General features: G+C 43.0%; 3 protein-coding genes across 7 annotated transcripts; 2 read left to right on the forward strand and 1 right to left on the reverse strand.

Annotated features, from left to right (window-relative positions):
- The first annotated feature begins 65091 nt into the window (after positions 1-65091).
- PSD3 (pleckstrin and Sec7 domain containing 3) lies at positions 65092-769016 on the forward strand. Of its 4 annotated transcripts, none has more exons than XM_040325286.1 (16): positions 65097-65871; positions 220238-220358; positions 316216-317224; positions 326201-326590; positions 420250-420444; positions 424974-425054; positions 431732-431844; positions 439198-439256; positions 483245-483337; positions 640165-640208; positions 673078-673274; positions 700687-700757; positions 718998-719155; positions 722780-722924; positions 728066-728209; positions 767976-769016. In XM_040325286.1, the coding sequence occupies exons 1-16, from the start codon at positions 65188-65190 to the stop codon at positions 768189-768191; spliced, it is 3720 nt and encodes a 1239-aa protein (XP_040181220.1). In that variant the 5' UTR covers positions 65097-65187; the 3' UTR covers positions 768192-769016. The 4 variants fall into 4 exon arrangements, with proteins under 4 accessions (XP_040181221.1, XP_040181220.1, XP_040181225.1 ...); XM_040325291.1 differs by lacking the exon at positions 65097-65871 and adding an exon at positions 141619-142985; XM_040325287.1 differs by lacking the exons at positions 718998-719155; positions 722780-722924; positions 728066-728209; positions 767976-769016 and adding an exon at positions 708299-708761 and having other exon boundaries at positions 65092-65871.
- LOC120914621 lies at positions 235698-287488 on the reverse strand. 2 transcript variants are annotated; one of them, XM_040325308.1, is made up of 7 exons: positions 287089-287487; positions 275918-276047; positions 243514-243653; positions 241497-241674; positions 239112-239281; positions 236994-237213; positions 235698-235932 (listed from the first exon to the last, which is right to left on the reverse strand). In XM_040325308.1, the coding sequence occupies exons 3-7, from the start codon at positions 243634-243636 to the stop codon at positions 235805-235807; spliced, it is 819 nt and encodes a 272-aa protein (XP_040181242.1). In that variant the 5' UTR covers positions 243637-243653; positions 275918-276047; positions 287089-287487; the 3' UTR covers positions 235698-235804. The 2 variants fall into 2 exon arrangements, with proteins under 2 accessions (XP_040181242.1, XP_040181249.1); XM_040325315.1 differs by lacking the exon at positions 275918-276047 and having other exon boundaries at positions 287089-287488.
- Positions 769017-984426: 215410 nt separating the features above from the next.
- LPL (lipoprotein lipase) lies at positions 984427-1031009 on the forward strand. The gene is made up of 10 exons (XM_040325322.1): positions 984427-984698; positions 1006577-1006755; positions 1012753-1012932; positions 1013881-1013992; positions 1016050-1016292; positions 1022550-1022792; positions 1024632-1024752; positions 1026753-1026935; positions 1029264-1029371; positions 1030373-1031009. Coding segments are annotated over exons 1-10 (1464 nt in total). The 5' UTR covers positions 984427-984604; the 3' UTR covers positions 1030374-1031009.
- Positions 1031010-1153433: the final 122424 nt, after the last annotated feature.

Here is a 1153433-nt window from a genome sequence, read left to right on the forward strand (position 1 = left end):
CGCTGTATGCGACGGTCGGAAGGCTGTCAATCAAATAGGAACGCCCAGTCCCGCAGCCCATACCTGGAAGCGGCGGAGAACATCTATCTCTAAAACGGTAAGTACTGCATTGATTTTAACCACTTGCCGCCCTCCAATGACAGATTGACGTCGGCAAAGTGGTTGTAGAATCCTGACTGGACGTCATATGACGTCCTCAGGATTCTGAGCCGCTGCGCGCCCCCAGGGGTGCGCATCGCGGCGATCGTTGTTGCGGGGTGTCAGTCTGACACCCCGCAACACCGATCTTGGTAAAGAGTCTCTCACGGAGACTCTTTACCACGTGATCAGCCGTGTCCAACCACGGCTGATCACGATGTAAACAGGAAGAGCCGTTGATGGCTCTTCCTCACTCGCGTCTGACAGACGTGAGTAGAGGAGAGCCGATCCCGACAGGGCGGGTTCGCGCTGATTGTTTATCAGCGCAGCCCCCCTCGGATCACCACATGGACCACCAGGGAAGCCCACCCTGGACCACCAGGGAAGGGCAGATAAAAAAAAAAAAACCCCAAAAAAAAAAAAGTCTGTAAAAAAAAATAAAAAAAGTCTGTAAAAAAAAATAAAAAAAGTCTGTAAAAAAAAAATAAAAATAAAAAAAGCATTCAAAAAAAAAGATGCCAATCAGTGCCCACAAATGGGCACTGACTGGCAACATAGGTAAATCAGTGCCGCCCCACAGTGTCCATCAGTGCCACCCCACATTGTCCATCAGTGCCACCCTACAGTGTCCATCAGTGCCACCCCACAGTGCCCATCCATGCCCAGTGCCCACCTATCAGTGCCCATCTGTGCCACCCATAAGTAGCCATAAGTGCCGCCCATGAGTGCCCATCTGTGGCACCTATGAGTGCCCAGTGCCGCCCATGAGTGTCCATCAGTGCCGCCCATGAGTGCCCATCAGTGCCGCCTATGTGTGCCCATCAGTGCCGCCTATGTGTGCCCATCAGTGCCGCCTATGTGTGCCCATCAGTGCCGCCTATGTGTGCCCATCAGTGCCGCATACAAGCGCCGCCAATCAGTGCCACCTCATCTGTGCCCGTCAGTACTACTACCTCATCGATGTCCATCAGTGCCATCTCATCGGTGCCCATCAGTGCCGCCATATCAGTGCCCGTAATTGAAAGAGAAAACTTACTTATTTACAAAAAAAATAACAGAAAAAAAAAATCGCAGAGGTGATCAAATACCACCAAAAGAAAGCTCTATTTGTGGGGAAAAAAGGACGCCAATTTTGTTTGGGTACAGTGTAGCATGACCGCGCAATTGTCATTCAAAGTGCGACAGTGCTGAAAGCTGAAAATTGGCTTGGGCGGGAAGGTGCGTAAGTGCCCTGTATGGAAGTGGTTAAACAAAACACTGATTCTGCTTCCCGTAATTAGCCTCAATCTAATGTTAAAAATTGATTTTTTGGGTGAACCTCCACTTTAATAAATCCATTAAAACATTATTTCACTATGGGAAGTCTCTTTTTCATTCACATAATCAAGAATGATATTGAGGTGTCACAACGGTGAAAAGTGAAGACACAGCATCTTATGGATATACATATCTAATGGTGATGTGATATACCAGTGATCCAAAAGACTTTTACATGAAGAAAAAGGTGTAAAAATAAAAAAATTAACTAGAAAAAAATAAAAAAAATAAAAACGCCCCTGTCCCCAGTAGCTTGCGCTCACAAGCGAACACACACGTAAGTCCCGCCCACATATGTAAACGCCGTTCAAAACACACATGTGAGATATCGTCACGTGCGTTAGAGCGTGTGCAACAATTCTATCACTAGACCTCCTCTGTAACTCTAAACTGGTAACCTGTAAAAAAATTTAAAGCGTCGCCTATGGAGATTTTTAACCACTTAAGACCCGGACCAAAATGCAGGTAAAGGACCAGGCCCCTTTTTGCGATTCGGCACTGCTTTGCTTTAACTGACAATTGCGCGGTCGTGCGACGTGGCTCCCAAACAAAATTGGCGTCCTTTTTTCCCACAAATAAAGCTTTCTTTTGGTGGTATTTGATCACCTCTGCGGGTTTTTATTTTTTGCGCTATAAACAAAAATAGAGCGCCAATTTTGAAAAGAAATCTATATTTTTTACTTTTTGCTATAATAAATATCCCCCAAAAACATATATATAGATATAAAAAAAAAAATGTTCTCAGTTTAGGCCGATACGTATTCTTCTACCTATTTTTGGTAAAAAAAATTGCAATAAGCGTTTATCGATTGGTTTGCGCAAAATTTATAGTGTTTACAAAATAGGGGACAGTTTTATTGCATTTTTATTTTTTACTACTAATGGCGGCGATCAGCGATTTTTTCCGTGACTGCGACATTATGGCGGACACTTCGGACAATTTTGACAAATTTTTGGGACCATTGTCATTTTCACAGCAAAAAATGCATTTAAAATGCATTGTTTTACTGTGAAAATGACAATTGCAGTTTGGGAGTTAACCACAGGGGGCGCTGATGGGGTTATGTGTGACCTCATTTGTGTTTACAACTGTAGGGGGGTGTGGCTGTAGGTCTGACGTCAATGATTGTGCGTCCCTATATTGGGAACACGCAATTGATGACAGCGCCACAGTGAAGAACGGGGAAGCCGTGTTTACACACGGCTCTCCTCGTTCTTCAGCTCCGGGGACCGATCGCGGGACTCCAGCGGCGATCGGGTCCGCGAGTCCCGCGGCCCCGGTCACGGAGCTTTGGACCGGGTTGCGGGCGCGCACCCACGACCCACCGCTGGGCTTTATACAATCACGTACAGGTACGTGATTGTAGCCAGCGGTGCCATTCTGCCGACGTATATCGTCGTTAGGCAGTCCTTAAGTGGTTAAGTACCAAAGTTTGCGCAATTTTTTAGCGTGACAAGTTAGGTATCTATTTACTTGGCATAACATCATCTTTCACATTATACAAACAAATTGGGCTAACTTTACTGTTTTGTTATTTTTTAATTCATGGAACCGTATTTTTTCCCCCAAAAAAGTGTTTGAAAAATTATTGTACAAATACCGTGCGAGATTAAAAGTTGAAATGACCGCCACTTTATTCCCTAGGGTGTCTGCTAAAAAAATATATATAATGTTTGGGGGTTCTGAGTAATTTTCTAGCAAAAAAACGATTTTTACATGAAGGAGAGAAGTGCCAGAATAGGCCAGGTAGGCCACGGAACACCCTTTAAAAGTTTATGGGAGAAATCTAAAGTGCTAATTTTAAAGATTAATATGCAAGTTATTGTTATAAAAAGTGTTTGGGGCCGGGTCCATGTATCAATGCAAAAAAAGTTTTAAAAACTTACGTTTTTTCGGGAGCAGTGATTTTAATAATGCTTAAAGTGAAACAATAAAAGTGAAATATTCCTTTAAATTTCGTACCTGGGGGGGGTGTCTATAGTATGTTTCCTGTGTTTATAACAGTCTCTGCACAAAATGACATTTCTAAAGGAAAAAGTCATGTAAAATTACCCGTGGCTATAATGAATTGTCGGGTCCCGGCAATACAGATAAAAGTCATTGATAGTCATTGAAAAAAAAATGCGTGGGGGTCCTCCCAAATTCCATTACCAGGCCCTTCAGGTCTGGTATGGATATTAAGGAGAACCCTGCGCCAAATAAAAAAATCGCTGATCACCGCCATTAGTAGTAAAAAAAAAATGTATTAATAAAAATGCCATAAAACTATCCCCTATTTTGTAAACGCTATACATTCTGCGCAAACCAGTCGTTAAACGCTTATTGCGATTTTTTTTTACCAAAAATAGGTAGAAGAATCTGTATCGGCCTAAACTGTGGAATTTTTTTTTTTATATATATATCTTTTTGGGGGATATTGATTTTTTTTCAAAATTGTTGCTATATTATTGTTTATAGCACAAAAAATAAAAACCAAAGAGGTGATCAAATACCACCAAAAGAAAGCTCTATTTGTGAAAAAAAAAGGACGCCAATTTTGTTTGGGAGCCACGTCGCACGACCGCGCAATTGTCAGTTAAAGCGACGCAGTGCCAAATCGCAAAAAGGGGCAAGGTCCTTAACCTGCATATTGGTTTTAACGGTGTTCGCGTCTTCGAACAAATTTTTTGCATGTTCTGCAGCGAACCGAACCGGGGGGGGGGGGTGTTTGGCTCATCTCTAATGGGCAGCAGTGTGTATAATTGTGTACATGTGCACTGTGGGTTTTGGTTTTATTTACTTTTCTTCACAGTAACCTTTAATATCAGATGTGTAGGTAAAATCAGTAAACAATGAGTGCAGCAAGGCAAAAGGGAGAACATTTCTAATGGGAAAACCTGTTTTTGTGACACTTTCGAAAATTAGAGTTCTGTTCACTGTACGGAAAAATAATCAAATTTCTTGTTGTGTCTCCAGAACGGGAAATTTAATGTGAAACACACAAGCTGTAAAAAATATCACAATAGGGAATTTAATCCTTCCCTACTATATATAAAAAAAATTGTTGGCTTTACATACAGTTTAATATGCTGTTACAATATTGACTGTGAACCAAAGTACTTGACTTACCTACACTATATTGTCAAAAGTATTGGGGGCACCTGACTTTACATGCACATGAACTTTAATGGCATCCAAGTCTTAGTTCATAGGGTTCAAGAGGTTTTCTTCTGGGATGACAGCCATGCAGACCAATTTGATGCAGTTTTCCAAATATGGTCTGAGCACTGACAGGCTGCCCCACCCCTTCAAACTCTGCAGCAATGCTGGGAGCACTCATACTTCTATTTCCCCAAAAAAACTCTGGATATGACGCACGTGCACTCAACTTCTTTGGTCGACCATGGCGAGGCCTGTTCTGAGTGCAACCTGTCCTGTTAAACCGCTGTATGGTCTTGGTAACCGGGCTGCAGCTTAGTTTCAGGGTCTTGGCAATTTTCTTATAGCCTAGGCCAGTGATGGTGAACCTTGGCACCCCCGATGTTTTGGAACTACATTTCCCATGATGCTTGTGTATTCTGCAGTGTAGTGGAGCATCATGGGAAATGTAGTTCCAAAACATCTGAGGTGCCAAGGTTCGCCATCGCTGGTCTAGGCCATCTTTATGGCCTCAGAGAGTTCTTTGCCATGAGGTGCCATGTTGAACTTCCAGTGACCAGTATGAGAGAGTGAGCGTTATAACACCAAATTTTACACACCTGCTCCCCAATAACACCTGAGATCTTCTAACACTAACAAGTCACATGACACAAGGGAGGGAAAATGGCTAATTGGGCCAAATTTGGACATAGGGGTGTATTCACTAAAGTTGCCAGCATTTAGACATTAATGGCTGTGTGTTGAGTTATTTTGAGGAGACAGCAAATGTATATGTAGCGCCCCCTTACTTTCAGTATGGGCACTACGCTAAAGTTAGTGGGGAATGGGAGAGTTATTTTGTTCCCAATCGCAATTTGCTAAATTGGGGCTGCTGTCCTTTTAGAACTGTCCTGTGGGTCAGTCTGCGTTCCAGGGGTGCGATCCCACCCCTGGGCGACAGTTGGCGCTAGAGGGGTTCTGACACAGCCACTTTTCCCCAGCAGCCAATTAGAGGAGTTTTTCCCTCGCTGGGCATGCTGGGGAGGGGTATATCTGTGACAGACGCCATTGATTTGTGTTCTTCTTCGCAGGGTCCTGGTTCCAGGTGCGGCATCCACCTTTATGGTGAGCGCATTTATTGCCCCGCCAGCGTTGCCCACCTGGCCAAATTTGCAGGCTACACAGAACCTCACCTGGAGGAAAAAGGGGACTCCAGTGACTTACTGGACTGGGTCCCCAGTTCTATTGAGAGGATCCCAGGCTGGGTGCCGTTCGATTGGGGGGTCGGCTTGAGAAGAACCCAGAGACAGGTTGTCCAACAGGGCTTGAATGAACCAATCGGGGATCTGGTGACTGGAATGCTGATAGGTATGCTTTGCTGTCATCCGGTGACCTATGCTAAAACTTACTGGGGGGATTCGCTCCAATCATCCATCTAGTTCGCTTAAAGTAATAGACCTGTTCCTCCCAGCAAATCTAAAGTGACACCTCGGCTGCCAGGCCTACGATAGGGGCCTGTCCGGGGGCACTTCACCCACTCTGGCTAGAGTGGCGACAAATCACAATCTGATACTACTGAGAGCAGGATTGCTCGGTTCATATCCAGGCCTGATACTGCAAGGTACTCTTTTCTTCTTCATCAACCTTTTCTTCCTATTTGATGTTGATTGTGGCCATGTTGGCCTGGAAATAAAGCATTGGAAAACCCTTTATTCATTGTCTGGACCTTCGCTCACTATCCTGCTTCTCCAACTGCACTCCTAGACCACAATAAGGTAACTAAATACGCCAATCCCAACAACAAATCAGCGGCTCCTGCTGGGGTAGCGCTACATATACAAGCTGTTATAAAGGTTGTACACTCACTAATTTACATTACATTGTAGCAAAGTGCAATTTCTTCAGTGTTGTCACATGAAAAGATATCATAAAATATTTACAAAATTGTGAGGGGTGTATTTTGTGAGATACTGTGTGTGTGTGTATATATATATATATATATATATATATATATATATATATATATATATATATATACACACACAGTGTTCTAGGATATTTGTTTACAACTGGGAACATTCTATCATGCAAACGGTAGAAAATTATACAAATGTTATCAGATGGTCACTAGATGTCGCTATATAACTATAGATTTATATCCTGCATAATTCTTGCATGAGATGGAAAAAAATGTATTACAATTGGAATGGATTTTGCTGCAAGCAGATGTTTATCATATATTTTATTTATTATCACTCATGTTTGTTTTTTTGGATAAATTATGTGTTTTAGGATTTTTCTTTAAACACATTTTGGTAGCTGTGTAGGTACACAGTAGGGGGAATAAAATATAAAAACATTGGATGTAATAAATGTAATGCTCCATTGCATCTATTTTCTCCACCTTTGTGAATTTACATGGTAAAGCAGATTGTAAAATTCTACAGCATTTCCTCAAAAGTATAATATTCCCTTAAAGGCTAAACTTATCTTTGACACACCTTTTCCAATAAAGTGACTCTGCAGACAAAGGGCACCCAGTAGTTTAAAACAAACAGTTCAGCTTTTAAAAATATTGTAATTACTGTAGATGAAATACATGTTGGCCATATTCTGCCCCCGTAAAGTGTAGCTAAAACACACTCAGGTTGCATTCACACCTGAGCGTTGCGTTTTCAGAGTTTTTTTCCAGTGTTTTTTTTCAGTCCCTTGCATGGGCGGTTTTGAGAATTTTTGGACTGCGTTTTTTAAGGATTTTTGAGCTGTGGCATTTTTTATTATCCAATAGAGAAAAATATTATTTGTGTCATCATTTTTATTTTTTGTAAGGGGTTAGGGGTTAAAGGTTAGGGGTTACTTTATTTATTTTATTTAATCATTAGTATTATTGTTTATTTAGGTTAGGGGTTGGGGTTAGGATTAGGGGTTAGTATTTGGGTTAGGGGATTGGATTAGGGTTAGATATTAGGGTTAGGAGTTAGGGTCAGGGGTTATTATTAGGGTTTAATATTATGATTTGGGGTTGGAGTAAGGCCTCTTCCACACAGGTGGACACCGTCGCTACGGGGTCCGCCTGCTCCTGCCGGCTCAGCGGGTGATCTCTCCGTTGATCTCCGCTGAGCCGGCGGATGACAAGTCCCTCTCTACTCACTGGGCGGGAAGGGGCTTGTGCAGTGTCTCCTATGGGGAGATCTGATGAAAACGGACAGCATGTTACAATTGGAATGTATTTTGCTGCAAAACGGACAGCATGTCCGTTTTCATCAGATCTCACTCGATCCAATCCGCCATGGACGAATTTTGGCGGATTGGATCGGGTCGGATGCCAGCCGACATGTCTCCGCTGACATCCGACACTTAATAGGACTGCATGGAGTGGCCGTTCAGGTCCGCCGTCAAAACTGACAGGCGGACCTGAAAGGTCTGATCGTGTGAAAGGGGCCTTTTGGTATGAAAAATTACGCTATCAAACCGATCGTACGATAATCGGATCGTTAGTACAGAGCTTTCGAGAGCCAATCAGGACAGTTCATCCGAAATTATTCTATCGGACATGCACAGATTTGTTTTTCGTACAATGCTAGATCATACGATCTTCGTTTAATCAGTACAGCCGTCGTTCGAAAATGCAATACAAATGCATTACAACACATGACATCACTTCTGAATTTTTATTCTGCCGTACGAGAATTTTCATGACTTTAGTAAACTCATCAGATTCGACGTGAGATTAGCATACAAAAAAAACGGACGATCATTCGTCCGATAGTCAGATTGTGTATCGGGCATAAGGGTTATACTATTTATTATTTATTTTTTATACATTTATTATTATTTTGTAATGATTATTATTCGTTTATGTATTTTATTTTTTATTTGCATTTGAGCTGAAAAACACTCAGAAATGCATGACTAAATGCACAAAAACACAAAAAAAGTGCAAATCAACTCCAGAACTTTTTTGAGCTTCAGACATTTGACTTCAGGCGACTTTGGATGCAGATGTGAACCAGCTCCATAGAGAATAATTGATTTTTTCTCTTCAAGCGTTTTGGAGCTTCAAGCTTTAAAGAGGAAGTAAATCCTTACAAAGGTAAAGCATAATTGGCTACTATGCATCGCATAGTTGCCCATTATGTGTCACTTACCTGAAACCAAAGCCTGCGATGTCACCGCTGTCCCCACTGGCAGCGAGCGTCCATCTTCACCCCTCTTCCTTCCGGGGCCGCAAACTCCAGCTCTGTGGGTTGTACACCCATGTTAAGGCTTACCTACAGGTGTACATCCACTTTAAGCTACAAAATTCTGAGGTGTGAATGAGGCTTCAAATTTGTTTCCATTCATCCTGGCTAGTTTGAGGGATGCTACAGCTTTTAGGCGTATCTGCCAGTATAACAAATTAAAGCACCTCCCTGTTTCAAAAGCCATGCCTGTACAGTGTGCTCTCTCTTCCCTTATCAAAGCAGTGGGCTTTACTCAGTCCTTTAACAGTTATTCTCAACAGTATGTGCAACGGTATTTTCAAACAGTATATCATAGTGAAAAAAAGGTTAGAAACTATTATGTTTTAGTCTTGTATGCGCCACTCCTACTTCTGGTGAGCCTATGTACAGACATACAGCAGTCAAGAGTCGGGATGAACCGAACACCCCCCCCCCCCCCCGTTCTGTTCGCACCAGAACCTTTGAACGGACCGAACGTTCGTGCAAACATTTAGAACCCCATAGACGTCAATGGGACTCGAATGGTCGAATTCAAAAGTGCTCATTTTAAAGCCTAATATGCAAGTTATTGTCGAAAAACGGGTTTGAGAACCCGGGTCTTGCTCCAGGGAACATGCATCAATGGAAAAAAAGTTTTAAAAACGGTCGTTTTTTTCTGGAGCAGCGATTTTAATGATGCTTAAAGTGAAAAAAAAATTCAAAATTCCTTTAAATATCGTACCTGCTGGGTGTCTATAGTATGCCTGTGAAGTGGCATGTGTTTAGAACTGTCCCTGCACAAAATGAGATTACTATAAGAAAAAAGTAATTTAAGACTGCTTGCGGCTTTAATGTAATGTTTGGTCCCTGCAATATGGATGAAAATAACTGAGAAAAATAGCGTGGGGTTTCCCCACCCCCCTCCCCCCAGGTCATTACAAGCCCCTTTGGCCCTATATACTTTGAACAGCAGTATACAGGCGGTGCAAACAAGATGGGGACTGTAGGTTTGTTGTTAAGTAGAATCTGTTTGTAATTTTCAACTGGTACTTCTTTAAAGTGTAGCTTCAGCCATAAAATCTTTTTTTAAGCTTTTCTGAAAACATAGAGAAGGGTTATCACACCTGTAACATTTGTTTTGCTGTCTGTGTGCATCTGTTCAGAAGATTGCACCTCAGTTTCTGTCCCAATGACAAATGATTTTTTGAAAAAAAAATTTTTTTTCGGAAACAAGGATTGGTGATAAAGCATCAGTGGACAGGAGACACCTTTTACAGAAGAGAATTTCCCTTCCTAGGGGTAGATTTTCTCTCACTTCCTGTTGTCTCCTTCCATTTGCAAGTAGGAGTCGTTTGTAAGTTGGATGTTTGAAAGTAGGGGCCTGCCGTATATACTCTGCATAAATTTGGGCCCTAGGTGTTGGTGTTGCCACAACACTGTAAGCCCTCACAGTTAGTCTTGGTGGGCGCTGGAACGCCCTGCTGTGAAATATTAGATCAAGAATTGTAATTACATGCCCCTGTTGAAAAGGGTCAGAAAAATTGGGCCTTAGGCACTGGTGCCACAACACAGCAACCCCTCACAGATACTCTAGTTGGAGCGCAGCAATGAACCCGCTGCAAAGTATTGCATCAACAATTGTAATTACACGCCCCTGTTAATCAGGGGAAGAAAAATTGGGCCTTAGGCACTGGTGCTGGTGCCACAACACTTCAACCCCTCACAGATATTCTAGTTGGAGCGCAGGAATGAGCCTGCTGCAAAGCATTGCATCAAAAATTTTAATTACACGCCCCTGTTAAACAGGGCAGAAAAATTGGGCCTTAGGCACTGGTGCCACAACATTGCAACCCCTCACAGATACTCTAGTTGGAGTGCAGGAATGAGCCCACTGCAAGGCATTGCATCAAAAATTGTAATTACACGCCCCTGTTAAACAGGGGCAGAAAAATTGGGCCTTAGGCACTGGTGGCGGTGCCCAGAACCAGGCACTGGTGCCACAACACTGCAACCCCTCACAGATATTCTAGTTGGAGTGCAGGAATGAGCCCGATGCAAAGCATTGCATCAAAAATTGTAATTACACGCCCCTGTTAAACAGGGGCAGAAAAGCCTTATGCCGCGTACACACGATAATTTTTCGGCTTGAAAAACTAAATTTTTTAAAACGACGTTAAAAAATGCAGCATGTTCGAAAAAAAAATTGGTGTTTTTTAGAAGCCGAAAAATGATGAGTAGCCCACACACGATAATTTTAAATGACGTTCTTAAAAACGTGGTTTAAATTAATGCCGAAAAATGATCGTGTGTACGTGGCATTAGGCACTGGTGCTTGTGCCACAACACTGCAACCCCTCACAGATACTCTAGGTGGAGCGCAGGAATGAGCCCGCTGCAAAGTATTGCATGAAAAATTGTAATTACATGCCCCTGTTAAACGGGCATAGAACATGAGCAAAACAGGGCACATGGGTCAGTTGTCCCTGTCGCAGGGCGGAGAGTAGGTTGGTGCTGTCGCAGGGCGGAGAGGAGGTTGGTGCCATTGTCGCAAACCACCATTCCTGGCTTAAGCTGGCGTGGCGTCAACCACCTCTGAGCCTGCCCCTGCAGAGCTGACAGAACCTCTGCCCCAGTGTGGCTCCTGTCCCCCAAGCACACCAGCTCAAGCACCGCATGGCATCTCTTTGCCTGCGTACCTGCGTAGCCCCTTGAACGCCGCCGGAGCACCGCTGGTTCCGAGGACACATCAGCACAGGAAGAGGCCACAGAGGAAGAAGAAGAGGAGGGGGGGAGGAGAGAGGTGTGTCACAACCAGTAGTAGCATTTTGGAGGCGTGGTGGCGGAACAACCTCCAACACTACTGTACCTTGTCCTGCGTCCTTCCCAGCTGCCGGCAGAGTCACCTAATGCACCGTGAAAAATAGGTAACGTCCCTGTCCATGCCTGCTGGACCATGAGTCAGTGGTAATATGCACCTTACCACTGATCGCCCTATCAAGCGAGGCATGGACATTGCCTTCCACATGGCGGTAGAGAGCCGGAATCGCCTTCCGTGAGAAAAAGTGGCATTTGGGAACTTGCCACTGAGGTACCACACATTCCACAAACTCATGGAAAGGGGCAGAATCTACCAACTGAAAAGGCAGCAGTTGAAGTGCTAGCAATTTAGCTAAGCTAGCATTCAGCCGCTGGGCATGTGGATGTCTGGGAGAGAACTTCTTTTGGCGCAGCAGCAGCTGGGGCAGGGAAATTTGCCTGGTACAATCTGCCATCGGTGTACCGATAGTAGATGTACTAGGCTGTGACACACCTGATTCTACAACTTCAGTCCTATCAGTGCAGTCTTCAGAGAGGACTGAGGGTATAGTGGGGTTGGAGATCCCAGCTGATGAGGGGCAAGGGGAAGTCCGCTTTGTTCTTTGGTGTGGGTCTTTGAGGTACGCTTGCCAACAAACTGCATGGCAGGTCGACATATGTCTGGTCAAGCATGTGGTGCCCAAGCGGGTGATGTTTTGGCCACGCGAGATACGCTTGAGACATATGTTGCAAATAGCAGCGGTGCGATCTGATGCACTCATCTCAAAAAAGGCCCACACCAAAAAACTTTTGGAAAAACGCTGAGACACAGCAGCGCCCTGCACATGCGTAGCTCTGCGTTGTGATGCAGTCGGTGTGCTGCCCTTAAGCTGGCCCCTGGAGGGCATCCTGCCTCGTTGGAGATGTGCCTGTGCCTTCTCCTCCTCCTCCTCTATCCTATCAGGCACCCATGTAGAGTCAGTGACCTCATAATCCCCTACCTCCTCATCACTGTAGAAAACCTGGCAGTATGCTGCAGCTGGGTGAATATGACTGCCAGATTGCTGTCCTTCTTGGTCACCCCTCTCTCTGGGCTCACGTTACTGCCTTCCTCTAGCTGTGTACCATCATCCGAGCCTTCAAAACGCTGCGCATCCTCATACAGCATGTACCCAACACTGTGTTCAAGCAGTTTGGGGGACTCCTCAGGAGGACATGGTGGGGCTAGGGAAGGAGTGACTGATGCCATTGAGCAGAAGGAAGAGGACGCCTTGGCAGCTGCTTTGCCAGACAAAGTACCCTGAGCCTGGGTGAGAGAGGATGAGGAGGATGAGGACAGCTTGGTCATCCACTTTACCAAGTCTTCTGCATGTTGCGGCTCAACACGGTCAGCTGCAGAAAACGTGCTGATGAGGATGCACTGTGTCCATGACCAGCACTGTTGCCTCTAGATGCAGAGCCTGCTTTTCCTCGTGACTCTCTGCCTCTCCTTGTTGTCCTTCCAGACATACTAATGGCCTGCAGAGGACAAAGGCAGTACACACTTTCAAGGCTCTCTGTCTAATACATAAGTGTATTCAAGGAAATGCCCCCAATATCTATGTGGAAAAAAAAAAGCCCATAACCCCAATCGCATTCTGCGATCCACCAATCAAAACCTACTCCAGATACCCAAAGCCAGATACAAGTCCAAAGGAGATCGAAGATTTGCAGTCCAGGGACCTCGACTGTGGAATGCACTACCAACCACCATCCGACTGGAGTCGGACCACTTGGCCTTCAGGAGAAAGATTAAAACCCATCTCTTCTGAGGTCAAGGGGTTCCTTACCCATGAAATGGATACAGCGCCCAGAGGCAATTCAGTTTGCATGTGTTGCGTTTTACAAGTCTCTCACTCACTCACACACCTCGTAGCTTTAGGTGCAAACTGCAGAGGACACGGGCAGTACACACCAAGTAGCTTTAGGTGCAAACTACAGAGGACACGGCCAGTACACAACAAGTAGCTTTAGGTACAAACTACAGAGGACACGGCCAGTACACACCAAGTAGCTTTAGGTGCAAACTACACAAGACATGGGCAGTACACACCAAGTAGCTTTAGGTGCAAACTACAGAGGACATGTGCAGTACACACCAAGTAGCTTTAAGTGCAAACTACAGAGGACACGTGCAGTACACACCAAGTAGCTTTAGGTGCAAACTACAGAGGACACGTGCAGTACACACCAAGTAGCTTTAGGTGCAAACTACAGAGGACACAGGCAATACACCACGTGAGAATACTGCAGCTAGCACAATCAACTGCCTGCCAGTAAATTAGGAATAGCTGATCTAGCTAAACTATACAGTGTATAAATATATGTACAACACCTGGGATGCATATATATCCTCTACACGCTGTAACTTTAACTGACTAGCCTGCCTGCTCTATCTACCTAGAAAAAGGACACTGTCTCTCTCTCTGTCTGTCTTTGACCACCGCCGCAACACACTACACAAGGCCGACCTGCAGGCGGCCTTTTATAGTGTGGGGCATGTACTAAACCCCCTGAGCCATAATTGGCCAAAGCCACCCTGGCTATGGCCAATTATGGCTCTCCGTTTTTTGCGCGCTGTCATTGGCCAAGCATCAGCCAGCAATGCACTGAATTATGGGTCGTGACGCGCCACTCGAATTTGGCGCGAACGGCCCATAACGTTCGTATTTCGACGAACGGTCGAACATACGATGTTTGAGTCGAACATGGGTTGGACTCGAACATGAAGCTCATCCCTAGTCAAGAGACATAAAATAACAGTAGCCCAGTATGAAACAACTAAATGTTTATGAAAGTATGCCTGTCAACTGTGATAGGGGACAGGTGGATATGTCTTTCTGTCAGAAAGCCAGCCTCCTGCACAATCCACATTCGCCCAGGACCCCATATAGTCTACAGCCAGGCCTGTCTGATGTGTTTTGAAAAATGACTTAAAAGAATCGCTGAGACAACCACCGCTCCTCCTTTCAGCGACTGGTTGGTTGGAGGCATATTGGACAGCAGCACCTCTTCTAAATAACATGTTTTGCTTCTTCCAGGACAGTAGTTTGGGATTTGCCAATTCCCGATGTAACAAAGATCCAAAAAGGTGGCAAACCAGTATTGGTCGGTCCCTAGGGTTGCCACATTTACTTCAAGTCAAACCCGAACACTTTATCAGCGCTCAGCATTTTTTTTTTATAGTATAAACTATACATATATTTTGCAATTAAATAACATTTCTAATCATATGGAGTTAATCACAAGAGTCAGAGCACCCCTTACATCATAGTTCCCCTTTACACCAGAGGTCGCAGAATTCCCCTTTATATCAAAGTCCACAGAGGTCGCCCTTTATATCAACATCCACAGAGTTCCCCTTTTACATCAGAGTTTGCAGAGTTCCCCTTTTACATCTGAACTTGCAGATTTCCTTACACTGTAAGAGGGGACTCTGCAGACTTTGATGTAAGGGAGAATTCTGGGGACTCTGACATAAGGGATGCTCTGGGAACCCTGATTTAAGGGAGAAGACTAAGAACTCTGATGTAAGGGGGAACACCGTGTGTTAGCCGCAGCTGGAGCCTTGGTAAGCCTCATGGAGACGTCGGCTGTGTGTCTCTGGTTGGGAGTGGTCCAGGGCTGTCAAACTGGTGAGCCGTCCACACTCTGTCTAGCCAATCAGAACACACTTCAAAGGCATGGCCTCGCCTTCTTCATCAGCTGATCCTCTAACAGTCATTCAGCGGTGTCAGCTGGGAACATAATGATTAAAAAGCTATATGCTGTATATGTTAAAAAGCAAGTGTACGACTTAGGCCGAGTACTCACGAGCAAACATGTCCGTTCGAAATGTCCGACGGGCTGTTTCCGGCGTACAAGGCTGTTTTTTCATTTGGCCCGCTGGCTTGTACACACCAGCGGACGATATTTCCCTGCGGACCTGAACGCGTGCACGTAATCCACGTTTGACGTCACTATAAAGGGAAAGGCCAAAGTCAATGGCGACGCCCTCTGTTCCGCTTTTGCTAGTTACGGCTTTGCTCGTGTTAGTGAAGGTTTGGTTAGAGCTGATTCGCGCTTCTCGGTCTCCAGGCTTTAGCAGGTAGTATTTTCTCGTTCAGTGCGTGTGCTTGTGGGTACGTAGTTGGCATTCGGGTACAGGCGTGCAGTTCGTTCTGTTAGCAGATTCGTACTGTGCGTTCGTATCTGTGTGTCGTGCGTTCTTTGCAGGTACCACTGGATTTGATTGTGCTTTCTGTTGGAGTGTGTTCTTGACTGACCAGCCGGCCGGTTTGAAGCCATGATGGAGCAGCAGCGTCAATTTTCGCGAGTTGGTGCTGTTTATGGGATGGCTGCTGGATATGTTCATCATTCCAGTACTTTGGCCAGAAACAGGGGGCGGAGGCGTTTCTGGACCAAGAATTGGTTGCGCCAGCGTGACCAGTTCTCTCATATGCCTCTGCTTAGGGAAATCCAGGAGAATAATCCTAATGACTATAGGAATTTTCTCCGCATGACGGACCCCGTATTCAACAGTCTGCTGGATCTTCTGTCCCCCTATATCACGAGGCAGGACACTGTGATGCGCCAAGCCATCACGGCCGAGCAGAGGCTTATTGCCACGTTGCGGTACCTGGCGACTGGGAGGAGCCTGCAGGACCTCAAGTTCTCAACAGGCATCTCTCCGCAGGCGCTTGGGGTCATCATACCGGACACGTGTGCTGCCATCATTAAAGTTATGCACGAGGAGTATATGAAGGTAAGTTTCCTCATTTTAACCTCACAATGGGGGTTATTTACGAAGGGCAAATCCACTTTGCACTACAAGTGCAATGCAAGTGCACATGGAAGTTCAGTCGCTGTAGATCTAAGGGGGACATGCAAGAAAAATAAAAAACAGCATTTTAGCTTGCACATGATTGGATGATAAAATCAGCAGAGCGTCCCCTCATTTCAGAGTTTCCCCTTAGATCTACAGTGATCTACAGCGACTGCACTTACAAGTGCACTTGTAGTGTAGAGTGGATTTCCCTTTAGTAAATCAACCCTAATGTGTCTTTAATAATGTGGCAAACTAACTTTTTATTTTATTTCCCAGATATGCTGTGTGTTTAACGAACGTTCCCTTTTCTCACTATGCATGTTGATATCAGCTTTTACATGTTCTTTTTATTTTGGCCTACCTGCATATTTTGATCTTACCCAATATTAACCTGTCCAGCATGCTATCTTCGGGCCAACCCCCACCATGCCACTTTTTTTTTATTTTTTTGGTTTTCTAAAAACAGTTTAAACACCCCCCACCCCCCCTTCAAAGTGTTTTTGTCCCCATCAGAGGGCTGTGGAGTCTCTTATTAATTAAGTGGGCCTATATATTTGTGCCCCGAAATTCTCGCTTCATAATTTGCAAATGCTATTTTAAAAATGTAAAGTTGCACAAGGATGCTTGTATGATTATGTTTGCAATGTTTATGTGCCAAAGTACTAAATCTCTTTTTTTGTTTGTCCCCACAGCTACCCTCCACACCACAGGAATGGCAGTCTGTGGCTTCCCAATTTGCCGAGCAGTGGGATTTTCCTAACTGCGGTGGAGCAATAGATGGGAAACACGTCCGCATTGTGCCCCCACCCCACTCGGGGTCCTTCTATTATAACTACAAGGGTTATCATAGTATCGTGTTGATGGCGGTGGTGTCGGCACAGTATGAGTTTCTATATGTGGACGTGGGGAAGAACGGCCGGATGTCAGATGGGGGAGTGTTCGCACGGACTGATTTCTATGATCGTCTCCAAACTGGTGGTCTGGCATTGCCACCAGATGAAGATAATGTGGAAGGACTTCCGTTTGTGTTCCTAGCGGACGAGGCTTTCGGCCTTGGACCTCACCTAATGCGGCCTTTTCCCCAGAGGACCCTCACCTCAGAGAGGAGTGTGTTCAATTTTCGGTTGTCCAGGGCTCGGAGGGTAGTCGAGAATGCCTTTGGGATCCTCAGCAACCGGTTCCGCCTGTTCCTGACATCGATACATTTGGCGGAATATAAATTGAACACCGTTATATTTGCCTGCTGCATTTTGCACAATTTTCTACGCAGGCACTCCCAGACGTACCTAGCCTCCATGGGCTCTGAGGCAGGACTACCCTCAGAGAACATTCCTGGCCTGGACACTGGTCGCGCTGGCTTGGCCCCCCAATCTGCTCGTGAGGTACGCGACAAATATGTTGAGTACTTCATGGGTCGGGGGGCCATTGCTATGCCAGATCATATTTCTTTCTAATTCGGCCCCCAAAGAAAGGAATATTCTCACAACTAATAAATAATTAGACCATTGGACTTTATACAGTTGTTTGTCATTACTGCTTTTTCTCTATTTTTCTGTCTTCCAGGTTATCTCCAAAAATAGTGCACTTCTAGTGCCAGATTTACTTACTCAGATGTATTAACTAACCACATTTGCACATTATTCACTCATCTACTAACTGGGTATTCAGTCTAGAAATAAGAAGCCACTCATTTTTCTGCTTTTGATGTCTCATTTTTTTTTTTTTATTTTAGTCATTTTTTAACAAGAAATGTGTATTTTTAGGCAGAAAACATTTCCTGCAAATTCTTGAGACAAAATATTGGCTTTTAATTATTTATTTTTTTGTCTTTATTGACAGTGATTATCAATAATAATGATCGAAACACAATGTAAGAATAATTTCACTGAAACTATACGCAAGAATTTTTGGGCTTGTCATTTGTTTGTGTCTAATTTTTTAAACAAGATTTTAACACAACACAAAAATTTTTATTTTTTTTACAAAAATTAGTTAACTTCTTTCTTTAGGTGAGATTTATTGTTCGTTTTGTGATCTGAAACTGGAAACATTTACAAACCAAAAAAGATCAACACCAAACAAAAATTTAAAAAAAGAACAGCAGTCAGTCATATGGATGGTGTGCTTTCACACTGGAACACGCCAAAATTTCTAAATGCACACATTCAGTGAAAACTCGCCAAATGTCATTGGTTAAACAGACAAATGGCCACATGTGCTATCTGACATCATGGGTGATCAATGTCTGTGTTTTGTGGGAGCAAACCCTTCCTCTCAACTACTTGAGGATCGAGGAGGGGTTTGTACCCACAAAGCACAGACAATAGATAGTCTGTGATGGCAGATAGCACATATTGGCACACTGTGTGTGCATTTAGAAATTTTGGCGTATTATAAAGTAGAAAAATTAAAAAGGGTTTTGTGGGCGGGGGATGGGCGGGGGATGGGCTTCTGTGGTTCAGTCTTTGACACGGCCCATCATGTCAATGATATTTTTGTAATTTTGTTCGATGACTAGCATCCTTTGTCGCATGTTCTCCATTTCCGTGCTACACTCTGAAATGACATTTCGCACATTCTGCTCCATGACTAGCATCCTTTCCCGCATAATGTCCATTTCCGTGCTGCACTCCATTAGTTGCTGTATAATGATAGAAGCACTTGCACGTGAAAATTGTGCTACTCCATCTTCATCCCCTAAAAATAAACAAATTGGCATTCAAAATATGTAAATAATTTCCAGCCTATCTGCATATGTTTGGCCCTATTAATATAGGGGTGACACTGACCTGATGGCCTGATAATTTCCACATCCCCAATTTCTTCATCTTCTATCACTCCTCCTTCTTCCACCACCTCCCCATCATCTTCTATCACTCCTCCTTCTTCCACCACCTCCCCATCATCTTCGACTCCTCCTTCATCCATCAATCCACCTTCTTTCAATTCGCTAAATTGTTCTTCCGCCACTTGCCCGTCATCTGCTATTAATTCTAAGTCCAAAATTACTTCTTCCTCCTCTCTTCCTTCCTCCTTTCTTCCTTCCTCCTTTCTTCCTTCCTCTTCTCCTTCCACATCCTCTTCTCCTTCCACATCCTCTTCTCCTTCCACATCCTCTTCTCCTTCCACATCCTCTTCTCCTTCCACATCCTCCTCTCTTCCTTCCCCAGCCTCCTCCTGCTCAACATGTGGAGGTGTTTGATTTTCCGGGTGTCTGGCCCTCTCTGCCTCCTCCAATTGCTGGCGTCTTCTTTCCCCTATAAGAAATAATCAAAAACAAAAGGTATACTCATCAGCACACTGATATTGGATATCATAAATCGCACACATTGCATAGACGATACATTTATGATGATTTTTGGTTGTTTATTCTTTCAGCAATCCTCCATTTTTGGCGTAGTTCTAGGCCAAGCTCTGATCCTGCCCCTTTTTTGCAAAGAAGTGACACAAATGGATGTCCCCCCAAAACATTAATTCTCGTCGACCCTCCAAATAAATATACTTTGATTTTTGAGACACAGGTGCTTTGCATTTCAAGATGTTAAAACATCAGCTTTATTTGCATTTTGGAGAATGAATCTTGTTTGCCTGTCACATTCACTCAATTTAATTTCTGTGATTTTGCTATTCAACAATGTTGGAAAACCAAGTTTGGGGCCAGTCAGCCATGTCCAGGTGTGTTGTTCCTGGAGTAACGTCACATTTTTGCTAAACAATGTCATATTACGCGTGTTTACTATTTCACCAAATTTGTTGAAGGTTGTTATTTGACATAAACACAATACAGTATCTACACGTGTTCAAAAGTACAAGCAGGCCAAGGAGGCAGATGTGAAAAAATACATGTCAACACATTATTGCAGACATTTCCCCCCCCCCTTAAATAATATGGACTTACTTTTACGCAGAATTTTGAGTATCTTCTTCATGTGATGTGGCTCCCTCAATTTTAAATCGGACCAACGCTTCCGTAGTTGCTCCTTTGACCTGGTGACACCAAACATTCTCCTCATTCTCCTTGCCACCTTGTCCATTATGTGTGACTTCCTACGGTTCGGTGTTTTGTAGGGCCCACATTCACCATCATAATCCTTCCTCCTCATGATGTAAACCAACTCCACCATTTCTTCGAACGCCATATTAGTGGCTTTATATCTTTTAGGCCTGGATCGGGACGGTCCAGCCTCTGTCCCTTCACTTGCGCCATGAGAGCTCCGTGCCCGCTCGTGTGACATCGCCATCTTTCCTTCCCACAGAGATTAGGGGCGTGGAAACGAGGAAATGTCCCGTCAGGGGCGGAGATGAGGGCGGGGATTATTGCATATGCGGAGTGTCGCGAATGCCAACAACGTATTGACGTAGGTTACGCGGAGAATATTCGCGCGATTCCAGAACCTACACAGTTAACGCCATATTTACTTTTTCAATTGATTAGGGGCATGGCAAAGGTGACGAGGGCGGCGTTTCATACATACGCGGAGTGGATAAAAGGCGCTTGACGTGATTACGTAGGTTACGTGTTAATTCAGCGAGCGGAAGAAACGAGGATTGTGAGAGAGGCAGGTAAGAAATTTAAACATGGGATCAGCAGCGGGCTCTAAAATGTAGAGCAATGGGATGGGGGTTTGGTCTGTTGGTTGCACAGTTTTATTAAGCTATTATGTCTCTTGGATACCAGAATGTGATTTTCGTACCCAAATGCTTTTGTAGACATCACAAAATAGAGAGATCAAAAATGCTGTGACTCATTATCAATTATGTAGGGTGTATTCAGATCAGGCCAAGTATTGTTCTGTGTTGGTTGGACAGAGGTCATTAGGAAGTTTCTTTCATGTAATCAATGCTGAGGGGCAGGATATCTACACATGCAATAGTGCCTTGATGAATGCTGTCATTTGTAATAATTGTGTATGGTTGTAGATTTATATTATTTCCTGCAATGTAACCAAAGGGGCGGCATGTTAAAAAAAAATGTTAGCTAAAACCAACCAATGGGGCAGAGCTGGCCAGCATTTTCTAAACAAGAGACACTGTGTTTGTATTTCTATATAGGTACTACTTTTTTAACAACATATTCTATCAATGTAAATGCTGAGGCTTTTTTTAATTGTGTTTTTGGTTTCTTTTCATTTTTTCAATCTAGAATAAAAAAAAGAAAATCATAAATTCACAATGGATCTCCTGCAGAGCCAAGACATTATCCAGCATTTGCTGGATAAATTTCGGGAAATGCCCATCCTGTGGGATTCAAAGCAGGACCATTACCACAATAAGGACGTACGAGCGGCAGCACTTGAACAGCTAGCAGCATACATGAGGACATGGGTGCCAGAATGCAGTGCCAACATGGTGAAGGATAAACTTGCCAACCTCAGGGGCACATATAGGAGAGCGTACAAAGCTCACCAAAAGCAGCTAAGATCTGGAGCAGCAGCAAGACCACCAAAGGAACCCAAGCTGTGGTATTACAACCAGATGTCATTTTTGCGGGATCAACTGGAAGGCAGGCCATCAATGTCGAGTCTGAATCCATACCTTTCCTCCACGCTACCTCCCAGCGGGACTTCCCAAGATCACCACAGCCCTGCAGAGTCGGATGAAGAGGGCCTGGCTGACAGAGAGGCAGATCTGCGCCTCTACGATGATGAGGTATAGTAGTTTCATAACTAGTTATGTAATAATCTTAATTATTGTTTGATTCTTGACTTGATATTGGTTAATAAAATACAAGCTGGGAAGTAAAAATCTAAAATCGTGGGCAAACAAATAGGTGTCAGGGATGACAACTGCAGGGGTCAGAGGGTGAGTCAGTTTTCAAGTTTAAATTCAAGGCCAAAAATAATATTCAAGCATGAAAATGTGAGTGAGTATATTCCTAAATATATTACAACATGTCCCTTTTTTTTACACAGGAAGAAGAGACCAGCCAGGAGGTGGCAGATCCTCTCCTCACTGACAGCCAGGCCGAAGGGGTCAGTGGCAGCCAGGAGGAGGCCGGGCCCAGTGGCGTTCAGCAGCTCCCCAGGACAAGCACCACCAGCCAGGCTCCTCCCCTTTATATTAGGCCACCAGGCCGTAAGAAGAAATTGGGGGCAGTGGAGGAAGCCAGCCTGAAAATGATTCAGGAGGCGAGTGCCATCATGAGGGCCCCCCTCAACCCCACTGAGGCCTACAGTGCCTCCGTGGCACATGACCTCAATAAAGGCACGGAGGAGCAGAGGCAATTGGCCAAGGGCATCATCAACCAGGCCCTTTGGTGGATGCAGAGGGAGCTGCTGACCCCAGACACTGGGCTATGTGACCCGGCCCGGCTTGCTGAACACCATTCTCCTGCTGCCACATCATCCCCACCTGCAAGGGCCCAGGGAAGACCCGCTGGAAGGCAGCCTGGAAGGAAGGTTGCAAGGAAGAGGAGACGTTGATGCCCTGCCTTCCATTTGATCCCCCACAAATGGCATCTTGTTTGGACTACCACAGCTTGGGTTCCTTTGGTTATGTGCTGCTGCTTCAGATTTTATTTTGTGTGCTTCCTGAGGTTGGCTAGTTTATCCTTCACCATGTTTCAAATGCAAGTTTGCATGTATGTTGCTAGCTGTTCAAGTGCTGCCATTCTGTTTTTGATCCTTTTTATAATTTGCTCAAATAAAAGCCTTTTTTTTGATTTGAAAAACGTGCCTATTGTTTGTAATACTGTGGGTATTATTTTAGGCATCAAACATTACAAACAAATAAAATGTTTAATCTAAAATATTCACTAACTCATGTGGGGGGGGGGGGGCATTTGGTGTGCCAACATGGTAGACAATGTAAACAACCTTCAAAAAAATCCTGTTAAATATACAAACAAAAGCTAAATCAAAACTATTTCCTATTAAAATATTCTAAATGGTGACATAACTATAAACACCTAAAGAAAGTGGGAAAGATAACCATTAAACATTAAAAGCAAAAAATTTGAAATGTGGAGGACCACTAAAAATATGATACGTCGGGCCAATAAAAGTTTGCAAAAATCTTACTACATCACAGCTAACAAATGTCAGTTTTCAGTATGGAACAACTCAGTTGAAATAACATGAGCTAAATAACTGATTAGTTATAGCAAGAGAAGAATGAATAAAACGACGGCATCAAGCATTGGTTATTGTGTGTTTTGCTTCAGTGTTCTATTGCTAGAATTAATCTTTCTATTGACGAATGTGCCATATCCCAAACAAACGTGAGTTTTACCTGAACGAGCGCTCCCGTGGCCTCATTTAGTCTGAGCATGCGCGGGGTTTTTGTACGTTGGTTTTGTGTACTCACCACCAAACATGTACGTTCGGACATGATTTGAGCGGACGGTTTTAAAACAAGTTTGGAAATAAATGTCTGCTGAAAAACGGCCCGGCGGGCAAATGTACGGTGAAATTCTGTACGCTCGTAACTACACACGACCAAACATGTATGCTGAAACTGGTCCGCGGGCCAGTTTCAGCAAACATGTTTGGTCGTGAGTACGGGGCCTTAGAGACATAATTTAAAATGCGTTAATATATGTGTGAAAAATATGTAAGAATCATATATAATATATATATATATATATATATATATATATATATATATATAATTATATATATATACACATCTGTTCCAGGAGAATGCTCATAATCCAAAGCACTCGCATATCAAAGTGAGTTTCCCCATAGAAATCAATGGAAAACGAAAATAATTTGTCCCGCATTGACTTCTATGACATGCAATACCGCATGTGTTTAGAGGTGGGGGGGCACCAGAGAGCCTCGGAAATACTCAGAAAGGCTGGGGGCATCCAGGCTGAACTCGGAAAACCTCAGAAAGGCTCTGGAACCTCTGACCGGCTCTGCACAGCTCCGGCGCCCCCGCACCTCTGGTCAAATTCGGTATTGCACACGAGTGGCTTGAATCCTGCTTGTGTTACGAGACAACCCTCGCAAACTGAGTCAAGATTTGTAAAAAAAAATGCTCGCATTGCGAAACGCTTGTTAACCGCATTACTCCCAATCCGAGGTTACATTGTATATATAAAGATGAAAATGAGAAATAAAGTTAACGGTCGGAAGGATTGGTCTAAGGTGAGTAAATGTCTGAGTGTGTACCTAGTTGTAAAAAAGGTGAAAAGAATGCATAAAATGAAATAGATGCAACAGTGATACATGTGTATACTTATAAATATATATACACATGCACACGTCGCCGCTGGGGAATAACTATACCAATAGGTAGAAAGTTACAGCAATGAGTATACACGTGGTGTGACTAATTAAAATAAAGGTTGGCTTGTTATTCGAATGGGATAATAATAATTTTGGAGAATCCATAAGGGTCTATAAGGTATATTGAGAAAAAAAAATTACCATGAAGAGGGAAATTTCAAAAGAAAAAAAAAGAAAAAAGAAATGTATCCTTTTTTTATGAAGTGAAATAGAAGTAGAAATGTTATGTATATGAAAAAATGGGACTGTGGAAAGGGAACATACTAGATAATCTTAATGAAAAACATTATTCAAAATGAATTATAGTAGGGCCCTCCCCCAAAGCATTAACCAGTCCACTTCACACATCTAAGACGGAGGTGTTAAATACGGCATTGTTATGCAAATGAGCTACGTGATTACTCACTTGCAGACACTGAGACACTGAGCTCTGGCTACAGGTCCTGACTCTTGCCAGCATCTTCTCTTCAATCCCGCGCTCCCAGCCTCTGAATCATGACGTCTGACCAGCCGGGACTAGGAAGCTCCTGTCGGGTGGAGATCACTCCGCCTGACAGGGAAGTGAAGCATCACTCGCACCATTCTGCTGCTACTCTGCAGGTGTGTAGCAGCGGTCTTGGTGTCACCGCAATCCCCACCCCTATAGTGACACTACTGGGCCCCTCTAAATAAACTGATGGGGCCCAGGGAATATATCTTAGGCCACCTGGGAGCCGGGGGAAGCAGAAAAATAGTCCCTTCAGATGATGCCTCGTAACGTGACGTAACGCTGTCATTCTCTGCTCCACCGATCCTCCTGCTGTCCGGGCCCCCTGTGTGCCCGGGCCCCCTACAGGAGGGCTGGTGGTCCCCCCCTATCAGCGGCCCTGAGTATAATAATATCGTGACTGTGGCCATAGATGAGTGAATAAATGAGTGAGTTAATTAATCAATCAATCGATTAGTATGTACCCATGAAAGGATATATATATAGAGAGATGGTATATAGATATATACGGTAGTTGCACATGGCAAATTACACATGTGTGCATAACAAGATACCCTGTGCACAAGAAGCGTGCATGTGAAAATGCCCGGGGGGGTATTTTAAGGGACAGCATGAACTAGGGGGGAAGGAAGGGGGGGTCCTGGGGATCATCCAATGGGAGGGAGGAAGATTAGATTATGGTGCTGACTTCCAACTCTTCATTCAGGCTTTCAGGCAAGAGACTATTTTGAATATCCAATAAGTCTCTTGGGCACACACTTTTTTAAATCGTTCTCCATCAGGTAGGGAATGGGGAATAGATTGAATGGCTATGACCTTCAGTAATGCAGGGTTTCTTTCGTGGTGGGCTAGAAAGTGTCTTGGAATACTGCATTTGGGGTAGAGTTCTTTCAAGCTTCTCCTGTGTTCCCCAAATCTGGTACGAAGAATGTCTAACGGTATGCCCTACATAGCACATTTTACATGGGCAATTGATGAGGTAGACCACAAAATTATTTGTACATGTTGGGAATTCATTAATGGCAAAAGTATTGCCTTTTTGGTCGAAAAAGGTCTTTTGTCCATGGGTCACATGTGCATTTTCTTTTGTGACACTTATACATTCCAACAAGTGAGAACATTTTGGGAATGGTGTGCAGAAGGGGTTTCTTGTTATTGCGCAATTTACGGGGGCTATGATGTTTTTGATATTGTTAGCTCTTTTGATTACCAGTTCAGGTTTAGACAATGGCCCGGATTCACAAAGCACTTGCGCCGACGTATCTCGAGATACTCTGCGTAAGTGCAAATATGCGCCGTCGTTTCTATGCGCCGGACTCAGAAACTAACATACGCCTTAAAATAGGCTTCATCCGACCAACATAACTTGCCTACGCCGGAGTAGAGTGGGCGCTTATTTACGCTGGATGTATTTGGCGCTCCCATTGATTTTCTATGCACATATGCAAATGAGGGAGATACGCTGTAATATAGGGTCCTGTGATGGGAATAAAGGACCCCAGGATCAGTGGGAAGGGACTGGGCTCAGAGGAAAGGGCCCCTACCAGGGTCAGGGGACCCTTTACAGGCCATAAGGCATGCGGGTTGATGAGAACAAGCCCCAACTTGTAGTATACTAAAAGTGTGAAACGTTATAAGAAATTAGAGAAGAGCATGTATACAATAATAAAAAAAATGATAATGATAGCTGCACAGATTTGGACTCTTCACAGCAATATCTCTGTGTCTAAGTCAGGTAAATACCCGACGAACTGGAGGACTCTGGTAGCAATTGCTAAGTATCCACACACAGTAACTGGGTCTTCTCGAGAATCTGCGAAATTAGACTCTTGCCCTGTTACCCACACGCCAGTTCTGACAATAGAGGACCTCTCACATAGTTGCCAACATTGCAAAAAAAAAAAACGAAGCACGCCACAGCGGAAAATGGGTGTGGTTTATGGCGGTAGTGGGAGTGGCTTAAATGGGCATGTCTCAAATGGGGTGTGGTTAGAGTCTGAGATGAATGAAGGAGGGAGGAAGAAAGGGAGAAATAAAGGAAGAAAGAGAGAAATAAAGAGGGAGGGAAGGAGAGAGAAGATGTAGGGAGTCCCTCCCTACATCAAGTGTACGCAGCGGAGTCCCACCATACATCAGGCATACCCAGCGGAGTCCCTCCATACATTAGGCATACCCAGCGGAAATTAAGCTGCGGCGCCGCCCACCCCCGCCCCTTTTCATAACAGACGGACATGCAGCGGGGTGGGGGGTGCGTGGCGCCGCAGCTTAATTTCTATTGCAGCCAAAACATGAATGGCTAGTACCATAGCAGCTTTATTTTCTATTATACTAGCCATCTGTGTTTGGGTCTTTTTAAAAATGACATTGTCTGCGCTGCCCATGGACCTCTAGCGGCGGTGGCTCGTGACGGTGAAAAATCGGGAAAAAATTATTTCCTGGGACAAAATAAATCCGGGAAAAGGGTGTAAATCCGGGAAAGTTGGCAACTATGCTCTCACTTGTTAGCAGATCATTTTCCCAGCTACCTCTGTCTCATCAGGTGCTTAGGGAGGGAAGCTGAGGATTATATATTTCCTAGGCATGTCCAGGAATCGACGGAGTTGTGGAAAATGAAGTTAAGGTGGCCTATGCCTGCATCAGAGTATGGTAAGCAAATGCACTTCACTACAAGATAGGTAGATACTAGATATCCTATAGTAGTGTAATGGTTATAAAATCGAAACTAGGCTAACCTAGCTTCTGCACTTATCCTCTAGAGAAACAACTGAACATGGGTTTCTGCTGGTAGTGAATAATTACTGTTGGGAGAAACACTGTGCTAAAAATGCTTAGGGACCCCCAAGACAACGCTACAATTAATTGCACAAGTGACTAGAGACTTATATATGTCTTAAGATAATGACATTCTACCATGAGAAATTAAATTTTTATCTAGAAAAATGTTTTCCTAATATAATACCTGAAAAAAAGAATGATAACGCCTATATGCCTGTGGCTTGTAAGCATTTTGATGTGGTTCACATACAGACACGTTGCCTTTTTGTTCATCACCTGGAAGTGTGTGTCACTGGCATGCACAGCAGTAATGATTGATTTGAGCCCAGAAAGCAGACTTAGTTTTGGGGTCTATGTCAGGGGTGTGGGAACTCCCACCCAAGATCCACTCCCCCACCAAAAAAAAAAAATGTTACGCTCATATGCATAATTACTAAACCGCATGTTTTTTTTTTCCGATCCACTGTACCTTAGTAATCCTTTATGTTACTGGCCGCTTCCTGTATATGGATTCATCAGGTAGTGTGCGGGTATTCCGTCACTTCCTCGATGCCGCAATGTCTCCTGGGAGCTTTTGTCATTGTTCCCAGGAGACATTGCGGAGGTCTGCCGCAAGTTATCGCGGGATTTAGAAAGAAGCAAGTTCTTTCTAAATCCCGCGATAACTCCAAGCCGGAGAGCTTTCTTGTGCACATGCGCGCATCTAGGTCGGCCGAACATTCCGTTGTACGCCGGCCTATTGGCTTGCGTCGAGCGCATAAATACGCCCAGACATGCGTCCGTCCGACGCAAAATTACATCCTGCTTCCCCCCCCCCCCCCTGAGCGTGGTAATTTTGCCCCCGGCTTGTTTTTTTTTTCTGTCTAATGGCTGCTCCTGTCAGCAAGCGAAAATAATTTTTTACTGCCCAGGAGAGGGCTATCATCATCTCTGGGATGGAGGAGTTTGATGAGTTCCTCCATGGACCTGAAAGTCGAAATACCACCCGTGCCAGGAAGCAGGAGATCCTGGACACCATAGCCACTAGGGTCAATGCCCTTGGCAATGTCCCCCGCATTGCAAAGGACATCTCCAAAAAAATAAACGACATGCGGCTTCGTGTGCGGGAGAAGCTGGCCAAAATAAACAAACACCGCACTGGCACTGGGGGTGGACCACCCTGTGATGTAGAGCTGACCCCGGAGGATGAGAGGATCGCCCGGTGTCTGCATAGGGAGCAGGTGGAGGGTGTTGAAGGGTTTGATTCCCAGGAAGAGGTCTTGAGGACAGGTAAGTGTGTTTTATATTTCCTATCTGGTGTGTAGCATGTGTGGGTAGGGGAAGGGAACATGTGACAAGTGTGTGGGTCCCCCAACATGTGACTGCTTTATGTCATCCACAGATGTGCAGGAAGGGGCGGGCACATCTGGTGTCGGTGGCCGTCCCACCACATCGTCCGAGGAGCCTCAGGAAGACCCCCAAGATGCTGTGGTGGTGGGGACTGTCCACACCTCTCCTATTGAGGTGGTGTTGGATGATTCAGTGGACCTTGGCCAGATTGGGCTTATCATTGAAGAGTCCATGTTGATGGTTGGGCCCTCTAACACCTCCACCCCCATGATAGGAAGCCCCTCTGCATCACCCACCAGCAGGGGAACCACCTCAAGGGGCTCCCCATACACCCGCTCAGTCGCCTCTTCTGGCCCCAGGAAGGCAACCAGGGGTGTAGCGGTGGATGTACAGGACCAGATTGCCCAGGATCAAAGCCAGCAGACCCGGCATATGTGGGTTATCGCCGGCCATCTCCAGAAGATGGCTGAGAATGCTGGACAACTAAGGGAGGCAGTGCAGGAGGTGAGATGCAACAGCTCTGCAGTAGCCACCTGTGTGGTTGACCTGCAGGCCACCACTGCCAACCTGGTCACCAAAGTGGATTGCCTTATTGAGGCTGTTAAGGCAAATACCACTGCCGTACAGGAGGAGGGGAGACAGAGGCAGCGGACTGAGAGGGCAAACCTCACCCGCCAGGTGAGGATGCAGGCCCAGACTAACCAGTTCCTCAGCCGGATAGCCGTTGCCTTGGAGGCCAGGACTGGGCCACCTGCGGATGAGCCACCTCCAGATCCGCTGGACCGTATTCGCGGATAAATTCTATCGTGTGTATGGGGCCTTACTGAATCTACCTATCAGTAACAAAATACTGCATGTCCAGCTTCAACACTGACTTTGATCTGAGTGCATTTGCTTGTACAGTATTTCCAAACTACATTTTTGCCTATTAAAACTACCTTTAACTATGTAGCATTTTTTTCAAAAATTATATAGGGCAAATTTCAATGTCCCCAATTACAAAGAGAAAATAACTTCTGTTAATTGGTAAAGTAATTAGTCCAATATGTACATTTTTAATAGGTTTCTAACTAGGGCACTTTCAGAGAAAATAACTGTCCTCTCTATTTGAAATTTTCACTGTCCTAAACTAAAAAAAAAAAACAACACTTTTAGAAGTTGACCAAGTGAAACATACTTACGGTGACCATAGATGGATAAACATTTGAGTGGTTCAGAAGGGAGTCGATTGTTAGTTCAACTTCTGTCAAACGGATGACCTGGAAAACTTTTGTTTTATTAGCTGTAGATAATGATCAGTATATTATGAGGTAGATGGAGGAATCTGTCTTTTTTTGGTTCAGCCAACAGAACAAAAAAATTGAATCCTGGACAAAACAATTTTCTCCTAATATGAAGCACATCCCAAAGCCCCGAAGCCTGCATGGGTGAGAACCCTGGGTGACAGTATACTGTATTAATAATTTTTTTGGTGTGACAGGGCTTCATTGTATCATGGTACACACTCACCGACCACTTTATTAAGTACACCTGTTCAATTGCTTGGTAAAACAAATTGCTAATTAGCCAATCACATGGCAGCAACTCAAAGCATCTAGGCATCTAGACATCCTGAAGTTCAAACCAAGCATCAGAATAGGGAAGAAAGGGGATATAAGTGACTTTGAACGTGGAATGGTTGTTGGTGCCAGACAGGCTGGTCTGAGTTTAAAAAAAACTGCGGATCTACTTGTATTTTCACGTACTACCATCTCTAGGGTTTGTAGAGAATGGTCCAAAAAAGAGAAAATATCCAATGAGCAGCAGCTGTGGGGACGAAAATGCCTTGTTGATGTCAGCGGTCAGAGTAGAATGGGCAGACTGGTTCCAGATGATAGAAATAACCACTCATTACAACCAAATTATACAGAATCCCATCTTTGAACGCACAACACATCAAACCTTGAAGTAGATGGGCTACAGCAGCAGAAGACCACACCGGGTGCCACTCCTGTTAGCTAAAAACAGGAAACTGAGGCTACAATTCGCAAAATTGGACAATAGAAGATTGGAAAAATGTTGCCTGTTCTGACGAGTCTAAATTTCAGCTGTGACATTCAGATAGTAGGGTCAGAATTTGGCATGAACAACATGGATCCATCCTACCTTCTATCAAAGGTTCAGGCTGGTGGTGTATTGGTTTGGGGGATATTTATTTTCTTGCCACACTTTGGACCCTTTAGTACCATTTGAGCATCATTTAAACGTCATGGCCAACCTGAGTATTGTTGCTGACCATATCCATCCCTTTATGACTACAGTGTACCTATCTTCTGATGGCTACTTACAGCAGAATAATGAACCATGTCACAAAGCTCAAATCACCTCACCACTGGTTTCATGACAATGAGGTCACTGTACTCCAATGACCTTCACAGTCACCAGATCTCAATCCAATAGAGCACCTTTTGTGATGTGGTGGAACAGGAGATTCTCATCATGTATGTGCAGCCAACAGTACAGCCGATGTGCAGCAACTGCGTGATGCTATCATGTTAATATGGACCAAAATCTCTGAGAAATGTTTCCAAAACCTTGTTGACTCTATTAATACAGTTGGATTTATTCAGAATAAGCAATATACAGTATACATATACACAGTATATATACTGTATATAATAGTATCTATAAGTAGGGAGTGGTTAAATAAAAAGAATAGTGTTTTTTCAACACATGTTCCGTTATTTTTGCAATGTTTACCTTGAAAGGAATTTACATTATGACCTTCACACATTTACAGGATATGTGCTCTTTTCAAACAAGTGCACTCTCGACTGCCCCCTCCCCCCTCCCCATCATACATTACTGTACCTTCCACTTACTTAGGTGTATAACTTCCTCTATGCCATGGGTCGCTCAGTGTACAGTATATCCTTCTTCCAAATTACTTTGAGCTGGCTGCACCAGCACTGAAGCAGGGTTGCCAACCAGGGTTGACTTTTACAGCTGTCTGTAAATATCAGGGGGTGATCATTTGCCATGCTGTTGACTTTTGTAAGACCCCTTTCATACTGGGGCGCTTTGCAGGCGCTATAACGCAAAAAAAAGCACCTGCAAAGCGCCCTGAAACAGCCGCTGCTGTCTCTCCAGTGTGAAAGCCCTTCGGCTGCCGACATCGTGGGTGCCCTGGAAAGGCAAGTGTCCATATATTAAAAGTCAGTAGCTGCAGTATTTGTAGCTGCTGACTTATAATATATTTTTTTTCGGCAGAACTCCACTTTAAATATTGATTGTCTTCGTTGTTAAAAGGAGTTCTGCTCCATCAGTAAAATCCCCATGTTTTGTCAGTAAAAAATATGCTGCGGGAGGTTGGCAACACTGCCCAGTAGATATCCATATACAGTTGTGTTCATAAGTTTACATACCCTGGAAGAATTTATGATGTCTTGGCCTTTTTTCAGAGAATATGAATGATAACACAAAAACATTTATTTCACTTGTGGTTAGTGCTTGGCTAAAGCCATTTATTACCAAACAACTGTGTTTACTCTTTTTAAATCATAATGAGGGTTCACAAGGGTTCCGACAATTTCAATGAGCTGCCATGGGCCACATGGGAACTCACTCTGCGATGCCATGCAGTTTATTGGCTGCAAATGCGCCACATTTGCTAGATGCATTTGTTAGATGCATTGATGGCACTAACATATGTCTAGCAAGAGCAGCGCAATCCCGTGTGGTGCAGGAAACGTGCATTGAAAGGCGCCTTTCATGCACCACATTCTGATGTGAGCAAGCCCTAAAGTAGATTACACGGTAATAGAAATATAAAGAGTTGCAGATCAGCTTTACTGCTAGTCTGTTGCATTATACAATTTTTTAAATAAAGTTTTTGATCAAGGGCAGACGTCACAAGATAACTGCAATTATCTTAAAGCGGAGCTCCACCCTAAAGTGGAACTCCTGCTGATCGGATCCCTCCCCCCTCCGGTGTCACATTTGACACCTTTCAGGGGGGAGGGGGGTGCAGATACATGTCTAAAGACAGGTATTTGCACCCACTTCCGGCCAAGTCACCTCCCGTCCCCCCCGTTGTGTTCTGGGAACAATCGGCTCCCAGAGCACAGCGGCAGCCAATCAGCAGGCGCAGCCGTAGGGAACCAGGCAGTAAAGCCGGAGCGCTTCACTTCCTGGTTTCCTCACCGAGGATGGCAGGGGGGCAGCAGAGTGACGAGCGATCGCTCGTCCTCTGCTGCAGACGGCACTGGACTCCAGGACAGGTAAGTGTGCCGATATTAAAAGTCAGCAGCTGCAGTATTTGTAGCTGCTGACTTTTAATATTTTATTTTTCAGCGGACATCCGCTTTAATTAACTAGAAATCCCTAACCTTTGCAACTTGTTGAATCTAGTCGTTTCTGTGTCTAGTTATTATTAGGAGCTTAATTCTCATTTTTTTAAGACTACGCTCAACCAACGATTCTGGTGTGCAATCAGAGTGCCCATATTGGACAATTACAATTGTAGCATTACCCCCGAAGGAGCTGCTGGTTTGTTTTGGGTAGCATATTACCTCTCTTCCTTCGCCGTCTAGGGTATACGATGAGAGTTGAGAAGAACTGCAATGTCCACACTTTAGATGTCTTTTTCTGTGCTTTATTACCCAATGGGGTAAAAGAATAAAAGTAGTAGTAGTTGAAGAGGTAGAAAAAGTAATAGGTAGTAGGTTCAGGTGTATAACTTTGTTCGGAAACAGTCCTGCTTCCAGCAATGTAACTTTCGTTGCCACTCTAGCCAAAGTGGGTATTGTGCCGTCTAGGGTATACGATGAGAGTTGAGAAGAACTGCAATGTCCACACTTTAGATGTCTTTTTCTGTGCTTTATTACCCAATGGGGTAAAAGAATAAAAGTAGTAGTAGTTGAAGAGGTAGAAAAAGTAATAGGTAGTAGGTTCAGGTGTATAACTTTGTTCGGAAACAGTCCTGCTTCCAGCAATGTAACTTTCGTTGCCACTCTAGCCAAAGTGGGTATTGTGCACCTGGATATGCCTCTCTCACTAGCCTAGCAGACAGGGTTTCACACGGAAACCTTAGCAAAGTCTCTGCCACCGACCTTCCCAAAGGTGGAGATGTATTCGGTCCAGAATCCTTCTCAACACAGGATTAAGCACCCGGATCTCTCTTGAATAAACTTTGGCGAATTCAGAACTGACAGGCGACCATCATTCAGCCTCTCAGTAATAGTGCATCCTTCGATTAAGTTCAAGGCCTCTCCTGAGATAGAAAGAAGGTATAGGTTGGATCTGCGCAGCGGAGAACAAACACAAAACACCGAATGGAAATTGCTGGTAAAAAAGAACTGCTGCCCCTACTTTTTGCTACCACTAGGTGGAGTAAAATATTAAGAACAAAGAGGGGGATGTAGGTATGACGCTGTTCTGATGGAAAGAATGTCTGTTACTGACAATGTATCAAAAAATCCTAACTAAATTCAAAATAAATGTGGTATTACCCCCAGCTGGGTATTGGCTGTGAAAAATGTGTGATTCAATGAGAGGTAAGGAGCGTGAAGTGTGAATAACATAAAATATGTTGGTCCCTCGGCCGGGTGTTTACTGATGCAATTATAGGTGTGCGCAGCCTATTGCATTAGGATGTGCACCCTAAAGCTCCAACACATATGCGTTTGACATATTTACTGGCCTCTTTCCTGCTTTCCATCCTGAAACAATGGGGGGAAGGGGGGGGCAAGGGAGCACATGGGGGATTCAGACAACAGAAGGAAGAGTAACAGGGAAAGAAGCGGTGGCATATATTAGTACCGATCCCCTATATTTAACTCCTGTGGCAGCTGAATATTGACAAAAGGGAGAGGAGGAGGAGAAGCCTACTTTCAGCTGCTGCAGGAGGGAAATACAGATCGGTTCCACTAAATTCCTCCTCTGCCACCTCTCCTGTCCAGGTTCTGAGGGTCAACAAAGAAGGATTGCGGTTTACCTGTCACCTGCCCACCATTGACAGGTTGCCAACCCCAGGATTAGGGTGTGTCCAGGCACACCTGGCACACCCCTTGCGCACGCCTGTGGATGCAATGTACCCTCGGCCTGGTATAGGTAAGTGCTGAACTAATGCTGATTATAAGTGTAACATCAAAACACAATAAACAAAGTGTAACATCAAAACACAATAAAATAAATGAACCCCCTTCCGGGTGTTTACTATTGAACCCAAGGTCGGGTATTGTATAAGTGAAAAAATGCTGAAATTAGGTGTAAAAATAGGTAAATGAATCCTCATGGGATGCATAAATCAATGTGCATAAATGTGTAGCAACCTGAGGACAAATGGGGCTCACTCCAGGCACTGATTACGATCCTCTAAGGTGTTTTATGCGGAAGAAGAAAGGATGCCCATAGTGTGAATCCGTTAAAATAAAGTTTAATGTGAAAGACGTATGAATACTCACATTGCACATAAACAAAAATAGGCAGAAAAGAAGAAAACAAACTGGCGCTGAACACCCAGTGTTTGCAGCCCAGACCAGAAGTGTTGAACCGACGTGCCTGTGACTCCACCCTACTCATTTCGTCTATCTGACGTCATCGGGAGTTAGGATTTTTTGATACATTGTCAGTAACAGACATTCTTTCCATCATAACAGCACCATACCTACATCCCCCTCTTTTTTCTCTCCTGAGATACCAGCCTCGTGCTCGGTGCTCTCCCAGTCAGGTTCTTCATCGGATGGCTTCCTCCCTCAGGACGGACAACACAGGACCACTCCTAATTGTAGACCCAGTCTAACTACCGAGCCTACACAGCAGATCACAACCCCGGACCAACGTGGTCCCGGAGCCAGGAACACTTGAACACGACCCCTGGCCATGAGGGCCACACACTGGGGTGGTGGGACGACAGACCAGCGATTGACGACTACAAACTAATGACATCTGTCCTTTAAGTACTCTCCCTAGCATGCACTGCAAGGCGATCAACCCCTACTGATTGGCTGTCGAGGAAAAACACCCAATACGCCCTGACTTGACTGCTGCCACCCTTGGCCTAGGGTGGTACCAACACCCCAAACAGCAATAGTGGTCACTCAAAGTACAGCCATGGCTGAAACAGAGGCCCAAATTTGGTAAAACAATACAGTCAGAGGTACAGTAATTAAGTCTCTGATCAAACTCTAAATTTAAGGCAGCACCAGGCATGAAAGTAGCAGGGCGCTACACAATGAATGGACAAGGAAATGGCTTTTGATCTTACTACCCAAGTTAGATCCTTCAAAGTGCAACCAATCACAAAATAAACAAAAAAAAGGGTATTCCAGCTAATAAGGATATTAGCATTTTATGCCATTATGGATGTGTTGACTCTTATGCCTCGTACACACGATCGGAATTTCTGACAAGAAAAGTCCAATGTAAGCTTTTGGTCAGAAATTCCGACCGTGTGTATGCTCCATCGGACTTTTCCTGTCGGAATTTCTGCCAACAAAATTTTAAGAGCTGGGTCGCAAATTTTCCGGTGATAAAAATTCCAATCGGAAATTCCGATCGTCTGTAGCAATTCCGACGCACAAATTTCTGATGCATGCTCGGAAACAATTTGACGCATGCTCGGAAGCATTGAACTTTATTTTCTCGGCTTGTCGTAGTGTTGTACGTCACTGCGTTCTTGGCGGTCGAAAGTTCAGAGAACTTTTGTGTGACCGTGTGTATGCAAGACAAGCTTGAGCGGAATTCCATCAGAAAAAACATCCGACGGAAAATCTGATCATGTGTACGCGGCATTAAGGTATCCATCATACCTGTACCTGCAGCCTGGATTATTGCTGACCGTACAAGTAACAATGAATGACTGATTAGTCAGGAATTTCAAAATGCTTTGCATTGTTTTGCTGTGACTGCACAATATAGACAAACATCTGTAATTAATTAATGGCATTTCTGTTCGTTCCAAAATTGAAAGTGTGCGACATATTAATTTGTTTTAATGCTGAACCCTGCAATAAGAAGAATAGATTAAATAATGATGTGTTTTTGTCTAATTCTTTCTCTTCATTATCAGGCCTCTCACCAGGTGATAGTTGCTGGTGGTGATGATGTTTCAGCTAAAAATTCCCCCAAGAAAAAGACAGTGGAAATTAAAATGAGCAAACAGAAAATATGTACATAATTAGCATTGGTGCAAACAGTAACAGCAACAAAAAAAAGGAATGAGAATTTTTTCAGCCAATATGGATACCTCCAGTTTTGTGCTGATTTAAATTGTTTCAGATATTAAGCATCAGCCAAAGTGTTCTGTATGAGGTCTGGCAGCACAGGGGCTGCCATAATCTTGCTGTAGCTATGCTATATTTTGCTGTAAAATAGTGGGACCTGTGCAGTGCCAGAGGCATGTAGCTCTTATCTTACATCGGTGTTGCTGACAGCAGTTTCTAATCAGGAGCTTAATACTTTAAAACATTTACTACATTGAACCATTCCCATAAGCACGAAGCCAATTATAAATGTTCTCTGTGTTTTCATGATAATTTTAAACTCTATTATTAACATGTTTTTGATACCCTTCCGTGCCACTTGTTAGAGCAGTGCCATCGGAGTTGACAAAGGTTGGAGACCTCGCTTCTGTCTAAAAATGGAACTGCTGCTTCAGGGATTAAACAGGATGAGCTTCACATCCAAATTTACATTGTAACGGAAGGATGTTTCCTTTCTATCTATTGAAATAAAAAAAATTGTATATCATAAACTCTGCTTTCATAAGGCAATTTTGAGACAGACGTGTCTAGGACAGAGAATAACCCTGTGAGCCAGTTCTCTTTATATAACAAAATTAGGACATGGTCCCTATACCCTTGGCATTACATTTATCTGGAGAATTTGTCTGAGACTGGGTTCACACTATACTACAGTAGTACAACTTTCATCCTACTTTGCTCTGCGACATTGGTCCTATATTGGTCCTACATTGGTCCTACATCCATCCGACTTTCATGAACAGGATACTACTTTGATCCGACTTTGTGATAGTCTGACTTGTCCTTAGACCAATCAAAACAATCCCAGAGTGAGATAAATTCCTTTTACTGCTGCTGTAATCACATGTCAGATGTCAAAAGTCGGATAATAAGGACAAGGCTCCTACTTTGATCCGACTTCAATGATATTCAATGCGCTGAAGTAGGATCAATGTCGGACCAAAGTAGTACAGGGAGCATTTTCAAAGTCGGACCGACTTGTGTCGGACCAGTTAAGACGTCTCTCATAGAGAAACATTCATTTTCACACGTCATGCGACATGAGCTCTCAATGTCGGAGCGTTTGTCGGACAAGTGTGATTAGACAAGACAAGTATTTAACATTCATTTGGACAATCAACACAATTGCACCATTTTGTTAACTAAAATGGAATGTCGGTGAGGACATTTACACGGCACAAGTAGATTCTTAGGGCCAGATTCACAAAAGAGATAAGACGGCGTATCTCCTGATACGCCATCATATTTCTGTGATCCGCCTGTCCTAACTATGCGGCTGATTCATAGAATCAGTTACGCATACATAGCCCTAAGATCCGACAGGTGTAATTGACTTACACCGTCGAATCTTAGGATGCAATTATAGGCCGGCCGCTAGGTGGCGAGGCCATTGCGATCGGCGTAGAATATGCAAATGACGAGTTACGGCGATTCACGAACGTCCGCGATGCCTGTCGATCTAAATTTACGTTGTTTCCGTAGCGATACGCGTCGTAAAGTTAGGGCTGCCTCCTAGGTGTTCTAAGCAATGTTAAGTATGGCCGTCGTTCCCGCGTCGAAATTTAAAAAATCACGTCGTTTGCGTAAGTCGTCCGTGAATGGCGCTGGACGCCATTTACGTTAACGTCTAAACAAATGACGTCCGTGCGACGTCATTTAGCGCAATGCACGTCGGGTAATTTTCCCGACGGAGCATGCGCAATACGTTCGGCGCGGGAATGCGCCTAATTGAAATGGTGCCCGCCCCATTTGAATTAGGCGGGCTTGCGCCGAGCGGATTTACGTTACACCGCCGCAAGTTTACAGGTAAGAGCTTTGTGAATCAGGCACTTACGCTGTAAACTTGCGGCGGTGTAACGTAAATCAGATACGTTACGCCGCCGTGGAGCAACGTAATTCTCTCTGAATCTGGCCCTTAATTTATTATTTGGTTAAACCAGTGTTGATGTTCGAGAATGTTCATTCGCTTATGTAACTTTAGTTGTTTTATGTGTAGAGCAATCTAACCATAGGGAACAACTCATTCTGCAAAAAAAAAAAAAAAAATCAGTCGTGCCACCAAGAAGCAGCCAACGTCCTTATGCCATAACAGGCAGAATGTTAAAAAAATATGTTTAACCCCTTTGCAGGGTGGGGTTTATGATCATGTGACCACTGTGACTGGCTGTCAGGGCGGTCACATGAGCTTTTCATTAGCCGCCGGTGACTGTGCCAGGATCATTCAGAGTGTGCTCTCTTGGCACAGCTGTGTCTGCAAATTGGTACGCAAAGATGCGGCCTCTCTGTGCCAAGGCCCTCCCACCAAGAGGCCACATATCTGTGTACCGTCGGCGCCTAGGGGGGTTAATATAATTTATTTGACGCTATTACTCTTCTTTGCAGGGAAACAAATCTAAACCAGGAGAAATATGCATTAGAAGCTGTCCTCTTTTTTGCTTTGCATAACCTGTACTATTAATAGTAGAGACACTAGACACAGAAACAAGAGCTTTCAAGATGTCAGTTCTTGGATTGTATCCTCTTCAAGTCACCCCCATCCAGTCCATGTCATTTTTCATCTCTCAGTGCCATCACACTGTAAATGACAATTACTCAGTCATGCAACACTTCACCCAAATTACATTTTTATCATTTTTGAGACAGGTATAGCTTTCTTTTGGTGGTATTTATTTCTCACTTTCTCTGGTTGCATTTCTGCAGCCATTGAATAATATTGTGATAGCTGTAATTGACCACAGCTATCAAACGGTACAGGGATGCTGTGATTGGCCCTGTACCTTGTGATTTTTGTGACCAATCACACAGATCACACAATGATGCCAGGAAATTACATACTGTTTATTACTACACCGGTGCATAAGACTCTGGCATTTAGGCACTAGTGGAAGGCACAGATCACCCATCCAGCCCTGCTGCTGACAGACTTTAAAATTCTGTGAGAGGCTGACAGTTGCTGCAGCTGGCAGGACTGAATGGTTCACCAAGTGCTTCATATATTCAAGGTATAATGCAAGCAGTCTGCTTTATGAGCATTCATCTCTTGGCACAATTTCACTAAATGTTAGTACTGCAAGGTGCACCACTCGCCGATTCCAACGCAGCAGCTGTCAGCCTCTAATGCTGCCAAGAGCGTGGCTGGATGGTGCACCTGTGCCTTCCACCCTCACCTAAATACTGGAGTCTCATGCACAAACCATATTCTGCAGAGATGCCTTGATGAAGCAGTGTGGCTTTACATGTACTTAGACATGTGTGCAATAAAAACACCTGTTGTGTTCCTAAATGGTAAAACTATTTAAATTGGTATTTTGTGATGATTAGTTAGATAAAGTGCTGGATAACTTTTGCATCATTCTTACTAACAAAGTGTTGTCTTTATTTGAACAGAAAGACAGTTTTGCACTTTAAGGCCCCGTACACACGGTCGGTTTGGTCCGATGAGAATGAACCGAAGTTCATTTTCATCGGACCAAACCGACCGTGTGTATAGGCTATCGGTCTGTTTTCCTTCGGTCCAAAATTTTTAACATGCTTTAAAACCGAACCGATGGACCTCTGCCCCATCGGACCAAACCGATGGTTAGTACAGAAAAGCATCGGTTCAAAACCCGCGCATGCTCAGAATCAAGCCGACGCATGCTTGGAAGCATTGAACTTCGTTTTATTCAGCACGTTGTGTGTTTTACGTCACCGCGTTCTGACCCGATCGGATTTTAAACTGATGGTGTGTGCACACATCAGGCCGTCAGGCCACTTCAGAGGTGAACCGATGAAAACGGTCCGTCGGACCATTCTTATCGGTTTTGTCCGACCGTGTATACGGGGCCTAAGGCTACTTACACACTGAGGCGGTTTTCAGGCGCTTTTGTGCTAGAAATAGCCTCTGAAAGGCGCTTGTGGGACGTTCAAAAAAAGTCCTGCAAGCAGCATCTTTTGGGCGGTTTGGGAGCGCTCCTAAAATGCCCTGCCTATTGCAACGAATAGACAACACTTCCAAAGCACCTGAAAAGTGCTTTGAAAGTGCCACAAAACTGGACTTTTTACCATTTTGTTTTGATAAAGAGCGCCCCGCTAGCACCTCAAAAGCGTTGCAAAGACGAGTGCTGCTTTAGTGCTAATGGCGGGGCACTGCCAGTGTGAAAGGGCAGGGCCGATCCTAGTGTCAAAGGCGCCTGGGTGCAGAAATATTTCTGGCGCCCCCCACGTGGTCATCTTACTAACTCCTCCCCTTTACAAATGTTTCTATGGCAACAACTCCACCTCTCCATCTGTAAGCCCCACCACTTTGCTTTGACAATAACTTAGTCAATGGCTTTGACAAGTCAAAATAAATGTTTTATTTATTGACAATTCTGTGTAAATTCTGTGTCAAGTGCTTGTAAATCAAATAGTGTAGCAAAAAACAAAATGGGGATATAAATATGAACTGAACAATGCAAACAAAATGACTAGCCCTTCCTAAAATCAAAGCGCTTGTGGAAGAGAGGAGAGAAACTAAATTAAAACACACAGAGGGACTATAATCACCTCCCTCTAGGACAGTGGTTCTCAATCTTTCAAGTGCCGTGACCCCTGGATAAAATTTCCCAAGTTGTGGGGACACCTAACAGTAAAATTATTTTCGTAGCATGGGTTGTCAGCTCCCACGGCAAAACAAGTAATCTGCGCCCCTAACCCACAGATATTTGGCGCTCCGAGTCCCTTCCACTCGTCCAGTAATACAACCCCTTATGGTACATTTTAGAATGTACCACTCTCTCTTTGTTCTCCTTTCTTTCCCCTCTCTCTCCCTCCTAATTTCTTGTTTTTTCCCCCCATCCCTCCCTCTAGCCATCTTTCTTGTTCTTTCTCTTATTCTTTCTCTCCCTTTTTCTTTGTTTTCTTTGCCCCCCCCCTTTTCCTCGACTTTCCATGTATTCTCTATTTTTATTCCTTCTCTTACTCCTTGGTGGGAGGGGGATGGGATGAGTGGCAGTGCTGGGGGGAGTTCTGATCAGCCAACTTAGGTGCTCTTGATAAAGGTCATCTGCTGATCTGAGAACTGTAGTGGGGACTTTTAATGGTAACTATAATCACAGGTAGTAATCAGTGTGTCTCTGGCTTCACTGTGTCACAGACTTTGCAGTGTCTCGCAGCAGTGACACCTATACCGAAATTGGGAGATTGGGTCTCCTTCAGCCCCCCCCACCTCACATTCCTCACCGTGGGCTCCAGGAACAGCCCAGCTGGGCGGCCCGCGAAAAGGCTGGGAGAGTTGTGCGGGCTTCAGGAACAGTCCAGGATTTGGTGATCCCTGGCAAATCGTCATTCGACCCCCGAGGGGGTCCCGACGCAAGTGCGCGTAAGTTATACGTATGCCGTAAAGTTATGCCTCATAAAGGAGGTGTAACTCAGCAGCATCCATGCAAAGGGCTGCACCAGGGAACACAAGCCGGCGTATTTTACGTAGTTTACGTTGGACGTGAATATGGCTGAGCGTAGGTTACAAAAATATATAAAACAAGGTGCAATCAGCGCAAATATATAGATCAAAATTAATAAATGTGTTACGTGAAACGGACCCCCAGGGTTCAGATCACTGGTAATGCCAGCTGAACACTAAGGGAAATTCGCAAAAATCCAAGAAAAAAGCCAAAATATATAGAATAAGTGCAGCGCAAAACTCAAATAAATATGATGCTGGTATGCTAAACAACCAGTACCATTATAATGTGAATATAAAATCCAAAAAGAAAAAAAAGAAAAAAATGAATTAAATGAAATTCAAAATAACAGTCCAAAGTCCATAAGTGTCAGAAAATAAGTGAAGTAAACGAAATAAATCTCCACCGCGTGATAATCCACCAAATTTAAAGTGATCCCTCCACCGTTAAAGATGGCTACTCTCACCTTCATGTATGGACCACTGAATTAACAAATGGTCAGTAAGGCAGATCAAATAGGCAGATCAATGAACAGGAACCAGGCTGGTGTATCAGATCCTCATTAGACAACCAAACCGCATAGGACAGGTGCATGAAAAGAGATAATCACAGACTAAGTGCTCACTGTTGCAATGTGTAGATTTATTCTTGAGAAAAGCAAAAGTCAGGCTACTCACATTTGGCCAGACAAAAAACGGCATGAAGTACAATCATTCGATATGGACAGAAGATGAGCGACGTGATGTGCAGGCTCCTAAACCCCCGGACGCGTTGCGTTATGTCAACTTCCTCAGCGGGGCCCCACTGAGGACCTATATATTTGAGCGTAGGTTACGTTCACGCCGTAGGCAGTGATCTGACGTATCTTAGGGAGTAGTTCCGACGTGATTCTGAGCATGCGCACTGGGATGCGTCCACGGGACGGCGCATGCGCCGTTCATTCTACGTATCTGTCTGGCGCTTGGCCCATCATTTGCATGGGGTCACGCCTCATTTGCATGGCTCATACCCACTTCCACCTACGCCGGCTTACACCTAGGAAACCCAGTGCAGTTTTGGGAGCACTGGCTTTGTGAATTCAGTGCTTGCCTCTCTGCGCTGCATCGGCGTAGCGTACAGGAGATACACTACGGCGGCATAAATGTGAGCCGCTGTCTGTGAATCCGGGCCTATATCTAAAAAAGTGAAGACGGTGAAGATCATTAACAGGTAAGAAACAGTAGAGACAAGAGTCCGTGTTCAAAGAAAAGCAAAAGAGATCTCAACAGCTTGAAATGCTCATCCTCTTCCACCAGAACCACCACGCGTGAAGATAATTTGGGGTACATCATATACATTGTTGTATGAACTCAAAAATGCCTCTCCACTTCTTCAGATTCAAAAGGGTACAGTACATAAACGCATCTAGCGACTGGTGCTCAGATATAGAGGTAAAAAAAGCCACAATAGTGTAATACCGTATAAGCTTTTTTTTTAAAACCTCTCCCCTTTAAAATTGCACTTACAATATATAAAAAATTCAAAGGCAATACATCACATCACGTTGGTGCAGCGGGAGTATATCAGGGCGATGTTTCCGTGCCTCTGTAGTCCAGCCAAACCACCAAACAAACACACTTCCGTGTATCACAAGCTGCGTGATGACGTCACCTAACTGACAGCTACTACAACCAAACCAGACGCGTTTCGTCAGTCATCGACATCATCTGTGGGCGTGGTTTAGTAGCGTTCACTGTCATGTTTATATGTGGCTTTACGCAAAGCCAATCAACTAAGTGATCACTGACTCTGTACATTCGCAAAAGGTAGGAGCTGGGTTTACCAGCTCCTACTGCCACTCTCCTTACTGACAGATCGAGGGAGGACACGGCAGCAGCAAGGAGGGGGGCATGACGGGGCAGCAAGGAGGGGGGCACGACGGCAGCAGAAAGGAGTGGGGAAACGGCGGTAGCACGGAGGGGGGCATGACGGTGGCAGAAAGGAGTTGGGACACGGTGGCAGCACAGAGGGGGGCATGACGGCGGCAGAAAGGAGTGGGGACACGGCGGCAGCATGGAGGGGGGACACACGGCGGCAGGACAGAGGGGGACATGACGGCAGCATGGGGGGACACGGCAGCAGAACGGAGGGGGGCATGATGGCGGCAGCAAGGAGGGGGGACACGGCGGCAGCATGGAAAAAGTTGGCAGCACAGAGGGGGACAGCAGCAGAATGGAGGGGGAATAGAGGAGGAAACAAGGACAGTCAATGGTGATCAGTGCTTGTAACTCCCCCACCGCACTGATCACCCTGACTGTCCAGGTATCAGGTGAGGCATCGGAGCATATGCACTGTGTACAAGTACTCGGGCAAATGCTCGGTATCAGTCCCGATACCGATACTAGTATCGGTATCGGGACAACTCTAAATACAATCAAGAAAGTGAAAATAACAGATTTGACCACCGAGACAGTGCCGGGCAGACGGCGAGTGGGCAGGGGAGTCACAGTGGCACTATTTGATGGGCACAGAGGTGGCATTTGATGGGCACAGCGGCAGCGTTTGATGGCACAGTGGCTGCATTTGACGGGCACAGTGACTGCGTTTGACAGGCACAGTAGCTGCCTTTGACAGGCACAGTGACTGCGTTTGATGGGCACAGTGGCTGCGTTTGATGGGCACAATGGCAGCGTTTGATGGGCACAGTGGCTGCATTTAATGGGCACAGTGGCTGCGTTTGACACAGTAGATGCCTTTTTGATGGGCACAGTGGCTGCGTTTTATGGGCACAGTGGTTGCGTTTGATGGGCACAGAGGCTGCGTTTGGCACAGTGGCTGCGTTCCTTTGATGACACAGTGGCTGTGTTTGACGGGCACTGGTTGCTTGGTGCCGGGTGGCCGGTGATTCTATTAACCAGTGGAGTCAAGTGAGCGGCATGTGGCGTGCCACAGTTTTGGCACCCCTTCTCTTAAAGTGCCGGGGTGCGGTGCACCATGTGCATCCGCCTAGGATAGGCCCTGTGAAAGGGTTCTAATGAAATAAGTTTTGGAGAAAAAAGACTCACAACAGGTACAGTAGGTCTGTGTTGGGTGGCTTTTCCAGCACAGTCCCACCACTGGAAAAGACAAAATGCCTTGGCCCAGATTCAAGAAGCACTTGCGCCCGCGCAACCATAGTTGCGCGGCGCAAGTGCTTACTTGCTCCGGTGTAACGAGTGCTCCTGATTCAGGAACCTCGTTACACCGAATGCAGCCTAGGATGTGACAAACATAAGCCTCCTTATGCCTTCACATCCCAGGCTGCATTCTTGCGTTGGCCGCTAGGGGGCGCGGCCTTTGTGATCGGCGTGTAGTATGCAAATTGCATACTACCACCGATTCACAAAAGTTGCGCGGGCCCTGCGTACGCAAGGTACGGAGTTTCCGTACGGCGCCTTTAGCATAAGGCTGCTCCTGCTAATAGCAGCCGCAGCCAATGCTAAAGTATAGCTGCGCCTCCCGCCCGTGAAATTAAAATTTCACGTCGTTTACGTAAGTGAACCGTGAATGGCGCTGGACGCCATTCACGTTCACTTAGAAGCAAATGACGTCCTTGCGACGTCATTTGCCGCAATGCATGTCGGGAAAGTTTCCCGACGGAGCATGCGCTGTTAGCTCGGCGCGGGAGCGCGCCTAATTTAAATGATTCCTGCCCCCGGCGGGATCATTTACATTAGGCGCCCTTACGCAGGGCTAATTAGCATAGCGCCCGCGCAATTTACGGAGCTACTGCTCCGTGAATCGCTGGGCAAATGGAAATATTTGCGTGGGCGCAGAGAAAAATCTTTGCTCTTTGCCCACGCAAATATTGCTCCATTCTACTTGAATCTGGGCCCTTGTCTCCACCTTGCATATTCACACCACTGTGTTGGTGTGCGCTGAATTTTTTTTCCAGTGCAGAGCATAGTTAGGCAATCCACCGCCTCGCACTATGTGGCAGCCAAAATAACCCTAATAAGTCTGATATGTGAACAGTGTGATTAGCCACAATCGGCGAATTGGCACTGCTGGCATTCCATTGCACAACAGTTGCTGCATTGTAACACATTGCACCCTTAGGTTGCGTAAGTGGGCTGGGACAGTACATTTAGGGTTAATAGATAAAATAAGGTAATATGAATAATAATACAAGAGTAAAACAGCACAAACAGTTACAAAAAGGAAACCATTATTATTGAACAGTTTGGGACATATAGTTGGCCTGAGCATCAGCATGAAATATCCATGTGTTTACGGTACGGTTAACAAGTTGCATTTCTTGCCGTTTTTTTGTTTTATTTAAAAATAACTACAGTTCCACTTGAAATAATATTGTCCCTTGGGAGTCATGCAATTGTGACCACAAATAATCTATTTATGTGGAGTCTCAGTCTAATGTGAAAATTTTTATAGCTGTGTCATATCATATGCCAAAACTTGAGCGTGATTCAATTACATCATTAGTATCCTTAGATGCTCTTACTGACAGCAAGCCAACATTCTGTCTCTTTGACCTATAGCGTTCATGTTATCAGGCTGTATTACAAGTATCATGATAACTTTTTTAACCAAATATTTTTTATTGAAAGTTTTCAACACATACATAAAAAGGAAACATACAAAGCACTACTTTCCCTCTACCCCTCCCACCTTCCCCAGGTTCCCAAACATTGGAAATCACATACCAAAATGAAACAGTCACCAATACAAAGTAAACAAATGCTGGTGCATCCATTGGAATCTCAAACAGTACATAGTTTTACTTGTTGCAATAAGGCTCCATGCACACTAGCATATTTTTAAGCTCCTAGCAGCTGCTTTGAACGCTTTGGGCCAGATTCTCGTAGTTTGGTGTAACTTTGTGCGGGGCGTAACGTAACCTATTTACGTTACGCCTCCGCAACTTAGACGGGCAAGTGCTGTATTCTCAAAGCACTTGCTCCGTAAGTTGCGGCGGCGTAGCGTAAATAGGCCGGCGTAAGCCCGCCTAATTCAAATTTGGAACAGGGGGGCGTGTTTTATGTACATTTTCTGTGACCCGACGTGATTGACGTTTTTCACGAATGGCGCATGCGCCGTCCGTGGAAATCTCCCAGTGTGCATTGCTCCTAATACGCCGAAAGGACGTATTGGTTTTGACGTGAACATAAATTACGTCCAGCCCCATTCACGGACGAGTTACGCAAACAACGTAAAATTTTCAAATTTCGTCGCGGGAACGACGGCCATACTTAACATTGGTACGCCGCACTTACGCCACCATATAGCAGGGGTAACTTTACGCCGGGAAAAGCCTAAAGTAAACGGCGTATCTGTACTGCGTCGGCCGGGCGTACGTTCGTGAATTCGCGTATCTAGCTGATTTATATTTCGCAGCGTAAATCAGCATACACGCCCCTAGCGGCCAGCGTAAATATGCAGTTACGATCCAACGGCATAAGAGACTTACGCCGGTCGGATCTAATAGAAATCTATGCGTAACTGATTCTAAGAATCAGGCGCATAGATACGACCGGCCAGACTCAGAGATACGACGGCGTATCTGGAGATACGCCGTCGTATCTTTTTTGAGAATCTGGCCCTATGTTTTCTGCCCCTAGAAGCAAATAGATAGTGTTATCCTATGTGTCCATGCACACCATTTTAGGCTAGAAGTGTTTTTCAAGCTTCAGCTTCTGGGAGCATAAAAAATGCTTTTTTTTTGCATTTTTGGGAGCAATTTGCCATAAAAAATAAATAAAAAATCTGACAGCTCCTAGAAGCTCCTAAATTCTATTAACTACCAGTTTCCAGCATTTTTATAGTCAGCAGCCTGCCGGTGTCCTTAACAACCAGTGTATAGCGGTATCCTTAACAACGGATGACTTATCAGATGTCCGGTTGAATTCCAAGCCATGTAAGCAATGTAGAAAAGGTTTTTCAATCATAGAGGACTGAAAACAAGAGGGACTATTGCAGATATAATGACTAAAAATTAGAAAGTTGATTAAAGGGGTTGTAAAGACAAAAATATTTTCCTCTTAAATTAAAGTCTGACAGGTGCTGATAAAGTAAAAAGTAATGTTTTGCATTATAACTAGTTTGATACCTGTTGAAATCGAGCTGTTTTATTCACCTCCGTCACTCCTGAATCATTATTCTCACTGACTTCCTGGTTTGCGGTGCGCATTCATTCTTGCTACATCACGGCCTAATGGGAACTACAGTTCCCATTAGGCTTAGCCTCCATGCCTGTGAGTGATAAGAGAGCATCTTCACGCAAGGCTGTAGTCATAGGGAGGGGGTGAGCACATTCTGCTTTCCACCATGCAAAACGGCTCAGGTGCTGGTGGAAAGCAAGAAGAGGAGAGACAGGAAATGGCATTTTCAAACCTGAATTACTGTATTTTGGAGGTCACAAGGAAAAACGAGGTAAGTGATATTTAAATGCTCTAGCTTACAGCAATCAATTGATCTAATAAAAAACGAACCTTTAGTGTTCCTTTAAGTTTAAATAGCACATAATATGAGGAAAATATATTGAATAGGGGGGGCTAGATACAGTTATAGTACGACTTGAACCAATAGAACTTTTGGTCAGGTCACCACATAAACATACACATTTAAAAGACCGTCCGGATGTCAATGGATGAAATAGGGGATATCTATCTATCAGGGGAAAATTCCCTACTGTATGTATTAAAAATAATATAGGTTAAATAGTGGAGATAGATAGTCCCTCTTTACCTCCTGGGTGCTCGAGCATGTAAGCAATGTGCTGATGACAGTGGCAGTTGCTATGGGTGCAGCAGGTACCAGCACCTGTTGCTTCCTTAAGAACCATTGACAGTGGGAAGCTGTCATATATAGAAGCAGTAGAAATACCACTTCTATATATGATGCTCAACTCCTGCTGAACGTGAAATTTTCACCCCAAGTTCGGTTCAAACGCTTAACCCATCCCTAGCTGTCATAAGTAAATCTCCATCATTATCTGCATCATCAGCCATTTCCATGGACTGCCTTAATTATTTTAAAAATGTATACATACAGTTATATACATTTTCAAGATTAGGGATCTTTAAAGGAGAAGTATGGCCAAAGCGCTTGGTCATACTTTTTCTGTGGATCACAGGAGTGCACTTAGCACTACTACAGTGACTTAGATTCAGCTGATAGCAGGTTAAAGTCAGCAGTGCAGGTCCAGGCTCTGCTAGGATTCTGACAATAATGTCTGGATCTGCCCAGATGCCTGAGCCAGCCTCACCACTGAGAGCCTGAGCCAGCCACTCCCATCCCATTTAACTTCTCTAGTTAGATCTATAGCAATCGAAAAAAAGGAATTAGTGTTTTACCAGCGATATATAGATGACCTGTTCATTATTTGGCAAGGGTCAGAAGAGTCACTTAAAGAATTTTCTATGTGGCTTAATACTAATAAGAGCAATATCAGGTTGGAGTTCAACTGGGACAAACATCAGTGATGTGATGGTAATAAAAGGAATGGATCGGTTGTACACTGAGGCCGCGTACACACGGTCGGTCCAAACCGATGAAAACGGACTGAAGTCCAGTTTCATCGGTCCAAACCGACCGTGTGTACGGCCCATCGGTCCGTAGTCCTTCGGTCAAAAATGTTAGAACTTGCTTTAAAATCGAACGGATGGACCGCTGCACGATAGGTCCAAACCGATGGTTAGTACACAAAAGCATTGGTTCAAAACCCGCGCATGCTCAGAATCAAGTCGACGCATGCTTGGAAGCATTGAACTTTATTTTTTTCAGCACGTCGTGTGTTTTACGTCACCGCGTTCTGACCCGATCGGTTTTTGAACTGATGGTGTGTACGCACATCAGACCATCAGGCCACTTCAACGGTGAACCGATGAAAACGGTCCGTCGGACCATTCTCATTGATTTGGATCGACCGTGTGTACGCGGCCTAAGGCCGCGTACACACGATAGGATAGCCAGAGGACAACGGTCTGAAGGACCGTTGTCCTAGGTTAACCTATGAAGCTGACTGATGGTCCGTCATGCGTACACACCATCAGTTAAAAAACCGATCGTGTCAAAACGCGGTGACGTAAAACACAACAACGTGCTGAAAAAAACTAAGTTTAATGCTTCCAAGCATACGTCGACTTGATTCTGAGCATGCGCAGGTTTTTAACCGATGCTTTTGCATACTAACGATCGATTTTGACCTATCGGTTATCAGTCCATTGGTTACATTTTAAAGCAAGTTCTCATTTTTTTTTACCTAAGGTTAAATAACCTATGGGGCCTACACACGATCGGTTTGGACTGATGAAAACGGTCCTTCAGTGATGGAGTTGTTTCATATCATCAACTGTGAACAGTTTAGATTCAGCTGGAGCAGCACATGAACTGATGTGAATTATATTTAAGGAGGGAGTGAACTTTCTTTTTTATCTAAGGGGACACAACAGTTTCCGAATTAGCCCTAATTGAAGTTTTGGTGCTTGGTTTGCCATTTTACCTCTATGAATTATCTTGGAGGGGACTAATCAAGTGTCACTATTTGTGGCTGTCGTTTTGCAGGATATGAGTACATATAGTCCCGGATTCACATATATTGGCGCATATTTATGCGGGCGTAGCGTATCTCCTTTGCGCTACGCCGACGCAGCGCAGAGAGGCAAGCATGGAATTCAGGAAGCCAGTGCTTCCCAAGCTGCGTCGGCGTGGCATAGATTTCGAAGGCGTAAGCCGGCGTAGGTGGAAGTGGGTGTGACCCCATGCAAATGATGGTCCGAGCGTGGAGCAGTGTTTTACGCCTGGCGTATCATGAACGGAGCATGCGCAGTGACGCGGATGTATGACCGCACCCCTGTGCGCATGCTCACAACTACGCCGGCGCAACTTCCTGGGATACGCCGGCCCTCCGGCTTACGCCGAGCGCATAAATACGCCCAGCCATACGCCCTTCTGGCGCAAAAGTACATCCTGCTTGTTTCCCCCCTGAAGCAAAGTACTTTTGTTGAGCGATGGCAGCTGCTAAGGAGAGGAGGAAGAGAATTTTTTCTAAGGAGGAGAGGGCTATCCTGATTTCGGCAATAGCCAAATTTGATGTGTACCTCCATGGTGCCCACAGTGCCAGGACCAGCAGGGCACGTATGAGGGAGATCCTGGAGGAGATCACCCTGGAGGTCAATGTCCGGGATAAGCTGGCCAGCATGAGGAGGCACACCAGGGGCACGGGAGGAGGACCAGCCTCTGCTCTGCGGTTGACTGATGAGAAGGAGGTCATCGCCAGCTGTCTGGAGCGGGAGCAGGTGGAGGGCATGGATGGCTTTGACTCCGGTGACCAGGCCTTGAGGACAGGTAAGTGTGTTTTATCCCCTATCCGGTGTGTAGCATGTGAGGGGGTGCAAGGGAACATGTGTCAAGTGTGTGGGTCCACCAACATGTAAATGCTTTGTGTCATCCACAGATGTGCTGGAGGCAGCAGGGCCATCGTCAGCTGCTGGACGACCCACGCCATGCCCGGAGGAGTGTGCCCACACCTCTCCTCTAGAGGAAGTTAAGGTGGAGCATGGTGACCTTGAGGAAGGTGTCTACCTCGCGGAGAATAACATCATCCCTGGACCCTCCCAAACCTCCTCCCCCATCAGGGGAAGCCCCTCACCCTCCTCCCCCATCAGGGAAAGCCAATAAAGGGCCTCCCCCATCAGGGAAAGCCCCTAAAGGACCTCCCCCATCAGGGAAAGCCCCTCAAGGGCCTCCCCGTACAGACGGGCCCAAGCCTCCAGGAAGGCTTTGCGTAAGACAAGGGGTGTTCCGGAATCCCTCCAACAAGGGCTTGCAAGGGAACAGGCCCGCCAGACGCGCCACATGGGTGCTATTGCCTGTGACCTGCGCCGTCTGCAGACAGCCTGGCCTCTTCAGCCAAGACCCAGGCTGAATGCACAGTGGCTGTGCAGGGCACTGCAGCCCCTGTGCAGCAGTGCCTCACACAGCAGGCTGAGCAGAGCACCTCAATCTCTGACAGCCTGCAGGATGTGAGTGCTAACTGCGCTGGTATGGTCACCTGCATTGGGGAGCTGCAGGCCACAACATCAGGCTTTGTGGCAGAGGTGAAGAGCCTGGGAGTGGCTATACAGGCCAACACGGCTGCCTTCGAGGTGGAGGGACGGCAGACCAGGTGCCACCAGCGGCACACCACCACCCGCCAGCTGCGGATGCAGGCCCAGACGAACGCTGTCCTCACCCACATTGCCCTTGCGTTGGAGGGCAGGCAGCCAGCATCTGCCAGGAGGGACAGACCAGGGGATGATCCTCCTCCTGATGCCCCCCCCCACCCGAGGCTCCCCCCAGACAACTGAGGAGCCGGAGCCGTGGCACCATGCTTGGCCCACGACAGGGCAAATGAGTGCCTTTTTTTTTTGGCTCAGATTATGAGCTTTTTTATTTTCTTTGCTCAGATTATGAGCTTTTTTATTATCTTGAATGTGAAGTGTGTGAGCACAGGACCCCAGATGGCAAGTCACCTTTTTTTGTATTTTTTTTAGAAAAAAATAAAAATGTTGTTGATATTTTTAAATTTATTTTTTTATTCTTTTTAGTTCCTTTTTTTATATATATTTTTCTTTATTTCGTCTTTCTCAATTCGCGGCAGCACCCCCCCCCCTCAGGCCCATGCCTGAAGCTGTGTAAGGGGCCCCATAATTCCTGATGGCGGCCCTGCCTGGCATGTTGGCATACAGATGTGTTGTCCTGCAAGTGTGGTTGCTCAGCTCGTCCGTAACGGTGCTGCTGCAGCTGCTGTCCAGCTGACCTGTGCACGTCTGGTGCTGAGTTACACCTGCTTTATGAGGAATAACTTTAGGCCGGACGTTGAACTTACGAGCTCCGCGCGTAGCCTGCGCCGGGCGCACGTACGTTCGTGAATCGCCCTATCTCCCTCATTTGCATATTTGAATAGAAAATCAATGGGAGCGCCACATGCGTCCAGCGTAAATATGCGCCCACGATACGTCGGCATAGACAAGTTACGTCGGTCGGATGAAGCCTATTTTCAGGCGTATCTAGTTTTGTGGGCACAGCGCATAGATACGACGGCGCATATTTACACTTACGCGGCGTATCTCGAGATGCGTCGGCGTAAGTGCTTTGTGAATCCGGGCCATAGTTTTTTGGAACCACAGATTCCTTTAAGCGTGGTTAATGTTTTGTTTTTAAATAAAGCATTTGTTTTTTAATTTTAGATCTAAAATACTATTGAAGTTTAAAAGAGTATATTGATTCATTAACTAAATAGTCCTTGCAAAAGCACTGAACCGATTGTTTTTATTTCTGTAGCCTACCCCATGTCTGTTTAATAGGCAAAAGCGATTAAAACCAGGGCTGGACTGGGACAAAAATTTGGCCCTGGACTTCATCCAGACCGGCCCACTTCAATTCAATAAAAATCACGCCCACCAAAAGGCCCCTACATCCATTATTGTATATCATGAGAGGGTGAGAAAGAGAGAGAGAGAGAGAGAGAGGAGTGAGTGTAAGAAAAAGAGAGTGAGTGTAAAAGAGAGGGGGTGAGTGTAGGACCCCTTTTTACACTAAGGCGTTTTTTAGGCGCTTTTGGGCTAAAAATAGCGCCTGTAAAGCGACTGAAAAACGCTTCCGCTGCAGTCCCAGTGTGAAAGCCTGAGTGCTTTCACACTGGGGCGCTGCCAGGGCGTTACAAAAAGTCCTCCAAGCAGCATCTCTGTTTTAAAAAAACGGCCCACTGAGCCATCGGCCCACCGGGAAACTCCCTGTAGTCCCTATGGCCAGTCCATCCCTGATTAAAACCCATGACTATAAGTCGTTACCTTATTGTCAGTTTAGTAATGGTAAGAGGTTCTGCAGTTAATTAGTTAAGAAAAGCACAGTGTCTAAAGTGGTTTGTGTGATGGCTCTAAATGATAACTCCTGGCAGTCATGAGAAATAAGAGAATAGGATAGGTAGGATTTATTATAATTCGCCCAGCAATCATTTCCCTGATTGTCCATTGCAAACAGTCTTGATTGTGAGCAAAAGGGAGGGGTGTGGGCAGCATCTTTGTAAAGACTTTGGTACTGTGATTATAATTGTAAAAAGTAATCAATGATAAGAAATAAGAGTGGTGGAGTTCAGATGAGACTTCTGACTGTATATCACAGGATTGGAAAAAAAGTGAATTTTGCAGAAAAAGGTCATAGCTGGAGACTAATATTACAAACACAAAGAAGCTTAATGAATATACACAGTGAGGCTGATTTACAAAAGGATTTAAGAATGTTCACACAAACAAATATGTGAAAGCTCACTTCAATTCTGTGGCCCCGTACACACGACCAGTTTCCTCGGCAGAATTCAGCTTCCGACCGAGTTTCTGGCTGAATTCTGCCGAGGAAACTGGTCGTGTGTACACTTTCGGCCGAGGAAGCCGACGAGGACCTCGGCGAGGAAATAGAGAACATGTTCTCTATTTCCTCGTTGTTCTATGGGAGCTCTCGGCCCGCCGAGGTCCTCGGCGGCTTCAGGGCTGAACTGGCCGAGGAACTCGACGTGTTTGGCACGTCGAGTTCCTCGGCCGTGTGTACGAGGCCTCAGAGTATTCATGAAGTATATGTGAACCCTTATCTTGTAAAATAACCAGTGGTGACTGGAGTTTTTTTTAGGGGGGTTGTTGTTTTCCGCCAATTAAAAAATAAAATAACTTGTTCGCTGTCTACCGGTTGGTCTGGTACTTACTCCATCTAGGTGGCGGGTGCTGGGCATCGGTCAGCAGGCAGCGGCTCCTGTGTCTCCTTCCCTCCTCTTAGGCGTCCAATAGAATCTAAGACACGCTTCCTGATTGGCCGGGAGGGGGATCAGTATTAAAATAGTAAATATTCATTAGCTATGGTAACACACCTGGGTGGGCTCAGTTCGCATTGCTCTGTGCCCCAAGCCCACCCTATCAGGTGCTTCAAACCCTCCCGCCCAATTGAAATCCATGCATCAGGCATCCTGCAAGGGGCTGGACGCATTGAATAGTGGGAAGATAGTAAGAATCAGAACCATTTCATTTGCTGTCTGTGTCCACGTTGAAGTGTAATGATGTTGCCACAGGGACAGGCAGTAAAGGCCCAGAGGATCTAACCCTTCCGTATGCTATCCAAAATGAATAGAAAATTTAAAATAGTCCTGGCTATAATTATATTTACATTTAAAGTGGAACTACAGTGCATCTGAGCACCACAAACCCAATCTGCTGTTTAATCCATTTTTAATGCAAAGCAATCCTGTCAATCCATCCATGTCTCCATGCTTTATTTTGTTGTTGGCATTTCTGCCCGTGGCCATCTTGAGAAGGAAGTGCATTTACCTCCCAGATTCCATCTGCCCTTAGCTCAGGCATTCAGACAGGAGGGTGTGCCTAGCTAAGAAAACCTCTCATTCCTCCTGAAGATTCCTGGGTTGTATGACATAATTTGCCTAGGCCTGGAATCCTGAAAGTAACTGGAACCTAGGACCAAGCCCAACCCCTTAAAAACAACCCCACACCATAATCCCTCTCCACCAAATGATTTGGACCAATGCACAAAGCAAGATCCACAAAGATATGGATGAGCACGTTTGGGGTGGAGCAACTTGACTGGCCTGCACAGTCCTGACCTCAACCCCATAGAACGCTTTTGTGATGAATTAGAATGGAGACTGTGAGCCAGGCCTTTCCGTCCAATATTGGTGCCTGACCTCACAAATGCGCTTCTGGAAGAATGGTCAAAAATTCCCATAGACACACTCCTAAACCTTGTGGACAGCCTTCCTAGAATAGTTGAAGCTGTTATAGCTGCACAGGGTGAGCCAACTGAATATTGAACCCTACGTACTAAGACTGGGATGCCCTTTAAAGTTCATGTGCGTGTAAAGGCAGGTGTTCCAATATTTTGGACAATATAGTGTATGTATAGAAGCCAAAACTTGGCTATGCTATGCTGGGAAGAGGCAGATGCTGCTCCTGCTGTTTTTACTAAGTATCAAGAAGACCATATTTCTAAAGAACACTTCTCAGATTGTCTAAGGCCTTGTTTACACAATGTGCAGAGATGTCAGGTTTTTCTGCGAAAAAATCCGAAACGTGTATGCAGTTTTCGGCAGAGAAAAAAAACCTGACGCGACATGAACATTGTGGCGTGAACAGGGCACAAAAAAGACGAACAATGAAAACTGATGTCAATGTACACTCACTGAAACACGTATGAAAACTGATGTAAACTTGTGTCTCTGCAAGTGGAATCTGCATAGTTTTTATGCACGTATGGTGTGAACGCGGCCTAAAGCATCACCAATATCTTCCCAGAAGTTGCTGGGAGATACTTACTGGCCCAATAGTTTGAAGTGAGTGTCTGACTTTCTAGAACTGCTAGCTTGCCTGCCTTTGCAGCTCTAGAAGAAAGGCAGCACTATTGGACTATCTTCCACGTCTGGGTAAGGTGAGGGTGGGCAATATACCAAATAGAAAGTCTACTTGTGTTGAACTTCTGTTGTATGCCATTGTCTCCAAATCCAATGGTAAAGTATGATTTTAGAAGAGAGCAACTATATAAGGTAGACTGGAAAAGATATCAGATAATGTATATAAGATGCATGAGACAGATGGTAAATGGGGAAAGAGGGGGAGGCTGAAATATGTTCCTTTGCAAAGCTAGTTTTTAGGGCTGTGTAAATTAAAGACTGATTCCTCGATTAATCATTAATTTTTTGATCGATCAAAATTCTTTTGATCGGTACTAGTGGTGCAACAGATCGTAAATGATCTGTGATCCTAACGGGTCACCATATGCGGATCGGCACACCACGTGATCCACTGCTGCCTTGGCCATAGGAAAAGCTGCGGCTTCGGCCTAGCTCCTGTAGCGGTGGCCATCTTGGTCCACCCGGCGGCGGCCTAGGTGAGCCTAGAGCGGCACGCTGACGTCATTAACCAGCCTCAACTACTCGTGTTCGCTTCTCTGGTAAGACTAAGCAAGCACTAATCTTCCTATGGAAATGAAATCTTGCGCCAATATATGAATAAAATAAGTGAAATAAATTAAAGTATATAGCCAAGCTGCTCTCTGTGAAATTACATAAATGCAATTTTGAACAGTGAAGTGAAATTTAGAGGCGCTAGCTAATAGTGTGTATACACTAAATAAATAATAAAAATATGCATAAATACCTAAATATAGATGAGTGAATATAACAATGAACGTTTAAATAAATAGTGACCATATGTAACAAAACTAACCACAATAATTGTTAAAGGTCAATTAATAATAGTGCACAATGAAAAGTGAAAAATGTGCCAAACTTAAAAATAAAAGTCCATATATATATAAATGATGAGTCTTCAAAAACATAGACAGAAGATCTTCCACCTTCACCAAGATATAGAAAGACCACCAAAAGTGCTCATGGATGGCACCTTACCGCAAATAATGGACCACTTTAATTAAAAAGAGGTCAATTAGGCAGATTGGAGATAATATTCCAGACCCAGATCTCTCAGTCTCACAGTCTTGATAGAGCAACACTCCACGCCACATGAGATATTAAAGCAAGAGAGAGAAAATCGCCATAGAATAATATTGTTTTTATTTGATAAAACAGAGAAACAAAACGCCAAATGGCCTCTTACTTGATGGGGTGCCTAGCCCCGGCACTGAGGTTGAGAGCGTGGATAATATGGGGAGAATAGATGGAGTCCCGTTACCGGCATTGGAACCGTGCAAAGCCGCACTATCGTTGTTAGCGTGCGTTCCACCCTCCAGAATGAGAGAGCCAGCAGGACCAGGAAGTGGGTGGGTCGAGCGTGACCTGTAAGCCTCGACGTACGTTTCGTGATGATGTCACGTCGTCAGGAAGCATCTTGCTGTTGCTTCCTGACGACGTGACATCATCACGAAACGTACGTCGAGGCTTACAGGTCACGCTCGACCCACCCACTTCCTGGTCCTGCTGGCTCTCTCATTCTGGAGGGTGGAACGCACGCTAACAACGATAGTGCGGCTTTGCACGGTTCCAATGCCGGTAATGGGACTCCATCTATTCTCCCCATATTATCCACGCTCTCAACCTCAGTGCCGGGGCTAGGCACCCCATCAAGTAAGAGGCCATTTGGCGTTTTGTTTCTCTGTTTTATCAAATAAAAACAATATTATTCTATGGCGATTTTCTCTCTCTTGCTTTAATATCTCATGTGGCGTGGAGTGTTGCTCTATCAAGACTGTGAGACTGAGAGATCTGGGTCTGGAATATTATCTCCAATCTGCCTAATTGACCTCTTTTTAATTAAAGTGGTCCATTATTTGCGGTAAGGTGCCATCCATGAGCACTTTTGGTGGTCTTTCTATATCTTGGTGAAGGTGGAAGATCTTCTGTCTATGTTTTTGAAGACTCATCATTTATATATATATGGACTTCTATTTTTAAGTTTGGCACATTTTTCACTTTTCATTGTGCACTATTATTAATTGACCTTTAACAATTATTGTGGTTAATTTTGTTACATATGGTCACTATTTATTTAAACGTTCATTGTTATATTCACTCATCTATATTTAGGTATTTATGCATATTTTTATTATTTATTTAGTGTATACACACTATTAGCTAGCGCCTCTAAATTTCACTTCACTAATCTTCCTATACAGTGGTTACACAGTGCTGTGTAATGTAAAGGGGTCCAGTGATGCAGGGTGCTGTGTAATGTAAAAGGGTCCAGTGATGCAGGGTGCTGTGTAATGTAAAGGGGTCCAGAGGTGCAGTTGTGGAGAGGGGGGTACACAGTAGGGACAAAGAGATATTGAAAGATGCAGGGGGCACAGTGGGGTGTTTTTACATTTTAACGTGGGGGGCGCCCCCCCCCCCCCTTGAAAAAATGTCAGCGGATGCCCATGTATAGAATACATTTATTTTGATATCACTGGCTTGAATGTCTGCAATTACTCATCTTGGAACTTGTGGGCTCCTTTTCAGCATTTTTTATATTTACATTATGATGTAAGCTGTCAGGGCTCAGTCTCTGAAGAACAAATTAGAATGAATATTCCTTCCTGCAATCATTTTTTCATTGAACTCTTCCTTCCTTCCTTGGTTAGTGTAATCATTCTATTGAGCACATCCTTTGGGATTACATGTCACCCGATCATGAAGAAGTTGGTAAAACAAATAATTTACAAAGATGTCTGATCTATTGATGCTGATTAAAGTGATTTATTCGTGGAAATAGTATTTTACTGACAAACGATGATACACCTAGTATCAATGCACGTTGCTAAAAATGCAACATATGGAGTTATCAGTTTTCTATTTATACAGGTTTATGCGGTCATTGTAGGAGGAACTGCAATATCAACTCTGTAGCTTTAAGTTCTGTATTTATAGAGCTCTCTGAAAGTTGGGTGTATTTTTCCAATAAAAATCGTCCTTTCTCAGTAAATTTACCTTGTTTGTTTTTACCACCCCTTTGCCACCAATGTGAACAAAGCCAAACCATTAAGAGCATTCTGACTTCACCTTGCCCCTACCATTATCTTAATGGATTTAGACAAAAAAGTAAAAACTACATAAAAAAGTTATCACAGGCCCATTAAAACTCATATGCCGCGTACACACGATAATTTTTCGGGTTGTAAAAAACTATGTTTTTTTAAAAATGACATTTAAAACGATCGTGTGTGGGCTTCAGAGCATTTTTCTGGTTCTGAAAAACGACAAAAATTAAATTTGAACATGCTCTATTTTTCACAACGTTTTAAACAATGTAGTTTTTCGGGTTGTAAAAAATGATCGTGTGTGGGCTTTAACTACGTGAAAAACCTGCGCATGCTCAGAAGCAAATTATGAGACCGGAGTGCTCGTTCTGGTAAAACTACCATTCGTAATGGAGATAGGACATTCATCACGCTGTAACAGACAGAAAAGCGCGAATCGTCTTTTACTAACACAAAATCAGCTAAAGTAGCCCAAAGGGTGGCGTCATCCGAATGGAACTTCCCCTTTATAGTGCCGTCGTACGCATTGTACGTCACCGCGCTTTGCTAGAGCATTTTTTTCCCACTATCGTGTGTAGGCAACGTCGTTTTAATGATGAAGTTGAAAAAAAAATCGTTTTTTCTAGAGGCTGAAAAACGTTGTTTTTTACAACCCAAAAAATGATCGTGTGTAGGCGGCAATAGGGGTAGGAAATGTTTTAAAACTGGAGCAGACAAAATCTGGAGAAGCTGTGCATTGTAACCGATAAACTTCTAGCTTCAGCTTGTTCCATTTATACATGTGCAGAATGAAAAGATTTGTTTCGTTTTGAGTCGTTATTTACAAAAAAAAAATTTAGTTAAATTTGTTTAATTTGTTTTTAGAATTTGTTTTGTTTATTTGTATTCAAATTGATTCAAATTTTCTAATTTGATTTCGGATCGATTTGAAAAGTTTTCAAATCAATATTGAATGTTTTTCAAATTTGAATAGTCTTCAAATTCGAAAAGTTTTCGTATTCGAATCATTTTCCAATTTCCAAAAAGAATAAAATAGAATAGAAAATATAGGTAATAAAGGAAATGTCAAAACCCCTACCCCCAAAAAAAGTGCCAAATGTGGCAGTGGAGGGTGCAAACAAGCAGAGTTTTCCCTTTTTGGTGGAGCTTCGCTTTAAATTGACCATACAGCATTTTAATGTTATTTAAACGTTTTCTAATGGTCAGTGGGGTCAAATCAACAATTGTTTTTAGCTGTAGGAACGAGAAAAGTTATTCGAGCAGGATGGAAAGTTTTTCTTCAACAAATTAAAATCTATCTATTAATGTGGTTTTTGTTCAGGAAAATGTGTACATATTGTAATATGTCTGAATATACGTTCAAATAGCAGGTGTGGATGAAATTTTAACAGCTTACAGATGAAATTAGTTGAGTCGATGGCAGGAAAGAATGTTCTGATGAATGATTTTCCTGAATTTCCATGCAAGCATTCAAATGAAAATCTAACTATATATGGCCAGCTTCAGTTCAGTGGGGTCAACATTTTCACTGTGCATTTGCATAACATTCACATTGTTATTATTGTTTTATTTTAATAGCCATTTTAGGCTAGTTAGCCTGCCTGTAGTTCCCTTTAATGGTTTGCTATACAGAAAGGGAAATGGAAACTGTCTCCCTACACAGATTTATGTCTGCAAGCATTATTCTACATAAGTGAAAGGGTAGTTTAGCTCACACGTTCTCAACCAGTGGTACATGCATATCCCTGGGGTGCTTCTGCTTACTATAGTAAATTCATCATAATAGCAATTTAGCAATTAATAAACTATATATAAAATGACCAAAGTAATAAGCATTGTAAATTATTTAAAAGTACCGGAGGCTAGTAAGAAAACATTTATGCACAATCAGTAGGTACTAGTAAAAAATGTACACTTGTCATATACTGGGGGCATGGTAAAGCACATGATGCATTTCTTAGCAAACAATGGATTTTATAAAGGGGTCACTTCTCACTGTAAATAAATAAAATAATCACTGCTTTCATGGAAGGAATAATACGATGGCTATTTCCCTTATTGCCCTTAGTGCCCACTTGTCCTTAATATGCGCTACAGGCTACTGTATATGGACTACTTGCACAAGTTATTGGTTTACTTTGATCATCAATAGATTATTTAGGCCTCGTCATGGTCGACCAAAGGAGTTGAGTGCACATGTTCAGCGTCATATCCAGAGGTTGTCTTTGGGAAATAGACATATGTGTGCTGCCAGCATTGCTGCAGAGGTTGAAGGGGTGGGGGTCAGCCTGTCAGTGCTCAGACCATACACTGCACATTGCATCAAGTTGGTCTGCATGGCTGTTGTCCCTAAAGGAAGCCTCTTCTAAAGATGATGCACAAGAAAGCCTGCAAACTGTTTGCTGAAGACAAGCACACTAAGGACATGGATTACTGGAACCATTTCCTGTGGTCTGATGAGACCAAGATAAATGTATTTGGTTCAGATGGTGTCAAGTGTGTCTTGCCTACAGTCAAGCATGGTGGTGGGAGTGTCATGGTCTGGGGCTGCATGAGTGCTGCCAGCACTGGGGAGCTACAGTTCATTGAGGGAACCATGAATGCCAACATGTACTGTGACATACTGAAGCAGAGCATGATCCCCTCCCTTTGGAGACTGGGCCGCAGGGCAGTATTCCAACATGATAACGACCCCAAACACACCTCCAAGATGTCCACTGCCTTGCTACAGAAGCTGAGGGTAAAGACTGGCCAAGCATGTCTCCAGACCTAAACCCTATTGAGCATTTGGGGGGCATCCTCAAACGGAAGGTGGAGGAGCGCAAGGTCTCTAACATTCACCAGCTCCGTGATGTCATTATGGAGGAGTGGAAGAGGACTCCAGTGGCAATCTGTGAAGCTCTGGTGAACTCCATGCCCAAGAGGGTTAAGGCAGTGCTGAAAAATAATGGTCGCCACACAAAATCTTGACACTTTGGGACCCAATTTGGACATTTTTGAGGGGACAGCAAATTGACACTGTTATACAAGCTGTACACTCACTACTTTACATTGTAGCAAAGTGTCATTTCTTCAGTGTTGTCATATGAAAAGATATAATAAATTATGTATAAAAATGTTTTGTCAGATACTGTACATGTAGTGCTCTTCATGGTTTTATGCAAATAAAGGCATTTGGATCCCAGTTTGGTGCGCAGTCACTCGGACTTTCCTTTCATTATCGATTCAGCTGCAACTGGGCGAGTATCCTGCAGTGAGGAGATCATGCCATTAGAGGCGGTTCACCTGTGAGCAGCGTAAATCTTTTGTGTGTCGCATCAACATATTTCAGATGCCATTCATTTGAATGATACCTAAAAAAAGTGCTTCAGTTCTGCCCTGATTATCGCACCATAAATCATGTTGCAATCGCACCAAACCGAATCGTGTGAAGCTTGTCGCTTCTTAACCTTCTGAGTGGTGTTCCCGAGTCTGACTCGGGGTGAGATTTTTTGTCTACTATTGGTAACCCCGAGTCAGACTCGGGCTCGCCTCGCAGAATCCACAGGCTTGGTTTATTTACCTTGTCCCTGGATCCAGCAAAGCCACCGCGCTGTGTCAGCGAGCGGGACCTCGCTCGATTCACATAGTGCCTCTGTGTGCCGCCGATCTCTGTTCCCTGCGACGTTACGACACACCTTCAAAAAGGTAAACAAACACAATACATACAGTATACTGTAATCTTACAGATTACAGTACTGTATGTAAAAAATACACACACCCCTTGTCCCTAGTGGTCTGCCCAGTGTCCTACATGTTCTTTTATATAAAAAAAAAAAGTTCTTTCTCCCTGCAAACTGTAGATTGTCCATAGCAACCAAGTGTCCCTTTATGTCAAAAATGGTTTTAGAGCAGCTAGAAAACAGCAATAATAAATTATAATCACTTGCAGAATTGTGCGATTACGATTTGTGGGGAAATTCGTCATAAAAAAATAAAAGTAATGACAGCGACAATTCTGCAACTGAGCAAATTTCAGTGATTTTGAGTTGATTACATTATTGAATAATTTTTATTATAATTATATTATTATTTGTTATAATTATTTATTATATTATAATTTTGTTTTTAAAAAAAATTCATACCCGGGATGCCTACTAGACTCTTGTTTGGTCAGATTTAAGTGAGTTATTCCTAAGAATTACAGGCCTACAGTATAAAACGCCAAATTTCCTTGCAAATAATGGTACCGCTTTCAGCACCTTTTTTCTGAAATAATCATACCGCCAGGGAGGTTAAATATGCGTTGTGGGATTTGTCATTTACACCAGGGCTTTTTTTTAATTGCGGCAAATTTCCCCGCAATTCAAAATGCCTAGGTGTGAATGCAGCCTTAGAGAGCTGGGGGAGGAGAAACAGCAAGACACTGATCTTCCCAGAAAAAGGCTTTGTGGGGGGGGGGGGGGGGGGTCGTGTCTGATTTTTGGAGGAGCGCAAGCTGCGTTCTCAGCACAGCCAGAAAACTACTACTAAAGCAAGTGGATCAGCATGACAGCAGAACACTATCATATTTAGAAATTTAATAAAACTGAAATAGCAGCCTCCATGTTTGTTTCATGACATCATTATTTTAATGCTGAAAGATAACAGCTGTTGGTCTTTGTATTAAGTAAATCATCACATATATATTTTTTTTTTTCTCGTAGATATGTGTTCTAGAAAAGATGAAGATTTCAAGGTGATCTCTGGAAAAGTGCGGTACTTTTCCACGGTAGGATACATGATGGTTTCTTGACAAGTTCACGGCGAGGAAATGGCAGATCAGCAACAGATGAAAACTTCCTTCCTCTTTATCCAGCTGAAGTCACCGAGCAAATCTGCTCAGTGTTCACAGAAGGCGTGCAGTTTGGCAGAGGGAAGTTTTCTAACTGCAAGCAGAAAGGCATGTGACACCAGGGGGCCAGATTCTTGTGTGAGAGAAGACACACAGCTAAAGATAGAGTCAGGCAGCTCTGCCCAGAAGAGAGTGTCATGCAGAAACATCTGTACAGCAATGAGCAATGGCACCAAGAGCAGCCCATCTACTGCCCAAGCATACACACTGGCCAAAACCAGGGAAAAAACGTTTACTCATGATCAGGGGGAGGGCGAGTGTCACAAAAACGAAGCCTACACGTCTACAGTCCCAGTGACAAACCAGTATGCCTCAAACTCCTGCACATACTCCAGTGACAGTTATGTTTCCAGCTGTTGGAATGTGATGGACCCCCTTCCCAGCCCAGGAGAAGACAAGATGTGGTGGAAGGTCGAGGTACACAAGCCTAGCCTAACAAACTCACCGATTCTTCGGAGAAGCCCTGAATGTAAAAGTTTCCGGGATGCTGTAGTGGAAAAATCTGCTGCATTAACAGGACTGAATGACAGATCAGTGGGACAGATGCTAGCTACCAAGTACACCATGTCAGTGACTACGGCCAGCCCTGTCATACTTGAAAAGGTAAGCCTTTCATTGGTCGTCAGTATTCATAAATGATTCATGTATGTGCATCAAACTAAAAATCAAACTAAAGGCAAAACTTTTTAAAACTTTGGATAGAGTGATTTGCCTTGGTTCACCCTCTCTATTTGTCCTGGTGACTGTTATCACTTATGCCCTGCACACACGATCAGTTCGTCCGTACTGATGGATCGTTTTCATTGGACAAACCGATCGTGTGTGGGCCCCATCGTTTTTTTATCCATCGGTGAAAAGAAATAGAACCTGTTTTAAATTTTTCTTATGGTTAAAAAACCGATAGAAAAAAACGATCGTCTGTGGGGAAATCCATCGGTCAAAAATCCATGCATGCTCCGAATCAAGTCGACGCATGCTCGGAAGCATTGAACTTAATTTTTCTCAGCACGTTGTAGTGTTTTACGTCACCGCGTTGGACACGATCGGATTTTTAACCGATGGTGTGTAGGCAAGACTGATGAAAGTCAGCTTCATCGGATATCCAATGAAAAAATCCATCGGATTAGATTCCATCAGATATCCGATCGTGTGTACAGGGCTTAAGAGTGAAAGAAAATGACAAATGTTAGGAAACTTTCCAATGGAGACAAACAGGGCTTTTCTCACATTTTATGTTTAGGCTATAAGATGGGCAGGGCCGTCTTATTAGCATCATAGGCCCCTGGGTAAAATAATACATTGGAGCCTTACTAGCCTGCCCCAATTTACGCACATACTTTCAATAGTTAAAGTATAAATAGTTGACAGAATTAAACATATATTTATTAGTACTTTCAATAAAATTGTAAACTATAAAATGTTGAACAAACATGCCACAAATCAAAGACTAATCTACACAAAGGGCACAGTGCAGGGTGGGTCAGGAGGGCACAATACTTGGATCAGGAGGGCACTGTATAGGTTCCAGGATGCTGCCCAGGACACAGCCATCTCAAGACAGCTTAGTAAAAAGCATGACTGTCCCAACAAATCTAGGACAGTTGGCAAGTATGATGTAATGCAAGGTTATCATGGGCCCCCATGCACCTGGGGCCCCTGGGCAGTGCCCAGAGGTGCCAATGCTTTAAGACTGTCCTGGTGACTAAGCTGAAGTTAGAAGCTGATTGGTTACCATGCAAAGCTGCACCAGATTCTGAGTGCACCAATTTTAGTAAATCGCCCCAGAAGTTTGTATGCTATAAGAAAACGCTGATATTTTCTTTTGTCCTCTCTTATATACATCAACCCCTATTCCCATTTGTAAAAATTAACCATAATTACTTTCATTGCAAATAACATTTAGAGGAAAAAATTACCGTTTGCATCTAGTTGAGAAAGAGACAGTATCAAATAACAGTATCAGTATATTTTGCAATATGATGTTTGGCGAGTAAGCATTTGTTTTAATAATGTGCAGATATTACTTCTCTCCACATTTGTGAGATTGGGAAATCGTAATGATGAAATCTAGATTATACTTGAGAAATAGAAATGCAGGATGACCTCTTAAATGTAGTGTCATTAATATATAGGACACGTATAAATAAAAATAGTCTGCTCTAAGAATAATCCTGAATTTCAGATGACACGTAACTGATCTCTTTTCTGCTGTCAGGGTCGTTGGCCTGATTTTACTTCTCTATTATTCATCTGTATTCTTTATTCTGTTCAGTGGTTTCTTTTTAAATACTTTTTGTTGTTCCTTTTTTATTTGGGACTGTTATTTTTAATTGTGCTTAATGTCTGAAATATAAAATATAGTTTTGCCTAGAATGTTCAAGTCACTTAGTGAATAAGTGCATCTACTGTATGCTCATTGTAATACCCAATCAGCTGCACCTGCACTGCAAGGGTTAACTGCTTGCTTAGTCTAGGCAACCTGAAAAGCACTTTTACTTCTGCCCCCCCAGCAAATTGCACTAACCCCCTGGCCCAATCCCCCCCCCCCTCACACACACACACACACGCTCTGGTAGTGTCCCTCAGCATCATGCCCAGTACAGGGCTACAGGCTCTGCATTGGTCTTGATGATGTAAGAGGACCTTAGAATTCTGGAACACACTTGCAGAAGAGGCTCCAGGGACTGGTGGCGAGGGGCCTACAGGCAGAGGCAGCTCTAGGCTTTGTGAGGCCGTAGGCAACATTTTTACACGAGGACCCCACTCACATCTCCAAAATGGGGAAAAATTCAAGCAAGAAAAATGGCACAGATCTAGCACACAGGTGATCAGCACCACTTCTAGGGCACCCTCCTCACCCATCAGACATATGCAGCCAATATATCATCTGGGACCCAGAAAGGTGACAGCAGGGAACAAATAACACAGGGCAGCGCCAGAGGTGGTGGCACGCGAGGGCCCTGTGAGTGCGAGGCCTTAGGTGATTGCCTAAGTTGCCTAATTAAAGAGCCACCTCTGCCTACAGGATTGGAGGCTCAGGTAAGTAAAATGGCTTTTCAATTTCACGGTCCTCTAGACTAAACGTAAGAGTTCAGATTAAGATCACGTGTTCTCTGTAAAGAAGACATTATTATGTCTCCACTGATTACACAGACAACATCTGCAATATTGAAGAGAAGCTGTTGGCTGAAGATCCTGCAGACTTTGACACTTCTGGACGTGTCAATTTCCCAATCCCTGCTGTGCTCAGTGATTTGATCCATCATCCCGTACATCACAGTCCTGTAGTGATGTAGGGGCAAGCAGGAGGAACAACTGAACACAACTCATCATTGTACTGGTTCATGGTCCAGTTACAGAACAGGTCCAAGATGACTTGGTCTCAGAGAGAAATTGGAATGATGTTGGCCATCACACTGAGACAGGACCGGATTAACATAGGGGCTGATGGAGCTGCAGCTCCAGGCCCCTTCCTCAAGATAGGCCCATTTGCCCAAAAAGAGAAGACCCACCCCATAACTGGTTAAAATATGGGGCTCATATCATTAAGGCTGCATTCACACTACAACGCAGCGTATTTTACCGCGAATTGCCGCGACAAATTGCAGCGTTTTTTCCCGCGATTTGCCACGACAAAACGCGGTAAAATATGCCGCGGTAACATACACAGGAGGGGTGATCAACATTGTCAGATATGGCCGAACGCCGAAGCCGCCCGAAAAAAGGGTCCGGGACTTGTTTTGAGCTTCAGGCGTTTCGGCGTTCGGCGTTCGGCGTGGAGATGTGAACCATCTCCATAGCCGACAATGTAAAATCACCCCTCCAGCGTATCAGGGGCTGCTGCGGCGTCGCGCTTCAGGCGTATATAGGCCTAGGTGTGAATGGGCACTTATGGTTCTGGAGATACGGGGCGGCTTGCGCAGCCTGTCAGAAGCTACATACAGAACAGCCAGTTTAAATACAAGCTGACACACTCTGCAGCAGCAGACTGAGAGGATGAGATCACAGGGCTTATAATAATTATTTGTATATTACTTATGGTAATTAACCCCTTGCCACCCAGGCCGATTCTGACACTTCTTTCCTACATGTAAAAATCATCATTTGTTTTTTGCTAGAAATTTACTCTGAACCCTCAAACATTATATATATATAAAAAAAACACTAACGTTAGCATGATTTTTTTGTATACTAAGCCAGTGGTCATCAACTCTTTCCTCAGGGCCCACTAACAGGCCAGGTTTTATGTATTACCTTGGGGAGATGCAGACTAGAATACTGCAGTCACTAAGCAGCAAATGATATCACCTGTCATGTATTTCAGTTATCTTACAAACCTGGCCTGTTAGTGGGCCCTGAGGACGGGGTTGATGACCACTGTCCTAAGCGATGCTTTAAATTTTGTTTTCAGGTTACATGTTTAGAGTTACAGAGGAGGTCTAGTACTAGAATTAATTCTCTCGCTGTAACGATCGCGGCGTATGTAACCTGTGTGTATCTGGCTCTGATACTAGCCAGGGCCTTCCCAGGGACTGACTAGTACCTCTCCCCAGCCTGTCCCCACACACCCTCACCTGCTGACCTGTGGATGGGGAAATCGCTCCTGTAGTGTTATTGTGTTCTGCCTGTGAATACAATGATCAGTGTTTCTAACTATAGCTGGCAGCACTGATTGTTTTGGGAAAAACCTGACAGGCTGGTTGTACTCAAGTCAGACAATAGATTGACTTGTGTAAAACCAGCTAGCCCATACATAGATCGACTATGGCTGGTCTCTGCTTAATTGACGTGATTTCAATCCATGTATGTACCGCTTAACCACTACGCATTTCCTAAAAATCCTTCCACAAACCTTTACATTTTTCCTTCCCAGATTCCTTCATCCTCCTCACCTGTACATACTCTCCACACTTCTCTCCTGTACATACTGCTCACTGTCATACCCTCCACACTTCTCTCCTATACATAGTGCCCGCTGTCAAACCCTACACACTCCCCTCCTGTACATAGTGCCCACTGTCATACACTTCTCTCCTGTACATAGTGCCCAGTGTCATACCCTCCACACTTCTATCCTTTACATAGTGCCCACCATCATACCCTCCACACTCCTCTCCTGTACATACTGTTCACTGTCATACCCTCCAAACTTCTCTCCTATACATAGGGCCACTGTCATACCCTCCACACGTCTCTCCTGTACATACTGCCCACTGTCATCCTCCCCACTCTTCTTCTGTACATACTGCTCACTGTCTTACCCTCCACACTCATCTCATGTACATACTGCTCAGTATCATACCCTCCACATTCCTCTCCTGTACATACTGCTTGCTCTCATACCCTCCACATTCCTCTCCTGTACATACTATTGTACATACCCTCCACACTCATTTAATGTACATACTGCTCAGTATCATACCATCTACACTCCTCTCCTGTACATACTGCTCACTGTCATACCCTCCAAACTCCTCTCCTGTACATACTGCCCACATTCATAAATTCCTCTATTGTACATAGTGTCGGCTGTCATTCCCTCCACACTAGTCTCCTGTGCATACTGCCCACTATCATACCCTCCACATTCCTCTCCTGTGCATACTGCCCACTATCGTACCTTCCACACTCCTCTCCTGTGCATACTGCCCACTGTCATACCCTCCACACTCCTCTCCTGTGCATACTGCCCACTATCATACCCTCCACACTCCTCTTCTGTACATACTGCCCACTGTGATACCCCCCACACTCCTCTCCTGTACATACTGCTCACTGTCATACCCTGCACACTCCTCTCCTGTACATACTGTAACCCAACCTTACCCTTCACACTCTACATACTGCCAACTATCTTTCTCTCCACATTCCTCTCCTGTACATACCGCCCCCCATCATACCCCCACACTCCTCTCCTGTACATACTGCCCACTGTCATACCCTCCACACTCCTCTCCTGTACATACTGCCCACTGTCATACCCTCAAACACTCCTCTCCTGTACATAGTGCCCACTGTTAGACCCTCCACATTTCTCTCCATTACTGCACATAATTCCCAGTTTTATACCATCCATACTCCTCCCCTACACCTCTTACCCACAAAAACAGTTATTTAAAATTATACTGAATAACCTCAATGTTACCAGCTCTAGAATGGACACACTTTTGTTAGTTCAACTAAAGGAAATCTTCTCAGTCCTCATATTTGTTCTGCCCATTATTAGTACTTATTTAATTTTGTGATTACGACTGTGATGTATAGAGGAACATAGGGGATCTCAGCTACTCTAAATATAGCACTTGTAAAAAAAAAAAGTGTCCCTTAAAAATATTTTTGAAATGTTGGCAACTATGCACTTAGGCACTGCCCAAGGGCACCGGGTCAGTAGGGGGACCCATGAGAGGCTCCTGGGATCCTGTGATAATAAAGTGGTAGTAAACTTCACTAACATTACTACTTTTTAGAGGCCCTGAGGTAGGTTATGCCATAGTGTACAAATATGCACAGCATATTAGCACATTAGGGTACACTTAAATTGTCAGGCTGAGCCCTCCAGTGCTGTGCTGTGATCAGTCCGGCGGGTCCCAGGCGCTTCCATCTTCACCCCGGTCTTCCTTCTGGGCTCTGTGACTTCGGTCACTTGCCTTGGCTGGGCTGCGTTGATGTCATTCCCATGCATGCTCATGTGCATCCTCTCTCTCTCATCCCCCCCTTTCTCTCTCATCCTTCCTCCCTTACCCCTCACCCCTCTCTCATCCTCTCTCTCTCTCTCTCTCTCTCTCTCTCTCTCTCATCCTAGCTCTCTCTCTCTTTAATTTAATTTATTATAACAAAAAATTGTTTGTATATTTATGTATTTATTATTTATAAAAGGCCCACCTAAATCCTCAGCACCAGGCCCGTGATGTTCTTAATCTGGCCCTGCACTGAGAATATATTTAGTGACACAAAACGTTCTACAGTGGAGATCTCTGATCTCTCTATATTACCCTGTAATAACACATACATATTTCTAAGGACATACAGTGTAGAAAGACAAAAATGTCATAACAAGTAATACATGGTTATAGTCCTATATTACTGGCTTTTTCACCACTAAAATCTTATCCCAATGCCAGGGCTAAAACCATAAAATAAACTGAGTGAAAATGGAGACCGAATGTCTGACTAATAACATCCTAAACCAAAATAAAATAAGCTAAGGGCTAAAAAAGAACAGTATTGTACGAAAATAAGTGTGAAAGAGACCACAAACACCTGAACTGCTTGCATTTTACATAAAACACCCTTCGTTTCTGCATACTTAAAGTGGATGTATACCTGATTTATGAAATTTGACCTAAGCACATTTATCTGTAGTGTTTATTAGCAGGTTATTGAATCATGTGCTTGGAAGCTTGTTGTATGCAGAGAATACTTTCATGGAGGATTAGCAATGCATGTCTTACAGCATTAGGAAACATGAACAGAAGAAGAACAGAAACAAGGAGGATGCAAGTGCATGCTTAGATACAGAAATGACATCTGTATGTGATTACCGGTACATTACCACAGAGAATATACACTATAATACTGCAATGCCACCTACTAGTATAGATAGGTATAATGCATATATATATAGTTCACAATATAGAAAGCTACTTGTTGTTGCTTCTTCCAACACCCCTTCTCAACAGCATGCGATTTGTCAAATTATATTCAGCTTCTTCTGGAAATAGCTATGACGTGCATCAGCAGTCATTTCCTCTGACAGGCAGTATTGAATGTCAATTACACCTTGCTGCTGATTGTCCCACAGTAGGTGACACTTTACATTGATGTGTTTGGTTCTAGGATTGACCATTCCTGATTGCGTAACCCTGGTTGTATTCTAAAATTGGAATTGGTGTTGAAATGTCTATCCCAATGTCCATAAAAAGTTGATGAATCCATATCGCTTCTTGACATGCGTGTGATGCTGTAATGTACTCTGCTTCAGTTGAGGATAGAGCGACAGTTGATTGCTTTCGACTAGACCAGCTTATGGTTCCTTCCCCATACTGGAAGATGAATCTACTTATGCATTTGCAGTCTGTGCAGTCCCCCGCCCAATCAGCATCACATACCTGACCAGTTTTGGTTTGGATGTTGCTGGTAACCATAACTTCATCTGAGTTCTTCTGAGGTATTGTATTTTTACTGTGAGAGGGAGATGAAACTTTTCTGCATAGTATGCCTACTGGTGCGGCTATGTCTGGTCTTATCACAGTGGCTACATATAGCAGCTTACCGATTGCTCTGTGATATGTGTCATGGTTGGGTAGCAAGTTTTCTGCTTCATTGCTATTTTGATAGCCTGGTTCCTTAGGATTTTTCACTTTCTTTGCATCTTGCATATGGAATTGTTCCAAGATTTCGGTAAATTTCTGAGACTGGTTGAGAAGATAACTTCCATCTTCTTCTCTCTCTTTATTTGGATTCCCAGATAGTAGCTAATGTTCCCAAGCTCTTTGGTTTAAACATTTTCTTTCAGCTTGTGAACTATCTGATTGTAATCCCCTTCTAACAGGTTATAATGTGAACAACATAGATAAGGATGTATACCCATCTGTCTTCTTAATTCTTGGAGTAGAGACAAGGGTCTGCTTTACTTATTCAGAATCCCTCTCTGATAAGTACTTTGTTCACTTTTTCATTATATATGCTTGCAGATTGCTTAAAGGAGTTGTAAATAAAAAAATGTTTTTTTGCTGAAATGACTGTTTATAGAGACATACTAGTTAACTGATTCATTTTAAAAACTATTAAAAATAGATAAAAATCAATCATATAATGTACCTGTATTTTCTAGTTTAGTTTTTGCATGTTGTTTTCTGCCTCTGTGCTGTACAGAGCCACATAGCCAATACAGGGCAGTGATGGTTTGGAAAACGAAACTGATTGGTGCTGTGGGGTTTTAGACACACAGTAATCACACCTCCTTAAAGTTAGTGACCACAGAGAGAAAGCTCCCAGTACTGTGGTCATCAGGAAACAGACAACCAGGAAGTGTGGAGATCAGAGAAGAATTACAGCAACTTGAGAGCAAAAACCAACAATGAGGACATGAAAACAGCACTGCATTAAGGTAAAGGAAGCTAATAAGATAAAAAAAAATTCCTTTACAAACCCTTTCAGACCGTAGTTGCTCTTCTGAAGTTTACACACAAGGTTGACTCCTTGCTCAAACCCTGGTGGTTGCTCCATGTAGAGATCTTCCTTAATGTCTCCATATAGTAAAGCAGTTTTAATGTCTAGGTATTTGACTTGCTTGCCCTTCCCGGCTGCAACGCTAAGAAGCGATCTGATGGTGGAGTGTTTTAGGCCGGGAGCGAATGTTTCATCGTAATCTTCACCAAAATTTTGGGAGTAACCATTGGCAACTAGTCTGGTTTTGTATATGTGGATATTCCCTTCTGCGTCTGACTTTGAAAGTCCACTTACTTTATATAGTTCTGTGGTTAGGAGGGAACTCTGAGTGTCCAGGTTTTATTTTTTTGAAGTGACTTTAATTCTTCTGCTGCCTTTCTCCATGTATTGGCTTCATGTTTTGGCAGTTTTTCTATGTCTTCCCAGGATTCCCAGGTCAGTGGTGGTTCTCCCAGAAACTAGGTCCCCTGGGGGAGGGGAATATGGAAGTATGTGTGATGTCGGAATGTCTTCGAGCCGGCTGAGGACATAGACCATTCCAGTTAAAATTGTGCCTACGTGATGTTATTTTCTTCTTTGGTTAATAAAAATGTGGCTGCTGTGGCCATATAAAACCTGTGTCACTCACGCAGTCCATGTTTTATTTTAATCGTACGGAAAAAGGTTGACGAATCCATTAGTCATGTCTGTGCCCCATTTGGGAAGATCCCTCACTTCCATTCAGACCAAAAACAAAAATATATTTTAGTATAATGGTATTGTGAGGAAGAATTACAACGTAACTAAATTTATTTTTATTTTTTTTTGCCTTCATCTGTGTAGGTGAAAGCTCCCCACCCCCTACTTCTTGGTATCACAAGGAGAGTAAGTGAGGGAAAATCTCTCCAATGGGGTTGCATACAGAAATTAAAACCTTACAGAATTTTAATTCTTCTCTATTAGAAAAAAAAAAGATTGTAAAGTTTATTGTAAAGTTTTCCATATGTATACCGGTAACTGTCTAACCAGGGGTTACTGCAAACTGCAGTTCTCCATTATTGTATGTTTTAAAATCTCATTAAAAGAGTGACAGATATTTAAAGTCAAATTTTACCCATAACCACTTGAAAACAATGTTCTTTAGCAAGGAACATACATTCCATGTTAATAATTATGCTACTAAAATTAGTGTGTGTTGTAAATTGCCTCCAGCATTGCTCTTTTTTAACTTTGCTGGAGGTTGATATTTTGTTGAAGCCCAAAGCCCCTGAACAGCAGTAAATCATAAAGAGGAACTAAACCTATCTATTTAACGGTTTCAAAATACAGTACTGGGATTGCTTACAATCATGTTTGCTTGTGTCCTTAACCAAACTGCCAAATCATCAAATACTGTAACTGGTGACAGCAGATCGGTCTCTACAAACTCGGCAGTGCCTAAAAATGGAGAGCAACTGAGCATGTGCAGAGCAGGGTGAGACAGTTTATTGTTGGATTTTAAACAGTATAGGCACTTATTTGTAATGTTTTACATAGCTATACCTGCAAAAGGAGCCAATCTGGAAGGGGGTGTATTTTGTCATCTTTGCCTAGGATGCTGGAGGACATTGGGGTGAATTTACTAAAATTGGAGAGGGCAAAATCTGTTGCAGGTCTGTATAGAAACCAATCAGCTTCCAGTTTTTTTAGTGAAGCTTAATTAAACAAGCTGCAGTTGGAAGCTGATTGGCTACCATGCACAGCTGCACCAGATTTTGCACTCTCCAGTTTTAGTAAATCAACCCCTATTGTCTTGAAGCTACAGTAGAATGCAATATGATTTTGTTTTCTATGGAATATGGCTTTTCTTGTACCCATAATTTACTGTATGTAGTTATTGTAATCTTGGTCGTTGACTTTTTCATAAATTCCGGTACTGTATTTTGAGCAAAACATCAACCTTCAATAGGATTAAACAGCCTTGAGTGATGGCTTATGAATGATTAATTATACTTCTATTGCACTTGTTGGAGCAAATCTGCTATTTAAATGGGTACATGTCGCCAAAGGCTATACGATCAATCTATGTCTGGAAAATAATACATAATAATGCATGGATACAAAGACCATATCATATGTCTATGTCATTGCTGTATGCATATTAGGCTTCCTTAAAGGAGTTGTAAAGGAAAAAAAATTCACCTTAATGCAATCTATGCATTAAGGTGAAAAAACATCTGATGCTGTCGCCCCCCGAGCCCCCGTTATACTTACCTGACCCATCGAAAGTCGGCAAAGTCCCGATATCTTCTTTGCCGCTCAGCCTGGCCGCTGATTGGCTAGAGCGGATGGATTGAGAGCAGCGCAGCCATTGGCTGGTGCTGCTGTCAATCACATACAGTGACGCGGCGCGCCGAGGGGCGGGGCCGAGTGATGCAGTGACCACCATGCAAGCTCTCACATGACTGTGGTGACTAATTGCGGGGAGGACCAGAGACAGCCGCTGAGGGACCCCAGAAGACATGGATCGGGGGCACTCTGTGCAAAACGAATTGCGCAGTGGAGGTAAGTATAACATGTTTGTTATTTAAAAAAAAAAAAAATTCCTTTAACCCTTTAACCTGTTGCCATCCACATAACACATATGTATGGTGGCAAAAGGACAGGCTTTAATGTCCCCATGCAGCACATATGGGTTTCTGGGCAGCCAATGTTTCTGTGCTGAGAGCGTGCCTATTGCGCTTTCCCAGCACAGAGATTGAGCTGTCAATCACAGTTCTTGGTCTGGACTAACAAATGGTAGGCAGCAGGGCCAGTTCTCAACCATGTGACCATCAATGTGACAGCAAATCACATAATCGCTGATCCTTCCCACCAGAACTTTAAAGGGTTACCAGGGAGAGCAAGTGGGTTAAAGCGTATTTATGGTCAAAAAGTAATTTATTATTTTCATTTATTTCTAGCCTACTCCTATTAATCTGAACAATTATGAAGTTTGTGTGAAGAATCCTACATGTTTACTTTTTGCAATTCTGTGACACATATTCACTTTGTCCTGGTGATAGGCACTGTTGTGTCACACATTTCACAGAGCCTGCCTTCTGAACTACAGAGGTGCTGAGAGGAGGAGTCTCGGGAGGCAACATCAGTGCAGGAATCACTGCTAGCAGGCAGCAAGGTACCATGGGATATGTAGTCCTTAGAAATGTAGAAAGTGGATGTAAACAGAGGAGAAGCTGCAAAGCATGCATGGAATCTAGGAAGTTGTGGAAAGAGATGACCAGCAGACAGGCAGCTCTCACAATATGAAAGGAATATTTTCAAGTAAGCTTATATTGGATTGTCAATAAGAACTGTTTGTTTATATTGTTAGTACAATACTGATATTATAAAGAGAAATGTACGCTGCGACCACAGATCTCCTTTAATTACAACTTGCAGAAGAATTAGAGTGAAACATAAGTGGGCAATGTCCAAAAACACCCCCACAAAGATGTATTCCATACACTTTTCCTTATATGGTACAGGAATGCCTCCAATCCCTTTCTCCTTAAATTCTCCTCAGTAAGAGTCAATATCATTTCGAGGTTTCCAAACTTCCTAAACAAAGGTCCAGTTTACTGTCCTTCAGACTTTAGGGGGGCTGGACTGTGGCCAGTATAAATAGGTCTCAGGCTTGGTGATCAACAGTAGTAAAAAACTGCATAGTGCTTGTGGCCAATAGGAGGAGGAAGAGTGCCCCAAGGTAGGTGTCTGTGGGAGAAATAGTGGCTCCTCGTTGGTGTCTGTAGGAGTAAACTTGCCCTACTGTTGATGCCAGTGGGAAGAATAGTGCCCTATTGCTCGTGGAAGTGGAAGAAATGTCGCTTCTTCATTGATGTCAGTGGGAGGAACAGAGCCCAATGGGCCAAAAAAACTAAGCAAACCACCGCATCTATCCCATGAGCCACAGTTTGGAGACCACTGATATAGAAAGATACTTTTATAAGGTGGAAATAAAAAGTGTACACAAACCTGTTAAAATTTCAGGTTTCTATGATGTAAAAAAATGAGACACAGATAAATCATTTCAGAACTTTTCCCACCTTTAATGTGACCTATAAACTGTACAACTCAATTGAACAACAAACTGAAATCGTTTAGTTGGAGGGAAGTAAAAAAATAATAATAATTATAATAATATGGTTGCATAAGTGTGCACACCCTTAAAGTAATACTTTGTTGAAGCACCTTTTCTTTTTATTACAGCACTCAGTCTTTTTGGGTATGAAGTCTATCAGCATGGCACATCTTGACTTGGCCTGATTTGCCCACTATATTTTGGAAAAACACTCTAAATCTTTTAGATTGTGAGGGCATCTCCTGTGCACAGCCCTCTTCAGACCACCTCACAGATTTCCAATTGTATTCAGGTCTGGGTTCTGGCTGGGCCATTCCAAATTTGAAATCTTCTTCTGGTGAAGCCATTCCTTTGTTGATTTGGATGTATGCTTTGGGTCGTTGTCATGCTAAAAGATAAAGTTCCTCTTCATGTTCAGCTTTCTAGCAGAAGCCTTAAGGTTTTGTGCCAATATTGACTGGTATTTTGAACTGTTCATAACTCCCTCTACCTTGATTAAGGCCCCTGTTCCAGCTGAAGAAAAACAGCCCCAAAACATGCTGCTGCCACCACCATGCTTCACTGTGGGTATGGTGTTCTTTTGGTGGTGTTGTTTTGATGACAAACATATCTTTTGGAATTATGGGCAAAAAGTTCAACCTTGGTTACATCTCACCGTAACACATTTTCCCACATGCTTTTGGGAGACTTCAGATGTGATTTTGTAAAATTTAGCCAGTCTTGGATGTTTTTCTTCGCAAGAGAAAGGCTTCCCTCCGTCTTGCCACTCTACCCTATAGCCCAGACATATGAAGAATATGGGAGACTCCTGTTACGTGTACCACACAGCCAGTACTTGGCAGATATTCCTGCAGCTTTTTTTTTTAAATTTGGAGGGATGCCCAGTTCTTGGTAATGTCACTTTAGTGCCATATTTTCTCCTCTTGATGATAACTGTCTTCACTGTGTTCTATGGTATATCTAATGCTTTGGAAATAATTGTATACCCTTCTCCTGACTGATATGTTTTAACAATGAAAAAAAGGTCAGATTATATTGCTATCGCTGGAACACCAACAAAGAGGAAATCCCTTCCAATAGGGACATCGGTTGGGTCTAAGAGGGAATTTACCCCCACTGTGGAGAGATTTCCTCTCACTTCCTGTTGACACTCCTGGACAGGAAGTAGAGGGCAATCCTGCCAATGGGAAACAGACTGCAAAATATTAAAACTGGCAGGAGTTTTAACTCCAATTCTAAACAAAAAATAAAGATTTTGATTTAGATATACTTCTAATCAATTTAGTAGAAATATCAGTGTGTAAGTGGTATATCTTTTTTCACATTCTATTAAGTAATACTACATTAGGAGGAAATGTTCCAGAAAGAAAATTAGGTTTTCAGATAAGTACATGAGAGCTTTTTTGAAGCACTGCAAATCCGGCAAATGTTATGAAGGCCTGACATTTAAGCACTGTTAAAGGGAATGTTAATGAGATAAAGCAGAACAGTTTAATTGTATTCAATTAATGAGAAAACGCAATAGAGGAACTTCATAACATCCATCACATGCTTATCATGCCAAAGTAAGCAAAACATGACTGAAAAACATCACTTGAAGTTTCAGCAAGTTGGAAGAGCGCATTTTACGTGACACAGCTCAGTCTGATGAGTGGCCAATTTTTCTGCACAATTTGATGAGGTAATCACATCATCACTCCATATTTATGGCAATGTATTGATGTTTGCTTCAGCTATCTCTTGGCTGAGGCCCTCCTAATGATTTCTAAAGTTCTCAACCACTGCGAGGCCAGGTTTTTTAACCACTTGCCGACGGCGCACCGTCTAAATACGTCCACAAGGTGGCTCTGCTGGGCGAGAGCACGTAATATGACGTCCTCTCTCCCAGCGCGCGCGCCCCACGCTCGCCCCCGACTCCCGTGCGTGTGCCTGGCGGGCGCGATCGCCGCCGGGCACACGCGATCGCTCGTTACAGAGCAGGGACCGGGAGCTGTGTGTGTAAACACACAGCTCTCGGTCCTGTCAGCAGGGGAAATGCTGATCTTCGGTTCATACAATGTATGAACCGTGGATCAGTGTTTCCCCTAGTGAGGCCACCCCCCCCCACAGTAAGAACACACCCAGGCATACTTAACCCCTTCCCCGCCCCCTAGTGTTAACCCCTTCACTGCCAGTGGCATTTTTATAGTAATCCAATGCATTTTTATAGCACTGATCGCTATAAAAATGCCAATGGTCCCAAAAATGTGTCAAAAGTGTCCGAAGTGTCCGCCATAATGTCGCAGTACCGAAAAAAAAAACGCTGATCGCCGCCATTACTAGTAAAAAAAATATAATAAAAATGACATAAAACTACCCCCTATTTTGTAAACGCTATAACTTTTGCGCAAACCAATCAATAAACGCTTATTGCGATTTTTTTTAACGAAAAATATGTAGAAGAAAACGTATCGGCCTAAACTGAGGAACAATTTTTTTTTTATATATTTTTGGGGGATATTTATTACAGCAAAATGTAAAAAATATTCATTTTTTTCAAAATCGTCGCTCTATTTTTGTTTATAGCGCAAAAACTAAAAACCGCAGAGGTGATCAAATACCACCAAAAGAAAGCTCTATTTGTGGGAAAAAAAGGACGCCAATTTTGTTTGGGAGCCACGTCGCACGACCGCGCAATTGTCTGTTAAAGCGACAGAGTCCCGAATCGCAAAAAGTACTCTGGTCTTTGGGCAGCAATATGGTCCGGGGGGTAAGTGGTTAAAGCCTGATTCCAGTGAAAACATATCTTTTAAGATTAGGTTACAGCAGCAAAGGGTTTAAATCTTTGTGAGCTTTAATAAAAGTTCAAGAGATTTCTGCGCTGCCAAAGGCGTTAATTTAGTCTGTTTACGGCACGCTTCTGATGCATTTCAATGGAACTGAATGGAGGTGGCGTTAACGCCTGATGTAGTCTGCAGGCAGGATTATTTTTGCCTTGCCGCAACACGAGTCAACACTAACACTGCCGTGTGCACAATGGGATTGCATGCGGCCCAACGCCTCATAAAGAGTTTTAATTATTCCTAACATTTCCCGAAATACAGCCAAATGAAAGAACAACACAAACACCAACATATTGGCATATATAAATGCTGCAGCACTTTATTGGTTTGCAATAAAACATGAATATTTCGGAAAAAAAATATTCGACCAGAAATTATTCAAGTAAATCTTAAATCTCTCTATAAGCTCAGTTATTGAAACTTGAGCAATATTTAATTAAAATAACATTAAATGTCCCCCCTAGAAATTCAGGGTGACCAACATAAGTGCCAGCGACAAAAGGAAGAGTAGCTCTTTTGCCAAGGCTTGACCAACTATGAGAAAACTCTGGAATTCTTCCATATTTATTAGAATCCCAGGATTTCTGGAAGCTTCCAAGACTTTTAATTGGTTCAAAAATGTCTCCTCAAAAAAAGTAACAGTAACCTAAATACCTATAACCTTATTGCCTCACAATTACGTCACAAACTAGTATGACATTTTGAGCGGGAGGAGGCCGGCCGCAGCAAGCCCATGAAGGTGGGCCCAAATAGGCCCTCCTTTTACATTCTATCTTTTGCATATTTCAACAATTTTGAGTGGTGCTGATAAGGGGTTGGGAAGCGGTACAAACACCACTCAACTGCCTATAAAAAGAAAATCGATGTGATGACAGGTCCTCCTCATATCATTAGGCTGGGTTCACACATGTCCGACTGCGGTTTGCAGTCCAGAGTCTTATGTGTTTCTGTTCACTGGTTCAGGTGCAAATTTTTCCCTGAATTCGCACAAGAACCAGACCCAAAAACGCACAGGACCCTTTTTCAAACCGCACTGCAGCCGCCCCGGACATGTGTGAATCGGCTTCATTGAAAGCTGTTCACTGCCACATGTTATAAGAATTAACCTGCCTGGCGGTAACCCCGAGCGTGACTCGGGGTGGATTTTTTCTGCTGCGATCGGTATCCCCGAGTCACGCTCGGGGTAAGCTATGCAGAGCCTGCAGCGTGCGCTGGCTTACCTTGTCCTGGATCCAGCGATGTCACCGCGCTGTGTGAGCGAGCGGGACCTCGCTCGATTCACACAGCGTCCTCCTGTGCCGCCGATCTCCGTTCCCTGCGACGTTACGACGCACGGGAGCGGAGATCGGCGCCAAATTCAAAAAGGTAAACAAACACATTGCATACAGTATACTGTAATCTTATAGATTACAGTACTGTATGTAAAAAAAACACACACCCCTTGTCCCTAGTGGTCTGTCCTGTGTCATGCATGTTCTTTTATATAATAAAAACTGTTCGTTCTCCCTGCAAACTGTAGATTGTCCATAGCAACCAAAAGTGTCCCTTTATGTCAAAAATGGTTTTAGATCAGCTAGAAAAAAGCGATAATAAATTATAATCACTTGCAGAATTGTGCGATAGCGATTTGCGGGGAAATTCGTCATAAAAAATAAATAAATAATGACAGCGACAATTCTGCAACTGAGAAAATTTCAGTGATTTTGATTTGATTACATTATTGAATAATTTTTATTATAATTATATTATTATTTGTTATAATTATTTATAATTATTTATTATATTATAATTTATAATTTTGTTTTAAAAAAAATGTCATACCCGGGATGCCTATTAGAATCTTGTTTGGTCAGATTTAAGTGAGTTATTCCTAAAAATTACAGGCCTACAATATAAAACGCCAAATTTCCTTGCAAATAATGGTACCGCTTTCAGCATGTTTTTTCTGAAAGAATCATACCGCCAGGGAGGTTAAATGCGGTTAAAAACGCATTCCAATTTGCATATATGTGAACCCAGCCTTAATTTTCTAGTTCTAACAACGAAGAACACTAAAGAAATCCTGATGGCTGGCTGATCCCTTTCTGTTCTCTCCTCCATTCAGAAATAGAGAAGAGCTCAGATGACCTTCGAACTCACCTCTAACCTGAACTCCATACTCCGGCTTTATTGTACTCCGGTGAGCTGTGGGCCGAATCAACCCCCACCCCATGGCTCACATGGGAATGACCCAGACCCCAAAGAAGCAGAAGTTCAGAGTTATGGTTAGAGGTGAGTTCAAAGGACATCTGAGCTCAAGTTTATTCAGAAACATCCTTGTACTGAAATGCAACGCATTCTGTGAGTGGAGGAGGAGCTCCTGTCATTCACCCCCACCCCCTCTTTATACATAGAGTGTGGTCACGGTTAGAACCAGGAAAGGTAACCCCTGCAGTGCTGAAAGTTCAGTGATGTAAAGAGGACCCGCCATCACTGTAAGGAGCATTTCTACACTACTTTCATACATGTCCCGCTGCTGGTGTGGTTTTGTTCACCGGTTCAGGTACAAATTTTTACTTGAATTCGGATCTAACCCGGACCCAAAATCGCACAGGACCCTTTTTGGAAGTAGACCGCGGCCACCCTGTACATGTGTGAACCAGCTCCATTGAAAGCCGGTCTGATTCACATCTGATTCGCATATATGTAAACCGAGCCTTAAGAGTAATTAGAAAGTAAATAATGTTACTAAATGTATGTAGCACCCCCGAAGGAGTTGCTGTTTTAGATTTGGGCCTACCGTTACCTTATTGTTCCATACGCTCGCTTCAGAGGTTTTCCTTGAAGAGTTGTCCAGAAGAATGTACGCACCAACACAAAGTCTCTTTCAAGGGTTTTATTAACAAAGTTCTCCAACAGAGGGGTAGAGGGACAGGGAAAGACTCAGGTACTTTCGCTTTGTGGATCACAGGTACAACTTAGATCCATAGGATTAACTCAGCTCCACATTTTAAGTAAGTGAACCAACAATGCACTAGCTTAAAGGAACCTATTTAGAAAATAAAAAACAAACCTTTACAACCCCTTTAACTTCAGCTCTGAAGGTTAATGTGCAATTACATGTTCCTTAACATTCAATTATGTTTATTTTGAAAGAGTGCATAAATCTGACAAGCGTCACATACAGGTATGTGAACCGAGCCTTAGAAGTAATTTAGAAGGTAAATAATGTTACTGAATCTATATCCAAGAAACAAAATGTTTCATTAAACTTCAGCTCTAAAGGTTAATGTGCAATTTAATTACATGTTCTTTTACATAAAATGATGTTCATTTTGAAAGAGTACATAAATAGGACAAGCGTCACATAAGTAATAAGCATCAGTGCTGTAGTATTATGTGGAACATTTCATAAAAGTACCAGTAGATGGCAGCTTAGCCATAGCATCTTCTATACAACAGGGGAACTTTATTACATGACTCCTTTAGATAAATTAATGTAGAGAGTTAACTGTATCCTGTGTTCCATAGGAAAGCATGGCTAGATCAAACTAATTACAGATGTACTTTGCCTAATGGTTTTGTTACCAGTTGAATTAGCACCAATAAGTATGTTGTATGACTCACTATTGATGAGTCACGGAGTATTTTACTTATGAAAAGTCAAAGAAGGAGCCAGGGGGATTTTCTCAGTTTCCTTGGAAACAGCTCACCCATTACAAATACACAAGAGATATATACATGCACATCTGTATACATATTTTGTGTATCTTTGTATGAAGTCCCAGAGGAAGCTGTCCCACTGGATTATTGAAACCTGTGTAAAATATTGTTTACACTGGAAACTCAGGAGCATCATCATTCATTTGAATGGGCTCTCTACCACATGTAATTTGCACTAAAGGAGCGCATCACCCTCTTTTTTTAGAAATCATGCCGCACAAAAACTTTTTTTTTTTTGTTTGCCACTTTGGTACAATGCATTTTTACCATGAGATTTCTCATGCACTTCAGCAAGGTGCGCTGAGGTGCCATTGTGCCCTTGCAAAAGGGAATGTACGTTTTTTTTGTGCACTGCGTGAGGGGGCATCTGAGGGTCTCCTGTTCTGCAGAGGAAGGAAATAAAGTCAATGCTACTACAGTGAAAGACACGTTTTTCTGGGTCCTGTTCAGGTTCTATGCAAGCAACTTCCCCTCTGCACAGACCACTTGGGGTTGCTCGCTCAGCAAAGCCGCCAGTGGCGGCCCATCCATAAGGGGCACAGGGTCGCCGCCCCCCCCCCTAATCCATGCGCCTGGTCTCTAGTCTACATGCGGCACCATGAGGGGGGGAGGCAGAGTGGCTGGAGGAAGTGCCAGGGAGCGGGCGGAGGCCTGCCAGGGAGCTGGAGACCTCCCACTGTGTGGAGGGGCAAGCCCTGCAATCGAAAATGGCGCCCAGGTGCCGCACGGCACTGATAGAGGGGAGAGAGGCATTAGCAGCAGCTCCTGCCCTGCAGGGCACCGGGAGCTGAGCGCTGGGTACCGTATCCAGAGGGGGGTGCGGTGCAAGCCCGAGCAGCCACCCGACGATGACCCGCAGCATTTGGCGGGGCTCCTAGAGTGGGGGAGATGCTGCTGAGCTGCATGGGGGGGCTTAGGAGAGCCTAGAAGTGGCTAGGGGTGGCTAGATGTATTCAGAGTTCCACGTGCAGCGCAGGACTGGGGGTGAGAAGAGGAGCCAGCACCATCAGTGGCAGTGGCTCCGCTATTTATCCTAGAGGCAGGAGTTGCGGTACTAGGGGGGCTGGGGCTCAGCCTGTGGGCACTGGAAGCTGGCCAGCCTCTGAAGCATCAATGGGAGGTGAGGTGAGAGCCAGGAAACAGTTTCACCAGTGAATAAAGGCAGGAGCCAGTCAGCTTGACCTCTTTCTAGTAGATCCCTGACCCTCCCAATCAAGGCGTCGGTGTCCATAGCGAATCTGACAGGAACGCAGGGGAGGCCAACTCTTGTGATGTCAAATTCTCTTGAAAGTATTGGGATGTGCCTTTGGGTAGCCTTTTCTAGACTTCTGGCTCCACCCAGTCACCTTGTGCCATTGTAGCCAATCCCAATGGAGCCACTCTGACTCCCTGATTAGGTTGACGCCCGGCTTGGTTGCCAAGCATCCAGCAGTCAAGGCTCCCTTTCCTTAGTGCAGGGCGGGTCAAGGGGTCTTCAATATTCAGAGTTAACTCTAAACATATGATCTGTAGGAGCTTTTAAAGTATAACTAAAGGCAAAACTATTTTTTAGTTTTGGATAGAGTGGAACACTTGTCAGTTTTTATTGCTGTCTGTGCCCGTTAAGGAGATTGACTCTCTCTATTTGTCCTGTTTACCATTGTCATTGAAAGTGAAAGTAAAAGAAAATCCCAAATTTTGGGTTGTTCCCAGAAAAGTATTAGAGTGAAATCTTCCAATGGGAATACTAGTTCTGATGACCTGGGAGTCCCCAAGGAATTCCCTTTAGTTGCAGGGATTTCCTATCGCTTCCTGTTTGGTTATGGGGCAGGAAGTGAAAGAAAATCTCCCCAATGGGACATAGATGGTGAATAAAAAACGGGCGGGGGTTATGTCCCTCCCTTACCCTATCCAAAATGAAAAATAACGTTTTGCCTATAGCTCTACTCACCCATAGAAAATATAGGGTACCAAAGCTTGTTGTCATTTTGCGGGTATGAACAAATTTAAAGCTGTCTGGTATCTATTTACTCTGTATAACTTCATCTTTTATATTTTCAAAAAAATTGGGTAATATATTGCATCCCCCCCCAAAAAAAATCTTTTACTGACATTTTGCATTTCATAAACTATTGAAATAGTGGAAATGCCATTACAGGCCACTAAATCTGGAAAATGCTAAATCAGGCTCACTTCTGCATAGAAACCAATGAACTTCCAGGTTTTGTTACCAAAGCTTAATTGAACAAGCTGGGTTAAGAAGCTCATTGGTTTCTATGCAGAAGTGAGCCTGATTTTGCACTTTACAGCTTTAGTAAATAAACCCCATTGTGTACTTAAAGTGGAAGTAAACCCTTCAATTTGATAGTTACAAAAACAGTTAACATTCCCGGCATGCCGGAAATGCTACCTGTTACATTTGTTTGTGCTAAACTGCCAAACCACCCAATGGCTGGTTTCATAACAGGTCACATGTACAGCATCATGGCAGTTGCAGATTAAACAGAGGTCACGATGGCCGCTTCCTTGGCTGAAAACGATAGGAGGGTTTACTTCTACTTTAACAGTGGGATATGCCTGTAGTTTATTCTGCAGGGTCTCTCCTTTCAGTAAATTCACATTGTGTAATGTTTGGGGGGGGGGGGGGGGGTAACAAATGATCAGGCCTAAAATGATTTTTTAAACATGGATGCACAAAACACTAAATGGCGTTGTCAGCGAAAGAGTTAAAGTAGACTTGTTACAAACATTAGCAATTCCGTCTGCGTATAAGGTAAAACATGCATAAGCAAAAACTGCCAAATGTCAAAAAAATTATTCCAGAGCTGTAAGCAGCTGAAGTTGGATAAATGGATTTAATTGGGAGCTTTACATTGTGATTTACACAACATACCTAATACTTTGAAGGTGTATTTAATCCAGACCCAATCTGACATCATGGGTTATTAGTCCCATTAGCTACTTTCTGCTCATGTGCTTCATGAAGCAAAGGCACTGATTTGCTGGCCAGGAAGGGACAGTCAATAAGAACCTTTGCCGTACACAAAGCAGTGATGAACAGACCGAAGCAGACAACAGGTGCTGGAATCTAAATGGAGCCTGAGCCAACTGACAGCTACTGTATATATATATCAGTGGTGCAAAGTGGTTTTCTGACAAGCAAGAGCAGGCGCATGAAGTAATAAACATTAAAAAGTCAAGAATCAAGATATAACTTTATGAAGTCAGAAAGTCCATTTTACTTTAGTCAAATGTGAGATTCATTCAATCATGTGCATCCATATTCAGTATGATTTCTCCTGGGCCTCTGGGTGACACTGACTTTTGGAGGCTTCTGTGCTGCTTCATGCAGAAGATGTCTATGCATATCGAATCCAAAACCGCCAAAAGTAGTGGAGAAACTACTTTTTCAAATCGATGTGGCACCTCAAAGTCGGAGTCACACCAATTTGAACAGTGCCATTGCTGACAATAGGGTGCGACTTGTCATGTGATTTGATCTGTCAAAACGCATAACAAGTCGCTCTAATGTGATCGAGGGCTCAGAGAGAAAGCTCACAATTGACTAATGAGCTCTATCAGAGATGTCAAATAAATCAAAGTTAGAACAGTAAAACGTACATAGCGATGAAGTCTACAATTCAAATAACACTAGGGGCGGACTGACCATTCGGGCACGCGGGCACTTCCTGAGGGCCCAGTGCCACTAGGGGGCCCCATCAAGGTTGCCAGTCTCAGTAAAACCAGGGACAGTATGTAAAAATCTATTTTTTTTAAATCCCAAGATTATAGTTGCCCAGCCTCTCCAGTACCTTTTTAGTGTGTGTATGTGTGTATGTGTGTATGTGTATTCTGTGTTTATGTATACTGTGTGTGTATACTGTGTGTCTGTATACTGTGTATGTATACTGTATGTGTGTGTGTGTATATACTGTGTGTCTGAGGGGATTTTCCGATAGGAACTTTTTCAGTTGGAAAAATAGAGAACCTGCTCTTAATCTTTTGTTGGCGGACATTCCGTCAGCAAAAATCAGATGGAGCATACACATGGTCGAAATTTCCAACCAAAAGCTCACATCTGACTTTTCTTGTCAGAATTTCCGATCGTGTGTACGCGGCATAAGAATTATCATGGGAAAAATGTGTCTCCACTGAAGCTTAATCACCAATCCTTGTTTCCACAACAACCCCACATTTTTAAAATCCAATTACAGGGAAAGAAAGTGATTTGAAATCTTCTAAACAGGGGTGCAGACAGCAAAACAAACATAAACCATTTTTTTGGGCTGGCGTTACACTTAAAAAATGTACCTGTTCCAACTTACATACAAATTTAAAGCGGAGGTCCACACAAAAATGGAACCTGTTACCTCGCTTTTCGGAACCCTCCCCCCCTCCAGTGTCATGTTTGGCACCTTTCAGGGGGTGCAGATACCTGTATAATAGGTATTTGCACCAACTTCCAGGCATAGACACCCGCGGGGGTCACGCCACTCCCCCCCCCCCCCCCCGCAGTCTTCTGGGAAACACACAGGGACCAGTGAGGACGCGCAGTGCGACTCGCACATGCACAGTAGGAAACCGGGAAGTGAAAGCTCAACTCTTCACTTCCTGATTCCCTCACCAAGGATGGCGGCGGGGGCAGCCGAGAGCCGAGCAATTGATCAGCTTCGGCTGCCAACATCACAGGCACCCTGAACAGGTAAGTGTCCAATTATTAAAAGTCAGCAGCTGCAGTATTTGTTGGTGCTGGCTTTTAATATTTTTTTTCAGGCGGATCTCCTCTTTAAGAGAGAACTACCAGTATGACAGGGTGGAAATGAAGTATAGATGTAATAACGATAGCCATCTCGTCCATTCAGAGATTGCCTTGTATTCGCCGAAAAAATACAAGACTCTTGCGAAAATGGGTAAGGGAGAAAGCATGTTTGTTCAGTGTACACTCAGCAGTAGCCAGACCATGTAGCGCTGACTGTATGTAGCACAGACTACTAAAGTAAATTTCTGCGTCTCCAGCACTTCTCCAGATGTGACACATATAAAACTTGTAAAGTCTTGTTTTTTTTCTCTAAAAATAACAAACATGTTATACTCACCTGCCCTGTGCAGTGGATTTGCACAGAGCAGCACAGATCCTCCTCTTCTCAGGTCCCTCTTTGGCTCTCCTGGTCCCTCCCTCCTGTCAAATGCCCGCCCAGCAAGCAGCTTGTTATGGGGGCACCTGAGCCAAGTCACAGCTCTGTGTGTCCATTCAGACAGAGAGCCCCGGTTCGTCCCTGCACCCTATCTCTCCTGATTGACTAACTGACTTTGACAGCAGGGGGAGCCAATAGCTGTGTCTCAGCCAATCAGGAGGGAGAGTCCTGGACGGCCAAGGAACTCGTGGACATCGCTGGATAGAGAGGGGGCTCAGGTAAGTATTAGGGGGTGCTGAGGCGGCTGCTGCACACAGAAGGCTTTTTATCTTAATGCATAGAATGCATTAAGATAAAAAACCTTCTGACTTTACAACCCCTTTAACAAACTGGCCCAATGTAAGGCCCCCTTCACACTTGAGTGATTTTCTTGTTGAAGCTTGTATCTCTAAAACGCTTAACAAGCCTAATCCCATTCATTTCAATGGCCCCTGTTTAGATCTGTGTGTTCTGAAGCAAAACGACTGTCGCTCAAATAATGAGCTTCTTTTTGGCAGATTACAAGCGTTTTTGGTCTCACAGACTTCAATAGAAATGCCTGACTTCAGTGTTTTACAAGGGTTTTGTCAAATTGCTAAAAACAGCAGCTCTCCACCCCTAATTCCCTCTCTTTCCCCTAGTGCTGTCTATTGGGTAAAGCTGTAAAACGCATGTAATGCGCTTATATAATGTTTGTAATACTCAAAAGGCCTAAAAAGGATCAAAAACTTTCAAATAAAAACGCCGGTAAATCGCTACGCTCAGGTGTTAATTCAGCCATATTTTTAAAAAATAGATGATTTCTGGAATTCATGTTTTTTTTTTCTCACACATAAATTCTACATGTCAACAAAGGAACACTATTCTTTCTGGTCATTTATGAAGTTTTGAAGTAACGGTCATAGGCTCACTGGACACAGCTGGTAGTATTTATACCATGTATTAAACTGCACTGAGTCATCTGCTTACACATACATGGCGTTCTTCAACTGCAATGCTTGTAACTGACCACAATGAAGGCATTATATTCTCTTCAAGCTCTATGCCAGCAAAACAACAACAGATCAAATCCAAAAACAACAAAAGCCCACTTGAATTTTAATAAGTCTAGTCAGTCATTTCTAAAGTATTGAACAATGCACATACATTTCAGATATACACACACGTGTTAGCATTTTGATAACCTTTACTGTTATAATGTTTAACTACTTCAATACTTCAATACACTTTCACCCCCTTCCTGTCTATGCCATTGTTCAGCTTTCATGTCGCAGTTTGAATGACAATTGCACGGTCATGCAACACTGTATACACCCAAATAAATTATTATTTTTGTATTTTTTTTTACTGTTTTTTACTGTTATGGCTTTATTTCAAAAACAAAGTTATACATACTGCCATAAAATAGTATCTCAAATAGGACAAATTCCCCTCTGCAAATATAAAAACCCCACCCTTATAGATTTCCCATAAAAAAAAAATGTTTTTTAAAAATGTAAATTAAACATTGAATCTGAAGGCCGGCATAATGAGTCTAAAACATTTTTCCTTCCAAGGTGCATTAAAATGGCTTACATGTTACAACATAAGTTATAGATTTTTTTTTGACATAAGTATATATTTATACATGTATACCAAATTCATTTTTTATCATCTTCTTCACACAAATAGAGCCTTCTGTTGGTGATATTTAATCACTGCTGGGTTTTTTTTCAGTTTTTTTTTTCAGTTTTTCTTAGTTTCTGTCAGAAAAGTTGATAAATAAGAAATTTTCCTCCTTCACTGATGTGCACTGATGAGGCTGCACTGATGGGCACTGTTGAAGCGGCACTGAATGGCACTCATGGGGTGGCACTGATCAGGAGGCACTAATATGTAGCACTGATGGACACTGATAGGTGTCACTGATGAGCACTGATGGGTGATAATGATGGGAACTGATGGGCGGCACTGATGGGAACAGATGGGCGGCACTGATGGGCACTGAAAGGAAGCACTGATTGGCATAACTGATGGGCACAGATTGGCCTCACTGATGGACACAGACTGGCGTCACTGATGGGCACAGACTGGTGTCACTGAGTGAGTAAGTGAGTGAGTGAGTGAGAAACTTGTATAGCGCGACACATGCAAACTGAATCGCCTCAGGGCGCTTGGTATCCATTTCCTACTATATTTTGCCTTCAGAATAGATGGGTTTTGAGTTTTTTCCTGAAGGCCTGGTGATTCACTTCCGTTCGGATGCTGGTCGGTAGAGCGTTCCACAGTCTAGGTCAGGGGTCCTCAAACTATGGCCCTCCAGTTGTTCAGGAACTACAATTCCCATCATGCCTAGTCATGTCAGTGAATGTCAGAGTCTTGCAATGCCTCATGGGATGTGTAGTTCCGCAACAGCTGGAGGACCGTAGTTTGAAGATCCCTGGTCTAGATACTTGAACTGCAAATCTTCGTTCTCCTTTGGACTTATATCAGGCCTTGGGTATTTGGAGTAGATTTTGGTTAGTAGAACGGAGAACGCGATTGAGGTTGTGACTTTTTATTTTTTCACATAGATATTGGGGGCATCTCTTTGAACACATTTGTGCGTCAGGCATAGTGCCTTAAACGTAATTCGGTCTTGGTGTCACTGATAGGCACAGAGTGGCTTTACTAATGGACACTGCTGAGGCTGCATTGTAATCAGGGCACTGATCATCAGTGCCCTGATTACCTTTACACCTCTTCCCTGTGAGGAGATGCCGCTGATCGGCTCTCCTCGCCTCACACTTTGTCAGTGTGAGGCGAAGAGAGCCGATAAATGATTGGACACAGCTGATCACATGTCATGGATATGCAATAGTCTGGCAGCTTACCTGTTTCCATCTGTCCATTAGGAGGCCTAACTCTCTTCTGGTTACCTTCTTATGTCCCCTCCTTCCTGTATGGCCCCACCCAGGCCATCCCAGGAAGTCTATATTAACTGTTGCACTACAGGCCTGCAGTGCTGTTCAACAGTGTTGTTTGCTTTAGTTCCTGTCTGCAGTGTGCTACTATTATCTTCCTGTGTACCATTTTTGGCTCGTCCCTGACTTCTCCTGTTTGCCTGTGATCTTGACCTTTTGCCTGTCCCTCGGTTACCCCTGTCTGCCTGTTGCCCCGACCTCCGCTTACCCATCACTACCGCTTGTCTGCTTGCTGCTTCCCCTCTCTCCCTGCGGAGCGTGACCTAGGGGATCCCAGGGGTCACGACCTGGATCTAGCTGCGGCGAAGGCCATCCTCACCACTAGAGGCTCTGGTGAACACAAAGCTGGGTCTTAGACTCCGCGCCCTGGGCGATCTTGGGTTCACACTTCCTCTCTTATCGCAGCAGTCGGTCATAGGTTTCACTACCCTGTGGTGCATCCCTGACCCCAATGGGGTGCACTTGTCACCTGGCCACAGGTGACCTGACATCACATATTTGCTTAGATCGGGGTCATGCGGTGTCCCAGGAATATGGTGCACCCGCGATTGCCGCATCACACGCCCCGAAGGCACATGATTGCAGCTAAACTGGGCGCCATCATATGATGTCGTCCAAGAACAAGAGCCGTACCGTCATTTGACGGTGGGCGAGCGGCAAGTGGTTAATGTGTATGTAAACCCTAACAAATGAACTTCTCTTATTTGCAATCTTTTGACCTGGTAAATATACCCTGGAAAGTGTTTTATTATATGTGTGCCGTAAGTGTAAATAATATTTGTTATTTGTCCTGTGCAGACTTCCTGTTCTATCTCAAGGAGTCTTATCAGCTCCCCTAGTTGTTATCCTGGACTACATAATAATTATGTTTTTTAGATGAGGAGAACTAGGGTACTAGGTGTAATTCTAGACTCTGACTTGTCATTTCAGCTTCAAATCCAATCGTTGTCAAAAGTTTGTAGAATTCACCTCTGCAACATCTCTAAAATGTGCCTCTTTTTAACAAATGAGCTCCTGATTCACTCCCTTGTTATCTCTCGCCTTGACTATTGCTACTCCCTTCTCATTGGCCTGCCTCTCCATAGCCTATTCCCTCTTCAGTCCAGCATGACTGCTGCTCATGGACTTATCCACCTTACCAACCGCACAGTGTCTGACAACCCTCTCATGCAATCCCTACACTAACTCCCGATAGCCCAGTGAATTTAATTCAAAATACAAACCACAACATACAAGGCTATTCACAACTCTGCTCCGAGCTACATCACCAATCTTGTCTCCAAATATCACCCAAACTGTCCTCTTCGCTCTTCCCAAGACCTCCGACTCTCAAGCTCTCTCGTCTCCTTCTCCCATGCTCGTCTCCAGGATTTCTCCAGAGCCTCTCCCATCCTCTGGAACTTGCTACCTCAACCTGTCCGGCTATCCCCTACTCTTGCTACCTTCAGGTGATCCCTGAAAACTCATCACTTTAGGGAAGCCTATCAAGTCTGCAACTAATCTTTTACCACTTCCGTCAGCTCATTCCCCACAGTTACAACCTTTTGTACCACCTGCCCCACCCTATTAGATTGTAAGCTCTTCTGAGCAGGGCCATCTTAATCCTATTGTATTTGATTGTATTATAACTGTATTGTCTGCCTTTTATATTGTAAAAGGGCTGCGTAAACTGTTGGCGCTATATAAATCCTTTATAATAACAATAATAATAATAATAATAATAATAATGAGTTATCAACTACTCAAGCCACAAAGAAGGGAGAGGCACCTCCCTCTGAAACACATTGGCTATTTCTGATGCTCCTAACCATTAAATATTTCAAAGGGTCCTTTAAGTGAGATTAACTTTTTTACCAGGCGCTTGTTTTTAAATTCAAGAATTTACTGTTTAGCGACCATCATCCATTGTTTATATCACAGAGGTAGCTGCCTAGGACCAGAACAGGGTCCATCCATACTAGATTTCAGTCATGAATTTGCTTCTTTGAAGGAAAAATCACTTTACAGTAGAACTATCTGAACCCATAAAAAAAAAAGATATACTTTATAAAATTTTAAAAAGTGGAAAATAACTGAATTAATTCATTAACTTGTACAAGCAACCCAACATAAATGTTGTGTGTTGTGGAACCTCAGACAGGACGGAGCTTAAGACTTGCAAGTGATTGCATAATTGTAAAATTATCAACAGCTATGTGTGAGAGACTTTCTAAATAAGCCATTGGGTTTATATACAATCAGAAATTGTTTCACGCTACATAGATTATAGTATTTTTTTCTAATCTAATGTTGCTATTGGAAGATCAGCCTGAGCAGAAGCTGAATGGCCCATCTGTCACATCACTCTTGCAGAAAGCAGATGCTCCCTCGACTGCTTAAAGAAATGCATGACAGTTGAGTGGGCAGAAATAAAAGTTTGTAAGGTCTTATTGCTACCTGTGTCTTAGGCCCTGTACACACGATCAGTCCAAACTGATGAAAACGGACAGAAGTTCAGTTTCATCGGTTCATCGATGAAGCAGACTGATGGTCTGATGTGCCTACACACCATCAGTTCAAAAACCGATCGAGTCCAACGCGGTGATGTAAAACACAACGACGTGCTGAAAAAAATTAAGTTCAATGCTTCCAAGCATGCGTCAACTTCATTCTGAGCATGCCCGGGTTTGGAACCAATGCTTTTGCGTACTAACCATCGGTTTTGACCTATCGGTTAGGCGTCCATCGGTCCAATTTTAAAGCAAGTTTTCTGTTTTTGGACTGAAGTACAACAGACCGATGAAGCGTACACACGGTCGGTTTGGACCGATGAAACTGAACTTCAGTCCGTTTTCATCGGTTTGGACTGATCGTGTGTACGAGGCCTTATGGTGACTTGCATTCTCCTTATTACTTGTACTGGTATTAAATGATCAAAAAGTAAGGGGGACAGCAATAAATACCTATGTAAGATTTCTAATTCTTATGCCGCGTACACACCATCACTTTATGTGATGAAAAAAAACGACATTTTCTGTGAAGTAAAAAATGACGTTTTTGAAACTTCAATTTTCAAAGACGAAGTTGCATACACACCATTGTTTTTCTCACAATGTTCTAGCAAAGCGAGGTTACGTTCACCACGTTTTTCCATTGAAGCTTGCTTCATAAGTAGCTTCTGGGCATGCGCGGGTGAAAAAACGTCGTTTTAAACAACGTTTTTGCTACACACGGTCAATTTCTGTGAAGTAAAAGTTGACGTTTTGAAAAACGACACATAAAATTGAAGCATGCTTCAATTTTTTTTGGTCGTTTTTTAGAAGACATAAAACAACGTTTTCCCCCACACACGGTCAATTAAAGTGACGTTTTTAAAAACGTCATTTTTTTTCATCACATAAAGTGATGGTGTGTACGGGGCATTAGGCCCCTTTCACATGTGCGGACCGTATGTCCGCTTTTTCATCCATCCGTTTGAGGATGAATAAGGGACAAACATTGGTCCCTATGTGATTGCCTTAATCACCTGCCTCCGCAAAGATCCGATTTTGCGGACAGAAGAAAAGCCTATTTTTTCTTCCGTCTGCAGATCGGATCGGATGAACACGGACACACGGTCCGTGTTCATCCCATACCCCATTGGGGAGAGCGGAGACCGCCCTGTCAGCCGCCGGCTGTGATCCCGCTGAGCTTACGGACACACGGAGGCGGATCATTACTGATCCGCCCCGTGTGAAAGGGCCCTAATGCTCTCTGTCCAAAAGAAAAAGTAAAAAAAAAGTATTGGCTGGAGTTTGGCGGCCTTGTACTAAGATAAAAATGATGACAACCCTGTAAAAGGAGATGTTACTGTAAATACTTACTTGTCCGGCAAGTAGAAAGTAGAAATCTCTTTGCTTTATCGGTATTAATGTGTATGTCACACATTTAAAGGGGTTGTAAAGGTTTGTTTTTTATTTCCTAAATAGGTTCCTTTAAGCTAGTGAATTGTTGGTTCACTTACCTTTTCCTTCCATTTCCCTTCTAAATGTTTTTTTTTCTTTGTCTGAATCTCTCACTTCTTGTTTCTCCTCAGTAAGCTTGCCCCCATCATCTGGCTGGGGGGTTAGTCAGCCAGCTTACTGAGGAGGAACAGGAAGTGAGAAATTCAAACAAAGAAAAAAAAACATTTAGAAGGGAAATCGAAGGGAAAGGTAAGTGAACCAACAATGCACTAGCTTAAAGGAACCTATTTAGAAAATAAAAAAACAAACCTTTACAACCCCTTTAAACAGCATCTCCATGCAAGAAGTAACATATCAGAGATGCACTATTTGATTCCAGTGGCACTATTCGGTAAGATTGTTGGAGACGCCCCATCTTTTTGTAACAAGGAATGGGACTGGACTGATAAAGAGGACACCAGAAGACAGCGTAGCAGGGATGGCAGGTAACTACATTAAAGATGGAATTCCAGCTATGACAATTTTTACTTCAATGAATAAGCCCACTAAGGAACGAAACACGTCCGGAGAGCAGAGCTGGAGTCATCTTACATTACCTGCTTTAGTTTTGGTCACAGTGAGTCAGCGCCCATATGGCATACCTGTATACCATAACTGTGGGATCCCCATGGAATCTGGAAATCATTGTAGTAGGCATCACTACTACAGTGATCTCCAGTAGCATCTGGGACCTGTGCTAAGCTGCTGCCCTGCTGCTTACTGCACATAGGAGGTTGCTTTGGGCGTTGGGCATTGATGCTATTCAGGGAACACTTTGCATTTCTTCAACTAATATAAAGCATTCTCTAATTGGAGGAGGGAGCGGGGATGTCAAAATCTCCAAATCGTCCAGTCAGCGAAAGCTTTGCATTCATTGAGAAAATGCAAAATGTTCTCTGATTGGTGTCCATGTAATAGACCTACTGTGTTCTCTAAACAAAAGGGCTGTTGTTGCTTGGTATGGAGCTCGGAAGTTAGCAGAAATCACTGAAATAGTGGTGCCATACCTGGAATTCAGCTTTAAGTCTAAAATTTACAGTACAGTATATCTTTAAGCATGTAACTCTGTATTACTACTAAAAAATGTACATCATTTTACAGGAAAGATTATTGTTTCATGTTTCTTAGATCAGTTATATTGGGCCAGATCCACAAAAACCTGACGTAACTTAAAAAATCCAATTTAAGTTACACTGCCTTAAAGTTTCTACCTAAGTGCCTGATCCACAAAGCACTTATCTAGAAATTTCAGGCTGTGTAACTAAAATTCCGCCGGCGCAAGGCGTTCCTATTCAAATGGGGCGAGTCCCATTTAAATGAGGCGCGCTCCCGCGCCGGCCGTACTGCGCATGCGCGCCGGCCGTACTGCGCATGCGCGAAGTTACGTTACGCCGAGTTTTGAGGATCGCGACGGCTTAAAGTTGCGTCGGGGATAAAAAAAATGACAGCGGCATGCATTCCTGAGGGAGAACTCCATGCCCATTTTCAAAGAAAAAAACGGCATGGGTTCCCCCCCCAGGAGCATACCAGGCCCTTAGGTCTGGCATGGGTTGTAAGGAGACCCCCCCACGCCGAAAAATCGACGTAGGGGGTCCCCCTACAATCCATACCAGACCCGTATCCAAAGCACGCTACCCGGCCAGCCAGGAAGGGAGTGGGGACGAGCGAGCGCCCCCCCCCCCTCCTGAGCCGTGCCAGGCCGCATGCCCTCAACATGGGGGGGTTGGGTGCTCTGGGGCAGGGGGGCGCACTGCGGGCCCCCCCACCCCAGAGCACCCTGTCCCCATGTTGATGAGGACAGGACCTCTTCCCGACAACCCTTGCCATTGGTTGTCGGGGTATGCGGGCGGGGGCTTATCGGAATCTGGGAGTCCCCTTTAATAAGGGGGCCCCCAGATACCGGCCCCCCACCCTAAGTGAATGGATATGGGGTACATCGTACCCCTATCCATTCACCTGGAGGCAAAAAGTAAAAGTTAATAAACACACAACACAAGGCTTTTTAAAATATTTTATTATTCTGCTCCGGACGCCCCCCCTGTCTTCGTTATTAGCTCAATTACCAGGGGGGGCTTCTTCTTCCGCTCTCCGGGGGTCTTCTCCGCTCTCCGGGGGGGGTTTCTTCTTCCGCTCTCCGGGGGGGGGCTTCTCCGGGCTCCGGGGGTCTTCTTCCATCTTCTCCCCTCTTCCGCTCTTGACTCGGCGAACCCCGGTTCTTCTGCAGCTCTCCGGTGCCTTCTTCTTCAGCGCTGGCTGCCTGCTATGTTTGTGTGTTAGCTCGATTTCAAACAGGCAGCCAGCGCGGTCTTCTGTGGCGTCAGGGTCTTCTCTTCCTTTCTTCCGATGTTGCCTCGTCGCCTGTTGTCGCTGTAATGATGGAAGCGCGCCTTGCATCACATTTATATAGGCATCACCGTCCCATCATGCTCCGGTAGGTACCCACGTGGTGGGTGCCTGCCCACGTGCACCCACCACGTGGGTACCTGCCGGAGCATGATGGGACGGTGATGCCTATATAAATGTGATGCAAGGCGCGCTTCCATCATTACAGCGACAACAGGCGACGAGGCAACATCGGAAGAAAGGAAGAGAAGACCCTGACGCCACAGAAGACGGCGCTGGCTGCCTGTTTGAAATCGAGCTAACACACAAACATAGCAGGCAGCCAGCGCTGAAGAAGAAGGCACCAGAGAGCTGCAGAAGAACCGGGGTTCGCCGAGTCAAGAGCGGAAGAGGGGAGAAGATGGAAGAAGACCCCCGGAGTCCGGAGAAGCCCCCCCCCGGAGAGCGGAAGAAGAAACCCCCCCCGGAGAGCGGAGAAGACCCCCGGAGAGCGGAAGAAGAAGCCCCCCCTGGTAATTGAGCTAATAACGAAGACAGGGGGGGCGTCCGGAGCAGAATAATAAAATATTTTAAAAAGCCTTGTGTTGTGTGTTTATTAACTTTTACTTTTTGCCTCCAGGTGAATGGATAGGGGTACGATGTACCCCATATCCATTCACTTAGGGTGGGGGGCCGGTATCTGGGGGCCCCCTTATTAAAGGGGACTCCCAGATTCCGATAAGCCCCCGCCCGCATACCCCGACAACCAATGGCAAGGGTTGTCGGGAAGAGGTCCTGTCCTCATCAACATGGGGACAGGGTGCTCTGGGGTGGGGGGGCCCACAGTGCGCCCCCCTGCCCCAGAGCACCCAACCCCCCCATGTTGAGGGCATGCGGCCTGGCACGGCTCAGGAGGGGGGGGGGCGCTCGCTCGTCCCCACTCCCTTCCTGGCTGGCCGGGTAGCGTGCTTTGGATACGGGTCTGGTATGGATTGTAGGGGACCCCCTACGTCGATTTTTCGGCGTAGGGGGGGGTCCCCTTACAACCCATACCAGACCTAAGGGCCTGGTATGCTCCTGGGGGGGAACCCATGCCGGTTTTGTTTTTTACAAATTGACGTGGAGTTCTCCCTCGGGAAAGCATACCAAATGCCGTCGCTGCAATGGGCCTTTACAAGGTGTGACTAACTTTACACTTTGTAAAACGAGCCCTAATTTTACACTTGCAAAATAACACTTACGGCGCAAAAAGGAAGCTAGAAAGCTTTGTGGATCGCCTTAAGTGCTAATTTGCATACTAGCAACGGCATTTCGACTCGAAATGCCCCCAGCGGCGGATGCGGTACTGCATCCTAAAATTAGGCAGTGTAATTCAATTACACATGCCGGATCTTCTGTGTAACTTTGGAAAAAGCCTTTTGAGGATCGTTTCCAAAGTTACACACAGACTGAACAGCAGTTAAGTCGGAGTATCTCTTTTGAGGATAACCCCCATTGTGTGCATTTCAAATCAGTTGTCATCAAAAGGAATTTTCTATTTGTAGATATATTTCTTATCATTAGCTGTTCAGGAACTGCAAATCTGTGTTGCATTTTCAGCTCGGAAATACTTCAGATGGTTTTATGCTGTAAATGATTCAATCTTCTTTTAAAATTGCAATCTAAAAAAAGACATTAAGCGTGTTGAAATAAGCTACTGTTTATAGGCACCCATGATAAGAAGAGTAAGCCAAATATCTCAGCAATATTCCTGCTTTCATCTTAATTGCTTTCTGCCTATAATAACAATGAGCAAAATGGGGATGCACTGCCATGTCTTGTTGGATAATCATAGTCATGTTTTCAATGAGCACAAATGCAAAGCATTAATATGTGGTACACTATATGAATCGCAAAGTGGACTTCAGCCCATGTGTTCAAATATAGCATGGTTTGGATAGCTTAGGGAGTGGTTTGTTAGATCCCAGCTGACCCTTGCACAACTCCAACTCCTTCAAAAGGCAATGCATTTCAATTTCTACCTGAAATAAATCATTAAAATTTAAGAAGAATACCAGTTTGTCTAATGTTGTAAAGGTGCCACTCTACTACACTAAGATGCATAGGAATAAACACAATCCAGGGACCCCAAATGTATTGCTAACTGTACTCTTAAAATTGATCCTGTTTAAACCTATGTCCCAGATTACTTCTTCCAGCTCAGAGGTGATTGTAGCCGTATTAGTGCACAGAAACAGCTGAGTACATACAATTTGTCACCCCCCCCCCCCCCAGTCCGACCCCCCCCCCCCCCCCCATCATGGACAGTACTTAATTATTTCCAGCTCAGATAAATTGATTAATGTTAATATTTGTTATACACTTAAACACTTAAAGGGGTTGTAAAGGATTTTTTCCCCCTAAATAGCTACCTTTACCTTAGTGCAGTCCTCCTTCACTTACCTCATCTTTCCATTTTGCTTTTAAATGTCCTTATTTCTTCTGAGAAATGCTCACTTCCTGTTCTTCTGTCTGTAACTCACCACCATAATGCGAGGCTTTCTTCCTGGTGTAGAGAACTCCTCTTGAGGGGGAGGGGGCAAGCAGGAGAGTCAGGACGCCCACTAACACAGCCCCTTTCTCTATCTGCAAAGTAGAGAGTGTCCTGACTTGCCTGCTCGCCCCCCCCCCCCCTCAAGAGGCTTTCTCCACACCAGGAGATGGAAACATCAGCTGGGGTGCCAACATCGGTAGATTCCAGGACAGGTAAGTGTCATAATATTAAAAGTAATCGGGTACAGTATGTGTAGCTACTGACTTAAAAAAATTCCTGGGAGGGGGAGAGGAATACCTTCCATAGCTCTACTGTGTTCTGTCAGCAGTGTGGGGGGGGGGGCTGGCAGAACACAAAGATTACTGCTAGCGGCCAGAGCCATCGGCAGTAATCACATGTAAAGTATCTGACGTGGATTGACTTGGGTACAAACAGCCTGCCCATACATGGATCGAAATTCAGCCAGTTCCTGCCGAACCTGTCGAATTTTGATCAATGTATGGCTGGCTTTAGTATGTGACCATAGGAATGAAGTATCTTGGTTTGTGACTATAAAATGAATCGTCTTAGTTTTTGGCCATAAGATGAAGTGTTTTAGTTTTTGACCATAACAACGAAGTGTCTTAGTTTCTTAGGCCTTAGTTGCCATTTAGAGTCTAGTTACATTCATAACTTACGTATTTCCTCCTCTTTATGACAATATCTTACCTTGTTTTCATGCACATTATTAAGTGTTTTAGTCTTTGAGCATAAGAATGAAGTTTCTTAGCCTATGACCATAAAAATGAATGTTTGTGACCATAAAAAAGTGTTTTAGTTTGTAACCATAAGAAAAAAAGTGTCCTAGTTTGTGACTATAAGAATAAAGTGTCTTAGATTTTTACCATAACAATGAAGTGTCTTATTTTTTATGACTTATTGTAGTTGCTATTTAGAGAATAGTTACATCCACAATTCATTTTCCAATGTATCCATATTATTTTATGTATCTGGTTTCTCATTTATGTACCTTTTTATGTTTGTGTGTTTTACGGTTGCCTGGTGATCCTGGCCATGTTTAGCTTGTCTTCAGAACTTTCCTGTAATGACTTTTGGTAAAAATGATTCACGAATGCTGTAACATGTTGTTAATACAAGAATAAACCTAATCTAGCAGCATGTTTCCTGGTAGCAAATTATACATACACATAAATAATACAAAAATACCAAAGTCATTAAAAAAATACTCTAATTAGTATTTTATCAAAAAAAAAGTGTGCACTCTGAACATTTTATTATGCAAATAATAATTCAGGGTTGCCAACACACACACACCTATACATTACATATATAAAATAGAATTCTGGCCAGGAATTTGACTTTTTGGCCAGGCTACAAATATTTATATATTCTTAACAAATAGTGAGTAAGCTTTAAAGTATATTTCCACTTTTGTAGTTAAATTTGAGTACCCTAACTCCCCAAAATATATTTATGTGTCCCAGTTCACACAGTGTACCTAAAAGCAATGTTTAAAAAATATTTCTTACCCACTGGTTCGCTTCAAAACTGACAGTAAAATGCCTATGGGTTAATGCTCCAGTAACCCATAGGCATTTTACTGTCAGTTTGGCATTTTTGCTGTGCTTTTTCAGTATTTGCAGTGCGGTTTGTAATGGACATGTGACTCAAAAACTGCACTAAAAATGCTTAGTAGGGGTGGTTTTGAGGTGTTTTTGATATGCATTCCCATTCATTTCAATGGAGCGGAAGCATTTTTTTCAACTCCCCAAACATACTCCAAAAATGTTTTTTCAACGCAACAGAAGAGTATCAACCCAGTGTGAACACATTCACTGATTTTTTAAAGTTGAGCATTTTTCTTGAGCTTTTCAGACTTTTTTTTAATGCAAAAGCACCTAAAAAACTCCTCAGTGTGAAAGGGTCATAAGATGTACTTAGGAGAAGGGGTCATGGCTAACTGCAAGCATTTATGAACACATTTAGAGTGAGTTTTTTTTTTTGTTCAACCACTTGATGTGGATGGGAGAAGCCTCCCTGCTGAGCTATTTTATTCTGTATTCTTCCAGCAAAAAAAAAAAACGATAGGGCGGTTATACAGCAGACAATTGGTAGATCTTGAATAGATGAATCAAAATTTGTCCGGTTCCTGCTGAATTTCTAAACGTATTTCGAATTTCGTGTGGCTGGGTTTAGGGACAGGATGAGCTCCCTCTCATTAAGGGCCCTTTCACACGGGCAGACGAACGGACTGTTTTTTACAAGTCTGTTTACGGACTTGTAATGCATCCCTAAGGGATTGTGGACGTTAGCGGATGATGCATCCGCTAACGTCCGTAACGATCCGCCTCCACAAAGATCCGCTTTTTCAGACGAAAGAAAACCCTATTTTTCTTCCATCTGGTGGAACGGATCGGATGAATACGGACACACGGTTCGTATTCATCCGATTCCCCATAGGGGAGAGCGGAGGAAAGACAGGGCGGTCTCTGCACAGTGTGCGGGGACTGCCCTGTCCGCCGACAGCTCAGCAGGGATTTACGGATGATCACCACTGAGCCGACGGACACACACAGGGCGGATCAATACGGATCCGCTCCGTGTGAAAGAGCCATCAAATACGATGCAGAAGCCCGGTTTCTAACTCTTTAACTCTTTGTTAGGACAGACATTGTTCAAATCTAGTATATAACTGATGACAGAGATCTGCTAGCACAGTACAGACAAGGTAAATTATGGCAATTTATAGAGCAATTTACACCAAGAACCTAATTGGTGTATCCAAACTTGTTTAGATATGTGTGCCTATGCTGATTGAAAGTTGTTCAAACAGGACCAGGTAGTGCTTTTTCCAAACTTGGATTGAAGTTTAGGCCTTGTATAAAGCTTGGGCCCAAGTTCTTCTACAGACTCAAAGGAACTAATCTTTTCTCGCACATTCATAACCCATGAACGTATAAAAAGTTCTAATAATAGATAACACCTATCAACAGGTTAAAAAATTATTTTGTAAATACCTTTTTTTTTCAAGTTTTCTTTTGGTTATGAGACTACCACTGGGCTTTATTCACTCTGAAAAACAATGATAGGTGGTGCTCAGTCAGAGTACTCATACAGAGACAGAGCCTCAAGTTCCAATAGCCTTTGACATCTGTTCCACTAATGTGGGCTCAGAGCGGCACCGATACAATATGTAGTATTACATATTCAGACAACTGGGTGTGCCCACACCCCACAACTGCTCGTGGTCCATATCCATGTGTCTCCAGTACAGGGTGACAGTACCCCTGCTTCATTGCAATGTAGTGGGTAATGCTGGCCATACACTATACGAAAATTCAGCCGAAATTCGGTCGTTCAGACAGTTCTTTTGTTTTTCGAACAGTTAATGGGCACAAAATCGATAATCGTTTTTGAGCCGAAAAAACTAAGGACACATTTGGAAGTTTTCTGCCGAACAAACGATAAGTCGGAGGGTTAATGTGTTTCCCGTCCGAACTTTCTGCACTAGGCATATGTAAAAAAAAAACGAACCAAATTTTTTTATTTATGTTCACTGAACGATTTATCGGTCATTACATGATGGCACTATTGTTTGCGCTCACAACCGAACGTTCATTTTTCGAAAGTTCGTTCGGACGATTTTTCGTGGAGTGTATGGCCAGCATAAGTATGGTCATGATACAACAGAAAGCAATGTGATGGATAGGTAAAATGCTAGATATTTATCAGAATAACTTTACCACATTAAATGCCCTATTGCATAAATGAATTTTATAATATGCGATACACTTGCTAGTTGCATCACATCAACTGTTTTTGTGTTAAATCGAAAGCTGGCCATACACACATAGATATTGTTCATTCAGCCTTCATGCTGAAAAAACTAAATTAATCTAAAAGATACCTCCTTCCATGTTAAATAGCCTCCACTGTATTTTGACAGCTGGTGGAGCGGGCTGTCAAAATATCTAAACAGTACCTGCATCTGATTGGATGTAAATGCTGTTTAGCTGACAGAATTACCCAGAGTCCCTGTTCTCTGTTTCAGGGATGAATCACGCCCACATTTTTGCCTGAATCCGGCCCTTAAACTGAGCCCAAGATGCACAGGAATCCTGTGCAAGCCGCCTTGCAGCGGCCACAGAGATATGTGAACTGGCTCCACAGAGAGCCGGTCACAATCTCCTGTCATGCAAATTAGATGTGGAGAAATCCGCATCCAATTCTCACTAGTGTGAACCCAGCCTAAAGACTGTAAGCCGCAATGGCTGACAGTACTTGTTGTTCTCCCATTCACAGAACTCTGTGAATGAATTACGTGGTTGGAGCCCCGAACGGCTGCATTTTATTTGAATTGTGACAGCGGGTGCAGGGAAAAAATCCCGGCCCACTGTCACAATGGGTGCTGCTTGTTTAGTAACATGTAACATGCTATGAAAGGTGTGTTTTTTTTTATTTATTAAGTATCAAGGGGCTTTTCCTTCCCCCCTGGTGGGGTTCCCACTACCCCCATGCCTTTCTCAATCTTTTTTACCAGGAGGAACCTTTGAAAAAAACTTTCCTCTCTCAGGGAACCCCTTCTAATTAACATATCTACAACTCACAGTATATTAGTGTAAAAGTCAGTGAGAAGAATGCTCCTCACATTTGTGGTCATTGGAAAGAATTCCCCCCTTACAAATAGTTAAAAACATCATGGTTATCAATGGTTACTTATCTGCAAGTCAGAAATTGATCATTGCTGTAGAAACCCTGGTTGAAAAAGGCTGCAGTAGACAATGATTAAAATCCCTGTTTGGTTGCTGTCCCATTGTCACTTGTCACCAGGTGTCCTAATTGGAAGACGCATTTTGGATTTCCCGTCATTTTATGCTCCAGTGACAAAGGTCACCAGGACAGATGGAGATGGTCAAACTCAGCACAGACATAAACTGCAATAAACTTGACAGATGTTCTAGCTCTTCCCCATGCTATTCAAAAGCAAAAAAAAAAAAGATTTGACTAGATATATAATTTAAAGGCAGAAGCCTATTGTGACTAGAGATCAACAGAGCACTGTAGCCTACAGTTTAAACTTCAATCTGAAGTCACCATTTAATAGCTGTTGACACCATTCACCATTGGCAATCATGTTTAGATGGGTGGAGCATGGAGTAGGGAATATTAAAATTAGTCTGTTTTTAGCATCCATGAACTTGGCTCTCTGTGTTTGTACTGTGGGAAATCAGGAAAAATAGAAACTTTCACATTAACATTTAAGTCAAAGAGCTCTCTAGCTGGTCGGAGGATGGTTTTCTTATTGCAGGAGTTACCAGTTTATGTAAGAAGGGTCTTGGAAGATTTCCCAATTGGACCGGAGACCTTGGCACCCTATGGGCTCTCACCACAGCAAACTGTGCTTAAAGATGTTCAGTGTAAAAGTAGTGAGTAACGAAGACTCCGAATTCAGCGAGACTTGTATTCTCTGCACTCTCAGGGATACCAATAACTGTTGGTTCAAAGTCTATCTTCTAAGTCTTCCACTGTGGCATATGTGTCTGTCCTAAAATGTAGCATGGCCACATCTTGTTTCAATGGTATAACATTGCCCTACCACCCTTCCCTTCAGGGCAGAAGTTTTACAGTCACAGTAGCCTGTCTTTTTATCAAGTGTTTGGTATGTTCCTTTGTTCCCCTTCACATTTTTGTCTTTAGTTAGTTATCCTAGCTAGACACAAAGAGGTTGATTTACTAAAACTGAAGAGTGCTGTATCATTGCCTTGGCCAATTGTGAGGGATCGATTGATTTCAACCTAAGTTTGGAATTGCTGCACTTCTCTCTTCTGTCACTAGATGGCCGGGTATCTGGTGACATTAGGTAAGACAAGGGCATTGCAAGAACAGATTAGGAATAAATAGGGTATCTCAGACAATGGGCAGGGATTTTCTTGGGTCCCTTGGCCTGCTGGGAGAGCCTATTTTTTGGGTGAGGTCAGGTAATCAGGGTTCTGTGCCACCTGGGTGGCTGTCTGGGTGGACGTGTGTTGTGCTGCCTGAGCTGCTAGGCCAGAGTTTGGTCCTATCCTGGGCACATCTGGCTGCTAGGCTGTCTAAGGGCCTATCCAAAAGCAAGAGAGCAGCATAGGGTTGGGATTGCGGCTTGTAGTCCAACCAGAAGTGATGGTTCTGCCGGCCGGAGAACCTGTCATGGTCGGAGGTAGAGGGGAAGCTGTCATCACTAAGAGACCAACCATCTTTTTACCAGGGACCTCAGTGAGTAGCTGAAGCAAGTACCAGGGCAGTATTCTCACCAATCGGGAAACTTCAGCAGATGCCAAGCCAGGGAGCCAGCCAGTGGGGGGATGCTTGGGGAATATCTGGAGTGCCAAGCTAGGGACCCAGCAGAGAAGCAGGGGTGACGCTTCAGAAGGATACTAAAGTAAGAAGATTAGAAGAGCTCACGGGATTCAGTGGCAGTGAATCAGCAAATCTAGAGAGAGCGCTACTACACATGCAGATGTGGTGTTTTTCTGGATGCCTTTCCCTGCATGGCTGTCTACCTGTAGAAGTCTCAGAGTCTGATAGTTGACATTGCAACTACCTAAGGGTGTCCTGGCCATAAACCCTCTCTCCCACCATTCTGTTCAAAAGAAAATAAATCTCTTTGCATTCAAGAAGTGTCTGGTGCCCATGAATCTACGTTACATTACACACACTATGCCTTGCAACCCACTCTATGCAGAAGGATGTCAGCTGTCCCTGGCTCTGGAGGTTCTTATTAGATAGACTAAGGCCCCTTTCATACTACCTCGACTTCAAAGTCACGTGATTTTACCGTAATTTTGCGGCCACGATTTTGCCACAATTTCTGGAAATGCTTGTGTAACTCACATCAGGGACTACTTTGAAGTTGGTGCAACTTGAAGTCACACAGATATGAATGGTAGTCATTGGAAATCATGGGGTATGACTTGTCATGCGACTTTGCAGTCCCAAATCGCAAGACAAGTCACACAAGTGTGAAAGGGGCCTAAAGGAGGCCTGGGACCTTGCTACAGTGCAAAATCTGGTGCAGCTGTGCATAGAAACCAATCATCTTCAAGTTTTATTTTGTCAAAGCTTAATTGAACAAGCTGAAGTTCAAACCCAATTGGCTGCCATGCAGAGATGCCCCGGGTTTTTCACTCTCCAGTTTTAGTAAATCAACTCCCCTCTGCCTCTCACCCCACTGCTCCATTCATAGATCACGATTCATTCATAAAAGCTACAGTACAACATTTATAAATTAAGGAGGTGGGTGGAAAGTGTGGATGTAGATGGCACCCTTGATGAATGCATATGACAGGTTCCTTGGCTCTATTAACCTTTGCCACACTGGAAGATACCGGCGGCAGGGGTGGGGAGATCGGAGGAGGAAGATTTCAACTAAAGCAGAGCCAGTAGTACAAAGGACTCGCATTGATAGTAAGTAATGTCCCTCGTGCTGATTATTATTATTTGTTACAAAATCTAGGCTTTAAACTGCCTGGGATGATGCCAAGTCATCAAGTGGCCATACTGTCCAGACTGGATCTAAAGAAGTAATTCATTGCATATATCAGCATTTGAAACAGAAGTATGTTCTCTCATTATCGGTACATCACGTGTGAGTAAAGTAATATCTTCTTTGAGGCTCTGATAATGCCTAGAAAGTTTAGTGATGAAAGAATCTTCTAAATTCACTGCCCAATATTTACCCACCAGACTTCTTCCAAGCTTGGTCTGAGCTGGGCATTGGCAGGCTTTGCAGTGGGGGCATTAGGGCATTTAAAGCCTCTGGCAATAGGCCTCTCCTCTGCTTCATCATCCAGCCCACACACCCCAGTGTTACAGCCACAGGGTCCCCATAGTGCTCATCAGAGTGGTCTGGGGAAATAGGGTGTCTATAAAAGTTATAAGGAAGGTCTGATGGCACAGGAGTTTGTGTATCTGTGCACCAATGCATGCATATCAGAAATGTGTTGAGTTAATGCATTGAGGTGTCATTCAAAATAAATGGCACTGCAGTGCACTGATGTGTATCGTGGTAATGCACAATGCACTAAAAAAGTGTGTTTCAGCCCCAAATATTTTCACACATAATTTACATAACTTTCGCCAAGGATTCACACATTTTCCCAGTTGAATCCAATTACAAAAATGTATGAATCTTTGGTGAACAATTAATAAATAGATAAGGTTGTGTTTAAATGAGTCTATCTGTAGGTAGGTACAGTCTACTTTCTCCACTGCAGGTGGCGCTCAAACACAGCACCATTGCAGGGGAGAGGAAGTCAAGAGGGTCCCTCTATGGTTTCCAGGGTCATTGGGAAACTCTCCGATAGGATGCTGCCACCCAATGTGACTCTAATAGTCATCTTGGGTCAGGCAGAGCCTATTTAAAGCTCTGACTCCCAGGTTTGGTGCACTTTTCAAGTGTGGGTAGTGTAGGGACAGGTCACCACGCTGCACCTCCCCACATATTATGTATTCCTCCTTGCATTTAATACTTTATATTAAGTAAAAGTACACCACATTGCCTGGTATCAATACAGTATACAGTGCCATTCTGTCTTGTTTTTTTGCCTTTTGAAGGGGCATTTTGCAGAGAAAATTTCTTAAGAGAGCCATGATGTTTTAGGCCAGTTACTTTTCCAAGTTCCTTATTTGAGAGCATTTTTAGAGTCTACATCATCAAAGGCAGGCAGTCTTTTTGCTTGCTCATCATTGGATTTTGAACTTCAGCAGTGCTTCACCACATACACTAGCTAAGGGAAAATAATCTTGCAAAGTAACCAGCCTATTTACCTAAAGTACAGTACATAAAAACTATTTATTATTTTTCTTAAATGCATCCCTACTAGGCCCGAATTAAAAACTTTTTCTATCATTTTAATAAAAAAAACATAGGTTCTGTTTTTAGGTTTAAAACTATTTGTAGAAGTCACATATCAATATCAAAGATGTATCTGCAAGCAATGTCCTAATCTATTCTAAAAAGAAGCCAACATTTGGGCAAACATAGAATAACCTGGTTGGAACCTTAGTCAACACAATTTAATATCATTGATAAAATATGTTTTGTTGTCACTAAACCTTTTCTATTTTTGCAATATATTAGGGCCCTGCTGTAATGACCTGTTTGGGCTTCCTTACCCCTAACTTTAACACTTTTGCTTACACTAAAGCCTGATACAAACTATTCGTTTTTTTCCGGAGGAAAAACTGTCAGCTGTACCGACGATCCAACATTAGTACAGTGATCTCCCCTGTTGAGCTGTTGTGTTCTGACAGAGGGCTGATCACAACCCCCCCCCCCCCCGCGCGCTGCCAGAACACTCCGATCAGCCAATGGCTGAGAGAGCTGATCAGGAGCTGGTCAGCTGCGGGTTTCCCAGCATGCTTGTTCGACAGAAGATTCTATCGGACCGGTTGGCATACACATGGTTCGGATGTCGGACGTTTTTTATTGAACTGGCCGATGTCGGCCAGCATTCGGCCCATGTGTACAGGGCTTATCAGACAACACTGTAAGGCCTTGTACACACGACCGAGTAACTCGTTGGGCGAGACACATCGTTTTCCTTGACTAGTTCCTTGTTAGGCTTGTCGAGGAACTCGACAAGCTTGCTTTGCGTACACACTGTCAAGACAAAATCTCCTTGTTCTCAAACGCGGTGACGTACAACACATACAATGGCAGGGGAAGTTCGATTCCACTGGCACAACCCTTGGGGCTGCTTTTGCTAATCTCATGTTACTGCGTGTCAAGTAAAAGTTTGGTCGGAGACGATTTGCACTTTTCAGTCTGTTACAACGTGCTACTTTTACTCCCGTCTCCCGACTTTATTCTGAGCATGCAAGGGTTTCTTAGCATACACACCATCGTGTTTCTCGTCGAAAAACAGCCCGACGAGGAAATTGAGACTCCCGTCGAGGAAAAAGAGAACTTGTTCTCTTTTTTTCTCGTCTAGTTCCTCGACGGTTTCCTCGATGAAAAACGTACACACGACCGGTTTCCTCTGCAAAAAAGCTCCCCCACCAAGTTTCTTGATGGATTCTGTCAAGTTTCTCGGTCGTGTGTACGAGGCTTAAGAATGCTCTCCTGCATCCCCACGGGCTGAACAAGAGAAATCTATTGATTCCCCCGATCCACGCTAAACAGTGCGAATGGAGAAATCTTTACTGCTGGCTATTGTATTCTGAGAGACGCAGATGCCAATACCTCAATAGTGGCTGATTCTGATTGGATGTAGCAGCCGATATCTCTCCACCTGGCTCTTTCGATTATTAGATCAGGTGTTGGGTTGGAGGGTGCCACTGGGGCCTCCCAAGGTTCAAATCTCAGCTAGTTTATCAGGAACCTGCCAAAAATCAATCTGTGTATGGCCAGCTCACTAATGTAAACATTTATCATTTGATTGCATGCTCAGCTCTCTTTGTTGGGATCATCTGTACCAAAAAACAACCCCTCTGCCATAGACTAACCCTTATATGTCAGGTGTATACACATAGGCGTGCACACAGGGGGCTGATTCCCCCTGCTGCCTGGCTGTAGAAAAAAGGACTGGGGAATCTCTGTCCTCAGTCTCTTTCTCTGTCTCAAAAGTGAGACGTCAGGGGTCTGTTTAGATGGGGCTTCTAAAAAATAAAAAATAAAATGATAAAAAATTATTGTAAAAAATAATACAATTGTAAAAAAGTAATAATAAAAAGAATTTTAAAAATAATCTACTGACACAAATCTCTGCCCTACTGACATCGTCCACTGCTCTACCGACACTGTCCATTGCCCTACTGCTCTATATATATATACACACGCATGTGTGTTCGAGCTTTGGGGTGCACTTTCTAATGCAGTAGGCTGCGCACACCTACGTGTATACAGTCAATTTGATAAATGGCTTATCTCAGAACACTTTTTTTGGTATTTATGAATATGCTGTATAATAAAATGGAAGTAAGTAGAAAGTAAATATACAAATCTGTATATGGCATAAACTGTAAAACTATGCCAAAGAACATGAAAGAATATGAAAGTCACATCAAAATTTACTATACTGAAACTGCAATAACATCTTCAAATGCGTACTCACTGAAAATGCTCTATGGCCTTCCATAAAGATAAATGAAATTTCAGCATAGCTCTGTTTTGACTGATTACAGTCAAGATATATGGGGTAGAGTGCACATGTTTAGAATATAAATAAATTGCAATGTGACTGATTTACAAAAAGGAGTAGACAGTAGAGCCTATTCACTTTATAGGGGAATATTCACTTACCTTAGTGATTATGGTGAATATTCACTTTGTAAAAAATACCCAAATGTGCACAAGAAAAAAAAAATTATATATATATATATTCGTTTTTCTGCCTGCCTGTGATTAGATAATAAAAGTCAAGAGTGTGCAACTTCACTTCATTCGCTAACCTAAGTCAGAAATCCCTTACAAAATGAGAATTCACTTTGCACACTGCACATGCTTTACCCCCTTAGTAAATCAGCCGCAATAAAAGCCTGGCTGGAACGAACACTGCCTTGACCTTATTAGGCCTCATGCACACTGGACGTTTTTGGACGTTTTTACAGCAGTTGTTTTTGGCAGTAGACGTTTTTTTCTACAGTCAATAAACTCTTCATCATGTTATCCCATGTGTCCATGCACACATAGGCTGTTATCAGCAGTTTTGGGCAGTGGCGTTTTTGAGCAGTAAAAAAAACAAAAAACTAGTGGGTTCTGAGAGACGTTTTTCAGCTGTAAAAACACTCAAACGCTGATAAACATTGATAAACGCTGATAAACGCTCAAAAACATCACTCACCAGCGTTTTTTAACATTTTTAAACAATTGTAAAAAAATATATATTTTTTTTTCTTCAACAAAAAAACGCTAAAAAACGACGTTGCCCACACACCATCGTTTTTTAAAAATGATCTAGCAAAGCGCGGTGACGTACAACACGTAGGACGGCACTATAAAGGGGAATTTCCATTTAGCCTTTGGGCTGCTTTATCTGATTCAGTGTTAGTAAAAGACGATTCGCGCTTTTTTGTCTGTTACAGCGTGATGAATGTGCTTACTCCATTATGAACAGTAGTTTTACCAGAACGAGCGCTCCCGTCTCATAACTTGCTTCTGAGCATGCGCGGGTTTTTTACGTCGTTTTAGCCCACACACGATAATTTTTTACAACCCGAAAAACGACATAGTTTAAAACGTTGTCAAAAAATGCAGCATGTTCGATTTTTTTTTTTGTCGTTTTTCAGAACCTGAAAAATGATGTGAAGCCCACACACACGATCGTTTTAAATGACATTTTTGAAAAACTACGTTTTTTTCATGCCGAAAAATGATCGTGTGTGCGCGGCATCAGTGTTATGCAATATCAAGCCATGCCTGGCTGCAGCTGATATTACAAGTAATTTTATCAGTTACAATTTAGGAAGTTGTGCTAATTACTAAAGGAAGTGAAGGTAACAATCCAGAACACAATGTAATTTTCATTATAAGTTGTAATCTTATCGTTTCATTATATTTTTACTTATGTTTTCCTGCTTCTAGGATTGTCAGTTTCCTGAGGCTATATCAAATCTGCTTGTCTTATGAAGATTTCAAACCTGTTTAGCAAAACTGTTTGTTTTTTTAAATGTTTCTTTGGCCAGATATCGATTAAAAATGATGAGAGAAATTTACCAAAAGGAGTTCCCTTTTTCATGAAATCAAATCAGTTTAGCTGTATCAACAAAATATTTAATTATTGTGCCACATAATTACATTGCTCTCCACTTCATAGTCCCAGTTTAATTTCTGGTGGCGTCATCTCCCCTACATCCTGGGAATGAAAAAACTTGAAAATAAAGTCATTAAGGTGCCTGTCTTTACAGCAATAGCAGCTCCAAAGAACTAACTCTTCTGCAGCACTTAGGCTGGATTTACACCTATGCATTTTTAGTGCTTTTTGCATTTTGCAGATTTGCACTGCAGAACGTGTTCCATAGGAAACCATGTTAAATGGACTGTAGTGCAAATATGCAAAAAGCACTAAAACTGCATAGGTGTGAATCCAGCCTTAAGCTACCGTTCCCGTAAACTAGGGAAGTGGGTGTCACTGCTGCAAACTGATCCATAGCACAGTTTGTATATTTGTGCTAGCATCCTAGGCTCATGTCATTGGGTTACATAGGACTAGTCTTTAATGAACAAAGCTTTAATGGTTTGCAGTCAATTTCATTTGACTGTATTTTTTATTTATTTTCTTTTTAAACTGATAATATTTATGTATTTATTTTACAAATGGCCTCAGAGCCGGTTCACACTGGGGCGACTCGTAAGGCGACTCAGCCGCCTGACAAGTCGCGTCCCATTCTATTCAATAGAACCGTTCTAGAAGGAGCGACGCAAGTCGCTCCGACTTAGAAAAAGGTTCTTGTACGACTTCGGGGGCGAATCGGGGCAACTTGCATTGACTTCGATACAGACGTCATTTTACAAGTCGCCTCTGAAGTCGTCTTCAGGACGCCTTGCCGAGTCCCCCCTGAAGTCGTGACGCCCCAGTGTGAACCGGCTCTCAGGGTCTAGTCCAGAAGGGGGTTTAGGCTAGATTCACACTGCTATTTTTTTTTTTGATCTGACTTTTAGTGTGATATGTAGTGCTACTTGGATGCTATTTGAATATGGTCTGCATATTCTATGGGGGCCAAAATTGCACTGGAATTGCACCAAAGTAGTACAGGAAACCTTTTCCAAAATCGCTTCGTGTTGAGTCGCATTAAAAACAATGTGATTTCCATTGTCATACAATTCAAGTTGCATCTGAAATCGCACTAGTGTGTGATCCAGGCCTAAAATAATGTAAGTTGTAGGGCAGGGGTGCCCAACCAGTGGCCCGGGGGCCACATGTAGCCCGCCACCTCTTGCTCTGGGATGGCGGGGTGGCAAGCCCAGATTGCAGGTTGCTTACCCGCCATGCAGAGCATCAGTGTTGTGAATTAAGGCAGCGGTAGAGAAAGCAAGCAGCTGTGGAGTAGAGCCGCATTAAGCCAATGCTTCCTGTATAGCACCGGCCCCTGTCATAGGTGGAGTGATACCAAAGGCACTCTGCCTGGCACAGTAAGTTTATTACTTAATTAAAATTACAGTGTATATATGTACATATCTATTCTGCAGTGGTTACTGGGCTACTTTCAAACTGATCCCCAGGTACAGTGCAGTGCACCTGCAGGTTACCTGCACTGAGCCATAGACTTCTGGTTTTACCTGTGGGTTTGGTGCGCTTTCAGAAAGTGCATCACACCTGCAGGTTATAATAGAATTCTATGGCAAAGTGAAGCTAACCTGCAGGAAAGCCACAGGTGCACTTCACTGCACCCTTGGTGTGGGTAGAATGCAGACCATCAGTGTAAAAGTAGTCTTATGGGGGGGCGCAAACGAAAAAATAAAAAAAAAAACAATTGCAGCCTCACTGTGCCCATCAAATGCAGCCACTGTGCCATCAATTGTCACCACTGTGCCATGCCATCAAACGCAGCCACTGTGCCATGCAATCAAACGCAACCACTGTGCCATGCCATCAAATGCAGTCACTGTGCCATGCCATCAAACGCAGCCACTGTGCCATGCAATCAAACGCAACCACTGTGCCATGCCATCAAATGCAGTCACTGTGCCATGCCATCAAACGCAGCCACTGTGTCATCAATTGTCACCACTGTGCCATGCCATCAAACGCAGCCACTGTGCCATCAATTGTCACCACTGTGCCATGCCATCAAACGCAGTTACTGTGCCATGCCATCAAACACAGCCACTGTGCCATCAATTGTCACCAGTATGCCATGCCATCAATTGTCACCACTGTGCCATCAATTGTCACCACTGTGCCCATCAATTGTCGCCACTGTGCCATCAATTGTTACCACTGTTCCCATCAATTGTTACCACTGTGCCATCAATTGTTACAACTGTGCCATCAATTGTTACCACTGTGCCCATCAATTGTAGCCACTGTGCCCCGCAATTGTCGCCACTGTGCCCCGCAATTGTCGCCACTGTGCCCAGTAAAATGCTGCCACTGTGACCTGTATGTGCCATCAATTGTTACCACTGTGCCCATAAATTGTTACCACTGTGCCATCAATTGTTACCACTGTGCCCATAAATTGTTACCACTGTGCCATCAATTGTTACCACTGTGCCCATCAATTGTTACCACTGTGCCCAGCAATTGTCGCCACTGTGCCCAGTAAAATGCTGCCACTGTGACCTGTAAAATGCCCCCCCCCCCCCGCCTGGCACTTACCTTTCTGGAGTCAGCCGTGCTTCTACCGTCCTTCGATGTCTTCTCCTGCCCTCGATGACTCTTCAGCCAATCAGGTTACCGGTGAACCTGATTGGCTGAGATGCCTGTCAGTCTTATCCAAGGAACGCACCGCCAGTACGTCCCGAGGATACATTAAGCATTCAGGAAGCCGACTACAGCCTGAGAGCTGTACTCGGAAAGCCTTTTAGGGCCGCCTGCTCTGATAGGCACTTCCATACAGCCAACCAGCTGCCGTTATTCAGATGGCCGGCACTCAGCATCCGGCCATCTGAATAGTGGGCGGCAGCTGCGAAAATACATAGATTCATGCAATGCATGAATCTATGTATTTCAGTGGCTGTGCGAGAGCCAGAGGGGGCGGCGCTCCAGCGCCCTCTATGGACAAACCGCCACTGCTTGTGTCTGTTTACACCTGCCTATTTCCAATTCAATCTGCTAAAAAAAACAGAAATGGATACGTTCCCTTCCATTTGATCAGATGAGAGGGCCCATAGAGTACAGTGGGCTGTGTCTGTGTCTGCTTTGCATACGCAGAGTGGACGCGGACCTATCATCTGCTCATTGTGACCCGCGACTGGTTACTAAGTTGCTTAAGTGGCCCTCACTCTTCAAAAGGTGTGGCACCCTTGTTGTAGGGGCTTCTTGAGGTGAAGGATCCAAGCTTGATGTTTAGTTCCTAACTGGGAAGTCACAGGTGTGCTCAAAAAAATATATTTTATTTAGAATTTTTTTTTTCTTGTTTCACAAATAAACTACTTGACAATTGATTCCCAGAGCACTATGGGTTTTCTAAAGAGAGCACCTACAAGAAAAAGGATAGAGAGGGAGTAAGGCCCCATACACACGACCGAGTTTCTCAGCACAATTCAGCCAGAAACTCGATCGGAGCTGGATTCTGCCGAGAAACTCGGTCGTGTGTACACTTTTCACCGAGGAAGCCGACGAGGAACTCGTCGGGCCAAATAGAGAACATGTTCTCTATTTCCTCGTTGTTCAATGAGGAAAGTTGGCCCGCCGAGATCCTCAGCGGCTTCAACACAGAACTCGACGAGGAACTCGATGTGTTTGGCACGTCGAGTTCCTCGGACGTGTGTACGGGGCCTAAGGGATTGGAGTTACTGCTTTGAGCTACTGGGCTCTGAAAAAGTAGGTATTTTCATCAAGAGGAAATGATCTCCTAGTTGGATATAATAATACAAAATATTAATATGCAATATATTTTTGAAATTATTCTGACTAATAAAAAAAAAAACGTTCCCTTTAAAGAAAGGCATCCATCATTATTTTTACCTCTTCTCTCCTACATGAAAACATTTTACAGAAGAAACCTGATTCCTTAAAGGATATCTATAACCAAAACTGTTTTTTTTTCAGTTAAGAATGGAGTGGGGAAAGGTTAGAACCCCTTTCAGGTATTACTGTTATCTGGGGTTAGATGTGGTGGCTGCATTCGTTTTCAGTTTTACACTTTTTCCCTGTTTTTACCTGGTGATCTGGTCAGTACCACACCTTCTGCTCCTGTGTTAGAGTAGCCTGAACCCTGGATGAAGGAACACAGCAGACACCTTTGGATAGAAGGTTTGTCAGTCTGGGGGAGGGGAGTCTTAGGTGTACTAGTAGATTTAAAAACACTAAAAAAATGAAGTAAAATTCCAGCTAATACTTAATAAATCAGTTACAGCAAATAGTTTTGCTTTTGGGATAAATGTTATCATTGTATCTGGCAGTGGTAAATGGTTTGTCTCATCCCTGTAACTGCTGCATGTGCAGGAGAGTCTGTTGTTTTGAAAAATAATAGACTTAACCCCTTCACGCTGAACGTACGCAAATTTGCGTTCATGGCTTGAAAGGGTTTAAACCGGTAATGTTTTTTTAGAGCGGGCGGTTGGTTCTTTAGTAATAACTGATGTGGCTAAAAGCCGCTCGGCTGTCATCCTAAAGGAGCGGTAGGGAATGTCCCCCCCCCCCCCTCCCGCCACCTTCCGACGCTCTTCCCAGGCCTTCTGTCCCACCGGGAGACCCAAACCATCAGCCGACGCTTCCGCCGGCTAGGCTGAGACCCGTACGACGACGGATTTGCGAAGTCACTTCCGGTTTACTCGGCTGCCAATGTCGCCGATTTAAAAAAAATGACAGTATTCAGAATCGCTGTTTTTAGCAATCTGAATACTTTTAAGTGTGAAGGAGGGATTTGAGGTCTTTTAGACCCCTGATCCCTCCATAAAGAGTACCTGTCACTGCCTAATACTGTCACAAGGGATGTTTACATTCCTTGTAACAGTAATAAAAGGGATCCGATTTTTTTTTTTTTAAAGGGACAATGTAAAAATAAATAAATAAATAGGAAAAAATAAATAAACATTTTTAAAGTGCCCCTGTCCCTGTGTGCTCAAGCAGCAAAGAAAACACATACGCAAGTCAAATGTAAATAGTGTTTAAATCACACATGTTAGATATCACCATGATCGTCAGAGTGAGAGCAATAATTCTAGCACCATACCTCCTCTGGTAACCGTTACATTTTTTTAAAGCGTTGCCTATGGAGATTTGTAGGTATCGTAGTTTGTCGCCATTCCATGAGTGTGCGCAGTTTCAAAGCATGACATGTTACATATCTATTTACTCTGCATTACATCATCTTTCACGATATACTTGTTGGTTGAAAAAAAAAAATAAACTTACAGGGTAAACCCAGCTTTAGTGGTTAGATCACCATGTGAAAATAGGGGAAGGAGAGCCTAAAAAAAGAAAACTAATGCAGCCATCACTAGAATTGGTAAGCTCAAATAAAATAAATGTTTGCTTCTGGCTAGCAAATTATATATGAGCAAACATGATTCAAAAGGTGTAAAAAAAAAATGCATCTGGTTTAAAAGTAGACTTCATTGTGGAGGGGATCAGGAGTGATCCTGGAGCTTATAGCTATGTACAAATTAGTGGAGAATTTCTTTAGAGGCAGCTGGAGTTTCTGATTTCTAAGCTGATGTGCTTGAACATGCCCCTTTGCTTGCAGTACCTTCAAAGGTCATGCTGGGAGAGAAGAATTTACATGATGTGACACATAACTGAAGACAGCCTGCTGGCCTAAAAAATGATAAGGCTGGACCCTGAAAGGGTTAATACCACAGAGTTCATTTACAGAGAGCAGACTGCAGCGGCAGTGCATTTTGAACTACAATTTAAATCCTGCTGGCCTATTGTGCCTGAGCACTTTGCTGCCTGCTGCTCTTTTTTGGCACAGAAGTTGATTCATTTCCATCAATTATAAAGAGTGAATCACAACAACATGCTATTCGGGGTAAAAAGGTAAAATTCTATGAAGTGTAGAATGTCACTTTTTATTTCTATTCACAGTTTCATTCTAGCGCTCAGCTGAAAAGACTATCACAGTAGGAGTGGATCAGCTGAGTCATTAGGAAGGAACAAAGATAAAACCGTAGAGCTATCTTATTACTATAAGGCAACACCTTCACTTAAAGGGAAAAAAAAAAATAGATTTCCTTATTTGCATAAGGTGGAGGCGGTTAAAGTCTAAGAGGTTTGTAGAACATGTTGACCCATTTAGTTCACAGCAGAAACATTACACAAAGTAGAAATTCACTTTCAAATTGGCACTAACTAGCATAAATCTGTAATTTTCGCATTGACGCAGGCAAGAAGCTAAAAACAAAGCTAAATTACGTAGATTGGGACTGCTTTACCCATCAAACTTAGGGTGCCCACGTGTCCCGGATTGCCCGGGACTGTCCCGCAATTGACATGTCTGTCCCGGGTCCTGGGCACCTTCATTCCGGGACAACACAGTGTCCCGAAATGAAATGGAGGACACAGCCACCCCCTACTAACTAGTATCTACATTTCCAGAACTGGTTCCTAGGGCCGGCGCTGCCTGGCATCTTGCAACCAGTGACAATTTACTGTCAGACAGGCCGGGAGCAAGGCCTGCGCCTATTGCAGCACTGCTGTCCCCACCCACCTCCTTCTCCGACACCCAGCGGCAAGCAGCAGGGACTGGTGTGATCTTCACTCTCCAGATAGTGACGCCATTCTTTTCCTTCTACGCATGCAGATCATGCAGAGGGAGGGACAGCAGCACTGCATCTGGTGGAAGGCTATGGGTGGCAAGCGGCACTGCATCTGGTGACAGGTGGCACATTCACCTGACAAATAACCCACGCCAAATTCTGCATCAACCCCAAGACTACACCCCCCCCCCATATCTTTTTTTTTTTGGGGGGGGGGGGGGGTGTCCCTGAATGGCAGTTTGGAAATGTGGTCACCCTAATCAAACTATGTGTGAGGATATGAAATCAGCTTTATGAACCAAGCCTAGGCAGCAGCTCAACTTCCACCTCAGGATCCTCCAAAAAACAAGCCCTGGCCTGCTGATTTCACCACAAAGAAGTAGCAGCACATGGGAAAATGCTCGTCTACATGACTTTTCCAGAGCCTCTCCAAGCCTATGCAACTCCTTACCCCAAACTATCCGTCTATCTCCTTCTCTTTTAGCTTTTCGAGGATCCCTGAAAACCCTCCTCTTCAGAGAAGCCTATCCTACCCACATCTAACAACTGTATTTTAACTTTGCCCACCTGATCACCCCCCACATCTACTACCCTCTGTTCCACTTCACCCTCCCTTCTAGATTGTAAGCTCTAACGAGCAGGGCCCTGTGATCATTCCTGTATTAAATTGTATTGTAACTATAATGTCTTCCCTGATGTTGTAAAGCGCTGCGTAAACTGTTGGCGCTATATAAATCCTGTATAATAATAATAAAGCAGACCTAAAACAAAATCTTTTTTTTTTGTTAGGGTAAGGGAGAGCTATAACTCCTGTATTTTTTGCCATCTGTGTCCCCTAGACACAACAGGAAGTGAGAAGAAATCCATCCAAAGTCAGGGAATCTCTGGCTGTCATTTGGGTCCCCAGAACTAGTGTTCTCATTGGAAGATCTCCCCTGTATTCCTGTTCTGGTGACAACTCAAAAATTGGTAATTTCGTTCACTTTCACTCTTGGTAATAATGATCACCAAATCCAAAAGAGAGGGCAAAAAATCCAACAGCTACATACAGTGCGGATGAACGAATCTCCCACTGTGGCTATTGTATTCTGACAGCTGTCAGAATACCCACACAGCAGCTGCATTTGATTAGATGCAGGCACTCCCATCAAAAAAAGGTCTTTCCGGCTCCTTTAAATGATGTCTGATGTGGCAACAGGGCCACTCACAGAGGGAATTTAGGCTGGTTTGCATAGTGAAGTGGTCTCCAAACTGCAGCCCAGGGGCAGGATTTAGCCCATTGCTTGCCTTTATCTGGCCTTTGGGGTGTTATTCCTCCCACTGATATGAGACACTCACTATACCTCCCTCTGACACCAATGATGAGGCAACATTTCTTCCACTGACACCAACAATGGGGCACTATTCTTCCCAAGGACATAAACAATTAAAGAGGAAGTAAACCGTGATGGGTGTTACTTCCTCTTTGTTTCCCAGCAAAGGTAAAGCATAATGGGCTACTATGCAACGCATAGTAGCCCATTATGTGACACTTACCTGCAGGAGAAGCTAGCGATGTCCCCATCTTCCTCGCGAGTAGCAAGCGGCCATTCTTCACCCTCTTCCTTCTGGGGCCACAAACGCCGGCTCTGTGAGTGGCCAGAGTCGCGTGACGTCATGTGACGCCACTCCCATGCATGCGGCACAGCGTTCCCTTTCTAACTCTGGCGCTGTATGGCGATTTGCAAATATCTCCTAGACTGTGCAGGTCTGGGAGATATTTCCTGCACTTACAGGTAAGCCTTAATCTAGGCTTACCTTAAGGTTAAAGTGGTTGTAAAGGGTTTACAACCACTTTAAGCAGGATTCTTCCCCCTGACACCAATTTTGGGGCACTATTCTTCCTCATACCGACCACAAGTGCTATATCATTTTTTTATTTCCACTGGCCACCAAGCCTGAAACTTCATCTACTTCCACTAGCTATAGTCTGGTCACCCAGGCCACCCAACTGGCTCTTTGTTTAGGCAGTTTGGAAACTCCTGGAATAGTGTTTGGCAAGTTTAGTTACTAACAGCAGGGGTCTCCAAACTTTCTAAGCAAAAGGCCACTTTCTTATCCTCCCAACTTTAGGGGGGACAGTGGGAGTACACAATGCCCCATATTTGGTGTCAGTAGGAGGAATAGTGCACCATCTTTGGTGTCAGTGGGAGGAATAGTGGCCCATCATTGGTGTCTGTGGGAGGAATAGTGCATCATCATTGTGTCAGTGGGAAGAATAGTGCCCACCATTGTGTCAGTGGGAAGAATAGTGCCCATCATTGGTGTCAGTGGGAGGAATAGTGCACCATCATTGGTGTCCGTGGGAGGAATAGTGCACCATCATTGGTGTCCGTGGGAGGAATAGTGCACCATCATTGTGTCAGTGGGAAGAATAGTGCACCATCATTGGTGTCAGTGGGAAGAATAGTGCACCATCATTGGTGTCAGTGGGAGGAATAGTGCACCATCATTGTGTCAGTGGGAAGAATAGTGCACCATCATTGGTGTCAGTAGGAGGAATAGTGCACCATCATTGGTGTCCGTGGGAGGAATAGTGCCCATCATTGGTGTCAGTGGGAGGAATAGTGAACCATCATTGGTGTCAGTCCGAAAAATAGTGCTCCATCATTGGTATCAATGGGAAAAATAGTGTCCCATTGTCGGTGTCAGTGGCAGGAAGTATGCCCCACTGTTGCTGACAGTGGGGGGGGGGACTAATGCCCAAATGGCCAGATAGAAGCACACAAAGGGCTGCATCCAGCTCCTGGGCTGCGGTTTGGAGACCACTGACTTACAGAATCTGTCCATTTCAAGATCAGTGTCAGAATGAGGGGAGAATTCACTTGGAGTTAAATATTGTATAAAAAAATACAGAATTTAACTAATGTCTATTCTATTTTTCAATATTTTATTTAGCAATATTTAGCACTTAATTTATTATTATTTTTTTTATGTTGCTTTATCTTATTTTTTTATTTCACAGATGATTTTGAGCTTTATGCTAACTCCTTGTAACACTGCCAGAGGGAGATTATTCTGTAAATGAAGGTGCAAGAATGTGAAGTCATGGTAAAACTATGAAAGTGTCCTTTCATTCACAGAATCATCTCCCTCTGGTGCAGTCTTACAAATTATTTACATTCCTTAGCTAACAGCATTGCATTGCTGGTCACATCATCCGCCTGCAACAACAATCTTTGACTGACACCGTTTATTTACAGTTTTGGGCAAACAGCTTCTCACTTAGCAACAATGGCCCAGATTCAAGAAGCAATTGTGCCCGTGTTACCTCGTTACACCGACTGCAGCCTAAAATCTGCGCGGCATAAGGCTCTTATGCCACGCAGATTTTAGGCTGCATTCTTGCGTGGGCCGCTAGGGGGCGCTCCCATTGTGATCAGCGTGTAGTAGGCAAATTGCATACTACCACTGATTCACAAACTTGCGCGGGCCCTGCGCAAGCCAGGTACGGAGTTTCCGTACGGCAACTTTAGCGCAAGGCTGCCCCTTCTAATAGTAGGGGCAGCCAATGCTAAAGTATAGCCGCCGCTCCCGCGACGTGAAATTTGAATTTCACGTCGTTTGCGTAAGTGATTCGTGAATGGCGCTGGACGCCATTCACGTTCACTTTGAAGCAAATGACGTCCTTGCGACGTCATTTGCCGCAATGCACGTCGGGAAAGTTTCCCGACGGAGCATGCGCTGTATGCTCGGCGCGGGAGCGCGCCTAATTTAAATGATTCCCGCCCCCGGCGGGATCATTTACATTGCGCGTGCTTAGGCCGGGCAATTTTGCCGGCGCGCCCTCGCAATTTACGGAGCTACTGCTCCGTGAATCGAGGGCAGCGCAAAATATTTGCGGGGGCGCAGGGCAAAATCGTTGCCCTGCTCCCCCGCAAATATCGCGCAAATGTACCTGAATCTGGGCCATTGTATACTTACATCCTGGTGAGGTTAGGTGGTGTTGTAAGTTACAGGTTATAATTCAAGCCCATTGACTCACATTGATACATTGTTTACTTTACTGGTTATATTACAGACCAGCTCAGAATTCCACTTGTGTTTTTTTATTGAATGTGGATTGATTTGAACTAACTTTAGTAGTTAGTAAGTGTTATTTATTGCAAAAATCTTCAACAATAAATGTAAATGTAATCTTTTTGGCTCTTATAGTTTTGCATACATTATCTCAGGGGTAGGCAACCTGTGGCGCTCCAGCTGTTGTGGAACTACATTTCCCATGAGGCATTGCAAGGTTGGCAGTTACAATTACTCCCAGAGGCATGATGGGGTTGGCAGTTACAATTACTCCCAGAGGCATGATGGGGTTGGCAGTTACAATTACTCCCAGAGGCATGATGGGACTTGTAGTTCTGCAACAGCTGGAGTGCCACAGGTTGCCTACCCCTGCGTTATCTTAAAAAAAAAAAAGGTCAAGTGACAAAGGAATAAAAGCTGGTGGCTTGACCCCTTGATCACAATGACATTGAGCATATGTTGGCTCTACAGAGGGCAGCTAAAGCCACAAACTAAGGTACAAAATACCCCAACAATATACATTAACAGGCCACATTAACATGAAAATATAAATTTGTAAAATTAATTAACAATATTTCTATTATAATTATTATTATTATTTGTTTTATTATTATTATTTCATCATCATCATCATTATTATTATTATAATTATGTTTTTCTTATCATTTTTCTTATCCCCTTACTACCAAATCACACATTTTTACTTACCTTGACAATTGTATGTAAAAAGACATGTATATCTAACATGCCCTAACTATATGCAATGATGCCACTTTGTAAACTGTCATTTACTTTCAATAAAACTTGATTGTAAAAATTTTTTTAATAAATTAGGGATGCACCAATACCATTTTTTTAAGACCAAGTATGAGTATTGATACTTTTTCTCCACACATTCTCCGATACCAGTCACTGATACCTATTTTTAATGTCATGTGACAGTTTTTTTGGGGCTCGTTCACACCACACATGCATGAAAACTGATGAGAAAATCGCACAGATTTCACAGTTTCACATCAGTTTTCATGTGTGTATAAAGAAGGTTTTACAGCCTGTGCACTTATTTACGGGCCAATCGGATTTGAAAAAGAGTCCTGTGCGATTTTAGTCCAGTTCAGGTGCGATTTTGAATCTCATACACTACAATTGGCATTGGAATCGCACTTAAACCGCTGAACAAAAATCTCACCAGACCGTGTTTTTAAATTGCACTGCAAACCGGCCCGCAAATATGTGAACCACGTCTGACGGTATCGGTTTTAGTATTGGAGCATTTGTATGACTACAATTTCTCGTGGAAATGCTTAGTATCAACACCGATACCTAGTTAAAATATTATTTTTGTTCTCCTATTCTCTTACGTAGGAGGTTTTATACATTACTTTCTAAAACAATTAAAGTAAGGCCCCTTTCACACTGACGGACCAAGCGCATTCACCTAACAGTTTTGATCTTCCTCCCAGCCAATCAGGAAGCAGGTTTTGCCCCCGGTCACCTGATTGCCTGAAAGGATAGACGATTCTATTGGACGCCTAAGGGGAGAAGCTGGAAGCTGCCATGGAGCAATGGACACAGAGCCGCTGCACCACCATGTCTGCTGCCTGCCACCCACCATGATGGGGTAAGTGGCAGACCGACTAGCAAACAGTCCAAAAACACCACCCAAAAACACCACCCTGCACAGGGAGAGTACACACTGCAAATGTGTTTTTCATGAGTTTATGGATGCATTCCAGGTGCTTTTTTTTCTTCTTTTTCTTTGTTTCTGTACTGGGGTCCAGTGTTTTTATGCTTTTTTCTCCTTTCCAGTACAGTTCACTGCAGGAAAAAAGCAGCATGTTGTACTTTAGGATTTTTTAAATGTTTCCATGCTTTTTTGATGCATAAGAAAGCCCTGCATGCATGTGGTGTGAACTGGCCCAAAGAACGGGATTGCACTTCCTTCCAAGGCACTAGGGGGCACTGGTCCCAACAGTTGCTCTTTTCCTACAATCGCTCGAAATGGCGCCATCACGACTGTACAAGATTTTAGAAAGGCTTCTTTTTGATGTGGTTTTGGACTAAATTCTTTCAATTAAAAAGGAGCACTGACTGGAAGATGGGTTTATAGCTCACTATGCTGCTATACCCATATGGGACAGCAAAGTGTGTTTTTTATTTTTTGTAATGCTGAACTTACACTTTAACCACTTGCCGCCCATCGGCTATCATATGATGTTCTTCACTTTGTGCGGGTATATTCTGAATGATGCCTGCATCTACAGGCATCATTCAGATATCGGCTTTTTCACCCGGAGATTCCCTAGACCAGTGGTCATCAACCATGTCCTCAGGGCCCACTAAAGCAGGCCATACACGGTCGAATTTCGAACAATTTTTTTTTTCAAAATCAGAAAGTTCGTTTTTTTTCTGATCCGATGATGCTACCATTGATTTTCGAAATTCGGCCGACAAAACCTTCATGTTGCCGGGAATATTCCTTTCTCTCCGGGAATATTCTTTTCTTGCACATGCACATTTTTTTTTCTATTCCATTTCTCGCACGATTCTCCAATCATTGATCAGAAAATTGTTTGTTTTTCAAAATATTTCCAACATGTCGGATTTCTCAAATTTGTTTGCCGCACGAAAATCGACTGTTGCTGCAGCCCACTAACGGTGCGAAATTCGCACGAAAATTCCTTCATACGATTTTCGAAAGAAAACAGGCCAGGTCTGCAAGATAACTGAAATACATCACAGGTTATGTCATTTGCTGCTCAGTGATTGCAGTATTCTATTCTGCATCTCCCCAAGGTAATACATAAAATCTGGCCTGTTAGTGGACCCTGAGGACAGGGTTGATAACCACTGCCCTAGACCATAAGAATGATCATATCGGCTGTTCCGCTGCTTTATCGTTCTTACAGGCAGCGAGAGGGGACGTCCCCCCCCCGCCACACTCCGGTGCTTCTACCGACTCACCGCTGCCATCAGTGAGTCAGAGACAGGATCCACTGGCCCCGGATGTTTACCATAGAGATTTCCAGCGGTCCAGATGGTTCTCGGAGTCTCTATGATCGTTCAGAGGCCGGGCCTTTGCATTCAAACAAATGGCGCCCCCTTGGCTGGGAAGCCGAGATAATTTTTAAATTTTTTTTATTTCAGGCTTCCCAGCATAGAGGTGAGATGTGGGGTCTTATTGACCCCATATCTCACCGTAAAGAGGACCGATCATGCCATATTCCTATTACAAGGGATGTTCACATTCCTTGTAATAGGAATAAAAGTGATCAAAACAATATATTTATTTAAATGTGTCAAACTAAAAAAATAAAAAATAAATTAACAATTTAAAGCGGGGGTTCACCCTTAGAGGGCACTTTTCCCCCTTAGATTCCTGCTCGTTATTACTAGGGGAATCGGCTATTTATTTTAAAATATGTGCAGTACTTACCCGTTTACGAGACGCATCCTCTCCGTCGCTTCCGGGTATGGGCTTCGGGAATGGGCGTTCCTTCTTGATTGACAGGTTTCCGAGAGGCTTCCGACGGTCGCATCCATCGCGTCACGATTTTCCGAAAGAAGCCGAACGTCGGTGCGCAGGCGCAGTATAGAGCCGCACCGACGTTCGGCTTCTTTCGGCTACGAGTGACGCGATGGATGCGACCGTCGGAAGCCTCTCGGAAGAATGTCAATCAAGAAGGAACGCCCGCTCCCGAAGACCCATACCCGGAAGCGGCGGAAGAAGATGCAGCTCGAAAACGGGTAAGTACTGCACATATTTTAATATAAATAGCCGATTCCCCTAGACCGAACGAGCAGGAAGCTAAGGGGAGATTTTTTTTTTTTTTTTAAATGGGTGAACTCCCGCTTTAACAACACGCAGAAGTGAACACATAAGTAAGTCCCGCCCACATATGAAAACGGTGTTCAAACCACACATGTGAGATATCGCGAACGTTGGAGCAAGAGCAATAATTCTAGCCCTGGACCTCCTCTGTAACTCAAAACATGTAACCAGTAAAAAAAAAAAAAAAAATGAAAGCGTCGCCTATGGGGATTTTTAAGTACCCAAGTTTGGCGTGTATAATTTTGAAGCTTGGCATGTTAGGTATTTATTTACTTCATCTTTCACGTTATGCGAAAAAATTGGGCTAACTTTACTGTTTTTAAAAAAAATCATAAAACTGCCCCCCCCCCCCAAAAAAAAAAAAATGTGTTTGCTGTGCAAATACCATGCCATTGTATTCTCTAGGATCTCTGCTAAAAAAACAAAAAACAAACATATAACATGTTTGTGGGTTCTATGTCATTTTCTAGCAAAAAAATGTTTTTTTTACATGTAGGAGAGAAATGTCAGAATTGGCCTGGGTGGCAAGTGGTTAGGATCAGATTGGATTGCTGAACACTTTTGGCTGTGGACAGCCTGACATGCAATAGATTTTAGCTTCATATGTTGTACGATTGTTTGACTTGGGTTCAGCACTGTATTAGGGCAACACTGTGTTAGGTCCAAATTGATCCCATTTGACACCAGAGCACCAAGGTATTAGTCCAGCAAGTGTCTGTTCTTCCCCAACAAACCTGGTTTGTGTTTTATATGACATTCCCAGGTCACAGGTCTTTCTCGCTACCAGCAAACAACTGATGTGCCCAATTATTAAGTGAGAGAACATGAAAACAGCAGTGGTCAGAGAAGGTGATGTTCCACACAGGTAGAAGGGGGAGGCCGGCAGCAAACATAAAAGCTACAGAAATCACATAATAAAGCTCTAATAGAGAGAACACAGAACTGTATAACAAAGTACTAATTACAGCAGAAACCTATTGCTATACTGCAGTTTCTCACTTCAACCAGAAGATGTCATAAGCATACACTGCCCTAGGAAATGTGTGAGCTAAGAAGAAAAATCTGTGTCAGAAAAAGATTATTTTACTGCCAAGTAAGGCTTCGTTCACACGGGCGCACTTAGGCGTAGAGCTATGTCAAGGGCAGTGTTTGCCTCTATGAGATGCACAGGTGTTTTCATTGCGTAGGTGCATTTCCCCATTAAGGGACAGCAGCTGTGTCTTTGCAATCAGTGCATTCCAACCGACATGAATGAGTGCCTGCATGCACAGGGCCACTGATAAGGCAGTACAGCCAGACCTCCTGTACTGGGCCCAGGCCCCATCAGTTGAAAAGGGGGGCCCAGGCAACTAGTGAAAAAAATGGGCCGGCTGTACTGTCTTATTGCAGACACCAATCTGCTTCTTCTCCCTCCGGCTACACTACAAAGTAGGTGTCCTAGCACATGCACCCCTTCCATCTGCTGTCCGGGGCCCCCTATGTGCCCCTTTCCCCAACAGTGCTTCTGGCTTTCCTCCTCTCCCCTCCTGCCAGCAGCTGCAGGCACACAGGGGGATGTTTCAGCAAATATATAATTAATTGGCCCCTTCCTTTCCTGAATGAAAACGCATGGGGCTGTCATTTATTCTTAACTGGTTAAGACCCAGACCAATATGTAGGTTAAGGACCTTGCCCCTTTTTGCGATTCGGCACTGCATCGCTTTAACTGACAATTGCGTGGTCGTGCAACGTGGCTCCCAAACTAAATTGGCATCCTTTTTTTCCCACAAATAGAGCTTTCTTTTGGTGGTATTTGATCACCTCTGCTGTTTTTATTTTTTGCGCTATAAACAAAAATAGAGCGACAATTTTGAAAAAAATTCAATATTTTTTACTTATTGCTATAATAAATATCCCCAAAAAAGATATAAAAAAAAACGTTTTTTTTTCTGCAGTTAAGGCCGATACATATTGTTCTACCTATTTTTGGTAAAAAAAATCGCAATAAGCGTTTATCGATTGATTTGCACAAAATTTATAGCGTTTACAAAATAGGGAATAGTTTTATGGCATTTTTATTAATATTTTTTTTTTACTACTAATGGCGGCGATTAGCGTTTTTTTTTTTCATGACTGCGACATTATGGCGGACACATTGGACACATTTTTGGGACCATTGTCATTTTCACAGCGAAAAGTGCTATAAAAAAGCACTGACTACTGTGGAAATGACAATTGCAGTTTAGGGGTTAACCACTAGGTGGCGCTGTAGGGGTTAAGTGTAACCTCATGTGTGTTTCTAACTGTAGGGGGCGGGGCTGGACGTGTGACATCAGTGATCATCATTCCCTATATCAGGGAACATACGATCACTGACATTGCCACAGAGAAGAACAGGGAAGGTTTGTTTACACTCACCTCTCCTCGTTCTTCAGCTCCTGTGATCCGATCGCGTGACACCCGCGGCGATCGGGTCCGCGGGTCTCGTCACGGAGCTTTCGGACCGGGTCGCGAGCGAGGCGCCAGCGTCACGCTCGCGACCCACGGCTGGGCTCTTAAAGGGGACGTATATATATACGTCCATGTGCCCAGCCGTGCCATTCTGCCGACGTATATCGTTGTGTGGCTGTCCTTAAGTGGTTAATGGTACCCCCATGCATTTAAAAATGTATCGCAACAGGAAATTTCCTGGCCGTGGCAAGTGGCATTCCTCATCTGGTGGCAGGCAGTGTGGCAAGTGGCATTCCTCATCTGGTGGCAGGCAGTGTGGAATTCCTCATCTGGTGCCAGGCAGCATGGCAAGTGACACCTCTCATCTGGTGGCAGGCAGTGTGGCATTCCTCATCTGGTGCCAGGCAGCATGGCAAGTGACATCTCTCATCTGGTGGCAGGCAGTGTGGCATTCCTCATCTGGTGCAGGCAGCATGGCAAGTGACATTCCTACACTGGTGGCAGGTGACATAGAAAGTGACAAGCTGCATCTGGTGGCAGGCGACGTGGCAAGTGACACCCTCGGGGCTCCCACTGATTCTGCATCAGGTGAGCTGAACCATTTTATTTATTACAATGTAATATAAGATATAATGTGCTTTAATCGTTATGACACCATAACAACCATGGTGCCGTGATGATTGAAGCGCCAACACCAGCTATTGCCCATGAAAAATCGCTTACCCCCACGCAGGTTGGGGACCACTGGTCTATAGGATAGGAAGAAAGTACATTTCCTCAATGGCAGAAGCATAAAAATAACGGGTTATAACCTTTACCCACAGTTTTTGGATTTAGATATCCTTTTCGCTAGTGCCTCAGTGAAGAAAATACATCTTTTTGTTCCTTGACAGATTTATCATTCCTTCATATACTGTAAAAAGCTCTTGTTTGGTGCTCCCTGTCCTGGGGGGAACAGTGGCATCTGCAGTGTTCCCGCTGGGGATAAGAGATACTCTCTGTGGGAGAAAAGAGAGAAAAACAACATCCAATTCAAAGAGCTGAGTATAAGAGTTAGGCCTCGTACACACGGCCGAGGAACTCGACGTGCCAAACACGTCGAGTTCCTCGGCCAGTTCAGCCCTGAAGCCACCGAGGACCTCGGCGGGCCGAGAGCTCCCATAGAACAACGAGGAAATAGAGAACATGTTCTCTATTTCCTCGCCGAGGTCCTCGTCGGCTTCCTCGGCCGAAAGTGTACACACGACCAGTTTCCTCGGCAGAATTCAGCCAGAAACTCGGTCGGAAGCGGAATTCTGCCAAGGAAACTGGTCGTGTGTACGGGGCCGTAGAAACATTACACATGTAAGCAAGAGTTAGTATATTTACTCAAAAGAAGACAAATATATTTCAGAACAACATTTTATTTTTATTACTACAATCGAGTGGTTCTCTTTTATTCATGCTTCAATAAAATCAGTACCTACCTAAAAATATAACTATAGGGATTACCTAGAGGGGACAACTGAGTGAAAAGAGAAACAGAGTTCAAAGACTGCCACATCCTAAAAGTAGTAAATGGGGATCAGCTAGACGTTTGATTTGAGGCAGGTTCGGTGAACATTACAGAAGTTTGGGTGCTGAATGTGAACCTGATTAAAGTCAATGGGAGCCGAATGTAAACAAAACGTTTAGCCTATTTTCTAGGCTAAAAGGCCAGGGATTATCAAACAAATGAAATGGGGGGCTTGGCACTGCCCTGTGGAACATTTACCATTCAAAAAAAAATTCCCTCTAGCTTAATGCGAAAAAATTTAAATGCAAAAATTCCTTAACCACTTACCGACTGGGCCATAACCGAATGATGGCTACAGCGCTGTCGGATAACTCTGGCAGGGCGTACAATGACTTCCTTCAAGAATCGTTTACCTATTCGCCCCCTGGGGTGCACACCCGGTATTGTCTGTGACTGTCGGGTCTTCCAGACCTAGATGCATCACGGATCGGGTTAAAGGGCCAATGACAGCCTTTACCACGTGATCGTTCCATCCAGCATGTCCGGTTCAGCTCCTCTCCTCGCACAGATCAGTACAGTGTGCGAGGAGAGGAGGAAGGCGGTGCAGCAACAATGTGAGCTGGATCTACAGTGCCCACAGTCCATGGCTCATCCATCCTTCCTCATTCATACCACATCAGTGCTCATTCGGGCTACATCAGTGATCATCCGCTCCCCCCCCTCTCTCCGGCCGGAAGCGCATAGATTCATAGTGTGGGCACCCGGTCGTGACAGCTTTCGGCTTCATGGCCAGGCACTCTCTGCGCATGGGCGAGCGGCGCTGCTCTCTATGAGTGGTCAGGCGATCGCCTGGGACATGTGACAAGCTCCTACAGGGAGGGGCCGCCCTAGGCGGCAGGAAAAAGCATCTGTAAAAACGTGCTTTTAACAGCTTTTTAGTTCAAAGAATTTATTGGTATTTCAGAATAAATCATATTACAAAGCAAGATTTAACAGCTTTTTGCATTGGCGTTAATTTGCTTTCAGCTGCATTAGCTTTTAGCAGCGTTTTTCTGCCTCTAGTGAAAATCAATGGTTCCCTAAGAAAGCCGTCTGATCCAACTTTCAGCCTATTGATTTGGATAGAAGTCGCATCCAAGTCTGATCATGATGATCCGACAGGTGCTCGGAGGACCTTAAAGGGAAACCCCACGCCAAAATAAAAAAATGGTGTGGGTCCCTTCCAGATCCATACTGAAATCCATCTTAAAAAGAAACCCCAAAATGGATAAAAAAAAAGCTGCTTGGAGTCCCGCCCCAAAAGGGAAACCCCACCCCAAAAAAATGGCGTGGGGTCCTCCCAAAATCCATACGAGACCCTTATCTAAGCATGCAGCCTGGCAGGTCAGGGACAAGCGAGTGCACCCCCCCAGACCACACTTCCTCAAAATGGGGAGTGTAAGTGCTTTGGGGCAGGGGGGGCTCTGCGTCCCCCACCCCAGGGCACCTTGACCCCTATGTTGATGGGGACAAGGGCCTCTTCCCGACAACCCTGGGCTGTGGTTGTCGGGGTCTGTGAGCGGGGGGGTTTATCGGAATCTGGAAGCCTCCTTTAACAAGGACCCCCCCATGTGAATGAGTATGGGATACATTGTACCCCTACCCATTCACCCCAAAAAAAAGCAGTGTAGTGTAAATGAAAACAAGAGATGGATTTGACAAGTCTTTTATTAAAAAATCTTCCTCCGGTCTTCTCCACCGCTGCTGTCTTCCCCGCCGGAGAAGGTGCAAGCTGTGCTCTCTCTTTCTCTCTGTACACAAGAGTTAACACAGGAATGCTCTATGATCAGACTGTACAAGGGTTAGTTACCTCCAGGATCACTGAACTCTGCTTCAGACTACATTTTAGGGATTGTTTACACCAAGTGCAATAACACATGCACACTTGCGTGTTTTCCCCTAACGCACAAAAATGTGCTGCCTTTTGCAGACACACTTAGGTGGCATCAGTTCTTATTGACACCCCCACGCATCTGGCAAATGTTCACATTACATCCGTGTCTACCAAAAAGCATGGTATGTACCATGTGTTTTAGTGCTGCACGATTCCCATTAAGAAATACGACATGCAAGCTTGGACACACCTCCTAGTATGAACGAGCCCTCAGACTGGTATGGCTCAGGATTGTGCACAATTCTAAAGGGAAAACACTGAGATACGGTGGAATAAAGTAATGATCACAGTCATGTTTTGATTGCTTTCTATGGTAAAATAATACATCTTTTTGTGGGCCTGCAAGCTGAATTTTAACCACAAATAAATCTTCTGTATAGCTTTAGTGACCTAACCTCATGACAAAAAATTACGTGTATGGCGAGCCGTCCTTTGGTGAATGACAGTATTGTCACAGCTGACAGTGCCAGGTGCTGCAGAAGAAGAAATGTGCTATGTGACTCCATGACATCTACAGTAGTTATACCTCTGTTTTGAGCATAGCAGACATGTTGAATCTGCTGAACTTTGAGGACATTTCTAAATTCTATTATTCTTGTGAAAATGTAACTAAATAATATTTTGTGATTATTTGCAACTAAAAGATATAGGTGACCGATACAGATGAAAACATACTATACGCTAGCTAGTGCCCATCAAAGCAGAAAAAAATGGGCATCACAATTTGTTGTATATAGAACTGTGTAGCCACAGGCCGGTCGGGGGTGTCCATGCTGACCCATGTCCACAACCAAAAGCACCTACAATGGGCATGTAAGCATGAGAAATGGGCCACAGGACATTGCAAGGTGGCCTGGTGTGATGAATCACTTTTTCTTTCACTTCGTGTGGATGGCTGGGTACGTATGCGCCACTTACCTGGGGAAGAGATGGCAGCAGAAATTTCTATGGGAAGAAGGCAAAACGGAAAAAGAAGACATGACACAGAGGAGATTCTGTCCAGTGTACCTGGTATATGGGAAGAAGACATGACACAGAGGAGATCCTGTCCAGTGTACCTGGTATATAGGAAGAAGACATGACACAGAGGAGATCCTGTCCAGTGTACCTGGTATATAGGAAGAAGACATGACACAGAGGAGATCCTGTCCTCTATACCTGGTATATAGGAAGAAGACATGACACAGAGGAGATCCTGTCCTCTATACCGCAATTAGGAAAGACCGCGGCTTCAGCCGCGGCCTAGCGGCGCGCCGCAAAAAGGAGCACTGACAGCCTGGAAATTTTCCTGGAATTGTCAGGGATCATCCCCCCTATCCCTGGAGGATCCCATCCTCCCCTGGATTAACAACCAGCTCATACCCACCAAGCCAAACAGCCCCCAAACCTGAGGCCTGTGGCCCGGTCGGCGGCCATCTTGGTACTCCTCAGCTACAGTGACACCCTTCTTCCCCCCCTTCCCCCCCCATTCCAAACAGTACTTGATCCAGGGTTTCGTCCGATCGCCTTTCAGGGATCAGGAAGGAATTTTTTTCCCTGCGGCAGGGTTTTTTTTTTTTTGCCTTCCTCTGGACCAAGGCCAAGCGAGAGGATTCAGCGAATCTTCCCTCTATTGCAATTAATCCCCACCCCCCCCACGGTGACTGGCAACAATGGTTAAACTGCGATACTCTGCAGAAACGATTTGGGGTCTGAGACAATTCGCAACAGTATTACCAGCCGTCACCAAAAAGGCCTTAAAAATAGACCAACTTTTGAGATTCGATCGACGATCGACCATCAAAAATTTCAACCATTTAACCCAGCTCAAGCACATATCATGTGCTTTGATCAACACAAGATCGGCAGTAAAACACCGATCAGAAATCCACGATTTTTTACTACAAAACGATCTAGACTGCCTCTTTATTACAGAAAGCTGGCTTTCAGACGACTGCAACACCATTCTCGGAGAACTGGTGCCAGAAAATTATCGCATTATAAAACGCAAAACAGAATAGGGCAAAGAGGAGGAGGCCTGGCGGTGATCCATAAGTTTCATATTGCAATCACTAAGCCGGTCCTTCAAAATCCTCTTCCATTTATGGAAACCCTTACTCTTCAACTTCAAACTTCCCCCCAGGAGACTGTTCACATTCTCCTCTGCTATAGGCCACCTGGGCCAAAATCGCAGCTTCTACCATCATTAACGGAGTTCATATCCACTTATACCCTTAACAGCAAACATCTTTTGCTGCTCGGGGACTTCAATCTGTGGGCCAACTCCTCACAGGATCCCATTGCGGATGCCTGCATCGATCACCTGGAAGGATTAGGATTACAGCAACTTATATGCGGACCCACGCATGCTTCAGGTCACACACTCGACCTAATTTTCAGACAAAATCTGAAAATAAACATTTTGGGAAATGAACCTTTGCCATGGACAGACCACCATGCAATTAGTTTCATAATTTCCAATATTCCACCAGTTATAAAAGCACCCAAGCCGGTGACAATACACTGGGCTAGATCTCAGAAGAAGCTCCATTCGGAACTCTTCAAATCTACCTTGGGAAACCGAATCGAAACTATTCATCCTCAGTTAACAGCCTCAGATACACTGGATGCCATAAATGCAGCTCTGCTACAATCAGCCGACTTAGTAGCACCGAAACGCAAAGTTCGCATCTGGAAAAAAAAGTCCGGCTGGTTCAACAACCAGCTGTCCCTACTGAAGGAAGAGCGCAGAAGGGCGGAAGCCGCCTGGAAAAGAAGCCCTTCAGAAGATCACCTCATCATCTACAAGGCAATAACAACACGATATCATAAAGAAATCTTCAAAGCCAAGAAACATCATTTTTCTATGACGATTAACAGCGCCATGAACCGCCCCCGAGAACTCTTCAAGATGGTCACCCAGACCATGAATCCAGGATGTCTTGAAGTTCCCAATTCAGACACCCAAGAGTTCTGTAATGAACTATCGGATTTCTTCATCGACAAAATCGAAAGAATCCGGGTAAGTATTCTGCAAAATAACACCCCCCTTAGCCCCCTCTTCAATCAACTACAAAACACCAACAGAAACCTTCTACAATCAACTAAGTTCACTCTGGAACCCATCTCCATCGATACCACCAAAAATATAATTGGTGCGTTGCGGAACAGCACAGCACCCAATGACATCATTCCCACCAAGCTGCTGAAGGAATGCGCCGACATTCTGGCGCCTCCCATCACACAGCTTATAAATCAGTCATTTAAGGAAGGCATAGTGCCATCCCTGCTGAAAGAGGGCACAATCCAGCCCATCTTGAAAAAACCTAACTTGGATCCCAAGGACCCAACTCACCGCCGCCCCATAACAGGCCTAAATATTCTCTCCAAGATAATGGAGAAAATAGTGGTACAACAGCTGCAACAGCATCTGGATACCCACAATCTACTCGATCCATTTCAATCAGGTTTCTGTCCCGGACACGGGACAGAAACGGCCTTACTCAAAATATGGGACGATGCCCTCGAGGCCGCAGACGAGGGAGAATCCTGTCTCCTGGTTCTGCTGGACCTAAGCGCAGCCTTTGACACAGTAGACCACAAAATGTTACTGATGCGACTGGCCGAGGTAGCCAGAATCGCAGAAGGTGATTTACCATGGTTTTCCTCCTTTCTTGAAAACCGATCACAAACAGTGAAACTGGGATCTTTCACGTCGGAAAAACGCACGGTGCCATGTGGAGTCCCCCAAGGATCCCCCCTGTCACCGGTACTGTTCAACATCTATCTTCGCCCTCTCTTTGATATTATCAGTAGCCAAGAACTACTTTATCACTCTTATGCAGACGATACGCAATTGTATTTTCGCATCTGCAACAAAAAGGATCATCATCTCAGTTTAGAGAAATGTCTCTCTTCGATAGAAAACTGGATGACTAAGAGTTATCTTAAACTCAACAGTTCCAAAACAGAACTTCTTATGTTTCACGCCAGCCGAAAGAGTCAACTGGCAACAACCTGGACACCGCCGCCCATTCTGGGCCAAAGCATCTCCCCTAACTCCAAAGTCAAAAGTCTAGGAGTCATTTTTGACACCTTCATGACAATGGACGCACAAATAGGGTCAGTAGTCAGCGGAGCGCACCATTTGTTGCGCCTACTACGCAGACTTATTCCATTTATCCCCAAAGAAGACGTAGCAGTCGTGGTGGGAACAATCGTGAATTCCAGACTGGACTATGCAAATGCCCTTTACCTCGGGCTCCCAAAGTACCAAATCGCTCGTCTGCAAGTCGTACAGAATACGGCCGCCAGACTGGTGACTGGGAAAAGGACATGGGAATCAATCTCACCTTCGCTGAGAACCCTTCACTGGTTGCCAGTAAAAGACAGAATTGTATTTAAAGCACTCTGGCTGACACATAAGTGCATCCATGGGAAGGCTCCGCAATATCTTTGCGACAAGATAGAACCTCACAATTCTAATCGCGTTCTGCGATCCACTGACCAAAATCTGGTCAAGGTGCCAAAAACCAAATACAAGTCCAAAGGAGAAAGAAGGTTTGCTTTTCAAGGTCCGAGACTATGGAACGCTTTACCAACCAGCGTTCGGTTGGAGGAAAACCACCTGACTTTCAGAAGACAGATTAAAACTCTGCTCTTTTGATGTCATGAGACACAAAACATCAAGCGCCCAGAGGCGATTCAGTTCGCATGTGCCGCGCTATATAAGTTTTTCATTCATTCATTATACCTGGTATATAGGAAGAAGACATGACACAGAGGAGATCCTGTCCAGTGTACCTGGTATATAGGAAGAAGACATGACACAGAGGAGATCCTGTCCTCTATACCTGGTATATAGGAAGAAGACATGACACAGAGGAGATCCTGTCCAGTGTACCTGGTATATAGGAAGAAGACATGACACAGAGGAGATCCTGTCCAGTGTACCTGGTATATAGGAAGAAGACATGACACAGAGGAGATCCTGTCCAGTGTACCTGGTATATAGGAAGAAGACATGACACAGAGGAGATCCTGTCCAGTGTACCTGGTATATAGGAAGAAGACATGACACAGAGGAGATCCTGTCCAGTGTACCTGGTATATAGGAAGAAGACATGACACAGAGGAGATCCTGTCCTCTATACCTGGTATATAGGAAGAAGACATGACACAGAGGAGATCCTGTCCAGTGTACCTGGTATATAGGAAGAAGACATGACACAGAGGAGATCCTGTCCAGTGTACCTGGTATATAGGAAGAAGACATGACACAGAGGAGATCCTGTCCAGTATACCTGGTATATAGGAAGAAGACATGACACAGAGGAGATCCTGTCCAGTATACCTGGTATATAGGAAGAAGACATGACACAGAGGAGATCCTGTCCAGTATACCTGGTATATAGGAAGAAGGCATGACACAGAGGAGATCCTGTCCATTGTACCAGGTATATAGGAAGGAGACATGACACAGGATATCCTGTCCAGTGTACCTGGTATATAGAAAGCAGAGATACTTTATATTCGGATGATCATGCAATAAATCATCCGTTTGGACGCTATTTACGTCGGTCCATGGTGTGCTGGCAAATATTCTCATAGAGAGCAGAGATGACACAGAGGAGATCCTGTCCAGTGTACCTGGTATATAGTAAGCAGAGATAATGATACAGAGGAGAACATCTGTGCAGTGTACCTGGTATATAGGAAGCAGAGATGATGACACAGAGAAAATCTTGTATATTGTATATAGGAAGCAGAGATGATCATACAGGGGAGATCCTGTACCTGTTATATAGGAAGCAGAGATGATGACACAGGGGAGATCCTGTACCTGGCTGGTATATAGGAAGCAGAGATAATGAAACACGGGAAAGTCCTGTACCTGGTATATAGGAAGCAGAGATGATGACACAGAAGAGATCCTGTACCTGTTATATAGGAAGCAGAGATGATCACACAGAAGAGATCCTGTACCTGTTATATAGGAAGCAGAGATGATCACACAGAAGAGATCCTGTACCTTGTATATAGGAAGCAGAGATGATGACACAGGGGAGATCCTGTACCTGTTATATAGGAAGCAGAGATGATCACACAGGGGAGATCCTGTACCTGTTATATAGGAAGCAGAGATGATGACATAGGGGAGATCCTGTACCTGGTATATAGGAAGCAGAGATGATGACACAGGGGAGATCCTGTACCTGTTATAAAGGAAGCAGAGGTGATCATACAGAAGAGATCCTGTACCTGTTATATAGGAAGCAGAGATGATGACATAGGGGAGATCCTGTACCTGGTATATAGGAAGCAGAGATGATGACACAGAGAAAATCTTGTATATTGTATATAGGAAGCAGAGATGATCATACAGGGGAGATCCTGTACCTGTTATATAGGAAGCAGAGATGATGACACAGAGAAAATCTTGTATATTGTATATAGGAAGCAGAGATGATCATACAGGGGAGATCCTGTACCTGTTATATAGGAAGCAGAGATGATGACACAGGGGAGATCCTGTACCTGGCTGGTATATAGGAAGCAGAGATAATGAAACACGGGAAAGTCCTGTACCTGGTATATAGGAAGCAGAGATGATGACACAGAAGAGATCCTGTACCTGTTATATAGGAAGCAGAGATGATCACACAGAAGAGATCCTGTACCTGTTATATAGGAAGCAGAGATGATCACACAGAAGAGATCCTGTACCTTGTATATAGGAAGCAGAGATGATGACACAGGGGAGATCCTGTACCTGTTATATAGGAAGCAGAGATGATCACACAGGGGAGATCCTGTACCTGTTATATAGGAAGCAGAGATGATGACATAGGGGAGATCCTGTACCTGGTATATAGGAAGCAGAGATGATGACACAGGGGAGATCCTGTACCTGTTATAAAGGAAGCAGAGGTGATCATACAGAAGAGATCCTGTACCTGTTATATAGGAAGCAGAGATGATGACATAGGGGAGATCCTGTACCTGTTATATAGGAAGCAGAGATGATGACACAGGGCAGATCCTGTACCTGTTATATAGGAAGCAGAGATGATCATACAGAAGAGATCCTGTACCTGTTATATAGGAAGCAGAGATGGTGACACAGGGGAGATCCTGTACCTGGTATATAGGAAGGAGAGATGATGACACAGAGGAGATCCTGTACCTGGTATATAGGAAGCAGAGATGGTGACACAGGGGAGATCCTGTACCTGGTATATAGGAAGGAGAGATGATGACACAGAGGAGATCCTGTACCTGGTATATAGGAAGCAGAGATGATCACACAGAAGAGATCCTGTACCTTGTATATAGGAAGCAGAGATGGTGACACAGAAGAGATCCTGTACCTGTTATATAGGAAGCAGAGATGATGACATAGGGGAGATCCTGTACCTGTTATATAGGAAGCAGAGATAATGACACAGGGGAGATCCTGTACCTGGTATATAGGAAGCAGAGATGGTGACACAGAGGAGATCCTGTACCTGTTATACAGGAAGCAGAGATGGTGACACAGAAGAGATCCTGTACCTGGCTGGTATATAGGAAGCAGAGACGATAGAGTGTAGTAGGAAGCAGACATGATCCTGTGTGTAGTAGGCAGGCATGCCAGTGATTGGAGAGAGTAGATAGACAGGGAGTAGAGGAGGAGGTGCTGTGTCCAGGCCATGCTGTGCTCAGTCACAGTACACACGGTCTCTGCTCTCAGGAAGAAGGATCTCTTGTAGGAGGAGAGCCCGAGCACTGACAACAAAGACTGGTCACAGGAGGGACTCAGAGAGGGGGAGCAGCAGACCTGCCTGTGTATAGACGGCAACACAGGAGACAAGGGGAGGAGTGAGAGCAAGCGAAAGGAAAACACAAAGGAGAGCAGAGGACTTATTTGTGCAGGCGACATCTCAGACATGGAAAATGGAAGAAGGAGATGGTGGGGTAAGTGTGTGTCCCCCGATCACCCCCATATATCTCTGTGCTGTCACTGTGTATAAGTTGGTATTGTGCTCTGAGATCCATGCTTCTCCTATACTAGTCCATTCATTCATATGGGCTGATCAGCAGGAAAAGTTGCAGTCATCTGTATGAGTGTGAGCCATGAAGGAGATATATATTGGAGCTGGACACCCCCTCCTCCTCCTGGAGTGATCAGTATAATAGGATCACCATGACCTGACTTTACTTTCATCAGCTTGCCTGCCTCTCCTTTATCTCCCAGTGACAGTTGTATTGGAGACCCCCTCCCCCATGTGTCCCTTCCTGGGTGTCCTGACTTGTTATGGGGAAGTCATTGTCATCTGATCTGGTGTCTTATCCCACTTACTGTTTACTCCTTGCTGCTAACTCCTGCCTTCTTCTGTCTAATGGATTTTGTTGTCTTATCACATGCCTTTTAGGTTTATTTCATTTTAGATCTCTATTATTTATACATTATATATATATATATATATATATATATATATATATATATATATATATATATATATATATATATATATATATATATATATATATATAAAACAAAATAAAATTAAAGCTGGAAATGAAAAATATTTGCCCATTGTAACAAAGAGCATTTGTGTCATTTTCTTAAAGTGACACTAAACTCTATAAAAAAACAAACAAACAAAAAAACAACAAAAAAAAAAAAAAAATTCCATTCATGTATGTATTTACTCGGAAAAGTACCTTTCAATGCTCTTAGCCCAAATGCTTTTTTTTTTGCTGTTGTCGTGACGTCCTGTTAGAGGGCTTGATTTACTAAAACCGGAGGGTTCAAAATCTGGCGCAGCTCTGCATGGTAGCCAATCAGCCGGTAAAAATAAGCTTTGACAATATAACCTGAAGGCTGATTGGTTTTTATGCAGAGCTGCACTACATTTTTCACTCTCCAGGTTTAATAAATGAACCCCCAAAGTGTACATTTGCAGCTGTCAGGTGGTTTATTCCTCCGCCACCTATGATTGGCTGTAGGCTTTGACAGCTTCCTGGAGGGATAGCTCAAGCAGGTTCAGACTCCTGTCCAAACTTAGCTGAGCTATCCTGCCAGGAAGCTGACGGCCAATCATAGGTGGTGGAGGCGTTCTCTGCCCTACAGGGGCGTGTATATTTGCAGCTGAAAGGTGAGGAATGCTTCCACCACCTATGATTACCTGTAGGTTTTGACAGCTTCCTAGGGGGATAGCTCAAGCAGGTTCCGACTCGTGTCCAAAATCCACCGGAGCTATTACCCTAAGAAGTAGTCAAAGTTGACTGCCAATCATAGATTGGCGGAGGCATTCTCTGCTATGCAGGGGTGTGTATATTTGCAGCTGCAAGGGGAGGAAAGCCTCTACCACCTATGATTGGCTGTAAGCTTTAACTGCTTCCTGGTGGGATAGGTCTAGTAGATTTCGACACAAGTCTGAACTTGCTTAAGCTATCCCGCTAGGAAGCAGTCAAGACCTACAGTCAACCATAGGTGGCGGAGGCATTCCCAACCTCGCAGCTGCATATATACACGCCCCTGCAGGGCAGAGAATGCCTCCACCACCTATGATCAGCCATCAGCTTTGACAGCTTCCTAGCAGGATAGCTCATGTGTGTTCGGACAGAAGTCTGAACCTGCTTGAGCTATCCCTCTAGGAAGCTGTCAAAGCCTACAGTCAACCATAGGTGGTGGAGGCATTCCCAACCTCACAGCTGCATATATACACGCCCCTGCAGAGCAGAGAATGCCTCCACCAGCTATGTTTGGCCATCAGCTTTGACAGCTTCCTAGCAGGATAGCTTATGTGTGTTCAGGCAGAAGTCTGAACCTGCTTGAGCTATCCCTCTAGGAAGCTGTCAAAGCCTACAGTCAACCATAGGTGGTGGAGGCATTCCCAACCTCACAGCTGCATATATACACGCCCCTGCAGGGCAGAGAATGCCTCCACCACCTATGATCGGCCATCAGCTTTGACAGCTTCCTAGCAGGATAGCTCATGTGTGTTCGGACAGAAGTCTGAACCTGCTTGAGCTATCCCTCTAGGAAGCTGTCAAAGCCTACAGTCAACCATAGGTGGTGGAGGCATTCCCAACCTCACAGCTGCATATATACACGCCCCTGCAGGGCAGAGAATGCCTCCACCAGCTATGTTTGGCCATCAGCTTTGACAGCTTTCTAGCAGGATAGCTTATGTGTGTTCGGACAAAATTATGAACCTGCTTGCGCTATCCCGCTAGGAAGCTGTCAAAGCCTACAGTCAATTATAGGTGGTGGAGTCATTCTTTACCTTGCAGCTGCAAATATACACGCCCCTGCAGGGTGGAAAACGCCTCCACCACCTATAAATGGCCGTCGGCTTTGACAGCTTCCTGGCAGGAAAGCTTAGGTGTATTTGGACATGATTTTGAACCTACCTCAGCTATCCCTCTAGGAAGCTGACAAAGTCTACAGCCAATCATAGTCATTTTATTCCGGCTAGCAGGGCGAATGCATAAAAAACAAACAACAAACAAATTCCTCCATCCACAGTAAGGTGGATGGAGGAACCCCCTCTACCAGGACATTATATTCTGACAGCCGCCACCTGCAGCTGTCAGAATGCCCAAACAGTGGCTGCATCCAGATGCAGGCCAACAATTTTCCACCCAGCTCTTTCAGCAACAGTCAATTGAACAATTGACTTTTATCAAGCTGGGTGGTGCCGGCAGGACCCTCTCACAGTTTGACTTTAGATCAATTTGGCAGGAATCATCTGAAATTCGAACCACGTATGGCAGTTGATGTGTGCTTGCTACACCTCAACCACTCAGATAAAGTCTTGTATTTATTAATAAAATACGAGGCTTCCTGTGAATGGCTGAACAGCCCAACCATATCTTGTTCTGGAACCGAATGGGAAGTTCCTATCCCGCTGCCGGAACACAGTGCTGTATACTGTATATAGCTTAAGCCAAAATAACTATTTTAATGTATAACTAAAGGCAAAACTTTTTTTGTTTTATTTTGATATGAGTGAGAGAAAGTGCTGTCTGTTCCCCCGTTGGGTAGGTTCACCCTCTCTATTTGTCTTATTGACCATTATTAGTGACACCGAAAGTGAAAGAAAGTTGGAAATTTGTCAGCATAATGGGGATAAAGGGGAAGTCTTCCAAAGTGAACACTAGTTCTGGTGACAATTAGTAATTCCCCAACTTTAGAGGGATTTTCTCTCACTTCCTGTTTTGGCAATGGGACAAGAATCGAATGGAAATCCCCCCCTATGGGACAAAGATTGCCAACAAAAAACCTGACAGGGGTTATAACCGCTAACCAAGATGTAAAAAGAAGTTGAATTCCAGACAAAAACAAGTTTTCCTAAGCAGTAGGGCTATGCCTGCACTGCACATGTCAATGGCTCATTTTTGTCTAGGGTATTGGAGAATGGAGATATACTTACCTAATCCTCTGATCCTTTCTGCATAAGAGCAGTCCCTGTGGCTACTGCCCCCACCCCCCCACCCCCCATTTGGTCTAGACTTCTTGTGCAATGGACTATTTCTGACATCCTCACACTCATAGACCTGCTCTAGATGTGAGGACGTCAGAAACAGTCCACTATTGGATCGTGGGGGAGCAGAGGATCGGGAGAGTATAAGCTTTTTCCAGTCCCCTAGACAGAAACAAACAGTTAACAAACAGTTAATCCGAGCAGTGCCTATAGAGCCTGACTCATAGGTGTGCGCAGCCTTTAGCATTAGGGTGTGCACTCCAAAGCTCAAACACACATGCGTGTTTGTATGTGTCTATATACATATATATATATATATATATATATATATATGGCCCCGGCACATTGATTTCCCTGCCAGCACAGTGAAAGAGGAGTGCTTAAGCACTTCTCTTATGGCACTCCAAAGCTCAAACACACATGCGTGTTTGTATGTGTCTATATACATATATATATATATATATATATATATATATATATATATATATATATATATATATATATATATACAGTGAGGAAAATAAGTATTTGAACACCCTGCTATTTTGCAAGTTCTCCCACTTGGAAATCATGGAGGGGTCTGAAATTGTTATCGTAGGTGCATGTCCACTGTGAGAGACATAATAAAAAAAAAAAATCCAGAAATCACAATGTATGATTTTTTAAACTATTTATTTGTATGATACAGCTGCAAATAAGTATTTGAACACTTGAGAAAAACAATGTTAATATTTGGTACATTATCCTTTGTTTGCAATTACAGAGGTCAAACGTTTCTTGTAGTTTTTCACCAGGTTTGCACACACTGGAGGAGGGATTTTGGCCCACTCCTCCACACAGATCTTCTCTACATCAGTCAGGTTTCTGGGCTGTCGCTGAGAAACACGGAGTTTGAGCTCCCTCCAAAGATTCTCTATTGGGTTTAGGTCTGGAGACTGGCTAGGCCACGCCAGAACCTTGATATGCTTCTTACAGAGCCACTCCTTGGTTATCCTGGCTGTGTGCTTCGGGTCATTGTCATGTTGGAAGACCCAGCCTCGACCCATCTTCAAAGCTCTAACTGAGGGAAGGAGGTTGTTGCCCAAAATCTCGCAATACATGGCCCCCGGTCATCCTCTCCTTAATACAGTGCAGTCGCCCTGTGACCTGTCCCATGTGCAGAAAAACACCCCCAAAGCATGATGCTACCACCCCCATGCTTCACAGTAGGGGTGGTGTTCTTGGGATGGTACTCATCATTCTTCTTCCTCCAAACACAGTTAGTGGAATTATGACCAAAAAGTTCTATTTTGGTCTCATCTGACCACATGACTTTCTCCCATGACTCCTCTGGATCATCCAAATGGTCATTGGCAAACTTAAGACGGGCCTTGACATGTGCTGGTTTAAGCAGGGGAACCTTCCGTGCCATGCATGATTTCAAACCATGACGTCTTAGTGTATTACCAACAGTAACCTTGGAAACGGTGGTCCCAGCTCTTTTCAGGTCATTGACCAGCTCCTCCCGTGTAGTCCTGGGCTGATTTCTCACCTTTCTTAGGATCATTGAGACCCCACGAGGTGAGATTTTGCATGGAGCCCCAGTCCGAGGGAGATTGACAGTCATGTTTAGCTTCTTCCATTTTCTAATGATTGCTCCAACAGTGGACCTTTTTTCACCAAGCTGCTTGGCAATTTCACCGTAGCCCTTTCCAGCCTTGTGGAGGTGTACAATTTTGTCTCTAGTGTCTTTGGACAGCTCTTTGGTCTTGGCCATGTTAGTAGTTGGATTCTTACTGATTGTATGGGGTGGACAGGCGTCTTTATGCAGCTAATGACCTCAAACAGGTGCATCTAATTTAGGATAATAAATGGAGTGGAGGTGGACATTTTAAAGGCAGACTAACAGGTCTTTGAGGGTCAGAATTCTAGCTGATAGACAGGTGTTCAAATACTTATTTGCAGCTGTATCATACAAATAAATAGTTAAAAAATCATAAATTGTGATTTCTGGAATTTTTTTTTTGATTATGTCTCTCACAGCGGACATGCACCTATGATGACAATTTCAGACCCCTCCATGATTTCCAAGTGGGAGAACTTGCAAAATAGCAGGGTGTTCAAATACTTATTTTCCTCACTGTATATATGGCCCCGGCACATTGATTTCCCTGCCAGCACAGTGAAAGAGGAGTGCTTAAGCACTTCTCTTATGGCAGAGGCGGTAAGAGGGCGATCTTTCCCAGCTACACAGAGCAATTGTGTTAATACACACTAGGTAATTAGGGTGTGCCCAGGCACATCCGTCACACCCTGTGCGCACGCCTATGGCCCTACTGCAGGGGAAAACTTTTTTTTTGCTCGGAGTTCACTAAAACTTGGAGTTAGACTTTAAATTTAGTAAAACTATGTAATACAATAAACCTCTCAGAGAGAAATGGAATGGCGCTCACTGCCTTGTTCAGGTTTGTTAAGCTTTTCAAAATACAGACAGTTCCATCTGTTCACAGGAAACCAACGTGTTTCACTCTAACCAGAGCTTACTAATAGTGTGAAGATCACATGCCGAGAGCTACCCTTATATCAGGGCTCCCATAACTGTGACCATCAAAGCCAATCAATTAACTCTTTGGAACCCCCATTAGGTCAAGCACTTCAGTAATACACACACACACACAGATTCACCACTTCACAAAGATACACTGTTACCTCATGTCCTGGGACACCACAGGCTTTCACAGGGGACTACATTGTATCAAATGTGCCTTGTTATTGTGGTGAAGTTTTTCATATCTATGTTTTGAAACCTAGAGAGCACGTATTTGCACTTGTATCTTTGTGCATTAGGAGAACTTGTCTTTCTAAATTGAATAATTACATATTCCCAGATCAGATTATCTATTCATGAACATCGTGAAGCCATCTTTTCTTTTCACAACAAATAAATTCATCATGTTTATTAGAACAATAATGAAAAAAAAAAATTCAAAACCAACATATTTGGTTTAATATAAAATCACCTCATGTGCTTCAAACTAATACTGAGATACTGAAATAGGAGACACTATAATATTATATTCCATTTTACTAGAAGTGGAAGGAAATCTCCACCAGTGGTGTGGGTGCACTTTGCACTTGTAGTTTGCACTCGATTAACAAAAATATATTTATATATACACACAGTGGGTGTTATTTACAAAAGGCAACTCCACTTTGCACTACAAGTGCAAGGTGCACTTGAAATTGCACTGAAAGTGCACTTGGAAGTGCAGTCGCTGTAAATCGGAGGGGTATATCTGAAATGAGGGGAAGCTCTGCTGATTTTATTATCCAATCATGTGCCAGCTAAAATGCTGTTTTTTTATTTTCATTGCATGTCCCCCTCAGATCTACAGCGACTGTACTACCAAGTTTATTTTCAGTGCAATTTCAAGTGCAGCACTTGTGGTTTGCACTTGTAGTGCAAAGTGGATTTGCCTTTAGTAAATAACCCCCATTGTGTACTGCAATTAACCAACTGTTCAATTTTATGTGCTCCCAGTGGAAGTAGGGATTACATCATGGGAGACTCCTAGATTAAGGTGACCAGATTTTTAAAATGAAATCCGGGGACATATTTTTTCTTTACTAGTAATGGCAACAATCAGCGACTCTCTGCCCGCCGCCGCCCGCCTCACAGCCTCTCAAGTCTTACTCTTCGGGCCCCGGCTACTACTGGATGGGGAGCGGAGGAAGGCAAGGAGATAGGCAGGCGGCTGGCCAGGATTTGAGCCAAGGCAGAAGAACATGCGAGTGGAGCTGAATGGTCATGCGCCCGAAACTAAAGAAATATTCCCTCCGCTCCGACCAGCACATGATCATCGGAAAGGGGCACAGATAATGGAAAAAATACAACCCCCCTATGCTAGTAGGCACGGCGGAGCGGGGGGGGGGTGTAATTCTAATTTTATTTTAATTCTGCACTGATTGTCTTTGAAATTGCCCCCGCCCCCTATTAAATCCAATCTGGGGACAAAACCAGGGACAGACTTGGTCCGGGGACAGTGTCCTCAATCAGGGGACTGTCCCCTGAAACTGGGGATGTCTGGTCACCCTATCCTAGATGGCCACAGCATGAACATCAAGCATCAGCATGTGATCTTCACCCTATTAGTAAGCTCTGTTTAGAGTGAAACGCATTGTAGTTCCTGTGAACTAGGTGGAAGATGTCGGAGAGCTTAAAGTAGAACTAAAGGCAATTTTTTTCATTTTGTATAGCGTTAAGGAAGTTTATAAACCCTGTCAGTTTTTTTTTTTTTTTTGGATATCTGTGCCCCATTGCATAGATTCCCTTCACTTCCTGTCCTGTAGCCAAACAGGAAGTGAGAGGAAATCCCTGCAAATTAAGGGAATTCCTGGGGATACCTAGGTCACCAGAACTGGTGTTCCCATTGGAACTTTTCCCCTCTATTACTTTTTTTGGGGTTAACCCAAAATTTGGGATTTTCATTTTACTTTCACTGTCAATGATAATGGTAAACAGGACAAATAGAGAGGATGGATCTCCTTTCTGGGGACACATACAGCAATAAAACCTACAAGCCTTCTTATTCCCTTGTACTCTATCCAAAGCAAAAAATAAATAAAGTTTTGACTTTATTATACCTGAACAAGGCTCTTAAATGGGGATCGGCTTCCCTTTCTCTTAGACCCCTTTCACACTGAGGCACTTTGCAGGCGCTATAGCGCTAAAAATAGTGCCTGCAAAGAGCCGCTCCATTCACTCCAGTGTGAAAGGCTTTCACACTGGAGTGGTGCGCTGGCAGGGCATCAGAAAAAGTCCTGCCAGTGGCTTCTTTGCAGCGCATTAGGAGCGGTGAATACACCGCTCCTAAAGCGCCCCTGCCCATTAAAATCAATGGGCAGCCCTGCAGAACCGCTGGCAAAGCGCCGCTTTGCGGGCAATTTTAACCCTTTTTCATCCGATTGCAGGGGTTAAAAGCACCCCGCTAGCAGCCGAAAAGTGCCACAAAAACTACGCTGAAGCGCAGCTAAAAATTGCGCCGACGCCCGGGCGCTGTGAGTGTGAAAGCACTCTTAAGCCCTGTACACACGGCCGGGATTCCCGGCTGTATAAAGTCCCTAGGGAATCCCGGCGGTATAAAGTCCGCCGGGAATCCCGACGGGAAAACTGCGGGGAGAGCTTTGGCCAGGAATCCTAGCCGTGTGTACAGGGCTTATGCTCACTCGGCACTGCCTCGCAATGTTTTCCATTGGCAAGTGTAGTAAATCTGGCGGAAAAATAAACACCGGGAATCCCAGCGGGAAAATAGAGAGCAGGTTCTCTATTTTTCCCGCCGGGATTCTGTGCAGTTTTCCCGGCAAGGGAGCATACACACACCCAGTTTTCATGGCAAAAAAGCTCTCCCAGCAGTTTTTTGGGCGGGAAGACCGGTTGTGTGTACGAGGCTTTAGAGAGTTTTGTGGATGGAGTCTTTGGAGTGGCCAGCGACTGTTGGGAATCAGTTTTCTAAGTCAGGTGATTTGTGAGCGAGTATGCCTGTAGTTGAACATTACGTTTGGTGCTGCACTATGTAATACAACAACCTACCTAAAAACTACCCAATTCATTTTATATCCAGTCAGGAAGGCCTTTGCTTTTTTTTATTGATATTGGCTGATGTAAAGGAGATTATATTGGACTTTTTTTTTTTTATTTGTCCAAGAAACTAAATCAGGGTCCTAGTCTGCTTGCCCTCATGACAATCTACTTGCCCTGGTAAAAACATTTTTTTAACCCGAACCGTATTTAAATATGGTTTGAACATTGCGCTGTTTATTGCCTACTCGCCTCCCTGCCTGTCTCCTGTACCGTACCCAGGGAGTAGCATGGAGGGGAGAGACCTTGCAGTATGACGAGCACCGATTGGGTGCTAGTCAGGAAAGGGGAGTGTCGGGCTCTCTTTTTTTTTTTCAAATATAACATTTTATTGAGAATTGCAAAGGAAAAAAACAAAAGGGGGAGGGGTACAGAAAAGATACAGTACAACTGTGGTCAAATTTGACAGTCCAACAGATATAGAAGTCTTAGCGCATCTGCTGGGTAAGTGAGGCGCCAGCCCCAATGAGGAAAAAACCCCAAAAACGTTATTCCTTCAGGTTAGCCTCGCACGTGGAATCACTTGGGTGCTCAGTACAAGTGCATGCTGAGCAGCCAAATCAAGCTCCGGTGTCCACTCTGTTAGGTTCCATTCACACCTGGGCATTTTGGGATTGTGTCAGAATCGCCCACGATCTCAAAACGCAGGTTCAGCCATGCAAAGCTTGTCACCCAAAAAGAACCGCACCGCGTTTCAGGTGTCCTTTAAAATAAGGGCACCTGAACCTGCTTTTTTTATGATTGTACTGTGTTTTAAGATTGCAGGCAGAATCGCAGCAATTTTACCATGATCCTAAAATGCCCAGGTGCTAAATGGAGCCTTAAGCCCCTTTCACACGGGCGCCTTCGGGCAGGGCTGCTGTTGGAAATCACGGGGCCCCGTACAGCCTACCTGGCAGGGCCCCCCTTAAACATATAAAAACAACATTTTCACTAAAAATATACTAAAATCATTCTTAATGGACACAAAGATAACAGAGAAGCTGTGTGAATTTTTTTCAACTTTTTTTACATTTTGAAAAAAAAAAACTTTTTATAATTAAAAAAAAAATGTTTAACTTTTAAAAATTATTTTATTTTAAAAATTTTGCAAATTATATATATTTTTTTACAATTTTTTATTTTTCCAAGAATTTTATTGAGTTTTACAAGGTGATTAAAACAATACAGGATTACAATTTTTTTTTTTTTAATGGGATAGGGAAGCCGGCAGATGTGTTTGTGTCTCTCCCTGCAGCAGCTGAAAGTCGGCGGGAGGGAGAGAAACCAGCTTTCAGCTGCTGCAGAGAGCCACACAGGGCATCCTATAATTGCCCCTCCATCCGACTGCACTGATTCCCTCTGCTGTTTGGGCCCCCCTGTGTGCCCGGGGCCCCCTACAGGAGGACTGGTGGTCCCCCCCTATCAGCAGCTCTGCCTCCGGGGATCGCTCTGCTGATTCACGCTGAGCAATCGGATGACAGGTCCGTCACTGCTCACTGTGCAGTGCGGAGATGGACACAGTCCCGCTCTCCTCTTTGGGGAAATCAGGTGAAAACGGACTGCCTTTTCGTTTTCATCCGATCCACCAGATGGATGGAAAGTAGGATCACCATCTGTATTATGCAGGCAGGATCGTATAGCGTTGGATATCAGCGGACATATGCCGGCTGACAACTGCCGCTCAATAGGGGAGAGTGCATGGTTCAATCGGGTCCACCTGAAAAACTGACAGGCGGACCTGATTGGACAGCCCGTGTAAAAGGGGCAAAAAAAATGAAAAATTAAACCCTGCTGCATGCTCGCAGCAGGGCTAAATGTAAAAGAGGCCTGGTGCCTGGAACTTCATGTCCCAGGCCTCGGGTGATATGATTTGTACAGTAAGATTGTAACTTTTTTTTACCTCTTCCATCCATGCCACCTTTCTATGCTCAAATCTGTTTCCCTCTTTCTGACGCAACCCTAGTTTATTACAAGTAGTAGCCATCTTCCCACATATTTCCATGTGTTTTCCTCTACTCACTTCTAGCATCCACACTACTTTTTCCTCCATTATTGGAACTCTTCACTCAATGAAATAGTTGGAGAAGTATCTAAAAGTAGTGGGAAATGGAATTGTTGCTTGTCACAGCCAATGACAATTTATCCAGCGCAGATTAAAAAATGAAAAATTTATTCTGATGGTTTCTTTGAGGAACATCTTCCCTTTTATTTTTTCTTATTTCCTTTTAATCTTTTTGATATGGTTCTGCTATTATGACAAGGAGCAGCATTAAGAATACATTTTAATCAACTTTTATTTCCATCACATGGGAACAAAAAGTCCCCTATGTTTTGATTTTTTTGGTGACAGGTTCTCTTTAACCACTTGAGGATCTCTTCACGCCAATATACGTCAGCAGAAGGGCAAGGCTGGGCACAGGCACGTACAGGTACGTCGCCTTTAAGAGCCCAGCCATGAGTAGCGCTGGTGCCGCCGCCGGCGCCCTCGCGACCTAGTCCTGAGCTCCGTGACCGCGCTCATGTCCGGTGATCGGGTCACAGGAGCTGAAGAATGGGGAGAGGTGAGTGTAAACAAACCTTCCCCGTTCTTCTCTGTGGCTTGTCACTGATCGTCTGTTCCCTGTCATAGGGAACGACGATCATTAATTTCACACGTGCAGCCACGCCCCCCTACAGTAAGAAACACACAATAGGACACACTTAACCCCTTGCGCGCCCCCTGGTGGTTAACCCCTTCACTGCCATTGCCATTTTTACAGTAATCAGTGCATTTTTATAGCACTTTTGGCTGTGAAAATGACAATGGTCCCAAAAATGTGTCAAAAGTGTCCGATGGGTCCGCCATAATGTCGCAGTCACACAAAAAATCACTGATCGCCACCATTACTAGTAAAAAAATAAATATTAATAAAAATGCCATAAACCTATCCCCTATTTTGTAAACGCTTTAACTTTTGCGCAAAGCAATCAAACGCTTAATGCAATGTTTTTTTTTATTTTTTACCAAAAATATGTAGAATAAACTGAGGAAAAAAATGTTTTTTTTAATATATATTTTTGGGGGATATTTATTATAGCAAAAAGTAAAAAATATTGCATTTTTTAAAAATTGTTGCTCTATTTTTATTTATAGCGCAAAAAAATAAAAACCGCAGAGGTAATCAAATACCACCAAAAGAAAGCTCTATTTGTGTGAAAAAAAGGATGCCAATTTTGTTTGGGAGCTACGATGTACGACACGCGATTGTCAGTTAAAGCGAAGCAGTGCAGAATCACAAAAAGGGGCCAGGTCCTTTACCTGCATAATGGTTCGGTCTTAAGTGGTTAATGAGACATCCAAGGTCTAAAAGACCCTCCGTGTGTCCTCTGTGCTCCACCGAATGTAATGCAATGCAGATTGCATTGCATTACGTTCATTCTCGGGTATGATGGACGGGGACACCGAGAGGCGGACCCAGAAGTGACATCAAACATGTTGTTTTCTGGGTCAGCAAAAAGGAGAGTGGGCGTGAGCCTGCTCTGCTTCCTCCCCTCTACCCAGTCATACCCGCTATGTCGGTCCCAGGCCTGCAGATGGCCAAACGGAGCCCAGGATACATGGCAGGGGCGCACACGGGAGGGCGCCTTTACTGTGGGGTGTGTGGAAGCAATCAGAATGCCACCATCTGATAGGCAAGAGTCTGCTTGTCATTCTTCCGCACAATCCCGGTATGTATGATGTATGGAGCTGGCAGCAAAATAGTCAGAGGAGCTACAGTCGTTTATTAAAAAATTAGGCCAGCAGCTACAAAAACTGTAGACTGTAAAAACACTCATCTGTCAAGGGGTCCAGTGCTGTCTTCACCCAAAACTGTTCTTCAATAGCCCTGTTTTCCAGCACCGCCTTCACGCTTGTGGGAAGCCGGCCGAGACTTCTTGTGACTTCACAGATGGCCTGAAATGCGGATATGCGAGTTTCGGTGTGCTTTGTGAATGGATCCTCAGCTTCTTGGGACCTGTGCCGTGTCTCAGGAGGTTGCGGGCAGTTAGGGATGGGGCGAACTTTCACTCCGAATGCCTAGGTGATCCAAGCGGATGTGGGAGCAGGTATCTGTCTAAACAAGTGTCAAATGCAGGGCTTTGGACTTTGCATTGATGATCTCAGGACTTTGGACTGCTGTAGCATGGGGAAGAAGCAGCAGCAGGGACCGGTCTAGCAGCATGGAAGTTTGGTTAAGTAGATCTTCTTTTCCATGGCCTCTAGACCTAAACAAGCAATTACTCTTGCAGTGCAGGTGGGGCCTCACTGCATGGGAAACTTTTAGGCTGCATTCACACTATTTGACCGGCTGTCAGGGTTGAGATCACCTGCTGGTGGCACTGGGGTTCACTTTGCAGATGGTTGCAGTTCCAGTGTCCACCAGCAGGTTCTGATCAGCCACACTTGGTTCCAGCTGCCAGGTGGATATTTAAGGCTGCTTCTCCCTTCCCCCAGGGCGTCACTATCCTGTCTGCTTGCCTTCTTGCTACCAGCTTGTGCCTGATTACTTTCCTGAACCTTCCAGTGTCCTGATCACACCCCTCTGCCTTGTTCCATGCCCTTGTACCCAGTCATGTCCCCTTCCTTGCATCCCTGTTGCCTTTGTCCCTTTTGTTGTAGATATTGTATATAGATAGCAGTTAGGTTCATTAATTATTCTTGTTTGCTGGAGTGATTTATGCTTTCACTGGTTGCTGTGTATGTTTATTGGTGTGTGTTCACTGTAAATAAATATCACTTTAATGATAAATACTTTGTTTGGTCTCAGTGTAGCTACGTGTCTGGTGGTCTTAGCTGCTGATCCTAACACCGGCTCTCTATGGAGCCGGTTCACATATCTCTGCTGTGCTTCTTTTGGTCCATTTCAGGTCCGAATTCAGCCAAATATTCGGGCTGAAATCGGACCTGAAATGGTGAATGAGGACGCACTGGACCCAGGGGCGGATCCGGGGGAGGGGGCAATGGGGCAATTCCCCCCTGACAAAATAAGGAGCCGTCGATCCGGCAGGTGACTGAGCAGGCCAGCGGGTGAGCGAGCGATCGGACGGCAGGCCGGCGAGTGAGCAATCATGCCACCGTGCCGGCAGCCAGTCAGGCTTGTGAGCGGGCAGGTGTTCTGTCAGGAAGCAGCTCCCCCATCTGAATATGCAACTGAATATGCAGTGGCATTGCGTTACAGTTATCTTGGTACACCCGCACGCAGTAAGTCTAGAGTTAGAAGTCAGCAAGCGGACATCTTTATACACCCACCAGAGTCTTGCTTTTCACAGGTATTTTTAACAGTAAACCCAACTTATATTTTCCTATATAAGCTGAGTTTACTGTTAAAAATATCTGTGAAAGCAAGACTCCGGGTGGGTGTATAAAGATGTCCGCTTACCGACTTCTAACTCTAGGTTTACTGCATGCGGGTGTACCAAGATGGCCGCAGTACAACATCACTTTGGTTGCATATTCTGATGTGTAGCAGCTTTCTGACATCATCTCTCACCTCCCGCCCTCACTCTGGGACACAGCCAACTGACAAGTGAGAATTCACATCTGGTGGCAGGGGATGTGGCAAGTGACATGGCAAGTGACAATCCGCATCTCGTGGCAGGCAACGGTAGCAAGTGACACACTCGGGGCTCCCACTGATTCTGCATTATGGTGAGTTGAACTATTACATTTTATATTACAATACAATAATAATAATACAAATAATGCTCTTCAATCATCCTGACACCATAAAAACCATGGCTCCATGATGGTTGAAGCGCCAACACCAGCCATTGCCCACAATATTTTCTGCCAGTGCCACTCCCGAGACTAGGCTCTGAATCCGCCCCTGACCAGACCCCTGCTGTGAGCCCCATGCGAAGATAGTGTAAGCCCAGCCTGAAGTTTCCCAGACTTGGGCCTTTAGGTTAAATCCCAAGAAAATGACCTAATTCGAAAAAGAAACTTTCTTTTCGAGCCTCAGTGGAAGCATTTGACGAGAATGCTGTAGAAATCTAGTGTGAACCCCCAAATATCCCATATATCTTCAAGGACAGATAAAGTAACCCTGCTCTCTATGAGTGTGTAAGTCGTGTAATGTAGCCTAAACTAAACCGTGAATTGTAATTTTCCTCCTGACGCTAGTGTTTTTTTTTTTACTCGCGGATTTATGTATTGTCTATTTTTACAACATAAGCTCTTTATTTCCGACACAGAATTATGTAATCACTGTAAAATTCTGTCAGGCACAGTTTGTGCTTTTATGCTCTTTGGTTGATTACAGTAGAATCCTGACACAATACACGACAGTGGGGACTAGGCCCATTTCACCAATTATACAAATCTCTCATAATTTCTGCAGCTGGATGAATCTAGGAATTTTTTGAAAGGTTAGGCTCCTTTCACACCGGGGCGGGGGGTGCGGTAGCGGTATATTTTTAGCGGCGCTATACCATCAGAATTGCGGTGGCATTCGGCCGCTAGCGGTGCCACTAGCGGCCGAAAAAGGGTCAATACCGCCGGCAATGCGCATTGCCGGCGGTATACCCCCGGTTTCCCATTGTTTTCAGTGGGAAGGAGCTCCAAAGATGCTGCTGGCAGGACATTTGGAGCGGTCCCGCCAGAGCATCGCCTCAGTGTGAAAGCCCACCAGGAGGCATTGGCAAGGGCTTAAAAAAAAAAAAAAAACATCTAAAGCAGGGGTGTCAAACTCAAATTTCATTGTGGGCCGCATCAGCATTTATTGCCCTCAAAAGATCCGGTTGTGTCTGTAAGAATAGATGTCCCTTTACATTGGTTGTCAAGAGCCACCCCACCATCAGAAGTTGAGTCCCCCACTCTCCCTTACATCACAGTGTACCCCCTTTCCTTATGCTGCTGCTGGGTAGAAGCTGGATGCATTGCTTGGAAGCAAAAAGTACAGGGTCTGGAGGAGAACCAGAGGAGGGCTAGAGCTCTCCTGCAGCTGCAGGAGAGGTTCAAGGGCCACATGAAATGGCCTGGAGGGCCGAATTCGGCCCACGGGCCTTGTGTTTGACACCTATGATCTAAAGGAACAAACATACCAGTTTAACATAAACCTGCACACATGACCAAAACATTTGAATTCAACGAGTAGCCTAGGGAACAATTCACCCAGACAAGATATTTTAATTGTAGGTGGAGTCTGGTTTGCTAAGCCATCTTTGAACTTTATATTTGTTTGAGAAACCAGTGGTTAGAAGTTGGAAGGAAACACCCATCTCCTAGAGAGCAGGGCCCTCTGATCCCTCCTGTATGGAAATGTATTGTACAGTGCATTGAAAAAGTATTCATACCCCTTGAAATTTTCCACATTTTGTCATGTTACATCCAAAAACGTAAATGTATTTTTTGGGAGTTTATTTGATAAACCAACACAAAGTGGCACATAATTGGGAGGAAAATGATAAATGGTTTTCGTGATTTTTTTACAAAGAATTGAAAAGTGTGGTGTGCATTTGTATTCAGACCCCTTTACTCTGATACCCCCAACTAAAATCTAGTAGAACCAATTGCCTTCATAAGTCACCTAATTAGTAAATAGAGTCCACTTGTGTGTGATTTCATCTCAGTAGAAATACAACTGTTCTGTGAAGTCCTCAGAGGTTTGTTAGAGAACCTTAGTAAACAAACAGCATCATGAAGATCAAGGAACATACCAGACAGGTCAGGGATAAAGTTGTGGAGAAGTTTAAAGCAGGGTTAGGTTATAAAAAAATATCTATAACAAAAACCTGGGGAATGCCCAGGGAAAAACCAAGCCTACTTACCGACCAGCTAGCAGACAACCAATTAACCTGTCTAACACTATGCGTTAAAAACAGGGGTCTAGTCCGCACGCATTTGCAAACGCATGCGTGAGCCACAGAGCCGCGCCAAGGCACCCTGTAATATCTGTGGTCCTAACACTAAACAATGAGTGTCCCCACAGTGGAGGCACATGCATTTTAATGGATAGATAGGGGCAGGTGGACTGAAGGGGAGCCACCCCTTCTTAAAGGTACAAGAGCACACCAAACACCCAGCATATAGCACAGTGGCTGCAAAGGTGTTGGTGCACTGCTGGACACTACAAGCACCATAGGTGAAACACAAACATGTCCACCGCCCCCATCTATAGCTGGCTATCGCAGTAAGTAGCATTGGAAGGCTAAAACAGATAACAAAAACCTGGGGAATGCCCAGGGAAAAACCAAGCCTACTTACCGACCAGCTAGCAGACAACCAATTAACCTGTCTAACACTATGCGTTAAAAACAGGGGTCTAGTCCGCACGCATTTGCAAACGCATGCGTGAGCCACAGAGCCGCGCCAAGGCACCCTGTAATATCTGTGGTCCTAACACTAAACAATGAGTGTCCCCACAGTGGAGGCACATGCATTTTAATGGATAGATAGGGGCAGGTGGACTGAAGGGGAGCCACCCCTTCTTAAAGGTACAAGAGCACACCAAACACCCAGCATATAGCACAGTGGCTGCAAAGGTGTTGGTGCACTGCTGGACACTACAAGCACCATAGGTGAAACACAAACATGTCCACCGCCCCCATCTATAGCTGGCTATCGCAGTAAGTAGCATTGGAAGGCTAAAACAGATAACAAAAACCTGGGGAATGCCCAGGGAAAAACCAAGCCTACTTACCGACCAGCTAGCAGACAACCAATTAACCTGTCTAACACTATGCGTTAAAAACAGGGGTCTAGTCCGCACGCATTTGCAAACGCATGCGTGAGCCACAGAGCCGCGCCAAGGCACCCTGTAATATCTGTGGTCCTAACACTAAACAATGAGTGTCCCCACAGTGGAGGCACATGCATTTTAATGGATAGATAGGGGCAGGTGGACTGAAGGGGAGCCACCCCTTCTTAAAGGTACAAGAGCACACCAAACACCCAGCATATAGCACAGTGGCTGCAAAGGTGTTGGTGCACTGCTGGACACTACAAGCACCATAGGTGAAACACAAACATGTCCACCGCCCCCATCTATAGCTGGCTATCGCAGTAAGTAGCATTGGAAGGCTAAAACAGATAACAAAAACCTGGGGAATGCCCAGGGAAAAACCAAGCCTACTTACCGACCAGCTAGCAGACAACCAATTAACCTGTCTAACACTATGCGTTAAAAACAGGGGTCTAGTCCGCACGCATTTGCAAACGCATGCGTGAGCCACAGAGCCGCGCCAAGGCACCCTGTAATATCTGTGGTCCTAACACTAAACAATGAGTGTCCCCACAGTGGAGGCACATGCATTTTAATGGATAGATAGGGGCAGGTGGACTGAAGGGGAGCCACCCCTTCTTAAAGGTACAAGAGCACACCAAACACCCAGCATATAGCACAGTGGCTGCAAAGGTGTTGGTGCACTGCTGGACACTACAAGCACCATAGGTGAAACACAAACATGTCCACCGCCCCCATCTATAGCTGGCTATCGCAGTAAGTAGCATTGGAAGGCTAAAACAGATAACAAAAGCCTGGGGAATGCCCAGGGAAAAACCAAGCCTACTATAAAAAAATATCCCAAGCTTTGAACATCTCACGGAGCACTGTTCAATCTATCATCCGAACATGGAAAGAGTATGGCACAACTGCAAACCTACCAAGACATGGGCGTCCACCTAAACTGGCAGGCCGGGCAAGGAGAACAATAATCAGAGAAGCAGCCAAGAGGCCCATGGTAACTCTGGAGGAGCTGCAGAGATCCACAGCTCAGGTGGGAGAATTTGTCCACAGGACAACTATTAGTCATGCACCCCACAAATCTGGCCTTTATGGAAGAGTGGCAGAAAGAAAGCCAATGTTGAAAGAAAGCCATATAAAGCAGTTTGCGAGAAGCAATGTGGGGGACGCAGCAAACATATGAAAGAAGGTGCTCTGGTCAGATGAGACCAAAATTTAACTTTTTTGGGCTAAAAGCAAAACGCTATGTGTGGTGGAAAACAAACACTGCCCGTCACCATGAACACACTATTCCCACTGTGAAACATGGTGGTGGCAGCATCATGCTGTGGGGATACTTTTCTTCAGCAGGGACAGGGAAGCTGATCAGAGTTGATGGGAAGATGGATGGAGCTTAATACAGGGCAATCTTTGAAGAAAACCTATAAGAGTCTGCAAAAGACTTGAGACTGGGGTGAAGGTTCATCTTCCAGCAGGACAACAACCCTGAACATACTGCCAGAGCTACAATGGAATGCTTTAGATCAGGGATCTCCAAACTATGGTTCTCCAGCTGTTGCAGAACTACATGTCCAATGAGGCATTGTAAAACTCTGACATTCACAGATATGACTAAGCATGATGGGAACTGTATTTCCTGAACAACTGGTGGGCCAGCTCTCTCTCTCTCTCCTTACCCCATCCACTTATCCCATCCACGGTCGCAGCTTTCCCACAGCAGATGGACGAAGCAGTAGAAGAGCAGTCAGGTAGACAGAGCCAGGCTTTGGCATGCTCTAATGACAGACACTGCCATCTTTCTACTTTTAGCTCAGGCTACACGGCAACTCTGCCTCTGCACTGCATATGTCACCGCCAGAGACTGCATGCTCATTAGCTGCCGCCAGCTCCCCGCCTCCTTCTCCGCTCCTCTACTCCACCTCTCCGCTGCTTATTCGCTCCAAACCTCTGTCGCAAACATCACACAGGTGGGTGCGCTCTGCGCCCCAAGCCCGTCCTTTTTTAAACCAATTAGAGCCTCAGACTCTAATTATGTGCTTAAAAAAAAAAACACACATTGAAATCCATGTGTCCGACGCCATGCCTGGAGATTAGGGGCGCATGGATTTGAGGGGCAGAGCCCCTAATGAGCGGGCTGCCACTGGTATGTTTCGCATAAATACAGAAATGAATTTTCTCTTTTCAGCTAGAAGAAAAAAATGTCAGTCATTGTAAAAGTGTAATGTAGCATTGTATTTAATTATCTGATATTCTATATACAGCAGTACCTCATAGGTGACCACATTGAAGGAGTAAAGGGTTCACATATTAACCTCAAACAGATAACCTCTCTGCACGTTTGACATACACACCAAACCAGTTTAGCCTGTATTGATTGTAGAGATTAGTTACGATAAAGTACTTCAGACTGAAGTGCATGACTAACGCTTGGATTAAATTAATGCCATTATTCTGCTGGTAATGCCTTGCCAAAATTTGCTGTGTTAGGTTATGTTTGTTAAGGAATTTAGTTATTAAAGCCTAGCTGTGGGCACAAAAGTCTTACCAATGTTAAAGCCAGTATACATTCCGTTGCTTCAAAAGCAACCTCCCATCATGCAGGCTTTCTTCTTCATCTGGCAAATCTACTCTTTTCGGTGCTGGGATTAGTACAGCAGCTGCCGTACTTCCAGACCACATGGATATAGGTGCTGCAGGTCTCATAAACCCCATCAGCATGGTGGTCTTTCCACCTTCCTCTTCTCTGGGCCATTTGCAAAACACACAGCCCCAGGCTTCATTCTATGAATCCGGGCAGACCGGAAGTACGGCGAGAGTTTATGTAATCAAGCAGATCGCCGGATGTAATTGAAAGCCTCCATGATGGGTGGTTGCCTTTGTACAAAGCCCCACAGGGGAGATTTCCCATTTTTCAAGCCTTTGTACAGCTTTAACCCTGGTTAAATTACTAAACATGGCCATAGACAAAGGAATTTTCTTTCCTGCAACCACGGGTCAGTGTTGATGGGGGGAATCCTTCCCGCAGAGCCATTGTGTTCTCCTAGCGGCCACTATAATAGCCACTAGCAATAATCACATGTGAAACCCATCAGGCTGGTTGTACATACCTTGATCAATCTATTATCTTGGGTACAATCAGCCTGCCCATACATGGTTCGAATCTTGACCGTTCCCTCCTGAACCGGCCAAGATTCAAGCTGTCTATGGCTGGCTTTTGCTATTTGGCAAGTAGTAGGTGCATTAAAGGGGTTGTAAAGTTTTTTTTTTTTTTTCCATCTTAAAGCGGAACTCCCGAGTCCCGCTGATCGGAACCCTCCCCCTCTCCGGTGTCACATTTGACACCTTTCAGGGGGGAGGGGGGTGCAGATACCTGTCTAAAGACAGGTATTTGCACCCACTTCCGGCCACACAGTCTCGGGCAGACTGTGGGCATTACGTCACCTCCCCCCCACCCATTGTGTGGTGGGAACACTCGGCTCCCAGTACACAGAGGGAGCCAATCAGCGGCGCAGAGCAACTCGCGCATGCGCCGTAGGGAACCAGGTAGTGAAGCCGGAGCGCTTCACTTCCTGGTTCCCTCACGAGGATGGCGGGGGAGCAGCAGAGTGATGATCGATCGCTCGTCCTCTGCTGCGGACGGCGCTGGACTCCAGGACAGGTAAGTGTCCTAATATTAAAAGTCAGCAGCTGCAGTATTTGTAGCTGCTGGCTTTTAATATTTTTTTTTTTCAGCGGACATCCTCTTTAATGCATCCTATGCATTAAGGTGAAAAAAAACCTGGCAATGACGGCCCCCCCAGCCCCCCGGTTTTACTTACCTAAGCCCCGAAACTCAGTGGGCTCGTTCCCGCGACGGTTTCCCCCAGCTTGAGTCGGCTCATCATTGGATATTGATAGCAGCACAGCCATTGGCTTGCGCTGCTGTCAATCATATCCAATGACGCGGCGCACCGGGGGCGGGGCCATGTGATACAGTGAGCGGCTATAGCCACTGGCTGTATCACGGGAGCGCACCCCCAAGAGCTCACTCGCTCGCATGAAGATGGAAAGTTCTTGCAGGGGGGAGCCCGAGACAACTGCCGAGGGACCCCAGAAGACCAGGTTCGGGGCCACTCTGTGCAAACCGAGCTGCACAGTGGAGGTAAGTATAACATGTTTGTTATTTTAAAAAAAAAAATCACTTTTTTTTGCCACTTTAAAGCGGGAAAAGAAACAGATTTACTATGTTGCAGACCTCCATTGACATATATACCTTCTTTTTGCTGTCCTGCCATCCCTGTTCAGCTACCAAAAAGGTGGAAGAAAGTAATGTGTAAGCTACAGGTCACTGGGATAATGACTTACACAATACTTCACACCATGAGAGACAGAGCTGATTGGCCCAATACTGTCACATGGAGTCACATGCTTCTCTATACCAGGAAGTACTGGGTATTTCCTTTTAGCCACCAGTGGTGGGGTGTAGGGATTAAAGCAAACCTGTTCCATTGACCTAAAAGTTCGCAGACTACAGTGATTAAATGATTCACATGTTTTAAAAAATTAGTAAAAGATCTTTAACCCCTCTTTCTGGAAAGCCCATTTTTTGCACAAATATAAATTTTAGGCCGAAAGAGTACTTAAAACCTCAAACATTACCGGGGAAATTCCATAAAAGTGTTTGTGACAGGATTCTGGCGGTACTGCAGCAGTAGAAAGTTTTACGTAAAATTCCTGTAAGCGCGTATACAGTAAAGACTTTCATTCTTAGTTTCGACGAGTGTCAAATTCAGTTTGTTCTTATTTGTGACACTTTTAGGCCCCTTTCAGACGGACGGATAGAATGGTGCTTTTAGCTGCGGATTTTCTATTTTTCTACCGCAGCTAAAAGCACACAATGTTTTCCTATGGCCCCATTCACACACAGCATTTACGTGCGATTTCGTTACATGCGGTTTGGTGCGAATAGAAAAAATAGAATTGAATGCGTCCAGGTGCGATGTAGTGCAGCTATATGCACATAACCGCAGGTAATCGCAGTCTTTTTTGTCAACTGCGGATAGCAGCGTTGAAAAAAAAAAAGAACAGGAAGCACATCATAATCCCAAAAAATAAAAAGGGTTGCTATGGAAATGAATACCGCAGCTAAACGCGGCCGCAATTAAACGCACGTAAACGCATGTAAACGCAATGTGCAAATGCAGCTAATCGCAGTGCCTGGAGCCTTGAATTTCACAAAACATTGGTAGTGCTTTTTACTTCGGCAAAACAGCCGTCCGTCTGAAAGGGGCCTTAAAATTCTGTCTGCGACAAGGTCATTAAAAACTAGCACTCTATCAGAGTTAAGAAAGCTGTGGTGGGTAAATAAGACCCATGTCGTGCTGGTGTTATTTACCCCCAGTGCCAGTTATTTACCCCCAGTGCTAGTTGTTTAACCCTGCCCAGGATGCTGTTGGCTGAACAGTTTCGTTGGTCATTAGAGAGTGGGGGGCGCCAGCATCATAAGAATCAATGGTGCCAGGCAGGGCACCATTTTAGGACTCCACCCTATAAATGATGTAACGGAGTGAAGTCCTAACTTAATAGAGAAATCCAGTTCCCCATTAGGTTCATCTCTAGGAGAGGGGGGACTGTGCTTGATTATAGTCATGGGTATAATGGCAAATACCTATGAGACAAGCACATCCCCCTCCCCTACAGATCAGCTTGATGGGGCACAGTGGCGCTGAGCCAGCACGCCATCGGCAGTGGCAGGAGGAAGGAGTGACTGAAAACATAAAGATGTACGGGAGCGGTCTTTAGAGGCTGTGAACATTGCTGTTGTTTGCTTATATAATACTGTATAGAGATTTAACAATGAACTGAGAACTTTGCTCTATACTGACTTTTAGTGAAGCTTCTACCTTTGGTGGGAGAGGATCTGTGCATTAAGGCTGCATTCACACCTGAACGCGGCGTATTGTACCGCGGTTTGTCGTGACAAATTGCAGCGTTTTGTCCCTGTGATTTGCAGCGACAAAACGTGTCGTTTTTTAGCCTTAACATACGCCGGAGGGGTGATTAACATTGTCGGCTATGCCGAAAGCCGCCTGAAAAAAAGGGTCCGGGACTTGTTTTGAGCTTCAGGCGTTCGGCGTGGAGATGTGAACCATCTCCATAGCCGACCATGTTATATCACCCCTCCAGCGTATTGCAGGCTGCAATAGCGTCGGGCGTCGGTCGTGAAAACGCCTAGGTGTGAATGCAGCCTAATAGGCGTACTGAAAGACATAACGTGGAGCCAACAATTGTTTCATATTTCTACCTTTGACATTGGGTACATATTTATGTTTAATGCAAAACGAAGTGGTTTCAATAAACAATTTTGAATGCTTAGGCTCCATGGACACAGAAGCTGATAAACTGCAGTTTTTTGGCGTTTTGGGCTTTTTTTTAAAAAGCCCATAAACTGAACTTTATGTTAGCCTATGTGCCCATGCACACATGGGCGTTTTTTTAGTGTTAATGAGCTTTGGAGTTTATTGGCTTTTTTCTGAACGCCCGAAATTTGCGTTCAAAGTGCTGTTTTTTTGGTGGGGGAAAACGCAAAAAAACGCAAAACGCAGAAAAACGCTCAAAAACGCTGGCGCCGGCGTTTTTCAGCGTTTTTTTATCCATTGAAAAAAAAACGCTACACTGAAAAACACTAATAAACGCTATTGAAAAAACGCTAGAAAAATCTGAAAGGCTCCCTGCAAAGCTACCGGCTTTTTTTTTTTAGTGTGCATGGAGCCTTATGCTCTTGGCATTCGTAAATAGATAGGAAAGTATATCATATTTATTTGTTTTGAATTTTTTTTTTAACATCTCTTCAGTCACTTCCTGGTTTCCAGGCCTAGGCTGACAGTTTGGACATGAATTGGATTGCATGCGTGTGAACACCCATGCGATCCAATTCTGGTGCGGACCAAAAAAAAGGGTAATATCAGCATGGTGGAAATTGCATTGCACGGACATCGCATGTGATTTGCACTGCAGTGTGGTGCGAATGACATGCGATCTCGCAGAGCGCGCTGGTGTGAACCGGCACTTACAGGACTTTTTCTGTTTGTTCAGAATATGAAAATATCATGGATAGGAGGTATGCTCTATAAAACTTATACATTTGGTCATACCTCTATGTCCCTATGTCCTGTGATTTCTGGTAAAAGAAATCGCCAATACATGGCTGTCAGTTTTGACAGCTCACACCCTGGTTTGTATTGGTGCATATCTGTTTATTTGGTCTTTTCAGAATAGCCAAAAATGGCTTGTAATAATTTCGTAAAGAAAGAACAGACCCCAGTCATAGATGTGTGCATTGCTGCCTTTTGTACTTTCTAATTTTTTTACTCTTGTATAATCAGGTTTTGTTTGTCTGCATGACTGTATAAATAGCTGATAGTGGAATCCGCAGGAAGTCATTTCCTTTGCGCATCTGGTCCTTTTCCCAATAGGCTGCTCTGCAGACCCTTATAAAAAGCAGTCATGGGAAATATCATGCTGTCATATTTTTTTTCTTTTATAACAGTACCTTTTGTTTCGGTATCCCTGTTTTACCATCTGTTTCAAACATCCAATGTACCGGGGCAGAAGTAGATTTTAAGCACAATTCATTTTGTCCTCCAGCACCCAGGGATTTTCCCATAATATGCAAGTATTGCACATTATGGCAGACCTCCCAAAGGCAGACCACTTCAGTGCTGTAGCCACCATGATGTCTCTTTCTGCTTCATTGCTGTCACTGACCTCTTTGTCTGTTCCTCTTCCAGATTGGGTGTTTTTGACTATCTTGAATGACTGACACAGGGTCACATAACTCCACTTTAAAGTGACATTAAGCCCTGGTTTTACATTTTTATTTGACATGCGATTTGACATGTCAAATCGGCGGCATTTTCCTGCAATTGCCGGCAATGTCACCATCCTAATCAGTGCAACGCCGCAAATTACATTTACATCTGTGCACAGATGTCTCTGAAATCGCAGCCAAAAATGGGACTGACAAGCGGGGGTGAATTTGCGCGATTTCAGCTGAATTCGCACGGCTTCATTCCCGCAGCCCAGTGTGAACATGGGCTAAAAGCTTTTTTTTTTTTTTTTTTTTTAAATAACCAACATGCTTTATGCAGTGGTTTTGCACAGAGCAGCTCTGATGCTTCTCTTCTCAGGTCCCTGGTCGGCGCTCCTGCCCCCCCCCTCCTGCCCAGTGCCCCCATAGCAAGCACCTTGCAATGGGGTCACCCAAGCAGGCTCACTCCCGATCCAAGGCTCGCCCCCCACTCCTCATTGTTTCGCTGGCTCAACCAATGATGAGGGAGAGTCCCTGGAGAGCCGAGGTTCTCGTGCAGATCCCTGGATCGTGATGGGGCTCAGGTAAGTATTTGGGGGGGGGGGGGGGCTGGTGCACAGAGAAGGTTTTTTACCTTCATGCATAGGATGCATGCAGATAAAAAAAACTCAAGCCTTTAGAACCACTTTAGATTACATGATAACATATTTTCCACCCTATTAGATTGTAAGTTCTTATAAGCAGGGCCCTCTTAATCCTCTTGTATTTTATTGTATTATAACTGTATAGTCTCATAGTCTCCCTTTTATATTGTAAAGCACTGCGTAAACTGTTGGCGCTATATAAATCCTGTATAATAATAATAATAATTAGGGTAGGTCTTATTTTTCCCTGTTACTTTATTTTTCCTAGTATTTATGTAAATGTTCCTATACCCGACTGTTATTAAAATAATGAATAATGGATTTGAGTTGCTTTACATTATTTTATAAGTATAGTTCTGTGGCTACAGTACGTTGATAAAATATAGGATAATGCAGTTGTTTTACATCACCTTTAATACACTTTTATATTTGATGGTTTGTGGCTGTTATTGATATATAGATTAATATATGAGCTATTTTTTTTTATTTTTTTTTATTGATTTTAAATTTTGCTGTTGATGGTAATATATAACACTCAATATTTATATTGTTACACAATAGAGAGAGAAAACTACTTTGTATGAAAATCAAAATTTTTGCAAATTTTTTTTCAGTACAAATCTCTATACTCTGTAGTAGTCTAAGGCCTCGTACACACGGACGGACTGTCCGCTGAAAACATGTCCGCCTGGAGATTTCTGTCTGATGGTTGTACACACCATCAGACAGAAATCCGCACGTACACGATACGCGGTGACGTGGCCGCGACGATGACGCGGCGACGTGCGCGGCCCTGGAAGTTCAAAGCTTCCACGCATGCGTCAAATCACTTTGACGCATGCGAGGGATGGCGGCTGATCGGACATGTCCGGTGAGTCTGTACAGACGACCGAACATGTCCGACGGACAGGCTTCCAGCGGACATGTTTCTTAGCATGCTAAGAAATCTTTGTCCGCTGGAAAACGGTCGGGTGGACAAATATCCACTGGAAACCTGTCCGGTCGGCCGTACACACAACCGAACATGTCTGCTGAAACTGGTTCGCGGACCAGTTTCAGCAGACATGTTCGGTCGTGTGTACGGGGCCTAAGATGAATTAACTTTTTTGACCAGTCCAATTAATTGTTTGTCCACATTATGCCACATTTTTAGTGAAAGCATTCTTATTAAACAACCCTAAAAAATAAGAGTCTATGTAGGTACAGTTAATCTAGCTGTACACATGGGGATTTGAACAATTCCCTCAAAAATTCTCTGTTGTGGTGAAACAGACAACTACTACTCAGTGACATATGGCCTTTTTATTGCTCCCTGTGCCTTAGTGGGAGACAGACAGTGAACACAGACGTTGTGAGTTCAGGGACATGCACCCGTACCCAAACAGATGTCATATTGGGACAAAGTATCCGTGTAGCCATTGTGCCCTAATTGACATCAGTGGGACTGCCTGCACAGTGATGCATGGAAAACCTGTGCATCCCGGTGTGGGTAAACACAGCCCTCGCACTGGGGTACTGTATAGTATGCCCTAGTCACAAGGCCTCAGGCCTAGTTCCCACCTATACATTTTTTAGTGCATTTTCAGTTTTGCAGAAACACACTAGAGTTCATTTAACATGGTTTCCTATGGGTCAAGTTCACACCTGTGCATTTTATAGAAGGGGCCAGGGACTTTTTCTCAGTTTTTATGGTTCCAAAGACTTCAATGGATCAAAAACGTGTAATGAAAAATGCAAACTGCAACCTGCTTATGTGTGAACCAGGCCTGATGCCGCGTACACACGATAATTTTTCAGCATGAAAAAAAAACGTTGTTTTTCAGCATGTTTTTCCAACTTCATCATTAAAACGATGTTGCCTACACACCATCGTTTTTAAAAAATGATGAACAAAGCGCGGTGACATACAACACGTACGACGGCACTATAAAGGGGAAGTTCTATTCGCCTTTGGGCTGCTTTAGCTGATTCCGTGTTAGTAAAAGACGATTCACGCTTTTCTGTCGGTTACAGCGTGATGAATGTGCTTACTCCATTATGAACAGTAGTTTTACCAGAACGAGCGCTCCCATCTCATAACTTGCTTCTGCGCATGCGCGGGTTTTTAACATCGTTTTTGCCCACACACAAACATTTTTTTACAACCCAAAAAAAACGACATCGCAAACGACGTTAAAAAATGCAGCATGTTCGAATTTTTTTTTTCGTTTTTCAGAACCTGAAAAATTATGTGAAGCCCACACACGATCATTTAACCACTTCCCGACCGCCGCATGTATATGTACGTCCACAGAATGGCACGTACAGGCAAATCGGGACCCCCCCCCGCTACATGCTGCGGTCGGATTCCCGCAGGGAGCGATCCGGGACGACGGCACGGCTATTCGTTTATAGCCGCTCCGTCGCGATCGCTCCCCGGAGCTTAAGAACGGGGAGAGCTGTGTGTAAACACGGCTTCCCCGTTCTTCACTGTGGCGGCGCATCGATCGTGTCATCCCCTTTATAGGGAGACTCGATCGATGACGTCAGTCCTACAGCCACACCCCCCTACAGTTGTAAACACACACTAGGTGAACCCTAACTCTTACAGCGCCCCCTGTGGTTAACTCCCAAACGGCAACTGTCATTTTCACAATAAACAATGCAATTTAAATGCATTTTTTTGCTGTGAAAATGACAATGGTCCCAAAAATGTGTCAAAATTGTCCGAAGTGTCCGCCATAATGTCGCAGTCACGAAAAAAATCGCTGATCGCCGCCAATAGTAGTAAAAAAAAATAATTTATAAAAATGCAATAAAACTATACCCTATTTTGTAAACGCTATACATTTTGCGCAAACCAACCGATAAACGCTTATTGCGATTTTTTTTTTAACAAAAATAGGTAGAAGAATACGTATCGGCCTAAACTGAGGAAAAAAATAATTGTATATATGTTTTTGGGGGATATTTATTACAGCAAAAAGTAAAAAATATTGCATTTTTTTCAAAATTGTCCCTCTATTTTTGTTTATAGCGCAAAAAATAAAAACCGCAGAGGTGATCAAATACCACCAAAAGAAAGCTATATTTGTGGGGGAAAAAGGACGCCAATTTTGTTTGGGAGCCACGTCGCACGAGCGCGAAATTGTCTGTTAAAGCGACGCAGTGCCGAATTGTAAAAACGCCTTTGGGCATTTAGCGGCATATTGGTCCGGGGCTTAAGTGGTTAAAATGAAATTTTTTTTAAAACAAAGTTTTTTTCATGACGAAAAATTATCGCGTGTACGCGGCATTAGATTTAGGCTTTTCTTCCACTGTAACTTTACTCTTAGGGGACAGTGACCTAAAATGAATGTCCTAAAAAGAATCCTTTCCATAATTAGACCAAATATAAAAGATATTAATTGCAAAATCCCTATGGAGCAAAGTAATGCATGATTTGTCAGTTAAATCTTTTTACAGAGTTATTCTCAAATGAATTGTAACCAATTCCTGGTTTGTTCAGAGAAGCTGTCTTTGCTCATGTTGCCTGATTGGAGTTCTAAGGTCATACCTTCTAATTAGTTTCTCTTACCTTTAGGCCCCTGTCACACTAAGGTGTATTTCAGGCGTTTTAGCTCTCAAAATAGCGCATAAATAACGCCTGAAATACTCCTGCCCCAGCATTCTCATTGTGAAAGCCTGAGGGCTTTCACACTGAGGCGATGCGCTGGCGGGAGAAAAAAAAATCTGCAAGCAGCATTAGGAGCGGTGAAAGGAGCGGTGTGTATACCACTCCTTCACCGCTCCTTCCCATTGAAGAGAATGGGACACCGCGGTAATACCGTCGGCAATGCACCTCTGCAGAGGCGCATTGCGGGCGGTATTAACCCTTTTTCGGCTGCTAGCGCCAGTTAATACCGCACCGCTAGCGGCCGAATACTGCCGCAATTCTGTGACAATTCTGACGGTATAGCGCCGCTAAAAATAGCGCCGCTATACCACCACCGCACATGCTGCCCCAGTGTGAAAAGGGGCCTAATGCCGCGTACACACGATCAGTCCATTCGATGAGAACGGACCGATGGACCGTTTTCATCGGTTAATCGATGAAGCTGACTGATAGTCCCTTGCCCCTACACACCATCGGTTAAAAAAACAATCGTGTCAGAACGCGGCGACGTAAAACACAACGACGTGCTGAAAAAAACGAAGTTCAATGCTTCCAAGCATGCGTCGACTTGATTCTGAGCATGCGTGGATTTTTAACCGATGGTTGTGCCTACTAACGATCGTCTTTTTCCCATCGGTTAGGTTAAATTTAAAACAAGTTGGCTTTTTTTTAACCGATGGCGCCCACACACGATCGGTTTTGACCGATGAAAACGGTCCATCAGACCATTCTCAATCGGTTGAACCGATCGTGTGTACGCGGCATTAGAGTTTAAAACATTGGGCTCCTATGTATAAACTTCAGAACAAGCTATTACCGTATTTATTGGGGTATAGCGCGCTCCCGCGTATAGCGCGCACCCCTAAATTTGCCCAGAAATTCCTGTGAAAAAAAGATTTTTGTACTTACAGTTTGGTGTCTTGCACAGCATCCATCGGCGGCCTCGTCGGGTCCGGCGTCCGTCTGCGGCTTTGGGTGTCCTCTTCGTCGGGTCCGGCGTCCTTCTGCGGCGTCCTCCCCGCTCGTTTCCTGCTTTCCCGCGACGAGTTTGAATACTGCGCCGGCATATAACGAGCGCAGTACACTCACGTATAGTCGGCAATGCACGGCTACTCTCGCGCTGACGTCCTGGACGTACAGGACGGGAGGGCGAGTGTAGCCGAGACTGCCCGACTATACACGAGTGTACTGCGCTCGGTATATGCCGGCGCAGTATTCAAACTCGGCGCAGGAAAGCAGGTATCGGTGTATATCGCGCACCCACAATTTTGCCCTGATTTTCAGGGCAAAATAGTGCGCGGTATACGCCGATAAATAGGACATACAGTATATTCAATTAAGTGGAAATAGCTTTACATTGCATCCCAGTTCATTACACTATTTCCACGCCCTATGGTTCATAAGGCTAGTTCTTCCATAGATTTTGCGTTTAGGGAACTGTTTTCTTGTGTAGACGTTTATGTAAGCTCGTGTTGGCATGTGTGTCAACTGTGTAATGTGCCAGTGTTTCCCCAGGCAATTCCTAATTATATCTCAGCATGTGGAGAACGCATTTACAAATAGGATTCTTTTAAGGGTATTTAATAAAAGGATTGTGGTGTGTTAAAACAGTCTGTACTTGACCTGTGCCAGTATAAGGCCTGGTTCACACCTATGCATTTTTTTAGTGCATTTTCAGTTTTGCAGAAACAGACTACAGTCCATTTAACATGGTCTCCTATGGATGTAGTTCACATCTGTGCATTTTATGGAAATGGCCAGGGACTTTTATCTGGTTTTTGGTTCCATAGACTTTAATGGATCAAAAGCGTGTATTGAAAAATGCAAAATGCACCTGGAATATGCAAACTGCAACCTGCATAGGTGTGAACCAGGCCTAAGGCCTGGTTCGAACCTATGCATTTTTAGTGCTTTTGCAGATTTTGCATTACTTCCATTGGGATTTTGCAATTGATATCTTCTATATTTGGTCTAATTATGGAAAGGATTCTTTTTAGGTCATTCATTTTAGGTCACTGTCCCCTCAGAGTAAAGTTCCAGTGGATCCACCTTTCTATGGCAGGGGTGGAACCCACAAATTGCTAGGGCCTCTCTTCAGGCTGCTAAACTGGATGGAGGGCTAGCCTGTCCTAATCTGAGACATTATTTTATAGCGTCTCAGCTTGCATATGTCTATGACTGGTTCCTGGGGGCCTCCTCCTCCTGTTCCACCGCTCTATTGACTGCTTTGGTAGGCTCTAGGGAATCATTGGTTGATGACCTACACAGGTCTGTACCCAGGCGCTGCTCCCGTAACTCCCCGATAGAAATTAGTTGGTTAGCCTGGCATGAAGGTAACGAGGTGCTCACGAATTTGGATGGGATATCTCCCAAAACTCCCCTATGACAAAACCCCAACTTCTCTGAGCTCCTGGGTCACCCGGATTCTCTGACCCGATTAGGGGTCAAACAGGTTTCCCACATCTTTGTCAACGCTAAGTTTATTTCCTTTGGTACGGAGTGAGGTAACGGATAAATTCTTATACAAGTATCTATTATTACATCATGCAGCACGGGCACAATTCGAGGGTCTCACCCAGGAGCTCGCTGAATCACTTCTTGAGGCGCTTTTGTCTTACTCGGATATTAGAAAACTGGTTACAACAGTTTATTCCAGCCTGCAGTCGGCTGGGGTCAAAACCTTCCAGAATGCTCAGAAATGGGAGGTGGACATTCCGGGGCTGTCCAAGGAGGGGTGGGAGGAGGCCTCGGAGGTCTGCTTCCTCGATCTTATCAGGTCTAATGATCAGTATGTAAAATTTAAATTTATACACCAGTTACACTATACTCCTGCCAGGCTGGCCCGTATGGGAATAAATTCTGCTGCTTCTTGTTCTAGGTGTGGCTCCACTTAGGCCGATTATATACATATGTTTTGGTCATGCCCAGCTTCATCAATGTTTTGGAAGGACTTGTTTTCTTTTTTTAAGGACACCTTACATTTCCCCCTTCCTCACACACCGGAGGTCAGGTTGCTGGGAGTGCTTAAAGCGGTGGTTCACCCTCCTTAACATCATTATACCATTACATTCGGCATCGTAGCGCGAGCTACGGTATGCCGGTCTTAAATTTTTAATCCCCGTACTCACTGTGCTATCGATCATTGAAGTTTCCGACTCCCGCGGGGAATGGGCGTGCCTATGGAGAGGGAGGATGATTGACGGCCGGCTCTGGCACGTCACGCTCCCCGAAGACAGCCGGAGTAGGTCTCGGCTCTTCACGGCGCCTGCGCACAGGCTATGCGCAGGCGCCGTGAAGAGCCAAGCCTATTTCGGCTATTTCCGGAGGAGCGTGACGTGCCAGGGCCGGCCGTCAATCACCTTCTCTCACCATAGGAACGCCCATTCCCCGGAATCTTCAATGATCCATAGCACAGTGAGTACGGGGATAAAAAATGTAAGACCGGCATACTGTAGCTCGCGCTACGATGCCGAATGTAATGGTATAATAAAATTTTTTTTTTTTTTTTTTTTTAATAGGGTGAACCCCCGCTTTAATGACTTTATAACTACAATTCATGCTTATTTTATGCAAGGAAACTGATTCTGTTACACTGGAAGAGTGCATCTGCTCCGGATATCCAAATGTTGTATTGTATGGTGAATAAGGACATACCCATCTTTAAATGCATCTATAAGGGCAGGGCCTGTCCCAAAAAGTTTACCAAGATTTGGCAGCCCTGGCTTGATATTGCAGATTCCTTCTGGAAAGACTCCCCACTCTCTCAGCCATAGTGGGCTATGGTCATGAGTGGTTAGGGTTGGTCTATGGGTTGATGGGTGGATGAGTGGTTGGTTGGGGTGTGTGCTGGACCTGGGGGGTGGGGTGGGTGGGTGTCAGGGCGAGAATGCTTGGGTGAATGCGTGTGAGTGTGTGTATGGTCAGTCTGAATGTAACTGTAAGATAATTCAACTGTTTATTACGCAATGTCAAAAGGTGTGGGGCCCAGGGCGGTCCATGGTGATTACCCTGTCTCCGGGGCAATTATTCTCAGGAGAAGGTATAAGAGATGTAACCATTTATGTGCCTTTTTGATAATTGTATCTGCAGAAAACAAATAAACAAAGTAAAAAAAAAAAAAAAAAGTTACAGAAAAGCCTAAATCTAAGGCCTGGTTCACACCTACGCAGGTTGCAGTTTGCATATTCTAGGTGCATTTTGAATTTTTCAATACAAGTTTTTAATCCCCTAAAGTCTATGGAACCAAAAACCAGAAGGGGGGGACACTCTGATGGAGATGGTAGCACGGAGGGGGACACACTGATGGACATGGCATCACGGAGGGGATCACACAGATGGAGATGGCAGCACGGAGGGGGACACACAGATGGAGATGGCAGCACGGAGGGGGACACACTGACAGAGATGGCAGCACGGAGGGGGACACACAGATGGAGATGGCAGCACGGAGGGGGACACACTGACGGAGATGGCAGCACGGAGGGGGACACACTGACGGAGATGGCAGCACAGAGGGGGACACACTGATGGAGATGGCAGCACGGAGGGGGACACACTGATGGAGATGGCAGCACGGAGGGGGACACACTGACAGAGATGGCAGCACGGAGGGGGACACACAGATGGAGATGGCAGCACGGAGGGGGACACACTGACGGAGATGGCAGCACAGAGGGGGACACACTGATGGAGATGGCAGCACGGAGGGGGACACACTGATGGAGATGGCAGCACGGAGGGGGACACACTGACGGAGATGGCAGCACAGAGGGGGACACACTGATGGAGATGGCAGCACGGAGGGGGACACACTGACAGAGATGGCAGCACGGAGGGGGACACACAGATGGAGATGGCAGCACGGAGGGGGACACACTGACGGAGATGGCAGCACAGAGGGGGACACACGGATGGAGATGGCAGCACAGAGGGGGACACACTGATGGAGATGGCAGCACGGAGGGGGACACACTGATGGAGATGGCAGCACGGAGGGGGACACACTGACGGAGATGGCAGCACGGAGGGGGACACACTGACGGAGATGGCAGCACGGAGGGGGACACACTGATGGAGATGGCAGCATGGAGGGGGATACACTAATGGAGATGGCAGCACGGAGGGGGACACACTGATGGAGATGGCAGCACGGAGGGGGACACACGGATGGAGATGGCAGCACAGAGGGGGACACATGGATGGAGACTGCAGCAAAACGGAGGGGGGCTGGAGGAGGATACGGGACAAGTAGCAGTGATCGTGTGTGGGGGAGTTACAAGCACCGATCACCGCTGATTTTAAAGCAGCTGAAAGCCGCGCGGGGTGGAGAGAAGCGGAGAAATTACTTTTAAATCATTACAGCGGTGATCGGTGCTTGTAACTAGTATCGGTATCGGGACAACCCTAATATAAAGCATTCACATATTGGGGAAAAAAAGGTTATAGTACCCTAGATTAGTGAACAATAACCCAAGCTATTATTTTTCAGTATTTTAAGCTGTAGTTTGTGTGTCCCCAATGGACACTCACCTACAGTTTATGCCCCCCAGGAAGCCCATGTCTTTTTGATTCCCAGTCTGTGAAGGAGTCACTTTTTCAGTAAAAAAGAGCTGAAAATAACAATAACCATAGCAGAAAATAAAAATTCTTATGGTAAATAGCACTTGCAATATAGCTTAGTGAATTGAGAATATAGTAACTATTAGGTTACACTGTAATTCACTGCAGCTGGTTTGAGCAGATGACAGGCTTTTCCTGTCATCTGTTGGTTTCTTCAGCTACAGCTAAACCTTCATTGTTAATGAATACAATTTTGTCCCTTTTTAACCCATATTTAACACACAGTTAACCCTAACTATTGGCAAACATCTTGTACTTTTAGTTACCTGCCACTTTAAAAACTAATTGCTATGGCATCAACGGGTTTTTAAAGAAGTACCGCTAGTTTGCAGATTAGGAAAATGGTGGTAATTAAAAGAGAAGTATGACTTCCAAAAAAACATTTATACTCACTTAAAGAGGAAGCAAACTGATGGGTTGTACTTCCTTTCTTTTACCCTGAAAGGTAAAAGCATAATGTGCTAGTATGAATCACATACTGGCACATTATGTGACACTTACCTGCAAACATAGCCCACGCTGTCCCCGCTGCAGGCCGCATCCATGTTTTGCCCCATTTTCTTCTGGGGCCACGAACTCCCTCTCTGTGACTGCCCAGAGCCGCGTGACGTTACTCCTGCGCCAGTCACAGCACTCGCTCTGGAAGAAATGTCACAGGGTATACAGTAAATATATATATACAGTATATATACAGTAAATATCTTCTAAACCAGGATTTGACAAATTTGCTTGGAATCTAGGAGCCAGCTAAAAAAGTTAGGAGCCCGAAAACGCGCCCCGTCCCGACGAGCTTGCGCGCACAAGCGAACACATACGTGAGCAGCGCCTGCATATGTAAACGGTGTTCAAACCACACATGTGAGGTATCGCCGCGATTGGTAGAGCGAGAGCAATAATTCTAGCACTAGACCTACTCTGTAACTCAAAACATGCAACCTGTAGATTTTTTTAAACGTCGCCTATGAAGGTTTTAAAGGGTAAAAGTTTGTCAGCATTCCACGAGCGGACGCAATTTTGAAGCGTGACATGTTGGGTATGAATTTACTCGGCGTAACATTATCTTTCATAATATAAAAAAAAATGGGGATAACTTTACTGTTGTCTTATTTTTTAATTAAAAAAAGTGTAATTTTTTCCCAAAAAAGTGCGCTTGTAAGACCGGTGCGCAAATACGGCGTGACAGAAAGTATTGCAACGATCGCCATTTTATTCTCTAGGGTGTTAGAATAAAAAATATATATAATGTTTGGGGGTTCTAATTAGAGGGAAGAAGATGGCAGTGAACAATAGTGAAAAATGACATTAGAATTGCTGTTTAACTTGTAATGCTTAACTTGTAATACCAACGGCCACCACCAGATGGCGCCACCTTACACATCTGGTGGTAATAACTTGTAATACCAACGGCTCACCACCAGATGGTGCCAGCTCACAAAAAAAAGCCAGGGCCCTTCCAAGCCAAGTCGCCAGGACCCTATTTCTAGTCGCCTTGGCGACCTGGCGACCGGGATTTGTCGAGCCCTGTTCTAAACGGTGCACATTTAGGAGATATTTACAGTACCTATAGGTAGGCCTTATTCTAGGCTTACCTCTAGGTACAGCTTGCAAAGGGAGCTGTCCCCCGCTGGCTCTGTAGTGAGGGCCAAGTATTCAAAATCTGCTGATCGCTCAGTTCACCCCCTCCGCTCTGAGCAGAGAGCCAGGACTATCAGTCAGGAGCACTAAGCGTGCCGTTAGTGAAGGCGATCATGCTGTCACTGCCGGCTCCCACGCGCATGTGCGGAAGTGACATCATCGCTGCTCTGGCCAGTCACAGTGCCGGAGCAGCGATTCCCGGAAGTTACTCCGGGGTATCATAGCGGTGACCGAGGACCGCTGTGGGGGCTTCGATCTAAGGTAAGAAATTTATAATGAGCTATGCATACTAGCTTATTATGCCTTTGTCTTGCAGGGTGTTTTTTTTTTAGAGGGTTTACTTCCTCTTGAGGCTGCATTCACACCTGAGCGTAGGGCGTTCGGTCGTTTTTTCGGGCGTTTTTTTTTCGCGCGTATTCATGCTTATTTGCGCGTTTGCATACAGCGTCGTGCAACGTTTTTGTACTTCGGCGTTTCTTATTTTAGCCAATAGGAAAAATTATCATCTTTTCATCACTTGTTGCTATGTTGGTAGATTTTTTTTAATCTTCTGCATGGGCGACAAGTTCTATTGATTAAAGTGACGAAACGCCCATAGCAAACGCCCGTTGTCGCGCGATACGCTCAATACGCGCGTTTCCCATTACTCTCTATGGGGAAAAAAAACGCTCAAACGCCGCTGTCGCGCGATTCGCGCGACAAAAAAAGGTCCGGGACTTGTTTGAGCTTCGCGCGACAGGCGTTTGGGCGTTAAGGCGTTCAGGTGTGAACAGTCACCATAGGGAATAATGTTAATTCTCCCCTCTGGCGTTTGTGAGCAGTGCGCTTCAGGCGTAAAAACGCCTAGGTGTGAATGGGGCCTGAATGGCTGTGTGTAGAGTTATTTTGAGGGGACAGCAACTGTACACTGTTATACAAGCTGTACACCAGGGGTGCCCAACCTTTTGAAGAGCAAGGGCCACTTAAGTGACTTGGTAATCGGTCACGGGCCACAATGAGCAGAGCGGGTGGATGGCAGTCCACTTGACTCTATAAAGACCATGCTACTCTCTTTTTTTCTTTTGTTTTCCAGATTGGATTGTAAACGGATACACAAGTCCATTTACATCTTCAACTCCTTAGAGGTCAATGGAGGGTCCGATTTGGTCGGACTGACCGTGTTACAGGGGCCTAAGGCTGCTTTCCTGAGGGTTAGCTGCACTTTGCCATAGACTTCTATTATATCCTGCAGGTGTGGTGCACTTTCAGAAAGCTCACCAAACTTGCAGGTAATAACAGAAGTCTATGGCTCAGTGCAGGTAACCCACAGGTGTTCTTCTCTGCACCTGTGGATCAGTTTGAAAGCGGCCCAGTAACCACTGAAGATCATATATGCCCATATATACACTGTGGGCCAGATTCTTGTAGTTTTCCCGCGTCGGTAGCGTAAGCCATTTACACTACGCCGCCCCAACTTACAGGAGCAAATGCTGTATTCCCCAAGCACTTGCTCCGTAGTTTGGGGCGGCGTAGTGTAATTGGCCTGGCGTATCCCCGCGTAATTCCAAGGGGGCAGCTTGTATTTAAATTAAGCGCGCCCCCGTTTCTATCGAACTGCGCATGCGCCAGGCTAAAAATAGCCCAGTGCGCATGCTCAAGTTCTCGGCGGAAAACATCAATGACGCCGACGTGTGCGTCATTGACGTAAAGTCGTATTCAAGAACGACTTAGTAAAACGATGTACCCGACGGGAAAAGACGGCGCGGACCCAACACCATACTTAACATGGCATACGTGGGACTGGCGTAAGGTTACCCCTCATATAGCAGGGGTAACCTTATGCTTACGCAAACGACGTTAGCGACGGTTACGCGACGCGATTTTGTTTGGAAATCGGCGTATCAGGCTCATTTGCATAAACAAATGAGACCTGAACGTAAACGCCACCTAGCGGCCGGCGGCGAATTACATTTAGGATCCGACAGTGTAAGTGACTTACACTAGTCGAATCCTAGCCTAAATCCGGCGTATCTTGTTTTGTGAATACAAAATAATGATACGCCGGCGGGAAATTCGATTTACGCGTAACTTGTTTGAGAATATGGCCCTGTGATTTTAGTAATAAACTTACCTTGGTTGGGCACCCCTTCTGTACACTAACTAATTTACATTGTAGCAAAATGTAATTTCTTCAGTGTTGTCACATGAAAATATATACCGTATATACTCGAGTATAAGCCGGGTTTTTCAGCACATTTGTTTTGTGCTGAAAATGCCCCCCTCAGCTAATACTCGAGTCACCTTTTTGCGCCTGATCTCCCGGACTTTGTGGACCCGATACCGGCCGGCCGTAGGTCCCGTGGCACACATATAGCTCCATTCTTCCTCTACAAGTGTGCAAAATTTGCTGTCTGGGGGACTATGGCCAGGGAGCACCGATTTTTCAAAGCCGGGCACCCCTTCTATATACTCCCATGTTAAACGTAAGTCTAGTCATGGGCACAGTGAGGCATAGGCACAGTGAGGCACAGTGAGGCATGGACACAGTGAGGCATGCACATGGACACAGTGAGGCATGGGCACAGTGAGGCATGGACACAGTGAGACACAGTGAGGCATGGGCACAGTGAGGCATGGGCACAGTGAGGCATGGGCACAGTGAGGCATGGACACAGTGAGGCATGGACACAGTGAGGCATGGACACAGTGAGGCATGGGCACAGTGAGGCATGGACACAGTGAGGCATGCACATGGACACAGTGAGGCATGGGCACAGTGAGGCATGGACACAGTGAGGCACAGTGAGGCATGGGCACAGTGAGGCATGGACACAGTGAGGCATGGACACAGTGAGGCATGCACATGGGCACAGTGAGGCATGGACACAGTGAGGCATGGGCACAGTGAGGCATGCACATGGACACAGTGAGGCATGCAGATGGACACCCTAGGCTTATACTCGAGTCAATAAGTTTTCCCATTTTTTTGTGGTAAAATTAGGTGCCTCGGCTTATATTCGGGTCTGCTTATACTCGAGTATATACGGTAATAAAATAGTTCCAAAAATGTGAGGGGTGTACTAACTTTTGTGAGATACCTGTAAATATATTTTTGTTAATAAATTTCAAAAATAATGAACAGATCATCATAATTCATAATAACCAAAGTCCATTATGTTGCTGCAACAGGTTAAAAAAAACAACAACAAAAAAAAACAACGCTATAAGCAACACCACTTTTTTTATACTAATGTATATAATGCATAAAACTGATTACAATAAAATCCAAATAAACTGTAAAATATGAATGTATATTAGCAGTTGATTGATTAATGTATTTCTCTTGTTTGTTTTATGTATCTAAATGTATCTAAAAAAAAATGGGACTTTTGTGAAGGAAAAGTGATTTAGGCTGAAAGATTCTGTATTGAACAGAACTGACAGTAGCCAGGTTTTATGAAATAAGGAAGTTGGCTTTATATGATTTAACATTTGCAGATTGTAAAGTCCAGTAAGTGGTCATGAAAGGTCAGCTGGGAGTAGAGCTGTTATATAATTTAGGATGCATTGTCTGCCATTACAACGGGCTGTATTGCTAAATGTCAATGAAAATCAGTTTAGCAAACTGCATGTTCTGTCTGATTATACCCCGAGGCTTCACCATATGCTTTGCTTCGATCTGGCTCATTATCATATTTCCTAAGTGTGTGCAAGCTGTCTGTATTTTCACAAAAGTAGAAAGACTCGTAATTTATGTGTTTGAGGAATCAAGCAGAAGAGCCGAACTGCCGATTGAACTTCATTGATCTCGGCTCATCGTACGTCTTTCCAGTCATCAGACTACAATGATCAGCGTGGTCAGCTATTGCATGTGGTGCTGATCGAGCGGGAAAAATCCTGTCTCTTTGGAGGATTCTTGTGTATTTCTTATGAGAACCTGTGTAAGATGCGTGTTTTTTGTAAAAATAATACCATAATTATGTATTTCCCCGGCAATTTTTAAATAGTTTCCTGCAATCACAATTACAAAAGTAAAATGCTGAGTTGATATTTTTCCTTTCTCTATATGTGTGAATGTGTTTGGAAGGAGGAATGTTTTGAAAGAACATTATACAGCAGCCATCTTGGTGTCATTTATCTTTCTAGCACGTGGAACAGTTCCTTTTCCCCAAATTGATCGGCCGGTGCTGGGTCACCACCACCATCCCAGGTGCAGCAGACCTGCATTGACTCTGAGGTGAAAACCGAGAACCGGCTCGATCACTTTTCCCCGTGTGCACACGGCCGGTTTTACCGACAGGAAAACTGCCTGAGATCTTTGGTCGGGAAAACCGTCCGTGTGTATGCTCCACAGCAGTGTTTCCCCATAGGAAAACGGGGGGGGGGGGGGGGGGAACGCTGCGATTCGCAATGGGAAAAAATAGAACATGTTCTAATTTTTTTCCCACAGTTTTTCTGTCAGGAAAACTGCAAGGGAGCATACACACGACCCGTCGGGAAAACCGGTCGTGTGTACGAGGCATGAATTGTTACGGATTCCTTGATTGAATGCTTTTATGTTTGAGATTCTTTACACAGGGGGATTTGATTTCCTTATGCTTATTTTAGGTGGCAGCTGGGATAGTGTCACTTGACAGCGCATTAGCCTTCTTCATCACCTATGTGTATTTTCTAGGGAGTGTAAAATAATTGTACATATATTTTATTCATGACAATCAAGATTAAAGAATGTATAGTATATTAATCTTTTAGAATATTTATTTTTCATTGCATATGATTACTTTGTATTTTCACGCACAGCCAGCTGTTGTCACACTTTGATTTTTTTTTTCTTCAAATGGTCTCCATAGCTTATTTTTGTTGTTGTTTACCAAGCTCAATGTCAAAGGCCAGCTTCTCCGTGGATTCTTAGCATTGAGGTGTCACGTTTACACAGTTCTATGTTATATAAATATGTTTTTTTAAGAATTTCAATCCATATATGGTCGGGGAGGCTGTACAGAAGCCCTGTAGGATTTTTCCCGCTCGATCAGCACCACATGATCATTGTAGTCTGATGACTGGAAAGACGTACAATGAGCCGAGATCAATGAAGTTCAATCGGCAGTTCGGCTCTTCTGCTTGATTTTAAGTATGCGTGTCTTTTTGTGCATCCGAATTGCATACAGACGAGCGGAATTTTCGACAAGAACTTTTTCCTTTTGGAAAAATAGAGAACCTGCTCTCAATCTTTTGCTGGGGGAAATTCTGACAGAAAATGTTGGATGGAGCATACACACGGTTGGAATATCCGACCAAAAGCTCACATCCAACTTTTTTTAATTTCAATAGTTTTTTATTATGTTTTTTTGCATAACAGACAAGGAACAATTATGCATGTAGATGGTAACAGAGTAAAATATAGCATCAGATAGGGAGTCCATGACTCCTAGTAACAGGATAGATCCAGATAACAAAGGGATCAAAGATACTAACAAAATGAAAGACAAAGTAACAAAATTAAAACAAAAGTAAAAGTAGGTAAATGCAGTCAGATACTTCAGGTGACATGTCGGATAAAGTACTATGAAGTTGAGGAGGAATACCATTGGTACCATGGTTCCCATATACTAGCAATGGAGGGGTATTTACCCACACCATGAGCGAAAAGTTGTTCATACGTGCCGTGTGTATTAATTATTTGTTTGACTTCAGAGAGTGTTGGACTTAATGTGTCCTTCCAATGCCTAACCAATGCAAGCCTAGCCGCCAATAAGATGTGGGATAGTAGGTTTCTCAGGTGAAAAGGGACTAGATCCATCTCCAGGGAAAGTAATGCCATTCCCGGCGATGGGTCCAATCGAACCCGAAATATGCATTTAATAAGATCGTATATACCAACCCAATAATGAATGACTTTGGGACAATCCCACAGCAGATGAAATAGAGTGCCAATTTCCCCGCATTGCCTCCAGCATAAGGGAGACACACCCGAGGCAAACCTAGACAGCCTATAGGGAGTGAGGTACCAACGCAACATAATTTTTTGGTATAGCTCCCATAGGTTAGCGCATTTTGTAGAGACGTACGTTATCTTAAACGCCGTAAGCCACTGCTTGTCAGTATAGACCCTTTTGAAGTCCTTCTCCCAGGCATGCATAGAGAGTGCTTTTGTGAAAACTTGTTTGTTTTGGAGGAGGGAGTAAAATAGTGAAATCCCTTTAACTGTAGTATTTTTGGATAGGAGGAATTGGGCTATTTGCCAGGGAAGGGATGTAGATAACCTACCCACCCGCTTCATAAGGTGTGTAATTTGAATGTATCTATAGTATTCGTCATCGGGTAGAGAGAGCTCCAATTGAAGGGCCCTGAAAGTTTTGAAAGCTGGGCCTATATATAAATCTTCCAAATCCGTTCCTCCAGGGGAACACCATCTGGAAAGCGAGATATCTGGTATAAAAAGAGACAGGGCCGAAAGAGGAAATTTTAGTTGAGTAAGTTTATGATCAGTAAAATCGTGCGTGGCAAGCAAACGCCAGGCTGCCACAGAGGCACGTATAGTTGGACCCACCTCCTGAGTTGGACGGGGAAGGGAGTGGCTAGAAATAAGGTAATCATATAGGTTTCTGCCTGTCACCTGCTGTTGCTCAAGAAGAGCCCAGAGCGTGGGGGTATCGGGCTGAAACCATCCTTTCAGTTGTGCCAGAATAGTGGCGGTATAGTAGTCTCTAATAAGCGTGTGACCAATTCCCCCTACGGACCTATGTTTAATTATTCTACTAAATGCACATCGTGCCCGCTTCCCTCCCCATAAGAAATTATTGACAATGGATTGAATTGAAGCAAAAAAGGAAGAGGGAACAGGGATGGGCAGGGTTCTAAATAAGTATATCAGTTGTGGAAGGATCTGCATTTTAAAAGCGGCCAACCGTCCTGACCAGGACAGTTCAAACTTTGCTAACTTATGAAGTTTAATCGGGAGTGACTGCAATAAAGGGGTATAGTTTGCCTTGACTAGGTCAGATGTTCTTGGGGTGAGGGTAATGCCAAGATATGAAATTCCCTCAGCCTTCCAAACGTATGGAAACTTTTCGCTCAAGGATTTTTTAGTTTGATCCGAAACACCCAATCCCAAGATAAACGATTTTGTGTCATTGACTTTGTAATAGGACACTGATGCGAATAGCTGCAGAGATTGTTGAACCGAAGCCAGGGAAGATTCTACTTTGGTAAGCATCAATATGATGTCGTCTGCGAACAGACTGATGGTATGGGTCGAGTCCTTGGTTCTAAAACCGCTAATCTCAGGGTTAGATCTAATGTGCGTGGCTAAGGGTTCCATAAGCAAATTAAATATAAGTGGGGAAAGTGGACACCCTTGTCGGGTACCATTAGATATCCTAAACGGGGTAGAGAGCATTCCTGAGGTGTATACCTGGGCCGATGGTTGTGTGTAAAGTGCCATAATGGCCGAGTGGATATTGCCATCGAAACCAAATTTAGTGAGTACCCCGGCCAGATATTCCCAATGGATCCTATCAAAAGCCTTCTCCGCGTCCAAGGCTAGGAGCAGAGAAGGCGTTTTGGAAGCATTAGCCAAGTGTATAACATTAACCAAACGCCTTGTCGCGTCTGATGTTTGTCTACCCCTGGTAAACCCAGATTGGTCCATGTGCACTAAAGAGGGAAGTAAATCCACCAATCTGTTTGCTAGAAGTTTGGCATATAGTTTCAAATAGTTGTTCAAGAGTGAGATGGGTCTAAAGTTTTGTGGCTCATCGGGGTTCTTCCCCGGCTTCGGCAGTGCAACTATTAAAGCTCTAAGCATCTCAGGGGGGAAAGAGGAGGAGGAGACAGCCCCGTTATATACGTCCGCTAAATATGGGGTTAAGACTGACTTGAAAGCTTTATAGTATTCCCCTGTAAATCCATCTGGTCCTGGTGACTTATTGATAGGGAGATGGTCAATAGCTTTGGCTATTTCAGTATATGAAAAAGGGGAATTTAAAAGATCCCACTGAGCAGCTGACACTCGGGGAAGATCCAGCCCACTAAGGAACTGTGAAATCATGTCCCCCGTAGGCTGAACTGTACCCGGATCATCCCGTAAATTGTAGAGGGAACTGTAATAGCAGCTGAATGCATCTGCAATCGCTTGTGGATGGTGTACCTTTTCTTTTGTGACAGGGTGATATATATAGGGAAGTTTCGTTTTAAACCTTTGCCCCCTGAGACGGTTAGCCAACAGTTTCCCTGCTTTGTTGCCACTGACATAGTAAGACATTTTAAGACGTTTAGAGGCTCTTTCAAAATCTTCCATCATAATGATGCGGAGATTATACCTAAGCTGTGACAATTTGTCGGAGAGAATTAAGGATGTTTGCTTTTTATTCTGGGCTTCTAGGGTACGAATTTCTGATATAATTTCCTGGATACGCTGTCTCCTCTGCCTCTTGACCCTGGCCCCCAACTGTATAAGAATCCCCCTCATGTAAGCCTTATGTGCATTCCACAGCACCATATGGTCCGACACAGAATCAACATTATTAGAAAAGAAACCATTTAGTGCCTCCAGTAGGTGAGCTTTGGAGGGACCTTCCTGTAACAACCTTGTGTTGGATCACCAAACGAAGCTAGAATTCACGCTTGATTAGTCATCAACCAAAAGCGTCACTGAGGCGTGGTCCGACCAAGCTATTTCATTAATCTTAGAGGCCTTGACCCTGGGCAACAACCATTTATCTGTTAGGAAAAGGTCCAGTCTAGTATACACTTTATGGCGGGATGAAAAAAAGGAGTAGTCTCTTTCCGTGCCATTAAGACATCTCCAGGCGTCGTAAAGATCCTGCTCGTGCAATAATGATTGCAGTGAGTGATGGTGTCTATTTGAGTGGGATGTAGAGTCCAGTTGAGGATCTGGGGGGAGATTGAAATCCCCACAGAGCAGTAGAAATCCTTTTTGTATTTTCTGGATTATTCGGACAATTCTATGCATAAAGCGTACCTGATGGACATTGGGTGCGTATATGTTCACTATCGTGTACGTAGTGGAATTGATGTCACAAACAAGCACGTGGTAGCGGCCTTGAGGGTCCGCCAGTTCATCACGTTTTGTGAAAGCAACAGTGTCTCTTATTGCAGTGAGAACCCCCCTTTTTTTGGCCTGGGCACTTGCTACAAAAATGTGAGGGAACTTAGGATGGGTGCATTTAGGTGACTTCTGAGCATGGAAGTGAGTTTCCTGTGCGCATAGAATGTCCGATTTATGAAGAAGCGCCTCATTCCACAATGAACTTCGCTTAGCCGGGTGGTTAAGCCCTTTCGCATTTATGGTCAGGAAGGTGAGAACCATTGTGGAGGGCGGTTATGTATCAATGAGACTATATGTAGGTACATAAAACTTACTTCAGTGGGCATAGAGTTCCGTGAGAGTACGCCGTGGCGAACCATTTCCATGTGCCTGTGAGTCCAGAGGCCAGGTTTCGGACATTGCTCATGGGTAGAGAAGATGGATGAGTAACCGACTGCAGAACTGAAAGAAGTACAAAAAAAGAAACAAAAAAAATGAAAGAATCTTAAAGAAAACCACAATACGGTGGCTTAGGCCTCAATGACCCATATGCAGCGTGAACATACGCTGGCCTGTAGAGGGGGTAACAGTTTAGCTCAACAGGTTTCCTCCGTAACAGGGACACAGGAGAAAACGAAAAAAGTGGTAAGCTATAGCCCAAAAAGACGATTAACGGTGGGAGCGTGCATTCCTTGAATTTACCAGGTGCCAATCTCCATCTGTGCGACTCCGGTTACGGTTGACAGAGCTGTGTGGGGGATCGTCAGGAATTATGTGAGAATCAACTGCGTGCTCCTTCCCCTCGTTGGTGATGATGAGTTTAGTTGGAAATCCCCATCTGTATGTGATTTTGTGGTTGCGCAATGTTTTAGAAATAGTGTTCAGGTTCCTCCTTTTTTGTAGCGTAAACTGGGAAAGATACGCAAAAAATTGCAGATCCTTATGTTGTGCTGGAAGGAGATCTTTATTGCGTGCTGCTGCCATCAGGCGCTCTTTCACATGAAAGAATTGGAGACGCAGTATGACGTCTCTTGGGACTTGTTCTGGGAGATAGGAAGGCTTGGGCAGTCTGTGTATCCTGTCTATGGTAACATCCATAGCGGTCAACTCCGGCAAAATGGTAGTGAACAACTGAGCCGCGTAAGTGCGCAGCTCTGACTGCTGTACTGACTCGGGGACCCCCCTTATCTTGAGGTTGTTCCTTCTGGAACGGTCTTCTAAATCTGCGATTTTGGCTTTAAGTGCGTCCATCTCCTCATCTCTAGCATCATGAGCATCCACCAGGCTGTTAATGGTGGATGCATACTCCCCCATTTTGGTCTCCACATGATCCACCCTGGCTGTAACCTCCTGCAAATCACTGCCAAACTTGCAAACACAAGCCATCATATCACTATGTAGTGAGCTCCTCAGAGACACTAGCATGTCTCTGAGTGTAGTGTCTAAAACTGGCTGATTAGCAGTAGGGAAACGATCAATTGAATCAGGGAGCTCCCTGGTGTCATCTCCTGAGTCTGGGCCTGCACTCACCTCCAGAGCAGGATCTACGCCATCCAGCCTTAATCTGGACTTCTCTGGACTCCCAGATGCCGATGGAGTCACAGGAGAGGGTTTCCCAGCTGATGGAGAGGTTCGTTTATGTGTCTTGCCTGTGGTATGTTGCAGCTGTGGAGTGCTGGCTGCGGATGGTGAGGGAGACTCGGCGCCATCTTGCCTCTGTTCCCACGAGAAGTACTCGGTAAGTTTTTGCGGTCTCTGGGCTCCCTTCCGTTTATTTGTCATTGCGGGAGATACAGTGATGTCCGCGGGAGATCTCTGTGAAGTCCCCGCACCGCGATCGCTGCTAATCGGGCTGCTGTGTGCCGTTGTGTCCCTGCTATGCACGGAGCTCTTCAATCACGCGGCCATTCAGGTCCTCGGCAAGCTCCGCCCCCACATCCAACTTTTTTTGATGGAAAATTCTATTGTGTGTACACGGTATTAGGCTACTTTCACACTGGGCCAGCTGAGCGTTAGCGATAAAGTGCTACTTGTTTTTGCAGTGCTTTTCGGCCTCTAGCGGGGCGCTTTTAGCCACCGCTAGCGGCCGAAGAAGGGGTTAAAGATGCCCATGTTGTGGCATTTCCGAATCGCTTTTCAGGTGCTTTGGATGTACTGCCCATTCATTTTAATGGGCAGGGCATTTTGGGAGTGCTGTTTACAGTGCTCCCAAACCGCTCCAAAGATGCTGTTGCAGGACTTTTCCCCGCAAGAGCACTGCCCCAGTGTGAAAAGTCACACTGAAACGAATGGGAGGTGGTTTTTAGGCATTATTTAGATTTTAGAGGCTATTTCTAGCCTCTAAAACGCCTGAAAACTGCCTCAGTGGGAAAGTAGCCTAACCTAGGGGCCACAGCCACGAGGTTTTAAGAAGCCTAGGCCAGACTAGGCATGCTTTTTATTCCTCACCTCCAGAGAGGCTTATTTATGTACACATCTTCCACCAATCATAACTCTTTTTTATTGCAAAAAAAAATTAAAGTGGATCTTTGTCCTTAACCCCTTCTCCTTTTTTTCCCTTGCAAGGTAAAGCCATAATATGCTACTATGCACGAAGGTTTTTTTTCAAGCTAAAATGAATCACATTAAATAGTCCCTAAAACATATTACCGTATATACTCGAGTATAAGCCAAACTGAATATAACCCGAATATAAGCCGAGGCACCTAATTTTACCACAAAAAAATGGAAAACGTATTGACTCGAGTATAAGCCTAAGGTGTCCATCTGCATACTTCCTTGTGCCTCACTTTGCCTCACTGTGTCCATGTGCATACCTCACTGTGCCCATCCCTCACTGTGCCCATGACTAGACTGACGTTTAACATGGGAGTCTATGGAAGGGGTGTCTGGCTTTGAAAAATCGGTGCTCCCTGGTCGTAGGTCCCCAGGCAACAAACTTTGCATACTTGTAGAGGAGAACACGTGGCGGGTCCCCAAAGTCCGGGAGATCAGGTGCAAAAATGTGACTCGAGTATAAACCGAGGGGGGCATTTTCAGCACAAAAAAAATGTGCTGAAAAATTTGGCTTATACTCGAGTATATACGGTAATATCTCCCCAATCGTTCCAGAAATCATTGCAAACACTTGCCTTATATCCTCCAGCTCATGTTGTGGCCGTATCCATCATATGTGAGGGCATGTGAAGACTAGTTCCTTTTTCTTCCTGGTTTTCAGGGAGAGGTGCATGCTGGGAGATTTTTAGGCACAGTAATGCCCAGAGACTCCTGGGAAATGAGTGTCATAATTTCCCAGGAGGCAATGGGGTCTTAGGACAGGAAGTTGAACCACCTAGGACCAGGAACTAGGCAGATTACGAAATCTGCCTATTAACAGCCAGATAGAGGTGAGTTAAAAAAAAAAATGTAAACATTTTTTTTTACATTAAAGGCAAGCTGTTAATCGAAAGTTCATTTTTAGGGTGGAACTCCGCTTTAAGAGCAGACAATATACAGAATTCTCTTGATTCCCATTCACATAAATCAATATATCTCTGTCACTTCAAAGCATTTCTTTAAAAAAAGCAAACCTGTATAGGGCATAAAGACACTGCCTTCAAAAGTCTTATCAACAAGTTGACACTTGTGTCCAACAACAAGTAAAACTATGTTGAACTGCCTTGTGGCATTCCAAAATACAATACACGTCTTCTTGATTTTGACAGCTGCTTTAGTATCGGATGGGATGGTGCGCTAACCTAATTATTTCTTAGAACTTCAAGGAAACTTCCTCTTTATGAGGCTGATAAAGGATAAATGAGCGGGCTTCCTAAAATAGATGTAAACACTTAGTGAATGACATTTATTTTACCCAGTACAGAGACACACGTGTGTAGTAGTAGCTCCATACAGGCAATTTTTTTTTATAGTCTTGATCCTACAGGTCTGTCACATTGTGTTGTCATCAGAACCAAACTGCGCTGCCATCCGCAGCCATTCCTTTTTCAGGTGAGTCTCTGCAGAATCAGTCTGGTGTTTTTCACCTGGGCTCTAGAAGTGATTCCTGTCCCTCCCCTGGAAACCTGTACCAACATTCTTTATTTTTTTTATTTTTTTGGGCATTCTTGGGCTTCCTTGGCAGGTTCTCATTAGGAAGTGCTAAAGCGCACTTTCTCTGATGCCATGTTCAGGAAAGCTATTTAAACTGTGGTTCACCCACCCTTGGTGACATATTGCCTTCTCGGGGCGTGGGGGGGCTCCCTCCATGGCCGGAGGTGCTGGACTCCCCCCGAAAGACAGACGGGGAGCTGGTTCCTCCCAGCGGGCGGGGGTGCGCTCTATGTCCTGAGATAGGGAGCATGCTATAGGACATGTATAAAATATTACAGTGTATGGCGCAAACAGGAAGTGACACTGGGTCTTGCATGTTATAGATATGTCTCCCTAATGACTGTATATTTCACAATGCCACCAAAGAAAGCTCTATTTGTGGGGAAAAAATTATAAAAACTTTATTTGGGTACAGTGTAGTATGACCATGCAATTCAGAGAGTGACAGCGCTGAAAGCTGAAAACCTGTCTGAGCAGGAGGGGAGGGGTTAATGCCCAGTAAGCAAGTGGTTAAAAAGTTGAATACAATACAATTATATATAAAAAAAATGTAATTTTCAGTTTTTGGCAAAGTATATCCTAAATTTTGTTTTTTCGGCACCAAAATTTCCATTTGGAAGTAACGTGTTGATAACAACTAGAAGGGGAGGAAAGCAGACGTGTGTCCAGTATATTCTGACATTGTCATAAGTATAAAGAGACATACAGAATACAGCCCACCTCCAGGAAAGGGAAAATTACACCCTTGCACTGCTGGGGGGAAATTACCACTTTTACTTCTATACCGTGTTTCCCCGAAAATAAGACCGGGTCTTATATTAATTCTGGCTACAAAAAACACACTAGGGCTTATTTTCAGGGGATGTCTTATTTATTTATGGTATGTACAAAAAAGTTCCCCCCCTGTCAGCTCTGGAGTCAGCATTGTGAAATTCTGTAATCCCAAAAATAAACATTTGTTTAAAGATCTTATAAAATTATTTAATCCGTTCTGTAACAAGATGATATCATGTGCAGTGTGTCTCCTTGTGTAACATTATTGTGGAAAATACCTTAATTACAGTGCCGCTTGCTGCTCACGTGACCCGCTGGAGCTCTTCCCTACTCCAAATACTGCAGAGGGAGGGGGCCAAGATCCCCAAAGACGTCAGCCCCACTCTGATTACTGCAGTGGGTAGGGGCTTAATAAAGTTTTATTGAAAAAAAAAAAACAGCTGACATCAGCCGGGAGGAGAGGAGAAGAGCTCCCGTGGGTCACGTGAGCGCCCAGCAGTGCTGTAAATAAGGTATTTTCCACAATAAAGTTACAAAAGGGAGACACACTGCACATTATATAATCTTTTTACAGAACGGATTACATGTTTTTACAAGGACTTTAACTAGGGCTTATTTTTGGGGTAGGGCTTATATTGCAGCCATCCCAGAAACTCACGCTAGGTCTTATATTCGGGGTAGGGCTTATTTTTGGAGAAACAGGGTATTTCCATGTTCCAGCCACACTGCTCTCCTCCTCAACCCAAAGCCTCAGCATCATTGCATACCATACAGGAACATTACCCTGTATGGTACAATGAGGATGATGGAGTGCCACCACAGCCTGTCACAACTTTCACAGAAGCTGCAGGGGACCAGTCACAGAGATTGAGGGAATCGGCCAAAGTTCGGTACACAGAGAGTATATTTGTTCCAATTTACTATGTGTTTTATGCCTCAGAGAAATGAACTGGAGAATTCACACTCAGTCCCTTTCTATTTTTCGAAAGTGAGCTATCAGGGGTATGTTTAGCCCTTGATATTTCACCAAAGCCCCCCAACAAGACTGTTAAAAAATTTAAAAATAAATACATTTGTAAAAAAATAAATAAAAAACGACTGACACCGTCCACTGCCCTTCTAACACCACCCACTGCCCTACTGACACCATCTATCCTATTCGGCTGCTGGGGGGGGGGGTTTAAACCCCAGCTAGTGGTCGAAGACGGGGTTAAATGTGACTGTGTATTGCCGCTGCCGAAGCGCCCCCCCTTGAAAAAATTTCAGCGGACGCCCATGCCTCCCTTCCCTATATTTGGCGGCACCCGCTGTGCGAATCCTGGTCCTGCAGATGGGCAAGAGGAGCCTAGAATATATACAGTGCCTTTAAAAAGTATTCATATTTCTTGAAATTTTCAAAATTTTGGGCATGTTACAACCAAAAACGTAAATGTATTGTTTTGGGATTTTATGTAAAAGACCAACTCAAGGGGGCACATAATTGTGAAGTGGAAGGAAAATTATAAATAGTTTTCAATTTTTTTTTACAAATAAATATGTGAGCCCCCACCCCCGAGTCAATGTTTTGTAGAAGCACCTTTCACTGCATTTACAGCTGCAAGTCTTTGTGGGTATGTCTCTACCAGCTTGGCACATGTAGAGAGTGACATTTTTGCACATTCTTCTTGGCAAAATAGCTCAAGCTCTGTTACATTGGCAAAGAGCGTCTGTGAACAGAAATGTTCAAGTCTTGCCACAGACACCTTCTTCCACATGTTTGCTGTGTCCCCCACATGGCTTCTCACAAACAACAAACAGGGTTTCTTATGGCTTTGTGGAGTGCACAACTAATAGTTGTCCTGTGGACAGATTCTCCCACCTGAGCTGTGGATCTCTGCAGCTCCTACAGCTTACCATGGGCCTCTTGGCTACTTCTCTGATTAATGTTCTCCTTGCCCAGCCTGTCAGTTTAGGTGGACGGCCATGTTTTGGTAGGTTTGCAGTTGTTCCATACTCTTTCCATTTTCGGATCATGGCTTAAACAATGTTCTGTGAGATGTTCAAAGCTTGGAATATTTTTTTATAACCTAACCCTGCTTTAAACTTCTCCACAACTTTATCCCTGACCTGTCTGGTGTGTTCCTTGGCTTTTATGATGCTGTTTGTTCACTAAGGTTTTCTAACAAACCTCCAAGGGCTTCACAGAACAGCTGTATTTATACTGAGATTCTATTTACTAATTGGGTGATTTCTGTAGGCAATTGGTTCCACTAGATTTTTAGTAAGGGGTATCGGAGTAAAGGGGCTGAATACAAATGCATGCCACACTTTTCACATATTTTTTTGTAAAAAATGTTGAACACCATTTATAATTTTCCTTCCACTTCACAATTACGTGCCACTTTGTGTTGGTCTATCTCTATCACATTTAGGTGTCCGTTTATGAAGCAGTGAAATCTATTCACTGCTTCATTCTCCGGCATTCACGGAGGAGATTTTTCACCTCTGTGTGCCTGTTTATGAAGCGGAGAAGATCACTTCACCCTTGGAGGAGTGAAGTGATCTACCAACTCTTCAAACACTCTTTCAGTGATACTGAAATCTCGTGAGACTTTACGAGATTACAGTACCAGAAATTCACAGAAAAACCGAGATGTCAGTTTATTGAGCAGTGATAAATTATCACCGCTCAGTACACTGACAGATGGTGTGGGTAATGTAATTAAAATAACGAGTCACCCTTCATAATATATATATATGTATACACACACACACATTGTATATACATGTATATACACACACATTATATATATATATACATGTACACATTATATATATGTATGTATATATATATGTATACACATAAATATTACAGGGGGACATAGTTACATTGTTGGGGGGGTAAGAACAGGGTAGAAGGAAGTTAAAAATCTTTCTCCTCAGAACCCCCGGGATTCGCTCTTCACTCCCCGCTTCACCAGCTCTGAGATGGTGAATCAGGGAGTGTGAATTCTGACACAGATCGCCAGTGAAGAGCTCAGATCACAGCTTTATAAACTGGCCGTTACTGTGTCAGTCTATGAGGATTCTCTGTGTGTGGAGATAATCGGCGGGAGAACAAGTTCAAACACTTCTCCCCCGATTATCTCTGTTTCATAAACTGATTATGGGCTGTGATCAGCGGTGATCCTTGGGATCACCGCTGTTCACTGCTTCATAAACAGACACCAAAATCTCAATAAAATACATTTATGTATGGTTGTACCATGACCAAATGTGGAAAATTTCAAGGAGTATGAATACTTTTTCAAGGCACTGTAGCAGGGGGGCCAGGCGTAGGGTTTAGCTAGAATTCGGGTGGCACCCCAGGTACCAGGACAAAACTTCCTGTCGCCATGGTGACCTGGCGCCTGGGGTTTGTCAAGCCATGCTGTATGGTGCTCTGTGGAATCTAGTTGCAATGAAATAAACCAAACTCAAAATAAAGTAAATTAAATGAATGGTCTGACTCTATTTTCTCGTCGGGATTCTTGTCGGCCTGTTTACCGACGAGAAACCAGAGAGTGTGTATACCTGTCGCTGTGGAAACCCGGGCACACTCGAAATGATTTTGACGCATGCGTGGTAGCTTCCACGGCATAGGTAAGGTGAAGCAAGATGGCGGCGATGGCATTGAACGTGACAAGCGCATTCTCGACGTACGCGATGCCTTTCAAGAGAACCGCGGTTCTTTTGAAAGGTCTGTGTGTACACTTGGGCGGCAAGAGATTCCTGCCAAGAATCTTGTCAGGAAAAACAATGGGCTAGATTCAGATAGCCCGGCGTATTTTTATGCTGGCGTAACGTATCTCAGATACGTTACGCCGCCGTAACTTAGGGCGCAAGTTCCGTATTCATAAAGAACTTGTGCCCTAAGTTACAGCGCGGTAGCGTATGAGGTCCGGCATAAGCCCGCCTAATTCAAATGTGGATGATGTGGGCGTGTTTTATCCAAATTTAGTGTGACCCCACGTATTTGACGTTTTTTTACGAAGCGCCGTTCGTGAAAGAATCCCAGTGCGCATACTCGAAATTACGCCGCAAATCGTCAATGCTTTAGACGTGAACGTAACTTGCGTACAGCCCTATTCGCGAATGACTTACGCAAACGACCTAAAATTTTCTGCCCTGTTTGGACAATACACCAATCATTATCGGGCGTCGGCTACAAACGTAGCCAGAGAAAGGCTAAAGGCCGTTGAAAAACTTCAGCTGTTCAGAATGAGGCAATTAAGGCCTCTTTAAGTAGACCAGAGGATTACCACTAATTGGCTGTATGCTGAGGCTTTCTGTGTGAAAGTGAGCAGTGCCAGAAAGTATTCTGAGGAGGTGAGGAGAAGATTGATTTTTCTGTGTGATAAAAATCAAAAGACTATTGTTTTGTGCTGTACGACCAGCACTGTCTGCCCAGCGCTAGGCTGAGCCAGACTCCATAGATAGGTTGGCTAGGGTTTATTTTATGTTTGATTTTGTTTATGCTGTTTGGATGCTTGCAATTGTTTTCCAGCAAGATGGAAAAATAAACCAAAAACTTTGTTTTCAACCGTCTTCGACTACCAGTCTGTATAAATTCAGTGTGTGGTGAACCCATCCAAGGGGTCACACACCCCACTACCGAGCTAACCCCTTACACTACCTAATTAGCATATTCCTTGCGTAAATCGACGGAAGCGCCACCTAGCGGCCAGCATAAATATGCAACTAAGATATGACGGCGTAAGAGACTTACGCCAGTCGGATCTTAGCCTAATTTCAGCGTATCTTGCTTTCTGAAAACAGAAAGAAGATATGCCGGCGCAGCTTTGAATTTTACACAGCGTATCAATAGATACGCCGACGTAAATTCTTTCTGAATCTAGTCCAATGTTTTTTTTCCTGACAAGATTCTGGCCCGTGTGTACAAGGCCTATGACCAAGAGCTGAGAGATTTATATGACCGCTGATCAGTCATCTCTTGAGCTGCTTGGAGCATAGAGCACTATCAGACACTGCCCTCCCTTCTGCTTCTCCAGTGCTCACTGGACTGTCAGGCTGGGAAAGGAACGAGCATGGCTGGCTCTAGCTTCCAGCTTATCAATAAAGGTGGATCCAGCTCTGAATCAGGCAGCCAGGTGGATCCCAACAATATTGTCTGCCTCCTACCATAGCCCAACGAGGCATTGCCCTGTCAGCCGATTGTGAGAAATAGTTAATGTACTCCTGTGACTCTAAAGAGAAGTAAAACCGGAAAAAGGTTCTGTCACGCTTTTCTTTTCAGCATTGTCCCTGGTCCTGAAGCAGAAATTGTGACAGATGGAGGTCCTTTCAGCCCTTTATAGATCTTTCCAACCTGTTTGGCTACAAACAAAGAAGTGTTCTGTCTCCCCATTTTATTCTTCACTGCTTTAGTTTTATATAATTCAAAGTCAAGTGTTTTAAAATGGGACAGCTGCACAAAGAGCTCTCGAAACGATATAATTCTAAGTTTGTGGAGCTTGAGAAAAATAAAAGGGTAAGCTGCAACTAATTAGACGCTCCACCAATTTGTAAACCTTCAAAAATGGCTAAATGCATAATTAGATGTTGTTTTCCAAAAGAAGTGGTTCCGTAAACATGAAAGTATTGGTTTTATCACATGTCAACAAGCTCTGTGCCCTCTTCAGTTTTCCACTGGCAAAGAACAGTGAAGAACTAATGCATTCAGATTATTGATCATCAAGGCAAAGTACTGCTAGCAGGGCCCAATGCCAAAAGCCATAGCCTATAGTTAAATGGTCTTCTATGGTTATCACGTCACCTGACATTTTAATGAGAAGTCACAACAGAGCTAATAAAAGAGTTTGCAAGTTAAAGGGGTTGTAAAAATAGTTTTTGCTAAATATCTTCCTTCACTTACCTCATCCTTTGATTTTGCTTTTAAATGTCCTTATTTCTTCTGAGAAATCCTCACTTCCTGTTCTTCTGTCTGTAACTCCACACAGTAATGCAAGGCTTTCTCTCTGGTGTGGAGTGTCGTGCTCCCCTGGAATACAGGAGAGTCAGGACGCCCACTAACACACAGCTCATTTCTCTATCTGCAATGTAGAGAGCGTCCTGACTCTCCTGTTGTCCAAGGGAGGGGGCGAGCATGACACTCCACACCAGGGAGAAAGCCTTGCATTACTGTGTGTAGTTACAGACAGAAGAACAGGAAGTGAGGATTTCTTAAAAGAAATAAGGACATTTAAAAGCAAAATGGAAGGATGAGGTAAGTGAAAGGCCTCGTACAGACGAGAGGATATCCGCTGGAAACGGTCCGCCGGACCGTTTCCAGCGGACATTCCTCCTCCGGATTTTGATCTGATGGCTTGTACACACCATCAGATCAAAATCCCCGCGGAAAACATCCGCGGTGACGTGCCGCGCCGTCGCCGCGGCGATGACACGGCGACGTGCGCCACCCTGGAAGGTAAATACTTCCACGCATGCGTCGAATCACTTCGACGCATGCGAGGGATGGGGATCGCTTGGACTTATCCGGTGAGTCTGTACAGACGACCGGATCAGTCCAACGGACAGGTTTCCAGCGGATAGATTTCTTAGCATGCTAAGAAATTTTTATCCGCTTGAAAACCGTCGGCTGGAGAAATCTCCGCCGAAAAATGTCCGCTAGGCCGTACACACGACCGGATTTGTCTGCTGGAACTGATCCGCGGATGAATCCGGTCGTGTGTACGGGGCCAAAGAGGACTGCACTAAGGTAAAGGAAGCTATTTAGGATATTTTTTTTTTACCTTTACAACCCCTTTAATTTTTTTATTATTATAATTTTACATGCTTACCTATATACACAAATATCAACTATGCAACATAAACAGACTCAGCTTAGTGGTCCCATGAGGTCTAACCGTTGCTGTCCTATCAACCGTTATGCCTTGTACACAATCGACCGTTTTTCACAACGAGAAAACTGCCATTTTTTATATTGGTCATGAAAACCGGTCGTGTGTATGCTCCCTAGCAGTTTTCTAGACGAAAAAACTGCCCGCAAAAAAATTTGAAACCAGCTCTCTTTTTTTCTTGTTGTGTTTCCCGTCTGTCTTTTTCTCGTCTCGAAAAACGGTCACGTGTATGCTTTTCCGAGGGGAAAAGAAAACACGCATGCTCAGAATCAAGTATGAAGCCCAAAGGGTGGCGCCATTTGAAAGGAACTTCCCCTTTATAGTCAAGTCATACGTGTTGTACGTCACCGCGCTTTGGTCGGACGTTTTTTTGCATGAACGTGTGTATGCAAGTCAGGCTGGAAAGAAATCACGTCGGGAAAAACTATGTTTTTTTTTTCCTGCAGAGAAAAATGGTCATGTGTACGAGGCATTTGACTTTAGTTTATTGATGCTTGTTATATCCCAGCTCTTGTGTGCATAACATCAAGCAACTGAGCTCCAGTGGATCAACCACAGAAATGATACAGCTTTCCTATTTGATACTATAATGTACACTGAGGACCGGAACGGCAGCATGTATAATCAGAGTGAGGTCAGACAATTGACACAGCAGCAGCTGTCAGATCTCAGGAGGTTAAATCTCAGCTCCGGAATCTTCCTCTGTTGGCCATACACTGCTACTTTTTTTTGTATTCATTTAGCCAGAAGGCTTAAAAAAAAAAAAGATTTCTCCACCAACACAAACAAGGTGGATGAAGGAATACCCTCTCTCCAGTACATTGTAGTCTGACAGCTGCACCCGTAGCTGGCGTAATTTGCTGTTCCGTGCCTGCAGCCAATAGGAACCAAAACTTTTCCCACAGATCTATCAAACAATTGATTTCTGTCGAGCAGGGACAGTGTCAGGAAGGGGTTCACCCGCTGGTGGTCCCGTGGATCGCAGTGCTGGTTTCCGCCAGCAGGTGTCTTCTTGCAGCCTGGATCTGTGTTGGGGATCGCTCCTGCTGGGGGCGCTGTCAGATCCATGGGCCGTAGTACCAGTGTCCACCAGCGGGTGTATTCCCGGCAGTGTGGGGCAGGCAGCACCTCCTGTGCGTAGGTGTTACTTGAAGACAAATACCACAGTCTTATAAATACCCGGCAAGTTGCCTTGGTATCTCTCTTCCTGACCCTGAGCCTGCATCTGACACGACCTGATCTGATCCGATCCCAATCACAAGCCCATGCTGGTCCTGCCCCTCCTGTTACCTGGTTACCTTGGATCCCTGCCCTGCAGCCTGTCCATCCATCCTCTCCCTGTCCTGTTGTTTTCCCATCCATACCCATCTGCTGATATCCCCTTGTGTATGACCTCGGCCTGGCTTTGTTTACGATTCCTGTATCTCCCCTTTATTTATATATGCTATGTGTTGTTTGTGGTTGGTTGTGCACTTGTTATTTTCACCTGCTTGTCACCTTTTTTAATAAACACCTTTTTCTTCCACTTAAAGCGGTAGTTCACCCTCACTTACATAATTTTTCCATCGAGACAGGCATTGTAGCGCGAGCTACAGTATGCCTGTCCCGATTTTTTTACCCCCGTACTCACTGTGTACTTGTACATTAAAGATTTCGGCTCCCGCGGGGAATGGGCGTGCCTATGGAGAGGGAGGATGATTGACGGCCGGACCTGGCACGTCACTCTCCCCGAAGACAGCCGGAGTAGGTCTCGGCTCTTCACGGCGCCTGCGCACAGGCTATGCGCAGGCGCCGTGAAGAGCCAAGCCTATTTCGGCTATTTCCGGAGAAGCGTGACGCGCCAGAGCCGGCCGTCAATCATCCTCCGTCTCCATAGGCACGCCCATTCCCCGAGGGAAGTCGGTATCTTCGATGTACGAGTACAAGGTGAGTACGGGGATAAAAAAATCGGGACAGGCATACTGTAGCTCGCGCTACAATGCCTGATTTTATGGTATAAGAATTTTTTTTTTTTTTTTGCGTTTATAGGGTGAACCCCCGCTTTAAAAGTCACAAAAGTCTGGTCTACTAGTTCCGTGACAGACAGCCACACACTTATCAAAATTAGATTAATGTATGGCCAGCTTAAAAAAGAAGTGCGGAGTATTAAAAACATAAGCATTTATATGCTTTGATCCAAAGCTGCATCTCTCACCCGCTCCGGCTGTCTTCAGTTAACAGAGAGTGGTGCTTGTTAGTCACTGGCTCTGTGCTTTGCCCCTTCAGCGCTCACTGGAGTGCCAGGCTGTGGAAGAGGCAGGAGTAGCTGGCTTAAACTCTCAGCGGCTTGCTGAGTGGCTGAGCCAGCTATTGTTTCATAAATGGATCTCGACATTAAAGTTAGGTTATCTCCAGAACCTGGACCGGCAGAGTGATGTCAGAAGTCTTTAGCCTGCTGTCGGCTGAATACCCGTCCCAGGACTGCAGAACAAAGTACATTCCTGTGATGCCCAGGAGAAGTAGGGCCAAAAAAGCTTTGGTCCTGCTTCGCCTTTAAAGGGGTTGTAAACGCTCAAGGTTTTTCAACCCAATGCATTCTATGCATTATGGTGAAGAACCTTCTGTCGTGCAGCCCCCCCCCCCCCCCAGAGCCCCCCGTTTGTTCCAGGGACGAGGACGAGCACAATAGTTCCACCCGCTATCTCGGGTCCTCATTGGATAGATTGATAGCAGCAGGAGCCATTGGCTTCCACTGCTGCTGTCAATCAAATCTAGTGACACGGGAGCCGAGGGCGGGGCCGAGTCCTGCTGTCTATGTCAATGGAGGCAGCAGCAGGACTCGGGAGCGCACCTACATGAGTGCCCCCAGGGAAAGCGGATCTCCTAAGCTGATCTTCTACATTGACAAGGCAGGCAAATGTATGCCTGGGGAGATGCCGTGCAAGCATAGTCCCAGGACTCCGGGGAGGGAAAATGGCTAATTGGGACTAATTTGGACATTTTCACTTCGGGGTGTACTCACTTTTGTTGCCAGCGGTTTAGACATTAATAGCTGTGTGTTGATATATTTTGAGAGCAAATTTACACTGTTATACAAGCTGTACACTCACTACTTTACATTGTAGCAAAGTGTAATTTCTTCAGTGTTGTCACATGAAAAGGTATGATCAAAAATGTGAGGGCTGTGCTCACTTTTGTGAGATATTGTGTGTTTATATACAGTGTATATATATATATATATATATATATATATATATATATATATATATATACTGTATATATACATACATACATATATACACACACTGGCCCTGCCCTGACCATGATAGATAAAGTAAATATGTACAGAAGTAATAGGCCCCGTACTCACGACCAAACATGTCTGCTGAAACTGGTCCGCAGACCAGTTTCAGCAGACATGTTTGGCCGTGTGTTGGCCCGAGCGGACCATTTTGGGACGGATCGGACAGGTTTCCAGCGGACAACTGTTTCCCGGACTTGTTTTAAAACAGTCCGCTGGAAACCTGTCCGCCCGGACATGTACGGTCGTCTGTACAGACCTACCGTACATGTCCTGCCGCCCGCATCCCTCGCATGCGTCGAATGACTTCGACGCATGCGTGGAAGCATATTTAAGGCGGCCCGCCCACGTCGCCGCGTCATTGTCGCGGCGACACCGCGTCATCGACGCGGCGACACCGCGGACACGCCCCGCGTAATGTTTACGCGCGGGCTTCTGTTCGATGGTGTGTATAGCCATCGAACAGAAGTCCCCGGGCAGTCCCCGGCCAGACATGTCCGATGGAAACGGTCTGCAGACCGTTTTCATCGGACATGTCCTGCCGTGAGTACAAGGCCATACACATCCTGTTTAGTATAATGAGTTTAGATTTAGACCTCGATCAGACAAACAGCTTGGCAGAATTTAACAATGTTGTGTTCCAAGCTGAGCACCATTCATGCAAACTGGGTCAAAGCAAAATTTTGCTTGTCCAAACATCAAAGGTGTGCCTGCATGAAGATCTATGAAGCCAGCCCTGCAGGGAAATTATTAGTCCCAGCATCAGAAACAACCATTTTTCTAGAATTTGCAGTAGCTCAATATTTCCATGCTGTGTTGCCACTACCAGAAATGTAAGAATGGCAAAGATAGGTGTTATTTCCGGCAGCCAGATAACCGCTTTAAGTTTCTAACCTGCACTAAAGCGTTCAAGATTTTGGGCCGGATTCAGAAAGCCCGGCGTATCTCAGATACGCTACGCCGCCGTAACCTAGTGAGGCAGGTTCTGTATTCAGAAAGAACCTGCGCCCTAAGTTACGGCAGCTTAGCGTATGTGGTCCGGCGTAAGCCCGCGTAATACAAATTATCCAGGCAGTGGGCGTGTTGTATGTCAATCAAGGCTGACCCCACGTAAATGAAGTTTTTGACTTACGGCGCATGCGCCGTCCATGAACGTATCCCAGTGCGCATGCTCCAAATTACGCCGCAAATAGTCAATGCTTTCGCCGTGAACGTAACTTACATACAGCCCTATTCGGGAACGACTTACACAAACAACGTAATCGACGGAAAATTCGACGCTGGCCCGACGTCCATACTTAACATTGCGTACGCCTCATATAGCAGGGGTAACTTTACGTCGGAAAAAGCCTTACGTAAACGACGTAAAAAAATGCGCCGGGCGCACGTACGTTTCTGAATCGGCGTATCTACCTAATTTACATATTCTACGCGTAAATCTACGGCCAGCGTAAATATGCAACTAAGACGGTGTAAGAGACTTACGCCGGCCGTATCTTAGTAAAATTCTGGCATACCTTGCTTTCTGAATACAGAAAGAAGATACGCCGGCGCTTCCTAGAACTTACGCGGTGTATCAATAGATACGCCGACGTAAATTCTATCTGAATCCGGGCCTTTCTGTTTACTTGCTGTGGTTAACAACACTTACACTTTAAAGCTGAACTCCGGGCACACACGTTCAATTAAATCTAGTCCTCAATAGCCACAAAGGATTATATCTACTTTGTTTGCAACAAATACCATATATACTAGAGTATAAGCCGAGGACCTAATTTTACCACAAAACACTGGGAAAACGTATTGACTCGAGTATAAGCCTAGGGTGAGAATGCAGAAGCTACTGTAAGCGGAAAAGAGGGCCAACAATGCCCATTTGTACACCTCACTGTGCCCATTTGCAACCTCACTGTGCCATATCTCACTGTGCCCATTGCAGTCTCACTGTGCCCATTGCAGTCTCGCTGTGCCCATTGCAGTCTCACTGTGCCATACCTCACTGTGCCCATTGCAGTCTCACTGTGCCCATTGCAACCTCACTGTGCCATACCTCACTGTGCCCATTGCAGTCTCACTGTGCCAGAGTATTTGAATTCTTGACAGGCGTCCATTTTTTAAAAGTCGCGGCTTCCTCCTGGAGTTCCGTTCCGTGATAGGCATTTGACACTGTGTTCTGCCTATCATGGAGGTCCTTTCATCCTCAGAGTCAGTTTCCCAGCAGACACTGTGTTCAGTGTTCCGCCAATCACGGTTATTCTTTCATCCTCAGACAACCGGACGTCCGTGATTGGCGGAACACTGAACACATTGTCTGCTGGGAAACTGTCTGAGGATGAGAGGACCTCCGTGATAGGCGGAACGGAACGCCAGGAGGAAGCTGCGACTTTAAAAAAAATGGACGCCTGTCAAGAATTCAGGTACACTGATTCGAGTATCATTGCTGTGCTGCACTTAACCTGTGCAGAGAGCAGAGCTGTGGGAGGGGCCCAACAAGTCCACCCACTACAGCAGGGGTCTCCAAACTGCGGCCCGAGGGCCGGATGTGGCCCTTTGCTAGCCTTTATCCGGTCCTTGGGGCAGTATTGCTCCCAACCATATGAGGCACTATTCCTCCCAATGACACCAACAATGGGGCTCTATTTCTTCCACTAATAGCAATGATGGAGCACTATTCCTCCTCCTACTGCCCACCAACACTGGGGCCATGTTTATTCTCACTGATGCTCGGCCCTGGGGTCAGAATCTGGCCCCCCTGAAGATTCAAAGACAGTAAACTGGCCCTTTGCTTGAAAAGTATGGAGACCCCTGCACTACAGGTTGCCTGCAGAAAACTGCAGGAGGGGGCGGAGACAAGACCAGTCACCCTGCACAAACAGAGGGAGTGGCAGTGACTAGTCTGTGTTACAGAAAGCTCCTGCAAAGAGACAGTTTTGCTCAAAGGCTTACTGCACAGATCTTGAAAAAGTAAATAAGGACACCAAGATATAAGTAAGAATACACACACCTTTTGTATTTAGACAATAATTGCTTATCCCGGATTTCAGCTTTAAGTTTCTCCAGTCAAGTTAGCCATACATTATACAATTTTCTTATTCAATTCTCTTTAGATTTACCTTCAACAATGTACAGTAGTAGGAGGGTCTGCCTGGTTGCATACAAATTGAAAGTGTTTAGGTTTGACCTCCTATTATATGGTTTGTTTAAATCTAAGACCCCTTTCACACTGGGGCTGCGGCCACGTTCGCGGTAAAGCACTGCTCGTTTTAGCGGAGCTTTACCGCTGTTTAAACGGTGCTTTTTGCCACTAGCGGGGCACTTTTAACCCCAAAGAAGGGGTTAAAAACTCACGTGTTGCTTCTGAAGCGCATTATTACAATGAGCAGGGCGTTTTGGGAGCACTAAATACAGCGCTCCCAACCTGCCCCAAAGATGTGCTTGCAGGATTTTTCTGAACGTCCCGCAAGCGCGCCGCCCGAGTGTGAAAAGTCACACTTGAATGAATGGGAGGTGGTTTTCAGGCGCTTGGCAAAGGCTATTTCCACCACTAAAGTGCCTGAAAAATGCCCCAGTGTGAAAGGAAACTTGTACAAGAAAATTGTATAATGTATGGCCAGCCTTATGATACTCATCAAGTCTTCTGAGCTCATTAGTAAACAGCTAGAAGGTCCGCAGTTCTGTGTGATTATAACAGTTTTCACGTTCAATGTAATCAGGGTTGCCAACCTCCCACAACTTTTTTTAATGACAAAATGTACAAACTTTACTGAGAGAGCACATTTTTACTGACTCCTTTTAAATACTTTAACAATCAATGTTTTAATAGTATTATGCACACGGGCAGAAAAAATGCTGCTGGTAGGAGCATCTGTTTTTATGCCTCTTAAATTGGGGTTCCGCTTTAAGTACTGGTGACCCCCTGACATGCCACATTTGGCATGTAATTTTTTTTGGGGGGGGGGGGGGGGGGAGCGGGTACCCAGTTTTGTTAGGCACCCAGCTCCCAATTCCTCCCCCGGTGCCGCTGCGCCGCAAGGAAGTTTCCCTCTCCCCCTCCCTTTCTGCACGTCACAGGTCCCAGAAGATTGTACGACCATTCACAATGCGCAAAGCAGTGCGCACCCGGCTGTGAAGCCACAGCCGGGCTCCCACACTTGCAATGCCAGAGCCGCGGAGAGGAGTAAGGCTTTGTGTGCCCGCATGCGTCTGATTATTAAAATTCAGCAGCTACACTTTTTGTAGCTGCTGACTTTTAAATGGGTGGAACTCCACTTGAAAGCAGCTGTAGGTTATCTAATGTGCATATGCACATTGTATCATTTACATGTATATTTAGAGTGATTGGAAAGGTTAGAATTTAAAATAAATAACAAACATGTCATACTTCACTGCTCTGTACAATGGTTTTGTACAGAGCAGCCCCCCGCTCCCCCCCCCCCCCCTGCCAAGTGCCCCCAATAGCAAGCCTCTTGCTTAGGCTGGGTTCACACTACGGTTTTCCCGTCCGTCAGCCGCATACGATTTATATGAAAAACCGTATGCGGCTGAAACGGACGGGAACGTATGGAACCGCACATATGTGCGTTTTCCATTGACATTAATGTTAAAGGAAAACGTATGCGTTTGCCATACTGTTTTAAAAACGACCGCAAAACCGTGGTTGAACACGGTTTTGCGTACGTTTAAAAAACGTTTTGCCAGCAAATCGTACGCACCCGGATGCATCTGAGTGCATACGATTTGCAATGCATTGTCTATCTATACGTTTTCCCGTCCGGGCCCGTACGTTTTCAATACTGAAATCGTATGCGGCTGACGGACGGGAAAACCGTAGTGTGAACCCAGCCTCAATGGGGCACTTGAGCAGGCTCGCAATCAAGCTGTGCTCCTGTGAATGGACATTATCCATTCATACACGGACCGGCCCCACCCCTGCTCTCTCCTCATTGGCTCACTGACTGTGATTGACAGACGCAGGGGCCATTGGTTCCCGGTGCTGCGTGAGCCATTGAGGCAAGAGAAACACTGGAGAGCGGAGGCTCTTATGCACACTGCTGGATCAAGATCGGGCTCAGGTAAGTATAACCCTTTTATGAGTAAGCCTATTTCTAACATTTGGTGTTTACAAGTTAAAATCCGTATTTTTTGCTAGAAAATTAGTTAGAACCCCCAAACATTATATATATTTTAGCAGAGAATCTAGAGATTAAAATGGTGATTGTTGCAATATTTTATGTCACACGGTATTTGTCCAGCGGTGTTTTAAATGCAACTTTTTTAGAAAAATGTACTTTCATGAATTTAAAAAAAATTCCAAAGTAAAAAGTTAACCCAATTTTTTTGTATAATGTGAAAGATGATGTTACGCCGAGTAAATAGATACCAAACATGACACGCTTTACAATTGTACACACTCGTGGAATGGCGACAACTACGGTACCTAGAAATCTCCATAGGCGACGCTTTTCTTATTTATTTTATTTATTTTGGTGACAGGTACTCTTTATGGAGGGATCGAGGGTCTAAACGACCCCCGATCCCTCCTTTGCACTTAAAAGTATTCAGATCGCCGAAAACGGCGAATTCTGAATTTTTTTTAATCCGGCGCCATTGGCAGCCGAGAAACCTGGAAGTGACGTCATGTTGTTGCTTCTGTGTTTACATTGAAGAGACTGAATCAAAGCCGTTCGCAGCTTTGATTCAGTCTCTCTCTAGGCACCGGAGGTGGCGCGTCGTGGATCGGGTCTCCCGGTGGCACGGGAGGCCCAGTAAGAGCGGCGGAGGAGGCGGGAGAGGGGGATGTCCACTCCCGCTCCTCCGGGATAACAACCGATTGGCTTTTAGCCGCATCAGTTGTTACCCCTGAAAAGCCAATCGTTGGCTCCAAAAGATGATACCGGGATGATGCCCGCAGCTGCGGTTATCATCCCGGTATAACCCCCGAAAGCATATTTGCTTACGCTCGGCGAGAAAGGGATAAGGGGGGCTGTGGGGGGAAGGTTTGGGAGGAGTTGCACCCAGAAGGTTTTTTTTTACCTTAAAGTGTTACTAAACGGAAAAAAGATGTTTTACCTTAAGGCCCCTTTCACACTGGGGCGGGAGGCGCGGTGGAGATATAAAACGCCGCAAAAAATAGTGGCGCTATACCGTTGGAATCGCCGCGAGATTCAGCCGCTAGCGGTGCGGTATTAACCCCCGCTAGCGGCCGATAAAGGGTTAATACCGCCAGCAATGCGCCTCTCTAGAGGCGCATTGCGGGTGGTATTACCACGGTTTCCTATTGTTTCCTATTGTTTTAAATGGGAAGGAGTGGTGAAGGCACGGTATACATACCGCCCCTCTCACGGCTCCAAAGATGCTGCCTGCAGGAGATTTTTTTCTCTCCTGCTAGCGCATCCTGCCAGCCCTCGGGCTTTTACATTGAGAATGCTGGGCAGGAGTTTTTCAGGCGGTATTTAGGCGCTATTTTTAGCGCTGTGTGAAAGGGGCCTAATGCATTGCTTGTATTAAGATAAAAAACATTTTCAGTGCCCCTGTATGAAGGGGAATAGAGGGGGGAAGAGATCAGCGCTGTGCAGGGCTGCATCTTTGCTCCCCTCTTTACACTGCATTTGAGCAGTTAACTGTCAATCAGAGGAAGTGGGGGGCGGGCCTAAGTCCCACTGTGTAAGTCTATAGAGTACGGCTCCGTAGAAACACAGCTCAGGAGCGCGGGGACTTCCTCTCCCCTTAGCCAGCGGCTGGCTATGGTAGTAACACTTTTAATCTTCCTTTAGAATGACTTTAAGAGCAGCGTTCAGGGACATAAAAAAATGCCCTAAACCTGCGCTAAGAGAGAAGTTTCCCAGCGTAATGTACACCTCTAAGCGTGTAAACGTGTATAAAAAATGTATTCCAGTGGCTAGAATAAATGAATATTCCAGCCAATAGAATCAGTTTACACTCCTGTATACGTGTATAAAAACATTTTTTTCTGGCAGCGTAATTGACACCTAAGCATTATGTAAAAGTTAACAATCTCTGAGTAATTTGCTTGCTTTACAAAGTTAAAATGTGTGGTAAAAAAAAGTCTGAATGTTTGTTTAATTAGGTGTTTTGATTTCAATCCTGCATGCCTTCTAATATTCGAACTTGGAAAAGACAGACACATGGAGAAAAAAAAAAAGGTGAGGTACGTGGCGTGTGCCAAAAAAGTGCCGTGACTGCATTGTGCTAAATGCTGGCTTGTACCCACAAAATACTCCGCCACCCTTTGGGCCACCCTTTGGGCTGCTTATGCAAATTTTCTCATCTCATAACTTGCTTCTGAGCATGGATGTTTTTTCCCCCTCGTTAAAGCGTACACACAACCGTTTTTCACGACGTGAAAAACGACGAGAAAAAATAGAGCATGTTCTAAATTTTTTACGGCAAAAAAATGCTCTGGAGCCTACACACGACCGTTTTTCACGACCAATTAAAAAAATTGAATTTTTCTCATCATGAAAAACGGTCGTGTGTACGCGGCATAAGACTAAGGCCCCGTTCACACCTAGGCGTATATACGCCTGTAGTGTGAACGCCGCTGCCGCCCCGACACGCCAGAGGGATGCTTTAGCATTGCCCTCTATGGAGATGGTTCACATCTCCACGCCGAACGCCTGCCGCCTGCCGCCTGAAAAAAGATCCCAGACCTTTTTTTCAGGCGTCTTTCGGCGTTCGGCTAGGAGATGTGAACCATCTCCATAGAGGGGGTCACAGGCTGCATTCACAATCGCGGCGTTTTGTTGCCGCGAATCGCAGTACAAAACGCCGCTATTTGCCGCCGCAATTCGCGGGACAAAACGCCGCGATTCAGTACGCTATAGTGTGAATGCAGCCTTAACAAAAATGAACAAACTTCTCTTTAAATGGAAATTGCGGCACCTAAGCCCGTCCTGCAACAACAGATTTAACAACTAAGGTTTATAATGGCTGCTCATATTGCTGCAAGGACCGTGTAGAATAAAACATGTCTGGTTCTTGGGCACTACTTTCTTCAAAAAGCTTTCCTGCGACATTCCTGCAGATGTGCCGTGTGTTTGCAAGAGCGGTTAACTTTTCAGATGAGATGAAGAATTGCGCCTCCCATACACATGGGGAGGAGGCAGGCTTTCTCTATCAGTCATATGAAGTGAATTTATGTGTTTAGATTTTCCAGTATAGATCAAAGTTCAATTTTCTTTTTTTCTTTATTTCCTCTCACTGGTCACGATTTTCATTATGCCAGAAAAACTCTGTATTGCCATCTGGTGGTCTCAAATAGAACACAATACATTTTATCAACGCCAAATCCAAGGTTAAAGGGGTTGTAAAGGTTCGTTTTTTATTTTCTAAATAGGTTCCTTTAGTACCGGTTCACACTACAGCAACTTGGGATCCGACTTGTCAGACCTCAAGTTGCCCCAAGTCGCTGGACATAAGAAATTCCATTGAAGTGAATGAGAGCTGTCTTAATGTATACTACTGAAGTTGCTCCGACTTCAGAAAAGTTTCCTGTAGTACTTCAAGGCGACTTGTACCCATAGATTTCAATGGAAGTCACCTCCAAAGTCGGATCTCCATCTTAACTGAAGCAACTTTACAGGAAAAGAAAATGGTTTACCCAGGCAAGCCCCTCCCTCCCACAGAGCTGATTATTCTGTGATTGGCCACAGCCAAAGTCACCTGTCCTGGACGCAACTTTAAGTCGCATTGTAAGTTGCACAAAGTCTTGCTGAAGTCTCCTCCAAATTGCCTTGCAAAGTCACACTGTAAGTCGGGTTGGGTTTCCCATGTGTGAACCGACACTTGAGCTAGTGCATTGTTGGTTCACTTACCTTTTCCTTCTATTTCCCTTCTAAGTGTTTTTTTTACTTAGTTTTCTTTGTCTGAATTTCTCACTTCCTGTTCCTCCTCAGTAAACTGTTCTGGCTGACTAACCCCCAGCCAGATGATAGGGGCAAGCTTACTGAGGAGAAACGGGAAGTTAGAAATTCAGACAAAAAATGCACTAGCTTAAAGGAATCTATTTAGAAAATTAAACAAACAAACCTTTACAACCCCTTTGAAGGTATTTTACCATCAGATATACAGTCGACCCCCGAACTTTGCTGGGGTTATGTTCTTTGAGCACCCACAAATTGTGAAAATCTGCAAAATTTGGGATGTGGTAAAAAAAAATGTTTATACAGGGGCAGCTTCAAAGTCGCCCAACTCCCATCCAACTCTGAAGCTTTCCCATACAGCGCGACTTCAGCGTGGCTTGCAGAACGACTTCTGTATAGAAGTCAATGCAAGCCGCTCCGAAGTCACCCCCAAGTAGTACAGGAACCTTTTTCTAAGATGCAGTGACTTGACTCGGTCCTATTGGAACGGTTCCATTGTTTTTTTTACAGCAAGTAGGAGTACAAATATATATTTTTTTTTTTAGTACTCGCCAATACTAATTAACGATACCTGCCTGCAACTATTTTGTTTACACTTCAGCTGTCAGCAATGGTACAAAGCGTTGGTTGCTTTTTCATGGGTGCTCAGCCTCCAGCTGTTCCAAAACTATAAAGCCTCGTACACACGGCCGAGGAACTCGACGTGCCAAACACATCGAGTTCCTCGGCCAGTTCAGCACTGAAGCCGCCGAGGAGCTCGGCGGGACGAGAGCTCCCATAGAACAACGAGGAAATAGAGAACATGTTCTCTATTTCCTCGTCGAGCTCCTCGTCGGCTTCCTCGGCTGAAAGTGTACACACGACCAGTTTCCTCGGCAGAATTCAGCCAGAAACTCGGTCGGAAGCTGAATTCTGCCGAGGAAACTGGTCGTGTGTACGGGGCCTAAGGCCCATGAGGCATTGCAAGACTGACCATTACAAAAGGGTATGACTTGTAGTTCCACAACAGCTGGAGGGCCACAGGTTAAAGCTGAGTTCCACACAAGTGGAACTTACACTTTAAGGCCTTCTCCATGGCCCCTGTTTGTGTAACTGAGCTTTTGGGGAGGGGGGGGGGGGAGCAGGTACCCAACTTTGATAGGAACCTGCTCCCACTTGACAGGTCCTAGAAGACTTCGGGACCAGTCACAGAGCACAGCACCGCTCGCTGTGCTCTGTGATGGGGAGAACATGGCTGGGGTGAGTGCACCACTGGATCGTGGGACAGGCGAGTGTGTGTTTATTAAAAGTCAGCAGCTACACTTTTTGTAGCTGCGGACTTTTAATAAACAAAAAAATTACTGGAACTCCGCTTTAAGCACCCATGCAAGTTTTAACTGACTTCATCAGCACAGAAACCATTGATCTGTAGGTGAATAAATAGAACAGTACAAAATGAAACAATGTTTCGTTTTACCTTTCTGTTTTAGAGGCTGAGCAATGTTGATAGACATTATCTGCCTGCTTTTTTTTTTTTAGGACAGCATTAATTGCCGGGACTTTGTTTACACTTTAACTGTCAAAGGGGCACCCCACTGACAGCTGAGTGAGTCATTGGTTGTTTAGGATGTGGTGGCCCTGCTCCTTAACCGGTAATTGCTGGCTTTTTTTTTTGTTCACATTTCTGCTGTCAGTGGGGGAATCCCGTGTACTCACTTTTGAATAGCCTAACTATTATCTTCATTATCAAAAAAGTATCTCTGGTCGCAATACCTGCATCCTCTCTGGTGCTGCACTCCCCTATCCCTTCCCCAGAAATTTCTCTCTGGCACTAGATGGCCTTCATCTTCTGGGTTAAATGATACATGCATTTAAAATGAAACTAAATGATATCCTTCTTTTCCAAAAAGTAACCACACACATACGCTACTTAAAGGGGTTGTAACCTTTGTGTTTCTTTCACCTTAACCACTTCAATACGAACGTATTGTCATATGACGTCCACAAGGTGGCTCTTCCATCCTGGGTGGACGTCTTATGACGTCCTTGTGCCTCCAGGCCGTTAGGGGGCGTGTACGCCTCCGGTCACGCTCGTGTGTGCCCGCCACGTCCCGCGGGTACCGATGCGTGTGCCTGGCGGCCGCGATGTCCGCCGGGTGCCCGCGATAGGCAGTTACAGAGCCAGAGACGTGGATCTCTGTGTGTAAACTTTTTGTGTGCTTTTTTTACCTCCAACTAATAAGTAGTGATACTAAGGGCTCATTGAAACATGCAGCAGTCCTTGCCACTCCTCTAAAAAACAAAAAAAAACAATCTGTAGTAGATTGATTTTTAGAGGGTGTTTGACAGGTGGCTAGGAGGAGATATCTCACCTCCTCAATGCATACGCCGCAACTGCATGCATTGCATCTGTTTGAAGGGCGGTTGCCTTGCTGCCTAATTCATTTGAATGGGTTATTTTTGGTGGCAGTACTGCCCATTTAACATGACATGCTTGACACAGACAGGTGTCACTTAGCTCTGGATCACACTGCACACCGCTTGTGATCACACTTGTATTCCTGTGCGAATCACATTTGATTCTGTGTGGTGCGATTTGAGCCCATTCATTATGAATGCCTCAAATCGCACCTTATCCACATGAAAAAAGTGTGGGCAGCTTTGTTTTGTTCACACTGGACCCGGATTGCATGGGTGTAAACATCCATGCAAGTAGGGTTCAGGGAAACGCACCGTGTTTTGCAATCTGCTTTTGGGGTGTTGTTAACTTTTAAATGACACTTGCAACAGATCACAATGCGATTGCTATATGGTGCAGCAAGCGCATAGGAATCGATGGGTTTCCCACGTCATATCAGTGTGAATAAAGAGCTAAATCTGCAAAGCAAAAAAGTATATTCAGTACCAATAACGGTATACATCTGTGTCCCATATAATGGTATCTATAAAAAAATACAGTAAAACCTTGGATTGTGAGCATAATTTGTTCCGGAAGCATGTTTGTAATCCAAAGCGCTTGTATATCAAAGCAAATTTCCCTAAATAAGAAATAATGGAAAATCAAATGATTCGTTCCACAACCATTTATTCATAGGTCCTTCAGTTTATAGTCCATATAAAAAGATTGTAGCAATGTTGTGTAATCATACAATGTCCATCCACAAATGGAGGCCTCCAAAAGGGCATTAGAAGAGTATAAAAGAGAAGAGAGGCGCCTCTAAGTGTAGCAATAAGTTGCTAAATGTTGTACCTTCATTAAATGTAACCATATTGCTACACTTGCAGGCGCCTCTTTTCTCTTGTATATGTAGCTGTGACATGACGCTACTTGTATATCAAGACATTGCTTGTATATCAAGTCAAAATTGATAAAAAAAAATTGCTTGTCTTGCAAGGCGCTCTCAAACCAAATTACTCTCAAACCAAGGTTTTACTGTATTATGAAAATCTCATGAGCTCCTTCTTCCTTAAAGTGATTGTAAATGATCACCTTGCAAAACAACCCATTCAGTTTAAAATAGAAATGAAAAGCAAAGCACTTGTGTATAGATATAAAAATACATTTATAAATACTTTATTTTTTTTTATATGTGTTTTAATTAACTCAGTTTTCAGCTGCATAAGAGCTGGGGGCAGTTAAGCAGCAGCACACGGAGCTTGTCGGTGAATAGCTGTGCAGCGGGGGGGGGGGGTCAGGACAAGTCTGAAAGTACACTGAGTTCCCAGCATAGCTAGAGAACTGACCACAGTGTGTTCTCCTGCTTAGTGTGGTCAGTGTTTAATAGGAAAGCAGAGGGACTGGCAGCAACACTAGGGATTTCACATTAAGGAAGCAATACGAAGAGAACAGGATACTTTCTCATACAAGTACATGGTACAGCAGGCACATATCAGGAATATGAAGTGTTGGGGTAACAAAGGCTTTAAGGCTAGGTTCATGCTGTTGGGGTGGGGGTTAAATGGGCTGTACCTGCAAGAAACGCAGGGTCCCTGACTGCTTTTTTTTTTTTTTTATGTGGCTGCATAAAACCAAAACCACATGCGGTTTCATGCACCCAAAAATGTGCCGTGTTTTCTGATGCATGGGGGTGCCATTCCAGTTATTTTATACATAGTTACATTACTGTATGTTATGGTAACAATAAAGTCTCGGGCACACGTGCAGACAAGAAAACGCATACAGGCATTTTTCTTTCTCAAATGAATGAAGATTCTAAAATTGAGTTTACGTGCATACGCTTCTAAAAGCCATATACTCATAAACGCACATTGTTGTGCACCAAAATTAGCATTTTGTTTATGCTGGATTTTCTAGCCAGCTCCTGGGAAAAAAAATATGAACTGATTCCACCATCCGCCCCGCCGCCCTGCCATCAGAATCAGAATACACAGATCAGCGCTGCAGACTATTGGCCGCAGTGCTGATCGAATTTTTATTTTTCAGCAGGCCCCTTCGTAAGAAGTCAATCGAGAAAACTGCTGAATTCTGATCCATGTATGGCCAGCTTAAAAAGGGGTTGTAAAGATTTGTTTTTTATTTTCTAAATAGGTTCCTTTAAGCTAGTGCATTGTTGGTTCACTTACCTTTTCCTTCAATTTCCCTTTTCCCTTTTTTCTTCTTTGTTTTCTTTGTCTGAATTTCTCACTTCCTGTTCCTCCTCAGTAAGCTGTTCTGGCTGACTAACCACCGCTCGGATGATGGTGGAAAGCTTACTGAGGAGAAACAGGAAGTGAGAAATTCAGACAAAGAAAAAAAGGGAAGTTGAAGGAAAAGGTAAGTGAACCAACAATGCACGAGCTTAAAGCAACCTATTTAGAAAATGAAAAACAAACCTTTACAACCCCTTTAAATGAAAAACAATACAACTGCTACCCCAGGCTTGTTGAATAGATCTCAAACACGTAGAGATATGTTTATAAGGACAGTGTGACATTCTTGTCCCCTAGAAATTTCTTTGTATATATTAGGAAAGTACCAGCTGAAATCTGTCGGGCTGCCTGTATGTTTTATACACAATGAAAAGAAAGCCCCAATTATGAAATATGTTGTAGCACTCTGATAATGTAGTTGCATGCATCTCCCATTATTGTAACTTAAATGCTGACAGTTTGTAGTATTGCCTACATTATCGTTATTAGAGCTCTGTAAACTGAAGCGGTTTACCGATCAGGGATATAAAACATTCATGTTTTCAAGCTATTTGAAGAAAAAAGAAATTGCATTAGCTGGTCCATTCTGAAAAAACACATTTGTATGTCTTAGATCATTGGCTTTACATTTCCTGTTAGCAGTTTGTGGGCTGAATGTCTCATACAGCTGACTCATATTTTGTACAATTTTTAATGACGTTATATCACACAAGAGAGACAGATTATCATGCCAGATCAGGAGACACAGTAGCCCTTTACGTAACTAAATGTTGTTAAAGTGTTACTAAACCCACAACAGTAAAATCAGCCCGTATATGCAATAAAGCACGCTTGTTATACTCACTGTGGAACCTAAGGGTTAATCCTCTGCATTGTGTAAAAAGGCTGTTTGATCCTGTGCTCTCTGATCCTCCCCTTCTTCCACTGTCACCTGGTAGAACAGAACCTTGGGGGTACTGTGCACGTGCTCAGTTTGATGTTTATTGCTACAGCGTTTTTTATTTATTTTTTCTTGGGAGGATGCATGTGATCAGCACAGGGCCAATCAGCACTGTCCAGGCAGTGCGTCAGGGGTCCTGCTACCTCATAGGACAGTCAGAGGAGGATGAAAACTCCTCCTACAAGCTTTAACCAGACACTGATAGAAGTCACAAGACTGCTATATATTGCTGATTAGAAAAGGTATTTAGCAGTTTATATTTACTAAAATTATTGCATGTCCATGTTCTGTGTACTGTGGGAGACCAGATATAGTGAATGCAGGGTCCTGAGTTTAGTGACACTTTAACCACTTAAGGACCGCCTCCTATAGATATACGTTGGCAGAATGGCACGGCTGGGCACAAGCACGTACCTGTACGTCCTCTTTAAGTGCCCAGCCGTGGGGCGTGCGCCCACAGCGCGTGCCCGCGCCGAAGCTCCGTGACTGTGGCCGCGGGACCCGTGGACCCGATCACCGCTGGAGTCCCACGATCGGTCCCCGGAGCTGAAGAACGGGGAGAGCTGTGTGTAAACACAGCTATCCCATTCTTCACTGTGGCGCTGTCATTGATCATGTGTTCCCTAATATAGGGAAACACAATCAATGACGTCACACGTCCAGCCCCGCCCCCCTACAGTTAGAAACACAGATGAGGTCACACTTAACCCCTTCAGCGCCCCCTAGTGGTTAACTCCCAAACTGCAATTGTCATTTTCACAGTAAACAATGCATTTTTGATGCATTTTTTGCTGTGAAAATGACAATGGTCCCAAAAATGTGTCAAAATTGTCTGATGTGTCCACCATAATGTCGCAGTCATGAAAAAAAAAATGCTGATCGCCGCCATTAGTAGTAAAAAAAAAAATTCATAAAAATGCAATAAAACTATCCCCTATTTTGTAAACGCTATAAATTTTGTGCAAACCAATAGATATAAATGCTTATTGCAATTTTTTTTTACCAAAAATAGGTAGAAGAATACGTATTGGCCTAAACTGAGGAAATTTTTTTTTATGTATATATTTTTGTGGCATATTTATTATACCAAAAAGTAAAAAATATAAAAAAAAATCAGAATTGTCGCTCTATTTTTGTTTATAGCGCAAAAAATAAAAACCGCAGAGGTGATCAAATACCACCAAAAGAAAGCTCTATTTGTGGGAAAAAAAGGATGCCAATTTTGTTTGGGAGCCACGTCGCATGACCACGCAATTGTCAGTTAAAGAAACGCAGTGCCGAATCGCAAAAACTGGCCAGGTCCTTTACCTGCCTAAAGGTCCGGGTCTTAAGTGGTTAAAGCCCAACTCCAGACAAATAAAAAAATGATCCCTTGCAGTGAAGGTAAAAATAATAGGGCATTTCCTTACCCGATTATTGGTTTGACAAATTAATATTAATTTGCTAAAAATAAGGCTCAACCATAACATTTTACCACTCTGAGACTATTTGACACACTTTATTTTAATAGGAAACATATGAAAGAAAAAAATATATAATATTGAATATAATATATGATAATGCATGTAATGAGTCATTGAACCTTTTTTTTATTTTTATTTTTCCTCAACAGGCAGAGAGATATGTGTGGGTTAATAGCACATCAGCTCACTCCCAAAATGTTGCCAAGGCGAAATACAAGTTCTTGTTTGGAGAGTCAATGCCAACAGAGGAGGACAAGGCACCAGAAACGGGTAAGTAAATAGTTTTACATGCAAACCATGAGCAATTTTTTCAGTAATCTTAAAAGGTCCTTTGTCATAAAGTGATTTTCCCCGACTTGGCATAAGTGGCCACTAATAGACTTTGTTAGTCAAGGTTCTTGCAAGCGGATATTATTTTTATGCCCTCTGGGAACCAAGGAAACAAGTGACTTCTTATGAGAAGAAAAGTCATCCGTAATGTAGATAATTCCAGGATAATCTCAGTTAAAGGCAAACTCCAGGCACACAAACTTTTATTCAAATATATTCCTCTGTAACCACAAATGATATAAATGCACTAAATGACACTGAAAACAGACATCTTTTAAAAGTAGCAGGGACATCATCATTGTGCTGTACACAACCTGTGCAGGGAGCAGAGCTGTGGGAGGGGCCCAACAGCTCCACCCACTACAGGCTGCCTGCAGAAAATTACAGGAGGGAGCGGAGATAAGACCAGTCACCCTGCACAAGAGGATAGAGCAGTCTGAAACTCATATAAACCCAAAATTCTGTATCTCAGAAAATTAGACTATTACATAAGACTAGGGCTGTTACTGAATAACATTTTCGTGGTCGATTAATCGATTTGTTTACTTAAAAGATTAATCGACTAATTTCGATTAATTATAACACACATACATTTTTTGGATCACCACCATATATAGTCCCCACTGTAATATCCACAGACATCTCCCCATTGTAATCCACAGACATCTCCCCCACTGTAATATCCACAGACATCTCCCCATTGTAATCCACAGACATCTCCCCCACTGTAATATCCACAGACATCTCCCCATTGTAATCCACAGACATCTCCCCACTGTAATATCCACAGACATCTCCCCCACTGTAATATCCACAGACATCTCCCCATTGTAATCCACAGACATCTGCCCCACTGTAATATCCATGTCATCTCCCCCACTGTAATATCCACAGATATCTCCCCACTGTAATATCCACAGACATCTCCCCACTGTAATATCCACAGACATCTCCCCCACTGTAATATCCACAATCACCCCCACTGTAATATCCACAGACATTTCCCCCACTGTAATCCAGACATCTCCCCCACTGTAATATCCACAGACATCTCCCCATTGTAATCCACAGACATCTCCCCCACTGTAATATCCACAGACATCTCCCCATTGTAATCCACAGACATCTCCCCACTGTAATATCCACAGACATCTCCCCCACTGTAATATCCACAGACATCTCCCCATTGTAATCCACAGACATCTGCCCCACTGTAATATCCATGTCATCTCCCCCACTGTAATATCCACAGATATCTCCCCACTGTAATATCCACAGACATCTCCCCACTGTAATATCCACAGACATCTCCCCCACTGTAATATCCACAATCACCCCCACTGTAATATCCACAGACATTTCCCCCACTGTAATCCAGACATCTCCCCCACTGTAATATCCACAGACATCTCCCCACTGTAATATCCATGTCATCTCTCCCACTGTAATATCCACAGACATCTCCCCACTGTAATATCCACAGACATCTCCCCCACTGTAATATCCACAATCACCCCCACTGTAATATCCACAGACATCTCCCCCACTGTAATATCCACAGACATCTCCCCCACTGTAATCCACAGACATCTCCTCACTGTAATATCCACAGACATCTCCCCCACTGTAATATCCACAATCACCCCCACTGTAATCCATAAACACCTCCCCAATGTAATATGGTCCACATCTCCCCCACTGTATAGGAAGATTAGTGTTTGCTTAGTCTTAACAGAGAAACCAGCTGAATACAAGTAGTTGAGACCTGGGTGATGACGTCAGAGCGCCGCTCTATGCTCACCGCCGGGTGGACCAAGATGGCCGCCACTCCGGGAGCTAGGCCGAAGCCACTGCCTTTCCTATGGCCGAGGCAGCAGCGGAGCTCCGTGGATCACGTGGTGTGCTGATCCGCATATGGTGACCCGTTCGGATCACGGATCATTTACGATCCGTTGCACCACTAGATCCGATCAAAAGAATTTCGATCGATCAAAAAATGAATGATTAATCGAGGAATTAATCTCTAATTTCCACGGCCCTACATAAGACCAATACAAAAAAGATTTCTAATACAGAAATGTTGGCTTACTGAAAAGTATGTCCATGTACAGTATAGTATGCATTCAATACTTGGTCGGGACTCCTTTTGCATGAATTGCTGCATCAATGCGGCGTGGCATGGAAGCAATCAGCCTGTGGCAGTGGTGAGGTGTTATGGAAGCCCAGGTTGCTTTCAGCTCATCTGCATTGTTGGGTCTGGTGTCTCTTCCACTTGACAATACCCCACAGATTCTCTCTGGGGTTTAGGTCGCTAACCAACAACACGTGGTGCAGTGATACTTTTATTTTTTTGAGCAGTAATACTTTTACTTTGAAATATTATGGACAGTTTCGAGGCACCCTTTAAAAATTATGGAGAGTCTCACAGCGCCCCATTCTAAAATGTAAAAACTATTCTAATAGTTTTACAAAAAGCAGAAACATCCACACAGGTAGGATATCCAACGTTAGAGGTGATTTATTCTTCCAAAGTAAATACAGTTTTATAAACTGGTATTGACTAGTATTCCAATGTTTCTCTTCTCCCTCAGTTTTTCTCCATCACTCAGCTAATGCGACCCCAACGCTGATGGAGAGGGGTGGGGGAGGGTCAAATAAGGATGCTATGCTTTATCAACTGATGATGTCATTGGTCGTTCTAACGGTTGTAATGGTGTGCAATGAAAACCTGTGACTTTGTCTAACTCAAAGGCAGGCTTCATCCACCTGCTGGCTTGTATACAGTTTTTGATTTTTTTTTTGTCATTTTGCCAAGGCACCCCTGTTACACACACACACACACGCGTGTGTGTGTGTGTATGTGTATATTTATATATACACATACACACAGTATCTTACAAAAGTGTGTACACCCCTCACATTTTTGTAAATCTTTTATTATATCTTTTAGCCCTGGTTCACACTGATGCTACTTTGAAATCGTGCTACTTTACTTGAAGTATCGCGATTTCAAAGTAGCAAGGTCAGCGTGATTTCAGGTGCTACTTGATAGACATTTGTGTGGCTTCATACATAGATGTCTATAGAAATCGTACCTGAAATCGGCAAAAGTAGTGCAGGAACTACTTTTGCAAATCGGTGCGGCGCCGCAAAATCGGTGTCGCACCGATTGGAACAGTGCCATTGCCGCCAATAGGCTGCGACTTGTGATACGATTTGATCTCTCAAATCGCATGACAAATCGCTCCAATGTGAACCTAGGCTTCACGTGAAAAAACTGCAGAAATGACACTTGGCTGTAAAGTAGTGAGTGTACAGTTTGTAGTCCTCTTCCACTCCTCCATGACGACATCACAGAGATGGTGGATGTTAAAGATCTTCCGTTTAAGGATGCCCCACAGATGCTCAATAGGGTTTAGGTCTGGAGACATGCTTGGCCAGTCCATCACCTTTACCCTCAGCTTCTTTAGCAAGGCAGCGGCTGTCTTGGAGGTGTGTTTGTGGCGTTATCATGTTGGAATGATGCCCTGCAGCTCAGTCTCCAAAGGCAGGGGATCATGGTCTGCTTCAGTATGTCACAGTACATGTTGCCATTTATGGTTCCCTCAATGAACGCTCCCCGGTGCCGACAGCACTCATGCAGCCCCAGACCATGACACTCCCACCACCATGCTTGACTGTAGGCAAGACACACTTGTCTTTGAAGTCCTCACCTGGTTGCCACCACACACGCGTGACACCATCTGAACCAAATAAGTTTATCTTGGTCTCATCAGACCACAGGACTTGGTTCCAGTAATCCATGTCCTTGGTCTGCTTGTCTTCAGCAAACTGTTTGCGGACTTTGTTGCCTACTGAATGGCTTCAATGCTTTCAGAGTGCCTGCATGCTGCTCAGGAGAAAAGTCCTAACTCCTAATCTGTATAATTTTTCTGGGTTAGAGACTGTATTGTTTTGATCTGGAGGCTCACCATAATAGCCAGCCAGAATATGCGGAATGAGAAGTCTATAATGGAAGGCCTCATATTTCTGTCAGGAAATGGTTTCCCTGGGTTAGTTTAATTGAAACTGAAAGAGAATTCTAGCCCAGCAAAACTAATTGCGCTAAGAGAAAACATTCCTGACAAGCATAGAGAAGTTGCGGTGAATTTCTATCACATCCTCTTTTATGTCTAACGATCTCATTTATCAGAATTTCACATATGCACATTCATGCAGCGTAACACACCTTCTGCTTCATTTGGATTCAGACTTTCACAAATGTCTAAACTTGGCTAATTAAATGCAGATGATGATTTGGAGGATCTTGAACATAAGAATATTAAACAGATTAGTTTTCGGTTATGTGACAGTTCTCAGAAAAACAATGCTATTTTGCTAGAAGAAACTCCTGTCTAGAATACTTGCAACTATAACTGAATACTTATTTCTAGCTTTGGGAGTGTGCCTCATGAGAGATGTCCATTGTGCTGGTGGCTGCTCTCTTAGGCCTCGTACACACGACCGAACATGTCTGCAGAAACTGGTCCGCGGACCAGTTTCCGCGGACATGTTCGGTCGTCTGTACGGCCGACCGGACAATTTTCCGGCGGATCGGACAGGTTTCCAGCGGACAAATATTTCTTAGCATGCTAAGAAACATGTCCACTGGAAGCCTGTCCGTCGGACATGTTCGGTCGTCTGTACGACTCACCGGACATGTCCGCTCGCCCGAAAGCCCTCGCATGTGTCGAAGTGATTCGACGCATGCGTGGAAGCATTGACCTTCCAGGGTCGCGCACGTCGCCGCGTCATCGTTGCGGCCAAGTCACCGCGTTCGCTGTCTGCGGGAAATTTGGTCTGATGGTGTGTACAGCCATCAGACCAAAATCCGCCAGCAGTGTGTACGAGGCCTTAGTTGAAATTCAAATTCCTCTGTCCCTTCGCCTCATAACCTCACAGCAGTAATCTTTTGGTGCTGCAGGGGTTAATACAGACGCATGGACTCGTGACAAACACTCGCCAGAAGTGCTGACTATGTATCCCCTTCCATTAATTTGAATTATAGCTTTCATTAATAAAAAGCTCTCCACAAATGGAGGTGGGCGGACCTTTTATTTATCTGGCATTCCCTACATTTACCCTTTGGCGCTGGTCGTACGCATGTCCCGTCGTGTGTACGAGGCCTTAGTTGAAATTCAAATTCCTCTGTCCCTTCGCCTCATAACCTCACAGCAGTAATCTTTTGGTGCTGCAGGGGTTAATACAGACGCATGGACTCGTCACAAGCACTCGTCAGCAGTGCTGACTATGTATCCCCTTCCATTAATTTGAATTTGAATTATAGCTTCCATTAATAAAAAGCTCTCAACAAATGGAGGTGGGCGGACCTTTTATTTATCTGGCATTCCCTACATTTACCCTTTGGCGCTGGTCGTACGCATATATGTGGCCTCTCGGCAGGTGGTCCTTGATGCCGAGTGGCTGCATATATGCAACTTACAGCGCGCTGCCAGCACGGTAGCCAGCGTGGATGAGTAGGCTCCCAGTGCATCCTTTCCCAGTGCATCCTTGCGTCTGGGAGCTTTCTGATCATGTGACCGCTGTGAAAACCAATCATAGCTGTCACATGACCCAAATGCCCACCTCCCAGCTTTTAGAACTCTTAGGCCCCGTACACACGACCGAGTTTCTCGGCAGAATTCAGCCAGAAACTCGATGGGAGCCGTATTCTGCTGAGGAAACCGGCCGTGTGTACACTTTTGGCTGAGGAAACCGACGAGGCTCTCGTCGGGCCAAATAGAGAACATGTTCTCTATTTCCTCGTTAGTCAATGGGGAAACTTGGCTCGCCGAGATCCTCGGCGGCTTCACAAGGAACTCGACGAGCAAAACGATGTGTTTTGCACAGCGAGTTTCTCGGACGTGTGTACGGGGCCTCAAAGGGGTTGTAAAGGTACAATTTGTCTACATGAGACTACATGAGAGTCAGGACACCCACTAACACACAGCTCCTTTCTCTATCTGCAACGTAGAGAGCGTCCTGACTCTGCTGTAGTCCAAGGGAGGGGGCGAGCACGACACTCCACACCAGGGAGAAAGCCTTGCATTACTGTGTGGAGTTACAGACAGAAGAACAGGAAGTGAGGATTTCTCAGAAGAAATAAGGACATTTAAAAGCAAAATGGAAGGATGAGGTAAGTGAAGGAGGACTGCACTAAGGTAAAGGAAGATATTTAGGAAAAAAATTGTACCTTTACAACACCTTTAAGGGCCGGGATTCAGGGGTTAAAGTAGAAATGTTTAGGTAACATTATTACCCCCTCATCTCGCCCCCCCAACCTAAGTCCTCACTCAAACCAGCGCTGTGCTGGTCTTTGGTGGGTACCTGAGGGACTGATGAGGAGAAAACATGCCGCCTCCCCACCAACTGGTTTACCTCAAAAGGGCTGGATCATCGCACTGCAACGGCTAGCATTGCAAAACTGGGGCTCAGGCGCCTGCTTTTGCTGCCCACTGTGTGAACAAGCTGATTTGTGCTGTAAAAGCAAGTGTTTTAACTCAATTTAATGTTACGTACCTCTACTGCTTATCCTGGAGCCCGTTTATTCCTTGGTGCTGCATCTTTACTTTGGTTTCTATTAATCATGGTTCAGTCCTATCAGGCAATGGAATGAATGTGAAGTATTACTATAATGATCCCTAATTCCCTTTACAGTGTGTTTCATGAATTCCAAATGATAAAGTATATTACCTGGGTAGCCACACATTTCACTGCCATCAATTATTTCTACAGGTTAGTATGGAACTATCTTTAGCAGTAGCCTTATCCCTTTGTACAGCATTTCCATATGAATACACCAAGTGGCAATTACACAGATTTCTATTTTAAGATTTAATTAGGACAAATTTCGAGTAGGACTCTTAAATGGATTTAATATGGGCAACTTACAATGATAAGAGATGATCCCAAAATGATAATTGTGGCTGTCACATTTCTTAAAGGGGCACTGTAGTGTATTTTAAGTGTGCTTTATTTTGGATCATTATTGTAATTGTTGTGTTTAGGGCATTGCCCCACTTTTGCATTTTTTGGTGCATCTAATTGCACCAGACGCTACACCTAAAGTGCGCGACTAGTTCTGCTCATTATAGTAAATTCAGTGATGCGGTTTTATCTATGCTTTTAAAAGTCATTTTTTTACACAAATGTATCTGTTACGGAGATGAATAGATTTGCGTATAAAATGCATTTAAAAACCACAGTACATGCCTTTTACATGCATTTTAAAGTGAGCACATCTGCTATGGAGATAAATAGAACCTCATGTAAAATGCTTTACAATACACTATGCCAGCATTTTACATGAACTTTAACGTAAACCTGCCAAATCCAGGATAGTTCAACCTGAGCATATGATGAAAAATGAATAAGCAGTCTTCTCATAATAAAGGCGCGTGAAATGAAAAAACAGAATTCATATACATACTACCATTACATGCATTTTTAAATGCAGAAGTGTGAGTGGTCCCCCAAGTAGGGGGCTTATACACTACTCACATATGTGTTTTTATTGCCTTTCCTGTGCGTTTTCTGGTTGCCATTTCCCTGTGAAACATGAACATGCGACTGCACAGATATGCAGAATGTACGATGCAGCAACACACCCTACCATTAAAAAATATATATACCGTATATACTTAAGTATAAGCCAAGTTTTTCAGCCCTTTTTTAGGGCTGAAAATACCCCCCTCGGCTTATACTTGAGTCAGTGTACCTGAATTCTTGACAGGCGTCCATTTTCTTAAAAGTCGCGGCTTCCTCCTGTCAAAAGTATTGGGACATCTGCCTTTACACGCTTAATCCTTTTGTATTTTATAGTAGTATAACTGTATTGTCTCCCTTTTATATTGTAAAGCTCTGCGTAAACTGTTGGCGCTATATAAATCCTGTATAATAATATGAACTTTAATGGCATCCCAGTCTTAGTCCGTAGGGTTAAATTTTGAGTTGGCCCACCCTTTGCAGCTATAACAGCTTCAACCCTACTGGGAAGGCTATCCACAAGGTTTAGGAGTGTCTATGGGAATGTTTGACCATTCTTCCAGAAGCGCATTTGTGAGGTCAGGCACTGATGTTGGACGAGAAGGCCGCCCCAAAGGTGTTCTATCGGGTTGAGGCCAATCAAGTTCCTCCACCCTAAACTTGCTTATGCATATCTTCATGGACCTTGCTTTGTGCACTGGTCCAAATCATTTGGCGGAAGGGGAATTCGGTGTGGGTTTGTTTTTTAGGGGTTGGGCTTGGCCCCTTTGTTCCAGTGAAGGGAATTCCTAAGGCGTCAGCATACCAAGACATTTTGGACAATTTTATGCTCCCAACTTTGTGGAAACAGTTTGGGGATGGAAACAGTTTGGGGATGGTCTCTTCCTGTTTCAACATGACTTCACACCAGTGAACAAAGCAAGGTCCATAAAGACATGGATGACCGAGTTTTGGGTGGAGGAACTTGACTGGTTTGCACAGAATCCTGACCTCAATCCGATATAGTACATTTGGGATGAATTAGAGTGGAGACTGCAAGCCAGGCCTCTAGTCCAACATCAGTGCCTGACCTCACAAATGCGTTTCTGGAAGAATGGTCAAACATTCCCATAGACACACTCCTAAACCTTGTGGACAGCCTTCCCAGAAGAGTTGAAGCTGTTGTAGCTGCAAAGGGTGGGCCAACTAAATATTGAACCCTACGGACTAAGACTGGGATGACAATAAAGTTCATGTGCGTGTAAAGGCAGGTGTCCCAATACTATATTTTAACCTTGGCTAATTTGTTACGCAAAAAGAATCAGCTTTACTGGCCAAGTATGAGAGGATGTGTTTGGTATTTTGTTAAAGTGACAGGTTCACTTTTGACATCTTTAGTGACTGGTCCAAATTTTTAGGTTCAATATTCTACAGCAGTCAATCAAAATTTGCTAAATCTTCTGAAGTCAGACCAGTATGACAGTATATGATAGATTCTGATTGGTTGATAAGGATTACGGCATTTAATTATTATTAGATGCATATCCACACCTCCCAACATTTTGAGATGGGAATGAGGGACACTTACTAGCAAACGTATTTAGGCATATGACACACCTCCTGCCACACCCCTTTAAAGGAGAATTAACCCCCAAAAAAAAGGTTAATTAAATCCACATGTTTTTTTTTTTTTTTTTTTTTTTACCACTACTATTCCTTTATATTGGCTTTTAAAATTTACAAATGCATCAATTTACAATTTGGATGAAAGGTTTAGCACTGGGAAACACTTTTTGAAAGATAAAAAGTGCACTTTAGATACAACTATATAGATCAGACCAAAATGAGGAGGAAAGAGGGACATTGCTCTAATTAGGGACAGTCCCTCGAAATCAGGGACAGTTGGGAGCTATGCATATCTGTTTACTATTTTGACAGTATTGAAAAAAGGCTTTATATTTAGAAATGTAATCTGATGACAAGGTCTCTTTAAAGAACTGGTGCACAGAGGCTTCAGCCTTAGAAGCAAGTTAAATACAGAACAAAAATGAATGTGAAATTAGTTTCCGATCAGTGTGAGCTCAGTTTTGGATGTGTTTCAGATGCAATCACATTGACTTTGGAGGAAATGAAGCCACTAAAATGCATTGCAAACACAGCAATAAATACAAAAGTATATGCAGCTCTATATGTTCCAATTCAGAGTTCAAACTGCTTCCTGCTCATGTCAAAAAATTCTGTTCTGTACCCCGCTGTGAACTGTGACTGATATCAGAGCTGAGTTTACTTTTACTTTCCTCTCTTGTCTCCTCGGGAGATCAAGGTATAAAACACACTGAGAGAGAGAGAGACATCAGAGAGAGTGTGAGAGCGAGAGAGATCAGAGAGCGAGAGAAAGACATCAGAGAGGGAGAGAGAGAGATCAGAGAGCGAGAGAGAGACATCGGGAAAAGAGAGAGAGAGATTAGAGAGAAAGAGAGACATCAGGAAGAGAGAAAAATACATTTAGAGAGAGATATCAGAGAGAGAGAGACATCAGAGAGAGATGAGTGAGTGAGTGAGTGAGTGAAAAACGTATATAGCGCTACACATGCGAACTGAATCGCCTCTGGGCGCTTGTTTGACCACTTCTCACTTGAGCTCAGAAGAGGTGGGTTTTGATCTTTCTCCTAAAGGCCAAGTGGTTCTCCTCCAACCGAATGGAGGTTGGTAAAGTGTTCCAAAGTCGAGGGCCTTGGACAGCAAATCTTCTTTCTCCTTTGGACTTGTATCTGGTTTTGGGGATTTGGAGTAAATTTTGGTTGGAGGATCGCAGAGCGCGATTGGGGTTGTAGGCTTTTATTTTTTTGCATAGGTATTGGGGGGCATTTCCCCAAATACATTTATGCGTTAGACAGTGTGCTTTGAAAGTGATTCTGTCTTTTACTGTTTTTTTTTCCCAGTCACCAGACGCGCGGCCGTGTTCTGAACGACCTGCAGGCGCGTGATTTGGTACTTTGGGAGTCCGAGGTAGAGAGCATTTGCATAGTCCAGCCTGGAGTTAACAATTGTTCCCACCACGACTGCTATGTCTTCTTTAGGAATAAATGGAATTAGTCTGCGTAATAAGCGTAGCAGATGGTGAGATCCGCTGACTACTGACCCTATTTGTGCATCCATTGTCATGTAGGTGTCAAAGAAGACCCAGAGACTTTTGACTTTGGTGCTGGGGGCGATGATTTTTTCTAGAATGGGCGGGGGTGTCCAGGTTGTTGCTAGTTGATTCTTCCGATTGGCGTGAAACAGGAGAAGTTCTGTTTTTGAGCCGTTGAGTTTGAGATAACTCTTTGTCATCCAGTTCTCTATCAAAGAGAGACATTTCTCTAGATTGAGATGGTGATCCTTTTTGTTGCAGATACGAAAATACAGTTGTGTATCATCCGCATAAGAGTGGTAGAGCAGCTTTTGGCTGCTGATAATTTCAAAAAGAGGGCGAAGATAGATATTAAACAGCACCGGCTACAGAGGTGATCCTTGAGGGACTCCGCATGACACCATGCTTTTTTCAGAGGTGAACGGTCCCAGTTTCACTACTTGTACTCACTTTTCCAAAAAGGAGGAGAACCAGGGTAAGTCACATTCCGCGACTTTGGCTACTTCAGCTAGCCGAATTAGCAATAGTTTGTGGTCAACCGTATCAAAAGCTGCGCTAAGGTCCAACAGTACTGGAAGACAAGGTTCTCCTTCGTCTGCGGCCTCAAGAGCATCATCCCATATTTTGAGCAATGCTGTTTCCGTCCCGTACCCTGGACGGAAACCCGATTGATAAGGATCTAGCAAATTATGGGTGTCTAGATGCTGTTGCAGCTGTTGTACCCCCACTTTCTCCATTACCTTGGAGAAAACGTTCAGGCCTGTTATGGGACGACGATGTTCAGGGTCTTTGGGGTCAAGGGTGGGTTTCTTTAAGATGGGTTTGATTATACCTTGTTTCAACAGGGAGGGCACTATGCCTTCCCTGAATGACTGGTTAATCAGCTGCTTGATGGGTGGTGCCAAAATATCGGCACATTCCTTCAGCAGTTTGGTGGGGATAATATCATTTGTCGCTGTGCTATTTCGCAGAGTGCTGATGATATTTTTAGTGGCATTGAGGGAGAGGGGTTTTAGAGTAAACATTGTTGATTGGGCCTGATTCCTGTGGTGATTGGGCGGGCGACTGAGGGGGGGGGGTTGAGGGGGGTACTGTTTTGCTGAATGCTTACACGGATCCTTTCAATTTTGTTCACGAAATGGTCCGATAATTCATTGCAAAATTCTTGGGTATCAGAATTGGGGGCTTCAAGACAGGCTGGGTTCATGGTCTGACTAACCAACTTGAAGAGTTCGCGAGGGCGGTTTAGGGCATTGGTGATGATCTTGGAGAAATTATTTTTTTTGGCTCGGAAAATTTCTTTGTGGTTTTTTCATTGTTGTTTCGTTGTAGATGGCGCGGTTTTCGTCTGTAGTGCTTCTTTTCCAAGCTGCTTCCGCTCTTCTATGTTCTTGCTTAACGGACGATAACTGGTCGTTAAACCAACTGGAGTTGTATTTTCGGATACAGGTTTTACGTTTAGGCGCTACCAAGTCGGCTGACTGCAGTAGAGCTGTGTTTATGGCATCCAGGGTTTCAGTGGCTGATTGATGTGAATGGATCCTTTTTACTTTATTTCCTAGTATTGTTTTGAAGAGCTCCGAATGGAGCTTCTTCTGAGATCTGGTCCAGTGCATTGTCACTGGTTTGGGCGTTTTTGTTAAAGGGGTATTTTTGGAAATCATGAATTTGATTATATGGTGGTCTGTCCATGGTAACGACTCATTTTCCAGAATTTTTACTTCCAGATTTTGTCTGAAAATAAGATCGAGGGTGTGCCCAGAAGCATGTGTGGGCCCACATACTAGTTGCTGCAGACCTAGTCCTTCCAAGTGGTCAATGCAGGCAACGGCCACAGGATCTCGTGAGGAGTTGGCCCAAAGGTTGAGATCCCCAAGCAGCAAAAAATGTTTGCTGTTTAGTGTATAAGTGGACAGAAATTCTGTCAAAGAAGTGAGAAACTGCGATTTTAGACCCGGTGGTCTATAGCAGAGTAGGATATGGATGGTCTCCTGTGGATTTGTTTGAAGTTGCAGGGAGAGAGATTCCACGAATGGAAGTGTGTTCTGAAGGACTGGTTTAGTGATCGAGAGGTGACTCTAATGGATCACTGCCAGGCCTCCTCCTCTTTGTCCTATTCTGTTTTCTGTTATTATGCGATAGTTCTCTGGCACCAGTTCATCGAGAATGGTGTTACAGTCAGCTGTGAGCCAGCTTTCTGTAATAAAGAGACAGTCTAAATCGCATTGTAGGATGAGATCATGAATTTATATTCGGTGTCTTACTGCTGATCTTGTATTGACCAGAGCGCATGATATGGGCTTTGGTTTGGCTAGGCAGGTGTAGTGGTCGACTGTCGATCGTCGATCGATTCTACACAGTCGTTCAGTCCTTAAGACTTTTTTGGTGTTGGCCGGAAATCTTGAGGCCAATGGCTTTAGTCCCCAAATAGTTGCTGCCGAGTACCTCAGTTTTGTCATAGCCGCTGACGCACTGGGGGCCGATGCCTATAAGGGGGGGGGTGCTTTGCAGTAGTGCTGGGAGTGATGATTCACAGAATCCTAGCTCCCTGTTTTTGATCCAGAGGAAGGCGGGAAACCCCTGTCCGTGCTAAGCCAATGTGCCGTGGCAGGGGAAAAAATTCCTTCCTGACCCCCACGGGGCGATCGGACGTGGCCCTGGATCAAATGCTGCAAAGAGCCCAGGTGGTGACCTCTAGGGGGGGAGGGCGCAGGGGGGGGAAGGGGGGGGGTTTACCAACTGGTAGTTTTTGCGTTATGGCTTGAGTCGGGAGAGAGCGGTAGGTGACCCCCAAGACAGGGGTGCACCAGGCTGGTTTCTGGTAGGGAGGTGCGGGGGGCCACTCAGCCGCGGGCGACGCTGGCTGGGGGAGGAAAGCCCTACCTATCTACATCCAGGAGCCACATGTCCTACTCCTAGGTAACGTGCGCCGATTACTACTGGATGCAGTTCTAGCCCTGGGGAAGAGTCACTCTTTCAGACTCAAGCCTGAAAAGTCAGGAGAAGCTGTGACCCAAAAAAAAATGTCTCAGGGTCTGGGTGTACCAAGATGGCCACCAGCTGTGATCAGGCCCAAGCCAGGGGCTATGAGTCTAGGGGGTCTGCACAGTCTGCGGCAGGAGGCTCAGGGGTAACTGGGGGAATACTAGGGATCCTCCTGGGCCGCGGGGTTTAGTGGAGTTTGAGGGGGGGGTTGATTGGATGTATGTGTGCGGCGGACAGAGAAGGAGAGCGAGGGACATCAGAGAGAGAGAGAGAGAGAGAGAGAGAGAGACATTAGAGGGAGAACAAGGCATCAGAAAGAGACAGAGGGAGAGACATCAGAAAGAGATATCAGAGAAGGAGAGCGAGGGACATCAGAGAGAGAGAGAGACATTAGAGGGAGAGCGAGGCATCAGAGAGAGACAGAGGAAGAGCGAGGCATCAGAAAGAGGCATGAGAGAGACATCAGAGAGAGCGAGACATCACAGAGACATCAGAGAGAGGCATGAGAGAGAGACATCAGAGAGAGAGAGAGAGACATCAGAGAGAGAGAGACATCAGAGAGAGAGAGAGACATCAGACAGAGACATCAGAGAGACAAAGACATCAGACAGAGACATCAGAGAGAGAGAGACAGAGAGAGAGAGGGACAGAGAGAGACATCAGAGAGAGATAGAGAGATAGAGCGACATCAGCGAGAGAGAGAGACATCAGTCGCTTTATCCTTGGAGTCAATCCCTTTTATATTGCATGCCAATATTCTGTTTGCTTTGTTAACAGCAGCTGGGTATTGCATACCATTGCTGATCCTATCATCTACTAGGACCCCCATGTCCTTTTCCATCCTAGATTGCCCCAAAGGTTCTCGTCATGTATAGATTGCATTCATATATTTTGCCACCCAAATGCATTACCGTATATACTGGAGCATAAGCCGAGTTTTTCAGCCCTTTTTTTAGGGCTTAAAATGCCCCCCTTTGACTTATGTGTACCTGCATTCTTGACAGAATTATATAGGGCCGAAACAACTAATCAATTAATCGACAACCAATTTTCATAATCGATTAATCGGCCAGTAACATAATGGGGTTAAAACAACTAAAATTGGCCCTTTCTAGTACAAAAAAGCAAATCGCTACTGTAAATATTACTTTCACTGTCCCACAGTAAAAAAATTAACCCCTTACAGTAGCGATTATTTGCTCTTTTTGTACTTATTTTTGGTTTTTTTAACCCCATTATGTTACTAAACATCTCAGGCCTGGGTTCACACCTCTGTTTTTTGGTGCTTTTTGCAGAAACACACTACAGTTCATTTACATGTTTTCCTATGGGACACGTTCACATCCATGATTTTTTTTCAGCTGTTGCATATTTGGAAAGGGAAGGACTTTTTAACGCAAAACGGTGCTATTTTGTTTTTTTTGGTTCAATATACTTCAATAATCGGCCAACTAATCGATTATGAAAATAATCGTTAGTTGCAGCCCTACTATTATATTCTGAAACGCATTTATATATTGTAGGCCAATAAAACCAGCAAATATTTCTGATAGTTTTCAAAATATATTTCCAATTCATTCCAAATGTAATCCACTTCCTTTAAAAATGTATACTTGTTAAATTCGAAAAAAATATTTGGATGTGCAAAAAACAACCACACAAAACAAAACAAAAAAACTTTATTATCATGTAAGTATAAAAAAAGAAACAACACAGAACAGAAAGTGGTTACAACTGTGGTAAATGACATTAACAACATAAACGTTTATTTGTTGTACTCTGTTGAGGTTCCTAATGTTTCCTTCAGGCGATACTTCAATTCCGCAATTTTTCTGTTAATAGCATCACTTATTACACCTTTTGAAGTCCCAGGAAACATTTCCAAAGTAGCAGCTTTAAAAAGTAAATAGAAAATATTAGACTTATTAGATTTTCCTTGTGACCAAAAAGCCCTGTAACAAATACAACTGAGTAAATAAAACTCATGCCTCGTACAAGCGACCAATTTTCCCGTCGGGAAAACTGCTGTGACAGCTTTTGGCCGGGAAAACTGGCCGTGTGTATGCTCCATTGCAGGTTTCGCAACAGGAAAACCGCTGGAAATCCCGGCGGGAAAAATTAGAACTCTTTTTTCCTGCTGCGATTCCCGGCGGTCTTTTTCCTGGCAGTTTTCCTATGTGAAACACTGCAGTGGAGCATACACACTGCTGGGTTTCCCGGCCAAAGCTCTCATGGCAGTTTTCCTGCCAGGAAAACCGGCCATGTGTATGGGGAAAAAAGCTGCTGAGCCGGTTCTCTGCTTTCCCCTCAGGTTTCCTGGCGGTAAAAACTCCGCCGGGAAACCCGATCGTGTGTACGAGGCATCACAGTATTAAAGTGGTTGTACAGCCTGTACAACCACTTTTACCTACAGGTAAGCCTAGATTAAGGCTTACCTGTAGGTGCTGGAAATATCTCCTAAGCCACGGTTTAGGAGATATTTACAATAGAGCCGTGCGCCGATGTCTGGGGCACTGGCGCACTTTAGAAACGTTGATCGTGCCATTTCTAAAGGGGTCATGGCGTGACTGACGTCACGCGACTCCAGCCAGTCACAGAGCTGGAGTTCGTGGCCCCGGAAGGAAGAGAGGTGAAGATGGACGCTCGCTGCTAGTGGGGACAGTGGTGACATCACAGGCTTCAGTTTCAGGTAAGTGATGCATAATGGGCTACTATGCGATGCATAGTGGCCCATTATGCTTTATCTTTGCAGGGAAATAAAGAGGAAGTAAAACCCACCAGGGTTTACTTCCTCATTAAGCATGTATAAAAACATAAAAATATCGTACACCTTTAAAAATCTGTATAGAATCAACATCTTGCCTACAACATGCCCTATTAATGCAGACCGACTACTACCAGATTAAATAAGATACTTCATTTAGACACAGCATTCAAATTGGCTTACTGTCTACCTGCCAAAGCTGATGTTTTCACAGGGTCTAACTGCACCCGCTTCTCTCCATCTGTCAGCCGCTTGGAGGCACCGCCTTTAAAGTTACTTTTTATTAACGTTTCTGTGTCAAATAAACACACAAGAACAGCTCTAACAAATGCAGAAGCTGTACGACATTGATGTGCTGCCGTCCACTGTGATACAGACAAGTACACACCAGTACCAGGATGTAGCTCCATCTGCAATGAGATAAATGACATATTAACCACTTGCTTACTGGGCACATATACCCCCCTCCTGCCCAGGTGAAATTTCAGCTTTCGGCACTGCGTCGCTTTAACTAACAATTGCGCGGTCGTGCGACGTGGCTCCCAAACAAAATTTACGTCCTTTTTCCCCACAAGTAGAGCTTTCTTTTGGTGGTATTTGATCGCCTGTGCGGTTTTTATTTTTTGCGCTATAAACAAAAAAGTGCGACAATTTTGAAAAAAATACAATATTTTTTACTTCTTGCTATAATAAATATCCCAATTAAAAAAAAAAAATTATAATTTTTCTCAGTTTAGGCCGATACGTATGCTTTTACATATTTTTGGTAAAAAAAGAAAATCGCAATAAGCGACTGGTTTGCGCAAAAGTTATAGCGCTTACAAAATAGGGGACAGAATTATTATTTTTTTATATTTTTTTTACTAGAAATGGCGGCGATCTGCGATTTTTATTGGGACTGCGACGTTATGGTGGACACATCTGACACATTTTTGGCGCCATTCACATTTATACTGCGATCAGTGCTATAAATATGCACTAATTACAGTATAAATGTGACTGGCATTGAAGGGGTTAACACTAGGGGGTGAGGAAGGGGTTAAATATGTTTCCTATAAAGTGTTCTAACTGTAGGTGAAGGGGGGGTGACCGATCTGTGTCTCTATGTACGAGACACAGATCGGTCTCCTCTCCAGAGACAGCACCGCTGTCTCTGTGTGAGCCGGCAATGACAGATGATCTCATATGTTTACATATGAGATCATCTCTCATTGGCCGCACAGATCGCATCGCAAACGGCCACTCTGATTGGCCGTTCGCGGCGATCTGTAATTGGCTGTGTCCAAGGGACACGGCCAACACAGATTTTCCCCGCTGCGCGCTCTGGAGCGCGCGCGGGGACCGCCCAAAGGGGCGGACGTCAATTGACGTCCTGTTGGCTTTTGGGATCCGTGCTGTAGCCGTCAATTGACGGCAGGCGGATCTCAAGTGGTTAAGAACTAGATATTTAATATTAGAATTTAAATGACACAGTCTTTAAAATGAGCGATTAAGTTCTGCAAACAATGTGGAATGCAGGAATTTGAAACCTTCAAAACAAAATCTTATAGAAGCATGGTTCTCAACTTGTGAATAGCGACCCTATGTTCAGTGAATCGCCATGTGCGTTCCAATGCGCTAGATGAAAGGTTCCTTAGCCTCCCCATAGCACAGCACTGTCGGTTCTCACACAGAGATGCCATTCAGAATGTTTCCCGAAGCGTCAGTTTGCAATGGGGTTGTGTTATGGCCATGAGGGAGCTCCATCCATATGTGCATTGAATACAACTCCCTCACATGCCCTGTGGAGGTGCCTGGACCAGAGTGACACCACATTCTGGCTCTATAGCACCTATACAGGGCATGCAAAGAAGCTGTACAAGTAATGCACATGTTGATGGAACTTGGTTACAGCATAGCAGACCATACTGGACCCCGCCCTGTATAATTAATCTACTGTACCATGCAATTGCACCTACCACGCATTTGAATGGCACCCCAAATGCACCTCCCGTCCACAGTTTGATCGCCTGCACCGCAATGCTGTGCATGCTTGTGTGGTGCAATTTGGGTCACGACTTAATGACCAAAGACAAATGTCGGTCCTGAGTTCCCATAGGTTGAAAACCACTGTTCTAGAAAATGCGATAGCAATGCTGTGTTAGCAATTTGAATTATCCTATCTCTGCATGTTTCTACTTCTCTATGGAGGGAACTTTAAATTCGCTAATGTAGTCTTGCATGATTTTATCACGTGCAATTAATTTCAAATGGCACTTAAAAATAAATCCCCCAGAATCTTCAGGTGCGGGGAAAAAAGAAAACCAACCAGTTTAGGTCTAGAGTACGATGCTTGACAAGGAGATGAGCTGAACTCTTCAGATGGGACGGATGCTGATGCACACGATACACCCACACAGGATGAACTGCCACCACCATTCTTCAGTGCTATTAGCTGCGCTGTTGTGGTTTTCAGAGTATCTAATACACCAGGCAACTCTATGGAAATGGAATACTTTAGTTACAAAAACGTTTTAGGAAACATAATGGCCTATTTTCTCACTATATCCATTCACTTAATTTGTTAGATACTTTTACATGATTAGAGGGTTTCCTCCAGTCTGCTGCTGGCCCCCCACTAGATCAAAAATATTTCAGTAGGGTTTCCCAAGGTAAAAGCGAGTATGTCCAACAAAATATAAACGTACTCGTTAGGGCTGTGCAAATTAACTTTTAATTAATCGATTAACCTTTAATTTTTTTGATCGATCAAAATCTTTTTGATCGATTAAAATTCTTTTGATTGGTACTCACCTCTCCGCCGGCTTCTGGGCCTTCAGGGAGATCCTTCGTAGATCCAGTAACGTCACGGACACCGGCGGGGCTTGCCGTGTCCATCTGAAGGGCTCCTTTGCTGTGCCTTCATATCTGCATGCCGGCGGGACCTCACTATCTGCCACACGCAAGGGCTGTTACACTTCCCTCTATCACTTCCCTCTATCAACCTGGGATTCTACAGCCATCCACTGGGAGTTGTGATAGTTCCCTTCATTGGACATCTACATCCCGACGGACTGATGTTAACCTCTCCTCATCTGGATTCAGCAGTGGTATCGTTGTACACATTTTTATACCAGTATCATACTTAGCTACATGTTTTTATGACTGCTTTTGGTACCGTTTGGTATTACTCGCACCATTTTTACAGTTTATGGAGCTACATCGATTTTATCTCCAGTGCAATATTTATTTTGTTACCTACTTGAAGACTATAAAAGTTTTAATGTTATTCCCATCGAGCGCTGCCTTTGTTTGTTTTTTGTATCCTGCTATCCATTTTTCCAGTGGTTGGTAGCTGCACTGGGAATCAGCCTGCAAGGAGATCAGCTAAAAGTAGTTGGATCTGTATGTGCGTTATAATTAATCGAAATTAGTCGATTAATCGATTGAAAATAAAAACGATTAATCGAACAGAAACATTTTGATCAGTAACAGCCCTAGTACTCGTGCAGTATATAATTACCTCGGTGTACTCACTGATACTATAATGAACGTAGTACAGTAAACTCCCAGTTATCAAACGCCTAACTATCCCCATGGGTACTGTAGTTTCTGGTTGCTTGAGAGCTAATAGTAACTCTAAAGCAACCCCCCCCCCATGGCACCCTGTTGCCCCCCATGGCCTGACTGACCTGCTGGCTAGCTTCCTCAGCCAATAGGTAAATGTAAGCAGCTGGGAGCAATAGTAAAACTGCTATTGATCATTTCAAATTGCAATAGCCAATATGGCACCATATTTCCACACAAAAAAAAAATCCAGTGGAATTAAAAACTATGGGCCAGATTCACAAATGAGATACGACGGCGTTTCTCCTGATACGCCGGCGTATCTCTGTTTCTATCTATGCGACTGATTCATAGAATCAGTTACGCATAGATATCCCTAAGATCGGACAGGTGTAATAGTTTTACACTGTGGGATCTTAGAATGCAGTACCGCGGCCGCCGCTGCGGGGAGTTTGCGTCGTAAACCAGCGTCGGGTATGCAAATTAGGAGTTACGGCCGATCCACAACGGTTTTTCGCGTTCGCTACGTCGTCCATAGTCAAGTTTCCCGTCGCAAAGTTAGTCGTTTTTTTTGGTGCCCTAACTTTAGTCAGCAAGTGTATTGCTGTCTAAAGTATGGCCGTCGTTCCCGCGTCGAAATTCTAAATTTAACGTTGTTTGCGTAAGCCGTCCGGGAATACGGAAGTACGCTTCGCGCGTCGCCGTTCAAAAAAATGACGTCACGGCGCGCAAAGCACGGCGGGAGTTAGGAAACGGAGCATGCGCAGTAGGTCCGGCGCGGGAGCGCGCCTAATTTAAATGGCACACGCCCATTTGAATTGGCCCGCCTTGCGCCGTAGGCCGCGGGCATAGTTTTCATCGCAAGTGCTTGGTGAATCAGGCACTTGCGATGAAAAATTGTGGCGGTGTAACTTATCTAGGATACGTTACGCCACCGCAATTCTACGTGAATCTGGCCCATTGGATCTAGGTGTAAACTAGCAGGATGAGGAATAAAACACATGGTAACCCACAGATTACCTTACAACATAAGTATCCACTGTAGAATGAAAGGGCAAATAATGTTTGGGCATATGTGTCCATGTTCTACCTGCCTGGCTTTCAGAAATGTAACTACCTAGCTGAGAGGTAGGTTATATTGACTTGCCTGTAACAATTAACTGTCTCAGTTGTTGGTTTTCTTCTTCCAAGTGCTTAATCCGGTTTTCCATTTTCCTGCATCTTTCTGCTGCTTCATCCTCATCTTCGTTATCTTTCAGAGCATCAAGTAACTGCCGTGCAGCAGCTGCTTCTGCCTGTTTGCGGATTGTTTTCTGTGATTTAGCCTACAAAATGTTGCAAATAGTCACTAAACTAAACTTAAATTTAGGATTAATACAATTATCAGTAACAAATCTGTGATATAGCCCCACAAAAAACAAAAAAACAGCATTTTCGCTTGCACATGATAAGATGATAAAATCAGCAGCTTCCCCTCATTTCAGATCTTCACCTCAGATCTACAGCGACTGCATTTACAAGTGCAGTTTCAAGTGCACTTGTAGTGCAGAGTGGATATCCCTTTAGTAAATCAACCCCTATGTGATGCCAATAACATCGTAAACAGAATAGTGTCACGTTTGCAGGGGTACTGGCAACACATATACTATACCATCCCCCCCTGTCCTGTACCATCCTCCCCCCCGTCCTGTACCATCCTCCCCCCGTCCTGTACCATCCTCCACCCCTATGCTGTACCATTTTTCCCCATGATGTGTCACTCCCCCCCCCCCCCCCGTATGGTACCATGCTCTCTGCTACATTGTACCACCTTCTTTCCTGTACTGTGCCATCATTTACCCCCCCTGTACTGTATCATTCTTCCCCCACACTGTGCCACCCCCCCCATACTTTGCCATCCTTCTTCCTGGTCCTGTATCATCCATCCTTCTGTGCCCCCCAGCCAAATCTCCCTCTCAGGCCTCGTACACACGACCGAACATGTCTGCTGAAACTGGTCCGCAGACCAGTTTCAGCGAACATGTTCGGTCTGTACGACCGACCGGACAATTTTCCGGCGGATCGGACAGCATGCTAAGAAACATGTCCGCTGGAAGCCTGTCCGTCGGACATGTTCGGTCGTCTGTACGACTTACCGGACATGTCCGCTCGGCCGAAAGCCCTCGCATGCGTCGTAGTGATTTGACGCATGCGTGAAAGCATTGACCTTCCAGGGTCGCGCATATCGCCGCGTCATCGTCGCGGCGACGGCGCAGCCACGTCACAGCGTATCCTGTCCGCAGGGATTTTGGTTTGATGGTGTGTACAACCATCAGACCAAAATCCGCCAGCGGACATGTCCGATGAAAACGGTCCGGCGGACCGTTTTCATCGGACAGTTCGTCCGTGTGTACGAGGCCTCAGACAACTGTCTCAGCTCCACACTGCCTCCTTGTAAATCGCATAGCTCCCAACTGTCCCTGATTTCGAGGGACTGTCCCCGATTCGGAGGAATGTCCCTCTTTCCTCCTCATTTGTCCCTCATTTTGGTTTGATCTATAGTTATGCATAAAATGCACTTTTTATCTATCAAAAGGTGTTAAACCTTTCATCTGATTTCTAAATTGCTGCTTTTGAAAATTCCAAAAGCCAATATAAAGGAATAATAGTGGTAAAAAAAGCACTTGGGGGTTTAACCAATCTTGTTTTAAGTGGGCATGGCAAGGGGTGTGTCCTATGCCTGCATACTTTTGCTGATAGTTTCTCTCATTCCCACCTCAAAAAGTTGGGATGTATGCAGAGTGTCACAGAAATAGACAGGCCCCGGATCACAGGCAATCAGAGCAGCTCTCAGGGCCAGACACCACCTTTTTCACACAGTGAAGCCTGCCGAGGAAAGTTCAGGGAAAAGTTTAGTGTGTATTCTTTGTGGACAATGCAGAGAATGGGAGCAGAGACGCACAGCACAGCCAACATTCTTACAGTGACAGGTCCCCACCTGGCTGAACCGTCAGTCCACCCCTGCACGTGTGTATCTTTTGAGTGCTCAAGGGGCCGCTGCTTTGGTTCCCAAAACAATGACTGGGCCTGGGGCAACTTCCCCTTTTGCCCTGAGTTAAAGACAATCTTTAACGTACTTATGCTAAAGAAGAGTATCAATCCTACATTCATATTAAAGACTGTACCTGAACATATTCAGGGGCAGATTCATCCTCCGATGTTGATAATTGTTCTAATGTTCTTTTTGAAATTCTTTTTGCGCTCAATGTTGTTTCTTTTTTGGCAACAAGGCTATTTCGTTTTTTCATTAGTGAATGTTCTCGATCTAAAAACAAAAAGCATATATTTTAGTAAGAATCAAGACTTTAAATATCATTATGTGAAAAGGTTTTCTGTCTGGACAGAAAAAAACACTGCGCTAACGTAAATATATTGAATTAAATGAACACGTGAAAATGTGAATAAGCAGCCAGTACTAATTACTAAATACCACAGTAAAATAAAAACTAAAAACTCAAGATAGTACAGCGCTATAAAATTAATGACCACCAAAAAAAGTCAATTGCAAACAAATAAGGTGAAATACTAAGTGACAACAAAAAACATTGAAAGGTTGTTGAGTAAAAAAGGCTTCGATCTAAGGTAAGTAGATCATAATGCAATAGGCTATGCACACCTATGACTAGCAGTATGTGATGATGGTAACGGCCCACCCACTTACTAGTTGTGGAGGAGAGCATAGGCTGCCAGCTGCTGCTCAATGACCCCCTGGACTAAAACAGCAATTTAAAGGAGTTAAAAGCTATTTTAGCTAAACTTCTTCTGTAAGTCACAGAAGTGAAGGTCGTTCTGCACTCTTGTGACCTGTTTTTATTCACTGTCGGCTGATTTCACTCACAGTCAAGGCTCTGAAAAAATCCCATCCATATGGTTGGGATCCATGCATAACCCTGAATTGGCACCTGACTCAGGCGAACCGCAGAGAGCCTGAGTCAGCCCCTCCCACCCCTCCATAGCCCAGTGCTCCAGTGAGCACTGGAGGGGCAGAGCCCAGAGCCGGTGATTCACTGTCACAGCTCTACTCAGAGCCCAGGGGAGAACTTAGCGATCAGCATTTTTTTGATTGCTCATTTCTCAGCGCAGAGCCAGCGGGGGAGTATAAATTGTTTTTATTTTTCCGTACTTCTCTTTTAAACCTTTCTATCTAGGTGATGTCACATGACAGTGATATTTTGCTGGTAAATGGAGTTCATCTTTAAGCTGATTCGTTTTACATATGTTTCCAAAAAATGATGGAAACATATACTATAGACTCCACTGGTATACTATAGATTCCATTGAAAAAACATCCCAGTTTATCTCTGTGAACTCCAAGTAATGAAAGGTAAACAGTTTTTGATGAGAAAATGAATGCACAAAATGTGTAAGGCATAAGATCCAATTCAGGTCTTATGGTAGTGAAATTGTGTAGGAGGGAGAGCAGTGTTGCTGCAACTGCTATTGAGTGCCAAGGAAAAACATGTTCCATCGTAGGGAACTTCAATTATCTAAAAATAGATTGCTAAGAAACAACCTGTGTGGTTCAGGTAAAAATACACATTTTCTACACGATGCAAGCAACATACACAGGTGTATTTATTCACTAAACTTTAAACAGGACCCTAAAATACAAACTAGCCTTTTATTATTCAAGTTTCTCTATTCATTCTTATAGCCCAATATGTCCAAATATAGCTTTCTTAAGGTGGTATTCAACTCCAATTTTTAAAAATTGCTGACAGGTAATGTTTTTAAGACAGACGATACCTTATTGGACGCTTATGTCATAAATGCTTCCCTGCATGGGTTATGCAACTGCCCTCAGGAGATAGGACAGTGACAAATAAAACTGTAAGAAAATCTCTCCCCTGATGAAGTCACGTGTTGGGAGGAGCTGGTGACATCACACCGCAAAACCGGAAGTGTGCGGCCGGCCATTTTGTATATTGCTGTGCACCAGTATATGCACATTTTAAGTTTATTATAATGGATTTTAAATGAAAACATAGGGCCAGATTCACAGAAGAGATACGCCGGAGTATCTACTGATACTCCGGCGTATTTTCAAATTTGCCGCGTCGTATCTTAATTTGTGATTCACAAACAAGATACGACGGCTTTTGGCTAAGATCCGACAGGCTTAAGGCTTCGTACGCCTTCGGATCTTAGGCTGCAATACTTCGGCCACCGCTGGGTGGAGTTTGTGTCGTTTTCCAGCGTCGGGTATGCAAATGAGCTTTTACGGCGAACTACAAAGGTTTTCGCGTTCGTTACGTCGTCGCTAGTAATTTTTTCCCGTCGCAAAGTTAAGCATGCTTTTACATGGCTTAACTTTAGACGAGCCATGTTAAAGTATGGCCGCCGTTCCCGCGTCGAATTTCAAATTTTTTTTTTGCGTGAGGCCCCGTACTCACGACCAAACATGTCTGCTGAAACTGGTCCGCGGACCAGTTTCAGCGGACATGTTCGTTCGTGTGTAGGCAGTAACGTACAGAATTCCAGCAAACAATCGTCGGCCAGACCGTTTTCCAACGAACAACTGTTTCCTGGTCTTGCTTTAAAACAGTCTGCTGGAATCGTGTCCGTCAGACATGTTCGGTCGTCTGTACACAAAAGCAGCGTACAAAAACCCCGCGCATGCTCAGTCCAAATGAGGAGACGGGAGCGCTCGTTCAGGTAAAACTCGCGTTTGTTTGGGATATGGCACATTCGTCATTAGAAACCTTTTATTCTAGCAAGAGAACAATGTCTTAAAAAGGCGCACTAAACCACATTTTCAAGCCTCGTTTTATTAATTCTTCTCTTGCTAGAATAACCCCGTTCTCTTGCTGATGCAATTTCAATAGAGTTGTCCCATACTGAAATGTCACATTTCTTGCTTGTGATGTAATCCTTTAATAATGTTTTCTATGCCAGACGTGTGTTTTGGTTGGTGGTCCTCCATAATTTATAGTAGTCATTTTTGTAAAGGAATGTGCATTATTTTTTTTTTTTGTTGTTTCTAGTTATGTCACCATTTAAAATATTTAATTTTTACATGTTTTTTTTTTTTTTTTTTTTTTTTTTTTTTGTGTTTCATTAGAGAATATTAAACCATGTTGGCACACCAAATGTCCCCCCCCCCAAGGAGTGTGTCCTTTGTAAATTACCCATTGTATATTTATTAAAGGTTTGCTGCCTAATAATCCCCACAGTATAACAAACAATAGACATGTTTTCAAATGAAAGCAAAAAGCCTTTTATTCAGGCAAATGTCATCTCAAAAAATAAACAGAACGGCAGCACTAGAATAGATAGCAAACTATATGCAAACTTGCATTTCCAACATGGTGAAGGATAAACTTCCAAGCCTCAGGAGCCAAACACAAAAATATGAAGCAGCAGCACACAAACAAAGGAACCCAAACTGTGGTAGTACAAACAATATGTCCTTTATGTGGAAGGAAATGGAAGGCAGAAAATCAACGTTTCCTCCTCTTTCCAGCCTTCCCTCCAGGCAGCCTTCCAGCGGATCTAACACGGGGTCTTGCAGGTGGGGTCGATGTGGCAGCAGGAGGATGGTGTTCCGCAAGCCGGGCCGGGTCACATAGCCCAGTGTCTGGGGTCAGCAGGCCCTTCTGCATCCACCAAAGGACCTGGTTCATCAGGGCCTTTGCCAGTCTTCTCTGGTCCTCCTCCCCTTCATTCAAATCATGTGCCAATGAGGCACTGAAGGCCTCTGTGGGGTTGAGGGGGGCCCTCATGATGGCGCTTGCCTCCTGTATCATGCGGAGGCTTGCCTCCTCCACAGGCCTCAACTGCCTCCTTCGGCCTGATGGCCTCACCTGGGGGGGAGAAGACTGGCTGGTGGTGGTTCTCCTGGCCGGGGGGACCTGCTGCAGGCCACTGGGCCCAGCCTCCTCCTGGCTGCCACTGACCCCGGCCTCCTCCTGGCTGCCACTGACCCCGGCCTCCTCCTGGCTGACAGACACCTGAGGATCTGCCACCTCCTGGCTGATCTCTTCTTCCTGTGTGGAAAAAAAAGGACATTTTTTACAATTTCGCTAAATAAAACCACACTCATTTTCATGTTTTTCGTTTAGTATTTTCTGTTCATTATTACTTGAATACACTCTACTTCTGACCCCTGCAGTTGTCATCTCTGACACCTATTTGTCTGAACACCTTTTTTTTTGCTTTTTCCCAGCTTGGCTTTTTTTTTACAATATCTAATCATTAATCCACCAAGAATTATTTACGCCAGAAATATAGAGGAAACTACTATACCTCCTCATCGAAGGGTGGCAGATCTGCATCTCTGTCAGCCAGGCCCTCTTCCTCCGACTCTGCAGGGCTGTGGTCATCTGGGTAAGGTCCGCTGGAAGGTAGCATGGAGGAAAGGTTGGAAGAAAGACTCGACATCGTTTTCCTGCCTTCCATTTCGTCCCGCAAAAAAGCCATCTGTTTATAATACCACAGTTTGGGTTCCTTTGCTTGTCTTGCTGCTGCTCCCGATTTTTTGCTTTTATTAGCTTTGTATGCTCTCCTGTATGTGCTTCTGAGGTTGGCAAGTTTATCCTTCACCATGTTGGCAGTGCATCCTGGCACCCAAGTTTGCATATAATTTGCTAGCTCTTCTAGTGCTGCCGCTCGTACCTCTTTATTGCAATATAAAGAGTGCTTGGAATTCCACAGGATGGGCGTCTCCTGATATTTTTGGAGTAAGGCCTCTATAGATTCCTTGGTTTGTAGGAGGTCCATTGTAATTTTTCCAAAATTATATTTCTTTTTGAGTCTAGATTACAAAAACATAAACCACAGAAAAATAAATATTCCAAAGGATCAGCGTTGACCTTGATCTAATATGTGTCTTCAAATTTATTACCTATATCTAATTACAAACACAGTCTCTCTTGTTTAAACAATGATTGGCAGCTCGGCCGCATTGCTTGTACCAAACATTGATTTGCTAGATGCAGAGCCATTGTTCACATTGCAGTAAATATTTTTAATATAGAAAAATAAACAATGCTTACAAATGACAGTTTTCATCTAGGCACTCTTTCATGTGTAAATCTCATGCCCCTGACAATGGATGACATAAAAGACACTTCCTAATGACCTCTGTACAACCAACACTTGAACAATACTTTGCCTGATCTGAATACACCATTCAAAAACTTGTCAATGAGGTACAGCATTGTTCACATCTCTATTTTGTGAGGTGTCCAAAAGCATTTGGAAACCAAAATAACATTGTGGTACCCCATAGACAGAATAGCTTAAAAAGGGTGCAACCAACAGCCCAAACCCCCATCCCATGTGTCTACATTTTCAAGGCCTCTGCTGATCACATTTTTAATTTCCTTACCTTCCTGTCTCTCGCTCCTCGTTTCTCACGCTCGCCTAATTACCGCGTAAGATGCGTAATCACGGCGTAAACCTTTTAAACACTCCGCGTATTTATTAAACCCCGCCCTCGTCACCTTTGCGAGGCCCCTAATCAATGAGTTTAGGAAATATGGCGTTAACTGTGTATGTTCTGGATGCGCTCGAAGATTCTCCGCGTAACCGACGTAAACACGTTGTTTGCATTCTCTACACTCCGCGTATGTATTAAACGCCGCCCTCTTCTCCGCCCATGGCGTAAGAATTCATCTTTTCCACGCCCATAATCTCTGTGGGAAAGGAAAGATGGCGATGTCACACGAGCGGGCACGATGCTCTCATGCCACAAGTGAAGGGACAGAGGCAGGGACGTCCCGATCAAGGCAAAGAAGATATAAAGCCACTAATATGCGGTTCCAGGAAATGGTGGAGTTAGTTTACATCATGCGAAAGAAGGACTATGATGGTGAATTAGGGCCATACAAGACCCCTAACCGCCGAAAGGCACATATTATGGACAAGGTGGCGAGGAGAATGCAGAGGATGTTTGGGATCACCAGGTCCAAGGAACAGCTGAGGAAACGATGGTCAGACTTAAAATTGAGGGAGCCACATAAGATGAAGAAAATACTTAAAATTCTGCGTAAAAGTAAGTAAATATATATTGGGGTTGGGGGGGGGGGTGGGTGATTGTCTGCAATAATGTGTTGCCATGTATATTTCACCATCTGCCTCCTTGGCCTGCTTGTAATTTTAAAGACATGTTGTCATTTATTTTTTAGGACATAAATAACTACATATTTACAAATAGTGTTCTTAGTAAACAACGTAACATCACATAGTTTCTCAGAAAGGCTCGGTTATTCCAGGAACAACACACCTGGACATGGCTTACTGGCCAAAAACTTTGTTTGTAAACATTGTGTAAAAGCTAGTTCTAGAAAAAAAAAGTATGAGAATGGGAAAGGCAAACAGGATTCATTCTAAAAACAGTGGTAATAAAGCAGATGTTTTCACATCTGCAATGCAGAGCACCTGTGTCTCCCCAAATCAAAAATGGGTTTTGGTAGGGTCTCCCAGAAATACAGTTTAGGGGGGACATCCATGTGTGTCACTTTGCTAAAAAGGGGCAGGATCAGAGCTTGCCATAGAAGTAATTCCAAAATGTAGGTTTGGTGAAAGATAAAAGTAACTAAATGAAAGCATCTTCTAAGCAATGTGTGCGATTTATGCTCTCCAATATCTGTGTGCTGATGAGTCTACATTTTTTTGGGTTTATTTCAGGGGAAAGAAGTCGCCAGCATTTGGAGGAGGCAGAGAGGGCCAGACAAGGCCAAAATCTGCCATATCAACATGTGGAGGAGGAGGAGGATGTGGAAGGAGAAGAGGATGTGGAAGGAGAAGAGGATGTGGAAGGAGAAGAGGATGTGGAAGGAGAGGAGGAAGGAAGAAAGGAGGAAGGAAGAGAGGAGGAAGAAGTAATTTTGGACTTAGAAGTTATAGCAGATGAAGGGCAAGTGGCGGAAGAACAATTTGGCGAATTGAAAGAAGGTGGATTGATGGATGAAGGAGGAGTCCAAGATGATGGGGAAGTGGTGGAAGAAGGAGGAGTGATAGAAGATGATGGGGAGGTGGTGGAAGAAGGAGGAGTGATAGAAGATGTCGAAGAGGTGGAAAGGAGAAGCCCATCAGGTCAGTGTCACCCTAGCTTGATTCCAAAAAACATATGTAGATAGGCCTCATCGAAAAATAATGTTGTAAATGCCATTTTAAATTTTTTTTTTAGGGGAGGAGGATGGTGTGCCAATATTTTCACGTGCAAGTGCTGCTATAATTATTCAGCAGGTAATGGAGTGCAGCACTGAAATGCACAATATGCGTGAAAGGATGGTTGTCATGGAAGAGAAATTAACAAATGTCCTTTTGGAATGCTGCACGGAAATGGACAATATGCGGCAAAGAATGATGGTCATCGAATCTAATTTTAAAAACATTATTGACATGATGGGCCGTGTCAAAGACTGAAACACCCCCCGCCCATCCCCCGCCCCCACAAACATTTTTACAGTTTGAATAATGAATACGCCAAAATTTGAAGATACACACACAGTGTGCCAACATGTGCTATCTGCCATCACAGAATATCTAATGTCTGTGCTTTGTGGGTCCAACCCCCTCCTCCATCCTCAAGTAGTTGAGAGGAAGGGTTTGCTCCCACAGAACACAGACATTGATCACCCATGATGTCAGATAGCACATGTGGCCATTTGTCTGTTGAACCAATGACATTTGGCGAGTTTGCACTGAATGTGTGTATCTTCCAATTTTGGCGTGTTCCAGTGTGAAAGCACACCATGACTGACTGCTGTTGTGAGTTTTTATATTTTTGGAATTGGATTTTGTTACTTTTTGACCATGTTGAACATTTTGGGATACTATAAAGTTTAGACCCTAAAGAATAAACAACGCCAAAAAATTTAAAATATATATATATAGAATTATAAATCTCTCTAATCACTGAATTTAGTGAAGTAGAGATTTGACTCCAAAATCTCACCTAAAAATTTACTTTTTGAAAAACACACCAAAAACAAAAAAAATGGTTAAAAAATTACTTTTTTTTGTGCATAAAAAATATGCCCAAAAAAAAAATTAAGGCGGTAAACACCCCACCAAAAATAATCTATATATATATATATGTAAACAATAAATCTAACTATATTTGATAAAAAAAAATAGTGAACTTGTTAATAAATGTATAATCTGCATAATATTTTTGGTTGAATTACCTGAAAAAAAAAAAAAAAAAAAAAATTTTGTAGACTCCTAAGTACAAAAGCAGGGAGTAATGAAAAAACTATAAAATAATTTTTGGGGTCATGAACAAGCAAAAATTAAAATACTTGACCTCAAAATTGACAAATGGAGTTGCTTCTTATTTCTAGACTCAATACCCTGTTTGTAGATGAGTGAATACTGTGCAAAATGTGGTTAGTTACTAAAAGTGGAGAAATCAATTATGCATTACAATTGAAGAAGTTAGTTAGAGAACCAGGAAGACAGAAAAAGAGAAAAAGCATTAATGACAAACAACTGTATAAAGTCCAATGGTCTAATTATTTATTATTTTTTAGAATATTCCTTTCTTTGGGGGCCGAATTAGAAAGAAATATGATCTGGCATAGCAATGGCCCCCCGACCCATGAAGTACTCAACATATTTGTCGCGTACCTCACGAGCTGATTGGGGGGCCAAGCCAGCGCGACCAGTGTCCAGCCCGGGAAGGGGATCTGAGGGTAGTCTTGCCTCAGAACCGATGTCGGGTAGGTACGTCTGGGAGTGCCTGCGTAAAAAGTTGTGCAAAATGCAGCAGGCAAATACAACGGTGTCCAATTTATATTCCGCCAGATGTATCGATGTCCTGAACAGGCGGAACCGGTTGGTGAGTATCCCAAAGGCATTCTCGACTACCCTCCGAGCCCTGCCCAACCGAAAATTAAACACACTCCTCTCTGAGGTGAGGGTCCTCTGGGGAAAAGGCCGCATGAGGTGAGGACCAAGCCCGAAAGCCTCGTCCGCTAGGAACACAAACGGAAGTCCTTCCACATTATCTTCATCTGGTGGCAATGCCAGACCACCAGCTTGGAGACGATCATAGAAATCAGTCCGTGCGAACACTCCCCCATCAGACATCCGGCCATTCTTCCCCACGTCCACATATAGAAACTCATACTGTGCCGACACCACCGCCATCAACACAATACTATGATAACCCTTGTAATTATAATAGTAGGACCCCGAGCGGGGTGGGGGCACAATGCGGACGCGTTTCCCATCTATTGCTCCACCGCAGTTTGGAAAATCCCACCGCTGGGCAAATTGGGAAGCCACAGACTGCCATTCCTGTGGTGTGGAGGGTAGCTGTGGGGACAAACAAAAAAATAGATTTAGTACTTTGTAACAAAAACATCCTACAAGCATCCCTGTGACACTTCACAGTATTAAAATTGCATTAGAAAAATGTGCATGGAGAATTTGGGAAATGAAATATATAGGGCCACTTCATTAAGAGACTCCACAGCCCTCTGATGGGGACAATAAAAGTTTGAAGGGGGGGGGGGGGGACACAAAAAACAAAAAATCCTGTTTAAAAAAATGGCAAGGTGGGTTTGTCACTAGGATAGCATGCTGGACAGGTTAATATTGGGTAAGGGACAAATATGCAGGTAGGCCAAGAATAAAACATGTAAAGCTTATATCAACATGCATAGGGAGAAAAGGTAACGTTAGTTAAACACACAGCATATCTGGGAAAATAAAAATAAAGTTAGTTGGCAACATTATTACAGCCAGGAAACTTACCTTAATATACTCCTCATGCATAACTTTGATGATGGCAGCACACGTGTCCGGTATGATGACCCCAAGCGCCTGCGGAGAGATGCCTGTCGAGAACTTGAGGTCCTGCAGGCTCCTCCCAGTCGCCAGGTACCGCAACGTGGCAATAAGCCTCTGCTCGGCCGTGATGGCTTGGCGCATCACAGTGTCCTGCCTCGTGATATAGGGGGACAGAAGTTCCAGCAGACTGTTGAATACGGGGTCCGTCATGCGGAGAAAATTCCTAAAGTCATTAGGATTATTCTCCTGGAGTTCCCTAAGCAGAGGCATATGTGAGAACTGGTCACGCTGGCGCAACCAATTCTTGGTCCAGAAACGCCTCCGCCCCCTGTTTCTGGCCAAAGTACTGGACAAATGAACATATCCAGCAGCCATCCCATAAACAGCACCAACTTGCGAAAATTGACGCTGCTGCTCCATCATGGCTTCAAACCGGCCGGCTGGTCAGTCAAGAACACACTGAAACAGAAAGCACTCGCAAATCCAGCACTACCTGCGACAAACGCGTGACAAACAGATACGAGCGCACAGGATGCAACTGCTAAAGCAGAAACAACCTGCTAGCCTATAGCCGAATGACAACTACGTTACCGCAAGCACACGCACTGAACCCGTGAATACACGCTGTCAAAGCCTGGAGACCGAGAAGCGCGAATCAGCTCTAACCAAACCTTCACTAACACGAGCAAACCCGTAACTAGCAAAAGAGGAACAGAGGGCGGCGCCATTAAGTTTGGTCTTCCCCTTTATAGTGACGTCGTACGTAGTTTACGTGCACGCGTTCCGGTACGACGGGAATTTGGTCCGCTGGTGTGTACACGCCAGCGGAACAAAACACAAATCAGCCTTGTACGCCGGAAACTGTCGGGCAGACAGTTTCCAGCGCACAGATCCGGTCGTGAGTACAAGGCCTAAGACGTCCGGGAATACGAAAGTACGTTACGCACGTCGCCGTTCAAAAAAATGACGTCACTTCGCGCAAAGCACGGCGGGAATTTCAAAACAGAGCATGCGCAGTACGTCCGGCGTGGGAGCGCGCCTAATTTAAATGGTACACGCCCCATTTGAATTAAACGGGCTTGCGCCAGACGCCTTTACGTTACACCGCTGTAAGTTTACACGCAAGTGCTTGGTGAATCAGGCACTTGCACTGAAAACTTGCGGCGGTGTAACGTATAGACGATACGTTACGCCGCCGCATTTATATGTGAATCTGGCCCATAGTACTGGAGACAGAGAGCATTATATATCCTTCTTTTTAGATTCCATATTAAATTTGGCCTAAGGATTGCGGAGGATGGAAATGGATTGAGAAACATCTGGGAGCTGGAGTGAAGAGTACAGCATTATGTGCATTATAATCATTCATGGTTTATGATTACATATCATTTGAATATGCAGACACAGTGGACTTTTTTCTTTTGATACATTTTTGTAGGATATTTATGAATTATTAATGTATTAATTAATTTACAGTTGAGTATTCTAAGTACTGCACAACACTTTTTTAATAGTTTTTTTCACCCCTCTCACTCCTAGCAAGCCTCCATTTTTTGCTAGTGTCCTTAGGAAAACAGGCATCCTCCCTTTGCCTGGAAAGAATCAAACCTTTTTTAATTTTATTTTTTGATATGTTGTGCATTCAGAGATGGTATTCTGCGTGCCTTGGTTGTAATGAGTGGTTATTTGAGTTGCCGTTGCCTTTCTATTATTCTGTCCATTCTCCTCTGACCTCTGACATCAACAAGGCATTTTTGTCCACACAACTGGATATTTTCTCTTTTTGGACCATTCTTTGTAAACCCTAGAGACTATTGTCGGTGAAGATCCCAATAGATCAGCAGTTTTTGAAATACTTAGACCAGCCTGTCTGGTACCAACAACCATGCCACATTCCAGCCCAGGTTCATGCTGCTGCAGGACTGAAATCATGTGAGTTCAGCTGAACTTGCACAATTTCATTCCCGCATGTCAGTCTGACGATTTCAGAAACATCTGTGCGGTTTACTGCACAGATGTCTATTGAAATCACACCTGAAATTGCCAAAAGTAGTGCAGAAACTACTTTTGGGAATCGATGCGACGCCGCAAAGTCGGCGTCACACCGATTCAGATGGTTTGGCATTCCGATTTGATATGTCAAATCGCATGCCAAATCGCATTAATCCTCTTTCTTCCCCATTCTGATGCTCGGTTTGATCTTCAGAAAGTCGCCTTCACCATGTCTAGATGCCTAAACATTGAGTTGCTGCCATGTGATTGGCTGATTAGCAATTTGTGGTACCAAGCAATTGAACAAGTGTACACTAACAAGCCACTTTATTAGGTGCACCTGTTCAATCACATGGCAGCAACTGACATGGTGAAGACTGTAACGGTTGTGTTCATTGAGCCCATGAAAAGCTGTATAGGACATCCATTTTGTGCTAATCGAGTTCTGGCAGGATGTCCGTTCTCTGTGAGGCAGTCCAGCCTCACAGAGAACGGACAAGGGAAATTTTGTATCTTCCTCAAGGGATTTCGTATCTATCCCCTGAGAAAGATACGAAATTTCCCTTGTATCGTCACGTGTAGGGCAGGGGACAGGACGGTGTAGGAGGAAGCTGGACTTATAAGGTCTATCACAGGTGGGGCACAAAAAGAGAATATACCCCATTGCTGGAATTTACAGAATTCAATTTATGCATGTTTATCCCGTTTAGGTTCAGAGTGAGTTATGCCCTGTACACACGATAGGTTAGTCTGATGAAAACGGTCTGATGGATTTTTCCATCAGTTATCCGATGAAGCTGACTGATGATCAGTCGTGTCTACACACCATCAGTTAACCACTTAAGGACCGGACCAATATGCTGCCTAAAGACCCAAGGTGTTTTTACAATTTGGCACTGCACTGCTTTAACTGGTAATTGCGCGGTCATGCAATGTTGTACCGAAACGAAATTTGCGTCCTTTTCTTCCCACAAATAGAGCTTTCTTTTGATGGTATTTGATTGCCTCTGCGATTTTTATTTTTTGCGATATAAACGGAAAAAGATCGAAAATTTTGAAAAAAAATGATTTTTCTTATAACAAAAAGTAAAAAATATCGAATAAACTAAATTTTAGTCAAACATTTAGGCCAAAATGTATTCAGCCACATGTCTTTAGTAAAAAAAATCGCAATAAGCGTATATTTATTGGTTTTCGCAAAAATTATAGCATCTACAAACTAGGGTACATTTTCTGGAATTTACACAGCTTTTATTTTATGACTGCCTATCTCATTTCTTGAGGTGCTAAAATGGCAGGGCAGTACTAAACCCCCCCAAATGACCCCATTTTGGAAAGTAGATACCCCAAGGAAACTGCTGAGAGGCATGTTGAGTCCATTGAATATTTTTTTTTTGTCCCAAGTGATTGAATAATGACAAAAAAAAATAAAAATTTACAAAAAGTTGTCACTAAATGATATATTGCTCACACATGCCATGGTTATATGTGGAATTGCACCCCAAAATACATTCTGCTGCTTCTTCTGAGTACGGGGATACCACATGTTTGGGACTTTTTGGGAGCCTAGCCACGTACGGGACCCCGAAAACCAAGCACCGCCTTCAGCATTTCTAAGGGCGCAAATTTTTGATTTCACTCCTCACTACCTATCACAGTTTCGAAGGCCATAAAATGCCAAAATAGCACAAAACCCCCCCAAATGACCCCATTTTGGAAAGTAGACACCCCAAGCTATTTGCTGAGAGGCATGTCGAGTCCATGGAATATTTTATATTTTGACACAAGTTGCGGGAATATGACAAACTGATTTTTTTTTGCACAAAGTTGTCACTAAATGATATATTTCTCACACATGCCATGGTTATATGTGGAATTGCACCCCAAAATACATTCTGCTGCTTCTCCTGAGTACGGGGATACCACATGTGTGAGACTTTTTGGGAGCTTAGCCGCGTACGGGACCCCGAAAACCAATCACCACCTTCAAGATTTCTAAGGACATAAATTTTTGATTTCAGTCACACAAATCTTGAAGGCGGTGATTGGTTTTTGGGGTCCCGTACGCGGCTAGGCTCCCAAAAAGTCCCACATATGTGGTATCTCCGTACTCAGGAGATGCAGCAGAATGTATTTTGGGGTGCAATTCCACATATTACCATGGCATGTGTGAGAAATATATAATTTAGTGACAACGTTTTGTAATTTATTTATTTTTTGTCAATATTCAATCACTTGGGGAATTTTTTTTTAATATTCCATGGACTCAACATGCCTCTCAGCAAATAGTTTGGGGTGTCTTCTTTCCAAAATGGGGTCATTTGGGGGGGTTGTGTGCCATCTTGGCATTTTATGGCCTTCAAAACTATGATAGGTAGTGAGGAGTGAAATCAAAAATGTATGCCCTTAGAAATCTTGAAGGCTTTTCGGGGCCCCGTACGCGGCTAGGCTCCCAAAAAGTCCCACACATGTGGTATCCCCGTACTCAGGAGAAGCAGCAGAATGTATTTTGGGGTGCAATTCCACATATAACCATGGCATGTGTGAGCAATATATCATTTAGTGACAACTTTGTGCAAAAAAAATCAGTTTATCATATTCCCGCAACTTGTGTCAAAATATAAAATATTCCATGGACTCGACATCCCTCTCAGAAAATAGCTTGGGGTGTCTACTTTCCAAAATGGGGTAATTTGGGGGGTTTTTGTGCTATTTTGGCATTTTATGGCCTTCGAAACTGTGATAGGTAGTGAGGAGTGAAATCAAAAATGTACACCCTTAGAAAGCCTGAAGGCGGTGATTGGTTTTTGGGGTCCCGTACGTGGCTAGGCTCCCAAAAAGTCTCACACATGTGGTATCCCCGTACTCAGGAGAAGCAGCAGAATGTATTTTGGGGTGTAATTCCACATATGGAGGGAGTATGCTTTGCACGTGGGTGTAAGCGTTACTGGCACTAACTAGCTACCTAGCGGCACCAGCGACACTAATACAGCGATCAGAAAAATCGCTTAGTGACGCTGGCAATAGGGGGGTGAAAGGGTTAACTCTAGGGGCAATCAGGGGTTAAAACCTTTATTAGAAAATGTATGGGGGTACCTAACGCTATAAAAACCTAGCGGACGAACCTCAAAAAATAACTAGCTACCTAGCGGCACTAATACAGCGATCAGAAAAACGATCGCTTAGTGATGCTGGTAATAGGGGGTAAAAGGGTTAACTCTAGGGACAATCAGGGGTTAAAACCTTTATTAGAAAATGTATGGGGGTACCTAACGCTATAAAAACCTGGCGGGCGAACCTCAAAAAATAACTAGCTACCTAGCGGCACCAGCGACACTAATACAGCGATCAGAAAAACGATCGCTTAGTGATGCTGGCAATAGGGCGTGAAAGGGTTAACTCTAGGGGCAATCAGGGGTTAAAACCTTTATTAGAAAATGTATGGGGGTACCTAACGCTATAAAAACCTGGCGGGCGAACCTCAAAAAATAACTAGCTACCTAGCGGCACCAGCGACACTAATACAGTGATCAGAAAAACTATTGCTTAGTGACGCTGGCAATAGGGGGTGAAAGGGTTAACTCTAGGGGCAATCAGGGGTTAAAACCTTTATTAGAAAATGTATGGGGGTACCTAACGCTATAAAAACCTGGCGGGCGAACCTCAAAAAATAACTGGCTACCTAGCGACACTAATACATCGATCAGAAAAACGATCGCTTAGTGACGCTGGCAATAGGGGGTGAAAGGGTTAACTTTAGGGGCAATCAGGGGTTAAAACCTTTATTAGAAAATGTATGGGGGTACCTAACGCTATAAAAACCTGGCGGACGAACCTCAAAAAATAACTAGCTACCTAGCGGCACGAGCGACACTAATACAGCGATCAGAAAAACGATCGCTTAGTGACGCTAGCAAAAGGGGGGTGAAAGGGTTAACTAGGGGGTGATCAAGGGGTTAAAAGTGTTAGGTCCAGGGTAGCCCCCTACCCCCCCCCCCCAATAAAGGTTTTAACCCCTTGATCACCCCCTAGTTAACCCTTTCACCCCCCTTTTGCCAGCGTCACTAAGCGATCGTTTTTCTGATCGCTGTATTAGTGTCGCTCGTGTTGCTAGGTAGCTAGTTTTTTTTTGAGGTTCGCCGCCATGTTTTTATAGCGTTAGGTACCCCCATAAATTTTCTAACGCTCTAAAAACATGGCGGCAAACCTAAAAAAAAAACTAGCTACCTAGTGGTAAACGTGTGTAAAGGGGGGAAACTAAAGCGCTGGTCAATACTATCAACGTGAGGAATAAAATTGTGAAAACAATGGTGTGAGTAAAAAAATAAATGCAGCTCAAATCTAAAATGTACTAACGACAAACATTTTTTAATGAATGTGGTTGAATGATGAGCGCAAAAATTGGTGAATGGTGCATATACAAACAATAGTATAAATATAAATAAGATCCCCAATGAAGGGGAATAAACCAATTAATGAATGAATTAAGTTCTGAATGAAGATACCATAATCACTCAAATCACTGTGACAGTGATGCAAACAAAAAATGAACCAAAGTGTCCTGTGTTGCAAAAGATAAATAAAATAGAAATATAAAATGTCCCAAAATAGTCAACAATAAACTTGAGAGACAAGATAAAAGTGTTTAAACACGATCCCACCGGCAGCTGGGCTCACGGAGCGCTTACCTTCCTGATGTGTAAAAACAGCGTGTGGATCCTCAGATGGAGACTTAACGAACTTCCCTCTGCTCGGACGAGCTACTACGATCCTCTGTGTTTTTGCCTGGAGAGCGTCCACCCTCACTGTGTGTAGTACGGGGCTACACCAAAATGGAGGCTCCGTGTCCGGAGCGTGCACAGGCAATCAACGAGATGTAAAACGAGGAAGAGAAAAGGGGCTCCAAATGGTGAAATACTTCTCGACAAACAATTATTTATTGGTCCAAATGGTAAAAATGCTCAACACGAGCTTAAAAATCAAACGTTAAAACAGCAAGTTGCGGATGTGCGGACGGGATGTCACGTCACTTCCGGTCACGTCTAAACAGGGCCTTACGCGTTGCGTCACGTCACGTGACTTCATCAGAGGCTGGGGATTGGCTAGACGGATTCTCTTTATATAGGCCAATAGGCGGAAGTGAATAGCGGCCATTTTTAAAGATGGAATGCCCATCGAATCTATCGCGGCCATCTTGCATGTGGTAAACATATAGATGGCATGCAAACAGATCAATTAAAACCAAGTGTTGGCAAGCAAAATAATGTGGAGACATCTTGAGCTTCATATTGTCATCATAACATATATGAACAATACATCCTTATTGAAATATATATTAAAATATTATAAATTTAATGGGTATATTAAAATTATATAAAACAAGGATTGTATAATAAAATAGAATTAATACAAAATTAATTATAAAATTACGTTATATTTAAAATGGATACGAACCATATAATAGATTGCACGGACCAGGTGCTTCAGCCCCATACATAATTAAGTTTACATTCACGGGGGGGCTAACTAGATAGCGTCATAGGAGGGATTTACAGGGAACTAGAAGACTAGACCAACAGTGATGCTAAATCCCATCCTTTACAATAAAATGCATAACAGTTAAAAATTACTTAAAAAACAGTTGACATCAAAGTCCACATTCAATCCATCCGGCACTAATGTATGTAAGGTGTGTATCCATTGAGATTCCTTTTGGCTAATGGTTCTAACTAAATGTGCCCCTCTCCATGGTTTTTTGAACTTATCAATAGCCCAAAAGGACAAATCACGTGGATTCTTGTTGTGGAACTTCTCAAAATGTCTACTGACATTGTGTTTGTCAGAACCCTTCAAAATATTCTTGATATGTTCTTTAATGCGGACCATTAATGGCCTTTTGGTTCTGCCTACATATTGTAAATTACATGTACACTGTAATACGTACACCACACCCTCAGTGTGGCAACTAATAAAATCTTTTATAGGATGCCTTACATTGGTGTGTGTACCCAAAAATTCAGTTCTCTTCAATTGAGGACCCCTTGCGTGCAAACATGCAAAACAATATTTGCACGGAAAGAAGCCCTTTTTGTTAAAAAACGTGTACCCACTCCTAGGGGGAGGGTCAATCACGTTTTTAACCAGCATATCTCGAACAGTCGGAGCTCTTTTATAAATAATATTTGGTCGAGCAGGCAGAATCTTCTTCAGGTGTTTATCTGCTGTCAATACATGCCAGTATTTTTTGAATACTTTTTCCACATCTTTGTGCTGGACATTGTAGTCCAGAATAATAACTGGTGCTTCCATTTTGCGTTGTGTTTTAATATCCCCTCGTAGCATCGAATTCCTGTCAAGTCCTGCTACTGTTTGGATTTGTTGCTGAATAAAGTGTTCAGAGTAGCCTTTCTTTTTGAATCTATCTCCAATAAATTCAGCTTGAGTTAGAAAATCTGTCTCCTTCGTGCAGTTCTGCCGAATGCATACTAGCTGCCCTTTCGGGATATTTAATAGCCATGATTTATAATGGCAGCTTTTTAATGATAAATAGCTGTTGGTGTCAACGCTTTTAAAATGGGTTTTGGTAAAAAGCAAATTCTCTGTGATCATGATGTCTAAATCTAGAAAACTGACAGTTTTCTCACTGATGTTAACCACCAACTTCATATTTTGGTCATTTGAATTAAGTCGTGTGAAAAATTCTTCCAAAGCATTTTTTGAACCTTTCCAAACAATCAGCACATCATCAATGTATCTTTTATACAGAATTAATTCTGGTGGGGTGTTAGAATACACTGTGTTTTCTTCCCACTGTGCCATAAAGGCATTGGCCACCGACGGGGCAAATTTAGTCCCCATGGCAATGCCTGTTTGTTGATTGTAATAGGTTTGGTTATACCAAAAATAATTGGATTTTAAACAGAACTCTTAATACTTGATCAAATATTTATGTTGCTTGCAGGCTAGAATGGTATACCTAGTGGCATGAGCGACACTAATACAGCGATCAGAAAAACGATCGCTTAGTGACGCTGGCAAAAGGGGGGTGAAAGGGTTAACTAGGGGGTGATCAAGGGGTTAAAACCTTTATTGGGGGGGTAGGGGGCTACCCTGGACCTAACACTAACTGCCTGACACTAACTGCCTGTCACACTGACACTAAATGCAGTGATCAGTAAATGATCACTGCTATTTAGTGACAGTGTGACAGGGGGGGGCTGGGGGGGGGGGGTGATCGGGGGGGGGGGGGGGTTGTGTGCCTATGTGTACAGGTGTCAGTGTAGTGCTTGTGTACTTCACAAAACGAACTGCCGCCCCCTCATCCCGGATCGCTCCTGAAGCCAACCAGACCGCCGCAAGTACCGGGGGGGGGGTCCCGATCGGACCCCCGACCCACGTCAAGCAGAGCACGTACAGGTACGTACAGTTGCCTGTCCGTGCCATTCTGCTGACGTATATGTACATGAGGCGGTCCGGAAGTGGTTAAAAACCGATCGTGTCAGATCGCGGTGACGTAAAACACAACGACATGCTGAAAAAAATGAAGTTCAATGCTTCCAAGCATGCGTCGACTTGATTTAGAGCATGCATGGATTTTTAACCGATGGACGTGCCTACAAACGATCGTTTTTTTTTCAATCGGTTAGGTATCTATCGGTTAAATATAAAACAAGATTGAATTTTTTTTAACCGATGGATAAATGACCGATGGGGCCTACACACGATCGGTTTGGTCTGATGAAAACGGTCCATCAGACCGCTCTCATCGGTTTGACCGATCGTGTGTACGCGGCATTAGAAGTACAGCAGGAGCTTTACTACTCTGAAAAACTACAAGAGAAAGCCTGCCAATAATTACTTTACAGCCATGTAAAGACACTATCCACATATTAACTCAAACCTAATTGATTATTTAAAGTTAGTTCTGATAGGCATACATCTGGTATTGCGTCCCTAACAACATATACAAATAGAACAATAAACAGACTTGGATATTTTAAGGTGCCACAGTGACATAAATGAGACTAAAACATATAATGAGAAAATGAAATTTTTATTTTGCAGAAGTTAAAGAATATGACCTTCAATCATAGTACATATTTGAGTTGTGGCACCTTACAAATTATCCTGATCATTCCCAATTGGACTACCACCAAACAAACCCTTGTAAGAGCTAGTCATGTAGTGATCCAAGCAGTCAATTAAAGTGTCCCACCTTTTTTTTTTTTTATTAATCTCTTTGCAATGCCCCCCCCCCCCCCCCCGGTGGTGTACAGTGCTAAATGGCAATTTAAAAAAAAAACGATATGTAATACCCTTTGTGTTGTCTTTGTGCGGCACTTTCTGTCTCGGCCGCCTTGATGAATACATCATTAGGTGAGTCCCATTGACTCCTGGCATATTGGCATCATCTATCCCAGGAGTCTTTGGGAAGCCCAATATTCAAATCTCGCTGTATTTGCCGCTTTCCCTTAAACACACTTGCCGAGTTCTCGTTTGATTGACAGGTCTCCATAACAGTGGGGTTGGAACATTCGCCGCTATTGCTATGGCAACCTGCAAACAACAACCTGCGCTGTGCAGTATCTCAAACTGACCGATATTAATAGAAGTAAAATGTTAATAGAACATAGATAAATTGATAACTATACAGGCTACAGTAGAGGGTCAAAAATACTAGTTAAAGGTATCCACATATTAGCCGAACCTATGGGCAGTTTGCAACAGTATCCAAATGCCTTTAAACAAACACAGAGGAGAAAAGAATAAAGCCGTGTACACACAATCGGTTTGTCCGATGAAAAACAGACCTATGGACTGTTTTCATCGGACAATCCGATCGTGTGTGGGCCCCATCGTTTTTTTTTTCCATCGGTGCAAAACAATAGAACATGTTTTACATTTTTCCTATGGATAAAAAAGCGATAGAAAAATCAGATCGTCTGTGTGTAACTCCATTGGACAAAAATCCATGCTCAGAATCAAGTCGACGCATTCTCGGAAGCATTGAACTTTTTTTCGGGTTGTCGTAGTGTTGTATGTCACCGCGTTTTGGCACGGTCGGATTTTTTAATGATGGTGTGTAGGCAAGACTGATAAAAGTCAGCTTCATCGGATATCCGACGAAAAAATCCATCGGATTAGATTCCATCAGATATCCGATCGTGTGTACAGGACTTTAGGGAAGAGTAGGAGGTGTCAGAGAGGAAAGAGGGGTGAGTTCCCAGTGGTTCATTGGATAGCCTCCTAAAAAAGGAATAATTTGTTAAAGTTTTTAAGATTAGATTCATGCTCATTTTGTCAAGGGGAATCGGGTAGTTTTTTTTAAATCAAAGCCGTACTTACCGTTTTAGAGATACATCTTCTCTGCCACTTCCGGGTATGGGATGCGGGACTGGGCATTCCTTCTTGATTGACAGTCTTCCGACAGGCTTCCGACGGTCGCATCTATCGCGTCACGATTTTCCGAAAGTAGCCGAACGTCGGTGCGCAGGCGCCATATAGAGCCGCACCGACGTTCGGCTTCTTTCGGCTACTCGTGACGTGATCGCTCGTGAGAAGATCGCTCTCTAAAACGGTAAGTACTGCTTCGTTTTTAAAAAAACTACCCGATTCCCCTTGACAAAATGAGCCTCAATCTAATGTTTTTTTTAGGGTGAACTCCCGCTTTAAGGGGGCAAAGTCGTCAGTTGGGGTGCAAAAGTGAAGCATCAAAGTATAGTTGTCCACCCATGGCTGCCAAACTTTAGTGTATTTGGTAACTGTCATGCAATATTGCCTCAATTTTGGCATGGATTATGGCTTGCATCACTTTATTCTTAGTTTCTATCAGAGAAAGAGAGGAGTATTTCCACACTTTCGCTATAGTTTGTTTGGCTTCTGTAATAACTAAATTGGGCTGTCAAAATATTTTCTAGTCATCGGTGCAATAGAGCTATTAGAGGGTCGGGGTGAGCGCAGCGTTAATAGAATAAAAAAAAATGTCTGTCCAAAACATGCAAACAATGGGACAGGACCTCCAAGTATGGTAGTGGGTGCCCAAGCCCCTACAGTTGTGAAAGCATAATATCTGGATATCCTGGCAGGAACCAAATACCAGCGAGTCAAAACGTTGTAGTTTGCCTCCAGCGTGACATTATTTTGGTGTTTTGGGTTGAAGATTTTATTTTTGACCATATTGTAGTCCAGTCCTCTGGTGTCAATGTAGCTCTGAGGTTAGTTATCATTTATGCATGTTTATCCCGTTTATGTTCAGAGTGGGTTTTCTGTACAGCAGGAGCTTTACTACAACAAGAGAAAGACTGCAAATAATTACTTTACAGCTAAGTAAAGACACTATTAATAATGACATTTTTTTGCCCAGTGTTGCACTTTGAAGTACAGTAAAACCTTGGATTGCCAGCGTAATTCGTTCCGGAAATATGCTTGAAATCCAAAGCACTTGTATATCAAAGCAAATTTATCCATAAGAAATAATGCAAAATCAAATCATTCATTCCACAACCATTAATTCATAGGTCCTTCAGTTTATTGTCCATATAAAAAGATTATAGCAATGTGACCAGGTTGTGTAACCATAAAATGTCCATCCACAAATAGAAGCCTCCACAAGGGGATTAGAAGCAAAATCCAGCAGGAGCTACAGAGTATAAAAGAGAAGAGAGGCGCCTCTAAGTGTATAAATACACATTTAATGAAGGTGCAAAATTTAGAAACTCACATGGTTGATGATTAAAAGAGGCACATCTAAGTATGCAGACATCCGGGGTAAAGCTGTCCACATTGACCGTCCTCCTCACTGCCTGCTTTCACCGCTGTCTGTCTGCAATGGTGACCAGAAAGACTACCCTGCAGTAGAGCAATCTGAAAGAGAGGCTTGAAGCGCTCATGGAGCACAGCGTGGAAGGGACGACATCGATGGTGGTGAGGAGGATGTGGACAGCTTTTACCCCGGATCCCTGCATACTTAGATGTGCCTGTTTTAATCATCAACCATGTGAGTTGCTAAATGTTGTAGCTTCATTAAATGTAACCATATTGCTACACTTAGAGGTGCCTCTCTTCTTTTTTATACTCTGTTGTGACATGACACTACTTGTATATCAAGACATCGCTTGTATATCAAGTCAAAATGTATTTAAAAATGTACCTTGTCTTGCAAAATGCTCTCAAACCAAGTTACTCTCAAACCAAGGTTTTACTGTATAGTTTATTAAGGCTAATATATGAGCAAGTCTGTGCATCGCTTGAGAAAAGTCAGACCTCCCAAGTATCATCACTAAGCAACGTACTACTTATTTTTATATAACGAAAATAAATTAAAATTAAGCATTTATTAAAAGTCAAATCTTTTAATATTACATTCTAAGTAAAAAAAGAATTGCAGTGAAAAATTACTGCCACACATTCTTTTAAGGTAAATGTCAGCTGTAACATTCTCCATCTCCTCCTGTGTGTATGAAATGCCATGACATGAACTTTTAGGCCCCATGCACACGAGACGCTGCTAAACTCGAGTTCAGAGGCATTTGGGCATTTTTTTCAACTGCCCCTGAACACATTTAATGTTATCCTATGTGTCCATGCACACAATCACGTTTTTTGGCGTTTCAAAGCAGTTGGGTTTAGGGCCGTTTTTCCAAACCCAAAATTTTGGGTTCAGACGCTTTCAGCTTTCGCGTTTTAGACGCAAATCGCGGCAAATCGCGGCAAAACGCGGTACCGGCGTTTTGCCACGATTTCGTTTATAGGCGTTTTTAAAGGTGACCTATTTTTTTACATTAGAAATCTCAAAAATGATGGCAAATGATGAAAAACCATAAAAAAAACATAAAAATGTAATTGCTTGCATTGCATTGTGGACAATCCACAACTTGTGGCAGGTGACGTGGCCAGTGGACAATTAACTTGTGGCAGGTGACATGGCCAGGTGACGTGGCAAGTGGACAATCCACAACTTGTGGTAGGTGACGTGGCCAGGTGATGTGGCAGGTGACGTGGCCAGGTCACGTGGCCAGTGGACAATCCACAACTTGTGGCAGGTAACATGGCCAGGTGACGTGGCAAGTGTACAATCCACAACTTGTGGTAAGTGACGTGGCCAGGTGACGTGGCAGGTGATGTGGCCAGGTGACGTGGCAGGTGACGTAGCCAGGTGACATGGCAAGTGGACAATCCACAACTTGTGGCAGGTAACGTGGCCAGGTGACATTGCAGGTGACGTGGCCAGGTGACGTGGCTAGTGGACAATCCACAACTTGTGGCAGGTGGCGTGGCCAGTTGACGTGGCAGGTGACGCGGCCAGTGGACAATCCACAACTTGTGGCAGGTGACGTGGCCAGGTGATGTGGCAGGTGACGTGGCTAGGTGACATGGCAAGTGGACAATCCACAACTTATGGCAGGTGACGTGGCCAGGTGACGTGGCCAGTGGACAATCCACAACTTGTGGCAGGTGGGGTGGCCAGGTGACATGTAAGATGACGTGGCAAGTGGACAATACACAACTTGAGGCAGGTGACGTGGCAAGTGGACAATCCACAACTTGTGGTAGGTGACGTGGCCAGGTGATGTGGCAGGTGATGTGGCCAGGTGACGTGGCCAGTGGACAATCCACAACTTGTGGCAGGTGACGTGGCCAGTTGACGTGGCAGGTGACGTGGCCAGTGGACAATCCACAACTTGTGGCAGGTGACGTGGGCAGGTGATGTGGCAGGTGACGTGGCCAGTGGACAATCCACAACTTGTGGCAGGTGACGTGGCCAGTTGACGTGGCAGGTGATGTGGCCAGTGGACAATCCACAACTTGTGGCCAGGTGACGTGGCAGATGACGTGGCAAGTGGACAATTCACAACTTGGCAGGTGACGTGGCCAGTTGATGTGGCAGGTGACGTGGCCAGTGGACAATCCACAACTTGTGGCAGGTGACGTGGCAGGTGATGTGGCCAGGTGACATGGCAGGTGACGTGGCCAGGTGACATGGCAAGTGGACAATCCACAACTTGTGGCAGGTGACGTGGCCAGGTGACATGGCAGGTGACGTGGCCAGGTGACGTGGCCAGTGGACAATCCACAACTTGTGGCAGGTGACGTGGCCAGGTGATTTGGCAAGTGCATAATCCACTTGTGGCAGGTGACGTGGCAAGTGGACAATCCACAACTTGTGGCAGGTGTCGTGGTCAGGTGACGTGGCAAGTGAACAATCCACAACTTGTGGCAGGTGGCGTGGCCAGTTGATGTGGCAGGTGACGTGGCCAGTGGACAATCCACAACTTGTGGCAGGTGACGTGGCCAGGTGACATGGCAAGTGGACAATCCACAACTTGTGGCAGGTGACGTGGCCAGGTGACATGGCAGGTGACGTGGCCAGTGGACAATCCACAACTTGTGGCAGGTGACTTGGCAGGTGATGTGGCCAGGTGACGTGGCAGGTGACATGGCCAGGTGACATGGCAAGTGGACAATCCACAACTTGTGGCAGGTGACGTGGCCAGGTGACATGGCAGGTGACGTGGCCAGGTGACGTGGCCAGTGGACAATCCACAACTTGTGGCAGGTGACGTGGCCAGGTGATTTGGCAAGTGCATAATCCACTTGTGGCAGGTGACGTGGCAAGTGGACAATCCACAACTTGTGGCAGGTGTCGTGGCAAGTGGACAATCCACAACTTGTGGCAGGTGACGTGGCCAGTTGATGTGGCAGGTGACGTGGCCAGTGGACAATCCACAACTTGTGGCAGGTGACGTGGCCAGGTGACATGGCAATTGGACAATCGACAAATTGTGGCAGGTGACGTGGCCAGGTGACATGGCAGGTGACGTGGCCAGATGACGTGGCCAGTGGACAATCCACAACTTGTGGCAGGTGACTTGGCAGGTGATGTGGCCAGGTGACGTGGCAGGTGACATGGCCAGGTGACATGGCAAGTGGACAATCCACAACTTGTGGCAGGTGACGTGGCCAGGTGACATGGCAGGTGACGTGGCCAGGTGACGTGGCCAGTGGACAATCCACAACTTGTGGCAGGTGACGTGGCCAGGTGATTTGGCAAGTGCATAATCCACTTGTGGCAGGTGACGTGGCAAGTGGACAATCCACAACTTGTGGCAGGTGTCGTGGCAAGTGGACAATCCACAACTTGTGGCAGGTGACGTGGCCAGTTGATGTGGCAGGTGACGTGGCCAGTGGACAATCCACAACTTGTGGCAGGTGACGTGGCCAGGTGACATGGCAAGTGGACAATCCACAACTTGTGGCAGGTGACGTGGCCAGGTGACATGGCAGGTGACGTGGCCAGGTGACGTGGCCAGTGGACAATCCACAACTTGTGGCAGGTGACTTGGCCAGGTGACGTGGCAGGTGATGTGGCCAGGTGACGTGGCAGGTGACGTGGCCAGGTGACATGGCAAGTGGACAATCCACAACTTGTGGCAGGTGACGTGGCCAGGTGACATGGCAGGTGACGTGGCCAGTGGACAATCCACAACTTGTGGCAGGTGACGTGGCCAGGTGATTTGGCAAGTGCATAATCCACTTGTGGCAGGTGACGTGGCAAGTGGACAATCCACAACTTGTGGCAGGTGTCGTGGCAAGTGGACAATCCACAACTTGTGGCAGGTGACGTGGCCAGTTGATGTGGCAGGTGACGTGGCCAGTGGACAATCCACAACTTGTGGCAGGTGACGTGGCCAGGTGACATGGCAAGTAGACAATCCACAACTTGTGGCAGGTGACGTGGCCAGGTGACATGGCAGGTGACGTGGCCAGGTGACGTGGCCAGTGGACAATCCACAACTTGTGGCATGTGGCGTGGCCAGGTGACGTGGCAGATGACGTGGCAAGTGGACAATTCACAACTTGGCAGGTGACGTGGCAAGTGACACGCTAAATACACGTACACTGCTGCTCTCTCAGCTGCTCTGGTCTCACAAAATAGCTGAAATGGTTAAATAATACTGTTTTTTGAGCTTAGGGAGGGTCTTATGATGTTTCTTAACCAAATGCTTATAAACGCAAACGCGGTAAAACACGGTAAAACGCCGCGAAATTCGCGGCAAAAACGGGCGTTTAAAACACCGGTTTTTGCGTTTGAAAACTTGTGTTTAGATGAGTTTGCATTTGCTTCTCGTGTGCATGGGGCCTTACTCTTCTTTTTGCTAGTGAGTTGGCTTTCTTTCGTGGCCATGGTTGAAATTATAAGCTACTGTGGATGGTCAGGTAGTGGTTAAAGTAGAACTCTATAGACAACCAGCTAAAGATAACAAAATAATAAATTGCAGCGCTCAAAAAATCCAGTGTTAAAAGAAATTAATACATCAATGAAAATGCATCAAATTTCACGCCATTGTGACATAATGTGAGTCAAGGCATATTCATCTCCCAATTCATAAGAGTTCTGAATGTTCAAATAAAATAAAGTAATGAGTATCTATAGAACAGTCAATTAATTCCTACAATCTTCAGGCGCTCCCTCGGATTGATCCATCTTTCCGTGGTCCATCTTGCTCCCTACCTTTTCTTACATCTCACTTACTGCGTATCTGGTACAAAATGCAATCTAGATTGGGACTTTCTTCTAAAGCAGGACCGAAGACCCCCTTATTTGATAATTTACAGTTTTTACCTGCAATGGCCCAGACATGTTTTTTAACTTTGAACAAGGAATCGCATCGCCGTCTGGTCCAAATCCATTGTCAGGGAACTCTTCTGCTCCTTTTGAATTTGATTTCAATACAGCAGTTTTCATTTACCCACCTGTTGGAATATCAGCAATTGTCGTCCTTCATTTCCTCCTTCCCCTCAATTGACCTATCTATGAGGAAGCCAGATCTGTTTGAGTCCCTTTCTCATATGAGGCCTCGTACACACGACCGAACATGTCCGCTGAAACTGGTCCGCGGACCAGTTTCCGCGGACATGTCCGACCGTGTGTACGGCCTAGCGGACAGGTTTCCTGGCCTAGCGGACAGGTTTCCAGCGGACAAAAGTTTCTTAGCATGCTAAGAAACTTGTCCGCTGGAAACCTGTCCGTCGGACATGTCCGATGGTTAGTACGACTCATTGGACATGTCCGCTGGTTATGACGTATAACCAGCGGCTCGAAATCCCGCGCATGCGTCAAATTGATTCGACGCATGCGTGGAAGCATTGAACTTCCGTGTTAGAGAACGTCGGTGTCTTCTACGTCACTGCGTTCTCTGTCCGCGGGGATTTTGGTCTGATGGTGTGTACACACATCAGACCAAAAGCTCCCAGCAGACATGTCCGATGAAAACTGTCCGCGGACCGTTTTCATCGGACATGTTCGGTCGTGTGTACAAGGCCTAAGACTCTACACCCAACCATGTTCTCTCAGTAGTATACAAGGCTCTTCATTGCAACGCCACCCTGATCTTTCAGATTTTACCGCAAAATAGGGAAACCGATCTTAACATCCAAATCGTGGTAGAGGAGTGGGAAAAAAAGTTTACTCCTACTCATTGTCTTTCATTAATGACTAATGCCGCGTACACACCATCACTTTATGTGATGAAAAAAAATGACGTTTTTAAAAACGTCACTTTAATTGACCATGTGTGGGGGAAAACGTCGTTTTATGTCTTCTAAAAAACGACCAAAAAAAATTGAAGCATGCTTCAATTTTATGTGTCGTTTTTCAAAACGTCAACTTTTACTTCACAGAAATTGACCGTGTGTAGCAAAAACGTCGTTTAAAACGACGTTTTTTCACCCGCGCATGCCCAGAAGCTACTTATGAAGCGAGCTTCAATGGAAAAACGTGGTGGAACGTAACCTCGCTTTGCTAGAACATGAGAAAAACGATGGTGTGTAGGCAACTTCGTCTTTGAAAATTGAAGTTTCAAAAACGTCATTTTTTACTTCACAGAAAATGTCGTTTTTTTTCATCACATAAAGTGATGGTGTGTACGGGGCATAAGGCTCATGAGACAAACTTTAAACCCCTCTCTCGTTGGTATCGGTGCCCAATGCTGCTTCATCGGATAAATCTGGAGGTTTCAGATTTATGTTGGTGCTGTCATTCCACCAGGGGCTCTCTCTTGCACATTTGGTGGGAGTGCCCCGCTATTTATGATTTCTGGAATTTGATCCTGCGGGTCTATACTACTGTCACAGGGGTGATTGTTTCCCACACACCACAGATCACTTTGCTTTCTATCATACCTGGTTTTAGTATGTGTATCAAAAAGGGTCTCCTAAGACATTGGCTGACAGCAGCAAGATCTTGCCATTTGTGGATGGCACATGTTTCCCCTCTAACTGAGTGGGTTGCGGAGATGGATTACATTGAATAGATGGAGTTCCTTTTGACAAGTGAGTTGGATACATACGAACAGCGCCATCAAATATGACTCTCTTGGAAGTAATTTAGGGAGTCATCTGAATTACAAAACCTCCTTATGGCATAATTGTAGGTTCTGAAGATAGACTAATGCCCCGTACACACCATCAGAATTTCCCTCGGGGAAAAAAATCAGACGGATTTTTCTGTCGGAATTTCGTTCAAGCTGTCTTGCATACACACTGTCACACCAAATTCCAAAATTCCAAATTCCGACCGTCCAAAACATGGTGACGTACAACACTACGACGAGCCGAGAAAAATGAAGTTCAATGCTTCTGAGCATAGGTCGACTTGATTCTGAGCATGCGTGTTTTTTTCTGCATTTGAGTTCCATACAGATGAACGGAATTTCCGATGAAACATGTTCTCTTTCTAAGTCCGTCGAAATTTCCGATGGGGCACACACGGTCGGAATATCTGATGAAAAAATTCTGTCTGACTTTTTCCATCAGAAATTCTGATCTTGTGTACAAGGCATAAGGCTGTGAGAAGTATTTTCTGGTTGTTCACTCCTGGCTGTCCCCTTTTCCTTCCCCTTCAAAAAACTAAATTATATAGTTTTCTCCCCTCCCCTCATTTTTACACCCTTCTTAGCACTGGTAATTATTTAATACTAAAGTATGATATTATGAATGTTAATTTTTGTTGGCAATATGGAGCCATGATGTGTCCACTTTCTCTCTAGATCAAATAATTGATGCGGTTTAGTAGATCATATGTTCCTATAGCAATGCTCTTGCAACGATCCAATCCTTTTTTCTACTTTCTGTAGTGTTAGTCTTTACTATATTGTTTTCATGACCTGCGTGGGGTGTTTGTGAATCACATAGTATGTACACTTTTATATTTTAGCACTTTGTATTTTTGATATACTTTTTTTACAGGTACAGATATACCATATTTGTACTTAGATTCTATGTGTTAAAAATAAGTTAATACATTTAGTTTGAACATAAATAAAAGTAAATAGCCCTCTTTGTGATCTGTTTGACTTCCTTCACCAATCTCAAATAGGCAACACCAGCCGTGGGTGTCCGTCCACCATATAGAAAGACTGAACACTCACAATGTTTTGCTGTCTATAGATAGAGCAGCAGTATACACTTATTTCACTATTGACTCTGTTCACTCATAGGCTGGTCTGGTCTTCCTTCAATCCTCCTCTCCACTGGGGGGCCATGTTTGCGCTCACATTCATTCGATACCAGCAACAACAGAATGAAGCATCAGAGTTTAATAGTATCTCATAAAAGTACAGAGTGCACACCAATAAGTGAAAAACCTCACATCATAATTCTGAAGAATTGCCAAATAAAAGCAGATTAAACACTTACATCAGTTGCCCTCCAACGGCCGTTCAGCATGTTGGCAAGACGTCCTTAGATTCAGTTCGCCTACTGTGTTTCACGCAAATGCTCATCATCAGGAACTTGAAGTCACACAGATCACAAAAAAGGTATGAATGTACATTCAGAACTCTTATGAACTGGGAGATAATTATGCATTGACTCTCATTGATGTATTAATTTGTTTTAACACAGGATTTTTTGAGCGCTGCAGTTGAATCTTTTGGGCCAGATTCACAGAAGAGATACGACAGCGTATCTCCTGATACGCCGTCGTATCTCTTGTCCTATCTATGCGGCTGATTCATAGAATCATTTCCGCATAGATAGCCCTAAGATCCGACAGGTGTAATTGACTTACACTGTCAGATCTTAGGATGCAATACTTCGGCCGCCGCTGGGGGGATTTTGTGTCGTATTCCAGCGTCGGGTAAGCTAATGAGCATTTACGGCGATCCACAACGGTTTTCGCGTTCGTTACGTCGTCGCTAGTAATTTTTTCCCGTCGCAAATTTACACCTGCTTTAACATGGCTTAACTTTAGTCGAGCCATGTTAAAGTTTGGCCGTCGTTCCCGGGTCGAATTTAAATTTTTTTTGAAACCAGCGTGGGAGCGCACCTAATTTAAATGGTACACGCCCCATTTGAATTGGGCGGGCTTGCGCCGGACGTGTTTACGATACACCGCCGCAAGTTTACAGGTAAGTGCTTTGTGGATCAGGCACTTACACTGAAAACTTGCGGCGGTGTAACGTAAACGGGTTACGTTACACAGCCGCAAATCTTCGTGAATCTGGCCCTTTGTTTATATAGGTGTGTATATATCTGGTGTGTATGCAGGTATATCTACCCTTATTGCAAGTAGTTGAACTGATTTTTTGGGGATAACTTTTATTTTATATCTAGCTAAAAAAGGCAAATAAAAAATAACAATGCTGTTCATAGAGCAATGCTCATGATCACAACTAAAGTGCACTTTTCGTTTAAATTTTTTTTTATAAATGATGGGGGAAAATAAGAGATTTGGTAGAGAGGAGGACGTTACAAGGAGACAGAAAAACACAGTAAGAAACAATTTCATGAAAAATAGATCACAGACCAATTAAGTACTGGATGTGTATGAATTATTTGTGGAGAATAAGGATATTGTTTAGTGCCACCCTCATCTTTAATCTTTTGTATTTTGCACCAGCATGATAGCAATTGTACTACTACCGGTATATTATACCAATCCAATCCACATTATGTTATCTTGCACCCAGTTATTGAACAAAGTCTGTACAGCTGTTATCTTGTTATCAAGAAATTGAGCCATTAGTCATTCAATCCAATGCAATATTTCCTAATGGAAAAATAATCACGAGATAAACGAATGAACACGTAAAATAAACTATTTGGCGTTTTAAAATTACCTTTATAAGGGACATACCTTTCATTTAAAACACTGGGAATCCTGTTTATCCTAAATATCTGAACCATTTTTTTTTTTTTTATAATAGCTTATGGGACCTTAAAGAGGAACTCAAGTTTGCTCACATATTTTGTAATAAAAACGTCTTTCCATTCTGAAGCTTCACTCCAACCCATGCATATACATTTTTATAAACTGTGAATCTGTACTTGTCAAATATGCTGCAAAGGCTGCAACCATTTTAACTGTGGGCAGCTGATGCTGCCATCTGTTCACTTCCTGGATTTACACAGACACACACAGAGGCACACTTCCAGCTCTGAAGCTCTTATTGGCCCTCTTATGACTCATTCCCCCTCTCTGTCTGGCAAACTCTCACGATAGTGAGAGAGAGATATGCATGATGTCATAAGCCTTGGCTTTTTACCAGACAAGAAACAGGTAGTGGGCTGTATAAGGTATTTATTGGCAGAAGTTTTTTTTTTTACTATCCAAAGTTAAAACAACAAGGGCAGAAGATTTAATAGATGGAAAAATTACTAAAAGTCTGCTTTAACATAGAGTGGTTAAACCCCCCTTTAGGTGGGGCTAAAAAAAGACAGCTGTGTAGAGGGTGGGCTGTTGCCATAATGTGCAGGTATGTACAGCCTGCTTGCATGTTATACCACACTTACTTCACAATGTGCTGTCCTCTAGCGATGACAGGTCCAGCGTCCAATCACCACTTCATTCCCCAGCTGCTACTGCTCCCAGGTCCTGTAATGGTTGTCTTCAGTCTTTTGGGAGCCACTGATGATGTACCTCCTGCAGATGTATACAGGTGTTACTGTCATGAATTACCTCGGCCACCAGAGGGCGCTAGCGGCGCATCGGCACGCGCAATGCGCGCGCAATCGCGGCATCGCGCTCGTGCACGCGCGCACCGGCGGTAACGGCGCACGGGAGCGCGCATCGGCGGTAACGGCGTGCGGGCACGTGCAGGCGTCCATTTGGCGCCAAAACAAACCTACTTAAAGTGTCCTGGGAGCCTGGCCCCTTGCTGTCCGGTCTGCAGCGTTTCCTGAGACCACCTGTACCTGCACCAACTACTCCTGCTTGATCCAGATCCTGATACCCGGCTTGTCTTCGTTGTTCCTGTCTTCCGCCTGCCCTGACCTTGGCTTGCTCTGACCATCCTTCTGCCTGATCCCTGGTACTCCGCTGACCGCCTGTTGCCGACCCGGCTAGTCGACCTCTCTGTTACCTGGGCCTCTCCTGTTACCAGTCCGGCTGCTCCTGCTTCTCCGGTCTTCTGTGACCCTGTTCAGTCTTCTGGGACCTGCTGCGGCCAGACTCTCCGAATACCTTCCTTTCCGGCTTACCTGCTGTTCCAGTGTTCCTGCATCCAGGCTGCTACTTACCGGCCTGCACCTGCCTTTCAGAGACTTCCTCGGACTCCGCAGAAGCTCCATCCGGCCCCTGCACCAGCGTCATCCCTGGCGCTTGTGCGACTCTGCATTCCCGCTCCCCCTGTCTACTCTACCAGGGGTCCGGGATCAGAGGAGCAACAGCAGCCACTTCCTGCACGTCGGGCTCACCCTTAAGGTACGTGACAGTACCGGACAGCCATGTCCGAGCCCGCGCAGGGAGTGGATCCGATGCAGGAACTCTGCCGCCATTTGGAAGGACTAACCCAGGCCGTCCGAACCCTGCAAGAAGGTTATACACGTCTGGAAAATCGGGTCCAAGCCTTGTCCACTCCTGCCACAGCCTCTGCGACTTCAGGGGCATCCGCTTCGCCATCAGTAATAATGCTGCCACCTGAACCTAAAGTTCCCATGCCCGAGAGGTTTGCAGGAGAACGTAACAAATTCCGAGCCTTCCGCAACGCTTGCGAATTATACTTCGCTCTCCAACCCCGGACTTTCTCTCTGGAAGCTACTAAGGTGGGCTTCGTCGTTTCGCTACTGTCTGGCGAACCGCAAACCTGGGCTCATCGCCTCATGGAGATCAAGGATGAATCACTTGACAACTTAACCGCCTTTTTCCAGGCTATGTCTCTGCTTTATGAGGACCCGCATCAGACCGCCACTGCAGAAGCTGCATTACATGCTCTACAACAGGGTCGCAGACCCGCAGAAGACTATGTGTCCGAATTCCGCAAATGGTGTTCTGACACAACCTGGAATGACTCGGCTCTCTGCTACCAGTTTCGCCTTGGCCTGTCCGAACCGCTAAAGGATGAGCTGGCCCGGGTAGGAGTTCCTGGGACCCTGGATGCTTTAATCAACTTGACCATCCAGATCGATCGGCGCCTGAGGGAGCGCAGGACTGAAAGGACCACTGCCCCATCCCGTCCGGTCTGGATGATGCCACGGGTACCTTCCACGTTCAATCCACCTCCACCAGCGCCCACAGCCTCTTCTATCCCTGATAATTCAGAGCCTATGCAGCTAGGCCTCCTTCGCCCTTCACTTACGCCGGAGGAACGACAACGCCGTAGGGCCAACAACCTGTGCCTGTATTGCGGGGAGTCCGGACACTACGTGAGGACCTGTCCTGCCAAGCTGCGTAAGTGTCAATCCTTGTCGTCTGTATCCCTACCTGTCCGTCCAAGCAATTCCACTCATCTGGCTATCCTTGTTTTATTCCAGCTTCCAGGAAGAACTATACAGACCAGCGCCATTATTGATTCAGGAGCCTGTAGCTGCTTTTTGGATCAATCATTTGCCTTCAGATATCAGATTCCCCTCCGCCCCAGGTCTACTGGACTCTCTGTGTACTTAGCAGACGGCTCGGTGTTAAAATCTGGTCCCGTCACCCAGGAGACCCAGCCTCTTGCCACCACCATTGCCGATAACCACCACGAACTCTTATGCTTGGATGTGATCAACTCCCCCCTGTTCCCTGTCATACTGGGAGTACCATGGCTCCAAGTCCACAACCCCCAGATTGACTGGGCCACTGGTAAAATTGACTTCAACTCTCCATTTTGCCAGCAGCATTGCCTGCAACTACCGTCTCCACCCCTGCCATTACTCTGTTCGGACTCTGACATTGAGACTCGTCAATCCGTCCCAGAAATTTATCATGACTATCTGGATGTTTTCAGCAAAAAGGGGGCCGAGACCCTCCCACCTCACAGGGCCTATGACTGCCCCATCGAACTCCTTCCTGGTGCCGAAGTCCCCTTCGGAAGGATCTTCCCCTTAACCGGACTTGAACTTGAGACCCTGAAAACCTATATCGATGACAGCTTGAGGAAGGGGTTCATCCGTGCCTCCACGTCACCCGCGGGTGCAGGCATCTTTTTTGTTGAAAAGAAAAACCATTCCCTTCGCCCCTGTGTGGACTACCGGGAACTCAACAAAATAACTATTAAAAACAGATACCCTCTTCCCTTGGTACCCGAACTATTTCAGCGTCTGGGGTCCGCGGTCATTTTTACTAAATTGGACCTCCGAGGGGCCTACAACCTTGTCCGCATACGCGAAGGGGATGAGTGGAAGACCGCCTTCCGTACCCGTTTCGGGCACTTTGAATATCTAGTCATGCCCTTTGGGCTCTGTAATGCCCCGGCAACATTCCAACACTTTGTCAATGACATTTTTAGAGATTATCTGGACCTCTTTGTGATCGTCTATCTGGATGATATCCTAATCTTCTCCCCTTCCCTAGAGAAACACCGGGTACATGTGAGGAAGGTGCTTGAACGTCTCCGTATCCACGGACTGTACGCAAAACCCAGCAAATGCGAGTTCGAGCGCCCCAGTATACAGTTTCTGGGACTTATCATCTCTGTAAGGGGCGTTGAGATGGATCCTCAGAAAGTTTCCGCAATACTTGACTGGCCAGCTCCGACTGACAGAAAGAGTGTTCAGCGATTCGTCGGGTTTGCGAATTTTTATAGGAAGTTCATCAAAGCCTTTTCCAACATCATTTCTCCTATAACGGACTTGACTAAACTGTCTGCTCGGTTTCGCTGGACACCAGAGGCCCAAACAGCCTTCGAAACCCTGAAAGGCTTGTTCACCTCGGCATCCATTCTGAGACATCCCGACGCAAGCCTGCCCTACATTCTTGAAGTGGATGCATCTGAAACCGCGGTTGGAGCAGTCCTCTCTCAGAGGCAGGGTCCCAAGGCACTGCTATATCCCGTCGCATACTTTTCCCGTAAACTATCTGAAGCAGAAAAAAATTACGATGTTGGAGACCGAGAGCTGTTGGCGATAAAAGCCGCCTTGGAGGAGTGGCGGTATCTCCTGGAAGGCGCAGCGCACCCGATTTTGATTTTTACAGATCACAAAAACCTGGAGTACCTAAAGGTAGCCAAGAGACTTAGACCACGCCAGGCCAGGTGGGCACTTTTTTTTACGAGATTTTCATTCCACATCACGTACAGGCCAGGGTCGAAAAATGTCAAGCCGGATGCTCTTTCCCGCATGTACGCCAGTTCGGAGCCTCCCAATCCTCCGGATACTATTCTGTCATCAGGGAACTTTTTGCTACTACAAGGAGACTTGGTACCCCAGATCAGGCAGGCATCCGCTGGCATTTCTTCTCCACCTGATCCGGAGCTACAATCCAGGGACGGTCTGCTATGGTACCGGGATAAGATCTTCGTACCCGAGGGGCTGCGAGTTAATGTTCTGGGCTCCTGCCATGACCACAAGCTGGCTGGGCACTTTGGGATACAAAAGACCGCTGAACTTCTGCAACGCACCTTTTGGTGGCCCCAACTCCTGAAGGACTGCAAAGATTATGTGGAATCGTGCACTACGTGCATTCGAAACAAAGGTAGTAAACTCAGAGCCTGGGGGCTCCTTAAACCATTACCCGTACCGGAAAGACCTTGGAGAAGGATCTCCATGGACTTCATCGTGGGCTTCACCACTATCTTTGTGGTAGTGGACAGGCTGTCTAAGATGGCACACTTTGTCCCCTTAAAGGGCACACCCTCGGCTCCAGAGACGGCTAAAGTCTTCATCAGAGAAATTGTCAGACTCCACGGCGTTCCTGCGGATATTGTGTCCGATCGTGGAGCACAGTTCACCTCTAGGTTTTGGAGGGCACTTTGCAGTAGTCTCGAGATCGGCCTATCGTTTTCCTCAGCATACCACCCACAGTCAAATGGGCAGACGGAGAGAACGAATCAGACCCTTGAACAGTATCTCCGCTGCTTCTCGTCCTTTTCGCAAGAAGACTGGGTTTCTCTGCTGCCCTTGGCGGAGTTCGCCTATAATAATTCTATCCATTCGGCCACCAAACAGTCTCCTTTTTTTGCCAACTATGGGTTCCACCCACTGTTCCTCTCCAATTCTGTTCCAGAAAGTACGGTACCCGCCGTTCAAGACACCTTGGATTTCTTTAACTCAAATAACAGGATCCTGCAGGAAACAATGACCCAAACACAGGAACGTAATAAGGAAATCTTTGACAGGAGAAGAAGGGGGGAACTCAACCTAGTACCCGGAACTAAAGTTTACTTGTCCACTTTGAACTTAAGGCTCGCATGCCCTACGAAGAAACTGGGTCCTAAATTCGTGGGTCCCTTTGCTGTCAAGAGAAGGATAAACGAGGTGGCCTACGAACTTGACTTACCAGAGTCCTTTCGAATCCACCCGGTGTTTCATGTGGCCCTGCTCAAACCGGACGTCCCCAACTCCTTCCCTGGACGGGATACCGATCCCCCAGAACCAGTATTAGTCGACGGTGAGGAGGAATTTGAGGTGGAATCTATCCTGGATTGCAGGAAAAGACGCAACCAAATTCAGTTCCTCGTTAAATGGAAGGGGTATGGGCCAGAGGAAAATTCATGGGAACCGGAGGACAACATACACGCCGAAAGACTAATTCAGTTGTTTAAAGACTCTCACCCGCTGAAGATGACTCAGTTGGGCATCCGGAGGCTGCCCCTTGGGGGGGGGCAATGTCATGAATTACCTCGGCCACCAGAGGGCGCTAGCGGCGCATCGGCACGCGCAATGCGCGCACAATCGCGGCATGGCGCTCGTGCACGCGCGCACCGGCGGTAACAGCGCACGGGAGCGCGCATCGGCGGTAACGGCGCGCGGGCACGTGCAGGCGTCCATTTGGCGCCAAAACAAACCTACTTAAAGTGTCCTGGGAGCCTGGCCCCTTGCTGTCCGGTCTGCAGCGTTTCCTGAGACCACCTGTACCTGTACCTGCACCAACTACTCCTGCTTGATCCAGATCCTGATACCCGGCTTGTCTTCGTTGTTCCTGTCTTCCGCCTGCCCTGACCTTGGCTTGCTCTGACCATCCTTCTGCCTGATCCCTGGTACTCCGCTGACCGCCTGTTGCCGACCCGGCTAGTCAACCTCTCTGTTACCTGGGCCTCTCCTGTTACCAGTCCGGCTGCTCCTGCTTCTCCGGTCTTCTGTGACCCTGTTCAGTCTTCTGGGACCTGCTGCGGCCAGACTCTCCGAATACCTTCCTTTCCGGCTTACCTGCTGTTCCAGTGTTCCTGCATCCAGGCTGCTACTTACCGGCCTGCACCTGCCTTTCAGAGACTTCCTCGGACTCCGCAGAAGCTCCATCCGGCCCCTGCACCAGCGTCATCCCTGGCGCTTGTGCGACTCTGCATTCCCGCTCCCCCTGTCTACTCTACCAGGGGTCCGGGATCAGAGGAGCAACAGCAGCCACTTCCTGCACGTCGGGCTCACCCTTAAGGTACGTGACAGTTACATTGTCTCTGGCACCCGACTTCATAAGCACAGGAAAATAAAAAACTGCTAGGAGGCAGGGGAAGCATTTTTTTTGGGCAAACAAGACTTTGTATATCTCTTTTACCAAAACTCTTAGGGCCAGATTCACAGAAGAGATACGTATCTCTGAAACGCCGTCGTATCTCTATGGCCCCGTACACACGACCGAGTTTCTCGGCAGAATTCAGCCAGAAACTCGGTCGGAGCTGGATTCTGGCGAGAAACTCGGTCGTGTAAACACTTTTCAGCGAGGAACCCGTTGAGGAACTCGTCGGGCCGAAAAGAGAACATGTTCTCTATTTTCTCGTTAGTCAATGGGAAAAGTCGGCCCGCCGAGTTCCTCGGCGGCTTCCACACTGAACTCGACGAGGAACTCGATGTGTTTGGCACGTCGAGTTCCTCGGTCGTGTGTACGGGGCCTCAGAGTATCTATGCGACTGATTCATAGAATCAGTTACGCATAGATAGCCCTTAGATCCGACAGGTGTAATTGTCTTACACCGTCGGATCTTAGGATGCAATACCTCGGCCGCCGGTGGGTGGAGTTCGCGTCGTATTCCAGCGTCGGGTATGCAAATTATCAGTTACGGCGATCCACAAAGGTTTTTCCCGTCGTTACATCGGCGCAAGTCTTAGTTTCCCGTCGCAAAGTTAGGGGGTGCTATTAACATGGTGTAAAATTACTCCACCATGTTAAAGTATGCCCGTCATTCCCGCGTCGCTTTTGAATTTTTTTTTTCCCGGCGTAAGTACGTTACGCACGTCGCGATTCACAAACACGTCGGGCCGCCGTAAGTTCGCGCAAAGCACGTTGGGAAAATTGCAAACGGAGCATGCGCAGTACGTCCGGCGCGGGAGCGCGCCTAATTTAAATGGTTCCCGCCCCATTTGAATTGGGCGCGCTTGCGCCGGACGTGTTTACGATACACCGCCGCAAGTTTACAGGTAAGTGCTTTGTGGATCGGGCACTTACACTGAAAACTTGCGGCGGTGTAACGTAAACGGGTTACGTTACACGGCCGCAATTCTACGTGAATCTGGCCCTTAATCCCTAGCAGTTTTTTTACTGCAGTACTTTAGTTCTACGTGATTATTGCAGTCTTTGTCATGCTATTTTGTTTTTACCTTCTGCTTACTTATTAAATCCTATTTGCTCCCTGTTTTAGTGTACAATTACTTGCCCGCTAGCCCCTTCCAGGCTTAATTAAGGAGCCAGCCCAGGCTGAACTTTAATACTTTAAGTATCTTGGAGAATTGTCTCTAATGCTGAACAGTAGTGATTGAGCACTGTCAGGAATAGACAGTTATGTATGTGATTGATAAACCTTTCTGCGTTATAGGGTATTTAAAACTGTGTGTTCACCTTTCAGCTTTAAAATGCCCAAGGGATGTCAGAAGTGATCAGTATGCATAGACAGACATTAATGGATAAGCTTAGTAAAGAACCTGCCACTAAAAATATTATTACCATATTTATATGGTCACCAAGATTCTCACATTTGAAAGCCTGACTGACTCTTGTTTGACCAACTTAAAGCAGTAAATGGAAGTTATTAGTAGAAATGTGCATATAAGCCAGCAGAAGTGCAAAAGGGCCTCCATATTGGTGTGGTACCACTACCTACCATTATAAAAGTGCCCATATACAGACTGATAACTGAAAGAGATAGGTTATGCAGTCAACTTTTAAAACTCATACACATCTGCGTGAATATTTTAGCGCCAAAATGTTATCTTTGGTTGGACACATTGAACAACCCACACTGATTTGAGAATGGCTTGGGCCTGCCTTATTTTTAATGGGTATGGCTACTCTTGCATAATACAACAGCATATAAGCCAGCTGAAGTGAAATAGGGCCTCCATATTGTGTGGTACCTACCATTTTAAGGGGGTCCATACACCGACTGATAATTGGAACCATAATGCAGTCAACTATTAAGACACAACTACATGGATATTCTAAACATTTTTAACAGTCAACGTTGAGTTGAGAATGGCTTGGGCCTACCTAATCTTGTATGTGTATGGCTACCCTTTTATGTGTGTGGCTACCCTTGCATGATACAACAGCATATAAGCCAGCTGAAGTGAAATAGGGCCTCCATATTGTGTGGTACCTACCATTTTAAGGGGGTCCATACACCGACTGATAATTGGAACCATAATGCAGTCAACTATTAAGACACAACTACATGGATATTGTAAACATTTTTAACAGTCAACGTTGAGTTGAGAATGGCTTGGGCCTACCTAATCTTGTATGTGTATGGCTACCCTTTTTTGTGTGTGGCTACCCTTGCATGATACAACAGCATATAAGCCAGCTGAAGTGAAATAGGGCCTCCATATTGTGTAGTACCTACCGCGTTTCCCCGAAAATAAGCCCGGGTCTTATATTAATTTTGGCGACAACAGACTTAGCAGGGCTTATTTTCGGGGTAGATCTTACCATGTAATGTGCTGTTTTCTCTCTAGCTCTTCCTCCCTGCCTGACAGGAATTCCCAGCGGGAACTGAGTTAAATGCTTGTAAAATCCTATAACCCACTCTATTACAGTAGTATATAATGTACAATGTGTGTGTTTCTGTTAAATAATTGTGCCAAATACTTTTTTATAGTGCCGCTCTGTGCTTCTGTGACCCGTCGGAGCTCTCTTCCCCACAATTATATCACAGAAACACATGCATGGATTATAGGATTTTACAAGCATTTTAAACTATGGCTTATTTTCGGGATAGGGCTTATATTGCAGCCCTCCTGGAAAATAACGCAAGGTCTTATTTTTGGGGTAGGTCTTATTTTCGGAGGAAACACAGTACCATTCTAAGGGCCCATACACAGACTGATAGTAGGAACGGTTATGCATTCAACTTTTGAGATTCATACACATTTACATGGATATTGTAGCACCCAAATGTTTTTGTTGACTGGACACATTGCACAATCCACATTGAATCGAGAAAGGCTTGGGCCTGCCTAATATTTTATGTGGATGGCTACCCTTGCATGATACACCAGCATATAAGCCAGCTGAAGTGAAATCAGGCATCCATATTGTGGGATACCTAGCATTTTAAGGTGGTCCATACACAGACTGATAATTGGAAAAGTTATGCCTTCAACTTTTAAGATTCAAACACATCTACATGGATGTTGTAGCGTCCAAATGTTTTCATTGGCTGGACACATTAAACAATCTAGTAAAAAGAATTTGGAAACATTGAATCAAAAAATCGGATTAATAAGCAGCAATTAAATTGTGTATAAACAAAATAGTGATAGGAAAAATAGCGCAATTATTATTTTTTCCTAACATTAAACAATCTACATTAAGTCGAGAATGGCTTGGGCCTGCCTTCAATTTTATGTGTTTGGCTACCTTTGCATAATACAACAGCATATAAGTCAACTGAAGTGAAATATGGCCTCCATATTGTATGGTACATACCATTCTAAGGGTGCCCATACACAGACTGTTAATTGGAATGGTTATGCAGTCAACTTTTAAGACACATCTATATGGATATTGTAGCACCAAAATGAAGGCCTCTTGAGCCCCTTAGGGAAAGAGAGCCTTGACTGATGGGGGCATGGCCAGGTACTGGACAAGGCGGTGGTCATGGAAGGATTGGCTACTTGGGGGTTGGGTTGGGCCTGAGCTCAGATAAAAGGGATCGCCCCAGGGAATTCTGGGTCTTTTTGGAAGCGCGCTGGGAAGAGCTGATAGCCACTGACGGGCGGTGGCGGTTTTCTTGACCTTGCCAGCAGAAAATGGCCGTAGTGGGCCATGCCCCTTTATGGACACCGGAAGTAGGCGGCCTGTCCAGCACTTATGGTAAGGACAGGCCCCTCCCCCTTCTGGAATTGTGCTCACAGTACAACTGTGACTGGCACTGGTTATAAATTGTTGAAATTGTTATGTTTGCTTTAATAAAGCTGTGGCCTTGCCCTTTCCAACTTAATGGTTGTAAGAGTGTTTATTTATTGGGATGAAGGGCAAGGGGGAAGGTTTATGTACAAAAGTTTGTAGTAAGGGGTACCTGGGATCATTGCGCCTCAGCAGTCATGTTTTCTATGGCTGAAAATTTAGAATGGCTTGGGCCTGCCTGATCCTTTTTGTGTATGGCTTCCCTCATGTGTTTAATGATACAACAGTGATTAGAACATCAAATGACAATGTTGATATGCTTCAATGTATACCAAATAATATTCATGATATACAAACATTCGACCAAACACTTTACAAAACCCTAGAAAGCTTTCTCGGTGTGTATTTCCAACAACAGGAACTAGGACAAAGGCAGAAATACAATTTACCACTGCATTAAAAAAAAAAAGAGTCTTTCACTACGAAATAGGCCAAGCATATAAACTGCTAATAAAACAACTTTTCTAATCTTGCTTTATTTTACAAATGTTCATAAAAGATGAAATCGTCCTTAACGCGCAAGGTAATGTTAAACCTTTTTTTGTACCAGCTCCCTTTGTACAAACAATAGCTTCTACATTAGCAGCAAGCAGTATTTCCAAATCTGCGTTATACATTAAAAGCTCCAGCCCGTTTGCAAGGATTTTTTTCCTCCTGCTTTAAGGTTGGACAGAATGAGTCTGCAGCTCCCCTCCTCGCTCCCATAATGCTGCCATTTACATCACTGTGTGCAGCGCTGGACAGGAGAGTGCCAGGAAATTTGAAACTAGTATGCATCCAGTTATGTGGAATCGCGGAGCATGAATTAGCAGCGTCTCCTTTTAGAGAACTTTATTGAAGCGATACACTGATGACCCCATGCAATCTCATTGATCGATGGGTAACTGCTGCAGCTGCCACTGTCACTGTAAGTAATCTCTCCAGCTAGCTTCTAAAATGTGTAATCTCATCAATAATCAGATGCTGCCCCCACCTCCAGAGATGTGTGTTATGTGTTTTCTGTAAGGCTTGGATGCGCCAAGATTTACATGGTGATTCTGTATATGCAAGGGGAAAATCTGCAGCTAACTCAATGTAGAAGAGAAGCGATGGATGATTTCATTATGTCTTTCTCTGCATCCCTATAAAATGCAGTGTCAGCTCTATTCCTACACAAAGCCTGTACTGTACTGCATAGACTAAACAGATGCTGGCTGCATGAACTTACCTGCTATGTGTAACCGCCCATGGACGGATTCACTAAATTGTCCTTTACCCACTGGATATCAGATCCAAGCTGACCTCTCAAATATAATCCAGGACAGCTTTCCTTCTTTGCTTTTTGCAGAGAAAACACAGTCAGAATGGGAGGAGTCTGCATTAAAGGGCACTCTGCTATACGGTTGCAGCACTGGTACCTTATTGTAAAGGATCAGGCTGTGTTGGCTTGGGTGGATTCCTCTATGCTTACAGCATGTCATGCGGCGTTCTTGCTTCTCCGTCTGTTAAGTGGCAGCACATGTTAAAAAGAAAAAAAAAAAAAAAAGATTAAAAAAGAAAAAGAAGAGCAAAAAATCAGTAAAGAAACAATCGTCTGCGATTCAGACAAAAAGGAGTGAGGCATAAATTCCACGTGGACAAATAATGTATTGACTTTCCTGCGTTCGGTTATTATTTTCAGATGTTTCACCAGACATAAGCACTGATGGATTTTGCAGACTATTTCAGGGTTGCACTTGGATGAGTTAAGCCTGGAGTTCTATATTAACCTCAGGAAGACCAATGTAGTTTTAGCGCTTTCGCTGTTCTAGACAAGAATGGCAGGATTGCAAACAACACTTGTAACGGCATGTTTGATTTGCAGGGTCAAGTGACTCTATTAACAGTGGTGACAGTTCATAGACGATGGGTTTTATTTAGCAGAATTCTGATTACCAGTATGTGTGGAATTATTGGGCTAGGCCTACTGCAAAGATATGAAATTCCATTGTCGGGATAAGTTACTATGGGATAGTATTTAAAAAATGTACTAAAGTAATTTGATGCTGTTGTCACCATAGAGGAAATAACCAGAGGAAGAACAGGGTGCATAGATCATAACTGCAGCCAGGACCTAAAGGTATAAGGGGGCGCACTTCATGGTCTTATATATCAGCTGGCACCACAAGCCTCTCCTTGAGGTACAAATCTAATCAACCTGCATAACAGGCAGTCAACTTGGTTAAAGGGGTTGTCAAGGTTTGTTTTTTATTTTCTAAATAGGTTCCTTTAAGCTAGTGCATTGTTGGTTCACTTACCTTTTCCTTCAATTTCCCTTCTAAATGTTTTTTTTCTTTGTCTGAATTTCTCACTTCCTGTTTCTCCTCAGTAAGCTTTCCACCATCATCCAAGCGGTGGTTAGTCAGCCAGAACAGCTTACTGAGGAGGAACAGGAAGTGAGAAATTCAGACAAATAAAACAAAGAAAAAAAACATTTAGAAAACAAAGACATTTTTTTTAGAAGGGAAATTGAAGGAAAAGGTAAGTGAACCAACAATGCACTAGCTTAAAGGAACCTATTTAGAAAATAAAAAACAAACCTTTACAACCCCTTTAACTCTACATTAAATTGTCCCCTACAGGAAAACCATGTTAATTCTCACCTGTCCTTCTGCCTACGCTAGTGATCTGTGCACTAGTAAAGAGAAACTGCTGTTTGAAGATTAGGAATCCAAAATTTCAGGTTCCTTGTCCCCCACTGCATTCAGTGGATTCACTCGTTAGCAGGGCCGGTGCTAGACTATTTTGCGTCCTAGGCAAGATCAACTACTTGCAGGAGAAAACATTAAAGCGGGGGTTCACCCAAAAAAATATTTTTTAACATGACATTCAGCCAAGTTGTCAGAATGACAATCGGCTGTTTTTTTTTTATCTCAGTGCCGTACATAGCGTATTTTCACTGCCACTTCCGGGTATGTATTCTGCGGGACTGGGCGTTCCTAATTGATTGACATCCTTCCGACCAGCGCATACAGCGCGTCACGAGTTGCCGAAAGAAGCCGAACAACGGTGCGCAGGCGCCATATAGAGCCGACTCGCAGTCCGGCTTCTTTCGGGAACTCGTGACGCGCTATATGCGCCGGTCGGAAGGATGTCAATCAATTAGGAACGCCCAGTCCCGCAAAAAACATACCGGGAAGCGGCGGTGAAAATACGGTATGTACGGCACTGAGATAAAAAAAAAACAGCGGATTGTCATTCTGACAACGCGGCTGAATGTCATGTTAAATTTTTTTTGGGGTGAACCCCCGCTTTAAAACAGCCTTTAGCTTAAGTCACACAGTGCCGCTTTATACCAACTGATATCTGTGATGTTTCTCTGGACACTGGACTTTGTGTCATGCCCAGAAGGGGTCTGGTGGTGTGCAACACTGGAATCACAGAAACCTTGGTCTCTGTATGAGTGTGGAGCCCTGATATTGGCTCTCACATTCTGGGTCTGTTGTGGGGTGTGCTGGGCCTTACTGTTTGAGGTGCTTTCAGTCAGGGAGGCTTACTCCGTGTGACTACCTGGTAAACTGCCAAGACACAATGCACTATGGACCCTTGGTGCTAAGGTCACCACCATGGCTACATCACCTTCAGACCAACAAATGGTAAAGGAGGATAGCACCCACCAGGGCTCCCCATGGAATCCAAGAGTAATGGCCAGATGAAGATAAAGAATCCAAAACTTCCCGGTGTGTCAATTTCCTGTTACCCCTCTGCACTTAGTGGTCAGGTAGTAATGTAGGGATCAACAGGAGGAACTACAGCAGACAGTAGAGGATAATGACTTTGTCAGGCATATTTACTACTGCAGAGATTAGTGGCACTGGTAGCAAGAAAAGGTTCACCTTAACTAAAAACTAAAGATGAGGGCCCAGATCCACGAAGCAGTTACATTGGAGTATATATTGATACGCCGCGTAACTTCTAGGATGCTCCGGCGTATCTTTGTTTGCATATTTATGCTGGCCGCTAGGTGGCGCTTCCGTTGATTTCCGAGTTCAGTATGCAAATGAGCTACATACGCCAATCCACAAACATACGTCTGCCCGGCGCATTTTTTCACGTCGTTTACGTAAGGCTTTTTTTGGCGTAACGTTACCCCTGCTCTATGAGGCGTACGCAATGTTAAGTATGGATGTCGGGCCAGCGTAGAATTTTCCGTTGTGTACATCGTTTGCGAAAAACGTTTGCGAATAGGGCTTTGCGTAAATTACGTTCACGTCGAAAGCATTGACTATTTGCGACGTGATTTCAAACATGCGCACTGGGATACCCCCACGGACGGCGCATGCGCCGTTCAAAAAAAATGTCATTTACGTGGGGTCAAGTTGCATTAACATAAAACACGCCCACATCTTATCCATTTGAATTGCGCGCCCTTATGCTGACACAGTTACAGTACGCCGCCGTAACTTACGGCGCAAATTCTTTGTGGATACGGAAAATACGCTGTAAGTTACGGCGGCGTTGGTGTATCTGAGATACGCTACGCCGGGCTTAGAGATGCGCCGAGGTACATGGATCTGGCCCGAGGAGGGGGGTATTGGGTTGAGGCTATAATAGACTTTCATGTACCATACAGAGGCTTTACATACATAACATAAGTATAAAAAATATGGTTTAAAGAAAAGAAGCAAGATAATATTTGTCATTGTGAGACACTCATTAACTCTATAAAAACACTGATGCAATGACACTAAAGGGCTGGCACTTTTAACGTGTTTGTTAACTCAAAAGGATAACTTACTGGCAGCCCCTCTATCTAAAAAAAAGGATTGTAAATACTCTTTTAGGGCAATCTTCAGGCCGGTCACATGACTTGCGGTCGCTGTATAATCCAATACCTGGCTTCTGCAGGAGGGGCCGAGATCTCCCTCTGTCAGCGGGGGAAGTCACGTGGCCACTCAGCCCCTCCCACAGAAGCTCTGTCTTGGAGATGTAAAGCGGCCGCAAGTCACGTGACCGGCCTGAAGATAGCTCTAAAAATGTATTTACAATCCTCGTTTTTATAAAAAAAACTTACACAGTGTGGTATGCCGGCCTATAATGGAGGGGCTGGTAGTGACCATTGTAAGTTTTTATTAATTGTGCTAATAGTGGCAAGGATGGGGGGGGTGGAGACAGAGACACAGAACTCAGAGCTGACAGGCAGGGAGGAGGGGGAGAGAGGAGAGCTTAGTGCAGGGCTGCGAATGACGGAGGGACGTACACTGATTATCGTGGTCAGCACAGAGAGGGGAATAGAGGAAATGGCAGGATAAGCCAGGTTTTTTACAGTTTAGCTGGGGGCAGATTACACAGCACAAGCACTGTGCTGTTTAATCGGCTTCAAGGGAACAGGATCTTTTTATTTTGGGTTAACAAACACTTTAAGTTGTCATATAACATCTGTATGTCTAGCGCTTGATATGTTTCGTGGATAAGCTTCCGCTTCTTCAGGAGCTTAGTGTAAATTATAGAGCAACTACCAACTTTAGTTCTATAAAAAGGAAAAAAGGAGACAATTATAACATTCACATAAATGGAAGAATATAATATACTGATGCGGTTACGGAAACTGCACATAGTCTTACCCAGAACGTGACCAGGTGTGTGGGTCCACAGATAAAAACTAGAGATGATTTAAAATGCACTCCTGCCTTCCAGTCTGGTGATCTATTTCAGACATTTCAGCCATGGTTATACCAGCCTTTATTAGCAGGTTATTGAATAATTATGAACTGGAAGCTTCTTGTTTCAGCAATTAGCTTTACTTTCATGGAGAAATACATGACATGTCTTACAGCAGCACCCACATGAAACATGAACCGGAAGCTAAACACAAACAAGTGCACACTTAGGCCTCGTACGCCGGACCGTTTTCAGCAGACATGTCCCCTCGGAGATTTCTGTCTGATGGTTGTACACACCATCAGACAGAAATCCGCGCGGACAGACAGCGCGGTGACGTGTCCGCGCCGTCGCCGCGACGATGACGCGGCGACGTGCGCGACGCTGGAAGGTCAATGCTTCCACGCATGCGTTGAAGTGATTCGACGCATGCGAGGGATGGCGGCCGCTCGGACATGTATGGTGAGTCTGTACAGACGACCGAACATGTCCGACGGACAGGATTCCAGCCACCTGCTGCCACCTGCTGCATAGATAGTTATAATGCATACAGTATTGTCAGTTTATTAACAACTATACCTTACATGTTGTTGTTCTTCCAACACCCCTTCTCAACAGCATGTGCTTTGTCAATTTTTATTCACTTTCTTCTTTCTGGAAATAACTATGACGTTCCTTTAACACAGGTTTGGTGAGTGCATCAGCAGTAATCTCCTCTGATGGGCAGTATTGAATGTCAATAACACCTTGCTCATGATTGTCCCTCAGTAGGTAATACTTGACGTCGATCTGTTTGGTCCTAAGATTGACCCTTTCTGATTGTGTAAGCTTTATACATCCCCGGTTGTCTTCAAAAATGGGAATTGGTTTTGACATGTCTATCCCAATGTCCACAAAACGTTGACAAATCCAATTGGGGCGTGGCGACCGAGCTCCGACATGGATGCTTGATTTAAGAGCTCCGCTCGGCCACCAGACAGAAGCCAGCAACATCCACGTCCACCGGCGACTTTGCTGCCTACTGACCCATCGACTGCCTCCTTGGGACCCGCTGCACTCGAGGCGATGACCGGCCAGCGGAAGAACATGCAATCTCCTAAAAAACTGAAGGACTTCTTCATGGCGCGTGGGACTCCTCAAAATGGCGCCAGTGCTCCGGGGGTTCTGACAGAGCCACTAGTAGCGACAACATCTGACGGTCACGTCGGGCCGCCGAAAACCCTGCAATCATCCCTCCCACACAGCGGATCATCCTCTGGAGCCTCTAGTCCCTCCACCAGGAGTCCGGCCAAACAAAGACAAAGATCCACCTCACCTGACAAGTCGCCGGGGGATCCGGAAATGGAGGTAAGCAGGCCTCACAACGCAATATAACAGACCCCATTACAGCATTCCCAACGTCTGACAGACCGGTGTCAGACACAGTTTTAAAAGACATGTTACTGTCTCTTAAGGCCTCACTGTATGCGGACATGACTGCGGGCATCAACCACTGCCAGAAGGAGGTGCAGGCCTTAGGCAACAGGGTAGACCAGGTAGAGCACTGTTTGGGTGGCATTACCTCATCATTCAACTCAATGGTGGATGCCCATAGCAACCATGGTAAGGAAATAGCCTGGCTAAAAAACAAGGTGGAAGATTTAGAAGACCGTTCCAGGAGGAACAACATTAAAGTAAGGGGGATCCCTGAAACAATACCTGCCACACAGCTGCTGTCCTACACACAGGCATTTTTCTCCACCTTGCTGCCATCCCTATCACCACAGGATCTCATTGTGGATCGCATTCATCGCATTCCCAAACCTTCGTTCCTACCATTTACCACCCCCAGGGATGTGCTACTCAGGGTACACTTTTACCACGTTAAAGAGCAACTCATGGTAGCCTCCCGCAGGGCAGACAGCAAGCACCCACAATATTCCAACCTGCAGCTACTCCCAGACCTATTCAGGCACACCCTCCAACAACGTCGCAACCTAGCGACCATTACTAAGGCCTTGAGGAATCACAGCATTATCCACAAATGGAGGTATCCTGCCAAGCTGTCGGTCACTCACAATGGCGTATCAGTTCTAATTTCAACACTGGATGAAGACATAGCAGCACTGCGTCAATGGGGCATCCTACCTGACCATTCATCACCAGCCACCCTGTTCCAACACCCAACCCACTGCAAGAAGGCTGGCAAGTAGTCTCACGCAAACGCTCCTCCAAGGCTAAAGCCGGTGGAAACGTGTAAGTATAACACCAACCGCATCATACAGTTCTCTCCGGACACAGGGGTTACAATTTTCAATCCCTGTTTTCTCCCTCCAGGATTTACGTAGCAGCTACGTCTGCACATGGATCAGTTCATAGATCTCTTTCTTGTGCTCTTCGTTTATGCACCTTTAACTTTGTTTTTTCTATGCCACTTTAATTTTGTTTATTCTTGGTTTGAAGCAAGAAGACCAGCAATGAACCTTTGTTCCAACACAGGAGCAGTCGGGACTGACACTCTCTCCCAGGATATCGACTTTGGTCACAGTGAGTACATCCACCACACAACTCAGCAGACTACTCACCACCCTCCTTATGCCAATCACCTGCTTATGTATTAATGCAAGGGGTCTGAATCACCCTTCTAAGAGACTCTCCATGTGGGCTGAGGCTGGGAAACACAAAGCAGATATCCTGTGTGTCCAGGAAACTCACTTTCAGGAATCCAAGGCTCCCAAGTGCTCTCACAGAGACTACCCGCATGTATTCTTGGCATGCACGCCCGGCCATAAAAAAGAGGAGTGCTGATTGCACTAAGGAACACCCTATCCTTCCAACTAAAAGAAGCCAACCTTAACCCCAACGGCAGGTATATCATTCTGAAAGGCGATATTAACTCGCACCCATACACGTTGGTGTCTCTATACGCACCTAACTCACATCAGATTTGCTTTCTCAGTAGACTGCTCCGGAAAGTTAAAACTCAACGATATGGAAGTCTTGTGGTGTGCGGAGACTTCAATCTCATTGTTGACCCAAAGTTGGATACATCCGCACAGAAAACTAATAGCTCCACACACCTGGGCAAAACAATACACAACGGGGAACTGTTTGATGTATGGAGATGCATTCATGCAAACTCTAGGGACTACACTTTTTTTTCCAACAGGCATTGCTCGTACTCCCGCATTGACTTATTTTTGGTAGATAAATGGTTGCTGCAGAAGGTCTCATCGACGAAGATTCACGATATTACGTGGTCTGACCACGCGGCTATTACCATGGCTATTGATGACCAAGCTGTCTCCTCTTCCCCTCCCATCTGGCGAAACAATGTCCGGTTATTGCATGAACTCCAAACCTCTGCAAAAATTTCCCAACACCTTAACGACTTCTTTCTAAATAATGCAAACTCTGTAGAGGAGCCATTTCCCCCCTGAAATGCCCATAAGGCATACATGAGGGGTATACTAATTCAGCTTTGCGCTAGGGAAAAGAAACAGCGCACAGACAGGGTCAACTCTATGCTCACAAACATACACAACTTAGAAACACAAAAAGTTGACAAATCCATATCGGTTATTGAAATGCATGTGCGGCTGCAATGTACTCTGCTTCAGTTGGAGATAGAGCAACAGTTGTTTCCTTTTGACTAGACCAACTTATGGTTGCTTCCCCATACTGGAAGATGACTCCACCACTTTTGAATGTGATGTTGCTGGTAACCGTAACTTCATCTGAATTGTTCCTTTGAGGTACTGCATCACTCATTTTACTTTGTTCCAGTCCTGCTGACAGGGAGCTGAGACTTTCCTGCATAGTATGCTAACTGCTGGCGCTCTGTCTGGTCTTGTCACAGTGGCAACATATAGAAGCTTACTGATTGCTCTGTGGTATGTGTCATTGCTGGGTAGCAAGTTTTCTTCTTCATTGCTCTTTTGATAGCCTGGTTCCATAGGAGTTTTCACGTCCTTTGCATCTTGCATATGGAATTTTTTCCAAGATTTCTGAGATAGGTTGAGAAGATAACTTCCGTCCTCTTCTCTTCTTTTTTTTTAGATTCCCAGATAGTAGCTAATGTTCCCAAGTTCTTTGATTTCAACATTTCCTTTCTCAGCTTGTGAACTATCTGATTGTAATCCCCCTCTTGTTCAAAACAGGTTATAATGTCATCAACACAGATAAGAATGTATATCCATCTGTCTCTTTGATTCCTGGAGTAGATGCAGGAGACTGCTTTACTTCATAAGAATCCCTCTCTGGTAAGTACTTTATTCACTTTCTCATTCCACACCCTTGCAGATTGTTTAAGACCGTAGATGCTCTTCTGAAGTTTACACACAAGGTTGTCTCCTTGCTCAAACACTGGTGGTTGCTCCATGTAGAGATCTTCCTTAATGTTTCAATATAGGAAAACAGTTTTAATGTTTAGGTGTTTGACTTGCATGCCCTTCCCGGCTGCACCATTAAGAAGCATTCTGATGGTGAAGTGTTTTTTTTTTACGATGCAAATGTTTCATCATAATGTTCACAGAATTTCTGGGCAACTAGTCTGGCTTTGTATTTGTTGATATTCCCTTCTGCCTCTGACTTTACTTTCAAAGTCCACTTACTTCCTATAGCTTTGCTGTTAGGAGGGAGCTCTCTGAGTGTCCAAGTTATATTTTCGTCTTCTTTTTTTCTTCTTCTTTTGCTGTCTTTCTTCATTTATTGGCTTCACGTTTTGGCAGTTTTTCTATGTCTTCCCAGCATGTTGGTTCAAGTATGCTGTGTGTTTTAACAGTGTATGACAGCTTGCGGGGTGGTATCCCCTTTGTAGTTCAAATGGATCTTCTGATTTTAGGCCTAATGCACACTGAGCGTTTGCTCAGTTCCTCTGAACTTCTTTTTTTCTGGCAAGAAAAAAAGCTGGTTAAAAAAGCTGCGTATTCATTTATTCTGTCCATAAGAATGCATTAGCACACAAATGCGCCTAAATGTGTCTAGCGTTTATGCACATTCTGTTTTTTTTTATTTGTTAATTTTTTGCCCAAAAGCTCCCCTCCTAAACATGCTGGTGATGTTTTTTTTTTTTTCCTGCCAGTAAACACGTAATTCATTCATTCTTGCACAGAGGTGTGCCAGGTCTGTACACTGAACTGGGCATATGCAGCTCAGCCTACATTCTAAAGAAGATTGTAAACAGGCAGGTAAGTTTGTTTATTGTAGAAGAGACAAAGCAATATTTGTTTTTTACAGTTTTGTTCCGCTTTTAGAATGGGACCTCTTCTATACAGAATAGCTGGTTTATCATGTACTAGAGACTGCAAAGCAACTTAAATCTTTTTTTGGCTCTTGAAAGTGTTTTTTTTTTTTTTTCAGGTTGGTAGTACAATACCTTTTTAAGATTGCCCAAAGTAGCAAAATAATCAATAGAGATTGGCCAAAAAAAGACAGAATTTTGTTTAAGAGAAAATAACACCTGATAAACCAGTAAAATATACTGTATATTAATATTTTTTATTGAATGCAAGTCCCAATGGACTATGTTTTGTGACAATCAAGCATAACTGTTCCTGATATGCTTTGTTTGCTGCACCCTGCTCCTTCAAGCCCTTGCAGTTGAGCACAGCTATGTCTGACATGCTCTATTAGACAAACTCTGCTCCTCTGGGCCTTTGCAGCTGGACACATCTGATCATATCTCTGCGGTGGTAACACCAGTTTCTCTGTTTTCTTACTAGTTCCTGCTATATCTGCCTGTATCTGGAGAAGCTACCTGGGTGATGGACACAGTGATGGACACAGCTGAGATCAAAAACCTGTGAGGGGGTCCCTGTTGAATACCCCCTGTCCCCTAATGCCGCATACACACAATCGGAAATTCTGACAAGAAAAGCTTTTAATTGAATTTTTCTCGGCTCGTTGCAGTGTTGTACATCACCACGTTCTTGACGGTCGGAATTTTGTGTGACTGTGTGTATGCAACACAAGTTTGAGCTAAAATTCCTTTGGAAAAAAATCCACAATTCCCTTGTCGGAATTTCCGATCCTAATGGGCTGGTACACACGGTCGGACTTTCGGGCAACAAACTTCAAAATCAACAAGTTTTTACATTTGTCCGATCGCGTGTACGCTCCATCGGACCAACTTTTTCGGGTTTAATCGGACAAAAAGTTCGGTCTGCAAACGGACAAACTTTACGACAACAAAAGTCCAATGGTGCCTAGTCCGACCGTGTGTACAGCAAGCCATCAGACTTTTGTCGGAAGTACAAACACGCGTGCCCAGAACCAATGTTAAAATCAACCAACAATAGCAGAAGTTAACCAAAGGGTGGCGATAAAGAGCAGAAAAGAGCAGAAAAAACACGTTTTCAGAAAAGTCCGAGCATGTGTATGCTATGGGTTTGACCGGACAAATCACTTCGGACAAAAATCCAAGGGAAAGTTTGTCGGATGTGTACGAGGCTTAAGTCTCCACTCCTTTTCCTACCCAACTGTATTTAGGGTAGGATGCAGTTTGCTTAGTTTGTGACAGAAGAGAGTTTAGACCTGATCTCAGAAAGTATTATTTTACTGAAAGAGTAGTGGATGCTTGGAACAGATTCCCAACAAAGGTAGTAAGTCAAACAACTGCAAGATAATTTATTTTTGCATTGGATAAACATAGAAGCAGCAATGTCCAAAGAAAAAGTTAAAGCTAAGAATATTTTTAGCAAGTATAGAAAATCCTGTTGACGTTGCCGGAAATGCAATGTTGAAGGTAAAAAGGTTGAAAAACACTGCTCTAGTACTACAAAAAACGTTTCTTTCAAAAAACAAAGAGAGAGAGAGGATGACTAGGTTATCTGATTCAACAAACCAGTGTTTAAAGTACAGTTATCTTAAAAAAAAGTAACAAAATTGCTTTTCACTTAGCTTTTAAAAGCTTGTTGTGCATAAAGGAAAGACGAAAAATGAATGTGTGGAATACCCATGATTAAGTTACGTGAAGATTGACGATACGCGTGGGGGAGGAGCCTACAGTGACGGACCATCGGATGTCTATCCCGTGTGAGGAGTCCACTTAAACTGAGCGGCAACATACCCTGTCTATAACATAAGCGAGGATACGTGAGTGCACTAAGTGCAGCCTTTATCCACCATCTATATGGTACAATATTGCGCTATGTTTCCTTTCCTCCTCTTTTGCATGTGACTGAATGAAACTGGAAACATCTGATCGCTGCTGGAGGTTGTTGTAACCTGATCACATTGAAGTGAGAGCTTGGCAATTAGGGAAGGATCACTGCAGACTGACAGGACTTTTTCATGATCTACTCACATATATTAAGAGTTTCTTCACCAGGTTTTTTGCTTGATTGTATACGATTCACATTGCACATGAGTTAATACAAGCGCATCAGTATTTATTCAAATGAATGTGTAAGTTCACCTTTACAGAAAATATGTAAGGTGACCTTACACTGGCATCTTTGCCCTGCTCACTGAAAAGCTCTTCGGAAGCTCTTCTACACGGACACTTTTAACTCCTTCTTTGGCCACTAGCGGGGGTTAAAAGTGCCCCGCTAGCGTCCTAAAAGCGCTGCCTAGGTGAACTTAGTACCTTATTCCCGCAGCGCTGTTGTGTGGTCACATAATCTTTCTCTGTTCTTTGGCATCTGCAGGGCAAGATTTTTGGAAGGGGCTTCTATTGCTCGCTAATGTATGCACTCTACAGTGTGAGTCTGTGTCTGGCCAGCCTTGATGGGTTCTGTGCCAGTCACATGACAAAACAAAATCAATAAAGTTTCAAAAGAGCAATTCAAATAAAATTATAAATTTTAAAATTTGCTATTGGCTTTACAGGTATGAACACTTATATACAGTATCATGTAATAAACGTTTTTTTTTTTATATTGTGAGTTCAATTACACTTTAAGAATTCACCTTGTTGAACTGCTCTAAAAAAACAAACAAAAAAAACTGCTAACAACCTTATGTAGCGCCCTGCTCCTGTTGAGTAGGAGCTATTTGCAAATTTAGTTAGCTGAGCTGTAGTTTAGCTCAGAATTTTATGCCAAATTATGGGTCTCTGTTCCAGCTGGGCTGCGTTGCGCATCTTCCACCTGACTGTGGGTGTCGCTGTCATCAGGGGTCAAGGTTGGAACTGCAATGGGCTGGGTGTTTTGGGTGCTTCTTGACTAGAAGCAGTTCAGTGGCGTGGTCCCCGCCGCTGTGCGTTCTGGGGAGGGGTACTTAAAGGGCAGACACCGTTCTGGCAGGGTCTTCCGATCCTGACCTGATGGCCCTCCTGGCCTCAGGGATGTATTAGCAGCTTTTGGTCTCAGGGCCTGCTGGCCCGAGGCTCCGTTACTGAGAATAGGCCCAGAAGTTTCTGGGGCCTACTGTTCCAGGGATGGTCCTGTGCTTTCTTCTCTGCAGGAAGAAGCTGAAAAAAATAATTAGATTCAATTAGAGGACTCATCCTGGCCAATTTATCTCACAGTGTGGCCAGTTTGGCTGAAAGATCCTGGCCCCATGAGCTGTGTAACTTCTTTGGAACTTTGCAAAGTGCATGTGTGGTTGCATGGTCCTGTGGCAGGGGACCATGTAACAACTCAATGGCATTCACCAAGTCTGTGGCAGAGACTTTTGAATGAGCTTCGCACCGGCTGCTAGGTCAGTGAGAGAGGCCTATCCGGTGGTCGCTGAATCCAGTGTGGGAACAGTTTGTCCACTGAATCCAAGATCATACCCGCAATCCGCAAAGCAAGGTACCTGAATCTTTCCTAACCCTCTATCCCTCTAACGGAACTTGTTTAATAAAACCCTTGAAGAAAAAGAAACCAAGTGTTGGTGTGGACATTTGTAACTCTTCAAGAAGGACCCCTAGGACAGACATGGTGAACAGCAAGGTAACGGCAGGCCCAAATCTAAATCAGCAGCTCCTTCGGGGGTAGTGCTACACTTACAAAAAGTATATGTGCGTATACAAATGTCTCATTACAGGGATGGCTCAACATGAAGAAGTCCCACAGATTAATTCACAATACCATGAGACAATTCTGCAACAGATTCATATACACCTTACCAGGGCTTTTTTTCAGCTGGAACTTGGTGGAACTCAGTTCCACCACCTCTGGCTCAGGCCCTCTGCTCTCTGTTCACCATTTTCACTTGTAAACACAAAAAACTGGCTTCTGTGTTTACAAGTAACAGCTTGTCTCCCAACAGCTTCCACAAATCTGATCTCTTGAGCAGCTCCCACTGAGTGTAGGATGGGGACAAGGGAGATGCAGGTGTCGGGGGTGCAGTGTGAATAACTACACCCCAACTGAATGATCTCCCTGCAAGTGAGAGGCGGAGCCACCTACAGTGTGCAGGGAGGTACTAGAGGTGACAGGGTGCTTCAGCTATAAAGCAGTAAGACATGTGGAAGATGATGGAGCTTTTAAGGAGGGGGAAGAATATGGGGGCTCTGGAGGGGGGATTCTATGCAAAGGTCAGAGCTGAAGAGGGGTGAAAATGAGATTAGGATGGGGGATGCAGAGGTGAGCAGCTGTGGGAAGGCAGCAGTAGGGCTGAACTGTGTTCCCTTTGTGTTGCGCACCCCTGAATTCTGCATTCTGTATGCAGCGCACCCCTGAAATCTGCACATGTACATATTGCACCCCTGAACGTTGCCCCCCCCCCCAACTCTACACTCGATACATAATGCACACCTGGTATTTAGTGACCCTTTAATACCCTCCCACTGTTAGTGAAATTTTGGAATTTGACCACACCCATTAGTATATGCGGTTGGAGGGTGTATGTGTGGGGGAGGGAGTTTGAGGGGTCGTGGTTGAGTTCCTGCACCTATTTTCTGAAAAAAAAGCCCTGCACCTTACCGAAATGTATATGAATCTGTCCCCATTTTAGCACTTTCGAAAATAAAGATTTATAACAACCCAACCTTCTTCATGAATTGCGCAGATAGCGCTCCACTGTATCTTTACAAATATCATCAAGGATCCCAGGGGTTTAAATTGTGTGGGAATTAATTGTTTAGAGAATAACTGGCAAGGCTGGGATACAATGAGAGAAGTTTCCAAACTGGAGAGTATGTGGACCTATCAACTAGACACTTTAATACCTGGAATTAAAAATGGATGTGGACATTTATTGTTTTATTGCCAATAGACTGACTGGTTTCATGTTTTCCACATTTCATGAGATGCTCGATTGGATTGCAATTTGGAGTATACAGAGGCCAAATCAACATCTCAAACTGATTGTTGTGTTTTTTTAAACCATCCTTGAATTCGTCAGACCAGGCTACTTTCCTTCATCATTCTATGGTCAATGTCTGATGTTCGTCTGCCACTTGTAGGTGCTTTGGGCTGTGGTCTAGGTCCGCATTGGCATCCTGACCAGTATTCTGCTACACAGCCTTACAAAAAGTATATGTGCATATAAAAATGTCTCATTACAGGGATGGCTCATCATGACTATAGAATCACACATGTGGGTACATACACTGTGGTAGACTGCAATTCACTGTGTGTTCTCACAAGTTTCTATCAGAACCAGCATTAACTTTTTCAGCAAATTGAACTACAGTTGCTCTTCTGTTGGATTGCACTACATGGGCCAGCCTTCGCTTCCCACGTGCATTATTGAGCCTTGGCTGCCCATAACCCTGATGCCGGTTCCTTGCTTTGACCACTTTTGGTAGGTCCTGACCACTGAAGGCTGGGAACATCCCACCAGACATGCATTTTGGAGATTCTCTGGCTCGATTGTCTAGCCATTGCAATTTGGCCTTTGTCAAAGTTGCACAAATCCTTACGCTTGTCCACTTTGTCTTTGAACACATAAACTTCAGGGACAATATACAGTCATGGCTGAAATTGTTGGCACCCCAGAAATTTTTCCAGAAAATCAAGTATTACCAATGTTGACCAGCCCATTTTTGGAGTTTTGTGTGACATTATGCTCAATTTGCTTTTTTCCCTCCTTTTTTTGTTTTGTTCCAATATACACAAAGGGAATAAACATGTGTATAGAAAAACGTGTTACTGCAATACTTTTCTGTGAGAAATACTTGATTTTCTGGAAAAATTTCTGGGGTGCCAACAATTTTGGCCATGATTGTATATGCCTAATATATCCCACTGACTTTCAGTTGTTATATACAGGATAATCAATGTTATTTACTCTACATGTCAGTGGTCATAATGTTATGCTGATCGGTGTGTGTTTATGTTGGGCAAAGTTCTTCTAATAAGCATAATTTATCTTCACAATCGGGCTTTGCTTTCTGTTTTTTGCCTGCAATGTGATCTGATTAAAGCCGAGGCGCCCCTACCGAGCAGTTGTTTAGGAAATGATACAGACTGGCCAAGGAAGCAATTAATGGCAGCCTTTGCTTGGACCCTGTTTATTTTTCACTAAAGTGCAATGAGGCCTCGTACACATGACCGAGGAACTCGTCGTAAATGAAACATCGTTTTCCTCGACGAGTTCCTTGTTAGGCTTGTCGAGAAACTTGACAAGCTTGCTTTGCGTACACACGGTCAAGACCAAATCTCCTCGTTCTCAAACGCGGTGACGTACAACTATTACAATGACAGGGGAAGTTCGATTCCACTGGCACAACCCTTGGGGCTGCTTTTGCTAATCTCATGTTACTGTGTGTTAAGTAAAAATTTGGTGAGAGACGATTTGCACTTTTCAGACTGTTACGCTACTTTTACCGAAGGTGCGCTCCCGTCTTATACTTTATTCTGAGCATGCGTGGGTTTCTTAGCATACACACGAACGTGTTTCTCTTTGAAAACCAGCCCGACGAGGAACACAATGAGAAAATTGAGACTCCCGTTGAGGGAAAAAAAAGAAAACTTGTTCTCTTTTTTTCTCGTCGAGTTCCTCGACAGTTTCCTTGATGAAAAACATACACAAGACCGTTTTCCTCTGCAAAAAATCTCTGCCACCAAGTTCTTGATGGATTCTGTCGAGAAAAACGGTCGTGTGTACAAGGCCTCAGACCTCTTGCTTTATTGGGTCAAACATTTTGGTAAGCTGCATACTGTGATACCCATTTTGGAGGTGCTACACAACAGTTGTCTACTAAATTCAGTTAAGGGTGGAGCCATATACACACTGCAATGGAGAAAATACTTTTTTAAATTGCAAACAAATAAGTTAGGAGGACGATAATATTTAGGAGCATAATAATTAGATCTTACAAATTGCGCGCATTTGCATTTCTTTTTGCTTTTGTTTCCCATACTAGTCAATGTGAATGCAAAGCAACGGCAGCTCAACTCAGCAGTTCCAAATAAACCAGTTATGTTATGTTCAGACCTTGTGGAGATGGCTGTTCACTACAGAGGGCAGCATTGAGCTACTTTTTTCATCTAGTTACTAGACGTCTGTCATTCTGTGTGTAGGTCCTGATCAGAGAACTTCAACGAGTTGTATGTTTGGTAAAGAATTGGTTAAAAGATAAAAAAATAAAAAATAATAGTAAATGTCACAGAAAGGAGTGTTTAACCACAGAGAAAATTGATGTATAAAATGAATTGGAGGAGCATACAGTTTCTAAGGCTACTTGTAGAAGCAGCTCAATGTTATCCTATGTGTCCATGCACATTAGGATGATTACAGTCATATTTTAGGCTTCATGTTTGAGGCAGGAACAAAAAAACTGTTCTGGTTTGCGTTTCTGATTGGAGCTTTTTGGCAGAAAAAATGCAAAACTCTACTAAACTAATTTAAACTTTGGCCCAGATTCAAAGAGATTTGCTCTTTTTTTGCGGAGGCACAGGGCAACGATTTTGCCCTGCGCCCCCGCAAATTTGCGCCCCTGCCCTCGATTCACGGAGCAGTAGCTCCGTACATTGCGAGGGCGCGCCGGCAAAATTGCCCAGCGTAAGCGCGCGCAATGTAAATGATCCCGCCGGGGGCGGGAATCATTTAAATTAGGCGCGCTCCCGCGCCGAGCGTAGAGCGCATGCTCCGCCAGGAAACTTTCCCGACGTGTATTGCGGCAAATGACATCGCAAGGACGTCATTTGCTTCAAAGTGAACGTGAATGGCGTCCAGCGCCATTCACGAATCACTTATGCAAACGACGTAAAATTTGAACGTCGCGTTGCGGGAAGGGCGGGTATACTTTAGCATTGGCTGCCCCTACTATTAGAAGGGGCAGCCTTACGCTAAAGACGCCGTACGGAAACTCCGTACCTTGCGTACGCAGGGCCCGCGCAACTTTGTGAATCGGTGTTAGTATGCAATTTGCATACTATACGCTGATCACAATGGGAGCGCCCCCTAGCGGTCAACGCAAGAATGCAGCCTAAAATCAGCGTGGCATAAGAGCCTTATGCCACGCAGATTTTAGGCTGCAGTCGGCATTACGATGTTCCTGAATCAGGAGCATTCGTAACGCCGGAGCAAGTAAGCAATTGCGCTGCGTAACCTATGGTTTTCAGATGACCTCCTGTTGCTCTCCTCTTTTTCTCCCAGCTATCAGTGGGGGATCTCAGCTCCCCTCTGCAGGGCTCGTTGTGAAGAAGAGAACTCTGGCAGGTCACAGAAGCGCAGAGCGGCAGTGTAACAAGGGTATTCGAGAGCTGGAAATTCTTTTCGTCTGTATGCAATTCCTACGCACAAAAAAAAACGCATACTCGGAATCAAGTTGACGCATGCTCGGAAGCATTGAACTTAATTTTTCTCGGCTCATCGTAGTCTTGTACGTCACCGCGTTCTTGATGGTCGGAATTTTGTGTGACTGTGTGTATGCAACACAAGTTTCAGCCAACATTCCGTCGGAAAAAAATCCAGAGTTTTCTTGTCGGAAATTTCCGATCGTGTGTACGCGACATGAAAGTTGAAAGAGCTTTGGCGCTACTTCTCCTTTAAGAACATTGCTTCGATCTCCTAATCATTAGTGGGGTCAAATCAACGTTTGTGACGGGAACATTTAAAGTAGCAGAATAGAAGATTTTTCTTGAACACATTTTTTTTTTAACAGAAAGTTTTTATTAAATAATTTAGCATTACATCATAGTCAGTTGAACACATTTTTAACATTGAATATGGTTTTCATTCTGAAAATGACATTCATTCCAAAATTGAATGTTAAAAGCAAACAAAATGTCGAAGTACTAAACAAAAAGGACTGAAATAGAAAATGTTGAAGTACTTTATACATTTGCCCAGAGTGTACAAAGAATGTTCATATGAATATTATAACACGTTTTTAAAATCTGCTAGTATATAGCCAGCTTGAGAGAGCAATATTTTGACCTAGAGAATTGAGAAAACTGCATGAGTTTTTATGTCCCTTGTGACAATAGAGTCCTAGGTGGTTTTGTTTTGCCTTCCTGTGGCACAAAACTGCACCTTTTACCTTTTACAAGTACAGTAGCCACAACCAGGGTTGCCAACCGCCAGTAAATTAACTGACAGTTTGCAAAAATCAGTGATTTTTTTTTTACAACTGCCAGTAAATATTAGGAGCTGATCATTTCCTGCTGTGTTGACTTTTTAAGTGTAAATCAAGAAAATTACTTTGTTATATGTATTGTCATTGTTTCCAATGGGGGGGGGGGGGGGGGGTTGGCCACAACAACCTTTTCTGATCAGCATTAGAGATCTGTGGACAAAAACCTATGTGCACCCTAGCCCATTAGCATCTAATCCTGGCGTTTCCATGTGCCCAGGAGGCACAGGTGCAGCGGCCAGCCCTGCTGCTAGCTGATTGGTACTTTTCATTTAGGGCTGCATGCATTCATGGATACAGGCCAAGACTGGCCATAGGGTATACCGGGCTGCATGTCCTAACAAGAGTTGGCTAGTGCAGGGGTCCCCAACCCCTGGGCTGTGGACCGGTACCGGTCTGTGGCCTGTCGATGATCGCGCTGCACAGCGGGAGAGTTGCGGCTAACACAGACCACGGTCGCCACTCACTTCCTGCTATGCAGCCAAAAAATATCTGATTATGTGAAAGGTGGGGGTTAGGGGAAGAGCTGCAGACTTCCACGGCGCTGGATTGAATGAGGGCTCAGGTAAGTAAAAGAGGGTATGAGGGGAGATGCTGACACCCTAAACATGTTTTACCTTAATGCAAGGAATGCATTAGGGTAACACATGTTTCGTTTTAAGAACCACTTTAACCACTTAATGACCGGACCAATATGCTGCTACATGACCCAAGGGGTTTTTACAATTCGGCACTGCGTCGCTTTAACAGACAATTGCGCGGTCGTGCGACGTGGCTCCCAAACAAAATTGGCGTCCTTTTTTCCCCACTATTAGAGCTTTCTTTTGGTGGTATTTGATCACCTCTGCGGTTTTTATTTTTTGCGCTATAAACAAAAATAGAGCGACAATTTTGAAAAAAAATGCAATTTTTTTTACTTTTTGCTATAATAAATATCCCCCAAAAACATATATAACATTTTTTTTCCCTCAGTTTAGGGCGATACGTATTCTTCTACCTATTGTTGGTAAAAAAAATCACAATAAGCGTTTATCGGTTGGTTTGCGCAAAATTTATAGTGTTTACAAAATAGGGGATAGTTTTATTGCATTTTTATTAATTTTTTTTTTTTACTACTAATGGCGGCGATCAGCGATTTTTTCCGTGACTGCGACATTATGGCGGACACTTCGGACAATTTTGACACATTTTTGGGACCATTGTCATTTTCACAGCAAAAAATGCATTTAAATTGCATTCTTTATTGTGAAAATGACAGTTGCAGTTTGGGAGTTAACCACAGGGGGTGCTGTAGGATTTAGTGTTCACCTAGTGTGTATTTACAACTGTAGGGGGGTGTGGCTGTATGAATGACGTCATCGATCGAGTCTCCCTATATAAGGGATCACTCGATCGATGCAGCGCCATAGTGAAGCACGGGGAAGCCGTGTTTACATACGGCTCTCCCCGTTCTTCAGCTCCGGGGAGCGATCGCGATGGAGCGGCTATAAACAAATAGCCGCGCCGTCGTCCCGGATCGCTCCCCGAGGGGATCCGACTGCCGCATGTAGCGGGGGGGGTCCCGATCGGACCCCCGACCCACGTCTAGGCAGGCACGTACAGGTACGTTGATGTGCCTGTCCGTGCCATTCTGCCAACGTATATCTACATGAGGCGGTCGTGAAGTGGTTAAAGTGTTACTAAACCCACAACAGAAAAATCAATCTGTACATGCAGCAAAGCATACTGGTTATACTCACTGTGGAACCTACGGGGTTAATCCTCTGCAAAAAGGCTGTTTGATCCTGTCTTCTCTGATCCTCTCCTTCTTCCACAGTCCCCAAACCATCTGCTGATAGAACAGGGAGGAGGGTGCATGTGATCAGCACAGGGCCAATCAACACTGTCCAGACAAAAGGTCAGGGGTCCTTTAGCCTTATATAGAAATCAGGGGAGAATGAAAACTCCTCCTACAAACTTTAACCAGACACTGATAGAAGTCACAAGACTGCTATATACTGCTGAAGAGAAAGGTATTTAGCAGTTTATATTTACTAAAATAATTGCATTTCAACGTTCTGTGTACTGTGGGAGACCAAATATAGTGAATGCAGGCTTCTGGGTTTGGTAACACTTTAAATTAACTTAGTAAGACTTGCAATAGAAACAGAAATCAGTATTTTAAAATGTTAGTTCTGTTAGGTCTGATGACCGAGATCCATCCTATCATCAGACCTTCCTGAAAAGGCATAATTAAAAGATATTAGCCCTTGCATGTTTCCCCATTTTTTCAATGTTGTAACCCGTGTAATTTAAGTAGGCATATGACCACTTCCTAGAAGTATCAGTTCCTGTCTGCGACTGTGCCTGCTCCTGCCCTCTCCCCTAACTGCTATGTAGATGACAGCAGGAACCTGCTCAGCTCTATAGCAAACATTAGAATTTCAGATCTGTGGGCCGGATTCAGAAAGAATATACGACGGCGTATCTCCTGATACGCCATCGTATCTCTGAGTCCGGCCGTCGTATCTATGCGCCTGATTCATAGAATCAGGTTACGCATAGATATGCCTAAGATCCGACAGGTGTAAGTGACTTACACCGTCGGATCTTAGAATGCAATTCCAGGCCGGCCGCTAGGTGGCGCATCCATATCTTTTACGTGTCGAATATGCAAATGAGCATTTACACCGATTCAGAAACGAACGACCGCCCGGCGCCTTTTTTTTTTAAGTTGTTTGCGTTCGGCTTTTTCCGGCGGAAAGTTACCCCTGCTATAGCAGGGGTAAGTGCGGCGTATCCTATGTTAAGTATGGCCGTCGTTCCCGCGCCGAGTTTTGAATTTTTTACGTCGTTTGCGTAAGTCGTTCGCGAATACGGCCAGACGTAATTTACGTTAACGTCAAAACCAATGACATCCTTGCGGCGTCATTTGGAGCAATGCACGCTGGGAAAATTTGCGGATGGCGCATGCGCTGTTGGATCGGCGCGGGGACGCGCCTGATTTAAATAGTACACGGCCCCTAGCCGCGGAATTTGAATTCCGCCGGGAGATTTATGATACGCCGCCGCAACTTTAGAGGCAAGTGCTTTCTGAATTAAGCACTTGCTTCAAAAAATAACGGCGGCGTAACATAAATCAGATAGGTTAGCGGATCTTTAGTTCCGCGTAACCTATCTGAATCTAGCCCTGTGTCTGTACCTATAGTACAGTGTATGGCCAGCCTAAATAAAGCAGGATCTGACTGTGAGGGCGCCTTTATACTTGTGGTTGGTGGGGAAGGGGAGGGCATAGTTGAGTCATGGTTTTACCCCAAATGGGATTGTACACATGCAGAGGCAAAAATTATACCCACTGTAATGCTGCTGAACGCTACCCATGCAAGTGAATGGGGCTGCACTAAAATCACACTGCAACTGCATGCAGTGTAAATGGTTGTGGCTCGGGGGTGCACACTCCTCAATATCCAAATATCATCGATTGGAGACTAACCACATGGGACAAGGTAATTTCACAGTTTTGCTTAAAGAAAGATTGTTGCTGATGTTAGTAGAATGGGGACAGGGTTTCTTTAAACTTCTCTGCACAAAGGAACACTTAGATAAATAGCAAATAACCCTCACCCCCAACTCTCAGATGCTTTCCTGGGACACATGGTAAGGAATAGGGATGTCTGTTGGTCATCACACCAGCCAGATGTTTTTTTAATATGGATGTTCATACTGTTTCCCCAAAAATAAGACCTAACCTGAAAATAAGACCTATTGTTTTTTCCAGGGGGCTGCAATATAGGTCCTACCTCGAAAATAAGCCCTAGTTTAAAATATGTGAAAAATCCTAGAATCCACTGTATTACAGTAGTATATAATGTACAATGTGTGTGTTTCTATAATTGTGCCAAATACCTTCAGTACATTGCCACTCAGTGCTTAGCTGACCTACTGCTGCTCTTCTCCCAGCTATCAGTGGGGGATCTCAGCCCCCCCCTGCAGTGGCGGGTCACAGAAGCGCAGAGCAGCATTGTAACGAGGATATTTGGCACAATTATATTACAGAAACACACACATTGTACATTATATACTACTGTAATAGAGTGGATCATAGGATTTTACAAGCATTTTAACTCTGTTCACACTGAGGATTCCTGACAGGCAGGGAGGGAGAGGGGGAGAGAAGACAGCACATTACATGATAAGACCTACCTCGAAAATAAGCCCAACTGTGTCTTTTTTTGCCAAAATAATATAAGACCCAGGCTTACTTTCGGGGAAACACGTGTAGCAGAGTGTCCCAGAGAGAGCCGGGAAAAGTCCTGTTCGGGGTTTATTCATCTCCCAGGCTCCTCTAATATACATCATAGCCATCTTCAGGAACGTTTGAGTGGAGAATATTGCTTTTGGTTGTGTAACCATAAAATTTTCATCCACAAATGGAAGCCTCCACAAGGGGATTAGGGCCCTTTCACACGGGACGAATCCTTGATGATCCGTCCCGTGAACCTCCACTTACTCAGCGGGAATCGCTCTGCTGATCCCCGCTGAGCCGGCGGATGACAGGGTGGTCCACGCACACTGTGCAGGGACCACCCTGTCAGATCTCCACTCTCCCCTATGAGGGGATCGGATGAACACGGACCGGCTGTCCGTGTTCACCCGATCCGCTCTGCGGATGGATAGAAAAATAGGATCGGAAGATTGTGGACACTGATGAGATCGGGTGTCAGCGGGTGATCATCCGCTGACACCCGCTATCTCATAGGGTTTAACCACTTCCCGCCCGGCCTATGGCCGATTTACGTCCGGGAAGTGGTTATGAAATCCTGACAGGACGTTCTAGAACGTCCTGCAGGATTTCATGCCGCGCGCGCCCGTGGGGGCGCGCATCGCGGCGATCGGTGATGCGGGGTGTCAGTCTGACACCCTGCATCTCCGATCTCGGTAAAGAGCCTCCGGCGGAGACTCTTTACCACGTGATCAGCCGTGTCCAACCACGGCTGATCACGATGTAAACAAGAAGAGCCGCCGATGGCTCTTCCTCACTCGCGTCTGACAGACGCGAGTAGAGGATAGCCGATCGGCGGCTCTCCTGACAGGGGGGGTTCGCGCTGATTGTTTATCAGCGCAGCCCCCCCTCGGATCGCCACACTGGACCACCAGGGATGCCCACCCTGGAGCACCAGGGTGGGCAAAAAAATAAAAAAAGCCAGAAAAAAAAAAAAAAGTCTAAAAAAAAAATAAAAAAAAAAACATAAAGAAAAAAGATGCCAGTCAGTGCCCACAAATGGGCACTGACTGGCAACAATCAGTGCTGCCACCCCAGTGTCCATCAGCGCCACCCCAGTGTCCATCAGCGCCACCCCAGTGTCCATCAGCGCCACCCCAGTGTCCATCAGTGCCACCCCACAGTGCCCATCCATGCCCAGTGCCCACCTAGCAGTGCCCATCTGTGCCACCCATAAGTATCCATCAGTGCCGCCCATGAGTGCCCATCTGTGCCGCCTATGAGTGCCCAGTGCCGCCCATGAGTGCCCATCAGTGCCGCCTATGTGTGCCCATCAGTGCCGCCTATGTGTGCCCATCAGTGCCGCCTATGTGTGCCCATCAGTGCCGCCTGTGTGTGCCCATCAGTGCCGCCTATGTGTGCCCATCAGTGTCGCATACCAGCGCCGCCAATCAGTGCCACCTCATCTGTGCCCGTCAGTACTACCTCATCGATGTCCATCAGTGCCATCTCATCGGTGCCCATTAGTGCCGCCATATCAGTGCCCGTAATTGAAAGAGAAAACTTATTTACAAAAAAATTAACAGAAAAAAATAAAAACGTCATTTTTTTTCCAAATTTTCAGCCTTTTTTTAGTTGTTGCGCAAAAAAAAAAAAACGCAGAGGTGATCAAATACCACCAAAAGAAAGCTCTATTTGTGGGGAAAAAAGGACGCCAATTTTGTTTGGGTACAGTGTAGCATGACCGCGCAATTGCCATTCAAAGTGCGACAGTGCTGAAAGCTGAAAATTGGCTTGGGCGGGAAGCTGCGTAAGTACCTGGTATGGAAGTGGTTAAAGTATGTCCCTTTTTCATCCATACACGGATGGATGAAAAAGCGGACATACGGTCTGCATGTGTGAAAGGGGCCTTAGAAGCAAAATCCAGCCGGAGCTACAGAGTATAAAAGAGAAGAGAGGCGCCCCTAAGTGCAGCAATATGTTGCTAAATGTTTTTCCTTCTTTAAATGTAACCATATTGCTACACTTAGAGGCGCCTCTCTTCTCTTTTATACTTAGACATGACGCTACTTGTATATCAAGACATTGCTTGTATATCAAGTCAAAATGTATTAAAAAATGTTGCTTGTCTGGCAAAACGCTCTCAAACCAAGGTTTTACTTGTACAGAATTTTCATTTATTTAATTGCCTAATAACAATACATTTCTAAATATCATATACAGCCGAGGAATTTTTATCAGCTCAGATGAAGCTGTGCACTTGGCCAATGTGAGAAAACATTTTTTTTTATTGACAATAATTTCGAGGAGGAAGTCTCAGGGCGAGGTCAGCTGGATGTCTGCATGTTTTCCCCTGTGAACGGCATCAATGAAGGACAGGAAAATAATAGCGATTGCTCTTCTCCATCCAATTTAGCAGTATTGTAAGTTAATTACTCTCCCTCATGCTGATGTCACAAATGCAGAGAAATCCCTATTTATTCCTAAGCGGATCCACAGCATCTCAGCAAGTTCTTTTCCATTAAGAAGAATCCTGTGTTTAAAATCATCTATCTTATCACCGTAAATCAAAGACAATCAAATTAGACACAAGTCGCAGCAGAGAGTCAATTATCAAATACAGAGTCGTGTTGCAGGGAAGAAGGTTTATAAATCCAATGGTTAATTATAATTAGTGTTTTAGGTATACATAGTATATTTATAACTGTGCTTAATGTTTTATTTAATTGGAGGTTATCAAATATTTTGTGTTTGGGGATACAATTCCCCTTACTTTGCTCTGTTATGCTGAGTGACAGTAGGAGAATTGTACCTTTTGATGCAGTTGGTGCCTTAGTTTTCTTTGAAGTCTCTTTTCCTTTATTTTCACCAGTTAGAAAGAAGCTTTGTTGTAAAAAAAATTGTTGTAGCAATGCAAACTTACCTTTCAGGTGAGACGTATTCTCTCAAAACAAAACTATCAGACCAGAGTCAGGCTGTAGGCCTGGTTAACACTGATCCGATTTGAGAAGTCAAATCGCATCTCAAATCGGCGGCATTTGCTGGCAATTGTCGGCAATGGCACCGTCCTAATCGGTGCGATGCCGCATCTGTGGCGCTGCCCCGATTTCAAAAGTAATTCCTGTACTACTTTTTGCGATTTCGGGGAGCGATTTACATTGACATCTGTGCAGAAACCTGCACAGATGTCTCTGAAATCGCGGCCGAAATCGGGACTGACCAGTGGGAGTGAAATCGTGCGAGTTCAGCTGAACTCGCACGGCTTCACTCCCGCAGCCCAGTGTAAACCTGGGCATAAGGCTTGATGGAAACGGAGCTGTCTCCTGCCTGAGCTTGGGTCACAATTGAAATACCAGTAACTACTTTTTTTTTTTTATTGGGTTATAAGGAACAGATAAAAAAACTGCTACACATACACAATGCACTGATACAAAAAACATAATGTTATCGAAGAAAATGTTTAGAAGAAAAAAAGAAAAAAGATACAGGTACACAATGTCCAGAAACACAGAACACAGGGGTGATCTGCACAGCTTATCAAAATTTTACAAAATAAACAACTCATAGGTAAAATGTAGAACTCAAAATCAGAGAGCAATTGTAAAATAAAATAAAAATAAGGTAAAGAGTTTTGTAGAGGGTATATAATATGTAACATGAAATCCAAAAAGGTACCAAATGACATACATAGATATAGGAGGGAAAGGAAGGAAGTACGTTCAAAAATGATACAATGTCAATACAATTTAATACAATTCAAGGTGGGGTCGATGGCATAGGGGTCTCATTAAAATAACTTCTTATGCCGTGTACACACGATCATTTTTCATGTCATGGAAAGAAAAAACAAAGTTTTTCTCAATGCGATTTCTCTCAAGCCTGCCTTGCATACACACGATCGTGATAAAAAATGCTCGAGCAAAGCGCGGTGACATACAACACGTACAACGGCACTATAAAGGGGAAGTTCAATTCGAATGGTGCCACCCTTTGGGCTGATTATGCTAATTTTCCATCTCATAACTTGCTTCTGAGCATGCATGTTTTTTCCCCGTCGTTAAAGCGCACACACGTTCGTTTTTCATGACGAGAAAAACTATGACGGACGTGAAAAACGACGAGAAAAAATAGAGCATGTTCTAAATTTTTAATGCCCATTTTTATCGTCGAGAAAAAATGCTCTGGAGCCTACACGCGACCGTTTATAACGACCAATTAAAACAATTCTAATTTTCTCGTAATGAAAACCGGTCGTGTGTACGTGGCATAAGAAGTAAGGCTGCGCTTGTATACCTTTTTAAGATGTGTATGGAAGACTACGTGTCTGCTTAGTTCAATAGAGATGTACCCTTGCATGAAACTGTGCAATATGTGATGGTATGAGTAATACCTGTAAACTGTACCTGTGTCAGGTCCTGATTTCATCTCCAGATTCACTTATATAACTATATATAAATATAAACTTATTTAAATAAGCAGGTTAAAGTGTAAGAGCCGGTTTACACTGGGGCGACCTGGGATCCGACTTCAAGTCGCCCCAAGTTGCCCCAAGTGGCGCGGCAGAGAAAATGAATGGAAGTGAATGGGAGCCGTCTTAATGTACACTACTACAGTCGCTCCGACTTCAGAAAAGGTTCCTTTACTACTTCAATCCGACTTCTAGGCGACTTGTACCCATTGATTTCAATGGAAGTCGCCTCAGAAGTCAGATCACTGTCTTAACTGAAGCAACAATACAGGAAGATAACATACATTTCTCAGGCAAACCCCTCCCTCCCACAGAGCTGATTGTTGTTTGATTGACCACTGGAAAGCCTCCTGTCCTGGAGGCGACTTGAAGTTGCCTTTTACTGTCCTGAAGGCAACTTGAAGTTGCCTTGTAAGTTGCCTGATGATTTATACTCAAGTCCTGTGCAAGTTGCCTCCCAAAGTCGTGCTGGAAGTCGTGTTGCCCCTGTGTGAATGGGCTCTAAGGGCTTGTTCACACAGGGAGCTTGTGCGATCACAGATATTGCATGTTATTCGCACTGCATTGCTGTGCAGATGCGAATGCGATGTCTGTGCGATGCAAATTCAGCCATACAAACTGTATAGCTGAAATTGCATCGCATTTGCCACCAAAATGGTGCTGGACCCTTTTTTGGTCCACACTGGAATCAGATTGCATGGGTGTTCACAGCTATGTGATCCGATTCCTGCACAATTTCACAATGATCTTGGGGTGTCATTAACATTCTATTGACACCCACAGTGGTTCACAGAACTGCCTGCGAGTCACAAGCGATGCAGGAACCAACATTGGAATGGCACTGGTTCCCAAATCGCATGTGTGTGAACCGGGACCAATGCGGCGTACACATGATCATTTTTCAGCATGAAAAAAAAAAACGATGTTTTCCCAACTTCATCATTTAAATGACGTTGCCTACACACCATCGTTTTTAAAAAATGATCTAGCAAAGCGTGGTGACGTACAACACGTACGACGGCACTATAAAGGGGAAGTTCCATTTGCCTTTGGGCTGCTTTAGCTGATTCCGTGTTAGTAAAAGACGATTCGTGCTTTTCTGTCTGTTACAGCGTGATGAATGTGCTTACTCTATTATGAACGGTAGTTTTACCAGAACGAGCGCTCCCGTCTCATAACTTGCTTCTGAGCATGCGCGGGTATTTTACGTCGTTTTAGCCCACACACGATCATTTTTTACAACTCGAAAAACGACATTGTTTAAAACAACGTTAAAAAATGCAGCATGTTCGAATTTTTTTTTTGTCGTTTTTCAGAACCTGAAAAATGATGATGTGTAGCCCACACACGATCATTTTAAATGACGTTTTTAAAAAACAATGTTTTTTTCATGCCGAAAAAGGATCGTGTGTACGCGGCATTAGAATAGGAGCTATTTTCATGATTTTTATTAACCTTAGTCAATTTTACCAAGCTGTAGCTTCTGAGCTATGGTGGCTTTCTGGCAACTAGCAATGTATTCTATATTCTCCAGTTTTAGATCATTATTAAATTTTTTCCAGACATACCGTTTGAATCTGGAATAATGTTACCGTTGTTTTGTTTTCCACAGATGACCCTGGAAACACAAGATTGCTTCCCCAAGCTGCTAGCGTCATCAATGAATTCCCTGAGTACGGGACAACAGAACCTAGAGAAAATGATACATTCAAAGCCAATCAAGGACATTTAATCGAACCGATACCATGTATACAAGAAAAAAGAGACCTTCACAAGGCCAACCCCGTAGTACAGAATGACCATTTACCAGAACAATCTGAACAATGTTTACATGACAAATTAAGTGGGCCCCGACATTTCACAGATGGTGCAGACAGCAACTGTTCATCAGCGCAAGAGCTTAACACACAGACTGGATGTACTTTGACTTTCAATATAGTGAATGTTATAGATAATACTATTGTTCCAAGTCCTCAGACAGAAGAACAAGTTGATCAAGTGATGGTTACAGGTCAGGAGGACACCCCATACACTCCTAAAGCACCTGTTCCTCAGGATAAAAAGTCATATTTATATGTTCAGAGAGAGTTGGCAGCAATCTCAGAAGAGGAAACTCTCTCAGAATCCTCGCTATCACAAATCACAGAGATTGCCGACTATCCAAGATCACAACATAGTAATATTTCCTCCTCGACAACGACGATCATGGATAACTGCAATGACGAAGAGGAAAGCACTGTGATAAGCGGAGGGAATAAAGAAGATGATAATGGCACGGCTCAGTCACAGTCTCCTATGCCATCATGTGTAGAAAATGCTGCTTTTAATGGTACTGGTGCAGCAACGGTACAAACACAAATGGTGGTTGGGTGGGGGGACACTTCACCGACTACAGCTGATGAAAAGCAAAATGATACAACGTCCCTTATAGCTGCAGGAACAAATAGCTACATTCCAAACCTTGAGAGGACTAGTGTCATAATGGGAACAACTATTTCATCAGCAATTCAGAGGCCTAGGAGTGTTTCTGACACCTGTCAGTATCAGGATGGTTTAGACAATGAAGTTTTCGTAAAGGATCTTGGTGAAGATCATGTGGAGCATGTTCGATCTTTGAAGAGGTGAGGTGTAAAGATGCATAGAAAATGTCAATGTATATAACATTTTGTAAAGAGAAGGGTGCAATAAACGTGGCCTAGTATTGCACTTCCGGCGCCAGATAACAATGTAACACCTTTTCCCCAAGTGAAAGTGAAGTGGTGTATAATACTAAGAGGTATGAAGAAAATACCAGTAATAAAAGTGGTAATAATCTTAAAAGCAGCTATTTAAATTAAATGGAAGAAACCATTTAAAAGAATAAAAACAGAGTATCTATATATTGCGTGAACTAGTGTTCAAAAGATAAAACAGCTCTGTGAGTTGGTGTGTGTCCAGCTCAAAATAAAGCTATCCTGGAGATCAGTGATGATATGAGAGGTGATCAGAGAAGGTGTAAGTGCACCATACACCTAAAAAGATTCACCCCTAAAGAGTGGATTACTCCCCCAATTGGGGTGCAGGCTTACCACAGCAACGAGTTTAACTTTGCAATCAAACCATCAGATCATCCGGGTATTGGTAGGGATTTAACTCTCAGCCGAGGTACATAAAAGGCAAACAAACAGACCGAACATAGTGTGATATTGCCTAGATGACAGCCCAGCTAAGTTAGGTAAAAAACAAAAGTTAATGCCCGTACAATGTAACACTATAGAATGAGCATGTAAACAAAAAGATTTCACCGCTGTCACCACCGTCTTCCTACCCACAGGGGCCGCGCGCGTGCTGTGCAGTTGCTGTAATGTCCTAAGCTGTGGTTGGTGGTCCGTGGAGGGCGGTGGAACGCAAGTTGTCTTCCTTGTAGCGCCGTTGTAGCCACGCCCTGACGCGTTTCGTCACTTCCGACTTCGAAGTCGGAAGTGACGAAACGCATCAGGGCGTGGCTACAAGTAATCCACTCTTTAGGGGTGAATCTTTTTAGGTGTATGGTGCACTTACACCTTCTCTGATCACCTCTCATATCATCACTGATCTCCAGGATAGCTGTATTTTGAGCTGGACACACACCAACTCACAGCACTGTTTTATATTTTGAACACTAGTTCACGCAATATATAGATAATCTGTTTTTATATAACATTTTGTATTTACTGAAGATTCCCGACAAAAAGACAAAAAAAATAAACTCTTGGTTCATTCATAAATTTTGAGCACTACAGGTAACTTGCAGTGTTGGTGAACAATTCTATCAGATGAGTTTTTTTCATCCAGTAGATATTTATTCTTCCTTATTTGGAATTGTGACCCATTTAAAAAACATTTACCCTTGGTAAATGTTTACCCTCTGCATAGGCCAAGCACAGTTTTCAAACTTGTTATTCCCTTGACATGCTCTCAATAGTTTGGGCCGGGGGTCTTTCCAAATAAAGGGCCAGTTTCCTATCTTTCAAACTTTATGGGGGGGGGGGGCAGATTGCGACCAGTGGGAGTAGAAAATGACCTGGTGTCAACGGGACTGAGCAATGACTCAGGCTTGGTGGGAGGAATGATGCCCCATCACTGGTGTCAGTGGGAGGAAAAGTGCACCATCACTGGTGTCAGTGGGAGGAAAAGTGCACCATCATTGGTGTCAGTGGGGGGGAATAGTGCCCCATCATTTGTGTCAGTGGGAGGAAGAGTGCCCCGTCACTGGTGTCAGTGGGAGGAATAGTGTCCCATCATCGGTGTCAGTGGAAGGAATAGTTTCCCCATCAATGGTGTGAGTGGGAGGAATAGTGCTCCACTGTTGGTGTTAGTGGGAGGAATAGTGTCCGATCATTGGTGTCAGTGGGAGGAAAACGTGCCCCATCATTGTTGTCAGTGGGAGGAAAAGTGCCCCATCATTGGTGTCAGTGGGAGGAATAGTGTCCCATCGTTAGTGTCAATGAGAGGATTAGTGCCCCATCATTGGTGTCAGTAGGAGCAATAGAGTGGCAGGAACTATGGCCCACTGTTGCTGACAGCGGATAATAGCAAGCAAAGGGCCACATCCGGCCCCCAGGCCACAGTTTGGAAACCACTGGTTTACGCCACTTAAAGTGGTTGTAAAGGCAGAATTTTTTTTTATCTTAATGCATTCTATGCATTAAGATTAAAAACCTTCTGTGTGCAGCAGCCACCCCAGCACCCCCTAATACTTGAGCCCATCTCTATCCAGCAATGTTGTAGGAGAGACTGGGATGCCCAAAACTGTCTTTCCTCATTGGCTGAGACAGCAGCTGTGCACCATTGGCTCCCACTGTTATCAGTCAAAGTCAGTGAGCCAATGAAGAGAGAGAGGGGCGGGCCTAGCCACAGCTCCGTGTCTGAATGGACACAGGGAGCTGCAGATCAGGTGCCCCATAGCAAGCTGTTGCTGTGGGGGCACTGGTCAGGAGGGAGGGGCCAAGAGCACCAAAGAGGGACCCAAGAAGAGGAGGATTTGGGCTGCTCTGTGCAAAATCAACTGCACAGAGCAGGTAAGTATAACATTACTTACAAGACTTTAGTATCACTTTAATGTTGGCAAATCAGCAGAGCTTCATCACACTCCCTAAGCTCTGGGGAAAGTGAGTGCCATTGCACTTGCAAAGTGCACAGTCTATTTCCCTTTAGTAAATCAACCACTGTCTGTCTCACTTCCTCCCTTTATGTTCTTATCTCCCTTCAGTGGTATTTTCACTGGAAGTTCATATCAGGGGATATTTCACTGGTGTGCAAAAGTCCTGTTGGCAAAAAGCTCACAATAAACTGCACATCTGGTAGTTGTACAGTAAAACCTTGGATTGTGAGCATAATTTGTTCCAGAAACATGCTTGTAATCCAAAGCACTTGTATATCAAAGCAAATTTCCCCATAAGAATTAATGGAAACTCAGATGATTCGTTCCACAATCATTTATTTATAGGTCCTTCAGTTTATAGTCCATATAAAAAGATTATAGCAATGTGATTGTGTAACCATGAAATGTCCATCCACAAATGGAAGCCTCCACAAGGGGATTAGAAGCAAAATCCAGCAGGAGCTACAGAGAGGCGTCTCTAATGCCCTGTACACACGATCGATATCTGATGGAATCTAATCCGATGGATTTTTTCATCGGATATCCGATGAAGTTTATACTCAGTTGTGACATGACACTGCTTGTATATCAAGACATTGCTTGTATATCAAGTCAAAATGTATTTAAATGTTTGTCTTGCAAAACGCTCTCAAACCAAGTTACTCTCAAACCAAGGTTTTACTGTACCTGGTGCAGAAAATGGGACCTTCATACTGCAGTGGAGGTGATATAAATTGTCATTCCTTACAATGGGAGACAGAGTAAGCCTCAGGGAATCACATGTGATTCACACTGTTTTATCACAATCCTGCAATTTAGCACACTTTTATTTTGTGTTTTCTGCATTTTAGCATGACAAAAACATTATAAAATGCAGAAAAATAGGGTGCTAAGACATGCCAAAACACTTTATGTTTTAGCAGTGTGCATTCAGCCTCAATGCTTAATGTTTATAACTGCAAACCCCATGGTTTCACACTGATGCTTGTTAACATGCATTTTGATGGATGTGTTTTGTATGTGTTTTGTATGTGTTTTAGCACACAAATCGCATGCAAAAGTGTGAATCTAGCTGAGACTTGAGTGCCCAAAACACCTTACACTTCCCATTGATTAAATGGAAATGCTTTTTGGCTTTGATGGCAGTGCTTATTGAGGTGACTGGAAAGATGGTGAGGCTGATAGTTACAACAATACACAGTGCCTTGCGAAAATATTCGGCCCCCTTGAACTTTGCGACCTTTTGCCACATTTCAGGCTTCAAACATAAAGATATAAAACTGTAATTTTTTTTTGAAGAATCAACAACAAGTGGGACACAATCATGAAGTGGAACGAAATTTATTGGATATTTCAAACTTTTTTAACAAATAAAAAACTGAAAAATTGGGCGTGCAAAATTATTCAGCCCCTTTACTTTCAGTGCAGCAAACTCTCTCCAGAAGTTCAGTGAGGATCTCTGAATGATCCAATGTTGACCTAAATGACTAATGATGATAAATAGAATCCACCTGTGTGTAATCAAGTCTCCGTATAAATGCACCTGCACTGTGATAGTCTCAGAGGTCCGTTTAAAGCGCAGAGAGCATCATGAAGAACAAGGAACACACCAGGCAGGTCCGAGATACTGTTGTGGAGAAGTTAAAAGCCGGATTTGGATACAAAAAGATTTCCCAAGCTTTAAACATCCTAAGGAGCACTGTGAAAGCGATAATATTGAAATGGAAGGAGTATCAGACCACTGCAAATCTACGAAGACTTGGCCGTCCCTCTAAACTTTCAGCTCATACAAGGAGAAGACTGATCAGACATGCAGCCAAGAGGCCCATGATCACTCTGGATGAACTGCAGAGATCTACAGCTGAGGTGGAAACTCTGTCCATAGGACAACAATCAGTCGTATACTGCACAAATCTGGCCTTTATGGAAGAGTGGCAAGAAGAAAGCCATTTATTAAAGAAATCCATAAAAAGTGTTGATTAAGGTTTGCCACAAGCCACCTGGGAGACACACCAAACATGTGGAAGAAGGTGCTCTGGTCAGATGAAACCAAAATCTAACTTTTTGGCAACAATGCAAAACGTTATGTTTGGCGGAAAAGCAACACAGCTCATCAACACATCATCCCCACTGTCACACATGGTGGTGGCAGCATCATGGTTTGGGCCTGCTTTTCTTCAGCAGGGACAGGGAAGATGGTTAAAATTAAAGGAAAGATGGATGGAGCCAAATACAGGACCATTCTGGAAGAAAACCTGATGGAGTCTGCAAAAGACCTGAGGCCCCATACACACGAGAGGATTTATCTGCGGATACGGTCCACCGGACCGTTTCCGCGGATAAATCCTCTTGAGGATTTTGATCCGATGGAGTGTACTCACCATCAGATCGAAATCCGCGCCAAAATCCCATCGCGATGACGTGTCGCGCCGTCGCCGCGATGATGATGATGAGTCTGTACAGACCAGCGGATCAATCCGTTGGGATGGATTCAAGCGGATAGATTTAAAAGCATGTCTTCAAATTTTTATCCGCTGGAAATCCATCCCAGGGGATAAAAATCCGCGGAAACAGATCCGCTGGATCGTACACACCAGGGGATCTATCCGCTTGAGCCGGTCCGCGGATCAATTCCAGCGGATGGATCCTCTCGTGTGTATGGGGCCTGAGACTGGGACGGAGATTTGTCTTCCAACAAGACAATGATCCAAAACATAAAGCAAAATCTACAATGGAATGGTTCACAAATAAACATATCCAGGTGTCAAAGTCCAGACCTGAATCCAATCGAGAATTTGTGGAAAGAACTGAAAACTGCTGTTCACAAACGCTCCCCATCCAACCTCACTGAGCTCGAGCTGTTTTGGGAATGGGCAAAAATTTCAGTCTCTCGATGTGCAAAACTGATAGAGACATACCCCAAGCGACTTACAGCTGTAATCGCAGCAAAAGGTGGCGCTACAAAGTATTAACTTAAGGGGGCTGAATAATTTTGCACGCCCAATTTTTCAGTTTTTTATTTGTTAAAAAAGTTTGAAATATCCAATAAATTTCGTTCCACTTCATGATTGTGTCCCACTTGTTGTTGATTCTTCAAAAAAAAATTACAGTTTTATATCTTTATGTTTGAAGCCTGAAATGTGGCAAAAGGTCGCAAAGTTCAAGGGGGCCGAATACTTTCGCAAGGCACTGTATAGGACAGAAGGGGCAGGGGAGTGCTTTGACTCTTGGTTACATGACTTTAGACAAGGTATACACCATGCAGCCATGTCCCCAAATGCAGCCTTGTGTCCCCAAATGCAGTCATGTCCCCAAATGCAGTCATGTGTCCCCAAATGCAGCTTTGTGTAGGTCTCCAGTGGCCTACCTGTGTAGGCAAAGAGAAAAGCACCCCCCCTGCCGCCGTCTAGTTGATCACCGCGCGGGGAACATAACAGCTTTCATTTGAATAGCTGTGTGTTCTCTGCTGCGTGTCGTCATATATAGCCCCTCCCCCATGTCCGGGCACTTTAATAGACAGATCACCCATCCAATCCTGGGATGGGTGATCTGCCTATCAAAGTGCCCGCTATTCAAATGAAAGCTGTTATGTTCCCCGAGCGCTGATCAACTAAACGGCAGCAGCTCTCCTCTCCTCCAGTAGTGACATATTTTACATACCCGAGGACTGCTCTCCTCTCCGCACATCTGTTATACAACAGTGGGTCATACAGGCTTGTGATCGCAGATGGTCTGGATCAGTGTTAGATAGATCCTTGCGGTCCCCAGAGGCCTGAATCAATCCTGGATAGAAATGGTGGTCCAGCAGGCTGAGGTATGGAGTTCACACTCTTACACTGACAGATAAATACCAGGGTAATTCCATACAAACTCCAAAAATAAAAAAGGGAATAGAAAGAGATGCTCCCAATGGTGCAGGTCAAACCACGTTTGGTTTATTTATAAAAATGTCATACATGAATGACAAATAAATAGTGATCACAATAAAACGTATGTAAAAAGCAATGTGGGGGTGCAGTAATGCTCGCTGACGCGTTTCGACTGGGGCATATCTGAGAAGGTAAAAAGAATGGGGAAAAATATTAGCAAATTCTTGAAGAAGATCTTTTCTATACCCACTGTATGAGTGAAGACCTAGGGTGGCTATGAGTCTTTCAAAGTATCTGTGACCAGCTACATGGGGAACTGGTGTAACAAGTTGAACGATATTTATGGCTTTGAAATCTATGGAGAGGACAGTGAATAACTAATGAAATGTGCCTCCTCATCCAGATGTCACATACTCAAGCACATTTGCTGTATGATACATACTGTACATTTCTCCATTTTACACACTCAACTGCATAGTGTATATACCCCAATACTTTCTGTTGTCTGCCCCAGGCTTCCCAAACAGACTGACTTCATTGATCCTTTGAACCTAAATAAGAATTATTTTGTATTTATGGTAGTTGTATCACAGAACAGCATCACACTGGTGACTTTACCACAGGTTGGTTGTAATGCTAAAATAAAGTCCCTACCAAAAGGGGAGGTTTAGGGCCGCTCTGTGCAACATCATTGTGCATAGCAGGTAAGTATGACATGTTTATTATTTAAATAAAAAAAACGCTGACGCTTTTCAATTTTATTATAAATTTTTTATTATTAGGGAAAAAGGGAAAATGCTTTTTAGTTTTATTTTATGCTTTGTCCCCTGTTGGGTAGATTTTCCCTAATTTTTTGTCCTAGAGATGCAAAGGGAACTGAGAAGAAATTGCCCCTTAGGCCCCGTACACACGGTCGGACAAAACCGATGAGAATGGTCCAACGGACCGTTTTCATCGGTTCACCTCTGAAGTGGCCGTACGGCCTGATGTGTGTACACACCATCAGTTCAAAATCCGATCGGGTCAGAACGCGGTGACGTAAAACACACGACGTGCTGAATAAAACGAAGTTCAATGCTTCCAAGCATGAGTCGACTTGATTCTGAGAATGCGCAGGTTTTGAACCGATGCTTTTCTGTACTAACCATCGGTTTGGTCCGATGGGGCAGCGGTCCATCGGTTCGGTTTTGAAGCATGTTTAGAAATTTTGGACCGAAGGAAAACAGACCGATAGCCTATACACGCGGTCGGTTTGGTCCGATGAAAATGAACTGCGGTTCATTCTCATCGGACCAAACCGACCGTGTGTACGGGGCCTTAGACATTTGTCGCCAGAACTGTGGCACCATTGGAAGATTTTCCTTCACCTTTTGTTCTGCTGACAACGACAGTGCTGTGAAAAAGTATTTGCCCCCCTTCTGATTTTTATTTATTTTTTGTATTTTCATCACACTTAAATGATTCTTATCAAATTTTAATATTACACAAAGATAACCAGAGTAAATACAAAATGCAGTTTTTAAATGATGATTTCATTTAATAAGGGAACAAGGCTGTCCAAACCTGCCTGACCCAATGTGAAAAAAAGTACTTACCCCATCCTTGCTAAATTATGAATGAGCTGTGATTACCACATTTTTTTTGAAGAGCTGAATAAAATGTTACTTGCTACATCCAGGCCTGATTACTGCCAGACCTGTTGAATTAAGAAATCACTTAAATAAGAAGCTGTCTGACAAAGTGAAGCACACTAAGACCCCTTTCACACTGAGGCGCCTTTAGGCATTTTAGCGATATAAATAGCACCTGTAAAGCACCTGAAAAGTGCCTCTCGAGTCACCCCAGTGTGAAAGCCCAAGTACTTTTACAATGGGGCAGTGCGCTTCCAGGATGGGGAAAAAAGTCCTACATCGCTCCTCCAAAACAGCATAATAAGGATTTTGCAAACACAATAACAAAAAAAGCAGCGCTCAATGGGTAAAGACATAAAACTTTATAGTCTAAAAGATAACCAGGGTGAATCTCCAAATAAGGATAAAGCCTCGTACACATGACCGGTTTTCCCGGCAGGAAAACTGCCAGGAGAGCATTTGACCGGGAATCCCGACCATGTGTATGCTCCCTAGCAGTTTTCCCATCAGGAAAACAGCCGGGAATCCCAACGGGAAAATAGAGAACCTGCCGAGAAACCCGGTCATCTGTATGCTTACCTGAGTGTAGAAAAACCGTGCATGCTCGATAACACTTCGACGCAAGCCCGGTAGCATACAAAGTTAGTGTGGGGTATAGCAAGATGGCGGCGACGGAATCGAATGTGACGAGACACCGGCTCGTCGTAGTCGATAACGTCACCGCGTTCTTGCCATTCTTTTGAGTGTCCGTCTGTATGCACGACTTTACAAGGCAAGCTTGCCAGGAATCCCGTCAGAAAAAACGCCATTTTTTTTCCTGATGGGATTCCTGGCCGTGTGTACAGGGCTTAACAGAAGAAAAAAAAAATGTACATATTTTCAAAAAAAAATCCCCGCTCTATCTATTAGATATTATTTTAAGAAATTTCGCATTTTAAACTGCTTAGTAGAGCTAATTGCAAATTTTTATTTAAGCCCTAGGATTGTAACAGATGACCAACATGAAGACACGTTTAGATCTAAAAGATGTTCTGAGGACTCCACGGACTTGTATAGCTCACAGTTTGAGAACATACTGGACAACACTTCCTTATATTACAGTGTGGAATCACTTGACACCTTATACTATGAACCAGATAGCTTTTTCAGTTTTGAGATGCCACTCACGCCAATGATTCAACAGCGAATCAAGGAAAGTAGTCATTACATGGAGAAGAACACAGTTGAGGTTGAGCAAGAAATCCTCAAAGTGGACCCAGGCAATGGAATAACAATGGGGTTCTGCAATGATGTCCTCAATGGGTTGGATAATATTACCAGTGTGGAATTTAACAAATCAAATGAAGGGATGGAGCTCTCAGGAAGGTAAGACAAAGCTTTTGTGTCGATAATCAAAAGATCATTTGTAAACCTTAAACCTGATTTAAGAATACAAGATGGTTTGGAAGCCATCACATCTGCAAAGCAAATCTTAAATTGTTTCTTTACAATCAATCCTATAATATATTGGTGTTTCATATACCCCTATACCAGTGTTGCCAACCGTTTGTATTTTTACTGGCAGCCAGTAAAAAACAGGCAATTTTCTCCTGCCAGTAAATGCCAGTAAAAGGAAAAGGTTGCCAGTAAAAAATATGGCTGTGCCGCTTGGCTAGGTCTGGAGCCAGCCAAGACCATCCGAATGCCCGCTATAGTGTGTTTGGCCAGCTCTGGCGGAGGCGGTGCCTGAGCATGTCCTGTGATGTCATGGTACAAGGGAGCCAAGCAGAGTGGCCAGAGCTTCGTGTGAGGGTCGGGAGCAAGGCAGGCCGGGAGCAGGACTGTCAGTGCTGTTTAGACTGGAGTGGACTGGAGGGATCACCTGGTGTGGAGAGTGACTGTCGCTGTGACTCAGGAGGGGACCTGTCAGTGATCTGTGCTGCTGCACACTGCTGTCATTGTCACTTTCAGGCCTTGTACACACGACCAGACATGTCCGATGAAAACAGCCCGCAGACCGTTTTCATCGGACACGTCTGCTGGGAGATTTTGGTCTGATGTGTGTACACACCATCAGACCAAAATCCCCGCGGACAGAAAACGCGGCGACGTGCGCGAACCAGGAAGTTCAATGCTTCCACGCATGCGTCGAATCACTTTGACGCACGCGGGGGATTTCGGTCTGATGGTTAGGTGTACTAACCATCGGACATGTCAGATGGACAGGTTTCCAGCGGACAAGTTTCTTAGCATGCTAAGAAACTTTTTTCCGCTGGAAACCTGTCCGCTAGGCCGGAAAACTGTCCGGTAGGCCCTACACACGGTCGGACATGTCCGCGGAAACTGGTCCGTGGACCAGTTTCAGCGGACATGTTCGGTCGTGTGTACGAGGCCTCAGAGTCAGTTTCATATGTGTGTGACTCATTTCTTACCCTCCTGAGTCCTGTCCCTGAGCTACTTACTATATTGAAAATAAAATAAGAAATATGTTATTTGCATTTATGTATCTTAAATCATATTGCTAATTGCATATTGTACTTGTTTGTAGCCTAAATACTGAAATTTGCACTTAAAACTGTAATTTTTTAACTTTTGGAAATGCCACTAAAAACCTGGCTGTGCCAGTAAATTTTCTGTGGTTTGTCAGTAAACTTCAATTTGATAGGTTGGCAACACTGTCCTATACTATCACAGAACATCACTTTGACAGTGTCCCACTCTGCACAATAGTTGGCGGGGAAAAGTAACAAATATTGGGCTAGTTGCTATTTGTGCGGGCGTAGCATATCTCAGATACGCTACGCCACCGTAACTTAGAGCGCAAGTTCCGTATTCATATTCTGCGTCTAGTGTGCTCCATGTTATCATTTCTTTTGCATTCCGTTTCTCCAATTTTCTAACATATTCCTTTTTTGAAGTGTTGTGGTTACCATGGATTTACAGGCATAAAGATTAAACAATTCTTTTATTACAGGATCATAAAACATGCACAATGTGACTTTTTTTTTTTTTAAATCGGCTTTATTAAAGAAAAGAGATAAACAAGTGCGCTTGTCAAAGCCATAAGTCAAGTATCGTATGAGAAATAGTGTCTTGTATGCCCATATAGAGTAAAATGTATCAGTCTAAGACTCTAATGTAAAATTATAAATGTCTGTATCATGTTCAGCAATGCTATAGCATAGTCAGTGTCTTGCAAAGGCAAAATGTACCCTGAGGCCTCGTACACACGACCGAGAATTTCGTCGTTAAAGAAACGTCGTTTTCCTCGACGAGTTCCTTGTTAGGCTTGTCGAGAATCTTAGAAAAAATTGTGTGTTACCGGCGCCAAGATAATATCAATATTGTAATTAAGTCTTGCTGCAATAAAAAGTGCCGAGAATCTTGTCAAGCTTTCTTTGCATACACACTGTCAAGACAAAATCTTGTCGTTCTCAAACGCGGTGACGTACAACACGTACGACGGCACTATAAAGGGGAAGTTCCATTTCATTGGCGCCACCCTTGGGGCTGCTTTTGTAATCTCGTGTTACCGCGTGTTAGTAAAAGTTTGGTGAGAGACGATTCGCACTTTTCAGTCTTCGTGCTTTCAGATAGTTTTCTGCGGTTCAGTTTGTGCTTGTGGGTTCGTATCTTGTCTTTCAGGGCTTGTATTCAGGTCGTATTTGTTTTACAGTGCGTTCCTGTCCGCTCGTTACTTCATAGGACTTGCTGTACTTCAGTGCTGCCTTCTATTTATTTTATTTACCGTATTTATCGGCGTATACCGAACACTTTTTTGCCCTGAAAATCAGGGCAAAATCGTGGGTGCGCGATGTACGCCGTTACCCGCTTTTCCGCGCCGAGTTTGAATATTGCGCCGGCATATACCGAGCGCAGTACACTCGTGTATAGTCGGGCAGGCTCGGCTCCTCTGGCGCTCACGTCCTGGACGTACAGGACATGAGCGCGAGAGTAGCCGAGCCTGCCCGACTATACACGAGTGTACTGCGCTCGGTATATGCCGGCGCAGTATTCAAACTCGGCACGGGAAAGCGGAGATCGATCGGGGAGGACGCCGCAGAAGGACGCCAGACCCGACGAAGAGGACACCCGAAGCCGCAGACGGACGCCAGAGCCGACAAGGCCGCCGCGCAAGACATCAAAACTGTAAGTACTAAAATCTTTTTTTTACAGGAATGTCAGGTCCACTTTAGGGGTTCGCGCTATACGCCGGAGCGCGCAATACCCCGATAAATACGGTATATTCTTTACCAGAATAAATGGTCATTTTTTTTTTTACAGTTCAAACTTGCCTACCTGTTTTTAATCAACCCCAAAATTTTGCTTGTGAATAGTCAGGTTAACTTTAAAAAAAATACAAAAGGTCTAATTATAAAGGGACAGATCAGATAACAACAAACAAAAATTTTAAAATCGTGGTAACTTGACACAACAAAATGAAAAAATAAATCATGGAGATGACTAGAAATTAAATAATAATTAAAAATGAAGATCTGTATTTAAAAAAATAAAAATAAATATCTTGCTATATAAATTAATCAAAAATATTCATGAGATCATCATGAAAAATGTTACAAAAAGTTAGTCAGAACTCTGTGTGAATATCAGCAGCAAAAGAAGTTGATTATTGTTCATTATTGTACCATTCTAAAGATGATTTACATGCGCAGCATTTAAACTATGCATTCATTTTTACAGCGTGACGAATGTGCTATGTCCATTACGAACGCTACTTTTACTGAAGGTGCGCTCCCGTCTCATACTTTATTCTGAGCATGTGCACGTTTCTAAGCATACACACGAACATGTTTCTCGTCGTAAACCAGCCCGACGAGAAACACGACGAGGAAATTGTGGGCCAGATCCTCAAAAGAGATACGCAGGCGGATCTGCTGATCCGCCTGCGTATCCCTGTTTCTATCTTTGGAACTGATCCACAGAATCAGTTTCCAAGAGATAGACAGAAGATCCGGCAGGTGTAATAGTTTTACACTGCCGGATCTTAAGATGCAGTACCGCGACCGCTGCTGGGGGCATTCATCGTCGAAATTACGCGTCGGGTATGCTAATGAGGAGGTACGTCGATCCTCAAAGCTTTTTCGCGTTCGCTACGTCGCCGCTACGTTAGTTTCCCGTCGCTTAGTTACACTTTTGTAAAGCAGCCCTACTTTTACACAGCAGGCGTACTGCTGTGTAAAGTATGGCCGTCCTTCCCGCGTCGAATTTTCAAATTTTACGTCGATTGCGTAAGCCGTACGGGAATACGGAAATACGCTACGCGCCGATCAAATAATGACGTCACGTCGCGCAAAGCACGTCGGGAAATTTGCGTCACAAGCATGCGCAGTACGTCCGGCGCGGGAGCGCACCTAATTTAAATGGGACTCGCCCCATTAGATTAGGAACGCCTTGCGCCGGACGGATTTGAGTTACACCGCCGCAAATTTCAAGGTAAAGTGTGTTGTGGATCGATACCTAACTTAGGAAATTTGCGGCAGTGTAACTTAAATCTGTTAAGTTACGTTGCGCTGCTGGGCTGTGGATCTGGCCCTGAGACTCCCGATGAGAAAAAAGAGAACATGTTCTCTTTTTTTCTCATCGAGATCCACAACAGTTTTCTCGACGAAAAACATACACATGACCGTTTTTCTCTGCAAAAATGCTCTGCTAGCATTTTTTTTCTTGATGGATTTTGTCGAGGAAAACGGTTGTGTGTACAAGGCCTCAGTATTTATGCTGACAATATGTTAAACAGTAACATATCGGTGTCTAGGTGCCTGCCACCAGCCATAAGTACACACATAAAGTGTTATGCCTAGTACACACGAGAGGATTTATCCGCGGATACGGTCCTCCGGACCGTTTCCGCGGATAAATCCTCTGAGGATTTCGATCCGCTGGATTGTACTCACCATCGGATCGAAATCCGCTCCGAATTCACACCGCGGCGACGTGCGCGACGCTGTCATATAAGGAATTCCACGCATGCGTCGAATCATTACGACGCATGCAAGGGATGGTTTCGGACGGATCGATCCGGTGAGTACAGACCACCGGATCGATCCGCTGGAGCCGATTCCAGTGGATAGATTTCTTAGCATGCTAAGAAATTTTTATCCGCTGGAAATCGGTCGGCCCGAGAAAAATCCGCGGAAAAATATCCGCTGGGTTGTACACACCAGCCGATCTATCCGCTGGAACTGATCTGCAGATAAATTCCAGCAGATAGATCCTCTCGTGTGTACGGGGCCTTAGTAAAAGCCTATATGGTGATATTCATAGGCACTGGTCATGTGTCTTGTACACTGCGATTAGCCCCCGTTTACACCGGTTTGGTTTTGAAATCGCGCTGCTTCAGCGTGATTTCAAAGCCACACATCAGTTCGACTTGCATTGCTGATTTAATTGCATCTTGTGACTTAATGTAACAGAAGTCTAAACAAAATGCAATGAAAATGGCAAAAAGTAGTGCAGGAACCTTTTTCATTATCGCTGCTACATACAAGTTCCATTGCCGGCAATGGGGTGCGACTTGTCATGTGATTTGGAACTGTCAAATCCCATGACAAGTCGCCCCTGTGTGAACGGGGGCTTATTTTTCATTGCTATACATTCGATGGATTTTGTTTATTCTTTGAGCATGATAGATTATCTTGGTTTACCATGCTTACTGTGGTTGTGTTTTTTAAAAAACGGACAACAAAACCTAGAAAAATGCGTGAAAAATGAGTCATTGTTTGACAATTGACATCAGGGAGCTGTATAGAGATTTTTTGGGGATATGTGGTGTGCAGAGGCTGGAAGCTGGTAGTGTTTGTTGAGGCAAGGTGCTGCAGTCTGGGCAGTTTTTCCAAAATGGTAGATTCATACTAGGAGTTAGTCATTCCAAAACGAATACTCTAGTTTTTGGTAGATTCTGGAGAGATAACCCCCAGATGCCAACCAGAATCTCCAAGGGGTATTAAAAGCCAGCAGTTTGTTTAACCCACCAGGCTCCTCCTTGAACAGGAACATAAGCATCGGAATTCCTTACCTCTATACTTGTTTCATGTCAGTGACTTGGAAAGTCCTGAATTATTAAATAAGAAGTAGGGACAAAGCTATTTGGGCCCCACCTCTGTGGGTCAAAGGAGTGTACTTAGTTCTGCACTCCTGTCATCCAGATTCAGCTGACTATGGGCTAAAGTCTGCTGTCATCTGACGTCACTCAGACGGTTTAGGCTCTGGAGGGACCCTGATTTTAATCTTGAGATCCACCCAGATGCTTAAGCGGCAGCTGGTTCAGCCACTCAGTGCACCACTGAGAGCCTGAGTCAGCCAGTCCCACCCCTTTCACAGCCCAGCATGAGAATTGGAGGGACAGAGCAGAATGCCGGTAACTGATAGTCACCTGCTTCTTGGTCTTATAGATAGTGGGGGCATCCGGATGATGCTTCATCCACCTAGGCGAGTATGGGTGTTTGTTATTTTGAAATCCCACACTTCCCTTTTAAAAGAGAAGTATGGCCAAAGATTGGGGTGCACCTCCCTGGTGTCCAAAAGACGTCAACTCGAGGTAAGGTCAATATGCCCGATATTCCTCAGCCGGAGGTGACTCCAATGGAAGTGTCAAAACCATGGAGCAGTTGGAAAAACCGTGGAGATCCACCAACCATCTAAAAACAACTTGGTTCAGGCAAGCAACAACCCTCGTGGGGTGGTGGGGACCAACTGGAGACATTCAAAAAACGTTTCCTCCACAGAGCATGCAAAAAAAAGAAAAAATAGGGGCTCCGATGGTACAGGTCAACAAAAGAAGGTTTTAATGATAAAAACCAACATACAAGTTAAAGGGTTAAAAAGGTGATCACAGTTAAAAAATCAAAGCCCCTATTTTTTCTTTTCTTTGCATGCTCTGTGGAGGAAACGTTTTTTGAATGTCTCCAGTTGGTCCCCACCACCCCACGAGGGTTGTTGCTTGCCTGAACCAAGTTGTTTTCAGATGGTTGGTGGATCTCCACGGTTTTTCCAACTGCTCCATGGTTTTGACACTTCCATTGGAGTCACCTCCGGCTGAGGAACATCGGGCATATTGACCTTACCTCAAGTTGACGTCTTCTGCACCCCACTTCTTCTTGGATCCTCATTGACAGTCCCGTTGCACAGCTGGTTGGATACCTTAGGCTCGATTGATCTGTTGTCGTACGACAGTTGGGTCCAACGGTGTCAGTAAGCACAGTCTCAATTACATCTCTCATCTGAAGATTATCGTTGGGATGGTTTATTCAATCTCATGACATCTTTAATATGTTATCCACACACGATGGACAATTAATCCCATTGAATTTCTACATGGACTGATTGTTTTCATGTGGACTGAACATTATTATGTTATAGTTATACTCTGTTGAGTATACATCATTTGGTGTTTTTTTTTCATATTTCACTTACATGTAGCGCTACACATTCACCCACATTGCGGGAGATATGCTTTTTTGTCATAAACTTTTGTATTCTTTCTTGTGAAACACTTCAATAAAAATATAAAAACAAAAAACAATGCTGTATCATTAACCTCTTGCCGCCCGCGTAACATCCTATGTAGTCATCATGCAGTGATATCTAAATGATGACTGCAGCTACAGGCATCATTCAGATATCATCTTTTAGAGCCAACGATTCCCTTCACCATAAGAATGATCATGGCGGCTTGATTGTTATTACACGCATCGGGGGTTGATGTCCGTGCTTCTTTCAGCCCACCCCTGCCATCGGCAAACCGGAGAAGGAACCGACCAGCCCCAGATGCTGACCATAGAGATTTTTGGCAGGCCATTTAGTCTCCAAAGTCTCTATGATTGTTTGGAGGCTGGATGTAATGTTATGACATCACGCTTATCCTCAGCATTTGGATAAATGCATCTGCCTCGGCTGGGAAACTGAGATTTTTTTTATTTTTTTATTTCAGGCTTTCCAGCCTAGAGGTGAGATCTAGGGGCCAGATTCACCAAAGAGATACGACGGCGTATCTCCTGATACGCCGTCGTATCTCTGTTTCTATCTATGCGACTGATTCATAGAATCAGTTACGCATAGATATCCATAAGATCCGACAGGTGTAATTGTTTTACACTGTCGGATCTTAGGATGCAGTACCGCGACCGCCGCTGGGGGGAGTTCGCGTCGTAAACCAGCGTTGGGTATGCAAATTAGGAGTTACAGCGATTCCCGACGGATTTTCGCGTTCGCTACGTCGCTGCTAGTCTAGTTTCACGTCGCAAAGTTAGTCGTCGTTTGACCTGCCCTAACTTTACTTAGCAATCGTATTGCTGTTTAAAGTATGGCCGTTGTTCCCGCGTCAAAATTTAAAATTTAACGTCGTTTGTGTAACACGTCCGGGAATACGGAAGTACGCTACGGGCGTCGCCGTTTGAAAAAATGACGTCACGGCGCGCAAAGCACGACGGGAATTGCGAAACTGAGCATGCGCAGTAGGTCCGGCGCGGGAGCGCGCCTAATTTAAATGGCACACGCCCATTTGAATTGGCCCGCCTTGCGCCGGAGGCTGCCACCGTAGTTTTTATCGCAAGTGCTTTGTGAATCAGGCACTTGCGATGAAAACTTGCGGCGGTGCAACGTATCTACGATATGTTACGCCGCCGCAGTTCTATGTGAATCTGGCCCCAGGGACTTACTGACCCCAGATCACACTGTAAAGAGGACCCGTCAAGCACTATTCCTACTACAAGGGATGTTTACATTCCTTGTAATAGGAATAAAAGTGATCAAAAAAATTTAAAGAAAGTGTCAAAATAGAAAAATAAAAGTAAAATGTAACAATAAAAAAAAAATATGTAAAGCGCCCCTGTCCCCGCGTACTCACTTGCAGAAGCGAACGCATACGTATGTAAACGGGATTCAAACCACACATGTGAGGTATTGCCACAAACCTTAGAGCAAGAGCAATAATTCTAGCTCAAGATCGTCTCTGTAACTCAAATCATGTAACCTGTAAAAAAAAATAAAGCGTCGCCTATGGGGATTTTAAGTACCAAAGTTTGGTGCCATTCCACAAGCGTGTGCAATTTTTAAGCGTGACATGTTAGGTATCTATTTACTTGGCGTAACATCATCTTTCACATTATACAAAACAATTGTGCTTACTTTACTGTTTTCTTTATTTTAATGCATGAAACCGTTTGAAAAATTGCTGTGCAAGATAAAAAGCAATGACCGCCATCTTATTCTCTAGGGTCTCTGCTGCATATAATGTTTGGGGGTTCTGTGTAATTTTCTAGCAAAAAAAAATTATGATTTTTACATGGAGAAGAGAAATGTCAGAATTGGCCTGGGTGGCAAGTGGTTGTAAACCTAAATTACCATTTTTACAAACTGAGGTTGAGAATCGACTCCCAAAACAAATGATAAAGCAAAGTATTTGAAAAAACATCCAAAATGCCTTTTTTCTTTCCTTTAGTTCCAGGTCATGTGACTGCATCAATCTATTTAGAGTCGAATGGCTCAGGAGGTGGGCAGGGCCAGTCTGCCCTGCTGAGACAGACAATGACGGGAGGAGCTGCTGTCCGTCACTCTTAGCTGCTCCGTCAGGCTCCCAGCAAACAGGGCAGGTGAGAATGTTTGACAGCGGCTCCTCCTGTCATAAGTATTCATGGCGGGGCAGACTGGTCACGCCCGCCACCATGGCTGTTTGCATCTAGCAGAGATCCTCAAACGATGGCCCTCCAGCTTTTGCGGAACTACACATCCCATGAGGCATTTTAAAACTCTGACATTCACAGACATGACTAGGCATGATGGGAATTGTATTTCCTGAACAACTGGAGGACCGTAGATTGAAGACCCCTAAAATAGAGCAAAGGCAGAGTAATGCCATGTACACATGACCATTTTTCATGACGAGAAAAAACATTTTTTAGATTGGTCGTGAAAACCGGTCGTGTGTATGCTCCATCGCAATTTTCTTAACGAGAAAACTGCCCGCAAAAAAATTAGAACCAGCTCTATTTTTTCCCCATCGGTTTTCCCGTTGTTCTTTTTCTCGTCGCGAAAACCACTCATGTGTATGCTTTTCCGAGGGGAAAAAAACGTGCATGCTCAGAAATTAGCAAAAGCGTCCCAAAGGGTGATGCCATTCGAATGGAACTTCCCCTTTATAGTGCCGTTGTACGTTATCGCGCTTTGCTCAAGCGTTTTTTTTTCCCATGAACGTGTATATGCAAGGCAGGCTTGAGAGGAATCACGACGAATCAAGTAGAGAAAAATGTCATTTTTTTTCATCACATAAAGTGATGGTGTGTACGGGGCATAAGGCTTTCACATTGAGAAGGCTGGGCAGGAGTTTTTCAGGCGGTATTTAGGCGCTATTTTTAGCGCTGTACCGCCTGAAAAACTACTCAGTGTGAAAGGGGCCTAAGTGGGCCCTGAGGACAGGGTTGATGACCACTGATCTACCCTATGCAGCGTTGCCACCTCATGGGCACATGCCCCCAATTTTGTGTCTACAGCTTATGCCGCTTACACACAACCGTTTTTCCTGTCATGCAAAAAAACTTTTTCTGTGAAGTAAAAAACGACGTTTTTGAAACTTCAATTTTCAAAGACGAAGTTGCCTACACACCATCGTTTTTCTCACAATGTTCTTGCAAAGTGAGGTTACGTTCACCACGTTTTACCATTGAAGCTTGCTTCATAAGTAGCTTCTGGGCATGCGCGGGTGAAAAAACGTTGTTTTAAACGAAATTTTTTACTACACACGGTCAATTTCTGTGAAGTAAAAGTTGACGTTTTGAAAAACGACACATAAAATTGAAGCATGCTTCAATTTTTTTTGGTCGTTTTTTAGAAGACATAAAACAACGTTTTCCCCCACACACGGTCAATTAAAGTGACGTTTTTAAAAACGTCATTTTTTTTCATCACATAAAGTGATGGTGTGTACGCGGCATGAGGGCTTTCACACTGAGGCGATGCGCTGGCAGGAGAGAAAAAAATCTCCTGCAAGCAGCATCTTTGATATGTATACCGCTCCTTCCTATTTAAAACAATGGGAAACCGCGGTAATACCGCCCGCAATGCACCTCTGCAGAGGCGCATTGCGGCCGGTATAAACCCTTAATCGGCTGCTAGCGGGGGGGTTAATACAGCAATTCCGACGGTATAGCGCCTCTATACCGCCACCGCGCCTCCCGCCCCAGTGTGAAAGGGGCCTAACAGGCCAGGTTTGCAAGATAACTGAAATACATCACAGGTGATATCATTTAGCTGCTCAGTGACTGCAGTATTCTAGTCTGCATCTCCCCAAGGTAATACATAAAACCTGGCCTGTTAATGGGCCCTGAGGACAGGAGTTGATGACCACTGGGGTAGATGACCATGCAGATTGTTGCCACCACTAACGGCAAGAAGAGGTCACTGTCGGGATCAAAAGGTTTTTTAATCCAAAATCAATTAAAATAAACAGAACACGATGACATGGAAATATAAAGATTTTTTTTTATTTTATTTTTGGTTTAATGCCACTTTAAAAACAATGTTACGGAACTGACCGTGTCCCTTAGGTGGAGTTTTAGGTGTGGTATAAACAGAATTATAATTTTTTTTTTTTTTTTGTGAAAGCTGAAGTGCTTCCTATTTCTGTGATAATCCTGTATTGCAGAGCACCTGAGAAACCAGTGCCCTTGCTCCAGCAACTACGTCAGCGTCCTAATGGTTGATGCAAAGGGTTAATCTTTACTTCACCGCTGGGAACCTAACCATTGATCAGACAGTGGTTTGTATTGCAGCTTCAAATGGACTGGAATAATGTTGTAAATTACAGTATTTGTAAGAAGTAGCAGGAAGAGAGACACAGCGGTGTCTGTATTATTCCAGGGGAGGGCGAGTTTCTATTCTGCTCTCTGCAACGAAAACTGACTCAAATGTGGAAGAGAGAATGACATCTACCTCAACCTGTTCCTATGGGCTCAAGCGTGTCTGCATGCTTTCCTTTCAGTGTACTGTCATGCCAGGACTATCAACTTAATAAGTAAGTTACAAGCTGCTCCCAGCCTTTCTTCACTATAACAGCTGTGATCACCGGTGTACATGGACTCAAACACCAACACGCAATCATGTAGTTCCTTCACATTGGGCTTTGCTGTTCCACTATCTCAGCATGCTATACTTTTTTTTGTATATGGAAGTATTTATTACCTGGGACCATAGATAAAAAAAAAAAAATACGCAGTTTTTGGATTTGATATGATAATGAAGCTTAGGCTTGGCCAAACACTATACAATTTTCTTATTTAAATGTCTTTAGATTTACCTTCGACTACGTAGTGCAAGGGACTGCCGGACTGCATACACATTGGAAGTGTTTAGGTTTGACCTGATATTAGATGGTTTTGGTTTTGGCTCCATTCACACTAATGCTTTTTTTGATGCATTTTGCAGAAATGCAGGGAAATTTTTTAACATGGTTTTTCTATGGAACATGTTCACATCAATGCTTTTTTGTGCCTCTGCGTTTTTGGAAAGGGGTCAGGGACTTTTTTTCCTGCAAAAAGCAGCGTTTTGCATGTAATAGAAGTCAATGGACCCGCATCTATACCTGTTTATAGCTGGTTGTTAAATGAAATGTAAAAAAATTAAAATTGATGTAAAAAAAAAAATTAAACCGCAAATCGCGGCAAAATCGCAAGTAAAAAAAAGCAGCAAGCACCGCAAAAAGCACTGAAAAAACGCTCAAAAGCAACATGCATAGGTGTGAATCCAGCCTTATGCCGCATACACACCATCACTTTATGTGATGAAAAAAAACGACATTTTCTGTGAAGTAAAAAATGACGTTTTTGAAACTTCAATTTTCAAAGACGAAGTTGCCTACACACCATCGTTTTTCTCACAATGTTCTAGCAAAGCGAGGTTACGTTCACCACGTTTTTCCATTGAAGCTCGCTTCATAACTAGCTTCTGGGCATGCGCTGGTGTAAAAACGTTGTTTTAAACGACGTTTTTTGCTACACACGGTCAATTTCTGTGAAGTAAAAAACGACACATAAAATTGAAGCATGCTTCAATTTTTTTTTTGTCGTTTTTCAGAAGACATAAAACAACGTTTTCCCCCACACACGGTCATTTAAAGTGACGTTTTTAAAAACTTCGTTTTTTTTCATCACATAAAGTGATGGTGTGTACGCGGCATAATGCCCCGTACACACGATCCGAAAATCGTACGAAAAATGCTGCTTTCTAATCGATCGTACGATAATCGGATCGTTGGGACAGAGCTTCCGAGAGCCGATCAGGACAGTTCATCCGATTTTATTCTATCGGACATGCACGGAATTTTTTTTCGTACGATGCCAGATCGTATGATTTTCGTTTAATCAGTACAGCTGTCGTTCGAAAATGCAATACAAATGCATTACAACACATGACATCACTTCCGATTTTTTTATTCTGCCGTACGAGAATTTTCGTGACTTTAGTAAACTCATCAGATTCGACGTGAGATTAGCATACAAAAAAAAAACGAACGATCATTCGTCCGATAATTGGATCGTGTGTACCGGGCATTAGGCTGGATTCACACCTATGCAGTTTTAGTGCAGATCTGCAAAAAGCACTAAAAATGCATAGGTGTGAATCGAGCCTAATGCCCCGTACACACCATCACTTTATGTGATGAAAAAAAATGACGTTTTTAAAAACGTCACTTTAATTGACCGTGTGTGGGGGAAAACGTCGTTTTATGTTTTGTAAAAAACGACCAAAAAAAATTGAAGCATGCTTCAATTTTATGTGTCGTTTTTCAAAACGTCAACTTTTACTTCACAGAAATTGACCGTGTGTAGTAAAAAACTTCGTTTAAAACAACGTTTTTTCACCCGCGCATGCCCAGAAGCTAGTTATGAAGCAAGCTTCAATGGAAAAAGTGGTGAGAACGTAACCTCGCTTTGCTAGAACATTGTGAGAAAAACGATGGTGTGTAGGCAACTTCGTCTTTGAAAATTGAAGTTTCAAAAACGTCATTTTTTACTTCACAGAAAATGTCGTTTTTTTTCATCACATAAAGTGATGGTGTGTACGGGGCATTAGACGTCGGTATTATTCTCCTGGTGAAGCCTTGGCCAGGAACCATGTTAGTATAGCTGTTTATGAGATTCATGTGTTTCAGGCATAGCACAGCACTGCTAAAATGATTTATCTAAGATGATAGTGTGGGGAAAAATGCAGTAAATCAGAGGCAGTGCTGCTGAAATATGTGCACTGCTATGTACAATGTACTCATAAAGTATTCAGACCTTTTTTCAGTTTTGTTATTTTGCAGCCTACTACTACAGTTGTTTAAATTCATTTGTTTCTCATTATTTTACACTCGGTAGCCCATAATGACAAAGTGAACACAGAATTTTAGAAATGTCTGTGATTTTGTTAACCACTTAAGACCCGGACCATTATGCAGGTAAAGGACCTGGCCAGTTTTTGCGATTTGGCACTGTGTCGCTTTAGTTGACAATTGTGCGATGTGGCTTCCAAACAACATTGGCGTCCTTTTTTTCCCCACAAATAGAGCTTTCTTTTGGTGGTATTTGAGCACCTCTGCAGTTTTTATTTTTTTGCGCTATAAACAAAAATAGACAATTTTGAAAAAAATAAAATATTTTTTACTTTTTGCTATAATAAATATCCCCAAAAAATATATAACATTTTTTTCCCTCAGTTTAGGCCGATACGTATTCTTCTACATATTTTTGGTAAAAAATTGCTATAAGCGTTTATTGATTGGTTTGCACAAAAGTTATAGCTTTTACAAAATAGGGGATAGTTTTATGGCATTTTTATTAATATTTTTTTTTTTTTTTACTAGTAATGGCTGCGATTAGTGGTTTTTTTTTTTTTCATGACTGCGACATTATGGCGGACACATCGGACACTTTTGACACATTTTTGGGACCATTGACATTTTCACAGTGAAAGTGCTACAAAAATGCACTGATTACTGTGAAAATCGCAGTGAAGTGGTTAACCACTAGGTGGCGCTAAGGGGTTATGTGTGCCCTAAGGGAGTGATTCTTACTGTAGAGGGGTGTGGCTGTAGGTGTGACATCACTGATCATCATTCCCTATATCAGGGAACAGACGATCAGTGTCACTGCCACAGTGAAGAACGGGGAAGGTGTGTTTACACACACCTCTCCCAGTCCTTCAGCTCCTGTGACCGATCGCGGGACACCGGCGGCGATTGGGTCTGCGGGTCCCACAGGCGCGGTCACGGAGCTTTGGACCTGGTCACGTGCACGCACCCAACCCACGGCTGGGCTCTTAAAGGCGACGTGCCTGTACCCAGCCGTGCCATTCTGCCAATGTATATAGTCCGTAGGGGGTCCTTAAAGCGGAGTTCCACCCAAAAATGGAACTTCCGCTTATCCCACTCCTCACCCCCTTACATGCCACATTTGGCATGTAATTTTTTTAGGGGGGGAGTGGGGGCTTCAGGAGAAGGGGACTTCCTGTCCCACTTCCTCCTTCCGCCGAGGGGCTGCAAAGGCGATTAAGCTTAATCGCCTTTTGGCAGCCCCTCCCTGTAGGCGATCGCCTAGGACACGTGACAGATCGCCTGTCCAATCAAACAGCGCCGGGCCGCGCGCGCACGTGCAGTGAGTGCCCGGCCGTGAAGCCGAAAGCTGTCACGGCCGGGTGCCCACAGTGACAATGAAGACGCCGGTCGGGGAGGGGGGGAGAGGAGCGGAGCCCCAGCCGGCGCGTCACTGGAACGCTGGAGCAGGTAAGTGTCTGTTTATTAAAAGCCAGCAGCGACACTTTTTGTAGCTGCTAACTTTTAATTAACATAAATATTGGCTGGAACTCCCCTTTAAGTGGTTAAAAAGGAAAACTGAAATATCGTTCTGGCATAAGTTTTTAGATCCTTTGTAACAACCCTTGAAACTTAGCTCAGGTCATAGAGCTGCAGACGGTCTTAATTTTAGTTCAAGCGTTTGTCGCTTTTCTTCCCTTTGAGTCAAAACTGGTAGTTATTGAAAGTATGGACTGTTCACGGATAGCTCAGCGGTTGTGAGTACTACCAGATTGAGATATTGGACTACTGATATCCCTCGATTTTGATACTACTGTATGCCTTTACCATTCTAGATGTCTAGATGTCCTCAACAACATTCATTAGGGGCGCCCAAGCACCGCCCTTTCTATCCACGGCTGCCACCCCCTCCACCTTCTAGCGATGCTCTATCCATCGCCGCGGCCACCCCCTATTCATGCGTCCAGCCCCCTTTAGGACGCCAAACGCCTGAATTACAACGGCGGGGGTGTTTTTTTTTTTTTAGGCACCTATTTAGACCCAGAGGCTCTAATAGGCTATAAAATAGGGTGGGCTCATTGCGCAGAGCATTGGATTGTGCCAGGAGCACACTTAGGTGTTACAACAGCGAATGAACAAGGTATGATACCGTCATCCGATTGGCTGAAAGGACAGGCAATCCTATTGGATGCCTAGGAGGAGGGGAGAAGACACACGGTGAAGACCGAGGAGCCGCTACCCGATGCCTGCCACTGCCTAATGTCCGTCGATGCCCCTATCACCGCCGCTCCTTAATGTCCACCGCTGGCCAATCCCCTCCACCTAAATAGGATAAGTGGACCAACCGTGAGCGTGGGGGGCTTTGAGGTGCCGTGTGGGTGGGCACCACGAGCCGCCACTGCTCAACAATGTAAAAACGTATAATAAGGCCTTGTTCACACCTATGCAGTTTGCATATTCCAGGTGCATTTTGCGTTTTTCAATACACGTTTTTAATCCATTGAAGTTTATTGAACCAAAAACCATAAAGTCCCTGGCCCTTTCCATAAAATGCACAGATGTAAACGGGACCCATAGGCAACCATGTTAAATGGACTTCTGAAAACGCACTAAAAAATGTATAGGTGTGAACCAGGCCTAAATTGTATTACAGTACTTTTATAACGAATAAAGAACGTTTGAAACTGAGTTTTAGCTCAGGTCCCTCCCATTTCGCATGATTGTTGGTGAGATGTTTCTACAACCTGATTGGAGTCTACCTGTAAATTAAATTGATTGGATGTGAATTGGAAAGGCTCTCTATAAAAGGCCTCACACCTGACAATGGAAAGAAGGGAACAGTGCCTTCTAAGGCCTGGTTCACAGCTTTGCATTTTTTTAGTGCATTTTCAGTTTTGAAGAAACACCGGCGGTCATAATAGGCTAGGTTAGTACATGAAACCTAAGTGTAGCAATGTATAAAACAATTTATTAATCCCAAAAATGGCAGTCTTACAAAGGTAAAGGGGAAACTCACTCATCGAACAATGTTCAACGCTGAGCGTCGCCAAACCAGTCCAGCCAAAAGTGTACCACAGACAGCCACACTGGTGGCTTCCAGGGCTTTTTGGTAGACTGGGGACTGATAAAGGAGCACGCATGCTCCGAACTCGTGCAACACCCACCACTTGAGCACCCGGACGTGACATCATCTCCTCCCTCCATGTCTTCTAGTCTACCAGGAAGTGCTGGAAGCCACCAACGTGGCTGTTGATGGTACATCCTGGGACTCGCATTCAGTTGGACTGGTCTGGAGCCACTGAACGGTGAACATGGTTCGATACTTGCATTTCCCTTTACTTTTGTGAGTTTCCATTTTTGGGAGTAATAAATTGTTTTATACATTGCTACACTTAGAAGGCACTGTTCTCTTCTATTGATGTCTTCCACAGAGTCCCTTCGCTCTTGGAACCGGCCGCCCCTAGCACAGCATCTCAGAGCCTGTTTGTAGTGACTCTGTTCTTCTTCTCCTATTCTCTGGCTACTGTTGAAGGGGCGTGACCGAAAAAGGTCTGATATCAGCACTCTCAGCCACTGGCTGAAAATGTGACCAGTGGGTTCTGGCAGGGGGGGGCAGTCCCCCTGTCAAAACATAATAGCTCAGCGAGGTAGATCGGTGTACTAATAGTTCGTTTTTTGTTTCATCCCGCTGGGTTGAATGAATCCAAAAAACTGCCAGTGTGTACCAGGCTTCACTGTCTGTGTCTTTAGATGCAGGATCGAGCCCACAGGTGTGGCACCATAGGAAAAATACATGCCAGGAGCTCCAACGAGGGGGACCCCAGAGGAGGAGGATTGGGGTTGCTCTGTGCAGTACCATTACACAGAGCAGGTAAGTATATCATGTTTGTTATTCAGTCCAACTGCCCCGTGTCTTTTTCTTTGTTTTTTTTTTTTGGTTCGGGGACCAAAAGCCCAATCTCTATTCAATGTTTGTTATTTAAAAAAAATGTTTACTTTGCAAACACTTTAACCAGAACAGTCTTGCATACATACATGACCCATCTGTTTCAAGGAATCTTTTTGGTCAGTTCTACTTAAGGATAAGTTTGCCTTTGGAACATGTTACATGTTTCACCTGTTATTAGGGTGGAACATGTAACATGTTCCAGCATCTGCTGCCTCTCCCCCTGATCACCTCTCTCTTTGACAGCGGGCGGGCATCCTCTCCCCGCACCTGCTGTCACGATTTGAAAACGGCACATGCTGTGCAGGGCTTCACCCACACCTTCATGTCATTCATTCACAGTTTCCCATGGATCAATGCCTACAAGTACTGTCAGCCATTGTGGCTGAAGCTTGTAGTTCTCAGTGAACTGTGAGGGCACTGGTGAGTGCTCTGGTAGTTTATTGATTCTTCCTGCCCTCAAGTAACTGTCTGCCTGTACGAGGTATGACCAACAGCTATGCTGAGAGTCTGCAGGAGCCTGAGATTGTGCCTGCAATCTGCTGATCTTGGGATGCTCTTTAGGCTCTTTAAAAAAAATATAATAAATGCAAATTTTTTTACCTGCAAAAAAAGTGCATTTATTTAAATTACACTGGCTGGGTAAAGCAACATGTTAACTTTAATGCCATTTTTCTCAGCTGCACATACTCTCCTTACCTTCCCTACCAATCCATTTGGCCAAGAAAGCATCATATCATACATGGTCCTTCCAGGTATTAGGGAGCATATGACTTGATCCCCTTCCTCCCATGTGAATGCACTGGTGCTTGGTAATTGGTCACTCAGGCAAAAAACACCATCAGATTGGGGTGATGGGAGAGTTTCAATTGCAACTTGAAGCTTACCTGTCTACTCTTCACTTTTGCAGGTAAAAATGTGTGGTGAGGAAGCAAAGGGAAGGCAAGCATAAGTAGCTATGTAGGCTGACATTCAGCCTAGGTTCACACTGCTGCGAATTCAAAATCGCGGTAAAATGCGCGATTTTACCGCGATTTTGGCCGCAATTTAATGTAAATCGCGGCCCGAAATCGCAAAAAGTAGTACAGGAACTACTTTTTGAAATCGCAGATGCGGCGTCGCACTGATTAGGACAGTGCCATTGCCGACAATTGCCGCCGATTTGAGATGCGATTTGACATGTCAAATCGCATCTCAAATCGTTCCAAATCGTACCCAGTGTGAACCAGGGCTTAAGTAAACTTGTTGCTTTGCCCTGCAGAGGCCACTCAAAGGATCACTTTAAATAGGAGTGCTATAGTGTCACAAGTACACCTGTTTAAAACCATATAAGGAGGAGAAGGAAGTCCCGTTTACGTTACACCGCAAGTTTTCAGCGTAAGTGCTTGATTCACAAAGCACTTGCCTGTAAACTTACGGCGGTGTAACGTAAAGGCGTCCGGTGCAAGCCCGCCTAATTCAAACGGGGCGTGTACCATTTAAATTAGGCGCACTCCCGCGCCGGACGTACTGCGCATGCTCCGTTTTGAAATTCCCGCCGTGCTTTGCGCGAAGTGACGTCATTTTTTTGAACGGCGACATGCGTAACGTACTTTCGTATTCCCGGACGTCTTACGCAAATTTTTTTTTGAAATTTGACGTGGGAACGACGGCCATACTTTAACATGGCTCGTCTAAAGTTAAGCCATGTAAAAGAATGCTTAATTTTGCGACGGGAAAAAATTACTAGCGACGACGTAACGAACGCGAAAACCTTTGTGGATCGCCGTAAAAGCTAATTTGCATACCCAACGCTGGAAAATGACGCAAACTCCACCCAGCGGTGGCCGAAGTATTGCAGCCTAAGATCTGAAGGCGCACGAAGCCGTAAGCCTGTCGGATCTTAGCCAAAAGCCGTCGTATCTTGTTTGTGAATCACAAATTAAGATACGACGCGGCAAATTTGAAAATACGCCGCAGTATCAGTAGATACTCCGGCGTATCTCTTCTGTGAATCTGACCCTCTGTGTGCGTAGTTGTGTATATATATTTTTTTTAGCAGAGACCCTAGGGAATAAAATGGTGATCATTTTTGTCACACAGTATTTGCGCAGCGGCTTTACAAACCCAAATTATTTTGGGAAAAAATACATTTTAATGAATAATAATAATAATAAAAAAAAAACACAATATATACACCAGCGAACTGCGGGAGGGGAAGGACATCTCCTGCTGCTTCTGAAAGTGTTTCAGCGGCTCATGTGCCATGCTTGCTGTGCAGTGACAGTAGGGCCATCCAGAATTGTGCAATTTTATGCAAACATGTTGCATAATATTGCACAGCTCTGAAACACTGGTGTGAACTATTGTTTTCTTTCTATGTATCATTTCAGTTACCTGTTTCAGTTGTAAATAGAATTAATGTATTTTAATGAGCCTAGTTTACACAGTGAGCCTAGTTGTGGTGCTTTCATGTGTGTTTTCAAAAATAACATACTTTTTTTTTTGCATGTACACATACTGGGACACACATTAATGGCTAAAAGACGCCATGCAAATGTGCCACACATGCATTACAAATGCATATAAATACAGATGCACAATTGTACACTGAACATAGGAATTGCAGTGTAGACAAGCCCTAAGGGCTCTGTACACATTAGTTTGCCTGTGTTTGTACTTTCTGTGCGGAAATTATTACATTATTAATGTGAACGGAGAAGCAATGTTTAAATATACTTTATATGAATCTTGAAAGATCACATGATTCTGTAGACCCCAAAGTAAAAATCCTGTGACCCCACCATAATGCAAATAGAGTAAGGCCGGGTACACACGGACAAACATGTATGGTGAAAGCGGTCCGTCGGACCGTTTTCACCATACATGTCTGCCAGAGGGCTTCTGTACGATGGTTGTACACACCATCGTACAGAAGTCCGCGCGTAAACAATACGCGGGGCGTGTCCGCGGTGTCGCCGCGTCGATGACGCGGTGTCGCCGCGACAATGACGCGGCGACGTGGGCGGCCCGCCTTTAAAATGCTTCCACGCATGCGTCGAAGTCATTCGACGCATGCGAGGCACGGCGGGCGGCTGGACATGTACGGTAGGTCTGTACTGACGACCGTACATGTCCGAGCGGGCTGAATTCCAGCGGGCTGTTTTAAAACAAGTCCAGGAATATTTGTCTGCTGGGAAAAGGCCCGGCGGGCAAATGTTTGCTGGAATTCGGCCCGCTCGCGCCCACACACGAGCAAACATGTCTGCTGAAACTGGCCTGCGGGCCAGTTTCAGCAGACATGTTTGCTCGTGAGTATGGGGCCTCAGAGTTAGGGTTGCTGCCTCTGGGTTTACATCAGTACCATGGTTCATTACACAGCCACCACAGAGAGGTAAGGCTAATGCCACGTACACACGATCCGAATATTGTACGAAAAATGTCGCCCGAGGAAGAATCGTCCGATAATCGGATCGTTCGTACAGGGCTACTATCATTTTAGTTCATCCGATATTATTTTATCGGACATGTCACTGATTGTCTGTTCCCTGTCATCCCCTAACAGTTAGAATCACTCCCTAGGACCCCCCTACAGGTTAACCCCTCCACTGCCAGTGTAATTTTTACAGTAATCAGTGTATTTATAAATACCACCAAAAGAAAGCTCTATTTGTGGGAAAATCAATTTTGTTTGGGAGCCACGTCGCACGATCGCGCAATTGTCACTTAAAGCGGTGGTTCACCCTCCTTAACATCATTATAGCATTAAATTCGGCATCATAGCGCGAGCTACAGTATGCCGGTCTTAAATTTTTAATCCCCGTACTCACTGTGCTATGGATCATTGAAGATTCCGACTCCCGCGGGGAATGGGCGTGCCTATGGAGAGGGAGGATGATTGACGGCCGGCTCTGGCACGTCACGCTCCCCGAAGACAGCCGGAGTAGGTCTCGGCTCTTCACGGCGCCTGCGCACAGGCTATGCGCAGGCGCCGTGAAGAGCCAAGCCTATTTCGGCTATTTCCGGAGAAGCGTGACGTGCCAGGGCCGGCCGTCAATCACCTTCTCTCACCATAGGAACGCCCATTCCCCGGAATCTTCAATGATCCATAGCACAGTGAGTACGGGGATAAACAATGTAAGACCGGCATACTGTAGCTCGCGCTACGATGCCGAATGTAATGGTAGAATAAAAAATTTTTTTTTTTTTTTTTTTTAATAGGGTGAACCCCCGCTTTAAAGCGACGCAGTGCTGAATTGCAAAAAGTGGCCTGGTCTTTGGCCAACAAAATGGTCTGGGTCTTAAGTGGTAATTAAAGTCACTGGTGCCTTATCGGCATTAAATTAGCCTCAGAACAATGTAATTCTTATGTGTTGGAGTTTAAAGGGATGAGGTGGCAACCCTAGGTAAGGCCCTTGTCACACATGCGTACCATTTGTTCATTTTTCATCCATCTGTTGACGGATGTGAAATGGATCTCAATGCATCTCTATGGTAAAACTGATGTAAATGGATCATTTACATCTGTTTACATCCACTTCCGTCAACATCTGTTTTTTGGAATGGATCAAAGTCCTATTTTTCTTCTGTTAAAAAAACAGATCGGATGTAAACCGTCGAACGATCCATTTTTGCATGAACTTCGGGGCTCAAGTGATAGCTGGTCGATGTAAAAAACAGATGTAAAAACGTTTGAAATGCGATTGCACTGATTAAACGCATGGTCTGCATGTGTGAAAGGGGCCTAAAACCTGTGGGATCATTTTATGCAAGTTGTAAAGTGGTATGTAAAGAACATTTTGTAGAACGTTAGAAAACTGACTTGGATTTCTGGTTGCCCTGACCTGTATCTTTTTGGATAATCTTTTGGCGTCTCCTGCCTTAGCCCATAGCTATAATAATGTATCAATACACTGCTGTATTAGACCGATTTTATATACATTAAGTACTATCTAATTATAAGAGGACACAGTGTCCAGGAATAGAATATGCTGCTTGTTTCTTAGATCACAGCTGCATACAATGCAGTGCTATGCTGTAAATGAGACTATTTTACTGCTAATAATAGTTGCTGACATGATATGAATATAGTTTTGTTTCACAAAAATACAACATGAATTGTCTCTATAAAAATCATATTTGTTAAAAACTGATTACGTAACAGCGGCTTGCCAGGCAAATACCTTGTGACTCAGCCGATGGCACCCATGTCTTTTTTCATCAAGCCCCACTACAGGACATTTTTTTAGCAATTTTAGAAATTCTTTGTATGTAATAACAAGCTCTTTTAACAGTTGTAAGTGTTTGCCACCCTGTAGGGTATACTTAACCATTTCCCGGCCAGGTCAATAATGACATTCCTCTTCTACATGTAAAAATCATATTTTACATTTGTTATTGCTAGAAAAGTACTTAGTATTGTCAGAGTATTAAAATAATGTGCTAGAAGCTTCTTGGATACAGCAAACGGCTTTACTTTTATGGAGGATGCTAGATTATGTCTTGCAGCATTAGAAAAATGAAACAGGAACAAGGAGCATACAAGTACATACACTGAACATAGACAGAACATCCTGGTATCACATTACCATAAAATAACACACTATAACTCTGCAGTGCCACCTGCTGGATAGATAGATATTAATGCACACAATATTGTCAGTTTATTAGCAACTGTGCTGTTGTACTTCCAACACTTAGAACTCCCAAACATTATATATTTTTTTAAACAGAAACCCTAGAGAATAAAATGGTGGGTGTTTCATATTTTTATGTTTCAAAGTTTTAATTGAATTTTAAAAATGCAAATTAACACAAATTAGTAGCGTTAACTGTCCATCTGTGACATTCTAGGACAGGGATCGACAAATCCCAGGCGCCAGGTCGCCATGGCGACTAGAAATAGTGTCCTGGCGACTTGGCTTGGAAGGTGGGCAAAAAAAAAAAATTTTTTTTTTTTTTGTGAGCTGGTGCCGTTGGTATTAGAAGTTATTACCACCAGATGTGAGCTGGCGCCATCTGGTGGTGGCCGTTGGTATTACAAGTTAAGCATTACAAGTTAAACAGCAATTCTAATGTCATTTTTCACTATTTTCACTGCCATATTTTCCCCTCTAATTAGAACCCCCAAACATTATATATATTTTTTATCCTAACACCTTAGAGAATAAAATGGCGATCGTTGCAATACTTTCTGTCACGCCGTATTTGCGCAGCGGTCTTACAAGCGCACTTTTTTTGGGAAAAAATTACACTTTTTTTAATTAAAAAATATGACAACAGTAAAATTATCCCCATTTTTTTTTATATTATGAAAGATAATGTTACGCCGAGTAAATTCATACCCAACATGTCACGCTTCAAAATTGCGTTTGAACACCGTTTACATATGCGGGCGCTGCTCACGTATGTGTTAGCTTCTGCGCGCAAGCTCATCAGGACGGGGTGCGTTTTCTGGCTCCTAACTTTTTTAGCTGGCTCCTAGATTCCACGCAAATTTGTCAACCCCTGTTCTAGGATAAGTAAGGGCCCTTTCACACGGGCGGGGATCCTCCGTAAAATCTCCACACACAGTACACAGAATATGGAAATGCAATTATTTTAGTAAATATAAACTACTAAATACCTTTTCTCATCAGCAGTATATAGCAGTCTTGTGATTTTTATCAGTGTCTGATAAAGCTTGTAGGGGGAGTTTTCATTCTGCACTGAGCTGTCCTATGAGGCTGCAGGGCTCCTGACCCTCTGTCTGGACAGCTCTGATTGGCCCTGTGCTGATCACATGTAGTCTGCCCTGTCCTGAACACATGCACACTCCCCCCCCCAAAAAAACTCTCTAATGATACACACCAAACTGAGCATGTGCAGCCTAACTCCAAAGACATGCACGAGTTGCGCTGCGCTTTCTGAATGGTCCAGCGGTGTGACCTGTGTGTGTCTCCCAGAAGGCAGCAGGGTGAAGGAGAAGGGGCTGTAAATGACGTAGGTCTCCACTGTACCATTACACGGAAGTGGGAGCAAGTATCTGTTTTTGACAGGTATCCAGTCCCCCCGAAAGGGGTATCGACAGGGGAACAAAACAGGAAGTGCCACCTACGTGCAATATGTTAGTCACAATTTATTGAGTTTAAAGGGAAATGCACTTACAAACATGTATAAAAAACAGGCTCACGGGTAGGCAGAAAAGTGTAGTTGTTCATCCTGTGGCCATGAGGAAGCCGGCCAGAACCAGCGTGGAACGCAGACGATGACGTCACCGGAAGCGGAACCAGAGAGAGCACCGGGGGAAGGACAGTATGAGGCAAACCACTGAGAAAATAGGCTAAGCACTCGGAGCCTTCTGCTCCTTCTAAAGGCCTAACACAGTACTGCAGCTATTGTGCTATTTATGTGCTGTGACCGTCAGTGGGAAAACACCGTTTTCACACAAAATAGAAGCAGTAGACAAAAGAAAAAAGAAATATGTTAAGATACCAAGACCCAAGGAGGAAGAGAATCAGATAAAGGGGAATGGCAATGGGGAAAAAAAGGGTGGAAGGGAAATGAAACTAAAAATATTGTATAAACAATATAAAAGGGTCTTAAAGCGGAACAACCGCTAAAATCAGGACACTCATAAAGGATATAAAGACGGTATCTCCACCAAGTGATACACGTCAATAAATGCGTGCCAGTATAAAAGTACTATAAAAATACAATTGTATGAAGGAAGGGTATAGGTATAAGAGACATATACATGTATATGCACACGTACACACACGCAAAAAATATATATATGAAAAACACATTATATATATATATATATATATATATATATATATATATATATATATATATAATATATATATATATATAAATTATATTTCCCCTAAAAGGGGTCAAATGTGGCACCTGAGGGGGAGAGGAAGCAGATAAGTTGAGCTTCCACAAAATAAATAAATGCGGAAGTGCACGTTTGATGTTTCATTTGCCTAAATTCCCCAAAACGTGAATTTAACAGCAGCAATGTGCATGAGGCCTTATGCCGCATACACACGGTCACTTTTTGTGATGAAAAAAAAAGTCATTTTTTTATCATGAAAAAAAATTAAATTTTTCCAACTTCATCATTAAAAATGATGTTGCCCACACACACCATCGTTTTTGAAAAATGATGAACAAAGTGACGGCACTCTAAAGGGGAAGTTCTATTCGCCTTGAGGCTGCTTTTAGCTGGTTACTTGTTAGTAAAAGACGATTCGTGCTTTTTTGTCTGTTACAGCGTGATGAATGTGCTTACTCCATTATGAATGGTAGTTTTACCTCCCGTCTCAAAACTTGCTTCTGGGCATGTGCGGGTTGAAAACGTCGTTTTTGCCCACACACGATCATTTTTTTATGACACAAAAAATGACATTTTAAAAAATGACATAAAAAATTGAAGCATGTTCTAATTTTTTTTTGGTCGTTTTTCAGAAGACAAAAAACAATGTTTTGCCCACACACGATCATTTTAAATGTCATTTTATTTCATCACAAAAAGTGATCGTGTGTACGGGGCATAATACACACACAGAGGAGACAGCAGACTCAATATTTGCTGTAATAGCCATTGTTTTGAGGAGTAAGAAGTGCAAATCATTACCACATGGCTGAAAGTAATGAAAGTAGAGTGGGGAAGGCTATTAGCACTGCCTATATCTCCATCTCCCTCAGGGACGGTGGTCATTGGCACAGGAAGTAAGGGCTAATCTCTGCCTCTAGATCCTAGACAGAGAGTACATTTCCATACAATCGCTCTGGGAAATAATGAAGCTGCTGACCAGTTTGGAAAGGCAGCCCTGTCCTGTGTATGATTTTACATGGCGGTCTGACAGACGCGCTCTCATACTGAGGAGTTCCCTCATAATATCACTGTTTTCATTGTAACACCTCTGAGTATTCCAAAACTGCTATCTGATATTTAGCCTCAAATCATCATTTTCCTTTCTACATGTCAGTGAAAGAGAGCTGCAAGCATAGTGGAAGGTGACGTGTGTATTGCATGTTGTAGGCACATAAAGAAAAGAAGAAGCAGCTTCATGCGTGGTAAGCGATCGTTATGAAATGGGGAACAGCCTGTTTTCCTGTATGATCTATGAGCTTCATGACAGCAATACACCTCCATCTTGTACTTTCACACAGAAGTAATGTATTTCAAACACTATTGGATTCTGGCCTGCAGCTGTATCTTCAAGCTGTCAATGTGTCTGCTAAAAATGTTAATGCATGCATACGTGTTTGTTCTTGTGGCTGGATCTGCATCTATTCTAGACCACTTGCAATCTACATAATGCAGCCAAATAGAAACTAAGGGGGTTATTTACAAAGGGCAAATCCACTTTGCACTGCAAGTGCAAACTGCAAGTGCAAAGTGCACTTGAAATTGCACTGAAAGGTTCATTCCTTTGAAGTTTAAACATTGTGGCCCGGATACGTTACGCCGCCGTAAATTAGGGCGCAAGTTCCGTATTTAGAAAGAACTTGCGCCCTAAGTTACGGCGGCGTAACGTATGTGGTCTGGCGTCGAGTCGGCGTATAAGCCGACTCGAGTATAAGCCGAGGACCTAATTTTACCACAAAAAAACTGGGAAAACGTATTGACTCGAGTATAAGCTTAGGGTGAGAATACAGCAGCTACTGTAAGCGGAAAAGAGGGTCAACAATAGAAGTCGACCGATATATCGGCCGATATTTGGCATTTTTTTATTAATCAGCAGCGCGACTTGCTAAAAAGCTGCTGTAATAGGAGTCAATGCAAGTTGCCTGAGAAGTTTCCCATGGGATCATAGGCATTATGGGCCAGATTCTTGTAGTTTTCCCGCGGCGGTAGCGTAAGCCATTTACACTACGCCGGCCCAACTTACAGGAGCAAGTGCTGTATTCCCCAAGCACTTGCTCCGTAGTTTGGGGCGGCGTAGTGTAATTGGCCCGGCGTATCCCGCGTAATTCCAAGGGGGCGGCTTGTATTTAAATTAAGCACGCCCCCGTTTCGATCGAACTGCGCATGCGCCGGGCTAAAAATAGCCAAGTGCGCATGCTCCAGTTCTTGGCGGAAAACGTCAATGACGCCGACGTGTGCGTCATTGACGTAAAGTCGTATTCAAGAACGACTTAGTAAAACGACGTACCCGACGGGAAAAGACGACGCGGACCCGACGCCATACTTAACATGGCATACGTGGGACTGGCGTAAGGTTACCCCTCATATAGCAGGGGTAACCTTACGCTTACGCAAACGACGTTAGCGACGGTTACGCAACGCGATTTCGTTTGGGAATCGGCGTATCAGGCTCATTTGCATAAACAAATGAGACCTGAACGTAAACGCCACCTAGCGGCCGGCGGTGAATTACATTTAGGATCCAACAGTGTAAGTGACTTACACTAGTCAAATCCTAGCCTAAATCCGGCGTATCTTGTTTTGTGAATACAAAATAATGATACGCCGGCGGGAAATTCGATTTACGCCGGTGTATCAGTAGATACACCGGCGTAACTTGTTTGAGAATATGGCCCTATGTTATTATACACAAACATGCATAGAGAAACATAACCAACCACACACCATATTCATTAACCAGAATAATTTTATTTAATTATTCATATTAACATTGTCACAAAATGTATTAATTTGTTGGCTAAAACATCCTGAAATTTGCAGTAAATTCACGGTAAATTCGCACCTCACACAGGACAAAAAAAAACTGAAAAAAATTCACAGCGCAGCAGTGTGAACCAAGCCTTAAATCTGTTATAACGGGTAAAATATTTTGGCACGCCTTGTTGAAGATCATGGCGGTTTATTTTCACATTATAAAGTGATATTTAATGGAATTTTTGTTTGGGTGAAATAGTTTGGGAGTTCATACAGACATTTGTGTTTACAGTTGATGTTACCCTTTTTCATCCCTTCTTTTTTTGTCACATATGGGTTATATTTTGATATTTAGTGTTAGGGCCCTTTCACACAGGCTTTTCGGTCAGGTCCGTCTGCAAGTTTTTCAGGTGGACCTGTTTGGAGGCTTTATGCAGCTTTGTGGCCAGGCTGATAAAAACAGATCTCAGTCCGTTTCCACCCACCTACCTCTGAGGCCTCGTACACACGGCCGAGGAACTCGACGTGCCAAACACGTCGAGTTCCTCGGCGAGTTCAGCCCTGAAGCCGCCGAGGAGCTCGGCGAGCCGAGAGCTCCCATAGAACAACGAGAAAATAGAGAACATGTTCTCTATTTTCTCGACGAGTTCCTCGGCGGCTCCAATCGGGCCGAACGTGTACACACGACAGAGTTTCTCGGCAGAATCAGGCTCTGACCGAGTTTCTCGCCGAATTCTGCCGAGAAACTCTGTCGTGTGTACGAGGCCTTAGTATGTCCAGATCTGGTAAAAAAAATGTAGAGGACTGCATCCTTTTCCGTTTCTCCAGACCTAAACATGACTGACGGAAGTAGACTGATGTAAACGGACACAAGTTTATTTTATGTTACACCGGGTTGCCCGTAGATCTAGTATGGGCCCATCTATCTCTGCATAGTTGGACACAAACTGAACAGACATGTATGTTAAAAAACTGAGATTTGTCTCATTGAGCTCTGATTCACAAGGGGAGCAGGTCAGCTCCATCTGAAAAAAAGAACCTAAATTGTAGTTTAGATGTATTTTACGTTTTTGACAAAAAGGACACAGGAAAGGGCTGCATAAGTTTTTTTACATATGTATACAGTATATGTCATACACAGCAGCTAGTGATTGACACATTGGAGTAGAATGTGGAAGTTATTATTTCCCCTTTTTTGTACTATGAGGGTGACTTTTAATGTTGTCGGTTTTTTTTTTTCTTGTTTATGGGACCACAGGCATTATGCAAGAACCCCCCAAACATGCAAAGAGGAATAACGCAACAACCAGAATCTCTTTCCAACATTTTATTAGAAATACAAACATCTATAACATATCCATATTATAACATATATATCTTTATTTTTATTTTTTTTTGGAAATAATTTGGCCACGGCCTGATTCACTGGTTTAAATAAATCAATCATATAATAACTTGATATTAAAATATCAAAACTCGTATATCATAACTGAAAACATTAACCAATTAATCTTTCATAACCAACCTCAACCCAGCCACTGAGAATCGAGCTGATACACCATCATGCTTGAAACCTTATTAACTCTCCCCTCAGGTGACTTACCTGAGGGAGCTACCATGTGAATCGGCCGTGACGGGTGGGGAGCTCCTCCGGCTGTAATCTTCCTGTGAGACTGACACCTGTCCTCACGGAACCGGACTCTATATAGGCTTGGGCTGGCTACCAGAACCTTCTAACGGGTCACCTGACTTTTGCTCAACCAATTGCTGCCCTAACCTCACTGTCTTCCAGAACCCTCTAGCACAGCTGATTTGGCTAGGCAATTACTGCTTACCTGAACTTGCATACCTCTCCTGACCTGAGACTGACCCCAACCTCATCTAAAACTACCTAATGCTAACTGCCCATGCCGTGGTCCCATAAGGAAAGGAGTGCCTAATTGGCTACTCCCTTTCCCTTCCCATTCTTTTATTGATTTTCAAAAACAAGGATGATACAATTATTCGAGCAATGAACAATTGAGGGTGAAATGGAACAGAACATCTCAGACATCATAAATACAGTAACACTCCAACAAGGTATAGAGGTCGAATATAGAAATAGACATATACCATGATGTCATTATGGTACAAACAATGCATTGCTCATGACAGCAACTGTAACCAGGCAACCGGCAGGTGGGGGGAACAAGAGAAAAAAAAATAGATATGGTAAGGGAAGGGGAAGTTTCGTGGGTAGATCCATGGGTTTCATTGTGAGAGTAGCAGGTCTTGGTCAAACCCCGTAGGAAAATGGTGGGAGATCCATGGCCTGTAGATGGCCCGAAAGCATTTGATTTTATCCAGGAGCTTTGCCTGAAGATTCTCATGCAGGAGAATAGAGTTAACTCTGGGCTTGGTGCCGGCCTCTTATAGAGTTTGACTGACTGCCAGCAGCGGGAAAACCTGTGCCTTCTGCCTGGGGCATGGGACCGGAGTGTTGGATTTGTAGAGTTGAACATAGCTGAATGGATGTAAACGTACCTAGGCCTGCTTTCAAACAGGAACGCATAAAAGCATGAAAAAAGTTGTCTGGGAGGCATAAAAGTTGTTTATACCTCCCCAGATCAAAAAAAAAAATGTCTTCCTTGGGAAGCAGAATATACAGGCCTAGGGGAATTGTTAGAGAATGCAAATCATACACACACATAGGTTGAATTGGATGAACCTTTGCCTTATAATCTCTATCAGGGGTCTCCAACTCCCGGGCCGTGGATAAGTACTGGTCTGTGGCCTGTTGCAGGAGGTGAGCCCTGTCACGGACTGTGTGACAGTTGGCAGCCTGTGTGTCCTATGTGTATTCTGTCATGGCTACCGACCGGCCGCCGATATCAGCCTATTAGCAAGGCAGGGAGCGGGAACGGCTACAGAAAGTGACAGAGAGTCTCTTCTTAATAACAAGCAGGTTAATATAAGTTTGGCATCTCTCCCTCTGTCACAGTGTCTGCATGACTACAGGGAGGACTATCATGAGGGGTGAGCATGACTGCAGAGAGTACTGTTTTGTGGGGGACTTTGATGGGGGGGGGGCATGACTGTAATAGTGACTGTGATGGGGAGCATGATTGCAGGGAGGACCGTGATGGTGGGCCATGACTGCAGGGAGGACCGTGATGGTGGGCCATGACTGCAGGGAGGACCGTGATGGTGGACCATGACTGCATTGAAGACTGTGATGGGGCCCATGACTACAGGGAGGACTGGGATGGGAGGTGAGCATGACTGCAAAGAGGACCGTGATGGGGGACCATGACTACAGGGAGGACTGTGATGGGAACCATGACTGTAAAGAGGACTGGGATGGGGGGGTGAGCATGACTGCAGGGAGGACTGTGAAGGGGGGCCATGGCTGCATGGAGGACTGTGATGGGGGACATGACTGTAGGGAGGACTGTGATGGAGACCATGACTACAGGGAGGACTGGGATGGGGGGAGAGCATGACTGCAAGGAGTACTGTGAAGGGGGGCCATGACTGCATGGCGGACCATGATGGGGGACCATGACTGCAGGGAGGACTGTGATTGGGGGGAGAGCATGACTGCAGGGAGGACCGTGATGGTGGGCCATGACTGCATGGAAGACTGTGATGGGAACCATGACTGTAGGGAGGACTGGAATGGGGGGGGGGGGGGAGCATGACTGCAGGGAGGACTGTGAAGGGGGGCCATGACTGCAGGGAGGACTGTGATGGGGAGCATGACTGCAGGGAGGACCGTGATGGGGACCATGCTTGCAGGGAGGACTGTGATGGGGGAGAGCACAACTGCAGGGAGCACCGTGATGGGGGGCCTTAAATGCATGGAGGACTGTGATGGGGGGGGTGACTATGACTGCAGGGAGGACTGTGAAGGGGGGCCATGACTGCATGGAGGACTATGATGGTGACAATGACTGCAGGGAGGACTGTAATGGTGACTATGACTGCAGGGAGGACTGTGATGGTGACTATGACTGCAGGGAGGACTGTGAAGGGGGGCCATGACTGCAGGGAAGACTATGACGGGGAAGGGTAATGACTGCAAGGGGCACTGTGACATAAAGGGGACTGTAATCATTACACCGACACCCTCCCAAAAGCAGTCTCTGGTGCCAAAAAGGCTGGGGACCACTGATCTATAGGACTGTATGTAACATAAAAGCTGAAAGCAATGTACCAGTGTGCATGAGACTAAACTGAAGGAATAGGTTACCACCACAGAGGAAAGCACAAACGGCAATGAAAAAAAAAAAAAAAAACCAGAATCTGTGTACTGTATTTGTTGCTTTCTCTATCTTCATTGGAAGAATTTCCCATCACTTCCTGTCCTGGCTACTCCCTTTCCCAAGAATAGGACGGGAGAAGACATCTCCTCAATATAGACATATTTGGCAATAAGTTATTATTACCCTACACCATGCTGTTCAGAACAAAGAGAAGAGTTTTGGCTAGTGTTTGGAATATTGACTTTTTGCAACTTGTTCTGCAGTTATCAAAGCCGCTGGTTGAGGCAATTCATCAAAAGAACTGATCCAAGTCCCCTAGGGGCATAATTGGCAAAGGTTGCCCTTGTGGCTTTGTTTTGCCCTCCTCTGGCCCAGGAGTTAGGAGAAGTTCAGCTTGATGAACATGAATCATTTTTACACTTTATTAATTATGTAAATGTCAGAGACAGAATAAAGGGCTTCCAAGATAACACATTTTCAGGCATAGCTGATTAGGATTCTATGCAGTCTTCCCACTCATGGAAAGATTTATAGGTAGTTTAATTGCCATCAATCAATCTGCATCGCAAAATTATTAAATGTGCTGGTGCTGACATATATTCTCTAATGAATAATATGTGTCTCCTGCAGTAGAGGTCTGTTTTGTAATGAATGGGCTTATCAGTCAGGGAACAAATGTGTGTATTCATAACCCTTTCACACACTACACATAAATTGTCATTATGCAATTATCAGGAAATACTGGTGTCCTCTTACAGGAGGAACTCCTATAATGATGTTTGCTAAATAGAGATTATTAGCCAGATTCAGAGAGAGTTACGCCGGTGTATCAGTAGATACGCCGTCGTAACTCTGAATCTGCGCCGTCGTAAATTTAAGTGTATTCTCAAATTGAGATACACTTAAATCTAGCTAAGATACGACCGCGGGAGCCGTCGTATCTTAGCTGTCTATTTAGGCCGGCCGCTAGGGGCGCGTACGCTGATTTACGCCTAGAATGCGTAAATCAGCGAGATACGCCTATTCACGAACGTACGCTTGCCCGTCGCAGTAAAGATACACCGTTTACGTAAGGCGTTTTCAGGCCTAAAGTTATTCCACCAAAAAGATGGCGCGGCCAATGTTAAAGGGGTGGTTCCCCCGAAATTCATTTAAAAAAAAAAAAATCCTTTCTCCCGCTTAGTACATGTACAATAATGTACTCACCCGTCCCAGGAATCTAGGCACCAGCATTCTTAATTCATCATAAAGTAAACTTTATAAAATACAGCGATGGACGTTTCCATCTTAGCTCCTGGCATTCTGAAGCCCTATGCTGGAAAGAAATAGACACGCCCAGCCCCACTCAGACAGACCAGGAAGTGCCTGCTTCACAGACCATAAAGAAAGGTAAACAAACGTTTTAAAATTTTTTGTTTGGCGAACGTTTTTTAGGCTAACTGTGCCCTTGTGTTTAAGGTTAAGTTGTTAGATAGGTGGAACCTCCACTTTAAGTATGGACATCGGAACCGCGTCAAATTTAAAAATGTTTACGTCGTTTGCGTAAGTCGTCCGTGAATGGGGCTGGGCGTAATTCACGTCGTTCACGTCGAAACCAATAAGTCTTCGTGACGTAATTTGGAGCATGCACACTAGGATATGTCCACGGACGGCGCATGCGCCGTTCGTTCAAAACGTCAATCACTTAGGGTCACGATTCATTAGCATAAAACACACCCACCTCTTCACAATTTGAATTAGGCGCGCTTAGGCCGGCACATTTACGCTACGCCGCCGTAACTTAGGACGCAAGTGCTTTGTGAATACAGCACTTGCCTCTCTAACTTGCGGCGTAGCGTATATGAGATACGCTACGCCTGCCTAACGTTAGGCTCATCTACATGAATCCAGCTATATAGCAGTGTTTCTCAATTCCTGTCCTCATCTGAGGGGAATCCTGAAAACATGACCAGTTGGTGTGCCTTGAGGACTGGAATTGAGAAACGCTGGATCATACTGTGTTAACCATGCACAACTTAAAGGCCCCTTTCACACCTGCGGACCGCAAGTCCGATTTTTCATCCATCCGTTTGCGGATGAAAAAGGGACATACATTGATCCCTATGAGATTGCGGGTGTCAGTGGATGAACATCCGCTGACACCCGATCTCGTCCGCCTCCGCAATGATCCGATTCTGCAGACGGAAGAAAAAACAATTTTTCCTACCGTCTGCGGATCGGATGAACACGGACTTACAGTCCGTGTTCATCCGATCCCCCCCATAGGGGAGAGCGGAGAAAAGACAGGGCGGTCCCTGCACAGTGTGTGGGGACCGCCCTGTTATCCGCCAGCTCAGCGGGGATAAACGGAGCGATCCCCGCTGATTATACGGAGGCGGCTCATTACTGATCCGCCCCGTGTGAAAGGGGCCTTAGATCTCTTTTGCACAGGTGGATTGAAAAGGCAAGCATGGTTTTACTGCCCCATGACCGCCCAGCTAAAGTCTAAAATACAACTGGAGGGTCTGTTCACATTGGCTATTCAAGTCAATGGGTCCATGCCGCATTAGTCCCATTGTAAAATGCAAAAGTTTGGCAAAAAACAAAAACAGGCATTCAGGAGTGGTACTCCAGTGTATTAAATAGCTTGCTGGATTCTACCAGAGAGTAAACCTGGATGAGGCCCAGGCCTAGACCTCATGTGTACCATTATGGAGCTTGGACGTTCTTCTCTGTACAGTTTGGCCAACCAGGAAAAATATAAAAGTGTCTTCGGTGGTGGGAAGTCTACACTGGACTCCCAGAACGCTTTAAGGAAATAAGGCTATAGGAGGAGGTGCTGCTGGATCCAATAGTAGTGGTGTTGGTCGCATCCCTGGTGTATAGGAAAAAGAGGGATACCCCCCAGATGGGACTTTAAAGGCCAAACCACAGTATAGGTATAAAATATATAAAATATATATATATAACATGTTCTGTACTGACCCTGCAATAAGCAATACGTGAGTTTGTTAAGTAGATACCTTCTAGATTGTAAGCTCTAACGAGCAGGGCCCTCTGATCCCTCTTGTATTGAATTGTATTGTAACTGTACTGTCTTCCCTGATGTTGTAAAGCACTATATAAATCCTGTATAATAAATAATAATAATAATAATAGATACAATTTAAAGTGTTACTAAACCCAGAACCTGCATTCATTATATCTGGTCTCCCACAGTACACAGAACATGGAAATGCATTTTTTTTGTAAATATAAACTGCTAAATACCTTTTTCTCATCAGCAGTATATAACAGTTTTGTGACTTGTATCAGTGTCCACCAAGCACTGGTTAAAGCTTTTAGGAGAGGTTTTCATTCTTCTCTGACTGTCCTATGAGGCTGCAGGACCCCTCACCCTCTGTCTGGACTGTGCTAATTGGCCCTGTGCTGATCACATGCATCCCCCCCCCAAAAAAAACCTCTCTAGCAATACACATTAAAATGAGCATGTGCAGAGTGCCTCTAAGGCTCTGTACTGTCAGCAGATGGATTGAGGACAGTAAAATAAGGGGAGGTTTAGAGAAGACAGGATTTTTTTACACAATGCACAGGATCAACCCGTTCGGTTCCACAGTGAGTATAACAAGCATGCTTTACTGCATATAAAGACCGATTTTACTGCTGTGGGTTTAGTAACACTTTATTGGTAGCCAGTGGCTATGCACAGACCAATCCTGACCTGAGTTGAATACTACCTGTTTCAGATGTGGATTGGTCAGTGCGGAGCTTCTCTGGAAAAATGACAAGAACTTCTTGAAGTGCCTGTTATTGCATAAAAGGCATTCTCCAAATTTTGGTTTGACGAGCACTGACACTTTTCTTCACTATGAAGAAAAATAGAACAAAGACTTGGCGATCTGTGCTCTGCATTTTCTCACTAACCAAATCATAAAGAAGAATGTTTGTCTAAATGTTTTGCGCAGATGTCAAACAATAACTGCCAATCCATAGACAGCCCAAAATCATATAGGGGTAAACAGACTGTGTACTTGGCAAGTGCAGTTGCTCCAGAGCTTAGTAAATGAAGTAAATCTTTGCTTTACAAAGACTATCCAATCACATGTAAAGAAAAAAAAAAAAAAACATAATTTCTGCTTGAATATGATTGGATGATGGAATCTAGCAGAACTTCCCCTCATTTAATAAGCTCTGGAGCAACTGCACTTGCAAAGTACACAGTCTATTTTCCTTTAGAAAATCCACCCCAATATGACAAGTCCCTAGATCTTGTCATATTTAATACTTGTCAATTTCTTTGTGCCTCTCACCCATCCTTCTAGCTTGTTTTAGCTCCTTTACTTTACTGTGCCTGTCTGTTTGCACAACTGTGGAGGGAAATCTTTTGGGTGAAATTTTGTGTAGCGTTTATGTGCAGTTGGTTGGCTTTTGGCTTCTGACACGTTGGTGTTCTAGATAGTCATATGTCATTATAGTTTAGGGCAGGCCTCGACAAAATCTGGGCGCCAGGTCGCACTTGCGACAAGAAATTGTGACCTGGCGCCCGCCGGTAATTGAGGCCGTGGCCTAGAAGGCCGCAAAGCCGCGGCCTCAATTACCGGCCGTCGCGGGGGAGGTGGGGGCGCACGGAGGCACAGGATCCTGTGGCTCTGTGCGCCCCCACCGCCGTGCGGTCGCGTCGGGCCCGCGACGGCCGGTAATTTAGGCCGTGACTTTGCAGCCTTGTGAAGGCCCAAGCTGCCTTCTGTGACCTGGCGCCATCTGGTGGTGGCCGTTGGCATTACAAGTAAAACAGCAGTTCTAATGTGTGTTTTTTTACTGTTTTCACTGCCATCTCCTTCCCTCTAATTAGAACCCCCAATCATTATGTATATTTTTTTATTCTAACACCCTAGAGAATAAAATGGCGATCATTGCAATACTTTCTGTCACACCGTATTTGCGCAGCGGTCTTACAAGCGCACTTTTTTGGGGAAAAAATACACTTTTTTTTTAATTAAAAAATAAGACAACAGTAAAGTTATCCCATTTTTTTTTATATTGTGAAAGATAATGTTACGCCGAGTAAATTGATACCCAACATGTCACGCTTCAAAATTGCGTCCGCTCGTGGAATGCTGACAAACTTTTACCCTATAAAATCTCCATAGGCGACGTTTAAAAAATTCTACAAGTTGCATGTTTTGAGTTACAGAGTAGGTCTAGGGCTAGAATTATTGCTCTCGCTCTAACGATCACGGCGATACCTCACATGTGTGGTTTGAATACCGTTTACATATGTAGGCGCTACTCGCGTATGTGTTCGCTTCTGCGCGCGAGCTCGTCGGGACGGGCGCATTTTCTGCCTCCTAACTTTTTTAGCTGGCTCCTAGATTCCAAGCAAATTTGTCAAACCCTGGTTTAGGGAAATGTGGGTAATTAATCCAAAGCAGACGGCTTCTTACATTTTGTCTGCCTTAAAGCAAAACATTTGCAGATCCTGTTCTGTCTCTAGGGCAGACAGCTAAACCTCCTTGTCCCAAAAACTTCAGATACCATATTTCTTTGATCTCAGTTTTATTAGAACAAGCCAGGTGAAACTACAAAAAAACAGAAATGGACTTCAATAAGTGCTCCCTGTCGGCTCAGCGGGAGATCAGTCCGCAGATCTCCGCTGAGCCGACGGATGACAAGCTCCTCTCTGCTCACTGAGCGGGGAGGGGCTTGTCGGGCACCGCTGTGTCCTATGGAGCGATCTGATGAAAACGGACAGCATGTAGGAGGGGTTTTCATTCTACACTGACTGCCCTATGAGGCTGCAGGACTCCTGACCCTCTGGCTGGACAGTGCTGATTGGCCATATGCCAATCACATTCACCCTCCCAAGATAAAAAAAAAAAAATACTCTTTTACCAAACTGAGCATGTGCAGAGTGACCCCAATGCTCTGTTCTATCAGCAGGTAGATTGGGGACTGTGGAAAAAGGAGAGGATCAGAGAAGACAGGCTCAAACAGCCATTTTACACAATGCAGAGGATTAACCCCTTAGGTTCCACAGTGTGTGTAACAAGTATGATTTATTGTGTATACAGTACAGGCTGCTTTTACTGCTGTGGGTTTAGTAACACTTTAACAAACATATATAAATGTTTATTAAATATAATAATAAAAAAAAAAGTAAAATAAACTATTTTACAAACAAATCTTGACAATACTCCCCTAAAATACTATAGCAAAAAAATATTGTACTCTAGTAACTATGTAGAGCAGGGGTGTCAAACTCAATTTCATTGTGGGCCGCATCAGCATTGATTTCCCTCAAAAGGGCCGGTTGTATGTGTAAGATTAGATGTACAGCGAATCCCCTCCCCTTACATTAGATGTCAAGAGCCACCCCACCATCAGAAGTTGAGTCCCCCACCCTCCCTTACATCACAGTGCACCCCCTTTCCTTATACTGCTGCTGGGAAGAAGCTGGATGCATTGTTTAAAGCAGAAAGTAAGGGTCTGGAGGAGGACTGGTGCTCTCCTGCAGCTGCAGGAGAGGTGCAAGGGCCTCATGAAATGGCTTGGAGGGCCGGATTCGGCCGCGGGCCTTGTGTTTGACACCTATGCTGTAGGGGGTTAAAGTAAAATTCCAGCTAAAGGCTAACTAGCATTAAAACAGTTCCTTCCTCCCTCCTAACAGCTATACTAACTTACCTGGGTAAAAAGATCTATATACCTACCTATTTTTGGGCCCACTCCTGTCCAGTCACATGCTCCGGCTCACCTGTCATCCAGCGGCGGCTGCAGGGGAGTGGGGGACCACCGACAACAACCTATGGGTGATGTCATCGCTCCTGGCTTTCACAACCATTGTCCTGCAATCTCTCCTCTCCCCTGCAGCTGGCTGACACAATTGATCACGTGATGGGACCAGATCTGCCTGAAACTAGGTAAGCAGTCCATCTGCAATCTCCATCAACCCTATCCACAGGATGACAACACTACTGCAGTTGTTACCTTGTGAAAAGAAGTGGAAAAGTAACGGTTTTACTGGAATCAACAGGTAATGAAACTTTATTACAAGGTGGACTAAAATAACCCCCATAAAACTGAGGTAATGGTAATAGGCTGTCATTTTTAAACCACCCCCTAGTCATCCAACTGTATAACAAAAAAAAATACCTTTAGCAAAAATCCTGACATGCAGTAATAAAACAGGCAGACAGTGAAAATTGATGTGACCCCTTAGGGCCCTTTCACACTGGTGTGTTTTTGCCGCATTTTCGCGGTAAAAATAGCGCTATTGAAACGCTCCCCATGCCCCCTCCATTGAAATGAATTAAAAACCGCTGTAAAAACGCGGTAAAAACAGAGCGTTAAAATCGCGATTTTACCGCGTTTTTAATTCATTTCAATGGAGAGGGGCATGGGGAGCATTGTAATAGCGGTATTTTTACCGCGAAAACGCGGCGAAAAAGCGGCAAAAACGCACCAGTGTGAAAGGGCCCTTACTTTGGTGGTCAGCGTAGGCAGATGATAATTCTGCCAGTGTTTTCTCCCGTTCAACCTCTGGAGGAGACCTGGTTGAGGAAGGCACCTATCAAATGCTTACATGATGACCGTACATGACCATTTATGTGTTTGACACATTAAGCAGACAGCTTACATGCACCATTTAATGGCAGAGGTGTATTTCATCCAGGATGAACATCTTTTTTGTACGGATAAGCTAACCTTCGTGACTTGGCTAGCCATCGAAGAAATTTCGAGCATGTTGGATATCAGCATTTCTGCATAGTGAAATACCACTGCTTCACTATTTCTTTTTTCAGTTCTATGTATGTAAAGTAAGTTAAACAAATGAAGGTGTCAGGAATAATGTTGTGCAGAGCAGCCCATACTGCCAATCATTGCCCTGCACTACAACACCCAGAAGACCTGCCCTTCCCCCTCCAAAATGTTCTGCAGCAGCTGGGACACCAGGGAAAGATGTCAGAGGTGGGGGCAGAGGGAGCCTGGCTCAGGGCAGCGCACAAAATATGTAGAAGAACATTTATCGGCATAAACTGAGGAAGAAATTTGTTTTCTTTTATATATTTTTTTTGTATTTATTATAGTAAAATATATATATATATTTTTTCAAAATTGTCGCCCTTTGTTTGTTTAAAGCGCAAAAACAAACAAACGCAGAGGTGATCAAATACCACCAATATAAAGATCTATTTGTGGGAACAAAAGGACATACATTGTGTTTTGAGTACGTCATCGCACGACCACGCAATTGTCAGTTAAAGCGTAGGCAGCACAGTGGTGTAGTGGGTCGCACTTTCGCCTAGCAGTAAAAAGGGTCACTGGTTTGAATCCCAACCATGGCACTACCTGCCTGGAGTTTGCACGTTCTCCCTGTACCTGCGTGGGTTTCCTCCAGGTACTTTGGTTTCCTCCCACCCTCCAAAGACTTGCTGGTAGGTAAATTGGCTTTTGTCTAAAATTGGCCCTTGTATATGAATGTAAGTTAGGGACCTTAGATTGTAAGCTTCTTGAGAGTAGGGACTGATTGTGAATGTATAATGTATATGTAAAGCGCTGCGTAAATTGACGGCGCTATATAAGTACCTGAAATAATAATAATAAAGCAACACAGTGCCGTATCGCAAAAAATTGCCTGGGGGCAAAATCTTCCGGTCCTTAAGTAGTTAAATACCTAGGGCCAGATTCACAGAAAAAGTACGCCAGAGTATCTGCTGATACTCCGGCGTACTTTCAAATTTGCCGTGTCGTATCTTTATTTTGAATTCTCAAACAAAGATACAACGGCATTTGGCTAAGATCCGACAGGCGTACTACTTTGGATCTTAGGATGCAATACTTCGGCGCCCGCTGGGTGGAGTTCGCATCATTTTCCGCGTCGGGTATGCTAATTAGTTGTTTACGGCGATCCACGAAGGTACGCTCGTTCGTCGCATTCTCTTACGTCGTCGCAAAGTTACAGCTGCTATTTAGGTGGTGTAAAAATAGACAGCCCATGTTAAAGTATGGCCGTCGTTTCCGCGTCGAATTTCAATTTTTTTTTTTTGCGTAAGTCCGGGAATACGAAAGGACGTAACGCACGTCGCCGTTCAAAACATTACGTCGGGGCACCGTCGGGGCACGTCGGGAAATTTCCTAACGGAGCATGCGCAGAACGTTCAGCGCGGGGATGCGCCTAATTTAAATGGTGCCCGCCCCATTTGAATTAGGCGGGCTTGCGCCGAGCGGATTTACGTTACACCGCCGCAAGTTTGCAGGTAGGAGCTTTGTGAATCAGGCACTTACGCTGTAAACCTGCGGCGGTGTAACGTAAATGGGATACGTTACGCCGCCGCTGTGCAACGTAAATGTACCTGAATCTGACCCTTAGATTGTAAGGGCCAGATTCACAAAGGAGAAACGACGGAGTATCTCTAAGGCCCCGTACACACAAGAGGATCTATCCGCTGGAATTGATCTGCGGATCAGTTCCAGCGGATAGATCCGCTGGTGTGTACAACCCAGCGGATCTTTTTCCGCAGATTTTTTTTCGGGCCGACCGATTTCCAGCAGATAAAAATTTCTTAGCATGCTAAGAAATCTATCCGCTGGAATCGGCTTCAGCGGATCGATCCGGTGGTCTGTACAGACTCACCGGATCGATCCGTCCGATTCCCTCCCTCGCATGCGTCGTAATGATTCGACGCATGCGTGGAATTCCTTATATGACAGCGTCGCGCACGTCGCCGCGTCATCATCGCGGCGACGGCGCGACACGTCATCGCGATGGGATTTCGCGCGGATTTCGATCCGATGGTGAGTACACTCCATCGGATCCAAATCCGCGGAAATCCTCTAGAGGATTTATCCGCGGATACGGTCCGGCGGACCGTATCCGCGGATCAATCCTCTCGTCTGTACCCGGCATCAGAGTATCTATGCGACTGATTCATAGAATCAGTTACGCATAGATATCCCTAAGATCCGACAGGTGTAATTGTTTTACACTGTCGGATCTTAGGATGCAGTACCGCGGCCGCCGCTGGGGGGAGGTGGCGTCGTAAACCAGCGTCGGGTATGCAAATTAGGAGTTACGGTGATCCACAACGGATTTTCGCGTTCACTACGTCCCCGCTAGTCTATTTTTCCGTCGCAAAGTTAGTCGTCGTTTTTGGTGCCTTAACTTTACACAGCAATCGTATTGCTGTATAAAGTATGGCCGTCGTTCCCGCGTCGAAATTTAAAAATTAACGTCGTTTGCGTAAGCCGTCCGGCAATACGGAATTACACTACATGCGTCGCCGTTTGAAAAAATTACGTCAGTGCGCGCAAAGCAGGGCGGGAATTCCGAAATGGAGCATGCGCAGTAGGTCCGGCGCGGGAGCGCGCCTAATTTAAATGGCACACGCCCATTTAAATTACGCGGGCTTACGCCGGAGGCCGCCGGCGTAGTTTTCATCGCAAGTGCTTTGCGAATCAGGCACTTGCGATGAAAACTTGCGGCGGTGTAACGTATCTACGATACGTTACGCCGCCACGATTCTACGTGAATCTGGCCCTATGCTCCTTGAGAGTAGGGACTGATTGTGAATGTATAATGTATATGTAAAGCGCTGCGTAAATTGACGGTACCTGAAAAGTTGTCTGGGGGAAAAATCTTCCGGTCCTTAAGTAGTTAAATACCTAATTTCTTTCCATCTATACACAGTAATATGGTGAAATCTTGTGAAGTATCACATGTATGTGCAGAGGGTACTTGTTTCCTGCTGTCAGTGAAGGAGTTAATTTGGTGAAGCATGCTCTGTGTTCACCAGCCTGTATCAGGATCTGAACCATTCCAAGATGCACAATGAAGTCAAACAGTCACTTTTCTCTGCAGTCAGTGCAGCCAGGACCCAGATAGCTGGAGGTCAGCGGGCGCTGGAATGAGAAGGAGGGTGGGACTGCTTGGGAGTGGATAGAAGGGAAGTTGTTCAACTTTTTTTTTTTGTGTGTGTGTGTGATCCTTGCCCTGAGCATTGCTGGAGCATTCAGAGAAAATGTCAGAGCAGATCCTGCCTCTCACTATCTATACCCTTCAGACAATAGCGGCACCATGATGCGTCTCCTAACCCCAGCACAAAGTTTTGCTACAACGTCGCTGTAACATGGGATGAATGCAGATTTGTAACAAAGGTAACCCGTTTTTGTTACTTCTTCTTTTCAGCTATCTCTTTATTTTTTAGATATCTAGCTACTTCCTCTGTCTGTCTGACATTCACGCCATTTATTCTTCTACTCATTTTCAAAGACCGTATTTTAAATCGTGGTTTGCATTAATCGCGATGAGAAACATATTTGAATGACTGTTGTGATTAATAAACACGGCGGTGCTGTGGATTAAAAATTCAGCATGCGTGTAGTTGTAAGTACAGGTCGTTCTGTTATCCGTCCGCTGATGTGTTTATTTTCAAAGGACTGGTGGCTGTTTGATTAAGATACAATCACAAAGAAGCCCTTTACCTTTCAAAGAAATGAATACTTGGCTGTTCTTGTGTGCGTCCTTGTCCTTAACAGAAAAGTCGTTCTTTCCTCTACATCAGTGATGCCACTTAGTTTGTTGATATATACGTACGGACAATAATATTGGTAAATATACAAAATAAACGTATATTAAGGCACAGATGTAAACTGGCATAAGGGCCAGCGTTGAAGGCACAGATGTAAACTGGCATAAGGGCCATCGTTGAAGGCACAGATTTAAACAAGCATAAGGGACAGCGTTGAAGGCACAGATGTAAACTGGCATAAGGGCCAGCGTTGAAGGCACAGATGTAAACTGGCATAAGGGCCAGCGTTGAAGGCACAGATGTAAACTGGCATAAGGGCCATCGTTGAAGGCACAGATGTAAACTGGCATAAGGGCCAGCGTTGAAGGCACAGATTTAAACTGGCATAAGGGGCAGCGTTGGAGGCACAGATGTAAACTGGCATAAGGGGCAGCGTTGAAGGCACAGATGTAAACTGGCATAAGGGCCATCGTTGAAGGCACAGATGGAAACTGGCATAAGGGCCAGCGTTGAAGGCACAGATTTAAACTGGCATAAGGGGCAGCGTTAAAGGCACAGATTTAAACTAGCATAAGGGCCAGCGTTGAAGGCACAGATGTAAACTGGCATAAGGGCCGGTGTTGAAGGCACAGATGTATACAGGCCAGCGTTGAAGGCACAGATGTAAACTGGCATAAGGGGCAGCGTTGAAGGCACAGATGTAAACTGGCATAAGGGCCAGCGTTGAAGGCACAAATGTAAACTGGCATAAGGGCCAGCGTTGAAGGTACAGATGTAAACTGGTATAAGGGCCAGCGTTGAAGGTACAGATGTAAACTGGCATAAGGGCCAGCATTGAAGGTACAGATGTAAACTGGTATAAGGGCCAGCGTTGAAGGTACAGATGTAAACTGGCATAAGGGCCAGCATTGAAGGCACAGATGTAAACTGGAATAAGGGCCAGCGTTGAAGGCACAGATGTAAACTGGCATAAGGGCCACTGTTTTAGGTGCATTACCATTGAACTCTATATAACATGCCAAAGATGCAGAAAGCTTTTTTTTTTTTGCACCTAAACACACACATAAAATACAGGTGTGAACAAAAGCATAACATAAAACATCACCACCAAATTGACACATATTGCAAATTTATTTTCAATTCTGTCCAAGTGTAACTATTTTATTTATGCCATTTTGGGATCTCTCGGGTGGTCAGGCTGTAGTAAAAAACTGGTGGTTTTACTGCCCACTGGAATGCTAACCATACAGCCAGACAGGGATGTACAAATGTTGTAGATGAGATGCTTGGTTTCGCAGATGCAAGGTTTTCAACTCAAAGTGCAGAGTTCAACATATGGCGATGCCCATCAAACTCTTCTATTATGTCCAGTAGGGCTGCAACCACAAGCTGAATGCTCTGTTCACAGATGAGGCGAGGTCCAACAATGTAAAACGGCAATTTTAAATATAAAAATATAATTAAAACAGGTGTTCAGGAGGTGGAAGTAGTGCTTCTTGAATGATTGTCATTGAAAAACGATCCACTGTGGATTGCTTTTCAGAAGGTGGTATTTTACCTGTGTGAAAGAGACCTAATACTACTTAACACAAGGTGCTGGTTCTAGAGCTTGTCACTGGAATACTTGTGAACCTTATGGTGCTGCTCCAAGCAAAGTTATGTTATCCTGCTGGCACTCAGAAGTAGGGGTGCCAATGATTAAAGCAAGAAGGCCGATTCGTGCCCAACCTGATGCTAGTTGTAGCATGTATATGTGGCCGCTTCAGCCATCGTTGCTCCACAAAGCACGCCACCTGGCTCATTTTGCCCCGCTTAGGGGCTTAGTCAAAGACTATGAATAAAGAAGGACATACACGGTTCGAAATTTGCACGATTTCCCCATCAACACAGACAGTGCTGACAGAGGAATCCCTCCTGCCAAACAATTGTCTTCTCCCGGTGGGGGCGGGCAAAGCCACCCCCGCTGGGAGAAGACAGTGATTATCGCTAGCTGCCATTGTGATCATCATAAGATTATCCGGCAGGCTGGTTGTACCCAAGTTGATAGGTCAATTTGGTACATTCAGTCTGCCTATTATCGGTAGAACCGGCCAAGAGAATCCGGCAGGCTGGTTGTACCCAAGTTGATAGGTCAATTTGGTACATTCAGTCTGCTCATTATCGGTGGAACCGGCCAAGAGAATCCAGCAGGCTGGTTGTACTCAAGTTGATCGTAAACTTGGTACATTCAGCCTGCCCATTATTGGTGGAACCGGCCAAGAGAATTCGGCAGGCTGGTTGTACTCAAGTTGATCGGTAAACTTGGTACATTCAGCCTGCCCATTTTCGGTGGAACTGGCCAAGAGAATCCGGCAGGCTGGTTGTACCCAAGTTGATCGGTAAACTTGGTACATTCAGTCTGCCCATTATCGGTGGAACCGGCCAAGAGAATCCGGCAGGCTGGTTGTACCCAAGTTGATCGGTAAACTTGGTACATTCAGTCTGCCCATTATCGGTTGAATCTCGGCCGATTCTTGCTGAACCAGCCAAGATTCGAACTGTGTATGGCTGGCATAAGCCGCAATGGGTGGGGCAAAATGCATCATAGAAGCGCGGTCTGGGAAATAGCAATGGCTGAGGCTTCGACATATACATACTACAACTAGCATCTGGTCTGGCAAGCGGTAGCTTCCTTGCTTTTGTCACTGGAATAGATTTACTATATATATATATATATATATATATATATATGTGTGTGTGTGTGTGTGTGTGTGTGTGTGTGTGTGTATATATATATATATATATATATATATATATATATATATGTGTGTGTGTGTATATATATATATATATATATATATATATATATATATATATATATAAAAAAAAAAATTTTTTTTTTATGACAGATTCTTTCCAAAGCATGTAAGGGCATTTTGATTTAAATAAAGCAGTTGTGTTCCCTTTTAAGCAGTATTCATCCAAAATTACTTACTAGCAATAGAGACAGAAATACGTTTTTATTGAGTTACCATATAATAACAGAATCTGCCTTGATTCACGTCATTCTTTTTGTACTGTAAGCTACATTTACATGATATAATTATAGACTTCCTTTTCTGTATTTACACCACTAATGGTGGAGTGGAAAGGAATATTCATGGTGCACCCGTTTCTGGATCATCTTCGTTTTTTTGTGTTTACACCCGATGTTGGCTATGAAATTGTGCAGCACCCTGGTGATAAATGGAAGCAATGGGGATTTACTAAAACTGGAGAGTGCAACATCGATTGCAGCTCTGCATAGAACCCAATCAGCTTCAAAGCTTAACTGAACCCTGGTTTACATTGATGCTACTTCACTTGAATTAGCGCGATTTCAAAGTAGCAAGGTCATTGCGATTTCAGGTGCTACTTGATAAGACATCTGTGTGGCTTCATACAGAGATGTCTATTGAAGTCGCACCCAAAATCGACAAAAGTAGTGTAAGAACTACTTTTGCAAATCGGTGTGGTGCCACAAAATCGGTGTCACACCGGTTGGAATAGAGCCATTGCCACCAGAAGGCTGCGACTTGTCATGCGTTTTGATCTCTCAAATCGCATGACAAATCGATCCAATGTGAACCTAGACCAAAGAAGTTTAAATTAGAAGCTGATTGGCTATAATGCACAGCTGCACCAGATTTTGAACTCTCCATTTTTTTTTTTTTTTAAGATATTTTTATTAGAACTCTCCAGTTTTAGTAAATCTCCCAAATGTTTCTTCCCAACTGTGAATTAAAAGAAAACAGTGGGAATAGCTGTTTGTATATCGTTCGTGACCTATTACCTTGTGGTATGGTATGAAGCATAAATAGCGAACTAAAGAAAAACAAGTCTGTCACAAAGCAGGGCAGTGCTAAACAGGATCACTGAGACCCATTTAGGATAATATAATCAAACATTCACCTATTACACGGTCTTTGTCCTACCTGTTTTCCCCCCCTTTCTGCCTGTTTTTCCCCCCTTTCTGCCTGTTTTTCCCCCCCTTCCTGCCTGTTTTCCCCCCTTTCTGTCTGTTTTTCCCCCCCTTTCTGTCTGTTTTTCCCCCCCTTCCTGCCTGTTTTTCCCCCCTTCCTGCCTGTTTCCCCCCCCCCCCTTCCTGCCTGTTTCCCCCCCCCCTTCCTGCCTGTTTTCCCCCCCTTCCTGCCTGTCCCCCCCCCCTCCTGCCTGTTTTTCCAGAATTGGAGAGAGTTCCTATTTTTTTTTTTAATGATTTGTACCTTTTTTGTGCTTTAGCACAGCACTTCTTGCTTTATTGCCTAGGGAAGAATAATGCGGGGACCCCCTGATGCCACCTGGGATACCCACATCACACATCCCAGGTGGCTATGTTTTGCTGATTGGTGCATGTGTGCCATGGGACTCCACACAAACATGAAGCTGCTCCCTGCCAGGGATTTGGGAACTGGCAGAGCCTTGCAGCATGTCTTTGTGCCCATGGCACATACAGTTATCCCAATATGTTTCCAAGGCTATGGATGGATTATTACTGACAACAGTATGACAAGATTTGCAATGGTGGTGGAACCCTCCTACACATAATTACTTGTTTAATTTGGACATTTGCACATAGGTGGTGGACCTCCATAAGAATCTATGTTTAGTGATTTCTCAATTGGTATTATTATAATTTTTTTGGGTCCCTTAGTGGTGTCAGCCTCTGAATTTTTTTCAATTGTATTTGGATTTATGATATTGGTACGTAAATCGCGTTTATTTTTTGTAATACAGTAATACCTTGGTTTGCGAGCATAATTCGTTCCAGAAACATGCTTGTAATCCAAAGCACTTGTATATCAAAGCATTTTTTTACAGGGTATAAAAGAGAAGAGAGGCACCTCTAAGGCCCCGTACACACGACCGAGTTTCTCGGCAGAATTCAGCCAGAAACTCGGTCGGAGCTGGATTCTACCGAGAAACTTGGTCGTGTGTACACTTTTCAGCGAGGAAGCCGACAAGGAACTCGTCGGGCCAAATAGAGAACATGTTCTCTATTTCCTCGTTGTTCAATGAGGAAAGTGGGCCCGCCGAGATCCTCGGCGGCTTCAACACTGAACTCGACGAGGAACTCGATGTGTTTGGCACGTCGATTTCCTCGGAGGTGTGTACGGGGCCTAAGTGTAGTAATAAGTTGCTAAATGTTTTACTTTCATTAAATGTAACCATTAGAGGCTCCTCTCTTCTTTTTTATATTCAGTTGTGAGTGACATATTGCTACTCTTATATCAAGACATCGCTTGTATATCAAGGCAAAATTTATTAAAACATTTTGCTTGTCTTACAAAACGCTCTCAAACCAAGTTACTCTCAAACCAAGGTTTTACTGTATTGCAATCTGTTGTATTGGGATACATATAACTAAGGCACATTTAACCGCTTGCTGTCCAGCCGCCGCAGTTATATGGCAGCAGGTCGGCTCTGCTTGGCGAGATCACGTAGATCTACGTCATCTCGCCGAGCAGCCAATAGGTGCGCGCGCGCGCGCCCCCCACTCACCCCTGACGTTGAAGCTCGTTACAGAGCGAGAACCGGGAGCTCCCAGTCCTGTCAGGGGGAGAAATGCCTGATTGTCTGTTCATACAACGTATGAACAGCGATCAGTCATTTCCCCAAGTCAGTCCACCCCCCTTCAGTTAGAACACACCCAGGGAACATACTTAACCCCTCCTCGCTCCCTAGTGTTAACCCCTTCCCTGCCAGTGGCATTTTTATAGTAATCAATGCATTTTTATAGCACTGATCGCTATAAAAATGCCAATGGTCCCAAAAATGTGTCAAAAGTGTCTGAAGTGTCCACCATAATGTCGCAGTACCGATTAAAAATCGCTGATCGCCGCCATTACTAGTAAAAAAAAAAAATAATAAAAATGCCATAAAACTATCCCCTATTTTGTAAACACTATAACTTTTGCGCAAACCAATCAATAAACGCTTATTTCAAAGAAGAAGAATACGTATCGGCCTAAATTGAGGAAAAAATTCGTTTTTTTATATATTTTTGTGGGATATTTATTATAGCAAAAAGTAAAAAAAACTTTTTTTTTTCAAAATTGTCGATCTATTTGTGTTTATAGCGCAAAAACTAAAAACCGCAGAGGTGATCAAATACCACCAAAAGAAAGCTCTATGTGTGGGAAAAAAAGGACGCCAATTTTGTTTGGAAGCCACGTCGCACGACCGCGCAATTGTCAGTTAAAGCGACGCAGTGCCGAATCGCAAAAAGTGGCCTGGTCTTTGACCAGCAATATGGTCCAGGGCTTAAGTGGTTAATTTGGTAGCACAGCATATTTGTATTCCTTTTCATTTTGGTTCAGCACTGGTATTATGTGTTGTTTGTGAGTGCAGCTGTGGGATTTATCATTTCGATTTTTGTTTAATGCTGAGCACCAAGTGAAGTTTGTTTGCCATTTAGGTCATATACTGTACAATCCGATTTATACATTCCCTGGACAATCATCCCCAGCCTTGCAAAAATCATGCATTTTGAGGATAGACCCAAACAAACCAATCCAGGTCCATATTTAAAGTAGGATGTATCATTATTATTATTATTTTTTTTTTATTATTATTACTGTTTTTAGTGAATAATAACTGTTTTTAGTTTAAGTCAGATTTCACATTTTATCTGAGGTTCTTCTTTATGGATTATCTATTCAATGTTAACTGAATTTTTTACTATTGGATTCTTGATGTTAGATATTGTACTGATATGGGAATGTCCTTATGTTTTTTCTAGGCCTGATGAAGGGGGCATTTTTGGACCCCTAAAATGCGTTGGCTAGTTTTTCAAATAAAGTTGTATCTGGACCTTTTAGCAGTGGTGTGGAACTTCAACTTCCATTTTTGCTACTAATGATAAAGATGTCTGCTTGCAAGCCTTTCAGAATACAGTTATAGAGAATGTATGCGACTATGCACGTGTGCAGTACTATTTGGCCCAGCATGTTCAGAGGAGGTCAAATGTGCCACCTGGAGTAGAGCAAGCCTTTCAGGATACAGTTATAGAGAATGTATGCGACTATGCACGTGTGCAGTACTATTTGGCCCAGCATGTTCAGAGGAGGTCAAATGTGCCACCTGGAGTAGAGCAAGCCTTTCAGGATACAGTTATAGAGAATGTATGCGACTATGCACGTGTGCAGTACTATTTGGCCCAGCATGTTCAGAGGAGGTCAAATGTGCCACCTGGAGTAGATCTACATTGGGTTGACATCTGATTCAGGGTATTTAGAAGAATAAAAATGGTAATGAGAGAGGGTTGTTGGGCATAGGTAGTTTAACTACTTGCCAACCACGGAATGTAGCTTTTAAGGAAGTAAACACCCAGGGACAACTTAGGCCTCGTACACACGGCCGAGGAACTCGACGTGCCAAACACGTCGAGTTCCTCGGCCAGTTCAGCCCTGAAGCCGCCGAGGACCTCGGCGGGCCGAGAGCTCCCATAGAACAACGAGGAAATAGAGAACATGTTCTCTATTTCCTCGCCGAGGTCCTCGTCGGCTTCCTCGGCCGAAAGTGTACACACGACCAGTTTCCTCGGCAGAATTCAGCCAGAAACTCGGTCGGAAGCTGAATTCTGCCGAGGAAACTGGTCGTGTGTACGGGGCCTTACACCTACAGGTAAGCCTAGATTAAGGCTAACCTGTAGATGCTTGCAATATCTTCGAGACCTACACGGTTCTTGGAGATATTTGCAATTTCCCCGAGCGACGACTTCAACGGCGCATGCGCCGTCTTGAAAGGGCACGCTGTGCCGTTTCAAGCCGGGGTCATGCTGTGAAAGGCGGCTTCTGCGCGAGTGACGTCACACGACTCCAGCCAGTCAGAGAGCGGGAGTTTGCGGCCCACGGAAGAAGAGGTGTGAAGAATGGCTGCTCACTGCCAGCGTGGAAGACGGTGACATTGCGGGCTTATGCTGCAGGTAAGTGTCACATAATAGGCTACTATGCAATGCATAGCAGTTCATTATGCTTTACCTTTGCAGGGAAAGATAGAGAAAGTAAAACCCATCAGGGTTTACTTCCTCTTTAATGCTACAGTGTCGGTCGGCTGCGAAGAATCAGGTATGTAACCATCAATCAGCCCATCCACATAGGGGGCGCACTTGCACAGAGTGTGCTGTTATTAGTCAGTTATTAGTCAGCCAATGTGACTGCCGGCACCCGCTGATCGGCAAGGAGGAAGACAGGACAGCAAAGCAGTGGAAAAAAAAAACAGCACATTTCTTAGTGCAAGCATCTCACAGTACACAAATAAACACGTTAGGCACATATTTGTGACCCTTTGATCGCCCTAGATGTTTTAAGTTTAATTTCTCTTTATTGTTTTCCGTTTTCTTTTTATACAAAAAAAGGTGTATTAAATTACAGGTAGATGATACACATTATCAATACATCATATACATGAATACAGCGATCGTATAATTTATAAATCAGCTAGATTCATATGTTCCCCCCCTCCCCCCCCCCCCCCCCCCCCCTCCCCCCCCCCCCCTTAACATTATAGGATTTTAAAGGAGAGAAAAAAAAAAAAAAAAAAAAAGAGAGAAAGAAAAAAAAGGTAAAAGAAAGGAAAAGAAGAGGAAAACCTAGTAGGAGGTATCCTCGTCCAGGCTGTCGAGTGATCCAAACACAGGAGAGTAGATTAAGAGGAGGTCAGGAGAAAGAGAGCCCGAGGGGTACTGCCAATAAGCAAGCCAAAAGCATTGGAGAGTGGGGAGACCCTGCTTTTCCTCAGCAGCTGTCCACAGCTATAAAGAAGTTTTGGCACCCAATGGGGAAAAAGGATTTTCCAACCCCCTATACCGATTATCTATCCAAGGGGAATCCCATTTCTCTTAGCCACGGCCCCCATACTCTTCTAAATCTACCATAGTTTCCCTGCTTAATAAAGGCCACCCTTTCACACCATATCAGAGCGTTGATTGTTTCAACCCAGTTTTCAACAGATGGCGGGGCATGCGCTTGCCATCTCTGAGCTATCAGCTTCCGAGCTTGGAATAAACACCTAAGTACACTTTCCATAGCTCCTGGAGGAATTCTATGGTCTTCCATACCTCCTAACAAGCAGGTTATAGCCTCCGGCTCTAAGGAAGTTTTAAAAATTTTGTTAATCCTGTTTATTACTTCTGTCCAGTATCTAAAAAGCTTCGGGCATCTCCAGAACATATGAATAAGGTCCCCAGATGTCTTGCACCTGGGGCATTCATCACTCTGCTTCCAACCTAAAAAAAACATTTTTTTAGGGGTATGGTAAACCCGGTGCAATAGAAATAAATGGGACAATCTCTGTGCTGGAGCGATTGACACCAATGTCCCTCTATATAAGATATCGTTCCATTGCTCCGAGGTTAGCAACCCAATATCTTTTTCCCATCTTTCTCGGCTCTTAGACGCCCCACTTTGGCTTATAGATTTAGTGCCGAGTTGGTCATATAGTACCGAGATTTGGCCTTTCGTGATATTCGTTTGAATTGTCTTAAGAAGCACAGGAATATGTGTCCTAATCATTGGGTAAGCCTTAAACTGGGTCTGGAGGGCATGTCTGATCTGTAAATAACTAAAAAAAGTTTTGTTTGGTACATCATATTCTTCTCTCAGTTTCGAAAACGTTTTAATAAGGTTGCCCTCATACATATGTAGAAGCCGTGTTATTCCTTGACTCTCCCAAATTCTGGGAATTTCTAAATCTTTAAGTTCCATTAAGTTCTTATTGTGCGAAAGGGGAGCAAACTCAGTTATCCCAATATAGCCCAACAAAGCTTTCGTAGTCCGCCACACTTTATTAATTAGCCTTATAGTCGGGCATTGGTAGACAAATGAGTTTGCCTCCAGGGCTTCTATTAGAATTTTATGTGGGGCCCTTAATAGCATTAACCTAAAGCAGTTATTACCAAAATTTAGGTTGCCACAGCCCGCTAATTGCTGTAACTGAGCCGCCAGGAAATATGATCTTGGATGTGGAACCGCCATCCCCCCTTCCTTCACCGGGAGCTGCATCGTCTGCAATCTGATTCTGGACTGGCCTCCCTTCCACATTAACTCCCTAAATAATGTTTCAAATCGTTTAAACCATATTTGGTTTAACCAGATTGGAGAGTTGTGTAGCACATATAGTATCTGGGGGAGCCAGATCATTTTTATCAGGTTGCATCTCCCAGCTACAGAGAGGGGGAGCCGGTTCCAAGTGTCTTTTTTTAATTTCAGTTTTAACAATAGTGGAGCTATATTGTTACTGGTGTACTCTTTAGCCTCTCCAGTGATCCAAACCCCTAGATACTTCAGTTTTGATGTAATTCTCAGCTGGGGTATCTCGGCAATTGTCTGTTCCCCTATTGGATCTATTGGAAGTAAAGCCGATTTATCCCAGTTGACAATTAGTCCCGAAAACCTTCCAAATTCCTTTACCATACGGACCACTGGAGCCAGCGAACTATCCACATCTCCTAAGAAAAACAAGACATCGTCCGCATATAGCGATATCCTGTCTTCCTCCGCGCCCCTTCTAAACCCCAGTATATCTTTGTTTAGTCTAGCTTTAATAGCAAGAGGTTCCATTGCCAATGCAAACAAGAGTGGGGAGAGGGGACAACCCTGTCTCGTTCCTCTTTCCAGTTTGAATATATCTGAGGCTTCTCCGTTTATTTTTATTTTGGCTCTTGGTTCATTATATAAGAGTTTAACCCACTTGGTAAATATTGGGCCAAATCCAAAACTTTCCAATACCTTCCATAGGTATGGCCATTCGATGCTGTCAAACGCTTTGGCAGCATCCAAAGCCAACAAAGCTCTAGGCCTATCGATGTCAGTGGGAATCTGGATATTTAGGAAAGCTCTTCTGATGTTTATGCTGGTTGACCTGTTCGGGATAAACCCTGATTGGTCAGAATGGATAAGGCTCTCAATACACCCTTTTAAACGGTTTGCCAGTACCTTAGCCAGGATTTTTGCATCTGTACAGAGCAATGAAATTGGGCGATAAGAGGAAGGGTCTAATTTATCTTTTCCCTCCTTATGGATTACCACAACCGTTGCCTCCATCATAGAGGACGGTAGCTGTCCCTCCAGAAACGCGCTTTCCAATGTCTGAAGCAGTTCTGGAAGCAAAATTGCACCATACCGCTTATAGATCTCTATTGGGAGACCGTCAGGGCCAGGCGATTTATGGTTAGACATCCCCTCCATCACCAGCCGGAGTTCCTCCAATGTGACAGGGGACTCCAATTTCTCCCTATCGTCGTCTGACAAAGTTGGAACCGGAGTTCCACAAAAAAAGGACTCCATACCTTCACTTCCTCCCTTGGATTTGTAAAGAGATTTATAAAAATCATAGAATACATGTCCTATCTCCCTACTCTCAGTACAAATATCTCCTGCAGGGGCCCTGATTGCTACAATATTAGAAGAGGAAGAGTTGGCCTGTATCAGCATGGACAACACTCGTCCAACTTTCTCCCCTTCCCCAAATTGGGTTTGTCTCTGAAATATTTGATGATTCTGTGCTTTCCTCATAGTCACCATTCTATAAACCTCTTGCTTGTCCAGCCACTCTTTTTGGGTGTTTAGAGACGGGGCATCGATATATCGTTGTTCGGCCACCATCGCTTCACTCCTTAAATCCTCCTCCCATGCCCTGGACTCTTTGCGCACTCTGGCCACACTCTGAATCAACAAGCCCCTTAAGTAGGCCTTCAGCGAGTCCCAGACCACTCCAGACTTTGCCGAGCCTGAGTTTATTTGCACGTATTCCTTCAGGCTATTAAGAAGTACCTGTGGTTCGCCCAGCAACTCAAGCCAGCATGGGTTAATTTTCCATTCTCTTGGAGAAATTCTCACGTTTGTCCTAATGACTAAGTCCAAAGGTGAGTGGTCCGAGACCCCCCTTGGCCCGTACTCTACCTTCTCAACCAAATCCATTACCAACTCATTGCCCAGGGCCAAATCGATTCTCGACAGGGTAGAATAGGATCTAGAAAAACAAGAGTACTGTCGGATATCAGGATGGCGAGTGCGCCAGATGTCCAATAGTCCTGTCTCATCTAGGAATTGGGTCAGTCGGCTCACTTGTTCTAGCTTTGGTTCGTGTGTCAGAGGGAATCTGTCATAGGCTCTATCTAGAACTTCGTTGTAGTCGCCTACCGCAATCAGGGGGACATCGTTTTTATCAAGCATAAATTCGACCAGCCTCTGAAGGATGTCAAATTTAAAGGGGGGGGGGATATAAATGTTAGCTAGTACAAATGGCCTGTTCCCAATAGAGCAGGCCAAAAATATGTACCGACCTTGATCGTCGATCCAGCTTTTCTCACAGGTAAATGGCACATCTTTTCCCACCATTATGCTCACCCCCCTCGAATAAGAGGAGTGAACTGAATGATAGCGAAATGGAAATTTCCGTGAGCCCACCTGGGCCATTGTATCTTTAGTAAGATGTGTCTCCTGTAGGCAAAGTATCCCCGGCCCCCTCCCGTCCATTGACGCTAATACCAAGGCTTTCTTAATGGGGTCCCCCAGTCCACGTACGTTCCATGATCTAACCCTCAATGCCATAGCCTGTAGAGAAGCGAGCAATTATAGAGAGTAGCAAAAGTAGCAAAAGTAGAGATAGTAGATAGAGAGCCACCCCTTCTGGTCTCCCCCTCCCCTCTCTCTCTCCCGCCCTTCCAGACAGCCATACAGGCTACAACTCCTCCTCTTTCCTATATTTATTAAGATAACTCCCTTTCTCAAAACACCCTCCCAGCTTCCTCCCCCCCAGCCCCCCCTCCCTCTCCCCCAAACCCCCCTCCCTCTCCCCTCCCCCCCCTGCCCACCTGGGCTCCCCCATGGGGCTACACCTGTGGCCTCTCCTCTCCCATCTTCCCACAACCATACTCTCATTCTTACACTCATACGTCTCTTGCCCTCTATTGAGGTGCAAAGATCTCCACCCTCCCCCCCCATCAATTAAATCAAAATCAAATTATGGCTTAGTATAACACCTCGAATCAAGTATAACTTTTAAGAATGCAGAAAAACAAACCTAAATAGAACTTAAATAGAGTATAAAAGTGACAATTGATACATAGTGCCCCCCCCCCCCCAAGCCGAAAAAAAAAAAAAAAAAAAAAAAAAAAAAAAAAAAGGGAGGGGAGGGAAAAACCTCCCTTCGTTAATAAATACTAAGTGCAGTTCATCTTATAATGCAAATTTTCTTGTGCTGATTTTCCTTGTAAAAAAAAACCTAAGACAAAAAGTGAAGGACAGTAAGTCCAAATACACGTGCATCTAATAAGTAAAAAGTAATTAAAATCAATGTAAACTACCCCCCTCAAAAAAAAAAGGCGGGGGGGGAAGAAGAAGAGGGGCAAAAAGAAGACCCCATATTAAGTAATAAGTGCAATTCATCGTGTAGTGAAATTTATCTAATGCTAAATTTTTTTTGTGAAAAATGATCTAAAATAGGGGAAAAAAAAAAAAAAAAAAAAAAAAAAAAAGATTAAAAAAAGGGGGTATCTATATGGACTTTCTGTGCTCCTAACAAGGGAAAAAATTGTTAAAGTCAATATAGAGTCTCCCCTCCCGAAGGGAGGGAAGGGCGGCTCTCCCTCAAAAAAAAAAAAAAAAAAAAAAAAAAAAAAGGGGGGGGGGGGGAGAAAAGAGGATAAACAGCTATGTAAGTGACTATAGATCCTTGGAATTTGCTTCCAGCCACTTTATCCCCTCTGCCGGGGAATTAAAGAAAAAGGTCCTGCCCAGGGCTGTAACCCGTAGGCGGGCTGGGTACTGTAAGGCATATACCACCTTGTGCTGTTGTAAGGTGCGCTTTATTGGTATAAATTCGGCCCTGCGCTTTTGTAGGTCAGGAGAAAAATCGGGGTAAAATGAAATTCTAGCTCCCTTATACATGATATCTCCCATTCCCCTAGCTCTTTGGAGGAGAGTGACTTTATCACCATAGTAAAAAAACTTGAAAAGTAATGGTCTAGGCCGCTCTCCTTCCTGCGGGGGTTTAAAGGGCACACGGTGCGCCCTCTCAATAGAGAAAAAAGACGAGAAAGTAGCAGGGCCAAAAATCTCCTTAAGCCAGCCGTCCATGAAGGCTACAGTATTGGGCCCCTCGCTCCGTTCTGGTAGACCGATCACCCGGACATTATTCCTTCGGAGCCTATTCTCAATTTCATCCATTTTTGCTGCTTGTTGTTTCGTTTTCTCCTGTAGGCCTCTGAGTTCATTTTCAAATGGATATAAAGTGTCTTCAACTGTACTCACTCGTTCTTCAAGGGTAGTAACCCTTTCAACAGTTTTACGCATGTCTTGATGTATTGAGACAAGCTCTTCTCTCAGAGTTTTTAGCTGGTTATCAAAGCCCACCATAAACTCTTTACAGTCATTGACTGCCCGCAGCACGTCTTTCAATGTTGGCTCTTCTGCTAGCCCCGGGGCTGGTGGGGTAGTAGTGTCCAATACTCCTTGTCCAGCTAGTGCAGACACAGTCGCATGAACCTCCCCCCCAGACCCTTTAATAGTATTCATAGTGTTCGGGCCTTTGATTGCATTTGAATTTATGGGGTTGGACGGTTTAGAGACTGCTGCCCCCAAACTTTTCCTAGCCCCTGATGGTGCTGCAGAGCTCTTGGACTGTGTTGCTGGGGGTGATGGTGATGGGCCTCTTTTAGTAGGTGATTGAGGAATAGCCTGAGAAGGATGAAAAAAGCGCTCCAGCTTAGCTGCTGCAGCCTGGCTACCTTTATCCTTTCCCTTAGCGGACCGTGTGGTCGGGGCACCCTCTGTATGTTGCTGATCCTCAACCCCACGTTTACTAGTCATAGTAAACATATTGGGGAAGAGGAAAGAGGAGAAAATATAAAATGGAGTGCCCCCAAAAAAAAAAAAAAAAAAAAGGGGGGGGGGTGACAAGATTTCTAAGAGCCTCTATTGGCCAGCAGTTGTAGTCCTTAATAAACACAGTCTTTTATTACCACAAGGATTAAAAGCCGATCTGTCAATCCCCCTCTTTAAAGTTAATTTACACAACACACTGTGAAAATATGCAATTTTGTTATGTGCGTTTTTTTTTTTTCCGCCCTGTACCACCCAAAAAGGAGGGGGGGGGGGGGCAATCTCCAAACTTGCAATCCTCCTTAGCTTTGGCTATTAGGCTATTCAAGCTTTTTTTGAAGGGGAAAAAATCCACATCCCCCTTCTTGCAGAAAACAGAGAGTTAATGGGAGGGATGCACCAAAAATCAGCAAAAGTTCTAGTACATGAAACACCAGTAAACACCAGTAGACCCTGGGAGCCACAAGGAAGCCTCAAGTTCTTATCCCTGCATGCCGCAACAGCAACTGTTGTCTTACCAGTACCCCCGCATGTGGTGTGACAGTCCTCTGTAGGCTCCGGTGGCGACTCTGGCGTCGACAGCCGTTCTCCTCCGTTCTCCTCCGGTCCAGCTCCCCGGCTTCTGGTCTGTACAATGAGGAGACTCGCTCGTTCTACAGGGACCCGTAGTCTCGCGAGATCTCGGAAGTCAGGTGGTGTCGGGCAGCTCTGCCTACCTGACACTCCTCCGTGTAGTATAGTGAACCGGCTCCGTCCAGGCAAGAACACGCAGCCAGGGAACACAGCTGCAAACACACTCCGGCTACTCCAGGCTCCAACCGGGCATCAGAAACTAAGGTGAGATATGGCCTTAAAGCTGCGGCTTTCAGGGATAGGGATCCGTTTTTAACGATAGGGCATCGGCATGGTTTTCACAGAGGGGAGTGGGAGAGTGGAAGTCCATACACGCTCACATCTCTCCTCACACTCTCACTCTAGCTCTCACTCCCTCCTGCATCCGGCCACGCCCCTCGCCCTAGATGTTTAAACCCTTCCCAGACAGTGTCACTAGTACAGTGTCAATGTATATTTTTAGCAGTGATCACTGTATAAGGCCTCATTCACACTTGGCGGACTCCGTCACTACAAAGTCCGCCTGCTCCCGTTGGCTCAGCGGGAGATCAGTCCGCAGATCTCCACTGAGCCGACGGATGACAAGCTCCTCTCTGCTCACTGAGCGGGGAGGGGCTTGTCGGGCACCGCTGTGTCCTATGGAGCGATCTGATGAAAACGGACAGCATGTCCATTTTCATCAGATCTTACCTGATTCCAATCCGCATGGATGGATGGGGACGTGGCCCCCATACGTCTGTTTTTAGCGGGTCGGATGTCAGCGGATGTCAGCGGACATGTCTCAGCTGACATCCGACGCTCCATATCGATGCATGGAGCGGACCCGAACGGCCCGAAGTGTGAATGAGGCCTTAGTGTCACTGGTTTTATAAAGTGTCAAATGTGTCTGTTAGTGTCAGACTGCCCGCCATACTATCACGATCCCACTATAAGTCACTGATCCCCGCCGTTACTAGTATAAAAATAAATAAATAAATTAACATTTCAATAAAAAAAAATAAAAAAAAATATATATATATATATATATATATATATATATATATATATACATACATACACAGAAAAGCGGATGTAATGAATTTGCGTGTCTGTGAGACTGTCACTTGTGACACAGTAGTATTTTTTAGGTATACATTAGCATTTTCATAAGGATGTCACCAATGGCAGCTGGTAACTGGCAATTTTTGACATGTTATGAGCTGTGATTGGACACAGCTGATCACATGGTAAAGGGCTGCTGTGATTGGCCCTTTACCTCTATCTGTCATCAGCTGTGTCTAAAGGACACAGCAATCACTAGGCATGCCTGATGAGTACCCTGGGGGCACACAGCGGAGCAAGGTTCTGGTAGGACGTCAATAGAAGCCCTCCAAGAAATGTGTGACCGCATTGTAGCTGTCTGTCGGCTAAAGCGCTTTCTGCAAGAGGTTAAACCTAACGTTTTTTTTTTATTATTGAAAGTAAGATTTCAGATACAGCAGCTCCTGTAATGTATTACTGTAATTACATAATAATTTTTATAATGAAATGCTAAATGACTGAAAATATTAGAACTTTTGCTGTCGCTGGTCTATGAAACGTGTCTTTAGTCTGACCTCAGAGGCATGGACCAGCTTAGAAACTGATGAAGAGAAATTAGAATTTCTCGCCTGAATGTTGTTGCTCACATTTGTCACCAGCTATGCTGTCTCACTTACTTCTGCTTAGTGGTAGGCCATAAAATAATGACAATTACTAATGCAGTAAACCACTGACAGATGAAAGGCCCAATTTACAAAAAAATAATGCGCTGAAGTTGCAAGATTTCAATAAGAGGATTTTAGTGAAGAGATGAAACTCATCTGCCTGACACATCACTGCCGTTTATTGGGCATCTGATTTAGTGTATGTGTTTCTTGTACTCCGTCTATAAAACGTACAATAAATACTCATTCTACTGTGTCTGTTCATTGTTATTTGAGGAGGTTCAGATGCATTAACAAAAAACAGCGTTTTCCTGCCAAAAGTGCTCATATAGTCTTGGCTGGACACCACCACATCCGGTGAAGCATGTTTAACTTACTGGACTTATTGTAGACACGCCTCTACATGTGGATTCCTTTAGTCATCAAATGTAGACAGTTTCATATCCAACTTTTTCAATAAATCTGCAGACATAGCAAAGCTGTGATGTGAATATAGATTGTGGACACTATATACAGTATGTGTCACCTAGGTTTCTAACACACACATGGTGAGGGGCTCCAAGTTTTGTGTCTGATATGGGGAAAAAACGATTTTGTTGTTTCTTTCTGAATCTTAGGCCTCGTACACACGATAGGTTAACCAGAGGACAACGGTCTGATGGACCGTTTTCATCGGTCAAAACCGATCGTGTGTGGGCCCCATAGGTTATTTAACCATCGGTTAAAAAAAAGCCAACTTGCTTTAAATTTAACCGATGGATTCCTAACCGATAGGTCAAAACCGATCGTTAGTAGACACAACCATCGGTTAAATATCCATGCATGCTCAGAATCAAGTCGACACATGCTTGGAAGCATTGAACTTCATTTTTTTCAGCACGTCGTTGTGTTTTACGTCACCGCGTTCTGACACGATCGGTTATTTAACCGATGGTGTGTAGGCGCGATGGACCATCAGTCAGCTTCATCGGTTAACCGATGACAACGGTCCTTTAGACCGTTCTCATCGGATGGACTGATCGTGTGTACGAGGCTTTACAGTAGTTGTAAAGATCACATTTTATTTTTAAACAATAACAAATATGTTCTAAATACCTGCTTTTTACAATGGTTCTGCACAGAGCAGCCCTGATCCTCCACTTTCAGGGTCCCCCGCTGGCGATCCTGATTCCTCCCCCTGCTGAGTGCCATAGCAAGCCACTTGCTATGGGGACATTTGTGTCGTCTCGCACCTGAACTGGTTCTGTCCATAGACACACAGAGCGTGGCTCGGGCCCCTGCCACTGGCTGTGATTGATAGCCACAGGCCTCTGCTCTTGTGCACAGCTCTGGGGGACTATTCCTCCCACTGACACCAATGACGAGGGACTATTCCTCCCACTGAACACCAATGACGAGGGACTATTCCTACCAATGACGAGGGACTATTCCTCCCACTGACACCAATGACGAGGGACCATTCCTCCCACTGACACCAATGACGAGAGACTATTCCTCCCACTGACACCAATGACGAGGGGCTATTCCTCCCACTGAACACCAATGATGAGGGACTATTCCTCCCACTGACACCAATGACGAGGGACTATTCCTCCCACTGACACCAATGACGAGGGACTATTCCTCCCACTGACACCAATGACGAGGGGCTATTCCTCCCACTGACACCAATGATGAGGGACTATTCCTCCCACTGACACCAATGACGAGGGGCTATTCCTCCCACTGACACCAATGATGAGGGACTATTCCTCCCACTGGATACCAATGATGATGGACTATTCCGTCAACTGATACCAATGTTGAGGGACTATTCCTCCCACTGACACCAATGATGGGGCACTATTCCTACCACTGACACCAATGTTGGGGCACTATTCCTACCACTGACACCAATGTTGGGGCACTATTCCTACCACTGACACCAATGATGGGGCACTATTCCTACCACTGACACCAATGTTGGGGCACTATTCCTACCACTGACACCAATGTTGGGGCACTATTCCCACCACTGAACAAACCCTTATAGTTAGCAGGCAGTTGATTACGGAAGCTGTATGCGGTAGCGAGAACGTTGTCACCCTGCTGGCATTGCAGGTTATGATTCACTGGAGTGGCAAAACAGAATAACAAATATTGTGTCAGCTTAGGCTGTTCTCATAAATGTCTTCTTGGACTTGATTACACTTTAATATAGCGCATTTTGGTTATGTTCCGTCTTATATTTTTGGGTTAAATGCGTGTGTTATACAGTAAAACCAAATGCATGCCTGGAATTAATCTGATTCAGTGTACCATGATCTGTCACTAGTAATCAGCGTTGCCTCTTATTAACAAATGTGAAGTCATTTTCACTTAATAAATCCAGCAGTAAATGGCATACATGAAAAGAGCATTTGCTGCTCAGGTATAAAGAGAGGCTATTAATAGCATGTGCAGATCTATGTAAGGGCCTATTGGTTTGTGTGTTTCAAACTAAGGCTTGCATTGTTAGCGTTTTTGTAAATTATGTGTGTGTTTTGCATGTGTTATTGCATGCATTCGATATAAATTAGTAACGTTGAATTTTTTATATTTTTTTATTTGTACAGCTGAGTTACATGCTAAGGCCTCATTCACACAAGTGTACCGATATGTACATCCATGCGAGGGGCCGTCTTCACCTGTGCAGAATGCAGAGCTGTTTAGTGCAGGCCGTCCTATTCATTTCTGTTGGGACACTGTGGCTGTATAGACACAGCTGCTGATCCCAATATGACAGCTGTCTGGGTATGTGGCCCCCGAATGCACACTGTCTGTGTTTGTTTGGGGCCATGTACCCATACAGCCGCTGCGTCCCAATAGACATGAAAGGGACTGCCTGAGTGGATGCATGGAACACCTGTACAGTAAGGTGTCCAGATTTTTTAAATAAAATCAGGGGACATATTTTGTTTTGTTTTACTAGTAATGGTGGCAATCAGCGACTCTCTGCCCGTCGCCGCCCACCTCACAACCTGTCAAGTCTTACTCTCCGGACCCCCGGCTACTACTGGGTGGGTAGCGGAGGAAGATCACTCCGCCAGGGAAGGCAAGGAGACAGGCAGGCGGCTGGCTGGGACTTGAGCCAAGGCAGAAGAACATGCGAGCGGAGCTGAATGGGCACCCGAAACTGAAGAAATATTCCCTCCGCTACGACCAGCACATCATCATCAGAGAAGGGCACAGATAATGGAACAAATTACACCCCCTAAGCTAGTAGGAGCGGTGGTGTGTAATTCAGATTTTAGTTTTTTTAATTCTGCACTAATTGTCTTTGAAATTGCCCCAGCCCCTGTTCAAATCCAATCCGGGGACAAAACCGAGGACAGATTTGGGGTGGGTACAGTGTCCTCAATCTGGGGACTGTCCCCTGAAACTGGGGATGTCTGGTCACCCTACTGTACAGCCATGTGAATGTGGCCTAAAACTGCACGTATGTATCATTACTATTCATCCAGTTTACTACCCTTAAGCTGCAGCCTAGTAGCACTGCATAGTACATAAGTATAAATCTCGCCATGTGCTTAACCGGTTAAGGACTGTTTACGTTGGCAGAATGGCACGGCTGGGCACATGGACGTACAGGTACGTCCCCTTTAAGATGCCCAGCCGTGGGTCAGGAGCTTGCCGCCGGCTGCGCGCTTGCCCCCCTGTCCTGTCCTCCGTGACCATGCCCGCGGGACACGCGGACCCGATCGCCGCCGGTGTGCGGCGATCGGATCACAGAGAGGAAGAACGGGAAGAGGTGAGTGTAAACAAACCCTCCCCATTCTTCCTAGTGTGGCTGTCGGTGATCGTCTGTTCCCTGTGTTAGGGAACGACGATCAGTGATGTCATACGCACAGCCACCCCCCCCCCCCCACAGTAAGAACACTCCCTTAGTACACACTTAACCCCTACAGCGCCCCCTCCTGGTTAACCCCCTCACTGCCAGTGCCATTTTCATAGTAATCCATGCATTTTTATATAACTTTTTGCTGTGAAAATGAAAATGGTCCCAAAAATGTGTCAAAAGTGTCTGATGTGTCCGCAATAATGTTGCGGTCATGAAAAAAAATCGCTGATCGCCGCCATTAATAGTAAAAAAAAAATATATTAATAAAAATACCATAAAACTATCCCCTATTTTGTAAACGCTATACATTTTGTGCAAACCAATCAATAAACACTTATTGTGTTTTTTTTTAACAAAAATATGTAGAAGAATACGTATCGGCCTAAACTGAGGACAAAAAAAAATGTTTATATATTTTTTGGGGATATTTATTATAGCAAAAAGTAAAAAATGTTTTGTTTATAGCGCAAAAAAATTAAACTGCAGAGGTGATCAAATACCACCCAAAGAAAGCTCTATTTGTGGGAAAAAAAGGACGCCAATTTTGTTTGGGAGCCACGTCGCATGATCGCGCAACTGTCAGTTAAAGCGACGCAGTGCCGAATCACAAAAAGTGGCCAGGTCCTTTACCTGCATATTGGTCCAGGTCTTAAGTGGTTAAAGTATATCTTTTGCAACAAATAAGAAATGCATCCTAATTTGCAGAATAAAATGTGCATTTATAATTTATTTTAATTTTATTTGCGAATGAGCCTTCAAAGCATTGCAACCATGATCAGTGAATCATGGGTGAAATGCACAGACTCTTCCTTCAGCTACTTGTTCGTACCAAGGTATGGACTTTAAAGAAGAGCTTCAGACTCCCCCAAAAATTAAAAGGCAGGCGCCAACATATTGGGTAAGGGAAACCGTCAGTAAAGCCTTCTGACTTCACTGCCAATTCCCTACTGCGCGAGCCGAGTTGCGCTTTGTGAATGGTCCCACTATTTTCTGTGACCTGTGATGTGTCTCAGAATGCTGCAGGGAAAAGGAGGAGGGGGCTGAACTGCTGCACAGATTGGTGCGCCGATTTGACCGGAAGTGGAAACGGGTACCATTAAAACCAGGTGGAGGGGAGGGGGGGCAGATATAATCGAGTGGAACTTCCCCTTTTGGGTGAAGTTCTGCTTTAAGCTAGACTAGAGAGCTGGTGTCAATGAACTATGAATGCGGTAAGTACTGCACTTGTGTTGCATTGATAACTACAAGTCCATCTTCCACTGAGGCAGACAGGATTTGTAGTTTATTTTTTCACAGATCTCTGTGAATGAATGATGAGGCTTTGTGGGTGGAGTCATACACAGCTGCACCGATCTCAAATCTGACAGCTGGCCCTAGTATGTTGGTGCATGAATGAAACATATGTGATAAGAACCTTAGATTGTCCTAATTTCCTGCTCTGGGGACCTGGCACTTTTCCCTGCTTGTTATCCTTGTGGTCTTATCACCACCCCCCATGTAGTTCTCATGCCTGTGAGAGGACCTTGACTTTGGAATGGTCGCTGCCACCAATAGAATGTATCCACATAGCGCATTCAGTGACAATGGACACCCAAAGAAGGACACAGCTGGATATAAACAGAAAAGGAGAGAAAGCTTGGAACTTGAACAGTACGCTCTAGGTAAGTAGAAAGGACATTTATTATATGTGATCAGTTAGAGAGGCATAGGAGAGGGTTGTTGTTTTACTGAGAATTGGGCTGTAATGTTCAAAGTTAAGCCGCATACACGGAACCGTTTTTCATGACGTGAAAAATGCAATTTTCTAAATTGGTCGTTAAAAATGGTCGTGTGTAGGCTCCAGAGCATTTTTCACGACGTGAAAAATGGGCATTAAAAATTTAGAACATGCTCTATTTTTTCTCGTCGTTTTTCACGTCATTGTTTTTCTCCTCGTGAAAAACGGTCGTGTGTGCGCTTTAACTGACGGAAAAAAACGTGCATGCTCAGAAGCAAGTTATGAGACGGGAGCGCTCGTTCTGGTAAAACTAGCACTTGTAATGGAGATGGCATATTCATCAGCTGTAACAGACTGAAAAGCACAAAGACTGAAAAGCGCGAATTGTCTCTCACCAAACTTTTACTAACACGTGGTAACACAAAATCAGCAAAAGCAGCCATCCGAATGGAAATTCCCCTTTTATAGTGCCGTTGTACGTGTTGTACGTCACCGCGCTTTGCTCAAGCATTTTTTTCGCGATCGTGTGTATGCAAGGCAGGCTTGACAAGAATCGCATCGAGGAAAAACTTTGTTTTTTCCATGACATTAAAAACAGTCGTGTATACGTGGCATTAGGGTTCATTCCTACTTGTGCAGAGATTAGCGGTTTTCTACACTGGGAAACTGGTGATATCTGAAAGGGCACACCGATCACAATTGTTTTTCACAACAGAAATACTGCAGCTCTCACAACAGAAATACTGCAGCTCTCACAACAGAAATACTGCAGCTCTCACAACAGAAATACTGCAGCTCTCACAACAGAAATACTGCAGCTCTCACAACAGAAATACTACAGCTCTCACAACAGAAATACTACATCTCTCACGACAGAAACACGACAAATACTGCAGCTCTCACGACAGAAATACTGCAGCTCTCACGACAGAAATACTGCAGCTCTCACGGCAGAAATACTGCAGCTCTCACGGCAGAAATACTGCAGCTCTCACGGCAGAAATACTACAGCTCTCACGGCAGAAATACTACAGCTCTCACGGCAGAAATACTGCAGCTCTCACGGCAGAAATACTGCAGCTCTCACGGCAGAAATACTGCAGCTCTCACGGCAGAAATACTGCAGCTCTCACGACAGAAATACTGCAGCTCTCACGGCAGAAATACTGCAGCTCTCACGGCAGAAATACTGCAGCTCTCACGGCAGAAATACTGCAGCTCTCACGGCAGAAATACTGCAGCTCTCACGGCAGAAATACTGCAGCTCTCACGGCAGAAATACTGCAGCTCTCGCAGCTTCTCAGAAACAACCGTCACAAATTCCTACTACTTCGTACCCGCTCTGTGGAGTTACCTGTGTATAAAACACTTTTTTTTTGCTGATGCTTTATATGGATGCACCCCTGTACAGTCCTAGCCAGTAGAATACTACTGTTTTTTAGGATTAACCCAGTTATGTCAAATTTACAATTTTTCAAGGTTTATTAATTATAGACCATTCCAGTTCCTGTGTGTCTTCTTGATAAAAATGGTATTTGGTGCATTTGATCTATTAATCTTGGAATGTAGCTGCATTCCATACAGAAAGGAATTTGTGTCTGCCAGTGTAAGCAGCTTGCTTGTCTGTAGAGTGGATTTGATTGAGGGTTGTATAGAGAAGTGTTTGACATGTTCTCCTTATGTAGTTAGGCATAATGCACATGGACAGAAAAAAAAACTCATATCGTATGAGAAAAATTTTCATGCTTGTGCCATCGAATAATTTTTATTGTACGATCGATTAGAAAGTGTTTTTTTTTAATCATTTTATGATTAAATTCTTAAATAGACAATATACGTTATCTTGCATGTACTGTATCTGGTTTAAATCACTAGTTTACTGATATATTTATTTTCCTGGTTTTACTGTCTTCATTTAATGTTTTAGTTGTTTCTTTAACCTATTTGATATGTTATTTTTTGCTTGGGGTTATGTTAGTTTGTGGAGTCTTATTGTGCACAAGAATGCCAATAACTTTAATTAGATTATGTAAAAAATGTGTTTATTATCAATTCAAATGCCGGGAAGAGTTACAAAATAGTCTGGTTATCTCTTATGGGCAAATGACCTTCTCCTCTGTGGTGTTGCGTTTTTTTGCAAAACGTAATAAATAAATGTTGTAGACATTTCTAAGTAAATGTAGAAAGGGTTTTTTTTTTCTTTTTTTAAACCTTGATTGAATATGCAACTTTTTTTTAAATCTTTGTTTAGTCTTTTCTAAACATACAATTAAACATAAAATAACATATGCAGCTTAAACTGCTTTTAAGACTTATACTCAAACGTACTTCTTTTGACTTGTTTCTGGGACTGATCAATATAGAGTAATAGGAAGGCTAAAATAGCCGTCCTTGAGAAAATGACGCTTCAAGATCCCTGAAGTGCTGCCTCACATGACCAGAAGCCTTGGAATAAAGGGGCTGTTCAACGTATCTAAATTCTGATCCCCTTTCAACTAAGATCTAGTGACAAAATGTCTACCTTGTCTGCCACATGACCATTTCAATTGGGAGCCTAAAGCTGCTACAGAGTGTTATGTTAAAAGCAGGGTGGATTTGATTTAAATCAGGATTTAAATCACTAGTAAAAAGGCTTGATTAAATCAATTATTAGCTGATTTTCAGCAGGACTGCGACATTGCAGATGACAGGTCAGATACCTAGCTGACACTTTTGACACTTTTTTTGGGAGCCATTGACATTATTACAGTGATCAGTGATGAAAATATGCACTGACACTGTATAAATGACACTGGTAGGGAAGGGGTTAACATCAGGGGCGATTTCTTATTGTGTGGGGATGGGCTCACTGCATGGACACTGTGATCCATGTTCCTGATTAGCAGAAACACTAGATTAGTGTCCATGCCTGACAGAATGGCCCCTCCCCCTGCTTGTAATAGCAATCTGAGTGGCTAACTAGAGAGCCGACTGTCAGCTCTAAAAAACAGGCATCATCCTGGTACAACCACTTGAAGTCAATTAAAGTGTTACTAAACCCACAACAGTAAAATCAGTCTGTATATGCAGAATAGCATGCTTGTTGTACTCACTGTGTAACTGAAGGGGTTAATTCCCTGCATTGTGTAAAAAGCATCCTAGATCCTGTATGCAAAGATCCTTCCCTCCTGTACTGTCTATCTGGGGAATGCCAGCTAAAACACAGGCAGGGTAGCCAACCTGCACATGCTCAGTTGTGTCTTTTATGCTAGAGAACATTTCCTTGTTCATAGAGCTAGCCAGGTCACATGATATTGACATCACATATGTGGGTGTGTACAGTATACAGGCTATAGTGGAAATCTCCTCCTACCTGAACACACAGCACATAATACTGCCACTATTCTGTATACCAAAAAGGGAAGATTTATAAGCTGTGGGCACTGTGGGTGGGCAGATTAACTATTATCATATTACTGGGTTTAGTAACGCTTTAAGTACCAGGTACGTGATTTAGCGGCAAGTAATTAAAAAGCAGCAGGTGCAAAAAATAAAAAATTTATAAGTAGAAGGAAGAAGATGGTATGCTGTAAAGATCCTCAGGCAAGGCTTTCTCCGTCGCATGGTAGTAGGAGTAACAAATGTCACCCCAAGTCTTGTAAGACTAGCACTAGAGACCCCGGAAGCAGTCTGGAGTACAGATGGTGAGGATTGTTATGCTTCTCAGGAATAGGATCTCTGTAATCTCTGTGGAAGATTAGACAGAAATAATAGAGATAAACAAAAAAGATTTTCCTCCAAGAAGGAAAAAACACTGCGCTAACAATAAATCAAAATAATAATGAAAGAAAACCACACGTGTGAGGAAAAAAGCTGCTAGTACCAATACTGTAAATACCCAAAGTAACAACAAACATACAACCTAGGTACAGCGCTGTGCAAGTGATAACGTGATATGCATATAACAGTAAATTAATCAGCATGCATATAACATGATTAATAACATATAAAAAATAAATGAATAAAAATAATAATAATAATAAACAACGTCCAAAATTAATCCAGGAAAAGGTTAATAATGATAAAGTTCATAAGGAGTGATCTGTGGCAAAAATAAGTTTCGTGCGAACGGAATTCCACCACCAAAAGGACACCAACTCGTGTATTGTAGTCTCCTTACCACAAATATATGACCACCGTTACAGTGGTCATAGCAGGCAAAGGGATGTTTTAAGTCTTCCCAGGCAGACTATCTCCAGGTGAGAGTGCTGGGGGGATCAATCCATTAAGCTCGTTCCAATAGGGGTGTGCTGGATCCAGACTCACATGGAATAAGAAATAAGGGGGGATCCCATAGTGTAATACCGTATGAAAGGCGGTTTTATTAAAAGGTAAAATGCACTTACAATTAAGAAGGCAATCAAGCGAGATATGTATATAACAGAAGCGGCGTCTCCTCTGAGCCGTCTCCCTTCTTGCTAAGCTCCGTGTAGCGTGTCTCCATCGGTAGTTGCGTCGGTAATGCGTGATGACGTTCCAGCTAGGCCACACCTACGTGTTTCGTCATCAAAAGGACGTCGTCAGGGATAGGCTGCTGGATCGGCGTCATCACTGGTGCCCTTAAATAACAACGAGACTCCATCTTGACTGAGGGCAATTGAAAAAGGGCATATGAAGGAAACACGAGTGTCTGCGTGTAACCGCACGACGCATAAGGAGCAAAGCAGAGACGGATGGAGTATAGGCAGAAAACTGCCATCTTGTGGACAAAAAGGAGAACACATCGGAGTGCAGCAATGAGGAGAAGGGAGCTGAAGGAGAGGCCGCAAATTTACTCATATGTCAACATATTCACAATGCAATTCAACGAACTCCTAGTTATATCATACAATCTACAAAATTAATATCAACAGATTATATAAAATTAATATTAATATAAAACTAATATAAAAATACAAAAATGTGTGTGTGTGTGTGTGTATATATATATATATATATATATATATATATATATATATATATATATATATATATATATATATATATATATATATATAAAGGGGGTTATACATATGAAACATGATTAAAATGGTATTAAAACCAAAGGGTTATAAAGAACATCTACGCATTATTTAAAAAACGATTAATGTCCCAATCAACATTTAAACCAAATGGGATAACAGATTTCATATTAAAAATCCATTGGGTTTCAAGTTTAGATATGGAGCGAACCTTGTTGGTGCCTCTCCAGTGTGGGCATAATTTTTCGATAGGTAAAAAGAGAGTCCCTTTAATGTCTTTATTGTGGTACTTAACATAATGTTTAGACAGATTATGCTTAGGGAAGCCCTTCTTCACATTGCCCACATGTTCTTCTAGTCTTACATAGAGAGACACCCTGAGGACTGACATCTGAGAAGGAGGCAACTAAAGAGTCATCCATAAAATAACAAATTGTCCATGTATTGTCAATTTTTTATGACCTAATGTGCATCATCTTCTTCAAATTTGATCCACGCCCGTCTCCAAGAATGCATATAGAACCTATCCATTTTCCTTTGTGAAACACCATTCATGGAGACTACTACCCTAAGGACCACTTGAGGACTCGGCTTACCTGTCAAAAGGTCTCCAGATCTGATGTTTCCAAATCTAGAGTTTGCCAATACAAGATTGTTTGACTTACAGGACGTACGTCCTTTTGAGTTCAAACCATTTAGTAAGCCTTCATCCTATCGGTGGCGGATTACTCACCTTCACATATTGTTTCACCATCCATTCACTAATTTTGATGTCATGAACACTTGGCATATGTCCTTTTTTAAGGGTCATTTGGACTCACTACACATATGGGGCCTGATCCACAAAAGGGATACGCCGGCGTATCTACTGATACGCCGTCGTATCCCTGTTTCTATCTATGGAACTGATCCACAGAATCAGTTTCTCATAGATAGGCAGAAGATCCGACACGTGTAAGGGACTTACACTGTCGGATCTTAGGATGCAGTACCGCAGCCGCCGCTGGGGGCATTTCTCGTCGGAATCCAGCGTCGGGTATGCAAATTATCACTTACGGAGATCCACAAAGCTTTTACGCTTCGTTTTTTCTCTGTAAGTATTAGTTTGGCGTCGCAAAATTAGGGCTGCTTTTACAAAGTGTAAAGTTAGTACACCATGTAAAAGTAGACCCTTCTTTCCCGCGACGCTGTCAAATTTTTTTTGAATTTTTTTTTTTTCCCGCCGCATCTCTTTTTTTTCCCGACGCAACTTTTTTTACCCGGCGCGATTCACAAAACTCGGCGTAACGTAATTTTGCGCAATGCACGTCTGGAAAATCGCGTCGGGAGCATGCGCAGTACGTCCGGCGCGGGAGCGCGCCTAATTTAAATGGGACTCGCCCCATTAGATTAGGAACGCCTTGCGCCGGACGGATTTAAGTTACACCGCTCAAAATTTCTAGGTAAGTGCTTTGTGGATCGGGCACTTAGGTAGAGATTTTGCGGCGGTGTAACTTAAATAGGAAAATTTAAGTTACGGCCGCTCTTTGTGGATCAGGCCCATGGTTTTTATTTCACCCAAGGACTTTGTTTTTCTTTTCAATGTAGAATTAAGGTGTATCTATTCAATTAGGGTTTCACATTGTTTCCATTGATCATTGTGAGACCTATAAAATGGTCTGTATTCACTTTTTAGCGCTGCACTTTTATCTCCAAAACTAGCACTAGAAACAGTGGGGTTGACTTACTAAAACTGGAGAGTGAAAAATCCGGTGCAGCCTTGCATAGAAACCAATCAGCTTCCAGGTTTTCTTTTCAAAGCTTAATCAAACAAGTTAAAGTTAGAAGCTGATTGGCTACCATGCAGAGCTGCATCAGATTGTGTACTCTAGTTTTAGTAAATCAGCCCCATAGTGTCTCGATGCATGTAGATCATGAGCCTGTAGACACAAGAGTAGCTAGGCCGTGTCTAGCACTTTTTGTCACTCTGTTGACTCATAATTTGACCAAAGATGTACATTTATTTTTTTGACACATTTTTAACCGAACACTCGCTGCAGAAGTTTAGAGAAGTGGATTAGAGGGATACACAACAGTGGTCAATGTGTAAAGAGGTAAGAACAATTACAAATTTAAGTTCAGCTTATAAAGTAAATCTATAGGGAAACATTAAATACAAGCTGAGGGTTTTAATACTACTTTATTGAAAATGTCTATTATGCTTATCTTATAGTAGCAATCAAGAAGATTTCAGTCCGATCTTGAACGACAACCTGTCACAAGACATAGGCAGTTCAAACACAGTAGATAATAGAAACATGCAAAAGCAGCAGTACTCTAAAGTGAAAACCTTTTGTCAAAATAATCTGTAGTTTCTGAAATATGAAGAACTGAAGTTGCATGCTAATCTGAGCTTTTGGCCCCACTGCCATTTACGTCCCAATTCTTCTAGTTGGTCATTGAAACCACCTGTTAAAACAAAATGAAATGAAAATAAAACGCCAATAAAAACATTGTGTGAACAAATTAACTTTATACTTGTTTGTCGGAGATTGAGTTAATTCTTTTCTTTTCTTTGTTTGAAGAGCTCTGGGTGTTGTTACCATTTGACACTTCCGGGTGTGTCGGATAATTTGTTCCATTTTGGGCACTGTTGATTAGAGCTACACAATTAATCGTTAAAAAATCTCGATTTAATCCCCTTGACGATCTCCAATGCAGAGTTTGCCAATTCTTTCATATACCAAGTGGAGAGACTATCTGCTCACTCAACTGTCAAAATAAAATATCTGGGCTGTCTGACAAGTTTTTAACAGGAAATATTGTAACTAATGCTTCCTTCTTAGATCAAAGGGATATAAACTTCTGTGTGTGTGAAGGAAAAAACAGGGCAGTCTGCCAAGTTTGTAACAGGAAACATTGTAACCAATGCTTCCTTCTTAGATCAAAGGCATATAAACTTCTGTGTGTGTGTAAAGAAAAAAACAGGGCAGTCTGCCAAGTTTGTAACAGGAAACATTGTAACTAATGCATCCTTCTTAGATCAAAGAGATATAAACTTGTGTGTGTGTGTGTGTGTGTGTGTGTGTGTGTAAAGAAAAAAACAGGGCAGTCTGCCAAGTTTTTAACAACCTGAAACATTGTAGCAAACTTCCTACTTCTGTGTGTAAATGTTTCTTAAGATAAAATCAATATTTTTTGCTAGAAAATTACTGGGAACCCCCAAACATTATATATATTTTAGACAATTGCTGCAATATTTTATATCACACTGTATTTGCCCAGCGGTCTTTCAAATGCAATCTTTTGAGAAAAAATTCACTTCAATGAATACATTTTTTTTGGGGGGGTTTTAACGTGAAAGATGTTACACCGCTAGAATCGTGATCTATCTTCTAAGCAAAAAAATTGTGATTCTCATTTTAGCCAGAATTGTGCAGCTCTACTGTGGGTCCTCCTGTTGACTCTGGTGTCACAACTATCGATTACAGGGTACATTTAAACAAAGAAACTAAAGCCAACATTTTGGTCTCATAATTTCGATGAATATTCATAGAAGGCTGGCACACAAGCAAGGAAAGCTTATGAACAGCTGGAAGATAACCAGCTTCTGTCAACAACTGTTAATTAAAAACTATACCAAACATGCAATAAAAATTCATAAACCCGAGACAGAACATTTCTGTGTGTAAGTACCCGGACTCAATTTTTAATCTGGCAGTCAATTCCAGTAAATGTTTTTTTTTTCTGATTTACAGTACCGAAATACTTTCTTTTCTTTACTATACACTTGGCATGATAATGAAATTCAACAATCAAAGGAAAACTGAGTTTGCAGCTATAAATTCAATGAATTTATATATTTTTTTAAAGTAAGCTTTAATGAAAATTATTATTGTGGTCTCTTTTTCCTTTATGCGGAAAAATCACATTACTATGTTTTTTTTTATATCAAAATTAAAAAAAATGTCCAGGATATGGAATAAAAAATAAAAATCACAGAAACACTATGCACCATTAAGCAGGATATATCAGGATAACAAATACATAGAAATGTTAAGATGTGTAGTACAGCATGAGCAATTAAGTTCAGTTTTGTAGCAGGGTCAGTCTTTGGTCAGCATTATTTCCGCTTTGTTTCTGTGCGCCTCTTCTATAGATGTACAAAAATTTAGAGACAGCGCTCATTGCATGTGGCACCACATCCAGAAAATAATCAAAAAAAAAAGAAAAAGAAAAAGAAGAAATTGTATAGGACTTTAGTGGATGCCACTACAGGGGCGGATCCAGAGTCTAATCTCGTAGGGGCACTGCCAAAATATTTGCGGGCAATTTGTAGGGTGGGAAGCCAGGTGGAGGGGAGGACTGGGTGGGAGCAGCCAGGTGGAGGGGAGGACAGGGTGGATGCAGCCAGGTGGAGGGGAGGACAGGGTGGATGCAGCCAGGTGGAGCAGAGGACTGAGTGGATGCAGTCAGGTGGAGGGGAGGACTGGGCGGATGCAGCCAGGTGGAGAGGAGGACTGGGTGGATGCAGCCAGGTGGAGAGGAGGACTGGCTGGGAGCAGCCAGGTGGAGAGGAGGACTGGCTGGGAGCAGCCAGGTGGAGAGGAGGACTGGCTGGGAGCAGCCAGGTGGAGAGGAGGACTAGGTGGGAGCAGCCAGGTGGAGAGGAGGACTGGGTGGGAGCAGCCAGGTGGATAGGAGGATTGGGTGGGAGGAGGACTGGGTGGGAGCAGCCAGGTGGAGAGGAGGACTGGGTGGGAGCAGCCCCGCCCCCCTACAGTTAGAAACACACATGAGGTGACACTTAACCCCTACAGTGCCCCCTAGTGGTTAACCCCTTCACTACCATTGTCATTTTCACAGTAATCAGTGCATTTTTATAGCACTTTCGCTGTGAAAATGACAATGGTCCCAGAAATGTGTCAAAAGTGTCCGATGTGTCCGCCATAATGTCGCAGTCACGGAAAAAAAATTCTGATCGCCGCCATTAGTAGTAAAAAAAAAATTATTAATAAAAATGCCATAAAACTATCCCCTATTTTGTAAACGCTATAAATTTTGCGCAAACCAATCTATAAACGCTTATTAGCAACAATGAAAAGGACGAAGACTGGACAGCCGCACTCCAAAATCACTTAAAAAAGAGATGTCTTTTTATTTTTCAACTGTACATACAGTCACTGCAAACCAACAACATACAGTGTGGCCGACGCGTTTCGCACTGGCAGTCAGTGCTTAGTCATGGCTTGAGCCATGACTAAGCACTGACTGCCAGTGCGAAACGCGTCGGCCACACTGTATGTTGTTGGTTTGCAGTGACTGTATGTACAGTTGAAAAATAAAAAGACATCTCTTTTTTAAGTGATTTTGGAGTGCGGCTGTCCAGTCTTCGTCCTTTTCATTGTTGCTATTAATAGCATTGCCAGCACCTTGGTGGTTCAACAGCCCTTGATTGCCTGCGGGGCTCACCTGGAGCGGTGAGAAAATTTGTCTATAAACGCTTATTGTGATTTTTTTTTTTTTTACCAAAAATAGGTAGAAGAATACGTATCGGCCTAAACTGAGAAAAAATTATGGTTTTTTTTAGGGCCGAAACAACTAATCGATTAATCGACAACTAGTCGATTACCATTTTCATAATTGATTAATCGGCCAGTAACATAATGGGGTTAAAAATAACTAAAATTAGCCTTTTTATAGTGCAAAAAGAGCGAATCTCTGCTGTAAATATTACTTTTACTGTTTCACAGTAAAAGATTAACCCCTTACAGTAGCGATTATTTGCCCTTTTTGTACTAATTTTAGTTTTTTTAACTCTGTTATGTTACTAAATATCTCAGGCCTGGGTCACATCTCTGTGTTTTTGCAGAAACACACTACAGTTTATTTACATGGTTTCACATCCATGATTTTTTCAGCTGCTGCGTATTTGGAAAGGGCAAGGACTTTTTTTTTTTAATGCAAAACTGTGCCATTTTGATTTTTGGTTCAATATACTTCAATGGAGAAGCTGCAGAAAAGCATTTTTTGTGGCAATTTGTGTTTTTTAATCTGCCCAACAACAAATAGGCAAAATTACCGTTATTTTGAAGGTTATTAACCGATTATTCGATTAATCGATTATAAAAATAATCGTTAGTTGCAGCCCTAGTTTTTTTATATCCTTTTTGGGGATATTTATTATAGCAAAAAGTAAAAAATATAGATTTTTTTTTCAAAATTGCCGCTCTATTTTTGTTTGTAGCGCAAAAAATAAAAACCGCAGAGGTGATCAAATACCACCAAAAGAAAGCTCTATTTGTGGGGAAAAAAGGACGCCAATTTGGTTTGGGAGCCACGTTGCACGACCGCGCAATTGTCGGTTAAAGCAACGCAGTGCCGAATCGCAAAAAGGGGCAAGGTCCTTAACCTGCATATTGGTCCGGGTCTTAAGCGGTAAAGGAAAACTTTTACTTGGTCTAAATTTTGTCATACACTGTGCTCCTGTTTTTATATAATTCAGGAACATTGGCTTTTGATACATTAATCATCTCCTGTTTTGCAAACTATTTCTAAAGCCAAGTACTGTATGCTTTAAAGAGCAAATACTAACCCCAGCTCATTCAATTAATGGTTGCATAATCACTTGTTTGGTCATATGACATCTGTTGAAAGTAGGCCAAGCCAATCTCCACTCTGTTCTTCCCCGTTAACTGAGTACATACACTCGGCGGCCACTTTATTGGGTACACCAATCACATGGTAGCAACTCAATTTAGGCATCTAGGCGTGGTGAAGATGACTTGCTGAAGTTCAAATCAAGCACCAGAATGAGGAAGAAAGGGGATTCAGGTGACTTTGAATGTGGCATGGTCGTTTGTGCCAGACGGCTGGTCTGAGTATTTCAAAAACTGTTGAGATTTTCACGCACAACCATCTTTAGGGTTTATAGAGAATGGTCCAAAAAATAAAACAATATCCAGTGAGCAGCAGTCATGTGGATGAAAATGCCTTGTTGATGTCAGAGGAGAATGGGCAGGTTTGAGAAGTTAGAAAGGCAAAAATAGCCACTCATTACAACCAGGGTATGCAGAATACTACAGGGAGTGCAGAATTATTAGGCAAATGAGTATTTTGACCACATCATCCTCTTTATGCATGTTGTCTTACTCCAAGCTGTATAGGCTCGAAAGCCTACTACCAATTAAGCATATTAGGTGATGTGCATCTCTGTAATGAGAAGGTGTGTGGTCTAATGACATCAACACCCTATATCAGGTGTGCATAATTATTAGTCAACTTCCTTTCCTTTGGCAAAATGGGTCAAAAGAAGGACTTGACAGGCTCAGAAAAGTCAAAAATAGTGAGATATCTTGCAGAGGGATGCAGCACTCTTAAAATTGCAAAGCTTCTGAAGCGTGATCATCGAACAATCAAGCGTTTCATTCAAAATAGTCAACAGGGTCGCAAGAAGCGTGTGGAAAAACCAAGGCGCAAAATAACTGCCCATGAACTGAGAAAAGTCAAGCGTGCAGCTGCCAAGATGCCACTTGCCACCAGTTTGGCCATATTTCAGAGCTGCAACATCACTGGAGTGCCCAAAAGCACAAGGTGTGCAATACTCAGAGACATGGCCAAGGTAAGAAAGGCTGAAAGACGACCACCACTGAACAAGACACACAAGCTGAAACGTCAAGACTGGGCCAAGAAATATCTCAAGACTGATTTTTCTAAGGTTTTATGGACTGATGAAATTAGAGTGAGTCTTGATGGGCCAGATGGATGGGCCCGTGGCTGGATTGGTAAAGGGCAGAGAGCTCCAGTCCGACTCAGACGCCAGCAAGGTGGTGGTGGAGTACTGGTTTGGGCTGGTATCATCAAAGATGAGCTTGTGGGGCCTTTTTGGGTTGACAATGGAGTCAAGCTCAACTCCCAGTCCTACTGCCAGATTATGGAAGACACCTTCTTCAAGCAGTGGTACAGGAAGAAGTCTGCATCCTTCAAGAAAAACATGATTTTCATGCAGGACAATGCTCCATCACACGCGTCCAAGTACTCCACAGCGTGGCTGGCAAGAAAGGGTATAAAAGGAGAAAAACTAATGACATGGCCTCCTTGTTCACCTGATCTGAACCCCATTGAGAACCTGTGGTCCATCATCAAATGTGAGATTTACAAGGAGGGAAAACAGTACACCTCTCTGAACAGTGTCTGGGAGGCTGCGGTTGCTGCTGCACGCAATGTTGATGGTGAACAGATCAAAACACTGACAGAATCCATGGATGGCAGGCTTTTGAGTGTCCATGCAAAGAAAGGTGGCTATATTGGTCACTGATTTGTTTTTGTTTTGTTTTTGAATGTCAGAAATGTATATTTGTGAATGTTGAGATGTTATATTGGTTTCACTGGTAAAAATAAATAATTGAAATGGGTATATATTTGTTTTTTGTAAGTTGCCTAATAATTATGCACAGTAATAGTCACCTGCACACACAGATATCCCCCTAAAATAGCTAAAACTAAAAACAAACTAAAAACTACTTCCAAAAATATTTAGCTTTGATATTAATGAGTTTTTTGGGTTCATTGAGAACATGGTTGTTGTTCAATAATAAAATTAATCCTCAAAAATACAACTTGCCTAATAATTCTGCACTCCCTGTATATCTGAATGCACAACACATCAAAAACCCTGAAACAAATGGGCTACAGCAGCTGGTCTGATGAGTCTCAATTTCAGCTGTGCCATTCAGATAGTAGGGTCAACATTTGGCGTAAACATGAAAGCATGGATCCATACTGCCTTGTATCAACGGTTCAGGCTGCTGGTGGTGGTGGCGTAATGGTGTGGGGGATATTTTCTTGCCACTCTTAGTACCAATTGAGAATTTTTTAAATGTCACGGCCTTCCTGAGTATTGTTGCTGACCGTTTATGACTACAGTGTACCCATCTTCTGATGGCTCCTTCCAGCAGGATAATGCACCATGTCACAAAGCTCAAATCACCTCACCGCTGGTTTCTTGAACATGACAATGAGGTCACTGTACTCCAATGACCTCCACTGACATCAGGTCTCAATCTAATAGAGCACATTTGTGATGTGTTGGAAAGGGAGATTTGCATCATGGATGTTCAGCCGACAAATCTGCAGCAACTGTGTGATGCTACAATGTCACTATGGACCAAAATATCTGAGGAATGTTTTGAATACCCTGTTGAATCTATGCCACAAAAAATGTAAGTGGTTGTAAACCATCACTTTGTAAAACAACCAATTCAGTTTAACCACTTAAAGCGGTTGTAAACCGCATAAACTTTTTTTATTTTTTTTTTCAAACCTGCAAGGCAAAAGGCATAATCGGCTAATATGCACCGCATACTGGCTGATTATGAAATACTTACCTCGGAACGAGGTGAAGAACCCTTACCTGGTCCACGCCGAGCGAGATGTCATCTTGCTCCGACATGTCTTCCGGGTATCGCCGCTCCAGCGCTGTGATTGGCTGGAGCGGTGATGACGTCACTCCCGCGCATGCGCGCGGGAGATTTAAATTCGGCAAGGTCCGGCGGCTGCCGGTCCTTTCGCCGTGGATTCCCCCCTGCGCATGCGCCGCTGCAATCAGCGGCGCATTGCGAGGGGAATATCTCCTAAACCGTACAGGTTTAGGAGATATTGTTTATACCTACAGGTAAGCCTTATTATAGGCTTACCTGTAGGTAAAAGTGAAAAAAGTGGGTTTACAACCACTTTAAGGACCGGACCAATATGCTGCTAAATGACCCAAGGGGTTTTTACAATTCGGCACTGCGTCGCTTTAACAGACAATTGCGCGGTCGTGCGATGTGGCTCCCAAACAAAATTGGCGTCCTTTTTTCCCCACAAATAGAGCTTTCTTTTGGTGGTATTTGATCACCTCTGCGGTTTTTATTTTTTGTGCTATAAACAAAAATAGAGCGCCAATTTTGAAAAAAAAACAATATTTTTTACTTTTTGCTGTAATAAATATCCCTCAAAAACATATATAACATTTTTTTTTCCCTCAGTTTAGGCCGATATGTATTCTTCTACCTATTTTTGGTAAAAAAAATTGCAATAAGCGTTTGATTGGTTTGCGCAAAATTTATAGTGTTTACAAAATAGGGGATAGTTTTATTATTATTAATTTTTTTTACTACTAATGGTGGCGATCAGCGATTTTTTTCGTTACTGCGACATTATGACACATTTCGGACATATTTTTGGGACCATTGTCATTTTCACAGTAAAAAAATGCATTTAAATTGCATTGTTTATTGTGAAAATTACAGTTGCAGTTTGGGAGTTAACCACAGGGGGCGCTGTAGGAGTTAGGGTTCACCTAGTGTGTGTGTTTACAACTGTAGGGGGGTGTGGCTGTAGGTCTGACGTCATCGATCGAGTCTCCCTAGAAAAAAGGGATCACTCGATCGATGCAGCCGCCACAGTGAAGCACGGGGAAGCCGTGTTTACATACGGCTCTCCCCGTTCTTCAGCTCCCGGGAGCAATCGCGAGGGGGCGGCTAGAAAAGCGCCCTCGTCCCGGATCGCTCCTGAAGCCACGGGAACCGCTGCATGTACCGGGGGGGGGGGTCCCGATCGGACCCCCGACCGACGTCTAGGCAGGGACGTAAAGGTACGCCAATGTGCCTGTCCGTGCCATTCTGCCGACGTAAATGTACATGTGGCGGTCCGGAAGTGGTTAAAAATGAAAGGCAAAACATTTTTGTATAGATATGTAGCACTACCCCCGGAGGAGCTGCTGGTTTGTTTTGGGTGGCACATTTACCTCGTGGCTCTTCCGAATTCCTCGGGGTGAATGGTGTGTATAGCAATAGTAAAACAATGTCCGCAACAGGTGTCTTTTCTGTGCTCTTTATTACCCAGCCGGGTAAAAACAATGAACTGGTGATGAAAGGGATAGAGTTTGCAAGAAGAAGAAGAAGGAGAACAGCAGATTCAGGCGTAGTATTTGGAACGGTCCTGTTCCCATATATAACACTTTCCGTACCACTCCAGCCTGAGTGGGTTTAGTGTACCCGGACAGGCCTTTCTCACTGACCTGGCAGCCGGAGTATCACTCGAACCTTTGTAGGATAAAGTCTCTGCCATAGACCCTCCTGAATGAACTTGGACTTGAGAAAAAAAGTCTCTGCCACAGACCCTCCTTGAAATGAACGTCAGGGAGACACCTCTGCCACAGGCCCTCACTGATTTCAGTTACGGAGGTAATCCTCCTTAGATGAATTACGCCTGAAACTCCTTCTTTATGTCGCCCAGGTACCGACTGACAGGTGATCAATCCTTCAGTGTCCGGCTACCTTGATCCCCGGTGGTTTGTTGAAATCCTTTTGGACCGCCAGGCTCTCATTGGCGCTCCTCAGACGGACTCCCCGCCGAATAGCAATACAGCTTGGGATCAGTCGATCACTGGGTCCCCGTCGCTGCTCAAATGTTCCGGACCGACATGGTCCAGGAATGCCAGGTAGGCCATAACGCTGGGGCGCCGTGATGTTGCCACCCTAAAGGTGGGTGCCACACTGGACGAAGAAGACAAACCCAGAATCAATGGCGTCTGCCCCATAAATACCCTCCCCCAGCATGCACAGCAAGGTCAAACCCTCCTGATTGGCTGCTGGGAAAGAGCACCCAAACCTTGACTCCACTGCTGCCACATCTACTGCACTGGGGTGGGAAGAACACCCCAGCACAACAGAATGAGCCCACAGCACAGCCAAGCTGAGACAGAGACCCTGTTTTGAACATAACAATTTGGATCAGAGTTTAAGTACACTCTGATCCCCCTCTAAATTTAAATAGCACCGGTACTCTAAAGTAACCAGGCGCTACAGATATAAAAATACATTGTAAATGCCTTTTTTTTATTTTTATATGTGATCACATTCCCTCTGTTCTCAGTTGCAAAAGACTGGGTTCACACTAGTGGGAATTGGATGTGGGTTCCCCGCATCCAGTTTGCAATAGCAGGAGATTGTGACTGGAGACGGTTCACATATATCCGGCTCACATATGGAGCTGGTTCACATATCTCCGGTGCGAATTTGCACTGACTCTTGGTAAATTTCAGGTCTGAATTCAGACACAAATTTGGACTAAAATAATACCTGAAACCGTGAAACAGGACGCATTGGACCCCTGCATGCGACTTAGATGTAAACCCTGCCTGAGAGCTGGGGGTGGAGAAGCAGCAGCACACTGAGCTTCTAAGTGAATGGCTGTGGAGTGGGGGGGTGTCAGAACAAGTTTGATTATTGGAGGAGAGTACACTGAGTGCCCAGCATAACTAGAGAACTAACCACGGTGTACTCTCCTCCTTAGTGTGGCCAGTTTTTAATAGGAAAGCAGAGGGACTGGCAGGAACACCAGGGATTTCACACAAACGAAGCAATACAAAAGAGAAGAGGATACTTTACCATACAAGTACATGGTACATGAAGTGTAACAAACACTTTAAGGCAGTTCTGAAGGCAAAAGGGGGTCCAACCCGGTACTATCAAGGTGTACGTAATAAAGTGGCCGGTGAGTGTATAATCCAATGCCTAGGTGTTCAGTCACATGGCCAGCATTAGAGGGAGCCTGGAGGAGAATTTTCTTTAGAAAACATAAATATTTGAACTCTTTTTTTATTTTTTTATTACTCTTTATATACAGTGCCTTGCAAAAGTATTCGGCCCCCTTGAACTTTGCGACCTTTTGCCACATTTCAGGCTTCAAACATAAAGACATAAAACTGTAATTTTTTTTAAATAATCAACAACAAGTGGGACACAATCATGAAGTGGAACGAAATTTATTGGATATTTCAAACTTTTTTAAGAAAAAAAAAACCCTGAAAAATTGGGCGTGCAAAATTATTCAACCCCTTTACTTTCAGTGCAGCAAACTCTCTCCAGAAGTTCAGTGAGGATCTCTGAATGATCCAATGTTGACCTAAATGACTAATGATGATAAATAGAATCCACCTGTGTGTAATCAAGTCTCCGTATAAATGCACCTGCACTGTGATAGTCTCAGAGGTCTGTTTAAAGCGCAGAGAGCATCATGAAGAACACTGAACACACCAGGCAGGTCCGAGATATTGTTGTGGAGAAGATTAAAGCCGGATTTGGATACAAAAAGATTTCCCAAGCTTTAAACATCCCAAGGAGCACTGTGCAAGCGATATTGAAATGGAAGGAGTATCAGACCACTGCAAATCTACGAAGACCTGGCCGTCCCTCTAAACTTTAAGCTCATACAAGGAGAAGACTGATCAGAGATGCAGCCAAGAGGCCCATGATCACTCTGGATGAACTGCAGAGATCTACAGCTGAGGTGGGAGACTCTCTCCATAGGACAACAATCGGTCGTATACTGCACAAATCTGGCCTTTATGGAAGAGTGGCAAGAAGAAAGCCATTTCTTAAAGATATCCATAAAAAGTGTTGTTTAAAGTTTGCCACAAGCCACCTGGGAAACACACCAAACATGTGGAAGAAGGTGCTCTGGTCAGATGAAACCAAAATCGAACTTTTTGGCAACAATGCAAAACGTTATGTTTGGCGTAAAAGCAACACAGCTCATCACCCTGAACACACCATCCCCACTGTGAAACATGGTGGTGGCAGCATCATGGTTTGGGCCTGCTTTTCTTCAGCAGGGACAGGGAAGATGGTTAAAATTGATGGGAAGATGGATGGAGCCAAATACAGGACCATTCTGGAAGAAAACCTGATGGAGTCTGCAAAAGACCTGAGACTGGGACGGAGATTTGTCTTCCAACAAGACAATGATCCAAAACATAAAGCAAAATCTACAATGGAATGGTTCACAAATAAACATATCCAGGTGTTAGAATGGCCAAGTCAAAGTCCAGACCTGAATCCAATCGAGAATCTGTGGAAAGAACTGAAAACTGCTGTTCACAAACGCTCTTCATCCAACCTCACTGAGCTCGAGCGGTTTTGCAAGGAGGAATGGGAAAAAATTTCAGTCTCTCGATGTGCAAAACTGATAGAGACATACCCCAAGCGACTTACAGCTGTAATCGCAGCAAAATATGGTGCTACAAAGTATTAACTTAAGGGGGCTGAATAATTTTGCACGCCCAAGTTTTTCAGTTTTTTATTTGTTAAAAAAGTTTGAAATATCCAATAAATTTCGTTCCACTTCATGATTGTGTCCCACTTGTTGTTGATTCTTCAAAAAAAATTACAGTTTTATATCTTTATGTTTGAAGCCTGAAATGTGGCAAAAGGTCGCAAAGTTCAAGGGGGCCAAATACTTCCGCAAGGCACTGTATATAAAAAAAAAACTGTTAAGATAACTGTAACAAGTGGAATTTATGTTCAGAGTAGATACTATTAATATCGAGCCCATTAGGCATGACACCTTGAAGATATAATGCTTTCACTAACATTTTTATGTAGCATGAAATGTTTAATTGGTGCCTTTAGAAAACACATTGCAGGAAGAGGACACACCTCGGGGGCCACAGAAAGTGCATAACGCATAACTGTGTCTAGTACAGACGTTCAGTATGTTTGTAGTGGCCCCTGCTTCCCATAGAGATGACATGAAGTTTTTCAACATTGCAGACAGCTGTAAAATCAAGCCTGACCTTTGTGTTTGAGACTTAGACAAATTATGTAAGGATTGTATGGTAAAACACACATCTGTGCTAATGCTTGAATAACATTTTACTATTAGCAGGTGATGTTCAACATTCATTTAAGGTGACCCTAAACTCTGCGATCTGACCTCCTGTAGAGGGTAAACACGCACATTTTCCATGATCCCGCTGTATGTAGAGGGTAGCCACCCTGTCTTTCCCACTCCTGAGATGGAGCAGTACACAAGACTGAAACTAACATGATGATTATATGAATGTGAAATCCCAAGCATGCGTAGTAGTGTACTGGCACCAGCAAATTTGAACACGCATCCTCACAGTGGTAGTTTATTGAGGGGTGCTCCTGATATAGACAGAGTGCTGATGCGTGGCCAAGTGTCTTTTAACTGTGCTTACATGGGCATCTTTTTTGGGCTTGGAAAATGTTCCAAACCTTCACCACTCTGCCCCCGTACCTCGAAAACTCTGTCCACCCACCACCACTGAGCCACATGCCCGTCTGCCTACTCTTGCTGTCCCTATTCTTACTCGCCTCACCTCTTTGCAACCCCCCCACAGTCTTCAGACTCTACCACCTCTCCTGCAGTCAACATTCCCATTCACCCTGATAATCCTCCCTTATAACTCTGACATACGCCCATCCCTGTTCCCACTATTTGACCTTGTACCCCTCTCTTACCCACCTGCCCCACAACCAAGGAAAACAGGTGTATAGGCGCCACAACCTTCCCACATAAAAGCTCCACCCGGTGCTCAGGGGGATGGTCGGCACTCAGGATGACATCCAAAATAGTATTCCGTTATTAAATACATGTACAGAGCTGTAAAATAGCCTACGCGTTTCAGACGTTAGTTCTTGGTCATGGCTAAGGACTAACGTCCGAAACATGTAGACTGTTTCACAGCTCTGTACATGTATTTAATAAAGGAATACTATTTTGGATGTCACCCTGAGTGTCGGCCGGCCGGCCGTCCCTTTCCTTATTCTAGTCTGCCCCACAACCTTTGCTCTAGACAGGCTTCCCCCCACTACTTCAGCCCTCACCTTATCACCTTCGCTATTCACTCTTTCCTGAATTTGTCACTATTCTCTGCCCGTATTAATCTTCCCTGCCTTGAATCACATTTTAATCAAGCTTTCCGGCTCTTACCTCTTTTTCCTTTGCTGCACATTTTAAACCCCCTCCCCCAACCCACTACCGTACCTGTAAACCCCCCTAGATCTTCTGTCACCCCTGCACTTGCCACCACCTCGGCTCTACTCATGAAATCATCCCCAACCTCGCCTATTATGGAACTTGCATACTTTTGCTATTTCTTGCTAAAATTGTTTTGAAGACCTTATACTATTTTTGTAATCCTTTTTAGAAGCCTGTTTGTAAAGTGCTGTATTACAATTTCATGCTTTAATGGACATCTTGCTGAACTGTCCACGATGTGATATTTACAAAACAGCTAATTCACAGGCCATTAAACAAGATAAAACCATAAAGTTGCTTTTGAAAGTCCTCACTACACTTAACAAATTTATTATAGGTACGAACTTCATCCCCTTCTCCACCCTGAAAGCTAAATATCAGATTCCGGACTCGGAATTCGACAATTTCATCCTTATTAAACAATTTTTCGAAACTCACTTCAAAACCACAAACACCCAATCCCCCTCTCATTTTGAAAAACTCTGTCGCGATTCCCCCAGGAAGAAAGGTTTCATCTCAGAACTTTATTTCATCATGTCTAACAACACAGAGCCCAATAAATTATCATATATGCTAAAATGGGAACAAGACCTTAACTTTACGTACTCCCCAGTAAACTGGGACAACTGTATAACCAATTTACACAAATGCACCAAATCTATTGCAATCAAGGAAACAGCCCTAAAAGTGTTTATTAGATGGTATTATACCCCGACCAAACTCCACGCCATTTTTCCCTCAATCTCCTCCTCATGCTTTAGAGGATGCGATGAATCGGGTTCTTTCCCCCACATTTTCTGGTCTTGCAATAAGGTCAAGAATGTTTGGTTACAGCTTGAAAGCTTTGCCTCCAAAATTTCAGATAAACCAATCACCCTTACAATACATAACTGTTTACTTTTCTCCCCCATCACGGACCTTTCCACATGCCATATGAGACTCATCCATACAATATGTGTAGCCATACACTGGCTGATTGCATCTCAATGGAAATCTCCAATAATACTCCTAAATCCACTCAAACACAGGATTAACGAGATAAATTTGATGGAAAAAATCTCCCATACGCTACAAAACACCATGCACATTTTCAACAATAAATGGTCCCCCTGGTCTGAATATTCACCTCTCTTTTTTAATACAAACTAATTCCTTTATTATACCACATTCCTTTTAACATGGCTTCCCTCAATATTCTTTCAAGATCCTCCATGGTTTTTTCCCATCTCTAAGAAAAGCCTGTTAACCCCAATTGCTTTGCTGTGTCATATTATATTTCTGTTTCTGATAAGAACTTACCGCAACTTTTATGATTATGCTGTATTATTATATATATCCAACTATGTACCGCTCTCTATCTTTTGCAATAAAAGTTTGTAAACAAAAAAAAAGTTGCTTTTGAAAGTTGAGTGGCAGCCTTTAAAAATGTTGCACATTTTTAGGGGGAAGGAGAGAGATGTACTTTAATTACCATATTTATCGGGGTATTGCGCGCTCCGGCGTATAGCGCGCACCCCTAAAGTGGACCTGCATTCCTGTAAAAAAAAAAAGATTTTAGTACTTACAGTTTTGGTGTCTTGCGCGGCGTCCATCGACGGCCTCGTCGGGTCCGGCGTCCGTCTGCGGCTGGTGTCCTCCTCGTCGGGTCCGGCGGTCCTTCTGCGGTGTCCTCCCCTCTCGATCCCCGCTTCCCGCGCTGAGTTTGAACCACTGCGCCGGCATATACCGGGCGCAGTACACTCGTGTATAGTCGGGCAGGCTCGACTTCTCTCGCGGTCACGTCCTGTACGTCCAGGACGTGACTGCGAGAGGAGCCGAGCCTGCCCGACTATACACGAGTGTACTGCACTCGGTATATGCCGGCGCAGTAGTTGAAACTCGGCGCGGGTATCGGCGTATATCGCGCACCAACGATTTTGCCCTGAATTTCAGGGCAAAAAAGTGCGCGGTATACGCCCGATTAATATGGTATGTGTACCAGTAAAATATTCTGCACCAGGGATGCACGGTATGGTCAGTGACTGGTGAGGCACTGGCTAGTATCAGAGCCAGATACACACAGGTTACAAACGCCGCAAATGTTAAAGCGAGAGCAATCATTTTAGCACTAGACCTCCTCTGTAACTCTAAACATGTAACCTGTAAAAAAATTTACAGTCGTCGCCTATGTACTGAAGTTTGACGCCATTCCACAAGTGTGCACAATTTTAAAGCGTGACATGTTATGTATCTATTTACTTGGCGTAACATCACCTTTCACATTATACAAAATAATCAGGCTAAGTTTACATTTTTTTTTTATTATTATTATTCATTCCGTTTCTTAAAAAAAAAAGTGTTTGAAAAATTGCTGTGCAAATACTGTGTGACATAAAAAGTTGCAACAACCACCATTTTGTTCTCTAGGGTGTCTGCTAAACATATATATATATATATATAAAATCTTTGGGGGTTCTGAGTTATTTTCTAGCAAAAAAATATATGATTTATACATGTAGGAGAGAAGTGTCAGAATTGGCCTGGGTGGCAAGGGGTTAATTACCATAAGTAATATACAAATAATTATTAGATATTGTTTTTAAGATAATTTACTATATTTTTAAAAACTGTACTCAAGTAGGTGGCTTAACGGACAAATTACTGAAGTTTGAAGTTATAATTTCACAGTAAATAGATAAATAATAAATGATTATGTTATAACATATATAGCATAAAAATATATGATTTAGCTTGATTATAACAGTACCTTTTCAACAGCAGCAGATTCTCATTCTCCCTCTTAGCTGTGTGAGCAAAACATGGGATTATGGGTAAATCTTATACCCATAAACCCGTGCTTTTTCCTTCTAGTTATGAGGGCTGGGCTGGAAGGGAGTATGTGTCTTTTAGACACACGCCCCCTTCTATGACACTGCAGTGAGAGGCGTGCCTCCACTGCAGCGTTTTTATTGGACAGCTTGGGCTAATGGTACTTTACCATTGATCCAACTCTAAGCTGTCCATTGAGCTCAGTGCCTCTTTGAGGAAAGGCACTGTAAGCTCATCCTCTCAGTCTTCAGCAAACAGAATGTGCCGGCTTGTATTTAAACTGGCTGCTCAAGGAGCCCCAAACAGGCCGCACAAGGAGCCCAGTATCTCCGTAACCATAGGTCGTAGGAGCCCCACATTTTGACCAGTGGTGGGGTATGACGTCAGCTACCTACATTTCTCTGTGACTCCAGGTAGCCGAGCTACGACCCTCGAAGCTCAATCGTTTTGGGGGGGTTGTTATTTTATTTATTTTTTTGTTATGTTTATGGCAGGTGTCTCACCTGCCTCCCCTGACTGCACATCCCTGTTCTGCACCCTTACAAACAGGCTGCTTAGGTTAGCACTATCTTTATTGTGCTTGTCTCCAGAGTTGGACACAATGTGGTTGATTTACGAAAACTGAAGAGTAAAAAAATCTGTCTTTGCATTGTAGCCAATGAGCTTCAGCTTGTTCAATTTAGGTGTTGTTAGACCCAGGACCCTGCATTCACCATATTGGGTCTCCCACAGCACACCGGACATGGAAATGCAATTATTTTTGTAAATATAAACTGCTAAATACCTTTTTTCATCAGTGGTATATAGCAGTCTTGTGACTTCTATCAGTCTCTGCTTAAAACTTGTATGAGGAATTTTCATTCTCCTCTGACTGTCCTATGAGGTTGCAGGACCCCTGTCTGGATAGTGCTGATTGGCCCTGTGCTGATCACATGCACTCTTCCAAGAATACAAAAAGTCTCTTGCAATACACCCTAAACTAAGCATTTGCGGAGTGAATCCAAAGGCTCTGTACTATAGATTGGGGACTGTGGACGTAGGGGAGGATCAGAGAAGACAATATCAAACAGACTCTTTACACAATGCAGAGGATAAACCCCTTAGGTTCCACAGTGAGTATAACAACTATACTGCATATACAGACTGAGTAACACTTTAAGCTTTAATAAAAAAAAAAAAAAAACTGGAAGCTGATTGTTTTCTATGCAGCGTTGCACCAGATTGTGGACTCTCCAGTTTTAGTAAATCAACCCCAATATTCAGGCAGGTGACTTTTTTTTTTTACAGAGCATTTCCGAAAAGCTGCAAAATACTGTTCTCATATTAAATATACTACCCCCAAAAATGAACTCCTAGTTCTGATGTACAAATTCATAAGAAAGCCAATATCATAATTTTGAGTATTGATTGTACCTTCTAATAGTGGAGCAAAACCTTATTTCCAGAAAAAAAAAAATGACCTTACACTATAAAAACAAAAACAAAGTTACTGCACCTTTTCACACCTTTTAGTATGCATGCATAATAATTTTTTTTCACCACTGAAACAGGTTCATTTAAAGGCTAACAATTAATGACTAGCAAGCCTGCCGCTCACCCGTTAGAAAGAGTAATTAGAAGTATTTCATCCCTACTTGCTGGTGTGTGAAGGAGTTTGAATTAACATTCATATGTAACAGTCCATGTACAAGTAAAGTCACAGATAATAGTGTGCACAAGCTGTGCTTGATGATTAATGCAGCTGAATTTCCCACAGACGGTAGACTCTGTACACAACTTCGGAATATTTCTATAAGGAGCCAGGAAAACACAGAAAATTTACTGATAACTAGAGATAACAAGCTCTCCAAGAGCTGTTCACACCACAACACAATGTGCTGCAGTGCACACAATTTGGTGCATTGATATACTTTTTATCTAACTTCTGCTGCCCCTCCTTCTTCACCTCCTGCTCTCTGCACTACTCCCAGTGCCTCCATCTGAGTTCACAGGAGACGGAACTACAAAGGAGGCATCAGGGATTAACATTGAGTGTTCCCAACTATTCAACTTCAGAATGAGGGACAAATGAGCATACCCCCTAACAAAGTTGTTCAGCGGGGGGGGTCCGCGGATCAAAGTTGTTGAGCGGGGGGGGGAAAATGCTTGGATCGGAGTTGTTAAGTGGGGGGGGGGGGTTCCACGGTTCAAAGTTGTTGAGCGGGGGTGGAATTCCGTGGAGCAGAGTAGTTGAGCGGGGGGGCCAAGGATGGGAGTTGTTGAGCGGGGGGGGCGATGATCAAAGTTGTTCAGCGGGGGGAGGTCCGTTCCGTGGATAGGAGTTGAGCGGGGGGAGGGTTTAGCGCGAAGTCGTGGTATACATCCATCACAATGTGGGCCACCAAAATATTATCGTGGACTATCGGTGATTATCAATGGACCACTGAATGGTGACCACAGCTATAGGGAATGCAGCGTACCAAAGATTTCAATAAAAGCGGTTGTATAGGAAAAACGGTTGTATAGGCAAAACTTTTTTTTTTTCCTGGCGCCTGTAAAGGAAAAAGCATAACGAGCTAGTATGCACGGCATACTAGCTCATTATGACATACTTACATTGGAACGAGGCGTCGTTAACGCTGCCGGTCCACGCCGAGGGAGATGACAGCGCTGTGAGGGGCTGGAGCCGCGATGTCGTCACTCCCGCACATGCACGTGGGAGACTTCTGTTCGGCAAGGTCCGGCGGCTGCCGGGCCTTAAAACCCGTAAAGGTTTAGGAGATATTTTATTTACCTACAGGTAAGCCTATAAAAAGTAAAAAAAACACCCTATACAACCACTTTAACTGCAATCTGTATAGGTGTAAACCAGGCCTAAAATATTAATTCCATTAGGTTGTGCCAAGTGGTTAATTTATTTTTGTCATGCCTGTCATATGATTTCAGGTTAGTTACAGTGACTAGTGCAACTGTTTGTAGCACTAGCATAATATTGCATAGAGTTTTGGAGTTTTGTTATGTTCTGTACGTATGTTATGCATTTTCAGTGCAAAAGGCATCCGATAAAAAAAAAAACAGACATTCCAAATATTTGTTGTCTGAAAAAAAATTGAGTTGTGTTTTGCTTTTTTTTTTTCTAGTGATGCAGGACCAAGCAACAAACCGCTAGAGGCCTCATATGACATGGGCAGCACTGAAATCCTTCAAAAAGGAAGCACTGAAAACCTCAGCAATGGGACCAATAGTAACTTACAAGCTGCAAAACGCCTGGCCAAACGTCTCTACCAGTTGGATGGATTTAAACGCTCTGATGTCGCAAAGCATTTAGGAAAAAAGTATGTATTTTACTTTCACGTCAGATAATAACAAGCTGTATGTGCTGATGCAGACATCAATATTATCTTTACATGATTTGCCAATGTAATGGCTGGGGTTTAAAGTGCTTGTAAACCCCATTAATGAAATCTGACCTGGGCACATATATCTGTAGTGTTTACTTATCTCTATCCAAAGGCCCTTAGGCCCCATACACACGATAGAATCCATCCGCTGAAAAATCCCAGCGAATGGGTTTCAGCGGATAGATCCTATGGTGTGTACACTCCAGCGGATCTGTTTCCGCGGATATTTATCCCCTGGGATGGATTCCAGCAGATAAATATTTGATGACATGCTATCAAATCTATCCGCTGGAATCCATCCCAACGGATGGATCCGCTGGTCTGTACAGACTCACCGGATCCATCCGTCCGAAGGGATCCCCTGCATGCGTCGTAATGATTCGACGCATGCGTGGAATTCCTTATATGACAGCGTCGCGCACGTCGCCGCGTCATAATCGCGGCGACGGCGCGACACGTCATCGCTAGAGGATTTCGGCGCGGATTTCGATTCGATGGTGAGTACACTCCATCGCATTTAAATCTGCGCAAATCCTCGAGAGGATTTATCCGCGGATACGGTCCGCTGGACCGTATCCGCGGATAAATCCTCTCGTGTGTATGGGGCCTTAGTCCGTGTCTTTCTGCTTCTCTGTTCCTTTGTTAGCAACATGATAACTTCTGACAAGTTCTCCGACACAGGAGATAAAAGCAGCTGGAAATTTGTGTTGAAGGAAACTTAGAGATTGATAAGCAGAGACAGGAAAACTGCCCGGAATCCCGGCGGGAAAATAGAGAACCTGCTCTCTATTTTCCCGCTGGGATTCCTGCCGGTTTTAAACCCGGCAGATTTCCTATGGGGAAACACTGCGATGGAGCATACACACGGCCTGGATTCCCGGCCAAAACTCTCCACGCAGTTTTCCAGATGGGAAACCAGGCCGTGTGTACACAGGGAAACTTACCGAGCAGGTTCTCGGGATTCCCGGCAGACTTTATGCCGCCGGGAATCCCAGTCGTGTGTACAGGGCTTGAGTTCGCTATATGGACAACTTGTGTATTTATACAGGTTGATCATATCCCCCTTTTAATCTCCTCTTCTCAAGAGTGGATAAATTCAGTTCCTCTAATCTTTCCTCATAGCTGAGCTCCTCCATGTCTCTTATCAGTTTGGTTGCCCTTCTCTGCACTTTTTCCAGTTCCCCAATATCCTTTTTGTGAATTGGTGCCCAAAACTAAACTGCATATTCCAGATGAGGTCTTACTAATGATTTCAACATTAAACCTCATTTGCCACTTAGTCGCCCAATTAGACAGTGCATTGGTGTCGGCTTGTAAATTGGAGACATCCTGTAAGGACTTTATTCCAATGCATAGTTTGGTTTCATGTGCAAGGACTGAAATTGTACTTTTGACCCCAGACCCAATATCATTTATAAAGTTATTAAAAAGTAAGGGTCCCAACACTGAACATTGGGGTACACCACTGATAACCTTAGAGCGTTCAGAGTAAGAATCATTAACCACTACTTTCTGAATACGGTCTATTAACCAGTTTTCTATCCATTTACTGTAGCTGATTTTTCCAAGACTGTAGACTTTACCTTACACATTAGTCGTGTGTGGGGAACTGTGTCAAACGCTTTTACAAAATCCAAGTATACCATGTCCACAGCCATTCCTTTTTCTGACATGAGTCCATGCTGTCTGTTGCTTAGAATATTTTTTTTCTAGCAAGAATTCATCTATGTGGTATTTTAATAAACTCTCCAGTATCTTCCCAACTATATACGTTAACCTCTTGCCGACCAGCTGGCGTGGTTGTACGACGGCGTCTGTCAGGGGAGAGGGGACATCTGCTGTTCATACCACCCCCAGTCAGTCCCATCTCCCCACAGTTAGAACAAACACTAAGGCCGGGTTCACATCTATGTAAATTGAATGCACATTTCCCTGCATTAAATTCGCTACCAATAGCGGTAACCCTGAGCCACACTCGGCATTGCATTGCAAGATCCAGGTACACTTACTTACCTTGTCCCTAGGATCCTGCGATGTCCTTCCGCTGTGTCCTTTGCTCGATGCATCAATGTTCCAGGCTCCGTTCCCAGCGAGCATCGCGATGCGTGGGGGCGAAGCCCGGTGGCAAACTAAAAAAAGTAAAAAAATAACACACACAATACATTGTAATCTGTAGATTACATTATTGTATGAAATAATTTCCCCTCTGCCTGGAAACTTGACAATGTCCATGGCATCTAAAAAGCATCCGTCCAAAAGTGGGTTTAGACCAGCTAGAAAACAGCGATAGTAAATTAGAATCATTCGCAGAATTGAGCTATAGTGATTCGTGGGGAATTTCGTCATCAGACACTGAAAGCGACGATAGTGACAATTCTGCGACTGAGCTCAGTGATGTGCAAATTTGGTGCTCTGTTGACTGTGGTACAGATCATGTAGCACTGAGGTCAGTCGCAGAATTGTCGCTATTGTCACTTTCAGTTTCTGATGATGATTTTCCCCACGATTCACTATCGCTTAAGAAGCTATGCCAGCTAGAAAACACTACCCGGGATGTGACTAGTGACTAGTAATATTGCACCCTTGTTTATAATTTTGTGTTTCAAATTTTATCATACCCGGTATGTCTACTAGACTCTTGTTTGGACAGATTTAGGTGCATAATTAAAATTGTATTAAATATACTACACCACGATGCCGCGTACACACGACCGTTTTTCATGACGAGAAAATTTACATTTTTTTAATTAGTTGTGAAAAACGGTCGTGTGTAGGCTCCAGGGAATTTTTCTCGACGAGAAAAATGGGCATTAAAAATTTAGAACCTGCTCTATTTTTTTCCGTCGTTTTTCACGTCGTTCTATTTCACGTCGTGAAAAACGTTCATGTTTACGCTTTAACGAGAGAGGAAAAAAACGTGCATGCTCAGAAGCAAGTTATGAGACGGGAGCGCTTGTTCTGGTAAAACTAGCGTTCGTAATGGAGATAGCACATTCGTCACACTGTAACAGACTGAAAAGCACGGAGACTGAAAAGCGAGAACCGTCTCTCACCAAACTTTTACTAACACACGGTAACACAAAATCAGCAAAAGCAGCCCAAAGGGTGGCGCCATTCGAATGGAAATTCCCCTTTTATAGTGCCGTTGTACGTGTTGTACGTCACAGCGCTTTGCTCGAGCAATTTTTTTTCACTATCGTGTGTATGCAAGGCAGTCTTGAGAGGAATCGCATTGAGAAAAATGTTTTTTCCATGACATAAACAACGGTCGTGTGTACACGGCATTGGACTTTCTCTCTCGTCTCCCGTGGAGTAAACTTGTATGCCTTAGCTATATCCGGAGTGTCCATTGGAGCGGAGTGGTGTTGGCAGTGGGAATCAATTTGTTATTCCAAATGCGCAATTTGACCTACCTAAAAAGTGGTCAAACACCTGTGGTGAGTTGCCACCTTTCCATTGAGCACCTGTGGTGGAAGAACTAGAAGTTCATTTAAAAAATGTCTTTTGGTGTTGGGGACACTTTCACTAATGGGCTTTTTAGCTTGCTATATGTTCAACAATATACTGTATGTGTTTTTTTGCAGTGATATATGTTTATGATTTTGGTTCATGATATCTACTGTATATTCACTTGCATATGCTTAGTGCCACCTTTTATATATTTTTTCCAACTTTTTTGTGACTTGTTCACCTTCAAGTAGCAGCTTCATTTGCATATTCCTAATTTATAGGGTGCCAATTCTAGGAATCCAATCACTATATACTGTACATACTATAGTTACTGTAGTTACGTGTACATTGCTTCAAGCTGGACCAATGTAACTATGTAAAAATATCCATACGTGGAATTCTTCTCTAAAACAGTATTTTCCATATGGAATAAAACACCTATTGTGCATAAAATCTATAGGGCAGTGGATTATGCTAAAATATTCTTGCGGTACTATAAAGGTTTCTCATATTGTTTGTTCTGTTCTTTGTTTTCTGTGCATTTTTTTACCTTATTGTTTAATTTTCACAATTCATATCAGCAGTAAAATACGAACATAGATAATTAGTATAGGTCAAATGTTGCTTTTATGATGCTTATTGTGTTCTTTGTAGACCCTGATTCCCAGAATTCCCTGGTGCATACAATTTTACATTTTACAGAGATTTGCTGTTGATTGTTAGGCAAATTAAGAGGCTACATTTGATTTGAGGCATTTAAATACTTTTAAATTGCATGACTCATTCATCCATTATAATTTATTTTGTTGCATTTGTAATTTTCCTTTTTTTGTGTACAATATGTTGCTATGTAATTTTTAACGCATGAATAATTATAACTGGGACCCTTGAGTATGCTTTTAAGGAAGCATTTTAGGCACTCTAATTACTGCTGTCAAAATTAGCTGTTTTCTAATTAAACAATTGTATTGCACAACACATTTAAATCGTTTTTTTTTTTTTTTCCCTAACAGCAATGAATTTAGCCAGCTTGTGGCAGAAGAATATCTTAAATTTTTTGATTTCACGGGTATGACCTTAGATCAGTCACTCAGGTATGTGAGATACTATTATACTATTGTTACTTTTAGATTCTTCCTCCCCGAGATTCATGGACCAGCCACAAATGCAAGGGTCTAAGTTTGGAGCACGTTAAGAGCCTGTGGACTGACCTATATTTTATTTATTTCTTAGCCTTTAATAAAGCAAATATGCAATCAGCATTGCATTGCTTAGAGAATATTATATTTTTATTCAATTGTGGTTGTGGGGTGCACTGCAATGAGTGTTTTTTTTCATACCAGATGCATTGTGGCTATGCTGGCAGCTATTTTCAGATCAGCCCAAACCTGTAATATGCACTGAAAAAAATACATGCAGTACTTTGTGTGCAGCAGGTTGTGACGTGAACCATTAAAAGGGGAGTTCCAGCCTTTTTTTATGTTTATTAAAAGTCAGCAGCTACAAAAAGTGTAGCTGCTGGCTTTTAATAAACAGGAATTTACCTGCTCCACAGTTCCAGCGACGCGCCAGCAGGGGCTTCGCTCCTCTCCCCCCCTCTCCGGCCGGCGTCTTCATTCCAAGTGTAGGCACCCGGCCGTGACAGCTTTCAAGTTCACGGCCGGGCACCCACTGCACATGCACGAGCGTCACTGCGCATGCACGAGTGGTGCTGCGCTATTCGATTGGACAGGAAGTCCCACTCCTCCTGAAGCCCCCACTCCCCCTCCCAAAAAAATTACATGCCAAACGTGGCATGTAAGGGGGCGAGGAGTGGATTAAGTGGAAGTTCCATTTTTGGGTGGAACTCCGCTTTAAATTACAACGCATTACTTTACATTGATGAATAAAACTGTATTAAAATGTCACATGATGGCTTTGGCCAGTGGTGTCCTGCAGTTACCAGGGCAGATGCCTGGAATTGCAGCCAACTTTGATTGCATATAAAAACTGTAGAAAATGTAACATTGTAAATTATTACAAATGCAGGCAATATCCGAGCAATGGGGAAGCAAGATTTCTGTCACGGATCTCACGTCTACCCAAATGCAGGTGGTCAGACACAATAGCTGGCTACTGTGCGCTTCACCTATAGCAACCCCCTTTCCCTTAAGACAAACGGGCCTACCGACACTTGTTTGCCCCCAGGACTTTATACGCAATGCTATAGTGCCTGGCCACCACACCTGGGCAGACGCGAACTGAGCAAAGCAAACAGGTACTGGCAGTTTAGCAGATAGCGTGGTTCAAAGACAGTTCAGGTAAAGGCAGGCTGAGATCAGGGGATAATCCAGTATCCGTTCCAGGGTAAAAGGCAGGCTGAGTTCAGGGGATAATCCAGTATCCGTTCCAGGGTAAAAGGCAGGCTGAGTTAAGGGGATAATCCAGTATCCGTTCCAGGGTAAAAGGCAGGCTGAGTTCAGGGGATAATCCAGTATCCGTTCCAGGGTAAAAGGCAGGCTGAGTTAAGGGGATAATCCAGTCCAATCCGGATCATACACAGGAGGATCCAACAGCAAGCAAGGCAGACTAACAGGAGGCTTGGCCTAGACCTAGAACAATACAAGTCTGTCTCTATCACAAGCAAGGGATAGAGAGTTTGGTTTGCTTATATTGGGTGACTGAGCAGATCAATTACCTAACAGGTGAACACGGACAGGGAGGAAAAGCAACAGACAACACCCATGTGCTGGAATGAGGAACAGGGGGAATAAGTGATCATGACAATTTCAAAGAAAGTGGTTTAATGTGTAGCTTAATGTGTAGCTTTTCTACATTAAGTGGCTTAGGAATACACCTAAAATTCCCCCTCTGTGGCACCTAACTCGTTAGTACCATATTGGGACGCATTACCCAAAGAGCTTAATAGGATTTTTTGAAAGTGCAAATTTTACATGATTTTATCTCCAAGGAGTGAAAGCCACTGACACAGCCTTTTGCTTTCTGAGAGCGCTTTTCAATGATTATCCCATTAAAAAGAAATTTACTAAAACGTGGGTGTTTCGTCTGTATTGGACCTTCAATTCTCTCATTCAAACAAGACCATGTGTATCCCGATGGGAAATTTGTCTTAATTTAAGAATCCTTTGGACAAGAGTATGAATGGAACAGAGTGCCGTCGTACGTGCTGAACGTAACCGCGCTTTGCTAGAGCTTTTGGAAAAATCGATGGTGTGTATGCCTCGTTGTTTTTGAAAATGAAGTTTAAAAAACTTCGTTTTTTTTCATCCCAAAAAACGAAGTTTTTTTACATCACAAAAAACGACCGTCTGTACGCGGCATAAGAGTTGTAAATTGTGTCTCTTTTCACATTAACGCCCGCTCCACTAGGGCAATAAGTGCTTTTGATTTTTCTGTCATCAAGCCTCTCTGTCTCAGGTCTGTACAACCTTAATGGTTGCAGACAAAAAGGTTTTTACGATGAGTGCAAAAATCATGCATTTTTTTGGACTTGCTGTAAAATCCTTTAGTCTGTGTTCATCGGGTGACACAGCACCCACCACTCTGCTTTTGCTTTCCTTGGGTTTAAATATTTAGTTTTTGCACTGCTATGTCATTTAGCTGAGTTTGTTTCGCATTGTAAGCGTTTTGACCACCAGCAGGGGCCACCCCTGAGCTGTCTTTTTGTTTATTCTATCTAGAGCAGGGGTCTCAAACTCAATTTTTATTGTGGGCCGCATCATCAGCATTATGATTGCCCTCAAAAGGGCCTGTTGTATCTGTAAGATTAGATGTCCAGTGCATCCCCTCCCCTTACATTAGATGTCAAGAGCCACCCCACCATCAGAAGTTGAGTCCCCCACTCTCCCTTACATCACAGTGCACCCCCTTTCCTTATGCTGCTGCTGGGAAGAAGCTGGATGCATTGCTTGAAAGCAGAAAGTAAGGGTCTGGAAGAGGACCAGAGGAGGGCTGCAGTAGAGGTTCGAGGGCCACATGAAATGGTCTGGAGGGCTGGATTCAGCCCGCGGGCCTTGTGTTTGACACCTGTGATCTAGAGTCTCACTTCTGTAGGTGGCACATACCCAGTAGGCGATGATCTCTAGTGAATGCAGAGAAAGAGATTTTGGTCAGTACCAAAAACCCATTTATCTTATTTGTACAACACAGAACAGGGCTGTATTTGCAGACCATGGGTTATGTGTTGCTACCTTAAGCTGATTAGACACTAGCAAAAAAAACATACTAGGATTGCCCCCAGAGCACACCAAATAACCCCACCCACTCTGTGATACTTCATGTTTTGCTAGTGTCCATATGTACCTGTTCTCCTGCTTGGGTACATCCTTGTCAGGGCACAGACCTTTTACGGTCACATTCCCCAGTTGGCTCTGGGTGGAATTGAACCTAGGACCTATCCATTCCTGTCCAGCTCTTTGCCTCTGAGCCACTGCTCAAGTATTACTTTGCTTGCTGTCCGTTGGAGCCTGGTGCTGAACCTATGTTACTTTGGACCAATCAGTGGCCAGTGCGGCCTATTTAAGCCAGCCCCTTCCCCTTTGCTAATTGCTGGTTCGTTGTCAGCTTTACCCTGTGAGAGAACCTTGAAACCTGAATACCCTGACCTGTTTGACCCGGATTGGACCTTGACTATTCTCTGCCGTCTCCTACACTTGACCCCTGCCTGCTTATCGGATTTGCTGTTGTCTCCTGCCCCTTGACCTTGGCTTGCTCTCACGGACTTCCTCTGATCTCCCCAACTCCTGACCCACGGCCTGTGACCCGGATTTACCTTGTTTCCTGTTGGTCCCTTCTGGACTTACCTGCCTGTTTCTGCCTGATCAACGACTGTCTCCAGTCCTCTGCACCTGCCCTGTTTTCGTCAGCTGCACCAAGTCTGCCTACCGGTTCCCGGCACTGGTGCCTCCTTGTGCCGTCCCTCCTCTGTTCTAACTCCAGGGAGTGGTCTGCACAGGGTCGCAAAGGTGAGCCGCCCTCAGCATCTCGGCCTCGGTGAGTACTTACTTTAATGGTCCTGACAATCCTATGGTCTAAGAATACAAGTTCTGTGTCATGTACTGTACAATTAGGATAATGTGAATTTTGACTTGCCTGTAAATTCCTTGGAGTAACTGGAAAAGTAAAAGTGCTCCCTAGTAATAGGGTTGCACAAAGACTGCAAGGGTTAAATGCTCATTGAATCTAGGGGATGGTGAAATCAGTTTTACCTACCAGAGCTTCCACTCTGGGGAAAAAGTAACTGCAAGAGTTAAATGTTCGTTGAATATAGAGGACAGTTGAAGGAATATTACTTACCTATCCGTCTGGAATATAGTGATTTCATCGGTGGATTGGCCCTCGGCATCCACAAGTCCAACTCGGGGCTGAGGTACCGGCATCTGGGTCTTCATGATGTCCCAGTGCAGGGGAGAAGAGGCTGCGGGGACTGGTCTAGCAGTGTGGAGGATCAATATATATTTAAAACTGCCCTAGACCTAGAGTAGTTAACCCTTGCAGTGCAGGGGCAGCCCCACTGCATGGGAAGATTTTTCCCTGAGTTCAGCTTTACACGTTAAAAAGAACATGTCCTAGCATCTGTTTCCGCAGACAGCTGATGCACTCTATCCACAGTTGTTGCCACTGTTGACTTCTGGAAGCCATTGTGGTTTGTGGCAGTGCACAATAGTGCAGCATGAAGCACAGTGATGTGTCATTCCCAGAACTTGGACCTGACTACAGCAGCTACACAAGGAGAGCCTTAGCTATGAAAGGTAACAGCTGTAGTCACACGTTGCCTTAAATGAAAAAAAAAAAGAACATGACAAATCGACAAAAGGATGTAGACAAAATTGCGACAGTGACATTCTAACCCCTCAGTATGCGATATATTTAGAAACTGATTGTAGTTCAAAAATGTTAGTTTCACGCACTGTAGAAAAGGCTATCAAGAGTGACACCTATAGATTTAAGGAGGAAATACATTTTAGATTCTGGAACTCTATCAAAGAACTTTCTCTACTCTGAAATATCATTCTAGAAGTGATTGGTGGGTGACTGAGAAAATTGTCTGAAATGTCATTCTTTTTTAATAACACTTTGTACAGATACTTGGGATCTTTATGTTTAACGGGAAGTCTGGGAATCCCCAGAAGTGCCAAGTATGCCAGCATGGTTTTGTATTATTATTATTATTAATATTATTAATATTATAATACAGGGTTTAGATAGTGCTGGCAGTTTACGCATTGCTTTACAACAAATGTAGGGCCAGATTCAGGTAGAATTGCGTAAATCCGCGGCGGCGTAACATATCACATTTACGTTACACCGCCGCAAGTTTTACGGGCAAGTGCTTGATTCACAAAGCACTTGCCTGTAAACTTGCGGCGGCGTAGTGTAAATCCGTCCGGCGCAAGCCCGCCTAATTCAAATGGGGCGTGTATCATTTAAATTAGGCGCGTTCCCGCGCCGAACGTACTGCGCATGCGCCGTTTTGAAATTTCCCGCCGTGCTTTGCGCGAAATGACGTCGCACCTACGTCATTTTTTGAACGGCGACGTGCGTTACGTCCTTTCCTATTCACGGACGACTTCCGCAAAAAAAAAAAAATTAAAATTCGACGCGGGAACGACGGCCATACTTTAACATGGCAAGTCTAAATATAAGCCATGAAATAGCAGCTGTAACTATACGCCGGGAAAAGCCAACTAGCGACGACGTAAGAGAATGCGACGAACGCGCGTACCTTCGTGGATCGCCGTAAACAGCTAATTTGCATACCCGACGCGGAAAACGACGCAAACTCCACCCAGCGGGCGCCGAAGTATTACACCTACGATCCGAAGGCGTACAAAGCCGTACGCCTGTCGGATCGAAGCCAGAAGCCGTCGTATCTTGGTTTGAGAATTCAAACTAAAGATACGACGCGGCAAATTTGAAAATATGCCGGCGTATCAGTAGATACTCCGGCGGATTTCAGCTGTGAATCTGGCCCGTAATGTTTACATGTTAAGTGTACGTCCCTACATCTATCTATGTGGAGGTATCTCTTTGCAGCCAGGACACTAGGGGAGATACAACAATGAAACGGACTACTGATATATGGTATCTGTCTCGGATGACTTGGCTTTACTGCATAAAAATGCTGATGATTATTATTCTACTTGTTGCCCCCTTGAATAATCCATATATACAGTGTACTTTTTACCTTGGCTAAACTACACCTAATGCACTCTCACTCTGGGGTTGTCTGATAGGATGGTACCACTAGGCTCTCCTGAGAAAGTTGTAATCGAAACGTGTAGTGATCCCTTGGTACTCTGATTTCCTGTGGAGGAAATCAGAGTACCAAGGTCATCTCAGATACAAGCAATAAACTCTTCATACTTATGGGCATAACCACATGTTTCTTTTACATTCATGCTCATAAGTTTACATACCCCGGCAGAATTTATAATTCTTTGGCCATTTTTCTGAGAATATGAATGATAACACAACATTTTCTTTCACTCATGGTTAGGGTTTGAAATAGGTGGTATTACAGATTCATCTATCTGCACTGTAAAGTGTGTATGGAGAAATTTGTTAGATTTTCTTTTTTATGCTTGCAGGCTGAGGGAAAGACATCTACCAGAGTATGGTCTGCTTTAGTGATGAGCCATTAGGACTGTTTGCAAGCAAAAGGGAGTTTTAGCTAGACTATATATCTGCTATCAGCTTTATTTTTTTAAATTATAGAATTCTTTATGTTGCTAAGTGTTATTATATATATTATTTTTTTCTTTTTCTACAGGAGCTTCTTTAAAGCCTTCTCACTAGTTGGAGAAACTCAGGAAAGGGAAAGAGTTTTAATTCACTTCTCTAACCGATATATTCAGTGCAACCCAAACAGCATATGTTCTTCAGGTACAGTATATCTATGTTTTGTGTTCCTCCTCATCATATGTATTTCCATTTGTTGGCTGGTAACTGTGTTTGAAAACATAATCGGGCTGCACCTCAGGAGCTTTAACACACTGCATCAGAAGTTACTAAAATGACCCAAAGTTCTCTGATGCACGTAGATGTTTAGTCGGTCTGTTTTAGTTAACAAATTCAGGCCTATTTATAATGGTAATGCGGAAATCAATGTGCGGTAACCATTCAGATTTCACCTTTAGCCCTGGCTCACACTGCCGCCACTTGTAATCTGACTTGAGAGTTCAAAAATGCAAGACGCGCTCCATTAACAGCAATAGAATGATTCTAATCAGTGCGACTCAAGTTGCTCTGACTTAAAAAAAAAGATCCGATAACGAGAATAGGTTTGGGACTTTAAGGCTGCATTCACACCTAGGCGACAAGTAACGCCGCGTACGCTGCGTATTTTGCCGCGATTCGTTTAACTTTTTTTTTTTTTTTTAAACAAATCATTTCAATTGGCCAAACGCCAATGCCGCCTGAAAAAAAGGGTCCGGGACTTGTTTTCAGGCGGCAGGCGTACAGCGTTTCGGCGTGAGATGTGAATTATCTCATAGACAGCAATGGAAATTCGCCCCTCCAGCGTATCGAGCATCGGGCGTCGGGCGTTTTGTCGCCAAGGTGTGAATGCAGCCTAAATGAGGCATATGAAAAACTTACGCCTCCATCCCTGTTGGGTAGAAGAAGGGGGGGGGTTTTGGGACTTTGAATGAGATGCGTTTTAAGCAATAAGTAAGTATAAATAAAGTTGTTTACATAATAACCAGGTTTAAACTTACCACCCAAACAGCAAACCAAATTCAACTATCTAACTGTGTGCATTAAAAACAGAGGATTGGTTGCACGCATTTGCAAATACATGGTTAAGCTGCAGGCCTCACCAAGGCTCTCTGTGTACTGCAGTCCTAACTAAACTTTATAGGTAGATTCAGGTAGAGTTAGGCCGGCTTATCAGTAGATAAGCCGACCTAACTCAGAATCTACACCGACCTATGTTTAAGCGTATGCTCAAACAGCGATACGCTTAAACATATCTAAGATACGAAGGCTTGCGCCGTCCTATCTTAGATTGCAATTTTTTGGATGGCCGCTAGGTGGCGCTTCCATTGCGGTCGGCATAGAATATGTAAATGAGGGAATACGCCGATTCACGAACGTACACCCGGCTTCCGCAGTCGATTTACGCCGTTTCCGTAAGGCATTAGCAGGCCTAAAGTTATTCCACCTATTAGGTGGAATAACAATGTTAAAGTATGGCCGCCGTTCCCGCCGCGAGATTCAAATTTTTTACGTTGTTTGCGTAAGTCGCCCGCGAATCGGGATTTGCGTAGTTTACGTCCACGTCGAAATCAATAGGCCCGTGCGGTGTACATAGCCGCAATGCACACTGGGAAATGTGGGCGCCCGGCACATGCGCAGTTGAAAAAAAAACTTAAAAAACGTGAGGTTTAGCCTCATTACCATCAAACACGCCCCCCTCCAACACATTCGAATTTGGCGCCCTTACGCCCGCCCGCTTTAGGCTACGCCGCCGTATATTAGCAGGCAAGTATATTGAGAATCATTACTAGCCTAGCTAATTTACGGCGGCGTAGCCTAAACAGGCTAAGCTACGCCGTCGCAAGTTTAAGCACTCGTACCTGAATCTACCTATTAAAGTCTCCTCAATATAGGCACCATAAATGGTGGTGAATAGATGCGTGCAACCAATCCTCTGTTTTTAACCACTTGCTGACGGCCGTACGACTTTGTACGGCCTCAGCGCGGCTCCCAATCCCTAACAGGCCGTCTTTTTACGGCCTCCCCTTTTCGCGTTCCCCGCGCGCGCTCCCGAGCGCGCAGCGGGGAACTGCTGTGCTGGCCGTGTCCCTTGGACACAGCCAGTCACAGATCGCCGTGAACGGCCAATCGGAGCGGCCGTTTCCTAGGCGATCTGTGCGGCCAATGAGAGATGATCTCATATGTTTACATATGAGATCATCTCTCATTCCCGGCTCTCGCAGACAGCGGTGCTGTCAGGGGAGAGAGGAGACGGATCTGTGTCTCTTGTACATAGAGACACAGATCGGTCACCCCCCCCAGTCACCCCCCCTCCCCCACAGTTAGAACACTAATTAGGGTACACATTTAATGCACACAGTTAGACAGTTGAATTTGGTTTGCTGTTTGGGTGGTAAGATTGAGCCTGGTTATTATGTAAACAACTTTATTTATACTTACTTATTGCTTAAAACGCATCTCATTCAAAGTCCCAAAACCCCCCCTTCTAAAAAAAGGATCCTGCACTACTTTTGGTGCGACTTCAACATGACTTGCATTGACTTCTCTTAAAGAAGTCTTATGCAAGCAACAAAGTTGCGCAGGAATGTCAGATTTAAAGTTGCGGCAGTGTAAACCGGGGCTTAATCAGCAAAGAATAGTCAGAACAATTAAAGATTGTCAGTTGGTTTGTTTGGGTTATGGCATTATTCAAATTATTGTCTTATTAGGCCCCATACACACGACTGGATCTGTCCGCTGGGATTTATCCGCGGATCAGTTCCAGCAGACAAATCCGGTCGTGTGTAGGGCCTAGCGGACATTTTTCGGCGGACATTTGTCCAGCCGACCGTTTTCAAGCGGATACAAATTTCTTAGCATGCTAAGAAATCTATCCGCTGGAAACCTGTCCGTCGGACTTATCCGGTCGTCTGTACAGACTCACTGGATAAGTCCGTCCGATCCCCATCCCTCGCATGCGTCGAAGTGATTTGACGCATGCGTGGAAGTATTTACCTTCCAGGGTCGCGCACGTCGCCGCATTATCGTCGCGGCGACGGCGCGGCCACGTCACCGCGTATGTTTTCCGCGGGGATTTTGATCTGATGGTGTGTACAGCCATCAGATCAAAATCCGGGGCAGAAATGTCCGAGTGAAACACTCCGGCGGACCATTTTCATCGGATATCCGCTCGTGTGTACAGGGCCTTAAAGAGAATGAGTATTATTATTATTATTATTATTATTATTATTATTATTATTATTTAATTTTTTTAGATATAATAGCAAAAGTGTCTCCAATTTATAAAGGACATAGTTAAAGTGGAACTTTACCCAAAAGGGGAAGTTCTGCTTTGAGGCCTCCTCCCCGGCTCCTCTTTGACATTTGTCAAATTTTTTTGGAGGGGGGGGGGTGAATGGTTTGGGGAGTGGGTACCTGTTAGAGCTGTACAATTAATCGTTAAAGAATCGAGACCACAATTCAACCCCCTTCGCAATCTTAACACAGCATTTCCTGGATTCAGTGCAGTGAGTTCTCTGCTCAAGCTGACAGCTGTCAAAAAAAAAAAAAAAACAGGCAGCCAAGTTTATCACAACATTGCTCAGAAAAAAATATTTAACATTTTGTTCTTTTAGATCAAAGGAATGAACTTCTGTCTGTAAATGAGGTCAGTTTAACCACTTAAAGACTAAGGCCCAGATTCACGAACGACTTATGCCGGCGTATCTTCTTATACGCCGCGTAAGTTCTAGGATGCGCTGTCGTATCTATGCGCTTTATTCTTAAAACCAGATACGCCTGAATTCTGGCTCCAATCGACCGACGTAAGTCTCCTACGCTGTCGTATCTTGGGTGCATATTTACGCTGGCCGCTAGGGGCGCTTCCATTGATTTACGCGTCGAATATGTAAATGACCTAGATACGCCAATTCACGAACGTACTTGCGCCCGTCGCAGTAAGCTACGCCGTTTACGTAAGGCGTACGTCTGGCTTAAAGATATCCCTCATAAAGCAGGGGTAAGTCATGTTAGGGTATGGACGTCGGAACAGCCGTCGGATTTTACGTTGTTTGCTTAAGTCGTACGTGAATGGCTCTGGGCGCATTGAGCCATCGTAGCTTAGGGAGCATATGCATCGTGATTCTGAGCATGCGCGCGCATGCGCCGTTCGATCGGCCCTTTATATACATGTGGTCACGGTTAATTTTTATACAGCACGCCCACTACCTGCCTACTTTGAATTAGGCGGGCTTACACCGGCCCATTTACGCTACGCCGCCGTAACTTAGGGAGCAAGTGCTTTGTGAATACTGTACTTGCCTTTCTTTTACGTCGGCGTAGCGCATATGAGATGCGCTACGCCCGCTCTCAAAAATATGCCGCGGTACGTGAATCTAGCCCTAACCTAAACCTTTTTCTGACACTTAAAAAATCCATATTTTTTTTCTAGGAAATTACTTCGGACCCCCAAACATTATATATATTTTTTAAGCAGAGACCCTAGAGGATAAAATGGCGGTTGTTGCAATATTAAAATAAAAAATACACTTTAATGAATTTAACCGCTTCCCGACCGCCGCATGTAGATAGATATATGTCGGCAGAATGGCACGTACAGGCACATTGGCGTACCTGTACGTCCCTGCCTTTCTGCGGGTCGGGGGTCCGATCAGGACCCCCCCGCTACATGCGGCGGTCGGATTCCCTCGGGGAGCGATCCGGGACGACGGCGCGGCTATTCGTTTATAGCTGCTCCGTCGTGATCGCTCCCCGGAGCTGAAGAACGGGGAGAGCCATATGTAAACACGGCTTCCCCGTGCTTCACTATGGCGCTGCATCGATCGAGTGATCCCTTATATAGGGAGACTCGATCGATGACGTCATTCCTACAGCCACACCCCCCTACAGTTGTAAACACACACTAGGTGAACACTAAATCCTACAGCGCCACCTGTGGTTAACTCCCAAACTGCAACTGTCATTTTCACAATAAACAATGCAATTTAAATGCATTTTTTGCTGTGAAAAAAATCGCTGATCGCCGCCATTAGTAGTAAAAAAAAATTATTAGAAAAAATGCAATAAAACTATCCCTTATTTTGTAAACGCTATAGATTTTGCGCAAACCAATCGATAAACGCTTATTGCGATTTTTTTTTTACAAAAATAGGTAGAAGAATACGTATCGGCCTAAACTGAGGGGAAAAAAAATGTATATATGTTTTTGGGGGATATTTATTATAGCAAAAAGTAAAAAATATTGCATTTTTTTCAAAATTGACGCTCTATTTTTGTTTATAGCGCAAAAAATAAAAACCGCACAGGTGATCAAATACCACCAAAAGAAAGCTCTATTTGTGGGGAAAAAAGGACGCCAATTTTGTTTGGGAGCCACGTCGCACGACCGCGCAATTGTCTGTTAAAGCGACGCAGTGCCGAATTGTAAAAACCCCATGGGTCATGTAGCAGCATATTGGTCCGGTCCTTAAGTGGTTAAAAAAAAAACTAAACAGTAAAGGTAGCCCAATTTTTTTGTATAATGTGAAAGATGTTACACACGATAATCGGGAGAGAATCATGATCTTTATTCTAACCCAAAAAAATCATGATTCTCAGTTTAGCCAGAATCGTACAGCTCTGGTACCTGGTTTTGACAGGCACCCACTCCCACTTAATTATCACTTGGATCGACTAGGCCAGTGGTAGGCAACCTCGGCCCTCCAGCTGTTTTGAAACTGCAAGACCCTGACAATCACAGGCATGACTCTAATGCCCTGTACACACGATCGGTTCGTCTGATGAAAACGGACAGATGGACCGTTTTCATCGGACAAACCGATCGTGTGTGTGCCCCATCAGTTTTTTCCCATCGGTGAAAAAAAATAGAACATGTTTTACATTTTTCTTATGGTTAAAAAACCAATAGAAAAAAACGATCGTCTGTGGGGAAATCCATTGGTCAAAAATCCATGCATGCTCAGAATCAAGTCAACGCATGCTCGGAAGCATTGAACTTCATTCTTCTTTGCACGTCGTGGAGGTTTAATATACGGTATTCATTATGATAGGACAGAACAAGTAAATGAGATCTACTCAATATACAGGGCTATACCAATAGATGTCATAGTCCCTGTATAGTTGTCGGCTGCTTGTTTTTAAAGTGGAACTAAAGGCATAAATACTTATGTCTGTCTGCGGCTGCATTTTCTCCCTGTCCTTTTTGGGGTCCTAGTCTTCGACCACCTCGATTTGGCCAGTGCAGGATGACATCACTCCCGTGCATGCATGGCACTGTGCCAGAAATGTAAACAAAGCTGTGCATGTGCAGCTCTGTTTACATTCTGGGGAGGATTGCAAATGCACAGGTGTGTGTATTTTATTCCATGTCTCTTCTGCAATAAAGAGCCTGCCTGTTCACATTTCTTTATTTTTCTGAGTTCATTTCTGCTTTAGGCTTATTTCATAGTAATCCAAGACAGGTTTGCCCAGTAAAATAAGAAAATGTTCTGTTTTAAAGGGGTGATCCTAGCATTGTGGTGTTGCAAAGCTACCAGTCCGGTTCAAGTCTTGCACTGTAAAATGACATTAGAAAATTGAAAGCTTGCAGCTGGTTGCTATGGTGGCTGTGAAGGCAGTTTTTATCAGAGACATGATACATAATGCCAAGTGTGCTTGTATTAATGACCTTGCCAGTTGTTACATTAGTGCAGAACAATGAAAGAATACAGATTGAGGATATTTATAGGTATTTCAAATGGGGAAAAATGACCTTCTTGTGGCATTTTGAAGGCAACCAAAAAAGAAAAAAGTCATAACCATTTATATATAAAATCACTTTTTATTACAAACACACGTGGCCATATATAGGCCAAGATCCATTGTACACCCATTGTACACATCAATATACAGTTGATACTTTGGCAATGTTACATATCTCTTTGAAGGATTTGATGTTCAGCAGATAGTTTGCTTGGGCATCACACATCCAACACGTTTCTAGATTTATTAATTACAGTGGAACCTTGGTTAACGAGCGTTTTGAAAGACGAACAATTTTTTTTTAAAACTTCCTGGCTCGGTTTGCGTGTGTTGTCTCGCAAAACGAGCAGAATTTAAGCTAATGTGGTGTGCAGTACCGCATTTGGCCAGAGGCTCGGGGGCGCCGGTGACACTTGGAACGGTTCAGAGCCATTCGGAAATACTCAGTTCCCGAGTGTTTCCAAGGGTTTCCAAGTTCAGCCGAGCTGTCCCCAAGTATTTCCGAGGTTCTCCGGCACCCCCCACCTCTGGCCACATGCGGTATTGCATGCAATAGAAGTCAATGCGGAACTAATTACCTTAGTTTCCATTGACTTCTATGGAGAAACTCGCTTTGAAATGTGAGTGCTTTGGATTACAAGCATTCTCCTAGAACAGATTATGCTCATAATCCAAGGTTCCACTGTAATCTCTTTTATAGATATTTAAACCTTAGAAAAACATAAGTAAGTGTTACTATATTGTAGCATATTGTTATATATGTATTAATCTGTATTTTAGATGGAGTGCATTGTCTTACCTGCGCAATTATGCTTCTCAATACTGACCTACATGGACATGTAAGTATTCACATAATGAAAACCTTCTGTGTTAATATAACTGTTTAATTGAAGAGGAATGTCCACCTCTTTTGTTTTTTCACTGGGTTAAGCTCAATAAAAATAGTTAAAAGCGCAACAAATCCAGCACTGTTCTGTTGTAATCCGCCGTTCCACTGTCACATGCCTGGTCCTGCACTACCATCTTCCTTTCGTCATTGGGAGCTTGCTGCCCACTGATGATGCTACACCTGATCCTTCTTCCAATGCTGAGTGGAAACAGATGCCTCCTGGGGATATGTGACATCTCAGGAGGTTGCAGTGGCAGGGTTGCAGGTCATTCAAGCCTAGGCTAGATACTTCAAATATAGAAAAAAAAGTGAAATCAACAAAAAAATACAAGTTCAACTTTTTTAGATTGTGGGATTGGAATGGCACAAAGTGGAATTTCTTCTAGACTATCTAGAATGTAGTATACACTGCAGGGTGGATACAAATAAAGATTGTTTTGATTTAAATATGTTTATTTTTTATCAAACTTATTTTAATGAAATGCTTTTGGAGTAAAAATCGAACTATAGATAGTTTTCTATTTAAGATACATTAATGATTTTGTTTAGCATGTAATGCAGCTTAGTTATGTAGCATGAGGTTGTATATTCTGCAATATTAACATTTTTGGTAAACTCATTTAATAAATCCAAGCTCTACAAGCTCAGATAACATGCACTGCATTGATGCATTCACACAATTTCACAGTAACCATGAGATAAAACAACGTGCATGAATATTCCTTTATCCCATTGTTTTGCAAATCTATGTGCACTACAAACTGTATGATTGAATTGGTTCTGATATCGCTGTTTTACTTACCTGAAAGCTTATTATTCTAAATAGGAAACCTTAATTTTGTTTGCAAATATTAAAGATTCTAACTACCAGCCAAAATAAGTCCTTACATTTAAAGTGCACCTGTCATTTCAGATCCATCATGGCAGTGCCTGTTAGAGGGCATCCACCTGCTGCCGTCACGTCCCTCATCTTGTTGTGTCACTGCCGCATCACCAGCCGTCCCATTCAAGAGAGTGGGACAGTCGGTGCGTCAACAGTGGGTCAGAGGAGGAGCAGCTGCGGGACAGAGATGACAGTTGCTCTCTAAAAACTATGGGCCAGATTCACAGCAGAGATACGACGGCGTATCTCCTGATACGCCGTCGTATCTCTGAGATACGCTTGTCGTATCTATGCGGCTGATTCATAGAATCAGTTACGCATAGATAGCCCTAAGATCCGACAGGTGTAATTGACTTACACCGTCGGATCTTAGGATGCAATTCTAGGCCGGCCGCTAGGTGGCGATTCCATTGCGGTCGGCGTAGAATATGCAAATGACTAGTTACAGCGATTCACGAACGTACGCTTTACCCGTCGCTCTAACTTTATGTCGTTTCCGTCGAGATACGCCGTGTAAAACTAGGGATGCCCTCTAGGTGGACTAACCAATGTTAAGTATGGCCGTCTTTCCCGCGACGAAATTTGAAAATTCACGTCGTTTGCGTAAGTTGTCCATGAATGGCGCTGGACGCCATTTACATTAACATCGAAACCAATGACGTCCTTGAGACGTCATTTAGCTCAATGCACGTCGGGTAATTTTCCCGACGGAGCATGCGCAGTACGTTCGGCGCGGGAACGCGCCTAATTTAAATGGTGCCCGCCCCATTTGAATTAGGCGGGCTTGCGCCGAGCGCATTTACGTTACACCGCCGCAAGTTTACAGGTAAGAGCTTTGTGAATCAGGTACTTACGCTGTAAACTTGCGGCATTGTAACGTAAATGGGATATGTTACACCGCCGCTGCGTAACGCAAATGTCTGTGAATCTGGCCCTATGATTTAAATCAAGCCTTTTTACTAGTGATCGAAATCATAATTTAAATTGTGATTTAAATCGACTTGATTTAAATCAGATCCACCCTGTGCAGGAGTCTCCAAAATTTCTAGTCAAAGGTTTGGAGTTTGGCCAGTGGGAGTAGAAAATGTCTTGCCATCGTTGGTGTCAGTTAGAGAAATAGTGCCCCCTTGTTGAGGTCAGTGGGAGGAATAGTGCAAGGGCCAGATAAAGGCAAGCAAAGGGCCACAGTTTGGAGACCACTTCTCTACAGTTTCTTCTCTCGTTGTGGACCACAGTTCCCCCTTGCTTAAGTTTGGAGAAGGAAATAAACCTACCTAGTTATTCCACTGGAATATACTTTGACCTTCCACAATTAATTTCCCTCCACACCTTATGTAGACAATATTGACCTTTTTGTCTCCAAATGATTTTTTTTTCTTTGTAACCCACCATGTTCAAGAAGCATCTGTTGAGTTTGACCTGCAAGCTAGAGTAGGCTGTTTTTTGTAACAATTGGGTGATAGGTTCTTTTGGCCCTAAAACTATTCCTCCAGTGCTCCCCTGTCATGCGCCCAATTTTCCGCTAGACCTGCCCCCTCTCTTTATTTTCACTGGATGCCCTCGTTTCCATAGTATACTTACCTGATTTTGTGCCATAGAGCCTGACCTGCAGGTTTAATTCTTATAAATGCAGAAATGTGTAATGTTTTATGTATATTTTCTTGAATCATTTTGAGTCTGGTGAAATAGAAATATTGAACAGGAAAACTGCATATTTTTGCACACAACCAGCAGTGTGAGCTCCTTTACACTAGAGTTGTAGTCTTTCCTTGTGCTCTCTCTTTAGCTAACCCAAAGTGCTATGAGGATCCTTTGTCATGTATACAATTATTGTAAAACAAAGATTGTTTCTTTGTGTGTGTATATATCTATATCTAATATATATATATATATATATATATATATATATATATATATATATATATATATATATATATATATATATATATATTAGATATAGATCTATACATGAAATAATGTGTGCACTGCCTGGAATTGGCAAAAAGGCAAGTCTTGGGAAATTTGGACTGTGTTCCACCAACATTTTGGCTGTCTATTTTTTTCCCCCCAGTGATCCTCCTTGTGTCAAGTTCCATGAATTCCTTTAATATAGAATGCATTTACCACTGCATGAATAATAAATATACACACACACTGTAGAGTGTTCCTCTATTTCCTTTGTATGGATTTTAGAGCCACTATCCTGAGCCTAGTAAGTATAGTGCTAGAGCCGTGTAATGGGATAAGATTAATTACAGTATGTATTGAAGAGTAGTGTTGCCTGTTGGCGAAAGAATTGTCCGTTAATGTGTAGATTATATGACCATGTGTTCTCATCTGAATGCAGTCAGCACCCTCTTTTGTCAGCTTGACTTGGGGCTATTATATCTGGCAGCCTGTGCTACTGTGTTGCATGCAGTCCATGCTTGATATAATATAAAAAATATTAAAAAAAAGGCAACAAGAACTGACCTGATATCTTAATTTTCTTTCTTTATTCTTTTGGATGTCTTATTGGATGTCTTTGTTACTCATAATCTCTAGGTGGTAAGTTGATTACCTTTATATCTTATGTGTGTTTTCCATGCATAACACAGTGAATGCGCTAGATCATTTCATTTCATGACCCTGGACCTTCTAGGAAAGCTGTACTGAGAGAATGATACTGGTTGTCATTCGTGACCTCCTGCTGAAAATGCTTGTTGTCTGGATGTGTTTGGCTTTAATACTTTCTTGGCTAAAAAGCAAACCTGCAGCCAATTCAATCAGAACTCATGATCTACATGCTTGTACCAGTCCAGTGAGACAGAGAGCATTGATTACAATGGATCACCAAGACTGGTCAGCAAAAGCAGCCCTACAGGTTTCCTTTCAAAGGACATTCCAGGCTTTGTAAACATTCATATGTGATCAAGCACAACAAACTTAATACGTAATGCCTATACAATGATAGACATATGTCTCCCTAGGTAATAGCTTTAAGCCTGGTACACACGATCAGATTTTCCACGGACAAAGTGTAGGACTTTTGTCTGAAGGGCGTTGGCCGTGAACTTGTCTTGCATTCAAAAGGCAAAGAATTGTCAGCCAACAAAAACGAAATGACCTGTTTTTTCAGCTCTCTATCGCCACCTTTTGGGCAACTTCTGCTAATGTCGTGTTGTGGTTAGCATTGCTTCTGAGCATGCATGTTTGTACTTTGGAGTTTTGTTCAAAGGACTTCTGTGCACACGATCGGATAATCTGACAATACACATTTGTTGGCAGAAAATTTTAAAGCATGCTATCCAACATTTGTTTAGCGGAAAATCCAATTGTCCGATGGAGAGTACAAACGTCGTATTTTCCGACAACAGCCTGCTATCACACAAAATCCGATCGTGTGTACGGGCCTTTACTCTGCTACATAGGCCTGTTTTACACAGGCCTCAGCTTGTATAAGAGCAGTGTGAACAGCAAGCTTTGACAAAGCATTTGAAAAGCTTTTAGCAAGCTTTGTTGAAGCTTTTAAAGTACCGTGCAGCTCCAGTTTGTAAATGTTAAACACTAATCCTAATGGGAGTGTTGATTGCCACGCAAGCTGCTAGCAGGCTTCATCACTTCTTGAAGCTTGTTGGAAGCCTGCTGTCAGCTTGCTTAGAGTGGCAATCAACACTCCCATTAGGATCTGTGTTCAATATTTACAAAATGGACCTGGATGGTACTTTAAAAGCTTCAACAAAGCTTGCTGAAAGCTCTTCAAATGCTTTGTCACAGCTTGCTTTTCACACTTCTCTTATACAAGCTGAAGTCCGTGTGAAACATGCAATAGTGTGTGGGATTTCTTATTCATTTCGTGAAATGGATTTAGAGGGGAAATCTGGAACTGATTAACATTTCATTCATCTGACATTCCATCATCTGTGTCTGTTTTTCAACGTGCATCTTGCACAATTTATAATCTGTAATCATTTGTTATAGTAAATGATCATTATTTTAGGAATATTAATTGGAATTTCAAATTAGGCTTGTAATGGCAACTTCCTCATTGGGTTGCTTAAAGTCAAAGCACCGTACTTCCTTTTTAAATTGTAACTTTAATGTCAATACTTTATCTGCAAATCGAAACATACAGTAGCTCTCTCTGCCCCATTTGTAGGGCCTTTCTTATTGTGGAGTCTAAGTACTTCTATCCTCAACATCTAACTTTTTTTTTTTTTTTATACACCAGACTGTCACCAAAGCTGGCCATAGGTTGTTTTTTTTTTTTCTGATTCCTCCATCCACACAAGTAAGATGGATGGAGAAATCCTGTCCGCTGAGACATTGTATTCTGACAGCAGGACTCTCAGCTATAAGAATAAACCGATCAGCGAAAATTTTTCCAACATTCCTGTTTCACAGTCGATCTAATGGTCAAATGTTTTTCTGGAACAATCTGTCTGGTGACTGTTGAACTGGTCAGATTTCAATCCAACTATGGACAGCTTAACAGTGAGACATTGCGCTGGGGGAGCAATTCTCAAACGTATGTTGGACCATGGACTACCTTAAACCATCAGCAAACTGGCACTTGCAGTCCATTCTTATGGAATCCACTATGTATTTTCCATTAGTACTAGCCAGCAACTGCAGTTATAATTGCAATGGCACTTAAGGTGTTTACAATTAAGCAAAGTGTTTGTTTAGTGGTACATTAAGTCGGAGCGACTTCAGTTTTGTACATTAAGACGGCTCCCATTCACTTCAATGTAATTTGACATATCGCGCGACTTGGGGCGACTTCAAGTCGGATCCCAAGTTGCCCCTGTGTGAACTGGCTCTTAGTGTACTGTGCATAAATATCAGTTGAGCAAAGGATGGGATCCCATGAAGCTGCACATTAATGCAGACCCACTGGTATTGGAATGAGTGGCAATCTCGGCATGGGCATTCTACAGGCCACACCCCCAGCATGTTTGACTCTGTCACTCGGAGCTTAATTATAAGAATATAGACCCAAAGCAGGACAATGGAAAATAAATGTCAGGCGTTCAAGATTCCATTGTATTATGAGCGGCACACGTTCCATTACCGGGTTCACAATGTATATAATGCAGTGATATTTCTGAGGTTTAATAATTCTCAAAGATTAAAAAATAGTTGTATTATAAGGCAGGCTTTTCCATTCTTCTTTTGGGTGCCTCCAATAGGCTTTTTCTTCTTTTTTTTTTACTTCCATGTAGTGTACTTGTATAGAAACATAGCAAAGTACAAATTCTGTGCTATTATAATTACAATTGGGATAGGTTTGGCAAACACTGGCTTGTAGACATACCGTATATACTTGAGTATAAGCCGACCCGAATATAAGCCAAGGCACCTAATTTTACCACAAAAAAATGGGAAAACGTTTTGACTCGAGTATAAGTCTATGGTGAGAGCAGTGCCGATCCTGACCTCCCTGGGGCCCTAAGCAAAATTACATGTCACATTAAAGTTGAGAATCGGGGGAAGGGTGTGTTCTGCTGTCGGAAATGAGGAAATTACATCTTACATTAAAGTGAGAAGCAGGGGGGGCTCACTTATTACCTCTTCTCCCATGCAGCCCGTGTGTTGAGAAGCGGGGCCAGGGGCCGAAAATTACTTCTCACCAGATGAGCCCTCTAGCAATTTGGGGGGCCCTCCGCAGTTTGCAGGGCCCTAAGCGGCTTGCATAGTGTGCCTATAGGGCGGATCGGCCCTGGGTGAGAGTGCAGAAGATACTGTAAGTGGAAAAGTGGGTCAACAATGCCCATTTGCACGACCCACTGTGCCCATTGCAGCCAGACCTCACTGTGCCCATTGCAGCCAGACCTCACTGTGCCCATTGCAGCCAGACCTCACTAGACAGAACAGGACAACGAGGAGCGCGACTTTTTAACACTGCCCGGTCACCGTCTGAATCTGCATGTCACGGTACACTGATTTGAGTATAATGCCGTGTACACACAATCATTTTTCAGCATGAAAAAGAAACGTCGTTTTTCAGCATGTCCAAAAAAACAAAGTTTTCCCAACTTCATCATTAAATGACGTTGCCCACACACCATCGTTTCAAAAAAAATAATCTAGCAAAGCGCGGTGACGTACAACATGTACAATGGCACTTTAAAGGGGAGGTTCCATTCGCCTTTGGGCTGCTTTAGCTGATTCCGTGTTAGTAAAAGACGATTCACGCTTTTCTGTCTGTTACAGCGTGATGAATGTGCTTACTCCATTATGAACAGTAGTTTTACCAGAACGAGCGCTCCCGTCTCATAACTTGCTTCTGAGCATGCACAGGTTTTTTACATTGTTTTAGCCCACACACGATCATTTTTTACAACCCAAAAAACAACATTGTTTAAAACGACGTTTAAAAATGCAGCATGTTCGAATTTTTTTTTGTCGTTTGTCAGAACCTGAAAAATGATGTGTAGCCCACACACGATCATTTTAAAGCAGAGATTGAGAGCAACATCCCTCCAAGAGAGAGCAAAGGCGGCAATAACTAATTTTGCAGTGGGAGGGTTTGGATGCCCTACATGTTTTGTTGCTAAAGGTTTACCTTTGGGGATATTTCCCCTCATTCCCTGTATCTGTGACACAACAGGAAGTTGGAGGAAATCACTTCACTTTCACTAAAATGAAAGGAGATCCCCTCTCAGACTGTTGTCATCAAAGTGTCCCCATTGAAAGATTTTTACTATTTTCTCTGATGCTAACAACTGTACAATTTTGCATTTCTCAGTGACAATAACAAAAATAAAAAAGGTGCCTCGGGGCTAGGGGTACCCTCCTTCATATTTACTGGAGTTGCCCGCTGATAGTCTCTTTCTGGGACTCGGTCCGGCAGCTGCTGGAGCGACTACTAGACAGACAGATTCCCTCCTCCCCAAAATATTTCCTCCTGGGTCTTCCACCACTAAAACTCCCATCCCCGTGTAAAAAACTAGCCATCCACATTCTTACGGCAGCAAGATGCCTTGTGGCGTTGCATTGGAAGTGCCGCTCTCCCCCTCCCCCTGAGGCCTTGTACACCTGGATCAAGGACGTGGAGATCATGGAGAGAATGACCGCTAGGCTGCGGGACAGGCTGGAGGCACATGACGCTGTCTGTCTGGAGGCACCGCCGGGAGGATCCGCCCTAAGATGGTACGTGGCTAAATGTGACGACAATCCCCCCATATGCTGCTCTATTTTTCCCCTTCTTCTTCTCTTTCCCCCCCCCCCCCCCAACTCTGGAGCCCACTAGTGACTCCAACTGGCATATTTATCAGATGTTAGGCTCTTTTGATCACCTTAGCCGCTACACACAGGCAATCCTTATGGACAAGAGAAAGTTTGCACCCGGCCACATAGGCGATTCCGGAAGCGATAGACAAGCTGAAATAGCAGGCTACAGTAAGCAAAAGTATTGAGTAATCTCATGTTATAGTGTTACTGTACCTCCCTCTTATGCTGTTTATTATTTGCTTCCTTCCTTGAGGGATTGTAAGTTATGTATGAGCAAATTGATCAATAAAATTGTTATTGAAAAAAAAAAAAAAAAAAAAAGAGTATCTCCCCATTGGCGACACGGACACCAGAATTTCTGACACTTCCTCACTCTATGCAAAAAAAAAAAAAAAAAACGGAGTTAAAAAAGTCAGCACATAATCAAATTTCTATTGTCACCAGTATAAACAATCTGTATAATGGGAAGAGGCAGGAATTTCATATGTCTGCTCCCTGGCTGCCACTAGATACTGCTCACTGACCGCCCTGCCGCTACATACTGCTTACTGACCACTTTGCCACTACATACTGCTTACTGACCAATCTGCCACTACATACTGCTTACTGACCACTCTGCCACTACATACTGCTTACTGACCACTCTGCCACTACATACTGCTTACTGACCACTCTGCCACTACATACTGCTTACTGACCACTCTGCCACTACATACTGCTTACTGGCCACTCTGCCACTACATCCTTCTTATTGACCACTCTGTCACTACATACTGCCTACTGACCACTCTGCAACCACATACTGCTCACTGATTACCCTGCCACTACATATTGCTCACTGGCTCTCCTACCACTACATATTGCTCACTGGCTCTCCTACCACTACATAATGCTCACTGACCGACCTACCACTACATACTGCTCACTGTCTGTCCTACCACTACATATTGCTCACTGGCTCTCCTAAAACTACATACTGCTCACTGACCGACCTACCACTACACACTGACTGTCCTACCACTACATACTGATCACTGACTATCCTACCATTACATACTGCTCACTGACTGTCCTACCACTGCATACTGCTCACTGACTGTCCTACCACTACATACAAATCACTGCCATATCCTGCCACTACATACCACTCACTAACTGTCCTGCCACTAGATGCAAATCACTAACTGTCTTGCCACTACATACTGATCACTGATTGCCTTATTACTACATACTGCCATATCCTGCCACTACATACCACTCACTAACTGTCCTGCCACTACATGCAAATCACTAACTGTCTTGCCACTACATACTGATCACTGATTGCCTTACCACTACATACTGATCACTGACTGTCCTGCCACTACATACTGCTCACTGACTGTTCTACCACTACATACTGCTCACTGACTGTGCTACCACTACATATTACTCATTGGATCTCCTACCACTACATACTGCTCACTGACTGACCTATAACTACATACTGCTCACTGATTGCCCTACCACTACATACTGCTCATTGACTGCCCTACCACACTACTGACTGCCTTATTACTACATACTGCCGTATCCTGCCACTACATACCACTCACTGACTGCCCTGACACCATACAGCTCACTGACTTCCATGGCGGCTATTAGAAATCACAAGGCCCCATACAGCTTATCCGAAATTGACTGAGGACATCGATTTATCAGTCTCTTTCTCTGTAGCTCTAGCTGCACAGATAAATTAATAGGAAGCGTTCCGAGGCTTCCTGCTCATTCACAAACTGAAGCATAGTAAAAAAAAGTTTACTATGCTTCAGTGATGAATGGAGACATGAGTGATTGGTACAGATTGCTCACTGTGTTTATTCGGGAAAGGAAGGGGCCAGTAAATTACATATCTACTGGTCCCTCCCCTCACGCTCCATCTTGAAACATCCCCCTGTGTGCCCGCAGCAGCTTCTGGCGGGCGAGGAGGGGAGAGCAGTTGGCAGCGGAGCGGAGGAAATGGGCAATCATGGGGGCCTGAACAGCAGTTGGAAGGATGCATGTACTGGAACCAACCTGCCTGCAGTGCAGCCAGAGGGGGAAAGAAGAGGAGAAGCTGGCAGTGCAGCAGGGGGAAGCAGAAGAGGATTGGTGTCTGCAATAAGTACAGCCAGACCTCCTGCTCAACGGGTCACTGGGCCCTCTTTTGAACTGATGGCGCCTGGGCCCAGTACAGTTGGGCTGGCTGTACTGCCTTATTAGCGGCCCTACTGACTGCCCTGGCACTACATGCTGCTCACTGATTTGAATATTGAACAGGCACAAGGCAACTCTCCATCACCAAATATTGACCACTGAACACTGCGTCACAGCGTGACCACTGAACTCTGCGTCACAGCGTGACCACTGAACTCTGCGTCACAGCGTGACCACTGAACTCTGCGTCACAGCGTGACCACTGAACTCTGCGTCACAGCGTGACCACTGAACTCTGCGTCACAGCGTGACCACTGAACTCTGCGTCACAGCGTGACCACTGAACTCTGCGTCACAGCGTGACCACTGAACTCTGCGTCACAGCGTGACCACTGAACTCTGCACCACAAATTACATTTTAGACTGGTGTGCCCAAAGATTGTGCATAATTCTAAAGGGTGCCTTGGCTAAGTAAAGATTGGGTGAGGCTGTTTTAGCCAATGTATTTATGTTTATATGTTTTATTTTTTTCTCTGTTGTATAGTTAAATTATAGATTTGAGTTGATCTCTAATTCCCTAAGGAGGAACCTGTCAGCTTTTTTTCCCCCCTTTTAGATTAATAGCAGGGGAAGGTTTGCAGAAGGCAGCAAAAACAACAACGTTCTGCCTATTTGATGTGACACCCTAGAAATGTAATGGTCCTTGTAAATCTTTTATTTCTAGAGATTGTTGGCCACTCAGCAGCATCATTATTATGACGTCTTTCTTGTTAGTAACATGAGCGAAGACTTGCTTGCAGCATGCTCATTATGTGCAGATGGTTGTGGAAAGGTGTATGATGATTAAGGTAGTAACCTGCTGTCGGTGCAAGAAGTAGAGCACAATTATTGTTGGTGTTGTTCATTCTTCAATAATGTTTGAAAAGACTTTGTCATTTCACCAGTTATTGTTTAGCTAGCGCTCCCAGCAGGGATTTTGATTAATCTATTTGTATTCCATAGATAAGACTAGCCGGGGAGATATAATAAATACCCATAGCTAACACGGCATCAATGGCAACTCATGTAACAAATCTGCAGGGAAGGTTCTGTCTTCGATTAGAACAGAAATATCTAAGGACGATACCTGTGTTTGACTTCTGACAATTAAGCCTGAACAAAATGTCATTTCTCAAATCGCGGAATATAAGTATTCAGACTTTTATTGTTTTGCTTCACTTTGAACATTTGACCACTGGAGGGCAGCAATGCACTGTACCAGTAGTTAGGTCAATTAAAAAAAAAAAAAAAAAAAAAAAAATTAAGACAAGATACTGCTATTTATTAGGATGCAGGAGATTTTACCAGAATCGGTTATAATACACAGTTGAATCATAAACATTGTATTTAGGAATATGTTGCAGAAGTCTTTGGTACATTTTGCATGTGCTATAATTTTTTTTTTTTGGTGAAGCTAGCATATGCAGTAGAGATTTATCAGTTCTGTTGCAAAGCAAGGCAGTGCTAAACAGGAGCAGTGAGATAAACTGAGACTGGTTTACCATAAGATTGCAGCTTTTTTCATGAATTTCTTCCTTGGCTGCTCCAAAGTACCAGAGCAACAACAACAACAAAAAAACCTGTCCCTGGCCATCTTCTCTTAAAGCGGGGGTTCACCCTATAAAATACAATTTTTTTTTTTTTCTTCTAGCCTAAAATTCGGCATTGTAGCGCGAGCTACAGTATGCCGGTCTTAATTTTTTTATCGCCGTACTCACAGTGTAATCGTACATAGTAGATTCCGACTGCCCACGGGGAATGGGCGTTCCAATAAAGACGGAAGGTGATTGACGGCCGGCTCTGGCGCGTCACGCTTCTCCGGAAATAGCCGAAATAGGCTTGGCTCTTCACGGCGCCTGCGCATAGTCTGTGCGCAGGCGCCGTGAAGAGCCGAGACCTACTCCGGCTGTCTTCGGGGAGCGTGACGTGCCAGAGCCGGCCGTCAATCACCTTCCGTCTTTATTGGAACGCCCATTCCCCGTGGGCAGTCAGAATCTACTATGTACGATTACACTGTGAGTACGGCGATAAAAAATTTAAGACCGGCATACTGTAGCTCGCGCTACTATGCCGAATTGTATGCTAAAATGTTGTTCTGCAGGGTGAACCACCGCTTTAAGCATGGCATACACGATGCAAATTTGCTCAATTCCCCCATCAACACAGGCCACTGTTGACTGGGGAATCTCTCCTGCCAAGTCATTGTATTGTCATGGGGGGGGGGGTGGCAGTGATTACTGCTAGAGACTATACCAGCTACTAGCGATAATCGCATGTAAGATCCGTCTGGTTGTACCCAAGTTTATCGATAAACTTGGTACATTTAGGCTGCCCATACACATAGCTCCCAACTGTCCCTGATTTCGAAGCACTGTCCCTGATTCGGAGGAATGCCGCTCTTTCCTCATTCCTCCACATTTCGCCCTCATTTTAATGTGATCTAGACAGTTGTATATAAAATGCACTATTTATCTTTCAAAGAGTGTTTTTCAGGGCTAAACCTTTCGTTTGATTTCTAAATGGCTGCATTTGTAAATTCCAAAAATCTGTATAAATGAATAGTAGTGGTAAAAAAAAAGCACTTGCGAGTTTAACCAATCTCGTTTTTTTGTACAATTCTCCTTTAAGTGGGCGTGGCAAGGGGAGTGTCCTATGCCTGCATACTTTTGCTGATAGGTGCACCTCATTCCCATCTCAAAAAGTTGGGAGGTATGCATACATAGTTAGAAATCTCTGGTTCCTGCTGAACCTTTTCGAGATTCCAACCATCTATGGCTGGCCTTTATCATAAACAAGCCTTATGTTGATTGCTCACACAGATGTTCTGCATTCCTAATCCTGCAATTGGCTTCCTCAGATTCACTAAGGAAAGCCCTATTTTAAAACCAATCAATTATTTTACCAGAAGCCTCAATAAAGGGGGAGTATTTTCTGGCCCCTGAAATGTGTTACATGCTTTTATAGTGCAAATCAATAAATTAAAGCGGACCTTCATCTATTAAATCTTCTACTTTTCTGCCAGTAAATACCTTATACAGCCCACTTCCTGTTTATTGTCTGGTAAAAAGCCTAGGCTTATGACATCATGCACATCTCTCTCTCACTCTCTTGAGAGTTTGCTAGTAAGGGGGGGGTGAGTCATTAAAGGGCCAATGAGAGCTACAGGGCTGTAGAGCTGGAGGTGTGCCTCTGTGTGTCTGTGTAAATCCAGGAAGTGACCAGGCAGCAGTTTCAGCTGCCCACAGTTAAAATGGCCACAGCCAGACTTGGTGGAAGGAGATTTCTGCACTATATTTGGCAAGTACAGAATCACAGTATATATAAAATAATATGCAACGTGGTTGTAGGGAAGCTTCAGAGTGGCAAAGATGTTTTTATTACAAACTATGTGAGCAGGCTGCAATTCCTCTTTAACTTGGACTCTTTTCTCATTTGGTCTGGTGCTCTTCCATTGGTGCACATTTTTTCCGGTAACCTACTGCAGTGTTTCTCAACTCCAGTCCTCGGGGCGCACCAACAGGTCATGTTTTCAGGATTTCCCTCAGATCAAACTGCTGTGGTAATTACTAAGGCAGTGAAACTGATAAAATCACCTGTGCACAATAATGGAAAGCCTGAAAACAAGACCTGTTGGTGCGCCCCGAGGACTGGAGTTGAGAAACACTGACCTACTGGATACCCTCAGGAAGGTAGTTCTGTTTGTTGTGAGCAGCCCAACCTGAGCCAGTGAGCTCTCCAAGGTTTTTGTCCTTTCACTACTATTCTATAAACTCACATCAAAGTCCCAGCACCCCTTAAATTTTTTTTTTTTTTCATTGGTATGAAAATCTGTCTTATTTAGGCCTCATGCACACTGAGCGTTTAGCCATGGTGAATGGTACTCCAGCATTTTGGTGTGGGTAAAATGAACAGGCACGCCGTCCAGTCCTGCTGGCAGCAGCCTGTAAGTCGAGTGGCTGAAAGCTGCTGTGGTTTGATGGGGCTGGACAGGGCACTGAGTGGCACTAACATTTATGGCATTGTGCACCCAGATCATTGTTTTTTCATTGTTTTCAACCTTTTTCCAGTTGTGGAGCACCCCATTCTAAAATGTTACAAGCTAAACACATCGTTTTACATAATGCAGCAACATCTTCACACATAGGACATTGCACACTGGTATTAACCAGTATTCCAGGGTTTCTCTCTATCACTCAGCTAACATAACCCCAATGCTGACAGGGAGAGACAGGCAAGCGAGGATGCTGGGCACACACCTGATGTCTACCTTATCAACCATAAAACATCATTGGTTGGTAGGATGCCAGCGACTGGGGTTTCCAAGGCTGTAATGCTGCAAAATGAAAACCTATAGCTTTCCGTAACATAATGGCAGGCTTGATCCAATGCTGGCTTGTACACGATTTATGGGAAATTTGGAGACATTTTTAGCTATTTTGCCAGGGCACCCCTGGGGAACTAAGAAGGCACCACAGGGTACCTAAGCACCCTGATTGAAAAAGGCTGTCCAGAATACAAGCAGTGTATGTTTTCGGGCATTTGTCCCTGAGGATATACTGCCTTACAAATTTGTACCATCCTGCCACAGCAGGTGAGAGCCTCTCATAGACTTTTACAGGTTGCCCCCAGCAGGACTGGACTGTGTTTTTGTGCCTTCCCATCTGCACTTTTGGAAGCAGACTGGAGCATATACTTTGCTAAATGAACTACATCCTGGTTTGCAACACATGTACATCTAATGTTGATATGCTTGATTTATGTCTTTGATTGTATTTTCAGTCTGTTTGAATGCTCTTTCATAGTGGCAGCAGGGGGTGGTAAAAACAGGTGGCTTCCTCCTGACTACCCACTGCAAATCTCACAACACAGCCTGATGCTTTGCTTTGGGTCCACAGCCGCAGAGTTTGACAGATGGCACTGACTGTTAAAGTCACCCTTTGAGAGCAATGTGTTTGCACAGAAACCATGATCCTAATGCTTTGCAAGTAAAAAAAAACTACCAGGGGAGAAAGTTGTTCCTCTTGAGCACCTACAAATTTTTATAATATCTTTAACCACAAATAAGTACATTTTCCATTACAAACCTAAAAATCAAAGAGGTGTTAAACCTGTACACATGGTAAATGAAACACTATAGGGGTTGAGTTACTAAAACTGGGGAGTGCAAAATCTGGTGCAGCTCTCCATGGTAGCCAATCAGCTTCTAACTTCAGCTTGTTCAATTCAAGTTTGACAATAAAACATGGAAGCTGATTAGTTTCTATAAAGCGCTGCATCAGATTTTGCTCTCTCCAGTTTTAGTAAATCAACCTTTATCTTTTTCCCTGCAGAAAGGGCTGAAGACATTTTTAAATGTGCTGGAAAATCTTTGCTGTCAACATGCCACTAGGGGGCCCCATCGGGGTTGCCAGCCTCAGTAAAACCAGGGACAGTATATACAAATCTGTGTTTTTGTGTGTATGTGTATTCTGTGTGTGTGTGTATACTGTGTGTGTGTATATTGTGTGTCTGTGTGTAAATACTGTGTATGTATACTGTATGTGTGTGAGCCCCACAATCTCCTATTGCCCGGGGGCCCCATGAGTTGTGAGTCCGCCCCTGCATGTACTGCAAATGCTTGCAGGTGATTGAGTGGGAAAGTCTTCACAAATACAATTGTCACCAAAATCTGGCAATGTATGCATGCTATACAAATGATGTGACTCTAGAATGCTGACTTGTGAAAGGTTTTCGTTATTTGCTCCACTGCATTTGAATCTTAGGCCTCGTACACACGACCGAGGAACTCGACGGGCGAAACACATAGTTTTCCTCGTCGAGTTCCTTGTCAGGCTGTCGAGAAACTCGACAAGCCAATTTTCTCCATTCCCGTCAAGGAAATAGAGAACATGCTCTCTTTTTGGCTCGTCGAGTTTCTCGACAGTTTCCTCAACGAAAATGTACACACGACCGGTTTCCTCTGCAAAAAATATCTCCCAGCAAGTTTCTTGCTGGTTTTTGCCGAGAAACTCGGTCGTGTGTACGAGGCCTAAAAGCTCAATCCAGAAAACCTAACAATAACACAAATGTTAACCACTCATTTGTGTCTAGGGAGGGAAAGGCGGTTTTACTTACCGGGTCCTCCATTTACCTGGCATGCAGTGCTCCTCCCACGCTCCAGCATTGGACTGTTCCTTAGTGACCTCATGTCCATGCATGCATCTATCCTAATGATGGTAGATGACCTTAGACCACCAGAGCATAGGGGAGAAGAGGCTGCAGGGAACAGTCTAGAAGTGCAGAGGAGCCTGCTGGAATGGAACGTTAAAGTAATACTAATCCCTGGTTAAAAAAAATTGCACTGTAGTGTGTTTTGTTACCTAAAAGTATCTGTTACTTTCAGACTCCTCCAAATTTCCAAAATCCTTATTTTTTGCTGCTGTGATCTGACTTCCTGTTAGAGGGTGGCTGCATTTGGTCTCCATGGTCCCACTGTGGGAATGTAGTCACCCTCTATTGCTCACTCTCAAGGTGGACTATTGGATTTGTGTAAAGCCATGGTCACCGACCTTCGGGACCTCACAGACCACTAAGCTCACAATTTTGAATCCCGAGGACCGCAAACTTGAATTTTACATGCCTTATACATACACTGCTCTGGCTCTCTGCCCTCCCCTACACACACACTGCTTTCTTACAAAGACTCATCGTTGGATCTCACCTCCTTATCCAGCCATGTGCTCAAGCTTCATGCTCCCTCCCACAGTCTGTGATCAGCGCTGCCATTAGAAGTTCCCTCCTAAATCACCTTCTGTTTTCTGCACTACTCCCGGTGCCTCCCTCTGAGTTCACAGCAGCCGGAACTACAGAGGAGGCATTGGGTATCAATGCAGTACAGTATTGACTGTCAGCACACATTGAGAACAATACTGGAAACAACATTGGGTGGTATACATCTGCCACAAAGTTGATTCTGAACAAATGGAGGTTATAAATGAATGACTATTTAATGCACATTCATTTTACTTTGATTTAGGTCTAGGACTCTCAGTTAGAAATGATGGACTTTCACAGCTAATTTTCATTTTTGTACTGACCTTTTTATGCCATCTCAGTGGTTTCCTTCTCTGCAATATTCCAGTTTATACGAATAAACATCAGTGACTTTAGCACAGTTGCTGTATTTCTCGCATAGCGTTTCTACCTTATCGATTACTTTGACTTGGAATTGCAGTTTAAAGGCAGATATCACCTTTTTTAGCCTAAAATGCCCCCCCTCCCCATTTCCCCTTGGTGCCTCAGTCTGATATAGAATAGGTTCATATTGTGTCGGGGGCTGATTTCCCCTGACTTTCCATTGCAAATGACCTTTTATTTGACTGAGACACTCTCATCGGACAGGGAATTCACATTTGCTGAAAAAAAGTTACAAAAGCATTCATGCCCCCTACCATTGCTAAACCCCAAATTCCTGTGTCTCTGTTATCCACATGGCTTCTGACATTGAGCTGTTGATTGACAGATAGATGGAGAGTAGCTGATGCTTCAGATGCCCCACTGTACCATCAAACACAGCCACTGTGCCATCAATTGTCGCCACTGTGCCATCAATTGTCGCCACTGTGCCATCAAACGCAGCCACTGTGTCATTAATTGTCGCAACTGTGCCAGTAATTGTCGCCACTGTGCCATCAAACACAGCCACTGTGCCATTAATTGTCGCTACTGTGCCATCAGTTGTTGCCACTGTGCCATCAATTGTTGCCACTGTGCCATCAATTGTTGCCACTGTGCCATCAATTGTTGCCACTGTGCCATCAAACGCAGCCACTGTACCATTAATTGTCGCCATTGTGCCATTAATTGTCACCACTGTGCCATCAAACGCTGCCACTGTGCCATTAATTGTCGCCACTGTGCCATCAAACACGGCCACTGTGCCATCAATTGTCGCCACTGTGCCCATCAAACACAGCCACTGTGCCCATCAATTGCCACCAGTTTGCCCTGTAAAATGCCGCCAGTTTACCCCTTAAAATGCCGCCAGATTGTCCCTTAAAATGCCGCCAGATTGCCCCCCTGCCCGGCACTTACCTTTCTCGGGTCAGCCATCCTACATCCGGCTCTCCTGCGCCCACTATGGACGCACCACCACTGGGTTTGTCCCTGAAAACAATGGAACTGATCTGAATCAGTAGTAACCTATTATTGTTATCTTCCCTCTGTGTGCCTCTCTGCTACTAGTATGAGTATATTACCAGGGGTCTGGCCAGTGCCAGACCATTTGCAGCAACAGTTATTTTTCTTGAACAAAGCATTCTTAAAGCGGTAGTTCACCCTCACTTACATCATTTTTCCATCGAGACAGGCATTGTAGCGCGAGCTACAGTATGCCTGTCCTGATTTTTTTACCCCCGTACTCACTGTGTACTCGTACATTAAAGATTTCGGCTCCCGCGGGGAATGGGCGTGCCTATGGAGAGGGAGGATGATTGACGGCCGGCCCTGGCACGTCACTCTCCCCGAAGACAGCCGGAGTAGGTCTCGGCTCTTCACGGCGCCTGCGCACAGGCTATGCGCAGGCGCCGTGAAGAGCCAAGCCTATTTCGGCTATTTCCGGAGAAGCGTGACGCGCCAGAGCCGGCCGTCAATCACTTTCCGTCTGGATTGGAACGCACATTCCCCGTGGGCAGACGGAATCGTCTAGGTCGGATTAAAAAGTGAGTACGGGGATAAAAAATGTAAGACCGGCATACTGTAGCTCGCGCTACGATGCCGAATTTTATGATAGAATAAAAAAAAAAATTTTTTTTTTTATTCTAGGGTGAACCCCCGCTTTAAATCCATTACTTTGGTTACAGTTGTAAGTAGCTCTGGCAGCGCTATAATTTGGCCTAACTTCTCATATTGCCATTTTTACTTCCCTGCTTATTTCCATGCACCTTAAATGTAAGAAAAATAGAATATGAACTAAAATGAAACTGAAATACTCAATGCTTTCATTACATATCTGACTACATACGGTTATAAGAATGCATTTTATCTGCGGTCTTCATTTGCCTCCATATACACAATACTATACCCACAGTTGATCCTAAGGAAGGCAAAAACAACAGCAATACATGATCCCATTTGTTACAGCAGGGGAAAAGATTCCTCCGAGAGGCAATCAGATTTTCCCTGGATCGATAAATGTTAGTACTCAGTTATATTATGTACATTTAGGAATTATTCCATTTATTTTTTTTAAAGCAATCTACTGCGCTGGCCAGAACCATCTCTTGAGGGAGTCTATTCCACATTTTCACAGCTCTTACTGTAAAGAAAACTTTCTGTATTTGGAGATTAAATCTATTTTTCTTCAGACATAAAGAATGGCCCCTTGTCCTCTGTGTTGACCTTGTGATGTGAATTACTTAACACCCAGATCACTATATGGACCCCTTATATATTTGTACATGTTAATCATATCTCCCCCTTATTCTCCTCTTTTTAAGAGTGAATAAATTCAGTTCCTCTAATCTTTCCTCATAGCTGAGTTCCTCCATGCCTCTTATCAGTTTGGTTGCCCCTCTCTGCACTTTCTCCATTTCCCTGATATCCTTTTTTGAGAACTGGGGCCCAAAACTGAACTGCATATTCCAGATGAGGTCTTACTAATGATTTGTACAGGGGCAAAATGATATCTCTCTCTCTTGGGTCCATACCTCTCTTAATACAAGAAAGGACTTTGCTCGCTTTGGAAACCGCAGCTTGGCATTGCATGCTATTAAGCTAATGATCTACCAGAACCCCCAGATCTTTCTCTGCCATTTTTTTCAAACTCCAGCTAACACTTTACAATCAGTTAGGACAAACTGTTTTTTTGTTTTTTCCTTTTGGGATAAAGGCTTTGCGTAAGAAAAAAAAGCTGATCATTTTAAACACCCCTGCCAGTGTTAAGTGGTTTGTCTCATCCATGTAAACTGATACATTCTGCTGGAGAGCTTGAGTTTGCGAAAAGCAGACTTGCTGGCTGAATCACCAGATGAAAATAGAAGAAAGACAGCCTAAAAAAGGAAACTAATAAAGCCATCACATCCAAAAATTAGTAAGCTGCAATATAAAAAAGGTAAAAACTCAATTTAAATGATGTCAATCAGTATACCAAGTCATAGCACATGTGATTGGAGAAAGATATATGTTTGACCTATACATACAAATTTATAATTTTACTGATTTCCCCCATTCAGTATTAATTTAACACATTGGAGTTTGTTTACTAAAACTGGAGAGTGCAAAATCAGTTTCACTTCTGCATAGAAACCAATTTGTTAACTGCTTAAAGCTTAACTGAACAAGCTGAAGTTAGAAGCTGATTGGCTACCATGCAACAGCTGCACCAGATTCTGAGTGCTCCAGTTTTAGTAAATCTACCCATTCTCGTTCAATGTTTTAAGAGATTCTTCTTCTTTAATTATTTATGGCAACACTACTGACTGTACAAGCACTTGACCTTGTGTCATACACTTTTAATTAGTACACTTGTACTTGTATGTCCTTCTTCCTGTGCAAATCACTTTTATTTCATTTGAAAGCTTTTCTAGCACTCATTCTCATTTGATTATATCACTGCGTCTTGACAAAAGACAATTTTGTTTTTAAGTCTTTTGTGCAAATGTTTGTAAAAATTATTACATTTGTGGTATAAACCGTGTGTTCAGCTCACCAGTAAATGAACTGAGCAGGCTTCATGGAATCGTAATTTGTTTCTTATTTTGGTCTAATATCAGGACGGAATTTCTGAGGTACAGTATGGCTTGATGGGTCACTTTTTACGTTTTCACGTCTACCAGGGCCGCCATCAGGGGGGTACAGGCAGTAAACTTGTAAGGGGCCCGGAGGTCCCCAGGGACCTGGAGGCCCACAGGGCCCCAGATGGAAACCCCCCTTTTTTTTATTTATTTTTTAGAAAAAATAATTTTTTTTTCAATATATTTTTATTTTATTTTTTATTAAAGGCCCAATTTTTTTTAGAGGTTCCCAGGGCCCAGGATGGCAACCCCTCTTTTTTTTTATTTTTTTATTTAAAAAAAAATTAATATATTTTTATTTTATTTTTTATTAAAGGAACAATTTTTTTTTTTTTTTTTTTTGGGGTCAGGAGGTCCCCAGGGGCCCGGAGATCCCCAGGGCCCCGGATGACAACCCCCTTTTTTTTATAATTTTTTTTTTTTATATATATATTTATATATAAATAAAATATTATTATTAAAGGGCCCAGGATGGAAACTCCCCCTTTTTTTTTATTATAAATGTCTATTTTATTTTTTTATATATTTTTTTTTTTTTTTTTTTTTTTATTAAAGGGCCCAGAGGTCCCGGATGGCAACCCCCCTTTTTTGTTATTTCTTTTTTTAAAAAATAATAATAATTTTTATATATATATATATATATATATATATATATATATATATATATATATATATATATATATATATATATATGTGGCTCAGAGGTCCCCAGGGCCCCAGATGGCAACCCCACTTTAAAAAAAAAAAATATATATATATTTTTTATTTCTTTTCATTAAAGGGCCCAGAGGTCCCCCTTTTTTTATATATATTTTTCTTTATTTCTTCTTTTTAAATTCGTGGCAGCCACCCCCCCCCCCCCCCCCACGCTTAAGCTGTGTAAGGGGCCCCATAATTCCTGCGGCTCTTTAGGTACTTTTTTCCCAATATTTTCTCTGCAAACTGTATTAAAATGCCACAAAGTGACATTTCATTCAGTTATTTTGGCCACAGTGCAATGCAGTAAATTGTGTTGCACCACACTACACTTTAAAATAGTACTTTGTGTAGTATTTATTTTCAGTACACACCATCACAGCATGGCAGTGTAACCTGGCATGATAGAGAAAAAGGCTTTTTGCCTTGCCTTGTCTTGTGTTGGGCAAAGCTGGCGCAGTCCGATTGCACCTGGTGCGGATGGGCCAGTAGAGCTATTCATACTCAGAGGGAGTGCTGACTGACAGATTAGATGGAAATAACAAAAAGTGCTGCAAGCACAATGTTTGCACCACTCTTCTAAACATAAAAGTGGAACATATGCTGCCCCTAAATAACAAAGAGGGCCATTTGTTTATAAGAAGGGATCGGTTCTTTTTTTCTGCTGTGATTGTGACAGGCAGCACAGAAAACATGGAACTGGAGCTGTATGCTCTGATCTCTCTGCCGTCCACCTGCTCAGCTCAGGAAGGGAGAAGGAGGGTTGTTAACTATACAGGCTCTGCTTGTGTAGTGTAGTCACTGCACGGGCAGAGAGGGATGGGAGCTGTCTGTCTGCTGACCTCTCACATACTGTATGACAAGGTCACACCTGGCAGCAATTTGTGCTTGTTTTCTATATCAAAAACTGCCATGTTTTCTCTGATATTTAGGTGCAGACTTGCACTAGTTATTATTTCACTCTAATATAGAAACTGCCACTGGTGGCGCACATAGACCTGAAACAGGTTGATCTGCTTAGTTAATGTGGTGTATACCATTTCTGACAGTGAGGTAATTCCCCAGGTTGTTCAAAGATACATTTGTACACAAGATAAAAATGTTGGATGAATGATCGTGTTTTTTTTTGTATGCTAGTCTCATATCGAAAACCAATAGGTTACTAAAGTTCTGAAAATTTTAATAAGACCGAATACAACTTTAAAAATTATGTAATTTAATTTATATTCTTTTGTTTCCGAGCTTCCATGCTTGTCCCTTTGGATAATTTTGCATGACCTGCCGTGATTGGCTCTCGGAAGCTGTGTACGAATATCAGATTATTGGATGATCGCTTCGAAATCTGTGTTTTTTTCATTGCGTGCACTAGGCATAATACGGCATGGGGTCTGTTACCCAGTAAGGGAATCATGGGGCTTATAAATAGAATGCTATAGGAAACCGGGTTAAATGTTTGTTTCCCATCCCTGAAAGTAATACTACACTTTAGTAAGTAATGTATTGTGTAAAATCAGAAAGATTTTTTTTTTTAACACTGTATTAAATTAAGCACACATTCCATTAAACATTTTTGTAATTTATTTAATTACACCTGGTTCAATCTTTTACAGTTATTCTCAGTGAAAATGTGAATTTTCTTGCAGTGAAGCCTCAGCTGCTATCCAACAGGTTTAATTATAGGCGCCTTGAGAACACAAGTCATGCAGTAATAACAAAACAAATCATCAAGATGCCTTCTAAAGCAACTTGGCTAGCCCATCCTGAGAGAAAATAATTAGAGATTACCTGAAAATAAGAATGACATACTAGATGATTTAGTAAGTAAAAGCTGAGACAAGAACCTCACTGCCTGGTCTGAAATGAAAAAAAAAAAAAATTGCTGTGTTAATTATAAGTGGATGCCTATTAGACAGTGTTTAAAATATAGAGCACAAATATGCATCTTCTTTTTAATAATGCATAACTAATTCAACTATCATTGCATTGTATTTGGGCCTGTGGTTATATAAACAAAGCCATACGTGTTCCCGGTGCTTGAATTTACACTGAAATTGATTCGTAAATATTAGTAGAAAGGGAAAGCTCAAACCAATCGGTCAGCTATTTGTTTCACCCTCCAACTTGCTGTAGGAGAATTACACATGCTATGTGATTTGGTGTTGTGAGTAACATGTCTACTTTTCCTGACTTAACATATCATTAATGACCAACTGCTGAAAAGTATACGTTGTCTATAAGGATGTACAGAAATGGTTTAATACTGGTCTACATGGCTCACTAGCATCATACTGTATTTATTGGCGTATAACACTCACTTTTTTACCCTGAAAATAGAGGGTAAACTGTGCCTGCGTGTTATACGCAGGGGGCTGTGGAAAGTTTTCTTCCTGAAACGTCCCTCCTAAAGTTAGGGTGCATGTTATATGCCGATAAATAAGGTAATTGTACTATTTTCCTCAAATGAAACAATTGTGATATTTACTAAGCCAGTGGTACTGATAAAATGACTATTGGAATGCCAAAATGTTAGAGTGAGTCCGTTCCCACTAGTGACTGACTGATTGACCAGGACTTGTTAGTAGCAGAAGAACCTCTAGGTGCATGCACTTTTTACCTACAGCCTCTCCTTTGTTTTACTTCCTTTTATTTATTAAAAAAAGCCAATTTCAAGCCATGGTGATGCCTAGAATTATCTTACCATTGAGTTATAGTGAATACATTGGCAAAGGATACTGATTTAGTGGATTCCAATTGACAGCCCCCATGGTCTCTTATTGCAGCATGCTGCACAAGCAGGATGAAGGAGGATATTTCCTAAGCAACTTATTAGAGAGTGGCATGAAATAATTGGTGGCTGCTGCAAATCTGTGTTGTCTTACCATTGGGTAGTACTTACTGACCTCCCTAGGAAGTTGCTAATTCTCTGGCTGTCATGACCAATTTCAAATTTTATTAGAAAATTGAATCAGTATGCACATGACAGTTTTGGAGCTCCTGACCTCTTTTTTTGATTCTGGTGAGTTACAAAGTAGTGAAACTAAATCATCCACATGACAGTTGGGAAATACTATGGTTCATTAATCAGTAGGAAAGCTTGAAAGTAGGTCAAGCTAAGCATAACATTTTCTTGTTCAGTAATAGTTACTGAAAATTATCAGTACAAAAAGAAAACCCAAAGAGTTACATCTGGTAATGAGTTATTGCCAATATCAAGTCTGTTGTGAATACAGATAAAGGTACATGCACTTTTGGACTACTGTATAAGGCGACACACACAGTTAAGTGAATTCTTGAGAAGGTAAAATAAGTGGAGCTTTATTCTTTGGGTTATGTATTGCACTGTATAGTATTGCAGGGATTGACGTGTATATAATATCTTACTGTGTGTAACATTGGAATTAAAGTAGGGATTTGGCATAAAACCTAATAAGTGAATAGAGAGAGAGAGAGAGAGAGACTTGTAAAGCGCAACACATGCGAACTGAATCGCCTCTGGGCGCTGTATCCATTTCATGGGTAAGGAACCCCTTGACCTCACAAGAGATGGGTTTTAATCTTTCTCCTGAAGGCCAAGTGGTCCGACTCCAGTCGGATGGTGGTTGGTAGTGCATTCCACAGGCGAGGTCCCTGGACTGCAAATCTTCGATCTCCTTTGGACTTGTATCTGGCCTTGGGTATCTGGAGGAGGTTTTGATTGGTGGATCGCAGAATGCGATTGGGGTTATGGGCTTTTATTTTTTCGCATAGATATTGGGGGGCGTTGCCTTGAATACACTTATGTATTAGGCAGAGTGCCTTGAAAGTGATTCTGTCTTTTACCGGCAACCAATGAAGGGATCTCAGTGAAGGTGAGATTGATTCCCATGTTTTTTTCCCAGTCACTAGTCGAGCGGCCGTATTTTGAACGACTTGCAGACGAGTGATTTGGTATTTGGGGAGTCCTAGATAGAGGGCATTTGCGTAGTCGAGTCTGGAATTGATGATTGTTCCCACCACGACTGCATCATTTCTGGAGGACTCAGAAAAATTGATGAACAAAATTAGTTTTAAGCTTAGTAAGGGTAAAAAAAAGATGGGAAGCAGAGACAGAAGAAGGGCAAACACGGAGAAGGGAAAGTGACATGGAAAGGGAGAAGGAAGGGAAGTAATGGTGAGTGGGGGAGGGCCTATAATTATCCTTTTCCATGGGTCACTCAGGTACCCACATACTTTAGCTGATCTGGTTCGGAGTAGAGTATCTACGGGGACCACATTTTTTGTAATTTCTTGTGGCTATTCGAAGAAATGGCTGATAATTGTTTATTATATATATTTATATAGTCCCAATTAAGCAAGAAATAACCTTGGAGAAGTTTAATACTGGGGCCTTTTTAAGAGCGAGCTGTAGTTTGGTGGCATAAGTTATTATTTTGCTGCAAAGTGTGGGACAATTGGGGTAGAAGGGGGTGTTTGTTAATTAAATTAAAGCATCTACTGGGTTTCTAATGTAAATTGCAGCCCAGAATGTTCTGTGAGTTCTCCAAGGCCAAAATGTTAAATGAGCTTTTGCATGTGAAAGTCCATATTTCATCCAGTTCTCTTCTGGTAAGGATTTACAGAGTTCCTCCTCCCAACGGAGCATGTAATGGGTTTTAGGATAGGATTTAGAGTAGCGGTTGGAGGCCTGAATGAAAAAAAATAAGGTGGCCTTGAGGGTGAGGCCTCGTACACAGACCGAGAATCTCGTCGTAAAAGAGACATTGTTTTCCTCAACGAGTTTCTTGTCAGGCTTGTCGAGAATCTTGTCAAGCTTTCTTTGCATACAAACTGTCAAGACAAAATCTCGTCGTTCTCAAACGCGGTGACGTACAACACGTACGACGGCACTATAAAGGGGAAGTTCGATTCCACTGGCACCACCCTTGGGGCTGCTTTTGCTAATCTCATGTTACTGCGTGTTAAGTAAAAGTTTGGTGAGAGACGATTTGCGCTTTTCAGTCTTCGTGCTTTCAGATCGTCTGTTACAGCGTGACGAATGTGCTACCTCCATTACGAACGCTACTTTTACCGAAGGTGCGCTCCCGTCTCATACTTTATTCTAAGCATGCGCGTGTTTCTAAGCATACACACAAATGTGTTTCTCGTCGTAAACCAGCCCGACGAGAAACACGACGAGGAAATTGAGACTCCCGACGAGAAAAAAGAGAACATGTTCTCTTTTTTTCTCGTCGAGATCCACGACAGTTTTCTCTACGAAAAACATACACACGACTGTTTTCCTTGGCAAAAAAGCTCTGCCACCAATTTTCTTGATGGATTTTGTGGGGGAAAACGGTCGTGTGTGTACGGGGCCTGAGTGTTGGAGTGGTATTTTACTTTCAAAGGCTTTTAAGACAAGGGGAGTCATAGTTTGTTGCAACATGCAGGAAACACAATGTTATTATTTTTATATTGATAAAGCTCACAATTGGGAGCCAAGTGAGTCTCTTGGAAGTATTTAAAGGGCTTGACACCATCAAAAGTGAGAAGAGAATGCACATCTTTAAACCCTTTATGAAGCCACCATGGTGGTGGTGGTTACATTATTTCACACTGTCCGTCAATCAACCACTGGGTGAAGTCCTGTGTGTTTTTGATTTATGGTTTTACACTATGTGAGTTTTTTTTCTCATTGGATGCTCTGTGACATGTTCGGTGGCTACTGTGGAACCCGTTAGGTGGCGTGTTACATCCATCCCTATTGTGATTATCCCTGCATTACTTGATCCGTTGGGATCATTGTTTCTGGTAAGGGTCAGCACTGTCGTTTGGGTTACCTACTTATTGTTTTCATCTATTGCAGCAGTGGTCCCTATCACAACACAGACTGAGCACCTTTTATATTTTGCAGGATTTTTTTTTTTTTTTTTAACTAATTTTGGACTGCATCTATACTAATATCATCACAGACTTTATATTTTTTTAATATTTCTTCATTGGGATATTTTTAATCGTTTTAGCGCGACTCCACCTTTTTTCTTTATATTGCAACTGGGTCACATTCAGTTGCGTCAAGGAGATCCCAAATAGGGGTCTCTTGGCTAGTATGGAGGAGTATTAAAGGCGATTTGTGCCACCTCATTGTGCCAAGATAGAAGCAGAATTCCAAGACCTTCTATTTTTTTGCTGATATAGGTTAGTTCTATTTACTCTGAGGCATGTGGAACACCATATTAATTTTAGGAATATTATTCTGTAGGCTGTGAAGGCTAATGATTAGGCAGCACTCAAAAATAGTAGCACAGTTTAGGAAGAAAGGTAATTTTAATAGCATTGAGTTCTCCAAACCTGAATATATGTCCATTGACTCCATGTAGATAATTGTGAAGTAAATTTACAGAGCCTGGAAGGGTAATACAGGGTGGCGTATGTGGGTATGAGGCAAACTCCAAGGTATGGCAGCTGAGTGAACCATCCAAAACAAAAAAATCTGTCTTCAGTGTGTGATAAAGAAGAATGTGTAAGACATCGGTATTAAAAAGCCCATCATCTGCAAACCGTGTGATTTTATTGTCTAAGCATGATGTTTTAAAGCAGGTCTCCACCCAAAAGGGAAGCCCTGCTTGTCTGCCTCCTCCCCCCTTCCGCTGCCACATTTGAGACCTTTTGGGGGAGGGGGAGTGGTTACCTGGTTTTGACAGGCACAGGCTTCCACTTTCGGGTGAGTTTGCTGTGGCAAACTCAGCTAGAAGTTTGGCTCCCCACCTCATTCCCCTGCAGCTGGCCCATTCACAGAGTGCATGCCCAGTAGGCCACAGGCCACAAGGCTTCACTGCTGGTTTCCCTTAGTGGAGATTCCAGTGGCAGCACCCGATAACTGAAAGGTCGGCCTGGGTGAGGACACCACTGGATTACTGGACAGGCGAGTGTCCTAATATTAAAAGTAAGCAGCTACATTCTTTGTATTTGCTGACTTTTATTTTTTTCTAAAAGGAGCCTGGAACTCCGCTTTAAGGAGAGGTTGAAATTGACAAATAACCACATTATGTCTTTGGATCTGCTAAATGGTTTACATGAGGTTTTCATTGAAGATAACCTCTTATTATTTTGTTATCATATTCTCAGTTTGAATTGCCCTGGTCTGTGACAGATTTGTTTTAAAAGCTGTGCATCCCCACTCATCAGTCTAATCATACATTCAAGAGTAAGTAATTAAATCAATAGTAAAGTGAATACTGCAACGCTTGGTCTATTTTTTTTTTTTTTGCTGCTGCAAAACCTGAGTATATTGCCAAATCTGTTACAGATATTCATGCCTGGATCAGGCCAGCTGAAAATTCAACGTGAAAAAAGTTGCTTGATTTTCACTCTCTTTAGAAATCTGTATTGAGCTGTAGGTGAGTGCCATGTTACATTAGTAACGATGTCCTCTCCAGGTAATGAGTTGACACCGTAAATTTTGTTCCATCTATGAAAATTCCACATGGACCAATTCCATTAAAACATGTCATAGCAATCACCTTGACAAAAAAAACATGAGTCTGTATGTTTGACTGCCAATGTCAATGTTATACTGTATATGTAAATGTATTTACAAAAGTTTTCATATGACTAAATATAAATATGAGGTACAGTGAATATAAAAAGCCTACACTCCTCTGCAAGAATGGCAGATTTTTTTGAGATGTCATTTTTTTCCTCTTTAGCCCAGGTTCAACTTGCATGATTTCACTCCGGCTCGCAGTCCCGATTTCGGCCGCGATTACAGGGATATCTGTGCAGGTTTTTGCACAGATGTCAATGTAAATAGCGGGCCGAAATCGGAAAAAGTAGTACAGAAACTACTTTTTGAAATCGGTGCAGCTCCACAGATGTGGTTACACCGATTAGGACGGTGACATTTCCGGCAAATGCTGTCGTTTTGACATGCAATTTGACATGTCAAATTGCATGTCAAAACACACCAGTGTAAACCATGGCTTAATGTGACCTATAATCTGTGCAATTCAATGAATTTCAAACTGAAATTGTTGTTTAGTAGTCATAAAAAATAAATAAAAATATTATTGCATAGGCATACACATCCTCCTAAAATTGGGGATGTGGCAATGTTCATTCAGTACCCTCCTACCATCAATGAAAGTGACTGATTAAGCCCATACAAAGTTATGCTGTTTTAGTAGGATTTTTCTGACATTTAGCCCAGGTTCACACTGGGTACGATTTGGTACGATTTGAGATGCGATTTCACATGTCAAATCGCATCTCAAATCGGCGGCATTTGCCAGCAATTGTCGCATCTGCGGCGCTGCACCAATTTCAAAAAGTAGTTCCTGTACTACTTTTTGCGATTTCGGGCCGCGATTTACATTGACATCTGTGCAGAAACCTGCACAGATGTCTCTTAAATCAAGGCCGAAATCGGGACTGCCAGCGGGAGTGAAATTGTGCTAGTTCAGCTGAACTCACACGGCTTCACTCCCGCAGCCCAGTGTGAACCTGGGCTTACATCTGCTTCTTACTGCCTCTTACTGCAAAAGTCATGTTTTGCAAGAGCTTACAAAGCTTTCAACAATGGCTTTCTTCTTGCCACTCTTCCCTAAAAGCTACGTTTGTGTATTGCACAACTAATTTTCCCACCTGAGCTGTAGATCTCTGCAGCTCCTCCAGAGTTACCATGGACCTCTTGGCTGCTTCTCTGATTATTGCTCTCCTTGCCTGTCCTGTCAGTTTAGGTGGACAGCCATGTCTTAGTAGGTTTGCTGTTGTGCCATACTCTTTCCATTTTCGGATGATGCTCCGTGAGATGTTCAAAGCTATGGACACTTTGTTATAAATGAACCCTGCTTTAAAGGTCTGAACAACTCTATCCCTGACCTGTCTGATGTGCTCCTTGGCCTCCATGATGTGGTTTGTTCACCAAGGTTCTCTATAAAAAAATTCTGAGGACTTTACAGAACAGCTGTATTTATACTGAGATTAAATTACACACAGGAAGACTATTTACTAATTAGGTGACTTCTGAAGGCAATTGGTTCCACTAGATTTTAGTTGGGGGTATCAGTGTGAAGGGGGTTGAATACAACTGCAAGATGCATTTTTAAGATATTTATTTGTACAATAAATTGAAAACCATTTATCATTTTCCTTCCACTTCACAGTTATGTGCCACAATGTGTTGGTCTATCACATAAAATCTCAGTAAAATACATTCACATTTTTGGTTGTAACATGACAAAATGTGGAACATTTCAAGGGGGTATGAATACTTTTTCAAGGCACTGTATACCATTGGGGACAGTGAAGATGGTCATCAACAAGTGGAGAAAATATGAAACATTGACATTACCAAGAAAAGAACATTACATCTCAAAAACCTGTCATTTTTACAGGGATGTGTAGTCTTTTTCTGTCCACTGTAAATATCAAATTTGGACATATTTACAGTACACTGCAGACTGCACATGTCTGTCAACCCATCAGTGATTTGCCACTCTTTTTCCTCTGATCTCTTGGTGGAATATTTGGGCACTGCTTTTGGTATAAATTATATTTCTACATGCCAAATGATTTACTAGTAGGCGTATTAGAGTAATGGAAAACCAACAGACCTAACAGTCATGACATGCATGCTGCTGATTCTGTGTAATTGAATCATTAATTAAAAGGGGTGTGTTTAAAATAATATCAGTGTGGAGTTTAATTAGTGAAGTCATTCAACCTGTGAACAAACAGGTAGAACTTATTTAAGGTTGAAGACAGCAAATGTTGTACATGCTGGGCCTGGGTATATTGCATTTCTCTCTGAAAATCTGAGTAAAATGGGTCATTGCAGACATTGTTCAGAAGAACCGCGTACTTTGATTAAAAAGTGGATTGGAGAGGGGGGACATATAAAGAAGTGCAGAAACTGATAGGCTGCTCAGCTAGAAAGATTTCAAATGCATTAAAATAGCAACCAAAACCAGAAAGTCATGGAAGAAAGTGGAACCATACAAATGAATCAAAGAATAGACAACATTTCAAAGACTAAAGCCCTGTACACACGACCAGGATTCCCGGCGGTATAAAGTCCGCCGGGAATCCCCGACAGGAAAACTGAGAACCTGCTCGGTAAGTTTCCCCGTGTACACACGACCGGGTTTCCCGTCGGGAAAACTGCGGGGAGAGCTTTGGCCGGGAATCCCAGCCGTGTGTATGCTCCCTCACAGTGTTTCCCCATAGGAAAACTGCCGGGTTTAAAACCGCCAGGAAACCCGGCGGGAAAATAGAGAGCAGGTTCTCTATTTTCCCGCCGGGATTCCCGGAAGTTTTCCTGTAGGGAAAACTGCGAGGAAGCATACACATGGCCGGTTTTCCCGGCCAAAAGCTCTCCTGGGAGTTTTCCTGGCAGGAAAACCCGTCGTGTGTACGAGGCTTCAGCCAAGGATCCGCTCCAGGGTCTAAAGGTCTAAAGTTATCTGTGAGTACTGAAACATTTAGAAAACACCTATGTGACGACAAGTTATTGGCAAGAAGCCCTCGCAAAGTCCCATTGTTACAATTTGCCACATAACACATTGACTGGCCTAAAGAGAAACGGCGCAACATTTTGTTGACTGATGAAAGCAAAATTGTTCTTTTTGGGTCTAGGGGCCGCAGACAGTTTGCCAGATGACCCCCAAACACTGTATTGAACCCACAGTACACTGTGAAGCCAGTGAAGCATGGTGGTGCAAACATTCTGATATAGGGATGTTTCTCATACCATGATGTTGGGCCTATTTATCGCATACCTGGGTTAATGGATCAGTTGGAATACATCAAAATACTTGAAGAGGTCATGTTACCTTATGCCGAAAAGGAAATGCCCTTCGAAATGGGTATTTCAACAAGACAATGATCCCAAACACACCAGTGAGTGAGAAGCATCTTGGTTGTAGACCAATAAGATTAACATTCTGGAGTGGCCAGCCCAATCCCCAGACCTTAATCCAATAGAAAACTTGTGGGGTGACATCAAAAATGCTGTTTCTGTGGTAAAATCAAGAAATGCAGAGGGATTGTGGAATGTTGTGCAATCGTCCTGGACTGGAATACCTGTTCACAGGTGCCAGAAGTTGTTTGACTCCATGCAACACAGATGTAAAGCAGTTCTCAGAAACAGTGGTTATACAACGAAATAATAGTACAGCGATTCACAGGAAAGCTAAATCTTCAAGAATTTTTCAGTTTATACAGTTAATGTTTGAGTCTGTAAAGAAAAATGCAGAAATTTATATTTTTTTGGAAAAGCCTAATATTCCTTTTTCTTAATTTTCTGTAGATTAATAACCCATTTGAAACCTTTTTCTATATGTATTGATTTGGAATAGACTGTGCAGTGTTCTCAATGCATTGGCGTGTATGGAAATAAAAGCTATTATAAGGATTTTGAGCTTTACTCATTTTAAAAAACATTGCTATTATTTAGCTATCTTTGGGCCTATTGGCACCACCCAAGTCTGCTGCAGTGCATTAGTTGCACCTCAAGGCTGGGTTCACACTATTGTGAATTGGATGTGGATTTCCCGACATCCAATTTGCATGTCAGGAGCCTGTGTCCGGCTTTCAATGAAGCCGTTTCACACAGCTCTGGGACGACTGTGAAGTGAATTGCACAGGAGTCCTATGTGTCTTCTGATCCATTTCAGGTCCGAATTCAGCCAAAATTTTGGAGCGAAATTGGACCTGAAATGGTGAACAGACAAGAATCGGACCCATGTTGTGAGCGGCTCCTCACGGAGATGTGAACCCAGCAAAACACCTGTTGCTTCATCCATTGTTGTGCATTGTGTTAAGGCAACCTATTCATTTCAACAGGCTGGCCAATGCACTACAACTGACCAGAAATCATGTATGCAGCATTTCCGGCAGTGCACCACAAAGCACATCTTTGTGTTTCTGTGCTGCAGCCCAAGGGCCCTGGGAGGTACATTAAGCTACCTTTCAGAATGAATGACTTTGGACTACACCAGCGCTCAAAAGCTGCAATACCTTGCATTGTGGTAACACACTTAGGCCGTGTACACACGAGAGGATAAATCCTCTGGCGGATTTTGATCTCAGGGTTGTACTAATCATGAGATCAAAATCCCTGTGGAATTCCGTCCGCGGTGACGTGTCGCGCCGTCGCCGCGATGATGACGCGGCGACGTGCGCGACTCTGTCATATAAGGAATTCCACGCATGCGTCAAATCATTACGACGCATGTGGGGGATGGATTCGGACGGATTGATCCGGTGAGTCTGTACAGACCAGCGGATCAATCTGTTGGACTGGATTCCAGCGGATCGATTTCTTAGCATGTCAAGAAATTTTGATCCCCGGGGACAAAAATCCGTGGAAACAGATCCGCTGGATCGTATACACCAGGGGATCTATCCGCTGGAGCCGGTCCGCGGATCAATTCCAGCGGATCGATCCTCTCGTGTGTACGGGGTCAGGAAGGAATTTTTTCCCCCGATCGCTGCAGATTGGCACAGCACGCCTGGGATTTTTCGCCTTCCTCTGGACCAATCGGGGAGAGAAGACTCAACGAGTGACGGCTCACTTGGACAGTCTTCCACCCATCACCATATAAGACCCCCCCAATCAACATTACTTCCCTGCGTTTTTTTCTGCGACCATGGGTTACCTAAAATACTCCGCAGAAACTATCCGGGAACTAAAACCATTTGCCTCTATACTCCCAGTTGTCACCAAAAAAGCTCTAAGGAATGAGCGACTGTTGAGAATCAATCAAAGATCAACCGTCAAAAACTACGCGCAGGTACCCCAGCCCAAGCGCATAATATGCGCTTTGGTCAACACAAGATCGGCAGTAAAACACCGACAAGAAATCTATGATTTCATCCTTCAACACGATCTAGACTGCCTCTTCATCACAGAAAGCTGGCTGACAGCCGACTGCAACACCATTCTAGCAGAATTGGTGCCAGCAAATTATCGCATTCAAATGCAAAACAGAGTGGGGCAAAGAGGGGGGGGTCTGGCGGTGATCCACAAGACTCACCTCTCGATCACCAAACCAGTCCTTCAAAACTCGCTTCCATTCATGGAAACCCTCACTCTGCAGCTGCAAACAAATCCCCAAGATACGGTCCATATGCTACCTTGCTATAGACCACCAGGCCCAAAAACGCACCTTCTCACTTCATTGACTGAATTCATCTCCACATATACCCTAAACATCAAACACCTTTTGGTGCTTGGGGATTTCAACCTCTGGGCCAACTCCTCGCTGGACCCCGTAGCCGACGCCTGCATCGACCATCTGGAAGGATTAGGTCTGCAGCAACTAATACAAGGCCCCACTCATGCCTCAGGCCATACGCTCGATCTCATTTTCAAACAAGATTTGGAAATTGACGTCCTGGGAAATGAGCCGCAACCATGGACCGATCACCATGCCATCAAATTCACAATCACCAAAAATGCCAGCCCAAAAAAAACGACAAAACCGGTGACAACTCACTGGACTAGATCTCAGAAGAAGCTCCACTCGGAACTCTTCAAAACAACACTAGGGAACAAAATAAAAACAACCCAACAAAAACAAACAGCCACAGAAACACTTGACGCCATCAACAAGGCGCTACTACAGTCAGCTGACTTAGTAGCACCAAAACACAAAACTTGCATCAGGAAAAACAACTTCAGCTGGTTTAATGACCAGCTGACGTTGCTAAAGCAAGAGCGTAGAAGAGCAGAAGCTGCGTGGAAAAGGTGCTCTTCAGATAAAAACCACACCATTTACAAGATAATAACAAAGAAATATCACAAAGAAATCTTCACGGCCAAAAAAAATCATTTCTCCAACATCATCGCAAATGCCCTTAACCGCCCCCGAGAACTCTTCAAGCTGGTCACTCAGACTATGAATCCAGCTTGTTTAGAGGCCCCCAATTCTGATTCACAAGAATTTTGCAACGAATTATCGGATTATTTCATTAATAAAATTGAAAAAATCCGTGAAAGTATTCAGCAAAATGGAACCGTCACCAACTCCCCCCCAAATCACAAACCTAATACCCACATAAATCCGTTGCAACCACCAAAATTCACTCTAAAACCCATTTCCATCGATGCCACTAAAAACATCATCGGGACTCTGCGTAATAGCACAGCACCCAATGATATCATCCCCACTAAACTGCTGAAAGAAAGTGCCGATATACTGGCACCAGCTATCACGCAGCTCATTAACCAATCATTCAAGGAGGGCATGGTGCCCACCTTGCTAAAACAAGGTACAATAAAACCAATTCTAAAAAAAACTACCCTCGACCCCAAAGACCCAAACAACCGGAGGCCCATAACAGCTCTAAATGTCTTCTCCAAGGTAATGGAGAAAGTAGTTGTACAACAGCTGCAACTGCATTTAGACACCCATAAATTACTCGATCCGTTTCAATCAGGCTTCCGTCTGGGTCACGGAACAGAAAAGGCGCTGCTTAAAATATGGGATGATGGTCTAGAGGCCGCAGACGAAGGAGAATCTTGTCTCCTGATACTGCTGGACCTAAGCGCGGCTTTTGACACTGTAGACCACGGACTACTACTGGCTAGGCTAGCTGAAGTAGCCGGAGTCGATGAATGTGTTTTACCCTGGTTCTCCTCCTTCTTGGAAAACCGATCACAAATAGTCAAACTGGGGTCTTTCACTTCTGAAAAACATACGGTGTCATGCGGAGTCCCTCAGGGATCTCCCTTATCGCCCGTATTGTTTAATATCTATCTTCGCCCTCTCTTTGAAATCATCAGTAACCAGAAGTTACTTTACCACTCCTATGCAGACGACACACAACTGTATTTCCGCATCTGCAACAAAAAGGATCATTCTCTTGGACTAGAGAAATGCCTCACTCTAATAGATAACTGGATGACAAACAGTTATCTTAAACTCAATGGTTCGAAAACAGAACTTCTCCTGTTTCACGCTAACCGGAAAAATCACCCCGCGTCAACATGGACTCCCCCACCCATTCTGGGTAAAACTATCACCCCTAGCACCAAAGTCAAAAGTCTCGGAGTCATTTTCGATACCTACATGACAATGGATGCACAAATAGGGTCAGTAGTCAGCGGATCCCACCATCTGCTGCGCCTACTACGCAGACTCACGCCCTTATCCCGAAAGAGGACATTGCAGTCGTGGTGGGAACAATCATCAATTCCAGACTCGACTACGCAAATGCCCTCTATCTAGGACTCCCCAAATACCAAATCACTCGTCTGCAAGTCGTTCAAAATACGGCCGCTCGACTAGTGACTGGGAAAAAACCATGGGAATCAATCTCACCTTCACTGAGATCCCTTCATTGGTTGCCGGTAAAAGACAGAATCACTTTCAAGGCACTCTGCCTAATACATAAGTGTATTCAAGGCAACGCCCCCCAATATCTATGCGAAAAAATAAAAGCCCATAACCCCAATCGCATTCTGCGATCCACCAATCAAAACCTCCTCCAGATACCCAAGGCCAGATACAAGTCCAAAGGAGATCGAAGATTTGCAGTCCAGGGACCTCGCCTGTGGAATGCACTACCAACCACCATCCGACTGGAGTCGGACCACTTGGCCTTCAGGAGAAAGTTAAAACCCATCTCTTCTGAGGTCAAGGGGTTCCTTACCCATGAAATGGATACAGCGCCCAGAGGCGATTCAGTTCGCATGTGTTGCGCTTTACAAGTCTCTCTCTCTCTCTCTCTCTCTCTCTACGGGGCCTTAGTGTTAGCCCTAAGTGAGCCATTATTAGATGTTTTTGTTATTTCATATTATGAAAAAAACGACAGGAATCCCTATGATACTGAACGATGAGCAGAAACAACCAAAACTCCTAGGTGGATAAGAACAGTGAGGAATTTTGGCAGCAAGATCTCACTGTTGCAGTATCAAACACATACTGTAGAAGCCAGAGGCTGAATGCCCAGCAGATCCATCTATACTTACAATATCACTTTGGATCATGCTACTGGATAATAGGAAGAAGGAATATTTAACTTTACCATATGTGTTCTGCTTCTATATTTTGTGCCTTGTCATGTGCTACCGACAGCAAACCAGCATTACCCGATCTACATACTTTTAATTAAATCTTTAACTAGTTAAATCTTGTTGCTGTGGGAACTGAACATTACAGCCTTTTCCACAAACTGTGCCTAATTTAATGATGTACTTAATATTTCTATTTGTCTGTGAAGTAACATTATTCAGCCTTTTCATATAAATGTTTTAAATAAATTAGATCCAAGCATAGACGTGCGGTGATGTTTAAATGTCATCTGTCCTAAAATGTTTCTAAGATAACGGCGCTGAATATGCAGGCAACTTGTACCTGCAAGTATCAATTCTGGTCTTCAAAACAACCCCTGCATTTGATTAAAGCAGAACTTAACTGTACCTGAGCACCACAAACTGAAAACACTGTTTAATTCATTTTTAATAGCCAGAGCAAACTCGCCCATCCATCCGTGTCGTCAGGCTTTATTTAGCATTTTAAGGAATTATTTAGAAAATTGCCCCCTAGCAGTTCTAGCCGTGATGATCTTGTGTAGGGGCAGATGATTCATGTAGCCGTTGCTTCCTGGAATCCATTTTCCCTTAGCACAGGCATACAGACAGAAGGAAGTGCTTAGCTGAGAAAGCTCTTCCTCTTCTCCTCCTCCAGATGAATGAAAAAAATGCCCTTGAAGACTCCTTGGATGTATGACATTTTGGCATAGATCAGAAACCTGAGGCAACTGAATAATAAAAAAAAGGTTTAAACCAAGTGAATATGAGCTGCCTATTGATTTACTAAGGCTAGCAGCATAACTATTATGCCTCATATACACAACCAGTTTTCCCGTCGGGAAAACTGCCGTGACAGCTTTTGGCCGGGACAACGGGCCGTGTGTATGCTCCATGGCAGTTTTCTTGACAGGAAAACCGCTGGGAATCCCGGCGGGAAAAATGAGAACATGTTGAATAAGAACTCTTTTTTTCCTGCCGTGATTCCCAGCGGTCTTTTTCCTGGCAGTTTTCATCTGGGAAACACTGCAGTGGAGCATACACATGGCCGGGTTTCTCAGCCAAAGCTCTCATGGCAGATTTCCTGTCAGGAAAACCGGCAGTTTGTAGGGGGAAAAAAGCTGTCGAGCCGGTTCTCGGCTTTCCCCTCGGTTTTCCCAGCGGTAAAAAGTCTGCTGGGAAACCCGATCGTGTGTACGAGACATCAGAAAGCATTAATGTTGATTGAGAGAGTTAAGTTCGTCATTAAAGTTTTGTTTAGATATATTTTAACCACCCGCCAACCGCTCACAGTAAATATACTACGAGCGGCGAGCAGGTACAGGCACTCGATCTGTGCTGTAATTGGACACAACACGAGTTTGGCAGTTGATTTCAGCCATTGATTTTGGCTGAAGTTAGCTGATCTGCTTTGTCTAATCACACAAAGAGGTCTGTATTAACTAAAACTAAAACACAGAAGTCTGTGTACAGGGATTTTTATTGGATATGTTTTTTAACAGAAATTAGAAAGTATGTTTGTTTTTTTTTCCTCCAAGTTTTTGATCTTTTTTCGTTATATATACTAAAAAATAAAAAGCTTAGTGGTGACCAAATACCACCAATAAAAAGTTCTATTTGTGTGGAAAAATTATAAAACTTTAATTTGGGTATAGTGTTGCCAGGTAAAGTAGCACAATGCTGAACAAAAGAAAATGACCTGGTCATGAAGGGGGTAAAACCTTCAAGTGATCAAATGGTTAATCTCAACTTGGTTAGAAGTAAATTCAATTTCTATATTTTGGGCTAGAATCCTAGGGGATCTACAAGAACACACCCATTCATGTTGAAGGCTAACCCAGGTATCATTTGGTGGCCAAAATTAAGTTTTAGGCCAGGATCACTTTAATTTATAACAATTAGAATTTAGCGCAGCAGTGTTCTTAGAAGCTTCTGAATATGTTTACATAGTTTATTACATGCACAAAAACATAAAACACTTGAAATCAATGCAGTTGGCTTATACTGAGAGATAAAAGGTCACTCCAAATTTAAATGCCAAGTAGCCATTATATATTTTTTGTAGGGCTGTGCAAATTAACTTTTAATTAATCGATTAATCTTTAATTTTTTTGATCGATTAAAATTCTTTTGATTGGTACTCACCTCTCCGCCAGCTTCTGGGCCTTCAGGGAGTTCCCGTTGGAGATCCAGTAACATCACAGACACCAGCGGGGCTTGCCGTGTCCATCTGAAGGGCTCCTTTGCTGTGCCTTCATATCTGCATGCCGGCGGGACCTTACTATCTGCCACACGCAAGGGCTGTTACACTTCCCTCTATCACTTCCCTCTATCAACCTGGGATTCTACAGCCATCCACTGGGAGTTGTGATAGTTCCCTTCACGGGACATCTACATGCCAACAAACTGATGTTAACCCCTCCTCATCTGGATTCAGCAGTGGTATCATTGTACACATTTTTATACCAGTATCATACTAGGCTACATGTTTTTATGACTGCTTTTGGTATTACTCGCAGCATTTTTACAGTTTATGTAGCTACATCGATTTTATCTCCAGTGCAATATTTATTTGGTTACCTACTTGAAGACTATAAAAGTTTTAATGCTATTCCCATCAAGCGCTGCCTTTGTGTGTTTTTTGTATCCTGAGATCCATTTTTCCAGTTGTTGGTAGCTTCACTGGGAATCAGCCTGCAAGGAGATCAGCTAAAAGTAGTTGGATCTGTATGTGCGTTATAATTAATCGAAATTAGTCGATTAATCGATTAAAAAAAAAAACGATTAATCGAACAGAAAAATTTTGATCAGTAACAGCCCTAATTTTTTTGGCGTTCTTGTTTTAGTTCCTGAATTATAATTAACAAAAGGTTTAAGTAACAAGTGCCTATAAATCATGCCATTGGAAAAAAATGCTTCTATAGCCCAATGACGAGTCTGGATTTCATAGCAAGCATTACCAAAGACACAATGCCCATTTGATCATTTTTTACAGTGTTGCACTGCATTAAAGCATGTTCCTTAAAATGCATTATGATGTACATTGCATTATGGCAGCCTGTTCATTTAAATGGGTTGTCCAATGCACCTATTTTCTGTAATACTCTGCATGGTAATGCACATATTTTGGCAAAGTGTCGTTCTAAATGGTGCTGCTCTGCACCAATACGCGTCACCATGCATTACTGCATTTTAATGGTGTAAACTGAGCCTTGCTCTATCCTCAAATCCTCCAGATTACGATGGACACTATAAGGGTTTATTTACTAAAGCTGGAGAGTGCAAAATCAGACTCACTTCTGCATAGAAACCAATCAGCTTCTAACCTCAGCTTGTTCAATTAAGCTTTGGCAATAAAACCTGGAAGATGATTGGTTCCTATGCAAAAGTGAGCCTGATTTTGCACTCTCCAGCTTTAGTACAGGTAAATAAACCCCTGTAAGCCTAGATGCCTGATTCTGTACATTAATGCTGCTCTTTAAGCCAATCCCCTTGCACACCAAAGATGCCAACATAGCCCCATACTTCATTGTTGTGCTTAATCACATTTTATATTTGATAGATGTTCTTTCTAGACACTAGTTCTAGTATTTGGCAGATGTCACGGTGCATAAATATATGTAATGATTTATCACATGCAAAGGCTTGATTAGTCAAGGACAGGTAATTTGTCTTTTTCAGAGCAACCATCACATCATAATAGGGTCTGTTAATTTATATTGGTGCCAACTCTCAGAGCAAGCAGTGGAATGTAGATTCTAGTTTTTATGGGTTTTACATGAACCTATACTTACTTTAAAGTGCTAATATTAAAAATTCCTGCCTAAGAGAAGGCATCACCCAATGCCTAATATTACCTTTCTTAACCAGAGCACTCTCCTCCATGTGCTTCTCTTAAGGCCCGTACACACGGTCGGACTTTCGGCCAACAAACTTCAAAATCAACAAGTTTTCAATTTTGTCCGATCGTGTGTACGCTCCATCTGACCAACTTTTTCGGGTTTCATCGGACAAAAAGCCATCGGACTTTTGTAAAAAGTGCAAATACGCATGCTCAGAACCAATGTTAAAATCAACCAACAATAGCAGAAGTTAACCAAAGGGTGGTGGTAAAGAGCAAAAAAGAGCAGAAAAACCACGTGATGTTGGGAAAGTTTTAGAAAAGTTTGCAGAAAAGTCAGAGCGTGTGTATGCTATGGGTGTGACCAGACAACTCCCTTCGGACAAAAATCCAAGTGAAAGTTTGTTGGATGTCCGACCGTGTGTACGAGGCTTAAAGGGGTTGTAAAGGTAAATGTTTTTTCACCTTAATGCATCCTATGGTATGGTACCGCCCCCCCCCAGCCCCCGTTTTACTTACCTGACCGTTCGAAATTCCCGGGCGCGTCCATGTGATGTTCTTGGGTTCCCAGCCTGGCCGTTGATTGGCTAGGCAGGGCGGATTGATAGCAGCGCAGCCATTGGCTGGCGCTGCTGTCAATCACAGTGGATGACGCGGCGTGCTGGGGGGCGGGGCCGAGTGATACAGTCGGCGGCTATGGCCGCCGCTGTATCACAGGAACGCGCTCCCAAAAGCTTTCCACCATGCGAGCTTGCTCGCATGAAGGTAGAAAGCTTTTGCGAGGAGGAGCTGAGACAGCCGCCGAGGGACCCCAGAAGACATGGTTTGGGGACACACTGTGCAAAACGAGTTGCACAGTGGAGGTAAGTATAACATGTTTGTTATTTAAAAAAAATAAAAATGTTGACTTTAGTGTTCCTTTAAGACTCACTTTGTTATTGGGATCTGAATTTGCTTGAATTCCTGGCTAAGCTCTACCAACCTCCAACCGTTGTCCAATGAGAATGTCCTAACTGGCTACAGAAGCAGTCTTTTTATACAGTGAAATAGAAATTGGCAGATAAAAAGCTGTATTACTTTACTTTGCAGTAGGGCAGCCACTTGGCATGGGACCTGGAAGCCAACAAGGATCACTGTAGTAGCGGAGGCTACAACAGTGATTCTGCTTTTGCACAGGGATAGACCAGATATGGAATAAGACCTGTGTCACTGGGCCTTCGTTGAATTCAAAACTATGGGAATGAAAAAACAACTGAAGAAGGTCACATGCACCTTCAGTGAATTAAAAATGATCTCGGAAGCATCTTAACTTGATGTCAAATGATGCTGCATTGTACTACAATGTTCTCCTTGAAGGGGTTGTAGAGGTATTTTTTTTAGTTTGTTTTGCACAGAGTGGCCCCGATCCTCATCTTTTGGGGTCCCTTGGTGGCTGTCTCAGCTCCTCCCCGCAAGAACGAACCCCCTTCTTTCCCAAGGGGGTTAGCTTGCAGGCGTGCTCCCGTGTGATACAGTCAGCAGCTGTGCACCCCGGCGCACCGTGTCATTGATTTGATTGACAGCAGCGGGAGCCAATGGCTCCGCTGCTATCAATCATCAAATGAAGAGCCACCTCAAGCTGGAAGAAACCATCGCGGGATCGCGCCCACAGAGTTTCGTGGCTCAGGTAAGTAAAATGGGGGTGCCTGGGGGGGGCCCGAGAGTGCAAGGTGTTTTTTCACCTTCATGCAAAAAAACATGACAATTTAAACCCATTTGAGGGCCAGTTCACACCAGATGCAGTTCCCATGCACTTTTTTTCTGCACTAAAAATGCATGCAGTGTTTTCCATGTATTGCCGTGGCCCTAGTTCACACCAATGCATTCAATTTCAGTCAGTTTCTGCACCGGAAACTGACCAGAAACTGACTGGAACTGACTGCACTGGTGCAAAATAGAGCATGGATTGCACATACTATCTGACTTAAGCAGTTGCTATTGGTTATCACTCATTAAGTTGTTCATTTGTTGGAGGATTTTTAAGCACATATTGTATGTTATTTTATATTGTTACACAGTATTATTGGGCTTTTGCACTTATTTTTTGTGTATTTAAAAGTTGTATATATTTATCAAATTTTTTTTTTTGTATTTAATTTATTTATGGCTGTGACCGCACTAAAGTGTGTTTAGGCATTGGTTCACTGTGCTTTTGAAAGCCTTAGTTGTGAGGAATCAGAAAACCTCATCAGTCGCATGAGTTTAACAGCACATGGCAGGTGTCTTTTTTAATTAATGCAGGTAGGAGCAAATATATCATTGTAATGCCTGACCCTCTATCTTTCAGAATATTGGAAAGAAAATGAGCTGTCAGGAATTCATTGCCAATCTCCAAGGGGTGAATGAAGGAGGCAGTGATTTTCCCCGAGGGCTTCTCAAGGTCAGTTTTACTATACAGTTCTTTTCAGTTGTAGTACTGCATGACATAGATCATTGTGTCGTTTATGCCTGAACATTTGCACATGAACATAGTGTATAATGATCATATATTAGGTGTTTAATATTCTATAATAAAGTCTCAATTACTCGTTCACGTCTTAAAATATATTTGTATCAGTTTGTTTAAGCTAATAATGTAGGTCAGATTGTAGTCATAACGAGTAAGGTTAATGGCCGTATACACTACAATGGTTAGCTCAGTGGACATTTGAGCTATGGTGGCCACATGGAATAGATGAAAAGTTGGGCCTAGGCAAGCTAGTGATATGCTGATGCCCACTGTCGCTGTGTAAAGCATTTGCTGTAAAGACAATATTGGTTATGCTGTGACATAATTACATGTGAGTGACCTTGTTCATTTGAACGTCTGAAGACTTTTCTGCATTGTTAAGCTAAAATGCATTACACCATACATATTTATTATTGTAAGTAGCAAAAGTGCCCTCCTTTTGGGCATCTGAGATATTAAGGGGTATAACTAATCAAATATAATTTTAAAATCCACTGTGAAAGAAACACCTCCCATTTAATTTAAGACGTTATATACCAATGGAGAGCAGTATGAGCTGCATCTTTCTAATTAGAGGAACTCTGAACAAGGTGTGAGTGTTAATCGTCACTAAATACACCAAGCAGCCATTGTCATTACTGTCTTAGAATCCGCAGTGGAAAATTAGCGTGTCTTTCTCATGTCATTTATTTTGCCTTTTAAAAAAACTAAAACAAACAAACAAAAAAAAAAAGTTCAGCCACTGGATATAGCTGCATCTAATAAAGCAACGTTAAAGTGTCACTAAACATACATCATAAAAAAATTATCTATAAATGGTGTATTACATGGTGTTCATACTCACTCCGTCACTATGAGAGTCATTTTTTCATTTTCTGCAAAAATCCTGGTTGATCCTGCTGCTCTCTATCTCCCCCTTTTGATTATGGCCCCCAACGCAGTTATGAATGTTGCAGAGCAGTGTTGGCAGTTTCTGCACATGGTCAGTTTTCAGTGTATTTTCTACCCTCAGCATTTCCTTCCTATCACATCTGAGCAGACCATGTAACTATAGAGTCACGCATGTGGGTGTATACACAGTGGTAAATAACCCACTCCCTCCCTCCTCCTCCATGCTCACTAAATGGCTAAACACAGCGGGGGTTGGATATTGCATCTTGATTGATGGAGGCTTCTCCTCAATGTTTTTCTAAGACACAGCCTGTGACTGGCAGTAATCTGCCCGCACCATGTTATTGTTAAAAACGAAAGATTTGATTTTAATTATACAGTATATTTTTATGATAATATAAAACAGTTTATTGATGGTAATTATTTGTTTTTGCTCCAAAATGCAGTTTTTTTTTATTTTAACTACTTCATTTGGGTGGTCAAAGACCAGGCCACTTTTTACGATTTGGCACTGCGTCACTTTAACTGATAATTGGAAAGGTTTATTGTTTCGGAAGGAATGGACTTTCTAGGCACCAGTGGTTAACATAGAATAGTTGTTTATTGATACAATCCCAAACACATGGGTGATTGAACCAACATTACAGTACATATAATAAAAAATACATTTAAAAAACATGAATTGTCATAGAATATTTCTATGATACTAGGACAATGAGAATAAATTTACTAAAACCAATATAGGTCCGCTAGGGACAGCAACGTGAGTTGATGACCAACTTAATTGTTAGTAGACATATTTTTGCATGAGCTCTACATGTTTTGCAGTTGAGTGCTTCTTCAGGAGCTAAAGATTTTCATCCACGGTGATGGATAGGGTTACATTTTAATTTAAATTACGTAGACTGGATCAGGAGGTAGAATGTCCAGGCATCAAGGACGATTTAAGTAGATGAGTCCAAATATATACCGCAGCAGACACTAAGCTGGTCAAATTTGTAGACAAGTACAAGGTTGCAGGTATAACCTGCATGCATAAAGGTGAGGGACAAGTCCCATAGGAGTAGGGAAGAAAAATCCTTACAGATAGAGACCAGAGAGTCAGAGATGCTGCGGTGAAACAGGAGGGTATCAATTACCAGCCGTCATGCTGTTTAACAAGTCCTTAGCTTTAGGGAGGTAGCCTCTTACTACCTCCCTAATGCTAAGGACTTGTTAAACAGCATGACGGCTGGTAATTGATACCCTCCTGTTTCACCGCAGCATCTCTGACTCTCTGGTCTCTATCTGTAAGGATTTTTCTTCCCTACTCCTATGGGACTTGTCCCTCACCTTTATGCATGCAGGTTATACCTGCAACCTTGTACTTGTCTACAAATTTGACCAGCTTAGTGTCTGCTGCGGTATATATTTGGACTCATCTACTTAAACCATCCTTGATGCCTGGACATTCTACCTCCTGATCCAGTCTACGTAATTTAAATTTAACCCTATCCATCATCGTGGATGAAAATCTATAGCTCCTGAAGAAGCACTCAACTGCGAAACATGTAGAGCTCATGCAAAAATACGTCTACTAACAATTACGTTGGTCATCAACTCACGGTACTTTCAAGTAAAATAATTACAATGCCATCATCCCATACATAAATAGAAGGGATAATGTAAATTAAACAGTGTGTGTTTAGTATCACGTTTAACTATAAAAAGTATGTTCTACAGTTGGCAAAGGCAAGTGGAGCATTTTGCTGGGGGTTGGGATGCAATACTTGTAGAATGTCAAATGCAGGACATCACTTGAGTATTGGACAGTTGAGAAGCATGGAAATTTGATAAACCTGGATTACACAGAAAGATCTTTGAATAATAGAAAAGATCAGGCAAGTGTTTTACATCTAATAGCACTGCCACTTTTCCCTTTAGTGGATCGGTATTTTTCCAGGTGTAGTACACTTGCGACAGAAATTCTCCAGCATTCTAAAACAGTGTTCCACCCATTCTGAAAGTTCAATCATAAAGCCAAACATCCTCTTACTGCACCTGACGCTATCATTTGCATAATTAATAGTATGCTTGTTTTAGTGACGGTAATTATATTATTTTGTGTATGAAATAATACATCTTTGATTGCCAAGAATTTGAACTAAAGTCCAAGGACACTGCTGTTATGTATTTCTGGATAGTATGTGCACTAACAATGCAATTAACTGTATTGCTGGGATAATATGACTGTGAATTCTAGCCAGAGTTCACAGGCAAACCTTGCTGATCAGTCCCTCCTCCAGCATAGTTATTAGTAATTCCAACCTCCTATGTTCTCCCTCCCGCTTCATCTCGCTGGAGATGCTATGCAAACAAACACATCTGAGAGCTGCTGATGGGTAGGAAAGAGCTTCTCAGCTGCTAGTGTAGGAAAACACGGCCCATTTGTAGCAAGAACTTGATCATTTGGGTGTCCCAGTCCATGCAATTAAAGTGCCATTAAACCTAAAAACAAAAATATAATATACTGCAGTTTACCTGTTAGTTTTTTTTTCCTCCATGCTAAGGACATTTTTAGCAAGTACACAAAATACCTGTTGATGCAGGGGCGTAACTACAGGGGTCGCAATTGTGATCTAGCCCCATGCTCCAGGGGGCCTGTGGCTCCCTTGTAAACCGGTATAGCACAGGTGGTGTGGAAAGCACATAGAAGAATCGATCTCCTCCACTTTCCTCCTGCAGCAACTGAAATTGTGCTTCTCCTTCTCGTGGGCATTCAGCAGCTTCAGGAGGAATGGAGGTGATTGATTCCTCTATATGCCACCCCTATGCCCCACCTATCCAGTTTCTTCTAATTTCTGCTGCCCCCGGACGCCTGTGTGCTCTCCAGGCTCCCCTCATTCCACCCCACAGCTCTGCCGGATCCTCTCCTCCCCTCTCTTGCTGGATGCTGCTGGGGATGTATTAGGATGGAGAGCAGATTTAGACCCTTGATATTTCATTAAAGCCCCCCCCCCCCCAACAGGACTTCTAAACCATTTAAAAAATAATAATAATACAAAACAAAATGGAGAAAAAAGTAGATAAAATGATAAAAACTAAATAAAAAATGTCTCACGCCAGTGGCAGAACTACCAGGGTCGCACTTGCAAATGGGCCCTGGGGTTTTACCACCGGGATTGGAGGGAAGAGCCCCCAGTGTCGTGAAGGTTCAAGTTATGCTTATGTGTTGATGTTTCCAGAAATGCAGTGTTCTTGTCACTTTTTTTCAGCTACAAAGCCTGCATGGAGAACCTAATTTTTATTGTGTAGACTGCTAATCACACCAATCCAGCATGCAAAGGAGATCAATAAAGGATGTCATGTTTAAAGTCCAACCTGTGTGACAACCATGGCTCCTTCTGTAGGTACAGTGGAGAGAAAAACATGTTCATGGGATTAGCAAATGAAAAAAAGCCTAAAATGCAGACTTTTGCATCCACTACATCTAAGTGAACTGATAAACTGCAATATATTACCTTTTTGCAGAAGGGTTTGTAGTGCCTGTGCACACGGAAATGGGGCTTCATTGTGTCAGGAAGTGCAATGGCGACAAAAGGAAGCAGGGCTGAAGAGAGGGGTATAGGTGAAGCAATCTGCAGTTCCCAGAGAAATATATTCAGGCTTTGTAGAATGATCAGAAGTCTGCCTTTGTTAACATTGACCTTTTAGTAACTTTCTGCTTGAATAAATTCTTGACAAGTGACAATATACAGCTCCAGTATTATTTTTCAGAAAAGCTCTACCTTTTATTGTTAAAAAGTAGTTCTTGAGTTTTAGTCCGATGGCTTTTACTAGACTGAAATGATGCCATCACTTTACTGTAATCAAGCGGAAACATTTCTTCAGTGCCCACTCCCCCAGTGATCAGATAGCAATATTGTATCTTCGTAGCAAGTCGCAGGGAAGCTCAGCAAGGGCTGATCTGTGTCCGACAAGCATAAATACAGAACTGCACAGACACCAGGTTTTACATGTTTGTCATGCCTGAGCCAGCATCTCAGCCTAGGAAGTACAGTAGATGCAAACTCTTTATCGAGAGATAAGCAGAAGAAGCAACTTCAGAGGGAATACTTTGATTGGTGTGATGGATAATAAATACCTGTAACTTATACACCTTCAATTTACTTAGCATGCATGAAAATTAAATCTCATGCTAGGTCCAACTTTCAGTAGGATCAATGTAAGATTCACAGAATGATAAAAATTGACAAGCAATGTGTGTAAACCATACCTCCCAACTTTTTGAGATGGGAATGAGGGACACCTATCAGCAAAAGTATGCAGGCATAGGACACACCCATTGATACGCCCCTTAAAGGAGAATTGTACAAAAAAACAAGATTGGTTAAACCCACAAGTGCTTTTCTACCACTACTATTCCTTTATATTGGCTTTTGGAATTTACAAATGAAGCAATTTAGAAATCAGATGAAAGGTTTAGCATTGGAAAACACTTTTTGATAGATAAAAAGTGCATTTTATATACAGTAGGTGCACGCGACATTGTGTCAATCTCGCTCCCTTTCTCGGCGAGATTGACCACCTACGAGCCCCATCGCGGGAGCCAGCGACGAGCGATGGAGACAGAGCCGTCATAGAAGCGACGGGAGATCCGACTTGGATTCCCGCCAATTCTACACGTGTGCGGCGTTTGTTATGAATCCTGAGGGGGAAGTCCCCGCCGGATTTTAAATAAAAATCCGGCATGGGTTCCCCCCTCAGGAGCATACCGGGCCCTTAGGTCTGTTATGGGTTGTAAGGAGAGCCCCCCCTACGCCGAAAAAAACGGCGTAGGAGGTCCCCCTACAATCCATACCAGACCCGTATCCAAAGCACGCTACCCGGCCGGCCAGGAAGGGAGTGGGGACGAGCGAGCGCCCCCCCCCCTCCTGAGCCGTACCAGGCTGCATGCCCTCAACATGGGGGTTTGGGTGCTCTGGGGCAGGGGGGCGCACTGCGGCCCCCCCACCTCAGAGCACCCTGTCCCCATGTTGATGAGGACAGGGCCCCTTCCCGACAACCCTGGCCGTTGGTTGTCGGGGTATGCGGGCGGGAGGCTTATCGGAATCTGGGAGCCCCCTTTAATAAGAGAATCAGACGGCGGCCCCCACCCACCGGAAGACGTCAAAGAAGAATCTCCCCCTGGTAAAAGAGCTAATAAAGAAGACAGGGGGAGCCTCCGGAGCAGAAAAATAAATTATTTTAAAAACCCTTGTGTGGTGTGTTTATTAACTTTGACATTTTTCCTACAGGTGAATGGTTAGGGGTACGATGTACCCCATATCCATTCACATAGGGTGGGGGGCCGGTATCTGGGGGCCCCCTTATTAAAGGGGGCTCCCAGATTCCGATAAGCCTCCCGCCCGCATACCCCGATAACCAACGGCCAGGGTTGTCGGGAAGGGGCCCTGTCCTCATCAACATGGGGACAGGGTGCTCTGAGGTGGGGAGGCCGCAGTGCGCCCCCCTGCCCCAGAGCACCCAACCCCCCCATGTTGAGGGCATGCAGCCTGGTACGGCTCAGGAGGGGGGGGGGGCGCTCGCTCGTCCCCACTCCCTTCCTGGCCGGCCGGGTAGCGTGCTTTGGATACGGGTCTGGTATGGATTGTAGGGGGACCTCCTACGCCGTTTTTTTTGGCGTAGGGGGGCTCTCCTTACAACCCATAACAGACCTAAGGGCCCGGTATGCTCCTGAGGGGGAACCCATGCCGGATTTTTATTTAAAATCCGGCGGGGACTTCCCCCTCAGGATTCATAAACAAACGCCGCACACGTGTAGAATTGGCGGGAATCCAAGTCGGATCTCCCGTCGCTTCTATGACGCGCTTGCTGGGATGTGCTGTCACTATTCCAGTGAGTGCGAGATCTCGGCACCATGTCGCCGAGAATCAGCGCGATGCTGTCGTGCTAAAAACACAATATCACAAACACCTACTGTACATCTTTATAGATCAGACCAAAATAAGGGATAAATTAGGAGGAATGAGGGACAGAGGGACATTGCTCCAAATCAGGGACAGTTGGGCGGTATGGTGTAAACTTCCCTGTGGGTCCTTGTGCACTGATCTCAGTATTTTGTCAGTTATAGAAGAGTTAAAGCCAAACTTCGGGCAACTATAAAATTGTTTCTTGAAGAGGGGCTGTGCCTGCACTGCAAGGGGTTGAGTGCCTATTTTGGTCCTGGGGAATAAAACAAGAAGATTCACCTGGCCAAACTGCCACTCCCCCCCCCCCCCCATCTAGATTGGTCTCTGCAGTTTCTTCTCCCCCACACTCCACTGGTCTATGGTTCTTGACCTCATCAAGACCAAAGCAGGTCCCATAGCCTTGGGGGAGGTAGGGGGTCATTATCTGCCTGGAGAACAGAAACTTATGTAACTAAAAGTAGCCTAGGCAAAGCAAGCTATTAACCCTTGCAGCATGGGAGCAGCCCTTCTTCAAAGAATAATTTAACATTTTACTGGAGTTATTATTATTACACAAGATTTATGTTATGCCAACATTTTGTGCATTGCTTTACAATTTAAAGGGAGACAGTACAGCAACAATACAATTCAAAACAAGAGGGTTAGGAGGACCCTGCTCCTGGAAGCTTACAATCTAATAGGGAGGCGCTGGTGGAACAAAAGGTAGCACCTGTGAGGGAGAAGTTAAAAAAACTGAAGCGTGTATAGGCTTCTCTAAAGAGATTCGTTTTCAGGGGTCACTTAAAGGTGGACAGAGTAGGAGATACCTGGACAGATTGCGGTAGGGAGTTCAAAAGGTTGGGAGAGGCTCGGGAGAAGTCCTTAGATGAGCATGTGAGGAGGAGACAAGAGAGCTTGAGAGCAGGAGGTCTTGGGAGAAATGGAGAGGATTGTTTGGGTGATATTTGGAGAGAAGATTGGTGATGTAGCTTGGGGCAGAGTTGTCAATGGTGTTGCATGTTATTGTTAATGTTTTGGATTTTCTTTGTTGGGCAATGGGAAGCAAGTGGAGGAATTGGAAGAGAGGGGTGGCAGACACTGAAGGATTGTTAAGGAGGGTGAGTCTGGCAGCAGCATTCATGATGGACTGAAGGGGGGATAGCCTACTAAGAGGTATACCAATGAGGAGGGAGTTACAATAGTTAAGGCAAGAGAGGTAACAAGGGAGTGAAAAAGTTGAGCTTCAAAGCCAGACTGTAGCCACATGTTTGGTTTTGAATAAAGAGGGGAAGATTTAAAATCTATTTTTTTTTTGCCTGTGACTTCATTGGAGAGATTTTTCCTCCCTGTTCTCTTGGATACAGATGTCACTAGGACAGAAAACCCTTAATCTAAAAATGTTTCTGTTGTCTGTTTCTTTTGAAAAGATTTCTCACCAGTGCATCATGAAATTGGGGCACAGACAGCAATAAAAAGCTCAGGTAGGCTCCAAAACTTCCTTGCTGTGTCCAAAATGAAATGTTAATGTCAATGGTAGGAGGGGGCACTCTCACAGTCATCCATTAGAGCAGAGGAGGCTTTGAGAGGCAGCACAGACTACGTGTAAAAGTTAAACTCCAGGCAAACCGTTAACTAGACTGATGAAACAGATATATGAGAGGTTTTACCTGCAATTTTTTAGAGAAGTCTTGATATTTCCATAGCTCTGCACCACAACATGGTGGTATGTAGCAGAGTAGAGTACCTGGTCTTTCTCTGCTGCACTTATTTCCCCCCTACAGATCTCTTTCCCACCCCCACCCTATAACTTGATGGTGAAAAAAAAGAATCATTATACTGATGTATTTGTCAGTATGCTCATTCCTACTACGGGCAGTCCCCGAGATACGAACACTCGATTTATAAACGACTTCTACTTACGAACGAACCTCAAATGCTGGCCACTTGTGCTCCACGCTGGTCCGGAAATCCTCCGAGCACCTTTGGAAACATTTGGAAGTTACACTTACAAATGCAGTGTTCCAACTTGAAGTTACACTTAGGCCTCATACACACGATAGGTTAACCAGAGGTCAAAACCGATCGTGTGTGGGCCCCATAGGTTATTTAACCATAGGTTAAAAAAAAGCCAACTTGCTTTAAAATTAACCTATGGATTCCTAACCGATAGGTCAAAACCGATCATTAGTAGCCACGACCATCGGTTAAAATCCACTCATGCTCAGAATCAAGTCGACGCATGCTTGGAAGCATTGAACTTCGTTTTTTTCAGCACGTCGTTGTGTTTTACGTCAGCGCGTTCTGACGCGATCGGTTATTTAACCTATGGTGTATAGGCGTGACGGACCATCGGTCAGCTTCATCGGTTAACCTATGACAACTTGTGTCTTTTATATCTGCTTGGAGTTCAGCTTAAAGCAATGCAACCACTATATACATGTGCAGGGAGGCAGTGCATAGCACACATCACACACATGGGAGAAGAGGGAGAGAAATTAGTGGAGGTGTAGGATTTTCTGTGGTGTCAATATAGAGAAAAAGTGTGGTTTTGTGTGTGCAAGCAGAGCACTACACTAGAAATATCCACATTGTCACACCATCCCAAAAGGTAATATGTCTACAAAGGAGAAAACAGAAGAAAGAAGGGAAAAATCCGCAACCGGAAAAAGTTGCAACAGGAAGTCCCGTTCTCCTTTCAAAATGAGCAGGACTTTATATGTGCCAAAACAGTGGGAAAACTAACAGAAAAGAACCCGAAACTCCTGAAAAATACATATTTATTATATTCCTTTAAAACATAGTGGCATCTCTTAAAAACATGTCAACAAAACCTACTGGTTAGATCAAACAAATAACATAATATAGCAACACTGTACAAACAAAGGGGACAGGACCCAGAAAATATTGGGAGACTGAGGCCTTGTACACACCGTCGTTCCAAACCGACGAGAATGGTCCGATGGACCGTTTCAATCGGTTCACCGTTGAAGTGGCCTGATGTGTGTACACACCATCGTTCCAAAAACCGATCGGGTCAGAACGCGGTGACGTCAAACACACGACGTGCTGAATAAAACAAAGTTTAATGCTTCCAAGCATGTGTCGACTTGATTCTGAGCATGCGCGGTTTTTGAACCGATGCTTTTCTGTACTAACCATCGGTTTGGACCGATCGGACAGCGGTCCATCGGTTCGGTTTTGAAGCATGTTTTAAAATTTTGGACCGAAGGAAAACATGGGCTATACACACGGTCGGTTTGGACCGATGAAACTGAACCTCGGTCCATTCTCATCGGTTTTGTCCGACCGTGTGTATGGGGCCTTAGTGGGGACTGAGCTATACAGGATGGGTGATAGTTCTTTTGTATATGAAATCCAACAACTACACTTCCTCCAAGATTTAAATGACTTCTTCTCTAGAGAAATACCCATCTTAGTTCATCTCTTCCTTCTTCATAAAGTACGATAATTCTTTATATCAGGGATATCAAACTCAAATTAATCACGGCCGCATCAGCGATATGGTTGCCCCCATGTATCTGTGAGACTAGATGACCAGAGCCCAACGTCCCCCCACATCCCTTAAATCAGATGTCAGGAGCCTCCCCACCATCAGGAGTCAAGAGTCCCCCACCCTTCCTTACATCACAGTGCACCCCCTTACTTTGTGCTTCTGCGGGAAAGAAGCTGGGGGGCAGAGCTGTGAAGCAGAAGGTGCAGGGTCTAGAGGAGGGCTGGAGTCAACAGCTGAAAGCTGAAACCAGGGAAGTCAGAGACAAGGGGGTGCTGCAGCTGCACAGAGAGGCAAAGGATCCGTATGAGGAGTTCGGTCTTCTCTACTGTCAACTTCTGAGACGGGGTGGGGGAAATGAGCATTTCCGTGGCTGTACGGAGAAGCACAAGTTTGGCAGAGGAGTTCTATCCTCCTTTCTGCTGCCAACTCCTGAAACAAGGTGGTGGGAATGCCGCAGCTGCAGGGGAGGCGAGGGCCACATGAAATGGCCTGGCGGGCCAGATTCGGCCTTGTGTTTGACACATGTGCTTTATATGTAGTGTGATGGAGAGGATTGAATTGGCTTGTGTATGCTGTGGGTGCTTTATCCCACATCACTTCCTAAGGGGGTTAATCCCCTAGAGATCTCAGACAGGAGGTTCGAAATGTAAGGATCCAGACAACTGAAGGGGGGTTAAACTACTTTTGAATATTGACAGCAATCTTCAGGCGTCTGTTGGGTTCTTGAAAAGCTTATGTAGTTCAGGTTATAAATTGTTTTAAAATTAAGGTGCTTATATTTAGAGGGAGATTTGAAAATCCTGAGCCAAGGTCACAATGGAATGAGCAGACCTTCAGTAATTCTGTGTGAGAGCTAATGCTGCAGGAGCTGTGCAGTGTTAACACGTATTGTTACTTGCTAGATTCAGCAAACGCCAGTGAGATTGTAAAAGGCAAAAAGGGGAAATTAAAAACAAAATTGTGCCAGGCAGGAAATTAAGGATTCCAGAATATTTTCTATATACTGTATATTGCCTGAACCAAGTGACTGTCAGATCTAGCAAGCTATAAGATTTTATCGATATTACCTTACTGGTCCAGCTGTAAGCATTTAGGAACTGGCGTTAGTGATGTTCTATCCCTAAACCTGCTGTGCTTTTTATTTGCTCTCCAAGATGGTATAAAATCAGGGTGGATTTGATTTAAATCAAGTCGATTTAAATCACAATTTCAATCACTAGTAAAAAGGCTTGATTTAAATCAACTTAAATCATCATTTTTTAACCACTTCAGCCCTGGAAGATTTTACCCCCTTAATCACCAGAGCATTTTCTTTGCAATTCGGCACTGCGTCACTTTAACTGACAAATGTGCAGTTGTTGACGTTGTACCCAAACAAAATGTCCTTATTTTCCCACAAAGTTTTCTTTTGGTGGTATTTGATCACCTCTGCAGGTTTTTATTTTTTGAGCTATAAACAAAAAACGAGTGTCGATTTTGAAAAAAAAAGCAATATTTTTTACTTTTTGCTATAATAAATATCCCCCAAAATCCATAAAAAAAAATCCTTTCTCAGTTCAGTCCGATATGTATTCTTCTACATATTTTTGGTAGCAAAAATTGCAAAAGTATATATTGATTGTTTTGCGCAAAAGTTATAGCATCTACAAAATAGGGGATAGATTTATGGCATTTTTATTATTTTTATTTTTTTATTAGTAATGACAGTGATCGGGACTGCGACATTGCGGTGGATAAATCGGACACTTTTGACACTATTTTGGGACCAGAGACATTTATACAATAATCAGAGCTAAAAATAACCACTGATTACGGTGTAAATGTCACTAGCAGGGAAGGGGTTAAACACTAGGGGGCAATCAAGGGGTTAACTGTGTTCCCTCAGCGTGTTTTAACTGTAGGGGGGGTGGGCTACCTAAGACATGACAGAGATCACTGCTCCCTATGACAGGGAGCATTAGATCCCTGTTATGTCACTAGGCAGAACAGCAAAATGCCTTGTTTACATATGCATTTCCCCATTCTGCCTCTCCTCGTCACAATCGCTGGCGACCAGCGGACATCGCATCCGTAGGCACGCTTCCGCGACACGCGCTACCGCCGGCGTAGGCGCGCCCGCTAGCCCGGGATTACTAAGGGACAAACGGGTACGCTCTTTTGTGCACCCGTGCCATTCTGTCGGCATGCAGTGGTCGGGGAGTGGTTAAAGAGCAACTGTCATCAACTTTCATCTCTGCAGAGGCTTCTCAGCTGACCCGCTGTTAACTTACCGAAAATCCCATTCACTTTAATGGGACGGCTGGTGATGTGGCAGGGACACAAGGTGAGGGACGTCTCGGCAGCAGGTGAGTGGATGCCTGCTAGCAGGTGCTGCCATAATAAATCTGAAATGACTAAATGCAAGGACTTATTCTTGCTGGTAGTTGGAATCATTAATATTTGCAAACAAAATGAAGGTTTCCTATTTAGAATAATAAGCTGTCAGGTTAGTAAAACAGCGATATCAGAACTGATTCAATGATACAGTTTGGAGTGTACATAAATTTGCAAAACAATTGGATAAAGGAATATTCCTGAACTTTGTTTTATCTCATGTCACTTTAAAAAAAAATAAAAAAAATCATTGATTTATATCCACCCTGGTAAAAGATCAATACATGTATTTCTACATAGAACTTGTACAGAGACCTCAATCTTTCCAGATATCATGTAAAGTGCAGTTTGCCACCAGTCTGAATTTTCTAGGCAGGGATGGATAGGTACAAAGGCTAGATCCACAAAGAAATTACACCGGCGTATCTATTGATACGTTGCGTAATTTCAAAATTCCCCTGTCGTATCTTTGTTTTGAATCCTCAAAACAAGATACTATGGCTTCTGGGTTAGATCCGACGGGTGTACGTCTTCGTACGCCTTTGGATCTAAGATGCAATACTTCGGCGTCCGTTGGGTGGCGTTTTCCGTGTCGGGTATGCAAATTAGCGATTTACGACGATCCACGAACGTACGCGCGGCCGTCGCATTTTCTAACGTCGTCTGTAGTCGGCTTTTTCCGGCGTATAGTTAAAGCTGGTATTTTGCGGCGTATAGATAGAATTGCCATGTTAAGTATGCCCGTCGTTTTTTTGCGTAAGTCGTCCGTGAATAGGGATGGACGTAACTCACGTCTAAGTTAAAAAAATGACGTTGTTGCGACGTCATTTTGCGCAAAGCACGGCGGGAAATTTCTGGACGACGCATGTGCATTTCATTTGGCGCGGGGACGCGCTTCATTTAAATGAAACCCGCCCCCAACCCGCCCAATTTGAAATCCGCCGCCAGAAATACACTACGCCGCTGTAACTTACGGCACGAAATCGCTGAGGATTCGAAAATGCGCCAGATAAGGTACAGCGGCATAGTGTATCTCTGATACGCTGCGCCGTTCTACATGTATGTGGATCTGGCCCAAAGTAAAGAGAAGGTGACCACACTCCAGCAAACAATAAAAAATATTTATTCCATAAAAAGCATAAAATATCAAAAAATATTCACGATAACTTCATACAGACAGAGAATGGCATGGTTGACGCGTTTCACGAATTGCTTTGCTCAGTCATAACTGGTCAACCATGCCATTCTCTGTCTGCATCGTGATGTTATTGTGAATATTTTTACATTTTTTATGGAATACATATTTTCATTCTTTACATTCTGGAGTAAAGTCACCTTCTCTTTACTTTGGATCATATGGTCAGACCACGGATTGGACCAGCATCCAGTCATCAAAGAGAGGATTACTTCCACCTGGAGACCCTACCTTGTTTGTAACTGGGACTGCCTGTTCAGAAACTAGTCCAGTAAATGAATACATAGCCATACATAGTTAGTTGTCCCCCTTCAGTATTCAGTTGACTTCTTTTGAGCAGGGGAGCTGACACACTGATCAAATTTTGGCTGGTGCCTGCTGGACTCAACTGATCCAAGTAAAGTGGTGTTTCCAAAGGGCAACAAAAATACCTTCAAGCTCCAGTGATACAAAAATTTGGCTCTGATTCCACGTTCTAATTTTTCCAATATACATGCAATTTCCTATCAGGGCAATCACAGTTGGCCCCGTCACCTGCAGGAACTGATGCCCAAGGCTTTGCTTAAGGGACTTGAGATTTACATTGTAAATGTCCCTATCTAATGTCCATACTTTTCCAAACCTACTGTTAATGGCACATTTTGTTTTCTGTTTGGGAGGGAGATCTTTCATACGTTTTAAAGTGAAACTTCAGAAAAACAGCTAAATACACAGTTTAATTACATATATACAGTATCTCACAAAAATGAGTACACCCCTCACATTTTTGTAAATATTTTATTATCTCTTTTCATGTGACAACACTGAAGAAATTACACATTGATACAATTTAAAGTAGTGAGTGTACAGCAGGGGTGCCCAACCAGTGGCCCGGGGGCCATATGTGGCCCGCAGAGCCCTCTGATGTGGCCCGCGACCTACTGGGATGGAATAGAATACTGTTATTAAAGGTCAGTTTATTACTAAAATCACAGTGTATATATGGGAATATCTATTGTGCAGTGGTTACTGGGCTGCTTTCAAACTAATCTGCAGATGCAGAGCAGCGCACTTGAGGGTTACCTTCACTGAGCCGCAAGTTTGGTGAGCTTTCTGAAAGTGCACAAACCTCCAGATTATAATAGAAGTCTATTGCAAAGTGCAGAAAAGCCAAAGGTACACTGCGTTGCACCTGCTGTGCGGGTAAACTGCAGCACATCAGTGTGAAAACGGCCCGACCCAATTGGACCCTCCATTCACCTCTAAGAAGATGTAAACAGACTTGTGTCCTACCTCCAATCTGATCCGGCTGTGTCCGTGTCTGCTCTGCATATGCATAGCAGACATGGACTTGCCATCCGCCCACTCCACTGATTGTGGCTCACGACCAGTTACCAATTTGCTTAAGTGGCCCTTGCACTTCAAAAGGTTGGGCACCCCTGGTGTACAGCTTGTATAACAGTGTACATTTTCTGTCCCCTCAAAATAACTCAACACACAGCCATTAATGTCAGCCTGGTTTTATCACGTGTCAGAGAACTTGTCAGAATTTTTCTTGCTGGTAACGGAAGAAAAGAGCAGAAGAAAACACTGCAGATATATGTGCCAAGCTCAAATTTCATGGATCGGGTTTACATCCACTTTAAGGTCTTCTATACTTAGGCAGATATTTCTTCAGATTCTTCTTCATCCTGTGAAAAGGATATCTGTCAATCCTTTCTGATGACTACCACATGTGGTTGAAGAGACAGCTCATACGGCATTGCTGTAGTACCTGTTACACAGGATAGCATAATGGCACAAAATACTAAATGATAAGTTGAATACTTGTGTATAAAAAGAACAGTTTGTAAGGAAATGATTTGTAGTGGGTTTTACAACAACAAAAACAAATATATATATATATATATATATATATATATATATATATATATATATATATATATATATATATATACACCGGTATTACATGCTATAGAGGTATCATCTGACCATCTACAGAGATGGTCAAATCATGCTTACAGAAGCGCTTTAACCATCATTTTGTAAATGTTTTGTAGGCTCGATTTGTATGCGCTGTGAAACTGAGATTTATGTAGGCTGGTTTATAGTCCATGTCATTAAGAATGTACTTTTATTATACACTCTTGGCCTTGTTGTATTTCTTCTCATGCTTAAATGCATATCTCTCAGCTTTAACAAGCTATAAATTGCATGTTACAAAACCTGGTCTATCCTAATTGGTTGAGTATAGCATATGTGACAAAAGGTGAAATGTAATGTTTAAAAATATTAATTCATATACAAACGTGCCCTATACATGTGTTGTGATATTTGGTAACACAGGTATCTTTAACCACCTCAATACAGGGCTATTTTTTTAGCTGTCAGAACTGATGGGCATTGATGGGTGGCACTGATGAGTGACACTGATGGAAATTGATGGGCAGCAGTGATGGGCATTGATGGACAGCACTGATAGGCATTGATTGACAGCACTGATGGGCATTGATGGGCAGCACTGATAGCCAGCAATGACTGGCATCACTTCTGGGCACTGATTGCTGGTACTCATGGGCACTGATTGCTGCCACTGGTGTCTACTGGTGGGCACTGATTGCTGCCACTCCTGGCGCTATATTGTAATCAGTGCTGTGATTACATGTGTAGATGTTCCCCTGTGAGGAGATGCCGCTGATCTGCTCTCTTTGCCACACATTCTGTCAGTGTGAGGCAAGGAGCACCGATTACCGGCATCTCCGTGTTTACATGTGACAGGCTGTGAATGGACACAGCCGATCACATGGTTAAAGAGCTGCGATCGCTACTCTTTACAGAGATTGTGGTCGTGCCATATCCTCTTTGACAGAATTGCGGTCTGCCTTGTTTACATAGGCAGACCACCGTTCTGCCTTTCCATCGAGTCCCGTCAGCCTTTGCGGTTGCGGGTCCTGCTGATTGGCTCCCGCTGTGTCCAATCACAGCAAGAGTGGGTTACCAGCATGCACACGCCCGGGACCCCATTTAGAAAACAACATACAGGTAAGTTCTTTCGTGTAGCCGGGCCACCCTGCTACAGTTAATGTGCGATGGGCAGTCGGAAGCAGTTAAAATGAGAGTAAACTCCCATACATAATTTGTACCTATAGGTAAGCCTATAAAAAGGGTTACCTTAAGTTACTGTGAATATCTCCTAAACGTGCTTAGTATAGGAGATATTTACTGTACATGCTGCTGGATACGTCACTGGTGAATGCCACCCGGGCTATTCCTTCAGTCATGTGCCTTAAACAGCGGCTCCTGAGCACAATCGCAGGAGCCATGACATCATCACGTCTCAGTGTCCTGGGAATGAATTGCTACAGACAATCTTTCACCCATCACTTCAATTGCATCAGTAAAGATAGGATGAAAAATAAATATTTGATTTGTTTGCTGTACATGAGCACAGACTTTCTGTGACCATTCTTTTCTCATAGCCTTTCATGAAAAAGCCCAGCAGTTATCATTCCTGCATCTCCACATTTCTCTTTATCTCTCGGGGTCTCTGTCTTTCAGAAAATCTTGTGTGTACAGTGCTGGGTTTACTACCCAAACGTTTAGCAGTTCTTAACACACCGGGTTGCAAAAGACTGTGCTGGTATTCAAGATTTTGGGATTCATTAAATTTGTTAATGAGTAATGCCTTCTGTTAGTGTGGCTATAGATGAAAAACGTAGAGAGAATAGTGTTGCTATCTCATACTTGCAAACTGTGCCAGGAATAACATCCTTCTGTTTAAACATCTTAAAGCATACACGTATGGAATGATTTGTTGCTGTGAACAAGGAAAATAAAACATATGGTTGAAGTGAATTATTTATCATCATGTCATTTAGAGTATGCCTTCTACATTAGGAGGAGAATAGTATTATCAGATCACCCATATCCATGGTAAATGGTGACAGTGGTAGGACTGCACATTACTGTATAGTATCTTTTGATCTTGACATTAAACTTGCACGTTGAGTGCATTAATTGTTAATAAGGGGCCATGGTGCACCACGTCAAATTACAGTTTAGTATACTGGATGGTGTTCACTGTAATAGAGACATCACTTGATAAGTCCTTTTGGAAACAAAATGCTTGTTTTTTAGTCAGGTAATTCAGGTAAGGTCCTGATCGCATGTAAATGACAAGATCCTCTGACTAGACTTTTTTTTTTTTATTCGACAATCCCACCCACAAGTTGATCATAGACTTCACACTGTGGTACTGGCTCCAGGCTCCTTCAGAAAAAAATAAAAGTCAGCAGCTACAAATACTGTAGCTGCTGACTTTTAATATTAGGGCTAGGCATCCAGCAGTGTCTAGGCATCCAGCAGGCTCCTTACCTGAGCCGATTATTCCATCAGCTATTGGATGCTGGTGCAACTATCTTGACTAAGGAAAACCGGCAGTGAAGCCATGCGGCTTCAAAGCCGATGATCCTACTGCGAATGGGTCGCAGTCTTCTGGGACCTGTGAAGTGTCCCATAAAGCTTCGGGGGAACGAGGGGGGCCAAACTTTTAGCTCAGTTGGCCGCGGTGAACTGAGCCAGAAGTGGGAGCGGGTACCAGGTAGCCGCTTCCCCCTAAAAGGTGCCAAATGTGGCAGCGGAAAAGGCAGACAAGTAAAGCTCCACTTTAAAATGGTCATTGTTGGGCAGGTAGTGGATGAGGAGATCTGTTCATTAGATGAAAGAAAAATCCTGGATCGCCGCACTCCTCAAAAAACGATGTCTTTATTCAAAACATGGAAAAACAACAACAATTCAAATGGAAAAAACAGCCAAAATTCATGCAGTCAACCAAGAAGTGGATTAGGAAAAAAGAGCTGACATGTTTCGCATCCTGTGATGCTTACTCGTAGCTCAGTTCTGTTCATTGTCGATTATGCCACCAGTACTGGGACCCATTATTTATTTTATTTTGGGTACTTCTGTAGCTCCGTCAATTTACCCAGCACTTTTATTAAATATTTTGTACATTCACATAAGTCCCTGCCCTCAAGTAGCTTACAATCTAAGGTCCGTAACTCAGAATTATACATAAACACATACTAGGGTCAATTTAGACAGGAGCCAATTAACCTACCAGCAAATCTTTGCAGTGTGGGAGGAAAGCAGAGTACCTAGAGGAAAAATGCTTTATTATCATAAAGGTATCACAATTCACAAAAATAGATGACCTTCTACACCTCACACCAAGTAAAAGGTGTGAGGTGGAGGATGTCTTCTGTTTTTGTATTTTTGTAAATTTACCTAACTTTTCATAATAAAGTATTAACCGCTTGGTCTTGTAAAGTAATCCCTTTATGTTTTGGCTTCTACTTGCCTGTTTGTTTTCGATATGCCTTTTGGTTACCAGGGCCATCCCTTTAACTAGTGGTGAGTTTGTGAACATACAGTATGCTTTAGTTGGAAGTACTGGGAAGTATTTCCCTTTGGGACCTATTATTTGTTTTTGTTTGTTTTTAAGGCTGTTTTCATAGAGCATTACCTTATAAAATCTATTACATCTGAAGAAAATATATAACAAATCCTGCCGCTTGGTGCCTCTGTATCTCTAACTACCAGGCACGTTTCCTACTTTGAAGCTTGCTTACTGTTTTCCGCCTCAGTCATAAACCAGTCTGTTTTCAGTCAGAATGATGTAATGAAAGGGTTGGGACTTCATATAAGTGTGTGTGTGTGTGTGTGCAGTGGTGGTTAGTACAGAAGGGTGTGCTGGTGGTCAGTGGAAAAGTGCTGTGGGTGCAGTGCAGTGGCAGTCAATGGAGAAGTGTATAGGTGCAGTGGAAGTCAATGGAGAAGTGTGTGGGTGCAGTGGCAGTCAATGAAGAAGTATGTAGGTGCAGTGGCAGTCAATGGAGAAGTGTGTGGGTGCAGTGGCAGTCAATGGAGAAGTGTGTAGGTGCAGTGGCAGTCAATAGAGAAGTGTGTAGGTGCAGTGGCAGTCAATGGAGAAGTGTGTAGGTGCAGTGGCAGTCAATGGAGAAGTGTGTAGGTGCAGTGGCAGTCAATGGAGAAGTGTGTAGGTGCAGTGGCAGTCAATGGAGAAGTGTGTAGGTGCAGTGGCAGTCAATGGATAAGTGTGTAGGTTCAGTGGCAGTCAATGGAGAAGTGTGTAGGTGCAGTGGCAGTCAATGGATAAGTTTGTAGGTGCAGTGGCAGTCAGTGAGAATTGTGTAGGTACAGCTGAACCTTGTGTGGGTGCAGTTTTAGTCAGTGTTAGAAGTTCATGGGTGCAGTGATGGCTGGTGGAGAAAGGTGATGGTGCAGTGGAGAAGTGTGTGGCTACAGTGGTATTCAGTCGAATTCTGTGGGTACATTGACAACCAAGTAGGAGGTGTATTGGTAAGGGTGGAGAAGTGTGAGGGGGCAGTGAGGAAGTGCAGTGGCCGTCTGCAGGGCTGGGATAAGTAGTGGGCAGGAGAGGGGCAGCTGCCCTGGGCGCAGTGGTAGGGGGGTGCCCCCTCAATTAATTCAAGATCAATGGCTAGCAACCACTGTGCTGCTCTGAAAGCTACTGCCTTCATACTATGCTACAATGTGCCCACTCTCTACACACAAAAAAAAAAAACACTGCACATTTAAAACTACCTTCTAGTTGCTAGAAAGCAAGCAATTGACCATGCATGTGCAGTGCACACTCCATGCCAACTGCAGCAAAGGGGCAGAGAATGAGCACAAGGCGGAAAACTCATTCTGTAGCAGGAATGGGAGAATGGGTGCAGTTAATAATCCATGCCCTGGATGCTGAACCAGCTTGTCCTGCTACTCACCACCAGTGATAAAGTGAGTAAGGCTGTCAGAGGTGGTGATCAGTGGTAAAGTATGCTGTGTGTCCTATGACATTGGTGTCGGGGAATGGTGTGTCCTTGGAAATATGTTGGTGGACAGCACCATTCACAGAAAATGTAAACCACACATGTCCGCACTAAACAGCCTTGTGACTTCCAGCTAAGTGGCCAAAAGCCGCTACTATCGCTGGTACTCAGCATTGAACCAGAAAGTGAAAGGAGGAGAAAGATTTTCCTCCCATTTTCTGGATTCTCGCTTTAATACAACTATTGGATTTTCTCTTTAACACCAAAAAAATATATAAAAGGCAAGTGTCCTTTCGGAAGAATTACATTTTACATTTCATTTTAAACCAAAAACAAAACAACAAATAGGTATTTGACCCATTTTTTTTTTTTTTTTGTGTATGTTCCAGAAAATAATAAAATATTTAAAATCTTGCAGAAATTTGCATTTGCAGTTTTGATCTACCCTCAGATGCTTCTGTTTTGTTGTAAACACTAAATAATGTCTTCAGGGCTTTGTTTTGTGGAGGTCTCTATCTGTTGTCTTAGTATGTGGAAAGAGAAATATATTAATTTCATTTGTCAGGCACATTTCACTTGTGTCCTTAGCATGAACCAGGAACCTTGAGATGTTATGTCCTGCATTAATATTTAAATTGTTGTTAAAATCTATTTTACGTGGCAGTAAGCTCCCTAGGGATACACACATAGCATATAACTCAATAATATATTTTCCTTTAGAGCTAAGTTTGATGAGGTTCGGGCTGAAAAATAGGAAGCTATTTAATCCGAAAATTGAGAAATATTGGGTGATAACAACTACCTTTAATTAAATATATCTTTAAAAACCCTATAATAAGATTGCAGGGTGCTATAATAAATAAGAGCTTCAAGGAAACCACCAACAATCTTGTCATCTGAAATACATATAAGGAAAAATAAGTGATGAGAGCTAACAAATAATGTTATAAGTAAAAGCTGAACCTAGTATATTGTTATCACACACACTGGGTCATGGGGATTGTCAGCTATAACCCTCCCCCCTTCCAGATTAGGAAATTACATTGCATTAGATATTATTTTAAACTATATATGATCAGTTAGAATGTATAAGGTGATTTTGGCATGGGTTGGGTAATTTCAGTGCCTAAAAACTTATATCTCCTAATCAACTGTATGCAGGACTGTTAAACAACACATACACAGAACAATAATTTGGAACACAAAGTGTCAACACAGTGTAGGGTCGACACTCATATGCGTACACGCGATCGGACATTCCGACAACAAAACCGTGGATTTTTTTCCGACGGATGTTGGCTCAAACATGTCTTGCATACACACGGTCACACAAATGTTGTCGGAAATTCCGAACGTCAAGAACGCGGTGACGTACAACACTACGACGAGCCGAGAAAAACTACGTTCAATAGGCAGTGTGGCTCTTCTGCTTGATTCAGAGCATGCATGGATTTTTGGCTACACACGATCGGAATTTTCGACAAGAACTTTTGTTGTCAGAAAAATTGAGAACCAGCTCTCAAACATTTGTTGTCGGAAATTCCGACTGCAAAGGTCCGATGGAGCGCACACACGGTCAGATTTTCGGACAACAAGCTCACATCGAACATTTGTTGTCAGAAATTCCAACCGTGTTAAGTCTCAATATATTGCGCACAAAGTAATCATAACACTATGGGTGCTTTTATTAACAACCCTATTACTTCTGGGCATGGAGGATCACATACATGGCCCATCCTTTCCCACAAAACAGTGCTTTGCTTTTGGGAAGCCAGCCATAAGGCTGAAGCACCTTTACATAAGGAAATGCTAAAGAGTGTGCAGGCACTGACTACTTGGTGTTGTTGGTAATTACTTTGGATGTTGGAACGGCATGGAGAATGGTGCTCGGTTTAGGCATCAGAGGCCTATTAAACAGTGTGTGTCGGAAGTTCATTTTTAACAGGCATTTCTTAAAGTGGTTGTAAACCTTTACATATACCATGTAAGGTGACTGGCTGGGTAAGTTGCTCCTGTTTGTCTGCAGTCCTCTCTCCTCTACAGTCAATCAAAATGCAGAATTTTTACAGCTTGTCTGAGCTTTCAAAAAGCTGGGAGTGGGCAGCTGAAGTTACAATCTGCAGATCTCAGTGAGGAGAGCTCTGAGAGCTGATTGGAGGGAAGGGACACACCCCCTCCACACAGCAGACAAGAATAGAGCTGAGACTGTTAATCATAGGCTGTGTGCTAGAGCTTCCTCCCCTGTTAAATGTTAAATGACACTTATAGTGCTGGATTGAGACAAGTACACACTATAGGGGGATATGCTTTGTTCATACTTCATGCCTAAGGTTTTCAACCACTTTGAGGTTGAGTTTTAATATAAGTCTTTTCTTTTCTAGTAAAGATATAAAAGCTGAATAGATTCCCCAGACAGTTGGGATGATAACGCCACCTTGAATTCTCCTATTAGATCAGTTACTTGTAATGTTGCTATTCTAGGATGTGTTATAGCAGATTATAATTTGTTCAATGCAGATAGTGCATAATGCAGTCAGAGTTGAGTTGTCCATTTTAAAAAAATTTTTTTTTTTAGCTTGTTCAATTTATCACTGGGGAAATTACCTTTCTCAGACAATTTTTTAGATGTTTATGAAAAAAACTATTTGAGCCCAAATTTCCCCCAGCCTGGTTGGATATTTGTAGGCAATATTATGTGTAAACCTTCTGTTTGTGTGGATGCATGGTCAATTTAAAGGGTTTTTACTGTATGGGCGCATGTGAGAGTGCACACATTTTTCTTTTTATCTGTAAGGTCAACATTACTGGGCAGTATTGTCTGGTATATTCTTGCCAGGACTGATCTTATAGCCGTCCAGGATCCTCACTCTATTGAAATGTGGGTCGCACTCTCACCTAGCAGTAAAAAGGTTTGAATCCCAACCATGACACTACCTGCCTGGAGTTTGCATGTGCTCCCTGCACCTTTGTGGGTTTCCTCCGGGTACTCCCGTTTCCTCCCACACTCCAAAGACATGCTGGTAGGTTAATTGGCTTCTGTCTAAATTGGCCTAGTATATGAGTTTAGGGACCTTAGATTGTAAACTCATTGAGAGTAGGGACCGATGTGAATGTGCAGTGTATATGTAAAGCGCTGCGTAAATGACAGTTCTATATAAGTACCTTAAATAATAATAAGAAGAAGAAATTGGATACGTTTTGCTTAAGGACTGCCAAGAGAAGTGATAGTCTATCGGGTCTGTATTGCTACATCAATACATTGACCCTATAGCGATTTGGATTTTTTGAGTACAGAAACGTTTAATGCTACTACTGATTGAAAAGATATTTCAGATAGCATACATTTTTTTGATAAGTGGTGTTCTGATTTACACAGCTAGCTTTACGTTCTTGTAGCTCTGTTGAGAGGTACTCTAAATAGCCTCTCCTAGACCATTTTCAGCTTCAGCTGGCTGATAGGACAGACTATCATAAGAACACTTGTTAATATAATGTAAAGGTCTTTAAAGTCTAGGGAACATATTTACATATTGCTCATTTAAATGGTAATTGTAACATTGTAACCGCAAAAAACATAGCTAAAGATATACTGTATTGGGCTATAATAATCAAACATTACCAATCATTTTTATATATTTAGCCACACAGACCCCAGATTACAACCTGAAAGAGGCGAGCCACAGCTTTTATTAATTGCAACCATATTTTTGCCTTTATTAAGCCAAACAAACATCAAGTAATCAACATACAACCTAGCAATATGTAATTAGCATATTTATAGCTTTTAGGGAGAATTGTACAACTAGAAGGTGAAAAAAGATTTGGGTCAGGTCGTTCAATAACCGTTTTATTAAATCCCTGTAAATGGTTGTTACTTACGATGTAGAAATATATTTCAGACGTGAAACTTCAGTAACCATAACAGTTCAATAACAGTTTTATTGAATCTCTGTACTCCAGAAGTGAAACTACACTAATCATACTAATATATATAGAGAGGTATTCCTGCGCTTATATGGACCAATAATAATAATAGCTAGAGGTTCCTGCAAACACCGTGAGGGTCAAACACTACCCATAAAGGAAACAAAGAATAATCAAATAGTGGTGTTGCACTCCCACATCAAATAAAACCTATGCAAATAAATCTTCAGATAACAGTAGGTAGAATTGATAAAATATAAAAAGATAGTGAATAAAGTGCTGATGTGCTGGAATCAAGTGACTTGAAGTGAATCAATAAATAGTGGGACAATAAATATGTATTGAAGTGGAGCAATAAATATGTGTTAAAACATAAATAAAGAGAACATGGATACGTCCATTAGAGGACGCTCGTGCCGCTGGAGGGGAGAATTCCCATTGCTGTCTATGAGATGGTTCACATCTCATAGACACCGTACGCCTGCCGCCTGAAAAAAAGTCCCGGACCCTTTTTTTCAGGCGGCATTGGCGTTCGGCCATACAAAGCAATGGGAAGGCTTTGTTAAAAAAAAAAAAAAAGTTACACACTCGTGGCAAAATACGCCGCGTACGCGGCGTATCTTGTCGCGGAGGTGTGAATGCAGCCTTAGATAGATATTCTATGTATTCTATAGAATGTGGATCTCAATTTTTTAGTTGCTATGTTCATTGTGTCATTTACCCTGAACATCACTTCCGGGGTCCGAGTATCCAGTCTATTTAAATGTTTTTCATTTCATTTTTTACTTAGTTCATGAGCCTTGTCTCCATCATTCAAGTCTGGCACACATTTTAATATTTTCTAGCCCATATTCGATATTACAGGACATCTCGGTATACCTGTGTGTTGGATTGGTGTGTCCTCTGCACCATCATTTACTTTTTACCATTCATAACACCTAACACATTAGAATATCCTTACTATGTCCTCCGTACCCACAACAAAATGGCCGCGGATGTAGCACAGAAGAACATTATAGAAATGGCTGCCCCATGCCGTTATATGAGGTCTTCAAGAAAATGGCGGATTACCACACACTATATAAACACTTTCGTGTACCGCTATGCCCTATCCCTGTTGAAGTCACGTGACAGTGACGTAACGCGTAGGACACAGGCACACGGACACCGGAAGTGACGCGATCTGGTCTCAAGCTCACCGCTCGTTTTTATTCAATGCAAGTTTGTCTTTTTAAATGTGAGATCCTATTTTATTTAATAAATTGCCACTACTTCAAATCAAACGTATTGCACCAAGAGGCTCTGTTTCTCTCATCTCTCCATAATACCTGATTCTCCGAGCGCCCCCTCCCAGCCTCTATCCACACAACTTTGGGAACACCAGAGAACCCCTCTCCATCCTGAATGATCTAGCATTCCACCATACCCTTTATGGTGGTTACCTTACAGCAGTAAGGTAAGAAGCTAGTACACCTCCGGGTGTTACTCACACTGAAGAGCCACTCATCACTGAAGTCACAAGTGCCACCTGTTACTGTTACAGAGCACCTGTACCATTGCACCTTTGCACTTTGGATCTAGAAATATCCCCATTTCTTCCTCTGAGATCCATCAGCACTCACAGCAACACCTCTAATGGACTTATCCATGTTCTCTTTATTTATGTTTTAACACACATTTATTGCTCCACTTCAATACATATTTATTGTCCCACTATTTATTGCTTCACTTCAAGTCACTTGATCCCAGCACATCAGCACTTTATTCACTATCTTTTTTATATTTTATTGTTTCTACCTACTGTTATCTGAAGATTTCTTTGCATAGGTTTTATTTGATGTGGGAGCGCAACACCACTATTTGATTATTCTTTAATCATGCTAATAAACAAGTAAAAATAAAGCTTCTACTAATTGTTTTATTGCATCTTCTATCAAATGAATCAGATTTTTGCTGGAGCTAGACAGAAAGATTAGCACCAGAAAAAGTTCAATCAATAGTACATTTTAGGGCTTTTTTTTCCTCCAGCCTGTTTAAATCTCTTTTATTCGGGGCTTACCGACTATAATCCTGTTCTGAAATATCATCTTCTATTCCCTTGATTCCAAAGGAGAGATAGAAAAGACTGAAAAATGGCTTTGTTAGGAAAACAATGTATTTTTTTTTCTTAACATTCTAAGTTCAGCACCTTTCTAGTATTTGTTCACTCCGAAAACATCACTTTTTGTGTTGGGAATACAGAGGAACTTCTAGTACAATGCCATTGTGCTTGAAGCTTGGACATGCTAGCGTGCAACACTTTAAAGTTTCAAGCATTGTTTGCTTCCTGCTTCCAAATAATGTTAGCTGACAGATTCTCAATTATATACTGCCAGAGGAAGGCCAGTTTTAGAGGATTTGCAGAAGAGGCAATATAGTCCTAAACCTGTAGCTGCTTAATGAATGAATGAATGAATGAATGAATGACTTGTATAGCGCAACGCATGCGAACTGAATCGCCTCTGGGCGCTTTTTCCAGCCAGTATCTGCTTGGCTGGTGCGGTCATTTTTACCCCGTAGGACCATGACACGCTAGGGGGACACAGTCATACATACATATATATACATATATACTGGGCCAATTTTGGACGAGATCCAATTTACCTACCAGCATGTCTTTGGAGTGTGGGAGGAAACCGGAGTACCCGGAGGAAACCCACGCAGACACAGGGAGAACATGCAAACTCCAGGCAGATGGTGTCGTGGTTGGGATTCGAACCAGCGAACCTTTTTGCTGCTAGGCGAAAGTGCTACTCACTGCACCACTGTGCTGCCCAGATTTAATGAAAGATGTCAGTTAATAGTCAGGCAAAATGGTGTTATTGATGCCAAGGAAAAGTGCATGTAGGCAGTCCACTTCTGTGCAATTTTAGCAAACATCCACTATATTGAAATTAATGGAGTTCTTTTTTTTTTTAACTGGTTTAAATGTATTTCAAGCAGAACTAATACTGACATGTTTGCCAAGCATTAATACACAATGGATTACCCAGCTGAAACCATATCGTACTGGTCTAATTTAAGTACATTTTACTCTGGGTAGCTACACTTTGCAGTCATCACTTTTAAACTTACATTAATAAGGCTATTACTATGAATAAATATATAATAATAGAAAGGAAACAACCAGTGGGGCAGAAGACCATTCTAATTAAAATGCATATACAGTACAGACCAAAAGTTTGGACACACCTTCTCATTCAAAGAGTTTTCTTTATTTTCATGACTATGAAAATTGTAGATTCACACTGAAGGCATCAAAATAAAAATATAAAAATAAATAAAATATATTTAATATTCTAGGTTCTTCAAAGTAGCCACCTTTTGCTTTGATTACTGCTCTGCACACTCTTGGCATTCTCAAGAGGTAGTCACCTGGCTCAGCACCCCATCACTCTCCTTCTTGGTCAAATAGCCCTTACACAGCCTGGAGGTGTGTTTGGGGTCATTGTCCTGTTGAAAAATAAATGATGGTCCAACTAAACACAAACCGGATGGAATAGCATGCCGCTGCAAGATGCTGTGGTAGCCATGCTGGTTCAGTATGCCTTCAATTTTGAATAAATCCCCAACAGTGTCACCAGCAAAGCACCCCCACACCATCACACCTCCCCCATGCTTCACGGTGGGAACCAGGCATGTAGAGTCCATCCGTTCACCTTTTCTGCGTCGCACAAAGACACTGGGGTTGGAACCAAAGATCTCAAGTTTGGACTCATCAGACCAAAGCACAGATTTCCACTGGTCTAATGTCCATTCCTTGTGTTCTTTAGCCCAAACAAGTCTCTTCTGCTTGTTGCCTTTCTTTAGCAGTGGTTTCCTAGCAGATATTCTACCATGAAGGCCTGATTCACACAGTCTCCTCTTAACAGTTCTAGAGATGTGTCTGCTGCAAAAGGTGGCTACTTTGAAGAACCTAAAATATGAAATATATTTTCAGTTGTTTCACACTTTTTTGTTATGTATAATTCCACATGTGTTAATTCATAGTTTTGATGCCTTCAGTGTGAATCTACAATTTTCATAGTCATGAAAATAAAGAAAACTCTTTGAATGAGAAGGTGTGTCCAAACTTTTGGTCTGTACTGTATATAAAAAATGTATCCAATCTCAACTATCTAAATTTGTCCATCTAGGTCAGGGGTGCCCAACCTTTTGAAGAGCAAGGGCCACAATTAGTGGAGTGGGCAGATGACACATCCGTGTCTGCTCTGCATATGCAGAGCAGACACGGACAAAGCCCACCCTACACTATTGGCCCTCCGATCCGTTCTGCCCAGATGGAAGGGGATCTTCTTCTGTTTTTTTTTAAAGGATCAGATTGGAGATAGGCGGGTGTAAACAGACACAAGTCTGTTTACATCTCCTGCTCCATAGAGTTGAATGGAGGGTCCAATTGTTTTGGACCGATCATGTAAAAGGTGCCTAAAGCTGCTTTCACATTGTATTGCAATATCATAGAAATATATGAAAAGTGATCTTCAGGCAGACTGGGAGCCTATAGTGAATCCCACCTCAGTGCACAATGTTTCAAAAAGTTTTATGCAAGGGCAAGATATATCCAGTGCAAAGTGCCAAAATGGGCTGTAGTGTACTATAATACAATCCTGAGGAGTAAATTGAGATAAAAGTCCACCAGAGGCAGATGTGGTATCTTTGTATGTAGTATCTCATACAGTGGAGTGCAGATATGGATGAATAATGTTGTTCACAAAAGCTCAAACTCCAACCCTTATTATTAGCTGGTCACTGATAGTATTGCACAGTTTAGGAGACCAATATAATGCAGGGTGAGTTGACTTGATTTCTGTAGCATCAAACTAGCAACTTAACTCAAGTCAGTATATGTAGATAATCCAAACACAGGTAGCCATAGTGAAGATGTAATACACTGGCTCCACTCGGGTCATTATAAATAATTTTTAGCCCAGATAAAGTGTTGCATTATAAGCCATTGCAAATAAATATGAGAGCCTTTTGTGCACATGTAGGAGGTATAAAGATAAAAATGTATCAGTCCATGAGGCCAATCATTGTCCAGATAAGGAGCGCCCTGACCAGCTTTGCTGGCATCACCAGGTTGATTTAGAGGCTGTTGGGCATCTAGGTATATTGTTAAAGTACTATGTATGTAAAGTATGTAAATTCTAATAATACATTTCCCTTCTTTGCGCCTTCTCTTTGGACTGATAAATATGCCATTAAAAATATTTTATTATAACTGTTCAACAAGTGCAAAAAAGTAGCAGTCCATGAAATCAGAAATTTTCTGATCCGCCAAAAAATAAACCATTCTTCACAAAAACAATTGTGGGACAGATGGATCAGCTTGTGCTTAAAATATTTAAATAAATGTACACAAGTTTTTTTTTAAAGGAGAGAGGCATCTTTTTTGCATTTTTGAAAGTGGATCTTGTGGAGCGACCACAAAAAGCTTTCACACTTTGTAGGAGTAAAGGGATTTTTTAAGCCTGCAGTGGGAAACAGGAGACTTGCATACAGAAGATCTTGTGAGCCTGTTAACTTTTAGCATTGTTCCCTGCTATCTCTTTGGACTGCAAGACACCTGCCCCTGCTATGTAGAAGAGAGAGAGGTGTTATATAGTCCTAACACACTTCCTGTCCTAGGGTGACAATGCTGCTCAGTATGGTTGCCACCCTAGGAAAGGAAGTGTGTTAATAACAGGGTTACAAGGTTTAAATAAAGGGAAAAAATTGTGCGAAAAAGAAAATGAATGCAGCCTACACATCTAAGCTACAATACAGTAACATTTTGTTCTTGGGTTTAAATGCACATTAAATATAACTTGACCTTTACTGTAAGCTATTGATTAGCTGGTGTTTAAAAATAGTGTTTTTTAGAGCTCTGAAGTGATTTCTGGTACAAAAGGTACTGTATTATATGTAAGGTCTTTTTCATAGTTTGTCAAGCTACAGCCCCAGAATTATCAGTTTTGTCTGATCCTACTTATAATGTCATTATTTGGCTTGACAGCTTAAATATTCCTAAAACCTTTAGCAATACTTTTGCTTTCTTTTATGCTTTGACTGATGATTCACAATGCCTGAAACAAAGAATGTTGCACTTTGTGAAACAGACCCACTCCTATTGCTTGGTTCTTGATCTTGCCGCTAACAATGTTAACTAGATGTTTGAAGTACTCTGGTAAAGCTTTGATCTCATATAGCAACCATCTTTTTATTTCTCACCGTGAAAAACAATTTTTACATTTAGGCTATGTTTAGCTGATCATCCAATGGCCATAATGTTTGGGGACCTTTGCAGGCAGGCTCTGAGCTGTTGACTGCATTCTATTAAACTCAAGTTTTTGGAGGGAAAGCAGTGGTAGCTGGAATCGATTTCCAAATGGCCCCTATAAGCCCTCCAACACAGAACAGCTTTAGCCTTGAACATAAACTAAAATGCCTATACAATTAAATTAAATTACAGTCAGGCACAAATTGTTATATTTGACATACACCTAAAGCCGTGTACACACGGTCGGAATTTCCAATGGAAAAAGTCAGATGGGACCTTTTCATCTGACTTTTTCCGTCAGAATTTCTGACGGACTTAGATGGAGAGCAGGTTCTCTATTTTTCCCTCGGAAATTCTGACTGAGTTTTGCCCGGTCAAAAGTCCGACCGTGTGTACACGGCATAAGGAATACACCCTAATTTTCATCCCAACATTGGCCCTATGCAGTTTGCTGTAACCCAGTATTATGGGACTCCCCTGCTATGGGCTCTTGAATATGCAGGTCAGCGTTCCAGCTCAGAACCTAGCCCACCTGTAACTTTAGTTTGCAATTGTACTGCATATTTTTTTTTTTTTTTCTTTTTTTCTTTTTTTTTTTTTCCACTTCAGACTTAACCATTTACCGGAGGAAGGTAGCGAGACTTTCCCGCCATTCATTTGCCCAACAAGTCTCCTTCTGGTTTCGCATCATATGTGGAAGTTTTTGTATGTGTATATTTTTTTTTTTGTTCTTCGTTTTTCCCTTTTTTCCAAATCCACAAGGAACAAGTATATACATTGATTACTAATGCAGGAATTTTTTTTTTTTTAACACTTTAACACTTTAGTGCCTTCGTTGGCCCTTCTACCCCCCCCCCCCCCTTCCCTCCCCCTGTACCTCCAGTTACCTTTCTGTATCTTCTATTCAATCTTATTTTCTATCTTGTTGCTTTCTTAAATTGTGTCCCGCCCTGAATATCTAAATAATCTTACAAAGTCATACCCTATGCCCTATGCACCCATTAACTCCGCAAATACCATGGAATGTTTGAACTCTGACCACTTCGACCATGTCTTTTCATATTCCTCTAAGCCATCTGTGTCACTTAGCCTTAAAAATTCTAAATTTTGGATGGAGTTTATTTTGTTGCACCATTCTTTAATGGGGGGACTTTCCTTGTCTTGCCAGTGACTGGCTATCAGACTTTTAGCAGCTGTTAAAAGATGGGGTAAAAGACTTTTCTGATATTGTTTCATAGGTAATCTAATCCTTTGGTGCAAGCATCCCCATGGATCATCTGAAATCTCTATATCCATTACTTTGGTGGTTAACTGTCTAATCCTTCTCCAGAACCACTTAATTTTTGGACATTGCCACCATATATGCGCCATATCTCCGATCTGTCTACATCCTCGCCAGCACAATTCTGAGGCTTCCTTCTTATATTTATGAGCCTTGTCTGGGGTGATATACCATCGCGTCAGACATTTGTAATTTATTCAATTATTTTACTATTAGCTGACGAGGTATGCGCTCTTCTCCATATTTGTTTTAATTCGAGGAGACTCAAAGAGGATCCCAGTTCTTCCTCCCATTTTTTGATATATGGTGGAATGTCCAAGTGACCCACTTCTATTAGACATTTATTAATTTTTGAGATAACTCCTTTCCCTAAATCCCCCTGACTGATTCTCTCCAGGGGACGTAGGTTTTCCACAGATCTATATGGCTGTGGGAGAGCCTCAAAAAAATGTTTTAACTGGCCATACCGCCATTCGTTTATCTCTATTACCTCCCCTCTGTCCTTTAATTCCTCATAGGTACCTAATTTGTCTTGCGTCATGACATCCTTCAGCTGAGCATTTTTTTTCTTGATCCATTTCCCAGAAATTTTCTCTAACCCCGGTGCAAAATATTTTGAGTCATTTAATGGCATAAATGTACTGCATATTCTAAACAAATTGCATGCGTTTTTTTTCCTCCTTTTTTTTGGAATATGTTGTTTGCAACTTTTACATCCTTTTTGGCCTCTCGGGGCTGCTAATCTTGTTTATTCTCTTTTCTGCTCCTTCCTATCTACATGCATGAGCTACAGCTGTGGTCAGACATTATTCAGAGTGAGCTTCCTGATGGTTCCACTGCACCATTTCAAATGCATCTGTTCTTGAAGAATAAATGTAAGTTTAAATAGATGCTACAGTGACCACCGCCTGGAACCAAATGTAATCAGAGAGTGAGACTGTCACCAGCACACCATGGATCTTCAGAATAGGTCCAAAATTGTATTTAGTAATCACATAATTGTAACAAAAGCAATGTTTTGGAGCCACGTAGGACCCCACATGTTACAATGGTGTGATCGCTAAATAACGCTTTGGACCTATTCTTAAAGTCTGTGGTGGGCTGGTGACATTCTCTTGCTCTCATGAGCTTCCTGATGGTGGAACATGGAACATACCTGCATTTAACATCAGCACAGCTGCTTATAGTGAGAACTCATTTAGAACTTTAGTAAAAGCTCATTTGAAATACTGTGTCCAGTTCTGGAGACCTCATTTACAGAAAGACATATTGATAAAATAGAACAAGTACAGAGACGGGTAACAAAAATGGTGAAATGTTTAGGAGATAAAACATAACAGGAGCCACTTCAAAAATGTAATATGTACAGTCTGGAGGAAAGAATTGAAAGGGGAGACATGATTGAAACCTTTAAATACATCAAGGGTGTAAATAAGGTTCAGGAGGGAATTTATTTTTCAATATGAAACCAAAAGCAAGAACACAGGGACATGACCTCAAACTAACTGGAGGAAAGTTCAAAACTGATCTTAGAAAATATTATTTTACGGAAAGGGTAGTTGATGATTGGAATTAACTTCCAGCAGAGGTAGTGAGACAGTCAACAGTAAATGGCTTCAAACATGTTTGGGACAAACATAGATCTATACTTAGATGAAAAAGTTAACGAAAAAATACCAAAACATGTGTGTGTGTGTGTGTGTGTATATATATATATATATATATATATATATATATATATACATAAAAAATGGGCAGGCTCGATTAACTACTTGGTCCTTTTTCTGGTGTCACTTTTCTGTTTCTGTGTTACAGGAAAGCAATAGGAGACACCCCAAACAGTAAGTTATTGACAAATAACTATCATATCAGGATCTCCAGAAATTAATTTAATGAAAGCTGTAGATTGAACATTTTTAAACATTACTTTATATAAACATGTAAAAGTTACAGCATATGAAATTTTTCTTGTTTAATCTTGTTTAAAGCGGAGTTCCGGCTGAAATATGACTCTTAAGATAAAAATACCCCTTGAATACTCATGCCTCGTGCAATGTAACAAAGGTATGCTGTAAACTATGCCCAGTTTTCTATTAGTGCAGCATCTTTTTTCTGCACAGCGCGGCCATCTCCAGTTTGGGCATCTGAAGCCACAGTGTCCTCCTTGCTGAATTCCATGCATGCTGGCTACCCAGCATGCACCTGCCGATCTCATGCATGTGCAGTGCGGTACAATTTTGGTCAGCTTGTCATGCCTGGCTGACCAAGATTTCCCATAGATGCCAATGTTAAATGTTACTTGAGCCGTGCCATGCCAAGCTGACCAAGATTTCCTATAGACGCCAATGTTAAATGTTACTTGAGCCGTTGCACGCCAAGCTGACCAAGAATTTCCACAGACGCCAATGTTAAATGTTGCGGGGGCAGTGACACCAAGCTGACCAAGATCTCCCAGGAGCCAATGCAAAACCGGAAATTACAGCCGCAGCTGCTAAAGTTGGAAGTCAAAGGGGTTGTAAAGGTAAACATTTTTTTTCTAAATAGCTTCCTTTACCTTAGTGCAGTCCTCCTTCACTTACCTCATCCTTCGATTTTGCTTTTAAATGTCCTTATTTCTTCTGAGAAATCCTCACTTCCTTTTCTTCTGTCTGTAACTTCACACAGTAATGCAAAGCTTTCTCCCTGGTGTGGAGTGTCGTGCTCGCCCCCTCCCTTGGACTACATGAGAGTCAGGGCACCCACTAACACACAGCTCCTTTCTCTATCTGCAACATAGAGAACATCCTGACTCTCCCGTAGTCCAAGGGAGGGGGCAAACATGACACTCCACACCAAGGAGATAGCCTTGCATTACTGTGTGGAGTTACAGACAGAAGAACAGGAAGTGAGGATTTCTCAGAAGAAATAAGGACATTTAAAAGCAAAATGGAAGGATGAGGTAAGTGAAGGAGGACTGCACTAAGGTAAAGGAAGCTATTTAGGAAAACATTTCTTTACCTTTACAACCCCTTTAACTTGGATATAGGCTTTAATCGGGTAAGTGAACATTAAAAAATAAAATAAATTGCCAATTAATTTTAGGGATGCTCATTAGTGCTGGATGGTGAGAAATGAAAAATGTGGGTGGAACTCTGCTTTAATTATGTACACCCAAGTATAGTAGTATTTCCATTAAGCACACTACTGATTATTCAGAAATAAGTGATGCACAATACTGATACTGATTGCACAAAGGCTACAATCTTCCTTGCCTGCCTAGAAGAAAGCATTACACAAAAAGTACTGTAAGCTTTCCACATTTTAATCCACTTTCAACTTTATTGTTAATTAAGAAAATATATAGACCCTGCTAGAGAATATTTGACAGCATATTAGACACTTAAGCCCTGTACACACGATCGGATATCTGATGGAATCTAATCCGATGGATTTTTTCGTCAGATATGCGATGAAGCTGACTTTCATCAGTCTTGCCTACACATCATCAGTCAAAAATCCGAACGTGTCCAACGCGCTGACGTAAAACACTATGACGTGCTGAGAAAAATGAAGTTCAATGCTTCCGAGCATGCATCGACTTGATTCTGAGCATGCGTGGATTTTTGACCGATGGACTTCCACACAGACGATCGTTTATTTCTATGGGTTTTTTATCCATAGGAACATTTTAAAACATGTTCTTTTTTTTTTCACCGATGGAAAACAAACCGATGGGGCACACACACGATCGGTTTGTCCAATAAAAACGGTCCATCGGTCCGTTTTCATCAGACAAACCGATCGTGTGTACAGGGCTTAATTGTTCGTAGCATGGGCAATCCTACCCTGACTTCACGTTTGACCCACATTTTTAAACGAGAGGCTCAAGCTGCTTTGTGTGACAAGTAATCAGCACTGACTTGTGGACAGCTCAGTTCAGCATCTCAGAGCTGTGTTGTGGGGACTGATTTAAATGGACCTGTCATCGGCACTCAAACTGCCTATGAAACCCATGTCTGAATAGACAAAGCTTTTAGCTTGGCCTGTTATACAGACAGTGAGGCTAATTCCTGGATATCAGAGCAAAGGTATCAGATGTCATAAGATGAAACCTGATCATTTGTTAAAGGTAATGCCGCGTGGACTCTGAACATATTTTCTGGAAATGTCCCCACATTCAAAATTTCTGGTCGGGGGTGGTGGAGTGTTTGTCGGAGGTACTCAGTGTTCCAGTCCCCTTAACTGCTAGGGTTTGCCTTATTGGGTTGGTGGAGGAGGTTGTTCCCTCTTTGGCGCACTGTACCCTATTAAATATAGGGCTGTTTTATGGTAGAAAAGCTATCCTATTAAAATGGAAAAAATCTGCTGCTCCCACGGTGCAGTACTGGAAGGGGCTGTTTAATTCAGTAATACACTTATATAAGGCTACTTACAAGTCAAGGGGTTGTGATAAAAAGTTTGCTAGGGTTTGGCAGGCTTGGCTCGACTCTCCGGAAACGGTGGGTTAGGTTGCTAGGTTAATTGAATTCCAATCCTCTCCTCTCTGGGTTTCTTTTGAATGGAGAGGTTTGTGTATAAAATAGCGTGGGATTGTCACGGGGGAAAGGCTTAATCATAATGTCAATTTTATTTTTCAGTTCCAGTTATGTGAAGTGTTCTACTTCTAATTGTGTTGAGTAACATTATTCCTGGAATGTTCAGGGTGCTTAGGTATGGGATTGTGGGGCAAGGTGTTGGTCGGTAGTGGGGGGGTGGGGGGCTGGGGGTAGGGAGTTTTCAAGGGTTCTTTATGTCACTGTTTTGTGTGTGTCGGCCCTGCGTGGCCACCATCAGGGTGGGTATGTTGCCTACCTGTTTGTGCTGTTTTGTGTGCAAAAAGCTAATAAAAAGAATAAAAAAAAAAAAAGGTAATGCCGCGTACACACGGTCGTTTTTCGGCATGGAAAAAAACGACGTTTTTAAAAACGTCATTTAAAATCATCGTGTGTGGGCTTCACTCTTAAAATGTCGTTTTTCGGGTTGTAAAAAATGATCGTGTGTGGGCTAAAACGCCGTTTTAAACCTGCGCATGCCAAGAAGCGAGTTATGAGACGGGAGCGCTAGTTCTGGTAAAACTACCATTCATAATGGAGTAAGCACATTCATCACGCTGTAACAGACAAAAAAGCGCAAATCGTCTTTTACTAACAAGGAATCAGCTAAAAGCAGCCCAAAGGCGAATAGAACTTCCATCGTACGTGTTGTAGGTCACCGCACTTTGTTCATCATTTTTCAAAAACGATGGTGTGTGAGCAACATAGTTTTTAATGATGAAGTTGGAAAAACGTCGTTTTTTGGACATGCCAAAAAATGACGTTTTTTTCATGCCGAAAAACGACCGTGTGTACGCGGCATTACAGCTGGACTCCTGCTCCAGATTCTTTTCTTAACTGCTTTACAACCGGCATAGATAGAAACCTTGATGCCCAGACCAAATGTATCCACATTGGATTACTTTACTAAGGCCACTTTCACACTGAGGCGCTTCTAAACTGCCAGCAAAAACACTGAGCGCTTTTGAAGAGCTTTTCAATTCAATGGCGAGCAGAGTTTTTCACAGCCCTGCCAGCACACTGCCCCAGTGTGAAAGCATTCATTGATTTTAATGGAAATAGGTTTTCGTGAGCTTTTTAGGCGCTGTTTTTAGCATGAAAGCGCCTGAAAAAGCGCCTTAGTGTGAAAGTGGTCTAACTCTCTACCTTCTCCCCCTACTTATAATGTGTACATTGTTTTAAAAGCACATACAATGCTTCTATTTGGTACACTGTTAATACATTTGCTGCTCATGTTTTTTTATTTGAAGCTGATTAATGCCAAAATATTAAACAAAAATGCGTTTTACACCTAATTCACAGGTGTCAAACTGGTGGCCCTCCAGCTGTTGCGGAAACTACAAGTCCCATGAGGCATTGCAAGGCAGTTACAAGCATGACTCCCACAGGCAGAGGCATGATGGGACTTGTAGTTCCACAACAGTTGTAGGGCTGCCAGTTTGACACCCCTATAATAGATTATAATTGTAGCGCCCCCTTACTTTCAGTATGGGCAGTACGCTAAAGTTAGTGGGGAATGGGAGAGTTATTTTGCTCCCATTCGCAATTTGTTAAATTTGGGCTGCTGTCATTCCTGAACTGTCCTGTAGGTCAGTCTGCGCTCCAGGGGTGTCGTTTCCACCCCTGGGCGACAGGTGGCGCTAGAGGGGTTCTGGCAGAGCCGCTTTTCCCCAGCAGCCAATTAGAGGAGTTTTCCCTCGTGGAGCATGCTGGGGGAGAGTATATCTGTGGCAGACACCATTTTCTTTGGTTCTTCGCGGGTTCCAGGTGCGGCACCCACCTTTAGGGTGTGCGCATCCAACGGACCCCGGGCGATATAGCCTACCAGGCCGGGGTCGCATTCTACGCGCAGCTCCACTTTGCTGAAAGGGGCCCCAGTGACTTACTGGGTCCCCCACTTTGCTGAGAAGATCTCAGGCTGGGTGCCGTTCGATTGGGGGTCAGCTTGAGGAGAACCCAGAGGCAGGTTGTCCAACAGGGCTTTAACGAACCATCGGGGATCTGGTGACCGGAATGCTGACAGGTACTCTTTGCTGTCATCCGGTGACCTATGTTTAATCTACTGGGAGGATTCGCTCAATTCTTCCATTTAGCTCATTCAAGTAATAGGCCTGTGGCAGAGGCCCTAGAGCCAGGTCTGTGGCAGAGGCCTGTTCCTCCCAGCAACTAAAGTGACATTTCGGCTGCCAGGCTTGTGACAGAAGTCTGTCCGGGGGCACTTCACCCACTCTGGCTAGAGTGGCGACGAACTGTGATTGATACTGAGAGCAGCAGGATTGCTCGGTTCATATCCAGGCCTGATACTGCGAAGTTCTCTCCTGCTTCATCAACCTTTTCTCCCTATTTGATGTTGATGTTGACTATGTTGGGCCGAAAATCAAGCATTAGAAAATCTTCCTTCATTGACTGGACATTCGCTCACTGCTCTATTTTACTCTACTCATCAAATACACCCCTAGACAACACTGAGGTAACTTAATACGCCGATCCCAACAACAACCAGAGGCTCCTACGGGGGCAGCGCTACATAATATTTTTTTTAAACTATTGCAATGTATTATTATTTTTTCAACTGCCTGTATTCACCTTTAGCTGTTACTATGTTTCTCCGTATGCAAGGTGCAAGGATAGCTGAGCTGGGAAGTTCAGACTCATGTAATCACCGCGGGAGAGCAGTGGTAGCTGCAGTGGTGTTCAATATATCACTGTTTTTCACTGCTGAGCAGCAACTATTTTATACTGGACCTTATGTGTTCACTATACCGATTGGTTCATTCATTTGGAAATTTCCCATAATCTTTCCATAAAAGTTTTCACACTTTGTGACCTACCTTCATGTGTATAGCAACATTTGATTATTTGAATATTGCTTACTCAACTTTTTAGCGCTACATTTTTCATTTACCTGGTGCCACCATTGATTTTGAAATTTTCGACCAACCAAACCTTCAATTTCACTTCAATGTTCCTACAGAAAATAATTTGTGTCTGGGAATCTTCTTTTCTTTCCCGAGAATTTTCTTTTCTTGCACATGCACATTTTTTTCGATTATATTTATCGCATGATCATCATTGATTAGAAAATCATTTGTTTTTCAAAAAACATGTCCGATTATTAAAATTCAATGGCCGCATGAAAATCAGCTGTTACTGCAGCCCACTAATGGTGCGAAATACGAACGAAAACTCTTAGATAAGATTTTCGAAAGAAAATTATTTCCAAATTCGACCCATGTATGGCCTGCCTAAAGCCCTGTACACACGATCGGTCCATCCGATGAAAACGGTCTGATGGACCGTTTTCATCGGTTAACCGATGAAACTGACTGATGGTCAGTCGTGCCTACACACCATTGGTTAAAAAATCAATCGTGTCAGAACGCGGTGACGTAAAACACAATGACGTGCTGAAAAAAAGTAGTTCAATGCTTCCAAGCATGCGTCGACTTGATTCTGAGCATGCGTGGATTTTTAACCGATGGACGTGCCTTCAAACGATCGTTTTTTTTCGGTTAGGTATCCATCGGTTAAATTTTAAACAAGATTGCTTTTTTTTAACCTATGGATAAATAACCGATGGGGCCCACACACGATCGGTATGGTCCGATGAAAACGGTACATCAGACCGTTCTCATCGGTTTGACCGATCGTGTGTATGCGGCATAAGTTGTTAAATTGGACACAGCCCATGCATATTTTAAACTGCTGGGCCACCGATTTAATATTGATCTGTCCAATTGAACTGGGTGCAGTGTCTATAACTCAGAAAGCATATTGGTCAAGTCGGTTGGTAATTGCGTTATATTGCTGGAGGGAACTGAATCCCAATCTAAATTCTATTTCTGCTCACAGCACCTACAGGTTAACTTCCTGAGGAGTTTTGCCGTCTCTTGTTCACCAATTTCCTGTTCTGTACTGATTTTTGATGCTAGTTGACAAACTTAAACGACAAGAGATTGCATCCAAAAGCATAAATATTTATGTATGTTGAAATTCTTTGTAGTGGTGCTGCATTGCTATGCAGGATCTCCTGAATACAAGCATACATATTTGACAGGTTTGTACTCAAGTAATTTTGCCCAAATTAAAGCTTATTCATTCAAATACTTTATCACATTTTCTCTGTGGGTATGCTGCCTTTGAAAAAATGTTTTATAATTACTAATAATTTAAATTCCAGCTATTTCTTTTACACGTACAATCTATTATGCGGGAAAGGAGATTAGGAATTGTGCTCCTTAGCGGATGCCTTTGTTGCTGAGGTAGACATATCAACATGTCATTTTGGAACCTTTCATTTAAATTGTAGATGAAAGGCAAACATACTTGTTGCTTTAAAAACTTAAGCTTCTGAAACGTCTTCTACAAGGAAAATGCCTAATGCATTGCCACATTCTGTTTAGTCCTTGTGACATATTACTCCCACTGTGTGGGCAGAGTTAAATGTTAAAAAAAAAAAATCTTCTTTCATCTTCCACCCACTTATCTGCTCAGTGATTAAGTTCCTACACTGCTGTAGTGTGAAAAGAGAATTAGACATTCTACAGTAGCTAAAACTACAAAACACTTTTTGTTCTGTACTTGCTTCAGTATTTTCAGCCATTGTATACACCCTACCCTACATCCATTCACGCCAAAACAATATCTGAAAGACAGCTGCACCTTTGTCTTATAGACTACAATCACCCATCGGTAACCACTTCGAGAAGTTTCAAATTTCGAGCATGCGCACTGGGATACCCCTACGGACGGCGCATGCGCCGTTCAGAAAAAACGTAATTTACGCCGGGTCAAGTAAAATTCACATAAAACAGGCCCACATCTTTAACATTTGAATTCCGCGCCCATACGCCGGCAGATTTATGATACGCCGCCGTAACTTTAGAGGCAAGTGCTTTGTGAATACAGCACTTGCCTCTCAAAGTTGCGGCGGCGTAGCGTTAATACAATACGCCTGCCGAAATTTACGATCCGCTACGTGGATCTGGCCCAGTATTGGTAGAAAGTGTTTTTCTTCTGGAACAGTTTTTTTTTTCCTGTAAGGATCCTTTCACAGAGGAGTGCCATGCCCGGTACAGAAGAGGATCCATGAACAAATACCCTGCTGAGTTGAAGCAAAACAGGATGGATATCACTTTTGTGACATTCATGCCCAATCAGATTATAGTCCGCATTTTGACATTTCACTGTTTGAGGACCCAAGTTGGTTCTGTGGGCTCCTGGATGTAAAAGGACTTGTGTCCTTTCACATCAGGCCACCTCTGATCTGTCTTTTTTAAAGTGACATTAAAGGTTCTTTTTTTTGATAACAGACATTTTATGCTTACCTGCTCTTTGCAGTGGTTTTGCACTGGGATTGGTCCTCCTGTTCTCGGGCCCTCCACCATCACGTTAGGCCCCTCCCTTGTGCCTAGTGCTCCCATAGAAAGCAGCTTGCTATGGTGGCACCCAAGTAGGCTTGCTCATGAGACACTGCTCTGTGTGTCCATTCACATATGGAGTGTGGCTTGGCCCACCCTGCTCTCTACTCACTGACTTATGGGCTGTGATTGATACTAGCGGGAGCCAATGGCCATCTCAGCCAATGAGGATGGAGAGACCCAGGAAAGATGAGGTTCTCATACACATTTCTTGATTGAGATGGGGTTTAGGTAAGTTTTAGGGGCTGTGGGCACTGCTACACACAGAAGGTTTTTTTTACCTTCATGCATAGAATGCATGAAGGTAACAAACCTTGAGCCTTGGCAACCACTTTAAACCCAGTAAGGACTCCCAACAAGTTCAAAAGTAGTGCAATTTGTCAATGTTGTTTCAAAAAGAAGAATGGGATAGAGCTATTGTTTTTTTTTTTGTTTGTTTTAGGAGTGAGAGAGTAGGTGACTGCAGGTTTTGTCTGGAAGCAGAGTGGAATGGAGGGGAGGGATCTCAGTTAATAAAAGAGAAGTGTGTAGGGGAAGACTTCCTTGTCCATTCCTTTGCCATTTCAGTCTGGAATTTGGCAAGTGCACAGTTATTTAGAGGAAAGCACAACTGATTCTTGTTTTGATACCGTGGGCTGGATTCAGATACATTGGCGTATCTGTCCGCCCGGCGTAACGTATCTGAGATAAGTTACGCCGCTCTAACTTTGGGCGCGAGTTCTTTATTCAGAAAGAACTTGCGCCCTTAGTTACGGCGGCGTAACGTATGTGTTGCGGTGTAAGGCCGTGTAATTCAAATGGGGATGTAGGGGGCGTGTTTTATTTAAATTTGTGTTGACCCCGCGTTTTTTACGTTTTGTTTGAACGGCGCATGCGCCGTCCGTAAAATATCCCAGTGTGCATTGCTCTAAATGACGTTGCAAGGACGTCATTGGTTTTCGACGTGAACGTAAATTACGTCCAGCCATATTCGCTAACGACTTACGCAAACAACGTAAAATTTCAAAACTCGGCGCGGGAACGACGGCCATACTTAACATTAGCTACCCCTCATATAGCAGGGGTAACTATACGCCGGAAAAAGCCGAACGCAAACAACGTAAAAAAAAAGCGCCGGGCGGTCGTTCGTTTCTGAATCGGCGTAAATCCTCATTTGCATATTCCTCGCGTAAAAATACGGAAGCGCCACCTAGCGGCCAGCCTGAAATTGCAGCCTAAGATCAGACGGTGTAAGTCACTTACACCTGTCGGATCTTAGGGATATCTATGCGTAACTGACTCTCTGAATCAGTCGCATTGATACAACCGGCCGGACTCAGAGATACGACAGCGTATAAGAAGATATACGCCATCGTATCTCTTTCTGAATCCGGCCCAGTATATTGTAATACTTCCTATATGACTAAATGGTTTTGTTTTTTTAATGTTGTGCATCTATAGCTTTCTTAGTAATTTAGAATGATTAGTGTTGACTTTAACCACTTAAGCCCCGGACCAATATGCAGCCTAAAGACCCAAGGTGTTTTTACAGTTCGGGACTGCGTCGCTTTAACAGACAATTGCGCGGTCGTGCGACGTGGCTCCCAAACAAAATTGGCGTCCTTTTTTCCCCACAAATAGAGCTTTCTTTTGGTGGTATTTGATCACATCTGCGGTTTTTAGTTTTTGCGCTATAAACAAAAATAGAGCGACAATTTTGAAAAAAAAGCAATATTTTTTACTTTTTGCTGTAATAAATATCCCCCAAAAACATATATAAAAACATTTTTTTTCCTCAGTTTAGGCCGATACGTATTCTTCTACCTATTTTTAGTAAAAAAAATCGCAATAAGCGTTTATCGATTGGTTTGCGCAAAATTTATAGTGTTTACAAAATAGGGGATAGTTTTATTGCATTTTTATTTTTTATTTTTTTTTTACTACTAATGGCGGCGATCAGCAATTTTTTTCGTGACTGCGACATTATGGCGGACACTTCGGACAATTTTGACACATTTTTGGGACCATTGTCATTTTCACAGCAAAAAATGCATTTAAATTGCATTCTTTATTGTGAAAATGACAGTTGCAGTTTGGGAGTTAACCACAGGTGGCGCTGTAGGAGTTAGGGTGCACCTAGTATGTGTTTACAACTGTTTGGGGGTGTGGCTGTAGGAATGACGTCATCGATCGTGTCTTCCCTATAAAGGGAATGACGCGATCGATGCGCCGCCATAGTGAAGGACGGGGAAGCCGTGTTTACACACGGCTCTCCTCGTTCTTCAGCTCCGGGGAGCGATCGCGACGGAGCGGCTATAAACAAATAGCCGCGCCGTGGTCCCGGATCGCTCCCCGAGCGGACCCGACCTCCGCATGTAGCGGGGGGGGTCCCGATCGGACCCCCCACCCGCTAATAGGCGAGGACGTACGTGTACGCCCATGTGCCTGTACGTGCCATATTGTGGACGTATATGTACATGCGGGGGTCGGGAAGTGGTTAAACACTTCAATACCATACACTTTCCACACTTCCTGCCCAAGCCAATTTTTAGCTTTCAGCACTGTTGCTTCTTAAATGACAATTGTGCGGTCACGCTACACTGTACCCAAACAATTTTTTTTATCATTTTGTTTTCACAAATAGAGATTTCTTTTGGGGTATTTGATAATCTCTGTGGTTGTTAAATTTTTACTAAACAAATAAAAAATTACCGAAAATTTTGAAAAAAAAAAGGTTTTCGGTTTCTGTTATAAAATTTTGTAAATAAGTAATTTTTCTCCTTCACTGATGGGCACTGATGAGGCTGCACTTATGGGCACGGATAAGGTGGTAATTATGAGGTAGCACTGATGGGCAATGATGATGGGCACTGATATGCAACACTGATGGGCACTGATAGGCAGAACTGATAGGTGGCACTGATATGCGGCACAGATGGGCACTCATAGGTGGCACTGATGGGCACTCATAGGTGGCACTGCTGGACACTCATGGATGGCACTGATGAGTACTTATGGGTGGTGCTAATGGCCATTAATAGGCGGCACTGATGGGCATGGATGGGCACTGATGGACACTGATGAGTGGCACTGATATACACTGATGAGTGGCACTGATATACACTGATGAGTGGCACTGATGGACACTGTTAGATGGCACTGATGAGCATCACTGCTATGGATGCACTGGCAGGTATTTCTGATGGGCACTGATTGGCATCATATGTGGGCACACATTGGCATCATATGTGGCCACAGATTGGCATCCCTGGTGGTCATCAGTGGTGGCCTCGGGGGGATTGCGCTCATAATCAATCTGTTTACATTGTGATCAGCTGTGATTGGACACAGCTGATCACATGGTAAAGAGTCTCTGTCAGAGACTATTTACAGAGATCGGTGTTGCCGTATGTCAGACTGTCACACAGCACAACGGATTGCCGCACTGCGTGCCCACACACTGGCTTGTTATCCTGATCACGTCATATGACGTCAAGTTAGGATAACGGAACCACTTCCAGGTATGAAGTGGTTAAATAGTATTTTTCTCTTATGAAGTGTGCTTGTATTGGGCTGCGCAAACTGTTGGCACTATATAAATCCTGTATAATAATAATATTGCAATTATTGGTGTTTGTGAGACATGCATGGACCGTGACAGTACACCAACGGCTGGAGAGGCACTTCTTGCCTTGTTGCCTGAATGTAGGTCGGCATTACAACTGCACACCGTTAATGGTAAACAGAAGTTCAGGGGATGTTGAAGTAAAAGCAGATGTCTGCTGACTAGACTTTCTAATTGGTATTTAATTTTTTAGTAACATATAGTAGACAATGGCATTTTAAATGACTGTGGACAAGAGAGACTCTACTTGGTGAAATGGATAGCATTGTATATATTAAGGAAACCTTGTAGTAACAGGTTGAAGACGCAGCCCCAATCTATTCAATCAGGCTGTTCTCACATTACCGTGGCCCTTGATATTTCACAGAACACTTTTTTTTTGTAATGCTTTTAGCCTTCAGCGGGACACGATCACTTCTGTGGCTACTGCTCATAATTAAAATTAAGGATAGAATGCCAATCTCCATCTGTTCGCAAGACCTTGCCTTGATCTCTGCCTCTGAAAGGGAAATTGTTATAACCTTAAGTGTGAATTTTTTATTTATTTTTTATGTTATGATGATTTGGTCGAATCTAAAAGGCTGATAATATATTTTTATACAAGTCATGTGGTCATATAGAACTGCATAGATGGCCGCATTCTAATAAAAAAGAAATCCGTCATTGGTGGATAAGCTATAACATCTTTATTGCTCTACGATTGGGCTGAGTGTAGAAAATAAAGTTTTTTTTGTTAAAGTGGTAGCCTGTTGCAAATAAATGATTGAAGGCCAGCTTGATGCTATGTTATGGAGCAGATGGATATACCAACATGTTAGGGTTTGGCGTCATGTGGAGGAGCATAATGTGACATGATTTCATAATGCATAATTAAAGCAAGACGATTCTGTCAATCCCTGTTTTGTTGTATGTTGAATCAACCAGGACATGATTGTTTTCATGGATGTCTCTTTAAAGAGAACTCAAATCAGTACACAGTCACTAATGAAGAACATGGTAATGACTGTGTATTTTTGCAGTTCCAGAAATTTGAACTCTAATGCCCCGCGTACACGATCGGAAATTCCGACAAGAAAACCGTGGATTTTTTCTGACGGAACGTTGGCTCAAACTTGTGTTGCATACACACGGTCACACAAATCTTGGCTGAAATTCCGACTGTCAAGAACGTGGTGACGTACAATACGTATGATGAGCCGAGATCAATAAAGTTCAATAGGCAGTTTGGCTCTTCTGCTTGATTCTGAGCGTGCATGTTTTTTTGCGCGTCGGAACAAGTGGAATTTCCGATAGGAATTTTTTCCGTCTGAAAAATAGAGAACCTGCTCTCAATCTTTTGTTGGTGCAAATTCCGACAGCAAAAGTCAGATGGAGCATACACACGGTCGGAATTTTCGACCAAAAGCTCACATCAGACTTTTCTTGTCGGGAAACTGTATTTAACTTTTTACAGAAATATATACATTTAAACATGACCCTGCCACTACATCCAAATTGCTGTATTTTGAGAACCATTTGCAGACATTCTTGAAGTTACTGCTGCTTTGTATAAGCTTAGGTAGGTACCTAGTGGTGGAGTCCCAGTACTACACCAAAATAACTGGGCCCTTCTGCTTGGGTAAAGCTTTGACACTTTCTGGTAGTGTCGAAGCTTGTCCTCCCCATCATGCCTTATATACATTTCTGTCTGTTAGTAAGAAAACCTGTCAGTGTGATGGGCCAATAGGAAGAAAGAAGGCAATCTTTAACATTATCAGGACGTGTGGGAATTCATATGTATAGAGGCACATCTAGATGCCTGCACTTTATACCCGTGATCCACATATTTAAAATGCATGGATAGTGTATGTTATACAGTATGCACTGTTAAAGTGGTTGTAAACCCCTACATATAACCATTGAAGTGATCACTCTCAGGTGATGCACATAGATGAAACAAATTTGATTACATCAGGTGTAACTGTTTATATGCACCCTCGCTACTCTGTTGTCATTTATAGTATACCATTTACACAGCATTTCAGAGCTCTAGAAGGCAGGGGGATTGGATCTGATTTCACACACTGCACCGCCTACAGCAGGGAGCTGAGTGTAACCTGAGACCTGAGTGGAGGGAATGGACACACACTGCTACACAATCTCATAGAGAAACATGCACAGCTGTGGCTGTCATTCACATTCTGTTTGTCAGAGGAGGGGACACAGCTGTCTCATGGGATTGTCTAGTGTTGGAATAGACTCTCAGGCCCCGTACACACGACCGGTTTTCTCGGCAGAATTCAGCCAGAAACTCGATGGGAGACGTATTCTCCCGAGAAAACCGGTCGTGTGTACACTTTTCACCGAGGAAACCGACGAGGATCTCGTCGGGCCAAAAAGAGAACATGTTCTCTATTTCCTCGTTAGTCAATGGGAAAAGTTGGCTCGCAGAGATTCTCGGCGGCTTCACAAGGAACTTGACGAGCAAAACGTTGTGTTTTGCCCGTCGAGTTTCTCGGACGTGTGTACGGGGCCTCAGAAGTGACTTATGCCCATAAGAAGAATGACAGAACAGAAAAGCTTCGCTTTGGGTCAAGGCAGTTACATACTATAGAAGGATATGTTTTGTCCATTTTGGGTTTCAGAGGTTAACGACCACATTACATTATTTTTCAGTTTTGAGGTCTGGTTCACGATAGATGCAGATCAATGCATTTTTGTTCTGCATCAAAAATACATGGACATTGTTTCACATGGATTCCAATGGCCTTAATTCACACCAGTGCAGTGCATTCTAGTGCAGTCAACAAAAGTAGAACGTGTTGATTTTTTTCTGTATGGTATGCATCTGGAATGCAGCAAAATGCATCAAAAGCACATGTAATGCCCATGTCCTCAATTGAGATGAAGAAAAAAAAGAGGGGGGAAATGCATTATAAATACACATGCAGAAACACAGCTGGAACACAGAAATTGTGGTGTAAACCAGCCCTTAATGTGTGTGAAGAGGCTTTAAAACACCTGTCAGATATGTTTGTCTGCATCCCATTAGGGAAAATTCTCCTTTCTATTTGTCACATTTACCAATATCACAGATGTGAAAATGAAAGAAAATCCATAACTATGTTGTTGTCACCAGAGTAGGGATTTTGTAAGGGGGGGGGGGGGGTTGCTCTCACTTTGTGTTTTGGCTATGCTACAGGAGTTGATGGGGACTCTCGTTAATTGGACATAGATGGCAAAAACTGACAGGGGTTGTAACCCTCCCTTAACCACTTGCCGACTGCCACACGCAGATGTACGTCGACAGAATGGCACGGACAGGCAAATGGGCGTACCTGTACGTCCCTTTAAATTTGCCGCCCAGCGGCCTAGTGAGCGTGTTCGCGGTTCCCGGGAGCTCTATGTTTCTGGGCGGCCCGCTATCGCTGTTGGCAAAGACGGAACAGGGGTGTCATTTTCACAGTAATTAGTGCATTTTTATAGCACTTATCGCTGTAAAAATGACAATGGTCCCCAAAAATGTGTCAAAAGTGTCCGATGTGCCCGCTATAATGTCGCAGTCACAATAAAAATCGCTGATCACCGCCATTACTAGTAAAAACAAAATGTAGACACTATAACTTTTGCTCAAACTAATCAATAAACGCTTATTTCGATTGTTTTACCAAAAATATGTAGAAGAATACGTATTGGCCTAAACTGTGGGAACAAAACATTTTTTTTTTTAATTATAGCAAAAGGTTAAAAATATTGTTTTTTTTTTTCAAAATTGTCGCTCTATTTTTTTTTATAGCCAAAAAATAAAAACCGCAGAGGTGATGAAATACCACCAAAAGAAAGCTCTATTTGTGGGGAAAAAGGGACGTAAAAAAACGATATTTGCTTTACTTGTATATAAACACAGATTTTTTTGTACTTTTTTTTTTTTGCCAGAACCACAATTTCCATATGCATGTTTTCTTTATGTATTTGTTGAAGTTTCATAAACCAGGTTTGTGTGGGCTGTGTTTGCACTTGTGTTTTGAACATTTACAAAAATGTATTTTAGAAGCTCTTCTGTTGCCAAAATATAATGATTTCAAATTATACCTGTATATTGTTCCTTTACTGTTTAAATTGGAGACCTTGTTATGTGAGTTCTAAGGAACAGAACATATTTGAAAATGGTATTCTATAAATATTATATGAGGCAACATTAATAGAAAAGAGACTACAAAGCAGAGCGTACCGTGAATCCCAACTGTATCAGTGGTATGTGTCCCCACTTAATTTCCGAAATATATCTTGATCCTTGTTATCTGAGGTCACAGCCTCCTTTTATTCACATTGTTTTGAATTGTGTTCCATTCTACACAATTCCTAATGTTTATGGCTCAGCAGAATACAGGAAACCCATTCAATGCAATACAAGCACACTACCTTAAATGTTATCTCTTATAATAAAAAAATACAATACAAAAATATGTATACAAAAAGATACCAGTTGATCATACCAGAAATCCAGTGTGCATGTAACTTCCTGTGCACTCTGCTTCTTCTGCACCGAAATATCACTGAGCAGTTCTCCACCTGTCCTGGGCAACACAACAGCTCCACCTATGTTATGTTATTAGATGAGGGGGGTGTTCCCTAGTCCGAATCATGAACGGAGTAGCCTAGAGTGACAATGCTGCTCCTTCGTAGATACAGTGAATGTGGGTTATCACCCAAGGATGTGTGTAAGGCCCCTTTCACACTGACATGTTTTTCAGGTGGTTTAGCGCTAAAAATAGTGCTGCTATACCGCCTGAAAAAATCGTGCCCGGCAGTCTTCAGTGTAAAAGCCTGAAGGCTTTCACACTGAAGCGGTGCGCTAGCAGGACCGCTCCAAAAGTCCTGCTAGCCGCATCTTTGGAGCGGTATAGGAGCGGGGTGTTTACCGCTCCTAAACTGCTCCTTCCCATTGAAATCAATGGTAAACTGCGGTATAACCGCCGGCAATGCGCCTCTGCAGAGGCGCATTGCCGGCGCCATTAACCCTTTTTTCGGAAGCTAGTGGGGGTTAAATATGCGGAAAATATTGGCAAATATTGCGGAAAATACGACGGTATAGCGGCGCTAAAAATCGTGCCGCTATAACGCCACCGCACCTCCCCTGCCCCGTGTGAAAGGGGCCATATTGTCATGATCACAAGAATAAATGAAAGCGGTAATAAAGTCTATTAACTTCTGGTGAGCCCCACATACATTTACTGCAGCAGGGCAGCCCTTCAGCACAAAATCACGTACCTATATGTGATTTTGATTGCTGGGTCTGGGGCGCGTGCCACCGGCAATCCACTCCCACTGTGACTGGACACAGCGGGAGCCAATTAGCAGGTCTGGTGAACCCGCAGAGTGTTCCTGAGGCAGACAGAACGGGGGTCTGCCTATGTGAGCAAGGCAGATCGCTGTTCTGTCAGAGGGGAAGATGAAGATCTTGTGTTTCTGCTAAGCAGGAACACAGATCTCTGGCTTCCCCCAGTCAAAGCATCCCCCCCACAGTTAGCAAGCACTCTCAAGGAACACATTTAACCCTTTGATTGCCCCTGATGTTAACCCCTTCCCTGCCAGTGTCAATAGTACAGTGACAGTGTTTTGTTTTTTTAAGCACTGATCATTGTATTGGTATTGTATTGGTGTCATTGGTCCCCAAAAAGTGTCACTTAGTGTCAGATTTGTCTGCCCCAAGATCACAGTCCCGCTAAAAATTGCTGCTCACCGGCATTACTAGTAGAAAAAAAAATCCATAAATATATTCCATAGTTTGTAGATGCTAAAACTTTTGCACAAACCAATCAACATACACTTAATGGGATTTTTTTTTACCAAAAACATGTAGCAGAATACATATTGGCCTAAACCAGTGGTCTCAAAGTACCGGCCCGCGGGCCATTTGCGGCCCGCGGACCAGTTATAAATGGCCCCCAGGCAGGGTGGAAGTGAGGGGAGCAAAAAAAAAAAAAAAAAAAATTTTTTTTTAGCTGGCGCCATCTGGTGGTGAGCCGTTGGTATTACAAGTTATTACCACCAGATGTGAGCTGGCGCCATCTGGTGGTGGCCGTTGGTATTACAAGTTAAGCATTACAAGTTAAACAGCAATTCTAATGTCATTTTACACTATTTTCACTGTCATCTTCTTCCCTCTAATTAGAACCCCCAAACATTATATATATTTTTTATCCTAACACCCTAGAGAATAAAATGGCGATCATTGCAATACTTTCTGTTACGCCGTATTTGCGCAGCGGTCTTACAAGCGCACTTTTTTGGGAAAAAATTACACTTTTTTTAATTAAAAAATAAAACAGTAAAGTTATCCCCATTTTTTTTAATATTATGAAAGATAATGTTACGCCGAGTAAATTCATACCCAACATGTCACGCTTCAAAATTGTGTCCGCTCGTGGAATGCCGACAAACTTTTTTACCCTTTAAAATCTTCATAGGCGACGTTTAAAAAAATCTACAGGTTGCATGTTTTAAGTTACAGAGGAGCTAGAATTATTGCTCTCACTCTACCAATCGCGGCGATACCTCACATTTGTGGTTTGAACACCGTTTACATATGCGGGCGCTGCTCACGTATGTGTTTGCTTCTGCGCGCAAGCCACCAGTACGGCCCCCCATGGCATATGAAAACTTGTCTTGTGGCCCTCAGGTAATTTGAGTTTGAGACCCCTGGCCTAAACTGAAGAAGCACTTGTATAAAAAAAAAAGAATTCCCCAAAATTATCAGTCGTTTTTTGTTTATATTGCAAAAAATAAAAAACACAGAGGTGATCAAATACCACCAAAAGAAAGCTCTATTTGTGGGAAAAAAAGGACATCGATTTCATTTGGGGACAGTGAACCCATGACCACACAATTGTCAGTTAAAACGAAGCAGTGCGGCATTGCAAAAAATGGCCTGGTCATGAAGGGGGCTAAACCTTCTGGAGCTGAAGAGGTTAAAAAAAATGGTCCCCCTCATGTCATAATGTGCTAGTATGCACCACATGCATGGTACACATTTAGGAGATATTTACTGTACTTACAGGTAAGCCTTATTATGGACCTACCTGTAGGTACAAGATAAAAAGTGGAGTTTACAACTGCTTTAAAAGCACCTAGAGAGGTCAGGGTGACTTATTTTAATGCTCTTGTTAAGAATATGCAATACGTTTATTGTCCATGGTCTGGACATAGGTAAACTCTAAAGCTGAACACGAGGAAAACAAAGGCCCTTGCAATAAGCCACACCCCCTCCCAGCACTGAAAGAGTTAAAGTGTTACTAAAGTAGGTTTCAATGCTGGGAGGGTAATAGGAGATTATGGGGCCCCCAAGGAAATAGATTATGGGGCCACACAGTATACACACACACATACAGCATACATACACAGTATACACACACAGACACACAATATACACACACAGTATTCTACATACACACAAAATACACATACTGAAAAGGTACTGGAGAGGCGGGGCAGCTATAATCTTGTGATTTTTTTTTTTTTTAAACACAGATTTTTGCATACTGTCCCTGGTTTTACTGAGGCTGGCAACCCAGATGGGGCCCCCTATTTGCATGGGGCACTCGGGCAGTGCCCGAATGGTCAGTCCGCTCCTGATCCTCTGCATTGTGTAAAAAGGCTGTTTGATCCAGCCTTTGGCCTGATTCACACCTATGCAGGTTGCAGGTGCATTTTGCATTTTTCAATACACGCTTTTGATCCATTGAAGTCTATGGAACCAAAAACCAGCAACAAGTCCCTGGCCTTTTCCATAAAATGCACAGATGTGAACATGACCCATAGAAAACCATGTTAAATGGACTGTAGTCTGTTTCTGCAAAACTTAAAATGCACTAAAAATGCATAGGTGTGAACCAGGCCTTACTGCACGGGTCATTTTTTTCTCAATTCAGCTAAGCTGATGCAATGTAGGGTCTCACAGTGGTAGTAAACTCTGTACTACCACCTGTACCTATAGGCAAGCCTATAGTAAGGCTTAGTCCCCGTACACACGTCCGAGGAACTCGACGTGCCAAACACATCGAGTTCCTCATCGAGTTCTGTGTTGAAGCCGCCAAGGATCTCGGTGGGCCGACTTTCCTCATTGAACAACGAGGAAATAGAGAACTTCCTCGCTGAAAAGTGTACACACGACCGAGTTTCTCGGCAGAATACGGCTCCGATCGAGTTTCTGGCTGAATTCTGCCGAGAAACTCGGTCGTGTGTACACTTTTCAGCGAGGAAGTTCTCTATTTCCTCGTTGTTCAATGAGGAAAGTCGGCCCACCGAGATCCTTGGCGGCTTCAACACAGAACTCGACGAGGAACTCGATGTGTTTGGCACGTCGAGTTCCTCGGACGTGTGTACGGGGCCTTACCTGTAGGTACTGTAAATATCTGCTAAACTTTTTAGCAGATATTCAGAGTGCATGCAGCCGATGACATCACTAACAAATGCGCTCTGAAGGTCCGGCTTACAGTGTCTCAGCGGTGACATTGTGGTGCTGGAGGGCTTGCAATGCATACTAGCACATTATGACAATGCCTTGAATTAATTTTATTGTTATTTTTTTTTTAATCACCTGCGGTTTACATCCAATTTAATTGGTAATTCTCACTAACTATATCAAGTTTTTAAACAATCTTATTAGAAGTAGATACCAATGGAATGGACTTTCCACATACCAGCTACTGCCTTGTGAAATGTATGTAGAAATTTGTGTCGCGGTACAGTTTATCACATGATGTGAGTGGCACTTACTGGAGGCCATGTGAATTCAGGGACTAGAGTTTTCTCCAGACAACGATCAACAATTTGACAAAACTGCCTCTGACAAAATGAATCCAGTAATTTATTAGTTCATCATGTTTGACCTCCATCTGCCATTTCGCAAATTTGATTTCTGCAAAAGTGATACATTAGCTGTAAACATTACCAGGAGGAAAAAAATTGCTATTCACAGGCTAGACTATAGTGAATGAAAATCTACCGCTTATTTTTCTTGCTAGTCATTATTATCAGAAAGATTTTTGACACCAGCATGCATAATGATCTGTTTTAACATCACATGTGGAAAGGTAATGAATGAATTTTGTCATGCTGACAGTTAGAATAATTTGTAAAAAATCTGTCATTGTCTTGACATACTATTTGAACTGTTATTTAATGACATACATTTTCCTTCACGTGATGTCCAAAGGCATTTCAGCTAAAGGAAAAATCACATTAGGTAAGGCTCATAATGCATACATACATTACAGTAAAGCTTCTACAAGCTTATCGAACACGTGAACCCCAGATCCAAACATCAGGTGAATGAATAATGTTTCTCCACTGATCCTGTGTGTGCTTGTGTTCCTTGTGTGCGGAACATGGGCATTCTCATTGGTCTAATACCGCGTACACACGATCAGTTTTCTCGTTGGGAAAACTGTCATGTTTTCTCTTGGACAAGAAAACCGACCGTGTATAGGCTCTCCAGCAGTTTTCTTGACGAGAAAACAATTGAGAATCACGATGGGAAAATTTAGAACATGTTCTAAATTCTCTCGTCGCGAATCTCTGCGTTTTTTTTCTCGCCAGTTTTCCCATAGCGAAACACTGCTAGGGTGCCTACACACGGCCGGTTTTCTCGACTAAGAGAAAACCTGTCCGGAAAACCGGCCATGTGTACATGGGGAAAAGGGACCAAGCCGATCCTCGGTTTTCCCTTCGGGTTTCTCAATAGTGTTTTCACCGCCGAGAAACCCGATTGTGTGTGCGCGGCATAATAGTTTGTGTCTGAAGCGAGCACAGGCATTAATAGTAACTAACCAGGACCAGGGTCAAGATTGTTCTTTCTGTATTGGTGCTTTTGGAAGTAAAAATGACTTTAGCATGCTGGTTGTTTTTTGTCTTACAACCAGGGTCGCTAACCTACAAAATTGTTTTTACTAGTACAATTCAGAATAATTACTAACAGATCACATTTTATTCTTGCAGTTTACAATTGCACAATTGTTTTCATGTAATTACAACGGAAACTCAATTGAATGTTTCCTCTCGTGTCTAACAAGATAATAGAATCACATACCCCCCAATCCCCACTGCTGCATATTTTAACCATGGCCAGTCTAAAACATACAATTTTTTTACACATTTCATCGATCTCAGCTCCTTTAAAGTGTGTATTAACCCCCCCCCCCCCCCCCAAAAAAAAATTGATTTCCTGGCCCCCTAATTCAGTAATGCAGTTTAAATAGCACAGTTCTTGTGCTGTGTAATCTTCCCCCCTCCTAATGTAAAAAAAACTTGCCTGAACCTCCCACTTTCTGTATCCCCCTCTCTGTACTGACCACAGTGGTCAGGGCTGCTGAGCTTCATTTTATCAATTGTGGTGGTGTATAGAGCCAAAAAGATTAGAATTGTGTCGATGTCCCAATATTTATGAACCGGACTGTAGCAGTTGAAATATGCATTACTCTGTTATATAGTTTAGTAGTAGTAGAACTAAGTACTAGTTACATACTACTGAATTTCTTTCTAAAAAGTATTAATATTAAATAAGAACGCTCACTTTTTTTTTTACTTTTATTTAATCCTGAAGGTACTGAGAGCATATACAGTAGTACTTGGTCCCATTTTTATCAGTGACCCAGTTGGGGATTAAGCTGCCACCCTATTTTGTAGCCCAAATTATGGGAGGAGGGGAGTTCTGCCAGCCCTGAGCCCTGGTTCTTTCTTTGTGTATCTCCATCTTATATCAGTTCTGCATTACTATAATTTGCTTTGTAAATCGTGGGGGGGCATGCTAGATTATGAAATTGATGTTTGAATGTTACTGACATTAATGCTTCAGCATTTAGAACTACTGTGCTTTCCACCTACACGCTATTTACAATGACAGCTGGAATGCAGTAGACTCTGAAACAAAAAGATTTTTATTTTTTTTAACTAAATAAGGATTCATGAATGTGACTGAGGCCTCGTACACACGACCGAGGAACTCGACGGGCGAAACACATTGTTTTCCTCGTCGAGTTCCTTGTTAGGCTTGTCAAGGAACTCGACAAGCTTGCTTTGCGTACACAAAGTCAAGACAAAATCTCCTCGTTCTCAAACGCGGTGACATACAACACATACAACGGCAGGGGAAGTTTGATTCCACTGGCTAAACTCTTGGGGCTGGTTTTGCTAATCTCATGTGTTTGCGTGTTAAGTAAAAGTTTGTTAAGAGACGATTTGCACTTTTCAGTCTGTTACAGCTTGAAAAATGTGTTATCTCTATTACAAATGCTACTTTTACTCCCGTCTCATACTTTATTCTGAGCAAGCACGGGTTTCTTAGCATACACATGCTCGAGTTTCTCGTTGGAAACCAGCCTGACCAGGAACTCGACGAGCCAATTTGAGACTCCCGTCGAGGAAATAGAGAACTTGCTCTCTTTTTGGCTCGTCGAGTTTCTCGACAGTTTCCTCGACAAAAATGTACACACGACCGGTTTCCTCGGCAAAAAACCATCTCCCAGCAAGTTTCTTGCTGGTTTTTGCTGAGAAACTCGGTCGTGTGTACGAGGCCTGAGGGTCTGCTAGAATTTGTTTGCTTTTGTTTTCTTCAGGTTTGGGGCTTTCCTTCTTCTAAATGGCTTTATGAATTGTACAGTCTCTTCTGTACCATCTGCTGAACATTATATAATGCTTTATTCTTCTGTGAGTGCTTTGCAACAATATATTTACAGTAATCTTAACTGCGCTAGGTTCAGACATGTAGAGAAATGTGCATCGTGCCATTAATTGCTAACTGCACCCCATGTGGTTCGGTGTGGTGTGTTTTTGAGAATAAGTAGGGACTTTTTTTTTACGTTTTTCTAGTGTGTACAGTAGGCAGCCCATTGAAATGAATGGGCTGTCCTACAGGTGACATGCTTAGTTACACCTGTTGATGAGAATTGAGCCTTATTGACTCTGTGAGCGTTTCTTCTTCATGATTTCCTTTGGAGAAATGTGATTTAAAATAAATTAAAAGTAAGTAAAAAAAATATATAGTATACAGTGCCTTGCGAAAGTATTCGGCCCCCTTGAACTTTGCGACCTTTTGCCACATTTCAGGCTTCAAACATAAAGATATAAAACTGTAATTTTTTTTTGAAGAATCAACAACAAGTGGGACACAATCATGAAGTGGAACGAAATTTATTGGATATTTCAAACTTTTTTAACAAATAAAAAACTGAAAAATTGGGCGTGCAAAAGTATTCAGCCCCTTTACTTTCAGTGCAGCAAACTCTCTCCAGAAGTTCAGTGAGGATCTCTGAATGATCCAATGTTGACCTAAATGACTAATGATGATAAATAGAATCCACCTGTGTGTAATAAAGTCTCCGTATAAATGCGCCTGCACTGTGATAGTCTCAGAGGTCAGTTTAAAGTGCAGAGAGCATCATGAAGATCAAGGAACACACCAGGCAGGTCCGAGATACTGTTAAAGCCGGATTTGGATACAAAAAGATTTCCCAAGCTTTAAACATCCCAAGGAGCACTGTGCAAGCGATAATATTGAAATGGAAGGAGTATCAGACCACTGCAAAACTACGAAGACCTGGCCGTCCCTCTAAACTTTCAGCTCATACAAGGAGAAGACTGATCAGAGATGCAGCCAAGAGGCCCATGATCACTCTGGATGAACTGCAGAGATCTACAGCTGAGGTGGGAGACTGTCCATAGGACAACAATCAGTCTTATACTGCACCATTCTGGCCTTTATGGTAGAGTGGCAAGAAGAAAGACATTTCTTAAAGATATCCATAAAAAGTGTAGTTTAAAGTTTGCCACAAGCCACCTGGGAGACACACCAAACATGTGGAAGAAGGTGCTCTGGTCAGATGAAACCGAAATTTGAACTTTTTGGCAACAATGCAAAACGTTATGTTTGGCGTAAAAGCAACACAGCTCATCACCCTAAACACACCATCCCCACTATCAAACATGGTGGTGGCAGCATCATGGTTTGGGCCTGCTTTTCTTCAGCAGGGACAGGGAAGATGGTTAAAATTGATGGGAAGATGGATGGAGCCAAATACAAGACCATTCTGGAAGAAAACCTGATGGAGTCTGCAAAAGACCTGAGACGGAGATTTGTCTTCCAACAAGACAATGATCCAAAACATAAAGCAAAATCTACAATGGAATGGTTCACAAATAAACATATCCAGGTGTTAGAATGGACAAGTCAAAGTCCAGACCTGAATCCAATCGAGAATCTGTGGAAAGAACTGAAAACTGCTGTTCACAAACGCTCTCCATCCAACCTCACTGAGCTTGAGTGGTTTTGCAAGGAGGAATGGGCAAAAATTTCAGTCTCTCGATGTGCAAAACTAATAGAGACATACCACAAGCGACTTACAGCTGTAATCGCAGAAAAAAAAGGTGGCGCTACAAAGTATTAACTTAAGGGGGCTGAATAATTTTGCACGCCCAATTTTTCAGTTTTTTATTTGTTAAAAAAGTTTGAAATATCCAATACATTTTGTTCCACTTCATGATTGTGTCCCACTTGTTGTTGATTCTTCAAAAAAAATTACAGTTTTATATCTTTATGTTTGAAGCCTGAAATGTGGCAAAAGGTTGCAAAGTTCAAGGGGGCCGAATACTTTCGCAAGGCACTGTATATTCAGTTCCACAGTATATTTCAATTAATAATATTTCAAGTCTATTAATTTGAACAATCTTGTAATAGATACACCTACTATATAAAGATCCTCACACATTTACACCCTTGCATACTGTCACATACAGTATATCCCCTTTGCCCTGTGAGTAGGCACTGTTGTGTCACACATTTCACAGAGCCTGCTTTCTGAACTACAGAGGTGCTGAAAGGAGGAATTTCAGGAGACGGAGTCATTACAGAAATCATTGCTTGCAGGCAAAGAGGTACCATGGGATATGTAGTCCTTTATAAATTGAGAGTTAACAGCAGAAGAAAAACAGCAAAGCATGCAGGGAATCCAAGAAGTTGTGGGAAGAGATGACCAGCAGACAGGCAGAACAGGCAAGCATGAAAGAAGGTTTTTCAACTAACATTCCAACATTAATATGTGACCAAAAAAATTGTCTTTTAGAAGATCATTTTTATTACATATATATCAAAAGAATTGTCCAGTGAATGCTGCAATGATTGTTTTTCTACTCTCATTACATTTGTATTATTGATTTCTTAGGAAATGTATAAAATATATTTCTTAAAATGTATTAGTATCCTGAAATGGACTTCTCTGCTTTGAATGAAGTCATTTGAGATGGAAAAAGAGTCCTTTATTTCAAGTTCATTATAAAAATAAAACTGTCATCTGAACAGTTATTGGCAAGTGGTAAGCAACCCCCTTATAAGCTGTTCCTTATCCTTTCTGTTGCCCAAATTATTTGGATGTGTATTTTTTAGTTTTAGTACCAAAAAGAAAAAAATACCATTTATAATTGGGAATTCCATGTGACGTACAGCCACTTAGAAAAAAAAATATCCTATCTTTCTAAACCGGATAGGAAATACATATATACACAAAGAAGATTATTTTTACTGCTTGGTTTCCATGGATTTCTAGAGGATTGTAACCAATCTATGAAGATACTGTACAATTAGCACAATATGACCTTTGTTCACTGCTGTATTTATCTAGAATGTCAGAGATTAGTACTATTATGTTAACTCTTTTTTAATGAATACTTCTTTCTAGTGGTATCTTGTTATTCTTTTAAGTGCACCAGTAAGCCTAATATGCATGTATAACAAAAACTGACATTAAATATATTATATTTATATTTAATTTATTAAAATCAAGTGTAATAAATAGTCTATTTATTTTGCTAGAATTTTAAATTTGTATGTGAATTATTATAATATTAAAATATTATATATATACTGTATATATACATTGTATATATATACTGTACATATGATATTGTAAAGCAGAATAATAAAAACTACAAAATATCTCAAGTTTGTGCAGCTTAATGCATATAGTTAACACATTGTGGTGTGTAGGTGCTGTTCAACTTCTGCATTTGAGCAAAATCTACTATTTTTAGCCAGTAGAAGTTAAAGTGGTAGTCCAGGCTAGAACCATCTAAACTTAAAACTGCTCCCAGCCCCCTTTCTAACACCTATAGTAACCACCCTGTAAAAACAAGCTGCTTTTACTAACCTATTCTTAGGGCTTCCTGGTCCGGTCACATGATCTCCCCAGTGGCCGGCTTTAGAGGAGAGGAGGGACAGCCAACAATGGATGCCCCATTGTAAGCCTATAGGTGACGTCACTGCCCAGGCATTCCATCCATTGTCAGTGTTTTCCCTCAGAAGCCAGCTACCAGGTGGATAAAGTGACTGGACTGGAGTACTCCCAGAATAGGGAGAATAGGTAAGTATTTGCATCTTCAGTTTTACAAAGTAGTTAGTATAGGAGTTAGAAGGGGGTGGGAGCAGTTTAAAGCATAGTTTGTTCTAGCTTGGACTTAAAGGAGCATTACTACAGCATCCTTCAACAGGTTAACACAAAACCAACTGAATAGGAAAATATCTGCAACTAGGAGCAGGCTTTATTTCGGAGAGCTTCTGAAATAGCTTGCTTTTATAACAGGTAATGTTAATTGTTAGGGTTTTAGCTTATGTATATGAATAAAAATGTAGTTATCTCTTACCGCCCCTTTAAATTGTGCTCCACAAGACGCTTACATATCCGAAGTACCCTTGATAATTATATTCATATGTTAGCAACTGAACATGTTTTAAAATACTTTTGTTCAGTGCACATAACACATATTTGTAGGTCTTGGTATTGAAATATACATGTGTGTGCTCACTGCAATAGTACAAATGAACATTTAATCAGAGCCCATCATTGTATCCAGGCAGCAATCATGCTGTCTGTAGTTGCTTAGCAATGTAAGGATCTCAACTATGTTTTAGCCCAGTGGCACCAGCTTACATTATGATTATTTCAGATTTCTCCTTTTACCCAACACTGTACTAACGCACATGACACTGGCAACTAGGGGGTCATGCTGTGCACTTGCCATGCTGTCAGTCCCAGTAGAAAGACACTACTAGAGGAAGTGCACAGAGACTTAAGCTTAAGTAGTGCTCTGAGCCACAAATGGGAAATGATTGCAAGCTGTTTCTTTGATTATAAAGAATAATGGATGCCATTTATATATACTGTACCAAAGCACTGTCCACCTTTGAAAGCCAGACTAAAAAGCAAACAAATTGCAATGTCTCTCAAAATGTGCCAGATCCCAGATAGGAAGGATAACTTGCCACACATTTGTGGCAGTGTTGAATTGTAAGTGTTAACTTGCTGCACATTTTAAGTGGCAAGTTGTACACTTGCAGAGCGCTTGTTCTAGTTCTAGTTGACACTTTTCAATTTGTATCAAATTTGCATGGCAAGTTTATAGCAAGAGCAAAGCTGCAGTTGTGAGTCTACAGCAAGAGCTCTGCAAGTCACAGCGACCATTGTAGTGGGATGATTATTGCACAACATAAGTGAACCAGAACTTGCAGCAGCATTGCAGAATGTTTGCAGAGAAAGTTGATCTGGAGTCATGCATTATGGACTTGCTGCAATTGTGCAACAGACTTGTGAAGCCTGGGAAGTCTAGCAATAGCTTGGCAAGTAATTTTCAAACTTGCAGCTCAGTTGCTTGCTATTTAGGATGGAAGTGTGCACTGTGCAGACCTCCTAGACACCTTTATAACCCTAATTTAAGATGGTGGTGTAGCATTTGAAACTATGGCCTTTACTTGGCTCTGGTATCGCACATGACTTTATCAGTGACATTGGGCAGAAAAATGCTTCATCATTTCACTCTGTTGTTAATAGTTAGGAATACCATTCTAATAGGTAAAAACTCTGGGGATGACAATGCGAATACCAAGTTTTGAGGGCTATTTTCTATATTCTAAGAAGGGGCAAGATTTGCAAGGCTGAGACGTTTAAGGTGAAAATGACAGGAAGCAGAAGGGAAATCTTAATGGAGAGGAAAAAAAAACATTATTCTATGATAGTTCAATCTGAATTTTTGGGTATTCAAAATACACTTTTTTTTATTCAAATTTTTTGGGTTCCTGTCTATGTCATGCTTACAATATTTGAGCTTGATTGAAGAAACCATTCTTCTACTCATCTACATATGGACAAACACATTAATAGGAGATTTGACTAAATAACGTAAATAGTGAAGGGTCAGGTGTATGTAATAGTGTTGCACCAATACTGGTATCGGTGCCGATACTAAGCATTTGCATGAGTGCTTGTTGTGAATTGTTAAAGTGTATGACATTGGAAATCACAACTGAACCAGAATGAAAATCATACTAGACTCTTTAGTGCGATTTTAAAAAGAGTCTGGTAAGATTTTCAGCCTGGTTCGGGTCTTCTGAATAAAGTCAAACTGGATAGGGCTTAAAATCACGCTGAAAACCGGCCATGCACATATGTGAACCTTGGCTAGGAATCAGTAATTAGTATCAGCGAGTACATAAGAAAATGTATCGATGCTTGTACTCGGTCTTAAAAAACTGCTATGGGTGCATTCCTAGTAATATACAGTAGATGGGGCAAGCATATGTAACATACAAGTTTCAAAGGTCAGGTTTATGCAACATACAGATTGCAGGTGTCAGGTGTATGTTAGCATACACAGTGCAGAGGTCAGGTTTATGTAATGCACATAGTACAGGATGCAAAAAAGGAAAAAGGTCTGAATGTTGTTGCATTCCTCTGTATCTTTATTTTAGCATCATACTGTAACAGTATCGCAAGCACGACAGGTACAATAGAATATAGGGTGAAATGCATTACCATCTATTGTTCCTGTCCTGCTGCTAGCTAGAATATTTCCTAAACCGGGTTTAGGAGATATTCATTTTACCTACAGGTAAGCTTTATTATAAACTTACCTGTAGGTAAAGATAAACAAGAGTTTACTACCACTTTGAAGACTGTCCTCCTCATTCTCTGTATACAACAGATGTGCTTCCTGGAAGTAACATATCAAGGATTGATCATGGGTGGCACCAGGGAGCCAGGGCAAATGTCTCAAGGTTTAAGGACAGGTCCACCTAACTTTTTCAAACCCCGACTGCGTCAATATACAGTGCATTCTGTAGAATGTTATGTTTTTTTGTCTTCTGAACAAAGTCTGCATTGTTGTTATTGTGATTTACCAATTCTGTTGGCCTTGGGGAGTGGAGGGACTCGGAGCTAGGAACTACGATATGAAGATTGGTTGATTTAGGAGTCCCCAAGAGTTGTATAGCAATCCAGTGTGAGTTTTAGCTCACTATTATCTACCTAAAACTAAAATGGCTGAGTTGGTTGAACATAGTTAATAAAGTGAGTAATGTTCTGTAAAATAGGCCAAGAGAAACAATTACCTTGCAGAACACTACAGTACACTGTAATGCAATTTCTGATTCGTGGCTGTAAGTAATAGATTCATAATTATTCATATATAGACATGGTCACATTTGCTATTTTGTGCCCTATTTTAACTGCTACAGGTAAATAATGTATATCAGCCAGACATTCATAAAAAGTTAGTTTATTTAATTTATTTTTATTTTACAAGTAAAAAAGTCTTACATACTTTGCAAAAAAAAAACTGTTTGCAAGTCATTAAAAAACAAACAAAAAAACACAAGACATTCTCAAAGTACATAAAAGAAAAAGTTAGGAAAGACTTCTAAGTTCTCATTTCGTATTCACCACACCCTTAAACAGTGCAGTCCAGGTCTTGCGCCTTCCGGAGAACTTTGTACTGTATGCAGCCCAACCGAAATTATAGAGAACAGAACATTCTCTCTGCAAAATGAATCACTGCTAAACAGCCTGTTGATTGAAAGAGAAATACCTATCATTTAAAACAAGTATACTGTATGTTTTTCTAATGCTGCTTTGTGTTCAAAGTTCATGTACATGTCTCTCAGTAGGCAACAGTTTTAAATCCAAAATGTTTGTTTCTATGGAAACTGCATAGCTCAAGCATATAAGATATTAAAGACTACTTGACATAAAAGTAATTTTTATTATCAATATGCAATCTGTAACAGATGTAAAAAAAAATGATTTATTTGTTGTTAAAACGCAATCTCTGCAGCTTTGAAAGATGAAGTACATATCAATTAGAAGCTGAAATTTGTTAAATCAATGGGGTTTATTTTTTTTATTTTATTTTTTAACACCTACATGCTAGCTAGCATTCTCTTTAGACTCTCCTATAACAATAGATACAACCATAATTAAAACTCTTTATAAAACATTAGTCCAGCCATATCTTAAATAATTAGTTCAGTTTTGGTCACCAATCCATAGAAAAGATTTCCTTGAAGTAGAAAGAGTTCAGGGAAGAGTAACAAACTTAAAGGGTAACTGTACTTTCCCCAAAAAATACAGCAAATAAAAAAAGAAAAATAATATACCACATAAACTGCTACACAAGCTACTGTATATTTTCATTTAATGTTAGTACAAATGACCTTTCCCTTTTAACCACTTGTCTACCACGGTACATTAATAAATGGCATGGTAGACAAGTAGTTAAATCAGGCTCACTGCTGCTGCAAGCCCGCAAAAGGCTTTTCTGATAAAAGTCGACTGGATGGCTCTAAAGCCATGTGATCACTTTTGTGGGACTCAAAGGTTTTTCCCCTCTCCCAAACCCCCCCCCCCCAGTGTGGTTCTTCCAGGGAGCCCAGAACCGCTTCCCCAGTGAAAGCGGAAGGAACTTGGCATTGTACTGGTTGACGCTGAGCACCCAATCACAACCCGGACAGCCATCGGAGACTACTGCCGGGCAGGGAAGGGAGAAATAAGGTATATATATTACATTATTTATTGTCCAACAAGCAAAACCAGCAGCTAACCCATTCATTTGGGAGGGTATTTTTTTTTTTTTTTTACTGCCCAATGTCTCCCAACATTCGGGGCTTTAGTGTAAGATAATACACTGTAATTGTTTGGTTACCCTTGGTATACATTTGGATATATTGAGTCAACATCTGTTATAGTCATATACTGAGGTTTTTGTACATTCAATTTATTGAACTGAAAATGTCTGATATAGCAACTGGTTGTTTACCTTTTTAGTCTAGACTGCTGCCTTTTTAGTGGCAGTTACTCTGGTTGCTTTACAGTACTTGGCAGGTGCTGCTCCTCATGTGTCCCAGGCTTACCTGTCCCTCTAGGGTGTCTTGGACATCCATGGTGAGTGTCAAAAAGCAGAACAGCGGGAACCTGGGTAGTATGAATCAGAAGATGCTCAGCTCTGAACATTTTTGGGTTCAGAGGTGTCATAACCCAGCAACTCTGGCCCAGAAAAAAGCTGATCAAGCACAGCCTGTTCTTGATTGGCTTCAGAAGAGTTCAGGGTAGACACTAGGGATCTGACAAGGCCCCTGATGTTTTCATAAAGAAAACCTGTCACCCACACTATGCTGAAACGTCAACCTCCTTGTGATCACATTTAAGTTATGTTAAACTAAAATAAAAAGTTTTGCCATATTACGGGCATGCACAATTCTGAACTTCTGACACATCTGATATCTACTTGCTCAACTCAATCTCATCTTTTAGATTTCACCAACAAAATAGGGATTATATTGTGTTTGTGTGCACAGAAATGAATTCAGGTATATTTTAAACTGAAAATATAGTTTTAATAAACGCAAACAAAAATGAAAATACCACCATTTTATTTTGCAGGGTCTCTGCTTTCAAAAAATAAAGATTTAGGTTTTTAAGTGCGTTTTCATGTATACAATGTGCATTTCACTAGAACGATATCAGCATGGACTTTACCAGTTCTCTCTGTGCTAGGTAGGGTTTCCACTAGGTACTCTGGTTTGCTCCCACACTCCAAAGGCATGCTGCTAAGTTGACTCTTGTGTAATTTGAAACCAGTATGTGTATGCATGCATGCATGTCAGAGAGACCTTAGATTGTAAGATCCCCGAGGCAGGGACTCATGTAAATGTACAGCATGTAGCGCTCTGCACCAGTTCGGTGCTCTATAAATTGTTGTGATAAATATATGTAAGCAAAATAAAAATGCCCTGACATGAAGGGTTAAAAATAACAACATCAGGATCCCTTTTAGCTCTCCATCAAATGGTGATAAATTAAGAGCCTGTAGTTAAAAATAAGGAATTTAGTAAAACTTGCTCTTGCTGCCTTTCCAGTGATTCATGAAAATGCATTCAAAGAACTGTATATATTCTTAAAAGAAAATCCCCAATGTATAAATAAGTTTAGTATCTGTTTGATAATTGAAATTGCATTTCTCGATTTATGGCAGATATCACAACTCTGTGACCAATGTACTTATATACTGAATAAGAACACTCACCACAGCGGGTCAGGAGTGTGCAGACTTTCATTCAGACAACCTCATTAAGTAGAGGTGAGATTAGGTGCCCAGCAATAACCATTTTTATTCATATCTTATCATTTTATCTTAACAGAAATTACCTATCATTATATCTGTTAACATGCATATATATGGTAGGAGCTTTTACTTTCACCTACACGATTTTCAGAATTGGGCTGTTCAAAATCTCAAATTCTGAATTATTAGGTACAAAAATAATATAATGCAAACAAAGTGGCTTATGGGGAAGTATAATTGAAATGTGTTGCTGTCTGCAATGCAAATATTAAAACTACTTTGTGCTGGAGATTGCTGATGTAAGACAATTATGGCTAAATTAAATATGTTTTTGTAACTTTCGGTCAATGTAAGCAGAGAAAATGAATATGGACATAGCTAGATGTAGGCAAGTGCCTAGATTTAAACACCTTGAACAGACATACCGTATTTATCGGCGTATACCGCACACTTTTTTCCCCTGAAAATAGGGGGAAAATCACCGGTGCGCACTATACGCCAATGGCATACCTCGGAGGGGAAGGAGGGGGATGAGCGCCCGCCGGAAATCACCGAGCCGTCATCTCCTCTCGGCTCTCACTCGGCTGTCACGTCACACACGCACAGTCCCGCCTCCGCCACCAGCATTGGACCAGTGTTCTGTCTGTCACAGGAGATGATCCAATGCCAATGGCGGAGGCGCGACTGTGCGTGTGTGACAGCCAAGTGGAGATGGCGGCTCTGTGATTTCCGGCGGTGATTTCCGGCAAACGCTTGTCCCCCTCCTTCCCCTCCGAGGTATGCCATAGGTACGCGCTACAGTCTCAGCCAGCGCTGCCCGCGTTTAAGGGTTTCCTCACCCTCCCCTTCACCACAGACTGCTGAACATTTGGGTATAGAAGCCCCAAGCCGCGCTACAGTCCCGGTCAGCGCTGCCTGCGTCTAAGAGTTCCAGCTCCCTCCCTTCTACCATGGAGTGCTGACAGCTAGAAGCCCTAAGGTACTGTGTATCTGCTTGAACATAGGAGCTGCTCTCTGATTTGCTTGCTGTACATTGCTGCTTATCTTATTTTTAATTTTAACTGCATTTACTATTTGGACAAAAAAAAATTGTTTTTCCAGAAAATTCCCTCTTAAAATTGGGGTGCACATTATACGCCGGCGCGTGTTATACGCCGCTAAATACGGTAACTCAAACACGCTTCCTTAGAAATGATATAAACCTGCTGTTATATGTGTTTTAAAATGTGTTCTTTCTTTCTTTCTCTCTCTCTCTCTCTCTCTCTCTCTCTCTCTCTCTCTCGTTCTCTTTAATTTATTTAGACATTTAATTAAGTAGACATTTAATACATGGCAAAGGATTTCTAGAACAGTATGGATTTTCTAAAGCTAGAGAAAGGCAAAGGTTATCGTTTTCCTTGCACTGTTGACTCTCATTGGAACCTTGGACAGGGGATTATCTGAGTGAGGGGTATGAACTACTTCTCTGACTCATTCACTTGTGTCTAACTTTCAACTTCAGCTGCTGAGCTCAGTGAACGGCATTTTTACAACACATAAGCAAAGGGAAACTGAACAAAGCACTATGTAAGGCACTATGTAAACGTTTGATCAGTCATTTGGGCAGTTTGTGTTGCCATTATGATTTAAAAAGAGTAAACACAGTTGATTGATAATAAATGGCTTCAGCCAAACACTAACCATGAGTGAAAGAAACGTTTTTGTGTTATTCATATTCTCTGAAAAATGGCCAAGAAATCATAAATTCTGCCAGGATATGTAAACTCATGAGCACAACTATATATACCAAATTAGACATTCCCTTTACACTTTACCACATTAGGTAGTCATTTTCCCAATCATTTTACAAAGTTATAATTGCTGAACATACACATAAAAGTATCTTTATTAAAATGCAAAGGCATACATGGCAAATAATACATAGAAAATGATTTCTAGAACAGTATGGGTTTTCTAAAGAAAGCGAAAAGCACCATTGACTTTCATTGGAACCTTGCACAGGGGTTATTTGAGTGAAGGGTATGAACTACTACTCTGACTCATTCACTTGTGTCTAAAGCCTCATATACACGATCGGATTTTCCGAAGAGAAATGTGTGTTGACAGCCTGTTGGCGGAAATTCCGACCGTTTGTATGCTCCGTCAGACAATTGTCGGATTTTCCGTGGACAAATGTTGGATGGCAGGCTTTAAAATTTTCCGTGGACAACAGTCTGTTGTCAGATTTTCCAATTGTGTGTACACAAGTCCGTCCAAAGTACAAACACAAATACTCGGAAGCAATGCTCACGAAACGCAACATTAGCAGAGGGTGCCCAAAGGGTGGCGCTAAAGATCTGAAAAAACACGTAGTACGTAACTACGTTCGTATTTGTTGGCCGACAATTGTGTGTCCGGCGCTTTGTCTTCAGAATATCCGATCGTGTAGAACGAGGCTTACGTTTCAACTTTAGCTGCTGCTGCTCGGTGAACAGCCTTTTTCCAACACAAAAACAAAGGAAAAACTGAAAAAAACAGGAGCCAAAACAAAATATATACCAAATTAGACATTCCCTTTACACTCTACCACATTAGATAGTAATTTTCCCAATCATTTTACAAGTTTATAATTGCTGAACATGCACATAAAAATAAAGTATCTTTCCTAACCACTTCCCTACCGAGCCATTGTAAAATGACTTCGGCGGGAACCTTTCGTCTTTCAGACTGGACATTATACGACGTCCTTGCATTCCTGCCCGCTAGGGGGCGCGCGCCCCCGCCGCATTGCTAGGGACACGGTGCGTGTGCCTGGCGGCCGGGATGTCCGCCGGGCACCCGTGATTGCCCGCAATCACGGCAGAACCATTGATCTGTGTGTGTAAACACACAGATCCATGTCCTGTCAGCGGTGAGGAGACCAGTGTGTGTTCCCAGTACAGAGGAACACACATTGATCTCCTCCCCTTGTGAGTCCCCCTCCCCCTACAGTTAGAACACACTTTAGGGAACATATTTAACACCTTCAGCGCCCCCTAGTGTTAACCCCTTCCCTGCCAGTCACATTTACACAGTAATCAGTGCAGTTTTATAGCATTAATCGCTGTGTATATGTGAATGGTCCCAAAAAATGTGTCAAAAGTTTCTGATATGTCCACCACAATGTCACGCCATTACTAGTAAACAAATTTAAAATAATAAAAATGCCATAATTCTATTCCCTATTTTGTAGACGCTAGAACTTTTGCACAAACCGATCAAATACGCTTATTGCAATTTTTTTACCAAAAATATGTAGAAGAATACGTATCGGTCTAAACTGAGGAAATTTTTTTTTTTTTTTTTTTTTAAATTATGATATTTATTAAATCAAATAGTAAAAGATATTGTGTTTTTTTCAAAATTGTCCCTCTTCTTTTGTTTATAGCGCAAAAAAAAAAACCGCAGAGGTGATCAAATACCACCAAAAGAAAGCTCTATTTGTGGGAAACAAAGGACATCAATTTTGTTTGGGAGCGACGTTGCACGACCGCGCAATTGTCATTCAAAGTGCGACAGAGCTAAAAAATTCTAGTTTCTGTCATATTAGCAGGTTATTTCTCACACTCATCATATGCATACTACAAATTACACCTCAAAACACATTCTGCTATTCCTCCCGAGTATGGCGATACCACATGTGTGAGACTTTTACACAGCGTGGCCACATACAGAGGCCCAACGTGCAGGGAGCACCATCAGGCGTTCTGGAGCACCCAGGCCAATTTTGACATTTCTCTCCTACATGTAAAATTCATCATTTATTTGCTAAAAAATTACATAGAACCCCAAAACATTATATATGTTTTTTTTTCAAATACCCTAGAGAATACAATGGCGGTTGTTGCAACTTTTTATCTTGCACGGTATTTTCGCAGCAATTTTTTGAACGCGTGTTTTTAAAAAAAAACTGTTTTGTGCTTAAAAAAAAAAAAACAGTAAAGTTAGCCCAATGTTTTTGCATAATATGAAAGATGAAGTTACGCTGAGTAAATAGATACCCAACATGTCACCCTTCAAAATTGTACACGCTCGTGAAATTGCGCCAAACGTTGCTACTTAAAAATCCCCATAGGCGACGTATTGGAGTATTGAGGGTATTGCGGAGTATTGGGGGGGTATTGCGGAGTATTGGGGGGGTATTGCAGAGTATGGGGGGGTAGTATGGGGTGGTATTGCAGAGTATGGGGTGGTATTGCAGAGTATGGGGTGATATTGCAGAGTATGGGGGGGGGTATTGCAGAGTATGGGGGGTATTGCAGAGTATGGGGGGGGGGTATTGCAGAGTGGGGGGGGGGGGTATTGCAGAGTATGGGGGGGGGGGTATTGCAGAGTATGGGGGGGTATTGCAGAGTATGGGGGGTATTGCAGAGTATTGCACTCATACTTTAGCGCTTATCATTATTTTTATATTGCAGAGTATTGCGCAGGGATTGCTGGATCTGTGACTGCAATTGTCACAGATCCAGCCCACAGTTCGGCGGCTGCTGCTGCCGCCCGATCCCCCCCCCTCCCTCTCCTCTCACACTGTACCGAACGGTACAGAGAGGAGAGGGAGGAACCGGCGTCCAATGACGGCGCGATCACGTGGTAAGGAGCCGCTTCCATTGGCTCCTTACCGCGATCCGTGTTGCTGCGGGTCCCGTGGACCCAGCGAGCGCCGGTGATCGCGTGTGCGCGCCCGCTCGGGCGCGCAATTGTGACTCTCTGGGAGGACGTATATTGACGCCCTCCTAGAGTTAGGGAACCGCCTTGTAGCCGTATTTCGGCTATAGGGCGGTTACCAAGTGGTTAATTGTCTGGAGAAAGAGAAGTAACCCTATGTAGGTTATAAATCCCTAAAGTTATAACTTACACAGTGACATGGGTTCTCCTAATGTGTTCTAGGTTTGATGATTGGTCCAGTGGTGTCACATGGTGTGAGCCGCATGTTTCTCCATTCCCAGACGTATTGGATCTTTTCTTCACTCCTGGCAGCAAGGAAGGGCACAGGAGGGACTGCAGTAGTGGAATAGGTGTTTTGGAGAGGTTGCAGTGGTGAAACAGGTATTCAGGTGGGGGGGGGCAGTGATGAAACAAGTGTTCAGAAGAGGGTGCAGTGGTGGAGCAGGTGTTCAGGAGGGGTTGCAGTAGTGGCACAGGAGGGTGCAGTGGGTGTTCAGGAGTGGTTACAGTGGTGGAACAGGTATGTAGAGGGTGCAGTGAGGGAACAGGAGTGTGATGGGGGTGTAGTGGTAGAAAAGGTGTGCAGGGGGTGTAGTAGTAAAACAGATGTGCAATGTGGGCATAGTGGTGGTCCAGATTTTTGGTGGGGGTACAGTGGTGGAACATGTGTGCAGTGCAGGTTCAGTGGTGGAACAGGTGTGCAGGGGATGCATTGGGGGAACAGATGTGCGATGGGGCTACATGGGTGCGATTGGGGGTACAGTGGTGCAACAGGTGTGCAAGGGATGCATTGGTGGACCAGATGTGCGGGTACAGTGGTAAAACAGGTATGTGATGGGGTACAGTAGTGGAGCAGGTGGGCAGTGGAGTACAGTGGTGTCCACCTACAATGGCTTGCTAGATGCACAACAAAAAAGGTGTCCCTGGAATTTTTCTTTTGAAACGTTGGTAACTATATATTGACAGGGCCTCTACAAACTTGGAAGTAAAGGAAAAAGCATGAATGGCTGCAGTTTTAAAGGAAGTGACTTTTAAGAATATATTGCAGTATTTTATTAGACACACCATCTTTGTATATCACTTCATGATATTGTTAGCAATATTGCCATAACATGGATTGTTTTGCACACTGCTAATGTTTATAACTGTGGTTGTTAAGCTGTTATAAGCTTAGTTTCATTTGGGTATCATTGGAAACATTAACTAGAATTATTATTTTGTACAGTTTTACAGTTTGAGTATTATCACATGCAGGGCCCACCAGGTTTTTTGGTTGTCAAGTGCTTCCTCTCCTTTATTTTTAAAAATAAATAAATAAATACAACAATTTATAGTGGGTAACACATACAACTTGCTCTTTGTTGTGTATCACATGCCTCAAGCATAGAAATTTAGATATTTTTTGTAGTGCTTTCATCCCATATAAATAATGTACAGTTGCTCCAAATGTACAGTAAATTGCTAAATTATTTCCATTTCACCACATTTTAACTCTTTTTCCAGGTGGTGTGCGCTCCACTAATGTTTTTCTCCTGAGCCACTGCAGCAAACATATTCAGCTGCAAGATACATGTTGGACGTATTTTTACAGGGATAAAAAAAAAAATATTGAAAATGTACCTTGTAATAGTTGTTACATTTCCATTTGCTTGGAAGATACAGGTCAGATTCCCATCTGCAGAGTAGTAGTAATTGCCTGCTATAAGCTTATGTGATATTGCAAAGCTACTAATGTTTAAAGGAAAGCCAAAATCAGTGCTGCAGTGTCATTTTAAATATGGAGGTTGAGTTGATGCCAGCTTTACATGTACATTTTGCCATCTGCTCATGGCACTGTTATCTCAATTTTAAAATGATTTTCAACTTTGTCATTCAGCAACTAATGCTCCATCATTTATTAACACAAGTGACTTTCAGTAGGGTAGCTCTTTATTCCCGTTAGAAAAAAAAACATTTTAACTCTGGCCACAATGTTGTATCAATTAGTGTTTGTTTCTACTTTATTTTTTTGTTACGTAATTGGAATCCATGGGGGTTATTTACAAAAGGCAAATTCACTTTGCACTGCAAGTGCATTTGAAAGTGCACTTGGAAGTTCAGTTGCTGTAGATCTGAGGGGGACATGCAAGGAAAATAAAAAACAGCATTTTAGCTTGCACATGATTGAATGATAAACTCAGCAGAGCTTCCCCTCATTTCAGAGCTTCCCCTCAGATCTACAGCAATTGCACTTTCAAGTGTACTTGTAGTGCAAAGTGGATTTGCTATTCATAAACAACCCCCCTTTTTTTAATGCAGTTCCACCAAAGTGCATACAGAGTAATACTGATATACCACCACCAGACCTACAAAATGGAAACTTTATGTTTATGACACTCTATTTCCACCAAACCTTTTTTTATCTAACATATAGGGGTTGATTTACTAAAACTGAAGAGTGCAAAATCTGGTGCAAATCTGCAAAGAATCCAATCTAGGCTTTTTTTTTGTCAAAATTTCAATTAGAAGCTGGTTACCAATATTTGCACTCTCTAGTTTTAGTAAATCAACCCCATACTGTTTACTGTATCTTGTCATTTAATACAATTCCATACTAAGGTCCTTATTATAGAGCAAAGGGAGAATTTTGTTTCTGATAAAAAAATACTAACATAGTTGTTACCCCTCTCATCATCTGCCTTTTACTTCTATGTATAACTGTAGTGCAGGTCTCAAAATGTCAAGCCTTGAGCTACTCAGCCAGGCCTTAAGAGTTACTCGCCACCAGTTGCCCCGCCCAACCCTACACTGCCCCTCCCCTAATTCTGCTCCTAAACACGCCCACGTAAATTATCTCATGGAAGGATACCGTTAAATGTTTTATGCAGAATTAATTTACACAAATATTACCGTATTTATTGGGGTATAGCGCGCACCCCTAAATTTGCCCAGAAATTCCTGTGAAAAAAAGATTTTTGTACTTACAGTTTGGTGTCTTGCACGGCGTCCATCGGCGGCCTCGTCGGGTCCGGCGTCCGTCTGCGGCTTCGGGTGTCCTCTTCGTCGGGTCCGGCGTCCTTCTGCGGCGTCCTCACTCGTTTCCCGCTTTCCCGTGCCGAGTTTGAATACTGCGCCGGCATATACCAAGTGCAGTACACTCGCGTATAGTCGGCAATGCTCGCGCTGACGTTCTGGACGTACAGGACGTGAGCGCGAGTGTAGCCAAGACTGCCCGCCTATACACAAGTGTACTGCGCTCGGTATATGTCGGCGCAGTATTCAAACTCAGCGCGGGAAAGCGGGTATCGGCGTATATCGCGCACCCACGATTTTGCCTTGATTTTCAGGGCAAAATAGTGCGCAGTATACGCCGATAAATACGGTAACAACAACAACTTTAACATTATGGGACAGGGCACTATTGACCAGAGGGACAGGGCACTGAGGGCAGACCAGAGGGACAGGGCACTGGGGGCAGACCAGAGAGACATGGCACTAGGGACAGGCCAGAGGGACAGGGACTTTTTCACTTTTGCAAATGCTGCTCTCCCTCCTCCTATGTGCAAGCCTCCCTCCTCCTCCTCCTTTCTCTAGGATAAGGTCTCATTCTCTTACTGTCTCCTCTCCAACTTCCCTCTCCTGCTCTCACATACTACCCACTCTCATCATCAGGACTTTGTGCAAGTCCACGCATGCATGTCCCCGCTTTCCCCTTTCATTCAGTCTGGCTGTGAGGAGAAGATTTGCAGCATAGTGGGAGGGAGTACAATTCAGCGCTGAGATCCACACACCTGCATAGCCATTTACACTACACAGCACAGTGCACACTAACACCGCACAGCACACTGACACTGCTCATCTTGAACTGCTGGACACTCTGTAGAGCACAACAAGGAGAAGAAAACTGCACAAACTGGAAGGCTGCTGCTCTCCTGTCAGTGCAAATCTCAGTGAGTGCTTACCAGAGACACACGGAGTGATTATCTCAGTCCTCCGTCTCACGCATTCCTTTCTACTCTCCGCCTTCCAGTTTCATCGGCCGGGGCGGGAAGTCAGACTCAGAGAGGTCATACTGTCAGGTCCCATTGTTTGACGTTTGAGTTGTAGGGAGAGCACCTGTGTACTTTCCCAGCATGCACCTTTCTTCCATCCTCCTCAGCCCCAAATGGGCTTGAAGTATAAGCACAGATTGGACTGTTGGTCTTGCCACCCTGTTGTCACTCCGCTTATTTCTACTCGCCAAATGCGAGCAGGCGACTGGAAATTTTGAGGGCTGCTGTAGTGGATCCATGGAGTCTCCAAGAACTGATTGGAGAATGCTATATCAGTGAGTTAAAAATGGGGTAAGGTTTATGCTGGAGGTATGGGTGGATAGAGTCTAACGTGCTACCGTGGCAGTACGGAGTAGCAAAATCCTTTAGGAGATGGCAAAGGTAGTGAATACAGGTATTTTTAATCTATGTGCTTTTAAAGCAGGTCTATGGTCACAGTATGCACTTTCACTTTATAACATTACATAGTTACATGTAGGTGAGGTTGAAAAAAGACACAAGTCTATCAAGTCCAACCTATGTGTGTGATTATATGTCATTATTACCTTGTATATCCCAGTATGTTGTGGTCGTTCAGGTGCTTATCTAATAGTTTCTTGAAACCATTTATACCCTCCGCTGAGACCACTGCCTGTGGAATAGAATTTCATTGTAATAACAAAATTATTGACAAAATAATATAATATAATATAATAAAATAATATAAGCTTGCTTTAAAAATCTCCTTTTATGTAATGAGCTTTGACTGTCTGCTGGCCATCTCTTCCATGGCTTTCTGGATTTCCTGCTGGCTTTTCAACTTCCTCTTTGCTATTCACTTTCAATGTCTAAAGACTACATATCCCATGGTACCTTACTTCCTACAAGCCATCATTTTGAACAGCAGTATTTTGAGCATCATTTGCTCATGCTGCATTTTAACTATGATTGCATGTCAGCCATTCCATAACCTGAATCAATGTTCTATACAGTGTAAGATGACTAAAAAATACACGGAACAGCCATAACATTAAGATCACTGACATGTAAAGTGAATAGCATTTGATTATCTCATTACAATGGCATCTGAAAGTCAGTGGGATATACTAGGCAGCAAGTAAACCTGTTGTCCATGATGTTGATGTGTTGAAAGAAATGGGCATCACAATTTGTTGTGTATGGGGCTATATGTAGCCACAAACCGGTCAGGGTGCCCATACCGACCTGTGTCCATAGCCAAAAGCCCCTACAATGGGTACCTGAACATTAGAACTGGACCAAGAAGCTATAGCAGAAGGTGGATTTGTCTAATGAATCACAATTTCTTTTACATCATGTGGATGGGTGGGTGCGTGTGTGTTGCTTAACTGGGGAAGAGATGGCATCAGGATGCAGTATGGGAAAAAGGCACTGTGATGCTCTGGGCAAATAATCTTCTGGGAATCCTTGGGTCCTGCCACTCATGTGGATGTTACTTGACCCACCTGAACATTGTTGATGACCAAGTATATCCCTTCATGGAAATGGTATTCACTCAAGGCAGTGGCCTCTTTCAGGTGCATATTGCCCCCTGCCACACTACAAAAATGGTTCAAAAACATTTTGAGGAGCACAACAGCAAGTTCGAGGTGTTGGTGTTAGCATATCTTCAGAGGTCTAGTAGTATCCATGCCACAACGGGTCAGGCTGTTTTGGCAGCAAAGGGGGCTCCTACTGAATATTAGGTGGGTGGTCATAAAGTTATGGCTGATTTATCCCATGTATACCAGTCCAGTTTAAAAGAAAAAAAAATCCCACTTCTTTGGAAATGGAAATCCACATTTATTTTGAATCCTTCACCTAGAAATGAAGAAGGTTAGATTATACATTTTAACCTAAATAAGCTGCACACATGGGTGCCCCTCATTAAGGGAATGATTTAGTTAGATTGACCATACCACACGTAGAAATATTTGGGGTGTTTCCCCCCCCCCCTTTTTTTTTTTTTTTAAAACACAAAAAAAAAAAAGGAAATGGAAATAAATTCAAGGAGTCTACTGTTATTGACTGACTTCATGGTGCACCACTTCTTTGCTTTAAAAACCTTGTGAAGGAGTTATTCTGTGTCATTCCCACATTCCATATCTCATAATGAAACACTTTTTTTTATCATATTTCATAATGAATAAAGATTCTAAGAATGACCGTGTGGCAACTGAACTATAGGAAACTTAACTCCAATCTATGCTCCACCAACTGAGCTTGTGTGCTTCCAGATCTCGTTGTCCTCCAGCTCCCTTTGCTTTTGATTACACATAGAAATCTTTGGAAAGTGGCCATGGAGAGCCACAGGATACTGGGCCTCTTGCCCAGAAGTACTACACCCCCATATACCTATAATGAAAGGCGATTATTGGATACACATACATTTATTAACCAACTAGACACTTTATTCTCCTGAGAATAAATTGTTGGCCGCTTGATAATTTAAGGCAAAGAAGCATTTATAGTAGTAATGCTAGCAAAAGAGCTTCTCTATCCTTCGGACTGTACAAAATATTTCCTGCCTTCAGTTTGCAGGCCATTATTTAGTTAATTTTACGTAGCTGTGTATAATTCAAACCTCCTTTCCTGAAAATTTGTAACTATGGTTACAATTTTTTGCATACTTTAACAATGACAGGTGCTAACATGTACATTGTTGAAAGACGAGGTGCATTTTTGTATGTATAAATATATGGATCTCTTTTTTTTTTTTTTTATTGATATGTAACAAAGGACATTATTTTGTGAAATTTCAACCCATGTCTTTTAAATATACAGTATTCAGATTTTTTTTGGACCTACAGAATGGCGGGGGATCAATCTTATCAAAAGTCTGTTTTTGTGATGTTGGAATGACAAAAAGAAAAGAAAACCTTACACAAATGTAAATGGTAAAAAAAAATAAAAAAAATATTTAAAATTAAAATGGTAAAAGTTGGCAAGCTTTGGGGAAGTGTTATAGAAAGTTAAATTTTTCTGTACCTGTGCAAAGGAACACTTCCTGTTAACCACTTCAGCCCCGGAAGATTTGGCTGGTCAATGACCAGCCCATTTTTGGCGATACAGCACTGCGTAGATTTAACTGACAATTGCACGGTCGTGCAACCTTGTACCCAAACAAAATTGATGACCTTTTTTCCCACAAATAGAGCTTTCTTTTGGTGTTATTTTTGAAAAAAACACAATGGGGGTTATTTACGAAACGAAAATCCACTTTGCACTTGAAATTACACTGAAAGTGCACTTGGAAGTGCAGTCGCTGTAAATAGATCTGAAATGATGGGAAGCTCTGCTGATTTTATCATCCAATCATGCGTAAGCTAAAATGCTGTTTTTTTATTTTCCTTTCATGTCCCCCTCGGATCTATAGTGACTGCACTTCCAAGTGCGCTTTGTACCTGTAGTTTACACAAATTGGATTTGCCTTTAGTAAATAACCCCCTAAATGTTTAAGACATGACCGTTTTCATCTAAAAGTGCTATTAAATTGAAAAAGCAAACATTTATGATAGCATGGCTTCCCAATTCTTGGGTGTGATGGCTGTATTAGTTTTCTTTATTAGGCCTTCTTTCTCCTCTTTTCACCTGGTGATCCAGCCAGTAAGTTTGTTGTTCTCTTGCAAGGCAGTGCGCTTTCAAGTGCAATTTGCATTTGCAGTTTGCACTTGTAGTGCAAAGTGGATTTGCCTTTCGTAAATAACCCCCACATACTTTTTGCTATAATAAATATCCCAATTAAAAAAAAAATTGATCGGGACTGCAATATTGCTGCAGACAAATTGGACACTTGACATATTTTTGGGACCATTGAACAATTATACAGTGATCAGTGCTATAAAAATGCACTGATTACTGTAAAAATGTCACTGGCAGGGAAGGGGTTAACACTAGGGGGTGATCACAGGGTTAACTGTGTTCCCTCACTGTGTTATAACTGAAGGGGGATGTGAATTACTAGGGGAGATGATTTGATCAGTCTCTTCTTTCCTAAAAGGGCCAGGATCTGTGTGTTTAGACACACAGATCCTGGTTCTTGCTCTGTCACAAGCGATCGCTGGTGCCTGGCGGTCATTGCGCTCGACGGGCACTCGCATCGGCTCCGGCGGCGAGCCACGGGCATGCTCGCCCTTAGTGGCCACAAAGGTAACGTCGATTTGCCCAGCCGAGCCAACCTGCCGCAGTAAAACTGCCGCGGCTTGTCGGCAAGTGGTTAATTTGGTTATTACCACTGGTCACTGGAGACCTTAATATTGTAGCAACAATGTGGAGAGGCACCCAGATTCTCATTATTAATATCATGACAGCTGCAATCAGGCTGTTTCCAGGATCCCACATCCAATTTGCATGACAGGAGATTGTGACCGGCTCTCAATGGAGAGGTTTCAGGTGCAAATTCATGCAAATAATTCGGACCTGATTCGCACCTGCATCGGTGAACAGGGAAGCACCGGACCCCCTGCTGTGATCCAAGGCCACATCAGTGTGAACCCAGCCTGAGAGTTTTTCTAGTGATTCTACCAAATCAGGCTCCAGATCCTTTTGTTCTTTTGTGAAAACTTCTCACAGTACATTTAGAAGTGACTCTAATACAGCACCTTTAACAAAACCTGTTTCAAGTTATATAGTAGAATTGTTCTTGGGTATCAAGCGCCTGAAATGCTTATTTGATAGCAGGAAGACTAGTACTTTACCTCTCCAGCCGGTCATACGCATATATGTGGCCTATCGGCAGGTGGGCTTTAACGCTGAGAGGCTGTGTATATGGGGCCTTATGTAAACACGTTTCTGTGCCAAGAGTGCATAGGTGATTTCAGTGGGAAGTGTTACTAATTTCAAAACCTTTTAGATGGGCATCTTATTAAACACAATATACAGGGATATGGTAAGTGGCAAAAACATATACCCCCCACAGGTTGAACTAGATGGCTGGTGTCTTTATTCAACCTTACCAACTCTGAAACCTATATTGTATCAAAATCACAAACAAAATGGAATCAGAAAGCGTGTGATAATTTATGCATGATATTTAAAGTGTATAACTGGTTAGTGTAGGACAATGGTATAACCTCAGGATTTTGATGTGCTTTGTTTCCGCTGTTGGGGAGAGTCACTACTCTTTGCACTGGTGAGCATTCTCTGCAGTACAGAAAGTGATGGGAAAACCAACATTTTAAGTCATCTTAGGACTAGAGGTTGGGGCAAATCTTCCATTGGGCACATCTTTTTCATTGATAAGAGGAGATTTTCCCCTCACTTTAGAGAGACTTATTTAGCTGTTTCAGCTTATTTCAGCTGTTTCTCTAAGGCCTCATACACACGATAGGAAAGCCAGAGGACAACGGTCTGAAAGACCGTTTTCATCGGTCAAAACCGATGTGGGCCCCATAGGTTATTTAACCTTCGGTTAAAAAAATAGGAACTTGCTTTAAAATTTAACCGATGGACGCCTAACCGATAGGTCAAAACCGATCGCTAGTATGCAAAAGCATCAGTTAAAAACCCGCGCATGCTCAGAATCAAGTTGACGCATGCTTGGAAGCATTCACCGGGTTCTGACACGATCGGTTATTTAACCTATGTTGTGTAGGCGTGACGGACCATCTGTCAGCTTCATCAGTTAACCTAAGACAACGGTCCTTCAGACCGTTGTCCTCTGGCTATCCTATCGTGTGTACGAGGCCTTATGCCGCGTACAGACGGTCGTTTTTTGTGATGTAAAAAAACAGCGTTTTTTGTGATGAATAAAACAACGTTTTTCAAACTTCATTTTCAAAAACGACATGGCATACACACCATCGTTTTTTCCAAAATCTCTAGCAAAGCGCGGTTACGTTCAGCACGTACGACGGCACTCTGTTCCATTCAAACTCGCGTCCTAACTTGCTTCTGTGCATGCGCGGGTTTAAAAACGTTGTTTTAAACGTCGTTTTAGCTACACACGGTCATTTTTTGTGACACAAAAAAAAACGACGTTTTGAAAAACGACATAAAAAATTGAAGCATGCTCGAATTTTTTTTTTGTCGTTTTTCAGAAGACATAAAACAAAGTTTTCCCCACACACGGTCATTTTAAATGACGTTTTTAAAAACAACGTTTTTTTTCATCACAAAAAACGACCGTCTGTACGCGGCATTAGACAGGAAGCGAAGAGAAATTTTCCAGATGGAAAACTGTTGGCAAAAAAAAAAAGAGAAAAAAAAACATGAAGGTATCTTAACCATTACTTGCTTTAAGAAAAGCAAGTACACACTTTACATTGATATGGTGATAAAGCATAAGGCTGTGAATATTTTTTACATAATTTGACATTTCAATGCACCACAGTGAAAACAAGTAGATGGCTCTGCCATCAGTGTTTGACAGAGAGAACACTAACACGTCACATGGTAAAGTAGCGCTGGTGTTCCCTTGTCAAATTATGAAAAGTCCTGGCACACAGCCCACATGTAAAAGCATTTCCATTCAATACACAGCAAGTATACAAGAGAACCAAAGAAAAGTGTAAAGGTAAGCATGCGGTGATAAAACAAACACAGGGTAGAAAAGGATTTAGTTTGGTAGGCATATTCAGTTAACCGTGTTTAAAAATGCACAATACATACCCATAAATAGTGTAGCATGTTGTAGCTCTAGATTTGTGTACTTATAGCCTTTAAAAATTGCTATCATCAACTGCACAATTTTGGTTGGCTAGAGGGCTTTTACCTTTATACACATCTGGAATTAATAATATTGTTATCACAAGCAGGTTGATACGTAAGCATGGTGGAGTGATTTTATTAATATATTATCGATTTTGGATGCCCTTTTTCTTGTGTTCTAGAGATCCCTCCGTCTACACTTCCCATTTCCTCTTTTCGCCCTTCACCTACACTGCTCCTTATCTCTTGTTAGCACTCTCATACTCATCCAAATACAATGTACTTTCTTTGATGTTTACCTACATTCACTTTCCCTTCCACACACACACCACTCTCTTTCCTCCTTCTTCCCTCTATGCACACTCTGTGACAACCTGGGAGTTAAGTCAATGTAACCAACTCTCACCAGTGAGTTTAGTCCATGCCAGATATGCCTTTTCAGGGCTTGTAGGCCCACTTTTATTGAGACACAAGGAAAAAAAAAGTTCACAGCAATCAGGGGTTTTTCACCATCAACACAAAAATTAACAATATTCAGCCTCCTGGCTCTCTTTGGCAGCCCTGCTTCTCAAGCCTCGTGCTTTGGTCCTCCTGACCATCTAACACAACATCCCAGTACTTGTGTACAGACATTGCACCTCTGTCAGCTCTTTGTCTTTTTCCTGAAGCTCCCTGCTGCTCCATCTCTCAGGCTTGGGCCTTTGTTTGTCCAGTTCCAGACAGCACCATGTAGACATGCACACCTATTTTGCTGCTCCCTTGCAACCACACGTGGACATCCTCGGGAGGATGGAGCCCTGAATCCTAGTTCTGACTACCCCAGGAACCCCGCACGCAGTGTGCTGGTTCACTGCAAAACCTGTTCCATCCCTTGGGCTTTCACATTGGAGTGAGAGGAGAGGCGCTTTACAGGGGCTATGCAGGCGCTATTTTTAGCGCTATAGCGCCTGTAAAACCCCCTTAGTGTGAAAGCAGCCTTATTCTGACCAAGCGTGCAAATTAATTCAAAGAAAAACTAGGAAATCCAATTCACCTAAATAATATTCTCCTAGAATGATAGACTAAAGAGATCTGCTGGTGCTCATAGATATAAACAAATCAGAATGATCAGACAACGGTCACACTTTGTGAAGGAAAGTTCCAGAAAATGTGAATCTTCAGCATAATGCATCTAATATTATGGTGTGCAATCAAGGACTGGGCTGCAGAAATTATTCAACTTGTCAGTAGAAAAGAGGATTTTCTTGCTCTGACTAGAGCCTCCCTATAAAGCCTCGTACACACGACCGAGGAACTCGACGGGCGAAACACATCGTTTTCCTCGCCGAGTTCCTTGTTAGGCTGTCGAGGAACTCGACAAGGCAAGTTTCTCCATTCCCGTCAAGGAAAAGGAAGACATGCTCTCTTTTTGGCTCGACGGGATCCTCGACAGTTTCCTCGTCGAAAAATGTACACACGACCGGCAAAAAAAAAATCCCAGCAAGTTTCTTGCTGGTTTTTGCCGAGAAACTCGGTCGTGTGTACGAGGCTTAAGACTAAGTAGATACAATTATTGTTGCTAAAGTATTTTTACAGAATGGATAGTCAAAACCAGATCTTTTCTCTAAGGCCCCTTTCACACTGAGGTGCTTCTAAACTGCCAGTAAAACACTGAGCGCTTTTGAAGAGCTTTTCATGTGCTTTTCAGGCGCTTTTGAAGAGCTTTACATTAATTTCAATGGAGAGGGGCATTCTTTCACCGCCCTGCCAGTGCACTTCCCCAGTGTAAAAGCATTAATTGATTTGATTGGAAATAGTTTTTTCGTGTTTAGCATGAAAGTGCCTGAAAATCACCTCAGTTTGAAAGGGGCTTAAGTAAAAAAAGAATATAAGAATGAGTGTCCTGGTATAAACCTGCATAATGTTTAGATGTTACTGAGCAGGTGAATTCTATTAGGTCTAATTTGGCAAGGCAATAAAAGCTCAGCAGAAACAGCTGAGTCCATTAGTAACTTTCCTTTAGCACAGGCTAGTAAACAATGGCATTTAATAAATAATCAAAACAAATATTTGTTTGATAGTTTATTAACCACTTGCTTACTGGGCACATATACCCCCTTCCAGCCCAGGCGAAATTTTAGCTTTCGGCACTGTCACGTTTTGAATGAAAATTGCGCGGTCATGTGGCGTGGCTCCCAAACTAAATTGACGTCCTTTTTCCCCCCCCACAAATAGAGCTTTCTTTTGGTGGTATTTGATCACCTCTGTGGTTTTTATTTTTTGCGCTATAAATAAGAAAAAGGTAATTTTTGAAAAAAAAAAACTATTTTTAACTTTTTGCTATAATAAACAACCCATTTTAAAAAAATATATATATATTTTTTCTCAGTTTAGGCTGATACGTATTCTTCTACATATTTTTGGTAAAAAAAAAATCGCAATAAGCGTATAGTGATTGGTTAGCGCAAAAGTTATAGCGGCTACAAAAAAGGAGATAGAATTATGATTTTTTTATTATTATTTTTTTTTTGTAGCAATGGCGGTTATCTGCGATTTTTGGCAGGGCTAATACACTTTTGACAAATGTTTGGGACCATTTACATTTATACAGCGAACAGTGCTATAAATATGCACTGATTACTGTGTAAATGTGGCAGGGAAGGGATTATGGAGCGGCACTGACAGCCACATAAACATGCTCTTTATTATAATACAAGTAAAAGACATTTTATATATATATATATATATATATATATATATATATATATATATATATATATATATATATATATATAATGCACTATGCCACCTAGGGGCTATTGTAGCTCAGGTATGGTGCAGAAATGTAGGTATGTAAGTAAAGTCTTGATCCACTGAACCCTGGAGTCACATCTCACTCCTTCAATACTAACAGCGGTAAAATAAATTGATGCATTACAGGCTAAAGCTCCTATGGCTGCTCCTCAGTAAGGAATGAGAAATTGTGATTTATAACTTCAGTGGTGTGAACTTGTATACATATTACTGTACTTCCAAGGCGAGTCATTGCAGTATGTTGTATTCCCAACAATCCTATCTGTTTTGTTTAGTTTTTTTGACAGGAAGGAAGAATAGTACTTATTTTATTTAACAAAACAGCTGTAAAAACAAGCATTTATATATTCTGTTACCTTATTTCAGTGGTATTGTGCATTTATGATTTGACTAGTAAGACTTGGTATAGGTATACATGAATGAATGTCCATGTACACATTAAATGCAATTATGCTCAAGTATTTGAAAACCTGCCTTGGTCATTTTTTACAATTTTTATTTTGAAATGCATTTCTACCATTTGCATTTCTGGTGGCTTTTAACACCATTAAAATGAATCCTCGTGAAAGCGGGGCTTTCTGCATACTTAGGAGTGAAACTACATTCCAAGATCATGAAATTTGTAAATTATACCTAAGGTTTTCTGCACAGATCCAGTTCTATAACTATTTGCAATTGCTGCTCAGCATGGCACATCTGTAACATTGACATGCTAAATGCTGTTGGTTATAAAAGCCCCGCACTAGTGAAAAAGATTGTATTCTTGTAACTATATGTTGGACAATACCTGTAATCATAGTTTTCAGTATGTGAATTTTTTTTTTTTATTTCACATGGCTTTATTTATATTTTTCTTCCAAATTACATACAGACCAAATCAATATGTTAAAAAAAAACAAAAAAAAAACAGTGAACGGTGAACAGTGCATTGCGTTGCACAAAAAATCCAAGCAACAACCCCCTTTGCCAGCACAGAACGAACACCAGGCCAGCCTGTACACTAGGATAGATCATTTCAGCAAACAGGCTAGTGTAAAAAATGTCCTTAGTGTATGCATATGGTTTAAACCTTTCCAAAAAAAAAACTGTGATTGTAACAGCTTAAAAGTGTAATGCCGCGTACAGACGATCGGAATTTCCGATGAAAAAAGTCCCATGGACTTTTTTCATCGGAAATTCCGATCATGTGTGGGCCCCATCTGACTTTTTTCCGTCGGTGTTTAGAAATAGAACATGTTTTATTTTTTTCCGATGGAAGAAAAAAAAAACGATAGGAAATTTCTATCGTCTGTGTGCGACGTAGAAAAAACCCACGCATGTTTAGAATCAAGTTGACGCATGCTAAGAAGCATTTAAATTCATCATAGTGTTTTACGTCACCGCGTTTTGGACGGTCGGAATTTAGTCTGACAGTGCGTATGCAAGACTGATGGAAGTCAGCTTCATCGGAATTCCGACTGAAAATTCCATCGGAAATTCCAATCGTGTGTACGCGGCATTAGCTGTAGTTAAGCTTTTAGTTGTTTACTTACTTTTATATATCTATATCCATTTCGGACTACCCAGTCCATAGAGTGACAAGGATGAACAGCACTGTCATCTTATGAAAGAATAATTCCCTCAATGAATGCAAAGTGTTCTCTGTTCTGACAGGAGAGAGAGGCAGGTGGCGTCAAATATCCACCTTGTCCAATCAGAGAATGCTTTGCATTCAGTGAGAAAATGCAAAGAGTTCTGTGCATGGCATCTGTGCTGAGCGAGCAGCATCATTAAACAGCAGGGTAGCAGCTCAGCATGGGACCCAGAGGCGAGTCCCTACTACAGTGATTTTCAGCTTTCAGCTTCCACGGGGATCAGCCTGGGATACTTACATAGTCAGTAAGGTTGAAAATAGGCACCAGTTTATCCAGTGGTATGTGTGTGCGCATGTGTTTATGTCAATAGTAAATTGTACTGTTAATCCATGTATGTTGTAATCGTCAAGATGCCCATCTAATAGTTTCATGACACTGTCAATCAATGCTCCCTGCTGATACCACTGTATGTGAAAGAGAACTTTACATCCTTACGGCTCTTACAGTAAAAACCCTCTATGCAAATTAAGGTTAAAGCGCTTCTCTTTCATTTTCAGCGAATGTGTCTTTTTTAAACTCCCTTTCACTGAAGTTATTTTCCATATGCTAGGATCACCATTAGGATATTCGTATATTGCTATCATATCCCCTCTCAAGTGTCTCCTCTCTAGAGCCCAGTCTCCAAAGGGAGAGGATGATGCTCTGCTTCAGTATGTCACAGTACATGTTGGCATTCATGGTTCCCTCAATGAACTGTAGCTCCCCAGTGGCGGCAGTACTCATGCAGCCCTAGACCCGACAACTCCCACCACCATGCTTGACTGTAGGCAAGACACAGCTGTCTTTGTACTCCTCACCTGGTTCGTGTGACACACGCTTGACACCATCTGAACCAAATACGTTTATCTTGGTCTCATCAGATCACAGGACATGGTTCCAGTAATCCATGTCCTTAGTCTGCATGTCTTCAGCAAACTGTTGGTGGGCTTTCTTGTGATGCAGTGTACGTCGTATGGTCTGAGCACTGACAGGCTGCCCCCACCCCTTCAACCTCTGCAGCAATGCCGACAGCACTCATACTTCCCAAAGACAACTGCTGGATATGATGCTGAACACGTGCACTCAACTCATTTGGTTGACCATGGCGAGGCCTGATCTGAGTGAAACCTGTCCCGTTAAACCGCTGTATGGTCTTGGCCACCGTGCTGCAGCTTAGTTTCAGGGTCTTGGCAATCTTCTTATAGCCTAGGCCATCTTTATGTAGAGCAACAATTATTTTTTTCAGATCCTCAGAGAGCTCTTTGCCATGAGGTGCTGAACTTCCAGTGATCAGTATGAGAAAGTAAGAGTGATAACACCAAATTGAACACACCTGCTTCCCATTCACGCCTGAGACCTTGTAACACTAATGACCTTGGAGAGGGAAAATTGCTAATTGGTACCAATTTGGACATTTTCACTTAGGTGTGTACTCACCTTTGTTGGCAGCGGTTTAGACATTAATGGCTGTATGTTGAGTTATTTTGAGGGGAGAGCAAATTTTCACTGTTGTACAAGCTGTACACTCACTACTTTATATTGTAGCAAAGAGTCATTTCTTTGTGTTGTCACATGAAAAGATATACACAAATATTTACAAAAATGTGAGGGGTGTACTTTTGTGAGATACTGTATATAGACTACTATGATTGCCTGTTCATATTGGATGTTTTAATCTTTTAATTAAAACTCTTTTTTGTGCAGCAATCCCTCTTGATTTTATATATATATATATATATATATATATATATATATATATATATATATATATATATATATATATAAAAATCAAGATGAAATCAATATTATAATATGTATAATATATATATATATATATATATATATATATATATATATATATATATATATATATTATACATATTATTTGTTTTGAACAAGAAGCAATATACATAGCAACTAAGGTTGCTGCCATGATTTGTTAGGTGTCTGATGGATTTTTATGCCTCCACTAGAACTGTAAAGTATGTGAAAAAATACCACTGTTTATTAATATTTTCCAGATGTTACATGAGTGGCTAGAGATTTTTGGAGAGGCAATGCAAGCTATTAATCACCTGCCTGGCTTTATATTACTTCAGCTCTAGAGTTAAGCCTTTTGCCCACCGGCATCTTTTTTGCGCATTAACTGTCCACATTATCACACACTATCAAAGCATTTTATAAAGCTGCTGGAAAGTAAAAGGGCATGCCATGACCAGTATCATAAATGTAAAGAAAAATCTGACTGCCAGATAGAATTCTTACATTTGTGCTCGGCATGTGATTCACATGAAAAGTTCGGAAAAAGAAGATCATATATTCATAAATCATTAAAACATAGTATTCTTTTTGCTAGGCTGCATGAAATGTATTTACTACATAATGATTTTTACGGACTGGTGACACTGTTAATGATCTCCCACATGTGTGATTTATAACTGTTGTCAGAAGGCTGTTCAATGTAAATTACTATTTAATTCTGGTAACTAATTGGAAGGTTCTGTACATGGCTCAGTATTCCGCAACAAGGATAGGCATGGCTGGAAGCATTATCTGTAATATAACCCCCGAAAATGGTCCAGGGAAGAAAGTAGGATTACAAAAAGGTAGCAATAAGGTATACCGTGTAGAAGAAATTGAAGACAAGTGAAAACATGCTACAGTACAAGCTAGTTAGTTCTGTTATGTAACACATCTGTCATTTTTTCTATCCTTTGCAAGATAAATTTACCAGAATGTACGGCAGAACTTGCATTACTGGACTCTCCAGTTTTGAGACGTTAAAGCGGGGGTTCACCCTTAGAGGGCACTTTTTCCCCTTAGCTTCCTGCTCGTTTTCTCTAGGGGAATCGGCTATTTGTATTAAAATATGTGCAGTACTTACCCGTTTTCGAGCTGCATCTTCTTCCGTCGCTTCCGGGTATGGGCTTCGGGAATGGGCGTTCCTTCTTGATTGACAGTCTTCCGAGAGGCTTCCGACGGTCGCATCCATCGCGTCACGATTTTCCGAAAGAAGCCGAACGTCGGTGCGCAGGCGCAGTATAGAGCCGCACCGAAGTTCGGCTTCTTTCGGCTACGAGTGACGCGATGGATGCGACCGTCGGAAGCCTCTCGGAAGAATGTCAATCAAGAAGGAACGCCCGCTCCCGAAGACCCATACCCGGAAGCGACGGAAGAAGATGCAGCTCGAAAACGGGTAAGTACGGCTCATATTTTAATACAAATAGCCGATTCCCCTAGACCGAACGAGCAGGAATCTAGGGGAAGAAAATTTTTTTTTTTAGAAATGGGTGAACTCCCGCTTTAAGCACTGTACACACGGCCCGGATTCTCGTCAGGAAAAAAGCGTTGTTTTTCCTTCTCTTGCCGGCCGAGTGTACACACACACCATTCAAAAGAACTGCCATTCTTTTGAATGGCACGAAAAGCGTTAACGTAATTGACTATGACGAGCATGCGCTCGTCACATTCGACGCCAATGCCGTTGCCGCCATCTTGCTTCAGACTACCTATGCCTTGGAAGCTACCGTGCATGCGTCAAAGTCATTTCGAGCATGCTTGGGTTTCCATGGAGAGGTAAGTATACAGACGCTCGGGTTTCTCGGCAGGAAAACACTGCCGAGAATATCACAACGAGAAAATAGAGAGCAGGTTCTCTATTTTTCTCGTCAAGATTCTGGGCAGTTTTCTTGACGAGAAACCTCAAAGCCTCGTACACACACACGGTGTACTCAGCAAGAAAGCTCTGCCAGCAGTTTTCTTGCTGGTTCTTGCCGAGAAAACCGTGCGTGTGTACGAGGCTTTATAGTGCTAAATGGTTCAAGGAAAAGCTACTGGATGTAGCAAAGGTCTTGCTCTTCTGATTATTATGTTTCCAACACATACTGATTAAATGAAAATCATAGGATCTGGAATCAAATGAGAAAAAATGTTCATGATTCCCCCTTTGGATAATTTCTCATGAACTGTTGTGATTGGCTCTTGAAAGCTGTGTACTAACGATCAGATTATGGTACGGTTGCTTTGAAAGTGGTATTTTTCTGATTTTCTGATCGTGTGTACTAGACTTAACATTTATTTATTGCAGTTATTAGGATGCAAAGCCTAGGAGGATGGATTCTGATTCTTTAGTAGGGTAGCACCGGGAATTAATGTGTTTTTTAATCACTATCAGTTTTCTGTTGTCCTGCTGAAATCCCCCAAATAATGTGTCAATCCCAATATATTAAAGGTTGAAGAAAGAAAAGCAAACAATATTACATTTAACAGGGCTTGTAGTAGCATTTTCTACTACTTGCATTTTGAGAAATGTGTAGCAAGTTTAGATCCCCATTGCAGCTTGGCAATAATCTTTAAGCAATAAAGGACAGCACTCCTTTGATTTTCAGACAACCCTAGTGTGTTGGTTTATTTATGACTAAGCCTTGCCATATACTCTTCAATTTCTTGCATTCAGTTCTACGGCCCTGCCAGTTTGTGATCAAAGGAGGAGGATGAGTGTTCTCAGTAAGGCCTGTTTTACATGGGATTCAGTTTGTATAAAAGCATTTGCACCGCTTTCAGCAAGTTTTGTTGATGTGTTTAAAGTACCATTCAACTCCAGTTTGTAGATATTGAACACAGATCCTTATGGGAGTGTGAATTACCACTTTAAGCAAGCTGCTAACAGGCTTCAGAAGGCTTTCAATGAGCTTCAAGAATTGCTGAAGCCTGCTAGCAGCTTGTTTACAGTGGCAATTAGCACTCCCATTATGACATGTGTGATCAGCATTTACAAACTGGTGCTGAATAGTACTTTAAAAGCTTTAACGAAACTTGCTGAAAGCTCTGCAAATGCTTTGTCAAAGCTTGCTGTTCACACATTTCTTATATAAGCTAAAGCTGTGTGAAACAGGCCTTTCAGAGCCGATAATGGGGATGCGAAACTTCCTGACAGCCCTCTACTTCTCAGAGTGCTCTCCGGGACTTACTGTAATTATACTGTGCAATTCCTGCAGAGCAGCCTTGGTTCCTTTACACCAGCTGCTGGAGAAAGGATATGTGTGAGCAGAACCAAAGCAGGCTGAGGGGAAACAGCTGCACAGGAGGAGAGCTATCAAGCAGGTTGTTATTCCAATTGCAGGCTCAGTTACAGGGCCAAAGTCATGCTTCTTCCCTGCTAACAGACTGGCATGGAGTCAGGGGGTGCCAAACAGCTTGCCTTTACAGCAGGACCTTTCACCCACCTCACTCTTGGTTACAGTGCCCTATTTCCAGTAGCTGGAATCTAATAGTGTGTGTTAAGAGCAATACACTTTTCTTTCTGCTGCTCTATACTGTAAATACGTGGCTGTCTTCTGAAAATTTCTATGAATTTTATTTACAGCTGCAATATGCTTTAGTTAAGTTGATCGCAATCTACCCCAGGCATGCAATGGGTAAGCGGCAGCCGTAACTCCACCTGCTACCTGTCAGATCATTGCAGAGCTATGGGAAGTCCTGGGTTCCAATGTGTCATGAGAAAGCTGGGGGGAAACCTGGCTAAACCTCACTCACTATGCCAGACACCGCTGCATGTTAGGTCTGGTGAGTGGAGTTTACAGAAGGAAGGGGATAGATGTTGGTACTGGGAGGGAGGAATGTTTGCTTGTTGGGGAGACATGCTAGGTATTCCTGACCTCTGCACTATGTTATTTACTCTTGATCCTGCGCTCTGCATTATGTAGTACTGACCTCTGAACTCCAAGTTACTTTCCACTGACCTCTGAACTCTATATTAAATTCTTCTGACCCCTGGATTCTACATTATTTACTGCTGACCATTGCATTGTGCACTAAATCCTACTGACTTCTTCCTTACTTAATCCCGACCTCTGCACTATATACTAATGACCTCAGAACACAGAACCAGTGTTACATACCACTGGCCCCTGAACTTTGCATACTTTAGACCTCTGAACTCTGCATTATTTTCTACTGTCCCCTAGATTTTATATTACTTACTGCTTACCCCTGTACAGTGCACTAAACTCTACTCCGGACCTCTGCCTTACTTAGTCCTGACCACTGCCTTGTACTCATTACACATTACTGTTCTCTGAATTCTGCATTACTTATGCCTGACCCCTGAATTTTTTGTATTACTTTTCTTGGGACCTTGCTAGGTTATCTCCTTTGAAAAAAAAAGTGTGCTGCGCCCTGTTGATCTGTAATCTCTTCAATATTCACATAGCTCTCCACCTCTCCAAGAGTTTTCTTAGATTGGTGCTGGCTATATCTGACAACCTATGATGTGGACTGAAACCTTCAAGCACAACAAGACCTTTCCAGTGATAGCCTGGTACCATTTAGCTTACTATGCTTACTAGGGTTGCACCGATATCGTTTTTTATTGGAGAGTACAAGAACTGATACTCTGTGGTGCGATTTGCATCAATATAAAATAAATGGGCGCAAATCGTACTGCAAAGAATTGCATGTGATTTGAACCGGAATGTGTGTGATTTCTATCTGAATCACATGCGATTTCCCTCTGGATTTTCTATCATTGGCGGGATCGGGATACAATTTCCAGCGAACACCTTAAAAAGCAGATGCAGTAAACAGTTGTTTTTGCCTTTTGGAACATTTTATATAAATTAATAAAAGCTGATCATAGTAAGCACCCCTGACAGTGTTCGATGGTTTGTCTCAACCTTCAAACTGCTACAACTGCAAGTCAACTTCTTCTGTTTAAAGCGGAGTTCCACCCGCTTTTTCTACCCCTCCAGTGCCACATTAAGCACCTTTTTGGGGGAGGGGAAAACAAGTACCTGTTTTTGATAGGTACCTGTCCCCACTCCTAGGAGACCTGGCTGTGGCGAGGTCCTCTGGAAGTCCGGCCCCCTCTCCCTTCCCAAAATGCAGTGTGGTTTGTGCAGTAGGGAACCTGCTGTGAAGGCTAGGCTTCACTGCCGGTTTCCTTTACAGGCAATGGCGGCGGCAGCACCCGAGAGCCAATGCAAACATGGGCTTGGGTGCTGACATTGCTGAACTCCAGGACAGGTAAGTGTCTTATTTGTAAAAGTCAGCAGCTACAGTAATTTTTTTGTGGGGGCTGGACCTCCTCTTTAAAAACAAAAAATGTACTGACCAGATTACCAGGTGAAAATAAAAGCAACAAGCCTAAAAAAGAAAACAAATTCAGCCATCACATCCAATAATTATTAAGCTGCTTTTGGGTTTATTATCCATCGCTGCTGCCTCTCAGCCCTTTAAGAGCTTCTAAATGCCGGGAGGAGGGCATTGGGGTCATGTGACCGCTGTGATTGGCTGTCACAGGGGTTTCCATGATCGGAAAGGGCACTTTCCGGTCATGGAACAAAGAAGTTCCATGCCCTTACCACTCTAAGCCTGTGTTCACACGATCGTTTTTCTTTGTGTGTTTTTTTCCATCGGTGTAAAAAAAAAAAAACATGTTTTACATTTTTTGGATGAAAAAAAAAGTAGTAAATTCTGATTGTCTGTGTGGAACTCCATCGGAGGAAAATCCACGCATGCTCAAAATCAAGTCGACGCATGCTCGGATGTATTGAACTTCATTTTTTTTGGTTCGTCGTAGTGTTTTACGTCACCGCGTTTTGGCACGGTCGGAATTTAGTCTGATAGTGTGTATGCATGACTGATGAAAGTCAGCTTCATCGGAATTCCGACGAAAAAGTCCATCGGATTTAATTCCATCAGAAATCTGATCGTGTGTACACGGAATAACAGTAAATAACCCCTTATGCAGTTTTAAGGTTAAACTGCTTCTCATCCAACATCATTGAGTGGCCATGTGTCTTCTTGAGTGACCTAAGACTGAATAGTTTCCTCCCAGTGTTGGAATCACCATTAAGATATTTGTATATTGCTGTCTTATCCCCTCTTAGGCATCTCTTCTTCAGGGAGAATAAGTTTAATGTTTGTAATCGTTCCTCATAACTGAGGTTAAAGTCCCCTTATGAGGTTTGTTGCCCTTCTCTGGACTTTCTCCAGTTTCAGCACATCCCTCCTGGCAACTGGTGACTAGAACTGGGTGGCATCCTTTAAGATGCGATCAAACCAGAGTTTTGTATAGTAGTAGAGTTATAGCTTGTAAGTAAATACCCTTTATAATTGCATGCTATTGCTGAATCTGTCATCAACTAAGACTCAGAGATCTTTTTCCTTGTGTACAGGGTAAGCTTGTATGCAGAGTATGGGACTCCTGTACACAGGTCTGATCTGTTGAGTGGGCAAGTGTGCTCCTCCCGAAAGCCAAGAGGTCTTAGGCTAGAAGACAGGTACCAGGAGTTCCTCTATTGAGGTCCAAGCTTTGGGAGATGGTCTGAATGACTAATCAAAAGCCAAAAACCAAGGTATGGGGCCTAAGCAGTGGCACTGCTGAAAAGAGTGCCAGGTGGTTTGGCATTATTTTGGCCCCAAAACAGACTTTCTGACTAGCATGGTCTCACAAAAAAAGGCTTAACACCACTGAGTTTATACCCCTAGATCACAATACTTTGCTACTGGCTTACAAAAAATGGAGCTAAAAGTGTGGCATTTATCCATAGCAGCAAAGTTTAATCTCCAAGATGCAGCATAGGTTTTATGCCGCGTACACACAATCGGTCAAACCGATGAGAACGGTCTGATGGACCGTTTTCATCAGACCAAACCGATCGTGTGTAGGCCCCATTGGTTATTTATCCATCGGTTAAAAAATGTGAAACTTGTTTTAAAATTAACCGATGGATACCTAACCGATAGAAAAAAAACGATAGTTTGTAGGCATGTCCATCGGTTAAAAATCCATGCATGCTCAGAATCAAGTCAACGCATGCTTGGAAGCATTGAACTTCATTTTTTTCAGCACGTCGTAGTGTTTTACGTCACCGAGTTCTGTCTGACACAATCGTTTTTTTAACTGATGGTGTGTAGGCACGACTGATCATCAGTCAGCTTCATCGGTTAACTGATGGAAAAATCCATCAGACCGTTCTCATCGGATTGACCGATCGTGTGTACAGGGCATTAGGCAGTTGCCGTTAATGTATTTCATTTTCGTGTATTCTAGTTTTTGTAACTCAGTCTCATTATGTTACATAGCTCTACATATGAGGGAGTATAAGGATAATAATTAAAATTACAGAGAAACAAAGGGCCAGATTCATATAGAATTGCGGCGGCATAACGTATGTCATTTACGTTACACCGCCGCAAGTTTTCAGCGCAAGTGCTTGATTCACAAAGCACTTGCCTGTAAACTTGCGGCGGCGTAGCGTAAATCCGTCCGGCGCAAGCCCGCCTAATTCAAATGGGTCGTGTACCATTTAAATTAGGCGCGTTCCCGCGCCGAACGTACTGGGAATGCGCCGTTCCTAAAATTTCCCAACGTGCATTGCGCTAAATGACGTCACAAGGACGTCATTGGTTTTGACGTCAACGTAAATGGCGTCCAGCGCCATTCACGGACGACTTACGCAAACGACGTGAAATTTCACATTTCGACGCGGGAACGACGGCCATACTTAACATTGGCTAGACCACCTAGTGGGCAGCTTTATCTTTACGCCGCGTATCTCTACGGAAACGACGTAAATTTACAGCGACGGGCAAAGCGTACGTTCGTGAATCGGCGTAACGACTCATTTGCATATTCTACACCGACCGCAATGGAATCGCCACCTAGCGCCCGGCCTAGAATTGCAGCCTAAGATCCGACGGTGTAACACAGTTACACCTGTCGGTTCTTAGGGAGATCTATGCGTAACCTGATTCTATGAATCAGGTGCATAGATACGACCGGCTGGATTCAAAGATACGACGGCGTATCAGGAGATACGCCGTCGTATCTTCTTTGTGAATCTGGCCCAAAGTGCTTATCATGTATGCACACTGATTACATCTAAAAAAGCGAAAGGGCAATTCCGAATACATTTTTATTAAGCCACATTCTCAGCTAATCCAGCTAACCTTTTGGAATCCTATATAACATGGAAAGGAATTTAGAGCTTCCCTGCTTTCCATTCTGCTTCAGATTGAATCGAGATTGACAGTCTTCTTAGCAACTGTATTTGTGATATCTGAATGCAGACACCGAGCTGGCAGCATAAGAGTTATAGTAGTGTTATTTGGAAAGCAATTAATTACTTGCCTGGATAACTGCCTCTGCTTGCTGTATGTAGATTTAGGTGTGTGTGTGTAAGAGACAAAAGAGGGGGAGTGGAGAAGAGGCTGGATTTCATTTTTTTTTTCGAACTTACTGCTAGTGACGTGAGATATGCCTGGAACGATCAGGCAGAATGAAAACAGTAGATTTGAAGATGCTGGCACAAGCAGCCTGATGCATTCTAAGCAAGTGCTGATCAGCTCTGTTTTGTAAGCTATACAAGTAGTGTTCATTTAAGGGGTCATCAGTTGTAGGCAGTTTGCAAAGGAGGAAATAGTGCCTTTTCGCACCTCTTATTTTCCTTGGTTCACTGCACCCGTTTTCTTCAATTCTTAAACTACACCTTTGGAAATGATTGGAGTTAACAGCGTCCAAAGCGCCAGCAAGGTGCGGGTGAGAGCCACAGGCTCCGTGAAATATGCCCGAGAGGAATCTGCCCGCCGCCAGTCCCACAGGTCAAAATCTCTCAAAATATCCCATTCTTCTGACTTTTCAACTGGACACGTCAAAGAAAGCAAGGTATGGTAACTTGCCTGCAGGCTTTGCATTATATTATTGTATATAGATATATATCTATATAGATCTATATATATATATTATCAGAATTTTTTTTACTTGTAGATTCTATATTCAAATTTGTGTACGTTCTGTTCTTATTTTTAAAGATCTTAAAGGTTTCAGCATTTTCCTGTTTATTACAATGTACAGACAGGTTTGTTTCCATCTCTCATGCTACAGCTTCCTACATTAGAATTATCTGAATGAAAAGAATATACTGCTTTCTCCCCACGTTTGTCCATTGTGCTAATGTGAGAGTCTACAAATATTGTGTCTGTGTCTGTGTCTGTGTGTGTGTGTGTGTGTGTATTGTCTCCCCAAAGCCTGGTGCATTAGTTTTACTAGAGATTTACTAATTAGTAGATGTCACAGCTTTGGGCAGATAATTATGGTACATTGTAGATATGAGGAGAGAAATATTCCCTAAAAGAGATGAAAAAAAAAAAAATGAAATGAATTGGAGATTTGTTAATAGAATCAGAAAGACACACAGCACTGCAGGGGGATGGACGGGGGCTCTCCTCCGTGTGTAGATGCTGCATGTGCAGACAGAATGGTGAATCTTTTTTTCACAGGGGGTTTGAACTGTCTTGAATCTGTTCTGGTTATGTCTGCACACAGAATAATTGCTGGTCATTTAAAAAGCAGGAATGCTGGTCTAATTGGGGTTTCTATGTAATCTAGAATCATGTATATTAGGGGATAAAAGAAAGACTTAAAATAATAAGATAGAATATGAAATCATTATTGGGTGTCAATGCATGCAAACCAGAGCTCCTCCCTACAGTTTAAATACTATAGCTATACATGATAAAACCAGGTATTTTGTAACAGCAATTCATATTAATGCATTTTCCCTTTTTTATTGGTTGCAGTATTTTATTTTATCAAACGTGAACACAGATGATGAGAACTATAATTGCATCATTCTGTATCATTTTATTAAAACTTTGAAATCAAAGGCATTATTCTGGTGAATATAACAGATAATGCTTTGTCTCGCCTACCCTTAGGTTGTTATCTTTTGTTAAAACATGTTTTTTTGTAAATGTCAGCAGTGTCCCCTTTTATTGGACACCATGGAAATACAATGGCCATTGGGCATGGTGCAATACTGGCATTTAGTTAAAAGCATTATTGTCACTGAATCATAAAGCCTTATTGTTGCTTCCTTCTGGCAACCACATGGCTCTGTGTGTCACATGGCAAAATAGAAACAGCTCTAGAATGTGGACATATGACATAGAAGACACTGATCTTCCTGTTTTATACATTATGTCAACAAGAGCGCCACACTGTCTTTGTGTACTAGAGAGTTGTCATATTGTTTGATGAATTTGAGATCTCGGCTACTAGCTCATAGTTTATTTTGCACATACAGTTTGTGAGCCTTGTAATTGAGTTTTTTATAAGGCAAAAGTAATTGGCATTGTGGCAACCAATCAGTAATAATCTGTTAGGCTGTTTAACGTTGGCATCTGATTGGCTGCTCTTAGTCATTGTACTTTGTGCATCATCACTACTCTTGGGATTGCCGTAAAACGAAAAATTCCTGGTGGTGCATACACGCAGTTGCTTGAAATAGTGAACCCTGTGCACCCAACTACACATGTAGTTTATTTGCTGAACCATGCTTAGCTTTTTGCTCTTTTTCAATGAGCAGTCAATTTGCAAATCAAATTAGTCATTGCTAGCAATGCCAATTATTTTCTATTTGTGTAATTTTATTGTATACATTTTGGCTATTGGTATTTTATGTGAACGTATACACTACTTGAATAGTTGAATAGTTACATAGTTGGTCTGATTGAAAAAGACACACGTCCATCTAGTTCAACCAATAAAATATTATTAATAGAATAAAAATATTACAAGTACACAGTTTTCAAAAACATTACTGGATGTGATATTTTGTTATATTTCACTTATCCTATAGGCAAAGCACTGACCTAATTGACAGCTGCCTTAACAGTATTCTCAGATAGTGACAGCTACTTTAATTGTGACGCTTGTTTGCTGGAATGTGCCTTGTTATTCTGTTGCCACAGGTGGCAAACAAATGGTATCCTTGTCATCCTTTACCCAGTCTTTTTTTTTCAGCATATGTTGTGTACTCTAAGGTGGAAACTAATATCTCATAGGATTAGTAGAACCGTGATAAGCCGGCAAAGTATTATAGGATCAATTGGACCTTGCTAGATAAAAATCGATAAAAACGTAATTGATAACAAAAAAGGAGGACTCTGCGTGCTTGCATTTAAAAGCTGATAGCAATGAGCTTTACCACTCCGCTAATTCTTCCTATTGTCTCTAGACATCTATCTCGTAAGGTAACATCATTCGATATACAGTAATAAAATGTAAAAGCAGGATCCCCTGTCCCTTTTTCATTACAGCCATGATTCCCGAACATGTTTAAATCCCAAAAGTAATATTGGTATAAGATATATTATTTGTATGCTGATATTGCTACTGGGGTAGTATGAAAATATTTCAAATTTTCCAATTTTTTTGTTGTACAAGTGCACCTATCAATTTTTTTGAGTCCTTGACACACATGTTCTAAACACACCATTCTACAGATCTTGAATGACTAGGACACCAAGTCAAAATCAGATTTTTTTGTAATGACAACAAAATGTTCATAATACGTGAAGGTTCTACAGTGATGTTTGAGGGCATACATATCAAACTTTAATGTTTTCTAGGTTTTGTGTTTTACGTTTTCAAAACCCTCCCAATCCTCTAATGGTACAAGTTACATCAAAACAATCTAGTTCACTTTCTGAAGTATCTAAGCTAGGTACTAGGTTCAAAAGCTTGTGCACTGCAGTTTCATCTGCTGCACCGTCCTCACTGCACCTCTGTCATTCTCCATAGACTCCTTTTCCTACTATAAAAGCCTTTGCATCATATGACCTCTGCTTTTCTCCCAGCATGCCATGCAAAGACAATTACTCTGCTTGCTGTTATACAACATATAGAGTGGAAGATGTATGTCTGTCCCATGTGTTTCATCCTAGATATTCCAGATCCCGGATCCTAAAAAAAAAAAACATACAACATTACAACTGCAGTTTTCAAAATGTTTCTCTTTCATAGTAAGGCCCCGTACACACGTCCGAGGAACTCGACGTGCCAAACACATCGAGTTCCTCGTCAAGTTCAGTGTTGAAGCCGCCGAGGATCTCGGCGGGCCGACTTTCCTCATTGAACGAGGAAATAGAGAACATGTTCTCTATTTGGCCCGACAAGTTCCTCGTCGGCTTCCTCGCTGAAAAGTGTACACACGACCGAGTTTCTCGGTAGAATCCAGCTCCGATCGAGTTTCTGGCGGAATTCTGCCGAGAAACTTGGTCGTGTGTACGGGGCCTAACACTGCTGAAGAGCTGGCCAGAAATAAACAAGGTCATGTTATTTCCTCTTTTTCAGCTTTATGTATATACATTTTTTCCCCATAAAAGAAGACTTATACCTGTTAATTATTATTATTTATTTATTTTAGAAAGTAATGGGGTCAATTATCATGTCCTAAAACGGCTTGTTTTTAATGATTACAAAATATATTAACTGATATTTATATTGTATCCGTTGTGTAATATAAATGGTAGATTTTAGATTTTGTATAATGAAAACACTTTGCGATGCCTGGCCCAGCTGGAGGTGACAGGCTGTAAAATGCTAGAATTGGTTCTGTGCCCTATTCATGTAATGGAACTGAGGATTTTTTGGTATGCTGTCTGTTAAGTAAAAACGTTGATTTGGAATACGTGTTTTATGGAAAAATTCTGAAAACATTTCTGGACCCTTGGAATTTTTCTTGATTTTCCAAATTGTGATCAAATAACACAAATGCAACAACTTTATTAGGTAAAATAGTCTAAAGCTGAATCTAGGAATTAGACAAGCTATACCGCTGCAGTGGAGCTTCCCCAAACTGCAGGGGTTAAATGATCATTTAGATTAGGGGGGGTAGAGATTAGGTGTATTACTTAGGCCGCGTACACACGGTCGATCCATCCGATGGGAATGGTCCGACGGACCGTTTTCATCGGTTCACCGCTGAAGCAGACCGATGGTCTGATGTGCGTACACACCATCAGTTAAAAAACCGATCGGGTCAGAACGCGGTGACGTAAAACACACGACGTGCTGAAAAAAACGAAGTTCAATGCTTCCAAGCATGCGTCGACTTGATTCTGAGCATGCGCGGGTTTTGGACCGATGCTTTTGTGTACTAACCATCGGTTTTGACCGATGGTCAGCCGTCCATCTGTTCGATTTTTAAAGCAAGTTCTCTAATTTTTGTCCGAAGGACAACAGATCGATGGGCCGTACACACGGTCGGTTTGGACCGATGAAACTGGACTTCAGGCCGTTTTCAGCGGTTTGGACCGACCGTGTGTACGCAGCCTTACTGTATCATTTGTTCCAGCTCTGTTCTCCTCTGTCCAAAGTTGGGTTGTGGGCGGTCCCTCAGCATCATCACATACAGTTCTGGGATAATAAAGCCAGCATGTGTTCCCAGCTTGCCTTACTATTCAATATACTAATACTTCTTTTTATATACCCCTAGGTTAAACGTGCATTTAACCCTTGCAGTGCGGGAAGCCTTGCTACAAGGGTACATGTTGTCTAATTCTTGGAGTTTGGCTTTACACTGTTATTGTCTTTCATGGAAAAGGTTCCAAATCCTTAAAATTAGTATAATATCAATTATTTGCAACCGAAAGAGGTATTTCTGTTTTAGCCAATCTCAACCTTTCTTAATTAGTTGGACTCATGAACACATATTTTATCAAATATAAGAGATTCCTGCAGGTCAATAGCTTCCTTATAATGGCTGTTTGCAACTTGGAAAGGTTCAATGGTATTGCCTTGCATTGGTCATTTTAGAATGCTTCCTGGATGTCCCTATGCAGTATATGCCAGTCACGGCACATACGAGTGCAGAAATGGCATGGTACAGGAAATATCTCCTAAACGCTGCACGCTTACAAGATATTTTCAATACCTATAGGGGTGAGCCTTATTATAGGCTTACCGATAGGTACAACTTACAAATGTGGGTTTACAACCACTTTAAGATTCATATATGTGCACAGATTACAAGCAGAAAAATTTTCTCAAGATAGAACTGTTAAAGGGGTTCAATAGGTTTGTTTTTTAATTTTTAAATAGGTTCCTTTAAGCTAGTACATTGTTTGTTCACTTACTGTTTCCTTCGATTTGCCTTCTAAATGTTTTTTTTCTTTGTCTAAATTTCTCACTTCCTGTTTCTCCTCAGTAAGCTTCCCCCATCATCCAAGCTGTTCTGGCTGGGGGTAAGTCAGCCAGAACAGCTTACTGAGGAGGAACAGGAAGTGAGAAATTCAGACAAAGAAAATAAAGAAAAAAAACATTTAGAAGGGAAATCGAAGGAAAAGTTTAGTGAACCAACAATGCACTAGCTTAAAGGAACCTATTTAGAAAATAAAAAACAAACCTTTACAATCCCTTTAATTTCCCAGTTGTAAATTGCATGTACATAGTTTGGATGCCATTGAAGATATGTTTGATTATCATACTTATCAGTAAATGTTAGTCTTGAATAACTGTTGTTACCTGTGATAATATGACGGTTATGTAAACGTCATGTATCAGCTTGGCAGCCCATATTTTTCTGTCATTACCATAGTTGGGGCTACCCACTGTTGAAAAGGAGATATCTTGGTTGGCCTAATCTGAACATATAGATAATGTTTTTTCATTAATTGTTGACAGTTGATTATGTGACTGTTAAGAGGTTACAATGACCTGTTACACTCTACATCTGATTCTTTTGTTTTCTACATAATATTGTCAGCTTTTGCTTGTTTAGGTCACCCATACTTGTCAGATGTGCCCTTTACTCTGGATTATAAAATAGGGAAAAATCTTCAGAAGCTAAACCTGTCTGTTATGTGTAGCTTTAGATTGTTCATAATCAGACAGGATAGAACACTTGCTATAAACAGAAGATTTATTTTACACAGTAGACATTATTAAATTGTAATCCTGTGCATTTGGATCCAGGGGACTACAGTTTTGCTGGAAATACTGGGCCAGATTCACAGAAGATATACGACGGCGTTTCTCTGAAACGCCGTCGAATCTCAGAGAATCTATGCGACTGATTCATAGAATCAGTTACGCATTGATAGCCCTTAGATCCGACAGGTGTAATTGTCTTACACCGTTGGATCTTAGGATGCAGTACCTCGGCCGCCGCTGGGTGGAGTTCACGTCGTATTCCAGCATCGGGTATGCAAATTAGGTTTTACGGCGATCCACAGCGGTTTTTCGCGTTCGTTACGTTGTTGCTAGTCTAGTTTCCCGTTGCAAAGTTAGTCGTCGTTTTACCTGCCCTAACTTTACACAGCCCATGTTAAAGTATGGCCGTCGTTCCCACGTCGAATTTCAAAATGTTTTTTTCTTGCGTAAGACGTCCGGGAATACGAAAGTACGCTACGCACGTCGCCATTCGAAAAAATGACGTCACTTCGCGCAAAGCACGGCGGGAATTTCAAAACGGAGCATGCGCAGTAGGTCTGGCGTGGGAGCGCGCCTAATTTAAATGGCACACGCCCCTTTGAATTACGCGGGCTTACACCGGAGGCCGCCGGCGTAAGTTTTCACGCAAGTGCTTGGTGAATCAGGCACTTACGATGAAAACTTGTGGCGGTGTAACGTATATACGATACGTTACGCCGCCGCGATTCTATGTGAATCTGGCCCACTATTCCTACAATGTGCTGATCTTTTAAGTGTACCTGTGCCCAGGCTATGAATAATACACTCTTTATATATAGAAATCTAAAACAAGCCCTTACTCTCTTTTCTGGTTGCTTTTGATGTGAAGTTTTTCATTCTCTAAGATCACAGAAAAAAGGTTACAACAAGAAAGGTCTTCTTGGTGTTTGTGTAAAGCAGAAATAAACCCATTGACTTTGTTTTCCTAAAACAATTACATTTAGGGCATGCCAGGAATAATAACTGTCAGGCCCCGTACACACGGCCGTGGAACTCGACGTGCCAAACACATCGAGTTCCTCGGCCAGTTCAGCCCTGAAGCCGCAGAGGAGCTCGGCGGGCCGAGAGCTCCCATAGAACAACGAGGAAATAGAGAACATGTTCTCTATTTCCTCGTCAAGCTCCTCGTCGGCTTCCTCGGCGAAATTGTACACACGGCCGGGTTTCTCGGCAGAATTCAGCCAGAAACTCGGTCGGAAGCTGAATTCTGCCGAGGAAACTGGTCGTGTGTACGGGGCTTAACAGTTTCTTGTGCTCTCAACTGAACTGATAAGCCATCAAATGGCTGGTGTCATAACTGATAACATGTGCAGCACCAGGGCAGCTGCAGATCAAAGAGAGACTAAGATGGCAGCAAAAGATAGGAGGGTTTAGCGGTGCTTCAAGAGAGCTGGCAACCTGCCAAGATTTTGCGCTTATACAAATTATCTTGCTTTAGGTGATTGGGACATACCCCGGAAGCTTGTGCTGAAAAATTGTATGTTAGTGCAAATAAAAAAAGTATCATAGATAGTACTCAATTGGCTATTACGGAAAAATACAGTGCTTGAGTTGTGAATTTTAGAGCTAGGTTGAAACTTGAGCATCTTCATGCATGTTTGGAGCATTTTTTATGTGCGTTTGTACAAAGGCACATGTATTTTCCAGGCAAAAGAAGCTCATGTACTTTCTTTAGCTTCAAGTGGCATGGACGCTCTTGAGCTTGAGCTTCTTCAAGCATGTTTGGAGCATTTTTTATGTGCGTTTGTACAAACGTTACGTGTGTTTTTCAGGCAAAGAAGCTCATGTACTTTCTTTAGCTTCAAGTGGCAAGGACGCTGGGTGTGAGCGACACCCTAGGATACAATAGGTATCCTCACATTGAGCGTGGAAGTGCTTCTAGAAAAGTGCTTTAAATCACTCATGCGGGTACTGAGCATAATAATTAATTTCCCCACAAAAATTATAGATATAGATGTGAAGGGACTTGTTTTAAAGTGCTTTTGCTTCTAGTTTAGAATCTGTAAATACTTTATTGTGCGTGATCTGGGAATAGGTTAATTTTAAATGAACCTTCCTTGGCTTTGGCATTGTGTTACCAAGCTTTGTAAATACAGTAATTAGAAAATCAAAACTTTTGGAAGACTGAGCCATCTGCTGTTACAGTTGAAGGGTCATATCTGGAATAGTGTTCCAAACATAATTGATTGTATAATATCACTGTATATGCTGAATGTAGTCATAATACTGTAAAAATGCAAGCAGTGTTTGCAACAATCATTTGAAGCCTAACAAAAGCTCGTTGACGATTGTTTTACATTTTCAGAAGTGTCTATTGTATGTAGACATCTTGTGAAATGTTAATAAATCCACATTCAGAGCTTTTCCAGAGTTCTGTGACCATTTGAGCTTTGTTATCTTTTCTCTACTAGAAAAACAGCAAGGTTTATATCTATTCAAACACTGCACCTTCCCCTGCCAGATCCCATCAGCATTGTTATGCCAAGAAAAGCATATATCTGAGCTTTCTTTCACAAGGGCTAATGCACATGGGTAATTTGGCCTGTACAATATAAAAACCATACATTTTGGGCTGAGGCACAGGTGCAGTCACAATAAAAGTCAATGATAGGTTAAAATACACTGTACCTGTACATACCTTCATACTGGTCCAAGTGGTAGTTGCACACAGGACCATATGCTTACAGAGACGTACTATTGAATGCATACGCTCTCCTGTACACAATTACTGTTCAGAAATACTTCTAGCCCCATGTATTTCAAACTGTAAAGGCCAGCAGCCTTTACACTGCACCTGTGCCTTCTGGGCACCCAAAAACTCCCAAGTTTTACACACACTACAGGTCAAACTGCTCATTTGCACAAGCCCTAAGAAACCTGCCCCTTTATGGTATGAAATTACATGCCCAAAGACATTAAATGATTATTTCCCGATTCTTCAAGTTGCACTCAGATCATGAAACTTTACTTTGTGTTCAGGTAGATCTCTGCAATTATTCCCTGGATCTCAAGGAAATAATTTTTTAGGCTTCTTGCTATTAGTCCCCAGAGATAAGACTGGCCTAATGGCAGGATTATTTATGCTATGATCACTCAAAATAACCTATCATATCAAAATAGCTGTCACATCTCTCATGTATGGATACCTTAAAGAATAACTAAACCCAAGAATGAAAATTAAAGGGTTAGTTCACCTTTATCAAAGAAACTGCCAATACGGGACATCTGTAGATAAAAACAAACTGTACAGCTTTGACCAAAACTGAATAATGCCCTTGCTATCAGTGTAGGTCATTTACATACATTACCTCAGGAAGCCCGACCTGAAAACTCCCAGGACATTGCTACGACATTGTTAAGTGATGCCCAGCTATTACTGTTCATCTTCATCTTTACAGGCGTAAGCGATTTTCCTGATTCAAGCCTCCTCACATGCACTTTCTCCCCCCTGATGCACTAGCTCTGAGCTCAGAGCTTGAGAGCTCACTTCTGTCATAGTGAAGGTGAACAGTAATATCTGGGCCTCACTTAGCAACCTTCTGGGAGTTTTTAGGTCAGGCTTCATGAGATATGTAAATGGCTTACACTTATTGCAGAGCATCATTCTACTTTGGTCAAACCTGCACAGTTTGTTTTTATCTACAGACACCCCTGCACAGGCAGTTTTTTTGTTAAAGATGAACTAACCCTTTAAAGATGAATTCCATGTATGCATATTTTTAAATGGTTACATTGGTCCAGATTGGACTAATATACACTGCTCAAAAAATATAAATAAAGCCATGTGAAATTTAAAAAAGGGAATTCACGTACTAAAAACTATGGGCCAGATCCACAAAAACCTGACGTAACTTAAAAAATCCAATTTAAGTTACACTGCCTTAAAGTTTCTACCTAAGTGCCTGATCCACAAAGCACTTATCTAGAAATTTCAGGCTGTGTAACTAAAATTCCGCCGGCGCAAGGCGTTCCTATTCAAATGGGGCGAGTCCCATTTAAATGAGGCGCGCTCCCGCGCCGGCTGTACTGCGCATGCGCGAAGTTACGTTACGCCGAGTTTTGAGGATCGCGACGGCTTAAAGTTGCGTCGGGGAAAAAAAAAATGACAGCGGCATGCATTCCTGAGGGAGAACTCCATGCCAATTTTCAAAGAAAAAACCGGCATGGGTTCACCCCCCAGGAGCATACCAGGCCCTTAGGTCTGGCATGGGTTGTAAGGAGACCCCCCACGCCGAAAAATTGACGTAGGGGGTCCCCCTACAATCCATACAAGACCCGTAACCAAACGACGCTACCTGGCCGGCCAGGAAGGGAGTGGGGACGAGCGAGCGCCCCCCCCCTCCTGAGCCGTGCCAGGCCGCGTGCCCTCAACATGGGGGGGTTGGGTGCTCTGGGGCAGGGGGGCGCACTGCGGGCCCCCCCACCCCAGAGCACCCTGTCCCCATGTTGATGAGGACAGGACCTCTTCCCGACAACCCTTGCCATTGGTTGTCGGGGTCTGCGGGCGGAGGCTTATCGGAATCTGGGAGTCCCCTTTAATAAGGGGGCCCCCAGATACCGGCCCCCCACCCTAAGTGAATGGATATGGGGTACATCGTACCCCTATCCATTCACCTGGAGGCAAAAAGTAAAAGTTAATAAACACACAACACAAGGCTTTTTAAAATATTTTATTATTCTGCTCCGGACGCCCCCCCTGTCTTCGTTATTAGCTCTTTTACCAGGGGGGGCTTCTTCTTCCGCTCTCCGGGGGTCTTCCACTCTCCGGGGGTCTTCCGCTCTCCGGGGGGGCTTCTCCGGACTCCGGGGGGCTTCTTCCATCTTCTCCCCTCTTCCGCTCTTGACTCGGCGAACCCCGGTTCTTCTGCAGCTCTCCGGTGCCTTCTTCTTCAGCGCTGGCTGCCTGCTATGTTTGTGTGTTAGCTCGATTTCAAACAGGCAGCCAGCGCGGTCTTCTGTGGCGTCAGGGTCTTCTGGTCTTCTGTTCTTCCGATGTTGCCTCGTCGCCTGTTGTCGCTGTAATGATGGAAGCGCGCCTTGCATCCCATTTATATAGGCATCACCGTCCCATCATGCTCCGGCAGGTACCCACGTGGTGGGTGCCTACCCACGTGCACCCACCACGTGGGTACCTGCCGGAGCATGATGGGACGGTGATGCCTATATAAATGGGATGCAAGGCGCGCTTCCATCATTACAGCGACAACAGGCGACGAGGCAACATCGGAAGAACAGAAGACCAGAAGACCCTGACGCCACAGAAGACCGCGCTGGCTGCCTGTTTGAAATCGAGCTAACACACAAACATAGCAGGCAGCCAGCGCTGAAGAAGAAGGCACCGGAGAGCTGCAGAAGAACCGGGGTTCGCCGAGTCAAGAGCGGAAGAGGGGAGAAGATGGAAGAAGCCCCCCCGGAGTCCGGAGAAGCCCCCCCGGAGAGCGGAAGACCCCCGGAGAGTGGAAGACCCCCGGAGAGCGGAAGAAGAAGCCCCCCCTGGTAAAAGAGCTAATAACGAAGACAGGGGGGGCGTCCGGAGCAGAATAATAAAATATTTTAAAAAGCCTTGTGTTGTGTGTTTATTAACTTTTACTTTTTGCCTCCAGGTGAATGGATAGGGGTACGATGTACCCCATATCCATTCACTTAGGGTGGGGGGCCGGTATCTGGGGGCCCCCTTATTAAAGGGGACTCCCAGATTCCGATAAGCCTCCGCCCGCAGACCCCGACAACCAATGGCAAGGGTTGTCGGGAAGAGGTCCTGTCCTCATCAACATGGGGACAGGGTGCTCTGGGGTGGGGGGGCCCGCAGTGCGCCCCCCTGCCCCAGAGCACCCAACCCCCCCATGTTGAGGGCACGCGGCCTGGCACGGCTCAGGAGGGGGGGGGGGCGCTCGCTCGTCCCCACTCCCTTCCTGGCCGGCCGGGTAGCGTGCTTTGGATACGGGTCTGGTATAGATTGTAGGGGGACCCCTACGTCGATTTTTTGGCGTAGGGGGGGTCCCCTTACAACCCATACCAGACCTAAGGGCCTGGTATGCTCCTGGGGGGGAACCCATGCCGGTTTTGTTTTTACAAATTGACGTGGAGTTCTCCCTCGGGAAAGCATACCAAATGCCGTCGCTGGAATGGGCCTTTACAAGGTGTGACTAACTTTACACTTTGTAGAACGAGCCCTAATTTTACACTTGCAAAATAACACTTACGGCGCAAAAAGGAAGCTAGAAAGCTTTGTGGATCGCCTTAAGTGCTAATTTGCATACTAGCAACGGCATTTCGACTCGAAATGCCCCCAGCGGCGGATGCGGTACTGCATCCTAAGATTCGGCAGTGTAATTCAATTACACATGCCGGATCTTCTGTCTAACTTTGGAAAAAGCCTTTTGAGGATCGTTTCCAAAGTTACACACAGACTGAACAGCAGTTAAGTCGGAGTATCTCTTTTGAGGATAACCCCCTATGATTACAGGTACTGACCACATATAGTTACAAGAATACAATCTTTTTCACTAGTGCGGACCTTTTATGACCAACAGCATTTAGCATGTCAATGTTACAGATGTGCCATGCTGAGCAGTAATTGCAACTAGTTAAAGAACTGGATCTGTGCAGAAAACCTTAGGTATAATTTACAAATTACATGATCTTGGAATGTAGTTTCACTCCTAAGTATGGAACCACTGTAGAAAGCCGCGCTTTCATGATGAATCATTTTAACAGTGTTAAAAGCCACCAGTGGTAAAAATGCATGTCAAACATTAAGCTTTAAAAATTGACCAGGGCAGGTTTTCAAATACTTGAGCATAATTGCATTTAATGTGTACATGGACATTCATTCATGTATACCAAGTCTTACTAGTCAAATAAAAAAAATGCACAATACCACTAAAATAAGGTAACACAATATATAATGCTTGTTTTTACAGCTGTTTTGTTAAATAAAATAAGTACTATTCTTCCTTTCTATCAAAAAAACAAACAAAAAACAGATAGGATTGTTGGGAATACAACATACTGCAATGACTCACCTTGGAAGTACAGTAATATGTATACAAGTTCCCTTCATTGAAGTTATTAATCACTATTTCTCATTCCTTACTGAGGAGCAGTCATAGGAGCTTTAGCCTGTAATGCATCAATTTATTTTGCCGCTGTTAGTATTGAAGGAGTGAGATGTGACTCCAGGGTTCAGTGGATCAAGACTTTACTTACATACCTAAATTTCTGCACCATACCTGATCTACAATAGCCCTTAGGTGGCATAGTGGTGCATATATATATATATGTATATAAAATCTCATGCTGGATATCTATACTGATATGGACTGGGTAATGTGTTAGGAATGAAAGGATGGCACATCATTTGATGGAAATTAAAATTATCCACCTACAGAGGGCTGAATTCAAAAACACCCCGAAAATCAAAGTAAAAAAATTATGCAGCAAGCTAGTCCATTTAGCTGAAATTTCATTGCAACAATTCAAAATGGTCCTCAGTAGTTTGTATGGCCCCTAAGTGCTTGTATGCATGCTTGACAACATCAGGACATGCTCCTAATGAGACGACGGATGGTGTCCTGGGGTATTTCCTCCCAGATCTGGACCAGAGCATTACTGAGCTCCTAAACAGACTGAGGTGCAACCTGGTGGCACTGGATGGACTGAAACATAATGTCCCAGAGGTGTTCTTTTGGATTTAGGTCAGATGAGAGTGGGGTCCATTCAATGGTATCAATTTCTTCATCCTCCAGGAACTGGCTGCATGTTCTCGCCACATGAGGCCGGGCATTGTCGTGCACCAGGAGGAGCCCAGGACCCACTGCATCAGCGTAGGTTCTGACATTGGGTCCAGGGTTTTTAACCTCCCTGGCGGTATGATTCTTTCAGAAAAAACATGCTGAAAGCGGTACCATTATTTGCAAGGAAATTTGGCGTTTTATATTGTAGGTCTGTAATTTTTAGAAATAACTCACTTAAATCTGACCAAACAAGATTCTAATAGGCATCCCGTGTATTACATTTTTTTAAAAACAAAATTATAAATTATAATATAATAAATAATTATAAATAATTATAACAAATAATAATATAATTATAATAAAAATTATTCAATAATGTAATCAAATTAAAATCACTGAAATTTGCTCAGTTGCAGAATTGTTGCTGTCATTATTTTTTTTTTTTTATGACGAATTTCCCCACAAATCGCTATCGCACAATTCTGCAAGTGATTATAATTTATTATCGCTGTTTTTTAGCTGATCTAAAACTATTTTTGACATAAAGGGACACTTTTGGTTGCTATGGACAATCTACAGTTTGCAGGGAGAAAAAAAGGTTTTTATTATATAAAATGACATGCAGGACACTGGGCAGACCACTAGGGACAGGGGGTGTGTGTTTTTTTTACATACAGTACTGTAATCTATAAGATTACAGTATACTGTATGTAATGTGTTTGTTTACGTTTTTGAATTTGGCGCCGTTCTCCGTCCCCGTGCGTCGTAACGTCGCAGGGAACGGAGATCGGCGTCACACGGAGGCACTATGTGAATCGAGCGAGGTCCCGCTCGCTCACACAGCGCGGTGGCATCGCTGGATCCAGGGACAAGGTAAGTAAAAAGTGCCTGTGGATTCAGCGAGGCGAGCCGAGACTGACTCGGGGTTACCGATAGTAGCAGGAAAATCTAACCCCGAGTCAGTCTCGGGAAGACCGCCAGGGAGGTTAATCCTGATACCTAATGGCAGTCAGGGTGTCATTGTGTAGCCTGTAGAGGTCTGTGCATCCCTCCATGGATATGCCTCCCCAGACCATGACTGACCCACCACCAAACCGGTCATGCTGAACGATGTTACAGGCAGCATAAGGTTCTCTGAGGCTTCTCGAGACCCTTTCATGTCTGTCACATATGCTCAGTGTGAACCTGCTCTCATCTGTGAAAAGCATGGTGCACCAGTGGCGGACCTGCCTATTCTGGTGTTCAATGGAAAATGGCAATCGAGCTCCACAGTGTCCAACAGTGAGCACAGAGCACACTAGAGGATGTTGGGCCCTCAGGCCACCCCCATGAAGTCTGTTTCTGATTGTTTGGTCAGAGACATTCACACCCGTGGCCTGCTGGAGGTCATTTTGTAGGGCTCTGGCAATGCTCATCCTGTTCCTCCTTGCTCAAAGGAGCAGATACCGGTCCTGCTGATGGGTTAAGGACCTTCTACGGCTCTGTCCAGCTCTCCAAGAGTAACTGCCTGTCTCCTGGAATCTCCTCCATGCTCTTGAGACTGTGCTGGGAGACACGGCAAACCTTCTGGCAATGACACGTATTGATGTGCCATCCTGCAGGAGTTGGACTGCCTGTGCAACCTGTATAGGGTTCAAGTATCACCTCGTGCTACCAGTAGTGACACTGACCCTAGCCAAATGCAAAACTAGTGAAAAACAGTCAGAAAAGATGAGTAGGGAAAAAAATGTCAGACACCTCCACCTGAAAAAACATTCCTGTTTTGGAAGTTATCTCATTGTTGCCCATCTAGTGCACCTGTTAATTAGTTCCAGCTGCTTTGCTGTTAATTAAAATTAACAACCCCCTCTGTATACACCCCTCCCCCTCTGCTACTTAATTGACCAGAGCAATATCCCAGGAGTTCTGATTCAAAAGTGCTCCTTTAATTTTTTTGAGCAGTGTAGCTTTTATATACTATACTTGTCTAATTCCCCTGGAAGTTGAAAATCAATGTAGTAAATACCACTACTATAGTGATCTCCACTAGCTTCTGGGTCTCATGCTCAGTGGCTGTCCTGCTGCATCGTGAACACAGGAGGTTGCCCACTCAGCACAGGAGCCATTCAAATAACACTTTGCATTTTGTCAGTGAAATTCTCTGATTAGTTGAGGTAGGCGGTGCCATCACAATCTTATTCAATTAGAGAACCTCCTGTTATGAGTAAGCAGCAGCGCAGGGTGCAGACACTCTTCATGGGACTTGAAAGCTAGTGGAGATCACTTTAGTAACTGTACCTAACACAGTCATTTCCAGCTTCCAGGAAGATCTCTCAGGTATTGTATATGCATAATTACATTGATCCAAGCTGGACCAGTGTAACTATGTAAAATATCCATACCTGGAATTCAGCTTTAAATATATTGCAGATTACCAGTCCTCAAATGTGGTGGCTACATTTGTTTTCTTTTTTTTTTTTCAGGATAAGAACACTTTTAGCAAATACAGAAAATAGCTGTTTTTGATTTTGTCAGAAATGCTGTGTCCTTGTCACGTGTAACCTGAATTGGTAGATTTTTTTATATTTCTTTTGTAAATTTTTTAATCTACCCTACCCCCAATTAATGGAGATGAACGAAGGCTGACACGGTTCTAGTGTAGCCTAGGTGGCAACCATGGCTTCCTTCATTGATACAGTGGAGGAGTGAGCATAGCCACCCAGAGTCACGAAGTGTGTTTATTACCAAGTGAAAATTATGGGGCAAATCCTAGAAAAATAAAACTAATGAAGCCAACACATCAAAGGGCTTATAAACTACAATGTATTTTTTGTCTTTTGTCTTTGTTTTGGGGTTTAGAAATGTTTTAGGTAAGCACAACTATTGAAAGTATGTTATTATACAGTTTAGGAGTTTTCTGAAATGCAATTTTCATGTTTAACTGCAAAAGTAGAACAATTTAAAAAATCCAGGATTTTCTGTTTTACAAATATGAAAAAGAACAGGTGTAGTAGGATTATTTGCCATAAGATGTCACTGCAGGCCTCTGTATTGTCAGTAGATCTCCAGTTTTCTACCTATTTTCAGTTGTCAGATGCAAACAGTTTTTTTTGTTACTGGGTAATACTGTTAACTACAGATTTTTTCACTGGTGAGAAAAAAATACTTCTTTATTTTTTTTGTTTTAAGGGCACAAGTATAATCTATCTTGTTTCCAGGAAAAGACAGTATCAATGTTTAGTGGTGTTGAATCCACCTAGACTAGCACTATTTTTCAGCCAGGTAAAATCCTTATGTGATTAATCCTTCTGCTGCTTCTAGACAAGGGTACCATTAATATTTGTGCTCTATGATGGTGACCTTGAAGGCGCACAGTGCATGTACAAAATATGATCTGCTCTGGAAAAATATTATTTTTATTAGGCATGTATGAATTCAGCAGGCCTATAAATATTGTATTCGAAAAGGTTATCTTATTTGACATTGCAATCTATATCTCTTAAGTATTTCATAAAATAATAAAAATTTAAGTAGTGGAGATTTGTCAAAGGCTTATTTAAACTTTTTGCACATAGCGTTTCTCATTATAATTGTTTACATATGTATGAAATGGCAGGAGTTTACACTTTAGAAAATTGTTTCTTTAATTGCTACCACTTGAATACTGATTAAAGCATTACCTCTACACAATGCTCTTATGATGAGTGGTACACGCAAAAAGGATGTTTTTTTTATGACCAACCCCATTTTTCAACTACACATTCCCTACTCTCCCAGTTCCCTACATATCGTGGGTAAAGTACAATATCACAATCTAAACAAGTCCAAAATTGTTTTTGTTTTTTTTTGTAAATAGTTTTTTTTTTTACTTCTAAACTCTTTCACTCACTGACATTACCATACACAATCCACCTACTATGGGCCTCAACCGAGTGGCCTATAATAGTAGTTCATTAGGCAGCCACTGGCTTTCGGTGTGTTGGCCCTGCCTCCCACTAGAGGAGTATTTTATTTTCTTCTACTAAACCACAGTTTCCTGTCACTAGAGTAATCAATATTCTATGTACAGGTGCAAACCTGACCATACTCATTTATAGGCGGCACCCCAGTGTCCTTCAAAATCTGCACTTAGAAACGATTGCAAAGAGATGTGAAGCTGTGTATCTCTTTTATATTGTTGATGAAATATTTGGATTTATATGTTCCCTGTAACTTTGCAATTGTCTAATAAAAATGTATTGAAAGGATTTTTGTACTACGAAAATCGAATAGGCCTTAAAAAACCTAACAAATTGGAAAAAAATATCTATTTATCTATCTATTTGTGAACTTGGTGGCGATCTACTTAGCTGTGACATGAGTAGTGCCAGACACCAGGGCAAATAATAGAATTTGAGCATGTTTCTGTTTACAAGTTCTTATGGTACTGCATACTATCACCAGCCAACCACAAAAAAAGGATGAATTTTCCAATTATGTTTTTTCATTGTGGGCAGTGAATGTTTAAAAATGTGAACCAACTAATTTTCCGTGCACCACACAGTTCCCACAGAAACAAACACTTTCCCACCTTTTGTTCTGCTTAAATATATATATATATATATATATATATATATATATATATATATATATATATATATATATTCACTCTTTCTCTCGATTTTATTCACACACTCTCACTGTTGTTCTGTCTGTTCCGTAATGTAATTAGGTAACAATTTTTTTTAAATCCATCAATGTTATCCAAATCACTAAGTGGCTAGACTTCTGTGCCTATGACCAATTTGGATGAATTTAGCTTTTTGAGCTCTGGGCACAGACAAAGGCAAACCATGGTGTGGGTATGAAAATGTGTCCTCCGATATGCTGTGGTGCCAAGGAGCAACTAACAATGACCATCTTTCTTCTGGTGAAGATAAAACAAACAGCTTCTGCTTTAGTAACTCATTCATTTTCATTAGATTTCTGATGTTTTACATATGGGCTTTTTCCTGACCCAAAGAAAGCCAACACATGCCAAACACCTGAATGTGCCTGTATTAATGAAAAGTGGGGACTGTATTTGGCTCATGGACTAAAGAAGTTTTCAGTAAACTGGAAATCTCATTTAATCATTTCATCAATTATTGTTTAAACATCTTGCACAACCTCAACAGAAATACTGTATTTTCATGTTATATTACATTTTCTAGCATTTCTGCTGATGCTTATTTGCATTGATTTTTTTCTTGGACTATTTTTAAGACTTCATTACTTTTTTCATTTAGACTTTACAAGATTTTAAATATAACCTTGTTTGAAATAATGTTAACAAATCATTCCATCAATGAAAACATTGTGGCTTGACACTAGTATATAAAGCCTACAGGGATTCCTCCAAATGTTTAAGTAACACCCACATCATGCCAGGCAGCTGTCATAGCTGCAAGTGGTTTAAAATACCTGACATGTAACACTTCCCTGATAGAAGCAAATCTCAAGGTGCTAGCACCTGGTTCCTGGTTCCAACCAAAGGTTACAAACTTGCTAAAATGTTCTCCTCCTCCCCCCAATGCTTCAGAGGTTGTGACACATCTGGGTTGATGTTACATGTATGGTAGGACTGTTTGAGGATTAGGGGATTCTGGAACAAGATTTTTTATTTAATCCACAAAGTTACGGGATGTCGGGTCTCCAAATCCCCCAAAGTAGCTTTGCTCAATTTTCAATTTCCCTGTACCCAATGTTTCTAAAGCCATTCAAACTTTAGCTTTTTTCATCTTTCTGGGAGCTAAACTGTCCATAGCACGGGTTTGGAAGCAACCTAGGGTATCCATTGCAGCTACCAAAAGGAAAATCTCCTGGATAATGGCCCAGGAAAAAATAGTAAGCACCCTGTTAGACTCTTTGAGGCAATTTAGCAACCCCTGGGTGGTTTATATGGGTATTCCCTGGACCACGTAAACCATGATTATTGAAGTGGATGGTGGTGATTCTGAGAGGTTGGCTATCTCCCTTTTTTTTTCTTTCTATCAATTTTTTCTATCGCTACGCTCTCTCTAAACTTCTTTACAATGCCTCTTTTGTGGGCACTATCTTTACATTATGCTTTATAGCCAAGGGGCTTATTCCTGAGGCCTCTTGAATTCATTGATACAATAAATCTAATAACATAGGACAGTATTCTTGTTTTGAGATGTGTAGTTCGTCCCCTTTTTTTTATTATTATTTTGGTCTTGCTCAGAACTTGTATTCTTAATGGTGCTCTTCTAAATTATTTACTTTTGTATCAGAGATGTATAAATATCTTTCTTTGATAATTTAACATCCTTTAAACTGGTTATAGACCACTGAAGTTAAAGCGGTTGTATACCCTTAAAAATAATAATAAAAAAAAAAAAACCTGCAAGGCAAAGGCATAATGAGCTAGTATGACTAGCATACTAGCTCATTATCAATTACTTACCTTAGATCAAAGCCCCCACAGTGGTCCTCGGACACGTCCTCTGTCGCCGCCATGATACCCAAAGTGACTTCCAGGTATCGCCGCTCTGGCACTGTGACTGGTCGGGGCAGCGATGACGTCACTCCAGCGAATGTCTATGCCCGCTTTTCTGCAAATATCTCCTTAACCATGTAGGTTAAGGAGATATTGCAAGCACCTACAGGTAAGCCTTAATGTAGGCTTACCTGTAGGTGCAAGTATACCATGAGGGTATACAACCACTTTAATGATCATTATTGTTACTCCTTGGTTGTTTTCTTGATTCCAAAAAATGTGTAGTACTTTTATTGTTAGCAATAAAAATAATAAAATAATACCTGACATGCATTGTATCCATTGCAATAAAGCAAAATATTTTTAATTACTAGAACAGTAAGCAACCTAGTGGCAAGTCAAAGGTCTCACGCAGAGTGCTTAAAAAACACCACTTATGCAGCTTGTTTTATGCCTTTAAAGCACCTCTATGGCAGTCTGTGTGGCCTTGCACACATAGGCATTTACAGGCATATTTGTGTTTACAGGCAGAAAAAAAACTGCACCAAAGGCTCTTTTGAGCAGGAAAAATGTGCATCTAACACACATACGTAAATGTGCGTGTATGCAAGTAAAAGTGTTCCAGCGGCTAGAATAAAATAATTTTCTGGCCAGTAGAAACTTTACACTGAAACGCCATACACACATAAACATGCCTAGCTACGTGCATAAACTAACATTACAGACATTTTTCTGTTAAATTCTGGCAGAAAAAATGCTGCTTATTTTCATGAGCCTGTGTGCATGAGGCCTGAAGCTTTTTTTGAGCAGTTAGCTTTAGATAAAATATCTGAAAAGTAGAGCAGAAATTAAAATTGAATAATAGGGTTGTCTTCCTAGTTACATCTGATGGACGGAATGGAAATGGGTCCCCACCCGTCTTTGTGGCAGATCGGATTGGATGTGCGCGGGTGTAAAGGAACACATGTCCCTTTACACCTGCCACTCCATAGAAAAGAATTGAGATTCCGATCGGGTTAACCTAAAAAAAAAGGACAGACCAGATCGAAACGTTTGTGTAAAAAGGGCCTATAACAGCCCAAAGATGGGTCATTGTTTTTTTTTTTCAACCAGTGGATTGACCAAAAAAAATGACTTGATTCCCCCCATCCACATCGAGAATTCCCAGCTGTCAGAATACACTGATCAGAGCTGGCAGTGCTGATCAAGCGGGGCAAATCTGATTGGAGGTTGCACAGAATTAGAGCAGTAAGTACAACCTCCCTGCATATAGAGTCCATACTGAACCAGCCAAAATTTTGATCCATGTATGACCGGCTTTTTTTGTATTTCTAAAAAAAAGAGTTTTGGTTGTAGCTGGGCTTTAAAACTGTGCAACTACAGGGGCATGAATTGAGGGTACCCAATGGTTTTACAGAAAGAACCAAAAAGTGGCACACGCTTCAAATTTTCCTTCAGTAGGACCTATAGTATAGTATAGTACAGTATTTGCATCCTCCCAGCCACATCCTCTGTACACAATACAACAATTCCATACTCAGTGGCACCCTACCCCCGCCCAATGTGATTGTACTAGGGCTTGGGCTTGGCCATTTTAAGAACTTGTTGCGTTGAGGGGTGCTGACTGAGTGGTTTATGCTTCTCCATGCCTGGAAGTGCCAGGATTTTGCGCAAAGGAGAGGAGAAGATCACAGTTGTGATAGAGGAGCAGTAAAGGTTTGCTTTCTACAACAGTGGGCTGAGGGTTTAGTAGTTTGATTTGAGAGGGGTTTTCATGTATCTCTTTTGCCAGACAAACCCTTTAAATCGCATACTATACTACAAGCTCACTTTAAATAGGTCTGAAATGCCTATTGTACAGATGTCATCTAACCAACTTTAAATGAGCAGGTCATTTGACTGAAATGAGAATTGTTATTTTCATTCCTTGTCTGTTAATACAGGATACATGACAAAGAAATAAACCCAACATAATAAATAGTCTTTTCTTTAGAAATGCAAATTTAACAGAATACTAATTTGGCTGTAAACACTAGACTGCCAACAGCCCGAAGCTTGTGTTACAGAATGTTAGCTGCATGCCCAGAATCAGACATTTAATGTTGCTAGCATGGTGCCAGAATATGGCATCTTTTATTGCTCCAAAGCATTGCCAGAGATCATGGCATCTCTAGGCAAACACTTGATCTGTCCACAGTAGCAAATTGGTTATGTGCTGTACCACTGCAGTATAATAAAACCTGACTTGTGTAGCATGTACTGTACTGAAAAAATAATTTAGAAGTAGTGATTTGTTTTAATTGTAAAACTCTTTAATTATTCCTGAATCACTTCCAGGATTACAGTTTAGTGTTTCTTACTATAATGTTATTTGTATAACGTCTGTACTATAAGGTCAGTGTGAAAAACAACGATTTATAAATGTTGCATGGCAGAAAGAGTTCTGAAGTTGTCACCTGAAGGTCCATGTCAGTTTTACAGCTACAGTTAGGTCCATATATATATGGACACATGCACAATTGTCATACTTTAGGCTCTGTGTCCCACTAGAATAAAATTAAAACAAATCAATTCAAATTAATTTGAAGTGCAGAATTTCAGCTTTAATTCAAGGTGACTTCAGTTGTTCTTTGCGGGTATTTCTGCATTTAGTTTTGCCTTCAGCAAGTGAAATGCATGCCCAGTTGGGTTGATATCAGGTGATTAACTTGGTCATTGCAGAATATTCCACGTATTTTCCTTCAAAAGCTCCTGGGTTGCTTTTGCAGTGTATTTTGGATCATCTGTACTATGAAGTTCTATCAAATTTGCTGCATTTAGCTGAAGCTGGGCTGACACTATGGTGGTTATTTACTAAAGGCAAATTCACTTTGCACTACAATTGCAAAGTGCACTTGAAATTGCACTGAAAGTGCACTTGGAAGTGCAGTCGCTATAGATCTGAGGGGGACATGCAAGGAAAATAAAAAACAGCATTTTAGCTTGCACATGATTGCATAATGAAATTAGAAGAGCTTCCCCTCATTTCAGATCTACCCCTCAGATTTACAGCAACTGCACTTCCAAGTGCACTTTCAGTGCAATTTCAAGTGCACTTTGCACTTACAGTTTGCACTTGTAGTGCAAAGTGGATTTGCCTTTCGTAAATAACCCCCTATATCTCTAAACACTGGTGAACCCTCTGCATTTACTCACATAAAGTCTTCTCTTGATTGTAGACTTTGACAATGATACGCCCACCTCCTGGAGAATGTCCTTATCTTGTTTGGATGTTTTGAATGGGTTTTATTTACCATAGAGAGGATCCTGCGATCATCCACCACTGTTGTCTTCTGTAGATGACCAAGCTTTTTTGTGTTGCTGAGCGCTCTAGTGCGTTCTTTTTTCCTCAGAATGTACCAAACTTTTAATTTGGTCACTCCAAATGTTGCTCATATCTCTCTGATGGATTTGTTCCATTTGTGAAGCCCTACAATGACCTGTTTCACTTGCATTGACAGCTCCTTTGAACGCATGATTTAGGTTCACAGCGATAGATTCCAAATGCAAATACCACACTTAGAATCAACGCCAGACCTTTTACCTGCTTAATTGATGAAGAATTATTGAAGGAGTAGCCCACACCTGGCCATGAAACCGCTTTTGATTTAATTGTCCAATTACTTTTGGCCCTTGAAAAAGGGGGGTGGCTATTCTTAGGAGCTGTAATTCCTAAACCCTTCCATGTGTACAGTCTAAACCTAGGATCCAAGAGACTTCACAGTAAATGAGTCTAATGCCGCATACACACGATAATTTTTCGGCATGAAAAAAACGTTGTTTTAAAAAAATGTCATTTAAAATGATCGTGTGTGGGCTTCACATCATTTTTCGGGTCCTGAAAAACGACAATCTTTTTTCCGAACATACTGCATTTTTTAACGACGTTTTAAACAATGTAATTTTTCAAGTTGTAAAAAATGATCGTGTGTGTGCTAAAATGACGTTAAAAACCTGCGCATGCTCAGAAGCAAGTTATGAGACGGGAGCACTCATTTGGTAAAACTACCGTTAATGGAGTAAGCACATTCATCACGCTGTAACAGACAGAAAAGCGCGAATCGTCTTTTACTAACACAGAATCAGCTAAAGCAGCCCCAAGGGTGGCGTCATTCGCATGGAACTTCCCCTTTATAGTGCCGTCGTACGTGTTGTACTTCACCGCGCTGTGCTAGAGAAATTTTTAAAAACTATGGTGTGTGGGCAACGTCGTTTTAATGATGAAGTTGGAAAAACGTTGTTTTTTCTACATGCCGAAAAACAATGTTGTTGTTTTTTTCATGTCGAAAAAGGACCGTGTGTACGCGGCATTAGACCTGGTACACACCTATGCAGGTTGCATTTTGCATATTCCAGGTGCATTTTGCACTTTTCAATACACACTTTAGATCCATTGAAGTCTATTTAACCAAAAACCAGAAAATAAATCCCTGCCCTTTCCATAAAAAGCACTGATGTGAACTACATCCATAGGAACCCATGTTAAATGGTCTGTAGTGTGTTTCTGCAAAACTGAAAACACAGTTAACCATGTCTAATACAAGAATTCCCAAGGTGCCTGAACTTCAGCACTGTTATCTTAGACACTTTGTAGGCTAGTTCAGCTTCACTTTAATATTTAAGAATACATTTTATTCTAGGACACATCACCAATTTACATAACATTTTAAATACCAGATCATATGTTTACTCAAGTAATTAGTGCACCAGTAGCATCCATTATAATTGCAAATCATGTCCTGGCCTTTTCTAGACTACATTCTGCAGACATCATAGAGCTGAAAATTTCCATCTTCACCAACTCAGGCTTTTTATTACTAACATACCAGTTTATCATATTTTCAGTAATTCCATAATAATAATAAAAAATAATAACCATTTACTTAAATTATAGTGGGAGGCTTCTTTAAACAATCTATAAGAACTTGCATGTTATCCAACGGAATTGACTCACTAACAAAGTTTAACTTATGTTGAGTTAGTAAAATAATAGCATAAAATATTTGTTGTCGAGGCAAACAGCTAAATTCAAAGATGAAATACAAATAAGGCAACATGTTTACTTGCCAAATGATTTGTATTGCTGTCCATCCAGCCTGAGACTTGCATAGCTCTGCCGCAAGCATGTTTGCTGTTTACTCCCAGTCTAAGCTTTGCTAAACAGGGACTGAAAGAGGATAATACTAGGTCAATTTCAGGCAATTACAATGCTTGCATTAAAAAAATACATTTAATAATATATTTATAATCCATCATTATAATGTAATGCATGCCTTAACCTCAAATTAAAGTTGGATTTTTGTTTAAAAACAATATATATTTATTTTTTAGACAGATGAATACAATGTGAAGGTTACAAGCTAATTTTACAAAACCCTTTAATGCAAAGCACCAATAAGCTTAAAAATGTAATTCCAATAATTACACAGAAGTTTGCTATAACTACCACGCAAACTTCTCTATCTGTTAAGGCTACATGCACACAGGTGGTTTGGCCCATGTGCATTAAATCATGATGTTTTTGGGCGCCTGGGTGGCACAATTGCAGCATCCAGCCCCACTGCCACAGTCTGTCAAAATCTATAAAAGGGTGATATATGTGGTGACTGGATGCGATTGATGTACCAAGCAGTTTAAAAAAAAGTCTTGTTTAAAAAAAAAAAAAACATGTTATACTTACCTGCTCTGTGCAGTTGGTTTTGCACAGAGCAGCCCGGATCCTCCTCTTCTCGGGCCCCTCTTTGCTGCTCCTGGCCCCTCCCTTTTACGGAGTGCCCCCACAGCAGCTTGAGCTGAGCTGCAGCTCTGTGTGTCCATTTAGACATGGAGCTGCTGTTCGGCCCAGCCCCTCTCTCCCCTGATTGGCTAACTGACTTTAATTGACAGCTGCGGGAGCCAATGGTGCCACTGCTGTGTCTCAGCCAATCAGGAGGGAGAGTCCCAGACAGCCAAGGGATTCCTGGACATAGCTGGGCAGAGATGGGGCTCAGGTAAGTATTAGGGGGTGCAGGGGAGGTTGCTACACACAGAAGGCTTTTTATCTTAATGCATTAAGATAAAAAACTTCTGTCTTTACAACTTCTTTTAGGGCCACATGATCATATGTGTTTAGGAATGTATGACAGAACTGCAGGAGTTCTGTGTTCAGGGCATGAGTCCCTAAACGCATATGGCTCTAAATGCAGGTACTGTTTGGTAGCGTCCAGCTGCTGCATGTTTCATTCTGGTATAGATTATAACAAGCAGCAGTTTGTGGAGCTGGACACTACAACTGTGCCTTCTAGGTGCCCAAATATAGTGGGATTTGACATACATGGCTTAAATTGCCTGTGTGTTTGAGAGCTAATGGATTAAGCAATATAATCATAACTCTGCAGCTGAGTTTATTCCACTCTGTAAATTATCCAGATAATATGTCTAACACTCACTGTACACCTATCAAAATGGAAACTCCTATATGTGTCAGATATGAAGAGAATCATTCAGAGCAAATGGCAACAATCCACACCTCTTTGATTAGCAAAGCTTACATTTCAGCTTAACCGCTAATGGGCTTTCAGCTAATGGGCAAAATATACACTATCCAAGAAAAAGATGTAAAAAATATTTTTTTTAAGTTATAGAGAAACTTTAGTGCCACATAATTCATGACAGAGCAGTTGATAGATTATTCTTAAATACTGCCTGTTATGCCTTGCCTGGTATGCTACAGGGAAACTCAAAAACAAATTGGGAAGATTGAACATATTTTAAAGGTAATAATCCATAATCAAGGCATATCGTTTTTCTGTATATCACAGATTACAGATATATTGTATGATGACACTCCTAAATATTAGTATTGTTAGTAAAGGGGGGGGGGCTGCAATGTAAAGAAGGGGACTGCGTTGTAAAGTGGGTGGTGTGATGTGAAGTAGGGCTGTGACATAAAGGGGGGCTGCGATAAATGGGAGGCTATGTAGTGTAGGTGAGCTGTAATGTAAAGGGTCCAGTTATTTCAAGGAGGTGGACTCATGACACTGATATATAGGGGACTGTGATATAAAAGGGAGGAACTGTTATGTGAAGGGGGAACTAATTACACTGATGTATAGGGGGAACTGTGATGTAAAAGGGGTGAGCTGTGTTGTGAAGGGGGGGTACTGAGGGAACAGATGTAAAGTGTGGAGTAGGGCCGAAACAACTAATCGATTAATCGACAACTAATCGATTATGAAAATAGTTGTCAGCTATTTTCATAATCGATTAATTGGCCAGTTGATTAGTTGGCCTGCATATAGAATGCATTATTTGTTTACATATCAGGAAATACAGTGCAGCACACATACAGCTCAGTACATGTCACTAAGTGCCTGAGAATTTGTGAATGTGAAAGTGCGAGGAGCAATGACTCATGGGACATGTAGTCATGGGCAGGAAGTGAGTGGTTCTAAAGGCAGAAGTTTTTTGTTTACCTTGCTATAGCGGGCGCTCTATACTTTGCAGCTTGCTTTTGAGGCACTCTGAAGGCAGGAGGAGCCAGAAGCATCGGTGCGGGACCCCAGAAGTGGAGGATCTGGGCTGCTCTGTGCAAAACCATTACACAGAGCAGGTAAGTGTAACACGTTTGTTTAAAAAAAAAATCACTTAAAAGACTCTGTGCCGGGAAGATCAGCATCTGAACCCAGAGAAAGTGGAGGTAATAGAAGGCATTACAATTACTGTAGTTGGTTATTTATATTTACCACTGCATATGGATATTTAAGAATAAATTGCCTTTTTTTTTTTATCATATTAACTAAAATGTACACCATACTTTTTTTTTAAGATTATCCGATTAGTCGATTAATCAAAACAATAATCGGCCAACTAATCGATAATGAAAATAATCGTTAGTTGCAGCCTTAGTGTGGAGGTTGGCTAAGATTTAAAAGATCTGAATCATGAAGTACAAACATGAGATCTAGACCCCTGCTGGAAGAAGATTTTACTGATCGGACCATGAATTTTAATTTAATATCATTGATATAAAGCTTTTTTAACAGCAGTTGGGAATGGGGCTTAGTCGTGTGGATCAAACCTCATCAAGAACTAAATCTTTCTATTGTAGACAATGAAGATTCATGATTTGTTCTTAGAAATTTCATACCAAGACAATAATTGCATCCATTTTCACATTGGTCAAAATTACTCATGAAAACAGATCCCATGAAATAATTTTCTGGTCTTCAGGAACCCCTGCTATTAATTATTGTATCTACAGCTCACTGTGAATTTGTGGGGTGGTTTTTGAGAAGATTGCTCTTTACATGTGTGGTCAGTGGGAAGAAGGCCCCTCGCACAGATAACAAAGATCATTACCAATGGGAACTTATCTGAGAGGCAGAAATTGCTGCTTGCTCTAGGAACCCCTAAACAAAACCCTGGTTAACAAAGGCTGCTCTAGATTATGAATAGATTTTTTTTTCTCCTTTTACCGGAATCTAAACTAAATTTTCACAAAAACATTGGGTTATCATGCTTTACAAATTCTTAATATCCAGTGTAACTGTTCAGTTTGAAGAAACATTAGAAATGGGCCAACCTAAATAAAGGATGCATTTTAACCTGTGATTTAGGGTATACAAAGCTTGGGCATTTGCATTGTAATACAGTGTAATGCATTTACTGCAGGTGTTAATGACGTAGTGGTAGAAAATTAATTTAAATATATATTAAAAAGTTGTACAAATAAAAAAGTGTGCACTTGGCCAATATAGTGAAAGACTGCAGCACTGAAAAAATCCCTGGATTGGTGGGATGTGGTAAATATGGTATGAAGTGTCAAAACTAAATATGTAAGTTCCTAGACTTATATGCAAATACAAAATGTGTATAAACAATTGATAAAAAAAAAATACAAAAAACTTGAAGCAAACCAGTAAAAAAAGTCTGAAAAACAAGAGTTCTGAAAGGAAATCAAATTATGAGTTTTACAGTTTTGACAGTGCACTTTACACTTAATACCATATTAAAAAGTTGTGTGTTCCAAAATATCCAATCATTATCATTTAGAAAATGAAACAACTGCCTGGTTGCTATTTAAATTTTTTTTTAAAGATGATCCCCAAAGAATATCTGATTTTGACATGAACCATGAGCTGATCACAAAATTAAATTCAGCCAGGAGAATTTCCTATTGAAGCAAGGAAAATTTTAGGAAGAGTACCAGATGTAAATTGGGCTTCTGGGACTAAAACATTGTCATAGTTGGTTAGTGAGAGCCACCTTTCCAGCTGCACTCTGCCTCCTCAGCTGTTCAAATAACTGAAGATATCCTCTGTGGCGGCTGGCCTCTCAGCAGTAAATGTTTGCAACATTTTCAGTCATGAGTGAGCCAGTGGGGGACATTAGACATTAGTATTCTGGGCGTTTAAAGCATTTAAAGATACTTTCGGAATTGAAAATATACATTTGACTAGCATAATAAGGGCTCTAATGGTTTTTCCCTAATATCTGTGTGAGTAGAACAAGAAGCACAATGAGTATACAATTAGTAGTATGCATAACTTTAATTTCAGAGTCACAGTTTAGGTCTTTAGTAAAAAAAAATATCAAGTTAGTAAACTGCTAGGTTGATCGTTAATATTCTTTCTTTAGAGCTTATGACCTCTTTGATGAATATTTGGTATATATTCATAAACAAATGGAACCTGTAACGGCAAAGAAACTGTTGGCTCAAACAACCATACTTTGGGGCAGATCCACAAAGAAATTACGCCGGCGTATCTATTGATACGCTGCGTAATTTCAAATTTTGCGCGTCTTATCTTTGTTTTGTATCCTCAAAACAAGATACGACGGCATCTCGGCTAGATCTGACAGGCGTACGTCTTAGTACGCCGTCGGATCTAAGCTGCAATTTTTCGGCGGCCGCTAGGTGGCGTTTCTGTCGAATTCCGCGTTGAGTATGCAAATTAGCTATTTACGGCGATCCACGAACGTACGACCGGCCGGCGCATTTTGTTTACGTCGTTTGCGTTAGGCTTTTTCCGGCGTATAGTTAAAGCTGCTGTTATGAGGCGTACTCAATGTTAAGTATGGCCGTCGTTCCCGCGTACAATTTAGAATTTTTTACGTTGTTTGCGTAAGTCGTTCGCGAATAGGGATTTGCGTAGAATGACATCACCGTTGTGAGCATTGGCTTGTTCCGGGTTAATTTCGAGCATGCGCACTGGGATACCCCCACGGACGGCGCATGCGCAGTTAAAAAAAAAGTTGTTTACGTCGGGTCACGACGTATTAACATAAAACACGCCCCCATTACATCCATTTGAATTCCGCGCCATTACGTAGCCAAAGATGCACTATGCCGCCGTAACTTACGGCGCAAATTCTTTCAGGATTCGAAAAAAAAGAATAAAGTTACGGCGGCGTAGTGTATCTTAGATACGCTGCACCCGGTGCAAAGGTACATGGATCTGCCCCTATATGATTATCCTTCCTGCTGGTGAGGAATATTCAACACATATTTCTTAAATTTGGCCTATCACTAAAACTCTCATTTCACATGATGTCATTAAATCACATGATCATTTTGAGTAAAAATGTACTTCTTGCAGAATTACTGTTTTTTTATTGCAGAAACACCACTACAGCCCATAGGTACAAATGCCCAGCTGAGCACAAAGAGGTTCTAATAATAACTGTTAAGGGTTCACTTTCAGTGTTATGCTGGATATTAGAGAATTAATTGTAAGGGTTGAAGCAACTCTGTCATTATTATTAAACCAGCCAAAATGATTTGCCTGCAGATGAACAGTGTAAATACTTAAAGTAGTTCTAAAGTCACAAGTTTTTTTTATTTCAATGTATTCTATGCATTAAGATAAAAAAACTTCTGTGTGCAGCAGCTCCCCTCAGCCCCCCTAATACTTACTCGAGCCCCATCTCTATCCAGCGATGTTCACGATTGCTTAGCCCGTCCAGGACTCTCCTCCTGATTGGCTGAGACATTGGCACCAGCTGCTGTCAATCAAGGTCAGTTAGCCAATCAAGAGAGAGAGAGGAGGTGGGGCCAAATCAAGGCTCTGTGTCTGAATAGACATAGGGAGCTGGGACTCAGCTCAGGTGCCCCCTTGCTGCGAGGGCACTCAACAGGAGGAAGTGGCCAGAAGTACATAAGAAGGACCCGAGAAGAGGAGGATCCAGGCTGCTCTGTGCAAAACCACTGTACAGAGAGCAAGTAAGTATAACATCTTTGTTATTTTTGAGAGAAAAAAAAAGAAACTTTACCTCTCTTGCTGCCTGTACAATCAAATGCCTATCTGTTATTAAAGAGTCAACCTTAAAGTCTGTTAGGAAGCCAATACTTCTTGGAGTGTTAATTTGCCAGGAGTCCCTAAAAGTATTCACTGGTTCCTCCTGCTGATCCTGTAATGTTGTGGTTCCTCCTGCACATCACTACAGGACACAGTAGTAGCTTAAGGCCCTTACACAAGCTCAGGAAATCATCCAAAAAATATTGCTATTGAAGCAATCAAACGATAATAACATAGTAACGGTAACACAGCTTTCGTCCGAAATTATCTGAAGGGACAAGCACGGAAATGTTTCTAATACGATGCCAGATCGCATGATTTTCATTCAATCAGTACAGTTTTCATCTGAAATTACAATACAAATACAATGCAGTACATTACATCACTTCCACATTTTTATTCTGTCGTACGAGGACTTTCAAACTTTAGTAACCTCTTCATTTTCAATAGGGAGAATAGCATTAAAAAACACAAAAACGTTCATCCATCAGTTAATTTCATAGTGTGTACCAGGCTTTAGAGGTTAGTGGTTAAAACCAATGAGTGCTGTGGAGGACACTTGGCCCTTTTGTGAGGAGAACATGCAGATCTTTGGGGAATCTAAAACACTAATGGGCTCACTATAGAGGCTTATAGTGGACACTGAAAGTCATGTAACTGAAAGAACATTTATTTTCTAAAATGGGATACAATGTAATTGACATTTCATTAGGCAAGGCATAGGGCAGCAAGCGTGCTAACTGACTTAGACAGATTGACTGGTCATTATATAGAACAAGTTATAACAAATGCTTGTCATGAAATAATAAACTTTGTGCTCGGGATAGATTGCTGTCTCTACTCGTCCTTGTTTTAGAAATAACGAGAATATTGAAAGAAAAAAAGCACACAAGGACAATATAATGATTCAATCAGTTCCAAGTCAGTGTTTCCAAAGACAGATGCAATTTTGTATTTTGGATTATGATGGAGATAAGACCTTCATTATTTATATGGACATTTATCAATATTCTGCTTTGTTCAAGCCAAAACAGATTAAACTCAGCATTTTAACCAGGTATGCTAAACCTTAAACATTTTGTTTAGTTGAGTTAGTAAAGCCATTTGAAATATTTGTTAACTTAAGACATTTATAAGCTATAGTGCACTCAAAAGGAAAATTCGTGTCTTTAGAAACATCCTTAAGATTGCTCTGGCAAATAATTATAATATTTTTTTAAACTGGCAGGAGGCGCACTGCATACAGAAGTAAAACAAAATTACTTGGGACACCGCCGCAAGTTTTCAGTGTAAGTGCCCGATCCACACTTACCTGTAAACTTGCGGCGGTGTATCGTAAACACGTCCGGCGCAAGCCCGCCCGAAATTAGGCGCGCTCCCGCGCCGGATGTACTGCGCATGCTCAGTTTTGAAATTCCCGCCGTGCTTTGCGCGATGTGACGTCATTTTTTAGAACAGCGACGTGCGTGCGTCCATTCGTATTCCTGGACGTCTTACGAGAAAACAAAACAAATTTGAAATTCGACCCGGGAACGACGGCCATACTTTAACATGGCTCGACTAAAGTTAAGCCATGTTAAAGCAGGTGTGAAATTTGCGACGGGAAAAAATTACTAGCGACGACGTAACGACGGGAAAAACCTTTGTGGATCGCCGTAAATCCTCATTTGCATATCCGACGCTGGAATACGACGCAAACTCCCCCCAGCGGCGGCCGAAGTATTGCATCCTAAGATCCGACAGTTTAAGTCAATTACACCTGTCGGATCTTAGGGCTATCTATGCGGAACTGATTCTATGAATCAGCCGCATAGATAGGACAGGAGATACGACGGTGTATCAGGAGATACGCCGTCGTATCTCCTCTGTGAATCTGGCCCTACAAGTGCAAACTATGGGCCAGATTCACAGAGGAAATACGTCGGAGTATCTACTGATACTCCGGCGTATTTTCAAATTTGCTGCGTCGTATCTTTATTTGTAATTCACAAAAAAGATACAACGGCTTTTGGCTAAGATCCGACAGGCGTACGGCTTCGTACGCCTTCGGATCCTAGGTGTAATTTTCCGGCGGCCGCTGGGTGGAGTTCGCGTAGTTTTCCAGCGTCGGGTATGCAAATTAGCTGATTACGGCGATCCACGAAGACACGCGCGTTCGTCGCAATCTCTTACGTCGTCGCTAGTCGGTTTTTCATGTCGCAAAGTTAGGCCTGCTTTTTCATGGCTTATCTTTAGAACAACCATGTTAAAGTATGGGCGTCGTTCCCACGTCGAATTTCACATTTTTTTTTTGCGTAAGACGTCCGGGAATACGAAACGACGTAACGCACGCCGTAATTTCGCGCAAAGCATGTCAGGAAATTTCCTAACGGAGCATGCGCAGAACGTTCGGCGCGGGAACGCGCCTAATTTAAATGGTACACGCCCCATTTGAATTAGGCGGGCTTGCGCCGAACGGCTTTACGTTACACCGCCGTAAGTTTACACGCAACTGCTTGGTGAATCAGGCACTTGCGGTGAAAACTTGCGGCGGTGTAACGTAAAGACGATACGTTACGCCGCCGCGGATGTACATGAATCTGGCCCTAAAAGTGCAAAGTGCACTTGAAATTGCACGGCAAGTGCACTTGGAAGTGCAGTCGCTGTAGATAAGAGGGGGGCATGCAAGGAAAATAAAAAACAGCATTTTAGCTTGCACATGATTGGATAATAAAATCAGCAGAGCTTACCCTCATTTCAGATCTACCCCTCAGATTTACAGCGACTGCACTTCCAAGTACACTTTCAGTGCAATTTCAAGTGCACTTTACACTTGTAGTGCAAAGTGGATTTGCCTTTCGTAAAAAAAAAAAAACAATGTGATACACAACATCATTTTCTTGACAGGGTAATACTAATGGTATTTGTTTTAATGAGGAGTAAAGGGAGGAAAAACTAGTGAGAATACCTTTTAAGTAATGGTGCTTTTACAGAAAACAGATCTGAAGATATAATATATAATACAGATGTCAACATATAAACACCACACAGATTTGTTGTTGAAGTCTAAGTTAAAGTATAACTAAAGACAAACCTTTTTTTTCAGTTCTGGATAGAGTGGAGAGGGGTTAGCACACCTGTCAGTTTTTATTGCTGGCTGTGCCCCTGTAAGGGAGATTAGCCCTCTTTTCATCCTGTTTACAATTAGCACCAAGAGTAAAAGTAAACGAAATTCCCAAATTTTGGGTTGTCCCCAGAAGATTAAAGTCGCGTACACACGATCAGTCCATCCGATGAGAACGGTCTGATGGACCGTTTTCTTTGGTTAACCGATGAAGCTGACTGATGGTCCGTCGCGCCTACACACCATCGGTTAAAAAACGATCGTGTCAGAACGCGGTGACGTAAAACACAACGACGTGCTGAAAAAACAAAGTTCAATGCTTCCAAGCATGCGTCGACTTGAAGGGAAGGAATATCTCCCAAACTGGACACAGATGGCAAAAACAAACCTTACAGGGGTTATAACCCTCTATTACTCTAAAATGAAAACTACAAGTTTGGCCTTTAGGTCTACTTTAAAGTTTTATCTATATGTACGCTTAAGGCTGCATTCACACCTAAGCGACAGCCGCGTACGCGTGTAGCGGCAGATTTGCCGCGATTACAAATGTTTCTTTTTTTTTTTTTTTTTTTCTAAAGTATTCCCATTGCTGTCTATGGGAAAACGCGCCTGTCGCGTGAAAAAAAGAGTCCGGGACTTTTTTTCAGGCGACAGGCGTTGCGCGTCTATGAGATGTGAACCATCTCCATAGACGGCAATGGGAATTCTCACCTCTAGCGACAGAAGCGTCCCGCGTCGGGCGTTTTGTCGCTTAGGTGTGAATGGGGTCTAAGATATTTTGAACAAGCGCACTATTATACACTTATTTAACTCTTCATAATTACTTACATGTGTTTAGCAGCTACCCATAACTTCAATAATAATTTTCATCATTATATTAATGAGAGTTTTCCCAGAAATATGTAATGTTGTTCTGATCAGTATAATGGGATTCATTGGTCTGTACATATAGGATCTAATTTTACCTTATGAATTATGCATGTTACTATTCATATAACCTTAACCTGCTCATAACAGAGGGAATTCTTTGCTTTGCCTTCATGTTGAAAAACCACGTAATAATTATTAGATTGTGGTCTACCACTGAAAAAGGTCTCCATATTAAACAGAAATCCCTATAACTACAAAAGCAGCAGTTCTCCTGCCTGATCGATCTGTTGCTTTGCTCTTGACAAATTGTAGGTTAATGTGATTCTTCAATGGAACAGAAACATTTGCAGGCATTGTATTTTCAATAACAGCGGGATAAACAAACCTTTCCAGTCCAACAAAAAAAAAAAAAGCAAGGAAAAATCCAGAAGGGTGTAAAGATTACATTTTTCTCTGGGGGGATGAGACTTAAAAAATCTTCCTGAAAGTGCCAGGAGGATGGCAATAAAACTATCTGTTTTCAGACTAATGACATAACTATCAAGAAGACTCATTTAACTAGTATCAGGCTCAATACATTGGCATTTTCTTTGACCTAATAAGAGTCATCATGATGTATGGTACTACTTCCAGAGGGTTTTATTAGTGTTATGAATGTGTTATGTATGTATGTTTAATTATATACAGTTTTAAAATTCTATGTTAAAGTGAACCTTTGGCCAAGCTTTGTACATTCAAATCTTTACATATTATTAACAAGCCATACAAAAAAGGGCTAAACAAGCACTCACTGACCCCTGTAACTGCAGGCAGTTTGGAGCAAATCAGATCAGATCATCCAAGTCGAGAAACTAGCAGAACACTTATGCACTTTGCACAGCCACTGGATGTTTATTCTTTTGGTTTGTTCTTTGAGGCAGCAACATTTTGTTTTCTCAAACTCATAATTTGGGTTCCCTTGAAATCAATGCTAAACATCAGACAACAATAGCAGAAGTTGCCCAAAGGGTGGTGTAAAAGAGCTGAAAAACCACGTGGTTTGGTGTATGTTGGCTGAAATGTTCTGCTGTGTCTATGCAGAACAAGTTCACGGACAAAGCCCTTCAAACAAAAATCCACGGATTTGTCCGATGGAATTCCGATCGTGTGTACGAGGCTTGAATGAATGAATGAATGAATGAAAAACGTATAAAGCGTGGCGCATGCGAACTGAATCGCTTCTGGGCGCTAGTTGTTCGTGTCTCATGACATCAGAAGAGCAGAGTTTTGATCTGTCTTCTGAAAGTGAGGTGGTTTTCCTCCAACCGAATGCTGGTTGGCAAAGCGTTCCATAGTCTCGGACCTTGAAAAGCAAACCTTCTTTCTCCTTTGGACTTGTATTTGGTTTTTGGTACCCTGACCAGATTTTGGTCGGTGGATCGCAGAACGCAATTCGAATTGTGAGGTTCTATCTTGTCGCAAAGATATTGCTTAAGTCTACATTCACACTTTTGCATTTTAATTCACTGACCCTCATGTGCTACTAAAGGCAAATTTATAGATAAACAATCAGGAAAAAAAGACAGCGCTGAGCAGCAAACATATAACCAACTCCTCAGGTATGAAGCTTTTTATTTTATAAAAAGTGAAAGTGATCCCCAAGGTTTACAGCAGTCTATAGATTTTCATTCAGACACTTGGATGAGAAGCTGATAATACCTGGAGGCTGGAGCCACATGGATGTCACAGGGGCTCAGGGAGGAACACACAGAGCCATGGAGCAGAGAATGCAGGAGCGCCTCTGGCAAGGGGGCCAACCAGAACTGCAGGGCCAGGGGTCCGGTGGAAGGGGGCCCGAAACTGTAGCCACAAGAGCTGTAGGGACCAGTGGCCACTTGTACTGCATCCGGTGCCCGAAAGTGACACCACAGCCTGGCGGAAGTCAGCCACGGAGATCCTCGGCTATGGGCAAATACTGTGCTGCTGGATACGATCAAACGCTGTGGATACCACCCCTGGGAGGGAGCACACACTGCCGACTGGAGATACATGTTTTCGGGGCCACGCCCCTTCAGGTTATCCCTTTTAATGTTATAGATAAAGCCTGTTTACATCTGTGCTCTGCACTGCAGCACATTTTTAAAATAGCTCTGCTTTGTGTTTGTCATTCACTTTCATGCATTTCAAGGCTCATATAAGTCACTAGTAATATATGAAAATGCCAGTATAGTGCATTTTGTGTGCATTTTCAGCCCCTGATTGACCAATGTGAAAAACACATGAAAATGCATTAAAAACGCATATGTAAGCAAAATGTGCATTAACGTGCATTAAAAATGTGTTAAGTTAATGAAAACAGAAACACAAAGGTGTGAAACAAGTCCAAGACCACATTCACACAAGCCTCCTGCTTTATTACTGTGTTTAAATGTACTTGTAGATGGAAGTCTAATGTTTTCCGGCAAATGTTGCTTTGCACAGCGATGATACCCTGTTATTAAAAATGATCATGACAGTAAGCACATTTAAAAGCATGGTAGGGGTGAGAAATGCCGAAAAGAGAGGAAAAATGTATTATAATGTAATGGAAGAACACACATCAGATAGAAAAGTATGAAAACCTTATAATTAGAATTTAAATGGTGAAACTAAAAAATTGATTTTGGTAAACCTGAGCCATGCGATATCTGCAAAGTGCTCTTTTTTTTTTATTGAAGAGTCTATTCACACTCTGGAGATTACTGCAGTATTGTGCACAGCCAATAAATTGCCAGCTTTCCAAGTAAAGAAAAGATAAATCTAGGCTGCAGTAAATGGCACTGTGATTCACAGCAGAGGTACAGAGGTGGGTCTGATAAAGCATGCGGGATGTTGTTCTAAAATTTATTGGATAATTATGAGTGCCGCTGTCTTCTGACCTTCACAAATTCACCTCTCTCTTCATTGTTTTCTGATTTACCTCGCACAGTTTTTTAGCCATGTTGAAGCCACAAACAATTACGATTTCATTTAAACATGCTCCTGTTCAGTGGAATTGTGTTCCTTTCGGAGATGGGTTCTAAATATTGCCAGCATGAGAATTATTGGGTCGTTTTACTGTTTTTTATTGATTTGTGGCTTTTGACATTATCTGTCATGTCTGGGTTATTGGCTATTGATTTTCAACATTGTATGCATTGTAAAGGTTTTTCTTTATTGCAAAGGCTTTACCTAACTTCTCAAACCTTTTTTTATGCAGTGTATTTTTTGCAATAAGCATAGCATATAAATGCACGTGATTATTTTTTCAATCGTGCAATTCTTTTACCTGTGTTAAGGTGCAAGCAATTTGATTGCATTGAGGCGAAAAAAAAATTCTTTACTCCTAGGATCATATTAGAAGCTGTAAACGTGTGGCTAACCCAGCTTTGGGGCAGGAACGTTTAAACACAGGAAAAATGGTCTGGGAGGCAGGGGTGTTGCTAGGTGGCAAAAAGACCAGGGAATTCAGCCCGAAGTCTGAGCCCGATACCGGGGGAAGGGAGGGTTGGCTGGGCGGTGGGGCTGTGTGGAGGAGGGGGGGTGTTGTGTGGCAGGGGGGTAAGCTCACTTGCTGCCTGGCTTACCAGTGCCCATCAATGCTCATAGTGACGCGGCCACATTGTAATTCCTGCCTTCTGGAGCCTGCAGCGCCTATGATGGACGTCACACGTCCCGCAGACCCAGCATTGGACCAGTGTGATGTCCATCATAGGCGCTGCAGGCTCCAGAAAGAGTGACCTGCTATGTCACTCGGCCGCGATCCGAGTCAGATCGCCCCCCACTTGGGGATGATAATAAAGCTGTGAATGCCTGAGGAGACTCTGGGCTTTTGGGGGGCCCACTCGGGGCTCCAGCCCCCCTCCCAATGCCACTGCCGGGAGGCATAAATGATGTTCTATTTCCCAGATGACTTCTTTTGCATTTAGAAAAGTTCTAGTGTAAATGAGGCCTTAGTGCACCTTAAGTCCCAGAAATACCTGTTGAGTCTGCTAGTAAAGCTTCCTGTAATGGCATTGGAATGATGCTGAATTCAGAGCAGATTGATTCTCTCATGTAGTCTGCGCCTGCTTGCACACAATGGAATGAAATTTATTTCTGGGGATGTGTCTGTCAGAACTGTCACCACTGATTCATAAGCATGTAGCTTGTCAATCAGAAACTGGACACTCCATAGTCCTGCCCATTGCTTATTGATTGATAGCACTGCTTCTGTTGCTGAAACCCTCCCACTGTAAGCTGTAGTACCTAGGTAGGGATTGTGTGGGACACACATGAAGAAGGATTTGGCTCAGGCAAGGTAAAGCAAATGTATTTTTTATAAAGCTTTTGTATCACATAGAACCTGGATATGAGACTTGTTTAGATTGTCATAAAACAGGCTTTAGATGTACTTTAGCTACCCATACAGTAAAAGTGAATGCTTGCAGAATCCTTTACCTGCTGATCTAACTTTTTACCCTTTCAGGTTAGTATGTATAATATTGGAACCTTCTAAAGTTTGTCAACAAAAACGTTTAGGTGGTGTGATGGGGTTAAGTTTCTTGGTAATCTCTTTAGGGAATGTAATCTCCTAGAAACCATTAAAGGATAAGTTCAATTTTAGAAAAAATAATGAATGCACATTTCTTTGCAGGTAAAAAAATGTGCATTTATTATTGTTATTTTTTGGAGCCTGTAAAGCATTGCACCAGCGATAAGCAGGTTGCTGATGCCATGAGAACTACAAGCCAACAGCCGCAAAGGATGTTGGGGCTTGTAGTTCATTCACACACAACTGTGTGAATGAATGACAAGGCCATGTGAGCGTTTTCCCGCACGGCCACACTGATTTCAAGAAACTACAGGTAGTACGTTGAACTTCTTCCTGTACTACTGTCACAGGAAAGAGAGAGGGGGTAGGGGGTGGGGATCAGGCAGCAGCTGCAGCATTGGGAGCATGTTACATGTTCCACCCTTAAAACGGGTGGAACATGTTTCCAAAGGTCCATTTTAAATGATTTCTCTCCGACATCTACCATTTACTTCAATTAGATTGGATTGACATCTAAAATGTCAAATCTGAATTAAAAGTTTAGTTACACTATAGAAAATATTGAGGTAGGGAGGGACCATTGGAGGTTCTAAAGTGTTAAATCGTAATCATCATTAGAAGCAGCAGCCCCCAATTAGAGGTAGCAGTCCATCAGCAGGGCATTTTTTGACTCTTCTGCCATCATAATTTAGGGCATGTCCTTAAACTAGAGTACTGTGGACATGAGAACCTGTTATTTCCAAATAAAAAGCATGTTTTTACACATTTGGCCATCTACCATTTTTCTTTAAAGTTTAATTTTATGTATAGATATTTTTACTTAGTTACATGTAAGTATGTATGTACCATACCTGGACGATCCCTGTGAAAGTCGGAAATCATTGTGGTAGGCACTAATGTCTTCACCCTTCCTATCCATCTCATCTAATCAGGGAATACTTTGCATTTATTCAACACCTGTGTAGAGCTAGTGACTTCCTGTGTTTACACATGGGACCCAGAAGTTAGCAGCAAGCAGTGCCTACTACAGTGCTTTACAGCTTCCACATGGATTGGCCAGGTACATGCTTACTTACATTGGTCCAAGGTTTACTTCATGTTCTGCTGACTATGGTTTCACCAGACAGGCAGTGAGGGTAAATCCTCAATGCCAATACAGACAAATAAAAAAATTTTTTTAGTAGAGTAGCGGAAGACCAGGTTGCAAATTTTCCCTCCCAACTGCAATAATGTTTAAGTATCATATTTTGCGTATACCCATCCTAAATATAGTTACAAAATATATCAATGGTAGTTTTCCAATGATTTCCATTTGAAATCAGTAAGCAAGGATTTGTGCTTAGTGCAATTATGCAAAATACAAAAAGCAGAAATCTGCACAGCAGGACTAGGCAATCTGGGCAATGAGCACAGAAACTGGCACAGCATGAAGTTTGCATTAGGTGAATAAAGGGAAATAAATGCATAGACCACAGTGCTAATAATGACTTTTCATATTCTTATGCATACTAGACCCCGATACATTAAAATATAAATCATTAGTAATGTGATATGCTTAATTATCATTGGCCTATTTGCCCTGAGCACTAAACCATTTTAATCCACAGGATTCAAAACCATAGCTAATAGACAATGCATGCTCTTTGCTAAAGGAATCTTATAAAATCTCAGGCTATTTTATGAGACAGATAACATAAATGTGTTTTGCTCCTAGCAGCCAATCCAGTTTGATTTGCTGGGGGGAGGGATGTATAAAACTATGATTTACACACATCTCCATCCTGCCTATAGCTAGAATGAGAGCTGTGAAAATGTATTTCCACTGCCACACATCGGTTGACACATCTGGTCCAAGTGCATTGTTTGTCCTTTGTAGCTTACTACTTCAATTCAAATAGTGTTTTAGGGTGGGAAGTGTGATGTGATAGGGTGAGGTGCGACATAGGATCCGACTTGTAAGACCTCAAGTCGGATGACATGTAAAATTCAATGTTTCCCTATGACAGCTGTCTTAACTACTTAACCCCCGGACCATATTGCTGCCCAAAGACCAGAGTACTTTTTGCGATTCGGGACTGCGTCGCTTTAACAGACAATTGCGCGGTCGCGCGACGTGGCTCCCAAACAAAATTGGCGTCCTTTTTTTCCCACAAATAGAGCTTTCTTTTGGTGGTATTTGATCACCTCTGCATTTTTTTTTTTGCGCTATAAAAAATAGAGAGACAATTTTGAAAAAAATTTATATTTTTTACATTTTGCTATAATAAATATCCCCCAAAAATATATAAAAAAACATATTTTTTCCTCAGTTTAGGCCGATACGTTTTCTTCTACATATTTTTCGTAAAAAAAAATCGCAATAAGCGTTTATTGATTGGTTTGCGCAAAAGTTATAGCGTTTACAAAATAGGGGGTATTTTTATTATATTTTTATTATATTTTTTTTACTAGTAATGGCGGCGATCAGCGATTTTTTTTTTCCAGTATTGCGACATTATGGCGGACACTTCGGACACTTTTGACACATTTTTGGGACCATTGGCATTTTTATAGCGATCAGTGCTATAAAAATGCATTGGATTACTATAAAAATGCCACTGGCAGTGAAGGGGTTAACACTAGGGGGCGGGGAAGGGGTTAAGTATGTCCCTGGGTGTGTTCTTACTGTGGGGGGGGGTGGCCTCACTAGGGGAAACACTGATCCTCGGTTCATACATTGTATGAACCGAAGATCAGCATTTCCCCTGCTGACAGGACCGGGAGCTGTGTGTTTACACACACAGCTCCCAGTCCCCGCTCTGTAACGAGCGATCGCGTGTGCCCGGCGGCGATCGCGCCTGCCGGGCACACGCACGGGAGTCGGGGGCGAGCGGGGGGCGCGCGAGCGCCCCTAGTGGCGGCTGGGAGAGAGGACGTTATACTACGTGCTCTCGCCCAGCCGAGCCAACTTGCCGACGTAGAACGGTGGTGGGCGGTCGGCTAGTGGTTAACTGATACAACACAAGTCTTTCCGACTTTCGAAAAGGATTTCTGTGCTACTTTGGTCTGTCTTTTAAAAAGACTTCAATGCCACAGAGTGTAAAAAGTCACATCAAAGCCATATCCAAGTCGAATTCCAAAGTTGCACTGAAAGTCAAGTAACTTTGGAGTCGGGCTAGTGTGAACCGAGCCAAACTGTCACTGCACTTTTAATGAACACTTGCTATTCTTCTTTAATGTGAAATTATGCTCAGATAATTCAGACTAAAGTATTCACATATTCTAAACAAGCAGTAAATGCAGTTTAAATTACATCCTTGTTAATTCCTGTATCAACAAATAATTCATTTTCAAAGTTCACAGCACTGGAACTGTATTTTTCGAAGGAGAACAGATCTGGGCGGCCTTCCGACCTTCTAATGTAAAACACAAATGATTCTAAGCTGTTAGAATCTGACTTAAACCCATCTTTAGAATTTTTGTTGTGATGTTTGAGAATAAATAACTTCACATTAAAAGCAGCTAGAGTGGTGAATGATAACTCTTTTAGAGCCCTTGCACACCGAGCCACCCCGAGCGCTATCGGGGTGTTTTTAACCCCTGCTAGCGGCCTAAAAAGGGTTAAAACAGCCTGCAAAGCGCCGATACAGTGGTGTTTTGCTGGCAGTACAGCGGCACTGCCCATTGATTTCAATGGGCAGGAGTGCATTAGTAGCGGGGAGTTCACCGCTCCTAATGCGCTCCAAAGAAGCCGCTGGCAGGACTTTTTCTGACACCCTGCCAGCGCACCGCTCCAGTGTGAAAACTCTTGGGCTTTCACACTGGAGTGAATGGAGCAGCTGTTTTAGGGCGCTTTGCAGGCGCTATTTTAAACGCTATAGCGCCTGCAAAACGCCACAGTGTGATAGGGGTCTTACCGATCAGTAATGGTATGTAAATACAGTAAAACCTTGTTTCATTCCAGAAACATGCTTTTAATCCAAAGCACTCCTATATCAAATTTCCCTGTAAGGCTAGGTTCACACTGCTGCAAATTCTATTGCGAATTTGAGACTTTTGCAATTTCTCAAATTCGTCATTTAAATTACATAGTTTAACATTAGTGCCTTTCACATCAATGCGTTGCGAATATAAGCTGCGGGAAAAAAGGGTCCTGTGCGAGTTTAATCCATGTGCGATGCGAATTCAGCTCTATAGACTGGCATTCTTTGCCAGTCTATAGAATGCCAGTGATAAAATCTAATCTATTTATAGGATGGGATAAGAAATATAAATTGTGTGCTGGGATGTGCAGTGGTGAAGTGTTTTAGGTTAACTTATGCCGCGTACACACGGTCGGAATTTCCGATAGAAAAAGTCATATGGGAGCTTTTCATCGGATATTCAGACCGTGTGTATACCCCATCTGACTTTTTCCATCGGAATTTCTGACGGACTTAGAGAGCAGGTTCTCTATTTTTCCAACGGAATTCCAAAGCACTAAAAACCACACATGCTCGGAATCAAGTTGACGCTCAGAAGCATTGAACTTCATTTTTCTCGGCTCGTCGTAGTGTTGTACGTCACCGTGTTCTTCACGTTCGGAATTTGGTGTGACAGTGTGTATGCAAGACAGCTTGAGCGGTATTCCGTCGGAAAAACCATCCGAGTTTATGATGACGGAAAAAACGGTCGTGTGTACAGGACATTACTACATTTGCATACAGGCGCCATCAAGTAGTATACTTTTGTTTCATGCTGTCTGTCACTGTGTTACATCAAAATATAATTAAAGCATCAAAACACAATCTTACAGTGGAACTTCACCCAAAAGGGGAAATTCCACTTATCCGCCTCCTACCTCTTATTTTTCTTTCGGGGGGGGGGGGGGGGGGGGGGGGGCAAGTAACTTTTTTTCATTTTGGATAGAGCAAGGGAGGTAATAACCCCTGTCAGATTTGTATTTAATTTTTTTTTATATCTGTGTCCCATTGGGGTGATTTCCTTTCACTTCCTGGCCCATAGCCGACCGAACATGATATGAAAGAAAATCCCTGCAAATTAAGGGAATCCCTTAATTCCTTAGAAACCTTTATTATCTTTTCTGCCCAAGCCTTGCCTATTTACTTAACTCTGATATACCACCATCTATAGCGGCCTTGAATATGTACCACCTTTGTTCAGAATTTTAAAAGATGCTCATTAAGCCCCTGGTTTCTTGTAGCATCACGTGGTGATCCAGGGAAATGGCAGAACCTAACAAGGCTTTCTAGTAGACGTAGGAGGCTTCCTACTTTTTTTTTTAAATCAGAATAAAAACGTTATTAAAGGAAAACAATCATATCAGATACAGATTTAGTGATAGACAGTCTTCCAAAAGGGCATACAGTAGATATAAAACATTTACACACCCCTGTTAAAATGTCAGGTTTCTGTGATGTAAAAAAATGAGACAAAGGTAAATAATTTCAGAACTTTTTCCACCTTTATTGTGACCTTAATACTGCACAACTCAATTGAAAAACAAAGAATCTTGAAGAAGTAAAAATAAAAAAAAAAATAATGTGGTGGCATAAGTTTGCACACCTGTGTATAACTGTGTAGTTGTGTTCAGAATTAAGCAATCACAATCAAGCTCATGTTAAATAGGAGTCAGTTCACACCTGCCATCATTTTTAAAGTGCATCTGATTAACCCTAAATAAATTTCAGCTGTTCTAGTATGTCTTTCCTGACATTTTCTTAGTTGCGTCCTACAGCAAAAGCCATGTTACGCAGAGAGCTTCCAAAGCATTAGAGGGATCTCAATGTTAAAGGTATCAGTCAAGAGAAGGGTGCAAAAGAATTTCAAAGGCATTAGATATACCATGGAACACAGTGAAGACAATTATCATCAAGTGGAGAAAATATGGCACAACAGTAACATTACCAAGAACTGGATGTCCCTCCAGAATTGATGAAAAGATGAAAAGAATACTGGTCAGGGAGGCTGCCAACAGGCCTACAGCAACATTAAAGAAGCTTCAGGAATATCTGGCAAGTACTGGCTGTGTGGTACATGTGAGAACAATCTCCTGTATTCTTCATATGTCTGGGCTATGGGGGTAAAGTGACAAGACAGAAGCCTTTTCTTACAAAGAAAAACAACCAAGCCCAACTGAATTTAGCAAAAACACATCTGAAGTTTCCCAAAAGCATGTGGGAAAATGTGTTCTGGTCTGATGAAACGAAGGTTGAACTTTTTGGCCATAATTCCAAAAGATATGTTTGGTGCAAAAACAACAGTGCACATCACCAAAAGAACACCATACCCACAGTGAAGCATGGTGGTGGCAGCATCATGCTTTGGGGCTTTTTTCTTCAGCTGGAACAGGGGCCTTAGTCAAGGTAGACGGAATTATGAACAGTTCCAAATACCAGTCAATATTGGCACAAAATCCTCAGGCTTCTGCTAGAAAGCTGAACATGAAGAGGAACTTCATCTTTCAGCATGGCAATGACCCAAAGCATACATCCGAATCAACAAACGAATGGCTTCAGCAGAAGAAGATTTAGAGTTTTGGTAATGGCCCAGGCAAAGCCCAGACCTGAATGCAATTGAAAATCTGGAGATACCCTCGCAATCTCACAGATTTGGAGTGTTTTTGCAAAGAAGAGTGGGCAAATATTGCCAAGTCAAGATGTGCCATGCTGATAGACTCATACCCAAAAAGACTGAGTGCTGTTATAAAATCAAAAGGTGCTTCAACAAAGTATTAGTTTATGAGCGTGCACACTTATTATGCAACCATAATATTTTATTTTATTTATTTTTACTTCCCTCCACCCAAAAGATTTCAGTTTGTTGTTCAACTGATTTTTACAGTTTTTAGGTCACACTAGGAAAAAATTCTGAAATTATTTATCTTTCTTATTTTTTTTACATCACAGAAACCTGATATTTTAACAAGGGTGTGTAGACTTTATAATGGCTTTGTATTTTGGTTATGTATGTGCTGTGCATCTGAAAGCTACAGCTGACTACAGGGGCTCAAAGGAGAAATTTGCATGTCTCTACCCACAGATCCTAAAATGACCAATAAATCGTTTTTCTTCTGGAGTTGTAGAGAAGTAGTAATACAAACACCTTCTGGTTTAAAAAGACTTTTATAACACAAAAGCTACTTTGAAAATACTAAAATAATCTACAGAATACAGAACCTTTTACATCTTAGATATGTTTTTAATAGGTATGTTTGAATACCTGGTCATTTATTGTATAGAAAACGCCTTTACGCTACCTACATCTGACTTATTTTATTTGATGCTCGAAAAAGAAAGAAAAAAAGACTCTGGAGGTAATGTATTATATTTTTTTGCATATCCAGGGTTAAGATATCTAATATATTCATCATAGGAGACGGTTGTCTCCTCTAGGAATAAAGAAGAAAGAGAGAGGCATTGATTTAATCTGTTATTGTTAACAAGTCTACCTTTCCAACATAAATGGCAAAGCACAAAATCACTTAAAGGGGTTGTAAAGACAAAAATATTTTTCTCTTAAATTAAAGTCTGACAGTAGCTGATAAAGTAAAAAGTAATGTTTTGCATTATAACTAGTTTGATACCTGTTGAAATCGAGCTGTTTTATTCACCTCCGTCACTCCTGAATCATTATTCTCACTGACTTCCTGGTTTGCGGTGCACATTCATTCTTGCTACATCACGGCTCAATGGGAACTACAGTTCCCATTGGGCTTAGCCTCCATGCCTGTGAGGGATAAGATAGCATCTTCATGCAGGGCTGTAGTCATAGGGAGGGGGTGAGCACATTCTGCTTTCCACCATGCAAAACAGCTCAGGTGCTGGTGGAAAGCAAGAAGAGGAGAGACAGGAAATGGCATTTTCAAACCTGGATTACTGTATTTTGGAGGTCAAAAGGAAAAACGAGGTAAGTGATATTTAAATGCTCTAGCTTACAGCAATCAATTGATCTAATAAAAAACAAACCTTTAGTGTTCCTTTAATGTCTAGGACATGCACCATGAGCACATATGTAGCCATGTTAAACAGCATTTTAAAAAGTGTCTTGACGTATTTATAATAAATATAAAAGGACCGTACAGGGAATTGTCTTTAACAGTAAACGTGAGTGATGGTAAGCAGTGGCAGAAATGTATGCAGTAGGTGGTGTTTAATGAGTATAGATGTTATCTGTAGCTTCATACACAATACAAAAATACTAATACAAACACTAAAATGTTCATGCCTACCCACTAAAATTCCAAAGACCTCTATTCTGTAGCTGTGAAATGTATAACCACATAGGTGTAGTCCTCCGAATCCTGGCATATATGCACCAAAAAAATCATTATTACTGGTGGGCTTAAACAGGGCCTAAAATATGTTTTGTGGATAACAGTGTTTCGACACTCATGCTTTATGTACGGTGTGTTGGGCGCCATTCATTATGAATGGCCTCCAACACACAGTAGACTGCAATGCACCACAGCATACCACATTGCATAGATGGTGTTTTGTGGTGTACTACGTTTTATATAAAATAGGTCCTTCACAGGAATAAACTGCCTTAATGCAATGCATGTTAATGCATGCCACAACTCCTGATGCCACAACTCTTTCATTAACGCACCTCAAAGGGCCCTCAATTTTTCCTACATTTGTACAAAAATGAAGAATTGTTTATAAACATTCAGCCCTGGAATTTCTGTTTTTCGAAAGTTTTCAGCCAGGAAATTAGATTCTTTAATAAGTTCGAGCCAACTTTTCAACTTCCTTAGACCTAGGCATTTATTGAAGCTTAGGATTAAACGAAGGCTGGTTAAATGTGAAGGAAATATTTTATAAGGTTGTTGCCTAAATGTTGTTTTCATTGTTCTTTTTAAATGTGTTCATTGTTAAACACAATAGTTTTTTATTGAAGGTTACAGCCTATTGCATTAGAGTGTGCATCCCAAAGCTTAAACACGCATTCCTTTCTCTGCAGCCTCAGCTTCAATAGACAGTAAATTAATGGAATAGAGCTCTGTGCTGAGCGACTTCCTGTTCATTCACAAACTGAAGCATAGTAGACACAGTTTACCATGCTGCAGTTATGAATGAACACAGTGAATGAGTGTGTTTATTTAGGAAAGGAATGGGCCAGTAAATTACATATTTACTAGCCCCTTCCCCCACTCTCTATTCTGGGAACACAACACGGGCAATAGGGGGAATCAGCACCACACACAATGATTATGGTGTTCCCAGGCACACCTGGCACACCCCCTGCACATGCCTATGTTTACAGGGGAGTTCCAGCAGTTCCAGATTTAAAGTGTTTGTTATCCCGATATTTTAGATTCATGATATGTGTCTGTTGTGCTTTTACTTGTGTTAAAAGTGTCCTGTTCTCTTTGTATTGCTTCTTTTGTGTGATATTTCTAATGATCCTGCCAGTCCTTGTGCTTTCATATTATTTGTTTTAAAAAAAAGAAAATATAAATGTAGAGAGATAATAGGGTTGATTTACTAAAACTGGAGAGTGCACAATCTGGTGCAGCTCTGCATAGAAACCAATCGGCTTCCAGATTTTATTGTCAAAGCTCAATTGAACAAGCTGAAGTAAGAAGCTGACTGGCTACCATGCACAGTTGCACCAGATTTTGCACTCTCCAATTTTATTAACCCCAATGTGTGCCATCCCTAAGATGGCATATTGACATATTGAAAAGGGAGAGGTCAAACAACATGAACAGCTTAGACTATTGGTTTGGTAGCAAATATTGTTAGTACAACAATCCAAAGATACAGATTTCAGTTGACTACAGGGGTCAACATGCAAGGGTAGAGGAAGTAGCATTATAGTGAGTGTCACGGCTGTGTGAGAAGTGACAGGCTCCAGATCAGGGGTTCATAACCTGAAAGTAAAAATTCATAAATGTTGGATATTAACCATGTTGTGTCTTCCAACAGAAGGGATTTACAAAAGGCATACAAAAGCACATTTTCCATCCTCCTCTGATTGTATATGGCAAGGTCAAAGACCAGGTGCAAGGCTTGCTGGGACAGGTGGTCTCTGGGTCCTGCTGCATTATCACATTAGGATGTTATTCCCCTACTGGCAAGATCCTCCCCTGTGCACGAATAATTTCAATTACAGGGAGTGCAGAATTATTAGGCAAGTTGTATTTTTGAGGATTCATTTTATTATTGAACAACAACCATGTTCTCAATGAACCCAAAAAACTCATTAATATCAAAGCTGAATATTTTTGGAAGTAGTTTTTAGTTTGTTTTTAGTTTTAGCTATTTTAGGGGGATATCTGTGTGTGCAGGTGACTATTACTGTGCAGAATTATTAGGCAACTTAACAAAAAAAAATATATACAGTAGGTGTTTGTGATATTGTGCTTTTAGCACGACAGCGTCGCGCTGATACTCGGCGACATGGTGCCGAGATCTCGCCGACATCTTGCACTCACTGGAATAGTGACAGCACATCCCAGCAAGCGCGTCATAGAAGCGACGGGAGATCCGACTTGGATTCCCGCCAATTCTACACGTGTGCGGCGTTTGTTATGAATCCTGAGGGGGAAGTCCCCGCCGGATTTCAAATAAAAATCCGGCATGGGTCCCCCCCTCAGGAGCATACCGGGCCCTTAGGTCTGTTATGGGTTGTAAGGAGAGCCCCCCTACGCCGAAAAAAACGGCGTAGGGGGTCCCCCTACGATCCATACCAAACCCGTATCCAAAGCACGCTACCCGGCCAGCCAGGAAGGGAGTGGGGACGAGCGAGCACCCCCCCCCTCCTGAGCCATACCAGGCTGCATGCCCTCAACATGGGGGGGTTGGGTGCTCTGGGGCAGGGGGGCGCACTGCGGCCCCCCCACTTCAGAGCACCCTGTCCCCATGTTGATGAGGACAGGGCCCCTTCCCGACAACCCTGGCCGTTGGTTGTCGGGGTATGCGGGCGGGAGGCTTATCGGAATCTGGGAGCCCCCTTTAATAAGGGGGCCCCCAGATACCGGCCCCCCACCCTAAGTGAATGAGTATGGGGTACATCGTACCCCTACCCATTCACCTGCAAGAAAAGTGGTAAAAACACAAATAAACCACACAGTGTATTAAAATATTTTATTAGTCTGCTCCGGAGGCCGCCCCCTGTCTTCTTTATTAGCTCTTTTACCAGGGGGGGCTTCTTCTTTGACGTCTTCGGGTGGGTGGGGGCCGCCGTCTGGTTCTCTTCCACCGCCGGGGGGGGGGGTGGCTTTTAAAAAAGCCCCCACCCCCCCGGCGGGTTTCCTCCGGCGTCTTCGGCGGGGCTCTTCTTCTTCCGCTATCCCGACGGGTCTTCTCCGCTATCCGGGGGGTCTCGCCGCTCTCCGCTGTTGCCTCGTCGCACCCCGGTTCTTCGTCTCTCTGTCCGGTCCCTTCTTCCGTGCTGTACGTCTTCTTCCGTGCTGTGAGTTCTTCTTCCGCGCTGTGACGTCATGTTCTTCACTTCTCTTCTTCTCCCGATGTTGACACGCCGGTCCTCCTCGCTGAAATGACGGATGCGCGCCTTGCATCGGACCTATATAGGCCTCACAGTCCCATCATGCTCTGTACCTACCCATGTGATACCTACCCACGTGGGTAGGTATCACATGGGTAGGTACAGAGCATGATGGGACTGTGAGGCCTATATAGGTCCGATGCAAGGCGCGCATCTGTCATTTCAGCGAGGAGGACCGGCGTGTCAACATCGGGAGAAGAAGAGAAGTGAAGAACATGACGTCACAGCGCGGAAGAAGAACTCACAGCACGGAAGAAGACGTACAGCACGGAAGAAGGGACCGGACAGCGAGACGAAGAACCGGGGTGCGACGAGGCAACAGCGGAGAGCGGCGAGACCCCCCGGATAGAGGAGAAGACCCGTCGGGATAGCGGAAGAAGAAGAGCCCCGCCGAAGACGCCGGAGGAAACCCGCCGGGGGGGTGGGGGCTTTTTTAAAAGCCACCCCCCCCCGGCGGTGGAAGAGAACCAGACGGCGGCCCCCACCCACCCGAAGACGTCAAAGAAGAAGCCCCCCTGGTAAAAGAGCTAATAAAGAAGACAGGGGGCGGCCTCCGGAGCAGACTAATAAAATATTTTAATACACTGTGTGGTTTATTTGTGTTTTTACCACTTTTCTTGCAGGTGAATGGGTAGGGGTACGATGTACCCCATACTCATTCACTTAGGGTGGGGGGCCGGTATCTGGGGGCCCCCTTATCAAAGGGGGCTCCCAGATTCCGATAAGCCTCCCGCCCGCATACCCCGACAACCAACGGCCAGGGTTGTCGGGAAGGGGCCCTGTCCTCATCAACATGGGGACAGGGTGCTCTGAGGTGGGGGGGCCGCAGTGCGCCCCCCTGCCCCAGAGCACCCAACCCCCCCATGTTGAGGGCATGCAGCCTGGTACGGCTCAGGAGGGGGGGGGGGGGCGCTCGCTCGTCCCCACTCCCTTCCTGGCTGGCCGGGTAGCGTGCTTTGGATACGGGTCTGGTATGGATCGTAGGGGGACCCCCTACGCCGTTTTTTTCGGCGTAGGGGGGCTCTCCTTACAACCCATAACAGACCTAAGGGCCCGGTATGCTCCTGAGGGGGGGACCCATGCCGGATTTTTATTTGAAATCCGGCGGGGACTTCCCCCTCAGGATTCATAACAAACGCCGCACATGTGTAGAATTGGCGGGAATCCAAGTCGGATCTCCCGTCGCTTCTATGACGGCTCTGTCTCCATCGCGGCAAGCCAGCTCGGCGCTGGCTCCCGCGATGGGGCTCGTAGGTGCTCAATCTCGCCGAGAAAGAGAGCGAGATTGACACAAAATTGGGTTCACCTACTGTACTATATTTCAATTATTTATTTTTACCAGTGAAACCAATAGAACATCTCAACATTCACAAATATACATTTCTGACATTCAAAAACAAAACAAAAACAAATCAGTGACCAATATAGCCACCTTTCTTTGCAAGGACACTCAAAAGCCTGCCATCCATGGATTCTGTCAGTGTTTTGATCTGTTCACCATCAACATTGCGTGCAACAGCAACCACAGCCTCCCAGACACTGTTCAGAGAGGTGTACTGTTTTCCCTCCTTGTAAATCTCACATTTGATGATGGACCACAGGTTCTCAATGGGGTTCAGATCAGGTGAACAAGGAGGCCATGTCATTCGTTTTTCTTCTTTTATACCCTTTCTTGCCAGCCACGCTGTGGAGTACTTGGACGCGTGTGATGGAGCATTGTCCTGCATGAAAATCATGTTTTTCTTGAAGGATGCAGAATTCTTCCTGTACCACTGCTTGAAGAAGGTGTCTTCCAGAAACTGGCAGTAGGACTGGGAGTTGAGCTTGACTCCATCCTCAACCCGAAAAGGCCCCACAAGCTCATCTTTGATGATACCAGCCCAAACCAGTACTCCACCTCCACCTTGCTGGCGTCTGAATCAGACTGGAGCTCTCTGCCCTTTACCAATCCAGCCACGGGCCCATCCATCTGGCCCATCAAGACTCACTCTCATTTCAGCAGTCCATAAAACCTTAGAAAAATCATTCTTGAGATATTTCTTGGCACAGTCTTGACGTTGCAGCTTGTGTGTCTTGTGCAATGGTCGTCGTTTTTCAGCCTTTCTTACCTTGGCCATGTCTCTGAGTATTGCACACCTTGTGCTTTTGGGCACTCCAGTGATGTTGCAGCTCTGAAATATGGCCAAACTGGCGGCAAGTGGCATCTTGGCAGCTGCACGCTTGACTTTTCTCAGTTCTTGGGCAGTTATTTTGCGCCTTGGTTTTTCCACGCGCTTCTTGCGACCCTGTTGACTATTTTGAATGAAACGCTTGATTGTTCGATGATCACGCTTCAGAAGCTTTGTAATTTTAAGAGTGCTGCATCCCTCTGCAAGATATCTCACTATTTTTGACTTTTCTGAGCCTGTCAAGTCCTTCTTTTGACCCATTTTGCCAAAGGAAAGGAAGTTGCCTAATAATTATGCACACCTGATATAGGGTGTTGATGTCATTAGACCACACCCCTTCTCATTACAGAGATGCACATCACCTAATATGCTTAATTGGTAGTAGGCTTTCGAGCCTATACAGCTTGGAGTAAGACAACATGCATAAAGAGGATGATGTGGTCAAAATACTAATTTGCCTAATAATTCTGCGCTCCCTGTAGAGGGTGTGATCAAGAGTTTTTAAAGAAATGTATGATAGAATTGAGTGCTTTTTTGTCAAATAAGTTTGTGTTTTTGTCTGATTGGACATAAAGCAAATGTGATGAGTCTGGACTTCTTTATATAGCAGTTTTTTCACAGTGTTTTAATGAGTTCTATGGTCACAGCATACATATTCATGTTCTAACATCAACATTGTAATACCAATAGAAACAAGGTATTAACAAGTCAATATAAGTTTACTTGAAAAATCTCCTTTCGTGTTGTGATTGCTGCCTGTTTGCTGGCCATCTCTTTCCACAACTTCATGGGTTCCCTGCATGCTTTGCAGCTGCTCCTCTGCTGTTTACTTTTGATTTCTAAGGACTACATGTCCCACAGTACCTTGATTCCTTCATTAGTAATCTACTGATTGTCTTCTGAAACAGAACATCTGTAGTTCACACAGCAGGCTCTGTAAAATGTGTGACTCAGCAGTACCTATCCACAGGGCCTAATGAATGTGTTGTAGAACTTAAGGAAATTAATGTGTAGGGTACAAACTTCAAGATCATTCAGATTAATAGGAATGTGCTAAAATAATTGAAATTCAATATGAAAATGAATATAATCATTTCAAATTTCGACCATAGATATGATTTAAAATTACATATGACAGAAATGTAGTTATGCCCTCCCGATCACTTCTATTAGGCATACCTGTATTAGCAAGAAATAAAAAACGTTTTTTTCTAATAAACTGATGTATTTAATGGTTAAAAGCGAAATTGTTTATATTAGTCGTCATTCTTGGTGAGTCAGCTTATATTTGCCTGCTTTAATAACACGCCGTTGAAAGAAAATTAGTTTTGTGATGGATGTTTCTTGGAAGCTACACATTGCTTGTATATTGCTTGTATATCATTTATTTTTCTATAAATTTGCCAGCTTTGACTTTTTTCCTCTTCATTAGAAAACAGAATGGGTTATGACACAGCATTTCGGAAAGCTCTTTTAAATGTTAATTCGCCTTTTTTGATCCTGCCTCGATCATATGCCCAGGTTCTACAACTGTTCAGTGCATTTTGTGCTGAAAAAAAAATATTGTCTCACATATATTTCTATAAGGCGATATAGATCACTTTTGACAATGTTTCAGAGAGCAATGGTACACTCTTTTCTTTTATATTAATCAGTCAGAGACATTTTAATATCATGACTAATTCAGAGCACTTTTCTCCTGGGCACGTATGTTATTTTTCATTAACCTAAATTAATATACAGTATGAATGCCTGTCTTTTGAGCATTCTTGCATTTTACAGCGTGAAATTATTATCCCTGATAATTTTATTTCTGGCACCAAAATATTTCATTAGCAGTTATATTTAATGTATTATGAACAAGAATTTAACTTGCAGTTAACAAGAACGTAACATACAAAAACGACCTTTTACATACAGTGCAACTTCAAAAACAAAGACAACCATACACAGATAACTTTTTTTATAAATATGTATTTTTTGTTTAACACATTACAAAAATAGGAGGAAAAAAAATCATTATTTTAACATTTGTGGTTTTCTAACAGTCGAGGAAACCATTATTCGGGAATCTGAGAGATCGTTCCTTCTCTGTGGGGGAAAAAAGAACAATCCTTAAACCGTTTGTAAGCCTAAAAAAATAAAAATGGCCCCCTGTATCACTTGAAATACCTGGTTGATCTTACCAGTTTCTGCTCTCCCCTCTCTAAACTGACCACAGTATATCATGGCTGCTGAGCCCTGACACTCAAAACACAATAATCCAGCGCTTGATGGGTTGAAGAAGCAGGCAGTCCCACAACAGATTAAGGATAATAAATACATTTATTCAAATGTTGTGATGATATATAACAGTCATATGTTAAAACAAGGGAAATGGGGAAAAAAAAGTAGCTTAGGGTGTCACCAAGAATCCACTGAGTGACGGGGAGCCGACAGTTTCCAGATCGGGTCAGTTCTCTCACAGCGGGGATGGAAAAGAAGGGGCGACCACCAGTGTTCCCGCTGTCTTCCAGACAGGGATTGACCACGCTGGCCGGTGTGTAGATAGTGATCCAACGTGTGGGGAGAGGGGATGGGAGCAGCATTCAGTGGGGATATGGAAAAGAAGCTCCGCCCAGCGTGTGTCAGTGATGTCTGTCCAGTTGAGACACTGACGTGGGAAGGGGAGAAAGCTGTGATGCTGCGGTGGGATGGCCGCAGGTCTCTCTCCCACACATGGATTCATCACAAGCTGATCACGGTAGTGGGAATATGTGGTCCACTGCTGGAATTCAGAGCAGGGCTGGCAAGCTGGAGTAACTGTCGGAGCTGCCGAAGGTGGTAATCATAGATAATGATGGCGGAGGGGACGTGGTGACTCGCAAGTTGTGCTGGGTTGCCTTGACAACGTGTTTCGCACGAATGCACTTTGTCACAGTCCAAACACTGTGGTCAGTTTACGTGCCTCTGTCATCTGCAGCTCTCCTTTTTCCTCCTCTGTCCTTTCTCCCCCTTCCTTCCCTGCCTGTGTTCTCCTGTGACAGTACCCGTCCCCTCCCCTCCTGCTGCTGTAATAACTGTTAACATCCTATATAATTCAGCTTGTTTCTTAACAGGAGCTCCTGTCTCTGTGTTTTATTTAAAAAAATGCCTTCGGTAAGTCAGAGCGGCTCCCCGCAATCACGTGACAGGTTGTCTCTCTCCTCCTTTCATTCCGGCTGATGTCTTGGGGGGAATTTTAGCCCTGCCCACTGCATCAGCTGGGCAGAGAAGAGAGCCAGCTGATCACGTGATCGCAGGGAACCACTCTGAAATACAGTAAAGAAGGGATTTTTTATAAAAAACAGACAGGAGCTCCTGTTATTAAGAAACAAGCAGAATTATATTAACTTGTATGAGTGGCTTAATAACCACTTTAAAGTGTGGTTTCAGCCAAAATGTTACTTTTTGAATAAAAATACCCCTATAATACTCATGCCTCGTACAGTGTAATAAAGGTATGCTGTAAACGATGGCCAGTTTTGTATTTGTGAAACATTGTTTTCTTACTTTGTGAAGTCCCTGCACAGTGCGGGCATCTCCAGTGTGGGCATCTGAAGTCTCAGTGGCTACCCAGCATGCACCTGCCAATCTTGTGCATGCGCAGTGCGTCGCGAGCAAGTACAATAGCTTTTAGATTGGCGATGCCCATTGCCTCCTGGGATTGATGACACACATCTCCCAGGAGCCAATGCAAAGCCAGAAATGATGTACGGTGCTGCAGCCACTAAAGGAGGAAGAGAAAAAAATATATATATCCACAAATTAAAAAAGTGAACCGTAAAAAAAAAAGCCAATTTGTTTTAAGGGTACATTTTAGTGATGCATGGTGAGGAGTGAAAAATATGGGTGGAACTCTGCTTTAAAGACCAACCAAGTTTAAAAAAAAAACATTTTGAACAAAGTAAAGTAGGGATGGAACCCTTGTTAGATGTTTACTGTTGTCTGTGACCCTTTTGGGTCGATTTCCCTGCACCAGCTGGGACAGGAAGTGATAGGTAATCTCTCTGATAAAGATACAGCCTGCAGCAAAACACTTTTTTACATATCTCAGGTCCCCTGCCGGCACTCCAGACCCCTCCCTCCTGCCAAGCTGCTTGCTCTGGGGGCACCCAAATAGGTTTGCTCCCAAGCCACTGCTTTTTTACAAGAATTCACATGCAGAGCCGTGTATCAATTCCCCCCCCCCCCCCATCCATATCTCTTCTTAATGGCTCACTGACAGCATCAGGATCCAACTGCTTCTCCTACTGTCTTGGCCAATGAGGAGGGCAAGTCCCTGGAGAGTCGAGACTCTTGTGATCATCACTGGATCACGTTAGGGGGATTGCTGCACACAGAAGTTTTTTTTAATCTTCATACATAGAATGCATGAAGGTAAAAAACTTTGAGTCTTTACAACCACTTAAAAAAAATGTTATGGCTGGGGTTGTGCGTTATTCTGTCAGAAATGTTCCTGTATGCCAGTTTTCTGTACTTTTGTCTTATCCACTCATTAAAAAAAAAAAAAAAAAACTTTTTTAAAAGAGTGACCTGGAGGCAATTGTTACTGAGATCTGCTTTTAAAATGTCTAAATGTCTAGCTGTCCCGCTGACCCCTTTGCTTCAGTACTTTGAGTTACCTACCAAAGATATGCATGCAGATAAGGATCTTTTTTACTTTTCTGGTCAGTGTACTTGTTCTGTGTAAGTGATTCAGAATGTATTAAAGCCAGTGGCACATCACATAAAAGGTATATTCAAAAAGAGGACAGCAGTCACAGCTCCTCTATTTCTCTCATGACAGCTTGGGCTGGTAAAAAAATATGAGAACTTATAATATCATCAGATTTTTTTTTTTATGTTTTCGCACAAACTGTATTAGTTACTCAGGAAAGTCGATTTCACAATATTCCAATGCAAGCTAAAGTATATAATTTTTTTCATCATTATGCAAATCTAATTCTGATAATATGTGCATTCTATTAAGAAGAAACCTGTAAAGTATATGATAGAGAATGGTAACTGTGAAGGCAAGTATGTTGAGAACAGCTATGTGTACAGTTGCACTTTGATGGGATATTTTGACCTTTACTCACACTTGATGTACGACAAGTAGCAAGAAACACAGTGATAGGGACATTTCATGTCTTCTTCTGTCAAGCATACATGAAAGGCAAATCTAAAAGTAATTATTGCATAGCCTCTCTCTGAATTGTTAAACTGAATAGAAAAAAAAATGCATTCTTTTTAAAATCAGATAGTATGTATTTGAGAAAATTAGTAATGTTTTATTTCTCTTTTTTTAGGCTCTGTACAACTCCATCAAGAATGAAAAGTTGGAATGGGCAGCGTAAGTGTAATTTCTTCTTAATCAACATGAACAAAAATGTCAGTGCCCTTAGGCCTCATGCACACGAGACGCTGCTAAACACGTGTTCAGAGGCATTTGGGCAGCTTTTTCAACTGCCCCTGAACACATTCAATGTTATCCTATGTGTCCATGCACACAGTCAAGTTTTTCTGCGTTTTTCGGCAGTTGCGTTTATGCTAGTTTATGCTAGTTTTTTCAGAAGCAAAAAAATGGGTTCAGACGCAAAAGTTTTCAAGTTTCAGACGCAAAATGCCGCTAAACGCGGCACCCGCGTTTAGCCGCGTTTGCGTTTATAAGCGTTTTTAAAGGTACTCTTTTTTTAGAGCAGAAAATAAAAAGCTTAAAAAAATTATTTTAAATTGTTTTAAATTATGTGAATAATTTAGATAATTCAGAGATCCTATATAATCATTCATTAATGCAATACATCACCAGCATGTTGTACTTTGAACAATCTGTGTCTACCTGCATTTCCTTCAGCCCAAACCTTCTTTTTTCTTCTTTTTTTATGTATATATATATATATATATATATATATATATATATATATATATATATAAATATATATATATATATATATAAATATATATATATACATAAAACTATCTATCTATCTATCTATCTATCTATCTATCGATAGATATATATATATATATATATATATATATATATATATATATATATATATATATATATATATCTATACATGTACATACATAAATATAAATATATATATATATTTCTTATGTATGTATATATACATACATATCTATGCTCTCTCTGATGAAAATGGCAGAAATAGTTAAAAATATATGCTTTCAGAGCTTTGGGAGGGTCTACAATGTATGTGGTATAAACGCTGATAGACGCAAACGCGGTAAAACGCAGCGAAATTCGCGGCAGAAACTTGACGTGTTCATGTAGCATGCCACTACTAATGTACTTTGTACTGTAGGAGGCCAGTAGAACTGTCCATTCTTAATCTGAACGTAGCTGGCTTAGTTAAAACAAGCAGTGCTCCTGACATGTAGCTGTTTGATGCATGCATTATCTCATTGCGAAGACTGGAAAATATCTCTCCAACTTATTTTTTTTGGACATTTCTGACCTTGAATGGCAAAGCTTACAATATTAAGTGGCCTGCAAGCTGTAGAAAGAGGGACAGCCTACTACTAGAGGTCAAATAATTATTTAATTTCAGGTGTTGGACAATAGTATGTAAAATATACAGATTTTTCTGCAGTAGACTCCAGTAGTTCACTACAGTAAATGTGAACCTCAGTATAGCCTACAGTGACATTTGGGCACAGTTCACGATGTCACCACGCCTGTGATTCACACAGGAATTGCACCGCATTCTTGTGCAAATGACATGATTATGTGGGGTACGATTTGAGGCCATTAATTTTGAACGGTTCAAATCGCACTGCATTCGCATGAAAAAGGTGCATTTAGATTTTTTTTGTTCACACTGGAACCAGTGACCAGTGATCATATAGATAATGTTCATATCTATATGATCCAGTTCAGGCGAACTTGCTGTGTTTTCGGAGCTGCTTTTGGGGTGTTGTTAACTTTTAATTGACACCTGCAGCAGGTCACATGAACGCAGTGCGATTGCCATACAGTGCGGGAAACGCACAGGAATTGCTATAATTGCATTAGTGTGAACTGGGGCTGAAAGTGATACTAAACACACTGGGGTAGATCCACAAAGAAAGTACGCCGGCGTATCTATTGATACGCCGGCATAATTTCAAAATTCCCATGTCGTATCTTTGTTTTGAATCCTCAAAACAAGATACGACGGCATCTGGGTTAGATCCGACAGGCGTACGTCTTCGTACGCCTTCGGATCTTAGATGCAATTTTTCGGCGTCCGCTAGGTGGCGTTCCCGCCGTAATCTGCGTCGAGTATGCAAATGAGCTATTTCCGACGATCCACGAACATACGACCGGCCGTCGCATTTTTTTACGTCGTTTCCGTTCGGCTTTTTCCGGCGTATAGTTAAAGCTGCTATCTAGTGGCGTACTCAATGTTAAGTATGGCCGTCGTTCCCGCGTATAATTTTGGAAATTTTACGTTGTTTGCGTAATTTGTCCGTGAATGGGGCTGGACACCATTTACGTACACGTCGAAAACAATGACGTCCTAGCGACGTCATTTGGAGCAATGCACCCTGGGAGTTTTGACGGACGGGGCATGCGCAGTTCAATCGGTGCGGGGACGCGCTTCATTTAAATGAAACACGCCCCCTACCCGCCCAATTTGAATTCCGCGCCCTTACGCCCGCGAAAAAAGTACATTCTTTCCTAAACTATTTACAGCTGCCACATGACCCAGCTCTTTCCCGGCCTGTTTGCAGATAAACAGTGGCAGAGAAGAAATAAATAAACATTATCAATAAAGTGTTTTAAATTGTCATACGAATATATATATTTGAAATCAAATCTTTATTTTTTGGCAATAACATGGTGTGGGCAGATTTCTGACAGTCACATGGTTTGTCATGTCCCTCCAGCCTTTGTCTTAGAATAACAGGGAAGTGAAGCCTTCATCAATCAAAAGCCAGATTTATTTTATTTTATTAAAATAACAAACATGTTATACTCACCTGCTCTGTGCAGTAGTATTGCACAGAGTGGCCCCGATCCTCCTCTTCTCTGGACCTCAGCAGCAATCTTGGCTCCTCCTCTTCTTTTTCTGTCTCCATAGCAAGCCCTATAGCAAGCCGTTTGCTATGGGGACACGCTGTGTGTACTCGCTCCAGACCTGAGTGTCTATGGAGCCACGCTCCATAGACTTACAGAGTGGAACTTAGGCTTGCCCCCCACTTCCTCTTCACTGCATTTGAAAGCAGCAAGAGCCAGTAAGGGGAGAAAAGATACAGCCATGCACAGCGCTGATCTATTCTCCCCTGTCTTCCTCTTTATATAGGGAAAGGGGGGCACAGGAAAACTGAAAATGATTTTAGCTTAATGCAAAAAAATTCATTAAGGTAAAAAAATGTTTTAGGTTAAGTAACACTTTAACCTTTAATACTGTTTTACAGGTCCCTTTAGAAATTGGGTTTCAATTATATTCCAGCCTTTGCCAACACCTGAAAAATGTATATGGTTGTTCAATCTGCAAAATCTATAATTTGTGTTAAATGGGTAGTGACAGGTTGTGAATAATTAAGGTTGATACATTTTTTAGTGCGATAAACTGCTCAAGCGTTTGAGTAATGATGCATTTTTGATCTTAAAGACTGTCGTTTTAGCACACTGGGCTTGCTGCATCCAAGATGCTAACATGCTAACAGAAAACTAGTGAACTGTACAATATATATATATATATATATATATATATATATATATACATTTATTTATTAAGCCAGTAAAGACCAGAAGACCACTGGAGTACATTGGGGGAAACAGTGCTGATCCTGGCACATTGCACTGTTTACTTTTTTTTTCGTTAGAACTTTATTGCCACAAGTTACATTTCATTAAGTTCTATTCACTGTGGCAGCATTGCGATGTTTGCCTTGCATCAAGCCGCACTAAAAATGCATGCAGTAATTTTATTCAGAGCACACAACCACAACGCAGTGGTGTGCACTGACTTAATAGAAAACAATGCAAATTGCATTAGGATTACACTAGACAAGTAGCCAAGAATCTACTCCGACAGATTTAGTTCAGAACATGAGAGAGAACCTTGGAATATAACTGGTAACTCCCAGGTTTCTTAGATCTAGCAAAGAGGACCTGTGTGCCAGAAATTGATAAAGAACAAAAAGCCATGTCAAAAAAGTTTGTCAAAAAAGTTGCTCATTCAACATACTCAACATATTTAACACATGTGAATACAGTAGAACCTAATTGGTTTCTAGTTCTCCTTCCTCTGCCTATCTCAATGCTGATGCGCAAAATTAACCACTTCCCGGACCATTTGGTTGCCAAATGACCAGGCCACTTTTTGCGATTCGGCACTGCGTCGCTTTAAATAACAATTGCAAACAAAATTTACGTATTTTTTTTCCCCACAAATAGAGCTTTATTTTGGTGGTATTTGATCACCTCTGAGTTTTTTTTTTTTTTGCGCTATGAACAAAAATAGAGCGAAATTTATAAAAAAACAATATTTTGTACTTTTTTTTTTTAAAGCTATTTTTTCTCAGTTTAGGTCGATACATATTCTCCTACATATTTTTGGTAAAGAAAATCACAATACGCGTATATATTGTTTTGCGCAAAAGTTATAGTGTCTACAAAATAGGGGGTCGTTTTATGGCATTATTATTATTTTATTTTTTTGTACTTGTTATGGCGGCGATCTGCAATTTTTTTCGTGACTACGACATTATGGCGGACACATCGGACACTTTTGACAACATTTTGGGAGCATTCACATTTATACAGCGATTAGTTCTATAAAAATGCGCTAATTACTGTATAAATGTGACTATCAGTGAAATGGTTGACCACTAGGGGCAGGAAGGGGTTAAGTGTGTCCTAGGGAGTGATTCTAACGGTTTGGGGGCGTGACTTAATGTAACACATCACTGATCGCTGCTTCCGATTAGAGTAAGCAGACAGTCAGTGACATGTCACCAGGCAGAACAGGGAGATGCCTTGTTTACACATGCATCCTCCCATTCTGCCGTTCCATGACCCAATCGTGGGACACCGGCGGACATCGAGTCGGTGGGGTCCCGTGGGCACGGTCTCAGAGACTCCGACCGGCGCGCGCCTGCTAGGCCGCAGGATATATACGTATATATACGTTGATTTGCCTGCCCGTGCCATTCTGCCGACGTATATCTGCGTGAGGCAGCTGGCAAGGGGTTAAGAAAAACTCGAGGCAAAAATATAATCAATTATTTTAAAAGTAACACACAACTGCATTTATAGTGATAATTGAACAGTGAAGTGTTAATTGCCATAATTCATTCACATAAATCATATATATATATCATGTCACTGTATTTTTATTTTATTTTATTTTTTAATCAAGTGCCTTATTTCTGAAGCGCTGTTGTGTGGTCACATGGTGTTTCTTTGGCATCTGCAAGGAAAGATCTTTGGGAGGGTCTTCTATTACTCTGCTGATGTATGCACTCTACAGTGTGAGTCTGTGTCTGGCCAGCCCTGGTTGGTGCTGTGCCAGTCACATGAGTAAAAAAAAAAAAAAAACATTTCAGAAAAGCAATTTAAATTAAATTATAAATATCAAATACCTCTTTTAGGGCCCTTTCACACTATCGGATCCCGTGAGGATCCGTTCCTTATATATGTGCTTGCTCAGCGGGGATTGCTCCATTGATCCCAGCTGAGCCAGCAGATGACAGGGATAGCCCTGTCAGATCTCCACTCTCCCCTATGGGGGATTGGATGAACACGGACCGTCTGTTCGTGTTCACCCGATCCACTCTGCAGATGGATGGAAAAATAGGATTTTCCTCGGTCTGCAGAATCGGAGCATAGCGGACACCGATGAGATCGGGTGTCAGCAGAGGGTAGTGTCATTTGCCACTGTGTATGCGCCCACATGTGTGACTCTATAGTCATGTGGGCTGCACAAATAAGAAAAAAGAAGGAAATGAAAAGCTTAGAAGGGAACTGAAATTGAGCATGCTCTATAGAGGACACCAGCTAGTCTACTCAAAATCTCAACCTGCAGTGGGGTTAGAGAAGATGAGAGGGACAGCTGAAGGCAGGATTACCCAGGTATATTTCACTCTATACAAAACAAATGCCTTAGTAGCTTTGCAAATATGTACATTATGTACCATTTTTCTCAGCAGGAAAATGTGATTCCTCTCCAGCCTGACTTGCATACACACGTTCATGCAAAAAAATGTCCGACCAAAATGCTGTGACATACAACACGTACGACGGAACTATAAAGGGGAAGTTCCTTTTTAAATGGTGCCACGCTTTGGGCTACTTTTGGGCTGCAATATTGATTCTGAGCATGCACGTTTTTTTCCCCCTCGGAAAAGCATACACACGGCCGTTTTTCGCGACGAGAAAAAACCTGACGGGAAACACGCCGAGAAAAAAGAGAGCTGGTTTCAATTTTCTTGTGGGCAGTTTTTTCACCGAGAAAACTGCTAGGGAGCTGTCATGGTCTTACCTCTCTCCTGTCTCCTTCGTTTGACATGTGCTGGCGGCCATCTTGGTTTCTAGGTCTCTTGTAGCCTCCCACCCTGCGGCTCCTCCTTCCCACTGGGAGGAGCTGGATACCTGGCTCACATATATAGGAGGTCTGTGACTTCAGTTCCTTGCTTGGTCCTCCTGTGTGCACATGCTTCTAAGACTGCTGCTGCTTCTGGTTCTGATCCTGGCTTCGTCTGACTTCTCTGCTGGTTCCTGATCCTGGCCTCGTCTGACTTCCCTGCTGGTTCCTGATCCTGGCTTCGTCTGACTTCCCTGCTGGTTCCTGATCCTGGCTTCGTCTGACTACCCTTCTGGTTCCTGACCTCTGGTTTCACCATCCGTTGGACTTTTGCTTTACAGCTTGATTTTCAATAAAGCCTTCTTATTTTCACTTATCTCTTGTTGTACGTCTGGTTCATGGTTCCGTAACATTAGGACCAAGCCATGAATTTTGACGGTACAGAGCCATCCTCGCTACCCACACTGGTTGCCAGACTTGTTCAGCTGGAGTCCCTGATGAGTCAGTTCGCCGTGGCGTTGCAGACCCTGCTTGAACGCACGGCTCATTTCGCTCCCGTTGCCGATGGGTCGGTCGTCGCTCCTGGGCCCGCTCCTACGGCCGATCCGACTGTTGCGCCAGAGTCTACCTCGACACCTGTTGTTGCGCCTGCGGTGTTTCGGGGTATGTCCGGTTCTGCCCCCCTTCCACAGCGATTTGGGGGAGAGCCAACTCAGTGCCGAGGTTTCCTTAACCAAGTGGGCATTTATTTCGAGTTGCTGCCACATGCCTTTCCCACTGAGAGATCAAAGGTGGGGTTCTTGATCTCGCTGCTCTCGGACAAGGCCTTGGCCTGGGCCAGTCCTTTATGGGAGAACAACAATCCGGTGGTTGCCGAGTTTTCCGGTTTTGTTGCTTCTCTTCGGAAGGTATTCGATGTGCCGGCTCGCGCCGCCTCTGCTGCGAAGCTCCTTATGTCCGTCAGACAGGGTTCACGATCCGTAGCCGAATACGCCATTGAGTTTCGTACCCTGGCAGCAGAGGTAGGTTGGAATAATGAGGCCCTGGTCGCTGCTTTCTCTCATGGTCTCTCGGATGCCTTGAAGGATGAGGTTGCAGCTAAGGATCTACCAGTGGAGCTCGAGGCTCTTATTTCTTTCCTGATTTTGATTGACACCAGACTCAGGGAGAGACCTTCCTTTAAGGTGAGCCTGCGGAGGCCTCCTAACAGTTTGGCGCCTACGTTTGCTGTCCCACCCGTGCCTCCCTCTCCTCCCACGCCTCCTGGTGTTGACTTGTCTGGGGGTGAACCCTCGCAGCTGGGGTTTGCTCGCTTGTCCGAGGGGGAGAGGGTACTCCGGAGACGCGAGGGCCGATGCATGTACTGTGGTCTCGATGGGCATTTTCGGTTGGCATGTCCGAACCGTCCGGGAAACGCTCGCACCTGAGATCCTGTCGGGGGCAGATCTTGGGTGGAGTCTCCTCGTCCCCGGTTTCCCGTGTTGATAAACCACTGATCACTGTTGTCCTCTCCTGGGTCGGGGGCTCGGTGACGACCCAGGCGTTGGTGGACTCTGGTGCTGGTGGTTTTTTCATTGATAGTGAGTTCGCTGCCGCCAATTCCATTCCTCTACAGGCTCGAGGTTCCCCGCTGGCTCTAGAGGCGATAGACGGCAGACCCCTCCAACCGTCACACGTGACTCATGAGACCCTTCCAGTGGGGGTAGCCATTGGTGCCGCTCACAGAGAGTCGGTCTGCTTCCAAGTTATTTCGTCTCCACACTACTCGGTGGTCTTGGGGTACCCCTGGCTCCAGAAGCATAATCCGACTTTTGACTGGAGATCGGCCGAGATCCTCTCATGGTCACCACAGTGTGGGGCTAAGTGCATCCATGGGTCTGTCAAGTTGCTGTGTACTTCCTCGGACTCTCTGTTGCCTCCTGAATACGAGGAGTACCGGGATGTATTCGATAAGGTACGCGCAGTTGCCCTACCTCCGCACCGCCCATATGATTGTGCCATTGAGTTACAACCTGGTGCCGTTCCTCCTCGCGGCAAGGTCTATCCACTGTCGGTTGCGGAGAATGAGGCCATGGAGGAGTACGTGATGGAGGCGCTGTCCCGTGGTCACATTCGCAAATCCTCGTCCCCGGCAGGGGCTGGATTTTTCTTTGTGAAAAAGAAGGGCGGTGAGTTGAGGCCTTGTATCGATTACAGGGGTCTCAATCGCATCACGATCAAGAACGCTTACCCGATACCCTTGATTTCCGAGCTGTTCGATCGCCTTAAAGGGGCCACGGTCTTTACCAAACTCGACCTGAGGGCGGCATATAACCTGGTAAGGATCAAGGCGGGCGATGAGTGGAAGACCGCCTTTAACACCAGGACCGGTCATTATGAATCCTTGGTTATGCCCTTTGGGTTGTGCAATGCGCCCGCAGTCTTTCAGGAATTCATCAACGATGTTTTCCGTGACCTGTTGCAGCAGTGTGTGGTGGTCTATTTGGATGACATCTTGGTATATTCTGAATCCAGGGAGGCCCACATTCTGGATGTCAAACGAGTGTTGCAACGGTTACGAGAGAACAAGCTGTTCGGTAAGCTTGAGAAATGCGAATTTCACCGATCCCAGGTAACCTTCCTAGGTTACATCATTTCCGCTGAGGGGTTCTCCATGGATCCTGAGAAGGTTTCGGCTGTCTTACAGTGGCCTCAGCCCAGTGGTCTTCGTTCCTTGCAGCGTTTTTTGGGCTTCGCCAATTATTATCGGAAGTTCATCAGGGACTTCTCCATGCTGGCCAAGCCTCTCACGGATCTGACCAGGAAGGGCAGTAATTCCCAGGTCTGGCCGCTCGAGGCCATCCGGGCTTTTGAGGCCCTAAAATCCGCCTTTGTGTCAGCTCCGATTCTGTCTCATCCCAACCCTGGGTTGCCCTTTGTCCTCGAGGTGGACGCGTCCGAGACGGGAGTAGGCGCCCTTCTGTCTCAGCGTAGGACACCAGAGGGTCCGCTGCTTCCTTGTGGGTTTTACTCCCGGAAACTGTCACCCGCGGAGTGCAACTATCAGATTGGTGACAGGGAGTTATTGGCCATAGTGCAGGCTCTCAAAGAGTGGAGGCACTTGCTCGAGGGCTCGGTGGTTCCGGTTCTCATCCTGACGGACCACAAGAATCTGACCTACCTTTCTGAGGCCAAGAGATTGACACCACGTCAGGCCAGATGGGCTCTGTTCTTGTCACGTTTTAATTACGTGGTCTCCTACCTACCTGGTTCCAAGAACATCAGGGCGGATGCCTTATCACGGCAGTACTCCGAGCTGTCCAGGGAGGAATCTATACCGACTTCGGTCATACCTCCGAATCAGATCCTGGCCGCCATTCGCACCAGCCTGACCTCTCCCCTTGGTGTGCAGATTTTGGCGGCTCAGTCTGGTGCTCCCTCTGGGACACCCAACGGCAGATGTTTTGTGCCTGAGGAGTTGCGCACTCGGTTGTTGCGAACCTACCATAACTCCAAGACCGCGGGGCATCCTGGTAAGAATCAGCTGTCCTGGGCTGTTTCACGTCTGTTCTGGTGGCCTTCCCTACGTTCCGACATCGCCGCATATGTAGCGGCATGCTCCGTTTGTGCCCAAAGTAAGTCCCCTCGGCACCTTCCGTTGGGCCTGCTGCAACCCATAGCCACCGGGGAGCGCCCATGGTCACACCTGGGGATGGATTTCATTGTGGACCTCCCTGCATCCCGAGGCCATACGGTCATTCTCATGATTGTGGATCGGTTTTCCAAAATGTGCCACTGTGTTCCTCTCAAGAAGTTACCCTCTGCACAAGAGTTGGCCACGATTTTTGCCCGGGAGGTCTTCCGGTTGCACGGTTTGCCCAAAGAGATAGTGTCGGATCGGGGGAGTCAGTTTGTGTCCAGGTTCTGGCGCGCCTTTTGCTCCCAGTTGGGGATTCATCTCTCCTTCTCCTCGGCCTACCACCCTCAGTCCAATGGGGCCGCAGAACGATCCAATCAGGCCTTGGAGCAATTCCTTCGTTGCTATGTCTCCGATCACCAGGACAATTGGGTTGACCTCCTGCCTTGGGCTGAGTTTGCCAGGAACACGGCTGTGAACTCTTCCTCTGGGACGTCTCCCTTCATGGCCAATTATGGGTTCCAACCTGCCGTGTTACCGGAGGCATTCTCTCCCCAGGATATTCCGGCTGTGGAGGATCACCTTTCTGCTCTACGTGCTTCTTGGGTACAGATCCAGAGGTCCCTTGAGGTCTCTGCGCAGCGCCAGAAACTCCAGGCTGATCGCAGACGAGCGCCTGCTCCTTCCTACCAGGTCGGAGACCGTGTATGGTTGTCCACCCGCAACCTCAACCTTCGAGTGCCCACTCCCAAGCTGGCTCCTCGCTTTGTTGGTCCCTTCCGAGTGCTTCGCAGGGTAAACCCGGTAGCCTATGCCCTTGCGCTTCCACCTGGCATGCGGATCTCCAACGTGTTTCATGTCTCCCTGTTGAAGCCACTGGTGTGCAATCGCTTCACTTCCTCGGTTCCTCGGCCTCGTCCGGTCCAAGTGGGCAATCACGAGGAGTATGAGGTGAGCAATATCCTGGACTCACGCCTGGTCCGCGGTCGGGTGCAGTTTTTGGTCCACTGGCGTGGTTATGGTCCTGAGGAGCGTTCCTGGGTTCCCTCCGCAGATGTCCATGCTCCTGCCTTGCTCCGAGCCTTCCACGCACGCTTCCCTCAGAAACCGTTTTTTGCACCGCGGAGGAGGGGCCCTTGAGGGGGAGGTACTGTCATGGTCTTACCTCTCTCCTGTCTCCTTCGTTTGACATGTGCTGGCGGCCATCTTGGTTTCTAGGTCTCTTGTAGCCTCCCACCCTGCGGCTCCTCCTTCCCACTGGGAGGAGCTGGATACCTGGCTCACATATATAGGAGGTCTGTGACTTCAGTTCCTTGCTTGGTCCTCCTGTGTGCACATGCTTCTAAGACTGCTGCTGCTTCTGGTTCTGATCCTGGCTTCGTCTGACTTCTCTGCTGGTTCCTGATCCTGGCCTCGTCTGACTTCCCTGCTGGTTCCTGATCCTGGCTTCGTCTGACTTCCCTGCTGGTTCCTGATCCTGGCTTCGTCTGACTACCCTTCTGGTTCCTGACCTCTGGTTTCACCATCCGTTGGACTTTTGCTTTACAGCTTGATTTTCAATAAAGCCTTCTTATTTTCACTTATCTCTTGTTGTACGTCTGGTTCATGGTTCCGTAACAGGAGCATACACATGACCGTTTTTCACAACCAATATAAAAAATGGCAGTTTTCTCGTCGTAAAAACCAGTCGTGTGTACAAGGCATCTGAGTTTAATGACACTTTCATATTGTTTTTTAATCTGCCTAGAGTTCCACCCAATTCCCAATAAAAATTTTACTTATTGCTTCTAGCAGGTTTGTTGTCACCTTCTTTATAAGTTGGAAAAGGTATTGACACATTACTTTGGAGCAGATTAAAGTCTAAATTTATACCCTGGACCTTTGAAATTCTAAGTATAATATCTCCCAGTTCAAACTGATTTTGTTTAATATATTGTCTATCAATTTATTACGTACTAACAAGTTTATGTATTTATTTATTAAGCATTTTATGTGCAACAGTTTATTTTGATGCAATGCATAGTTTTCAATGAGTGACAGTTACATTTGAATTGTTTTATAGTGTAATGGTAAACATCTGCATTGAAAACCTCTGAACCCATAAAACCTTTGATATGAGAGAAGGTTTGATCACCCCAGGATAATACAAAAATGTATGTTCCAATATTGAAAAGAGAATTTGTTTTATTATCCAGGGGGATAACATTATTTTGATCACCCCAGGGTCTTTATTGCCTAACAAAATAGGTAATCGTGCAAATGATCAGACTTGGATTAACTGTAACTTGCAGTTTACCAAGCAGGTACAAGGATAGAAGAAATAATGTAAAGCAGGTTCATAATGACAAAGAGCACACATTCACTAAAGAATGATACAAAACAGATTATAAAAGCTGCACCAACATAGGCCCTTCAGAGCAATGTCTTCACATTGCTGTGAATTATCTATGTTTGTGTAGCTTTCACAAGGGTTATACAGTGAACTGGGGATTAGTGGCAAAAATGATGTTTGGTACCTTCCTACATACTGTATCCATCTATACATACCTACCAACTGTCCCTGTTTCGCCAAGACCGTCCAGGAAACTGATGTTTGTCCTGGAGAATCAAGGCTGAGTCCTGGAATGGAGCCCAGTGCCAGAATAAGTTTGGCACTGGGCTCCAGGGACTCGTCTATCTGGGGTGCACTAGTGCGGTGACCAGTCTCAATTCAATACAAAGAAAACCCCCCGGGGGGAAAAAACAAAGAAATGTATCCTCCCAGAGATAAAGATGCCAAAAAGTGGGCCGTGCCACAAAAAAAGGGGTTTATTGATACAAAAATTTAGCAATCAAATAAATCAGACACTTTGACACCCATCACCAACACCCAATATAAAAATTAAAATAATTAGATAACGTTATCTAAATAGACACTGACTACCTACGGGATGCATGCATGCAAGTTACTCAGACTGGAAAAATCAGCTGAAAATTGTCCAGCCGACTTTCCAGCATATGATTGGATGATCAGCCTATAAGCTGATCAAGTCCAAACAGGACATATGTCAGAGTAAAATTGGATAAGTTAGCTATGCACTGTGGCTGACCAATGAATGATGTGGTGACCTGATATCACAGCTCAATAACACACAATTCAGTATGAGAGGGCTATCATGGTATAGCATTCATGAAGGTCAAGGACACTGTGCAGCCAAGTCATATAAGCAGAAAGCAGGTTAGCAAAATAGCAGCATAAAGCGCATAGCTAACTTATCCAATTTTACTCTGATATATGTCCTGTTTGGACTTGATCAGCTTATAGGCTGATCATCCAATCATATGCTGGAAAGTCGGCTGGACAATTTCCAGCTGATTTTTCCAGTCTGAGTAACTTGCATGCACCTTAATTGGTGAGTCCGCAACTAACGGGTTGCTGTGACAGGAATAATATCCTACACAGTTAATTAGCATAGTGAGCATAGGACCTGCACCCCCCCCCCCCTTTTTTACCAGTCACAATTCACCCGCAGCTTGTGCAGGGCTTTCGGACCTGCACCCTACTAGTCTGCCCAGTAGAATACATTTACGATTAACACCATACATGCTTACATCCCTGTACATATGTGACAATGGAGGCATTTTTTTTCTAGCAAGATCTGTCAGAAAAATGCAGCATATTTTGAGCATAGATTCATACCCCCGTGTGCACGGGGCCTTAAATCTATGTCAGGCCCTGTACACACGGCCGAGGAACTCGACGTGCCAAACACATCGAGTTCCTCGGCCAGTTCAGTCCTGGAGCCGCCGAGGACCTCGGTGGGCCGAGTTCTCCCATAGAACAACGAGGAAATAGAGAACATGTTCTATATTTCCTCGCCGAGGTCCTCGTCGGCTTCCTCGGCCGAAAGTGTACACACGGCCGGGTTTCTCGGCAGAATTCAGCCAGAAACTCGGTCGGAAGCTGAATTCTGCCGAGGAAACTGGTCGTGTGTAAGGGGCCTAAGGATAGAATCCTGTTGCTTCACACTCTTATGAAATATACATTTATTTGCTGTTATTGCTATGTAAAAAGGTTTATATAAGAATGTATTAATAAAAAAAAAAAAATATTTTGGAGATTATGATGTTTTTTATTCATCTATATTCAGAAATCTAAGACAAGTGAAAGACAAACCTCTACCTCTCCATAATAGGTTTACAGATTTTATGACACCACCAAAACCCGCCAATTTGCATGAAATGTATAGCACCGTGTGTTATCTTGTCTGTTTCTCATTCTTAGCAGAAACAATGCTTTCGGTATTAAATAATGTGTTCTCCTCATTATTATCCCCATATTTGCCCTGTATGTCATATCCCTCAAACCAATATTTTTGCCTTGTCTCTAGTTATGTCTGTTAAAGTCTAGTTGTTGGGATTCAATACTGTTTTAAGTATATAAGATGTGCAGCATCTCTGTTGGTACGTCTGTCTGATGTTCGTCTTTCCAATTATTGTGACCCAGAAAAAAAGCTGGAATCAGATAAACATAAACCTATGTGACTTGTTCATCTTGTACTTATAGCTGAGTTTTCAACAAATTTAAATTGTATAGCTGCCAGTTTATTACATCCAATTATTCTTTGACGTTTTACAAAAAATAATTCTCCCTATTTAAACTCTAGATACATCCCTGCTTTTTTTAAAAGATACAGTGAACAAAACAAGAAAACAATTGTAGTAAAATTTAAAAGCGCAACAATGCATAATCCTGCCAACAACTAAATAGCTATAGCAGCATTAAAGAAGAACTCCAGCTTTTCCTCCCCAAAATAACAGATGCATTGTATATGTAAATTAATCACATCCCCAGTGTCCGCTCCGTGTGTCTCCGTCGGCTCAGTGGGGGATCGCCGCTGAGCTGTCGGCGGATAGGGCGGTCCCCGCACACAGTGCAGGGACCGCCCTGTCTCAGCTCCGCTCTGCCCTATGGGGAACCGGATGCAAACGGACCGTCTGTCCGTCTGCATCAGTTCCGTTCCGCTGGACGGAAGAAAAATAGGGTTTTCTTCCGTCCGAAAACCGGATCCCGACGGACGCGGACGCTAGCGGATGCTCCATCCGCTAACGGACGCGATCCCATAGGGATGTATTACAAGTCCGTTAACGGACTTGTAAAAACAGACAGGCGGAGCGGACATCTGAAAGGGGCCTAAGTGTAACTTACCTCCTTTAGCTGTATACAAGTTTCTGTGTCTGTGATGTCACTCCTTCACCTGGTTGAATTTAAAGTTCTCTGACTTCCTGCTTCCTTCTTTTCCAAGTCCTGATACTACAGTTTAAAGAGACCCTCTACCGCAACTAATTACTTAAACAGATTTGTAACCACATCCCTGATACATAGAGTCAGAACATGAATTCCTCAGATTGGAACTTTAAACTGGGCCACAAACCGCTTGATAGTAAAAAAGTATTTAAAATGTATTGCACATTGATAATATATAACATGGGGATATAGGCAACAACACAAATATTGGGAACATAAATGGAAACCAGCTGCAAGGAAAAGCCCCGAACGTCCAACGCGCTTTGAAAAACAAAATGCAGATCTTCGTCATGGACAGAGGGCTTGCGGGTTCCAGATCTGTGGCTTATATCTATGATAACAGAATGTGTAACATTAGGGGTATGCATAGTATGCATAAAAACATATACATGTATTTGTATATACATTCTAAATACATTTTAAAATTGGAACAGTAAAAACACAGCTGAACATACTGACCCCAAATGTTGATGCTCCACCCATAAAGACTAAGAACATAACGCAAAAATAAAAAGAAAGCTATGTCTGTCAGAGCAGTGCACAAGCAACAGAAAACATGAATGACATCAGCCAGAGGTCCCTATAATGTTGAACGGTCTTATTGTGTAATTTAGGCCCTGTACACACGGGCGGATATCCAATGAAAACGGTCCGCCGGACCGTTTCCATCGGATATGTCCGCTGATGGATTTTGATCTGATGGCTGTACACACCATCAGATCAAAATCCCCGCGGAAAACATCCGCGGTGATGTGGCCGCGCCGATGACGCGGCGACGTGCGCGACCCTGGAAGGTAAATATTTCCACGCATGCATCGAATCATTTCGACGCATGCGAGGGATGGGGATCGGACAGACTTATCCGGTGAGTCTGTACAGACGACCGGATAAGTCCGAAGGACAGGTTTCCAGCGGATAGATTTCTTAGCATGCTAAGAAATTTTTATCCGCTGAAAAACCGCCGGCTGGACAAATGTCCGCTTGAAAATGTCCGCTAGGCCCTACACACGACCGGATCTATCTGCTGGAACTGATCCGCGGATAAATCCCAGCGGACAGATCCGGTCGTGTGTACAGGGCCTTAGTGGTATAACTCTATGGAAAAAATGGAACAGCAAATTAATTCTGATGAAAACTTCCAATGAATAAACCTTAGAGAGACATCAGGCTTCAACACATACCTATATAAACCATAGCTATAGAGGAAAGGTAGAATAGTACTTTCCCCTTGATTCAGGTCCAGTTGATAGAGAATGTATATAAAAAAATAAATCATCCAGAACATCATGGGCTAAAAACGGTTGTATCTATCAGCCAGATATTTGGACATGCCTTATGGATCTAAAAAACGATCACATAGAGAATGACGCTGTGATCTGTGAGGCAGGACTTAGGAGGTTTGGACTCTTCCTGTAGGTGTGACTGGGCAGTACTGAATGCTAATTAGGATGTATTCAGGCATCCCAACTGCAAAAACAAATTTCAGGGAGATGGCGCTGTACCCCTCGGCGGGGAAATGTGGGCATGGCTTAAAGGGCTTAAAAGTCTGAGATGACTTAGTGCAGAATGCAGTAATGTTAAATATGGAAAGTACAGTGCGGAGTGTCCGGTGGTGGGTAGTATGTGCAGGAGAGGAGTGTACGACGGTGGGTATGGAGGTGTATGGTGGTGGGTAGTATGTGCAGGATAGGAGTATGGAGTGTATGGTGATAGGTATTATGTGCAGAAGAGGAGTACAGAGTGTATCATGAGGGGTAGCATGTGCAGGTGAGGCGTGTGGAGTATGGTGGGTAGTATGTGAAGGATGGTGTCAGTAGGGCAGTGGACAGTGTCAGTAGTTCTTTATTTATTTTTACAATTGAATGTTTAGTATTTTTTTTTTTTCCAAAATTATTTTTGGGAGCCAGTGGATGGTGTTGGTAGGGCAGTAGAGTGTGCCAGTAGAGCAATGGACAGTGTCAGAATTTCTTTTCATTTTTTTTTTTACAATTTTCTTTTATTTATTTTTACAATTTATTTTTGTTTTTCACAATGATGGGGGTAGTGGGGCAGTATCAGGAGAGCAATGTATGATGTCAGTGATTTTTTGTTTTTTATTATTATATCTATTTTTTTTACGGTTTTGTTGTTTATTATTTTTTTTTTATAATTTTTTATATATTTTTTTTCACAGTGCTTCTGGGGAAGCCCTGTTGGGGGGCTTTGGTGAGATATCAGGGGTCTAAACAGACCTCTGACATCTCTCCTTTGAGCCCCTTGCTCAGCACTGAAGATGAATGGACAGGAAACAGTCTCTCGTCCATTCTTAAACTGAAGCAGAGTAATTACAGTTTACTCTGCCCAGTTATTACAGGACACAGGAGCGTTAGCTCACTGTCTCCAATTCATAACAGGAAGGGGGCGGTAAATTACATCTTTACCGGTCCCTGCCTCTGCTCTTCATTCTGACACATCCCCTCCACAGCCTGCAGGAGAGTAGAGGAGAGGCGACTGCAGGGGAACGAGGGGAGGCGGAGGAGGAGGACAGCAGGCCGGAGGAGAACAGAGGGTGGGAGTGGAGGAGGAGGACAGCAGGCCGGAGGAGAACAGAGGGGGGCAGCGGGCCAGAGGAAAATTAAGGGGGCGGAGGAGTAGGACAATGGGCTGGAGGAGAACGGAGGGGGACACATGAATGACACCACTGCCGCCCAAAATCAGCCCTGCAGATGGTAGATCGCAGGGCACTCGTGGGTGTCCGGGAGCCTGCTACCAAAAGAGGGAGACTCACACACCTTGCGGGAGACTTGGGATGTCTGTATTCAATACCACCCACCATCAGAGCTGTGAAAGAAGTTACATCATTTGCAGTGTCTCAAAGACTACAGAGGGTTGTGTTTTAGAGTGGTCACTGCATAACACAGGGAACAGACGATCACTGACGGCCACACTAGGAAGAACGGGGAATGTTTGTTTACACTCACCTCTCCCCGTTCTTCCTCTCTGTGACCCGATCGCGGGACACCAGCGGCGATCGTGTCTACGGGTCCCGCAGGCACGGTCACGGAGGACAGGACCGAGTCACAAGCGCGCCGGCGGCGGCGCACTTGAAACCCACGGCTGGGCATCTTAAAGGGGACGTACCCGTACGTCCATGTGCCCAGCCGTGCCATTCTGCCGACGTAAATAGTCATGCGGCGGTCCTTAAATGGTTAATGCATTCTCTTGCCTTTACAACGTCTTTAACTACTAGCCGACCAGCCACCGTCATTATACGGCGGCAGGTCGGCTCTCCTGGCCGACCTGCCGCCGTATAATGATGTAGCTATACGGCGGCTCTTTGAGCGGCCACTAGGGGCGCGTGCGCGCCCCTCGCTCGCCCCCGACTCCCGTGCGTGTGCCCGGTGGGCTCGATTGCCCCCGGGCACCCGCGATTGCTCGTTACAGAGCGGAGACCGGGAGCTGTGTGTGTAAACACACAGCTCCCGGTCCTGTCAGGGGGGGAAATGCTGATCTTCTGTTCATACAATGTATGAACAGAGGATCAGTGTTTCCCCTAGTGAGGCCACCCCCCCCCACAGTAAGAACACACCCAGGGACATACTTAACCCCTTCCCCGCCCCCTAGTGTTAACCCCTTCACTGCCAGTGGCATTTTTATAGTAATCCAATGCACTTTTATAGCACTGATCGCTATAAAAATGCCAATGGTCCCAAAAATGTGTCAAAAGTGTCCGAAGTGTCCACTATAATGTCGCAGTACCGGAAAAAAATCGCTGATCGCCGCCATTACTAGTAAAAAAAATATATTAATAAAAATACCCCTATTTTGTAAACGCTATAACTTTTGCGCAAACCAATCAATAAACGCTTATTGCGATTTTTTTTTTTTTCGAAAAATATGTAGAAGAATACGTATCGGCCTAAACTGAGGAAAAAAAAATTTTTTTTTATATATTTTTGGGGGATATTTATTATAGCAAAAGGTAAAAAATATTCATTTTTTTCAAAATTGTCGCTCTATTTTTGTTTATAGCGCAAAAAATAAAAACCACAGAGGTGATCAAATGCCACCAAAATAAATCTCTATTTGTGGGGAAAAAAAGGACGCCAATTTTGTTTGGGAGCCACGTCGCACGACCGCGCAATTGTCAGTTAAAGCGGCGCAGTCCCGAATCGCAAAAAGTGCTCTGGTCTTTGGGCAGCAATATGGTCCGGGGGTTAAGTGGTTAAGCTTCTCCCTAAAAGTCTGCCTGCCAAGGGAGTTCAGTATCTCTGGCATGAAGAATAACATATCACTGAGAAATGTATATGCAAGGTGTTTTACATCGTGGTATCCTTTTTGTTTTGCTGCCAGTTTACATTGTGTTTTACCAGAACAGGGTCTTTTCCTTCTGTCTTTGGGGACTTTTTCTATAAATGATCTCCTTTGCCTAGAAGGAATTCACAGTTGAAGAGATTTAATGATATTAAAACAAACATAGCAATAGAGTTTGGAAGTACGATGTTATATCTAAGAAAGCCGTAGGCACAATGTTTTACTAATGTTTTGTTTTTAAACTTACAAAATGTTACAGCCCAGTTAAACTAATGCATGATTGTTCTTGTTTACTCCTTAGTAAATATGGGTTATTACTGAGTATGTTGTTAACCACTTGACCTCCTGAAAGTTTTACCCCCTTCATGACCAGACATTTTTTTTTCTATTTAGCACTGCGCTACTTTAACTGGCAATTGCGCAGTAATGCAGCACTGTACCAAAACTAAATTTATATAATTTTTTCACACAGAGATTTCTTTTGGTGGTATTTGATCACCACTGGGTTTTACATTTTTTATTATATAAACAAATAAAGTAAAAAAGTTGTTTTCTACTTTTTTTTATAAAACATATCCAATAAAATAACATTTTATAGGCCAAAATGTATTCTGCTACATGTTGCAAGTGCTGACAGTGATCGAGACTGATCTTGCCAACTCTGCATTTTTAGGGACACTATACTATTAGGAACACTAGTATAATGCTGACCATGACCACGATATGGACCCGGTATACTAGTAATGGTGGTGATCTGCAACTTATAGTGTTACTATGATAGTGTGGTGGGCAATCAGGGACCGGCGCTAGCCGACACTGGCTGGGAAGGATGGTAACTGACTTTAAGTGACACTAATCAGTTATACTGTACACTATAACTGTACTAATGGCACTGGGTGTGTGACAGGGGATGATCATGAGGGCAATCGATTGCATAATTGTGTGCCTAACAAGTGTATGTGTGCTAATTTTACTCTGGCTGGCTGGCATTTCTTCCTAATTTCAACTCTAAACACTAAGTGAAATCGGGAAGAAAAAGACAACTAGATCTGGATTGTGTTTACTAACGCACACAGATCTGTGCTGTGATTGGCCACAGCCATCAGCAGGTTCACAGCCAAAATCATTGGCTGTGAGCCTGCTGACAAACGCATGCTGTGTTCAACCAAAGCATGAGACACAAGAAGCACACTTACCTGTAGACCATGAAGTTCCCTTGCGGTGTACAGGTAGTTTGTGGAGGAACAAAGCCGCTGGACAGCAGTAATAGTTAAACTGCTGGTTGGCAAGCAGTTCCTAAACACATCATTGATTTACTTATTAGTTGGAACAGTAGGTCTATATGTTGGAACAGTGTTTTTTGTATGTTTGTATATGTGTGTGCAATTTTGTCTATAAATAAGATAGGCACATGCACTACCTAGCTAGGTGGTGTGTAAGGCCAAAGCCTGGATTCTAGTTTGTATCAGGTGGATCAGTGCCATTTGTTATTGAATAGGACTGTTGTGTCAGGATTATGTTAGAAAACTGTAAAACTGAATATATCTTTTCACTGTAAATCTATGGGAGCCTCATCTTGTCAGTTTGGGTTGGTTTAGTCAAACTTTTTACTCCAGAAATTAGCTTTAAGTGTACCCTGGTCAAAGGGCATGAGATAATGAATTATTGTGTCCACTTAAAAAACATTTGACACTTCTTTTCCTGGTGTGAAGAGATCATCTCTAATGTTTGACTGAGAGGAATGAGGTTTTCAGTCTGCCGCTGTGCTTTCTATGAATATGTGGCTCAAACACTATGAGTTATCACTGTAATAATAGTATACAATCACTGATCACTGTCATTCTTGATAGCTGGATAGTATTAGTGTTGGTCACAGATGATGGCTCAAATATATTGCTCAAAATGTGCATTGTGTTCAACCCCCGATCTACTGATCAATCAATGGTGCAGGACATATTTACTTCTCCACAAACTATGCTTGCTAAAGCATACTTAAATAAATCTGCAAACCACTATTGGCTTCTGAAAATGGCCATAAAACACAAGTCCATTATATATTTATATTTGAAAAAACTGGAACTTTATGACAGGGAAATACTTTTTTCAGCCAGGAAAACTTATGAAGGACCTGGCTGCAGGCAAGGGTTTGAATATGGTTTGGTGGCATGCTATGAATTGCTCCTACCTCTGTGCTGGCCAACTGTACACTCCTCTATTTGATTTTCTTTGTGTGTTTTAATTCTGCTCACCAGTGTTTCTGCACTGCTCCATCCCATTCTCACCTGTGTGGTGTTTCAAACCCATCCTGTGGCTACTTAATGGGGTTTGCCTCTTGCTAGAGCATACTTGTCTCATCTCTAAGGCTGTGTACAGACGACCAAACATGTACGATGAAACTGGTCCGTCAGACCGTTTTCACCGTACATGTCTGCCCCGGGGATTTCTGTATGGTGGCTGTACTCACCATCATACAGAAATCCGCGCGTAAACAATCCGCGGGGCGTGGCCGCGCCGGCGACGTGGGCGGCCCTGCCAGTTCAATGCTTTCACGCATGCGTCAAAGTCATTCGACGCATGCGAGTGATGGCGGGCGCTCGGACATGTACGGTAGGTCTGTACAGACGACCGAACATGTCCGAGCGGACAGGATTCCAGCGGGCTGTTTTAAAACAAGTCCAGAAATATTTGCCCGCTGGAAAAAGGCCCGGCGGGCAAATGTATGCTGGAATCCTGTCCGCTCGGGCCTACACACGACCGAACATGTCTGCTGAAACTGGTCCGCGGACCAGTTTCAGCAGAAATGTTCGGTCGTGTGTACGGCCCATAACAGATCACTATACACACGGTCGGAATTTCCGACAACAAATGTTCGATGTGAGCTTGTTGTCGGAAAATCCGACTGTGTGTATGCTCCATCGGACATTTTCTGTCGCAATTTCCGACAACAAATGTTTGAGAGCTGGTTCTCAATTTTTCCGACAACAAAAGTTGTCGGAAATTCCGATTGTCTGTAGCCAATTCTGATGCATAAAAATCCTACGCATGCTCAGAATCAATTTTATGCATGCTCGGAATCATTGAACTTAATTTTTCTTGGTTCATCGTAGTGTTGTATGTGACCACGTTCTTGACATTTGTGTGACCGTGTGTATGCAAGACAAGTTTGAACAATCCGTCGGAGAAAAATCCACAGTTTTGATGTCGGAATGTCTGACCGTGTGTACATAAGAGTGATCTTCGGCTGCTAGAAGAAGCAAGTAAGGGGTGCTTGTTCAACTAAACTTTGACAAAAAAAATTGGAAACTGATTTGTTTCTTTGCAGAGATGCACCAGATTTTGCATTCTTAGGCATTCTCTAGCCTTAGTAAATACTGTAACGTTCTTTTGTGTTTATATTTGAAGTGAGTGCATGCTGAAAAAGTGGCTAAGCAGTCATTACACAGAAGTACAGTGAGCTTAGATAGTGGGAGGAGTGGGGATAAGGTTTTGTGGACTTCTTTTTTATATTTCAATAGAAAAGGTCATTGTTTGTATATAACCTCATACAGTATATATCTAGCTCTACATACAGTTGTGCTCAAAAGTTTGCATACCCTGGCAGAAATTGGAGACATTTTGGCAATAATATTGAAAATATGACTGATGCCACAAAAACTCTTTTCTTTAAGGATAGTGATCATATGAAGCTATTTATTATCACATCGTTGTTTGGCTTCTTTTTAAATCATAATGATAACAGAAATCTCCCAAATGGCTTGATAAAAAAATGTTAATCCCTGAAATTTTTGGCCTTGGTACAAGCACACAAGGAGACACGCACAGGTTAAAATGGCAATTAACATTTAATTTCCCACATCTGTAGCTTTTTAAATTGCAATTGGAATTGGTGTAAAAATTGTCAATGAGTTTGTTAGCTGTCACTTTATATGGATGGAAAAGAATAAAAAAAGATGTTCAAAATCTTAAATTTGCCAGTAAGTACCGTTCAACCACTTATTAACCACTTGCTTACTGGGCACTGCGTCGCTTTAACTGACAATTGCGCGGTCGTGCGATGTGGCTCCCAAACAAAATTGACGTCCTTTTTTCCCCACAAATAGAGCTTTCTTTTGGTGTTATTTGATCACCTCTGCGGTTTTTATTTTTTGCGCTATAAAACCAAAAAGGCTGAGGCCCCATTACACACCATAGAATCCATCCGCAGATAAATTCCAGCAAATGGGTTTCAGCGGATAGATCCTATGGTGTGTACACGCCAGCGGATCTTTATCGCGGATATATCCTCCCCTGGGATGGATTCCAGCAGATCGGATATTCGCTGACATGCAGAACATATCCATCTGCTGGAATCCATCCCAACGGATGGATCCGCTGGTCTGTACAGACTCACCGGATCCATCCGTCCTAAGGGATCCCCCGCATGCGTCGTAATGATTTGACGCATGCGTGGAATTCCTTATATGACAGCGTCGCGCACGTCGCCGCGTCATAATCGCGGCGACGGCGCGACACGTCATCGCCAGAGGATTTCGGCGTGGATTTCAATGCGATGGTGTGTACACGCCATCGCATAGAAATCTGCGGAAATCCTCCTATTCGCGGATAAATTCTCCCGTGTGTATGGGGCCTCATACGTATTCTTCTACATATTTTTGGTAAAAAAAAAACGCACTAAGTGACTGGTTTGCGCCTACAAAATAGGGGACAGAATTATGATTTTTTTTATTATTATTTTTTTTTAATAGTAATGGCGGCGATCTGCGATTTTTATTGGGACTGCAACATTATGGCAGACACATCGGACACTTTTGACACATTTTTGGAACCATTCACAATCATACAGCAATCAGTGCTATAAATATGCACCGATTACTGTGTAAATGTGACTGGCAGGGAAGGGGTTAACACTAGGGGGCGAGGAAGGGGTTAAATGTGTGCCCTGCATAGTGTTTCTAACTGTGGGGGAAGGGGACTGACTGGGGGAGGTGACCGATCTGTGTCCCTATGTACAAGGGACACAGCATCGGTCTCCTCTCCCTGAGATTACGTGGATCTGTGTAACGGCCGATCGCGGGTGCCTGGCGGACATCGCCAGGCACTGCAGTGATGTGGCGCGCGCGCCCCCCATTGGCCGGAGGAGCCGGGGGACGTCTATAGACGTCCTTGTGGCCGTCTTTAGACTATAGGCTAGATACCAGGGGGCAGATTCACAGAGCAACTACTTTAAAATTTCCTGCGTCGTATCTTTAGTTTGAATCCTCAAACCAAGATACGACGGCATCTGGGTAAGATCCGACAGGCGTACGGCTTTCGTACGCCTTCGGATCGCAGATGCAATACTTCGGCGCCCGCTGGGTGGAGTTCTCGTCGCTTTCCGCGTCGGGTATGCAAATGAGCTTTTTCCGACGATCCACGAACGTACGCACGGTCGTCGCATTCTCTTACGTTGTCTGTAGTCGGCTTTTTTCCAGCGTATAGTTAAAGCTGCTATTTTGTGGCGTATAGATAGACTTGCCATGTTAAAGTATGGCCGTCGTCCGTGAATAGGGATGGACGTAAGTCACGTTGAAGTTAAAAAAATTACGTTGCTGCGACGTCATTTAGCGCAATGCACGGCGGGAAATTTAGGAACGACGCATGCCCATTTCATTCGGCGCGGAGACATGCTTCATTTAAATGAAACCCGCCCCCAACCCGCCCAATTTCAAATACGCCGCCAGAAAAACACTACGCCGCCGTAACTTACGGCGCAAATTCTTCCTGGATTAGAATTTACGCCAGGTAAGATACGGCGGCGTAGCGTATCTCTGATACGCTGCGCCTGTCCAATTGTCTGTGAATCTGCCCCCAAGTGGTTAAGAAGTGGAACATTTGGGGATCTCTTGATAACAAGCCACGGTCGGTTAACCAAGAAAGCTTGCAGCCACAACTGCCAGAGGAATTGTTGGGTATACAAAGAAAAACCCACTGCTAGCCTGCTGCAAGAGAAATACAGGTTGCTTTGAAAAAAACGGTGTGGGTGTTTTTAAGGAGCACAATACGATGATACTTTAACAAAACTGATCTACATGGTCAAGTTGCCAGAATTAAGCTTTTACTGTGTCAATGCCCCAACAAAAAGCCTGGTTACAATAAGCCCGACCACACCTTGATATGCCTCACCGGGCTTTTTTGTGGCATTGGTCTACCTGATCTTGACTTGGTATCAAGAGATCACTTAGAGGCTCGGTTCACACTACCCGACTCCAAAGTAGTGCAATTTTCAGTGCAATTTTGGAGTCCGACTTTGAAGTGAGCTTGATAAGACTTTACGCTATCTGCCATTGAAGCCGTGTCAAAGTCAGTTCAAATTATTCACAGCGACTTCAGTAGTGTAGTTTGGAATGGCTCTCATAGAGATACAGTACATGGCATTTTACATGTCCTGCGACTTTGGGTCTCACTAGTCGGATTCTAAGTCACAGGATTTTGAACCAAGCCTTAAGGCCCAATACACATGATCTGACTTTTTGACAACAACGGTCCAACGGACTTGTTTGATCAGACAATTTGACCGGGTGTATGCTCCATCGGACAATTGTTTTCGGTTTTTCAACAGACAAATGTTCGCTGTGAATGCACTCAAACTTCTGCCGTGTGTATGCAGCGCCCATTCGGACCAAAATCCACAGAAAAGTCAGATGGAAGTCCGATCGTGTGTATGAGGCTTAAAACTTTCTAAAATGCTTTATGTGCTGGGCCTCTATCCATTTTAAGTTGGGATTGTAGGTGGTATTTGATTATAATTTACTGCTTGAAATTGTAAATATGCTTTTGAAGCATTTCTACTTACCGGTATTTATGTTGATTACAGAAAGAGATTAAATAAAGTGCCTTTGTGCTTTATAGCTGGCAGTGAAATGATTTCCCTGTGCTCCGGTATGTTTAAAAACAGATCACTTATGAATAAAATGAATCTTTATTGTTTATGCATTTAGTGTCTTAAAAAAAACATTTAAATCATGAGTCCCTGCTTGTTGTTTCTGCTAATGACTTTTAATTTAAAGCTCTTGAACCACCTGTGGATAATCACAATATTTTACTATTTCACTGCCAATCACATGTGATTTAAGGAACTACCTTACAGCGGTTTACAACTTGGATCATTTGTTCTGGTTTACTTATATTTTAAATTAGTTCAATGGGGGGGGGGGCATTCAGGGGGGTTAACGAGACTTAAAGTGGAGGTTCACCCGATTTTCTAACTTTAGCTTAAATAATAGTCGCCTGGATGTATACTACAGATTCGCGGTGAATGCTGGGACATCAGCATTCACCGCATCCCGGAAGCAAATAGAGGAGGGCTTCAGAGTGCCCACAATTAGGATGGCAATGTCCATCTTAGATTTTAAAAATTATCCTTTTCGGGCAAATAAAAATCCTGGCGGCCTGCAACTATGGGACTAGTGAGTACAAGCTGCATTATGTTAACAGCGTTAGTTAATATTGAAAAAAAAAAAAAGTTTTTTCCGCGGAACCCCTGCTTTAATAAAAAGACCCATGCTGCCTTCAATTATACCATAAAAAAAAGAAAATAAATAAAATACACCGAACACCATACATTTTTCCTTTTAAGAGTACTAGCAATAGGGTACACAGAATTTACTAAATTTGTCAAGTTTATCGAAATATTGACCCTAGGTTTTTTGGATGACTTATTTTTAGTATTGCATATAATACACAGAAAATAGCAGAAACATACGAGGGACTCACAGCCATTCTTCACTACAGTGTGATATCTCTTATACTAAACTACAAGGTCGGCCCAGCTCGCCAGACAGACCAGGTCACATAACTCTCTCAGACCCAACCAATTACTACTCCTCCTGCCCTCACTGTTTCCAAGAAAAATATAAAAATGTGGAAACTTTTTGAAGACCCAATTGCCATTTTAGATCTACTCTTTCATGATAATCCTTTTGCTCTATGTGATAGAGTATGCAACTAAACATGGGACTTTACAGGTACCAATTCCAGTACACAAAAGATATAATAAATTGCATACATTTAAAATTTCATAAAATATATAAAGCAGGTACATACTGTCACATTGCTACAGTATCCCCCTTTAACTGCCCCATCATGTGTTCTAATACAAAAGATAACCAATTCATATGAGTAAATTTTCCAACTAATGGAGTCAGAGTGACGTCTGAATGTTTATAACCCAATGTGAAAATTAAGCCAGACACATTAAAATTATGCCGACTTCCATATATGTGTGAACCCAATTATCCATGGTTGACCATAGAAAAGTCAAGGGACAACAGGGCAGCCACTCCCTCCTTGACTGTCTATAAAAGTTGTATAAATAAATGTAAAATCAAACTTGTACATTTTACAATAGTCCAAGCCAAGTGATATGATGGCAAAATGAATGATCAGATTGACACCTCCCCTATGATTATCTTATACCAGGAGCATGGTGCTCTATGAGTGTCTTTTGCCCACATTAGTGACGAATATGTAGCTTTGCATATAGGGACACTTTAAAGATAGGGCCTCTTGCTTAAGATGGAATTGCTAAAGAACATTAAGAAAAAAACTGCTAAAGACTGCTAATGAACATGAACCAAAAATTGCCTTGACTGTATACACTTAAGCTGACAGCTGCTGTGTTAGTCTTGTGATTGGTTTGCTTTGATGTTAATATACTGATAAAAATCTGGTTTGGTTGTACAGTATTTTATATAACCCTTGCTAATGGTAAAAAAAAAAAAAAAAGGCAACTACAAATCAGGGTAATAGTGCAATTATTTATAATATATTCCAACAACATTGGTTTATGTACAACATTTACTTAGTCAAAATCAATATTCGGAATGCAACTTAACTGTGCTATTAAGCTAGGCTTGGCAAGCTTTTTAGCCAGGCACTGATTTCTTTAGAGGCATGACAAGACTTTAGAAAGGGCAATGCAAAATTAAATAAGAGAAGAATATCCTTAAAGGGGTTGTATGGGTTCAGTTTTTTTTATATACGCAAACATGTTACACTTGCCTCCACTGTGCAGTTCGTTTTGCAGAGAGCGGCCCCGATCGTCCTCTTCTGGGGTCCCACGGCAGCTTTCACGGCTCCTCCCCACAAGAGCTAACCCCCTCTGGGAAACATTCTCCCAAGGGGGTTACCTTGCGTGAGCGGTCCCGTGTGATACACTCAGCGGCCATAGCCGCCAAGTGTATGACTCGGCCCCGCTCTCCAGCGCGCCGCGTCATTGATTTGATTGACAGCAGCGGGAACCAATGGCTGCGCTGCTATCAATCTAACCAACGAACAGCTGAAAGAGCTCAGGTAAGTAAAAAGGGGGCACCGGGGTGCCGGAGAGTATAAGGTGTTTTTTCACCTTGCATAGGATGCATTAAGGTGAAAAAACACAAAGCTTTACAAACCACTTTAAAGCCCCACTCTAGCAAAAGTAGCATTGATTCATGTAGCATTTGCTTTATCCAAGCTGGATGTCAGAACGCTGCACTCCTGTGATAAAAAAAAAAAAACATTCAAGATCTATTGGACAATCAAATGGAAACATTTCAATCCTGATTATTGGATCACTGGATGGTTCAGGTTGCCTCTTCTACTTTTGTGACCTCAGTGTTTCTATCTGCCCTTCCTCCTTGAGGGTTGGGGAGGATTTATTTGCTGCCATTTGCTCGCTCTGGCTATAATACAAAGGACATATACCTCTGAGAGTCCATAGAGACCACCCTGTGCGATATAGCTTATCCCACATCCTTACTTTGTTTTTAAGAAAAATTGATGGAATGTTCCTCTTTATCCTTGACACCATTACAGCTAATATGTACACTTTTGTTTCCTAAAAAAACACCCTGAGGAAAGAATCAAAACTGAAACGCGTCAGCTGAAAGATCACACTCAGCTATCTGCTTGACTACTGGTGTATTTTTATTCAGATCGGTATACATTCCATATACTGTTTTGTTATAAACATGTCTTTTAAAATGCTATATCTAATAAATACGTCTGTTATACTTCATACATTCCCTAGTATACATTTTGTATAGATACCTACGCCTTAAAAGTCCACATTCTCTTGTTTTCATTATATTACTGGATGCGGCATCTATAAGAATATGGTATCTGGTATCTATAAGAATACACCCTCCGACCACCCTTTTGTTTACCAAAACAGGAGCAGACAGAATGAGGCGCAGCTAGACATTGCAACCAATGAGCTTCTATCTTCATCTTGTTTGGATACGTTTTTAAAATAAAAGATAGAACCTGATTGTTTGCCATCCATATCTTCTCCAAATTCTGGCTTCTCCAGTTCTGATACATTTCCCACCTAGTTTTTCGTCTGTTGGGGTTGGAGTTTGAGTTTTCCCATTGATGATATCTACCATCTCAGCTGTTGATCACTACAGATTACCATCTTCATGATTGCTTCCCTAGCAAATATCATTTTTCCTAGTCTTTGAGTTGCAGTTGCGCTATATTCGTTCCATTATAGACTTAACAATGCTTCAAGGGATGTTCCCAGAATAGGTTATTTTTAAAGACCAGCTCTGATGGACTACATTTATTAAATGGCGTTTTCAGGCAGTAGTTCCTCAAAAGGTTAGGCCCCGTACACACGTCCGAGGAACTCGACGTGCCAAACACATCGAGTTCCTCGTCGAGTTCAGTGTGGAAGCCGCCGAGATCTCGGCAGGCCGACTTTCCTCATTGAACAACGAGGAAATAGAGAACATGTTCTCTTTTCGGCCCGACGAGTTCCTCGTCGGCTTCCTCGCTGAAAAGTGTACACACGACCGAGTTTCTCGGCAGAATCCAGCTCCGACCGAGTTTCTGGCTGAATTCTGCTGAGAAACTCGGTCGTGTGTACGGGGCCTCACTGTGTTTATTTGGAAATTGACATTTCACTTCAAAATAAAGCATGTTGTCTGTTTATGCATGTTAAGCCATTGAAATGGTGGTGAAGAGATCAAACATTTTTTGTGCATTTGTATCCATAAAAATGCATGTTTGTTAGCACAAACGTGCATCATTTAATGTGCATAAGTGTGAAAGGGCCCTGATTCTGTATGTAGGCGTTTGGTAATTGAGTTTTTTTTTTTTTAGGGAATTAAAGATTGTAGTGCAGTCTGTTGGCATGACTGGCATGTTTAATTAACAAGTCAATTGGGTTTGCTAATAACATTGCTTTTCTCGTGTGCAATTAAACTTGTATAGGGCACAACGGTATACAAAACACTATGGGCTGAAGCAAGCATAAAGGGCCTTCTTTACAGACATGTCAGCCTTAGGAACCAGGTGATTAAGTAATTTGCTGACTGTAACATGCAAAACTCCCCAACAGTGTCTGGATAAGACGTTGGATTCAGCCTACATGTCCTTACGGAATAAAAATAAACTTGTTTGCCCAAACCTGGCTTATTTAGTATTAAGAAAAACTTTGTTATTCAGAAGTTTAAGAGCATCTGAACCCCGCCAGCAGCAAAGGAAGGTCTTATGTTACAGAAATGTGTTATTTAATTATTATTAGAACTACATTTAGGACGTGTCTGCATAATTTAAGTCCCTGTTGAGTGCCTTCAAATGACACCAGGTGGACAACATACTGTGCAAGGTGTTATGAATTCTTAATAACTTGTAACTTGCTAAAGGGTCAGTAAGCATTTGTGTGCCATTTTAACAGTGAACAGAAAAGTGTTTACTTTTTACTGGCTCACTTTAAAGCTGGTTATTCATAGTACTATTTTAAAGTGAACATGTGTTTTGCCAATGCGGGGAATAGTACCAGTTTTTTTTTAAATAACAAACATGTTATGCTTACCTGCTCTCTGCAATGGTTTGGCACAGACCAGCCCCAATCCTCCTCTTCTCCCGTCCCCAGGCAGCATTCCCAGTTCCTTCCACCCCCTGCTGAGTGCCCACCATAGCAAGATGTTTGCTATGGGGGCACTCGTGAGCTCACTCCCAAGCTGGCTCTGTATGCCCCAAGCTGGCTCCCACCCTCCACTCCCTCCTCACTGGCTATGATTGACAGCAGTAGGAGCCAATGGCTGTCTGATCCTATGAGGAAGAGAGCCAAGAGAGCTGCTCTTGTGCACATAGCTGGATCGAGATCAGACTCGGTAAGCATTAAGGTCTAAAAACCTTTAGACTTTAGGACCATTAAAAAAAAAAAGTTGAGTGCAGCTTCCCCATACCATTTTTTTTAAATGGTTCTAAAGTCTGTCATTCTCTGCATTAAAAGTTTGCACCTTTTTTTAGAATCATACTGAGCTAGGTGCTGCATCTGTCCCCCGATACCTCTGCACTGAGAACCGAGTGATCGAACACCACCGACCGCTTGGTTATGACAGCTCCCCGAGCAGAGAGCTGCTGATTGTCAGTCACGGCTCTCTGCTCTGCTCGCTCACTGGAGCGCTGAGCTGTAGATGGGGCAGGGGCAGCCAGCTCAGTCTCTCAGCGCCTCGCTGAGAAGGTGAGCCGGGTGTCGGTTCAGGGACCTGGCAGGTCCAGACTCCATTGTCGCAATGCCTGGACCGACTTCTGTGATCTTAACAGAGACCGAACTTCAGCCCGCTCTCCCAAAATGGGTTTAAGGAGTGAAAAACTAATTGTACTACTGTGATCCATAAGAGAAATACAGCCAAACAAGCTCTGGCTATACTTCTCCTTTTAAGGTAAAAAACACCCCACTACCTGGCCTACCCACCCCACTACTTAAACACTTATCTGGCTCTTGTCACCATTCCAGCCCTGCCTCAGCTCCAGCACAGCTCCTCTCACTTACTGGTCCCGCATAAGAGCCATAGGCTCCTGCTGCTGTCAATCAAACTCCTCTGGAAGGAGGAAGGAGCAGGGGCGTGCTTTACCAGGGCTGTGTGGATCTATGAACGGGAGAATGCACCTACAGGTGTCTCCTTTGCATTTGGCTTGCTAAAGAGGCACCCGTAGGAGCAGAAAACATTGGTGGTGGACTGCCAGAAGAGAAGGTACAGGATTTTTTGTGCAATGTGGTTTCATAGAGTAGGTAAGTAGAACATCTTTTTTTTATTTTAACAAAAAAATTCTATGCTTTAGTATCACTGGGGAAGCACTGGGGAAACTCTCTCACCTTTCCTCCCCTCCCCTTACACTCTGTTCAGCTGCTGGAAACAAAGAGAATGCCCAGTAAATTCAGTTAAGGCCAAGCATTTGACTCACTCCCTTCTTCCCGCAACCACAGTAGCAGCATTGGTGCTTGGTCCAGCACTGTCACACTGAGTGAGATAGTATTGTCATGACTTGAATCTATATAATGACTTTACTCTTCTTTAATTGTGGCTGTTAGGAGTTGTGGGGGGAGCAAAGGGATGTGTGAGCTGGTGGGGCAAAGGACAGGCTGACTGATGATGTAAAGAAATTATAGTTATTCCACTTAACTTAGACTTATTAGCTGTAATTAAAAATATAAATGTTTTTTTTCTCTCAACAGAGATGATGTTGATGCAATGAAGAAATCACCATCAGACAGCGCTGATGAAAAAGCCAATGGTACTCAGTCAAAGAGTGTTAGTCGGATTGGCAGCAGCAGCAATCCATTCCTGGATATTCCCCACGATCCAAATGCAGCAGTGTACAAGGCTGGTTTCCTTGCACGCAAACTCCATGCAGATATGGATGGGAAAAAAAGTAAGCTCTATAATGACTTTATTTTCCATGTATTACTTCTGAGCCTGTTCTGAAACTGTTGATTTGCATGATTATGCAGACTCAGGCTAATAGTGCAGATATTTCAATGTATACACAAAGCCCTAAGTGTTATAATGGCCATCAAGTAAGCCTAGAAATGTATATTACAATTTATTGCGAGCGTGTTTTGGGGCAAACTTCGGCACGGAATTTGCAATGTACTTTTTTTGTGGTTCTTTTGCACAGTCGACTTCTGAAAATGTAAGTGCAATAATAAACAAATTGAATTTGCTATAAAACACGTAGATAGAAATATAATGGACAAATAAAGTTAATATACGCAGTGAATTACATTACTATTACCCCTGGAGCTGGGAACTTATACTATGTACAGCCTATGTCGATTAGTTACTTAGCCCAGTGAACATGCTGAAAAATTTCTTTGCACAAAAATCCCAATCCTGTGCAAGGAAAATAAAGAAAAAAAGTATTTTTGGTGGCACATGATTGGGTGATTGAAGCCAGCATATCTTCCTCACATTCGCTAAGCTAAGGGAAATGTAATATTGCAAAGTAAACATGTTATACAGTATACCTTAAAGTGATTGTAAAGTCTTTTTTAAAAATAAATAAAAAATAACAAGCATGCTATGCTTTCCTGCTCTGTGCAGTCGGTTTTGCACAGGGCAGCCCAGATCCTCCTCTTCTCAGGTCCCTCTTTGGCTCTCCTGGCCCCTCTTTCTGTCGAAGCTTGCTATTGGGGGACCAGAGCCGCAGCCCTGTGTGTCCATTCAGACATGGAGCTGCCATTCGACCATGCCCCCTCTCTCCCCTGATTGGCTAACTGACTTTAATTGACAGCTGCGGGAGCCAATGGCGCTGCTGCTGTGTCTCAGCCAATAAGGAGGGAGAGTCCTGGAAGGCCAAGGGATTTGTGGACATCGCTGGACAGAAAGGGGGCTCGGGTAAATATTAGGGGGTACTGGGGAGGTTGCTACACACAAAGAAGGCTTTTTATTTTAATGCATATAATGCATTAAGATAGAGAAACCTTCTGCCTTTACAACTCCTTTAAGTAAATGAGGATCATTCCGGGGAATTCAAAATTGTCCTTGCAGCAGTTTTCTGGTGGTAGTTCCCTTTAAAGGGGTTGTAAAGGTAAAAAAAAAAAAAAAAAATCCCTAAATAGCTTCCTTCACCTTAGTGCAGTCCTTCTTCACTTACCTCATCTTTTGATTTTGCTTTTAAATGTCCTTATTTATTCTGAGAAATCCTCACTTCCTGTTCTTCTGTTTGTAACTACACACAGTAATGCAAGGCTTTCTCCCTAGTGTGGAGAAAGCCTCCTGAGGGGGGAGGGGGCGAGCAGGAGAGTCAGGACGCCCACTAACACACAGCTTCTTTCTCTATCTGCAAAGTAGAGAGTGTCCTGACTTGCCTGCTCGCCCCCTCCCCCTTCAAGAGGCTTTCTCCACACCAGGGAGAAAGCCTTGCATTACTGTGTGTTGTTACAGACAGAAGAACAGGAAGTGAGGATTTCTCAGAAGAAATAAGGACATTTAAAAGCTAAATTGAAGGATGAGGTAAGTGAAGGAGGACTGCACTAAGGTAAAGGAAGCTATTTAGGGGAAAAAATTACCTTTACAACCCCTTCATGATAGAGATAAAACCAACCTTAACACACAAACCTAATTTTGCAAATTTGACAAGTGAAAATGTGTCAAAGTCAACACAAACCCTAAAAATGGTGGACCTGCATGTGTGTTGGCATGGCTACTAGTAATCTCAAACAGGGTGAAGGTAAAACGGTGACAAGCAGGAGGATTGCTGTCACCCCATAATCGCAAATGTGTGGCAGAATCATCATGTATTTTTTTTATTTTTTATGAAAACTGCATTAATAATAATAAAAAAAAATATATATATATATATATATATATATATAGATATATATAGATATATATATATATATATATAATTAAAGTGATTTTAAGATATTAGATCGTATTCGAGATTTTGTATTCATATCTACTTTACATATTTTTTGCATGCTGGTGAATGCTGCCTCTTTGGTGTAAACCTATGAAGCTAAGAATATTAGCAGAAGATTGTTTATTATTTAGAATATTTGACCACTGAAACTTTACAGTCACCGGTGCTAACATCGGGTACCCCTGAGCAATATTTTTGGAGTTTTGACATTCATATTATTCACCCACAACAAAGCAGTGAAGCACGAACAAGCCAAAAAGCTTTTCTTCAATGTACCACAAATGAAAAAGCTATTTTCAACTGACAGCTCTACAAAATTAAATTAACCGTGGGCGCTTACTTGTATTCATGGATGAATTCATCTAGATTATAATCATTGACTGATTCCCAAGTCTATGCATTACAATGATCTTCAGCCTTGTGAGGACGTGGTTGGTGCATATAACGAAATATAGGCCTTTATTTAATCTCTGCTTACAATTTTGTAATTGTTCTCTACATTTTTGATGGCAAATTATGAAAAAGTGCCTGTTTTACCCATGACACTATTCATTTAAAGTGGAACTCCAGGCAACAAGCGAATTACGTGGTTGAATTTTACATGAATACTGATTTATCTGTCGATGGATCTTGTAAATGATTGCTTCCTGGGTTAGTTTTACCACGTCTTACGTCAGCTCCCTGCTCATTGGACAAAGCCCCAGTTTTACTGTCTAATGAGCCAATTGGAATAAAAGGTGACAAAGGGAGCTGGATTGCTCAATCAGGAAAATAATTGCTTGAAGTGTATCTATGGGCAAAAACTTTTTTTTTTCTAGTCTTTTATAAAACAGATAAAGTTTGAAACTTCGATGAAGGTTTTATTGCTGTGTGTGTCACTGCTAGGTATAGTCACACTGTTTGTTAGCTTTGGTGATCTCCAAAACATAAATCATTAGAAATCCAAACATTTAACCCCTTAACCCCCGGACCATATTGCTGGTCAAAGACCAGAGCATTCTTTGCGATTCGGCACTGCGTCGCTTTAACTGACAATTGCGCGGTCGTGCGACGTGGTTTCCAAACAAAATTGGCGTCCTTTTTTTCCCACAAATAGAGCTTTCTTTTGGTGGTATTTGATGACCTCTGCGGTTTTTAGTTTTTTCGCTATAAACAAAAATAGAGCGACAATTTTGAAAGAAATTAATATTTTTTACTTTTTGCTATAATAAATATCCCCAAAAAATATATAAAAAAAAATTTTTTTCCTCAGTTTAGGCCGATACGTATTTTTCTACCTATTTTTCAAAAAAAAAAACGCAATAAACGTTTATTGATTGGTTTGCGCAAAAGTTATAGCATTTACAAAATAGGGGGTAGTTTTATGGCATTTTTATTAATATTTTTTTTTTACTAGTAATGGCGGCAATCAGCAATTTTTTTTCGGTACTGCGACATTATACGACATTGTATGAACAGACGGTCAGGCATTTCTCCCCTGACAGGACCGGGAGCTGTGTGTTTAAACATACAGCTCCCGGCCCTCGCTCTGTAACGGGCGATCGCGGGTGCCTGGCGGCGATCGCGCCCGCCAGGCATGCGCGTCAGGATCAGGGACGAGCGGGGGGTGCACGCACGTGCCTCCGGCGGCACGCACGCCCCCTAGTGGCCGCTTCGCGAGGCGATGTAGAGCTACGAGCTCTCACGCAGAGGAGCCAACCTGCCGCCGTATAACTGATGCTAGATGCTATAAGTTTTGCGCAAACCAATGAATAAACGCTTATTGCGATTTTTTTTTTTACCAAAAATATGTAGAAGAATATGTATCGGCCTAAACTGAGGGAAAAACATTTTTTTTTATATCTTTTTGGGGGATATTTATTTTTGTTTATAGCGCAAAAAATAAAAACCGCAGAGGTGATCAAATACCTCCAAAATAAAGCTCTATTTGTAGGAAAAAAAAGGACGTCAATTTTGTTTGGGAGCCACGTCGCACGACCGCGCAATTGTCAGTTAAAGCAACGCAGTGCCGAAGCAAAAAGTGGCCTGGTCATTTAGCAACAAAATGGTCTGGGTCTTAAGTGGTTAAAAGAGAAGTTTGGGATTTAAAAAAAAAAGCTATCATAGTCACCCTATGTGGCTGCAGCATCAATCTGATGCTAAAGCTGTCCCCTGCTGGTTTTAAGACTAATGCCGCGTACACACGACTGTTATTCATGTCATGGAAAAAAACAAAGTTTTTCTCGACGTGATTCCTCTCAAGCCTGCCTTGCATACACACGTTCGTGAAAAAAATACAACACGTACGACGGCACTATAAAGGGAAAGTTCCATTCGAATAGCACCACCCTTGGGGCTGCTTTTGCTGATTTTGTGTTAGTAAAAGTTTGGGGAAAGACAATTCGCGCTTTTCAGTCTTCGTGCTTTTCAATTTGTTATAGCGTGACAAATGTGCTATCTCCATTACAAACGCTAGTTTTACCAGAACGAGTGCACCCGTCTCATAACTTGCTTCTGAGCATGCATGTTTTTTTCCCGTTGTTAAAGCCTACACACGACCGTTTTTCACGACGTAAAAAAAATGACAAGAAAAATTTGAGCATGTTCTAAAATTTTAATGGCCATTTTTCACGTCAAGAAAAATGCTCTGGAGCCTACACAAGGCCGTTTTTAATGACCATTTTAAAAAATGGCATTTTTCACGTCATGAAAAACAGTTGTGTGTACGCGCCATAAGAAGCAAGTGATCACGCTGGGAGACTAAGCCAGCTACTGGCCAGTCATTTGGGTGAATTTCTACATTATTGTTGGGATCCCTGTAGGCTGTACCGGTTCCACGGGCTGTGACCCACATGAGAAGTATGGCCAAAAAAAAGCCCATACTTCTCTTTTAATTAATTTTTGTTTTTCTTGTGTTCTGGTTACCACAAACCATTCCTTTTAATGGAATGCCATATGCATGGAAACACACAAAAAATAATGCAAGCACTACTTTTACAAATCGTGCTGCACCATGTGGTAGCTGCAAACTTGTCACCATTGCAAAATGCATTTGGAGTGCCAGTAAAAATGAATACAACCTAATCAGTGAAGTGTTCATGTAGGTGAGTAGATGTGGGCGGCACAAATTCATACTTCTGCGGTTGCTCACACTGGTACAGTTATCTGTTCCTAAAAAGGTCCCAAAAACTGATGTCTGTGATTGGCCAAATGTGAAAAGGGGAGGATTGGAAAGAGCTCAGTATTTCAGAAGTGTGAGGAAGTGAGTGGAAATCTCTGTGAGGGAAAATGTCACCCTTACCGATGTCCTCATTGGAAAGTATCCCTTCTACATTTGTTCCAGTGAGAACTGCAAAAACGTTGTATTTTACCTAACTAGCGATTCTGTGATGATGTTCACCATATCAATTCGTAAAGATCTCCCCAAAGGGGACACACAAACAGTAGCAATATAAAGGTGGATTCTAACCATTCCACATTCAAAACCAGAAAGACATTTTTTGACTGGAGTTTCACTTTAAAGGGGTTGTAAAGGTTCGTCTTTTATTTTCTAAATTTGTTCCTTTAAGCTAGGGCATTGTTGGTTCACTTACCATTTCCTTTGATTTCCCTTCTAAATGTTTTTTTTTTTCTTTGTTTGAATTCCTCACTTCCTGTTTCTCCTCAGTAAGCTTTCCACCATCATCCGAGCAGTGGAAAGTCATTTAGAACACCTTACTGAGGAGGAACAGGAAGTGAGAAATTTAGACAAAGAAAACAAAGAAAAAAAACATTTAGAAGGGAAATTGAAGGAAAAAGTAAGTGAACCAACAATGCACTAGCTTAAAGTAACCTATTTAGAAAATAAAAAACAAACCTTTACAACCCCTTTAAGCTTCAACCATAGTTATGTGTTTAGGCAGGGATGATTAAACATTGGACAGCGGCTTTAGTTTATAGGTAAGACACTTGCCAGTTTATATTATTATTGGTTCCCAGCATTTCGAGCCTTGCACTAAAAAGCTGTCCTTTTATGGGATTATAATTCCAATTCATTTTTTCCCATCTCAAATCCAATATGTACCAGTGTTCTTTCCTTTCATGAGTTTTGAATTATGTTTACTTCTTATAATTGCTTTTGACATTTTTGCTTAGTCACGCAGTTTTGTTTTTGATGCCCTTCAGCTCCTAAATTGTATTGCAATGAATAATGTTTACATTAAATGCACTTTTCTTTCTCTGTTCCAAACTAGATGATGTGCACTGAATAAAAGCCCTGAACGGTCTACTGTACTTTCATTCTGAATAGTAATTGTGCTTTAATTGCAGCCCTAGCAAGGCTGTGTGCTAAGGTTGCTGTATTTAGCTGTGTAGCTATATCTATTTACAAAAGAGAACAAGTAGGAATGAACGGAGGCTCTAACTCCATCATTTTTTCTTCTCAGTTTGACTAGGGTTTCTGTATTTTTCCTTTTTTTCCCCACTTTATACTGCATGGATTTTATAACCGTTTGTTCTTTCAAAGTGGCCACATAACTTTAGTCCAATTTTGGTATAATTAAAACTATTTGTTTTTTCATTACCAAAACTATCTGTGGTTTATTATGCTAGAATTCTGCAAACTGCCAGATATATGTGTACAAGTTTGAATTTTAGTTCCTCTTTCTTGCCAGCATGTAAAATATGAGTATGTAAAGTACACTATATTGCCAAAAGTATTGGGACACCTGTCTTTACATGAACTTTAATGGCTTCCCAGTCTGAAGCCTCGTACACACGATCGAGAAACTCGACGGGCGAAACACATAGTTTTGCTTGTCGAGTTCCTTGTTAGGCTGTCGAGGATCTCGGCGAGCCAAATTTCCCCATTCCCGTCAAGTAAAAAGAAGACATGCTCTCTTTTTGGCTCGACGAGATCATCGACAGTTTCCTCGTCAAAGTGTACACACGACCGATTTCCTTGGCAAAAAAAAAAAAACAGCAAGTTTCTTGCTGTTTTTTTGCCGAGAAACTCAGTCGTGTGTACGAGGCCTTAGTCCGTAGGGTTAAATATTGAGTTGGCCCACCTTTTGCAGCTATAACAGCTTAAACTCTTCTGGGAAGGCTGTCCACAAGGTTTAGGAGTATATCTATGGGAATGTTTTACCATTCTTCCAGAAGCGCATTTGTGAGGTCAGGCACTGATGTGGACCAGAAGGCCTGGCTCGCAGTCTCCACTCTAATTCACCCAAAGGTATTCTATTGGGTTGAGGCCAGGACTCTCTACAGGCCAGTCAAGTTCCTCCACCCCAAACTTGCTCATCCATGTCTTTATGAACCTTGCTTTGTGCACTGGTCCAAATCATTTGGTGGAGGGGAGATTCTGGTGTGGGTTTGTTTTTCAGGGGTTGGGCTTGGCCCCTTAGTTCCAGTGAATGGAACTCTTAAGGCTTCAGCATATCAAGACATTTTGGACAATTTCATTCTGCCAACTTTGTGAGGACAAAGGTCCATTATGACATTGATGGGCGAGTTTGGGGTGGAGGAACTTGACTGGCATGCATAGAGTCCTGACCTCAACCGGATAGAACACCTTTAGGATGAATTGGAGCAGAGACTGCCAGCCAACATCAATGCTGCAATGGCTGCACATGCAGCAGAGGACCGTCAACGAGTACATGTATGAGTATGGCACGAAACGCTCAGGCTGGCTCTGCTTTTTTTCCCAACACCAATGGCTGCTCATAAAGGATGCACTGTACTGTCACCATTTGAGGAGGCCACAAGGATGGTGAGCCGTGACAATGCATGCATCAGTGACACAATCCCTGTTGTGTTCCTGCTGCAACAGACTCTGCGTGGCATTATGGACATGGCACTTGAGGCAGAGCATCGGGAGGAGGAGGACTTCCTTTCCTCTCAACGCCCACTTTATGCAGACACAATTGTTCCTACACCTCCAGGACCTTAATATGCTTCTTCTTCAGCCACTCCTTTGTTGCCTTGGTGGTATGTTTTGGGTCATTGTCATGCTGGAGTACCCATCCATGACCCATTTTCAATGGCCAGGCTGTGGTAAGGAGATTCTCAACCAGAATTTAATGGTACATGGCCCTGTTCATCGTCCCTTTGATGCGTTGAAGTTGTGCCTCTTAACAGAAAAACACCTCCAAAGCATAATGTTTCCACCTCCATGTTTGACGATAGGGATGGAGTTCTTGGGGTCATAGGCAGCATTCCTCCTCCTCCAAACACAGCAAGCTGCGCTGATGCCAAAGAGCTTGATTTTGGTCTCATCTGACCACAACACTTTTACCCAGTTTTCCTCTTAATCATTCAGATGTTCATTACCAAACTTCAGACAGGCCTGTACATAAGCGACCTTGCGGGCGCTGCAGGATTTCAGTCTTTCGCAGTGTAGTGTGCTAGCAATTGTTTTCTTGGTGACTAGGGTCCCAGCTGCCTTGAGATTAGTGACAAGATTCTCCCGTGTAGTTCTGGGCTAAGTCCTCAGCGTTCTCATGATCATTGAGTAGGTCTACAATCTTGTCCCAGACATCCTTGGACAGCTCTTTTATACAGGTAACAAGCTGATATTAGGAGCACTCCCTTTATGCTGGGTTCACACTGCAGTAGGCTTCGGCTCACAGCAAGAGTCCAGTGCGTCACAGTTCACTGAACGTCTGAATTTTGTTACTGAATTTAGACCTGAAACGGACCAAAAGACGCATAGGACTCATGCAGTTTGCACCGGAGCCGCTGTGGAGACGTGTTAACCTGCTCCATAGAGAGCCAGTCACAATCTCCTGCTGTGCGAATTGGATGCAGGGGAACTTTCATCCAATTCGGAATAGTGTGAACCCAGCCTCAATAGAGTGCTCCTAATCTCAGCTCGTTACCTGTATAGAAGAACCCTGGGAGCTAAAAATCCTGCTGATTGATAGGGGATCAAATACTTATTTCACTCATTAACCTCTTCAGCCCCGGAAGGATTTATCCCCTTAATAACCAGGCCATTTTTTGCAATATGGCACTGCGTTACTTTAACCAAAAATTGCACAGGCGTGCAACGCTGTACCCAAATAGAATTGATGTTCCTTTTTTCACACAAATGGAGCTTTCTTTTGTAGGTATTTTATCACCTCTGTGGTTTTTTAACAATAACATTTTTGGAAAAAAACTTTTTTTAAACTTTTTGCTATAACACATATCCAAAAAAGAAATGTATTCATCAATTTAGGCCAATATCTGCTACATATTTTTGAAAGGAAAAATCCCAATAAAGCGTATATCTGTTTGCTCAAAATGTATAGCGTCTACAAAATAGGGGATAGATTTATGGCATTTTTAATATTATCATTTATTTTTATAGTAATGGAGGTGATCAGCGATTTTTAGCAGGATTGTGACAGACAGATCGGACACCTTTGACAGTTTTTTAGGACCGTGACATTATTACAATGACCAGAGCTAAAAATCGTAGATCACTGTATAAATTACACTGGCAGGGAATGGGGTTAACACTAGGGGGCTCAAGGGTTTAAGAGTGTCCTATATATATATATATATATATATATATATATATATATATATATATATAATTTGGAAGTTCCTCTCTATATAGGATTTTAAAGAACACCGATATGATTACAATAAGGTAGCATAATGATCCTGCTGAAATAATAATCTAAAAACTATTTTTAGGCCCCGTACACACGACCGGATCGATCCGCTGAAACTGGTCCGCCGGACCAGTTCCACCGGACAGATCCGGTCGTGTGTAGGCCCGAGCGGACAATTGTCCAGCGGATCGGACAGTTTCCAGCGGATAAAAATTTCTTAGCATGCTAAGAAATCTGTCCGCTGGAAACCTGTCCGTCGGACGTGTTCGGTCGTCTGTACAGACTCACCGGACACGTCCGACTGACCGTCATCCCTCGCATGTGTCGTACTGGTTCGACGCATGCGTGGAAGCATTGAACTTCCAGGTCCGCGCACGTCGCCGCGTCATCGTCGCGGCGACGGCGCGCGCGGCCACTCCCCGCGTATTGTTTAGCGAGCGGATTTCTGTCTGATGGTGTGTACAAACCATCGGACAGATATCTCCCAGCGGACATGTCCGCTGGAAATCGGTCCGGCGGACCGTTTTCAGCGGATTATCCATCTGTGTGTACGGGGCCTTAAAGTGGCTAACTAATGGCCCAATAAATGCTGAATATCCAGCATAACTGAATAGTGCATGTAATGGATGTGGCAGACATAAGAAACTAGTGGAAAATACATTTTTTTTTAACTGATTTGTCTAATTTAAGTGCAAAAATACTATGTAAGCATCCCCACAGTGATCAGCAGGGACTGATGCACTCGGCCAGATTAAGGCCTTTCACTGGTCCAGGCTTTGCATATTATAATAATGCAATTATTTCATAGTGAAAAGCAATGCCACCTAAAATTGCCCTGTACTATGTTGCATTTTTTTAAATAACATTTTTATTAATATATATAAAAAACAATATATAAAAAATCAGGAAAAAGATTTGTATATAATACAATAAAGTTATGAGTATTATGTTTAATTACATACCCAATCACTTTGTGCAGATACTGTAAGACTTTGCTAATTTGAACAGCATAATTATAGTGCTTGATATTTTTGCTTAAAGTAGAAGTTCTAATACTAAAATCTGTAAATCTACTGGTATCCACCATCTAAGACTAAGAATTCGCTATGCATGCCTTTTCTGAAGCTGCTTCGGTCCAGTCTCCAGTGGCGGTTAGCTCTCTGCAGGAGGACAAGCCGGGCAATGCCTGGGAAGTAACGTCACCCATGCAGTTACTATGGAGCTTTCGTTGTCTGCTGTCTCCTCTGCACGTGCCTCCACAAAGAAGCTGCCACAGACAGCTTAGCATGGGACTGGACCAGAGCAGCGCTTTCTTCTTTACAAATCTAGATAGGTTAGTCTTAGGTTGTGGATGCCAGTAGATGTACAGATTTTAGTTTTAGGGTAAACTTCTACTCTAAATATGCAACTTCTCTATCTTTTATCATGGAGAGGTATACAAGATCAAGTTTTATGGTATAAAGCTATAATTATTAAGGTGACAATGTGATGCAGTGGTGATCACAGCAAGTTTATTTAAAAAATTATTTGCCAACACTCCAAAGCACTGCAGATTTTATACCAAAATACCACTAGCTTAAAAAGTCAACCTTATATTAATACAGCTCTTATAAGCTCCTGACGGGACAGTCTGAAAATGCTATTAGTTCCAGGGTAACTAGTCAAGATAACATGTGACTGCTCAGGCTCAGACGAATGTTGCCATACTGAGCCCACATTTCACATTGGGCCGCATTTGACATGCAATTTAACATGCATATATAAATGTATATTTAATAGACTAAAAAAGGAGAGAATAAGAGAAGTTCATTGCTAGGTTTGTATATGCCTAACACTTTTTACAGAAGATCACTAAGAGAGCATTTACAAATCGGTATACAAAATTCAGTTACCAAAATATGTAAAAGTAAGCTTGAAAATCCCAAATTACTTTCAGGTAGATATTACATCAACGGTTTAGATGTGCGAATAGTAGAATACAACGGGGCAGATTCAGATAGATCAGCGGATCTTTAGATCCGCGTAATCTATCTTATTTACGATCCGCAAGTTTTTGAGGCAAGTGCTGTATTCATAAAGCACTTGCTCGAAAGTTGCGCCGGCGGATCGAAATCCCCCGGCGGAATTCAAATTCCACGGCTAGGGGGAGTGTAGTATTTAAATCAGGCACATCCCCGGGCTAAATTTCCCAGCGTGCATTGCTCCCAAATGACGTCGCTAGGACGTCATTGGTTTCGGCGTGTGAACGTAAATTACGTCCATCCGTATTTGCGAATGACTTACGCAAATGACGTAAAAATTCAAAACTCGGCGCGGGAACGAGGCCATAACTTAACATAGGATACGCCGCATATAGCAGGAGGTAAACTATCCCGCGGAAAAAGCCGAACGCAAATGACGTAAAAAAAAAGCGACGTCGTATCTTCTATATGAATCTGCCCCCAACATCTTCACCTTGACTCCCCTGACCCCCCCCCCCCAAGGTTGTCTTCTCCCTCTCTGATGTATTTTCTGGGCAATGCTAATCTTTTACTTGGCCCCAGTTCTATTTATATATAGACACCCTGTTTCTCATGGACAATGAAGTATTTAAATTACTAATCTTGCCTTTATGGTTGCTGAGTGTAAGAACATATGAGACATTTCGCTCCTTAGCAGCTGGAGAGACAGTGTGTGCCCAATGTTTCACTTACATTTGTCATATTCTCCTCTGGTATTACTCCTCATCAAATCAACAAGAATATTCCACTTGTCTGCATATTTCTTTCTCGAAAATGGCAGTACTAGACTAATATGATATCCCTCACTCTTCCTGTCCTTTTAGTAAAATGTCTCTGAATAACTATCCAGATAAGAAGTTCAGACTTTTCTCTGGATATTTGTTCAGGGTCAGTGACTAAAAAGCACTCAACCAAAACGGTCAGTATGAAAGCCGGCTAACTAGCATTTTCCAAAAGATATCCTCAGAGATCGTTGTAATTCTATTGGGACAAATCTATAACTATGCGATGCATCGGATAAATTGGAGTGGGACAGAATCTAAACGATGACTCGTAAAACTTTGATATTGATTAAAATGCAGGAGCGTAATTAAAAAAAAGTGGTATTGATGCCTTTCTTTGTTACATAACATGGACATCTCTATACGGAAAGAATGTTGGAAATGCCTTCGGCTCCAGGATCAATGATCTATATTTGGAGTATGGGCCCACTAATTGTTCCCTATTGGGAAAAAAAAATTCAATTATATCATAAGCTTGACAGCAGAAATGTTTCTAATGCCCCTCAAATTACTGTACTCTGTCTGATACCTGGCTCTTTTACACTTTTATCGGTTTCAACAAGACTTCGGACAGGCTTTGGTAAAGCTCTCTGCATGCTAGTCAAACTCCTGTCACTAAATAAAATGGTTAGCTTACAGACCTGTTTACACCTGCTTTTGCTTTGCTTAGGTTTTGCTTCAAAAATTATACCGTAACTTCAGTGGTTCTTCAAAGCATCTTCAAAGCCTCCATAGACGAGAAGTCTATGGCAAAGCTCGCTTGAAGCCCCACGGAAGCCTCACCGAAGCCCCATCAAAGCTCCACCAAGCAAAAGCAGGTGTAAACAGGACTGTAAGCTAACCATTTTATTTAGTGACAGGAGCTTAAAATGGCGTTCAGAGAGCTTTAACAAAGCGTGTCCGAAGCCATGTTTTAAAGCAAGTTTAATCTAGCCCTTAAGCATATCAAAAGGAATTTCTGTGCTATTTCCAACTTTAGCAAGGACCGTAAGGCTGCTTTCACACTGAGGCACTTTGCAGGCACTATTGCGCTAAAAATAGCGCCTGCAATGCGCCCTGAAAGAGCCGCTTCTTTCTATCCATTTCACACTGGAGCATTGCTCTGGCGGGACGCTAAAAAAGTCCTGCCAGCCGCATCTTTGAGGCGTGGTAGGAGCAGTAAAATACCGCTCCTATAGTGCCCTATCCCATTGAAATCAATGGGGTGGCGCCCGCAAAACGCCGCAAAGCAGCGTTTTTGCGGGTGAGTTTAACACTTTTTCTGCCGTTAGCGGGGGTTAAAATCTCCCCGCAAGTGCCCAAAAAATCGCGGCAAACATGTCGGTAAAACGCAGCTAAAAATAGCGGCGCTTAACCGCCAGCGCACCAAGCTCCTCAGTGTGAAATTACCCTTATGCCTGGATTCTAGCGTAAATCCCATACTCCTTCTTTGTCTGAGTGGTTGTGTGGAATGGATTCTATCTGCCATATGGAACAAATGGTCTCTTGGGAAATGGGTACTGAAGAGGCATTTAAAATTTTTACCAAAAATATGTAGAATACATATCGGCCTAAACTGAGGAAGAACTTTTTATATATTTTTTTATATTATTTATTATAGCAAAAAGTAAAAAATATTGCTTTTTTTTCAAAATTGTCGCCCTTTTTTTGTTTATAGCACAAAAATAAACTGCAGAGGTGATCAAATACCACCAAAGAAAGCTCTATTTGTGGGGAAAAAAAGACGTACATTTTGTTTGGGTACATAGTCAAATGACTGTGCAATTGTCAGTTAAAGGGTCACTAAAGGAAAAAAATGTTTTTGGTGAAATGACTGTTTACAGGGTATAGAGACATAAAAGTTAACTGATTCCTTTTAAAAATGATTACAAATAGATTAAATTCAATCATATAATGTGCCTCTAGTTTCACTTTCGGTTTTAAACTGGTTTCATGTTTCTGTGAAGTAAAGAGGCCCACAGAACAAAAACAAACAATTCCAGGGCAGTGTTTGTTTTTAAAATGAATCTGAAGGAAGGGAGGGAGGGTAGTGTAATTTACCTCTGTATAAACTCTCACATGTGTGACTCTATAGTAATGTGGGCTGCACAGATAAGAAAAAGAAGGAAATAAAGAGCTTAGAAAGGAACTGATATATGAGCATGCTCAGTCGAGCACACCAGCTGGTCTACACAATCTCAGCCTGCAATAGGGACACAGAGAATGGGAGGGACAGCTGAAGGAATGATCAACCAGGTATATTGCACTCTACACAAAACAAATGCTTTAGTGGTTTTGTGAGTAGGACACTTTAAGGTTAAGAAATTCTTAAAGACCATTATTTAATCACTTCAGCACCGAGCCTCTTTTTGACACTTGTTTACAAGTTCAAATCTTTTTATTTGCTAGAAAATTACTTAGAACCGCCAAACATTATATATTTGTTTTTCCGAACACCCTAGAGAATAAAATGGCAGTTGTTGCAATGCTTTCTGTCACACCATATTTGCGCAACGATCTTACAAGCGCACTTTTTTTTGGGAAAAAAATACACTTTTTTTTATATTGTGAAAGATGATGTTAAGCTGAGTAAATTGATTCCCTACATGTCACGCTTCAAAATTGCGCCTGCTCATGAAATGGCGACAAACTTTTAGCCTTAAAAATCTCCATAGGCAATGTTTACCAGTTTTGAGTTACAGAGGAGGTCTAGGGCTAGAATTATTGCTCTCACTCTAACAATCATGACAATATCTAAGATGTGTGGTTTGAACACCGTTTTCATATGCGGGAGTTACTCACATATGTGTCCGCTTCTGTGTGCGAGCTCTTTGGGACAGGGCGCTTAAACATTTTTTTTTCCTATTTATTATTTTACTTTTTATTTAAAAAAAATAATTGGGTCATTTTTATTCCTATTACAAGGAATGTAAACATCCCTTGTAATAAAAATAAAGCATGACAGGACCTCTTAAATATGAGATCTGGGGTAAAAAAAAACTCAGATCTCATATTTATACAACAATTGCAATAATAAAAAAAAATCACTTGGAATTTTTATTTTATTTAAAGAGCTATGGGTGGAAATGACGCTATGGAGCTGAGCAGGGCCCATCTTTCCCTCAGTCGGCAGCAACCAGCCAAGGATGGTGGGTCCGGTAAGCGATTGAGATGACCGAGCGCATCAGGAGGGGGGTGGGCACCTGTCCTGCCACCGATAAAAGTGATCTTGCGGCGAATGCGCCGCAGAGACCAATTTTATCTTAAAGAGAAACCCACGCTGTTCTCGAAAATACCAGGGTTATGGCAGCTAGCTGCTGCCATAACCCCGGTATTTAGCATCAAAGTACCAACATACGGGTACGACTATTTTCATGAAGTGGTTAATATAATACAAACAGGTGAGGTAGAAACAGTTTTTAATGTAAGAAAGAATTTACAGTGTCATGTATCCACTGCATATTTTCCATTGTTTTGCATCCAATTTTAATTTAAAATGTCTGCAAAGTTCTTTTGCATTGATTCGGCAGTATTTTTAAGCATAAATTTGTTGGTAGTTTTTGCAGCAGATTTAAATTTTAAAAAATTGGCGAACTTTTAAGCATATGGTATATGATTTGTTAGTGCATGGATTAGCCCTCCAAAATGAGCTGTACCATAACATTGAAGGGACTAAAATACACAATAAACTTGTCTACAAAGGATGTGTCTTCATATCATCAAGCTGCTTAATTGTGGTAATGACACCATCAAGTTCTGCTTTTTACTTTTTTAATTAATGTTTTTATTTGCACGATGCGGTTGACTCACACAGCAGTATAAAACAATAATTTATGTCCTATTTTCCTCATATTGAAGTGGGTATTACAGTGTACTTTCCAGGAGGAAGGCTGTTGAGGGGACAGCATTTAAGTAATCAAAGATAAATGTTAATGAATGTTTTAAAATTCTTCAAGTTGATCCATTTTACATCTCAGGGACTCCATTAAGCATTGCGTGCAATTGAATAGATTACATTTACATGCATTTCGTTCTAAATCACTGCTTTGTAATTCGAGGGCATGAATATACTTTACCAGCTAATACTTTACAGCAATATATTTGGAAATGGGCCCCACATTGTAGTTAGTATTCATGTCTGATGGCTTTATTTCAACCAGTTCTATCTTAACATTCCACAGCATTTCCTCTAGGGCAGTGGATCTCAACCTTCTAGTGCCGTGACCCCTTGATAAAACTTCCCAAGTTGTGGGGACCCCCAACAGTAAAAAAAAAATGTAAAGTGGGTTGTTAGCACCCAAGGAAAGACGAGTAATTTGCACCCCTAACCCACAGACATTTAGCGCTTCCCACTCGTACAGTATTAAATCTTCTTATGGTACATTTTAGGATGTGTGGAAATAAATACTGCGCAGGTCTAAACAATCATAAATAGTGTGACACCATTTACATTGGATGAAAAAACAGTAAAAATAAAAAAATTTAAAGTGAAATAAAAACAACAAAAGTGAAAAACAATAAAAAGGCTGCTGCAGCTCATATGTCAGATAAACATAAAATACAAATAAAAAATGGTAGAAGCTGCGCTGCAATATGAGGAAATCAACATAACAATCAAATTATGATGTGTGCTGTGCACACAAATCACTAGTGCAATCTAAAATAAACAAGTGAAAAGTGCAGAGTCCATATGAATGGATGTATCACAGAAAAAATCAAGATGACAGAAAGTTCTCTGAATGTGTGAAAGGTATCCAGATAATATCCTGTGAATCTGTATAGCAGATAAAGGTATCCTCCACCGTTAAATCCTAGCTGCTTACCAGAACGATAAGTTAACCAAGCATGTAGCCAAGCATGTAACCACAAAAGCCAGATCCAGGATTCAAGGGTATATTTTCACCTTATCTCAGTTTCACATATCAGACCATTTTTTCTCCATAGTAAGACCCAAAAGAGAAAAGGCTGACATAGCGTAATACCGTAATAAAACGTTTTTAATGATAAAAGTAATGCACTTACAGTTATGCAGTTAAAATAGTGCGTGTATTGACGTCAGAACGCCGCTCCTCCCTACGCCGTTTTGTCACAACAATGACTTCTTCCAGGGGTGCCCCTGGAAGAAGTCATTGTTGTGACGAAATGGCGTAGGGAGGAGCGGCGTGCTGACGTCACTACGAATCGTACCGCGCTGTCTACCCGGAAGGACGAGCGGACAGTAGAGCCGGCCGGCTATTACAATACACGCACTATTTTAACTGCATAACTGTAAGTGCATTACTTTTATCATTAAAAACTTTTTATTACAGTATTACGCTATGTCAGCCTTTTCTCTTTTGGGTCTTACTATGGAGAAAGAATGGTCTGATATGTGAAACTGAGATAAGGTGAAAATATACCCTGGAATCCTGGATCTGGCTTTTGTGGTTACATGCTTGGCTACATGCTTGATTAACTTATCGTTCTGGTAAGCAGCTAGGATTTAACGGTGAAGGATACCTTTATCTGCTATACAGATTCACAGGATATTATCTGGATACCTTTCACACATTCGGAGAACTTTCTGTCATCTTGATTTTCTCTGTGATACATCCATTCATATGGACTCTGCACTTTTCACTTGTTTATTTTAGATTGCACTAGTGATTTGTGTGCACAGCACACATCATAATTTGATTGTTATGTTGATTTCCTCATATTGCAGCGCAGCTTCTACCATTTTTTACATTTTAGGATGTACCGCTCTTTCTCTTTGTTCTTCTTTTATCTCTCTCTATTCTAATTTCTTTATTTTTTTGCCATCTCTCTTGTTCTTTCTCTCCCCTTTTCTATGTTCCTCCCCCACTTTTCCTTTTCCTTCCATGTATTCTCTATTTTTACTCCTTCTCTTACTCCTTGGTGGGGAGTTGGGATGAGTGGTAGTGCTGGGGAGAGTTCTGATCAGCCAACTTAGGTGCTCTTGATCAAGGTCATCTGCTGATCTGAGAACTGTCGTAGGGACTTTTAATGGCAACTATAAGTGTTACTCACTGTGTCTTCAGGTTCAAGTGTCTCGTAGCAGTGACACCTATGCCGAAATCAGGAGATAGGGCCTCCTCCAGCCCCTCCCACTTCACATTCCTTACCAGTCAGTTGTCCTCTATTCTCTGCCCCCCCCAACCATGCTGTGAACAGAATGGGCGGCTGTGAAGAGACTGAGTGGGCGGGTGCGGGCTCCAGGAACAGCCCTGCTGGGTGGCCGTGAAAAGGCTGGGAGAGCAGCGCAGGCTTCAGGAACAGCCCAGGATTCGGTGACCCCTGGCAAATCGTCATTTCACCCTCGAGGGGGTCCCGACCCCCAGTTGAGAACCACTGCTCTAGGGTTTCATTTGTTGGCAGTCAATGCAAGATTTATTCTGGCATCATTTTCCATCTTTCATAAATGGTGTAAAAAGTGTCAGGAAAGGTATCATTCACAATTAGGACTATCTATGCAATACATGCATTACTATCCAAAGAAAGGCATGCATCTGTATGTTTGTAGCACACAATAAAATACTCCCAGATAGACCACATGCACCATTCCCTTAAAGTTTAAGTAAACCCCCCTATCGTGGTAAGCCATGGAAGCTGTTACCTTTCCCATTGTTTAATCTACAACTGCCATGGTGCTGGACATGTGATCAGTTATGACACCAGTCATTGGAGGGTTTGACAGTTTGGTTGAGAGCATAACCAATGGGAGTGTAACATTTCGAGCACGTGCCGGAAATTAAACCGTTTTATGGGTGGGTTTACTTCCGCATGGAAAGTGGATACACACTGTACTACTTGCTTGTTCAAAAACAATAGGTATCATTATATGGAGTAAAAAAAAACTACTTGATGTTCTTCTATGTAGAAAAGCTATCTCTTTTGTCCAATAGATACAAAGAAACCTTGGTAATATACTGTTGGAATGAAACAGCAGGTAGATAGGAGCAAAACAGTGTGGCAGCCTTATGCCGCGTACACACAACCGTTATTCATGTCATGGAAAAAAACAACGTTTTTCTCGTTGTGATACCTCTCAAGCCTGCGTTGCATACACACAATCGTGATAAAAAATGCTCCTTTAGCTACCCTGAATCATAAATTTACAGTACCACCCAGGTGTTTCTTGCTGTATGAATATTGAGCTACTTTAGTAAGTAAACCCACAAGTTTATACACATGTTAAATGGCACATATGCACAAATACATAAAGGTGTACACTTTACAATGCCACAACACCTGGATAGTTAGATATTTCCAACTAATTCATTACAATATACAGTGGCAGAGTAGGAAGAATTTTTTAACAGACCAAATTAACACAGACTGCTTATAAATTGGCCACTATAATGAGGACCATCTTATTAGAAAATGGAAAAGCTTTTGGGAAGAGTTGCTGAACACCTTATGCCGCGTACACACGACCGTTTCTTACGACGAGAAAAACGGCAACGTGAAAAACGTGGAGAAAAAATAGAGCAGGTTCTAAATTTTGAATGCCCATTTTTATCGTCGAGAAAAATGCTCTGGAGCCTACACACGACCGTTTTTCACGAACAATTGAAAAAAAAAATATTTTTCTCGTCATGAAAAACGGTCGTGTGTACGTGGCAGTAAAACACAGTTATATTTATTTATATTATTAGGCATTGTATTTTTCAAAATATAAGTCATTAAAGCTGATCCCCAGGCATGTTCTGAAGTTACCCCCTATACCTTGTTCTCACGGTGTAGAGCACACCACCAGCATTAGATTTTTCTTTTTTTTCTTTTGCCATGTTTCTGTGACGAGAATTTTTTTTATTACTCCCTTTTATGGCTACACTAGCCTGGTAATTTTTTTGCAAGGGCATCTGTTGGGAGGAGAGATCAACAACAGTTTACCCTACATTAGTTATTTTTCAGGTAAGGGGATGGAGAGGTACTGTACTGATTTCAGCAGATAATTAATGCAGTCAAGAAATCAGGCAAGGGCTACAACACTGTTTGGGATTTCAGTTTAGCAGTGACGGTAAAGTACTAGTTCTCACAAAAAAGATAGGAGCTCATTTGCTTTATGACAAGATTAACCGGTATTTTTCTGTATTTGTAGCATTTTTAGAAGGCTAAAGCATAGCGAAATGTGCATGTATTACAAATATGTCATGCATACATGTTTTTGTTTTTTTCCCCCAAACCATAGTCCTGTTTTTTCCCTTAACTATTTCAGCCCTGGAAGAATTTACTCCCTTCCTGACAATTGCGCTGTCGTGCGACGTTGCACCCAAACAAAATTGATGTCCATTTTTTCCACAAATAGTGCTTTCTTTTGGTGGTATGTGATCACCTCTGCAGTATTTATTTTTTCCGCTATAAACAAAAGAGCGACGATTTTGAAAAAAAGCTATTTTTTTTCCTTTTTGCGATAATAAATATCCCCCAGAAAATATATAAAAAATATGTTTTCCTCAGTTTAGGTCGATATGTATTATTCTACATATTTTTGGTAAGCGTATATTGATTGGTTTGCGCAAAAGTTATAGCGTCTACATAAAGGAGATAGTTTTATGGCCTTTTTTGTTACATTTTTTTTTACTAGTAATGGTGGCGATATGCGATTTTTATCATGACTGCGACATTATGGCGAACACATAGGACACTTTTGACACATTTTTGGGACCATTGTCATTTATACAGCGATCAGTGCTATAAAAATGTACTGATTACTGTTTAAATGACACTGGCAGAGAAGGGGTTAACCACTAGTGGCGATAAGGAGGTTAAGTGTGTTCTAGGGATGTGTCCTAACTGTGGGGGGGATGGGCTATCAGTGACATGACAGGGAGTAGTAGATCACTGTCCTGTCACTAGGCAAAACAGGGAAATGCCTTGTTTACATAGGCATATCCCCGTTCTGCCTCTCCTGACCACAATCGCCGGCCGCCAGAGAACATCGAGTTCCCGGGACCCGCGAGCACACTCCCGAGGCACACGGCGGGCGCGCGCCCGCTGGGCGGCAAATTCAAAGGGACTCCCGTGCCATTCTGCCGACGTATATCGGCGTGCGGTGGTCGGGAAGCAGTTAAGTACCTATAATGAGACAAACTTGTAAAAGTGTGGAACAATTTAGGGTTATAAAAAGAATACCTATTGGGTAGACGTGCCTTTATATCAGTGTTTCTCAACTCCAGTCCTCGGGGCGCACCAACAGGTCTTGTTTTCAGGCTTTCCATTATTGTGCACAGGTGATTTTATCAGTTTCACTGCCTTAGTAATTACCACAGCAGTTTGATCTGAGGGAAATCCTGAAAACATGACCTGTTGGTGCGCCCCGAGGACTGGAGTTGAGAAACACTGCTTTATATTATTGGGGCAGGCAGAACTTTACAAAGCAGCTTGAAAGCCTCATTACTGTTAAACTAAGCCTTTAACTACATATAAAATTGGAAACACAACTGTTTCTGTATCAGGGCTATCCCAATGCAGGAAATCACATTTTGCCATTTACTTTTCTTAAACATCTCCTACACTATTTGAAATAGTGAGATATTCCAATACCACCCACTGTGCTGCAGTTTGCTCCTGGTCTACAAACCAAATCACTGTGGGCCATATTCTGAGTAAGGATACGATGGAGTATCTCTGGGTACTCCATCGTATCTCTCTTTTTTGGCCCGTGTATCTATGCGACTGATTCTTAGAATTATTTTCGCATAGATGCACTTAAGATCCGACATGTGTAAGTCACTTACACTGTCGGATCTTAAATGTAATTACTCCGCCAGCCGCTAGATGGCGTGTACGTTCAGGTCTCATTTGTTTATGCAAATGAGCCTGATACGCCGATTCCCGAACGAATTCGCGTCGCGTAACCGTCGCTAACGTCGTTTGCATAAGCGTAAACTTACCCCTGCTATATGAGGGGTAAGTTTACGCAAGTCCCACGTAGACCATGTTAAGTATGGCGTCGGGTCCGCGTCGTGTTTTTCCGTCGGCTACGTCGTTTCCCTAAGTCGTTCTTGAATACGACTTTACGTCAATGACGCACACGTCGGCGTCATTGACGTTTTACGCCGCGGACTGGAGCATGCGCACTGGGCTATTTTAAGCCCGGCACATGCGCAGTTTGTTAGAATCGGGGGCGCGCTTAATTTAAATAGAAGCCGTCCCCTTGGAGATACGCGTGGCTACGCCGGGCCATTTACACTCCGCCGCCCCAAACTACGGAGCAAGTGTTTAGGGAATACAGCACTTGCTCCTGTAGGTTGGGGCGGCGGAGTGTAAATGGCTTACGCGCCGCCCGCCTACATTTAGCCAGAATATGGCCCTGTATTTGTTATGTCATTCCAAGCATCCTTCACTGTCTGTTCTTTTATTACCTGGAGTGGTTAAACAGTGTTTCAGTCTTTTCCTGGTAAATTTTTAGCATGAATTCATAATTTCCAGGATTTTATTGAACAAAGGACATGGTTCATTCATTGTATCACAATTTACAGTGACATTATTTTAGCAGTCCCTCTAGTTTCCGACTCTGCGGCCTCAGTTATCACATTACTTTCAAGTCTTATTCTCTCTAGAATTTATACATTGGGTTATCCTGACGCAAGGCACATACGCAGTACACGCGGCAGCCTGTGATTTGCTGCCAGCGTTGCTGCACAGCCATTGGACAATGTGCACTCCGGCGGACTGTTGATCCCATACAGTGTTGTATTACAGCACATATTTAGGCTATGACATCTGTATGATGGCGTTATGGATAGCAGGGACCTTGCTGACATCTTCAATGTAGGTGATCCCTATTTTTTACTTTTGCCAATACATTCAATTACTGTTGGTTTGTGTATATGGTCCCAATGTGCTTTTGAGGAAAGGGGAGGGAGGCGGACTGAGTGTTTTCCACATGTTTTTTTCATATGATTTGATTGGTGGTTGTTCCTTATATATGTCTTTCTGATGCACTGACTCACTTGATTACTTGCCTGACGAAGAGGTCCTGTGTGACCTAGAAATGTTGCACTTTTTGTAATGCTTTTTTTTGTATTAAACATTTTTGGACGCTATCTGCGATCCATGGTGTGCTGGCGAATATTTTTTAACTGTCAGAATACACTGATCAGCAGCTGCAGCTGACTCCAGCCACTGATTATCAAAAGTTTTACAACATGTTCCTTCAACAGCAGACAGCTACACAATCATCAAAATTCAGCAGGTCCATGCTGAAATGACTGAATTGTAATCCATCTATGGATATAAAGTTAAATTAACACATATGTGTGTGTGTGATACCACATAGGCTACCACACTTGTGCACAAGTTATCGGCGGCGGGAGAGGCCCCCCCCTCCCGCCGATCTCCCGCGCCCTCCGCCGCTTACCGGAGCTGTCGGTAGCAGTGGAGGCAATCATGTCCTGTTCCTGCTCGGCTGGGATACGAGTGAGGGCAAGGTGGCCCCCACCCATCCCCATAGCAGGGCGGATGTGACGTCAAAACGTCACTTCCGCCCATGCTCCTTAACCACTTCCTGCCGGCCGTACGACTTTGTATGGCCGTAGTGTGGATGCCAATTGCTGGGAGGCCGTCTATATACGGCCTCCGGCCTGCAGCCACTGGGGGGCGTGCGTGTGTGCCCGCCGCATCACTGAGATGCCGATGCGTGTGCCTGGCGGCCGCAATGTCCGCCAGGCACCCGCGATCGGCGGTTACACAGACAAGGACGTGGATCTGTGTGTGTAAACACACAGATCCACATCCTGTCAGGGAGAGAGGAGACTGATCTGTGTCTCTTGTACATAGGGACACAGATCGGTCACCTCCCCCAGTCAGTCCCCTTCCCCCACAGTTATAAACACTATGCAGGGTACACATGTAACCCCTTCCTCACCCCCTAGTGTTAACCCCTTCCCTGCCAGTCACATTTATACAGTAATTAGTGCATATTTATAGCACTGATCGCTGTATAAATGTGAATGGTCCCAAATTTGTGTCAAAAGTGTCCGATATGTCGCAGTCCCAATAAAAATCGCAGATCGCCGCAATTACTAGTAAAAAAAAATTATAAAAAATAATAATAATTCTGTCCCCTATTTTGTAGGCGCTATAACGTTTGCCCAAACCAGTCGCTTATTGCGATTTTTTTTTTTTTTACCAAAAATATGTAGAAGAATACGTATCGGCCTAGACTAAGAAATATTTTTTTTTGTAAATGGGCTATTTATTATAGCAACAAGTAAAAAATATTGAAGTTTTTTTCAAAATTTTTGCTCTTTTTTTGTTTATAGCGCAAAATATAAAAACCGCAGAGGTGATCAAATACTACCAAAAGAAAGCTCTACTTGTGGGGAAAAAAGGACGTCAATTTTGTTTGGGAGCCACGTCGCACGACTGCGCAATTGTCAGTTAAAGCAAAGCAGTGCCGGAAGCTAAAATTTCACCTGGGCAGGAGGGGGGTATATGTGCCCAGTAAGCAAGTGGTTAAAGCAATATTTGCCTGTTGTCATTTTTTCAAATGATGCTTTTTTTTTTTTTTTTTGCATTTAAGTCTAAATATGAGATCTGAGGTCTTTTTGACCCCAGATCTCATATTTAAGAGGACCTGTCATGCTTTTTTCTATTACAAGGGATGTTTACATTCCTTGTAATAGGAATAAAAGTGATCCATTTTTTTTTTCAGAAGTGAACGCATACGTGAGTAGCGCCCGCATATGAAAACGGTGTTCAAACCACACAAGTGAGGTATCACCATGATCGTTAGAGTGGGAGCAATAATTCTAGCCCTAGACCTTCTCTGTATCTCAAAAGATGCAACCTATAGAATTTTTTAAACGTCGCCCATTCCACGAGCGGGCGCAATTTTGAAGCGTGACATGTTGGGTATCATTTTACTCTGCGTAACATTATCTTTCACAATATATAAAAAAATTGGGCTAACTTTATTGTTGTCTTATTTTTTAATTCAAAAAAGTGATTTTTTTCCAAAAAAAAAGTGCGCTTGTAAGACCGCTGCGCAAATACGGTGTGACAAAAAGTATTGCAATGATCGCCATTTTATTCTCTAGGGTGTTAGAAAAAATATATATAATGTTTGGGGGTTTTAAGTAATTTTCTAGCAAAAAAAACTGTTTTAGTCTTGTAAACTCCAAATCTGAAAAACAACCAAGGTCCTTAAGTGGTTAAATCGCTGTTTGGTCTTGGCCACCGTTCTGCAGCTCAGTTTCAGGGTCCTGGCAATCTTCTTATAGCCTAGACCATCTTGATGTAGAGCAACAATTCTTTTTTTCAGATTCTCAGAGAATTCTTTGCCATGAGGTGCCATGTTGAACTTTCAGTGACCAGTATGAGAGAGTGAGAGTGATAACACCAAATTTTACACACTTGCTCCCAATTCACACCTGGGATGTAACACTAACAAGTCACATGACACCGGGGAAGGAAAATGGCTAATTGGACCCAATATTACGTTAATATTTGCAAATAGTAATAGTAATGTGCTGTTAAAAGGTTTTGTATAGAGATATTCCTCTTGAAGGAAACCTGTAATGAGAGAGATACAGTCATTGATTATTACCACCTTAAGCTAGTTACTTTCCTGTCTCTAGCTTCAGTGCTGTAAAATGCTGACCTGGGAGAAGCATGCGAGACAGGAAAGTCAGAGTGATGTCCATATCTGCATATTTTCAGTGACTTAGAAAGCTATAGGATTAGCATGAAAACCAGGGAGCTAGTATTTGTAGAGGGAGTAGTCAGCAGTGGTAGGCTCCATGTATCTGTTTTTTTTTGTTTTGTTTTTAAACCATACGCTAGGGTAGTTTTAGTATCTGCTCATTACTAAATAAAAATCTATAATCTGTAGATATTTATTTACTGATGTGCTAACCACTTCAGCCCCGAAAGATTTTACCCCCTTCCTGACCAGAGCACCTTTTATAATTTGGCACTGCTTCGCTTTAACTGACAATTGCGCGGTCAACAAAATTGGTGTCTTTTTTTCCCACAAATAGAGCTTTCTTTTGGTGGTATTTAGTCACCGCTGCGTTTTTTTTTTTGCACTATAAACAAAAAAAGAGCGACAATTTTGGAAACATTTTTTTTTTTTTACTTTTTTGCTATAATCAATATCCCCCAAATTAAAAATAAAATAAAAAAATTCTTCATCAGTTTAGGCCAATATATATTCTTCTACATATTTTTGGTAAAACAAAAAAAACGCAATAATCATATATTGATTGGTTTGTGTCTACAAACTATGGGAAACCATTTGGGACCATTGCCATTTATACAGCGATCAGTGCTATAAAAATGCACTGATGCTGTTTAAATGTCACTGGCGGGGAAGGGGTTAACACTAGGGGACGATCGAGGGGTTAATTGTGTGTTCCCTCAGTGTGTTCTAACTGTATGGGAATGACTAGGAGAGGAGACATATAATTTTTCCTACTTAGTAGGAACAAACGATATGGTTCCTCTTCCCAGACAGCACAGGGATTTGTGTGTTTACACATACAAATCTCCATGCTGGCACTCGTGAATAATCGGTCGGCGATTGTGCCCGCTGGCCACGTGCATCGGGTCCCCTGCCATGCAGCGGGCGCCTGCGCGCTCTCTGGTGGCCGAAAAAGGGAAGGGCGTACCCGTTAAGGTTTTCCCCCAGGGGAGTCTTTCTGCCGCAGTATATCTGTGTGAGCCCGTCGGGAACCGATTAAATATAATTTATATGGAAATACTGTAGTAAAAATGAGTCGTGCTATGACGAATATAGCTACTGCTTCTGAGTAGGCTTTAAAGGCCAAGGCTCTACTTTTTGACTGAGCTATGCAGTTAAATAATTTGTGCTAGTGTCCTTATACAGAACTGTGTATTATGAGTTATAACTGGATAAGAACACTGGAAGGGGAGGTTATTGTGATGCTGTGATGGTAATCATATAGTGCCAATGCAATGTTTTTTATTGTTTCAACATTTTGGGGTTTTTCTTATCGAAATACAGTTTAAATAATATTCTGTGCTATTTAGAATAGTTTTCGAAGCCAGTCTGTTTGATATGACACAATTTTTAAAAAATTCAACAGAGGCAATGAGGACTTATATTTATGCTTTTATTTACTTCCAGCTCCAAGGGGAAAACGAGGATGGAAAACATTTTATGCGATTTTAAAGGGAACTGTTCTTTACTTGCAAAAGGTAAGATCTTAAAAAATCTATAACGTATGCCTCAGGTTGAACTTTAAACAATATTGTATATGAAATACTATCCTAGGTTTTATAGCCATTTGAAAAAGTTATAGAACTGCCACAGAACAGCTGTGTTTGTTGTATAGGATCCTTACAAAATAAATAGCAATTTATACAGTATATAGTGTTAATGCACAACAATTTTTCCTTGTTGTTCTGTGAATTGACTAATGCATATAACATGGGTACAGTTTGTTAAGACTATACAGTGGGGAAAATAATTACAGTATTTGATCACCGGCAGATTTTATAAGTTTGCCCACTTGCAAAGAAATTAAGGGCCAGATTCACGTAGAATCGTGGCGGCGTAACGTTTCATAGATACGTTACACCGCCGCAAGTTTTCATTGCAAGTGCCTGATTCACAAAGCACTTGCGATGAAAACTACGCCGGTGGCCTCCGGCGCAAGGCGGGCCAATTCAAATTGATTGATTTAATGGATTTGTAATGCGCCAAATACTGACCCGTCAGGGAAGCGTCTAAGCGCAGAAGACATACCTGTAAATAGATAAATCAAGTCAGGGAAAGAAAATAGAAGGAAAAGAAAAAAGGAGAGCACAAAAAAGCAAACTACCAAGGAACAACAGGGAAAACTAACGTGATTCAGCCTGCTTTTCCCTCAAAAAAACAAGTTTTTATCCTTTTACGAAAGGCCATAATGGAGGGGAGAGACCGGATAGAAACAGGGAGACTATTCCATAGGGCCGTTGCTCTCACAGAAAAGCGTCTACCCCCGAAGGTAAGCAGGCGAGCAGATGGACAAGTGACGAGACCAGCTGTAAGTGATCTAAGTCCTCGTGCAGGGGTGTATCGCGTTATCAAGGTATTCAGGTATTGTGGGCCATTTAAATTAGGCGCGCTCCGGCGCCGGACCTACTGCGCATGCTCTGTTTCGCAATTCCCGTTGTGCTTTGCGCGCCGTGACGTAATTTTTTCGAACGGCGACGCGCGTAGCGTACTTCCGTATTCCCGGACGTGTTACGCAAACGACGTTAAATTTTAAATTTCGATGCGGGAACGACGGCCATACTTTAGACAGCAATACGATTGCTGACTAAAGTTAGGGCACCCAAAACGACGACTAAATTTGCGACAGGAAACTAGACTAGCTGCGACATAGCGAACGCGAAAATCTGTCGTGGATCGCCGTAACTCCTAATTTGCATTCCCGACGCTGGTTTACGACACAAACTCCCCCCAGCGGCGGCCGCGGTACTGCATCCTAAGATCCGACAGTGTAAAACAATTACACCTGTCGGATCTTATGGATATATATGCGTAACTGATTCTATGAATCAGTCGCATAGATAGAAACAGAGATACGACGGCGTATCAGGAGATACGCCATCGTATCCCCTTTGTGAATCTGTCCCTAGGGGTCTATAATTTTTATCATAGGTGTATTTTAAATCATAGAGACAGAGTATCAACCAAAAATCCAGAAAAAAACACATGATACAAAGGTTATAAATTGAGTTACAATTCAGTGAGTAAAAAAGGTATTCAATCCCCTACCAAGAAACAATAATTCTGGCTCCCATAGACTGGCTACAGTTTGTGCTCATGGTGTCCACAGAATAGCCCTGTCAATTTAAGAAGGTGCTCTCCCTCCTCAAGAAGTCACATGTACAGGCCCATCTGAAGATTGCAAATGAACATTTAAATGATTCAGAGACGGATTGGGAGAAAGTGCTGTGGTCAGATGAGACCAAAATAGAGCTCTTTGCCTTTGACTCGACTCACGTTTTTTGGAGGAAGAAAAATGCTGACTATGACCCTAAGAACACCATCCCTACAGTCAAGGACCCACCGTGTAAACATTATGCTTTGGGGTTATTTCTCTGTTAAAGGCCAACTTTGCTGCATCAAGGGGCCAATGGATGGGGGCTATTTATTTGTAAAATCTTGGATGAGAACCTTCTTCCCTTAGCCAGAACACTGAAGGTCGTCGATGGGTTTCCTAGCATGACAATGACCCAAAATACACCGCCAATGCAACAAAGGAGTGGCTCAAGAAGACACACATTAAGGTCATGAAGTAGCCTAGCCAGTCTCCAGACCCCAGTTATATAGAAAATTTATAGAGGGAGCAGAAACTTTCAGTTGCCAAGAGACAGCTTTGAAACATTAAAGTGGATGTAAACCCTCCATACACCCAGTGAAGTGAACATCCTCAGATGATACACAGAGATGCAACCAATCTCCCTATATAGGTTTTACATTTATATCTACTGTCTTCACATTTATATACTGTTTAGAAAGTTCAGATCTAGATAGCTAACATTGCTGATTGGAGGAAAGGCACAGACCCCCTCTCATCATAGGCAGAGACTCTCAGAGGTGTTTTGTAATAGGACCTGCTCTCTGCTAATCTATTTTAGCAACCTCCCCGGGCCAAAAGATTCAGTCTGCTTTTGTCTAAAAAGTCTGAGAATTTGTCCGGAGTTATCAGGCTGATAACAGAGGAACACTGCAAATACTGCAGATATATGTGCCCAGCTCAAATTTCATGAATCGGGTTTACATCCAATTTAAGGATTGAGAGAAGATCTGTAAAGAAGAGTGGACCGAAATCCCTCTTGAGATGCGTGCAAACCTGGTAGCCAACTACAAGAAACATCTTACCTCTGTGCTTGCCAACAAGGGTTTCTCCACCAAGTACTAAATCATGTTTTGCTTGGGGATCAAATCCTTTTTTTTTTTTTTAGCTCACTGAACTGCAACTCAATTTATAACATTTGTATCATGTGTTTTTTCTGGATTTTTGGTTGATATTCTGTCTCACCTATGATAAAAATGATAGATCCTTTATTTCCTTGTAAGTGGGCAAACTTACAAAATCTGCAGAATTATTTTTCCCACGGTAACTCTAAATCTGACTATACAACATAAGATATATTGCCAGGAGGCTGCTAGATTTGTCATACACATTTGTTAAAGTCCATGCAAATCATTCTGCTCCATCATTTTTGTTTTTTCACAATCCAAAGATTGTGGTATAGTCATTAGATTATAAACAATTTCAGGAGGGTGGGAGTGATGTGAACAGAACATTTCTGCAAAATACATAACAAAACGCAAACAAAATATCGATAGCTGCTTTTCGTGTACCACAAGGTCGCTTTAATGAGTATTGTTCTTGCATACGTATGTCATAAATATAGCCTTCTAGAGCAATATGGCAAGTTTTGGTGTAGACTTTAAAAGGTTTTTAAATTGAAATTCAGCTCAAGGGTAAATAAATATTTGTTTTGAAGACAAAGAAAATGCATTGCCAACTACACTCATTTGAGGGTCATAACTTTTGATTTGTAACTCCTTTGTGTGGGTTATTTTAGTGCGCAGAGCATTTACTGCTAATATTGTGTTACTAGTATTTATCGCTGTGACAAAATAGTATTTTGTTGCCCTAATAGTATTTTTTCTGGTTTAAAGTTAGGGGTTAAGTTGAGCTTAATGTGTATCTAAAGGCAAAACCTTTCTATTTTGGATAGAGTAAGGGAGTATTATAACCCCCGTCCGTTTTTTTTTTGTTTTTGTTTTTTTGCCATCTGTGTCACATTGAGGAGATTTCCTTTCACATCCTATCTAAAACCAAAACAAGAGAGAAAATCTCTCCAAAGTGAGAGAATCCTGGTGAGTCACCAAGTTCCCTTATTGGAAGATTTTTTCCTCTATTCGTCAGCCCAAAATTTGGGATTTCTTTTACTTTCGATAAAAATGGCAAACAGGACAAATAGAGAGAGAGAGAGTGAATCCTCCTAACAAGGGCACAGAGGGCAACAAAAATCTGACAGGTGTTCTAATCCACCCCCACTCTAAAACCAAAACATTTTTGCCTTCAGTTACCCTTAAAATTGTACCTATGAGGAAAAAAGTTAGAATAAATAGAGCAGGGTTTAGACTTTTTTTTTTTAGGGAAACATTAATATTTTGTGTGAAATTTGTATTGTTTTTTTGTAACCTTGGTGGGGGGATTTTACCTCACTTTCTGTTCCTTGACAGCAGGACAAGAAATGAGAGGGGTGGTTGTCACTAATATAGTAAGAAACAGATAGTAATAACCACACAGTGTTTCTAACTGTTGTTGCACACTTTACAATAGAAAAAAAACACTCTCCACCATATTATATCCTCGGACATACCTGGCAGCCTGGATTCCCTTACCTTTAGTACATTAAATAGGCTCTGCCCTACTTACTCCTTGATGCAGAAGGTCTGGATAAAGTTAAATACTTAAAGGAGGTCACTGGTTTCACTAATATAGCCCCATTTGGAATAACCCTGCCTACCCATAACTACATAAGTTGTGGAGTTGTGCTCCAGATACAATCTACCAGGCATTATGCAATTTTATTACCTCCAACTTCACCATGTAATATGGTCTCAAGGTACAGTGGTAGATTGGCATCTCTCACCTACCCCATGTTTAATTTTGTCCAGTCTGTTGAGATGATCAATGGACTAATTTTTCTACGCTATGCACCTCTTTTTTCACTTGGATGGATGCCCTTGTACTGCTAAAGAAAAATGTAAACAGGATGTAAGCGCATTTGAGGAAAACCAATAGGAGAGTGTCTTAGAATCTGTGCCAGCTAGCTCCATAAATTGCATACATTGACTTTCCCAGCTTTAAATTGTTATTAGGGCGCATTATACCCCATTGAAATTGTTTTGTAAGTGCAGAACTGCCTAGGGTGATCTCATCCATTTGATATGGCATTGCTCTAAGTTACACCACTATGGGTCTGAAGTTGTAAACACTATTAGTATGGTTTTTTAAACCACCATCACCTTGGATCCCAATTACTGTGTGCTGCGGATTCTAGATGATCATAACGTCACTGAATTTCAACAGGCAGCCATAAATAGAGCACTATTTCAGTCCATAAAGCTTATCTTGCAGTACTGAAGATCCAACCAGGCCCCAACCTATAGAGAATTAATCATATGGGGGACACACTTTGCTTAGAAAAACTATTTACCAGCATAAAGGTTTCCCCGGAAAATTTGACAAGCTGTGGGGAGAGTGGCTAGCTAGTGGCTGTGCTGGGTTTATCGCCCATTGACCTTATTATGGACAGAATCTTTTGATAGTGTCATCCTGTATTGTGTTTATCATTGCTGTTTACTGGATTTTGGTATGCTCTGTATCTCTGCCAGCCTCCTTTCTATTTACTCTGACAGGATCCTGCTGCTTTATACCCTGTATTGCTTGATATATACTGACTGTGTGGTTGGGATATATTCCAGCTCTGTGTATTTCTATGATGTAATGACTCTGGACTGGTTTTGTTGTAACCATCTCAGCACGTACACTATGGGCCAGATTCACGTAGAATCGCGGCGGCGTAACGTATCGTAGATACGTTACACCGCCGCAAGTTTTCATCGCAAGTGCCTGATTCTCAAAGCACTTGCATGAAAACTTACGCTGGCGGCCTCCGGCGTAAGCCCGCGTAATTCAAAGGGGCGTGTGCCATTTAAATTAGGCGCGCTCCCGCGCCGGACCTACTGCGCATGCTCCGTTTTAAAATTTCCGGCCGTGCTTTGCGCGAAGTGACGTAATTTTTCCAAACGGCGACGTGTGTAGCATACTTTCGTATTCCCGGACGTCTTACGCAAGATCAAAACATTTTCAAATTTCAACGCGGGAACGACGGCCATACTTTATACAGCACATACATGTGCTGTGTAAAGTTAGGGCAGCAAAAACGACGACTAACTTTGCGACGGGAGACTAGCAGCGATGTAGCGAACGTGAAAAACCGTTGTGGATCGCCGTAACTACTAATTTGCATACATGACGCTGGTTTACGAAGCAAACTCCCCCCCAGCGGCGGCCGAGGTATTGCATCCTAAGATCCGACAGTGTAATTCAATTACACCTGTCGGATCTTAGGGCTAACTATGCGTAACTGATTCTATGAATCAGTCGCATAGTTAGGAAGACCCTAAAACAGATATACGACGGCGTATCAGGAGATATACGCCGTCGTATCTCTTTTGTGAATCTGGGCCTATGTGCCACTATTTTGACCAAAAAATAAAATTTTATTGTGCACAAACATAATATAATATATACTATTGCATAAAAAAGGCAAGACTGTGTAAAGTAAATAGATGCCAAATATGTCAAGCCTCAAATGGCCTTGGCAGGTCTTCTTTATAAGAGGCATCAAGAGTCTTTTAGACCTCCAATACCTCCTCTGTGCTCTGCCCAAGCAGATCAGAGACAGAGAGTTCCCAATCTGCTATTTACCCAGCTATTCTGGCTAGGAACTGACAGCTCTGAACTTTGAAGGTCTCAGAGTTGAGCATTTTAGATTCTTTCAATGCAGAGTTTATACTGTACAAAGCACACCTGGCATTTAAAAATAAACACAAGCGTACCTTTTTCCTGCACCTTAGTATATACAGTACATATACTATACTATATATATTTAGTAAAAGGGTTAAAGTTGCAGCAACACACCAAGGGCCCAAACAGGAAGTCACAGTGCTAGTCTATACTAAATCCAGCAAAGCAGAAATGGCAGCTGCTTGGATCATTTTAAAACAAGCAAAAGGAATTGTAAATGTGGGCAGAACAGGACATTGAACAATTCCAAAATTCTCCAACACGCTCTCCACGTGGGGACTCTGGTATGCTTACAGTGGTTAACAGTAGTTTGCCCAATATCATTTGACCCAGCAGAATGAGGACAACCTGTAAGCACAGAGAATTACAGACACACCCAAGAAGGGGCACTACCATAGCACTCTGCGCTCACAATGATGCAAAGAACATTATTGCATTATTTAGAACTACTATACTTAGTGCTGGAGCAGATCCAAAAAGGAAGAGAACCCTGTGTATCGCATGACCAGACGTATAAAGGTAAGAATTAAAAAAAATACAATAATTACTGCCAGAGGGCCTCTGAGGGATGAGGATGGTGGGGAGGCATTTCATGTGTTTAGTGTCCTTGTTATGCTACCAAATAATAGCCTGCCTTGAAAACTAAAATGGGACTGGTAGCAGAGTAAGCACAGAGAGAAGTTATATGCTTCAGGAAGTAGACTTCCAGTGAACCTGTGCAAAAGCTGCATAAAGTTTGGGCACAGTGAGTTACAGAGAACTCGGATTAAAGCCCAACTCTGGGCTCCCCCTCTAGTTGCCTACTATATGTTTCTCAAGGCTTAATTTATAATTGTGTGCATTTTGACTGCATTTATTTCCTATGCATGGTAGAAGCACAGCACAGTCAGTCACAAAGAGTTAAATGCCCCATACTGTTTCTGTTTATACAGAGCAATACGATAGTCCGGATGCACTTGATTATTTCACATTTTTATATAATATAGATGTTTATCTTGTTCCAAATCATTTAGCTAAATATATTTGACCACAATGCATAGACAGGCCATTATCTTGTGTATGTTAGTGCTGAATATCTAATGTAAAAGAATCCAGCTAGTTTGATTTTTGTTCCTTTATAATGAATAGGCGATGAATGATGTCCCATGCATTAATTGGCCTAATGCAAACCATTGCCTTGAATTGCTGTACCATCAAAATTGAATTAGAACTCTACTTTGAAGACCATTGATTTAATGCCGAGTGTCATGTGTTTAAAGAATGTCTGTATTCATTTCCCTTGATAGCACAGATTTTAACAATGCTGGAAATCTACAAAACACCCCTTGCTTGCAGTTATGGCCAAATTAATCATCTACTTACATCTATTGAATAATAGTTTTTGGAACTGCTGTAACTATTTAATTTGTTAGTCATCTTTCATATCTTCCTGTAAGTAATGTAATAGACACTACAGACAGTGACTACAATGTGACATGTAACCAAACCATTATAAATGTTGTCTGCAGATTGCTATGATGTATTTGTTTATACCAAAATTGATTTATACTACTAGAGATATGAGAATCTTTTCATGAAATAAGGCTGGTCTGCTTTTATTTTCTGTAAACAGGTTTAAATGATTTATGTTTGAAAAAGACAGTAGACTTTTCTTTAAATTCCAACTCCAGAGTTAATGAGTTAATAAATAACAAATATTTGTACATTTTAAATTGCACCTTTTTGCGAAATGGTGAAAACTAAAGGTACACAAAACTGTAAATAAAAACCATTTACTCTAAAAATTATCTAAAGGTTACCATTTTTCATTTACAGCTTTCAGAATTTGAAAAAAAAAAAAAACTCAAACTAGACATTTTCTGAAGCACATGAACTGTAGAATAAAAAAAGTGCTACTATTTTGAGCCCCGCAATAATTGGGAAATGTTCATCATATTGCTATTTTCCCTAAAGATACACTAAATCATTAATAGTGCACATAATTACAACATAGCTTACAAAATTCCTGCTAAATTACTACTAAAGCATCGTTCACCTGTGACATACTAAAGTGTATGCCCATGGAGGGCCATGTTTACCCGCACGGGGATGAATAGGTGTTCCGTGCATCCTCGTACAGGCAGTCCCATATCTGTAAATTTGGATGCAAAGGCTGCACAGGCTTAGCTGCTGTTATCAATCTAACATCCGTGTAGGCATGGGTACATGACACAAATGCAGACAGTGTGAGCTCAGGGACATGCATGGATGTTAGATTGGGAGCAACGGCTCTGTTCGTGCAGGTGCTACATCTCAAATGACATCAATGGGACTGCCTGCACAGAGATGCACGGAACACCCGTACATCCCTGTAAAGGTACGCTGTGTATGCCCTGTGTGAATAAAGCCTTAGGCTCCTTTCACACAAGCAGATCGATCGGGTCTGCTTGTCTGTTTTTTATGGAGAGGCTTATGTAAATGGACATGTGTCCATTTACACCCGCCTGCATCCGATACGATCTGGTTGGCTAAAAACAGATGGATTGGGATCTCATTCCCCATCCATCTAGCAGATCGGATCGCATGGTATCTGTTGGAAATGGACAGGAGGTCAATTTCCATCTGACTGCCTCATAGAGAACAGCGGGCTGTGTCTGTGTCTGCTTTGAATCAGCGGTGAGGATGCTGACCTGTCATCCGCCTACTCAGCGGGGATCAGCAGACTAATCCCCGGCTGAGCAGGTTGGTGTGCTTGATAGAGTCCGCTCCATGTGAAAGAGGTCTTACCACAAATGGGCAGTTCATTAGGGATGTCGCCCCCCTTCAGGGAGCTGGACTCATATGTTTGTATTGTTTTTTTTTGAAGCTACATGATTAGAGCCTGAGGCTCTAATTGACTTAAAAAAGGTTGGGCTCGGGGAGCAGAGCATTGCACCCAAACCCACCCACTTGTGACAATAGAGAACTAATATTTGCTATTGTCTCCCTTCTCCTCCTGGCCAATCAGGATGGATTGGCTTGGCTGGGAGGGAAAGCTGAGAAAGCAGGCAGCAGATAAAGAAGGCAGTGGGAGGGGAAGGAGGGAAGTCACTGGAGCAGCGATGGATCAGGGGTGCGGGGCAGTATGGGGAAGTGATCTGACTTGTCGGGGGACACATCGGAATCCCCCCCAAGCCCCATGCAGCACCTGAAGCCAGCGGTAGTGGAAGAGGAAGGATTCTGGCTTATGATTGTAGCTGTGGGGGATCGGGTTTGCGAGGGGGTCAGATCTGGTGTGGGGGGAATCAGTGCTGGGGGGGTGAAGGGGATAGTAAAGGAAAGTGGGGGAGTAGTTTAAGTTGAAAGGGAGCGGCGGGAGGTGGAGTAGCTGGGGACAGGGAAGCGGCAGCATGGGTGGGGGGCTCACATTTGAGGTTAATAACTCTAAGCAGCGGGTTGTAATCAGCTGATTAGAGTTATAGAATGGTTTAGCAGGATATGCTGAACAATTTTGCTAAAAGTTTATGGTCATTGAAGTGACCATGAATTTATAGCAGGGGGAGAAATGAGGTCCGTATGGCATATGCACCTGGCCACCTGTAGGTCTGTACGGTGAATGGGCCTGGAAGTGAAAGGGTTAAACAACATGTGTCCTTTTCTCTGTTTCTCCCCATCATTTCAGCTTGGTTGTACTTGAAATGCACAAATTAAACATTCTCTTTTAGTAGACTTTCTTTTCAAATATAATTTCCTCTCACCTTCACACACAGTTGTTTTATGATGCCGATCCCTCGGCCTCGGTATAGAAGCCAAGTTTTGCTCTGTAAGTGGTCTAGTGTTCTTTCTGAGAACAGGAGCAGATGTGCTAGTGCTGCTTGAGTGAGAAAAAGCATGAATTCTAGTTGGCATTTACGATTAGCCTCTTTAGGCTTTTTTGTTTTTTTTAGATTTTACATAGCATTATAGATATTTAAAGATGCAGTGAATATGATTTAAATAGATTCAGTCTGATAGAGCTGCTATTAATAAAATACTGTAAATTCCAGGGACCCATTATTTTTTACAGTTTTTTATCTAGGCACTTAACCAAGGTATTGTACCAGATCTGTCACAAAATGTTGCATTGAACATGGGAATTATTATTTTATATTGGTATCTTTATATTTTGCCATCATATTTTGCTTTTATCTTGATTCACTAGTCCTCACAAAAAAAAAAGTCAAGATACTACGGATGAATTTACTAAATGTGTAAAGTCTAGAAAAGTGAATATTAGTAAATGATGTGGACTGTGAATATCTAATCATGTGTGACAGAAGTGAAAGAGGATCTTCAGGCTGTATGAAAAAAAGAATAAAAGGCAGCAGCTATAAATACTGGAAGGACACTTACCTGTTCAAGGATCCAGTGTCGTCTTCACCCAGGTTCTTAAAGCGGAGTTCCGGCCACAATTTCACTTTTTAAATATAAATACCCCTGTAATACACAAGCTTAATGTATTCTAGTAAAGTTAGTCTGTAAACTAAGGTCCGTTTTGTTAGGTTGTTACAGCATTTAGACACTTTATAAAATAGAAATTGACTGGGGCCATCTTAAGTGTGGGCATCATGAAGCCAGACTGTATGACTTCCTGGATTTCAGCCTTGCAGACCTCGCACATGCTCAGTGCTGCACAAGCAGTGTCAGATCAGGTTTCAGCACCTGTGCTGTCCAAGTCACATGATTCTTTGAGACTGGGGAGTGCACAGACTCCTGGAAAGTTACACCCACTACATTCCCAGGAGTCTGTGCGGTGTAGGTTAGGAAGCATTAAGCACCTAGGTGCAGGAAGTGGGAAGATTAACTATTCTGCCTAGCAACAACACTTTGAAGGCATCTAAAAAAAATATATAATTTCGTAAAGGACTAATGAAATTTTTTTAAAACTACTGATGTAATGTTATATTTATGGGTGGAACTCCACTTTAACTGGTCTTAGGGTCCCTGGCGCTGGAATGTTTACTAAGGGAGGCCACCTGTGACTCCTTGCAGCTTCAGTCTGCACATGCGTGAGCAGAGCTGCATTTTGAAAATGGTCCCACAGCCTTCTGGGACCTGTAACATATCCCTGACGGCTGATAGAGGAGGGGGGAGGTGGAAAAGTGGAACTTCCCCTTTTAGGTGAAATTCCGCTTAAAAAAAAGTGTTGATTGTGGCTATACTGAGAATTGGGACACTGGCAAACAAACAAAAAAACTGTTGGCCAGCCTGGTGTAACCCCTCCTACTGCATACAATGGAAAAGAGTACCACTCCAAGCCCGGCGACCTATGCTGTGCTCCCGCCCTGTAGTACTGACAGGTGCAGACTTTGCGCTGATCCGTGGGAAAAAGAAATGTTCCTGGACTGCCGCACTCTGATTTATTGACACAAAATGAACAAAGGATAAAATCCAAAGCTGTATAACATCCAAACATTCATGCAACACTGCAATCAATGGTAGAAAGTGGACATAGGGGACAAAAATGCTAACATGTTTCACATCATGGATAGATGCTTAGTCATAGCTCTATGACTAAGCATCTATCCATGATGTGAAACATGTTAGCTTTTTTGTCCCCCATGTCCACTTTCTACCATTGATTGCAGTGTTGCATGAATTTTTGGATGTTATACAGCTTTGGATTTTATCCTTTGTTAATTTTGTCTCAATAAATCGCCTATCAGAGTGCGGCAGTCCAGGAACATTTCTTTTTTCCTCCTACTGCATACTTTCATTTTTTTTCCTAGTGTCCAAAGAGGATTGCTGTCTTCTCTCTACTTTAAAAGGTTTACGCTTTTCGAAAAAACTTTTTTTATAACGATTATTTTTCTTCAAAGAAGACCTCATCTATATGCTGGTAGGATCAGCTTTATATGCAGCTATCCAGGTAGGCATTTTTTTCTGCGCTGCCTTAAAAGCCATACCCAGTTATCACTGGACCAACGATTGTGGGACATTACTGGAATTGGAATTGGGACTTTTAGGCACTTGCACTTGCAGGCAAGTGCTATTTTTCGTTCCTGCTACTAAATCACCCTATTTGTTCAGATCTTGCATTGGGACTACCTGTTCTGGTGACAGTTGTCAAAAGTGCTATTTCCCCTCACATTTCCACTACGTCCTGTTGTGTTTCTGGGACAGCAAGTTAATGAAAGTCTCCCTAGTCCAACCATACAATAATGCCGTGTACACACGACCATTTTTCATGACATGAAAAATGCACTTTTTTAAATTGGTCATTAAAAAACGATTGTGTGTAGGCTCCAGAGCATTTTTTTCGACGTGAACAATGGGCATTAAAAATTTAGAACATGCTCTAATTTTTCTCGTCGTTTTTCACGTCGAAAAAAACTTGCATGCTCAGAAGCAAGTTATGAGACGGGAGCACTCGTTCTGTTAAAACTAGCGTTTGTAATGGAGATATCACATTCGTCACACTGTAACAGACTGAAAAGCACGTAGACTGAAAAGCGCGAATCGTCTCTCACCAAACTTTTACTAACACGAAATCAGCAAAAACAGCCCAAAGGGTGGCGCCATCCGAATGGAAATTCCCCACTGTATAGTGCCGTCGTACTTGTTATACGTCACCATGCTTTTTCTCGTGCATTTTTTTTTTTCACGATCGCGTGTATGCAAGGCAGGCTTGACAAGAATCACGTCGAGAAAAACTTTGTTTTTTCCATGACATTAAAAACGGTCAAGTCTATGCGGCATAAGAGTTTTGCTCTAAGCCCTAGTTCACACTGCCGTGACTTGTCATGCAGCTTGAGCGTTTAAAGTCGCATGACAAATCGCGCCCCATTAACGGCAATGAAACCGTTCTAATCTGTGCTTCAACTTAGAAAAAGGTACCTGCACTACTTTTGGTGCGACTTCAATACGACTTTCATTGACTTCTGTTAAGCCACGATGAAGTTACGCAGGGATGTCGGATTCAAAGTCACGGCAGTGTAAACTCAGGCTAAAGGACAGTGCAAAATTTTGAATGGTTTCAAGGTTTTTAGTCTATCAAATTTGAAGGTGTAACTAGCTGAATGCTATGGGGCAGATCCACAAAAGGATTACGCCGGCGTTTCTATTGATACGCCGGGGTAATTTTAAAATTCCTGCGTCGTATCTTTGTTTTGTATCTACAAAACAAGATACAACGGCATCTCGGAGGGATCCGGCAGGCGTACGTCTTAGTACGCCGTCGGATCTTAAGGTGCAATATTTTGGCGGCCGCTAGGTGGCGTTACCGCCGAATTCCGCGTCGAGTATGCAAATTAGCTATTTACGGCGATCCACGAACGGCGGATTCTTACGCGCAGGTAAGTGGATCTGCCCCTATATGTGTATTGACAATAGAAAATAATCTTGTGCTGGTCTGATTATTTGAGGTCTGATGTCTGATAACCCAGTAATGAGTACAATCACTGACGATATAATTCAATTATTTCCCCCATATATATAATTTCATTTTTTCTTTAATTCCTTTGGACTTTTGACATTTTACACTGAAAATACCTGTAAACCTATCAAATCTAATTTTGTCCCACCAGAAAAGATTTTTAGATAGATGAGAAGGCTAATGCAATGAGAATAATTCCCCACTAGCTAGGCACATGACAAATAATAGCTGTACAGGTTCTTAACACAGTGCCCTTTAAATGATCTTGGTTAAAAAAAGGATAAACAGATTCTATGTGAATGCTTATGTAGGACTTTCTATAGTACCCTCTAAATAGAAGGATGAGCAAACTCTTGGAAATTCAGGGCAAACGATGGTGATTTATTGATCCAGGCACATGACAGGCTAAACAAAATAAACCTCTTCCATGGGTGAAAGGTGAGATGGGTCAGTGTTGTAAAGGACAAAGTAAATATGGTCAATAAATCATTGACACGTGTCTTGAACTTTCCTACAACACTTTTCAGTGGCACATGTGTGTTTTAAACACATATTTTACATACATTTCATACATATAAATTGTTTAAAGCCTTTCCTGTTATACTAGATTACAGTGAACCTTCAATTCAAACCTTTTATAGCAAATATCAGATGGGTACTGAAAATCTTGTGCTGAAAAGTGCAGAGTATATTATTGTTCTGCTATCTGGAAAGGGCAGATAGACAGGGTTAGCAGATGTTTTTATCTTTTTCTTTGCAGAGATGTCACCTTGTGTTGTAATCTTGCATACTTCTATTCTGTAAAGGTAATTCAGGGTGAATAAAAACATATTCTAGTCTTGGGTAAATGTCAAGACATTCACCCCACTGAAGCAGGAGTTTGGGGTCTAGTTAAAAGAGATATATATGTATGTATGTGTGTGTGTGTATGTGTATATATATATATATATATATATATATATATATATATATATATATATATATATATATATATGTGTGTGTGTGTGTGTGTGTGTAAAATATTACCCTGCCTCATAGGGAATGTCAACACATCTGTTAGGAGTCCTAAACCTGATCTGGCACCTGATTTACATTGCTTATTATCTTCCGCGGGGCTGATTGTGCAGATGCTGAATGTTTTATGTTACATGAAGTGAAAAAGGGATGTTTAAATACATAATTATTTTAAACATTGATAACATAGCACTGCATGTGCTTGCCCATCAATGTTAATCTAACTAACGAAGATGCTTAATAACCTAAATGTAAATATTTGTTTCGGGTATTCAGAACCTTTAACACGTATGCGTTACCAGTTTCTAACACCATTATGATTCTGTCCAAACCCATAGTTTATAATGACCATAGTAGTACGAGTGTGTGTGTGTGTGTATATATATATATATATATATATATATATATATACATACACAGTATCTCACAAAAGTGAGTACACCCCTCACATTTTTGTAAATATTGTATTATATCTTTTCAAGTGATAACACTGAAGAAATCAAATTGTGCTACAATGTAAAGTAGTGAGTGTACAGCTTGTATAACAGTGTAAATGTGCTGTCTCCTCAAAATAGCCCAACTCACAGCCATTAATGTCTAAACCGCTGGCAATAAAAGTGAGTACACCCCTAAGTGAAAATGTCTAAATTGGGCCCAAAGTGTCAATATTTTGTGTGGCCACCATTATTTTCCAGCACTGCCTTAACCCTCTTGGGCATGGAGTTCACCAGAGGTTCACAGGTTGCCACTGGAGTCCTCTTCCACTCCTCCATGACAACATCGCAGAGCTGGTGGATGTTAGAGACCTTGCGCTCCTCCACCTTCTATTTGAGGATTCCCCACAGATGCTCAATAGGGTTTAGGTCTGGAGACATGCTTGGCCAGTCCATCACTTTTACCCTCAGCTTCTTTAGCAAGGCAATGGTCATCTTGGTGGTGTGTTTGGGGTCGTTATCATGTTGGAATTTTTTCCTTGTGGCCCAGTCTCTGAAGGGAGGGGGATCATGCTCAGCTTCAGTATGTTACAGTACATATTGGCATTCATGGTTCCCTCAATGAACTGTAGCTCCCCAGTGTCGGCAGCACTCATATAGCCCCAGACCATGATACTCCCACCATGCCTGACTCTAGGCAAGACACACTTGTCTTTGTACTCCTCACCTGGTTGCCGCCACATACACTTGACACCATCTAAACTAAATAAGTTTATCTTGGTCTCATCAGACCACAGGACATGGTTCCAGTAATCCACGTCCTTAGTCTGCTTGTCTTCAGCAAACTGTTTGCGGCTTTCTTTTGCATCATCTTTAGAAGAGGCTTCCTTCTGGGACGACAGCCATGCAGACAAATTTGATGCAGTGTGTGGCTTATGGTCTGAGCACAGACAGGCTGACCCCCCACCCCTTCAACCTCTGCAGGAATGCTGGTAGCACTTATATGTCTATTTCCCAAAGACGAACTCTGGATATGACGCTGAGCACGTGCACTCAACTTCTTTGGTTGACCATGGCAAAGCCCATTCTGAGTGGAACCTGTCCTTTTAAACCACTGTATGGTCTTGGCCACCATGCTGCAGCTCAGTTTCAGGGTCTTGGAAATCTTCTTATAGTCTAGCTCATCTTTATGTAGAGCAACAATTCTTTTTTTCTGATCCTCAGAGAGGATGAGGTGTCATGAGGTGCCATGTTGAACTTCCAGTGACCAGTATGAGAGAGTGAGAGCAAGAACACCAAATCGAACACACCTGCTCCCCATTCACACCTGCGACCTTGTAACACCAGCGAGTCACATGACACAGAGGAGGGAAAATGGCTAATTGGGCCCAATTTGGACATTTTCACTTAAGGGTGTACTTAATTTTGTTGCCAGCGGTTTTAGACATTAATGGCTGTGTGTTGAGCTATTTTGAGGGGTCAGCAAATTTACACTGTTATACAGACCCAACGGGCCTGGTATGGACTGGGGGACCGCACACCGTTTTTCATTTTATTTATTTTTTATCTTTATTGCCGGGAGAGGGCAATACATTACAGACGCGAGCACGTTTAAATTAAATCAATTTTTTTCCTTTAGAAATGTAATTTTTTTGCAGCACTGTTCTTCATATTGCACGATATTTGAAGGAATCTTTCATCTTTATTGTTTCACTTTAAGCATTATTAAAATCACTGCTCTTGAAAAAACGGCTGTTATAAAAGCTTTTTTTTTGCATTGCTACATGTCCCCTAGGGCAGTACCCAGGTCCCCATACACTTCTTATGGCAATAACTTGCATATAAGTCTTTAAAATGATCACTTTTGATCTTTCATGTTCGTGTCCCATAGACTTTAATAGGGTTCGTTAGAACTTTTTGCCTGTTCGCATGTTCTGGCGCGAACCGAAGCGGGGGCTGTTTGGCTCATCCCTAATATGCTGTGCCTATCATTTAAAATACACCTATGATAAAAATATTAGACCTCTAATTTCTTTGTAAGTGGGCTGATATGCAAGATGTACAGGGTATCAAAATTTGTTTATATAACTTATAACATCCAAGCGAACGATATAACAAAAACATGTCAAAAAAACATGTTGGAAAAAGGACCACCCCCCTTTGTCAGAATTTTGTTGGACTGTGTTTTGCTTTATTACAGCCTTTAGTCTGTTGGGATATGGCTCTACTAACTTTGCACATCTAAACTTTGCAGAACTGCTCAAGTTCAGTTAAATTTGATGGTGACTGTTTGTGGACTGCAGTCTTCAAGTAATTCCACAGATTTTCAATGGGGTTTAAGTCTGGGCTTTGACTAGGTCATGCAAGGACATTCATCTTTTTATCCTTCAACCACTGTGTGGTAATTTTTGCTGTGTGCTTTGGGTCATTGTCATGTTGGAAGGTAAAACTTCTTTCCAATGACAACTTTCTGGCAGAGGGCAGCAGATTTTCCTCAAGAATTTGATGGTATTTTGCCCCATTCATTTTTCTTCTATGACAAGTGTCCCAATACCTGCTGCAGAGAAACACCCCTATAAAATCATTTGGTGTTGAACCCAAATAATTCAATTTTGGTCTCATCTGACCACCTTAAACACACCTTGAAGATTCTGAGGCCACACGAAAAAAGGTGTTATGGTCAGATGAGACTAAAGTTGAATTATTTTGCCTTAAAACCAGACGATATGTCTGGCAGAAATCCAATACAGCTGACCATAACAAGTATTCTTGTTGGTTGCTATGGACTGGTGTATTTTTCACATTGCTCATAGTTTTTCTGATGAAGATTCCTACTTCAGAAAAAAGACACGGAGGATTTGGTGCCACAGCAACCAATCACTTTTGTTTCACGTCAATATTGAGGTTAATAGTGTATATTATTATATTTCCAAGTCACTGTGTATTTAATATTAACAGTTCATTTCTTACTTGCTTAAGAATACTCTTCCCTCTTTTTAAAACACAGGATGAATACAAGCCAGAGAAGGCTCTTTCTGAAGATGATTTAAAGAATGCTGTAAGTGTACATCATGCCTTGGCCTCAAAGGCGACAGATTATGAAAAGAGACCCAATGTCCTCAAACTGAAGACAGCAGATTGGAGAGTTTTCCTCTTTCAAGCACAGTAAGTTTAATAATTATGCTAATCACACAAAAACCCGTTGGGTGAAAATTGTATCTGCTTTGTATTTGAATCCCTAGAAACAACTTATATTGTAAATGTCAGATGATATCACACAACATTTCAGACATGTGCGAGTTTATGTTGGCAGTGCAACCTTTTCGACTGAAGCCTCGTACACACGACTGGTTTTCCCGACAGGAAAACTGCCAGAAGAGCATTTGGCCGGGAATCCTGACCGTGTGTATGTTTCCTAGCAGTTTTCCCGTCAGGAAAAAATCTGGGAATCCCGACGGGAAAATAGAGAACCCTGCTCTCTATTTTCTTGTCGGGATTCCCAGCAGAGCGTTTCCTGCCGAGAAAACCGGTCGTCTGTATGCTTACCTGCCTTGTAACGAAACTGCGCATGCTCGATAAGACTATGACGCATGTGTGGTTGCATACAAGGTTAGTGTGGGGTGGAGCAAGATGGTGGCGACGGCATCGAATGTGACGAGCGCCGGCTCGTTGTAGTCGATGAAGTCACCACATTCTTGGCATTCAAAAGAACAGTGGATTCTTTTGAATAGCCGTCTGTATGCACTGCTTTGCAAGAAAAGCTTGCCAGGAATCCCGTCAGGAAAACCAACTTTTTTTTCCTGACGTGATCCCCGTCCGTGTGTACAGGGCCTTAGTGTCATGTCTTGTCATTTCTACTGTATTTTGCTAATAGGAAATGGAGAACCACAGTGCAGGATCCCTGTTCCCCATCCCTTTCTCAACTCATGCCACCTCTAGCAGTTGAGCCAGCTGTTGTGTAACCATCATTTTTTTTTCACATCAGCTGCTACAAGAGCACTAGATTCACAGACACAGTCATCCGATAGATGCATGCTCTTAAAGGGATGCAGGTGAGATGAGGTGAGGCTTCAATCTTGGGGGGGAGGGATGGCATGAGAAATACAGTTGCTCTGTAAAGCTGTAAGGAAGCACTCTACAACTGAAAGGACACCAATTTAATTTATTATACAGGATTTATATAGCGCCAACAGTTTACGCAGTGCTTTACAAAGTGAAGGCAGACAGTACTGTTACAATAATATTCAAAATAGGAGGAATCAAAGGTCCCTGCTTCTTAGAGATTATAATCTAAAAGATAGATCTTCTGTAGATTTCTCACTGAACAAAATTGAGGCACGCTGCAGCTTCGGAGTAGAGAGAATGTGAGAATGTGAATGAATATGTGTTAAATTATGTATAAAAATATGAAGAATACTTGCATGGTGCTTTCTTTTTGTTAAATGAAGCAAACATACTAGAAACTCACATTCTTAACATAGATTTATTGGTTGCTATATATATATATATATATATATATATATATATATATAGTACAGTACATTTGGTACAGATTCCTCCTACATTATGTTGTTCATATTGTATGTCAAAGTGTATACAATACAGTCAGACTTATATGTTGTACTAGATCATATTGTATGCCATTTTTGTTTGTCGTCAAGATGTAGCATTACCTGACCATGAGCAGATATCTGATATCTGTTGGTTGTTTTTTCAGATGTATGCTGTATATTGTCTTATACAAAAATCATTAAAAAATGTATTTATAAAAAAGAAATACTAGAAATTATACAAGATTACCATTGTGCACAATTGTGTGCTTGCACACCGCTGAGACAGCTGAAATCTTCTTTCTTTCTTTCATCCGGGTCCAGGGGCACCGACACTGTGAGTGGCGGGAGCCATGTTAATGTCACTCCCGCGCATGCACGCAGGAGTGGTCGTTTACGACGCAGGCTAAGAAAGTCCGGCGCGATAAGCCAGACCTTCAGACGATAAGCCGGACCTTCAGAGCACATGCGCCGGTGACGTCATCGGCTGAATATCTCCTAAACTGTGCAAGTTTAGGACATATTCACAGTACCTACAGTTAAGCCTTATTATAGGCTTACATGTAGGTACAAGTAAAAAAAAAAAAATAAGACTTTATTTAAACTTCAAAAAATAAAATAAAAAATGGGTCCCTACATTTTTACTTGATATTTTCTGAAAGAGGAAAAAACAGTTTTGGATTTGATATTTATTGCTAGGGAGGGGGATGTGGACTTTACCATAATTAACTTGGTCTGTACTGTGTTGGCATATCTCATTATCTGCTGTAAACTAGATTTAAACACTGGGTTAAATAATCTAAAGGTTTGGATTATGGGAAACTACTATCTTCACTTTGTTCCTCCGCTCTCACTACGAAATTGCGCAGAGTAGCTTACAATCTGCCCAAAGACCTGGTCAAAAAGAAACAACAAGAAAATTAAGAAATGTTTTTTTAAAAATGGTTTTACCCCACTTGCCATTCTTTGGCCATTTATACAATGCTGTGAAAAGTATTTGCCCCCTTTCTGATTTTTTTGCATTTTTGTCTTACCTAAATGACTTGGATCATTAAACTAATTTTATTATTACACAAAGATAACGTGAGTAAATACAAAATACAGTTTTTAAATGATGGTTTCATTTATTAAGGCAAAAGCTGTCCAAACCTGCCTGGCTTTATGTGAAAAAGTAATTACCCCCTAAACCTAATAACTGGTTGTGCCACCCTTGGCGGCAACAACTGCAATCAAGCGTTTGTGATAACTGCCAATGAGTCTTTCACATTGCTGTGGAGCAATTTTGGCCCACTCTTCTTTGCAGAAATGTTTTAATTCAGCCACATTGGAGGGTTTTCCAGCATGAACGGCCTGTGTAAGGTCATACAGCCTCTCAATTGGATTTAAGTCCGTGCTTTGACTAGGCCACTCCAAAACCTAAATTTAGCTTTGTTTGAATCATTTGGAGGTGGATTTGCTGTTGTGTTTTGATGCAGCACAACCCTTGAATTTTGCTGTATCAAAATGCATGTCAAGGTAAATTCTTGGTTGATTCACATCTATGTACTGTAGCTTGGTGTGAAAGACAAATGGAAAATCTGTGTTACCATTCACATCTACACGTGTCAATTAAAATACCCATGGCATACACACAGAACAGTGTATATGCGGTCTTAAAGTGGATGTAAACCCTCTTCTATACCCAGTGAAGTGAACAGCTTTAGATGATACACAGAGATGAAACAAATCTCCCTACATAAGTTTTACATGCATATCTGCTGTCTCTATATTCTTTAGAAAGTGAACATCCTGTTGGAATTTTTACTTCCTCTTTCAGCAGTGGGTGGGGAGTCTTGGCATACACTGCGTGACAGCTGATTGGAGGAAAGGCACACACCTCCCCCTCTACATAGGCAGAGGAATGAAGATACTTGCAGAGCTGTTCTGTGAATAGATCATCCCTATGATAATCTATTTATAGCAACTTTCAGACACAAATTTTCAGCTGCTTTTCTCTCCCATGAGGAGGAGAACTTGTCAGAAGTTATCATGCTGATAACAGAGGAATGAAGCAGGAGAAAGACACAGGACTTGGGGCTTAGAAGGGAGATAAGTAAACACTGCAGATATATGTGCCCAGGTCAACTTTAATGAATTGGGGTTACATCTACTTTAAAGTTAGTTAGGAAACCTGCAGTTTTTAAATTTGATCTAGTGTGTGTAGTTGTGTTATAAGGATCTTTTTTTTTTTGTCTTTTAGGAGCACCGAGGAAATGGAGTCGTGGATTAACAAAATTAACTGTGTGGCAGCAGTGTTTTCTGCTCCACCTTTCCCAGCGGCTATTGGATCCCAGAAAAAATTCAGCCGCCCATTACTCCCTGCCACCACCACTAAACTGTCCAAGGTTGGTAACTCTGCTCTTCTATAGCAAAGAATGCTTGGGCTAATTTATGAAAATTGTTAAGATGAATATCTAAATGGTTGCTGTAGGCAAGGCTTCTGGATTTATAATTCAACCCCTTCTGTTATTAAGTGAGTCTTTAATTGTTTTATCTGGCCGTTGGAGTTTCTTCACAAGTTATTTCAAGCTTGATTTTCTCAGAATTGGATCGGAAAATATCCGATCGTTCGGTCGTGAGCGCAAATGATAGTGCCATCATGTAATGACCGAAAAATCATTCAGTGGACATAAATAAAAAAAAAATTGGTTCGTTTTTTTTACATATACCTAGTGCAGAAAGTTCGAACGGGAAACACATTAACCTTTCGATTTATCGTTCGTTCGGCAGAAAATTTCCAAATGTGTCCTTCGTTTTTTCGACTCAAAAACGTACCAACGATTATCGATTTTGTGCCCATTAACTGGTCGAAAAACGAAAGGACTGTCCAAATTTTCTTATAGTGTATGGCCAGCATTAGGCTGTTCTCACTTTGTCCCTCCACTCTCACGTCAAAATTGCATTGAGTAGCTTGCAGTCTTCCCAGAGGCCATCTCAAAAATAAACCGCTAGAATATTGGATGCAACTTTTTTGTGTTAGTAAGTGATAGTAACAATTTTAGGCAGCATTCATGATTAGTGGATTTTTGACCACAAGAGTGCGGTTACATGTGTCTCTGGCATTTGAAGGAGCAGGCTTTTGTGGAGAGGGTTTGTCAATCTTGCTGGAAAATCTCCGTGTGAGTGCACCTCACTCTATTAGCGAAATGGTCAAAGTACCGCACATTCTCATCATTATTCAATGAATTTTCGGGCAAGCCCTGGCATTTAGGCAACTTCTTTTAAGGATGGAGCAGTTGCCTTTCTACACGTCATTTTTTGAGAAATCTCTGCCCATCTATAGCCTAATAAATTCATGAAGGAAATGGGTTTTAAAATATAATAGTAAAAGCGTGCGATTTAAAAAATATATATATATATATATGTGTCTAAGCTGTCCCTACCCATTTAATTAGGAGACCTGGGTTGTAGAGGACTTGAGTTTGGGATATAGTGTAATTAAATATATTACATTTATCTCCATCCCCTCAATCTAAAGATCTTCATCTGTAAAACTCAGCAGCTGACATGTTTCTCCCAATGGGCTGCACTGCTGGCAGACAGAATTAGTTGTCAGCCCCAAAGAACATTATAAAGAATTTGATGAATTAGATGACAATTTGTTGCAAAAGCAACAAAGTGGAAATGTGCTGCCAAAGTTTACAGATGAAGATCAAATAAAGATCTCTGGATCAGAAAACAGATAAGTATAACAGATACAATTCTCTACAGAAAATACTCTCCAATTTTTTTTATGATGATTGGTAGTATTATATTGCTTAGCCAACACATATCTGTATGTTAGATAATAGGGGTGCAACGGATCAAAAAACTAACGGATCGGATCGATCCTCGGATCAGGAGTCACGGATCTGATCATTTTCGGATCAGCAAAAAAAAAAAAAAAAGACAAATCTTGTTACACCCACCAGAGTTTTAGATTTCACAGTTCTTCTCAACACAAAACGGAGCTTATGTGCTTAAATACAGTGTTTGGAAATCCGACGGACTGTTTATTGCTAATGTGACAGAACACCTCTGATTTTCACATTTAAACAGTCCGTCAGATTTACAAATACTGTATTTAAGCGTATAAGCTCCGTTTTGTGTTGAAATAACTGCATTTCGCAATACTTATATGTGCAGCCAAGTGGAAGTCGCAGCCCCATGTACGAAAGTGGTGTCACCAGTTCCCTACTGTGACCTGAACTATCCCAATCATCAGATCCCTTTAGTGTCATTGATCGGCGGGCTGAGTGTCTAGTGAAAATCCCCCCTACGTGCTCAGTCCATACAGATCCCCCCGATCGCCTCCTCTCTCTTCTCTGGCAAGCAGCAGAACGCCCGGTGCGGCAGCGGCTCCCCGTGTGGATTTCTCAAGGTGCAGCATGGAGCTCATCGCTGGGCTGTTAGGAGTCAATGACATATTGAGCTCAAGTGCCCACAAACTTCCGAGGAGCAGCCTGCATCCCCCGCGCCGGGTGGACCTCGATGGCCGCCGCTTCGATAGCTAGGCCGAAGCCCGCGGCCTTTCCTATTGACTGGGAGGCCCGTGGATCGCTGTGTGTCCCGACCCGAAGGTGCTGATCCGTACGGATCAGTTGCACCCCTAGTGACAATACTTGATGTGTTCCCACTGTCATATGGCATTCTTGTGCCACAGTGCCTACACACCGTCACGGTTTTATCCACTAACCTCTTTCCTTCATCATTATATTTGACAGGGAAGTCAAAATGCTCCCATACAGGGGATTTAAATGACGCGGGGCATTCAAGCTCCTCCGTTCGCCATGACCACGCTGTGTGTGGACTGAACATGCGCAAATTATTATTATTATTTTTTTTTAAGAAAACAATCCTCGGATCACGTGTGTGCGGTTCGGAACAATCTTTTTCGGTTCGGATCACGGATCAATGACGATCCGTTTCACCCCTATTAGATAATGAGTATTACTTTGTCTCCTACTGTTACGATGCATTGTGTACTATATGCTATTGTAATGCATTATTTTGTTTGATTGAAAAATATCAATCAAAAAACTATTGAAATAATAAAAAAAAAAAACAGATAAGTATCACCCCACTTAGCAGGTCTTTACAACTCAAAGGTCTTGGTTTTACTATACTGAATGTTTTTAAATGTTATACCTAACCATTATAAAATGTGTTTAAACATGCCCTATATTAGATTGTTGCTATGTCTACATTAAGAGGGACTATAACTTTGAAGGTGCCCTTTCAAACACCATTGAAGGATTGGTAAAACCTCAGTTAAGCCTTGTACACATGATCAGTCCATCCGATGAGAACGGTCTGAAGGACCGTTGTCATAGGTTAACCGATGAAGCTGACTGATGGTCTGTCGTGCCTACACACCATCGGTTAAAAAACGATCGTGTTAGAACGCGGTGATGTAAAACACAACGGCGTGCTGAAAAAAACGAAGTTCAATGCTTCCAAGCATGCGTCGACTTGATTCTAAGCATGCGTGGATTTTTAACCGATGACTGTGCCTACTAATGATCGTTTTTTTCCCATCGGTTAGGAATCCATCGTTTAAATTTTAAGCAAGTTGGCTTTTTTTTAACCGATGGTTAAATAACCTATGGGGCCCACACACGATCGGTTTTGACCGATGAAAACGGTCCATCAGACCGTTGTCCTCTGGTTAACCTATCGTGTGTACGAGGTTCTAAAGGCAGAAGGGATTTTACCTTAATGCTTTCTATGCACTAAGGTAAAAGGACCTTTTGGCTGATCAGTATCACTAATATAATCATTCCAACTTTTTTCTCCTACAATAATCAGTTTTACTTCCTTTATTAATTAGATTAATCATGAGAAGGCGGTTGAGGGATATTGTGTTTTATTAGGAATTGTGGGAATGCTGGAGAATTTTCTTTACACGGTTGTTTTTTTATGTGTCCCTAGGGTACATTTCCACATTAGAACGGCATTGTAGATGCCATATAGAAAACATATTTGCTTAAAAAGAATTCTACCACTGGTTGCATTGAAAAGTGTTCTTATTTAAATGTAGACATTTTAACCACTTGGGTTAATGTGTGTATGTGCCTTGAATCTAAGCAACTCCAACAGCACCTCTCCCTGTAGGTTATGTAAATATTTTTGCAGTATGAGCCTAAACCTTGCTTTTTATAATCATTTTTCCTTCACACTTTTGCACGTTGCCACTCTGTGTTGGGTGTTCCATCTATTTAGAAAGACACCACAATGCAGAAGTAAAATAAAAGTAAAACTAACAATAAAAAAATTTAAATAAAGCACACCTTGTTCCCGTGCTAGCACGCAGAAGCGAACGCATACGCAAGTCGCACCCACATATGTAAATTCAAACCACACATGTGAGGTATTGACACGAACATTAGAGCAAGAGCAATACTTTTAGCCCCAGTGCTCCTCTGTAACTTAACACATGTAACAAGTAAAGTTTAAAGCATTACCTATGGGGATTTTTAAGTACTGAAGTTTGGCGCCATTCCACGAGCTTATGCAATTTTGAAGCGTGACATGTTGGGTATCTATTTACTTGGCATAACATCAGCTTTCACATTATGCAAAAAAATTGGGCTAACTTTACTGTTTTGTTTTTTTAACTCAGTAGTGCAAAGTATGGAAACCCAAAGCAAGCACTGCTCACTTTTTATTAGGTTAGAGCAGCCCCAATAATAACCGATGGTGCTGTGGAACTCTGCACTTTCATTTTATTTTTACACTTTGGTAGTTTTTTAGGAAATAAACTTTCTTATTTAAGAAACAATTTTTTTAAATAATTTTGCAGTTAAAAGCAACTCAATTACCTTTTGTAACATGCTGCATGTCTTGACTTGCTTGATGCGTTGTGAGGCTCCTTTCAATCTTTGCATAGAGGGAACGATTTTGTGAGGGCAATTCACTTCAATGGACTGCCATATGTGCTTTTGTTGCCCCAAAGAAGCTCCTGTTTTATTTTTGGGTGCCAAGCTTCACAGGATTTTTAATGGCGCATTGTGCCGCGATTGCTGTACAGCAAAATCGCACAATGTATGGGGTAACGTTTAGAATAACTGCCACCAAAACATGCATATTTCAGCAATTGCCACGTGAATTGGGATCGCGGGCAGAATTGCACCCACCTGCAATTCCAAACTGCCAAGTGGGAATGGGGCAAGTTGTGAACATATTTATAAAAAGTGTAAAAAGAAAAAAAAAGTAACCATTTTTCCATCTCTTATAACTGCTTCTGCTCTGATGGCATACTTTGACCTCTGGACGTGTGCCGCAGGGCAGGAACTGCATTTTCACACTGCTATGCATTATTCCTCAGTAATGAGCTCATCAAATAAATCAATCTTCCGTACTAGACAGATTGTCCCACATATATTACAGTGTGAAGTCGTTCTGCTATATTAAGTTGTCTGCAATGAAATTTCAGGAAAATTTCTGATTTAATATATCTCTGCAAGTCCTGAAGCATTAAACTAGATGTCAGTTATCTGCTTTTCAGGAGGAACAGCTGAAATCACATGAAACAAAACTCAAACAGATCTCCACTGAGCTGGCTGAGCATCGCTCCTATCCACCTGACAAGAAAGTAAAAGCCAAGGAAATAGATGAGTACAAGATGAAAGATCACTACTTGGAATTTGAGGTATGTGTTCTGAAATGGAAAAGTCTTTAAAATGCATGTCACCATATGCAGTACTGTAGTGTTCTGTTAGATGTGAGTTTCAGCATGCTCAGCAGAAACTGGAGTTGGATTGATTAGACTTTTGACTTCCTCCTTTAAGGGCTCATTTAGGTGGGCAATTTAGCCTGTTAAAAGGCTCTGTGTTTGGATCCAAGCACCTGCTCCTGCGATTGTGTCAAACTTTCACATCCATTTGTGCCCATGCAGCCACTGCATGTGCGTCCTCTTTTATGGGCTGCCTACACACAGCTTCTAGGGCAGGGATTTCAACCTGGCGGCCCTCCAGCTAGGGTTGCCACCTCATCCCTTTAAAAAGGAACACATCTGAATTACACAGGTTCTGTGGCTGATTAAGGTGGTAATTAAACTCACTTGGTGCCTTATCTGCATTAAATTAGCCTCAGAATCTGTGTAATTCAGATGTGTTCCTTTTTAAAGGGATGAGGTGGCAACCCTACGTCCAGCTGTTGCGAAAAACTACAAGTCCCATAAGGCATTACAAGGCTGACAGTTACAAGCATGAGTCCCGTAAGCAGAGGCATTATGGGACTTAGTTTTGCAACAGCTGGAGGGCCGCCAGTTTCAGACCCCTGTTCTAGGGGGATGCACACACATCTGCCAGTGGCTCTACATGAAGGGTGGGCTTAATTGCCTCCTCCGAATAAGCCCTTATGCCGCATACACACTATCAGAATTTCCAATGGAAAAAGTCAGACTGAATTATAAATTATAATTATAAATATAGAACATGTTCTATTTTACTCTGATGGAATTCCGTCAGAATTCCGACGTGCTTTTGGCCGGGCAAAAGCCCAATCGCGTGTATGCAGCATTAGAGTTTGTGAATATGTAATTTTGTGTTATGTTGTTTATCTTCCTAATCGCACTGGTGCTGTATTGATATGATACTAAATTATTGGTTCATTAAACACTGATTTAAAGTGCATTAGAACGGAACTCTGGAAGATAGCAAGAACATTTTCTAGCTGGGATGTCTGAATCTGCTGGGAAGACTTGTCACTTCTAGTGACACCATGGGACATGATCTGAAGCTATCAGGAGGAAAGTTCAAAACTAACCTTAGAAAGTATTATTTTACGGAAAGAGTAGTTGATGCTTGGAATAGGGTAGGGAATCATTCAACAGTAAATGAATTCAAACAGCTTGTAACATATATATATATATATATAGATATATATATATATATATATATATATATATATATTTATAAGTTCAAAAAATGGATGAAGCTGTCTTGCGACGCTGTACCCATATAATATTGATGTCCTTTTTTCCCCACAAATTTTTTATTTTTTTTGCTAGTATTTGATCACCTCTGCGGTTTTAATTTTTTGCGTTATAAACAAAAAAGAGCGACAATTTTGAAAAAAAATAAATTATTTTTTACTTTCTGCTTTAAAACACATCCAATAAAAAAAAATGAAAAAATCGAATTTTCTCATCTACTTGGGCCAATATGTATTCTGCTACATATTTTTGGTAAAAAAAATCACAATACGTGTATATTGATTGCTTTGCACAAAAGTTATTGTGTCTACAAACTATGGGATATTTTTATTTATATATTTTTTTTACTCGACAATTTTTAGCAAGGAATCGGTGACATTATTATAGTTATCAGTGATAACAATATGCACTTTTAATGTAAAAAAACACTGGCAGGGAAGGGGTTAACATCAGGGGCGATCAAAGTGTTATCTGTGTGCCTAGCTGGTGCTTGCTAACTGTGTGGGGGTTGCTCTGACTGGATGAAGACAGAGATCGGTGTTCCTGCTTAACAGGAAAACAAGATATCTCTGTTCTCCCCTATCAGAACGAATAGTTTGTTTACAAAGGCAGATCGTCGTTCTGCCTCTCTGGGGATATATCCCGGCTGGCTGGTGGACCCGCTGATTGGCATTCCCTGTGTCCAATCAGCACGCAATTTTGCCCCTGTGTCTATTGCACGAAATGACGTACAGGTACGTTGTTTCGCGCAATAGAGCCGACCTGCCGCAGTACAAGTGCGGTAGGCGATAATGAATTTTTTGTGTGCAGAGGGTTGATCCTAAGACTATTGAACCCCATTGGGGTGAAATGGAATGCTGATTGTCAGCCAGGTGTTCTTGTCTGACATCAGGACCCAACTTTACAAATACTGTTTTGACTGAATAGATCCAAATTACACCAGACTCTTTCCAAAATCTTTTGGAAAGTTTTACCCTTCAGTTTTAACATTTAATTTTGGAATGAATGGACTTTACCAAACAAAAATGAACATTGATTTGACTCCCACAGGGTCAACTTTTTTAGAAAATCAAATGAATGTTCTTAACAAAATTTTACAAGTGTATGGCCAGCTTTGTTTTGCTGTAGTAGTTCATTGATTCTTCCTGTCCGATTGTATCTGCTTGCCTGTACAGATATATGGGTACACAAATACTCTGAGGCCCTGTACACACGATTGAACATGTCTGCTGAAACTGGTCCGTGGACCAGTTTCAGCGGACTGATCCGACCGTGTGTACAGCCTAGCAGACAGGTTTTTCCAGCAGACAAGTTTTAAAGCATGCTTTAAAACTTGTCGGCTGGAAACCCGTCCGTCCGACATGTCCGCTGGTTAGTACACCTAACCAGCGGACAGATATCTCCCGCATGCGTTGAATGGATTTGACGCATGCGTGGAAGTATTTTACTTCCTGGTTTGGTGACGCGCTGTCTGTCCGCGGGGATTTCGGTTTGATGGTGGGTACAGCCATCAGACCAAAATCTCCCAGTGGACATGTCCGATGAAAACGGTCCGCGGACCGTTTTCATCGGACATGTTCGATGATGTGTACGAGGCCTGACATATCTGAAGGAGACCTGTATGGCACCAGCGATCTACTGATTGCTGGTGCAGTGCTTTACAAGTTTCAATTTTTTTTTTATAAATATGCACATTTTTTTTACCTGTATCTATAAAAAAAAATCTAAAAAGTGAACTTATCCTTTAAGAGTGAAGACTGGTATAGTGTCAAAGAAGGAGACTTCAAATGAATGCCTGTGGTTTTGTAATGGGATGTTCAACAAGCTCATTTAGGTGTCATGGCCAGGTGTCCAATCACGTTTGCTTATAAAGTACCCTGTATATGTTTTAAAGAAGTTTCATAGCTTTTTGTTGAGTAGTTTATATTTAGAATGCAGGGCCGGCCCTATGATGGGACCGGGTGGTACCATGGGTAGACAGAATTCTCACCGCTCCAGGTGAGCCTCGTGATGATCAGGGGTTGTTGAACCACCAGGGTGCTGGCGATGCGGTAATGGCAAAAAACAAAAGAACAAAAGCTGGACAGCCGCACTCCAAAATTTTCTTTAAAAGGGATGTCTTTATTTTCAACTGTGCATACAGTCACTGCAAGCCCACAAAAATCAGTATGGCCAACGTTTCGCACTGGCGTCAGTGCTTAGTCATGGCTGGGTACCGGGCAGCACTTTTAGGGGGGCAGCATATTTTTTAACTTTTGGCTATAATAAATATCCCCAACATTTAGAAAAATAAATGATTTTCTTCAGTTTAGGCCAATATGTATTCTTCTACATATTTTTGGTACCAAAAAAAAAAAAAAAAACACAATTAGCGTACATTGATTTGTTTGCGCAAAAGACATTGTGGCCGCCGGCAATTCACAGGTCCCTTTATACTCCTGGATACATGTATAGAGCCATGGCAGGTCCTTTTATATGCCTATATGCATGTATAGAGCCATGACAGGCCCTCTTTATACATGTATAGAGCCATGACAGGCCCTCGTTATACTCCTTTATACATCTATAGAGCCATGACAGGCCCTCGTTATACTCCTTTATACATGTATAGAGCCATGACAGGTCCTCTTTATACTCCTATATACATTTATAGAGCCATGGCAGGTCCTCTTTATATTCCTTTACATGTAAAGAGTCTCGACAGGTCCTCTATATACATGTATAGAGCCATGACAGGTCCTCTTTATACATCTATAGAGCCATGACAGGCCCTCGTTATACTCCTTTATACATGTATAGAGCCATGACAGGTCCTCTTGATATTCCTTTACATGTAAAGAGTAATGACAGGTCCTCTTTATACTCCTTTATACATGTATAGAGCCATGACGGGTCCCCTTTAGTTATCATGATACAAAATAATGAATGCAGGGGCCTTTTGGTTGGCGTGATTTTTTTTCTGTGGGGGCAGCATTTCATTCTTGGTCCCAGGCAGCACAATGTCCTGGGTCGGCACTGTTAGAATGATACAAATTCAGTAGCTCTGTTCCTATGATCCGCTGTGCTGTTTTTACCACATGAGACAGACACTTCTTATCCTCTGTCCTGCAGCTGGCATACCACACTACAGCGCAGTGGAGAAGAATACTCTCAATGGTACAATGATAGAAATTGACCAGAAGCCTTAAAGCGTTTGTTCCCCCAACACTTAATAATCCTGTTATGTGCCTGCTGTACCATGTACTTGTATGAGAAAGTATCCTGTTCTCTTTGTATTGCTTCCTTTATGTGAAATCCCTGGTGTTCCTGCTAGTCCCCTTGCTTGATTTCCTATTAACAACTGACCACACTAAGCAGGGGAACACACTGTGGTCAGTTCTTTAGCTATGCTGTGAACTCAGCCTGCTCTCCTCCAATGATCAGACTTGTCCTGACACGCCCCTGCTGGACAGCCATTCATTGGCAAGCTCAGTGTACTGTTGCTTCTCCTCCCCCCCCAATTCTTATGCAGCTGAGAACAAAGGGAATGTGATCACCTATAAAAAAATTAAAAAAATATATATAATTTTTTTTTTTTATATCTATACTAAAATGTTTTGCCTTTTAATTCTATAGACTAAATGGGTTGTTTTACAATCACTAAGAGCAATCCAGCCTGCTTCAGTCTCAGAGACTGTTTTTCCTTTCGGAGACTGAACCAGACTGGATTACCCTTAAGGCTTCTAATCAATTTCTATCATTGAGAGTATTCTTCTCCACTGCGCTGTAGTGTGGTATGCCAGCTGCAGGGCGGAGAATAAGAAGTGCCTGTCTCGTGTGATGAAAACAGCACAGCAGATCATAGGAGCAGAGCTACTGAATTTGGACACAGCATATGCTAGCCGATTAAAAAAGCAGGCAAAAGCTATTAGTATTGATCAACCCACCCAGGTTACAGTGCGTTTGTCCCATTGCCATCAGGAAAACATATACTGTAGGACACTTAAAATGCACACTATTCGCTTAAAGTATAGTTTTTCCTTAGGGCTGTATTGTCTATAACCCCATCAGGTACAGTGTTTTAGGAATTTTTTAAATAACATTTTAGATTTTGCGCAGTCATGCGACGCTGTACCCAAACAAAACTGACATCCTTTTTTCCCCACAAATAGAGCTTTCTTTTGGTGGTATTTGATCATCTCTGTGATTTTTATTTTTTGCGCTATAAACAGAAAAAGACCGTACATTTTGAAAAAAACACAATATTTTGTACTTTTTGCTATAATAAATATCGCAATTTTTTTTTTTAAGTGATTTTTTTTCTCAGTTTAGGACGATATGTATTCTTCTACATATTTTTGGTAATCAAAATGGCAATAAGCGTATATTGATTGGTTTGCGCAAAAGTTATAGGGCCAGATTCATAAAGAATTACGTTGCGCAACGGCGGCGTAACGTATCCCATTTACGTTACACCGCCGCAGGTTTCCAGCGTAAGTGCCTGATTCACAAAGCACTTACCTGCAAACTTGCGGCGGTGTAACGTAAATCCGCTCGGCGCAAGCCCGTCTAATTCAAATGGGGTAGGCACCATTTAAATTAGGCGCGTTCCCGCGCCGAGCGTACTGCGCATGCTCCGTCCGTCAAATTACCCGACGTGCATTGCGCTAAATGACGCCGCAAGGACGTCATTGGTTTGATGTTAACGTAAATGGCATCCAGCGCCATTCACGGAGGACTTGCGCAAACGATGTGAAATATAAAATTTTGACGCGGGAACGACGGCCATACTTAACATTGCTTAGACCACCTAGGAGGCAGCCTTAACTTTACGACGCGTATTGCTACCGAAACGACGTAAATTTAGATCGACGGGCATCGCGGACGTTCGTGAATCGCCGTAACTAGTCATTTGCATATTATACGCCGACCGCAATGGCTTCGCCACCTAGCGGCCGGCCTAGAATTGCATCCTAAGGTCCGACAGGGGAAAGTCAATTACACCTGTCGGATCTTAGGGCTATCTATGCGTAACTGATTCTATGAATCAGCCGCATGGTTAGGACGGGCGGATCACAGAGATACGACGGCGTATTAGGAGATACGCCGTCGTATCTCTTTTGTGAATCTGGCCCATAGCGTCTACAAAATAGGGGATAGATTTATAGCATGTTTATTATTATTTTTTTTACTAGTAATGGCAGCGATCTGCGATTTTCCTTGGGACTGCGACATTATGGCGGACACAACGGACACTTTTGACACATTTTTTAGACTATTGGCAAATAGCGATCAGTGCTATAAAAATGCACTGATTACTGTAAAAATGTCACTGGCAGTGAAGGGGTTAACACTAGGGGGCGATCAAGGGGTTAATTGTGTTCCCTAATTAGTGTTCTAACTTAAGGGGGATGAGACTGACCTAGGGGAAATTACAGATCGTGGTTCCTAGCTATTAGAAACTCATGATCTGCATTTCCTCAGCTCACAGAACAGGGACGTGTGTTTTCACACACACGTCCCTGTTCTGCCTCTCGAAGCCTGAGATCGCTCGCGGCCGGCGGTCGTCGCGACCGCCGGTCACAAGCATCGCCACCCCCACAACGCCTGCTAACATCGCTTAAAGCGACCGACGCACAGCTACGATGGTTCGTGCTGCAGGGCCAGCCTGGCGCAGTATATCTGCGGCGGATGGTCCGCAATCGGTTAAATAGGTATGTGGGCATGTGCTAGGAGCATGTGTGGTTTTGCTAAGAAGTGCTTTATTGCTGCTGAATACATTTTGTTGTATGTATACAATGATAATAAAGTACATCTATCTGCCATATGCATGCACACAAATTGTTTTTTTCTGCAGTGTTAACATACAATGGTATGAGTCACACTCTTCTAAATGTTCTGCAGTCTTTTTTTTTTTGTTTAAATTGAATTCTTTTTTTTGTTCATGCTGAGATACAGTAACTTAATAATCATGGAAATTTGCTGTTGCTAAGGATTCTCTGTTGCTACATCCACTGCTTTTGAAATGTTAAAAGCCTTTTAGTGTATCTGAAATGATAGAGATTAAAGTTTTTTTTTTCTTCATTTGAACAATATTTTAATGCAGGTGAAGCTAATATTTTTTTTTAGCATAAATAAAAGCAAAACTTTTTTTTAAAGTTTTAGTTAGAATGGAGAGGGATCATCAAATACCTGACAAAGGGGTCCTACGTGACTCCGAAACATTGCACTACACCATTTTGTGATGTGATCTTTCTTATATAAAAACCGTTTGGACGAAATTGATGATCCTTGGTGTGCTGGCGAAATATCTACTTATCGTACAGGTTCCAGTATCCCGCTGGCGGTTGCTACAGCACCCAGTACCTTAAGAGCTCATTCCAGGAATGTGCACGATGGGAATATGGACTGTTTAGAGGGATTAGAACACGTGTCAGGTTTTATTGCTGTCTGTGCCGCCATTAGGGAGATTCACCTTCTCCAATTGTGATTTAAAAAAAGTGAAAGTTAAACAAAGTCCCAAATTTTGGGTTTACACTAGTACAGGAATAGAGGGGAAATCTTCCAATGGGCACACTATTTCTGGTGATTCTGGAGACACCATGGGATTTCCTCACTTTGAAGGGATTTCCACTCACTTCCTATTTTGGCTATGGGACACAGGTGGCAAAAAATATGAACTGACCAAGGTTATAACCCTCCCTTACTCTATGCAAAGTTCTACTTTACATGGAGATGGGTTACAAACGTTATGGTATATTAGGTAAAGAAAAACACCCATTCCTCTTGTGTTTATTTTTATATAAGTGATGAAAGTAACTTTGGTATGATCTCCATAATATGTAAGAAAGTTATAGTAAACCATAGATATAAAGTCATGTCTTAGGCCCCTTTCACACGGTCGGACCGATCAGGTCCACCTGTTAGTTTTGTCGGCGGACCTGAACGGCCGCTCCATGCAATCCTATGGAGCGTCGGATGTCAGCGGAGATATGTCTGCTGACATCCAACCCAATCGGATCCGCCAAAATCAGACGGATGGCGATACGTCCCCATCCGTCCATGGGGGGCGGATTGGATCGGTTGAGATCTGATGAAAACGGACATGCTGTCCGTTTTCATCAGATCTCTCCATAGGAGACAGCGGAACTGCACAAGCTCCTCCCCGCTCAGTGAGCAGAGAGGAACCTGTCATCCGCTGGCTCAGCGGAGATCAGCGGAGAGATTTCCCGCTGAGCTGGCGGGAGCTGGTGGACTCCGTAGCGACGGAGTCCGCCTAGTGTGAAAGTAGCCTTAGGGCATACATAATGCATACATGGATATATGAGATGTATGTGACATTCGGCTAGTGGCAAGACTTTTCAAAAGTGTCTTCTTTTGCTAAATAAAAAATCAGTAATATATTCGTGATGTTGGCAGAGCTGAAAATAAGTGTGGTATTAAAGCGCTTGTAAACCCACTGTTACAACTTGCACCTACAGGTAAGCCTAGATTAAGGCTTACCTGTAGGTGCAAGAAATATCTCCTTAACCTTCATGGTTAAGGAGATATTTTCACAAAACCGGCACCACTGTCAACGGCGCAGGCGTACCGAGCGTGCCGTTTTTGTGAATGGCATTAACGGGGTTAATGCCGCGTTTTCGCGCATGTGCGGGGATCTTCCGGTCCCGCGCGCATGTGCGGAAGTGATGTCTTCACCGCTCTGGCCAATCACAGCGCTGGAGCAGCGAAAACAGGAAGAAGCTCCAGGGGACATGGCAGTGACGGTGGACGGGACGGAGGTGGACTTTGGGGGCTTCGATCTCAGGTAAGTGCCACATAATGAGCTAATATGCTGTGCATACTAGCTCATTATGCCTTTCTCTTGCAGGTGTATTTAAAAAAAAAAAATAACCGAGGGTTTACTTCATCTTTAAGTTTGGGTTTTCTCAAAAATTGTTGCCTAGTTTTGTATAGAAAGAACGGCAGGAAGCCATTCAATCTTTGGGCATGTCGACATGGTTTTGACAACCTCTCCACCGCCTCTGTTTTTACAAGAATAAAAGAATGGTTTAGAAACCATTGAAAGATGCAATGCCCAGTAGTAATGCATACCGGACAAATGGCTTTTATGTAAAGCTGGATCCCTGTCCCTGCTGATCTTCTGAAGTACAAGAAACAAAGAACTGTCATTGAAAAGCTCAGCATATAGCTTTTTTTTATCTGGCACTTCTTCTCTGTCCAGATTGTAATCTGTAGGGATGGATAATCTGTGTTTTTTGAAGATCGCTGTGTGTGCCACTAATGGGCACTGCGGATTTTCATTCCTCTAAATTTTATAAAAATGCAGCTGAGCAAAGAGACACAAAAGCCATCCTAGCAAAATAGGTATAGACTTAGGGGAAGCTGTAGTGATCTGGCAGTAATTTAAGAGGCAAGAAAGAATAGTCATAGGTGCGACAGTGCAGAGGTTCAGAAGCTGGCAATATCTGCATGGTCATATGTGTATATATGATATGTATACACTCTAGTAACTAAACATTTCTTCTAATGTGAAGTAGGCATAAGACCCCTTTCACACTGACGCGTTTTACAGCGTTTTAGCGTTAAAACTAGTGCTATTAAAACGCTCATAAAAGGCTCTCCATGCATCTCAATGGACCCTTACACACTGAGTCCTGCAATCAGCATCTTTGGAGCAGCTTTTGGGCGCTAAAAAAAACGCTCCAAAACCACCCCTCTCCATTAACCCCCCTGACGGTAAACCCGAGCGTGACTCGGGGTTGGTTTTACATGTTAGGATCGGCAAACCCGAGTCACGCTCGGGCTGGACGGGCTTACCTTTCGCTGGATCCACAGGCTTGGTTTACTCACCTTGTCCCTGGATCCAGCGATGCCACCCGCTGTGTGAGCGAGCGGGACCTCCTCGCTCGATTCACAGTCCCCGTGTGACGCCGATCTCCGTTCCCTGCGACGTTACGACGCACGGGGACGGAGAACGGCGCCAAATTCAAAAAAGTAAACAAACACATTACATACAGTATACTGTAATCTTATAGATTACAGTACTGTATGTAAAAAATACACACCCCCCTTGTCCCTAGTGGTCTGCCCAGTGTCCTACATGTACTTTTATATAATAAAAAATGTCATTTCTGCCTAAAAACTGTAGATTGTCCAAAAGTGTCCCTTTATGTCAAAAATGGTTTTAGATCAGCTAGAAAACAGCGATAATAAATTATAATCACTTGCAGAAATGTGCGATAGCGATTTGCGGGGAAATTCGTCATAAAAAATATAAAATAATGACAGCGACAATTCTGCAACTGCAAATTTCAGTGATTTTGAGTTGATTACATTATTGAATAATTTTTATTATAATTATATTATTATTTGTTATAATTATTTATAATTATTTATTATATTATAATTTATAATTTTGTTTTAAAAAAAAAAATCATACCCGGGATGCCTAAAAGACTCTTGTTTGGTCAGATTTAAGTGAGTTATTTCTAAAAATTACAGGCCTACAGTATAAAACGCCAATTTCCTTGCAAAATAAATGTACCGCTTTTGGTACGTAATTCCAGACAGAATCATACCGCCAGGGAGGTTAAAAAGAATTTAAAGCGCTGTAAAAATGCCTTACCCTTTCACACTGAGGCGTTGCACTGGTGGGGCGTTGAGAAAAGTCCTGCAAGCAGCATCTTTGGAGCAGCTTTTGGGCGCTGAAAAAAAATGCTCCAAAAACTCCCCTCTCCATTGAAATGAATTGAAAGCGCTGTAAAAACGCTTTACCCTTTCACACTGAGGCACTGCAAAAACGCCCTAAAACTTTAGGGTCTGCATGGCTGTTGTCTCAGAAGGAAACCCCTTCTAAAGACGATGCACAAGAAAGCCTGCAAACAGTTTGCTGAAGACAAGCAGACTAAGGACATGAATTGAATGGAAAAACTAAAAGGTAGGACTAGGAAATGAATTACTGGAACCAGGCGGTAACCAGGTGAGGAGTACAAAGACAAGTGTGTCTTGCCTACAGCCAAGCATGGTGGTGGGAGTGTCATGGTCTGGGGGCTACATGAGTTCTGCTGGCACTGGGGAGCTACAGTTAATTGAGGGAACCATAAATGCCAACATGTACTGTGACATACTGAAGCAGAGCATGATCCCCTACCTTCGGAAACTGGGCCGCAGGGCAGTATTCCAACATGATAATGACTCCAAACACACCTCCAAGATGACCAGTGCCTTGCTAAAGAAGCTGATGGCAAAGGTGATGGACTGGCCAAGCATGTCTGGCCAAGCATGTCTCCAGACCTAATCCCTATTCATCCAAACAGGAGGTGGAGGAGCGCAAGGTCTCTAACATCTACCAGCTCTATGATGTCGTCATGGAGTAGTGGAAGAGGACTCCAGTGGTAACCTGTGAAGCTCTGGTGAACTCCATGCTCAATAGAGTGAAATATTGAAGTTTTGGGCTCAATTTTGGACATTTTCACTTATGGGTGTACTCACTTTTGTTGTCAGAGGTTTTTCGACAATAATGGCTGTGTGTTGTTATTTTGAGTGGACAGCTAATTTGCACTGTTATACAAGCTGTACACCCACGACTTTTTATTGTAGTAAAGTGTAATTTCTTTAGTGCTGTCACATAAAAAGGTATAATAAAATATTTACAAAAAATGTGAGGGGTGTACTCACTTTTGTGAGATACTGTAAATAGGGCTGTTATTTTATGCAGCGCTTTACACATATATTGTAAATTCTTACTTGCCCTCAAATCTAAAGTCCTTAACTCGAATTCATACACATACTAGGGCTATTTTTTTTTAGACCAGAGCCAATTAACCTACCAGCATGTCTTTGGAGTGTGGGAGGAACGCAGAGGACCCAAAGGAAACCCATGCAGGGACAGGAACGACATGCAAACTCCCAATTTCCCTTTGGGATTAATAAAGTATTCTGTATTCTGTAGTGCTGCAGGCGAAAGTGCTAACTACTTAGCCATTGTCTGCACTATTTAGTTGAAGTCAGTGAAGCCAGTGAAGCCAGTGAAGTTGGAAGTCACAATTTGCATACTTTTTTATTGTCAGAGCCATTGTAGTGCATGGAGTATGGCGTCAGCATAGAGAATGTTTCTATAACAATGTATGCTTTCAGACACACTAAAAATGTGTCCGTGCTGATGGAAATATAAGGAAAACAATGAATGTACCTGAATAGGACACCCTACATCTAGAATAGTACATTACTCTGTAAATTTATTTCAAATTGCAGCTGCTGTATTTTCCCCATTCAGGGAGCTTTTTTGCATGAAGAAAGCAAGGATGATGACGGCAGCCAATGAGCTTGCTGCTTGAAATAAGGCAGCTCTCATTTCTGTATGTAAACAGGCTTCCATTAAAGAGATTGCTATTATCCATGAACTCTACTTTTAAATATCATCACACAGTTTTTATTGATAGCCGTATTTCAGGGACTATCACATTCCATTCTTTCAAGCAACCTTGCCCCAGATTTTTTTTCACTTAAAATCATATGTTTTACTAGTTTATCGTAAGCATTTTCCTTGTGTATGCTTTAAAATTCTATGCCTTCCCATGTCAAATAGGTGAAACTCTCGGGTGTCTGCACTCAGACCTATGTTGGGTACCACACCAACTTGGACCAGATACAGAGTTGTCATACCCTTTGCCCTTTGTACTTTTGTCAGTGCACCACATAATCACAAAAAGTGATCCCAAATAATTGAAGCACTGGCAAGTTCTGATGACTTGGCGATTCTTTAGTTAGCATCTGTTCTGCCATTACACAAGGCTGTGCTGAGAGCTGCTAAAGAAACCAGATGATAGAGAGGGGTTTGGGACGGCAGAGAGGGGCCATGAAAGTTCAGATATGCATTCAGTCAAATTCATATGAAAATTACAGCATGTAAGAAGTAAGTAAGCATGGATTAGGAAACAAGTGGTGAAAACAATACTGTAAGTACTAGTGTTGTTTTACTGGCAGGGTCTTTTATGAACAGCTCATACACTTCAATGTGCTTCCATTAAATTAGTCAGGGATGGCTGTCCATCTTTGGAGCCTGTTAGGTACACGATCTTTCTCTCCCTGTGCTAGGACACCTTTTTTTTACAGAAAGCATTTACTTATTTAGCTGGAATGTTTGGCGTAGAATGTTATTGTGACGGATTGCCTGGCACTCCGCCTAGATGCTTCTGCCAAGATGAACCAGGAACCAGGAATCAGATATTATAGCTGAGCAATGCATCCAAGAATTAGACGATACTAGTTGAGGTGTAATCAGAAACTCACTTTATTGTAAACTCACATAGAATATATACCTCACAAAATCAGATAAGAACTTGATCACATTATCCTAAACAATGCAAACTGTAAACAATAATATCATCAGTACATGAACAGCTTACATAAACATCCCACAATAGTTCAGTAACAATTTAAATTGGACATGATATTAATCACATCTCCTAGAGCAGGGATCTCCAAATGATGAGTTTCAGAGTTTTACAATTCTTCATGGGACATGTAGTTCCGCAATAGCTGGAGGGCCGTAGTTTGGAGATCCCTGTCCTAAAGTATTAGCAGACAGAGAGAGAAATAGGTGACTCAATTAACAATGGGAAGGCACACAATGGGCAAATGATACCATGAGAGAAAGACACCTCAGTAAATCGATTATAGCAGGAGACCCAGCATCTGGTTGTTTTGAGCTGATTATGTTAACATCTGCTCTGAGTCTTGGGGGGGGGGGGGTTAAAGCGTGCAATGCTGGTTGGGCACAGAGGCCCCAAATCTGCATCCAGATCCTAGGTTCCCAGAGTCTGTGTGTTTTCATGGAGACATAGACTGATATGAATATACAATGTATATTAAGGCTGCATTCACACCTTGGCGTACAAAATCGCGGCGTTTTGTCCCACGAATTGCGGCGACAAATTGCGGCGTTTTGTACCGCGATTTGCGGCGACAAAACGCTGCGATTGTGAATGCAGCTTTACCCCCTCTATGGAGATGGTTCACATCTCTTATGCCGAACGCGGAAAGCCGCCTGAAAAAAAGGTTTTCAGGTGGCAGGCGTACGGCGTTCGGCGTGGAGATGTGAACCATCTCCATAGAGGGCAATGTGAAATCATCCCTCCAGCGTCTCGGGGGCTGCTGCGGCGTCGCACTACAGGCGTATATACGCCTAGGTGTGAACAGAGCCTTAAAGTGCTTTGTAAATTGACGGCGATATAAGTACCTGAAATAAATAAAAATACACAGTTGTAATCATTAATACATTTGTTTACCCTAAATTTGATAGAAAGTATTCACTGTGCTTCATTAACCAGTTCCCGACCCCCGCATGTACATATACGTCCACAATATGGCACGTACAGGCACATGGGCGTATAGGTACGTCCTCGCCTATTAGCGGGTGGGGGGTCCGATCGGGACCCCCCCCGCTACATGCGGCGGTCGGGTCCGCTCGGGGAGCGATCCGGGACCACGGCGCGGCTATTTGTTTATAGCCGCTCCGTCGCGATCGCTCCCCGGAGCTGAAGAACGAGGAGAGCCGTGTGTAAACACGGCTTCCCCGTCCTTCACTATGGCGGCGCATCGATCGCGTCATTCCCTTTATAGGGAAGACACGATCGATGACGTCATTCCTACAGCCACACCCCCAAACAGTTGTAAACACATACTAGGTGCACCCTAACTCCTACAGCGCCACCTGTGGTTAACTCCCAAACTGCAACTGTCATTTTCACAATAAAGAATGCAATTTAAATGCATTTTTTGCTGTGAAAATGACAATGGTCCCAAAAATGTGTCAAAATTGTCCGAAGTGTCCGCCATAATGTCGCAGTCACGAAAAAAATTGCTGATCGCCGCCATTAGTAGTAAAAAAAAAATAAAAAATCAAAATGCAATAAAACTATCCCCTATTTTGTAAACACTATAAATTTTGCGCAAACCAATCGATAAACGCTTATTGCGATTTTTTTTACTAAAAATAGGTAGAAGAATACGTATCGGCCTAAACTGAGGAAAAAAAATGTTTTTATATATGTTTTTGGGGGATATTTATTACAGCAAAAAGTAAAAAATATTGCTTTTTTTTCAAAATTGTCGCTCTATTTTTGTTTATAGCGCAAAAACTAAAAACCGCAGATGTGATCAAATACCACCAAAAGAAAGCTCTATTTGTGGGGAAAAAAGGACGCCAATTTTGTTTGGGAGCCACGTCGCACGACCGCGCAATTGTCTGTTAAAGCGACGCAGTCCCGAACTGTAAAAACACCTTGGGTCTTTAGGCTGCATATTGGTCCGGGGCTTAAGTGGTTAATGTTTACTACATCTGCTTCCTTTTCAACCTTGGCCTAGCAAAAAGAACACATGACAGAGTAATACTTAAAAACAAAATCTCCTGCTAAATAATATATTATTACCTGAGACAACTGAGAATCCTGAGTGCATTTAATTGAAAGATAAAGCATAGGCTGAAGACCAGAGATTAGGGAGCCGAATGATTAATGTAATTTTAAAACACTGGTGCATCGGGTTAAAACAATATTCAACTGCTCTTGTAGCATTGGTTCTTTTTATTACCTTTTCATTAATTTAGACGTAGGGATCTTTTGAAGCATTTTCTATCAGCAGAGCTTTGAAGAGAAAATACAGTTTCACAGATTCTGATCTTACAGTTGCTGTACCCACAGTGCTTTGAACTGTGATAATCTTTTTGTTACAGCAGAAGACAGACATGCCGTGGTTTAAATCGCCATTCCCACCTAGAAAAGCTTATTGACATTGCATTAAAGCTACAATCTGCTCTGCAAGCTTAAAAACATCACAGAATCACACATTTTGCATGCTGGCTTATACAATGTACAGTTTAAGTGATCGCTCTTTCTAAATTATTGGTATTACTATCTAATTTACATTAGAAAAAAATAATGAATGCACATTTGCGTTAAATGTATAGATCATACCTTAATGTCATTATTGGAATCCCATAACTGCAATCATTAGAAGCTAGGATAGGAATGAGCGGGTCCCCACTGTTTATACTGGGGATGAATGGGCATTTTGACCTTGGAATGTGTCTATTCTGTTTCAGCCATCTGATTGGCAGGTTTTTATTTCTGAACTCTGGTAGTTATAGTTTTATGGAACTTCACTCTCCCAATCAACATTTATTATTTTTAATTCTCATGCTGCTAGCATTAGTAAAAAGAGAGGAAAGTATATCATATTCACTGGTTTTAAAAAAAAAAAATCATATTTTTTTCAGTTACTTCCTGGTTTCTTGCCTAGGCAAATTATGTCATACATTCCAGAAGTCTTCTGGAGAGGAACATACTTTTTCTCAGCTAAGAACACTCACCTGCCTGCATGCTTGGGCTAAGGGCAGATGGTTTCCAGGAGGTAAATGCTACATGAATCATCTGCCCTTACTCAAGATAGCCATGGCCAGAAATGCCGGGGTGCTGTTTTTCAAATCGATTTCTCAGCAAAATAAAGCATTGAGACATGAATAGATGGGGTAGTTTGGTTAGAATATTAAAAATTAAATAAATAGCGGTTTTGGTTTGTAGTGCTCAGATGCAGTGAAAATCTTTATTGCTTTAATTAACTAATGAAGATATTTACTGTTTTCCAGTTTTGTCTGCCTTCTCCTCTCACAGTCTGTCTTCCTGCGATCTCTCTTTTTTACTATAGTGGCAGTCTTATTGTCACTACTACCACTATGACTGTTTGTTGCTCTCATGTTGTCTGAACTGCCTCTTTGTTTCTCCTGTAGTGTTACAATTTCCCATTTGTTGCCCATATATTGTAACAATTGTAGATCAGGTGTTATCAGAAATGCCTTTCTTTTTGCCACCTTAGAGCCGTTTTACACAGGCGCGACTCGTCAGGCGACTTAACCACCTGACAAGTCGCGCTCCGCTCTGTACTATGGAACCGTTCTAATAGGAGCCACTCAAGTCGCTCCGACTTAGAAAACGGTTCCTGTACTACTTTGGGATGACTTCAGGGCAACTTCAATACAGAAGTCATTTTGCAAGTCGCCTCTGAAGTCGTGGGCAGATCGCCTTGCCGAGTCGCTCGGCAAGTCGTGCTGCCCCTGTGTGAACCGGGTCTAATTGTCAAATCAGCCAACTTGTTTAAAATACGTATTACTATATAATGTAGTGCCCTGCTGGACTTTCACTATCAAACCACAGTACTGTGAGTGAAATATTTGACCACAGTGAACCACACACACCACTGTTTTTCAGTACAGTATGCTAAGCTCCTCCCTTCGCACAGCCTTTCACATCAATCTCAGGTGTACCAACTTTAGAAAGTTCCCAGTATATCCAGTTGCTCATGGTTGCTTGATATTGCTGGCAATGTTGTAAAGCTAGTTGCTTGGAGAACATTAAAATTAGATATGTTTGGTTATTTGCTGTTTACTGATACTAATATGACCACTGTATGGACTACATTTAAGCAACAGAAGGGCTTAAATTGGTAAATATAGTTAATATCTGTGGCTCTGTTAAGAGACCTAGGGTCAGATTCTCTAAGAATCTGTGTTGGCGTAGTGTAAGCCATTTACACTACGCCACCGCAACTTACAGGAGCAAGTGCCGTATTCCCCAAACACTTGCTCCGTAATTTGCGGCGGCGTAGTGTAAATGGCCCAGCGTATGGCCACGTAATTCGAAGGGGGCGGCTTGCATTCAAATTAAGCGCGCCCCCGCGCCAATTGAACTGCGCATGCGCCGGGCTGAAAAATAGCCCAGTGCGCATGCTCCAGCTCACAACGGAAAACGTCAATGACGCCGACGTGTGCGTCATTGACGTAAAGTCGTATTCAAGATACTTAACATGGCATACGGCGGACTGGCGTAAGGTTACCCCTCATATAGCAGGGGTAACCTTACGCTTACGGAAACGACGTAAGCGACGAGTAAGCAACGCAAATTCGTTCGGGAATCGGCGTATCAGGCTCATTTGCATAGTCAAATGAGACCTGAATGTAAACGCCACCTAGCGGCCGGCGTTGCATTACATCTAAAATCCGACGGTGTAAGTGACTTACACCTGTCGGATCTTGGACGTATCTATGCGAAAATGATTCTACGAATCACTCGCATAGATACCCGGGCTCAGAAACAGAGATACCATGGTGTTTCCTGAGATACACCGTCAAAACTCTTCTGAGAATCTGGCCCCTAGTGTTAGACACATCAGTGTGTAAAATGCATGTATGCAAAGTTAAAGTTCAAGTGTAGCATGTGCAGCCATTTACAACCCCAATTTAAAAAAAGTGTAAAATCTATATAAAAACAGAATGCAATGATTTGTAAATCTCATAAACCCATACTTTATTCACAATAGAAAAAAAAAAACATATCAAATGTTTAAATTGAGAAAATGTACAATTTTAAGAAAAAAATAAGTACCACCAGGGAGTTGCAGGTGAGAGTTAGGGAGCATATTGCCAATATTAGAAAAGATAAAAAAAAAACATAGTGTTCTGAAACATTTTAGGACAGTACACAATAGGGATCCATATGGAGTTAGATTTTGGGGGATCGAAAAGGTCAAACAATGGAGAGGTAATAACTTTATTAGACAGATCAGCCAGCGTGAATCCTTTTGGATTTATGAGACTAAAGTTCTGGCCCCCTTTGGTATCAATACAGAGTTTGATTTAAATAGTTTTATTAGCACCAAATAGGGAATGTAGAGGTAGAATGTATTAGATTACATTGTTTTAGTATCTAGTGGTCTACAGATAGAAGTTAGAAGTGGTAGACATTAGTATGTAATTTTAACAGATAGATAGATATGTATTATTATATTATACTATATATTTTATTATGTATGAGGCACTCTTAGGGGTGTGGACACTCTGTATGCTTGGCTCAGAGGTGAGTAGGTTTACATCCGTCGTGATCTATATCCCTGGGGGTTTCCACGTGTCCTTCAGACATTGAAGAGGATAACGAATATGTAGAGTTGAGATTAGTGTGTTTAATCTTCTTATTTAATCTATTTTAATATCTCGGGATCAGGGCAGCCATTAAGGGCAGAAGTAAACACAGTGGTGTGTCTAAATTGAATCTGGAATGTAATTTCCGGGTTCAAGTTGAGTCCGAAGTGTCATATACAGTTTTGTCACTTCCGGTTCCTTTCCAGTTACGAGTGATAGGTCTATTTTGACGATATGCCACTTCCGGTCTACGAGTAGGGTGGAAGTGCTTACATCTTGGACACAGAGCAGGGAAGAAGAGGAAATTATGTATGGTGACACAGATTTCATAGTCACCACTGGTAAATCCCCTCAGCTGACTGCACAGGTGTTTACACTTGTAGAAAGATTGTTGATAGGGTACATGCCTATATAATCCTCTAATTGCTGATGGCTCTCCACCTGCTGAAGAAGCTCATCAGAGAACGTGTACAGGTGTGAAGTGCCGCCATTCAGGACGGATTTTTTGTTTTATATCAACGTGGAGAGTTGATGATATGCATGTTTTTCACATATCTATGTGAGTATTTCTAATCCCTGTGTGTAGGTTTAGTACATGTTTGTAGCAGAGAGCACTATGGTTTGCTTTTGTCATTTTATGGTCACACGCAATTGACTGAGCTCCCAGGAGGAGGTCAATGCTGTCCAGGGACACCAGGAGGAGGATTTATTTTTCCTGTGGCTTCCTGAGAGACTTAAACATCGGGTGTGTGTGACTCTGTAGAGGGGTCATTATCTGGCGGTGAACAGTCATTCCAGCTAGAGGTGGTCACTGAAGTCACTGGATAATATGAATTAATAATTCCATGAACTGTCACCTAGAGTTGCACTACGGTGAATTTTTCACATTGTTTGGACTTTTATTATTGTTTTATTTTTTATATTGGTTGAGCTACACTAGTTTTGGTTTATTATTAGTATTGAATTAAGAGTCACGTTTATACTCTGAGGGGTGTTGGCAGCAATCACGATAGGCCTAGGTAGGCTATTGACACTGGATTGGTTTAATATTGTGTTGCACTGATTCATTTATGTGATTAGTTTGAATATTGCGCTGATTTTACTTTGTTTCATAAACATTTGATATGTTTTCTATTTTCTACTGTGAATCAAATATGGGTGTATGAAATTTGCGAAACATTGCTTTCTGTAGGCTTTTTTGGGGAATTGCGGTTGTAATACCTATGAAGGTCATCACATCACAATACTCATTTATCTTCCTTTCTCTTTTAAAGGCTATCACCATCTTTGGAAAAAATCAAGAGATGGTGTTGCGCTCCAATAGCATAGAATGGTGTAATTTGTAAAATGTATAAATAACCAGAATAGTATAATTAATAAATGAATGGCAAATATGCAAATAGACTCAATGAAAGATAAAAATCGCTATAAATGCTAAGATAAGGTCCATCCAAAGGTGTACTGAATGAATGTGCAAACAGTGCAGATAAGGTGCATAAAATCACAACGTAAAGATAATAGTATATGCAGTCGCAGAGGAAATAGCAGGATGGTGTTATGCTCCAATCAAAATGAATGACTGGACATAACTGATATACAACAATGATGGATGAATAAATCAGTGAACAGTAAACTGAATAAGAGTGCAAATACATTCAAATAGGTGACTGTATAATGTAAGTAAAATCACATCATATGAATGGTGAATGGAACCGCAAGATTGTCCAATTGTTACAAAGTGTAAATGGTGCAACTGCGACTCAGTCCAAGAGGTGAAGAAATTGCAAGGCGCAAGTAGAGTGCTGGGTGCAGAAATAGAATCGCAGCATAAAGATAATATATGCAGTCACAGAGGAAATCGCAGGATGGTGTTATGCTCCCATCAACATGAATGACTGAACATAACTGATATACACCAATGATGGATGATATCACTGCGACTCAGTCCAAGAGGTGATGCAATTAAATCAAAAGAAATTGCAAAGTGCGAGTGAAGTGCTGGGTGCTAAATGACATCAGCAGGTGGCAAGGTGACTTGTTGGTGAATCTTCGGTGTATAGTGACACTTGAAGGTGTGCTAGAAAATTACCTTACGGCTGCAAGGTAAGCAGCTTTCAATAAAGCCAATGGAATCACTTGGGGGTAGAGGGGATAACTCCTATCCGTCCTTTCAGGGGTGTGGCGCCTAGGGGGTTAAGGCTTCCTTCCAGGCTGGGTGGTCAGCAAGGTAAGACAGCTCTAAAGTGTGTCACCAGGCAGGGTAGAGAAAACATAGAGGAAGCTCTCTAGTGCAGCCCTCAAAATTTACACTTGCCTGCTCGCATTTTGAAAGTAAATTTTGAGGGCTGGCGAGTGTGGGCTGCCTGGGAGCAGGGGGGGCGAGCGAGGAGAGGAGAGTCACCGCTGCAGCTGTCGCCGCCGCCTAGTTGTTCAGAGCACGGGTAACATTACAGCTTTCAATTCAATAGCTGTGTTCCGCGCCGCGCGCGTCATATACTGCCCCTCCCCCTTGTCCGGGCAGTTTGATAGACAGATCACCCATCCCAGAATTGGATGGGTGATCCGTCTATCATAGTTTCCCGGACAAGGGGGAGGGGCTGTATATGACGCTCGCGGCGGGGAACACAGCTATTGAATTGAAAGCTGTAATGTTCAATGCGGTTTGAAAAACGTGGAGGCGGCGGCTCCGGCTCCTCTCCTACCCAGCACAGGTAGGCTGCAATGTGGGGGAACTCTGGCTGTAATGTGGGGGAACTCTGGCTGTAATGTGGGGGAACTCTGGCTTTAATGTGGGGGGACTCTGGCTGCAATGTGGGGGGACTCTGGCTGCAATGTGGGGGGACTCTGGCTGCAATTGTGGGGGAACTCTGGCTGCAATGTGGAGGAAGTCTGGCTGTAATGTGGGGGAAGTCTGGCTGTAATTGTGGGGGAACTCTGGCTGCTATTGTGGGGCAACTCTGGCTGCAATTGTGGGGCAACTCTGGCTGCAATTGTGGGGCAACTCTGGCTGAAATTGTGGGGCAACTCTGGCTGCAATTGTGGGGCAACTCTGGCTGCAATTGTGGGGCAACTCTGGCTGCAATTGTGGGGCAACTCTGGCTGCAATTGTGGGGCGGCAACTCTGGCTGCAATTGTGGGGGAACTCTGGCTGCAATTATGTGGGAACTCTGGCTGCAAAGTGGGGGACTCTGGCTGCAAAATGGGGACATTTTGCTGCATTGGGGACATTTTGCTGCACTGGGGACACATGCTGCATTGGTAGACATGGGTAGGCTGCATTTTTGGGCACGGATAAAGTTGTCGTTAATATTTATTTTTATAACTTAATTCTGCATAAAACATTTAAGTGTCATTTCATGAGATTTATGAGGGCGTGTCTAGGGGCGGGATTAGGGGGCGGGACATAGTAGGGGTTGGGTGGGGCAACTGGTGGCGAGTTAAATGTGAGGGTACTCACATTTAAAACAGTAATGCAGTGTATATCACAAATGAGCAGCGAGCTCACACTGTGCAAACGTCACTTCCGGTGTCCCAGTGTCTGACGCGTATCGTCACTGTCACATGAGTTTATCGCACCTTTACCCTCTGCACACATAGTTTCCACTGTAGCGCAGGATAAACTACTTTACCTATCACCATCTTTGTTTAGACATCAGCCAGGGTCAGCGTCTACTTCCTAAACTAAGATGTAAATCCAGTGCTCCTAGAGCCTTTTTTCTTGGTTGTTTGTGCACATGTCCTCTCACACAGATCACTCTCTCTGCCACTGCCTCCCACTTTGGGGCTGAAACAAAGGTACATTGTAGAGATTGGAGCAATGCTTCTTACTGCCTGCATCAAATGGATAACATAAATCTTCCAGATTACTTCTTTCAAGTAGACATTGGGTGACGGTGTGTAAGGACAATTACTTGCTTGGAACTCTAGAACATGTATTAATGCAGGCTTCCATTACTACTGAGTCTTGTTTAAAACCAGAACAATTATTTAAAGTGTTACTAAACCCACAACAGTAAAATCAGTGTGTATATATGCATTAAAGCATGTCTGTTATACTCATTGTGAACCTTAAGGGGTTAATCCTCTGCATTGTGTAAAAAAGTTGTTTGGTCCTATCTTCTTTGATCCTCCCATTCTTTCACTGTCCCCAATCTATCTGCTGATTAGACAAAGCCTTTTGAGTCACTCTGCACATGCTCAGTTTGGTGTGTATTGCAAGAGTTTTTTTTTTCTTTCGGAGGGTGCATGTGATCAGCACAGGGCCAATCAGCACTGTCCAGACAGAGGGTCAGGGGTCCTGCAGCCTTATAGGACAGTCAGAGGAGATTGAAAACTCCTCCTACAAGCTTTAACCAGACACTGATAGAAGTCATAAGAGTGCTATATACTGCTGATGAGAAAATGTATTTAGCGGTTTATATTTACTAAAATAATTGCATTTCCATGTTCTGTGTACTGTGGGAGACCAAATACAGCGAATGCAAGGTCTTGGGTTTAGTAACACTTTAAAGGTGAGTGTAAGACCACACTAAAAGAAAATAGGTTGGCAAATTTGCAAACATTATGGCCCGGATTTACATACATCGGCGCATATTTATGCCGGCGTAGCGCATCTAATATACGCTACGCCAACGCAGCGCACAGAGGCAAGCACAGTATTCAGGAAGCCAGTGCTCCCACTCGCTCTCAAATCTACGCTGGGTTTCCTCGGCGTAAGCCAGCGCAGCGTAGGTGGAAGTGGGCGTGAGCCATGCTAATGAGGCGTGACCCCATGCAAATGATGGGCCAAGATTCATAGAAGTACTTAAAATGAACGGCGCATGCGCCGTCCCGTGGCCGCATCCCAGTGTGCATGCTCAGAATCACGTCGAAACAACTGCCTAAGATACGTCGAATCACTGCCTACGACGTGAATATAACCTATGCCTACTCATATTCACGTACAACGTAAACGACAAAAGATACGACGGCTTGTGTTCCCTGGTCCATACCTTTGCATGAGTTGCGCCTCCTATATGGGGTATAACTTTACGCCGGACGTACGACTTACGCAAACCGTGTATATTATGCGCCGGGCGCAAGTACGTTCGTGAATCTGCGTATCTCCCTCATTTGCATATGTGCATAAAAAATCAATTGGAGTGGCAAATGTGCCCAGCGTAAATATGCGCCCACGATACGACGGCGTAGGCAAGTTACGTCGGTTGTAGGAAGCCTATTTTTAGGTGTATCTCAGATTGTGGGCACGGCGCACAGATACGACGGCGCATAGTTACACTTACGCAGCGTATCTTGAGATACGTTGGCGTAAGTGCTTTGTGAATCCGGGCCTATGAATTCAGAGCTCTAACCATCTGAATTCTGGAGAGAAAGAAAACACTAGTGAGTGGTTTAACCAACTAATATCTGCCAAACATTGTAATTTAGTTTTGGGTGTACTGAGACTTTTATGTTTGAATAAATACAAGATTTTAGGTCTTAATAGTCTTGGTAAGTACTGTAGCTGACAAAAACTGAGCTCATCAGAAACATTTTATTGTAGGTAGCCTTTGCATTTTAATTAAAGTCTATATTTCATAATTTGTATAGCTGTGTGAGCAGCTGTATATATTTTTTGCGCTTTGATTTGTATACTTATTGAGCTGTGGGGTGCTCTACATGTTGCCGCACTCTATCATTATAAGTGTGTGTTGGCTTGGATTTCTCTGATTGTGAATACTAGCAGTCTTCACAGAGCAGGTGGATTACAATAGCTTGATGTCCTGGGGGGTAATCATAGTTGGCAGCATTTAAAAATAACTTCCAGGGACATACCTTCTGGGTCAGCTATTTTGTTCATTGTGTACATTATGTTCTTGCGTTTTTTCCATTTTATATAAAAAGTGGATATGCTTGAAGGACACTTGTCAGTCCCTAATAATTTCAGATACAAACGTGAACTGCTGTTTAGTTTGGAGGCAGCACTTTTATATATATATATATATATATATATATATATATATATATAATAGATAGATAGATAGATAGATAGATAGATAGACACTATATTACCAAAAGTATTGGGCTGTCTCCCTTTACACACACATGAATATTAATGGTATCCCAGTCTTAGTCCGTAAGGTTCAATATTAAGTTGGCCCACCCCTTTGAAGCTATAAGCGCATTTGTGAGGTTAGCAAGGTCCATAAAGATATGGATGAGCGTATTTAAGATGGAGGAACTTGACTGGCCTGCACCCGATATAACACCTTTTGGGATGAATTAAAGCCGAGACTTTGAGCCAGGCATTTTCGTCCACATCAGTGCCTGACCTCACAAATACACTTCTGGAAGAATGGTCAAACATTCCATAGATACACTCCTAAACCTTGTGGACAGTCTTCCCAGAGGAGTTAAAGCTGTTATAGCTGCAAAGGGAGGGCCAACTCAATATTAAACCCCACGGACTAAAACTGGGATTCCATTAGTTCATGTGCGTGGAAAGGCAGGTGTCCCAATACTTTTGGTAATACAGTATAGTGTTTATATATATATAGATATATATATATATAGATATATATATATATATATATATATATATATATACACTGTGCTCAGCATAAATGAGTACACCCATTTTAAAAAGTAAGAATTTAATCAATGGCACAAGAACAATTTCTAAAATGTTAACACAATTGAGTCTTACAGAACATTTGTTTAGCTCCATTACATAAACGTAAGGTTAATAATATAACTTAGATTACAAAATCTTAAGTTTTACTTTAATTAGCTGATGCAAAAATGAATACACCCCACAACTAAAACTGCTACATCTGGTATTTTGCATGACCTCCATTATTTGTAAGGACAGCACCAAGTCTTCTAGGCATGGAATAAGTTGGTGACTTATTGCAACATCTATCTTTTTGCATTCTTCAATAATGACCTCTTTTAGAGCCTGGATGCTGGATGGAGAGTGATGCTCAACTTGTTTCTTCAGAATTCCCCATAGGTGTTTGATTGGGTTCAGATCAGGAGACATGCTTGGCCACTAAATCACTTTCACCCTGTTCTTCTTCAGAAATGCAACAGTGGCCTTAGATGTGTGTTTTAGATCCTTGTTTTGTTGGAAAGCACACAACGACCAAGGGCACAGAGTGATGGTAGCATCTTCTCTTTCAGTATAGAGCAGTATATCTGTGAATTCATGATACCATCAATAAAATGCAACTCCCCAACACCAGCAGCAATCATGCAGCCCCACAGAAGGACACTGCTGCCACCATGTTTCACTATAGGCACCATGCATTTTTCTTTGTAGCCATCACCTTTGCGTTGCCATGAAGTTTTGAAGCCATCAGTTCCAAAAACATTTATCTTGTGCTCATCACTCCAGAGTGCAGAGTTCTAGTAGTCTTCTACCCTTCTCATCATAAGACTCTCCTGTCAAGGTGTTAACTGCCATTGATGGCCTGGATGTCTCTGTGAGATGGTTAAAGTTTTTGTTAAATTTCTGTATCTACAGAATTCTGACTAGAAAGTAAAGATTTGTTGATCTTCTTGTAGCCTTCACCTTTCTTGTTTAACCACCTAAGGACCACCGCACGATGATATACGTCGGCAGAATGGCACGGCTGGGCACCTTTAAGAGCCCAGCCATGGGTCGCGAGCGTGCTACCAACGGCGTGCTTGCGACTCTGTCCGAAGCTCGGTGACCGCGCCTGCGGGACCCGCGGACCCGATCGCAGTGGGTGTCCCGCAATTAAAAAAATACGAATTTCTTCATCAGTTTAGGCCGATATGTACAGATTCTTCTACAGATTTTGGGTAAAAAAAGTGGTCTTAAAGTGTCCGGCGTACAGCTATGACGGATCGCCCAGGGGAGCTAAACTGCCGCAGTATAACTCTGGCAGCTGGTCGGGAAGCAGTTAAATTAGGCCACTGGCGTGATTTCTTTGGAAGATTCAGCACTCCATTACAAGAGTCTAATTTTGCAACTCATGGGACTTAAAGTGGGCCTTTCATTGAATAGGAAATTCCGCTCCACTGTCAGAATCCTATCTTACCTCCTGCCTCCCCAGTTACAAATAGGTTACATTAAAAGAAAACCCTTAAAAAAAGTTCTAAAAAAATACACATATCTGCCCTGACTTTCTTTGCAATGAATTTGGAGCTCATTCTTGTGGGACTCTGAGGGCCTGGTTTTCTTAGGAGGCATTGATGGGACACAGTGACATCATCTGTGCTTCCCAGAAACGATGGTAGCCGGAGCAGAGTAAATATTTTTAAAACCTTTTTTGGCAAAAGCTTTATATTCAGGGTCTTGTTTGTTTCCCTGGGACATTCCTGAGGATATTGGGATGGTTGAAGGGTAGGGTATAGCCAATACTATGAAAAAGGAAAGAAAGACCTGCTGGGCTGTAGAGGGGGCATGAGCAAGCCGACTCAGGCTCTCATCGGCTTGCTTAGAGGCTGAGCTGGGTGCCGGTCCAGGCATGTGGGTGAATCCTGACCATATTGTCACGATCTTGCACCAGCCTGGACCGGCTCTGTGACATCAGCCGATAGTAGACTTTAGCCCGCTGTCTGCTGAAAATGGGTAACAGGATTGTAGAACGATCTGCACTCCTGCGATCTACAGGAGAAGTACAGCCAAACAAGTGTTGGCTGTACTTCTCCTTTAAGTGTACCTGAATCATTGACATCGCAGTTGATTTCAGAGCAGCTGATAATAAGATCAGAGCATGTTTTTTTTCTTCACGCATCCTCCATGGTGATTCAGTGTTGGCGCATTAGTATTTGCTATAGCCATAAGATTGAATGGACAGGCCTACTAGTTATGGTACTAAATAGCTAACAAAGCAGTGAAACTTGTTGTAGTGATATAGAAGTATAGTGCCCAGTACTCCAGTTAGATAGTTGATGTTTAGATGTTAGTATGATGACTATAAATTAAGTTGTTAACTTGAGAACGCAAAAGTGTATTAACTTCCAATAACATACAAAGTCCAAATTCCACAGATGATACAAGAGTCCTGCAAAGTAATTCAAAGTCTCATCTTAGAGAGTATATATATATATTCTCTCCACTTCTCGATCTGTGCCTTCATGTTTGTACAGAGAATATACCGGGAACATATTCTCTATCTGATAACCAGAACTCCCAACATTATATTGCTTGTTCATTGAATAGCTGAGCAATTTGATTGGTCATCTTTGATCTGAAAGACAGGAAATACATCCTGTCTTTTAGAGTGGCAGGTAAATGACTCCAGCCGGAGTCACTAATTAGTATGCATTCTTACATACTAATAAGCCCCCTCTAATAAGTAATTAGATTGCATGTGATCTGGGTAATTGTTTGATTGGTTTGATGTGTAAAAACTGACCCATCCTGTCTTTGCCTATTTCACAATAGACAAACCTCTTTTGATGTGTAACATGTAATTACAAGTCTGATGTGTAAATTAGACTTTGTCCTGTCTCTTTGAATTACAGGTTCCAAATCCGGCCTGATCAATTTTAGACCTATAACACAATAATACGACACTATATATACTGTGCCTTACATATACCACAATATTTTAAATACCTACACATCTATAATAATATTACAACACTTGTGAGCCAATTTGGCAGTAAATGTATCTTCACTAGTGTTAAACTGAGTAGAGATTACCTACCCGAGCTTGAGATCTGTGTCCCACACCCCTGTGCAATAACATCATTGTTAGGACTATGTAGCTTCTGTGGGGCAGGAGATCACTCCAACCAGCAGTGCTATTGTTGAGAAAGTATTTCAGCAGCTGGCTCTGAGACAAGGCCCAAATCTGTGGGCCCTCAGGAATATGTTTAAATCCTTGGAAAGTCCAGCTGAATCTTAACTGGTTGGGGGGTATGTATGCATACACTTTAATTATTAGGGATGCTTTATACAATTTCCATCCTATTTTCTCTTAAGAATTCAATTTAGTCGCAGAATAACAACACATTTTCACCTTTTATTAGCATCCTTTCATGTATGTGAAATGGTTTTTAAATGCTCCCTCAAAGCAGCTGTGGAATCAAATCATCATATTACCTTAGTCACTTTGGAAAACTGCAGCTGTTTTATATATCAAGAGAAAGTGCAAATCAATAAAACTATTACAATTCAGCAGAACATTGGAATTGTGTAAAGGCTCCTCTGGTTGAGAAATGAGCATGAAATGATGGTTGGCAACACTACGCTTAATAGTAGAACAAAAGATTAAATCTTAGCAAAGACGTGCTTTCTGTAAGAGCTTATTTAAGAATGGAGTTTTTTTTCCCCCTTTCTGTTCACAGGTAGGACTGTGCTTGTAATATGTATCTGCCTGTAGCAAGAACCAGTAAACCAGGTTTATTGTTCTCACTACTGGTTCAGATATTAAATACCAGACTTTTTTTGGCTCATGCTTACTGGTATTTGTTAAGGTATCTAGGCTAGATTCACACCTATGCATTTTTAGTGCATTTTGCAGATTTGCACTACAGTCCATTTAACATGGTTTCTTATGGAACACGTTCTGTAGTGCAAATCTGAAAAATACAAAAAACACAAAAAATGCATAGGTGTAAATCCAGCCTAAAATGTCAAATTGGGTTATTTTGTGTTTTCTGCATTTATTTGATTTGAATCTTTTGAACAATACTGATGAGGGTGCTAGGAGGTACAAACCTTACGTATCCCAAGAAGCTGGTTGGCTCATAGGTCAGTTATCTGTCTGCATCCAGGGTACAGTCAGAGAGCATACAGATCATTCATGGCCATATCGGTAAGCCTTGCATGTGGAGACTGCCAAGTCGCATTAAAAAAAGATTTTATTGTTTGGTATAGCACTATGCCCTAAAATGACATTCTGTGTTTTCTCTGGAGCATACTTACTGTTCTGGTTTTCGTTTCTACATTAACAGACCTAGATGTTTACATTAGAGAAGTAGTATAGTTAATAATTGATATTTAGAAAAAGTTTTGTGTGTTACCAGTGCCAAGATGATATCAATATTCTTATTAAGTCTTGCTGCAATAAAAATGCAACCTCAAAGGTTGGGTTTAGATTTGTGTATTTGTGAAGTAAATTGCGCTAACTTATATTTATATAAACATTTTACCACAACTGATCCTGTGAACCTGTTACATAAAAAAACAAAAAGTATATACATGTGTCTATAGTTATTAATTAAAGTGCAAACAAAATAGTGTGCAATAAATACCAATGCAGTGCCCTGTGCCAAACAATAACATCTGAATCTCTCAATCCATCAAAAAATGTGAAATAAGTCCCCAAAAATTTCAAATATGCTACTGTTACAATCCACAGATTGAATGTGCCCCAAGAAAGCAAGAAAAATGCATTTTATACGAAACAAAATTAATATATATATATATATATATATATATATATATATATATATTTTTTTTTTTTTTTCATATATAATACATTTTTCTTGATTTCTTGGGGCATATTCAATCTGTGGATTGCAACAGTAGCATATTTGATTTTTTTTTTTTTGGATTTATTTAAATTTTTTTGATGGATTGAGAGATTCATGTTATAGTTTGGCACAGGGCACTGCATTGGTATTTATTGCACACTATTTTGTTTGCACATTAATTAATAACCATAAACACATGTATATATTTTTGTTTTTTTGAGTAACAAGTTCACAGGATCAGTTGTGGTAAAATGTTTATATAAATATAAGTTAGCGTAATTTACTTCACAAATACACAAATAATTGATATTTAGCTTGTTTTTAACCACTTCAGGCCCGGAAGATTTCCCCCCTAATGACCAGACCATTTTTTGTGATACAGCACTGCGTCGCTTTAACTGACAATTGCGCGGACGTGTGACATTGTACCCAAAGAAAATTGACATCCTTTTTTCCCCACAAATAGAGCTTTCTTTTGGTAGCATTTGATCACCTCTGCAGTTTTTATTTGTTTGCGCTATTAACAAAAAAAAAGCGACAGTTTTGAAAAAAACACAATATTTTGTACTTTTTGCTATAATAAATATCCCCCAAAATAAAATTTTCATCAGTTTAGGCCGATATATATATTCGTCTACATATATTAAGCGTACATTAAGCTTATATTGATTAGTTTGCACAAAAGTTATAGCATCTACAAAATAGGGGATAGGTTTATGGCATTTTTATTATTATTATTTTTACTAGTAATGGCAGTGATCTGTATTTACACACACACATCCCAGTTCTCGCTCTGTCACGAGGGATCGCGGGTGCTCGGCAGTCATCGCAGCTGCCGGGCACGCGCATCGACTCCAGGGACACAATGGCCCAGATTCACAAAGCACTTATGCCGACGTATCTCGAGATACGCCGCGTAAGTCTATCTATGCGCTGTCTTATCTGTGCGCCGTGCCCACAATCTAAGATACGCCTAAAAATTGGCTTCCTACAACCGACATAACTTGCCTACGCCGTCGTATCGTGGTCGCATATTTACGCTGGGCGCATTTTCCGCTCCCATTGATTTTCTATGCAAATGAGGGAGATACGCCGATTCACGAACGTAGTTGCGCCCGGTGCATAATATACGCGGTTTGCGTAAGTCGTACGTCCGGCGTAAAGTGATTTCCCCATATAGGAGGTGCAACTCATGCAAAGGTATGGACCAGGGAACACAAGCCGTCGTATCTTTTGTCGTTTACGTTGTACGTGAATATGACTAGGCGTAGGTTACGTTCACGTCGTAGACAGTGATTCAACGTATCTTAGGGAGTAGTTCCGACGTGATTCTGAGCATGCGCACTGGGATGCGCCCAGGGGACGGCGCATGCGCCATTCATTTTAAGTACTTCTATGGCGCTTGGCCCATCATTTGCATGGGGTCACGCCTCATTAGCATGGCTCACGCCCACTTCCACCTACGCTGGCTTACGCCGAGGAAACCCAGCGTATCTTTAACAGCGAGTGGGAGCAAGTGCTTTGTGAATCCAGTGCTTGCCTCTGTGCGCTGTGCCGGCGTAGCGTAAAAGAGATAAGCTACGGCGGCATAAATATGCGCCGATGCATGTGAATCCGAGCCAATGTGTGCACGCTAATTGTAATGCTTGGAAGAGGTAAACGCTAGGGATGAGCTGAGGAGTGTTTGGACTGAGCTATCCTACCAAAGGAGGCATTTCCTGCCCACAGCCAGGGAATTCACCAACCACAATGGATGTGTATACATGTGAATGCCTCAGCTGCTTACAATTGGCTCTATGTGGTAATGGCTTCCTGGTGGGATAGCTTAGGTGGGGTTTCAATCAATATCTGAGCTTGTCTGAGCTCATCACTGAAGTCATTAGTACACTTCCCTTACAGCTTCCTAAGTTTGATTCTGATTAGAGACACTGGGGTTGATTTACTAAAGGCACATAGACAACAACTAATTTCCCCCAGAGCTTAGTGAATGTGATGAAGCTTCACTTTGTAAAGAAATCCCAAGCAGGTGTAAGAAAAAGAAAGAAAAAACACAGTTTTGCATAAACATGATTGGATGATGGGAATCAGCAGAGCTTCACTACATTCACTAAGCGCTTGGAAAAATTTGTGTAATTGCACTTGCAAAGTGCACATTGTGTTTACCTCTATTAAATCACCCCCACTGTCTGCATAGTGTTTCTTTGTTTTCCCTAAGTTTGCATCCAGACATTGCAGTTTCTTCTCACAATTCAGAAACATACTGCTATTTGGTAAGTTGTTTCTACACAGATTGCCCCTATTCTGTAAGGCCCACTTTACATATAGTTATTTATAGTTAGTTTGGTTGAAAAAAGACACAAGTCCATCCAGTTCAACCAATAAAAGGAGGGGGGGGGTTATTCAATTCTTTATACACAATTCTATACCCACAGTTGATTCAGAGGAAGGCAAGAAACCCCAGAAAAGCATGATTCAATTTGCTCCAGCGGGGGGAAAAAATCCTTCCTGATTCCCCCAAGGGGCAATCAGATATTCCCTGGATCAACTTTAGCTAGAAATGTTAGTATCCAGTTATATTATATACATAGCTTTTTTTTTAAAGCAATCTACTGAACTGGACAGGCCCTCTGTGACGACAGAGTGAATAACTCAACACCAAGTTCACTACATGGACCACTTATGTATTTGTACATGTTGATCATATCCCCCTTAATCTCCTTTTCTCAAGAGAGAATACATTCAGTTCCTCTAATCTTTCCTCATAATTCAGCTCCTCCATGTCTCGTATCAGTTTGGTTGCCCTTCTCTGCACTTCCTCCAGTTCCCTGATATCCTATGTCAGTTTTTCAGGCGAGCCCGATCGGATCCTCCAGTCATGTGCGTTTACACCCATTGACATCTGATCCCTTTAAAACAGACAAATAGGGCATTCCCCATCTGTCTGGCTAATCGGTTCGTTTGGCAGTCAGATGTAAACAGACATGTGGTCCGTTTACCTGCGACTGCCTATAGAGGAGAGTGGGCTGTGTCTGCTCTGCATTTTGGCATTGACACGGACCAGTTATCTGCCTGCTTAGCGGGGATCAGCCAACAGATTACCTGCTGAGCAGGCACACTCCAATAGAGCCTCCCCTGTGTGGACGGGGCCTAATACTGTGGTGGGGACATTCCGTTTTTATGCTCATACACGATCAAAGATTCATGTGCATGGTTTAGTCAGAGGTGAATCCATTCTCTAAGTCCTAAAATTACTTTCCACTCCCTAACAAAAATTCAATGCGTTTTGGATTTTTTATGTTTTTCTGGACATAGACTATTAAGTCATACATATGTACAGTATATTGTGTTAGCATGACACTGGGTTAAATTTCCTATGCAAGATCTCATTATTCTGAGCATCTTCATATTTAGATTTCCCACACCCTGTGCAGCCTGTGCTCAGCTGGCTGGAAGTACTCTGGTGGTGCAGTAACTGATATCTCCTCCAGAATTGAAAGGAACAATCAGAAATTGTCCATTCACTCACTGGAGGCATATATTTGCGGTTGTCAAATTGACACGTTTGAGGCAGGGTACAGCCTACCCTAGGTATCTCGAAGAGGACTTACTTCTCCACTCAAAGCTCTTGTCACCCACAAATTTACCATGTTCTTATTGACAGCACTAACGCTCATAGGTTCCCCTCCTCTGTACCCCCTTTACCCCTCTTTACATATGTACCATGTTTCTGTAAAGTTTTTAGTACTGCACAAAATTTGTAATTACCAATGCAGTGTATGTGTATTTCATCCTACATATTTCTTTAATAAAAACTAAAGATAAAAAAAAAAAAAAATTGACACATTTGTATTTAAAATATTTAAAAACCATAGAACCAATCATTATTTAAAAAAAAACACATATATCCATATCTTTTACAAACCCCTCTCAGACTCCATGAACTTAAACTGCCTAATGATGAACTGCTAGATTGCAGGAGTTTAACAAACTCACTACAGAATTTATAAATGTGTAAAAGGTACTGAAAAGGTACCAAAAAGATAACCTGCTTCTTAAAATGGGTCTTTGAAATTTCTATTGGGCTGCTTGCCAGCATCATTCTATAATTATATCCAGAAGCTAGACTGATGGAGCACAAGGTTGGAAATGACAATGGACCCTTATTGGAACAGCACTTTTGCTCTCCATTCTTGAACAGGATATCATTTTCAGGTGCCTGAGATTGCCACAGAATCAGTATTTAGTTGAAGGGTGGAAAAGGGCGCACTCATTATGGGAGGAAAGGAGGGCCGTAGATAAAACAACTTAGGACAGCAATAGAAGGTTTGCAAGAAGGTCATTTTTTGCAGTCATTCACACGTATTTCTCAGGGGTTTATTATTTCAGTGATTTGCCTAACAGGAAAATCAACTGACAGAAAGATATATTCTCCTAATACATAAAGTCATGTGCAAATAAGCCACAGCTCCTTAAATATGGGAATCGCCATTCTTTATGATTGCATTTTATTTAATGGAACGCTCTTATGCCCTGTACACACGAATTGGCTTTTGCCCGGCCAAACTCACATCGGAATTTCGATGGAATTTCATCGGAGTAAAAGGGAACATGTTCTCTATTCCTCGGAAAAAAGTCAGATTGGGCATACACACGGTCTGAATTTCCGATGGAAAAAGTCAGTCTGAGTTTTTCCATCGGAATTTCCGATTGTGTGTATGGGGCTTTAGACACCTTTATCTCACCATACCGCTAATGGCTTTTTTTTTTTCAGTTTCCTTTCTTGTTGTAGTCTGTGACTTGAGTTCAGTGTATAGGAGAGGGGATGTACTAATCTATTTTCCTTTATTGCAACCTTTTGATTGCAAAATTATTGACTGCTTATACATTGCTATCTATAGCTTTTTTGTAAACTCTAATTTAAAGAGGTGTGTATAAAAATGTCAATTGCTTAGACCTTTCTGTGTTATTTGTCTGCACCTGACATAGCTTTCAAAAATGTTACCATCCAAAACAACGAAAAGGTTATATAAAATAATTTTGCAAAACATTTGAAACGCGCCCCCTCACTACTCCCTGCTGAATCCTCCACTCATGTATTTTATGGAGGGAACTTTCAGTCTCACACATATGAATAGAGAAAGATTAGCTGCTGCAGAGCACCTTTGTATTAAAAATGATGATTGAATGCACGCTCAGGCATTCATTGGCAGTGCAGTAAAGTGCACCAACTACAGCTATAAAGCTTTTCCAGGTATCTCTAGCTGTGATGACTGTTCTTAAACCCCATGAAACTAAGTGCATTTAAATATGATTGTTCTTCTGGATCTCTTTGTTCCTGTAAGAAAAAGAAAAGAAGTCATTGGGCCACAACTTGAACATAACAGTAAGCAATAAAGATACTTTTGCACAAAGCCGACGTAGACGTTAACTATTTTGCTTTATTTGGACAGCAGGAAAGCGGTCTTTATGGATTTAGAGATTCAGCTATTCTGTATCAGAATTAAAGGTGTCTGGTTATTTATTCACCCACCGACCCACCTGGTACACGAATTATGCTATTGTTGATGAAGAGTGGGGATGGCATTTTACTATCCAGTGATTGTATCGCTGAGTATCTTCTCCTGAACATGGGGGGCATTATTTATCAGCTGGCTGTTCGTGTAACTGTCTGCTCAGAATAAACCAGTATTTCTAATTTTTCAAATGCATATTCATATTCTGTAATCCAATTCAGTGGATTCTAGTCTTGGGAATAGGGTTGGCCTTTAGCCAAAATAATCCTGGAGCAAAGAGGTGAGTATACAAAGGAAGAGTTCAGTTCAAGTTAGGATTTAGTGTGAGCATTGTAGTTACAGGAAGGGTTAGTCTTGTTGTGTGCAGTGGAAAACACAAGAGGTGATCTCATGATGCTGAAAGCCAATGTATTATCTGATGTTTGCTTTCAACTCCAATAGGCTTTTTGAAATATAACAAACCCTAGATAACACCATCATAGGTTGCATACAAGAGTGAATATGAATATGAATTCTGTGTGTCTGTTTTAAATATTCACCTCCCACCCTGCCACTGCACATATATGGCCGGCTGGGCACTTCCTCCTTCTAAGTGGATGTTTAGGAACGTCCCTTAGAAGGAGGGGGATCGTGCGTGTGCCTGCGCAGCGCCGCGATCCCGATGCGCTCGTGTCAGGGGGGCTCTGTGATTGGCCCTCCTGATCACATGACGGCTGTGTCCAATCACTGCCGTCATGTGATGTTAATAGAGAGCCGGTTGCTAGGCGATTGGCTCTCCTCTCCTCACAAGTTGTCAGTGAGGAGAGGAGAGCGAATCACTGCAGCCGGCCGGTGATCAGTGAGTATGAGCTGTTTTTTACAGCTTTTTACACACTGACACGTGGGCTAGTGTCCCCACACAATGTAAACACACAATGTCCCCAAAACACTGTCACCCCACACATGTCCCCACACAGTAAAAACACCTGTTTCTCCACATGTAACGGTAAAATCATATGTCCCAATTATCATCTGCACACATATGTTCGTGATCATCTGCGCACATCTGTCTGTGATCACACAAACCAATTATTATACACTTAAAGAGGAAGTAAACCCTCTTCTTTTTTTTAAAAAACACCCTGCAAGGCAAAGTCATAATGAGCTAGTATGCATAGAATACTAGCTCATTATGAAGTACTTACCTGAGATCGAACCCCCTGCAGCGGTGCTCGGTCACCTCCTCCATCGGCGCCATCTCTGCCCGATTCACTTCCACATAACGCGGGTCCGGCGCTGTGGCGGGTGCCGCCACTAACGGCATGATCGCCGTTAGTAACGGCACGCTCCATGTGCCTACGCGCCGTTGTCTATGGCACACACGCTGTTGTCTACGGCGCATGCCGTAGACAACATCGTGTGAGAACGCGGTGACGTAAAACACCATGACGTGCTGAAAAAAACTAAGTTCAATGCTTCCAAGCATGCGTCGACTTGATTCGGAGCATGCACTGTTTTTTAACCGATGGTTTTGCATACTAACGATCAGTTTTGACCTATCGGTTATCAATCCATCGGTTAAATTTTAAAGCAAGTTTGCTTTTTTTTTAAACCAATGGTTAAATAACCTATGGGGCCCACACACGATCGGTTTTGACCGATGAAAATGGTCCTTCAGACCGTTGTCCTCTGGTTAACCTATCGTGTGTACGAGGCCTAACAGTATTTTTTTTTACCAGAAACATGTAGCAGAATACACTTTGGCTAAAATTTATGACAAAATTCGATTTTATTGGATTTGTTTTAAAACGGAAAGTAGAAAATATTGTTTTTTTTCTAAATTTTCGCTCTTTTTTTTGCTTATATCGCAAAAAAATTAAAAACTGATTTGTGAATAAATACTACCAAAATAAGCTCTATTTGTGTGGACAAAATGATAAAAAATGTTGGTACAGTATGACCATGCAATTCTCATTTAAAGTGCAAGAAAGCTGAAAATTGTTCTGGAAAGGAAAGGGGTGAAAGTGGCCAGTATTGATTAATTATGTATGGTATCTAGACACACAGAACTGTGGGTCCTGATTCTAAGTATTTTTTTTTGCTATATAATTACAAATTTAAATAAAAGTGCTAAAGAGGGCAATATTTTCACTGTGTCAATCAGTAAAATATAACAGAGGCATTCCCTGCTCGTAGCAATAAAGAGGTTAAATAATTCAAGGCCATGCATATTTCACAACCCATTTTTTTTAGGGCCCTTTCACATGGGCTGTCCGTTCAGGCTGACCTGATCGAAACCTCCAGTCTTCACTATGGAGCGGCGGATGTCCACTGACACCCGCGGCCATCCACTCATGTCCTGTCTGCCAAAACCAAATGGATGAGGGTCCTATTTTACATCCGTCCAGTGGATCGAATGGAAACGGATAGGTGGTCCGTTTCCATTCGATTTCCCCATGGAAGAGAGTGGGACTGTGTCTGTACAGTGGAGCGGACACAGACCTGCCATCCGCCTGCTCAGTGGGGATCAGCGTACCGATCCCCAGCTGAAAAAGCACAATCGGCTTTACGGAGGCGCCCGTGTGAAAGGGCCTTTGTTTTCCTCTGAATTGGGTAAGAGATCTGAAGACTGAAACTGTTTCACATATAAATACTAAGAATTCCATTATTTTTCTTGTTGCCCTTAACAACGAATCAGTATTCTTGTATAGCTTTTAGGCCAGAAGACCTAAATGACAGTTGGGAGTGAATTGGTTGTTATGGGCAACAATAGTTTTTCCTGTTAGCACATTCTTAATGCGTGGTATGTTTACACCTATTTCTGGTTGCCTTTAGCGATTATTAGGTTTACCTATTAAGGCAGGGATATGCAATTAGCGGACCTCCAGCTGTTGCAGAACTACAAGTCCCATGAGGTATAGCAAGACTCTGAGGCCCCGTACACACGACAGAGTTTCTCGGCAGAATTCACCGAGAAACTCGGTCAAAACCCGGATTCTGCCGAGAAACTCTGTCGTCTGTACAGTTTTGGCTCGATGGAGCCGCCGAGGAGCTCGACGAGAAAATAGAGAACATGTTCTCTATTTTCTCGTTGTTCTATGGGAGAAGGCGTCCCGCCGAGCTCCTCGGCGGCTTCATCCCAAAACTCGACGAGGAACTCGACGTGCCATGCACGTCGAGTTCCTCGGCCGTGTGTACGGGGCCTCACAGCCACAAGCATGAAACCCACAGGCAGAGGCATGATGGTACTTGTAGTTTTGCAACAGCTGGAGGTCCACTAATTGCATATCCCTGTATTAAGGCAATACAAAGAGTAGTAAAAAAATTGAAAACAAATGTAGCCCAAAGCAACAATCAGTTTGTAGTTGACTGTGTGATGTGTGCAGATTTGCTTTAGAAGATGATTTGCAATTTGTTGCTAAAGGTTACTGCATCTGGCACATCCTTTGCTCTCTTTTACTCTGTAAGGAATGTTTATAGTTAAATGGTATTTTCTTTGTTCACCCTTTCGACAGTTCCTGTGTTATTAATCAGCTGCAGCTACCTAATTATCTTTATATTCTGCTGCTAAATATTTTATATTGTTTCCCTTTTATAGAAAACCCGTTATGAAGTTTATGTGAAACTCCTGAAGGAAGGAGGCAAAGAGCTTTTGAGCAGTGGTGAAAATGACAACTCTGGCCTGAAGAAATCTCATTCAAGCCCATCTCTTACTCAAGATTCATCACCAGCCAGTGCCAAGGTCAAGCGTAATGTTTCGGAGAGGAAAGATTACCGGCCAGAGACACCCAGCATCAAGCAAAAGGTTACTTAAGAGGCATGGGATGACAATAAGCTGGAAGTCAGTCAGCAAGAGCAGCAAAATATATTGTCTGTCACAATTGTTACTATCTGTGGTTCATTCAAACAACAAAATGAGTCTGTGACTGACTGAAGCTTGATAGCATTTTCTATTGCACATTCCTTCTTGCTGTTGACTGCTCACTATGTTGTAGATGTCTTTGTTCCCAATCTGCAGAGTGTGGTAGTTTGGCTTATAACACCTCATGCACTGTAGATTCAGTCCAGCGCTGAAAGGTTTAGCAATTAATGCGCCTTTTTTTCATAGGGGATACTTATCTGGACAACAAAATGTTGTACCTGCCCCAGAGTCCACTGCTCTTCACCTTCACATCAAATATTTTTAAGTTATATTTTTTAACCTAATTTATACAGCAGATATTGGTTTACTGTAATTGACCTTTCTTTTTTTTTAACTAATTTATTGTAAACCCAGTTTTAAATGATTTGTACAGACAAGTTTGTGCTGGAATTGTAGAGGGAATTTGTGGTAAAGTGTGGGCCAGTGCAAGTTTTGGTATCTTAAATGCACCAACTTTATTGACACTAGACATATAGACAAATGCACATTTGAGCCTGAACAGAATAGGCCATTTAGTTGCTGCAGGACTTGTATTAATATTGTTTTAGTCTATGTAGTTCTATGCCGTCTACCCAAAACTAGATGGCGCAAACACATTCAATTTCAATCTTAACAAGGATTTTCATGTGTGTTAGACATTATTCCAGGCCAATCAATTTATGAATGTACTGTACAGTTTTCATCTCAATCATTAGGAAAAAGCCGTATACACAATTTTAGTTCCTGAATTTATTTTTTGTCAGTTGCAAATCAGAACTGCAGCTATCCGCTTATGTTTGTCTAGGTATGTTTTTAAATGACATTTAGACATATAATACATCTCTGCCATTTTGAGGCTTATTTAGCAGGTAAAAAAAGCAGTGTGTCAAGTGCAGTTGCTCATAACAATCAATCAGAAGTATTTTCTCCGTAAATTGAAATCTGATTTGTTATTGTCAATTACTTTATCACTGCTTTGCTGAATAACGTTGGTAGACTTTATATTCTTTCATAATTGAAGGACTATACAAACAGCAGAAGATTCTGCAATATACCGTCAATTGAAATTCTCATTTGCTTTAAAAATAATTCAGCATTTCTACTTCTAATTATAGCGCATTTTATTTGCACTTCTGCTCAGAGGGGGTTATTTACTAAAGTTGGAGAGTGCAAAATCTGGTGCAGCTCTACAAAGAAACCAATCAGCTTCCAGATTTAATTTCCAAAGCTTAATTGAACAAGCTGAAGTTAGAAGCTGATTGGCTACCAAGCACAGCTGCACCAGATTCTGAGTGCACCAGTTTCAGTAAATCTCCCCCGTAGTGTTCTATGATAGACATACTGTATATCGAGCACAGGTTATAAAAGAAGCTGTAATTTACAGGCATGTATTATTATTTTTTTTCACCAACTCAGAACATTGTAGTTCATTCAAAATGAAGGGTATAAAGGAATCTAAAGGGTATAATTACTGATGGATCACAAAATACTGGAGCATAACATCTTGTTTTTTTTTAATAGCTATGGGAATTTCAGAGAAGGATAACAGATGAGAGGCCAAGACTGCCATCACTTTAGTTGATTATTTTGAAATGATGTGCAACAAAGTGATACTTTGCATTATACAGCTTCCCTACACAGCAGTTTTTTTGTCATTTACAGTAGATGCTTTTTTTTTCAAATGCTTGTACATTTTTAAATTAATTTTAAAAAGCTACATTTATATGCATAAGTCATATACCTCTAAATATGTATAAATGTACTGTTTGGAAGATATGGCTAAAGTGAAATAAATATTGCATAACTAAGCATGATTAGGTCATCCTTAGTGTTGATAGCCTTACGTAACAAAAGAAGATTTTAAGTCTGAAGTGGATTACCAGTCTTAAAGTGGATGTAAACCCCATTCATGAAATTTAAGCTGGGTACATATATATGCAGTGTTTTCTTATGCCTCTTCAAAGCCCTAAGTCCCTTGGCTTTCTCTGGCTCCGTTCTTCTGTTATCAGCATGATAACCTCTGACAAGTTCTCTGTCAACTCTGTGGGCACTATAAATAGATTAACAGAGAGCTGGGCTGTTCACAGCACAGCTCTGCATTTTTTCTGCCTATGTAAGAGGGGGTCTGTGCCTTTCATTCAATCATCTGTCTCACAGTGTATGGCCAGAATCCACACCCACAGGTGAATCAGGCACTTGCTAAACAGTATATAAAGCTGAAGACAGCATATATACATGTGAAACGTATGTAGGAGGATTTGTTTCATCCCTGTGTATCATCTGAGGCTGTTCACTTCACTGGGTATATGTGAGGGTTTACACCCACCTTCTGGAGTCTATCAAGGGTTCCCAGGTTGATAGGCTCCTGACCATTGATAGGTTTCAAAGCACATTTTGATATGTACTTCACATTTTCACTAGCTAGTGCAGTACATTGGAATGTCTTCAAACCCCTCATGATCATTAGACCAGACCTTGGTACAATGTTACACTGTTTGCTGTCCAGTTTAGAGAGAGGCCAGTAAAAATGTACCTGTCACTGTTCTAACATAGGAGTTCTGCAGAGCTAGGATATGTAAGTGCCCAAACTACAGATCAGCATTAAACAAATAGCAAAGATCTAGTTAAGTCTAGTAGTTAAATGTGCATTTTTTAAGTAAAATATAATTTCACAATCAAGAAACACTCAAATGTTAGTCTTGCCAGAAAAACATAATTAAGAAAATTATACATCTATTGAAGTTCAGCAGCCTGTAATATATTTTACTCCTCAGCCCAGAGCCAATGGTACTGGCTATTTGATTAATGAAACAGTCTTTTCCTGCTCAGCAGCTTAGCTAACTGCTTCTTTTTGTTTCTTAAAGCACATAGAAAATGAACTGTTGAAATTGCAGCCCTCAGCTGCATTAAGTATTTTTTAATCTTGGATAAAGAGAAAATAAACACATCTGAGGAAATATGGGTTTAGGAAGTAGTCAAGGTAATAACATATTTAACTACTCGGGCTGATTAAAACATTTTACAGTGAAAGTAAAGTCCTGAAATACTCACCTCCACTCCAGCAATGTGACATCTACAAGCTCCCTCTCCGGCATAGACATCTGCCCAGCTCTTTCCAGGTGCTGGGTCTTTGGCCATTTTGATTGCCCATCCCCTGCAACAGCTTATAACATCCACCAGGTAGGAAAATAAATAGGTGGTATTTTTGGTATTGGGGAGCCTATGACTTTTATTTTCTTATTGACAGTGCAGGTGTTTGACAATTGGCTGCTACCAAAATTGTCACATGGTGATGGGGGGAGTCTAAAGTCCTGTGTAAGCTCTGACTAGATTTATCCAGAGCTTCTTGTCCTTGCTCCTCGATGAAACGATGAGCGAAGAAAATGATAGGCTGCTGTGGAGTTTGGCAGGTGAACCTGTTGATTTGCAATGACACAGCTTCACTTTTAGCTCTATATCTTAACAGTAGAAGAGCCAAAAGTTTAAAGCCCAACAAATAAGAATTAATTTAAACCTATTTTTACATTACAAAAATGGATATCAGTTGTGTACATCTATAGATGTGTGAAAGCCACATACCATGTCAAGGTTCTTTTGCACATTGTGCTTGTACTCTAACCTATGGAGTGCTCCAACACAGACTTACCCAGGGCAGCTGAAAATCTCTCATTTGAGTACTAATAACAGTAAATGGAAAGTATGACAAGTAGCTCAGTTTATAACTAGGTGCAAGTGGGAAGGACAATACACTACTTTTGCATGAGACAAAATTCCCTAGCATGTGAACTTATTAACCAGAAAGGGATCCTAATAAAGACCCATATTAGCAGAGGTCTCAGTTTCATACATTTACAAATATATGTGAGCACCACAAATTACATTAGGATGCCTCTAGAAAGTGTAATCATACTCTAGTCTACGGGAACACTTATACTGAGATGCATAAAGCAAAAAAGAAATTGACAGCCGATATCCATATCTCCTTAAAGGTATGACAACACAAGGAAGTTCCGGGCTTGCTGAGAGTGCCTGGCATGTGTACCAAATGTTAGCATTTAATATTCAGCAATTTATGTACCGTAGGTGTGTAAAAAGGTACTGATTATGTAAAAAGCATGATTTCTGTAATGTATACATTTTGATCAACGTCAAACTATGATATTAAAGTAAACCTGTGGTTTATTTCAGTATGGTAAATTGACTGCTGAAGTGTATTTTAGGCATCTCCATGCATGTTTAATTAATTTATAGTGTGCCCCAGGATCTCCAAAATCCAAAGTGATTTTTTTTTATGCAAACTGCCACCAGTGCTTTTATCCTCCTGCTCCATGTGCCTGCCTGTTGGTTAATATCACGGTTGCCAATAGGTGAGTACAAGGGAACAGATGCAATAGAGCAGGACTATACAGTCTCTGGTCACAATCTTCATAATATAGTGCCTATTAGGGTACTATGGAAATAAACTGAACATTTATGCATATACATGGAGGTGTCTGCTCTATACTTTAGCATTCATTTACAATGCCTCCCTGTGCAGGCCTTCTAATATGTCCAGTAATATTGAACAGTTAACATTAATACTTTCATTCAGGGAGATAATAAAATAAACATTTCTGTATTTAGCTTAAAATGGATCTTCACTCTCCCCATCCCATTTCTTTTTCAAATACCTGCATACCTTTTTTGCAGGTTCTGAACATTTCAGATACTCGCCCACCCAGTGGATCCAGCATTGTCCTGCAGAATCCTCACAGAATTCTGCCCCTGCTCAATCAAACGCCGCCATCTTCTTGTATGACGCAATCGTTTTCAGATGCCAGGCCTCACAGTGATGTGCTGCTCCTCCTTTCTTAATGAAGGACTATGCATCCTGGGATATGCATCCCAGGAAGCACAGCAGGCATTTTACAAATCATTTGCCTAGACAGGTAATGTGCATTGGGAAGGGGACCAAACTCTTTACGTTAAAGTGTGCTCTGTCTGTAGAGAAAGGGTGGAGAGGAGGGAACATAAATCTGAGGGTGAAGATCCACTCTTAGCAAGTTGTAGGGTCCTGTATTAATTGTAGCCTGCAAGAAACAAGTAATGTTGATACTTTCAGTACAGATGGGAGACAAACTAAACTAGGAAATGATATTAGTATTTTGTAGTATTGATAAAGTAATATAAAAAGCCTGTATAGTGAAAGTATTGGTGCTAGTTCAAAAAATATGCTTAGTGACATTGGGAGGGGGAGGGGGGGGGGGTGTACCTGACTGGTCCTTTAAGCTATTTCAATTTATATGGCATCTCATAACTTGGACAGTTAGTAAATGTTGTATCGTATAGATAGAGTTTAGAGTTCAACATTATTGCTACACCACCATTTCAATTCCAATTACATTGTCCAGGATTTTAAGTTGGAGGCTGATGTGTATATATAAGAGAACTGTTGATGCAAAGACCTGTAAAAACATGGCACATTTTTCATCACAGACAAAACGTCATTCCTCCTGTTTATTTTTATATCTTGTATATAATTGAACTTTACCAAGGTACATATTTATATATATATATATTAATAACCTAAATTACCAGTACAGCTAGTTTATGATCTATAACCCATAGGAATTAGGAAGGACTCATTCTATTCATTGTGACAATCTGTACTATGTATAGACGGTGATGTGCATACATGTAAAGCATAAGTGTTGTTTATGATGATTATTTACTTTTTTGAAAGGTACAATCCCTCAATAGTTTTACATTGGGGTTTATATATTGTTTAAATGGTACTTATTTTCCTGATTTTATACTTCTTATTTTATACTGTGGTGTATATACAATACATATACAGCTTCATTTAAAATTTTCTCTTAATTTCATATAACCTATAGTTTTTGAATTATTTGTTATTTTTTCAAACGTAATACTCCTTAATTGAAAACAGTGCTTTATTATAGAAAAGTATCTAAAATGCTCAATCTTGACTGGCGTTTCCCTGTATATTGCACTTAAGATAAGGTTTAAGGATTAGTCCATCCCAAGTAATTTCAGTTAAATTTGTGTGGCAGGCTTGTGGCCCCTGTGTGGTCTAGTCTCTGTCATAGTTCCCTGCTGTGCCCATGCCCATCTTGGAAGCTGATCTAACAGAAGAACTCCCAGGCATTTCCACTTTCTGTTGCATTCCACGCAGTTTTAAGGCCGGGTTCACATATGTGTGACCGCTGTTCCCAGCATGGGGACCTGTGAGTTTCTGTTCACCGGTTCAGGTGCAAATCAGGTCTGAACATTTGCCTGAATTTTCACCTGAATCAGACCCAAACATGCACAGGACCCTTTTGGAATGTGGATCGTGGCCTCCCCGGACCTGTGTGAACCAGCTTCACTGAGAGCTGATCACATTCTCATGTTATGCAAATTGGATGCAAGCGCATCCAATTTGTACATATGTGAAACCAGCCTAAAATAAGGTAAATTGTCACACAGGGAGAGTTGGACACCGCCATAGTTGCTGCAACAGGTGCACAGATTTCAGAATGCAAGGGCAAATGTCTTACCTCTCCAATGTCTCCTCTTCTGTAAGACATTATTAATTACAGTATTGATAATATATTGACCAGACTTAGCGGTTTGGTGAATATCCTACAGTTACACAGAGTTAAAAAATAAATATGATTTCATAAAGGGAAATCCAGTTTTTTGTTGTATTCCCCTTTCATTGAAATATGAACAGAAGCGATCAGACCAGTCACAAAGATAGCAAAAACATTACATATCATTGTTCAAAATTGCCTATTCCTGCATTAACTTTTTATATAAAAAAAAAATCTTAGGCACAGATGGTACTTGTCTGCATTTTCCATATTGTAAAACACCACAGAAACTGTCTGCCATGTCAAACTACTACTAACGCAAATACGATTTTACATTCAGTTAAACAGATAACACATAGCTGCAATCATTTTTTATAACTTAAAATTTTCATGGTGCAGTTCATCATCTCACTACCGTGTAGGCAAACAGCCAGGCCCGGATTTACTCCCTTTGCCAACCCAAGACCGGGTCCTTCAATGCCGCCCCTGCAGTACAGGGAGGACATTATCCGCCTGGGGACTTTTTTGGCAGGACACTGAGAAGCAGGGGGGGGGGGTGCTGACATTGAGAGGCGGGGGGGGGGGGTGCTGCTGCTGAAAGATTGAGAAGCGGGGGGGGTGCTCACCTCCTCTTCCCTAAGTTTTCTCTCCTCCCACCATCCGTGACATGACAGGGGGGAGCTCCCGAAATTAAAGTGAATGTGTCCTCTCCTCTCAGTCACAGTGCCGCCCCTGCACCCACTGCCGCCCCGAGGCCTGGCCTTGTTGGCCTTGTCTGGAATCCGGCCCTGCAAACAACAGATTGCATTAAGAACAAAATGTGATAAATTCTAGACAGTGTGATGTTTCTATGATTAGCTTCAATATTTATTCATATAACAGCATACAATCAATATTAAATGATGATATATACTGTACATAAACAACGTGGACCCTTTCGTGCCTGAAACTCATATTTTAAAATCTTTTAATATGTGGATAGAACACTATGGAAGTCTGTTACTTTTAAGGAAGTTTTTGCATTTAGATTGACCTCATGTTCCAAATGACCTGCTAACCCATGACTACAGAAATGTTGAATTACACATTTTTATTAGGACGTAGACAAGTTATTGTAAATATGATTTAAATATTTTGTAGTTGCAAAAGCCCATTCCATGCTGGCAGTAATAAATGTTTTCTATTAGAAACAAGAATAGTTTTTCTTTTAAACACTTTTGGTCAATCAGGGCACATTTGGGCAGGAATACACACAATTTATATTCTGACATTAATGTGTATGGAGAAGGCCTGTGTGTGTGTGTGTGGTGTGAATATTGCTCTACTCCATAGACCTCTTTGATAGATTTAGACTACTGCTGCACGTGCTTTCATGTATGCTCAGCATGCTGAGACCATAGTATATTACGTTCAAGGGGAAAACTGGTTCATCTTGGTAAAGGGAGCAACAGGTTGTCAAATGTTTTTCATGGGGCTTATATTAGCAGAGTTAGCCCAGGTTCACACTGGACTGCGGGAATGAAGCTGTGTGAGTTCAGCTGAACTCGCACAATTTCACTCCCGCTGGCAGTCCCGATTTCGGGCCGCGGTTACTGAGACATCTGTGCAGGTTTCTTCACAGATGTCAATGTAAATCGTGGGCCGAAATCACAAAAAGTAGTACAGAAACTACTTTTTGAAATCAGTGCAGCGCCACTGCTGCGGCGTCGTACCAATTAGGGCGGTTCCATTGCCGGCAAATGCCGTCGATTTGACATGCAATTTGACGTGTCAAATCGTACCGATGTGAACCAGGGCTTATGATTATATGGGTTAATGATATTTCCACATCACACTCCACTCTGTTTTGAATGCTAATTGTTTCGTTTAATTGCCCCTTACAAGAAGCCTGTACAAAGAGAAATATAAAGGCTACCTTTGCCTTCTTCTAAAAATGCTACATACCTGACGGCCCTTATTTTTTGAGTGACTGTCCTGGAACAAGAGTGCATCGAATGAAGTCAGAAGGTTTTATCTACATACCTGTTCTGGGTTAGTCACTCAGAAAGTATGGGGGCTAGTGAACATGACAGCTAGGCAACTAGCATTTTCAGAGGCAGAGGACGCCAATGGCAACCCCTGTTTTCCTCATACCTCAGGAAGTATGAGGATAACCCATAGAATATGCCTTTTAAACCAAAAGCCCCCTTGAGTTAGCACTTCACTATTTACATTGGCTGCCCACACATTTATTGATGATTTATTTTTAGTATATGTTTGCACATCATGGACAATTTACATTCAAGCACTGTTTTATCCCTCACACCTTCTCCCTAACTATCTGGCAGCAGCTGACTTTCAGGCATAAATAAATTTGGCACACAACCAATATGTTTTACACATGTAACAAGGCATTTGCATTACAAAAAGATGTACTCAAAAATCCCCCCCCCCCAACAAAAAATAATAATAATAATATATTGCAGCTAACTGGTCCCTTTTTTTTTTGGTGAGTCAGCCAGAAACACGCATCTGTTTTAGGGTGGCTAAACTCACTTCTTCACCATATTTCTGGAGGAGCACCATGGCCACATTTGGACAGCCCCATTGTCAACCTGTTGGAAAAAGGCAGTTTCAGATTGACTAGTAGATTTGGATGGGCTTCACATAAGTGACTAATAAATGAATGCCTAGCTACAGCTAACTTGTTAAGCAGTTACAAAAAAAGTTTTTCTTTTTGGGATAAAGGTTTTTAACTAAACAAATACAAGCTAACTGTTGTAACCCCTGCCAGTGTTAGATGGTTTGTCTCAACCCTCTTACGTAAGATGACCAGATTTTTTTAATAAAATCTGGGGACATAGAGGACAAGACTGCATAATACAACCCACCTACAACAGCTACACTCTCCATGCAGCTGCATCATCTCTAACCCCTGTTCCCCCACTGCCCCCCACCTGTGTACAAACAGACACCCCCCCATCTGCTCACCTCCTGGTCTCAGCCCTCCACACAATCAATTTTTAGCTCTGCCTCTTCTCCACTGAAGAGCAGCAGGAGCATCAGTGGAATCGTCCAGCAGAGAACATCAGCATCTGAGCCACAAGGCTGTTTCTCAGCCAGCATGGGATAAATCCATGCACAAAACCGGGGACAGTGTCCTCAGTCCAGGGACGTCTGGTCACATTTGGTGTACTCTAACTGCCACATTTGGTGTACAATTTGGTCTGAAAATTGCAGACTTGTTGGACAGATAAACAGGAAAAATAAAAAAGAAGGTTAATGCATCTACTACGTCAAGATTTGGTAAGCTGCAGTTACATTTTTGCTTTAAGTGGCTTGTCAGTGCTCTTATTTACAACATGAAAATAACAGCACTAAGACAGGTCAGATGTGAAGTAGTAAGTCACATTTTATTCTCGAGGCTGCTTCCTTTAAATATGTGTTAGCTCATGTCTCCTTGCCTAATTTGATAAAATTAATGGGCTGGTTTGTTAATTCACTTTTTTAAGATTGATGTACGCCATGTGTGGCTGTTCTAGATGTTATAAAAATGCCAACTTGCAGCAAAGAAAATTGCTCTTTTTTTTTATAGTAGCATTTCTATTTCATGACAAGCTATGATGGCTAAGCACACGCTAAATGTAATAGGTGTACATTTCAAATTGAATCTAGAGACAGTGCTGGGTTGAAAAGGTTCAGTACATGGCACATTTGAGAGATTAGAGCTCCTAGATTCACTAATCTGGAGTTCCTAAGGTACTTACGTTTATTCTTGTTTCATACGGAATTTTTAAGATGATCTTTTTACAAGTTTTTAGACAAGTTTTAAAACCTCACAAGACTATATGCACTCCTAATTTAAGTTTGTAAAGAGACCAGACTTCTCTCTAATATAGTTCCCCATGCAGCACAGTTGCTTCGTACACAGAAAAATAAGAAATAACCTGAAATGTTGACTTTGTTAATGCTTCAGACTCCTTATATGCTTTAATTTGCCAGCTTACTAAATACCTGATGTGTTTTATTGCATTGATTTGTCTAGTGTCTATATTTAAAATTAGGATGACTTGAAGGGATGCTTCCCCATTGATAAAATAATCAGCCTTGCTTAGAATGAGCTCTGATAAACGCTGTCTGATCTAGTGAATGGACTGCAACTCTAAATGCGAAATGAATGCAAAACTTGTTTGCAAGGCCATTTTGGACAGCTCAGCAGAAGCAAATGATCGGAATTAAAGCACTAAAAAAGAACTGATTTTGTCAACTCCAACAGTAATCTGTGCAGTCAAAAGCCCATTGTTAGCACCTGCTGAGTTGCAGGTACTGCTACTGAACCACAGCAAAACACATACCATCCTTTATGGGTTCTACTTCTAAAGGTATCAATATTCTTTTTGGAAAAAAAATCATCTTTTGTAAATCTAGTAAGTTGATATAAAATTCCCCAAACTTGCTTTAAAATGTGAAAAAATATTACCGGTAATACTGAATAATAATTATTAAACTGGAGAGGAAAAATACTAATTACTTAAAGCGAAGTTCCGGCGGAAAAAAATTATTAAAATTCAGCAGCTACAAATACTGAAGCTGCTGACTTTTAAATATGGACACGTACATGTCCTGGGCACCCGCGATGTCGTCTCTCGGGTGCTGCCGCCGCCACCTTTAGTAAAGGAATCAGGAAGTGAAGCCTTGCAGCGTCACTTCCTGGTTCCTACTGCGCATGTGCAAGTCCACTGGTCCCTGCTGTCTTTTGGGACCTGTGTGTCTCCCAGAAGACATCGGGGGGCGGCGTAGGTGCCGGACGTGGCGTAGGTCACCGCGATCACTGCAATGATCTATGCCCGAAAGTGGGAGCAAATACCTGTATTACACAGGTATCTGCTCCCTCCCCCCCCCTGAAAAGGTGCCAAATGTGACACCGGAGGGGGGGATTCAAAAAGCTCCATTTAAGTTCCATTTTTGGGTGGAACGCCGCTTTTACAGACATCCAGTGCGAAATGTGTAATTGGGCATTTTACATTTTTGATGAGTATACAATACATAGAACAAAAATGATGGTACACAGAGCAGAGTCCAGTGTTTATGTCATAATGCTTTCTAATATGCAGGACAGTAGTCATACCTGTTCACACTGCTGCATTGGTATTGGTGGTTTCTGCATGTTAAAAACGAATTTAGTAATCTGTACCTTGTCCACACTATAAATATTAAGGTATCAGTTAACAGAAAAAAACTGCCTTTATGCAAAATACCCCTTATCACTTTAGATATATGGTATTTAGTTTAAAATCGCACTATAGTTATAAAAAAAAGTCACATATACTGTACAACTCCAACTGTATCGTATGAGAAAAGCATATCTTTTATGAAAAATTTGCATTTTGTGAAGATTAGGAGCTATTGGTCACTCTATGGGGGCCTGCATTCAGGTAAAGCAGGGAAGTTAATAGCTCTGAAGAGTCACTTGAATGGTCCCTCAAGATCTACACAGACTACATGACCAAAACTATATGTGGGTATTAAATACATACATACATAGAATGGGACTTTGAATAGACACCCAAGTAATCACAAGTTATTGGGTACTAGAACTTCAGATGATTTCTGTGGTTTCAGTAAATGGTGTTTAGCTCACAAAGATCACAGTTGCTTGTTCATTGCAGATGAAATAACTGACCTTATTTATATGTATAGATTTGCTGGGGGAGGGGGGTAGGTTATTGTAATATGTTAGAAGATTATTAGAGGCTAGTGGAGGCATACAACTGTGGATCTATGGGATCAATACAAAGAAAGGAAAATGCATCTCCTTTAGCTTTAGTTCAGATAGCAGATACAACTTTTGGGTATTTTACAGTTTATAAATTATATTTATTGCTGTTTTCTATAAAAGAGGTGTTATTTAGATTTCTGGACCCATGCATGGCCTTGAACTGAACTAAGAATTGTAGTAATGGGAGCATTCATTTTGATGTGGGGTGGAGTGAATGAGGCTAAATATGTCTGCTGATATCACATCAAATAGTTGGTATTTAGTAGTGTGTGAAATGCTTAAATGTTTGGTACATTAGAGCAGACGTTCATATTTAACTTTTATAGAACAGCTTTGAAAATGAATACAAGGCTTTAAATGACCTGGTTTATTTGCAGTACTCATTTGCCACATTTAAAACTAGGGCCATCTTAAGGCCAAAGTGACTAAGGGCCTTTGTTGACTGGCCTTTGTTTAATTTAAAGGGGTTTTGCTTTCCCATACGAGTCTTTGCAAAATGCAAAACCCACTTAAAGCAGGTCAGGAGACGGTCACTTGCAGGTCAAAACGCACCTGTCAATGAACACTCAATGATCTCAGATGAGTCTCAACCTGATGTCAAGTTGATGCCATTGACATAAAGCCCAAAGTTGATTGACACAAGCCCTAAGGCCCCAAAAGCTGGTAAGGCCCCAACAAGCAGAACATTTTGCTTGTCATTGTTCACTGAGTAGGGTCTTGAAATTGGCAGATTTGACTCTAATGCCAAAGGCAAAGTGATTAGGAGCAGCCTTGCCTTCTCTACAGCCTTTGTTAGAGGCTACAGCTCAGTCATCATTAGAGAGATGAAGATTATCTGAGACATGAACCGATGTTCAAGATCACAGGCTTCAGATGCCAATTTCTAGACAGCAGAAATGGAATTATATATTCCAAGTATCAGAGATGGCATTAAAAATTGACTGACCACAGAGGCTAGAGTTATGTGTCATAATTTGTCATATATTTAGTGACAGTAGGACCGGTGTGATACTTTTTACTGACTTTAGAGGCTGGAAGCATACCGGGCGATAAGAAATATTACACAGACCCAAATCTTTTCTTGCCTTAGACAACATATTGTGTCGAGACAGGTCTGGTTAAAAGGGCTTGTTGATGTCGTGCAGACTTACAGCTATAAACTTGTAAACAAAGGTGACTGCTTAAGCTTTAAATAAGTCACATCTCTAAAGAGCTAGAAGCTTGTTGCTTGTCTTTTCCGATAAGTTATTTTAGGGCCCCTTGGTGATTGCAACTAAACCTCCATTAACTGCATTGTGTCTAAGAGTGAGAACGTGAGAATCTTAACAGGTCACACAGTCAATTCACAAGATAGCTGTTGTTTTAATAAAAGATTTAACAAACCAAGTCTCTTAGTGGATTTGCTTCTGTAACTGTCACACATTTTTGTCAACCTTTCAGCATTTGTTATTTCTCACCGGTCTTGCAAATCAAGACCGTTGTACATTCTATTTTACATTGCAGAAGACCAAAAATATATTAGTAGAGATTTGTTTTTCATTATTGCCCCCTAAGATGTACAACAGTTTTGGGAAAATTACATAAAAATGTGTTTTGTCATTAAAAGAAGATTGTTTACTACAGAAAATCAGATATTCACCCAAAAGGATTAATTTGTTCCAGTAATTGGCACAACCAGTGTTTTAAAATGATCCTTAGCCAAGATATGAACATCCAGCACAATATAAAACTTCTACCAATTACTATATATTTCAAGTTTCAGATTCAAATTAATAGGGCACTGGCAGTGCAGCAAGGAAAAGGTAGAGGTGGAAATTCACAACCTTATATCTTTACATTAGCATCACAGAGATAAGTATCATAATACATATATCACCTTTTGCCTAATACAGAATTGGTAGTTTTAGCTAGAGGTTACATTATATATTTATCATTGTCTATTTTAATTTGTCACAAACTTAAGCAAGCATTTGATAAAAACTGCATAAGCAGAGGTAACCTTTGGAGAAAACCAAATTTTGAAATATCCATAACATTTTGAGACATGGACTGCTGATGTTATATGCAAATATAGATTTGTCTTGTAAAGAAATAGTTTGACCACACCCCTTTCTAACTCCCTGTTGGTCAGCAAAGCCACCTATCACATTAAAAGGCCAAGGGGAGGATAGGAGGTTGAGAGGGAGCTTTTACAGGAAAATACCAGATTTGTATATTATGTCAGGATCTACTGATCACTTTATATTTGCAATTTATAATTGTCAAATCTGTTCCCACGGAGAATAATCCTCAAAGCATTGTGTATTATAAGGTACTTAAGGGTTGGAGTTGAAAAAGACTGCTTTACAAAGCACCTACTCCCAGGAGATATTCTACATTTACTCATATTTGTTAGCCTAGCAAGAACTACAAGTTTCCTTTAACAATGAAAAGCCCTGAGAGTTTCAAGTCATCTTTTCAAGGAATAGTTTCCCACAATGGAGCTTTGGTGTATAATTGTATACCTCTAATAAAAGATTGCACTAGATTGAAGGTAGCAGGAGAAAGTAATTTTCACACTTCTTTCAATACATCACAGTTGACAGTTTTGTGGTGGCTGATTGCTTTGACTGGCCTTGTGAGACATGAAAATATAAGCCTGAATTTTGTTTCACAATATCGAGTTCTAGTTAAGTGAGGACATGACACGAGTGCAAAAATAATAAAGCTGTATTGAGCACTTTTTAATGATAAAATAATAATAATGGGAATAATAATAATAATAGATTCAAATAGGATCGCTTTAGAGGCATCCTATGTTTTTTTGTTTTTTTTTTACGTTTACATTTGTATTTGGTTTACTTCATATATGTATGTACATTTTACCTGCAACCTTCTCATTCCAATTTGTTGTAAATTAAATAACAACGCCCCTCATATTTATAGAAGCTGTGATATAGTACATTTCTCTATTGTGTAAATGGTCTTTAAATATTCAGTTTCTTTGTGTTTTTATAAGTTGGGATATTGTTGCTTTAAAAAAAAAAAGGAAATGAAAACAACTTTACAGCATCAAAAAAAGATTTTTATGTACTGTAAATCATCCAAAATAATGAAGGATCTAAATAAACAAAGTGTGTATATGACATATGTATATGTACAAACTTTAGCAAGAAATAAAACAAATGTATTTCACTTGCATGGTTTCCTGTGTTGTTATTATAATTATATTTTTACTTTACATTCTTTTTTATATATTTAAGTAGATCTACTACACATACTGTACATGCATAAAATGAGTGAATATTTAGGTGATGTAAAAATGTTTTACTGATGATTTATTGTAAAAAAAAAAATCTATTGCTCTTATAACCTTTAGTAAACATGTTTTATTGAAAAAGCAGAATCATTACACTTGCATTGAGTACCGCAACCTACAATGCTGTATTGCCATCTGGTACTTGAGTAGTTATTATCTACTCTTGTATTGAGCTAGAAGTCAATGAGTACTATTATTTTTTTTCCTTTTCCATGGTAATGGTTTACCATGACCCAGAGTAACTTATCATATAAGTATTCTCATTTTCTATCTTAGTTGAATCCAGTTGCTAATGAAAATGCCCACATTCTTTTTCAGTTTTTATGCATAATAGTAATCAATATAGGCTTTTTATCCTAAAGCCCAACTGAACTTTCAGCTTACATTAGCTAAATACATTCCAGGTGCATAAAAACAAAAGATGTACAAAATCTTATGTTTCCTTTAGTAAGCAGCCACATCCTGATTAGAAAAGCCAAGCTGCAGAAGAAGGACCCTTGCTCTCTGGGGGGAAGTAGTAGTCTCTACGTAGAGGTCCAACACACCCCCCCCCCCCTGCTTAACAGTGATTATGAGCTTTGATGAGCCACCATGGGTGTGTTGGACCTCTGCTGCGAGATCACTGTTTCCACACACAGAGCAAAGATCCTTCCCTGCAGCATGAATGGGTGGGTGGACTTTAAAGTGACTTTGTCGCAGTGCTCTAAATAAACAAAGTGACTTACCGTATTTGCTGGCGTTTAAGACTACCTTTTACAATAAAAAAAAAACTGGCCAAAAAGCAGGGGTCGTCTTATACGCCAGGTCAGCTGCTTGGATGCCTGCTGGATGTGCAGTAATACTGTATGTAGCTTCGGGTACATACACTATATACCACTTGGCCAATCCCGGTGAGCGATGTATTCAAATGAATACAGAGCCTGCTCGAATTGGAGTAACAACTCCTGCCAATCTGAGCAGGCTACATACAGTAGCCTGCTCGGATTGGCTTTGAGAGTCAGAGAGACATGGGCTAATGATGTTACAGCCTCTGCCAATCCAAGAAGGCTTTGTATTCATTAATAGAATAAATAAACAAGGCAAATAATTGCAATAAGGGGAAGAGAATATTTAAATTGGACCAAAAATTATGATAAATTGTGTTAAATCAATAACTCCAGCTGCAACACCTATAAACACGTGATATACATGTAAAACAGGACACAAAATCAAAACAAAGGTTTGCGCTAGTATTACCACCTAGTGAAGTGTGTAATGAGTGACTACACCATTATATTCCTAAAGGAAGAAAAAAGTGTGCAAAGATAAATAAATAAATATAGATGTCAATGTCGCAATCAGGCCAAGGCAGGCACGCCTGGGACAATTGACAAATATGATGACTGGAGACAATTCTCAGTGAATCCCTCGAGAGTATAAATCAGTCCTCACACAGTAAAGAGAGGAAGGTTGCACTAATAGCATACAAATCTGAGACTAGGCCAAGGAATATATAGTAAATTTATACATTACATAACATTAAATTAAACTAAATTAATATGTATATATAAATCCTGTTTAGACAGGATCAATATCACACCAAAAACGTTGACCATATACAACCGTGTGAAAGCAGTCCACAAATAAATTAAAGTGACATCAGATAAAACACAATAATAAACAGAATGACATGTGTTTGAAAACCAATCATAATAATTGAAGGATGTCTGTGAGTCAAATGAGAAGTCCCAAAGACCACATATGTGATAAAAAATATATGTATATATAAAGTCCCGATCCGGCTGACATCCACTGCAACAGGATGACTAGCAGAAGTAGAAATCCACCACCAATTAGAGTTGAAGTTGGTATAGAAGGAAGGAAGGAATCCCAAAGATCACACCACCAGGACAAAGGTAAGTATATGCTCTTACCAGATCACCATGAGTTTTAGGCGTATCGATCCACCGATCGGATGTACCAGGAACTGTAAAATCCCACGCTTCCAGCAGCTTCTTGCCAGGTAACCCAACACCACCTCTCTCCACTCCACTCAAGGTCTCAACTCACCGGCTCCATCTTCCAATGGGGTTCCCAGGCGGAAAAAATGAGGACTCGAGATCGTGAGGTACCCTTTAGGCAACTTTAATTAAAAATTTTGGGCCAGATCCACAAAAGAGATACGCCGACTTAACTCGATTTTTCTAAATTTACACGGCGTGTATCTTTGCGCCCGATCCTCAAAACGAGAAGCGCCTGAAATTCGGGCTTTTCCGTCCTACCTAAAAATATTACGCCGGCGCATTCTCGTGCGCAAATTACGCTAGGCACGCCGCTTTATTTGATAGGCAAAGATGCAAATGAGGGAGATAGGGCGATCCACAGAATTAAGTGTGTGCGCCGTAGATTACGCCCTGTGCGCACCTGTTAGTTTTTTGGTGGGAATTTACACTTTATAAAAGCAGCCCTAATTTTACACATGCCGTCTGAATGTCTGCTGAAGCAACACCATTCAGGAAGAGCTCAGCACACACACGTTCAGGACTGAAATCTCTCTGCCAAAATGCCAGGACCAGCAATGATACTAGCTGCATTAGTTGATATAGAGACACAAAGAAGGAGGAGGGCACAGAGGAGGAGGAGGAGGGCACAGGAGAGGGTCTACCGCCCACGGCAAGATTTGTTTGGCATGCCTGCTTGTGAAGTTTACCGCAACTACAGATTTACCCGTGAGGCCATCCTGGAATTAACAACAATACTTCAGGATGATCTTACCAGCCCAACCCAACGCTCCCATGCACTGCAGCCACTCACCAAAGTACTGGCCACTTTGCATTTTCTGGCCACTGGCTCATTCCAACGCACAAGTGGAGGCGTGGCTGGGATGGCACAATCCTCCATCAGCAGGTGTGTGCACCAAGTGGTCCCTGCAATCCTGCTGCGCATGGGAAATCAGTTTCAAAAACCCACCCAGGAGGATCAGCGTTTAAAGTCCATGACCGACTTTTATCAGATTGCCAGATTTCCACGCACCATCGGGGCCATTGATTGTACCCATGTGGCACTACAACCACCCCATGATACTGAGCACATGTTCCGGAATCGTAAAGGCTGGCATTCCATCAATGTGCAAGTCATCGTAGATGCCCATGGCCTCATCTGGCACGTCTGTGCTAAATTTCCTGGATCCTGCCATGATAGTTACATTTACCGGCAGACCCAGATCTCAAGAGATTTTGACCAGAACATGTATGGAGACAGCTGGCTGATTGGTGAGTGACATGTGTGTCAGGTATGTCCCCCCCATGATGCTGACATCACAAGGGGCACATGCATGACTAATATCCTCCTGTCTTTTCCCTTACAGGTGACTCAGGATATGCCTTGGGACCTCATCTAATGACCCCATTCAGGAACCCCCAAACCCCAGGAGAGCAACGCTACAACCAGGCGCACATACGAACCCGGGGAGTGGTTGAACGGACCTTTGGGCTTCTGAAGTCCCGCTTCAGATGCCTGGATAAGTCTGGGGGTACCCTGCTGTATTCCCCTGACTTTGTGTGCCAAATAATTGGGGCATGTTGCATACTCCACAACTTTGCCCTCAGAAGGGGACTGCATATTGACTTATGTAATGACCTGACCCCTGACCCAGGCAATACTATCCCAACCAACTCTACCCGGTCTGCTGAGGGCACAACAGCTAGGAGACGCCTTGCAGAAGGCATTTTTTCCCAGTAAATGTACATGATTAATGTCACAATAAGAATGTATCTTTTCCCTGTAAATGCACATCAATAAAGTCACAATGATAATGCATGAATGCACACCACTGTGGTTCCTTGCACAGACACATCACATGCACATCGAATTGGATTAGATCCAAGTCCCCCCCCCCCCTTTGGGACTTGGGAGCAGTAACGCCACGCCACGGCTCCAATTATGTCACTGTGCATTCATACACCATTCAGGAACCTGGGATTGCACTTCTCCCTGGTCCTGGGGAGCCCTTCTCCACCAAAACTGAGGGTGACAACCTTAATTTCTTAGGAATGCCACCCCCCCACATTCACACATCATTCACACACATAAACCAAATCATAAGTACAGAAGACCAAATAAAAAAAAAAAAAAAATGCATAAACAAAAAAAACAAAAGTATCCCAGCAAATTTATTAGCGGCGGCGATTGCTACGCCTTGGCTGGGCAGGGGCACGGGCAGGGGCACGGGCAGGGGCACGGGCAGGGGCACGGCCACGGCCACGGCCACGCCGTCGCGGAGGATGTCCAGTGGGGGGGTGTTGAGCTGGGGAAGGAGGAGCCTCCTGGGGGGGTTGAGCTGGGGAAGGAGGAGCCTCCTGGGGGTGTTGAGCTGGGGAAGGAGGAGCCTCCTGGGGGTGTTGAGCTGGGGAAGGAGGAGCCTCCTGGGGGTGTTGAGCTGGGGAAGGAGGAGCCTCCTGGGGGGGTTGAGCTGGGGAAGGAGGAGCCACCCCTGCTGGCCTGCCCTCCATGGCCCCTGCAATGCGAGTGAGACAGGCAGTGAGGGCAGCCGCATTGGCCTGGCCAGACCTTGTATTGTCCTGCACAGCCTGGGTCAGGGCACTCAGCTCATGGGCCACGCGCGTTGTGGCGGTCTGTATGTCATTCAAACATGTAATGACCGCCGTTGAGTTGGTGGCCACATCACCGAGTGCCTCCATCATTTCACCCTGGCTGTGCTCCATCTGCGTCAGTTTTTCCAGAATTTTTCCAAGAATGCGGGTCTGCCGGGCATTGTCCTTCACCACACTGGCCGACAGACGCTCGCCCACAGCCACGGTCTCCTGGGTTGTCCCCCTGGCTGCCGCTGAGTCTTGCGGGCCTGGAGGAGGGGAGAGAGTGACCCTGGTGACTGGAGGCCTGTTGGGGGAGAAGTGGGAGGGGCTACCCCTGATGGTGGCCTGACTGGTGCCAGCCTCAGGGGTAGTCTCAGGGGAAGACTCAAAGGTCATCATATCAGTGGCCAGGAGGACTTCCCGGCCAATCTGCATATTTTCCTCCTCCTCCCCCTCATCATCCTCCTCCCACTCAACCTCCTCCCCCTCAACCTCCTCCCCCTCAACCTCCTCATGAGTGGAGGTTTGGCCAATCCCCTCCCCTGGGGAATCCTGCCCTTCTTGGGACTCATCATCAGCCTGTCTTGGGGGTGGTGCTGCAGCCTGGCCCGATGGGCCTGCAACCTCCTGGCCTCCAACCTCCTGGCCTCCAACCTCCTGGCCTCCAACCTCCTGGCCTCCAACCTCCTGGCCTCCAACCTCCTGGCGTGTAACCTCCTGGCCATCTGTGGAGGACACAAAACAATCACATGTTTGAGGAACCACACACTTGGCACATCTTCCCTTCCCCCACCCACACATGCTAATCAAGAGAATAAACCAAAAAACCTACCTGTCCTCCTAGGAACATCTGACGTATAGCCAGGCAGGCCCACCACCTGCTGTGGGTGGAAACACTGGGCCACTGCCCATTCCTCCTCCGTCAGTCTGACTGGGCAGGGTCCCCCTCCTCCAGTGCCCCTGGTATGGGCGTCGATCCTTGCCATCTTATTCCGGACGACGCTTCTCAGATCATTTATTTTTTTCTGTATGCCAGCGGGGGTCCTAGTCTCCCCCCCCCCGCCGCATTGATCTGGTCCGTGATCTTTTTAAGAAGCTGCCTCCTCCTGGCCGGGGTGGTGTTCTGGCTCTCAGGGCCATGCAGAAATCGCCCATATTTCACAATGCCCCGAGCAAGAATTTGCTTCTCTCCCAGGGTGAAATTAAGCTTCCTGCGTTTAGGGGGCATCTCATACACCACCCAGCAACAACAAACACACCCGACAAACAATCGACAATACACACCCAAAAACCTGACAAAAATCTATACCACAAAAAAAGATCCAAAATCTAAACACACAAGGACACAGCTAATAGTAATTCAAAAAGAAACACGCACCAACAAACAAACAAAAAACAAACACCAAAAAACAAACACCAAAAAACAAACACCAAAAAACAATCAGCAAAAACAATAACAAACAAATTAAATAAATACACTTCTCAAAAACAAACAACAACTAGACTCTCCAACTCCTCAAACACTTTTCTCACAAACACAACTTACCAACACACAAACAAACAGAGCAGAAGCAAATTGCTCATGGAAGGGGAACAATGGGATATACTTTAGCAAGGGAAGTGTGTGTGTGTGGTGCTTTTTAGACACAGGGCGATCCTCAAACTAAGTACACTTGGCCTTTTACCTATCTCACTGATTGCGCCGAGATCAGTTCTGCACATGCCCAGTGAGGTCCCGATTCGTGCGCGCATGCGCAGTACGGCCGGCGCCTCATTTGCATGGGGTCACGGCTCATTACAATGAAGCACGCCCACTTCCTTCCCACTTGCAAAAACCCCGCCTTACGCCTCTGAATTTAAGTTACGCTGGCGCACATTTAGACGCAAATGCGCTGTGGATACGGCACTTACGACACCAACTTAGGGCAACGTAACTTAAATCACATAAGTTAGGACAAACTAAATTTGCACCGCTGGCTGAGGATCTGGCCCTTTGTAGCCAGAAAAACACTACATGCATTTAAAAATTTCCGGCATAAAATATAAACAGAGAACGACAAATGTAGAGCAAAATCGTACGCCCGTGCTTCCGGGTCACGTACAGCGCGGTGACGTCAGTGCGTAGCTCTGCCCTGACATGTTTCGACGTAAAGGTCGTTATCAAAGGGCACATCGCTCGCTGTGATTGGCTCCAGCAAGAAGGAAGAAGAATATGGATCCAGAAGGAAGAAATATGAAGCGTCGAAAGCCTCGGAAGGGGGGTCGTCTTTTACGGTGAGTACAGGCAAAAAATCTTAAAAAAAACTTTTAAATTTGGGGGTCGCCTTATACACCAGCAAATACGGTAGTCCATTTAAGGATGCACAAAACAAAGGTTTTGCGTGGCAGAAATATATATTTTTTTAAATATGACAGTCACAGTTGTGACCATAATGAGGATCAGGAATATGCAAGAAAAAAATTCTAGTCTCAAAGCAAGAGGAGTAGAAACACAAAACAATAATGCATCACATAGTTAAATGAATAGAAATGAAGAACTGGCATTGGTTGGTATAACTGGTTAATGAAAGCTTTACCCCCCAAAAAATACAATCTAAATTATTCATTTATATTTTCAAGACATTTTATGGCTTTGTAGTCAAACTACTATATTGTGTCTCATGCAGACCTGTGAAACTCTATTTTCTTTAATTCTGTGTTCACATTTTTTGTTCTTTGGAGTTTGTTTTTTGACAAAAATACAATCATGTATCTATGCCACAACTTATCAGCTTTATGCATCCTGCAAAGCTGCTGTTCTATATGCTCAAACCAGGGCTGCTAAAAACAAGTCTTTTAACAGTCAACTGGCTATTATTTCAGAATGATTACTGTGAAGTAATGCAATGGCACACAAAAATTCCCAGGTATAAGAAATCATATATAGCAATCTATCATGGCACCTTGTTTAAAGCTTGGTAGCACATGCTCTCATTGCTAAATACTGATAGAAGCAAGCAGGACTGCTGTTAGAAATTACAGGGCCCCATACAGCCTACCTTACAGGGCCGCACCCCGGTCGAAAGTGGCTGAGGACATTGATTTGTCAGTCCCTTTCTCTGCAGCCTCAGCTACACAGATGAATGAATAGGAACCGCTCTGAGGCACAGTTTACTATATTTTGGTGATGAATGGACGCAGGAGTGATTAGTACCGATCTCTCACTGTGTTTATTCAGGAAAGGAAGGGGCCAGTAAATTACATATTTACTGTCCCCTTGCCTCATTCTTCATATTGAAACAGCCCCCTGTGTGCCTGCAGCAGCTGCCAGCAGGAGAGGAGGGAAGCCATCAACGCTGCAGGGGAAAGGGGCACACCGGGGGGCCCAGGCAGCAGATAGAAGGGGCACATATAATGGAACCACTCTCCCTGCAGTGTACAGAAAATTGGCATTGCTTCCTGCAGGGGGAGGCAGAAGAGGATTAGTTTCTGCAATAAGATAGGACAGCTGACCCTCCTGCTCAGATGGTGCCCAGGCCCCCCTTTTGAACTGATGGGGCCCAGGCCCTGAACAGGAGGGCTGCCTGTACTGGCTTATCAGTGGCCCTGGAAGCAATTATTAATACAGAAGGAACAAAGGCGTGCAGACAGGGTGTGCCGGGTCTGCCTGGGCACACCTTCACCCCATGTGCATTAGCATTATCCAGTGGTGTCACCAGGTTCGTGGTTGGGGTCCCAGTGGCCAGTGTAAATGCCCCCATTATGATAAAGGCTAGGTTCAACTGTAGGAACATTTTACACCTATACTTAGGATGTAACAAAATATGCTCCCAATCAACTGTCTCCCACCATCAGAGCCTCCTCCCTGTGACAGCAGGTGGCGTTCATGTGTGTTTGAGCTTTGGGGTGCACACCCTAATGCAATAGGCTGCGCACACCTATGAGAAGAAAGATAAACACTTATATGTTTGATATGCCAGAATGGTATTAATTTGATAGGGTAGGAGGATACTTACATGAAAAATTACTACACAAAACACAAAGGACAAGTGATTTTTGTGGATCAGTTGATATTTGAGAATAAATGCTTTAAAAGTTCATTAATTCTTTATTTCTACAGATCAGTTTGCTCAAATCTTCGAATGGCTGACAGCAAGATAAATGAACCCCACACTTATACATATTAGAATGTGAAATTATCCTTTGTAATCCACTCATATTATGTAGCACTGTTAAAATTGTGAATTACAGACTTCAGGAAAGAGCAAACACATAAGGAATAGCTCTTTTCTGTACCAGCTTATAATCTTAGAGGTGCAAGAACAATACACACAATAAGCAAGGAATCTCGCAGAACGCTTTTCCAAAGAACACTTGTTATAAATACAGTTAGTTGATTTTCACTTCTATGAAATACATGCAGCATAAATCTCATTGTAAACCAAATGCTAAAAATAAAAATAATAACCTATTCCTACTAATTCGTGTAGAAAAAGGAATTTACCCCACGGGGCTTTGGACAGCAAAGGTATAAAAGTGTAACAAATGTAATATAATAAAACATGGTTTATTTGATGGTTGTCAATAACATACATTTTAAATGCAATAACAATTAAAAGAAAACCCTTTACGGATCTGGTGATACAATACATATTCCACAATATTGGACAAATGTATACAACATTGCTTTATGCTGTGTGATGTGCGTTCCCCGACGCGTTTCGACCTCTAAGTGGTCTCTTCAGGGGGATGGTTGATTCTACAAAAATATACATAACATAAATTTGCGATCAAAAAAGTATAAATATAAATCACATAAATTGACCCAAGAATAAGGTTTACCGTTACCGAATGGAATGGGTTTTGTAATGACCAGAGATGTGCAGAGCCGTTAGAAAATCCGAAGGGAGCGCCACCCACAACCCCATGGGGGAGAGAGGGAAACCAAAACAGACCCCAGGGGGGTTGCAAGGAGCCGCACAGTGGACGCCCTCCGAGGATCAGGGGAGCCGGTGCCTGCAGAGTGCCCCCAATGGGTTAGCCCTGTGTAATTGAAGAGAATTAGAAATATTAAATCATAGCATATTGTGCTAAAGTGTAGGATTATCTGTGGGTAAGGCATGTATATAAAAAAGAGGGACTGGCAGCAGGTTTGTAATCTTATCTGAAAAAAAAAAAAAAACATTTTTTCCTTTTTTCTTCTTTATTGAATTAGATCTACTCATTGATGACCCAAAAAGGGTAACTAGTCAATGAATAATGGTCAGGAATTGATGTGTATATTAAGGTACTTAATATAAAAATAGTATAAGAGTGCTCCATTGGCAGACAAAAGTGATTAAGAGACTTTATTAGTCTGGTAAAGAGTGCGTGTCCATGGGTGGGGATGTGTGAGACACATTACAATGTGTATGTTATGTGGACCATCAAAGAATATGTGGATACATATGGTGATAGTAAAAATGTTGGAAATATATGAAAATAAATAAATAAATAAACAAGAAAACAAAAAGAGGGGGGGAGTGAAAGTTGAAAAATCAACATCGGAGTGTACTAATAAAAGGGTGCTGTTACCTGATAAGGGATTAAATGGATATGAGTAGGTAAATTGTGGGCTTGTAGAGCTTGTTGTTGAGTATTCAGATCTAGGCTGCAGACAGTGCAGGGAAGACCCAGGTTTCCAATGTTGGAGGAGATAAAAGTAATGAACTGCTGTCCATGCTCAGCTGCCTGGAATCAAGACTTGACTCACAGGCAGACTGTCTTTTATATGCCAGTGGGCGTGGCCATGAATGGGGGCTTAACACTGCTGTCCATGCTCAGCTGCCTGGAATCAAGACTTGACTCACAGGCAGACTATCTTTTTTATGCCAGTGGGCGTGGCCATGAGTGGGGGCTAAACACATGCTGGCTCCAGGCTTCCCCATAGATCACGGAGATGACGTAAGGGCCGCTACACGAGCGGCCCTGGTGCGGCTCCCTCGGCGCTCCGGAAGGTCGGGGGACCCCGACCACTGTCGTCACCCCCGTCGCAAGCTGCATGACGTCGTGGCGAGCCGCGCACGCCGGCGCCTCATGCGTGCGCAGCCCGCCACGGCCATACGGGGATGATCGCAGAACGCCGCCGGCAAGGCAAAGCTCAGTGGGCGGTCGAGAACCCCCGGAGCACTTTTCTGTACCAGCTTATAATCTTAGAGGTGCAAGAACAATACACACAATAAGCAAGGAATCTCGCAGAACGCTTTTCCAAAGAACACTTGTTATAAATACAGTTAGTTGATTTTCACTTCTATGAAATACATGCAGCATAAATCTCATTGTAAACCAAATGCTAAAAATAAAAATAATAACCTATTCCTACTAATTCATCTCACTCAGTTCATGTACTGTACAAAGAGGAAATATCAAACTTTAAAAATACTGCTATGTGAGTAGTATTTAACAGGAAGGCTGTGTCCTTTAAATCACATCAGCAAGGCATATTTTGCACAATTATGTCTGGGAAAAAATGACAAATTGCATAGAAAGAAATCAATTGGCAGTGTTATTGGCAGAATGAGAGATGTAATTAAAAATGTATGTATCTTAAGTGGATAATTAAATCAGGGTTTTGTAGATAGCAATTTAGGTTTAATTGACACATGTATTAATATGTTGCACCATCTACTTCATATTCGTATCACTGTATTTATTATTTCACTTACCAGGAGTCAGAAAGAAAGCTAAACAAATGTGTCAGCTCAAAACATAAAATTTAAACAATTTGGCCCGGATTCACATACATCGGCGCATATTTATGCTGGCGTAGCGTATCTAATATACGTAAATAAAAATATAAAGCCGCGCCCAAATAATTAATGTAACAGGTGGAATTATGTCCAAATAAATGTCTATAACATTCAACAGATGATAAAGTTGGTTAGATCCTATATAACACTGTTCATAGATTGCAGATGGAGACTTCAAGTTGGTTGATATATTGGAATGTGGTTGATCAAAAACTCCAAAGCACCAGGTGACATGCATGCAGTCAGTGCCAGCCCTCCACCGTAAATCAAAGCAGCTTACCAGATGGCAAGCCTTTAACACAATTGGCTATGGCCCGGCCACGGCCTTTTAATCCTCAGGACACTTGGTTGGAACACTCCGTCACTTGACAGGATCACAGGCTCAGGTGATTGTGGTAAAGGATTGCGAATCAGCCTCAAATAAGCTCATCAGCGGAGCAACAACGGTCAAACGATCCCCAATGCATAAATCGAAAGATAAAAAAGGAACGCAATAGCGTAATACCGCAGGGTACAAAAATTTCATAGAAGCAGTAATGTACTTACAGCATCAGTAGTTAAAAACAGCATGTAGCGAACAAAGTTTGTAAAAGCCGGCCGGCTTGAAGGAGCCCTCCTCCTTGGCGTGGTGACGTCACTGACGCAGCCTCCCAGACGCGTTTCGTCACTAATTGGACGTTATCAATGGGGGTGACAGACGTGTTACTAAACTAAAATATCTTGTTGTTTTGACAAATGGTCCTACAGACACTTTTAATTTCCAGAGCTGTCAGCCCTAAAGAATACTATAATGTAAACCTACAGGTCTTTATCTGTTTTAGGATATTCATTAATTCTGAGGAACCGAAAGGAAGTCTCTCCAAGGATTCATTTAAAACCCGACAAAGCTTCTGATCCTTACCTGCTTCATAACAAACTAGAAAGCAATAATCGTTGTGCCTTTGTTTTTCAATAAATTCCACAACTAGATCACTTTTCTATAGGCTTTAATGAAACTATCAGTGTTTTTCTTTTTGGTGGTGGTAAGGCAGATTAGATCTGAAACAAATGCACAATGCTTTGATGGTTAATTTACTTAGGGTGTGTGCAGTTGTCTGAAGGCCCATACACACGATCAGACTTTTTGACAACAACGGTCTGACGGACGTGTTTGATCGGACAATCCGTCTGTGTGTATGCTCCATCGGACAATTGTTTGCAGTTTTTCATCGGACAAATGTTCGCTGTGAATGCTCTCAAACTTTTCGACAACAAATGTCCGATAGATGATAATCCGATCGTGTGTGCACAAGTCCATCGGACTAAAGTCCAAAGTACAAACACGCATGCTCAGAATACAGAACTGTGTCCTGTATACTGTTGAGTGGGTCAAATCATCTAACCTGAGATTTGATGAAGATAAAATCCATTTTTTGCAAACGAATGTTCATTGTGAATCCCCCATTTACTAAGTCAACAGCTATGCTTAATGAGCTTAATGTGTGAAATTTAGTAGAGATCCCTCTTGTGAAGGAGATTCCCTATAACATAACTGACACTACATGAGTGAAGTCACAAGGGGTCCAAAGTATTTATCAGTTTCCTTTTTATGGCAGGTGGATTTCACCTATTAAAGTGATTGTATAGGTTTGTTTTTTATTTTATTTTTAAAAACAAACATGTCATACTTACCTCCACTGTGCAGTTCGTTTTGCACAGAGTGGCCCTGAACGTCCTCTTCTGGGGTCCCACTGCATCTCTTGCGGCTCCTCCCTGCAAGAGCTAACCCCCTCTGGGAAGTTCTTTCCCGAGAGGGTTACCTTGCGGGCGTGCTCCCGTATGATACACTCTGTGGCCATAGTCGCCAAGTGTATGACTCAGCCCCGCCCCCGGCACGCCACATCATTGATTTGATTGATGGCAGCGGGAGCCAATGGCTGCGCTGCCATCAATCATCCAATGAAGAGCCAACTAGAGCTCCGTGAAAGCAATGTGGGATCGCACCCAAGGATATTCGGGTCTCAGGTAAGTAAAACGGGGGCTCGGGGGAGCTAGTGACTGCAAGGTGTTTTTTTCACCTTAATACATAGGATGCATTAAGGTGAAAAAACTCAAAGCTTTACAACCCCTTTAAACTTGTTACAGCCAAACGTAATCATTTTAGAAAGAAATATTGTTCTTCCATAAGACATACTATTAATAGCAGACAATATTATATATATAATAAAGTAAGGTAACAAGATTTTCAAAATTAAATCTGGGGACACCCTACTGACCATGCCCATTTCTAATCACAGTTACAAAAAATCACACCACAATTTGTATTGATACCCACAAAACCTTGGCCTCCAACAATTCTTCACAGGTATGCATACATAGTTAGAAGGGATACCTTGAAGTCATCAAGAAGAAAAATGCCTGCTGAACCATCTGGAGATGTGGTCAGAATAGTGGAACACATTTCTATAGCTTATAGTAAAATTGCGGGACTTTGAGTATGACAAATAGCATGGGGGCCAGAGAAAGCAAAAGTAGATATAACTGGAGAAATCATCAGAATCTGAATTTGTACATGCTTCACATTTTGCTTGTTTACAAACCATACTGACCACTGACTAAGTAAAGTAAATGCTAAAACTTTCTCCCTGGTGTGGAGAAATCCTCTTGAGGGGGGAGGCGGCGAGCAGGAGAGTCAGGATGCCCACTAACACACAGCTCCATTCTCTATCTGCAAAGTAGAGAGTGTCCTGACACTCCTGCTCGCCCCCTCCCCCTCAAGAGGCTATCTTCACACCAGGGAGAAAGCCTCACATTACGGTGTGTAGTTACAGACAGAAGAACAGGAAGTGAGGATTTCTCAGAAGAAATAAGGACATTTAAAAGGTTAAGGAAGCTATTTAGGGATTTTGTTTAACCTTTACTACAACCCCTTTAAGGTGCAGCGTTGTCCACTTAGTTGTGAGATAACTGCTCTTACATTGAATTGCTGCTGATAGTAGCATAACTACTATATTACAAAATATTGAGAAAGATGTCTCCACATATACGATAAAGTCAAACGAAACATAAGAGATACACTAAAACTTCTTTGCCACGACTAAAGTGAAGGGGGGGTCTATCCCTGTTTCATTCTAACTTATGCTCAATGAAGAAGATTCCAGTAAAACAAAATAAATCTTTGGATAGTAATCTAGTGACTATAAATATTTCCTCAACTTTTCTACTGCACCCCTTTTTACATAGCTAGATTGAAAAAAGACACAAGTCCATCTAGGTTAACTAAAAAAACAAATAAACTGAATAAATAAATAGAACACCTCATTATACAGCACCCTATACCCATGGTTGATCTAGAATCTAGATCAAGGGTGTAAAACTCAATTTAATCGTGTTCCGCATCAGCATTATGATTGCCCTCAAAAGGGCCGGTTGTATCTGTAAGATTAGATGTCCAGCGCATCCCCTCCCCTTACATTAGATGTCAAGAGCCACCCCACCATCAGAAGTTGAGTCCCCCACCCTCCCTTATATCAGAGTGCACCCCCCTTTCCTTATGCTGCTGCTGGGAAGAAGCTGGATGCATTCTGAAAGCAGAAAGTAAGGGTCTGGAGTAGGACCAGAGGAGGGCTGGAGCTCTCCTGCATCTGCAGGAGAGGTGCGAGGGCCACATGAAATGGCCTGGAGGGCCGGATTCGGCCCACAGGCCTTGTGTTTGACACCTATGATCTAGATGAATGCAAAAAAAAACAAAACAAGAAAGCATTATCCAGTTTGCTCCAGTGGGCAAAAACAAATTGCTTTCTGATCGTCCAGAAGGCAATCAGATATTCCTTGGATCAACAATCTCTGGTGTTATTACATAATATACCGTATATACTCGAGTATAAGCCACGTTTTTCAGGCCTTTTTTTAGGGCTGAAAATACCCCTCTCGGCTTATATTCGGGTCAATGTACCTTGGGCGTCCATTTTTTAAAACTTGCGGCTTCCTTATGGTCCCATCCTGTTCTGTGATAGGTATTTGACACTGTGTTCAGTATCACGAATGTTCTTTCGTTCTCGGACTCAGTTTCCCAGAGACACTGGGCCAGATTCAGAAAGATCAGCGGATCTTTCTGCTGGCGTAACGTATCTCCGATACGTTACACCGCTGTAACTTTGGGCGCAAGTTCTGTATTCAGAAAGAACTTGCGCCCTTAGTTACATGGGGCGTGTTTTATTTAAATTGTACATGACCCCGTTTTTGACGTATTTTTTGAACGGCGCATGCGCCGTCTGTAAAATATCCCAGTGTGCATTGCTCCAAATTACGCCGCAAGGATTCGACGTAAATGACGTAAAGCCGTATTCGCGAACGACTTACGCAAACGATGTAAAAATTTCAAAACTCGGCGCGGGAACGACGGCCATACTTAACATAGGATACGCCGCACATACCCCTCATATAGCAGGGGTAACTACGCCGGAAAAAGCCTAACGCAAACAGCGTAAAAAAAAAGCGCCGGGCAGTCTTTCATTTCTGAATCAGCGTAAATACTAATTTGCATATTCCTCGCGTAAACATACGGAAGCGCCACCTAGCGGCCAGCCAGAAAATGCAGCCCAAGATACGACGGTGTAAGACACTTACACCTGTCGGATCTTAGGGATATCTATGCGTAACTGATTCTCTGAATCAGGCGCATAGATACGACCTCCCGCACTCAGAGATACGACGGCGTATCAGGAGATGTGTCAAACACCTACTGTATCACGGAAAGGGACCAGGAGGAAGCTGCGAGATTTAACAAATGGACGCCCACAGCGCAGCCTGTCAAGTATTTCGGGTACGCTGCAATGTGCACAGTGAGGTTGTAATGGGCACGGTGAGGTGATGAGCACAGTGAGGTAATGGGCACAGTGAGGTTGTAATGAACACAGCGAGGATGGGCACAGTGAGGTTGGGCACAGTGAGGCGTGCAATTGGTCACAGTGAGGCATGCAAATGGACATTGTTGACCCTTTTTTCCGCTTACAGTAGCTGCTGCATTCTCACCCTAGCCTTATACTCGAGTCAATACGTTTTCCCAGTTTTTTGTGGTAAAATTAGGTGCCTCGGCTTATGCTTGGATTGGCTTATACTCGAGTATATACGGTACATGTTATTAACCAGTTATTTTTTTTGTATTTAAGCTCCTATTGTGAAGTTACATATTTTTTTGCTCCAGATTGACAGAATGCTCCCTTGTCCTCTGTGATGACCTTAAACCTATTAACATACACCACATTCACTATATGGACTACTTATGTATTTATACATGGTGAAATTTCAGCTTCCGGCACTGCGTCGCTTTAACTGACAATTGCGCGGTCGTGCGACGTGGCTCCTAAACAAAATTGGAGTCCTTTTTTCCCACAAATAGAGCTTTCATTTGGTGGTATTTGATCACCTCTGCGGTTTTTATTTTTTGTGCTATAAATAAAAAAAGAGTGACAATTTTTAAAAAAAAACACAATGGCCCGGATTCACATACATCGGCGCATATTTATGCCGGCGTAGCGTATCTAATATACGCTACGCCAGCGCAGAGAGGCAAGCACTGGATTCACAAAGCACTTGCTCCCACTCGCTCTTAAAGATACACTGGGTTTCCTCTGCGTAAGCCGGCGTAGGTGGGCGTGAGCCATGCTAATGAGGCGCGACCCCATGCAAATGATGGGCCAAGCGTCATAGAAGTACTTAAAATGAACGGCACATGCGCCGTCCCGTGGCCGCATCCCAGTGTGCATGCTCAGAATCACGTCTAAACAACTGCCTAAGATACGTCGAATCACTGCCTTATGCCTACGTACTACGTACTACGTAAACGGCGTAAAATACGACGGCTGTGTTCCCTGTTCCATACCTTTGCATGGGTTGCGCCTCCTATATGGGGAATAACTTTGCGCCGGACGTACGACTTACGCAAACAACGTATATTATGCGACGGGCGCAAGTACGTTCGTGAATCGGCATATCTCCCTCATTTGCATATGTGCATAGAAAATCTATGGGAGCGGCAAATGCGCCCAGCGTAAATATGTGCCCACGATACGACGGCGTAGGCAATTTACGTCGGTCGTAGGAAGCCTATTTTTAGGCGTATCTCAGATTGTGGGCACGGCGCATAGATACGACGGCGCATAGTTATACTTACGCTGCGTATCTCGAGATACGTCGGCGTAAATGCTTTGTGAATCCGGGCCAATATTTTTTACTTTTTGCTATAATAAATATCCCCATTTAATTTTTTTTTTTTTTTCTCAGTTTAGGCCAATACATATTCTTCTACCTATTTTTGGTTAAAAAAAATCACAATAAGTGTATAATGACTGGTTTGCGCAAAAGTTATAGCATCTACAAAATAGGGGACATAATTATGACTTTTTTTTAAATATTTTTTTTTTTACTAGTAATGGTGGCGATCTGCGATTTTTACTGGGACTGCGGCATTATGGCGGACGCATAGGACACCTTTGACACATTTTTGTGACCACTTACATTTATACAGCGAACGGTGCTATAAATATGCACTGATAACTGTATAAATGTGACTGGCAGTGAAGGGGTTAACTCTAGGGGCGAGGAAGGGGTTAAATGTGTATCCTCGGAGTGATTCTTACTGTGGGGGGAGGGGACTGACTGGGGGAGGTGACCGATCTGTGTCCCTATGTACAAGGGACACAACATCGGTCTCCTCTCTCCCTGACAGGATGTGGAGCTCTGTGTTTACACACAGAGCTCCACGTCCCTGCTCAGTTACTGGGCAATCGCGGGTGCCCGGCGGCCATCGTGTTCCCAGTAACACGGCGGGTGTGCGCGCGCACCCCCTAGTGGCTGTGAAAGACGAGGACGTCATATGACGTCCTGTCAGAACAATAGAACTATTGTGCCGCCGTCCATTGACGGCGGCCGGTAGTGTAGTGGTTAATTTATGTAAAACTTTTATCTCAAAAGAAAAAAAAGTTGGTGTAACTGCTTGTAAAAGTGTTATCTGGAGTTCGGCTTTAATTTGTCATTCAAGTCCATCTAAATCTGCTAGTCTAAAGCCTCGTACACATGATCGGATTTCCATTGGACAAAGCCCAGGAATTTGGCCATTTTCACTTAGGGGTGTACTCACTTTTGTTTTCAGCGGATTAGACATTAATGGCTGTGTGTTGAGTTATTTTGAGGGGAGAGCAAATTTACACTGTTATACAAGCTGTACACTCACTACTTTACATTGTAACAAAGTGTCATTTCTTCAGTGTTGTCACATGAAAAGATATAATAAAAATATTTACAAAAATGTGAGGGGTGTACTCACTTTCGTGAGATACTGTATATATAGAAATATCCACATTTTATTGTACAATTAATCGAAAAAAGCTTATAAGTTTGAAGGCTGGCAAGATGTTCAATTCTCATGCAAGATGGTATGAATTTCACACTCCTTTTTTCACAACACATCAGGACATCAACAGATCTTGTACAGTACATGACATAACAGTTGTGGAGATCCAACACGTTTTGTTAATTACTTATTAATTACTTATTCAGGGGATAGATTGCATATCTGAAAAATATAAATTCTTCAGTTATGTCCATTGCTTTATAAATCAATTACAAATTCCAGAACTCATGGATTACCACGAGAACACTTACAAAGAGGATATCGATTGGTGCTACATACTCATGCTTTGGACACTTCTAGAAAACATTTGATGAGTACTAGAAGTACATTTGTTAATTTTTTGCCCTACTATTAGAATGGTGTGTGTAGCATCAAAAAAGTGACTTTTTTTTTTATTGACTAAATTATTAAAAGAAAGGTGGAATTGCTCTGTTAGGCCCCGTACACACGACCGAGTTTCTCGGCAGAATTCAGCCAGAAACTCGGTCGCAGCTGGATTCTGCTGAGAAACTCGGTCGTGTGTACACTTTTCAGCGAGGAACCCGTCGAGGAACTCGTCGGGCCAAAAAGAGAACATGTTCTCTATTTTCTCGTTAGGCCCCGTACACACGACCGAGGAACTCGACGTGGCAAACACATCGAGTTCCTCGTCGAGTTCAGTGTGGAAGCCGCCGAGGAACTCGGCGGGTCGACTTTTCCCATTGACTAACGAGAAAATAGAGAACATGTTCTCTTTTTGGCCTGACGAGTTCCTCGACGGGTTCCTCGCTGAAAAGTGTACACACGACCGAGTTTCTCGGCAGAATCCAGCTCCGACCGAGTTTCTGGCTGAATTCTGCCGAGAAACTCGGTCGTGTGTACGGGGCCTTAGTCAATGGGAAAAGTCGGCCCGCCGAGTTCCTCGGCGGCTTCCACACTGAACTCGACGAGGAACTCGATGTGTTTGGCACGTCGAGTTCCTCGGTCGTGTGTACGGGGCCTTATAGGTTTTCAATTCAGCAAAGAATGTAAAGATTGTGCATTTCTGAAAAAAAAAATACCAATTTAAAATGATTGCGTGCATCTACAGTATTATCATGGTTAATTATGTGTAATACATATTCAATTCCTTGAAATTAAGTTGAATTTCAGTAATACTTTAAAAGCTTTAATATTCGGATTCTGGGAATCAGAGACCACTTCAAAGCTCTGTGAAACAGAAGAGACATAGCATAACTGTAATAAGCTCTACCGGTCAGCCTTCTCGCTTGACATTTTTGTGAACAAATGCCACAAGTAATTTGCAATGAATAGACAGCAAGGAATGGGTTTCATGCAAATGATTGCTTTAATTGCCAGAATCTGCTCTTCACAAGTAAACGTCATATTATTTCATATTTTGATACTTTTACTTTAGCGGATCCTTAATACTATGCAACATCTTTCTTTACTGGAATGCTAAAAAGCTAATTACATGTAACCTACACAACTCAATTTGTTACAGATGTGAATTTGTATTTAATAGGTTATTTAAAGCTGATGTCAGTTTTTTTTACTACAGCAAATATAATTTTACATAGTTTACAACAGAGCGCTTACAAGTGTCATTTGCCCATGTCGTAATACTCACAATTATATTTAAATGACAATGGAAATTAATTACTAAAATATTTTGCCACTTAGTCCCCAGAAGAAATTGGGCTTGGTGTCAATCATCCAATTAAGCATAGGAGACGTGTCTCTTCTTTTTATATGTTTTTTATTCTGTTGCATATGATTGGATATTTGACTTCTAACTGAGCTTATAGGCATTGAGCTACACTACAACTGCACACACACAAAAGTCTCTTTAGATTTGTGTTTTCTGTTGAGTAATGAAAAAAACAGATTTTATATTTAATATCTATAGGCGGACAGGCCATAGAAAAAGTCACAAAAAACCTACACAAACAGAAGTTGAGACACACATAAGCAAACAGAGGAAAAGGAATACAACTTCCAGTTAAAAGAGCAGATCCACAAAGAGAGTACGCCGGCGTATCTACTGATACGCCGGCGTACTTTCAAATTTCCCGCGTCGTATCTTTGTTTTGAATCCTCAAAACAAGATACGACGGCATCTGGGTTAGATCCGACAGGCGTACGTCTTCGAATCTTAGATTCTTCGGCGTCCGCTGGGTGGCGTTCCCGTCGTAATCCGCGTCGAGTATGCAAATTAGCTATTTCCGACAATCCACGAACGTACGAGCGGCCGTCGCATTCTTTTACGTCGTCTCTAGTCGACTTTTTCCGGCGTATAGTTGAAGCTGCTATATGGTGGCGTACTCAATGTTAAGTATGGCCACCGTTCCCACGTATAATTTAAAAAAAATTATTTTGTTTGCGTAAGTCGTCCGTGAATCGGGCTGGACGGAATTTACGTCCACGTCAAAACAATGACGTCCTTGCAACGTCATTTTGCACAATGCACAGCGGAAAATTTAGGGACGGCGCATGCGCCGTTCATTCGGCGCGGGGACGCGCTTCATTTAAATGAAACACGCCCCCTACTCGCCGCATTTGAATTGCGCGCCATTACGCCGCGAGAGATACACTACGCCGCCGTAACTTACGGCGCAAATTCTTTGCGGATTCGAAGCTGGGAACAGTAAGTTACAGCGGCGTAGCGTATCTCACATACACTGCGCCCATACAATTGTTTGTGAATCTGCCCCAAAGTGTTTATCCTGCACTTGGGGTTGTATAAAAGATGTGGACCATACCCCCAAGGTGGATGGGACCCCCCACAAATGACTATGATGTGATTACATCATAGTCATTTTTATACTTTAAAGATAAAAATGAGTTGCGGCCCATTCACTCTGTCTAATATAATGGCTGACTATTGCATCTTACCTAATTAGCACAGGTAGTATTCTGGTCTTCAAATACTCATAACTGTGTTTTTTTATAAATAATGAATGCGAAAATAAGCATACTGGTTTCAGCCGTTGTTCTTCTATGCGTAGACACCAAACACAGACATTTTACACCTAGCAGAATCAGTACCAATGTCGCAAATATGAATAGCTCTTCAATATTTTGCAATAAATCTGGTATCTTTGAAGTTTATCATTTGCAACCAGGCTCTTGCATAAAGTTTTATAATCACGAACCATGCAGTTTTGAAGTTAAGTGTTTTTAAACATGGAAGCGTAAAATACACACGTCTCCCAGAGGCTAGATGAGAACTTTAACCCCTAGATTTTGCATCTGTGCCTGTTCAGTCACACACATGCGATCAGCGGCTATATATATATATATATATATATATATATATATATATATATATATATATATATATATATATATATATATACAGCTCTTTGTATTTGTTTGACATACGTCGCTGTTTCAGTTCTCTTTGCTACAAAGACAAGTTCAAGGTGGGGGCAGTGGGCACTTATTGGCATTTTAAATATAATGATCAGGCAACACCCTTGCTGCCATAGTGCTAAGTGCTCACTGTGCCCCTGTACCTTTAATGAGGGATGGTTTAGCTCTTTTCCCTACCTATCCATTATAAATGCATGTGCTCTCATTGTGGAGACTTAGGCCTCGTACACACGACAGAGATTCTCGGCAGAATTCGCCGAGAAACTCGGTCAAAACCCGGATTCTGCCGAGAATCTCTGTCGTCTGTACAGTTTTGGCTCGATGGAGCCGCCGAGGAGCTCGACGAGAAAATAGAGAACATGTTCTCTATTTTCTCGTTGGCCGCGTTGTTCTATAGGAGAAGGCGGCCCGCCGAGCTCCTCGGCGGCTTCATCCCAAAACGAGACGAGGAACTCGACGTGCCAAGCACGTCGAGTTCCTCTGTCGTGTGTACGGGGCCTTATAGAAGTTAGGGACTGCAGAAAACAGGGTGCCTTGGCGGGGCCTACAGATTACGGATATTTATTTGCAAATGTGTGCAATTAAACCCCTGTTCTTAACGCATATTGTTGGACAGGTCAATTTGGTTGGTCGCTGGCTGGTTAGTAGGTTTGAGCTTGGAAATCTCTGAGCTTGGAAATCTCTTTGTATTTGTTTGATAAACATATTACCTACCTTTGGTGGTGGGATCATTTGATTTGTGGATTTACTTCATGGTTGACATTAATTTCCTATTTAGAAAAGGTACGGATGAACTTTATTGATTGTGGACACCGTGATCAGTATTTATTAATTATTATATTTTTTTTACTTAATTTATAATGTTTTCTTGATTGATTGCATATGGGTCTTTTTATTTATGTATTAGTTTATATGTATGTGAAAATGTATTTCATTATGTGCAATTAGGGATATCTCATAGTGAATTTATTATCAGCACCAAAGATTTATTTGATTATGTATTGATATAAGGATTGATTTTTTTTTTTTTTTTTGGTGCTGTAATTTATTTACATTCAATTCTCATGGATGATGGTTTTGTGATTGTTTTGATTAAGATGTCTTTGCTCAGAGAGCATGACCATATCTGGCCTGGTCCTATTCTTTATGTGTCCAGCTCTGTGTGTCAGGAACATGATGTGATTTCCTCCCTCCCCCATTTTATGCCAACATCACTTCTTGTTTACCAGCCTTTTTAAACCAGTTGTTAAATGTGGTATATGTGCAGTCTAGGTTTGGAATAAATGGGGCACTGGGTGCAGTATGGGTGTGGTATAGATTGGGTACTGCTCTCAGTGGCTCAGTCCCTGCTAGCAGTATCAGCAGCTGGCAAGCAGCCCTTTCATTAGCCAATGGGATGCTGCAGTGACCTCTTCCAGTACAATGGGAGGCCCCCACCGTCTCTCCCTAAAAGTCTCCATTAATCATCACTTAGAAGCAGAGGGTGAGTGGATGCGCCAGCGGTGTAGGTGATGAGATGTGGGTAGTGCAGCACTGCCCCTCTGTGTCCTTTTTCCAGTCTCAGGCTCTTAGCTCCAATTATTATTATTAAAATTATTATTAAAAAATGCTTATAAATGCAGTCTTACCCATGAGCCTCGATGCGTATGACTATAAGGAGCAGGGAGATTCTGATCTTCTTAATCTAGCTCCCTTACTGGCCAGCATGCAGTGACCCATATGCCTCCAAAACACTTCTGGAAGAGCAAGGCCTTCAAACTCTTCCTGAAGCTTAGCAAATTGGTGGTGTTTTTTAGGACCAACGGTAAATAATTCCATACCTTACCCCCCCCTGCACCGAGAAAGCACGTCCTCCTCGTCTCTGTTTTCCTCACCCTACATTCAGTTGTCCCACTGAAGGTAATGTTGAGTCTAAGGTATGGTCTCCCGCTGGCAGATGAATATCCAGACAGGGGTGCTCTCTCAATTCCCTTGGTGCCAGGAGGAAGAACTTTCTCAGGCAGTTGAATAAAAATCATCTATCTATTCCTTCTACTGCACAGTGACTTTTGGCATCTGTAGTGTAAGACATCTGTTGGTCCCATTATATGGCTGCTATCTCATACTACACCTTCTAGGATTCTTAGTGCTCTGCATAGAATTCTGTGGGCTTGCTTGGCTTTAGCTCTCAATCTGCTGGCCGAAGGAGATTGGTGCAACATAACATCAGTAGAGGGAAAGAAGACAAAGGCAATGTCTCCTTCTCCATATTGCTGTAGCCCAACACCTGAATTTATTAACAAAGGCTATAAATCTATAATCTGCAGTGGATCTCCTTCTGTGCTGAAACAGTTAACTGTTCATTTTGATTAGGCTTTCCTGCAGACTTCTTCCATTCTGCATGACTAGACCCCCAAAGTTGTTTCACTTCATTGAGTGACCATTTTCAGTTCTCTGATGTCATCACATACAATGCAGAACCAGTGGTCCTGCATTGTATGTGAGAAGGCAAAGTACATGCTTACATCCCAGGAGCGTTGGAGAAAGGAGGAACGTGCCAGCTGCCAGATGGTGTGAGGTGAGTAATTCATGATATTCATTATCCCCTAACCAAAATGAGCAGGTGTAAAGTGCAATGGTAAGCCTAATTCTGGAAAACTATAAGCTCATTTAAGTCTAAGGAACACAGAAAAACAGATATACTTACTCAATCCTCTGCTCCTCCCCACTGCTAGGGTCACTGATATCTAAGGTCCTGACATCATCAAGACCAGTGTAGAGTCTATAGCTTTGGAGCATGGGGGTGCGCCTTGTGCTGAAGGAGCGGAGGATCAGATGAGTAAAGATGATTCTCCTCTCCTCTAGAGAAAAGAAACAGTTAACTCTGAGGTCTCGTACAGACGAGGGGACAGTCCGCTGAAAACGGTCCGCCGGACCATTTTCAGCGGACATGTCCCCGCGGAGATTTCTGTCTGATGGTTGTACACACCATCAGACAGAAATCCCCGTGTACGCGATACGCGGGGACGTGGCCGCGCCGTCACCGCGATGTGCACGGCCCTGGAAGTTCAAAGCTTCCAAGCATGCGTCGAATCACTTCGACGCATGCGAGGGATGGCGGCCGATCGGACATGTACGGTGAGTCTGTACAGACGACCGAACATGTCCGACGGACAGGCTTCCAGCGGCCATGTTTCTTAGCATGCTAAGAAACATTTGTCAGCTCGAAAACGGTCGGGTGGACAAATGTCCGCTGGAAACCTGTCCGGTCGGCCATACACACGACCGAACATGTCTGCTGAAACTGGTCAGCGGACCAGTTTCAGCAGACATGTTCGGTCATCTGTACGAGGCCTTACAGTGGGGGATAATTCTATAGTTTCCCGAAGTTAGGATTTAAGTGTACCTTGGACTACTCATGGTTCCGGGCCCCTCTTCTCCATCCACCACACACGCCAGAGTGGTGACTGTGTGCTCCTACAACTATCAAATATACTACTGTCAAATTAGTTAAAGGTATATAGTGAGTGATAATGGACATAAGCTGCTTCCTATCTGTTGTTGAAATGCTAACCCCAGCAATATATGCTGTTACCATTGATTATTAAATGCAACACAATAATAATTTAATAGCTACTGTTTAGTGCTTCAATTGAATGCTTAATGCACTTTCAAAATCAATTGTTAAATTGATCCAGCCAAGCTATGTACTCGCCGGCCTTATGATGTGTCTCTGCAATAGAACAATGAAGCTTAAGGAAAAACATTGCATTAAAAAAAGGGGAAAAAAATAATGTAATCCACATTATATACTTTACTCGACTTTGTGCTTTTACTGTAATATACATACCATGACAATAATACTGGTCTTTACAATTTCCTCAGATACAAGAACTTTATTAAAATATAAAGTGATTCAGCGCTGGAAAAATAAATACAAATTAAACTAAATTGCAAGCCAGCACTGCAGATATAATCCAAAAAAATATCTCAAAGTGAATAAATAAATAATTAGTGCAGCGCAAGTGAATACAACTAAAAATACAATATTAAAACACAATAATCCAAACTAATTAAATAGAGTCCATAAAGTGCAAAGTGATAAAGGTGCTCCGAAAAACACAATGGTGATAAATGGTGCAGAAATCTTCATCAGATCTGTGACCCATAGGACAGGATTATCCTCCACCAAGGCTAAAGTGTGGCCTCTCACCTCAACACTTCGACCTGTGGCTAGGTCAAAGGGCAAAAAGCAAATCCTAATTAACTAGCGCCATCTTGTGTCAGCAAAGCAGAACATCAGTCTGATGTTCTGCTTTGCTGACACAAGATGGCGCTAGTTAATTAGGCCCATGTTGGTGCTGCTATGGTAACCGCATGGTATATATTGTGCTGCGGGACGTTCACGTTGATCCCCGCCCCACGCTGATGAAGTCCCGCCCACACTGGGACGTAACGCGTACGAGGGGGAGGAGCTACATCAACGTCATCCGCGTTTGCCTCACAGAGACCTCACACGCTGTTTACATCGATCCGGACGTTGAGCTCCGGTATTTGCTGTCTTACCTGCACTCGGTTCAGAGTGCAGGACAATGTGAGTTTTTATCTTATGTTTTATTATCATTAAACGTTTTAAGCAGAGAGCACTTAGATTGTTTTCTTACTCCTTTCCGGTCCATTGAATGTTGTATGGGAGAGTGTTGCCTTGCATATTGCTCGCTGGTTCCATCTGGTGGACGTTTTGGAGTGGAGCCCATGTAAGCTGATTACTATTCTTTGGAGGATTTGCTTTTTGCCCTTTGACCTAGCCACAGGTCGAAGTGTTGAGGTGAGAGGCCACCCTTTAGCCTTGGTGGAGGATAATCCTGTCCTATGGGTCACAGATCTGATGAAGATTTCTGCACAAGAACTTTATTGTCAATTAGTGATGCATTAAACCACACATACATGTCTCATCACAGTAATTATGGCACCAAAACCCTTAACCAGACTTAAATTGCTTGTCATACTACTGTTTCCATTTGTGCTCTATTCATCATACAGCTATATGATATAGACTTAAAGGAGTTGTAAAGGAAACATTTTTTTTTTGCTCAAATGACTGTTCATAATAGTTAACTGATTCCTTTTAAAAACGATTAAAAATAGATAAAAAACAATCATATAATGTACCTTTAGTTTCAGTTTCGTTTTTGCATGTTATCCTGCCTCTGTGCAGAGCCATAGAGAAGTGAGGGCTTGGAAAACAAAACTAGAATCTCCCAGTACTGTGGTCCAAAGGAAACAGACAACCAGGAAGTGTCCAGAACAGAGCAGAATTACAGCAACATCAGAGCAAAAACGAACAATGAGGACATGAAACCAGGACTGCAGTAAGGTAAAGGAAGCTATTTAGCTAAAAAAAAAATTCCTTTGGTGACCCTTTAAAGTATATAGGCAAAACTTTTTCTTTGCAGAATTGTATAACAGAAACATAAAAAAAAAAATTATTTAAAAAAAAAAAATTAGTTGTCTTTTCTTTAAACCACTTAGCCCCGGACCATTTGGGAGCCTAAAGACCAGAGGACTTTTTACAATTTGGCACTGCTCTGCTTTAATTGGTAATTGCGCGGTCATGCAATGTTGTACCAAAACAATATTTGCGTCCTTTTTTCCCCACAAATAGAGCTTTCTTTTGATGGTATTTGATTGCCTCTGCGATTTTAATGTTTTGCAATATAAATTTGGAAAAAATTGGAAAAAAAAAATATTTTCTACTTTTTGTTATAAGAAAAATTGAATAAACTAAATTTTAGTCATACATTTAGGCCAAAATGTATTCAGCCACGTGTCTTTTGTAAAAAAAAAAATTCAATAAGCGTATGTAGCACTACCCCCGAAGGAGCTGCTGGTTTTGTTTGGGTCTGTACTCTGGCTATCAACCCCTTATACTGGCTCGAACCCTCCCTTGGCACAACTGGTATAGGTAAGAATTGTGGAATCCACAGGTTGCTGGGGAACATAATAATATCACACCACAGTAAAACTTGCAAGTAAGTTGTTACCTTGTATTGGTCACTGGTCCCACAGGGTAACAGATAGACTGAACACAGGCTTACGCTTAAAGCGGTTGTAAACCCGCGATTATTTTTTTTAAATTTTTTTTCACCTGAAAGGCAAAAGCCATAATGAGCTAGTATGCACCGCATATTAGATCATTATGAAATACGAACGAGGTGAGAGGAACTTACCTGGTCAACGCCGAGCAAGATGTCATCTTGACTCGGCGTGTCTTTCGGGTATCGCCGCTCCAGCGCTGTGATTGGCTGGTGTGGCGATGACGTTACTCCAGCAATTCGGCAAGGTCCGGCGGCTGCCGGTCCTTTAGCCGAGGATCCCCGCTGCGCATGCGCCGCTGCAATCAGCGGCGCATTGCGGGGGGAATATCTCCTAAACCCTACAGGTTTAGGAGATATTCTTTATACCTACAGGTAAGCCTTATTATAGGCTTACCTGTAGGTAAAAGTCATAAAGTGGGGTTTACAACCACTTTAACCAAGGAAAAAACTTTACTTGGTAGAAAATAAAGGTAAATAAACAAAATTAATCAGGTACAGTGGACTATTTACAATGCCCTGTAAGAGTCAATAATAATAAATATTAACAGGTTTGATTATTATAATTAACACAGACCTGTGTAAGCACACAGTAAAGGGAATCCTCCAGCAGAGTATATACAGTACTGAAGCACCTCTTTACCAGGCCTTTGGGTGGTACAGTTGCACTCTGAGCATTGTAGTCTGTCAATTACCCAGGGCAATGGAGTCTTTATCTGCCTGTATTTCAATTCCCATAATCCGTTGCTGTACCAATGTAAAACCAAACAGGAGGTGACTATACAACATTTGGCCACTGGAGGGAGCCGAGTTCCTTCTTAATCTACAATGGTAGTCTTTTAACCACATTTAAAGTGGCACCTTGCTACACAAACTATGGTCCATTTTCTGGAATTTACACAGATTTTAGTTTATGATTGCCTATCTTATTTCTTGAGGCGCTAAAATGCCAGGGCAGTACAAAACCCCTCCAAATGACCCTATTTTGGAAAGTCGCCACCACAAGGAAATTGCTGAGAGGCGTGTTGAGCCCATTGAATTTTTTTTCCCCAAGTGATTGAATAATGACAACAAAAAAAAAAAGTTGTCACTAAATGATATTCTGCTCAGACATGCCATGGTTATATGTGGAATTACACCCCGAAATACATTTTGCTGCTTCTCCTGATTACGGGGATACCATGTGTGTGGGACTTTTTGGGAGCCTAGCCGTGTACTGGGCCCCGAAAACCAAGCACCGCCTTCAGGATTTCTAAGGGTGCAAGTTTTTGATTTCACTCCTCACCAGGGCCGGACTTACCATTGGGCTTGACTGGGCTCAAGCCCATGGGCCCCAGGGCCCTGGACGGCAACCCCCCTTTTTTTTATTTATTTTTTATAAAAAAAATGTTTATATATATATATATATATATATATATATATATATTATTATTATTATTATTATTATTATTATTATTATTATTAAAGGGCCCAGGGGTCTCCAGGGCCCCCGGATGGCAACCCACCTTTTTTTTTTCTTTATAAAAAAATTTACATTTTTTTTTATATACATATTTTTTTACTAAAGGGCTCAGAGGTCCCTAGAGCCCCATGTGGCAACCCCACCTTTTTTTTTATTTTTTATAAATGTTTATTTTTTTATTTTTGTTTATATTTTTAATTTTTTATTAAAAGGCCCAGAGGTCCCCAGGGGCCCAGAGGCAACCTCCCCCTTTTTTATGTATTTTTTATAAATGTTTATTTTTATTTTTTTATTAAAGGGCCCAGAGGTTTTTTTTTTCTTTTTATTAAAGGAAGGGCCCAGAGGTCCCCAGGGCCCCGGATGGCTACCCCCTTTTTATAAATATTTTTTTTCTTTATTCTTTTTTTTGTATAGGCCCCCCCCCCCGCTTCTCAATTTGCGGCAGCCCCCCCCCCCCCGCTTCTCAATTTCAGGCGGCAGCACCCCCCGCCCCGGTTCTCTGCTCCAGGGGGCCCATGCCTGTGTAAGGGGCCCCAAAATTCCTGATGGCGGCCCTGCGCATACCTCCCAACATGCACGGGACTTTCCCACACATACAGCTTCTTCCCGCAGTCCCGCAAAAGGGTTAATTTTCCCGCACTGCAAGAGGAGGCAGCACGGAAGCAGGAGGAACCGGAGCGGTGTGTGGAGGACTGTGGCTGCTGAAGGGAAGAAAGCCGAGAGCCGGGCTAATGACAGTATGTGGCCCCGGCTGTTGGCACAGGTGAATGGCACTCCCCCCGCTCAACCACTGCAAAACCCCCGCGCTCAACAACTGCAATTCCCCCCCCCCGCTCAACAACTTCGATCCCCCAAATTCTCGGCTCCAGGGGGCCCCTTCAACACTCAAGCCCAGGGGCCTCCACCACCCTAAGACCTGCCCTGCTCCTCACTACCTATCACTACCTATTACAGTTTTAAAGACCATAAAATGCCAAGATGGCACAAACCCCCCCCCAAATGACCCCATTTTGGAAAGTAAACACCCCAAGCTATTTGCTGAGAGGCATGTTGAGTCCATGGAATATTTTATATTTTGCCACAAGATGCGGACAAATTACAAACTTTTTTTGCACAAAGTTGTCACTAAATGATATATTGCTCAAACATACCATAGGCATATGTGCAATTACACCCCAAAATACATTCTGCTGCTTCTCCTGAGTATGGGGATGCCACATGTGTGGAACTTTTTCGGAGCCTAGCCGCATGTTTGAGCAACATATAATTTAGTGACAACTTTGTGCACAAAAAATAAAACATTTTTTTTTTATCCCGCAACTTGTGTCAAAATATAAAATATTCCACAGCCTCTCAGCAAATAGCTTGGGGTGTCTACTTTCCAAAATTGGGTCATTTGGGGGGGGGGGGGGGTTGAACTGTCCTGGCATTTTATGCACAACATTTAGAAGCTTATGTCACATAAGAAAATTACATTGACCCCCCAAACATTATATATTTTTTTAAGCAAAGGCCCTACAAATTAAAATGGTGGGTGTTGCAGTTTTTTCCACACAGTATTTGCGCAGTGATTTTTCAAAAACAATTTTGGGGAAAAAACACTATATTGCCCAAATGTTTGATGAAATAAAAAACATGACATGCTTTAAAATTGCGAACAAACACGCAGTGGCATCAATCTACATTTTTAAAAGCCTTTAAAAGCCTTTACAGGTTACCACTTTAGATTTACAGAGGAGGTCTTCTGCTAAAATTACTGCCCTCGATCTGACCTTTGTGGTGATACCTCACATGCATGTTGCAATTGCTGTTTACATATGACGCCAGACCGACGCTTGCGTTCGCCTTTACGCGAGAGCAGGAGGGGACAGGGGTGTTATCTCAGGGAATATAAATATCCCCTATGTTAACAATAGGTAGTGACAGGTACTCTTTTTTGAAAAAAATGGGGTCCATTAGACCTTGGATCTATCCTCTGCCCTCAAAGCATCTGACCACACCAAGATCAGTGTGATAAAATGCTCTCCCAATTTCCCAATGGCGCTGTTTATATCCAGCAAAATCTAAGTCATGAAATACTCGTAGCCTCCGGCTTCTTAGGCCATAGAGATGATTGGAGCCATTCTGGTCTCTTATCAGCTCTATGGTCAGCTGGCGGAACCACAGGCTGCATTCTCGGGTTCCCTGTTGGGACAGGAGAGCCAGAGAAAACCATGGAAGACGTTGGGTGGGGGGGGGGACATTCCCTCCCACTGCTTGTCCTCACGAGAAGTAAAACCTTAAGCTGTTTTATTTTTCTTTTAACTTGCAGTATAGTAGAAGGATGAAGGGAAAAGGGGAAGGTTCAGGTGCACAGTACAGATCACTGAAGAAAAACTTCTAAGTCCCAAGTCATTCACCACTTCTTCTCAAGTGGGTGTTGCTCACCCGGATAGGCCCCTCTCACCTGGCCTAGCAGCCTGAATGATGTACAGGCAATAATCAGCAACAGTCTTTGCCACAGACTACAGACTACAGACTTTGCCACAAAAATTAACGGTCTGGAATCCTCTTCCACAGGATTTAAACACCCGAACTTCCGGCCATACAGTTTAAAGAGCCTTAAGAGGGTAACTTGAGATGTAGATCCCCCTTAATAGGGTCACCAGGCCTATCCCGAGACATTTGCCTTCCGCTTGGTCTCCTCCTTGGCAGGTCCTCCCCTGGTTTCCTCCATTAAGTAGCTTCCTCTAGTAGACGGACAGCTTGGGATCTCTTTGCAGTTGTAGGCCCCAGCCAGGATAGCTGGGCCTACTTGATAGAAAGGAAGCCTCGGGCCAACGGGGTCCCAAGGCTGAAAATCACAACAACACATACCTCGTGCCAGGAGGGCCATTAGGCGAAGACTCTCAAAAATTGGAATCTGCCCCTAAGTACCCTTCTCCAGCATGCCAGATCAGATATATCAAAATGTAAAATACAAACATCATAATTATGAAATATATTATATCGCGAATGATAATGAAAATCATTAACCTCTGCACACTAGCGCCTCATGGCCTTTTAAAAGGTTTAGGTTGCTGGGAGGCAGGGTGGGGTTTAAAATCATGACACCAAGGACCAGGCGCAGAGAGGCCGCATATTTGCATGTGGCTGGCACCAGGGGGTATTTGCAGGGAACAAAAGAGGAAGTAAAACCCATAAGGGCTTGCTTCCTCTTTATCAATCCACTGTACATCCAAGCATCACCCCATGGGTAAGTATTAGTGAGCCATAAGAGCGGCACAGGTCAACCAAAAATTCTTCCACATTTCTGTATAATATATATAGATGCCTATAAGAATAAAACATTTTTAAACATTTTTAAAAAGATTTGTGACCAAAAAAAGAGGGGAAAGAAATCCCCAACAGATTGTTAGGCCCCGTACACACGATAGAATCCATCCGCTGAAAAATCCCAGCAAATGGGTTTCAGCGGATAGATCCTATGGTGTGTACACTCCAGCGGATCTGTTTCCGCGGATATTTCTCCCCTGGGATGGATTCCAGCAGATCGAATATTTGCTGACATGCCAAACAAATCCATCTGCTGGAATCCATCCCAACGGATGGATCCGCTGGTCTGTATAGACTCACCGGATCCATCCGTCCGAAGGGATCCCCCGCATGCGTCGTAATGATTCGACGCATGCGTGGAATTCCTTATATGACAGCGTCGCGCACGTCGCCGCGTCATAATCGCGGCGACGGCGCGACACGTCATCGCCAGAGGATTTCGGCGCGGATTTCAATGCGATGATGAGTACACTCCATCGCATTAAAATCTGCTGAAATCCTCGAGAGGATTTATCCGCGGAAACGGTCCGCTGGACCGTATCCGCGGATAAATCCTCCCGTGTGTATGGGGCCTTAGACTAAGGAGGAAAACCTACCAATTGGAAGTGTATGTAGATCTAGGGACTTCTGTAAATTTCTTTAAAGAGAAAAAGGGGGAAAAGAAACACCCTAAAAGAGCAAAGTAATAATGTCCAAAGTAATAAGGTCTCTCGCAGGCAGACATTTCAAGGGAAACAGGTGTTTCCAGATGCACTGTCCACATTCTTTAGCAAATGGCCTTAATGAGCTAGGATATTTCTATATTCACTTTAGTTATCCAATCACATAAAAAAGTCTATGCACGTGACTGGGTATTTGAAGCGAATAGGCATTTGCAATTTGCATGATTGGATACTAGAAGTGAATATTCACACGATTTATTGAGTGAAGGTTCTCAACCACTTCAGTAAATCAGCATGTCTGTCTGCCTATGTAATCATATGAACATCATTTTATTTAGAATAGTAATATTGCAGTTTAGTAAATATGCATAATTTTCATATAAAATGGATATTATAATCACGTCATCTATATGCCCTGTTTATTGGGATTAAAACACTAACAATCACTGTAAGTAGTTAAATAATGTATTGATATAGCACAGTACAGGCCACCCTTATTATTTTGTGTACTGTTAAAAAGGCACATATCTTAAATGATATGCAAACCCGCCTCAGCTATGTTAGTATAGGTATGACAACAAAATAATAAATGCAGGACTGACAGTGGTATATTCCTGTTTTTTTTAATACAAATTCATTATATGTACATGTAGAATATTGTAGCACAGTAAGTACTTGTTTGTTTTTCCGTTTCTATGAAGAAATAAAGTTGAAAACAACAAGTACATTTAATGCAGTTTATTCCAATAATTGCTTTGAGATGCCTGTCATATTGGGTGAAGCCTGTCAGGCTCATAACTAATGCACATCATGATGGAGTTCACCTATATTTAGTTACATTGCTTTCTCATTGACTGTATCTTCAGAATAGATACAGTTATTTCCTTATTCACTCAAAAAGTTATATTTCAGAACTTCCAAATTAACATTAATATATTCAATGTTAAAAAAATATATATATAAAAAAATTCAAAATATTTTTGTAAATGGCATAACTAGTGACGATCCCTTGCATCTTTGTAGAGCAGTAAATTGATTCGGAGTTATTTTCAGAATGTCAATGGTGTATGGTTGGGGTGAAGCCATTTGGGGATGGGGGGAGCAGGTGCACAAATGGCGGAGGGCAGTGGGGAGCCGTTGACTCAAGGGAGCTGCAAAGCTGCTATCCCGCTGCATTACAACACAATGGGAAGGTTCCCTGTTCCCCCACAGTGGGATCCCTGTTTTTTTGGGGGGGTTATGTTTATATCCATGTATATAGATGTATCACTGACATATATATAGATTAAATAGTATTTTACTTATGTATATACTAATCATTATACCAAATAGACATGTGTACATGCTGAATAAACATGTTATTACGTCCTCCAGTTTTCCAGTTGTTATCATGTGCCTCATTCAAAGTCCCAAATCCTATTTTGTATTCACAGAATCATGAATGGAGGTATTTGTGCTCAGGTGCTTCATTTAAAGTCCCAAATAAACTCCCTTAGTTTATGTTGCTGTTGTTAACCTCTGGCAAACTAAGTTTAAGGTTTTTCTGGCATGGAGCATTGCTAATAGTGCCCTAGTGCTGTCTACTTTATGTCCTACTGCTCAAAGGACTGTAGTAAGAAGAGGGTGCATAGGGAAGAGATTCCTTACATTCCTATGTAGTGTTCCAGAGTATCCCACAGCTTTCCCAGACCCCATCCAAGTTCATATGCAATAAACTTAAAAAAGGCAACCCTGAAACGGAGCCAGAGGAGTGAATGTTGCTGTTTGACTGGCTGCCGCTGCACTTGAGGGGGAAGAACCTGGGACATAAAATATGTGAGCACAGTGTTTTGTTGTGTATCAGACTATTCAATTTGTGTTCAATGATACATGCTCTAATACATGCTCCAATGATATGATCGGAAATTCCAACAGCAAAAGTCAGATGTGAGCTTTTGAATGGAAATTCCAACTGTGTGTATGCTCCATCGGACTTTTGCTGTCGGAAGATTGAGAGCTGGTTCTTAAATTTTCTGATGGAAAAAATTCCTATGGGAAAATCTGATCGTCTGTAGCTATTCCGACGCTCAAAAATCCAACACATGCTCGGAAACAAGTTGACGCGGGCGAAAGTTCAACTTTTGTGTGACCGTGTGTATGCAAGCCAAGCTTGGGCGGAATTCCGTCGGAAAAACCATCCAAGGTTTTTCCAATGGAAAATCCCATCGTGTGAACGTGGCATAACAGTGTCTGCAAGTGTTACCAGAAAATCTTGTATCTAACAGGTCAGTATGTGACAAGCTGCCCATAGTTATAGAATTTCATCAGATAGGACAGAGCAGGAATTTACACCTGAAAGAAGTGAAAAACCTGGAAACCTACCTAAAGAGCACATATACAAGGAATGACATTTTTTACAGTACAATCCCTTGTACTCAAATGCCTAAATCACAATACAAATGCAGCCTTGAAATAGCTTTACAAAAAAAAAGGTTGTGTCACAAGCATAAGGACATTAGGAATATGTAACTATAGAAACATACTGCGGGGCAGATCCACAAAGATCTGCCCCGGCGCATCGTATCCGAGATATGCTACGCCGCTGTACCTTACCTGGCTTTAAATCGAATCCATAAAGAATTCGCGCCGTAAGTTACGGCGGCGTAGTGTATCTCAAGCGGCGTAACGGCGCGGAATTCAAATCGGCGATTAGGGCGCGTGTTTCATTTAAATGAAGCGAGTCCCTGCGCCGAATGAACTGCGCATGCGCTGTCCCTAAATTTTCCGCCGTGCATTGCGCTAAATGACGTCGCAAGGACGTAATTTTTTTTAACATAGACGTGAATTACGTCCATCCCGATTCACGGACAACTTACGCAAACAAAAAAAAAAATTCAAAATAAACGCGGGAACGACGGCCATACTTAACATGGCAGGTCTAACTATACGCCATGAAATACCAGCTTTAACTATACGCCGGAAAAAGCCAACTAGAGACGACGTAAAGGAATGCGCCGGCTGCTCGTACGTTCGTGGATCGTCGGAAATAGCTAATTTGCATACTCGACGCGGAAAGCGACGTGAACGCCACCCAGCGGACGCCAAAGAATTGCATCTTAGATCCGAAGGCGTACGAAGACATAAGCCTGTCGGATCTAACCCAGATGCCGTCATATCTTGTTTTGAGGATTCGGGTAATTTGAAAGTACGCCGGCGTACTCGCTCTGTGGATCTGCCCCTGCATATTTAACAATTGAGAGATAAGCACAAGGCCGTCTAAATAAAGGGGATTTGGTTGTAGTTGCTTATAAAAAGTATACAATTATGCACGCACGCTATTAGCATCAGCCAATGATAACGTTTTCTGCTTAGTAACCAATGTAAAGGACATTTTGAGGCCTCTTTTTATGTTCCTTAATTACATTTTTGTGTATTTATTATTTTGCCAGGTGTGGGGCTACAGCATTATGGAGACTTTGCACTTTATTCTTCTCTCCTTCTACTGAGATATTGATGTTATGCTGCACCATCATCCTCCAGCCAGCAGGGGGAGAACTAAAGCCAAGCAAGCCCATAGACATCTATGCTGAGAATTCTGTAAATGGTAGTTTGAGACACAGGCCATATATGGCTACACTACAGTATAACTACAGATCCCAATATACACTGTGCACTAGGAGGAGTGGAGAGATAATATTTTATTAAACTGGCTGGGTTTAATTCCTCTTGGCATCGAGGGAGCTAGAGAGCACCTCTGTCTGGATATTCAGGAGACCATACCAGTGGAAATCTGAGCCTGAGACTGAGACTGAGAGTGAGGACACCGGTGCAGCGTAGCACTGCCCACATCACAGCACCTACACCCCTGCTGCAGGGAGACTGGAACATCCACTCACTCCCTGCTTCCCACTACTAATCACCAGAATCTCTTGAGGAGAGACCAAGGGGGGCTACCCCCATTTTACAGCAAGAGGTCACTGTAGCATCCTGGGGACTGGTAAGAAGATTAAATGCAAATAATCATCACACTACTGCTCTTCAATTAAGTCCAAATGCTTTTTTATTGAAGAAAGATCGCATCACAGACAGAGAAGTGCAATGTTTTGGAGATGTACAGAACCATTTTGTCAGCCATGTGATTTACATTGTGTCGTGCATGCTCCACTATCCAGCTGGTGGTCGCTACAGCACCCAATACTTTTGAAAGCACATTCCAGGAACGTATGTGATAGGAATAGGGACTGTTATTAGCGAGTAGGTATGAGCTTTATGTTCGGGTCGAATATGAGTTTGACTCGAACATTGGCTGTTCGATCGTTTGTCGAAATTCGAACATTATGGGGCGTTCGTAACAAATTTGAGCTGCACATAACGCTCCATAATACACTGCAACATCACAGTTTATTGCTGTCTGATGATTGGCCAAGCATTCACTATGACCAGCATGCTTTGGCCAATCACAGCCCGTCAGCAAAGAGAGCCATGATTGGCCAAAGGCAGGGTGACCTCGGGACGAGGCAGAAGAGATTTAGCAGTTGAACATGGATACCAGAGGTCACTTCCACCGTGATCAAGAACAAAATCAACAACATCAGGAACACCTACAGAAAGCGATATATCCAAGTGCGTGATTCTCAGAGGTCAGGAGCAGCAGCAGATGAAGTACAGGAGCCCAAGCTGTGGTACTACAAACACCTCAGGTTTCTGGATGATCAAATTAAGGCCCGGGAATCACTTTCAAGTCTTCCTTCCACCCTTCCTTCTTTCCGTCCTTCCAGCGTGCCTTCCACGGTTCCCCCCACCCCTGCAGAGTGTGCAGAGGAGCTGGCTGACATCGAGGAGCCAGATCTACACATCTTCAGCGAGGTATAGTAGTTTACAACATATTTCTTGGCTGCAAATTATTGTTGGTTTAACGGGATGATTTTGTAACTAAAGGGAAAGCTTAGAAACACAAACGAAAGTCGTGGGCAGAAAGAATTGTGTCAGGGATGCCAACTGCAGGGGTCAGAATGAGAGTCTGTTCAATTTAATAAAAAAAAAGAAAAATAAACAAACAGCCAAGAGCTTGAAAATGTGTGTGATTGATTTTGCAAAAACTAAAACCATGTCCCTTTTTTTTACACAGGAAGAGATCAGCTAGGAGGAGGCAGCTCCGGAAGGTGTCAGCCAGGAGGAGGAAGGGGTGAGTGGCAGAGAGGAGGAGGCTGGGCCGAGTGGCAGTCAGCAGGTGCCCAGGCCCAGTGGCAGCACTGTATCACAGGTGCCTCCCCTCCAGATGCGCCCACCTACAAAAAGGAGGCGCATGACCCTGCTGGAGGAGGAGTCCCTGCGGGTCATCGGGGAGGCATCTGAGATCATGAGGGCCCCCCTTAACCCAGTTGAGAGCTCCAGCTCCTACCTGGCGCACAAGCTTCAAACATTGGTGGAGGGACAACGGGGCCTGGCCCAAGACCTGATGGCATCTGTGATACAGAAGGGAAGAAGGGACCTGCTGACTGTGACCACAAAATTGTGGGACCCAGCCCATACTCCTCCTCCTCCTCCTGCTGCCACATTGTCACCACCTGCAAGGGGCCGTGGAGGGAGCCGTGGAAGGAACGCTGCAGGGAAGCGTGGAGGGAAGGCTGTAAGGAAGACCAAAAAGTGATTCCCTGGCTTCAAGCTGATTTGGCCCAAAACTGAGGTTGTTGTAGTACCACAGCTTGGGGTCATGTATGACATCTGCTGCTGCTTCTGATTTCTGGGATTTGGGCAGCACATTGTGACCCAAATTAGAGGGACTGCTGATGTTGTTGCCTTTGTTGTTGATCATGGTGGAATGTGCCTTTGGTGTCCAAAGTCTGCAGATATTTGGTTGATTGGGCAATTGTTGCCCTTCATGTTTATTTTTTTTTTGATTGCCAGAATAAATGGAGATTTAATTTAAGTTAAACACTTGTCTATTGTGTTTTTTCTGGTGAATAGCCATCAAACATTTCCGAAATACAATGTGTAATTAACAAAGGACACAACCTCCTTGGGGTGGGGGGTGAAACAAAAACATTGTTGTGATAACTTGAGGGGAAAAAAAAATTTCTCCAAAAAAAAAAAAAAACATTAGTGTAATGGATATCCATTGCCATATTTAGATGCCATATTTAGATGCACCATTAGGAATTCCAGGGAAGATTTAGATATTATTTGATCACCTCACCCTTTTGAAGAGGACAGTTTCCATTTTTTAAAGAACACTATTTTCCTTCCATTTTTGTCCTATAGGATTCACTGGAGATTTTTCATCACTGCTTGCATGATATCACCATTATTGATTTATCTACTGATTTATGTATTTATTATTTTTTGTGAAAAAAAAATCTTTTGTGGACACCTCCCTCAGTAGTTCTTTCAACTACGGTTTGGAGCGCTTATCACTTTTTTATTCCTTGTTTCCCTAATAACCCCAAATTTTTTAAAATTCAATTGTCATTGGGACAGAAAGTGAGCTGAAATCTTCTGAACAGGGGCACAGACAGCAAAACAAATGTTACAGGAGTGACAACCCTTCCCCATGTTATCCAAAAAGCTTAAAAATAGATTTTTTGGCTGGAGCTACACTTACAAAATGCACTTGTTCCAAATTACAAACAGATTCAACTTAAGGACAAACCTACAGTCCCTGTCTTGTTTGGACCGCCTGTATACTGCTGTTCAGAGCATATAGGGCCCGATGCCTTTTCTTTTTTTAATTTGGGTGCAGGGTTTCCCATAATATCCACACAATACCCAAAGGGCCTGGTAAGGGGGGGGGGGGGGGGGGGGGTCCCATGGCATTTTTCTCAATAATTTTCATCCATATTGCCGGGACCCAACATTACACTACAGCCACAAGCAATTTTAAATTACTTTTATTCCTTTAGAAACGTCATTTTGTGCAGGGACTGTTCTAAACACAGGAAACACATGGTCTATGATGAGGTGGCACTGGTGGGCATTAGTGAGATGGTACTAATAGGCGGCACTGATGGGCACTGATGAAGCTGCGCTGAGGCGGGAAAAAAAGGGGAAAAATGGGGAGTGGGGGTGCGGCTAATAGAGGGGCGGAAAGGGGCTACTTTTAACAGCAATGAATGATCAAAGGTTATCAAGATACAAAAATGTTTATTAATAGTATCAAAAGATAAGTTATTTGTAAAAAGAGTTCAGCAACAGAAGAACTATATGGAAACAAAGGTAATTTAATATGAACACGTGATTACCATATTAGTCTTTACACTAACAGGACAAACAAATAAAACACAACACACACTGATGGGCTGCGCTGATAGGCACTGATCAGTGGCACTGATGAGGCTGTGCTGATAAGCGCTGATAGGCTGCAGTGATGTACACTAATGAGGCTGCACTGATGGGCACAGATAGGCAGCATTGATGGGCTGCACTGATAGGCACTGATGAGGTGGCACTGATGGGTGGCACTGATGGCCACTGACAGACAGCACTAATAGGCGGAACTCAGCAGCGGTAAGGATAGGGCAACCGATCAAGCCCGCAACCTCAACCCTAGCTGTCAAACTGGGTGGGAGATGTCGGGGGTGGGTGGGGAGTTAGAGAAATCTGTGCTTATCACAGCACTGCCCACCGCAGGTGGGTGTCGGTTCGTACAAAGGATTGGGTATCCCGCTCCAGGAGGCTGCAAAGCCGAGGCCTTAATTATCAGACAGCCCGACCATAGTCCACACACCTGCAGGAGTAATCCAGACCGCTGCTGAAATGTAGCCCAGGCGCCAGGATGCACTTTCCAGTCGCCATTGCGTCCTGGCGCATGGGTTTTGTCAAGCCCTGATATAAAGTCTTCTGAGTTATCCCTGACCCTCCTGGTCCGTTCTCGGTCAGTATGTCAAAGTATTAGAGCAAGAGGGTCAGTATAGCAGCCAGGCAACTAGCATATTCAGAATGAAGTAAGCAATGACAGTAATTGTGTTTCTCTCAGGCTGCTTAACCAGTGACTGGAGCTGACCTTAGGCTGTTTTCAAAATTAAAACTCCTGAATTCACAAACTTTTCTGCCCAGACCTTCTTATCCAGTCCAGAATTGTCAAGTTCTGATATAGGGGAATTATGCAACATTTTAAATGTGTTACCTGTTTTTATACAACTTTTTTTTATATACGACTTTCAATAATATCTTGGTTCTTTCTTCTCCCAACTCTGTGATGTATTTCTCCCATGACAGGTTTACTTGAAATATATCTTCCGTACAGTATTACTAAACCAAAGAGAACTTTTTTCCTTAGCAATTTCAACAAAAGATGACTATAAGGAAAGGTAATGGCTATTATTTCAACAAAGCTTTAATACAAGTAGGGGAAGATTCTGCCTTGTTAATCAGCATCAATGACATTAATTCAAAGATAAAAGATAGATGAGTTGTGGAATCCCAGCAAACCTCTATTTAACTTTATGGAGGCTAATTGAAAACTGCTACAGATAAGAGATCCAATTTGTGGAATGTGCAATAATAAAACTGTGAAGCACCTTATTAAAAAGAAAGATAGGCAAGATGTATTTAATGTGTAACAAACCATAAAAATCATATACATTGTACTCTTATTGTTTTTGAGTAAGACAGATTTGGATTCCTGTTGCTTCAAAATGATTTTAACAAAAGCAAATGCAAAACAGAAATATAGAAACTGCCTAAACTAAAAAATGTATTGGTGTAGAAATAGAGCAATAAAGATCATATATGGGTAGCAGGGGACATATGAATTTCATGCCATTTATTATAAATATTATTGTGCAAAATACTTACAGCATAATGTCACATTAATGGCTCTGGTTTACCGCCAAGATGTTATGCACAAATTAGATGTTCTTTATGTATTACTGATTTATAGGTAAGTAAAAAAATATTCAAAATACAATCATTTTGGTAGACAAACTCTTAAATTGTAGCTTAAAGTAATATTAAACTCCTTGAAAAATGTCCCCCAGAAGGTTTATGCCATGATGTGCTAGTAAGCACTGTATACTTATCTGTCAAAGGATGCCTTCCAGTGCTGCGTGGTCAGCACTTTCATCTTCTCCCAGTCTCCCTTCTGGGTTCTCTCTATACACCTAAAGCATGTGGCCAGAGGGCGCGATCGCCGCCGGGTCTCCGGCCACCTGCGATTGCGGGAACAAGAGCTAGAACGGGAATTTGTCTGTGAAACACACATATCCCTATTCTGTCAGGGGAGAGGAGACATATCGTTTGTTCCTAGTAGGCAGGAACAAAGATATGTCTCCTCCCCCAGTCAGTGACATCCCCATACAGTTAGAAACCTAACTAGGGAACACATTTAACCCCTTGATCGCCCCTAGTGTTAACCCCTTCCCTGCCAGTGACATTTACACAGTAATCAGAGCATTATTAAAGCTCTGAGCACTGTGTAAATGTCAATGGTCCCAAAAATGTGTCAAAAGTGTCCGATCTGTTCACCACAATGTCGCAGTACTGCTAAAAAACGCAGATCACTGCCATTACTAAAAAATAAAAATAATAATAATAATAAGAAGAAGAATGCCATAAAAATGCCATAAATCTTTCCCATAGTTTGTAGACGCTATAACTTTTGTGCAAACCAATCAATATACGCTTATTTTTTACCATAAAATTTGTAGAAGAATATATATTGGCCTAAACTAATGAAGATTTTTTTTTTTTTTAAATGGGAATATTTATTATAGCAAAAAGTTATAAATATTGTTTTTTTGTTGCTATTTTTTTTGTTTATAGTGTAAAAAATAAAAACCGCATAGGTGATTAAATACCACTAAAAGAAAGCTCTATTTGTGGGGAAAAAAGGACATCGATTTTGTTTGGGTACCATGTCGCATGACTGCGTAATTGTCAGTTAAATTGATGCAGTGGCGTATCGCAAAAAATGGCCTGACCATTAAGCAGCCAAATCTTTCGGTCTGTAATCGGTTAAAGCCCAAGCTACATAATGAAATGTAGGGTCTCTGCCAGGTTCTTATTGTTATCTATGTCCCTACTGGGGGAATCCCCCCCCCCTTAATGTCAGGACAAGAAATTAAAGGGGTTGTAAAGGTAATTTTTTTCCCCTAAATAGCTTCCTTTACCTTAGTGCAGTCCTCCTTCATTTACCTCATCCTTCCATTTTTCTTTTAAATGTCCTTATTTCTTCTGAGAAATCCTCACTTCCTGTTCTCCTGTCTGTAACTCCACACAGTAATGCAAGGCTTTCTCCCTGGTGTGGAGTATTGTGCTCGCCCCCTCCCTTGAGGGGGCGAGCAGGAGAGTCAGGACGCTCTATATGTTGCAGATAGAGAAAGGAACTGTGTGTTAGTGGGCGTCCTGACTCTCCTGCTCGCCCCCTCAAGGGAGGGGGAGAGCACAACACTCCACACCAACACTCCACACCAGAGAGTCAGGACGCTCTATACGTTGCAGATAGAGAAAGGAGCTGTGTGTTAGTGGGCGTACTGACTCTCCTGATTTATTCACAAAAAAGTTTTTTTGTCATATAAGCGAAAAAAAAGAGCAGAAATGTGGAAAATAAACAATATTTTCTACTTTCTGTTTTAAAAGAAATCCAATAATTGAATTTTGTCATAAATTAAAGCCAAAATGTATTCTGCTACATGTCTTTGGTAAAAAAAATCCCATTACGTGTATAATAATTGGTTTGTGTGATCACGGACAGATGTACGCAGATTAACATGTACAGATGTACGCAGATGATCATTGGGATCATTGGGACATATGATTTTACTGTTACATATGTGGTGGACAGGTGTTTTTACTGTGTGGGGACATGTGTATGGGGACAGTGTTTTGGGAACACTATTTTGGGGACATTGTGTGGGGACACTGGGATGGTGATCAGTGTGTTATAAGCTCTAAAAAGCTCATACTCACTGATCACCGGCTGGCTGCAGTGATTTGCTCTCCTCTCCTCACTGACAACTTCCGTGTGAGAAGAGAAGAGCCAATCGCCTAGCAACCGGGTCTCTATTTACATCACATGACGGCTGTGATTGGACACAGCCGTCATGTGATCAGGAGGGCCAATCACCGATCAGAGATTCGCTGTGTCCGGGTGACACTAGCGCATCGGGATCGTGCCACTGCATGGGCATGCAGGCGCGCAATCCCCCTCCTTCTGAGGGACGTTCCTGATTTACATTCGCTTTCCGAGCGAATCGGAGTGGATTGGGAAAGTAGGGGAGTTCATGGAGGCGGAGGAATGGCTCACTTGTTGGGGTACTTGGAAACGATTTGACTCCATTTGGGCCCCTTGGAGAGACCATGTCTTTGTAATGCATTCTGTCTCTTCTAGCTTAGACATTGCCTTGCTTGGCTTGGCTGACCCCAAATTTGAACAATTGGTCCTGGCGAACCAAAATCCCGAGGTAATAACCTTTTGGATGCAGTATCTAATCAGCTAACGAACCCGGTGTGAACATCAACATTGACTTCTTGATGAGTGATGATAGTTTACATTTTTAAGTATGTAATTTTTTTGTAATCAGTATTCTGTTAATTTGCAGAGTTTTATGTTACAGCTGGTGTTAGAATTGGTAGGGTTCCCCTACCCTCTTCCTGCTGGGAGAGGGGTAATGCCCACTGGGACCGATTGTCTGGGACATAGAGGAACCTTCATAGGTTTTGTAGTGCTGACATAGTTTAAGGTCATTATTGATATTTTCTTGAAGTGTGAATGACTGTTTTTCTGCTTTTAATTCTTTTTATGATTTGTACCGTCTAAAATACTAAAATGTCAAAATAAAGATTATACAAAAAATAAAAAAATATTTACATTTAGCTTTCAGTTTGTGGTGCTCAGATAAGGTTATTTCTGTTTTAACATACTACAGTGTGTGTGCTATTACAGCTGGGCAGAGGCATACTTGCAGATCGTGGGGTCCTTGTTGCTAAATTTTGTTGGAGCACCCTGATGACCACTCTTCTCAGTCCTTTTTACCCCTTTCACTGTCACAGCAAGTAAGTGCTGAAGGAGGTTGTAGACTACTCTTAAAAAAACAACCTCTGCAATCTTTAGCCACTTACCGCTCGTCTGCATTTTACTGTGGGAGGTTGGCTCATACCGGCACAATCATGTACCTGTACATTGGCACTGTCTTCTGGGTTCACAGCACCCCACCAGCCTACTCCCTCTGTGATTGGACACAGCCGGATTTTGTGAACAGGTTTCAGGTAATGATTCATGGCTGAGACCTGCTGATCTCCTGTGTCCAATCACAGCCCAGAGCCCTATGTTGACAAACACACAGGGTTCTGTACAGAGGGAACAATCTGTTTGTTTCGTCTCCCTGCAAAAAAGGGAGAAGGAACAAACAGATATTTAGTAAAAAGCAGCACATATCACACATATTAACACTTGTTAGGTGCACACTTAACCCCTTGATAACCCTGATATATTAACCCCTTCCCAGCCAGTGTCAATAGTACAGTGACAGTGTATTAGTCACTGTATTAGTGTCACTGGTGATGTCAGTGTCAGTTAGTGTACCTCCCAGCAAGCGTCAGTTAGTTTCCGATTTCCTGCAGCGCTATCACAGTCCCCCTATAAGTCACTGGTCACCGCCATTACTAGTTTAAAAAAAAAAATCCAGTATGTACCGTATACACCATTTATAGTAAAAAGTAATATATATATATATATATATATATATATATATATATATATATATATATATATTTTTTTTTTAAATGTATTCTTTTCGTTTATATGATAAAAAAATAAATAAAACAGTAATGATCAAATACCACTAAAAAGAAAGCTCGATTTGTGTGAAAAAATTATATAGATTTAATTTGGGTACAGAATTGCATGACCGTGCAATTACCAGTTAAAGTGGCGCAGTGCTAAATAGCAAAAAATGGCCTGGTCATGAAGGGGGGTAAAACCTTTTGGCGGTCAAGTGCTTAAAAATACAGTGATTGATCTGTGTTATCTTCACATACACACATAGGCCCAAGGCACACCAGTTACAATGATCTAATCAGTGTGTGTGTGTTTGTATGTGTACTTTTTCAGTTTTACGTACTTATTATTTGGGACTTACTAAAATACAGTGGAACCTCAGATTACAAGTATAATCTGTTCCAGGAGAAAGCTCATAATCCAAAGTACTTGCATATCAAAGCGAGCTTCCCCATTAAAGTCAATGGAAACAAAAATAATTAGTTCTGCATTGACTTCAATGACTTGCAATACCGCATGTGGCCAGAGGTGGGGGGGCAGCCAGAGAGCCTCGGGAACACACGAAAAGGCCCAAGGACAGCTTGGCTGACCTCAGCTGACCTCGGCAAACCTCGTAAAGTCTTGGGAACATTTTGATCATTTATAAACTGCTCCAAACGGTTCTCGATCGACTCCGATCAGCGCGGTTTGGCTCCGCTCCCCCCACCTCAGGCCAAACGCGGTACTGTACACGGCTTTGGCTTGAATCCTGCTCGTTTTGCAAGACAACACTCACAAACCGAGTTAGGATTTAAAAAAATAGAGTGCTCATATTGCGAAACGCTTGTTAACCGCGTTACTCGCAATTCGAGCTTCCATGTATAGCTTTATACTGTCCTGAATGAACACCATGAACATGAGTAGACCTGTTTGGCATTGAGGGCAATAGTTCTTGCAGTGCCTGCTACAGCAAAATGACTGTCGTCACTATGTGGCCACCGCTTGTCTCTTAGGCCCCGTACACACGACCGGATCTATCCGCTGGGATTGATCCGCGGATCAGTTGCAGCAGATAAATCCGGTCGTCTGTACGGCCTAGCGGATATTTATCCGCGGAGATTTCTCGGCCCGATCGATTTCAAGCGGATATAAATTTCTTAGCATGCTAAGAAATGTATCCGCTTGAATCGGGTCCAGCGGATTGATCCGGTGGTCTGTACAGACTCACCGGATCAATCCGTCCGCTCCCCTCCCTCGCATGCGTCGTAATGATTCGACGCATGCGTGGAAGTACTTACCTTCCAGCGTCGCGCACGTCGCCGCGTCATCATCGCGGCAACGGCGCGACACGTCACGTTGATCCGATGGTGAGTACAAGATCCCCTTGTGTGTACGGGGCCTAAAGTGTTGTGCGATATCCATGCAAAGAATAAAAAAAAATGGGAAGCTATGTTACTTTTTTCTTACCACGGTTTTAGGAAACAAAAATTGGTGCACTGGTCATTTAGCTTATTGAGTACACGCGTTGACTGTGCTTACTTTGTGACACTTCTGCCATATGCTGATGACATCTGTTGTAGAGTAGATGTTTGTAGAGCTTTACCAACCCAGCCAAGCAATAGAAAAGGATGCTTCTAGGTAGTACATATCTGAGCCAGTATGTGGAGTTCGCTGCCAATGTTATAGTCGTACTAGGGTACGCAGTAAAGAAAGCTGCAGAGGGCATATTTACAGCTTGTTTATAGAATTAAAAAAGTTTTATTTACTGTTTATTCAACAAATGCTTATCTTTTTATATGGCTTTTTGTTGGCAAGAGACATTTTTAACCTGTATTTTATGTGTCAGCAATAAAACAAAAGAAGTGGTAATCATATTTTATTGCATTAAGCTCACACAAAATACTGTAATTTAAATTTTAAAAACTGGTTACATTTTTAAACCACATTTGTGTGGGTTTGAATACACACATATTTCTGGGGTTTGGACTTTGATGGTACCATATATCAAATGATTACCAGTCAAAATTAGAAAGGTATAAAGAAGGTTTTATTACAAAAAACATATACATAATTTACATATTCATAGAATAAACTTCGTTAGTCATAACAACTATAAAGTGCCTAAAAAACATTCTGTCATTATAGATAGAATGTCAACATCATCTAGTTTATATTGAGAAGAGCTCAACATGTTTTGCGGTTTCTTATATCGCCCGCTTCTTCGGGAGCATTACTCATACATACAATTTGTCACATGATGTATAAAAGGTTGTTATGAGACTATAAATAATGAAAAGCAACATTAACAAAAATATTACAATGTGAATACAATCATAAAATATCAGATAAAATAGGAGAGGCGTTCATCCCACAAAACCCCCCTAGAAGAAGGACCACCCATGAAAGTCTCACCAAGGCTCCTGGTAGGTCGGGGTGAATTGCCAACCCACCCCGGAGGTCATAGGAGACCCTGAAACGGTATCCACATCTGATTTTAAACCTAGTTGGTAGATATAGGTAGCAGGTTTTAGGTTGTGAATATATTAATCAAACCCAAGGCCAGCATAAGCGTTTATAACAAAAGATAGTAGTAGTAATAGTAATAATAATGAATGATAATAATAATAATGATCATTACTTGGTATACCTTTAAATGGGTGCAGTTCCCTTACACACTGTTGTGGCTGTCAATGGTAATAGCGAAGCAGGCGAGGAGGCATGCAGATGATCTAAAAAAGGGGGATTTATAAGACATTTTAATATATGTTCAAGGTATATTTACCTGAAAATGTTTCAGACACACATATGTATCCAAGGGAGATGATAGTATTTGCATATATAAAATCCAGAACACCCCTCAATCACCAATAAAGGGGACAGGGGATTCCCTGAAGGATAAGAGGCAATTAAAATTGACATGGCCTCAGGAGCTTAACCAGGCAAGGATATGTATAACAAATCAAACCCCTATTACCTGTATAAGAACCACTCCTGTATGAGCAGTATACAGGTGGAGATGCAATAGATAGCCTTCCACTCTCCTGTGGACTGGTGTCTCCAAATTCAGATAACATTTGTCACCTATAAAAGGATATTAACTAGATTAAATCTAGTCATTAAGGGCCAGATTCACAGAAGAGATACGACGGCGTATCTCCTGATACGCCGTCGTATCTCTGTGATACGGCCGTCCTAACTATGCGACTGATTCATAGAATCAGTTACGCATAGATAGCCAAAAGATCCGACAGGTGTAATAGACTTACACCGTCAGGTCTTAAGATGCAATTCTATGCCGGCCGCTAGGTGGCGATTCCATAGCGGTTGGCGTAGAATATGCAAATGACTAGTTACGGCGATCTACGAAGATCCGCGCGTTCGTCGCAAATTAATCCTGTATGTCGTCGCTAGTCGTTTTTACCCGTCGCAAAGTTACACCTGCTTTAACATGGCTTATCTTTAGATCAGCCATGTTAAAGTATGACCGTCGTTCCCAGGTCGAATTTTAATTTTTTTTTTATTTGCGTAAGACGTCCGGGAATACGAAACGCCGTAACGCACGTCGCATTTAAAAAAAACTTTGGGGCGCCGCAGTGCACGTCGGGAAATTTCCTAACGGAGCATGCGCAGACCGTTCGGCGCGGGAACGCGCCTAATTTAAATGGTGCCCGCCGAGCGGAATTACGTTACACCGTCGCAAGTTTACAGGTAAGAGCTTTGTGAATCAGGCACTTACGCTGTAAACCTGCGGCGGTGTAACGTAAATGGGATACGTTATGCTGCCGCAGCGTAATGTATTTCTCTCTGAATCTGGCCCTAAGTCACTGGATCACTCATAGTTCCTTAGAGCAGTGTTTTTCAACTCCAGTCCTCAAGGCACACCAACAGGTCATGTTTTCAGGCTTTCCATTATTTTGAACAGGTGATTTGATCAGTTTCACTGCCTTGGTAATCACCACAGCAGTTTCATCTAAAGGAAATCCTGAAAACATGACCTGATGGTGTGCCTTGAGGACTGGAGTTGAAAAACACTGCCTTAGAGTATGGCCAACTATGGGACTGCCACTGCCCCCTTTATGGACACATCACATGCAGGAGGGGAGTGTGGGTGGGGTCAGGCTGATGTATTTTTTCCCTAGACCTAGGTATTTGGCATACTAACAAGACTGAATGCAAACCCTTATTATTATAACCTGATTTTAAAATAAATGTCACCGTAAATATTTTTTTTCTACGTGTGTTCACGTATATTTTATAAACAGTCTCAATCATTTTCATGTACTTTATGTACTTCTTCCACATTATGATCACATAAAGCACAGAAGCTGATCTGTTCTTGTGTGATTAGTTTTCATCTTTTGACTAGCCAATCAGAGGTACAGGACACTGCAAGTCTGCATTGGGGGGTTGGTTCAGCTGCCACATCCCCTGACCAATCACTGCCTGCTTCTGGCACATGCCCCTCCCAATCACAGACTGCCTCTTGAACACACCCCCTGCTCAAGCATAGTCTACATTTGGTCTTGCTTCATGTAAAACAGATTATGGAATACAGGCACTGTCCTGTAACCTTGCCACCCCCATTACCAAGAAGAAGAGATGCATGGCCACATGACACAACTTTAAACCTTCTAAAAAAGGACTGTATTTATTGGCATATAACACTCACTTTTTTACCCTGAAAATAGAGGGTAAACTGTGCCTTCGTGTTATACGCAGGGGGCTGTGGAATGTTTTTTTTTCTGAAACTTCCCTCTTAGGCCCCATACTCACGAGCAAACATGTCTGCTGAAACTGGCCCGCAGGCCAGTTTCAGCAGACATGTTTGGTCGTGTGTGGGCGCGAGCGGGCCGAATTCCAGCAAACATTTGCCCGCCGGGCCTTTTCCCAGCAGACAAATATTCCTGGACTTGTTTTAAAACAGTCCGCTGGAATTCTGCCCGCTCGGACATGTACGGTCGTCAGTACAGACCTACCGTACATGTCCAGGCGCCCGCCGTCCCTCGCATGCGTCGAATGACTTCGACGCATGCGTGGAAGCATTTTAAAGGCGGGCCGCCCACGTCGCCGCGTCATTGTCGCGGCGACACCGCGTCATCGACGCGGCGACACCGCGGACACGCCCCGCGTATTGTTTACGCGCGGACTTCTGTACGATGGTGTGTACAACTGGTGTGGATGGTGTGTCCGACGGACCGCTTTCACCATACATGTTTGGTCGTGAGTACCCGGCCTTAAAGTTAGGGTGCGTGTTATACGCCTGTGCGTGTTATACGCCGATGAATACGGTAATAAATATCTTTTCTGAAACTAAACAAAATTGGTAATGGTGCCTGCATATTTAGGACTGTGTCTATAACATTGTATGTTCACAACTACAGCACTTTAATTTATGAGCTATTTATTTTATAACCTCAATGTGTACAGATCTTTGGAGTAACAGAATTCGATACACGTAGATGCTATAAATAGGCATGGTAATTTCCTAATCTGTTTTCTGAAGGAAAAAACGATCTACTAAAACAATAAAACAAGAGAATCAGTATTAAGCTAAAGTTTACCTTCCTTGCCTTCAGTCTAAATGGTTTCTCTATAAATCCACACTGCTTGAGGATATATGGACATGCCAATTGTGTCCATGCCCAAGTGCACATTTAATTAGCAAAACATTAACTCTAGATGTGCTCGGCAAGGTCTCAAGTTATTACTGAGGTTGTAAATTTGAATGTGCAAAATTTTAAAATGCATGAAAAGAAGAATCTTGAAAAAAGAACCTGATAGTGATGAATGAATTTAGTTTAGAATTTCAAATATATCTTCAACATAAAATAAAACTAAAGACAAAACGTATTTTTTAGTTTTTGATGGTGTACAGAGGAATTATAACACCTGTCAGTTTTTATTGCTGTCTGTGCCCCTGTTCATCCTCTCTATTTGTCCTGTTTATATTATCATTGAAAGTGAAGGTAAAAAAAAATCCCAGATTTTGGGTTGTTCCCAGAAAAGTAATAGAGGGGAAATCTTACAATGGTTCCGGTGACCTGGAGGTCCCCAAGGAATTCCCTTAATTTTCAGGGATTTACTCTCACTTCTTGTCTGACGTATGGGACAGGAAATGAAGGAAAATCTCTGCAATGGGACACAGATGGTGGAAAAATATCTGACAGAGGTTATATCCTGCGTTGCTCTATCCTAAATGAAAAAATAAAATAATGTTTTGTATATAGTTCTACTTTAAATCTCTATCTACCATATTGCAATAGACTGGTCGATCTAAACTAAAGTTAACAATATCAATCCTAGCAAAATCTGATAAAAATCTGACCAAAAATATACTTATATACTATGCAATTATAGTTTAAGACTTTCATTTAATCACGAAACCCAGATAAAGTTTAACCACTTCAGCCCCGGAAGATTTGGCTGCTCAATGACCAGGCCATTTTTTCCGATACGGCCGCCTCTAATGATATCCAACTTCGGATGAAACATGTCAGGCTGGCTGCTACAAGCACTTTGAGAGCCACGGATTTTTTATGTCATGATGATCTTTGTACACCTGTAAGTAGACTACAATAAATTTTAGTATGTTTTACCTTATGGGCTTCACTATTGTTGCTTTCGTTCTCTTCATTGGTTAATTCCATGTGATGATTGCACAATATATCCATCCATTGTCCGAGTCTTGGAATTTCTTGATCTATCCATCTGGTTTGGAATATCGTTTCCCGATTAACCCTCTGCATTGTATGATTACAACGCCTGTTGCCTTTACCATCTGGTAAGCAGATTATTAGCACGGTGGTGTGGTGTGCTCTGTCTATGTTCACACTGAAGCTGTGTTGGAGGTCTTCTATCAGCTCTATCAACTTTCCCCTGCATTGATTTATACTTGGACTGTCACTTTATATCATTTGAGCGCTGCACTATTTATTTACATGTTTTTGTTTGCTGAATCCACAGACTGTGCTAGTTGCTTTTTCATATAATACATTGGTTCACTTTTAGTTAGCGCAGATATTTGTTCACATTGTTTACCATCTAAACTAAAGTTAACAATATCAATCCTAACAAAATCTGATAAAAATCTGACCAAAAATATACATATATACTCATGCAAATACTCTATAGTTTAAGACTTTCATTTAATCACGAAACCCAGATAAAGTTTAACCACTTTAGCCCCGGAAGATTTGGCTGCTCAATGACCAGGCCATTTTTTGCGATACGGCACTGCGTCGCTTTAACTGACAATTGCGCGGTTGAGCGACGCTGGACCCAAACACAACAGAGCTATTTTCACAAATAGAGCTTTCTTTTGGTGGTATTTGATCACCTCTGCGGTTTTTATTTTTTGCGCTATAAACAAAAGAAGAGCGACAATTTTGAAAAAAAACACAATATCTTTTACTTTTTAGCTATAGTAAATATCCCACTTTTTTTTTTCAAAAAACAAATTTTTCCTAATTTTTGCGCGATATGTATTCTTACATATTTTTGGTAAACAAAAATTGCTATAAGCGTATATTGATTGGTTTGCGCAAAAGTTATAGCGTTTACAAAATAGATTTATGGCATTTTTATGTATTTAAATGTATTATTATTGGCGGCAATCTGTGATTTTTAATTTGGACTGCGATATTACAGTGGACACATCGGATACGTTAGACACATTTTTGGGACCATTGACAACTATAAAGCGATTATTGCTATAAAAATGCACTGATTACTGTATAAATGTCACTAGCAGGGAAGGGGTTAACACCCGGGGGCGATCAAGGGGTTAACTGTGTTCTAACTGTAGGGGGGATGGGACTAACTAGGGGAAGAGAGAGATCGCTATTCATACACTGTATGAACACACAATCAATCTCCTCTCCCCTGAAAGAACCAGATCTGTTTGTTTACACTCACAGATCCCAGTTCTCGCTCTGTTATGATCGATTGGAGGTGCCCGGCTGTCATCGTGCCCACCGGGCACTCGCACCGGGTCCGGCGGCGGGCCGTGGGTACGCCCCTAGTGGCCAAAAGGTGAAGCGACGTAAGGCAACGTCGCTTCGCCAAGCCGTGGCATTCTGCCACGGTAAAACTGCAGCAGCTGGTCAGCAAGCAGTTAAACCAGACTGACAGATCTCAGGTGTACCTTTGATCTGGTAGATCAGTGTAATAAGGAAAACATACAACTTTGTCTCTAGCTGTAAGTAGATGCTGTTGATCGTTTTTAATGGCTGCACGTATAAATACAGTCTATCTCCATTATGTGACATCTGAATGCCTTTGTTGACACAATCCATTTTTAATACAACGATCTGGAAGCAATCTTCCAATTACCTGGTCCATTTGAAAGTGCTTTTCCAGTAGCCAGGATGGCAGTACTAGGGTCATTAGTGGCCATTTCTTCTCTGTACTCTCTGTGCTGGAAATAGAGCCTCACACAAGCACAATCATACAATTGGAAATAGAAAGGGGGATTGATTTACTAAAGGCAAATAGGACATTCACTTTGCAAGGAAAGTTGCACATTGCACGGTAGTTTTCCCCAGTGTTTAGTGAATGTGGTGACATTTCAGTTTGCAAGGACTATCAACTCATGTGCCAGGAAAAAAAATGTTTTTCTTTTTTGCTTAACGTGATTGGGTGATGGAAATCAGCAGAGCTTCCATTCATTTACTTTATTTGCCTTTAGTAAATCAACCCCAGAGCGTTATATTCTGTTACTAAAAAACTTCAACATTGGATTTTGACCTCATAGTAATAACTTTTGACCTCTTTTGACCCTGAAATAATTGTTTTCTTTACCTTACATTTCCAAAATAATTCTGCACAGGTAGGAAAGCTGTAGAGGGGCTAATGCTAGCCATACACTATAGCCATAGGATTACCCTGCACTCAGGTGAGATACCTAACTTAACCTTCTTTTCAAGCCATTCATTGTGTACAATTATGTTGCTAGCTGTGATTGGTCGCAGTGATCACATGGTATAGATAGGGACAATCACAGCCCATCTGTACCATGTGATTAGCTGTGGCCAATCGCAGCTAATAACGACAATACATACTGAATGAATCAGATTCATTCAGTAAAAATGGTTGTTTATACCAGTAAAATTTACTGGTATAAGCAATCAAGAGTGTAAAAAAATAACTTCCCTAGAGTAGTACAGTGTTACTATGGCAACACTGTATTTCTCTGGTCACAGTGTGTTAAAAAAAATTGTAAAAAAAATATATAAACAAATGTAATAAAAAAGAAAACAAATAATATATATATATATATATATATATATATATATATATATATATATATATATATATATATATATATATATATATATTTCTTTTTTAATATCACCAGTTAGTGTCCCTGATCACTGCCACACCAGTTATATGATGGCACTGTATTTAATTGGCAACAGTATGTAAACAAGAACATTTTTCATTTTCCAAAAAATTCTGACAAAAAATTACAACTTCAAAAAACTTGCCATGCCTCTTACTAACTTTGTCATGACCGTCTGCTTTCTAAAAATGGGGTCACTTGGGGAATATTTGTACTGTCCCGACATTTTTTGGGCATCAAGGAATGAGATAGGCTGTCAGTACATCATAATTGATCGATTTTCCGAAATATACCATAGTTTATGGACTCTATAACTTTCCTACAGACTACATAACAAACCCATATTTGGGTTATTGTCACCAAAGAAATGTAGTAGAACACATTTTGGTCTAAATTTATGAATAAAGATTATTTATTTGCAAAGTTTTAAAGGGGAAACAAAGAACATTTTCAACATTTTTGGTCTTCTTTATTTATTTAGAAAAAAATAAACCCAGTGGTGATTAAATACCACCAAAAAATGCCATATGCGTACAGTGTTTGCTTGTGCAATTGTCACTCAAAGTGTGACAGCGCTAATAGCTAAAAATTGGCCTGGACAGGAAGAGGGTGAAAGTGTTCGGTATTGAAGTGGTTAAGATGATGCACCTCTGTAATTCATACATCTTGAAAAGGATGATGCTGACGTCAGTTGGGAAGGAGAGAAGAGACAGAGCTGAGGAGTCTCATGATCGCTGAAAGACAGTGTGTTGTCAGTACAGATAAGCATATTTATGATATAACACAGACACTGGGGAACTTATTGTTATAATACAGAGGGAATGGGGGCTTTTAATGTTAACTATGAGAGCAGCAGGAGCGGGGGGGGGGGGCTGGGGGCTGACACGAGCAGACAGTCAGAGAGGGGAGGGGGGAGAGGACACAGGAGACAGCTCTGGTGTCAGGGCTCAGCAGCCCTGATATATATCAGAGTCAGCGTATAAGGGGAAAGTAGAAACTGGCAGGATCAGACAGGTATTACAGGTGATACAGAGGGCCAAATGACACGACACACAAGCACTGTGCTGTATAACATTCTTTAAGGGAACAGGCTTTGACCCACTCTAATTTCAGTTACTGCATACTTGATGACTATGATGACAATTTGGTAAGTGGCCAGCTACTTCACAAAAATAATGTCTATAAATATACTTGTATCAGGACTTTGTAAGTTACACATACATCCCACCATTCTTGCACCACCTCCTGTGGCATCAGTGGCAAAGAAGTGCCTGGTGCCTAATGAAACTGTGCTTGTGTTTTGACATTAATTTGTCTGACTATTATTCACCTGATTTGACTCTGTATCTTTAAGTGCTAAGATGGCATCACAAAATTTGGTATGTGAGTAAACAGGGAGTATATGTTAATTTCCCCCATTGATCTTATCATTGATACTGCCAAAATACTCTACTGGAGTTACGATCAGCAGATTATTTGCTGGCTAACACAAGCAAGCAACTGGCCTGTTGTGTGGCTTCTTTCCCTTAGACTCATTGAAGTTGATTTACTAAAGGCAAATAGATTGTTCACTTTTCAAGAGAGGTTGCCACATTGCTTAATGAATGTGGTAAAACTTCCCTTTGCAAATAGTACCCAAGAAAATGCAAGGAGAACAAAACACTTTTAAGCTAGTGCATTGTTGGTTCACTTACCTTTTCTTTCGATTTCCCTTCTAAATGTTTTTCTCACTTCCTGTATCTCCTCAATAAGCTTGCCACCATCATCCGAGTGGTGGTTAGTCAGCCAGAACAGCTTACTAAGAAGGAACAGGAAGTGAGAAATTCAGACAAAGAAAACAAAGAATTTTTTTTAGAAAGGAAATCGAAGGAAAAGGTTAGTGAACCAACAATGCACTAGCTTAAAGGAACCTATTTAGAAAATAAAAAACCTTTACAACCCCTTTGAGCTCTGGAGAAAAGTCCCTTGCAAAGTGAAAAGCCTATTTTCCAATATCCTTTAGTAAATCAACCTCATAGGGTGCAGTAAGGAATTGCAATGTTCCTAAATGCATCCCTTTTCCTGGTTACCAAATTGGCCTTGTAGACCTTGAATAACATGGACTATCCCAAGTAGTAGCTGCTGTTCCATATGTTGACATGCAGTGACATACACCTGGCTACACAACAAGCCCAAGAAGCCCCCCAGGATATTAGAAATGTAGGACTATATTATAGAGACAGTTTGATGGAAAAGTAGTATCAGCTTGGCATCCTTTACTGAGGCAAAATGCTATCTATAGATTTGAAAATATAGCTTTCCCTGTTATTCTGCCCCCCTCCTGGCCCCCCCTCTAGCTTTATTTTATACTGTTTTAGGTGAGTGTTTAGCTTGCAGAAAATTTGATGTCTGGATACACTTTTGTTTCCTGTCAAGAAACTACATGATGAATGCTTGCTGATAATAGGAAACAATGCCAACAAGAGACAGCTCACCAACCTATCATCCGTGGACCACTGCTTATAGCAAAGGGAAGGCAATGTGACCCCAGAGCTATGTGTAAAAGCTTGAAGGATGCCAGCATTCCTGCTTGTCCGTGACTTGTGTTGCTGGTTTTAACTGAGGATGCAATAAAGATGTAATTTTATTCAAGTGAGAGTGCTGTTGTATTTTGTGCTTTTAACCAAGATTATAGAAAACAGGCATAGGGGGGGTGAGGTGTGTGTCCTTGCGGAGGTGAGGCAGTTTATTTTCTGTTGTCATGGAAGGCAACAGAAATAACATGAGATGATGATGATAACAGTATTGTTTGGGTGCGAAAGTGGACTGATACAGATGAGAAGGAAGAGGATGGGCTTGCTGGGGTTGACAGCTGCAGTTTCCAAATGTGCTCAACTTTTTCATGCACACAGCAATGGATATATAAAAAACAACACACACATAGAAGATACAATGTCGGGGCTGAATTTTGAACCCTCATGGCTTGAACTGTCACTTGCTAGAATGTGCAGCAGCATGGGCGTAGCATAAGGGGTTGCAGGTGTCACAATCGTAACCCCGCCCCCAGCAGCCTCCCTGTCATATTATCATATCCTTCACAAAGTCCAGCTCCGATCTACCCTAGGGCCCCACAGCCACGCTTCAGTACTGGGCTTCTACTTTGCCTTCCACAGTCCACACCCCTCCAATCTCTTTGACTGGGGAGAAGCTGTGAGGCATTTCCTGAATGGAGAGGAGCACGAGTTGAGAACAGCCCAGGATAGGGAAGTGTCTGTGCTGGTAACATGGAATGGTAATTGTGCTCATTGAGGCAAGAGGAGGAGAGTGTCTTCCCATAGTCATGATGGAACCAATGTCACTGGTGAGCTTAGAGACCGCTAAGTGTCTCCTAGTCACCAGCTGGGATAGTCTGTACCCCCCTCCACTTGGGGATGTCCGCTTACCCCACTTCCCTAACAAATGGGAAAAAGACACACACCTTCCCCCAACACCTGCCAACACTGACACAGAAACCTTCAGAAATTGCTTTAAAAAAATCCCGTAACACCTCCTCAGGGTGCCCCTGAAGGGCTGCAGGCTCCAGATTTTGTGTCACATGGCGTGCGGTGGATGTATCTGCACGCACAGTGGAAGTTGGTGGGTGGTAATGGGGGGAGGGCACAGGTCAACTTTTGCATAGGGCCCACAAGCTTCAAGCCACGCCTCTGTGCAGCAGCAATATCGTTGCCAGAGCTAGTCACTTGAAAAGTAGAAGTACCTCTATGTACCTCCTCCTCCTCTTCAGAACCACCCTCCTCTGATATTGCCTTATCAATACATTGAGGCAGTTGTTATGCCCCTTTCACCTACTCATTATCATAAGCTGAAACAGTGGCAGACCTGTGATGATTAGAAGTTGTGAAATCAGTTGCTGTCTGCATATCCTCATTTTTTTTCCAGCCATAGATTTTCCATGGGTGTCACCCCAACCAATAATACCACAAATGTCAATTGTACAATTATTAAGCTTTCCTTCTTCTCACGTTAAGTCCCCCACACCCTACTCCCCCTGTCAAGTGTAGAGGCTAGGTTGAGATTAAGGTTATGTTGATTTTCCTAGGGGTTCATTTACTAAAGGTAAATAGTCTGTTCATTTTACAATGGAAGTTGTACTTTGCACGTGAATTTGCCCCAGAGCTTAGTGAATGAGGGGAATCTCTGCTAAATTCCATCATCTAATTCATTTTTAAAGTATAAGTTCACCTTTTGAATATTCAGGGTGTAACATGCTACAGATGCACCAGCCCCCCCCCCCCCCCGATCCCCCATTTTGACAGCGAGTGAGGGATCTTCTTTTTTAAAAGTTTTATAATATACGTGGCCGTGCAGAACAGTTGTTCTGTGAATGTGAAACTACAAGTATCGATAGGGCTTTGCGGCTGTTGGCTTGCAGTTTTTAATGAACTACCAGGGCACTATTGAACACTGTAGGTAGTTCATTGAGTCTTCCTGTCAGAGTGTAACTGCCAGCTCGTACAAGGTTTCACAGCCTACACAGACTGGGGTTGATTTACAAAAGTTGGAAAGTGCAAAATCAGGCTCACTTTTGCATAGAAACCAATCCGCTTCCAGGTTTTATTGCTAATGCTTAATTCTGAGTATTCCAGTTTTAGTAAATCTACCCCACTGTCTGCAAGAATGAGTGCAATGCTTTGCAGGCTCATAGTAAAAAAAAATGCACGTTTTTTTACCTGCAAAAAGATGTGCATTTTATTATTATTTTTTTACAAAGGTAAATGTATTATTTACATTCTCCTTGCATGTGACTGGCAAATTCTTGGCAAGGAGAAACTTTGCCACATTTACTATGCTCTGGGGCAAATACCCTTGCAAAGTTCAACTTCCCTTTCAAAGTAAACAGCCTATTTGCCTTTAGTAAATCAACCCCTAAGTAACCCAGCCTAACCTTGAGGTAAAACAACCCACAGTATCAGGTTTTCAGGCATGATTATTGTTGTTAATTTACTAAAGGCAAAAAGGTTGTTCACTTTGGAACTGAATATTCCCCAGAGTTAGTGAATGAGTGAATAGCAAGCCTTAAAGGATTAATTCACTTTTTAGGAAGAAAAAAAATGCAAATTGTTTTGCAGGTAAAAAAATGTGTATTTATTTATTTGGAGCCTGTAAAGCATTACACCAGCTATCAGCAGATTGCTGGTGCCATGCAGGTCTCCAGCAGATCTGCCAGCATATCTGTGTGCCTGTAGGGGCAAGCAGATACAGTCTAACAGGAAGAGAGAATAAACTACCATGGTGCTCCACAGTGCTGTGGTAGTTCATTTAAATGTACAAGCTGACAGCCAAAAAGGCTTGTAGTATTCTATTAATTTACAGCACACTGTGAATGAGTGATGCTCGGCTACATTTTTTTTTAATTGTGACAGCTAGCGGGTGGAGGGAGAAGATCCCGGCTAGCTGTCAGATTGTGAAATCAGGGAGGTGTGGGGGCATATAAGTGTGACATGCAACATGTAACATATTATGAAATGTGAAGTTATTCTATAACTGAGTGTGGCAGGGGTTAACAGCAGAAACAGTCACAATGATCCCTTTCTCTCTCTCTGGTCTGTACTCACAGTGTTCCCAGGGCTTAGATGTCTCCTTGTGACTCCAGCACGCAGGCTTCACTGTAGAGTTCTCAGATAAGATCCTTAGTGGCACCCTCTTTGGCTTCCAAGGACTTGTAGAAATATAGCTCCCCATGAGTAGGTTGGATCTTCAGCAGGATGGACAGGAAGGGCTGGCAGCCCTTCTGGCTGGAAACCTCTCCTCTAGGGAAAAGACCCTGCTCTCTGGTCCTCCAAACTATTTATGCACTCTGCAACCACCATCTGAGCACACCTCCTCAGGGAATGGCTGGAACTTGCTAAATATTTAGGCTTCTCATATACCTCTCTCACCCACTATGTTCTGGAAAGCTCCAAAAAACAAGATAAATCAGCCAGACTTGCAGCCCACAGAGCCCACAGCAGCCAAATCAATCACAAACATAGCTCTGCTGATTACAGGAGAGTAACCAATGCTAGCAGCCTAAGGCCTCTTTCGCACTTGTGCGACTTCAAAGTCGCGCGATTTTACCGTGAATTTGCCGCGATCTGCGGCCGAGATTTTGACAAGACAGTCATACGACTGTGGATCCGACTTTGCCCCACAACTTGGAGTACGATTTTAATGAGCAGGGATGCGACTTTGATCCCCCAATAATTAGGGGGAACTCCACACCAATTTTTTTGAAAAAAAAAACAGCATACCGGGCCCTTTGGTCTGGTATGGATTTTAAGGGGAACCCCCACGCCGGAAAAAACGGTGTGGGGTCCCCCCCAAAATCCATACCAGACCCTTATCCGAGCACCAGCCCGGCCGGTCAGGAAAGGGGGTGGGGACGAGCGAGCGACCCCCCCACCCCCTCCTGAGCCATACCAGGTCACATGCCCTCAACATGGGGGGTGGGTGCTTTGGGGCAGGGGGGGGCCCTGCACCCCCCACCCCAAAGCACCTTGCCCCCATGTTGATGAGGACAAGGGCCCCTTCCCGACAACCCTGGCCGTTGGTTGTCGGGGTCTGCGGGCGGGGGGCTTATCAGAATCCCGAGCCCCCCCTTAATAAGGGGGCCCCCAGATCCAGGCCCCCCACCCTATGTGAATGAGTATGGGGGTACATCGTACCACTACCCATTCACCTGGAGGAAAAGTGTCAAAAAAATAAACACTACACAGGTTTTTAAAATCATTTATTAGTCAGCTCCGGGGGTCTTCTTCCGACTTCTCCGCTCTCCAGGGGTCTTCTTCTGACTTCAGGGGTCTTCTCCGCTCTCTTCTTCTGCTCTCTCGCGCTCCCCGGTTCTTCTCCCCGCTCTCCGTGCCTTCTCGGGGCTGGCCGCCGCTATCTTCTTTGAAGCTCTTTTACTAGCGGCAGCCAGCCCGGTCTTCCTCATCGCCTTCTCCCTCTTCTTTTCTTCGATGTTGACTCGTCGCTCCTCCCGCTGTAATGGCAGGTGTGCGGTTCGCAGCGATTTATATAGGCCTCTTATGACGTCACAGTCCCAGCATGCTCTGGCTGGTGATGACATAAGGGGGTTGGGTAATTATGTCATCACCACCCGGAGCATGCTGGGACTGTGACGTCATAAGAGGCCTATATAAATTGTTGGGCACCGCACACCCGAGATTACAATAAACATCGCAAGAAAAGAAGAGGGAAGAAGGCGACGAGGAAGACCGCCACTAGTAAAAGAGATTCAAAGAAGATAGCAGCGGCCAGCCCAGAAGAAGGCACCGGAGAGCGGGAGAAGAACCGGGGAGCTTGGAGAGCAGAAGAAGAGAGTGCAAAAGACCCGGAAGAAGACCCCCGGAGCTGACTAATAAATTATTTTAAAAACCTGTGTAGTGTGTTTATTTTTTTGACACTTTTCCTACAGGTGAATGGGTGGAGGTACGATGTACCCCCATACTCATTCACATAGGGTGGGGGCTGGGATAAGGGGGCTGGGATCTGGGGGCCCCCTTATTAAACGGTGGCTCCCAGATTCCGATAAGCCCCCCGCCCTCAGACCCCGACAACCAACGGCCAGGGTTGTCGGGAAGGGGCCCTTCTCCTCATCAACATGGGGGCAAGGTGCTTTGGAGTGGGGGGGTGCCTGACCGGCCTGACCGGCTGGGCTGGTGCTTGGATAAGGGTCTGGTATGGATTTGGGGGGGACCTCACGCTGTGTTTTCGGCGTGGGGGTTCCCCTTAAAATCCATAGCAGACCGAAGGGCCGGTATGCTCATGAAGGGGTAACACATGTGTTAGCATACAAGGTTTGTATTCAATAAGCAACAACCACTATATGTCATTGCTGTGTGTCTACTACATTGTATGATCACTAGATGGCAGTGTTACGTTTGTGAGTTCATGTTTTGTCTATGCCTTATAAGTAATAAAAGAGTTCCTGCTCCTGTCGCAGATTTTCCACAGAGAAACAACAGACTGTTCTGCCTGTACTTTGTTTAGCCCCTGAAAGATTATATCTAACAGGTTATGGGCCCAGGACATGTTACAGAAGCCCAGGATATAATACAGATTACCCCTGGTTAGCCAGATACAGTGAGCTAGAGCAATTGAGTGCAGGAGACAGCAACAGAAAGACAAACAGCAGAAATGGCTGCTGCCATCCCCTCAGCAAAGTTCTCCATTGCAAATCTGACGAATCAGAACTACCAATCTTGGAAATTCAAGATGAAAATGCTGCTTATAAGAGAAGGTACGTGGAAATGTATAAATGAACCAAGACCTGCACAGCCCACAGAGGAGTGGTTAGACAGAGATCAGAAGGCGCAGAGCACAATCTCCCTTTGCATAGATGATGATCAAATCATACATATATGTAACTGTCAGACTGCTAAAGACATGTGGGAAGAGTTACAGAAAGCACATGAAAGAGTTAATCTCAGCAATAAACTGTATTTAATCAGAAAGCTCTATCAGACTAAGCTACAGAAAGACCAGGACATGCAGGCTTATATAAGACAGACCTTAGAGATGGTGGAGAGACTGCGAGGGATTGGAGAAGAGATAAAAGATTTCCATGTTGCAGCGCTATTATTAAGTGGACTTCCTGAAAGTTATGAGACACTTGTAACAGCACTAGATGCACGTCCAGATGATGATCTGACACTGGAATATGTTAAAGGCAAGCTTGTGGATGAATACAAGCGCAAAACTGAAAGCATGAATAATGTGAGTGTGTGTTCAGAGACGGCTTTAAAGACGAAATACAAAAATAAACACAGTAACGTGCAGCTAGAAAAGCGGGAATGCTTTGTGTGCAAGAAACCAGGACACCTAAAGCAGATGTAGAATTTGGAAAGCTAGAATGCAAAAACAAAGTGCATTGCAACAAGCTAAGAATGTCATAGAAACAAAGGAGTATGCATTCGGATCCAAAAATGGTGTCACCTCTGTGCAAGCATGGTGTGTGGACTCAGGTGCTACAAGTCACATGACAAATGACCGAAGTTTCTTCGCTCAGCTTGATGAAAGCAAAACAGAAGGGATAACTACAGCTAATGGACAATTCATGAAATCAGTGGGAATAGGAGATGGCTTTCTATACTGTCCTATCTCTCCAGATATCACTAAAAAGATCCATATGAGGATGTTCTTGTATGGGCCAGATCTTGAAAGCAACCTTTTGTCAGTAAAGAAACTCACTAACCAAGGCAATGTAGTCACATTTCAGGGTGACAGTTGTATCATAACAAAAGGGGATTGCTTGCTTGCAAAGGTTAAAATCATAGATGAACTATATCAGTTGAACTGCAGTGAAATGGTTAAAATAGCCAAAGAGGATAAACATTCAAACTGCATCCACACTTGGCACAGACGATTGGGGCACAGAAATTCTGATACAATAAAGAAAATAGTTGAGAATAACTATGCAAGTGGTATTAAGATTAATCCATGTGATCACATAATGATTTGTACCAGCTGTATTAAAGGAAAAATGGCAAGGACACCTTTTCCCAAGCAGACCAACAGCAAAGCTCAAAAACCTCTGGACTTAATACATTCAGATCTTTGTGGTCCAATGAAAACTATGACTCCAGGAAAGAAAAAGTACTTCCTGACCTTCATTGATGATTACTCCAGATATACCACAGTATTTCTACATCACAATAAGGATGAAGTGCCAGAGAAATTAGAAGAGTATCTCGCTCAAGTAAATAATATTTTTGGTGGAATGCCCAGAGTACTACGAACAGATAATGGCTTAGAATATACAAGTGGTAAAACACAAGCCATTCTCAGGAAGCATGGAATTATGTTCCATACAACAGTTCCATATAACCCGGAGCAAAATGGAGTTGCAGAGAGAATGAACTGCACACTGTGTGAAAGTGGGAGGAGCATGCTATTTGATGCTGATATGCCAACTACATACTGGGGAGAAGCTATCACAACTGCATGTTATCTTCAAAATCGCTTGCCGGGAAAAGCAACAACAAAAACTCCATATGAACTGTGGAACAAAAGGAAACCAGATTTAAGACACATCAGAATTTTTGGAAGTAAAACCTATGTACACATTCCAAAAGAAAAACGTACAAAATGGGATGCATGTGCAAAAGATGGTGTACTTGTGGGGTACAGTGAATCTCAAAAAGGATACAGGATTTTACATCAAGACACGAACAAGGTAACAGTCAGCAGAAGTGTGATTATTGATGAAACTTCTATGTGCTTATAGTTTGAACCACAGACACAAACTATTCAAACTGAGAAAGAATCAACATCAATCACTCAAGAAAATAAGGAAAGTGATACAGAAATAGAAATTACTGCAGAAGAATCAAAAACTGAATCTGAACCAGAAATACCTTCAGTCAGAAAATCAACCAGAATCAATAAAGGTGTTCCAGCTGAACGTTTATCTTACATAGCTCGCAGAGCTGTTTAAACTGAACCAGGTTCATGGAAAGAGATGCAGAAACTGCCAATGCATGAGAAACAAGTATGGAATAAAGCCGCTGATGAAGAAATGACATCACTCGAAGATCTCCAGACATGGACACTTTCAGAGCTACCTCAAGGTAAACATGCCATAGGATGTAAATGGGTTTTTAAAACCAAATGTAACTCTGAAGGGAAAGTCTGTCGGTACAAGGCAAGGCTGGTTGCTAAAGGTTACTCACAGAAGTTCGGTGAGGACTATGAATGCTACTTTTGCTCCAGTTGCTAAACAAAGTACTTTCAGAACACTAATGACAGTGGCTGCCATGCGTACAATGATTGTAAAACATCATGATATTAAGACAGCTTTTCTTAATGGTGATATTGAAGAAGAAATTTACATGTCACAGCCAGAAGGATATTTGAAAAAGGGACAAGAGCATCTTGTCTGCAAGTTGAATAAATCTCTTTATGGCCTTAAACAATCAGCTCGAGCATGGAACCTGAAGATTAATCAAGTTCTACTAAATGAAGGATTTACAAGAAGCAAAGCTGATCCGTGCCTATATGTTAAACAAGTAGACACTGAGTGGATGTATCTGCTAATTTATGTAGATGACCTGATCATTGCTCACAAAAACAACAATGAAATTGCAAAGTTAACAGGAGTACTCAACGAGCACTTTGAAACTAAAGACCTAGGTGAAGTGACATATTATCTTGGAATTGACATCCAGCGTGAGAAAGATGGAAGTTTCCTGTTGAATCAAAGTGCAAAAATTGAATCTATTCTTCAGCAATTCAACATGACAGAGGCGAAAGGAGCAAGCATACCTATGGATACAGCCTATCCAAAGTTAGAAGGAGAAGATGATCTTCTCACATCCAATGAACAATACAGACAAGCAGTGGGGGCACTTTTCTACATTGCAACCACTACACGTCCAGACATTGCAGCCAGCATGTCTCTTCTTTGCAGGCGAGTTGATAAACCACGTCAAAGAGACTGGAATGCGATCAAAAGAGTTATGAGATATCTGAAACAGACAAAAGAATTACATTTGAAACTGTCAGCAAGTGGTGATTTAAACCTCGTGGGATATGTGGACTCCGATTGGGCAAGTGATCACAGCACACGCAAATCCACAAGTGGTTACTTATTAAAATTGGGAGACAGTCCTATATCATGGTCCAGCAAGAAACAGAAGCCGAATACATATCTGCAGCTTATGCCAGTCAAGAAGTTGTGTGGTTACAGCAATTACTCAAGGATCTTGGAGAAGCAACATCAGAACCTACCGTCTTATTTGAGGACAATCAGGGTTGCATTAAGCTTGCAACAAGTGAGAAGATTAATGGAAGAACCAAGCACATCGATGTCAGACATCATTACATGCATGACTTAGTTGATCAAAAAGTGATTGAACTTGTGTATTGTGAGTCGGAAAAAATGATTGCTGATGTTTTGACAAAGCCACTAGCTAGAAACAGATTTGTTGATCTTAGATCAGAAATGGGATTGACATAGATAGTAGTTGTTGAGTGGGGGTGTTAGCATACAAGGTTTGTATTCAATAAGCAACAACCACTATATGTCATTGTTGTGTGTCTACTACATTGTATGATCACTAGATGGCAGTGTTACGTTTGTGAGTTCATGTTTTGTCTATGCCTTACAAGTAATAAAAGAGTTCCTGCTCCTGAAGCAGTTTTCACAGAGAAACAACAGACTGTCTGCCTTGTACTTTGTTTAGCCCCTGAAAGATTATATCTAACAACATTGACGTTGAGTTCCCCTTTATGCACAAGTCATGTACAAGTCGCATGCCAAAGTCGGATCTGTTAATACGGAATCCCACTTTGATCCGACTTCAGAAAAAAAGTAATGCAGTAACTACTTTGAAGTCGGAACAACTTAAAGTCGTGCCAGTATGAATGGTAGTCATTGAAAATCATGAAGAATGACTTGTCATACGATTTTGCTGTCCAAAATTGTGGTACAAGTCATATAAGTGTGAAGGTGGACTAACAAGGAGAGTGCCTCTTCTATAAAAGTATGGTCTCTAAATATTTTGTTAAGCAAACTTCTCAAGGCTCATAACAGTTTTGACCTGCAACTGGGCAAAGGTTTGATTTCCCTGCCTATGAGCCCTCCCATGGCTAAAGGTTTGATATTCACATGCCTTTTTTTTGCTTTGAAAAAAAAAAAAATAGACATAATGCCAATATTAATATATGGTTTAGCAAAGCTCAGTCAGAGGTCATCTTAGAGCAGGTTTGTGTATTCAGACTAATGAAACTTGGGGCCAGATTCACAGAAGAAGTACGCCGGAGTATCTACTGATACTCTGGCGTACTTTCAAATTTGCCGCGTCGTATCTTTAGTTTGAATCCTCAAACCAAGATACGACGGCTTCTGGCTTCGATCCGACAGGCGTACGGCTTCGTACGCCTTCGGATCGTAGGTGCAATACTTCGGCGCACGCTGGGTGGAGTTCGCGTCGTTTTCCGAATCGGGTATGCTAATTAGCTTTTTACGGCGATCCACGAAGGTACGCGCGGCCGTCGCATTCTCTTACGTTGTCGCTAGTCGGCTTTTCCCGGCGTATAGTTAAACCTGCTATTCTGTGGCGTATAGATAGACTTGACATGTTAAAGTATGGCCGTCGTTCCCGCGTCAAATTAAATTTTTTGCGTAAGTCGTCCGTGAATAGTAAAGGACGTAACTCACGTCTACGTTCAAAAAATGATGTTGGTGCAACGTCATTTCGCGCAAAGCACGGCGGGATTTTTCAAAACGGGGCATGTGCATTTCAATCGGCGCAGGGACGCGCTTCATTTAAATGAATCATGCCCCCTACCCGCCCAATTTGAAATACGCGCCGAGAAATACACTACGCCGCCGTAACTTACGGCGGGATTTCGCTGTGGATTCGAAATTCCGCCAGGTAAGATACGGCGGCGTAGCGTATCACTGATACGCTGCGCCAGGGCAATTGTATGGGAATCTGGCCCTTGGTATCTAGTTGCTATGGGTTACAGCATAATCACAGTTATGTGTACCTTTTATTAAGCTTGCAAATCTTTATTTTCTTGCCTATGACAAAGTAATTTCCATTCATCTAGAAAATTAAAATCTTTTATTGTTTAAGCAATAAACTGATCAAATCAGATTTATGTTTTGTATAGCTATTTCCGTTTAGAGTAGATGTAAGCATACCTATGAACATATTTCCAGCCATGCTACTTTCAATCGTTATACAAAGTGCTGCTTACCACCCTGCAGGGTATAGCTCGTGTTTCCAAGGATGGTATCCCTGTTACCACGGTGACTGAACAGGATCAAAGCAAGGTGCACCCACTCTAGTGTGTGGGGGCAGAAGCCAACTGTAGAGCTAACAAATATAAAGCAGAGAAGAATTATGTGTGGGAAGTGAAGTACTGGAGAGGTGGTTCATTTCACATATTTGTGTGTTCATAAAAGTTGCTGTGCTGAAAAGATATGAATCACTCTTATTGTCTTTGCAGGAACTGTTATACTTGTATTGTAAAAATGGTAATTCAAAAACTATCTAAAATATAGCGATCACAAATGTCCATCAAAGCTCAAGGTTAGTCATTCTAGAATGAAACTTTGGAGAGGTTGACTTTCAAATAAACTGTTTGAATTTGAAATAATTTTGCAATTAAATACGGTCAGGAAAAAATAACAAAATACCCACATGAATAGAATTGTAATTGATAAAAATATTAACAGGCGCTAATAATGTTCTTTTTTTGTAGAGCCAAGAAATTGGCTTATAGTGGACCTTCACTCTCCTTACACACTTTACATATGCTTCTTCCTCCCCCACCTCCTGTTACAAAATCATATGTTAACTTATTAATTACCCCCCTCCCCCCCCACCGAAAAAAAAATCCTCTTTGGGAGACTTGGGCTGGCTCTTCCACCTTTTCTCAGGTGAGAATGACATATCCACCTTCCTCGAAGCCTCATGGGATATACACATTGGCCCAGATTCAAGTAGAATCGCGCAATATTTGTGTGGGCAAAGAGCAAATTTTTTTCTCTGCGCCCACGCAAATATTGCGCTTTGCCCGCTATTCACGGAGCAGTTGCTCCGTAAATTGCGCGGGCAATATGCTAAGCAGCCGGGCGCAAGGCTGCCTAATGTAAATGATCCCGCCGGGGGCGGGAATCATTTAAATTAGGCGCGCTCCCGCGCCGAGCGAACAGCGCATGCTCCGTCGCGAAACTTTCCCGACGTGCATTGCGGCAAATGACGTCGCAAGGACGTCATTTGCTTGTAAGTGAACGTGAATGGCGTCCAGCGCCATTCACGGTTCACTTACGTAAACGACGTTAAATTTGAACGTCGCGAGCGGGAGGCGCAGCTATACTTTAGCATTGGCTGCGCCTGCTATTAGCAGGAGCAACCTTATGCTAAAGGCGCCGTACGGAAACTCCGTACCTTGCGTAGGCAGGGCCCGCGCAACTTTTGTGAATCGGTGGTAGTATGCAATTTGCATACTACACGCCGATCACAAAGGCCGCGCCCCCTAGCGGCCAACGCAAGAATGCAGCCTGGGATGTGAAGGCATAAGGAGGCTTATGTTTATCACATCCTAGGCTGCATTCGGTGTAACGAGGTTCCTGAATCAGGAGCACTCGTTACACTATGGTTGCGCGGGCGCAAGTGCTTCTTGAATCTGGGCCATTATCTATCCCAGGAGACTTCAGGGCAATTTCAGGCACACTGTGCATGCATCAGACAACGTTCTATACACTGCATATGTGCAGCAGTGTGTCATCAGGGGTGAGGCTGCACTGTGTGCATCAATGGACACCCAGAGCCCAGCTTGGGATTGAGACCACAGAAGTGCCCCCATGGTATGCGGCTTGCTATTGGGGTACTCAGAAATGGGAAGGAGCCAAGTGCACCGGCAGGGACCTCAGAAAATGAGGTTTGGGGCTGCTCTTTGCAAAACCATTGAACAGAGCAGGTAAGTATGACATGCTTGTTTAAAAAATATTACCTTTGCAAGCACTTTAACCACTTGCCGCCCACACACAGTCTAGTGCGAGAGGGCAGCAGTTGTAGGTTGAGTGATGTACTGGTATGCCACTGAACACATGCGCACTGGTACGCTCTTGGGGTGTGCAGCAGTACAATCCCGTGACCGCCATGTCTGGTTGACAAAGTGGAACACTGTACTCAGCTGGGGGGTATCTTGTGATCACTATGACCAATCATAGTGACCGTATTAATAAATATAAGCAAAACTGTCATGAAGGGCTTCCATTCATGACTGCTTGCTTACTATTGTGATGTTGTGATTGGCCCACAGCGATCACATGCTCTGGGCCAATCACAGCACCCTGTGCCATGTAATTATGTAGCCAATCACAGCATCCAAATAGTAGGCAAGCTGTCATGAAGGAAAGCCATTCATGACAGGTAAAAGTATTGCTTATAACAGTGATCATCACTGTTATAAGCAATACAGTATCTCACAAAATGGAGTACACCCAGGGCTGTCTTTAAGGTAGGGCAAAAGGGGAAGCTGCCATGGGCCCTGTCATTGTTGTGGGGCCCAAAGCAGCTGCCTCATACTTGCCAACTATCTCAGTTTCAATTCCCTTGTCCTTTGAGGTTTTAGTCCTTTGCTGTGTCCTGATATCTCAGTGTGAAGTGCTGCTACTAATGCTGCCCAGCTCTGCCCTATTGTTGTGTACAGATGACTCACCTGCAGACCCTGTGTTGACATGTAAACAACCATCATTCATATGTAAATAAAGGTGGCATTCATATGTAAATAGCCAAGGCCGACAGCATTCATATGTAAATAAAGGCGGCATTCATAAGTATATCATGCCCCTCTGCAGTGAAGAGATGATGTGCTTTAACCTCTAGCAACGAATTAGTGAGCAATATTACTGTACAGCAATCTCTAGCAACCAATCAACAAGAAGAAATCATGTGCTGTAACCTCTAGCAACCAGTCAGTAAGTGGTAATGATATGCTATAACCTCTGGCAACCAATCGCAATCACTGCCTGATCTGATACAGTAAACTGATTTTAAGTCTAGCTGATATTTATTGTATGTCTCAGAGCAGGTGGAGAGCAAAATAACATGGGGGGGGGGGACGCAAGAAATGTTTTGCCCAGGGTCCAATCAACATTAAAGACAGCCCTGAGTACACCCTTACATTTTTGTAAATATTTTATTTTAACTTTTCAATACTGAAGATATGACACTTTGCTACAATGTTAGACATTAATGGCTGTGTGTTGAGTTATTTTTGAGGGGACAGCAAATTTACACGGTTATACAAGCTGTACACTCACTACATTGTAGCAAAGTGTAATTTCCTCAGTGTCACATAAAAAGTTATAATAAAATATTTACAAAAATGTGAGGGGTGTACTCACTTTTGTGAGATACTGTGTGTTTATATATATATATATATACAATTTCAGAGGGAATTTCAGAGGGAAGTTTCAGGAATTTTTCTTTTTTTTACATTTTGTGGTCAGTGTCCATCTGCAGCCTCAATGCAGCCTAATCTGTGCCTAAATGCAGCCTATGGGCCCATCTTCAGCCTAGATGCAGCCTATGTGTTATTTAAGTTTTCCTAGATGCAGCCTATGAGCCCATTTGCAGCCTCTGATTCAAGTTATTTATCAGGCATTATATGTCAGTTTTGTTTTGGATTTCTCTACTGTATTTTGTGTCTTCACCCACCGCCACAAATCCAGGAGTGTCATCTTGTTGCAGTATGTCACCCCAAAATTGTATTTATGAATTTATCATGGGAACATAATGCCATCATTTAATATTGAACTTACCTCGGTGGGCTTCCAGACTTCTGGGTGATATATCACGAGCCGTCATCTCCTGTTCATTCGGTGGCAGTCACATACACAGTCCCGCCTCTGCCATCGGCATTGGACCAGCTCCTGTGATTGATAGAACACTGGTCCAATTCCGGTGGCGGAAGCAGGACTGTGTGTGTGACGTTAGAGCCGAGTAAACAGGAGAAACGGCTCGTGAATTCCGGCGGCGCTCGGCGGCACTCGTCCCCCTCCTTCCCCTCCGAGCCCAAGGTACACTATCGGCATATAACGCGCACCCGTGATTCCCCCCCCCCTATTTTCAGGGGGAAAAAGTGTGCGGTATACGCCGATAAATACGGTAATTTATGTATTATAACAGCTCTGAAGTGCCTGCGGTAGGTTATGGTAATAGTATATTTTTGCTTAATTTGTTTGCATCTGAACAGCTTTTCCCAATATACATGTCAAGAGAAATGCAAAAGTAGCTCAGAGAACCTCAGAAGGAGGTCAAAATAAGCTCAGAAGAAACTCCATTACATCTTGCATCTTTCACGCATATATTTCCATCCATTCTAAAATATGATGAAACATTTTAATTTAGGATGAAGTAGAATTATTTAAAGATTTAAAGATGACTCAAACTCAAGATAAGATGAAGAGAGACATTTGACATATTCTCATCATTTACGAATGTGCTCTTTCAGAATTCAAGTTAAACCTTGAATTGTACCATTTTCCTTAAAGCGGTGGTTCACCCTAAAAACGACTTTTTCTTATTCCACTGCCCCCCCACATTACAATCCGATTAAGGCTCTTATTATTTTTTTCATGCTGTACATACCTTAGTACAGCATATTCACCCGTGCATCCGGGTTGCGAGTCCCGCGGGAGTGGGCGTTCCTCACATGTGTGTGATTGACGTTTTGCCCAAAAACGAGCTCCCCCGTCGCGTAAGCCGCGTCACGATTGGCGAAAGGAGCCGAACGGCAATGCGCATGCGCAGTATAGCGCCGACTCGCCGTTCGGCTCCTTTCGCCAACCGTGACGCGGCTTACGCGACGGGGGGAGCTCGTTTTTGGGCAAAACGTCAATCACCAGCATGTGAGGAACACCCACTCCCGCGGGACTCGCAACCCGGATGCACGGGTGAATATGCTGTACTAAGGTATGTACAGCATGAAAAAAATAATAAGAGCCTTAATCGGATTGTAATGTGGGGGGGCAGTGGAATAAGAAAAAGTAGTTTTTAGGGTGAACCACCCCTTTAACATATTGACAAAACCAAGTTCTAACTAGCGTGTTTACTTTTTTGTCTTAATTATCTTCATAATTATCACATACGATGAAGATTGTCTACATCTTTGTGCTATTAGATGAATCTTGGCCGATATATACTTATAGCAGATGGTTGCCATCTGTTTCTAAAAACAGGTCATGCATCAATATGTAGATATAAAAGACCTTAAGCTATCAAGCTCTGCATATAGTAAAATCGATCTTCCAATGCTTTAGACCTGAAAATATTTTAAATTAAAGTCTGACAGTAGCTGGGAAAGTAAAAAGTATTGATTGGCATTATAACTACTGTAATACCTCTTAAAATCGAGCAGGTTTATACACCTCCGTCACTCCTGAATCATTCTTCCCACTCACTTCCTTGTTTGTGGTGCATGTGCATTGTTGCTTTGTCATGACCTAATGGGAACTACAGTTCCCATTAGGCTTAGCGTTGTCGCGCATGCGCAGAGCCTTTTTTTTCTTTAAATGGCGGACGAGAACAAGCGTAGTTCTCGTGAACAAACACAGCCACACTCCGCCCCTACCACCCCTAGTATACACCCCTTCCTGCCCCCCTGCCTATACCCATTCATTCCTCTTCAGTCTACACACACATTCCCAATAGGGGCGGAGTGAAGGCGGGGTTGTAAAGACTTCAGCTAAAGAAAATTAATGCAAGGGAGGCGGAGCTACAGCGTCCAAAGATTCCCACTTATGTCCTGCCTACGTGCCTGTGAATGATAGAGAACGTCTTCACGCAGGGCTGTAGTCATAGGGAGGGGGTGAGCACGTTCTGCTTTCCACCATGCAAAATGGCTCAGATGCTGGTGGAAAGCATGAAGAGGAGAGACAGGAAATGGCATTTTAAAACCTGAATTACTCTATTTTTAAGGGCAAAAGGAAAAACGAGGCAAGTAAGATTTAAGTGCTCTAGCTTACAGCAATCAATTTATTGAATAAAAAACCTTTAGGCCGCGTACACACGGTCGTTCCAAACCGATGAGAATGGTCCGACGGGCCATTTCCATCGGTTCACCGGTGAAGTGGCCTGATGGTCTGATGTGCGTACACACCATCGTTCCAAAAACCGATCGGGTCAGAACGCGGTGACGTCAAACACACAACGTGCTGAATAAAGCGAAGTTCAATGCTTCGACTTGATTCTGAGCATGTGCGGGTTTTGAACCGATGCTTTCTGTATTAACCATCGGTTTGGACCGGTCGGGCAGCGGGCCATCGGTTCGATTTTGAAGCATGTTTTAAAATTTTGGACCGAAGGACAACAGACCGATGGGCTATACACACGGTCGGTTTGGACCGATGAAACTGAACCTCGGTCCATTCTCATCGGTTTTGTCCGACCGTGTGTACGCGGCCTGTGTTCCTTTAAGCATGTTTTGAACCTTCAGTGCTAAGGAAATATCCCTTTTTTTTTAATTTATTATATTACCGTATATACTCGAGTATAAGCCAAGTTTTTCAGCCCATTTTTTAGGCTGAAAAACTACCCCTTCGGCTTATACTCGAGTCAGCAGTAAAACAGCGTGTCAGTCTCTCACTGTGCCCACATATGCAGTCTCTCACTGTGCCCGCATATGCAGTCTCTCACAGTCAGCAGTAAAACAGCATATTTGCCGCTGTGTAATCCATATGCAGCCGTACCTTTTCATTAGTAAAACAGCATGTGTCTGCCGCTGTATAATCCAGCCTGTTTAGCTGTCCATTGTAAGACAGCCCCGCCTCCTCCGCGTCTGTGATAGGCAGAACACCGATACAGTTTCCCAGCATCGTATCAGTGTTTCTCTATCACGGATGGATGAGGAGCAGGAGACGGGGCTTTCTTACAATGGATGGCCGAACAGACTGTGTTATACTTCGGCAGACACACGCTGTTTTATTAATGAAAGGTACGGCTGCATATGGATTACTCAGCGGCAGGCACGCTGTTTTACTGCTGACTGTATATGTGGGCACAGTGACAGACTGCATATGTGGGCACAGTGAGAGACTGCATAAGGACACAGTGAGAGACTGCATATGAGCACAGTGAGAGACTGCAACTAGGAGCAGTGAGAGACTGCAACTGGGAACAGTGAGACTGCAACTGGGAACAGTGAGACTGCAACTGGAAACAGTGAGACTGCAACTGGGCACAATTAGACTGCAATTGGGCACAGTGAGGCTGCAGATGGGCATTTTTTACCCAGTGGCTGCTGCATTTTCCACCCTAGGCTTATACTCAAGTCAATATGTTTTCCCAGTTTTTTGTGGTAAAATTAGGTGCCTCGGCTAATATTCGAGTATATACGATAAATGGATCTCTACTTAAAAGGTAGGTAAACTGTAGCAATACAGTACACTTCTCTTATTATGTCCTTTTTGATATGTTAAATATGCCATTGAAAGTGTTTTGGTATATTGGTTCAATAGGTGCAAAAAAATAAATAAAAAATTGTTGAAACGTTCTAAGTTTCCTGTGCCCTATACCAGTGCTGCAGTTTTATCAGTAACATATTTCCCAGTTGGTACAGAAAAGAGGAGACTGGAAGATATCTGTAGTTCTATCCTATATTGAAAATTAAATAAAAGTGAAGCGCTGCTGTGCATCAAAAAAATAAACAAATGAACAAAACATGACCATTATCCCTCAATTCTGGTCACATACTGTACAGTAATAATGCATAATCAATAAGTACAGGGCAAACCCCAGAACCCGGCAGCGGATACATAAACACATCCACCCCCTTACCTGTTTGATCCGTTTTTGACCAACGAAGCCTAAAAACCACTGTAAGATTGGGGGTTGTTAACTCTCGTGGTATGTGTTTTTTCAGTGATTCACACCAGTCTGGAACTATGTTTTAAGGGCATGGTAGCCCATTTTTATTAAAAAGGCAAAAAGGCAAAAATAAAAAGTTCAATCAAAGGTTTCCCACGCAGGGGGTTCTTCTCCATCAAATGCAAACAGAAAATGCTAGCCCATATGGCTGTCTGTAGCAGTACTTCTGCACGTTATTCTGGTCACCCAGACCAGCAGACTCCTCAACATAGGCGGCTTCCCTTCAGCGTCTATAGCTGTGCCTCTTGCAGTTACCGATTTTCTGGCTGTCTCCTACAGCCTCTCTGATTTCTGGAGACCTCCTGTCTCTTACAGGAGCTGTCTCCAACTGGGAGCGATGAGATCTTAGCACACTCTCATTATAAGGGCTGTGCTCACCTGAGCACACACCCTGCTGGTAATTAACAAAGTCTGGATACAGGGTTGGAGATTCCGTCCCACCCCAGACACTGTGGAATCTCCAAACTACAGAGCCCCATGACAAAGTACCAAAAACCTGGAGAAAGCTGCACCAGCAATCTTCTCCAGTCCACATCTATGCTCTGTAGAGTTGCACTCAGCAAATGTGCATACCCTGTGTCCATTTTAACACTATTTCTCTTGGGACAGAGCCTCGCTCTGCCACACCACCCTGTCCTCAGAAGACCTCTCGTCTCCTACCTGCAGGCCCCCCGCTACCTTTTTGGAAGGGCTCACCAACTCCCCCACCTCAAACGCCCCAAAAAACGCCACCGCGAAAACTGCCCGGAATAAACTTACCTAAATTAATTTCTGAGAGTTCAGAAAAAGGGGGCGGAGAGCTGAATTTACACTTTGCAGAGCTCAGTGAGGATAGCTCTGAGAGGTGATTGGAGGGAAGGGACACTCCCCCCCTCACACAGCACACAGGAACAGAGTTGAGTCTGTCAATCAGCTGGAAGTCCCTCCCTTTTCTCCTTTTTTCTTTTGGAGTCAGGAAAAATGGTCAGAAGTGATTCGTGCTGATAGCAGAGGAACAAAGCAGTAGACAGAAATGACACTTAATGCATTTAATTGAGACAAGCACACACTATAGAGGAATATGCTTTGTTCATATTTTATATCTGAGGTTTACAACCACTTTAAAGCAGTTGTGCTAAAACATTATAAGGAAATAGTGTGATTATATACCGTATTCCTACTATTTCAATCATTTAAATTTTGGTGCTTAGAGTTACATCGCTTTATTTTGTAATACTGCTAGAATACACAAAAAGTCATTTTAATAGTGGAATATGTTTATTCTAAATGCAAAAAGAGTAAATTTGTAAATTTTTGTTAAAACAATTAAGATCACTTGTAATTGTCTATTATTGTTTCCCATGTGCTCATTGGAACTGCATCTGCTTCTTGATTATTGTAATTAGTTTCATGCTTTAATTTGCACTTGGCTGCATTATACTTTGCTACACTTATCTGAATGTTGGAGGATTAATAGCATAAAGCATTGTAAACAATTATGTGCTCAAATACAGAAAATCTGGAAAACTGGCAAACAAGGGCAGAAAAGTTTGAGAAACAGCTGCTTCTTTGTGGCCATTCAAACCAATATTTATTAGTCAACTCTGTAGTAATCAGACATTCTAGCTATTGCTGTGAAATAATTATTTACTACAAAATTGCTGGTTATATAATGATACACAAGAAATGACTGATTCTGGTTTACTATATCATTTACACTGGTAATGATATAATTAATAATACATTAAATTCAAAATGATTAATTATCAGTTACTTACATTTAATTTTGGGCTTACTCCTATAGGTTAGGGTTAATTGAAACCATGGAACACATTTTATAGTTTTCTTATATAATTTGCCTTAATAACTTCAAAATTGTTTTCAAACTGTTTTTTTGAACCTTAGGCCTTTGTTGCTAGTGCTTCAAGACAACCCTGTCACTACACAAAACATTTAATGCATAAGTGTCCTGCAAAATACCTGTTAAGCTCTCTTGCAGAGCTGCAGTCATTATTTGTATTAGACACTTTTGTGCGGTGAGCTGTTTCACCTTTGGCTACTATGTCACCTCAGGATACTGCAGTGATATACAGCGGGTATAGAAAATAATCACACCCCCCCCTTAAAATAATCACATTTTGCTGCTTTGCGCCCTGAGATGAAGACAGACACTATTTTTGTAACACCCAGCTGTATTTTCTCAGTGCAACTTATAACATCCAAGTGAAACATATAACATCAATTTGTCAGAAAAAAATTCAAAACAGAATCACTGAGTTGGAAAAAGGATCACCCTCTTATGTCAGTATTTTGTTAAAGCACATTTTGCTTTAATCACTGCCTTTAGTCTGTTGGGATATATCTCTACTAACTTTGCACACGTAGACTGCAAAATTTGCCCTCTCTTCTTTGCAGAACTGCTCAAGTTTGATTAAACTTGATGGGTGACCATTTGTGAACTGCAGTCTTCAAGGTGTTCCACAGATTTTCAATGGGGTTTAAGTCTGGGCTCTGACTAGGCCATGAAAGTACATTCACCTTTTTCTCCTTCAACCACTGTGTGGTTATTTTTGCTGTGTGCTTTGGATCATTGTCATGTTGGAAGGTAAATCTTCTTCCCATTGACAACTTTCTGTCAGAGGGCAGCAGATTTTCCTCAAGAATTTGACTGTATTTTACCCCATCTATTTTTACTTCTATCTTGACAAGTGCTCCAGTCCCTGCTGCATAGAAACACCCCCATAGCAGGATATTACCACCTCAATTCTTTACTGTAAGCATGGTGTTATTTGTATGGTGAGCTGTATTGGATTTATGCCAAACATATGGTTTGGTGTTGAGACCAAATAATTAAATTTTAGAATCATCTGACCATAACACTTTTTTCCATGTGGCCTCAGAATCTTTAAGGTCCTTTTTTGGGACCAGTGACATTTATACAGCGATCAATGCTTAAAAATAGCCACTGATTACTGTATACATGGCACTGGCAGGGAATGAGTTAACACAAGGGGTTAAAGTGTAAGTTTAACTTTACAGAAAAATCTGTAAGGTGAACTTACACAGGACCCCCACCCCCCCCCCCCCCCCAGTCCCGCTAACCAGAATGGCGGCAATCGCCCATTCTGAGCCCCGGTATATCGCCTCACGGCTCCGGTGCTTAGAAATCCTCTCAGCTCTCTCCTCTTCTTCCTCCCCATTGAGAGGATGGGCTATGCGGCTTCTAATTGGTCCCCGTCGCCCATGAGACTGTGCTGACTAATGAGAATGCTCCTAAATGTACAGGGTACGATTAGGAAATCCATCTCTTGGGATTTCTAAGCCCCGGAGCCGTGGGGTGGCTAAACCAGGGCTCAGAACGAGTAATCGCCACCATGCAGGTCAGGGGGACAGCAAATTAGGGGTCCTGTGTAAGTTCACCTTACAGATTTTTTCATAAAGTTGAACTTACCCTTTAAGTGTTCCCTGATCACTGGGAACAGACAATCTCTTTTTTATCCCCTGTCAGAACGGGGATCTCTTTGTTTACATTGACAAATCCCCACTTTGGCTCTCTGTGGAGCTATCGTGGGTTTTTCGGCGGACATCGCGGGTGCCGGTCATGTGCATCGGCACTGACGACATGCCACAGGCACGCCTGCTGTTGCTCTTAAAGTGGCATTTGTTCACCTACTGCGATTCACGCAGCCGAGCCACCCTGCCGCAGTATAATGACAACAGCTGGTTGGCAAGTGATTAAAAAAAAATTTCACCTATGTAGATATAAAAATTTTTGAGTCACTATTTTAATTAAAGTGTATCTATGGTTAAAATGTAAAATCATTTAATAATTTCCATACTGTAGTTAAATTATCCTATTCATATTAATCTGAATGACCTTGAAGACTGTAAACTTACTTTGTGACGGTTCCCACACATTTACTTCCTTACAAAGCCGCAAGGCCTACACGGATCACCCTGATGAGATCCAGGGGGACACAGACACATCAGCTCTCCCTACATCCCCTACACAGGCCCGGGGGAATATCCCTAACCGGCCACCCAGCTAAGGCCTGCATGCAGATGGATGCGCTGCCATCACCACAAGCACCCGAAGCTCAGGCTTTTAATCCCCTGCAGTACAACCAGGCTCTGCATACATCCATGGCATCTTTCCCCACCACAGGCCACCAAGTGAGGGACACTACCTTAAAGGACATGTTGTTGTCACTCCAAAAGTCCTTAATAACAAATCTCTCTTTATTGTTCACCAAAATATCCACAGATATACACATCTAGATGACAGAGTAGCCTACATTGAAAATGGCATGGAGGAATGCACCATGACTGTAAATTACATAATTGACATATATGAGGAAGTAAAAGCTAAACAAGACTGGGTTGGGACAAACTGGCAGACATAGAAGATGGATTTCATCGTAATAACGTTAAGCTGTGAGGGGTCCTGAATCCATCCAGCCAGCAGATCTTCCCAGATACACTAAAGAGCTCATGCACACAATTCAACCAAGAGACATCATCATTGATAGAATCCACAGAATTGCAAAATCACCTTATCTGGCAGCATCAGTCCCTAGGAATGTTCTGATGATTTCTTCCACATCAATGAGAAGCTTGACTCAGGCACTAGAACCAACTCACCACTCCCCACACCTTATGAGGGATTACAATTATTTCCAGACCTTTACAAATATACCCTACAACTCAGAAAACAGCTCAACCTGATCTTCACAATCACAAAATCTAATACAAGTGGCGCTACCCAGCACCATTGCTCATCACCAGGAACAGAACATCGAATGTAATCAACAATCTCAAGAATGGTATGCAACTCCTACACACCTGGTGTTTCATCCTGGAACTCCCTACAGATGCCAATCCACCTCTACAACAACACAGACCATCGACTACACATTACAACCAAGGGAGAAAGCACACCGGATTACAGATCTTGCATAGCTTCCAGGTGGGCCGACATCATATTAAAGTAGCTCTCCCCAGCTACAATCTCACAAACCCACAGTTCTTCTCGGTATTTGACTAATATTACCACCCATGGTGGTTTTAGCAGAGTTCAGTTTTTTTTCCACTACACCTAAAGTTCTATTTGGCGATACACTCACACATAAGAGAAACAATCGATAAGTTCCAATTGTTGTTTTTACAATTCACGTTGTTGCTCTTCTCGCAGCTCTAGTTCCAAGACTAACAAACAACACAAGGTATCCAGCGGACCCAAATCTCCTACTTTGTCACCACACCGACCAGTCAGAGCTACATACCGCCTGACTCATCTCATCTAACTGTAAGTGTTTAAGAACCCTTTTCACACCCAGCCTTCACTAAAGATACCACTTAATATCTTATCACTTAATGCCAACAGCCTAAATCATCCGCCCAAAAGTTGGCCACACCTTTATGCACGGATATTCACTTCCCTCACATCTACAAAGCCTTTTATGCTTCTAAAACAAGAGGCGTACTTGTGGCTGTGAAATTCACAGTTGACTTCCATCCAAAACAAAAAAACTCAGACCCTAACGGCCGTTAAATAATTTTTGTCTGCACTATTAATAAGGCTGAATACACATTGCTGAACATTTATGCCCCCAATGTTCACCAACTGAGATTTCTTTGCAAAGTCATATGCAATGTCCAACCAATGCAACAGGGTCACCTAATCATATCTGAAAACTTTAACTTGGTATCTGATATAAATATGGACATCACATATGCAGCAAAAAGAAGGGAATACCCCCATGAAAGCTTTCTCACCGTCACCACTCATTTTAAATATGATCTATGGAGATGTCATAATGGATCCAAGAGAGATTATACATATTTCTCCCCGCATCACAAATCCTATTCTCAAAATTTCTTGGGGCTGGGGTTGGGCCACCTTCGGGAGAGAATTCTACTCTTATCTTCCCTTCTTCTTTCCTCGTCTTCTTTCTCACTTCTTCCTCTCCTTCTTTCCTTAGCAATTTCCTTTTTTTTTTCTGCTTACATTTTTGATTTTTTCTCTCTTGTTTTTTCTACAATTGTCTGCATATATAATTTAGAGTTTGGACTATTTACCTAATAGATTCCTTTATAAATACGACCCATTTTTTTAGTGTCAGTTCAGGTATTTCGGAAACAACGCACAGGAGATGTTTGCTCCTTTTCTTGTATGTCACGATAACTATATTTATCTTCTTGGGACTTTAGCTTTCTCATATTTTATTTATTTATCTTCCCTCTCACGTGCCCCCTCCCATCCACAGTTTGAACCCATTAGGGGTAGATGGGTAGTCCGGAGGCACGCTAAGCCTGATATAAGGTTTAGTCCTTTTTTTTTATTATTTTCTTTAGTCCCTTATACCTGACATTTGCGTTTTTTCGGTATTTATCTGATAAATATGAACATGCATTTGAGCACCAAACTCTACCGATATTTCAGTCATTATTGTTATGATCTTTATCCCATATTTGCATTCTTTATACTGCATTTGTAACTTTTTTTCTTATGCAAAACTCAATAAAAATATTAAACAAGAAAATATAGTTATATAGACATATACAGTGCCTTGAAAAAGTATTCATACCCCTTGAAAGTCATGTTACAACCAAAAATTAAAATTCATTTTATTGGGATTTTTTGTGATAGACCATCAGAAAGTAGCACATAATTGTAAAGTGGAAGAAAAATGATAAATGGTTTTAATTTTTTTTTACAAATAAATATCTGAAAAGTGTGTTGTGCATTTGCATTCAGCCCCCTTTACTCTGATACCCTTAACTAAAATCCAGTGGAACCAATTGCGTTCAGAAGTCACCTAATTAGTAAATAGTGTCCACCTGTGTAAAAATTAATCTCATATAAAAACAGCTGTTCTATGAAACCCTCAGAGTCGGTTCACACATAGGCGGCACGACTCTGAGGACGACTTCAGAGGCGATTCGCAAAACGACTTCTGTGTAGAAGTCAATGCAGATCGCCCCGAGCCGCCCCCGAAATACTACAGGAACCTTTTTTCTAAGTCAGAAACAACTTGCGTCGCTCCTATTAGAACGGTTCCATAGCATTGCATGGGACGCGACACGTCAGGCGGCTGAGCCACCTGTCGTGTCGCTCCAGTGTGAACCGGGTCTTAGAGGTTTGTTATAGAACCTTAATGAACAAACAGCATCATAAAGGTTAAGGAACACACTAGACAGGTCAGAGATAAAGTTATGGAGAAGTTTAAAGCAGTTACTGTAGGTTATAAAAAAATATCCCAAGCTTTGAACATTTTACGGAGCACTGTATAATCCCTCATACGAAAATAGAAAGAGTATGGCACAACTGCAAACCTACCAATACATGGCCGTCCACCTAAACTGACAGGCTGGGCAAGGAGAGCATGAATCAGAGAAGCAGCCAAGAGGCCCATGGTAACTTTGGAGGAGCTGCAGAGATCCGCAGCTTAGATAGGAGAATCTGTCCACAGGACAACTATGATGCCCCGTACACACAATCACTTTTTGTCTTGAAAAAAAAATTAATTTTTCATCATGAAAAAAAAACGAAATTTTTCCAACTTCATCATTAAAAATGATGTTGCACTCTAAAGGGGAAGTTCTATTCGCCTTGAGGCTGCTTTTAGCTGGTTACTTGTTAGTAAAAGACGATTCGTGCTTTTTTGTCTGTTACAGCATGATGAATGTGCTTACTCCATTATGAATGGTAGTTTTACCTCCCGTCTCATAACTTGCTTCTGGGCATGTGCGGATTTAAAACGTTGTTTTTGCCCACACACGATCATTTTTTATGACACAAAAAATTACATTTTAAAAAATGACATAAAAAATTGAAGCATGCTCTAATTTTTTTTTGGTCGTTTTTCAGACAAAAAACGATGTTTTGCCCACACACGATCATTTTAAATGACATTTTTAAAATTTTCATTTTATTTCATCACAAAAAGTGATCGTGTGTACAGGGCATGAGTTGTGCACTCCACAAATCTGGCCTTTATGGAAGAGTGGCAAGAAGAAAGCCATTGATGAAAGACAGCCATAGGAAGTCCTGTTTGCAGTTTGCCAGAAGCCATACGGGGGACACAGCACAAATTTGGAAGAAGGTGCTCTGGTCAGATGAGACCAAAATTGAACTTTTTAGCCTAAAAGCAAAACGCTATGTGTGGTAGAAAACTAACACTGCACATCACCCTGAACATACCATCGCCACTGTGAAACATGGTGGTGGCAGCATCATGTTGTGGTGATGCTTTTCTTCAGCAGGGATAGGGAAGCTGTCAGAGTTGATGGGAAGATGAATGGAGCCAATTACAGGGCAATCTTAGAAGAAAACCTGTAAGCGTCTGAAAAGACTTAAAACTGGGGCGGAGGTTCACCTTTCAGCAGGACAATGACGCTAAACATACAGCTAGAGCTAAAATGGAATGGTTTAGATCAAAGCATATTCAGGTGTTAGAATGGCCCAGTCAAAGTCCAGACCTAAATCCAATTGAGAATCTGTGGCAAGACTTAAAAATCGCTGTTCACAGACGCTCACTATCGAATCTGACAAAGCTTGACCTATTTTTCAAAGAAGAATGAGCAAAAATGTCAAAAAAGATGAGCAAAGCTGGTAAAGATATACCCAAAAAGACTTGCAGCTGTAATTGCAGCGAAAGGTGGTTCTAACAAAGTATTGACAAAGTGGCTGAATACAAATGCATGCCACTCTTTTCAGATATTTATTTGTATAAATGTGGAAAACCATTTATAATTTTCCTTCCACTTCACAATAATGTTCCACTTTGTGTTGGTCTATTACCTAAAATCCTAATAAAATATATTTACGTTTTTGGTAGTAACAAGACAAAATGTGGAACATTTCAAGGGGTATGAATACTTTTTCAAGGCACTGTATAGGATGGTGCATTATTGCAGAAAAAGCTAAGTATGACACCCTTCACACACTACGGTTACCTGCGGTTTTGTTACCTGTGGTTTTGTGCGGATAGAAAAAATAGAACTGAATGCATCCAGCTGCGAAGTCCCGCAGCTATTGGCACATAACCGCAGGTAACCACAGTGCACTGTGTCAGCTTTGTTTGGTATGAATCTTAAAGGGGGAACCGGCATGAAAAAAACGGCATGGGTTCCCCCTCCAAGAGCATACCAGGCCCTTGGGTCTGCTATGGATTTTCCGGGGCCCCGCTTTCTTCTTTTAAGCTCTTTTATGAGCGAGGGCCCCGGGCTTCTTTGGCGTCTTCTGCGGGGGGGGGGGGGGTCCCGTGCCGGTCTTCACTGCCATCTGTTTCTCTTCTGCTTGGGGGGGGGGCGGGCGCTTTCTTCTTTAGCTTTTTTACGAGCGGACCCCCCCCACGGGCTTCTTCAATGTCTTCTGCCGGGGGGGTCCTGGTCTTCCTGATCCCGGACCCTCCTCCGCAGAAGAAGCCCGGGGGGGGGGGTGCTCGTAAAAGAGCTAAAGAAGAAAGCGCCCCATCCCCCCCCCAGCGGAAGAGAACCAGACGGTGGTGAAGACCGGCCCGGACCCCCCCGCGCAGAAGACCCCCGAAGAAACCCAGGGCCCTCGCTCGTAAAAGAGCTTAAAAGAAGAAAGCGGGGGTCCGAGCAGAATGCCCCCCGGAGCTGACTAATAAATTACTTTAAAAACCCTGTGTAGTGTGTTTTTTACATTTTTTTCCCGCCAGGTGAATGGGTAGGGGTACGATGTACCCCATACTCATTCACCTAGGGTGGGAGGCCAGGATCTGGGGGCCCCTTATTCTGCCCGCAGACCCCAACAACCAACGGCCAGGGTTGTCGGGAAGAGGCCCTGTCCTCATCAACATGGGGACAGGGTGCTTTGGGGTGGGGGGGGCCGCAGGGCCCCCCCACCTCCCCACCGCCCTCAACCTCCCCATGTTGAGGGCATGCGGCCTGGTACAGTTAAGGAGGGGGGAGCTCGCTCATCTCCACCCCCTTTCCTGACCAGCTGGGCTGCGTGCTCGGATACGGGTCTGGTATGGATTTTGGGGGGACCCCCATGCAGCTAATCGCACTGTACAAATGCAGCTGACCGCTGTGCCTGGAGTCTTGAATTCCAACAAAAGATAAACATGCTTTTATCTGCGTCCGCGTGAAAGGGGCCTAAAAGAACTAAGTATTAAAAAAGGACAAAAGACAGACTTGGGTGGCTGAATTTTCACTCTCCCACCCACATACCTGTAATATAGCAAGCACAATATTTTTCAACAAAAAACACAAAAGGGAATCTTAGCCACCAAGTTCAAACCTCAAACATCAAGGAGGATTCAAGGAGGATTCACAGATCACCAGGGTGCCTGAGCCATTATAAGCAGAACTGTTAAGGACATCTACTGAGCGATAAATAGTTGACAGGGTTTTGCTTTAGAATACAAGTTCACTAAACAGCAATTTTCTCAACGTTAATGATCATGTTGTTTCTTCCAGCTACTTAATTTGATGCAAAGGACCATGACTATGTAATGTTCTTAATAGGTTTATGTGTGCTTGCTGATTATTTTGCAGCCTTCATAAAAAGGCACCTTGTGTTTTTATTTTCCCAGGTGCTAGATAAGAAAAAAAGTCCTATGAGATTAACATTATTTAAGATCAATCCATATTGTACATGTAAAGCTTTCTACCATGGCTTATTATTCTGCGGTAAGCGTTTTCTTAGACTAAAAGTTGCAAAGTTTACTGACTGCTAATAGAGCAAAATGGTTGATGGTATCACTTTGAACTCTTCTCAAATGTTTAGCTTATTATTTTATAGTCAGTTCTCATTACTAGCCATCTGCTCCAACATACCTTTTAAATTACTGTATTTTCCAACATTGACACAATCCTTTCATAGCTATTCATTTTTGTGTTATTTAAAAGTTTCCTTTTACATGGAGTTATTCTATTAGATTAAATAGTGCCTGCGCTTTGTCTGTCAACTTGTTCAGATTCTTACAATGACTACTAGTGTGGGCTCACAGCAATTGGCATTATTATTTCAATTCATTATTATTTTCATCGGTTAAAAGCATTATGATTACATATTTTTGCATCACAATGTTTGAACTATTTACAGTTTTATTTACTTAAAGCAGAACTGGGGTAAAATAACTGAAATGGAAAGAAGTGCTTTGAATTGCTACAGTAAACCACAAACAATAAAGCAGAGAATTTAATACTCTGTTTCCTATCACTACTCCCCGAATTTGCTCAACTCTCCCATGCCATGTTGGGGTTTGAATAATATTCAGTTGGATTCTCTTGTGAAAAAAGGATGAAATCTTATGCCGCATACACACGGTCGGAATTTCCTATAAAAAAAGTCAGACGGAATTTTTTCAGCGGATATTCTGACCGTGTGAATGCCCCATCTGACTTTTTCTGTCTGAAATTCCGACAGACTTAGAAAGAGAACATGTTTTCTTTTTTTCCGACATAAAAAAATTCTATTGGAAATTTCGTTCGTCTGTATGGAATTCCGACGGAGAAAAAACATGCATGCTTGGAAACAATTTGACGCATGCTCGGAAACATTGCACTTTCTAGGCTCGTCGTAGTGTTGTACGTCACCGCGTTTTTGACGGTCGGAATTTGGTGTGTCCGTGTGTATGCAAGACAGCTTAAGCGGAATTCCGTCGGAAAAACCCGTCGGAGTTTATTCCGACAGAAAAAATTATCGTGTGTACAAGGCATTACTGGAAGCTCAGAACTGATCTTTTGTGAGACCTCACTCCAGGGTGTATAAAATGTCTAATGCTGGGTGTGGAACAAGCATAGCACAAGTTCAGAATCGCTTCTTCTGTATTTACAAGTGACAGCGCTCCTCTCCCGGTGGCCGCTCTGATCCCTCGGGTACACACACCAATCTCCAAGAGCAGAGGAGGAGGGGGGCAGTGTTGCCAGTTGTCAGTATTTTTACTGGCAACCAGTAAAAACAGGCACTTGGCTGTGGTGCTTGGCTCGGTTCTGGTCCGGAGCTGGTCAAGACCATCCAAGTGCTTGCTACAGTGTGTTTGGATGGTGCCAGCAGGGAGCAGGTCTTGTGGAGGCAGTGCCTGAGTGTGTTTTGTGATGTAACGGTTGCCAAGTGAAGCCTTGTGTGCAGGTCTGCAGGATGGGAGCAAGACAACCGGGAGCAGGGCTGTGAGTGCTGTTTGGACTGAAGTGGACTGAATGGACCACCTGGCGTGGAGAGAGACCGCCACTGTGTGTCAGGAGGGAACGTGCCACCGAGGTGTCGCCATCATCTGTGCAGCTGCACGCTGCTGTTAGTGTAAATGTGAAAGTCAATTTCGTGTGTGTGTGTGCCGCATATTCTAATTTCTTTCCTGTTCTGTTCTATATCAAAATAAAATATGTTTTTTTGCCTTAATATTTCCCTTGAATTACATTGCTAATTGCGTATTGTACTTGTGTGTAGCCTAAATACTGAAATTGTACTTAAAATTACTTTTGTAACTTTTGGAAATGCCAGTAAAAACTTGGCTGTGCCAGTAAATATTGAGAGTTGTGACAGTAAATTTCTATCTGGTAGGTTGGCAACACTGGAGGGGGGGGAGGGGGCGGAGAATCTGCACAGGGGAAGCTGCCTTTGAAACCTGCAGGCTGTATGAACATCGGACAACATGCTGGAATGGGGGGGGGGGGTTGGTGAGAGGAGAGCCTTGCACTGGGGGGAGTGGAACATTGTAATTTCTTCACCCGACGCTGATGAAGTCCCACTCATAGGGACGTAACGTCGTACGAGGGGAAGGGGCCACGTGTGACGTCACCCGCGATCGCCGACCTAGATTGAAACCCATGCTCTTATGGATGTTTTATGCTGTTTCGCTGCACTCGCTTGAGAGTGCCTATACAGTGAGTGTATTCGTTTTTTATTCTTAAATAAATGTATTTTGGCTTCAGAGAGCACTAGATTTCCTCTCCTTTGTTTTTTATGCCCTGATTGCCATGTCCTGATCCTGAGTCTGACTGATATCGTGGTTCTACTGCTGCATTGCTTGCTGTCCTCTGAGAACAGGTGGTTCTCTGATTATGCTTTGTGACCTATTGCAGGTCGAAGTTGTAAGGTGAGAGGCCATTCCTGCTATTTGGTGGAGGTTCCTTCTGGATATCACCCTTTGGATTTTTGCACTATTATATTCCGATTTGGATCATCTTTTTGCACTTGAGCACTTTATATGGACTCTATTATATAATTTTTAAATTTTATATCATATATCATATGTTTTAACTTTTTGTATGTATAGTTTAAAATTGTTTGCTTTGCGCTGCACTATTATTATTTTATATACTACACAAAAACAAGAATGAGGAAAAAACAAGCTGCGCTAAGATTAGAGAATTGTTTGTCAACCACTAGCAAACATAAGTACCTGTGCTACACAAATCAGTGATTATACAAATAAGTGACATAAACAATATATGCACCAGGAAGCAAAATAGGCACAGATAGAACATAAATCGTGATATTATATTATCTGTGAATATAAACTGAAAGTCCATATGTATGGTGCCAAATCAGATAAAAAACGTTAGTGTCCAGGAATAGAGATAACCAGGAAGTAGGATTTCAAGCTCCGAGTGGTGAAGAAATATACAGCAACCCAGCTGATGTTGACCTCTTGTTACAGGAGATCAAATAAAGCATATATGCTGATAAAATTAAAACACTTATGGCATCAAATAGCAGCCTCCATGGATGGATGTTTCAGGATGTGCAAAAAAGGAGAGGAAACGCACATAGCATAAAATCCACGACAATTTATTTAAAGGAATAAAAATATGCACTTACAGCATGTAGAATGCAAGATCGCATTAAAAGAATCGAGCCGGCCGGCTCCTCAATTCGCCTGCCATTATGAATTTTTTTTATTTTTTTTAATTTTTTTTACTAGTAATGGCGGCGATCTGCGATTTTTGTCAGGACTGCGATATTGCGGCGGACACATCGGACAATTTTGACACATTTTTGTGACCATTCACATTTATACAGCGAACAATGATATAAAAATGTAGTGATTACTGTATAAATGTGACTGGAATGGAAGGGGTTAACACTAGGGGGCGAGGAAGGGGTTAATGTATTCCCTAAATAGTGATTCTTACTGTGGGGGGAGGGGGGTGACTGGGGGAGGTGACCGATGGTTGTCCTTATGTACAAGGGACACACCATCAGTCTCCTCTCCCTGACAGGTCGTGGAGCTCTGTGTTTACACACAGAGCTCCACGTCCCTGTCTCCGTGACCGCCGATCGCGTGTGCCTGGTGGACATCACGCCCGCCAGGCACACGCATTGGCAACTGACTGATGCGGCAGGCGTGCGCATGCACCGCAGGCGCCACTCGCGAGCCCCCCAGTGGCCTGGAGGACGGAGGCCTTATAAAGACGGCCTCCCGGCAATTGAGAGCCGCATTGCGGCCGTAAAAACCCGCCGTGCGACCGCCTAATGCCAATATACATTGGCAGTGTCCCGCCGGTGTCCCGCGATCGGGTCACAGAGCTGAAGAATGGGGAGAGGTAAGTGTAAACAAACCTTTCCCTGTTCTTCCTAGTGACAGTGTCAGTGACCGTCTGTTCCCTGTCATAGGGAACGACGATCAGTGACGTGTCACAGCAGGCCACGCCTACAGTAAGAATCACTCACTAGGGCACACTTAACCCCTACAGCACCACCTAGTGGTTAACCCCTTCACTGCCAGTGTCATTTTCACAGTAATCAGTGCATTTTAATAGCACTGATCGCTATAAAATGACAATGGTCCCAAAAATGTGTCAAAAGTGTCCGCCATAATGTCACAGTCACAGTAAAAATCACTGATCGCTGCCATTACTAGTAAAAAAAATGTATTAATAAAAATGCCATATAACTACCCCCTATTTTGTAGATGCTATAGTTTTTGCGCAAACCGATCAATGAACGCTAACAAAAAATATGTAGAAGAACACGTATCGGCCTAAACTGAGGAAAACATTTTTTTTTATATATATTTTTGGGGGATATTTATTATAGCAAAAAGTAAAAAATATTGATTTTTTTTTCAAAATTGTCCCTCTATTTTTGTTTATAGCGCAAAAATTAAAAACCGCAGAGGTGATCAAATACCACCAAAAGAAAGCCCTATTTGTGGGAAAAAAAGAATGCCAATTTTGTTTGGGAGCCCTGAGGCACGACCGAGCAATTGTCAGTTAAAGCGACGTAGTGCCGAATCGCAAAAAGTGGCCTGGTCCTTTAGCTACAAAATGGCCTGGGGCTGAAGCGGTTAAGCATCAGTAAATCACTGGTCATGTAAAAATTATCTTTTTTATAAACTTTATTTTCAGTGATACATATCCTCTGGGACACTTCATACCCTTTTTATGCCCAATAACTTGCATTAAAGCCTTCAAAATGGGCACTTTAAACTTTTCCAATTTGGGTCCCATAGGCCGCGTACACACGATCAGTCAAAACCGATGAAAACGGACTGAAGGACCGTTTCATCGGTCCAAACCGATCGTGTGTGGGCCCCATCGGTCAGTTATCCTTTGGTCAAAAAAAAAGAGAACTTGCTTTAAAATTGAACCGATGGACGCCTAACCGAAAAAAAAAAAAAAACGATCGTTAGTATGCAAAAGCATCGGTTAAAAACCCGCGCATGCTCAGAATCAAGTGGACGCATGCTTGGAAGCATTGAACTTCGTTTTTTTCAGCACGTCGTTGTGTTTTACGTCACCGTTTTCTGACACGATCGGTTCATTAACCGATGGTGTGTAGGCACATCAGACCATCAGTCAGCTTCATCGGTAAACCCATGAGAACGTTCTCATTGGATGGACTGATCGTGTGTACGCGGCCTTAGACTTTAATGGGGTTCATTGTTTGGCTCCAAACTTTTGCGAGCCCATTTGTTCAGCCCATCCCTAGACGTGACATCACACACATGATGATATGATTGTTTACATTATTAAATTTACATATTCAAAACCCTAATATTATTTTTTTGTAAATGTATTTCATTATTTACTCAAGGAAAATAATTTTTTAATCTTATCTTTTTTTATTGGAGAACAGTAGATGGCAGTAAAACCTCATTGCTAAAAATGCTGCAGTGAAAAAACAGACTAGGTCTGCTGACATTGCTGTTATTATTACTCATTTACTGTATAGGGCACCGATATATCTACCTGAGCACTTTACAGAGGGCATTGAACCACTCCCGATAGCCCGATCTAATCTGAAGGCATGTAGTATGACTGTTTGAACCATGAACACGTGTCTGCATTGCTATATACAGCTATATATACAGCTCTAGCACAGAATTGATAAATACATGACCTATAAGTAACCAGGGAATTAAAAGGTCAGTCCATTACAAAAAGTGTTGCTAGGTAAATTGAAAAACTGATACATAAACTTGCAGGGCACAACTGCAAGTCCTGAAAAAAATGCAACCCCCCCCCCCCCCCCCTCTCAAATGCTGAAATGCTGTATCAAATTCACAATAGTAATGTGCAACAGTTTCTTCAGCCTACCATAATGGTGATATTATAGCAGGCAGAATTAGGGTGGTATTAAACCATCAGCATGTTTTTAGCTTAACACATTGAGCACTATACTATAAACATTTCCCAGTAAACTATTTGTTAAAATTATTACACTAGCATACCTCCCAAATTTTGAACTTCAGAATAAGGGACCTTTAGGAAGCAAGTGACCTATGGCATGCGTGGGAGGGGCTGAATGGGCGGGGTTAAAAAGACATGTTTATTTGTACTTATAAAAAAAGCTTTGATTTCTGGTTAAGGACACAAACCCCAGTACAATCATTAAAAAAAAAAAAAAGAATAAAAAGCTTAAAAATCACTTTGTACATAGTGCAAGGTTTAGGAGTGCATTACACTCAGAGTGCAAAGTTCAGGAGTGTGTTACGTACAGAGTGCAAGGTTGAGTGCATTTTATAGAGAGTGCAAGGTTCAGGAATGCGTTATGTACAGAGTGTAATGTTCAGGAGTGTGTTTCAAACAAAGCACAAGGTTCAGGAATGCAATACGAAAAGAGTTCAGGGTTCAGGAGTGTGTTATGTACAGAGTGCAAGGTTCAGGAATGCATTACATACAGAGTGCAAGGTTCAGGAATGAGTTCCGTACAGAGTGCAAGGTTCAGGAAAGTGTTATGTACAGATTGCAAGTTTCAGGTGTGCATTTCATACAGAGTACAAGGTTCAGGAATGCAAAATGTACAAATTGCAAGGTTTAGGAGTGTGTTACGTACAGAGCACAAGGTTCTGGAGTGCATTATGTACAGAGTTCAAGGTTCAGGAGTGTGTTACATACAGAGTGCAAGGTTCATGTGTGCGTTTCATACAGACTGCAAGGTTCAGGAATGCAAAATGTACAGAGTGCAAGGTTTAGGAGTGAGTTACGTACAGAGTGCAAGGTTCAGGAGTGCATTACGTACAGATTGCAAGGTTCAGGAATGTGTTACATACAGAGTGCAAGGCTCAGGAGTGCATTACGTACAGAGTGCAAGGTTCAGAAATGCATTAAGTACAAAGTTCAAGGTTCAGGAATGTGTTTCATACAGAATGCAAGGTTCAGGAATGCATTACATACCGAGTGCAAGGTTCAGGTGTGTGTTTCATACAAAGCGCAAGGTTCAGGAATGAGTTCCATACAGAGTGCAAGGTTCAGGAGTGCGTTATGTACAGATTGCAAGTTTCAGGTGTGCGTTTCATACAGAGTGCAAGGTTCAGGAATGCAAAATGTACAAAGTGCAAGGTTTAGGAGTGTGTTACATACAGAGCACAAGGTTCAGCAGTGCATTACGTACAGAGTGCAAGGTTCAGGAGTGTGTTACATACAGAGTGCAAGGTTCAGGTGTACGTTTCATACAGACTGCAAGGTTCAGGAATGCAAAATGTACAGAGTACAAGGTTTAGGAGTGCGTTATGTACAGAGTGCAAGGTTCAGGTGTGCGTTTCATACAGACTGCAAGGTTCAGGAATGCAAAATGTACACAGAGTGCAAGGTTTAGGAGTGCATTACGTACAGATTGCAAGGTTTAGGAGTGTGTTACATACAGAGTGAAAGGCTCAGGAGTGCGTTACGTAAAGAGTGCAAGGTTCAGGAATGCGTTAAGTACAGAGTGCAAGGTTCAGGAATGCATTGTACAGAGTGCAGGGTTCAGAAGTGCGTTGTACAGAGTGCAAGGTTCAAGAGTGTGTTTCCAACAGAGTACAAGGTTCAAAAGTTGGTTAAACTGCAAAGACACCAATTAAATATGTAGCGCCCCCCCCTTTCAAAATTAGTTGGGCGTTACGCTAAAGTTAGTGGGGAATGGGAGATTTCAGTTGCTCCCATTCACTAATTGTTAGTTTGTGCTGTTGCCAGTTCAGAACTTCCTCCTGGGTCAGTCTGTGTGTCCAGTTGGCGCTATAGGGGTTCTGACAGAACCATCCTTCCCCAGCAGCCAATCAGAGGAGTTTCCCTCTTTGGGCATGCTGGCGGGGGGGTATATCTGGGACACCGGCCATTTTTCTTGGTTAGTCTGCGGGGCCCGAGATCCAGGTGCGGCATCCACCTTCAGGGTATGCGCATCCGCGGGCCCCATCCTCATGGCCTGCCCGGTTGAGGCTGTGCACCTTGTGGAGCCTTCTTTTGATGAAGAAAGGGACCCCAGCGGCTTGCTGGGTTCCAGATCCTAAGCTGGAGGCTGAACGGTGGGGGATTGGCTCGAGAGAACCTGAGTGCAGAGGTTGTCTGCGATGCCTGGACGAACCACCGGGGATCCGATCACCACGCTACCTGACAGTTACCTTATATTTTCTGTCAGTAGGTGATCCTACAGAATAAGACTTACTTACTTAACTTTATACTCCGATTATACTAAGAAAATTTACTACGCCTGTGGCAGAGGCATTGTTTCCTCCCAGTGATCTGATTATTGCGAGTGCCCTTTGGCTGCCAGGTCCGAGTTAATTGCCTGTCCAAAGGGCACTTACCCACCTTGGCGGGGGTGGCGACGTGTTGAATTATCTGTGTCGAGAGCAGGCTTGCTCTCTATGCTTTTTGATATCCAAGGCCTGATGCTACAAGTTCTTCCTATTCATCAGCCTCCTTCTCTACTGTGTGTCCTGTTGATGTTGGCATTGTTGGCTTTGGAATAAAGCATTGGAAACTCACGCTACCGGCTGGACATTTGTTCTTTCATCCACACTCACAAGTATCACTCCTTGACAGAAGAACTTGGTAACTTAATACGCCGATCCCGAATCAACCAGCGGCTCCTTCGGGGTGAGCGCTACAAAGAAATCTAGCATGCTTATCTTCTAAAATCTTGATTTACAGCATACAGGAGTCAAAGCAAGAATGTAGGCTTCAGATGGGTAACAAATGAGTACAGCCTAGCAGGACATGCAGCAGTGTAAACATCCATCCAGCACAACCAGGGATTGGTGTACAAGCCAACAGGCATACGGCTGCAATGAGAGCGAAAGTGAATGCAGCTGTCAAATCCAACCTCTGATGTCGGAAACGGGCGGGGATGATAAGTGGGGCTCCACCCCCTTTGTCAGGCAACCCATAGATGACAAACAGTCAGCGTTTATACATTGCTGGCCGGGGGAAGAAGGGCACCGAGGGCAGGACAAATTGTAAATACTGTATGTGCACCCACAGAGGTGTATAATAAACCTGAATTATACACCCCTGTGCGTGCACATACAGTAGTTGCAGTTGGTCCTGCCCCCTGCCACCTTCTTCCTCAGCCAGCAATGTATAAACGCTGGCTATTTAGCTATGCAAGGGTTGCCTGTTGCCTCTCACTGAGTGAGAGGGGACATACCCCCCCCCCCTCCTTGCCACCTCCCGCCGCTCTACCAGGGTCTCCTGTCCCACTGGAAGACCCGAGCCACCAGCCGACACGTCCGCCGGCTGGACGGAGACCCAAACAGATTTGGCTTCAATCGGTCTCCTATGGGGAAACCTGGAAGCGACGTCACAGTGTCACTTCCGGTTTACTCGGCAGCCAATGGCACAATTTTTTTAAATGTCAGTATTCAAAAGTGAAGATCTTGACATTTTGAATACTTTCAAGTGTGGAGGATAATTCTAGCACACGACCTCCTCTATAATTCTAAACAGGTAACTGTTATATTATTTTAAAGCGTTGCCTATGAAGATTTTTGAGTACCGTAGTTTGTCGCCATTCCACAAGTGTGTACAATTATAAAGCATGACATGTTAGGCATCTATTTACTCAGCGAAACATCATCTTTTATACTATACAAAAAAATTGGGCTAATTTTACTGTCTAGGGCCTCTCATGTCATATTCTCCACTTAAAGCGGAAGTAAACCCATCAATAAAACAGTTTCATTTCTGGCATGTGCGTGACCCCGCCCCCTCTGACGTAAGGGGAAAGCCTGGACTTTCCCAGTGACGTAGCAGAGGGTGCGTCAGAGGGGGATGGGGTCACATGACGGTGGCCCCGCCTCACAAATATAAGAAATGTCAAAGCTCCAGCCGCTCATTCGCCGGGCGGTATCCGGGCGAGAGAGAAGGCCGGCGATGCTGCTCTGGATCCCAGACGATCTTCTCATCGCTGGACCGGAGAGGAGATCACCCGTCGCTGGATACAGACAACGTGGGAGCAGGGAACCGGGACAGAGTAGATTACCACCGCTGGATTTTTTTTATTTATTTTTTATTAATAAAGGACTTTTTTCTACGGTGTCTGTGTGTGTTTTTTACAACTATTTACACTTCCTTCGTGAAATGGTAGGGGTACAATGTACCCCATTACCAATTCACATGGGGGGGCCAGGATCTGGGGGTCCCCTTTGTTAAAGGGGTATTCCAGATTCTGATAAGCCCCCCGCCCGCAGACCCCCACAACCACTGGGCAAGGGTTGTGGGGATGAGGCCCTTGTCCCCATCAACATGGGGACATCCTCCCCATGTTGAGGGCATGTGGCCTGGTACGGTTCAGGAGAGGGGGGGCCGCACTCAGCCCCCCTCTTTTCTGCGGCCGACCAGGTTAACGTGCTCGGATAAGGGGTCTGGTGTGAATTTTTGGGGGAACTCCACGCCGTTTTTAAAAAACAATTGGGGTGGAGTACCCCTTAAAATCCACACCAGACTTGAAGGGTCTGGAATGGATATTTGGGGGGAACCCCACGTCATTTTCTTTTAAATTGACGGCGGGGTTCCCCTTAACATACATACCAGACCTGAAGGGCCTGGTAATTGAATTTGGGGGGACCCCCACGCTTTTTTTTTTAATGAATGAATTCTCTATGAATTGCAGGAGCCGACAATTCATTATAGCCGCAAGTCCGGTTTTAAATGCCTTTCAGAAATGACACTTTGTGCAGAGACAGTTCTAAGTACTTTGAAACATGCGCTATTTCACATGCTAACCTTACACCCCCCCAGGTACGAAATGTAAAGGAATATTTCACTTTTATTGTTTCACTTTTAGCATTATTAAATTCACTGCTCCCGAAAAAGCGTCCGTTTTTAAAACTTTTGTTTGCATTGATACATGTCCCCTGGGACAGGACCCAGGTCCCCAAACATGTTTTAGGACAATAACTTGCATATTAGCCTTTAAAATTAGCACTTTAGATTTCTCCCATAGACTTTAACAGGGTGTTCCGCGGCTTTTCGAATTTGCCGCGAACAACCCAAATTGTTCGTTGTTCGCCGAACAGGCGAACAAAAGCTCATCCCTAGTCAGGAGTGCAGAAGTCTCTACGGTGACTGGACACCGGTTTGCAGGGGCAGGGTTTGCCCGGTGATGACAGTGCTACAGTGTGAATGGTGTGTGAGTGTGTGTGTGTGTATGTGGCCCAACAATATATAGGCATTTAAAATGCTATATCAGGGAATTCTTTGTGCTGCTCGCATGCTTGCATAATATATGTTATGTTTTATAACTTTTTTATAATAAAATTGTGTGCGAGTTATTCTCATTTATTTTCAGGGCGTTATGGCTGGCACTGTAGTCAGGGCCGTCTTTACCATAGGACAAACAGGGGCAGCTGCCCAGGGCCCTGTCACTGTTGGGGGCCCAAAGCAACCCCCTTTGAAAAAAAACAATTATTTTAAGCCTCGTACACACGACCGGATTTATCCGCTGGAATTGATCCGCGGATCAGTTCCAGCGGACAAATCCGGTCGTCTGTACGGCCTAGCGGATATTTATCCGCGGAGATTTCTCGACCGGATCAATTTCAAGCGGATATAAATTTCTTAGCATGCTAAGAAATCTATCCGCTTGAACCGGGTCCAGCGGATTGATCCGGTTGTCTGTTCAGACTCACCGGATCAATCCGTCCGCTCCCCTCCCTCGCATGCGTCGTAATGATTCGACGAATGCGTGGAAGTACTTACCTTCCAGCGTCGCGACACGTCACCTCGGATGAATTCCGCGCGGATTTTGATCCGATGGTGAGTACAAGCCATCGGATCCAAATCTGGAGGAGGAATCTCCGCTGGAAATGGTCCAGCGGACCGTTTCCAGCGGAGATCCCCTCGTGTGTACGGGGCCTTAGGGGTCCGGAGGCCCCCAGGGCCCCAGATGGCAACCCCCCTTTTTTTATTTATTTTTAAATAAAAAAAATATATTTTTTTAATATATTTTTATTTTATTTTTTATTACAGGGCCAATTTTATTTTAGAGGTCTAGAGGTCCCCAGGGCCCCGGATGACAATCCCCCTTTTTTATATAAAAAAAAACGTTGTTTATATATTTCTTTATTTCTTTCTTTATATCTTTTATCCGCGGACCAGTTTCAGCAGACATGTTCGGTCATCTGTACAGCCGAGCGGACAGGTTTCCAGCGTACATTTGTCCGCCCGACAGTTTTCGAGCGGACAAATGTTTCTTAGCATGCTAATAAACATGCCCGCTGGAATCCTGTCCGTCGGACATGTTCGGTCATCTGTACAGACTCACCGTACATGTCCGACCGGCCGCCATCCCTCGCACGCGTCGAATGACTTTGACGCATGCGTAGAAGCATTGACCTTTCAGCGTCGCGCACGTCGCCGCGTCATCGTTGCGGCGACGGCGCAGACACGTGACCGCGCTGTCTGTCCGCGCGGATTGTCTCTCATTTTTGTCTGATGGTGTGTACAACCATCAGACAGAAATCTCCGACCGGACATGTCCGCTGAAAACGGTCCGGCGGACCGTTTTCAGCGGACTGTCCGGTCGTGTGTACGAGGCCTAATTGTTACGCCTTTACAATTTCTGGGGTTGTACTCCAATAACTGATAAAGGGTTTTGGCTGCAAAAATTTTCTACGGGTGTTCTAAATTATATTGTATTCCATGTACATTTTTTATTGGCCAGAGTTTAATAAGAATAATGGTATTATGTGAGTTATCTTGCTTGCTCAACACCCTGACTTTAATTGTTATACATTTATCATTCTTGGGGTAGTACCCCAAAAAATGGCAAAGTGTTTTGGCAGCTAAATGTTTCTTTGGGTGCTCAACATGCAACTAATATTATTTGCTCACAACCGTGAGTTTTTTGGTTATGGAGCTGCTGGTTTGTTTTAGGCGGCATGTTACCTCGTGTTTCTCTGATGTCTAGGGGTGTTTGGTGAAAGTTGTAGCAACGGAATATCCACGACAGGTGTCTTTTTCTGTGCTCTTTATTAACCAGCTGGGTAAAAACAATAAAACTTGGTGAAGAGTAGAGGTTCAGAAGAAATGAAGATAGCAGATCCAGATGTTGGAAATAGGGAAACAGTCCTGCTCCCACTTGTAATGTCTCTTTCACCACTCCAGCCTGAGTGGGTATAGTGCACCTGGACAGGCCTCTCTCACTAGACTGGCAGCCAGAATGTCACTCAAACCTTAGGAAAAAGTCTCTGCCACAGACCCTCCTGGTAAATGAATAGCGGAGATAATCCTCCTTAGCAGACTTGGCACCTGGATCTTCTTCAGGTAGTTTTGAATTAGGGTACCGACTGACAGGCGGCCAACATCCAGCCATTCAGTGTCCAGTTCCCCTGGTCCACAATGGATAGTCAGGCCCCTATCGGAACACCAACCTCTCTTGGTACTTCTCAGGCAAACCCTCCACTATATGGCCTCCTCCAGCTGGACGGATGACCCAGGACCTTCTTAGGTGGGACCCAGTCGATTACTGAGTCCCCAAGCGGCGGATCAATTGCTCCAGGCCAATGTGGTCCAGAAACCAGGATCCTTGCGTTGCATGCGCAACCCCGGCCCGGAAAGCCATTCGCCGGGGCGGCGTGAAGTGGCTACCCTAAGGGTGGGCACCACATGAGGAAAGACCCAGCATGCACAGCGAGGTCAAACCCTCCTGATAGGCTGCTGGGCAAGAGCACCCAATCCTTGACTCCGCTGCTGCCACCTGCCGACCCGGGGTGAGATCAGCACCCCAGAAACAACAAAATGGACCCACAGCACAGCCAAAGCTGAGACAGAGACCCAAATTTGAACAAATCAACATGGTCAGAGTGGACTAACTCTCTGACCCCCTCTAAATTTAACATGGACCGGTACTGGAAAGTAACCAGGCGCTACATTTCCAAAGGACATTTTTGGTTGTTTCATACAGCCAGACTTTAAGCCCTCAAACTGTCCATACCCAAAATTGGTTCCAGCTCCCTCCCCCTCCCAATCTCAGGAATTACTATTTACAATCTTCATAGCCCAGTAATGTAAAGGTTACAATATCCTAATATGAAAACTAAGTAAAGTGTAGAAGCACTTATTGAGAATATTACTGATGAGACAATTATATCAACTGAAAAAGTAAAGGCTTTTTAACGCCCCATAATATTACAAAAACCTCTTCCAGAAAATTACCTTCAACATTCAGCCCTAACTACTTTAATGGAAGCTATTAACCTTTCTGATCCATTCTTTTACCAGAACAAATAGATTTTCTATATGATTATACTAAATCAATTAAACAATGGCTATATACACTTGTACATAACAACTCTGTGATGTACTGTATGTAACCTGGATAGCTTTGGGAAAAAAATGTGTATTGATTATATCTCCAGATTGCACATTTTATTAGATCTCATAAATTAAACTCTGGAATTGTAACGTTATATGACCTTTGGGCGCGTTCTCTTCTGCAGTAATTCAAAAACTCAACATGTCATGTTGTTGTCATGGAGACAGTAGATGTTTGACCATGGCTATAGCCTCAAGAATGATGTCCTATTAAAGATTTAATTGTATAACAACTATCTATGCAGGTATGACTCCATAAAATAAATAATACTAGCACAAGTGTTGGACTAGTGGAACCCGTACAGTTTAAGAAGCGGAAGACCGAAATTATAACTTTGTCTTTAAGCTTACGTTATGTATTTAGGTAGGTCTTGTCATAAAACAATAAGAACAGAGAGGTAATGAATACCCCCCCATTACTAGCATACAAAATATATAATTACACATGCCACAAAACACATGTACAGTAATTAGTGTTCCCCGTTTCATAAAGGTTCACTAATCGAGTATAGATTTTTTTCTTACTTTTAATTAATGTCATTCTTGTAAAACGGTGAGACCCAATTACAAAGATACCATTGGCTGCTTGAGACCAATTGGCATCAGAACTCATAGGTCAAAGGGAACAAGGGGGAGCAAAGGGGGATTTTGGTTGGGACTTTCACGGCACTGATAGGAGACAGAATAGTAAAAAATAACAATATTTATTGGACATAAAACAATTACAATAAAAGAACATTTAGGGACAGGCCCCACATTTCACATCAGAAAACAGAACCAACTGTGTCTAGTGAGAGGAGCCAGTGACCTTGACCGGTTTCGCGGTGATACCGCTTCTTCAGGAGGGTCTAAATGATATTTATAAAATATATGAATGAACAAGCAAAAAATACAGAATATATAGACATTTTGTTAGAAGCACAGCAGCATGTTATTTTGAGGAGAGAAAACTCACCTAGATTGGTCACGGTGATCGAGCATGGGGCCTGGTTATTGCCTTCTTTGGCGCATGGAGGGGGATATTATTAGAACGGACTCTGATGAGGTGAAAGGTATAATCAGTACGATGTAATTGAAAAATAATTTTGTGAGGTTGGGCACCAGGTGATAAGTTAGGGAAGTGAGGGAGGTGGGATGGGATGTGGTGGAGTGAAGGTTGGGAATAGAGGGGTGTGAAGGAGGACAATGTAATTGAAAGGGAAAGTGTGTGTGTGTGCTGTGTGGGGTGAGGGGAACGGAGCTGGGATAAAGGAGAAAGGAACATGTAAAGGGGAGAAAAGGGGGGGGGAAAGAAGGGAGGGAAGGAAAGGAAGGGCAATTGCCCCATTCCCCTGTTTCCTTCCTCATAATTTTCCTTCCCCCCCCTCTCTCCCCCTTCCCTGTCCTTTCTTTTATCCTTCTCCTTATCCCCCCCTTCCCTCTATTCTGTTTTCTTTCTTTCCTGACGCCCTTCCTTTCCTTCCCTCCCTTCTTTTCCCCCCCTTTTCTCCCCTTTACATGTTCCTTTCTCCTTTATCCCAACTCCGTTCCCCTCACCCCACACAGCACACACACACACTTTCCCTTTCAATTACATTGTCCTCCTTCACACCCCTCCATTCCCAACCTTCACTCCACCACATCCCAACCCACCTCCCTCACTTTCCTCACTTATCACCTGGTGCCCAACCTCACAAAATTATTTTTCAATTACATCGTACTGATTTTACCTTTCACCTCATCAGAGTCCGTTCTAATAATATCCCCCTCCATGCGCCAAAGAAGGCAATAACCAGGCCCTGTGCTCGATCACTGTGACCAATCTAGGTGAGTTTTCTCTCCACAAAATAACATGCTGCTGTGCTTCTAACAAAATGTCTATATATTCTGTATTTTTTGCTTGTTCATTCATATATTTTATAAATATCCTTTAGACCCTCCTGAAGAAGCGGTATCACCGCAAAACCGGTGGAGGTCACTGGCTCCTCTCACTAGACACAGTTGGTTCTGTTTTCTGATGTGAAATGTGGGGCCTGTCCCTAAATGTTCTTTTATTGTAATTGTTTTATGTCCAATAAATATTGTTATTTTTTACTATTCTGTCTCCTATCAGTGCCGTGAAAGTCCCAACCAAAATCCCCCTTTGCTCCCCCTTGTTCCCTTTGACCTATGAGTTCTGATGCCAATTGGTCTTAAGCAGCCAATGGTATCTTTGTAATTGGGTCTCACCGTTTTACATATCAAATGGGATGTTGGCACATCTTACCATTTTTATCACTATTCTAAAAGAGGCTATACTCTCCCCTTTTCAACTAATGTCATTCTTGGTTGAAATGCTATTGCAGTCCTAAAAATTAAGCTGAAATGTGTACAGGCACACATTGCTGGTATTAGGGGACTAGAGCCCTAGTCTGCAGTGTAGGAAGAACAGTTTGTTTTCTCTGTCAATGGCCTGTATAGTTTCAGTGCCAATATTAGATGCAGCAGCACAGGACATAAATATTAACCACTGATCACCAATGCCTGGGATTTCTTCTTTTTGCTGGCCATCCATGCTGTGCTATTCTTCCCCATGACAATCTTCTACCAAATAACTACCAAGATGAGTGGGGGTATTTTCTCCCACTGATGCCCATGGCTGAGACATTCTTCTACCATTGACTCCCAGGGCTGGGGCATTCCAATGAACCCCAAGGGGGCATTGTTTCCTTCAACTGACCACCAATTTAAGGGGACATGTTTTCCTTCTATTGACCACTAATGTAAGGGACGGTATATTATATACGCTTCACTCCTGCACTCTGTAAGTTGTGCTGTACATTGCATACGGCTGACTAGTGTACTCAGTACACTGTGCTGTACATTACATACTTCTGACCCCTGCCCTATATGTGATGTTGTACATACTTCTGACTGATGCACTATATTTGTGTATGCAAATGTTTTGCTAAGATTTTGCTTTAATTAAGGTTTTCATTCAAAATTATGCATTCAACTGCAAATGATTTAAATGTAAACATAATTATGACAATTGTGTAGGATGAATGGCAAGCTCACAGCTACGTTATTTATCCTTTACGTTATCTTTGAGTTATCCTAATATACTTTTATTATCAAACCAATTCTTTCACTTAGAAAAAGCTCTGATTATGTTAGTTTCCTACAGACTTAGCGTACTATTCTGTTTGGGGAGGGCCATTTCTCATACATACGCCCCCAACCCCCATCCATAAAGAGGGCTACACATGACTCCTATATCACTATATTTTATTTAAAAAAATGTTATGATAAAAAAAGTATATAGTGTTTTTTACTGCAGTCGCAGTTTTAAGAGGAGGGTGAACAAGGCTCTAAATTTGCAAAGAAATCTGATTTTATTTAGCAGTGAGCAGGCAGAAAATCTAATAGTTAAATGGATGGAGCTGAAACAGTCCAGGCAAGCTATTTATCAAAGTGTTATCGACCGAGAAGGCCATGCTGGTATTTTGCACAGGAAGTTTTTTTTCTTCCACAGTGACAAATGATCTGCATAATTAGAGTTAACTGAATATAAATATAGATTCAGCATTCTTGTGTCTTTAGACAACATACATAAGCAATTGTCCACCGCCCTCATCTATAGCTGGTCACCGCAGTAAGCAGCATTGGAAGGCCGAAACAGAGAACAACAAAAGCCTGGGGAATGCCCAGGAAAAACCAAGCCTACTTACCGACCATCTCGCAGACAACCAATTAACCTGTCTAGCAGTATGCGTTAAAAACAGGGGTTTTGTCCACACGCATTTGCAAATGCATGCGTGAGCCACAGAGCCACGTCACGGCACCCTGGAATCTGTGGTCCTAACACTAAACTATGAGTGTCCCCACAATGAAGGCACATGCATTCTGATGGATAGATGAGGACAGGTGGACTGAAGGGGAGCCACCCCTTTTTAAAGGTACAGGAGCACACCAAACACCCAGCATGTAGCTCAATGGCTGCAAAGGTGGTGCGTTGCTGGACCAATACAAACACCAATGTGATATGAAAAACAAACTTGTCCACCGCCCTCATCTATAGCTGACCATCGCAGTAAGCAGCATTGGAAGGCTGAAACAGATAACAAAAAAAGCCTGGAGAATGCCTGGGAAAAACCAAGCCTACTTACCTACCAGCTCGCAGACAACCAATAAACCGAGCTGGTCGGTAAGTAGGCTTGGTTTTTCCTGGGCATTCCCAAGGCTTTTGTTGTTATACATAAGCAATTGTAGCATATAGATAGCTGTGATGTGAGTCTGTTTGATGGCCTATTTAATATGCATTTTATAAAAAATTTAAACAGCTGACTAAGGCCTCTTTCACACGGAGCGGACCGTTTTTGTGTCCGCTCCGCGTGTGTCCGTCGGCTCAGCGGGGATCATCCGTAATCCCCGCTGAGCTGTCGGCGGATAGGGCGGTCCCCGCACACTGTGCAGAGACCGCCCTGCCTCTTCTCCGCTCTCCCCTATGGGGAATCGGATGAAGACGGACCGTCTGTCCGTCTTCATCCGATCCGTTCCGCCGGACGGAAGAAAAATAGGGTTTTCTTCCGTCCGAAAAAACGGATCCCGACGGACGCGGATGCTCCATCCGCTAACGGACGCGATCCCATAGGGATGCATTACAAGCCCGTAAATTGACTTGTAATAAACGGACGAACGTTCCGTCAATGTGAAAGGGCCTTAATGCAGTTTTAAAGAATGTGGATATCTGGAGTTCATGTGAATTTTTTTTTTTGCACAGGTGTTTTGCTTCAGTGGGCCAAGTACAGCAAATGAGTCTGCAAAAGTTGCTAAAAAGGTATTATAGAAGCCTATCTACCTTGTTAAAATTTATCAAAAACGTTTAATGGAAAAGGCCGTATCAGACATGGTGCCAAAAGAGCTGATCCGTAGAATCGATGAGAGTCAAACACAACCAAATAAGATGTCAAGCACGCGTAGTGAAATGATTAGAAACTTTTTGCCAAATCAGGATAGACTTTGTGTAGCGGCAATAGGCACAAGAGTTTGTGTCATATTCCAAAATCCAAATGACGAGTGCTTAGGGGCAATAGGATAAACTGTAATGCCTTGGCGGATGGTAGTAAGTCTGTGATAACCAGAATTATTTCACTATAAAGCCAGATGTATTTGGTTAAAATGGTTCAGTTTATGGTACTGTAAAGGAGGAAAAAAGCTCACTTAAATTTAGATTTAAGGATACATGAGGTTCTTATGTCATGCATCTACCTTTTTTTTTTTTTTTTTTTTTCCTGGTTCAATCTATGACCTGTATCTGCCTATATGGGAAGTTGGCATTGTTTACAGGAGTAAAAGGTAAGTAGCTCTTGTCACCTTCAAACATAGTTAAATAGTTCTGCCACCTCCAACCCACGTTGTTAAGGCTCTGACGGCAAGGTTTTTGATTATTTAATCAGCCTGCAGTCTTCAAGGGCATGTCATTTTCAGAAATGCCCTTCCAGTGTGTACGTCATATACATAAAGTTAGAAGGAGACAAGCAGGGCCCCCAGGGCCACACCAAAATGGGGGACCTGACATACAGTAATGGCCTAACCACACCTAGGTGTTTCTCCTCCTGATACTTTCTATATTTAAATTTAATGGAAATTGCTTTTACATGTATTGTAATGCATGCGCTATTGGATGTTTTAATATTAATATATTTAATATAAATATTTTATATAATATTTTTTATATCTACTACCGATTGGGTAGTTAACACCTTGGTCTATTTATTCACATCGTGTTTTATATATATATATATATATATATATATATATATATATATATATATATTTTTGGTGTGTATTGATACGCATTTTTTGTGTGCGTTGTCACACGTGTCTTCACTTTTATTGTTTTTTTATACATTTTTTATGTATATGCACTAATTCGTTTTCATTTTTGCAATATAATTATCTGGGTTGCGCACTTATTTTTTGTATATCTATTGGATGTTGACAAGTGCCATAATGCACACTAACACACATTAAGAATCATTGTGATGTGTTCACACGTATTTTCAATAGTATCCATTAATTTTAATGAAAAATGCATGAAGCCAAAAAACCTAAGATGTAAATCTACCCTAAGAGGCCCCATGACATTTTCACTTTGTTCTGTCCTTCACGGACACATGATGAGGAATGTGCAATGTACAAATGGCTCTATTTAAAGAACATTGAAGGTCTATTTGTTCACCTGGATGTTAGATGTGCTTATTCGATATGTGGATAGTGAAATGCAATGCAGTATGAATTATGGTGTGTTACAAATGGCACATTTTGTTAATTGGTGCTGTAGTCGTTATCTATAAGGTCCAATGGAGTGGAGGTACTGGTAATTATTAGACATTATGTCATGCTCTTGGATATGGTGGCATTTCTATTCCTCTGTTAGCAAACAGGTGGTGCCACAACATGCCATTAACCTGCAATGGCTATGAAATGGGGCTACGTGTATAACTTTCATGCAAAGCATTCAACAAGCAAAGAAATATAGCAAAATATCCAATGAAGACAATGACTAGGTTGACTTGCGATTGCAAGAAATAATAGGAGAAGAGAAGAGGAGAGGTTGCTAAGCAGGGATAATAGTACCAGCAAAATAATGGAGTCAGCATTATGCTTCAAAATTCGACCACTTGTGCATCTGTTAAATGCAGGTTAAGGAAACTATCTTGCACTGTACTATAAACATACAACCTACCTATATATATTAAAAGAATATCATGATAAATGTAAATGGGCGTAACTGTTCCTTCAAGCAAGAGAAGAAACTAGTTATTACAGACAATTAAAAAGACCATCAAAATGCTTTGTTAGCAGAATCACACAAAAGCTAATTTAACCTTTAAAGATAAACAAATTCAACCTTAGAGCAGCTAATAAATATCAGCTAAGGAGATTTCAAAAGCATCTAAGTAATTTCTATAGGAAATACATTTGCAATTAAGAAAATATGCTGACCCTGCCAATGTACCATTTGACCTATTAAAAAGAAAGACTTGTGGTAGACCATGAAACAAATGGTAAAATATAACTTTCCTTACATTGTCAATAAGGTGATAATTCCTTAATGAAAGAACTAGGGAGCTTGTGCTTACTGAAGAACAAGGCACATTACAACCTCCAAGATCCAAACCCAACCAAATTACTGTAAAGCTGAACTCCAGGGAAACAGCTAAAACCACAAATAAAACACATACAAAGGAGCTGCTTTATCTGCCAAAGTATTTGCATTTCTATACATCCGGTCCTTTTAACCAGTCAGCCATACCAGATAGCACAAACAGATGGAATGACATCAGTTATGGAATACAGTGGTGTCCTTTCTCCATCCCAGCCCTCTGACTGGTTAATGAAAGAGTAGCAAGCAGCAGACTAATGAGGTCATCCCTCTGCACAACCTGCTCTCCTTATTAGCATGTTTCTAATCAACACAGAAAAGTTGAAAATTCTTGACTGAGAATTGCACAAGGCAGATAAAAAATACCACCAAATTCATTACCACTGCGAAAGACTATAAAGGAAAATACAGGGACTAGTAATCAAGACTTCATTCTAAGAATAATAAGTGACTGTATACAAATACATCTTGATTTATTGACCCAGATCAAACATGCAGACTTGTTCCAAGTCAATACTTCTGAAAACTATAAAGAATGTTACCTCAACATTTCATATTCCTGATATATGCCTGTTGTACCCTGTGCTAAACATATACTGTTCCTTGTATTGCTTCCTTTGTTTGAAATCCCTGGTGATCCTGTCCGCCTCCCTGTTCTCCTAATTCAAACTGACCACGCTAGGCATAGAAAAACATCCTTTCTAGCATGATCAGTTTTCTGACTGTGCTGGGAAACCAGCCTGCCTCTCCTCCAATGGTCAGACTTGCTGACATGCCCCCCTTGCACAGCCGTTTACTGGAAAGATCAATGTCATACTGCTTCTCCTCCCCTAGCTCTCTGAGCTATTCATGCAGCTGGAAAATGGAGATTATGTGATCCCTATAAAAAAAAAAAAGGAAAAAAAGGTATTTATAATGTGTTTTATATCTCTACACAAATGTTTTGCCTTTCTTTTCTACTTTAAATTGATTGGGTTGTTTTACAAGGTAAGTGTCTACATATACTTTAAAACCACTGAATCAACATGACCAATAGGCAACTTGTATTATTAGAATGAAAGATAATCTTTGGCTGTCTGTATATAGAAAATGGAAGGTAGAGGGCGCTCAACCACACAATAGTGATTGTGAAATGTGGAATACCACACAACACCGTGCAACAATTAATAATAAAAATAAGTTTCCAAAAGCATATGTGAACAGTGATTGCTGAAACAATATAAATCAATATACAGCATAAATGTCCCACACAGATGTGCATGAATACGCAGATTCCTCTGCAGTGTAAGCAAAAAACACTGAAGTTCACTATGTTAAACACCAAAAAAATAAAAAAATAGAGTCCCAATAGCATGCATAGAAAGCCAAACGAATCTTGACAATTGCTGTGATCTTCCTAGTGGAGAAAAGTAGAAAATGCCACCACCATACTTTTCAAATTTCACTTGTTTCCACCCAAGGTGCTTTGTATATAAAGTGCTCTTACCAGAGCCTGTTGACCACTTTACTTAAAAAGATGGTCATACGGGCTAGTGCAGGATTGTGCCTACACACACATGGATATGGACTATTGAATCTCGTTTCCAGGCGTTCCAGATAAGGATGATATGCAAAAAAAGAGAACCGGTAGACGCCGATAGCGTAATAACGTTTTAATAATAAAAACAACTAAAAACAACGGAAAGCCAAATGGCCTCTTACTTTAAAAGTGCCTCCCGGCACTGGGACTGCAGGCCTGTCACCGCCAATCTGCGGTTCAAAACTTGGTTTATCAGGATCGGATACCACCGCCGTAGTTCCACCATAAACTCCTTCCTGTCAGCTTCACCAGAGCGGGGGGGGGGGGGCGTCTCGTGACCAGGACTGCCTCCAACGTCCGTTTCGATTACTCGTCTTCAGGGGGGCGTCTATATATAGAGATGTACAGAACTGTTCGCCGGCGAATAGTTCGCAGCGATTTTCGCTTGTTCGCGTTCGCTGCCGCGGGCGAACATATGCGATGTTCGATCCGCCTCCTATTAATTAACATTGAGCAAACTTTGACCCTCTACCTCACAGTCAGCAGACACATTCCAGCCAATCAGTAGCATGCCCTCCCTCCCTGACCCTCCCACCTCTAGGGCAGCATCCATTTTAGATTCATTCTGATTCTGCATTCTTAGTGAGAGGAGGGACAGTGTTGCTGCTGCAGATTTTATAGGGAAAGCGATAGCTTAGGCCAGTGTCCTGAAAGACTCATCTGATCTCTGCTGTTAGAACAGCACCCCAAACAGCCCTTGTTAGGGCTAATCTATCAGTCTGCTTTTTTTTCCTCTGTAATCTGTGCTGCGTGGTTTAAAAAGAGAGACAGAGAGAGAGAGAGAGAGAGAGAGAGAGAGTGTAATGTTTTGGAGTTAGATAGAGCAGGCAGGCAGTCAGTTAATGTTACAGTGTGTAGAGGATATATATACATCACCAGGAGTTGTACATATATTTATACACTGTATAGTTTAGTTAGATTAGAGGTGCAGGGTGCTGTGTAATATAAAGGGGTCCAGTGGTGCAGGGTGCTATGTAAAGGGGCCCAGAGCTGTGGGGTGCTGTGTAATGTAAAGGGGTCCAGAGGTGCAGTGCTGTGTAATGTAAAGGGGTCCAGAGGTGCAGGGTACTGTTCAATGTAAAGGGGTCCAGAGGTGCAAGGGGCTGTGTAATGTAAGGGGCCCAGAGGTGCAGGGTGCTGTGTAATATAAAGGGGTCCAGTGGTGCAGTGCTGTGTAATGTAAAGGGGTTCAGTGGTGCAGTGCTGTGTAATGTAAAGGGATCCAGAGATGCAGTGCTGTGTAATGTAAAGGGGTCCAGAGGTGCAATGCTGTGTAATGTAAAGGGGTCCAGAGGTGCAAGGTGCTGTGTAATGTAAAGGGGTCCAGAGGTGCAGTGTACTGTGTAATATAAAGGGGTCCAGTGGTGCAGTGCTGTGTAATGTAAAGGGGTCCAGTGGTGCAGTGCTGTGTAATGTAAAGGGGTCCAGTGGTGCAGTGCTGTGTAATGTAAGGGGCCCAGAGGTGCAGGGTGCTGTGTAATATAAAGGGGTCCAGTGGTGCAGTGCTGTGCAATGTAAAGGGGTCCAGAGGTGCAGGGTACTGTTCAATGTAAAGGGGTCCAGCGGTGCAAGGGACTGTGAAATGTAAGGGGCCCAGTGGTGCAGGGGGCTCTGTAATGTAAAGGGGTCCAGAGGTGCAGGGTGCTGTGTAATGTAAAGGGGTCCAGTGATGCAGGGTGCTATGTAAAGGGGTCCAGAGCTGTGGGGTGCTGTGTAATGTAAGGGGCCCAGAGGTGCAGGGTGCTGTGTAATGTAAAGGGGTCCAGTGATGAAGGGTGCTATGTAATGGGGTCCAGAGCTGTGGGGTGCTGTGTAATGTAAGGGGCCCAGGCTCACAGCGTAAACTGTGCCCACCTGTCCAGTGCCACATCTCATCTATATTGTGTTGGCACAGTTGATAAGATATAAAAACAAAATTCACTGCAATACATAATAGTAGTGATTTGTCTGCCAGGGTGTCTTTGCCTCACAGGGTAAACTGTGCCCACAACTCATATCTGGTGGCACAGTAGCTTGCACGCATATAGTACAACTAAACTAATCTAAAAAAAATGACAGGCAGAGGCAGGCCACCCCGCAGGGGCCGTCATAGTCATGGTGCTGTGATTCCCTTTGGCCCTAGAATAATGCCCAGTGTTCAGAGGCCACGTATCCTGAACTCGAAAAGTTCTGAGGACATGGTCAGAGTTTGGTCTTTCACTGTGAACCCTAACCCTATTACAGACAGGGTTAGGGTTACAGATATGGTTAGGGTTACAGATAGGGTTAGGGTTACAGACAGGGTTAGGGTTAGGGTTACAGACAGGGTTAGGGTTACAGACTGTAACTCTAACCCTATCTGTAACCCTAACCCTGTCTGTAACCCTAACCCTGTCTGTAACCCTAAACCTAACCCTAACCCTATCTGTAACCCTAACCATATCTTTTACCCTAACCCTAACCTTAACCCTGTCTGTAACCTTAACCCTGTCTGTAACCCTAAACCTAACCCTAACCCTTACACAACCTGATCGATACAACATCATACCTGATGTTTTAAAGCACATTATTCCAAACAATTTATGAATGTTAGGTGATTTATGCCCTTTATGGATTAAAAATGGACTCTGCGACAACTACGTAATTTTCCATGGGAGTTTTGCCATGGATCCCCCTCCGGCATGCCACAGTCCAGGTGTTAGTCCCCTTGAAACAACTTTTCCATCACTATTGTGGCCAGAAAGAGTCCCTGTGGGTTTTAAAATTTGCCTGCCCATTGAAGTCTATGGCGGTTCGCCCTGTTCGCCTGTTCGCGAACATTTGCGGAAGTTCGCCGTTCGCGAACACTTAGATTCCAACTCCAGCTTATGAGGTTTATATCTGCTGAAGGGACACACTTGTCACATTGTGACTGGTGGGTGGAACCACAGCATACAGTGGGGAGAAGCAGGCATCAAACACACACATGGAAGTTGGTGCTGCATATCCTAATGTTGCCTGGGTGAAGATTCAAATCAATTGAGGTGGTAATGAGAAGCATAATGGGCCAGATCCTCAAAAGGGATACGCCGGCATATCTACTGATACGCCGTCGTATCCCTGTTTCTATCTTTGGAACTGATCCACAGAATCAGTTTCCCAAAGATAGGCAGAAGATCCGGCATGTGTAAGGGACTTACACTGCTGGATCTTAGGATGCAGTACCGCATCCGCCGCTGGGGGCATTTCGAGTCGAAATGCCGCTTCGCGTATGCAAATGAGCACTTACGGAGATCCACGAAGCAGTTTAGCTTCGTGAAATCTCCGTAAATACCTACGTTGCAATCGTAAAATTAGGGCTGCTTTTACAAAGTGTAAACTGTTTACACCTTGTAAAAGTAGACCCTTCTTTGCAGCGACGCTGATTTTTATTTTTTTTTTATTTATTTTTTCCCGCCGTATATTTTTTTTTTCCCGACGCAACTTTTTTTACCTGGCGCGATTCACAAAACACGGCGTAACGTAATTTCGCGCTATGCCCGTCGGGAAAATTACGTCACGAGCATGCCCAGTACGTCCGGCGCGGGACCGCGCCTAATTTAAATGGGACTCGCCCCATTTGAATTGGGAACGCCTTGCGCCGGCCGGATTTAAGTTACACAGCCGAAAATTTCTAGGTAAGTGCTTTGTGGATCGGGCACTTAGGTAGAAATTTTGCGGCAGTGTAACTTAAATCAGAATAGTTAAGTTATGGCGCCTCTTTGTGGATCTGGCCCAATATCTGTATTTTAGGACACAAGTATCAAATATACTGTATACGTATATTACCTTTTCATATGTAAGAAATATTTTTTCACTCAACGGTCAATTTATGGTTTATTTATTTTTTAATGCAGAGGAGCAATCTTCACAATTGCTTCAGAACTGATAATTGTTTAATCCTAATGGACCAGAGCCATAAATCAATTTCAGATATGGACCTAATGATAAAGCAATAATTTTTTTGATTACTTATTATGCTGAAGGAAAGTGGAAATATCACTTGGCTAACTGAATATATTTTGTAGTGCAAGCTTTTCAATATACTATTATAATGAGTGCTTCTACCAGTAAACTTTGCTTGCACTACTCACATCCATCTAATATTAGTTTGTGTCCTAAAGTAAACTTTCACTTCACTATACACATAGGGGCAGATCCACATACATTTGCCTGTGCGCAGTGTATGTGAGATACGCTACGCCGCTGTAACTTACTTTGCAAATCTTTGAATCCAGAAAGAATTTGCGCCGTAAGTTACGGCGGCGTAGTCTATCTCTCGCGGCGTAAGGGCACGGAATTCAAATGCGGCGAGTAGGGGGCGTGTTTCATTGAAATGAAGCGCGTCCCGCGCCGAACGAACTGTGCATGCCCCGTCCGTCAAAACTCCCAGGGTGCATTGCTCCAAATGACGCAAACGACGTAGAATATTCAAAATTATACGCGGGAACGACGGCCATACTTAACATTGAGTACACCATCAAATAGCACCTTTAACTATACGCCGGAAAAAGCTGACTAGAAACGACGTAACAAAATGCGACGGCCGCTCGTACATTCGTGGATCGTCGGAAATAGCTAATTTGCATACTCGACGCAGATTACAACGGGAACGCCACCTAGCGGACGCCGAAAAATTGCATCTAAGATCCGAAGGCGTACGAAGACGTACGCCTGTAGGATCTAACCCAGATGCCGTCGTATCTTGTTTTGAGGATTCAAAACAAAGATACGACGCGGGAATTTTGAAAATACTCCGGCGTATCAGTATATACGCCGGCGTACTTTCTTTGTGGATCTGCCCCATAGTAGTTACATAATCTGAAGAAGCACTTTAAAAACACTTCACAACACACCCCCATTCACCTGTCTAGCTAAAGGTATTGTGTAGAAATGCATTTTCAAAGGAGGCATTAAATTCACAGCTCATTTCCCCACAATTTTACATCAAAGCAGAATCCTGGCAGATATATTTGTGGGCCAAATAAAATCAGTTTTATAAATGGCCCCCCTTACATCCAGGAGTACCCATCAGAGTTTCCCACCTGCATCTAGGAGTGCCCCCATCAATCGGAGATGTCCACATCATGCAGGCAGTAATGTTCAACCCTGTAATGTAAACAAAAAACATGTGATTATAAACTGTTATAAACTGACAGAACCCCAAATGTATAGTCCCTGATCTTTGAGGATCTTTGAGAATGAAATAATGAGGAGGAATGTTGCAATGGCTTTTGCAGTGATCATTCAAGTGGAGCCAGTTGGGTTCCTACTCACATTTTGATGGCAAATCACAGCGATGGCAAATGCATTAGCATGCAGTGTATGTGTTTGTGTGCTCTAGGTCTTATGCACAGTGAATTTTTAGCCCCATTGCATGAGATCCCACTGTTCTGATGCAGGCAGAAGGCCCAGGTAGACTGTGAGCAAAAGGAAAGTCCGGATGTCACCTGGTTGCCAACAATGGAAGATTGACCATTACAATCCTTCCCTCTCTCCTCTTTGTTGGAGATGTGGTAAGTTGAAAGGCACTCACTACATCTCCTGGCAATGTGCATTGATTCTGCCTTTCTGGTCTATGGTGATTACAGTGTTCTCACGATTGTTAATCACCAGTTAGATATTTAGAAATAGCCATAATTAAAACCGCTAACCCCTGGTGGTGATTTGAGGACAATACTTTTGGATTTTACACGGTTTTAATTTTGGCTATTTCTAAACAATGCTAGCTTACATGCAAACAGGTAATGTTTATTTACTGTAAGTGTGAATAATTCCTCTACCGCCCAATTGGCTCTACGAGGAAGTCTGCATGGATGAAACATGTCATAGTATAATCGCACGTAGGACCGTAAGTGTGGCAGGCACGCTGATCGAGAGGAGACACGGAGGTAGCGAGCTGATCCGGCTCATGCAGGAAAACTGGGGCACACTGCCGGCTTGTTTTAATGGTTGAAGGCAATGCCTTTTAATGTTTGTGAGTATTTTATGGTTTTAATAAACTCTGGAGATGTAAAAGTACTGCACTTTTATTTTTTAACAAGATATTTCTTTCTGGAGCAAGAGAACCATGAGATATCTGTGGAGGTGTGATTACGGTGACCACTTTTCAAAATTGATATTCACTTACACCCCCCCTTCCCAAAAAAAGATGATTTCAAAACCCTCGCCGATGATGGAATCTGTCACTTCTTCCCCCTCCTGTGCGGCTATCTCTATAATAGAGCGCTTATTTGGATTTAATACATACACCTCCAGTCCTGGAGAATACAGACATATATATTGGAGACATTTGTATAGTGGTCCCAAAATGGCACTGATACATTATATTGCAATTTGTATTTGCTCTTAATAATTGTAAATGCAATATATGCAAACTTTTATAACTATTTGTATAATAAACCTTTATTTTTATTTTATTTTTTATTGGTTTCATCGTATGTGGGTGCCAGTAAAGCCCATAAGAAGCAGGCTAGTATCTTGCATATTGTGTGTATATTATAGAATGTAGTCCCACTTGGTTTATATACACCCCTGAAGAAGAATAAATAGACAAACTTTGAAACGCGGTAGGAAGGTTCACCATCTTGAGTTTATCCAACTGGGGATTAACAGTTATTGAGAAAGATGGACAGGATCCAGTTAGCCTAGGTTAAATTACATATAGCGCGCACCTCATCCCGAATAGTATTAGGCGAAAAATATGGACAACGATGGGACTATAACGGTGCTAAGTATAGAAAATTATAACAAATAGTTTTTAATATTTAAAAAATCTGGATTCCGACCAGGAAGAGGTCCTGAAACTGCCTTGACCAAAGTCCAGGATGACCTACTCTGGGCCCTGGACAGAAATGAGGCTTCGGCCCTGATACTCCTGGATTTGTCATCAGCATTCGATACCATCGACCATTCTAGACTGCTTGATAGATTAGGGACAGTGGCAGGCATTGATGGTACAGCATTGGCATGGATGACCTCATTCCTGCAGGACAGGGTTCAGAGAGTAAGGCTGGGACTGCACTGCTCTTCTGATAGTTCCCTGTCCTGTGGAGTTCCTCAAGGATCGGTTTTATCGCCGCTCCTGTTTAACATCTACATGAGGCCATTGCTGTATATCATCCGCCGCCAAACCTATCCTACCATGTCTATGCTGATGACACCCAGATTTATTTTTCCCTGCCCAAGGGGGGGGGGCAAAGATAACTCTGGCCACCTGCCTGGGGGAAATTCAAGCCTGGATGGGGGCCAACTACCTTATGTTGAATGGCTCCAAGACCGAGTGCATGGTTTTATGCAATCGGCCATGGTCAGGTCAGGGATTTGGGAATCATCTTGGACAAGAGATTGACGCTGCGATCACAGGTAAACCAGGTGGTGAGTTCTTGCCACAATCACTTGAAACTCCTGAGGTCGACTTTTCGCTTCATCGAGGAATCGCATAAGATCTCCATGGTTAATGCCATTATCGGAAGTCGATTAGATTTTTGCAATGCCTTGTACCTGGGCTTACCCAATAACATCCTGCACAAACTACAGCTTATCCAGAATGCCGCTGCAAGACTACTTACGGGTGTGGGTCACCGTGACCACATCACTCCGTCTTTGAGAGCCTTGCATTGGCTACTCGTGAAGGAACGGGTTCTGTTTAAGACTGGATGTTTGGTGCACAAGGCTACCCATGGCAAGGGGCCAATGTACCTGCAGGAAAAATTCACCAAGTATGTGCCTAACCGTACCTTAAGGTTGGCTAATTTGGAGATTTTGGTGATTGCTAAATTTCTAAAGAAAAAATGCGGAGGGAGGACGAGTGCGGTTCAGGGAGCCCAGTTTTGGAACTCCCTGCCTCTAAAGTTAAGGCTTGAGAATGATCTCCTTAAGTTCCGGAAGCTTTTAAAAACTGAGCTTTTCAGTCAAGCCTATGGAATTACATAGGTTTTTATAGTTTTTAGTTTGCTAATCTCTTTTAAATTTTGAACTGTTCCTCTGGCTGATGTGTTTTTTTGGTTGTGGTTGTATTGTTGTTCTAGGCGCATCGAGCCCTACGGGTAACTGACTGCGTTTTTCTGTACTTTTTTGTACCATGAAGAATTTTAATAAATAAATAAATTAAAAATATCATAAGAGAATGATACATTACAAAACAGTAAAATTGTTTAAAAACATATTATATTGAACATTCGTTTTCCGGGTCTCTGGAGATCCCAGATAGAGACAGATAGCTGGTCATTGGATATGATCGCAACCAGGATGTTAATACCCAATATATTTCGCCTCTCAAAAGGCTTCCTCAGGGGTGAGGTTAGGATCAGTAAAAGGCCAGCTCTATTAATAGTAAAAACATACATGTTACATATAAGAAATGTAGCGATACCCCCGCAGGAGCCGCTGGTTTGTTTGTGGGATCAGCGTATTGAGTTACCTTGCAGGGTGTCTAGGGGGTGATACTAGTGAGTTGAGGCAATGAGCGAAGGTCCAGTCATCAATTGGATTTTCTTCAATGCTTTATTCCAAGGCTCAACATGGCCAACATCAACATAAGACAAGATAGGAAAGGTTGATGAAGCATAAGAACAACTTTAGTATCAGGCCTTGGATATGAAAAGAGCAGTCCTGCTCTTTGTAGCAATGAGATCAGTTCGTCGCCACTCTAGCCAGAGTGGGTAAAGTGCCCCCGGACAGACTTCTGTCACAAGCCTGGCAGCCGAAGTGTCACTTGTAAATCGCTGGGAGGAACAGACCTCTGCCACAGGCCTGACTCTGGACCTCTGCCACAGGCCTAGCGATTCAGGGTGCAATAATTGGATTGAGCGAATCCAATAAATTTCAGTTAAGGTCACCGGTTGACAGCTGCAATATACCTGTCAGTATTGTGGTGACCAGATCCCCGATGGTTCGTTCAGGCCTCCTGGACAACCTCTCTCCGGGTTCTCCCTGAGCCGATCCTCCACCGCACAGCTCTCAGCTTAGGATCTTCTCAGCAAAGGTTGGGACCCAGCAAATCGCTAGGGCCCCTTTCATCATCAGGATGAAGCTCCACATGGTGCGCAACTCCGGCCAGGTAGGCCATGGTGGCGGGGTCCATGGATGCGCACACCCTGAAGGTGGATGCCGCACCTGGAACTCGGACCCCACGAAGAGAACACAAATCAATGACGTCTCCCACAGATATACCCCTCCCCAGCATGCCCAGCGAGGGAAAAACTCCTGTAATTGGCTGCTGGGGAAAAGTGACTCTGCCAGAACCCCTCTAGCGCCAACTGCCGCCCAGAGGTGGAAACGCACCCCTGAAACGCAGACTGACCTATAAGACAGTTCTGAAGGACAGCAGCCCTGCAATTTAACTAATTGTGAATGGGAGCCAAATAACTCTCCCATTACCCACTAACTTTAGTGTAGTGCCCATACTGAAAGTAAGGGGGCGCTACAGAAAGAAATCGCATTGATTACATAAACAAGAATGAATCAAAACAGTCTAGTTTGCTTTCATTTGAAGAGAACATGCTGACCTGCTATCCCAGGTAGGGGGGAGAAAAAAGGAAAACATCTCTCCTTGATCCTGCCAGTAACTAAGGGCACCGATGTGTTCCACAGCCAGAAGGAAAAGGCGTGGAGCCTCAATCCGCAGTCAAGGTACACAAATCAATGACTAAACCACCTGGCAGACCTATTGTGTCTGGGTGTATGAGTTTAACAGAAAATGCTAGTGCCATGGTGGATAATTATCTCTGCCCACTTGTTGTCTCTTTGACCTTCTATATTAAAGACACGATTGACCTACTACAAACAATTGAAGGAATTTCTGTCCCTCCTAACGCTTGGCTAGTTGCCATCGACATTGAAAGCCTCTATAATGCTATCCCCCATGACAGGGGTATTGAGGTAATTAATAGTAATAGTAATAGTAACATTCGTATCCCCCCTGGCGGTATCCCCGAGCGTGACTTGGGGTTGGTTTTTCATGTTACGATCGGTAACCCCGAGTCAAGCTCGGGGTAGATATGCAGAGCCTGCAGCGTGCGCTGGCTTACCTTGTCCTGGATCCAGCGATGTCACCACGCTGTGTGAGCGAACGGGACCTCGCTCGATTCACACAGCGTCCTCCTGTGCCGCCGATCTCCGTTCCCTGCGACGTTATGACGCACGGGAGCGGAGATCGGCGCAAAATTCAAAAAAGTAAACAAACACATTGCATACAGTATACTGTAATCTTATAGATTACAGTACTGTATGTAAAAAAATAATGACAGCAACAATTCTGCAACTGAGAAAATTTCAGTGATTTTGAGTTGATTACATTATTGAATATTTTTTATTTTAATTATATTATTACTTGCTATAATTATTTATAATTATTTATTATATTATAATTTTAAATTTTGTTTTTTAAAAAATGTCATACCCGGGATGCCTATTAGATTCTTGTTTGGTCAGATTTAAGTGAGTTATTCCTAGAAATCACAGGCCTACAGTATAAAACGCCAAATTTCCTTGCAAATAATTGTACCGCTTTCAGCATACAACCTTTTTATTTTGGATCTTTTGAAGTTTATTCTTAATCGTAATGTTTTTCTGTTTGGACTCTCCCACTACCTCCAGGTACAGGGGGTTGCGATGGGGACCAAGTGTGCCCCATCGTATGCCAACCTGTACCTGGGGGGGTGGGAGAAGGAACTATTTTCTAGTGATGAGGTGTCGATGTGCCTGTCCCACGTCATTTCATGGTACAGGTACATCGACGACGTCTTGCTTCTCTGGTCTGGCAGCAGGAGTGAATTAGAGAAATTTATGACTGTTTTGGCCGACAATTCCTATAATTTGAAATTCACGATGGATTATAGTCAGGAATGCATTAACTTTTTGGACCTAAAGATTTTTATTGATCCGGATGGATCTGTCTACTCTTCTCTATACCGTAAACCCTCTTCTGGAAATACCATCCTCCACGGAACTAGTGGCCATCCCCACTCTCTCGTAAGGAGTATTCCATATAGCCAGTACATTAGAGTGAAAAGAAATTGTGCTCAGAATAAAGACTATGAAATAGCCGCAAAGAATTTATACTCCCGTTTGAGAGATAGAGGTTACAGACATAAAATAAAAAAAAAGCGTACAATAGTGCAGCTCAAAAAGATTGTAGGGAATTCGTTTTTCCCAGTATAAACAGAAGTACCTTGCAACCCATTTGGGTCCTTACTCAATATTCTAAAAACCATCCCCAATTTAGAACAATTTTGGATCAATTTTGGCCTCTGCTTTTAGCAGATGGAACTGTCAGCAAATATATCAAAACTCGCCCTGAGATCACATACCGATGAGCTCCCTCTTTGAGGGATAAACTTGTCCAAAGTCACTATGACCCTTCTGTTGCCCCAGCCAAATTAACCACTGGTACGTTCTCCTGTAAAAGTTGTAACATTTGTCAGTTTATTTTGAATGGCCCAATAATTTTGTTGCCTAATGGTCAGACACACCACATTCGACATAGGGTTTCATGCCAAACCATTGGAGTGGTATATTTGGCTAAATGTCTTTGTGGTTGTTTTTATGTAGGAAAGACAAAAAGACCTTTCCACAAACGCATTTCAGACCATGTAGGACCAATACGCAAACGACTTATGACCACTGCCATAAGCCGTCATGTGGGACGGGAACATAATTTTGAACCTGAAATGATCAAGTTCACCGCACTCGAGCATGTACCTACACATGCAAGAGGGGGTGGTATTGATCGCACATTATTACAGCTCGAGACCAAATGGATCCAATCACTAAATGCCACCCAATATCCGGGCCTTAACTAGTATATCAGTTACAAGTCATTTCTTTAGGCATTGGTTGATATGTGTCTGGTTAGTTTTGTTTTGATGGAATCATCTGTCCCTATGCCCGCTGTCCTCTCCTCCCTCTATCTATCTGGGGGGGTTGGTACATGTATATTTGCTGCTCCACTCTGGTACAACACTAACTGGTATTCACGTTGTTCCCTGCCCTTTTATTTTTGTTTTTGTGTCTTCCCCTCCCCCTTCCTTCGTTTCTTTCCCTTTCCGCTTCACCCCCCTTCCCCTCTTCTCCCCTTGTTCTCCCTTTCTCTTTTTTTGACCCTGGGGGCTAAGAATATGATGACTTAGTCATTTACCTTTACTATATAACATATAGTATGATGTTAACATATTTATATTGAATATGTTTTGTTAACTATTTTTGATTTTGTTTATCTTATTAAAGTTGTCCTTCTACTGAAGGGAATTCATGTATTGATTTGTATTTACTTTGCTTTCATTTATCGATGACCTTGTTTGCAGCCCTGCTACCCCCTGGTCTGTGTGAGGGACTTTTTACCAATCTTGTTTTCCACCAGTCCAGATCTAGATATTTCTATGATCTCATTTGCCTCTCTTTTCCTGTTCAAGTACTGGGACCCTATTTGGTTATCTACTTCTGCCTTCCCTGTTTGCTTCGTGACCACTAGGGGCGATTTATGACTCGTCCATATGGACACCCAAGGGCTTCATTTATGATTGCCCGACTTTCATCCCTGCACGTTATATTTTGCCTTTTTCCATCTGTAACCCTTCCCGGTGGTCTGTTACGTCTCCCCCCTCTGCTGCGATTGGTTTTCTCCTCCCACAGGAGGCACCCTCTGCGCACCATCCCAGCTGGCTATTGGTTGGCGCTTAGCACCACCGGGAGTCACACACCAGCTGACTCTCTCTCGCCGCAGAGGTTTCTGGGGGGTTGAAGGCGATTGGGACTTGGTCATGCTGGCGCATGCACACGGATGCCATGTGTCCGTGCACGCTCGATGACGTCAGACGCTCGGGCGTGCGGGAGGGGGGTTTATAAGGAGCCAGTGTGATCCATCTACTTCGCTGCACTGGTATACAGGGACAGCCTCTCCTGGAACACTTTGTTTACTCAGGTAAAAATCTGTAGGCTCTTTTTTCATTCTTTGCTATTTATTGGCTGACCTTGTCTATTTTGACTGAGGTGCTGGGTTTGTCTAGTGCTTTACACTTGATGCTCTAAATCTTTTCCTAATGATGATTTATTGTAACCAATTAGGCATGATCTGTCTTCATGCCTATATTTATATATATATTGATAATTGTCCTTTTTTTTCTCTTTTTCTATATACGAACTAAGTGGCTGATCAGGCTTGGTCCAGCATTGTTACTGAGCTGATCGTTCTGGTTCCTTTGGCTGCCCCCATAGGTGCTTTCATATATTTAACTTAGTAAGTGTTTTTATTTTTTCGAACTCATTTTATTGAACATTCAATTTTGGAACACCATACTCACTAGGCGTTACGTGTTCCCTACAGCTGGGTCTCCTTCTCCCCTCCTGTGGATGAGCTGATGCCTCTGCACATAGTGTTGACTGTGGATTGAGGCTCCACGCCTTTTCCTTCTGGCAGTGGAACACATCGGTGCCCTTAGTTACTGGCAGGATTAAGGAGAGATTTTTTCCTTTTTTCTCCCCCCTACCAGGGATAGCAGGTCAGCATGTTCTCTTCAAATGAAAGCAAACTAGACTGTTTTGATTCATTCTTGTTTATGTAATCTATGCGATTTCTTTCTTATATGTAACATGTATGTTTTTACTATTAATAGAGCTGGCCTTTTACTGATCCTAACCTCACCCCTGAGGAAGCCCTTTGAGAGGCAAAATATATTGGGTATTACCATCCTGGTTGCGATCATATCCAATGACCATCTATCTGTCTCTATCTGGGATCTCCAGCGACCCAGAAAACGCATGTTCAATATAATATGTTTTTAAACAATTTTTCTGTTTTGTAATGTATCATTCTCTTATGATATTTTTAATAAAATATTAAAAACTATTTGTTATAATTTTCTATACTTAGCACCGTTATAGTCCCATCGTTGTCCATATTTTTCGCCTGGGGATTAACAGTGTGGGAACACTGTAATCTATTATACCACATTGTATGCATATATATGTGTAGAACTACCCCCGTAGGAGCTGCTGGATCAGAGTTTGGCCTTGCACCTTACCTCAACATTCATTGTCTAGGGGAAGAAAGTCTGTAAAAAAGTCAAATGTCCACACAAGTTGTAAAACCTTTAGCTGTTAGGTTTTATTTTTTCTCATAACTTGCAGGAAAGTAGAAGGATGGAGGAAGGTTCAGGCGCATGGTACAGATCACTAGGGAAAACTTCCAAGTTCCAAAAAGTTACTCACCATTTGCTCTTGAGTGGGTTCACCAGGATAGGCCCCTCTCACCTGGCCTAGCAGCCGGAATAAAGCACGAACAATGATCAGTCACAGTCTGCCACAGACTGGTTTCAAGCTTAAGTGAACGATTTCGGAATCCTCTGCCACAGGATTTGGTACCCGGATATCCAGCCTTACAGTTTTAGAGCCTTTAAAGCGGATCTCCCATGCCAAAACGTTTTTTTTTGGGGGGGGGTAGTTAAACAATTTTTGTCAAGGCTTACATAAACTCACATTTCTCGTTTTCAAGGTCCGTCCATATCTGATGCTGTCTGTAATAATAACTTATATTATCCCTCGTCAGCCGTTGCCATCTTCACTGTGGGCATTATGAATCCCACCAGCAGAGACTTCCTGGATGCGGTGATGCTGTAATCCCAGCATCCACCGCTCGATCTTGCGCTTGCGCACTCGCACCCGGGAGCAGCGGCGTCAGCGTCGCAGTATCTGTCCTGTAATGGACATTTTTGTAAAGCCCGCCCTCCTGCCTTTGTTTACATCGCGCGTCACTTCCTCCCCCACGAAATCGTGCGATGTTTAGTATAACAGGGCAGAATACGATAGCAAGGGAGCTATAACACAAGCTCCCAGAAGACACTGCGCGGGACAGGAAACACAGAAAAACCCGACAGAAACCCGATGGCTGCAGACCGGAAGCCCATCTAGTTTAACTGGTACAGTAAAGCATTTTTTATTGAAAATATCGGTTTAAGCATTGTTGATCAGCAGTATTATTTTTGAGGTTATGTTTAATTTCGGGTGGAGCTCCGCTTTAAGCCGACCCGGCACACTATAAGGTTTTCATAGACTACGGTGCATCCTCCAATAAGGTTACCAGGCCTTTCCCAAAGTACCAGCCTTCTGCTAGGTCCTTTCCGGGACAAGTCCTCCCCTGGTTTCCTCCATTGAGCGGCTTCCTCCCACAGGGCAGACAGCACAGGATCACCTTCCGAGCGTAGGCCCCAGTGAGGACGACTGGGCCTACCTGGCAGGAATACAGCCTCGGGCCAACATGGCCAGAGACCAAAAATCATGCAGCACATACCATGGCGTCTGCCTCTTAAGTATCCTTCCCCAGCATGCCCAGCAGGGAGACCGGAGTAAGACACCCAATACACCCTGGTCTGCTTGAGTTCCAACATTGGCCTATGGTGGCAACGCCACCCACAGGCAAACAAAGAGAAATCCCTCCAAGCACAGCCAGAGCCGGAACCCTGGGGGCGCGCATCGCAGCGATCGTTGTTGCGGGGTGTCAGTCTGACACCCCGCAACACCGATCAAGGTAAAGAGTCTCTCACGGAGACTCTTTACCACCTGATCAGCCGTGTCCAATCACGGCTGATCACGATGTAAACAGGAAAAGCCGGTAATCGGCTTTTCCTCACTCGCGTCTGTCAGACGCGAGAATAGGAGAGCCGATCGGCTGCTCCCTTTGACAGGGGGGTTTGTGCTGATCGATTATCAGCACAGCCCCCCGAGGATGCCCACTGGACCACCAGGGATGCCCTCTGGACCACCAGGGATGCCTACTAGACCACCAGGGATGCAAAAAAAAAAAAAGTATGCCACCCTAGACCACCACGGATGACAATGACACAAAAAATGGATGCCAATCAGTGCCGCAATGGATGCCATTCAGTGCCCACAATGGGCATCACTGATTGGCAGGCATTGTTTGGCACTGATTGGCATCCATTAGTACAACACATACGATAGTGCCCATCTGTGCCCATCCGTGCCACCTATCATTGCCCATCCAGGCCGCCTATCAGTGCCCATCCATGCCGCCTATCCATGCCCATCCGTGCTGCCTATCCATGCCCATCCATGCCGTCTATCCGTGCCACCTATCTGTGCCACCTATCCGTGCCCATCCGTGCCACCTATCCAAGCCCATCCATGCCGCCTATCCGTGCTGCCTATCAGTGCCCATCCGTGCCGCCCATCAGTGCCCATCAATGCCACCACATCAGTGCCACCTCATCGGTGCCCATCAGTGCCACCTTATCAGTGCCCGTCAGTGCAGTACCATCAGTGCCCATCAGTGAAGGAGAAAACGTACTTATTTACAATGTTTTATAACAGAAACAAAAAAAACTTTTTTTTTTTCTAAATTTTCTGTCATTTTTTTATGTTTTTTTTTTCAGAAAATAAATATCCCAGAGGTGATCAAATACCACCAAAAGAAAGCTCTATTTGTGGGAACAAATGATAAAAATTTTGTTTGGGTACAGTGTAGCATGACCACGCAATCGTCATTCAACGTGCAACAGCGCTGAAAGCTGAAAATTGGTCTGGGCGGGAAGGTGTATACGTGCCCTATATGGAAGTGGTTAATTAACAAAGTCTGAGCTAATTATCAGCTCAGACACCCAGTAAATTTAACATAGTGCCTGATCATCAGGAGCAGGGCGCTACATATGAATAGCCACTACAACTTTGGGTATATTGGGGTTTATTTACTAAAGCTGGGGCATCTCACTTCTGCATAGAAACCAATTAGCTTCCAGGTTTTATTGCCAAAGCTTAACTGAACAAGCTGAGGTTAGAAGCTGATTGGTATCTCTGCAGAAGTGAGACTGATTTTTTCCCGCTTTAGTAAATAAACCTCATTGTTTTTATATTTTCATATTTTGTTTTATAAATAAAGATTGTTATATATTTTTTATTCTATTACATGTTTTAATCAGTGATACATTACCTTTTCCTCTTAATTGCTGCTGAAAGTCCCATCTATGAGGGTTTTTCTTTTCCATACCTGTATGTACCTGAACAATTCACTTCACATAAATATCCAGTTGGTAAATACAGACGTTCCATAAGTAGTTTAAAATTGTTCCACTGTCAGGTATTCAGATCAACCTCCTTGATGAGCTTTCATACTTAAAAAGAAAATATTGTGTCCAACACAAAATTCTGATCATTGTGGAAGACATGGGACATGCTAGGAAAGGCCATTTAGGGCATCCTAGCAGACATATCCCTGGTGGTACAATAAGGCCAGCCATAGGTGGTTCAAATATCGGCCGATTTAGCAGGAACTGGCCTATATTCGAACCGTTAATAGGCAGGCTGAATGTATCAAGTTGATCAATTGATTAACTTGGGTTCAACCAGCCTTCCGGATTTTATTGAGATTATTGATAGCCACTATGATGCCGCGTACACACGATCATTTTTCGGCTTGTAAAAAACAAAGTTTTTTAAAAATGTCATTTAAAACGATCGTGTGTGAACTTTACAGCATTTTTTGGGTTCTGAAAAACGAAAAAAAAAAAAATAATTGAACATGCTCTATTTTTTCACAACGTTTTAAACAATTTGTTTTTCGGGTTGTAAAAAATGATCGTGTGTGGGCTTTAACGACGTGAAAAACCTGCGCATGCTCAGAAGCAAGTTATGAGATGGGAGCGCTTGTTCTGGTAAAACTAGCGTTCGTAATGGAGTAAGCACATTCATCACTCTGTAACAGACAGAAAAGCGCGAATCGTCTTTTACTAACACAAAATCAGCTAAAGTAGCCCAAAGGGTGGCGCCATCCGAATGGAACTTCCCCTTTATAGTGCCGTCGTACGTGTTGTACGTCATCGCGCTTTGATAGAGCATTTTTTTTAACGATCGTGTGTGGGCAACGTCGTTTTAATGATCAAATTGGAAAAAACTTTGTTTTTTCTAGAGGCTGAAGAACGTTGTTTTTTACAAGCCGAAAAATGATCGTGTGTACGCTGCATTAGAGTCGCTAGCAATAATCACTGTCTTCTTCAGGTGGGGAAGGCCCCCCGGGAGAAGACAATGGCCCGGCAGGTGGAATTCCCGTATAAACACTGTCTAAAATATATTTTTTTATGGTTGAACTGGGTGGACTTGTGTCTTTTTTCAACCTGAATAACTAGGGGCCTGATCCACAAAAGGGATACGCCGGCGTAGCTACTGATACGCCGTTGTATCCCTGTTTCTATCTATGGAACTGATCCACAGAATCAGTTTCACATAGATAGGCAGAAGATCCGACATGTGTAAGGGACTTACTCTGTCGGATCTTAGGATGCAGTACCGCGGCCGCCGCTGGGGGCATTTCTCGTCGAAATCCAGCGTCGGGTATGCAAATTAGCACTTACGGTGATCCACAAAGCTTTTTCGCTTCATTTTTTCTCCGTAAGTATTAGTTTGCCGTCGCAAAATTAGGGCTGCTTTTACAAAGTGTAAACTGTCTACCTTGTAAAAGTATACCCTTCTATCCCGCGTCGCTGTCATTTATTTTTTTTTCCCGCCGCAACTCTTTTTTTTTTTTTTTTTACGCCCATCGCGATTCTCAAAACCTGGCGCAACGTAAATCCGCGCAAAGCACGTCGGGAAAATAGCGTCGGGAGCATGCGCAGTACGTCCGGCGCGGGAGCGCGCCTAATTTAAATGGGACTCGCCCCATTAGATTAGGCACGCCTTGTGCCGGACGGATTTAAGTTACACCGCTGAAAATTTCTAGGTAAGTGCTTTGTGGATCAGGCACTTAGGTAGAGATTTTGCAGTGGTGTAACTTAAATGGCAAAAGTTAAGTTACGGCCGGTTTTTGTGGATCAGGCCCTATGTAACTATGTTGATGGGGGAAATGAACTTGTGGTTGCAGGAAAGAAATTTGCTCCGTGTATGGCCGGTCTAAGTCTGATCATATATATGGATTACATATTTTTTTTTAAACTGTTTGCGCATTGCATTTTAAATAGACTCAATCCCTCATGTTTGAGCTCATAAAAATCTATCTTCCTACTTGTGTGCTCATCCTTTACAAATAATCACACAGGTCCCAATGAAAGCAATTTTGCTGAGACTGATTCTGATCTGATTCTGTGCAGGAATCTGTAAATAGAAATGGAATGGAATAAAATAAGGACCCTTTTAAGATGTGCTGCCACATTTTCTGCATTTGTGTTTCACACTTTGTATGTAATAGTTGTTTTAAAAATACATATGATGTAGAGTCCTCACACATCAGCAGCTTGCTATGTCAATAAAAAATGCATCTTTATGCCCAATGCAGCCCGAGGACATCCATCAACGCACAGCCTGCAATTACTTTCAATGGTAACTGCAAGCTATAAAGCTTACCAGGGTAAATGCTAGCTGTATGCAGGCACTGAGCCATGTCTACAGTATTCAGCTGTCTTTTATAATTATTATGCAGAGAAATAACTGTGTATGAGGGACGGGCCCATACATAATGTCAACTAATTAAGCGACCATGTTATTCATAATTATTAACGCTGTCTTGAACACTGACTATGACGAAAACAGGCATTCAACACCCTATGTATGAATTTCATTCAAAATAAGTCGATTTGGTTTTCTATATCCATAAAGGAAAAAGATGCAGTTTGATTGGGTGACATACATTACGATACTTTGCATATGATCATTGCATATTACATATAAAATAAGCATGTGTGTGCTATGTGCTCAGTGTTTTGTGACACTAGATGGCACTCTTAACATTTAAAAACCTAGCTCCTGACTATGCCTTAGTTTACTGCTTTTAAATGCCTACCATAGTAATTCATGTATAGTAAAAGAATTAACAATTATGTTGAAATACACAAGTACAATTTTTTTAAATAAAAATTAAGTAAAATTGAACACTGACATTAATTTATGGCTCTTCCTTATATTCAAAAAGCAAACATGTTACTACTACCACTACCTTTACCTTGACATATTGCACTTGCAAATATATGTCAATGGTCTTGCTTTTGAATACATGTTTTTTTTAGTCAGTTATAGCTTTTTAGCTCTTTTTGCTGTTTTGTCGACTGATGTCTGTTCTGAGTTCTGAGATACAAGAGGGAGGAGGAATACAGTAATATAGTAGATCAGTTATACCCCATAGTTACTAAACAAGCTGTATATACAGTATGTAATTCAGGCTTAGTTTACACATGTAGTTAAGAGGGGGTTAAAAGGAAGCCTATTTTTACTGCCCCCAACTGTATCTGCAACTGCAATATGTCTGTTTCTTTACCATGTCATTTACTTAAAGGTCACTATTTTAGCAGTAAAATGTTTGCTTTTTGAATGAAAGAAGAAACATAAATGAATTTCAGTGAACAATTTTACTTTATTCGGACATAATGAATTTGTGTGCTTCAACATAATTGCTCATTTTTATTATAAAAGAATTGCTATGGTAAGTATTTAAAGTCAGTAAACTAAGAATAATAACTATCTATTATACCCCATCTCTGTAATTATTTACTGAATATATTTACTTCAGGCTTAGTTTACACATGCAGTTGGGGTGGTAAAAATAGGTCATGTTTTTACCACCTCTCAACTAACTGGTTAGAGGCAGCCAGATGGGGTTGTACACATGTAGCAGTCATGATGCTTTGCTTCACAGCGTGGCAAAAATAATCCCCTTTGTCGCATTTGGTAGGCGGCACTGGCGCAGAACAAAACCCATTGAAATGGTTGTGGCACCCATTCAAAAACTAGTTTGTCAAAAAAAAAAAACAAGCATTCAGGAGGCGGCAGTAAAAGCTTGTCGGCCTCGCCTGTACTGCTGGCCCGTCGCGACAGGACAGGCAAAACAAGCAATTGCTTGAGGCCCCGAGCTGGCCTGAGGCCCCAGCAGGGCGGGCCCTTGCCCGCTTCCTATAAATGCTGCAGCCTGTAGCGTGGCCGAGCTCCTCTTGCTTCCTCATGCAGTCCGACCTGGTACCGCCCAGTACAGGAGATTCAGTTTCCTGTTCCCGGCCAGACTGACAGGAAGTGCACACACTGAGTGCTCACTTCCTTCCAGTCCAGCCGGCCGGGAACAGCAAACTGAATCTCCTGCAGCGTGATATGCGGTAGGGAGGGGGGATAAAAAGAACACAGGGGGAGTAAGGGGGGGAAGGAAGTTATCAAGACCCATTTAGTATTAAAAAAATGGTAGCTTGCTGACCATAACCCTACCTGGATGATATGTATTATAAACAAAACCATTACCATAGCTTTCTTTCCATTTTCTTTCTTTACCATACAATTTCCATCTTATTGCTTCTTTTTTGAATCAGGTAATATTTATTGAAGCTTTTTGCAGAAATTTGCAAAGCAGAGAAAAGACTCTACAGTAGAGTCTTATCTCTGCTTTGTAAATTTTTGCAAAAAGCTTTAATAAATATTACCTGCTGATTAAAAAAAAAAAGCAATAAGATGGAAATGGGATGATAAAGAAAGAAAATAGAAAGAAAGCTATGGTAATGGTTTCTATGGTAAAGCTATGGTGAATCTTTATTTTGCTCTCATTATTAGATATCGTTAGATATACTGTGTCCACTGTACAATATGTTTATCCCTTATCCATTATATGCCCAGCCTTATGGGTGCTTTAAGACCTCCAGCCACGATGCTTCCATGTTGGTGTGTATGTAACTCTGCTTTTTTGGTTGTTCCAGAGTGGAACAACCAAAATAGCAGGGTTACGTACATTGTGGTATACACCAACATGGAAGCATTGTGGCAGTAAACAATGAGGTCTTAACCTCCCTGGCGGTATGATTATTTCAGATTTTGGGTGCTGAAAGCGGGTACCATTATTTTGCATGGAAATTTGGCATTTTATATTATAGGCCTGTAATTCTTAGAAATAACTCACTTAAATCTGTCCAAACAAGAGTCTAGTAGACATCCCGGGTATGATAACGTTTGAAACACACTTGTCCCCAAATTCCTTCTAACGGCCCTGGGTATTGGTGAAGGATGTATCAACAGCATTTTGTTAAAACAAAAATAAATAACCTCCATTAACCCCTTCCCGATCACTGCACACTGATTTACGTTGGCAGGATAGCACGGGCAGGCAAATGGGCGTACCTGTACGTCCCTTTGAATTTGCCGCCTAGCAGGCGTGCGGGCCCACCACACGCCACGGGAGCATGATTGATGTTCGCCGGTGACCCAAGATCGTGACGCGGAGAGGCTGAACGTGGAGATGCCTATGTAATCTCCCCGTAATCTCCCTGTTCTGCTTACCAACATGACAGGGATCTACTGCTCCCTGTCATTACTAGAATAAAAAAATATAAACAAAAATTTGTAAATCTATCCCTATTTTGTAGACGCTATAACTTTTGCGCAAACCAATCAATATACACTTACTGAGATTTTTTTTTTACCAAAAATATGTAGAAGAATACATATCGGCCTAAACTGTGGAAGAAATTCGATTTTTTATATTTTTTGGGGGGGATATTTATTATAGCAAAAAGTAAAAAAATATTGCTTTTTTTTTTCAAAATGTTCGCCCTTTTTTTGTTTATAGCGCAAAATAAAAACCACAAAGGTGATTAAATACCACCAAAAGAAAGCTCTATTTGTTGGAAAAAAAAATTGTTTGGGTACAACGTCACACGACTGCTCAATTGTCAGCTAAAGTGATGCAGTGGCGAATCGCAAAAAATGCTCTGGTCAGGAAGGGGGTAAATCCTTCTAGGGCTGAGGTGGTTAAAGGGGGAAAAGCATGCATAGGGTTTTTGAACATTCTTTAAAACCGGCAGATAAGCAATCCTGATTGTAGAAAAAAAAAAGTACCACAACCAGTGGTACCATATAGCAACTTCAGGTACTGTACCTATACACCACTTAATTTCAGTCCTTGGGGTGCCCCAAATCCCACTAGTATGGAAATATAAAAGTTACCTGGTCAAAAGCCTGGCCCCACATCTTCCTATCTCCTAAATCTCTCTGTTGGCTCACTACTGAAATGGGTGGCCTCACTGGTCAATCTGGTCAATGTGCTCCCTTGAAGTCCTGAGTCTTATGCCGCGTACACACGATCAGTCCATCCGATGAGAACGGACCGATGGACCTTTTTCATCGGTTAACTGATGAAGCTGACTGATGGTCCGTCGCGCCTACACACCATCGGTTAAAAAAACGATCGTGTCAGAACGCGGTGACGTAAAACACAAAGACATGCTGAAAAAAACGTAGTTCAATGCTTCCAAGCATGCGTCGACTTGATTCTGAGCATGCATGGATTTTTAATCGATGGTTGTGCCTACTAACGATCGTTTTTTTTCCCATCGGTTAGGAATCTATCGGTTACATTTAAAACAAGTTGGCTTTTTTTTAACCGATGGTTAAATAACCGATGGCGCCCACACACGATCGGTTTTGACCAATGAAAACGGTCCATCAGACCATTCTCATCGGTTTAACCGATCGTGTGTACGCGGCATTAGAACTGGCCTGATGTGTGGGTACCTGGAGGTTCCTGCTACATGGTACATGTATTATATAAGTATATATAGAAATGCATTGTGCATTGTAAAATATTAACTGCAATATCATTGCAGATGAAAAAATGTTTTCTATCAGCCGGGACTTTAGAGAACGAACGATTCATTAAAATGTATAAGTACCCTGCATAGGAAAACATAATAAAATTCAGATCCCTCCAGTGGGATAAACTTCTATAATTACAGTGGGCAATAGTGGACAGCAATATACCTTGCCATAGAAGTCTGGGTTTATGGCTGTGCTGATGAACCCCACGTTTACACAGTGAAACTGACATCAGTGTGTAGTAGCACAGATGATGATGACACCTCACCGACATGACACGTCCCCTCCTGAGTCACAGTGACAGTAAAGCCATGTACACACGATCGGTTTGTCCAATGAAAAAAGACAGATGGACTGTTTTCATCAGACAAACCGTTCGTGTGTGGGCCCCATCGGTCTTTTTTCCATCGGTGTAAAAAAATAGAACATGTTTTACATTTTTCCTATGGATAACAAACCGATAGGAATTTCCGATCGTCTGTGTGGAACTCCATCAGAGAAAATCCACGTATGCTCAGAATCAAGTCGACGCATGCTCGAAGCATCGAACTTCATTTTTTTTGGCTCGTGGTAGTGTTTTACATCACTGTGTTTTGGCATGGTCGGAATTTAGTCTGAGGCCCCGTACACACGACCAGTTTCCTCGGCAGAATTCAGCTTCCGACCGAGTTTCTGGCTGAATTCTGCCGAGGAAACTGGTCGTGTGTACACTTTCGGCCGAGGAAGCCGACGAGGAGCTCGACGAGGAAATAGAGAACATGTTCTCTATTTCCTCGTTGTTCTATGGGAGCTCTCGGCCCGCCGAGGTCCTCGGCGGCTTCAGGGCTGAACTGGCCGAGGAACTCGACGTGTTTGGCACGTCGAGTTCCTCGGCCGTGTGTACGGGGCCTGATACTGTGTATGCAAGACTGTTGAAAGTCACCTAATTGAATATCCGACGAAAAAATCCATCGGATTTGATTCCATCAGAAATCCGATCGTGTGTACAGGGCATCACTCTCCTAGCCAGATGGTCACTTCAGTCCGCTTCAGCCCCAACAGCACTGACAGTCCCGCTCCTGGCCTGCCTTGCTCCCTCAGACCCATACACAAAGCTCTGGCCACTCCTCTCGATTCCCTTGCACCATGACATCACACAATATGCTCAGGCACTGCCTCCACCAGACCAGCTCCCCCGCCGGCACTGCCTGAACACACTGCAGCAGGGACTCAGATGGTCACGGCTGGCCCTGGACTGTCTCAAGCCAAGTATCACAGCCATATTTTTTTTACTGGTAACCGTTTCCTGTCACTGGCATTTACTGGCAGGAGAAAAGTACCCATTTTTACTGGTTGCCAGTAAAAATACTGATGGCTGGTAACACTGATTCTAAAGTCTCACTTCTTGACTTTCTGCCACTGAGATAGGACATTAGTGAAAAACTTTCCAAAGGGAAACAAGCAGCAATAACAACACCCTTTGCTTAGTACAATATAAAATACTTTAATCCTTGGTTATGGTCTTATTACTGTCTTAATTTTCATCAGTTAGATATTACCTTTCTTCCTCACTAGTTATCTACCCAATAGGCACAGGAGCAGCAATTAAACATTGAAAAAGCAATTAAACCTCATACACCTTACTGTTAAATATATTAAATATATAATAATTAAATATATAACTATATCAAAATATTTTAAGCATTTAATATTAACTTTAGTATTTTAAAATGCAACTACTGTAAGTACATGCTTACGTCAATCCTATTAGTCTTTTGTATAGTATAGTAGGAGAGGGAGGGTCAGTACTCTGAGACAATAAAGCTCTGCTGCATACACTTTTACTTATATGGAACATACAAACAAAAAGATAGGAGAACCCATTCATTCTGCTGATCTTTCTTATTACTCTAGTAACAGGCTTAGGGCAGGGTGGTGACCAAGCTGTATTGTTTAAAATGTAATTGAACCTTTACCTTGCAAAACAAACCATTCAGTACAAAATAGAAATGCAAGGCAAAATGTTTGTGTATATATATATATATATATATATATATATATATATATATATATATATACATAAAAATACAAATCCCATTTTTTCATTTTTTAAGTGATCTCATAAACTCAGTTCTCAGCATACACGGCTTAGAGGGACAGCGCCTAACTAACTGTTTCAACCTGCCCAGATACAGGCGAGGGGGACAAAAGAAAAATTGCAATTAATCTAGCATTGCCATACTATCTCTTCCAACCAACTGTCCCAGTGTCACATACCTGGACGGAGTCTGAAGTGACAAGGTCAGCCTCAATTGTATCTCCGGCCCTGGTCCCGCTGAGAGTGGAGACAGGAGAAACCAAGGGACTGGAGGAACACGAGTGCCTGCAGATGTAGCCCTGGAAGCCTGAAGCAGATGATGCAACTCGTGGAAGGCAGCAAGTAGCAGCAGGTGGCAGGAACGGAGTAGCGGATACCCAGGAAGCAGAGTAGAGCCAAATAGGAGACAGGAGCGTAATCACACGGATAGCCGGGTTCGGTAACAGACGGGCAGCAAGGTACAAAGTCATCAGGCAGGAGGAAGGTCAAATAGGGAGCTGAGATTAGGAACCAATAACCAGAAGTGTAGCGAAGTCCAGCAGCAGGGTCAGGGAAAGCCAAGGTTCAGTAACAGGTGACAGGCAGGTAAACAACAGGATATGGGTACAGGAACAGCTGAGATACGTTGGCACTAGACTGGGGTCAGTGCACCCCTTAAATAGGCCGTCTGGTGCCAAAAGAAAGCATAGACGCGCTCCCGCGGATGTGCACGTGCATTGACGCGCCTGCGATCTGCTGAGTTCCTTGTGCGCATGTGCGTGTGCGAGTGTGCCTGGAGCGAGGTGACAGTTCTCTTACACCCACACTAATGCATATTTGTTAATGACTAATGTTTCTCTGGTATTAAAGATCATCCTCAAGTAGAACACAAAAAATAGACTACAGTGTTACCTGTCAGTCACCAGAATAAATAATGGTTGTAATCCACCAAGTTTGAGATTTTACTTGGATTCGTGCATTTTTAACAAGCCACAGATTTATGAACTTTTTTATATAAAAACAGTTTATTAAATATTACATTCTTTATATGGTTATAGTTTGCAAGTTTTATCACATTTGTATTCTGGTATTCTGGTATTCCTGGATCTGCACATATTGGGCCAGATTCACGTAGAGCGGCGCATCTTTGTGCCGGCGTAGCGCATCTCATATGCGCTACACCAACGTAACTGTGAGAGGCAAGAACAGTATTCACAAAGCACAAGCCCCCTATGTTGCACCAGCGTAACGTAAATTGGCCGGCGTAAGCCCGCCCAATTCAAAGTAGGGAGGTAGTGGGCGTGATCTATTAAAATGAAGCGTGACCCTATGTAAATGAAGGGCCGAACGAACGGCGCATGCGCGCGCATGCTCAGAATCACGTCGCATTTACTCCCTAAGATACGACGGCTCAATGCCTACGATGTGAACGTAACCTACGCCCAGCCCCATTCACGTACGACTTACATAAACGACGTAAAATACGACGGCTGTTCCGACGTTTCCGACGTCCATACCTTAACATGACTTACCCCTGCTTTATGAGGCTTAACGTTACGCCCGACGTACGCCTTACGTAAAAGTCGTAGATTACAGCGACGGTCGTAAGTACGTTCGTGAATCGGCGTATCTCGCCCATTTACATATTCGACGCGTAAATCAATGGAAGGGCCCCTTGCGGCCAGCTTAAATATGTGCACAAGATACGACGGCGTAGGAAACTTACGTTGCGCGTATTAACCCAAAATGTAGGCGTATCTTGTTTGCTGAATCAGGCGCATAGATACGACGGCGCATCAGTGCACTTACGTGGCAATCAGTAGATGCGTCGGCGTAAGTGCTTGCTGAATCCGGGCCTTAGCTTCTAACCGCTGGTTTTGAAATGCTTCTGAGCCCGAGCCTGCTTGTTGTGGACCAGAGGTTCCTTTACAAGATTTGAGAACAGCATGCGGTGGGACATCCTTCCGAGGACAGCATGGTGAGTATAATAGACCACCACTCTGTTGTAGCTTGAGATCTTTGGTGAAAAATCTTTTAGGGCACACTAGGGGCAGAAAAAAATGTCAGAACCCCGGCAGAAAAAATGCTCATAGTGGTTCCTATTGAGCGTTTATAGGCATTATAAGCATTTTTTTCCAAAACATTCCACTCTGCTCATTTTTCACTTGAAAATGCTGAACCTTCTTAAACACTGCATTTATGCACGTCTATGACCATTAAGCATTTTTTTTCTCAAAAATGCCATCCTGAAGGTTTTTTTTCTGCCTCATAAAATTGCCTGAAAACTCCCCAATGGGCATGGACACATGTGCTAACATAGAGCTGCTTCTATAGGCTGAAGAAAATTGAAAAACCCTTCATTATGGTAAAGTGCTTAATGTGGAAAAGACTGAGCTCTGCGGTTTTGCCCATAGGAAAGGCCGATGCTTTGGAGGCGCGGCCATCTTGGTACACCCGGCGGCGGCCTAGTAGCAGCGCGAGCAGGGAGATGTGGACATTACAGTTTGGGGCGAGATGTGGACATTACGGGGGAGATGTGGACATTGCGGTATGTGGGAAGATGTGGACATTACGGGGGAGATGTGGATATTACAGTATGGGGGGAGATGTGGATATTACAGTATGAGGGGAGATGTGGACATTACGGAGAGATGTGGATATTCTTGTATGGGGGGAGATGTGGAAATTCTTGTATGGGGGAGAGTTTAATAAAAAAAAATTGTAAAAACTGTGCGTTATAATTAATCAAAATTAGTCGATTAATCGATAAAATAAAAAAATCGATTAATCGATCGCGAAAATTTTAATCAGTAACAGCCCTAATATATATACAGTAATGAAAGGGTATAAATAGTTAACGTGAGCCTCATATGAATTCCCTGTCCCGCCTTGTCCAAGGGAGATGCTCTGATGCAGCAACACCTGAAAGAGAAACAAACAGCAATGCAAATGCATCCTATCCCTATAAGAAGTGCAATATGTACATAAGTATTTATTATTTGTCCTTAGCCAAGTACAGCATAGCATTGTAAGTACACCCTATCATACAATTACATCCTATACATAATGAAAGTGGGCCCCATTCTCAGCCGAGAATGACACCCCCCCCCCACGATCGGTTCATCCGATGAAAACGGTCTGATGGATTTTTTTATCAGATATCCGATGAAGCTGACTTTCATCAGTCTTGCTTACACACCATCAGTTAAAAAAAACGTTTGTGTCAGAACGCGGTGACGTAAAACACAACGACGTGCTGAGAAAAATTAAGTTCAAAGCTTCCGAGCATGCGTCGACTTGATTCTGAGCATGCATGGATTTTTAACCGATGGACGTGCCCACCGACGATCGTTTTTTTTCTATCGGTTTTTTAACCATCAGATAATTTTAAAACAAGTTCCTAGTTTTTTCACCGATGGATAAAAAAACGATGGGGCCCACACACGATCGGTTCGTCTGATGAAAATGGTCAGTTTCATCAGACGAACCGATCGTGTACGTGGCATAAGTGTTCTATATCGAGGTAAACAGTTTCTGATGCATGGGTTAGTCCATTATTCACACAGACAGTAAGAATTTTCCCCTTTGCCACAGCTCATCCTACCTGGTTAACTACACACCCCCCTAGTGTCTTCACATATCATAGTCCATCAAGTTTCAACTTAGGGTGAACAACATTTCCCAGCAGTTTCCCTTCTTCTTTAGAGATAACTCTGGGGGCAAGGAGGCACAGCTGCATTCAGATAACAAGCAGCAAGGCCATGGTGCAAGGGACCGCACTTTGGGACATGGGTCCCCTTGTAATAATTTCAATCTGTCCACATGACAGCCGGAGACTGAGAAGATTTCCCTCATCAATTGACAGAATAACAACCTGCTGAATGTCACAGATCGCTTTTTAGAGTGAATCACCCCAAAACTTCAAGTACTAGCCAACGTGACTCAGATGGGCACTCCCTGTATCTGCCGGCAGCGATCAGTCCAGCACAATCTCAGCAGTACAGCCCTCAGGAATGTTCTCCTCTAGCAACAACTTTTGTGCAAAGGTAAAGTGGCTTACAGCATAGCGTCCATGACTCCACAAGGTGCACACATTTGTAATCCAAAGTATAATGCAAAACACGATTTCACATTTCATCAGTAGTATCCACGATCAGGCAAGATTAAGGACTGTCCTTTAGCTTTCACCGTATTGACAAAGTGTTTAATCTCCTTATTGTCTGGCTTGCGAATAATAACACTGTCCAGATTGATTTTATGGCCGTAGCCCCAGGTGTGTAACACTGAGAGGTATCTTTCAGCCACCTTGACTGTGACAGGTTTGGAAAGTCCAACTGGAGAGAGAACTGCGCTAAGCTTCATCCACTCACTGGATCTCTTTATCCAAAATGTCTTCTTCCAGGTGAGCCAGTTTATAGGGATATAAATACCCGTATTCTTTCTTTATAACGATCCGCTGCACTTTAGACAGCTGAGGCAGGACCCATGCGTCTGGAGCACGCTGAAATGAGCACCCAGCAACAACATCTGGCTTATAATCAGGTTTTGTTACAGGCATTGGCTTGGTAGGGCGAACTTTGAGGACCTATCCAGCCCAACGATCCTCCTCAAAATATTTGGTAATATTTATCAGCAGGCTGTAATAGCAGACAGCTTAATTTTTACACTAGTGGTCGTGGCAATGAGAACTTCATCCTCCTCTACTTCAATCATCTGTTCCTCATCATTTTCGCTCCACTTCCCCGTCCAAGGTAGAGTGTCCAAGAACTGTTCAGATAATCCATCAGATGGGATGTCTGAATTGGTTATGGTGGAGCACTCTTCGGCCGGGATATAGCTGTGCTTGGCACTTGCTTTAACTGGCACAACTGTGTTATTCCCCTTAACAGCCACAGGTATCACCTCCCCTACAGGCACACTGTTTTCACCCCTTGCAGGCTTACCTGACTCTGTACTCTTTTCCCCAGTGGCTCAGACATAAAAGTGAGAACATGGGCCTTGAGCTGAGACCGGAGCTCTGGGTCCTGGGGCAGCCGCCAAGTAAGGAGAAGCAGCTTCCTACATGACTCTGGTGATGGCAAGTGGGCTTGTTATACAACTCCCTGCCGGGATAGTGCCATTCTTGTCCCAATCGGCCTGTAGTATCTGCAGAAGTTGGGCTGGTGCAACTACCTCAAGCAGATGTTCCCCGCAAAGTCTACAGACAATCCAAGGCCTCAGTGGCCAGACTGGAATACTTCTCACAGATAAGTACCAAGGCTTCATAGCCTCCAGCGATTTACAGGGCAAGATTACCCTTTGGTATGTACCGCACTCTGGTGTCAATCAGAACAGGTTTAGACTCAATCAGGCCAAAACGAACACCCGGAGCATACTTTCTCCAATTTAGAAGCAACCCTGCCTAGACATCAGAGTGCTACACTGGATAAAATTGTTAAAACATGGTGGAGTTTAAGAGTACTCACTCACCCTGGGCTTAAAAATTTACATAGAATGCATTAAGATAAAAAACATCTGACTTTACAACCCCTTTAATTCTTACACCTTCCCCTGTCTCATCAATGTTGAATGGATCTATTTTCAATTTTCCAAGTGTAGCACTACCCCCGAAGGAGCTGCTGGTTTGTTTTGGGCGGCATGTTACCTCCTGTTTCTCTGATGTCTAGGGGTGATTGGTGAAAGATGTAGTAACGGAATGTCCACGACAAGTGTCTTTTCCTGTGCTCTTTATTACCCAGCTGGGTAAAAACAATAAAACTTTGGTGAAGAGTAGAGATAGGCGAAGAAATGAAGATAGCAGATCCAGATGTCAGAAATAGGGAAAGAGTCCTGCTCCCACACGCAAGTCCTGCTCCCACACATCCAGATTTTCATTGTCCGGTTCCCCTGGTCCCCAATGGATAGTCAGCCACCTATCGGAACACCAGCCTCTCTTGGTACTCTGGTACTCCTCAGGCAGACTTCCCACTGTACGGCCTCCTCTAACTAGACAGATGACCCAGGACCTTCTTAGGTGGGACCCAGTCGATTACTGAGTCCCCAAGCGGCGGATCAATTGCTCCGGGCCAACGTGGTCCCAAAGCCAGGATTCTTGCGTTGCACGCGCAACCCCGGCCCGGAAGGCCTTTCGCCGGGGGTGTGAGGTGGCTACCCTAAAGGTAGGCGCCACACGAGGAGAGACCCAGGAAAATGGTGTCTGCCTCATAAATACTCCCTCCCAGCATGCACAGCGAGGCCAAACCCTCCTGATAGGCTGCTGGGCAAGAGCACCCAATCCTTGACTCCACTGCTGCCACCTGTTGACCTGGGGTTAAGATCAGCACCCCAGAAACAACAGAATGGACCACAGCACAGCCAAAGCTGAGAGGCCCCCAAATTTACACAAATTACACTCTTTGACCCCCTCTAAATTTAACATAACACCGGTACTGGAAAGTGACCAGGTGCTACACAAGTATTATTGACCTTTCATGTTTCACTAATCATAAAGTTTCAAGGTTTTTTTCCCAAATCTGTTTACAGTACTTAAATTGATGGGTGACACTCTTCCCATCCTGGATTTACAGGCTCTGAATGCTTTCAGACAACCTCAAAAGTGTTCAGGTTCTATTTGGTCAGTTATATAGTACAGTATTTATATATTCCCTTATTTCTGGGACCTTAGTGATTTCCTCTCCTGTTGTGGATGACAACTGCTATCAGTTGTTTGGGCCTTCCCTTTGCCCTTTTCTTAGCCGTGATATTTTTCACAAAGGTCCCTGCACTAATTGTAGGTCTCCATTCGAGTCATCAGATATATAGACAAACTACTGCTGTGGGAGACCTGCCTGGCATGTTCTCCAATATGCCAATCACAATGAAGATTGTTAGTGGATTTTGTCATTAAAAAGTCATCCTGGCTAGGGATGAGCTTCACTCGAAACATTGCCTGTTTGCCCGTTCGCCGAACAGCGCCAAATTCGAAAAGCCGCGGAACACCCTGTAAAAGTCTATGGGAGAAATGTAAAGTGCTAAATTTAAAGGCCTATATGCAAGTTATTGTCATAAATAGTGTTTGGGGACCTGGGTCCTGCCCCAGGGGACCATGTATCAATGCAAAAAAAAAAACGTTTTTTAAAATTGCCATTTTTTCGGGAGCAGTGATTTAATAATGCTTAAAGTGAAACAATAAAAGTTAAATATTCCTTTAAATCTCGTACCTGGGGGGTGTGTATACTATGCCTGTAAAGTAGCGCTTGTTTCCCGTGCTTAGAACTGTCCCTGCACAAAATGTAATTTCTGAAGGAAAAAAAGTCATTTAAAAGTACTCCGCGGTTGTAATGAATTGTCAGCTCCGCGCCGAATAAAAAAAATGGCGTTGAGTTCCCCCCAAAAATCCATACCAGACCCTTTATCTGAGCACGCAACCTGGCATTCCGCATGAAAAGAGGGGGATGGACGAGAGCGCGCCCCCTTCCTGAACTGTACCAGGCCACATGCCCTCAACATTGGGAGGGAAGCTTTGGGGGTCTGTGGACCCCTCAAAGCACCATGTCCCCATGTTGATGGGGACAAGGGCCACATCCCCACAACCCTTGCCCGGTGGTTGTGGGGGTGTGCGGGCGGGGACTTATCGTAATCTGGAAGTCCCCTTTAACAAAGGGGACCACCAGATCCCGGCCCCCCCCCCTATGTGAATTGGTAAGGGGTTTTTAAAAAAAGACACAGACACAGTTGGAATAAATCCTTTATTAAAAATAAAAAAAATATAAAAAAAAAGATTCCAGTGGTGGTAATCCACTCTCGATATCCACTCCAGCACTGTTGGTATCCTGCGATGGATGATCTCCTCTCCAGGCTCCAGCGATGATGTCCAGCGCAGCGAAGAACAGCATCCTGTCTCCACCGGAGACACCCCGGGAATGACGTTGGCGGCAGCCTGACAGGTCTTATGTAGCTGAGGACCGGGGCCACCCAACACGTGGACCCCATCTCCCTCAGACGCAAGAGGAAACCCAGGCTTTCCCAGTGACGTGATGGGTGACCTCCAGATCCCGCACCCCCATGTGAATTGGTAACGGGTACATTGTACCCCTACCATTTCACCCAAAAAAAGTGAGAAAAAAAAGGAAAAAAACACATACACAAGTTGGGACAAGTCCTTAAAAAAAAAAGAGTCAAAGTCAAGCTCACTCTGCCTACCAGTCTGTCACAGACACTGAGGTTTTATTTACTTAAAGCGGGCTACAGTATGCCTTTTAAAGCATAAAATTAGGCATAGTAGCGCGAGCTACAGTATGCCTGTCTTAATTTTTTTATCCCCGTTACTCACTGTGTAATCGTACATAGAAGATTCCGACTGCCCACGGGGAATGGGCGTTCCAATCCAGACGGAAGGTGATTGACGGCCGGCTCTGGCGCGTCACACTTCTCCGGAAATTGCCGAAATAGGCTTGGCTCTTCACGGCGCCTGCGCATAGTCTGTGCGCAGGCGCTGTGAAGAGCCGAGACCTACTCCGGCTGTCTTTGGGGAGCGTGACGTGCCAGAGCCGGCCGTCAATCACCCTCCCTCTTGAAAGGAACGCCCATTCCCGCGGGCAGTCGGAATCTTCTATGTACGATTACACAGTGAGTATGGGGATAAAAAAATTAAGACAGGCATACTGTAGCTCGCGCTACTATGCCTAATTTTATGCTAAAAAGTTGTTCTGCAGGGTGAACCACCGCTTTAATGCAAATGGACTGTGCACTGTGCAAGTGCATTTGCACTTTAATTTCTCCAGAGGTTAGTGAATTTGGTAAGGCTCTCCTCATTGCCATCATCCAATCATGCACAAGCCAAAATTGTTATTTTTTTTATTTTTCTTGCACCTGATTGGATAGCTTTACAAAATGAAGCTTTAACACATTTACATTTACTAAGGAAAATTAGTGCACAGCCCTTTAGTAAATCCACACCACTGAATGTGCAGTTGGTTTCAGATTGTGCTTTAACAGCTTTAACTTAATAAACAAACAATCCCTTCTTCACAAAGAGACTTTAACAATATGATGGCTTAAAGGAGAAGTCCAGCCTGAGATTTTTAGGCTGGGCTTCTCCTCTGGGTCACAGGAGTGCAATTTGTTTTCAGCAGAGAGCGGGCTGAATTCCGAGACAGCTTGTCATCCTGACTTCCAAGTATGGACCCACCAGGCTGCCTTGATTGATGGCAGTCTCAGCTAGCCGTTGAGACGGCCTCTCACCACCCCTCCACAGCTCAGTGCTCCAATGAGCGTGGAGAAGTAAAGCAGAAGTGATGTTGACTGACAGTCAGCATCGCTCTGCTCGGTGAGGAGTGAGAACCGAGCCATCAGCGGTGTTCGTGGCTCGGTACTCAGTGCAGAGAAGCCGGGGGGACAGATGCAGCATCGGTCTGATGCTGCATCCACCAAGGTAAGTATGACTAGAAAAAAAAAACATACTTCTATTTTAAGTTCATTTTTCAATAGAACAAATATATTTTAGAGTTGTTAGTACACTGATGTTGTCCATCCCTAGAAGGCTCTGTACTCACTGCCACTGTCATCACATGATTCAGTCACCCTACCAATGTGCACTTTTGTCATCTCTGCCACTAACAGTGACGTGCCTATGTGTATTCAGCCCCAATTAACACTTTTGCTATTACTGTATATTGTATATGAAATTATAAATTGTATTTTTACAAATACTTTAACATAAATGGACTTTCTGCAGAAAGAATCTAGCTTTGAGGCCCCACGTCTATTGAGGTAGCTGTAAGTATTTTGAATAGCTGCAGCTCTTGTTCTGATCTACAATGTTTTTTCCTTGCTGGTTGGTCTTATGACGCACTGGTTACTGGAAAAAGTCTGTTGTTGGTAACTGTTTACTATCTCTTTTAACTAACAGTTACTATCAACAGAATCCATTTTCCAAATCACAAGGCAGAGTGCTGAGAAAGTAGAGGAGACTTTGAATTTTCCTTGTATTGTAAAGGAAATGGGGACATGTACTTACTGAAAGTAGAGATGAGCTGAACATCCCCCAGTTCGGTTCACACCAAAACATGCGAACAGGCAAAAAATTTGTTTGAACACGCGAACACTGTTAAAGTCTATGGGACACGAACATGAAAATCTAAAGTATTTTAAAGGTTAATATGCAAGTTATTGTCCTAAAAGTGTTTGGGACCTGGGTCCTGCCCCAGGGGACATGTATCAATGCAAAAAAAGTTTTAAAAACTACAGTTTCTTCGGGAGTAGTGATTTTAATATGCTTTAAAGTGAAACAATAAAAGTGAAATATTCCTTTAAATTTCGTACCTGGGGGGGGGGGGGGGGTGTCTAAAATATGCATGTAAAGTAGCGCATGTTTCCGTGTTTAGAATTGTTTCTGCACAAAGTGTCATTTCTGAAGGAAAAAAAGTAATTTAAAACTACTAGCGGCTATTCATGAATTGTCGGTCCTGGCAATACAGAGAAAAGTAATTGAAAAAAAATGACAGCCCCCCCCAGTCCATTACCAGGCCCTTTGAGTCTTGTATGAATATTAAGGACAACCCCTGCCATTTTTTTTCAATGACTTTTATCTGTATTGCTGGGACCCGACAATTCATTAATAGCGCGAGTAGTTTTAAATGACTTTTTTTCCTTCAAAAATTACATTTTGTGCAGGACAATTCTAAGCACGGGAAACATGCGCTACTTTACAGGAATACTATAGACAACCCCCCCAGGTACGAAATTTAAAGGAATATTTCACTTTTTTTGTTTCACTTTAAGCATTATTAAATTCACTGCTCCCGAAAAAATTGTAGTTTTTAAAACTTTTTTTTTGCATTGATCCATGTCCCCTGGGGCAGGACCCAGGTCCCCAAACATTTTTTAGGACAATAACTTGAAAATTAACCTTTAAAATTAGCACTTTAGAATTCCCCCATAGACTTTTTACAGGGTGTTCCGCGATATTTTGAATTTGCCGCGAACACCCCAAATTGTTCGCCGAACTGGCGAACAGCCAATGTGCGACGTCGAACTCATGTTTGTCTCGAACTTGAAAGCTCATCCTAACTGAAAGGGAGGCTTTCGTATAAATCCTTCATTTAAAGAGCTCCTTACTATTTGCGATAAATAAATAAAAAACTGTACAACACGTAGGTCTCTTTCAGTGCCACTTCCACCTGTCCTGTGTTGGTCCCTATTGAAAATCCTTTCAACCCCATTTTCAAGGCAATATAGGCAAGGGAGGGGTAGCTGGGCAGTGCCCTGGAAGACATGTATGTACCATGCAAAAAAAAAAAATGTTTAGTGAAATCATTTTTAATAAGGTTTTATAATTAGTATTATTTTTTATAAGTGCTGAAATGAAAAGATACAATTTCATTTTAACATACAAGGGGGGTTGCCTTAAACCTGTATGGTATAAAAATGCAAAAGTGCCATTTGCAATAAAAAAAATACCATTCAAATTGCCCTTACATGACACTTCATTGGATTCTCTTCCAAATCCTTTATCTCATGACAGAGCGAGAGAATGAAACCAGCACACATGGATCTCCAGAATGGGTCCTTTTTATCTCATGTAGTGTACAGCTTCCCCTCCTGAACTATACCAAGCCACATACTTTTTAACATGAGAAGGGTACTTTGCTAAATGGACCTTGTCCCCCGTGTACATCTTAATGTGCTTTCCCACCACTCCATTTACCTACATCTTACTGTTCACTATGGATTGTTCAGTTTATTTAATTTCCCTTGCCCTGCACATGACTGGGCATTCAAACTGAGCTAAGCTTAGCCTTATTCTCTAACATTTACTTGCAAAGTGGACATTCACTTGATAGGTTACCACCCCCAATGTCTGCTGCATTTGCTTTCTCAAAAATCAGTGTGGCTTCCAAAGGGCTATCATTACAGTACAGAGCACAGCAATTTTTATATTATATTTATACATGAACTAAATATTGCTATGCATATCTACAAATCTTTCATAAGCACTGGTCTATGAAAAACATATATTCAATGATGCATTGGCACCACTGAACATGTGGTGTGCAATTATCTGCAAGAGCCTGGTCCTGTACCTTCACCCCTGCTTCTTCCAATTGTCCAATGGACACATTTTCTTCCAGTATAAAATGCAGTTTAGAAATCTTCCCAAAATAGTAATTTTCAAAGAAATATCTTGTCTCCCCAGATAGACAGCATACTTACAGGTTATTCTAGCGGGACAATGTTTGCCTGTCTACATTCTGTTTTAGCAATATCCGTTACTAAAGGTCATTGTGTGACAACACTGTTTAAATAGCTAGTATATTTTACTCTTACCACACATGACCCTTTACTACCCTTTACTACACCTGTCTACGTACTATGTCCTAGTGTAGTAACATTTACCTTTTACACAAATCTTTCATTAACAATACCTTTTTCTTCAAACCATTAGTGAAATAGCTAAATTATATTTTAATTTCATTTTTTCCTTGCTTAACACTTCAATTTTGTGTTGGCTGCTAACGTGGCCTTCATACAATGTTTGGTTGAGCCTCATTTGTAATACTTGTCCTGCAGAAATATATATTATTGCTGAACCTAACAAATTGCATTGTATGAGGTTTGACAGCCCTATACAGCCAAGTAACCAGCAATGAGCACTATCAATCGATCAGTGTTATAAATACATTTTTAATAATTTTTTTCTTTACATTTGTTTAGCAAATGTTAATAACGTTTTAGTTTTATTCAAGTTTTTATTGCAGTCCCAACACTACAATTGTACTTTTAGATGTAGTATAAAAAGTTAACTAATCCAGTTTTTTTAATCACCTTCCCTTTTTGCCAAGACCTGAAACATGAACCTTCATCCGGTTTGTAAAGCACTGAAGCAAATTATAGGGCCTATTGTTGATAATGGCAGCACATAAAAACATTTTTGCTGATAACACTCGTATAAAGGAATAAAAACATGAAGAGGAAGGCATTAATCAAGCCAAAATGAAAATGTACCATGAAATAAACTTTGAGGCTGCCATAACAATCCACACTTGTCTCGTCTTCAGGATTTCTTCCTGTCTTTAAATACTTTGCGTTAACAACCTCTAACAATTACGCAGATTAGGTCTTTTGACTTTCTGTGACTTTCTTTCCGTATACTTGTTCCAGGTCATTGACTTAAGCCCTTTTCAGTTTGTCCGATGAAAGCATCGGTGAAAAAAATAGAACATGTTTCAAATTTCTCCTATGGATAAAAAACGATCAAAAAAAACGATCGTCTGTGTGGAAGTCCATCGGTCAAAAATCCACGCATGCTCAGAATCAAGTCGACGCATGCTCGGAAGCATTGAACTTCATTTTTTTCAGCACGTTGTAATGTTTTACGTCACCGCGTTTTGACACGGTCCGATTTTTGACTGATGGTGTTTAGGCAAGACTGATGAAAGTCAGCTTCATCAGATATCCGTCGAAAAAAATCCATCGAATTAGATTCCATCAGTTATCCGATCGTATAAAGTAAGTGAAAAAGACTATTGCGCTACTGCGAGTGTTGGAACGTGAACAGGACTAGTGTAATAAACTATATATGCAGCTGCTGGATCTATGGGTGCACCAATCCGTGAAGTAAAGTGAATACAAAATGTGTGATCAGCGCTTACATAAACCAAAATAAAACCAAATTATATATAATAATCACATATAACAGTGCAAACCTGTCATGGGATGAATACTGTGCTAAAATATTTGGCTGCAGCAGCTGGTCACCCTAGGGTGATAGACCAATTAGCTGTCAGATCAAATACATAAGGTGGTAATCTCTAATCAAAAGAAAACACAGTGAATAAATAAAAGGAAAAGAAAGGTAATATAAATAGGTGGCTACAAAGTCACTGAGCTAGTGTGGTGACACTCATGAGTGAAGATGGGAGATGAGTCTTCTACATCTGGTGTGTGCATCCAACAGCAATCTCACAATGCCCTTACCTTCAATAAGTAGTAAAATAGCATGAAGGGCAGATGCTGTCTTCTCCTATGGATTAGCTGTCACCAGTCCCCTGTTCATCCAGAGCTCCACTGTATCCTAAACTGACGGAAGGTCCTCGAATGCGGTGTCCTCCGGTCCGTCCGTGTATGTGACAGGGGTAGAGCCCGGTGTGGAGGGAGATGTATAAAAGATGGTGAAGCACGTCCAGGTGAAGGGTAAAACTATTTATTCTCAATGGTACCGCTACAGTGCAGTTTTAAATACGCCGCCCAGCACAGAGCTCGGCTTCAGATTAGCCTGCTACGGTCTGCTGGCCTCCGGTTGGTTGCCTGTGTCACGTGGTTCCTTATCCTTCGTCGTTGCGTCACCGTCTCGTGACTTCATCAGGGATCGTGTGTATGAGGCATTAGTCTTAGACAGTGGATCAACATACCAGCTAGGCAACTGACATTTTCAAGAGAAGGTCAGCAATGGAATACCTCTATTTTATTCATGAAAGGTTAACATTTAATTGAAATAAACCCTTACATAAGCCTACGGATGTGACTTTAATCAGGTGATACACAGTGATAAATTAAAGTATGTGCCTGTATAGCTGCAGCTTCCTCTCCTATACAGCCTTCTAAAGTACACTGATCAGATGGTATTTCTCAGATTCCAGGAGGAAGGGGACAGGGGTCTGATGTCACACACTTCACAGCAAAGAGCTGAGTGTAATCTGAGACCTAGGTGAAGGGAAAGGACACAACACCTCTACACAGTCTCATAGAGATACATGCACAGCTGAGGTTGTCAGTCACCTGCCTGTAGGCAGGTTGTCTATTAGTACACTAGCTAGTTAGTGGCTGACCCAGGCTAATGGGGAAAAGAGTTAAAGCAAAATTAAAGTCTTGACTTTTTCTAAAATAACAAACATGTTATACTTAACTGATCTGTGTAGTGATTTTGCACAGAGCAGCCGGGAGCCCTCTCTTTTTGGGTCCCCCACCGGCGCATCTGGCCCCTCCCTCCTGCTGGGTGCACTCCGGAGCCGCAGCTCTTTGTGTCTATTCACACACGGAGCTGTGGTTCAGCCCTTCCCCCTCCATCTCCTGATTGGCTCACCGACTGTGATTGACAACCAGTGACTCCCACTGCTGTCAAAAGCCAATCAGGAGTGTGAATCCCTGGAGAGCAAAGGCTCTCGTGAACATCACTGGATCGAGAGGGGGCTCAGGCAAGTATTGGGGGGGGGGGGGGGCTTCTGCACACAGAAGGTTGTTTACCTTCATGCATAGAATGACATAAAGGTAAAAAATCTTGAGCATGTACAACCACTTTAAGTATGTGTGCACAGTTCCTGGGCTTTTTGGCCCCAAACCTGCCCACCTCCTATATAACAAGGGGGAAGGCTGAGGTCCAGGGTCTATGAAGTTAAAGACACAAAGCAACGGTTAGGTGTGGTATCTGGTATAGGTGGCAGGTCGTATGGTAGCGAGGCACTGAACCTTCATTACGGAGATCCATGGCCTTGTCACAGGGTACAGAAGTAAATGAGTTAATGAATGCATGCATAGGGTCCATGCTATGTTTATGGTGGGACTCCATTCTGTTACTTGGAGTGAGGTAACAGAGGTAGACTATACTGGTGAAGTAGGCGCAGGTCCTCCTAATGCAACTTGCAACTAGTTACAGTGTGTAGTCACATGGGACAGCACCTAAGAGGAACTTTGTATGTTTTACTACTGCAGCTGGCAATAACTGCATAAAAAATCAGATAAATCATTTGGGTTCGATCAGCCTGCAGTGCCCATACATGTTTTGAATCTATGCTGGTCACTGCCATGCATTGATAAAGGTTGAACCGTTCAGCAGGCTTTTTTACTGCATGACACTGCCAATAATGAACACTTCTGGACTTTGCAGGCCTTGTAATGCAACTTCCTCCCTGCACACAGGTTTTTATTGCTGACTGTGTCCCAGAGATTAAAGTGTTACTAAACCCAGGACCCTGCATTCACTATATCTGGTCTCCCAAAGTACACAGAACATGGAAATGCAATAGCTTTAGTAAATATAAGCTGCTAAATACCCTTTCTCATAAGCAGTTAGAACGGTCTTGTGACTTCTATCAGTGTTTGGTTAAAGCTTGTAGGAGGAGTTTTCATTCTATGAGGCTGGACAACCCATGACCCTCTGTCTGGACAGTGTTGATTGGCCCTGTGCTGATCACATGCACTCTCCCAAGAAAAAAAAAACTCTCTAGTAATACACACCAAACTGAGCATGTGCAGCGTGCCCCCAAGGCTCTGTATTATCAGGAGATGGTCCGGGGACTGTGGAAAAAGGGAAGGAACAGAGAAGACAGGCTCAAACAGCCTTTTTACAAAATGCAGAGGGTTAATCCCTTATGGTTCCACAGTGAGAATAACAAGCATGCTCTACTGCATATACAGACTGATTTTACTGTTGTGGGTTTAGTAACACTTTAACCCTCCTAATTTGGTGACTTGTTGTTACTGGGACAGAACGATGGAAAATCAAAAATTTTACATTTGTCACTGGAATGGAAATAGAGGAAAATCTTCCAATTGAGATACCAGTACAAATTACAAATTTCCAAGAGAAGATTTCCCCTTCCTTCAAAACTTTTTTGCTAGCTTCCTATTGTGTCTCTGAGGTAGGAAGTGAAGAGAATTACACCACGATGGGACACTAAAAACTCTACAGGGTATGATGAAATAGGAGTGCAAAGATAGATCACACAGAGATTATCACATAGGCATAGCTTCCTTAAAACATCATAGCACCCAGCCTCAGTATTCCTCTCAAGAGCCCTCACCCCTGATACAAGCAGTCAGATGGCTGACTTTTGGGAGGAGTTATGTACATAATAAAATACTTTGATTGGTTGGTGTCAGTCAGAAGGAGTGGACATTCCTAGGCAGGCTGCATTTTCATATAGAATGTCAGAGATAACAGCCACATTTGATTTGGAGCCTCTATGATTGAAGGGACTAAAATCGAATGAATGAAAGAGGCAGGCCAGGCACAGTAAATCGGGGTAGACACTACAGTTTTTTTTTACATGCAACCCATCAACTACGGTTGGGAGCCGATGTACTAACCATGAAAGGTTAGTTCAGCAGTCTCCCCCACTGAGCTGTTGTGTTCTGACAGGGGCATCCCCCCCCCCCCCCCGCTAGAACACTCTGATCAGCACGTCCGACATATACATGGGCAGAATGTCAGCTGGTATTTTTTGTACCGACAAATGTCTCCTGACATTCTGCCCGTGTGTACGGGGCTTAAAGGGGTTGTAAAGGTACAATTTTTTTTCCTAAATAGCTTGCTTTACCGTAGTGCAGTCCTCCTTTACTTACCTTATCATTCGATTTTGCTCTTAAATGTCTTTATTTCTTCTGAGAAACCCTCACTTCCTGTCCGTAACGCCACACAGTAATGCAAGGCTTTCTCCCTGGTGTGGAGTGTCGTGCTCGCCCCCTCCCTTGGACTACAGGAGAGTCAGGACGCCCACTAACACACAGCTCCTTTCTATATCTGCAACGTAGAGAGCATCCTGACTCTCCCGTAGTCCAAGGGAGGGGGCGAGCACGACACTCCACACCAGGAAGAAAGCCTCACATTACTGTGTGTAGTTACAGACAGAAGAACAGGAAGTGAGGATTTCTCAGAAGAAATAAGGACATTTAAAAGCAAAATCGAAGGATGAGGTAAGTGAAGGAGGACTGCACTAAGGTAAAGGAAGCTATTTAGGGAAACAAATTGTACCCTTACAACCCCTGTAAGGCTGGTTAGAAAGCTAGATGATCCTTGACATCTTCTGGCCAGAAAATGAGGCAGGCTTCTTTGCTGCAGGGTGCAAGAGTGAAGGTAAGACTTGAGTACAACTTTAAGGCAAGGTTCACACTAGCACATGCTCTAAAAAGCAATCTGCAATGGATAGCTTTCGCTTTAAGAGTGTGGCTAAGTCAGGCTGCTATCATCCCCACTTAAAATGATCGTGTGTGGGCTTCACATCGTTTTTCGGCTTCTGAAAAACGACAAAAAATTCAAACATGCTGCATTTTTTAATGTCGTTTTTCAAAATGTCGTTTTTCGTGATGTAAAAAATGATCGTGTGTGGGCAAAAACAACGTTTTAAACCCGTGCATGCCCAGAAGCAAGTTATGAGACGGGAGCGCTCATTCTGGTAAAACTACCATTCATAATGGAGTAAGCACATTCATCACGCTGTAACAGACAAAAAAGCGCAAATCGTCTTTTACTAACAAGGAATCAGCTAAAAGCAGCCCCAAGGCGAATAGAACTTCCCCTTCAGAGTGCCGTTGTACATGTTGTACGTCACCGCGCTTTGTTCATCATTTTTCCAAAACGATGGTGTGTGGACAACGTCATTTTTAATGATGAAGTTGGAAAAACTTCGTTTTTTTCATGATGAAAAAATTTCATTTTTTTTCATGCTGAAAAACGACCGTGTGTACGCGGCATAACTCTATTTGTGCTTACACATGATTGAATGATGGATGTCAGCAGAGCTTCTGTTCCTTTATCAAGCTGTGGAACAACTACTCTTGCAGAGTGAAACTGCACTTTGCAAAGTGCACAGTGTATTTGCCTTTAGTAAATCAACCCCAAAGTGTCTCAGCAGTAAATATAGGCAGAGGTTCACCAATCTGTATAAAAACAGCTGTGTCCTAAAATGTTTCTCAATGTAAAATTGCATAGACTCTAAATATATCATCATCTACAGGACATAATATCATCAAAAGGTTCAGAGCTTCTGGAGAAATCTCTGTGTGCAAGGGACAAGGCCAAAACGCAATACTGAATGCCTCGCCTTGGACGGCACTGCATCAAAAACAGGCACGATTCTGTGATGGACATCACTGCATGGGCTAGGAATACTTCCAAAAAAGAATATGATCCAGCAACGTCTCTGTCTTCTCTGGCCCAAATGTAATTTAAAATGGTCTGTTGCAAAGTGGAAAACTGTTCTGTGGTCAAACAAATTGACATTCTTTTTGGCAACCATGGGTACCGCAACCTCCGGACTATGGAGGGGAAGGACCTTCCAATTTGTTATCAGCGCTCAGTTCAAACGCCTGCATCTCTGATGTTATAGGAGTGCATTAGCGCAAATGGATTGGGCATATTGTGCATCTGAAAAGGCACCATCAACGTGGAACAATATATCCGAATATGCTGCTGTCAAGGGAATGATTTACTAAAGGCAAATAGACTGTGCACTTTGCAAGTGCAGTTGCTCCAGAGCTTAGCAAATGAGGTAAAGTTTAACTTTACAAAAAATACCTAATCACATGCAAGGAAAAAAATAAATGCATTCTAGCTCGCATATGATTGGATGATGGTAGTGTTCGGGGGCAAATGGAATATCCATTTTATTTATCAAACATTTATTCATGATTATCAAAACATGTATTTCTGATTATATAGATATATATCAAGGGAGGGGGAGGGGGCGACCACGACACTCCACACCAGGGGGAAAGCCTCACATTACTGTGTGGAGTTACAGACAGAAGAACAGGTGAGTGAGGATTTCTCAGAAGAAATAAGGACATTTAAAAGCAAAATGGAAGGATGAGGTAAGTGAAGGAGGACTGCACTACGGTAAAGGAAGCTATTTAGGATTTTTTTTTTTTTTTTACCTTTACAACTCCTTTAAGTAAACCAACCCCAATGCCTTTTTCAGGGAAGGCCTTGCATATTTCAGCAGGACAATACCAAAATGCATACTGCATCTATGACAACAGCATGGCTGCATAGTAGAACAGTCTGGGTGCTTAACTGGTCTGCAAGCAGTCCAGACCTTTCACCAATTGAAAATATTTGGCACATCTTGAAATGAAAAATAAGACAAAGAAGACCAGTTCTGTAGAGCAGATATAATCCTATATTAGGCGTGAATAGGACAACATCCTCTTTTAGCACTCCAGGAATTGGTCTCCCCAAGATATTTACAGAGTGTTGTTAAAAGAAGAGGGGATGCTCCACCATGGTAAACATGACCCTTCCCCAACGTTTTTGAAACGTTTTGCTGCCATCAATTATAAAAATGACCTTATTGTTTTCTCAAATGGCACATTTTCTCATGTTTAAACATTTGATATGTTTTCTTTTTTCTATTGTGAATAAAATATGGGTTTATGAGTTTTGCAAATTTCATTCTGTTTTGATGTAGATATTACACAGCATCCCATTTTTTTTTTCATTGAGGTTGTTGCTATCAATGAGAATAAACACTTATGTGACTAAAAACGTTATTAAGTGCAAATTCAATCCTAAGCTCAGCCACACATACAGGGCCAGATTCACGTAACGCAGCGGATCTATAGATCCGCTCGATCTACGTGAATTAAGATCCGCTCCCGCAAGTTTAGGAGGCAAGTGGCTAATTCACAAACCACTTACCTTCAAACTTGCGACGGCAGATCCTAAATCCCCCAGCGGAATTCAAATTCCGCGGCTAGGGGAGTGTCATATTTAAATTAGGCGCGTTCCCGCGCCGATTTAAATGCGCATGCGTCGTCCGGGGAATTTCCCGGCGTGCATTGCTCCCACTGACGTCACTAGGACGTCAGTGGTTGCGACGTGAGCGGGACTTGCGACGCGCGTGATCGTGAATCGGCGTACGCAAACGACGTAGGAAAATTCAAATTCGACGCGGGAACGCCGGCTATACTTAACATTGGCTGCGCCTGATAAAAGAAGGGGTAAGTATACGACGGAAAACCGCTACGGAAACGACGTAAGAACACTGCGACGGGTCCGCGTACGTTCGTGAATTTGCGTATCTCGCTGATTTACATATTATTTATCGTAAATCAGCAGGAACGCCCCCGGCGCCATTTTTAAATTGAAAAAAAGATCTGACAGTGTAACACAGTGTAACACTGTCGGATCTAGCCCTATCTATGCGTAACTGATTCTATGAATCAGGCGCATACAGTAGATCAGTTTACCAGTTTACGTCAGAGATACGATGGTGTATCTGTAGATACACCGTCGTATCTCTTTGTGAATCTGGCCCATAGAATGATATAAATCTAATAGATGTGAATGGAGGACTCCCCTTTGCTGTCTACTGTATTCTGACAGCCAGCAGCTGTGGTTGTCAGAAAACCTGACCAGAGCTAGCATCTGATTGGATAGAGTAACTTTTCAGTCGACAAGTTTTTCAATCCATTTTCGTTGAATAAGCAGGGTGGGAACAGAACCACCCGCTTCTTGAATTTTAGCTGATTCAGCAGGAATTGGCCAATGGCCAGAATTCAAGCTGTGCATGTGCAATGCAAAATCATACATAGTTTTTTAATTCCTCTGCACATAATTGTGAACTTAAAGTGAAGTTCCAGCCTGTAAAAAAAATAAAATAAACGTCAGCAGCTACAAATACTTTAGCTGCTGACTTTTAATATAAGGACACTTACCTGTACTGGTATCCCACAATGTCGGCAGCCCTGGCTGATTCATCAATCGGCTTTTGGTGTAGACGCTGGCATTTTCATTAACCACTTAAGGACCGCCTAACGCCGATATACTTTCGGCAGAATGGCACGGCTGGGCACAGGCATGTACAGGTACCTCGCCTTTAAGAGCCCAGCCGTGGGTCGTGCGCGACCCGGTCCGAAGCTCCGTGACCGCGGGACACGCGGACCCGATCGCTGCCTGTGTCGCGCGATCGGGTCACAGGAGCTGAAGAACAGGGAGAGGTGAGTGTAAACAAACCTTCCCCGTTCTTCTGTGGCAGTGTCACTGATCGTCTGTTTCCTGATATAGGGAACGACGATCAGTGACGTCACACCTACAGCCCCGCCCCCTACAGTAAGAATCACTCCCTTAGGGCACACTTAACCCCTAAGCGCCCCCTAGTGGTTAACCTCTTCATTGCCATTATCATTTTCACAGTAAGCAGTGCATTTTTTATAGCACTTTTTGCTGTGAAAAAGACAATGGCCCCAAAAATGTGTCAAAGCTGTCCGATGTGGTCCGCCATATGTCGGCAGTCATGAAAAAAATCGCTGATCGATGCCAATTACTAGTAAAAAAAAAAAATATTAATAAAATGCCATAAAACTATCACCCTATTTGTAAACGCTATAACTTTTGTGCAACCAATCAATATTGTTTACCAAAATATTTAGAAGAATATGTATCGGCCTACACTGAGGGGGAACAAAATGTTTTTTATATATTTTTGGAGATATTTAATATAGCAAAAAGTAAAAATATTGAATTTTTTTCAAAGCTGTCACTCTATTTTTGTTTTATAGCGAAAAAAAAAAAAACAGAGGTGATCAAATACCACCAAAGAAAGCTCTATTTGTGGGGAAAAAAGGACACCAATTTTTGGTTTGGGAGCCACGTCGCACGAAGGTTCAATTGTCAGTTAAAGCGACGCAGTGCCGAATCGCAAAAACTGGCGAGGTCCTTTACCTGCATAATGGTCCGGGTCTTCACAGCCTGTTTCCCACTGTGCATGAGTTAGTCTCGCTGTCTCCTGAGACCTATGTGTCTCCCAGAAGGCAGCGGGGGAAAAGAGAAGGGGCTGTAAATTTCGTAGATCTCCATGATCACCGTGTGGCAATCTTACCCGGGGGGTTGTGCTCCGCTTTAAAGCAAACACTTAATTGAAAACTTGAAAACTTTATTCATTAAGCTAAATGAACATCCTCTACTCCTTTAATAAATCAACTCCATTGCATAGTAATCTAAATATATATGTCACATAAAAAAGTATGCCAAATACGTTGAACTGATTTTGTGTGTGTAATTGTGCAAGCTCATACAAGTTACACAGTCTATTTTATGCAAGTTTTGACCAAATGTATGCAATTTTGAACCGTATTGCACTATTTGCTCTTGCTTTGTTTGCACAGACATACAGTACATTTACAAGACTGATAAGAATTGGTCAGCAGTTGTTAAAAAGAGAATGTATATTGAATTGCACTGTCTGTCGCCCACCAGTATTTACATAACCCTACTACACGGTGCAAGAATGATTTCTTTTGACACAGAAATAACTTCAGTTCATGTGATCTGCACTACAGCCCGAGCGCCTGATCTGTACACTTTGCACTCAGCCAATCAGGATGTGGGATTAGTATCACACCCATTTTCCACCCTTTTTTTGGCAAACTGCCTAGACTCTTAAGTACTGAAGCAAGAATGTATTGCTGTCTGGCTGCAGAAAGTACAATGACATCTGTTGCAAAGAGCTAATAAAGTCAAATGTATATCAACTTTACATCAATCAATAAGAACAATATACAGGTGGTTCTCAAAAAATTAGCATATTGTGATAAAGTTCATTATTTTCTGTAATGTACTGATAAACATTAGACTTTCATATATTTTAGATTCATTACACACAACTGAAGTAGTTCAAGCCTTTTTATTGTTTTAATATTGATGATTTTGGCATACAGCTCATGAAAACCCAAAATTCCTATCTCAAAAAATTAGCATATTTCATCCGACCAATAAAAGAAAAGTGTTTTTAATAAAAAAAAGTCAACCTTCAAATAATTCTGTTCAGTTATGCACTCAATACTTGGTCGGGAATCCTTTTGCAGAAATGACTGCTTCAATGCGGCGTGGCATGGAGGCAATCAGCCTGTGGCACTGCTGAGGTGTTATGGAGGCCCAGGATGCTTCGGTAGCGGCCTTAAGCTCATCCAGAGTGTTGGGTCTTGCGTCTCTCAACTTTCTCTTCCCAATATCCCACAGATTCTCTATGGGGTTCAGGTCAGGAGAGTTGGCAGGCCAATTGAGCACAGTAATACCATGGTCAGTAAACCATTTACCAGTGGTTTTGGCACTGTGAGCAGGTGCCAGGTCGTGCCGAAAAATGAAATCTTCATCTCCATAAAGATTTTTAGCAGATGGAAGCATGAAGTGCTCCAAAATCTCCTGATAGCTAGCTGGATTCACCCTGCCCTTGATAAAACACAGTGGACCAACACCAGCAGCTGACATGGCACCCCAGACCATCACTGACTGTGGGTACTTGACACTGGACTTCAGGCATTTTGGCATTTCCCTCTCCCCAGTCTTCCTCCAGACTCTGGCACCTTGATTACCAAATGACATGCAAAATTTGCTTTCATCCGAAAAAAGTACTTTGGACCACTGAGCAACAGTCCAGTGTTGCTTCTCTGTAGCCCAAAGTGGCTTGACCTGGGGAATGCGGCACCTGTAGCCCATTTCCTGCACACGCCTGTACACGGTGGCTCTGGATGTTTCTACTCCAGACTCAGTCCACTGCTTCTGCAGGTCCCCCAAGGTCTGGAATCGGTCCTTCTCCACAATCTTCCTCAGGGTCCGGTCACCTCTTCTCGTTGTGCAGCGTTTTCTGCCACACTTTTTCCTTCCCACAGACTTCCCACTGAGGTGCCTTGATACAGCACTCTGGGAACAGCCTATTCGTTCAGAAATTTCTTTCTGTGTCTTACCCTCTTGCTTGAAAGTGTCAATGATGGCCTTCTGGACAGCAGTCAGGTCGGCAGTCTTACCCATGATTGCGGTTTGGAGTAATGAACCAGGCTGGGAGTTTTTGAAAGCCTCAGGAATCTTTTGCAGGTGTTTAGAGTTAATTAGTTGATTCAGATGATTAGGTTAAGAGCTCGTTTAGAGAACCTTTTCATGATATGCTAATTTTTTGAGATAGGAATTTGGGGTTTTCATGAGCTATATGCCAAAATCATCAATATTAAAACAATAAAAAGGCTTGAACTACTTCAGTTGTGTGTAATGAATCTAAAATATATGAAAGTCTAATGTTTATCAGTACATTACAGAAAATAATGAACTTTATCACAATATGCTAATTTTTTGAGAACCACCTGTAGTTTTAGCTTGGGAAAGTTGCATAGAAAAATAAGAGTAAACCACACATTGACCAAAGTGCGTAAAACTGCGCAGATGTGAACAGGGACTTAAAGTGTAACTAAACCCAGAACCTGAATTTGCTATATCTGGTCTCAATACACTGAACATGGAAATGCAATTATTTTATCAAATATGCAGTAAAAAATAGATTTGAGAGTAATTTGGTTTAAGAGCGGCAACATTTTTAAATACATTTTGACTCGATATATAAGTGATGTCTTGATATACAAGCGATGTCTTGATATACAAGTAGCGTCAGATCACAACTAAGTGTATAAGAGAAGAGAGGCACCTCTGAGGCCTCGTACACACGACAGAGTTTCTCGGCAGAATTCGGCGAGAACCTCGGTCAGAGCCTGATTCTGCCGAGAAACTCTGTCGTCTGTACACTTTCGGCCCGATGGAGCCGCCGAGGAACTCGTCGAGAAAATAGAGAACATGTTCTCTATTTTCTCGTTGTTCTATGGGAGCTCTCGGCCCGCCGAGCTCCTCAGCGGCTTCAGGGCTGAACTCGCCGAGGAACTCGACGTGTTTGGCACGTGGAGTTCCTCGGCCGTGTGTACGAGGCCTGAGTGTAGCAATATGGTTACATTTAATGAAAGTACAACATTTAGCAACATATTGCTAAGCTTAAAAGCGCCTCTCTTCTCTTTTATACACTGTAGCTCCTGCTGGATTTTGCTTCTAATCCCCTTGTGGAGGAACATTTTATGGTTACACAACCTGGTCACATTGCTATAATCTTTTTATATGGACTGTAAACTGAAGGACCTATAAATAAATGCTTGTGGAACGAATCATTTGAGTTTCCATTATTTCTTATGGGGGGATTTGCTTTTATATACAATAGCAGACTTTTGACTTCTATCGGTTCTTAGTAAAGCTTGTAGAAGGAGTTTTAATTCTCCTCTGATCCTCTGTCTAGACAATGACATGTCTGGACAGTTCTGATTGGCCCTGTGCTGTTCACATGCACCCTTCCAAGAAAAAAAAAATTCTCTAGCAATACATACCAAACTGAGCATGTGCAGCCCGTCCCCTAGCTCAGTAAATATCAGGTTATTTTTTGGAGACAGTGAAAGAAGAGGAGGATCATAGAGATAGGATCAAACAGCCTTTATACACAATGCAAAAGATTAACCCCTTATATGCAGTAAAGCTTAGCATGCTTTACTGTATATACAGACTGGTTTTACTGTTGTGGGTTTAGTAACACTTAAAAAGATTGCTAAAGGTGGGAAGCGATTCAAAGTTCATAATTACAGCTTATAAAGGTTTTGTCAGGTATATGGTATACGTTGTATTAAATTACTGCAAGCTTTTATGGGTGTTTGCAGAACAGAAATAATTCTTGTAAAATCCAGCGAAGCCAGAAACCAGCAGGGCAAAATTCCATAAGCACTATTGCTAAGATTGCTAAGATTATGTCTTCTTTAGCCCAGTTCAGCAGCATGTGACTATTTTGACATTTTTTTTTGTAATTTAAGATTTCTTGCTAAGGAAACATTATTACCATGAGTATATGAAACGATGCTATCACAAAACATTTACATTCACACCAACTCCCTGTGTTTAGGTTATTTAGATGCAGGAGAAGTATGAAATATTGTTTGCTTCTCAGATCAAGTTCTCCTGCTTTTAGACTCGAGTATACTCGAGTATAAGCCAAACCGAATATAAGCCGAGGCACCTAATTTTACCACAAAAAACTGTGAAAACACATTGACTCGAGTATAAGCCTAGGGTGGGAAAATGCAGCAGCTACTGGGTAAAACAATGCCCATTTGCAGTCTAATTGTGCCCAGATATGCAGTCTAATTGTGCACCCATATGCAGTCTAATTGTGCCCACAGTCAGCAGTAAAACAGCGTGTCTGTCGCTGTGTAATCCAGGGCTCAAGTCCTGCAGGAGCGAGTGGGAACGGAGTTCCTGCACTTTTTCACAGCAGGAACTCAGTTCCCTTTGCAGGACTAGGAGCAGGAGACATTGCGGCATCGAGGAAGTGACGGAATACCCGCACACTACCCGATGAAACCATATACAGGAAGCGGCCAGTAAAATAAAGGATTACTAAGGTACAGTGGATCGAAGAAAAAAAACATGCGGTTTAGTATTATGCATATGAGAGTATCATTTTTTATTTTTTCTTTGGTGAGGGAGTGGATCTTGGGTGGGAGATCCCACACTTTTTTCCCCAGGACTTGACCCCTGGTGTAATCCATATGCAGCATACCTTTTCATTAGTAAAACAGCGTGTGTCTGCCGCTGTATAATCCAGTCTGTTCCTGTCCATTGTAAGAAAGCCCCGCCTCATCCGTCCGTGATAGAGGAACACTGATACCATGCTGGGAAACTGTATCAGTGTTCCACCTATCACAGACAAAGGAGGAGGCGGGGATGTCTTACAATGGACGGCAGAACAGACTGGATTATACAGCGACAGACATACGCTGTTTTACTAATGAAAAGATATGGCTGCATATGGATTACACAGCGGCAGACCCGCTGTTTTTACTGCTTACTCGAGTATAAGCCGAGGGGGTCATTTTTCAGCTAAAAAATGGGCTGAAAAAACTTGGCTTTTACTCAAGTTTTATATGGTATTTGCCTTTACATGGGTTAACACATGTTCTTTTTTATACATGTAGACACATTCAGGGTATCTAATCTTCCTCTGGATGCACAATGTTTTTACTTTCTCTAAATACAGCTAAGCTAAATACACCCAAGTGCAGGCAAATACACGTGGGAATTTTACCATTGATTATTATATCTGATTAGAAGCATCCTTTAAAAGCATATTAATTGTATGTTTGTCAATGCTAGTGTAAACAAGGCCTTTATTGATCTATTTGCATAACTATTCACCTTAACTATAGAGTAACTACAACTACAGTTTTTTTTGTTTTATATTCTTTTGATAGATCTGGGAAGTTGTGAATTTTTCTTTCACATCCTGTCCAAGTGATTGCTGTCTGTGCAGCAGGGATTAACCTCCCTGGCGGTATGATTCTGTGGAATTACGTACCAAAAGCGGTACAATTATTTTGCAAGGAAATTTGGCGTTTTATACTGTAGGCCTGTAATTTTTTAGGAATAACTCACTTAAATTCTGACAAACAAGAGTCTTGTAGGCATCCCGGGTATGATTTTTTTTTAAAACAAATTTATAAATTATAAATTTAATAAATAATTATAAATAATTATAACAAATAATAATATAATTATAATAAAAAAGTATTCAATAATGTAATCAACTCAAAATCACTGAAATTTGCTCAGTTGCAGAATTGTCGCTGTCATTATTTTTTTTTTTATGACGAATTTCCCCACAAATCGCTATCGCACAATTCTGCAAGTGATTATAATTTATTATCGCTGTTTTCTAGCTGATCTAAAACCATTTTTGACATAAAGGGACACTTTTGGACAATCTACAGTTTTTAGGCAGAAAGACATTTTTTATTATATAAAAGTACATGTAGGGCACTGGGCAGACCACTAGGGACAAGGGGGGTGTGTATTTTTTACATACAGTACTGTAATCTATAAAATTACAGTATACTGTATGTAAAGTGTTTGTTTACTTTTTTGAATTTGGCGCCGTTCTCCTCCCCCCCGTGCGTCGTAACGTTGCAGGGAACGGAGATCGGCGGCACACGGGGACACTGTGAATCGAGCGAGGAGGACCCGCTCGCTCACACAGCGGGGTGGCATCGCTGGATCCAGGGACAAGGTAAGTAACTTGCCTGTGGATCCAGCAAGAAGGTAAGCCGTGCCGCTGCACACTCTGCACGTCCACCCCGAGCGTGACTCGGGGATACTGATCTTAACATGAAAAACCAACCCCGAGTCACGCTCGGGTTTACCGCCAAGGGGGTTAAGGAGAATCTCTTTCCAATGGAGATGCAGATAGCAATATAATTCTGACAAATGTTATCATTTTACTTGACTCTAAAAAACAAGAAATGTGATTTTATTGTTGAATATGCCCCCATTGTGGAAAGTTTCTTTTAGGCCCCTTTCACACAGGTGATAATCTGTATCCTAAGACGAAGTGGATCAGATAGGTACATATGTCACATATGTGTCCGTTCCAATTTTTTTCTCCATGAAAAAAAACCAGATCCATATTATCCTTATATCCTATTTACCAGCTTCAGTCCGGTCAGTAAAAAGCAAACTTTTTTCTGTTGTTCCAACAGACCTGAACAGACCCGAAAGTGAGTGGATATAGATGGACACCCAAAGGGATGGATTGCTGTCCTTATTGTCCTTTGTAGTCATCAGTCAAAAAATGGACCGAAGGACCAACTGTGTGAAAGGGACCTTAGAGTAATAAATCCACTACAACAGGAAGGCGTAAAAAAAACAAAATCTTCTCCACGCTATTTAAAACAAAGGAGAAAAATATTGCTGCAGAGTTATCTATGTAATCAATGCAGACCTCTTTTTTTTTGTCTTATCTGCTTGTTAATCCCCACGTGCATTGTGCATCATGTACAATGTAGGACCAGCAGTCCTGCATTGGATGCAAGGATGTCAAGGGACATTCACAATCTGGGGCCAGAGCAGATTGGAGAAGATATAAAATAAATATTATTAAACTTTTTTTTAACAATAAAGGTTTTTATTTTATAATCAAAAATAAACAGTTGTACAATCAATTAACATTTGTACATATATTTTAGCATAGGAAATGCAACGATTAATTTTTATTAAACTTTAACACCCCATCTTAAACTAAGTATTCATTTAACTCTTACTAACCGAGGGGGGGGCACCCCAAATGTATTTTTAATGGTTGACCAGGTTTTAGTTTTAAATACATAGGGCCCGGATTCACAGACATCGGTGCATATTTTATGCCGCCGTAGTGTATCTTCTTTACGCTACACCGACGCAGCGCAGAGAGGCAAGCACTGAATTCACAAAGCACTGCTACAAATCTGCGTTGGGTTTCTTAGGCGGTAAATCGTCGTAAGTGGAAGTGGGGCGTGAGCCATGCAAATGAGGCGTGACCCCATGCAAATGATGGGCCGGAGCGCCAGACAGATACGAATAACGAACGGCGCATGCGCCGTCCAGTGGACGCATCCTAGTGCGCATGCTCAGAATCACGTCGGAACAACTGCCTAAGATACGACGGATCACTGACTACGGCGTGAACGTAACTACGCCCAGCCATATTCACGTCAAAAGGTAAACTACGTAAGATACGACGGCTTGTGTTCCCTGGTCCATACCTTTGCATGGGTTGTGCCTCATCTATGGGGAATAACCTTACGCCGACGTACTACTTACGCAAACCGCGTATATTATGCGCCGGGGCGCAAGTACGATCGTGAATCGACGTATCTCCTCATTTCCATATTTGAATAGAAAATCAATGGGAAGCGCCACTTGCGAGCAGCGTAAATAGCGCCCACGATACGACGGCGTAGGCAAGTTATGTCGGTGAGATGAAGCCTATTTTTAGGCATATCTCAGTTTGTGGGCACGGCGCACAGATACGACGGCACATATTTGCACTTACGCGGCGTATCTCGAGATACATCGGCGCAAGTGCTTTGTGAATCCGGGCCATTGTCTATTGACAGTTTTGTGTCATATTGCTTTTTCTTAGCTCTTTTGATCGTTTTTTTTGTTTTGTTTCACAATTAATCGTTTTGTATCCCTAGATGTGTTAGGTGTTTAGTAATAATTTAAGGTTAATTGTTTATGTTTATGGGAATTTTAAGAATTGATTGGTATTTCTATGTACTATGAATACTATGATACTATTTAATTTCTTTTGCACAGATGTCATGGGAGGTGCAAAATTAATATTTCAAGCTTCTAAATAGGTAAGCCTTTCCTTTAAAAAAATATATAGTTGGGTCTATATCTAAATCTAAAATTTGTAAAAAATGATGGGCAGACTGCTGTTTATTGCAAAATAGATATTCTATGCCTCTTCTACAATCACACCAATGTATATGAGTGGTTGGATTGCAGTTTACATATATGTGTACATTCTATGTTCAAGTTTTTATTTGTATTATTGTGCAGGGGCAACAGATTATCTTAAAGTGTTACTAAACACACAACAGTAAAAAGCAGTCTGTATATGCAGTAAAGCATGCTTGTTATACTCACTATGTAACTTAAGGGGTTAATCCTCTGCATTGTGTAAATCATTGTGGGATCAGTGGCAGAGGTGGTGGTGGGGAGGGGGTGGGGGTCCTGTCACTTATGGTGGTGGGGTGGATTGGATCAGCGGCAGTAGTGGTGGTGGTGGGGGTGATGGGATCAGTGGTAGTGGTGGTGGTGGTGGTGGTGGTAAGGGGGGTGGGATCAGTCCACTGATGATGGTGGAGGGATGGGATCAGTCCACTTGGGGTGCTGGAGGGAATGGGATTAGTGGCAACAGTGGTGGTTGTGGGGGGGGGGATTGGATCAGTGAAGTGGTGGGGATAGGGATGACATCAGTAGTAGTGGTGGTGGTGGCAATAGGGATGACATCAGTGGTGGTGGTGGGGATAGGGACGATAGCAGTGGCAGTGGTGGTGATAAGGATGACATCAGTGGAGGTGGTGGGGATAGGGATGACCTCAGGGGCAGTGGTGGGAATAGGGATGACAGTGTCCACTGCAACTGATGCCATCCCTATCCCCACCACCGCCACTGATGTCATCCTTATCCCCACCACTGCCAATATGTCATCCTAGCCCTCTCAATATTTCAACCCCTATCCCTCATCACCAGTGCTGATAGGAGGGGGGGGATTGGTTCAGCAGTCAGAGGCAGCGGTGGTGATGGGGGGGGGGGGGTGTGACCCTTCAACGGTGGAATATGCCCCCTCTCCATAGTAGCGGAACTCCAGGGCTAGGTCGCAAGTGTGACTTCTGCAACCCTGATAGTTCAGCCACTTGTACAAAAACTTGGGGACACTCTGCACATGCTCAGTTTGGTGTGTATTGCTAGAAATGTTTCTATTTGGGACAGTGCATATGATTGGCACAGGGCCAATCAGCACGGTCCAGACAGAGGGCCAGGGGTCCTGCAGCCTCATGGGAATTTAAAACTCTTGCTACAAGCTTTAACCAGTGCTTGGCCAGACGCTGATAGAAGTCACAAGACTGCTATAACTGCTGATGAGAAAATATATTTATCGTTTATATTTACTGAAATAATTGCATTTCCATGTTCTGTGTACCGTGGGAGACCAGATATAGTAAATTCAGGGTTTAATAAATGTTATTATAAGTCTATTTTTTTTATTTAACATTACTGCTATCAAAAGGGGTTAAAAGACCCATATTTGATAGAATTGGGCAGAGGACAGGTCCTCTGCCCTCCAAAGCAACTAACCAAGCAGAGATCTGCTTGGTTAGCTGCTTCCCTTGCTGTATCAGCAAGAAAATGACAGCTCTGAAACCAGAAGTGATGTAATCAAAGTTGCTTCTGGCTTCATTCATGGCGTAGAGATCGTGGAATGGATGCCATCCTTCTTTGCTATCCTGAAGCCCTCCAATGCAGTTCTGAGCTCTCAGGAATAACAGGAGAGTCCGGTGAACACAAAGAAGGGGGAGCTTGCAGGGGTTGGGACCACACACTGAATGTCACACTCACTTACAGCCAGTAGCGGCTGAAGAATACAAGCACAAGCTTGAGGCTTCTGTTGAATATTTCACTCTCTGGACTTATTACGCACATCCAAGAGCTGCAGTGATTAACCATGCATGTCAAAAACTAAGGGCTAGATTCACGTAGCCCGCCGTAATTTTTTGCGGGTGTAGCGTATGTTATTTATGCTACCCCACCCTCAACTTAGACGGGCAAGTGTAGTATTCACAAAGCATTTGCTCTGTAAGTTGCGGCGGCGTTTCGTAAATCAGCCGGCGTAAGCGCGCCAAATTCAAATTTGCGATACAGCAGGTGGGCGGTGTTTTTATGTAAATAAAACATGACCCACGTAAATGACGTGTGTGTTGTGGTGGGATGAGTCTGCAAGAACTGGCTGTAGTCAGTTGCCTATCTATTGTATTCATTCTACAGTCCGCAGTAAATACCTGTCAACAAGTTGGCTGTGTTTCATGAGCCATCTGTTTCTAGCTGATGCCTTATTTATGTCAACAAATTATGTAAAGTTTTTAAAGTTTACAAATAAATCTGTGGGGAGAGAAATATACATGATTTTTATTGACAGTTAAATCCATTGAAATGGTAAATATATCCTCTGTCTATGAAACTGCTGATGATTCTACAAAATCTGACATTGTGCAATATACTATATTGTGATGGCAAGTTTTGTGGTGGTTGTGATGGTCATGTACAGTATACCAAGATTGTAAAAAAAATGCTGGAAATATTAGACAAGGGACTTCTCCAACAGTTATTCCCTTGGAGTTAAACCCTTATTGATCTTGTCTCTTTAACTATTTCCTGTATATCTGTGTTTGTTTTCTTTAAAGGTCACCAGTCTTTGTTTCTTGTTCCTGTTGTTCCACCTCTGTAGGACGTATTTCCTAAAATGTAAAGTGACCTGAAGCAAACATGTTTATTTTAAACATCTAGTCCCACTGGGGAATTTGAAGTCATTGTCTTTTTTACAAGCCTTCTTCATACCTGCACATCACTTCCTAACATGTTTTACTAATTAACTGTGTGTTTTTGAAACCACTCCCATTTAGTAGCATAGCTCCTTTAAATATAAAATTGAATATTATAGAGATGAAATCTGCTGTGGAATTATTTAGATAAAGTTTACAAGGTATGTAACTGTCAAACCTTTACAAAAAAATCCCTCTGTGATAAACCTTATTATCCACATGCCATCCTCCCCATAGCAGCTTTCCTATGCAGAATCACGTACTGTATACGTAATTCTGCACTTCCACCTGCGGACTGGCTGCTTCTGCTGTGAATATTCACAGTGGAAGCCAATCTGCGGGTATTGGGCACTCAATGTCCTCTGGCGCTCACCAATCGCTGGTAAACAGCACAGAAACCCAGGATCTGCCTATGTAAACAAGGCAGATCTCAGTTCTGACGGGGAGAAGGGATGCATTCTGTGTTCCTGCAGGCTTTCTTGTGCATCATCTTTAGAAGAGGCTTCCTTCTGGGAAGACAACCATGTAGACTAAATTGATTCAGTGTTCGGAGTATGGCCTGAGCACTGACAAGCGGACACCCCCACCCTTTCAACCTCTGCAGCAATGCTGGCACTCATACATACATTTCCCAAAGACAACCTCTGGATATGATGCTGAGCATGTGCACTCAACTTCTTTGGTCGACCATAGCAGGGCCGGTTCTGAATGGAACCTGTCCTGTTAAACGGCTGTATGGTCTTGGCCACCATGAGGCAGCTCAGTTTCAGGGTCCAGGCCATCTTTATGTAGAGCAACAATTTTTTTTTCAGATCCTCAGAGAGTTCTTTGCCACGTGGTGCCATGTTGAACTTCCAGTGACTAGTATGAGAGAATGAAGACGATAACACAAAATTTAACATGCAGAGGTGATCAAATACCACCAAAAGAAAACTATTTATGAGAAAAAAAAGGACATAAATCTCATTTGGGTACAACCGTGCAGATGTCAGCTAAAGTAAAACAGTGCCATATTACAAAATATGGCCTGGTCATGGAGGGGGGGGGGGGGGTAAATCTCCTGGAGGTCAAGTGGTTAATTACTTATTGTTGTTTCTGTGTCCTGCTGGGGAGATTTTCATTTACTTCCTGTCCTGAAGACACAACAGAAATTAAGAGAAAATATCACCAGTGACAGGATTCCCACACTAAAACGTATGTCTCCGGAACATGTGTCCTGATTGGGTGATTTACCATCACCTCTTGCTCTGGAGACAACTATAAAATTTTGAATTTACCCTCACTTTGTGACTTGAAAAAAATGGGCACCAGGAGAAATAGATTGTTAATTTTCCCAGTCGGGTGACAGCAATAAAAACCTGAACGTTTGTTTTAATTTTATATTATACGGTATCACTTATTTTATGATATTACACATTGGATAAAAATAGTACAATGACTGTTACATTATCATGTCATATTGTTGTTATAAAGTTTCTGTAAAAATGCTTACAGTTATTTATTTTTTTGTCTTGATGATGCCAACTTGCACTGTTTTTAATTACTTGTTCATGATGCTGCTAATGAGTGTGATCATTTATTTGACTCGTCCAGGGGGTTTATGTTTCTGGCATTCTATCACTTGTAGCCTGCAAGGAATCAGATTGGTAATTCTGTCTTAATTATGCAATGGTCACCCAATGCTGTGTGATTATGCCAACACATTTACTCAGTGCTGTTTATGGAACATTATCTTTTCCTATCTAAAAGATTGTTTGCTTGACTTTGTGCTTGAGGACATTTTTACCATTGTTTTCTGATTGCAAAGAAGAATGCGGCATACTTCCATCAATATCTTGGAAAATTGATAAATGCCTTTAATGTGTTGGTGGTAGCTTGCCTTGATCTGACCTGCTGTGACCAGCACTAGAGTGTTACGATGGAAGTTCTGCACATCCTACATCATCTTGTCCAAAAATGTATGCAGCACACACTCAGTAAATGGCTTATTGTGATTTCTGTAGGAAAAAGGGAAATATCTCAGAATGGTAATGCAGAGTTTTTTTAAGCTCTATGTTTAATCATTCTTTGAGGCATCAAGGCATATTTACTTAGTGTCGGTTCACATATGTGCGCTCTGCGAGATCACATGTGATTTAAACTGCACTGCAGTGCAAATCACATGCGATGTCCGTGAAATGCAATTTCAGCCATACAGATAGTATGGCTAATATCGCATCACATCCGCATTGCTTTCAGACCAAACTCGCACAGGACCCTGTTTTTTGGTCCTCACCAAAATTGTTCACACCCATGCGATCGGATTCATGTCTGAACTGTCGGTTCACAGTGCGTAATGCGAGCTGAAATGGGGGTGTCATTAAAGTGGTTGTATAATCACATGTTTTACTTTGACCTACAGGTAAGCCTATAATAAGGCTTACCTGTAGGTAAAAAAAATATCTCCTAAACCTATACGGTTTAGGAGATTTTCCCCTTGCAATGAGCCACTGACTGCAGCGGCGCATGGGCACAGGGAATTCTCGGCTTAAGGCCTGGAAGACGCCGGACCTTGCTGGAAAGAAGTCTCCTGCGCGCATGCGTGGGAGTGACGACATTGGGGCTCCAGCCACTCACAGCGTTGGAGCCACGATACCCGGAAGACACGTCGAGGCAACATGTCAGCTACCTCGGCGTGGACCAGGTAAGTCGCCGACGCCTCGTTCTAAGGTAAGTATTTCATAATGAACTATATTGTGGTGCATACTAGCTCATTATGCCTATTGCCTTACATGTGCCCAACCTGTCCCCTAAAAAAATGTTAGGGGACTATACAACCGCTTTAACAATGTATTGACACTCCCAGCAGTTTGCATATGGCAGTGTAAACTGCAGTGTGAGTCGGTGTGATGCGGGAACCCGCAGTGGATTCCCAGGGTTCCTGCATCACACAAGTTTGAACCGGCACTAAAGGAACTTAGGATCTTCACACAATAAATTGTGTGAACATTCACTTTAAAGATAAGTGTACTTATTCACACTATATGCAATGACCTGTGTTTTTCTACACAGAACAACAGAGGTCACTGCTAGGACACATAGAAAACAAGGGTTTTCTATGTGCCCCATTCACATTACAACACAGTGGTGATAAAGACATGATGCATTTTTCAAGAGCACACAGGATGGTAGTGCGGGTCACCACACTGCAGCGTATTGCACTAGGATACTGTTTGGAGACTTTAGTTAAAGGATCACTAAAGGAAATTTTTTGTTTAGCTAAATAGCTTCCTTTACCTTACTGCAGTCCTGGTTTCATGTCCTTATTGTTCGTTTTTGCTTTGAAGTAGCTGTAATTCTGCTGTGATCTCCACACTTCCTGGTTGTCTGGCTCGTTATAACCACAGTACTGGGAGCTTTTCACGGTGGTCTAAGCTGTCATTACTGTGTGTCTAAAACTCCTCAGAACCAATCAGATTAATTTTAAAAACAAAACACTGCCAAGGATTTGTTTGTTTTTGTTCTGTGGGTCTCTTTACTTCACAGAAACATGAAACCAGTTTAAAACAGAAAGTGAAACTAGAGGCACATTATATGATTGAATTTAATCTATTTTTAATCATTTTTAAAAGGAATCAGTTAACTTTTATGTCTCTATACCCTGTAAACAGTAATTTCAGCAAAAACAGTTTTTTCCTTTAGTGACCCTTTAAGTGAACATTTGTACACTCTATTAAAGGGTCAGGAAAATGTAAACTGCATCCCACTTTGCACCAACCCCTACCACCAAGCAAAATGGACACCAACCCCTGTGCTGGTAGTGTGAATAGGCCCTAAAACAAACTGCATATATGTATTATAGTGCAGGTAATATTTTAAATACATTTGGTAGTTATTTGTAGCAATAAATAAAGGGTTATTGTAAGTATAACTTAGCCTACAGGTGGACTAAGCCTACACAACTCCTGACAACATTGGATTGATGAAACGCATAGCATCTAGGCCAGGGTTTCTCAACTAGGTTTCCTTCAGAGATTGCTAGGGGTTCCTTAGGCAACTAGCATTTCCTGCCTCTCAGTTCCCACAAGCACCAATGATCTTTTTAGCTATCTGTAAGGGGTTAATTCTTCCCAATGACCACAAGTGTAAGGAGAATTCTTCCCAATGACTGTCTGTAACAGTCACTCTTTCGTCACAGTATTGTGTTCCACGCTGGAACGCATACGGCGACCGCGCGATGACGTCATTGCCCCGTGGAACGCGGAAGTGCGCCGTATCATCGCCACTGATCCCATATGCACCTGTTTACTGCCTATAAAGGCTTCCACTCTCCATCCAAACATGGTCCTATTATTGTCGACCGTAGCCGGTCTGGCTACAGACAACCTACAGGCACTATCCATCTGTAAACTGGAACCTATCGCACTCATGGATCTACGTTGCCTAGCTTACTACAGTTGCTGCGGACACCCCAAGATATCCCCCACCAGGAGACCCTCCATGAAAGAAACTTATTGCTGCCACACTACCTTGGTTGCTGAACTACTTTCATCTTCTGCAAACAGATAAGTACCAGTACTATGTTGTATTTACTGATTTAGAATTACCCGGTTCATATATACCTTATCTAAGGACTGTATTTCGAATCTGCCTTTACCTATACTACAGTACTGCTTGGGATTACTTAGTGCGCTTTAGCTGACTGCTGTGCAATATCTTAAAGGGACATACACTCTGGAACACATCTGAGCTATAGTTACCTCTCTCAAGGTATATGCCAATTGGCATACAGTATTTTCATATGCTACGTGCTTGACATTCGTTGTACTTGTATATGGGCTTCCGCCCTAAAATTCTGAACATGTTCATTATACTTTTTTTTTGGCTAAGGTTAGGAGCTATGTTGTAATACCTCCTCCCTTAGTAGCCCAATGCATTTCTTTATGTTAAGTGATATGATGTAGAGAACCCCCAAACTCCTGTTCTCAGATTGGAGTGACGCCTGGGGTCCGGTAATGATAATCACTTGCATAGAGAAGTGCATTGGAATCTTTAATGCAGTTGTGCTTGTTCACGTTCATTGTAATCTTTCAAACGCTAGAGGTTGGAGGACCTCCAACCCTAGTAGCTCAACACATTTCTATATGTGAGAGAGATGATGTAGTGAACCCCCAAACTCCTGTTCTCAGATTGGAGTGATGCCTGGGGTCCAGTACTGAAATTTCACATAGCATAGAGAGGTGCATTGAGATCTTTCCTTAAGCGCAGTTGTGGTTCACTCACGTACACCATAGTTTGTGACACTGTCGCACTAATGTATCATAAGTTGCAGAGATAGTAATTTTAAGCCGGGGTTTACTGAGACTGAAAAGTTATTTCAAGTGTTTCTCTACATTGAAAAGGTTGAAAAAAAGTCTGCTCTAGGCTAATGATATCATCCCACACAAGACGTTCAGTTGGCACTGAGCAGGGACAGCCAGTGGATCTGGCATCAATGCATATTATATGCTTTCATTTTTAGTGCCTAGGATTGGCACTGCCAAATCTAGATTTATTGATGTGTTTTTTTTACATAAAACTGTTTTATGCTTTGGAAAATGTGTCTCCTCTTGTCCCAATGTTGGGCTGATAACTGCGAATGGTAGCCGCATTTTTGGTGTCGTACAAAAGCGCTAATATACCATTTTAATATATGGTATGCTCTTAGGCTGGCATGGGTCTCACTCTCTCTTCTCCCATTTTAATATAGTTGTCTAATTATCTGGTGAATTGCATGGATAAGGTGGTGGAGGATACACAGTGGATATTGAAACTTGTATGTAGGGAAGTGTGCAATTGCACTGAATTTGCTTCTATGCTGCACAGACTATTGGTGTACACAGATTTTTGTGACATAGCTGTCACAGGAGTGGTGGCACATTATCTGAAGAATTTTATTAGGCACTGCACTTCATGTTTAGGAGATATAGTACACATTTAAATAATGAGACCTTCACGGTTTGATGCACTTTGAATGCGCTTTTTTGCATATTTAAACAATGAGAGCTTCATGGTTGGATGCACTTTAAATGTATTTTTGCACTAAGGAATGTTCTATTTCCTTTAAGGATCAGTTTCATACGCTATATATAATATTATTTTGAGGAAGCACTGTATAGAACACAGGTGGTAAACACCATAAAAGTTTTGAAGCTACTGAAATTAATTTATTGCATACATGAGAAGTCATACTGAGAACTCTGTAACGTTATTCACAAACACTTGTGTAGCGCCTGGTTACCTAAAAGGTACCGGTGCTAGTCAAATTTAGAGAAGGATCAGAGTGTTACCTGACTCTGATCCAATTATTATGTTCTAAACTCTCTGTCTCAGCTTGGCTGTGCTGTGGGCTGTCTATTGTTACTGGGGTGTAGTTCCTACTCCAGGGCGATGGGTGGCAGCAATGGAGTCGAGGTTTGGGTGCTCTTCCCCAGCAGCCAGTCAGGAGGGTTGAGCCTCGCGGTGCATGCTGGGGAGGGTATTTATGGGGCAGACTCCATTAGTCTGGGTTCTTCTTCGGAGTGCGGCACCCACCTTTAGGGTGAATGCGTATCACGGTGCCCCGGCGAAATGGCCTTCCAGGCCAGGGTACCCGAGCCACGCGGTATTCCTGGTTCCGGGACCAAGTTGGTCCGGAACATTTGAGCTGTGGCAGTGGCAAGTTCAAGCAGTACTCTGGCTGCCAGGTCAGTGAGAGTAGGCCTGTCCAGGTACGCTTTACCCACTCTGGTTAGAGTGGTGAAGAATACATAGTATTGTTGGAAGCAGGACTGTTTCCCTATTGTTACGCCTGAGTCTGCTACTTCTTCTTTTACTTCACCTCTACTCTTCATCACAAGTTTTAATGTTTTTACCCGGCTGGGTAATAAAGAGAACAGCAAAAGGCACCTGTCGTGGACATTCCGTTACTGCACCATACACCCCTAGGCCGGCGGAAGAGCCATGAGGTAACATGCCAACCAAAACAAACCAGCAGCTCCTTCGGGGTAGTGCTACACTTGTAAGTTCATATACCCTGTTTCCCCGAAAATAAGCCCTACCCCGAAAATAAGACCTAGCGTTATTTTTGGGGATGGCTGCAAAATAAGCCCTACCCCGAAAATAAACCCTAGTTAAAGTCGTCGTAAAAACATGTAATCAGTTTTGTAAAAAGATTATATAATGTGCAGTGTGTCTCCTTTTTGTAACTTTGTTTTGGAAAATACCTTTCTTACAGTGCCGCTGGGCGCTCACGTGACCGGCTGGAGATCTTCTCCTCTCCACCGTCAGCGGTCCCTTCCTCTGCAGTGCTCAGAGTGGAGAAGAAGAGCTACGGCGGGTCACTGTGCTGCCTATCATGCTTTAAAGGATCAGGATATATTTTTTTCTTTTTGGGGTTACAACCACTCTAAGATCGTCATGATGACATGACTGTATTTGAATTAATGTAGATTATTGTACATACCGTAAATAAATAAGACATCCCCTGAAAATAAGCCCTAGTGTGATTTTTGTAGCCAAAATTAATATAAGACCCGGTCTTATTTTCGGGGAAACACGGTATACATGGAAATAAAACAACTAGATATTAGTTTAATATTCCTGCTTTCTTTTTGTAGTCAGCAATTTTGGATAAAGAGATGAGTTATACATTTCACTGAACTACTTGGCTGATGGCACTTAACAGCAGTATAGCAAAAATAATGTTGAATAATAGCAGAATTGTGTAATATAATGATGAGGCAAGAGAAACGCCTGTCTGGGTCATAGTGTATTTGGAATTTATCAATAGAAGGAATGCATAATAAATTACATGTAAGGATGGTTCTAGATATCTAAATAGCAGTAGATTGTAAAATCCGGTTTATCAGCCTGAGTATAGACCGGCTGGAACGTAAGCAACTTGGGTTTATACTATCCAGATGCTTGGCACCTTAGCCAGAGTTTTTGTGCAGGGACAGAAAAATCTGTCACAGAAACAGCTGAATGTGCAACTAAAATAAATAGGAATAGCAGCAATAGGTATTCCCCAATATTACCACTAGCCAGGTAACCAAAGCAATGTACACATTTGCAAATCAAAAATGTAAAAAATAAGCTGTAGTCAGGTAGATAGTGTTGGCACAAGTCAGGGCAGATCGTATTTAGGCAGAGTTGTAACAGAGCGGGTAAAACAATCTCCAGCACAGAAACCAGCTAGCCAGCACTAAAAACCTACCTGTAAACTGTTTATAGATTAAACACTCTACATAGCGGATTGAAAACGGAGGTTTTGGCAGAGTCAGGTGAGCATACGATTGGTGTGGGTTCTGACAGTGGTAGGCATTTATTAAAATAAAGGAAACGTTTTATTAAAATTATTTAAAACCCTTACATATACCCACTGGAATGGCCAGCCCCAGATGGTCTACAGCCTTCATTGTTTTACAGCCATTCAAAGTACACATATCAAAGGCTATTTCACAGCTTCCAGCAGACAGGGGGCAGGTATCTGATGTCACACATTGCATAGCACACAGCACAGAGCTGTGTGTAATCTGAGACCTGAGTGAAGGGAAAGGACATTACCTGTAAATCATGCACAGCTGAGGCTGTTAATCACCTGCTGTGTGCTAGAGGGAGGTCGGGCCATCTTCCAGGATTTCTTGGTGTCCACTTAAACTGTTGGAAGTGATTCATGAAGATAGAAGAGGAAGGAGAGAGGAGAAAAGAGTCACACTTGGTGTTTTGGATTATGGCAGGTACACACTATAGAATGCTTAGTTCATTTTTTATTTCACTACAACTGCTTGGCTTTAGAGAAAGCAGTTAAACTTTAATAGACACCCAACCTTTTAAACAAAGTTTGAATTCAATAGAACATTTGTCATATCACTTTATACTTGGATTCACTTTACTTTTTTTTCCACAATCAAGTTTTATTGAAAGTAAATGACAGTATACAAAGTGACATTATTGCATCAGGCTACGCCCCTGAAGACGTTAGTGATGACGAAACTAGTAGGGATGAGCCTGTAACGTGATGCTTGTACACAGCGGCCATCTTTATGGTTAGAAGCGCTGGACCTTTCTTATCCGTTTTTTATTTGCTTGATATTTACTTCATAAATGTGAGTGTATCAACTTCTTTATCCTTTAGTAAAATACTTCTTGGGATGTCTGCACTATGAAGTGTTTTTTTTTCTTTGCTGGGTTCTCTACTAACGAGGTCGATTAAGGGCCTGATTATGCTCATGCTGTTGAGGATCCTATCTTGGGAGGCATCCATGATTGCTGACTTGTACTAAAGGAGCTGCTGCCTTTTCTCTATGCCCTTTGCTGTTGAAGAGCCACTTGATAAGAAAAGCATAATAATGATAATAATAATGATGAAATAATAATAAAAAATAATAATTATAATAGAAATAATGTAAATCAACTTTAAAAAATTTATATTTTTATTGGATTCACTGGTTTTGATTATGGATTCAGTGGGTGGGGTGAAGACTAGAGGGATGGAGAGGGATTGCTTCCACTGCCCATAAAGACGTAAGACATTTTTGTCTCCTGCTAGTCAACAGTGCCAGGCCATCTCTTTCCCACTTCCCACACAATTTAAAAGCCATTCTTCTGTCCACTGCAGTCGGCAAGCCTTGCTGTATATTGCATAGTGTTGACTCCCCTACTCTCCAACAGCAGATATCCCCACCGGGAGTAGAGGAAGCAATTCTCCCTCCCCAGCAATTGGACACTACCCGAATGTTCATCCCCCCAGCAGAAGCGCTGACTACAAGGCAGGGTACCACTGTAATCTGCCCCGCATCAGACAAAGAGTTGGATCCGGAGAGTCTGAGAGATGACCTGCGTGAGCTGTTTCCCCAACAGCAGATATCTCCACCGGGAGTAGAGGAAGCAATTCTCCCTCCCCAGCACTTGGACACTACCCCAGTGTTTATCCCCCCGGCAGAAGCGCTGGCTACAGGACAGAGCCCTGATGGTCTCTGCACAGCATCAGAACAAGAGATGAAGAATCCGGGAGTCCCTGCAAGATAACTTCTCAGCGGCTGGTAACTACACCAGGAGAAAAGCAAATACCTTTTCCTCCCCAAATGCATAGCCCTACCAGCCTATGTTCCCTACCAGCTGAAGCGCTGGCATCAGGGCAGAGGATTATTCAGATCCCCCCAATATCTTCAACCCAGCCCCGGATCAGAGGAGTGCAGACAGCTGTTCCCACTCTGCATCGGCTGTTTTTATTCCCGGGAGACCGTATGTGCGGTTTTGGTCCCCAGCGCCAGAGTCGTACTTTTACTTTTCCTGTTTGCCTGGGGTGGAAGTTTGTGACTAACACAGGTCACAGGTCACTAACACAGGTCCAGACCAGTTGAGGGTCAGGAACCTGGTTAATCTGTTTTTAAAAGGGGAGAAATGTAACAGAACCCACTGTCACTGTGTGTTTTGGACGGGACTGGGGGCGGGCCTCCCACCGACAGACTATGGACCAGAAAAGATACTGGGGACCCGGGACATGCTGGCACTGAGACGGGAGGGGTTACCCCGTCAGACAGACCTGGAACCTTAAGACTACTTTTCCAACATCCTCGAGTTGACCCGTTCGGGGTCCCACTGTGGCTGTTGGACTGTTTCTCAGGGGAAGTATTGTCATGGACCTTGGAAGTGTTCCTCCTTGAAATCTGTTACACAGTATGGGGGTCTTCTGCTCTGTCTTAAGGCTCCAGACGGCTCCATTGTTCTGTGTCTGGTTATTGTGTACATTGATTGCCCCCTGGGGCTTCTGTCCCATTACACATAGCAGTCCTTCTATTCAAGCTATCGGACCAATCCCTGCTGACTAATTTTCATGTCCTCATTTGCATGGCCAAGAGGACCTAAAGGAGAACTACATGTACTTTACAATTGACCAATAGGAAAGCGGTTGTTGGGGGTGGGATGTTCCAAATTCTGTATAAAAGTGTGTTGTGTGCTTCCAATAAAAGTCTTCCTGTTTGAACTTACATACAGCCTGCCTGGTGTTTGTTCTAATGGATTCCGAACGGCACATAGGTGTAGTTCGGATCCCGTAGCCTCCGATGACCGAACCATCAGACGTTGCGATCTGCAAGCTGACACAATAGTAGCAGAGGATTGTCGGGGGAGCGGAAGCGAGCGAGCAAGGGTCTCGTTACAATATATATATATATATATATATATATATATATATATATATATATATATAGAAAAAAAGGTGAACCAGCTACCTGTACATAGGAAATGCTTCATGTTGTCCAGATTGGAACTGATAAACAAACAAAAACTCTTTGGCCAGGTTGCAGTATCAGAGTATTTTAAATACAAGCCATAGGTAAAGGTGAGTCACTTCTATCCATACCGTCATTTCACTAATGTATGATAAAACCAGTCCTGCATGTTAGTGATTTTTTATAGATGTATCTCTGCAGACTTTCTTCCTTTTGGTTCTTCATATCAAAGACAAATGGTAAATCATTACATGAAATTTACATTTCAAATCTCTTTTTCATTTAAATCTTGGCAATATGAGTTGGATTTCACAGTCAGAAAATTGCTCAATAAACTCATTACAATCAGTATAGAATTTAGACACTGTATCGCTGTGATTGACAGCTGAATATAATGTTTTAGTGATGGTGTTGCCTCCAATGAATGTGGAACAGAACAAATTAATGTGCTTAATCACTGTATCATGTGAACTAAAACTCTGCAAGGGAAAACTTGAACTCTATCTTCAAAATGTACCACATTTTGCAAGTTCATGGGATGATTGAGTGACACGAAATGTGAACATGAAATGTTCTGGAATAGAACACATAATGTATGGCATATAATTATACACATTTGTACCATTCTCATTTGAATTGAATTCTGCACGACGTATTGTTTCTTTGAATTACCTCCTTCAACTCAATGCAAGGGCATTCTGAGATAAACATTTAAATAAATCTAAACCAAATATATGGTAGAACAATATGTAAGGAAACCATCATAATGAAAATATATGCACATTTTTCCTATAAATATCAGACTTAGCTCTGCCTACACTTGTTCTAACCTCCCTATAAGATTATAGGGCAAATAGAACGTGCACAAGAGTTAGAAGGGGCTGGGACCAAGATCAACTTCTGCAGGAAAGGTTAACATTTGCAAATATACAGTATAACTTCAACTTCCTCATCTCTGGATCTACAGCATCCAGGGCTGTCTTTAATGTTGATTGGACCCTGGGCAAAAAATTCTTGCCCCCCCCCCCCCCATGCAATTTTGCTCTCCACCTGCGATTGGTTGCCAGAGGTTACAGCATGTTATTACCACTTTCTGACTGGTTGCTAGAGGTTACAGCACACATTACGACTCACTAATTAGTTGCTAGAGGTTACAGCACATGATTTCTTCTTGTTGATTGGCTGCTAGACATTACTATACAGTAATACTGCTCACTGATTGGTTGCTAGAGGTTATAGCACATCATCTCTTCACTGCAGAGGGGCATGATTTACATATAAATGCCGCCACTATTTATATATGAATGGTCCCATTATTTACATATGCATGACAGTTATTTACATGTAAACACAAGGTCTGCAGGTGAGTCATCTGTACACAACAATAGGGCAGAGCTGGGCAGCATTAGTTGCAGCACTTCACACTAAGATATCAGGACACAGCACATTTATACTGGGATAGTTGGCAAGTATAAGGTAGCTGCTTTGGGCCCCTAAACAATGACAGGGCTCAGGGCAGCTGCCCCTTTTGCCCTGCCTTAAAGATGACCCTGACAGCATCGCAGGTCACTTTGAGCTGGCTAGATTTGTGATAAATAATATACAGATCCAATCAATATAAAAAAAAACATTTAAACAAATGAATAGATCATTATAAATGTATACACGGGTTCCTATAATGAATATAAATTCCTTCAACATATACTGTATATCCCAAAAAACAAGGGTGCAATCAGCGCAAAAATATACACCATGGGCCAAATCCACAGCCAGCGGCGAAAAATAAGTTTTTTAAAACTTATGTCATTTAAGTTATGGCGCCCTAAGTTGGTGTCGTAAGTGCCGTATCCACAGCGCATTTGCGCACAAAATTGCGATTACGTAACTTAAATTCCGAGGCATAAGGCGGGGTTATTGCAAGTGGGAGTGGCGTGGGAAGTGGGCGTGCTTCATTGTAATGAGCTGTGACCCCATGCAAATGAAGGGCCGGCCGTACTGCGCATGCGCGCACAAATCTACTGCTCACTGGGCATGTGCAGAACTTTGCTCGGCGCAATCAGTGAGATAGGTAAAAGGCCAAGCATACTTAGTTTGAGGATTGCCCTGTGTGTAAATAGCCCCAGTCAAACACACTTCCCTTGCAAAAGTATTTCCCTGTGTTCCCTTCCTAGAGCAAGTTGCTTCTGCTCTGAACGTTTGTCAGTGTTTGTTGGTGAGTTGTGTGTGATAGAGAAGTTTTGGAGGAGTATTAGATTGTAGTTGTTTGTTTCTGATAAGTGTATTTTTTGTTTGATTGTTTCTGCTAAGTGTTTTTTTTTTTTTTTTCTGCTTGGATTTTGTGTTTGTTTTTTGGGTGTTTGTTTTTGACTTTGTAGTAGCTGTCTGCTTGTGTGTTTTGATTTTTGTTTGTTTGTTGTGTATGTATTTTTGTTTGTTTGTTGTGTGTGTATTTTTGTTTGTTTGTCCTGTGAGTTTTCTTGTTGCTGGGTGGTGTCTGTGATGGCTCCCAAGCGCAGGAAGCTTAATTTTACACATGTGGAGAAGCAAATCCTTGCCAGGTATATCATCCAATATGGGCGATATTTACATGGGCCTGAGAGCCGGAACACCTCCCCGGCCCAAAGGAAGAAGATCTATAAAAAAATTACGGATCAGATAAATGCGGCGGGGGGGGAGACGAGGACCCCCGCTGGCATCCAGAAAAAGATCAATGATCTGAGGAGCATGGTCCGCAATAAGGTGGCAAAGCTCACTGCCCATAGGAGGGGCTCTGGAGGAGGGGGACCATGCCCCATCCGGCTGACTGAGGAGGAATGGGCAGTGGCCCGGTGTTTCCAGCCAGAGCAGGTGGTGGGCCTGCGTGGCTTTGACTCTGATGTTCCTGTGAGGCCAGGTAAGTTTTTTGATTTTCTATCTGGTGATTAGCATGTGTGGGTGGGGGAAGGGAAGATGTGCCAAGTGTGTGGATCCTCAAACCTGTGATTGTTTGGTGTCCTCCACAGATGACCAGGAGGTTGCTGGCCCATCAGGCCAGGAGGATGCTGGGCCATTAGGCCAGGCTGCTGCACCACCCCAAGGACAACAGGCTGCTGAGGAGTCCCCAGGGGAGGGGAGTGGCCAAACCTCCCCTCATGAGGAGGATGAGGGGGAGGAGGATGAGGGGGAGGAGGATGAGGGGTTGGAAGAAGAAGATCTGCAGCTTGGCAGGGAAATCCTTCTGGCCTCTGATCTAATGACATTTGAGGATACCCTTGAGGCTACCCCAGAGCCTACCCCAGAGGCTGGCAGCAGTCAGGCCACCATCAGGGGTAGCCCCTCCCACTCCTCCCCCAACAGGCTGCAAACCACAAGGGTCACTCTCTCCCCTCCTCCAGAGCCACAAGCCTCAGGGGCAGGCAGGATGGCGACCCAGGAGACCAGGGGAGTGTTTGAGCCGAAGGAGAAGCAGAAGGACAATGCCCGGCAGACCCGCACTCTGGGTGAGATAAAAAATACTCTGACCAAGATGGAGCACAGCCTGGGTGCAATGAGGGAGTCACTTGGTGATGTGGCCACAAACTCTTTGGGGGTCATCACATGTTTGTGGTCCCTGCAGACCGCCACAACAGGCGTGGCCCAGGAGGTGACTGCCCTGACCCAGGCTGTGCAGGACAATACCCGGGCTGTGCAGGACAATAACCGGGCTGGCCAGGCCAATACGGCTGCCATCACTGGCTGTCTGAACAGGATAGCAGTGGCCTTGGAGGGCAGGCCAGCAGGAGGACAGACACCAGGGGAGGCTCCTTCTTCCCCTGCTCACTCACCCCCCCATGAAGATACTCCCTCCCCTGCTAACACCCCCCTCCGTGAAGATCCTCCAGTTGGCCGTGCCCATGCCCGTGCCCTTGGGCAGCCCAGACGGAGCACTCGCCGCCGGAATTAATTTGCAGGGGTACTTTTTATTTATTTATTTTTTTTATTTTTTTATGATTTTGTTTATTATACTGTACTTATGATTTGGTTTATGTGTGTGAATGATTTGTGAATGTGGGGGGGGGGTGGCATTCCTGATAAAATAAGGGTGTCACCCTCAGTTTTGGTGGAGAAGGGATCCCCAGGACCAGGGAGAAGTGATCCCAGGTACCTGAATGGTGTATGAATGCACAGTGACATAATTGGAGCCGTGGCGTGGCGTTACTGCTCCCAAGTACCAAAGGGGGGGGGGGGGTACTTGGATCTAATCCAATTCGATGTGCATGTGATATGTCTGTGCTAGGGATCACAGTGGTGTGCATTCATGCATTCTCATTGTGACATTATTCATGTGCGTTTACTGTGAAAAGAAACATTCTCATTGTGACATTATTCATACCTGACACCCATGTCACTCACCAATCAGCCAGCTGTCTCCATACAGGTTCAGCTCCAAATCTCTGGAGATGTTGGTCTGCCGGAATATATAGCTGTCATGGCAGGATCCAGGGAATTTTGCACAGACGTGCCAGATGAGGCCATGGGCATCTACGATTACCTGGACATTTATGGAATGCCAGTGCTTCCGATTCCGGAACAGGTGCTCTGTCTCATGGGGGGGCTGTAGTGCCACATGGGTACAATCAATGGCCCCGATGGTCCGTGGGAATCGGGCAATGTAGTAAAAGTCCGTCATGGTTTTCAATCGCTGGTCCTCCTGGGTGGGTTTTTGAAATTGATTGCCCATGCGCCGCAGTATTGCAGGGACTACTTGATGGACACACCTGCTCATGGAGGATTGTGCCATCCCAGCCAGACCTCCACATGTTCGTTGGAAAGACCCAGTGGCAAGAAACTGCAGTGTTGCCATTACTTTGATGAGAGGTGGCAGGGCATGGGATCGTTGGGTTGGGGTGGTGAGATCATCCTGCAGGATTCGGGTTAATTCAAGGATGGCTTCCCGGTTGAAACGGAAGTTGCCATAGACCTCAGAAGCAGGCATGCCAAAGAGATCTCGGCGTGGGCGGTATACCCTCTCCTGTGCCCTCCTCCTCCTCCTCTGTGCCCTCCTCCTTCTTTGCGCCTCTAAAGTAGCGAGTGCCGTTAGGATCATGGATGGCCCGGGCATGTTGGCAGACAGATTGAAGTCCAGCAAATATGTGTGCTCAGCTCTTCCTCAATGCTGTTGCTTCAGCAGACCTTTACACAGCATGTGTAAAATTAGGGCTGCTTTTATAACGTGTAAATTTGCGCAGGGAAACTAACAGGTGCGCACAGGGCGTAATCTACGGCGCACACACTTAATTATGTGGATCGCCCTATCTCCCTCATTTGCATCTTTGCCTATCAAAAACGGCGGCGTGACTAGCGTAATTTGCGTCCGAGGATGCGCCGGTGTAATTATTTTAGGTAGGACGGAAAATCTGGATTTTAAGGCGTATCTCGTTTTGAGGATCGGGCGCAAAGATACGCGCGGTGTAAAATTAGAAATCTCGAGTTAAGTCGGCGCATCTGCTTTGTGGATTTGGCCCCATATATGTAAATAATAAAATAAAGTGAAAAAACAAAAAGTTTACATTCACCAGTAATGCTAGCTGAACACTAAACAGGATATTCACAAAATCCAAAAGTGACACAAATGAAAAGAAAAAACAGTGCAGCGCAAAACCAATAGGAATATATATATTCAATTGAATATATATATATATATATATATATATATATATATATATATATATATATATGTACTGTATATGTGAAATCAATCAATGAATATTGTTGTAATAAAGTCCAAAAGGTGGAAATCCAATTTGACAATTCTATGAATTCTTCACCAAGTGATGATGGAAAAGCCAAACTTAAAGTGATCCCTCCACCAGTAATGCCCCGTACACACCATCACTTTATGTGATGAAAAAAAAAATGACGTTTTTGAAACTTCAATTTTCAAAGACGAAGTTGCATACACACCATCGTTTTTCTCACAATGTTCTTGCAAAGTGAGGTTACGTTCCACCACGTTTTACCATTGAAGTAGCTTCTGGGCATGCGTGGATGAAAAAACGTCTTACAAAACGACGTTTTTTGCTACACACGGTCAATTTCTGTGAAGTAAAAAGTGCACTTTTGAAAAACGACACATAAAATTTAAGCATGCTTCAATTTTTTTTGGTCGTTTTTTACAAGACATAAAACGACGTTTTCCCCCACACACAGTCAATTAAAGTGACGTTTTTAAAAACGTCATTTTTTTTCATCACATAAAGTGATGGTGTGTACACGGCATAAGAATGGGTACTCTCACCTCCACACATGGACCACTGTTTTACCAGATGGTCAAATAAGCAGATATCTAAGCAAAGGAGACCAGGAAGCAGGATGGTAATTCAAATCCTTTTTTTTAATTTACACATGATCAGAAATATCGTACAAATAATACCGCTTTCGAAGCGATCGTACGATAATCAAATCATTAGAACACAGCTTTCGAGAGCCAAACACGAAAAATTATGCAAAATTATCTGATGGGATAAGCACAAAAAATGGTCTCGTTCGATACCAGATCGATACCAGATCATTCGTACGAGAATTTTTGTAACTTTAGTAAACTCTTCATTTTCTATATGAGACTAGCATGCAAAAAAAAAACAGACAATCATTCATCTGATAATCTCATCGTGTGTACCTTACATTAGGCTAGGTCCGCTCCTATGCATTTTTTGTGTGTTTTCAGAAGCACAGAAGCACAGGAGAAATTATTTACCATGCTCTCCTATAGGTCCCATTGACATCTATGCAGTTTCCTGTTTTTGAAAGAGGGGCAGAGACTTCTTTCATGCGGAAAGGTGCATTTTTGAGTTCATAGACTTCAATGGAACTGCATAAAAAATGCATCAAAAACACATATACATACATTTTGTATATGCTTTTGGTAGGGTTTTGTGTTTAACAACCAGTCTCCTCCTACAAAAAGGTCTGGCAACAGTGATAAGGGCATAAGGTATATTTTGGGGACTGGGTGGAGGTGGTTTGTGAATGTAGTGGGCCATTTTTTTTATCTTAATACTATAAATGCGTGGTCTACAATAGAAACCACAATTACAAAGTGCAAAAAGTGCAGTCCGAATAAATGTAAACCTCAGTGCTGTTGCTGTATGCAGTAGAAACCATAGCTCCCAACTGTCCCTGATTTCAAGGGGCTGTCCCTGATTTGGAGCAATGCCCCTCTGTCCCTCTGTCCCTCTTTCCCCCTCATTTATCCCTCATTTTGGTCTGATCCATAGAGTTGTATAGAAAATGCACTTTTTATCTTTCAAAAAGTGTTTTCCAGTGCTAAACCTTTCATTCAAATTCTAAATAGCTGTATCTGTAAATTTTAAAAGCCAATATAAAGGAATAGTAGTGGTAAAAAAAAAAGCACTTGTCAATTTAATTAGCCTTTTTTCTTTCTGCTTAATTCTCCTTTAAAAGGGTGTGACAGGTGGCATGTCCCATGCCTACATACATTAGCTAGTAGGTGTCCCTCATTCCTATCTCAAAATGTTGAGAGATATGTAGAAACTAATCACCCATGCATGAGTAATGAATCAGGGGACGATGGTGCAATTTGGCAACTTCACCCTGGGCACTGGATGACCTTGTCCCTTGCATAGAGCAGGCATACTGCCATGAGGGATAGAGCCAGTAGTTGTTGTTGTATACAGAGTAGGAACATCATCTGCATAGGGGCCAAACAGTGTGCAGACCCTGCGTAATCACTTTACCGGGACCAGCAGCTGTACAAGGTTGTGCATCAAGGTTATTTAAAGCATGTGCACCCACACAGACGTATGTTCTGAATGCACACTATCTGCAGTAAGGAGTATTTTCGTTGGGGGGCTTTACACAACCCCTGGAGTATTACTGTGTACAGCGGCATCTTCTAATTCATCTCAATGGGGGCTGTAGTGTATACCCATGCAGTACAGCCAGTGTATGACCATGTGCAGGAAGCTGTCTTCAGTAGGCTGTGTAAAGCCTCGTACACACGATCGGACATCAAACAAACTTTCCCTTGGATTTTTGTCCGAAGGGAGTTGTCCGGTCACACCCATAGCATACACACGAGAAAAGAAAAACAAAAAACTGTGCTAATACGCTCAAATATTAGTAGAACAAGTTACATTAAAAACAGGCATCAGCTGGTGTGCGATACACAGAGCAAAAACATACTTACAAAACAAAGCCACGCCAAGAAATTCTATACAGGTAAAATAATATTCGGGGTATGGTACAAATCAAGTCCATAGAATGCAATATTAGGCATATGTCTCCAGTAATGGTAAAGTTCATGCAGATACAGGATTCTGGAAGCTCACATCACCCAAAGTGACAAGTTGTAATACTAAAGTGATCCCTTCACCGAAAATGTAAGGCCGCTTACCAGAGGGCAAGCTTTCTATGCAGTCAGCTATAGCCCAGCCACGGCCTTTGTGGATTCACAGGAGATACAGGGGAGACAGGTCCCAAGAAAAACACCAGGCACGATCTCAGGCTCATCCGATGGTAAGAATGAAAAAAAAGGTGCACCATAGCATAATTCCGTATAAAAAATTGTCATTTATAAAAAACATAAGCGTACTTACAAACATCAATTAAAAAACAGCATGTAAACGAAAGTGCCGGACGGCAAACCTTAGGAGCCCTTCCTCCTTAGCGTGGTGACGTCACTGCACATCCTCCCAGATGCGTTTCATCATCAATTGGACGTTCTCAATGGGATAGGGCGTACCAGTGATTCACCAAATATATATAACCAAGCCTCATTGTGAAATGTAGGACAATAGCAGCGCAGACGCCATCTTAACTGTGGGAAAAGATGCCAATACTCGGCGGTGTGGCGCTACACCCCCAAGCAAAATAAAAATTATGGAAAAAAAATTATGGATATATATACAGAAAAAGGGATTAGTGCCTGAAACCGTTCATTAGCTTCTATGTGACAATCTATTAATAAGGAGTCTCATAGAATGATTCTATCATGATTCTAGCATACGTTTCAACGTACTGACGAGAGTTTAAAAGAGGAAGTTCAATTCTCCGGTGTCACCCTTTGGGCTCCTTCTGCTAATCGAGAGTTAGTAGAGGTTTTCGTCTGTGTGCATTCGCGATTTTCAGTTTCGTGCAATTTTGTTCGTTTCTGAACAAGCACACATGTTGCGCAATGGGGTTGTGCTAACTTGACCCACAAAAAAATATAGAAATATGTTTGATTCATATAACCAAAATACACTAATCCAAAGTAAAGACATTTGTTTTGACTCCGTCAGTATCACCAGCAAAGCGACTTTTAGTATTATCACATTATAAAGAAGAAGAGAATGTGCGCTGCTTTTCTTGATTTCAGAACTTGCCACGTCACGAATGTGGCCTTTCAAATACGAACGCTAGTTTTACCAGACAGAACGCTTCCGGCTGGTCTTTGCTTCTGAGCATGCGCGTTTGTACTTTGTACAAAAGTCCGATTGCTTGCTGTACACACGGTCGGACTAGGCACTGTCGGACTCTTGTTGATGTAAAGTTTGTCCGTTTGCAGACCAAACTTTTTGTCTGATGAAACCCGAAAAAGTTTGTCCGATGGAGCGTACACACGGTCGGACTATTTTGAAAATTTGTTCATTTTGAAGTTTGTTGGCAAAACGTCCGACTGTGTGTATGGGCCTTAAGATGAAAAATTGCAGCACGTGTTTGCATGCGTCTCTGGACAGACTGGAATAATATTTGTTTGCTGATTATCGATTGGTGAGTTGTTTATAAGCTGCGGAGCTCATATTTGGAAGACATTTCTGTAACACACGCAAGCATTAGGAAGATTGATCAGCTTCCAAAATATTTTGTAATTGTGATGGGGTAAAGCACCTCAGTGAGGGACATACACACCAGGCCAAATAAACTATTGCCAGTGTGCTGAATCTTTGTGGGATGCACCAAATAATAGATTATTTTGAAGGGTTTAAAGTGAAAGATGCAACTAGTGGAGCAATTTTGAAAAATCCCAAGTGCGGCCTTTTACTCAATACGTCTCCCAATCCGTGCCATAAATTAATATTGGAGTTTTCAATATTTGGCACAATAAGGGTGGGCAGTAGCGTGCCAGAGGATATGGTATGTGAAAAGTTACACATTCTGCTATGTGCCAACTAAATTATATTCACTGCAAAAACATAGTTTATCTGATATGCAATGCACCAAAATAAGATGTAATATACCAACTGCCAATCTCACTTCTTTGTCTGGCCCACTGTTTTTTTCTATTAGGAGAGGCAAAACGTTGACTAGTGCCCATTCAAAACTGTAATCTACATCATTATTTAAAGGAGGGGTATTAAATAAAAATGTATGGAGGTCCGATTAGCAAAATTCTCTTCCAGCAGAGGTCTGAATTACATTTTGGTGCGATGACATCACAGCCCAGGTGTGCGGGCACGACAGTCCATTCATTTGAATGGGATGCTGTGGCTGTGTTTTCTGCTGGGAAAGGGTCCTGGAACATTTTAAAGAATGCAGCCGCATGGAAACTGCATGGTGCGTTTGTATCATGCAATTTCCATGTGCAGGAAACCGCACTTTGTATTTCAGTTCATTTTAACCACTTGCCGTCGCCGCACTGTCAAAATACGTCCACAAGGTGGCTCTCCTAGGCGAGAGCACGTAATATGACGTCCTGCCTAAAAGCCGCCCGCTCGCCCCCCGCTCGCCCCCGACTCCCGTGCGTGTGCCCGGCGGGCGCGATCGCCGCCGGGCACACGCGATCGCTCGGTACAGAGCGGGGAACGGGAGCTGTGTGTGTAAACACACAGCTCTCGTTCCTGTCAGCAGGGGAAATGCTGATTTTCTGTTCATACACTGTATGAACAGAAGATCAGTGTTTTCCCTAGTGAGGCCACCCCCCCCCACAGTAAGAACACACCCAGGCATACTTAACCCCTTCCCCGCCCCCTAGTGTTAACCCCTTCACTGCCAGTGGCATTTTTATAGTACTCTAATGCATTTTTATAGCACTGATCGCTATAAAAATGCCAATGGTCCCAAAAATGTGTCAAAAATGTCCGAAGTGTCCGCCATAATGTCGCAATACCGAAAAAAAAATCGCTGATCGCCGCCATTACTAGTAAAAAAAAATATTAATAAAAATGCCATAAAAATACCCCCTATTTTGTAAACGCTATAACTTTTTCGCAAACCAATCAATAAACGCTTATTGCGATTTTTTTTACGAAAAATATGTAGAAGAATACGTATCGGCCTAAACTGAGGAAAAAAAATTGTCGTTCTATTTTTGTTTATAGCGCAAAAAATAAAAAACGCAGAGGTGATCAAATACCACCAAAAGAAAGCTCTATTTGTGGGAAAAAAAGGACGCCAATTTTGTTTGGGAGCCACGTCGCACGACCGCGCAATTGTCTGTTAAAGCGACGCAGTCCCGAATCGCAAAAAGTACTCTGGTCTTTGGGCAGCAATATGGTCCGGGGGGTAAGTGGTTAAGAGTCAGTGGTACCCCTGCATGTTTTCTGTGCAGCACCCCATTTTGTGTGCAGCTGCTTGTCCCCCTTCACATCTTCTCCACCACAACACTGCCCCCCTTCACATATCATCCCCACAGCACTGCCAGTTTCACTTCCCATGCACAGCACTGTCCCCCTTTACATGACCATCCCCAAAGTACTACCCCTTTCACACCCTCCCGCCTGTCTCTCTTCACATATCACCCCTGCAGCACTGCCCCATTCACTTCCCCAGCACAGCACTGTCCTCCTTTACATCACCCCCTACACACACACAGCACTGCCCCCTGAAAATGACCCCCACTCCCCATTCTTCACAAATTCACAGTCATGTCCTTTCCTCCCTTTCCTCCCTTCACTCTCCTACGTTTCACAAAGCAGAGAGCAGGAGGTGGGACAATCCTGAACTGAAGGCAGAGCACTGGATGGGGCACAGGAGCTGCTGGATTCACTTTTCATATTAGCAAGCTGGTGATTGGTTGTTAGGACCACCTCCTAGCAGCCAATCACCTCCTGGTTAACGTGAAAAGATTAATCAGGCAGCTGCCTCTCTCCATGCAGTGCTAGTCCCACCCCCAGTCCAGAATTGTCCCGCCACCATGCACTCTGCTAATGACAGTGATGGAGGCTGGGGACAAAAGCGGCAGCTAAATGGTGTGATCGCGGCGGTCCAGATAGAGCAGTAGTTTGGGCATGGACCGCGGTCCGCCATTTGGGGATGCCCGATTTATAGGATGCCCATAAGAGTTCTCACCTCCCAAATGGTTTTGCTTTACAGAAAACAACTTCAACTGATTTTATCCTTAGATGATCTTCACTGCATCTCAGAATACTCAAAATCATTGCAAATAGCTACCACAAAAGTAATGGTCAACTGGCCAATGGGAAGACAAGCAGAGCAGAGGAGACAGTAAATATTTTCTGCAGGTTACCCTTAAAGTGTTACTAAGCAAACTCAGGACCATGCATTCACCATAGCTGGTCTCCCACAGTTCACAGAGCATGGAATGCAATAGTTTAGTAAATACTGTATAAACTGCTAAATACCTTTTTATCAGCAGTTAGAGAAGTCTTGTGACTTCTATCAGTGTCTGGTTAAAGATTGTAGGAGGAGTTTTCTTTCTCATTTGACTGTCCTATGAGGCCGATGGACCCCTGAAGCCTCATACACGACCGAGAAACTCGACCGGCGAAACACATCGTTTTGCTCGTCGAGTTCCTTGTTAGGCTGTCGAGGATCTCGGCTAGCCAAATTTCCCCATTCCCGTCGAGGAAAAAGAAGACATGCTCTCTTTTTGGCTCCACGAGATCCTCGACAGTTTCCTCGTCAAAAAGTGTACACACGACCGGTTTCCTCGGCAAAAAAAATATACCAGCAAGTTTCTTGCTGGTTTTTGCCGACAAAATCGGTCGTGTGTACGAGGCCTGACCCTCTGTCTGGACAGAGCTGATTGGCCCTGTGCAGATCTCCCAAGAAAAAAATAATCTTTCTGGCAATACACACCAAACTGAGCATGTGCAGCTTGTCCCCTAGTCTTGGTTCTATTAGGAAATGGTTAGGGGACAGTGGAAGAAGGGGAGGAACAAAGAAGACAGCATCAAACAGCCTTTTTACACAATGCAGATGATTAACCCCTTAGATACCACAGGGAGTATGACAAGCATGCTTTACTGCATATACACACACTGATTTTACTGTTTTAGTAACACTTTAAGGAAGGAAAATAATTTCTCACCCTGTTTCATGTATTTCATGTATTTGTATCAGTAACAAACTGTTCAGTACATTCAGTCTTAGAGACGCATAATATGACCTTGTTTCAAACATTCCAATCATTTTCACACTCCCAGAGGTTACTCTAAGTCATTTGTATTGGTAAAGTGTTTCCAGTCCATACAGCACACAAAAGGCAATTACATACTGTGCATTCAAGCAGTATATGTCCAATATTCTCCTTTTTTTTAATGTGTTTCGTAGTTTTCACCTAGATCTTATGAGCAAAATGTCAATCATCTCAGAAATCTAAGAAGGCTGACCCATGCCAGGACAAGTACCTCTAGCACCCAAGGTGCTAAAGCTGAAAAATATCTTACTGCTCACTTCAGCCTCCTGTCACTGTGCCCACTGCATCCTCCAGTCTCTGGTCACTGTCCCATCCCACCACTAAACCCTCCTGTACTCACTGCACTCTTCAATGTCCTATCACTAACATTACCTACCCCAATTATACCATTCATTCTAGATTCACAGGCATTGTTGATAAAGCATGAAGTTGTGTGTAGATGAGAAGACCACGATCCCCATCCCTATCCGGTGCTTCCTGTTTTCCCAGGTGTCTCAGGGTTGCTTCAGCTACTTTGAAGGTTGGATTTCCACTAGCGTTACAACAATACTGGTATTGGTCCCGATACTAAGCATTTGCATGAGTACTTACTTGTATTCATGCAAATGCTCCGATAATAAAATCGATACATTTGGTTCTCAAATATGGAAATTCGGATGCATTTTTAACTGAACCGATATGCACGACATGTAAACCAAAAGGCCTTTCTGTGGAACCCGGTCAAAAATATGCGTGCCGGTATCCTGACGAGATGGGTCCCCCGTCGGATAATGCCCGCCCTGTACTGCGCAGGCACATCGCTTGCGCAGTATGGAGCACAAATGAGCTGCCAAAAATCGCAGAAGATGAACAGCTGTGAATCCGCTGTACACGGCGCTTGAGCAATGAACACGACATTGTGCCACACACTGCCGCACGCTCCTGATGCTCGTGCAACTCTGCAAGGGGCGGGTGTATTACTATTATATCGTGTAAGGGGCGGATAGCTAAAGAAGAGGCCAAATTTAAAATTGATGGGCAGAGCTGATAAGTTGGAGATGGTCTTATCAATAAACCACACGCCTTTGCGGGCGTTTTTAAACAACTGAAAGGCGGGTTTTGCAATGTTGATGGGCGGGGTTTAAAGGACTTATTTAACCATCAACATTGCAAAACCCACCCTTCAGTTGTTTAAACACTCCCCGCAAAGACGTATAGTTTATTGATAAAAGCACCCCCAACTTATCAGCTCTGCCCATGAATTTTAAATTCGGCCTCTCCTTTAGCCATCCGCCCCTTACACAATATAATAGTAATACACCCGCCCCTTGCAGAGTTGCACAAGCATCGGGAGCGTGCGGCACAATATCGTGTTCATTGTGCAGGCGTCATGTACAGCTGATTCACAGCTGTTAATCTTCTGCGATTTTCGGCTGCTCCGTTGTGCTCCGTACTGCGCAAGAGATGTGCCTGCGCAGTACAGGGCGTGCATTATCGGGGGACCCATCTCGTCAGAACACCGGCCGTTCTGTGAAAAAGAGTCCTGCGGGATTTCAGCCCTCTTCAGGTGCATTTTCTAATCTCATTAACTACAATTCACATTGGAATTGCACCTGAACTGCTGATTGAAATCACACCAGACCGGGCTTTGAAATTGCACTGCAAGCTGGCCTGAACATATGTGAACAATTACAGTTCTTCATAAATATAAAGAAACTGTAATTGTGTTTCATTAGTCTAAAAAACTGTCACGCGGCACTAAAAATAGATATCGGTAATTGGTATCGGCGAGTACTTGAGAAAAAGGTGTATTGGGTGCAGTAAGGCATTTGTGCTGTCATTAGAGGGTTATTGCACAGCCCCTGCTGGTGGATCCAAGCCTTTTATGTCTACCTGTACTGTAGCATAAAACAAGATCAAAATAATTTATCAGTAAGTACAATGCATTATTGAAAACCCCAATATGTTATGATCACCTATAGGTACTATAATGATTACTGAAGAAATATCTGTGTGACCAGCCCAACAGCAAGGTTACACAAAGAACCATAAAAGCTAAAATAATTAAAACATTTGAATTTTTTTTTGTATTACCTATGCTAAAAAAATATTAAAAGTAGTAGTGTGACCAGAACAATGAAAATAAATATATAAATATATATATCCTATTAGTTCCATGCTAGGAACATACAATACAGAGCAGCTTTTCATACTATTTGCAAAGCTTCAGGTCCAAGAGTGTTTCCGTTCACTGAGAGAATTTCATTATGATATAATTGTATATAAAAGTATAAGTCCTGTAACCCATAGCAACAACATGTCAGTGCTGCCACTGATGAAGTGAATGTTTGTTGCTAAGGTTTACAGCACTTAACGCCCAGTTAATTCAATTTGGGATTGAATCAGTTATATAACACATGAATGTAATGCATTTCCAAGGATGTTGTAATTAAATTGAAGTTTTTGACATTTTAATATTGATTCCAATTGTGTGTTAAATACTTAAATAACATTAAGCAGTCGAGGTGTAACCCTTGCAGCACTGGAGTCCTGGAGTTGCTTTCCATCAAGGATGATCTTGAATAAAAGTACTTTATTGGTTATCTGGGTACACGGGTACAGGCAGGGATGGACTGGCCATTGGGACTACAGGGAGTTTCCCGGTGGGCCGGTGGCTCAGTGGGCTGGCTTCAGTGATAGCGGACCGCCGCCCCCTCTGCTCCTCTGTCTCTCCCTTCCCGCATCGCTCACCTCCTCTCCCTCCCTGCAGCACTCACCTGGGGGGAACAAAGAGGCAGGGGGAGTACCAGAGGAGCAGGGGGGATGACAGAGGAGCATGGGGGAGGGGACAGACAGCTGACTCAACAGCTATGGCCTGGGAGTTTCTCACTTCTGATTAATCTTGTCCCATAAGGGGGGGCACCGAACTGATTCTTTGCCCCAGGTGAAATAATGTCCAGCTTCCCAACTGGTACTGCCTATAAGAGTACCAGCACCAGCCGTTCTACTCTAATAAAGTAGAACGGCTAGTGAAGGGGGAGAGGGGGCTTGGGTGGCCGGGGGGGGGGGGGGGGTTGTGTGTGCAGGAGTTGTCCGGCCGCCATGGGAGAGACCTGTCAAAGTGGGCCAGTCTGGATGAAGTCCAGGGCCAAATTTCTGTCCCAGTCTAGCCCTGGGTACAGGCTATACCCTGATGCTATGGGTATAGCCTGTACCAGTTTTAGCTAAGAGGCCTTCATCAAAGACTTCTCTATTCTCTATATGTATGCTTTAACTCTGGGTAAAATGGTCTTCTCACATACTAGAAAAATCACCAATAGCTTTTAACTGGCTATAGAGTATGTGTAATATGTGTATACCATATTACATATATATAAAAAAATGCGTAAAACAATAAAATCCATAGAAGCGGTGACTTTTTTGAATAAGCCACTTTTTTTTTTTTTAAGGCCGCGGTGGTGCAAAAACCTAAACAGAAAAAAACGTAAGTATACAAAAACATGCATGTGCAAACACACACAAAAAAGTGCACTTAGGGTGTGTCTTTAGTCCACCCCCGAACTAGTATTACCTCTACCCTGACCCCCAAAGCGCAAGGCTCCTGATGGGGACATAGGTTTACATGGTCTGCCTAGCCATAAGGCCTGGCAGACCCCGTTCTTCTAGGACAGTTGAAGCCATCCATCGATTACTAAGTCAGGGCAGCTCTCCTGAAGAGAGACCCTCCAGAGGCAGGTGAGGTAGGAACCTAATGGCCACACATCCTCCCCCTGGATGCCAGGGTAAGCCCGAGGACTCACACCCTTCATTCAGTGAAATACACACAAAAGTGAAAGGTGACAAACGTGGGAGAAACATCAATAAAAATAAAAAAAGTGGCCGTACCAAATGTGCAGTGGCCTAGGCCCTATAAAATAAGCCACAGTTACACATTTGGGGGTTGATTTTTATTTATTTTTTTGTATAAAACAACGTTACATTGGACGAGTTTCTCCCCTCTTCTCAGCCACACATAGAGAAAATATACAATATATAATTTATACCAAAAGAGAGATCTCACTCCCCCACCCCATACCCTACCCTCTATCCTCTCAATCTTAAGACCTCCCCATCTTCTTTTCTCATGCCGAGTCAATCTTAGGCCTCGTACACACGATAGGTTAACCAAAGGACAACGATCTGAAGGACCGTTTTCATTGGCCCAAACGGATCATGTGTAGGCCCCATAGGTTATTTAACCTTAGGTTAAAAAAATGGCAACTTGGTTTAAAATTTAACCGATGGGTTGCTAACTGATAGGTCAAAACCGATCGTTAGTACGCACAACCATCGGTTAAAAATCTACCCATGCTCAGAATCAAGTCGACGCATGCTTGGAAGCATTGAACTTCATTTTTTTCAGCACGTTGTTGTGTTTTACGTCACCGCGTTCTGACACGATCGGTTTTTTAACTGATGGTGTGTACGCACGACGGACCATCAGTCAGCTTCATAGGTTACCTAGGACAACGGTCCTCCAGACCGTTGTCCTCTGGTTAACCTATCGTGTGTACAAGGCTTTAGACTTTTACCCTCCTCTCCCTCCATGATTCAAATTTATTATTTACTATTCTATTTTTAATATATTGCATTATGCTCCCATCACTTCTGCGAATCTTATTGAGTGCTTATAATCTACCCATCCCTTCCACTTTTCCTTAAACTCCCCTATTTCCTCCTCTTCGCTAAACCTTAAGTATTCTAGATTTTGGATTTCATTTATTTTATTGCACCATTTCTTTAAGGTGGACCATTCCTGGTCTTGCCAGTGTCTGGGTATTAAGGGCCAGATTCACAGCCGAGATACGACGGAGTATCTCAGATACTCCGTCGTATCTCTCAGAGTATCTATGCGACTGATTCATAGAATCAGTTATGCATAGATAGCCCTAAGATCCGACAGGTGTAATTGTTTTACACTGTCGGATCTTAAGATGCAATACCGCGGCCGCCGCTGGGGGGAGTTTGCGTCGTAAACCAGCGTCGGGTATGCAAATTAGGACGGTTTTTCGCGTTCTCTACGTCACTGCTAGTCTAGTTTCCCATTGCAAAGTTAGTCGTCGTTTTGGGTGCCTTAACATTACACAGCACACGTATGTGCTGTATAAAGTATGTCCGTCGTTCCCGCGTCGAAATTAAAAAATTCACGTCGTTTGCGTAAGACGTCCGGGAATACGGAATTGCGCTACGCACGTCGCCGTTCGAAAAAATGACATCAGTTCGCGCAAAGCACGGCGGGAATTTCGAAATGGAGCATGCGCAGTAGGTCCGGCGTGGGAGCGCGCCTAATTTAAATGGCACACGCCCCTTTAAATTACGCGGGCTTACGCCGGAGGCTGCCAGCGTAGGTTTTCATTGCAAGTGCTTTGTGAATCAGGCACTTGCGATGAAAACTTGCGGCGGTGTAACGTATCTACGATACGTTACGCCGCCGCAGTTCTACGTGAATCTGGCCCTAAGCTCTGGCCCTAAAGCGGCATTTAACAGCTGTGGATGCAGAGTTCTCAAATATTGTTTAGTTGATATTCTGATCCCATGGAGTAGGCACCCCCATGGGTCGTCTGGGACTTCGATGTTGGTTATTTCTCAAATTATTTGCCTGATCTACCCCAGTATTTTTTAATTTTTGGGACATGTCCACCATATTTGGGGGTTGATTTAATAAAGGCTTAAAAGTTGATCTCTTTGCAAGGGAATTTTATCTTTGCAATGGAATTTTCCTTAAGCTTAGTGAGTGCGTGAAAAATAATTTTGAAAAGAATACCTAACCATGTGCAAAGAAAAAAAAAATTATTGGATGATTTAAGTCAGTTCATCTCATTTACTAAGCTAAGGGTAAATTCCCATTTGTCTTTAATAAATCAAAGTCTCTGTATAAATGTGACACATCAGTGAGCTGTTTTCATTTTTAATGCTATAGTATAAAAGTGTAATTTGGAAATGTATTTTGAAACAGATGCATTATGTTACGCTCTGCGAGTTGCAAACCACCATGTACTATTCTAAGTGCACATTAGTTATTAAAACGTGAAGTTCCTGGCAATCTTTCACATCGAAGCTATTTAAACACAAGCTAAAATCCTGGGAACCCCTCCTTCTGGTCGGGTGGTAATGATTTGCATATTTCTCATAACATAAGCACATAAGGAGACTTCTGACTGCCAATAGCAATTGAGGACACCTCCTGCTTGTAGGAGAACTTTCCATTCAATGCACTGTAGCTGCTGAAACATCATTCAAATCATATTAGTAGTATAGTTCTTTGGGAGAGAAACTTTGTCATATTGTCTCAGTCTAGGGAAAAGTTTTTGTTTTTTTAAAACATGAGAAGGGGAGAGATCCTTGCACTGTTTATATGGATGCACAGTCTGCTGGATAGCTACAAAGTCATAGCTACTACTGAGCCAACCACTGCAAGTAAGTATGTTTCTTTAGTTATGCATTGTCTCTCTTCCGTCTCTTTCTATTATTTCAAAAGAATAGATTAAGCAGCACTTTCCTTTTGTAATCCAATCAGGTATTTTAAAGATCGTGTTTCATTCATATACTAAAGCTGCGCACTTTGATTCAAACTTGTTGCAGAAACTTTTTAATTATGTCTAAGCTGTTGTTGATTTGCATGCTATTTACTCATTTGTATAAAGTTACATAAAGTTAAACAGGTAGACTTTTAAAGATATATATATATATATATTATTATTATTTTTTTTTAAAGATATTTTTTATGTCTTTCCCACAAATGCAAATCATACTTCTACAATCATGGAATGTACTAGCGTTCTTGGCACACTGTCGCTTGCACGTGTGCTCTCATAAGAAAACTTTTGTGAACTCATAATAGGAGGAATGTATTGCATTTCCTTTTGAAGTTAACGCCAGATATTGTAATAGACTGAATGGTATGTTAGGGAGAATGTCTGTTCATTTTATATGACCTGTGAAAAAAAAAGTATTTCTAATAGTTTAAAGAAAAGAACATTGTTGTGCCAGTATTCAAAAAGCAAGCGGTCATAATCAGTTCCTTAGAGTCAGATTTATAGTGGCCTTACACGCTTCAATTTTATTATCTGATTGATGTGTGATTTGTTCAAATCTATTAAATCAGCAAGCAATCAAATAGCCATAACTTTTCTTCTGATCAGTCTAGATTAAACTTAGATTGTATCCAATTAAACTAAGCGCTGAGATACTTTGGTCATGCATACGATCATATTTTGATTGATCAGATTATGAGATTGCATGGTGGAAACAGAGATGTGAGCAATAACTTATGATCGTAAGTTTGGATTGTTTCTTAACTATTGATCAAAATTCACTTCCCTGTGTATGTTATATTATTATTTAGGTACTTATATAGCGCCGTCAATTTACGCAATGCTTTACATATACAATGTACATTAACATCAGTCCTTACCTTAAAGTAGCTTACAATCTAAGGTCCCTAACTCACATTCATATACTAGGGCCAATTTATTCAGAAGCCAACTATCAGCATGTCTTTGGAGGGTGGGAGGAAACCGGAGTACCTGGAGGAAACCCATGTAGGCACAGGGAGAACGTGCAAACTCCAGGCAGGTAGTGTCGTGGTCGGGATTCGAACCATCAACCCTTTTTACTGCTAGGTGAGAGTGCTACTCACTACACCACTGTGCTGCCCATATTGAATGAATGGGATGTTGACTGTAGATGATTTATTCTTATTTGAGCTTGAAAATAAATTGATCATAAATCGATGTGTGTATGGCTACCAATAGGCTATATACAACGCTCCCAAAACGCCCCTGCCCATTGCAATGAATGGGCAGCGCTTCCGAAATGCCTGAAAAGTGCTTCGGAAGCGCTGCAACACGGGAATTTCAAACACCTTCTTTGGGGTTAAAAGCGCTGCACTAGCAGCCGAAAAGTGCTGCTTAAACAGCGGTAAAACTGTCAGTGTGAAAGCAGCCTTAGGGAGATTTGATTTACTGTGCACTGTTTAATCTAAAAATCTTAATAAATACATTTGCAATTCAATATACTCAACCGCGTGAAAATCTCTGATAGAAAAGTTCCTGGCAGAGTAAACTGGTGTTGGATGAAACATGACAATGAATTTATGTTTGGAGTGTAGAGGAGTGTAGTGATTTAAAGGGTTACAGAGTTTGTGTGATTAGCTTCTCATGGAAGCATCAAACTGATACAAGCTATTGCCAAGGGAGCCACAGGTACATAAGTTCAACTCCACTTCCTCTCCACTCCACTCCATTTCCAACCTAGCCTCAATTCTCACTATGAGTCGCATATGAATCGCACAGGAACCGCACCGCATTCCTGTACAATTCACATGTGTTATGCGTATTGAGCTCATTCATTTTGAATGGCTCAAATAGCACTGCATCCGCACCAAAGTCGTGCATGCAGCAATTTTGTGAATACAGTGCAACCGGACAGCACTGTCGCTTTGCACCATGCGATCTGGTGCACTCAAACGCACTGTATTGGCGATCTACATTTGGAGTGTCATTAGGATGTCACTGACACCCGCTGTAGATTGCAAGGGCAGTGTGGTTTGAAAGCGATGTGGGAAACACACACGAATCGCTGACTTCCTGCACCACATTCTAGTGTGAACCAAAGCTTAAGAATCTTAGATTAATAGCTATTTGCATCAAAATCTATTTACAAAAGTAGGGGAAAGGATTAAGTGAGGTATAAAGGATTGACCCCTATTGCCCTGTTAAATATACCATTGAAAGTGTTTTATCATATCTGTTAGAAAAGTGAAAACAAAAAGTAGTTGTTCATGTATCCAGAAATATTGCAAGCTTTTAACTTCCTGTATTCTCTGCCTTGGGACTGTTATCATTTAGCATTGTTCCCTGTTATCACCATGGAGCTGTTATGTAGTCCTAACACACTCCGTGTCCTAGGGTGACAATGCTGCTCAGTACAGTTGCCACCTTAGCACAGGAAGTGTGTTAATGGCAGGATTATCGGGCTAAATGAAAAGAAAACAGTGGAGGAGAAAGAAAAACGAATACAGCCACTCAAAAGGGAAAGTTCTGCTTTAAAGCCTCCACCTTCTCTAAATGGCACTTTTTTTGTTTTGTTTTTGAAGGGGGGGTACCTGGTTTTGACAGATACCCACTTCTACTTCTGCTTGAATTGCCTAGTCACTTGCTGCAGATCGCAAGTGCAGTCATTTTAAATGCGGTGTGGGAAGCGCATACTGAACGTGAGTTTCCCGCACTGTTTTAGTGTGAACAGTGCCCATTTTGCACATATGGTATATGAGTTGAGCACTATCCTTGTGTCATGATGATGGTCTCCTGTGCATGCGCTGGAGTCAGGCCTGAATTGACTCCCTTTGCCGCCCCAAGGCCGGGTCCTTCAATGCCACCCCCCCCCCCCACACACACCATCACATAGGGGGCCTTCATCCAGACCGGCCCAGGGCACAACATATCAGGGTACAGTGCACATCAGGGCACGTTACAGAGCTCAGCACATCAGGGCACAACACATCAGGGGGCGGGGCACATCAGGGCACAACACGTACAGGGCTAGGGTGACCACGTGTCCCGGATTTCCCGGGACAGTCCCGCATTTTGCAGGTCTGTCCCGGGCACATTCATTCAATGACAATACAGTGTCCCGTAATGAAACTGACACAGCCACCCCCCTGGGCCAATCTGATGTCCCCAAAAAAAGGCCACCACATCACCTCTTTACTCACTGACAGTACTTGTCCTGGCCGGGAATGCCTGGAGGAGCACAATCCCGCCCCCTGCTTGTGATTGGAGAAATTATAAATCCAGCCTCTTATGTCCAATCACTGTGCTGTGACTCGTTACAGCACAGACTGAATTTTGGGAAGGGGGGTGTCCCTGAATGGTAGTTTCGAAATCTGGTCACCCTATACAGGGCACATCAGGGCACATCACATCAGGGTACAGGGCACAGCACATCAGTGTCCATCACAGCACATCAGGGCACACCACATTGAGGCACAGCACATTGGGGCACATCAGGGCACGGGGCATATCAGGGCACATCCCACATCAGGGCACATCAGGGAACATAGCACATCAGGGCATGGGGCACATCAGGGCACGGGGCACATCAGATCACATCAGGGAACTTAGCAGATCAGGGCACATGGCACATCAGGGTACATAGCACATCAGGGCACGGGGCACATAGCACATCAGGGCACAAGGGTTAAAAGGTACCCGCAAAGCGCTGCTGCCGTTTTACAGGCGTTTCGTCGGCACTGCCCATTGATTTTAGCATTGTTAGGGAGATTCACCCACGTTATTTGATCTGGTGACCATTATCACTGACAGTGAAAGTGAAAGAAAATCCCACATTTTAGGTTGTCATCTAAACAGGAATAAAGGGGAAATCTTCCAAGTTAATGTTAGTTCTGATGAGAACCAGGGTAACCCTCACTTTTAGAAGGATTTACTCTCATTTAGTAAGTATAAAAATAGTAAAAAGTAAAAAGTAAAAAGTAAAAATAAATCTCCCCAATGGGTCACAGATGGCAACAACAAAAAAACAACCTTACTCTTAATGCAAATGCAGGATTAGTATAACTTTGTAAAATGTAAATATTTGGGTGTTTCCTTAAAGAAGGATAATTCATCTTTTCAATAAATAAAACATATTCTGGTAAACATAGGGGGAAATTTACTAAAACTGGTGCAATCGGAATCTTGTGCAGCTGTGCATAGTAGCCAATCAGCTTCTAACTTCAGCTTGTTCACTTAAACTTTAGCAATAAAACCTGGAAGCTACATTTTCAATTGAACTGCTATCGTTTCACACGTTAAATCTAGTTGAAGCAGCTGCCAATCTTTTTTTTTTATCTTTCAAGCAATAAAGGCGAGTTCTTCTGATAATCCCTCTGATGACTGCAGCAGAGAAAACACAGTGGGGGTTTTGGGAGGAGCAGGGCTTTGAAAGACAAGCTGAGAAATGTGACCGATGGTTACCTTACTACAGCTCAGTCATGAACAGCGTCTAACCTAACACATAAGGTCATTGTGACTCCACCCGGCCTCACACCCCCTTTTCTGACTGGCTGATTGGCTCATTGCGAGCAGCATGAGTGGGCTAGTCCAAAAAGCTCTTGGCAACTATTGTTACATGAACAGCTCTGTCACCGCTCTCCTTTCCCTCCATAGCCTGGGGAATGTTTATGTTCTTTATGTGCACATTCATGCTTCCTAACCAACACTCACATGTGGCAGGAAAACACTGGAAAGGTTTATTTTAATGAAAAAACTTTTCTTGCTGTAACTATAAAAACAAATCACGCTACACAAAGACTGTGTATGATAAAGAACCTCATGCGCAAATGCAATAATATGAACCATTTAGAGTCCTTCAGCTAAGTAAAAGTTAAATAATATGTATGAATGTAAGCTAGGGACCTTAGATTGTAAGCTCCTTGAGGGTAGGGAATGATGTGAATGTGTGAAAATTGACGGCGCTATACAAGTACCTGAAATAAAAAAAAAAATTAATGAAACCACAATTAGAAGACAAACCGTGCTCATCAAAATCAATATCATTGAATCAATTTGCAATAAAAAGTGCTCTACTAAAAAACTAAAATAACGAAAATAATATATAAAAAAATAAATACGTGAATAAATTCATAAATATATACATAAAAAATATAGATAAAATATGAATCCAGAAGAAAACCGCGCTCGTTAAAATCAATATCATCGAATAAATTTACAATAAAAAGTGCTCTACTAAAAAACGAAAATAACGTGAATTACAGTATATAAAAAAATTAGGGCTGTTACTGATTAAAATTTTCGTGTTCGATGAATCAATGTTTTTTAATCGATTAATCGACTAATTTCGATTAATTATAACTGTAATGTCGTCATCTCCCCCACTGTAATATCCACATCTCCCCACTGTAATATCGTCATCTCCCCCACTGTAATATCCACATCTCCCCCACTGTAATATCCACATCTCCCCACTGTAATGTCCACATCTCCCCCACTGTAATATCCACATCCCCCCACTGTCATATCCACATCTCCCCCACTGTAATATCCACATCTCCCCACTGTAATATCCACATCTCCCCACTGTAATGTCCACATCTCCCCCACTGTAATATCCACATCTCCCCACTGTAATGTCCACATGTCCCCCATAGTGTTGAGCAGAATACGCCATATTCGATTTCGCGATATATCACAAATATATAGCCGAATATTCGAGAAATATTCGCTAAATTCGAATATTCGTGATATTTTATCGAAATTAAATTTTTGCAAAATTTCGCTATTGCGAATGCGAAAATAATTGCGAAATTTCGACAACAGCGGAAGGAGCACTCTGATTGGCTCAGAATATTCGTGATATTTTGCACTCTGATTGGCTCAGAATATTCGTGATATTGTATCGAAATTTCGCAAAATGCGAATGCGATATTGATGGCGAAATTTCGGAAGGAGCACTCTGATTGGCTCAGAATATTCGTGATATTTTACAATACAAAATAATTGCGAAATTTCGACAAATGCGGAAGGAGCACTCTGATTGGCTCAGAATATTCGTGATATTTTACAATACAAAATAATTGCGAATATTCGGCAAATGCGGAAGGAGCACTCTGATTGGCTCAGAATATTCGTGATATTTTACAATAGAAAATAAAAAGTGTTTTGCATTGGTGGTGATTCTTTACTCTATCCATCTGTCACAGCCGTTTGTAAATCAAACACCTTGAAGATTGAACACGTTCATGCTGCATGCTTTGGACTTTTTTTCACTTCACATATCAAAGACATTTTTATGAAAGATTATTTTTCTATTATTGGGACTATATTTCTTTATATATTTGTTTCACTGTGTATTTCACAAGTTATTTGCGCTTGCTTATTTTATAATTTGCCCGCATGTCTTGTCACTAGACATATTTTTTATTCTTGTAGAGCGACTCCATTTTCTGTCTTGTATTAATTTATGTTGTATAACATTTTTGAGTTGCTGCTGTATTCTCCCCTTTTTTTAAGGTATGCGCAATTCTTTCCTTCTTAAAAAAATAAATAATATCAAACATACAAATATTCATAACAGAAACATACACAAAGCCCCCCCCCCTTTTGCATCAGAGACAATCAGAGTTCTCCTACCACAGTTATCGAAAATTCGCAATCATTTTCGCATTCGCATTAGCGAAATTTCGCAATTTTTTTTTTCTATATTCGGCAACATAAAAGGATCGCCTCAGCTTAGCTACTCGGCCCAGGGTCTCTAATCATACCAGCAATGCTTTTAGACGTCGATAGGATGTGATCTGTTTTAAAAATAAAATTTAAAAAATGCGAATATTCGGAATAGTGAATATTCACCGCGAAATTCGAAATATATCGCGAATACTCGAATATGCCATATTCGAGCCGAATATTCTCAATACGAATATTCGTGAGCAACACTAGTCCCCCACTGTAATATCCACAGACATCTCCCCACTGTAATATCCACATATCCCTGACTGTAATATCCACGTATCCCCCACTGTAATATCCACATCTCCCCACTGTAATATCCACATCACCCCCACTGTAATATCCACATATCCCCCACTGTAATATCCACATCTCCCCCACTTTAATATACACATCTCCCCCACTGTAATGTCCACATGTCCCCCACTGTAATGTCCACATGTCCCCACTGTAATGTCCACATCTCCCCACTGTAATATCCACATCTCCCCCACTGTAATATCAACATCTCCCCACTGTAATGTCCACATGTCCCCCACTGTAATGTCCACATCTCCCCACTGTAATATCCACATATCTCCAACTGTAATATCCACATCTCCCCACTGTAATATCCACATCTCCCCACATATCCCCCACTGTAATATCTACATCTCCCCACATCTCCCCCCACTGTAATATCCACATCTCCCCCACTGTAATATCCACATCTCCCCCACTGTAGTAACCACATCTCCCCCACTGTAATGTCCACATCTCCCCCCGCTGTAATATCCACATCTCCCCCACTGTAATATCCACATCTCCCCACATATCCTCCTACTGTAATATCCACATCTCCCCATTGTAATATCCACATCTTCCCCCCACTGTAATATCCACATCTCCCCCACTGTAATATCCACATCTCCCCACTGTAATATCCACATCTTCCCCCCACTGTAATATCCACATCTCCCCCACTGTAATATCCACATCTTCCCCCACTGTAATATCCACATCTCCCCCCACTGTAATATCTACATCTCCCCCCACTGTAATATCCACATCTCCCCACATCTCCCCACTGTAATATCCACATCTTCCCCCCACTGTAATATCCACATCTCCCCCCACTGTAATATCCACATCTCCCCACATCTCCCCCACTGTAATATCCACATCTCCCCCACTGTAAAATCCACATCTCCCCCACTGTATATACGATTGTCTGCTTGCTTACCACTACACAAGCAGGCAAATCCACGAGCAGTTGAGGCGGGTGATAATGAAGTCAGCGTGCCGCAGCTACGCTTTCCTATGGGCTCAATCCGCGTATCGGCACACCACGCGATCTGCAGATTGAGAGGTGAGTACCGATCAAAATAATTGTGATCGATCCAAAAAATGTACGATTAATCGAGGAATTCATTGTTAATTTTCGCAGCCCTAAAAAAAGAACGTCCGCGTTAGTGCTGCTCATTTAAAGCAGAGATTTATTGCTGTTTAAGCCTCCATTTTCGGTCGCTAATGGGGCGCTATTAACCCCAAAGAAGCCGTGTTGCGGCGCTTTCAAAACGCTTTTCAATGAGCAGGGTGTTTTGAGAGCGTTAAATACAACGCTTCCAAACTGCCCCCAAAGATGCTGTTTGCAGGACTTTTCCTAACGTCCTGCAAGCGCACAGCTTCAGTGTGAAAAGTCACACTGAAATCAATGGGAGGCGGTTTTCAGGCACTGTTTTTAGAGCTAAAACACCTGAAAACCACCTCAGTGTGAAAGGGGTCTTACGGTTCGCAAAAAGTGCTTGCTGTGATTCTCCAATATCTATCTATCTACTATCTGTGCCACTCCAATGGAAAAAATAGTGCTCCCAAGTGAAAACAGTCTGAACTTACCAGACATATTTGGCCTCTTTTCTCAAAGAAAGCGAAAGCTTTTATCACATGTTTGAATTGTTGCATTGGTAAGTTTCAAAAGTCAACATAAAGGAATAAGAGTGGTATAATTCTCATTTAAGAGGGCATGGCAGGGGTGTGTGTCCTATGCCTACATATGCTTGCTAATAGGTGTCCCTGGTTCCCATCTCAAAAAGTTGAGAGGTATGGGTAACCTGTACAGGTAACTCAGAAAACAATTAAAGAGACAGTACCATATATTACTGCAAGCAGTAATATGGAAGGGTCAGCGGGCGTGAACCCATGCACGACGTGGGCACAAATAAATTGCGCCCCCTTAGGTCATTCCTGAATTTTTAAACGATCCTTTGTAACCCTCATTTTCCCCCTCAAGGGGGAGACATAAAAGATTCCCTCATAATGTAGTATTTCAAATGTTTATTGGCAAGTAAAAAAAATGCAAAAAAATGCAAGGAAGGACTTTTACTTTTGCGGGAGTTCAGCTTTATAGATAGCTGCAAGATCTTTACACTTTGCATACCTTATTTTTATTTTCCTCTCTGCTCTTCCCACAGGGGATATTTTCAGATTAATCCAACTCCCATTTAGCACCTGGAACTCTGCCTAGAACTCTGGGTCTGCCTCCTGCATACCAATGTACTAGGATGCATTTTCTAATAAGTAGGCTTAATTCACACAGATTTTGCATGTTCTTCCAGTGCTTGCGTGGGATGTGAATAATCTAATCTGGTTTCCTACAACACTGCAAAGACGTACTGGTAGGTTAATTGGATCCTGTCTAAATTGGCCCTAGTATGTGTATGCATGCATGTGAGATAGGGACTTTAGATTGTAAGCTCCTTAACCACTTCAATATCGGGCATTTTCACCCCCTTCCTGCCCAGGCCAGTTTTCAGCTTTCAGCACTGTCACGCTTTGAATGAATTGTCGTGTGACGTGGCTCAAAAAAAAATTAACGTCCTTTTCCCCTACAAATAGAGATTCCTTTTGGTGGTATTTGATCATCTCTACGTTTTTTTAATTTTTTGCGCTATAAACAAAAAAAGATTGACAATTTGGAAAAAAAAAACACAATATTTTTTACTTTTTGCTATAATAAATATCCCATAAAAAAAATATAAAAAAAAAAAAAATTCTCAGTTTAGACAGATATGTATTCTTCTACATATTTTTGGTAAAAATCGCAATAAGCATATAGTGATTGGTTTGCGCAACAGTTATAGCACCTACAAAATAGGGAATAGATTTATGAATTTTTTTTATTATTTTTTCTTACTAGTAATGGCGGTTATCTGCAATTTTTATCAGGACTGCGATATTGCGGCGGACAGATTGGACACTTTTGACACTATTTGGGATCATTCACATTTATACAGCGAACAGTGCTATAAATATGCAATGATTACGGTATAAATTTGACTGGCAGGGAAGGGGTTAACACTAGTGGGCAATCAAGGGGTTAAATGTGTTCCCTAGGGGGTGATTCTAACTGTGGGGGAAGGGGACTGACTAGGGGTGGTGACCGATCGGTGTCCCTATGTACAAGGGACACATAATCGGTCTCCTCTCCCTGACAGGATGTCAGGGAGAGGACAGAGGACAGAGGACAGAGGACAGAGGACAGAGATCCACTTCTCTGGCTCTGTAACTGCCGATCGCGGGTACCTGGCGGACATTGCGGCCGCCAGACACACGCATCGGCACCCGCGCGCGCCCCCTAGTGGCCGGGAGGCCCGAGGACATCATATGTCGTCCACCCAGGGTGGCAGAGCCACCTTGTGGCTATCATATGACAATAGGCGGGATGGGAAGTGGTTAAAGCAAAGTTCCACCCAAAAGTGTAACTTTTGCTTATTTGTCTGCTTCCCCCTCAGGTGCCACCTTTGGCACCTTTCAGGGGGGAGGGGGGGGAGGGACCTCTTTTTGACAGGTACCCTGTCCCAACTTCTGTCTGACCTCCCTCCGGCGAGGTACGTCAGAATACTGGCCCCCTCCTTCTTCCAATTGGAATGCACAGCATGCATGCCCAGTAGGGAACCAGGCGTGAAGCCAAAAGACTGCACTGCAGGGTCCCCTTACCGACTATGTTGGCGGCTGCACCTGACAGCCGATCCGAACATCAGCTGCGGTGCCGACATCGCGGGCAACCCTGAACAGGTAAGTGTCCATATATAAAATGTCAGCAGCTGCAGCATTTGTAGCTGCTGATTTTAATTTTTTTGTGGGGTAGGCAGGCCTGTAGTTTAAAGGCAGGGACTGATGTGAATATATAGATATGTAAAAGCATTGAATAAAGTGTTGGTACAACTTAAATTCCTGAAATAAGTTAAGAAATCCATAATTCATAAACAGGGAATTAGCAAAGTGCAGTAATCTATAACAATCAGTCAAACCTAGTCAAAATCAGTTACAATAGGTTATTGCAATCTGTTCATAGCAGAGTGCTTCTTGTGCTCTTTAATACAAAAAAGTAAAAGTCACAATAAAAAGAATTTGGATCTCCAGCTGCAGTGGCACTTGAAGTCTCAGAATACCCCGCTAAACACACAACAGCTGCAGTGACCCAGGCTCCTGAAGTTGTGTAACATTTTCCATAGTAATCAATTCAACACGCATCATAAGACGTCATTTACCCAGAGGTGACATTTTTATGCAAGGTCAGCACATGTATCTACTCAGAATATTCAGAGATTATAGCAAATACAATTGTTAATGGATTGGCATTAAATATATGTCCTTTAATAACCCATCACTCACGTTATGCGTATCTTTGAAGTGAAATCTTGGACAGCAGACAGTGTATCTTAGAAAGCAAAGAGTAGATCGTTATCTAACTGTTGGCTGATTCTGTTTGATCTCTCTGATAAATAAATTACAGATTGGCAAGCACATGTCTACAATTTCCAATAATAACACGTGGGTAAAGAACAAGTAAGGTGGATTAAGTGCCAACTATCAGGCTTAAAATGCTGTGCGCAGTTGGCTAATATTGAGGTTTTTTGGTGATTTATTGCATGTTTTATCAGTTTCACTGTTTACAACACATAATAAATTAGTTCTACATCTGGTCATTATCATTTGGAATCATTCAAATTTAAATCCCCCCAAAACAAAAATGTTATATATTACAGCTCACCAGACCTTAGATGTGGTGGTTGCGGCATTCGTTTTCCGGCTAATTTAAGTATAGAACAATGATTGTTGATCCTGTCAGAACCCCAGTGCCCTTGCAATTGTGCTCTGAACAAACAATATGGTCAGCTTTCCCATCTATCTTCTGCGAAATACAGAACACTTCCCCTCTTTGTAATTGGGATAATAAGAGGGGGAGATGTTGGTATTCCAAATCAGGAGTGCAGCCTATGAGTATACTGTTTCTTCATGGATACAGTATTTCCTACTGTAAAAGCATTATCCATAAACAATTTTCTGCAACATCTACTTATCCTGGGATAATGTTCTAAATTTCTGAACTCAAATACCAAAAAGCAATTACTATTTAAATTTTAGATTTCATAAAAATGTATATTGTTAACCTCCCTGGCGGTATGATTCTTTCAGATTTTAGGTGCTGAAAGCGGTACAATTATTTTGCATGGAAATTTGGGGTTTTATGTTGTAGGCCTGTAATTCTTAGGAATAACTCATTATATCTGTCCAAACAAGAGTCTAGTAGACAACCCGGGTATGATAAAGTTTGAAAAACAAAATCATAAATTATAATATAATAAATAACTATAAATAATTATAACAAATAATAATGTAATTATAATAAAATTATTCAATAATGTAATTAAATCAAAAACTCTGAAATTTGCTCAGTTGCAGAATTGTCGCTGTCATTACTTTTATTTTTTGATGACGAATTTACCCACAAATCGCTATGGCTCAATTCTGCAAGTAATTATAATTTATTATTGCTGTTTTTTAGCTGGTCTAAAACCACTTTTGACATAAAGGGACACTTTTGGTTGCTATGGACAATCTCCAGTTTCCAGGCAGAAAGAACAGTCTTTATTAAATAAAAGTGCATGTAGGACACTGGGCAGACCACTAGGGACAAAGGGGATGTGTATTTATTTCATACAGTACTGTAATCTACAAGATTACAGTATACTGTATGTATTGTGTGTATTTACTTTTTTGAATTTGGCGCCGATTTCCACCCCCGTGCGTTGTAACGTCGAAGGGAACGGAGCTCGGCGGCACGCGGGCACTGTGTGAATCGAGCGAGGAGAGAGCTTGATCACACAGCGGGGAGGCATCACAGGATCCAGGGACAAGGTAAGTAAACTCTGCCTGTGGACACTGCGAGGCGATCCCGAGTCTGGCTCGGGGTTACCGCTTTTGGTGCTGAAATTCCACCCCAAGCCAGACTCAGGAATACCACTGAGGGGGTTAATATAACTTAAAGAAAGCAATTTTTTTCTACACTGAACAGTGTCTTTTAAAAAATTAGGACCCATTTTTTGCATAGGCAGTTTTATTATGAAGGTTAAATAACTCTTTAAAGAGGAAGTAAAGCCAAAAAATAAATAAAATACACCCTGCAAGACAAAGGCATAATGAGCTAGTATGCATAGCATACTAGCTCATTATGAAGTACTTACTTGAGATCGAAGCCCCCGCAGCCGACCTTGTTCGCCTCCGCCATCGCCGCCATGTCTCCCGGAGTGACTTCCGGGTATCGCGGCTCCAACGCTGTGATTGGCCAGAGCTGCGATGATGTCACTCCCACGCATGCGGGCGATGCCGCCACTAACAGCATGATCGCCGTTAGAAGCGGTATGCTCAGTGCGCCTGTGCGCTGTTGTCTACGGTGCATGCGCTGTAGACATCGGTGCATGTCTTTTGCAAATATCTCCTAAACCGTGTAGGTTTAGGAGATATTTCTTGTACCTTCAGGTAAGCCTTATGCTCCATGCACACAGAAGCTGATAAACTGCAGTTTATTGGAGTTTTTTTAAAAAGCCCATAAACTTAACTCTATGTTAGCCTATGTGCCCATGCACACATGGGCTTTTTTTAGTGTTAATGAGCTTTGGAGTTTATTGGCTTTTTTCTGAACGCCCAAAATTTGCGTTCAAAGTGCAGTTTTTCGGCGGGAAAAAACGCTAAATAGCGCAAAACGCTCAAAAACGCTGCTCACCAGCGGTTTTTAGTGTGTTTTTATCTATTGAAAAAAACGGTACACTGAAAAACGCTAATGAAGGCTATTGCAAAAACGCCAAAAAAATGCTTTTTTTAGCTTCTGTGTGCATGGAGCCTTAATCTACGCTTACCTGTAGGTAAAAGTAGTCTGTAAGGGTTTACAACCACTTTAAGGAGCTTAAACGCATTACAGGATAACCTCAGAAAGTATCATCAAAAAAGGACTGCGTGAGATGAGCATAGCTCTAAACTTTCTGAGATGGGAAAGAGGGACAACTTTTAGCACAAAGTGGGGGTTATTTACTAAAACTTGAGAGTGCAAAATCTGGTGCAACACTGCATACACACCAGTCAACTTCCAGGTTTTTTTGCCAAAGCTTGAAGGAGTTGTAAAGGCAGAAGTTTTTTTTATCCTAATGCATTCTATACGTGTAGCAGCCTCTCCAGCACCCCCTAATTACTTATCTGAGCCCTATCTCTCTCCAGCGATGTCCACGAGTGTCTTAGCAGTCCGGGACTCTCCTTCTGATTGTCTGAGATACAGCAGCGGCGCCATTGGCTCCTGTGGCTGTCAATCAAAGTCAGCTAGTCAATCAGGGGAGAGAGGTGGCGGAGCCGGGGCTCCATGTCTGAATAGACACAGGGAGCTGTGACTTGGTTCGGTGCACCCCATAACAAGCTGCTTGCTGTGGGGGCACTCGACAGGAGAAAGAGGCCAGAAGCAGTGAAGAGGAACCCGAGAAGAGGAAGATCCAGACTGCTCTGTGCAAAACCAACTGCACAGGGGAGGTAAATATAACATGTTTGTTATTTTTATTTATTTTTAACTAGACTTTACAATCACTTCAATTGAACAAGCTGAAGTTAGAAGCTGTTTGGCTAAGATGTGCAGCTGCACCAGATTCTGAGTGCACCAGTTTTAGTAAATCTCCTCCAAATTTGTAGGCAAATGACACATGCCCTGCCATGCCCCCAGTTACCGTATTTATCGGCATATACCGCGCACTTTTTTGCCCTAAAAATCAGGGCAAAATTGTGGGTGCGCGATATACGCCGATACCCGCTTCCCGTATATGCCAGCGCAGTGGTTCAAACACAGCGCGTGTTTGAACCACTGCGCCGGCATATACCGAGCGCAGTACACTCGGGTATAGTCGGGCAGGCTCCTCTCGTGGTCACGTCTTGTGCATCCTGTACGTCCTTTACGCGAAAGGAGCCAAGCCTGTCCGACTATACCTGAGTGTACTGCGCTCGGTATATGCCGGCGCAGTGGTTCAAACTCAGCGCGGGAAGCGGGGATCGAGTGGGGAGGGCACCCCAATGGCCGCAGAAGGACGCCGGACCGGACGAGGCCGCCGATGGAGGCGATGGACGAAGGGCAGGACGCGATGGACGATGGGCAAGACACCGACGAGGGGCATCCAAACTGTAAGTAAGTAATTTTTTTTCCCCAGGAATTTTTCTTCAAGTTCGGGGGTGCGTGCTATACGCCGGGCGCGCAATAGGTCGATAAATACGGTATGTGGCCTATGAAGGATTAATAAGTAAAACTTGATTGTCCAAACAAGGAGTCCCCATACTTTCTACACAAAGGGTCAGTTTACTGTCCTTCAGACTTTAGGGGGGCCAGACTGTACCTAGTGGAAATAGAATATGCCACATCTTTGGTATTAGGGGGAGAAATTATTGGCATCAGTGGAAGGAATAGTGCAACATCCTTGGTGTCAGTGGCAGGAATTACGTACCATCAATGGTGTTAGTGGCAGGAATTATGCCCCATCGATAGTGTTAGTGGCAGGAATTGTGCAGGAATTATGTCTCAAGGGCTGGGTAAAGTTAAGGAAAGGTACTCTCTTCATCACTGTGTTTCCTTTAGACTGGCTTTTTAAAACAGTAATATGATTATAAAAAGGTTTGTGTGAAAGGTTTAGTGTATTGTAACACTTTTATAAAGTTCTACACATTTGTCCAAAATGAGAGACAGCTGAGTAGCAAAGAGGGACAGATGAATTTTGATTCAAGAAGAAGTACAGACCCTTCAATTTAGGGACAGTTGGGAGGTATGGATAAGTGTCCTGTCAAAATGACCCATACCTCCGTGCTGCCTTTCCAATATACAGTTCTCCAAAAATCCTGATGACAGCACATGGGTACCCTTAGCTGATTAATTACAATCACATAAAATTCTACTGCAGTGCCTGATTCCATTCAAATAATGTCAGGGACCAAAATCAGAACCAAAAGACCAAAAGCAGCCAGCTAACAGTGCAGGGTTTTCGGTAGGCTACATGTCAGAAAGAACTGTATTAAGGTAATTGGAATAAAATAATTACACTTATACCCTGTGGTCCTTTTCAATACTTACAGGGGTTCTTATGTAACAGTGCTTGTTACCTCTACTAAACAATTCATTTGAGGTTAACGTACTAAAGGAGAACATATTTTAATTTCATTGAAGCTGTATTCACTTTATTTATCCAGAGGCAATAGAAATTTCTATTTGTTAAATTCCACTGAACACAGCTAGGTGTTCAGAGGTAACTCAGGTTTACTTGTCAAGGTGAAAAATGTAAATGTTTCATAAACCACCTCTACATAACTTTTTCCAGAACGCTAACAATTCCAGCCAAATTACAATGTGACAATATAATGTTATAGCACTAGTTCTATGTGGGTTTTTTTTTGCATTTCCTGGCTTTCATTTTTGCTGCAGAAAGCCTGTTTCAGAGACATTTGTAGCTCATTAATCTTTATAGCCAGCAGTCTTTCATGGAAGGATGTGTTGAATTTGTAGAAATCATCATTAACTGAAAGTTATAAAACGTCATATATTAGCAGCCATAAAATGAGCAGATGACAGCTTTATGGCACTTTGACTTTTTTAGAGAGTGTGAAATTTTAGATTCAGTCTCAGGCCTCGTACACACGACTGAGAAACTTGTCGTAAAATAAACATTGTTTTCCCCCACAAGTTCCTTTTCAGGCTTGTCGAGAATCTTGACAAGCTTTCTTTGCATACACACTGTGAAGACAAAATCTCGTCGTTCTTAAATGCGGTGACGTACAACATGTATGACGGCACTATAAAGGGGAAGTTCGATTCCACTGGCACAACCCTTGGGGCTGCTTTTGCTAATCTATTGTTACTGCGTGTTAAGTAAAAGTTTGGTAAGAGACGATTCGCGCTTTTCAGTCTGTTACAGCGTGACGAATGTGCTATCTCCAGTACAAACGCTAGTTTTCCCTAAGGTGCGCTCCCATCTCACACTTTATTCTGAGCATGCGTGGGTTTCTAAGCATACACACGAACATGTTTCTTGTCATAAACCAGCCCGACGAGAAACACGACAAGGAAATTGAGACACCCGACGAGAAAAAAGAGAACTTGTTCTCTTTTTTTTCGTCGAGATCCACAACAGTTTTCTCAAAGAAAAACATACACACGACACGTTTTCCTCGGCAAAAAAGCTCTGCCACCAAGATTCTTGATTGATTTTGTCGAGGAAAACGGTCATTTGTACGAGGCCTCACAGTTGCACCATGGGGATCCTAAGGTGGCACTTCTCTGTTTATGGAACATCTATTGTGGTGCAAGGCAGGAAAGCTGTCAACAAAACTCATGTTTTCACGTGCTTCTTTGGCAGTTTTTTAGATAGTGTCAACAGTGCTTGATTTATGGGAACGTTGCACTCTTAAGTTAAGAATAACTAGCAGTTCTTGGAAAGTGTGCCTCCAGAGAAATAGGTCTGCCAAGTCAAACGCTCACAGCAACATATCTCCTGCAGTCATCCTGCAAAGCAAGTATGTACAGTTTAAGTCTGCTAGAAGATATGCAGGAATGTTAAAATATCTTTAAAATAATTACAGGCAAACATGACCCCTAAAAAGCAGTTCTGTAAGGACAAGTTCACTTCTAACATTTATATTTTATTTATTATTACAGGTGCTTGTGTATATATATATATATATATATATATATATATATATATATATATATATATATAACATATATGTCATAGCTTGTACTGGCAATTTATAGATGATGATGCCAATGATGTTTTACATACTTTAACACATTCTAACAGCTAGCAAGCATCATATAAATAGATGGTAACCTTACAGTGGAAAGGCTAGCACTGTTTATAAGTAAAGCTAATTTGGTAGGTCTGTTTATTTCCACAATGGTGGAAAAGATGGCATTGGAGCTGTACTGGAAAATCTAATCCAACTGTCACGTTTTTTGCGGAGATTGCCAATAAAAATTACAATATTCTTGTCCAACCTCTGTATAATGTCCTTTAGATTTACCAAAACAATTCAAGGACTTGCCTAAACCATCCAATTCGGCTGGCTGTTGGTAGTTCCAAAGGAGCTTGTATCTTTAGAATAGAATAAGTTTGGTCATCTATAGGAATGGTCAAAGTTTTCCAAATGTACTGTTCTTTTGATCTAGGGGTTTTAAAATGTGGCCTTTATGAAGAACATCACAAATTTTAGTGATTCAGGCCTCGTACACACACCCAGGAATCTCGTCAGGAAAAACCTGTTTGTAACGGAATGACCCGGGACAAACAGAGACTTTGGAAGGATGAGGGGTACTCCTGTGCCAGCGTCATTAATAACTCTTATGTCTAGGGTAACCTTATGTCCGATAGGGCCATAGGGTGACTGAGAAATTATATCCTGAATTACAGGACAGGAGATATTACTGATAGCTCATATTGCAATTGGAGATATTGCAAAGTGTTGGTTTATTCTATGACTCATCTCTCTGTGTAGACTGTTGACATGTTAAATCAGGCTGGCCAAGAGTCAAGAAAAGGCCTTTCATTGTGTGATAACACTGTTTAAAGCCTATTGATGCTCAGAGGTGTGAATACCTTTCATGCTGAGACAGAACGTCTGTCTAAAGATGTGGATTGAGAGGGATTTATTGTTACATTCGATGCCGTCGCCACCATCTTGCTTCACCCTACCTATGCCGTGGAAGCTACCGCAAATGCATCAAAGTCATTTTGAGCATGCGCGGGTTTCCACGGTGACAGGTAAGTATACACACTCTCGGGTTTCTCGTCGGGAAACAGGCCGACAAGAATCTCGACGAGAAAAAAGTGAGCAGGTTCTCTTTTTTTCTCGTCGAGAATCTGGCCAGATTTCCAGACAAGAAACCTGAATGCCTCGTACACACGAACAGGAATCTCGGCAAAAAGCAGTTTTCTTGCTGGTTTTAGCAGAGAAACCAGGTCGTGTATACGGGGCCTCATTCACTAATCTCTTCCGGTTATAATCTTTGAGATAGTGGTTACCCGATTAGAATCTTGTCAGTTCCAGAATAGTTCCATCTGAAATTCTTCATCATCACTGTTTTCTATAGCCAACTGTACTTTTTTTTTTTTTTTACATTGTGTAAAAATAAGTCTTATTGTCTACCAAATCTATTTTTGCTTAACTCTTAGCATTCCACTGCCACAAAGAGATAATTGTTGACTGTGTGTCTCACTATCCTTATCACTATACAGTACTGTAATGGAATGTGCATTGCATGCCCAGTAGAATGTGCTATATTGAAGGGTTTTTAAAATTAAATAAAGTACCTATAAAAAGCCTTATAGTTAAAGGCAACATTTTATTAGAAAGTACATCTGTAGGATGCATTTCTGTACAGCTGCCAGATTTTAATGTATTGATTTGTAAAGACCTGTGAGTAGATATACGCAACCTAGAGGTCAATTTTCACAACCACTACCTATTCCTACCTCTGTTTCATAAGCATTGATTGGTGACGCAGCTGATTCAGTATCATTAAAGTACAAGATATACTATGCATGCAGGCAGTACATTCCCTGCAAATAAGCTGCTGAATCAGCTTTTGGAAGTTCACAGGGTTAGGAGATAAGAATAGTAACATTAATCTATTAGATAGGGAAATTCACTTTGGTTGTACAACAGGCCAAAGGGTTTATTTAAGAAAAAAAAAATCACTGGTAAATAAATTACAATATTACAACTTACAACTTAATTACAACATATGCATGTGTGTACTTTGATCATAAAAGATCTGTATTACAGTGAACACAGCTTTCCTCTATGTATGGCAATATTGCAGGACATACTGTAGGTGCAAATAATTAAACTGACCTTTAAAAGAGCTACAGAAATCCATACCACTGCACGCGCATATCTCATTTGTGCTGGACAATAAAATTCCTGATTACAGTGAACACAGCTTTCATCTATGTATGTCAATATTGCAGGACATACTGTAGGTGCAAATAATTAAACTAACCTTTTTAGGAGCTACAGAAATCTATACCACTGCATGCACATATCTAATTTGTGCTGGGCATTAAAATGCCTGCTGCAGCTGTTTACTGGGTCAGTCAATCGAAAAAAAAACTCAAATGCAGTCATTCAGCAGTAACACAACAAATGAGATCTGAAATGTGTGCCCAGAAAACTATTTGAAGAAAATTTGAGTTGGTCAAAGTAAGATATTTTCTTGTACTGGACAAAAGATCTGCCTGTTCATGGCCAGATCTATATGCACCAGCGCTTTAATCATGTTATTTCTGGGTGGAAATGTAAATACGGAGGGCAAACAAAGAACTTCTATGTTGGAAAAGCGTTTGCACGCATAACATAAAGTAATTACTCAAGATTTCCTGTCAACTGTATCGTATTCATAAGACATGGTGTCTACCTCAGGCTAAATCTGTAAATCGAACATTCTCATTGTTAAAGAGTTAATAAAAAAAAAAAAAAAAAAAAAACATATTTTAATATTAGAGAGTCACTTTCTTGCATTAGACAGGAACAAGTTTGACCATCACTGCCTTTTCACTTTCTCACATTCTACTGCCATATATCTATTATGTTTGAAGTTCAGGTAATTGGAAATTAATGACTGGTTTAGTAAGCTATTAACTGCGATGTGTCTTATCAGCATTTCCTAGTATGTTAAGGCTGCCCTAGACTGGAGAAGGGTGAGACAAGCAAGCAAAATCTGAAGTCTGGAGGGGGATCAGAGGTGGAAGAGGGCAGTGTAGATTGACCACTGATTGAAAAATAGATAAAAAAAACTTGACTTGAGTTTTTCTTTAAAATTAGTATCACATACCTAAGCATGATAACAGGCTGAAGTTTTTTTTTTTACTGTCACCACTCCACTCAAAACTTATGACAATCTTGTATAATTTTTGCATGTTAATGTCATTTACAAATCAAGAATTTAATTAAAAGAATATGGCAATTGTTTTTGATACACAGACAAACAAGATGTCACTAGTTCTCCTTCAACCTTACGTATTATTATTTTACACTACAGCTACATTATTTAGAATATAACTATTATAATCATTATATAGGATTTATAAAGTGCCAACAGTTTACACAGCTCTTTACAACATAAAGGCAGACAGTAAAATTACAATACAATTTAAGACAGTAGGAATCAGAGAGCCCTGCTCGGTAGAGCTTGAAATCAAAGATGGAGGAAACAGCTAAAAATTGACACACCAAAAACAGCTGACAAGCATAGTTACATGTTTAGGATGAAGGAAAAAAGCTGGGACAGCCGCACTCCAAAAAAACTCCTCCTTTAATTAAAAATCACAAAATACATGCCACAGCAAAAAACAGCACAACAAAAGAAAAGCTGACGTTTCGCACTATGCCTTAGTGCTTCTTCATAGCTATGAAGAAGCACTAAGGCATAGTGCGAAACGTCAGCTTTTCTTTTGTTGTGCTGTTTTTTGCTGTGGCATGTATTTTGTGATTTTTAATTAAAGGAGGAGTTTTTTTGGAGTGCGGCTGTCCCAGCTTTTTTCCTTCATCCTAAACCTGCATTTTGATTGCACTGCCTGCACCCTTGGCTCGGACCACAGGAATCAGATTACCTGGTTCTCTTTGAGCGGTTACCCACTCTCTCAAGCATAGTTACATGTTTACATGTTTAATGCCATGCTTAGTAGCATATATTCATAATTTTACTTTATTTGACAGTTGCAAATATCGTCGGGAAGAAAACTGATTTCAAAGACATTGAAAGCAAATTTGCACTGCGTACTCCGAATGAGCCAGATGAAGACACCTGTTACCTTATCCCTGGACAAGAACACTCTATTGCAGAATGCAACTTCAACCAAACAAGTAAAACATTTGTGGTTATACATGGATGGACGGTAAGGGAATATTTTTTTAGACCTTAGACATTATAAAATCTATTGCGGGCCAGTTCACAACAGAATGTGGTGTGGAAAAGGCGCGTTTCGTATGTTTTTCCTGCACCATGTTCAAAATGCACTGCTTTTACATAGATCACAAATGCAGTGGTTTGTAGTTGCCTGATCACATGGTACTGCAGTAGTATGAGGTTTGGTGCAGAGTGTTTTCAAATGTAGTGCATGCATTTTTTTTGTGCGGTCCAGTGTGATTTGGCAGCCTATTTAATTGCAGTGGCTGCCAAATCACACTGATAAAAATGTGAAATTCTGCGCCAAATGCAAATAGGTGCTAAATTAAACTAAAAAAGCTGCTCCTCATAGAACAATACTGAATTGTGATATTGAAAAAATAAAAGGTAGAGGGCGCTCAACCACACGATAGTGATTGTGATATGTGGATTACCACACAGCAATGTGCAACAATTAATAAATAATAAAAACGAATACGTTAGTTTACAAAACATGTGTGAACAGTGGTTTCAGGAACATAGAGGATATAAATCAATATACAACAGAAATGTCCCATGCAAACGTGCATGAATAGGCAGATTCCTCTGCAGTGTCAATCAGAAAAAACACTAAAGTTCACTGAGTTGAAAACCAAAAAATAGAGTCCCAATAACATGCATAGAAAGCCAGAACGAATCTTGATAATTGTTGTGATCTTCCTAGTGGAGAAAAGTAGAAAATGCCACCACCATACTTTTCAGAATTCACTTATTTCCACCCAAGGTGCTTTGTATATAAAATGCTCTTACCAGAGCCTGTTGACCACTTTACTTAAAAAGATAGTCATACGGGCCAGTGCAGGATTGTGCCTACACACACATGGATATGGACTATTGAATCTCGTTTCCAGGCGTTCCAGATAGGGGGAATATGCAAAGAAAAAAACGGTAGACGCCAATAGCGTAATAACGTTTTAATAGTAAAAACAATATAAAAACACGGAAAGCCAAATGGCCTCTTACTTTAAAAGTGCCTACCCGGCACTGGGACTGCAGGCCTGTTACCGCCAATCTGCGGTTCGAATTTGGGTTGCAGGGATTGGATACCACTGCCGTAGTTCCACCATCAACTCCTTCCTGTCAGCTCACCAGAGCGGGGGGGCGTCACGTGACCAGGACCGCCTCCAACGTACGTTTCGATTGACTGTCTTCAGGGGGGCGTGCCTGGTCACAGATGCATCTCGGTATTTGTAGTCAAAATGGCTACTCATTTGTCCAATAGGGAAATTTCCAAATTCCACAGCCCCAATGCCGTTTAAGCAACACTCAAATTGGTAACATTGCTACAATCAAGCAGAGTATATACATTCGATATGACATCCCTTTGCTAAATTTACAAAAAACTCACTCTTAAAACACTCCTTCACGGAGATATATAGAAATGATAAATAATAAAAAACGGCACCTCTCGCGTCCCTCCGGGTGTGCAATACAGCCATCCAGAGAGCGCGATAATCAGAGCTAAGCAAATAGAAGAGACAAATCACACTGCAGGGGAACGCACAGGAATGCATGATGCACATGTGTGGTTCTGGTGTTAAGCGGTCCTTGCACTGTGTATATTGTGCAAGCATGTACTGTAAGTGTTGTACTACACAATGAGGCTTATTTACTAAAGGAGATGTTTATTTTCACTCAAACATAGTATGACTATCCACTTGAATTAACCAATCATGTGAAAAACTACTCCTTTAGATGCATTCTAAGAGATTACATACTTATAAAATAAGTATAATCATAAGTGAATATTCATATCATGTTTGAGTAAAGATTACCAACTTCTTTAGTAAATTAGCCCAAGCATATCTTCGTCAGAATTGGGTGAATAAGTACGGTAATCAAAATATTATATCCAATGAGAGGATCAAGACATTCTTATACTTTATCTTTTTGCTTCAAACAACTCTCATTTCACTTTCATATCACTTCCCATTTGCTTTTAAGGATTAATTCACAACAGCCGCTGCATTACAATGGTGAAGTGAAATGTGGTTGCAGGGCTAATGCGCCTATAATTTTTTTTTTAACAAACATTTTGGAAATGTCACAGTGACATTTCATTAAGTTCAATTGGCCATCACATGGTGCGAGGTGGTATGTTGCCTCACATGCACAGTCCTCCTTTTATCTCTGCATGGTGCATGCTCACCAATGCAACACAATAGCATGAATCGGGCACATGGGAGACAAGGCAATATGCCTTGCTTTGCTGTGGGACTGCACTGGAATTGCCATCAAACACAGTCCCACTGCACCTGGTGGAAATAGTCCCTAAACCACTGTAATTTTTATCAATGTAAGAGACATCAAATTAAAAAGTTGAACAAAAGTTCCTTTACAAACCTCTCAGTTTGCTTTTTTCATATTTTCAATAATCCCATAGACATTACTTTACTTGTTGCCATTCTGTTTCATAACAGAATGTTTTAAACACTGTGCAGATGATGTCTAAATTCTAGCAATCAATGAGGTTCCACTCATTATCAGTGTAGGGCTACCATGAAAGCTGATTAGTAGTCAGGAATTATTGACCATCCCTAGCCAAGTTTGTTTTTGGTCTTGGATATAGTAGAAAAGGGTCAGTCTGGTTTTTACAGTTTTTTTGTGACCCCTTTGAGGAGGTTTCCACATACACCCATGTCAGAACTACCTGTCATTAAGGGCAGAAGTAGAGTAAAATCTTCATAGTAGGGACACAGACATCAATAAAAACCTGACAGAGGTTCTAATCTTTCCCACACTATCTATGATTAAAATAGAAAAATTGCTGGATTTGGTGATAGCTTTTGTTTACGTTCTTTTGTTGACTGTTTGCTCTGTACGTCTGTGGTCACATCTCAGTCCCCTTTTATATACAATCTAAATTCATGTCATTAACACAGTATAGCTAGTTGCTTCTTAGGCTGCATTCACACCTGAACGCAGCGTATTTTACCACGATTTGACACAACAAATTGCGGCGTTTTGTCCCACAATTTGCCACGACAAAACGCAACGTTTTTTACCGCGGTTTTCGCTGGAGGGGTGATTTACACATTGTCGGCTATGGCCGAACGCCGAAGCCGCCTGAAAAAAAGGGTCCGGGACTTGTTTTGAGCTTCAGACGTTCGCCGTTTCGGCGTTCGGCGTGGAGATGTGAACCATCTCCATAGCCGACAATGTTAAATCACCCCTCCAGCGTATTGCAGGCTGCAATAGCGTCGCGCTACAGGCGACAAAACGCCTAGGTGTGAATGGAGCCTTATAGTCCACCCTTTGCTTCACCTCAAGAAGTAAAACAGAAACACAGAGGTTGATTTACTAAAACTGTAGGGTGCACAATTGGGTGCAACTGTGCATGGTAGCCAATGAGAGTCTAACTTTAGCTTGTTCAATTAAGCTTTGATAATAAAACCTGGAAGCTGATTGGCTTCTATGCAGAGTTGCACCACATTTTGCACTCTCTAGTTTTAGTAAACCAACCACACAGATTTTATTACTAGTTAAAAGGTGATATGGTTTACTGAAAATCGCTGCTGAATTGCTCAAAATTCAAGCTGTGGTTGGCCCTGGAAGCACCACAACTTAAAATTCAACTGAGCAGGGTGTAAAATTATCGGGCAAGCATTGACTAAATCCTATCAGATGTAGTCACTGTTTGGCAGCTCCTCCACGCAATACAATAACATCGAGACTCATCTACCCACGCCATTAGCATTGATAAGGGACTTCATTGACATTTATTCCAGGTGAAAAAAAAATAGAGCCGTGTTAAATTTGTTGCAGGTTACTCATACTGTAGTTGCTTTAACTTTACATTTTTTGTAAGAATAGTTCTTAAATTAGCAAAGGTTTTTTAAAACTAAGAGCTACACTTTATGTTGGCTCTAGAAATATGACCAATATGGCCACAACCTGGTATACCAATATGAAAGCACCCCTGTGAAATGTATGAGCTCTGTCACTGTGTAAAGTAACGTCCTTAGAAAAATAAGGGGGTAATCCACAAAAGGGATACGCCGGCGTATCTACTGATACACCGTCGTATTCCTGTTTCTATCTATGGAACTGATCCACAGAATCAGTTTCACATAGATAGGCAGAAGATCCGACATGTGTAAGGGACTTACACTGTCGGATCTTAGGATGCAGTACCGCATCCGCCGCTGGGGGCATTTCTCGTCGAAATGCCGCTTCGGGTATGAAAATTAGCACTTACAGAGATTTTAAGCTTTGTTTTTTCTCCGTAAGTATTAGTTTGCCGTCGCAATATTTGGGCTGCTTTTACAAGGCCTAAACTGTTTACACCTTGTAAAAGTAGACCCTTCTATCCCGCGTCGCTGTCTTTTTTTTTTATTTTTTTTCCCGCCGCAACTCGTTTTTTTTTGTTTTACACCCGTCGCGATTCTCAAAACCCGGCGCAACGTAAAACCGCGCAAAGCACGTCGGGAAAATGACGTCGGGAGCATGCGCAGTATGTCCGGCGCGGGAGCACGCCGAATTTAAATGGGACTCGCCCCATTAAATTAGGAACGCCTTGCGCCGGACAGATTTAAGTTACACCGCTCAAAATTTCTAGGTAAGTGCTTTGTGGATCGGGCACTTAGGTAGAGATTTTGCGGCGGTGTAACTTAAATGCCAAAAGTTACGTTGCGCCGGGTTTTTGAGGATTAGGCCCTAACTTTTTTGTGGTCCAATTACAGGTTTGTACTATATGAAGACTACTCCAGATCATTCTAAATTACAATGTCACTTTGCTGTCCCAGTATTTGCAGTTCAGGAAAGGCTAGGTAGATAAATATAAATTAACCAGGAACATCTAAATGTACTGTACTAAAGCTTTAAAGCCTACTATTCAAAATAAACTGTGATTATCTGTAGGACTTCTTTCTTTTTAGGAAAATCAAACATTTTGGATGTTTTTACATTTAACACACTGTCCATCATACAGGAACTCCTAATTTTCTGATGCTTGGACAAATTGCCCATTATTGAAAGCATTGATTGGCCCTTTCACCATTAAGAAAAAAAAAACTGTCATATATATTAAAGCTAGAGGGAAAATAACACTTAAATCTTTGCAGGGACCATTTCTAATTAACCTTAGATGGTTGCAATTGTATCTAGATTTGTGACAACCATCCTACAAACCTACATTTGATATACGGTAGTTCTCTCTTGTCATATCACTATGAAAAATGGATCCACATGCAAGCAATTAACTGAACACATGTTGCAGTGTCCTCTGATGGAATGTGAACGGTTCAGGCTGTTCCAGGGATCTTGAGTCTGGACCATTATCTATCTCACAACCTTATACTTATCAGCAGAGGAAGTCAAGGGCACTAGTCAGGGGCACTAAAACAAGGCAATAAAACATTCAAACTAATATAGTTGTTAAGTGGATCAATAAATAGATATGCAATAAACGTCCAAAAAAATTGTCTTTTGTGGTGAAGTTATTGCTCCATGCAATAGGAATCACTGCAGATTGTCCTTATCATGAGTGCATTATCATCAGTGCATTAGAGCTGATTTACTGCATAAGTAGATAAACTTCACTTAGCAAATGAAATGTTCCTTCAGTTTAGTAAATACATGTGCCTCCAAAGTGGCATCATTCCAGGCAGACCTACTACTTCCTGTTACCACCCACGTGTGCCCAGGTCAGGTAGGATCCTTCAGCTTCATGAAGATACAATGCTAAATCTTTATTTTTTTTATTCCAAAAAGCTTCATTATTTATAGAGGATGGCACTAAGAATTGGAGTCCTAGGAACCATAAAGCTTTTTTTTTAATTGAAAGAAGAAAAAAAGGATTCAGATTATCATTGGGTATTTAAATATACTCAATAATTTTGCCAAAGAAACCAAAAAGCCCCGTACAAGTTTAAGCATTTTTTTTTGCATGTGTCATTCTTTCCTGATATTTATGCCCGAATGTTTAAGCTATGTTCTTTCTTTTTAGGTAACTGGCATGTATGAGAGTTGGGTCCCTAAATTAGTAGATGCCCTATATAGAAGAGAGCCAGACTCAAATGTGATTGTAGTAGATTGGCTATCTCGAGCACAGCAGCACTACCCAGTTTCAGCTGGATACACACAACTGGTGGGACAGGATGTCGCAAGTTTCATTGACTGGATGGAAGTGAGTACAGTTCAGCAGAGCTTGAGAAGTAGAGAGCAAGTGTTACCTCCATTTGTGCCATTTATATTGTTTTGTTTCATTTTTTTTTTTTCAATTAGGCTGTTTAGTCTGACACGTGTTATAAGCTGTACTTGCACTCTTCAAGTGTTGTCTTTTGGAAAGCTGGGAACTTTATTAGCAAAACACACACAGGGAGAGTATATTCATTTACCAGTCTTTAAAGCAGTGCAGGGATTCATGCTGCAAAGAATGGTGTATCATTAGACTTTAGCAAAATACATTTTCTCTTCAGAGAGTTTGAAAAAAATGGACCACAAAAGGGAGCGATACAGTAAATTTGCTTTTACCAAGTGTTTGAAAAACTAGTCAACAAATGTTTAAACACATGCATACACATGCACACTGTAAATTTTAACAATTTTTAAACCCAGTCTTTAGATGTGGTGGCTGAAATAGATGACATGTTTCTGCCTTTTTACTTGATTTGACCTGGTGATCCAAGGGGGGGGGGGGGTTGGGGTTACATCCCAACACATACACAGTCCAAAGAAAGCAAACAAAAAGTCAGTTTTGGGTGTGTGTGTGTGGGGGGGGGGGGGGGTGGTGGGAGAATTTACTAAATCTGCATAATAACCAATCAGCTTGCTTATTTTATTGCCAAAACGTATTTGAACGAACCAAAATTAGAAGCTGATTGGCTACCATGCACAACTGCACGAGATTTTGAGTGCTCTAGTTTGAGTAAATCTCCCCTATTATGTCTTACCTACACTTTAATTCAGACTAATGCTTTGGGTGCCCTGGCCTTGGGTTGCTTTTAATACTCAGATACAAAAAAGAAGGTAAAATTCAATTATGATCAGTTATTTTGTTCTAAGGATCTTTTTTTAATTTGACTTTAATATATCACATAGTTTATAACCAATTAAACTCCAATGTCCTTTATAGGAAGAGCTCAACTATCCTGTGGACAACATTCACATTTTGGGATATAGTCTTGGTGCTCATGCAGCAGGTGTTGCTGGAAGTCTCACCAAAAATAAAGTTAACAGAATAACAGGTAAGATAAACTGAAATGGTTGCATACGTGTGACACAGGCTTAAAGGGTGAGTCCAACCAAAAGTGATTTGTTAGTTATTGGTGGATCTTGTATGTCTTAGAATCTCCTACAGTGATAGCCCCCTGCAATAATTCTCAACTCTGTTCTTATCCTCGTGGGAGTTCTGGATGTCCCCAATTACACATGTGTTCCAGCTCCCACCAATCCATTTTTACATAACATAGTATTATTAGAAAAACCAAGAGGGATATTGGGAATCCTTCATAATGGCCACATCAGATGTGCAGACCCAGAAACACACAGATACATCTCAATAATGCCACTGAAATATAAGAAATGTTCCCAGAAAGTTCAACACTTGAGAATCTACCAAAACTGAAACAAAAGTTTTTGGTTGACCGATTCTTTAATCGCTTGATGACCGTATACTGTGTGCAAATCAATCAATATACGCTAATTGGGATTTTTTTTTACTAAAAATATGTAACAGGATACATATTGCCCCAAATTGATGAAGAAATTACATTTCTTAAAAACATTTTATTGGATATGTTTCATAGCAAAAAGTTTTATTTTTCAAAATTGTCTGTCTTGTTTGTTTATAGCGCAAAAAAAAAAGCAGAGGTGACCAAATACTACCAAAAAAAAGCTCTATTTGTGGGGAAAAACAATACATTCATTTTATTTGGGTACAGTGTCACAGCCATGACTAAGCACTGACGCCAGTGCGAAACGTTGGCCATACTGATTTTTGTGGGCTTGCAGTGACTGTATGCACAGTTGAAAATAAAAGACATCTCTTTTAAAGAAAATTTTGGAGTGCGGCTGTCCAGCTTTTGTTCTTTTGTTTTTTTAGTGTCACACTTGTAAGTTAAAGTAACACAGGGCCGTATCACAAAAAATGGCCTGGTCATGAAGGGGGTGAACCTTCCCAGAGTTGAAATGGTTAAAAATCTTAGCATGCAATGGAAGCTGATTGTTCAGGCAATTAAAGCTATCCATTATTTTAATGGACTCATCCATATGAAACACACTCCTAATGTACAATGAATTACTACTACTACCTTATTATGTCTAGCAGTGATAAGTGCATATGTTTGTAAAACAGGCAAAACAATATCGTCCTGACTATCACATTTCCAGAATTGTTTAATTTTCTGCAAACCAAACTATTGATTTGCACATTTTCATTACATTTTTTTTTTTTTCATTTAAAAAAGGTGCTATATTTAACTATTGCTTTACTCTACCTAGAGGAACAACTCCACTGATATTGCATTCCATAAAGTCAAGTAAAAACAAATAATTTTCTTTTTAATCAAATGTACTATCAGACAATGGAGTTCAATTACTAAAACTGGTGCACTCAGAATCTGGGGCAGCTGTGCATGGTCGCCCATGAGCTTCTAAGTTCAGCTTGTTCATTTAAGCTTTGACAATAAAATCTGAAGCTGATTGATTTCTTTGCAGAAGTGCACAAGATTTTGCATGATCCAGTTTTAGTAAATCTCCCCCAATATATATTGAAAGCAAATTATCCAGCTAAGAGAGTGTTGAGAAGAATCAGACAGTTAATGTTTAAACCTTGTTTTTTACACTCCTTTTTGAGTGATTTTTTTTCTTAGTTTAATTCGATAATACTTATGATATCCTATTGATTTATGTCTTGTGGTGGAAAATCTGAATTTAAAATTGTTCTGAATCTGAATGGCAAAACTGTATCATACGTAGGCCAACAAATAGTTATCTATTTACGTTTCAAAGATGAACACTAGATAGTTGTTTACAGCAATTAGGAAGCAAATTGTGCAGTAAATCTTATTAACACTGCTGAATTAAAGATGGTTAGGGATAATGAGGTAATATTTTGATTGCGTTAAAAAGCCTACTTTTAGTAATAAAACTAAATTAATTATTAACATAAATTACAATTTAAGTTTTTCTGTTTCATTTGAGTAGGCACTTAATCTGCTCAGTTAGTTTAAAGTGACACTGCCATTGCAATGTTGACAGTTTAAGCGTCCTATTGTTAGTCTGACAATATTTGTCTATGTAGGTTTGGATCCAGCTGGGCCGAGTTTTGAATATGCCGAAACTTCAGTGACTTTGTCTCCTGATGATGCTTATTTTGTGGATGTGGTGCATACATACAGTGTGGGTACCCCAGACCGTAGCATAGGCATCCAAAGGCCTGTTGGACATATTGATATTTACCCAAATGGTGGAAACTTTCAGCCAGGATGCAATATTGGAGAAACAATTCGGCTAATGGCAGAAAAAGGTCTACGGGGCTTTACAGGTAAGAATTCATCTATGTGTCTGTGTTTGGAATAGTACTCATATACCATGATCTGAGAAAACTAGGAAGTTCTAATTTTAAAATGCTTGTTTAGAAAGGATGGCTACCCCATCTCCTCTTGCCTCTTTTACCCCGGGTCTGGGAGGTCACAGGAAATGTGAGTAGTACTTGAAAAATACTGCAGAAACTTGATTATGTGTCCTTTTTTTTTTATTCCAGGCACAGATATGCAGTGTTAATAGGATGGAACCCCTTTTCAAAAAAATAAAATAAAAAAAATACATGTATCATTACAGACATTTCTGCTGAAATGTTTTTACATGGCTTAAGTCCTTATGAGGTGATGAGATGATATAGACTAGCAGTAGGTAAAAATCACTTAAGAAGTCATTTAATTTGTTGTATTTTGTTTACTTACTGTAAGAACCCCATGCTGAGTGCAGGAGCTTCAAAGGGTTCCTGAGGCCTCGTACACACGACCGAGGTACTCGGCGGGCGAAACACATCATTTTCCTCGTCGAGTTCTTTTTAGGCTTACCAAAAAAAAAAGTACTAAAAATAGGTTAGATTATACTGTATAACCAGCCTTGACTGGGTATATACTTATAGTCTTAAATGTTGTTCTTTTCAGCTCTGATAAATCAAGAGTAAACCTTGCCATCCAATTAACATTGTAAATTACAGTATTGGCAAACTTATCACTCAGACCTGTGATAAAAAGAGTATAAATAGCTACTGTATGGGCAGATGATGAACCTGCTTCTTTGTCATTAACCATAAATGCTATTGGCTCTTAATTACTAGATGTTTTCTGAAATTACATTCTTTATGAAATAATAGTAAAGGAAATGATACAGTTAGATAGTTGTAAAATATTTGATGATGGCCTTGTTTAGGTTTTATACCATGTCTCTGGGGCTTTTAGATACATCTTCCTTCGTAAGGGATCCAACTGAATGACCAATCATCTTGCCTCCACACACAAAACCCCTAATATTTGATTTTAAGACAGAAGAAATATGTTAATAAAACACTGCAGAACTGCAACAGTTGTTACAAAAGTAACCAGTCTTGGGGGTCTAAAAGTTCCTGTACCTGTTAGACCTCGTACACACGACCGGTTTCCTCGGCAGAATCCATCAAGAAACTTGGTGGGAGATTTTTTTTGCCGAGGAAACCGGTCGTGTGTACATTTTTCAGCGAGGAAACTGTCGAAAGAAAATTGGCTTGTCGAGTTCCTCGACAAGCCTAAAAAGAACTCGACGAGGAAAATGATGTGTTTCGCCCGCCGAGTACCTCGGTTGTGTGTACGAGGCCTCAGGAACCCTTTGAAGCTCCTGCACTCAGCATGGGGTTCTTACAGTAAGTAAACAAAATACAACAAATTAAATGACTTCTCAAGTGATTTTTACCTACTGCTAGTCTATATCATCTCATCACCTCATAAGGACTTAAGCCATGTAAAAACATTTCAGCAGAAATGTCTGTAATGATACATGTATTTTTTTTATTTTATTTTTTTGAAAAGGGGTTCTTAGGGCCAGATTCACAAAGCACTTACGCCGACTTAACTCGAGATGCGCGGCGTAATTGAAAATCTATCTTTGCGCCATATCCTCAAAACGAGATACGCCTGAAATCCATTTTTTTCCGTCCTACCTAAAAAAATTACACCGGTGCTTCTTCGAGCGCAAAATACGCTAGACACACCGCTGTTTTGATAGGCAAAGATGCAAATGAGGGAGATAAGGCGATCCACAAAATTAAGTGTGTGCGGCGTAGATTACGCCCTGTGCGCATCTGCTAGTTTCATGGTGTAAAATTGCACTTTATAAAAGGTGCCCTAACTTTACAGGTGCTAAAGCAACACCATTAAGGAAGAGCTGAGCACACACACTTGCAGGACAACAATCTGTATGCCAACATGCCAGGGGCATCCATGCTCATAACTATACTAGTGACTTTAGTAACCGAGGGTACCCCCTCTTCTGAGGGAACAGCAGTCAGGAGACGCCTCGCAGAATGCATCTTTGCACAGTAAGCACACACATTAATCATGGCACAATGAGAATGCATGCATGCACACCCACTGTGGTCCCTAGCAGAGACACATCACATGCACATCTAATTGGATTAGATCCAAGTACCCCCAATGGTACTTGGGAGCAGTAACGTCACGCCATGGCTCCAATTATGTTACTGTGCGTTCATACACCATGGACCTGGGATCACTTCTCCCTGGTCCTGGGGATCCCTACTCCACCAAAACTGAGGGTGACACCCCTTATTTAATCAGGAATGCCACCCCCACATTCATACATCATTCACACACATAAAACAAATCATAAGTACAGTATAATAAAAAAAATATAAAAAAAAAAAAAAAAAGTACCCCAAAACTTAACGGCAGCGTGAGCTACGCCTGGGCCGGCCACGGGCATGGCCACGGCCAACCAGGGGAGACTCCTGGGGGGGGGGGTGAGCAGGGGAAGGAGGAGACTCATGGGGGGGTGAGCAGGGGAAGGAGGAGCCTCCCCTGGTGACTGTCCTCCTGCTGGCCTGCCCTCCAAGGCCACTGCAATTCTGTTCAGACCCAGAGTGAGGGCAGCCGTATTGGCCTGGACAGCCTGGGTGTTGTCCTGGACAGCCTGGGTCAGGGCACTCACCTCCTGGGCCACGCCTGTTGTGGCGGTCTGCAGGTCACAAATGCATGTGATGACCGCCAAGGAGTTTGTGGCCACATCAGTGAGTGACTCCTTAATTGAGCCCAGGCTGTCCTCTATCTGGGTCAGAGTCTGGTTGATCTGACCCAGATGGCGGGTCTGCCGGGCATTGTCCCTCTGCAGATTGGCCGGCAGACACTCGGCCACCCCCTGGTCTTATGGGTAGCCTTCCTGCCTGCAGCTGAGTCTTGTGGCCTGGGAGGAGGGGAGAGAGAGACCCTTGTGGGGGGAGGCCTGTTGGGGGAGGAGTGGGAGGGGCTACCCCTGATGGAGGCCTGACTGCTGCCAGCCTCAGGAGTAGCCTCAGGGGGAACCACATCCGAAGCCAAAAGGATTTCCCTGGCAATCTCCATATCTTCATCCTCATCCTCCCCCCTCATCCTCCCCCCTCAACCTCCTCATGAGGGGAGGTGTGGCCACTCCCCTCCCCTGGGGACTCCTGCCATTCTTGGGGCTCTTCTGCAGCCTGTTGTCCTGGGGATGGTGCAGCCTGGCCTGATGGCCCAGCAACCTCTTGGCCTGATGGCCCAGCAATCTCCTGGCCATCTGTGGAGGACACAAAACATTCACAGGTTGGAGGATCCACACACTTGGCACATATTCCCTTCCCCCACCCACACATGCTAATCACCAGATAGAAAAACCCAAAAATGACCTGTCCTCACAGGAGAATCAGATTGAAAGCCAGGCAGGCCCACCACCTGCTGGCTATGGAAACACCGGGCCACTGCCCATTCCTCCTCAGTCAGCCTGACGGAGCAGGGTGGGCCTCCTCCAGTGCCCGTGCCATGGGCATTTATTTTGGCCATCTTGTCCCGGACCAGGTTCCTAAGATCGTTGATCTTCTTTTGAATCCCACTGGGGGTCCTCGTCTCCCCCCCCCGCCGCATTGATCTGATCAGCAATTTTCTTAATGATCTCCTTCCTCCTGGCCAGGGTGGTGTTCCGGCTCTCGGGGCCATGCAAATAACGCCCGAAACAGGTGATGGCCCTACCAAGTATCTGCTTTTCTCTGATTGAAAAATTCAGCTTCCTGCGCTTCGGTGCCATAACACCCAACACTTAGCACCAACAAAAAACAAACACAACAAACAAACACAAATACTCACACAACAAACAAACACAAATACTCACAGAACAAACACACACAAAAATCAAACCACACAAGCAGACAGCTAATACAAATTCAAAAACAAACACCGAAAAAACAATCAGAAAAAACAAACCCCGAAAAAACAAACAGAAAATACACTCAGAAAAAAAATACAGCTACTACACTCTACTACTCCTCCAAATATTTTATCTAACACTAAACTCACCAACACACACCAACAGACGACAGAGCAAAAGCAACTTGCTTTAGGAAAGGGGAACACAGGGATGTACTTTTGCAAGGGAAGTGTGTTTGTCTGGGGCTATTTATACACAGGGCGATTCTCAAACTAAGTACGCTTGGCCTTTTACCTATCTCACTGATTGCGCCGAGCCGAGTTCTGCACATGCCCAGTGAGGTGCAGATTCGTGCGCGCATGCGCAGTACGGCCGGCCCTTCATTTGCATGGGGTCACGGCTCATTACAATGGAGCACGCCCACTTCCTTCCCACTTGCAATAACCCCGCCTTACGTCTCGGGATTTAAGTTACGCTGGCGCAAATTTGGGCGCAAATGCGCTGTGGATACGGCACTTACAACACAAACTTAAGGCGCCGTAACTTAAATGACATACGTTTGGAGTAACTTAATTTGCGCCGCTCTACCTGAATCTGGGCCTTAATTCCTAAGTTTATAACCAATTTTAAATTCACTTTGCTGAAGTCGGATCAGTGCAAAATAGATTCTGACTGGTTGCTATTGGTTTAAGCACACACACCAGTTTTGAGCTCAGGTTGGTCTACTTTCCTCCAGTCCAAAAAACCTTCATGGTGCCAGTCCAGCTGATTACCCCTTGATATCCACAATCAACAAAGGTGACAGCACAAACCGGCTATATCTGCACTTAAAATCTTTATTGATTCTTTAAAGTGTTTCACTTTCACTCTATGGATAAATATTACTCAGCATGAAAGATGCCAAGGATTTCAGAGTCCTTTCTAACATTGCAGAATCAGTAGAGATATTAAGTGCAGCTATGACTGCCATCTTTGTTGAATGTGGTTGCTATGGATTACTGCACTAAAGATTAGCACTTTGGAATTAAAAGCTCACTTTGATAAAGAAATTTTATTGAATCGCTGGTTAATCTGATTAAAGGGATATGAAGCCCTGCATTTTTCTAGCAATTTAAATGCAAATGTAAACATGTGTTTTGTGCTTTTTTATGCTTCAGAGTTTTCCTTTCATCTCTGAATCAGCTGGTCCCTTTATTGTCAACCTCACGCTCTGCTTTTAGAGTGGTTCCTTTACCTTAGAGTCCTATGGTCCCACCCCATTCATGTGTGAGGTGGGACATGAGAGAGGACAAGGTGCAGATATTGGGGTTGATTTACTAAAGGCAAATAGACTGTGCACTTTGCAAATGCAGTTGCACTAATATTCCTCACAACCTCATTGAATTTTTGCTTGCACATGATTGGATGATGAAAATCAGCAGAGTTTCACCACATTCACCAAGTTCTGTGGAAAATGTGTGCAGCTATACTTGCAAAGTACACAGCCTATTATCTAAATCAACCCCATTGCCTGTGCATTTAATCATTACAGGGTTCCTGTGCATGTTACCATGGGCATGATGGCACTATGCACGCTGGGCAGCACAGTGGTGTAGTGAGTAGCACTCTCGCCTAGCAGTAAAAAGGGTTGCTGGTTCGAATCCCGACCACGACACTACCTGCCTGGAGTTTGCATGTTCTCCCTGTGCCTGTGTGGGTTTCCTCCCACACTCCAAAGACATGCTGGTAGGTTAATTGGCTTCTGCCTAAATTGGCCCTAGTATATGAATGTGAGTTAGGGACCTTAGATTGTAAGCTTCTTGAGGGTAGGGGCTGATGTGAATGTACATTGTATATGTAAAGCGCTGCGTAAATTGACAGCGCTATATAAGTAACTAAATAATGATAATAATATAAACTTTTGACTTGTAATGAGGTTATGAGTGCACACCTTTCGGTAGAGATAGAAATGGCACACAGAAAGCAGGATGCAGGTAAATCATGATAAAAGCGGAAATGCTTAGGAACTGTGTTGGCAGGAATTGGTTACTGTAATGTGCTAAATAAAAAAATACTGACATGTTACTGTTAAAAAAGTGGAGGCTTTAGTATGGTATTTCTTTGGGTGAATGTTATTATGCTTTACACAGTTTACCTGCCTACTTGCAAATGTTATAAACCCAACTTAAAACCACCAAGCGTATGTTACACTTCACTTTGACTCATATTGTCAATGTACGCAATCAATTAACTTAATCAGTTTTAACATCAACATTCATTCATTTTTATAAACATTATGTTGGTGCAAACATGCTGCATTTTTGTTAATAGAGGCTGATTGACTGTGTGACATATATATAACTTAGTTTCCTTATACTTGTACAGAAATGGACCAGATTGTGAAGTGCTCCCATGAACGCTCCATCCACCTCTTCATTGACTCACTTCTTAATGAAGAGAAACCGAGCATGGCCTATCGTTGCAATTCAAAGGAAGCCTTTGATAAAGGACTTTGTCTAAGCTGCAGAAAGAATCGCTGTAATACATTGGGTTACAAAGTCAATAAGATACGTGGGAAAAGAAGTGCCAAGATGTTCATGAAAACTAGTTCTCAGATGCCTTTTAAAGGTACAGTAATACTTTCATAACTTATGAAGTAGCTTACATACCTCAGTCTTGAAAACGCAATGCTTTTATAATTCTATATGCTTTTTTACTGGGCCTTTAAGATTAAGTCATTATTAAAACATGATGCTAGGGTTGTATCTCTTGAGTATGCCTTTATGGGGCAAACAGTTTAGCATTAAAAATTATGCTAATTACCAGGTTAATAACATGTAACATGTTTATGGTCTATACATATACCTAATGCATCATGAATAAATATTAATGCAATGACCATACATGGCTACTTGAAAATTAATCAGCTACCCTATACCTACTGGACACCTATTATAACCTAACTTTGCACATCAAAAGAAACATTTCAGCATAGAACAATAAAGGTCACCACTGCCAAGCTGTTACTAAATATACATCATTTTGAGCTGTGATCCTTATCCTTGTTTTATTACTCACAGTGGGGTGATTTACTGCAGAGAAATTAAAATTAATAGAATTTCCTTTGCACATGGTTGAGTGACTGACATGTATACAGCCTAACCCAGATAAGTATTATGCCGCGTACACACGATCGGTCAATCCGATTAGAACGGTCTGATGGACCGTTTTCATCAGACCAAACCAATCGTGTGTGGGCCCCATCGGTTATTTATCCATCGGTTAAAAAATTTGAAACTTGTTTTTAAAATTAACCGATGGATACCTAACCGATCGTTTGTAGGCACGTCCATCGGTTAAAAATCCACGCATGCTCAGAATCAAGTCGACGCATGCCTGGAAGCATTGAACTTCGTTTTTTTCAGCACGTCGTTGTGTTTTACGTCACCGCGTTCTGACACGATCGGTTTTTTAACTGATGGTGTGTAGGCACGACTGACCATCAGTCAGCTTCATCGGTTAACTGATGGAAAAATCCATCAGACCGTTCTCATCGGATTGACCGATCATGTGTACAGGGCATAAGTTTACTAAATCAATCACAGTGAACCAATGGTTGAAAACAAGTGTGTAAACAGTGAAAGTAAAGTGATCTGCATATTTTTTCCGTAGGAGCAGGGCTTTTTTTCAGGGGGAACTTGGGGGAACTCAGTTCCACCACCTCTGGCTCAGACCCTTAGGTGTCTGCTCACCACAATCACTTGTAAACACAGAAGTCTGGTTTCTGTGTTTACAAGTGACAGCTTTGTAACCCCCCAAACTCTGCACTCTGTATGTAATGCAATTCTGGTATTTAATGCCCCTTTAAGACCCTTCTACTGTTTGTGAAATCTGAACGGGTCGTGATTGAGTTCCTGCACCTATTTTCTGAGAAATAAAGCTCTGCGTAGGAGTAACGTTTTAAGTATTAAAGCAAGGATATGGATGGCAGGCCTAGGAATTGCATCTTTAAACTAAGTTGGTAATGACAGCTCCAATTTTTCTATCCTGATGAATACACTTTAAAGCATAACTAAAGTCCACATGGTCAAAGTGGGCTCCTGGTGTGCTCTCCTCCAGTCTTGGCTCACAGTCCATCCTCTGCTGCTACCATCTTCTCTGCTGCATTTTCCAGATCCTGTGTCACTCCTCATTGGCCATCAGTTGGCCACTGCTGATGCAACTTCTGCATATGAGCTCAGGAGTTACTTTGCTCTCAGATGAGTCAGGAGTGTGCACTATACAGTGCATGCACCATGCAGTGTATACAAATTGCTATTTTACCTTCTATTAACTTTTTGACTTTTTTTTTTAGGGGTTTAGTCCCCCTTTGATCATATAAGGAAATATATGGTGACATTATTTTGAATTATTTTTTTCTTCTCTTATATGAATGAATTGACATATACTTCCTGTTTGTATGTTTAGTGTTCCACTATCAAGTGAAAGTCCATTTCTTTGGAAAGAATAACTTAACTGTTACCAACCAACCTTTACTGGTCTCCTTGTATGGTACTAAAGGGGAAAGTGAAAACAGGCCACTCCGACTGTAAGTATCGTATGCTTTTTTGGCTTGCTGAGAGCATCTGTACAGATGTTATTTACAATGTATATTAGAAGTGTCAATCTCTCAAAGACATACACTTGTGGACATCAGCTGGTATCCCACGAGGACTAATTAAACATACATTAATGTATATTTATATGTGGGATAATGTTATTGCCATTCCCAGTTATTATTCCATTAGGTCTCTATGGGACAAATGGTACTTAATACGCCATAACAATAAGAAACCTCACGGATGGGGGGGTTATGTGAAATAGAAAGGTTTCCCACAGTCATATATTTATTAAATTTCACTGTTCTTATTATGGAAAAATGCAATTTGTGGCTTGTTATAAAACAATATGATTCAATATGATTCAATGAAACCGTTGCCAAAAACAACATTTGGCATGTCGTCTGATATATAAACCGTTCACTACAATACAGACCAAAACAAAAATTAGAAGATCATCAAATACATAAGGTCTTGATATTATTAAACAGTTACAGAAAATGTTACTGTGTACACAGAGGGCCAGATTCTTAGAGGAGATACGACTGCGTATCTCCAGATACGCCATCGTATCTCTGCGTCTGGCCAGTCGTATCTATGAGCCTGATTCCTAGAATCAGTTACGCATAGATATCTATTAGATCTGACAGGCGTAAGACTCTTACACCGTCGGATCGTAACTGCATATTTACGCTGGCCGCTAGGGGCGTGTACGCTGATTTACTCGTCAAAATATGTAAATCATCTAGATACGCAAATTCACGAACGTACGCCCGACCGACGCAGTAAAGTTACGCCATTTACATTAGGCTTTTCCCGGCGTATAGTTACCCCTGCTATATGGTGGCATAAGTGCGGCGTACCAATGTTAAGTATGGCCATCGTTCCCGCTTCGAAATTTGAAAAAGTTACGTCGTTTGCGTAAGTCGTCCGTGAATGGGGCTGGACGTCATTTACATTCATGTTGAAACCAATGACGTCCTTTCGGCGTACTTTGGAGCAATGCACACTGGGAAATTCCACGGACGGCGCATGCGCCGTTCGGGAAAAACGTCAATCACGTCGGGTCACACAACATTTACATAAAACACGCCCCACTGTTCCAAATTTGAATTAGGCGGGCTTACGCCGGCCGATTTACGCTACGCCACCGCAACTTATGGAGCAAGTGCTTTGAGAATACAGCACTTGCCCGTCTAAGTTGCGTCGGCGTAACGTAAATCGGATACGTTACGCCGCCGCAAAGATACGCCGCTGGACGAGAATCTGGCCCAGAGATGTTAAATTAATGCATTTAGATTTTTTTATATAAAGTATTGTTAACAAAAAACCCTCAAACCCACATTCTTACTTGACTTAAAAGGAGAAACCAATGTTTCATAGGCCCCATGCACATCGGAGTCTAAATACATTCTTTCAGGTGTGTTTAGAAGCTCATTTCCAAACTCAAATGCAAGCATGTTGATCTTGGCTATGTCTGAATTCACACCTAGACATTCAGTTGAGTCTAGGTGTATTCAGTCTAACTGCTCATACATAAACAGGAATTTTGTGCACCCCAGTTACATTTAAGTTGACCATACACAGATTTTCGAATGAATGTTTATGCAAAGATTTGTACAAAAATTCTCTGTACATTCAATCGTTTGATGAATGTGATACAAAAGCACTTTAAAAGTTTGCTTGCTGTTACATTACCATTCAGATTTTGAGTAAATGTAATTTCCCGAATGAAAACCTTTTACACTGTAAGAAATTGGATCATTCGAGAAAAAGTTTCCTTCCTGCTCCATTATATATATATAAACTCTACTGCATTAAAGATGTTAATTAGGGTAATGGTGTGATGGTTAATGGCATATGAAGGTTAAAAGCAAATGTTCAGCCTAGTGTAACAAAATGTTTAGAAACAGTCTTGCAAATAAGGTCAACTTTTTCATTTATATAGTGAGTGCACATCAATATATATAACTGAGCTTGTCTCTTTTAGGGCTGAAATGTCTACAAACAAAACCTATTCATATTTGATCTTCACTGAACTGGATGTAGGTGAGCTGTTGATGTTGAAAGTTAAATGGGAGAAGGAATCATTCTTCAGCTGGTCAGACTGGTTTACAGCATACGCATTCGATATTCAGAAGATCAGGATAAAGTCGGGAGAGTTGCAGAAAAAGTAAGTAGCTTTGTAGAAGCACATGTTTTTCAAAATAATTAGTAAACTTGTCTTTTAGATCTTGTCGTTGCTTATTTAAAGTGATACTAAAGTCTATTTTTTTTAAAAAAAATAATAAACATAGGGCCAGATTCACATAGAACTGCGGCGGCGTAACGTATCGTAGATACGTTACACCGCCGCAAGTTTTCATCGCAAGTGCCTGATTCACAAAGCACTTGCGATGAAAACTACGCCGGCGGCCTCCGGCGTAAGGCAGGCAGACCGAACCGCAGCTCCATGTCTGAATGAACAGACGAAGCTGCAGCTTGGCTCGGGTTCCCCCATAGCAAGCTGCTTGCTGTGGGGGCACTCGACTGAAGGGAGGGGCTATGAGAGCCAGGAGGGGACCCAAGAAGAGGAGGATCCAGGCTGCTCTGTGCAAAACCATTCCACAGAGCAAGTAACTATGGGCCAGATTCACCAAAGAGATACAACGGCGTTTCTCCTGATACGCCGTCGTATCTCTGTTTCTATCTATGCGACTGATTCATAGAATCAGTTCCGCATAGATAGCCCTAAGATCCGACAGGTGTAATTGACTTACACCGTCGGATCTTAGGATGCAATACTTCGGCCGCCGCTGGGGGGAGTTTGCGTCGTATTCCAGCGTCGGGTATGCAAATTAGCAGTTACGGCGATCCACAAAGGTTTTTCCCGTCGTTACGTCAGCGCAAGTCTTTTTTTCCCGTCACAAAGTTAGGTGTGCTTTAACATGGTGTAAAATTACTCCACCATGTTAAAGTATGCCCGTCGTTCACGCGTCGCTTTTGAATTTTTTTTTCCCGGCGTAAGTACGTTACGCACGTCGCGATTCACAAACACGTCGGGCCGCCGTAAGTTCGCGCAAAGCACATTGGGAAGATTGCGAACGGAGCATGCGCAGAACGTCCAGCGCGGGAGCGCGCCTAATTTAAATGGTACCCGCCCCATTTGAATTGGGCGGGCTTGCGCCGGACGACTTTACGTTACACCGCTGCAAGTTTCCAGGTAAGTGCTTTGAGGATCAGGCACTTACACTGAAAACTTGCGGCGGTGTAACGTAAACGGGTTACGTTACACGGCCGCAAATTTTCGTGAATCTGGCCCCTAGTCTTGTGAAAACCCAACTGCCTAACCTTGGCTGCAGAGTCTCCTGCCTAATTACACATGGACAGTGGTTGATTTACTAAAGCTGCAGAGTGCAAAATCTGGTGCAGCTCTACATAGAAACCAATCAGCTTCCATGATTTTTTGTCAAAACCTAATGAACAAACTGAAGCTAGAGGCTGATTGGTTATCATGCACAGCTGCACCAGATTTTGCACTCTCTAGTTTTAGTAAATCAAACCCATAACAGCCTATGTGACAGCCTTGTCCAATCAGATTGTCTTTTCATGAGGCCAGACGAGACACTCTCCCAGTGTCTGTTCACACACCCTGCTCCTGCAGCAGCTTGTCTCTAGGGAAAGAACCCTTACCCATAGACAGTCCCTTGACTAAAAAGGCTATGCACACCTGCACAGTGCACAATCATGATGCTGGCTTTTAGGATAAAGCCTCTAACCCTGGACACAGGGTTAGAGACTTCATACCTCTCAGGTCTCTACAAAGCCTCTGGACTCCAGAACCAATTCCAGGAGTTACTAATTCTGGAGAAAACTGTGAAACCCATTTTCTCCACACTGTCACAAGTTTTTAAATTAAACTCAAGTGAAACAGCTAGATACACATATGAAATATAAATATGGAAGGTAATAAATCTGCCAAAGGATTTGTATCTGTTCATGCAAAGCCAGGTCAGGGACATCAAACTTTTCTGTTGCCGTTAATTAATATAAATTGGACCCCTCTACTCTGCCAGCCTGCATTAAATTTTGTTTTTATTTCTAACTGGATCTAGCTTTAAATAAAACTCATCATCCCATCATTTAACCTCTTCATGAAAATATAAAATGCATTTAGACACCTCAGATACAGAGGAAAGACAGTCTTACTGCTGTGGGCATTAAAGTCTAGAAATAAGGTCAGCAAACCATGACTGTTAGATCACCATAGTCGTGTAGTTTTGTTGTAGTTTCTCTTGCGTGGCCTTTTGATATGTCCAACTTGAGTTACATTTTTTTTTTACAAACCACAAATTATATTCTTCATATGACCATTTGCACAAGAAATGTAAAGTCTGGAAACTAAATGAAGATGTCCAATGCCAAATAAAATACATTTTTCCTAGTATTTGCAAAACTTGCAATTCATTTTTCAGTTATGCTTGCTTAGCAGTTAATATGAGTGTGTTAATTTGTGTTTTAGGTTAATTTTTTGTCCTGAGAATGGGAAGCATGCAACTCTTACAAGAGGAAAAGGCTCAGTGGTATTTGTGAGGTGTAATGAAAACTCCATTGTGAAGAATCATAAATGGTAAGTACAATAACAGTTTTTTGAGCTATATCATTATTGTCAATATTAGTATTATTTAATAAGATTGCAGCATTGATGTGCAAGGGTGAAATAAAAAGTCTGATTATATTTTCTGGGGCCTAAAACCGGGCTAAACTAAAATCTTGCCCTCTCCAGCTCTTTGTTAGCAAACAAGATCTGGTTATTTCTCAACATTTAGTCAGTAATCCAGTGTAAAAATCTGAAAGTGTACCCCACAGTTTAGTAAAACAAGAATAGAATAGGATGCCCATGGCTCTGTATAAAAAGTTTTGTAGAAGGGATAAGAGAATTGATCAAAGTAACATATTCCTAATGACTTGACCAGCAGAACAACAGCACCCTTATTTTATCGTAATAACTAAAATCTTTCCCTCTCCAGCTTTTTGTTAGCAAACAAGATCATCTAGTTATTTTTTACCTTTAGTTAGAAATTCAGTGTGATTTATGAGATTTAGCCTAGGTTCACACTGCTGCGAATTCAAAATCGCGGTTTTACCGCAATTTCGCGGCTGCGATTTTGCCGCGATTTCGGCCGCAATTTAATGTAATGCAATTTAATGTAAATCGCGTCCCGAAATCGCAAAAAGTAGTACAGGAACTACTTTTTGAAATCGCAGATGCGGCGTCGCACTGATTAGGACAGTGCCATTGCCGACAATTGCCGCCGATTTGAGATGCGATTTGACATGTCAAATCGCATCTCAAATCGTTCCAAATCGTACCCAGTGTGAACCAGGGCTTAATAGCATTAAGTGTCATCATTATTTTTCAGATATCCAATTAAAAAAACATTGTATTTCCTTGATGTGGCACTGCAAGTAAAATCTGAAAAGTTACCCCACACTTTAGTAAAACAACAATAGAATAGGCTGTCCATGGCTCTGTATAAAGGATTTTGCAGAAGGGATGAGAGTAATGTATTCCTAATGACTTGACCAGCAAAACAACAGCACTCTTATTTTATTGTAATTTCTTTCCAGATATGAAGAAGATTTCTGCACTTAGAAGCACATGTTACTTGATGGTATTGAAGCTCTGAAGAACAAGAACATCTTTGGTTTCTACTCAGCCCTGTTTACCTTTAAATTAAGTCTGTAGACATTTCATAGTAGACACAAGTAAACCGATGAGAAGCATAAGACCAACCTCTTTATTTTGCACAAATGTATGACAGTTACATTATGCTGTACAAGCCATTTCCATTCCAAGCAATGCAAGCTGTCTGTGAATTGTGTTAATGTATTTTTTAAATAGATATTAGACAATCAAAATGTATTATTGAATAGTATATGCTCATTCCATGCTGTTTATGCACTGGGGTTTAAATAACAAACCAAGCTTGAAATACAGTTTATGCTTTATAGGAGTTACTAATAACATTTACAAATTAGAGTGCTGTATCAGCTTAACATTTTGTAATTTACAGATGTTATACAGCAAAATATTAAGCTGGTATTCATAGCAGAAAGACATTGGTTGTGACAAAGATTGCAGTTTTTGTTCTTTTTTTTTCCAAAGCTTAACACCAGCAAAAAAAAAGATCTATACTTGCAGTGAGTCTCCCTCCTCACTACAAGACTTAAAGCGGAGGTTCCGCCGTTTTTTTTTTTAAAGCCAGCAGCTACAAATACTGCAGCTGCTGACTTTTAAAAAATGGACACTTACCTGTCCAGCGCGCCCGCGATGTCAGCAGCCGAGGCTGAGCAATCGCTCGGACCTCGGCTGCTTCCGCCGCCATCCTTGGTGAGGGAATCAGGAAGTGAAGCCTTGCAGCTTCACTGCCCGATTCCCTACTGCGCATGCGCTCAGTATCACAGCGCGCCGTCACTGGTCCCCGCTCTCTCCTGGGAACAGTGTTTCCCAGAAGACAGCGGAGGGGGGGGGGGGTGACTGATGTGCAAGGCTGGATTTCCTGCGGTAGTCAGAACCCGGAAGTGGTGCAAATACCTGTCTCAGACAGGTATCTGCACCCCCCCCCCCCTGAAAGGTGCCAAATGTGACACCGGAGGGGGGGGAATCCAAAAAGAGGTTCACTTTTTATGTGAACATCCGCTTTAACTGCTCTTCTCTTAGAGCAACGATCTTTAAACCACGGCCCTCAACATGTTCCATGAGGCATTGTAAAACTCTGACATTCACAGACATGACTAGGCATGATGGGAATTGTAGCTCCTGAACAACTGGAGGGCCATAGTTTGGAGACCCCTGTCTTAGAGGATTGCTCCTCTTTGTATGACCCATTGGTCACATTTCTATGGTGTCATCCAATACAATGCAGGACCAGCAGTTCTGCAATGTACTGGAATACGTCAAGGGCCTACCCACATTGCAGATCATTGAGCAGTGGAGAAGAGCATGGGCTGCTGAGGGAGTGAAGAATAAGGCAAGTATATCACCTTATGTATCCTCCCCAAGTCAAAATGAGCAGTTAACCCTTAAGCCTCGTCCACACGACCGGTTTTCTCAGCAAAAACCAGCAAGAAAACTGCTTCTTGCCGAAATTACCATTCGTGTGTACGAGGCATTCAGGTTTCTCGTCAGGAAATCTGGTCAGAATCTCAATGAGAAAAAAAGAGAACCTGCTCTCTTTTTTCTCGTCGAGATTCTTGTCGGACTGTTTCCCGACGAGAAACCCGAGAGTGTGTATACTTACCTGTCGCTGTGGAAACCCATGCATGTTCGAAATGACTTTGATGCATGCGCAGTAGCTTCCACAGCATAGGTAGGGTGAAGCAAGATGGCGGCGATGGCATAGAATGTGACAAGTGCATGCTCGTTGTACGCGATGACGTCACCACATTCTTTCCTTTTAAGAGAACTGCGGTTCTTTTGAAACGAAAGTCTGTACACTCCGGCGGCAAGAGTTTCTTGCTAAGAATCTCGTCAGGGAAAACGACAGGTTTTTCCTGACGAGATTCTGGGTCGTGTGTACGAGGCCTAACAGTCCAGATAAGGACGTACTTCAAGAATAAATCATTTTTTTTCCTTCCTTGAGTGAAGCTTTAAATCACACCACTTAGCAAAAGCATTTTACTTATTTTGGCTAGAGAGAAATAGGTGTTTTATCTGTGTGGTTTTTCTATCATTTTTGTCTGACACCCGTTCACCGGAAGTGAAAGAAAATCTCCCCAATAGAGGCATAAAAAACAAACAAAACTCGAGAGAGGTTTTAACTCTTCACCACACTACAATTCTTTTATATATAAATTGCCTTCTGTGTTCTGGCAACTTAAAATACACAGGAAAAGAGAGAAAATCTCCCTATTGAGAACAAAATCAGCACTAAAATTATGACAGAGGTTCTAACTCATCCCATCACTATGCAAGAGAAACATAAAAACAGGGGTTTGGGGAAGGATGTTTCTTGGCAGAAAAAGTATTTCCTTTTATAAATCGTGTAATTTACGTCTAGGGAACTTAAAAATGACTTGAAGCCACATTGGTATTTAACAAGAATGCCCTTGGATGTTCTAAATATGGGGCAGGTCCACAACAAAATAGTACCTCCATTTAAAATAAACAAATGTTGAGTTAGATATGTTTGAATATGTACCACGTTTTTAAATACGGTAGATTTGTTGAAAAAGGATATAACTCACAAAAGATTATGTTTTGTTTTATCTTCTTAAAGTATTATTTAATGACATGTAAAGAGCAGTAGTATGCTTTAAAATACAGCAACCAATCACAGGTCAACAATTATTAAGTTTCACTACTCAAAGCTAAAATCTGATTGGTATCAATGAGCTTAAGTGCATTACTTGCTTTTACAGTTACTAAATAAGGCTGAAATACTTCTGTGCATTACACACTCTCCTAATCATAATATATATGTTACTATAACTATTATATTCTAAATTAATTTACAAAAGCTGTATATGGTTTTGGTTTTGTTTTACGTTGACAATAACCTATATTGTTACATATTTATTGCACAAACATTTAAAAACTTGCTTTAAATTGTATTATTAAAGTATATAGTTTAACAACAATATAAAATAACAAAAAGGCAGTATTGCATCTGTATTGTTTGGCTAGAGAGAAATAACCTGGCATAAATATGTATAAAATTGCTTAGCACACCAGATTTGTAAAATCACAACATTTTACATTTAGGTTGAAAATATATGTTGACATTTTCTGATGTTGTTACTTTTTGATCTTCACGCAAATAAATTACTGTTTGCCTTCAAATGACTGTTAACCGAGAGTATCAAGGAGCTGGAACATTTTAAAATATTTATATTGTTTAATGTATATGTTTTAAAAGACTGCTGATGTGTTTTTTAGTTAATAACTCACATTTTTTTATCAAATGTATGACTATCATCTGTTATTAGTTGCTTAAATGAGCACCTGTTGTTGAATGCATGCTTGATTGTCCAGGCACTAAAATCTAGCTATAGCCATGCCATACAGGAAATCATGTATTAGTGGTTCCCACTTCTTTCCAGTGAAATAATGTGTAAAAAAAATCTGTTTGACAATATGATTTTTTCTTTTTTTTTTTTACATATACTATAGGCTCCATTCACAACTAACACAGCTTTTTTTCACATGCATTTAATTAGGAAGTCCAGGAAGTTTAAATGGACAAAAAAAATTACCTGCACTTTTTTTGGGCCAACACAGCATAGCACACCATGACACAACACATAGTACATGCATTGAACACCATTTACATTGTTTCTGTATATTGCAAACACTGTTAAAATGGTACTAAAGTTCAGTTACTCCACTGTGCAGTTAGTTTTGCACAGAGTGGCCCAGAACATCCTTTTCTGGGGTCCCACGGCGGCTCTCGCGGCTCCTCCCGTTAAAAGCTAACCCCCTCTGGGAAGCACTCTCCAGAGGGAGTTACCTTGCGGGCATACACTCGATGTACATAAACGCCTCCCCGGCGGCCACGTCATTGGATTTGATTGACAGCAGCGGGAGCCAATGGCTGCGCTGCTATCAATCCATCCAATGAAGAGCCGACAAGATGTGGGGGAAAACGACGCGGGATTGCACCCACGGAAATTTGGGGCTCTGGGGACAGTCAACGCAGTACACTTTTTTTGATGTTTCCATAAATTACTGTAAATTAGGACTGCTTGTGACGTGGCATCATAATTTTCATTATTCATTTAGCTTCTATTGACAGAATATTAGATTGTAATTTCAGCTGTGCAGTGATGCATAGCTACCACATACTGATCTTTAAAGGCCTAGCTATACTAATACTAATACTATAGTAACTAATTTCTGACTGGTTGCCCCAAGGCATAGCAGATGGATGCTCTTTGTGCAAATTTTTAAATGTCAAGTCTTCAAAGAAAATTAAGTCAAAAAGCGAAGGGAAACATTTTTGTCAACATAATATAAATGAGATTTAAAACAAAACATTAAACATTTGTCATTAATTGGGCATTAATTAGGTGATCATTATTCTTATATTTCTACATTAGTCTTTATAATATTCTGTATGGTTCAGAGCTCTAATTTTACTTATGGGGCTTGGTACAATATGATGCTGGATTAATCCTCTAACTTATTTATAAATGTTGTATAAGATAGGTTTAATAAATCTAGCATCCTATAATAACAGTCATGCTACATCCAACAAACTTCTGTCTGTTTTCTACTATGCCTATCTGCATGTGGTGTCATTTTCAGTACTCTACCGGGTTGATTGGAGAGATGCTAAATCTGGTGAAACTCTGCATAGAAAATAATCAGCTTCCAGTCTTTTTTTTGTCAAAGGCTGCTTAATTGGTTAAGCTAAAGTTAGAAGCTGATTGGTTACCATGAATAGCATACCTCATATGTAAAAATCTATGTGTGTGTAAGAAACAGAAAATGTATGAAAGATGTGTAAAAAAAACATTGTACCACTTTAGAATTTTAAAAACTGTTACATAATAAACATATTACAGATACACTATTTATATAATGTTTATATGTAAATTAAACTTTGTATGTAAATGTATATATATATTAGGATTAAAACATTTTGGTTTGTAATGTAAATAGCCTCTTTTTCACATTTGGTATGTTTTAATTGTGTATTTTTACAAAGAAGTAATCAGTGTACATAAAAAGGTGATAATAAAGACTATATTTGATGAAAAATATATTAGTTATGTGTCCTATAAATGTGTTTTACTTATCACAATAGGTGTTTGATTGTTACAATTTTATCTAAAATTAAAAAAAAATTCAGGACTGAGTGGTGCTCACATAATGATATTTAAGCCCCCTTCAGTCCTGAAGCACTTTGCGCTCAGTTTGTATGAGGATGACTCCACCTAGGGTGGCATTTAAATGACAGGTTTGGCTCACAAAATGACTGACCCTAAAGAGGAATGACAGTGCAAGACCAAAGGGGGTGAAAGTGAAAATAGTAATTTTTGTTTTTATTTGGGTTTTAAACAAAACCTATTTAAAGGTTTACTTTAACCTCCCTGGCGGTATGATTATTTCAGATTTTAGGTGCTGAAAGCGGTACCATTATTTTGCATGGAAATTTGGCGTTTTACAATGTAGGACTGTAATTCTTAGGAATAACTCACTTAAATCTGTCCAAACCAGAGTCTAGTAGACATCTCGGGTATGATAAAGTTTGAAACACAAAATCATAAATTATAATATAATAAATAATAACAAATAATAATTTAATAATAATAATACTTTTTATTCAATAAAGTTTAGTAAATAATATAATCAAAAATGCTGACAGTCCAATGTCACAATCAGGACAATAGAACCGGGTTTCTTTTTGAATTTTCCTGCCAGTGTAGTCACGCTTGGAGCAGCAAACCACACACATCCTTGTGGGTGCAGACTTCTTTTGCGTTGGTGGAATGTGGTCCATAAAGTGATGACCAATCAGGCCCCGTACACACGACCGAGTTTCTCGGCAGAATTCAGCCAGAAACTCGGTTCAGAGCTGAATTCTGCCGAGAAACCCGGCCGTGTGTACACTTTCGGACGAGGAAGCCGACGAGGACCTCGGCGAGGAAATAGAGAACATGTTCTCTATTTCCTCGTTGTTCAATGGCAAATTTTGGCTCGCCGAGATCCTCGGCGGCTTCACAAGGAACTCGACGGGCAAAACTATGTGTTTTGCCCGTCGAGTTCCTCGGACGTGTGTACGGGGCCTCAGGTGTTCTGGGTTCACAACGCCAGAAGCACGACGTCCAGATCTGTTTACAGCCGTTTGCTTTTGGTGCTTCAGAAATATAAGTTAGGCAACCTTCCAAACAAAGTCCACATTAAATCATAGGCTTGTCACCCTTTTTTTTCAAGAGAATGAATGCATTCCACAGGCACTGTTCAAGAAGATGCCTGAAGATTTTTTTGTAATATTTTTTTGTTGCTTCCTCATCGCAGGATAAAAGGTCATGGCCTGGTCAGCTCTGTCCACACCTCCATGGTATTGTTGTAATCCAACACGACTTGGGGCTTTGTTATGTCTTTTCCACCTTTGGTGTGTACCATTACAGTAGAGGTGTTGTGAATGGTACTCATTAGGCAAACATCTTTTTTGTCCCGCCATCTCAGTGCCATAATTTTTCCTTTCTGCCAGGCAACCATTTCTCCTGTCTTGAGCTTTTTATTGCTAAAGGTTGGCGGCATGTCACGTTAGCCCTAACGGTTCCATATGCATCCGTCTTGTTCAGTAGAAGGAACTCATAGAGTTCTGGAGAACTGTGCAGTTTACAGACACAAAGTACAGTAAAACTGCAGACAAGGGCACTGGAGAAAGCACTGGGGGGCAATCTAAGGTCAATATATTTTATTAAGTGGTCTTGCATAGCAAGATCACTTATTGTTCTCTCACATATATATTATTAAGTGGTCTTGCATAGCAAGAGCACTTATTGTGATCTCACATATATATTATTATTATTAAGTGGTCTTGCATAGCAAGATCACTTACTGTTCTCTCACATATATATTATTCTTATTAAGTGGTCTTGCATAGCAAGATCAACTAGAAAAGATACAATTTCTGGGGAAATTGTGCGGCGTGATCTTGCCTCCACCAATACTCCTGACTGGAGACAGTGCCCCTGGAGATGTAAATGTGATCCAACCGTGTATCGATCCAGTTCGGTCCATTGCCCCATCAAAAACTGCTCCATCAAAAACTAGCCCATCAAAACTGCACCATCAAAACTGCACCATCCTATTTGCCCCATCAAAAACTGGCTGCTATGGAGGGTTGCTATGGACTGGTTGTTATGGACGGGTTGCTATGGAGTGGTTGCTATGGAGTGGTTGCTACGGACTGATTGCTACGGACTGATTGCTATGGACTGGGTGCTATGGACTGGGTGCAATGGACTGGGTGCTATGGACTGGGTGCTATGGAGGGTTGATATGGACTGGTTGCTATGGAGGGTTGCTATGGACTGATGGCTATGGACTGGTTGCTATGGACTGGTTGCTATGGACGGGTTGTTATGGACAGTTGGTATGGACTGGTTGCTATGGATGGTTGCTATGGATGGTTGCTATGGACTGGTTGCTATGGACTGGATGCTATGGAGGGTTGCTATGGAATGGTTGCTATGGACGGTTGCTATGGAGTGGTTGCTATGGAGGGTTGCTATGGATGGATTGCTATGGACGGTTGCTATGGACTGGTTGCTATGGACTGGTTGCTATGGACTGGTTGCTATGGACTGGTTGCTATGGACGGTTGCTCTGGATTGGTTGCTATGGAATGGTTGCTATGGACGGTTGCTATGGACTGGTTGCTATGGACTGATTGCTATAGACTGGTTGCTATAGACGGTTGCTATGGAGTGGTTGCTATGGAGGGTTGCTATGGAGGATTGCTATGGAATGGTTGCTATGGACAGTTGCTATGGAGTGGTTGCTATGGACTGGTTGCTATGGAGGGTTGCTATGGAGGGTTGCTATGGTCTGGTTGCTATGGAGGGTTGCTATGGACTGATGGCTATGGACTGGTTGCTATGGACGGGTTGTTATGGACGGTTGGTATGGACTGGTTGCTATGGATGGTTGCTATGGATGGTTGCTATGGACTGGTTGCTATGGACTGGTTTCTATGGACTGGATGCTATGGAGGGTTGCTATGGAATGGTTGCTATGGACGGTTGCTATGGAGTGGTTGTTATGGAGTGGTTGTTATGGAGTGGTTGCTATGGAGGGTTGCTATGGAGGGTTGCTATGGACAGTTGCTATGGACAGTTGCTATGGACAGTTGCTATGGACTGGTTGCTATGGACTGGTTGCTATGGAGTGGTTGCTATGGAGGGTTGCTATGGAGGGTTGCTATGGAATGGTTGCTATGGACTGGTTGCTATGGACTGGTTGCTATGGAGTGGTTGTTATGGACTGGTTGCTTTGGACGGTTGCTATGGACTGGTTGCTAGGGACTGGTTGCTAGGGACTGGTTGCTAGGGACTGGTTGCTATAGACTGGTTGCTATGGACGGTTGCTATGGACTGGTTGCTATGAACTGGTTGCTATGGACTGGTTGCTAGGGACTGGTTGCTAGGGACTGGTTGCTATGGACTGGTTGCTATGGACTGGTTGCTATGGATGGTTGCTATGGACTGGTTGCTAGGGACTGGTTGCTAGGGAGTGGTTGCTATGGACTGGTTGCTATGGACTGGTTGCTATGCATGGTTGCTATATGCAGAGCATGCAAAAGTTACGCAGAGCCAAAAAAAAACTGAGCCATATCTCCTCACAGTGTGTGGGAGGAGCTATAGAAAGCCCTCACAGATGTGTGTATGAAGGATTTTACCTCAGCGTCTCCAAGGAAACCAATGTAAACATATGCAAACACACTCAGGCATCTCAAACTGGCGGCCCTCCAGCTGTTGCAAAACTACAAGTCCAATGAGGCATTGCAAGAATGACAGTTACCAGCATGACTCCCACAGGCAAAGGCATGATGGGACTTGTAGTTTTACAACAGCTGGAGGGCCACCAGTTTGAGACCCTTGTTAGCAGAGGAAAGTTCCCTCAGCCTTGTGTGGGAGGAGCCAACTCACCTCACAACTCCTCAGCGTCTCCTAGGAAAAAAACAATTGTTTGGTTTGCAGGCTCTCTGTAAACACAGCAGAAATTGAGGAATATTTTTTGAATACTTGTCATTCAAATTAAGGTATTTACCTCACATAAAACACCTCACATAAAACACCTCACAACTACCTCACAGCTGTGTGTATGAAGGTATTTACCTCACAGAAAACACCTCACAACTGTGTGGAAGGAGCTATAGAATCCCCTTACAGCTGTGAGGACTTTTAATTACCTCAGCCTCTCCTAGGAAACCAATGTAAACATAAGCATGCAGCCTCTAAGCAGAGACTCAGATTCTTGCTTTAATTTTTTAATACTTGTCCTTCAAATTGTTGTATTTTAAAAACTATAAATTGTACAGCGAATATCTTTATATTTTACGAATCACAAGACCCAGACCTACATTTTGATGTATAGTATGTCTCTGAAATAATAAAATTGAAGGCACAGTCGCAGTTTGCAAATTCCAAAGATGATTTTAGTTTTCTAAACTTTGACCTCCATTGACTTCCATTGAAATAATGGATGGCGTAAGTTGCAAACAAATTATCATATTGTGAAAACGGTTTGATCAATCACTTAGCCGTGAACACGTGTGGAGGCAGCAGGGATAGCTGAAAGTTTTGATATAAGATTTGTGTAGGTCGGCTTGAAAATGAGGGAGTGGTCGCAGTTTACAAATCATGTCTTGATTTTTCAGTTTCTGACATTCCACACTGTACCTCTCCCCATTCATTCCTATGGGAAAATGTTGCCGCAAAAATGACGATATTTCGCGAACGATTCGGCGAAACGTTCCACAACGTAATAGCCCGCCGATCGGGAACAATCCGCACGATTCGATATATTACTCGTCTATGTAGTGTAAAAACTGTGGGAGGAGTTAGGGTGGAAAATTTGGCTATAATAAGAATAATAAGAACTAGAAAAGATACAATTTCTGGGGAAATTGTGCGACGTGGTCTTGCCTCCACCAATACTCCTGACTGGAGACAGTGCCCCTGGAGATGTAAATGTGATCCAACAGTGTGTCGATCCAGTTCGGTCCATTGCCCCATCAAAACTGCACCATCAAAACTGCACCATCCTATTTGCCCAATCAAAAACTGGTTGCTATGGACTGGTTGTTATGGACTGGTTGTTATGGACTGGTTGCTATGGAGTGGTTGCTATGGAGTGGTTGCTATGGACTGGTTGCTATGGAGGGTTGCTATGGACTGGTTGCTATGGAGGGTTGCTATGGAGGGTTGCTATGGACTGATGGCTATGGACTGGTTGCTATGGACGGTTGCTATGGACTGGTTGCTATGGACGGTTGCTATGGACGGTTGCTATGGATGGTTGCTATGGACGGTTGCTTTGGACTGGATGCTATGGAGGGTTGCTTTGGAATGGTTGCTATGGAGTGGTTGCTATGGAGTGGTTGTTATGGAGGGTTGCTATGGACGGATTGCTATGGACGGGTTGCTATGGACGGTTGCTATGGACTGGTTGCTATGGACTGATTGCTATGGACGGTTGCTATGGACGGTTGCTATGGATTGGTTGCTATGGACTGGTTGCTATGGACTGGTTTCTATGGACGGTTGCTATGGACGGTTGCTATGGACTGGTTTCTATGGACTGATGGCTATGGACGGGTTGCTATGGATGGTTGCTATGGACTGGTTGCTATGGAGTGGTTGCTATGGAATGGTTGCTATGGACAGTTGCTATGGACGGTTGCTATGGAGTGGTTGCTATGGAGTGGTTGCTATGGACTGGTTGCTATGGACTGGTTGCTATGGAGGGTTGCTATGGAATGGTTGCTATGGACAGTTGCTATGGAGTGGTTGCTATGGAGTGGTTGCTATGGATTGGTTGCTATGGACTGGTTGCTATGGACGGTTGCTATGGACTGGTTGCTATGAAGTGGTTGCTATGGACTGGTTGCTATGTATGGTTGCTATCTGCAGAGCATGCAGAAGTTACGCAGAGCCAAAAAAACTGAGCCATATCACCACAGTGTGTGTGAGGAGCTATAGAAAGCCCTCACAGATGTGTGTATGAAGGTTTTTACCTCAGCGTCTCCTAGGAAACCAATGTAAACATATGCAAACACACAGAGGAAAGTTCCCTCAGCCTTGTGTGGGAGGAGCCAACTCACCTCACAGCTGTTTGTGAGGTGTTATTAAACTCCTCAGCGTCTCCTAGGAAACCAATTGTTTGGTTTGCAGGCTCTCTGTAAACACAGCAGAAATTGAGGATTTTTTTTAATACTTGTCCTTCAAATGAAGGTATTTACCTCACAGAAACACCTCACAACTACCTCACAACTGTGTGTATGAAGGTATTTACCTCACAGAAACACCTCACAGAAAACACCTCACAACTACCTCACAACTGTGTGTATGAAGGTATTTACCTCACAGAAAACACCTCACAACTACCTCACAGCTGTGTGTATGAAGGTATTTACCTCACAGAAAACACCTCACAACTGCCTCACAACTGTGTGTATGAAGGTATTTACCTCACAGAAAACACCTCACAACTGCCTCACAACTGTGTGGGAGGAGCTATAGAATCCCCTTACAGCTGTGCGTGAGGAGTTTTAATTACCTCAGCGTCTCCTAGGAAACCAATATAAACATAAGCATGCAGCCTCTAAGCAGAGACTCAGATCCTGGATTTTTCTTAAATACTTGTCCTATTCAAATGATTGTATTTTAAAAACTAGAAATCATACAGCGAATATCTTTATATTTTCATCCAGACCTACATTTTGATGTATAATATGTCTCTGAAATTATAAAATTGAAGGCACAGTCGCAGTTTACAAATTCCAAAGCAGATTTTAGTTTTCTAAACTTTGACCTCCATTGACTTCCATTGAAATAATGGATGGCGTAGGTTGCAAACAAATTATCATATTGTGAAAACGGTTTGATCAATCACTTAGCCATGAACACGTGTGGTGGCAGCAGGGATAGCTGAACGTTTTGATATAAGATTTGTGTAGGTCGGCTTGAAAATGAGGGAGTGGTCGCAGTTTACATATCATGTGCTGATTTTTCCGTTTTTGACATTTCACACTCTAGCTCTCCATTCATTCCTATGGGAAAATTTCGCCGCAAAAATGACGATATTTCGCGAACGATTCGGCGAAACGTTCCACAAGGTAATAGCCCACTGATCGGGAACAATCCGCACGATTCAATATATTATTCGTCTATGTAGTGTAAAAACTGTGGGAGGAGTTAGGGTGGCAAATTTGGCTATAATAAGAATAAGAATAAGAACTAGAAAAGATACAATTTCTGGGGAAATTGTGCGGCGTGGTCTTGCCTCCACCAATACTCCTGACTGGAGACGGTGCCCCTGGAGATGTAAATGTGATCCAACCGTGTGTCGATCCAATTCGGTCCATTGCTCCATCAAAAACTAGCCCATCAAAACTGCACCATCAAAACTGCACTATCCTATTTGCCCGATCAAAAACTGGCTGCTATGGAGGGTTGCTATGGACTGGTTGCTATGGACGGGTTGCTATGGAGTGGTTGCTATGGAGTGGTTGCTACGGACTGATTGCTATGGACTGGGTGCTATGGACTGGTTGCTATGGAGGGTTGCTATGGACTGGTTGCTATGGACTGATGGCTATGGACTGGTTGCTATGGAGGGTTGTTATGGACGGTTGATATGGACTGGTTGCTATGGACGGTTGCTATGGACTGGTTGCTTTGGACTGGATGCTATGGAGGGTTGCTATGGAATGGTTGCTATGGACGGTTTCTATGGAGTGGTTGCTATGGAGGGTTGCTATGGACGGATTGCTATGGACGGTTGCTATGGACTGGTTGCTATGGACGGTTGCTATGGACTGGTTGCTATGGAGTGGTTGGTATGGACTGGTTGCTATGGACTGGTTGCTATGGACTGGTTGCTATGGACGGTTGCTTTGGACTGGTTGCTATAGACGGTTGCTATAGAGTGGTTGCTATGGAGGGTTGCTATGGACTGGTTGCTATGGACTGGTTGCTATGGACTGGTTGCTATGGACGGTTGCTATGGACTGGTTGCTAGGGACTGGTTGCTAGGGACTGGTTGCTAGAGACGGTTGCTATGGACTGGTTGCTAGGGACTGATTGCTATGGACTGGTTGCTAGGGACTGGTTGCTATGGAGTGGTTGCTAGGGAGTGGTTGCTAGGGACTGGTTGCTATGGACTGGTTGCTATGGACTGTTGCTATGGACGGTTGCTATGGACTGGTTGCTATGGACGGTTGCTATGGACTGGTTGCTAGGGACTGGTTGCTATGGACTGGTTGCTAGGGACTGGTTGCTATGGACTGGTTGCTATGGACTGGTTGCTAGGGACTGGTTGCTAGGGACTGGTTGCTATGGATGGTTGCTATGGACTGGTTGCTATGGACTGGTTGCTAGGGACTGGTTGCTAGGGACTGGTTGCTATGGAGTGGTTGCTAGGGACTGGTTGCTATGAACTGGTTGCTATGGACTGGTTGCTAGGGACTGGTTGCTAGGATCGGTTGCTAGGGACTGGTTGCTAGGGACTGGTTGCTATGGAGTGGTTGCTATGGACTGGTTGCTATGGACTGGTTGCTATGGACTGGTTGCTATGGACTGGTTGCTATATGCAGAGCATGCAGAATTTACGCAGAGCTAAAAAAAACTGAGCCATATCACCTCACAGTGTGTGGGAGGAGCTATAGAAAGCCCTCACAGATGTGTGTATGAAGGATTTTACCTCAGCGTCTCCTAGGAAACCAATGTAAACATATGCAAACACACTCTACCAGGCATCTCAAACTGGCGGCCCTCCAGCTGTTGCAAAACTACAAGTCCAATGAGGCATTGCAAGAATGACAGTTACCAGCATGACTCCCACAGGCAGAGGCATGATGGGACTTGTAGTTTTACAACAGCTGGAGGGCCACCAGTTTGAGACCCTTGCAGCAGAGGAAAGTTCCCTCAGCCTTGTGTGGGAGGAGCCAACTCACCTCACAGCCGTTTGTGAGGTGTTATTAAACTCCTCAGCGTTTCCTAGGAAACCAATTGTTTGGTTTGCAGGCTCTCTGTAAACACAGCAGAAATTGAGGAATGTTTTTTGAATACTTGTCCTTCAAATTAAGGTATTTACCTCACAGAAAACACCTCACAGCTACCTCACAACTGTGTGTATGAAGGTATTTACCTCACAGAAAACGCCTCACAACTACCTCACAACTGTGTGTATGAAGGTATTTACCTCACAGAAAACGCCTCACAACTACCTCACAACTGTGTGTATGAAGGTATTTACCTCACAGAAAACGCCTCACAACTACCTCACAACTGTGTGTATGAAGGTATTTACCTCACAGAAAACACCTCACAACTACCTCACAACTGTGTGTATGAAGGTATTTACCTCACAGAAAACGCCTCACAACTACCTCACAACTGTGTGTATGAAGGTATTTACCTCACAGAACTCACCTCACAGAAAACACCTCAGAACTGTGTGGGAGGAGCTATATAATCCCCTTACAGCTGTGAGGACTTTTAATTACCTCAGCGTCTCCTAGGAAACCAAATGTAAACATATGCAAACACACTCTAGGCAGATTCTCAGATCCTGGATTTATTTTGTAATACTTGTACTTCAAATTGTTGTATTTTAAAAACTATAAATCGCACAGCGAATATCTTTATATTTTACGAATCACAAGACCCAGACCTACATTTTGATGTATAGTATGTCTCTGAAATAATAAAATTGAAGGCACAGTCGCAGTTTACAAATTCCAAAGCAGATTTTAGTTTTCTAAACCTTGACCTCCATTGACTTCCATTGAAATAATGGATGGCGTAGGTTGCAAACAAATTATCATATTGTGAAAACGGTTTGATCAATCACGTAGCCGTGAACACATCTGGTGGCAGCAGGGATAGCTGAACGTTTTGATATAAGATTTGTGTAGGTCGGCTTGAAAATGAGGGAGTGGTCGCAGTTTACAAATCATGTGCTGATTTTTCCGTTTCTGACATTCCACACTCTAGCTCTCCCCATTCATTCCTATGGGAAAATTTTGCCGCAAAAATTACGATATTTCGCAAACGATTCGGCGAAACGTTCCACAAGGTAATAGCCCACCGATCGGGAACAATCCGCACGATTCGATATATTACTCGTCTATGTAGTGTAAAAACTGTGGGAGGAGTTAGGGTGGCAAATTTTGGCTATAATAATAATAAGAATAAGAACTAGAAAAGATACAATTTCTGGGGAAATTGTGCGGCGTGGTCTTGCCTCCACCAATACTCCTGACTGGAGACAGTGCCCCTGGAGATGTAAATGTGATCCAACAGTGTGTCGAGCCAGTTCGGTCCATTGCCCCATCAAAAACTGCTCCATTAAAAACTACCCCATCAAAACTGCACCATCCTATTTGCCCCATCAAAAACTGGTTGCTATGGAGGGTTGCTATGGACTGGTTTCTATGGAGTGGTTGCTACGGAGTGGTTGCTACGGAGTGGTTGCTACGGAGTGGTTGCTATGGAGTGGTTGCTATGGACTGGTTGCTAGAGACTGGTTGCTATGGACGGTTGCTATGGTCGGGTTCCTATGGACGGTTGCTATGGACCGGTTGCTATGGACCGGTTGCTATGGATGGGTTGCTATGGAGTGGTTGCTATGGACTGGTTGCTATGGACTGGTTGCTATGGACGGTTGCTATGGACTGGTTGCTATGGACTGGTTGCTATGGACCGGTTGCTATGGACTGGTTTCTATGGACTGATGGCTATGGACGGGTTGCTATGGACTGGTTGCTATGGACAGTTGATATGGACTGGTTGCTATGGACTGGTTGCTATGGACTGGTTGCTATGGACTGGTTGCTATGGACGGTTGCTCTGGATTGATTGCTATGGACTGGTTGCTATGGACTGGTTGCTATGGACTGGTTGGTATTGACGGTTGCTCTGGATTGGTTGCTATGGACTGGTTGCTATGGACTGGTTGCTATAGACGGTTGCTATGGAGTGGTTGCTATGGAGTGGTTGCTATGGAGTGGTTGCTATGGACTGGTTGCTATGGACTGGTTGCTATAGACGGTTGCTATGGAATGGTTGCTATGGACAGTTGCTATGGAGTGGTTGCTATGGAGTGGTTGCTAGAGACTGGTTGCTATGGACGGTTGCTATGGACTGGTTGCTATGGAGGGTTGCTATGGTCTGGTTGCTATGGACGGGTTTCTATGGACGGTTGCTATGGACTGGTTGCTATGGACGGTTGCTATGGACCGGTTGCTATGGACCGGTTGCTATGGATGGGTTGCTATGGAGTGGTTGCTATGGAGTGGTTGCTATGGACTGGTTTCTATGGACGGTTGCTATGGACTGGTTGCTATGGACTGGTTGCTATGGACGGTTGCTATGGACTGGTTGCTATGGACCGGTTGCTATGGACTGGTTGCTATGGACTGGTTGCTATGGACTGGTTGCTATGGACAGTTGCTATGGACTGGTTGCTATGGACTGGTTGCTATGGACTGGTTGCTATGGACTGGTTGCTATGGATTGATTGCTATGGACTGGTTGCTATGGACTGGTTGCTATGGACTGGTTGGTATTGACGGTTGCTCTGGATTGGTTGCTATGGACTGGTTGCTATAGACGGTTGCTATGGACTGGTTGCTATGGACTGGTTGCTATGGACTGGTTGCTATGGACTGGTTGTTATGGTCTGGTTGCTATGGACTGGTTTCTATGGACTGGTTGCTATGTATGGTTGCTATATGCAGAGCATGCAGAAGTTACGCAGAGCCAAAAAAAAACTGAGCCATATCACCTCACAGTGTGTGGGAGGAGCTATAGAAAGCCCTCACAGATGTGTGTATGAAGGATTTTACCTCAGCGTCTCCTAGGAAACCAATGTAAACATATGCAAACACACTCGAGTCTCAAACTGGCGGCCCTCCAGCTGTTGCAAAACAACAATCCAATGAGGCATTGCAAGAATGACAGTTACCAGCATGACTCCCACAGGCATGATGGGACTTGTAGTTTTACAACAGCTGGAGGGCCACCAGTTTGAGACCCATGCAAGCAGAGGAAAGTTCCCTCAGCCTTGTGTGGGAGGAGCCAACTCACCTCACAGCTGTTTGTGAGGTGTTATTAAACTCCTCAGCGTCTCCTAGGAAACCAATTGTTTGGTTTGCAGGCTCTCTGTAAACACAGCAGAAATTGAGGATTTTTTTTTTAATACTTGTCCTTCAAATTAAGGTATTTACCTCACAGAAAACACCTCACAGCTACCTCACAACTGTGTGTATGAAGGTATTTACCTCACAGAAAACGCCTCACAACTACCTCACAACTGTGTGGGAGGAGCTATAGAATCCCCTTACAGCTGTGCGTGAGGAGTTTTTATTACCTCAGCGTCTCCTGAGAAACCAATGTAAACATAAGCATGCAGCCTCTAAGCAGAGACTCAGATCCTGGATTTTTCTTAAATACTTGTCCTATTCAAATGGTTGTATTTTAAAAACTATGAATCGTACAGCGAATATCTTTATATTTTACGAATCACAAGACCCAGACCTACATTTTGATGTATAGTATGTCTCTGAAATAATAAAATTGAAGGCACAGTCGCAGTTTACAAATTCCAAAGATGATTTTAGTTTTCTAAACTTTGACCTCCATTGACTTCCATTGAAATAATGGATGGCGTAGGTTGCAAACAAATTATCATATTGTGAAAACGGTTTGATCAATCACTTAGCCGTGAACACGTGTGGAGGCAGCAGGGATAGCTGAACGTTTTGATATAAGATTTGTGTAGGTCGGCTTGAAAATGAGGGTGTGGTCGCAGTTTGCAAATCATGTAATGATTTTTCATTTTTAGAAATCCCACACTCTACCGCTCCCCATTCATTCCTATGGGAAAATTTTGCCGCAAAAATTACAATATTTCGCGAACAGTTCGGCGAAATTTTCCACACAGTAATAGCCCACCGATCGGGAACAATCCGCACGATTCGATATATTACTCGTCTATGTAGTGTAAAAACTGTGGGAGGAGTTAGGGGGGCAAATTTGGCTATAAGAATAATAATAATATATATGTGAGATAACAATAAGTGCTCTTGCTATGCAAGACCACTTAATAATATATATGTGATATAACAATAAGTGCTCTTGCTATGCAAGACCACTTAATAAGAATATATATGTGAGATAACAATAAGTGCTCTTGCTATGCAAGACCACTTAATAAGAATAATAATATATATGTGAGATTACAATAAGTGCTCTTGCTATGCAAGACCACTTAATTATTGTTATCTCACATATATATTATTCTTATTCTTATTATAGCCAAATTTGCCACCCTAACTCCTCCCACAGCTTTTACACTACATAGACGAGTAATATATCGAATCGTGCGGATTGTTCCCGATCGGTGGGCTATTACTTTGTGGAACGTTTCGCCGAATCGTTCGCGAAATATCGTCATTTTTGCGGCAAAATTTTCCCATAGGAATGAATGGGGAGAGGTACAGTGTGGAATGTCAGAAACTGAAAAATCAAGACATGATTTGTAAACTGCGACCACTCCCTCATTTTCAAGCCGACCTACACAAATCTTATATCAAAACATTCAGCTATCCCTGCTGCCACAAGACGTGTTCACGGCTAAGCGATTGATCAAACCGTTTTCACAATGTGACAATTTGTTTGCAACCTACGCCATCCATTATTTCAATGGAAGTCAATGGAGGTCAAAGTTTAGAAAACTAAAACTTGCTGGGGAATTTGTAAACTGTGACTTCAATTTTATTATTTCAGAGACATACTATACATCAAAATGTAGGTCTGGGTCTTGTAATTCGTAAAATATAAAGATATTCGCTGTACGATTTATAGTTTTTAAAATACAACCATTTGAAGGACAAGTATTCAAAAATTAAAGCAAGAATCTGAGTCTCTGCTTAGAGTGTGTTTGCATATGTTTACATTGGTTTCCTAGGAGACGCTGAGGTAATTAAAACTCCTCATGCACAGCTGTAAGGGGATTCTATAGCTCCTCCCACACAGTTGTGAGGTAGTTGTGAGGTGTTTTCTGTGAGGTAAATACCTTCATTTGAAGGGCAAGTATTCAAAAAACATTCCTCAATTTCTGCTGTGTTTACAGAGAGCCTGCAAACCAAACAATTGGTTTCCTAGGAGACGCCGAGGAGTTTAATAACACCTCACAAACAGCTGTGAGGTGAGTTGGCTCCTCCCACACAAGGCTGAGGGAACTTTCCTCTGCGCCTTAGAGCAAGGGTCTCAAACTGGTGGCCCTCCAGCTGTTGTAAAACTACTCTGCCTGTGGGAGTCATGCTGGTAACTGTCATTCTTGCAATGCCTCATTGGACTTGTAGTTTTGCAACAGCTGGAGGGCTGCCAGTTTGAGACGCCTGGTTAGAGGCTGCTTGCATATGTTTACATTGGTTTCCTAGGAGACGCTGAGGTAAAAACCTTCATACACACATCTGTGAGGGCTTTCTATAGCTCCTCCCACACACTGTGAGGTGATATGGCTCAGTTTTTTTTGGCTCTGCGTAACTTCTGCATGCTCTGCATATAGCAACCATACATAGCAACCAGTCCATAGAAACCAGTCCATAGCAATCCTCCATAGCAACCAGTCCATAGCAACCACTCCATAGCAACCAGTCCATAGCAACTGTCCATAGCAACCATTCCATAGCAACCCTCCATAGCAACCCTCCATAGCAACCACTCCATAGCAACCGTCTATAGCAACCAGTCCAAAGCAACCAGTCCATAGCAACCAGTCCATAGAAACCAGTCCATAGCAACCCTCCATAGCAACCAGTCCATAGCAACCACTCCATAGCAACCAGTCCATAGCAACTGTCCATAGCAACCATTCCATAGCAACCCTCCATAGCAACCCTCCATAGCAACCACTCCATAGCAACCGTCTATAGCAACCAGTCCAAAGCAACCAGTCCATAGCAACCAGTCCATAGCAACCAGTCCATAGCAACCAATCCAGAGCAACCGTCCATAGCAACCAGTCCATAGCAACCATCCATAGCAACCAGTCCATAGCAACCAATCCAGAGCAACCGTTCATAGCAACCAGTCCATAGCAACCACTCCATAGCAACCAGTCCATAGCAACCAGTCCATAGCAACCACTCCATAGCAACCACTCCATAGCAACTGTCCATAGCAACCATTCCATAGCAACCCTCCATAGCAAACCTTCATAGCAACCACTCCATAGCCACCGTCTATAGCAACCAGTCCATAGCAACCAGTCCATAGCAACCAATCCAGAGCAACCGTCCATACCAACCACTCCATACCAACCAGTCCATAGCAACCAGTCCATAGCAACCGTCCATAGCAACCAGTCCATAGCAACCAATCCAGAGCAACCGTCCATAGCAACCAGTCCATAGAAACCACTCCATAGCAACCAGTCCATAGCAACCACTCCATAGCAACCAGTCCATAGCAACCAGTCCATAGCAACTGTCCATAGCAACCATTCCATAGCAACCCTTCATAGCAACCACTCCATAACAACCGTCTATAGCAACCAGTCCAAAGCAACCAGTCCAAAGCAACCAGTCCATAGCAACCAGTCCATAGCAACCAGTCCATAGCAACCATCCATAGCAACCCGTCCATAGCCATCAGTCCATAGAAACCAGTCCATAGCAACCCTCCATAGCAACCAGTCCATAGCAACCCTCCATAGCAACCAGTCCATAGCAACCACTCCATAGCAACCCATCCATAGCAACCAGTCCATAGCAACCAGTCCATAGCAACCAGTCCATAGCAACCGTCCATAGCAACCCGTCCTTAGCCATCAGTCCATAGAAACCAGTCCATAGCAACCCTCCATAGCAACCACTCCATAGCAACCTGTCCATAGCAACCAGTCTATAGCAACCAGTCCATAGCAACCACTCCATAGCAACCACTCCATAGCAACCTGTCCATAGCAACCAGTCCATAGCAACCAGTCCATAGAAACCATCCAAAGCAACCAGTCCATAGCAATCAGTCCATAGCAACCAATCCATAGCAACCCTCCCATAGCAACCAGTCCATAGCAACCGTCCATAGCAACAAGTTCATAGCAACCATCCAAAGCAACCAGTCCATAGCAACCAGTCCATAGCAACCAGTCCATAGCAACCAGTTTTGATGGGGTAGTTTTTGATGGGGTAGTTTTTGATGGGGAAATGGATCGAAATGGATCGACACACGGTTGGATCACATTTACATCTCCAGGGGCACTGTCTCCAGTCAGGAGTATTGGTGGAGGCAAGACCACGTCGCACAATTTCCCCAGAAATTGTATCTTTTCTAGTTTTGTATTGTAATCCAATAGGATTACATTGTATCAGTGTGTTTGTGCTTTTATACACAAGTCATGACACTCGCAGGGAAGGGAATCAGGGGAACACAGTGCATCAGGCAGAAAATCCGGCTGCCGTACACTGCGGGAATACATCACGGGATTCCGGGCACAGGGTAAGTAACCTCTTCCAGGATCCAGCAATGCAATCCCGAGTGGGTCGGGGTTACCACTAATGGCACTGAAATTCCACCCCGAGCCACACTCGGGAATACCGTTAGGCAGGTTAAGAAACAACCCACAAATATTATTACATTTATTCAAGCATATTTTATAACTGCATTCTTTGTTTTAATGCCTACATGTACTGTTACATTTGCAGATACACACTCACTAGGGAGGTTTTTAGTGATACCCATCCATATGTCTCTAAAATATATAAAGGAAATAGATGCACCCAACACACAAGAAAACTATCCTGTCATGAATAAAGAAATTCATAAAGATTGTGTTCTCTTACAAAGTACCCCTGCTGCTAGGGTATATTAATAAATGCTAAGCCAAATGTTCCTACATACAGAAATAATTGTAATGTTGAATGCATTGTGTTAAAGTACTTATTAAATGACACCAGTATTATTAAAGTGGGACCAGTAGTATTAAACCTATGGTGAATACTGCCAATCCGACTGGATAAATGCTATTTCCCCATTTCACTGCTCTTCATCACTATCCCACCACATTTCTTCTTCTCAAATTTGGAAGGGTAAGTGTCTGTTTTTTAGTACACAAAAATTCAATACAGCTTAGAAACAACTGCATTGCATAATCTAGTCAAAAAACTTCACTTATTCCTTTTCCATATACTCCATGACTTGGCAAAGGTGGCGTATTGCAGGGTATTGATTGCCCGAAGGCGTTCAAAGGTAAAATTTTGGTCCACCATCTACACCACGTCAAAGAGGTTTGGGGTGAGATTAGATTTCCAATTTCGTACCACTAGGAGACAGGCTGCAAGCAAAATATAAGTAACCACAGATTGGAACTGTGAATGGGTGAGTAATTGGAAGAATTGTTTCCAAGAGCTGGTGAGATTGGGGCATTCTTAGACAGTATGTAGAAGGCTGGCTACCTGTCCACAACTACGCCATCATAAGGGAAATAAGGAGGATGAAAGGTTGACCACTCTAGCTGGGGTAAAATACCATCTATTGGTAATGCGAGGCTTTAAAAATAGATTTTATGGTGGTTTGCCATTGAGAGGGAGTAATAGGTATATGGAGGTCTCGTTCCCATATTAGCATAGCTTTGGTTTTACTAAATGTAAGCTTATCCTGGAGAGTAGAGTAGAAAAAGGAAATACATATTACGTTGGGCTGAACTTGGGTGAAGAAGTTCCAGGCTTCAGGAGGGAGATTTCGTTTGGGAGAGGGATGTTTAATAAGGAAGTGGAGTATTCTAAGGCACGTAAGTCTTAGTTGGGCATATTTTTGTTCTAATCCTTCCAATTTAAGAGGGGTGTCACCAGGGCCGTCTTTACCATAGGACAAACAGGGGCCGCTGCCCAGGGCCCTGTCACTGTTGGGGGCCCAAAGCAATCCCCTTTAAGAATTTTTTTTTTTTTTTAGGGGTCCGGAGGTCCCCAGGGCCCCAGATGGCAACCCCCTTTTTTTATTTATTTTTAAATAAAAATAATATTTTTTTTAATATATTTTTATTTTATTTTTTATTAAAGGGCTATTTTTTTTTTTTAGAGGTCTGGAGGTCCCCAGGGGCCCATAGTTCCCCATGGCCCCAGATGGCAACCCCCCTTTTTTTATTTATTTTGAAATAAAAATAATATATTTTTTTAATATATTTTTATTTTATTTTTTAATAACCTCCCTGGCGGTATGATTCTTTCAGAAAAAAGGTGCTGAAAGCGGTACCATTATTTGCAAGGAAATTTGGCGTTTTATACTGTAGGCCTGTAATTTTTAGGAATAACTCACTTAAATCTGACCAAACAAGAGTATTGTAGGGATCCCGGGTATGACATTTTTTTAAAAACAAAATTATAAATTATAATATAATAAATAATTATAAATAATTATAACAAATAATAATATAATTATAATAAAAATTATTCAATAATGTAATCAACTCAAAATCACTGAAATTTGCTCAGTTGCAGAATTGCCGCTGTCATTACTTTTATTTTTTTATGACGAATTTCCCCACAAATCGCTATCGCACAATTCTGCAAGTGATTATAATTTATTATCGCTGTTTTCTAGCTGCTCTAAAACCATTTTTGACATAAAAAGACACTTTTGGTTGCTATGGACAATCTACAGTTTGCAGGGAGAAAGAAAGGTTTTTATTATATAAAAGTACATGCAGGACACTGGGCAGACCACTAGGGACAAGGGGGGGTGTATTTTTTACATACAGTACTCTAATCTATAAGATTACAGTATACTGTATGTAATGTGTTTGTTTACGTTTTTGAATTTGGCGCCGTTCTCCGCTCCCGTGCGTCGTAACGTCGCAGGGAACGGAGATCGGCGGCACAGGAGGACGCTGTGTGAATTGAGCTCGCTCACACAGCGCGGTGGCATCGCTGGATCCAGGGACAAGGTAAGTAAACACAGTCTGTGGATCCAGCGAGGCAAGCCCGAGTCTGACTCGGGGTTACCGATCGCAGCACAGAAATCTAACCCCGAGTCAGACTCGGGAACACCGCCAGGAGGGTTAAAGGGCCAATTTTTTTTTAGAGGTCTGGAGGTCCCCAGGGGCCTGTAGTTCCCCAGGGCCCCAGATGGCAACCCCCCCTTTTTTTATTTATTTATAAATAAAAATAATATATTTTTTTAATATATTTTTATTTTATTTTTTATTAAAGGGCCAAATTTTTTTTAGAGGTCTGGAGGTCCCCAGGGGCCTGTAGTTCCCCAGGGCCCCAGATGGCAACCCCCCTTTTTTTATTTATTTATAAATAAAAATAATATATTTTTTTAATATATTTTTATGTTATTTTTTATTAAAGGGCCAATTTTTTTTTAGAGGTCTGGAGGTCCCCAGGGGCCCGGGATGGCAACCCCCCTTTTCTTTTTATTTCTTTTTTTTATATATATTTTTATTAAAGGGCTCAGAGGTCCCCAGTGCCCCATGTGGCAAACACCCTTTTTTATTTTTTTTATAAATGTTTCTTTTTTTATTTTGTTTATATATTGTTTATATATTTTTTTTATTTTTATTTTTTTATTAAAGGGCCCAGAGGTCCCCAGGGCCCTGAATGGCAACCCCCACTTTTTTTATTTTTTATACATGTTTCTTTTTTATATATATTTTTTTTACTTAATTTTTTATTAAAGGGCCCAGGGCCCCAGATGGCAACCCCCCTTTTTTTTTTTTTTATATATTTTTTATTTCTTTTTTTCTTTTTATTAAAGGGCCCAGAGGTCCCCAGGGCCCCGGATGGCTACACCCCTTTTTTTACATATATTTTTCTTTATTTCTTTTTTTTGTAAAGGGCCCCCCACTTCTAAATTTGTGGCAGCCCCCCCCACTTCTCAATTTCAGGCAGCAGCACCCCCCCCGGTTCTCTGCTCTAGGGGGCCCATGCCTGAAGCTGTGTAAGGGGCCCCATTATTCCTGATGGCGGCCCTGCCGCCCGTTAAGCCCCTGTGCTGCCCACAAATCAGGCTGAAAATCATCAGCGGCACGCAGCCAGTGACAGGACTGCTTCCCTTCCCAGTGTTTTAAAATGTACAGCACCCCTGGCTTCCCTTTAGACGTTCACTTCTCCCTTCCTGCCACTGGGTGCTGCTTGTATATAAAAGTGAATTAGAATGTGATTTTATAACATCCCCAGTTTGCTCTTTCCGAGGCTGACTTCTTCATGTCCTGCTCCTCAAGGTATGTCACTGTTTGCTAATCTATATTGTAAATAGAAGTTTTCTGTAGAGTGTGCCCAAAGTCTTTATAATATTTGATGATTCACTGCAGGTCTGGTCAGAGTTTTAAAAAGCTCCTCTATTTTACACATGGCATGGCATGGGGTCACAGCACCGTCTGTCCATTCTGCTTTGGCACCATGGGATCCCATGCCATGCCATGCCATGTGTAAAATAGAGGAACTCTTTAAATCACAGACCAGACCTGCAGTCCAGGCTGAGTAAGGCCTCAGAGCACATGGCATTACTGTCTGTATTTAACTGCTTGATGGGCTTATTTTGGGCCTGGCTGGTTCACATGTATGTGTTTTGGCGGCCCACATTTGCGCAGGCACAGCAGCCCATTTATTTGAATGGGCCGCCATGCCTGCGTTTCCTGCAAAGAAAAGCACATGCCAGTCATCAGGATGGCGCTCACGTGCACGTACACGTGAGGACGCGCGCTCGTAGGTGGGGGGAGCGAAGAGCTCGGAGCCTGTGGGGGGATGAGGTTGGACCGCGCTTAGCGAGGGAGAGGAGCTGACAGCCCCCGTCTGCCCGCCGCACGCTGCACGCCGCGTCTGTGGATCAGCTGGATCGGCCCCTGTCTGCCCGCCGCACGCCGTACATCGCGTCCGTGGATCAGCTGGATCAGCATAGAAACAACCGCAGCCTACTCGTCCGTATAACGGATGCCACGCCAGGACGAATGACGGTGTTAGAAGGACGCAGCAGGTGAGCGGTGAGCGGTGGAGACGGACGGAGGAGGAAAAGAGGAGAATACTGCTGGAGGCTAATATCCCCAGGAAAAGTGGTAGAAACAACTAAGCTGACCCACCACCACCAGAATCAAGGTCGGATCTTTTATTGTTATTTGTGGTTTATGTCTATCTCTGCCCTAACAAACACTGGATGAGGAGGTAAAGAAAGGGACTCTTAAGGGAGTAAGGATTAAATGTCTACATGGTCAATGCGGTAAAAAATGATGTTCCATAGCTGCTATTTAATATACTAGGAGAAGTAATATTTTCACATAATGTCTCCGGTGTACATGGTAAGCTTCAATTAAACAATCTGTCATTTAATCAAGAGAGACTGTATTAGCTAAGGGACACTGCAAAAATCGGACTAAGGGGACTACATTGTTTGTTTCAGAGGGAAACCCCCCATATGCATACGGAAGTACCCCCTATGACATAGATAAGGAGACTCAAAAGAAGCTGGCCAAATACAGGAACGCCTCAGACATCCCCCCATCCCTGGCTGTTACATGTTATGCTTGACCTGACCGGGCCCCATAGCAACTGAAGAGCTGTAAATTGAAAGGGGAGGGGGAAAGCGGACTGCGCGGCAGGAAGTTTTGAACTTGACCGGATTATATGAAGAGACGGCATATTACCGCATATTACCGCATATATCTAAAGCTATCTTATTAGGAGTTAGGATCGGACCTTGCTGCGCAGTTCCTTATTCCCACAGAAGTATTTTTTGGGAAGAGGGACTTGTGGAAGTTGGGTAGAAGAAACCCCAAGAGGGCCACGGTAAAACCGTAGCTGGAGGAATTGCCCTGGGTCTGAAAGTGGCGTGACACGAAGGGGAAAGTGATACGGCTGTTAAAGACTTGTCTGCTCCCTTTTCTCCTGTGGTATCTCCATCTTTTGTGATATTTCTCCTTTTCTCGTGCACAACCAGCCCTATAACTCTGAACGAGGAGATCCCCTATGTGATATAACGACCTCCTCCCATAGTGTATACATAGGAATCTGCAGAAATTGGTCAATTATAGGACAAGAGCCCAAATAGCCAGAGGACCCCCCTAATTTTCCAGAGCTGAGGTAGACAAACATAGATACAACAACGTCTGGGTCTGCCCCCCTGGAATAGAGGGGCTCTCTTATTGGGCGTGACCCCCTTTATATCAGTACCTAGAGTACTTAGAGTATATATTTTTTGTTATTTTTCCGCTTCTCTTCTTTTTTTCCATAGCAGCTGCGGGGCATCTGGAAAATATTGAAAATTAGGAAGTCTATTAAAAGGGAACAGGAACTCCACCTAGTATACCCCCCCTCGCCATTGGGAAGGAAGGGGGGACTTGGCGGAGAATTGAGAGAGGAGAGGAGGTAGTAGAAGGTCAAACTGGGGAAAAGAATCAGGAAGAGGGAGAATAATATGAGTAGAATGACGAGTAGGTCTACAAGGGGGGGACCCCCGACAACTCAGAGTAATATCTCAAGCTCCATTAGACCTTTTATGACCAAAGGTGTAAGCCCACAAACACAAGGAGCCCAGGGAGGAACAAAACAACAACAACCTAACAAACACCAAAAGTCTGTCAAAAAGAAACCCCAGGGAGGCAACACCAGCGAAACATCAATAGAGTCAAGAGAAGAAATTAATGTAGAGCATGGGCCCGAAGGCAATGGGAACAAGGGACACCGATCAGACATGCAGCCCCCCTTAAACGAAGAAATCGCAGATATGCTGCGAAGGATGGAAACAGCGATTAAGGAGGAAATTAAAGGGGAAATACAGAACTTACGCACAGACCTAGGACACTTTATGTCCAGAATTGAAACAATAGAAGAACGAACAGAGACGGTAGAACAAGAAGTAAGAGTAACGAAGGACCAAATTGACCAGACACAACGACAACAGAGACTTATCCTCTATAAAATAGAGGATCAAGAAAATAGAAACCGCAGACAAAACCTGAGGATAAGGTCAATCCCAGAGTAAATGGGAGAAGATCTCAGGAAAATAATGCGGAAGATATTTAATCCCCTCCTGGAAAAACCCATAGAAGATCCCATCAGGATCGAAAGGGTCCATAGAGTGGGGAACCCACAAAGAGCCAGCTCAGAGCGAACAAGAGATGTCATAATCAGGTTCCGACTCTATGAGGACAAAGAAATAGTGTGGAAGAAATTGAGGGGTCAACCCCCGATAGTCCTGGATGGGATAGAGCTACAGATATTCTCGGATCTTTCGGCTGAGACCCTGGCAAGGCGACGAGCACTGAAACCACTTTTAAAGCAGATGATAGACCTAAACATTAGATATACTTGGGGACACCCGGCATGTCTAATTGGCACAAAAGACGGAAGATCGGCAATACTTAGATTTCCAGAGGAACTAGAAGAATTCTGTAAAAAATTGGATATCCAGATGCCCGACCTACCAGGATGGGAATAGAGGAACGGGAGATGGGAGAGGAGAAGGAAGAGTCAATCTATAATGATCTACTCCCCAGAAAATTTGTCTTTGGGACTTTTTTTTTCTTTTCTCTCCCTTTTTCCTTTCTTTTTCTTTTTCTTGTCTGGTTCCATACGGTGACTGGTGAGTTGGGGGATCAACCCATCCCCCCCTCCCCCCCGCTATATGAGTAGAGCGGAGGAGAGGCAACCCCAGGACCCCACCTAGAGGAAGCTGGACCTGACATCGAGGATGGTTCAGAGGCCAAAAATTGGCCGAAGGGGGAGGGAGGGGGGAGTGGGTAGGAGGGGGGAGGGGACGGGGGTAGGGAGGGAGGGGGGAGGAAAGGATCTATCTCACCAAAATAATCAGAAAAAAAGGGAAGATCAAAGATGCCACAAATCAAATGTATATCTTATAATGTGAAAGGTCTCAATAGCCCAACCAAGAGACATAAGGTGCTCAAGGAACTGAAGGGATATAAAGCAGACATCTCCTTTCTACAGGAAACTCATATCACCCAAGGATCGAATATTAGATTATATGCCCCAGATCTCCCCACGTGGTACTATGGAGATACTATCTCCAAAAGAGCTAGAGGAATAGCAATTGGAATCTCAAAAAGGGTACGGTTTGAGCTAGCCGACAGATTGACAGACCCAGAGGGGAGATTCCTCTTCTTGAGAGGAAAATTGGAAGGATTAGAATGCACTCTGGTAAATGTCTATGCCCCAAATGTATTACCGATAAAATTTCTCTTGGGAATACTAGGGAAACTGACAGATTTCAGGAGGGGAAGAGTAATCATAGGAGGAGACCTCAACTTATGCATAAACCCAAAAATAGATAAAACATCTCAGACATCGAGCGTCCGGGACGTACAGTTGGGAAAGCACAGGGACGCCTTATTTAGGAGTCAACTGATCGACGCCTGGAGAGTCTTTAACCCGGACCAACGAGACTACACATTTTACTCCCCTGGTCCATGGGACTTACTCAAGAATCGACCATATACTGGTCGATCACAGGACCTTAGATACTGTGGTTGAGACAAAAATAGAAACTATGACGATTTCCTACCATGCACCAGTTAGTATTATAATAGATATCTCAGGTAATATAAGGCCTAAACAAAATTGGAGGTTAGACAAACATTTATTGATAGAGGAGACCAGTTTAACAAGGGTAAAACAAGAGCTGGAAGAGTATTTTAGGTTAAACGAGATGGAGGAAGTCTCGGTGGCAACACTGTGGGATGCCCACAAGGCAGTGATAAGAGGAACATTGATTTCGGAAGGAGCAAAGAAAAAAAAAGAAAAAAATAGGAAAAAGGAAGAGTTAATAGAAGAAATCTTCCTCTTAGAACAGGAACATAAAAAAATAGGGAAGCAACGAGATCTATACTCGAAACTGGTCAACAAACGAAACTAATTAAAAGATATTATGGACCAAGAAACCCGAAAGGAATTTAAATTAATCGCTAGGGAAAGATACACGTGGGGGAATAAAACTAATAAACACCTAGCAAGAATGGTGCAGAAAAAGAAATAAAAAAATTATATAGATAAAATCAAAAACGAAAAAGGAGAGATGATGCAAACAACAAAGGAAATTGCGGAGACTTTTAGGCTATACTATGAGAGACTTTACTCAGTAGAACAAAAGAATGGGCAGGAGGGAGAAAAAATAAATAAAACTGTAAAATTCCTAAGGGAAGCTGGGCTGCCAAAAATAAATAGGAGCGAGGCATTAGTCATGGACAGACCAATATCAGAAAAAGAGATAAATTTTGCACTAGCCGATACAGCAGTGGGTAAAAGTCCGGGACCCGACGGTTTCACCACTCTGTATTACAAAAAGTGTAGGGAGATCCTTCTACCAAAATTATGCCAATATTTTAATGGATTGGGCAAAGACTTCGGTTTGAGCCGGGAGGCCTCAGAGGCCATTATAACAGTTATCCCCAAGGAAGGTAAGGATAAAGGAGACTGTTCAGGGTATCGACCAATATCTCTGCTAAACACAGATGTAAAACTATTCGCAAAGGTATTGGCCGAGAGAGTAAAACGGGAAATGGCAAAGATGGTACATCCTGACCAGACAGGGTTCATCCAGGGAAGAGAGGGGAGGGACAATGGAGTTAGAGCACTATTGATAATGCAAAAAATGAAAACGAACGGAACCCCCAGTCTACTCCTGTCGATAGATGCGGAGAAGGCATTCGACAGGGTAGACTGGGGATTCATGCTACGCACCCTGGATGAAATGGGGTTTGGACAAAGGATGAGGGAGTGGATAACAACTCTCTACCAGGAAATAAAAATAAATGGCAGCCTATCCCAAGACCTGATAATGAAAAACGGAACCAGACAGGGATGCCCCCTTTCCCCACTCCTGTTTGTGCTCTCCCTGGAGCCATTATTAGCCAGGATACGCAAGAGCCCCGACATAAGAGGAGTTAAAATAGGAGAGGACGAACACAAACTCTCAGCATTTGCAGATGACGTACTCTTCTATTTGTCAGACCCTAAAATCTCAATTCCAAAATTATTAGATCTATGCATGTCATACGGAGAAATATCAAATTTTAAAATCAACGTAGCTAAAACCGAGATCCTAAGTATCAATATTAATGGACGAGAGGAAAGGGATTTAAAACAGAAATATTGCTTCTCCTGGGTAAAAGCACTCAAGTACCTCGGTATTTTCCTAGTTAAATCAATGAAAAAAATGTACGCGAAAATTTTTATCCCCTTGTTAAACGAAATTAGGGAAGAAATCGGGAGGATAAAAAGCAGACCGATATCCTGGATAGGACAAATAAACTTCTGTAAAATGGTAATTTTACCAAAGATTACTTATAAGTTCCAGATGATACCTATAAGTTTGCCCGGAATACTCTTCTCAGCTCTTAAAAAACAGATCATGAACTTCATTTGGAGAAATAAGAAACACAGAGTATCCTTCCAAACCTTAAGACAACCTAAAAATAAGGGGGGACTAGCAGTACCAGACGTTAAAACATACTACGAGGCTGTGGTTTTGTCAAGGGTGGTGGAGTGGGTGAGGGCCAGTAAGGAAAAGAGATGGGTTAACATTGAAAACGAAATGTCAAAGGCAAGTTTAGATAAGATTATATGGAACCCACCTAAATATAGGACACTTGATAAGAATACACATGAGATAACTAAAAATGCACTAAAAATTTGGGATTCTAGGTACAAAAAAATAGAAAAGGAATTTAACTCACCATTACTGGCACTGAAAAATAATGATTATTTTGCACCGGGTAAAACACAGATTGGAGGAAATTGGATAAAAAAAGACACTACCCAATTAAGGGATGTAATAAAAGATGGGCACATTGTAACACTACAAGAATTAAAAGAAAAAAAAGATTGTTTTTTCGAAATTGATGAATGGAGATACCATCAACTGGCCCACTTTATACAAAGACTACCGCACCCACTGAGATCAGGGGAGCAGCTATCCGAATTGGAAAAAATATGCACATCGGAAAAGGTCAGGGGAACTATCTCAAAATTATATAAGATTTTGCTAAAGGTGGATGAGCGGATGGTTCCTCCTTTCATCAAAAAATGGGAGAGGGAACTTGGATCAAAGCGAGATAGGGTCACAATCGAAAAAATACTGACACTGGCCCATTCCTCGGCAATAGATAGCCGTACAGCTGAGATGAGCTACAAATGCTTAACTGGATGGTACATGACCCCGGACAAACTATCTAAATTTAACGAAGGACAAACGGGAGAGTGCTGGAGGGGATGTGGGTCCCCGGGTACCATGGCTCATTTGTGGTGGAAATGCCCTAAGGTCGAGGAGTTCTGGAAAAAAATACTGGGATGTATAGAAGAGATTACAAAAGAAAAAATTAAGTTGGATCCTTGGGTGGTATTGTTCCATGGGGGTGAGGAAAAAATCAAAAAATATAAGAAAACCTTAGTCCCACACCTATTAAATGCCGCCAAAAGGATAATACCGAGAAGATGGCAGGAGATAGACTGCCCCCATATCTGGGAATGGATAGACTCCGTGGAAGAGACTTATAGAATGGAAGAACTGAGAGAAGAAGTGGAAGGAAATAGTATAGTTCAAGATAAGAAGTGGGACAACTGGAGGGGTTTTAAGAGATCCTGGAGTTATGCAGAAAAACTTAGGGCTGAGACCTAAAGATAAATTAAAAACAGAGATGAAGGCATCAGGAGGCACTTCGGATTGTTTATGGTGAGATAGGGGGAGGGTGGGGAGGGAGAGGGGGGGAGGGAGGAATTGGGATAAGGCAAAGGAACCGAAAAACTGTCTTTCTTCTGTGAGACTTTAATCAAGTAAAAAAATGAAGGAGTAAATACCTTAAAATATAAAAAAAAAAAAAAAAACATATATATATACATTTACACATCTCGGAAAGATAAAAGCAATGTAAGAAAAATAACTACACTAATGATGCGAAACCTGATTAGAGACGCAAAGGGCTGGCAAACGGAACATGAGCGTATAAACGCATACTCCATGAGGTTGAAGTCTGAAGTGAAAAAAAAAAAAAAAAGAAAAGCACATGCCTCATGTAATAGGCTGTGCACACGGCACACCTATGCCCATCAAGCAATGAAATACAGCACTGTCTGTCCATTCTGCTGTCTGCTGTGACTTATCTGCAGTTCCCACACTGTCAAACTTTCTGCATTTTTAGACGTTTAGGTCACGCTTTTAAAAACACAGTGCGTTTGTGTGTGCAAGAACTGCAGGTAAGTAGCATGGTGCAAAAGCAGAATGGATTTCAAGGCAACTGTATTTTTAAAATGCTGAATGCACCTTTTTTCTGCAGGAAATGAAGGCATGGCAGCCCATTCAAATCAATGGACTGCTGTGCCTGCACAAATGAGGGCCGCCAAAACACATACATGTGAACCAGCCAGGCCCAAAATAAGCTGGAGGGGGGCCCAAAAAAATGTTTGCACAGGGCCCAAACCATATGAAAGATGGCCCTGGGTGTCACTATTCAGGAGGTCAGATACAGTGCTTCTTTTTCCAATTTGGGGGAGTTTAGGTGCCTCCATGTCAATAAAGAAGCCTGCATTGATAAGAATAGAGGTGGAAGTTCTTTTTCTCTTCAGCTGTCGCTCAGGAGGAACAGGTATAGGTCTCTGTTGGGGGTACAGGATGCCTTTAATTCTACCCAAGGAGAGTGTTTAAGCTGATCTAGTACAGTAGCCCACTAGAAGTCCTTTAGGTACAGAACACCTGCACCACCTACAGATTTGTGTTTGATCAGGCCTAACTGTGGGCATCTGGCCCTTTTCCCTTGCCATAAAAACTTTATTCATTTTTAGAGCTGCTAGCCTGCCGTACCAGGATCATTTGAATTGTGCTAGATGTTGGAGCTCCTGTTCGATCTTAGAAACCAAGGGTTTGTAGTTGGACAGGACTAGAGACCTACTAGAGGCCGTGAGGGTAATGCCTAGGTATTGAATCCCCTCTGAACTCCACTTGAATGGGAGTTGAGATCGGAGGCTACCTTTTGTGGCTTTGGTAATCCCCAGATTTAGGATGAAATATTTTGAAGCATTAACCATATAGTATGATATTCGACTGAATTCTATCAAGGTTTGGAAAGCTTGGGGTAGGGATTGCTCTGGGTTGGTAAGGACAAGAATTATGTCATCTGTGATTTTATGGAGAGATTTTTGGATATCAAAGCCCAAGATATGTGGGTTTGAGCGCATGTCTTCAGCCAGTGGTTCGATCATTGAGTTGAAGATTGTGGGTGAAAACTGACAGCCTTGTCGGGTACCATTAGATATAGTGAAGGATTTAGATAGTAAATCAGAGGCATTGAGTTGTGCAGAAGGATTTGAATATAGCGCTAAGATGGCAGACATTATGTGCCAGATTCTCAAAAGAGATACGACGACGTATCTCCAGATATTCTTTATTCGTTTTCTACCGTACAAAAGCATAAAAACATGTTACATAGCATATATCCTTATACAATACGCCTGTATATTGCCACCTTTATTTCTCCTGTGTGTGTCACATTTGGTACCTTTCAGGGGAAAGGGGGGGTGCAGTTACCTGTATAATACAGGTATTTGCACCCACCTCCGGGCATAGACCCCCATGGGGGTCACGCCACTTCCCGTCCCCCCATTGTCTTCTAGGAAACACACAGGGGGCAGCCAAAACCTGAGCGATTGATCGGCTTTGGCTGCCGACATCGCGGGCACCCTGGACAGGTAAGTGTCCATTTATTAAAAATCAGCAGCTGCAGTATTTGTAGCTGCTGGCTTTTAATATTTATTTTTTTAGGCGGACCTCCACTTTAAAACAACTAGGGCAGAAGATTTAATAGATGGAGCGCTGAAAAGTGATTGAATGTCCGCTTTAACCGCTTCTGAACCACCCCACGTACATGTACTACGGCAGGGCGGCCCAGGTGCTCAAAATTACCTACCTGTTAGTGATTTCATGGCTGTACACAGCGGGAGCCATTCACCGGGTACAGAGGCCATGATGGCCTCCGCGACCTGCCGATCATTCACAGGAGGGATGGATCATCGGTGTACTGATATAAACAAAGCATGCTGCTGATCTGTCAGTGAGGAAAAGTGAGAGATTGTGTTTCAGCTAAACTGAATCATGATCTCTCCTTTTCTCCAGTGTAACACTTCCCCTATAGTTAGAAACACCTCACAGGGAACGCATGTCACCCCTTGATCGCCCCCTAATGTTAACCCCTTCCCTGCCACTGCCATTTAAACAGCAATCAGTGCATTTTTATAGCACTAATCACCGTATTAGTGTCATTGGTCACCAAAAAGTGTCTCTTAGGCCCTGTACACACGAGCAGACATGTCCGTTGAAAACGGTCCACAGACTGTTTTCATCGGACATGTCTGCTGGGAGCATTTGGTCTGATGTGTGTACACACCATCAGACCAAATTCCCCGTGGACAGAAAACGCGGTGACGTGGCGGCGACGATGACGCGGCGACGTGCGCGAACCAGGAAGTTCAATGCTTCTACGCATGCGTCTAATCACTTTGACGCATGCAGGGAATTTCGGTCCGATGGTTAGGTGTACTAACCATCGGACATGTCCGACGGACAGGTTTCCACTGGACAAGTTTCTTAGCATGCTAAGAAACTTTTGTCCGCTGGAAACCTGTCCACTAGGCCAGAAAAATGTCCGCTAGGCCCTACACACAGTCGGACATGTCCGCGAAAACTGGTCTGCGGACCAGTTTCAGTGGACATGTTCGGTCGTGTGTACGAGGCCTTAGGGTCAAATTTGTCTGCCGCAATGTTGCAGTCCAACTAAAAATCGCAGATCGCCGCCGATACTAGTAAAAAAAATTACAAAAATAAAAGTCCCTAAATCTATCCCGCAGTTTGCAGACGCAATGGGCCGGATTCACGTAACACTTATGCCGATGTATCTACAGATACGCAGCGTAAGTGTAAATGTGCACCATCGTATCTATGCGCCGTGCCCATAGAACTAGATACACCTGAAAATAGGTGTCCTCCGATCGACGTAACTTTCCTACGCCAGCGTATCTTGGGCGCATATTTACGCTGGCCGCAAGGGGCGCTCCCATTGATTTACGCGTCGAATATGTAAATGACTGAGATACGCCGATTCACGAACGTACTTGCGCCCGTCGCAGTAATATATGCCGTTTACATAAGGCGTACGTCCGGCGTAAAGTTATTCCACATATAGGAGGCGCATCCCATGCAAAGGTATGGACCACGGAACAGCCGTCGTATTTTACATCGTTTACATTGTGCTACATGAATAGGGCTGGGTGTAGGTTACGTTCAGTGATTCGACGTATCTTAGGTGTTCATTCTGACGTGATTCTGAGCATGCGCACTGGGAAGCGTCTACGGGACGGCGCATGCCCCGTTTGTTCGGCCCATCATTTGCATGGGGTCACAGTTCATTTAAATGTATCAGGCCCACTTCCACCTACTTTGAATTAGGCCGGCTTACGCATAGGAATTTACGTTACGCCGGCGCAATGTTGGGAGCAAGTGCTTTGTGAATACTGTGCTTGCCTCTCTGTGTTACGTCGGCGTAGCGCATATGAGATGCGCTACGCCGGCATAAAGATGCGCTCAGGTATTTGAATCCGGGCCAATATGTTTAGCAAAAACCAATCAATATACGCTTTTTTGGATTTTTTTTTACCAAGAATATGTAGCAGAATACATATTGGCCTAATATGATGAAGAAATTATATTTTTAAAAAATAAACACAGAAAAATGCACCACTTTACAGGCATACTATAGACACCCCCAGGTACCAAATTTAAAGTAATATTTCACTTTTATTGTTTCACTTTAAACATTATTAAAACCCCTGCATTTATACATGTCCCCTGGGGCAGGACCTGGATTCCCAAAAAAAATTTATGACAATATCATGCATATAAGCCTTTAAAATTAGCACTTTTTTCATGTTCGTGTCCCATAGACTAACGGCAAGTTCTGGTGCGAACCGAACTGGGGGATGTTGGGCCCATCCTTATTTTTAAGTATATTTCTAATTCTATACTCTGTTAGCCATGAAGGTGCTTCCTGTGACATGTCTGATACATATTGTAGTTTTGGTTACTGAATCCCCCCTGTTTCTCTTGTGAAGACTGAGGAGAAGAATAAATCCAATACCTTTGCCATCTTTCCATCCTTAGTAACCAAATTCCCTTCATTATTCTTTATGGGACAAATATGATCTGACCTCCCTTTCTTACTATTTATAAACTTAAATAATTTATTGGGATTTGTTTTACTCTCCTCCATATGTGCCTTTCGTGTTCTTAGCCACCCTGATTGCTCCCTTACATTTCTTGTTGTATTCTTTGTAAAGTTGGAATTCTGATGATGATCCCTCAGCCTTGTATTTTTTGAAGGCCTCCTCCTTTGCATTTTTACATTGAAGTTAAGCCACCCAGGACTTTTATTAGCTCTTTTAAATGCATTTTCCATTGGTATGCACTGGCTAATACCCTTATTTAATATGCTCTTAAATCATGCCCATTTTTCCTTTGTGTTCTTTGTTCCTAAGATTTTATCCCATTTAGTATCTTTTAGCAAGGATCGTAGTTTAGGGATTTTGGCTCTTTTGAAATTCAGTGTCTTTGTATTCCCCTTATGTTTCATTTGTGTGATTTATACTGAAATTAATTGACCTGTGATCTTTGTTTCCTAAATTGCCCTGTATTTCCACATCCGTGATCAGGTCTGTATTGTTGGTAATGTTTTGTTTCTTGTTGGTGCATTTATCATCTGACCCATGAAATTGTCCTGCAAGACATTTAGAAAATGGCGAGCTTTAAATTAATGCAGGGTTCCTTCCGCCCAGTCTATGTCTGGATAATTAAAATCCCCCATTATAATGACACCTTCCATCAAAGCCATCCATGAGTTAAACTGAAAAATAAAATATTTAATCTTTGTGACACTGAAATTGAATTTGCATAATAATTTGGAACAGGGTGTAAAGGTGGAAAAAATTCTGAAATGATTTATCTTTGTCTCATTTTTTTAAATCACAGAAACCTGACATTTTAACAGATGTGAGTATACTTTTTATATCCATTATATGTGATCTGGCGCAGCAGTGTCACCTCAACACCATATATGTAAGTTATAAGTGGTTAAGAGCAGGTTTCCTCAATGCAACAACAGATAATGGTAAAATATTTGTTATAACAGATTCACTATTTCTGTGTTAACCACCTTGAACTGACTATGGGACTGCAGACTCTAGGCCAGGGGTGCCCAACCAGTGGGCCATGGTGCCCTCTGATGTGACTTTTTTCAGGTCAAAGAGCGCTTTATTATGGCCTTTAGGAAGAACCCGCCTGAGCAGTATTCCTTCATTCAGCTTTTTGCTGATCTCTCGCAATTTACAATGCAGAAGCGCCCTTTCTACCAGTTACCAAGGCCTGATATAGTTTACCGGTGGGGATACCCAACCTAACTTACTATCACGTGGGATGATTACACTTCTGTGATCAACAACCTGGATGAAGGTCTCGCACTGCTGCGGACCTGGGACATTGTTCTGGAACAGGCTAAGGAGGATCTTCAAGAAGCGCACTTCCTAAACACCTTGGCCACAAAGCAGCTTTACGCTACAATTTTCCTATTAACTATGTTCTTTTTCCCTCCTTGATATATGCGCAGTTTCACTGCTACCAGATTCAAGATTGAATCTCCCGTTTTACTTATTAGGTTCACTTTTAACGAACTGTTTTGATTCTTTGACTGTCATTGTCTTTTTTTTTTTTTTCCTTTTGCTCCCTTGAGATGGACTTCACTTCAATGACTGGGATGCTAAGATAAGTTTGTCTCCAGAAACAACATCCAGGATGCCCTATGGACTACGGCATCATGTTCCCTCTGAGGTACTGTCAATATCACCCTTGCCCCCCCTCCCTATGGTGATGAACATAGTCTCATTTAATGTTCATGGTCTGAACCACCCAGCGAAAAGGTCTACGCTTTGGAAGGAAGCCCAAAAGCTACATGCAGATATTCTGTGTATACAGGAGTCCCACTTTCTGTCCTCTAACCCTCCTAGTTTTAGACATAAGAACTACCCTCATGTATTTTTTGCTTCTGCCTCCGATAAGAAACACAGAGGTGTCATTATTGCCATCAGGGATTTGGTTGCCTTCATGCTTAGAGAAGTGATCTCTGACCCTGCTGGCAGATACTTAATCCTTGTTGGAGATTTTAATAGCCGCACCTATACGGTTGTCAATTTATATGCTCCCAATTCCAATCAGATCCGATTTATTAACAGGCTGTTTAAAGTGGAGTTCCACCCATAAATATAGCATTACATCAGTAGTTTTAAAAAAATGTCATTAGTCCTTTACGAATTTTTTTTTTTTTTTAGATGCCTTCAAAGTGTTGTTGCTAGGCAGAATAGTTAATCTTCCCATTTCCTGCACCTAGGTGCTTAATGCTTCCTAACCTACACCGCACAGACTCCTGGGAATGTAGGGGGTGTAACTTTCCAGGAGTCTGTGCACTCCCCAGTCTCAAAGAATCATGTGACTTGAACAGCACAGGTGCTGAAACCTGATCTGACACTGCTTGTGCAGCACTGAGCATGTTCGAGATCTGCAAGGCTGAAATTCAGGAAGTCATACAGTCTGGCTTCATGATGCCCACACTTAAGATGGCCCCAGTCAATTTCTATTTTATAAAGTGTCTAAATGCTGTAACAACCTAACAAAACGGACCTTAGTTTACAGGCCAACTTTACTAGAATACATTAAGCTTGTGTATTACAGGGGTATTTATATTTAAAAAGTGAAATTGTGAAAACACCAACCAGACAGGATGCGCGTCCACGTGAGGACGTGACGTGACGACGCGATGCGCTCTCGGGTGGGGGAGTGAAGAGCTATGGGACTGCTGAGAGGAAGGACGGACCGCGCTGAAGGAGAAGGGGAGACGGCAGCTCCGTTCGTGGCACGCGATGCTCAGCGGCTTTCCATTGGACCATCGGACCAAATCGCTTCCTGTGTTGCTAAGGGCTGCGGGCGGTGAAGTGTCGCGCCACGCCGCAGCACCGCAAAAACGGACACAGGACGCGGGGTAAGTAGAGGAAGGACGGACCCCGCTGACTACACCGGCTTCAACTAGGACGCATTGAAGTTAGTGAGTATACTGAGCCAGCGTGCACGCTGAGCCCAGGCAGATATCATCTACACCCTTCCTCTCAGCTGATCCAGACCTAGAGGTACATTCGAATCTGGGACTTAATTTTGTTGAAGTTTAATCAGATTGTCTGATATCAGCGATTAGAAACAGCAAGTAAATGCAGGTTTATGGAGAAAATAGATGTATTTTGCTATGTGGGATTAAATCAGAGCTGCAATGTATGATATGGTCACAGAACAATTCAACACAATTGAAACACTGGAGAATGGAAGATCAATAAGGGAGGCGAATGAGAACCTTGAGATAACCAGCTGTCCACGCTAAATGAATTTGTATAGAAGGAGAGTTAAGATGTGTCACCATGGATAAACGGATTGCTACAGACTTTTTATATACTACTTGACTGGGCAGGGACTATTTATATCACATGTGAAGTATCTATAATTGGTAAAATCGGCACATACATTTTGAACTCAAAATCTTACCTGCACGTCCCCCTAGAAGTCTGCCCATTTGTAAAAAAGAAGGGAAATCTATTTTTTTTTTTTTTGCTTTGCTTGCGGGGAAATTTATATGCCCCATTTTTTCTTGGGGAATTTCTAGGCACCCCTGGTTTTGACTCCTCTTCATCTCTTTTTTTTTTTTGGGGAGTCCCCTAGTCTCCCTGGGCGTTTAAACAGTAGGAAAAGGGAAAGATCCCTGATGTTGCCCTCTCCCTCTCCCCCTATCCAAAGCCCTAGAACTGATTGGTAAATAGGGGAACTTTGTTCATCCATACCCCTTGCAGATACAATCACCATTTGCTGTAACTGACTAGGAAGAATTTTTGGGGAAAAAAAAAAAAAAAAAAAAAGGAAAAAAAACGTGGACAAGCATATAACAGGGGGGGGCGAGGAGAGGGGAGAGAGGAGAAGAAGGAGAGAAATAAGGGGGAAATACAGGAGGAACAACGATACTCCACAAAACAAAAAAGACTGAGGATAAATAAACCCTCTGGATATATTACATAGGGATCCTTGGCTAAAAACTAGGAAAATTCATATAAAACATGGATACGAGTGAAGAGGACCCACAAATGTAGGATACGATCGGTGCAATCTGAAAGCGGGGTCACTGGAATCAATACTCCATGTGCTCTTCTTTATCGATGAGACCATATACTTAGGGAGTCCCTCGGTACCCTTTGGTTCTGAAAAGGGGTCACTGATCACGTCTACCCCGGGAGCATCTCTAGTCCCGGGTTTTAAAAATCCTAGATACTCAGACGATCTGAAGAACTGACGGTCTATACGCCTCTCCTGGACTAAAAATAGAAGGGAGTGGAGGATAAAAAGGAGAAAGAACTCTGAGGAGATTTGAGGTTCAAATTCTGTTTCCTCCTACAAGCCCCATAAACAAAGGATTGGAAGGTGACCCTCTTATCCCCTCTCTCTTATCCTGCCCTCTGTGCACATAAATATTTGGATACTGGTACACTGATAAGTGTTGGTCAGCGTTGCTCAAACTGTTAGAACCGCTGAAACCTGAGATAATAGTAGTAGGGTAAGAGTCAAAAAGGGGGTAGAGGAGGAGAGAATAGAGTTAGAGCAGCAAATCCCTACAAAGCAAACCTCCGGCCCAACCCAGTCTAGTACTTCATTTCGATCTCTCCCATTATATTGATTTGTATATCAATTGGGGGAATAAGAGGTCATCTAATAATAATAGTGCAGCGCAAAACAAACAATTTTAAACTATACATACAGAAAGTTAAAACATATGATATATGATATATAATTAAAAATTATATAATAAAGTCCATATAAAGTGCTCAAGTGCAAAAAGATGATCCAAATCGGAATATAATAGTGCAAAAATCCAAAGGGTGATATCCAGAAGGAACCTCCACCAAATAGCAGGAATGGCCTCTCACCTTACAACTTCGACCTGCAATAGGTCACAAAGCATAATCAGAGAACCACCTGTTCTCAGAGGACAGCAAGCAATGCAGCAGTAGAACCACGATATCAGTCAGACTCAGGATCAGGACATGGCAATCAGGGCATAAAAAACAAAGGAGAGGAAATCTAGTGCTCTCTGAAGCCAAAATACATTTATTTAAGAATAAAAAACGAATACACTCACTGTATAAGCACTCTCAAACGAGTGCAGCGAAACAGCATAAAACATCCATAAAAGCATGGGTTTCAGTCTAGGTCGGCGATCGCGGTTGACGTCTCATGTGGCCCCTAAGACGTCTCATAAGAGGTCAAGCTGGGGAAGAGAATCAGAAAGAAGGAGACTAACATGAGCAGGATGACGAGTAGATCAACAAAAGGAGGACCCCCAATCACCCCAAGTAACACCATAGCAACAAGCTCAATAAGGCCATTTGTAACCAGAGGGGAAAGCCCGCGGGTGCTTGGAGCCCAGAGTGGAAGATGCCCTGTCTCACCTGGACAATTAGATGCGAGCGTGTACCATAGAAAGGAAAATTGTAGATCTAGTCGAGGATTAAAAAAAAAAAAAAAACGAGGATGCCAGTAATTAAATGTCTATCATACAATGTTAAGGGACTGAATAGCCCATACAAGAGACATAAGGTGTTGAAGGAACTGAAATATTATAGGGCAAATATCGCATTCCTACAAGAGACCCATCTGACAATAGGATCAAACGTTAGGATGTACTCGCCAGACTTTCCCACTTGGTATTACGGAGATACCATCTCCAAGAGGGCTAGAGGGGTCGCAATTGGGGTAGCCAAGGGTACAAGGTTTGTGCTTACAGATAGACTAACTGACCCAGAAGGGAGATTCCTCTTCCTGAGAGGAAAACTGGAGGAGGAAGACTATACCCTTGTAAACGTATACGCACCTAACACTTCCCCAATGAAATACATCGTGGGAATTTTGGGGAAATTAAAAGACTTCAGCAGGGGAAAGATAATACTAGGAGGAGACCTAAACTTCTGTATGGATCCGAAAGTGGATAAATCACACCGGACATTAGAAACTCAGGACACACAATTAAGAAAGGCCAAAGCTAGCTTATACAGAAGTCAGTTAGTGGATACATGGAGGATTTTTAACCCTAGTCAACGAGATTATACTTTTTACTCCCAGGTGCATGGTAGCTATTCTCGGATCGACCACATCTTTGTTGATCACAGAATGCTGGAGGGTGTGGTTGAGACGAGAATAGAGCCCATGACGATCTCTGACCACGCGCCCATTAGTATTTCTATAAAAATCTCGGGCAATCAAAGGCCCTATCAAAGCTGGAGATTAAATGAGGAACTACTGATTGAGGAGAGAAGCGTAACAAGGGTCAAAAAAGAACTAGAAGAATATTTTAAGATCAATGAAACGGAGGAAATCTCGGCGGCTACCCTATGGGATGCCCATAAGGCAGTAATAAGAGGGGTCCTGATCTCCGAAGGGGCAAGGAGAAAAAAGGAAGCGATCAGCAAAAAAGTAAAATTAATAGACGAGATTTACAATCTAGAACAAATACACAAAAAAGAAAGTAAACAACGAGACGTATACCTAACCCTTGTTAACAAACGAAATCAACTTAAAGATCTCATGGACCAGGATACAAGAAAATAATTCAACTTAATAGCAGGGGAAAGATATAGGTGGGGAAATAAAACAAGCAAACATCTGGCTCGGTTGGTGAAAAAAAAAAAATCAAGAAATTATATTGACAAAATCAAAAATGATAAAGGAGAGGTTGCCCATACAACAAAAGAAATTGCCGAAACATTTAGATCATACTATGAAAAATTATACTCAGTTGAACAAAAGATTTGGCAGATAGGAGAAAAAGAAAATAAGATCACAACCTTTTTAAAAGAGGCAAGACTCCCAAAAATTAGTCAATTCGACGCAGAGGGGATGGACAGGCCAATCACCGAGAATGAAATTAAGTTAGCATTAACAAACTCAGCCTCAGGTAAAAGCCCAGGCCCAGATGGCTTTACAGTAATGTACTATAAAAAATGTAAAGAGATACTACTACCAAGGCTATGTAAGTACTTCAACGGCCTTGGGAAGGGGTACAAATTAAGTAAGGAGGCCTCAGAAGCAATTATCACTGTCATCCCGAAGGAAGGCAAAGACCTGAAAGGATGCCCGGGGTACCGGCCAATATCCTTGCTAAACACGGATATAAAACTGTTCGCAAGGATCTTGGCCGGGAGAGTTAAGCAGGAAATGAATAAATTGGTGCATCCAGACCAGACGGGGTTCATCCAGGGGCGAGAGGGGAGAGACAATGGCGTCAGAACACTTTTGATTATCCGGAAAATGAGGACAATGGGGTCCCCAGGTCTACTCCTGTCAATAGACGCAGAAAAAGCGTTCGACAGGGTAGACTGGGGACTCATGCTCTCTACTTTAAAGGAAATGGGGTTTGGCCAGGGGATGATGAACTGGGTGGCTGCCCTTTATCAGTCCCCTATGGCCAAAATTAAAATAAACGGCAGCTTCTCGCAAACATTCCAAATGAAAAATGGAACACGGCAGGGGTGTCCATTGTCCCCACTGCTGTTTGTGTTGTCAATGGAACCCCTGCTAGCCAAGATTCGTATTAGCCCAAAAATAAAAGGGATCAAAATAGGAGAGGAGGAACACAAACTTGCAGCTTTTGCAGACGACGTCCTCTTCTATCTAACTGAACCCAAAACATCAATTCCAAACCTATTAAGCCTTTGCTATGAATATGGAGAAATTTCTAATTTTAAATTAAATATCACCAAAACGAAGATCATGAGCATAAATGTTAGTAAGATAGAAGAAAAATCCCTGAAAAAAAATCATCGTTTCGACTGGGTCAGTGAACTTAAATACCTCGGGATTACGTTAGCCAAATCAATTAAAAAAATGTACGAGATAAATTTTATCCCATTGCTAAACGAAATTAAGAAAGAGACAAAAAGGGTGGAAAATAGAGCAATATCATGGCTAGGACGAATCAATTATTGCAAAATGGTCATTATGCCAAAGGTCCTATATAAATTCCAGATGATCCCCATAGCCCTTCCGAGAACTCTACTCTCAGCCCTTAATAAATTAATTATGAACTTTATATGGAAGAATAAGAAACATAGGATATCTTCTCAAACATTAATGCAACCAAAAAAAAAGGGAGGACTCGCCGTTCCGGATGTTAAGAGTTATTACGATGCGGTTATATTGACAAGGGTGGTGGAGTGGGCCAGACTCAATAAAGAAAAAAGATGGGTAAGTTTAGAAAATGAATTATCACAGGCAAGGTTAGATAAGATAATTTGGAACCCCCCCAAATTTAGGACACTGGATATAAACCTACACGAGATAACAAAAAAGGCACTGAAAACATGGGATATAGTATATAAAAAAATTGAGAAAGAATATAACTCACCTCTCATAGCACTGAAAAACAACGATTTTTTTGCACCGGGTAAGATACAAGTAGGGGGGCATTGGATTAAAAAAGACACGGCACAATTAAGAGACATAATGAGTGAGGGTCACATTAGAACACTGCAGGAGTTAAAACTTAATAAAAATTTAATGGAAATCAATGAGTGGAGGTATCAGCAGCTTAACCATTTTATCCAAGGTCTCCCCCACCCTTTGAGGTCAGGAGACCAGTTGTCAGACTTGGAAAAAATCTGCACCACGGAAAGATCCAAAGGTATTGTTTCAAAACTTTATAGGATCCTAATGAAGATGGGGGAGCCAGGTATACCCCCATTCATTGAAAAATGGGAAAGGGAATTGGGCACAAAGCGGGATAGGACTAAAATAGAGAGAATGTTGACTCTGACCCACTCCTCCGCGGTGGACAGCCGCACGGCGGAAACGTGCTTTAAATGCATTGCCGGTTGGTATATGACGCCGGATAAATTAAAACAATTTAAAGAAGGGCAGACAGGGAACTGCTGGAGGGGGTGTAGTACACTAGGAAATATGGCACACCTTTGGTGGGGATGCCCTAAGATAAAAGAGTACTGGGAAAAAATATTTGGATGCGTTGAGGAGATCACAAAGGAAAAGATAAAGATGGACCCATGGGTTGTTTTATTTCATGGGGGAGAAGAAGGTATAAAAAGGTATAGGGAATCACTGATACCGCACCTCCTAAACGCCGCCAAGAGATTAATCCCTAGAAGGTGGCAAGACCCAGACCCCCCTCTGATTTGGGAATGGATCGACGCAGTCGAAGAAACATACAAAATGGAAGAACTGAAAGAGGGTTTAGAGGGCAATAATATTTTATTAAGCACAAAATGGGAAAACTGGAGGATCTTCAAGAAAACTTGGAGCTACGCACAAAAGCTAAGGGAAGAATTTTAAACGCTCTCCTAGAAGAATATTAGAAAGATCTACAGGTCTGAAGAAAATGTCTAAGGTGAGACAGGGGAGGGGGGGGGGGAGGGTAGAGGCAAGGGGGGGTAAAAATTTGAAATGGCCAACCTTTGGGTATTTTTATGTGCTCTTCTGCAAGAGGGACATATATGGGTTTATATGGGTTTATTGTATATGCGCATGTTACAATAGCATATGTATAATAAAAAAAAAAAAAAAAAAAAAATCATAAATAAAAAGGAAACAATTAAATAAATAAACAATACATTAATTACAAAAAAAAAGAGAAACCCTTATAAAGAAAAGCGACACTAATGATGCAAAACCAAATTAGAGATGCAATGGGCTGGTATGTAGAACATGAGCATGTATCCGCACTCTATGAGGTGGAGTCTGAAGTGAAAAAAAAAAAAAAAGTGAAATTGTGGCCGGAACTCCGCTTTAAGAAACTTTCAGAAGTTAAGAAAGGTGCTGTGATTTTATGTGGTGATTATAACATGACAGTTGATTACAATGTAAATACCACCTCTAAGTTTATATGCCCTCTACCTACGTTGCAACCTCCACAGAGAGGATCTTTATGACGTCTGGAGGTGTCAACATTCTAGCGAACGTGACTACACCTTTCACTCATTCAGGCATAACTCGTATTCACGCATTGCCATGATCCTTGTTGATAGACTTCTGCTCTGGGCGGTCTCCTCCTCCACCATCCACTACATTTCGTGGTCAGACCATGCACCTGTCTCTATCTCAGTGGTGGAGGAGGAGACTCCTAGCCCGGCTTACCTTTAGAGAGCTAATACTAGCTTGTTCCAGTCACCTGTTCATGTAGATTATGTTGCTGAGCACCTAAGGGAATACGTTGCTTTAAACACTGGGTCGGTGTCTGATCCAACGGTATTGTGGTGTGCCCATAAGGCCTTTATTAGAGGCATCTTATTGAAACTTAGCTCAAGGCTGAAACGTCAGAGGGCCTTGAAAATAGACCTGCTTCTGAGTGACATTAGGTCTCTGGAGCTTCAGAACAAGGCTTCATCATGTTTCGAATTATAGAATAATTTAAATAAGCTTCGCTCTGACCTTAGACTCCTACTCTTATGCCCTGTACACACGATCGGTTCATCCGATGAAAACGGTCTGATGTTTTTTTTCATCAGATATCCGATGAAGCTGACTTTCATCAGTCTTGCCTACACACCATCAGTTAAAAAAATTATTGTGTCAGAACACAGTGATGTAAAATCCAACGACGTGCTGAGAAAAATGAAGTTCAATGCTTTCTGAGCATGCGTCGACTTGATTCTGAGCATGCGTTGATTTTTAACCGATGGATTTCCCCACAGACGATCATCTTTTTTTATCGTTTTTTTAACCATCAGATAATTTTAAGACAGGTTGTAAGTTTTTTCACCGATGGGAAAAAAAAACGATGGGGCCCACACACGATCGGTTTGTCTGATGAAAACGGTCCATTAGACCGCGTCATAGTAAGTTTGTTAATGCACTAAAGATGACATATTACTCCCCTGGTAATAAAGCGGGCACGTTTTTGGCACACCGCTTGAAAGACCAAAGGACTCGCACGAAAATCCCCTACATATGTAGCTCACCTGACAACAGTAAATTATATAATCCTAAAGACATTGCTGACACATTTGCGGACTATTATTCGTCTCTGTACAATATTAAAAGAGATACCAACACCCCCCAGCCCTCAGATCAAGACATCCAAAACTTTTTGGCAGGCCTTAATCTCCCTACTTTGTCATCAACACAATTAACGACCCTAAATGCCCCCATCACGGCAGTAGAGATACAGAAAATGATTACCAAGCTTCCCTATGGTAAATCTCCTGGTCCCGACGGTTTGCCAAACGACTATTATAGAACATTCTCAGATATTCTCTTTACCTCGTGGCAATCGGTTTTCTCACAGGCTGTATCTTCTGCGTCGTTCCCCTCTGAGATGCTCAGGGCTTATGTTGTTACCATTCCCAAACTTGGTAAGTCCCCTGATGTCCCTTCTAATTTTTGTGCAATTTCACTTTTAAATACAGATGGTAAACTATATGCTAAGATCCTGGCCCACAGACTTTTAAACATTTTACAGACTTTGATCAATCCGGATCAATCTGGCTTCACTGCCGGTAGACAGTCTTTGGACGCTACACGTAGGATCATTGGTGTCATACAACATGCTTGGTCCTGTCGGACGCCTTCTGTGCTCTTTTCTTTGGATGAGGAAAAGGCGTTCGACAGGGTTCATTGGGGATACATGACCCACACGCTGACCAAATTAGGATTTCAGGGGCCCATTCTATCAGCTATCCTAGCTCTTTGTTCTTCTCCCACTGCGCAGGTCTAAAATTCCAACAGTCTCTCTCGGCCCTTTCACATCTCCAATGGGACGGGCAGGGGTGCCCCCTGTCCCCCTCGATCTTCAATTTTCTTATTGAACCGCTGGCTGAGAAAATCAGAGCTTACCCAAAACATTAATGGCTTTTCCCTCCAAGGCACGTCCCAGAGGATAAATTTATTTGCAGACGATATTATATTGTCCATAACTTCCCCGACTAAGTCGCTCCCTTACGCTCAAGAGGTCTTACAGTCTTTTAGTAACATTTCATATTATAAAGTAAACTGTGCCAAATCGGTTATCTTACCTATGAACAGGGGCGGACTGACAACTCATGGGGCCCCCGGGCAATAGGAGATTATGGGGCCACCGGGCAATAGGAGATTATGGGGTCCCCAGGTAATAGATTATGTGGCCACACAGTATACACACACAACATACACATAAACACACTGAAAAGGTACTGGACAGGCTATAAAACACAGCTTTTTTACATACTGTCCCTGGTTTTACTGAGGCTGTTAACCCTGATGGGGCCCCCTAGTGGCATGGGGCCCTCGGGCAGTGCCTGAGTGCCCGAATGGTCAGTCCGCCCCTGCCTATGAACCTCTCCCCCTCTGTTCGGACTTGCTTAGAGGGGTCCTTCCCCTACTCTTGGAGTAAGAAGAGTATATCCTACTTAGGTCTTCAACTCACAGCAGACCCATCTGACTTAGCTGATGCCAACTACTCATTGTTGATAGACAAACTTTCAAATAAGACTACTCGTTTAGCTAAGATAGAACTATCCTGGTCTGGCCTTCTTGCTTCCTTCAAAATGCTTTTACTCCCCCAGATCCTATACACTTTCCGTACACTTCCCATTCCCATTAAACTCTCTCACCTGAAGGCCTTGGATGCCATCCTTCGGCGGTATGTCTGGGGTTCTCGTAGGCCTAGACGCTCCAAGGCCTTATTGATCAAACATAGGTCTGCTGGAGGCATGGGTTTCACTGAACTGCGGGACTATCATCGCTCCTCTCTTCTAAACCAAATCAAAACATGGTTCACTAATACTACAGATGTCCCCTGGTGCAGTATCGAACAAACACTGAGGCCGCCTACACACGGCCAAGAAACTCGACGGGCAAAGCACATCGTTTTGCTCGTCGAGTTCCTTGTTCGGCTGTCAAAAAACTCGTCGAGCCAAATGTCCCCATTGCCCAACGAGGAAATAGAGAACATGCTCTCTTTTTGGCTCGACGAGTTTCCCGACGGGTTTCTCTGCGAAAAGTGTACACACGACCGGTTTTCTCGGCAGAATACGTCTCCCATCGAGTTTCTTGCTGAATTCTGCCAAGAAAACCGGTCGTGTGCACGGGGCCTGAGTCCCACAAAGGACCTACTCTCTTTATTACTTCTAGATAGATTGAAACCCTTCCCCCTACATCATCTTCCCCTAACTATTCAAGCCTGTTTTGGTGGCCTGGAGGGACCTTGGCAGCGTCGCTGGTCCACTATCTAAGACTGTTGAAGTACCTATACCTATAGAAGTTCTTACAAGTAATATCCCTGACTTCAACCTTAGGGACTGGCGTGATAGAAGGATTGCTCATATCTCTGATCTATACTGCAGCGACTACCTTGTGCCCTCCAGTCCCTCCAAACTACATATAACCTTTTGCCTAGGGAAGTCTGTAAGTATCACCAGATATCCCATTTTCTAATCTCCATCAAATCACATCGGATATTCTTACATGACCAAGTGTGGAACTTCTTTGCTTCGCCAACTCCTCCCACCAAGGGCATTCCCCTTTTCTACAACCTTTTCCAGCACAAACATACTTTTATCAAATCTACCCCCTTCTCTAAATGGGAAGACGACCTGGGTAAATCCTTCACAAATTTACAATGGCAAACTGCTCTCAACTCGGTTTACCCAGGGCTTTTAAATGCACTACTCACTGGGAACTCATCCAAAAGATTACCCTGAGGTGGTACCTCACTCCATATAGGATGTCTAAATTCTCCCAGGCCAACTCGTCTTTGTGCTGGAGAGGATGTGGAGCGGTAGGCAACATTATGCACATCTTCTGGAAATGCAAGCATCTAACTAGTTTTTGGCATAGCTTATTCAGATTTATCTCTTCAATTACTGGCGTCTTCACTCGACCGAGCCCGGAGATGGCCCTGCTGAACTTGAATATAGACTCATTTCCCCCACAGTTCCACACTGTGGTCACTCATTTATTCTTAGCTGCTAGATCGCTTATAACTAATAATTGGAAATCCGATATAGTACCAAGTCTGTCAGCCACACTTGCAATCACACACAGCAACTACTTTTTTGAATCTTTGTTAGCTACCAGAGGAGGCCCCAGGAATATTTTGGATGGAAAGTGGAAGATTTGGACAGAGAGACCCAGATGATGCACTAACCTTGGTTATTTGAGTACTTAATGATTACTATTTACCACAGACAATTACTCTCAGCTCATCCCATTGCAGTTCTTTGTATACCAAGAATTTCTCCATCTCAACCCCCCCCCCCCCTCTGTTTAACCTACCCCTTTTGGAGTATTTTATTTTATGCTTTTCTTTTCTGTTAGTTGATCTTAATTTTTACCCTATTTTCAATATTGTCTTTATGTGTTAATGGGTTGCCATTTATATAATGGAAATGTCTAAGGCCGCATACACACGGTCGAACATGTCCACTGAAACATGTCCGACCGTGTGTACGGCCTAGCGGACAGGTTTCCAGCGGACAGAAGTTTCTTAGCAAGCTAAGAAACTTGTCCGCTGGAAACATGTTCGTCGGACATGTCAGATGGTTAGTACACCTAATCGGACATGTCCGCTGGTTATGACATGTAACCAGCGTCCCGAAATCCCGCGCAAGCGTCGAATTATTTCGACGCATGCGTGGAAGCATTGCACTTCCGTGTTTGAGAACGTCGGTGTCTTCTACATCACCGCGTTCTCTGTCCTAGGGGATTTTGGTCTGATGGTGGGTACACACATCAGACCAAAAGCTCCCAGGAGACATGTCTGATGAAAACGGTCCACGGACCGTTTTCATCGGACATGTCTCCTCGTGTGTACGGGGCCTCAGTCACTACTGATGGACTTTTGATGTGATTCTATATTTTGGATATTTCTGCCTTTTTCTGTAAACATTCTCCTTTTACCCTTATGTACAACCCATGCATGTTGACTTGTTTCTATCTCCTGTCCATGTAATGTGAACACTTCAATAAAAATGTAATACAGAAAAAAACAAAAAACACATTTGCATCAAAATAGGCCATGGCCCCATTTAATCTTCTCTAAATTTAATAAAATAGCCAAAACCGTGACCCCCATGAGGCAAGGGGGTGACTAGGCATGACTCAGGATATTTTTAAGCTACATGGGTTCCCTCAGCACAACATATATTGGTAACATGCAGAACATTTTTCTTTGCAAGCAGTGTCATGTCATATGTTCTAGCGGTTGATTAAAAAATAGTCACATGTTTGAAATTAGCGTAGGTCTGTGAGGGTGTTGGCTCCATTTCTGCACATACATTGGTTGGAAGGAATGGCATATGCATCTCTGTTTACCTGTAATACAAAAAAGGTTATTACATTTTCTTTGCATAACAAATTATACAAATGTCTTTGTACAAGCAGACTTCTGTTTCCCTTCTCAAAGGTCATTTGCTGACAAATTCCTTTTTACACATGACAATCACGTGTTTCAGGTGCAAATGATTATAGACGTTAAGTTTGACAGCGTGACATTGAGGTGTACTCTATGCAATAGTTAGCTACAAAACACTATTATATACAGAAAGTTATGTACGTACACAGAGAACATTCTGTATCCTCCTGCAATAATAGCCTGTGATTTGTGGAAAAGCTCTAGAGAAGTAGACACATTTAGCTAGATTCAGGTAGATGGGCGCATATTTGGGCCGGCGTAACGCAACGTAAATGCGCTGCGCCGGCATAAGCACTTGCTCGCCAATCTGCGCCGGCCGAACTTAAAATTGGAGGCTTAAGCCGGTGTAAGTGGAAGTGGGTGTGAACTTATGCAAATGATTGTGTGAGCGTGGTGCAGTGGCTTACGCCCGGCCTAACTTCAACGGAGCATGCGTAGTGATGTCCAAGCCGGAGAGCTTTCTTGTGCGCATGCGCGCATCTACGTCGGCCAAACTTCCCGATGTACGCCTGCCTATTGGCTTGCGTCAAGCGCATAAATACGCCCAGACATGCGTCCGTCCGACGCAAAATTACATCCTGCTTCCCCCCCCCTGAGCGTGCTAATTTTGCACCCGGCTTGTTTTTTTTCTGTCTGATGGCTACTCCTGTCAGCAAGAGGAAAAAAAATGTTACTGCCCAGGAGAGGGCTATCATCATCTCTGGGATGGAGGAGTTTGATGAGTTCCTCCATGGACCTGAAAGCCGAAATACCACCCGTGCCAGGAAGCAGGAGATCCTGGACACCATAGCCACTAAGGTCAATGCCCTTGGCAATGTCCCCCGCCTTGCAAAGGACATCTCCAAAAAGATCAATGACAATGACTGCTTCGTGTGCGGGAGAAAAATGGCAAAATTAACAAGCACCAGACTGTCACTGGGGGTGGACCACCCTGTGATGTAGAGCTGACCCCGGAGGATGAGCGGATGGCCCGTTGTCTGCATAGGGAGCAGGTGGAGGGTATTGAGGGGTTTGATTCCCGGCAAGAGGTCTTGAGGACAGGTAAGTGTGTTTTATATTTCCTATCTGGTGTGTAGCATGTGTGGATGGGGGAAGGGAACATGTGACAAGTGTGTGGGTCCCCCAACATGTGACTGCTTTATGTCATCCACAGATGTGCAGGAAGGGGCGGGCACATCTGGTGTCGGTGGCCGTCCCACCACATCGTCCGAGGAGCCTCAGGAAGGCCTCCAAGATGCTGTGGTGGTGGGGACTGTCCACACCTCTCCTTTTGAGGTGGTGATGGATGAGTCAGTGGACCTTAGCCAGATTGGGCTTATCATTGAGGAGTCCATGTTGATCGTTGGGCCCTCTCACACCTCCACCCCCATGATAGAAAGCCCCTCTGCATCACCCACCAGCAGGGGAACCACCTCCAGGGGCTCCCCATATGCCCGCTCAGTTGCCTCTTCTGGCCCCAGGAAGGCGACCAGGAAGACGAGGGGTGTAGCGGTGGATGTACAGGACCAGATTGCCCAGGATCAAAGCCAGCAGACCCGGCATATGGGGGATATCGCCGGGCATCTGCAGAAGATGGCTGAGGATGCTGGACAACTAAGGGAGGCAGTGCAGGAGGTGAGCTGCAATAGCTCTGCAGTAACCACCTGTGTGGTTGACCTGCAGGCCACCACTGCCAACCTGGTCACCAAAGTGGATTGCCTTATTGAGGCTGTTAAGGCAAATACCACTGCCGTACAGGAGGAGGGGAGACGGAGGCAGCGTACTGAGAGGGCAAACCTCACCCGCCAGCTGAGGATGCAGGCCCAGACCAACCTGTTCCTCAGCCGGATAGCCGTTGCCTTGGAGGCCAGGCAGCCGTCACCTGCCAGGACTGGGCCACCTGCGGATGAGCCCCCTCCAGATTTCCCACCCCCCCACCCCAGGCTCCCCCCAGGCAGCTGAGAAGCCAAACACCTGGCACCAGGCGCAGCCAGCGGAAGGGAAAATAAATGCCCTTTTTTTTTTTTGTTTCTTTTCTGCTCAGGTGATGAGCTTTTTTTGTTTGTTTTTCTTTGATTTCTGCAAGCACACGGTGAGAAGTGCTGCTACAGTGTGACTGGTGTGTGAATGGGGGGGGGTGTCACTCCTGCTGGCAAAGGGGTGTCACCCTCTGCAGTGTGAAAGGTGTATGAATGTACAGTGACATAATTGGAGCCTTGGCGTGGCGTTGCTGCTCCAAAGTCCCGTGCGGTGTACTTTGGTCTAATCCAATTTGATGAGGATGTGATGTGTCTGTGCTAGGGACCACAGTGGTGTGCATGCATGCAATCTCATTGTGACATGATTAATGTGTGTTTTTAACGTGAAAATATGTCTTCTGTGAGGCGTCTTCTGATTTCTGCTCCCACAGCAGACGGGGTACCCTCGGGCAGGGGGGGATTGTGTGGTTGGGGGGTCAGGTCATCACGTATGTCAATCTGCAGGCCCCTTCTCACGGCGAAGTTGTGCAGCATGCAACATGCACTGATGATCTGGCACACAAAATTGGAGAATACAACAGGGTACCCCCAGATTGATCCAGGCATCGGAAACGGGACTTTAGGAGGCTGACACCATCCCCTTGTCCTGCTAGTGTGGGTGCTCAGCTTGCTCAGCTCGTCCGTAACGGTGCTGCAGCTGCTCTCCAGCTGACCTGTGTCCGTCTGGTGCAAAGTTATTCCACCTTTTTGATGGAATAACTTTAGGCCTGACGTAACACTTGCGCGCACCGGACTTAGCCTACGTCGGGCGTACTTACATTCGCGAATCGGCGTATCTCCCTAATTTGCATATTTAAATAGGAAATCAATGTGAGCGGAAGATACGTTGCGCCTAAATATGCGCCCAAGTTAGGCCGGCTTAGAAAAGTTGCGTCGGTCGGAGGAAGCCTATTTTCAGGCGTATCTTGTTCGGAACAAAAGCGCGCCGGCGCACATTTACACCTACGCCGTGTATCTGTAGATAAGTTGGCCTAACTCTTACTGAATCTACCTAATTGCTAGCTCTGATTGTTTCTGACTTTATTGTAAGACTTAGTTAATAAAATATTGCAAAGGTGCAATGACAGTCTAGTAGGGATGAGCCGAACACCCCCCTGGTTCAGTTTGCATCCAGAACATGGGAACAGTAGGGATGAGATTGTCGTTTGACTCGAACGTATGTTCGACTCGAACATCATCTGTTCGTACGTTCGACGAATTTCGAACAAAACGGGTCGTTCGCGCCAAATTCGAGTGACGCGCGTCGGCCCATAATTCACTGAGGCGTTGCACGCTGATGATTGGTCAAGCATGCACCATGACCCTGCATGCTTGGCCAATCACAGCGCGCAAAAACGAAGAACCATAATTGGCCAAAGCCAGGGTGGCTTTGGCCAATTATGGCTCAGGGGGTTTAGTACACGCCCCACACTATATAAGGCCGCCTGTAAGGCGGCCGCGTGTAGTGTGTTCCGGCTTTGTTAAAGAGAAGTCAGTCAGACAGTTAGATAGAGATAGATAGATAGAGACACAGTGGGCTAGATTCAGATAGAGATACGACGGCGTATCTCCTAATACGCCATCGTATCTCTGAGTTCCGTCGGTCGGATCTATGCACCTGATTCATAGAATCAGGTTCCGCATAGATCTTCCTAAGATCCGACAAGTGTAAGTGACTTACACCGTCGGATCTTAGGCTGCAATTCCAGGCCGGCCGCTAGGTGGCGCTTTGTTTTTTTATGCAACAAATATGCAAATGAGGATTTCCGCCTATTCAGAAACGAACGACCGCTTGCGTTCAGCTTTTTCCGGTGTATAGTTACCCCTGCTATATGCGGCGTTTCCTATGTTAAGTATGGCCGTCGTTCCCGGGTCGAATTTTGAATTTTTTACGTCGTTTGCGTAAGTCGTTTGCGAATACGGATGGATCTAAAGATCCGCTGACCTATCTGAATCTGGCCCAGTGTCTTTTCTACTAGATAGATAGATAGATAGATAGATAGATAGATAGATAGATAGATAGATAGATAGATAGATAAATAGATAGAGCAGGGAGGCTAGTGAGTTTAGTTAAATTTACAGTGTGTAGAGGAAATATATACATCCTAGCGTTGTACATATATTTATACACTGTGGGCCAGATTCACAAAGAGATACGACGGTGTATCTACAGATACACCATCGTATCTCTGACGTAAACTGGTCCTATCTATGCGCCTGATTCATAGAATTAGTTACGCATAGATAGGGCTAGATCCGACAGTGTTACAATGTGTTACACTGTCGGATCTTTTTTTCAATTTAAAAATGGCGCCGGGGGCGTTCCCGCTGATTTACGATAAATGATATGTAAATCAGCGAGATACGCAAATTCACGAACGTACGCGGACCCGTCGCAGTGTTCTTACGTCGTTTCCGTAGCGGTTTTCCGTCGTATACTTACCCCTTCTTTTATCAGGTGCAGCCAATGTTAAGTATAGCCGGCGTTCCCGCGTCGAATTTGAACTTTCCTACGTCGTTTGCGTACGCCGATTCACGAACACGCGCGCGTCGCAAGTCCCGCTCACGTCGCAACCACTGATGTCCTAGTGACGTCAGTGGGAGCAATGCACGCCGGGAAATTCCCCGGACGACGCATGCGCATTTAAATTGGCACGGGAACGCGCCTGATTTAAATATGACACTCCCCTAGCCGCGGAATTAGAATTCCGCTGGGGGATTTAGGATCCGCCGTCGCAAGTTTGGAGGTAAGTGGTTTGTGAATTAGCCACTTGCCTCCTAAACTTGCGGGAGCGGATCTTAATTCACGTAGAACGAGTGGATCTATAGATCCGCTGCGCTACGTGAATCTGGCCCTGTATAGCTTAGCTAGATCAGCTATTCCCATTGTTAGGCAGTAGATTGTGCTAGATGCAGTGCTCTAACGTGTTGTATTGCCTGCATAGTGTTTAGTTTAAACCTAAACATAGTACTCAGTGTTAGTGGACGTGTGCTATTTAATTGCACATACACACAGTTGCTGTTACTGTACGTGTGCTATTTAATTGCACATAAACGCAGTCGCTCTTACTGCTGTTTTTTAGCCCATAAACGCAGTCGCTGTTAGTGAACGTTTGCTGTGTTTTTGCCCATAAACGCAGTCGCTGTTAGTGCACGTTTGCTGTGTTTTTGCCCATAAACGCAGTCGCTCTTACTGCACGTTTGCTGTGTTTTTGCCCATAAACGCAGTCGCTGTTAGTGCACGTTTGCTGTGTTTTTGGCCATAAACGCAGTCGCTGTTAGTGCACGTTTGCTGTGTTTTTGACCATAAACGCAGTCGCTCTTACTGCACGTTTGCTGTGTTTTTGCCTATAAACGCAGTCGATCTTACTGCACGTTTGCTGTGTTTTTGCCCATAAACGCAGTCGATCTTACTGCACGTTTTCTGTGGTTTTGCCCATAAACGCAGTCGATCTTACTGCACGTTTGCTGTGTTTTTGCCCATAAACGCAGTCGATCTTACTGCACGTTTGCTGTGTTTTTGGCCATAAATGCAGTCGATCTTACTGCACGTTTGCTGTGTTTTTGCCCATAAACGCAGTTGCTGTTAGTGCACGTTTGCCGTGTTTTTGCCCATAAACGCAGTCGATCTTACTGCACGTTTGCTGTGTTTTTGCCCATAAACGCAGTCGATCTTACTCCCTGATCCTGCAAAGCCTACGTAAGGATCCTCGTATTTGTGGTATCAAGGAGAGGGATCATTATTGGCTGGCAACTCTCCTTGATCCACGTTACAAGAGTAAGGTTGCGGAGCTTATCTTGCCGTCGCAGAGGGAGCAGAAGATGAAACATCTTCGGAAGGCCTTGCAGAAAGGTCTGTGCAACGCGTTCCCAGAACCTGGGGGATTACCAAATCCTGGTCCTGGATATCGTCGTGTTGCTGAGGCTTCAGTGAGTCACAAAAGGAGCGGTGGATAAGGTGGGCGTCTGACCGATGCGTTCAGACAATTTTTTAGTCCGCAGCCCCAAGGTATGACCGGTTCCAGCAACCATCGCCAGCGTCTGGTTTACATGGTGCGGGAATACCTAGGGGCAAGATCAGACTTGGACACCTTCCCCACCGAACATCCTCTGGCTTACTGGGTCTTGAGGATGGATCACTGGCCAGAGCTTGCACAGTACGCAATTGAGCTACTGGCTTGTCCTGCATCCAGCGTTCTTTCAGAACGCACATTCAGTGCTGCTGGAGACTTTGTGACCGATCACAGGGTGCGCCTCTCCACCAACACTGTTGATCGACTGACCTTCATAAAAATGAATCAGGCTTTGATCAACACCAGCTACCAAGCACCTGATGCTGATGTAACTGAATAATTTTTTTGAAATGTCAGATCCCTTGGAGACTGCCTATGCTGATGCTGAGTGACTGTCCTGTTATGCTGCTGACTGAATATCCTTTTCCTCCTCAATGATCTTGCTGATAGCTAGTAAGAACATTGTTGGTTCTGGGCACCGCCACCAGTGCCTAAGGCCCAACTTTTCTGCCTGTGTTTAACAGGGGCGTATATAAAAAAAAATTGATGCAATACTTTGCATGTGGCTCTTCGCAGCTTTGCGGGGCCCTAAGTGGCTTGCATAGTGAGCCTATAGGGCCCTGCCAACACTTGTGCTACTGAGTCCATATGTGTAACCAACTGCTGAGCATACGCTCCTTTTACTGTATATTGACTTAAGTTGGATTATTTAAATCTAGTTAAGAACACATCTACATTTAATAAAAAAATGGTCTCACATAAATAGATCATAAATAGAATGAGCGAAGACTGAAACGACCAATTATTATGCCCACAAACATGAACCTTGAGACATCTATTCTTGAACTGTATATATACAACCTGAAAGAAAAAGCACATGCCGCACAATAATAAAAACAAATAATCAGAGTACACATGAAAATTACTTACTTCTTCTGATGACTTTTTTAATCCTCTCCATCTGCTCCGGTTCTCCTAATTTAAGGTCAGACCACCTTTTACGCAACTGTTCCCTTGACCTCTGCACCCCGAATTTATGACGGATACTCCTCTGCACATTGTTCATGATCTGGGCCTTCACTTTATTTGGGTCCTTGTAAGGGCCATGTTTGCAATCATAGTCCTCCCTCCTTAGGATTGCCACCATTTCTACCATCTCCTCAAAGGACATATTGGTGGCCTTGTACCTCCTGCTCCTGGTGTGTGCTACCGCCTGGCCTCACTCCTGGCTTGAGGTTGCAGCTTGCTGTGTGTCCTCCATGGTGTCTTCACTGTCTTGCATTGACCGACCGAAAGGGGCGTGGCAAGTACTAGAACGATCGTCAGGGGCGGGGAAACGTGCGGAGCTTCTCGCATGCGCAGTGTATAAAGGGATATTGCGTGAGTGAAAACGTGGTTCACAGTCTGTAGAAAAAGGCGGAAGAAACGATCGTGTAGTACGACGGTACGTAACTTGATTTTGGACTTTATGATCAGTGGATGAGTTTGTGGGTTTGATATGGGGAGAAAGCTTAGTAGTAGAGGCTTGACTGACATTAGCTTTTTTTTGCTTAATTTTGACTTGCAGAAATAATGGAAGCCTTCAGAGAACAGGAGTTCTTCACAGAATTTGTTCAAAGGGGGCCCCGGATGGCAACCCCCCTTTTTTCTAGAATTTTTCTTTCCCCAAAAAATAATTTATTCAGCCAAGATCTGGCATTGGAATGGCCCCCCCCACCCCTAAAATAATTGACATATTGTTGCCACACAGCACGTGCACTTTGGGGGGCCAAGCCTGTATGGCCAGGCTCACGGGCCACCACTGGAATATCAATGGCCTCATCAGGCACAAGTGTCATGTAGTTTGTTGAGGATATCTTTAGGAAATTGTGCAATATGCAGCAGCAAAGTATGACATGGTTCAGATTATACTTAACAAACCTACAGTCCTTGTCTTGTTTGCACTGCCTGTATACTGCTGTATACTGCTGTTCAAAGTATATAGGGCCAAAGGGTCTTGTAATGACCTGGGGGGAGTGGTGGAGGGGAAACCCATGCTATTTTTTTTTTGTGATTTTTATCCATATTGCAGGGACCAAACATTACATTAAAGCCGCAAGCAGTAGTAAATTACTTTTTTCTTATAGTAATCTCATTTTGTGCAGGGACAGTTCTAAACACGTGCCACCTCAAGGCATACTATAGACATCCAGCAGGTACGATATTTAAAGGAATTTTGCATTTTTTTCTCACTTTAAGCATCATTAAAATCGCTGCTCCAGAAAAAACTACAGTTTTTAAAACTTTTTTTTCCATGGATACATATTCCTTGGGGCAAGACTCCACCAGTTTATATGGCAGTAGTTGGCGGGCTATCAGCTCCGACAAGCCAACGGTCAACCGTTGGGCAAGAGGGTTATCCGGCATCATCTTTTTTTTACGATCGAACATTTTGGCCACGGAAGCCTGCCTTTTTGCAGAAAAACGTGAGGAAGGCATGATGAAAGGTGGAGTGGAGGACAATTGTGAGCATAGAGGGGAAGGAGAAGGAGAAGAGGCTGGACGGTGAGAGCCTGAAGTGTGGCTTTGTGGGTTTTGATGGCGTTGCTCCCACTGGGCTCGGTGATGGGAGGCCAGGTGCCTTCTTAAGGCCGTCGTCCCTAGGTGAGTGTTGGGCTTACCGCGACTTATGAGTTGACTGCAAAGGCTGCAGATGGCAACACTATTGTCTGCAGCGGACACGTTAAAAAAAGCCCACACTGCGGAGCCATGGGTCAGCGTCCTGGGAGCGCCAGATGTGACCATACATGGTTGATGGTTTTGCTCCTGATACATTAGGAGTCTGCTTTGTCCCTCCTGTGCAATGTAAGTTCGGCCTGCTTCTCCTCCCTATATGTTGGTCCTTCTCTCCCTCTGAACTCCCCTCCTCTTCCTCTCTTGTGGGCACCCACGTGACGTCTGTAGACACGTCATCATCAACGTCACCTTCCCCATCACTAACAGTAGAGATCTCAGAGTAGGCAGCAACAGCGGGCATCAACCTCCTTGGGCTGATCTGAGTACTGTCGCCAGACTGCTGAGTGCCGGCTGTTGCTACCTCCTCTTCCTGATCCAATGCTAAGAATGGCTGCGCATCCGAAATGTCTTCTGATGGATCGGAAAATAATTCATGTGACTCAAGCGGAGGGTATATGGTGGTGGGGGTGGTGGTGGCGAGCCACTCAACCAAGTCTGATGCGTCCTTTGACGTAATCGAACGAAGATTGTGCCACTTTCCACTTTGGCTCCGGCCTGGTGCTCCTGCCCTACCCCTACCACCCCTGCGGAAGGGCCTTGCCTCTTCCTCTGCCTGTCATTTTTTAAATGACCCTGTGACAACAAAAGTCTCTAGAGAAGCGCAGTATATGTGGAAGAAGGTATATAACAAAATCTGTAGTTTTGGGGGGCCACTGGTTTATTTCACCAGTTATGAAACTTTTTTTCCCAGGAATTTTTTTTAATGTGTGTAGCAGAGGAAACGCAGCAAATGAGGCAAAAATTCAACAGTAACCAAATACACCGCCAGTCACAATGCTGCACAATACAAATCCATTATAATATGCTTTCCATATTCGAAAGTATATTATAAGTGTATAGTACACCTATATACTGCAGTGCACAGCAAGTAGCATACCTATACCAGTGCTTGAAAGGACTTTTGTGGACCTGATAGGTAGCGATTTTTGTCGCTAAACTCTGTCCCTGCTGGAAACGCCAACCTTGCCCTACACTGACAAAAAGTATATGAATGTATTACACACTATCATGTACTGCAGTGCAGACCAAGTAGCACACCTATACCAGTGCTTGAAAGGACTTTTGTGGACCTGTTAGGTAGCGATTTTTGTCGCTAAACGCTGTCCCTGCTGGAAACGCCAACCTCGCCCTACACTAACAAAAAGTATATGAATGTATTACACACTATCATCTACTGCAGTGCAGACCAAGTAGCACACCTATACCAGTGCTTGAAAGGACTTTTGTGGACCTGTCAGGTAGCGATTTGTGTCGCTAAACGCTGTCCCTGCTGGAAACGCCAACCTCGCCCTACACTGACAAAAAGTATATGAATGTATTACACACTATCATGTACTGCAGTGCAGACCAAGTAGCACACCTATATCAGTGCTTGAAAGGACTTTTGTGGACCTGTTAGGTAGCGATTTGTGTCGCTAAACGCTGTCCCTGCTGGAAAACGCCAACCCCGCCCTACACTGACAAATAGTATATGAATGTATTAGACACCTATATACTAGAGCATATAGCACGCCTATACCAGTCCTTAAAAGGACTTTTGTGGACCTTTTAGATAGCTATTTGATTGAATACAGCCTGTCCCTGCTCCAAACACCCTTTCCCTACACTGACAAACAGCAGAATGTAAGATGGCCGCCAGATCAGGTCTATTTATAAGGTAGGGGGTATGTCCATGTGCTGAAATGTCTCAATTGGCTATCCTGCACCACCTGATGGATGTATCATAGGTCCAAGTTCTTACCCATGTAACATTGCGGACCGCCGCGAACATCGCCAGATGTCCGACGGTTTGGCGGACCGCAAGCGACGAAAGTTCGCAACGAAAAGACCGCCTGGCGAAACGGCAGGCCATCTCTACCGACAGACAGGTGATCAATCCTTCAGTGTCCGGCTACCTTGATCTCCGGTGGTTTGTCCAGGCCCTTTTGGATCACCAGCCTCTCAATGGCGCTCCTCAGGCGGACTCCCCACCAAACAGCAATACAGCTTGGGATCCTCAAAGGTGGGAACCCAGTCGCTCACTGTGTCACCGTCGCTGTTCAGATGCTCCGGGCCAACATGGTCCCAAAACCAGGAACACCGCGTGGCACGCACGCCCCGGCCAGGTAGGCCATAACGCTGGGGCGCCGTGATGTGGTCACCCTAAAGGTGGGTGCCACACTAGAAGAAGAAGACCCAGAACCAATGGCGTCTGCCTCATAAATACCCCTCCCCAGCATGCATAGCAAGGTCAAACCCTACTGATTGGCTGCTGGGAAAGAGCACCCAAACCTTGACTCCACTGCTACCACCTGCAGCACCGGGGTTGGAAGAACACCCCAGCACAACAGAATAGCCCACAGCACAGCCCAGCTGAGACAGCGACCCTGTTTTGCACTTAACAATCTGGATCAGAGTTTAACTACATTCTGATCTACCTCTAAATTTAACTAGCACCGGTACCATAAAGTACACAGGCGCTACACTAGCAAACACTTTTAACCACCTAAGGACCGCCTCCTGCACATTTACGTCGGCAGAATGGCACGGCTGGGCACTAGCATGTACATGTACATCCTCTTTAAGTGCCCGGGCGCGCTGATTGTCACTGATTGTCGCTATTAGTAGTAAAAAAAAAAAAAATAATAAAAATGCAATAAAACTATCCCCTATTTTGTAAACGCTATAAATTTTGCGCAAACCAACCGATAAACGCTTATTGCGTTTTTTTTACCAAAAATAGGTAGAAGAATACGTATCGGCCTAAACTGAGGACATTTTTTTTATATATATTTTTGGGGGATATTTATTATAGCAAAAAGTAAAAAATATTGCATTTTTTTCAAAATTGTCGCTCTATTTTTGTTTATAGCGCAAAAAAATAAAATCCGCAGAGGTGATCAAATACCACCAAAAGAAAGCTCTATTTGTGGGAAAAAAAGGATGCCAATTTTGTTTGGGAGCAACGTCGCACGACCGCGCAATTGTCAGTTAAATTGACGCAGTGCCGAATCGCAAAAACTGTCCGGGTCCTTTAGCTGCCTAAAGGTTCGGGTCTTAAGTGGTTAACAAAGGAACTGTTAGGCAAAAGGCATGTCTTTCCCCCACAACATCAATTTACCTAATTTATGGAAAACAATGTAAACCCTTATTGCATCCAGGAGTTTCATATACTCAGGAACCTGCAGTGCCTTCATTTTAATAGGTTCATAAACTTTGCAATACATTTGGCAATGACCTTCAGATGCATTTACAGTACTGAGACATTGTTGAAACTTTAATAGCCATTTGTCGTCTGGCTGGAAAACACTGAGACACTGCAGGAAATGACAGTGCAAAATTGTCCTTGGCATTTGCAAATCATAGCAATCAATTATTTTGAAATACACTACCCCACTTGGCATACTTAACACAGTAGATTTGTTTTAGCAACTTCATACACAAAAATGCAAGTTATAAAAATTCTTAGTTGGAAAATAAAGCATATAATCTGAGAGAAACATTGTTTTATGTAGATTCATATATAATGCTGCGTACAGATGATGGGACATTCCGACAACAAAACCGTGGATTTTTTTTTACGATGGACGTTGGCTCAAACTTGTCTTGCATACACACGGTCACACAAATGTTGTCGGAAATTCCAAACGTCAAGAACGCAGTGACGTACAAGACGTACGACGAGCCGAGAAAAATTAAGTTCAATAGGCAGTGTGACTCTTCTGCTTGATTCCGAGCATGCGTGGAATTTTGTGCGTCGGAATTGTGTACACACGATCGGAAAAATTTTGTCGGAAAATTTGAGAACCTACTCTCAAATTTTTGCTGTCGGAAATTCTGACAGCAAATGTCTGATGGAGCCTACACACGGTCGGAATTTCCGACAACAAGTTCCCATCAAACATTTGTTGTTGGGGATTCAAGGGTATTTGTTGTCGGCATTTGCGTCGGTATTCAATAAGTCAGCAGTTGTGTTGCAAGTGTAAGGAGCAAATTCTTAAGTGCAGTGACTTACAAAAACTCATCATAATTAATCTTGTACTGGTCTGACTACAGCAGAGTGAATGAGGATCATGTGCATTTGGTAACTACACTAAAGGTGGTTGTAAAGGCTCAAGGCTTTTTACCTTCACACATTCAATGCATGTAGGTTAAAAGCCTTTTCTGTGTTTTTTTGGTGGAGTGGGGATTATGGTGTGGGGTTGTTTTTCAGGGGATGGGCTTGGCCCCTTAATTCTAGTGAAGGGAACTCTTAAGGCGTCAGCATACCAAGAAATGTTGGACAATATCATGCTCCCAACTGTGATGGAACAGTTTGGGGATGGCCCTTTCCTGTTCCAACATGATTGCGCACCAGTGCACAAAGCAAGGTCCATAAAGACATGGATGAGCAAGTTTGGAGTAGAGAAACTTGACTGGCCTGCACAGAGTTCTGAGCTCAACCCGGTAGAACACCTTTGGGATGAATTGGAGCAGAGACAGGCTTTCTCGTCCAACATCAGTGCCCGACCTCACAAATCTGCTTCTGGAAGAATGGTCAAACATTCCCATAGACACACGCCTAAACCTTGTGGACAGCCTTCCCAGAAGAGTTGAAGCTGTTTTAGCTGCAATGGGTGGGCCAACTTGAAATTGAACTTTACGGCTTAATGCTGCGTACAGACAATCTGACATTCCGACAACAAAACTGTGGATACATTTCCGACGGATGTTGGCTCAAACTTGTCTTGCATACACACGGTCACACAAATGTTGTCGGAAATTCCGAACGTCAAGAATGCAGTGACGTACAAGTTGTACGACGGCACTAGAAAAGAGAAGTTCTATACCAGTCGTGTTAGTAGAAGTAGAGAGACGGCTCAGGAGGGTGGGGGGCGCTTGCTCGTCCCCAATCCTTTCCTGACAGGCCATGCGGCCTGCTCGGATAAGGGTCTGGTATGGATTTTGGGGGAACTCCCACGCCGTTTTTTTTTAGCGTAGGGGGCTTCTCCTTACAATCAATACCAGACCCAAGGGCCTGGTATGCTCCTGGAGGGGAACCCATGCCGTTTTTTTTAAGATTTGGCGTGGAGTTCCCCCTCATGATTCATACCAAACACAGTGTCTGGAATTGGCGGGAATCCAAGTTGGATCCCCGTCACTTCTATCTCGCGCTCACTGGAATGTGCTTTTCCTATTGCAGCGAGTGCGAGATGTCGGCACCCTGTCGCCGAGAACCAACGAGATGTGGTCATGCTGGAAACACATTCTCGCGGACAGGTACTGTATATTAATTGGTTTGTGCAAAAGTTATAGAGTCTACAAACAATGGGAAAGATTTATGGCATTTATATGGCATTTTTTTTTACTAGTAATAGCGGTGATCTGCAATTTTTTGCAGTATTGTGACGTTTCGGAGGACAGGTCGGACACTTTTGACACATTTTTGGGACCATTGACATTTACAGAGCGATCAGTGCTACAGTATAAATATATGCACTGATTACAATGTAAATATCACTGGCAGGGGAGGGGTTAAAACTAGGATCGATCAAGGGGCTAACTGTGTTCCCTATTGTGTGTTCTAACTGTGAGGGGATGGGGGCTCACTATAGAAGATGACAGATCGTGTTTTCTACTTTGTAGAAAGACACAATCTGTCCTTCTCTCCTCAGACAGCACGGGATTTGTGTTTACACACACAAACCCATGTGATCCCGCTCGTGCACGCGATCGTGTGTGGCCAGCGGCGATCGTGGCCGCTGGCCACGCGCATCGGGTTCCCTGCCATGCAGGGGGCACACGTGCGGGGCTCCGGCTGCGCTCGCTCGCCTCCTGGCGGGTCTTCTGGGCGAAGCCATATATATACGGGATTTCGCCCCAGAGAGCCATTCTGACGTGAGCCGGTTGGAACTGGTTAAGACACAGAGTATTGTGTGGCCTCATACTTTGAGTTTGTAAATTGAGCTCTGAAATGAATAGTCTTGATGTAGCATGTTTAGACAGGGCTTCTAGTACATTTAGCTGCCAGGTATAGTTGCCTTGGCCAATTGATAGGGGATCAATTGATTCCACCTTAATTCTGGTCTTGCTGCACTTCTCTCTTCTGTTGCTAGATGACCGGGTACCTGGTGGTATTAGATAAGACATGGGCATTGCGAGGACAGATTAGGAATAGATAGGTTATCTCAGCCAATGGGCAGGGATCTTCTTGGATCCACTGGTCTGCTGGGAGAGCCTATTTATTCGGGTGAGGTCAGGTGATCAGGGTTCGGTGCCACCTAGATGGCTGTCTGGGTGGATGTGTGTTGTGCTGCCCCGGGCTGCTAGGCCAGAGCCTGAGGCCTATCTCAGGGACATCTGACTGCTAGGCTGTCTGAAGGCAAATCCAGAAGCAAGAGAGCAGCGTAGGGTTGGGACTGCAGTCCAACCAGAAGTGATGGTTCAGATGGCCGGAGAACCTGTTGTGGTTGGAGGTAGAGGGGAAGCTGTCGTCACTAAGGGACCAACCACCTTATTACTTATTATTTGCCACAGTGAGTATCTGAAGCAAGTACTGAAGCAGTATTCTCACCAGGTATCAAGCCAGGGACCCAACCAGCGGAGGTGATGCTTGCAAAGCAGCCTTGTATGCCAAGCCAGTGACCAAGCAGGCTAGTGGGGTGAAGCTTGAGGAGTATCTGTGAGTGCCAAGCTAGGGAGCCAGTAGGGAAGCAAGGGTGATGCTTGAGGAAGATACTCGGTAAGAAGGTTGGAAGAGCTTGGGAAATCCAGTGGCAGTGGATCAGCAAGTCTAGTGAGAGAGACTGGGAGCACAGTGGAGTGAAGATCTACAAGAAGTGATTGTAGAAGAAGTACAGAAGTTCATTACAACTTACGTTATAAGACTTGTAGATATTCGCAGCCTCGTTTGGGTTTCTAGCTGCCTGAGAGAGACAGAGAACAGGCAAGCCTGGCTTCACCCACTATTGTGAGAACTGATCCAGTTAAGGAGAGCCAATTTCGTGGTTAAACGGTGCTGACAGGCATTTGGAAGGAGTTTATAGGCGCTGAACATTCTTACCTTTGGTAAACATATACACAAAGGGGGTGCATGAGGTGAATCAGGGAAGGTAAAACAGAATATGATTCACGATTTGAGCATATTTTTGCAACAGAAGCTTACTACTAATATATTTGGACTCTATGAACTGTGTGCACACTGCACAGGATTGCTAATAGGAGGAGCGGGCTGATTGCACTATTCTTTTGCATGCTATCTATATAGTTCAATGGACAATTGATGAACACTGTGACCCATTTTTTATGCATGGTGTGGTAGCAAATGGGAACATAGAGTGACTGCAACATATGAAATACTATATGGTTGAATATTTTATGGTATTCATACATAAACGCTGTTAATGTTTCTCTTTTCAGTTTAACATATTTTTTATAGGCGCTGGGATCAGGGTGTCCTTTGAGCCTTTGATATTCATTTTATACTGTTATAAGACTGTTGCCATAGGAAACAGCGCTCCTACACATGCAGATGTGGTGTCCGGCTGGGTGCCTTTCCCTGCATGGCTGTCTACCTATAGAAGTCTCGGAGTCTGCTAATTAGCATTGCAACTACTAAAGGGTGTCCTGGTACTAAACCCTCTCTCCCACAGTTCTGTTCAAGAGAAAATAAATCTCTTTGCATTCAAGAAATGTCTGGCGCCCATAAATCTACCTTACATTACACCCACCATGCCTTGTGTGACAGACTCACCCGGGACAGAGGCTTTTGGAGGGGACTAAATGCTAGCCTCTTGCCTTGCGATCATGGGCCCTGGCATTTGGGGGAACGGTGCTCTTTGTGAGCTGTATGCCTGGTGACCCTGTATATGCCATATTAGAGTGACTAATTCATACTGTTGGGACATACAGTGTAAGGAGATGCTAATGCCATCACCTCCAGCCATCTGTCTGTTCTCTGTGCTAATTGACCATGCTATTGTGTGAAGATGTCCTGTGTTTACACTTATGATAATGTGTATTGTATAGCAGGTGAGCGAGGAGACGTGACGTCTACCCTGAAAGGTCATATCTATGAGTCACCTAGTCTGGGTAAATGATTAGTTAATTAGCTCCTGTTAATTTATGTTCTGGTTACCTCCTCTTTAACTGTATATAAGGTTGTATTCTTGATTCTAATAAAGACTCCATGTTCAGCAGACAAACAAGTCTCGTCTCGTTGTGTGCTTGTGAGCAGCTGGAATATCTGATATCTATATCCAGACTGATAGGAAGCGGTATATGACGGAATCACTCAAGTGGAGTGTGGGACGTTCTGTTACATTGGTGATCAGCAGTGGGATACTTCCTGCAGTCTGGGACATCCAACCTCCACCTGGATCCAAGGTCCGGATAGCGGGAGAGGGGAGGAGAGGTACAGATACCAGCTGCCATGGAAGAGGAATTCGGGAAGGAGGTTGCGAGAGAAGCAGATACAGCACAGAGGACCAATATCAGAGCAGGTCCTGCTGGGATGGTTTGATTCGATCCACTGCGAACTCTGGAAGGAAGCGCTAGCCCGTGAGCAGCGACACCAGGGAAAAGTTCTCCCCTCCAACCAGGAAAGGTACCGGTCACTGTATGGATTGCAGGTGCTGTTGTTGGGAGAAAAACCGCACAAGGAACAGACAGCTGAATTAAGCAGGCTGGTCTGGGCAGAGATGCGGCTGGATGAGAGCTACAGAGCCCTTTGGTGGCATGTATCCCAAGCATGTCCCTGGATAGCGTATGACAGCACAACGGAAGGCTTAAGCTACGGCGGCCTGGGACTGTTGTATGGGAAGCTGACAGGGGACTCTAACTTTGGGAGTGATTTGGAGTGGCGGTTGGACGAAATTATTAATTTCAGAGAAGGGCTACTGAACGTCTCGGAAGTGCACTGGGCACTGGAAGATATAGAGTTTATGGAAGTTCAGGAATGGGAGCTGGAGATCGCCTACAGATGGCTGCTAGATGCTGCTCAGCGCCAGGGCTGGGCTCCCTTTGCCTGTGACTATCAGGAAATACCAGTTGTCAACTCTGAAGTCCTGGCTGAAAAGGCGGCAATGTGGCAGAGTAACAGTGTGCTTTGCCAACTTGCCCCCACAGCTATAGACGCGGAGGTCTTATGGCGGATGCAGCAAGTGCTGACTGACCTTGATGATCCTGTTTCTGCATGGGATGATCTTGAATGGAGGAATGTGCCTGTCCAGCAGCATGCCAGAGAATCGGCAGTGGAAAATATGGAGATTGCCATTCCCGAATCTGAAGTGCTGACCGCAGGGCAGAGCTCTGCTAACCTCGGCCCAGTACCTATAGCATCTTCTGGGTTCCATGGACATGAGATGGTGAACCTCTATCCCCAGACATCAGTTGCAGAGACAGGGGTTTTGATAGACTTTTCTGCTGAGGAAGAACAACTTGATGAGCCTCCAGCAGAAGAGCTGGTATCAGAGCCACACTTCACTGTGCTCTGCCCATCACCAACAACAGTATATGTTGAGTTGCAAGGAACTTCCCCAGCTAAAGCGCTGGTCACCGGACAGAGGGTTCAAGACCTCTGCCCCACCCCTGTGGCAGTTCCGGAGGCTCAGGGTGAGAAGGTGGCGATCACTTCCCAGCAGCAGATACAGGGGGAGAAGGGAGAGGAGGTGTTCCTCGTCCCTCCCCAACTGTTGGCCAGGGTTTAGAACGTGGTCTTTTCTCCCCAGCAAAGATCCGTGCATCTTGGAGACAGTACCACAGACATGTTGTCCCAGCAGCCAGATGAGGGAACAGAAAAGGAAGCAGCTAGCTCACCTCCCCAATGGCAGCTACACAGTTTGGGTGTGGAGGAATCCAGCCTCCTTCCCCAACAGTTAGCCGGAGCGGATGAATTGGAGTCCCCAGCAGAATTGATGGCAAAAGGGCAGAGTGCCGCTGGCCTCTGCCTAGCACCTATAGTGTCTCTACAGCTTCAGGAAGCTGGGGCGGTCAGCCCCTCTGCCCAGCAGCAGACCAAGCCCTGGAATGTTAAAAACCACCCAGCTGAAGTGCTGGCAGCCGGACAGAGAGTAAATGACCTCTGCCCCACACCTACTGGTGTCAACTACTCCTTGCAGCCAAGATTGGAGGTCATGCAGGCAGACTATGTGAGTTAACTTTGTCCGACTAACGCATGTCCAGACCAGGTGGAGGTCTGGGACTTTGTTAGTTGATTTTTGATGGGGGAGAAATGTGACAGACTCACCCGGGACAGAGGCTTTTGGAGGGGACTGATTGCTAGCCTCTTGCCTTGCGATCATGGGCCCTGGCATTTGGGGGAACGGTGCTCTTTGTGGGCTGTATGCCTGGGGACCCTGTATATGCCATATTAGAGTGACTGATTCATACTGTTGGGACATACAGTGCAAGGAGATGCTAATGCCGTCACCTCCAGCCATCTGTCTGTTCTCTGTGCTAATTGGCCCTGCTATTGTGTGAAGATGTCCTGTGTTTACACTTATGATAATGTGTATTGTATAGCAGGTAAGCGAGGAAACGTGATGTCTACCCTGAAAGGTCATATCTATGATTCACCTAGTCTGGGTAAATGATTAGTTAATTAGCTCCTGTTAATTTATGTTCTGGTTACCTCCTCTTTAACTGTATATAAGGTTATATTCTTGGTTCTAATAAACTCCATGTTCAGCAGACAAACAAGTCTCATCTCGTTGTGTGCTTGTGAGCAGCTGGAATATCTGATATCTATATCCAGACTGATAGGAAGCGGTATATGACGGAAGCACTCAAGTGGAGTGTGGGATGTTTCGTTACACCTTGTAACCCAATCCACACAGAAGCATGTCAGCTGTCCCTAATTCTGGAGGTTCTCATTAGACCAAAGGGGACCAGGGACCTTGCTACATTTAAAGTGGATGTAAACCCTCACATATACCCAGTGAAGTGACCAGCCTCAGATAATACATATAATATAAAAAAAAATCTCCCTACAAACAATTTACATGCATATATTCTGCTTGCTATATTTTTTAGAATTCAAACATAGTGTTATGCCGCGTACACACCATCACTTTATGTGATGAAAAAAAACGACACTTTCTGTAAAGTAAAAAATGACGTTTTTGAAACTTCAATTTTCAAAGACGAAGTTGCCTACACACCATCGTTTTCTCACAATGATCTTGCAAAGTGAGGTTACGTTCCACCACGTTTTACCATTGAAGCTTGCTTCATAAGTAGCTTCTGGGCATGCGTGGATGAAAAAACGTCTTAGAAAACGACGTTTTTTGCTACACACGGTCAATTTCTGTGAAGTAAAAAGTGCACTTTTGAAAAACGACAAATAAAATTGAAGCATGTTTCAATTTTTTTTGGTCGTTTTTTACAAGACATAAAACGACGTTTTCCCCCACACACAGTCAATTAAAGTGACGTTTTTAAAAACGTCATTTTTTTCGTCAATTCTGACGCATGCTCGGAAACAATTCGACACATACTCAGAAGCACTGAACTTCATTTTCTCAGCTCGGCGTAATGTTGTACGTCATCACGTTCTTGACGGACGAAAGTTCAGAGAACTTTTGTGTGACCGTGTTGTGTATGCAAGCCAAGCTTGAGCGGAATTCCATCGGAAAAACCATCTAAGGTTTTTCCGACGGAAAATCCGATCATGTGTACGCGGCATTAGTCTTGTATAGGGTGGAGAAGTGTTACTGTCATGGACCTTGCAGTGCTGGAGTGTTTCTACTTGAAATCCTAATTCATGTGTTTCAGAAGATGGGACATTACTGACAGTTCATTGCAGGAGATACTGGACACATTACAGGTGGTTTAGTTGTCCTGACTAGGTCAATAGACAATGACCCTTCAATGCTTAGCTCAGGCTATTGAAATGCTAAGTGGAGCCGGCTTGTGAAATACCTTTTATTGTGTTCTGTAGGTTACAAGCGGTTGTCAGAGACGGGACGTCTCTAGGAGATAATTACCTCCACTAAATGACTTTTAGAATGTGTGTTTGAAGATGTATGTGTTTACGCTAAAAGACTTTGTATTGTTCTAAAGGTCAGAAGTCTCCTGTCAGGAGTATTGAAATAGCATGTTATTATCTAAAGAAATGTAACCTCTCAGAGGTAGTAATTTAGTTCTGCTTAATAGACCGGGCTATTGTGTACATTGATTACCCCTGGGGCTTCTGTCTCAATACACATAACAGCCTTTCTATCCAAGCTGACTCAATAGTAGCAGAGGAGTGTCGGGAGAGCAGAACCGGGCGAGCAAAGGATCTCGTCACATTGGTTGGCAGCGGTGGGATTTGCTCTCCAGTTACTGGGACAACTCCAAACCACCATCATGAATGAACAGCTATGCAGCCTACAGAAGAACCATGCTAAAAGACTTGCTTGAGAACCGTGGAGGGACCGGTGGGACAACGAACAAGGCCACCCTCATCAGTGAGCTAGCTGAGATGGATCAGAGGGATGGTGATGCGGGACGCCGGTCAGTTGAAGACTTGTTCCAGCAACGAGTTCAACAACGGTTGGCATTATATGGTACTAACCCATCAGAGACCGTCATACAGAATACCATTAGAAACGTCCGGCTGCAGGAACAGAGGGAACGAGAGCGGCAACAGAGAGAACGAGAGCGGCAACATGAGCTGAGAATTGCAGAAATACGGCAATCGGTGACAACGCCTAAAGAAGCAGCACCAAAGGAGAGAAGAGGAGAGGTACAGATACCAGTAACCATGGAAGAGGAATTCAGAAGGAGGTTGCGAGAGAAGCAGATACAGCGCAGAGGACCAGTATCAGAGGAGGTCCTGCTTGGATGGTCTGATTCGATCCGCTGCGAACTCTGGAAAGAAGCGCTAGCCCGTGAGCAGCGACACCAGGGAAAAGCTCTCCCCTCCATCCATGTAAGGTACTGGTCACAGTATGAAGTACGAATGCTGTTATTGGGGGAACAACCAAAGCAGGAGTGGACAGCAGAGTTAAGCAGACTGATCCGGGCAGAGATGCGGTTGAACGAGAGCTACAGAGCCCTCCGGTGGTATGTAGTCCAAGAGTGCCCGTGGTCAACGGATGACAGCCCCACGGAAGGCTTTGTGTATTAATGGCCTGAGATTGTTGTATTGGAGGAGGTCCAGTGATCCTGACTTTGGGAGCGATCAGGAGTGGCGTTTGGAGGAAATAATGGAGCACAGAGAGCGAAGACTGAATGTCTCGGAAGTGCACTGTGTACAGGAAGATTTGGAATTCCTGGCCGTTCAGGAATGGGAGCTGGAAATCGCCTACAAACAGCTGCTAGACTCCGCTCAGCAGCAGGGTGGGGCTCCTTTTGCATGGGACTATGAGGAAATATCAGCTGACAATGCTGAAATCCTGGCTGATGAATCAGCAGTGGAAAATCGGGAGCTTGCCATTCCCAAAGCAGAAGTGCTGGCAACAGGGCAGAGTGCTAGCAATCTCTGCCCAGCACCGGAACCAACTGTGGAGTTCCAGGGAGCCGGGGCAGTTGGCCCCCCTCCCCAGCAACAAGCTGAGGTAGTAAAGCTGTTACTCCCAGCTGAATCACTGGCAGCAGGGCAGGATCCTACTGGCTGCTGTACACAACTACAGCTTGAGCAGATATCGGTGGATGGGACTGTGGTCTCCACTCACAGCAGCCCAGCGGAAGAGCTGGCAACAGAGCAGAGTGCCCCGGGCCTCTGCTCTCAACTAACAGAAGAGGGGGTTCCTGTGGTAGTGGATGGGACTCCGATCTCCACGGACACAACCCCAGAAAATGGTGCGGCACTGAGACAGGAGGATGTCGGCTTTGCTTTGCAAGCACCGGAGGATTTTCACCTAGCATCAGTGGATGGGACTTCAGTCTCCACTGGTATACCCCAGGAATGGTGGCCAGTTGGCCCAGATCCCCAACAGCATGATGAACTCAGCCCAGCCACCCTGTCTTCTCTCCAGCGGCTGAAAGGACTCCAAGGAGAAGGGCCAGTCCAGGCCTCTCCCCAGCGGCAGGCGTGTTCTCTGAGAGAGGCAGAGATTGGCTGGGTGAGTAATGCTCTGTTTGGGACAAGTTATCTGGGGTACTGGGTGGGTACCGGAATTGGGGTCTCTCCCAGTGTTAGTCTCCTGCCAAAGGGGGAGATGTGTGACAGACCTAGCCGGGACAGGGGCTTTTGGAGAGGACTGAATGCGAGCCTCTTGCCGTCCGATTATGGGCCAGGACCTCAAAACAGGAAGGCAGATGGGTCATCCCAGCAGACAGTCCTGGAACCTTAAGACTGCTTTTGCAACATCCTCGAGTTGACCCGTTTGGGTCCCACTGCGGCTGTTGGACTGTTTCCCAGGGGAAGTAATGTCATGGACCTTGCAGTGCTGGAGTGTTTCTACTTGAAATCCTAATTCATGTATTTCAGAAGATGGGACATTACTGACAGTTCATTGCAGGAGATACTGGACACATTACAAGTGGTTTAGTTGTCCTGACTAGGTCAATAGACAATGACCCTTCAATGCTTAGCTCAGGCTATTGAAATGCTAAGTGGAGCCGGCTTGTGAAATACCTTTTATTGTGTTCTGCAGGTTACAAGCGGTTGTCAGAGACGGGACGTCTCTAGGAGATAATTACCTCCACTAAATGACTTTTAGAATGTGTGTTTGAAGATGTATGTGTTTACGCTAAAAGACTTTGTATTGTTCTAAAGGTCAGAAGTCTCCTGTCAGGAGTATTGAATTAGCATGTTATTATCTAAAGAAATGTAACCTCTCAGAGGTAGTAATTAAGTTCTGCTAAATAGACCGGGCTATTGTGTACATTGATTACCCCCTGGGGCTTCTGTCTCAATACACATAACAGCCTTTCTATCCAAGCTGACTCAATAGTAGCAGAGGAGTGTTGGGAGAGCAGAACCGGGCGAGCAACACTCCAGCACTGCAAGGTCCATGACAGTTACATTTTTAATTAGCTTTTCTTGCTGTCTGTGCACCCACCGGGGATATTCACCCACTGTATTTGTCCTGGTTATGACTGTCAACAGTACTGAAACCATTTGGAAATATTTTAGAGCATAAAACACAAAATATTATATAGTAATATTTATACATTAAGTGCTGAGAATGCGTGGTAATTCAAAACAGTCCAGATATCTTCCATTTAACCTCTAAACTTGTCTCCTGTGAGGCTTTTGTGGATTTTGGAGCCACTGGCATATTCTTGGATTACACTTTTGCTAAGGAGAACAACATCCCATTTGTTCCCAAGTCTAGACCCCTGAGCATCACTACCCTGAATGGACAACTGTTGGGAGATGACTTTGTAAAGTTTGAGACTACAACAATCACCCTTCAGGTAGGCTCACTCCACAAAGAAGAAAACATCCTTAGCTGGATTCAGAAATAGTTAAGCCGGCGTATCAGTAGATACGCCGGCGTAACTCTGAATCTAAGCCGTCGTATCTTTAAGTGTATTCTCAAAATGAGATACACTTAAATGTAGCTAAGATATGACGGCCTGTGCCGTCGTATCTTAGCTGTCTAGTTCCGCCGGCCGCTAGGGGCGTGAACGCTGATTTACGCCTAGAATACGAGATACACCTATTCACGAACGTACGCTTGCCCGTCGCAGTACAGATACGCCGTTTACGTAAACCGTTTTCAGGCGTAAAGTTATTCCACCAAAAAGCTGGCCTAGCCAATGTTAAGTATGGACGTCGTTCCCGCGTCGAATTTTGAAAATTTTACGTCGTTTGCGTAAGTCATCCGTGAATGGGGCTGGACGTAATTTACTTTCACGTCGAAACCAATAAGTCCTTGTGGCATACTTTGGAGCAATGCACACTGGGATATGTCCACGGACGGCGGGTCACGAATCATTAACATAAAACACGCCCCCCTGTTCCTCATTTGAATTAGGCACGATTAGGCTGGCACATTTACGCTATGCCGCCATAACTTAGGACGCAAGTGCTTTGTGAATACAGCACTTGTCTCTCTAACTTACGGCGGCGTAGCGTAAATACGTACGCTACGCCGGCTCAATCATATGCCGCCCTACGTGAATACAGCTACCTGTCTCTTATTAATTCTCCACTTCTACCTGTTATCCTTGGTTACTCATGGTTACAACAGCACAACCTTCTTTTAATTGGGTTAGTGGAGATCTAACCTCTTGGGGGCCTTCCTGTTATCTGAACTGATGGCATGACTGCTAAATGGGTCATAGTGGATCGCTTTTCCAAAATGTCTCATTTTGTACTGCTCCCTGGATTACTTAAAGCGGAAGCACTGTCTACCCTCTTCCTTTCCCATATTGTAAAACATCAAGGCATACCTACCAATATCGCCTCAGACTGCAGATCCCAGTTTGTTTTCCAATTCTGGAGATCGTTTTGTAAGAAACTAGGAGTAACGCTCTCACTCTCTACCTCACTGACTGAGTCCAGGTAGCGCTCCTTACCCTCCCATGCACCTACAAACCAGTGGTATTCTTACCTCCGTAATTTCGCACCTTACTAATTGCTATGTCCACCCCTAGAGGCCCTCATACACAATTCCAAAACCAGGTAAACCTCACAACAACCCAACCAATTACAGGCCTAATAGCCTCCCGTATCTCATATATCCCGTTGCTAATACATGCAGACCAGCTCGGCTTTATCACAAAACATCAAATGTCTGACGGTGCTAGGAAAATCTTAGACCTCATACAATGGACTGAATTCCACAAAATGCCTTCTCTGCTCCTATCTTTGGCCGCGTTCGACAGAGTCCACTGGTCCTACCTCAACTTAGTCCTCCAAAAATTTGGATTTACAGGCAACATCAGCACAGCAATACTAGCCCTATACTTACACCCATCAGCGAGAGTATGGACGTCTGGTATAACTTCTGACCCTTTCACAATCTCAAATGGTACCCTATGCCCATTATTAGTTGCTCTAGTTATGAAACCCCCACAGAGCAGCCATAAGAGCCCACCCAAGGATATAAGGACTACAGATTCACGATACTACACACAAATTAGGACTATAGGCGGATGATGTCATTGTAGTTCTGACTAATCATCTTTACTCCCTACCAGCATTGCATGACCTTCTGACACAGTTTGGCCAGCTTTCCTTATACAAACTCAATTGTTCCAAATACAATTTAATTGACATTAGTTTAGATCAAACTACAAAAGCAAATATCCCCATTTCCGTGGGCCCCAGCCTCAATGCTTACATACCTAGGGATACATATTGTAACGGTCACGGTCACCACCGTTTACGATATTCCCATTCCATCACCCATGTCAGCTTATCCGACAGTCCCACAATCCAGCAGACATGATCCATCCCATTTCCCAGAATAACCGAGACACAAGCTCTAGCTCTGGTTTTAAAATGTATGAACGCTTTTAATGGTATCTTAGCTTTCTTATATACAGTACAAGCATGTGAAAGTTAATCACAGGGACAAAGAAACTCTCCACCCCCAATATCACACAATGGGGCTTCAGTACACATTCAGATGGGCTAATTACTAATCATCCCCAGACGTCCCGTCTCCGCATTATAGGGGTCAATTACAACAGCTTGACAAGTCCCCCTCACCTGTTACACAAAACACATTCCTTTACTAAACATAATTGCTAATTCCCTACCCCTGAAAGGAGACATCTGACCTTTCCGACTTAGTTAGCATCTCACAATGGAATGTCTAGGAGCAGCCCCAGTTAACATCTCAAAAGCATATGTCCTCACATTGAATGAAAACACTCCACTGACCTGGTGGGGTGAGAATAACCACTTGTAATATCTCAAGATATCCTGCAATATGAATTATCAGTTATCAGTTACCCTATGCCCAAAAGGGGCACAGGGTGACCCTAGACCCAAGAGTCATTAGTGACGCTGGCACAGGAGTACCCCCCATCCTTCAAAAGTCTCTGAGTGTCATGGGTCATTCCGTTACACATATACATGTAAATTATGAACCACTACTCTCCTCCCAACTAGTTACACTTCAACGCATCATCAACAACGTTATCTGTGAGGGTAAACACCCGAGAATTAAACAATACATCATGTGAACAATGACATCCAAAGCAGGGATGGGAGCTCCCAATCTCAAGAACTATTACAAAGCAGTGCTACTAAACCAAACCCAACACTGGTGGTTATCCTCACCTCATCCTTTGTGGGCACAGATAGAAGAAACCTCCCTCCCGCCTCCTCACCAAATCTTTGCTGGTGTCACAAACTACGGTGAATGAGAGTGAACCACAACTGCGGTAAAAATATTTTTAAAGGGGTCAATGCATTTCTCAATGTAATGTAACATTCAGTACTGGACCCCAGGCGTCACTCTAATCTGAGGAAAAAGAGTTTGGGGTTCACTACATCATCTGTCACACAGAAAGGAATGTGTTGAGGTACTAAGGAAGGAGGTATTACTACATACCTACAACCCCTATTAAAAGGTATATGCGAACATGTTTCATATACAGGCCAGAAACACGTTTTCTATAGTTAACAAATGTCATGCACGTAGCATACGAAAATACTGTATTAGGATATTATATGCTGGAGAGAGGCAGATGATGATTATATAAATGGCTTAGAAATGTATGTCCCTTTAACCACTTCCGGACCGCCGCATTTACATTTACGTCGGCAGAATGGCATGGACAGGCACATCAACGTACCTGTACGTGCCTGCCTAGACGTGGGTCGGGGGTCCGATCGGGACCCCCCCGTACATGCGGCGGTTCCCGTGGCTTCAGGAGCGATGCGGGACGACGGCGCGGCTATTCGTTTATAGCCACTCCTTCGCGATCGCTCCCCGGAGCTGAAGAACGGGGAGAGCCGTATGTAAACACGGCTTCCCCTTGCTTCACTGTGGCGGCTGCATCGATTGAGTGATCCCTTTTATAAGGAGACTCGATCGATGACATCAGACCTACAGCCAAACCCCCCTACAGTTGTAAACACACACTAGGTGAACCCTAACTCCTACAGCGCCCCCTGTGGTTAACTCCCAAACTGCAACTGTCATTTTTACAATAAACAATGCAATTTAAATGCATTTTTTGCTGTGAAAATGACAATGGTCCCAAAAATGTGTCAAAATTGTCCGAAGTGTCCGCCATAATGTCGCAGTGACGAAAAAAATCGCTGATCGCCGCCATTAGTAGTAAAAAAAAAATAATAATAAAACTATCCCCTATTTTGTAAACGCTATAAATTTTGCGCAAACCAATCGATAAAGGCTTATTGCGATTTTTTTTACCAAAAATAGGTAGAAGAATACGTATCAGCCTAAACTGAGGAAAAAAACATTTTTATATATGTTTTTGGGGGATATTTATTATAGCAAAAAGTAAAAAATATAGAATTTTTTTCAAACTTGTCGCTCTATTTTTGTTTATAGCGCAAAAAATAAAAACCGCAGAGGTGATCAAATACCACCAAAAGAAAGCTCTATTTGTGGGGAAAAAAAGGACGCCAATTTTGTTTGGGAGCCACGTCAGCCGACCGCGCAATTGTCTGTTAAAGCGACGCAGTGCCGAATTGTAAAAACCCCTTGGGTCATTTAGCAGCATATTGGTCCGGTCCTTAAGTGGTTAAGATATAGACTAAGACGTATAATCAAGCTGTAATCTTCATGAATATTCAAGGAACATTTAGTATGAAAAAGTCCCACAATAGTAATATGAATCCACAGTAGCTAATCCCAAGCAAGATGGCAATTTAAACTTGAGCAGGGTTCAAATACTACAGGTAGTATATACAATATAAGAACAGGGTAATTGTAGAGCATTGAAGTATGGTAGTAAGGGTACTTATCCGTTTGTAGAGGATGAGGCTCCTTAGTAGTAGCAGAGTATTGTTGTCAGCAATGAAATTAGGTAATGAGGGTCTCCTGCAGGTAAATTGGTTTGGGTGTTCCCACAGCAAGTAAGCTATTGATGGTAGCATGGATCTGGTTTGATAATGCTTAATTCCCAGACAGTTGAAGGATCCCAAGAGCCCTACGGCGAGGAATTGGCTTTGCAAAATAAATAATATTTATTATACAGAACACCTAAGGTTTATTGGGGAGGGAGGAGAAGGGGGGTTCAAACTGAAATGGCAAGACTGGCTAAAATATAAGTAGACACAGAGATTTGCAGAAAGGATTGTATAGAGCAGGAAGGACGATAGGTAAAAGGAGACACGACACAAGATGGTTGATCGAAGAGAAGAGGTGAAAAAAAAAAGATAATGCTTAATTCTTTAGGGAGTATCGACAAGCTGTAGTTTAAAGCGGAGTTCCACCCAAAAGTGGAACTTCCGCTTAATCCACTCCTCGCCCCCTTACATGCCACATTTGGCATGTAATTTTTTGGGGGGGGGAGTGGGGGCTTTAGGAGGAGTGGGACTTCCTGTCCCACTTCCTCCTTCCGCCGAGGGGCTGCAAAGGCGAATAGTCTAATCACCTTTTGGCAGCCCCTCCTGTAGGCGATCGCCTGGGACACGTAACAGGTCCCAGGCAATCGCCTGTCCAATCAGATGGCGCAGCGCCGCTCGCGCATGCACAGTGAGTGCCCGGCCGTGAAGCCGAAAGCTGTCACGGCCGGGTGCCTACAGTTAGGATGAAGACGCCGGCGGAGATGGGGGGAGAGGAGCGGAGCTCCTTGCGGCGCGGCACAGGACGGTCGAGCAGGTAAGTGTATGTTTATTAAAAGCCACCAGCTACACTTTTTGTAGCTGCTGACTTTTAATAAACATAAAAAATGAGTGGAACACCCCTTTAATGGTAGCAAGGACCGGGGTTCAGGCTGGCTATGGCCAACAATAAAAGAACGCTGTGTACTGACTAGTGTTGAGCGGAATACGCCATATTCGATTTCGCGATATATCACGAATATATAGCCGAATATTCGTGAAATATTCGCTAAAATCGAATATTCGGTGGAGAAAGTATTTGCGAATATTCGGAAATCGAATATTCGCGAATACTTTCTCCGCCCTTCTTTTGCATCAGAGCCAATCAGAGTTCTCCTACCACAGTTGTCAAAATATTTCACAACATTTTTTTTTTGATAAAATATTCCGAATATTCGATTTCCGAATATTCGAGAATACTTTCTCCGCCCTTCTTTTGCATCAGAGCCAATCAGAAAAAAAAAAAAAAAAAAAATCGCAAAATGTTCGCAATAAATTCGCATTAGCGAAATTTCGCAATTTTTTTTTTATATTCGGAATAGCGAATATTGGCCGCGAAATTCGAGATATTCGCGAATACTCGAATATGCAACACTAGTACTGACAGCACAGTAGATTTATAGCAGCAAGAGATGTGCATGAAATAGAGCGCTGATTGCGCTCGGCACTTCCGCGTTCCACGCTGGAACGCACACGGTGCTGGGTGATGATGTCAGTGCATGTTTGCCGAATGCGTTCCAGCGTGGAACACAATCAGTGACGGCGGACAACGCTTACAGCTGGCTGCTATCTGGCTACAACATCGACCAATGCCGTCCTTCTTGAGTACAGTAAAGGCAAATACCAAAATCTGGAGTTCAATCCTTCAACAATTTAACGGACTCTCAAGAAAAACAACGGAATCTCTTCCCCTGTCTGCACTAAAAATAATATGCTCTATATCACTAGCCTCCTGGATAACAGCAGGAGTAACCACGATTGGCAGCATACTACACAAAGGAAAAATACGCTCTTTCCACGACCTACATGAAATATACGGCATTCCCAATTGGGACTTCTTCAAATACCTAAGAGTGCGACACGTCTTGGCCTCTATCACATGGTTGGATCAAAACCTCATCAAGCCGACCTCATCCAAATCTACAAACACCCTGCATTACACTTAAAAGGATCCTTTATCTTCTACAAAATGCTGGAATCCACGCAAACCCCCGAAAAACTCCATTGATGAAAAAATTTGAAGATCCCCTAAATTTCTCAACAGACCTAACATCCTGGCATTTAGCACCACGCCTCAACCTGAAAGCCTCTAGATCAGGGATATGCAATTAGCGGACCTCCAGCTGTTGCAAAACTACAAATCCCATCATACCTCTGCCTCTGGGTGCCATGCTTGTGGCTGTCAGAGTCTTGCTACGCCTCATGGGATTTGTAGTTCTGCAACAGCTGGAGGTCCGCTAATTGCATATCCCTGCTCTAGATGCATGTCGCATTGGGAAACAGCACAAAAAATACTAATGGTATTATACACCATCAAAACTATCCCGGTTTTCTTACCATCCCGCTCATCTGTTTGCTGGAGGAACTGCAGGGACATGGGGTTCACAATACATGTCTGGTGGTCCGGCCCTCTGCTCCTTCCCTTTTGGCCGTCTGTTCAAGCCTTTATCAATAACATCACAGGCAACTCTACCAAAATCTCCCCCAACTAGCATTGCTAGGCTTGGGCATTGAAGCGTGGGATGCTTCTTACTATATCATCATCCACCCATGTCCTAATTGTGGCTGGACTTTCCATAACAGAAAACTGCAATCTCAAATCGCCACCTTCTCCTCACTTAGTCCCTCAACTCCATAATCAACTGCAGATGGAACTCATGTTCGCTAAGGCAAACCTAACTTTGCCTAAATTACAGAAAGAATGGGCCCCATGGCTTATCTACTCTAATACTGACATTACTTTCTTATTTCGCTAAATGCACAGTACCAATCCCGTATTGAACCTAATGATAAGAGGGCACTTGCCTACCAACATAGTTAACTGGGTCGCAGGAGCAAGGATTTCTATAGTTCTCCTGTACTTGCTGGCATCTGCAGCACTGCAAGTAGGGACACATTGCCCTAAGAGCGACACAACGTCTTGGGAGAACTAGCGCTTGTTTTACCACTACATTATACGCATCAAAGGATCATTCTTTCTTTTCACCTTGTTTATTGGAATACAAATTGATACGTGCACCAACTGAGCTAGCAGAAGATTAACAGACACAAAAAAGGAACTTTTACCAGTTTCTCTGTTCCCAGGAGTTGTTACGGCAGCACACACACCAGTTGAGCTGTTCACTAGAGGGAGCCATACAGTTGTGAATTTATGTGTTTGATATAACTGTTTGCATCACTTGCTGTTTTACTGTTTGGGTGGGTTGTGTGGGACTTGGTGGAGAGGTGTCTCAGTGCTGATGTCATTGCATTGGGAGATTCCTCCACCAAACACTCCCTCAGGTCTGACTCCAGGTCATGTTCTTTGGGTCTGATAACAAAGAAACCCTGAACCAGTTGTGTCCCATTGACTTTTACAGGGAGCTGTGTGTAGTCAATGTTATTTGTCTAACCATTGTTCTATTTTTTCATGCCGAGTAAACATCTTATCACTGGTTAAGCTATATCTGTGTGAGACTCTGTCTATTGCAGCTGAGTGGCAGGTGACCAACATCAAGGTAACAATAATTAACTACATTTATTATTGTGTGGTATCATTGTGGTCCCTTATTGCCATTTGGGTTCCACAATCATATTATTGTGTCAAGGTGGGGTCGAGCCAAACTTCAAGGGTTGACAGGCAGAGTGCAGGCCCAAATTTAAACCAGCAGCTCATTCTGGGGTAGTGCTACACACACAGATATAGATATATATTTTGTGAAACTTCAATAAAAAATGTAAGTTTAAAATAATGTTTTTTCCATTATTTATTTTTCTTTTACATACTGTCCCCAGTGCAATACAGCATCATCTTATAACTGGTGTGGTGGTGATTAAGGACACTGACCGGTGACAGTATGTAAAAGTATGCCTCTCTTTTTTAACACTCTACTACTCTGGAGATGCGATCAGCATTTTTTTTTACACACTATAATTGCTTATAACTGAATTTTACAGTTATAAACAACTATTTGTTTCTGAATAAAAAACATTCATTCAGTGTTTACTAATTTAATTAGCCTGTGATTGGTCCCAGATAATCACATGATACAGATGGGCTGTGATAGGCCCTAGCTGTGCCATGTAATCACTGTGACCAGTTACAGAGCTCATCACAAAAGTACACAATGAAAGACGTGAATTAAAGCCTTTCATTGTGTACAATTGCTGTGTGGTCTGCTGTGATTGGCCACAATGATCACATGGTACCCTGTGGTGCATTTTGGTTTTGTGCTGCCCTCGGCAAAACCTAAAATTGGGTGCCCACCTGCATCTGTAAACTCCATGCCTTCCTCTTTAGGATCCACCTCTTACTATTAGAACTCCACCTCTTCATGGTGGGGAAGAGAGAGGGGTGTGAGAGAGAGGGATATAAGAGAGAGAGGGGGTGAGAGGTAGAGAAAGAGGGTGATTGAGAGGGGGTGAGAGAGAAAAAGAGGAGGTTGTGAGAGAGAGGGGGTGAGAGAGGGGGAAGAGGTGGGGGAGAGAGAGGGGGGTTGAGAGAGAAAGAGGGGGTGAGAGAGAGAGAGAGAGGTGCTCCCCTATCCCACCATACTACACAGGAGGTTCTCCCATCCCCCCAAAAAACTACACTGGACTCTCACCTTCCCACAGCCCCAGCTCCTATTTACCAGATGTGTGTAGCAAGGCTGTCAAGGCTTGATCACAGCCTGGGACTCTGACTTGCTCTGCCAAGTGAGTTACTTCTGGGATCAGAGGCTGCACCCACCGGCCTCCTACTGCTTCTGCTTTGCTCCCCTTTCACTGAATGGTCAGCCCACGACCTCCCCTGGTCTGTACTCTCCACACCCCCATCGCAACGCCTTCTGCCTGAGGGCGGTGCCACCCCCTGAAAAATGCCGCCCTGATGGTACCAGCAGCAGGCCAGTACAATGATCTGTAACCGGCTGTGTCCGATGGACACAGCGGGTGACAGACTGTGCCAGATAACAGGGCTCCCACTCGACCATCATATTACAGTTCATAGGGTGGGAGGGGGTTAATAACACTTTGTGAAATTTTCTTGCATGTGTGAGAGGGTAGGTTTTTTAAACTTAAATTTAGTTTTTTTTTTTTTTTATTAAATAATATAATTTTTGTTAGCACATTTTTCACTTAACTTTATTACTATCATAAGGAAGCCAACAAGTCATTTTTTATACTTACATTCGGCGTTACAGGTCCACTCTATGAAGACATTGGGGGTCTATTAAACCCCTGATTTTATACCCCTGCCCTTCTATCAAAGAAATCGAGCACACCTTTTCTGGCTGCATCTGACCAGGAACTGACAGCCTAATGCCCTGTACACACGATCGGTTAATCCGATGAAAATGGTCTGATGGATTTTTTCATCAGATATCCGTTAAAGCTGACTTTCATCAGTCGAACCTACACACCATCAGTTAAAAAAACGATCGTTTTAGAACGCGGTGACGTAAAACACAACAACGTGCTGAGAAAAATGAAGTTCAATGCTTCCAACTGCTTCAACTGCTCCTATGCAGTTCTTAGCTGCATAGGAGTTGGGGAAGGAGAAGCAACAGCACACTGATCTTCTCAGTGACAGGCTGTTCTGGGGGGGGGGGGGGTGTCAGGACAAGTCTGATCATTGGAGGAGAGCAGGATGAGTTCCCAGCATACCTAAAGAACTGATCAAACTGTGTTCTTCTGCTTAGTGTGGTCAGTAGACATGTGCATTCGTTTTCGTCCGAATGCATTTCCATCCGAATTTAGGGTATTTTCACTATCGTTTTAACAAACGAAAACGAAGGCGCAGAACCCAGAAAGATCCGACATAAAAATGCTTTATTTTCCTTTTCGTTGCTACAACAGTTCGATATAGATAGAAGATTCGACATGACGGTGACAATAGCGATCTGTGTCTATCGAATCTGCAGTAGAATGTGCCTTACCTTAACTCTATTATCTTGCTTCACCCTACCTATGCCATGGAAGCTACCACATGCGCGGGTTTCCACGGCGACAGGTAAGTATACACACACTCTGGTTTCTCGTCGGTAAACAGGCCGACAAGAATCTCAACGAGAAAAAAGAGAGCAGGATCATTGAGATTCTGGCCAGATTTCCAGATGAGAAACCTGAAAGCCTCATACACACGCTCGGTTTACTCGGCAAGAAAGCTCTGCCAGCAGTTTTCTTGCTGGTTCTTGCCGAGAAAACCGAGCGTACTGTGTACGAGGCTTGAGAGAGGATTCATGAACGGATTTGCTTTCTTGTGATCCTGAAAATTCTTGGCAGTCCTGGGATCCCAGAAGCAGCAGAAATGTCCAGAACTGTTCAGGTACACACATTTAGCAATAAATTAAGGTAACCCCAATTGATGGTTGAAGTTACCTATTTAAACCATTATACTGAATCATTATAAATTCTGAGCACGAGAAACACTTGGTTAACATCAAGAACTGGCAATTTTTATGGATCAAATTTGTTTTACTCAAAAATATTTACTTGGTAAATACACATTTAGATTTCCCCACTGTTCATATCATATTAGGTAACTTTGTGCGTTAAACAGCATTTTCAGGAAGTGCAGAACGGATGAAAGGAATTAATGTTTAATCGTATTTGTAGTCAATTATTATGTAAGACATCAAATGTCTTTTTAATATTGTGATGTTTCTGTCCTGTTTTTCCTTTTATTGATTGGGTGGTAATGCAGAAAATGTTTCTGAATTTTTTTTTATTTTTTTTCAGTTTAGATTATGTAAATTTGTGCAATTGTTTCAGATCTCAAAATGGGTAAACATTGTTTTAAAGCATGATTTGACCCTGTATGTTATCACTGTATTCTAAACATTGCCTCTACAATGTTATAACACTGTGACATTTTAGATAAATTGTCGTAATATCCATCAGTCTGAAGGTCCACTTAGATGAATAGTGCCATAATATCACAAAGTTTGTAAAGCACTCACTCTTTCCCCTTTTATGCCAAATTTTTGCCTTCATTTTTAAAGTTTGATTTCCATGCATTTTTCCAATTCCCTTTTCCAGTGCAGAGACTGAAATCCTACAGTAAAGAATTAGATTATATTTGTATATGCACTTTAGGGATGAGATTCGAGTTCGAGTCAAACCCATGTTCGACTCGAACATCGTCTGTTTGGACGTTCGCCGAATTTCGAACAAATTCGAGTGGCGGGTCACGCCTCATAATTCACTGCGGCATTGCAGTGCATTGCTGGCTGATGATTATCCAAGCATGCACTATGGCCAATCACAGCGCCGTAAGCAAAGAGAGCCATACTTGACCAGAGCCAGGGGGGTGGCTTTGGCCAATTATCTCTCAGGGGGTTAGGTACACGCCCCACACTATATAAGGCCGCCTACGTGGCGGCCTTGTGTAGTGTGTTGCGGCGGTGGTGAAAGACAGACAGACAGAGAGAGAGAGAGAGAGAGAGAGAGAGACAGTGTCATTTTAATTGAGTTAGATAGAGCAGGCAGGCAAGTCAGTTGGCTGCAGTTACAGTGTGTAGAGGATATATATGCATCCCAGGTGTTGTATATATATTTATACACTGTATTCAGTTTAGCTAGATCTGTTCCTGTATTCTCTTCCTAACATACTGACAGGCAGGCAGGTGATTGTGCTAGCTGCAGTATTTTTACTTTTTTCTTGTCCTTTGCACAGTGTGCACCTAAAGCTACCTGAATACAATTGCTGGTGTTCTCATACTAATACCACAGGCTGGGATCTGCAAGCATTTTCACTTGGTGTACTGTGTCCTCTGCACAGTGTGCACCTAAAGCTACCTGAATATTTTTTTTTTATTATCATACTAATACCACAGGCAGGGAGCTGCAGAATTTTCACTTAGTGTACTGTGTCCTCTGCACAGTGTGCACCTAAAGCTACCTGAATACAATTGCTGGTGTTCTCAGACTAATACCACAGGCAGGGAGCTGTAAGTATTTTCCGTTAGAGTACTGTGTCCTTTGCACAGTGTGCAACTAAAGCTAACCAAAGACAATTGCTGGTGTTCTCTTACTAATAATACTACAGGCAGGCAGTTTATTCTGCTAGCTGCAGTATAATCAGTATATATAAACATCCCAGCTTTGTGCAGCTACATCTCCCTGCAGGCCATTAGTATGTCTGGAAGGACAACAAGGAGAGGCAAACAGTCACGAGCCGATAAAAGAGGGCAAGCAGGCTCTGCGTCTAGAGGCAACAGTGCTGGTCGTGGACACGGTGCATCCTCATCAGCACGTGGCCATGGGACACGCTCGTCCTCTTTTTCAGCAGCTGGCCATGTTGAGCCGCAACATGCCGAAGACTTGGTAGAGTGGATGACCAAGCCGTCCTCATCCTCCTCATTCTCTCTCACCCAGGCTCAGGGTACATTGTCTGGCAAAGCAGCTGCCAACCCGGCCTCTTCCCTCGGCTCAATGGCATCAGTCACTCCTTCCATAGCCCCATCATGTCCTCCTGAGGAGTCCCCTGAACAGTTTGACCACAGTGTTGGGTACATGCTGCAGGAGAATGCGCAGCGTTTTGAAGGCTCTGACGATGGTACCCAGCTAGAGGAAGGCAGTAACGTGAGCCCAGAGAGAGGGGGTGCCCAAGAAGCACAGCAATCTGGCAGTCATGTTCCCCCAGCTGCAGCATACTGCCAGGTTTGCTCCAGTGATGAGGAGGGAGGGGATGATGAGGTCACTGACTCTACGTGGGTGCCGGATAGGAGGTAGAGGAGGAGGAGGAGGCACATCTCCAATGAGGCAGGATGCCCTCCAAGGGCAGCTTAAGGACAGCACACCGACTGCATCACACCGACTGCATCACACCACAGAGCTCCGCATGTGCAGGGCACTGCTGTCTCTCCGTATTATTCCAAAAGTTCTTTGGTGTGGGCCTTTTTTGAGATGAGTGCATCAGATCGCACCGCTGCTTTTTGCAACCTACTGTATGTCTCAAGCGTATCTCGCGAGGCCAAAACATCACCCGCTTGGGCGCCACATGCTTGACCAGACATATGTCGACCTGCCATGCAGTTGGTTGGCAAGCATACCTAAAAGACCCACACCAAAGAACAAAGCGAACCTCTCCTTGCTCCTCATCAGCTGGGATCTCCAATCCCACTATACCTTCAGTCCTCTCTGAAACCTGCACTGAGAGGAATGAAGGTGTAGAATTAGGTGTCAGTGACAGGCTGGCTGACCTCCAAAAGGAATACAACCTGCCCAAGAACCGCCTAATCTGTGACGTGCCCACCAGGTGGAACTCTATGTTGGCCATGCTTCAGCGGCTGCACATGCAGAAGAGGGCCATCAATGAGTATCTGTGCAAATATAGGAAAAAAGTGCCCCAGACTACGTCATTTGTGTGACGAAACGCGCGTCGGGAGAGGAGACATGCTGACATTATCGCATGACAGTCCGAGCGGATGGGCGTTTATTTTTATGCTTCTTATGATCGTTCTCTTGTAAGTGTTTTATCTCATTAAATTTTACACTTTTTTCTACGGTATTTCACTATTGTGAGTCCTACTATTTTTTGGGTATCTCATACACATGGTGACATCTGTGCCTTTGAGGATCTATTGAAAAATTCCACTGGTGTGTGCTGCAGTCCATTTTAAAGGCCCGGACTGGGGTTTACAGCCGCAAGCCATCTTTGCTTGCCATCTGGTAAGCCTGCATTTCTTTTGGTGTCTTCACTTATGGTGGTGGATTTCCTCAATTTTTGAATCGCAGAAGAATTCTTTTCAATTGTGTTTCTTTGGACTTCACTGAACTTATGATTTAACACAGTTGTTATTGCTTCATTTGCATTTTTTATCATCACTCGTTATAGTTCATACAGTTCTTTATAGTTTATCACAGCGCAACTACATTTTTTATATTGTCTATCTGTGCAAATATGGCACCAGGACAGGGTCAGGGGAGCTTGTTTTTTTCCCCACGACAGTGGGCCATGATCAGGGATGCATGCACTGTCCTGTCACCATTTGAGGAGGCCACGAGGATGGTAAGCAGTGACAGTGCATGCATCAGTAACACTGTCCCTCTTATCCATCTGTTGGAGCACACGCTACGTGGAATAATGGACAGGGCAATTGAGGCAGAACAGAGGGAGGAAAAGGAGGACTTCCTTACCTCTCAAAGCCCCCTTTATCCAGACAGTGTTCCTGCTTGCCCGCCTATCACACAGGAAGAGGACGAGGATGAAGAGGGGGAGGGGGAGGGGGATTGTGTCAGAATGGAGGTGGAGCCTAGCACTCAGCATCAGCAGCAGTCTTCAATGGATTAATTACAGTCCCAAGAAACCCATGGACTTGTATGTGGCTGTGAGGAGGTGGCTGCGGATCATGTCGTCCTGAATGACCCAAAGGACTCCGGAATGCCTCAGCAAACCTACGCTGCATGGCCTCCCTGATCCTGCAAAAGCCTGTGGAAAGATCCTCGTATTCGTGGTACCAAGAAGAGGGATCATTACTGGCTGGCAACCCTCCTTGATGCACGTTACAAGGGTAAGGTTGCGGACCTTATCTTGCCATCGCAAAGGGAGCAGAAGATGAAACATCTTCGGGAGGCCTTGCAGAAAGGTCTGTGCAACGCGTTCCCAGAGTCTGGGAGATTACAAAATCCTGGTCCTGGACAACGTGTTGCTGAGGCTTTGGTCAGTCAAAGAAGGAGCATTGGAGAAGGTGTCCATCTGACCGATGCGTTCAGACAATTTTTTAGTCCGCAGCCCCAAGGTTTGATCGGTTCCAGCAACCATGGCCAGCGTCTGTTTTACATGGTGCTGGAATGCCCAGGGACAAGATCAGACTTGGACACCTTTCCCACCAAAAATCCTCTGGGTTACTGGGTCTCGAGGATGGATCACTGGCCAGAGCTTGCACAGTATGCAATTGAGCTACTGGCCTGTCCTGCATCCAGTGTTCTTTCGGAACGCACATTCAGCGCTGCTAGAGACATTGGGCCACTTTTACGTAGCCCGGGCGCAACGTAACTTAAACGATTTAAGTTACACCGCCGCAAATTTCCCAAGTTAGTGCCCGATCCACAAAGCACTTACCTGGAAATTTGCGGCGGTGTATCCTAAATCCGTCCGGCGCAAGGCGGGCCCAATCGAATGGGGCGAGTCCCATTTAAATTAGGCGCGCTCCTGCGCCGGACGTACTGCGCATGCTCCGTCGGGTAAATTACCCGACGTGCATTGCGCTAACTGACGTCGCACTGACGTCATTTACTTAGACGTTAACGTAAATGGCGTCCAGCGCCATTCACGGACGTCTTACGCAAACGGCGTTGATTTTTAAATTTCGACGCGGGAACGACGGCCATACTTAACATGGCTTAAGACAACTAGGGCTCAGCCCTAGTTTTACGCGGCGTAACTCGACGGAAACGACGTAGAGTTAGATCGACAGGCCGTTCGGACGTTCGGGGATCGCCGTAAGTATTCATTTGCATATTCTACGCCGGCCGCAATGGCCTCGCCACCTAGCGGCCAGCCTAGAATTGCATCCTTAAGATCCGACAGTGTAATTCAATTACACCTGTCGGATCTTAGGGCTAGCTATGCGTAACTGATTCTATGAATCAGTCGCATAGTTAGAAACAGAGATATGACGGCGTATCAGTAGATACGCCGTCATATCTCGTTTGTGAATCTGGCCCTTTGTAACCGATCACAGGGTGCGCCTGTCCACTGACTTGGTCGATCGACTGACCTTCATAAAAATGAATCAGTCTTGGATCACCACCAGCTACCAAGCACCTGATGCTGGTGTAACCAAATAATTTTTTTGTGACTATCCTGTTATGCTGAGGAGTTGCTGTGTTGTGGCACCAGCACCAGTGCCTAAGGCCCAATTTTCCTGCCCCTGTTTAACAGGGGCCTGTAATTACAATTTGTGATGCAATACTTTGCAGCAGGGCTCATTCCTGCGCTCCAACTAGAGTATTTGTGAGGGTTTACGCTGGATGGTGGGTGTGGCTCATTCCTGCGCTCCAACTAGAGTATTTGTGAGGGTTTACGCTGGATGGTGGGTGTGGCTAAAATGGGCGTGGCTCTGAAGGGGGTGAGGTTAGAGTCTGAGATGAATGAGGGATGGAGGGAGAAAGAAAGAAAGACAGAGGGAGAGAAAGAAAGAAAGAAAGAAAGAAAGAAAGAAAGAAAGAAAGAAAGAAAGAAAGAAAGAAAGAAAGAAAGAGGGAGAGAAAGAAAGAACGAAAAAGAGAAAGAAAGAAAGAGGGAGAGAAAGAAAGAGAGAAAGAGAGAGAGAGAGAGAGAGAGAGAGAGAGAAAGGGAGATAGAAAGAGGGATGGAGGGACAGCAGGACCAGATCCTACACCACAACAGAAATATGTGTATTCCAGAAAGTTTAACAATTCAGCAGATAAAGATACTCCAAACACCTGGTGTTAGCACTTCAATCATCCCGGCACCAAGGTTTTTATGGTGTCAGAGTCCGTCCTTATATCAGGTGCCCCAGCAGAGTCAGTCTTTACATCAGGTGCCCCCAGCAGAGTCCGTCCTTACATCAGGTGCCCACAGCAGAGTCCGTCCTTACATCAGGTACCCCCAGCAGAGTCCGTCCTTACATCAGGTGCCCCCAGCATGGTCTGTCCTTACATCAGGTGCCCCATCAGAGTCCGTCCTTACATCAGGTGCCCCCAGCAAAATCCGTCCTTACATCAGGTGCCCCCAGCAGAGTCCGTCCTTACATCAGGCATTCCCAGCGGAGTCCCTCCATACATCAGGTGTCCCCAGTAGAGTCCCTCCTTACATCAGCTGTCCCCAGGTACCAGTGGCGTCAGTAGGATTGGTATCACCCGGTGTCGACAAACATGGCATTACCCCCCTCCCCCCATAGTCCCCCTCAGTACAGACCCCCCTCCATCAGTATAAACCCCCCTCAGATTAAACCACCCCCTCTTCCATCAGTACAGACCCCCCTGGACAAACCAGTCCCATCTGTACAGACCCCCCATCTGTACATACCGCCTCCAGGAATACAGACCCCCCAAGATAACCCTCCATCTGTACAGACCCCCCCCAGGACAATTCACCCCCCTCCATCTGTACAGACCTCCCCAGGACAATGCATCCCCCCTCCAACTGTACAGACCCCCCCAGGACAATTCATCCCCCCTCCAACTGTACAGACCCCCAGGACAATTCACCCCCTCTAACTGTACAGACCCCCCCAGGATAATTCACCCCCTCCATCTGTACAGACCCCCCCAGGATAATTCACCCCCCTCCATCTGTACAGACCCCCTCAGGACAATTCACCCCTCTGGAGTACAGACCCCCCATTCATGCACCTGGACGTGCAGCCGCCCGGAGAGTTACTTGCTCAGACTGACACTTACTCTCCAGGCGGCACAATGTGATAAGAGGCAGCCAGTGAGAGTGAGACAGCAGAGTCTCACTCTCAGACAGGGATAGCATGGTGCCAGGACCCAGGACTCTCCATCGGGCCGCGGCGCCACTCAGGATGGTCACTGTGTTTCGTCTCCGCACCATTTACAGAACCAAGAGGCGGAGCCTGGGTGTCAAGAAAGCGGGCAATAGAAATTAAGCTCCATTTCTATTGCAGTCGCTTTCATTGCCACCTGGGCTCCACCTCTTGTTTCTTCCCCTCCGAGCTGGTCTTCTGTAAAATGGTGACGGAGACAGAATTGACCAGTGCCGCGGACCTCTAGCAGCGGGGGGGGGGGGGAATAAAACATTTTGAAAAATAAAAAATCAGGACAAAAAACATTTCCCGGGACATTCCGCGGGAATCGATGAGACCAGGACAAAGGTCTAAATCCTGTGAATGTCCCAGGAAATTCGGGACAGTTGGCAAGTATGCATGGTGAGTGGTGGCCATGTTTTGGATCACATCCAACAATGGGAGTGGCTTAAAGGGGTTTGATAAAATAAAGCCCACACCCATTTGTTGTATACATTTGCCGTTAATACTGTGCCACAAGTGACCATCTCAAAGCCACACATCGAAGGATAATTATTCAAAACGAAACTTTTCTGTACCCAGAATATAAACATAGAGCCAACACTCAGCAATTGCTAAGACAATGAGCACTCAGGACATACAGCATAGTGTATTGAGTAAAGAACTATGTAATGTATAGCAAATAGTTTTTAGTGCAGTGGTAAGGAGTATATAATGTATAACATAACATACAGTACAGCAGTCAAGACTATGTCATGTACAACAAAACTTATACACTGCAGTGGTCAAGGCTTTTTAGTGTATAGATTGCAGCAGTCAGAACTATGCACTGTACAGAATTCAGAGGTAAGGACTATGTAGCATATAGAGTGTAGCAAAAAGCTATGTAGCATATAGAGTGTAGTGGTCAGGATTTTGTAGTGGATATAGTTCAGCTTATGTAGTGTATAGCATGTAGAGGTCAGTACTACTGTATGTAGTTTAGAGAATGCTGTAGCCAGGACTGCGTTTTTTGTAACAAAGCATATACAGTGCAGCGGTCAGGACTATGTAGCGTATAGAAAACAGTAGTAGGAACTATGTGATGTACAATTTAGTGTATATAGTGGTATGTACAGTGTGTACAGTGGTCAGGAGTAAGTGCCCTCTTTTGTTGGCAGTTAGTGTCCCTTAAAATGTTGGTATTCAGTGGTCTGTGGTCTCGGTCCCCATTGGTACTCACTGTTCTGTGCTCTCATTAGAATCAGTGATTGGTATCCTCACTGTTATGCAACAAAATAAAGAAGGTATGGTTAGGTCCCTGGTTAGGGGCTGTCTAAACAGCTAATTAAATAAAGATACTTATTATTTTATTATATTATAGCGCTAACCTATGCTAGGGCAACTGATTTTAAGTCCCAGGTTCTATTCCCCCTAGTTCAGCAGCCAGGCAAACAGCAACTTCACACTCTGATTACAGAAACCATAGTTCAAACGGGTTGTGTTTTTAAAGTTTATTGCAATAATAACTTGGGGTTGAGGGAACTCTGGGATTTCACTCCAGCTTGGAATGTAACTCTCTGTTTCCGCATCGACGTTCCGGCAACTCGTGACACGCTGTATGCGACCGTCGGAAGGCTGTCAATCAAATAGGAACGCCCAGTCCCGAAGACCATACCCGGAAGCGGCGGAGAACATCTATCTCTAAAACGGTAAGTACTGCATTGATTTTAAACAAAACAGCTGATTCGTTTTAATGTTTACTTTCCCAATGCCATACTAAATTGACTTTGTAGTTTTCTAACTTTTGGTGGGAATGAATAGCTTTTTTTTCTTTGTCAAATGGTATATTTTAATTACAGTGTGGATATGTTACACGGGTTGATATTCCACAACTTCCATGTTATTCATGTCAAAACCTTCAGTATTATTGCTTCAACTTTATTCCAGAACAGCTTGCTCCCATCCTAGCACACTTTGTTTCATTGGGAAAGATTGCAGAATGTTCTGTGGTCTGGCATGAGCTCTTTAGCTACAACTGATGCCATTTTTAACACTAGTTAGAGCAAAAAGATCTCTGATTTATTTTAGGACAAATAAATATTGGTAGCTTAAAAAAATACAGGGATAAACATTGAATGGGATTGAAATTAGTTTTTTCGTTTACTCTTTTTTTCCTGGTAAAACCAATTTACGCAATCTGAAAATAAAACAATAAAAAAAGAATCCAGGAACCCAGGGAGTTGTGTTAAAGAGGCCTGAGCATCTGAGGCCTCGTACACACGACAGAGATTCTCGGCAGAATTCACCGAGAAACTCGGTCAAAACCCGGATTCTGCCGAGAATCTCTGTCGTCTGTACAGTTTTGGCTCGATGGAGCCGCCGAGGAACTCGACGAGAAAATAGAGAACATGTTCTCTATTTTCTCGTTGTCCTCGTTCTTCTATGGGAGAAGCCGGCCCGCCGAGCTCCTCGGCGGCTTCATCCCAAAACTCGACGAGGAACTCGACGTGCCAAGCACGTCGAGTTCCTCTGTCGTGTGTACGGGGCCTGAGAATTGTGGGGAAAATATAGGGCCAGATTCAGATACAATGGCGTATCTTTTGGCCGGCGTAGCGCATCCCATTTGCACTACGGCGACGTAACATAGTGAGGCAAGTACAGTATTCACAAAGCACTTTACCGTAAGTTACGTCGGCGTAGCGCAAATGGGCCGGCATAACCCCGCCTAATTCAAAGTAGGCATGTAGTGGGCGGGCTACATTTAAATCAACCGTGACTCCATGTAAATGAGGGCCGTTCGTACGGCGCATGCGCGTGCATGCTCAGAATCACGTCGCAATTACTCCCTGCGAAACGACGTCGGCTCAATGCTTTCGACGTGAACGTAACCTACGCCCAGCCCCATTCACGTACGCTTACGCAAACGACGTAAAATACGACGGCTGTTCCGTCGTCCATACCTTGCATGGGCTGCACCACCTAGAGAGGTGTTTTATCTTTACCCCGGCGTATGTCTTACGTAAATGGCGTAGCTTACTGCGACGGGCGTAGGTACGTTCGTGAATCGGCGTATCTTGCTCATTTACATATTCGGCGCGTAAATCAACGTACACGCCCCTAGCGGCCAGCGTAAATAGGCAGCCAAGATACGACAGCGTAGGAGACTTACGTTGGTCGTATCTTGGCCAAATTCAGGCGTATCTGGTTTCCAGAATACGCCTAAAGATACGACGGCGCGCATTCGGACTTACGACGGCGTATCTACTGATACGCCATCGTAAGTCTCTCTGAATCCGGCCCATACTCTTTAGTTCTTTTAGGAATCCATAATAACCACTAATAAATGTTAGGCCAAAAATCACTGATTAAGAAGTTTAACTTCCTTCTCATAATAGGCCAAAAATCTGAGATTAAGAAAATGTAACTTCTTTCTCATTTGCAATTACAGTCATGTATAATCCCTAAACATATGAGAGTAATGCTCAAGCTTGAAGTTATTGGATTGTGTCTTGATATCAGCATCTGTCATCTCTTACAAAGCAATCTAGTAATAAATTGCAATGGGCGTTAAAGGGCTCTTAAGGGCTACAGAATCTTCTTTCCTGAATTCATAGGTGTGTGCAGCCTATTGAATTAGGGTGTGCACCCCAAAGCTCAAACACACATGTGTGTGCTAAATATATATATCTATCTTTTTTTTTTATTATTTATTTTTTGACGGTATGTAAGGTGAGGTAATGGATAATCGGTATATTTCACCTTGCATGCGTTCTATTGTTAGAGACTGAACCGTAATCCGGCCTGGGGTTTTCCAGCCTCTGTGTCATGCTTGGTTCCGGATGTTGTGGTCCACTTGAGTTCACGCTCAGGTAGACTTTAAGGGGCAGATCCACAAAGCGAGTACGCCGGTGTATCTACTGATACGCCGGCGTACTTTCAAATTTCCCGCGTCGTATCTTTGTTTTGAATCCTCAAAACAAGATACGACAGCATCTGGGTTAGATCCGACAGGCGTACGTCTTCGTATGCCTTCGGATCTAAGATGCAATTCTTCGGCGTCCGCTGGGTGGCGTTCCCGTCGTAATCCGCGTTGAGTATGCAAATTAGCTGTTTCCGACGATCCATGAACGTACGAGCGGCCGTCGCATTCTTTTACGTCGTCTCTAGTCGGCTTTTTCCGGCGTATAGTTAAAGCTGCTGTTTGGTGGCGTACTCAATGTTAAGTATGGCCGTCGGTCCCGCGTATAATTTTAATTTTTTTTTTTCGTTTGCGTAAGTCGTCCGTGAATCGGGCTGGACGTAATTTACGTCCACGTCAAAACAATGACGTCCTTGCGACGTCATTTAGCGCAATTCACGGCGGGAAATTTAGGGATGGCGCATGCGCAGTTCGTTCGGGGCGGGGACGCACTTTATTTAAATGAAACACGCCCCCCTACTCGCCGATTTGAATTAGGCGCCGTTTACGCCGCGAGAGATGGCACGTGTGTAATTTTGCCCTATTTCAGCGAGCTCAGCAGATTGGCACCATTGTCGCACACCACTTTACCAACTGTCAAATTGAGCGGTGTTAGCCACTGATCTGCCTGTGAACGCAAAGCTAAAAGGAGTGCAGGACCAGTGTGGCTCTTGTCTTCAAGGCACAACAGACGCAGCACAGCATGGCAACGTCTCACCTGGCATGTCAAATAGATTCTGGGGATCTTGGGCGGCGCAGCGGAAGAGACGGTAGCATCGGAAAATGAGGAGTCAGCCGAGGAGGAGAGGGAGGATGGAGTAGGAGGAGGAGGAGAAGAAGAGGCAAGCCTGCACGTAATTTGTGGCGGTAAAACCAAATCTACATGGGTGCCATGGGTTACATGCTTGACGGCCATCATAAGGTTCACCCAGTGGGCAGTGAAAGTTATATACCTTCCCTGCCCGTGTTTGCTAGACCACGTGTCTGTGGTCAGATGTATTTTGGCACCAACACTGTGTGCCAGAGATACATTCACTTGCCGCTGAACATGGCCATATAGCTCTGGGATGCCCTTCTGTGAAAAAATGTCCTTCCTGGGACCTTCCATTGTGGTGTTCCAATGGCCACAACTTTTCGAAAGGCCTCCGACTCCACCAGTTTATATGGCAGTAGTTGGCGGGCTATTAGTTCCGACAAGCCAGCGGTCAACCGTTGGGCAAGAGGGTTATCCGTCGTCATCGTTTTTTTACGATCGAACTTTTGGGCTACGGAAGCCTGCCTTTTTGCAGAAAAACATGAGGAAGGCATGATGGAAGGTGGAGTGGAGGACAATTGTGAGCATAGAGGGGAAGGAGAAGGAGAAGAGGCTGGACGGTGAGAGCCTGGAGTGTGGCTTTGTGGGTTCTGATGGCGTTGCTCCCACTGGGCTTGGTGATGGGAGGCCAGGTGCCTTCTTAAGGCGGTCGTCCCTAGGGGAGTGTTGGGCTTACCGCGACTTAAGCGTTGACTGCAAAGGCTGCAGATGGCAACACTATAGTCTGCAGTGGACACGTTAAAAAAAGCCCACACTGCGGAGCCATGGGCCGGTGGCCTGGGAGCGCCAGATGTGACCGTACATGCTTGATGGCTCGCTACTGATACATTAGGAGTCTGCTTTGTCCCTCCTGTGCAATGTAAGTTCGGCCTGCTTCTCCTCCCTATTTGCTGGTCCATCTCTCTCTCTGAACTCCCCTCCTCTTCCTCTCTTGTGGGCACCCACGTGACGTCTGTAGACACGTCATCATCGACGTCACCTTCCCCATCACTAACAATAGAGATCTCGGAGTAGGCAGCAACAGCGGGCACCAACCTCCTTGGGCTGATCTGAGTACTGTCGTCAGACTGCTGAGTGCCGGCTGTTGCTACCTCCTCTTCCTGATCCAATGCCAAAAATGGCTGCGCATCCGAAATGTCTTCTGATGGATCGTAAAATAATTCCTGTGAATCAAGCGGAGGGTATATGGTGGTGGTGGTGGTGGTGGCGAGCCACTCAACCAAGTCTGGTGCATCCTTTGACGTAATCGAACGAACATTATGCCACTTCCCACTTTGGCTCCGGCCTGGTGCTCCTGCCCTACTCCTACCACCCCTGCAGAAGGGCCTGCCTCTTCCTCTGCCTGTCATTTTTTAAATGACCCTGTAACAACAAAAGTCTCTAGAGAAGGGCAGTATATGTGGAAGAAGGTATATAACAAAATCTGTCGTTTTGGGGGGCCACTGGTTTACCGCACCAGTTATGAAACTTTTTTTTTCAGGAATTTTTTTTAATGTGTGTAGCAGAGGTAACGCAGCGAAAGAGGCAAAAATTCAGCAGTAACCAAATACACCGCTAGTCACAATGCTGCACAATTCAAATCCACTATAATATGCTTTCCATATTCGAAAGTATATTATAAGTGTATATTGCACCTATATACTGCAGTGCACAGCAAGTAGCACACATATACCAGTGCTTGAAAGGACTTTTGTGGACCTGTTAGGTAGCGATTTGTGTCGCTAAAGTCTGTCCCTGCTGGAAATGCCAACCTCTCCCTACACTGACAAAAAGTATATGAATGTAGTACACACATATGTACTGTAGAGCAAGTAGCACACCTATACCAGTGCTTGAAAGGACTTTTGTGAGAGCGCCCCCCCCCCCTCCTGAACCGTACCAGGCCACATGCCCTCAACATGGGCAAAAAGCCTCATCCCCACAACCCTTGCCTTGTGATTGTGGGGGTCTGCGGGCGGGGGGCTCATCAGAATCTGGAAGACCCCTTTAACAAAGGGGACCCCCAGATCCTGCCCCCCTATGTGAATTGGTAATGGGGTACATTGTACCCCTACCATTTCATGAAGGAAGTGTAAATAGTTGTAAAAAATCACACACATCGTGACAAAAAATCCAGCGGTGGTAATCCACTCTCGGTCCCCGCTCCAACGTTGTCGGTATCCAGCGACGGGTGATCTCCTCTCTGGTCCAGCAATGAGAAGATTGTCCGGGATCCAGAGCGCAGCATCGCCGGCCTCCTGTCTCCACCGGAGATAGCCTGGCGAATGATGCTGCTGAAGCTAGTGACATTTCTTATATTGGTAAGGCAGGGCCATCCGTCACGTGACCCCGCCCTCTCTGACGCAAGGGGGAAGCCTGGGCTTCCCCAGTGACGTAGCAGAGGGTGTGTCAGAGGGGGACAGGGTCACGTGACGGGTGGACCCGCCTCACCTATATAAGAAATGTCACTAGCTTCAGCAACCTCATTCGCCGGGCTGTCTCCGGTGGAGACAGGCGGTCGGCGATGCTGCGCTCTGGATCCCAGACAATCTTCTCATCGCTGGACCGTAGAGGAAATCACCTGTCGCTGGATACCAACAACGTTGGAGCGGGGAGCCGGGATCGAGAGTGGATTACCACCGCTGGATTATTATTTTATTTTTTTAATAAAGGACTTTTTTCCACGGTGTGTGTGTGTGTGTTTTTTTTACAACTATTTACTCTTTCTTCATGAAATGGTAGGGGTACAATGTACCCCATTGCCAATTCACATAGGGGGGGCCAGGATCTGGGGGTCCTCTTTGTTAAAGGGGTCTTCCAGATTCTGATAAGCCCCCCGCCCGCAGACCCCCACAACCACCGGGCAAGGGTTGTGGGGATGAAGCCCTTGTCCCCATCAACATGGGGACATCCTCCCCATGTTGAGGGCATGTGGCCTGGTACGGTTCAGGAGGGGGGGGCGCTCTCTGTCCCCCCCTCTTTTCTGTGGCCGGCCAGGTTACGTGCTCGGATAAGGGGTCTGGTGTGGATTTTTGGGGTGGAGTTCTCCTTAAAATCCACACCAGACCTGAAGGGTCTGGAATGGATATTTGGGGGTAACCCCACGTAATTTTTTTTTAATTGACGGCGGGGTTCCCCTTAATATCCATACCAGACCTGAAGGGCCTGGTAATTGAATTTGGGGGGGACCCCACGTTTTTTTTTTTTTTTATGAATGAATTCTCTCTGAATTGCCGGGAGCCGACAATTCATTATAGCCGAAAGTCAATTTTAAATGACTTTTTTTCTTTCAGAAATGACAGTTTGTGCAAAGACAGTTCTAAGCATGGGAAACAGGCGCTATTTCACACGCATACTTTACCCCCCCCCCCCCCAGGTACGAAATTTAAAGGAATTTTTCGCTTTTATTGTTTCACTTTATATTTCAATATTTTTATTGAAAATAAGCAATGTTGTACAAGGCATTAGTGACAAAGACTAAGGCCTCGTACACACGACAGAGATTCTCGGCAGAATTCGCCGAGAAACTCGGTCAAAACCCGGATTCTGCCGAGAATCTCTGTCGTCTGTACAGTTTTGGCTCGATGGAGCCGCCGAGGAGCTCGACGAGAAAATAGAGAACATGTTCTCTATTTTCTCGTTGGCCGCGTTGTTCTATAGGAGAAGGCGGCCCGCCGAGCTCCTCGGCGGCTTCATCCCAAAACGAGACGAGGAACTCGACGTGCCAAGCACGTCGAGTTCCTCTGTCGTGTGTACGGGGCCTCAAATAACAATCGAGCTCTTGTCAGATTATAGTACTCATACAAATAAACGTAAATATAAAGCCTATAGATAAAAAAGAGACTCAACACAAAATGCAGTTAGCGGAAAAGTCCGTTAACATAACCATATGAGATAAGAATAATCAAGGAAAAACACAATGTCCCCTTTTTACCGTATCTTTCCTCTCTTCAGATGTTAAAGTATTCATTGAATGGTAAAAGAAACTCGAAATAAAAAATAAAATAAGAGTAAAACTGATGAGTTATATTCTTGACTCCCTAGGGTCAACTAGTGGTTGTTCCAGGAAGCCACATTAACCCATAATCATAAGAGTGATTCTCACATGAAGAAAGATGTATAGTATAAAGAACAGGGGAGGAAGAGGGGAAGAAAGAAGGGAAGAAAAAGGAGGGGGGATTAGGATAGGGAAGGATAGGGAAGGGCAGGGAAGGGTAGGAAAGGGTAGGAAAGGGGAGAGAAAGGAACCCCTCCGTAAACTTCTACCAGCCTTATGTCAACGTGGAAATAGAAATTACACCAAAGCATCCCATAATTAGCGACAATGACAACAATAGCCAATTCAACATTAAATATTAAAAAAAAAAAAAAAGAAAAGGAAAGAAAAGAAAAAAAAAAAAGAGAGAAGAAGAGAAAAAGAGAAGAGAAGAGAAGAGGGTCAGCCGGAAGCACTTTAAGGTGGAGATAAGTAACGTATCCACGGATCCCACGTTATATCAAATTTCTTAGTAGAATTTCGAAGCATACAGGTGAGTCTGTCGTTAACCATGATCCAATTAAGTTTATTCTTCACATAATCAAGGGGAACCATCGACTGCTTCCAATATTTAGCAACAGTTATCCTAGCCGCCAAAAACATATACGTGATTAGGTTTGTCGATTTCTTGGGAACCTCATCAGGTAACTTATGAAAAAGCGCTGATTGCGGGGATCGACGTATATTAACCCCCGTTACCGAGTAAATTAGATTAAATATATGAATCCAAAATCTCGTGACCACGGGGCATTGCCACCAAACATGAAGCATTGTACCCATCTGTCCACAACGTCTAAAGCAATTGGGCGATGCGGACATGTGCATCTTAGCGACTCTGGTCGGGACCAAATACCATCGTAGAAGTGTTTTGTAATTTGCTTCAATTAATGTAGTATTAATAGATATTTTGGATAAAGCGAAGGCAATATCTTGCCAGTCTGATAATTCTAACGTGGTATTTAAATCCCGTTCCCACTGTTTCATGTAAGGGAGCTTGGCATTCGGGTCAGTAAGGATAGCGTATATTGTAGATATCCTTCCCCGTAAAAGACCCTTTGTTTGACAAGATAATTCAAAATTTGTAAGAACCAAGGGTCCATCTAACCGGTTAATTTTAGATCGTATAAAAGAAATAATCTGATTATATCTAAATAGCTCGCCAGAGGGCATCTGAAATGTATCTGTAAGATACTGCAACGAATGCGGTTGGTCCCCAACAAGATAGTCTCCTATCCTAAGAAGCCCCTTATTCAGCCACCACAGGAACAGCATTGGTGTCATTCCGGGAGAAAATTCAGGGTTAAAAAAAATGGGAGCCAATGGAGTATGTGGGGAAGACAGAGGTTTGCGATGTCGTACTCCATCCCAGACTGCAAGTGAATAGGACAGGGTAGGGCACAAGATAGGAGGGCGAAGACGACCAGGAAACCACATTAAAGAGCCTATAGCAAAGGGGTGGCACGAAAGGGCCTCAATAGAGACCCAAAGGGGTGTAGAGCCTTTAGCCGTTGTGTAGGAAAGCTGGGTTATTTGAGTCGCCTGATAATAAGCCTGCAAATTAGGGAGGCCAAGCCCACCAGACTGTTTCGAGGCACACAGTGTCATTTTATTCATTCGTGGTTTCTTATTGTTCCAGACAAAACGAAGAACATCTGATTGTAATCGCTGTAAATCTCCCCTCGGAACCGCAACTGGCAAAGTCCTAAAATAATAAAGTAACTTAGGTAAAAACGTCATCCTAATAGAATTGATTCTACCAAACCAGAACAAGGGATAATCTGTCCAACGCCGAAGATCTTCCCGGAGTCGACTAAAAAGCAGGGGATAATTGGCCCGATAAAGAGTATCAATCGAGGGTGTCAGATGGACACCTAGGTATGGCAATGAATTTTGCGCCCATTTGAAGTTATATAGAGTTTGTAAGGTCGAGACCATCGAGGTGCCGGTGGGTAAAGAAATATTAAGGACCGTCGTCTTTTGGGTATTTAAGGAGAGCCCTGAGATCCGAGAAAACCGATGGAACAGGGTCAAAAGATTGGGTAAGGTTGATTGAGGATTTGTGACATACATGAGAATGTCATCGGCAAACAGGGAACATTTATGCTCCCGTTGCCCACAACAAATGCCACGTATTTCAGGATGAGATCGAATTGATACAGCTAAAGGTTTGATCGCTAAGGCAAATAATAAAGGGGAGAGCGGGCAGCCCTGTCTCGTCCCACGTCGGATAGGAAATGACGCCGATTTATAGCCCCGAACGGAAACCTGGGCCGATGGGTTACTATAAAGTTGTTTAAGCAATAAGATAAAAGTAGAACCAAATCCAAATGCCTCCAGAGTAGCAAATAGGTAATCCCAATGTAGGCTATCAAAGGCCTTGTGAAGGTCCAAAGATAGAAGTAATAATTCCCTCGACACAGGGGCTATTGTTTCACTTTAAGCATTATTAAATTCACTGCTCCCAAAAAAACGGTAGTTTTTAAAACTTTTTTTTGCATTGATACATGTCCCCTGGTGCAGGACCCGGGTCCCCAAACACTTTTTAGGACAATAACTTGCATTCAAGTCTTTAAAATTAGCACTTTAGATTTCTCCCATAAACTTTAACAGGGTGTTCCGCGGCTTTTCAAATTTTCTGCGAACACTACAAATTGTTTGTTTTTCCCCGAACAGGCGAACAGGCAATGTTCGACTCGAACTCGAAGCTCATCCCTACTAGCCAGATCTCCAGGTCACAACAGAGGGAAAAAAAGCCTAAAATATAAAACCAATGCAGCCACCACATCTAGTCACTGGCAAGCTGCAATATATTACAACTTGGTTTTGTGTTTAATACCACTAAATATGAGTGACTAAAGAAGATAAAAATAATAATAGTAAACCATATTTCAGTAGTAACTTGGTTATTGGTCTTACTAAAGGCTGTTCCATAGATAACGTGTGCAGATAAATGTTACGCGTGGCTGTGAATGAGATGGAAGACAACCAGCCTATCAAGCTGGTTGTAAACCTCAGTCATGAAATCTGAACAAAGCACATATATCTGTAGTGTTTACTTGTGTCTCTCCAAAGCTCTAAGGCTCCATGCACACTGGCTTAAAAATCTCTGCTTCTACAGAAGTTTTGTGCTCTATCAGTAGAAGCAACTCAATGTTATCCTATGTGTCCATGCACATTAGAATGATTAGAGGCATATTTTGAGCTCAACGTTTATAGGCAGGAAAACAAAAACCCTTTTGGTTCGCGTTTCTGATTGGAGCTTACTGACAGAAAAAACGCAAAACTCTACTAAACTTCAGAAAAGCCCGTAGCTATGGAGCGAAGTGTAATGAGTGAAGGGCGGGCATGACAGGGTTAACTGTAACTGTGTTTACTTGGTCGGGATCATGCTGCATGGTACAGGCAGCAGGAGAGGAGGAATCTTTCCCGGGTCTGGCAGAGCTGAGTTGTTACTAACAGCAGGATTGGCCGAGAGAGGTGGGGGGAGATATGGGAGGTCATAAAAGGGGGGAGGAGCCCGCCCTCGTGACCACACGGAGAGGAGAAGTCCCCTAGAGAGGTACAGTGCACCACTTAGTTATGTCCAGGGTAGACACGCTGATGGCGCAGCTAAGGGAGGAAGCTGCCACTTGGGGCCCAGATTGGCTCGAACAGCAACTGGGGTCTCTGCTGCCAGCTTCAGCTGCGTCCACGAGCGGGGGGGGTAGGGAATCCGGGCGAGCTCGGCGATCTAGGCCGCCGGAGCGCTTCTCTCCAGAGCCCCCTTCTAGAGCCCAGCGTCAGACAGGGAGTCCCCACTCGCGGGCCCCTCCGGGCCCACCCTCAAAGCGCGCAGCTGTCCCAACACCGGGGGGCACCAGGAGGAATCCCCAACGCGGACGGGGCTCTGCGGGAGGCCGATCAGGTAGCCCTGGGGTGGCCACTCGTCCCGCACAGCGTTTGGAGTCGGAGCAGGCGGGCCCCGCCCCCTCGGCGGTCGCAGGGGGGTCGGTGCCTCAGCGGGGGAGAACCAGGGACGCGGTAGCCAGGCCTCAGAGTGGTACAGCCGAGGGCCTTGTCAGGCCGGAGGCTACTTCATCCGGAGGGACGAGGAGTGAGGAGACCAGTGACAGGGTTGGAGATGGTTCACCGGGGCCGGGAAAGTCGACGAGGAAATCCGCGAGCGGGTCTGGCAGGGGACGTTCGGAGGCCAGATCCTCGGCCGCCAGGGATCCTTCCCCGGGTGGGCACTCTCTGATGGAGGAGGAAAGCGTGGAGGCTCGTTCCGAGGGGGAGCTGTCGGAAGAGGAGGAGATCCCCAGGAGGAGTGGGGCGGCGGTGGAGACTGGACGGTCGGCTGGTGGGTCCTTGCCTAGGCAGCCCGGTAAGTCATTTTCCACCTTACCTTTGAATACTGATGGGGGCAGTGTGTTAGGAAATGTTGATGGTGTGACTGGTGTTGTGTCGGGTGCGCAGGCAGGGGCTGTTGAGGGGGGTTTTGCGGGTTTTTTGGCAGGTATTAAGGAGCTGGTAGGAAGGTTTGAACAGGCTGGCGGGGCTATTCCCGGCCCGGCTGCGGCCTGGGCCCCCCCTGCTGGGGGGGTTGTGGGGGGGGGGATTGGCGGCAGCGGTCGCCACCCCCCCGCAATTGGTGGTGCAGCCCGTCGCGGTCCCGCCTGTGGTGGCCCAGCTGGTGGTGGCGCAACCAGGGGTGGTCCAGGTGGGTGCTCCCCTGCCGGTGGCGCCGGTTTCCGACGCCACGGCACTGGCAGTCCACGATAAGGCTACGGCAACGGGGGATGGGGCGGTGAAGCGGGATGTGGTTCGCATAGGGGATGCGGCAAAATGTGAGGTGTACATTTGCTATGAGGGGCCGTTGGGTGCTCATTTGAAGACGGAAGTCAGGGAGAAGATCGTGAAGGGTGAGTATGTGGAGATCTTTTCCCTTCTCCCCCTGCAGAAGTTCAATCTGGACAGGGTCAAACCGGACGAGTCCAAGAAGGATGAGGAGGAAAAGCGTAGGTATCGCCTTATCCCGCGTACATTTTCCAATTGGCTACAGGCATTTGAGATTTTGGCGTGCGTAGTGGGAGAAAAGAAGCCGGAATATTGTTCCGACCTCTTTGTTTATCAGAATGCGATAGGAGAGGCGCATAGGGTATATGGGGGTACGGCTTGGCTACGCTATGATGAGGAGTTCAGGCAACGGATGGCGGTGCGTCCGGACCTCCGCTGGAACCACAAGGATATGAGTCTTTGGCTGAGATTGATGACGGCGGCGCGGGCTCCAAGTCAGTTTTTTCAGGGGGGGGGGCGGTGGACAGTCTTCCCAGAGTCAACCGGCCGGTAGGGCAAAAGGGGTGTGCTGGCAGTTCAATTCCGGGACCTGTCGGTTCGGAAATTCCTGTCGCTTCAAGCACGAATGTTCCGGGTGTGGGGGATCCCACGCCTTGTCCAGGTGTTTTAAGCAGTCCAAGGGTCGTGCCGGTGAGCTTGCTGCGAAGAGGGACGACGCCGGTGAGGGTGGAAAGGATGCGGCCATTTCTAGGTAGGTATCCTGACAGGGAGGCGGCACAGGTTCTGGAGCTGGGGTTTTCGGTGGGTTTCCAGATTCCGTGTAACCTGGGGGAAGTCCCTCCAGTGTCCCGGAATTTGAGATCAGCATTGCTACACCCTGAAGTAGTTTCGGAGAAACTGCGGAAGGAGGTATCGCTGGGACGCATGGCGGGGCCATTTTCGGTGGCGCCGTGGGAAGACCTGGTAGTGTCGCCACTGGGGGTGGTCCCCAAAAAGGAGCCTAACAAATTCAGGCTCATTCACCATCTCTCCTTTCCAAAGGGGGGTTCGGTGAATGACTCCATTGATCCCGGGGCATGCTCGGTCAGCTATACGTCGTTTGATGCCGCGGTGAGCTGGGTGAGACGGTATGGGCGTGGGGCCCTGATGGCCAAGTCCGACATCGAGTCGGCCTTCAGGCTGTTGCCGGTGCACCCGGATAGCTTCAGGCTGTTGGGGTGTCATTGGCAGGGCGAGTTCTACGTAGACCAGTGTCTGCCGATGGGGTGCTCCATCTCGTGCGCGCTGTTTGAGCGGTTCAGCTCGTTCTTGGAGTGGGTGGTGCGGGACGTGTCGGGGTGAACTCGGTTATCCACTATCTGGATGATTTCCTGTGTGTGGGACCGGCTTCGTCTAGGACATGTGCAGTGCTTCTGGCTACGCTGGAACATATGGCGGACCGCTTTGGGGTTCCGTTGGCTCCGGAAAAGACAGAGGGGCCGCGCACGGTCATTACTTTCCTGGGCATCACATTGGATTCGGAGGCCATGGAATGCAGACTGCCGGAGGACAAGCTGGAGGCGTTGAAGTCGGAAATCAGGGAGGTACTGGGCCGGCGTAAGATTCAATTGCGGATCCTGCAATCTTTGCTGGGCAAGTTGAACTTTGCATGCCGCATTCTGCCGATGGGACGGGTTTTTTGTCGATGGCTGTCGGCTAGCACGGCGGGGGTGCAGTCGCCCAGGCACTTCGTCAGCCTGGGTAGGGTGCATAGGGAAGATCTGAGGGTATGGCACTCCTTCCTCGAATCGTTCAATGGGAGGGCATTGTGGATGGCTGGTCCGGTCAGCAATTTCGACATGGAATTGTACACAGACGCGGCCGGGTCCACGGGTTTTGGTGCATTCTTTCAAGGGCGGTGGAGTGCCGGGCCGTGGCCACAGTGCTGGGTGGAAGCGGGTCTTACCAAGAACCTGGTTCTGTTGGAACTGTTTCCAGTGGTTCTGGCGGTGGAACTGTGGGGCGAGGCCTTCCGGGATCGGAAGGTTCGCTTTCACGGGGATAACCTGGGGGTGGTTCAGGTCATCAACCGGGTGTCGGCTTCGTCTCCCCCAGTGGTTCGTTTGCTGCAGCATTTGGTGTTGAGATGTTTGCAGCTGAATGTGTTCATTTATGCGGTGCATCTGCCTGGCGTGGAGAACGTCATTGCTGACGCTTTGTCTCGCTTTCAGTGGGACAGGTTCCGAGTGTTGGCTCCGGAAGCAGAGCGACATGGGGTGGAGTGTCCAGAATGGCTGTGGAGGATTGCTTTGGCGTGATCTCCAGTTGGATCAAGAGGTCGGTGAGTGGGCCTACGTGGGAGGCGTACAACAAGGTATGGCAGGAATGGGAGGCTTTATTGGCAGCGGTAGGGGGGGACGGGGATGGCAGCGAGGTAAGTTGGGCGGTGCTGTACTTCGTATCCAGGAACATGGAGGAGGGGGTGTCGGTGTCCGCACTGAACAAGAAGATGGCGGCGTTGGCATTTTGGTTTAAATTGCGGGGGGGCGAGGACCTCACTAAAGTTTTCTGGGTCCGACAAGCGCTCAGAGGTTACAGGCGGTCCAACAAGACCAAGGACTCTAGGCGCCCGGTGTCATTTGAAGTCCTGGGAGGCCTGCTGGCACACTTGCCGGCAGTGTGCTCCACGGAGTTGAGACATTCCTGTTCAAGGCGGCTTTTACGTTAGCATTTTTTGGGGCGTTCAGGATAAGCGAGCTTGTTAGTCCGTCCAAGAAGGTACAGGGTGGCCTGGGGTGTCAGGATGTTGCCTTCAGGGAAGACAGGGTCTCGGTACGGTCTAAGACGGACCAAGCTGGCAGGGGCAAAGAAATCCAGATCTTTGCGCTCCCGGGATCCCCGTTGTGTCCGATTAGGGCCGTGGGGGAATATCTAGGCCGGCGCCCGGGGGTGGGGGGCCCCTTTTTGGTACACGCAGATGGGTCCCCTCTTTCAAAATTTCAGTTCATAGCGGTTTTCCGGAAGGCTTTGTGTGCACTGGGTTTGGAGGGTAGTTGTTTCTCTTCCCATTCCTTTAGGATAGGGGCGGCTACGGAGGCAGCCCGATCCGGGCTGCCTGTGGAGGCGGTTAAGCGCATAGGGCGGTGGGAATCCAACAGGTTCCGTAGTTATGTTCGTCCTCAGCTGGTGGTAGGTCTGTGAGCGGTATGTGTGTGCATGGTAAGTGGTTATGGGGGCGTGTGTTTTTCTGGTTTATGGTTGCTGTGGTTACGGTGGTATGCCTGTTTTTTATTTCTTTCAGATGCGGTACAGGCCCTGGTATGGATCCTGGGCCATTCTTATGTGCATTGGGGGGCAAAACGGGCAGAGGTTAGACGGGAGGGTCGTCAATTAGGCTTTGCCCGGGCAGAGGCGTGTATTCGGTGGCTAGGGGTGCAAGGGATGATGTGGGGCAGGGTGGTACCGGAGGTGCACCGGTTTGCACGTCTGGACCGCCCGCCTGACGTGTTAGTTCTGCATGTTGGCGGTAACGACATGGGGGTTAGGTCCATGCTAGACGTGACGAGGGACATTAAATTCGATGTCCTTCGGCTCCGGATGGCCTTTCCTGGCACAGTCATAGTGTGGTCTGACATGATTGCGCGGACCTCATGGCGACTTGCCAGGTCGGTAGAGGGTGTGAACAGGGCCAGGAGAAAAGTGAACCGTGATGTGGGCAGGTTCATGGCGAAGAACGGGGGATTAGTAGCGCGGCACTTGGAGTTGGAGGAGGAAACATGGCGTTTCCTGCGGGGGGACGGGGTGCACCTTAATGCGATTGGGATCGATTTATGGTTTTTGGGGCTACAGGATGGCATCGAGAGGGCCCTTAGAGTGTGGAGGAGCACACAAGGTTAAGGTTTTATCCTTGTGCGCTGGTGGCGGGTGTTTGGTCTCTGCGGGTGAGGATTGGTAACTTCGGGACGGAAGTTAGGACCTGTCGGTGAGAGGGGTCCGGATAGTGGGAGTTCCAGAGAAAGGAGTCTATCTCAAAAACATTGGTTCGGGGCCCTGCGGTCACCAGTTGTCTCTGAGCACGCATCGGCTTGAGGCCAATTAGTTTGAGTCAGAGACCGCAGGGCAATGCTTAGTTGTTAGAGATATGGTAGAGGGCCTGCAGAGATCAACACGAAGTGGAAGAGGCAACAGAGTTCAGCGGGTATGTTATGTTAATGTAAGAATTGTAAATAATAAAAGTAAGGCTGCTACGGCCGATATATTTTCCCCAACACATTGGTGTGGTCTCAGTTACTAATATCTAAAGGTGGGGTGATCGGGTTGGTGTATTGGTAATGGAAGGGGTTGGGGGGTAAAAAGGAGGTATCGGTTATACCCTGGTCATGTAAACTTTGTACAAAAATTGCTCTATATGAGCGTTTTTTTCTGACAAAGGAATTGGCATTTTTTAAGCCAAGTGTGCAAAGTGTTGTTTCTCTCTGGTGCTTCATTCCTCTGTTATCAGCATGAGTCTCTTTTAAGACATTTTCCCAACACGTGAGATCAATTTGTGACGGGGAGGAAGCTCAGGACACAGCTTGTCTATTCAGAACACAGCTCTGTATCCTTCCTTCACCCTTGTGTGCTGTGTGTGTGTGTGGGGGGGGGGGGTGTTCCTTTCCTCCAAACAGCTCTCACACAGTGTAACTGCAGCTCTCCGTCCCCTCTTCTGTCATACTAACAGATGCAGAAGGATTTTAACGTGATTCTGCCCTTTTGAAGGGGTGTAGGGAAGTGAAGACTGCAGATAAACAGGTAAAAGGAGTATGTTTTCCATCTCTATGTATCATCTGAGGCCAGTCACTTTAAGAAGATAGAATTGGTAGTTTTTGTTATCGTTATCTATTTACTAAAGTAACAAATTTATTGTATTTATTGGCGTATAACACTCACTTTTTTACCCTGAAAATAGAGGGTAAACTGTGCCTGCGTGTTATACGCAGGGGGCAGTGGAAAGTTTTTGTTCCTGAAACTCCCCTCTTGAAGTTAGGGTGCGTGTTATAAGCTGCTAAATACGGTAAATAGAATTCCAAATAAGAAAACATATGGCTCACCCTTTTACGTGAACCTTCTACTGTGGTAGTGCTATACTGCTAGGTATCTTTGTATATGATTTAAGATTATCCGGGGGGGGGGGGGGATTTAAAGTGGAACTAATATTGCTCCTATCATTTTCAGTCATGGAAGCCGTTAGCTTGGCCTTTGTTTGATCTTCAACTGCCATGGTGCGCCACATGTGATCAGTTATGACACCAGCCATTTGATGGTTTAACAGCTTGGTTGAGAGGACGAGCAACCGGGACAGTTGCATTCCCTGCATGCGTCGGGATGTAACTGTTTTTGAAACTGTTTAATCAAGGCATTTAGTTGCGCTTTAACCTAGCCTCTTTTAGGAAAGAGGGGTCAGAGTGGGCAGTGCAGTGTTATTTTTGTTTATATCATTTTTGCATATTACCCAATGAGAAATAATTAGAATTACATTTTTGTTAGTAATTTGAAAATAAGAATATGACGTAGGGACAATAAAATTGTTAATATGACATCAAATTCTTTGACATGCTGTGAAGGTTTCCATGTTCCCTTTAGATATAAAAATAAAACCTTCTCCTGGTGCAACATCACTGACATATTTTGGAAACAGCGCCACATGACATTTAATTATCCTAAATATTCTGATACAGAACAAAACGTCTGTCTGACTTCAGTCTTCCTGGCAGGGACACAAGTGTTGCTAAAATGTCTGACCTTCATTGGCTTAAAAAGGACTGAACAAATAAGAGATAAAGGCATTATATGACCTGTTGTGGCTCAATACATTTACAGATAAGTGAAGAGTTTGTTTAGAATGCTTCCCAAAGAGTGGGAAGGACAAATGTAAAGTCTTAGGGCCAGATCCACATAGATCGGCACCGGCGCAGCGTATGTGAGATACGTTATGCCGCTGTAACTTACTTTTGGCTGCTTTGAAAGAATTTGCGCCGTAAGTTACAGCGGCGTAGTGTATCTCTGGCGGCGGAATTCAAATCGGCAATTAGGGGGTGTGATTCATTTAAATGAAGCGCGTCCCCGCGCCGAATGAACTGTGCATGCAAGGACGTCATTTTTTAAACTTAGACGTGACTTACGTCCATCCCGATTCACGAACGACTTACGCAAAAAAAAAAAATTCAAATTTCGACGCGGGAACGACGGCCATACTTAACATGGCAAGTCTAACTATACGCCGCAAAATACCAGCTTTAACTATACGCCGGAAAAAGCCGACTAGAGACGACGTAAGAGAATGCGACAGCCGCGCGTACACTCGTGGATCGTCGGAAATAGCTAATTTGCATACCCGACGCGGAAAACGACGCAAACTCCACCCAGTGGACGCCGAAGTATTGCATCTACGATCCGAAGGCGTACGAAGCCGTACGCCTGTCGGATCAAACCCAGATACCGTCGTATCTTGGTTTGAGGATTCAAACTAAAGATACAACGCTGGAAGTTTGAAAGTACGCCGGCGTATCAGTAGATACGCCGGCGTACTCTCACTGTGGATCTGGCCCTTTAAGTCTTAAAGCGGAGTTCCACCCAAAAGTGGAACTTCCACTTAATCCACTCCTCGCCCCCTTACATGCCACATTTGGCATGTATTTTTTTGGGGGGAAGGGAGTGGGGGCTTCAGTAGGAGTGGGACTTCCTGTTCCACTTCCTCCTTTCCGCCCAGGGATCGCTTAGGCGACTCGTCATATCGCCTAATGTGCCCCCTCCCTGTAGGCGATCACCTGGGACACGTGACAGGTCCCAGGTGATCGCCTATCCACTCAGGGAGCGCAGCGCCGTTCGCGCATTGCGCAGTGAGTGCCCGGCCGTGAAATCGAAAGCTGTCACGGCCGGGTGCCCACAGTTAGAATGGAGGCGCCGGCGGAGAGGAGGGGAGAGGAGCGAAGCTCCGGGGCGGCGCTTTGCTGGACCATGGAGCAGGTAAGTGTATGTTTATTAAAAGCCAGCAGCTACACTTTTTGTAGCTGCTGACTTTTAATAAACATAACAAAGGCTGTAACTCCCCTTTAAGCTATCAATACACCTTTTTAGATCTCTCAAATCAGGCGATTTCCCCATCCATGCTAAACAACACAGATGGCGGAATCAACCATACCGGCTGTTAGGCCTCGTACACACGACAGAGGAACTCGACGTGCCAAACATGTCGAGTTCCTCGTCGAGTTCAGGGATGAAGCCGCCGAGGAGCTCGGCGGGCCGCCTTCTCCCATAGAACAACGAGAAAATAGAGAACATGTTCTCTATTTTCTCGACGAGTTCCTCGGCGGCTCCATCGGGCCAAAAGTGTACAGACGACAGAGTTTCTCAGCAGAATCCGGGTTTGACCGAGTTTCTCTGTGAATTCTGCCGAGAAACTCTGTCGTGTGTACGAGGCCTTATAGTCAGACAGCTGCAGCCAGGGCTGGACTGGGACAAAAATTTGGCCCTGGACATCATCCAGACTGGCCCACTTTGGCAGGTCTCTCCCATGGCGGCCGGACAACTCCCGCCCCCCCCGGCCACCCAAGCCCCCTCTGCCCCTTCCCTAGTCACTAGCCATTCTACTTTATTAGAGTAGAACGGCTGGTACTGGTACTCTTATAGGCAGTACCAGTGGGAAAGCTAGACATCATTTCACCCGGGGGAAAGAAGCATTTAGGTGCCCCCCTTTATGGGACATGGTTAGGCAGAAGTGAGAAACTCCCAGGCCATAGCTGTTGAGTCAGCTGTTTGTCCCCTCCCCCATACTCCTCTGTCGTCGTCCCTGATCCTTCTGGTCCTCCCCCTGCTAATCTGTTCCCCCCCAGGTGAGCGCTGTGGGGAGGGAGAGGAGGTGAGCGCTGCGGGAAGGGAGAGACCCGAGGAGCGGAGGGGGGCGGCGGTCAGCTGTCACTGAAGCCGGCCCACTGAGCCATCGGCCCGCCGGGAAACTCCCTGTAGTCCCAATGGCCAGTCCATCCCTGGCTGCAGCAACCGCTTTTATAATGTTTCCTTTTTTTCTCTCTTTTTTGCTTAGAGATACCAGTAATGTGTTTTGAAATAAGGGGGGAACTAATGCGCAAACCAACCTAACCAAGATAAACTAAATAAATAAAATATATAATAAAAATGCAGCAGCCACCACCAATAGTGCTCACACACTGACAGTAAATGATAAAATGGGGGATGAGGTGGCGCTTGCAACAAACAATCACTGAAATAGTATATGTAATAAACTCTGCCTCCTGGTATTGATTAGCAGTGTATCACTCTTAGACCGAAATACCATCCAACAAAAATAACCATAAAGTGGAGGATATTGAGAGTGAAAAATAATGAAAAATATATGTGACCAATGTGCTAGTGACAGCACAGTAGTCTAAAAAAAGTAGCAAACTTCAAACTGTGCATATAACATATCCTTCAAATAATAATAATCCAAACAGTGCTTCATCCGTAAATAGTGCAATGTGCAACTAAGCAAATAAATAAATAAATAAATATCCAATCTTTAACTGTCCACAAAAATGATGCAAATGATGCAAATAAATAGGTGAGTAAATCCGTAGATAAAAAACAATCCAAAAAATGCAAAAAGTGAAAAAATATTATATATATATACAGATATAAAATCCACACGAGAATCCCTGTGTAAAAAAGGTTCCAATAAAACTATAAGATAAAAATCAATATCCAGTGCACAAATCGTGCAAAAGTGAACAATAAAAATCCAGTGGCTAATAAATAGAGTTCATAAAGTGCATCTGTGCTCTAGGTTTACTGTGACATGCAGAGTAGTTGTGATTGCAGTCAGCCAGATTCTCCACGGTGACCAGAAATAAAAGTGCTAGCCCCTTACCTCAAGAAGGCTAATAAATAGCCTATAGGAATGGTTTCCCAATAATATCTCCCACCATCAACAGATCGATCCACTCCAGTGTATTCACAGGCTCAGCGCGATGACTCTCAAAATAAAGCAAAGGAATGCCTCCATAGTGTATGATTACAAACAGTATTTTAATGAAAAAAAGTATTCACTTACAAACAGTGCTGTAAGATCAGCATATACAACGGCGTGTGTGTAGTCCTGTGTCTCCCGCTCTGCGGCCGCAAGCGGGTGACGTCACCAACAGCCCTCCAACGTCCTCACGCGTATCGCAACTGTCAACGTTGCTTAATCATAGGATTAAGCAACGTTGACAGTTGCGATACGCGTGAGGACGTTGGAGGGCTGTTGGTGACGTCACCCGCTTGCGGCCGCAGAGCGGGAGACACAGGACTACACACACGCCGTTGTATATGCTGATCTTACAGCACTGTTTGTAAGTGAATACTTTTTTTCATTAAAATACTGTTTGTAATCATACACTATGGAGGCATTCCTTTGCTTTATTTTGAGAGTCATCGCGCTGAGCCTGTGAATACACTGGAGTGGATCGATCTGTTGATGGTGGGAGATATTATTGGGAAACCATTCCTATAGGCTATTTATTAGCCTTCTTGAGGTAAGGGGCTAGCACTTTTATTTCTGGTCACCGTGGAGAATCTGGCTGACTGCAATCACAACTACTCTGCATGTCACAGTAAACCAGAGCACAGATGCACTTTATGAACTCTATTTATTAGCCACTGGATTTTTATTGTTCACTTTTGCACGATTTGTGCACTGGATATTGATTTTTATCTTATAGTTTTATTGGAACCTTTTTTACACAGGGATTCTCGTGTGGATTTTATATCTGTATATATATATAATATTTTTTCACTTTTTGCATTTTTTGGATTGTTTTTCATCTACGGATTTACTCACCTATTTATTTGCATCATTTGCATCATTTTTGTGGACAGTTAAAGATTGGATATTTATTTATTTATTTATTTGCTTAGTTGCACATTGCACTATTTACGGATGAAGCACTGTTTGGATTATTATTATTTGAAGGATATGTTATATGCACAGTTTGAAGTTTGCTACTTTTTTTAGACTACTGTGCTGTCACTAGCACATTGGTCACATATATTTTTCATTATTTTTCACTCTCAATATCCTCCACTTTATGGTTATTTTTGTTGGATGGTATTTCGGTCTAAGAGTGATACACTGCTAATCAATACCAGGAGGCAGAGTTTATTACATATACTATTTCAGTAATGTGTTTTGTGTTTTTCTGACAGTAATCATAATTTCTATTTCTTTACTGATTTCTTTACATTTGTTAGAATTGCCCTAAATAAAAGGGATTACAAACAACTTTTAAGATGAATTGTCCTACTAAAAAATATACTGCCTATAAAAGGTTTTTTTTGTGTGGCCCCGGTCCTCCTCTTCTGGGATCCCTCAGCGACGCTGGTAGCTCCTACCCGCAGCGAGTGTCCATGTTTGAAGAAGGCTCTCCTAAGGTGGACACCCATGCGGGTGCGCTCCTGAGTCCTGCATCTGTGTCCATTCACACAGAATGGAGGACTTGTCCCCGCCCCCTGGCAAAGCGTGATTGGATTTGATTGACAGCAGCGGGAGCCAATGGCTGCGCTACTATCAGTCTATCCAATCAGGAAACAAGACACCAGCTAAAGCTGGTGTCCTTATTCCTGGCAGGAGGATGACAGCTTTCAGGTAAGTAAAATGGGGGGGGGGGGGCTGAGGGGCTACAGCACTACATAAGGTTTTTCACCTTAATGCATAGAGGTGAAAAACCATGAGGGTTTACAACCCCTTTAATGTAATTTTTTTTTATAACTGTAAGTTTTATTGATTTTGCGTAATGTTGCAAAGAGAAGAATATGGTTGTTGAGAAGAAAGCAGCCAAGTATACAGTCTACCATGTTACTGAACTGTTAGGCCTTGTACACACGACCGAACATGTTCGCTGAAACTGGTCCAGCGGACCAGTTTCCGTGGACATGTCCGACCGTGTGTAGGGCCTACCGGACAGTTTTCTGGCCTAGCGGACAGGTTTCCAGCGGACAAAAGTTTCTTAGCATGCTAAGAAACTTGTCCGCTGGAAGCCTGTCCGTCGAACATGTCCGATGGTCAGTACGACTCATCGGATATGTCCGCTGGCCCGAAATCCCGTGCATGCGTCGAAGTGATTTGACGCATGCGTGGAAGCATTGAACTTCCGGGTTCGCGCACGTTGCCGCGTCATCGTCGCCGCCACATCACCGCGTATTCTGTCCGCGGGGAATTTGATCTGATGGTGTGTACACACATCAGACCAAATTCAGCCAGCAGACATGTCCGATGAAAACGGTCCGCGAACCGTTTTCATCGGACATGTCTGGTCGTGTGTACGAGGCCATATTTGTTACATGTGGTAATAGCACAGGTATATCACAGCAGAACCAGACTGTAAACCCAACAATATACAGTTCTGAGCAAAAGTTTCAGGCAGGTGTAACAAAATGCTGTAAATTAAGAATGTGTTCATAAATAGACATGTTAATACTAGTTTATTTTCATCAATTAACAAAATGGAAAGTAAATGAACAGAAGAGAAATCCAAATCAAGTCACCTTTTGCCTTTAAAACAGCATATATTTTTCTGGGTATACTTGCACACAGTTTTTGAAGGAACTCGGCAGGTAGGTTGTTCCAAACATCTTGGCAAACTAACCACAGATCTTCTGTGGCTGTAGGCAGCCTGAAATACTTCTGTCTCTTCATGTAATCCCAGACAGACTCGATGATGTTGAGATCAGGGTTCTGTGGAGGTCAAACCATCCTTTCCAGGACTCCTTGGGCCAGATCCTCAAAAGAGATATGCAGACTTAACTGCTGTTCAGTCTGTGTCTAACTTTGGAAATGATCCTCAAAAGGCTTTTTCCAAAGTTAGGCAGAAGATCAGGCATGTGTAATTGAATTACACTGCCTAATCTTAGGATGCAGTACCGCATCCGCCGCTGGGGGCATTTCGAGTCGAAATGCCGTTTCTAGTATGCAAATTAGCACTTAAGGCGATCCACAAAGCTTTCCAGCTTTGTTTTTTCGCCATAAGTGTTATTTTGCAAGTGTAAAACTAGGGCTGATGTTACAAAGTGTAAAATAGTCACACCATGTAAAAGCCCATTCCAGCGACGGCATTTGGTATGCATTCCCGAGGGAGAACTCCACGGCAATTTGTAAAAACAAAACCGGCATGGGTTCCCCCCCAGGAGCATACCAGGCCCTTAGGTCTGGTATGGGTTGTAAGGAGACCCCCCTACGCCGAAAAATCGACGTAGGGGGTCCCCCTACAATCCATACCAGACCCGTATCCAAAGCACGCTACCCGGCCGGTCAGGAAGGGAGTGGGGACGAGCGAGCGGCCCCCCCCTCCTGAGCCGTGCCAGGCCGCATGCCCTCAACATGGGGGGGTTGGGTGCTCTGGGGCAGGGGGGCGCACTGCGGGGCCCCCCACCTCAGAGCACCCTGTCCCCATGTTGATGAGGACAGGACCTCTTCCCGACAACCCTTGCCATTGGTTGTCGGGGTCTGCGGGCGGGGGCTTATCGGAATCTGGGAGTCCCCTCAAATAAGGGGGCCCCCAGATACCGGCCCCCCACCCTAAGTGAATGGATATGGGGTACATCGTACCCCTATCCATTCACCTGTAGGCAAAAAGTAAAAGTTAGTAAACACACAACACAAGGCTTTTTAAAATAATTTATTATTCTGCTCCGGATGCCCCCCCTGTCTTCTTTATTAGCTCTATTAGCAGGGGGGGCTTCTTCTTTCACTCTCCGGGGGTCTTCTCCGCTCTCCGGGGGGGGTTTCTTCTTCCGCTCTCCGGGGGGGGGCTTCTCCGGACTCCAGGGGTGTTCTTCCATCTTCTCCCCTCTTCCGCTGTTGACTCGGCGAACCCCGGTTCTTCTGCAGATGTCCGGTGCCTTCTTCTTCAGCGCTGGCTGCCTGCTATCTTTGTGTGTTAGCTCAATTTCAAACAGGCAGCCGGCGCGGTCTTCTGTGACGTCAGGGTCTTCTCTTCCTTTCTTCCGATGTTGCCTCGTCGCCTGTTGTCGCTGTAATTATGGAAGCGCGCCTTGCATCCCATTTATATAGGCATCACCGTCCCATCATGCTCCGGCAGGTACCCACGTGGTGGGTGCACGTGGGTAGGCACCCACCACGTGGGTACCTGCCGGAGCATGATGGGACGGTGATGCCTATATAAATTGGATGCAAGGCGTGCTTCCTTATTTGAGGGGACTCCCAGATTCCGATAAGCCCCCGCCCGCAGACCCCGACAACCAATGGCAAGGGTTGTCGGGAAGAGGTCCTGTCCTCATCAACATGGGGACAGGGTGCTCTGAGGTGGGGGGGCCCGCAGTGCGCCCCCCTGCCCCAGAGCACCCAACCCCCCCATGTTGAGGGCATGCGGCCTGGCACGGCTCAGGAGGGGGGGGGCCGCTCGCTCGTCCCCACTCCCTTCCTGACCGGCCGGGTAGCGTGCTTTGGATACGGGTCTGGTATGGATTGTAGGGGGACCCCCTACGTCGATTTTTCGGCGTAGGGGGGTCTCCTTACAACCCATACCAGACCTAAGGGCCTGGTATGCTCCTGGGGGGTGAACCCATGCCGGTTTTTTCTTTGAAAATTGGCATGGAGTTCTCCCTCAGGAATGCATGCTGAGCGACGCTGTCATTTTTTTTTTTTTTTCCCGACGCAACTTTTTTAAGCCGTCGCGATCCTCAAAACTCGGCGTAACGTAAATTTGCGCATGCGCAGTACGGCCGGCGCGGGAGCGCGCCTCATTTAAATGGGACTCGCCCCATTTGAATAGGAACGCCTTGCGCCGGCGGAATTTTTGTTACACAGCCTGAAATTTCTAGATAAGTGCTTTGTGGATCGGGCACTTAGGTAGAAACTTTAAGGCAGTGTAACTTAAATGGGATTTTTTAAGTTACGCCAGGTTTTTGTGGATCTGGCCCCTTGTTCTTTTTTACACTAAAGATTGTCTTTGACATTGGCTGCATGTTTCGGGTGGTTTTCCTGCTGCAGAATACATTTTGGGCCACTAACACAATTCCTTGATGGTATGGCATGATGAATATTTATCTGACTGTATTTTTCAGCATTGAGGACACCACTGATGCTGATCAAATCTCCGACTTGCTTCCAATTTGCAAACCATTTGCATAAATGCAGCCCCAAACTTGCAAGGAACCTCCATGCCTAAAGTGGAGCTCCACCCAAAATCGGAAGTTCTGCTTTAAAGCGGAGCTCCACCCTAAAGTGGAACTTCCGCTCATTGGATTCCTCCCCCCCTCCGGTGCCACAATTGGCTCATTTCAGGGGGGAGGGGGGTGCTTATACCTGTCTAAGACAGGTATTTGCACCCACTTCCGGGCATAGACTCTGTGGGGACCTGCAGGCAGTACGTCAGTTCCCGCCCCCCCCTGTTGTGTTCTGGGAAACACACGGCTCCCAGAACACAGCGGGGAACAGTGAGGACGCAGTAGGGAACCGGGCAGTGAAGCCGCAAAGCAATTCCTGATTCCCTCACCGATGATGAAGGTAGGGGCAGCCGTAGACGAGCGATCGCTTGTCTTCTGCTGCCAACTTCGCTGGACTCCAGGACAGGTAAGTGTCCATTTATTAAAAGTCAGCAGCTGCAGTATTTTTAGCTGCTGGCTTTTAATATATTTTTTTATTGCGTAGATCCGCTTTAACCACTAGCCGACCAGCTGCCGCAGTTTTTCTGTGGCAGCATGGCACGGCTGGGCGAAACAACATTATGTTGCTTCGCCCTGTGGCCACCCTGTTTAAACACACAGGGCCAGATTCTCAAAGCACTTACGCCGGCGTATCT

This window comes from Rana temporaria, chromosome 1 (assembly GCF_905171775.1).
Source record: "Rana temporaria chromosome 1, aRanTem1.1, whole genome shotgun sequence".
Classification (NCBI taxonomy): domain Eukaryota; kingdom Metazoa; phylum Chordata; class Amphibia; order Anura; family Ranidae; genus Rana; species Rana temporaria.

Bases quoted from the DNA above. Each gene is read 5' to 3' on its own strand.
- LOC120914621 (XM_040325315.1), bottom strand. From the start codon at position 243,636: ATGAAAAAACGAAATAGCCTTGTTGCCAAAAAAGAAACAACATTGAGC. The intron at 237,214-239,111 runs GTTGGTTTTCTT...ATCTCATTGCAG, and splicing joins CGTACTCTAGACCTAAACTG to ATGGAGCTACATCCTGGTAC. The intron at 235,933-236,993 runs GTAGACAGTAAG...TACTTTTTAAAG, and splicing joins GAAAACATCAGCTTTGGCAG to CTGCTACTTTGGAAATGTTT.
- PSD3 (XM_040325286.1), top strand. From the start codon at position 65,188: ATGGCAGATCAGCAACAGATGAAAACTTCCTTCCTCTTTATCCAGCTG. The intron at 220,359-316,215 runs GTAAGTAAATAG...TGTTTTCCACAG, and splicing joins GGACAAGGCACCAGAAACGG to ATGACCCTGGAAACACAAGA. The intron at 728,210-767,975 runs GTATGTGTTCTG...TCCCTTTTATAG, and splicing joins ATCACTACTTGGAATTTGAG to AAAACCCGTTATGAAGTTTA.
- LPL (XM_040325322.1), top strand. From the start codon at position 984,605: ATGAGAAGGGGAGAGATCCTTGCACTGTTTATATGGATGCACAGTCTG. The intron at 984,699-1,006,576 runs GTAAGTATGTTT...TTTATTTGACAG, and splicing joins TACTGAGCCAACCACTGCAA to TTGCAAATATCGTCGGGAAG. The intron at 1,012,933-1,013,880 runs GTGAGTACAGTT...TGTCCTTTATAG, and splicing joins GTTTCATTGACTGGATGGAA to GAAGAGCTCAACTATCCTGT.